The sequence below is a fragment of the Ciconia boyciana genome, chromosome 9 (assembly GCF_034638445.1).
Source record: "Ciconia boyciana chromosome 9, ASM3463844v1, whole genome shotgun sequence".
NCBI classification, from domain to species: domain Eukaryota; kingdom Metazoa; phylum Chordata; class Aves; order Ciconiiformes; family Ciconiidae; genus Ciconia; species Ciconia boyciana.
The window spans coordinates 41396624-42550056 of NC_132942.1; the positions used below are offsets into that span (position 1 = coordinate 41396624).

Below are 1153433 nucleotides of genomic sequence, written 5' to 3' on the forward strand. Positions count from 1 at the left end.
GCAGCAAATGGCAAAGAGAAGTGAAAATAGCTTACACTTTGTGCACTAGTGGGAGGATGGATGAATGAGTTCGCAATAGTAATGGATGACAAGCAGACCTCGAGGGTAATGTTCCTTTAAGAAAGTGACCTCATCTCTAATGTAAACTACTTATAGAAGTATGTAAGTATTTTCACTGGCTGTAAAAATTTATATTCAACAGATTTGTCGTCCCATAAACCCCCAAAGGAATAATGGAATGGAAATGTGGTTGTGTCTCATGTTAGGTTTGCACCCTGCACTTCAGTCTTCTGGTGTCTGTCTAAAATAAAATAGGTCAGCACTACATTTTCTTTCAGAAAACCAGCTATGTCATGTTAGCTGGTTGTGTGATAACTTAGGCTTGTCTCTCAAACCAATTAGCAGAGATTTTTAAACAGGGTTAAATATGCCTAAGTTGTATTTCAATCCTTTTAGCTGGATGGATTTTAAAGTTTTCTTATTGTTTAAATAACTTTCAAAGTACACCACAGTAGGTGTTAAATCTCTCAAATATATATTTAATTGATTACATTTTTTTTCCCCCAACTTGCTGTGGGTATTGAACCAGTGATTCCTGTCAAAACTAAGGTGAATGTTGTCACTGGAGGTCAACTGAAGACTCAATCTCAGGTGTGTTACATGTGTTCACTTAATGAAGTGCCCTTAATGGCAAACCAGCAATCACCCCTTCCCAGCCTCCCAGACCCCCTTGAATGGCAATTAACTGTAGGTATTCGCTGAGTGTGGAGTAGGTAAATAGCCAAAGGTGTGCACTAAAGCAGGGAAGGTCATTTTGGGCTTTTTGTTGAAAGAGGAGGATGGCCCATGTGTGATAAAGCCCAACGCTAACCACACAGTTTGCACTACAGAGAGTAAATAACCCTGTCCTGACTCATTTTTGTCACTGCCCATCAAAAATCAGTTCCACTGAAAGTACATGCTTAAGTTCTTAGGCAGCAAATTCCAACTATTTCCCATAAAGGAAATTGTTCTTTTTTCACTGTCTAGGAAAATGTACTTTAAACATATAAAACATATAGCAGTTAATTTTTTCCTGAAGCCAGCGCTTGCTGCATCATGTCCATTCCCAGTGCTGTCAATCATTATCCAGCCAGCATATTGTTCAGAAGGTGGAGCTGTCAGGCAGAAGGAATAAAAGGTAAGAAAAGGAAGGCTTCTGCTTCTTGCTGATGCCAAGGGTAAGTGAGATTATGTCAAACCTTTAAACAGAGTCCTCTTTCTCTGCCCCACCCCCTGCTCCTATATAACACGTGCTGCATTTAGCAATACCTGCTTTTACCCAGCCAGTGGTGGGGTGTGTGTGTGCCTGCTTCTCACCCCTGCTGATGGATGCTCTTGCTGGTAGCCCCCTTGGATGGCTCTGTGTGGGTGTCACCATGCTTTTTGGGGTGACTGTGCTCTGCACAGCCAAGAGGAGCCCAGCAGAGAAAACAAATGTGCTGGTCTGGAGCCTCCTGCCCGCCTTGCTGGGGCTGCTGTGTGTGGCCACACTGGGTGCTGGTGGAGGGCTGGTGGTGTTTTGTGCCATGAGTCTCATCTCCTCTGTGTACCTGGGTGGCAGGGTGCTGCTGCCCGTGGGCGAAAAAGCTGTGCTCATCACAGGTAAGGTGCTCTGGGAAGCAAAAACTGGCTTTTCTCACAAGTGGGCTGGAAAACTTTATGTCCTGGGGTTAGGTATCTATGAAATGCATGCTTGTAAGGTTTCCTTTTTTTTTTTTTTTTCTCATTTTACTTGCTTTGCCAGAGATGTTTTTTCCAGGTAAATAAGTGTTCTGAAATTAAGTAGAAAAGCATCTTAATAGATGCTATTATTTTTTAGTGTCTCATTTAATCTTTACAAGTAGCTTTTTAGACATACTTGTGAAATTAACTGGTGCAAAAGCATAAGAATACCTACGATGGTCTAATCTTTTAGGAGATACACTAATTTCTGGAAGCCCTCAGAACACTACATTCATTACTTTTGTTTACTTGAATTTATTGCCTTGGTTATGGATGTACGGTTGTCATTTGGTGTGCGCATTTACACAGTGCACACTGTGTATATCATGCATACATTTCAAGACACTGGTTTGGTGCCATCTTTTTGAAACAATGTACAAAATCATTTGGGAGTGAGTAATTTCCTTCACGGGCAGTGAAAGTTCAGAGCTAATGAATTCAGTCTCTATTAACACTGATCTACTCAAAACCCACTTTTAGTTTGCAGGGATGGCATTTTTGTAGTTTTATGGCTTTTCTCCTGTTTCTTCTAAAACTTTAAATGTTGTTTATTTGTGTTAATCAAACCTTTAAACCACAGTACCTGCCAACTGCTTCTTGCACTGTTAACTTGCTCTTCTTTGTTTTATTTTCTATTTTTCCCCTTTGGAAAGCTGAATTAAGTTGCTTTGGTTTATATAGCTATTTCTTGCAGAATTTCATTTTGTTTTATAGGGACACCTGGAAATAATTTAGATTTGCCTAGCAAGCATTAATACGGGATTAAATACAAAAGTTAAAAGAGGACAAGAAGAGCAGCAAGTTCTCCCCTTGCGGTTTATCTGCCAGCTGGGTTTCTCTCTGCAGGTGTATCAGATGAAGATGAGTATTAGGCAGGGGGAATAGGGAGCACTCCTTTTCCACCCCTGCAGACACAGGGGTTGCGCTTGCACTTGGGCATCTTCTTACTTTTGTAAGACTGCAGTTCTTCAGGAAAGACCACTCTCTCAGAGTTTACCTGCTCCTAGGGAATTTGAATTAGAGTAGTATAGGGGAGCAAAGAGCATTTGTGTGTATTCCAGCGAGTGAATGTGCTTTCTTTGTACCTGTGCTGCAACTGTCCTGAAGAAATGCAAGTTCGGACACCTCTGACAGCTGATGCACCTGAGGAGGCTCTTCTTGGTCTTTATTTGAGTCCAGACTGATATGCAATCAATCAAACCCTCCATCAACTGAAATGAAAGTTTTACTCAACACGTTTCTTGGTTAAATTCCTCTGATTGTAGTACTCCTCCATTTACCAACTGTAGGATGTGTGTCTGCATGCATGTGCAGGTGCAAGGTGCCTTTAAATCAATTTTGGTGTCATTTTCTGCGGTTTAGACAAGACCTGAAGCAGGCAGTTAATGGGAAAGTGGCACTTCATTGACCGGAGGATGGAGTAATCTCTGTGCTTCTCTCCCTCGGTTTTGTCAAATATTGTTCTGGTCCTCTTTGGATGTCTCTTGTATGGGTGCTGCTGTGCGTTATTTATTTAAGCTGGCAGTTCATCGGAGTACCACAGTAAGGGAAAACTGTGCCCAGTTGTCAAAATGCTTTTTCACATGAATAACTGCGGGCATGTGAGCAGTCTTAAAGTCACTGGTGAAACGTTTCTATTGATCCTCTTGCTGGGAGTGAGTGCTTCAGTGTCCTTAAACAGAAGCTCCTGGGCATGAGAACACTTTAGTGTAGTTTGGTAGATCAAATAGCCAGCTTCCCTGAAAATTAAATTACCATGAAGATCTGAAGTATCAGGAATTGTGAAATTCTTGCCTCGGTTATTCTGTGTGCAGTGGGATGAATTTCTCCAGTTAACTTGGTCTTTTCATTCTTGGCATTTCTGATGCTCAGTGTGAGTCGATGATAAATTCTCAGTAATGATTCAGTTACAGTCAGTACTGACTGCCTTTCTTGTAATAAATCTTCTAATCATTCACAAATTGTTATTTTTTGACATAGAAGCAAGGTGGGGGGAATTCTCTAGTTCTTTCCTATAGAGACCTAACTACTGTTTGAATTTTATGAGTTGAAGGATAAAGTTTCTCTGGACTTCAATAACAGGTCTGAAACTCAAATCAGACTTTTTTTGATAAAAGCTGGGGACAAACCCAGTGGCAGGCACAGATAAACACTGCTTTTTATTTCCTTCTCGGGGTTGCTACACCCACCCCTAGTTGTTGAGCACTCTGCCCCTTCCCAAGTTAAAGCTGTGTTGTAAAACTTAAGTAATATGTAGCTCTCTGGCTGTGTACTTGCTGGGAAGGATGAAAGGGGAAGGATTTGATCCAGAAATAGGGTTTTTCACAAAAAGAAGGAAAGACACCCCACCCCCAAACCCAGAAATCTGTCATGTCTTTGGGATATTTGCAGGCCTCTTCATGTCTCTGTAGGGAATTCCAAGAATGCAGGTTTGTTCTCTTTCGGGTCAGGGCTGCAAGAAGCTCAGTGTGATATATGTGGTGTTCTGCTGCATCTTCAAACTGCAGACTTCAAAAATGCCAAAAAGCATTTTTTTTGAAAGAATTAAGTAGAGCATGAGTAATTCTTTTCAACATCTTGCACTGATTGATCCAGGCAGTTAGTACGTGTTTCTTTCAAGTCACCTGGAATTAATTTTTTTCACCTTTCAGGACTAAAGCCCCAGTTAAAAGACAGAACCCAGAAATAAAGATCTACCATGATTAAGATGAGTCTCTTTGGCAGTCAAATTCTATTGACTATGGGTTTTGAGTGCAGGAGCAGGCCTGTGAATAGCTATGATAATATCTGCCTTGGTGTGCTGAAATCACAGATTAACCCTTATAAGTTTCTGGTAGGGTTAAGTAGGGAGTATTGCAGCTCTTTCACAAAAGAGGAAATAGTAAAAAAAAAAACAACCTGGCAGGACTCCCAGCCCTTTGTCCCGCATTTAGGTTTCCAGCCATGCAGGTGAGTTTGGAAGCTGAGCATTTATGTAATAAATTGCTATTGCAGAAGATTGCCAAGCCCTGGGATAGCTCCATGGATCTCTGTGCACATCAGCATCCAGGAGCTTTGTTTGCCGCAGTTACAGTGGAGGGTGCAGTGCAGTATTGTGAGACGTGCTGATGTGTCTCTGCTTTACAGTGTAAACACGGCATTAATTTCTTAAACTCATTTTCCTCCTGATATTGTCCTTTGCAAAACTCCTGCAGCACAGTCCCTATAAACTCCTTCTCTGCCTCTAGCAGAGCCCTGTGTCGCTTTTATTGAGAGTCTTGGTGGGTATATGGGTGAGATGTTTCCTCCCTCGCTAAGAAGTTTCTCTGTAAATGGGAAGAATAGAAACTGGAATTTAAAAAAGACACCAGGAGAGAAAACACTTAAAAGTATCTTAAGATAGTGGCAGCAAAATACTGTTCCAAAGGGAGAGACTTGTGAATCAATCAAATTATTTGTTAAATATTCATCATTGTTACCTGGTGGGAGGAATTACACAATCGTGATCGCAAGGATTGTTGTTGCGTGTTTGCTCTAGTAGTGCTTCCTGCATTTGGTACTTCATTGCTTCATATGGACAAAGTTTGGGAATGAATTTGGAAGAAGATAGAGAGGATAAGAGAAATTCTGATCCAAGTTTGCATGAATTAAATAGCTGGTGCTGTTTGGCTTAGCCTAAAAATGCCATTCTGAAGCTTTCTTAGGGTTTGAAAGCATTGAACTCCTTTGCAGGTAAAGAAACAGTTGCTTAGCTTTGGCTTGGTTGCAGCCTGTGACAAAAAAGTGTTTATCAGAAGGATCTGGATGGTAGATGTTTGAATAAAATAACGCTACTTCTTTGAATTAAGAAATAGAACCCAACAATTTTAATTCCAGTGCCCTGTAATTGCTTTGTCCATCTGAGATTTCAGATTAAAATATTTGTGTGGTTTTTCTTGTTTTTTTTTTTTTCCCTAAATATTTTTGTTATCAGGTTTCAGTCTGAATATTTGTATAAACCCAATCTAGGGTTTTCTTTCTTCTGTATGTATGAAGTAAGTCTTGGAATCCGTCAATGGTAGAGCATGAGCTGATGCCATCAGCTCTGAGCCAAGACGACATGGTCTATCAATCTTTGTGGAACATCCAAAGGTCCAGCTCCTCAAACCTTCAGATCTGAACCTTTCTTCCTACTGTCATACTTATTTCAGTGACTTTATTTCATCATATTTTTGGTTACATTTGCATGTATTTCCAATGCGTGCCTTTTTTTTTAAGTGATGTTTTAGGACAGACCCACTTTTCAACTGTCTTTTTGATGCTTTCAGGAAGCGACACTGGGATTGGACATGCACTGGCTAAATACTTGGATAACTTAGGTTTTGTTGTGTTTGCTGGGGTTTTGAATAAGGATGGACCTGGAGCTGAGGAACTGAGACGGGCCTGTTCTCAGAGACTCTCTCTCCTGCAGCTAGATATAACCAATGCCACCCAAGTCAAGGAAGCCTATCTAAAAGTCTCCGAGAAGGTGCAAAATACAGGTACAGATTTTTTTTCCATTATAATGGCGGTGCTAATGTAGCTGCTTACAAGGTGCCTCTCTTACCTGTTGGCTGCATTGTGGCTTGTGTGTGTAGGGCATTTCCACGCCACAGTCTGTGGGCAGTCAGGGTGTTTATATTGATGACCCCTGCTTTCTGGGACATAAGAAAAATGGTGATGACTATTTATGGAGTGGGTGCTGTGTATCTGTAGCTGCAGATCATCTCTGCTTTGATCTGGAGGCACCATCCAGCTCATCAGTTTAATCTTTATGGAGTTGATTTCCTGCTGTATAGCAGCCCTGTGCTTTCTCCTCTTCCCAGGACTCTGGGGAGTCGTGAACAATGCGGGCATCCTGGGCTTCCCCGCCGACGGCGAGCTGCTCCCCATGAGCACATACAGGCAGTGCATGGAGGTGAATTTCTTTGGGGCTGTAGAGGTGTCCAAGACCTTCTTACCGCTACTTCGGAAATCCCAGGGGAGGCTGGTTAACGTGTCCAGCATGGCAGGTGAGCTGAACTAAAGCACTAAATAAATTTCTGGTGCAACAGAAAAAACAACTAACTTCCTTGGCAAAGATGCTGAGGAAGGTGTCGTTCGGTCTTGGTTGTCAATACACCTAGGGGAATTAATATCTAGGTAGTAAGTGCAGGTTTTTCGTTTGTTTGGGAGACTATTTCCAGAAAACAGCCCTTAAAGAAGAGTTTAATATGGCTAAAAATATGCCGTTATGTAAAAGACAGTAAAATTCAGATCTTGTGTTATAGGTGCTATGAATGATAGCTTTGTGAGCTTCCAGAGAGATGGGTGGTAAATCAGTAGTTTCTATAACATGTTCCAGCAAGTCTGTGACCACCTCAGTTTGTGTGTCATTGAACCACACTGTGGAGATGCCCAAAAGCTGTCTGCCTTTTGCAGAGACAGGCTCTTCCATTTGGGCTGGTTACACCTAAAATTTCAACCTTTTTTAATACTTTGGGTTAAAATTGGAGCATAAATATCTTTTGGGTAAGTTGATGACATTTGCCATTTATAACGGTCTATAATAAATGTTAGATATTTCACTTGGGCAGCTCCACCTCTCCACCCTTGTAGGGATCAATACTATAGTTAGAGTGAGAAAGCACAATGATAAAACGACTGCTGAAGAGAAGCATTCAAGTCTTCAAAAGCAGAAGCCACTTTTATTTTTTGCTGCATCCTACAGTTATTTCCAGAGTGCACAGTCCTAGAGCATGGTCTGCTAATAACCTGGGACCTGAAGAGAGTGTGTGTTTATATTTCTTTAAAAATATTTTGTATATCTTCTTAAAAATACTTTACCGTAGCTTATTAGCAAAGTGGTATTTTTTTAATGAATAAAATAACTTTTTAAAAAATTAACAGCATATAATATGCTTTCCAGTTTTGTCCCATAAATTGGATCCTGTGCTTTCTCTCTCTATATATATGCCTTTATAACATGACCTTCTATTTCTAGGAGGACAGCTGAGATGCTAAGATGTAGGAACTGAAGTAATACAGTATCTGGTAGCCAACAGCTGAGGAGCAAGAACGCTCCTTTGAAAATGAGACTTGCTTGAAGCAGGATGTCATGATGCTGGAAAGTATTTTGGTTTAAGACCTCTTAAAGATTTACCATATCTGCTTCCCAAATTTTCCTTTGCCCTGTCTGCTTGGACCCTTACTTCTGCACAGTTGGTGTCCACCTGAATCCTGCTGTATTGCTGGGGTGGCTTGTGAAGGTATTACCTTGTGTTCATGGCTTATGTTGAGGATGTGGCGTCAGCCTAGCTCTGACACCGTCGTCTTCTGTTTTCTTTTTATAATCCCCAGTATATTTTGTATCTGCATGCCTGCGTTTATGGTTCGTTGCTGACACTTAAGAAATCAGGACTGAATTACCAGAAGGACCTTTCTGGTGCTGCTTTGCCCACCAGCCCTTGCAAACACAGAGACAGAGGACAGACCTCTGTTTTCTCTGAGCACCCAAGTGAAGCTTGCACTTATAGTGTTTTGGGGCAGATGCCTTAATTCTTGTCATGAATCCCTGAGCTGCATTTCAGGGATAAATGGAGACCTTACCTGTGCTGAATAATTTGCCCTTACAGGAGTTGATAATGACCCTGCTTAAACTATAGCTGTTTACGCAGATGTTCTTGCATACGGGCTGATTTGGGCAAATAGCTTCCTCTTAACGCAGGGTCTGAGGGTCCTTTGGTAAAACATTAGCAGAAAAGTTAGAGAGGTCTCATTGTGCCAAATGTATTCCTGTCTGTGTAGAGCTAATTTAACTGGACTCGAGGTTAGCCTGACCTCAGAAGGAAAAAGTATGTGATTCAATTGGCTCAAACCAATTGAAACTCAAACTTATTCAGATGCATACAGAAGAATAATTAACATATAATTGGCCTGACTTCTCCAAAGGAATGACTGTGTCTAAGAAGCTCCCATGATACCTTAGTTGTTGCAGTACAAAACCCAACAAATGGCACCAGTGGCTTACCTGAAAATTCCCCTGTATCGAAGTATTTTCTTTTAAAAGATTCAAATACATTGAGACAAATGTGTAATGTTTGAAACAGAGGCCGTACCAGAGGATGTGCCCAGCGGCCCATGTGGGCAGGAGGAGTGACGTGCCTCAGGGAGAAGGGTTGCCCATTCTGCTCCCTCCTCCCTGCTGTGCCAACACAGCCCGTGGTGGCTGTGATGACCCCTAAATCGGGCAGTGATACTCTGTGTGGTGATAACACCAGCCTTGTGGAGAAAGTGGGGGGCCTGAAGAAGGGGAAGATGCTCAAATCAAAGTGTCTTTGGATTTTTCTAAAGCTGAAGAAGCGGCAGTCTGCCAGTTTTTGGAACAGAGGAAATCTCTGTATTTGTAAGATATTCTTTTCTAGAAGCTTTTGTTTTGTAGACATATGGATTTATTTTAAATTCACCCTAAAATACTGGCTGTTTTCTATCTTTTCCATCTGAACAAATGCTGCTGGGATTGGAGAAGATGGGATATAACTACAGGATCTTCTATGATGGGTCTCAGAGTCCTGTCACCCGGGGGGCATGATTCCGGCTTGGCTTTGTCCACAGAGGTTTTCCCCACTCTTGCACTGTTGTCTGTGGTCTTTCTGAAACTAGCTGGAAAGAACTGGAAGATAAGTTGGCTTTATAAAGCTAGAATTGAGATTACTTACCCTGTTGTAACTGTGGTTTATAGTAGGAGTTTGAAATTTGTGTTGCAGTGACAGGAACAGCAGTGTTAAACTATTACTTTGCTATTTATATGAACTAAAACATTATCTGTGTTTCTGAAACCAACAATAATAATTTTCATCAGTTTTTACCCTTCAATGCAATACAGTTTATTTTTTTTCTGCCATACAAGGTGTCTTATCAGGTGTTACTGAACGTAACTGCTATAAGCAACTGCTAATTTACAACTTTCACTTTTTTTTTAACCTCTAGAAAGAAATGATTCCCTCACTGACTTGTCTTTAACCTCAGTGAGAGCCGCATAATTTTGGTTGCGCTATAATCTTCCTTCTAAATCATGGAAATAAAGGCTGGAATGAGCCACCGTCGAGCTTTATCATGTTTATATTGCTCCTGCAGGAGGCATTCCACTACCGAGGTATGCTGCATATGGTGCATCAAAAGCAGCTCTGTCCATGTTTTCTGGAGTAATGAGGCAAGAGCTTTCCAAATGGGGAATTAAAGTTGCTGCAGTTCATCCGTCAGGCTTCCGAACAGGTTGGTATTTGGCATTTTGGGTAGTTATCTTTCTGCCTTGCCTCTTTCCCTTAGTCCAAACAGAGCCCTGAGTGATTCCCAGCAGTTGGACTTCCTTCCCGTTCTTCATCTTGGTTATGGAAATTAAGATCCGCATTTTTTGCGAGAGCTGTTCCCTCCAGTTCTGCACACTGCCTGCCTCTGCCTTTCTCCTGGGCAGAGAGGAGAGCTCTCTTTGCTTTGAGACAGGGCAGTGTTCAGGCAATTGGTGCTTTCCCTCTGCTCTAGCTTTGCTGAAGTTAAAAAAAAAAAAAAGAGCATCACTGTGTGGTTGATTTGTTATGGCTTGCTTGTCCTGCATGAGAGCTTCAGGACTCCCTGTCAGTCCTACCTTTCTCAATATCAGGGCTCTCTTTATTGAGCTGCTCAGTCTTGCATCAAAGTATCTGCAGCAATACCTGTCATCTGCTTACTTGCTGTCAATATTACTCTATATAGTCCTGAGCTTTCCTCTCCACTCCTTCCCTCTGCTGTGCTCCCGCTGCTTTCTGTTCCAAATCCTCCCTCCGCTGCTCTGAGCACTTTCTGCACAGCCTGTCTGGGTTACAGACTCATCTCCTGCTGCACCCCGTGCCCGCCCAGGAGCACGGTGGGTGCCACACAGGTCCCCACTCTGTGGACCTGCCTGGCAGCTACCTGAGGACAACATCAGGTCCTACTGCTGCCTGCTCAGAAAGTCCTACTGACTTCGTGGAGACAATTTTTATGTTCATGAAAAGCAAAATGGTCTTTTTCATAAAACCCCACGCCCTCGAATGCCTCCCCTCCTGGCGAGGGGCCCTGCGAGGCACTGGGCTCTGACAGCGCCCGTGTGGTCAGCGGTACCTGCCCGAGGCTTTACCTTCAGGGCTCTACTTAGCTGTTGTCAGACTTCTGGATGAAAGCTTCATGCATTAAAACAAGTCCTGGTATTTGAGATTTAAATATTTATTTAAAGATTTTTCTTTATTTGCAATGCTTAATTCATGATAGTTGGGCAATAAATGCATTGGAAAAGCCACTGCTTTCATTCTTACATGATGTAGATGGGGGAAAAATAGATTTTATTTTATTTTTTTTTTTAATCTGCCCTAATACAAGCCTTATCCTTCGTGAAACTAGTTATTGAAATACCAATGTCACTCGTGAAAGAGGAGCTTAGCACTTGGTCAACCCAAGCGAATCCTGTTCATCTTAGTTTGCCTGTTTTTGCTCAGTCACTCACATCTGTTAATAAATACTGATTAGAAACACCCACAAAATGAATAAGGACAGAATAGCAAGGGGGGGGGCGGGGGGGAGAAAAAATGCTAACTTGGCTGTGAGAGTGCCTTTTTAGGTAGAGCTGGTAACCAAATGGTGCATGAACCCCATGCTTTTTGTGTAGTCTGTGCTTTCCCTTCTCTTCCAGATAAAGGCACTCGCAGCTAACCAGCTGTTTTGTCTGTTCTTCACCAACCCAGTTTAGAACAATTGTGAATCAGGGTGGTGGTGGAGAACAAGTTATTGACTATTAATTATAGATGAATTTTTTTAATTCAGCCCCAAACCCACTTGCTATCCTGTGATGTTGCTACTGCAGGTATACAAGGCACGTCCGACCTGTGGGATAAGCAAGAAAAGGAGCTGATGGAGAACCTTCCTGCAGACACAAGGCAAGACTATGGTGAGGACTACCTCCTGGGGCTGAAGAGCTACCTCCTGCACATGCCTGCGTACTGCAACGCCAATCTGTCCCCTGTGCTGAGTGCTATCCTGCACGCTTTGCTGGCCAAAAGACCACAGGGCTTGTACACCCCTGGGAAAGGGGCTTATGTGCTTCTCTGCATCTTCTGCTACTTTCCTCTCTGGTTCTATGACTTTTTCATTAGTAAGATGCTGAGTACTGAGTCTGTCCCAAGGGCACTGAGAACATCAAAAGCTGAAAGCAAGAAACTCTAAGGTATCCATCAGCGTTTGTCTTACTTGATGAGATAACTGGGAAAAACTCTATTTTAAGACACTGCTATTTATTGTACTGTCTTTGTTAAATTGCATTTACACTGCCTTGCAAACAGAAGTAAATCTTTGTGTTAAGAGTAATGTTCAGGAAAAGTGGTGAATAAACAGAAATAGAAAGCTATCTCCAGATGGGGCCTTTTTTTGAGGAATTTCAGTGTTTTCCTGATGTCTTTGTATCCTGCCTTCTATGTAAGGTAACTCATGAGGTTATATAGTTCCTGTCTGCTTCAAAAGGCACCACCAACACACAGACAGATGTTAACCTGTTTTTTAAAACACAAAAATCCTTGAGAGTCAACAAGCTTCTTAAACATTATAAGGAGTTGCATATATTCCTATCACTGGAGAGATGTAGAAATGTCTAATGCAAATCTTTCTCACTGCAGCTTCAGCCTAATGTGGTTGGTTTTTTTGCAGGGGGGTTTGTTGCTGTTGGACATGAGAAATAATTGACCTTTTTTTCCCCCCAAGTTTTGTGAAGTATAGTTGTGATGTTTATAATGCATCTTCTTTGCTAGACTAAGCAATATAAATTAGTTGGGGGAAAAAATGAACAAAGACAGATCAAGACCTTTACGAGGAAGCAAACAATCTCCTTCCTACAGTATTAGAAACAGTAATAGTAAGTATATCAGCTGTTAATTTGATATGACTGTCTTGGTCATTCTGTGCATTGCCTGTATATGCCTGTGCTTCTTTAATTATTAGTAAACTCTGATCTCACTTCTGCTTTTTTTACAATTCCTTACTTGGCTCTGGGTTTATGAAGAACTCACATTTTTGCCCATTTCTCCTGACGCCTTCCTGTGTCTCCCTCTGCTTTGGGCAGAGTTTGTGCTTACTCCTCTAAGATCAGTCAGTCTTCAGGTTGGGTTTACTGGCGTCCAGTGTCCATCTTCTGATATATTTTGGTTGCTCCCCTTCCCTAAGCTCATTCTAGGAGCATCAGGTGCCCTCCCTGCCACTGGTTGTCCCCACCATAAAACCCTCACCAATGCCAAGAGGTTGGGCAGCTTGCCTATATTTTTCCTACCCCACTCCCTTTTTGCGTTGCCCGTCACATCCTCAGGCTTTGAAAGGCTATGATATTTTGAAAGAAAGCCTCATCCCCCTGAGTTCCCTCATGTGGCCATCTGTCCTGTGCCTTGCTTTGACAAGATGCATTTCTTTTTCTGATGATGAAAAATTAAAAGTCATTACATTCTGGGCTTTAAATGTAGATGCACTTTTTTCCTTTCCTTTATGAGCAACTTGTAGTCTTCTCTCATAATCCTACCTGATATACTCTTCCAGTCAACAGAACAAAATCACAATTTAATTTGCATCTGTAGTATTTCTTCCATGTCCTTCCTGCATCTTTTACATCAATGCAAGACTCCTGTAAATGCACAGAGGATGCTCAGCAGACTTGGCCCACCATTTTAATTTGTGCCGCAGTGCGGAAATCCTCCTGTCCTCTACATTGTCATGATTACTGCTTTTGCTACTGAGGCTTATCTCCTTTTGGGTTTATATCAGTCCTCTGATTATAGACTTTTGCTTTCCTTTGAGAAAGTGTGATCAAAAATATTTTTCACTCGTAAAATCTGGGACTATTTCTATCTCTCTGCCCATTTCTTCCTTTATCTATTTCCCAATTTTTTTATTTGTCAGCAAAACTGCATAATAAAAAAATAATATTTAGTAACTGGATTGTTGTGACTCTTTTTCTGTCTCATCTGACCCTCTGTGCTTTTTGGGGACCAGGGCTACAGCCCCTCCCTTCCTGGGCTGTCCTTGTTCCCATAGTAGGAGAGCACCACGGAGGAAGGTGGTGGGGACCTTCTCCAGGGAGAAGGGACAAGCTGGCAGCTGGTGCCTTGTTTCGGGCAGGACACGATCCCAAATGGCTCAAAGGCAGCTTGTGAGCTGAAAGGAAGGGTGGGTACAGTGGGGTGCAGAGCTGGGGGCACGCTGGGCAGCAACCTCTGAATTTTGGCTACCTTTGGGGTGAGGGAACTTGCTGCCAGTCAGCCTATCTCCATCTCGGACTGAGGTGGTGGTTTTTCACTTAGCACCCGATCTAGGTGTAGCTTAGGTGGGCTGGAATTTTGTCCTTAGGCACATTATACCTTATACAACCAAAATTCCTCTTAGCAGCCAGTTAGCTCTTTTGTGTAGCAATCTTCATAACAATCTTTAATTGTTGCTTTGTTATTTGGCTGTGTTTATAAAATACAAATTTTTTTCTCCCCTTCACTTTCTTAATAGGAATATTATCTTGCACATTGCAGACATATTAAACTAGGCATCTACATGGAAGATTTGATTTAATTTTTTTTTTTTACTTTTATTTTCCAGGAAATTTGTGTTCTAAATAGTCATTTTACATCTCTTCACCTAACTACAAAGATATTTTAGCAAGTCTCAAATAATTGTGGTATCAAAGATTGTTATTGTTTTGTTCCTACAGGGATCTTACTTCGTGTTTTAAAGATAATTCTGTTGTAACACATTATTGAATTATGTGTCATTTAATGGGCTGTAGTATTAGAGGTAAATTTCTTTTGCTAATGGCTTGCATTGCAAATAATCCAGGCTGAGGCTGGGAGAACTGCAGAATAGATTGTGGGTGTTTGTGGCCAACACACTTGTGTGGATGTTAGTGCTGATGCTAGCTCGTTGCTCTCAAGGACCGGTGTCTAGGTGTTATGCTTACTATAAAGGCTGATCTAATACAAAGCTATTTTAGGGGTGGGAAGAGAGGATGTTTAGTTCTAGCAGTGGAAACTGATGTATTAAAAAACCCAAACTAACCACCATGATTTGGGCCTATTTTCAAAGATAACATTTCTAACAAAAAGCATATGGCATGAAGAAAAGCATCTGAGAAACTGAAGAAATTGGCTGTAGCCCTAAAAACCAGCTAATAAATAACACTCTAAAATGTTATTTAATACCCCATGCTAATCAAGTGTGTACATATATTAAAAACACACATGTGTATAGTTTAAAAGGGCTTATAAGCTGCAGAAATAATGATTAAAGAGTAAGTTTTATACAGATCCCTCTGATCCGGCCTCTGGAATGCAGGTTGTGACCAAGAAGTAAATGCTGTCGGATGCTTTTTACCAAGCAAATCCCTGTCTGGTGTCCTGGGGCTCCCACTCTCCTACTCTGCATTTATTACTCTGGCTGACATCTGTTCTTACTGCATGTGAACAATTGATTTTAAGATATGTAGCTTTGGTGAGACAAAAGGTGAATTAAAAGTTATAAAAACAAATGACTTTATTGTATTCTGGATCCATTTGCCCTATTTACGGGGCCCCTGATGACAACCATATCTAATGTATACTGCTAGCATTGCAAGCTGGGGAAGAGAGGTAAAATATCCCGCATTTTTGTGGTTATGTCGCTGGCTGGCCATGGTGGGGAAATTTTGGTGGCCACCTGCCGACAGACCATCGCTGCGTTTCAAGAAGTGTTAATGTGTGGGAGTGCCCAGGTGGCTGGAGGTAAGGAAAAGGGCTGTGAAAGTTTAAAGTGTGTTCAAATGAGAGCTCTGACGGTAAGTTTTGGGTTGGATAAAAGTGGTGGTGTAGGAGGGTGGGGTGCTCTGGGTCATGAGGCTTACGGACTCATGTGGGGACGGGGATTAATCCTAAAACTGCTTTCAAGCTGTGTAGGAGGTTGAGCAGCCCCTCCTGCATCAGGCCATTTTATGCTGGCTGCCTTGGGAATGTTTATGCGCAACATCATTGTTTTTCAAGCCAAAGCCATCAAGTATAACATCAGACACATACGGTAATCTTAAAGCCCATTTTTTACTAGTAGAGGCCAAAAACAGGGATGGGGAGAAAGGGTATAGTCACTTTTTCTAATTTAATGAGCATGAACTCAAGCTTAGTTATTCCTAAACTAAAGTATTTAAAATTTGACTATGCAACTGTTAAAATGACTTCTTACTGTTAACATACACATGAATTTTAGAGAATCTCCAGATTTTGCCAGTTTGAGTCCATGCTATCCTGAGAAGAGAGGGAATAACTTCCACGTTCCTACGAGTGCATGCCCTGGCGTGTATGAGGGGGTTTTTTGTTTATAGCTACATAAGAAAAGTTGTTATAATTTTTTATGTATTCTTTGTATCAAGAGGATGCTTCCAGGGAACTCTCAGATCTTGGTGATGTCAAAACACACTGGTTTTGCTGTAAATTAACTAGTCCAGGCACAGCATTGCACAGATATAACTAATTCACTTGTATCAGAGTCCACATCTGGCTATCAGCACCCATCTGTGCACCAGTAATATTTACAGCAATTTTGGGACAAATACATGAGTTTGGTCATTTTTCCTGAAGAGACTGGTTCTGGGATCCATTCTGGGACAAAAATGTTACCTGGTTCAGCCTTTTTATGGCTATGTTTTGGAAGCCAGCTGGATTCCCAAAATGATGCAACACCCAAGCGTATTGCGCGTCATGGAGTTATATTTCTAGGAATGCTCAACGAAAAGTCCTTTGAAATAAAATTCATGCAGGCTTCAAAGGAAAAGCATTCAAACAAAAGATCTTGGCTCTTGCAAGGAAATTAACAGGAGGGTGGGATGGGGTTTTTTTGGGTGCTTTTTGTTTGTTTGTTTTTGTTTGGGGTTTTTTTTGTTTCTTAAAAGTGTTAGGATACATAAATGGAAAGTATTGCCACTGCCAGGAAACACCCAGCTCGTTGGATCCTGAAATGCCTGAGGTGCAATCGTTCCTACTGAAACTTGTCAGCTGATGTAGTGCTCCCTGGAATGCAGACACCATCGCAGGCAGTATTTCAATAGCCAATGCTTTTGTCATCCAAGCTGAAGATTAGAGCTGTTGCTGTTCAATTATAGATGTATTGTGGCAACCTTGAGGCAGTGGGCTTTTACCATAGTAAGAGAGGTAATTACTTTTATTTTTAAAGCATGACCAAACCATAAATCAAGAATCACTGACATCTCATGAAAGGAGGCGAGTTTTAAATCTCTTTAATAGGATAAATGGGTTTTAAGCATGTTGTATAGGTCATTGTAACCTAAGCGAATGAATCTGGCTTTAACAACCTATATTAAAGTAATTACGGTGATACAAACAGTCTCCACAGGTTTAATGCCTGGAATATGTAGGTTAAACAATCCAAGTTTATATTCCTGTTCATCTTATTGCCTTTAGCTTTGGAAAGAGCACTGAACAAGCTGGAAACTAATCCTGTGAGCTAAGAATTTGGATCTCGCCTACTGCTGTAAGTGAGAAAAGTAAGGGTGGATCAGTGGTCCAAGGATGGCTCTCAAGTCCTAGTGGAGCCAGCTCAGCCTTTGCTACTAGTCTGATAAATCAGGAGACCTCTGGGAGGTGCAGAGCGTGTAGCTCTTTCTACAGAGCCCTTCAGAAGTGACCTCTTAATTAGACTCTTTTTCCTCCACGAGTTTCACATTCTGGCCATGGTTCCACCCAGCCCAGCTGGATTTGGGACTTTCCCCTTGTGGTATAAAAGGACATGTTTCAAACTTCAAAATAAGAGCTGAAAGATGAAGCAAAGATCAAGGGGTGTGAGAATGAAAGATCTAAAGAAAACAGAATGACAGGGATTGGTATAAATGGCAGACAGTGAAGGAGGGGAAGGAAGGAAGGAAGCACGGTGATGCTCAGGAAATGGGTTTGAGCAGGCTCAGCTCCGTTGGCGTGTCACAATCTCAGTCATGTTATCCTACCCGCTGTCTTCCACACCTCCTCCTCCACCTCCTTCAACACCTGACTTTAAAAGAGTGCTATTTAAGAGACTGTGAACTGTGATAAAATTACTTGCTTTGAAGCCTTACTTGTGTTACTTGGTTTTGTAGCATCCCATCCCACAAAACCCTGGGATGGGGGTGACCTGTTCCGACATGGGGTGTTGCGGTGAGGGCAGGGGTGGATGCTCCAACCTTGACCTGCTCTCAGTGGCTTTGGGTGTTAATGGGAGGAGCAGGTCTCTTATTTCCACATCCTTGGGAATGGGGGGAAGATGTTGGCAGTGGGACAATGCACATGAGCGCTCCCACGCTAACCCTGCACAAGTCTGGCAGTGCTGACTTCTTTGCTCTCTTTCTTTGGGGGAAAGAATATCACACTGTACTTTTTTTCATAAAGGGGGGGGGGAATTATTGCCCTTTAGCCATAGTAATTTCCATAGCAGCAGTCGGTGAGAGTAGGTGTCGTTGTGTGTCCTGGGTTTCCTGTGGGCATGCAGTGTCAGCAACAAGCGCTGACACCAATCCACCAGTGTATGTGGAAATCCCTGATGCGGGTATGATGCAGCGAACAAAGCAAACAAGATGAAGAAGAAGAAGATGTGCATCTGAGAATGGCCTGAGGGTGATTTATTCCCCTGCTGTGTGGGTGAATCCTACCTTTTTAGAAAAAGGGTTAGAAATCACTGTTATGGCTTCTGCATATCCCAGAAAGCATCTTAATGCCTTTAATTTCTCAAACTCAATTCACTGCCTGAAGGACAAAATCCTAAAGGGCTAATTTAATTAAAAAGACAAATGAGGGAAAACAGAGCAAACATGATGCAATTATTGTGTTTTAACATATATACAGCAATGTAATCACTTTGTATACTTGGCATAGATGAATTAAGGGAATAAGAGGTTTAAAAATTTAGCATTTTTGAAAATATTTTATCATGTAGAATTGTGTTAAAAGTTCATGTTGGGAGCTGGCTGTTTCATAGTCTCATTTGAATTACATGTTCATGCAATAACAGTGTTGTTTATATCCCTTCACCCCAACCAAATGTTGCCACTACGACTGCAAATGTGTTGCCTTAGATGTTAGAGTGGGAAACACTGTTCTTAAAAAAAAAAAACAACAACCCCCCCAAAAAAACCCCAAAAAACCCAAAACAAAACACAAAAACTTCCCCAAAAAGGCACCTGCTCACCAGCAGTGACCCAAAACCATGACTTTGGGCCACGCCATTGCTCCCTCTGCATTTTTCAAGTGTCCTTAAGGACAGGAAAAGGCTAATAGTAACAATAAAAAAGGATGTATGTTAAAAACAAGAAGACAAATGATTCTGCTCAGCCTACTGGTTTAACATACGGTGTGGAGAAGCAAATGGGACGTGGTGACAGACCCACGTGCACCGTAATGGATGGCTGTGTCCGAGGGGCAGCGGCACAGCAGCCCAACTCCAGTGATGCCAGCTGAATTTGAGCGTCAGGCAGCAAAGGGTGCCTAAGCATGAACAAGAGCAACGTGATGGATGTGCCGTGTATCAGGTAGAGCTTAAAGCTAAAATCTGGCAAACTGGCTCTGTGCAATGGAGATAAAGGGAGCTCCTGGTCTGGGAGAGGTTGTGTCCTCGCCGGCACTGAGGTGCAGCAGTGGGGAGTGCTGCACTGAGGGGCAGGGGGCTGCCTGAAGTGGATTTTATGGTTTTTTTTGGTTGGTTGGTTGGTTTGAAGTCTCTTGAAAGCATTGCTAAGCATCAGAGATTTCCCCCATGAGGAAGGGAGGAAATGTGGGCTTTCACCCTAAACTTATCTGAGACTTTTAATTGCAATATGTGGTATCTGCACCCTGCTGTCTGTCCTTTAGGGGATTAATGACTTAAGAGGTGAGTCTGTCTGTCTATGAGGAAAAGATTACGGGGATGTTTCCTGACTGTGTGAGCTGACAGGCAGCTCTTGCAACCTTTTGTGTATCTTACTGCAATAAAAATACCCAGTGCCTGCAGAAAATATTCAGTCCCAACCATTTTGAGGGAAGTGGCTTAGAGGTGCTGGATGCCTCTGAAAGAGTTAATCTTCCACGTAAACATGTGCACAACCTCCTGGTATCCACTGAAAGTAGGCATTGCTTTTGGTTTTCTCTTCTGACTCCATAGTGCTTGATCAGGTCAAGAGGACACACTGTTCTGGCACTGTGTATATCTAGGTAAGGAGGGAAAACAGGGCTGATCAAATAGGGTTTTCCACTGGTTGCCACTCTATAGAGGTCTGATGGTCTCATATTCCTGGGGTCACATGTGCCACCGTGGAAGATGGTTTCCCAGAGCCTCTGCTTGGTCTTGATCTGGGCTGGTCTTGAAAAGTCCTCGCTCCTTTGCTATTTGGTGTGCAGCAATAATACGTCTAGTGGAAGCAGTATTGCTATTGCTAACATGAAGGGGCAGCCACTGTAAGACTGATCCTGGCTCCACTACGGTTTGTGGCAGCTGTGAGGTACCTGGCAAGGTCCTATCTGACCGTGTGAGATAGATACCTACACAGGCCTTTTTCTTTCCAGAGTGACATTACTACTGTTTGCTCAAGCAGGACAGCACTTGCACATCAAAGCTGTATTACAGCTGCCTCCATCTGACAGCTCCTGAGTGTATTTATCTCTAGGAGTGGAGTCACTGGGAGCAAAGATAAATGTTGGCTCTCTTACAGGGAATGGGCAGTTAGATTACGTCCGTCAGTATCTCACTGGCACGCGTGCGGCTTGGCAGGAACACTGCCAGAGCACCATCAACGCCTGCAGGGTCCCTGGGCATCTGCACCGGGATGGCCGAGGGCAGCATCCAACACATGCTGCTATTGCAGGAGCCCCTAGATATAAAACAAATACTTCCACAGAGAAATGAAAGCTCTTCAGCCTTGTTTTCTTTACCCTTTTGAAGCTCTATTGTAACCTGGGTTGTTCCTGGGTCGTAATGGATGTTTCTACATGTTACAAATTCCTGGTGCAGTAATTAGGTTTTCAATACTGAAGCATTTAAGTCAAGCATCTTAATTTTTACACTAATGAACTGGGATTCCCCGTGGGTTGTCACACAAGCTGTTTCGGCATCACAGAAATCTCTCTGTGCCAGATATCGCTGGTATCTTTTGGGAAGCAGTAGTGACAGCAGTTTGTTTCTCCTGTGACCCCTCCATGCCATCGAGCTGTTTGCTCTCCACTTGTGTCAAGGCTGACTTTGACAATCCAATATCCTTTAGGCAGTGGTGCTGGTTGCTAATTTTGCCATGAGCAGCTTTCTACCCACTTCCAACCTAAACCAGCCAAAGCTCCTCTTTCTCCCTGATCTGATTTATTCAGAGCCTGCAGTATGACTTGGGACCAGTGGTAAAAGGGAAAAGTAGGTGTTGCTGGGGCACAACCCATCTCTTGGGTGGACTATACAGAGGAATGTTGCTGGCACCTCTGTGCTGGTGCTCAGGGGGACCTGGGGGTAGGACCTTGCCAGTCACCATTCATCAGTAAAAATCCTCCTTCAGACAGCAAAACTTGCTGCTGCCTGCTCGGCTGCAACCACTCAGATAACTCTGTTTAGACAGCAATCAGAGCCAGCAGCCCTTTGCCAGCGTATTAACTAGACAATTTACTACACTTTGCTAAATATTTATAGCATGTTTTCACCTGAATTTTAGCAATAAATCCTCTCACAGAGATGCTTTAGGCTGTGAGGAAAGATGCAACAGACGGAAAAGAAATCCCCAGAATCCCTAAAAGTCACACAAGTTTTACCCAACATAAGCACCTCCTCTGCGTCTGAGCTATGGTCTCTTTAACTCCAATAATCTAATTGCTGTAAGGTTTAACAGGGAGACAAGCAGGCGATTTAGCTATTTTTCTATCGTAGCAGTAGATGAAGAGGAAAATCAGGCTGGAGTTGAGTGGAGGTAACCACTTGGAGAATATGAAGAAAAGCAGGGAGTTCCACGGCTGAGCTGCATCTGGGGAGACCGGTGTTCTGGGGACACGTCACCTCGATGTGCGCTGCCAAGAGGGACAGGCAAAACGGTTCCCGTCTCCAAATGATAGAGGTGAAAATGATGAGAAGCAAGGGAAGGTGTCCTGGTGTGTTGTGAGGAGCCGGCAGGAGGGAGCTAATGAGGCATCCCGAACACCAGGCGCAGTGAATTCAGAGTTAGCTGCAGGACATCTCCCATCGAAGCCTAACGCTGCCTTTCCAAGGTGCCAGGAGATGGCCTTGACCTGGGGAGCACGGCCCACGTGGGCAGGGAGTACCAAAGGCTTAACTTGGTAATACTGAACTGCACCCAGCCCCCAGACCAGACTAGTTCTTACGGGTATAATAATCTTACGGCTCTAGAAAGCAGAGGAAGGTCTCTGACTTGGCAGCTTCGAGGTCATGCATTTTATAGAAAGATTTTGCTGTTTTGATAAAAACAGCATTGTTGCCCTCATATGCATGTTTGGGACTGGACCTGTGTCCAGTTGCTGATATTACAGCGTCAGACCTGCAGCAGGTAATTCTCACTGTCTGCATGGGACTATAGGTAGCTGTTTGCGATGAGCAAGTCTGGGCTTCTTTTCAAAAAAATTTATGTTTGTGCACTTCATGAATGTAAACCTAGTGATAAAACCAGCAGGAGCTAATCTGGATGAACCATGGAGGTGGTTTGCAATCAGGTGCGCAGTACACACTGTCCCAACTTAAAGCCTTAATTAGTTTGAACAGAAATTAACTCTGCAAATTTTCTTTCTGGGCTAAGGAAAGAAAGAAGTGCCAACCATTCAACCTCCTTGCAGTCACACAGCCTCTCCTTCTTTAGCTAAACTGACTGAGCTGAGGCAACCAATATTCTCATCCTGAGTAAATGCTTGCTGCCAGAAGTAATTAGAATGGGAGTCAGGATGTTCTGATTAAAATCTGGATCCTTTCAAACAACAAAGGCCAAGGGGAAAAAAAAAAACCACAGGGTTTGAATTTGCAAATGAAATCATATTTCATGCACAATTCAGAAGAATTTGTGACATCTTCCCAGGCATGAGAACCACTGCAGTTTCATGCACATGCAGCTGGCTGTCCAGAGTCTTGCCAGGGCTCCTCGTTTATTTATTCTAAGCAAAAAGCATTTTAAGGGGAGGAAGCCAAGCTCCAACACCAGCAGCTTCTTATCTTGTGGTCATCTAATGTTCACCTGGGAAGCACGAAAGGTGTGAAGCCCATCAGCCCCTTGGCAGGACTTAACTCTTTGTTCATATGTCTGAACAAGTAACATAGGTATGAATTAAACGAAACCAAAGCAAACATGAAGAAATGAGAAAAACTGTCTCAGCTTACTGACACTAAGGTTAAACTGGAGAGAGCTCTCTCCTCCTTCTCACCCGATCCTTTCCTGACAGTGGGCTCTTGGTTTCTTTCTTTGTGCCCATAATACCCCTCAGGCTGTATCTGGTGTAGAGATGCCCATCAGAGAGCATTAATTAAAGTGCGTGTCTCTCTCTCTCTGGAGCCCTTACACCCCTCTTTTAAGTCCATCTAGGCAGATTCAATTTTTCACCTTGAAACATCTTTTGCTTCTTCCTTATCTATGTGACTGCCTGGCCGTGCTTCTTGATTAGATGACTGACTTTTATTCTTTCAAACCTTATCCAGAAATACAATTTTTTTTCAATTCTGCAGAGATTCAGAGAAATATGAAAGACAGCTTCTTAATATTCCATGATTTTGCAGCAGCTGCCACCGAGGGCTTGTACGACGATGGAGTTTATGCAGCCAGAAGGGCAAGTTGTTCTGCAGTTAAGCGGGAGATGCTATAGTTGTGTCACAATCTGCCATCTGTCATGAACATACAGCTGAAAAGGCAGAAAGGGTGGGATTTACAGCATGATTGCATCCTTGCAGTGCCTGGTGTCCTCTTCGTCCTGCAGAAATACCACTCGGCTTCAACAAGGTAAAATTGTGGTTGGCCAAAAGTGATGGATGTCTGCGAAGATGGCCATATGGTGGTCAGCGATGGATGGTTGGCCATCTGTGTGCTAGTGAACGATACGGGCTCTTCCTGAAGTTACTCCCCAGATGGCAGCGGGAGAGGCTCAGCCTTTCTCTCTCGATGTACATGATCCTGTCGTGGGTTGAATGGACAGGGTGCGAAGGGAAGGGAGAACTGAAGATAGCACCAAGATAATCTCATCAGACGTAGTAATTCCTGCAAAGCCAGCCTAGCCACTAGTTTGAGGAAGTGTCTTGGACTTCAGAGCAAAGTAGTCTTTGCTTTATCTCATACAGAGACCCTCAGCTGGATCAGGAGAGTGAATTAGGTGTCCATTTTGGGTGCCAATAGACACTGCTGAAACACCTACTTAGAAAAACCAGAAACAGGAAAGCTCCTAGAAGTCCTGGCAGAGCTAAGCTATGTCCCTTAGCATGGCTGGGAGATTCAGAAGAGTGAATAGCAGCTCCAGCATTTCCCCTGCAAGGTGCTGAGAGTGGGATTTATTTTCTTTTTGGGACTTCGAATCCCAGGCAGCTGAAGGGATGATCGGACCATGCCACAGACATTAAGGCCTCGTGGCGTGCATCCTTTGCACCGGGGCACACCAGGCTCTTTCTACCTGATCTTCTAAAGTGGTTTTCTAATTAACTTTAAGATTCAATTAATTTAAAGGTCTGTGCATGCCAAAATGTTGAAATATGTTAATGTGACTTGGGAGCCTGCAATTCAGCGCCTCAGAGCGGCGAATGCCCAGTTCCTACCCACGAGTCCCACAGGGTGCTGATCTGCATCGTCAGGCACGTGACTGCTACTAAAAGTTTGGCTGTACGAGATGTACCTGAGCTCATATAGCATGCCTGTCATGTGAGCTGGAACTGGGTGCACCTCTTCAAAGTCCCATCCTAATGTCTCTACCACCAGACCGTTGTCACCTCCAGCATAGCAATAACACCGTTCTTTTAGCAGTTGGGCTTGCCTGCATTTTCAGGCATGAAGCCAGAAGGAAGCTGGATAATGCAGTCAGTTTAAATGGACTGGTTCACTTAAAAACCCCTCTGCTAATTCCTGCTGTTTTCCAAGCTGCTAAAAATATTAAAAAACAATAATTTATGCCATTGTAGACAAGTAAAATAGCACAATTAATTGCATTTTAATTTTTTTAACCTCTTTCATCTTGCAAAATTGCAAGAAGGTTTAAAACTAGATGAAAGGATGTGAAAGAGAATAATTAAGAATAATAAGAGGTAGGATTTGCCTCAGATTAGGTTTGTTGTTTTAGTGGGATGTACCAGACATCTCCAGGTAGGCACATGTATACCATTTTCTTTTTGCTTGTCTAGGATCTGTTGAAAAGGAAGGCCACTTGGCAAAGACAGTGTAAGAAAACAAAGTTATTCTCAGCTGTACAATTTAGTCTGCTCAGGGCTGTTACAGCTTTTGCCAGCTGGGAATTGAATTTACCATCCCAGGAAGGCATGAGAGGTTCCTCCTGCTCCTGCAAACCATGACGTGAGCTCCAGGAACTGAGAGGGCACCTTCCCAAAGGAGCCCACTTGCCATCCCCATGCCTTCGATAACGTGTTCTTCAAATGAATAGCATTGCCTGCTTTTGGCCATGTGGGCTGCAGCTCCAGCAGAAAGCAGCTGGAGAAGAGGGCTGTAACCTGTTTCCTGTGTTTGCACCCTTTCTTACCTCCAGCTGTATACTTGTTTGTATAAAATGCAAATGATCCTAACTCAGAAGGACAGGGGTGCTTACAGAGAGCGAGCCAACCTCACACAAATGCATTTTGCTGCTGGGCTTGGGATCCTTGCGAGGTAGGGGAGCTGCTGACGGTCTTTGGGACTGGATTTGTACAAGAGTGCATTGAGCCAAACGTCTGTCTGGTACACTCCAGTGCTGCATTTATACCGGACGTGAACAAGTCACTTAAATTCTGTCACTTTCTGTAATTTTCTGTAAATCCATAGATACTTAAGCTTGCTACAGATCACTAGTGTCATGTGTCCTGGTGGCAGAGGCATTCATCAGTTCCTTTTTGTGGAGCCAAACAATTTGTGCATGACTAAAACATATTCACTGCTCCTAATGTGAAGACATCCAGAGATGAAGCCCACTCTGCTGCGAGCCGCAGCCCAAGCTGTCCCCCAGCCTGTGTCCCCCTGCCCCAAGCCTTCGCCTCCAGGTAGAGCACTGGGGCAGCACCTGAGTTTCGTACAAGCCAGCTCCAGCCGTGATGTGCAGGGAAAAGGAAAATATTGTTTCACCTGGCCATGGCTGTCCCCAGTAAATCTGCCTACGGGATGTAACTGGAAATCTGATGATGCACTTTAATTATTCAGCTAATTGGGAGATGAGCTAATTTTCGTGTCAAGCCATGCAAGCTAGTCAATGGGTTTAGAATCATCCAAGCCCAATATCAGTCTGTTTGACATGCCTCTAATAGCCTTTTCCTTTTCATTTTTCCTCTACACTAACAGAGAGGTTAACATTATTCGTTCTTTCCAGAAAGAAAAAACATTATCAAGTGTTCTAAAAGCTGTGACCTGAAGGCTTTCATTGTGTTGTGCAGTCAAGGGCAAGGCTTGTATTCAGAATTGTGGAGAGGTAGACAACAATGTGGATCAACATAATAAAAATTATTCAGCTGAAAGAAAAAAAAACCCACCACATCAAAAACCCAGAGACCAAATATTTGCTGGTAAATACAGTGAAACGGGTATAAAGAAGTGGTTGTGTTCAGAGTTGTAAAGACAAAATTACCTTCCCAGCAAAAGGGCCGCTAAGTGAGGTTTCCATCCCACCAGCAGCTGCTTTGGTGGCTTTTCTGTGGAATAATGGGGCAATTACGCCTTGTTCACCTCAGGAGTGTTTGTAGGGAACAAGAGGAGAAGCTCGAGTGGGTCAGGGCACACCGTCACGGCGGCAGAGCATCACCTGCCGGCAGGAGCTCCAGGGTGTCTCTGGGACAGGAAACCTGAATTTTATTTTTATTTTTTTCCTTGCGAATAACGCCCCCGGCTGCTCTGACTCTGGCTGTCGAAACATGCTCGGTCCCACACAATAGCTTTGACCTGTGCAAAATGTGTGAGTAGGTCCTCAGGCTGGACTGGGGTGGATGGAGGCAGTTGTCCTCTCCCTGTGCTGCGGAGCCGGCTGCTGCCAAATCTCCCTTTCTTCTCGGCCGCGAAGGGCAGCATAACGCAGGGGTGCTGCAGCAGCGCAGATGGGCTGAGCTGCGGAAGGTAACAGAGCACTTCCCCAAATTTTCTCTCCAGTGCCTTAGCTTCTGAGGCTAATGAAGCTTTGAGGGATAATGTGAATTGCTGCATAAATTGATATCCTTTGCTAATTGCATCAGCATTTTGCTTTGATGAAAGCCTAGTATAAGGTGCCAAGAAACTAATAACATACAACATCAACAGCTACTTTACAAAAAAACAAATGTTGATGATTGATTGAACGTCTGATGATTCATGGAGCCATGAGCCAGCTCACCAGGAGATGTTTTTTAAGGGTTCAGTGGAAGACTATTTCAACATGGTAAAGGATCATCCCGTAAAAAAAATCCCCAAACGTTGTCAGAACATCATTCAGGCTACTAAGATGAAGGTCACCTTGTTCTGCTTGCTGAGATGACACTCATCACTACCCACAAGTTGCTTCAACCCTCTCTAGCTTTTTCCCTTCCTTGACTGCCAGCCAGTCATCTTATCCCAGTTGCAGAAAATCAGGTGGCCAGAAACACTATTGAAGGTCTTCAGAGCCAAATCGCTCACAGGCCAGGGCTGCTGTGAATGCTTCACAAGCATTTTCATGGCCAAATTGGATTGAGGCAGATCGTCTCTTTTTAGCTTGGGTCTGACAGAAGGAAAAGCCCTGGTATTCTTGTACAGCGCTGCCAAGCACCTCTGTGTCAGATGGTTGGTAGTAAACAAATTGTTATTACCTGGCAGTTGGTTGGAAATGGAAACTCATTCACTCAAGTTTTCTAAGGACAGAAAAAAGCCCTGTAAAGCAGTGCCATTCACAGAGAGCGAGGGTCCGCATCCTGCATGGCTGCAACCATTCCTGCTGGCTGCAGGGGCCTCTCTTGCTGCTCGCTGCCAGCTTGTTACACCAATTTTGGACACTTTTACCTTGACCTTGTAGCAACCTCCTGTTATTGCTGTGGTGTTGACAAATGCATTTCATATCTACAACTTCTGTGCTCCGGCGAGACTCCTCTCCATCACCTCTAGGCGAACCAGAGGTGTTTGCATAGGCAGCAGGGTCACACAGTGCTGCAATGGAGACGTGAAAGCCAAGAGGTGATTTTGCTTCCCCACTGAAGGGAAGCCCAGTAAGGATTCAACACCCTTATTTTCTTAGGTGTAATTAGTTATAAAACCTGTTTGCGACAGCCGGGAGGAAACGGTTGGTTCTCCACCGGTGCGGGAGGCAGTGTGGGTGTTCGCTCAGCCAGCAGCACAGGAACAAAAACAAACACCCTGACAGATGCTGCAAAGGTGTAACTCCCTGTTAACCGCAGCCAAAATCACTGCTGCCTCATGTAAATATTTAGCGATGCCAATGAAGTGTGAGAAAGTTTGAATGAGCAGAGAGTAGGAATGAGCCCAAAGGTGGAGTGCCGCGGGTCAGCGTTTCAGGGATGTGCACGCACCCACCTGCCTGCTGGAGCCAAAGGTTAAGATGCATGTCAGTGCTCTAGAAAAACACACCCAAGGTGCATAAAAGCATCACTCGTGTCTGAATGAAGCAAGAACTGAAGAATGCCATTGAAACCACACAGGGAACCACAGAGGGTTGTCCACGGTTTCCTCACCTGGAGTACCTGGCTCCAGTGGTTCACCTGCAGGACTTTTATTCCCATGTATTCCTTCTTTCTCTCTCGTCAGTACCAAGCATGTTACTGGAAAGCCTTATTGAACAATATATAAATGTCTGCAGGAAAATACATAGCTAAACAGATCGCTGAGAACAAATAATTTCAAGCCAATCTAATTTATTTCTAAGATGGAGCTGCAGTATGTGTTGATCTGTCTTTATCTTCACAGGACTTTTGACGCTGTGCCTGTGACATTCCTTTAAACCAGTAGAGGAAATACAGGCTAAAAAAATTTGCAACAAGGTGGATGTATTAAAACTGAAAGACTGTTTACAAAGGGCAGCGAGTAATGGTCCAAGCACTGCAGTGATTTAGAGGCAAAGATGTGTCCAGTTTTGTTGCACATCACGAAGGAAGAGGTGCACTGAAGGGGAGATAGGACCCCAGAGGAAAAAACAGCAAAAACAATTGAAGCTTTCTAAAAAATATCCCTTATCTGAAACTGCGGCTAGAACAGGGTTTGTTTAGTCCACGAGGGAGACAGCTGAGGAGGGATAACAATCTTTTTTGTCTGAGATGACTGGAGGCGAGCGGTGAGCCGACGGGGAGCAGGAGGGAGCCGGCGCGGCAGCAGCGGGGGCTGCTGGGGTGGGAGGTAGAGGGGTGAGGCAGCTCACTGGCTCCTCGTGCCAAACCTGGGATTTGGCATTGCAATGCGAAGGATTTCTTTCATTCTTCTCCTGCACGGTGCCAGCGTGGTCTACTTGAATCTGCCCTGGTGCAGGGGCTGGGACCCCAGCAGCTCTTGCTGTCCCTTCACATCCTGCATCCCTGGGACTCTCATAACCGCAGATCTGAATCTCTGAAAACCATCCGAGGCAAACTTCTGGATGTTTTCTCCAGGTGCTCGGGCCATGATTGTACTGGAAGAAGTCAGTTCTCGCTTGCATAGATTATAAGCTAATTAAGTGTATTTGAAGTTTCTGTGATCCTGGGCAGTAGTGTCTAAATTGCACTGACAATTGCCTTTAAGTCCTCTCAACTTGAAGAATCTGCACTTGCTTAACCTGACTCCACTTTTCACATTAATTTAGTTAAATGAATGCAAGTCACAGTGTGTTGAAAGAGTGGCTTATTTTAATTAATCTTAAATCAGTTCCAGATCAAATGCAATAAGTAGGAACAAGTCACCAAAACCAATTTAAGTGTGTCTGTATAGGGATTTCCCTGTTTAACTAAATGGGATTTAAGTCCTGCTTTTATTTAAAATCATGCAACTTTTATGTGAAAAGGCTTGGATCATTTAAGCAATCTTAAAAATTTGACCCTAAAACCTTACAAATTAAAAAAATAATCACAGAAGCCAGCAGAAAAAGCATATGAAAGAGATCCAGGATGTTATTTTCATTGTTCAGTTGGTTTAGTCATTGGGTTTCTCTGTCCCTGTCAGCCCTGCAAGCTGGGGCACTGCAGATTTGCGCAAGGGAGGTGCGAAGGAGCTGAAATCTGGTCTTCAGCTTCTCTTTTCCTCCACATGTCTGAAACATAACGTGTTTCTTCTTGCTTTTTAAAACAGCGTGATGAAAGCAGTGGCATTGCATGCACTTGCACGGTCTGAATTTGGTCCAGCTGAGGGGATAATACTGATGTGAGTACATAACATTGATGTACCATTTGCTGATACAGTGCGGGTGCTTTGTGCCACAAGGGTGCAATTCCCAAATGTGTGGATCCCAGCCCTTGTTCCCCCACAGCTAATTATACAGCTCTTATTCATTTTATGTGTTTTTTTTTTAAATCCAACCCAAAGGAGGTGTGTATGTATGGATGATAATTGATAACAGCTTAATTCATAACTCTTCTACAGCTTCCTTCATCTTCCAGTTTATGCCTCAACACTTGATGTTACCCATTATGCAGAGATCAATGTGTCAAAATGAGGTAGATTTATAGTGAAGACAATTCTGCTTCTGAGTTCGAAAAAAAAAAGTGAGATATTTTGCCTGAGTTAATCAAAGGAATTCAAAGGGAGTTTAAATCTTTCAATTTTCTTTGGCTCGTGGAGAAGATGAAAAGCATTTGACCCCCAGTAAACCAACCAAATTCATATGGTGGCTCTGTAGATAAATAAAATGTCCACCCAGACAGAATATTGATTACTTGGGTACTATTTGCTGAATCACAAATAGGACCATCAAAAGCAACAGCAAGAAAGTGTCATCAAATACATCAGGGCATCCAAAGTGTTGGGCTTAATGCAAATAGACAGGTTAAATAAGAGGTATTAAACTAACAAGGCTGAGAAATAGCAAGATGTCATTGCTCCATTGCATTATTCACGGCAGCGGTAGGTCCTCTACACCAGCTACCTCCCCAGCATCCATCGCTCACTCTGGCACTTGCTTTAGGAGGGGTAACCTGTAAAAGGGAGTGGGGCTGTCATGGAAAGTTTGGCCCCCAAACGCTTTTATCATCTACCTGGCACTGAGACACTGGGCTTTTGACTGGGTGATTTACTGGGGAAGGAATTACCCATCTGCGGCCATTGCAGTTGTATTTTTTTGAAGTGTTGGTTATGAATTAGAGTTCATTGCTGAGGTGACCATCTCCTGCGGCTTCTGGTGATGCTGGCAGTGTCATTGCTTGAGGCAGAGGTTACCCCAATAGTGGCCACTCTCACCCGACGGTGTGATCAACATATCGGGAGGATCCATCACCTCTTGTTAGAGATAAGGAATACAATGATACTTTTTTCCACCTCTTAAGAAACCATAGCCCTGCAAGAATATATCTGCCTGGTCAAAAAAAAAAAAAAAAGGCAAATCTCAGTGCCCAAATGTGGGGATTTCAGGCAATGTCTGATTTCTGAGCGGAGACCTTGTGACTCTGTTTCTGTGAGGGGTTATCACAGGTGGGAGCTGTGTCTCTGCGTGGGCAGGCATAGGGTATAGGATCACCTTCCCTGCCTCTCAGGTGGGTCTCTTATGTTGAGCTGGGTGGCGTGGGAAGCACAAAAAGAGAAGAGAGGATTACGGGAAATGAGGCATGAAAGATAGATATGCACTTCTTTTTGTCTTTCTTATGGAAGCGAGATCTGGCCAGTCCGGCTGGGTATTATACACATTTTACTATCAGAGGGAACTGAAGATGTTTTGTCAAAAAAGGTAATTTGAAATTTAAATGAATTTCTTAATCCTAAAAGAGGGATACTTACTTCCTAAGGAAAACTGTGAAATGAAAGATAACCTACATCAACTTTGTAACCAGTAGCAGGCTACAAAGTGACAAAGTTACAGATATACTTGCATGAAATAAATTAAAATAAGAAAACTTTGCTCTTTTTATATTTGTGCAAGAAGTAGTGATAAAATGCGTACCCTGTTTCACCTTCTTCCCTACAGAAAGTACACAAGCTGCAGTTAATTCCAAGTGTAGCAGCACTGCTGGAAGAAGTGATCATAAACCAAACCTAAGACTAATAAGCTGGGTAGTAATATTTCTAAGTTGAGATAGTTTTGGACTTGTCTTCTTTGGCTGGAGTTCTGAGCCAGGCGTATTTTCTTTTGTATTAAATATATTATGTGTCATGAAGCAAAAATGAAAATAACTCCGGACTTAACTTAAAAAGCAGTCTTCAGACAGAGCTGTAAAATCTATTTTGTTTGACTTTTCTTGGAAGACAGCAGACTTCAGACTGAAAGAATATGTGCTGTAGGAGGCCCAGAATGATCCTTTAAGCAGACATGGGCATCTGGAGTAGTTGCTGCTGTGGGATATATACCTTTAGCTCTGAGCAGAGAAACGGGATGTAACTGGGGCCAACGGGGAGACGGACACTTTCATCCTGCTAAAGGTTGACTATGGAAATCTTGAAGGAAATGTATTCAGAAAGGGACCCCTATTTACAGTAATTTATGCCATTCGAGGCTTATCCAAAGCCAAACAATCTCACAGGGATCTGCTGAATTACTGCATGATTTAGGAAAGGAGGTATTGACCTCAGTTCCTTTTGAAGGACTTTCATGTTGCTGGGCTTCTGTGTAAGTGACGGGGATGAACTTGCACAAACATCTTCTTGGGCCCAAAGAGGCAGAACAACAGGACAAGAATGGTCTGATAAAAGAGATGAGCTGGATGGAGAATTTAACAGCCAAAGAGGAACAGGCAGGCATTAGGGCTTGTGCTAGTATTAGGCCAGTGGGGTAGGACTATGAAAATGTCTGCGTTTAAAAAACCCAACAGTTGGAGACCAGGGATTTTAAGAAAAAGCAAAGAATTCTGCTCAATTCAGTAACTAAATATCTTAAAAGCCAGACCTTAAGTTCAATGTCTAATGGACAGACACATGAACTAGCACCAGTTCCTTAGTGTTAGAGAGAGAGACAATCACCAAAGCAAAGATTGGTTTTTAGGCTTCGGCATGGCTACGGCATGGCTACGGCACGGGCTGTGCCGCCACCACGGGAGGCTTCAGCACGTAGCCGGTAGGATTTGCACATACAACTTGCTTTGTGCGTCACGTGTTTGAGCACATATCTGGGGAGGTTTCCTGCATTTTATGGTGGCACAGGTGTGGAAGTTGGGACACTGCGATCGGGCGCCAGCACTGACCGAGCCTGCAGTGGGCTGCCAAAATCCCACCTCAGCCTGGGGCTGCATTTATGTGATTTTGTGCCTGTGAGGTGAGAGATAAAGTGGAGCCTCGTGGGATTATGAACACCATTTCTAATCTTTATTCTCCTGATTATGGATGGCATGGTTACAGGTTAATAATTAACCAGTGAAGGTTAATGAAAATGAATGTCAGCTGCACTGATCGCTGGAGCCCTTTGTTTTCCTACGGCTTCACACATTTTGGAGACAGAAGTATTCCCAGAAATGGCTTTGCTGATTTGTTTGCATGTGGACCCATTTGGTTCATCTCAGCCCCAAATCTTTCCTTGTCCACTGTACTGCCCAGGTGATGCTGCTCTCCATTAGCTGCTTCTCTCCAGGCAGGATTACCATGGCGGGGGCACAACTTTAAAGCTAACAAAGCTGGAGAATTAAATAGGGGTCTGATAACTGCATTAACAAAAGTAAGTTTTAGCCGGATGCCTAGCTGGAGAAACTCGATCATTACAATATCAAACTATCCTCTGCCATCAAGAGACAAATTGAAAGTTGTATCCATGCGTACAGGTGCTCTGTCTAAATACTCTCAGAGATGGCACACACAAAAGCAGAGTCTGGGTCACTTTCCCCCCTTCTCTGAGCTCTGTATTCATTGTAATAGGTGAATACTTCTTTATTATTAATGATTCATTACTTTCCTGTGTTCTTATGGTCCCCGGTTGGGTACAGACTAGAAAGCAAGTAAAATCGTGGTGACATCTAGTGGCTGCTGGGAATTCGCAGTGATATTAGAGGTGAGAATACCTTTGCTCTGCACGTTTAAGCATGCTGTGCACAAAATAGAGATGGAAATAGTGAGCCCTTCAAGACCAACAGACTTACACAACCTGAATTTAGAGACCTCCCCATCTTGCTCAAGGACAATATTGCTGGAATTTCTTGGAAGAGCGCAGCTGTCCAAGCAGTCCCATCATCATGCTCTGCCATCCTCATGTTCCTGGTCATACCCAGCACCTGGGGTGCTTTGGAGAGACCAAAAATAGGTCTCTCCTATTTTTGGAGACCAAAAACATCACCAAAGCAAACATCACCAAAGCAGCCTTTTGTCCCCCAAATCCTGGTTTCCTTTAGGACAGCCTCCCTTGTCCCACCGCCCCACTCGCCGTGGGCAATGCACTCACCAGCACCCACACACTGGCTGTTTGCTGGAATGTAACACAGGAATGTTAGCCTGCAGATGTCTAGTGAGAGAAATTTAGGCCAATTATAGAAATATTTTGAAAAGCTAATTGCAAGGAAAGTAATATGGCATTATGTGTTAATTAGCAAACACAAAAAGAAATATTCTGTGAAGCTGGAAGGTTTGGGGTGGGGTGCTAGAATATAGACTGATTTCATGCCAAGTAGAACTGGTACTTAGACAAGAAACATTGATGTGATTTGAGTTTAGATGCATGGGGCGTGCAGCCTGCAAGAACAGGCTACTGTCAATATATATCAGAGGTACGTAGCTAAGTATGGCTGAGGAAATGTTTGAAAAAAACAAATGCAGAAAGGAAGCAACATCTGTGTATTGGAGGGCTCTTGGCAGCTGTTTCCCCCAGGGCAGGTTCAGGGAAGGGTTACCCACACTGTAAGGCTGAGCACAGATGCCAGGTTGGTCTTTTCCCATTGCTCTCCCCTCTGTACCTTGAATGGGGAAACACACTTCGATTTTTGTAGTCATGAATGAGTGAAATTGTATTTGGGTTCTGCTCAAACAAATGAGCAATAATTTCGGCGTGACTAATCTGGGGACAAGGCTGGCACGCGTGGCAGCACTGTGTTTCTGATGGTGTGCTCTCCATACTTCAGCAGGCAACCATAGGCTTTTGTTAACGGGGCACTGCCTCACCCAGCCACTATTTCTCAGACTAAAACATAGAATAAGCACACACACAAAAAAAGAGCTAGCATCAATTAAATGTGGTGAAATAAACAGTTATCAGAGGTGTATCTACAAGCAGGTCGTTCCTCCCCACACACACCGTCTGCCTCTGCAGTCACACATCTCCATGTGCTCCCATGGCCATCCAGCCGGCTTGGCTGTGGGTCGCTGGCAGCTGGTCGGCAGCTTGCACTCACCCTGTGCTCACGATTTGCTGGGGCAGTTTGAAAGTGAGAACATTTGGGAAATTATAAGGGAAACTGAGGCTTGTGATGATGTGGTTGGCAGGTTCCAGCATGGCCAGTCAATGCAACACGTGGTCTGGCTAGTAATATGGGTGGCCCATAAGGAAGTTCATAAGGAAATGAGAGTTGCATTTATTATGTGTTTGCATAGCAATATGCCTGTAATTACTGGATATATTTACACCCATTACAGCTCAGTACAGAGAGAAGCGAATCCCTTCCCCCTTTCTGGCTGGGGCACAGCGCTCACAGCCGCTGCACACATCCTCCAGCAAGTCAAGACTCAGACCACCAGCACCTTCCTAGGTGGAAAAAGCAAGCTGCCTTCTTTTTAGCAAGAACCCGGGTTAAAAGTGATGATTGGGTACCATCCAGGTAGCAGCTAGGCTGCGTGGGAATACAAGAAGCCTGCAAATCAAGAGGAGGAAAGAAAATCCCTGAAGGGAGGCAGGCTGCAGAGGTGGGAATGCAGCACATCCAAGGCGGCAGCAGAAGATGCGGCTGGAGAAGGCTGTCGCCTGCCTTCCCCCAGCTCTGCGCTGCGTGGCAGGGATGGCACCTCCGGATGGGAACTTGTCTCCTTTCTCTGCTGCGAAGCATGTGAAAATTGAAACTGCCGGAGGTGAGCGATATGCCCTCCCGCTCCCAGCATTAGCCTAGACTGTGCAAAACCCTTTGGTAAGTGAGATACTCTTTATGGGGAGTATCATTTCATTCAGGGCTGCTTGCATAAAGTGCTAGTCAGAGTGAATTAAGGAGGCAAGATCTGACCATGAATAAAGGTTTTAAGACTGGAGATTCACTTTCATTTATAAGCACCTAATGTTATTTTTGCATTTAAGCCCAATTTTCAAAATAGAGTTGAAAGCAAGGAAACCAGCAGCTCCCTGAAAGCCCTAACCTCCGGGCTTGTCTCCTTGAGGAACTTTACCAGCATTTCTCCTGTAGTCAAAGTATAAGTGAATTAAAATAAATCCAATTATGGCCATGTTTTCTCTGACAGAGCGCATCCACACAAGCTCACCATCTGCTTTAACTAATCTGTGCTATGAATTCATAGCCCTGTATTGTTCAAGTTAGTCTTCTGGGGTATTTCCGGATAAACAAAGATTAAATCTGTTTAAAAATATGATTTACAGAAATGTCTATGTAAGCGTGTTCCACATAACTTTAGTCTTGTTTTGAACTGTGTTCCATGTAATATTAATCTGTTTTTCAACCGATGAAAGGAAATGTGTGCTAACTCTTAAAAATATGCAGTCCCTCACTTTGGACTGACAATGGTTTATGTTGGGTTTTGTCGAAAGGGTTCCTGATTGATTTGAATTCTGTTGAAATAAGTTAATGACCTGGACAGAGATTCTATGTATAGGGCATTGCCCATGTTTAAAAGGGGCTTAAAGTTGTCACACCTGTTATTCAACTGTTTCAACACTTTTTACGTATGCACAATCAGGCTTCTAGGTAATTTATAACCCTTCAAAACAAAAAAGAAAAGTCATGCAATTCCTTAAGAAGAGTCTGCTATATATAAGAAAATAGATCCAGGATGTCATTTTCATTAGTTAGTCGCCTTGGTCCTTTGGTTTCTCTGTCCCTCCTTACCTATTTTACCAGTTATCTTGAAGAAAGACCTTTCACTGCTGTTCCTGGCAGGAGAACCCAACGCGACAACTGGTGTAATTGCGAGTGTCCATCACAGGCATCGGAACTTGGGCTCTGGGCTTGACAAGTGGGTGGGTGCAAAGCTGGGGTGCTGCACCCAACACATCCCAAACCCACTCCTCCTGCCCCAGGCAAAACACCGGTGACCCTATACTAGCTTTAACGCACGACTAATGGGTCTCCAATTAACAAGGAGATGCTTCTGTCTGTGGGCCACTAATCTAACATAGATGTGGTTGTACTAACAACGTTCCCAGTAATTTTTTAGGATTAGCAGCATAGCCCTAACATTTGTCTAAATTCAGTGGCAAAACTTTTAAAAGTCTCTTTAACTTCTGGTTCCTGTGTTGCTGTAACTCACTAGGCAAAATGCGGTGCGTCTTGTTGAGCGAGATGTGGAGGAGAGTTTCTAAAGAGAGGACTGTGTTGCTTCAACTGATCAACAGAATTCAAAGAAAATTTAGGACTTTTTAGGTCATGGCTGGCGCAGAAGATGAAAGGCGTTTGACCTCATGAGAACCAACAAAGCTCCTCTGGTGGCTCCACGGAGAAATAAAATGCTTGTCCAGAAGCACTATTGCTCATGTAGGCTCTTTTTAATGAATCCTGAATAGAAAGGTGCATCAAAAATGAGATGGTGTTGATACCAGAATGTAATGTATTAGAGCAGCCAAGATGTTGGGATTAATAGAGGTGGACAGGCCGTGTAATTTGGGTGAAAGTAGCAAGCCAGAAGGTGCCTTTCATTTGTGGCGTTGCCCCCTGCCCAGACAGCCCACCTCTTGCTACCACTTGCAGGAGCAGCAGGCACCCATGAGCCTTTAAAAACCTGCTGCCACCAGACTAGACTGCTACAAAGTCAATGTGGACTAGTTCAAAGGGAAATATGTTGCTTCAGACATTGCAATTAGCTTCTACCCACTGCACATCACCCCAGCACCCCTTGTACCGTTGTGGCTCTGTGTAACTGCTTCACAGCAGATCTTATTTTTCCCGGCTGTGAAGCTCCCTTGGACATGGCCAGGCTCTGCCACCCATCCCTTGCCACTATGGGGACAAGGAGACAGCCGTGGCCCTCGGTCCTTTCTCCTTGCTCACCAAAAGATGCCAGCAAAGAGCTTTGGTTCCTTGGGCTCAGCTGCCAGCGCAGCGTTAGGAGCCTCCACGCTGCACACCTGATAACTGATTTTTCTTGAAAGACCTGCTTTTGGCGTATTCCCCAGTGGGACCCGGAGTACAGAGTGAAGACATATTCTGCTGATCTGGATAATGTTGTCAGATGGAGACAAATGATTTTTAAGCAGGCGTTTCCACTAATTTCAGTGGTGAATTTTTTCCAATTAAAAAACCAAAATAAATCCCCTGTGTGCCTATTCAGGAGTGTGGTCTATAATATTTAAATTGTTGTATCCCAAAGGCTGAGTACAACGGAGAAATCAACAATTCAGGACATGGGGAGTGTGGATTTGAGTTGGCCTTGAAGAAATATATTCTGTAAAATCTTTTAAGGCAAGTGAAAAAGGCAAGATACTTCTATAGAGATTTCTGAGTCCTAAAACCTGTGTGATTAACTGAAGTTACAGTAGGAATGGAATGATCGGATGAAAAGGAAGGAGATGGGAGTGCTCAGATGACGGTGAAGGAATTTGAGCCATGTACTTGGGACAGAAGTGGGGGCATTATTAAAGAACAACCGCAAAATTGTAAGGACGTTTGGTCATTAAAGCTACAAGGAAATCTGCAGTCAAACAGTGGCCTTATAGATGTGCCAGCCCCGGTGAACCGCACACAGCCCAGCGCGGTGCGTGTCTGCACACACATTTTGCTGCATGCATGCACCGGAGGGATTTAATAACTCGGCATAAAATGAACAGGACTTTCATGTGCTGAGCAGAAACCTGTGTGTGCAGCCACGCATGATATCTACACACACACGTGTGTGAGCGCTTGGCTCCAAAGTTGCATGGTTTTGCATTATTCACACCACCACAGCCTAACAACTGTCCATAAAAACTCAGCCAAAGCCCGGAGCGAGGCCGGTTCTGCCTTCCCACCCCAGGAAACCCTCCATCAGGATAGCAGCTGAGTATTTTTCTGATCACTAATAAATTCTTCAAAAGGATTTTAAAGCAAGCTCATTAGAGCCCAGGAATCACATTGGTTCAGTAGGGCTGGAGACACAGTAAAATTACAGTGACATCTAGTGATCATAAATATTTCACAAAGGTGCTGCCAGTGAAAAAATAAAACATTTATTGTTAGACAGCATTATAAACACATAACAGACAAAATCAGATCGTTAACCGAGGCCAGGGAATGAGGTGGGTTACAAATGAGGGTAGATTATGTGAATTAAAGTGCTGCGGGGATGATACAGAGGGAAGTGCGGCACTGGGGAAGGGCTGTGGGTGGGTTTCCGCAGGGATCTTTGCTAGGTCTGTGTTTCTCACTGTTTCAGCGGAGTTTGCTGATGGTACTAAATTGCAGCACATTCATATAAAAGAAGTTTGACGTTTTGGAGACTGGGAATAGAACTAATAAAATGATGTGCAGCTTCGAAAAGTACTTGCTAGGCCCCAGGGAGAGAAAAGCAAAATGAGCCCTATTCTGTGGTAGGAATATGCGGTGCTGCAGCAGCTCTGCCTGAGCGCCAGACCAACACTGAAGGAAAAAACCAAATAAAGAGAGAATACCAACTGGGCATCAAAGCTACAATTCAGGTTTACATCTTGAATCAAAGCAGGATTTGGGTTTGCTTTTGGCAGCAGTTGGAACTCACTGGGTTTGTGATGTTTAGATTGAGTGTTTTCTACTCCAGGCTACTGATTGACTGATGACATCGTTTTAAAAAAAAGGGATTTTTCTTCTGGTTTTGAATATCAGATGGGCAGTCTGACCACAGTCATGCCCACTTGGTTAGGCTGGGCTTAAATTCTGCTGTCCTGCTGAAGTACCCTGCTGTAGCTGAAGCCTTAGGTATGAACAAGTGGTATGTTACTGAGCAAACGACTAAGAGAAACGCTTCCTCTGATGAGGATGGGGCAGGGCATTGCCTATGCATGTCTTCGTTGTGCAAAGCGATGAAAACCGAATCAGCCGGGCTAGCTGGAGTAGCAACAGAGAGAGATAACTGATGCAGTTGGTGAATTGATTTTGTGGTTTTAAACTGGGTATCTTTGTGGCCATATAAATATGCAGTCAAATTTTCTTATGATGAAACATTCAAGAGCTGCTTCGATGAAAGTTGAGGAGGAAGCTCCCAGCCAATTTCTGAGCCCTTCCCTTGAGTCCCTAGCAGCCAGGCAGGTTTAGTCTCTCAATTATTAGCTGAAAGCAGAATATACATTCCCACCATCTGATGTCAGATGCTGCTGAGGAATACGCCTCAGATACATGCATAAAAGGGAGAGACAGATTCAGGCACATCAGATGCTATGGCTGCCTCTGACTGTTGTGAGCAATAACAACAGAACGGGTTTATTAAAAATGGTAGCCCAAATTAACTACTGGGTTTCTATGATTAGGCAAGTGATTTTCTAGAAGGAAGAAATGTGTACTGGGTCTTCAGGTGCTGCATTTCAGCAAAGCTTTCGACACAACACTGTTTGGAAAATTATTAGCTACGCTGGCATAGGCAGGAATTAGAAGAATAATTGCAAAGTGGGTAAGGACCTGGCAAAAGACAGCTGAGAGAGGACCGGTGATTGCTTTTGGTGAGGTTGCTTAGTGCTTTCATGGGTGATGAAGGGGACAGGGTTTGCTCGCTGAAGGGTTTACAGACCTGCTCACCCCATCTTCCCTGCAGGGCTGGGGAGCGCCTGGTGCCTCTCATGAAAGCTGGAAATTGGAGGAAAAACGGCATTGCAGCCGCTTTGCTCTCCCGGATGGCCGCTGAGTCCTGCTACATCTCGGAAATTTCCCAAAGGGCTTGCACAGCTCTGATGTTTTAGCAGAAAGCTATCCTGAGGTGAAGGCACTTTCCTCCAGCACCTGCCCGGGTTCAGGGTCCCAGTCTCCAGCCCCGGTGACAACACTATATTTGTCAACAATATATCTGTCTCCATTTGCGCTGGCCGGGGGGATCGCGAGCTGCACTGGGCAGGAGCTGCGATGAAACACAAGGCGCAGTGCCTGGCACCAGGCAGGCTCTGAGCACAACTGCCGAGAAAGCAATTAAAAATAACATTAGTGTGAATTGACAAATTCAGCGTTGGGTTTGGTCTCAGTGGGACTTCACGGTGTGCGGCTGAACCGTAGGCTTTTCTCCGTGATAAGTCTATTTATTTTAAACAGGGGAGCAGCAGAGATGTGCCTCCAGCCGCTTAAAAAGCAGGTGGTTATTTTTCAGGGACTATTTCACCAGAATTTCATACCACAGCTGCTATTAAATAAAGGTTTGGAAAGGCGGATGACAATCTTCCAGCATGATGGCATCCTCAGCATCTGCCTAAGAGGAAACACTGACCTAGACGTAGCATCAATTTGCCATGGTGTGACGAGGGAAAGAAAGTACCATCGCTGTTGCATGGAAATTAGTTGCCTTTTACCTTATGGGATGAAAATGCACAGGGTCAATGTCACTTTAATCAGGTTCATCATCCCACTGCAAAGGCCATTCACCAGTTCAGATGATCAAGGATCAAACTGGTCTTTGCTGGAAAAAAAAAAAATATTGTGGGTATCAGCCCTGGGGCAGCACAGGAGGCATGGAGCTGGCTTTTGGGAAAGGGCTGCTTCTTGGCATAGCTTGCATAGAAGATGATTAGATTCAGTAACCTGAATTTTTTTTTACAAGATTCACTCAGTTCCCAACGGAGCAATGCAGAAGCGGATGTGATTTTAGATCCCACCAGCTATGACAATTTACCTGTCAATAGTGAATTTCTTTCCCCACTCTGCTCTCCAGAATACCACTCCCTGCACTGACCGTTTCCCAGCTTTCAGCCCCTCCCAAAGCCCTGGAGGGCTGCATTCCTCCTTCCATCCCTCCTTGGGTACACCAGCATGTAGGGTGCCAGCCAGCAAAACCACAGGCAATTTCTCCCAGCTCCATTTGCTCCCCCCCTGCTCCAGGTGTGAATACTTTGTCTCTCTTCTTTTCCATACACCTGTATGTGGTGCACATTACTTTGTGCTGTATATACCAGCTGTGGGTGCATGGGGAGGTGGAAAAAACATGTGAAAAGGGCCTTTACTTGTCCACGAGTCCCTGCGGTGCCACTTAGAAGTCACACCAGTGTCCCCCACGAGTGCGTAGCAGGAAGGAAAGCCAAGAGCTCCAGAGCCCGGGATGCCACAGTAACACTTGCTCTACCGCCTTTGGCTTTTACACCAGGAAAAACCTTTCACTCTGTAAACACCCAGCTCCATGGACATGCCCGACACTGATAATATTTGTGGTGGGGCTATTTATTGCCAAGAATCAATGAAGAGCCCCACAGGAGCATCTTCTTGCTTCTGAATCTTCCCACAACTTCCAGCCTCTCCTCCACACAGCCAAAAAAAAACCAATAAAGGTAAGTCTGGGGCAACATTTTGAATCCAGAGCATCTCTCCTTTCTTTTCCCCCATTGCATTCCTGATTCAGCAATGGGATGGGGGGAATACGTTGTCATCGCAAACATATTATTTCTGTGATGCATGTTAGTGCATTGTAATGAATATGTGTTTTCTGAAGGTGCAGTTGTTTTTTTTCCTTTGCTGTCACTGTACTCTGTTTCTTACTCTTCACTGAGATAAAAGGTTTCTCTCCCACCTACCTCCAAAAAAAAAAAATCTGAGTAATGGGAATGACAGAACTCGTGTAATTGTTCCCGCTTTGCAAGTTTCCAGGCTGATTGCCTGAATTAGGGCTGATCCAAATTCCCACTGACGTCGATGAGAGCCTTTTCACTGAAACAACAGCTTTGTTTTGGAGGAGCTTTTTGGAGGAGCAGGCTCAAAGCCAGGCGAGTGCAAGTAGCATTGCTCCATGGCTTCGGTGGAATAAGGACAATTTAACCCTGCTGAGGATGGGGCTTGGTAGGTTCATTGCAAGAATAACTGTGCATAAATGGTGACTGCTGCTGCATTTAGGCACATGTACAAAGATTGTTTTTTTCCAGACCTAATATATATAAAAATATATAACTTATCCAGTAATATAAATTAGATCACTCTACGGAGAACATATGAATTATAAATTATAAATTATAAAGCCAAGATATTTTCCATTTAGGAAAATTAAGGAATATTTCCCTTTGAGATGTTCTTTCTGTTGCTTCATATCCCAGTTGCAGGAATATTACAAATGTTTCATCAGTACGTCTCTGCTATCCCAAATGTGAGCTCACCAAAGGAATTTCAGAGGGCTGAGTGAACTTTCATTTTTCCCCACTGTATTCATACACATCTATAACTCTCCTTTAGTCAGTGCACCTATTGATTAGCTGGGAATATATTCCTCTTAAAATATCTTGCAACGATATTTTTGGCATATGGTACACAGGTTTGAGTACCCAGGCATTTATGTGCCTGATAATGATAGAGACTGTTGACTTGTGAATCCTCTTTGCGCAGGCAGGTCATACCTGAATGGGTGGAATTACGTGTGCCCAGATCATAGGCTATTTTATGTATTTGTTTAGTGTCCTGGTTTCAGTTGGGATAGGGTTTATTTTCTTCCCAGTAGCTGGTATAGTGCTGTGTTTTGGCTTTAGCATGAGAATAATGTGGTAACACGCTGATGTTTTAGTTGTTGCTGAGCAGTGCTTACACTGGTCAAGGACTTTTCAGCTTCCCATGCTCTGCCAGGCGCACAAGAAGCTGGGAGGGGGCACAGCCAGGACAGCTGACCCAAACTGGCCAAAGGGCTATTCCATACCATATGGCGTCATGCTCAGTATAGAAACTGGGGGGGGGGGCAGCGATCGCTTCTCTGGGACGGGCTGGGCGTTGGTCAGCGGGTGGTGAGCAGTTGCATCACTTGTTTTTCCTCAGTTTTGTTCCTCCCTCTCTCTCATTGTTTTCATTTTAATTACAATTTATTATTATTATTAATAATAATTTTTATTTTATTTCAATTATTAAACTGTTCTTATCTCAGCCCACAAGTTTTCTCACTTTCACCCTTTGGATTCTCTCCCCACTCCCCCGGGGGGAGTGAGCAAGCGGCTGTGTGGGGCTGAGTTGCTGGCTGGGGTTAAACCACGACAGTTTGGCAACAGTACAGAATTTTTACAAATGATCAGCTAATTAATTTTAACGGGATGTCTTGTGTTGATTTTTGGACTAGACCAACATAACATCTTTATTTTCAAATGAGGCCTTTCTGTCCCCGCACAGGAAAATGCACTGCCCTGCAATTATTGAGCAGCTACCGATAATGGTGAAAATGTGGTGAAATTAAAGAAAATTATAAGCTGGTCTTTAGCAACTGAGTGTTTCCCCATAAACCATCTGCTTTGTTTGCGGGCTCTGCCGTGGATGCCTATTTTGCCTGGCTGCACCTCTGTAACAGCACTTCAGCACCAAATTTTTCCATATTTCCAAATTTTCCCATTTGGAAAATATCCAAAGTAGGCTTTTGACAGCATGATGAACAGCTCTCATTAGAAAGCATGAAATGAAACAGTCTCAGGGTCCAGCCAGAGATGGCAATGCCCCATTACATATTACACTGTCGTACTTCCCTTCGGCAATGACAGCGTAACATGATGGCAATTATTAACTGGTTAATCATGGGAGCATTTATCTGCACAAAAAGCCAGTAAAACAGAATATATCCAATTTCTAGATAGGACATTGAAATGAAGAGAGAAAGAGTAATGTCCTGGCTCTCCAAAGGTGCTCTGGGTGCATATTACACACTGATTTGCGAAGCACTGGAATATTTTTGCGGCAGTGTGTGCAATGGTCAGATGCAGAGAGAGAGGGAGGGAGGTCATGCACTTCTTGCAAAGTTAAGTTGCAAAAGTAAAATCTCAGGCACAAGCAAACGCTGGGTGTCCAAGCTCCCTGGGAGGCTGCTGAGAGGCAATCCCTACCTCCCTGATGATTTTGGGAGGGAGCCGAAGCCCTACGCCCTGCGGTGGGATGGACCCGCTCTGCCAAGCGTCGCAGGAAGTAGAAGCGCTGCATGATAACGTGGTGGTTTGAACTTTCAGGAAGGGGGAGGAAAAAAAACACCATTTGCTGACATTTATGGTGGGGACGAGTCACGCAGCCACCTCCTGCTCGCCAGGTGGGTGCCCTGACTGGAGGCAGCCCCACGGCTGCCGGGGGGCAGCTGCGGCCAGAGGTAGCCCGGGCCAGGGAGGAAGCCGCTGGCTCTGCCCCCAGGCCCCAGGGAGGAGACTTGGTTTCTGATCCTGTTCCCGCCGAGCTGAATTTCTTATTTGAAACCACTTACATGTGACTCGCTGGTGCTGTCTTACCGCCGGTCTGGTAAGGAGCGTTTTGGGCAGCGCTTGTGGGAGCTGAGGAGCGGGAAAATCAGATGCGGAAGAAAAGAGTACAAACTGCAGCTGCGTCTTGCAGATGTGCATTGCGCCAAACACTAAGCATGGAAAGGGCTGGGGTCTGCCGACCCTTTGCATGAGCTCCCTTCCCTGCCTGGGATGGGGGACACCCCGTCCTTGCCTGCCCATACCAGTTGACCTCCTGGTGCTGCCTTACCAGCACGTCCAAGTGCTGCATGAGAAAAATGTGTCTGAGTGTGGCAGAGTGAGTTTCGGTTTATTTTGCTTCCAGGATCAGTACCTGCACACCCCAGCCCCCAGAGGAGACGGCTGCTAACTGCTGATCAGCTTGTGTTGCACCGGACCCTTCAGAAGGAAAAAACAGAGGAGTCTGTGGCCACGGGGATTGTGGATGTACCAGGTGGGCAACGGGAAAAGTATGTGAGCCCAGGTAGGACAGCATTTCTCTCATGAAGGAGCTACTGGGGACAGGGCAAAACTGGCCAAAGAGCTGCTGTGAAAGCCTGAGTTACCCAAAATGTTTGGTAAAGAGTTCACTGGCCGCAGAAGCCCTGGGCAAGGTGGGCAATTGCATACAGAAAGCTCCCAGGCTGTTAACCAGGCTGCTGGCTTCTCCTCCAGCCCCTTCTCCAGCTACCAGGAAAAGCAGCGTTTGTGCATACACACCATCTCGCTCTCCTTGTCTTCTTCATCCTCCTCTTCAGTGCTTTCCACCACTCCTCGTCTCCAGATGCCAGCAAAACTACTGCTACTGTGGCTCAGAGCCTCCCTAGCCGCTCGCCAGCCCTCGCAGACCCAGCTACTGGCACGTTCAGAGAAACCAGCATGACTCTGCTTACCAATCTGCAGGACTTTCTCCTCAATATTTTCATAGTTTGACAACACTGCTGGTGTCTCCAGGAGAGGTGGCCCATGAGATGGAGATGGTAACAGCATGTTGAGGGTGTGATTATTGCTTGTGAAATGGAAGAAAAGTTCTCCTTCCTAATATGCACCCTGGAGCCTCGTGTTGGGGTGGCAGAAGCAACTATAGGGTGTTCCCACAGCACTGTGACCATGCTTTGATGAGGATCCTGCCCCGACGTGTCCCACTGCAGCTGTCATGATTCATGGGGAAATAACAGCCAGATATATGGGCATGTTTTTCATCAGAGCAGTTACTTAAAATGGTTTTTTGCTTCAAACCCTCTATGAGATAAAGCCATTCATGTAGAAAAGCTGATTGTTCCCCTTGTAATGGAATTTAACTGCATTACCACCACTTACATGTAAGAGATTTATGCTGAAACCCTCAGGACTGGAAGGCCCTACAGACCAAAGTGGTCTCCTTGGTCTGCATTAACACCCTTGGTGTTGGCTCGTGTGAAAAACCTCATATTGGCAGGGGAAAGATAAGCAAAGAAGATAATTTTTGACACTTACCAGCCCTCAGAAAGATGCCTCAGATAGTGGAAACACTAAAATTGAGATCTGGTGTCATCCTCACCAAGAAAAAGCCAAGCAATGTCCAGCACAGCTACTCCCTCCTGTAGTCCCATGGGCAAAGTTGCTGCTGTAGTTGCAGGCTCATGCTTCGGCCGGTGGGGTGGACACCACCAAAACTGCACGTGATGGATGCTGCGGATACAAATCCAGAAAGATAGGTAGCCACAGCTATTTGATATCTATAATTACATAAGGAAGGCAATGTATATAAAGCATGAGGGAGTTCTGCCATTATGAATATGTTTATAGGCTGTGAATATTATTTACCAGTCTTGTATTAGGGCAGCCTACATCTATTAAATTCCCTTTGGAAACGAAAGGCTAGAGCCAGCCACTTGGCTCAGGGTGTGCAGTGTTTCCTTTTCCAGCGACTCAGAGCTCAGCAGGATGGGAGAATCTGACCTTGTGCAAGAATTTAAGATTTTATACTAATTCCATTTAAAACACCCGGATTATTTTATGACTTTAAAAGTCTCTCTTCTCTCCTCTCCACCAAAACCAGATAGTTAAGTAGAATACCATATAGTTTGTATATTAAGCATCCATATAATATAATATAATATAATATAATATAATATAATGCAATGTAATATAATATAATATAATATAATATAATATAATACAATATAATATACCTTGCTTTGTTATACAGCTCACCACAGAGGTCATTATAGAGGGGAGCTGTTCAACAGTGAGCAGATACTTGACTATTACCCCAAACAGGGCACCCTATGCTTTTATTTCCCCAGGCAAATATTGCAGCATATAATACTCTGTTAAAGCGGGACGGAAGCGATATTTGATGTAGCCTCTCAGGAGAGTTAGGATGAGAGAAGGATTTCAGTAATAAATTAAATGCTGTTGGCAGTTTAAATTTATAAATAAATAAAAGCGAGTGCAACTACATTGAGGCTCTTCTGAAAGAGCTCAACCAGCTTCAACTCCTGCCAAGGTTGGGAAACTGTGTTACAGTGTCCAGGTGGACAGCAATATCCTTGCCAAGGACATTCCCGTTTGTACCTTCACCCCGTGGTCACACTTCCCGCAACCCAGCCAGCCCGAGCTGAGCTTTGCCCTTTGCTGCTTTTGGGGCAGGGCACAGACACGTCATGGCCGCATTACCCAGCAGCCCTGATTGCAGTTTATTGCCCCACCAAGCCTGAAATTAGCCTCAATGATCTGGCACAGAGCTGAAATGCAAACAGACTTTGGCAAGGCTCCTGGGCCAAGATCGGCCTTTTCTTACCTTTAGTGCTCATTGAGTGCATTTTGGCCTCTGATGACCTTGGGCACGACTGGGGACAATGAGAGCTCGTGGTTTTAATGGCTTGAGGAGCAAAATGTGCAGGATGGGAAGCAAAAGGAGAGTGATGCAGGAATGATGGCATAGGATAGTGAGTTCGGATGAGCATTTGAAAGATATGGGAAGAAAATGCTCAATATCAGAGCTACGTTATAGGGAGAGGAGTTGAGAAAAGCTGTGTATCAAAGTACCAGGGTACTTTGGGAAGAAATGGGCTTTGCTCCTACTTGGTTAGAAAACAGTTGTGTCTTAACGGGACCCCAAAGTTAGCTGGAGCAGATCCCCAACCACTTCACACGTTTGCCCAAGGGAGCACGGCAAGTGTCCACTGCTGGCACCATCTGTGGTCCCAGATGACTCTGGGCGAGGAGCACGGCCGGGTCTGCTCACACACTGCACAGTGGTGGGTCCAGGCGCTTCTTTTCGGTACGGTTCCCACCAGGACTGTGGGTCTGCTTGCCTGGCTTTTGGATTCTCTTTGTCAAAATGCGGGGCTCTTAGCCTGTGGGAAGAAAAGGGATTATTCCACGTACAGCAAGATCCACCCGGGAATATGAACTTCCTCTTTGTACCAAATCGGATCTGCCCAGAGGAGCCCGACGAGGGCAGGTAATCCATTCCCTTCAGCGCCTCTCAGCTTGGGCATCGGATCTCGTTTGTGGGGTCAAACACTGGCTGCTGATGGGATAATAAAAAGCCAAATTTTCATATAGGAGTGGAGCTGTGTAATGGGTTACCACAGACATCTCTGTTTCGTCTGATTTATTATCTCTGCTAATTATTCAAAAAAATCAGTGTCTGAATGAAACTTGCCATTGATACTAAATGTGAAGGACTGGAACTACTGTTGGGGAGCTAACAGGAGAGAATCCAGCTGTATATATGAGAGAATTAAAAAGAGTTAGCTTGGCAAAATGCAAGCAAACTTTGTAGATACAAAAGCAGTATGAAACACACCAAAAGGATGGCGCTCCCTCTGTGTTAGCACTCCATAGTCATCACTTTGCCAATAGCATCTTCACCACCACGACATCCTCAGGTGCTACTTGTGGGCAAAGACCAAAGAAGACACACTGCTGTCCCAGTGCTTTCTTACATTCTATGAAATTTACTGTAATAAAAAAATGCGCATAAATCATAGAGAGCAAATTAAGCAAAGGCAGCACCGAAGTTCTTGTGCGTGCTGATTGGGGCAAGGGGGTTGCAGGTGCAAATTACTGTGCCGAAATCTTGCTGCTTTTCAGAAACAGTGCAAAAACCTTCTCAGATTGAATGCATGCAAGATTTCTTCCCCACATTTCCAAACAAAGAGTAACCTAATACCTGGGAACAAACATATATATTACCTGAGTGCATTCAGCTAGCTACTGAAACAAAATCCACCCTTTTCATCACAGCCCAAGCTAGCCCCTGCAGACAGCATGAAACAAGTGAAAATGCGAAGCAGCCTCTGCTCTAGTAACAACCAGGTTTTGCATGCGTGTTGAATCAGTGCTGTTGGTTTTGCTTGCTCACTACAGCTCTCATGCTCCACCCTTCTGGGTTTCTTTTCTTTTTTTTTTTTTTCAGCTTTTGCAATCTGACAGAGGCGGGTGAAAGCAAGTTGAGGGAAAAGACATTCCCCTGAAGAGGAGCTGGAGAACGGTCCTCGAGCCCTGTCTGCACTAGGTAAAGGACAGCCAGCCACACCACTTAGCCTAAAACCATCCACCCCAAACGCTGGAGATACACTGGCGGTTTAACTGATATTCCAGGTAAGCCTTTTTTTTAAACCCAGAATCTTGGTAGCTGAGTGCTCCCTAACCAGGAAGTTAAATCTGTTTGAAGACAAAACACAGCAGAAAATGGTGTAACGGCAGAGTGGGGAATGCTCAGCCGCTCGGTGTAATGGATACGCTGGTTTATTTACTCAGTTATCAGCCTCAAGCAGATCGGGCATTCGTGCCATCTGACTTATTTCAGATACCAGAGTCGAAAGGGCCTTATAAACACCTGCAAGAGATGGACAGACAGAGAGAAAACCCCCACACCAATGTTTTCACTTTAAATAAAGGTTACTATACGTGTTTTGCCTGCTGTGGCAAAGTGAAAGAAAGGGAAAAGCAGCTCCTTGCTGGCAATGCTGGTCTAAAGTTCACAGGGCAAGAACTAAGTTTCTACCAAGTTTTCAAAAGTGAAGAGAGCTGCAGTTCTGGGGCTTTGGGGAAAAGCTTGGGAGCGAGCCAAAAGCTGAACAAAGAGAACCCCCTGAATAATAACCTGATGCTCTTAACCTGATGTGGGATCATTCAGGCCTGCTTGTTGGATGTTGGAGACATGGCGATGGCCATAATGCAATAGTTACAGAGTTCTGTAACGTTTCTATCCTAAAGGTTAGGAACTGTGGGAAGCCAAACGGGGACACCCTCTGTTTCTGCCAGAATATTACACCAAATGGAAATTTTTCATCTTCATTGCTTTGTTTATATACTGAAAGTATCTTTCCAAAATTCCCATGCAATTTGATGTGTGCCATTTTTCATCAGATTGAGAACTGAATCCTGTTGGAACAGTTGGACTTTTTCTTACTATTTTTCCTTAAGAATCATACACAGGAACTTGAGAACATTTTGGAACCTCTCAGGTCAATAATCTGAACAACATTGCTCCATACTCAGAGATGTCTGAAATTTAGCGATGCCTGGGAAGGAATAACAAAAGTATTTGGCTACATCAAAATCCCTTTCTTGTTTCCTTACCATCAAGGGCTGGGAGGGCTCGAGCTGCTTTCCACCCCCGTGCTCATGAAACACAGCCTCCTGCTGAGCCCTTCTGCTGCGATTGGGATGGGGAGGGCAATGCCTGGTCCCTTACCCACCGCTGGGGAGACTACGAGCTGACAGAGCACATGAATCCCAAAAATGATGTCAGAAAACGTGAGGCCCTCTGAAAACTTGTAGTTTTGGCCCAAATCTTGGTTTCCTCCTGCTGCTGGTGTAGGGCTGTGATTAGCAGAGCCTGGGAGCTAAGCCATGCTGCGTGGAGGTGGATCACAGCAGATGCAGCAAAAAACCTCCCACAACCTTTTCTGCCCTAAAAACCTCCCCTGCACTCCAGGTCACATCTGCTACCGCCAGCATGGAGAGCAGGAGCAGGTGAGACCAGCTCGTGCCAGGCTGCCTAAATAATGAAGGAACTACCATGGCAGGGCAGATTTATTTCAGATTTGGTTGCAGAGGAGGCTCTGGATTGCTCTGCAAGAGTGGGAGGGTTTGTTTTCTGCTTCTGCTTTGCTGAGTCAAACCACGAGTAAAGCAGTTCGGATCTGGGAAGTCTCAGTCCCTATAATTTCTAGTGGGGAAACAGTGCTTCTACTGTTTTTGTTCCTTCCTACGGAGATTTGTAGCTTTGCTGGGCAGGAACTCTCTACTGAAATGTGCTTAGCACAGCTGGAGCCTCTTGTCACAGCTGTAAAAGAAACAATTAAAAATAACATTTGTGCTCATCAGCAGTGTCCCACTGGCTTCCCTCAGTGCTAATACTCACACTCAGCTGCCTTTGATAGGGCCATTAGTCAAATCCTGCCCCTCTTCTGAGCAGGCTGCCCATACTGATGAGTGCCCCGTTATAAGGGACAGGGAAGATCCTTCCATCACTTCTGACACAACCTATTTTTTTTTCACCCTTCTCTCAGAGGCAGCATGGACATCAAGGAGTATTTTGCCAGAATTTCTTACCAGGGCTCCTATGATAAGCTGGACCTGGCTACCTTGACGGATATATTCCAGCACCACATCCGAGCAGTCGCTTTTGAAAACCTCAGCATCCACTGTGGGGAAAGCATTGAGCTGGACCTGGAAGCGACTTACAACAAGATAGTGAGGAAGAAACGGGGGGGCTGGTGCATGGAAAACAACTATCTTTTATCTTGGGTGCTGAAAACCCTTGGCTATGACGTCACCCTTCTGGGATCAAAAGTTTATGTCCCGGAGTACAACGCATATGCAGATGAAATCGATCATCTGCTGCTAAAAGTGGAGCTTGACGACAAATCCTTCATCGTGGATGGGGGGTTTGGGATGGCCTACCAGATGTGGCAGCCGATGGAGCTGATTTCAGGGACAGACCAGCCACAGACTCCCGGGGTCTTTCGCTTCCTGGAGGAGAGCGGGGTCTGGTACCTTGAGAAGGTGAAAAGGAAGCAGTGGATTCCCAACCAAAGCGTCTCCACTTCCCATAATGTGGAAAAAGAAGTTTGCCGTCGGGTTTATCTCTTTACCCTTCAGCCACGAGACATCGAAGAGTTCAGAGCCTGCAACGCCCACCTGCAGACAGCGCCGGACTCGCTGTTTGTGACAAAGTCTATCTGCAGCCTGCAGACCGCCGACGGTGTCCGGGCTCTGGTGGGGTGGAAACTCACTGAGATAAAGTACAATTATAAGGATAATATGGATCTGGTGGAAATCAGAATCCTTGCAGATGAAGAAATGGAGAAAACACTGAAAGAGAAATTCCATATGACACTAGACAAGAAATTTGTACCCATCAATACAAGCAGGTTGTCTCTGTTTTAACTCACTGCCTGAATTATTATTCAATCCAGTGGCATTACATGCAATCCTTCCCCCTATTTTTGACAAACATCTAAAGGTTAAGCTTTCTCTTTCCATCTACATCGGTGTAAGGCAGAACATAATAGCATGGATCTGGAAAAGAAATTGATTTTTCACAATGGCTCCTGCATCTCTTTTTGGTTTGGGTACAAATAATTTCTTCCTAGCTCAATCAAATCACTCCCCTTCTGTTTGCGCTTAGCTGGAAGCAGACTCTGCCCATTCTGTACTCCTTTCATCTCTTAAAAGCTTTTCCAAATACACCCAGAGTAGCAGGGCAGAGTGATGGAGCTGTATGCCTCTTTATTTATTAATTTGCGCTGTCACGTGGGGAAAATCATACCCACCTCTTAAATGAATACCATATTATTTTTGGAATTTAATAGCCAGAAAAACAAAGATATGCAGTGCTGTTTGCTACAGTTAAGCCATAAGACTGTCCTTTTTGCTCTTGCAATCACAACACCCTCTCACGCAGCAGTCGGACAGTCCCATGCCTGTGCCGCTCTGTGCCAATACTTACGGACAGGCTATTTATAGCCTAAAACTGATGATGAGAAATATTAGCAGACAATTCTGTCTTGTTTCAGACTTTACGTGACTCCTGTTCTCTCAGTGACATAACAAAAAAGCAGTATTTCTTTGAACTGAAAGCATGTGCCATGCATTTTGTTTGCTCTCAGCCAACAGCAGACTGCTGGGAATATATGCTCCTCTCGTAAGAGTGCTACTCTTCTCTGAGTGTTATTGCACATTAATTATCATGGCTGAACCCAAATACATGTGCAGAATTATTTTTCTGAAACATATCTGTTCTATTGAGGATGTGTCTGCAATGATACTAATTATATTGATATAAGGAGAAACAATGAATCTTAATCAGATACCTAAAGGTTACAATTTTTAGTATGAGAAATTACTCAAATGTAATCGCTTTGCCCTTTGAGATGATGCTTGATGTTCCTTTATGTACAAACCATGGAAGCATTACAACTATGCACTTATAATTAAGTAAATTATATAAGTGAATTACAATTAAATAGAAAAATCAAGAATTGTGAAGTACAACTATTCAGCTGTTTTTTCCCCAAATTACAATGTGTATCCCCAAAGTAAAAAAATTCATTAATCACTGCAGTTGTTCTGATTATTTGTATGTGCTAATATTTTGCAACTAAGGCTTTTAAAAATACAATAACTCATTGACCCTTTTTTATTTGTTATGCAATGTGTGCAGCTTTCTATAACTAGCAATTTATAGTTAATTAAAGCTATTCTGCACGTTCACAATGTATTTCATAGAGGCACAGTGAGTTCCCCAAATCCCCGTCTTCCCAGAGTCAAACGCATCCATATGCGTTTGGCTGCATGTGTGCAATAGTCCCTTATAGCGCATGACGCTCCCCATCCTATAGGGAAATTAAATGCTAATGACTGACCCTGTAGGGGATTGCAGAAGAAAAAGGGGCTTCTTATAGTATGGACCAGCAGTTTGCAACACAGATGGTCAGAAGAAACCGTCCCAGGATCTGGCTTGTTTGCAAGCTGTATCCTTCTTTGGTCCCCGTGTTAGTGGAAGACTGAACAAACCTGGTGGGTTTATCCTTGCAGCAGCCTGGCAGCTGGGGCAGAGCATCGGGACAGAGGTAAAAGCCTGGCCAGGTCTCGCAGAGGTGTGGGGCAGGAGAAGGTCCATGGCAGAGCCAAGAAGCTCCATCATTTGTGGGAACACAGACACGGTAAACACTTAGAAAGGGCTATGCCAGTTCCTTTCCCTGTGCCTGGGTGTTTCTCATGCTTCAGGCTGTTTCGTAGGCTCAGGGGAAGGGGTTGGGCATTATGTCCATTGCCCCAGAGATTCAGCATGTGAAGGGCAAACACGAATAGGAAAAAACGCTTTCCTTTCAGCTGACTCATCTCCTCGAGTGTGTGCCCCATCCGCTGCTCTGGCTGCCTGCTTCGTGGCACAGCTCAGTGCTCCTGGACCTCCTGCTCAGCACACCCACGGAAGCATATTTTATTGCTGAGCAATCGAATGAAGCTCTCTGTTGGAAGGGGGAAAAAAAAATCTCTTCGTATCATATTGCACTAGTTTGCTTTTTCCTTATCGCTAATTTTGGAGGCAAGTCCTTAAAGGCATAGCAGGCTCAGGGAGCGCAATGCTCTCCAGGAGTAGCATCCTCGCTGGGAAGGACAGGGCTTCTCTTTGAACCCAAGGGCATTTAGACAGCTAAATGACTTTGCAAATCTGACCTTGCTGCTTTGGAGGTCTGGTACCAGCCATGAAGAATAGCTCGGTGTGGTGTGATTAATTCAACCGTTGCCACCCCCTGCCAATAAATCAGTGACTTCCTTGGCTTGGATTAGTAGCGCTCAATCATAAGTCACTTCCTACAGGGATCCAGGCCACATGAGTGTCAACGATGTAAAATCCGTATCAAAATTTGAACTATTGCTTTGCTGCTTCAGCATGGGTGCAACCATCAAGGTGCCCCAGAGACTGAAGCACCCAGGTGACCTGCGGGGTTGAGGAGGGGGTTATAACCACTTACAAAAGTTGCTTGCGATACCCATACTGTATTTCTGCTTTGCATTCCTGGAGGGCTTCAGTTCTCAATCAGTAATGCGAGAGGTTAAAATCTACTCAATATCGTAAGCAATTTGGGGACTGGATCATTTTCAGGCTCTCTGTACAACACAATGAATTGCATGACAGGTCTTTCTACGCATATGCCAATACAAATAAACCAATAAAACCATCAGAATATAAATTATTATAAAGAAGAAACTCTCTCCCCTCTTTTCCTGCTCTGCTGGAGGATAACGCTGTCCTTGCCAGGCAGTAAAGGCAGCCTGGACCTTTAAGAGCAGCAGTTCCCACTACAACTCTCCCTGGGAACTTTGGAGCAAACCAGGGCGGAAAGCCTGAGCTCGCTGGCTGAGAGGTAAGTGCCCGAGTGTCTGATCTTTAACTTCATCCTGCAGCTGTGGATCAGCCTGTTTGGAAAAGCCCACCCCTGTGTGTCTGCATAGCATATTGTAGGCATATTAGCAAAGTATAAATTACAGCAACCCCACGGCTTACAGCATGCGTTGCATTGCAAGGATGTTGTCCAAGTACAAAGATCAAGTGCTTGAGACTTAAACTAACCCCTTTATGCTGAGCCAGAGTGTATGAAAAACCCAGCTCCTGACTCGCAGTGTAGTTTAAAATCAAGCAAATGGTATAGGCATGTGCAAGAGGATCCAACCTTGGAAGCCTCTCATGAATTTTAGCAGAGAAGAACTATTCAGTCTAATTATGAAAGGACACAGCGATCCCCAGGGAAGCTTGCAGACAGGCAGAACTAACGTCTGAATCTCGCTACCCACCACGCTGCTCCTGCAAACACGCACGAATGCCGAATGAAGCTCGGCTGTTGCGGGAGCAAAAGTAAACAAGGCTGATATCTGGACTGAGGCTTAAGATATTTGGCAACCTGGTTTTGGAACGCAAACTGTCCCCTGGGCAAGGGCTTGCTCGCTGCTGCAGCCCTGTTGCTAGGGCAGTGGATGGTTGTGCCAAGAAGAAGAGCTGCCTCCGGGAAGGCGAGGGAGTGAACACTGGTTTACGTGAATGCTCCCTAACGCCAGTGATTTTGTACTGCAGCTTTATTTACTTAAACCTCTTTAAGTATTCATTAAGATCAGAGCCCGTTTTGTCAGCCACGACGAGGCTGTCTCTACTATATAGACTTTAAATTGATGAGGCCAGAGAAAGGGCAGCTGGGGAAACTGAGGCACGGGCTGCAAATTTCCCAAAATATATTTTCCTGAAGCCTCATTGCCAGCACCCCATGGAGGCTCTCAATGGGGAGGTTGGTCATGGCTGGAAGAGGGGACCTGGTTATATGCTGCACTTTCACTGGGGTGATGGGGACACCCAGATCCAGGAGACAGGTTATAGGGAGGGCATCAGGTCTTCTGCTGCTGGCCCAGAGCAGGAACTGATCGGTTTTTACTTGAAAGCAAATTTCAAGTGTATCAGACCCACCAGGCTAATGGACTCTCTTGGGCCCCTCCTGGTCACAGAGGTTCAGCTGGACACCGTCACAGGGAAAAGATGTTTCTATCTGGCTACACAAAACAGCTAAAAGTGGGAATAGAATGAAAAAAATGAGGCAGAGGACCACAGAATGAGCTTGCCAGCATACAGGTGCACTGTCTGTTGGGGAGGGAATGGCTTTCTACAACCGGCGTTTCCAAGGAGATCCTGCCAGAGATGAGTGCCCTTGTCCTAAAAAAGGGATGGAAAAAACCCATAAAATGCAGTATCACAGACACATTACTGTTTTTTTCACGGAGCCTCTTTGGGTCCTTTTGAAGTGAAAATGTTTATTTCTTATTTCCTTATTGGGATAGTCCTCTATTTTATTACATTTTCCTGTGTTTTTGCATCAGCCAGTCTGAATCCTGCTAGCAGTGCAGATCAGGAGCAATACAACTAAGTCAAGTGAGTTGTGCTGCTGGCATCAAAATTGGGGTTAAAGTTTAGATATTGGGTCCTCTGATGTGCTCACCTGCTGGGGTGGGGTATTTCCACCTATGTATTTGAGGTGGGACTTTCTAAAGCTCCCAGCACTCGCTTGAGCGCTGGCATGGGCATCGGGTCAAACCGCTGGTCACTCCTAGGGGAGCAGTTGGACCAAAGCTGCGAATAGTTGCTGGAAGGTAATCTCTCCCATCTCACCTACATCAAATTATTTTTGGAAAATCCTCCCAGGGAATGTGCAGCCAATTTCAAGGAGCAAGAAATCCTCAGACCTTTTGGAAATTAATACAGTCCTTAGCAGATTGTGAATCATTCTGGAAAACAAATATCCTTGCATGGAAAAGAGATCCTTGCAGATACCAGATGAGTCAGTGGATTAGAAGTGTTATAGGGAACCTTTTGCATCTTGGCCACGCAGCCAGTACCAATGACAGTGTCTTTCTGCTAATGAAAGGAAAGGGGATCAGAGACTTGAAGACACAAAATATACCCAATAGCCTGAGCTGAAACTAAGGCCTTTGGTTTGTAAAAGATGGTAAAAGAAACCAAAAGCTGATGAGTATGCCTTGAATGTATTCTTAATAATTATCAATTCCTCTGACCCTTAGGTTAGAAAAATTAACAGTTCCTTCCTTTCAACAGCCAGCGTCAAAGCTCTGTCTGAACTCCACAGGGAAACTAAAGAGCTTAAGAAAACAACAATCTACCTCACATGGAAGCCTCTCTAAAATGGTGACACACTGAGATGCTAATCCCAGTTAGCTGAAGCCATGAATGTAAAGCCTTCCAGTTAAATTACCTGTGGGATAAATAAAGAATTGCTTACCTGTTACGGTAAAAGAAACAGTAAGAAATTGCCGTGACTTTTATGCCAGTGTGGTCTAGCAGCTTTTCTGCAAACCTGTTGTTTGTCAGTTTTATAAACTTTTTGTCACGTGGGACCCTCACCCAGGGCCAGAGATTCTGTTGTGCCACGTGCCATGTCTTCCAATAGGAAAGACATCCACCTGGGTTGAAGGCAACATCTGAGAGAGAGAAAGCATTATTGTCACCTGCTCCTATCCTCATCTCTTTTTTAAGAAATACAGATGCACAGGCAGGTCTAGCCTGCATTCATCTTCTATCGAGGGCACAGGTTTCTTTCAAATCCTCAACAAAACGGCCTAGGCTATATTTGCAGGCTGGTTAACCTGTGCTACACAGATAGGAGTGAACCCCTTGACAGCCGCACAACCGTAACTGGCTATTTTTCTGCTCACACAGGCAAAATGAACATTCAAGAGTATTTCGCAAGAATTTCTTACAACGACTGCCATAAGGATGCAGACTTGCAAAACTTAACAGTCATCTTCCAGCATCACATCCAGGCAATTCCTTTTGAAAACCTCAGCATGCATTGTGGGGAGACCATCGAACTGGATTTACAATCTACTTACAATAAGATTGTGAGAAAGAAACGTGGTGGATGGTGCCTAGAAAGCAACCACCTTTTATTTTGGGCCTTGCAAGAATTAGGGTATGACATCTGTATTCTTGGAGGACATAGTTATGAACCAGCAGAGAGGGCATACACTGCTGAGATAAATCATATCCTACTGAAGGTGGTGATCAAGGGAAATTCCTACATAGTAGATGCCGGTTTTGGCGGTGCCTACCAGGCGTGGCAGCCTTTGATGTTGATTTCTGGGAAGGATCAACCGCAGATCCCTGGCATCTTCCGCTTCATAGAAGACAACGGCACCTGGTACTTCGAGAAAGTCAAAAGGAAGCATTATATTCCCGAGCAAAGTGTTCCTTTCACTGATACTCCAGAGCTGGGGAATATCAGAAAAATATATACATTCACTTTAGAGCCACGACATATAAATGACTTTCAGGAGCTAAACGCATACCTACAAGTGTCTCCAGATACCATACTTCAGAAGAAGTCAATCTGCAGTCTCCAGACCACGGAAGGGCTTTATGCCTTAGTTGGATGGACCTTCACTGAGATGAAGTATAACTACATGGAGGACGTGGACCTGGTGCAGATCACAACTCTTACAGATGAAGAGGTTGAGAAGACACTGAAAAACAAATTCAATATAGTGCTGGAGAACAAACTCGTACCAGTAAACGTTCGTGGCTTGCCACCTAATTTGGTGGATACTATCTAATTCTAATGCTGTGCTAGATGCAACTTTAAATATCCAGTAGAAAAAGTTCTAAAATTAACATCAATAGCATTAATCTGTTTCTAAAGTTGAGTTAGTCAGATGAACACAAAGCTTGGTAAATTCACGTACGGTGCTAATTAACTGCATACACCAATGGCATATTTTTCCTTAAGCTTCTCCTTCTTTAGAAATTGAGACATCTTACTACCTCTAATTTGCTCATATGGAAATTGCTTTTTGACTCCATAACATTTTGTTCCACCTCTCTGGATCTCATTTTATTTCAGATATATTTTGTGGCAAAGGAGACCAAAATGATACATAAGGAGAAGCTGTGTTACCATTTTACACAAAAGACCTCTGGCCCTTTTTGCTATTATTTCCAATCTTCTTCTCAGCAGAGTTTTACAAATTATTCACTTCCTTTAACAGTCTGAAATAGAAAGTTGAGCTGAATTTGGCTTTCAAAGACTTCATAAAAAAAAGAAAGGTTAAGACTTTCTCAAAACAAGCCACTATTAGCTGCTGATTAGCTTATGATGAAATAAGTTGAAAGACTTGAGTCCTATTCCCTTACCAGAAATTGACTTATAAGTGAGCTATTTATGCAAGGGCACTTAAAAACCCCCCAAAGCTCTCTAATTTTGAGTGTCCAGTTTTTCTGAGTCTGATTTTTCTGTGTCTCTGAAATAGAAACAAAATCAATAGAAGCTGAGACGATTCAACAGTTCTTAAAAATCCGGCTTTTGGTATCAAAAATGGAAACAATCAAAATTAGATCAACCTTTGCAAACTATAATCTAAACTTCTGGAGTCTAACCTTCCCGCGATGTCAAGTGGGCATGACAGTATTATAGACAAAACTCTTCGTATTTGTTACAAACAGTATTCTGCATAAAAGCTACCTTAAATAAGTAATACTGCAAATGCGAAAGAAAACACTGGGAAGTTAGGACATGCCACTGGCGTGGTTTCACAGCATGTTATATGTAACACAAAAGCCTTTTACTTTTATGATACCCGTGGGAGGTGCTGTACAGGACGTGTCATGAAAGAGGGCGGCAGAAGAGCATCGGTCCTCTGCCAAGGAAAAGACTTTGACGCTCGCATTAGCCAACCACACAGACTCACGGGGCACCTGATGTGCCTAAAACTCAGGTGCTTTCCCAGATGCAGTCTAATGTGCTCTATGCTTCCCAAAAGGGACCTTCGACTTTCCACCTCCCTCAAATGAAGAGGAGACATGCTTAGCAGGGAAAGAATTAAACAAACAGCCCTGCAACACTTTGAAGATGCAGAAGGCCAAGTTTTAGAGAGGAAATGCATTACTTTGGGCAAATAAATATTTGTCATGGTATTCGTTAGGTGTGGCAGCTCCAAAATAGCTACCTGCTGCAGTGGAAGCTTTGAACAGATCAAAAAAGTTCCTTTGTGAGCAAAGAAGGGTCATTTTGTGCATCCGCAGAGCCTGGAAAAACACAGCCTGCAATACCTTGGCAATTCAGTGCACCCACAAAGAAGCAGATGACTATCCTCCACCGCAAAGTGCTGGCTTGCAAAAAACCCAATAATTTAATTTAAAAAAATTAGGGAACCATTTGTGACTGTCTACTGTAATTATTTTACATGGAAAACAAGTTCAGTCTGGTCTTTAACCAGGGGAAAACATAAACATCTACTAATAGAGAAGAAACAAAGTTTAATTTGCTCATGGATCAGTGAAGTCCAAAAATGTGCATTCATTTTGGGTGGACTCTGCCCCTTCTCTGCATTTAAGATTCAGGAGTGAGGGCCAGCGGAGCTTAAAGAGACCCTCGCAATTTGTATCCGCTCCTGGCTTTACTGACTGCTGCCCCAGTAACAAATAACCCAGAAGCTGAATACACCAATAAATAAATAAGGCTATTTTAAGAGGTAAGTTTATTTTCTTAAAAAACCTCCAAAAACCCCAAACAACGAACTTGGTTTATTTATGATGGTAAAGGTCATGGGCAATAACAATAAGCAGTATTCTCTTTAGGAAAAATGTTGTAAAAATGTGTGGATATGGAGCTAAAATATCGCCTGCTACACATGGGCTCTTAAAAAAGGCAAAAAAATGATACTGCAATTTCATTTCTTCTGTCTTTCTGCTCCTCAGGAGGAGATTCTCTTGACTATGAGAGAGATGCTTTTGTTCTAGATACAATCGTTGATACAAATTTAGAACTACAAGCTCTTGTTGGAAGTTACTCTTTTAGATTTTTAACTTTATTTAAAAATATTGCAAAGGCAAAGGAAGCCAAAAAGCAATCTAATAATCAATAGATTCTGCTTTATGGGAATAAAATTACAGTCCTTTAAAAACAACTTAAAAAAATGAAATTACAAACTGTGGTTTGTGTACCCCAGAAAGTCCATGTGCTGACGTATTAGGATAAAAGTAGACAGATAATGTATTTTAACAGGGGAATTGCTGATAGTGTGTATAGTCCTGTAAAAGAATATTTTTGCATGAACACCTTCATTTGCACATTTAGAAATAGTTCTTTAAAGTTCTTTTGCTGATGTTTTTCTCTGCATAAATCATAGCCACATTTGTGGGACTACCTTTTTAGTATCTAGCTTTTCATCTGATCTGCTCACAATTCAAAAGAACTGTAGCTTTCATCTCCTACAGTCAAGATCTAATGCTGATCAATCATATTATGGAGTTGCAGAGAGAAATTACAAATAATATAAACTTGAGAACCAGCTTTATGCTGGTGTGATCTATTTAGCATTCACAATTTGAGCCATTAGGATCAGATAAGACTTGGGTTCTGTAAATCAAAAGAAAGAAGTGCCAGAAGTCTTATGTTCTACTTAACAAATATTACATTGAGAATATCCCCCAACGATACACTTAAATATCACTGGAAGCTCAATTCCTTTCTGTAGAAGATAACATGCAGGTTTTGATGGGACTCTCCATTCACTTTGGACAGCTGCTTCTATACCATGCATATGCACATCACGAATCTGTCACTGAAAATCATCTTGAGAAATTCTAGTTTGCAGTAAACAGTCAACGGTTCACCGCTGAATTTATCTGAATACAATAGTCTTCCCGAGTCACTAATATTAAGTGTCTAAACCTCAGCTTACTGTATGCACAAAAGATTTCCAAGTAGCTTTGTGGGTTGTCAAGAAGCTCAATATTTGCAGTAACTCTAGACTGCTAAAATGCTTGGTGCTTTCTTTGCAAAGGGTCAAGCCTTCAAAACATTTTGTGCCCAGCTCCATACCCAAGCAGAGGATCTACAGTGTGTTTTACAAACAGTATCTATCAGATCCTTACAGAGCATCCAGTTCATAACGGTGGCCAGCAGTCTGTGATGGGCTGTTGCCAAAGCCAGATGACTGTGTGTGACTTTCCGTGGTATTAGAAGGCAGAAAATAAGTTGAGTAGTTCCTCATCCAGCAATCTTGCTCATGAGGAGCTGTACCAAAGCAGGCCAGGAGGTTGGCACCACTGGAGGCAGGACAGACCAGGACAGACCTCACTGGATGAGGCTTTGGTAATTCTCAGTTACGCCTCCTCTGGACTGAGTAAAGTGAGTTTTGAGCAAGGCCAGGATTAGAGAGATGTAAAGCAGCCCCTGTCCATTTTCAGGGCACCCTGCGAGACGTGGGGCACAGCGGGGAATAGAGATGTGCTCTTCGTCTTTTAGGTCACTCACCTCCATTCAGATTCATTATTCCAACACCAAAATGAGTTTGTGCAACACTCAGAGCAGACAAGAGACTCAGTGGTCTGCGACTCTTGCAAAGGTCAGAGGGTTTTTTCAGTTATAATTATCTGAATAAAACTTGACACTTTACAAAATGTGCAGGGAGTATCATTTTCACTTTTTGTAAGTGGTGAAAGAGCGACGTGTACCGAACGAGCAATTCTTTTACCGTCACGGAGATCAGTGGCAGACTCATGAAAAGAACATGTGAATCCTGGCTCAAATTATCCTCCCTCCAGCTGGCAGACGACACTGCTTCCCCCACTGACACTCCTTTCACTGAACAGTGGATTTAGACTGGTTTTCATGAAACCTCCTGAACGCTGCCTAACACGATCTTACATTTCTTCTTAACCCTGCTGTTACAATGCAAATACAGCACCCCCGTTTCGCAGCCACCGCATACCAAGCTGAAATTGCATCAGCTGTTTGCCATAGGGATGACTCTAAGACAAAAAGCAAAGCCTCACGTGCGCTGCTTTTCTTTGCTCTGGGAACTGTTTGATATGAATACTTTTTACCTTTAAAAACTACTCTGATGAGGTTCAGTAGATTAAAGCATCTTTGCTGGCAGCAGCCTGGGCATTTTTTCACAACATCATAAATCACCAATGTAAAGAAACAAAACCAAAATGCAATTCCTTCCTTTACAGGTGACATGAACCTTGAAGAGTATTTTGCGAGAACTGGCTATAAAGGTTCCCTTGAAAAACAAGATTTGGAAACCTTAACTGATATATTCCAGCACCACATCCGTGCTGTTCCCTTCGAAAACCTCAGCATCCATTGCGGGGAGAAAATTACTTTGGAGTTGGAGCATGTTTATAACAAAATCGTGCAGAGGAAGCGGGGCGGCTGGTGCATGGAAAACAACCAGCTGTTGGGCTGGGTCCTGAAACGCCTGGGGTACGATGCCAGCTTTCTGGGAGCATACGTGTTCAATCCACATCAAAACGCATACGCCACCATCATGACCCATCTGCTTGTAAAGGTAGTTATCGATGGCAAAGCCTATATTGTTGATGGAGGCTTTGGTGTATCCTATCAGATGTGGCAACCGATGGAGCTTGTGTCGGGGAAAGACCAGCCCCAGGCTCCCGGTGTCTTTCGCTTCACCGAAAAAAATGCCATCTGGTACCTTGAGAAAATGAGACGGAAACAATATATCCCCAATCAAAATTTCTCTAATTCTGATCTTCTGGAGAAAAAAGAGTGTCGGAAAGTTTATATGTTCAGCCTTGAGCCACAGACAGTGGAAGATTTCCGTTTCCAGTGCACGTACCTTCAGACGTCTCCAGATTCCCTCTTTACAAAGAAGTCCATCTGCACCCTCCAGACCACCGATGGCTTTCGAGCGCTAATTGGGTGGACACTCACTGAGACCACATACAACTACAAGGAAAATATGGATCTGGTGGAATTCGTGACTCTTGAAGATGAAGAGGTGGAAAAAACACTCAAAGAGAAATTCAACATAACCCTAGATAGAAAACTTGTCCCAATTAACGTCAAAGGATTTTACACAATCTAGATGACCAGAAAAACCTACAATAATGCTACGTATGTACAGTACCTTCCACTGTCTGCGCAATCACTACTGTAACATTATGGGATTCTTTTGCAGACGATTGAAGGGAAAATACATTAATACCAGATTAAAGTGAATTTCACACTGGGAAAAATCAGGAATTTAAGACTCTTCTGTCAGGTAGATGATAGAATTATTTGCTGTGAGATGACTGCAGTTCAATTTTTGGCACAAATGTAGGATCTGATTTGAATCTGGTTATAAACTTGGGTAATAAATATGTCTGGGGAATTTTGGAGTGCCTATAGCACATAAGTAGGAGTATGGATTATTAATTGTGATATGCTGCCAACACGTTTTATGGTTATTATAGGGAGAAAAGTAATCTGTGAGCATTTAGACAATGAAGTACATATTTAAAACTTCATTTTTCACAAGATCTAACCACTCGCAGATCATCTCATTTCTCTACCTTTTGTGCTGGTTTTGGCTGGGGTAGAGTTAATTTTCTTCACAGTAGCTAGTACGGGGCCATGTTCTGGATTTCTGCTGGAAACAGTGTTGATGGCACAGGGATGTTTTAGTTACTGCTGAGCAGGGCTTACACAGAGCCAAGGCCTTTTCTGCTCCTCACCCCACCCCACCAGCGAGGAGGCTGGGGGTGCACAAGAAGCTGGGAGGGGACACAGCCGGGACAGCTGACCCCAACTGACCAAAGGGCTATTCCACACCATATGGCGTCATGCTCAGCATAGAAAGCTGGGGAAGAAGAAGGAAGAGGGGGACGTTTGGAGTGATGGTGTTTGTCTTCCCAAGGAACCCTTACGTGTGATGGAGCCCTGCTTTCCTGGAGATGGCTGAACACCTGCCTGCCCATGGGAAGGAGTGAAGGATTTCCTTGTTTGGCTTTGCTAGTGTGCATGGTTTTTGCTTTACTTATTAAACTGTCTTTATCTCAACCCACAAGTTTTCTCATTTTTACTCTTCCCATTCTCTCCCCCATCCCACCGGGGGGGGAGTGAGTGAGCGGCTGTGTGGGGCTTAGTTGCTGGCTGGGGTTAAACCATGACAGTCCTTTTTGGCCCCCAGCGTGGGGCTCGAAGGGTTCAAGATAACGACAGGTTTGATTGGAATGTGCTAGATGATTGAATTTATAGCTGTTATTGCTGCTTAGCTATTAACTGACAGGCTCCTGTGCTTGCCATGGGGCTTGCTTGCCTTACTGTATATTAGAGTCTAGTGCTCGTTAGTGGCTGCTTTTTGCTTTCACCACTTGCTGTACCACTGTGCTACTTATCATCTTACTCTGCTGTGCCTGGGAACATTTTGATAACAGCAGTGGCGACGTGCCTGGGCTGGCAGACAGCCAGGACATCGCTGCTCTTTCTGTGCTGCTGGACTGGACAGGCTGGAACTCCAGTGAGAACTCAAGCCGAAGGGACTGTGACCTGTGGATGAGTCCACATAGGAGCTGGATGCCCTGAAGCGTCTGTGGCCGTAGATGAGCCCACGCTGAAGAAGGTACACCTCGAAGCATCTGTGGCTGTGGATAAGTCTACACTGCAGCAGGTATACCCCTGAAGAGACTGTGGCTCATAGATAAGGCTCCACTTGGAGCAGGTACAACCCTAAGGGACTGCAGTCTGTGGATAAGTCCAAGCTGGAGCAGGGGAAAGGGGAGGAGTTCATTGCAATGTTAAACCCGATGGTCTGGTCCAAAGGGACCAGGTGTGGAGACTGTAATGGAAATACTGTTAAATTATTGTAACCCGGGATTTGAGTTGCATGTCACAGGAATTACTATAGCAGGAACCCCTTGTTGCTAGCCAGGCTAGGAGCAAGGGGAGGAGTTCATTGCAATGTTAAACCCAATGGTCTGGTCCAAAGGGACCAGGGGTGGAGATTGTAATGGAAATACCTTTAAATTGTTGTAACGCATGATTTAAGTTGCATGTCATGGGAATTGCTATAGCAGGAACCACCGGAGGACAAGCCTTACAAGAAGCAGTGCAAGTGCAGCAGTGACCCGACCTGAGCTGGCTTTGGTGCCCAGTAACTGCATGCAACACACCACCTCTCCTGTCCTGAGTGACCACCATAACAGGTGGAGCCCAAAGTCATGGACTAAATGAACTTAGTGGACATTTTGTGGACACTTGTGGAGATTTTACAGATATTTTACAGGGGTGGTCCATAGACTAGAGGAATGATATCTGCATATTATATCAAAGGATGGGAAGGGGGGTGAGTAATGAGAATGTATTGGATAGTGTGGGACCTGAGCATGATGTAAATGGTATGGAATAAGGGGTGGAGAATGTGCTGGTTTTGGCTGGCGTAGAGTTAATTTTCTTCACAGTAACTAGCATGGGGCCATGTTTTGGATTTATGCTGAAAACAGCATTGATGACACAGGGATGTTTTCATTCCTTCTGAGCAGGGCTTACACAGAGCCAAGGCCTTTTCTGCTCCTCACCCCACCCCACCAGCGAGGAGGCTGGGGGTGCACAAGAAGCTGGGAGGGGACACAGCCAGGACAGCTGACCCCAGCTGACCAAAGGGCTATTCCACACCATATGGCGTCATGCTCAGCATAGAAAGCTGGAGGAAGAAGGAAGAGGGGGACGTTCAGAGTGATGGCGTTTGTCTTCCCAAGTCACCGTTAGGCGTGATGGAGCCCTGCTTTCCTGGAGATGGCTGAACACCTGCCTGCCCATGGGAAGGAGTGCATGAATTCCTTGCTTTGCTTTGCTAGTGCGTGTGGCTTCTGCTTTACTTATTAAACTGTCTTTATCTCAACCCACGAGTTTTTTCACTTTTACTCTTCCCATTCTCTCCCCCATCCCACCGGAGGGGAGTGAGCGAGCGGCTGTGTGGGACTCAGTTGCTGGCTGGGGTTAAACCATGACACCTTTAATGTAAGTAAAACAATGTCATCTTTGAAAGGAGCATTAGGAGGCATAACTCTTTCACTGTCATCCTTAGACAAAACAACAGTACAAAATGAAAATTAACATCATGTGTGTCCCTTTTGTCATTGCTGTAGTAAACTGCCCAAAGTAATTTTTGGTATGTATGTATTTTCTGGTGATGCAAGTTGTATATATTGCAGCACTACTGTGGCTGATGGGCTCTAAGGAGATACCGACAAGCTTTGCTTCTCATAGTAATCATCCTATAAAGGGTGAATGGTGCTTAAACATTCACAACTGGCTTAGATTTACTTTTAGTCCAAAAGGGGTGGAAATCTTGTCTTTTTAGCAATGCAATTTATTTGTGTAACACAGGTAGAACAATGAAGCTAACCCCACTATACCCTTAATTCTGCCCTCTTTGTGTGTAGCAAATATGGGAATCCATACAGTTATCCTGAATGAATACCACTTAGCACAGCAGCTTTAGTGTCACAAGTGAGTGAGTTCATCTGTATCAAAGTGAAAAAAATCAAGGAGCTAACCAAATCTAAAGGAATCCCTTTCTTTAGAATTATTTCACAATCACATTTCCCCATTTTTTTAAAACTGTTTTTTTTTCAAAAAGCCCAAACAAGGAAACCACTGAGAAAGGGGAAGCATTCTCAAATGCATCAAAAAAATAGCAGTAACACTGAGAAACACCCTTTCTCACCATCTATGATAAATGTATTGGTCAAATGTTGATTCCTCCCACTGATAGTCTATCTTTTTGCTCAGACATCATCTGATCATAAATCTCAAAAATGCTGTAAGTGTACACCTGAAAATAAAAAAAGGAAAATAAAAACATAAAGAGTTGCTGTAAATACAGCCTCCTGCCCCCAGCTGCATGACTCCTGCACACACCATTTCCTAAGTAAATGAGGTCTGTTCAATCTTACTATCGATCTGCTGGCCAACCCTTCCCACCACAAGCTTCTTGAATCCAACAGGCCAATATTGAACAAATTTGACAGCAGTGTTGGAGATGGTAAGTTACTTCAAGTTCCTGGAAAAAGAGCTCGTAGGCTGACGAGGAAGACGATCACCGAAGAGGAGGCCCAGTAGTTGCTTCCTCTGCTGGGCTCAGCAGCCAACAGCTCCGTGCTGGCCGCGGTGCACGCTGGCACTTCCCTGCTGACCAGCCGTGGTGGCAGCTGATGGCCTGGGTGCACGTGGGCTTGCACAGGGACGAGGAACCAAGGGCCAAGCAGGAGGCAAAAGGGGACACTGAAAGATCTTACTGAGGTGGGAACACAGTTTTTGTATAAATAATGGAACTAAGGACTTTGTTCTCTAATTTGTGTTCATATTCTTCTCATATTAAGGTCCCGTTAAGGGTTTTTACCCCTTTCTAAATGATTGATCAAACCCAGGTGTTCCCGAGACCCCAAGGAACATTACGAGCTTCAAAACACTCACCACCTCCATTCTAGCTGACAGAAATTCCCATCTGCATTCACCCAGGTCACCAAACTGTACTTCTCTATGCAATGAAGTTGCATAGAGTTGTTTTCAATAGTTTTTTTCTGGTGCTGCTGCCTCTTGTCTTGAGGACAGCCATTAACAGATTGGTTATTTTGCCTCCATACTTCTCTAGAGATGTTCCTGCTGTTGCTCCCAGGTAATTACTCAGGTTGTGCTGTGCAAGGGTTTCTTGGCCAGAAGTCTACAGACTCATATTGGCATTTTTAACTGTGCCTGCAATGATGGAACTCAACCCTGATACCCCCTTCTACTATTCAGTTCTTACTAAAGATCTGCAGGGCTGCCGACGACTGAAGCTTCAACCCTCTCTCTGACTCCATCTGTTGATAACCACTCTCTGAGTGGGGTTTTTCCTCTTGATGTGACAATTATAACCAGGTCCTCACTGTGCAACATCAGATCACACGAAGAAATGTCAACACATACAGCTGAGGAACAGTTTCACAGTTTAACTAAAGCTCCCCAAAAGCTGACGAAAGCAGGTTATTGAGGTGTGAATGCCAGACCCAAAATGCCTCAAAGGTTTGAGATGAGAACAGTGTAAAAAAAACCCAAAACCAAACAAACCCAGAGGCCTCAAGCTGGGGTTCCATTAGCAAGGCTTTATTGTAGAAGGGAGATGCTCTCCCAGACTGAAAAGAAAAGAAGCAACCAAGTCCTTAAGCATCAGCTCTCGGAGAAACTTGTGTTCACATGCAGAAGGGAAACACGGGATGTTTGACATCCTTCACCACCACTATGCTTTATTAACACTCTCTCTGAAAAAGGTTTAATGAGAGCCTAAGCTATTGTGCAGTTTTAGTTGTTGACTGCTGTTGAAATGAAGCAGAACAAGCGCTTATAACCCCCCACCAAGGACTTGTCTAATTCCAAATACAATTTAAAAATATGGTATTCCAATTAACAGAAAGACGAGACAATTTCTTTTTAAGTCTGAATGCTGGATTAAGTCCCAGAATCCCAGCCCAGCTGCCCATTACACACACAAGCAATGCCCAATGGCAACGACAGCCATCCGCGACTGTGTAACTGTATAATGGAGAGTCTTATTAGAAAACAAGACACATAACAGAAGAAATACAGTTCAAACTCCATGGCACCACTGAACATCCTCCCCCCTCCCCAAAGAATCAAAGTTTAATCAGCTCACACATTACTAAAGGGAGGATACAGGATGGCTCGCTTCAGTTGGACTCCGGTCCTGGACTTTTTAAGATCCAATACCAAGCAGAATAAAAGTAACAAAATGAGAAACCTCAGCAAGAAAGATGAAGTTGTTCAATACTTCCATGTTTCCAACATCAGCAGTTATTACAGAAATAAACACTGTCAGCCTGTCAAAGGGAGGGACAAAACTTCACCTGACAAGAGACATGCTTAAACTTAACACTGTGAGCTGTCAGTGAGCACGAACTACAATCCACACTTTGCTTTGTTCGCTTTAATAGGTACCTTAGTGTAACAGGCACAAGCACTTCTGGTGTCTGATAACTCTTTACCCATTAAATTCCGCAGGTTGCCATTTTCTTTAACAAAAATGCTTACTACTTACCCAGCTTGCTTTTGTTCTCAAAGAAATGCTTTTCATTTAGAAACACGACCATGTGGGAAAGTTCTACAGCTTAGGAAGTTGCACATGAAAATGCATCTGCATTTGAGACGGTGTCAGAGCCAAGAAAGCTTGAATTAATGTAGGTTCGCACCATGAATATTTCACCGCTACACTTATATCTCTGTCAAGAGTAGTTCAAGCACAGATTTTATATAGCAGAATGTTTCTACCCTGGCTAGGAAGCTAGAGCCAGAGTTAAAATACATACATATATATATCTCTCTGTATTTATAAGGTTGGAAATATAGATGGGTATTTCAGAAGATCCCATCATAAAATGCCTGCTTGTAACTTTGAGCACTTAAAGTACATTTAAAAAGTCACGTAGGGCTGATTTTTAGTTTTGTCTTGCTCAGAATGATGCACTATGAATGGTGCTTTTAAAGGCGCATTTTACAAACTCCCCATGAATAAGAGATTGTGCTAAAAATTAGTAGTTGGTCTCACTGTAGCATTTCAATAGCTCACCTAGCCACCAGCTAAATGTGAACAGCAGAGCACCCAGATTTGATGACAAGAAAGCAAAATCTATCCTTTCTTCACAGTTGGTGTTGGGCATGTTTAGGAAACAGAAGAACCACCCTTACCCCCTCCCAAATTCCAAAATCATGGATTTTCTAGGAAGCTGTTTGGAGTTCACTCATGCTCTTACACACGCACCATGCCACTCACATTTCCAGCCATCCCTCAGGAAATGACATGAAATTAAGGACCAATGTATGGCAGAACGCCCTTTAACTGTGCAAAATTACCCCCTGGACGGAACAGAACTCTGCAGTGCAAGAGAGTTCTCTGCATAGAGCCTTGGCAAAGAAGGACTTCACACCGAGTTCATCCGAGCCACTAATCTTTATCAAAATTCCCCAAAAGCTCCTGTACATGACACCACTGGACCTTCTCCAATCGACTGTCTCTCAGGGCGTGCAACTGGAGTGACATCTCCTGGTTGCTGGTGGTTTACTAGAACACACTTTCCTCCCTCAACTATCCAGCATAGCTATGCAGAAATTCTCTCTCCATTGAAGAAATGTGTTCAGATAGAGAGGAATCACTTTCCTACTAATAAGCAAGAAAGAATAATGGGATATATTCCGAGTTTTTCTTGTGATGATCAACAATAAATCATTTCTTAGCTCAAGTCACATCTTCCATGGGAAGAAAAATGTCTTGCCATCATTAACTTCTTTTCAGCTAGCAATAATGTATGATTAAGTTTTAAGTAATTGAACCAGTAGCATCTAATTAGCTCTGAAAAACTATTTCAGATCATGAATCACAGACTTTCCACCTGTATAAGGTCTCCTTACTACCTTAAAAGTATATTTCTCTTTCCATGTGTGATCCATCTTGAATATCTAATGAGGTACTCTTAAAATATGGATTATAGTTCATATAGCACATGCAAAATACAGCAAACACACTATCTCTTTCTTTATGTAACTGAGTTTCAGGTCTTGCTTCACTGAGTTGTTAAAAAAAGAAAAAAAAAGCCTCTTGTGTCCATGATGGAATGGCCACTACTTGCTTCAATTTAACAAATTCCTCTTTCTCCAGAGAGTCAGCATTAAGGATGAGTAACTTAGACATCTAGCTGGGGAAATGAAGTAATAGAAAGAAATATTTCTTGTTGAAAGCCAGGATACAGAGAACTGCTATGATTTTAGACAAGACCACACTGACATTTTTCAATCGGCCCAGAGCACTGATTGACCAAAGGGCATGATGTTTCCAACCTAACATTACTTCAGATGGCTTCATTGCACACTAAACAGAAAAAGTCAGTGCAGTCAACTAGTATTTGGGGACATCTGTGGCCAGCACAAAACAGGATCACTCTTTATATCAGACTGTATTAAGCATAAATTTTTTACATTAAATTAGCTAAACCACAACCATTAACCACAAAAAAATCAGGTTTTATTCAGCTTTCAAATATGTTTCTGAAGCCGTTATTATGCTTTTATGACAACACCTGGATAATTATAAGATTGAATTTTTTTTGCTGAAAAAGAGACAAGATTAGCAAACTTCTTTTGGAAGACAGAAATTAAGACTCACAATCTGCTCAAGTGTCAAACTGTAAACGTTGCCCAATATTTAGCTTGCTCTATAAAAAAAAAGTTTTACTACAAACCCCTCTATTTTTAAATAAGCTTTATAAAAAATAAAATTCAACAAAATGGATTTTATCTCTGTTCTTTTCCGGTCTTATTTTTAGCACAGTAAAAAGCCAAAAAACATGTTTCTGCTGACTTTTTTCCAATCTGAAGACAACAAAGGTTTTCGTTTTCACAATAAAAAACGCAGTGAAAGCTGAACTGCCTTACTGCATTGGACAAAGCTCATCTTTACTCCAAATACTTCTTTCAGATGTTATCATAAATTGTAAATAATGTTGTTCTCAATTGCATGTGACGCTCGATCTAGTTATGCACATTTAAAAAGGCTGATGGGATTAGTGCCCCACACATTAAAAGCTGCTGAGAGAGGAAAGGATGTATGACATCCATTATATACACATCCACTTTGTAAAATGTTTGTTGTGTGGATGGTAGAAATTTCAATGAGAACAGACTCAGATTTACAAATCTATCCTTTACATTAAATAGCAAAAACTCCAAACAATCTCCAGTTCGCAGTAGTATATTTGGTAGATAACATTTCTATTAGCTCCAGTTGTGCAGTTGACATTAATCCTGAGGTTTTAAGAACTTTTTCTTAGCTTTTTTGCTAGGTCTTGTGTTACTATTTCCATCTTCATCTTCATCCTGGAGTACACGCTGGTCTCTTTTTCTCAAGAATTTCTTCCCTATTGTTCCCACTAATGTTTCATATCTGTAAAGATAATAAAAAATTTACAGCTTTTACTAAAATCAGAGAAAACTTCAATAGAGCAAATCATAAATCTAATCAACAATTTAAGTGGTGTAAAAAAAGCCAGTCATCAGAAGCTTAAGAAGCACAAGTACTACATCATCACTTATTACATAATTATTCATTCTGATAGTTTGGGTTTGTTAGCAATCTGGAACAAAGAGGGAATTAGCATGGAGCACCTGGATATCAAAGGGTAGATATTTCACCCCCCAAAGTGATGGAGATTCCACTGAATACACACCACAATTCTTGGAAAATCAGTTCTGTAAAGCACTATATTCTGTTGTGGGGGCTTTTTTCTTTTTTTTTTGTGTTTGTTTGTTTGCTTTTTGGGTTTATTTTCCCACACATAATGCAGTAACATATCATATTCCTAGCTAATATTGATTATGTCATAAAATATAACTTACCTTCTGGCCATTTCTTCATCTGACACATCAGCCTCCATTTTATCATCCACTTCAATTTCTGCTTCCTTGCACCTAGAGTTCATTTGGATCATTAACTTCTGAAAATGAAATAAGAAATAGCTTAAACGTGTAACCCTGACACAATGGCAACTATGCTGAAATTCACTGGTAGGAGAAACGCATAAAAGGTAAGAATCAAATTTAATAATTATTTGCTGTTCCCTGGTCAGGCTAGAGCATACTGTTACAAAAGCTCATGAAGAAAAGGCAACATGCCTGCCTGTTGCTAAGCTGAGCTTAGAGTTTGCCTTTGGGAAAAGAGGCAACACAGAGACAGGGTTTGCAGTGAATGGTACTATTCAAACATCCTCAAGGGCACGCCAGACATCTTCAGGAGACCAGAGAATTAGATCATAATTAATTTTTCATTGTGATGTTAGCACATAGTCCTTGAAATGGTTTTGTTAAGAAGGAAAAATATCTGCAAGGATTTACAATAAACTACTAGTAAAAACCATGAAGCAATAATATGCCAAGTCACAGTGAGAGCAAGTTCAAAGTAACTAAAAGAATACCCTAGTAGATCACCTTGCATAGCCTTTTGCATACCTCTTAGTCTTTACACCTTCATCCTCTTGCTTCAGTTCAGTGGCAACATTTTTATTACTATCTCACTGTAGTTCTATCAGCATGAATCATGCCAGAAAGAAATTAAAGATTCTCTTGCCCAGAATTTTTACTTTGGAACTTTAAGCCCTTACTTACACAAGTTAAGTGTTGAACAAATAGGGCTGAATGTTTGTAGGATTTGACTCTAAATTAAATGGCAGAAGGAAAAGTGAGCTATTGTTTTGGTGAGCAGCATGTGCGAGTTTCCTCACTTCAGGGAGGGAAAATCTGCCGAAGTCACGCAATTACTGACCATCAACACAAGGACATAAAAAGCTTCTATTTACCAGATGCTGCATTGATCAACATTTTGGTTTGAATCAGGGATTTCCTGTATATTGGAGGATTTATGGAAGGTGCTGCAACGGCCAAACAGCATGCAGTGTGAACACTCAAATCCCCATGCTCAAGGGCTTCAATCCTAATGCGAGACCACCTCAAAATAGAGTATTTAAACGGTACCTCAATTTCTGGATTGAATCCTTTGAAGGACATTCTGCCATAAAGTAGATCCTCACATGGCATAAAGCTCCTCTCTTCTATTATAAAGCTCCTGCATGAAACGCAAACCCAGCATTTGTCAAATGGTGTGCTTTAAAATAATCAAATTAAACAAATGCAAAAAGCATTTGCTGTCTTCCCCCCACACAAATAAACAAAACCACAGTGTATTTTAAACCATCAACTACTTTCTGAAGCTTAATTGCTCTGATAAATCTTTCAATACAAGGAGCTTGGAGTGCAAAGGAATACTTTTTGCCAGCAAAGCTGTGCCAGTTCCACAAGCAAAATTAACTCTCCTGACAAAAAGCACTCTTTGCTGGTATGTTCCCACCTACATTAATGCTTTTGCCAGAATAAAAATACCACATAAATATCACTCTCCAGGTGGCATTACTACACCAGCAAAAGCTTCTAATTAATTTTTCATTGTGATGTTAGACCTGGCATTAGTTGAGTCTGTCAGGATATAAAACACTGCATAATTCTCTGTTCAGTAGAGAAAGATTTCCCCTTTCTCCCTCCTTTTTTCCTCTTTTAATGAGCATGGAGCGAGAAAAGAAACATGACCCTGAGGTGTTCATAATACACGTGTTAGATAAAAGTACTTCCGTGAATTGTTCCATCCTTCTTTTCCTCGCACACATGTGAACCTCTTCCCTCATCCTCTTCATCTCCCATGTAAAACAAACTCCTACGATCATAGGAAGTTAGGCTGAAGACATCAAGCTCATTCTCCTACCTCAAGGTAGGATCAGTTAAACATGTACCGTGAACAGCAGAGGTCCATCTAACCTGTCCTTAAAAGACTTCCAATGATGAAGAATCCAGTGTCTCCTTAGGCAATCTATTCCAGTGCTTCAATAGCCTCATTGTTAGAAAAATTCTCCCAATGTCCAGCTTGAACCTTCCTTGCTGCAACTGAAGCTCAAATACCTTTTTGTCATATCCACCAACAGTAATGGGAAATAGTTTATCAATGACCTTATTCAACGACAGTTAATTCCCTGGATCCCAGCTTTTTAAAAATTATGTATGTTCTCCTTCAATGGAATTTTTGTCCTCTTTTGAAAGGAAAAAAATCAACCAATTTTAAAAGTAGTTCTCTTGCTATTTAAAGTGCCTTTCTAAATAGCAGGAATGGACATTTTCTTCCTTATTAGCTAAGCCTTCCTTTATTTTTGCCATTATCTCTCCTATTTCAAAAACAGGATTTGAAGTGAGCTGGACTCAGGAAGACAGAACTGTCCTGAATGGACCTAACTGTGTGACTGGAGCTGAATTTACTAACACAAGGTTTCAAACTTCTTTTTTCAAATGAAGGGAAAAAGCAGCAGTGAATGAATTGGTCCCTGCCTGAAAGAAACTAATTACATGGATCTAGAAGAAACTGTGAGTGAAAGAAAACAACACACACAAGAAATGAAAGTAGGTCAAACTGCACTAGGCAACCTTGAGAATGTCCCTGAAAATAAATAATAAAAAAAAGCTGTAATGCTGGTCTGTCACTATTTTTGCTTCTTTTAATTGGTTATTAATAATACTTCTTTTATAGGAAAAAATATGTATATTCTATTCCCACTTCACAACAATCCAATGATGATAAGAAGTACAAAAGGCTACAAGCTTACTCTTTCTCCTTTAGATCTGGTAAATCAAGATACCAGTGTTCTTCACTAATTATCTTCTTTTCTTCCTCCTCTAGTTGTTTTTTAGTTTGTGAATCCAAACCTCTTTGCATGAACTAAAAAGAAAGACACATAAACACACAGCTTCAGTTTTTTGCATCATGAATATGTTCTGAACGTGACAACAATTATCCGTTACATTGTCTTTAACAGTTAATAAAAAGTAAATGCTTTTTGTGATTTTTCTCTGCGTTTGGTCTAAGTTGGGGCAAACAGGCAAAGGAAAAGTAAACAACTGCTGATCACAGCTATCTACTGGAAGTCAACAGTCAGCCACATCTGTACTTACATACAAAGAAACAGACCTTTCCTGGTTAGTTTTGATGGATCTGAGTTGTTACAACTCCATAACTTTGCTAAGATTTTTCTAATGTTTCAGCAAAGGCCGGAGAGAACGTAATGGTGCTAAAATTATTGCTGCCTATCAGAAACCAACACCACCCATACAAACAGCATTGGAGCTCAGAGCTAGAGGTAGGTCATACCAGGTTGGCCATTGTCTGAAACATCTATACTTTCAACCATCCTCTTCCTTTCTGATTTCATTTAATGAACTGGCTTGCGTTTGTAGCCCTGAAGGCTGGAACCTGCCTTTGGAAGAGGAAAAAAGTAACTGAGGCTACAAAAAGAAGTCTTTTGTATCCAGCTGCGCTAGAGGAATATGTTACCAGCTCTTCTCATCGATGACCCACCAAAGTACCAGTCAAGCAGTATGTGTAAGCACCTGTTAACTCACCGCAGGAACAGTCTGCCAAGTTAGCAGAAACTAATAATGTAGTAGCCTTACCAGTAACCTCTCTAACAACTGGGAGTAAAAGAGGACACCTGTCATGGCGTATGAAAAATTGTGGAGAGTGCAAAACTACAGACCTGATATATGTGAAACATCCCTTTTATTTCCATTTGTCTCAAGTCAGGTGCCTGAATCTAGTAGCGATTTAAGTATCAACAATGTTAACCAAACACGCTGGAAAAAACAGAGCTCTTCGCAACTTTACAGTAGTAATCCTTACATTCTTGCATCCCTAGGAGCTGGGACCTCCCTTATGGTCTACAGAAAGTGTTTGAATAACCATATCTGTCAGGAGTGTACATTTATACCAATGTAATTCCCACCTAGAGGCAAGTCTACCCGTACAGTTTATACACGCTCCTGTACAAAACTTGCTTTCTGGCTATCAAAGCATACCTCTATGTGCAACGCAGAGGAATTTCATACCAACTACTTTTACCCCTCTCATTTAACGCAGCATCATTTTTGTGTTTAGATAAGCCTGCAGGCTGACAGATAACGTGCCAGTGGGGCACACCTGTCTCTTGAACACTAGCAGAGACTTGGACATTGTTTAGGTCCCAGCTAAAATGGGCTTGGCTGGGGATAAAGCCCAAGAAGGCATCACAAAACACTTCCCTCCCACAAAAAAACTGTATTACTGAGCTTATGTAAAATATATAGGTAATACAGATGTGTAATTTACATATTATATACACCTCCCACACCTTTTCAGTCTTTACAAAATGCCCAAGCAATCCAAACCAAACTCTGAAGTAAAAGCCAATATAGTGCTAGTGTCTCATTTTCCATTTATTTTTCTATTTGCATCCATTTGTACAAGATCTTTAATGAAAGAAAAATTGACTTTTCTTTTCTGAGTCGATCCAAAATATGTCAAAGCTTTCCGATTAAAATTACAGTATCTTCTTGAGGAAAATAAGGGAATCTATCATGTGGAAAACCATATTGCTCAAGGAAATTGGTTAGCCAGTCAGAAATCTCAACAGGAGAAATTCAGCTACAAGTACCCAATTAAATAATCATTTCACAGAATCACACAGAATCACAGAATCGTATAGGTTGGAAAAGACCTTTAAGATCATCAAGTCCAACCGTAAACCTAACACTACCAACACCACCACTATACCATGTCCCTAAGCACCTCATCCAAACTTCTTTTAAATATCTCCAGGGATGGCGACTCAACCACTTCCCTGGGCAGCCTGTTCCAATGCTTGATAACCCTTTCAGTGAAGTAAAATTTCCTAATATCCAGTCTCAACCTCCCCTGGCGCAGCTTGAGGCCATTTCTTCTTGTCCTATCACTTGTTACCTGGGAGAAGAGACCGACCCCCACCTCTCTACAACCTCCTTTCAGGCAGTTGTAGAGAGCGATGAGGTCTCCCCTCAGCCTCCTTTTCTCCAAGCTAAACAACCCCAGTTCCCTCAGCCCCTCCTCATCAGCCTTGTGCTCCAGACCCTTCACCAGCTTCGTTGCCCTTCTCTGGACACGCTCCAGCCCCTCAATGTCTCTCTTGTAGTGAGGGGCCCAAAACTGAACACAGCATTCGAGGTGCAGCCTCACCAGTGCCGAGTACAGGGGCACGATCACTGCCCTAGTCCTGCTGGCCACACTATTTCTGATACAAGTCAGGATGCCATTGGCTTTCTTGGCCACCTGGGCACACTGCTGGCTCATATTCAGCCAGCTGTCAACCAACAGCCCCAGGTCCTTCTCTTCTGGGCAGCTTTCCAGCCACTCTTCCCCAAGCCTGTAGCGTTGCATGGGGTTGTTGTGGCCCAAGTGCAGGACCTGGTACTGAGCCTTGTTGAACCCCATACAATTGACCTTAGCCCATCAATCCAGCCTGTCCAGATCCCTCTGTAGAGCCTTCCTACCCTCCAGCAGATCAACACTCCCGCCCAACTTGGTGTCATCTGCAAACTGACTGAGGGTGCACTCGATCCCCTTGTCCAGATCATTGATAAAGATATTAAACAGGACTGGCCCCAGCACAGAGCCCTGGGGGACACCACTTGTGACCGACCACCAGCTGGAGTAAACTCCATTCACCACCACTCTTTGGGCCTGGCCATCCAGCCAGTTCTTTACCCAGTGAAGAGTACACCCGTCCAAGCCATGAGCAGCCAGTTGCTCCAGGAGAATGCTGTGGTGAACCGTGTCAAAGGCTTTACTGAAGTCCAGATAGACAACATCCACAGCCTTTCCCTCATCCACTAGGTGGGTCACCTTGTCGTAGAAGGAGATCAGGTTGGTCAAGCAGGACCTGCCTTTCCTGAACCCATGCTGGCTGGGTCTGATCCCTTGGTTATCCTCTACATGCCGTGTGATGGCACTCAGGATGATCTGCTCCATCAGCTTCCCTGGTACCGAGGTCAGGTGGACAGGCCTGTAGTTCCCCGGGTCCTCCTTCCGGCCCTTCTTGAAGATGGGCGTCACATTTGCTAATCTCCAGTCAGCTGGGACCTCCCCAGTTAGCCAGGACTGCTGGTAAATGATGGAAAGGGGCCTGGTGAGCACATCTGCCAGTTCCTTCAGTACTCTCGGGTGGATCTCATCAGGCCCCATAGACTTGTGAGTGTCTAAGTGGTGCAGCAGGTCACTAACCATTTCCCCCTGGATTATGGGGGCTCCATTCTGGTCCCCATCCCTATCTTCCAACTCTGGGGACTTTTCTGAGTACCCAGAGAACAATTGGCCCTGCTATTAAAGACTGAGGCAAAGAAGGCATTAAGTACCTCAGCCTTTTCCTCATCCTTGGTCATGGATGAGGAAGGTCATGGAAGGATCCTTGGTCATCCTTCCTCATCCTTGCCTCCCAGGGGACTCTCTTGACCAGTCTCCTAAACAGGCCGAAGTCTGCCCTCCGGAAGTCTGAGGTGGCAGTTTTGCTGACCCCCCTCGCCACTTCTCCATGTATCAAAAACGCTATCATTTCGTGATCACTCTGCCCAAGACGGCCTCCAACCATCACAGGGCTCACAAGTCCTTCTCTGTTCGTGAACAAGAGGTCCAGCGGGGCACCTTCCCTAGTTGGCTCACTCACCAGCTGTGTCAGGAAGTTCTCTGCCACACATTCCAGGAACTTCCTAAACTGTTTCCTCTCTGCTGTATTGTATTTCCAGCAGACATCCGGTAGGTTGAAGTCCCCCACAAGAACAAGGGCTAGCGATTGTGAGGCTTCTCCCAGCTGCTTATAGAATAGTTCGTCAGTCCCCTCATCCTGGTTGGGTGGTCTGTAACAGACTCCCACCACAATATCTGCCTTGTTGGCCTTCCCCCTGATTCTTACCCATAGACACTCCACCCTATCGTCACCATCATCGAGTTCTAAACTATCCAGACACTCCGTAATGTATAGGGCTACCCCACCGCCTCTCCTGCCTTGCCTATCCCTCCTGAAGAGTTTATAGCCATCCATCGCCGCACTCCAGTTGTGCGAGTCATCCCACCATGTTTCCGTGATGGCAACCATATCATAGTTTTCCTGATGTACAATGGCTTCCAACTCCTCCTGCTTGTTGCCCATGCTGCGTGCATTGGTGTAGAGGCACTTCAGCTGGGCTGTCGTCCGTGTCTCCTTCATAGAAAAACACCCCTTGTGTGCTTTGAGGTGTTTCACTGGCATTTCCCTCTTGGCTCCTATTGCCTCAGTATCCCCTAGCTCAACTCTGTTCGACTTCAGCTGTGCCCCAGTGTACCCTGCACATCTCAGAGACACAGGCTGAGTGTCCTCGCTGGCACCCACTCCCTCTAACCGTGGCACGTCGTCCCTCAGCTTCCCTCGGGCAAGCCTGATATTATCCCCCTCCCCCGTCGAGTCTAGTTTAAAGCTCTGTCGATGAGCGCCGCAAGTTCCTGAGCAAAGATTCTCCTTCCCCTTTGAGAAAGATGAATCCCATCAGACGCCAGCAAACCTGGTGCTGTGTAGGCCATCCCATTGTCAAAAAAACCCAAATCCGTGGCAATGACACCAGCTATGGAGCCATTTTGACAGATTGGGTGCCTCTGTTCCTTCTAGTGTCACTGCCCACAACTGGAAGGAGAGAGGCGAAAATAACCTGTGCTCCAGAGTCCCTTACTGGCTGTCCCAAGGCCCTGAAGTCTCTTTTGATTGCCCTAGGACTTCGTGTTGCAGCTTCAACATTTCACATTACATTTTAAAGATTATGTTCCTAAAGATTACTACAGGAATAACTAGATAAAAAAATGTGATCACAATTATCTAAAATGAAAACACACATGGATGAATTAAAAATATATCCATTGTGATAGACACAGAGTATGTAAGTCAGTAACTGAGTGGTTATCTGGATTAGTTTCCCCAAGCAATGGGACCTGGATCAAACAGTGCAAGATCTAAAAGCATGAGCCATCCTTCGACATCAAGAGGTCCAGTACTTGTGGTCCTTGGATGACCAGCACATGTGGTCCAGTACTTAGCAGAAAGGGTCTTCCCAATGCTACCGCTGACCACATGTCACCTTTGGGTGACACTTCACCTGCCCATTGAATTGTGATAATACACCTTATCAATACCTGCGGAAGCAGCTGCTAAAGGATTAATTAAAACATTTGTAAAGAAGAAGATCTGTAGAAGGAAAGTGCTAAATACAAGATCTGTGTATGACCTTTTCAAAACCATCTCTTCAAAGCTGGTTACTACTGCCCGGACTGTAAACCTGCAAATGTCACAGCAGCACATTCACAGGCTGCTTCTCCACAGCCTTCCAAAGAAGAAAATCTAAAAACTGGCTTTTGAAATCTCCAGAGGGTTAATAAATGGCAAAACACAGAAGCAGAAATTTCATTTTAAAAGAGAGTATTACATAAAAATAAGAAAAAATAATGATGTTGCAATCCAGGTTATGGGAGTCTTACTTGTCATACACTGCTGGCTAACTAAGCTCAACATCTACTCCCTTTTGAGAAGGAGGCAAGATGTGTTCCTTTCCCTCTGGGCATGAGTTTTAGTCTTTCTTAGCAGCATCTGTTAATTGGGGTAAATATTCCACCATTTTACTGTAGAAGAGTGCACTTTACGTGGTAGATTGAACTGAAGTCAGCTAAACTCCTTTCAGCCAGTGTCTGAAATATAGTCTCATATAAATATGTGGGGAAAAAATGGTTAAATAAAACATCACAAGCAAGAAGCCACAAAGGCCCCATCATATTCAGTTATAAAAATTTAATGGATATTAACATTTTAAAAAACATTAATGGCAACTCAACTTTTACTGTTTTTTTTCCAGCAATAAAGATCCATCAATCACAGGAGAATGTACTCTACTGAATTAGGTGTTGTAGTACACAGCGTGAAGCAGCATCCATTAGCCAGTAAGCGGAGACTAATTTCACATTGGACTTGACATGAGATTCACAATGCCAAGGGCAACAGGCACGTCACGATGTTACTAACAGCCCCTGCATTTATGAGTTGGGAAAGGCAGTTAACTCTGCCATTCAGGTTGGGTATTTTATTAGCCATCAATGTAAACAGCCAAAAAAATCGACACAATGAAAAAAAAAAAAGAAACTTTTTTTTTCAAGATTAAATGCCCTCCCCAGGTAAGGCAAGCAACATTAATATTTTAATTTCAACACATGTGGTGGGGGAAGAAGTCTTATAACTTTTATTCACGATAAGCAACCTAACTGCGGAGAAACCAAGTGGAACAAAAAGACTCTGAAATGGTGCCCAAAGGTTGGCTCTTGCTAGGGTGAGACTTTTGCTGCAATTATGAAGTTTCTTTCCTGGATCAAACCCTCCAGCACCCTACAGTTTATAAACGCCCTGAGACCCCTTGCTAGTGTTCAAGCAGCTCGATACTTGCTGACAGCTCTCTGAAATCGCCTCTTGCCGGCGAAGTTGGAAGGGAGCAGCCCACAAAGCTGCAGGCCTGAATGGAAGGGCAAGCGAAGCTAAAGCTAAATAGATAGGTATTCTAAAACGTGCGTTAGGGGAGGCAGGAGACACTCCTGCCCGTGTGTCAGACGAGGACAGATGCTGCGTGGCCAGCTGTAGACACAGAGAAGTGCTCCAAACCGGGCAAGGGGCTCCCCAGATGCCTGGTTTATCCGGGAGAGAGCCGTTCCCCGCACGGCTCGGCCCCTCACGGGCCGCTTCACCCGGCGCGGCCCAGGCACACGCCTCGGGCGGCGGCCCCATCCTCCCGCCCCCGTGGCCGCCTCACGGCGCCGGGCCCGCGGCGGGCAGCTCCCCGACAGCAGCGCGGCTCCGCTCCCAGCGCCCCCGCAGCCGGGCCCGGCCGCCCTGGCCTCCCCCCACCGCGGAGCAGGCCGCAGGCCTCCCCCTCCCCTCCTTCCCTGCCTGCCTCCCGGGGCCCCGCCGCCGCCCCCCGCCTCACCTTCATGCGCAGCAGGTTCTTGGACAGCTTCGTCTTCACCTCCCCGGCCATGGCGGCCGGCGCTGCCCGCAGGCCGCACTGAATCCCCGCGCTCGCGTAGCGCCGCGGCCGCGCACGCCGGAGGAGGAGCGGGAGGAGGCGGCGGCGCGGCTCCACCCTCCGCGTCCGGGGCGCGGCTGCAGGGCCAGGCCCCTGTCCACTCCCCGGAGCAGCGGCGGGGTGTGGGGGGGCCCGGAGGGGTGCACGGTTGGTGCAAAACGAACATTAAAAAAAAGCAACTTTCCTGTGCAGAGCCGGTTATGTGGGTTGAGGGAGATCGGGTGTGTGAGCAGGAGGTAAATCTGACTCGGTGTGAAATGGCAAATTAGTAGGGGAACCTGAGATTTCTTACGAACGCTTGTGCATTCTGTAGTGCTGCCGGCCTACAGTTTCATCCATAGTTTTGCGATATTTCAAAGAGAGAAGGAAAGAGAGTATAAAATCTCTCTCATATTGGCATTTGGAGACTGCTTGACTTGTTTAGCTTTCATTTTTTAAAATCAGCACTGACATCTACTTGCAAAAAAAAAAAATCACAAAATGGTCAAATGTGATTAAAACTGGAAAGCACATAAATTCAAAGATATTACAAAAAGCTTCAATGCTTTGTTAGTCCTGAATCATGATCTTTGAATTCAATCTTGGCAGTGCTGTCTTTGGGCTGCCAGGTTGGGCCCCGGTAGCTAAGGAGGAAATCCTGATAGGAAATTGCCAGCTGACTCCCAGTCACAAGCAGGTACCACAATTTCTGTATATATCCTCATAAATCAGATTTCTGACGCCTGTTTTGACATTTGGCACATAAACCAAGCGATAAAGCAATAAGAGTGAGGGTTCAGCGTTCAAAACTGTAATGAACTGGTGTGCTCCAAAAGACAATCTAGGGAGAAAAGTTCCCGTATATGCAAGATGTAGGTCAAAGCTTGAAGAACTCTGTAAAGATTTATGCTCTAATAGAGTCCACAAAAATGTATAATGAAGGGCAAAACCTGATTGCAGTGGGAAAGGAGGAGGAAGAATTATCCACATCCAGGCATCCCTATTACACAGTTAAGCTCAGTGGGTTAAAATGGCCACAAACGTGAATGAAACACGAAGCCACAACCGCTTCAAGGCAAAGTCATAACACTGCATGGAAGTATTTATTTTTCATATAGGCAAGGCACCTTCATTTCCAGGCTCCGTAAATTAGTTGAAGCTGCTCTGAAATTCAAGGCCCCAGCAAGAAAGTCTCTTTGTGAGTGTGGGAGCTATCCTGCTTCATTTGGCCCCGTCGTGTTTAGCTCCTTCTCTGTTCACTTTCTCATTAACGGCTATCAATCCTGCTCAACAAAAGAAGGCTGGGAAGAAATTTGCAGTTTTGTGAATACAAATGTGCATCAAATAATGAATATGTTTGAATCTTAGTGAACAAACCAATAGGGGAAAGCTGTTAATTAATATAATACAGCCATAATCTCACCATTTTTGGTGTTATTTTCTGTTTGCCATGCACTCTAATAATGTATTTGCTTTTTGTTGATCATTGCAAATCAGAGCCCATGCATTTAATTGCATGGCCTTCAATGTCACTCAGCGCTTTTTCTGAGCAGTTTCAGTTAATTTACAGTCCAGGAACGTTCTTCGAATGATTCCTTGTAAATACATTACTGCGCACCCATCAGCACTTCTCTGTCCGCTGAGCTATGGCAGTGCCCGGCTTTGCTTGGTGCCCTTTGTGAGAGCTGTTCCCGTCCCCCCGCCCTGCCCACGGAGCAACCTGGCTCATCAATTCCTGCAGCCCCCTTCTGCAGCAGACTCTGCTTGCAGCCTTTTTTGGATGCAGCCACTGTACATATCAGCTGCCCAACGTCTTTGGTGTAAAGGAGCATGACACCACCAACCCTTTAATCTTTGGGAGCTGAGCCTGATAATTTACAATGCTGTGCGGTGTCTAACTGGGAGGGGGACAGTGCAAGGGGTTTTCAACTCATCTAACCACGAGGATTATTCCTGGTGCTCCCTGGTGAGCGAGAGCTCGGGATCCACAGCCTGAGCCCCATTGCACCCTGTGTCTTGGTGCCGCACCATGGGCTCGCATGGAGAGGCTGCCACTGTTTGTCTTGCGTTTCGGCACATCAGCTAACAACCCACCTCGACAGAGGCAGGGAGAAGTGTTTTGCAGTAAAGGCAGTACGGGCTGTGTGATGTTTATTTAGAAAAGTGGAGATTGTAAAAAGGCTGCCACAGAATTTGATCTATTTTGGAAGTAAAAAAGTCCAAAGGAAATTTTTGGATTACATCTCCCATCGCTTGAATTGGATGGGGAGGTTATAGATAACAATCAGCTGTCTCGTGGACCAGATTATACTGTCTGGTAAATCTGAAGACACTCCATTGATTGTAGGAGAAATTTTTATGATTTACTGGTGGTGGTGGAGGTAGCTCAGAGAAGAATCCAGCCCTGTAAATATGCCTGCTTGTGAGGCAGAGCGAGGGTGAGGAGACGAGGTAGGAGAGATGCTCTATTTAGAGAAGAATCAAGGGTCATTGTAAATGCCAATTAGACACCTCTCCCACAGCTCTGACAGCTGCATAGCAGCTCCGCTTTCAACCTGGAAAGCCGTTTCTTTTTCAAAACAAAAATGCTCAGGGAAATAACTCAGGGGAAAGGAGTTCCGTCTCATCAAAGATTGTACATTAAACAAGCAGATAAAAGATTTTTCTTCCTAGGAAATGCGGTCCCTTCTCCCTCTAGTAATTACAGAAGTCAAATCAAAGTTGTCATTAACATTATTTAAGAAGTAATCTCTCTTGGAGCAAAACAAGTGACAGCTGTGAACTAATTTCACGCCAGTGGGATCTAATTTGAGGTAACTCGTGGGTTACTTTTCCCGTAACCTTTTATTTATTCATATTCTCGCAGTATTGTGATTTTAGCGCAAAATGGGTATCTCAAACCTTACACCAGCCTATCAGTTGACTTGATTTTTTATGAGCTGTCTTTGAATTCTGAAGCAGCTTTTTACATCTCTCAAAATACTTGAAGCCTTTTTTTTTCCCCTGCAAATATCAGCATTCTTATAGTATGACAGGTGAGTCATTAATTTGTGTCAAACTCCTCCACTATGTTTTAAGTGAGGATATTACGTGTTTTTCTCTATGAATGAGGAAAAGAAAATGAGAAGTAGAGCTGCCTGCCGGAGGTCTGTTTGCAAACCTGAAAGGAGGGTGTGAAGTGCTGTGTACGACTGGGTGGGATCAGAAAGGCGGTTTTGTACCCTGTGCTCCATACAGAAATAGCGTGAAATTCTCCAAGTGGTAGAGATGTGCATTTTTGAAGTGGAAGACTCGGTTTTTATCTCTCTTGCTCCCACCAAGCTCCCGCTAATGCATGCAGCGTATTGACAACTGCTAAGGTCCTAGGTGACCAGGGATTTGTTACAATATTCATTACCCTTTGATGTATGCATGTATAACCCGCTGGCCCGTGTGCTTTGCTCAGCCCGCTTTGTACCTAATCCACGGAGGATATGGGTTAGCTACAGCTCTCGGCTTCAGCGTGCGGCATGTCAGCTCAGACTGCACTGACTCATCCTCTTAGCTTTTGAAGTCCCCTTTTCTGGCGTTGGCACCGGTTTAAGTGGCAGCTGACACACGCAGAGTGTTTTAAATCCCTGCCCCGTGTTCCTCGGTTGACCCCAAGACTTCCTGTGGTTGGGGACGGATATGGAAAGGATGAAGCAGAAGCTAAACTCCTATAATTTGGGTAACACAGATCCATAAGCACTGTTCACCTTGCTGATGCTTGCCTTTTAATAGCCTTATGTGGTTCACAATTTATGCAGCATGAAAAGGTGCACCTTAAAAATGTGCTTGTAGCAAAATAGAGTTACGAAATCTCCAGAAGAACCAAGACGTGTCTTTGTCTGGAGAAAGTGCCTGTTGTCAGTTTGGGAGAAGACAATTCATTCTGAGTGCTTCTGGCTGTCCCGGTGGCAGGGTGACCTTTATGTGAATAAATACAGTAATTCCTTTTTGATTACAGAAAGAAGCAGCTTCATAATGGTAGCTCCCTATCTTCTGCCATCACCTAAAGTGGCGGGGGGAACACACACCAGTCTGTCATTCTGCTGGCATGTGGATAAGCCTAAAAATTTGATCCTGTGTTGCAATGATTTGATGTATCCCAGTGCTAGGAGTCAGAGCAGAGGGAATGACTGAAGAACTGTGTGGAGCGTCCTTCTCTTTGCTTTCCTTTAAAAATCGAGAGGCTTTTAACTTTTTGGATTTGATGGAATCACAATTAAAAGAGAAAAAGAAAATATCACCTTCCATTTGTTAACTATAAAAATGCAATCCAGCAGTGCTGCTGGTGCTTTGCTATTTCCCAGGTCAATAAATGGCTCCCCTGACTTTAATAAACATTGATGCTGCAGGCTTGTTCTACAGTGATTGAACCTTTTTATAATTTCAACCACTCACATTGCATGAAAGCTTGAAGATTTTTTTTTTCTTTCTTTTTTTTTTTTTTCTTTTTCAGGAGGGTTGCTTCTGATTGATTAAATTGTCATTTTCTGAGTTAGTTGCTGAATTATAACTTGGCATTTTTAACCATGTGATTTGTTTAAAGAGACAGCTTTTTGATATAGCAAACTAGCTGAGAATTTTTAAGCAGTAAAAGGAAATTTTACTCACTTTGTTCTCAGCCTTTCATCACTGCCTGGCAAAAATGCTCCTGAAAACAATGTAGAAGCTATGATATGAGGAGAAAGTACTTAGATTCACACTCACTTCTTCTTTGTTCCATCACGGAGCTGATCTGTGCAGTATTATATTGCTTTCGATTAGTAGTCGGACACCTCATTGTTGTTAACATATTTGTCTTTCCAGGGAGAAGGGAAGGAAGGGGGAATTAGAGACATAAATGTGAGTGTTACCCAAGGCGATATTAACAGTAAGTGGCAGAACTGTACTTTGGGCCAACTGATTTACCCCTTAATACACACAATGGATTTCTTTGCACCAAAATGGTGGGCTCTGAAAACACCTAAGTCAAATAACTGCAAGGTTTTCACCTAAATCCAGACTGGGCCTGGTTCAAAGGACAAAGACCTTGTAATTCTTTAGAAACTGAGAAAATCACATCCATGTGATGATGCATTCATTTTTTTTATTTAACCAGCTGCCACATTCCTTGTCTGTGGATAGCTGCTTGGTTTCAAGGTCTGATTTCTTTTTTCTTTCCTTCTCTCCCCCCAATTTAAATCTGTATTTGAGACAGTAAAGCTGAAGTGAATGAGACTTACATAAAAAACATGTGTGTTCAGAATGTGTTTGAAAAGAAAGGCCAACAAAACTGTCTTGTAGCACATAACAGGGTGTCTTTTGCTTTTGATTTACAGCACCTGCAGGGGAAATGGAATAATCTAATGGTCTGAATATGGGAGATCTTACGTTTGTTCACTGCAGTGTTACCCTGGTCAGACTCTGAAACAGTGCTTAGTAGTAGAAGTCTCAGGGTATCAATATGAAATACTGAAGTCCAATTATACTTCTGCTTGTACACTTTCCCCTCTCTGGCCGTTTCAGCTTCTGCTCTGAAATAATAACTTATGACAGTGCAAAGCTGAATTTCAGCAGTGAATTATATCCCTGGCCTCTAAATTTAATTGCATGATACGGCAACTAACCCACTATCCATCTTGGTCCCTTCAATTCTTTTTGCCTCTTTTCCTCTGTTTCTATATCATTCGTTCAAGATGTTTAAAAAGTGCAAAAGAGGTGCCCAGGAAGAAGGTGAATTGTGAGACAAACATTTAAACTTCTTACTCACCGTCAGTTCCTGAAGGTCTTTCACTAAAAACACGGGGATAGAGTTCACCAACATCGGGGTCAGGATGAAGTGCTGCAGGCTCTGGCTGCTTTCTTGCAGTGCCTCTAGTGCTGGTTACCTGAAAGAGGAGTCAGGAGGACCCTTTGCATGCACCAGTTTGGATACGATCCAGGTGGCCAGGTCCTTCACAGGTTGTCCATTTTCTCCTCCTCCTAGTGCCAAACAAAAGGTGACTGCTGGAAACAGAGCCAGGGTAGCTGACAGATTAGTGCTCTGATTCAGCATGGCAAATTGGGTGTTCCTAACACCTCTGTTTTAATCAGCTGAAGATTTCACAGCAAGATGTTGATACATGAGCAAACTTTTAATGACAAAAGCAAAAAGTAAGGTATTCTTCTGCAATTATCGTAAATTCAGTATGACAATATTTTTAGGAGAGTTGCTCACGTTCATTTCAAAATCATCTTAAAGCCATTTTATAGGGTGGGAAATAAGCTGTAACATGGGGAAATAAGCTGTAACATGAAAAAGAGTAAAATATTCATTAAAGCTGTAATGATTTATATCATAACATTATGACGTAGCACACTTTACCTCAGTACAGTTCCTCAATGAATGTTTTCCTAATTTCAATAAGTAATTGACCTCTCATTAGCAACTCATTAGAAAAATTGAGGTGATGTGACAAATGCAAACCCACTGCGACAGAAACTCTGCATGTGAATAAATTATTGAAAACTCTAATGGATTCAAAATGAAGGAGCACAAGAGCCTTGCTTTCTCTGACTGAAAAAGTATTTCGTTTACATCTGTAAAGTGAAACACTTTTCTTGGAATATACATAGCTGCACACTCAACAGTCCTTAAATCCATATTTTGACTCATGTCTGATTTTCAAACACAGTGAACGTTCACTTCGTCTTCTTGCAAGTAACTGCATAGGAAAAAGGATTAGCCAAATAATGCAGACACATATGTAAGGCCCTGGTAAGACTATAGACACCAAAGTTGGAAAAGCCAAGTACAAATTTTGGAATGTGGACTAAGTACATAGCCTAATTTTTGAAGGGACTAAACATCAACTGGTGCTTCTCAGTGACTTCAGCCTAGATGTGGATACTTACCAGAAAAGGGGTAGTGCAGAATTCTTGTCCATGAGCGGTTGTTTCAGAAGGGAGGTGTTTGCCTTGTCCTTTTTATAGCCACTGTTAACCAACACATGAATGCTAACAAGCTCAAACAACAGATTTTGCACATATTGAAGTGTTAACTTTAATAACCTTACATATCTGTCTCTTTAGGGATCAATAAATCAGTTTTGAGCTAGTTCTTCATCACTGCAATATTGTGAAAAGTGAGGCTGATATTTAACATAAAGTTTTATGAGTCCTGGATGCTCCTGGACAAACCCAGAGAAAAAGCCCATTTCTTTTTTAATATGTCCCTTAAAGTCCCGATGCCTGTCTGAAACTTATTTGGAACTAGCTGGCTTTATGGGTTCCAAGTTGGTGTTTCATTACAAAGCTACGTGAGGATGAGAAAGGAAAAAAATCCCCATCTGAAAGTCTTGTACAACAGAGAAGAGATGAACTGATGAACCTCCCTGACCTTTTGCAATACCAGCTAAGAAATGGCAGGGTTTAGAAGGAGGATAAAAGCAATGGAGTAATAATGTAAAACAATGGGAAAAGCTACCGGCTTGGGGCTGCCCTGGGAAAAAGGCCAGTGAGAATCTCACTTTTCCTCATTTGGGAAGTGTATCTGTTATCTGGTTACTCTTCTCACAAGTTGTTCTTTAAATTTTCTTCCCGAATTCTCCTGCAATTGGTCATGGCATAGCACTGTTTTAATATTGGTGAATATCTGTTTTGTTTTGCCAACTAAACTGTAGAAGACGCACAGAAGTGAGCATGAGGAATTTCCTGTTATGGAAGAAAAATGTATTTTTAAAAGCTCACTCAGAAAATTCAGACTGCTTAGCTTTCCATGACATTTAAAAAGAAAAGGTTGAAAAGAGATGGTAGATAAACAGTGCAGTTTCATGGTATATTGATTGCATCATGCCATGGGACTATACCAAGTGATTAGTTTTGTGACATTGCTCCTGTGTCTTTTTTTTCTGCATGGTCGCAGAAACCATGGTTGCATGGTTAAGCCCTGATGGTTTAAGTCTAAATTTAGAGTAAAATCTGCTCTCTAATGGCTTTTAGCACCAGAGAGCACCTCTTCCTAGAGCCATGACTGAACTGAGTTGCAGGGCTAGTTAGGAAACCAAACACGGTACAAAACCAGAAAGCTGGGACTATCTTACCCAAACATCTGTCTTATATTGAACATCTCCTCTAGGATTTTCAGGACTGCTGTAGAAATGAAGCTTTTAAAGTCCTGGACCACCATTAGATTGGTGTAAACCATCATAATCAAGTTTATTACCAAGTCTCTCTGCATAGCGCTATATGCTCTTCATTAGAGCCCACCCTTTCCCACGCAGTTACACACTCCTACACTGCACTACCAGGATGACTCACGGCCAGAATTTCTTTAGGATTTAGGAATACATTTGGATTTCAGCCAGTTGTGGAAAATATACATACTTCCTCTTATACCCACGCACGTACTCAATATATTTCTTTACATATGGAATCTGAATCAGTAATACTAAAAGCCTGAAGTCGAAGGAAGAACAAAGTGCATTTATAACCATGTTCCTTGATTAAGGTTTTTCTTTAAATCATTTATTCAATAGTTTTGTGAGAGTGAAATGCTTGATACATTGCAAGGTGGAAATAACACACCCCAAAAGATAATTCTCTTTATATAGGTTGACTTTAAAGAAGTCATAGTGCTAAGCATAAAATTAATAATTTAATTGAAGTAATTAAAAACACTTCCCCTCCTTCCCTCAAAATGGAAGGAAAAAGCTCACCTGTGGCAAATGTGTATTTTTGCAAGACTTTGGGAGTACACCTGTACTGCGCTTAGGTTACCCTAAGACTAGCTATGTCTTGCTTCTTTATGCCAAAAGCTGCTAATGGGAAAATCAGGGTTATGATTTGTTTATGATTTATGTTATGATTATGGGTCCAAACACAATTTCCAAACCTGCAATATCATATCAGTATCCCATGGGGCTAGCAAAACTGTAGATATTCAGGAACCCACCAAAATAGCTAGGAAGGGCATTGTTAATGAACACCAACAAAAGAAAACAGCTAGTTTTTTGTTGCAGCATGCTTTTAGTTGTTGTATGCAAAATGGTTTAATATCACGTTAATCCCAGTTTGCCATGTGAAAAATGACCCTGTCAATTTGATACAGAAGTAGAATATTGGGAAGCGAAACATTTTGTCTAATAGGGAAGAGCTGACAAAGACAGGCTGAATAATACTTAATTGGATAAAACTGACCTGATTGTGAATTCCAAATGAAATTAAAAATATTGCACTAAGATTTATAGGGTTCGTTTTCTGTCCTTTTTTCTGTCTGTGTGTGCTGGGCTTTGCTTGTGTCATCAATATTTCAGTTTAGCAGCAGCATTATTTTCTTTATTGATAAAAGCCAAAGGCTAAATATTGCAAGACATTTGGCAATGCCAATATAAATGGGAACTCTCAGTTGTGTGCGGTCCAGTTATTGATGTTTTTATTAGCAATCCTTATAAGGGCACATTCTGTCTTCCTTCTCACTGCCATGATGTGGAAATGAGGAAAATGGTAAAATACCTATTGCGCTTAGCTAACTGTAAGACAGTTTTGACTGAACACATCTCTGTCCTGCGACTAGCCACAAGCATAATGTAAATACGTCTGAGCACAGTGGCAGGGTATCTCAGCAATGTGGCTTTTTGCATCTTTGCCCATTGATGCCTCTTCTGCTGTCCTGGCTATGGGGACGGAGCAGACTAATCTTCATTGAGGCAGCCTCAATGAACAAAATTTGATGTAGGAAATACCATCCCTTATTTCTCCAGCTGCTTAAAGTAGCTCTCCAGTTCTCCAAGTATGTGAGCCACAACCCTGCCGAGGTCCTGCAATATGTATTATCATATCTATTCAGTGCAAGGCTTGTGCATGAGGACACTATAGGGAAATTCTTTGAGAAAATTATTTTCTTAGAATTTTCAGTAGCCACTATAAAAAGTCTGAACTTTTATCTGTGTTATTTTTTCTCCCACTCTGCTTTATAAACAAACATGACACTTTATTCTACAAAGTGATTTCTTTCTGAGTTATAGAACCACAGAAAAAGCATATAAAGCCCACAAACCTTATTATTTTTGGATTCTTGAAACTCAAAATTGATTTAAACCAAGTTCAGCCAGCAATATTTCCTCCCCATCTGAGAAACTATATCCTGGGTTTCAGGCTAAAGTAAATTTTTATAGGCATGTTGTAATTATAAACCCTTGAGAAACGGATTTTGTAACGGGGGCACTGGCACAAAGCTTTGCTGTAGTTACTCTGCCGAGCACTGATGCAAAGAGGCTGAAAACCCATTCTCCCAAGAAGGAGCTTATTAAAAGACTGCAGTAGTTTTAATGACATTTCTTGTGACATCAAAATTATTTCATTTGGAATCACAGAGCATCTCTGCTTCTGCATTTTTGAAGGTCCGAGGAGAAAATACTGCTGCAGCCTCACATCTATGAGCAGTGACTGAGGGAAGCAATCCAGAGAGATAAATCTATGCTGGTACTCGTATCCTCTCATGATGGGAGATGTAAATTAATCTGTTTAATTAGAGCAGCATATAATAATCATCACTAGGAAGGCAGGAGAAGTGTTTGGAAATACCATACAGGTTTTGCAAATGATCTGGGTTCAGCTTTTCCTCCTAAATTGATGAATAATAGCTATAATGTCAGTGATAACTGAACTCAAGATGAGGAGGTTTGGCTCACATCAGATGTATTTGGTGACTTATGTTCTTATCCAGTTCTGTAGAGATCCTGGATTGATTTTCTTGCAATATTTCAAGCCAAATGGGTATTTTCAAGCAATATCCATTTCTGATTGGACTGATTTTTGTACTATTTATCTCATGTCATTTGTACAGATGAATTCAAATTAAATGATGGCAAGGTGCTTGGCCCAGATATATCGCACCATAAGAGATTAAGTCCTGCTCACTTGATCAACCTTAAATTACACTTCTCAGCTATATAGATATGCAGATACTTTACAAAGATGGATAAATAGCTTTATCCTCATTTTAGAGGTGTTCAAAGACAACAGTTAGGCCCAAAGCACATACTAGCTCAGAAGCAGAGGTCCAAACTGCAGCCTTCCTCCACCGTAATGCGTAGCCTCATCCTACATCCACTGAAGCCAACAGCAAAATTGTCACCTATGTCAAAGCAGAATATCCGGCCTCTGGCAGCAAGTTTGCTTGGCTTTCTTCTGATCTCCCTGGGTTTACTTACAGGAGGAAGGGGCTAAAATCTCACACGGTCTCAAATGAGATGTGTGAGACAACAAGTGGTGGCAACAGCATACAGGGAAGGGAGGAGAGTTTGGTAAAGCAGACAGAATGTTGCAGGCTGTTGAATGTGAAATGGCACAGTTTCTATTACAGCCCTTGATTTTTTAGGGATTTTTGGCATTGGTTATTTAATCAGTCAGACAATGAAGTGGGAAATGGCAAACCACAGAAAACTCAACCTCTCTCGCAGGACATGTGGGTAGCCAAAAATAGCTGCAGGAATTGAATAGTGGGGCTGGGGAAGTTTTCCAAAGTTTTTTGGAATCTCCGAGGAATTTTTGGCCCATATTCTGAGAGAAAAATCATGTTGGGCTCCTTTTCTCTGAGCCAGTTCTCTCATACATGCAAAGCTAATGCAGGCACCTGGGACTGAACCCAGCTCCTTCTGAAGTCAATGGCAAAGCTCCTACTGGCTTCAGTGGAGGCAGGATTCGTCCCTTTGTGAGACGATCGTATTTATATTCAATACCCTGCAACTTAAAGTGAGGATTAGCAGAATTAAACTCTCCTAATTTGTATATCTCAGACTGCCAAACCGCAATTAACTTTTGTGCGTTTGAATTAACAGGGAAAATTATTAACCACCCTTTCCTCATGCAATTATCATTTTACACTTCTGGATAATTTCTCCTAAATATGAAAAGTAGCCCACACCCCTGTGAACCTATCCCTCTTAATATCCTTTAGTTATTAGAGCAGCAAACAATTTTTCACCCCATTGCTTTCATATGCAAGTGATGCTTGCCCAGCACCACTGCCGTGCTGTGCACTCCACTGATTCACTTTGCTTTGCATTGGCCTAAGGCTGGCCACTTTTCACAGGGGGACGGGACTCAACGCTTTAAATCCACCCAAGAATAACACCCGTGTGCATAGCCCTTGGCAAATATTACAACCAGCTGCTATTTTGTACTGGTTTTAACCATGCAATGTGCAGGCTCAAAATTCCCCCCTTTCCTTCGGTTGTGCAAATCTAAGGAGGACACTCCGGTTTTCCCTGAGCGCTGGGCACAGAGCTACAGGTTGGCACAGCAGAATAAAGGCAGCATAAAGCAACCAGGGTTTTCTGCTTTATTTTCTGCTCTTCCTTTCTTGCATGTGCCCAGCCGGACTCTGCCCTTGCATGCACTAGGGCTAGCAAGGGTTCAGTCAATGCCAAAAGCTTGCAGAACATCCATTTTCCGACATCAGTTTTCCTTGTGCTGTAGCACACCCTCTCTGCTATATGAAGAGTGATGGTCATTTTTTCTCAAAACTTTAGTTTCCTGGGAAAAGTAGAATCTTAAGCTTTTTTTTATTGGGTGAGATATGTAAGAACAGATAGCTTTTGATTTATGTGTCACCCTTTTATAATAAATACATTTGTAACAACATAATGAAATTGCTGAACAAAAGTTCTTTTCCAGAAGAATAATCTTTAACTGGTGCGAAATGCCTCACTGGGATTTTGTCAGGTTTTAATTTCAGTTTGAATAAATAGTGTGAGACACCAGGCTGGGGAAGATAAAGGTGAATTTCATCTGCTTCCAGCTTGTCATAATGGAAATAATAACTACTTTAGCCAAAACCAAGTTTCCAATTAGTTTCTCTAAAATAATATTATCCCCCTTTTTTATAGATACTGTAGCTCATTTTGGAACCTAATTTCGATAATATATAAACATTTCTAAAACAGCTATTCCCACTGAAAGAATGACAAGTACAGACTTTGGCAGCACATGTTGGGAGCCTGTCTGTACTGAAAAGCAGTTTTTGCTTTTCTTGGACTGAATCTTAAACAATAAAAAGTAGAAAAATCAATTTAAAATCTTCTTTATGATGAAGACCTCTTTCCTGAAAGAATTTATTTTAAATGGGTGGATAATGATCATTAAACAAGACATTCTGAAATTATAAAATACATCTCTTCTGGAAAACAGATATTTTTTTTTATTATTTTAAGAAAGATTAGTGTGCTTTATGAGGGGCTTCAAGACACAGGAAAAGTGAAATAGTGCTGGCTCTTAAATGCAGCTGAAATCGGCTGATTTATATATCACATTAAATTCAGAAACCAACACTAATGCGGTTCAGAAAAAAATAATCTCAAGACTAGGTTAATGTGTTTGAAAGGATCCTTTGAAGGGATGTAACAGGACTATATACTATTCAGTCCCACCCTGTGATCTCTTCTATGACAACTGTCATCTAATATACCTGTACAGTGTTAAAAAAAATGGACCTTTACTATTTAGGAAGGTGCTTTTTTACACAAGAAGAAAAAGCCACGCTCTGGTATCCTATGCAATGTACTATACTGACTGAAATAATGCTCATGCAATGGCACAATTTGTTTCAGATCTGATCTGGCACTCTCTCCAAGCCCCTCTGGAGCCTCCAGCGGGTGAGTTAGCTGGGCAGACATGTCCCTGTGCAAAGGCCAAGTCAGTGCTGAGCAAAGCTCCAGGGTTTGTGCTGGATCTTACCTAGTTGCACGTTTTCCCCTGAGCATCCCGTGCCGCAGAGCTGCTGGCCTCTGCACTGCAACTGCATTTTATCGGAGCAAAGCTCAACACTAAGACAAGTTTTTGAAGGCCCTGGAAAGAAGAGCAGTTTGGTCAAAAGCACAGCAGCGGTGGAGGTCACCAAGGGCTTTCAGCTGCTTAAAGCCATGGGACCTGAGGCACGTGCCATAGCATTAGCTATTTAAATGAGCATAGCATCATAGCACAGCATTACTTCGTTAGCTGTTCTGACTAAAGCCAAGTCAGCGTGGTTGTTTCTGCCCCCACAGTGGTTAATAATAGCAACAGCACTTATGGCATCAGGAGCATAGCTTGAGCTCTGACCTTATGTCAAGGCAGCTGAGATGTGTGGCCCTGTTGCTTTATCCATCCCTGCCTAAGCAAACAAAAAAGGGATAATATTACACAGAATTTCAAAGACGTAGTGCAACAAGGCAGTATGAAGTAAAACAGATGTGTGAAAACCCCTACATTTAATTTAAAAACTGTATTTCATAATGTATAAACCACTCATCATCACACGTACATGTGTGTGCAGAGCTATGGGGGAACAGATCTTCTGGGAGACAGTGATCGTTCCAGTGATGTTTTTCTAAATGTTGACATTTTACAGTGTACTCTAGCTGTAATTGTGGAAGTACATGTAGAGAATAATGGAAAATTATCTCATGATGAAAGACTGGACAAATAGCTGGTACATATTTTTTATGAATGTGGATCATGGTGGCTGTCACACTGGCTTGGATGTGGGGTCCTTCTAATCCAGTATGTTGTCTCTGCCAGCAGCCAACATGAAATACTGTGGATGAAAGTGTAAAGATCATGCAGGAAGCAATTGTAAAATAATTCACCCTTCACACTAGGTCCCAGCCTTCCTTTTTTTTGTAAATTCTTCCTACCCAAGTTTTATATGGGTACATGATTACAGCAAGTAAACCTCAGGCTTCTGGTGTGACATGGTGTTAACAAGAGACTTTCAATTTCTGTGATGATACAAAAAAAGGCTGTCATAAATTGCCACAAAAGAGCTGCTTGTCAACAGCCAGGCTGGCGTTTGCCCATAAAGCCATTCAAACAATTCTGAAATAAAACATTTGCAAACATCATGTACTGTTTGCAGATGTGGATCTCTGGAAAAAACCTCACCACCACACCAATTACATTAAATAATTAGACCAGTGCAGGTAGTTTTTCATGAGAAGAGAATAAGAAAACAATAGCAAAGCAGGGCAGAAGTTGGAAGTAGCAGTTGCTCTTTGTGTGACGTGCAAAGTGTACCAGTTGACCTAGAGCAAAAAATACATATGCATCTGCTTCATCCTTTGTTGTAAAAGGAAAAGATATTATGTGTGTGATTTACAGAAGTATGGTTTTACACAAATGAAAATACGGCATGAATTTGGCAAACCTAAGCATGGTAATTTTTGCAATAAGGAAGTAAAGGTGGAGAAGATGATACTTTCAGTGCGTAAGATTTTGTGAAACCTCCTCTGCGATGCCCAACTATTCATAGTTAAGCCAGACGTTGACCTTATTGTAGCTGTTTTGATTTTTACTACCTGAGTAAATGGATGTTATAGGGGAATTATATAATGCAGTTAGCAGAAGCTGATGTAAAGTGGTGTTGCAAGGGACATGCAGGAGGACTATATGGAGGCTTTTGACACCTATCAGCTCTTTAATCACAGACCTGAACTTCTTCCCTGGAAATGCAATGGGACCAAGCTCAGCAAGAGCAGCAGCATTCCTCTGATGGGATTAGCTCATAGGTGTGGTATGTTGAAATCTCACCTTGTCCAGCAGAAAAAGAAGGTATTTTTTTACAGACCTGTGTATTACTCAGTGGAAGGTAAAAGGAATCCGTTACTCGAGAGCTGGAATATGAAATTTGTATTCCATGAAAACTGTCTTATGAAACTGTGCATTAAATGGGTTCTTAGAAATGTGCAGCCCGATAAATAAAACTGGTAGTTCTACCCATATAACAAGGAAACAAGTCAGTGACGGTGTGAAAAAATAAAGGAATGACAGGGAAGCTTCATCACAAGTATGGCGAGGGTCTTCCCCACTTTGGGCAGGGAAAGGGACCTGTCATTTTGTGAAGCTTGCAGGTAGAAATCATTGGCTGAAGAAACAGTAAAACTTATGCTTGATGAAATGGAAACTTAAAACCAGCATAAACAGAGCCACTCAAAAATAATGAAATGAAGTTTTAAAAGGCTTTATCACATTCCAGGTTCAGCACCAGCAGCTGAATTTACTGCAGAAGAACAGCTGCAGAGGTGGAAACTAAGAAAATGCTGTTAGAGATGGGAGTGCAGAGCCAAAGGGGTCCCAGGAGAGTGATAGCAGATTCAGAGTTGCTGAATGTTTCAGGGTAATCCTTGAGGACTTCGAGTTTCTCTCAGTCCCTTCCATGCAGAAAGAAAAGAGTTAATAAATATTGTTAGTGCCTGGGGAATTGTTCACAGGGGATCTTTTTGGAAGAGTAATCTTCATATTTAGAAGTATTTTCTCATTACGGGTAATAGGATGATGAACTGAGAAATGATCTCAGCCACTTATGATTCTAAAAGCCCCTAGCCTGAATAATCTATGCTGATTTAGAGATAATAGCATCAAAGACATAACTCATTTAGCACAATGTCCATTTACTTACTCTGAAGACTTTTACTGTCCTGCACCTATTTTATAGATGCTTATAAAAAGTTGATAATGATATAAAAAGAATAACGTAATCAGAAAAAAAATGACAAGTGTGCAGTGAGAACTACTCTGTCCAGGACTGTACTACAGACATACCAAACCTGCTCCTAATGAAGTGCAATACAAATGCTAAGAGAGAGAAAAAATAGAGAGCACTCCCATTCTGCACTCATTAAAGTAAAACAAACTGACAGAGAGGATGGTTTTGTGTGCAAGACGCTGCAGCAGCACGGAGAAGATGAGAGTTGCACACTGCCGGTGCCAACGAGAGCACTTGCTGCTTCACTGCTGGGTCTCTCTTTGGTAAGGAAGCGATGCTAAGCCTTGATTTCACTGCTGCACCTGCTTAGACTCCACACTTTTGGAGGCAGAAGTCATCTTTTATCACATCTCTGTGCAGAGTCCAGAAGAACTGCATCTCTTCTGTGGGCTCTACATTCTCCTACGACACACGTGCTAGAGAGGCAATAGAGAGGCACACGACACTAGCAGAGGCAGCTGTCCCTAATTGCTCAGGATCACAGCCAACAGTTTCTCCATTTTGCTTCCAAGTCCTCATGACTGTAACATCTTATTTTCAGCAAAAGTGTGTTCCCACGCATGGGACAACAAATGTCAGGCTGACCTGAGGAGCACTCTTTTCCTACATGTCCCTTGGGTTCTCTCCTCTTCAAAAGGTGATGATGAGCTCTTTCAAATGCCAATTAGATCATCATAAATAATCTTTCACTTTTTTTCATGTCATAGAGATTGTGCTTCCATGTGTCCCATTGGTTTTAGGCAGTTTTTTTATTGCCTGAGATGATCACTGCAGGGGTTACTCATAAACTGCGTCATCCTGGGTGACTTGGGTTCAGGCATATGGGCAATGGAGTCAACACTTGTGGCATTGCAGTAGCAAAGGACAAGTATTTGACAAGTGCGTTACTTAAGACGGGAGGGATATTAAGAAAGGAGACTGTGATTTATGTCTCTGCATTTTTAGGACAGAGCTGATGATACAGCTGAGCCAATACCATGCTGGTTGCCTCTCAAAAGGGGCAGTCCTCATCCCTTCTCTCCTCCACTCTCAAATGCACACTCCCAGTGGAAATACTACATTTAGACATCACACTTGAAAAATGTCGGTCTCCCTTCTAACTGATTCTTTCAATGTGGATTTTTGGCATATTTCTTTCCTCTAACCAACTCTTCTGTCTTATGACAGCCTCACCCTCGCAGATCAGAGGTGAAGAGCAGGCTGGTGGTGCGATGTGTGTATGAGCAGCTGTCGATCTCCCCCTCACTTAATACCTTGAGGTTTTGCATTCTTCCACTTCATTTTTTCCTGTGCTGTTTCCTCCTGTGCTGAGACCTTCTGCAGTTAGTTAGATTCCTGTTTGATTATGTAACAAACCCATGAATTATTAACAGTTATAAAATATTGACAAACTATTCTCTGAGATAGAACAGCTTTAAAGTATTGATTATGAATCCAGAGAATTATAAGTAGTTTCTGCATAAGAGATAATTAAGTTATTATTGTTTCTCTTTCTTCTAATATGGTGATGGATAGAAGGTATTTATACCAAACTCTATGAAATCTTATTAAAATTAAGGCAACAGGTTTATGAGCACTCAGGATAATGGGAAAATAAAGCATGATGGGGAAGTGTTTGCATTTTCAAAGAGCTCGCTGGCAACGTCCCCTTGTTGCAGGAAGAAATCATTTCAGGTTTGCTCTGAGGAAACTCCCGGGCACAGAGACGTGATTGACTTCAGCAGAGTGAGAATCTCATTTCAGTTTGGTTTTACCAGAAATCAAACCAACACCACTGTGCTTCGTGTACATGTGCACATTTTGAACCTAGGGGCTGACTTCAGTCAAATTTGACTGTGGGGGACAGTCTTAGAGATATTCCGTTTCTACAGGTTTTATACAAGCTTGCTGGCAAAACCATTGCAGTGTTAGTTTAGCTCTCATTAGGCATCAGTAAATTTGCGCCAGGGCTCAATTTCAAGACAGCATGACACCGGTAACTAGTTTTTTGGGTTCCCCTGCTCCAAAGTGATTTGTGCATCCTTAAAGTTAGATGGTTTTGCCATGAGGCTATGCCTTATGAAAACTTAGTTGTATTCAGTGGAAGTTACCGTACAGGCAGAGCGTTCCCAGGCAGAACTGGGCAGCAGGGATTCATCCTGCCTGACTTAGTGTGTCTTCCAGTGCTCTACTATGGAGCCCTTGGCTATACTCCCCCCACAGTAAACAGGGAGAAGGGTTTTCTTCTAAGGTATAATTCATCTGAGCAACTTTGGATAGAGACAGATCACTGTAGGCATTTAAAGTTAGGCAAGGTGAGTTCCATCCTCGGAGTGCGGTGTTGCAGTGGAGCTAATATAAATGTCGGGTATGAGAAGCAGTGGGCTCTGCTGGAGGAGTGTCTACCTCTCAGTTGATCCAGTTCTGCTCACCCGCCTGCTGCTACTCTCTCTGCCTTTTCCTTTGCTGTTTGTAAGGAAAGAACAAGCTTCAGTGATGTGCAATAGGTCAAATCCAAGAACTGGATGAGAACAAATATAACAGTTCCTGGGACACATTCTCTTTACTGAGGATCTCCTGGTGCTCTTTAAATACACCAAATATTACCTATTCCTGGGAAGTCCCCCTGGGCTGGTGCATGGTTGGCCACTGAGAGAAAATAGGGTAGAAAGAGAATTCAGGAAGATGACTCCTCCACCCCTGTGCACCGGGGCAGGATCAGCGATGCCAAAACCCTTCCTCATTAGACCATTTGTTCCTGAGACCCTCAGAGATGGAGGTTCCCCAGCCTCCCTAAATCATGAATTTAATGAGTTATCCTTTGATTACATTTCCTAATGTATAACCTTTTACAGCTAGGAACCTGAGGCAAAGAGAAATTAAGGACAAGTTACATTCACAGGGTGAATTAATGCTACAATTTATCTTGTGAGGAAGCACGGAGGATTGTATAATATACCGGGATATCTGCTGCTTCACTTTGGAAAACACTTGCAAATTCTGGAACTTCTGTACAGTTTCAGTTGCTTTTCAGCATTGGAGGTTATGAGCTACTTGGCATTTCTGTATTCTTGCATAACACAGTTGGACCATTCCCATCACCCAGGAAGGCCTAAAGGCAGAGCTGAAGTGAATTCCTTCAAGGCACAGCTTTTTTTCCAGAAAAAAGAAAGAAATCTCAGACAGCGACAGGCAGATAGCGCTGCCCTGACCCTGGCACAGCCCTGGGTGCAGAGACTGGAACTGGGGCTTGGTTTCGCTGAATGGCCACTTTCCAGTGCCTCTCACCCCACCAGCCCTTCCAGCTCCCTCCAGCATCTGCCTGACCTTCTCCCCTGCTGGGTTGGAGCTCCGAACCATGCCCAAATAGCTGCTTTTAACAGGCTCTTCAAACCTTTCCTCGTGGCATCTGGTGGGGGTAAATTGTCTTATTAGACTTCTGTGATCCAGAAGGAGATGCACTGCCAAGGCAATGTGAGTGACAAAGCCCATAGTATAACCCAACAAACTGTTCAACCACAGTGTCCATGGACATCCCATGATGGAAATTTAATCCAAAGAAATACTGTATTAAAGGAACTGTGAATAGAAGCACATCATAAGGAAAACATTTGCAGGTCTCAAGAGCTGTCTTCAACGACTCCGAAAACACATGAAGTCTATGAGGGAACACGCTGTTAGGATTTCCACCAAGTTTGTAGGAACAAACTCTTAAATCCCACCCTCTAGGCCAAATCCACTCTAAATCTCTGAAAACTACCTGCTAATGGCAAACAAGCCTCGGATCCCGGTCGCGCTAATGTAAGAGGAGTCTGGGGGAACGGCTGAGCTATGCACGCGATGAACATCTCCTGTATTGTGAAACGAACTTGAAAATGCAGCTATCTGTCAGTAAAGCGGATACGACGGTGCTCTGTCAGCCATTAATAGGCATGTGTGGCTGCTTTCATTATTTAACATTTATTTGAAAGTACCTCTCTCTTTCGCTTTCGTGCGGAGATATGAGCATTCTCGCAGAGGGCACTGGTCCTGTGCAATCACCGTCTGCCTACAAAACAGTTTAGATTAAAATGTCTCCCCACCCCTGCGAACAAAATAGGGCACCTAATTGAAAGCCACGCTACGAGTGCTTCTCCATCCCCTCCCTCCCCAGCACTACATCTTCATCGCATCTTTTGTTGGCTCTACATCAGATGCGCCTTTCTTTCTTGCTCTGAATAAAAACAATCCCCACTTCCCCGCAGCGAGCATGAAAACCTCTTCACAGACCATGAGCACTAAATGAGAGCCGTGCTCACTCTGTGTACTTTGGAAGGCAGGAATATTTCGAGGGACTAAATTAATCCCTCGCATTTTCAAAGTGCATGGCACAGATTTGAACTTCAGCTCCCACAGCGGTTAAAGGAAGGGAGAGGAGATGGGGTCCCCTGGGTTTAATTCACAGTGAGCCCCGGCGCGATGTGCGGCACAGCTCGGCTCTGCCGTGTTCGGCGCCGTGGGCAGGGGGTGGCAGATGGCCATCCTGTGGGATCTGTCCTCCCGCTATTGCTTTGGGGAAAGCTTTTTTCCCAATCCCCCAACTAGAAATGTCCAAGCTGTTGTGAAAAAGGGTTACAGGAGAAAAAAACAACCCTGCACAATGTGACATTTTGGGAGTACACACTGCCTCTCGCTCCTCCAAAATGTGTCGTGTGGGCAAAGAGTGCAGCTGTGCTGGGTTGAAAATTGCCTCTCGGTGCTCTTGCCTTTGAGCCAGTGGCATTTATGGGCTCAAAGGACTAAAGAGGCAGGGTCTGCTGTGGCTGTGGGAGAGCAGCGGCCAAGAGATAGAGACATGACTGCAGAAAGCAGCTGCGTCCCGGCTTTGCCAGGCGGTAGGTGCCCTTGCGGAGGACAGGAGCGAGCTGGAAAGCCACTGCTTCAGCGGAGCAGGGCTTGCCAGGCTGCCCGTGACGCAGGCGCCGTTTGCAGGTGTGCCAGCCTGGCTCCCACCCTCCCTGCCACGAGCGGAGCCAGCAGCCCTCGCCCACGTTTCAGTGCCATCTGGGTCTGCGTGGTGACCGATTGCAGTGCCCAGCTCGAACACGCAGCCCCGAGGAGAACCCGTGTTTAGAGTTTCTCCCTGGCTTTGCTTTCTCCGGCAACTTTTTCTTACATGATATTCCCTGCCCCTTCTTTCACAGCAGAGAAATGTCAAACCTCCGGCCATGTAATTAGACTGAGAAATTCCAGCTCCCCACTCCCAAACAGGTTGAGGGTAATGAATCCATTGAAAATCAATGCCCCCTATCAGCAGCAAAATTGTTGTTGCAGGAAGAAAGTCACTCACAGCTGCTGGGTTTGATGAGTCCCTCTTTCCTGGCCTTCCACCTGCGGGGCTCAGCCTCTCACTAAGGTGGAACGGTTTTATCCAAAATGGAGGTGAGAGCACAAAGTGACGGTTCAGAGAAGGTTACCTTGAAAAAGAGAGGGAGAACCTCCTTCTCCAAAGACAAAGAGGGAGTTTTTGATCTGATGCAGACTTCTCCCTGGGCTGTCACAACAAGCTGCTTCTAATCGAGGTTGCCCTCGCAGAGTGCAGTGTCTCTCGATAGCAAAAAGGCAGAGAGGTGCGCTGCTTCAGAACAGCTGTTATGTGAAGGCAACAAGTAACTACGTGCCTTGCTGCATTTTTCCCAGCTTGGATACAAGTACAGCGTCTTCTGCATCTATAGGCAGAGGACACACTCGAGCAGAAAACCTTGCATCCCACAGTACTGCACGATACACTTCACACCATTATTAAGCCCCCCAGCTCTCATATGAATTACAGTTGTCTGTCTGGGTGTTAATGATGAAGATGGGATCAGCAAACATACACATCAGTAGTGTTTTCAGAAGGCTACAATGTGCAAGTGGGAGGGGTACATGTACTCACTTTAATTTCAGAATTGAAATTCCAGTGTGCCACTCGCGTTTTGGGCCAGAAAAAAAATTATCCCTATTGTGGAAGGGGTGGACTTTGCTACATTGGTATAAACAAGGTTTTGGCCACACTTTTTTCAGACACGTTATGAAAATTAATTTCTTTCTATCTTCCCCTTCCTTCTCGAAGATACACAAATGCATTTGTCTTGGTGCCGTAAAGCCAAAGCTCAGTTAATCGTTGTGCCTAACTTATCATGCATTTTTGATGCGCTGATTTTTATTAGATTACTCACCTTGTAGAGCTTCACCATGTCTGAGGTCTTAAAAAGTCCCTCCTGTACTCTTCCTTAAAGCAGGATTCAACAGCAACAGTCGACACCTGTTTTTTACCACGCGGTCTTTTTCCTCTCTGCTTTTCAAATGCTTGACACAACTGGGCAGAGTCAACTTTCCATTTTCTCCATGTGTGACATTGCTCAGTAGCAGCTGCTAAAAGAAAAGCCCCATCATAATCAGTGTGTTTTGCCTGTAGCATAAGGCATTTCAGAAACATTGAAAAGCTGAAAGGAAATAGAAGATAAGTTGGAAATCATGAGCTGAAATGTGCACTTCCATTCTAGAGATTAAATTAGAAAAATATATTATCGTGAATTTAAAACAGTACCATCAGCCAGCTTGACAGCTCATCTGGGCTCACGCTGGGCTGTTATTGAGGGAACTTGGGCTAGCGTCCAGCCTTAGGATCCTCATAGATCTGGTATTCAAAGGCTGGATCAAGCTTTGGGGTGGTGCTGCTGGGTGGGGAGCAGAAGAGGTTTCTGCTGGAGCGACCTGCTGACTGCAGCACTTCGTAAACTTGGTGACAGGCCAGCATTACCATGTTAAAGTGCTGCTGACCCATCAAAAGCAAGGAGGAAAAGGAACATAATGGTGAAAAACTTGCACAGCTGGAAAAACTGAGTTCAAATAAAACAGTCCCATGGAGAATATAACAGGCAGGTAGGTGTAAACGAGCAACCATTTCCTGGTGATCAGGAGCACTTCAGTCCCATTGCATAGGTGACACAGCTGCAGTTTCATGGTTTTAGATGACATTCAGACAATCCCCAAGTGACAGCATACAGGAAGAAAACTGGAGGGTATCTTAGATATCTCAGCCGATGAATCCTCAGAATTAAACCAGGGATCAAATTCAAGACTCTGTGGGGGACACGCGTACCCCCACAGCGGGTTTGGACCTCTCTCTGTGATCTGTGGCTCCTAGCTTTGTTCCTTCAGTGACCCCATGGGAGGGGGATTCTCAAAACACCTTTGCAGAAAAGGTAATAAAATTTGGGAAACTTTTTGTGTTCCCTCATGCTAGTGGTAAAGGTGAGGAGTGAACCTGTTTCTTGTTGTCACTGTAGGCTATTCCACTGCCCATGCTAGAGCTGGAATTCCTCCATGGATTATCTTTTCTACATTTTCCCCCTTTTGACCATTTTCTCCATGTCTCCAGACTACGGAATAGGTGAATAGACTGCTGTGTGATACCAGGCTCAACCTCTCTTTTTGGTGAAAGCGGGAGAAAATGGAAGCAGAACATCTGTTTTAGGAGCCAAGTTAGGAAGATGTCTTCATTTCATCATTTCTAAAATATGGAAAAGGGCCTGGCCTTGACTGATAGGGCATCTCATCTATGCATAGCTGTTTTGCTGGAGCTTTCAAGATGCCCAGTGTTCCTGCAGAGAGCCGAAAGTCCTCAGGAAAAGTTCACTTACACATTGATGAAACAGTGAAGCTGCAAGGCTGTGCTAAGAAGGAAGACTGCACCTTCTAAGGCAATTGAAGCACCAGATTGAGAGGTTAGAAACACAATTAATTTACCATGGCACAGCGGGTTGCTACTGTGCACCAGCAGAAAGAGCTGGGCCAGCCATACTCTTTGGCTGCTATATGTGTAAGCTAAAATACGTAAGCTTAAACCTCTTCATTTCTCAGAGTCTTTTCCTCCAAGTAGAGAATTAGTGCATGCAGGATATGAAAATAACTTCTAGAAGTTGAGCCAGACCAAGTAAGTGTTACCCAGGGAAGAGGCTGCTTCACAGCTTTTTTGGAATGAGACAGATGCTGTTCAAGATGGTTTAACAAAGAGAAAAAAAGAGAGGAGATGTCAGCAGGCTGTGCATATGGAATAGGGTTAGTTGTCTTGAGAAAAATTAAAAATAGGTAGCTTATTGTGCCAAATTTTCTTGGCTGCTATCATAAATGGTCTCAATATCCAGCTAGGAAACCACTGGGAAGATATACAAACCCAAGGAGCAAAGCAGCACAAAATGTACAAACAGGATCACTGAGAAAAGGCTGTATTGAAGATCTGAACCTCCGACTGCTGGTGGGGACCAGAGCCTGGCCAGAGAACAGCCAGGGCTCAGACTTTATTTCTTTCTTCAAACATAGCTGAAGGAAATCCTCTTCCTCCTTTAGCAGTTGCAGTAATATGACTTTCGGCACTGTCTCCATGGTACAAAACCATGAGAGAGATGTTGTCCCCATCCCAGCAGGACTGCAGGGGTGGTGGTACCCGGGGCCAGCATTCTTGGGGATGGTGACATGTCATGGGGAGCTCAGCATCTGCACATTGCACAATGCTGAAACAGGTGCCAATGCTGAAGTGGGGTGTCTGGTGCAGGATGTGGGCTCAGGGCTCAGATACCAGCTCCTGGATAATAAACTCAGCTCTCACAGAAGTGAATTCCTCTCACAGAAGTGAATTCCTCTCACAGAAGCTCTCACAGAAGAAGCAAGTGAGAATGTGAGATCCATGTGTCGTGTGAAGAAAGAGATGCTTCTGCCTGAATGGCAATTTGCAGTGCTATAAGGTCATTGCCATAGCCAGAGAGGGAAATGCATTCCTACAGACTTACCCTTCAAGAGTTCATTCTACTTTTATTTTTACTGAGCCCACCAAAAACAGTGTCAAGGCTTTCTATGATGATAGTTGCAAAAGAAGCTGTGATGCCATATTAGCACGAACAACTGAATTTTGGCTTTTCACAACCAGTAGGAAAAGTCACTGAAGGGCTTTCCTCATCAAGAAAAAACATGGAAAGTTCAGAGAACATTCAATTAGTAGCAAGACCCACAGAAAGAAACCCCTAGGAGAAGACTGAGCTTGCCAGTCCTTCAGTCGAGAGCCTGTATTGACTGGCTCCGTCAATAAACGTGATGACAGACTGCTGGGGATTGTGAGTGTGCATCTGGAAAATATCACCGATTCTTGCCCATTTGTACTCCGTCCGGGACACATGCTTTTGGGCACAGTTAGAATCAAGATGACAGGGGAGGTGGAGCTTAGATGAACTTTCCTCCTATGTCAGAATAAAGACACAATTTGCATTAATATGTGCTGAACTCTGCATGTCTCCATTATATGGTTGTATACATCTGCAATTATTTCCTATATAAACGAATGAAGGGACATTTATGTCAGAATTGCATATTGCTTGCCATCAAGACAAGCTTGGCTGGAACCACCCACAGAGCCCAGAAACAAAGCGTTTTCTCCTGTCAGCTGTCTCCTAAGTAAAACCAAAACAACATCTTTGGACGTACTGATCCAAGTTGGGGGTCTGTCATTCAAAAGAGAGAAGATTAAAGCAAGGGATTGGCTATAGGCTTGATTTCACCAATTCTATTCCTCTAGAACAAGGAAGCCCATCCCTGCGGTCCTCCTGATGGGCTGCCGAGCAAGGCAGCACAGAGAGAGTGAGCAGAGCTGGCACCAGCTCAGTACAGTATACACCGTGAGTACAGCACGGTCCTTCTTGCAAGGAGCTCACACGGACTAATTACAGCTTTCATCTGATTGATTTTTTCTTTGTCCATATCATATTTTTCCAGTAGTGCTTTTAATATTATAAAGCCCCCTGGCTCTTCGACTTTCCCATTTCAGATGCATCCTGGGCTCCATTCAAAATTATGATACAATCCCCAAACCTTGAACGTAAGCCAGGCTCTCTCTTTCCCAAACTGGCAGGCTGCATGGGAAGCAATGAACATATTTTTCACAGTTATGCATCTTGCATCTGACTCAGGTTGTTGTTATTATGCAGTAAGTGTTTCAGTCTGAACATTAAAGAAAAGAAAAAATGTTCAGGTCCTAAGGGGGGAATAAAATCCACTAATCCAACATAGGCTTTATTTGCTTGTTGACTACCAACCAGTGTTGAGAACGGCGGGACTCCCAGAGCTTCAAACAAGATTAGAGAGTAGGAAACAGGACATTTATTTCAACTCAGTTTCTTATTTAAGTCTTCATTCTAGCTACACAGCTAGGTATTTGGACATCTGGTGAAAACTCTTGGCTGTACACAAGCTCTGAAAGTGTTGTTAATCTTTAAAATCAACATTGCATTTAGGAAATTGCTCACCTATCTGTATGCTTGTGACTGCTAATTCATCCGAATGCCACTTCATGAGTCATTAACTACCTAGGAAAAGGTGTTACTTTCTCTTTATCACTCTTGGACAACTTATACCACCCCTCTATTCATTAATGTGTAAAATACATTATTAATATTTACTCATATCAACTGAAAGGTTTAAAAAAAGTTTTGTAAGTGATTTCCATAACTGGAACCCAAGTGCTGGTTAAAAAGTACTTGAACACCCCTAACATTATGTGAGAGTATGCTGGGCACCAACAAGTTGCAGCGTAGTCCCTCTGACCTCAAAAGACTAGTTGTCCTACCCGTGATCGATGCTCTGAATCTCATACTCTTAAAATACCAAGCTGAATCTTGCTTTGCTTAAGAATCGGAAAGCTTGAAATAGAGACTGTGGAAGTCAAACAATAGGGCGGTTGCTGTAATTTCCTAAAGCTGCTGTATTTGATTTGCCTTTAACTCAGTTCAGTATCTTGGCAAACTTTTAAGTTGAAATCTGTAGAGGCTGAGCATCACACCCTGCTAGGCCTATCAACAGATGGAGGAATTACTAGAGACAAAATGTATATCTTTATGGTACTTTCTCCCCCCCCCCCATCATTATACTAATTATGCATTGAAATTATTAGTAACCTTGGAGACTGACAGATTTATTTGCAGCAGAGGGTGCCCCTGGAGAAGCGTAGGACTAACAGACACAGGTGGTAGGGGTTTTCCCAGCACAGGCTGACTTTTGTTGTGGGAAACTTAAAAGCTGATGGTAAACAAGGAAATCAGGTTTGCGTCCCAGAGAGCAGAGAGCCTGGAAAATATGAAGGTGTTTGGATTGCAAATAAGCAGTTGTGCATGTAGCATGAGATGCGACCTGAGTTCTCCCCTGTCTCTTGAGTTCAGATGAGAGCAGTCAGCCCCAAGTGCTGGATGTGGACTAGGGATGGAAGTGGCAGGGTTGTCATGCACAGTCCATGCCCTTTCTGGAGGAGATGAAGCCTGTCGTTATCCTCATGATGCTCTGACACTGAGCCCTCCAAGCCTGGACCACTGTGGCAGCCCTTCTCCTTCACACTATTGCACTTAGTTCTTAAAGGAGATCCTGAATACACCAGGTTCAATTCAAGGCCTGGCAAAGACAAAGGAAAGAAAAACAAACCTTAAATTCAGTCTGCTTGCCTCCAGTGTGCATATACTGCCCAAATGAACTGGAAGGAACTTAAATAATGCAATCCATGAATTTTCTCTTTACTTAGCTTGCTAACCTTTTCTTCATTACTCATTAATCTCGGAGCTAACTAAGTTACTATGGGAGTGAGCTAGTGTTATTTATTTCCCCTGAAAATAATGCTGTTTTATGCAGATGCCCACGCATTGCTAGAGTATCCAGTGATGGCACTAGCTGAGGTTCGCTCCTGTGCCCTCAGGTAAGCTGTCAGGATTGCAGACCACTTACATCCCACAGCAAACTTCTCTGGCTTCCCTCTCACATGGTGCATTTCATCCATCCTCCCCAAAAAGACAATTCTCTTTACAAGCAAACCTCTTTAACAGGAGGCACATCCCAGAGAACTATTTGCTCCACTTACCCTCTGTGCTGATACTGTTTTATTTAAAAAAAAACTTCCCAAAATAGTCTGTGGACTAAAAAAAAAAAAATACAAGTGCAGGTGAACCTTAATATACAACATAGATGTGAAATGAAATTCAATCATGCAGAAAGCACCAACAACTTATTATAGATGAATGGGATGGGAAGTACATTTTGTCTAATCCCAAGGCATTTTAAAATAACTATTCAGCATCTTCTCACCTGAAATGTATCATCTTATTGATTTTGAGCTGACTTTTGCAGATTGACTCCGTCTGCCTATTTGGCTGTCATGCTTTGGAGTCCTCAACTGCCCAGAAAATGGTGCCGCTGCCATTCTCAAAGAGGTTTTTAGTGTAACTGGTTTAAGGTGAAGTAGAACAATAGTGTGGAATGGGAACAGCTGAAAAATAACGCCAGCCAGCTGGGAATAATGAGCACACAGCTACAGCTGAGCTCTTCTGCTATGGGATGGAAAATCTGGGTCTTTTTAAGGATTAACCAGCTACACAACCAGGAGAAAATATTTTCAATTGGAACAGGATTTTGTCAATTTTCACAGTGCAACATGGTCAAACACAAAAGAAATGTCAGGTCACTTATTACAACGATTTATCTGCCAGCTAAATTGTTCCTCCTTGGGCCTTCTGGCAACATTCAAGACTTCCTAAGATATCTTTCAGACTGCCCCCAGATTTTCTTTTGCCAAGTATATAATTATTTGCAATGAAGAACATGCCCCATCAGGGCAAAATGCTAAGGCAGAAGAAGAAAAAAAAAAAAAAGAAGTAAAACTCTGCAGATATGGGAGTAAAATGAGAGCATCTCTCACTTTCAGGGCCAGAATTGCATTTCAGGGTTGGTTCACTGAATCATGAACTTGGGCTGAAAGGGTTCCTTGTCTGTGCACTTAGCAAGTCTGTTCAAGTGTGCATGGAGGAGGGAAGGCTGGCTGCGTGATTTCCCTGTGCGAGTTTATGTTTAATATAATCTTCAGTCATGACAAATTTATGCAGAGTGAGAACATTTCAAACATAGCAAACTCAAATGCTATCCAAATACCTCGCTGTTCAACAAACACCGTGGACAGAGTTCAAATATATCTTGGAGAGACAGAGAAGTTTAAGCATCGCAGACACCTGAGCTTGTACGGCGGGTCCCTGGTGCACACCTGCACCGGAGTGGGAAGCTTCTGCGACTGCTTGGAGTGTCCAAGTACCATGAAAATGTGGTGAAGAGCAGGATACAAGAGCTCACGCTCCTTCCAGCACTCCCCCTTTGCTGAGGTACCTGCGTGCCTGAGGCAAAGCGCTCTCAGCAAAAGGCCAGATTTCACTTTTAGTCTGAAAGGTGCAAATTGACCCCAAATGCGTGCTGATCTGGAAATATCCAGAGCAGGATTTAACACTCATAAAGCTAGGTTAGAGCAAGGTGTCTACAAAATTTGGTGTATCTGGGATTAGAATTGATATTCCAGCCTTATTGGCCCAATATGCAAGGGGTTCAGATTTGTGACTCCAATATGCTGCAAATGCTTGGGCATAAAGACACAAGAAATGGCATTTCACATTTGCAAAACGGTGCTGACAAAGCCTTGATTGCTTTTTAAGATTTTTTTTCTAATTAGGCACAAAGAGATCTTTACAATTCTTCCTGAATTTCCTTAAACAATTTCTGAATTTCCAGGGGGGCATTACAAACTGCAGGTATGTGGGCTGGAAGGAGGACACTTCTCAGTGTAGCTGATCGGAGGGGTTTCAAAGCTGAATGAAGGACTCAACATCCAGCTACTATGGTTTGGTGTGTTTTTAGTTATTTTTTCTACTCTTGTTCTAGAAGTCATTATGCCAGTGGAAATTCACATCTCCCCATCCAGCACAAGGATGCCCTCCTCATGCTGCTGTGCTGTTGCGCTCATCTATTTCCATGGCGCGTGCTCGTGATCCGCACATAGGGTGCGGATGGAGTCCCTTGCTCTGAGCACAGACCTGTGTCAGCCCTCAGCCACCCTCCTGCTCAACGGCTTGATGCGTAGAGGGAAAAGATGGGTTCAGCAGCTTGTTAGGATGGATCAAGGCTTGGGGTGACCGTGTGGGTAGACTGATTTTGGCTGACCTGGCCATTCCTTCTCATCTGTAAGCTCTCAGCAGATACATTCACAATAGAGGACAATGCAGAAATGATTCTAGCACCTGGCGAAATGAAGCAAGTGACTCTGAGAGCTTCAGCGTCGAAATCTCAAGCACAGATTCCCCAATTCTAGCTCACCCGATACTTCCTTTCATCTCTGTTGGAGATGATCCAGTGCTGCCCAGCAGCTCCTGTAGCTCAGCAAAACGAGCAGAAGAGCATGCCAGTAATCCTGACATAACAAGAATGACACATTGATCTCACAGCTGGGCATAACTAGTGATGGCCAAAAAGCTGCACAGACAGAAATCAAAGGAGCGTTGCACCGTTTGTAGGTCGCACCGTTCAAGGGAACCCAAAGTACCAGTCCCCCAAAGGTGACCGGTGATTTTGAACACAACGTGGTTCATGTGATGCAGAGATAAAAAACCGGAGTATTTCTTTAGTCTAAATTGTAGCTTTGGTTTTTGAAAATTAATCACAGCATGTTAGAGGGCCCAACACATTTTTAGAAAGATACAAAAGCATGGTAATCTTTCTAAAAAAAAAAAGAAAATAGCGTGTGGTAACAGTAATGCTGCCAGCATTACATCTAATGTGGAACAACAAGGGCTCTGCTAAGCAGGCATCACTTCACCTTAAGTATTAAGGTAATTCCCCTGTACCATCAGGAGACAGCTTTCCTGTCAATCACGTCTGGGTGCATGACAGCTTATGGCTTAACAGCTCCTATCTTGTATCATTTAACCAGATAGTATCTGTTTTGACATTCATGACTGAGATACTTGGCTTGTAATTGGGGATGAGTACAACAGAGCAGAACAGAGTGATTTCCTTTCCCAAGGATGGTTGTTAGGGTGACGTGGCACCCTGGTGCTTGACTCACTACACGATAGAAACCCTCCTAGTAAAGCTGCAGAATAGGGCAAGGGAAGTGATGGTAAACTCCTTGGAAAAAAGGGACATGCCCTGGAGGTACACAAGCAAGGTAACACTGACCGGGTGCCAGTGGCCTCATCCATGCCTGTGTGTTGGGCTCTGCATCGGCAAGATCCAGAAATTTGCATGGCCCTTACACAAAGCCGGGGAACACGTGGCTGCTGTGGGGCGGGCAGGGTGCCCTGCTGCAGAGATAAAGCCCTAAGCATCAGCACACCGTGGGCCTGAGCTGCATTCTCTGCTCGAACAGTGTGTTATTTGATTTTGTTTTATAACATTTAGGAGAATTTCCAGATTATGAAAGTATGTTATCTCCTGCCTTGGTTGTTATTTGACCTCCTCCATTTACTTAATGGAGGGTGACATGCAGACACCATGATGAAATCTGCTGCGATGGTTTCTGCTTTCATCTGAAGGGGAAAAGTAGCTGGTGTCCGAACAAGGTGAGCCAACACTGCGCTATTTCACACCAACCAGACCTCTGGATTTTTCCGTAATTCAAATAAGCCAACACAAAAAATGATGCTGAATATTTGATTATCACTTAGATCAGAACCAAGATGGAGAAAGAAAGTATTTTACACTTGCATGTCAGAACAACAGTATTATTCTTCCTGAATATGTATGACAGAAGAAAACTGATATCACTATTGACAACACAAACCAGAAAGAATCATGACACCAGAGGAGGAGATTGAGTTCCTTGAGCTGTTTGATGTAACCATTACTGTCAGGTGAGCATCCTAATTAATGCAGGTATCTCATTCTAATTGCATGGATCAGGCTGCTTTGTCTTTTCAATAATCTATAGAGCTGTACCTGGCATTAATCTTATTAATGGAACTATTACGCTGCTTACAAATTAATTTCCAGCATGAGATTATCTACTGGATGTGCTTGTGTGCAGAGGGATTTCTTTCCTCTGAACTGTAAGAATGGGAATCCCCCCAAAGTTCTCCAGATTTGACGATTTACGCTTTCAAAGTTGACCCCTGATGTTGAGGCTTTGAATGTAGATTTTTGAATGTCCAGATACAGGAATTGTAGTCTTTCATTTCTGCTCTTTAAAACAATGCTGCGGCTTGTATCACACAACGTGTTGTATTGGGAGCAATCCTGTTGATTACAGTGTGATTATTTCAGATTAAATGAAATAGTGCTGCTTGACGGAACGGTTTTGTAGCCTGGTGTCTCTGAGAAGGGGAAAACAGCCTGTGGGACCATTCATTGAAGCCAAAAAAGAGTTTTGGTTTTTAGTCCAAGAAAAGGGAGTCCAAATGGGCGTGAAAAGTTAGGCTTCCAACCCCAATTTAGTCACCTGCATAAATGGGCTGCTCTGTAGGTCTCCATGAAGTCCCCAGTTGTCAAAATTGTTGCCCTTGATGAAGTTTCCCTGCCTTGTCAAAAGGAGACTCTTGCAGTGCGAGTTGTAAGTGACTCTACCAAGGTGCCAGGAAGCAGAAGGAGAAACAGCTCTGGGGTTGAATGTCACAGCCAGGAAGAAAAGGACACATGAAAATGAAATGAAGAGTAGGAAGGAAAACTCAGTAAATGACTGATGATGCCTCCTTAGCATGTTTGGATGCATGCACCCAGTTAATCTTATTTTAAAGAGCAAACAAAAAAAAGAGTAAATTGAGTTCTACTATGCATTTATTATTGAAAAAGAAAAAAAACCCTACAGCTGTCATGTACATTCCTGTATTTTTGCAAGTAAGTGTTTAGATAGGCCATCTTTTTTCAGGATTTATTAAAAATTCTCCATATGAATGTCATAAGGAATAAATTATTTTTCTGGAGGTGATTACACTTCAGATGCTGGTTTTCTCTGTAGATAACATGTGTGTCTTGCACACTTGGTGGCACCCTGTTCCTGCAGGAGTGAAGCAGCCCAGGCAACCTCGAGGTTCTCACATCTGTCTCCCCACTGCCTGGAAATAAAGACTGCAATGGGCTGTCCTCCATGTAACTTGAGGGGTTAAGTTTAAGAAGCCCCTTTTCTTATAGGTTCTGTACTCACAAGCCTGCAAGATGAATAACAAAGCAGGCATTGGAATGTAAACTCACTCAGAGGCATGCTTACAGCTTAGCCTTGTCTTGGCTGGGATGCGCAAGGGCACACAGCTACAGTGCTGCCACAAGCCGAGTATTCACCCCTAAACAAAGTGATAATCCATCCTTCCCTCTCTGGAGATAATCTGCCAGTGAATGGGAGGCCCCTCTCACCCAGGGAGAGACAAATAAAGTCGTATAACCCAACAGTTGAAAGAAAATCCCCTCTCAAAAAATGCCATTTCTAGAGTGCTAGATCTTAAGATAGGCAGTTGTATTTTTTTCTGCCTCACATTGATGGAGCGTGAAAGTTAAACACCTGATCATTTAGATTCCTATTAGAAACACAAGCAAAAATTGAAGTGACAATAATATAATAGTACTATGTTTCAGCCACCGTTGCCACCAATGTCTGAAGCTTGGAGCTGTCAGGAAGTCTAATAAAATGAAATTGAAGTGACAAAAAGAAACAATTCCTTGTTTAAAGCTTTAATTTCTGCACACCTCCATGGCTGTAGCTGCTGTATGTCAAAACGAGGGGAGATGGGAAATACACCATCCCAGCTGTGCCGAGACCCTTGCGCTTGGGGCAACTCATGCCTCTACTTGACCAAAAGATGTTGGGCCTGGCTGCAGTACAACCCTCAGAGCAAACCCATATGTCCATGCCACGAAGCGGAGGTGGACACAACCTGAGTAAGTGAAGGCACTTAATTTCAGCCTGAAAGTCACTGTGCATTTAAGACATGTATCGATTTCCGTACTGTGCTAGTAGTTTATGAGTGATTTCTTATGTAAGTGTCAGGTAAGAGACATGAATGGAGACCTAATTAAAGTTTATACAAAGTACAGGCAGTAAATCTCTTTGGCAATGTCAGCCTGCTTTAGAGCAGTCCAGGAGAGCAAACAAGATGGCTTAAATGAAAGATAAAGAATTACTAACAGTCTGTGACGTTCCCAGAACAACAGCGTAGCTTGTGAGACACTAACGTGAAGCAGCTGGGGATACTGAAGGAGAAAAAGTGCTATTCCTGGGACATGTTCCACAGCCCTAAAACACAAAACAATGGGAATTTTGCTCTTCACTTAAATAACAGCCCTGTGTTTCTCCCCTGTGTCGCAGCCATTATTCCATTACTGTTTTAAATTAATGCTGTCTCTCCATCTGCGATCCATCCCGGTAGATTTTTATACCCACAAGAACATTGCAGAGACAAAGAGAGTGCAGAAAATACTAGGCAAGTGAAAAAATAATTATTATTTTAGTATTAGAGATCCGTCAGTATTAGGACAATGAGCTATTGTTTGTTTTATGACAGTCCCCAGCAAAGCCGGTGCTACCGTCCTTTGAGGAGGAGCTGACTCTGCTCACAATGAGCTGGGTAAGATACCAGGATCCTCACATTCAGCGTTTGGATGGGTTGAAAGGCTCACGGCTACAATGAATTAACAGCTTTATGGCAACATTTTCAAAAGCAAAATGATTTTGGATGTGTCTATCAGGATGGATGAAAACAGATGCAAGTTTTCTGTGCCTTCAATCCCGGCTAGTTGGAAATTCTGGTGTGGAAGTTATACACAGCTGCTTTCTGCTTTTGGGAAATACCACAGCCAAGGTAATAAATACTAGTGGAAATAAATACCACGGTATATTGGCTTGGGCATAGCACTGCACTAACTTATCTCTACAGCTTTTTGGACTGGAGCCGGCTTGTGTTGCTGCACAAAGGAGCTAAGGTCCAGGTCAAGGTATTAAACACCTGACTCCCCCAAATCAGAGCTGAATTACAGCGGGTTTTGGGTTGCTGTTTTCTTTAGCTTCTCCTGAAGATGGGACTCAGGAATTGTTCAAAATGGTACCACTTCTCTCTTGTAAAAGACTGATCCAGAATCTGCACCGTATTCCCTCTAAACTCCTGCGGTCGTCCTTGGACAAGGAGAAAGCTATTCCCAACCTTTTATCTTGGCTGTGTGGCCTGGGACCTATTTAAATTTTACTCATCCATTCTCTTCATTAAGGCTGCATTGGGGTGAAAGTCTTCTCTTTTAACCTCTGGGTTTCCTTACATTGTGCCTGTGCCCCTCCTGGATAATGTGATGGAGCGGTGCACGCTAAGAAAATCTGCTCATTTGCAAAGCCGGTCATTAATAAGAAGCAAGATGGCTTTACCACAGGGATGCCAGCATTACTTGGCTGACAATGTCCCTTACGATCCTGGAGAGATTTTAATGGATTGAACAGGTTGATGTTGTCATTTTCAATTTGCCGAACCATCTGACAGTGTTCCCAACAATTAGCACGTACAAAATATGGAAATACGTTACCTTTTACATTAAAAAAAGAATATGGGAAGCTGCCTGGTCTCCGGAGTTGTATAACAACTTGTTATTCTGAAGTGCTTGCTTTGACTTTAAATAGATTTCAGTACAGCAGAGTCACCCTAACCTTGGGATAAATTTAGCTGTCGCCTGAGTCAGTAGAGGGGTTTGGGATCATTAAAAGCCGATCAGGAATTAGCACGTGCCTCCTGCGGTCGGGGCTGCGGGATGTGGCGGTTGCGCTCGTGCAGCCCAGTGGTGGGCAGTGCTGGCAGACACGAGGAGACGGGGGGCATGGGGGAGTCGCTGCCGAGACCTGTGCACAGTGCCCATCACTTCACCTCCTCCACCTCTGCGACTCCCACCCCACTGGTACACAGCAAAGCACGGGAGGGAGCAAAGAGACTCACCCAAGGTCACGCAGAGGGACTGACCCAAACTCTGGTCACCTTGTCCCCAGGCTCCTGCAGTGTAGCTGAGAGAGAAGAGGAAATCCAGGACAAATTAGCACTCATGAATCAGGAGGTGCTGCAAGAGAGGTCTCTCATGCTGGCTTACTGGGATGAAAAGGTTGCTTTTTTTTCTGGAGTGGACATGAGACCATGAAATGCAGCTGTCAGCTAAGGAGAGACTGAAAGGAACATCTAATGTCAAAACCCTGAAGGCAGCAGACATACATTTTTTAATGCAATGGCAGCTGCAGTCATTTTAGACCTTCCATGTCTTATAGTAAAAAGAAATACATCTTCTGGTTCCTGACAGTGGGGCCGTTGCTTGCACTGCCTGTGACATGGGGTGACCTTCTCTGAGAGTAGGGCACGTTGAGGAGGCATCTGAGTTCTCCAAGAAGCTGAGGTTTCACAGCGAGTTTCTAGTGCAAAGGGGCAGGAGGATCCACTTACGAGAGGCAGGGTTCAGCCCCATGTTTTTATTTCCTGACCCTCAGTGAGCATCTTGCACAGCCGTGTGTTGTGGGATGCACCTGTGATTTCGGGCACATCCTCTCCTTCCACCCTGCTTTTTTCTTTGCCACACCGGCTGAGGATGAGAAGGGATTTGGGGAACAACAGGAGATTCATTCAGAGTGCATGCGGCTTTGGTTGGAAATGCAGAGTGAAATCTTCCTTTAAATAATGCAGCCAGGCCAGGCTCCGTGGCGTGTCAACACCTAGGACAAGGGCAGGAGTAAGACCTTCTCCCGCAAACCCCTGTCAGCAGGGAAGTGACCCCTATTTTTCACCGCATCACAACAGATGATGAATAATGGCTCAGGTTTTGCTACCTGTGGTAAGGCAGGTCCCGTAACTCGTTAGGTCAAAGCTGTGCTTGGCAGGCTGCATCCGTCTTGGTGCTGAGAGCAATACTCAGAAACCGCCAGCCAAATACCTCTTTCGCTGGCTATGCATAGCCAGCCTGGCTTGCAACCAGGAGAGGGGGGCAGAAAGGGCAAAGGGGAGCCCCAAAACTGGTACCTGACCTCCATGGGTGGATTCAGAGGTGCTCCAGGGGCTACAGCTTTCCATGCTTCAGATTTATATATTTTTAACCTCCAGGAACTCCTCCAGGACTTTGGTGCAACCACCCATTGCTCGTAGGAAAAGACAGGCATAGCCAGAAGGGCTGTGTTGCGGCAGCCAGACATTTGAGCCTTCGAGCATCAGCCTCGTGTGCATGTGGGAAATAAAAGTCTCCTCCTCAAGCATCCAAACCCCGAGCCAGAAGTGTAGGAAGCTTTTTGTTTCTTTGCAGGTTTTCATGCTGCTTTTCCTAGAGACAGTTTTGAGAAAGACTGTCAGAATATCTTCAACAAAATACTAAAGAAACACACTGGGAACTGTGAAAGCTCAGATTTGAATATAAATATGAACTGACAAGCTGCTTCATGTGGTATCATTAAACTTCACAGTTAGACTTTTTTTGAAAACCAAATTATCATGTAAAAATATGCCTGTAATGTTAAACTTGAGATGAAAACTGCTTATTTTTGTGTTTAGTGTAATAACTAGTGGAAGGAAAAGTTTCTGTGATCTAAGGTTTAATAGGGCTTTGATTTATTTTTACATTTATAGCAGCTTAATTATGAGTACTATTCGTGATGCTGTAAACACACGGGGGTTATAAAATTGAAGAAAACGGGGGTGATTTTAAGATTATTTTATCCTCTGAGGTTTAAAACAAAAGCTGAAGGCACACTCTGATGTAGCTGTCAGTCAGGAGGCAGCTGAGGGCATCCCCAGCAAGGGGGAACACCTCGCACCCAGGTCGGCTACTGCTGATGCACAAATATCCCTACGTTTACACAAGAAAAGGGACTTCGGGAGTTTTCCCGGGCAGGCCGATGTCAGAGGGACCCCGGTGACCGCTGGATGTCACTGTTAAGTCACACAAAGGCCCCGGGCAGCCCCGAGCAGTGCCCCTGGCCCTGGGCTTGCTGCTCCCCTGGCCCCCCGGCTACCGCGGGGCTCAGCCTGCGCGGGTTCAGCAGCAGCAAGGGCTGCTCCTGGTTTGGGGACAAGAAAACGGCTCTTTTTTTTTGGTATTGTTTTCTCATTAGTTTGAAGAGTTACGCAGAGTTCAAAGTGCTGAGGCAAAGCTATTCAGAGGCGGGGTGAAATTTAGGACAGCGGAAAAACAAAGCGAGATTTGGCTTTGTCCTTCCTTTCAAACAAATCTCTGTACCCGACTCACCGTAGCAGAGCAATGCCTAGGATGCGGGGTTTGTTTGGATATGCAAGGTGTGGGGATTTGTAGGCGACTTGATTTTGCTGCTATTAATGCCGCAGGAGTGAAAAAGAAAAGCGCCAGAATTCATTGGCACAAACAAACAGGCTTAGTACTAAATTGGAGCACTGAATCCTGCTGCAACCTGGCTGTAGTCCTCAGGACTTTTCTTCCCCAGTGCATGGATATGTGGATAAGTTCCTTCCACATCTTAAACAGACACTCAATATTAAGCAGATGTTTAAGTAGTATTCTCCTAAAGGAGGATATAAATGCCTTTCTCCAGGTGTCTCCTATTTCTCTTCATTCACAGCTTTGACAACAGGTCTGTTTTCTGTGCAAGTTTGGACAGTGTGCACTTCTCTGTATTTTTAATGCCAAAGCCATGGAAAATGGGCTCATATTATCAAAGCCTCAGTCTGGAGCAGGCCTGCTTGCCTGGCCATTTTTACTAGAAAGTGGCTTGTTTTTTCTTAATATGCCATCACAAAAATTTCCTTTGAAAGAAGGCCTGTTCTTGAATTCACAATGGGCTGTGACAAACTGTGAATTTCAAACAGTTCCACATTTCATTGCAAAATTTTCTCGCTTCTCTTCACATGAGCAAGCCAGCGTGGATGTTTGCTCCAGCCCCGTTATAACACCCCATCGGCGCTGTGGGGCTGGTTCCTGTGCCGTTCCCACCGATGCCAACCCAGGGGAGCTCCCCTGATGGCAGGGGCTTTGCTGCCGTATAGCCGAGTTCAGCCTCCAACCCATCTTGCTTTAAAATTCCCCTGCCTGGTGACACTTTGATGGCTGAGGGCTGGTGTGTCATGACCCTGTTCTGACTATCCATTGAGGTCAATCACTGATGCCTTGTAATGTTTTCTTCTTGCTTAATGCCCCACAAGAATATTCAGAGGTAATTTAGAGCAGTAGGGGCTGGGATCGGAGCCGCTGAAAGGACAGGGGTTTCTCTTACCTTTGGATAGCATCTTTGTGACAGCTCTCTGTCGTTTTATAGTAGTTAGTACAGGGGGGTAGTGACTCGCTGTGGGCCATAGGTGCCACCTCAGAACAAACATGCAATAATTTAATCCTTTTGGGACTAGACTCGTAAGTGCTCAATCCTTTATGATGGACAAGGTCATGGTTTCCTTTTCTTTTTTGCCCCTAACACCATTTTCCCATGACCTTGGCCGCGTCACGAAATTCCAGGAAGAGAGATGGTACCAAGCACTCATCCTGCCACAACAGCTTTGCAGAGGCTGCAGAATCCCTTGTAAAACAGCCCGTTCCTCCCAAAGCACAAGGTGTTGATAAGATAAACCTTTTCCTGGGACTTACTTACCCCTTCCTTTGAACTGTGAGTCCAAATTCGCTTCACTTATTCCCTTCGTTTCATGGATCCCAAATAAAAATTCTCACTTTTGTCTATTTGCCTTGATTGGTGTCAGCTGTAATAAAACATAGCTGTGCTTCAACCTAAGGAGAACTTAGCAAGGTTTGAGGCTAACCAAAGTGTTTCATTCTCCCCAACGGCTGTCAGCTAAAGTAATGACAAAATAGATCTCCAGAAAGGAGAAAACACTCTCAAGCCCTGAAATATGTTTTGAGTGTATGTATAAAAACACAAGGTATGAGGAGGGCTTAGATCGCAGCTCATCTCGCTGTCATCTCACCAATTTCTTTTATCGCCAAGCCTCCTTTCCACTGCGCTGGTTCTGCTCCCCTGGTCATTTGAGCCTTCTCCTTCTCCCTTTGATCTCTGACATTGCCATGAATAGTTCAGTCCATCATGCCAAGGAAAAAAAATAAAATCATCTCCTGCTATCCAGGCATTGAAAGCAGCAGAGTTACTAACGTACTGAGAAATGGCTCATTTTAAGTGTAGGGTACGTGTATCTGATCTGGTACGTTTTTCAGATTTGTGTGAGAAACTGGGGAGACATCAGCTGGAGTAATTGTTTCTGACTTCATCTGAATTTCACTCCATTAAACCAAACTGAATGTGAGATGAACTGGGCAGTGCGCTGAGTCCATGGCATTGGCTGGGCTGCCTTGACAACCGGGACAAGGTGGGAAAGCAGGACGGTTTGCGTGGGAGACACCAGGCAGGGAGCAGGCAAAGCCCTGTGCTCCATGGGGTCAGAGGAACAGGCAGTCACACCAGGAGAGCCAAGTGGGAGGACTGGTTTCCTGGTAAAAGAGCAGGCATACATGGTAAGCAAGGGTGTCAAAGCTTCCCAAGAGATGAAGAGGAGATGGAGAACAGAAATAGCACTGTGTTTATAAGTGACTGGAAGCTGCATCGTGATGAGAAAGGAGAAGACGTAGGTAGTTGTGGTCACTAGCAGGAGGTATTCAAGGGGAAGGTCAGGTCTCCCACATATAGAGAAAATAATGGAAGAACAGAAAAGCACCAGCAATGGGAACCAGGCACAGAACAAAAGATATTCAGAATAGCCCAGTGACAGTGAAACATAAGCAAATCAAACTGAGAAGGTAAAAACAGAAGAGTAGGAGAGATCAGAGCAATCATCCAGTCCAGCTTGCCACCACTGCAGATGATCGTGAGCTCGATGTTTGATTCAGAGGAGTTCACACAATGTATACCCTGTACCTCCAGCTGCGAGTTCCCCCTTACCGTGCAGCCTTGCAGTGAAAGATGAAAAGACACAACTGTAAAGTACCACAGAAAGGGCAGGAAAGATCACTTGCCTGGATGCTAAGACCATGCAACATCAGAAAGAGATTGCACTGTTTTCTTATGGAGTAGGCAAGAAAATAAACCAGAACAAAATCCTGCCACCCTGGTCTGGGGGGCGACTTTCCTCTTGGCTCCAAATCTAGCACTCGGCTTGCTCCTGAGTGCCCAAAGACACACCAGCCAGGGACCAGCTCGCCCATCACCTGTACTGAATACAAACGCTAAGAAAGATAAAGATATCCTTCAAGGGAGGATTTCGTAGCCCAGTATAATTCAAAGTAAAGAGGCTACAGAGCTGCCTCTGGGGTGCCAAGATGAAAGTTGCTGAGAGTGTTAGAAGCATTCAGCATGGGAATAACATAGTGAAAGACAACCTAATAGTAGTAATTCTTATGAAGATCGCAGATTAACAGCGGAGAGGAAATCAGATGCGGGAGTCTGCGTAGATGGGAGATTATTCAGAGGTCATGCTGCTGCTGTAAAGGTTTGGGGAGGGACCCGCTGCCAGGTAGGTTTGTGTGTATTACCCCTGGGGAGTGGGGAGAAAAGCTGTGGATCCTTTAAGCACTCGAATGCTTTCAGCCATATAATGTTTGGATTAGGATCCACTTGAAGGTGCAGAGTGCACACTTGCTGAGTTCAAAACCGGCAGAGATTTGCTGGTGCTTATTATAAGGTAAGAAGGAAAGAGGGAATGTCCTTATTGCTCAATCAGTTATGCACAGGTAGAAGATAAGAGGAGATTCTGAATGGGGAAATGAAAATTATTATTATCTGGACAAAACCATTCCTCCCAAAATGATAGTAATGGGGATCAGATATGTAGGGCTGCCAGCAGGAGGAAAGCAGACCTTGATTTTGCATTAGGAGGTGGCAGGAGGGCAGCATATGACAAACATGACACCCCGGGATCGGGTGTTAAGGGTCCCTCCCGGCACGATGCTGTGCCACCCGCGAGGCTCCCGGCACTTGGTCCTGCTCGTTAGCGGCACAGGGACTGGAGGGAGCTCCCAGCAGAGCTGCTGCGCTGCACTGATTAGGGGGCAGGAGAGATTGATTTATGATGAATGAATAAATAGGTAAGATTAAAGCGTGGCTAAATGGCAAGGAAGGGGGAAGAGTCTAGAAGTATTTGAAGGGTGTTAACAGAGAGAAGGGATAAATTAAGGCAGAACAAGGGGTTTAGCTATGAGCAACAGGATGAAATTAAAATGGAATATTCAGACTTTATATACATGGGCTTACCTAAATAAGGGGCCAGCCCAGAATAGCTGCTCCTCACTCGCTCCCTGGAGGATACCTTGTGCTGCACAAAGACTGCTTTGAGTGCTGTGGATGTGACGCTAGCCATGTGAAATAAGAGGCATTTCTACAGAATCGACAGTGCCCTTCACACTCACTTCAGCTTATTCCTCACCAGCCTCCCTGTGTAGACAACAAGTATTTATCAGTGTAACTTTCTTTTTTCAGTAGTGAGATTTAAGCCTGCAAAATAATCCCCTCATTGGACATGCAGAAGGAACCGCAATACTTGGCAGATGTGAAAACAAGCAGGACGACAGAGAAAGGGATTTAAGCAAGAAGTCCTAAGGAAGGTCAGCTCCTGGGGTGGCAGCCCCAGATTTACCACCCTGGAGCAAACCATCCCCCAAAGCAGCCTTGTGCCCGCACGCGTGTGACCACTGCCTAAACAACTGCCCACCAGGCTGGGAAGCTGCCCCAGGAGAAGTTTGGGGCATTTCCCCCAGCATTCTTCCACCCCGGTGAGGTCTTCCCATGAGAGGACAATACACTTTTACAGGAGTCGCAGAGAACAATCTTGTTACGAATACACGGACTTAACTCTAACTCATCCATCTTAATAGGACTTATATAATTTTCCTTGATGGTTCTGATTTTTTATCCCATTAATAATAAAAAAGCTTCTCTGCTTATATATAATGCAATTCAACAGTAAGTCTCAAAGGAGGATCAAGATCACTTTGGCTTTCCATCCATTTGATACTGATGCCTCTCCAGTTAAATAACTCGAGTGCGAGAACAGTGAAAAGGACTGGAGATTCATCCCGGCACACACAGCTTTGAACCTGAATTTCTCTGAAGACAACAGGAATCTTCCAGCTGATGTCGGTAGCCTTGGCATCACCTCCCAAAGGGCGTATCAGAGACATTAAAACCTCTGTTTTCACCTGATGTAAATCAGTTTGCCACACTGACTTTGGTGGAGTGGGGCTGATCTTGACTACCTGAGAATTGGGCCCAGAAGATACCACATGAGGGGCCTGTGATCATTTTTCTGATGCACACGTTTCAAATTGGTGTCTGGAAAAGGGCTTGTTAGTCAGCGTTTGCCGAATGGAATACTTCATGACAGCGCTAATTAAAATAAATGAAACTTGACTTTTCAAGATGACGGGTTTTTTATAGCAAAGTACAGTAGTTTGGAAACATCTTTAATTTAATTGCAAAATACTTTCTCTGGTTATTTACTTAAAATTGTCTCCCATTGCAGAGCTGCACCAGTATTTCTGGATGCACACTCTTGGTTTCGACATTTTACATTACATTATCAAGTTAATCTACCCAAATCATTAACCCCCAGCAGGAAAGATTTTTAATTATGTAGATTTACCAAGTGTTTTTCAAGAACTGTTTTATTTCTATGAGTTCAACCATAACGTACTATGGGGAGAGGGAGGGCACTGTCCTACACTTGATATCATGAACCAGCGTCTTGTAAGAGGCCTCTGAACGTGCAGCAAGTTTCAGCAAATATATCTTATCCACAACAGAAAACAGCTAATGCCCTGGAGAATCCCTGCCCTCCTGGAAAGGAGTACTGATGGGCGCTTCAGCAAGACGAAACTGAGCCTGTTTTTTCCCTCGAACATAAGCCAGTTTTATTTCAGTGTATCTCAGTTCTGTTTTACATCTCAGGATGTGGTATCTGAATCAGGCTGAAGCTAACAAAGAAGTGGTCATGAGCTTATAGTCATGGTTAGTCCTGCTTTTACGTAGGTTAGAAACCACATCAAAATTGAAAACAACATCAAATCCCATTTCTTAACGTCATGGGGAAACCAAGCTTTGGGAAGAGGATGGAGGGAGGACACTGCATTAGCTTTTAATAATTAGCACTACCAATAGGTGTTGGTTTGAGCCCTTACCCTGTGCCTTACCTCTCTCGTGCGGCCCCCCGCGGTGGGCACGGCAGGGTGGGGAGCCTTGCTCGGGGTGTCAGCAGGGACTCAGCTGCTCTCTCCGGGGTTGGAGTGATGCTGGGAAAGGCTTCTCGCTGAGGGACAAAAACATTGGTATCGTAAGTGCTGGAAAAATCAGTGAGTCACAACTGGCAGAACTCCATAAAATTGTGCTGATTTACTCATCCAAATCACCATCAAAAGCTGAGCAGCAGTTGAGAGGAAACAATTACACAAAAGTGTGGTGTTCTCTCTGTTAATGTCATTGGTGGGGTCAGGAGCAAGGATTCACACCATCAAAAGTACTGCATATACAGGATGATAAATGATGACAATAATCCTACAGGAAGGGAAACATCTGAAGTGCCAGGGTTTGTCCTCCAAAAAAGATGTACCAAATTTTTTGACTTGTGCAGCCAAGCCCCAAACACAAACCAGAAATGAAGCGCTTCAGAAAGCTGCGTGCATTTTAATTGAGTCTGGGAGACATGTCCTGTTCCTGGAGGCTCAGAACAATGAGGACGTCAAAGCACAACTGGGAGGAGCGAAGCATTTTGTGGGCAACTGACTTTACAACTTTGAGAGTGCCTGAGTAGTGAAGTGATTCCCTCTATGGGAGATCATTACGTGGAAGTCCCAAAAATGTATGGGCAGGCGTCTTAGGATATATAAAATACTAAGCTTATGCAAACACTCCTCTAGCTTTCTGGTATCTGCCTCACCATGTGTCTTCCCCTTCTGTCCTTGCAGAAAGGCGCTCCTTGGGAAGGGAAATGGGGAAGGACTAAACAACTGATAGTTCAGAACTGAATGAACAAGTCTGACTCTTTTTGCAGGTACGTATGGCCAGTATGGTACAGTGTAGATCCCAAGTTATGTCTCTGAATGCAGTGTCAGTGCAAAACCAACAATTAGGCACTTTCCCTCTGAAAAAGCTTGCATACTCTATATTCTGTAGTGTTCCAGATCCATTAAAACCCAAGTTTATAAAAAGTTTATTGAAGAACTACAGCTCAGTTGCTACAGTTCATATTTCTACATTGAAGTACTGGGTGCAGTCACCAGTGGGAACCGCATAGTAGTTTTACAGGTGTTTGGAAGCTTCCTCCATGGCTACTTTTATAAAAGAAAGTTCATTTCAAGTTCTATTTTCTTTATTCTTGTACCTGAAACCTATGAAATCTCTAATCTGTCAGCCTGTGTGATGTTTCACCCAGTGTTTCACATTGCTGTATCAAAGTTAGTAACAGCATCTCTATCTACTGCTACAGACATCATTATTTATTTGCCCTGTGCTGCACTCAGAAGTCCCAGGTGCAATCAGAGTTATCATCGAGTCTGTACCTAATTTAAACATCAGTCTAATATCAGACAAGTCACTGTACTGCCAGTATAAATATGTGCTCTCTGATCATGGGAATGGACTTGCAACCAGCAGCCCTTCAACACATTTCTTTCTTGGTTCACATCTTTCTTGCATTTCAGATTGGGCAGGATCTTACCAAAGACAAATTTGACACCACCAGGAAGAAACGTGCTGACTCTGTCCTCTTCACTTTAGTTACCTGCCTGTTGCTATGCCCAGAGCTGTGGATGCTGGCTACTGCAAGCAGACATATGTCTGTTGAACACAGGAGTGAAAGAAGGGAGGGAGAAGAACAAAACACAAGTACTTCATTACAGGACCTGCTAAGTGCAATGGCCAAGGACATGTTGTCTCTGTTGGGTTGTGGCAGAGACGTGCTGAATCATCCGTGAGCTTTCCTCCTGGAAGATCTCCGGAGACAGCATAGTCTAGCCATGGCAATATGTCATCGTATGTCTGCATATGGGAAGACAACATCTAATTTAGAGAACACAAAAAAATGCGATGTATATAGTAGTACAGGGCAACTTTCCCTGATAGTTTGGCCTGACCCTCCTGAGGTCCTCTAGGGAGATCGGTGGATGTTTTCAGGAGCTGCTGGGTGTGTGAGCTTTACAACAGGGTCGGCAGGAATGGAGAGGGATGAAGACCACAGGAAACAAGCAGTTGCTTGGATGTGCTTTGTGTATTGCTTGACGTAAATGAGGTAAAGAGTGTGGATCTAATGGCAAAAAAAAGAGAAGAAAAAAAGCTTGAACCCGTTATCCTTCTGAACTGGCATAAATCAGGAATAGCTTGGAAATCAGCAGCCCAAATCTTCAGCTATTACCAATCTTCCTGGGGTTTAAATGAAGTCAAAAGGGCTCTGCCAGTGTACAGGAGCTGAGGATATGGCCTGATGGAATTACACAAGCATGAATATACTGCAAGCCAAAAGAGAATTAGACCCATTATTTTTAAAAAAGCAAAGCTTGATTAAGGATGTTCACTATAGGTTTAGAAAAAAGAACACTGTCATGCCTCACTAACTTTGCTGTTCTGTTGAAACATGACTACCAGGGAGATATTATACTACACTGGGATTTTCTAAAAAAACAACCAAGGAAGTGAGGTTTCAGGGAGTGGGGGGAGCAGCCCTTTTGTCAGTGCTAATTGCAGGCGTTAATAGGAGCCCTAGCACAGCTAACTGTCTGGTACTCTGCGGAAGTTGGAAGAACAAGTGCACTTCACATCGTGGGTGCAGGCATACAGAGATAATTTCACTTGCAGAATGGAGAGGCAGGATCTGAGCTCGAGAGGAGACGTGCTGATCACTCCTGACATGATCAGTCAGAGGTTCAAGAGCTGCAATGAATGGAGGGGGGGAGTTCGGAAGGCATTTCTTGAGATTTAAACATAATTAATGCGGATGCCTTCAAGGCTTGGTTCTAACATTTGTGAAATACAAGGCAAGAGATTTATTATTTTTAAATGTATTGGATAAAATACAGACTGATTTCTCAGCAGAGCTGCATCAGCAGATGTTTAACAGTAAAACCCAATGTTGGCATTGCAAATTGGGCATGTGTTGGGAAAAAAGTTGGGTCTGGCCCCATTAAAACAATATTAAAAACTATGGAAGATGGCAGCCTGTGGAGACTTGGGTCCGGACCTGACAGCAGCCACCACCACCACATACATGCAGGGACTCTTGCAGGAGAGTCACTGGCATGGGCTGGATCAGATAAATTCAGTGACGGTTCACTGTTAGCACTTCTGTCGCTATCAGAGAGGAGGTATGAAACATGTCTACACCAGCCCTTTACTTCAAAAGTCTTTGAGTTATTTTCTTAGTCATATCCCACATCAGAGAGCTTTACAGATCAACTTCACGCCATCCAAAGTACTGTTGTGTTATCAGAGATATTTAAGCAGTTGAAGTTGACTCCTTTTTTTTGTTTCTTTGGGATTTTTGTCTTTTTGTTTGAGTGAAAGTTCCCACATAAAATATTGGACAAATGAGACCAATGTAGAATTTGACCACTGACATTATCAGGACCTCCATTTCAATTCCCCTTTTTTAGCAGTATAATGCAAACAGATCAAACAGTCTTTTAAATATGGTATTTTACGTTACTTACCACATCTCCTCTTATTCTTGTTTCTATCAAATCATCTTTAATATTGAAAGATTCTCCTGCTATGGAAAAGTTTATTAGAGGCCAATGCCTCATCGCAGCCTTGCATCCACCTTCCCCTGCGCTGACGCAGCTCCTCCAGGTACTACGTGCTCTGTCTCTCTTCATCATTTCTAGATATAGCAAACACAGCCAGAATATCACAGGTCCCCATCTCGGAGAAGTCAAGCACTGCAGCTGCCAGGGATTTCAGCTAACACCACAGAGCTCCTGAAAAGTCAAGCGTCTTCAGTAGGGGCAGATATCTTCTGCCATCCCTACTGCAAATGCACTCATATTTTTTCCCTCTGTTCAGATTAACTATCTCTGTCCCTCTGCACAACTTGTTTGCTAGAAACCAAGCCAGGACTTAAAGGTGTTTATACTTCCCCACTCCTTCAAGGGGAAAAAAAAAAGGCTTAATATAGCCTGAGAAACAAAGACAACAGCATGGGTAAGTAAGAAAGCACAGGTGTAATTTCTGGGCACAGTAAGAAGTCTTTTAAAAGCTCTTAAATGAGTAGTGTGTACATGTTTACCACTACTGCAGCTGACATATAACCACAGGAGCACTGCACTACAGGGATAAATGAGAACTTGCGGAGGGCTATTGAACACCGGGAATTTTCACAGTGAGGCAGAACAAAATTATTTAGCTCTAGGGGGTTCTCTAATTTTGGTACACTGGGAAAATAAAGCAGTGCCTTTGTCCAGGACTGATATTTGCTTACCAATGGCCAAACCCATCCGCTGCCTTTCCCAGATGTGACCTGGGATATGAAGACTAACATTTGTCACTTGGGCTGTTCAAGAAAGTGTGCAGAGATATTCACCCAAGACTTACCAAAGGCCTTTTTTGATTCTATTTTTGTTGCTTTGCCTACCTAACTTCTCTTAATTATCCCAGGGCTTACACTTTGGCATATATTTAAAAATGTACACAGATTTTCAAGGCTAGCTTTGAGCCTCAGGGAGTCTCCAGTATTATAAACAACTGAGCTGATGAAACACTTGAAATGTTTGGCATGAGAGCAGATGAAAACCCTCCTGAGATGCCAGCAGTTTTGGCCATGATAGCGAGGCCATCATGCCTTGCATCCGGGTTTCACTGAGCTTGCTTGTAAAAGGTGATCATGCAAAGACTTTGCAGCCAAGCACAGATTTCGTGGAGGACAAAGCCCCAGTTGCTCATCCAAGTGGTCTGTCTGGCTAAAAGTTACGGACCCACCACGTGCATTTTGCAGCGGGTTAGGACTTTTGCCCGACGCCTTGTAGGGCTTCACCCTGCAACTGCTGAGGCTGTTGCCAGTGGTACCATTGATTTGCAAGGCCACAGCACAGTGCCTCAGAAGATGATCCCATTTTTATGGCTGAAATTACACTATCTACAGCCATTAAGTACCTTTTTCTCCTCATTAAATTTTGATCATTTTCTCTGATAAAATATGGCTTTGGAAGATTGCCGTTCCAGGTTCTAGCTTTTGCCTTGCTCCTGAGGCTAAGGTTTTAAAGGTGCGATCCTGCAAATTACTCCCCGAGTAAGGATTTTTATGCAAATAGTCGTGTTAACTTTACACAAGAAAGAGTTTGCTGGATCACGCCATTATCCCTAGGCTTACAATGGAAACACAACTGACCTTTAGCTGTAATGAGCACCAGTAAAAAAATAAGTGTGACAAAATTGCCTGGATCTTTGCAAGGTGATACAAGCTGTGCGGTGTGCTGGTAGGGGACAGATCTCCGAACAGGCTGAAGGAGTTAAGTCATTTCACGGTGTTAGATTAACAGCTAATTGACAGCAGATATAATGCACGTTGATAACCAAATGTAATTTGGCAGCTAAGAATGAAAGAGCCCAAATATCTGCTAAACCAAGCTGTATGGGAGTTATTATAGGAATGTTCCAAAGCTTTTGCAGCTGCAGAAAAAAAAAAAAAAAGAAAGAAAACACGACACTGTGATGTAATACAAAAGAAAGAGGAATGAAAACAAATGGTGCAGTTGGTATGTAAGGCACCAGTGTGATTGCACCTAAAGTGTGGCATGTTGAGTGCTGCGATTGCTGCGCAATGCAAATATGCAGCAGGCTATGAGAAATGCAGCTGAGCACAAGTGTTATGACACTGTGCTTATGAGATTATAGGCAGGACAAACTACCTGGGTGAACTTGTATGTGAAAGCAGGGCAGAGAGATCTCTGATATTATATGAAATTAAATTCAGCTATCCGGAGGTGAAGGACAATGAGCCAAATGCCCTCCGGCAGGTGGGCAAGTTACCAGTACTGAAGGAAAAAGTGCAATCTATAGGTGGGTTGTCAGACCGATGGGTCTTAGCCCAAACCTTGGCATCGTTTACCTCTTAGTGCTTTCCCTCCCCTTTTAGTCCAAAGAGTCTGTGAAAAAGGCTCAGCATAGCTCAACCCATAGCACTGACCAAACGGCATCCCTGCCACCAGCTGGCCACGGCTCCCGCTCCCCTCGGGTAACCAAGCATTAGCATTATTAACGCAAACACTTGCCATCGCTTTGCAGCTAAAAGAAAAACGGGTCAGCAGCATCTCTGCCACTCCACACTTCCCTTTGCTTCATTTCCACTCCATTTCTCCTCCCTGCTTGTGCCTGCCCGTGACCCTGGTCCATCATTCACCAAGTGCCTCTTCTTCATTTTTCTTGCACTGCTCTTGCTCTGCCTTCCCTTCATCTCCTCTTTGTCCTTTGCCACCCCATTATACAAGTGGCTTTTTTTCTTCGTTTCCTTGCTTTTACCTTTTCTCCCTGTCTTCTTTCTTTTCTTCCACTCTCTGACGGTATTTTTGATGCCTTCCCCTTGCCTCTCTTTTTATTGCCCGGCCGCATTGTCTATTGTATTACTAGCCATTATCTCCAAATATATTTTGATATATTTTCCCTCTTTTTCCAGTCCAGCGTTTTGTTCCCTTTAAGGCACCAGAAAGCACTAAAGGTTAGAGAGGGAAACTGAAAAGCATTCCAGTAGTTTTCCATCAGCTTGTGTATAAAGCACTTCTTTTTCCACTTGATGAGAAAGCAGTAATCAGTTTCCCCCTGCATCAAGCTCTTTTACACAAAGAGGTTGCTGCAAAAAGAAACCAAATAGATTTCTAACTGGCCTCCCCCTTATCTCTGCCTCGGAGCCCGGTGAACCCACAGCCTTTTCTTTTGCTGCGGCTGCTGGTGCCACGTGAGGCAGACACTAGGTTGAGGGGGATGAGCAGCATCATGGCTCCTCGGTGCAGGTGCCCGGCTGATCTTGGCAGGGCTTGTGGCTTGGGTACTGCAATTTATTTCCCACCTGGAAAACTTAAAGCCTTGGTGCGTTAGCAGGGAAAGGAGATCTCTAACTTTGCAACACCTGAAATGGTGGCAAAATGGAAGGTAAAGGAGGAAATGCTTCAGTACTAAAATTAAGCTTTGATCTCCAGACTAAACATCCACCTGTCCCTTAGGTGCCCACCCTCCTACCTGTACCCATGGGGGTCCAAGAATGGCAATATGTGTGCAGAGAACGGGTCCAAGGTGGTATGGACTGAAATTGAGTTTTCAATCTATTAAATACAATGTGCTCCCCTCCTCAGCGTTGCCTTTACCAGAAGAAATCAGAGCACCATCTGGAGACCACTTGCTGCTCCTAACATGCGTGCTATCAGCTCCCTTACCCTTCTGCATCAGCAGCCACGGACCCAGCTGGGCCAAATTGCCCCCAGCAGAGCCTTTCCCTGCACCGCAGAGCCCCTGATTTGCAGGGGCTGGGTCTGTCAGAGCCCACCAGATTTGCCCCAGACCAGTGTGTCCCACAGGTGAGGGGCTGGGACCAGAGACTGCCCTGGTACAGGTCTTCCTAGCCCCTGTAATACGTGGGTCAGAGCCCTAGGGCTGGCCAGTCGCACGTTTCCCCTTCACCACCAGCCATCCCACACGGTGAGGAGGTGCGTGGGCTGCAGTGGCCCCCAGCAAGCCGGGCACTGCATCAGTGCTGTAAGCATTTCTGCAAGTTTAGGTGGAGATGAAACAAAACACAATCCTGAAATTATGCCTAATAAGGTGAAGGGAAAATGAGAACATACAGCCAGAAGGTGAAAGCCCCATTATGAAAAATTTGGTTTCCTGTTTTTCTTTAAAATATGATTTCAGTCAAACGGATCTTATTTGCACAGTTGCATTTGTCATTCTGTCTCTTTTCTGCAACCACACAATACTTTTATCTCTGATGAGGAAATATTGTAACTGCTTTTGTCTCAGTCTCTACCTTTGCTGTACAGTTCTCTGCTTTCGTTCCCATCACCAAAAAAAAAAAAAGTGTCCCTCATCTAAGGCACAGTACCAGAGGTTTAACGTTGACAGTGTGCTTTGTCACTTTGGCTCTGGAAAAGGCTTACAAAAGCTTTATTAACAGGCTCATTAGCACGGCCTGATTTACTTCTGCAGACTTTACTCTTTTACTAGTTTCCAGGAGCATCAGCATCAGTTGCAGGGCTAATGAATTCACTCAGATTTGCATGCTAATGAAGCTCCCATGACTCTCTGTGCTCTCTACTTCAAATCGATCTTTGCTGTTGCTTGAGGAATATTAATAGAAATAAAAGTAAAGAGGAGCACCAGGCATTTCAGTTGGACTTGCTGTAATCCAAGGCTGCTGTGCAATTTATATTTCATACATTATACTGTTTTAGGTCTTATTTCTTTCATGCCTTATTGACTCTAACTGTACAGGAGACATCACCTTTAGGAAATTCCTAGTATAGCGGTTGGCCAGAGACTCAAGGGACTGCTTACCTAAAATCGTACTTGAGCTCTCAGTAAATAGGTCAGTCACCTAAAAGTGCTTCCATGCAACAATGCAGTGCCAGGTATTTTCCCACAAACATATGAATTTCATTTCCCTTTGGCAGAAACAGAAAACCTTTTGACTTAAGTTTCCCCTGCTGCCTGTGCAGTGCGTCACACAACAATGGGGTGAGGAAGCTCCCCTTAACTAGACCTTAAACTCAGCCAGGGTGAGGGACCCGATCCAGGGGGCCTCTTTGCCTCCGGGCAGGGGCTGCAGCCCTGCAGGGAGCAGAGGCGTCTCCAGGGATGTGGCGACAGGCTATCCGGCTTGAAGCAACCAGGGTGCCAGTACCAAGCTTATTCCTCAGCTTCTGGAAACTGCTGGGAACCATCTTTCCTGAGCCGTCAATTCATTGCACTGCAGCTGCCAATATATAAATTAATATACTGATATCATCCTGGAGCATAATGATTGCCATTTCATAGGCTGAAAAGCCTTAACGCCTTTTTAAGAGGGACTGCTTTGTTTTGGGCTGTTGTAAGAAAAGCAAAAGGAATTTGGAAGTGCAAGGAAGGATTCAGAACCCCAGATCCTCTAGTAGCTTTGTAGGCTACCTACTCCATAGGATCAAACTAACAGACCCAACCAAAATAAACAGACAAGTGATGCACCTCTGTTAATTGGAGATGTTACTCTTTCAGCCCCTCTTTAATTTTAGCAATGATGAATGCTGGTAGATGACTGAAGCCCTAGAAAGAAATCCCATTGCGCAATCTTGTTTTTACAAGAATATTTTTGGCTTCTGAAAGTGCACTTAACACATCCAAATTAATGGAAAAGAGGATTCTTCACTGAGCAGCCTCCCGTGCCTGCTCTTCTTAATTTGATACAATAGCAGAGCATACATTGAGATTAAAATGCTCTTTTGGATGCTCAATTGCAAGAAATCATTCAGCAAAAAACGGGGCACCGTTTTCATGATATCTCTTGCGAGTGAGGATAAATCAAACAGCTCCATTTTGCTTGCTGCAAAAATAACACAATCCCTACATTTTTTTTTTTTTTTTTTTTTCCCAAACAGAAGTAAAGAAAATTAAATAAAATGAAAAGCAAGCTGTGGACTAATTATCCTTTTCTAAATGACTTCATATTGTAAAATAGCCTATTGAATGCATAATGAACATCATTACCACCAACTGCTTGCAAGTGGAGGAAAGCAGAGCGGTCATCCCATCATTATCAGCACTTGTTTTGTGAGTGATGCAGAGTGCCAAGGTGAAGTGGATGCTTAGTGCCCTGGCCGCTGAAAAAGCAAGCCAAGCTGACAGCCTCAAACTTTTATTTACATTCAGTAGCACCTCACCCTGCCTCCAACTCCAGTTCCTCGCTGTCCTCTAATGAGCTTTGAGGGCCTCAGATGCTAGTTGCAGCATGGACACGTGTTTTGGGGATTGGCAGCTCTTCCACCAGCTTCCCAGCAGTGAGAAGGAAACGAAGGGCTGGGCTGTATCTTCTGCTGTGGGAGGTTTGAAGGGGAAATGTGCGTTAGGGCACTCTCCAGGGTGGAGGTGAGGATTCCCACCCATGACCTGGTGAACATTTTTTACTATTTATAGCTGCTGTTCCCCGCAAAGTGGAATGATTTCCTGGGAGAGGCTGGAGGAGCCCAGCCTAAAGCCCCTTTCTCCTCCCAAGCCCCAAACCGGGCAGCTCCCACAGGCTGTGAGTGACCATCCCCACTTGCAGTGAGACCCCCCTCTGCCCGACACGCACATGCTGCTGCCCCTGACCTCACTGCAGACCTGGAGGGTGCTGCAGACAAAATTCCCATTTCCCCTCCCTTTCCATCTTTCCAGCCAAACAGAAACAAATGCCAAGCACGAAGCGTGTGGATTACACTTTCACAGAGATGAAAATACTCAGAGAGATTAAAGTTCTCCTCCTAAGTTAGGAATGTTCCTAAATTGTATGCGCTGGATAGTTTCCCTGCGTTCAAGCGTTTGCAAGACCCAGTTGCACTGCCCTCACAAGTGCTGTGCAACAGAGGTGCATGGCCACAAAAGACGGCCGCTCCCGTTGTCTTCCTTCCAGTCTCATCCTTGATTTAGCAAATCTGTTTTATGCTCTAAGGCTAAGAGGTCATTTGTAACAGTTTGGCCTGGATCACCCTGAATGAAAACATCCAATCAAGCCCTAATTGTGACAAATTATATTAGTCTGTATTTGTGCAACTTGCATTGCAGCAACTTAATTCAGGCTGGGCGTAGGTCGTGGAAACCAGGCGAGGCTAAAGAGGTCACTTCCACACACAGGGAGGTGCGCGTAGGAGACCTGAGCTTCCCTGCTGGCTCCATCCCACGCCACCTCCCTGGGTCGACCATGAGCATAGAATCATAGAATCATATAGGTTGGAAAAGACCTTTAAGATCATCAAGTCCAACCGTTAACCTAGCACTACCAAGTCCACCACTATACCATGTCCCTAAGCACCACATCTACACATCTTTTAAATACCTTCAGGGATGGTGACTCAACCGCTTCCCTGGGCAGCCTGTTCCAATGCTTGGTAACCCTTTTGGTGAAGAAATTTTTTCTAATACCCAGTCTAAACCTCCCCTGGCACAACTTGAGGCCATTTCTTCTTGTCCTATCACTTGTTACCTGGGAGAAGAGACCGACCCCCACCTTGCTACAGCCTCCTTTCAGGCAGTTGTAGAGAGCGATGAGGTCTCCCCTCAGCCTCCTTTTCTCCAAGCTAAACAACCCCAGTTCCCTCAGCTGTTCCTCATAAGACTTGTGCTCCAGACCCTTCACCAGCTTCGTTGCCCTTCTCTGGACACGCTCCAGCCCCTCAATGTCTCTCTTGTAGTGAGGGGCCCAAAACTGAACACAGTATTCGAGGTGCAGCACACAGTATTCACCAGTGCCAAGTACAGGGGGACAGTCACTTCCCTAGTCCTGCTGGCCACACTCTTTTTGATACAAGCCAGGATGCTATTGGCCTTCTTGGCCACCTGGGCACACTGCTGGCTCATATTCAGCCTGCTATTGACCATCGCACCCAGGTCCTTTTCCGCCGAGCAGCTTTCCAGCCTCTCTTCCCCAAGTCTGTAGTGTTGCATGAGATTTTTGTGACTCAAGTGCAGGACCTGGCACTGAGCCTTGTTGAACCTCATACAATTGGCCTCGGCCCATCGATCCAGCCTGTCCAGATCCCTCTGCAGAGTCTTCCTACCCTCAAGCAGATCAACACTCCCACCCAACTTGGTGTTGTCTGCAAACTTACTGAGGGTGCATTCTATCCCCTCGTCCAGATCATTGATAAAGATATGAGAGCATGCTCTCATCCCAAAGCGCTTATGTACTGTCATCTAGACACTACCTAAGGCTTTTGAAAAATTAGGCACGTTAGTCCCACTCCATGTTCAATGCTGGCTGAAAGTCCTGAGAAGGAAGAACATCTGGCCTGTGATACAGGAAAATGTTAAAATGAGGTGCAAGAAGGAGGAACGTGATGGGATTGCGTATCATTGCCCCACTATTCCCTGTCCCTATGAGGAAAGTTCACTGGACCTTCAAATGCTTCTCTCTAGCCCAAAATGTGACAGTGAAGCTAAAAAAAAAAAATAAGAAAAGAAATCCTAAAATTAATTTTCCTACATGACATATTTTAAAGGGCACTGTCAATTGGCTTTATAATTACATTTCTAAATCACTGGAAGATTACACTGAAGGGTGAACTTTACAAAACCTGAATATTTTTATTTTTTTAAAATTGAAAACCTTTTTGGGGATTTAAATACAATCCTTCAGTGCTGTAACCCCATGTAACAGCAACAGCAAGGAAATGGCTAGAATATGCTACCCTTGTTCCTGCTCTTTTGTATGTCTGATTTCCCTCTGAGGCCACTAAACCTCGTTGGATTCAGCGGCTCCTTCTCTAGGGAAGAGCAGCATGGTTAATCACAAATGCTCAGGTCTCCCCAAAATTATAACACTGGTCTCATTCCTCAGGATAGTGAGAAAAGGCTTGAAGTGTTAATGTTTGAGGCAAGAGGTTTATTTTGCTATCCAGCTTTTGAGCCTCCCAGATATCCTCGCTTCATGCCTTCAGGCTTTTCTCTGCAATGAGGAAAGCTCGAAGTATCTTAACTGAGAGCTGAGCTTCTCACCTTATCAAATTGCTCCAGGTCTGAGAGAGAAACTGGGTGTCAAGAGACTCAGCAGAGATATCTCCAGGTCTGCCTTTGGGGAAAAATTTATTCTGGAAGCATTGAAATGAGCCAAAGGGATGAGATCCTGCATGGGTGGGCACCTTCCTAGTGCCGCCAGACTAAATTCCACCTTGTTTCTCACGCCTTGAGAAAATACAGCAAGTCTTGGCTAAATTTGTGCCCTAGCTATTCAGGGGACACTCAGGAAAGGTATCTGATAAATCACAGAGATGTGATTTAAAAGCACCCTGGCTAAACCACATTCAATTTTAACATCAGTGCTCTACATTGAAATCAGGGTGCTTTCACTTGAGCTCCCTTTGCCGCGAGATGAAATCCGGTTTAACTAGTTAACTTTTCCATGTGAGCAAACTCATTGCCTAGTCTTAACAAGGCAGAAAAATAAAAGCACAAAGCAGCTTGACTTTGTAGTGGTTGGGCTTGCCAAATGCACGTAGGAAATGATGGAGCTCCCCATGCTCATCCAGTACAGGAATCTATATTAGGTTTTTCAGAGTCTTACAAGCACAATAAGCTAATGCAGTCTCTCAGCACAGGTAAGATTTATTTCTCTCTTTCTCTAATATATACGGACCCAGATTCTCTGCTTGTATAATCCATTGGCTTACATGGATTTACACCAGATATTGGCATTTGATCTATGACTGGTCTTGGTCTTTTGGCTGTAGTTTGAGTGAAAGAATAAAGTTCAGCGGACAATTAATAGAGAAAAACTAGTCTTACATGTATTGAAGACAACAAAATTGCAGTCTGGTATCAAATAATCATCTAAATAAATAACCTTGAGAAAACCAATTACTCACATATGAGGAAGCTGTTGGCAGAGGTGTGAGTATGCTCCTGCTGCGTCAGACCAAAAAGCCAATATTTATGTATAAAATGGATATCTGGTTACTGAAACAGCATAGCAATTCACCGATTGGAATTAAAAAAAATAACAATCAAAACTCAGGATAATCCTTCAGGTAATCAAAAGCTGTATCAGTAGCAAGTGCTAGTAATGAGCCATGCCTTTGCTAGATGGCTACCAAAGGTAACACAAAGCTCTGACCGATGAAGACGGGAGGGGACAGCGTGATGACTGACAGGGTAGCTTAGCCTAAAGGAGCACGGGATAATAACCTGGAGAATCCGGGGAGAAAAAACCCCCAACCCTCCACCTACAACAGAGCACCTCACATAAACTATGCAAATGTATATGTGTATACAGCACATTTAAATGAACTTATAGGTTACATTGAAAATTTAGGTTTCATGGCTCTGAACAGACAAAGAGCATCAAATGATTTTGCTTCTAATGTGAGCACGTTGGTGATTTTAACAGCATTTGGTCTACTGAAACAAGATACGGCCTGGAATAATAAGCAGCAGTTCAAAGATTTATCTAAATATGTTTGGCAGTTCCCCCGCCCCTTGCCTCGCAATATGTACAGACCACAATTGAGACTATCCCCTGTAAATTACCACCCTCCGTGGGGTTCTCATGCTAAATTATTTCAAATAAGCAAGGCCAAATGCTCTCAACTTAGCCAGAGATAATCAACTAATATAAAGCAATTTCCAACAGTTATATTTTTCTGCTTCAGGCTCTTAAAAAAAAAAACAAAACCCACACAGAAAATTGAGGTGGAAAGAAATAAGAAATGTCATCTATTGCTTGCCGGTGCTGGACCAGCTATCACGTGTGTTTCTAAATATTAAAGTTAGCAGTGCTGGATACTAAGCCCAAGCCATCCTCTGTAAGGCAACAGCAGCAAGATGGGGCTCAAAGCCCCCTGTACTTGACATCGCTATGGAGACTATGTGGATGAGATCTTTCTCATTAGTCAGGCGATCCGTCTCCTAGTATAAAGCTGCAGGAATTAGTTTCACTTCCAGGGCTTTTTAATTACGCTCAAATATAAGTGCACCAGACAGACAAAGAAGTTGCATTACCTCTGAAATTTCAGATCATGACACTCTCTCCTTAAGGCATTATGTTTGCTGTTTGCATTGACTTTCCATTTACAGTAGCCATTTCTTGTTGTAGCATAACACAACAAATTTCACTGTACATTCAGAAACTCAATGCAATAGAGATGAAATTTCATAATTTACATAATCATGTTCTGAGCTGAAAGTTCTGATTTTAGACATATCCCTGAAATAGAATAGGGTTTTCTTGTTCCTTGTGTTTTGTAAGATATGACCCATCATTTTTTAAATAATTGTGTAATTCTGCCTTGCTATTGCCAGTATGCCCCATTATCAGTCAAACTAATAGGCCTGGAGAATGAAACCCCCAAAAGAAATCCTCCAAATTAGTGAAATAAATACAGTTAATGATGATAATTAAGTCACTGGGGATAATTGAGAGATTATCCAATTACTATCTATAATTCTTTGGCTTGCAAATAAGATAAGAGTGTGCAGAGCTAATCCATTCTAATAATAATAATAATTAAAAAAAAGTAGGGGAAAAAAAGCACAAAAAGCCCCCAACCCAGGAATTATTAGATTTCTTCACGACTGGAGGTATTTTGCCAGTTTAATTGCCTAATTTGAGGGTTTTCTAGTCTGGAATAATTTTTTAGGCAGCTATTGCAACACTGGGCTCTTGAGGAGGTAGAGATATTCTGGGTCAGGACTGAATTCTCTGCCGCAGGTCCTGAGGAAACCCTGCTGTCCCCTGGACCCAGACTAAGACGGGTGCATGTCCTCCTAGCAAAGGTCTTAGAGTCACTACAGGTGAACTACTTAAAAATAAGAAGAGATGGGTTCTGTCTAGAGCTCCTGAATTCTGATAATAAATTTAGGGCAAGATTTTAACAGGCATATCAGACAGAAGCATTACGCCAGCAGTCTCTGCTGTACAAAAAGACCCCCAAATCCCTCCTCAACCCCCAGTGACACTTCTTTTGTGGTTGATTTTGCAGACTTTCTCTGCCATGCGGTCACGTTGTCACTGTGCTAAGGAGAGGTGGTTGACCTCCTGTGACCAGGTCAGGTGCTAATGGCAGGTTTTGGTCCCAAATATTTCTCAGTCTGAGACAGCCTATGGCACGGTGGCTAGAGTTTTCTAATTTAGCAAGTGGATTAGGGACATGAGCCAAAACCCAGGAAGACACAACAATGCATTAGGTAAGTTTATATGTTCAGGGGTAGGCAGCATTTTTGGGGAGGTCGCTACATTTTTGTTCTCACTTTTGTTATAAGTATTTGTAGGGCCCTGTTTGGTACAGGTGATTTAAGGAGATCTAAATATGGCCCCCAGCAAGTCAATTAAGGATGTGTTTAATTTTAACATGTGCATAGTTCCTTTGGATCTCATCCATGGAAATCAATGGCAAGGCTGCTGATGGTTTGATTGGCTTCGGATCAGAGCCAGCAATTTTGATTGTAGAGATCAAATGCTTAAAATTAAGCATATGACTAATGCTTCACTGGATTAGGGAATCAATTAATGGAAGTGGGGTGCTTGTTATAAGATTTCCATTAACTTTTATGCAGATTTTTTTTCCTAAACACAAACTGCATATTCATTGCCCTTGAATGCAGCTAGGTAACTTGGAAAAAAAAGAAGAGGGTTAATATAACCAGAATCTTCTAATGAAGCTATTGCAAGGAGTATGTGATTCTGTACAGGAAATTAAATCCTTGCATTGAAAGACCTCATGCCAAGGCCTCATACGAAAAAGGTAAGTACCAGAAAGCTGTTCCAGTCCTATTTATGCCAAAAGTTCTTCAGAGCAATCTGGGTTTGACAGAGCTGGAAGGCGATTGCCTTCACAAGCAAATCAAAAGGATCAGAAATGATGCAGCAAAGTGCAATCCCTTCTCCACACATCTTCTCTCATCTTTCAGTAGCTGCTGGAGAGGAAAGCATCCTTCAGCAGTTCAACTCCTCCTTATCAAAGGCCTCCACAAAAGCATCCCTATTCCCATCCCCGTTCACTCCTACCAGCCCAGTAAAACTCCATTGCAGGCTCAAGGCTCCCTATGCACTCAGAAGAAAAATCCCCAAAATCAGGTGCTGGCAGGGGTAGACATGCTCTGCCAAGGCCCGAAAGCTGCTGTTGGAAGGGATGGCTCCCAGGGAAGGTCTCAGCCTACCCAGCTAGCTCAGGCCTTGATGGGTCACACTTTAGAGCGGTATGTTTTTATTTCCTTGGCCACAAAGGGAGCCCTGGGCAGCCAGCTCAGCTCTGGAGAAATTCCACTCCTAATGGTCCCCAGACCCCAGCCTGGAGCCGTGGATGGGGAGCTGACTTTGGTCAACAGAGCCGATGCCTGTGTCCATACGCGTGCAGACGGCAGTAACAGCAGAACAGCATATTAAGCCACAAAATGTTTCTGTAAATATTGTTTCACACTTGGGTGAGCAAAGCGTGCTTTTATCTGAGAGACAGCGCAGGGTGTAAATTACATTTTAATTGAGAAACTGCAAATTCCAGCTTTTCCTTTTTTTTGTTTTTATTTTCTTACTAAAAAGGCCTGATAGTGGGATAGCTCTGAGCGCAGATCCCTGCAATGAGCCCACTCTCATTTTTGCAGACTTTCCCTCCTTCCTTCTGGCTTTGCTTGCCTGGATTCTCCTCCTCCTTCCTAATAAAGATGTCTCCAGGCCTGCGAGCATTCCTGAGCCTTGCTCGCTCGCAGCTTGGCAATCTTCCCCTGCAACATTTGCCGGCTGAGAGCGGGTGGTCTGGCTCTCCCTTTGCCCCGCTGCCCCTTCCCTCCTCGCCGTTAGGCAGGTGCAAGTGAGGCTGACAGTCTGCTGAGACCCAGCCTTGTCGCCTGGGGGTGGAAATCAGAAAAAAAGGCTCTGTTGAGAGCCTTGGCATGAAGTGTTTTTTGCTGTGCAATCTGTGAGTGTGATTTCCCCCTCCCCAGAGTAGCTTGCATCCATCGAGGGGCTCACAGGAGCATCTCTCAGGCTCAACACCCGACCGCTGCAATCCATTTGGGCCATGGTGTGGTGCAGATGTTCTTTCTTCCCCACCCTAAAATACCATTCCTGGAAAGTTGCAGTTGCAGCTGGGAGCACAAGGAACATCTTAAGACTTTGTGCATCTTCACAGGTCTTTGCATTAACCTCATTTCTTACATGTCACTGCTGTACCCCAAAAGGACCACCATTCATCTAAGACTTGACAGGAGTGTGAGATTCTGTAGGATCCTTTTTGCTGGTGATGGAAAAAGCCAATAGTTTGTAGCCCAAGCAGAAAGCATCCTGATTTCTGGAGTCTCAGATGTCCCTGCTTGCTGGGAAGCTTCCCTTTAGGAAGGGGAGCGGAGCACAACCTCATTCCTCAGGGCAGTCGATGAGCCGTTAAGCAGAGGAGTTGGACATGGCCAGACAGGAGGAGGATGGAGCCAGCTGTACTAAATCACTGCTTCTTGTGGGGTAGCTTTTGCTGGCAGGGCTCCGAGAGAGCCCAGGCTGGAGGCGCAGCGCTGCACCCCCCCGCTGGGAGATGCAATGGGAGCATGAAGCACTTCCAGCTGGGAACTCAAAACTGCAATTGCAAATTGCACCCTCGGTGCTCAGGGGGGTGAGTCAAGCCCATTAGCCAGCTAATCCTCACAACAGGCTTTTGTGAGGCTACTATTTTGTTCTGGGGAAATGTATGATCTACTGATTACACAGTATCCCAACATGCCAAATGTATGCTTGAAACTAGTAAACAATAAATATTTAATTAGCCGGTCATTTTGACAATAACAACAGGCAACAATTAAACTGGCTTTTCATTTCCCGTTCATTTAGTTGTCAGTCTTGTATAGTTACAGTTAAAAGCCAGCTCCTGCCTTGACCACAACCTTTATTAAGATTGTGAAGAGAATATTTAGGTTTGATCTGAGCTTTTGATCTATGTCTCTGATTTCTCCTGCTGTTGCACAGATTGTGGGCATGACTCAAATAACCATTAATATAATGTGGGTTGAATTTGAACCTTAGAAGCTTATTCTTTTTAGTCTAACAGCGCCAACCAAGACTTCAGAGAGCCATTACACTTGGCAATACAGTTATGATTCAACCTGAAGCTGCTGATCTGCTCCATTCCCATCAGGGCTTTGCTCACCTCACGTGTCCTTGTACGCTGTACTTTTCCACATTGAGCCTTTCTTCCATCCTCACTGCTCTATGTATTCCTCTTTACTCCTCCACTCCTGTTTGTCCACAGCCCTTCTGCTGAATCCCAAAGATGCTTGCCAATGGGCTGTCAAAGTTCTAAATGGAAAAGGGAAGAAGCAAGCCATTTTCAAGCACCAAATTCAATTTCCATGCCACCTATGTTTGCATCTACAGCCTCTATATCCCAACTCATCTCTCCATTCTTTGTCTTTGCATGGATCACTGAACTTTGCAGGTGGACTGCCCTCTTGGCAGGTTGACTGGAGAAGCCTAGGGCTGGAAACCAAACTATTCTTACATACCAAACCTACCTCCTCCCACGTTAAACTCCAGACCAGACGCTTAGCAGTGTGGGAGCAGGATTAGGTGGGACCTTCTCCCACTGTAGGTGACAATGTCTCCCTCCTGCCACTGACAATGATGCATCTACTCTTACAAATACAGCAGGGCTTCTCTTACATGGCTGTCAGCCAGGGCGTGCAGGTATGATAAGGAGAAGAATGGGGATTTTGGCTGCTTGAATTCAGAGCACCAGACTGTAAATGAGGAGACTTGGTTGTAATCACAGTTCTGCTGAATGGCTGTCTGACTGCAGACAAATCGTCTCGCATCTGTTTCCCTTTCTGTCCTTTTCTGTGCTGTCTATATGATTGCGAGATCTTTCCAGCACATTAATGTCTCCCTGATGTACCCAAGTGGCATTTAACATTGTGCAGCCATGACACTGCTTGAGACATGTAAGCACTCATGTAATGGATGACATATACACTAGACACGCATTCACTTATCAATATTGCCTCTTTTTACATATTTCCTTTTCAATACCACAATGCCACATCCTGCCAGAGTCTTCATATAATGGCAAACTTTTAATTCAACAGTTTTACCAAGTCTTGTTACATTTCAGTGAATGTGCAAGTTGGTTCAGATTTAATTTTGCCTTTGATGAGAAATGAAAGTGGAGCCCTGAGTCCTCCTGTACAATAGAGGTAACGTCCTGCAAAATAAATGGATTTAATTGTAAAAGTCAGCTTTGAATCAAGTCTGCTGTGTTCAGACCTACTCATCAGAAAGCATTTACAGAGTCACGAGGAGCTGATAAAACGTGTACACAGTTTTAAATATCCCATTGTAATGCATTGTAAACCTTAATTTAAAACAAGACAGCTTAAAAGCTTTATGGATTTGATTGATGATATACCCTGTATATTGATGGCTGAACCCAGCATACTGTTATTTCTGCTTTGTCTTGCTAACAACAAAGTTCAGAATGATAATATATTTTATAAAAAGCTTTACTATTACACTGCTGAAAAAGTGACATTAAATAATGATAACAGGCCTGAGCCACAACTTCACGTAGAAACAGTTCTGGAGACGGCAAATTTACATCCCGCAGGCACAGAGGCTGCTGGCAGCACCAGGATAATGCTCCAGCTCTCCAAAATATTAGCGTGAGAACATCCCACAAAGCAAAGGATGAAAGAAGGGCAAATTTGGAAGCTGAGTGGTTCAAACCCTCCTGCTCCAGCAGTGCTGGCGGGGAGCTCGGCGGTCCGTGGCTCTCCAGCTGGGCTGGCAGAGGTCGCATCCCAAGAGACGGAACAGCTGGCGGGGCACCTCCGAAAACCCTGCTAGAAATGCTGAGCCTTCTCCCTGTGAAGAATTCCAGTTCTACAGGGGGAAGAGCAAACCCAGCAGTTTGCTTTAATAAAGCAGCATTAGTACTTCATTTTCCTCCGCTGATCCTGGCTTTGTACTGTGGATATGACAGAGCCAACACCCGGCAGAGCAGAGCAGCAGCTTATCCACAGGAGCTGCACGAGGTGCTGCGTTGCGCGTCCATGTGGAGGAAGCAGGACGGATAAAGCACCGTCGGAGCCTTTGTTCCTTCTTCTCTCAGACTCGTACTCGTGGCATCAGATGAGTGTGATTTGGCTGAACTTGGAGTTGACGATGGCAGTGCCTGCGCAGGGAGGGGGAGCCGCACTATGCCACCATGGTGCATTAATTCCTGCGTATTTGAGGGCACCTAAACTGCTTTGAGATCATCTGACAAACGGCTGTCTAAAATAGGAAATCATTAGTTTCTAGCAACAAACTCCGGCCGATTCTCACAAATACATGAAATATGCACAAAGAAGAGCAGGGAACTTGCAGCTTTGAAAGGCAACAGCTTTCCGCCCTCCAAGGGATGGGCTCATGGGTCTCACTCCAGCAGTGGTGAAGACCAGGTGGGACAGTCATCTTCAGACATCTGAGCAGGATCGCATTTGTGTTGCCACATGATGCAGGGGTGCACAAATCCTCACGCCTCTGTTGCACTGATATGTCAAATGCAGCCTCATCGTACAGATCACCAATGAAAAATGTAAAAGTCATACTGATGGGCAGCTGCTCTTGTGCAAAACAGAGTGGCAGCAAATCACATTCAGTTAGGAATAATTATGGCAGGAGAAAAAAATCCACCCTGAGAAATAACCAGGTTAAACAAGAAATTGCAATGGAGCATTGGCAGCAAAAAGCATTTTTACATTTAAAAAACTGTATGATTTATTCAAGCAGAGCTGAATAGTGAATTGCAAATTTGGAAATGACACAGGTTTACAGTTTGTATAAATTAATATTATGATTTCACAAGGCAATATAGTTCAAAAGTCAACAATGGTTCTTGAAATACTGTTCAAAGACTTAAATTAAATAAAAAAAGCACCTACAGTCAAAAAGACTTGTTCTAAGCTTTACGTGAAATACTGTCCAACAATAAAATATCGGGTGCAGCCTCCTGAACAGCCACCGATTTTAAATTCTATCTTCAGTCTTACATTTACAGTGGGTCAAATTTATGCCTATTATGTTATCACCAGAAAATACAATATGTAGCAAAAAATACATTATGTCAACAGCAGCTCAAATTGTTAGGCAGCCTCAAAAGTGGGACTTTCCAAATCTACCCCTTCAGTTTGTAAGTTAAGAAATTAATTGGCTATCTTTAAAAACCATGTAATTAACATTTACATGTCTTTACATTTAAAATGTAAGCAAGCATTTATGTTTAAATTTACCTTACAAACCCCATAATTATAATACTTGCCTGTGTGAAGGGATTAGTTGGTAGTTTCACTGTCTGGCACAATTTTAGGAGTCAGATTTTATGATCTCATGAACTTCCACATCATAGCGCAGATTCCCTGCTTGAAATGAAGTCAAAAGTATTCAGCACTGTAAAATTACACTGTATTACGTATGCTATTAGGGGTGTATTTTGTAGAACTAATAGCAAGATTGAGAGTTGAAAGGAATCTACATTTCCTATTTCATATACACACAGATACACAGAAATGCAGATTTTTTTCAATAGATATACACATATACATGCATGTATAAACAGCGGGAAGACTACCAATACCAAAAATGTATTTGTGTGCAATGATGTAGAAGGCTTCCATTGCATGGAAACAGGGCTGACAGAGACCTCACTGTTCCCTGGAAAATAGAAGATTTGGGGTTCAGACAGAGGGGAGCTAAAATCTTACCTCTTTCATACAGGAGAGGTGCTGTATTATAGAAAAGCATGTTGAAATGTGGTGAAGGGAAGCCATAACAGATTCTGGGGTGTGTTTGGACCCAAAAGGGGAGGCTCTGAGGACATTTATGGGGTTGAGTCTCAGCAGAGAAATGCCAAGGTTCTGGTTCGTGATGTGGGTTTGGTGTTGGATAAGTATTTCCAGCACCGTTAAGGCTGAAAACTACCCCTCTGGGCTTCTTGTAGGGTCTTCAAGATCTACAGTGTGGATTGAAGCAGCTGAGGGCTACTTTAGGCACCAAAGTCATTTTATGCCTGGAGAACATATTTCAGAAGTGTGATTATTATCATTACTGTGCTAAAAATGTGCTAGGCAGTTCATGGAACAGAAGACATGCCTCCTGTCCCGACAAGCTTGCAATCAAAGGTGCCAATCTTGCAATTTTGTATACACAGGCAGACCACAATGGGAATACAGCAGTGCCGTCAGAGGGTACGGTGAGCTGCGAGACCACAGGAAAATGTGAAATCCAGGCGTGGGGAGAAAAGCATAGGGATGGGAAAGGCACAGCAGGACCCGTGTACGGAAATAAGCTCCCTTCAGATCCTGCTCCAAGTCAGAAAAAATGATCATAATAGTCTCTTCTTGTTTTAAAATCCATGAATTTGGGAGAGAGGAAAGATGAGGGAGATAAGAATTTACGATTCAGGCTTTTGATTTTACACATGCATGCAGGCTCCAGGAAAGCTGTATTGCTGCTTTTTAACTCTTCCTCAAATGGACAGTAAATATTTCAGTCCCAGTAGTTCATCATCATTTTCCATCTTAAGTGAAATGCTATTACCGCCTTTTGCATAAATGTTCCTTACTGAGCTGTGCAATATGGGGAAGATTTTCCTTTTTTTCTTCCTCCCCTCTGGTTCTTTCATTTATGAATCCTGACAGTTTTGGGTTTTGCTCCATTCACCCAAGTGTCCCTTCAGTTCATGTGCATCTGTTGTCCCAGGACACACTGCATTTAGAAAACTGATCATTAGTAAGTGTTCCCCCCCCGGCCCTTCCTTGTGGAGAATAAAAAGTAATTTTTCAGGTAGCAGCTAACAGATCTGTAGGCACCTCTGGATCGCTCCATTTTGCTAGATTCAGTGAACCACTTGACAAAAGTTAATTAGAGCATTGCTGTCTGGGATGGGAAGGCCCACTGAGAGATGGTGGAAGCATCCCATTTCTCGCAGCAGTTCAGCCAGAAAGCTACCCACCATGACTTTTATTATTAATAAACACACCATACAATAATTATACCTTTTACAAGCAGCATGGATTTGAATCCCACGTTGTTAAGCCTCCTGCATCGCTCTGAAAACAAGTTGCTCGGTGCCCCAAATGCTCAGCCAGGAGGTGGTGTATACATAAAATTACTACCGGTGTCAATAATAATGCCAGCTATAAATAGAGATGTGAGCCCACTGCAAAAACATCCTCATGCTGGGACAACCTACTGTGCTCCTACATGCACAGCTTCATAACACATCAGTTGCTTAATTTGGTAAGCAAAGAGGACTGTGAGAAGAAGCAGGACTGGTTCCCCATCTCACACATTTTGTGGATTTTCTGATATTTACTCCTTTCCTACCCACTGTTCAAATAGGCCTATAGGCCAATTGATGAGAAGAACAGGAAAATAAACTTTAGCCTAAAAATCTTAACAAAACCAGTATATAAATAACTCAGAACTGCCCAGATAAATAAAACCCTAATTCTGGTATACGTTGGGTGGTCATTTTCAATGGGGACTTGCTTTCAGGTGATGGGAGACAGCTCCATCTCCCAGGCTGGCCTGGCGTGTCATTAAACAAAGCAAACGCAACCCTGACACCAAGTTCCTGGTAAACAACTTATATAGATGCATCTTATTAAGTATGCTTAGTAATTCATTTAGATGAGGAGCCGCAGTTGGATTACAGTGTCTCCTGATGACAGGTTAGTTTTTATGAATATCACTGCTCTGACTTTACTGAAGCCCAAGTTTCTGCCCTGACCTTTAACAGATGATCGCTAGACGGCCTGACTTTTCCCACGCTGCAGAAACCCATTTGCAGCTCCCACCTGCTACCAAAGGCTTGAGCAGGATTTGAGGTCTCAGGGCTTTGCCATGCATGGGGGAAGGACGGGGTAGACCTGCGCAGTCACAATGTCCTTGGTGCAAATGATCTTCACCCTTATTCTGCCCTGGCTCCAGCTCTCTGCTTCTTGACCATGCAAGAGGTCTCCATGCTGCCGCCTGTACTGTTAAATGATGCCAAGGAAGCCTGTCTTACTATCATCTTGCACAGGTAAAATCTGGGCCCTTCACCGAACCCTTTCTTTCAGAGGAACAGTATTTAGCTGTTCCTCTGCCAGCAATCTGCTTAGCTGTAGAGTTCAACAGGAACAGAAATGAGGCCTCAGTCCAGAGGAGAATATTTTGCAGAGGCAGCTAAAATTAGGATCTGGCCCTGGGAGTGCGTTTGCAGACATCTGGATATGATGCACAGCAGCAATGCTTCTGTGGATCAGCAGCATAATTGCAATAAATAATTCAAGAAACAGCAAATGATGCTAAAAGTGAACCCTCCAGCTTTGTGAAACAGCCGATCGCGCTCTCGCCTGCAATGGGGATGGCTGCCAGGGTGGGCAGCAGGCGCTGGGGACCACAGCGGGTGCCCACAGGACTGACAGCGATCAAATGGGGCTGCAGATGGACAGCCAGTCCCTCTGACAGCCTGTCTCTAGCCCATAAATATGATGTGATTGCACTCTTTGAGTCCCAGATGGGCTCTCCAACTCCCTGAAACCCCACAATTTTCCCCAAATTGAGGAACATCTAGAAATCCAGAGTTGCTCCTGCACCACCTCTACCTCCAGCCCCTTCTTGATAAGGCCCCTGACACGTGGTCCCTAAAATACCACCAGTCATAACTCCTAGCAGTGCTCCAGGCCAGCTGTGAGATCAGATGATGTTAAACATAATTTAGCGGGATGGAAGGTTGTTGGTCCCCTTCTGTTAGCTTTTCTGGTTCCTCCCAACGAGTTCTGGCTCTGCCCCACTGATGCTTCACGGCAAACACCACCTTGCAGGTGCCTATAACCAGCTCTCATCTGCCTTCTCACGTTTTACACAATTGGGCATTTGATATTGTGCAATATTGTGTGAAAATACAAAACTATTACATAAACCAGCAGTGCAGGTGCTACACTGGCTGTCAGCAGGTTTCCAGTTTTGCCACGATTGAGTTGTGTGACCTTGGCGAATCACCTCACCTTTCCCTTTATGCTAGATCTGCCTCATTTATAGAATTCTTCAGGGCATGAACTGCCCATGACCGGTGTCTGCGGTATGCAGCCCCCAATCTCAGGAGGGGCTGTTAGGTCCGACAGTAGCACAAGTGACAGCAGTGGTAACTTCACTGGGGAGAGGGTCAGAAAGAGTAAGGTGACTTCACGGCTTGAAATAGCCACCCTCCAAATGCCAGGGTTAAGCCAGATGATAGGAATTTTCCCTTATGCCCATTACTCTTTTCTCAGGCAATCAAGACCTTGGCCAGGAAAATATGCAATAACTCACAGATACAAGGTATAAATACAGAGGGAGTGGAGAGGAGAATTTCTCTCTGTACAGGTGACACTCTGCTATACATCACAAACCCCAACGCTTCAGCACCAGCAGCCTCTGATCTAGTAGAGGAACTCAGCTTCACTTCTGGTTATAAAATAAGTCTGAACACAAGGCTGTGAGGAAGAGACTCCTTCCTCTGGGAATGCCTTCAGTCATGTAAGTGGAGCAGCAATGGCTCTTGTTTGCTTAGAATTCAAACAAGCAGAAAGTCCTTTATTTAATTTATTTAATCAACTAAGCAAAAAAAAAAAAAAGATATAAGCAGGTCAGATAGCACTACCTCCAACCATAGCAGGTGGAGATGGCACTACCAGAGTAAACACCCACCAAACCTCATCTGACCTCCCCCCTACCCAACACAGCCATCTTCCATCTGACAGGGCCTAGAAAAAATGGGGTCTTGGAGACCCCTCCTTTTCCATCTCCTTACCTGTGGCAGAGCAGAGCATGCCTTTGTAGCAAGGTTAGAGCTGAATCCACCACCACAAGCTCTAGCTTTTTTAAATGATTAACAGATTAACATAAAGTCATTTGTCCCACTGATGCATTACAATCTTAGTTTCATAAAAGTCTGTAATTGTGGTTCATTCCTTGGAGCTCTCAAAATTCTGACTCACATTTGAATTACAATTTTGCAAAGACTCCTGGTACATATAATGGGCAAAACCAAATCTGTTTCCTTCCTCCCCCACCTCACAACCTAGACAATTAAAAATCTATATACAAAATGTGGCAGGTGAAGCACATTTGCAGAGAAGTGTAATTATATCCAGAATAATGAACATATGCAAAAGATTCCTTCTTGATCCAGTGCCTACCTTTTGTGAATTTCTGAGTCATGCTGGCCTCACTTTCTTCACAGAATTTTTTTTTTTTAGTTATTACTGTTGCTGTTAGGCAACATAACTGTGGAAAGAAGGTTAGGTTTTACTTTGTATCCCCTGTTATCACCAATGATGTCATCAGCTAATCTGCTCTTGGCAATGGCCTACTTCAAGAAGTGGAAGGAACGTTAGGTGTTCTCAGATCTCAAGTTGAATTTGTTACGATTCGCTCTTGGAAACATCATATTTGCCTTGTAAAAGGATATAATTCCATCCACAAACCATTGAGCCATGCTAGAAATGGGAGCTTACAGAGTTTATAGAATTCCTTCTTCATGCCTTGAAGAGAAAGTCAGTGGAGACAGCTCAAAAGACCAGAAATCGGGATTAAATGTAATATTTTTCCCTACCTAGAAAAAATACTACAGCACAAATATGTAAAAAGTCCAATAAATTTACTGTTATTGGTCCTAACCTTTATCTTCAAACTCTTTGCTCATTCCAACAACTGTGATCTTCTCCTGAAGCACTACCCATGTTATGACACTTCCTCCATGAAAACAGAGAGGGGATGTAGTGGCAATTTCAGCAAAGGAATCACAGAGAAGCAGCATATTACTGATCAATAGCAAAAAAGATTAAAGGTAGTAACATCCTTATGGCACTCTGCCGAGCAATGAGTGAAGAAGATCAAAGGGATTATCAAGCGCAAAGAGAGAGCTTGTGGCTATTAAGCTGACAAAAAAAAAAAAATCCTGTGGGAAATAGGAACAAAACTCTTAGCAAAAGATAAGAATTAGATTTTCTTGTTTCACAAAAGTGGAGATATTGGAGGGACAGGTATCAGGAACCGTAGTCTTCTAAAAGTGCTTTAAGGGCAGGGAGCTGGTCCTTAAAGAGCAAAGAGAAAGATGTAAGTCATGGAGGAGATGCCACAGGGAATGGACAGAAGAACTGCAGACACTGGAATGCAAAGGCCTCCACGAGGTGCACAGCTCAGGTCCGGCGAAGGAGGAGGAGAACAACCGAGATGCAGACAAGTTTTAATGTTGAAATTGTATTTTATGCATTTAGACCTGACCTGGCTAAGAATGCGCATAACAGCATCTACCTAAGTTTAAGGTCTTTTTGGTGAAGAGGATTTAGCAGGCTTAAAGTTCAACATATTTTAAGTGTTTTTGTGGATAACTTGAAGCAGGAAGAAAGGGTGAGCTGGATTATGAATCTTCTTATACCCTTTTACAGCATTTATAATTAACTCTAAGTCTCTTTTTTTGCTACTGGGAAGCAGTCTTGCTGTAATCTTCTAATTAATAAATGGCTCGATAAATCACGAGATCTTTTGTCCATGGAGAAACTTACACATACTGTCAGAAATATTACACTCTAAAATTGGTAGTGGACAACCAACCATTTTTTTCCTCCTTCTTCACTTTTTTTTTTTTAAATTTATACTTAATTTGAAAATGTTAAATGACTAAATTAGTCAAAGAAATTATCCAGTGAGGGCTGGATATAGAGCCGGCTAAAATCTGTGTGAAAACTCTTGTTGGCACCAAAGGGCTTTGGTGATCCAAAGTCCTAAGAATGGTTCAGCAGCTGGGATGATGCAGTAGCACAGCGGTGTCCATGGCAGTCCCCACCCCGGTGGCTGGTGGACTGGGAGGCTGCAGGAGGGCATTCCCACAGCACACACCTGTGCAGGTGCTGCTTGAGCTGCATTTCCACCAGAAATCCAAGAAAAATTCCTTAGATAAAAACCCAAGCCTTGCAGTAGGGTTTTGCTACACCCCGTGGCATGTAGTTGTCCATTTTATGCATCACCCTCAATGCATTGACAAGGACTGTCCCACACCATGTGTCTCTGGCCATCACTTCATTTGCACAACATGTTTCTGGGGGAAGAGCCTGGTCCAATACACAGAGCAGTGGAGAAAAGTGGAAGAGATGTGGGCTTTGCCCCTTGCCTTGTTCTGCAGGCATCCTGCTCTATCTGGGCCTGCCTCTGCCTTCTTTTTCTCCTTGGCTTTTTCATCTCTTGCTCAGTTAAACTGAAAGCTCTTTCAGGCATGGGCCACCTCTTACTCTGCGCTTGCAATGCTCAGATTACTGGAACATGAAATAAAACTTGCTGTGGAGCAGCAGTGACTGACGGGGACCTGGACTTTGTCATTCATTAGCCAGACTTTCCTCTCGTCACCACCTCAAGTCTGCTCCCTTCCTCTGGAGCAACATTAAAATAAACATTTGCCATTCTGTGTTTCCTGGTACTCGACACACATAAATAAACACCTTTCACTGTTCTCTCAGGAGGGAATCAAGGATCCTTATCTTCATTTTCTGAGTGGGGATGTGAAAGCAAAGTCAGACAGAGCAAGACTTTTCTGCTAAAAACATGCAACCCGTATTTATCTAGGCAATGGTTGTGATTTGACAGCTCAGGGGTGCATCAGTGCATGTAAAGTAGTCCAGCATTTAGTAGCTGGCATGGAGGCTAACCTGCTCATGGCACAAGACATGGGGAACCACAGTGTGCTGCAAAGCTTGGTGGTTTGAACCAGATGAAAAGGATTATAACTGTAGTAAGACCCTGAGAACGACAGGAAAGAGCAACTTCTTGGAGGAGACGTGCTACAGAAGCTCACATCTGGAGGGCTCTTAGCTTCATCTGGTGATGGCCACTGCCAGAGCAGATTCGATGGAGCCCTGAGCTGTCCCCGTGTAGTGTTTCCTTATGTTTTACCATCCACAAAAAGAGAAATCTTTATTATGAACTGTGCAGATTGGGTACTCTCTCACAGCTGTGTCTGAGAGCTGCAGCCGGTGGTTACTCCTGGGGGAATGTGGTTACAGTGCCTGTGGAGATGGCAGGGTGCACAAGGCAAAGCAGAAAAAACATTTTTGTTGTGTAAAATAAAAAGTCTCTCTGAAAAGTTGGTTTATTGAGAAAATTATAGCATTGCATTTAAGACAGCCCCTAAATGTCAAGGGAACATCAATCATTCTCTTTATTTACACTGGTAAAAGACATAGCGTCCTATATATGTGCTGATAAAAAAAAAGGGTGTGTGCAAATATTTTTGTTTGAATTCTTAATTATTCCAGAAATCTTTCAAATACAGCTCATGAGCTGGGTATAAACACTACCCTAGCTGCAAGCATAGGTGTGAAAAGGGAAGAATTCCCATTATCAAAGTAATCTGCAGCTCTGAAGGCTACAGTTTCCTGCACTAGCAAATTTCTAACTGTTCCTAGTGACTGATGCTGGCAATAGTTTAGAAAAGCGAATGAGTTCCTGATGCAGGATGTAAGGTATTCCTTAAAGACCAGGTAGAAGAACATTAATTTACCTTTTAAAATATATCAGGAGACAAATAAGGCAATTAAATCATTAGTATGCATGCACAGCCTCTGCTGGATCAAGTCAGACAAGCTCAGCTGTGCCTCCTAATGCTTGCACGGCAAAACACTGCTTGATAGTCTTAACATTTTAATAATAATAATAGTAATAATATTTACTGATAGGCAAAAGCAGGATGTGATTCACTGTAAGCAGAATTCTTGGGTTTTCTATCTAGCTTGCACACTGGTTCACACTGCCTCTGTGAATAAAGCACTTGGCTCCTTTTGCCTACCATAGCCAGTCGCAAAACAGGTAAACCAACAACAACCTGCCTAAAACCAGCCAAAAAACAGCCCAGAGAGTCTTAACAAGTCAATATTGCAAATACCCTGCACTAACCAGAAAAGCAGCAGAATAGAGATGAACAAAAAAAAAAGAGGACAAACTCTTTTGTTTGCTATGTACAAGAAGTAAATAAACTCTATTCTGCCCCAAATAAAAATGACTACACTTGCTATCATTTATATTTTACTGCAATCCTCCCTTCTAAGCTTCAGCCCCTTCAGCTGAGATTCCTGTTGGGAGACCCTTCCCTTGGCCACACAGTCACTCATGGGCAGTGATAAATCACTGCTTCAAATGCTGAATTATGCTCTGGTTTTGGGTCTCCAAACACGGGGTGAGATCTTCCTTCATGTGTTGGCCCGATGCGGCATTAGTGCAAAAGATAAAACAATACTTGAGCGCTCTTTGATCTGGGTATTGTCATGCAGGAAGCTGTGTCCTATGTCAGAAACGCTGCTGTGGGAAGGGCTGGATAGTAATTACCTGAAGATACTTTAAAGTGAAGTTGCCTGCTGAGATTAAGCAAGGAAATGTAACAATATCTGCATATATTTATTCTGAAAAGAATAATCAGGAGATGCGAGGAGTTTAAGAAGTGTGATCCTAGTCCACTGAGCCTAAGCACACAGAATGTGAGTTTTCAAAGAAGCTACTTCAAAGGTAAAATTCTGGGCAACAGAAGGTAGAGGCATCGGTGTGAACCAGACAATATTCGGGAACCAGGCTTTAACAGCTAATTAATTAAGTGCATTACTTCACAATATTTCCAGTATAGCAGCTCACAATGACACAGGGCAGCCCGCTGCAAGACAGAGGATGGAGTCATCTCCGTGGCTGGCTGCTCTCAAGCCTCTCCCCAGTCTGGCAGCCACTCTTACACATCATTAAGAGCCAAGCTCCCCACGGGGAACACCACCGGTCTCATCAACATGGATAGCAGCCCTCTTGCTTTGCATCACTGAAGTCTTGAATATTCCCAGATAGCCTCTATCTGAAACACCGCAGCTTTTTAAGGCAGCTCTGGGATTTTCATGACCAAAATAATACATCCGGAGAGGGTCAAATCAAGGAGATTCCTGATGTTCAGGGCAGCCTGGAAGCCAGGTGAAAGCACAGTCCGGTCCATCCGGCACTGGTTCATCAAGGATTTGTCATAAATGGTTGCAGGGTGCTCAGAGGGAGCCCTATAGATATGAGTTCTAATTGAAAAGGGATTGCAGGGGATATAAACCAACATAAATGTCAGGGCACTGTTGCTTCCCCTAAAGGTCAGAACAAGCATGCTGAAACCGTGCCTGAAAATGATACCTCTGACAGTGCTGTTCCAGCCATCAGCAGTATGTAGCAATGCTCATCTATTCCAGCCTGGAAACTGGCAGAGAAGGATGGGAAAACAGCCTCACTGAGAACAGTATCAGAGGGCTGGGGACTGGTGAGACCTTTTTGGATACAGCTGCAATAAAAGAGTATTTTGATGCCTTCCAAAGGCACAGCCCAAGTTATTACAACAGCATTAACTTGCCATTAGGGCTTGCTGGAATCAGAAGGGAAGACTTTGATTTTTAAAAACACAGTCAAAGGAAGGCATAAGTGAAAAAAATATATTCAGTCCTTTTAAAGTCTGACCTAAAAAGCCTCGCAGTGTAAAATATACACTAAAATATTTATGTCAGGTTTCTATGGTTATATGTGTGTACGTATGTGATATGGAGCAAACTCAACCTTGCTCCTGCTGGCCTTACACACCATGAAACTCAAAGAGCTCTTCCCAGTGGAAGGGTAAAGCGTGACTGCAGTCAGCAGAGGGCTGCGTTAGCTGTGCAGATGGGCTGCATGGGACAGTACAGCTATCAGATCATTGCCCCCCGCCTTTGTAAGATTTTGCTAGGATGGAGAAGAAAGCTCAGGGCATCTCTTCTGCTCTCCAGCACACTCTGGGGATGTTGGGAAGCTCTACCACAGGCTGCCCGAGCATCTGAGCTGCAGAGGCATTGCACACCCGCACCTCTCGGGACGGGGTGGTTCAGTGCGTTCCCTTCCCCCCTACAACAGCCCATGTTTGTAGAGGCTTTCTAGAGGTCCATGCTAATCTTATGGACCCGGTGATATGGGCTTAACTCCAACACAGACGTACAGGTTACTGGTTCAGTGTTAACTCATCTCCCCCAAGTCCTGATGAAAGTAGTCCCATGGACCTCCATAAGCAGCCCCTTATTCCTGTGTGCGAAGGGCCCTGTGCGCAGCACGTCAAACCAGAACAGTGTCAGCGTGAAGAGGATGGATCTATTGGGTGAAACTTTAACAGAGGCAAGAAAGTTTCTTTGCTTTATACCAGGAGAAAATACACCCGCCCCGTCCCAGAGAAAGGATTCCAGTCTCCAGAAAAACAACAAAGGCTTAGCTCTACATGGAAACAAAGGGCCAGATTCAGACCTCATCTGTGCAAAAAAAAGCTGGAGTAAAGCTTCAATGTTAATGAGTCGATTCACATTTCAAGCAGCGTAACGGAGCTGAGCCTTTATATGAGTGTGCCTCCTGGTTTCTAAGGAGCCAGCTGTTATTTATGCAGTCTATTTACACGTTCTCTTGGCTCTTTACGCAGAGGAAACATTTTCTAGTGTAAGCTCCCTCTCTTTTTTTCCCCCTTACATATACACACACGCATGCACTACAAACAGAGGAGGTAGGACAAAGATGTTTAAAAGAACCACATGTAGGTATGCTTTAAAGAAAGAAGATATTTCAGGTTGTCAGTATGAAATTGTCATAGAACGTAAATTATTATTGTCTGTGCATTTCTCCCTCCTAAGAGGATTGTGTTAATTAAACAAGAAGAGATTATCAAACTTTGTCTACAGCTGATAAAATCCAACTACAAATTAAAATGCATGTTAAAGCTAATCCATCACAAACTGAAAAATTAAGCTAGTGCATTTGTAATGTTTTTGGCATCCTTTGTCCTTCAGACAGTGCCCAAATACTAGAATTTGGTTGAGTTTAATGTTTTGCACTTTCATAGAGATTTAGAATTGTACATTCCATACAGTTTCTAAAAGCTCATCTTCTTGGATGTTTAAGATTATGTCAGTAATTTGCATTCCCTTTTACAAATGGAATTGTAAGAGGGGAAAATGTAAGCAAGCTGGATTAAAATAAACATTTGCTTCCTTCCAGTGCCAATAAGTTTTGAAAAGTTTCCTCTCATTGTTACATACCTCTCGATGATTCACAGCAGCAGAAATGCCAAAATGCCACCAAAGAAAGGCTTTTCCTTTTTTATTATTGGAACAAGCAAGAACAAGAAGTTCTAGAAATTCAGAGGGAGACACATACTCCTTGGGTCCCAGCCCTGTTTGCACGTATGCGCCTGAGTCATTTTAGCCATGATTAACCAAATCAGAATGATGAGGGAGTTGGTCCATAGTGGCACACCCAAACCCAAGCACTGCTGAAATAATAATTTAAAGCTCGGGGGTGCTAAACCAAAGCACCCAGTCTTCAGATATCCATCTGACACTTGATAACTAAAGGGCACTTTCCTCCTGGAGCAAGTCCACTGCAGTCCAAAATGGTGCTGGGTTTGAGTGTGACAATAGCTAAAGGGTGAAGAAACAGATCTGAGTAGAAAAGATAACCAAGAGGCCATGTAATCTGAAAAAAAAACACTGCTATCAGCCACAGGACCCGAGGTCTGTTCCTTGGTCTGTTGCCTGCTCGCTGTGTAACCCTGGGACAAGTCACATCACCTTTTTCCTTCTAATTCTTTTCTCATTCTCATCACTTGACATTTCAGACCCCTTTTGAGCAGGGTCTTTATTTCAGTAGAGTTTGGTGATACTGAATACTAATCTCGCTAGTGACCTTTAGGACCTACGATGACTCAAGTAATAGTACAGTGAAGAAAAAATAAAATATATGTGGTGTCTTTCAACATAACAATCTTGTACGTTTTAAAATAACTGTTTAAATGACTTACTCATTGCTAAAGTATTTATCATGTTAGTTTTTGTTCTGGCTTTGAAGGATATCATGACTCTGATGCAGTCAAAATTATGAAACGCACAGGCTCCTCTTCCTAAGCAGAGGACATACAAAGCAAACTCCTTGCAAAATCCAAGTTTGAGAGAAAAAGGAGGACATGGGTGAAATATTTTTGCCCACAAGTCACCCTCTTCATTTGCCAGATGATATTTGAGCACTGCTTTTATATTTGCCCACCTCTCATCTCCTTGACTGAACACGTACACTGTGATCACATCCTCCCCAGCAGGTGAGAAACCAGCCCAAGAGGTGCCTTCATTCTGCAGCTCGGCTCCTGGAGTCCCCTCACCTCTACCTCCAAGACTTCGGACACTCTTGCAGTCTCCCAAAAGCACCAGCAAATCCATGCATCTAACAAAGCTGCCTGTGCCCTGAGAGCTTGGGCTGGGTTTAAGCTACTCTTGCACAGAAACCTTTATAAACCACCAGCAAATCCATGCATCTAACAAAGCTGCCTGTGCCCTGAGAGCTTGGGCTGGGTTTAAGCTACTCTTGCACAGAAACCTTTATAAACCACCACTGTTCATCTGACGTCATGGGGAACTATCCAGTTAGCTGTACAAAGGGAGCCAACCTCTCCACACTGGTTGTGTGCTCACCTGGACCCCGTGGTGACCCAGCACAGCCAAAATAACAGGTTAGCACTAGCTGCTAGATATCTTCTCTCAAAAACTCACCTCTTCAGGTCAGTTGATTTGCTAAGACCTGCTCCAGCTTCTCGTGCCGTGTCCCTCCAGGCAGAAATTAAGATCCTGCTCTATGTGGAAAAGAATAGTTGCAGGTCTCTGGCTTTTCTCCAGTTTAAAGTGGAGTTAATTCCTCACAGTTCTAGGAATCAGAATAAAAAATTCCACGTGTCCCTGCAATTACTTTGACCTTGCACTATGATTTGTGCTGGAGTAAGGTCCATTTAGACTACAAAACACAAGAGTAGTATTTATTTAACTGATTATGCTGCATTCTTGTCTTATGAATCACTCTCCACAGATGGTACTTATGCCATGTCCTACTTTCTTGTTTGACAAATGACTGCTCTAAGATTCTCTTATATTGGCTCTCGCATGAATGTAACTGCATTGAATGCAACAGATTTATTTTATATTTATATTGGTTTCAACGAAGTTGGACACAGGGCCTGTAAAAGCAAAAAAGTGCCCCAAATACCTGTAGAATTCAACATGACACATTCATTATTTATAAAATTATTGTTTCTGTTGCAGAACATTATTGATATTGTTATTTTCTGAGCTTTCCACATGTACGACTGGTACATACAACTGTACATAGTCAATACTGCTTGAGATTAATAAGACTGGTAGAAGGTTTTTCAATCAATATATTCTGTCCAAAGAATATGCAACAGTGTGTATGGGGGAATTGATTCTGTTTTCACAGAGGTGTAAATAAAAAACAATTCTTAGAAGTGAAAGGAATTGTAAAAGTAGGAAACAAGAAGGCCATATGTGATGTAAAGATTAACATACATTTTAAATACAACTTTGTGGCACTTTGGAGACCATTTCAAGATTACAGTAATTTTATATTCAGTAAAAAGCAGCTTTCAAATATAGAGCCACAAATTACTTGTAGTGAGGAAAAAAAGAAAAAAGAAATCTTTTTTTTTCCCCCGTGAAAAGGTTTTGTCAGCTTACTCTTGCAAACCTTTACTCTCTTCAAGAGAGTCTTCTTACATGAATAGTACCCCCAGAAGGAGAAATCAGTGAGAAGGAGCTGTCTAAAGACTATATACGTGAAAACCAGCCTACAAAGTTCAAGGAATAATTTTTTATTGCAGACACCCTTCCATTCTCTAAGGGAGAAAAGGAGGTGCAACTGGCCTATGATCCAGGGGGAGATGAGAAGGGCTTTGGACCTACCATAGGTTACCCCTGCAGGTTCTGTATGATGAAAGGAATGTGCAATGGCTGTAAAAACCTGAAATTTACTACCTTCCTTCCCCCCCCCGCCTTGGTGATTTCCTTCACTCATCCTTCTCTGATTACGGTTCATGGCTTCAGGACTGGTTCTTTGACTAAATCAAGGTCTCCTAACAAACCCCCAAATAGCTGAGTTCCTCTGTCCCAGCATGGCCAGGGGACAGAAGAAAGCCTAGGTGCCACCCATAAGGCACTTCTTAAAATGAATGCATGCACATCACTACCACTCACCTCTTCTGCCTAGTCCATCCAAGGAGCATGTTTCCATCCCATGGAACAAGTGAGGATTTAAAACCCATATGTGTTAACACGAGTTTAAGGTTGTCATGGATCCCTGCAGCCACACTGTTTTGGGCAGCTTTTGCAAGCTAATAGGTTTGGGTTTAGACCGCTTTGGAAAAGGAGACTGTTAGGCAAAACAGAAAGTATTGCACAAAACGGGCTGAGCAATTGAGTTGATTATACTTGTCCTTCGATGGAGAATTAGCCATGCTGGGGGAGGTGCCGTCTCTGGAGGAGCTGTTAGATACTTGTCCTGGACACTGAAAGGAATTGACAACCTGGTGGCATTTTATACAAGATATTCTTGGTGTCCTGGCCAAACTACAATTTGAGTAATTACATCCTGCCCACCTCTGCTGCTGTTATACTTTCAATCAGATGTAATATTCTTCATATCCTGTCCAAAACAACTGTGTGCTGTAAAAATAGCTATTTCATTTTTTCACAGAAGTGACTGTTTTTCAGCTGTGGCTTAGGGCTCCTTGCAGATGTAAAAACTAAATAAATAGGACTTCTGGATAGAAATATTCTGTGCAGTCTGTATTCTCTTTTCACATCAACTGTAATACCTGATCTTCATGCATTAACCCCAGACCTTATTAGTTATTTTCTACCAAGTGCTCAGAAATGCAGAATCACTCAGGACCTTTCCTGCTTGGCACCGTGTGAATCCACAGTGACAATCCCAGCTGGGAAGAGGTTGCAGCCTGAATACCTAAGACAGTCCAGGTAAAACATAAGCCCAGCAAAAGCAAAAAGACTTGGCCAAGGTCATCCACGTCTCTGCGGCAGCCTGGGGACCTTGCCTGCTGTTCAGATTCCTGCAACTTTTGAACAAAGTCTCTGTTCAGTTACCTTTCCCCCTCGATCAGTTTATATCTTTATAAGTCGAATTTGTTTTTGCCTTTTAATGATTTTTAATTCCCTCTCGCCTTCCTCAAACAAAAGCATGAAGTCCCTGAAGTCTATTTTTTACCTATTTGATGCATTTTTAAAGTGCACATTACTTGAACTGATGCACAGAGTGGCTGCTTTAATAGCATTGCCGTTTAAAGCTGGATTGCTCTGAGTCTTCTCCCGGTGCCTGTCTGGAACGAGCCCCTTTGCTAGGGGTTAAGGCTGCAGCTAGTTTAGCAACAAACCGAAAGGCCTTGGAAGTCGTCCGGAGGCAGGATGCCATCTGGAATTTGTATTGCTCCTTGCTGCAAGGGTGCCTGGTGGGATGGACTGGGGAGGGAGACAGAGTCCCTGCCCAAAGTGCCTTCAGCACAAGGAGGCAAACATCACAAACCAGAGGCAAAAAGCTCCTGGGCTCCCAAAGGTGATTTGATATATAGGCTCTGCCTTGTCTCCTTTCCCTTTTCTCTCTCTTTTTTTCCCCTCAATCTGAAGGGGTGGGTTAAAGCTGACGAGCTTCCCCGCAGCAGTGTGAGCTGAGAAGGGATTGCGAAGGTGGGGTGGATGGTAAACATGCCGGGATGGCACGGTATGGTGGGCAGATGAGACAGAGAGAAAAGAAAAGTCCTTACGAGCAAGATCCTGAAGTTTTGACAAAGCACCGGCAGAGCTCAGGGAGAGCTTCGCGTGACTCAAGACTAAACAAGAAACTGAAGATCTGACTCATTAAGAGTGTTAAACAGTTAAGATTAAGCTTATAGCTCCATTAAAGCCTTTTGCTATATGCCTCAGACACCAGCATTCATGTTGGGATCGGCTATGGCAATAAAGCATAAGCTTCACTTTTAGGTCTGAGAGTAGGTTTTTAAATGTTGTTGTTGTTGTTATTATTGTTGTTGTAGTAGTTATTATTATTATTACTATTATTATTATTTCAGTGGAAATAGTCACATGGTTGAATTCAAATATGTGCTGATATCTTGCTGAATCAGCACGTGTAAAAACAAAGGAGAGAAACCTGAAGGACAGTCAGGATTAATAATTGAACTCTGAACTGGTTCCAGTTAGCAAATGGGAGAGCACAGCTTGTGTAACCCACAGCTCCAGATGGGAACACTAATGGGTTGGAGGGAAGGTATTACAGGCTTGACGACCTGTCCCAGAAACTGCCCCAAGACCATTTTTTGATACAGATGCATTTCAAAAACCTACAGATAATCCCTAGGCAAGCAGAGAGGCAAAATTGCCACGCTAAAACCCGCTGGCTGCAGCACAGCTGTGGACCAGTCCTAACTCTGCTATAACCATGCTGCAATAACTGGTGTTCAAAATAAATTGTCATCTCCTTTCTCCAGCCGCTGTTACCGTTTCTGTGCATGAAAATTAAATGGATGTTTCATTTCATCTGCTACTTGTGGAAGTGAAGTGCTCTTGTACATGCCATACTCCCAGTCTGAGCAGCAATGGTAAAATACAACTTGCATTCTTAAGCTTGGTCATATTTGAATTTTTGCTAGCCCAGCTCTGGCACATAGAAGCGTGAAGGAAAAAAAAAATTAAAAGAAAAATCACACCCTCTAACTGACGTAACAGCAATGTACAAAAATCCTCGTACATCTTTTGCCAACATCACTTGGAAATCTGGTTTAATTATCAGTAAAGAACTGGGTTTTTTGTACAATCTATTTCTTGCTATGGAAGATTGCTAGGTCGGTGCTGGCGCCATCAATATGAGTGTGAAGACAAACTTAAACTCTGAAGTAGTCAGCAGCTCTTAGAGTTTTTGGACCCAACATCTGCTAAATGCAGGACTAGTTTTCACCTGTGTTCAGCCTGCACAGGCCAACGCCACACAACAACAGCTGCCACCAAAGCAAGGTGGGGACACAGCATTTCAGCAGACCTAACACCCATGTTTTCTTGCTAGAGAGACAAAGGTAGAACCAGAGGCATCAGTGTCTATTAGACCAGCTGCTAGAGTGGGAAGAAATGGATCCTGTACGGACACACACTCTTCGATGTTTTTTGTTTTTCTCACAAGCTACTTATGAGTTTGTTGATTATTGTGCTGATGGGCATTACAGAAACCCATGAACCATACTCCTAGCTTTGCTACGTCCTTCTTGCTATTGCTTTCCCCAAATCCCAACTTGCCTTCCCTATCTGCATCCCAGGTGTAGAACCCAAAATGATCGTTTATACCGTTTATATATGGATCCCTGAGTACAACCTGAACTAAGCACAAGTGTAGGTGCTGTGGCCCGTCAGGCTGTCTGTGCCTTGGGAAAAATTCAAGTTGCTTCATCTGGGCTGTGCTGAGAGAGGCATCATGTCACCCTCTGTGTCACTGTCCCTGGGGCAGCCCTATGCCAGTGCCTGGCACCGCTGCGGGGGACTGCTGCAACGAGCATTGAGTCAGAAAACCATGCAAATGGAAAAACTGGCATGAACACCAGACAGGATAACATTCCCATATGTTTTCTCCAGAAAGTCCACAGTTTCTTTAACACCATACATGATTTGTAAGCAGAATGGAGCTGCTCATTGCTGCCTGACTCCAGCTGCAGAGGCTTTCGCTGAGCACGGAGGTTCAGCAAGGACACATTCATCTGCACTTACAGCGAAAAGGGCTTTCCAAAGTACACAGTCAATTCACTAGTGCACCCCTGCGCTGCTAAAGTTTGCACTTTCTGGGTAAAACTTCTAAAAATATCCTCCTCTTTAATATTAAGCTCAGAGCATGGATATTGCTTTTGGCAATTTGTTCACTGTGTTACAGCTGGAAGAATACTACCAAGAAAAAAGTTTCCCCACAGTTTGCTTTGCTGATTCACTTTGCACATAACACAACAGTACCAATATAACACTCTAAAACAAGTGACAGGAAAACATTTAAGTTCTGCAGCTCTTTTCTTAACTGATCCTATTGTGCTTAGATGTTACACTTCATATGGTACCGCATGTGAGACAGACTTTTCTTAGAGAGGATCATGACAGCTGCATTCGCTACCAGGAAGGAGAGGGGGAAGGTTGCAATGAAAGGTACTTCTGGCTGTACATTATAGATAGAAGCTAAGCGTTGAAGCTAGAAGTAGGGTTTGCCTTGAGTTCTTGTTTCAGGCTGGACTGTATCACGTGGACGTCAATGCCAGAAAGTCTCAGATGCAGAAACAGTGATTCTAAGTGGGACAACATAGGAAAAGCTGGAAGAATCTGTTCTTATTTTAAAAAACTGCAGCTCTCCAAGGTTACACAATTTGAATCTTGGATGCAATCGGTCATATCCAACAGAAGTCATCAATGATGGATGAATCTCTGTAGGTGGATGGGCTACAATTATCCTTCCTCATGAGAAGAGAAGCAAACACTTTTAGTCATTCATTTGTTGCTGCTACGATGAAATGAAACACCATGGACCATGGATCTGGTGTACCCTTGCAGCTTAACCATCCCCAGTGTCCATGCACTTGCACCCATCGCAGACACTCACTTCTTCCCAGAGGCGTTCCCCACAGTGCATCAATTGGGTTGCACCAGCAAGGGTGACACATGCAGAAGCAAGGCTGGAGAGGGCAAGAATTGGTGCCCACCTCCAGCTCACACAGAAGAAACAGAAAGAAGCCTGTTCCTTTCCGTAATTTCATTTAACTAGTTCAGTTGTCTAGAGAGGAAATCTGCTCTTTCTTTCTCTGGACTAATTATCTTAATAAATAAATTCTCTAGCACAGGTTCATAAAAATAAATAGATAAAACAATTTGTTTGGTGAGCAGATAAAACCACAGTCAAAGTAAGGAAACAACAAGAGAGCCACACAAGAGCAACACAAACATTATCAGGGAGAAAATGATCAAACAAGGTTCCCAAGGGATTTTAAATGCCATGCTCTGCTTTGAATGCACACGTTTCACCAATAAAATGCTAACACACTCCTTTTTCACAGCATGAAGAAGCCAAAGGTCTAGTTAAATCTCTACTGAAATAGGAATTTTAAAGATAAAGACCTACCCCTATTAAATACCCACATAAATACACATATATGCATGCACACACTGAATACTCTCCAGCCTTCCTAGAGTTTTCCATTATTTTTAGGATAACAAAACACTAATTGAAGACTTGACTTATAACTAGACTCTGATTAATTTTGGTCCCCTCACAACCAAAAACGTGACTTCAAGTCAGACAAATCTGTCTCTGCAAATAGTTTCTAGCTTTTTATATGTAAGAAAAGATGAGCTTATTTGAACTGCCATCTTTCACAATGCATTTTATTTAAAGATGTTTTTAAGATCTTGAGAAATTTTCCTTGTGGATAGGGGAAGAATTATTTTGTGGCTTTTTTTGAGTTGAAATGAATTGTTTTTTAACCTTTCTGTTCACAAAACAAAAATTATAATTTTTGCTTGGCCTATTTAAGAATACACAACTTCCAGAAAATCGATAAAGAGATGGGGTTTTATTTTATTAATTACATGTGTCATCTTTAAGATGACTTCTGAGCAAGGTACTAGGTATTCCTCCCTGCCAAGTTTCCTTTCCACCCTTTCCCTCCAGCATGTAAATAAAGAAACTAGCTTTTCCCACTGCTCTGATGAATTATTCCTCTGTCCTACCCAATGCGTGATCACATACAGGACAGTACCAGTAAGGACATTAATTACAGGTGTCAGATTTGTTATTATCAGTGGTGTTTGCTGGGGGACTGCGATGCACAACATACAATTACCTTCAAGAGGAAGAACACAAAGGCAAAACTCGAACTCTATAACATCCAGGTTTCAGTGTAGTCAACAATAAAATTAAATTTTCCACTTTGGCAAACCATCGTAGTCCTGCCTCATTTACTGGAAATGTTCTGGGTGGTGATGTCACCAGCCTCAGAAGTGTTACAGACATCGATGCCATCACCTCACTGAGGGAGGTATTTTGGGATATCGCCCATGAAGCAGGAAGGACGAGAGATGGGAGAAGAGAGTAGAAAGACAGTATAAACTCCAGCTAACTAGGATTTATTTTCTGTATTAAATACTTTCAAACCCGAGGCACAATGCAAGGAATTTGCCCAGGACTGATTTTCCACACCTTGCCCAATACAGGACAGGGCAAAGCCACAACTTCCTCTGGAGCATCTTCTGCTACCCTGGCTTTGGCCAGCCACTAAAATCAGCACCATTGTTCCTTGTTACTTCCTTCTGCTCATTTTTACGCCAGGCCATTCATTTCAGCCTGAAAAAAAAATCAAGGCAATCGTAACTTGCCTTGGCTCCTGATGTGCCAGGCTGTGGGAGTGAGCCAAGAAGGCTCATGAAGACTTTCTTGGCGAGAAAGACACCCCCTTCCCCTGCTGCCTGGTGTTTCCTTGCAGAGAGAACTGCAGAGCTGAAGGCAGAGGGAGCCTTTGCTACAACAATTAATTAAGGTTGAGAGATTCCCTTTTTTTGGTGCTGTCAAAGATGACATCACCACTGGTCTGTCCTGTCTTGCAGACTGGCGTGCATCGCACCAAGCAGTGGAGTAACCTCTGGCATCTGCACGCTTGGCTTGGCACAGCTTAGGCATCTTAAAACATTGTGAAGGCAAGGGATACTTTGCAGTAATGAGCTTTTGTAGCAGCTGGATAGAAAGAGAAATATAATCACTGAGAAACTGTCAGTCCTGATGAAGTTACAATATATGTGCAAGTTGGAGAGGGGCTGTTTAACTTCATGCATGTGGGAAGGGACTGGACCTACAGTCCTGACATTGCCCGTTTATCCAGAACAGGTCCATTGTGGGCAGTGGGGGTGCCCTGCTTTGAGTATTCAAACGTTCAACAAGAATGGCTTTTTTGGTCAAAAAAAAAAAAAATTTCATCCGAGTTTTGTATGAACATTGCTGGAGGTTCAAAGGTGTTAGCCCAAAGCTGAGCACACGGAGAAGGTAGGAAATTTGCTGCCTCCACCGCTGACAGCTGGCAGGTCCAACCGTGCCTGCAGGATGAGAAGGGGTACCTCCAGTGGGGACCGGGCCAGGTTATCCCTGTCTAGAGGTTGCTGTGGGAGCCATCACTCCTCCTCATCTTCATCCACAAGCTACTTTTTTGGAGCATCTGAAGCAGTGTGGAAAGAAGTGCAGAAACAACGCTCAGTGCTAGTTCATGGTGCCACTGACGGCAGGGTAACACTCCATGCCTCACCAGCTGCTCCGCTTCAGATCCCAGCCCACATTCATGTGTCTGCTTTTTTGCTTATGTTAAGGGTATAACCAATCCAGCACACACCCATTCCAGATTCCTCCCAATTTCCAATGCATTAAGCACTTGCGTTGTCTTTAAGTATACTTTAAGAGACACGCATTGCATGGATGTTAATGGCAAGCTGCTATGTGTGTTTTAAAACTAGACTAAGCGCTTGGAACAATTTTTTCCCCACAGTAAAATACTTGGTCAGTTGATAATTCATGAGTGTGCATCAAACATAGCAACTGTTTAAAAATAATAAAAACCAAAACCAGCCCTATTTAAAAAAAAAATCTTTAAAAAAATCTTTTCAATGATACTTACTATGATTAGAAACTCCATTTCATTTTTATCTACCCTCATACTTTTTTGAAGCTCAAAAATAACAAAAACAGCCAAAGTCTAAACAAATAGAACAATTTTTGTTTTCAGATGAGTGAAAAACTGTATGTCCTTCAAAATGAATTTTGATTACTCTTTTTTGGTGGAAAAATGTATATTCTTTGCCTGTGTAGCATGCCCCCCCAACACATTACTTTAGTCTCGTTCCCATTTTTCAGGTGACCCTGCAAATCAAAATAAGAAAAAATAAAATCAATTATCCAATTTTTTGCACTTCTCTAACAAGGACCAGTCTTACCTGATGAAATACCTACAAAGCATAGCTGTAAATTTTATCGTGTACCACACACACTTGGTTGATTGAATAACAGCTATGAGCACTTAAAAATCAATCTATATTTATCACGTAACCTAACCATTCTTAACAAAAAGTGGGACACATTTTCTAAAAGTGTTACAATCTGGGATATATATGTGTGTGTGTGTGTCAGTGTGTGTATGCTGGAGAACATTTTGACCACAAACGGAGCTGATTATCGATATAATTATGCTGCAATCACACTAGAGGAGAGTATCCAGTAAATCACATCCAACTGTCCGCCCACTTGCAGTGAAGAGACTAAAACCTGTCAAATCAGGGAAGGAGGAACAGGTGGCCTCATTTGCAAAAAAAGGCTGCTCCTCGCACCACCGAGTGCCATACATCAATACTCACACGCACACACATTTATTAAATACAGAATATCACTGCTTTGTGTGCAGCACATTAAATATGCTTCTGGTGCACACACCGATATAAAACCTGACACACAGGTCTCTTAATACACCGAGCAAATAACCTGGGACTTACTAAGTGCTGCCATAAGTTTTCACCTTTTTAATTTTTTTAATCGCTGCTGACAGCAGTGGGCAGCCTTCTGTGGCAGCTCTGCCCAGTCTGCGTCTCTTCGGCTGCAGCAGGTCCATCAGCGGCTCGGAGGAGGGTCCTGCTACACTGGCATGGGACATCTTCTCTTCCCACCATGGGAAATAACTCCTGGTTTTGGACGCTGCCATCTAGCTGGGGCTCACGCAGGCTGGGTTTGAAGAAATCCCTGGTGTCCCACCCCAGTGGTAATTGCTGCTTCTCTGGATTTTTGGAAATTTTGAATACTGACAGCAAAAGTTTCCTTCATCCTCTCTGATCTTCTGACATGGTGGACAACAGCAGCCAGGGTGTAAGCGGAAGAAATACCAGACTTCTTTGAGCAGGGTGTTAAGGAGAAAAGTTAGAGGAAGTAGTTTTGTACAGTGCTGTGGCTCGCTCTATGGACAGGTCTGGAAGGGCACTGTGTGGTCTAACCATGGTTTACTATTTACTCATGGCCATATATGGCTGACATCCAAGGAAAGATCGAAAGACCAGCCAGTGTCACAAAACAGATGGCACTAAGAAAACACAAATCTCATAAAAGTTACCCTCAGTTCAGTCCTTACATTGGAAGGAAGAGTCATATAGGGCACATGTCAATCAACCTATTTTGGCAGCCAGTGGCAACAGGTACAGCAAAATACTGCCATGAATTGGGATGCAAGCAGCTGCGTTCACCTGCTCACACAAGACTGATCTCTAAGCTGTGGATATTGTAATGACCAGACTATGAATCTTCAAACTCAAGGTTAATTCCCATTTTCAGTAATGGATGGGAAAAGCTGAAAATCCATCAAAACTACAAACAGGAGGAAAACGCCTCTGAAAGCAAATATCTCGAGAAAGTACTAGGTATGAAATGAAATGCAGGTATGACAAATGCTGTGGGCTCTCAAGATTCAAGTATGCTCTCTTTCCAGAGTTACCCAAAGGAAAAGATGAAAATAGCTGAGATGTGTTAGAAGTGAGGTTATGGCAGCTGCCCTCTAACAGGAGCTTCTAAAAGGCTCCAGTCTCAGGGATGCCTCTATCACGTAATATCTAAAGGGAGAAAACTTATAGGATTTAACAGCATGGAACACACAAGACTGTCTGGGATAGACAGGAATCACAGTTATGAGCCCAAGTACTAGCTAATAAGACAGAATGGTGATCTGTGAAGTCATTAACTCCTTATTTTCCTAGTTGCAGGTGATCTTGTCTTACGATTTCTTTCACAAGCATAAAATATCTGTGTTCAAGTCTCGGTACGGAGGTTGTAACCCCAGAGTTCTATAGAAACATGACAAATCCAATATGCATGTATATCCCTTATGCCCAGGGCTAGAAGAATACTCTTCCTCTGAAGGTGGAAAACTCCAGGAGAAAAAGCTCTATAAAGACGTTTAAAGATCCATCTCAAGGGGAAAGAAGGCATTTGCCTTGACAATGATTCATTTTTAATTGTTTTGTGTGATTACAGCAGACACAAACTGATTTAGGAGAGATACAATTTGCAAAGTACTCTTGGTTAGTAGCAGTGTATGCTTTACAATTTAATCTGTAAACTGCTTCTCATAATATCCTGTAATAGTTTTCTGCTCTCAGTAGCATAGTGGGCAGTTGCCCACGTAAATCCCACTCGAGATAGGTGACCCCTTTTTGACCCAGCACATACAGTAGGTGAGAGATTTGCTCATAAAACCAATCATTCTCCCCTAATAGTCTACAATTTGCAGCTATCGTAAAAACACCCTAACCATATTTAGCAGGCAGGGGCGCAGTTCTGAGCTTGAAGGTTAAAGACCTGCACATGTCCATCCCCATGGCTGAACTGCTAACAGAAGTCGGCAATTCACAGCAAACTACCACCAAATGGCACTGAAAAATGAGAAGCCCTAATACAAGAGCAAAGGGCCTCCTGGATATTGCAGAGTTATGTGCCACTGGCCTGTACAGCACTGGGGGATGTTGATAAACTTTGCAGCCAATACACCCAGGAGTACCAGTGGGAACATTTTCTTTGCACAATAGCCACTGAAGTCTTTAACACAGAATACAGTGTTTTCAGTCAACTCAATGTCTTGCCACCTTCCTCTCCAAGGCAAGCCATACTGATGACATCTTCCTTATCATCAATAAAAATGATGTACAGCAGACTGCGGAGTTATTCAACAAACAATTTCCAAAGATCACCTTTACTACAGCGTATAAAACAGATCTAGGACTCCCTTTCCAGGATGTCAGAATTTTATGAAGCATCAACTCTACACTTGCAGCTACCTGGTATGAAAAGAATGGTGCTTTGGGTAGTTATACAGTGTTTTGCTTGCCTCAGCACATTCCCGTGACCGCGCAAAAAGGTTGCCTGTGATGAGGCTCATTATTAAAAGCACCACAGAGGTGATGCAAGAGATGGAAAACCATTTGCACAACGCACCTAAAAAGAGCTGAGCAGATGTTGCTGTCTACCTGCTCATCTTGCCTGAGCCTAAAGACCACCCTCTATGTGAATGGCCCCACCAGGCACCATGAACACAGATAAGCTCTGCTATTGATGCGCTTTTTCCTAATTAATGTTGTTAAAACTGAAAAGATGGCCCTAGGAATTGATTATGTAAATCCCCCAGATGGGTAGAAGCTTTTTCCCAAAAAAACTGAGCATCACAGAATGATTATTTCTGCTATCAGTCAAAACACTTAAGAAGGTGGCTTGCCATGATCGCAGCAGCAGCAAGGGTAAGCTTGGAGCTAAGCACATGCTTAGAGCTAAGCACAGACTGTTAAAGGCATTTCTGGACTGAATCTCTTCTCGAGGATGCAGTGTTTATTTCTAATTGTAGAGATTAGTCATGAAGAGTCAAAAGACAGACCAGAAGCACATTTGTTACTCTCCTGGTCTGAAGAAGAAATATTTTTCCCACCTCGGTATTTCATACCCATCTTCGCTTTTTCCTATCAGCACCTCCTCTCCTGTAGCTATGTTTTCAAAACCAGGGACATCACCATTATTCAGGAATAGGCCCTCTAGCAAAGATGAAATGAAAGTAAAATAACCAGCACAGCACTGACCGAGCACATTAAATCGTACTCTACCTGGAACAAACAACCGCCTTCAGGTGATTTCTGTATCCTGCAATTTGCATCTTATTTGGAAACAGTAAATGTAAGAAACTTAGTGCAAAAGAGTCAACGTTGGATTAAAAAATAGGGTACCATAACAGTTATCTTCTGCATTTCAGAGTGCAGGTAGTAGAATATACTGCATGAAAGAAAAGGTAAATGGATTTGCATTTAAGTTTCATCACTTTTAAGGTCCCCAGTATCCAAGGCTCCCTTTAAAAGAGCCCTAGTGGACAATAAACTCTTTTAGAAAATATACGGCAAAGCAGCAGTGCCTGATAAACAGACATAAAATTAGACTGCTGTAATGTTTCAGCTGTTCAATTCCTTTGATACAGGCAGCTGGCAGCAAGACATTTGAAAAGACAGAAGAACAAGTAACTTCTAATGGATAAATATATATTTTTTCCATACCATATGTATTTTAAATGTACATAAATGCACACACTCACACACGTGTACTAATAGGATAAATTTACAGGGCAAACAGAAGTGAACAGTCACCAGTACAGATACTGAGCTACCATTAAGCATTTAAAATAATTACAGCTTTTAAACCATGGAAACAAGAATTTTAAAAGGATATTTTTGGTATCTTTTCCTCTAGAGTGAAAATTTCTCAGCCATTTCCACCTAAGTGAAATCAGAATTTCACCAGTACCATTATTTTGTAAAAGCAAAAGCTTTCTGCTGAAGATTTGTGACAAAAGTGTCCCCAAATTAACACCCCAGAAATGGCCCAAGAAAGTGATTTCTGCTAATATCTCAGTACACAATTAGACTTTTTATTTTTTATTAATAAATGGATGCTTTTCCCCATACTGCTTTCACATGAAGCCCTGGCAAGGCATTCTCCTTTGCAGACTGACAGTATTGACTCACAGGAGGGGGGAGATGGCAGCTGCCCCCTCTCTCTGCACACTCCATTTCTTATGCAGAAATGTGCTTCCAGGTCTAAGTCCTCATGAAAATTCACTCACTTTAAAGGGAAACAATTGGATGTACGGCTCTTCACAGTGAATTTCTCAGTAAGATACCTGCACAGGAATCAAAGGATAGTCTTTTCTCCAGGAAAGCCAATTTCCCGTTGTAAGCGTCTCATTCAGCAGACTAAACTGACCTGTCTTGATGCAATAGTGCTCAACCAGTGAATCACTGAAGAATAAAAAACACTTACCAAAAAATAAATTGAAAAAGAAATAATTGAGTTATTTGTGTAACACCCCCCCACACACACCCCGTGTTCACCATGAGAAGCCAAGAACCCATTATGCTTTATGCAATAGGTCTTTAACCTTGCTTTCCTCCTCCTCCTCCCTGCAGGCCATTGCTCAAGAGCCTTGGGAGGTCCACGCAGCCTGGACCACCCTAGCTTACATCACCAACACGACTGGGCGCTGCAGGACGGAAGAGTTTTTGGGTGGTCCCCAGGAGCCCATCTCCTCTGGACGTTCCTGCAGAAGTGGGGGAAGGTTTTTTTGTTTGCAATTTGTTACTCAGCTCTGATGCGCTCTACTTTCCTTCTGGATTTTATGTATTTATGTTCATAAATGTTTGCAGCACCTCTCCGCTTTGCGGCAACCTGTCTTGTGTGCCAGGCAGAAATGTCAATACGTTATCATGTACCACGCGTGTCAGTCCCCATCCTGTATCTGGGTGCAAGCCCATCCCAGATCAACTGAAATAGATAATCTTTTCTAGAAGAAAAAATCATCGTCTATATTCGGCTTGAAGGCACGGTCAAATGGTTTTGTGGTTCTTTTGGCACCTGGACATATACAAATAGGAAAATATCCTACTTTCTCATGGGTATGGTTTCTTCCCCCCTCTGAAACACTGAATATGTTTTTGTCAGATGTGTGCCATAAAGGTACAAGTCCTTGAGGTCTTTCCTCATTTACGGCATGTATTCAGCTCTCATTTTTGTATTTGTGCAATGAAAATAAAAATAAACAGAAAAAATATTTTTGCACCTTTAATATGAACACGTATATGTTCAGAAGGATGGGAAGGCGCTAATCAACATATGCTGCCGTGCCACTGCAGCTCTTCAGGGCAGGAAGAGTTTATTCTGGTGCTTTGATTAGCGAGCTCTGCCCTGACACCTCCCATTTCATGGAGCTGCTGTGAGGCTGGAAAGGACCTCAGAGGTTTTGGGCAATGACAATTCTTGGTCCTGATTAGCAGAGGTACAATACAATATTGAAATTCCATCTTGAATTTCCTCATTCTAAGATATTATGTGCCTCAGTAGCCTTTAACGGTAGGACAAGCCTGAGGCATGAACACAACATATCTGCAACTAATGTTATCAGCAAGAATCACAAGTATGAAAAAGCATATGATAAAAAAAATTATAAACCCAACCAAATTATACCAACAAACACTCCACATAGCTCCTTAACCTTTTTCCATTGATTTCCATTTGAAAATATATTCCCCTTATAGTGTCCGATAACTTACAGCTTTGTATAAACACGCACTACGGTTCAGAAGAATGAAACACTGGGGCGACCACGTTGCCCTGGAGGAGATCAACGCCTCTGTTGGTTCTGATGATGACGTGAGAGAGCAGGCAGCACTATGGGGGGTGGGAGAGGACTTCCCACGCGTGACCCACAGTACTGTGAAGAAGAGACTTTAGGGCATTTCAGGTAGACCTGGGAGTTAGCCAAGACACCAGATGCTCTTTCACACGTTTTGAAAAGGTGCAGGGCAGAATTGCTGCTTCCTACGAGGAATCCGCAATACTCTAGGTTCCTCGGGTGCTGCTGTAATTATTACTGCTCTCTTAATCATATTATGCAAATAGGCTGAGAGAGAAGGAGGGAAAGGAGACAGAAAAACTGAGAAGTAGAGTGTAATACTTTTGGATGGTTACAACTTTGCTCCCTGATTGAAATTCCTGGAATTCTCAATTGTTTCTTATCAAAAGGCTTAAAAAGAAAAATTTTTCTTTTAATAAAAATAAATGAAGAAAAATGGATCTCTCATTTCCAAGGGATACAATGGAGATCACCTTGTAGTCTGGCAGCAGAATTGATATGATTTGCATTACCAAGGATGACTAAATGGAGTGTTAAATTATCTAAAAAAAAAAAAAAAAAAAAAGTAAATTGATATTCATAACATCAACAAGGTTAGAAAGGGAAAAAAAAAAGATAGTGAGTCTTTACACGTATTCTTGTCCTATACAAGCATTAATCTTACATTCCATGGGCACTACACTACTCCAAAAGGCATCTTCTGCTTTTGCATGACACCTCTAGGAAATGATTTGCAATTATATACAGTGCTGAAATGTGATGCCGCAGCAATCAGCGTCAGCTATAAAAACATTAATTATTTCTGATAAATTCATTCTCCGGGTGCATTCTGAACACACGCAAAAAAGTTTAGCAAGCTGTAAATTTGATTTTGGAATAAATGCATTACATTTTAAAGGTTGCTGGCGGGAAAGGGATAAGGGAGGAGATGGAGATATTGCCTCTCATACATCAGCACTAGAATCACTCGAAAATAATTTTTGAGCACTATCTAAACTGTTTTATTATTTTAAAATACATGTACATGTATGTATGTACATACCTGCAATATTGCAGGAACATATAGTGGAGTCCTGCTTTGACCACACAGCACATAAGACATCTCCTATACAAGATATATGCAATTCCATGAGTATAAATCCATATTTGGCCCCCACACAGGTTTTATTAGCTTGGCTTGGCCCTAGCCTAGCACTATCTCCTAACTTGTCGTCAGCTCAGAGCATGGAGAATGGAGCCTGTGTGCACCAAGGGATCTTGCCACCGCTCACAAATTTACTTGGTATCACACTTTAAAAAACTTAGGGTGAGTTTAATTGAAAAGAAAAGATGATTACCTCTATAATGGTGTTATAGAGTGTTAATAGTGTTATAGAGGTGTTGCCCAACCACTTCTTTCAGCTTTTGGGACTTTATTTCGAGCCTTCTGATCGCTGAAGCTTTTTTTATGAAGTCTTTGCTCTTGGAGTCACGGTATTACAGCTTAATCTTGCCAGTTTATGATTTTATCACTGCACAGAAATGCACGATTTCTAATAGTTCAGAAAAACCTGTTTAGAATTATATTAATTTAAAAAGTGATAATTTTAAAATCTACTCTATATTAGGTTTAACTAGTTTCTAAATGCTTAGGACTTATAATAAAGCACAACTTTTGCACATACAAGTCAATCCTAAACATTCCTCAGAGACTGCAAAGAATGGAAATCTCTTGTGGTATTTAGACACCAATTCTTACCAGAAGAAGCATGTATTGCTATAGTACTGTACCGAAAGGCTTGTAAAATCATTGTGCATTTGTCGTTTACCTTGTAGACCAATGCACGGTGGTGATGCAGCGTTGGCACGGTAGCTCTAGTCCTCTGTGGCCCAGACGCAGTAGGGATTTCACCCCGAGCACGTAAATCCCTCCCTTCCCAAACAGCACAAAGTAGTCCCTGTGTCAAGTATCTTCATGACCTGTGGTCTGCCCCTGCTCTCTCTTTCATGGTTTGTGAATGATTTTCACCTAGTTGCAATACTCATATTTTCCTATCAGTCTTCCATTTTGTTAGCTTTCTAGCAATTGCGTACATCTGACAATATTTGAGCTTTTTTTCCTCTCCAGTGTCCAATACTGAAAAAAATTAGGAAAGCACATCAGAATTGGGAAAGGATATCAACATTTGGTTAATATCACAGAAAGATGATAGCTGGCGTTGAATGTAAACCTGAAGTGTCAGAGCCCATTAGGTAAATAACATTGCTTACTACTTTTTATTCTTTTTTAAAAGAGATGTTACAAATATCTTTTTTTATTATTTTAATTTTTTTTTAGAGTGGAATCAAAATCTTTGAGTGCTTGAGGATGGCAATACTGAATCTTAGTCAGATGCTCCCTTCCTCATACCCAAACTTGCTGCATCTCCACTGAAATACATGAAGCTCATTAAATCTGTTGCTCACCTCACTGTCAAGATATTTATTTATAAGACCTGATTGAAAAATTTTTTTTTAATTCAGAATATCAGTGAAAAGATTTATTTCACCTCTTTATCCGCCAATATTTTGGTATAGCTGTTTATGATTATATTTTATGTAGATGCTACCTTTAGATTTGCAGATATGAATAAAATATTTTGCAGATGAGATAATAGATTAAGGCTAACAAATGCAGTAGCGATTTTTTCATTTGTAGTAACACTGCGACCTTTTTTGCATTGCAGATTTCACTATATTTGGGTTAGGGTGAGGATATGAAATATGAAACATCAAATAAGGATGTATACTAAACCAAAAGTAGATATCTGAGGAAAAGGACATCTGAAATTCCCCTTGACTTGGATTTAACAATTTTCAATGTCTCAGTATCATACCACCCTGGTTTGGTTCTTAATGAAACCCAGGAATTTACCCTCTGATGTCCTCAGATAACCTCTACATGATGGGTTTGATGGACGCAATATCTGACATAGTTTTACACCATTCATCTCATGTCAGGAAGAGCATCATTTTTCTGGTGCTTGCTGCAGAACCCTTTCATACCGGTGGGCATTAAAGACAATCAGCCCTGAAAAGTTTTCAGCAGTGTGGTGCGGTTTGCTGTGAAATGTAAAATGACATATTTAACAATGTGTCCATTAGCAGACCCCTGATGAAAGCTAAATTAAACACCTGCATTCAGATTCTCCTAAACAGCGTTTCCAACTGTACTGACAAACCATACCTAGTTATTTTCCATACGGGATGTTCTCTCTCTAGAGGAAATCTGTCAGAGAGAGATCAGTCCTAAATTCTCCACCCACGCACAGTAACACGGAGCTACCAACTGAGTGCTCTTCACAGACTTGGGGGTGTCTTTGCACATTCCTGTCCCTAAATGTCGCCACTTCATAAAAGAAACTGAGCCTCTAATGTCTTCTTAAACCCCTACCATGGCAGAATAACAGCAGGGATTTAGAGAAGTGTAAACACTCAGAAAGATGCAAGAAAAAGTGAAATTATTGCTTTGCATCTGGGATGAGCAAAGTTTGTTGTCAGTCAACCAAAGTACATTCTAACTCCTGTTCACAAATATATATATACAATTAATTTCTATGAAATGATTGAGACCAGAAAAGAAAGAGTCCACTTAGACACTGCTATATTATAATCTCGTGTGCTGTGTTCACTGTATTTTAAAACCTAGCACTTCTTTTTGAAGAATAGTCCTCAGCTGACCTTCATCCTGGGAAAGGACTTTGAATTTCAACCTTTACTTCACTTAGTCTTTCACTCCAGATGTTCCCCCCGTTAGACCTTCCTGATCAGTGTTTAGCACTGCAGTTTTTGGTGCTACCCACTGATGCTAAAGCAATTATCTAGCCAAACATCCGCGCAGCCAACGTGTAGTCAATTATTTTAATATTGTCTTTTAAATGAATCACTCTAATCATTCTGGCTGCCTACCTCTGAGGCCAAATTAACTTGTCAGTGTCTTTTGTGTTTTATGGGTCAATTTTAGAAAGGTCTCAGCAATGGCCCAAATCTACTCCCATTGAAATCAATGGCAAAACTCCCAGGTTCCTCACTGGAAGCAGGTTTTGGCAAGTACAGAGCATTTATGAAAATTCCAGCCTTCAGGACAAAATGTCCTCAATATTTTAATGGTGCCCTCCTCTGTGCCATTAAAGAGACATCTACCTGTGACACTTACACATAGAGCACTAAACCAGGGTGCCTTTTCTGTGCTCCTGCTCTGCATGGCAACATTATACTCATTTTGCTTTCCACAATTGCCTGAAGTCATTACCGTTTCCTAAATCTCTTTTCCTCCCCCAACGGATTATCTACCTCTTAGATTATTTCTTTTGCAGTTATTTTAACTGCATATTATGACAACCTGAATTTTACTATGTTGGCCAGGTTTCTCCCTCGTCCCCTTTTTTTCCCCCTGCATTTATTCTTTTTTTCCCAAAGTGATGCAACCCTTCACAACTTAGAAAAACCTTGCATTAATTTGCTGCTTACCCCATCTTTCAGTTCTTAAATAAAACGAGGCTTAACACCAATCCCCAAAGTACCCCTAATGACTATTTCTCTCCAAATTGATACACCACTGTTTGTCCTTCAGCCACTATGGACTCCATGTGATCGTGCTCAGAGCCAGCTTCCTTTGCACTTCTTTTCCAAGTAGGATTTTGTGAGGCTCTGGAGTCGGCCTGTTATAAAATGTAGATGGATTATAAGTACTGCCTTTCCTCTAATGACCAGTTTTGTAATTTTAATAAAGAGGCAATCAAGCTAACAATGGTTTGGCAAGGCTCCTCTCTGAGGGATCCAAATTTCAACCTTGAATGCACAAGGCTGGAAGAACAGATCTACATGCAGAAAGCGAAGTGTTCATTTCAGCCACATATTACCTATTATATATTTCGTAGCATCAGTTAGGATCCCCAAACTGGAATATTGTGCTATGTGCTAGGACCAAGAAGGTAGGTCTTGCCCAATGGTAATTTTAATAAATTACTTAAAAGTCTAAATTAAATACAGGGATACGCAAACTAAAAGCAAGATCAGAGTTTATCTACAAAGGAAAAAGAACTTGGAATACTTATCACACAATATTACTTAATATGGAAACTCTTATTAAGAAGCAGTGCTTGTTTACTGTCCTATGACAGTACCTTCAGATTATGGATGGATGTGAAGTCAAAGCAGAAAATCTGTTCCTGAGCAAGGCCTCAACTGTGGATGTTCCAAGTTTTGATTTAATTTTTTTTTCTGAATTAGCTTCTGACTTTCTTAGTTCACTCTGGAAACGAAATTTCCAGAATTTCAATGAAAAGGTGCTCAGCACAGAAGAACTGTCCACACAGAAAGTTACTGCAGAACAGTAGAAAGTCAGCTGGTACCTCTGGAGTTGGTATCATGAGTTATTTTTCAGTCACCCTACCAGGTAGCCAAGCCAAAAGGCAACAAAAATTAGAAATTCAGGCTCTGAATCTGAGACTTGTAAAAGCTACCCTAAATATAAGAGTTGAGGTCTTCTACCCTTTATATGGGTTTCAAGGGACTTACAGATTTTATCATCTCAATATTTCTTACGTTACTTCCTCAGGGACTGAAGGTTGAGGATTACTGGTTACTGTTATCTACTTGTTCAAAACATTATTACCTCATTTGTTCTCATATTTCCCCATTCTTCATGAACTAAAGTAATAGCCAGGGGTGGGCAAGTCAGACTCTAGGGAGCTATTAGTTAAACGACCACCTCAAGCTGCACATGCTGCTCTGTGTGTATGGGATCAGCAGTGTCCAGCAGCATCCTCACTACCTCCCACCGTTTCTGATGGGGCCATCCGAGGTGGCAAACGCTGCCCAAGGCAGCCCAATGCCCTGTGCCGTGGTCGTATCTATTACAGAGGGCAAAGGCAGCCGCTGACTCTTCCCTGGCCTTGGCTCTGGAGCGAGGAGCTGCACCTGGTGGTTCTCCACCAGCTCTTTGCTGTGGTTAAAGCTCTGGAAGATCTTGATATGGATCTGGTTCTCACCTAGTTAGCACCTTCAGGATGGCTTCTTTGTTTTCCTGCTAAGAAACTAGCATTCATAACCTGTGGGCAACTGCACTCATCTCCTGGCAGATATCTGAGCAGGGAAATTGCCCTCCTACCCTCCAGAGCACAGTGTCCCCTGGTATCCAGTTTCTCTATAGTGGCTCCATGAATATCTCACCCTCGTGCTGCAGTAAATACTAGGAAACCTATGGGGCTGTGCTGCAAAATGCAGCTGACAACATTTAAATCAATGTGTCGAGCAAGCCAGAAGCAGTTTGCCTTCACCAAAGAGCTGGAACAGCCAGGAAGCAAAGACTAGAAATATCACATTAATTAAAAATAAATAGATAAAATTTCCCATCATTTTTCATTTTCATTATATTTAATCCAGATACAGTAATCATACATTTAATTTCTTTTTCTTTACAAAAAAGACCACCCCCTAGCACCACACACCGAGAGAAAAGGCAGGCGATTTATTCTTTAACATATTTTTCCTGAACTGACCATGACCTCACTAGGTGTATATTTCTCTCCACTTGACATTATCACAGAGTGAAAGAGTAGTTTTACCTTGCACATAAGACTTAAAAAGAGTAAGTCATTGATCTTGGTTTTCATTTCTGCCACAAAGGAATGCACAGGCATTTTTTCTTCCACAAATGTGGATTTGGGTAAAAGCCAGCTTTACTTCCCTGGTAATATACACCACCAGTTTGTGTGTGACTGGCAACTGATGCTCTTGCCTACGAAACAGGAGAGCAGTGGCATTTGTCATGGCATGCCTTTGACATTTTCCACAGCAAGGGGCAGATAATATCAAACTCTTGCTCATCCATTCAACTTCCTGGGGAGAAACAGACTTCAAAAAATAAACCCAAGGAAAAATAGGCTGTTAGACACTTGTCCTAAATGCTGCAAGAAAAGAAAAAAAGTGTTTATAAATGTATCAAACTGCAGAAACAGAGTTTATCTTTGATTTGCCCTTGTCGGTTCTTGCCTGTGCAATTACACACACCACTTTCTGCTAGGGCAAGGCTTGGCCCCAGGGTCCTGGTGGAGCAGCAGGAGATTTGGGTTTAGTCCTCCAACAGACACCCCCAACAACATCTCCACACTGAGAATGAGATACAATATTTGAGAAGCTTTAATGTGTCACCTATTGGCAATGAAAGGAAGCATCAGCAAAAGCAAGGCTGAGCATCCTATGGGGTCCATCTATTATTAACTCCCCATGCACCAAATCCCCTGGGCAACTGGACGAGCCAGAGGCTTCACCATAACTTTTTTAAGCGTCCCCAAATCCATGAGGCAGCCCAATGACTGCAAGCTGTGCTACGGAAAGACCCTACTGGGGGAAATATCTTGAAATAGTACTGCACTTTAATTCCTAAAAATGCATCAGTTCCCCACGAGACTGACCTTTCAGCCTGTGTAATACCCCGTACTTAGGACATTCAGGTGGACAAGCAGTGTTTTGTGTTAAACATTTGCAATGTTGGCCAGTTTAACTGAGCAGGGGCTGGATTGCAAATTCATCCTAGAGCTGCAGCTCCTGCTGCTGAGGGAAGCGAGCCAAAGGCTGGGGATGCCAGCGGCAGCGCTTGGCGTGCCTTGGGTCGGGTCCACCGACACAGCAGGATCTGTCCGGTTCTCTCTTGATCATTCAAATAGTATTTCTTTCCTTTCCAAAAACATGACACTTTAAAGCAATTATATAGTACCAACGAGCAATAGAGAAGTCTTTTATAGCTCAGGCACCATTATTTTTATTAAATCTCCTACAGTTCATTTTCTAATAAAGTACATTTTACTCTGGGTTGTTTCAGTGAATTTGTATGCTTACTTGACAATTCACAACAGTTGCAACCTGAAGCCATAATTCAGCCATATAAACTCTTATTAAAATGATAAATCCAGAGTCTCTTAATCTTTGCCCTAACCCTCTGTGAGTTCAGGATGTATTTTTTTATTTTCTCATTACGATCACCTCCTTCTTTCATTTAGTGCACTTAGTCTCTAGGCTGCAGACCCATAAAGGTTTATACCCATGCTAACCTTCACATGCTGGAAGCGGTTTCACTGAAGTCTACAGTGTGCAAAGCTAAACATGTGTGTAGCCTTAGTTTGTAAACTCTTTGCAACAGAAATTATTTTTCTGTGTATTTGGACACTGTGTTGTATATGTGGCTGTTGACATCTATGAGCATGTAAAATCATTAAACTGTAAAAATATAGTTATGAAATAGTAATAATACCACATAATCTGCACGTGTGGTGCATGTTCAAATATAGAATATGCATGCATAATTTAGTTGCAGTTTCTAAAGTAGGGAATCCAAGACTTAAACAGGAATCTAACACAAAAGATAGCTGTCAAGAACAGGGAGAAGCAGAAAATGACCCAGAGCTGAACCTCAATGACCTCCTGTCTATCAATATAAATATTAGAAGACCCAATGCTAGAATTTCTGCATAACAAGTACAACAAGATGCCACAATAACAGGAAAATAATAAAGTGCTAACCTATGGTAAATCAAATTAAGCCTTCACCACTTGAATGTTTTTGAATGAATGTGTGTTTTGCAGGTAGTTACTTTACTTAGCATTACAAATTTAAGTTAAAGTATGTTGCATATAAGCACATCCATATTTCATGAACCTCTATGTAGCTTCATAGTATTATCATATAAGTGGTATAGATTCCTTTCCCGGCAGTAATGGCAGAGTGTTTTCATTTTAACGATCCTTAATACTATGCAGACTACAGGAATTCACAAGATCATCAGGACTTGTACCTTAGAAATTTCCTCACTGGATTTTTTTCCTCACTGGATGTTCTGTGTGGTTTTGCCTTGATTTTTCACATGGGGCCATATCCCCCAGCTAAACACTAACTCTGATATGGGCCAACTCTGTAGCGCCTTTGTACCACTGAAGGATCATGAATTGTAGGTAGGTGGGATGTCATGGGGCAGAGTGCTGGGTTTCGGCCAGTCTATAGCTGGTGGCCTTCAGATAGTCAGTACTGTGTGATTTTTACCCCATCTGGTTTTCAGATGTCTGAGTTTTCTGAGAGAGAATAAAAGGAACCTTGATTGAATGTAAATGATGTTTTCATATGGTAATATATTACTTGGCTTGGACTGAGCGTACAGTGGCACAAGGTGCATTTGAGACATAAAAGAAAACAAAAATCCTTGCACTGAAGAATTTATAGCCTAAAAGAATGAGCCCTGGATTCCCTCCAAGGAGAAAAAACTCTTGGGAATATGTCCCAAGAGATATCTGCGAGAATGATTCTCAAGATATTACGTCTCCTAACACTGACATCTAGGAAACTCTCGAGCTCCCACCACATTGTCTGGGTGCAGGGCGATGCTGGTCCTGGTGCTCACCTTGTGACAGCCCTGCAGCAGAGACTGTGCAGGTTGGATCGTGTAGGGGGGAAATGTACAGCTTGCTTTAAAACACTTGAAACTTAGAAAGTATTGTATGTGGAAGCCAGTGCTGAAGTTTTTGGGCTTTCTTCTCTATATCTTCCCAGTGGGAGATGGGTCAGAGATGGGGACCCTGAAACATGCCACACATTGGGTCACACTCATTTCTCAGTATGGATGCTTAAAATGCTCCTAAAAGGGAAAAAAAAACCCCAAACCAACTAAAAAACCCACTCTTCTTTGTTTCCAGGTCCTCTAAATCAATGCAGCATTTGGCCTTTGTACTGCAGTCTCTTGGGTGCAGACCTGTCTGCATCCATGTTCCTGAAGTAATTTGCTTCATGCTGGGCATTTGTTTTGCTCAAATGTGAAAAGCAGTTTTGCTTGGAGCCTTTACCATGCTACTATTTTATGTGTGGCATTGCTGGGTCAAACTGCCTACAGCAGGGTGGCTGCTGCAGGGTTCACACATCTTCTGGGCATTGCCCTGTCTTCACGTCCCGCTTCCACATACAGGATCCAGCAGAGTCCATTTCTGTGTTAAAATGGTAGGACCAGGGAAGAATTTGGCCACAATATCTATAGTACTGTATATAACCTGCTTGGAAAATGAATCCAGCTCAGTGGAGCATGCATAATTAGCTAATGGGATATTACATCCCATCTATTTGCTTTTACCATCTTTTAAAACAACATGGTTCTGCCAAATGCATAGTTAGGGTGGGATTTACAGGAATGTTCAGCCTAATGTCTCCCTGCGAGCAAAATCCCTACCTGCAGGATTTCAGTGGAAACAGCAATACACAAAAATAAGGATTGCTGAAGAGGACAAGCTGTTGAAAGGATGCCCTCTTTATTACCAGTATGCTGAGCATGTGCTGTCAGTGTTTTATATGTGACTATATTGGTTTAAACAAACAAGAGTCTGGTGTAGAACAAAAAAGCTGACAGAAAGAATGATTTAAGATGAACCATCCTTCAGCAACCACTTAAGGGCTGTTCAGAGACAAGGCCTGGGTAATTGGATCACAAACTCCACCTTGAGCCCCCACCGAGCGGCAGAACCAGCTCTGGCCAAGCTCACAGCCAGGGAACTCAAAGACCAAAAAAATATCAGCAAGGCTTAACAGGAGACAGGTGGCCCTGTTATTAGACAAGTTGGATCTGAATGCAAGTGACTTATCTGAGACAGAGAGAAGGTTTTAGGTGAGATGGATGCGTGTAGACTGTGGGCTGTTTTAAAAACACTTTCTAAGCTTTGTTCCTGCTGCAAAATATAGAGGGTGCCTCTGTGTTAGTGTTTTATTGCAGATCAGCGGTGCAGTGTTGAACTACCCCTCTCGATCATCCCCACTGATTTGGTTCACATCACAGAGCAGTCCCCAAGGATGTAAACGTTAAGATGAAACAACCCTGGAAGATGTGCTCCAGAGGCATGCAGTGTACTCCCAGCACTAATAGACATACAGTCTACAGGGCCAGATTAGAGCTATCCGGGAGCAAAATCCCTTGAAATTAGTACTGTATGGATGGTGGGTCCTCAGCGGCAACAGCTTTACTCTGTAAGTCTGCTCTATTTGGGCTGCACTGTTTCCTGATGTAGCCAAGCCATACGAATGTTACAAGAGTCCTTCTGATAGTCACAAATGTCCTCAAAATGGACTTCTGAAGGGAAGCAGCTCACTTGCCCGATGCCAGTTAGACACGACATAAAACCGGTGCATTCAGAGTAATATAGCCCCCTCTCTAGTCTTAACCAGAGCTGAATGACCAGAGAGAGGATGCAAGTGTCACCTCTTTAATCCTTTTAGGTGTAGTTTACCCAACAACCCAGGATTAGCCCTGCTTACCTTCTTTTGGAAGAAACTCATTCCCACAAAACCCAGCTCTATTCAATGCAAGAGCAACACTGACGGAAACCATGGTGTGGGCTCAACTGTAGCTTTCTAGAAGGGCTACTGAGAGGCTACAGAGCCCTTTGAAGCCCAGGATCTTTTCAGCAGCCTAAAGTCATGTGTCTTCACTATGATGGTTACTTGGATTTCACTGTAAGAGTACCCTTCTGATATAAACAAGCATGCTGTTGGGGCAATAGTGAAATTGTTTGTGGAAAGCAACCAACTCCAGTAAATGAATGCTGCCAACTCTGCCTGCCCTGTAGCACAGAAGCCAAAAAAGGTTATCTAGTGCAAGGAACTCCAAAGGTGAAAGTAATAAAATACAACTATATCTCTTGTGAGCATAAGAATTATAAAAAGGAAGTACTCATAAATAACTAAAAATTGTTCTCATGCACTTTCTGGTAAGACTGCACTGATCTCCACTTATTAGATTTAATTAATAATAACACCACATTAACTGATCCTACTATCCAGCATGCAGACGCAGGGGTGTACCTCTAAAACAGAAGTAAAAATTCTGTTAAATACATTGCTGGACATTTGTTCTTGAATAAAGCTACCTTAATTAAGCAGCTGCCCTTTAATAATAAACCAGAGCCAATCATGTAGCATTACAGATGTAAAAAACATTAAGTAGATCCAAAACTCCACTCTGGATCCAAGGAGACACTCAGCAACAGGAATAATGTCCTGATTTTAACAAAACAAACATTAAAAAAAAAAAAGGAGAGAGAGAGAACTTTCCAATGGCGAAGCCGGTAATTTGTCATCTCTATTCATTTTCTTCTTCCCTGTATTCCCCTAAGAGCTGAGTCATATGGCACATGGCATTGAAACAGGAATTGCTGAGTTGAAGCACCATGAGTTGACTCCAACCCGCCTTGGCCCAAGGGCAGGAACGCAGTGCCCACCTCCGGGGACACCTTTCACAGCCTGTTACGGCCACCTGAGCCCAAAGCAGCAATGAACATGTGGCCCAATCTGCTATAAAACTTCCCCAAAGCCACCAGACATCATCAAGAGGAACTAATATAAAATGATAAAACCTCCTATGACACACACACACACTACCAAGTTTAACCACAGCACCAGGAAGGTAATATTTGAAGTTTACAGAAAGCAAATTCAAGTAAGCTCTAAGTCAATCAGAAGTGACTGAAAACTGCTTTGGCCCATATACGTTTTCAAAAAGGTCACATCTGGTGTAATTATCCTTGCTAGACTTAGCATGCGTTCAGCTGTACGCTTAAGACTGCCAAGAGCTGAAGTACACTCAGAATGCCTAAGTAACTGCCACCTTATTAAAAAAAAAATAATTAAAAAAAGTAATAATTTCACGATACTTCAAGTTAGCATACAGGAAATAATTTATTTGGGAAAGTAGTTGGAAGATTTTTCAAAACCAAACTCTCTCTTTCCCCTACAGAAGTTCCTGTCTGCAGAGACAACCCCAGTCAGAAATATAAACAAGGTTTCACATTGAAAGGGATCACATGTGAACAACAATATAATGGAAAGGGAATAAGAAAACAAAGACTCCAAAATGTTAATTATATCTCAAAGGGAGAGTAAAATCAATAAATGCTATTTCTAAAAAAACATAGTATCCAGCAGCAAAGATATCTGATATAAAATAAATGAGCAAAAATACTGTGTTATAAGAATGGTAATTTAAGAATAGTTTAGCTCCTGTTATGGGAACGGGTTCCTTTTATTTATTGCCATCACCACGGCAGCCTGTACCTATCTTTTTGCAAATAACACGCATTACGATAGTCTTCCCCAGTTACACTCTGCGCTAAGGACAGGCAGTCCCAGCAAACTGCAGTGACATGACAGTGCACGACTCTAAAGGCAAAATCATAAAGACTTTAATGGCGACCTCCAGTACTCCTAAAACAGGCGGTAATGAACTCAGAATCTATAGGGGTAGAGATTACTTTGGACAGAGTAAAAGGCAAGGGGAGAGGTTAGTCTGAAATGTCAGAAATATTAGCTGCAGAGAAATATAGTAAGTGAATCAATGAGAATAGAGCTACTGGGTAAAAGGATTAAATGGCTAATAAAAGGGATACACTACTGACCTCCAACATAGGAAGGAGTTGATAATGAGATAAGTAAAGCTTATGAAGATAATGAGGGTGTAATTATGGTGGAGTTCAAACTACTAAGTGTATATTAGGAACCCCCCCTGAGATATATATAGATATAAAATTCTGGATAGCCAGTAGCAAATGATTACCTTTTAGTCCAAAGTATAAGAGGTTCAAACAACACAAAAAATATGGCTGGATTTGAGTTTAACCTATAACCCAACAGTGGGACTACCTAAAACATTTTACACTTAGTTTTTAAGAAACACGCAAGAAGGCACAGAGATTACGTAGCAATTTATCCACTACAATTTCTGTCGCCACCTGTCTGCACCAAGATGGGGACCATAAACGTACAGAGACGTAATGGGAGACAGTCTTTGCCTGAGGAACACATACTCCAGAGACCCAAACATGCTGAGGAAAGGAAGGGGAATGGGACAGGGCGCATTTCTTGCCCAGTTCTTGTCCCAGGACCTATCAGCTAACTCTCATAATTGATATTTACTGTAGGGCAATGGTATATATGGGGCTGAACGCTATAAAAATCACCCCTTAGCCTCCTGCAAGCAACTTCTCTGCATCCCCACAGAAACGTTTTGTTTCCCCATTTATTAATTTGATTTTTTTAAATATGAAGCAAGGGATACCATCCACTGCTGAGGATGCCAAATCAGACAGATTAGCCAACAGTGCATGACAAATCCTGTGTTTATTGGAAAAGCACAAGTAAGCTTCAAGGATCACATTTTTAGAGGGACTTCATCTCAGGCTCCCACATCAATCCTGCAATCAACTGACACTGTGAATAGTAGGATTTGATTTCTTACTATCTAATTTGTGGGTGCAAACAACAGCCTTACACTGAGAAACTCCGAGCACTTACAGTTCCCATCAACTTCATTTATACTTGCTATGTGTGCTTACAAATCAGGGAGGTGCTTGATCTTTAAGTTCTATAATTTGCTCCTGCAATTGGTTGTACTCACAAAATCACACCTGCAGTTGATTGCTGGAGCAGATTTAAGGGCTGGTTCTGAAGATGCAGTCTATGATTTCAGGAAAACTAACTTTCAAGGGATGTTGGAAGAAAGAGAAAAAACAGCCCACGTAAAAATGAGAGTCATGTTTTAGCAAAAATGACAGGTACATGATTGAATAAAATGAAAGTGACAGACAACACAAGGTCTTAATAGATACAGTATACACTTCTACCCGGAAAATACAAACAAACATAGCCCAGAGAAACACTTTTCTGAATAGCTGTCAATCAGAAAGTGGTAATAAAAAAACAGTAAAAGAAATAAATGCAGATCTCAAATATTAACATCTAAACTCAATTTGTCTAGACAGAGCATAGAGAACTGTGTATTATATTGCACATGTGCCACTGTGCATGCAAGTGAGGAACTTGTATGGACAAATGACTACTGAATTGCATAAGCTGTAATTGTGTCATTTGTGTGCAGTCTCCAACATTCCATGATCAAATTCAGTGTATCACCAAGTGCATGATTCTGCATATATACTGCTAAAAAAAAAATCCATCCTTCCATTGTTTAGTGTGGCTATAAACACTGGGACATGCGTAACTAAAAGATTAAGCAACATTTTTTTCCAAAGGGCTTCTTAGGTCACAAAAAATACAGAAAATGTAGAAGAGAGAGTTGGTGGTAAAATGACTTAACAGATGTAACGTCATTTATTAATAAAGTACAAGCGCGTGCTGTGAAAAGGACAGGTGGGAACTTACTGGGAACACAGGGCAATGAATTATTTAATAAGTGAAGTGTATTTTAGGACCATGAAAACCGCAGCTAAGAAAGGCTATTAGGCCACTTTGTCCATACTCTGCCTCTAACCCAACAGAAACTCTTAGTGCTGAGCTAGATCATTAATTTTTAATGCTTTCTTCACTGTTCTTAAATGTTCCAAATGATGGAGCTTTTCCCACTTTGGAAGACAATTCTACTCGCCAGAAAAAAAAAATATAAATTGCCCACAGAAGGAACTTAAAGAAATCAAATCTCTTCTCCTGCCAGCATCCCGTGGCTGTTCTTCTATTCCTTTTGAAATGTCACACTGCAGAGATGCCTTCAAAGGGGCACAGTGAGGAACTGCAATAAACTGTAAAAAAACCTCATACCTAAGAACAATCCTTCAGCTTATCTTCCACATAACTTATTTTTCCACATAGTGGCAAGACAAGAAATGAAAGCTTGAAGGGAAAAAACTTCAGGGAATGTGAACTCCAACTTAGTACGAAACATGAAGATAGAAGTGACACACAGGAGACCAGTATTAATTCTCTCAAACCTCGATATCAGATGTGCCCTGTTTCCAATTCAAAAGCATCTTTGTGTGCCAGATCTGCAGACTCCACTTTGGATCCGAAGCTCACATTGCTTTCTTCTCCCATTTGCTCTCTTTTCACATTTACTCACAAATAGTAAAGGAATTTTAAGTCAAATTGGTCTCCCCAGTCACCGATTCACCATTTTTAGTGGACTCCTACAAATGTAACTCATTTGAGCTCATATGTATCAGAAAGAGAGAGCATGCGTGCTGAAGCTAAGGTCCAACGCTTACCCTGTACTCATGCCTGGTTTCCATCACTGATTGAGCAATAAGAAGGGAAAATACATTTTGTTGCTGACGTGGATGGACAGAGCCCATAGCGCAAAGAGAGGTTGACCTTTTGCCAAGAAGAGTTTGACTTTTCAGAGGAAGACTGTGCCTTAAATAAGAATATCAATGAGAAAAAAATTTCACCATGCAATGGCCTTTTGGGTCAGTAAACAAGAATGGGCTGAACTTCTAAAGACTATGCCATATGGGAAGTCAGAGAAGTTGATCCAGTGGTCCATTTGGTTTTAGAAATCTGATGAATGGCTTTTGGCCTTGTGCACAAGGCCCTGTCTTGCTTCCCCAGAGAAAACACCTCTCATGGGGAGCTCATTGCCTCTTTGGTCAGATGTGTGTGGGACAAATTTTGCAAGCTGGGTCCCAACTAGATTTGGTTAGGAAACTGAGTATTCTTTTTGAAAAGAAAAGAAAAAAAATCCCATGAAAAGAGACTAAAAAACCATCAAAATTATCCCAGAACATTTTTATGTTTGTGATTTCAAGAAATGAATAATTAAAAGGAGCTGGAAGAACTCAGATGAAAACTGTGGTTTTATTTTATTTTTTGAATCAGCTCCAATGCGAGGTAGCTCTTCAAGTAACACCAGGGAGAGGAGCAGAGACAAGGCTTTTCTGGGCCTTCATGCCATTTACACAGCTTAGCCTGCTTATTTCAAGAGGGAAGCGAGCCAGTGAGGAAAGCTCTTGACCCTGTAAGCGTCTCGCCCTGAGGTTGAGAGCAAGTTGGGTTCTTAATCACCTGGTTACAAGCAGCTGGGTTCAAAGTCTGAGCTTAAATAGTCAGGCTTAGAAGCTCTTTGTTTTACTGTATCAATTAAAAAAACCCAAACAACAAAACAGGGATGTGGATTATTCATGAGACTTAAAAATGATGTTCTTTGCATCTCTTTATGGGCACGAAAGGAGAAACAAGCTTCTTAGTCTTTACTTGTCTCCGTATTTTGCCTTGCACTTTTAAACACTGCACAGTAAACCCCCAGGGTTGAATTTTCTTTGCTCTGCATGATGGATCATCAGACATACAATTCCCATTATTGTTAATGGCAGTTGTGTGTCAAATTACTACACGTGGCATTTAGATGCTAGTCCTCTGAGCTACCTACTTTCCTCTTGCAGTACAAGCACATAGAAAAATACACTGGGATATTGTTACTTTTGAAGGTTGTTGGCTGTGAAAGTTTGTGAAATAAAAAATTTGCTGAAAGTTGTCATTACCTTAATACCAAAAAACTACATGCAATTTTCACTTTTTACTGCAGAGCCACCAGTACTTTATACTGTAAAGAAGTCCAGAAAGTGCCAGGAAACAAAATTTAAAGTTGATCCATAGGCCACCATCAATGATAATTCTGGGGAGCTCTGCTAGAGGTTAACACCAGTATACAAGACATAAAATACTATTGAGAAAGACTTTGGATTTTTTTTTTTTTCTTTTTTTTTACTCTAGTAATATCTTCCAAAGAAACAGCCTGGCCTTGAAACTGCTGAGTAAATGAAAGAGCGAGAGTCACAGAAAGGGCAATCACCGTTAGAGGCATACATGTTACTGTTGCCTTTGACGCGGTGGAATCAAAGCCGCTTGTTTGTGTATCATAAACAGCACACGAGGACAGCTCTTCTCCTCCAGCGTCACGCAGCGGCGGTGCATCCTGCAGTCGGACATCGCAGGACCAGTCCCGCTGCCGCAGTGAGCGTGCCCCAGGTGCAAGGCATGGGCAGCAGATGAGGTTTGATATCAGTGTTTTGTTTACGTGCTTTTCTCTCGTTGGAGAGGAGCACGAGAAAATTGCTGTTAAACCCTCGAGGTCTCTTTCCTTCCTTCTTCCTCTACACTGTACAGTGTTTTCCCACTCTGCCCGTGCAATTTCAGGCAACTTATTGATGTACGAAGGAAAATTTAAACAAATGTACATCTGCTTATAGCTACACTCTGCGTTTTGTTTCAAGCATAAGTAGGCATCTGTAAGGGGAATAGACAGGTTACTGCTCTAAGCTATGAAATATTCATAAAAACACCAGTGCGATGCCTCACCTTTGCTCCTTCAAATAGACGATACTTTGACTGCTTCCCCAGAGCCAAGTTCCAGTGTCAGAGAGGATAGTAAGTAGCTTATTGTGTCGTTAATATATGATTATGTCATCTCTCTTAGCTCTCTCCCATTAAAGAGACTGAAGCCTACATGTCTGAAAATCCCTAACTTGAAATGAAGCTGGGGGATTTCTTTCCCTGTTTGTAAAGTAGCTCAATTGTAAGATGAGCTGAATGGAGATTCACAGGGAAAAAGGTTATGCAGTTCTTTTGCAGGAATCCTATTTAAAAGGCTTCAGAACCAGAATTCTTCAGCACGTAATTTATCTTCATGCAGAAGGAAGGAAGAGATCCCACTGCCACTGGTGCTCTCCTCTTGGTCTGCAGAAAGGCAGTGGTTTAGGCAATATTTGTTTCTAAACTCATCTCTTCCTTCACTGGAGCTTCACTGACAGTTGTACCTGAATAAGCCTGGAAACCTACCCTGCTGCACCCCCAAAACCACAAACCTTATGGCCTCTTCCCTCTTAAAATGGAAAAGAAGCAGATCATTTTCTTCCACAGCACACTAATAAAACCTTTGCAGAATCTATCTGTCTGCTGGTCCCAAGTCAACTCCTGTTACTACCAAGCCAAATTCCTGTTTGCAAGGATTACATCAGATGTAAATCCCCTCCCACCTGGTTGCACAGCTAGAAATTACAGGTAGTAAGAATCCAGGCCAAACTCCAGTCAGCGCTTGAGATCCGTACCTTGTCAAACACACAGGTCTTGAAAGATCTCCCTGCAGCAATAAATAGTGAGATACGGAGCCTCCAGAGGCTGTAGATCACGCCGGCTTCTCAAGAGGATGGTTGAAACCATTGTTCACAGTCCAAAAGTCCTTGGGAGTTTATGGTCCTATGTTAAAATCTAAATCTTTTCATTTGAAGAGATACTTCATGATGGATAGTGTAAATTAGTTTAAAGTAACTTTTTGTCAGCCAGAATTCATGATATAGATAAATTTAGAGCAATGCCTTTTTAAGTGCCTCTGTGAATTAACATTTTCATAGTTCCCCCCTGGAACCTAGGGGAAATAAAGATCTACTAGTGATTATTTTCCTACTTTTCATTGTCCCAAGTGGACTTTTTTATTATTATTATTAAGATCCAGGGTAGAAGATACCTGATTTATCTAGCTGACATGTTAATGGCCACTAACCTGAGACCATTTTTCTTTCTTATTGTACAAAATAGATGTTCTGAAACCTGTCAACTAGGAACAGACCAAAAAGTCCTTCTAAAAGCTTTTTCAGATTTAAGGAACTGTGGATTTGAGGAAGAAAAGAGCAGAGAGACTTCCATTTCAAAATTTTGGCCTAAAAATGACTCTCGCATGAAACCATCAGGTCTCTGGCTATCGGGTGCTTCACACAGATTTTCTTGGGTCATATTTTTCGTAAGAATATCCAACATCAAACATTAGCAGAGCAGTACTCAAATTATTGGCCACTGTTAATCTCCTCTATTTCAGATGAGTCACTTTTGACTTTTATTAGGAGGTGGGAAAATCTCTTTCATCTAATTCCCAGCATCTTCATTCATGCATGACAAGTTGTCTCCATTCTCCGCCTCTGCAGTATGTGTGAAACAAGATGTCTCACAGTCTAATTCTAGAATTTAAGTACTGAGCTGAAAAAATTGCCGAAGTTTCTCATATATTTTTGTAGCACAGGGTAGAATTATTAATAGTCATAAAACACAGGGCCCTTTGCCCACAGCTGCTCTGCAGGTGGAGATACAGTGAACTTTACAAGAAATTGGCTTCCAACTATTCTATTTGAAGTGCTAGAGAAAAATAAGGGGTCTAATCCTTCAAGGACATCCATAACTTAAGCCTTGTGCCTGCCAGCAGACTTCAATAGGACAAGTTAGGATGATAGATTTAATTGTATGCCTGGGATGTTGCAGAATCAAGGCCTAGACTCCAGTGGTTGATAGATGATCTAAATTGTGAGACTTCATGGAGCTGGCTAAATGGCTCTTCCCAAATGCAGCCTGACTTCTGCCTTGTACGATGATAATGGCAGTGTCAGTTAGCATTCATGTGTCTGCAAAAGAGAATTGGAAAGGAAAAGGAATGCAGGGCTGAGCAGAAAAGAAAATTCACTGTATTGCAAGGAGGCTGAGGGTACGTTTCCCTGCCAGGACTGGCTGCCTCGATATTTCTGACTGCCCAGGTCAAACTGAGACGTCTGCCTGGGCGAGTCCTTGCAGTTTCCAGGACGAAAGGGCAGTGCTTAAGGACAGACCAGAGGTGCTCTGGAATTTTAAGGATGTAGATCAGTTCTGTTAAGTGCTCACTAAAGCTGGCTGAGGATTTTTGATGGAGCATCTTTCTGTTCAGAAACATTAGTATGCCAGAAAAGAAAACACCTTTTACAGCAAATTCATAAAAATATTTGTTGGGGAAGGTTTCTAACCTCCAAGATGAAGTATCTTGAGTGAAAGAGGTAAACAGCTAATTGGACCGCTCACCTGAGAAGTGGGAAATCCATGCTCCTATGATCTTGGAAACAGAAAGCTGTTCTCCCACATCCTCGAGGCATTTCCCTGCCACTGCCCTGGAGCAGAGCTTCTCCAAGCTCTCTGTTGGGACTGCTCCATGTGGAGAGGCAGCTGGATGAGCACATGGTAGCTCAGCCCAAGCCTGGCTTCAGCTCTCATCTCCCACATCCTGGATGAGTGCCTACCATCACAGAAATGCTCCTTCTACAGTTGCATTCTTTCAGCTCTTATTTTGGGGAAAAACCTCAGGAATATGCTACAGTAGTTCCACTAATGAATTAATCCATAAACCCTTGATGGACCAGAGAAATTATTTCTCACCACGTCCACTGCACATACAGCTATTACCTGAACACCTGCCCTTGAACTTATGTTCAACAACTCCTGCAGAGGCCATTTTTCCTCTGCGGAGGTCTGCCCTCTGTATTCAAATTATGATCTTCCCAAAGGAGTTTCCTCTTACTGCCTGTACAGGGTGTCACCTGGCTCTGCATGCACTACAGCCTCATCAGTCACTGCTGGATCTACTGTGCAGTCCAACCTATACATGTGTTCAAGCCATTTTTTTGGCAAGCGATTATTTAAAAACCTTCTCTTATTGCAGAGAAGGTAAACCAGAACATGGTAAAAAATATCCCGTCCTCATTTTTGCTTTCAAATACTTTCGTTTGGAGGAAGAGGGACATACTAAAAGGCTGGCTTAGTTGTGCAGCTGAAAAATAAGCAAGGCAAAATTCCTTTTTGTGTGTTTAATTGATTTCAGTGAAGCCACACATCAGAAATGAATCTGGCTTCACTTTCTCTCTCACACACATGTGGTCTTACTTAGAAAATTTGCTTAAGTTCTGGAAAACCTCTGCAGTTTTGGTAAACCCCTAATTGTTCTCTTGAGGGAAGTTTCTGTTAAACGACATATCTTTATTCACCTCAGTTAGAGTTTCTAAGAATAGGATTAATTAGTTTTAGATATCCCACTATCAAAAAGGTTAAGTTCTTCTTCATTAGGAACGACCTCATCTTGTCTCCAATCTCACACTGCTATCATCTGTAACGACGCACCAGAGAGGCATCAGTCGTACCATGACTGAAAAGGCTGTTGGATGACTTGTTTATAACCAAAGCTTTAATTCATTAAATAATGGAGAAAACAACTTTTTAATGTGAGTTGTGTTACTGCTTTGCAGACTGAGTGCTTGTCTCATTGCTGCTGTCACATTTAGGGCTAATTTAATGAATAATTAAATAATTTAGCTTTTAACTAAATTAATCATTTAGTTAATTCATTAATAATAATCCATTGCACTTCTATGGTGCCTTCCAGGCTAAGATATCAAAGTGTTTCGTGCGCATTATGGGGAAGTGCACCCTTCTTCCTCCCGCATATAGCCTAAGTAAATGGGTTTTATATGATAAACCACATTAGTCAGCTTCAAAGAGAGAAGGAATCCAGTTCTGATTATGCGGGTGGGGGCAAGGAATGGCTCAAACAACCAGCTTGCCATTTTCAGCAGATGCAGACTTTCCTCTTCAAAACCCTTTCCCTTGCTAAAACAGCACACATGCTGGGAGGCAGGATGGTATAACACTGGGACACGTTGTGATGCAGGTTTGGTTCCTTGCTCTGCTAAAAATTTTTTGGGTGATCCACAGTCCCCAAATGTATAAGCTGTCCACCAACACAACAAGGTGGGTGCAAACAGCTCCTCATTTTAAGAAAAACACACTTAAGGCTGTGAAGTTTTTGCACACCATGGTAAAGCACCTAAGCTGCAAATTTGCAAATGCCAGCTCAAATTGATTAAGCATAAGCCCCATGAACCCAGGGTTCTGTGTCTCATCTCCTTGCACCAGGGAAAGATGAGGTAAGGGTCTGCTAAACTTAGACAGCAGGTTGGTGGCAGAAGTTGGCACAAAACCAGCACTTCTAGTCCTTCATGTGCCCAGCCGATGCATGCTCAACTCACATCTGAGCCAGGTATCAACACTTCCCTATTTCAAGCCAAGCTCTACCTGGGGACCATTCAATTTTCAAGCCATTAGTAATAATTTCCTCATCAATACTCCATTGTTCCTCTTATTTTTCTCTCCTTGGTACCTGAATAGCCTGTGAAGGTGGTTTCCATACTTTTAATATCATCTTTCCATTTATAATAATTTTACTGTCTCAATCTGGTTCAACAAGGTGCTATTTTTAAGACAGAATGGAAATTAATTTTTTTGTACATGTTGAAAGAGACTGATTACGTAGAACATTGTGGCCTGTTGTGCTGGAGCATAATCATGAATCACCTTGCTCTTATTTATTTTTTAGGCTTAAGCCATGCTGAAATTCTTAATGACACTCCATAGCGACTACCTATCTAAAGGAATTAAAAAAAAAAATAAAAATCAGTATTCATGAAGAGTAAACTGACAAGAAGCCAAATGGATTTAACTGTGTAATTCTGAAGGAGAGAGAAACAGAACAGCTTAAAAGACCTATTATGTTCTTAAGTGAAGATGTGGTGATGCAGTATTTAACAAGGGAAGAATGGAGGCTGAGCTGATATGAAAAGGGCGAGGTAACATGATGCCCCAGAAGGCCTCATGAGACATGCACAGAGTAAGAAGCCTGTTCCGACTTTCCCAAGCAATGTGATGGTCAAGTACACAATTCAAGATCTCTAAGGGGATGGTGCCGCAGAGCAAACGCAATGAAGCATTTTTGATGCCTCCTTGGGAAGATGGCGAAGAGCAAGAACGCCTCTGAGAAGCAGGCAGGGGAAGTGCTTTTCAACAGCTGTAGCGCTTATGAAGATAAGAGTAGCACAAACACTTCTAACACTGTGAAAGCTAATTTTGAGAGTGTTTGAAACACCCCCGAGGATTTCAGTGACTGAAATTTTCGTATGCATACTAAAAATATTCATCTGGGGATGCTTGAGGGTGGTTGGAAGCATTGTACAAAGAACTGGAGAAACAAGAAAAATACCCCCAAGTGTCCTGAGCATGAGCCTGATTATGGAGGAGACAGCTCAGAGGTAGATTATGCTGATCCAGTGTGAACCACTACATACTGCTTCAGGACTGGTAAAACTGCAAGTCCTAAACATGCACTGGAAACAGAAGCCTTTTGCCTCACATCTGCACAATCCTCATGTTCAACTCTAGACCTACACGGAGAGACACCTCTAGACTATTTTTTCAAGGAAACCTCATGGGAAGGACAGGAATGGTATAAATCTTCGAGGATCTTGCAAAAGGTTGAAACTGTACCGATCCTGCTTGCAAGGGAAGTGTAGGAGGAGTTGGGTGATCTACAACTAGTAGCTAAGGAAATATTGACAAAGAAGAACATTGGCTTGTCTCTTTAAAGGCAAGCATCTACTTAATGCAAGGCTGCTGTTACCCTGAAATTTAAGCATTTGCTTAAGTGCTTTGCTGGACAAGAATGCCATTATCCTCAGGCTTAAAGCTGAGCATATGTTGAAGTGCTATTGCTGAAGAGAAGCAGGGCTTACAGAAAACTTCAACCTTATCAAGCATCCAGTCTACTTACACAGGAACCACAACATATCAGCCCAGGTGTTTCCTTAAGCTAAAACTGTCAATCGTAAGAGCTCTATATAAATAGCTAGATTTTACAAAAGGATGATGCAGGAGCACTCACTGCATGCTTGGTCCACGTAAATCAGTGGGTAAATCCATTGCTGGTGTAAGTTTCCATAGGTCAAGGAGGCCAGTGGTCCTATGACAACTTGTAGCAGATGAAGATCTATTTCCTAGACATTCACTTAGGATTCTCACCATACTGTTGTATTTTTGCTGGCTGTTGCAAATACAGATAATATTTACTAATTTGACAGCTAATGCTGTTCACCTAGCTGCAGTCAGTGGATTGCTCTTTCTCTGATAATAATTATAGGAGAATCAGAAACACAGTGAAAAGGAAGTTAAAAGAACCTTTCTGAAGACATGCCACTGTACTGCCTTGCCCAAAAGATGAGTTTGTCCTTAATTAGGCCAGGGGAAAGAAAAAGCTTCTATGGCATATTAGCATGCTTTTATCACTGCACTCAGAGTAACAAATAATTAACAAAGTGAATCTCCTGGAAGTCTGGCTGGTCCTGTGAAACATCCCTTGTTAGTTGTCTCCAACAACTGCCACGAGGGCCTGTCAAGTTTTTGCTAATGTGCATATTAATGGATTTTTAGTAGCACCATTTGCTACTTCAAAGATCATGTATGTTGACTATTTAACCTTGAAAAGCCCACTGGCTAAACGTATTTAGGAATATGAGGTGCTTTTCTGCCTAATTTGTTCTGTAAGTATCAAATGGAAGATGTGTCATTTGGAAATGCAATTTAGCATGACAGCTAGTGTGACAGTCCAGCACAGGACTTTTCCAACAAGTGTTTACTTATCAGCCATCTTATGTATTGACCATCCAATCCAGAAATTAAAAAGAAAGTAAATGCAATTCTTTAAATACTTTAAGGTTTTATATTACTGCAATAACTTCTGAAACTCCAAGTTTAAAAGGCAAGTGAATGCACAAGCTCATTTAGCTGCTCAATAAATTTTACACCAACATTATTTGGAAAAAATCCTTAGTCATGGAAGCCACATCAAAATATAAAGTGAGGCTTGTATTTGCACTATTTACACTTTAATATACATCACTTATTAAATTATTAATCAACTAATGTTTGTTAAGCTCTTTGAAGATTAAAAGCACTCAGAGTGTTAAACATTATTCTTACCATCATGTATTCTAATTTTCAGTGTTTTAGCACACAAAATACATTTCACTCAGATCTAGAGGATGCTTAAAATTAGCTTGTTTATACATTTTGAGGATGCAGTTAATTTACGTAGGTTAATGATTCCTGTGGCATGTTGAGGATGCTGCACGGCAAATAAATAAGTTTGCAAGCTGACTCACATCAAGTAAATTGAGACTTCAGGATTCTGTCAATTCTCAGTGACAGTAAAGATCTCAGAAGAAATCCTACTCCTGGGGAGAAACTACAGCAAACCTCCCTTGGTTGCACAAGCACCAGAATTCCACCCCTTTTCAGGTTGGACATCTGTGTGTTTCTCAAAGAAACCAGCGTTGCCAAAGCAAAGCTCTCCAACACAGAAGCCCTCTCTCAGCGAGGGGGAACAACGAGACCTCCCGACCTCCACATCTCCTGTCCCACTCCAACAGGATTAATCGCACCTGATACTCGTGTCTCAAAGGTGGTCCAGAGAATGCTTCCACCCACCCCAACCTCAGAGGATTACTTGGGTGCGATGGTATGAAAAAGGGGGACGCACAGGACCCTATTTGCTAATTTCTGTGGAGGAGGGGAAAAAACAAATCATGATTAAAGAAAGAGATTGCCCTCCTCCTCAAAGGTTAACAACAAGTGGGAAACTCCTTGAAAAAGTGGTAAAAAGATACTTGTAAGGGCAATGAATTGCTTCAATTACCTTTGATGGAGAAGAATCAATGTTTAAGTAGATTTACCAGGATCACCATAGACATTTCCATTTGTTCATGCACAAAGGTGAAATAACATGCTCAAGTTTAGAACATGTAAATAAACATCTTTAAATTAGAGCTCTGTCAAAATGTGACCTTTTTGGGTCAGGAAGGACAAGCAGCCACTCAGCTGCTGAAAGCAGCTGCCCTTTGGCCAGGCTAGCTCCTAGCCTGCTGTTCTGGGAGCTTTCCTTGGAGACATGGACTGGAATTTCTCCAAGGCTGAGGAAGATACAAAAGTGGGTTTTTAATTTCCCTCCTAGTACTCAAATATTTAGATTACTGCTAGCTGGGGTAAATCCATTCTGTTGGTTAAATCTGTAAGTTTCTTAATAAATTTGCAACTATGTTTGTGCTAAATAAATAATACATTTTCCGCATCAAGAAAGCTTTGGGTTTACTACAGCAGCAGCCCCCCCACCCCCAGTTCAGATGCCAATGAATATTAGTGAGGAAAGGTTGGTGGGGAGATCTCTTTAATTAGACCATTATTTTGATAACTCAGATTCACTGCAGAGCAGTTGATCTCTCACATGTACCATGTCTTTCCTCAAGAACGTCCCATATGAAATATTACCTTCTCTAGCCCTATATTTCCACACTTCCATAAAATTTCCTTAAGCTTCAACCATGCATAACATGCTGACAAACTTAATTAAAAGTACAATTCATTTCCAGTATGCACTCTACACAACTTAAAATTAAATCTCATTTCTCCTTCACTTTTTGTAGCAACTGAAACCTCTGATTTTCTCACTTTTTTCCTACCTTGGCTAACTGAAAGAGAAACTTTTGTTAACATAAGTGCATGCACATCTGTGTTTCCAGATCTTTAAAAGGCACGTTCCTGGCAGCAGGGAAAACATTACCAGGTTGTATGAAGGATGTATATAGCATTTAGAAAAGTTTTAACCAGCTTAAAAAAAAAAAAAAAAAGAGAGAAATAATCCTTTTAAAGTCATGTTTGGAAAAGACTGTGAATACAATTAACCTCTGAAATTCTATGCTTGTTGGCTTGCCTAGTTCAGCACTTCCCAGGGACCATTTATCTCAACAGGAGAGCATAAATACTGTGTAGCACTGGCTTTATCAGTGCAACTTTAACTGAATAGTGTCCCTAGAGTCACTTAAGGGTTAATCCTTTGTATCTCACAAAAGGTAATGGATTTTGATTAAAGAGAGCACATTAGCAGCTTGCAAGCCTAAAGCAGATGCACACATCCCAGCTCTATATTTAATTTAAAACCAGCACCCTCAAAGAGGAACACAAGCCATTTGTACCACCAGCAACTAATCCTAAAAATGTAACACAGCTGACCTCAGTGAAATGGAAATTACAACCATGGCTTAGCTGTAATAATTACTTGCATAAGGTTTTAGTGGCAAGTACATTTAGAGAATAGTGCATGGATTCTTAATGAAAACGAGCCCAACTTTTGGGAGAAGAACCCAGTGCGCTTTTTCCAGGTGTGTTTTGAGATGACAGACCCTTGCCACCAACCAGAAGTTTGCCTGCACGCCTGGACTGAGCAGGCAGGCAGCCAACCCAGCTTTCCATGGTAGCAAAGCAGGTAGTGGAGCCACAAGCATTTTACTATCAACTTTGTCTACTGCCTTGCACTGGCCTTGGATCTAAGGCCAGTTCAAACTGTAACTAAATTAGTCTTTACTCACTAGCTGGTTGGTGGGAATGGGATTCTTCACCTTCAGCTTCTCTGCCCAGTGACTGTCCACATCACAGGAAAGAAATTCAGGTTATTCCCATGTGATAGCTGACTTCTGGCTTGTGCAAAACGACTCAATAGCTCAATGAGGGGATAGATGTGCACAACACACAGAGACCTCCTGCACAAGTGATGGTCACTCATAGCTACAGGAGATCAAGCAAAGAGGGATGAGATAAATGTATCGGGATCACCTTGCTGGAACATGGCTGGTTTTAGACCGAGCGATAAGTAAGTTCACACAGCTTTTCACACCAGTGTACTCCTGAGGGAATTCCTGCATATAAAAAGCTCAATTACACATGATATCAATTTGTATTGTAGTGGCCTTAAAAGCAAGAGTGGATTGTCTTCATGTAGACAGAGAGGATTTTCATCCACAGCTCATCTGGCCCTTTCATGGAAGTTCTTCCAAAGTTCAGACAAATTGTTGAAGGTCGCCAATTGATAATAGCTTGGGGAGGAAGAAACCCCCTCCAAAACCCAACCCCTGACTATTTCCAGAACAAAAGCCAACCACATGAGAATAAAATAAAGCAGATGTGAAATACGTGGTCGGCAAGCAAAAAGGCCACCCTTGTTTTAGATTTTAATTATGAAAATTTTTCTTTTCTGACAAGTGAAATGAATTTAGTCACTCATGCATGGTATGAAAGTTGAATTGTCTGAAAATTAAATCAAAATAAAAAATGAAAACTACAAACGGGGCTTTCACTGCTACCAACAAGGGAGCCATCCTTTAGAGGTGACATTTCACAGCAGTCCCCGAGAAATGCAATTGTTCATAGCATTAAGTAAATTATGGTCCCTGAACAGTGTGGAAATAATTGAAAATGTTTGCTGTTTTTAAGTAAATGCTATAAATCCCTGAAGGCTGTTTGAGTCTTGAAGTAGAATAGAATAAAATGTTTCAAGCAGGAAAGCATATGGGTAAAACGCCTGATGGTTTGGCTGACAATCATAAAACTTCACCCTAAATATCAGCTGGTAGTAGTTTTCTCTTTTCTGCTAACGGGCTCACTTTCAGAAAGTTTTCCTTTTCTCCCTCTTCTCCAGCCAACACTCATACATGAAATGGCAATACTTAACTAGATGTGCCTTTTGCAGAAACAAAAATGTCAGTGCATAAGCCCAAATGTAACGCAAATAAAGGCCACGCACCATGTAATGCCACTCGTGTCAAAGAGACACAAAATATGATTCCCTGATTGCTGCTCTGTGGCCTCCAGAGCTTCTCTCTGTCACTCCAGGAGCGAGGGCTGTGTTAGGTTTCCTGATGCTTTGTTTGTAAGGAGCTTACACCTTTGGCAACGGGATTCTGCTGCAATCCTGAGGCAGCTTTTTCTGTTTGTACATAACCTGCCACATTTCATTACTAATCAGTATCTTCTGATATTCCTCTTGAAATGCTTTTTCACCCTCATTATACTATATCTGCCGTTTCTTCTTCTAACTCCCTGATTATTGTGAATAAAAAAAAGCTTTTACATTTTTGTTGAAAATATGCAAGACATTGCTTAGACTCCACTTGTCGTTTTGTCATATCACAACAGTGTAAGACTCCAGCCCCAGCACAGATATATTTAATACATCCAGACCGTGACACATTCTTTCAGGAAGAAGTCTCTAACACATCCACCCAGCACTTTTCCTGAGACAGCCCCACATTAACCAAGCTGGCTCGTACACATCTACCACGCTCTACAAGTGTGTATTTAATGAACCATTCTTAGAAACCCGGGCTACTCTTCCCTGGTGCCAAATGCAGGTGTGCTCCAGCAAACATGCTTGTTCCCTCTGTACGTGCAATGCACTTTTGGACTTTTTCCAAGCAACAGCAACAGAAGAAAGAGAATTAGCTCATTTGGCTCAACACCAGCCATGACCCCACCTGCACGGAGCAGCTGCAAGATGTGGCATTAGCTCCTGACAAGTGGATTACTCACAGCAAGAAGACAATTCTATTACTCAGACGAAGGAACAAAATATGTCACCGAAAGGTTTAAGGACCACGGAGCAAACATATAAACATTGTTTAGGCACCTATTTATGCATATATGAGCCTAGTGGGATTCACAAAAGCACCTGCATAAGTTAGTCACCTAATTTGTACCAGTCGTAAAGGTATTCAGAGCCTAATTGCTTAAGTGTTTTTGAAACTCCCAGTAGACATCAAAAGACCTTTGTAAATCTGCTCCCCTGTGCAGCCAGATTTTTATGGACACAGCCTATAAACACCGATGTACAAATGCCTATTCATGCAGTCACACAATTTTGATCATTTTTTTAAGGACTATTTGCATTGTTAGAGGTTTATATGGTCCTTGCCACATGTGGGTTCAAATGAGTCCAGTCCAGTTACAAATTCGTAACTAATCTGTATGTAAAACTTGGCTGTGTGTTGTATCATTGCATGCACAGTTACGGTTTAAACAGAACTTTGCCAGAATAGAAATATTGCTCCATCTTTCAACTACAAACACAGAGGCTTTCACTAAGACAGTGTGACTGCTCCCTGTGTACTTATATTTGAGTTTTGATTTAAAAAGCAGGCTTTCCTCTTCACTGGTTACAGCTTTTTATCCCTTACGTGAACTAAATTCCTTTACAAACAACATACATCTTGTACGCAACTCACTGAAAAAAAGAATCTCTCCTTTTTCATTGCAAAGATTTGTGTGGATAGCCCAACTCCATTAATTTCAACTGGATTGACTCTGAACCATCTGTTTTCTGTGCAGCTGCTTTATTGTGGGGAGAAAGGAAGACAAAAAAGCACCCTTCTAAGCTCTACCGATGACATCCAGAAATAAGACTATAATTGGTGGAAAACCTTCTGAAGTCTGCTGTAATCATAACAGTCAAAGGGATTAGAGTGTGATCTAAAAGAAGAGATGCAGATTAGGTTTTTTTTCAAAAGGGTTTGAAACCTGCCTACTAGACCCTTTCCGGACCCTCATCCCTTAGAAATAAAATACTATAAACCCACCTGTGTGAGAAGCAATTAAATTCAAATTTATACAAACTTGTGTTTCTCACTGTTTTGCAGCGTATAGTAGACAAGTAATAATCCATCAAACAGTGATTGCAGTGCATGTAACAGGAAGGCGATATACTAACATATGTGCACTACATACAGTCATTAGAAGTGGAGTACACTAATTTTAGAAGAACACAGTCCTGGTTTTGAGTAATCTTAACCTCTGCTCTTATACCAATGATCTTAATGATATGCCTGCACAGAAGCAAAACAGACTTTCAGTGCAACCATCTACAGAAGGGAATAAAACCTCCCATTTTCAAGACGGTGAATCATTTCCAAACAGGAGCTGGGAAAACAATCCCCCAAAGCAGGCAAGCGGTTGCACAACTGCAGTGCAAAAGATATATTCAACTCATTACATGTCATACGTCACTACCAAGAAAAATACGCTTCGTTCTGGTTTTTATTCATGGCATTGCGTTAAATCTGTGCCATGCTACTTCTGTTAAGCATACTTAGCACTAATAGTAATAGTGCCTATTTCAGGACTATCCTCAGTATCACTCATTTCATGATCTAAACCTCACTGCTTCTTCATTTTAATACTGCCAGTAGCTTCAGTCACATTTGTAAATGTGTTCTTGGTCCCAGAAACAATTTATTTGTGCTTGAACTTTTTGTGATAAGAGCACTGCCTTTGCAGGATTAACCGGTGTTACCCACGTATTTATGACTTGGGTAACTTGTTTTTCCCAGCTTTTATAAATAATGAAGCCCGGACGGTTTTGCAATTGGGTTCTCGCCCTCCTGGAGCCACGATGTGAGCCGGAACAGAGCACTGATGCCAGTCGGAGGCAGAAGCTCATTCCTCCGCCAAAGTAATTCTCAGCAGAATGCAACAACCACATAATACAGACGGCTGCTATAAATACAGCGTCAGCCTGGTAAGGAGCTGTATGGGAAATGCGGGCTGTGGTTCAGCATCTCCCACCACACTGAGTGCCTCTTCGGAGGCTGCCGGCGAGCACCCTCTGTTCCTGCCTACGTCAAACTCTGCCTAAAAGGCAAGCTGGGGCCCTTAAGTGAAACGGAGCGTGACATATAGATAATACCTTAATAATCCAGACAGCAACAATTAACTGAGGACACACCCATACCATACAAGACTTTCAGATGTGCTGCATGCGGTGAAGTTGAGGATGGATTTTGCTGCTGTTAGGGAGCAATGATTACAATCTTTATCAAATACACATTCTGAGGGAAGCAATCCTTTTCTTCCGAGCAGGACGGTCATTGTGATTTACATCAACAGATCGATAGAGAGGTGGGAAACAACCTCCGAGACCCTACTTGTTCACAAAGACGCTTTCCAAAGGTTTTTCAGTTTCCTGCTTACATTTTCTGTGCTTATTGTCTACACAACTTTGTGGTCAATAAGCTTACACTGGTGATGGTCGAACAACCATCCCGCTCCCCCAAGACAGTCATCTGTATGGCACTGTTGGAGCTCTTTAAACAATTTTGTTTGAATTTCAGCTGCAGAGACTGTTGATAAAAACCTGAAACTCTTTTCTGAAACTTTGTCCCTGAGGTGCATGAAGTCCTACGTGACCCTGTCACGCTCGTTCAGCATAAAGCCTCCCTCGTCTCTGCAGACTTCAGCAGCAAACGATTAGCAGAACAGAATACACCTCTGCCGACACAGCCCTGCTACCTCCTATTTCAGACTTTCACAGTTTTCAGTGCATTTATCTCAACTTTCATCAGGAATGGTGAAGTCCTTTTGGCTGAACGGAGGCACACAGAGAATTAAAGCAGAGTGTAGCAGAGTGAAGAATTCAATCCGAGTCTCCTGAGCCTCCTGCTTACACTATACCCAGCAAATACCCACCGCAGCAAAGTGGCATGGCACCTGAACACACCCCACCTGGGCATTAGTGCAATCTGGACAGACGTAAGCTGCTGCCTTGGGAGACGGGAATTTTTATTTCCCTGTGTTCATTTACGCAGCCATTTTATATTAAATCCCAATCTACCTGTATTGAAAGCAGCACATATTCGGGGGAATGGGACTTCAGCTCCGAGTACTTGAAAATGCTTACACCGTAGATATTTACGTGTTGTACATGGCAGAGTGATACTACATTTACCTCAAACATTAAAAACCTAAAGCATTTCAGATGTTTAAATATGTGCCTTAAAGCAAACACTGTAAACACCTTGTAAAAGCAAAATTCCCAAGTGTTGGCAAATAAACAAGCTGCAGGGAGAAAACAAAGAAAACACAAAAAAGAATCATTGCACGATAACAGCAAATGAATAAAACACAGCTGAAATTGCACAGGAGAAATTCAGGGGCCTCTTTTAGTGGGTCATGTCTTCCTAGCCTGCTTACCACAGTGGACCACATACCATTCTTAATTACGCCAGCGTAAATCCAGAGAAACTCTATCGAAAGCCTGAGCTCACAAAACCATGTCTGAGAGCCAGCATAACTGCTCTTCCCATCTATCTCCTCCTTTTGCTGGTTACATATAGCATGGATATTTATGGTTCAGGCTCAAGCTTTCAAAACCTTTGGGACTGCATTACTCCAGAAGGAATATAAAATTAAAGCAGCAACATGAGGAATGCAAGGGCTATGTATTTATTACAGAAAATGGACCAAAGCACAGTCACCACCATCAAGAAAAGAGAAAAGCTAGACCCTTGTGCCACCCCCAATCCCAGCACCCCTGCATGTTACCTCTGAACTGCTTTGTCAACATCAGACTGGGCATTGCAAATTTTGCTCCAATATAAAGATGTGACTATTCGGAGAGATGAAAGCTGCATGTCCTGCCTTGGGCAGAGGAAGGAAAACCATCTCCTTGTGAGAGCAACAATACGTGCTGGGGCAGGGGAAGCTGCGGTGTGGGAGGCGGTCAGAGCAAAAGAGGGGCTGAGGCAGAGGTGAGGACAAAGCTGGGGACACCGCAGAGAGCAGCCGCACAGGCTGCAGCAGTCACACGCCTGCAGAGCCTTTTCCTAAGCGTAAGATCTGATCCAACCCAATGGCACCAAAACTGGTGGCAGTGAGAGAAACCTGGAGGATAGGTTCCACTTTTGGAGGATGCAGTGGGCAGAGAGGAGTTGCGTTTACAAACATCTCTCACTTCCATGCTGGATCCTTCTGAAATTTTTGCTCCAACAGTTGAGGATCTTTTGGTGTCTGCAGCATGCTCATGAACAGGCAGATACCCTCACACTTGTGACCAGCTTAGGGAGCCCCTCACAGCTTATAAAAGTGAATTATTGGCATTGAATACTAACTGAAATATGTGTAAATGTGTATATATATGTATTTATATATGTAAACATATACATATATGCATCATATGCCTAGGTAGGCTAATAATTTCTTATATTTGCCCTAAAACCTTGATCCAACAGAGCAGCCAAGCAGAGGGAACAAATCACGTAGCCCTGTGCTGTGCATATACGCAGCCTGGCAGTTTGCAAACCACCATTTTAATTTAGAGAAAAATACTTGTTGCAACATGGATAGGAACACCACCACAGAAGGGTTTTCCCAGGGTTACAAGGCTCCTCTGCCTTATACAATATGGCAGCATTTACACCTCATTTCCTAACTCTTGGGAGCTCCTGCAGGAGAGAGGTTTCCATTTGGAATCGTCAGTGTCTGTTTTGTGCCAAACTGACTTGATCCAAAATGTTTGCTTAATATGTACAGCTTTGGAGGTCCTACTGGCATATTAAAAAGCTAGCTTTATTATTACAGTGGCAATAAAAGCAATGAAGAGACTTTACAAGGGAGAAGAAATACATAAAGACTGGGTGCATCTGGACTTTGAATAATGTATGAAATCTAAATTTTAAGGCTGGTTTGTAAGATAAATGCAGTCCCCAAAAGCAACTGGAATTGTCTGATCACTCTGGCTCATTGATCTTCAAGGGTTTTAGTGCAAATACTCTGGTCTAAGATACTGCCTTTCTCCATCAAACCTCCTCTGAAAGAGTCAATATTTAGATGAATTTCAAGCTACAGTGAGAATATCACAGGCTACTCAGGCAGCTCTAAATCCTTCTACACAGCTTTCAGGGAGTGAAACATAAGCAAAAGTGAGGTGCCACTTTTCGTTGTGCAGCTAAGGACCAAACCTACGGTGCTCTCCCCCTCCTCCAGGCTGCCAGACTCCTGTTCCTGTCTCAGAGGTAGTTCCTTATTTCAGCTGATTTCACATGAAATGCAGAAATATTCTCGGATTGGGACATCTCATCCTCTTACCTACCTTGAATCCTGAATGCTGTTGGGGGGGGGAAGATGGATCCCTTGTTTCCAGCAGGGTGCTCCAGCTCAACGCTATTGCACAGAAAGGAGCAATGCTGACTTTCATCCCCTGGTTACTTTTCTGGGGACAGCAGGGGTCCCTTCTTTTACCATTTGGCTGTGGGTAGCTCTGGCAAACCTGGAGCAGACCAAGGCAGAGCTGCAGCTTGGAGTCGGGGCTCCACAAGTAACTGTGGCTTTCCCTTCCTTACCAGCTATGCTGTTGTGACCACTATGTTGGGGTTTAAAACCAAATCCTCTCCCACAGTTGATAAATGGATGCACCTCTACATCAGTTGTGAAAGGCTAGAAGAAAATGTCGGTATAGCAAGAGGCAAACAGATAAAATTCAGTGCCTAGGGTCTTCCCTGCAGCTGCCATTACAACCTTATATGAAGGGTATGGTCTGTGCTGCGAGCTTACCCTTTTCACAGGGCATTGGCAAACCTTCCAAATCCTGAGCCTTCCCATACTGCTGAAGCTTCTGTGTCAGCTTTTTGGATCTGTGACTCTACAATTTGCTCACCACCGTGCCTGGAGGGTACAAAAGCAGCATTTTTCTGGCACAGGTACTAAGAGGCTGCCTAACTTGCATTTGCTAATACAACTCCTATGCTGCGAATTGCATGTTTACTAGGATTAGTCATCCATTCATATTCATTCCTTGGGCTTTCATAAGTGATATTCTAAATGTTTAGATCCACATCTAAAAATGGAAAATAGTAATTAATTGAAAAAATCTGTAGAACTCTTATTTGCTGTGGCAAAAGAATGAAGATTATAAATTTACTTTGGAATCAAGTATTTAACATGGAGAAAATTCACAACTGGCAAATGCCAAAAGGAATGTCTTCATCCTCTAACCTGTGCTGCTCACTGAATGCAAAGAACTAAGTGATTGCCTCAGTAATGGACAATCAAGCCATGGTCGGGCACTAAAAACAAAACAGCAATGATGGACTTTAAACAGTTGGTCATAAATATAAAAATCAGAGCCCCATGGATCACCAGGGATGTAAATGGAGTCGATGTACTGGAGGGTTTTAAATCCTAGAAGTTTTTGCTTGTAAAGAGAGTAAAGGGAGTGTAGTAAAGCAGGGCGTGTGATGGACAATACTGCTTCACTCACTTTTTCCAGATCACCTAGATGAAAACAGTCATCAGTTATCTTGCCCTCCCTGTTACCAGCCTGTTACCAGCTGGAAGTTGCACATCTCAGGCAGCACCTGATGCCTTTCTGGCAGGTACATGGGTTAATCTGTGTGCTCCATGGACCTGATATCAAGCTCCTCCCAGGCATCAGGAGAAGCATCTGTGGAAAGGTTTGTTTGCAATTCCAGCTCCTGAGAAAAGGGCTGTCCTTGTGCTCCAGCTGGTGACGGGAGGTGGCTGTTGAGAGACAAAAGGTAGTGGGAGGGCAGCCCATGGCCAGCTTGCTGCTATAGGGCTGGTGGGATAAAGAAAGGAGAGACATTAGTGGGGTGCACAGAGGACCCACTCAGTGGAGTCTAATTTCTGGAGGCTTCCTGGATGCTATACGTGCTTACATGGTGCTCTCACAGTATTTCTAATCATCCACATGTTGCTCCGAGTAGGCACGGGACAGCATGAGAGGCACTGAGGACTGCACCAAGGTGCTGCTCGCTGTGATGCCAACATCTGGGCTCTTGGGGAGAAAGGGGTGGAGAGATACAGAAGTGGTGAGATTGGTTTATAAATTATTGCCTGTGTTCAGCTGACACATTTCAAGCTTCAAAAGAGGCATAAGCACTACTCATGGGTTTAAACTGTAAATCCTTGAAAACCAAAGAAAGACAATGTCAAAACCAAAACTTGCCTCACTTCATTTATATTTTACAATAGTTCAACTTGTCAATAGGATGTAATTTGTGATCCCTGCTCAGAAGATGCTCAGAACTGCCACAAAACTGCCAAAAGACACCAACTTTTGTTTTATTTTGTCCTTGCTGCTCTATACCTTTAGAATGGGCCAACAATAAACTATATTTAATGTAAAGTATTAAAAGTAAAGTTCTCCCCAAGCTGAAACCCAGTGCATGGGCTTTCAGGTCTTCATGATCATGTAATAAATCAACTGTGAATTAAAACTCCATCAAAACATAGGATAAAATGGCTCTTCTCATTGCTGCTGTAGTTATAGATTGTATAATATACCGTGACTCGTTTCAGAATTGAATTTCCTGCATTGCTAACAAGTGTGTTTCCCATTTGAGAATGACACCCATTAACAAAGATACTTTTGTATAACAGCTCACCCAAACAGCTGCCCAGTGCTGAGTTTTCTGTTGTTTGCAGTTTAATAGATTTACAGATTTTAGGTTCATTAGATCATCATAGCAGATTTCTTCTGTACTACACATCTTAGAGACACTTTACAGAATAGCTTCTTTGTAGTTGTGCAGTTGTGAATGCTCTCTAAATTTTACATCTACTACATTTACAAAAAAAAAAAAAAATGGCTAGGGGTTCAAAAGAAAATGTCAGGGCAACATCACAGTTTATCTGTTGCCAAGTGTTAATTCCCCAGTACTGTGGGAACACTAGATAAGTTGCCATGTGTCTGCATGTACACATTTAAGAGGTGTGTTTGCTACTAGCCACTGGTTGCTTATGCTTTTGCTGAAAATATCAGGGGCCAAATTTCCATTAAAAAATTTCAAAAATCCAAGTGAAAACTTTGAGGAAAACTGCATTTTGATATGGAAATAATGTTTACTTTAATAACTACTGCTATCTCCCCTATACATCAAAGGTTACATTTTGTAAGATGGATGCTTAACTTCTACCTCAAAAATATGCATATGCAGATAAGTACAAATAGATTTAATTACCCAGCTGCAAATATTCTCTATTCAGAAGCCAAAATGCTGAGGAAAATGCAGGTGGCCAGAACTGGCTCAGGAACTGCATCTGAAAACAGCAGTCCAACATATCACTGTCTACCTGGGTTCTGTACTTCTCCCTTTGCTGTTTCTTGACATGCTGTGATGTGCTTCAGAAGGTAGGACATCCAGGACATCAAAATTAAACCCTAGGGAAGGAAAACAGCTTTTGGATATGTTTGCTTTCTATGAGGCTGAGTGCATAACCTCAGCTCACATTGGTGAGTACTCAGCCAGTGAGTACTTCCACTGGTATCAGTAGAGAAATCATCAAAGCTGCCCATAGCATGGACATGATAAACTGAATTACAGCTGTAATTTCTTAGTATTTTGGAGAATTTTACTCAGATTTCTTGCATGTGAATAGTTACTACTTGCGTATGGATATCAAAGACCATGCACAGACATTTGCTTATGCAGATGGAGAGGCAAATTAAGCTCCTATCTTTGACAACTGCCCCTTTTGTATAATAAAATTCTTCCAGATCACAGGTGCACACAGCTTACTAAAGTTAGGTAGGGAGGACTGAGATGTCTGAGTCCTGGGTTTGCAATAAACTAATTCTCTACTACGTGGTGTTTTGAGCTCAAAGATTCATCAAATTTGGCTCATTATCTTTTCATGGCATAAGAAAATGCAGTTCAATAATTATCATGGTCTGGAGACAGTGAGGAGCACCATCCCATATCACCACATCCTTTCTCACATTCCTGTTTTCTGCTGCATTGGACAGAATAAAATAAAATAGGACAAGTGAAGATTTTGGTTGGAAATTAATTGGACCTTTTTTTTTTAATCAGAAAATGTCCATTTGCCAAAATGAACCAGGTTTCATATAAATGCATGGGGGTTTTGTTCCTTTCTGCCAGATTTTGCCTGACTGGTGAGGTGCCGATGTGCCCAGTTTGGCAACGTGGGAGCAGCTCCCTGTCTGCGGAACGCCCTGTCCAGGCATCCTGGAGGCCTTGTCTCCTGAAGGATGCCTGTAACACAGATCCTGCAGGAGCCTGAAATCTCGAGCCTCCAAATCCTGGGTGCCTGGACTCAGGCCAGGGTTGTCAGACTTCGGGGTCCATCCCTCCCCTGCCAGCCCAGATTGCTTCCGACAGCTGGGCCGCTGGCTGCTCCCCGTTGCACTGGATCATCAAGCTAACACAGTTTGATTTATCCAAGGATTTTCCTTCTGATAGGAATCCTCATATGCTCACTACTTTTGTTGTGATTTTGAACAAAACTTTTTTGAACTTCCAGAAAGGCCAGAGGAAGGGCTTTTCCAAGCTTCCGTCATCTCTGCCTTTGATTTGTAAAAGAACGTGTTCATGTCTCTTCACGTTTAGCCTGGTCAGTCTTTTGTTTTGTTGTATTCTTGTTGTCTGCTTTTCCCGATTGCATCCTGCTTCCAATTATCATTTAAATTAAGCTCAAAACTCTATCCCAAACACAAAGACTTTTCTTGCCCTCTACACTGCTCTCATTTCCCCCCTCCCCCTTTCCTTCCCTCCACCCCCAGCTTTTCTTTTGTATCTTTATCTGCAAAATAGGAGCCTCAGAAATCAGTCTGCAGCTGAAAGTCAGTTCTTTTGGTTGTTTTTCCTCTTCTGATCTGGGGACTCTTGGATCCCCTACTTCCCTCTTGCTCCTCGTGTCAAATCTCCAAACTTTCTTGTAAGCGTTTATTTCTTATGGTGGGAAAGAAAAGAAAGTCAAGCAAAGGAACATGCTCTCGAATAGGTCATTCTGTTAGCAGAAACTGATGGCAAGAATAAAAATAAATCACATAGCTCTGACAGTTACTCATTTTAAAAGGACTGATGGGAGACAAGCATAAAAAACAAAAGCCCAAAAGCAGATTTGAACACGAGGGCGAGCAGCATAGATCTAAAAACCTAATAAAGCCTCAGCCAAAACAATTTTAGAGAGGAGAGAGTTCCAGCAGAAGGGAGCATATGCTTGACTCAGCCTGATTAGAAGAAATAAATAGAGGCACAGCCATCCTGTGAAAGGAAAACTTCCTGAGTCAGCGTACACAGACCAACCCAGGGGCGAGACTATGAAAGAGAAGTACAAGACTCTCAGTAACCTTGTATATGCCGTGTGCTTAATTTGGGCATTCTTGTTTCTAAAAAAGAAACTGCAAAAATAGAGAGATTCCAGGGAAAGGCCAAAAAAAGGGAGAAGAAGAAAATAGGTGTAGTTTCAGTAAAAGGAGGCATTCAAGATTTGTATGTTTTTATAACAGGAAAAGAAAAACAAGAGGAGGTTATCTTACCAAATAAAAGATGCTACAGTGTATGCCAGTCAGATGATCCTATTCACCATTTCCCCTAACAAGAACAAGATGATACTGAAAATAATGAAAACTAATAGGGTCTTTTGTATAATGTGTAATTAATCTAGGTAACACATTCTAACTGGATTTAAGAGGAGATGCACGTTGGTATGAACCAGCACCATTACCAGCAGTTACATGCACACATCGATTTCAGTCTCACGAAACGAGCTTTCTTGTAAGTTTTCAGGCTTTTTTTTTTCTTGTTTGCAAACAAGACCTGGATGACCGTTAAGATGTTAATGAATTGCAAAGTAAACCAATGAATTAGTCCATAGGGAAGGCTACTAAAATACAACCCCTTCCAGTGCGTGCTCAATACACTATCAAAACCAGAGTTTAAAATAGGCACATCTCCAAGAACTGAAACGACGTTCATTGAGGCTGGAAGAAAAGATTTCCATTGACTTAATGGATATTGGAGCAGGCCTTCAGGAGGAAACATAATGATCACATTTAATGCCAAGCACCAACCATCAAGCAAGTACCAAGCGTGGGAGAGCACTCCATTCAGGTGAGCCTGCCAAGTTCAATGTGCCTCAGTGCGCCCACTTCCCTGCGATCCCGAAGTGCTTACCAGAGCTGTACTTTTTCACTGCATTTAGGTCCATCAGAAGCCGTCAAGCCCTAGGACAAGCTGATATTATTTCACTGTAAAAAGAAATAAAAGACGATTGAGTGGTTTTGCAGGGGGCTTTTTTTGTGCACATGAACAATGGCTTGAGGACATCCAGTAATGGCTCTATACAGAGTAAAACTACTTTTTTGTCCCTGTGAATGTTTTGGGCTTCCCAGGTGTATACTCAGAGCACCCCTAATTTCTGACTTAAATCCATGTAAACCAGAATTGATTGATGTGAGCATCAATTTACACTGATGTAAAATTGATAAAAGCAGAAGGGCAGATTATTCCTAACAAATTGGATGGGAGAAGCAGAGAATGATGAGTTCAACACCAGTTCTGTCTCAAGTCTTATAGAGTTGACCTGCACGGTTTAGATGTGCCTCCAGAATTTATAAATCATATAGATGAACAATTATAAATCATACATCTCTCTCTTTTTCTAGAGTATCATGTTGGGATTTTTTCTGGATTTTTGCTGTGGTTTAGTTAACAATTAATTTTTGGTAGCATATAACTTTTTACATGTATATATGTATATATGATATTTAAAGAAAACATGAAAAGTCATTACAAATAAAAATCACCCAAAAAGAAATCTACAGAGAGTATATCCAAGTATACAATTGGATAAACACAGTATTTAAAAACTGTAGGAGATACATCTGCAGCTAAACACCACCTGAAGATGTAATTCTCCATTCTTTTTAAAGTCAGGTTCAGCTAGCCCTTAAAGTTTCTGTACAGCACAATTCACAATTCAGAGTTTTGCTGAGATGTTAAATTATACTTTCAAAATATTTAAGATTCATTTCCCACTAAGTGCCAAACTACATTTCAGGAAAAAAGATGTAAATTCATAGTGAGCATTTAAGTAATGTATTCTGTGAGAGAACAGCAGAGTGCCACATTTCTTTTATAGTGACACATTAACCTCCTCATATCAGTATGTTGAAAGGAAAAAAAATCCCTTCCCTCAAGAAGACCAAAAGCTTTATTTTTCCCCATTACTGTTTGTTTGCATTTTTAAGATTCCTTTAAAGAAAAAAGCTTAATGCATCCACGGGAGGGGGACTAGATAATTTCCATCCCAGACTTCTGAGGGAACTGGCAAAACAAACTGCAGGTCCGGCAATAAACTGCTCAAACTGGTACGAGACCCATGTGACTGGAGAATAAAATATCACGGAGGCAACAGTAGGTGTTTTTATTTAACCCAGGTTGGCAAATCATTGGTCGTTCAGTCAAGTTTGGCATGCAGAATGATTTGGGATGCCACCAGGGAGAAAGAATTACTATGCTTAAAAAATATATGTATTTGTCACAGCATACCAAAAAGGTTCCCCATTACTGGTACAGCCTCTGCGTGAGGTTCAGAGCTAATCACGGTGGAAAAAAAAACATTTTGGTGAGTGGAAAACAGAAAATGCAACTAAGATCTACTAAAAATAGCTCATGCCAAACTATATTGATATTTTGTTTGAAAACAAAGCCCCAAAAGCAATAGATTAAGTAAGGAGAGGAAATGCAGCTGATCTTATTTATCTCAGTGTCTATAAAGCAGCCGGTGTAAGGTGTTCTGGATGCTGGAGAAAGTGGGGAGCTTTGAAGTGGCACTGATTTGTCTGACTAAAGGCAGTCATGAGAGGAGGTGGGAAACTAAAAATCGTGCCTGCCATGGGTCCTGCTGAATTTTCCCATTAATGATACAGACACAAGGAGGGGAAGCGTGTGGATTATATTCCCTAAAGCACAGGTTGGGAAGCGCTGCCAACACAGAATATAGGGAGAGGGCTGGAGGACACTGGGGCTGAAGGAAATAGATAGAAATTCAACCTTCTGCAAGGGCACATACATGGAAATTAATAAAATCTTCAGCTAATAGCTAGAGGCTGCTGTTCTAAAGTGTTTCATCCAAAGGCTTTCCTAGTGCAAGGTGAGAGCTTGGTAAGGAGAGCACATTCATGGTGCCTGCAGCTGCCATGTCTGGCTCCTCTCCACCACCTTCTCCCTCTCACCCCATAGCCTCTCTCCTCTCATGTGGCCTGAAGTAAATTTTCTTCGTGATCAAAGCACGGTTTCCTCTTGCCATTAGACCTGCTGTATCCCTCTTTACGTGACAGAGTTGAGTGAAGCATAAAGCCACATGTCCTTACAAGCAGCTAAGGCTCCTCACTTTGCAGGCAACTGAAGAAGGGATCATGATGCTCATTTCTATTTGTCACCCCTCGCGTTGTTTCCCTTCTCCACCTCGGGCTCCACGAATCTTTGCTGTACTGTTACTCCAAAAGGAGAAAGGGAAGGTGGTCCCTGAGGTTACTGTGTACCCTCCTAGACAGGGAAAGATGTGGTTTTGCCTCTTCAAACCTGAGGAGGAGCTCAGACACAGGTTTCCAGCTTCCCAGGCATGTGTTTTAGCTACTAAGCTACTATAAAAGGTGGCAGTGGTTACTGCCTCCACTTCCCGCTCCATCTGGCTTCTGACCTTGGCATCAACAGCAAGCAGAAGTCTTTTACGCAAAGTGACAAATTAATTCTGGAAAGGGGTTATGGGCTCTGAATCCCATTTTCACAGCATCTCCTATCTCATGGATGTGGGTCAATGCTAAACCCAGGATATATGGAGGATTTCAAATACACCCCTCTCTTTAGTATTTCCTAAGGCAGGCTTAAGTGTTCCCTGCTTTACTCGCTGCCTGCTTTGAATCTCATTCGGAGGCACTTAATCCTCTCCATTCACCTCGGAGGGAATTCAGGCATCTCGCTCAGCTCTGCGAACTCTGCTTCTGGAACAAGGCCTGCAACTGCCAGGCATCGCTCTGCTCCGAAATGCCTATTTCTATTTATGAGGCCGAGTTTTGGGTTCTAACGGCAGTAATCATCCGAGGGGGCATGTACCAACCGCTTGTATGACAGAGCTCAACCGTTGCCTTGGAACCTTGTATTCAGCTCTTGATACAAAACTGTGGGATAAGTACTTTTCTCTGTCAGAAGCTGCCCATCAAACCATTTAACCCAAGAGAGGTTCCTAAAAGGAGCAACATCCTTAGAGGCAGAGGAGGAGCAGGAGAGTTTATCTGCACTAGAAACAGATTTTGTAGCCCTGAAATGATGTGGGGTTTTTTCCCCTGAAGAGAATTTCTAGTGTAAATACTATGTAAACAAGGGATCCCTTGTAAATAAATTTAAGGAGTGGGTAGTGATTCTGCAGATGGCTGAGAGAGAATTGTCCCTAAGCAGGAAAAGGAGGTTATTCCCCTTCAGATCATTTGGATCCTGGCATGGTTTCTGAATTCAGGCAGTCAAACCACAGCAACATGAAATGCGGTCGGACAAGACAGCAGTCTTAGCAATACTTAAACCAGTTCCTTCCCCACAGGAAGGCAAGCATGTACTTTTCAAAGAGCATAAAATTTAAAGTGGAAACCCATCATCAGCCTTGGACAGGAGTCTCATATGAGCCCACAGCATCACGCTATCCAACTGAAATACTGTTCAACATGTGTGGATCACTATAGCCTGAAGTGCACGTTTTCCATGTCTGAGACCTGGTAGCAAGGCTACCAAGTGCCCTGGCCTGCTCCCTCATCTTCCCCACAGTAGGTCTCAGGACAAAGCAGGGAACTCTGAATGGCAGTCAAGTCAAGCAGATAGGAAATATGCAAAAGTGTAAATAGTCATATAATATAAATAATCATCAGTAGCACTACCGTTCTTTTAAAGTGAGCATAAAGCACCCAGCCACAATAAATAGCTATTGCCTTTGCCCTTTCTCTGCTTCAGTTATTCCCACACTTTCACTTGTGGCGTCTCACAGGCAGCTGCCATCCTCCCCTACCCAGGGAACGATGCATAAACTGAGCAGCTTCAGACTCAGGAGTGTTTCCCGCTTTCAGAAGAAAGACACAAAAACTCATCAAGCTCTGAAATGTTTTAGCTGTTCATCATAATAAAGACTACAAACAGACTAAATTAGACCTGCTTAGCATCATGGGTGGGACCGTACAAAGTCAAACCTAGGTGGCTGTGGCTTCTTGGGTTCTCAACATTTTCGATTCTGGTAAGGAAGCCTTCCTCTTCATATCCCTTTTACTGGGGTTTTTCAAAGATTTTATTTTAATTACTATTTTCTCTTCTGGTGTCTTCCACCTGTCATGAAGGTTTAACTGCTTAAACTTTTCCAGAGCTGCTACTCAACAAGAACCTGGATTCAGGTGGCACTGGTGCTCTGCCAAGTGAGAAGTGGGAGCATCGCCCTTCCCTGGCACTCTCTCCCCATTGCACTGGCTTTGGGTCACAGCTGCACACCAGTGGTTTTCTGGCAGCACACTTGATTATATCTGTCATCTCATGAGCTCTAAGAATCATCCCATTTTCATGGCTTCTAATGCTTTTATAATTAGTTCTCCACCTTCCATAACATCTCCTTGTCCCTTAGTTAAATGGGCTAAGTGTAAATGCCAAGAACCCATCTGGGGGAATAGAGCAGGACTGAGATTGAATGGAGAAAATCCTGGGAGCTGTCGATCCAGTTGATTTCCCAACACATTTCACCATGCAGCCCAGCCTTTTAACACCACCCAGGAACATGAGGCCTGACACTGACTGCCACTGAAATTCAACACTGAGGTTTCAAAAGGGTTTATTGAAATGAGTTTTCCTTGGCATTTTCTTTATATGTTATAAAAAGCCTCTCTCTTGCTTCAGTAGTTATAATGCTTATATTCTTTTGGACCTACAAACTCATTCACTCTTGTTTGGATGCCAAACAAATTTATCTCCAGCTTTCATCTACTTCAAAAAGGTTTTTTTGTTTGTTACTGTTATGTCTGCTGTACATACCAACACTGTAAAGGCTTATCAAGTGTTAACAGTGTTTATCTCTAAATTTTGCAATTGTTTTCAGATACATTGTAAAGTGTTTTTCTCATGTTCAGCTATATTTCATTAAGAGAATGTTATGGCTTTTATAATCTTTGAGTGCTAGTTTTAAGATAGATGTATGCGAATATCTGTCACATTTAATTATCTCCTCCATCAAATTCAGTAAGTGGCCTATTAAGAGCGAAATGACTGGTTCATATACTCATTAGAAAAGGGAGATTTCATGGTACAACAAAGACGAAACGAATTTTTTATTTCTGATTCTACAAGAAAGAAAGAAGACATCACAATGCTTAAAGATGAATGTTTAATATCTTGTATGAGCTAAAACAATCCAGAATATTTGCTTTATGCTATTGGTATGAGTTATAGATCCTTTGATCACTGGTTCAAATCCAGCTCTGTACGTGGAGAGTGAAAGCTATTATAATTAAGTAGCTAATTGGTGGCCTACATAAACGAGTTGTTTTCAGTTTAGTTTTCAATGGATAGGCCCCAAAAATCCACTCACTCCTCGCTACACAAACCAGGCATGATTTTACACTATGATTACTTATTAGAAATGGCTGAACTCTGTGACAAGGCACCAAAGTAATTTTTCCTTTGCAGTATAGTCAAGGACAGCATTATATTCCCTATCTGGACTTGACCTTGAGCAGCTGAGAAAGCTAGCTGGCTTTCTCTCCACTAAGAAGTTATTCTATGATGGATATCTTTGCATCAGAAACATCGCTCATTCTTGCCACAGAGGCACAGCGTCACTGGTCATGTTGTCGTTGATCCTGATAACTCTTCAGTTCACAAATGCTGAACTTTCCTGTCTGTGCTGAGACTGTCCCTGGAGCCCACGGCAGTGGCTGCGTGGCACCGCCGCCTCCTCTCCTCCGCCTCTCCTTGCAGTGCCAGTGCTCTGGTTGCCACATTGCCTGCCTCCTCTGCAATTTAAGGTCTGTACCACATTATAGCTCAGTGGCTGGGTCTTTTTTCCTGCTTGCACTTGCTCTGCCTCACCTCAGAATCTGTCCATGCAATATGAAAAAAAAGGAGATAATGTCCTGCTTCATTTTATAGAAGCCATAACTGAAGTTATTAGTATTTGCCACTCCAGGTAATCTCATCTTCAGCCCACAGCTGCCCATGACTGACCCCAAAGAAGAACAGTTGGTTTATCACTTTATTATTTCTATAATCTGATACTTTTCCAGGATGCTAAGTTGTTCTATTGTTTTCCTACACTACACTTCCTCTTCTGCTTTCCTTCCCTCTGGTATACTTCTGGGAATACCCTGGGTTCCTCTGAACTCCTCTCTTGCCCCTGCCAAATGGGATTCAGTTGAAGGACAGATCAGGGACCAGTAGGCTGTGGAGATGGCTTGAGAAGAGAGGCATGGTGAGATATGCTGTTCTGGGGTTTGTGGGGGAAATTAGCCATCTTTAGCTTTATTTATTGGAATGATACTCCTCCCTCCTACCTTTCTCTTTACTTTTAAGACCTCTGAAAATTTAGATGTAAAACTTCCATTATGGTCTGTCTGGTACTCAAACCCCCCAAATATTCCTTTCTTGTGGAAATGGTTTTATTGCACTATATGGTGATGCCTTCCTATCATTTATCCCCATGCCATGAACTGCCACAGCTAAAGAAGGCCATTTGCACCCATATCCTTTTATACTCCAGTTTTCTTCTGTTCCTTCTGATCTCCATGGCCCAGTAAACCCCATCTGTCCTTCTGTTCAGTCCCTTGGCATCGTACTGCAAGTATTTCTGCAGACAAATAAGCTCACTTTACAATTTAGTCACCTACGTATAGTGGATCAAGCAGCAGTTTTGCTGCTGAAACCAATGAATACTATTTTTCTTCATCATCAACAGTAAAGTGTGTTTTCAAGTACTAGATTTGCTGCTGTGCTTCGGAGTATTGGATTTATAACCTTAGAAAATCAGGATCTGAGGATGTACATATATTATCTACAAAGAGCATAGCTATCTGTAGTAATAGGGAGATTTTTCTACAGATAGCTCATAGTGTGCGACTAATAAAGGTTTCATATAACAAAGCTATACAAGGCTTTAGAGCCAGATTTCAATACCAGTCCTAATTTATATTTCACATTTAAATAAATGGCCAGATTTTCAGAAGCGTTAATGAAAAAGTTTGCCTCTTTTGGGCTCATGAGCCAGGTTCAGAAGTCAGAATACGAAAGAGATGCACGTTGCCTTGGATGGAGAGGTTGTTTGCGGGAGTGGCCCCACAGGGGCTGCAACAGGCAAGATTACCCAAGCTCCTTCCCACTTCCCTTTGCTGCTCCTGCGTATACAAAAAACACGATGCTTGGTTGGTGCACAAAAAAAAAGAAGGTGGAAAGGTTTTAAGAAATCTGTTCCACTGTCTCCCCAAGATGCAAGCTGTCTGACATCTTTATTTTTTTTCTAAATACAATTCTAACTGTTTAAAAGAAATTAGACATAATGGTTTGTATAGAAAAACTACCTGCTGCTTACCCTGATAAAACAATACCTATGTGCTTGCAGGTGTTCCACAATCTGCTTGGAAAATCTGTAAAACAAGCATTGCATGTTATATTTCGCTAATAAGAGAGGGAGAAACTGCTACATTCTTTCATTTCTTTATTGTTTGATCATTTCATTATTTTGCAAGCCTTACACCATATGTTGCTAATTGACACACAAAGAATGTGTGCTCTGTTGTCCTCATTAATTTGTAGAAACTAAATATTTTGTCTTCCACTTAAACTCGCTAAGATCCAGTCTGAAAAAAATCTATAATTAGGCTCATACTGTTTGTGAAGTGCAGCGAGGGTGTCCTGGCTCTGTCAGCTGGGGAGGAGGAGGAGAAGGAAGAGAAGAATGAAACTGCGTGAATGAAATCTGCAGGCAAAAGAGATATTGGCATGAGCAATTACATTTTGCAGTGTCCCTCAGCTAACAGCGTGTTGGAAAAGGGAAAATCAAATAAACTGTTAATATGTTCCTGTAATGAAGATGTTGCTGAAAACCGATCAGCCCAGCTCACAGAAATGCAAAGGACCAGAGCTCTTGGGGGTGCTGGGACCTGCAGCCTGTGATGACTCCTCGCCTTTTGGCATTGCTTTTGTACTAGAAGGACCTCACACAGCCTCACCCCAACCAGCCCAGCACTTGTTTCTTGTGTGCGTTAATTCTGGTAGCTGTCACGGGTGGTGCTGACCACTCCTGGCGTACCACAAAGCACAGACCCTAAAACAGGTACCGCCCCAACTTCTGAGCCCCTTCATAAGATTAATTAGAGCAAGGTTAAACAGACATGGTCCCTTCCTCATTTTGGCTAATTTTGCATAATCCTCACTGCAGAGGGGAGGCTGGCATGCAGAGCAATGCGATAGACCCTCAGGAAGCTGCTCTTTTTCTTCCCTTAAATCAAGATGATTTAATGGCTAGTGTAAAAGACCACAACTCTGAACTGCCAAACTGTTACCCAAGCTCCACTTTTGCCCTCAGCACTATGACTTCATGCCACACATCTCTGGAAAGCCTGAATTCATCCTCCATAAGAAATTCAATATCACTATTATGTTACAAGGCCTCATTAACATGAGTAAAATCCTCTTGTGAAAGGCACCATAGAGCGACAGAATTTTATCTTTTCCCTTTCTTGCAGTGATTACTTTTCCATTCCTGTCATTCAGTGGAATGAACTTCATATTTACTTAGAACCTGAAAATTCAGATTTACTCTGCAGAAAACTCTGCAGAGTTGGCAGCCCTCTTTTCTTCTAGGTGAGCTCAAATGGGTGCATGAAGGCATTCCGCCATCTTGTCCAGTACAAATTCTGGATAGTGCCCAATGTCCTTGTACATTATCATCATCTTTTTATGCCTTAAGAGCAGGAAGTAATCAGTGGTCTAAAAAAAAGGGAAAATTGACCGCCTATTTCACCGACTATATATATCCAGAAAAAGAACTGAACACAGCAAAGCAATAGCTTAAGTTGATCAATCTTATATGCTGTGGCACTCACAGATGTATCCTCCCAAAGATGAATTTTCTGTCACAAGTCCAAACCACTAAAGCATGAGAAATAGCAGTAGCAGATACCGCTGATTATAAGAAGCAGGAGTCTCTGATAGTTATCTAAATATCTCATTAAAAATTATTATTTTCTGTCTCTAGGCTTGCCTTCCAGGTAGAAATGGAATATTGCCTCTAAACTTTATTAAGGAACAGATGGGTCTCTACTCCAGATCAGCTTTCCTTCCAAATGCAGCAATGCTCTTCATCATTGAAACACTGAACATTTGCCTGAAACTCATGAATTACTAACCAGTGCTCTGCTCAGGAAAGGGCTTTGTCAGTAGATCTGCAATAAATAAAACAAAAAAACCAAATAATGGCCCTGAAAAGCCATCCAGCCAAATTTTTTGATGGTAGCATGAAAATAGAGTTAGAGAGTTTACTTATTTCCCTAGAGGAGAGCCAAAGCAGCTCAGGTTTTTGACAGCTAAAGGACACTGACCTAGTCAGCAGCAATAACATACAAACAAGAGCAACAACTGTTGTAGTTGGCGCTTTTGCAGAAGTTTCAGCTGTGGCTTCGCAGCACAACTGGCAGGTCTCTCAGATCTGCTTGCCCTGGCCGAGAAGGCTGGTTTTGCTTTGCATTGCCTACAGCTGGTTCTATGTGGCATGCTGAAGGAGAAAAGCTTGTAGCCAGGTATCCTAGACCATGGTTGTTGTGCTGATGCAGCATAACTTAAAGCAGTGCTGATGCTACCATAAGCTGTGTTGCTCCATCATTAAGCAATACTAAAATGAGAGAAAAGGTGCAGGTTCTCTGTGTTCTCCTAGATGCTGGTTATCCAAAAAAATCTTTTGGCTTCAAAAATGACTAAAGTCTTTGCAGTGAAATATGGCAAATGATATCCTTTGAGATAGATAGCTTTATACCTGCTTCAGAGAGGACTATGCAGAAGCACACTTAGCTCCTGTTCCAAAGCTTGTGGAGATTCATGGAGAAACTCCAGCTGGAATAAGTAGGTGTCACTTAATGAGGAACACCTTTTCCTCATTTTATGATCTTTCCATTAGCCCATTCTAAATCTGTAAATTGCTGAATCAGGTTTTTATCAGTTTATGTAATGACTGTAGCTCCTCCATCATTAGACATATCAGGTCAGTTCTCAGACACTTCTCTCAGATGGTGAAGAAAATAGAATTTGGTCCATTGAAACAATGTGCTGCATCTTTGGATGTTGTCCCCACCTGTACTTTAACATCGGTGTTTTGTTTCATGACAACTTCTCTCACTTTCTTTCCCATTGGCTGTATAGGCATCAGTTTACTTTCTTTGAAGTAGTGTGTAGTAGAACATGTAAAATTTACGTTTTCTGGACAGGAAAGACTCTTGCTGCTCAGTGCTAGCTGTGCACCCCAGTTTTGTTCAGAAGGAATCCCTACTAGATGTGTCATTGGGTGGGCAGTTTTTGGTCTCTCAAGTTGTCTATTAATTTAAAAGTGGTGCATTTAGAAAAAATATTTATGTAATTCCCTTCCCCCTCTTTATAAATATCAGTGAAGTCAAAAGATTACATTATCCCACATGCTTTGAAATCTGATTTTGAAGTGAATGGGACAATTGATTTAAAGTTCAAATTGAAAGCAAAGTCTTGAAACTACTCAAAAGCCTGGCAATATTTCAGCCTGAGCCATGATGTTTTAAGGGTCTCATTCATCCCATGGACATTTTGTGCTGGACAATCCATTAAGATTTTTTCTGTTCTGTTCTTCTCATAAAAACATCAGGGCTCCCTCCTTCCGTCTATCTTAAAAAAAGAAAAAAAAAAATCTAATTCCTCCAGTTAAGTCATTCTTTGGCACTGGGAGCACAGGAAGTAATTTCTCACTGCCAGCTGGAAAACCATAAAGTTTGACTGGGTCAAGCCCTTAATCCCTCTTCAGCATCACTGATCACATTACCACCATTATAGCAGTACTATATATAGGAAGAGGACAGGAAAGATGGTGCTAACACAGTCTTTCTCTCCTGACAAGTGGCCTTATACAACTTTGTGTTCAGCTCCTAGAGCTGAAGGCAAGAATACACCTTTTTGTCCCTACACAGTTAAGAAATAGCTGGTAAAAAGAGCTTGGGAGAAAAAATACAATTTTGAAGTCCTAAGAGCAAATGTTGTTCACTGAAGTACAGTGTCAGGTAAATAAATGAACTATACAGTCTTCAGCACAGACAAATAATGTTGCAAAGTTGCAAAAAATAAACATTTTGACTTGTAGGGTCCATTTCACATCCAGTAATTTCTGTAGTACCTTCTCCAGTAACTCAGATCCCACCAGCTGAGACTGACAGTCAGTGTTTTACACACCACAGATTTTAAATATCAAAATGACAGTTTCTCACATGTTGTTGTCCATCAGTAGGAGCCATGATTGCTGTTTGGAGAAGATGTGATTGCCAACTTGTGGCTGGCGTGATTGCTCTTTGCAATCTGCTGTTCCTGAATGCTTTTTTTGGGGGAGTATGGGGGAGGTAAGTGGCTGGGCTGGAGTGCACTTCCCATATTAATGTTTCTGTCCTGGTTTCTCACTGTAATGCTTATGCAATTACGCTTTGGGTGCATTTTGATCTATTGGTCTCTTTTAAATATTTTTATACCCATTTTATACCCATTGGCTAATCTGGTGGGTGTTAAGGTCCTGTAAGTTTTCTGTAGGTACACAGGGAGAACAGAGAGACTCTATTAATATTCCCATTGAGATAAGGGTTACCGTGTGTGACCAGTGCCCAAGAATATTTTTCCTGGGATGTTTAGCTTTTCGGAGAAACAGAAGGAAAAAATCCTTTTGTACTTGATGAGAAAAGTGGTAATAAAAGAGAATTCACACAGCAGCTCTGATTTAAGACAGTTGCACGAGGCTTCCTTGGTTCCACTGTGCACAGAGCTATTTGTTTCCAGACATTGTCTTGTATATTGAGTATATATGCAAACTTTGTTCCACCCTCCAACATAACTATATATCTACAGTGAAAAGCACGTCTGTAATTGCTGGAAGAACACAGGAGTTATTGGCTCTTTAGTCTGCCTAGTCCAGAGGAAAATGATCCTAGGGAAAATTCTTCTAAACCTTATTAGTGGCTGTTGACTTATGACCTATATCACAGTAATTTTTACTTGATATGAATAAAATCAGTTGTATTTCTCTGTAGTGTAACTATCCACTTTCACATTATTTGCATATCTAATCTGGTTTTGGATTGAATTTAGTTTTTGTCCTCAATGATACTTCATTTTGGTTAGTATTGCTATGGATCATGCTGTATTTTCTTTTATTTTTTATCAGCTTTTAATTTGTTGCCTTTCAGATCAATTGATTGTGACTTCATTAAGTGAGAGGGTAAATATTAGTAACAGATGCGTTTTTTTCCTATCCCACTGAATTTACTTGTCTCCTTCTGTCCCTTCCATGGGGTTTCTCTTGCCTCCAGATTAAATGGTCTATTCTTTTTCTGTCTCCCTTTAAATGGAAGCCTTTCCAGACTGCTAATCACTTTTATTGCCTATATCTGCACATTGTGTCTTCTCTGAGATAGGGTGGTTGAGTTCATAAAATTTTGCAAAGGAGAGCAGGAAAGGATGTTGTTGAACTGACGTTAATGAAGAATCTCATAGGCCAGTGGTTCCAATTCAAGCTACAATGTCACAGCTGAAACAATGTCAGGACCCATTTCACAACCTATTACAAAAGAAAAAACACACAACAACAGGAGCTCATAACCCTTTGGATGTTGCCCTGAAACCCACTCACACAGACAGGTTCTGCATGATATTGGATGTTCTCGTCTCACGGAGCAGAAATCACTTGGTGTTTTGCAGGGAGGGTTGGACTGCTTGGAAGTTTGAGCCCCTTTCTGCTGCTGTAAAAACAATTTGAAGAGAAGGTCCAGAGTCTTGGGTAAATTCCAGGTAAATAGAATGGAAAAAGCAGAAGGAAATATAAAACTTACTGCATCCAAGAAGTGGATTTGAGCCCATGCCAGGAAAAGAATGTCAATACACATGTATGGAAAGGAATGTATGCTATGTTTTATAGCAATTTAGAGTAATGACTTATCAGATGTTTTGTTTTACCACTGAAAAATAATAGATATGCGAATAGCAAAGACCTTCCTCCTTTAAGAGAGTGAAAAAGATTCTTAATTGCATTGAACTTATGACGCTTTTCGTCCATTTGGTGGCAGATCACTTGTCCAAGAAGCTAACAGGCAGGGCTGTAGTGCCACCAGTTGCTTTTCTGTGCACATTCCCATATTGATTAATGTCCATCTTGATTTATTTTCAGAGGGCATAGGCAATGTCCTATAACACACACTTGCACTAAGTAACTGTTGATTCATTTTGGACATATGATCAAAACTGTTCGGAAGCTTCAAAGCACTTTCTCTTACATTTCTATGCTTTTTTTCCCTCATTTCATCCTTAGGGGGGAAAAAAAAGGCAGCAAAGACATGCAAATGCAATCACGCTAGCCTCAGAAGATGAATATTAAAACTTTGATAGGTTGCAGCTCTTTTCTGCTTTATGTTGATGTATATTTGTTGCCATGGGTATGTGTGGGCAATGTGTAGGTGGCTTTTTTAATACTTTGCAGCTCATCAAAAAGTTTATCTGTTTGAAGCCAACAATGATTATTATGCTTGTCCATGTGATATTTACTCTTATGTCTTACATTGTACACTAATTAAACTGATGTAAGAGTGAATACGTTGACACCGTAAAAGTTAATGGCCCACTAGTTTAGAACTCCAGACATTTTTAGGGTCATACTTATAGTATTAATTTTGAATGTCAGGCTGTTTGAACTCTGCTGAGTGCACTATTCAGGGATATGTCAAAGCAGCATCTTAACTGTGAATTTACTACTAGAATATTTCCCTCTTGTCTACAGAGAAAATCCACCACATAAAGCAGGGTAAGTTAGGACAGAGTTAATTCTTGAGATGCTACCCATGACTCTGGCATTCTGAATTGAAATCAGTATCTGTACAATGTTAATGCTGTAATTAAATTTCATTAGATTTAAAGCTCAACCTTTTCATGGTGAGTTAAAGAACACTCCTATATTGTTTTACTGATCATCGCAGTAAATTGCTTGAGAAACTAGGGCTTGAAGGCCAAGATCCTCAAAAGGATATTGAGACCTAAAAAGGACTCTGGCAGAATTCAGGTGCTTGGGTTCAGGACTGCAGCTCCCCATCCTCCTACCTCTCTCCTTAGGTGCCCTAGTATAGATGCATAGGAGGAGAGGACAGAGAGTGGTATCTTCCCCTCAACATTATCCCATGAGTCTGACCTGGACTTACTCTGACTCTGCAATCCCCCTTCTCAAAAAGAGTTTTGAGTGGCTGGGCTTATGGCAGGGTCTCTTGAGGGTTTGGACTGCAGTTCAGGACCCCGCCACCACCTCTAGGATGATAGGAAATATTGCTGCATTAGTACAGAGCTGCACACAGGCTAACCTGCTCTTATTACGGGCAGCCTCTGACCTAATACAAGACTGTGTGGATTCCTGGGGGTCCCCAAAAGCCAGGTTTTGTGGTAGCATTGCAATGCCTATATCCTTTTGTCTCTCTTGTGCTTAGTTAACTGCTATTTAGACCCTCACTGAAGAAGCTTTCTGTTGACACTGATTGTCTCACCAGCTATTAGCCTGTCTCTAACCTTTGTGTTTATTGGAAAAATTATTGAGACAAAGGTAGCAAGGCAATTTGGGCATCATCTGACAGGTTCTGATTTCCATCAGCTCTTCTGGGCAGAGCTGGCATAACCCAAGCGGCGAGCAGAGGTGAGGAGTCCATGCTGATTCAATTATTATGACTGTCTGTACTGCCCTCAAAGGTTTGAGGTAACTTGCAGATCAGAAAGAAAGATGAGCTCATAACCAGCCAAGTCCAAAGGCTTCTGAAGTCAAGAGAAATCTTTTCATTGAATTCAGTGAGTTGTGGATCAGGGCCATTAAGAGAGCTTTGACAAGGGGGCATACAGAGACATTAGAGATTTCCCTCCACCCCCATTTTAAATAGAGATGGAAGGGGAGGAACTGAACACAGTATAGCACATGTTGTATTTCTACCTAAAGAAAACAGGTATATATTCTGTATATATTCTGTTGGCCTCATAAACTAAATCCTGCAGCTCTTTCCCTTGCACTCTCTAATACCCTACTGTACTTTGTAGGTGAATTCCCAGAAAGAAAATACTGTAAATGCAATTAATCAATTGCGCTGTGTTGTAATTAAATGACTATATCAAAGAGGAAGAAATTAAAACCGGATCCCTTAAAACAACTATTCAGTGATATAATTACAGCATACCCTATGAGCAAATTAGCTTCTGCCTATGTGAGATCTGACAAACTAATAAACACCTTGCTCTGTAAATTGAGACCAGGTATATTTTCAGACTCTTAATCACTGAAGCTTACAAAAGAGTGAAATGGCAAATAATTATTTTTTCCTTTGTGAGTGAAACACTCATTCAGTGTTAGTCTTACTTCTTCATATATCTTTGGCTAGCTTTTTCCATATGTCCTCCTAATATTATCCATTCTTTCTTTTTGTCATCAGGATATTTGCCCCCAGAAGGAAATGTCTCATTTGCTTATTCAGTGTGTCTTGGTGAGCAGAATTCATCAATATAAAAAATAGCATTTGGCAGCAGTAAGGGTTGTGAACCTCTTGGCCTGTTTAATCACCTTATCAGTGCTGTTTACAAAAGAAACACATTCAAATTTCTGTGAATGCATCAGAAATCTTGTTAATGATTAACAATATGCACAAAGCAAAGAATGTTCAACAGGTAACCTTACAGTTTTTTCTTAACATAATTTCAAAGATCTTAATATATGTGAATCATCCTACTACAGAAAAAAAGTCAATAAAATGTTGGAAAGTAATTATGTTAGGAAGTGAATGCAAAAAGAGAAAATCAGAGTTCAACAGATCATTTTAATTTACTGTCACAAGAGACATAAAGCTAACAAATGAGAAGACACCATATTCGTGTTGAAATGTGCAGTAAATATGACAGTGCATCATAAGAAATGTTCTGATATAATTCACTTAAAGCTTGTTCAAATTAATAGACTACTTGTTGAAAATGTGCAGGAGCTGTTAAGTTTATTTTAAGGAAATATATTGGCTTTAAGGAAGGAACAGTCACTGTGACAGACATTAAAACACTTGAGTGAATTAAGGAACATTATACTGAATATATAGCAAATGAAGGCATGATATCTCTGGAAGGGTTTTACAGTTTGAGAAATCTTTAATGAGGCATTTGAACTGCATGGGAGAACAGCTCTCATAGCCTTTGGAACACAACTACAAAGAAGATATTGATCTGTAGATGTTATCCGATCGTATTCCAGATTAAAAGATGACAAAATCTTCAGGAGGTAACTGAGAAGATTAACCTGTCAAGGAGATACCCCATAATGAGATTATCCCAAAGTGAGACTTTTCACAAAGCGGAGAGATTATTAAGAAAGAGAACCAGTGTTTAAAGGGATTTTTATTGTGAGCTGGTTTTTGTGCATGTGTGTGCACACGGGTGCATGTGTATGTGCTTCAGTTTGACAGCTAGGGTTGAAATGCATGGAGGGAAAACACTGATCTCTGTGTCAGGATGGACAAAGATGAAGCTCTGAGAATGCTTCTCTGTTTAAGGTTCATTACAAAGCCCACTATTCACTCTCCCCGTGACCCCAAGCTCCACCATCACCATATTAAGCAAAATACGTTTTACAACCCCAGAGAGCATTTCTGAGAAATAATCAGCTCTGTGCTTTTCTGACTGGCTGCAGGTGCTACAGGTCAGTAGACTACAATTGCCCCTCATACTTGACTACTCTTCCAGATTTATAGGAACTAAGTTGTACATTTAATGCATTCTTATATATATCTATATAGCTATATACACATATCAGTTCTTATACAGGAGTGATTGGTGAGCCTGCCCCCTTGTCTACTAATCTATCAGACTATTTATGTCATTTGTGATTTGTATTTACTGCACATGCAGACTTTGCTCTGATCTTGCAAACTTCTGTGCAAGTATTTACCTTGTATTAGCTTTTAGAGATTTTCAGACTGCTGTTAGACACAACAGAAAATCTCCTATCCTGCCTCCCCTGTTGTTCCAGACAGGAACAACTACACCTAGCTAGTTGCATTTTAATGGTTGCCATTAAAAAGTTATCAATCACTAAATTCAGACCAAACGTTGCCTTCTGTGTTACGGTCTAGCACCATATCAGTTTATTAATAAAGGGCAATGAACTGATTAGGTAAGTGCATTTTCCTAGGGTGTCAGGACATTTTGTCATCTTGACTCATTGCTTTCTAAGGATGAGCTTATAATATAGATCACTCGGCTTTCCTGATGTCCGTGTGCTGTGGTAGCTGTTCAAATGTTTATTGTTGAAACAGCATGAAGGTGCTAGAGAAAGACAGTATGTTTTAACAACCAGGGCATGTCAAGGAAGTTACCTCAAGGATTAATCAGATCTCTTTGCTGATTTGCTGCACTGTAATGAAGCAATATAGTACTGAGTTAACTTTGAAGTTGGAATGATTACCACTCTGTATCTGCCCTCTTGCTCCTGACCATCATTTATACTCTCAAGGCTGAAGTCTATAATTCACACGTTGAACGATCTTGTGCTGTCTGGGGAGTCCTGACTGCTCGTAGATGGCAGTGCTTCCAAAGACACTACCGCAAAGCTAGACCTGGAGCAAATCCAGGAGAGTTTATTAATTGATTCTCTCTTTTCGAAAGATTACCACTTATCTTTGTTCCAGTATCCCCCTGTGAAAACTCTGTATTTCTGCTGGAAGAAGCTCAGAAGGCCAGACCTGATAGAACCAAAGAATAAAGATGCTCCAGCTTAATTATACAGATGCAAAAAAGGCCCATCAATCTCAAGAGCTACTTGAGATATCTGATGAGCTCATGAGGTATCAGGCCCTTCTGGTTCAGATCTCTTAGGCAGCATGGGAAAGTTAAGCTGCTGTGGCTTCTTGACAAATGTGCAGCTCGTGCAACAATGAAATGCCTCTCAAATTATCTTTAAAATACTCCATTTGAAAGTCTGCTTAGCTTTGGAGCATGGTTTGTGCTATGTCTTGCTTGCTTTCATTTAATCCACCACAGCACTATTAATCCTCCCTTTTCCTCTCCCTCTGGAAACAAAGGAAAGCAAACCCTTCCTTAAATATTTGGTATCCCTATTCTGGATTTTTTTTGCTTTCTCTAGTAATGAAGTGCAGTGATGTTTTTACCATTTGCTGTCTCCAGGTAGAATTAAGGGCTGCCCCATAGGACAATCATGGAGACGTGCAGCTGAACTCCGTGCGCACAGCAGTTCTCTCCCCGCGCTCCCGTGAGGGATGTGTGTGTGACATTGCTGAGTACGTTAGCGAATTAGCAGACAGAGGTGAAGTAGATGATATAAATTATGCAAATTTAAAAGCCATACCACACAAAAGGTTAATCTACAAAGTCAGTGTACCTGGTAAGTGGGGAAAACTCTATTCATTTGGCTCCAAGAAAGGCTGCTGAGTGACAAGAAATAAGTCATAGGCAATGTTTCAAAAGGGTGAGTGAGGCAATCGGATTGGTCCCATCAAGGATGATTTAGGGACTACTTTTTATATTGCATATGTAAACTTGGCAGCAGGTGTATTTTGAAAAGAGAAGAAATTTATTGGTATCAGGGAAGAAGGGCAACAAATGCGATGGAACAAAGCCAACAAATTAAAAATAATTTGACAAAATTAATTAGGCTTATGTGCAAGCAAATGTGTGATACACTTTCCAGTAGGGAAGTATAAGGTAATGCAGCAGGGGACAGAAAATAATTATAAGGCTGTACTCTTAGGACACATTGATCATGGTGGGGGCTTAAAGATGATTGTAGATGATATAGTAAAATACTGTGTTATTTATAAGAGTAGAGAATGTCCAGCAATAATTTCAAGAGCATATTGACTGAAACATGTGAAATGTAAAAGGTGAAAAGGAAAGTAGGTTGATGCTCATTTATTAATATTGATTTGCATTATAGTAGCAACTTTATATACCAGCCAAGTTCAGGATCCCATTCTGCTAGGCACTGTATCAACACACAGTAAGATGCATTTTATAATCTAAATAGACAGGAGAAACAAAAAGATAGAAAAGAATTATAATCCCAAATGACAGACAGAGAACTGAGGCAGAGAGATGGTAAAGCTTGAGCTGTTTGGAAAATGTGACCTTTTAATTAAAAATACAGCTGAAAATGAAAAATATTTAAATTTTGTCACAATTCTCAGGGGAAATTTTGAGTTGCAGCTAAAAACCTCAGTGTTTTGGGTAACAACAAAAAACAATGAAAATATTCCTGCATGTCTTTTCTTTACCGCCCTCCCAAGAAAATTTTTTTCAAAGGAAGCAGAAGCATGAATTCATTAATATGCACATTAGTTCTCTGCAAACCAAGCTTCCAATTTAAAGAAACACTAATTGGAAAGAAATTTTCAACCATCTTATATTAAGTTATTTGGTGTCTACCCAATAGGAGGTGCATTGGACTACTTGGACACAAGTCTCTTCCACGCTACTATAACCACAAGAAAATCCTTCTTAGAGACAGGGAAGAGGCTGCTTAAGAATATAGGACTTCTCTACTACAGGAGGTAGAAAGCTGTTATGGATTTTCTCTGCCCTAGTTACTATGTAAAGCCCCATGCACATTTAAGTTCATGGTGGCTTACTCCATGTTTAATAGTGGAAGAAGTCATCCGCTACTCAGTGTGCCCTTAAAGTGTCTATGTGAGAAGTGAGGAGCTATAAATTCAAACCTTCTTTACTGTGCGCTAGTTTCTTGGGGTAGACCAGCCCACAGAACATTACAGTTATTTTAGTATTATGGGGAAATAAGATAGACACCATTAACATTTTATGAGCAATTTTGGTCCTTGAAATATAAGACATGGAGCAGAGATTGAATTGGTAGTGCTGTAGCAACAACAAAAAAAGAAGGGTTCAAAGGTTCATGGAACGTGAGTCAAAAGGAAAGATTAGCTAGTCATGGGGGATTATCGTAGAAAAGAGGTAGATAAACTCTTAACAAAGGTGACAGATTCATGCCAATAAGTTATCTGCACTACTAAATAATTCAAGAGAAAGAGGGCAGGGATTGAAGCTAGGGGAAATGCTCATGCAAAAGTAGTTTTAGAATAGTCTCGTACAAAACTTTAGCTGCCCAAAGTCATCAGCAGAACTGAGAGTTAGAAAATGATGCTACACAAAGGAAAAAGAGAGACTAAATTTTTTACTTAATAGCTTTTCATGAGTAAGAAACAATTTAAAAACAGACAGGGATTTCCTCAAGAATCAACTCACAAATTTTCCTGTTTATATGAGGAAAGTAACCTGTGTCATGGCACTGGGTATTTCAGGCAGAGCCCCTCCCTTATTTCTGCCCCATTGTGTCTCAAGTATTAATTATTTAATTGCATGCCAGTGCAGTGACTTTTTCCTTCTTGCAAGCTCTTCATCAATGAGAAAATACTGCAGGAAATATTTTGCTTCTCTTTTTCAGATACAGCATTCTATTCTGGAAAAAATCCATCAAAGGGATATTATTTTTATGAGGGGATATATCAGAAAGCAAAATCAGTGGAACTGTTGGCTGAATTATTCCTTTGCCTTTCAAAGATATTTTAGTAACATCTATCCGTGTCCGTCAAATGCTAATAATACTTTAGAGGAAACAACTTTAAATTGCAGCTACCCTTCAATAAACTTTTGACTTTCAGTGAATGGCTTATAAGCCTGAGAAACTCAGCGCGTGATATGTTTCTATCTCTGGCCACACTGAAACCCTCATTTTTAAGGGTTAGGACATGACAAGAAAACTATACCAAGAATAAATTGATCTCTGCTTCTTCACTTTTTTCTGTTCTTTAAAAAACACCTAGCACAAATGATTTACAATTTGAAGACTGCAAAACTAAAATGAGCTGGAACGTATATTAATTGAGGGCCCTATTTTTAATTGTAACAGGCTGAATTCCTAAACAGTCCTCTCCCTATGCAAACAGCAATTTCCTTAACTCCCAACCTAGTTACTAGGTGCAGAAATTGGGATATAAAGAAAGAACATCTGAAAAGCAGGTCTGAATTGATGAGAAGAATTATACTGAAACATTAAGAACTGCTCTGGAGTTAAGTGATTATAGAAATATAAGGGGTTACATTAGCACTCACTGCAAGACGCAGTAGATCTTAACACCTTCCATGAATCATCGGAACAAGGCATTGACATGCCTGTGCACATTCGAGGGCACTGCGCAGTCCATGCAGCAGAGCAGCTACATGTCAATGCAGGAGCTTGTTAGAGTTCTCCATATGAGCGTCTTACCAGGCACAGCTTTCTGTCCTGATGTTCAAAGCAGTAATATTTGTGAGGTTGCTTCTCCTTCCAATCATAAGCATGGTTAGGATTCCCAAGGACATCAATATGCTACTTAAAAATGACAGAAAATACAATGAGGTTCACAAGTGGAGGGAACAAAACTCTCTTGGGAATGGTATCCTGTGTCTGTTTAAATATTTAAGTATTTAAACATGCAAGCTGATTCAGGAGGGGATTTTCAAAAGACTTCTAACAGAAGAAAGACAAAAATGGCAGCAGAAATAACCCCTGCAGCACTGCCAGGCCTGTCTTGTATTCTGTATGTGAGGAGCAGTAATTTGCTGGCTGTGCATCTCTGTTCCAACATCCCAATGCTCTGGGTGCTAACATGATACTGTGAATGCGTCTTAGAGGAGGTAGGTAGACAATATGAGGGGCTGGTGCTTTGTATTCACAAGTACTTGTTGTACTTTCTCCTAAAATCTTACCATTTGTTAAAGAGAACTAAATAATGCTTATTCTCTCATTGCATGCATTCCCTATAGTAAGATGTGGGAAATGCTGCAAATCATCTATGTGTCAGACCTCACTCTCAGCTTAACAAATAAATAATACATATTTACACCTACATACTTATTCCCCTGTGTATTTAGCAAAGGAACATGAGGGATAGGAGCACACATGGGACCAGACAAAAGTGGTAACCAGAATATATTCCTCTGCTTGTGCCGATTGTTTTGATGCAATAAATCATCAAGAAATGGCTCTCTGTATTCAAAATGATGTTTCACGGATCCCAGACAAGAAGTCAAGAGCTCACCAGAGGATGACATTATGGAACAAAAACAAAGTTCTGTCTCCTTGAAGAAATCTTCTCCATCTGCGCAGGCATTTTCTGTCTGCCTTTCTCTGCAAAAGAGGGAACTGGCACAGCCCAAAAGATTTGGATGGTTCAAACCCTCAGAGGATGTAATGATGTGCAAGGCTTCTTTCACACATACACACACATCCATCAGTTGTACAGAGCACACTAAGCCACAGTCAGTCTCTGGAATTCGTATTTCAGATGGCAAAAAACATGGAAGAAACTCTGTTGCCCAAGAAATGGAAAAATCAGCAGGAGGGGCCAATCACAAGTGGAGCATTATAAGTTCCGTAGTGTGCTACAGCCAATTTGTGAAACGGCTTGTTTATTTTTATCATCATATCATTAACTTGGATACAGCTGACAAGCACAACAAGGATTATCAGTTCTTATTTATTTTGATTTGGAAAGATGTTTGGCATTCAGTCAATAGTTTCCTATCCCATGCTCTGGACATTTCCAATTTATATCCTCATTAAAAAAATATACATATACATATAGTAGGAGAGCAGATTGTTCACTCTTCATGAATAAATAAAAGAGGTGCATGTTATGTTATAGCAAAAGTCTCAGCTCCTGCAGGCTGCAGGTCATTGCAATACTAGGTACATATATAATAAATCAAAAAGACAATAATTTATTCTTAACTACAGAAGACAGCTCAAAATGGTTTCTTTACAGTTTTCAGACATACCTAAATGGAAAATCTTCTGCAGCAAGATTGTCCCTTCATATGTATCCTTCAACAAGACTGAATACAGAAAAGAGCACCTGAAGAGACCATTTCTAGCCAAGGTAAAATCACGCAGTGCTGTCAGTGAAGAATTCACGGCATAACACCAAACTCACGTCCAAGCTGACTTGAATGGAGAAATGGAAATCTTTTGGGATCCATGTGCAGCAGAAAAATGCATTAAGGGTATCATTCGGACCCATGAGACATACAATGACCCTGTAATTACTGGCTTCACTCTCCAGTGACTTCTCATCAGCTCCAGGACTGCTACTTAAATTCCCAAGCCTTCTCCTTTGGCTTTAGCTCTGCAGAAATTTTTATTGTGCGCAACTATTCCAGATTTTTGTTAGAAAAAGATAAACACAGCTGCAGTCACAGCAAGTTGAACTTTTTTCTTCAATATTTCTCCCGCAACTCTTTTTTAAATGATAACCAACCACATAACTATGCAAAGAAGCTCCTTGACTTTTTCATGGATCTCCTGTGCTCTACAGAAAAACTTTCAGCCTTTCCTGTTTCAAAAGATAGACTGTCACCCAAGCATCAACTTATTGCCTAGATGTTGTCTCTAATCACATGCAGCCTCCATTCACAGCAGAAAACTGGGGTTTGGGTAATGCAGTGTTTACAAAATTCAGCTCATAGATTGGGCTAGGCCAGCAAGGAAATAAATGAAACTAAAGAGTCTGAAAGACTTATTAAACCCATTAAGGATATCTTTCCTGGTGATGCTCAGAAGGAAATAGTTCTGTAATTATTTCACCAGTATCTATGATTGCGTCATTGTCTCCCAGAGACCCCACAAAACAGTGTTCCCACATCTGCCCCTTCCACCCAGAGGCTGCAGGTTCATCTACAGGAAACAATCTTCAGCCCAAATAAGTTACAATGAAAGCACAAACATGATCCAATTAATTTGAATCACATAGGTGCAGAATACTTCGTTATTAAATACTAGCCAAGTATGTTTTTCTTGGGGCTTGGGTTGATTTTTGAATATTTTGTTAAATGTTGGAATCTGCTAGAATAGTGATGGACAATCACAGAGTATTTAACTAAAAATAGACTCCCCAAATCCTTTACTAGCCATCTCCTTTGCTGTTACCACTTCATGCAATATGAAAATTGCACACATATGCAGGTGACTGGCTCTTTAACTTAAAATAATTTCTTACTGAAACCTGCTCCTTTTTATGAATATGTATATTCTTATTTTTCTTTCTTTTTTTAATGGATCCTGTCTTTGGGAATTGGGGGCAACAGTAAGATTATTGGGAGTCACCAGATGGTGCTATTGTACATTGTCTGTCTGGTTCTGTTCATCTGGATATCAAGGGAATCTCCTCTTATGAAATGCAAAGCGTCAGCTGTGGTGCAGTTCCTACCAAAATCACTAGTAAAGCTTGTCTCTTGCCTGATCTTCCCTGATGAAGAATTATGTTCATAGGTATGAAATCCATGATCCCTTTTAGTTTCTGTGTAGAAGGAAACAAAATATTCTGTGAAACCAGGTCTGCATTATGGTCAATGCTATGAATTGACCATTTATGACAAAGTTATGAATTGCATAAAGGAAATTCAGAAAGTAAGAAAGAATTTCTGTAGAAGATGGAACTGTAGACAAATAGTACCTGCTCGAGTTCTCTGGTGGGGAATAAAAATATTTTTGCCTGCTAGTCCAGGATGGAGATAAAGATGTGATGTTTAGATGCTTTATAATACTTGGATAGTTCTGTCAACTGAGGCAGCTGCATACATACTGTAAAAGGCCTGAAAAATGTATCAGCCTAAATGTGTTTTCATGCTGCTTGTTTCGTAGCAAAGAGTAAGGAACGAGGCAACCTGTCGTCTCTGACAGCATCTTACTTGCTGACTAAGGTTAATGTATTTCTTGGCGTGGAAGAAATGGTTTGGGATAAATTCCCTACAAACTGGAAGAGCAAGGAGCTAAGCTTGACTGAACTCACTGCTGCTAAAACCCATGAAACCACATGAACTCAGGCAGAATTCGTGTTCAGCAGTGGCTGTTTGAAGCAGCAACGTCTCACCAGGCTTTTGCGTAACCACAGAACCATAAAATAGGAGGTATGCCAAGAAACAAAATCTGGCATAAATATGTGACAGCGTTGATTTCTTTAATCAATGCCCTCAGGATGTATTAGCGCTCTGCCTCCTTACTCCTTTGTGGCTAATCAATAGAAATGCAGTTTCCAGTTAGGGCAAGTGTCACCAGCAGGCACAGTTAGACCTCCAGGGCTTTTTCCTCAGTGTACAAGTCAGTTTTGTCTATTCTTGTTATGAGGTTTACGGTCTGCAAGTGTTTTGCATAAAAGCAGCAGCAGGCAGTCAGAAGCCAGTTTGCTTTCTGCTGCAGGTTTGGATTACACTGGGGAGAGATGGCTGAAGGAGGCGGTCGTTCTGGACACCGTCACATCACAACTCTGACACAGAGTTGGCAGCTTACTACAATACTCCATTGGAAAATTGAGTCCTCAAACCCCAGTATTTTAAATCTGTCCAACACCCCAGCAATATTAGGTCAGAACTGAATGCTGTGGTTTAAATATTACACATTTCCCTGCTTCTGTTTTTGCACCATCATCCAAGTAATGACGTTGTGCAGAAGAGTTCACAGGGAGGCAGAGTTTGTAGGCAGAAATTATACTTTTTTTTAAAGTGGTTGGAAAAACAGGCTCTAAGGAGCCTGAGTTCAGTTCTACTTTCACTACAGCCTTAGTTGGTACATAGCTTTCTCTCTTCCACTTCAGCTCAAAGCTACAAACAACCTGGATCCACTCCCATGTTAGTTGGATGCATACCTGCACAAAGACAACATCTGTCTGAAGTTGCTTGAAAGTTACTGATCGACAAATGGCCCTCTATTCACTCTTGTTTATTAAGCGGAAAATATTACTAGTATTTACTTTTTCTGTATTAGTGATCCAATATTCTGTCATGGTAAGAACAGGGCTGCTAATTTGTGTGCTGACATCTTTTGAATAAAGTACAAAGCTGAAACATTGTCTACAGCTATTCTTTGCAACTGTTTTTAAATGTTGAAACAGCATTCTGTCTACATTGGAATTCTATTCCATTATTTTCTTCCTTGACTTGGTCTATGATTAAACCTCTCTCTTCTCAGCTTTCCAAGCTTACAAGCTATTTTTCAGGAAGGTCTTCAACAACTATTTTTTTCTACTTTAAGGCTGATGGCGCCTTGGCAACATTATAACTACATGCTTTGAAATGTTGTTATATAGATATATAATGACATTTCTCAAAGAGCATACGATCTGATTGCTTACTACAGAGACCAACTTTTATCACTTTTTAGTCAACTTACTTATTTAGTAAACTCCATTAGATCTTGACATAAGTAGATTTCCTGAAGATTTTTTCTACTAGCTTCTTTTGCATCTGTTTTAACTGTTTTGACTTGGATCTAATCATAAGTAAATTTTATTTCTTATTATTGGAGCTTGATTGTATATGATTATGTGTTAAGACACTTGGCATGTTTAATAACATTTGATTGCTATTACTTTATATCTCCAGCTTTCAGGATTCAATAGACTGAAAGAGTTAATTACCTTAATTGCTTCCATTGAACCACCTTTCTTATCCCAGGTGCATCTCCTACCCACTGGCTAGCAAACTCATCTGTGTCCCTTCATTTCAGTGTATCTCACTTAACTACTTAAATTCTGGTCTCAAAGCAAGGAAAATCAGGGAAGCGCTGATTCTAATAGCTGAGTCAGCATTCCCACAACCCCTCTTCCAAAAGTAAAGCAGTATTTTAGCTTGTACATTCTGATCTGGAGTTATATTTTAATCCCTGTTTACTTAAAGAGAAGAAATGCAAATAAGATATAAAGAGATGCAAAAAGCTTGAAAAAACAATTTCTCCTTTGCCATGGCACAAAATCTCAGCGTCTCTTGAGTAGGCTGGGTTTCAGACACAGAGCCAATAACTTAAATTATATGCTTTATTATGGAATATCCTTCTTGCAGCACCCTGCATGTGCTGGGCTCCCAGGAAGGGTGGGACAGACTTGACAAACAGCTCACTCCCTTTGCTCCCAGAGTAGTTTAGACCTCAGGAAGAGACCCAGGGACTGTCCCCATGCTGTGCCACCCACCCAGGACGTGTACCACTCCAGGATGTGTACTCGAGACACTTTCACCTGAGCTTTCTAATAAGAGCTCTTGTTGCCTTGATGCTATTGAATCTCTTTGAGACCTGCTGAGAAGTGGAAAACTGGCATCTCTCAGCATCTTAATACCTTTGCTGCATCCCCAAACTGTGATGCATGGAAGCTGCTTTCCCTAGGGCTGAAGCTGGAGTCTTGCTATGCAGGATGTGGTACCTCAGTTTTAGGAGCTCACGTTGGCCATTTTTTGGAACCAGACATTGATCACTGTGAGGAATCTCTCAGAAAACAGTTTTGGATTCACCAGATTTAAACTGCTGTCAGAAAAATGTTTCTTTTATTCTCTAAATGAGGAAAAAAATTGCTTCTTAGAAAATACCTCTATTTCTATAGAATACTTCTAGTACTGCAGAATAATCCTTATTTCTTGTTGGTTTTTTTTTTCCTTACTAAGATCTGTTCAGTACCTAATACAAGATCAGTGGTACTGGCTCCATCCATCTCACCTGCATTACTTGGGCTAACGGCATCCTGACAGGAACATGGCTTCCCATTGGCAAGGCACAGTCCCTGCCCTGCAGCTGCGCAGACCCTTTCATTTCCCCCCTGGGCAGCAAGCTGCCTGTGTTAGCTGCACTGACCGGAGAGGACAAAAGGACCCTTTCCCTTGATTAAAAAAAAAAAGGAAAAGAGCAAAATGATGACCATCAGCAGAGTGAGAAGGGTCAGCCTACCCACCTCCTGCTCTTCCATGGGGAGGGACTGCTGCCTGCAAGAGCTGATCCTGCCTTCTTATCTGAGACGATGTCAGCCTCCGTCACCACTGCTATACAGGTACCACTACACCAATATCTCCACCACCTCACTTCCTTTTGCTGTGCCGCCTCACCTTCTTAGGCATTCTTTTAAAGTTTTTTAGGAATGCATTTACACTTGCGTCTCAAAGGAGACCAACAGTAACACTGGCTGTAAACAGATGCCTAAGAAAGAGCAGGAACAAGCCACTCTCATATGACCTTTCCCCTGAGTGCTTTTCCAGCTTCCAACTATTTGCCGCTCAGGGGATTTCCTGATCTGAAGTTGTTAACCGCAGTGTAAGGAAAAAAGGTATTGTGGAGCTGACTGTGGCTTCTTTGATCTACTGGCTTGTCTGTGCTGGGTTCAGTTTAAAGTAGAACATGCCCAAAGCTGCTCTAATATATGCCAGTTGATTGCAGCTCCCAGGAGACTGACGACCTGCTGATACTGGCTGTATGGCATGCACGAGAATATGCAGCCTAGATTTATCAAGCATGGCCAGTAGGATTCCTTAGAATTACCAAAGTTCTGTTTTGATTTAAAACATGGGAAAAAAAAGGAAATTAAATACCTGGATGTGGGTCATTCTCCCAGCATTCCATTCCTCCAAGTTAAGTGCTTTCCTCCTGCATCAACGAAAGCAAATTTCCAATCCACGCTCTATCACACGAGCAGCTGACAAGGGACCTCAGTACAAGAGCTATGTGATGCCTCAGAGCCCCAGAATGACCCACTGTAATCTGTTTTTACCTCCTCTGAGAGGCCCACTCAGCAAAAAGCAGGTAATTTTATGGTCACAACCTGACCAAGGCAAGATAATATGAGAATATTTTGTTATATATATATATATGTATAGTGCTAGAGGATCCAATTCCATCAGTTCAAAAGAAATTGTTTCACTTTGAGGCTGAGCCTAGTAAAACACCCTAGACTTGCCTCTTTCTTGGAGTACTGCATGCATTAAAAACTAAGCCCAAGACAGAGATTACGGCCAAGCACGAGGCAAGGTAACCTTCTAGAATCCCAAGGGAGAACGCAAAAGAACAGGCTTTTTCCTCATATTTACAAAAGCTTAATGAATTTTACATAAGAAAGATACAAAATTCAAGACAAACAACAAAATACAGAGAGATCTCAAGATACATGATAAACCAAGAATTCATGCATAATATACAATATTTCAAAGGCATGTAAAGAAGCAGTGTAAGAATCAGATGGTTTTGGTGTATACGGAGTAGTTTGTTTGAGAGGTATTCCTCCTTAAGGAGCCGAAGCTTGAAGACGCATCAGGCACAATGCACCGTCTGGATGCAGGAGGGCAGAAAGGATCCCGTGGTTTAGGTTGAGTTCTGTATGGATGTACATTTTTGAGGATCGTTTCAATATGATCACTAATAACTGTCTCTAGAAATACTTGCATACATTGTTAGAATGGAATTCTCAGCTAATTTAAAGGTAATTAATGACCCATTAAAACTGAACCTAGCTGGTTTTAGCTGCTCTTTGAGATGCCACTAGCTTAGGTCTAAAGTAATCGCATAGTAGTATAGTGCTGCTTTTTATCCAACCTGATCATCAGGCCTGTTTAGGTTGATTAAAGTACCAGGTTATTTTCAGACTTAAAAACTCAAACAAAACAGCTTTCTGGTTATTTAAAGAACATTCAATTTTCAAAGGTTAATTTTTTTCCCCTGGATCACAAGGACTTTTTTTCTTAAGTCACGTCTAGATCTGCAGAGACAAATTTCCTCTGAGGCTACATAATATCAGACGGCTTTGTCACAAATGGTTTGATAGGTATAGAAAATTCCATGAGACAGGGAAATCCAGAAAATTTCCCAATGTAATTCCTACTTTTCAGGACTGAGAAAACTTATCATTGAAGAGGATATCATTATTTTGAGTTGGCAAATCTGGCAATGATAAGGAGATGTATCCTAAAATCAATTTTTGAAGCCAAACATGTAAGACTAATCACTTTATTTCCACGCTTAACAGGTGCTGATACCAGAGGGAAAATACTAAATAGCGTACGACACCCTTGAGAAGCATGTAAGATATTTATCTGCCTAAAAGCCATGACAGTTGCATAGAGAAAAGGTTGTGAATATAAATGCGGAAGAAAGTTTAAGGATGGACGGTGAAATCTTGAAGCATCTGAAATCTACGGCATTTTGAGTTCAGCAGGGCAAGGATATCCCTTAGCTCACCCTAAGCTTGGCCCCCTTGCAGAGCTCAGGCTGCCCAGCCTGTTCTTCCAGGTCAGGTCATAAATGTGCCTTTTTATTTTATAAGGGAGGTTTTGCTCAGGTGTCTTCCTACAACCGTGTCTTCCTGCTGGAGCAGCTGTTAGGACACAACCCCCTAGTATTTGACCCCGTTTTTAACCCAAGACCGTTTGGTTGCTGCCTTGCCTAGGGCAGATGCAATCGTGATTCTGATGGAGGGGCTTTGCAACCGCATCTTTATTGTAACAGTATGTGAAATACAGCGCTGCACTGGCCAGGGCAAACACAGTAGCTGAAAATAACACGAAACAGAGCAGTGTACCACTCTCTTAACACACACAGTGTGAGCGGCTATGCCCAAAGCCAGGAGGTTTAACAGCTCGGGGCCTGTGTGTCAGCTGAAGTCCTGAGCACAGAGATATTCAAAGACTGACACATTCTCCCTCTTTCTCTCAACTATTTTATTCCCCCTAAAATATACTTATGCATCTGCTGTTCCTCTGTGAAAAGATGAAAGATTAAGCTGGCTTCTGGCTGGATAAGAATGGTGAAATGTGCTACCCATAAGTAAGCTGTATATTCATGGTAGAATATTTTAAATGACCCTTATATCATAAGAAGGGATTTTAAAAAAATCCATAACTGTGGGAATTAAGAGCATATCTCTCACATTTGAATTTCCTAGCTGATATTTGGCTTTAGAAACTGTCACACAATAAAGCCATTAAAATTCTGTGGTTAATTTATTCCTGCAGTATTAACTTTCCCATAACTCACGATGAGTATCTTGAGTTTGGATACATCTTAGAAGAACCTCTAACAGTGATAACTTGCTTTTTCTCCTGTTTCCTGTGAAAATGTTATTTTTTTAATGTATAAAAGAGTAACTTGTCTAATAAACTCGCACAGTGAATTTTTAAATAATGACTTTGACTTTCTATAGTTGCTACCAAAATAGGGAATGATAAGTTCTTTTGTGCATTTATTTGATTAATTATTCTGATTTGTATTTCTGGGCAGAATTCAGTATAGCAGAGCTTTGGAAAATACAGATCCCATTGCCAAAACAAATTTTCTCACTCCTAGATCCATTCATTTCCTAGACAATAGGTGAGGTCAGAAGGGAAACAAGGAGTCATTCCCTTAATATGGGCAAACCACTAATGAGCTACCATGCATCATATTCTGCTCCAATAGAGCTATAATTGCTTCCAGAACACCTGTATTTAGGCCAGATACAATCATACCTATGGGGGGAGGGCAAAGGAGTAGTGGTGTTAAAACGAGGAGGAAGAGGCACATGTGGGGAACGGAAACAGATAGCCCAGCCAGTGAAGACTTTTTAAATTAAACTGCTTTTCAGTTTTGGTTTTCACAATAACAGAGGAAGCTCCCAGGTCCCCCAGGAAGGCCGACGGATTCTTTCAATAGACGGAAGGGCCAGTGCCTAAGGCATTTAGCAAGCAGTCCAATTTTTAGTTCTGTGTTTGACCACCTTTATGATCTTAATCAAGTCCCTTTGCGTCCTGTGCCTCAGCTTTCCTTCTTTTGTAACGCTGCAGGAATATTTTGCTATATCCCTATGCTTTGGGGAGGACAAATATGGTAATGCGTGTGAGGTAACTTTATATTTGCATGCAAGGTAACTGAAATATGGGCAAATAGAGGGCCAGAATTCAATAGTTGAATAAAAATTCAACTATATCCTACACCCATTCCTGCCCATGAGTGTAGGATTGCAAGTGGTTGAACTACTGCAGACTACCGCTAAACCAAAATGCCTGGGAGCTTCACAATCGGGACAAACTCACAGGGCAAGCTCAGCTGCTATGATTCAGCTGAAAGGCCCAAGTCCATAACAGATATGGGAAAATACCTGTCACCACTACAGAACACAGAGTTAGATGCTGGAGGTCAGCTGAGGAGCAGGAGCTCCTTCCACACAGGGGTCCACTGGGAGAAGCGTGGGCTCACTTTCAAACTGCAAAACTCTTTTTTTGGTGTTTTTGTGAATCTTTCTTAAAGAAACTTCAGCTGCACTAAGACTGAGAATCCCTACCCAAACTTATTTTGGCAGAACTGCCAAGCAGAAAACCACAGTGCCTGGAAACACATTCCTTAACTCTTCACTAAATCAACTCTATTGCAGTCTTCTGAATCTCTGTCCTTCAGAATAAAACATTATTGCAGCCAGTCACTTCATTTCTTCCTGCTGGAGAACCTCAGGCAGGAAGATGGGATTTCACTCCTGCTACGGATTTCAGCTCTAGCCAGGTACATTTACTACAACTTCTTATCCTCAGGAAGTTCTGGTGGCTCTGCAGGCATGGTGACGTGCCAAACCTGATGGACACAGCAGGTCAAGTTTGCTTTCTTCTGTTCTCTGGCTGTTCTTGGAGTGAACGCAGTAGGATTTTAGAAGCCCTAATCCGCATGGTTTTTTCCTGTTAACAAGGGCAATGTCAAATACGCTGCAGCTAAATTTATTCTTTGAATTAGTTTGCTTGGCTGAATTTGTTCCACTATGTACTTGGCGCATCTGCCCTAAAAGAAACTCAACTATACCTGTCCTTTAGGGACAGATGCTGATCTGTCTTGAGGATTGAGTTGTCTTGGACTGTATTATGCTGCCATATTGGGGGTATGCCCTTTTTGTCCCTTCTGTCCTAGAGACATGCCACTCAAGCTCACACCCTGCCGGTTGCTGCCCAGTGCTAAAACCTTTTTCCAAGCTTGAAGGAGTCAGAAACTGCAGTGTGGTGTAGCAGCCAGGAGTAGATAGATTGCCAGTACTATGGTAGGGGAAATTAGTCCCTTTCTCTTGCATCCAGGTTTCTTATGTGACTCACTTTAATGTGAAATTAAACTTCCCTTGTTCTGATAGATTCAAGGCAGCTAATCCTCAGTTTTTACAAAATAGAGTCACGGCAAATCTTCTGAAGGTCAAAAGGCATTTCTGGCAGCATACAGTCACTCCCTCATCTGCTAATGGGTCTTTCTCTGACAACACCTTATGTGTTGCAGGCAATTAATACCATTCATATTAGCCTCAGCTCAGCATTGGCCTCTATTGCCAGAGTATGTCATGGAGAGAGAGTGAGCTGAGGTGTCAAGTTGCCCAAGATTTTATAAGTGAAAATGATGGCATCTTGCATCTAAAGACTACAGAGCATGTTACATCTATCAGTTAACATAGGCTTGGATATAGAAAAGGTCTCAGCAGGAGCTTGCTTTGCTCACAAACCAAGACCCCTCTCAGTCATTGCCTAAACTTACTAGGCATTTTACATCAGCAAGCAGTGGGTAAGAGAAGCGCAGCTTGCCCTAAAAGGGAAAGCCTGAAACCTGGAGCCTCTCCTCTGACCATGCCCTAAACTTGAGGCTGTTATTTCTGTCGTTGCCGCTCCATGGCCCCACAACTTCATGTTTCATTTGTGCAGCAAAATTGCTTCAAGGGGAGGATTAGAGAGCAACCATCCTCCATCACCTGGAGCCTTGCCTCCCAGCCTGCTCCTTAGGGATGTTTTACAGAGTTCGAACCTTCTCCTGTCACCTAAGGCTGAGAAGGACTGAGGAACCAATTCTTCATTTCTAATTAATAATGTACCAGCTTTTCCCTAATAACCTAATTAGCAGAGAAGACTCTGCTCCTGACCCCAGAAGATACAGCCCCACTGGGAGCCCACCTGCAAGGGGCCAAACCCTTGTCCTGGGCCTCAGGGGCTGATTTGCAGCTGCTGCCCACCTCCTGCTGCTGGAGGCCCCCGTTAAACCCAGTTAACCCCCCCTCAGCATCCAGGACTGCTGTGCGCTGGATTTACCTCGTGTGCCAAAGTGGCTATTTCCCAAAGGCAGCCAGGCCCTGCGTGAGTGAGCGCTGGGGAAGGACATGGCTGCCTCATACCGGTGTGCCACGCTAGGCCTGGGCTTGGCAGCAGCCTGTGAAGGGTTAACCCCTGGGAGCTGTTAATTACCACTCCCGGAGTGGTTAATTACCCCTCCAGGGGGCAAGTAGGAGCAGCTGTGGGCAGAGGGCTAAGGCAAGAAGGAGAGGCTCTGTGGGACTGGAAGTAAAAGGTTAGTGAATTAGTTGTTTTGACTTTTTTTTTTTTTTAATAATTCTATTTTTCATCATTATTAGGGGGTAGTTGCTGTTTCTGGAGGCAAAGGGCTGTAGTATGTGGCTCCCTTTGGCTGTGAAGGGCTGGAGGCCTGAGTGGGGCCCATCAGGGAGGCAGGCTCTGCCCTAGACCTTGCTGTGATGTCTGGCCCCTCTGTGGTGAGGAGGGAGGCTATGGCAGTGGGCCTAGCCCTGCTCCTTATGGCTGTGGGAGCATAGGGAAAAGCTTAAACTCCTTGTTCCTGTCTCTACCCTCTTGGCCATGCTGTGTCTTGTGCAGAAATTAACTGCTCATATTGGCTCAAATCTCATGTTACTACAAGCATTATTTTGGAGTGAATCACCTACCTCATGACTTGATTTTTTTTTTTAAATTTAAATGAGTCCTTTTCCTGTGAAACAGGATGCAGATATGCCTTTGTTTCTCTCAGCCACCACCTACTTCTGGTTGGTCTGGTAATTCCCTCAGCTGTTTGGCCCCTGTTTGTGGGGTTTAAGAGACTGTCCAAATCCCCGTGCTCCCACACAAAGGCTGTGTGTACTGTGGTACAGCTGGTGCTGTGGTCTGCAGGCTATGTCCTGTGAAAAGCCCACAGCCTTGTTTATAAACTTCTGAGGTGCTTCTCTTGAGGCTGGGACTTGCATGTAGTGGAAAGCTGGGACCCTGAAAGACTATTGGAAGATGGTCACTCGCTTATTTTTAATCATAAAGAGCTCTAAGATTTTTTTTTACCCTGCTAAGCTGGCTTCCTGACTGAAAAAAAGGATGAAAAAGAAAGCAACCTACCTGCTTTTTTTTTAAATGTATAAGTGGTGAACCTTTTGCTGTTATATAGAGTGTTATAATTGCTACTGGTAGTTCCTGCTGGGTTTGGTTTGAATTCTGATCCATCTGGAGTATTAATTTATACTCATGTGTGATTAAAGTACTGGAGCATAGTTGTTGCTGCATGTGAGAGCTTAGACTTGAAGGACAGTGTTTTCCTTCAATTTTGGTCCAGTCTGTAAGTAAAGGAATATGTGAGCTGTGAGCAGTAGGCTAGCAGTGGTTGGGGAAGCTATTAAACATTATTCACAGCAGGAAGCTCCTGCTGATGCTGAGGAACTCCAAGTGGTTGGCAGCTCCTTTGAATGCATATCTCTTCCCATCTGCCTACCTGTCTTCCCCTCCCCGTGTCTCTGCTCGTCTCCACTGGTGCAGCAGCCACTCGTGGTGGGGCAGAGCAGAAAGTGGTGGCAGCTGGCTCTGCTGGATGAGCAATCAAGGGAAAAGCATCAGTCATGAGAGCTGAGGAAACTTTTGACCCTACTGAAAATGGGGGAAGGGTACTGCTAAATAACCCTGGCGACTGCAAGAAGGCAAGTCAAAAAAGGACTGGACTGTTGTGATAATGGGGAGTGGCAAGAGGGATGGAGCTGGAAGTGCAGACAGGGGAATTTGTTCATAGTCTTTGGTCTGTCTGCCTGGTATTACTTGCTGGGTTGCAACATAACCAATCCAGAGAAAGCAGGTTCTTGAAACATCAGGTCCCCTCTTCCAAACAAGAAAAGTTTTTGTAATTGAAGGGCATGCATCTTTGAAACTTTGTCCTAGATTCAAGTTCATTGAATCAAAAGCCAGTTCTGCCATTACCTGAGCAGTTAATAAAATCTATTGCCTTATGATGGATTTTTTCTGCAGGCTAGAATTGATCTGTCTTCATTGTGATTTGTGAGATTAAAGGGAAAACACAAAATATAATCTCTATTTCTACTGCACTGAAAAATTTCAGTGTGTTCTTATTCTAAGGCTTGGAAGTTACTAAAACTGCAGCGGTCATTTTTTTGATTTATTGAAAATAAAGCATACCTTATTAACATTTTAATAAAGAGAATCTCCTTGCTGTGGTGCTCAGAGTTGCTCTTATTTCTCTCTGTGCAATTCCATTCTTTAAAAGGGAAAATACAATTGAGATCTGTAAGGCATGATTTGTTAGACTGAAACTAAACACACAAATACACCAAAGCAAAAAGCCTTCTAAAGGTGCTGTGTTTGTGAGAGGTGCTTGCCCAATATGTGTGATGCAAAATGGGGATGCTTTGTGAAGAAATCATCCTTGTAAAGCCATTGGTTCTGGTCATCAGACTCTATCCAATGCTTTAGTGATGATGCTGCTGATCTATTTGGGAAGTTGGCTGGCTCTCAAGGCAGAGTCTCTTCTCAAAGGCTGTTTCACAGTGAAAATATGCTCAGTGCAGCCGAGTGCATGAATGAAAAAGCCTCTGGTACCTTCTAGTCTGGCAAAATGCAGCACAAAACTCAACTTACTCTGTCCTTTCTGCTGTCCCAGGTAAGAAATGTGTGGTTTTTTCCCTTGTTTTCTTTCATCTTCCTTCTCTTGTGCATTTGGATTTGAAAGTATTTGTAATTCAGGTCTGATTTCTGAGTAATTATACATTGCTTGAATTACCGTTGAAAGATGCAAGATCTCTGCTATAAGCCAGTTGCTAGGAATGTAGAATCTCATAGTTCCTTGATTTACAATTACAACAAATTTGCTGTGTGATATATAGTATTTTTTGTTTCCCTTCAGGAAGGGTGGTGGGGGGAATCTTTCAAATGTCTCGGTAGCAGCTGCAGCAGCAGTATTTTCTGTCATATCAAATGCTGCAACTTTGATTTGCCTCTTTCCTCTGTGGCTTTTGCCGGGTAGTAGGCTTATAGGCTGTTACAGGCGGCTCACATTATTTATTGCTTTTTTTTTTAAAAAAAAAAGAGGAGTGGGAATATGGAGGAAAAATAAAATCAGACCTTGCAAAAGGATCCCTTCCCCGTACTCTCTTGATAGATGTGTAATACTCTGTTAGTGACTTGCTATGTAGCCTTTCTCTTATTAAACGTAATAGATCCCCCTCTGCCAGAAAGCAGAGGAAAAAACACCCAGCCTTAAAAACACGGAGCTGCTAAAGCCCTGCTGCTGCTGTCTGTCACAGCAAAGGGACTCTCTGGGCTTTGACTTCTCAATACCTTCTGGTTGCTCTCTTTTCCTCTTGCTGCTGTTATAGGGCTCACTTTTTGAAAGCTCTGGGGAGGTTTAAAAATCCTTTGTTGTTGTCCAGATTAAATGCATCCTTCCTTCTTTTGTCTTATGAGCTCTGTAAACTCTTGCATTTAGTGACAGTGTCACTGGCATCCTGTGCACTGAGTAGAGATAAAAGTTAATTCCTTTTTGACTTGCGATCGAGTGGTTTTGTTAACCCTTAGGGGGGCTGTAGTTTTCAGAGCGTCAAACTAGTGCTCGGGACGCTGAGTCTGTGCACTCGTGTTTTGTGTAATTGCAATGTCCAGCAGGCATTTAGTCTGCTTTTTCAAAACAGGATGATGAGAAAAATGGTGAAGGATCACTGTTGGGAGAGCTTTATTGCTGAGAGGAGATACATCAAGAGTGTGTGAGTAGGAAGCAGCAGGGTGAGCTGAACACATATATGCTGTGGATCAAAGCTAGGATATTTGGGTCCTGGCTTACCCTCATAAGGAATAAAAGCATTAATGTGGGTGGCTGAAGTTATGGGACAGTAGGAGACTCGGTGACTGGAGGCTCATGTGAGCAAGCACATAGGCATTTGGGTGGGCCAGGATAACAGTCCTGCGCATTCAAGGAGTGTAACAAATGAAAGCAGCTGCTTTGGCCATAGGTATAGTGCCTGGATGCACTGGTGAAGGATGAGTTTGAGGAGCCGGAGCAGCATGTGCTGGGTATATACGCAGAGTTTCTTGCAGGGCCTCCCTAACAGCTTGGGCTGAGGCTCTGTGGACTGTGTAGGAGGGCTGGCCAGGGGGCAGCGTGCCAGCCCTGCTGAGACTGGCTGCAGCGAGTGGGCAAGCTGCTGCTCCTGGGGAGGGCTCAACGGCTCTCTGGTGGGCTGGGGATCCCCAAAGGGCTCCTGGGGAGGAGAAGTTGTCAAAGGGGGCTGAGATCCAGCCTGGACAGGCAGCTGGGCTGGCAAAGCTGCCAGTGGGAGGCAGTGCCCAGGGAGCAGAGGGGCTGGGGGGGAGAAGGCACAGACAGTGTAAGGGTAACCTGTGGATATACTGAGCTGGTGCTCCCTCACCTTGGGCTTGAGACCTGCCATCTGGACTGCAGTTTGCTTGGCTTTCTCTGTGTTTTCAGTCCTTTTTTGTCCATCTTCTTTAGCACGCTACTGAATTAATCAGCTTGAGTTTGGGTTTTCTTTAGCGGTCCCTGGTAGGAAAAGCAGTATGTATATGATAGAGGAAGACAGACTTCTAAGGCCTATTAAACCACATAGCTGGCATTTTTTTAACATCAGTAACTATTTAAAATCTGACAAGGTGCAGAACACCTGATTCTGAAAACAACTGTGCACTTTATTGATAACTTTCAACAATACTTCAGAGTTTCTTCTCTTGCTGGGCTGAGATGAGTTTGAGTATACTGCAGGGCTGAGCTTGTGCTGCTTTAGCATTGCTGTGTATTTAAGTGCTTAAAGTGCACCTCACCTTCTTTATTAGCATATGTAGCTTTATCTGGCAATGTCTCTACCTAGTGATTTAACACTTCTCCAAGTTTGCTTTATAGATCATATCTAATTCATTCCCTAATTCATTAACTCTTAGACTATAATAAGGAAGTGTACATAAATCTGTCTTCAGGTATAAGGGTGTTGAGTATTGGCAGGTTAAAGTGTGAACTGAAGGTGATAGCATGCTAGGGAAGGAAAAGGGAATTACTGAAATGCTGTTTGGTTTTTCTCTTTGACACACCACATGCACAACTTTCATATGACAGGAAAAGTAAACAGAAGAATGTGAGAAACAACATATTGAACAAATGCAGCCATCTGGCTGTGTAGTGGTTGTAACACATTTTGAAATTTTTTTCGTAAGTTTTCTTTTTTCTCCCTTAGCAGTAGCAATAATGCCTCATATAATACAATGCTAGTGGAACCTGCAAAGCTCAATTTTGATAAAATGATTTCTAAGCAATAGCAATCTAGTAATGCAGTACGTTCTGTGGAAGTAGAAGATAGGAATAACTTCATTTCAAAGTAATAATAGCAAAGTCTACAGTGTAGAAAAAAGTTTGAGGAAATTCTTATGTTTATAAGAACATGACCTGAAAAATGTTTATTTTTAATTAAAAGATCATTTCTAAAACTAGTAACTTTGGTTTTGTGTTTTCTTGGTCTGCATCTAATTCAACTGCCTTTGTTAAATATAAAAAAATTGCCTTTTGAGGCATTAAAAGGATGAGGAATTGCTTTTTCAGCCCATTAACTATGTTTGTAAAAGTTGTGGTAAACAGGTGGGTGATAAGTGAATTTTTTCTTTTGCAAAGATTTAATCTATGCTACTACCAACTATTTGTCCTGTTTTCACCAAAAGGAAAACTGAAAGTTAGCTGGAATAGCTGAGGAAGATATGTTTCAAGTAATTCTTTAATTCAGGATCACCTTTAAAACTACAAAGCATACCTATACTATACAGCTTTATTGATCTGAAGCTGACAATAAAAACTAAGTGTACTCTGGTAGCTTGTGCAGTTCAGTATACAGTAAGCAGTAAATACATATAGATTTTTAAATCTATCAAATCAGAGTGGTTTTTACATTTTTGCCAAAGGATATTTTCTAAGGCCTATATACAATATATTTGTTTTAAAACAAAATTTGTTCACAGGCTTGCTTTTGTGTGTTATGCATTTCACGCAGACAGATGAATCAACATAAAATTTGTAAGTAAAGCTTACAAGATGAGGAAAAAAAAATTTTGATAGCCTTAACAATAACTGTCATGTTCCACTGGGTTGCTACTAAGTCAATTGGAAAAAAGTATAGATTTCACAAGCTTGTCATTCTAGTGAATAGAGAAAATTAGTCCTAAAACTCTTCCCAAATGCATAGCCCACGCTGCTGCATTCTTAAGCTTTTATTTTTTCAAATTTCTCCAGAAGAGGGCTCCATGCACAGCTTGAAAGTCAGTATTAAAAGAAAAAGAAATTTATCAGCTTCAGGAAAAAAGAAGAATCTTGCTCACACAAAGTCTGTTGATATAACATTACAGATTATGTTCAAATTCTTACCAAGCATTTCCATGTTGTGTCTTGTTGCTGTAGGTCTTATTTTGTTTAAGACTGCTTATTATTTGAGAATTCTAGAGAAAAAGTCCTATATCTCTTGTGTTATATCTGAGTTGTAAAAATGCTTTAAAAATGTTAGAGAGACTCAACTGCCAATTATTATGTATAATTATTTGTACTGATGAGCATTTTGTGAGCAGGCTGACATTTACTCCTGACAGTTTCAGGCCATCATTTTTGGTTATGTAGTCAAAAAGAGCTTCCACTTGCATATCTCATTCAAATGATGAAAGGTGGTGTTCCCCAAAACACAGAGCCATTCCAGCAGTCGTGCTGTGTTATTTGTCAAACATTGCCTTGGAGAGAAGGTTGGCCCCTGGTGAATTAGTATGACTTTAGGCAACAGCTCTAACCTTTTAAAGATATTCTTACATAGGACCTGACCAGACTCCTTACTGCTAAGCAAGGGGGATTTGTTACAAAAGATGAGTGGGAACTGGTCATGAAAATGCTGCTGGAGTTATGGCATTACAATTAAACCCACTTTGTTGTGTACGACTTGAGGCTCTAGCTTTCAATTTAAGATGTAGCTCAGGCAATATGTTGGGACCTGGTTTCTGTTTTTGATGATCAAAAATTGAAAAAGGTTATTCTAGCACATGGAATATCTTTGTGCTGTGATCCATTGGGGGTTATTGACTTCCTAGCTGACAAGTCACTAAACATGAAATGAGTATTTCTAAAAGGTATCTCAATAGACCAGTGCAACAGGAACTATTTAGAACTACATAGATAGCAACAGTGGTGCCTGTTCAAGAAGATGTGAAGTTCTGCCTTTCATTTTTCTTTCTGTTAGTTGTTAGACAAGTAGGCTCTTCCCATTCTATTAGTATATAAGGGCAGGATAGATAACAAAGCTGTTACTGTTATAGTCTTCCTGCATCACTGCTGGAGTCAAATCTCTTCTCTTCAGCTGCTGGGTTGTACCAGTGTGCTGTGTGTCAGGATTTTGGCCTCAGGTTTCAGAGTTCCTATGCCAGCATAAGCCTTTCGGGAGGAGGAGGGCTTCATTTGGGACTTGAGGCAGAAATGTGAGGTTAATGGCTTTAATTGTTTCATGGAAATAATTTCTTCATTCTGTCTTTGACAGGTACAAGCACCAAATTCACTTTTTTGTGTATAACTAGTATTCTAACCAGCAAAGCTTCATCTGTGCAGGCAAAAAGACAAATCTACCATGTCCACTGGGGAGGAGAGACAGAATGAGAGGGATTTATCATCCTTAGGAGACTAAGTGGGCTATAGCTCTTCCCAGTTAACTCTGGATGATATTAGTGGGTTCTTGATCATGGCCATATGGTTGCACTGTGCCCTGCCCTAGTCACCAGATGGATGGGACCAGCCCAGATGGGAGACTGTTTTTTCTGTCATTTCATGTGTCCTGCAGCTAGCACAATGTTAGTGTATACAAGTCAGTAGGATATTAAATGCCAAAGAGGAGTGAAAAATAAGACTTGCTTTATTAATCACTGTTTCATTATTCAAAGGTCTTGGAAATTTGCACACTGCTTTTTTTTTTAGTGTTGTGATGCGGACTGTATTTTCTGTCAAACGGAAGAATCTAATTCTTTGAAAGTCTTACTATTTTGTATGAAGGGAACTCATTCCACTACTAACTTATCCAATATTCTACTGTTGTGCACCATTAATTTTCTTGGCTAAAGAAAAAAGGAGGAATTTAAGACTTGGTTTGATGGAGCTGGTTAAAACAGTTCTAAGAACAGACTAAAATAAATATGAGCTATTAAGAGTGGGATGGGGTGAATCTTTTCAGCACACAGCAGTTTATCAGTATCTGTAACCACTTGGAAAAGCTGATTAAGGTGTTTAAATAACTTCTGATATCTATGAATATCCGTGTATGGATGTCTAATTTGGTATCTTTATGGGCCTTGTTTTCAGGGAGCTGAATATCCACCTTCAAGCATTTGAAGTGTCTCAAAATTGGGCATCCATATGCAGCTCTCTGGAATTAATAAGTTTTTATTGCCTAAGGTTCCTCAGACTCTATTTGATAAAGGTTCTACTCCCAAAACTATCATTTAAAAAAACCCAACAAACTAATAATAGCATCTCTTTCAGTATGAACTCTTTTGTTCTCTTGCTGTGAACAACTAACGTTTAATTCCTTATTGGTAATGGCAATATATATATTTCTAAAAGCTAATATTTAATTCCCAAGGACTTTGCAGTCTGGTATTTAATGAAAAGCAAATAATTCTTGTGTGTATGAAGGCTGTGTTAATAGGAGTACTGAAAGAAAGTGGGTTTCTAAAAGTTTGAAGAAGTTTTTGGCAAATGAGTAGTCATGGCAGGTGGACCTTGTGGTACTTGTGTGTAACAAGGACTCAAAATGCTGAAAAACATGGGTTCTAGGCCATTAAGCTTTCACAGCACTGTTAATATGGCTGCATGCAAAGAAATATGTATACATACAACTTGAATTTAGGATGTAAGAGATGCTCACTTGCAAATACCTATACCTGTAAGCTTTTCTCAGCTATTACTACTTGTGTGCTGAAGACTACTGTTGGAGGTTACCCCCTCTTCTTCCCCTGAGCTATGTTAGGTGTGAGTGCTCCAGGGCAAAGTTGGCAAGCTTGGCTGGAAACACAGCTGGGGGAGTACTGATTCTATACATTAATGGCTGTCTGCCACATGGACAGTAACACATCTGTGGCAGAGGCAAAAAGAGGATGAATAACTTCTCATATTGCTTCAAATCAATCCATAAAACTGTTAGCACATTGAGTTTTGTTTGAATTGCTGTGGAGCAAAAAAGCATGTTACAACATACTTATCACGCTGATAATCGGCTCATCTACTTTATAGACACTTAATCTATTTCTTTTCATTGTCTTGGCATAACTTGGAATTGCAAGAAGGGTTTCTGTGCAAACTGTCTTTAAAGAAGAGTATCAGAGTCAAACATAAGGGATTTTGAACCCATAAGAGCAAAATAAAAGCTGGCAGCTGTCCATGCAGTCACTATATAAAGGCAGAAATTCTAAGTTGCTGTGAATTTGTCTGGATCCACTAGGGAGCTATCCCAGCATGCATGAATTAGGAGTGCGATCCATAGCTTGTTTAGACAGCGTACGAGGACGGAGGCAGGGGGAAAAATCATGTAAAGCTGCCCTTTCCCCAGCCTATTATAGTTTTCTTGATGTAAGATGGTCTTTGAAGTGTGTCTTACATTTAACTTTGAGCCAACTGTTGGTAACTGCTTGGGAACAGAGAAAACCCTGGGAACAGTGTTCCCAAGATCTTGCATTTTCCCATGGACAAACTTGCTGGCTTTGAGTTCTCCTACTGCCAAATAAGGTGTATTTATGCATTTCTCTAGAGACAGCCCTCTGTTTTCCCTGAGGAACCACGGTTTATCAGACAATAAACAGCTCTATCAAAATGTGAGAGCTGCACATAGTACTGCTCTATCGTTGACAAAGCAGGAAATCCAGAGCATCTGGTACTTCGGTCTCTACGTGAAAGGAGATGGAATTAGCCGTTAGAATTGGATGGGCATTTCCCTCCCCATTAAACCCATTGTTTCAGAGCTCTGTCAGAGGAAGCTGAGCAACTCCAACTGCACTATGTAGCAGGAATGGATATCTCAGGTGCAGGTTTGAGCTGTTCAGTACAGTTAGATAACTGGCCAAATTAAAAGGTGTTCAGTTTGACCTTCTGCCAAGATAAGATAACTGGTCTTGCAAGTGCCAGGAAGTCATGGATATTATCTACCATCCTTATTCAGGTGAAATGTGAAATGAAAAACCTGTGGGTAAAGATAAATGAGAATTAAATTAAAATAGGACAATACATAAAAATCAGTTTTGGTTGCTGGGCATTTGTATTAGCCTGCTACCTGAAGGTTGTATTGTGTGTCAGGCTAAGTGATTTTATTCTTTTTCAAAGTGTCTTTTGTTTTCATAATTCATGATCTGATTGAACTAACTGGACTCTGAACTCTATAAATCTTGATTTGTGAATATCGATAATCCTATTAATTTACTGATATACAGCTCTGACCTGAACACTAAAGTAGTTAGGCCCATATTTGATCACCTTTCCTTAATATGTGGCAATATCATTGCGGGAGACATTATTCAGTGAGACAAAGATGTAAGGATGGTCATTAAAGCCTAGCGGTAATGGGAAGTACACCTTTTTGCACCCACTTACCCTACTGTTCAGAAATAGATGAGGATCTGACATTTGCTTCTACTTTTGGAATCATTATTTTCTGGTAATGCTTTTAATTAAAAGACCTCATTTAAAAATGATAAAGAAGAATACAATCTTCAGTTTTAAATGTCATCAATAGTTTTCCCTAATTGTTAGATCTACACAGTTTAGTTATCAATGCAGAAGTGTGGCGTTCTGTGCAGCGAGGATATTGATTATTGCAATCTGACAAAATAGCAGCTCTTTAGATGATAATTTTGGATACAATGTGTTACCAGGAAATAAGGTAAAGATGCTGGGAGTAAATAATGACATTTTTGTATCTTGTGGAAATGACTTCTGGTCTTGTATATCTCTCAGCTTTAGTTTTCTAAGTTTGCAATAGCAAAACACTGTTGCTCACACTAATACGGGAGCAGGTCTCCAGTGGACATGGATTGATTGCATTCCCCTGCTTTGCATTATCTAGGTGAAGGATGGTTAGTATCAATGCCATGTGCATTTCTGCTGTGTACATATTGGGAGGCTTACATGGCTTCTATTACTGTTATATCTGAGCACCCTGCAAATGGTAATGAATTTATCCTTGCTTCCCTAAAATAAATGCTGAGTTGCGACAGGAACATTATTCTGAAATGGGAGACAGCCTCCAACATCTGCCTGATTCAATGACTTTAGTTCTATTATCTTAGTTGAGTAATGATGTAGGCTGCTGTCACTTTTGCTGCTGGTGTTGATTCAGTAGTGACAGTTCATTGTACTATGGAAAGATTAATTCTGATTGGAGGGAGCCCAGAATAAATTCAGTCTTTAGGCCAATCAGAAGCTGGTGTATGTAGTACTATTCTAATAATGCTGCTCAACTTTCAAGAATATAACTAATTACAATTTGCCAAAGAACTACCTATCTCTATACAGCTAGTATTTTGCATATAGAGGAAACTAAGAAGAGAAAATCTTTAGCTAATAATAACTGCACAGAGTTCCTTTAGGTGTAAGGAAAATGGGGTGTACTTGCTTATAACTGGTGTTCATGTGACGGCTGCTGGCAAAATGGTCAGTTGGAGCAGAGGAGGAGGATGAGGCTGGCAGTGCTATATATACGCACAGCCTCTGAGACCAAAACAGTTTAGGGTAGAAGACAGGGGCAGATAACATACAACCAACTATGCGTCCAGTGCTTGGGTAGGGGAGAGGTACTGGATATTTCCACTGCTATGTGAGGCGTAGTCTCAATGGCCGAATGTTTCCCTCCACTGTCTGTTCACTGATAATGGCTCCCATCTTCCTTCGTTTCCTCAGATTGGAGGAGGCAGAGCTACCAAAAGCTTGGGCTCCTGTGGCAGGAGGTCAGCTGCCTGGTCATGACTGTTCCACTCCTATGCCTAGCTTCTGGAAGTGTGATGTTTCTGTCCTAACATGTCATTGTTAGTGAGATGCACAGAGATGTTTGAATTCCTGGGCAACACGTGGATGGACCATTTGTTACCAGCCCGAAACATGAGAATCTGTAGACTTGTATGAAGTACTGATAGCTAATTTCCGACTGTGGAACAGCTGCCTCTTCCTGTATGGTTATGTCGCTCTGAAATGAGGATTCAATCTTCTTACACTTGCTTCCCAAGAATACAATTTTCAAAGCTTTTGTTCCTTCATGACTCAAAGGCACATGAGCAGAGAACCTGTTTCTTGCTGTGCATGGGAACTAAACATTGATTATGGGTGGCTGAAGGAGTTTGGCTAAAATAGAAACCGACTTGGTTGTCTGCCATAACTCATGTTGAACCTGAACAAAACTTTTTTTCCAACTCGTTCTTGACTTCTGATTTCTGCATGCTCTGTGTGGAGTCTAGCTGGGGTATGAAGGAAGAAAAAACAATCATGCACAGCACGAGTGGTTCTCCCTGCCTTACCCCCAGGCTGATTGGAAGCATCAGCATTCCTGTAATTTCCTTGTTCAAATTACTTTTTCTTTGTTCCACTTCATCTGCTCAAAAAAATTCAGATAGTCCGAGTGCTTTTAGTTTTTTCTACTGAAACTTTCTTCCAGAACTTCTAGTGTTGGGGGAAAGGATTAATACTCTTTATTACTGTGTTTTAACTTCTCTTAGATGGGGTTCCAGAGGCCCTTTTGGAAAGTCCATACCTGTTCTTGGTGCTTATAGATGTTTTTCTTTTGGTGACAGATGAGAAGATGATGGGGATTTTTCTGCAGCATGAGGAAAACCAGACACACCTAAGGAGTCACATTCCTTTAGCATTTTACATAGGTCCTGGTTATTTTCACTGGGTAATCTGCAGATTGCCTAGAGTTAGAGCAGTGTTAAATTGGAACCTTCAGCTAATGTGGTAGGCAGCTCTAAGCATGGTACTGTTAGTACTTGTGTATCTGGCCCAAATCTTGTGCATTTCTTGGTATGTTCATATTGCCCTACTCCTTTCTCCCTCAGTCCCCTAAGGCAGTCTAGTTCTATCTGAACATGTAGAAATGAGAATTTAATTTGGCTGCCCCATTAATGGTTTTAAGTTGGTAATCTCTTAGAGCCAGAAGTGCTGGGATAGTTATTTAGTAATAAACATGCTAACATAGCTTCTGAATTTCTTGTCCCTTTCCTTGGCTGACTGAGGAATACAAGAAAGAAGATCAAACCTTAACACAGAAAAATGGAAGGGAAGACAAAGCCAAGGAAAAAAGAAAAACAAAATGGTATTCCATGTCCTGTAAGTTTTTGCAGCTGTTAGGATTTGGAAAGCAGCCTTATACATTTGTGATATAGTTACAGGTGTAGACAGGAATGGAGCGCAGCATCTAGTCTGATTCTGCTTGATTTCCATATCTTCATTTACATGCAATCTTACCTGATAGTTTAGGCTGACACCCATATCCAGAGGTCTTGCTTGTATCTGGATCTGAAGTTGTTGGCATCAGGAAGCAGCAGTACTTTACTCTGTCTTACGCGCATTTGTGTGTGTATCAGCATGCTGGTTTACGAGAGGCAGGAAATTTAATCCTTTGTAAAAACTGTATCTGTTTCCAGCATTCATTAGCTGCCCAGCCACAGAACTCTTCTCTCTTCTACATTTTATGTTTTGGTGGGACTTTTTTATTATCATTTGCTGTATGTCTTAATGGACAATATTTATCTGTCTGCTGCTTTGACATTGTTGTGTTCATGGTCATTAAATCCATTCTACTGATGCTTTGGGAAACTTGTTACCGCACAGATGAAATAAAACTTAGGCGATACCTTCCCCTAATTGACTAGTTGGCTGGGGAGGGAATGGGAAAGGAGAGAACAGAGGACGAACTGGGTATAAGGTGCAAGGCTAAACCAGCCTTCATTGCAGGAGAGCACATTGCAGTTTCTTTTGAAACTGTTTGCATATCACTTCTTTAACTGTCTGAAATGATTTTTTGTATATTGGAAAGGTTGTTTCCCCACACATCTGCTGTGTAACACAAGCATACTTTTTAACTGCATACTGGTGGAAGTGAGTATGTCCCAGAGGAAATGGAAAGGTAGGAAAGGGCCAGAGAACCTGGGAGGGGGAAGGACAACTCTATTATGGCTTTCCAGCAATAAATACGAAGCAAGCCAGATACCAGGAAAAGCTAGGCAATGTCCTGCTGAAATAAGTATTATGGACCAGCTGTTACAAGAGATAAATGGTCCAAAGTTTTGTTGGATATTATGTGATTTCCTTCCCCCTACCACTTTTGCTAATATATAATTTCACAGACTTATCTCCTTTCTTTTATTTTCTGACATCTCTTGGAAGCCAGCTGAAGAGCAAGATTAAAGGGAAGAGAAACTGACTTCAGGCACATTAGCAAACTAGCTGTTAGTTTTCTGCAGGTTATTCCATGCTTAAAACGGAAAGAACCCTCCCCTGACAACTGAGCATACAATTCATATACAATGGATCTACTTCTGACGCTGTATTTCTGGGGTGTTTGCACGACTCATGATTCATCTGGCAGTGCTTGAGTTTAAGCACTGATAAAGAGAACACAGCAGAGTGCAAATACATTTGACCTTTCAAAACATTGAAAATAAAACAAAAGTAGAAAAATAGTTATTTTGCAGTTTTTCCTTGTACATGTGTAATGACTGCAAGCAAACTAGCATTCTCATTTCTGCCTTGGGAGCCTGGGTAGCACAAAGGCTTCTAGGCCTGAGATCTACTGTTTTATACCTGCTGTTCCCAGGACAGTGTGTGTGAGTTGGCCTGACATTGGAGTAGAAGTTCAAGTCAACTTTGATTTCTCTAGTTCAGGGATTGGCCTGTAGTTCAGGTCTGCTGCATCCCAAAATCTTTACTGTTTGATATGCTATGCTTGTATAATTGGCATGCTGGTGTTGGTTCACTTGCCTGATGGGCAGGAGTCTGTATTTCAAGTGTAAAGTATCACTGCAACTGTCACTTTAAATCAGTAGTACCAATACAGAAGCAAGGCTCAGGTACCTGTGGAAAGCTTCTGCTGAAATCCTCAGCTAGCTACAGCCTTAGTTAGCTTGGATGCAGCCACCTCTTAATACTGCTGTGAGCAACTTTAAAAAGCGAGTAATTCCATGGGTGCTATATGGTGCAGTTACCCCTGTTCAGTCAGCACAGCAGTGGGCTCACTGCTGGGTTCAGCCTTGCCCTGAGTTAACCCCTCCTAGAAGGGCTGGGGTTTTTAAATAGCAGTGTGGCTGAGTCAGGGGCATGCCAGGCTTGTTGTGCTGCCACTCCCCATGTCATGACTGCTCCTGGGGAATATATGTAGTTCTGAATACGGCTCCAAATATGCGGGGAACTGAAGATCCTCCTTTCTTTTCCTCATAAAACTGTTGTTGATTTGTGAGCACATTCCTTTGCTTTAAAAGCAGAGGAAGTACACATAGTACATCTCTCCCAGCCTGCAAGCTAGAGATGTACACAGTGTGCAGAATTTTGTGCCAAGTTTTGGGGGTAGGGGTAGGTTTTGAATGAAGTGATCAGGGTAAATTTTTCTCTTAAGCCTCTTTGGGGAAGGGAGGGAAGGCTGTGCAGCACCTGGGGTAGGGCTCTGATCTGGTATCGCTACAACTATTTTTGGTATTTGTGAAGCTACTTTGCAGTTGGTGCACTGGAAGTTGGATGTTTTTTGGGTCTGAAGCTGCTTAACTGTAAACAATAACCCCTCCTTGATTTATTTGTACTACCCTGCTGCCTGTCATATGCTGGCCAAGTCCAGTGCAGCAGGGAGAGACGTTTTTCCCTTCTCATCCCACTTTCTTATTTCCTGGTTCACTGTGTAGTCACCTTCTGTGGCTGTGGTTACATGAATTTCATTAATAGCAAATCTTGAGCAATCCGCTTAAATAATAATCAGTGTGTCTTTTAATTTGCCCTTCTTCCATATATTTGTTGTGAATCGGTGAACTATCTGATCAGCTAGCTACCTTAGCACCTGTAAACAAATCTCTCTGGTTTTGTTCAGTGCTATTGGCAAAGTTTCTTGCTGAAGCAGGGCTGCTGGACTGGAAGGTGTGTAGTAGTCATGGAGCCTAAAAAGAGAGGGAGACAAGAAAGTGTGACTGCAGTTTAACGGGTAAAGAGCATCTTTCAAGGAAGGGATTCCTTGGTATTCTGTCTTATTTAGCAACTCTTTGCTGTAAAATAAGTAATTAGTCCCTAGATAAGCAGCACTGGTACATCAAACTTGCCATCTTTTCCAGACAAGGTTTTAACTGTTCCCTTCAAAGTTATGCTCCTTTTTGCTTAGTCTCCTTCTGGCCCAAGGCATCTTATTTGTGTAACAGCCTAGCTTCTGCTGGACAAAAGTAGGGCAGGGAGCTTTCTTAAGCAATAGCTGTGGCCTTGAGTGTCCTCAGGTTAAGGAGGGTTTGGAGCTTTGGCCTTCTGCTTTCCCAGCAAACTCTTTGTGGACTTTGATTTTTTTTTTTTTTTTTTTCCCTTTATTCTCTCTTCAGACTGTACTGCTTCATTAAGAATCTGAACTGTAAAGCAGAGCCTCTTCCCACCAGCCACATGCATAAGGCTGACCTTTGGCTTGAACACAAACTTTGGTGTCACCCTTGTCCTATTACCAAATATAGCATAAATCTTACTGACAAGGTTTCCAGGCAGCTGTGGCTGGGGGGGATGTAGGCAGTGAATGTGCATGAATGACAGACGTAACTTCTGATCTCTGAAGCACACGCACCAAGAGGCCCAGGAGAAGAGGGTTGTTTCTTGCTCTGTCCCTTGCCCTGTTTCCATGTGGACTCCCTTCCTTGAGCTGCAGCTTGCCTTGCTGTGCTTGGCTAGCATGCCTGGGGGTCAGAGCCCACCCTGGCACCAGGGAATGGCTGCTGGACCTGGTAGGGCTAACTGCGCTCACAGCACTTGGAGCTTTGCTTCTCTCTTAACAGCCTCATCCTTCTCGAGCATCTTGATTTCAAGTGTCTGTTGAAGCACTGTAAACAGATTTCCTTTGGTTCTGCGGCACTACATGCTGTGTTGCAATACATTTTGTCTACTTTAAAGCTGTTAGTGATTCATTAGTTTTACAGTTCCAAAAACCAATTCCAAAGGGATCACTCATCTCCCTAGAGCAGTGAAGATATTTTCAAGCTGGCTACACAGTGCTATGACAGTGTTTTTGAGACTTGCCTGGTTCAAATCATGTGGCGGTGATACTGCCAAAGGCTGCCAATTCAGTGGAGGATTGCACACAGATTCCATGGGTGGGAACTTGCAATATTATTAGACACAGCTAATAATAGTTCCTCTTGACTTCTGAAATGTCAGAATGGTCTTGTGAGTAACTGCACTTTAGAAAACATTAACCTTTTGTTTACCACCAAGAGTGGTCCCTGACATGTTCATGCTGCATTATGCTTGTAATACATAAAGGAAGTATATTGGAAACCAGGAGTCTTAATATATCTGTCTGTGAATTGACTAGTGTCAAGATCTCAGAGTTGCAGCATCAGTCTGGGAACCCATGACTGTGTCCTGTGTGTATACAATGACTAGAAAGATTAGCTTCTGCTATCCAGAGATTTCTGAGATCTAATGAGCATGCCTCTGCCTCATTTTCCCCATCTGCAAAGGGCTGTGAAACTTAACAGTGAGAAATCTCTAGTGTACTACTGAAAAAAAAAAAGTATGTTAACATAAAGAAGCAACTCTGTTTTCTTTGAGAGGGATCAGTTACTGTCTGACAGACTGTCCCCAAGTCAGGTCTCCAGGGTTTCTGGAGTTTCTGAGTATATATCCCAGACCAATTTCTCTGGAGCTGGGCCTTCTGGCAGGGAACAATGACTCTGCTTTGCAGAGAACTTCAAAAGTTTTCAGTTGCTTTATGAACCAAGTGAAACCAAAAGTAAAAAAAAAAATAAAAAATCTCTAAGTGGTCTGTGGAACTAAGTTAATACTCTTTCTTACACTAGCCATTTATTTATTTTTGCTGTCTAGTGCATCTAGCAAGGTACCAGCAGTATATCTCCAGCTGCAGGATTTACTGTAAGATTTTTATGGACTGCTGGAGACCAATCAGTAAGAGATTTTGATATGTTGGCTCCAGAGTGGCAGAAACTGATAAACGAAAAAACTACAAAACCAAGTTCTTAGTCAAAAGATGCTAGCATTTAGAAGAGTCAGAAATTAAGCCACGAGCTTTTGTGTCCTTTTGAGGATATAACTAAAAGCATAGCTCCAAGGCAGATGAGCCGAGTTTCAAGAGATGCTGGTGACTTGTCTCTTCTTGTGATTTGACTAAAGTTGGGGCACTTGCCTCCTGCGAATACAGAGCTGCGTGGGAATTGCATGAAGCCAAGCCCGTAGTTGGAGAGCAATGCAAATACAGGGGAAAGACAGATGACCTATATTGAGAGTGACTCTTCTCAGTTGCCTTTTCCAGCTACTTATTATAGTTAAAAACACCTGGTGGATGTATCTTTCAAGGCAGAATTGCATCACTGCAAGCTAAGAATAACCTTACGTAATGAAAGGACCTCACTTTCTGTACACCACTATACCTCTAATTTTTATTTTCCTGACTTCTGTGAGAAGTTAGATGATGATATCACTTAAGAGCAGGGAAAACTAAAGTACAAAGCAAGAAAGTACCTTGTGCAAAGTCCTATAGGACGTCTTTAACAAGTAGGATGCAGTCACAGCTCAGGAGCTCCAAATCATCAGTACGCATTGTCCCTGGTACTGAGAACCCAGAGCAACGTGCCTTGTTGGGGGGGGGGGGGGGGGGGGGGAATCTTAAGAGTCTTATACTCTTTCTATTTATTAGAACTAAAACTTTAATTACAGTAACTAGTTTGCATCTTAATGAAGAAAAATCCGTCCCTCTTTCTGCAGTGCATCCAACTGCCAGCATTTAATCCTTGTCTTAAAGATAGGTTGCAGTCTTCTTGTGACAATGAAGATGTATTTTTAGTGCGCTTGGGGAATTGCAGTTTAACAGAATTACTTCACCTGAAGGGGACACTTGGCTGTTATCATTTTGTTCTTGTTCAATAATCCGAAATACATCGTTGACATCAATGCTTTACTAAAAGTAAAATAAGATTAGGATCAGTGGGGTTTTAAGAATATTTTCCTTTTTCCAATCTGAGTTGTTTTTTTTTTTTTTTTCTCCAGGAGTACTCTGTCATTTTCTTTGCTTGGCAACTTAAATTAAATCTTGCTTGTGAGCATTTAAAGCAAGTTGTGTGCTTACAAATCTGAGAATAAAAGCAGAAAAGATTTCTCTTGTATTAAGTCCTGTTATACCTCCTATATTTACTATACTTCATCCCCTCTGCCCTCTAAATCATGATAATCAGACACTGAAAAACATATTTGATATGAGGATCCATGTAAGTCCTGGCAGATGGACAAATGGAGTCCTCTCAGCTGCTCTTCACCGTTGCTGGATAAACCCCATCTTGCACAGACTCACAGAAGTTGTCAGGCTGTCCTTCATTTCAAGTTCATCCTCCTTTGTCATCCTGATAGGTCTTAATGTGCAAAGGCATTTGGGGAATTATGAAATGAAATTGTAGGTGGTATTAGGGATGCAATGTCAAACAACTCAGTAGCACATGTGTCAATTGCTGGATCCATGTTTCTGTCATGTTTTAAACTTGTTGAAAGAATTAGGTTCCTATCCTCTCCGTGTGCTGTCTGCAGTTAGCTGTGATCAAAGAAAAGAGTGGAGGTGATCTACTAGGAATGCTTCTCTCCTTCTGCATGAAAGAACAAATTACTACAGTTTTCTCCTTCATTGAATAATGTGTTCATCTACCTACTTCTGAGCTCAGTCAACAACTCTTCTAGCGAAGTATTGGTGCAGACACTAAATTCTTCTCAGATGGCTCAAACTGCCACGTAAGTCACTCTTTCCCATTGTCTGCAGTCTCACTCTGAGATGGTCTGAGGAAGGAAACAGTGAGAAGTGTTATTCGCCCAAACTTCCCCACGTGACCAAGTTGGTGGTCTCCTTTCTATGTGTAGTATCCTGTGCAGCCCAGAAATACCATACAACAGTCTTCACTGAAATACTAGCTAGAAGTCTTACATCAAATAATTTGCAGCTGACTACTGCAAATGGATTTTTATGTTTCTTTATAGCACAATTCAAACTAGAAGCTTGAACCTAATTTAGCTGTTCTTAGCAATTAAACCTAATAGCTAAGAATTAGTTATTTGAAGAATATTTCATTGTACTCCTGTATGTGAAACAGTAAGAAACAAAGTAATATTGGCCAATGAGTGATACAATTTAAATATGAATTTACATTTATGGCAGCCATATATGTATATTAGTTCAATACTAGCACTCTTTTTTCTTAGACATCTATGTTTTAGGTGGCATGCAGCATTTGAATTGCAAGACCTTGAAAAGAAATGCTTGATTTTTAAACTTTGTCATCATTTTGGCATTATACTTGCGAACAATGATTGTGAGGTAATTTCTAAAAATCCAAGTAGTATACCTGTTAAGTATCAGTAGCAGTTAAGCATTTTGTTTATTTTCTGTTTTTAATATTTATGGTATTAACAGAGGATAAAAATCAGATATTTTTTCTCTGAGGAGTCCTTACAATTCAATTAAGCTAGGATTTTGTAAACAAAGCTATGATTTGAAAGAGGGTAAACCTCCCTGAGCTTTTAGGGAACATGCATATGTCTGAATGTCCTTGCTATTCTCATAACTCTAATCATTGTAAGCTGTAAGCCCATTCAAAATATTATCTAAGCACTGACAACATCCTCAGTGTTAGTACAATGCATTTAAAAAAAAAAAAAAAAATCTTTTGTGCAATCTCTGCTCTCAAGGACAAACCACCTAATTATCTGACCTGCCTGAAACACACTGTTGTGTTTCTGTTCATTAAGGCAAAACAAACTGCAGAATTCAAATTTGTTTTTTTGGAATCTGAAAGATCTGAGGAGAGAAGCATTTCATGGTAGAGAGGCGAGATGAGATGTGAAGGCATTCAGTACCACAATCAAGAGAATGGTATGTGTATGCATATACACGTGTGTGTATGTGTGTATATACATATGTGAAGGTATGTATGAATATATGTAGGATCATATACACAACGTAGGTCAGGCAAAAGTAAAGGTAAGCTTTGTGGGTTTCGTCATGCTACAGTGGCTTTAGTTTTTTTTTTTACTCCCAAAAGTAATACTTGCTTTGCAACTCATTATTCTCTTAACTTATATTCATGCCTTAAGATTGAAGCTTCTGAACCTTAAAAAAAAAAAAAAAAAAATTTTGGCTCAATTTGGGCTTCACTTCAAGTTCCTCTAAATTGAGTCTGAGGTATGCATATCAGACTCAGTCAGAACACAGTCACTCCAGTCGGAACACTACAGTCCAGTCAGAACACAGTTATGACTTTTGCTCTTATGTTTTGAATCTGTGTGTATTTTTGAACACGCTCAAACTCGCATAACTGGTATGAAAGCAAGTGCTTAAATAAGCTGTTTTGAAGAGCAAGGACTGAGTGTCTTTATATCTTCAAAGTAACCTGGTCCAGCTGCATAGTAGACTTGTGGGTTTATGCTTGCTAAATTCTTACAATGAAAGCAGTAATAAAGAAACTGCAACTGTGAGTCAGAAACGTGCATGGAGTAGTTTGAAAGACTGGCCTACTAGAAGTACAAATAAAGACTCGCCAGCTTTGATAGCCTTTAAAATGTCTGATTGTTATCCTAAAGAGCATCGTTCGGGACTATGTGGATTCTTTCCTTACTGTACAGTTTTAGCAGGCTGGATCTGATCATCTTTAACCACAAGCGCTCCCTGCCTAAACTTGCAGCCTCACTGAGGGATTGCTTATTTGGACAAGCATAACTCATGTGCATTATAGCCAAAAGGATTTGGGCCTGTATAAGCCATAGGAGTTGTCCCTTCAAGATTCTGGAAATACTTGTTCCCAAGAGAATACTGATGTGATGTTTAAAAAGAGCCTGAAAGCAAAGTGTTAAAATATGTGCAAACCTTAGAGATGCATCAGGTATAACTATATGCAGAGCAACTTAGAGCAGACTACAAAATGGTGTTTTTATTTTCCCCTGTGGTGCAATGTTATAGCAGAGAATTGTGTCTAAAGGGGGAAATGGAATGTGTTTCCTTTTTTCTCCTCCTTTTAAATACAGTGACATGTCCTAATTTAGACCTAATTTTCATTCCTGTAACCTTACTTGTAATAACGTCTAAAGTCCTCAGAATTAATTTGACTGGAAAAATTCCAGAAGGACTTTCAATTTTTCTCATTAAAAACATTTATAGATGTCTTAATTAGGCACTGTTATTAATGGTAATATTACTCAATTTAGAACTACACACTTAAGATGTGGTTACCTCTAGCGTGATTAGTCAGAGAAGCTCTGCTACGCAAGGATGCACACTAGAATTTTGAACAGTTAAATATTTAGAGCCAGATGCTCAGCTGTGTAAATTGTGTGGCTACTGAGACCTCAGTGGAGCTAGACTAGTATACATTAACTGAGGGTCTGATATCTAAAGTCATAAACAATCATTTCTGGCTGATCTCCCTCACTATTTCTCCTTTTCTTTTCCTTTCTGGTGTTTGCTTGTTTTTTCTCTAAATTATGTACTTATGGTAGAATAAGTTTATGAAGTAACACATATATATTCTTGTCTCCAGTATAAGCTGTTTAACTGCTGAAATTAAGCTGGAGCCACTCTGCACTTGTATTTCTTTTTCGCCATGCTATCCCAAGGGGATTTCATTGACTTAAGTGAACTTGCTCCTGATTTAGAACACAGTTCGAGGACCTTTTCACAGTGCCTTCGACTCTAATGGGCTCTGTTACAAGCTTCAAGTTGTGGCAATTTGCTTTACTTGGTGAGGACCTTCGGCTGCTGTATGTGAGGGTAGAATTAGGTGGAATATCTTATTTGCTTGCCTCGACACAGATTTATACAAACTTTTAAAGTACTCTGTGGACCAGTTAATGTGTGTATTTTCCTGTTAGAAGATTGAAAGGAGCTATTTAGATTTACTATATTTGTGCCTGGCTTCATTAGTACATACGAATCCACGACAGTTTTCAGTTCTGTAATTACTGGCTGTCACTCCTGTTTGATGTTACTTATGTTTATTGTGATTGTGGATGGGAAAGCTCCATTGGCTGTTGCATGCTGCTCTGTGACTTTAATTGGGGAGCCTGTACAAAATAAAGCCTGTACTTTGATTATCGTCAGGGTGTAAGGCTTCATTTAACCCCAACCCCCCAAAATCCCACAACAAATGTTCCAGCTTTTTAAAGTATTTAGAAAGTGAGGTGTCTAAATGAAATTGAATTGACAGCAAATTTTTGTATGTTCTGTTACTCAATAATCCCAGTGTTTAGATTCCAAGTGTTTCCAATGTATAAAATATTGCCTTAGCTGTGTACAAATTCATTTGCGTGGCAGAAAAAGATGATCCTTATGTGAACTGTGTGAAACCCAGACTTGTGTCATCTTGCAGGTAGTTTAACCATGAAATGAACAGTCATCATGCATTCAGGTTAAGATGGACAGATGTGCATGAGGCTGTTAAAGCAAAAGGCATCTGGATATATAATTGGTATATGGGATAGTACTGAAATCTCAAAATGGTACAGACATTTGCATCTGTTCACTGATGTATGTAATGACGAGTTATTTGGGGTAGTAGGGTATGAAGCTTAAAAGGAACTTAATGGCTTTTCCTTTAATAAATCATTTGACTACAGCAGTGTCATCTTTTATTAGCTTGTAATTTTGTAAAAGTTGAAATTGAGCATAATGTTGCATATAATTCTAGAACATCTGGTAGCAATATCTAGTAGCAGCTGTTTAGTACCTGAAATATAAACAAAACATGATTTTATCCATAGTTGTCACAGTTAATTTTCCTGGAAGTACTAGTTTTGGAGTAGGTGCACTAGGAATTAGGTCTGGTCAGAAGACAGAATGGGTGGAAAACAAGGTACTGTTCAAAACTTGAGCAAATAGAACAGAGGAGTGCATAAAATCTGGAGTAGGAATAGTGGTGTGTTTTATAAAAATACTTTTATTTTTTTCCTACTGAAAGAAAAAACTTTAGAAGAAATCCTGAAATGAATTATAGTCCTTAAATACACTGTGTTTGGTACTGAAGTGCATCCTATTAACACAATTTTAACAGATCACAAACTTTTCATATTGTTTTCTTCACTCCCTGCTCCTATAGGGGAAATTATCTGGTGCTTTGACTGTGTTGATATACATATAATTGCATTACTGTTCTTTGAGCACTAGAAGAAAAAGAAAAAAAACACAAAACCACAAACAAATAAAACTGCAAGCACAGTAAAAATGAGGTGACAATAGTGTTTTTCCCTTCTATGGTTCACTTGCTGCTTTTACTGTCTTGTTCTAACCTGGGATTCAAAGGAAATATGTAGGCTGCATTGTCACACGAACGGGAGAGCAGACAGAGAAAATACGCCTTTAGGCTGCTGCAATTTGTATGGCACCCTGTAAAACCACCCCCAGATGCCCATTCTGAAGTTTCACGTTTCAGGCTTTCTCTTTCTGACCCAGCGCATCAGATACATTTGTTCACTGAGGGAGAGAAGATGATGTAGCATTAGTTGCACCTGCTGAGACTCCCCTAGACATGAGGAATTTAAGTGTTTTGGGTTTTTTGTTGGTGGGTTGGGTTGTTTTTTTTTTTTTGGCGTGAGTATTCCTTGTCCAGTGTATTTCAGACACCCCTAGCAATAGGAAGGTGGTGTGTGGTAGAACCGAATGTGCCCAATCGAGTAGCTGTTCATGCAGCATGTCTCTATAAACTGTTCCTTTTAAGTCTGGCCCCTGTAACAAGCAGAGACGATAGCCAAATAATCTGACTTTACTTGTTACTTGTAGCAGATTCTGGTCATTCCAGAGTCAATAGTGGGATTTATACAGAAACAGATTAAGATCTCAGAATATTGCAAAGCACCAAAAAAAGTACATGTGGCACTAGCATCTTTTCCTTCTCTTTTGATGCCCCTTTTCTGATTCCTCTGGGGTGTGAATTCTGTTTAGGGCACCAATATTCTAGCAAGCTATTTATTCAGTCATGTTTAAACTGCCTGTACAGAATAATATCACTTCAAGGATAGAATAATGTTGATATTTGACACATGAATAGGTTTTCTCACTCTGTATTTATGATAAGGATCCCTGATGAGGGCAAATGGTTAACTGTGATACTGGCTGTCTGTTTTTCCTTTTCATTTCCTAGTAAGGACACAAGAGGACTCTTTAAGAACATGAGCACAATGAAGTTTATTTCTGTCTGGGGCATTGGTTTTCTTTTGATGTTTGTTTATTTCCAGCAGTGATTAAAAGTCTCCCTTCCGGCATCTTGATCAGTGCCTACCATGAGTGTGAAGATACTTGTTGCAGAACAAGTAGATCTGTGGCTGTGTAGGCACAACTTTTGATTCATTCTAGGCACATTAAACTAGAAAAATTCCTTATTATTTTCTGTTACAGTGAAGTGACACTTTTAATGGATGATTCAGGTGCTTTACCTATAAGTTGATTTTAAAAACATTGTTCAACTGCAAATAATCTATAATCATAGCCTTATGCTGGAGGATGCTAAATATCAGTAATTTTGTATTATAATTCATTATGGATGACACTTCGGCAAAGTCAGGATTTCACTGTAAGTGTGTTACCTAAAAAATAAAATTATGACATTTCAATTCTTACTTAATCTAATTAATCTTAATCTAATTAATTGCATAATCATTTTGTATGTCATCTTATTCTAAAAGCTTGGAAATGCACCACAAACTGTGACCTAAATCTTGCAGTTTTTAACTCCTCTATGAAATAGAAGTTCTGGTATGTGTATACATAGGGTACTTGTATTCATTTCTAAGTGCTTACAGGATCTTGGCTTGATTGTGTGTACAGTGTATTCTCTTGCGGCTGAAACTTAGCTGTTGCTGCCTAGAATATGATGATCTTTCCAACAGCAAATGCAACAAATCATCACCAGGTTACAGCTACTGCAGCTTGAACAGGAGAGTTTTCAGTCTGCATGAACAAATTAGGTTCCTCTCCTGGGAAAGAGGAAGGTGTGGATTTGAGTCCTCTTTGGATGGAGGATGAAATAGAGTGTGCGTGAATGCTTTTGGCATTAGACAAGAAAATAAAGAGGATACAAACCCATTACCTTGTCATCTTCCTCTGTCACTTGAAAAGACTGATCCCTTGAATGAGGAGTAGGTTACAATGAAAGGACAAAATTAAGTCTTCAGTATCTCAAATAGAAGGAGCTTCATCCTACAGCCCTTGAGGTGACGTTAGCTGTTCTCATACATGCTTAGGACTGATCTAGCATTAGCCAACTATCATGCTGTTGTCTGTGTCTATACTATTAAATTGTCTTTCTCTACATGCAGAATGCCTATTGGAAATGGCTTCTGCCCTTTGTTAATTCCCAAATGCACCAGGGTACTGTTAGTAGGAGCTTGCTGGGATAGCCCGAGAGCTTTTGCATAGCACCAGCTGCCTCTAAACATTTGCACACTGTGCAGACTTTTTATTTCCCTTTCTTTGTGCTGGATCTTCTGGACTACAGTTGTGCCTGACCCTGTGTAGGGAATAGAGACCATAGACGTCTCTGGGGCTCCTGGGTTCTGGGGCTGTGAATCTGAAAGTTAATGGGACTCTGACCTTTTCAGTTCCTTGTAGCCAATAAACCCATAAAAGGCAACAGTTGCTTCACCTTAGGTTATTTAATCTCAAACCTGCAAGAGAAGCTGGTTAAGATGGCAAAGGTTTATATTGTGTAGAGCATGCATGCCAAGTATCATCATGTCAAGCACCTTTTTATGTCTGCTTCTCTAATTTATTTTAGACAAAGCAAGCAAAACTCTCCTTGTAAAATTTTAATTAACTTCATTCAGGAGAGCTTTGGTGAAGGTATTACAGTACTTCTCTGTTAGAGAGGGAGGGAGATTTTTGGAGATTTCAAAACTCAAGTGGAGGAGGCTCTGAGCAATGTGGTCTGGCTTTGAAGCTTTGAGCAGGAGATTGGACTAGCTGACCTCCACAGTCCTCTTCCACCTCGAGTATTCTGTGACTCTGTGGTGATCTCGTTTTTTGTAATACTCTTCTTGCAAAATGCTCTCCTTTCTCCTTATGGACATATTTATCTTACAAACTGAAATTGGCTTGTGGTCTTATTGTGCCTTTTAAAAATGGGAAGAATAAAACCTATATATTGCAAGGGAAATTACTTCCTGGTATGACCGCAAACTGAAAGTAGGTTTTTGATATCTGATAAACAGGAGGAAAAATTTCTAATACTGTCAGCATTTCTGCTTATGTCTCTCATTCGTTATAATTCATTCTGGCTTTTTGATGACAAATTGTATCAACTGCAACTTCAACAATTTCCCAAGTGCTGTTGGTAGCTTCTGTCATGATGTAATAGCAACTTACAGCTGATAGGCTTTGAATTTGACTTTCTGCTATTAGCAAGCTAATACAGGCTTTCTATTTTGCTACATCTGTGCTCTAGTAAGGGGATTGGTATTCTGGAGGACATCCTACTGTGCTGATACTTGTCATGATATTTATTTTCTGAAAGAAAAGAGTAAGTTCTTTCAGTGTTTAAGTGTAACAGGGAAGGGGACCTGCTCGATCTCATCATTAAACAAATTCTAGACGACTTAAAGTTGGTTGTAGCAAGTGAGTTGGGCTTGCATTGTGCCTGTCTGTGTTCTGAAGAGGTTCAATGGCTTTGATAAATAGAAGTTTTAATATCACTAAGGTGTGGAGATATTTGTAATTCCAGCATTTGGTTATCTCTTTTTCTTGCATTGCAGCAGAATCTAGAGATTCTGTATCAGAGACCCAGTATATTGCTTATCTTTCTAAAACAGTTCTTGTATTTCTCATTGAGAGAAAAAGGCAAGGTATTGATGGGGAGAGCACAATGCAAGTACTGTTATGAGTGTAATGCAGCCTTTTCAGCTTCTTAGCAGCCCTTGATGGTCACCTGTTGCTGCAAGCATAAGTGAATTTTGAAGAAATTTTGATTTAATAACATGGTGACTTTGTACACTTTTATTTCAGATTTTTTTTAGAAGCAGGATCAATCCTCACTGAATATGGGCACTTTTATGGCCCTTTACAATCTCTGCTCCTATTTATTGAAATGTCAGCTATCTCTTCTACCAGTGATGCAAACAGCGATGCAAATACTTTCTCCCATGCTGCTGCTCTGAACTGTGAGGAGCTATCTGCAAACGTTTGCAAGACCACTTTATAGTCCTCATTCAACTGTTCTTTAAAATTCTCCTTTGTTGTAATGAATCAGTAACTGCTCTGTGGAGTCATTGGCAAGTAACACTGATCAGTACCATCTTATACTCCTCTCTGAATTATTTGTTGTATCCTAGGCTGAATGCCTGGGACATGTTTTTTTTACTTCTGAATTTGTGTGTGGACAGGCCCTGACCCAGGGAACCCTACCACTATATGCATAAATAACAAACATTAGTGCAAATCCCAGAGAGCTTGTTGAGACATTAGATCAATCTGGGCAAGCTTAGTATGAAACATTCATGATATTGACTCTGCACCTGAATCTCTTGAACATGCTCATGACACTTCTTGCGTTAATTCACAGGCAGATTTGCTAATGGTGTTTCCTGTTTTGCTCCCTTCTGGCACTTAGCAATTAGCGAATAAAAGGCAGCTTTGAGAGCAAGATAGGAGAAGGAGGTGTATTCATACCAACCAGATTTAAGAGCCTAAGCTAGGTACCTAGGCTTTCGGATGGTAATTGAGCCTTTAGTAGGCAAATCAAAGCATCTATATTAGGAGTCTGCTTCTTTCTTCTGACACCGTCATGAAGCTGTGTGCCTAATTTTGACAAGTTCTGTACTGTGAATAATCTAAACTACAGTCTCATTTATTCTTCAGGGCCCTATAAGCATAAAAAAGGGAGAATGAGCTGTGGAGACAGACCTCTGAACTCCTTCACTGGGGGCTTTAGAGTGCCCCCGTCTGCACGCAAGCTGTGAAAGAGAACGGGATTGCTCTCTGGTGCAAGACCCAGGAGACTGGTTATGCTGGATGAGAATGTTGCTAGAAGCTCTCTACACTGTCTGTTTTGGTTCCCTTTTTGTGAGAACTAGGGAAATAACTAACTGGAATGATACAGTTAACGAATAGAAAAGAAGTAAGACTAGCTAATTGGTTTACAATGTTTTCTAGGCATCTGAACTGTCTGAGGAGAGACCAAGCGAGTGTAATTAAAGTTTCTTCTGCTTGTTGTAATCATTACAAAAAATGTCCTATGCATTTGCATGATTTTGCTATGTATACTTTTCCAACGTTTTCTTGCTGGACCTTGTGCCATCTCTCATGGCTCAGATAAACAGGCTTTTGATACAACACTTTAAATGTGGCGTGTGAGGGATTTTTTTCCATTTGCATGTTATACTGTGGCACTTAAAGGCATGACCCTTTATTCTCTTGTATGACATGGGATGCATCTCTGGCCGATATACTGGAGGTCAGACTGCTTTCGTGCTGTCAGCCTCCATTAGCTTGAAACTTAAATGAATACAGGCCAAGTGGAGATGTATAAATAACTCTCTCAAATGGCAAAATGACATAGAATTCTGAAGCTTGTCTGCTACAAGCTGCAGTTACTTATTAACAATTAGATCCAGATATGTTATTCAGAAGCAACAATATGCTTTGTGAACAAGGAAAGTGGAGACTGCTGTTTATTCTTTGCTGGAGAGTTTTTCTTACAAATCAAAAGTTTGTGTCTTTGTAAGGATAATTCTACAGGAACTCCTATGAAATCTTTCAGAATGTTCAGATGGTTCTCACGGGGAAAGAACTGCTGAAGTACACAAGTGAAATGCAAGCTATGGGTGAGCTTGTAGAGGTCTGAATTTGTGACAGCAGCCTCATTGCCATGTTTGGCTTGGGTCATCAGCTTAAATGTTTTTCATCAGCACCATGATCAGGCAGCTTCTAGTTCTTGGGTGAGTTGCTGTATCTATGCAGAAAGCTGTTAAGCAAAACGGGATCACCACCATCCTTAGTGCAGTTATGCATCCAACATCCTTTCCTCAGTCAAAGAAGGGGCAACAATATGCTTTAGAATCTAGCTTATGAAAGGGTCTCATTTTCTCAGAATAATCTTAATTTAGATTAATTGAATTTTGATATTCAAATGTCTGTTTCTCACCATACAAAGTGCAAGATTCTACTGTTAGTCCAAAAAGCCTCTTCCATCTTAAGTCTTTATTGGTCTGTGTTCCTTTAGTGAGATGTCTGTTATAGCAGCAGGAAGAAAACTAATGCTAGCACCTGGAAAATAATGGGCTGGGTCAAAAACACAGGACCCTTGGGATGGTGAGGGTTGGCAGATGCTGTAGGGAATTTCAATATCAGATGCAAACCTGTATCAGAGGGTGTATGCAAAAGGAGGGAGAACAAAGTATTTAAGGAATAGTGTGATGTATCATAATATCCAGTTGGTCGTGACAGGTGCTGTATTGCTCTTGTGAGAGCACTAAGAGGGTCCTAAGTTGATTCAATATACATGAATGAATGTGACAACTTAGCATGATTTGGCATGTGATCCAATCCTTGTTTTTTCTCTGTTAACTGAGATTCCCCCCCCCAAAAGACAAAGGTTTACTATGTGACTGCTTTGGTACAGTGGGAGTGCAACAGGTTTTGCCCATTATTTAATGCAGTAGTTAGGCAAGCATTGTAGGCTGCAATGCAGTTTGCTCTTATAGAGGATAACAACAACAATGTATTCGGGCATGTGCACAATAATGGTGAGACATAGCCAGAAACAGCAGCTGTAGCTAAGCAAACACTAAAATCGCCAAGTAAAAAGGTGGCTCCAGTCATCCCATGCTTGTTCCAGTCACTTCATGCTTGTGAAAACAGCTAAATATGCCATGCGTACATGATCTGCAGAAACAAATTGGACTGGACTTCAGACATTAGCAGTGGTGATGGTGATGTCTCCCCTACTGCACAGTCAACTGCTAGATGGAAAAAAGCGGTGATTATACAGTCTATAGACTGATTTATTTTTATTGAGCCTTTAGAGCATTCTGCAGTGCTCGGAGACCTATCTGTCACAGCCCTATTACCCACAGGCTTTAGCTCACCTGACTTTTCAAGTAGTCAGGGTGTTACAATCTTTGGACCATCTTCTCTTGATTACTTGGTTAGAAGAGGTTCTTGAGGAAAGGTGCTTCTCAAAACTTGTCCCACTATAAAGTGCATCCTCTTTCCCTTGTAATTCCTAGTGCCAAGGTAGAGGTACATTTGGACAAAAGTTGTCTGAATGCTCAGGAACTGGTGTGAAAGAGATGAGAACATAAGAAAGAGGAGTAGGGAGAGGACAGCATGTATGTAATAAAAATGTAGTTTTTCTTTTTCACAGATATCAACAATAGCCCCTTTTTGCTATAATGCTAGAATGAATAAAGATTTAGAGGCAGCTCTCAGTCAAGGATTTCTTCCAATGCTTCCTTGCAACATAGAGGTTAATACCATGCAGCTGATCTCTTCCATAGCTACTTGGTTTTCTAGCTGGCACACTGCAGATAGAGGAAAGAGCCCTTTCTGCTTTTCCATCACCCACTTACTCCAGCAGAAGTGGTGACTGCTGTCCCCCAGGACAAGCTCTGAGCATTTGAGGTACAGGTGAATCCTTGTACGGAGTGCAGGGCGTAACCTCATCACAGCATAGCTGCAAATGTGTGCCTCTGCATGTGGTTTGCCTAGCTCTAGTAGTAACAGTATGGCATCTATTAACAAATGTTGACAAACCACATGCTTTGCAAATCCTTTTACAGGCCTGCTTCTGATGCTCACACTAGGAATACTCTGCTCTGCTGTGCTCTCACCAGCGAGAACTTTAATAGGCTTTTTTCCCCTGTCTAACTGCTCATTTGACAATTTATCTCAATGCTTTTTTGGCATCTTTCCTCAGTATTTGTTCACATGCCAAATCAACTAATACCTGCTCAAACTTGGCTTTTGACCTTGCTGCCACAAATTCAGCATCTATGAATGACTAATTGAATGCTGGGTACCAGGTGTGAACGTCAGTGTATGCTACAGTGAGTCTATGGCAGTTGAGCTGGTCTAATTTTGCTTGTCATGGATGGAAAAGTAAGGGGGCATGGCAGCTAGGGAGGATAGGTTGCTGCTTTCTGTTTTGCTTGCTTGGCTGAGATGGAGCAAGATGTTGCTGATACAAGCGTCAGCTGGTTTGAAAACTGAAGTCTGAATAATAATAAAAAAAGGTGGTGTTCCCTGTTGTTAGGGCTTTGAGATGTTTCTCTTAAAAGCTTTACAGGGAAATAGCATTCTTGTACTTGCTTTTAATTAGCAGTTTCATTAAAGTGTCTTTAGAAGTTGATATAACCTGGTATAGGGTTTGCCCTAGGAGTTAGGGGTGACTGCCTCTGGTGTTTGCTTGCAGGCTCCTTTACCTCATATTCCACATCTCGAGATGTGGAAAATGATACTGAGATATCTTGTAAATCACATTAAGCTCTAGCAATGCACTATTGAAGCTCTATATAAGAGCTAGCTATTACTGTTTTATAACCTTAACTGTAAAAACAAAACATCTGGGATGTTGCTGTTACTAGGTTGGGTGACAGGGTAATAGTTGCTCTCGAATTAGTTAACTATTTACAGTGTTTTATAGTAAAAGGTTTCTACAAATGGAGGTTCCTGGAAACATCCAGCTATGACAATTCTAAATAAGAATACTACAAATCCATTAGCCTCAGGGCTTGGATATGATAGAGAAGTAGAAATTTTTCCAACCTTCCGCATGATTCCAAAATGGTTCCACTTTAGGCTGGGGGTATCCGCAGGAGACTTATTTCTGAAGGCATTCGAATATCTGTTCTTTTTCCTGGGTTTTACATGCAGTGTTACACAGGAATGATTAATTTTGTTATAGGTTCTAACAGATGTGATCAGCTGGGACCAGCATAGTGCAAGATTAGTCCTTATTTTTGTAATTTAATTTTATATGATCTGTTATTGTAACAAGTTTACTTTCTGTTTCTTCATTGTCTCTGTGCGCGACACTGATCACTTGCTGCATGTTCTCTGCAGTTTTGCCTTCTGGAAAATGTTTCTTTCTATCTAAGAATTCTTTTAATGAGAGAAAGGGAGTCTGAAGGATAGAGGAAGATCAGTAGTCATTCTCAGACTAACATGACTGTTGAAAGCATTGACAGAGCATTCTTTGAGCTAGTTATCCGAGAAGTTTTCTTCAGTGCTAAGCATGTTAGTCTGACTCGTCTGTTCCTGATTCAAGCAGTTTGTAGTCTATCCCATTATCTAATATTACTCCTTTAATAATTTCATGCTTTACAGAAACCGTAACTTGTTTCTTCTTAAAAATTTATATACGTATTGCCAAACTTTTCTACAGCTTGGAAAGATGTCTGTCAGATTTTAACTTTTAGTTTTAAATCTGTGCAATTCATTTGAAGACACTGTTAGATTTCTTCTTGCTGTAATCATCTGTAGTTTTAAGTTGTAAACCTTTCTCCAGGAATCCATAAATACAAGTGTGCCATGTGAAATCTGGAAATGTAAAATTTGAAGCCTGTGGGGAGAAGGGAACAGCAAAAGGTGTTGAGCTCCTCTACCTTTGCAGTGAGCTCTAGGAGCCAACTCTCATTGGTAACATAAGGAATGGAGTATGAGAGGACCTGAAACATTCCTTTTCATCTAGCTGCCTACTCTGGGAAGGTCAGGACTTTCCTATTTGCTGACTTCCTATATCCTCATAATGAAATGTTGGGCAAATTGACCCTTCCCCGTCATGGGCATACTTGTGTTGGTAAGGGAAAGCTGGGAGTAAGAATGAGAGACTGTTGTCTTCCTTGCTGCTTGTAGTAGCTGTAATGCTAGTCCCAGCAGCTTATGGTAGTTTATATTGACTGACCAGGAAAGTTTTGACTGTCAGTTTTCATAATATGGAGTACAAATTTAGATGAGAAGATGAAGAAATTGATGTGGATCTGACATTTCATGTAGAAAGAGCGTGTAAAGCCAGAGATGAGTGTACATGACTTTCCCAAAATCCTGATCCTCTCACATGGGCAGCTTCAGGTGATGATGTTCAAGAATCAGTGAAAATAGGGAAACACATACATGCAGTATCATTCTTCTGGTCTTTGTTATGCTACCGCTACTGTTTTAAAAAAAAAAAAAAAAAAACAACAAAAAAAACCACCAACCCAGAAAACTGTATCAGTCTGCCCTTTTTTATCCAGGAGGCATTGGAATTTTGTGTGCCTGACAGATGCCCTGTTTTAATTTTTTATTTTATTTTTTTTTTTTTTGAAGCAGCTGGTAGGAAGCTCTCTGTATATTCACAAGAGGTTTACCCTACCCCAGGATCCAGGATATGTTTCACAAATGCCTTACTGGCAGTAGGTTAATATTTTGCCCGGCATATTGAAAGGAGATGGTCAGAATGTGCTTGGATAAACTAAGCAAGTAATGAAAATATATGGAACATGCTAAAGGATTATTTGACAAATAATTAAGAAGCTAAACATGAACCAAGTAAAGAAACTCTCTAACAAAGAGAATTCCTTACCAAACAGTCTATAAGAGATCTTACAAACAGAAAAAAATCAAATTCCCTTGCTCTGTGTGAGCAGATGGAAGAGGCAGCTGGGGAGTTCTGAAATAGCAATTCAGGGAGAAGAATTCTAGGATTTTAGATCTGTCCTAATTAGGTAAGTGAAGTGTTTAGGGAATATTGGACCATGTTCTTTCTTTGTGTAAGTCACTAGTTCCACTGATGCTGGTGGGACTTGCTGATTTTTACATGAGATGAGGTAAAATGGATAGTTTATGGCATTTGGAAACCTTTTGATTAAGGCTGCCCAATGTTAGCTGCTCTAAGAATTTAGTAGGACCTGTGAAGAGTAAGCTCAAAGCAGTTGAGCCTGATCGTTTTAAAAAAACAATTCAGGATGAAGAAATTGGGAAACTTATAATGTGCTCTTGTTGAAAGACAATCAAAAGTTGAAAGCTGTCTCTTTGCTACTTTCTCTTCTTTTTCTATTCTAATCTTCTGTTTTCAGAGAGGATAAGTCTGGTTTTGCCCTTTTTTCTCCTTGCTTAGTCTCTTGACACCACTATTTCCATCCTGCTCTGCTATATGCAGGTCACCTGGCTGTATACTGAAAAAAGGCTTTCCCTTTTTTGGCATGAAGATGAAATTTCAACTTCTGCTACTCTAAAATGCAAGTATAATTCCTACATCTAAATTCAATACCAATGTAACTGAATTGAAAAAGCACCATTGGTATCAAATGATAGGAAGTTCTTCAGTTGCAATTTACTCAGACTATTGAATGGAATTAATTAAAGTAATAGTTTCCTCCTTACTCCCCAAAAGAATTTTGTATCAGCTATGCAGTGCTTTTGTATTTCTTATAGAATTGAAGCATGATGAGATAGTCTTGTAGCAATTTAAGAGACTTTAACATCTTTAAAGAGTTCAACAATACTATGAAATGTAGTTTTTCAGAATCAGCAGGTAAACATTCAGCATCTTCCCCAGCAGGGACTGACAGACTATGTCAAACCTTGCTCTGTGACAGTTTCTGACTCTAAGCAATGGAATTACTCGGGATACACACAGTGTGAGTCAATTTGGTATAGAGCTTATAAAAAAGACTAATTGAATTGCTTATACTCTTTCTGTTGCTTTCAGTGTGGTATGCATAATATTCTGTGCATAATGGTTATGTTTGCACTAGGTAGTTATGAAAGAGTTGAGGTTACACTGGACCAAACCAACTGTGAAATTTTTATTTTAGCTGCAATCCCATAAATCATCAACCATGGTAAATTGACATCTATTTTGAAACTTTTTTTTTTTTAAATAACAAAAAGGAAAACTGGTCATATAACAACTTTGAAATAATTGAAAGTACTAAAGATGATTTGGAAAGGCTTTTCTGTTCATTTAGTTAAAGCCCACCTTCCTCATGGAAGAAAACTTTATTAAAGCAAGCTTGATTTAGGCAAGAATAACTTCTGGGTAATACCAGTTACAACTTTTGAAGTGGCATGATTTGTATCTTTTAATAGGTTGGGTAATATATTTGTATGTATATACATAAAAACTACCAGGATTAGTCTGTTTAATACTTGCTTACAACTGAAGTAGTTGACTGGTTCCTTGACTGCTGTATCAGATGATTGCAATTGAAATGTTTTGTCTAACTGCTTGTAAACGTGACAGATTTCACAACTCGCAAGTTAGGAGCAGCAGTGTTTCAGCTGTGGGTAAGTCTTATGGATGCCATTCTGAAGGTCCAGGAAAATGAAGTAGAGTTGGAATACCTGAATGTCGAGTGGGCTATGCGATGAGTAAAAGTACAGGATTGTTGGGGCACAGGAGTACAAATCATACAGCCGTACGTCATGCTTTATTGTAGTCTATGCAAAGAAAAGTTTATTGAGAGATTTATTATGCAAATAAAATGTCATAAGTGTTGGCACTTCAAAGGCCTGTGCATGCATTTGCCATATAATTGCCTGAAGATATAGGCTGTTTTGGATGTTGAGCCTTTATTTGCATTTGGAGGATTAGCAGACTGTTTATTTTACTACCCTTAGCCTTTAAGTGCACTTAAGCTGTTTTTCCAACAGAGCTGAATTTATTCAGTGCTAACTTCTTGATTGACATAGCGAGAAGAGCATATCAACAAAAATGTACAGGACCTTGCAGCAAACAGCCTGTTTCATTTGCGACCTTGTAATGTGTAATGGGAACCAATGGATTTAAATTAAAAAAAAAAAAAAATAAAAAAAAAAGATTGTAACTAGCATTAGATATTTCCCAAGGAAAAAAGGTACATAGATGAGAATAAAGATTAGAGCTGACAGAATAACATTTTTTCCTGTTAATTTTATCATATCTTAAAAATATTCAGTGCACATAATTTATTTTCATTTTCATTATCCTTTCAGCTTAGGTGGCAGGCCCAGTTTCCAGAGAAGTTAATGGAAATCTCTGTATTGACTTTAGACAAATTTAGATCAGGCTCTAAATGGCAAAGAATGAGCACCAAATATTTATGCATATTTATGAACTGAATAAAAATTTGTTAATGAAATGTTCATACACGATTCATTCCAGGCTGGCTGTGCATTCATCTAAAAAAGCCCATAAGTGCCTTTCTTCTAGTGTTCTGTTAAATGCTGACCAAAAAGTCAATGGGATTTTGCTGGAATGAGGCATTTGGGATTTGGTCAGTATTCATGTACATAAATCTTTAATATTTATTGCTAAGGATTGATGCTTACATGGTGAACAGGCGCTTCATGTGTGGAAGAAAGATACGTAACTTGCAGCTTGATCAAAGCAGTGCTCTCCGTTTCCAATGTCATAAACCTTGACCAGCCCTGACTTTGTCCCTTGACAGGAACTCAAGGATGTCCTTATTGCTTCCAACCTGCCAATATTTCCTATGTAACTTAAGTAAAAAGGAGGCACTTGACTCTGTCAGTTTAACAACAGATTGGCTTATTCACACTAATTCAAGCTCTAGCATACAAGAATGAAGAATGTGGCAGCTGGTAGGAAAGCTAAATCCTTGCACTCTAGGAGGCCAGATCTTCCAGGTGAGCAGCTGCTGTCAGGATATTTCAGTCATTGTGCCAAAATACCTTGACAGTGCCCTCTTGATTGTCTTTTTTAGAAGCAAAGATTGGATTAGATATGATAAATGGATCTTTTCTGTGGGAAGACTAGTGTGCTTTAGCCCATGCAAGTACAGTTTCTTTGTCTGTATGATACTTAGTCTGGTGACAACAGATTATGAATTTTTCCCCTTCATCTAATGTGGAAACAAATGAGCTTTTTCCCTTTCTCGTCCTTCTAGAGTTACTCACTGAACACTTAATCAAACTACTTATATTTGCATCTTTCCACTTTTCTGACTTTCAGGGTCTATTTTGAATTGTCCCTGGTATCAGGACTTGATTCCACCCACCCCTATGGTTTTATAGTGAACACTGCAGAAATGAATGGATCCTTATTTCAGCAGATGAGAAGGCACCTTCACACAATACCTAATTGGGGCTGACTGGGATGGAGGAGGTCACTTCTCAGCCTTGTTATTGCCTGAGGTAGATTATGTCCAAATTATCAGTACCTAGCTGTGGAATTCACTATAGCATTAGCAAACTGCTTTTAAAAATAGAGATAAGCAATTGCTCTCAGACACTGTAGCTTACTTCCCTCTGTGTGCATATTTCTTCATACCTGGACCACATACTGATGCTATGCTAATTTAGGCCCTGTTTAAAAGCCAGAAAACATGATCTGTGCAATTTTGCTGAGGATTAGACTGCTGTGGTAAGGTTAAGAGTTAGAGCCACTTTGGCTTCATAGCAGGGTATTCACCTGAGAAATGGTGACTATTAATTTTTCTCTTCAATATGAATTTTTATTGTATTAACTTAGTTAATTGGTTGTATGTGATTCTTTATCCTAGAGACTTCTCTCTGCCAATCTTCAATTAAATGCATTCTTGTTAAAACTTACAATGTTCCTTACTATTGACCTGAAGGAAAAGCCCCTTGGATTCAGCTTGTGAGACAGAACAGTTCTGTTTGAACTGCCATTAGTGAAATATGGCCAAAATTGTTCCATTCATAATCTTTTCTGATGTTTCTTGTGTGTGAACATTGGTGGTACCGTTAACTTGTACTTGTAGTTTTGTGCTTTCAGCATAAGGATTGGCGGGGCAGATGACTTCTCTGACAGGTATTGAGCTAATTTAATGAGTTCCAGATAGATGAAGCAGCTGCTTGTTTATGAATAAAATCTCTATTTTTACCAGTCATTAAGTGTGCAATTAAGAACATGATTTTGGAAAGGCTGGTGATGTATAGTTGCTTGTGCCTTTGGTAGACCCTGAACACCTCACAGCAGGTGTCCATTGCCTACCAGGAGTGGATGTTTTGTTTAAATATAAACTGAAGGTGTTGCAAGTGGAACAGACTTGAGAAATGAAAAAGTATCTGTAGCACTCTAACAAGGCTTTTATTATCCTGTGGTCAAGGAGGAAAGAGCTCGTGAGAAGGATGACAGGTTTTATAACCTGATATCTTCCCATGTGCTGTTGCACTGGGCAGATTCCCCCAACGCAGACAGCAAGTTGTTTCTTTGGGCCTAAGCAGCTACGTACCTGTAGGAATTACATTTTGAATGCATGCAGAATACTGGCCCTTTTCCCATTAGCAGGTACAGTCTTCTGGAAATCCCACTGAGATCCTGCATAAAGATGTGGTGCAAAGCCAGAGGGAATGTGCCAAAAGGGGTAAACCTAAAGCTGTTTCTGTTATGGTTAGAGTATAGCCAGTGCATGTGAAGTTTTAGCATTGGGAAATGAATCTTGAGTAGGTTTCTCTTCAAAGCATGAGTATCTCACTTGAACTGAAATACCAGAGTCTAGTAGCAACTGCAACAGCCATATCATCAAATTCTAAATGGTAGCCACCTCTCTCTGGAAAGTGATAGAGCATCCTGATTGCCATTCCCGAGGGCTGAATGCAAAAATTACTTTCGTATTTTCAACAAGCTAGGAATTGCTTTTGATCTGGCCATTGTTACCATCTATGCTGTGCTTTTGGCACTTCAATAAAGTGTATATTCAGCAGTTATCTTACCATAACCAACAGTACATAGAGCAAAATCTTTGTCACTTTGGCAGTCTACTGAATCTCTTGCAAACAGAGGCATAGTCATCCTCAGAAGGTTATCCCTGCCACTACAACAGGCAAAGCAGGACACTAGGGCATGGTCTGTGAAATGATTAATAGATATGTGAATAGCACCATATGATTTATTATATCTACATTATCTTGCTTGAAAATTGCCTCTTGCTAATGTAGAAGGGCAAAGTTTTCCCCGTGTAGTTTATAGCTATTATAAACAACTTCTACCAGCATCTTTGCTATTGCGTCCTGTCTCTCACCTTCTATTTATCCCTGTTCGTAATAAGTATGTGAAACTGTTTCTGTAAAGCCTCAGTATGCACTAACTTGCAAAATCCCAGGGCTCTGCAGAGGAAGTATAGATCTTCTGCTGAGTCATCAGTAATGACAGATACTGGAGTTTTATAGACATAGAGTCACTTTTGCTGACTTATTCTAATTTTGAATTTAGCTGAGTTTTATTTGTTCTGGTCACTGTTACTCAAGGTGCTAATATTTCTTGGGTGTGAAGGGAAATAAGAGCAAGAGCAGCTTTCCAGGCTTAGCCTTATTAAAAATAACAAAGGTGAACTTCAGAGAAATGTATAGCTTGGACCTGCCTGTGCCTGTACTCAGTTTAGAGCAATCAGGAATTTTACATGCTTATAGTACTCAGTAATTTAAAATGTAATGCAGTTTGTGCACATATCATTGTGGTGCTTTTGAAAATCAAAACATACATCCACAGCCCTTTCTTTTTGGAGTGTGAATAGATTGGAAGTGTTTAGATGCCTCTCAAAAAAGATAACGCAGTGGTGTTTTTTCTCTTTGGCTACATTTTCATTGATTCTCATGTTTGGAGTTACCCAGCCTATTTCAAAGCTTGTCAAATGGTTGAGTAGGGAAAGGTAGTTGAGATATTATATGCTGACAGAAAATTTCTGTTTGCACCCCCTTTTGTTCTCATTATCTGCTTTTGTTCAGCAGATGCATTTGGAGTTGAGACAGGCTTTGAGTTTTCTCACTGTTGTCTCTGCCTCAAGTTTTATTTCTGCTCCCCACTTCATAGGGCCTACTTGCCTGCCAGAGTCAGGGGATGACTTGTACTAATGCTAATGGGAGTTGGAATGTGTAAATTCAATTAGTGTTAATGGGAGTTAGTCCTATGAATTTCCTATGCATCAGTAAACTTTTTAGACCCCTATGCATTGTGGGTCCCCTTTAGCTACATTTCCTAATTTCCCTTTTCATGGTGTGTTGCTAGGTTCTCTATTCGTTGTACTCTTTCAGCAGTTAAGCAAAAATCTCAAGTTTACTATGACTGGAAGAGCACGTTCTGACCATGGAAAACTTGTTTTGTTAAATTTATTTGATCACTTGAAGTTAGCAATATGTGCCTTGATCGCTCATGAGCTATGTAGTCTATGACATAAAATGCTCTAAGCTTTTGGGTGAAGGACAGGAATGTGATAGGTTAGTTTTATATTACAGTAAACTTACCTAGGATTGCAACTGACTAAAAATTTTTTTATCAATTTCATTCTTTTCAGTCAGAAATGGTCAAACTGAATTGTATTTTAAAAGAATTTCTGTGTAGTATACTTTGTGTCATGTATTTTTAGCATAGATGCTGTTTTGTCTATTCTTTTTGGCAACACTTTGTACAGTATGTCCCAGTCTGTATGTCTACTGTATGCCAATTCAAGGCTCGTTTATTGAGTTTCCTTTTACAATACAGGTAACCATGTTCATTCCAAAGAGCTTTTTATACACTATTGTACAAATCAGTCTGTAGGGGACAGACAAATCTTGTTTTATAGAGCTGCAAAAATTGGTGACCATTGCTGCTCTAAGTTAAAAGAAGCATCACTGAATACAAAATAATTCTGAAGTGAGAATTTTGCAGTCCTTCCTGCATAAGCTGTGACCGCTCCTTAAGACCAGAATTGGAGCTACCCTTAAGAATAAGTAGGCAATTGCCTGCAGTGTTAGAGGACTGGTAGTGACAAAAAGACTATGCAAAGGGATGACTCTGGCTCTGCTCCTGCTTTGTCTGAGCTAGGGCAGATGAGAACAGGGTTCCTCAGCTCTCTGAAGAGCCCAATCCGCTTTCTGCGGAGCTGCTGGTAGCTCTCACAGCTACTGCCCTCGAGAGGCAGGCAGGGACATGTTCAGTGCCACCTCAACTGCAGCTCTGCAGACCTCTTCTCCAGGCTTATTATTCCAGGTAGGTTGTTACTCCATCTTTAGGATGCTAAGATTCAGATCAACCTACACTGCTCAGAAGCTTTGAAGCAGCTCTGTGTGAAATAGAGGAAAAAATTATGAACATTTCATTCCCAGTTTGCCCCTGGTCCTGTGGAAAGAGTGTTTGCTTTGATTTGTAGGCTATCTGAGTTGCCTTAGATATAGGTGGTGAGAATGGGAGGGGGGAAAAAATCTTGCTGAAATTGACTGACTTGGACTCATGTTAAAAGCTGTCTGCTATTTTTAGTGATGAACAGTCAAAATGTAGTTAGGCCTTTCTAGATAGGAAACTGAGGCTTCCTTACTTAAATTAGAAGTATCTGGAATGCCCAGAAGGTACTGAAAATGTGGACAACAAACCTCTCTTCTCTCTATGAGAAGACACAGTAGCACCATTGCATAATTGCATGGTGTAGTCCTAACCTGGTATTCTACCGGGGTTTGCTCCATGTCTTTCTTCCCAGAAAATACTGTATCTTTGCAGAGTACCAAAATAAAAGGACAATGCAAACCACACTAAAAAGCAAATCCCTCCCTCTCACCAAATGGAAGAGCAAAGGTGGTTTGCATCATAGAAGATGAACAAAGAACTGTTCCACGTTTTTCCTGTTTCAGGTACATACTGGGCTAAGTAAGTAAGCCTTTCAGACTCCTGTGGCAATGAAAACCAGTCTAGCAAGTTTTTGGTTTTTTTTTTTCTCTTAAAACTCTTCTGTAACCTCCTGAATTCCCATTCTTCTCTACTCCAGTGTTCTCTTAATCCATTTTTCCTGTTTTTTCCAAAAGAGACTATGGATATAAGACAACTGCAACAGGTCTTTTGGTAACAGAAATATTTATTGGGAGGGGGGGAACTGAGTCTTCTAAATGGCATTCTGAATGCAACTTGACTTCTTTTCTATTGCCTGAATTTGCCTTTTTTAATTTCTGTAGGTGTTCATCCTATACAATCTTAATGCATCACCCATGCTTGATATAGCAATAAACAGAGCTGACAGTATAATATATTTTGTAAAACCATAAATATTTTTATCTGAATGGGACATAGCTATAACTAAGACAGCAATGGATATTTTATTTACTAAACAGAAGTGATGGCAGGCTTAAATGGAGTCATAATCTTCAATTTCTGTGTTTTGTGGTGCATATTTAACCTTAAGGTTTAAATAAAACAAGCATATTTTAAGATCTTCTCATAATGGCTAGCAGTGGGAAGTGTAACTTCTCACAAGATTCAGCAAAAACCACTTGATCATAAATTTGTAAAGCTCAGGTCAAAATACTTTTAACATGGATTTTCATGGGAAATAATTTTCTCCTGAAAATGTTTAAGATTTTAATGGTTTTCCTTCAGCATACTGTTATGACCTCAAGTTCCTCTAAAGCTTTTTGGATTTGTTTCTTAAACGATCAATATAGGCACTCTTGAATAGCCAGTAGGAAAAGAAAACTAGAAGAGCTTTAACAGATGTGCTCTAACCATTGATTTGTTGGCTGCCTGGGAGAGTGCCTATCTGTACCTGCCTAAAACGTACAGCTAAGGAATGTTTTTCTGACAAAACCTTAATAAGACCAGCATATTCCCACAGAAAGGTTGAGTTTTAATAGCTGTTAATCATTCAAAAGGAAATGAAAACCTTCTAGCAATTCTAATTGCATGTTATGTGATAGACATGAATGGTTGCTGAGATGGGAATGACATTGATGGAGCATCCCCATGACCTTGCCTATGGGTTCATTCAAAATATGTACTCCAAAACATTTATTCCCTGAATTTAGATGCCACAGAAAAATGCTAATATTGCTTGGCTCACTGAGGAATCGGAGCCAACTTGAGCCAAACTTGGTCCATCATTTTCCATGTTGTGAGCCAATCATTGAGTGTCAGTGGAAACACTAATATACTTTTATTCCAGAAACCTAGCTAATTATGTCCTGTAGAAAGATTTAAATGCTAGAAATGGAAGTTTATTGCTTGTACCCCAATTATGTATTTTAACCCTTAGACTGTAAGGTTCTCTATAGATTTCAGTGTTTTACTGTGTTATACTGAAAGTGAATACATGCAAATATTATGCTGGTAAATGACAGAAAGAAGCATTAAAATGTCTCATGGGAATGGATTAAAACCTAATGTAAAAAGTATTCCTATACTCAGTGTCCAGTTAATATCAGTGTGATGGCATTAGCACATAATACCTGCTATTAATTCAATTTCAATTTTATCCTACTGCTCTTCCTTAAAGAGAGGAATAGTGTGACTGCCTGTAGTGAAAATCAAGTAGAGAATCTGTTTGAATAGTTCAACTTCTGTCTTTTGTTAACATCAGCTTCAAATGGAGACAATAGCTCCAGGATTCATTCAATCATTATAAAATCTAGGTCCCAATTCAAAGGACATTGAAATTAGTATTGTGTTAAAACTGGTTTTGCTGAAGCTTTCATGTTAGTCAATAGGAAACTGTTCAAGTGGAATTTGAGTCCAGGTGATGTATGACATCTTGTTGTCACAAAGCCTCAGGTCAAGACTGAGATTGAGACAGGAAATCTGATATTTCTAGACAAGGACTTTCTTTTTTTCTTTTTTTTCCCCCCCTTCTTCTTTTTTTTTTTTCCCCCCCTTCTTCTTTTTTTTTTTCCCCCCCTTCTTCTTTTTTTTTTTCCCCCCCTTCTTCTTTTTTTTTTTCCCCCCCTTCTTCTTTTTTTCCCCCTTCTTCTTTTTTTTTTCCCCCCTTCTTCTTTTTTTTTTTCCCCCCTTCTTCTTTTTTTTTTCCCCCCCTTCTTTTTTTTTTTCCCCCTTCTTTTTTTTTCCCCCCTTCTTCTTTTTTTTGTCATATGGTGGCTTAATATGGTTCTCTGCCCTGGCCGTTATGTGGGAGAGAAATTTGTGGCTTGTTCCCTTTTTCCTGTGAACCCAACTGCAGTAGAGTGTCCAGAAGAGCAAGGGGAAGTTAATTAAAATTTCCCTTGTCATGCATTTTGTTTTGGAGTTACAGGTTGTATTTTTGGCATAGACTGCATCTAACTTAAAATAACATGAACAAAAATAAATAAATAATGTGGCATCCAGTGGTGAACAATCTTAAACAAGACACTAAAGTGTCTTTCTGTGTTTCCTGATTTATACTTTATGAAACTTTGATTAATATGTCTTTTGTAACATCTAAGCAAATTCTCTGTATTTTACAGAAGGGTGAGAATAGCTGTGGAAACCTAAGCAATTAGTTTTCTTCTACAGGAGTTACTTTAGTTGCCCTTCAAACCTGGTATATCACAAAGCGTAATGCCTCTCACAAATCTTAGAAGAATCTCCTTGCTTTGCAGTTAGGAAATCCTGACAGTGAATTGTGTATGTGATTTGAATGAGTTAGGGTGATCGTGTCCTGTACATGTTTCATGAAAAGAGTGACCTTCATCTGCTCCTTTCTATGGATCCATGGAGGGATCATAATCTTAATGCTTCCTTTGATCTCCTGAATGTATGCTTGTGGGAATAGAACAGCTGATCGCTGCCCTGTGATATAATCTGTTCTATGTGCCGGCAACCTCAAAGGCTTTTTTGTCATATCTCTTGTAATAAGATGGTTATGAACATTTCAGAACATGAGTGAGAGGTAGTAAAAGGGGAGAAAAAGGAATATTAGACTCTATACAGCTTATAATTAAAATCCTAGAGAGCAATAGCTGTGAAGTGAGTAAAGAAACATGCAATAAAAGCAAGCAAACAAAAAACTCCACTTGATCCTAGAAAGCACAAAGGCAGGCTGCTTCATTCACAAGGCTTTCTATTTCGAGCCACCTTATCGTTGAGACAGCTTTCAGTTTAAGATGACAAATAAAAAGCCCAAAGGAATTCTTTCCCCATTCTGGGGGAGAGACAAACCTTCCATGCAGATGCTTGGCACGTTTGAGCTCTGTCCCATACTGAGCAGTTCTACAGTTTTATACCTCGCTGCTATTTTATGCTACTTCCAAGGGATTAACTTGACAGGGTGAAAAACAGCAAGATGTATATTTGAATAGAGATTAAAAATACAACACAGACCATTCTATTCTCCTGTCAACAATTTCAAGGTGAAAAGCCCAACAACATATCAAGTAATAAAAAACACTTTGCAGAGGTTAGCATAATGTAACAAAAAAAAAAAAAAGACAATGAGGAAAAGAGTGAAACATCTTTGGTATGCTTCAAGCATTAGAGCACTTAGCCGTGGTCTGAAGATCAATAATGTAGAACATTCTTTTCATTATATATTAATACTGTGTGAGCAGAAAACATAGTAACTACTAGGGTCATGTGACTGTCACATATACATATTTTCCACTTTGTCAAGATGAGTACAGTTAAAATGTCACTTCTTCAGTTTGCATATAGTTAAACTTTCACATCGATGAGATTTATAAATCTTTTTTCTCAGCAGCCTAGAAAAGAATAGAGGGGCTTGCTGCATCTTTCTGTTGTCCAAGCAACAAGCTGAAACACTTTCTAATGTGCATTTGTGGGAGATGGATGGTGAGGTGTTAGAGATGTGTACGTGAAGGAGTTTCTGAGAACAATTGCATGGAGACAAAATTCTGAAGTTAAATGACCCAGAGAGTTTCATATTTTCATCTTGGTATCACACTGCTGTCTTGTCTAGATTTTTTTGTTTGTTTGTTTTGATAAAGACATTGACCCTTTATTTAAAGACCTCAAGGGATGAGGTAGAATCTATCACATCTGCCCATACTCCCCAGCTGACTGAGGATGCTTGAAAAGTCATTGGGATCTGTTTTCCTTTAGAATTATGTTGTGCTGCAAGTTTAAAGAAGATTAGAACATGCTATAAAACTTGGACGGTTCTCTCCTTTTCAGATGTGCCTTTTCTGCTTATTATCTAAAGTGAAGCTTTACGCCTCCTATTATTCATTATCAACACCAAAACCAATTATAAAGATACATATTTTCAGTAGAAATGAGAAACTTGACTTTTTTAAAAAGGTATAAATTTAGTGCAGATATTCAAAAGTAGTTTAGTAATAAGAATACACCAATAAGGATATTATCTGTGGGGTTATTGAAAGCTAATATTGCAAAGTTGTTTTTTATATTCTCTTAACAGCAATTAACATTGCTGTGCTGGCTAAGTGGATCACATCTGTTACTTAAATTGTGCAGTTTCATATCACTAATTGTGGTGGTTTGAATTGCACTTCAAGACCTTGTCTACAACTGTCTGCAGCACTGCTTGTGTTACAAGAACTCTTAAAAGGAAGGTTAAATCATTATCAATTAAATGTCTGACATACTCTTTTTGCGAATACATACTAAGATGATTCTGTGTATGAAAAAAGTTCATGGGCTTGACAGGTGCATTAAAGCTAAAACTTGTTTGCTAAGGTTACATAGCAAAAAATAACATTATTGCTACTCACATTAGAGTTATGAAGCTAAGAATTCATCACATAGTGAAGTAGATCACTTGCTCTACTGAAATTGGTTTAAAGCTATACTGTTGTATGGGTATTTTTAAATGATAATAAAACTAGTGACACAGAATTTCCGCGCAGCATTTTGATACACTTGAGCAAAAGACTGAGGGTGACATTGCAGAAAGCATGTGTTATTGGTCTTCCTATGCAACTGTGTAAGCCTATAATAAAGCTCCTAAATGTTTCTGTTCTGGCAGAATTAGGCTGATAATAAATACAAGATGTAGGCTAATGTAGAATGACCTCTTAAATGGCATCCTTTAATATGTTGTTCCTTAATTTCTTGTAGACTATTACAAAGCTCTTCCATTCAAACACTGGATAATATAGTGTTATACTAGCTACTTATGACTCCTACAGCACAAGCAGTCATAACTCTTTTATCTTATTTCCCCTGTCTGTAAGACAGTTGAAGCCATCTTTTTGTGCTCAGAGTGATTTAAGAAACGATTCATTCATTTGCAATGCACTTGAAGATTATCAAAGGGAAGGTGCCACAGAAGAAACAATTTTAATTTTTATTCTAGACTGTTGGCATTGCTTCTAAGATACTACTGTGATGGAGCTTTGGACCTGTTTGTTTTAAGCATAACACTTCAGATCTCATCCTGCATGCACACTGCTAGTACCTGCCCACTGGTTTGATGCAGTTCTTCCCCTTGCAAATGAGAGATTCATTTGTGCTTCCCTTGTCCCTGTTCACAGGAACAGTGACAATACCAAACACCTAATGACAATGCTGATTTGATTTCTTTTTTTTTTTTTCTCTATTCCTGTAAACAGCTAAGAAGTTCAATCAACATTTTAATTTTAGTTGTGGCCTCAAAGGGTTTTTAGGGTAGAATGAACTGCTGCAGCTGGGAACATCTGTGGAATGTCTATAGATCTGAATGGCAATTTCTGTCTCAAAAATCTTGTGAATGAAATACAGCTTCTCTTTAAATCAATATTCGATGTCTTTCTAAAGACTGCACTGATGGTCTAGCCACTATATATCTTGGAAAGCTGGGGAGCAACTCACTTAAACTGTGATCCCATTTCCAGTCAGGCATTTCTAGCTTGAAATTCTAGCCTGTAGATCTTGTTAAGATTACAGATTAAGGGCTTGCACCCAAGCATAGTGGAGTTCAGGGGAGTATTTCTATTGAGTTTGACAGGCATAAAATCAGACCTGTTCAGAACATGACAAATCACACTTGTAAGCTTTGTAGATCAGTATCAATCATTCCTTCTCTCTTGTGAATGTCTCCTCATTATTTCCATTGTCAAAACTTGAAGTTTTTCAATTTCAACCCTCTTCTCTTGGGTTGTGTCTTGATAAACGTATGTAAATTTATTAAATCCATGTAGTCTTCCTATTTCAGATAGTAAAAATAAAGACAGAGGGAAATTGAATGTTGTGCTACACAGTATGTAGTGTCAGGATGAAAGATCCCTGTAAACTCTTGTTTTTTGAATGTTGTACTTTTGTTTGCAAGTATAGTAAAATTTCGGTATGATAAATCTCAACTCTTTATATTTGCGGGATAAAAGATGCTTGTATTCTGAAGAATGATTTATCTTAAAGACAAAAAGCTGTAGATGATTTGTAAGTGCCACTAATGCATTTGAAAAGCCACTACTGTACTGACTATATCTGAAGAAAATTTGTTACTCTCCAGTGACATCTGTTACCTGTTTGAAGCTGTCACGTGAAAGTGTAGAAGTATACCAGGCAGACTTATGGCAGGTTCTGCTTTTTAGGTGGACGTGAATGCAAGAATGTTAATGCATCAGCTAAGAAGTAAACTGCTATCCTGATGAGCTAAGTGCACACACATCTGAAACTTCTTGGAATGCACAGTCCCAGATGTTGTTCCTGCATATTTGTGATTAACCTTTCTGAGTGTGTTAAGCCAAAATCCTTGTCTAGAATTAATGGGCACTCCTGGACTTATATTATGGACTAATATTCTCTTTTATCACCCCTCTTCACCTCTTTCAAATTCAGACCTGTTGTTTCACTACTAAATAATTTTCTACTCCGTCCCTCTCTCTTGGAAGATAACAGATCTAGCCTAATAGCAAAATGTGAGCGGAAGCCTGGCCTCTGGGAGGGCTCCTCCTCCTTCTGTCCCTCCTCGCTTTCTCTGGATTTCTGGATGCTTCCTATCCAGCTTGGGCTATTTTTGTAATCTCCAGAGCTCCCTGTTTCAACAGATCATGAAGTAGAAACAGCGGATAAAGTTGCTAATGCCACTGGTGGTTATGTGCCAAATTAAGTTGTTGTTGTTTTAGTCCTTGATAACTGCATTCCACTCGTGGTACTGTCCAGTCAACCTGTATGAGTAAGGGCAATGTTCAAGTCCTCTGTTTGAGTCAAAAAATCACAAATGCATGTCTGTCACCTGGCAGCCTGATAGAACTCATCTGATGTACAGGTTTAACTTTTTAATACTGTTGCTGACCTTAACATTTGGATTTAGTCTCATAGAAATAGCAAGTGTTATTCACTGTAAATGCCCAAAAGTCCTGCAGAGACAACTCATGCTGAAGTAAAATGGTTGCTTTGCTAGAGTCGCACTTAGACCTCTTAGTAGGACAGCATCAGCAACCTTCACACCGGCTAGGAGTATTCAAATGAGAATACAGAGTTATACATTCGTTCCACAATGTTATTCAGTTATGTAAACCTCTCTGAGAAGAGAAGAAAAGCAGTCAGTCCTCTCGCTTCCAAAATAATAAGGATGGAGCTGGTTTAAAATCTTGGTTTCTCTGTTGTGTGAAGTATTTTAGATGACTTTCAGCCTGGTTTGGAATGAAAATAAATCCATCGATTAATATGTATCTTAAACTACTTATATGAAATTTGGGGGGTTTGTGAAATGTTTCTACTGGTGTTATAGTGAACTTCTTATTTATCTCTTTTCCATTCATTGTTGAAAATTAATGCATTGAGACACTCATGAATTGATGCAGAAATGAATAAAAAAAAAAAGTAAAAAGGAGTATTTCCTCCAAACACCTGTTTGTCAAAGTTCTTTAACAACTTTTTGTGTAAATTTTGTTAGTGATACTTTCTTAAAACACTGACAAAATATTTGGGTTTTCTTCTTAAAATCGGGAAGCCCTCAACAATATTAATGAAACTGGTAAGAGTTTGACCACTGTTTGGCTCACAATAGAAGATACTTGAGATCTTGAACTCAAATACTTTAACGTTTCATGGCTACCACATTTTTAAGCTTCTGGCTAAATGAAGGGAAAGGGTTAGTTTATTCTAACAAAATGTCTTTCAAAAGATGAAACACTAACAGGCCCTAACTGTAGCTAAGTGGCTGCTCATGATTTGCAATGTATTAGAGGGATAAGCAGCTGTTGTATGGAACGTGTGCAGCCTGGCAGACTCGAGCGTGTCTCCAGTCCTTAGGCATATTTGTACTGCGAAACATTGCCAGGGATTTGACTGTGGCTCTCCTGACCCACTGGCGTGCCAAAGAGGCCGATTTATCAAACAGCACTGCTTAGTCTCCGTGTGTCGCTACGGGGCAGTTGCTATCTGGTACTGCTGCTGTTGTGTGATATTATTGCTGGATCAAGCTCTGTTTTAGTTTCTGACGTTGCCATGGACTGAGCACTTTACTTGATGTCAAGTGTGACAATTTAGGATGTGCAGAAACTCCCAAGACCTGTACTCCCAAGACCTTCATAGTTTACTACAGTAACTAATTTCTACTGATCTATAGTAGTGAGCTAAGCCAAATAGATTACTTCAAATTCTGTCTTTATAGTTTGTCATATTTTTAACAAGGCAAATATAGCATTAACTGTGCTTTCCTTAGCTGCCTGTTAATAACCCTAGATACCTCTGTGTCTTAAGCTTAATTCTCTCATTTCAAATATGTAACCCTACTTAACCTCTAGCTCTTTTCACAGTATATATGTCAGGTTCATAGCTGGTGTAAACTGATATAGCTGTCCTACTGATACTGTAGCCATGTTTATTTACAACAGCTTTTCATTCCGTCTCACAATTTCTAATATCGCAGAATAGAGCTGAAACATGAAAAAAAAAAAGCAACTTTAACAGGCATCCTCCTAGGTAACTATGTTTTTAAGTAAATTTTTCAGAAGTTAAAACATCTGAGGGAAAGGTGTGGAAGGCTCTTAGTTTTAAGAATATGTACAAGAGGATGGAGTGGGGTTTTGGAGGTTTATTTGGGGAGGGGGGGAGGTAGCTACTTGAACTTTCGTTGTTCAACACAAAAATATGTCTAGCACATAGCCTCTACCTCTTCAGAAATTCAAAACTAATTACATCTTAATTTGCATATCAAAGCAAATTACAACCTAATGAAACATTTGCCTGCCAAACGTCTCTTTATCTTAATGAACAGAATAAGAATACCTATTACATCCTGATTAAAATGTCTTTGTACTTGTCCAACAGGTTACACTCTGTATATATAAAAATATTGTTTCACTGTCTTACTGGCAGTGGGAATAAAACAGATTCTAATTTACAGCATAACTTTTTATTGTTTGTATCCATAGATATAATAACTGGGGGGGTGGGGGGGGAATGCTTTGGATTTATATTGGAAGCAGAAGAGAGAAACAGTTTAATTCTGAACAGACATTAATTACGCTATTTGGAGTCCTATACAATAACATGATAATGCCTAGAATCTGAGCAACTTGGCACTCTTAATTCATATATTACTACATGCATATACCGTGATGGGTTTTTTTCCAACAAAATTCAGCTTGTGAAACTCTCTTCAGTGAAACTTGAGAGAATGCAGACATAAAGCAAACTAATACTAAAAGCTAAGCCTTTAGGGAAAAATTTCTTTAACCTATGTTACAATTAATTTATGTAATACACAAAGGTTACTATAACTTTGCCTATAAATACAGTGCCATAAATCTGTTTTACTGTGAGTACATGTGTTGGGGGAAATATGTTTTATTTACTTAATTAAAAAGTCTACATACTGTAGCTGTTTTGGGTTATTCTCACTACTCTTTAGTAATTAACCAAAAGCTAAAATAAATTTGCTGAACAGCACTGTTCTTAATACAAATGTTAAATCATTTTCCCCCAACATAACTGTTCCTGAATGGATGCAACTGTAACATGAGCCATAAAAGGAGATAAAGCAGCAACATAATGTACAATTTCCTCCTGCATAATGGTAACTCTGAATAACACATGCTCCAGGAAGAAAAGTAATTTAAACTATATTACAACAAATGTCATATTTTAAAATGGAAACTATCCATCATATGTTGAAAGAAAGTGTTGGTGAACTACAATAAGTCTAAGGAATGTACTTAAAAATTCTTTTAGGAGTCCATTAAAAATAAATTGATCGACTCAATTTCAGGACATTGTAATAAATTGTAAGTGACAGTTACATGCATGTCCCCTCCCCACCGTGTGTAAAGCTAATAATTGCAAACCTAGTGGACAGTAATTGTACAGAATAATCAAAAGTGGCTCCTATTCTATACAGGGTAAAACCTTCCTTTTAGGAAATGAGTAGTGCATTTATAAATCATGTTGGTAAAAATGCCTAATATTTAATTTAGATTTTTATTCCTGTGGGTGTCAGATTTATAGTAGCACAGTAAGTTTTAACAGTGAAAGCCAAAGTGTGGACAGCGGTAGTAGGAAACTTATATGTACCTAGGCTTTGTAGTGGTTTTCTAAACACAGAAATCGGAAAGTACACTTAAGTCCTTTTTCATAGATAATTAAAAAAATATAAAATATGTATATTTTATGGCTTTAAATGAAGACCTCCTGAAGGGTAGAAAACCTCTTTTTTTTGTAGTGCTTTTTTATATAAAATTGTGAGATCACAGAGGAAGGGTGGTTGGCGTCCTGCTGGCATTAACTTGGACTGATGCACATCACCAGAGGAGGTGAGTGTTTTGGAGATCTGCAGTGTGCACTGGGGGGATATCTCGCTGTGGAAGCATTGAAACTCAAGGAAAGAAAGGGTCTGTCCCCATCTGCATGTTGTTTCTCAACTGAAGGGCCCTTTTGTTTCCTACTGCAATTCTTTGGAATAGTTGAAAATTTGTAGAGGTCTCTGCACCTTATGGGAAGGAGTACTGGGGAGATGAATAGTGGCATCCGAGAGTTTACAGGAGCTTTAGTTCTGTGACTGATATAATTGAGATGCTTCAGGCTTTGGTTAGATTATTTTTCTCACCCACTTGCCATTCCCTGTGACTGATTGAAGAATTCCATTTGGTACTGCTGGATTCTTCTCCCTATTCATAAATGGTACCTTGTTGTCCTCCCTTTATCTATAGATGTGCTGGAATACAAAAATATGGGAAATCTTGTGTATTGGGTGCCTCTCCCTCACAGTAGTAGGTTGCAACATGGCAAGTAGTGTTTTCACAAGCGAGCTCACTTTGACTGTTTAATCAAGAACCCTTGCTCTCTTACTCCTTGTCTGCATGGCTATCTAGAATGCAGACTATAATTTTGAACTAAGATTTGTATATTTAAAAAGAAACAATCTTGAGCCAAACTCTCAGTTGGCTCCCATCAACATTGTGCTCCTAATTTCAGTGACTTTGAATTCTGCTGTTTTTCTGGAAGCTATTTCCTAATTTTTTACACTGGTTGAGATATTTTTAATAGGGCCTTCTTCATACTACTTAAGAAACATACTTTTGATACATCCTACTCCTACATGAGTCCACTCAAACACTTGGAAGAAAGGGGGCAAAAGGTTATGAAAACTCTGCTAGTAGTGAAGCACTCTTTCCTTTTTTTCTGTATTTCCTTCTCTTTTTAGCTTCTAGAGCTTGCTAAGTAAGTAAATGGTTAAATGTTTTGGGGTTTGGGTTTTTTTTTTTTTGGGGGGTGGGGGGTGGGGGGTGGGGGGGTGGTGGTGGTGGTGGTGATCCCCTTCTGCCTTTGCTAAGCTAGGATGCAGTCTTGTCAGCACGAAATTGCCAGATAGGCAGTGGCAAGGTTGGTTGAAGGCATAACACTAGAAGGCCTGTGATTGTGACTGCTTCTACATGATATATCAACAAGCGATGTTTGGAGTAACTGGTAATCATGAAACTAAGAAATGGGATTATGGGGAAGATCGGGGGGGGGGGGGGGGAGGTAAAAATAGCGTGGTGATTCCTGCTCTTGTAGTCTCGTTAACAAAGACCACTTCTAAAAACAGTGTGAAATGCTGCAGAACTGTATGCTTTGGTCCAGAGAAGAATTTAAGGAGAAATTCTTTAATCTTAAACTGTCAGCAATATTTTGGCTGAAAGAATGCAGGCTGTAATATTTCAGTGGGGTGTGAAATATTTCTTTAATCTCCAATCCCTGAAAAGAGGGAAACTGAAATCTACTGTCCCTCAAAGTTTGTGGCTTAAAAACAAAACTCCAGGGGTATGCCTTATGTAAATGCAGACTCTTTGTTCTTGAAAGTTGGAAGGCAATGGAAGAGGTTTTTGTCTATGGGTTTGTACTCATGCCACAAGGAGTTTACGAAGCTTCTGGAACTCCAGCTGACATAAGTATCTTTATTCAAAACCTGGGGAGTGTAGTTATAACCTTCAGAGATATGCGCCCAACCCTGTCATGGGCTGAAACTTGCTGTATCCCTACTGGACCTTAGCTTTACCAAACAGTAAAGAAGGTTATTCGTTCTCATGGTTATTAGTAACACTAATGACTCAATAGGAAAAAACTTGCATTTAAAACAAGGCTAAACAAAACCTGAGAAATCCAAGAGACAGGAAGAAACCACAGTTTGGATGAGATGATTTCAAGTGCATGGAATCTTGGTTGAAATTTTTTTTCCTGTGGGAAGTTTTGAGTAAGAACTTTTTTTTTTTTTTTAAATTGAATACTGTGTCTTTGGCTGAGTATCCCATATTTTTTTGGCAGATGACTGCCAGAGCCTGAAACTTTGTTCTTCAACTACTTGTGTGTAATACATAAGGAATAAAGATAGAATTATGTCTCACATCAGAACTAGACTATATGGCTCTCTAAAATGATTATTTTAAAATTCATATACTGTGTAATATCTTTATACTTGCTTAAATCTGTCAGTGTCTGTTAATTGCTTATAGAGTGTAGAAAAGAAGTGGAAAGTGTAGTTTATATCCAATGGTATTGAGGAAATCAGTTTCATCCTTCTTTCCTTAATGTGTTGACAATTTGCATTACTAGGTGTGAATTAGCAATTACAGGCTTCATATATCTGACCTCACTAGCTTATCAATTAGCATCTGTTATCTGCCTCTCATTCTCCTGGAAAGCGTATGCAGAAGGGAGTGCAGGTTTGCTATTATAATTATGGTGGTAAGCAGCATTAATGTAATGTGAATGATTTAGGAGACATGTAACCAAGTGAAAGGTAAGACTAGTTCTGTGAAGACAGTATTTGTATTGTTTGCCACAGACTGAAGAGCTTTTTTCAGGGAATAAATAAAGAATAATAAAACAAAACAAAAACCAAAACAAAAAAAACCCCAAAACACAACTCCCCCCCCCCCCCCAAAAAAAAAGTAAAAAATAAAAACCCTGTTTTCCTTTTTTCCTTCTCTTTTAGACAAAGTGTCAAACTTACTTCCCAGATGCAATGAAGTATTATAAGAATAAATTCATAAATTGAGAAACTTCCACATTCCCCGGTGATTTAGCCTATGTGAAAAAAGAGAGATCTGAATTAAAAAAATAGATGACGCTTATCATTTCAGACATTATTAACTAATGTGTTCCAGTTAGTTCTGGAACTAACTTCAGAATGTGACTCTTGTTTCCAGAGTTGTTTCTTGCCCTACCTGTACTGATACTTGAAATGCATTTTTCTAAATAAAGTCAATCCTGTTTATTGGAAAGTCATTTATTTTTGCAGATGAGTAACAAATAAAGAAATCTGACTCCAAATGTAGGGATGGAAATTAAAAATGCATAGAAACAACTCAGAGCTTGAATTTTGGGAGAGAAAGATAAATTTTCATCCTAGCAAAGTAATTGGGGATGAGAATATCTACATGGAGAGCCACATGGTACAGGAAGTCCAGGAAATTCAGTACTCGCACTTCCAGTAAGGTGGAAGTCAGTATTTAATGCTGCATCAGGCAGGTTTGTTTTTTTTTTTAAGTGATGTGACACAAGTAGAGCCCTTTGTACACAGGGCTCTGCGAATCTGATGTAAAGCAGAGGTGCAGCGCATGGAGATGGGCAAGAGTATCCAATCCCTACATCTGATATGAAGCTACCTTTGCAAAAAATGGCTCTGCTGCTGTAATCTTTCTGCTTTGACAAGGTGGGGAACTATCTTCTTCACTCCATGCTCCCAAGGCTGAGCATCATCTTATGTTGATAGCTTTTCTCTATTTTTGTCTTTCAATAAATTGTAAACAGGAAGGCTTACTTTTTTCTAAGCAGGGAAGATGACTGTTTCATGAAAAAGAAAGTGTGACTTCATTGAAGATAGGATGGTGTAATCTCCAGGGTGCTTCTGTCCAATCATACTTTTGTATTTGAGGAAATAGACCTCGTTAGCCTCGTCACATAGTATAGATGAATGCAAGATGAACTGTGGAGAATGAGAATTTGGAGCAGGTTTACAAAGCTGTTGAGATGCTTGACAGATAGTGCTTTTAAACAAGCCTCATCAAATAAACCAATGTATTTCTCTTATATAAAAGTCTTTCAAATATTCAAAATGTGACTGCTTGGGTGTTTTTACAATTCATGTCAGGTATATTAATGGAATATGGCAATATTTTATAGCCCATAAGCGAAGAAGACTGAAGCAAAGAAGACTGAAGATTACTATGACACGTGGTTACTACCTCAAATCTATGTTTAGGTAACTATGGGTTTTTTCCCTAGCAAATTTGACTAATTCTCATGTGCAACGTGCCAAAAGCCATATTTGTATATTCTGTTCTCAGGTGTATATATATATGACTTAGTCATGGATGACTCAATAAACAGATGTTTTGTTATTTGTTATTACCTGCAGTTCCTGGAGGGGAAGAGCCTCCAAACCCAACTCTTTTAATACTTGCATGACTGCAAGGTGGTCCCTGGTTATTGCTTTAAGGTTGCTTTCCAGCTGTTGTCATAAGAAGTAATCACTGGAGTATATCTGTTAATCTAGTTTGGAATACTGATCAATAGTTGTTCACTTACTCTTTCCTTTCCTATTCCTTCACAACTGCTAATTGAATAATTAGCAACCATAGTAATTTCTTGACTTTTGAGTTGTTTAGGCAACAAAATAGCTTATTTCCATTGTAAAGACTAGGTCATATGCCAAGCTTTTTTTTTCTTTCTGTTTTTAATCCCTTCTGGCCATTTCTGTTCATCTGTGCAGGAAACCTTTTTGATTTCTAATGTTTCCTATGCCAGGTGCAGTGTCTTAGAGCTAATTTTGCTAGATGAAGTGAATCCTGATATTGTGCCTTTTAAGAGGTGGTCTTAAGGGTGCTTTAGCTTATTGAGTCTTCATGTTACTGGCACAGCCTCAAAGTGCTGAGCTTAAGACTCTTCATATCTTTCTCTTGAGTTGCAAACTTCTTTGTTGAAGTGGGACATCCAGCTCTGCTTGTTTAGTCTTCAGCATAATTGAGATCCTCCAAACCAGATAACTTTAGCAAACTCTAGAGTAACTTTACTTCTGTGGTATTCCTCGGTGCTTCTTCATTGCTTTGACCTCTAGTATTTGTTTTACTTGGAGACCAGTGGATGAAATTTCATAGAACTACAAGGGAATAAACTTACTTATTTTCATTATCAATGAATATTCAGCATCCAGGGTGGCTGCAAGTGAAATGTGGTAGACATCTACCTCTACCTGCTGTGACAACTGACTTGTTTTGAAGTTCTAGCCATGTTGCGTTACTCTGTTTTCTAATACTTAACCATGCTTACATAAGGTTGGGAGAAGCTTCTTCAGTACCAAATTCAGGATACATCTACTGTTTCAAGTGTCAGCAGAAACGGCCTCAAGTACTCTGACTGATTAGGAAGGACTGAAAACCAGTGCAAAGTGCTTTGTTTATCAAATGAGTCTCTTTCTGCTCATATTTGCATGCACATAACTGTAAAATGTCATAATTCAAGTGGCAATTAAGGCAACATGTGCAAATTGGGTGATTCTGCATGCAGCTGGCCAGTTGTGCATGCACAATTACCCAAATTACAAATGCAATCACGGTTATTCCATGCACAAATAAGGCATATAAATGCGCCCCAGCAGTATAAAAATTGTCTCTGTTTTGCAAAACAGGATGATTTCTGGATAAAGCTGTAATAAACCTGAGGTTGTGGATCTTTTGTCATGGTCAGGAAGTTACTTGGTAGTGAGGATGTAATTTAAAATTGTAAGCTACTGGTTTGTCTTGTGGGTTTTTGAACAGGCTGAGATAGTTATAGATCAGAACTTTCCTTTTACAAGGTAGTGTATTTTAGCCATTATTTTCACATGCAGTAATCAATTTTATTTAAATATTGATGGTGAAGGTGGGATATGTATTAAACAAGTGAGTTATTTACTGATTTAATCTTTAACCTATTCTGTACTGATTCTGAATAGTTATGCATGTAATTTTCTTTGTCTTCTATTATTAATCTGGGAAAGACCAGACTCTAAGTGTGAGCATCTTGTGTGTCTTGTTGAATTGCTACCTCAAAGTATCCAAGTAGTTGCATTAACCTTGAGATGAGGACTGAAGTTGAACAAGCGTCTAGAACAGGGTTTTTACAACAGCCACAATGTTAAAAAAATAAGTATCTTTAATGCTTTTTTTTATATTTCAGAGATAGGACAGATAGTTGTAATCATTTTGGCTACCATTTCATAAGTCCACGTAGTATTTTTATTTTTCCATATAAGTCTTAGAAATAAAAAATAAATGTATCCCCAAATGCTCCAGGTCAGTAATAAAATATAAGAAGGTTGGGGAAAGGGCCTTTGGGAGGTGAGATACTTTCTATAGCAGCATGCAAAGAAATCCTGGGAAAGACAGAGATTCTCCAAGGCAAAAAGGTGGCCAGAGGGAGCCTTAGAACTAGTGTTTGTAGTAAGAAGTGTAACTTATAGCTAACCAACATTGTCAGAAAGTACTTGGTATAGAAGCAGTTGCTTAGTTTGTTCTTCCAACAAAGAATAATTGGGTTGAGCTTTGTAGTATTGGAAGGTATGTTTCCTTCTGGTAGTGAACTGGCCACAATTCAGCAATTTTCAGTTATGTAGATATTAAAGTTATATTCAACTTTAATGTTACAAATTACTTATTTCTATCCCTAGTTCCCTTACAGGAACAATGAAAAAATACATAGAACAGTAACATACACAACTCTGTGTGAATAAGAACCATCTCTTTCTCTTCCATCAAAACTCAATTTGCCGATTGAAATGTTTCACATGGCTAAGAAAAACCACAAAATAATGAATGAGGCTTTAAATTATCCTGTCTAAGCAGGCTGATCTTGAGCTGAAAAAAAAAAAAAAAATCCTTGTTGATGCAGAATGGCTGCAGGCACACTGTTGATAGGTTTGGTAAGGGAGTAGCTGCATTGCAAGGGACTAACCATGAGATGATAACTTAACTGTGGATCTAGGGATGGGTGACATGATACCTTAGTGCCCTAAGACTCTTACCAGCCTAGTGGAGTGGGGAACAAAGTAATGGAGATTTACTCTTTGGGGCAAGCCTTCACAGAATAAATGAATCTGCTGGGGAAGCACATCCCAACTCACAGATGCACAACTTTAGAAACTGTCAGCTTGAGCATCTCAGCTAAAATTAATTAGCTAAAATGATCATTGCTATGTGCACTAGCATAGTCCCCTCTGACTATCTAGAGAGGATCACATTGCTAATGAAGAGAGAATGCCTTGCAGTTTGTAGTCAGTAGTGCATGCCTTCGTGAGCTATTCTGGAGTGCTAAATGTAATCTCAAAGATCTGGGGCAGAGGCAAAATGTCCCTCAAGGATACAGTACCCACTTTGCTGGACACATATATAGGTCATCCTAACATTCAGGAAAAGGAAATCAAGCCGACTAAAGACTTATTTCTCCTCACAGTTATTATAACTGATTCTCATTTAGAGAAATTCTCCTTCAGCTCTACCTCAGATGTCAGTCTTAATTCTTCTTCCGTGCCTGGACACAGTCTAACACAGAGTTGCTACTTCAAAGCTTTTATAATCCAAATAGACCTGGCTGACTTGAATAGTAGGTTTATGTTTGAAATAAATGAATAAAAAAGATTTCTGTGTGGGAGACTGAGGGATGGGAAGATGGGATATCTTGGCCTTAGGCTACGTAAGTAACTGTAGACACACTGGCCATCAACTCTCCCTCCTTTCAAATTTCCCTTTCTCTAGCACTCCAGCTGTACACATCATCCTTCTTTTCCAAGCATTCAACTCTTGGTTACCCAAAGACCCCTTTATATATTATTCTGACATTTTTAAGTACTTTGGACAAAGCCAGGGTCATTAGCGTAAACAAAGGCAGGACAACAAATAGCTTTTGGGGACAAAGTCCTCAGGAGAAAGTCAGGAAGATGAACTCTGATTACCTTTAAGTCCAAACAGTGGAAAACAGTGGAATGAACATCAGTTAAAAAATCTGATATCTGGAGAGATTAGCTTATTCATCAGCAGGCTGATTTGAACCCATCAGCCTGATGTGCAGAAGGACATTTCCTATCCCAACCATAGTTACTTTAGCAAGATTTTGAGGGCTCAGTAGAGTTAAATTGGCTCTAAATGTTATCTGCTGTTCACAAAGGGGAAATTGTTCTTTCTCCTTCTTTTTGGCACCAGATTTAACCTTGTTTCGCCTAAAATATGATTCCTTAATGCATGCCACTTTTAAGTAGTTGGGCTAACTATGAAGGGTAAAAATCTATATCGGTGCTAAAAGTGATTATAAAAGGTTCTTTAATAGACTCCAAATGATACTTTGTAATGGCCCAAAACTGATTCCAGCTCAGGAGTTTGGGGCTGGGACTGTAGCTCTTACTCCTGACTCTCCTGCAGTGATGCCATGCCCTGATTTGTAAGCCCCTCTAACTCTGCTGTCTCTGAAGGTTACAGAGCCTGCCCATTCTTATTTCATCCACCCAGTTAATCCCTTCCAGGCTTATTGAAATGATGGTAGTGCAGGCAGTGGCCTGGATCCTAGTAAAATAGTTCACCTGGCTCTACTCCTTCTGCAATTGGAAGTAGCTGATATGAGAGGGATGCAGTGTTACTGATAAAGCAACCAGACTGATTCATACAATATTGATATGTCCACTATAGACCTCAATTAATTTGTCGGGTTAAACAGCAAGCAAAGATGTTCTCTCTTCTTAATGGTTTATCACTGTAACACAGGTGGTGTTTCACCTGACAGCAGGTTCCTCTAAGACCAGCATACTGTTCGTTCTCCCTTAGTAGGTTATTCACTTTACAGCAATTTAAACGTGATCTAAGAAGTAATATGACTTTATTTCTTAGACTAGAACTTTTTGGCAATTTGACTGAGCTGAGCAATTCTCTCAGTAGAATAGTCATTTTAGAAAGGCCACTTGTAGCACAGTGGCTTGCAAAATTATCACATCTCTGGCAACACATTTGCCATTGGCTAATACTAACACCGCTTCATGCACACCATTTTGTCACCCACATTTTTTTTTCCACATTAAATGTTAACAGTTCCCGTGTAGTTGTGAACTTCTCTGTGCTCTGCCATGTCTCCAGTTCTATGTAGCGGCTGATATTTCTGCGGCTTGTCTGGGTGCATGTCCCTGAGCAAGTTATGATGGCAAAACGTTAGCTGTTTTCCTCTTGCTCATCTCTGGCTAATATTTTTCTTAAAAATGATGATGGATGATCATCAAAATCCTGAAACACTCCCCAAAGTGAGTATAGTTATAGGAAATACGAAAAGAATCTTTGGTCTATGAAAGTGGTTAGGAAAAAAGTAAATTTTTACAAATAACTAATAGTAGAGAAAAGTTTGAGGCTGACTTAAACTCTCACCATGGAATCACTGACTGCAGGATCAGCTGCGAGTCTCAGTTCTGTTCTGGTGAGATGTTTTCCTTCTTGAGAGTAAGCAGTTGTGTGGCAGAAGCTCTTTGCTAGGTCGAAGTCCGCTACCTGTCATGGGCTGTGTGTGATATTGAATGGGCTAAACCCATAGTGCTCAAATGGAATGAGATGATTTTTCTGAAAGCAGCTTTGAGTGTAACCGTAAGGTAAGGAATGCAGAGATGGAAAATAGAAAGGAATTAAATTCACTAATTATACTAGGCAATAGTTCCAGTATGCTGGTGATTTCTGGTTTGTTTTTTGTTTTTTTGTTGGTTTTGTTGTTGTTGGTTTGTGGGTTTTGGGGGTTTTTTTGCCTTTTTTTTTTTTTTTTTAGCATCATGGTGGGGGCAGAGAAGTGAAGTTGAATGGCAAGGCTTGAATTTAGCCTTGTTGGACTAAATGCATTGATATTTGAAAGCTAACCTGTGAGTGACCGATTTAATACTCGAAGGAGGTGACTGCCTGTTTACTGCAGATTAAAGTCTGCAAGTACCAAATAAATGTCTGAAACATGCAACAAAGTGAATGAATTATGGTTGAGCCTCTATCCTATGGCATGTACAGTCACCCGGTGCTGCCCTACAGCTGTGCTCCTGAGGATGCCTGGCTTCATCCTGCTCCATGCTTCCCTCTGTGTTTGGGATTCCTCCCTAAGGATATTTGGGCAGATGAGTTGGATGGGAGCTGTTGTGCACTCCAGGAGACCTGATAAGGACACTGAGGAGACCCGGACTGCAGGACACATCACAGTGCGCTCCTACTGTGTACTATAGGTGTATATGACCCAGGCAATAGATTGGCCTCATATTTGTTGCTAAATCAACATAACTATCATGGGGAAAGGGACAGTATAGGTTTATGGGGAGTTGCTTTCTAGTGTCTGAAGCAGCACATTTAACAAGCATGGGTGAGAACCTGATACTCTGAATTAATCGGAGGCTAACATCAATCTCCTTGTGCGAGTGCAGAAAATAAAGGTTTCCTCTAGATGTTAAAAAATAAATGATGTTAGTGAAACTATTATGTTTCTGTAGTTTTAAGTAACTGTTACAAACACAATTTCAAAGATAATTTCAGGTGGCTTATTGGATTTGCTTCTGAAGCAAAGTGTGTCATTGCGAAAACAAAATAAAAATCCCAACAACACTATAGCTACTTTAATTGCCTCTTAATGTGTGGTGTTACCAAAAGTAGAAACATGATTAAAAAGAACCTGTTTCTTTCTCAATAGTATCTTTTTTTCATTAGTGTTATAACGTTCACTTGAATGATTTGATTCTTGTATTCAGACAAAAATGTAACTGGCTGTTGATATAATCTTGTTAGGATTCAAGTGACCTGTCACTTCACAACAAACGTTTGTTTTTTTTTTCTTCCTGATTTAGTTGGCTTCTAAACTGACCTTGGATTCACTTATGTTTGAAATTATCTTGTGGTCTACAAATTGGAGTGTTGCTAGCTAGAATGGTATAAATTCCTATATAATATTAATTGTATTAATGGCATGCAAATGAGGTTATGCAAAAAAGACACAGACAGATGGTCTCTTTTTACCTGTGCCATTGAGTTAGGAAATGTGATATGAAAGAATGATTTAAAATGCTCTTTAGACTGCACCAGCTCTGAAAATAACTTAGGCAATGTCTGAGCTGTCACAGGTGTTTGAATGCTGACAGTGTTAATGACCAATATGGATCCATGAAGAAGTTGCAGGTGCAATATAGCTGTGTCCTGGTTTTATTAGGAGCTTATTTAAATTGCAGTTCTTTGTTTACTTTTTCTCTTAATATAAAATTACTTAAGCCTTCTGAACTTTTATAGATTTGCAAAGGAGATGTGTGGAGGGGAAAGAGCTCTTAGTTGTGATCCTGTCATTCTTCTGTCCCTTGTCTCTTTTGTCTCTCAGGACTTCAAACTCCTGAGGGCAAGGAGCATGTCTCCTTGGATGTTTGTTCTGCTTAAAACAAAGGAGCACCGATGTCTCTTGGTGGCACAGAGGTGTTACTGCTGAGCTGGTAATTGAGCAAATTACTGCACTGCAGGAGCAAATTCTGCATCTAATTTCACCTTCGCACCCACGCTTTAGTTGCTTGGGAAAAATTTTGGGGCAGAATTTCATGATGGTCTGTGTAAAGATAATACAGGCTGTATTTTTGCTTGATGTTAGTGTGGCCTTAAAGGAAGGTTCTTTCTTGACTAACTACAAGTTGGGGGTTTTTTTGGTGTTTAATTAACCAGAGTGATACCAAAGGGCTTATGCTATTTCTTATTCCTGATATAGCTTCAAAGGTATTCCAGTAACCTTTTTTAATATCTCATAATTTGATTGAGAATGTAATTAGACTTTTATATAGCTGAATCTCATTTTTACCATTGATAATTATTGAAATGCAATATGTGTATATTTCACACTAAATATCAGGATCCTCTTGTATTTATGTATGTTTGTATTGCTTTGATTTCTTTCATCACCTTTGCAGTACAGCTGCTAATATGTAATTTTTTCATCAGTCAATCTCTAGAGAACATATGCACTTGGACACATTGCGTGCACCCACCCCGCCCCATTGGTTAGGAGCTTACTTTTTCCTTATAGAAACTGATTAAGTTTCCTTACCAGTAAATCTGTGCCTTCAGTCTTATCAAATCAATACTTACAGCTGTAGAGTGATCTATTTAGTGTTAATTCAGAATCTAAGGAAAGACTTTCATTTTCTTTTTCCTAGCAACAGGATAATACTAGTTTCCAAAAGAAGTCTCTAAAATGGGAGGCAGAAAAAAAACCTTATTACTTGCACTTTTTTCATGAATCAGCCAGGTAAGTAGGAAAAAGGCTGGATTTTGTCGTGCAAATCATACACATACTGTGTAGGAATGGTCTTGCTGGTCAAAGTGTGACCACAAGACTGCATACGCAGGTTCAGTTACTCAGGTTACCTGTCTTTGTAGCTTGGAAGTGCATGATACCATTTTATTTGGGGGAGGGTCATTTAGATCTTGCATTTCAAACCAGAAAGGTGTGGTGCATGCCTTGGTTTGAAAACTTTATTGTCTTTAATTCACAGACCCACATTTTCCTTTTGCCTGTTCTCAGCTACATAGTATTCCTGCTTGTAACTAGGTAATAATTGAATGGGAAGGTAGCAACTGGAAAAAAATTAACGGATTTTAGCTTTTTGTTAATGTATTTAACAGCAGAAATTTGGGAAAGCAATGTAGCAACATGGGACCAGACAATAAATAAACTTCCATCAAGTCCCAGCTTATTCATGTGGCTCATCGGCAGCTCTTCAGCTTGCCGCACTGCCCACCCAGTAGGAATTAACTCAGTGAAGACATTTTTGTGCTTCTCAAATCTACCTGTTGATCTACAAGAAAATTCCATTTTCATCTGTTTTCTTATTAGCTCTGTGCTGTGTGACATCTCTGACAGTCTTTTGCTTCTCTTTTTGTAGTGGGGATTTGTTTTGGTAGAAGGTGGCCTTTTTCTGAAGTAAGAGGGAATGAAGGCTCTTGAGCTTTTACAATAATTATTTAATTACACTGTGGTTGTGTCATAATCTTTCCCTGAGACCCCATCATGCTAAATGTGATGCTGAGCAATGAGAACACCTCCTTAGAGGCTTTTCCAAGTTAATTGCTCATAGGCAGCTGTATTGTGAGTTTTCTCATGGAGTCCTTTCAGAGACTGATGATAAGGATCTCCACTGATTTTGTTGCTGTGGGACAGATATACATATTTTGGAGCTGGGATCCACTGTTAGAATTTCTCTGAAAGGAACCATCATGTGATCCTCAATATGTTTGTTTTTTTTTTTTTCCTAATAAAAATGAACAACCTCCCCCCCCCCCCAACTAAAACTTTGTGTTCGTCAAAAGATAGACCTATGCTACAAGCTCTCTGTGGCAGACACCTTCTCACACGTCTTTATTTTAGATTTGAGTTAGAGTGAATGCAAAAGTATAAATAACTGGATATTTTATGCACTTAGGCAAAGTAATGAGAATGTTTTGATGCAGATATTCTCTTCTCCCTTGAAACCAGCCTGCAGTAGTGAAGAATGGATTCCACTGTTAATGTTGAATGTTGGCTTCATTGTCTCCTATTGCAACTTCAGCATTATTTAAATTCAGTGGGGAAAGGTTTTCATTTACTGTTTGAGTGCCAAAACACAAATCAAGTGGTTGGACAAGTCTGGAGAAAAGCGCATCTAATTCTAGAGACAAATAGGGACTCTGCGGATGCTGAGCAGTGCTGTGTAGGCACTTTGTTATGATGTCTTCTGACATCACTTCTGTGTTGCCACTTAGGTGCCAGGCTGTAAGTTAAGGCAGATAAAACAATTTGTTCATATGAAAGTAGTTTGGCTCAGTCCTTCAATGATGCTAACAGTGAAATGTTCAGGTGGAATTATGCCCAGTTACAGAATTACTTAAAACTGTTTTTTTAATGAACTGTTTAGCAATCAGCAGTGCAAGAGAAACGTCTCCTGTTCCTTATGCTCTGGAGAAGCAGAAAGATTAGATTAGATGGGCAGAGCCTTTTCTTGCGAAACACATCTTTCCTTCGCCCATTATCTATTTACATTTCTTTTAGGCAGGATGCTTGTGAGAGGCAAAAGTTTGTAGCTAATGGGCAGCTGTATATAAATATTGTCCTGTTACCCTGGGATTGAACTTCTTGCAGTCCTTTGGACTTCTGTTTTGCCTTCTACCTCTTCAACACCCTGTCGCACTTTGGCCCCTTCTCAACTCAGTGGGAACAAACCATGAGGGAGACTAGCCTCTGCTGCTGGTGGCTCTGCTGCCTGCTGGTGTGACAGTAATGAGACGAATGCACAAAGATGCTCACAGGGACTCAGAGGATGTCATTTGCCACTGTGTTACTGCTGGTGCCCTGCTGTGAGTGCTGAGCTGCTGCCTATGCCTGCCCCAACTCTACCTGTATCTGGAGTAGGCACCCTCACAGCAAAAAATACCCTAGTTCTCCCCATCTGCTCTGCTGCTTTCTTCCCCTTCTCCTCCCAGTTCAGATGGTCTTCCCATGTTAGATGGGACATCCCCAAGTGGAAACCTCCCAGTGAGGTCTGAACCTGAACAGCAACGGTTCATTTGTATACATCACGAAGGAATAAACAAAAATCTGTCTTGAATCAACCTTTTACTATGTCAGATCAATTCTCATTTCAAATGACACTCACCAAGTGCAATTATAATTCTTTTACAGGCATGACAGTTATTTCCATAGTTCCTGCTATTGTGTGGCATGAAGCTGTTTCTCTTTTATCTTGAACTTCAAGATATGGAAATTTGATCTGATAATCAGAGCAACAAAGCTCTGTATACTTGCAGCACATGATTCAGGAGCAATGATGTTTAAAGTCACAGGTCACAGTGTAACCGGGTACAGATGCCTGTCATGAGAGAAATGGTGGCTTTTAACCTTTGAATATACTGAAAGTATGCACTATTTATTTTACTCAAGACTCCATCCTTTCGAGATGAGTCACTGGCATTTCTGCCCAGCCCCAGCATACTGGCAGAATTAGTTGCATTGTCTTGAATGGTAGGGGAAACACTTTCAGATTTTAAAGGATAAATGGTTATGTGTAGCAGTAATCAGTTATTGCAAACATTATTCTAAATCAGACTGATTAATGATTACATTATGATGGGTTCTATTTGGACACAAATCTGGATGTTATGATTTTGGCAGCCAAGCAAAGACCATGTGTTTTGACTGCTTGGTTTGGTTCAGAAATCAATGTTCTCTTTTGATCAGTTACTGTAAAGATCTGACTGCTTTCTAACTGCCTGAACTAGTACAAAAGGTGCAAAGCAACCTTATTACTCTATATGGCCCAGATATGAAAATTGACCAAATCTGAGGCTTTTTTATATATAGGAGAGTAGGTCTGTTTAGACATACTGACAGTTCTGCAGGGGGTTGTTAATCTTAGAGATGTTTATGTTGTTTTACCTGAATAGTCTTCTCTTGAATGGGCTTATCCAGACACCAGTCAAAAATGGTTGGAAGAATATGCTGTGTGGACATTGCAGGGTGGCTAATTCATTTTCCACACTCATGCAATTCAGGTTGAGTACCCTGAGGGCTGGGAAGTTGATAAAGCAAAAAATCAAATGTAAAACAACCTTCTGAACATCTTTACTACTAAGCAAGAAGAAGTGTTCTGTTCTTTTGGGTCATGAGTCAGAATGATGCATGCTTGTAAATACAGCAGAATGAAGTGTAGGTGTTCAGGGTCTAATGGGTTGATTTTTTTTTTTTTTCCCTAACTTTATTTTTTACCTTTTGTTGTTTCTCTGCTCCAGAGCTGGTGTTATAGAAGAAGGCTAGGTTTTATTTATTTTCATTTATTATTTTTATTAATCTTTATTTCATTTAATCTTTTCAATTGTATCTTCTGCATTGCAGCTTAGTACCTTTAACTGCCAGATGTTTGTCAAAATTTCATGTTACCCTTTCTTATCTTTCCCCTTTTATTGACTAGATGAATGACAACAGATGAGCATCCAAACATAAGAAACTACAGCTTATTGTTGGCATAGAAGAGAGATGTGAAGTCAGATTAAGTGATGGTTTGAAGCCATAAAATCAGTGACTTCTGCAGAGCCTTTCCAGCTCGGAAACTACACTGCTGTGTGTTAGAAATGCTAGCACTTGTGTTACCCAAGCCTAGCACCCACCAGTATTGTCCTGAGGCATAGTGGTCCTTGCTGTGAACCATTGTAGTACCTCCTAGTTAGGCAAGCCTAAGCTTAGACAGCTGGGTAGTATGTGCAAGAAACACAATCTCTGAGCATTCAAATTTGGTGGGGTTGTCCGTCCGTGTGTGTGTGTGTGTCCCAATCTAGCTGTGTGATTTCATGTGATCTCAGGAGATTCTGGAAAAGTAGATGTATGTAATTCACCAAGATTCATTGGTGCAAATAGATAACCACTGCATATTCCACACCAGTGTGGAATGAGCCTTCTCTGTCATCAGGTGAAGCAAAGTGCTGCATGGAGAACAAAGAAAACCTTCCCCCTGCCTCTTTTCATTGACACTTGGGATTCCTTATTTTTTTTAAAGCTTCTGGGGGCATAGGCAAGAGCCACTGGCACATCGCTACGAGGACAGCAGAACGCAGGCAGCTCTGTGGATCCTGCCAGCTCTGCATGCATGTCAGCAGCGAGTGTGCTCATTGAAACAGAATTTGTTCCTGGGTTTCTGATGCAAGGAAGACCTTTCAGCTACAGAAGACGCTGCACATATAAACCTTTTTCATGTGGTTTACTGCTGCTTAATAACCAGCAACTTAGTAAATTCTAAGATTTCCACAAATGATGGACATGTTTTCAGTTTGATTAAAAACGGAGCAGGAAAAAGTATCAAGCAGGCTCTTGCAGTAAATGGCTTTCTGCTTTAGTTACAGTGAGCTACTTTTGCAACTCTTATAGGGAAACAACGTAGCAGTAAGATAGTCAAGATTCTGGAAGTTTTGTTGTTTTATTTGGGATGGATAGGTAGCCAGTCCTTCTATTAGTCCTACTTGGGCTGAAGCTGTTGGACAAAGTATTCAAGTGTACTTTTACACCAGACCTTAACCAGCAAAATGCATTGAGGAATTGCTTATATATATTTTGCCAAACCTGTACGTGTGACTACTGCAGGCTGAAAAAAATCTGATGAAAATAACATGTGAAAACAAAAGTACAGAACTCTAGCTAGGTGATTGTGTTCATCCTCTGGTTCCTTACTTTTCTGTGGTGTATAGTAACAGTCTTGAGTTTGGGTATATCTGTAGGTATTACTTTATTTTGCTGTAAATCGTAGGAACTATGAAATCCTGGAGAATTTTAGTAAATCTTGAAAACAGTGTTTAATGCACAGCTCTAGAATCAGATTAATATGTAAAGCAGAGTAATACACCTGATGTCCACAGCAGGCGTTTGCAACACCAGTGGAGACAGGGGTGGGATAAATCACTCGGAGTAGGTGGCTAATTAATTGTATTTCGAATTCCAATAACAGAGACTGTCTTTATGTGGCAAATAACATATCCTTACTTTCACATTCAGTTCTAGACTTTGGGTTATAAGCAAACCTCCCATTGCCTGTGGATTGACTTAAAAAAAGTTTTAATCTTATTAGAGAATATTTGATTGTAGACTGATTTGCTATGCATCTCTTGCAGAATTTGGATCGATTCTGAGGAATGTGGGCAACTGTAAATTACCTCGTTCTAAACCAAAATACAGACTTGCATCTCCTATGCACTTATGCACTAGTGATTAATGAACACTTTCATTCTATCAGCTTTCCAGCAGTGACTTTATCTTGACTATGTTGCTGTTAGAAATAAAGCATTTAAGAAACCAGTTGAGTTTCATTATGACTGTTTTCAGTAAATAAGGAAGAATAAAAATATATACCTTTTAAAAGCAGTTGCAGGTAGTTTTGTGACTGCAATAGGAACTGAGGAATCTGATTTCCCTATAATAAAAGAAGGTGGCTTTTTATCAACTACAGGAGCAGTTGGATCAGACTAAGTATATTCGTGTATGTAGAAAGAAAGATAACCAGATTCTCATTTATGACCCTTCTTTGGGTGCTCCATTACATACCTCTCATCTTATTTTAGACTCTGACTGTGTATGTCTGTATCTGACCTAGTTCTCCTGACTATTTTAATAGGCAGTGAAGAAGATTAGGTATTTTTTGTAGTGTAGTTAATCTTTACCTGATGTATGGTCCTAAAATGGGTCTGAATAGTCATATAAAGAAACATCTCTCTTTCTGTGGATCAGAAGACTAACAATGGGTGAATTACATTCTTAGATGGGACTTTGTGGACAACCGATCGATAATGCAATATCAAACTGATGCTTGACATTTAGTTCAGTACTGAGGTTCATCACATACAAAGATGAAGTACTGGAAATCAGTGGTACTTCACAGGAAGTATCCACACCATTTCATACTGGATCTCTTCAGAGTTTTACCACAACGGTTTATCTGTACAGTTGCATCACTTTACCACTGTGCGAGACTGATCTCTATTTCAGGAACACAGCTTCTACCAAATGTTGAACTCAGCTTGAATATCAAAATTATGCTAAACCAGAGACCTTTCTGAAGAAGTTCAGGCTGTATTTCCATGAAAATCTTTGGTTTTGAAGACAGCAGATTATTATTTCTATGGAGAATTAGCTCTTGGATGCTACCATTTAAGTCTTCACTTATTAGGAATAGGATGCTTATAAATTGGAGATGAGAAATTTTCACTAGTGTTTTTTTCCTATATTGATTCAGAAACAAACTCTGCCTTCAGCCCCTCCTTGAAGGGAAAAAGAAAAAAAAGTGAAAGTCTGCTTCATTTGTTTTAACAGGTGACTGCTGACTATGCTTATCTCATTACAGTTCCTAATATATTTTATTTTTCTTTAGACATATTGCAGTTAGGTTAAATTCTCTAATGAACTACTCAGCTGTGTATGAGAGCACAGCTGTTAATCCAGAAATTTTCAGTAATTAATCAGGATCATTTCTGTTACGTAAACGTGACTAAGGTGTGTCCAGCTCAATGAATCAAAGTGACCTGTACAAACATACTCTTTAGCATTTGGAAGTATGGGCAAATATATAAATATAACTTCCACTCACCTTGTACACGTGGGTACTTTCACCTTCAAAAGCAATCTCTAAACGGGCTTTTTAAACATTTCTCTGAGAAAATTAGGTGGTATGTGTTTGAAAAAATCTAGCCCTCAATGTAAGTTGCTACCTGCATTAGCAAATGTATTTTTTTTTCCCCCTCTCTCTTTTTTAAAAAAACATATATCTTTTTTTAAAAAACATTATCTACTACACCAGGGAGTAAAAATAAGTTAAGTAAAAGGAAATCATGGTTAAAATCAGAACTTAACAATTAGCTTTCACTTTGGGGGGGAAATTATTGAGCACAATGCAAAATACACTTTAGTGAACAAAAATAATGAGACTTACTTATGAAAAATACAATCATTTTAGAAAACCTCATATACAGTGAGTAATAATCAGTTCTCCATAATATTAACCAGAAGGAGCACTTAAATTTTTTGACATCCCTAATCATGGAGCCTGGGGAGCACTACAGAACATTTGCATTAAATTACTCCTCATTTTCCCAGCCCTGTCTGCCCCTTCCATAGGTTTTGCTGCCAGTATTTGTGAATTTGGCAGAAGCCTACAGATTTCATAGCTAATATTGTTGTCTCCTGCCAGGAATATCAGAGTAAGGTGCATTATATGCTGCATGACAATTAAGGGTTGAGGGAAATCATGCTGATTTTCAGATGTGGCACCCAGGTGTCATCGTTTGTATCAAATTAGTGAAATGGTGTCAAAGAAGATACTCATGTGCTTCACTTCTGATGTCCTGTGTATTTCTATTAAGAGTTCAGGTGAACTCTTGTAGGAAGGAGGTGAGCCTACAATTTCCACAACTGCAGTGGCAGGAGGGATGGAGTAGTTCTCCTGCCTTTGTAAGGTGTGTGTGATTGCATGTGCATTGTGCTGCTTTTCATTTGATTACACACTTCCCTGTGTACCGCAGCGAAGGCTGGGTGACATGTGCCGCCACTTTCTATTGTTGCTTTGTATTAACTTTCCGAGTGCTATTGTTTGGGCTCCCACCTTAAGAGTGATAAGTGGACTTTTTCAGAAGTGTTCATTCTTGGCCTAATCCTGCTTTCACTTAATGCTTTGCCGATACAACAAAAGTTGTGTGAGTTTAGCTATATCAGCAGGACGTCTCTCTCCTGGGGCAGATGCAGCCCTGTAGGATTAAACTATACCTGTGCATGCTAGCATTGCCTATTAAAAGCAGGCTGATCTGTATCTAGCTTTTTTACCTATCGTAACCACATTGAGTAGAAACCAAGGCAGTCGGTATTGAGAACCCTAGTTAATTGTGGGGAATAAGTTATAGTCTATATATAAACGTGTTTAAGTGATGGGAGGATTTCTCAGCATGTGTCACTTACAAACAAGTTTAACAACAACAAAAAACCCCACAACAACAAAAAAACCCAAAACCACACAACCACATACAACAAAAACCTTAATAAAATATACTCACTGCACCCTTGTCTGAGATATAAAGTGTATTTTCTAAGTTGATTATAAATGTCCCAATGTCTTTAGAGGAATGGGGTGGCTGCTTTTGAAAAACAGAAGTAAATATGCCTGAGAACTGTGTAATCAATGTGAAGAGCAATTCAGGTACAGGTATGTACATTTAGAAAGTATTTGTGAGGCTTATAACCAAGGTTTGTTTTGCTGGCCATGATGCTACAAGCTGAGGAACCTTCCCCTGCTTATTGAATTAACAGAGGTAATGCATGTTTCTTCTCAGGGTTACAATTAGAGATGACACCCATAGGAGACAGTCAAGTTTAGAGCATCTGGGTTGGGATTTCTGAGAGTGAATGAAACACAATTTCAATTAAGTGTATTGGATTGGTACTGGCTGGGAAGCAGAACTGATATTCTGAGGGAAAGGAAAACACTTCAAGAAAACTGTGTTCTGAATTTTTCCCAGTGAAAATTACTATGGAACTTAAATGCCAAAACAAACAACTAAAAATCCTCTGGAATCATCTAAATGCTGTTATTTTTTTCCTCATTACTGAAAAACTGTATTTTGATTTTAAATATTAAATATTTTGGCATTATATAACTCATTATTATGCAAGTTAAAACATCATTAATTTCTTTTGGCATCACTGAAATCAGGTTTAAACAGAAATACATGCCCTTGAAATGCTTTATTCTTGGTAAAACTGCCTTTCCTGATAAAAAGCTACTATGTTGAAAACTAACTGGTCAGGTCTGCATTTCAGCAAGGATTATCCCATTTGTGTATTACTGGCTCTCTTCTAAGCAGATTCTTCTACCAGACCCTTGATTTCTATTTTCTGATCTGCAGAGTAGGCAAAAGGTAGATTTTGGCCTGCATATGTTCACGCATGCTGTGTAAGAAGAAATAATAATAAATATCATCCACTATGGGCTCTGTTTGTTACTTCCTCTGTGGATATAGTTATACCAGCAAATTAATTTCGTCATGTAGCATATTTTAACAATAAACCTATATTACATTATCATTTGCACTACTTTTGAGTTATTGTGGGCCATTCCCTGAAGCCCCACACCATGGAAAGCCCCTCTGGGCTGATGGAGGTGAGTCTGATCTTTCAGTGAATGGTAAGAAGGTGTTAATATTTTAGCAGTTGCTGGGAGTTTCACTACTCTGTGACACTGGCTTTGCCCCATGGTTAGGGTTTCCATCACACAAGGACTCTGATCTAGTACTTTTACATCCCTTGCTGAAATTAAGTCCCTAAGGAGGCTATTTCAATGAGAAAAAACATCTTCTCATCCTTGGCACACAGCTCAAGTCATTGAACTAGAAGGAGGAATTACTGATGAAAAATATCTGGCATTTGTTCTGTAGTAGTTTGGACCTGGATGATTATTGTGTTTCTCTTTTGACTTTAAAATCTATGTCATCTTAAGAACTGTAGAATTCTAAGAAGATTTATAATTGTTTCTTTGGAAATATTCCCAGTGATAGTATCACTATAATATTAAAAGCGATCCAAAGTAGTCTCAGAAGCCATGAGCCTTATATGTCACATAGGACTTCAGTCTATTGAAGAGCCCCCTACTAGCAATTTCAGGGAAGGGAAATTAAAAATGCAATCTGAAACGTGGGTTTTCAGCTGTAATACTCTAGTGACTTGCTACAGAGTTCGTAAAAGCAACAGGACTTCTAAGTATACCTTCTTTTGCTATATCTTTCTCATTTATCACAGCCCTTCAAGAGGTTCCTCTTTAGTGCTATCCAGTTCCCACCTAGCTATTACGTCTCCTTATTGTGATCATGAATCTAAAGTACAGAAGAAGCACTGTTGGATGGGATTCTCTTTTGAAAGGCTGGGGAAGTTGCCTCAGGAGTGAAGTTTCCAGTTTGATAAATTTTTTCATCCCCATTTCTGAGCTTCCTTTACCAAAGACGCAGGTAGTGCAATGGGACCACTGCAGTGCCCAATATGTGGGACTGAAACCTCTGCTAGCAAAGTCAGCTCTTCCCTTTGACAGATGGCTTTGTTTGCCAGGTAGGTAGAGTTTATATTGAAATGGGCTTATGAAGGTGAACTAGGAAAAGGAACCGCTCTTACTGTATAGCAGGTGGGCAACAGGAGGAGAAGTTGTGGATTAGTGAACAAGCCTGGCTAAAGTATCTTGCTAACAAGTCTAGCAGCATAAAAAGGGATGGATCTGTTTGATGGTCGCTATTTAATATGCATGCTTGCTCTGTTTCAGCTCAACGGATTGTCATCTCTGGTAGTGGATACATGGGTAGGTGCACTCTAAGAGAAAAAGAAAGCTTTGGGCAACTGGCTATCTTCCTATTGTGGTTGCTGTGTCTATCCAGGGATCACTTTTAAGGCAGTGAGGAAATGAAGGAAGTTATCATTAAATTACATTGATATAGAACATTTTCATAACAGGGAGTGTTGAAAGGAGTTAGCAGAAAGGTGGGGTGGGTGAGAAGAAAATGTTTAGAGCCTAAGTAAAGAAGGCATCTATTGCTGCTTTTTTTTTTTTTTTTTTTTTTTTAAGCCCTCTAAATGAAAAAGTTCTATAACTTTGTTCTTTATAGAAGTGAAAAATATTGCCTGTGGAGCTGCTGGTGTTTCATTATTCAATTGAGTACAGTACCTTGTTTCAAAGACTGTTCTTGCAAATGATTATTCTCTACTTCTGTCAGCCTGGCCTCACACTTGGGGGACCCTTACTGAGCCATGTCATTTAAAAGTTAAAAACCCAGTAAGTGTGTTGTTTTTTTTGAACACTGAATATAGTAGCAAACACATCTCTGGCATCATTGCTTTATTCCTTAAATGCTGTGGTTTCTTTTTGTGTAGACTACTATTGTGCTGCTAGTGCATGGAAATAAGTAGAGACTTTCTCTCAAATCTTGTTTTTAAGGCCATGAAAAGAAACTGAGAGGACTGGGACAGAATACCCAGGGTTCTTATCTGTGCCCGGGAAACTAGTGATCTGATCCAAGGAGAGATTTCCATTAATTTTACTGGACTTTGGATCAAGTCAGAGATGGTTAATGTTGCTTTGGCATAAGTGCTCTGAAAAAGAAGGTAATTTCAAGGACTAATATGGCCTGGATCATTGGTGTGCCTAAGCATCACCAGTGTGCAAATATATTCTAGATATAAAAAGATCAATGAGGTCATCTAGTTCTCATACTTTTCAGGCTTCCTATCTCTTGTAAAATTGTACCAACAATATTAAAACCTGTTCCATGATGAAGTAGGCATTTTGAAGCATCTATTGTTGATTTAGGGAGTAGGAAAGTAAAACCGAACAGAAAAGAGGAAAACGAAGGACACAAACCAATGTCACTTATTCAATGAAGTTTTCAAAGTCTCAGAGAAAGAATATGATAATACAATTATTTTTTTTTTCTTTCCTGTAGGCTCTGTCTTGCTGGGATGAAACATGAGCTAGCAAGAAATATTTTCTACAGGAAATGAATGTTCACGAGTATAAAAAATGAATGACTATATTAAATAGTCTTTTCAGCATATCATCTATGACTCATTTTAAGATACTCTGCCTTTGTTTCTGTTTATATTAGTTTTCTATTGTCAGGTCCTACAATCTCGTATCCTTTTCTATCCATTTATTCTTTCTTTTTTTTTCTCTGCGTAGAAGGTATCATGAAAATCCTCACTTCACTTGTGCATTGGTGTAAAATTGAATAGCCTATGTTATGTATCTACTGTTATCCCCTGGCAAACACTATGACGGATGTTAGGATACTTATTACTCTCACTTCATGATCTTATAAATCTGTTTTGGTTTTTTGTTTGTTTGGTTTTTTATTATAAGGAAATATTTCGTTGTTTGTCTGATCCAAAACCCATTATAGTTTCTGGGCAGATTCCCATTGATTTCCATAAGTTTTGGAACAGTTCTTAGGAGCTTTCAGTTCAAAAGCAGCTTGTGTCAGTGTAGAAAAAAGATGATCATAGGGCCCCTGGCAGCTTTCTCCCCATATTCCCTTTCTCCTTCATATTCCCAGTGTCTCTCCCTGTCTAGAGTCAAGTCACAGCCGCCTTTGCTGCTTCTGCCATCCAGAAGTGCTTTCCTATAGCTCTCTGCCTCATTGATTCTCCATCTGTTTTAATCTGAACATCTTTCTGGTGACCTGTGTTCACATCTGGTGTAAATATGCTACTATTCAAAGTGTTTTTACTCTGTCAGTTACCATTTCAGGGAATGATTTATTATAACAGGAGCTGTGTGCTCTGTGCTGTAGAAAAGGGAGGCAATCTAGATATGGCCTAAGGAACGTTGAGCCTGACTGAGACTGAGAAGCATGAGGCTATGTGTTGCCAAGAGATGTAACTGATAATCCATCCCCCCAAATTACCGGGTAAATAAAGGAGATGGGGATCAGGCAGGCAGAGAAGGCAGCTGTTATCCACATTTCCTCGAAGCTGTGAAGGGCCTGAGCCAAACCTCAGGGATGTCAGTCAGAAGTCTGCCAGCCACTCTGAAAGACATCTGATAACACAAAGCAGTCTGCTGGAAACTTGACCCACTTTTCTAAGTTAGAGTACAGTACCTTAATCGCAAGCCAATCCTTCTACCCTTTTGCAATTAGAAAAACAATATACTTCGTATAGATGGAGTACCACATTTCCGTCTAATAACAATTTATGTTCAAAGGTTGTACAGATTTTTCTCTTATTTCAACACTAGATTAACATGGGAAGGAATTGCAAGAGAACTGATGTTTGAAAAGGAATTTGAATATAGACCAGGTGGTTAATTTGCTTACATTAGTTAGTATGTTTAACCAGGGAGGGTGCAGTCTGCAGTCAAGTCTCTGGAAGAACATCTCTATTGCTATTTAGCATCGCTGCACAGCTTTGCATTTTTGCCTGCTTTCCTTTATGCTATAGCCTTTTTTCCAAAACTCTAGGCAAAGACAATAGCATATGGATGAGAAGTGGCATATCTGAATGGCTATGTATGTCTATTATATGAATTGGTACAGAAGAAAAGGATGCATCCTCATGCTTTGATAACAAGCAAATCAGAAGCAATTACTTTTTTCTTTCAGAGAAAAGGGGATCACTTACGGTACTTCGAAATAAGATTTTTCAAATGGCCTAGAGAATAATAATCTTTCTCTATGCGAGTTGAGACACTACCATTTCTTTCCATCTCACTGAGTGTGAGCCATTCGTGGTGTATGAATGCATCTCTGTACTTAGGAAATAGATCGCTGCTCTTGAGTTGGATAAGCTGCGGTGATGCCACTTCTTAAATATCATTGACTCCTGATCCAGTTGGATCAGATTTTGATCTTTATCTTCATAACAGAACCTCTATTCTGAAGGAGAAAATGAGTAGAAGAGATTGTTTTCCACAAGGTTTTGGCAACTTGAAAATGTATTTGTGAGGTTATTACGTAGTGATTGTTCATAAGTCTGAGTAATTGTATGCAGAACAAAATTCTGGATTGTCACGCTCGGTAACTGTGTTACCCATATAGCAAGTGTCTTTACTCACAGTTGCTCTGGGCAAAGCACAACGTGCTTGGCACTGGTGGTTGACTTGTTCCGCGGCAGTGCTTATTCTCCAACCTGTGTGTGAACACAGGAGTCTTAGCCATGGAAAATTACCGAGCACCTACAGCCTTTCGTGACTTTAGAGAGTATTGCAAATGCTTGGCAGTCCTGTGGAGTTGATCTATTAGTTACATTACACGTTATAAGGAAAGCTCTTCATTTCCTAGGAGAAGCTCATGGTTAAAAAAAGCCTAATATCTAGATAAATACTGCTTATACATCACAAATCATAGGTAGTAGGAAGAAAACACATTGCTATTGGACGATAAACAGCATGCCAAATAATGTAAATTGGTATTAAGAAGCGAAGACAAATGTAAGTCTCAATCTGTTAAAAGCATTTCCACATGTAGACTTAAACACTCTTGTTCTTTTACTATTCTTCCTGCATGGCTTTATTTGCATTTATTTGCTATTTTCCCATGGGATTAAAAAAAACCTTCAACAGTTTCATGACAAGTTTTCTTTAATACTTGTAGAGGTTGGATGAAAAAAGAGCGTTATGCTGATTATAAACACTAATACATTATTAATGAAATAAACGCACCTTATTGGTTAGCCAGTGTGAGTACATGCAACAGGAAAAGCTAATGCCTCGTTTGTTAGTAGGGCTTTCTGTGTGTATTTTCTTTTACTTCTTAGCCTTACTGCAACCTGGTAGGCACCAGATACGTCCGTATACCTTCTTAACCTGCTGCCAAAAGTTAGCAGAGCCTCTTCCCAGGTCTCTTCCTCAGTTGGCTGTAATATTCATAGTGGCTTGGCTGCTCTAGCTCCTTGTCTTTCTCAGTGCCCTGGTGTCCCTTGCAGATGTGTTGCTGCAGGTTTGCTGTACCTACAATCAGTGTTAAGTATAGCTAATCTGTGACACTGCAATTTGAGGTTTGTATCCTGGAAGTACAAACAGTCTACAACTTTCTTCAAGCCTCGATTCATCGAATCAATCTTTTTTCATCTTTTAAACAGTCGTTCAATAGCTCAGGAGTAACTTTAGTTTACCACCTTGTTCAGTACAATTGCCCTCTTTGTTGGTATTATGACAGACCTATAGAAGGATAGCATTACATTGGCTTCTTCTATGCCTATTGGAATTACAGGAATCAACAAGGAAGCTGTAAACCCTGTGCTAAGAGGAAGCTAACGATGGAAAAAATACTCATAATACCTGTCTTTTTGTGTCAGTCTTATAGCAGTTGTCTGCAAGGCACAATGGAACATCTGGAAGCAAGAGCCCTTCTATTCAGGTAGCTGAAATTGCATTAGCTGCTCTCGCATAAAGAACAGGATTAGAATGACAGACCTCCCCACTGAAATATTTGCTTTTGAATAAACTTGTCAAATGCAACAAGGAGTGTCATGGCAAAACTTTCCTGCTTCTGCTGTGAGGAGAGCTTCTGTTTATATTATGACAAGAGGGCTGTGTTTAATTGAGTTGCGTTTTGGTGCCGTCTGCTGTAGGTAGATACAATGAAAGGGGACAAAGGGCAAGTTCAATTCACTGCTATCAAGTTTCCTTTCTTCTAGTAGCAGGTAACAGCAAAATAATTACTGCATGTTTAAAACAGGTGTGTTGTAGAAAGAATTCATAGGGGAAGCAAGAAACTGCTGCAATAGCTTCACATTAATTTATGCTCAAGATAGATTCACTGTTCTTTATGGCACAACGGGGGACCCTAAATATAATGGGGAATGAAAACTAAGGAGGATAATAGAGAAGGAAGGCATTCTGCAATACCTTTAGACTTCACGTGTTATTCCTGCTTGCCAGAGTCTGCTTTGGTGAGCGTTCACCTAAGCATAATGAAAGAGTAGCTTACAATATAGCTTTGTAGAAACTAGGTCAGGTAAATTGGAGATGCTATTGTAGCTTTACTCACTCTTCATCTGTAGATCTAAAGTTCAAATAAAAAGTTTTTAAAAGGGTAGTTTTCATTAGTAGCCATTGCAAAACTATCATGTGATTCAGTACATTGAAACTAAGCAAAGGTGACAAGTCTGGTGGTCAGTACTTTAGAAAGTTATACGTAGGCAGCTTGGTTGATACGTGAACTACTTCAAAACATTGTTCTCATTTGAAAATGCCTGTCTCTACTCCTTAATATTACCATTTCTTCTAACGGTTATTTCTTTAGTTTGTTTTAGATTATACTGCAGGAAAAAATATTACCAGTTTCCCAACCTTGGCTGGGGGTTGGAAAAGTGTCTCCACAGCTAGGCAGAGCTTGGCTTTGTCTGTTACTCAGAAAGGTGTAGTCAGGTCACTAGAGACAAATCTGTTACATTTGTGCAATTTTCCTCATGGGCTAAAGTTTCATCCTCCTTCCTAACAGAGTTGTTCAGCCTGTGTTGGGATGCCTCACTAATGTCTTGTATTGTTGCTTGTGCCAGCTTGGTATGCCTGTAGAACGCTATACTGAACTAACGAAGGTGTTAATTGCCACTATAATGGCATACTGATTATTTTAAACAACGACAAAAATAAGTAAGAGCTAGTGGTTCAGTGAGCCAGTGACATCAAGTTATACAGGCAACTCAACCCATTTTATCTGAAACTTCTTTCTGATACCTTCTAAAGAATTTTACCTTTTTCCTCCTCCATTTGGAATGCAGAAATGGAATCTATTTTAGATTGTGTCCTCTCTAGCTGATACACTTCAGTTTTGAAAGATTAGCAAACAGGGGCTCTTTCTCTTGTGCCAGTTGAATAGTGATTTGTGTTTCCTTGGTGAGGTATGTGGCCTCTTAAGGCTACAGCTCGGGTGCCTCATTTGTGGACCCAGTTCTCCTGTATGACTGAATGGCAGAAACATGTCCAGAGTTGTCATTCAGATGGAGACCTTATCACACAGGACAAGAGACACAAAATTACTGGCTTCTAGACCATACAGCAGCAGTTGAAGTATAATGTTGAGCTAACATGAATGAAATCATACAATTTGGCTCTTAAATAAAAAATGAAATACTCTGATTTAGGAGTCTTTTAACTGCTCATTTTGTTCAAAAATGGTAAAACAAAATGATTCAAAGTTTCCAGAATGTGTTTTTTTTTTTTCCCCCCCCACACACTTCTAAACTTAAAAAAATGTTTTGTTGTTTTTTTTACTGTTCTAGTGTACCCCCCTAAAACAGTAATATTGCCCAGGGGAGGGAAAAAACATATTTGAATTATTTGTATAGAATATTTTATCTAAGGTATGCATAACAGATGACAACAAGTGTCATTAATATTAACAGAATTGGATAGTTTTATTTCTGCTTTGTGAAGTCTTATTCATCTCTATGCTTGGATCTGGGGGGAGAAAACTAGTTTAATATAATTTCTGGTCCTAATTTAATATTTTCTAGTCTCAGATGGTCTTCTGCTCTCCCATCACAGTGCTTTAATATTGACCTGCCATAAAGATATTGACTTTATTGTTTGTTCCCTAGGCTTTTCACAGGCAGAAAGATGGCTATCAATTATTCAGTAGAAATTTTCTCCCTGACAAAGTTTTCCCTTGATATCTTAACTGAAGCCAGACCTTTTAACATGCTGATTTCTTGCTGCATTTATACTTCAACTTAGTTAGACATGGGTGTCTACTAATGAGTTAACTGAGCTAATAATTTCTAGCTCTTCAAGTCTTAATGTGTTACTGCACTAAGTTTTAGAAGGAGTTAATATTTTTGTGGAGGTAAAGGTTATAAAGTATATTAATCTTGTAATGTCAGCTGTAGTGCAATTTCCAGTGGAAGCTTGAGTTACAAATATGGTTATGTACATATTTGTATGAAATCCTCTCTGAAGCTACTTACTATAAGCACGCAGACCACCTGCGTTTTTATACCTGGCAACTGAAGACTACTTAGAGTGAAATGGATGCTCTTGTCTTTGTCATAGCTGTGAAGGGAATTCATGCACACGTGCCCCTTTGAACTGTCCAATAATCCTGGCAGCCTCTGGGATGTAGGATAAGGGAGCAGAAATGAAAGCCAAAAAAAGAGAGAAACCAAATCTAGGACATAGAAGCTAGCTAATGACAAGAAGTAAATTGCCAAGTGAAAAGGCATGGAGTTTAAATAAAAATAAGTGGGATGGGATTCTGGCTTTGTCACAAATGAGACTTTCATGAGGGGTTAGGATTTTGCCCTTGTCAGTTGGCAGGAGAATTCTCCATCCTCTAAGCTGACTAGAGCAAGCTATGAAAAAAGAGCAATTATTCCTTCTTCCTTACCCTCTTTTAACAGTTTTTGGTGAGCATGGAAACAATATGAACTATGTTAGTGAAAGAAATTACGTGCCAAGAAACACCGATGTGCTTATATTGGATAGAAAAGCATGCAGTCTAAGATGGTGTCTATGAGCTTTTGGGGGTGCTGAATATAGAACCTTCATGCACACAACACTGTTGTATAATATCTTCCGTGAGCTTTCAGAGCAAGCATGAGATTTTTCATCCTTCCCCCTCCCCCAAACTCTCGTTTCTCCTTCAAGTCCTCTCTGTTGTGGTGTGCTTTCCCCTTGGGCTAATCAATTTTCACTGAGTTCTTCCTCTAGTTCTTTACCAGTTGATTAAAAAAATAAACAACCCTGCAAGTGCCTTCTTATCTCACTACATGGGAATAAATTACAGCAGCAACCTCCTGCTTGTCAGGAACTTCTCTACTAGTAGATACCTATTGCCAAATCTACTGTGCCTATTTTTCTGGGTTTCATTTTTTTTTAAATAAAAGTAATAAAGTGAGCGGCTTCCCTGACATCTAATCAAACACTTTCTCATTCTCCATCTGCTCCATATAATATTTGTTCCTGTTGCTACTTGGCATTTATGTCTGTGGCCGATGGATACAATAAGGGATTGTAATTTTATTGTTGTCAGAAGCTAACACAACTGTCTCATTTGCATTATGGCTTTGTTTTGCAAAATTTCTTTTGTCTCTTACAATGTAGATCACTACTTTAAATTAGAATTTTTAAGTTATGTCCTGTGTGGATTTGAAAGGTAGTATCACACTGAGCATAAACCTCTTGCCAAGAGTTTTATTCTTCAATTTTGTATATTAATATTGATTTTATGTTAGTTACTAATGAAGCCTTTGCTGTTGTCAAGGCACTAATGAGCGCAAAAGGGAAAAGGCAACATTGTAGTACATGAACTTACTGGAATGACTCTTCTAATTGATGAGTTGCATTTCATCATGTATAAAAGGCAATTCTTCTGGAAACTGTGGACGGTATGCTTGGTTTGCTCGTTGCTTTTTCAGTAATAAATAAAGAACCTTCTATCAGTGCTGGAAACTACAGAACTAAAACTTGGGCTTGGTTATAATTTTCAATGGTGCTGAAAAGATCATAATGCCTGGACGATTGCCTTGAATATCTCTATATAAATACACCTATTTAGTCTAATTAGAAAACAAAACACAATTCGGAGTTTCAAATTTTTAAACCCCTTGTGTTATGTAGATATTTCTTCCTTCTGTCCTCTGAAGAAAGCATCTCTCTTTAGGGGTCATGAATACATGTAAGAGCCAATATATAAGGAAGCTACTTGTGTATTATAGATATAGCAAATAGATTTTCAAATTGAGAACTCAGCTGTGTCTATTTTGTAACAGCTATTTTGTAACAATCTGTGATTTAATGTGCCATTTAAAAAAAAAAATAATTCTGGACAGCGCTGGAAAACTTGTCTACTAGCACAGTTTATTGCTTCATCAGAATCTATGTGAAATAACTCGGAAGTGGCAAGAACTGATATTTGATTGATACTTGTTTTCTTATAAGTCATTGCATTAGAGATTCCTCCACCAAATAAATTTGTGGTCTTGCACTGTATTGTTGTGTATCTGTATTTAATAGGGTAACTTAGAAATAATTTTTTACTAAAAAATAGCAGTATCTTACTTTAAATGCCTGACACTTCTTCCTGTGAGATTCTAGTCTGTTGAGTCTCTCAGTGTTTTCCCACTGCAGAGAAATAGACTTAGAGGAAAGCTCTGAAACTGATCTCAGCAAAGGAGACTTGTTATGAGACTGCTATCATTAGTTTTTAACTGATATGCAGGGAGAGGGTGTAACAAGAAAATAAAAAGCTATAACAGATCTAGAGTTTTAGAAACTTTGATGCTTTTGACATGATCCTGTTTCTTGAACACCCAAAATGGTTACTGATGGTGCCTCAAACAGGCAGTATTTGTCAACATTCATACCGTACTTCTTACTCAAGATTTCAACTCTTGAAATACTTAAGTAAATCACAGAGCCTCCCTACTATGTGTGTTAATTGTATTGTTTTCATTTACAGATGGGGGAACATAGGGAGGTTAAGTGTTTTGCCTGTGGTGTGCGGTCTGAGTTTGTTTCTTGGCTTGGATTAGAATTGAGGAAGGGAAATCCTTATCACAGTGACTGCGAGCATTGGGACTAACGAGCAGATCTAGGATCGCAGCCTGGAGCCTGCTTACACCTTCGCCACTAAAATGGCAATACAAAGCAAGTAAAATACAGGTGAAAGCATTAACAAATTAAAATGAGGCACCAAATGACCCAATTTGCTGTGCCTTCTGGTTTGCTACTGGCTCAGTTCCTAATCTTGTTTCTCGCAAGAGAAACTCCTACTGTGAATAGCTGCTTCTTAATAATAGAATATTACTTTACTGATTAATATTTGTTGGACACTTAGTCTAATTATGGTTTCTCACAGCTTCTTTAATTACTATAATATGAGGTTTAACTTAAGCAAAATATTTCAGATGAGTTTAGCGATGCTTTGCTTCTTAATTTGGTACATGGAGTACAGCAGCTGACTATTGGGAGAGAGGAAAACACAGTCCTTCCTGAAACCAGGACACGTGTTTTTGAATGATAAGATATGTTAGTATTTTTGTTTCTGAATCAAAAGATGTAATACCAAGGATTTACAGAAGCTAGGAACTCTGAAACCTCAGCCTAGGGAATAGCTGCAGTGAACGTGATTAACTGGATAAAGGGGAGCTCTATGTAGTGCAATTGAGGATGTCAGTGTTTACTTACTAATTGAAAATGGAGAGACAGAATTAAAAGCCTATGATTAGGAAGGCATGCCAATATCTTTAAGGACTAGCTACTGTCTTTTCAAATGAATGTGCAGAGGAACACTGGGTTGCTTCTCTTGGTGAGAAATCATCCTATTTCTTCTATGTCATTTGTGTTGAAAAGCAGAAGGTGAAATATGAAGACAAGCCTTTTGAAGAAATTAGTGACTAATTTCTTCTTTCTAGGATGTCACATTTTAACACAGAGGTTAGATTGCATTCATATTGAATATCTTGGTGGAAACTACAAAAATAGTTGCATTGGATTTTTGTTTGGTAAGCATATGGCAGAGTATTAATGAAGAATACCAGGTAAGAATAAAGTGGAGGACTCACTGATAATGTGACCTGTCAGCTGTATTTCTCAGTTCTCTGTTTGTACATCTCCAGTACTATTTTCAAATGTCACACCTTAATTTCCTCTCCTTTCATAGGGAAATGCTTAAGAGCAGAGCATGTTCTTGACTATTGAGAACGATAACTCCATTAATCAAATTGAATTTAAAAAAAAAACCACCACCAACAAACAAACACACACCAAACAGGCTGCTGTGTATCAGTCCTGTTAAATCAGGAATGATGGTCCTGAAGTCCAACCTGAATTTCCTACTTGATACACTTAATATTTAAAATAAACTTGAACCAGAAGCAGTTGAGCACACTGTATCCATGCTACAGAGGACTTGCATGCTTGCTTGACATGAAGTTTGATAAGTCAAATGCTGTGGGAATAAATCCTTCTCATTTTTCACGGACTCAGAAAACTTATTTTAGACTTTGTTCTCCTCCTTTGAAATTATTTATTTTAGTTTAGCAAAGTAGAAGTATGTAGCTTCTGAAATGCTCATGCTTCATACTATATAGTAAGACATGGAAATTTGATTATGGAAAAGGGGTCTCTTACAATATTTAAAGAAGAAAAATTAGGTTTCTGATTTTGCATAATGCTGATTTATTTTGAAGTGTAATGCTTTATGCTTTCACCCTTGCAAACTGATTCTTATTTAGAGGATGAAAGATTGTGTAAACTATAAAATTCTTGTATAATTTAAACTGCCTGATAATGTACTATAGCCTCCCAGAATTCAGTCCCAAACATGAAGCATTGATTAAAAAAAGGCATTTAAATAATTTAAAATTGTTCAATGCTCAGCATGATCAGAACCCCAATCATTTTCAAATAAAAGTACCTATAAAAAATTGAAGCAGTTGAATAATTTTAAATTGCTTTATACTGTGCAAGCACAGAACCCCAATCACTTCCAGGCTGAAGCACTTACCAAAAAAAAAAAAAAAAAAAAAAATTGAAGTGCTCCAGTAAATTTAAATTGCTATGTACAAGGAAAAGGGCCTTTAAATTATTGGATACTTGAATTTTTTTCTTTAAGTTTTCTTATTTTTAGGTACATCTCAAACAGCTTTGCTTTGTCAAGATGAATCAAAAAATCTGATCATATAAACTTGCAAAAAATTAAATTAACCCCTGTTACAAATAGTAATGGTAGGACATTCCATGATCAAATGCATATATCCTGGTGTAGGAATTCAGTACTTTCGTTATTATATGTAGCTCAGACAAAAATAGAATATAACCCTATAAAAAAAATAGCTTAAACACTAGAATTCTTCTTTAGCCTGTCTTTCTGATAAAAAATAGACCTCTTCAGATCCCCCAAATCTGAATTATGTTAGACTTTTTTACCTGGTCAGTCTAGACAGATGCAAAAATATGTCCTTATATGCTTTCTGTCCAGGAATTTTAAACAAAGATGTGACTGACCTCTCTCAACTACTTTAGTGATAATATTAACGTTTAGATGTAGATACAGGTTGCAAAAGCAAGATCCGAGGCAGCAATTCTAATTTTTCACAACCTTTCACGTGTTTTATGTTTATTGCTTGTGTCTGCCTGTTGAATCTCATGTGGAACAGATGATAGACTTGGTAAATACAGATAACTATAAAACTAATAAGTGTACTCAAAATGCTGTCTACAATGTTAAGTGGGGATGCTACAATAACATATTGAGTTTCCTAACCACCGCAGAAACCTAACTCGATTTAAGCTATGGATTTCAAAAGCAAATTTCAGTTTATTGTAGAGGTTTCATGATGGAGTTTGTGGGATACAGCCATACGTATGTCCTTATGCCTCAGGACTGACAGCTGTCCCTTCATGTAAGAGAAAAAATAAATCATTATATTCTCATGGGTACAGATAGTTTTCTGTGATGATTGTTTCTGCAACCAACCAAAAAAAGCCCTGAAATATTTAACAATTACTTCTAATATTTCCCAGCAGCATCATTCCTTGATGGTTGAAATAAAGTTCTACTGTGAAGAAGTAAGAAATAGGTATTCAATAGGGTGTTACTAAGGCATTCTCCAGTACTCATGAGATCTCATTCTCAACGTGTCAGGATTTTCTTTGACTTCCTAATACATGTGGGGTCAATAGCTGTATCTTTTACGTAAAAGATTTCATTCAGCTTTTAAATGGCAAGCAATTATAAGAGAGAGGGTTATAGACCAAGGTCTTGGTTTCATATTATTTATGTTCTAATTAAATTACCAGACTGATTTCCCCCCCCCCCCCCCGCTTTGGCTACTAAGTGTTGATCTTTAATAGTTATCATGTTCCTAGCATTAATAGGTTTTATTTCTTTGGAAAGGTCATTCTTGATGTAATGTCACTGTTAACACAAAGGGAGCCTGTAAGCTTTAGAGATTTTGCTTTATTGTGATGTGCTCGAAAATGTTCAACTACTTGCTGTCTTTCCCCTGGGGCATGCTTTCTCTAAACTCAGAAGAGTTAGTACAAGTTCTTTTAAATTTTTGACTGTGTTCTTGCAATTTATTAAAAATACTCCTCAGGTAGCAGCTGGCACTGCTAAAAAGACCTGGGTCTTTTTTTTTAATCCTTTTCTATTTATTTCTGGATGACTCTAGGAGCTTGAAAATTGCTGCCTATTGTAAATAAATGCACAAGCCCCCTTGACTGGTAAAATGAGCAGTGATACAACAACTTGGGTCATATCAGTTAAATGAATTAAAAATATGTATGGTAACTAGCCTACTAATAATAAGGTACAGTTAATGCTCTTTAGTAAAAGAAGGTAAAATCACTTGAAAACCAGCATTGAACAAGAAAATACAAAAGTGTGGAAATAATTTTAATAATCAGTTTTCGAATTGAATTCTAGGCTAAAGTAATGTTAAATTATAGTATAAATCCTCTGCATCTATCAAACAGTCCCTGTTAAAACAATTTAAAGATACACATATATTTAAATATATGTATGTGCAATATAGGAATACGTATATATTGCATGTATTTTTCTCCATTTCATTCAAGTATCTTTCTTCCTCTGTTGCAGTTATTTCAAAGTTGATCAGTTCTTGTCTTTCTATTAAAACTCTGATAACTTCTTGCAGTAGTTGATCTGCCAACAAGGTTAACTGGGGATAGCGGTGCTTTATTTTGACAGGCATACGTGGGGGGGGCAGGGAGTAGCACAAAAGGACTTCAGTGAATTTACTGCAGTGTAATTATATAGCTCAGCTTTACCGGTTGATCTTCTATGATCTATAGAAGCGCATCCCTTAAGAAGGTAGACCAGGCAGGTAACAGCTAACCTACTTCCATTTTCCTTCCTGAAATTCCTGTTCTATGTTCTATGGGTTGTGAGATAAAGGTAAAATAGGTAATATGTCTAAGCGTGGTGTACTGTCTAGGATAACTGACTGCAATTCCAATGACCTCAGTCTGTATATCTAATAAAGGCTTAAATTACTGCCCTTTTTTTTTTGTGAACTATCTATGTATTCGCTACACTATGTTTTAAGGCTTTCTTCTATTCTGTGAGCAAAAGTTAGCATATAGGCAAGCAGTTTCTGGTTTGTATTTTGTTTCATACTTTGCTGATTTCTAAGCTCAGTTCCTTCTCCTATAGGCAAATATTATGTGTATGATGTAACAATATTTTGTCCTCTTAGTTAGCTGAAAAGAGATTTCATGGACTTATTTTACATCCCGAAATTAATTATGTCCCTAAATTTTACCAACTGGAAAAAAAACTGGCATAGACCTCTCTATTTCCTGGAACTAGTTAATAGGACAAGCGGAAGTAGTACTGTATGCCACCATGTATCACTTACATGGGTTTTAGTTTGTTTTTCTGAGATTGTATAAGCCTTATTCTCTTATTTGCTTGACCCTGTTTCTCATGATTCCCTCTTATAACACTTGAAACCACTGGGCAGTTTCAGTTATAGTTGGTAGGCTGAGCTGTAGGTGTCAAGTTCATAGGAGTTTCATAAAAATGGGAAGCTGATGAGAAGATAGAAAATGTGTTGCCATACCCACTGAAAGAAAGACTGAGGTGATTAACAGGCCCTGTCCTTACTGAAAGAGAATCCACCAATGAGCTTGGTTTTTTTAAGCAGAAATCAATAGGAAGCCGGTCTTCAGAACTATTTATTTTAACACTCTCATACTACTATTGTTCAGCATGATTTGTAGTAAAGAAAAAATAATGATGTGATGTACAGATAACTTTGTGCAAAAAATTGTCTATAGCTTGTTCTACAGAATATATTGTCCTCTTCCTGTTGAAGTCAAATAAAAGTACATCAAAATCGGTAGACAGGTTTGCATTGGGCTTCTTGCCTTCTAGCAATTTCTCAATTTTTAATTATGAGTCTATGGATGTTAGGCTTGGGGTTTTTTTTCCCCCAATACCCTTGCAGGAATCGAGGGATTTACTTGAAACTATTCATTTAAAAAAAAATCTTTCATTTGTGACTGTTTAGGAGAAGGTCAGAAAATGTTCAACAAATGTTTTCTTGAAGTTGAAAAACAGACGTTTTCACTTGTCCTTATACTCTTACGAGTTCTGGGGGATCCTGCTTTTGTAATGTTTCAAGGTGATAGCACCGTGTATGTGTTTAATACTCAAAACCATGCTGTTCTTTGGAAGATTGTTTTCGCAAGCTCATTTTCGGTTTTAGCTTACCAGCACAAAAGACAGATGTTCAGTGTTACACCAAGTTCAGTTTTGTGGTGCAGCAATAATTGCTTTATACTATAACTTCGTGGAATATAAAGAAAACGATAGGTGGAAGGTTGCACTTTTTTTGATAATGATCACACTGTTGGGAAATTAAACATGTATCATATTCCTTATAGTTTCCAGCCATCCTATCCAAAACCCACTATCTACGGTAAGAAATATGGTTTTAATTTTTTCTCTAATGGCTTTTGCCACATCAGTGTTTGCCTGTGTGGAATAATGACTTTGCCCCATGCAACTGCATGTGAAGGGTTATAAATATGTTTAAACAATTCTTAATTTATTTCCTTTTTTAAAAAACAGATATCCATATTTTCATTCATCTAAGTGTTTCATGAAGTCATTACTGCTGGAAAATAAGATCAACCTGTTTATTTCATTAGGCGATAAATAACTAAAATGTTTGGTATAAGCAGATCTTTGAACAGGTTATTGTTGTAATGCAGTTTAGGTTTCAGTAATTCCATACTTTACAGTATAACCAGATCAGACCTCTGACTTTCAATGTTTCTTCTTTATGCCTCTTTCACTGGTACAGGAGTGTTATTGAATGGCTCATTTGCATTATTCTGTGCCCTGTAAAATGAATTTATTATGCAGCTTCTCTAAATAGGCTAACCAGTTGTAATCTCATTCCAGTGGTGTATGGGTTTCAGCAAAATATGATTACTTTTTTTCATAATGCCTAAAAATAACCTTGGAGCCCAACCCTGTCCTTTTGTCTGAGGAGTCTTTTTTGTTAAATGGTGTTATTAATCATGATGAGTAGATATTTACTTGTTAAATAGTTGAGTAATTTAAAATATTACTTATTTGAGCACAAGTAACACATTTTGGCCTCTGTTATTAATCATTAACGTACTTAATGAACCAGGATGATAGTTATTGCCCAGATTACAAAAATCTCAACAATGTTGAGATATGCTTACATAGATGAAACAGTAAGTTGGTCCTACACTCTGAGCCATATGGGTGCAAGCCATCTTTGAGCCTGGAAGCCATCATCTATCAGCAAATCCTGAGTCTCAGCTAATAAGCTCTATTGAGAGGGAAGGTTAAGCTTGGGCTTTGTGCTGTAAGATGTCTGCCACTTGTGAGCAGAGTTGGTTCCCATCTGGTCAGAAAGGGCATAGATTTAGCAATGCACGAGGGTTTGCATCTGTGTTTGTATTTCATAAAGATTAATCCTGACTCTGTTTGCAAAAGCTGCTTAACATTGTTGTAGCTAAATGGACGCAGTATCTCCGTTGATGTCAAATTTTTCAGCCCTTTGCGTGTTAGTTAATTTTAGAATGATTGTGATCTATCAGTATGACAAGACTTTAGAAAGGAAAAGTGGAATTTTAGGAAGCATTAGGCAACGTATTTTGGGCTTAAGGAAATATTAATATCACTTACCAGTCCCTGGAGAACACTTATCTGGAATTCTTTGTGTATTTTGCACGTGTGCAAACTTAAGCAGGCACAATGAAAGGTTACTGAGATGATGAAAGGAATGTATCCGTATAGGAGGAGATTGAAAGAGCTTGGTTTGTCTAGCCTAATAAATTGAAGACTTAGAGAGGAGAAAGGTTAATTAAGTTATGAGACAAGACTTGTACAAGAATAAATGGCTGTAAATTGACCATGAACAAATTTATTCTGGAAGCTACGAAATGACCATCAGAATAAGGGTCCAGAATTGTGGAATGCAGGAAGAATTAAGATTGGGATCAAGTGATTCGGCCGGGACGCTATGTTGTGCCTGGTTGTGACACCAGAGGTGGTTCCTTCCAGACCTGTGTAAGGCTTTTCTGGGTTCCCAAGTCAAGGGAATTCTAAGCTAGCTCAAGTTCTGATGCATGGAAGATGTGTTAGTAAGAGTTTATTAAAAACCTTAATTTTAGGGTGCAGTTTCATGGCAGCTTAACTAGATTAAGTGCAGACTGCGATGGTCTCGCATCTGACCATGTTTTTCCAGCTACACTATTCTGCGGGCACTGGCTTTCACAGAGCCACCTGGTGACTTGATTCAGGGAGCAGACGTGACTGGAAGAAGAGCAGAAAAAGTGATTGGTTTCCAGGCAAGTCAGTGCCTGGGGAGAGAGGAATCGTCACAACTCTGGTTTCAAACAAGGGTGCCATGGAAGTGCTCCCATACTTTCTAGTACACTTCTCCTATTATCCTTCTTCACCCTAAGCAGCGTGGACTCCAGAGTTGCTTTGGGCTCTGAACAGACCCTGGGGTCATATCTTAACAAACTGATAGTACCTCTTCCAGATATCTTGAATTTCAGAAGGAAAGTAGCTGGCTGTTCAGACACTAGCGCTGGCAAATTGCTTCTTGAATAACTTAACAAGATTTCCAGTGTCATGGAAGATGCACGCTTTTTACTGAATATGTGATAAAATTCTTATAATAAACATACATTCACAAGGAAAGTGCTCATAAAAAGAAAGTTCCTCTGTTAGATAGTCTCACAAAAGAGTTTGTCATATTTTTTTTCCAGTTAATGGATGCCTACCGCAGTCATACCGCTTAGTGACAGGAGAACTGAATTCATTTGAGCCAATAAAGTCATTCTAATTTGCATTTTCATAGCCCACTCTTCAGTACTCCAAGTGTGACTTTCACTTTTAGGACGGAGCTATGCGGTGAATGGATATGTAGGCCCTTTAGAAGAATATTTATCATCCTTGAAGAATCTTAGTGCCAAATCTTAATAGCATTTCTTACAAAAATGACTGGAATTCACTATCAGATTTAGAGGTAGAGCTGTAGAGATTGTGAATACTCTTTTTCTGAACCTCTTTCCTGATAAAAAGAAGAGAGGTTAAACCCTAAAACAGTGAAAACTTTCCCTCCAAAATGAAAACATTGAATAAAAAAAATCCCTAAATTGTAGTGCTCTAGAAATCAAATTAATGCAAAAGAACTGTGTGTTTCCTTTAATTTAGTCACTGTCAGAGATAAATAATTCAACACACCTTTATGCAATGTTAAAATACCTTTGTTAATTAAGCCAATCAGAGGATCAGTTATTCAGGCTTTTGAGGGTTTTTCTGTTCCAATTGATGTTAAAAAAATACAGAAGACAAGGAGAACTTCATGTCCAGTCTGTGTGTGATTTGATGAAACAATTGCTTTAGGACCTGCTGACACTCTAATTGGAGTCTGCATAATGCAGAATCAGAACCTTACTTAAAGCAGTGCTCTCTTTATTCTGTTGAAGTATTCCTCTGTTAATTTCATTTAAATAACTCCCTCATTTAAATCTTGAGTAAGAACCTAAAATCAATGAATAGTTCTTACTGACTTCAGTGAAGGCAAGGTTTCATCATTTTTCTGCAAATCGTTGTGACTGTGTGCTGCTTATTACTTGTTTTTCTTCTCTGATCGCTTCCTCCCTATCCATTTTTATGGGTCTAATGTTGCAGCACCTGAAGATAGAAAGGGTTTTAAGATTCAAAGATCTTGATCTGCATGATAAAAATATTTTGTCATGTGCAATTTAATTCAGTGTTGGCAGTTCTCATTATTCTGATTACTTTTTTTCCTCTCAGTTCTCAGCTTTTAGGATCACCATATTTTATATGAAAATCTGAAGTTTTCATATGCAAAAAGCAAATTTCTAGTTCTCGTGTTTCCAGAGAAAAGCTCGGAAGCATAAATTTTCAGTACTCGCTTCCAAGTAAATGAGTCGAATAAAAAAGAAACCCCCAAACCATACTTACAAAAAAACCCCCACCCAAAAACTCCAAAGAAAAAGACCCAACCAAACCCCTCATTTCTCAGGAAGTGACTCACAATTTTTGAACTTTTGAGATTATTACTATTATTAAAAATTATTGTGACTTCTATTTTAGCTCTTCTTTTGTGGGGTTTTATGTTGGTTTGTTTGCATTTCAAATTACTCTCCTGAAGTCAAAGGTAGAATGTGGTCCTGCAGAATACTGCCCTATGAAATGAGATTCATTTGCGTTTATTGTGTGTAAAATTCATGTCTGCGCAGATGATTTTCACAGGTGTCTGCATTTACATCTCTATTTAAATAAAGCCTTGTGCAAGGATGAATTTCACACCACAAGAATGTGTACGAAATGCAATTAATATTCTGAAGCTTGCCTTTTTGTGATAGAAAGTTGATCTCGTACAGGTAGGGCTAATGAAGATACGAGAGTGTTTACAGTAGAAGTTGAGAGAATTAATTTCCAAAGTGAGGACGTGGCCAATCAAACCTGAATGGAGTTGCTTCGCGTGCTGAAACTGGGCGAGTCAAGAAGGACATAAAGATTTTGAAATTTTGTGGAAGGTCATTTCAGAGACTAACATTCAGTCACCAGCAGAGGAGGTAGAGAAGCCCTGGTTTTTGAGATGTGGTAATACCCAAAGGTACTTTAACGTCAAGGGGCTTTATTAATTTTCTCTGCAGTATAGTATAAAATTGCTATCCTCTTTTGCTTTCCAATCCATGTTCTATGTGAGCAGCTTTCAGTGCAAATGTTGACATCAGTCAAGGTCACCAGCATGTGTGCACTGTTTTATTAACAAAAAAGGGGTTTCATAGGCTCGATACCTCATCAGAAGTATAGTTCTAGCTCAGTGACCAAACTTGCACAGGAGTTGTCTGAACTAGTGACATTTCCTTATAATCACTGGTAATAAATTCAGAAAGACAAATTGTCAGGATATTAAAAATGAGTCTTTACTCTGTACATTTCTGAAAAGCAGTAGGTTATGAAAAACTTTGATTCTGCTTGTCAGTGAATATAGCATCTGTAGGTCTGAGTAGTCACGACTCCCTGGTTTGCTTTTCAGACTTCTAGCCCTTCAGATTTTCATGAACAAATGATATTTGCTGTATAATTGTCATATTCTTTCAAGAATGCAGCTTTTTTCTTTAGTAATGGGTGAAGGATCCTTTTGTACTAATTGCCCAGTACTTACTTGACTAGATGTGTGAACAATATTTATATATTCTGAATACTACATATATGACATGTAAACATTTTTTTCAGTGTATTTAGCTGAAGTCTTTCTTTAGACAGCTATCAGCCCATAAACCCTTTTATTATATCAAAAAATATGAAATCTACATGGTGCTTAAATTCAGAATGTATTTTGCTTTGAACAATATTCTTTGCCTTCAACATATATCTGCTTGGCTTATTTTTTCAAGGTATTTTTAAAGACTTTCCCCCAAAGTGAGGAACCTCAACAGAAATTATTTTAATGAGATAGGTGTTTAGTTCAACAGAAGAAGTTTCTTCATGAGAAAAATAAATTAAAAGAATAATTGTGCCTTTAAAAGGTAATTAATTAAAAACTCTCAGCGTGGTGACAAATTTAACATCTTGTCTGACATGTTGAGAAGAAAGTGCCTAGAATTGCACTAGTAGAATAAAATGTTCCATTTCACAGCAAGGCCAAGCCTGAATCTTGTAATTATTTCAAAGGGAGTAAAGGTCATTTTCTATTTGCTACACCTGTATTATGTGAGGCTTCTGTACCAGGCTTACAGAAGTTAACTCATGACCTATTTAGACTGCCCAGATTTCAAAGTCAAGTTATACTGTCACAAATCTGATAAAGTAGACATTCCCTTCTCTAAGTACTGACATAGATGATGTCCAAAGCAGACTTTTTATTTATATCTCTGTAAGACAAGAGTTTCAACTTTAAGATGCCAGTAGCTGGGAGATCAGAATATGATTTGCCTCTTACTTGCTGTGTTAATCCTTTAGGAGAAGAGTTGTTTGTAGTTAAATTTCAGGATATATTGCTTGGGCTATTTTTCTGGTGTGGATTTGTCATACAGCTTTGCTTCAGTTGTTGCTTGCATCTTGGAATCGGAAGAATTTTCCTTCTACTGTGATTGCATTTTTATGCATATTCATTCAGTAACACCATGAGTCAGAAAGACAGGTACTTTAAAAATGCACCTGTGCACACAGAAAATGTGTGCAGAAAAATGTGTGTGTATCTTTCTGAGCATGTGACCATTTAAATGCATATCAGGCTACTTTTTTTTAGAATCAGTAATCAAGTTTTATGCACAATTTTGAGGGCAGGCTCTGAATATGTCAGTTCACATTTGCAGATGTCTCATACTGGAAGACTGAAGGGGACATGACCAATTCTCAACTCCTATAGAGTCCAGAATCTCCAATAAAATCAATATATCAATGTCAATAATTGAATAAGAGGTTAAGCACTGTGTTTTTAAGCCTTTGTAAGAAAGGCAGCAGTTATGTGGCTATATAGAAGTGAATAGTAGTCAAGTGTATTGCACCTTGCTTGGTGTATTACTTAAAGTCTTTATATTCTTTCTTGGTTAATCCTTCAAAGGGACAAAAACAGAGCAGGTCAGGATGGAAGGCAAGGGCATCCATCTGCTGCATTTGACTACCACCAGCTTAATTGTCATGAAATATTCTGGCTGTTTCTCACAGTCTGCTAGTACTTCTAGCCAAGCTTTTATAGCAAATGTCAGTGACACAAAACAAATGATCCAGCAGTTGGTTTCAATAAGAACTAATGCAGACCAGGTGGGGTATTGCTGCCCTTGGTTTTTATAAATAGGATCACATAAAACTTATAGTGAGTGTGAAGTGCATGAAGGGAGAGAGCAGATAATGTATTGCTCTGATTTAGCAAGTGGACTATGAGTGGTGGTTAAGGGGGAAACATGCAGATGTTAAAATTTTGCAGGGCATCTCTCTAGGATCAGGATCCAGCATACCTAGATGATAATGTGGTGGAGGTAGAACTGAGAAATGTGTGAGATGCTGCTGTTGGGTTGGGAGAAGTGAGAGTGCAGTTTGTCACCTGAGCTGCTGAAGGAGAAAGGAGGATTCAGCATTCACCTGTGTGGTATAGGGGAGAAATTGTCCTCACTTTACAGCTGGAGAGCTTTATTTGCAAAATTGTAATCATGTGTTGAGGATATCTCAAGTAAATAGACCCATTTGTGTAGGGCCACTTGAATTTTAGAGTGAATGTCATTCAGAACCACTGTGTTTGCTTGACCATTTTCTTTTTGGATATTAGAAGAAATTCCTTCACCAAAAGGGTTGTCAAGCATTGGAACAGGCTGCCTAAGGAAGTGGTTGAGTCACCATCCCTGGAGGTATTTAAAAGATGTGTAGATGTGGTGCTTAGGGACATGGTTTGGTGGTGGACTTGGTAGTGCTAGGTTAATGGTTGGAGTTGGTGATTTAAAGGTCTGTTCCAGCCCAAACAATTCTATGATTCTTGGTCACTTCGTGTGCCCTCTTTCCTTGATTTTTCTTTGGCTGTCCAACAAGCAGCAGATTAGCCATAATAACTTTGAGATCAGAGTGCTCTGTACACCAGCTGAAAGTCAGGTTTTGGAAAACACCTTTGGAGGTTCTGAAGCAGAAAGTACTTTTGAAAATGCAGTTACACATATATAGGTTGAAAAATACAGATTTGGCTTTTCCTACTCTTGAACTTGTCTCCTTTTGCCTTTCTCTTTAACCTTTTAAACTTTTTAGTAATTTTTTTTTTCTTGCTGCTTCTTTCTTGACATTCTTACCCCCACGCTTTCATTTAAAAGCTGCCAAGAAAAATAACCTTTCAGGTTGTCTCTATTCAGGGGTAGAACACAAGCCTTCAGAGACTGAGATTAGCATCGTACCTATTTCCAGCCAATTTTATTTTGCTTTTAAGCTTTCTCCTTTGCTAAGGTGTTCCTGTGGTGACAGGGAACTTTGACCACATACTAACAGTGATGCAACCTGTATTCAACTTTAACCTTCAGATCCACCTCCACCTCGACGCACACATTTCATTTTCAGTCTTCCCTTGGTGTAAACAAGCTTTTGATTACAGGGAAAATGGACAAACTGTGGCTCAGAGACGAAAAGAAAAAAAAAAAAAACACAACAGTTTACATTTGTTAGCAAAAAGTTCTTTTATAAAGGAAACTTCTGTGACGTGAAACTTCACCCTTGAATAAAGAATTCTTTCCGTACCTTGGTGATAAACATTCTGAAACTAGGTTTGCAGACCCTAATTTAACAATTATTTAAATCAACTTAAAAGTGCTTAATTTAAGCATATATTTAGGCCTAGCTGTATTCACCTGTTATTTTAGGGGCAACATTACATCCTATGGTTTCACAAAGACCAATAATATTCTTTACTGATAATCTGAACTGAACTTAACCTTGAGAGCTACTGTTTTGTAATTTCCATGCCAGCCCACATACATAAAAGCAAAAACCTTTACCTAAAAAATTGTTTACCATGATTTGAAGGGGAAGTGTGATGTGATGGATATTTTGTTTTATGAGCATGGAGCCCAATGTTTTGTTTTGAGCACTGAGCCTAAACCCAGTATCGTTCCAGAAGCCAACGTGATGGATGAATGAGTGGATGTTAAAAGTCCATTTCCTTTTTTTTTTTCTTTTTTCCTCAGGTTCTGCTGCTTGCATGTGCAGAAGATTTAGAATGTGTCCCTGGATTCCAGCAAAAGGTTTTTTATATTGAACAACCATTTGAATTCACAGAGGACCAGCCAGTCCTGAACCGTATGTTATTTTCATATATTACTATTGTGCAAAAAATCAGAATTGCTTATGTATTTGTATTGCTTCTGCCATCTATCAGAAAGCTCTTTTTTTGTACTTAGGATTTTGAGTATTGCCATGATTCTGTCTGGGTTCCCCTGCATTAATCCTATATCTCTACAGACTTTACTCTGTTCCATGTATTAGAGATGGCAAAATACTGTATATAATCATTTTGGACAATATGAATATTGTGAAAACTTAGAATAATCCACTTTTTAAAAGCAAATTTACTCTGAATTTTTTTATAGTCTTTCCTATAATCTTGGAAATCAGGGATTGTCTATCAACATTTCACTATTAATTCATTTCTGCAACTCAAATTTAGAAGCTTATATCCCAGAAGCTTCATTCAAAGCTGGTGCAAGTCCAAGTTCTTACATGAAATTCAGAGGAGGCTGGATGAATCTTGTGATCATCGGTGACAGCAAATTGTTACTACATGTGTCGTACAACTGGGATATTCAGTAATATTTCCAATGACCAGGTGTCACATTATAAAATCCAGTCTGGCACTGTATACTCAAAGCATTAAACTGAAGGAGATTTAACTGTCTTTTAGTCCTGGTGTTAGTACGTTCAAATATACTTCACTGAGCAAGTGTTACAACTTGTTCATTCCGTTCTGTGGCTTTGGGACTTCAAGACTATCAAACTAAGGTAGTACCTTACCCAGCAGTCAATGATTTTTGAAGACTTAAAAAAAGATAGTAAGTGCTGCCATTTTCATACCTTCCAAACATGCCAGCATTTTTACATATTATTAATAGTTTCTTTGTCATGCTTGGGTGCTTGCTGTTGAACCAGGAATTCTTCTAGGCACGCTGCATGAGACAGTAGTGCTTGGCATCTACGTACAACATCTAGATTCTACAATGTGATACATGGTCATAACCAAGAAATGCAAAGAAATCTTACTTGTTAAATGCATGCATTTTCCATCTCAGTTCCCTCCAGATATTATTACTACATGTTGATATATTTTCACTGTTATGCATGTTTGGATGAAGGTGTAATATCTGTGCACACTCATTTTAAAAAATAGCACTAACTTTTCCAAATGAAATGTCAGAATTAGTTGCCAGAGTCTATTGAAATGACTCTCAAGTCATTCAGCCTTTAACAGGTGCTGAAGCAAACCTTTAGGATAACATTTTTAGCCTAAGCATTTTGATAAGTTACTTAGTCTGAGTTGCATTTTCACAGGAAATTTAGATCATAAGTAGTAATGCTATTCACAGAGATGTGAGATTATTAGTCAGTTTAGAAGAGAGACTTCAAACTTCCAATTTCTTTAGGCAATTTTGTTTTCTTTTAAATTCTTATTTTAAAGAGTTGATGAACACATCATTCCTACGTGGTTAAAAGTAGAAATTCATAGAATATAGGAAGTATAATAGATTTAATAAGCATGCAAAGTTGAAGACCTCTGTAAAGAAAAGCAATATTAACAAGTTAGTGTTAAGTTGAATAAAAACAATCTTTGTTGTATTCTTTGGCTGCTTCTGAACTTTGGGGCTGTAGCGTGTCTGGCCAGATCTCCTGCTGATTTGTGCTTGTCCTCCCGAACACCTAAAGGACGAGTTGGTTAAGCCAAAGTTGGCTGGGCTTGCTCTGTGGTGACCCAGCAAATTGCACTGGTGTGAAACTAGCACTACAATTAAGATGCCATCATTAACATGAGGAGGAGGGAAGAGCATGAGGAGATTTAGAAATGCCTGGCAACAATCTTTGGAATTAAATTATTTCAATAAGCAGACACTAAATTGGCCTAATATGTAATGTTTGACAAAGGCAGACTGTCGATGCATGATTCTAGTTAATTCAATCACTCGTAAACAGTATGTCCTTCATGCAGCAGTGTTAAACCTCTGCACAGTTTCTTCATTTTAGCTGTCAACAGAATTGATATTTTTAATTGTCTGTTTGAATACACTTTGCATGCTCTTGCATCTTTTTTATACCCATTACCCAAGAGCGGTGTAATTTAGCAGTTGCATTGCAATGTGAAGCTTACCAGGGCTATGTAAATTAATAGAGCGAATATGCAAAGCAGGCCTATAGCAGTGATTGCTTTTGTAGTCCTTGATAAGGCAAGGAGCTCCTTAATTCTTTTCTGAAGTGCAATAAAACAGTCTTTTTTTTTTTATTATTTTTCAATTTAAACAAGGATCTACTGTACATTTCACTGCTAGTATCTCTCTTGTAATTAAATATAGGTTATGGCTGGTTCTTATGTATTTATTACTTCTAAATATGGCAATGTTAATTATATTTTACATTTACTGATGTAAAGAAGGAAGAGAAGCCCAAACTTGAGGGTACAGAATTTTATCTTATTTCTTATTCTGATTTGTACCCATTCTTATCAAAGCCTACTTGTAAGCTGGCCATAACAATTACATCAGTCCAGTTGTGTATGCATACCTTCCTTCCCATTAGTTTCACTGGAATTCTGTTGCTATTTCTTAGCTTTTATCTCACTGTGCTCAGGCTGAACTGCTTTTTTTTTTGTTTTGTTTTACCATTGCATCTCACTTAACAGCAACCTCCAGACTTGGACCATTTTATTTTCCTAATTTTGTCATTTTTTTTTTTTTTCCTAATTTTGACTTTTTTCTCATCAGACCCTTTTACCTCCTTATAAATTCTGTTTTCTATGACCACAAACAATATCAGCATTGCTCTCCTACTTGTGATCTGCCCAGTTCTTCTCCCTGAGTGCAGTTTTCTTAAACCAGATGTTCCCTTGATGTAGTGGGAGAGGTTTGACAGAGTCACTTTCTGGAAATACTAGAAGGTCTGTCCACATAATTACTGCTTTAACAAGCAATGACGTTACTGGATTTTTCTTCCTTATAGCTCTTTTTAGTTTAGACCTAGGACCACCTTCTGCAATCAAATAGAGAAGATCATAAAGATTGCTACATTCTTGATAAGGTGATAATTGGCAGCATTTAATTACAGGTCTTACACCTTTCTGAAACATTTGTGCCATGAAATGCTTCCCCATCAGCAAGCTTGTCTTTGGCAAGGCTGACAGGTCACTGGTAGTGACAATGCTCCGTCACGCCAGGCTGATAGAAAGTTCCTAATCAGACTCATCAAATGTGGAAATGTAATTGTGTTACATTAATCATGTTTATACTTAACATACATGGGTCTTGGCTTTTGGGGGTATTTTTAATTGACAATGAATCAAATAGCGCACTTGAAAAATTGAGGCAATTAACATAAAGGCGTTAGGTGATGTGTCACGCATACTAAACTGGGGAGTATATTGCCAGTGATTTAAATGTCAAAACAAAGGAAGTTTTGACCCTCTCTTAAAGCTTTAATTTGGATGTTAATTAATGGCTGACCTCTTCTGTCTCTTACGTGATAGATTGCATGTTTCAGAGCCTGGGCTGCTTCAAGATCAGGGCTTTGTCTGCCTGCATTTGGGTACTTTTTTATTCTGTGGATTTTAACAAAGACTTTTCTATTCAACCATATTGAAAATCTTTGTTTACACATACGATGGGAAATATATTAGTGTGCTTATCGTTAATGCTTAAAGGCAGTTCTTCTGTTGTCTAGCAAAGCTGTAGCTTCCAACAAGATTTCCTTTGTTCAACCTGAATAATGCCCTGTGGAAAGATCAAAGACCATTCCTACTATTACAATATCGTGTGTGTGCATGGATCACAGCACCAATCACACTCGCATCAAAACATTTCCTATTGATTCTCAGATGATGCCGTGTGAGATTTGTGATTTATCACACCCAGTCTTCCCACTGATTACCGTGCCATTTGACCGTGCAGGTGGCCTCTTTCTGTGACTGTTTCATGCTCTCAGTATTACTGCTGTTACTCTCTTGTTTACTCTGATCCATACAGTGTGTGTTATCATACACATTTGATTCATCTCCTCCTGCTTTGCTTTTTCTACAGCTTGTATATAGCCAATGTGGCAGCCTAATTCACTATACCATAGTATGCCAAACCCTCTACGGAGTTTTAACGTGAGGTTTGTACGCCAATGTTAACTCTCCATGCTGAATATTGCAGGTTTTAGGTAATTGGAACTACAGATGGTAGTTGTAGCTTGCAAAAGAACATGTTGAAGTGAAGTAAGATTTTTGTCTTAGTAATCTCTTGCAGGGAAAACTGTCTAGACTTTTGGGTAATAGCTAGATAACTATGGATTTTTCCCCCTATTCAGGTGTACTTATCTGTAGTGCATCCATGTTAAAGCATAGTTGGGGCTTTTCAAAATAAAGAAGTCTTTAACGCATTTTTAATTCTACAAACATCTTAAAATTACTTTTCTTTCACATAAATCACTCGCTATGTTAAGAAATGTGCTTCTTTAGAAAATGTTGAAGAATTACTTGGTTCCTGTGTTGGGCATGTGGTAGCAGGTTCTACAAAAATGTGTCAACTTTTCTACCCAGATAGCGGAATGCTTTTTATACTCTAAAAGATATCTTAATGTGCGTGTACCCGTGTATAGAACTTGAATACCAGAGCTTCAGTTCTGACACTTGGATGTGTGATTAAGACCAGGCATCTGGTATTCTGTTATGCCATGTGGACAGAAATATTGGTCAGGATTTGAAGCCATTCAGACATTAGGGATATCTCTTAATCACACTATTTCCATTTAAATGGCCATAGGAAGCCAAACTCATGTTACCAAAATTCCAGGAAATATCTGGGGGTATGCAAAAGAGTTGCAAAATTGTGGAAGTAATTTTTAAAGTGGGAGATTGGGAACTTTACAACACATTCATGGAGGCAGTGAGGAGGATCTTCAAAGGGAAGATCCTTTTGCACTTAAATACCTAAGGCGATGCTTTTTAATTGAAGATTGATGCCTAACTCTTACACAGAGGGAGAAAGTTGTCTGCATATGTATTGTGACTAAGTAATATAGAACATCTCAGATGTCTCTGAATAAATGTATGCAGATTGATGTTGCAACATAACAGAATATATCATCTGTTAAACTGCTTTCACATACGATTAAAGCAAAACAAAACAGGAAAAAAATTGTTGGTGAGTGCCAGGTGGTCAGACAGTTGCCTTCCAAACAGTACATGTCAGCTTATTAACAGGACTGGAGGAGAAATGAGTTTAAAATAGAGTGTTTGATTTTTATGCATATACATTTAATTAAACTAGTTTTTGAAAAGTTAGGACATTAGACTGAACAATGTGAAAGAATTATTTAATCTCTGAAAGACATCTTCAGGGCTAACTGTCGCAGGTGCACCTGCCCTGATAAAGACAGGGAGCATTAGGACTACTATGTCCTTGCTTTTCACGTCCTTACTTTCGCACCTTTATGGGCACGCGTGCCGACCGGCACGTAGACACCTCTGGTCAGTGATTATGGTCATGGACACACCTTGGGTGAGGAGTAAAGAAGCTGAGGGCCTCAGGAAATCACAATTGACTGCAGATCAGATTCGACCATGCTATAAGTGGAGCCCCGCTGGAGGGCAAGTTGAGTCGATCCTCCTCAGAGTGACTGAGCAAAGTGAAAGAATTATTTAGTCTCGGAAAAACATCTTCAGGGCTAAGTCAAAATCTCTCAGGGATGTAGTCAGTTCTTGTAGAGTAATGGAAGGAAAGCCATATATCTTGGTGAAACCTCCTCTTGACATTATAATTCTAAGGTAGAGGAAATTAAGATCTAAACTCAGAAAGTATCTTGTCTGTTTTGTTGAGAAAAGCAATGCAATCCTCGTTTTTTGTTGTGTTTTTTTTTTTAAAAAAAAAAAAGGCAGGGAGGATCTTAGCAGTGACAGTGAATGCTCTGTTAATGGGTTGGTCTGGATTTAGGAAGGTAAAAGTAGCAGATTACTTAGTTTGAGATTTGGTTTGTTTCTGGAGACTTTCCAAGAACCATAATGTTTCACAGATAATACTTTTTTGAAATACATGTAGGCTTTGGTTGGCTGAAGCATGCTAGCTGTTCTAATAGTCTAAATCAATGACCAACTGCTCAGTATTAGCAGGATGGGTCTTTGCTCAGTACAGTGCAAACCTTCTATTAATAATGTCTCCAGGTGCTTCAATGAAAGACTTCTCTGTTTCCAGTTGCCAATTCCAAAAGAAAAACCAGATTAACTAAGCTATTACTCCCTAACTGATTAACAGTGCAGGCCAAGAGACAGCCTCGTTCTCTGCAGGTGTTGGAAGGCCAAAATCTGCCTTTTAGGAAAACGTACGTAGCTTAGCATTGGACAAACTCAGCAAGCAAATAGTCTGACACTAATTACTTATGGTTGACAAAATTTAACAGGGAATGAGGGGTAGGGGCATATGACTTCTAGTTATAGTTTAGAGCTGGGGTCATGCTGAAGAGGCTGCAGCATCAGCCCAGCTTTGGCAGGAGGAAGCTGTTGTTCATCTCTGACAAACAGATGCAACGCAAATTACTACATGCTGAGATGTTAATCCATTTCTGTAGTACATAGCTTTGTATTTTCACAGACTGATTTCTGACAGAACTTTTAATTTGAGGATCTTAGGAAAGCACCATTCAAAAGAATCATTGCTAGCTAACCTTTTCCATTACATTTCAAAGTGCAATGTGGACATTTAGCAAGAATTAATGGGAGTATGTGAGGTTAAATCTTCCTTTAAACATAGAATCTCATTTAAGTTAATGATATCTTAAAGCATGCAAGTATTCTTGAAAATAATTGTAGATGTAGTTCACAATTAATTCTTAGCTTTTAGGATTTCTCTCTGCTAATCCAAATCAAATTATAACTTTTCTAATGTCATTACGCTCATGCTTCAACTCACAGTTTTTCTTTCCCTTTGTTTATTTAAAACAGTCTTTCCTGGACAGAGCAATCTGTCTGTATGCATCGGCTATTGTCAGCTTTAACGGGCACATCTCCTTTTTACATAGCTTTCTCATGGTATGTCTCAGTCTGAGAATAAGTAATACTGGTGGTAAACTCATGAAGTAATTCAGGAATGTATTAGATTGAGTGCTTTTTTCTAGCTGGAGGCTAGTGTTCCTGATTTTTGTCCTATTTCTCTGTTCAGCTTATAAACCTGAACCCTTTCCTCTAGAGAAGGGAAAGAAAAAGCAACTTTTTATGGATTGATTCTGAAAACCCTGGTCATTTTGGAATGACTTTGTGCATATTTGTATGCCTTGTACCTACCGCTTCTTCTTGGACAGATAAGTGAAGCTGTAGATAGTGAAGTGCATGTCATGCTCTGTGATGTGAATATTAACTAAAATGTTTGTGTTGTGGGTTTTTTTTTAATCCCTGAAAAAATATCAACCCTGGCGAATGGTAGGATTTGCTGAAATAAGAAATTGGCTAAAGAAAGCCTGCCTGGAAGGGATTTTCTTTAACAAAAATCTGAAATTCCTTTACCAAAAAATTCTTTTTAAACAAGGTGAAAATAAAATTGGGAGCCCTGGGAAGGCCTAAAAGATGATTCTTATAGCAATCTGGAATGTTACTTTTTAGACAGAAGCTCCATTTTCAATACTAGCTTTGATTTGTTTCCTTTCTTTAAAAAAAAACAAACATAAAATCAGTGCAACCTTCTCTGTCTCAGCTGCGGGGAGAAACAGAACTGAGGGGCCTTTAAAGACGGCAGCAAAATGCAGGCAATACTGGAACAGCTCACAGGTAGCCGATAGCAAAAGAGAAATTCGATGCTGAAGTTGTAGCCAGCATTGGTATATCTTTGACACTTGTGAAACACTTGCTAGCAAGTACCAGAACTTAAATGCAGGTTAGACTGAAGTAAATGATAACCTAATTGATGCATGGGACCATTCTGCAGCCAGGGATTCAGGTTTATTTTACTGAAGGGCAAATTGCAAATCTCTTGTATCCCTTATCAACAGTGGTATGAACGTTTTGGCTAGACCTAGGTTTATGTGTAGCCTGAGTTGTCCTGTCTTGCAATTTTTGCGAAAATACTGAAAAGCAGGTTGTAGGAAATAGATGAATTTTTAATTTTAATTTTATTTATATTATGTTCTATACCTAGAATATATTTCTATTCTTTACAAACCGTACTGGTAAGAAACATTGTGTAAATGCATTCAGGCACGTGGGTTTTGTTTACCTTCTTTTGTGTGGCAGTGAACTAGTGGCAACAGAAAATGTGCTCTGGTTTGCTAGAAAACCAAATTGCCTGGTTACAAGTAGGACTCCTGCAGACTTTATTTAGCTGGAATTTTAATTACAGTGCCAGCTCTCAAATCCTACAATAAAACAGTAGGGAGACAACTATAATTTGACCTTTATAAAACATTAACACCAACCTATACAAAAATACCACTTCAACTTTAAAGAATAAATACAGTGGGAGGCAGAATTCAAGGAATTATGAAAATAAAGTGTGCATATAATATTTTTACTTTTGGAAAAAAGATAAAAATACACTAGTGTGGACACCAAAGTGATGTTGGTGTTTTGTTCCCTGTATCCATCTTCTGGGTCTCATACAAAAATGCTGCACAGTTGGCAGACAAATCTTTTCATGGTTTTATCGTGCCTTGGGAAAAGCAGTCCTGTTGCGAGGCTTAGAATAAAGGATACTATACAAACCATATGGGAAATGTTGATGTATAAAAAACCAGAGCCTGTTTCTTTCACCGGAAGAGTCAATTCAGGAAACCTCAGGTACCCCCTCGCTCCCTCTGAATGTCGTCTTGTCAGTCTTCTGTCTCCTCTCCCTCGCTGTGGTCCCTGGAGGGGGAGGTATTTGCGACAGTCGGCTGTTGTGAATTGCACCCTGGGCCAAGTGCTCCTTCCTCCTGCTGAGAGCCACAAAAGAAGGAGGTGGGAATGAAGAGGAGGAATGGAGTAGGACAGCCTATGCCTGAGTTGCATGGGAACATCGATGCAACAGTACTGTTGGAACATGAAATGGGTAACAGTGCTGGCTCCCAGCTGTATACAGCACCGTAACCGGTCACAAATATGAATGCATTTTGGGTTAATTCTGCCTAAAATAGTCCCTGAGTGAGGTGTGGCAGCTCACAGTATTTTGTAGTTCTGCCATCATGGAAAGGTGATTAAGAGTGTGCTCCAGGTCTTCCATTGTCTTTAATATCATTCAGAGCATAGTTTAATCAATTTTACCCTTTTTTTGTGAAACTGAATTGAAGCTGTAAACATAAAGATACTTTAAATGAATTGGTTTTTATGTCCCATAATAAAAATAAAATTTGAAGATGTTCGAATGCCAAGGTTATAAGTTGCTTTTGTGACCTAAACCATTTTTGTTTTCATTGCCTAGGTCACCTTTATTTTGCTGGTTGTTTGACAGGTGAAGCATTAACTGCCCAAATCTATCATTCTTTAATTGTACTCCTGATATTACGTTTCACAACACATTATATTATGGATAGCTACTGTTAGTAAGGTGCACCTATTTCTGTGATGCTATATGCCAGATATACTGGGGAAGAGAAAGAAAGGGTAAGAATATGTATTGGTTTCTGGGAATGGAACGTTTCAGGACTCAAACTTTCACCAGTCTAATGGTTCACAGGCCTATTTAAGGTCTTGCAAAGCTGTGACACATGGAGTGGTATATCTGTATTGCTGTGGGGAACAGCACGATTCCAATAATTGCTCTGTTTGCGTTCAAGGAGAAGCTTCCTCTGCTGTCTCAGTGCTTGGGGAAGGGGGGGATGAAGTATTTGCAGCAGGTTGAACCCGAAAGAGAAGAGCCAATGCTCAACCGCGTCCTTCTTGACCAAAGAACTTCCTTAGACCTGAAGGCCAGGCAGGCCTGACAGAAGCATAAGGAATTTCTTTAATTCCTCTGCATGAGTTTGTGTTCAAGCGTGATGCTGGGTGCAAACAAATGATATGGATGGTAGGAAGGCAGCTATTGAGTGTTGTGGTCAGGGAGCTTCCCAGGGATTCATTGTGGCTGAAAGGCAGGCCATGAGCTCAGTTGCCTAAGAATCTGTGTTTGGTTGTCTAGTTACTGTTGCATTGGGGTGGGTTTTTTTTGGTGTTTTTCTTTGTCTTGGCTCTTCTAGGCAAAAGTGGTATTCAGCCTGGCATGTATTTGTGGAGAAACAACTCAAATGTGACATAGAAGAAAATAGCAAATAGTGATTTCACAATATTTTTCTAGAGAAATGAAAGCAGCATTGCGAGAATTATACAGTGTAATTTGCAACCAAAGAGCTCGCTTCATTTAAATCTTTAGAAGTTAGGTTTGTGACACAGGAAATAGTCTAAAATTATCTTTAATAACAGAGCTGATCAGTTCACTCTTCTGATTAATAAGAAAATGCAATGCTCCAAATGTTCTGTAAGATTTGGTGTTTCTTCTGAGAAATGTCAGATCTTATGCAGGTAGGCAGAAGCTTTTTGGCGTAATAGAATAACAGCTTCTGTCGACTGTAAATCAAAATAAGAAACTTGATGAAAAATTATATTATTACTTCTGGCACTTTACTTTTACTCTTTGAGACACTGTCTTTAATAGCTTCTCCAGTAAAGTTAGAAGAAACTGAAATATAGAAGCTTTAACACTTACATAATAATAAATCTATTAATCTTAATGCTTCTGGAAATATTAGGCATTGACTACTTACTACTGTTTTTATAAGTCAGCATCATTTCCCAGAATTGTATGATACTAACTACAGTTAGCGCTGATAATTAATTGAAATGAAATTACTTGTACAATGAATGGGTGCTGGACACATTTGACTTAACTCTTTCTGGCACCATAGCTATGCTTCAGATTCTGATTTAGCATGGTATTTAAGCAGCACCTTAATTTAAGTTTCCTCTACACTCTATAGAGAAATTTGACTGTACTTCAGGGTACCATATGCCTAAATTCTGTTAGTTTCAGCACAAGTTTTTGCTTATGCAAAATGTTTGCCCTTTGGGAAAGGCTTGGCAATGGCAGAACTGTAAGGTGAGTGTTACCTATGCAGCCATGCAAAAGAAAAGGCATGCAACTCTCCTAGCATGCGTGTTTTCTGTGCCGAAACATGATTTGGAGTGATTATGCTCAGAACCATAAATACAGCAAGAAGTTCAGCTTCCACAGATGAGTGCTATTTCTGCTGAAGTTTGGTTTTCTTGCATAAATCTGTGCCAAAACTTGCATTCTTGCTAGCTGCAAGTGGTACTGGATTTTAGGTAACTGAGCAAACAAATCCAGACCGGTCTTTTTTATGTTCTCTTAATGACTTCTTAAATATAATGAAGCTCTGGATAGGGATGAGCACTGAAAATAGGTGAACGCTGGTCCCGCACCCCCGCTGCCTGTGGTACGTAGGCGAGAGCCTCAGGAAGTCGGGCTGCTGGCAGGGCTTCTGCCGAGGAAGGCGGTGGGGAATGAGCAGCAGCTGCCTGGGGCTGGGGGGGAACAGCCCTTGCTAGAACAGCTGGCAATGCCCCCATGAGAACTGACAGATTTAAAAGTTTAATAAAGATATAAATATTTGTTAAGTAAGATTAAAGGCCAGGCTTAATGAGACCAGATTGGAAATGGTAGGTTACGGGTAAAGGTCAAAAAATTGTCTTCTGTCTAGCTTTACTATTTATACTGGTCTCTAATGCCAGGTCTATAGTACAGTCTTCCTACTAGAGCTGGGGGTTTAGAAAACCCAGTAGCAGCCCCTGCTTTCAGTTTGTCCTCTGTGAAAGTATCTGCATGAGTTTAATAGAGTATTGCCAGTTTAGTAATGCTGGGGGAAAGCCAGTGAGAGCACCCGTTTCGCTCAAGATTTCATCCTGAGTGCTTATTTCCATCAAGACAACAGAAATACATAGTGCCCACAAAGATCAATTAAAGAGCCTAATCAGACCAAAAGAACGTTAGAAGGTACCCAGGCATTGCACGCTTCGCATGGCCTGCACGCAGCAGCCTACTGGAGCTGGGTATATGTGAGATGCAGTGGGTGTGATGGCACGCACTGGGCCAGCTCCAGATGGGATTTGACTGGGTAGTCGGGTAGCGCCGTGCAGATGCGAGAATGGCACCTCCTGCCTTTCTGCATTGTTTAAAAAATAAAAAACAAACCACCAACCAACAAAACCCCCCTCCAAAACAAACAAAAAAACCCCCAAATCCAAAAATCAACCAAAACCCCACTAAAACAAACAAAAAACCCCCCAACATAAACTGAATAGAGTCTTCAAAGCAAGATTCAGTTAAACACAGCATACTAGACAGCAAACCTCTGCTTCTCTTCTTCCTGTCCTCTCATCTCTCTGTGACGGTCTTAGAGTCTTTGTGGCAGTCTTTGAGATCTTATGTGCCACGTAGTGTCTTCTCATCTAGGCTTTCCTGAGGAGCAGAGCTTTTACGTGAATCTACATGTGCCATATACCCAGGAGAGTGAAATCTTTTAACTTTGCACATATGCCCCTGCTTCACCCTTCTGTTGCCTCTTCCTTCTGTTGAAACTGTTATACTTTAAAGGGATTAATTACGCGTGGATTAAATGTGTGACTCCATAGTCTGGTAGTTTGCCCGCATGAGCAAAGGTGGTTGTTTCAGTCCCTGCTCACTTGAGTGCTTGCACTTTTTAAATGCCTTTTTTTTTTAAAAAAAAAAAAGAATTAAAACCATGAGAAGCATTAGTGATTTTAAAATAAGTATTTTTATAGGTATTTTAATAAGTATTCAGGGAGCTGGAACTGGAACCTGCTTGTGATGTGTGCAGGAGAATATTTGTATATAATGATTTCAGAGTATGTAGAAACATTTAAACACCAGTTTCAGCAGGAAGCAGAGGAAAAATTGCCTTGTTCCTTGGATTTTCAAGCCACATGCTAGAGTATCATTACTGTGATTTGCTTTTTTCTTTTTTCCTGCAATGATTGATTGGATACAACTGAAATGGCTCCAACAAAAGGGGCTGACACAGCTTGCTGGTTAGGAAAGCTTTCTGAAAAGTAGAGGGGATAGTACAGGCTCCAGTAGCTGTGAGCAAGCAGAGCAGCTGAACTGGAACCTTTCAGATCCTGGTGGAATACTGGAGCTACTGGGTACATAAAGAACATCATGGCTTTTCCTCCTCCACTTTATAGTTTTGTAATTCTGGAACCTTACTTATTTTTCCTGCATGTGTTAGAAATCCAACATTTGTTTGTCAAGAGAAATGTGTTCTGTTGCACTGAGCAAATTTTTTTTTTTTTTGGCAAGAAAATGATTTTTTTTTTTGAATTTGATCTGGTGGAACCCTTTCCCTCAACACCTTCTGCTTGGCAGCTGAACCAAAAATAAATTATTTGCACAGCTCTAATGGTGTCAGTAGATTGATTTCCGTAGAACACAAGACTGCGTTTCCTCTCTGGAATGCCCTAAAGTGATCATTATTAATGATAAATGACAATAGAAATTTTGCAGAGAAATTAATAACTTAGATGTTGCTTTGAAATGAGAAAAGCAACATGGATGCCCTTGAAGGATCCTGAACATCTCTTCCTTTGCGCATCATCTGCTCCTTGTTCATTAATAGATTATAGGAAAGCCATACTATGATTTATTTGCCATCTGGCTTAGTCTATTACGAGCAGTGTTATCAAAAGCAAAGGATATTACATAGCTGTGTTACCTGGGCCTGCCGTCTTGCATGCCAGCAGGAGACATGAATGACTGGTATTTCACTTGTTTTTTTCGGAATAAAGCTTAAGACCTCAACTTGAAGTGATAATGGTTGATTTCCATGAGACCAGTGGATTTAGCAAGCACGTACTTCCTCAGCTGTATTTATTTCAGAGACTTCAGATGGGAAAACAATGGAGAAATCTTCCCTTGAAAGAAAGGAATGAAACAAGGATGAACAAATTGTCTTTAAAGAAGAATTTTTGAATAGCAGTATCTCATTTGCTTCTAATAAATTAACCTGATCTTAAAGATCCTTTTATGCCATGCTGAAACTAGCAATGGCGTTTGCCAGTTCTTCTACTGTCAAAACTGAACTCTGCAGAGTCTGATGTTCAGTAATGAATGCAAACAATGTTCTGTGTACTTCCCTCCCAGTTTGTGATAAAAAAATCTAATTGGAAGGATTACAAGAACTGAAACAAAATCGGGGAAAATATATATTGACACCCCCCCCCCCCCCCCAAAGAAAGATAGCAATATAATTGACTGTTTTGATCTGAAGCTTCCAAGGGTTTGGTAGAAAACTCCTGTGGTATAGTCATGAAATCCTACAGGAATTATAAAAAGTGCTGAACACTGATCTGTGAATGCCATTTGTAGCTGACTTCATGCAGTTCTGCTTTACCTTTGGAAAGTAAAATCAATTTCAGATTAACTTTGACAGGGAGGTGTTGGGGTGTGTGAGTCAGCACTTACTCAGATATTTCTGCCAGCCTGTTGGGAAGACAAAGAATTGTAGTGGGTATTATCAGTAACAGTGCTAGCCTGAAAGTAAAATTGGCAAATGAAGTTAGACGCTTTCTTGCCTTGTCCTGGCACGCTTCATGAAAAACTAAATTTGAAGTTAATATCAAGCCCAAAATTTATGGTGAGATTTAGGAGGTTTTTCACCCTTTACTCCCTTTTTGCAAAATAATGCTGTTATTGCTTTTACTGTGTTAGAGGTTCCATTTTGAAATCTGGAACAGGTTTTTTGTAGTCTGAAACAGTATGTTTGGTATAAGTCAGTACAGCGTGATTAAAGCAAGGCAGGATTTCATTCTTTTTATCCACAATCTTTGAGTTTTATTTAATAACTTTTTATAATAATCTTTCCACTATACTGAATTATGTATTGATTCTTTTTTTTACAGTAGGTTCATTGCAGAATTCCAGAAGGAAAATAGGCTTTTAGATGTCAACCTGAAACTCTTTACAATTTTGAATATACTATTACATATAATTCTGTGAGGACCTAACCATACATCGTTTGATTTCAGTGAAACAATTCTCATTGACTTTACTGAATGCTGGCTGAGACTCGGATTGAACTATTGCCATGTTATTGAGAGTATAATAAGCATTTTGATTCAATTTTCTATCTCTTTCATGGTCTTATATCTTAGCTCTGCTATGCATGTGGTCCTGCTACATCTAGCAATATGTAGGGTACTGCAATCCCTGACTGTAGGTTTCAGGGAGACGCTTGTAGAGTTGACTTTAAAAATAAAAATTAGTTACTTTTTATTGTAAATTTTGTTGATGGAGCTATTACAGATGCTGTGTGTTACAGAGGAGGAATGTGGGAGACGGGTTTGTGGCTCTGGTTGCAGGAGCTCCTTTGTCTGAAGTTCCAGAGGTTAACAGCTCTGTTGCATGCAGAGGTCTCTGATCATTGATTTTTAGTGGCTGCAGTTACAGAAAGTAAGAGTGGCATTTAAGAGAGACAAAGCACCTTATTAAAGTTAATGCCTTTGATTTGCTTCAAATCATCTGTAATCCATGTGGGCCTGTCATAATTTATACCTTGCTTGGTCACAGCAATAAGTCTAAAACTGTCATGTAATCTGCATCAACGCTTGTGCACAAGAGAAATTACACGTACTGCTTACTAAAGTTGGTGTCGTGGTATTTATCTCTTATTGCTTAGAAGGTTACCCTCAGCTTAATTGGTGTGTCTCATTATTTATATTGCTAGGAAAAAAAGGATTAAATACCAGGAGAGAAAGATAACAGAGGTTTTGCTTCATAAGATAAATAAAAATCAATTTCTCTTTGTTTCTAAATATGATAAATGTGGCTAGGTTTTTCAGTCTTCCCTGCTGCCCCCAAAGTCTTGAGCCTCCTGAGGATAATCTTAATAGGATAAAGTGGCCTTTGAAAGGCAATTAGCAAGATTCCTATGAACTGGTCCATGTATGTGCCATGCTCAAAACCCTCCTGATTAATGCTCATCTTAATTCCATTTCTTAGGATTTATTTACTCATTTCACATATAATGTATTTAGTTCCTTTAGCCCTGCTCTGTGATTTGAAAGCATATTGCTGTATAGCTGTGCTTCTACCTGTTGCTCTTGTGAGCAGACAGCAGCCTGGATGCAGGCTGGTGCTCGTGCACCTCTGCTGGGCTGGAGCAGGGGTTTTGAGTCCCGCAGTCCAGGACTATTTTTCACTAACGTGGACTAACTAATGAGCTTGAGTGCTTCAGTTTTGGGGTAGTTCTGGGGTAGGTTTCTTAAGCAGACACGTAAATTTTTTTTCAGCATGTGGGTGAGGGAGTTATATAGCACTGTGAGTACTATGTGTATCTGAAGATACTTTTAACTGGGATCCCTAGTAATCAAAATACCAAATTCACTAGTTGATATTAAATTTTTTGTAAGAATATGATGCAGCAGCCACATATGGGCTATATAGCAATGAAAAGTGAGCTTAGATCACAATCAATACAATGTCTGACCAATACTGGTAATTAATATTGCAATGATGCTTATGAAAAATGGGATCAGTGAGGAAGACACTGGGCTTTTTAGGAAGAAATTCAGCACCTTGTGTCAGCTTTTTGATTTTATTCTGGAGGGCTCATGTTTTGTGGGAGGTGTACAACTCCCACTGTAACTTAAAGATGAGTGGAAAGCTCTTCTTTCTTAACATGTGCCTTATGTGCTCTATCCATGAAAATGATTTTTTTTTTCTAATCTTTCCTATGAAAGAAATTCCAGGGTTTGTCACACCTTACCCAGTCTCCATCCATGGCCACACTTTGAAAATTCCAGGAAAAGCCAGGTTCCTGTTAAGTGTCTTCCAGCAGATACTATTAAGATATATTTAATTCATATTTCTCCTTTAGTACTGTAGCTTCTCTGTTCAGGAAGACTACCTCTGGGAGGCTTTTGAATTGTTTCCATGTTCTTGAACACCTTTTGTGAGCTGCACTTCTTTCTTTTATGTTTATTTCAGTCTTAGGAAATTAGTACAGCAGGGAGAACGAGGTCCCTGCCACCCACCTGCTTCCTCAAGCTCAAATGCTCCACGCAACAACCCACCTACAGACCAGAAATAAGCAAATAGATCTGACCAGAAGGTTTCAGCAAACAGCTGAAACGTCTCTCTTGTTCTAAAATTAAATGAGATGCAGAACCTATCTCAAAACAACCTGTTTGGGGGGAATAGAGAGGGGAGGTCCATTATTGAAATTGCATCCTATTTACACCACATACCGAAGCATCCTGTAGCTGGTAAATAATTTGAACTGCTAGAAGTAATATGACCTCTGAGGCAGGGAATATCTTCCTACATCTGTTTTCAGTTAGTGAGAATCTTAGTAGATCACTGCTGGAAATAAATGGAGATTAGTACATTTTCCAGGCTTTACAGTACGCTATAAAATGTTGAAAATATTAAAATAATTCAATATGTTCTTGAAAGATAAACATGAATAGGGTATTTGAGGCTTGGGAGTTTTGAATTGGGATGTCTCTCAGGGTTGTTTGGGGGCACTTTGTCCTGTGTGCAGGCTGTTGCTGCCAAGGTGGGAGCCTAATGCTGAAGGGACCTTTACACCCAGATGGTCACTTTGAGCCCATCATGCTAAAATAGTTACGGGTGAGATCTGAACTGCATGGAGCTGCTGTCAGCACCTGTTGTCTTATTCCCTTACGGGCTCCCTCAAGATCTTTGCAATGTTTTCCACCTGGACTTGCTTTTATTTAGTCGGTTTTCTCTGTGTATTGATCTTCAGCTGTCAGCTAATTTATGGGTAGCATTCATGCAGCACAGTGTGTACATTGTGAGGAGAGGAGACAGGAATTCACAAAGTCTTGTCCGTGTTGCTCATTAAAGTACTACAGCTACATCTATAGTAGTAAATTGAACATGCCTGGGACTGCTCAATGACACTAAGGCTAGTTTGCACTGAACTACCTGCATCCACACCATTAAATTCTCTTACTCTCAAAACCAGGGTGGCTGTATGCAAACTGTCTACTGTGCGTGATCCTTGACACATGCATACTCTCAAACTAGGTCTGAGGATATAGGCAATTAGGCTGCAGCAGGGAAGCACAAACAGAAAATAGAAGGAGCTGTACTAAATGGCATTGTGAGTTTGGGTGTAGCTCTTAACAGCATTTGCCAGATGTAGTGGTTTTCTATTGGGGATTCAATATGGAGGGAAAACTTAAGAGCAGTAAGAGCTGGAAAATATGCATAGGACTGTTGGAAATGCATATGATTATGAAGTTAAGACCCTAGAAAAATCACTGCTTTTCCTTGGCCCTGCTTATTGCACAATGTGTACATCCGTACTTCCAGTGAAGTCACTGAGACTGCCAGCAAACTTATGCAAGCACTTATGAGGAAAACATATGCTTATGTGGAATGCTGACTGGAAGTTTAGCTAACGATCTATTCAGCTCTGGGTGCTGTGCACAGATCATGAAACATTTACTTCCAATAATTAACTGTTTTGTAGGGATTTTAAAAATTTTTTTGTTTCTTTTTGTTCTTTTTTAATCCTACTCAGGCATATTGACAAACATGGCTTTCTGCTCTACTCTTAGAAAAAGTTGCAGCTGCAAAGGTTCCTTGAGTTATGCCAATCATTTGCAGATGTTATTCTGAAAGCAAAAATTAAATAGACTTTCTTGATGCCAATAAATTATAGAAAAATGTTAGATACACTCTTATCTCTAAAAAATGTGTGCTGTGGTCACAATGCATCAAATACTGCTAATACAATGATGACCTTTTAAAAGAAAATACATTATGCTGTAGCTGTCTTCATATTATAACTGTGGAATGCTGGTATACAAAAGTCAAGCTATTAAACAGTAGGAGAAACGGAGTGAAAATAATGTGTTTGGCTTTTGTCTGATATTGCTGTTCTGATAGGTACATTCTTCTCTTTTTCTTCCCCAATATTGAGTCATGCTCTTCTTGAAATCATAAAACTTAGAGACAGATCAAATACAAGGTAATATTTTGGAAAGTAAAATCCTACTGAGTTTTGATGAGTTGGATCAAAATCCCAATGACCAAAAGCTATTGTTCAATAGTAAAAATGAGCAGAACTGCAGAGGAAGATAAGCAGGGTCCTTGTCCAAACTCCTTATGGTCAGAGCATTAGGAAATGAGGAACAAATATCAGTCTAGAGACCAGGTGCTTGCTCAGAGCTAAGGAGACTTCTGTTTATTTCCCTGCAGCCACAGATTTTATGTGGGTAAGTCATTTGAGCCAAGGTCTTCAAAAGGTGTTAAAGTACTTTTGATGATCTGTGCCTGGGTGTTCATCTGTCTGTCCATCATGTAAATGTGGAATCAGAACTCTTTCTTTCTTTGCAAGTGTGTTACGTGATCGATTAAACTCACATTTGCAAGTTATTTGGGTGCTGTGATGGGAAGGCTAAAGAAGAATATTAAATACCTGCAGGTGCTGAGCAGATTCCAGTCATGTTCCAGATACTTGTTGGAAAAGTAAGACTTAATTCCTAGGGCCATTGTTCTGATGCCTTTCCTACCAGTTTACTCACTTGGAAAATGTTTTTTCTTTTTTTTTTCCCTTCATTTTTTCTTATCTCTACAGAATAAAAGAAGAAACTTCTTTCTGTTTGGCTATCTGTCTCCTGTTAGGGTGGGTGCAGAGAAACAAACCTAGTCCAAAACAATTGTGAGCTTTAAGAAGCTATATTTGAGAGAAGAAGTCTATGCTACCTGGCATGGCGATGTCATAACTGTGAACTATTTTAATGTACTTTGGAGGTGGGGAGGAAGACTTTAGGTGTTTGATATGACTGCTTCTCCAAATGTTAATTTTGAGGTTTGATCCCAGTGAATCTTAGTGGCGGTTTAGACTCTGTGTGCTGATTACAATGAGGAGCAGATGCATATGATTTTGCACTTGTGGAGGCTGTCAGTAATTTCCCATGCAAGAAGAAGGCTTTGCTAGCTGTGAGCAGCACGTGTTTCATTGCCACGCTGTTTGCAAGGTGGCTCTGAGGCAGTGCAGGTAATGCGAGATTGTGTTGTGTTTGCCTAGGGAGTTAAATAAATATCTCCTGCTGTTATAATTTTCCTGGTTTTCCTACTGTATAAACAGCTTGCTGGTAGTCTGTCAATCAGCTTCTACTTTGGTGCTACTAATTACATAGAGAGTCATTAAAAACTGACTAAAAAAAGTTTCAAGGCTGAGATCAGATAAGTCAAAAGGTTCTAAAACGTGTTTATCTCCTTGCAAGATAAAGGTTTTTCAGAAGGCCTTTCAGCCTGGAGGATCAAAGAAAGCATTTTGTTTGTGTACTTTGTTTCACTTTAATTGCCATTCTTGTTGGCTGTCTATTAACAAAATGCAGCAGACTCTGCAGAGGGTATTGTTAATTTATGAGTAATGGACAATGTTGCGTGAAATATGTTGCTGAATATAACTCATTCAGTTTTTGAAGACTTAGACCAAAGTCATGCTTAGAATATTATTTGTTTCTCCCTCCCAACACACGCTACATAACAGCAGTGCTTTGCCACTGTAGTCAGTAGGAGATGTTGAATTGGCTCCTTTGAGAATGGGTCCCTTTCTTGGGCTGCTCCCTTACAAAGGCTCCCAGTCTCTCTTCCAGCTCAGTCTGCCTGGAGGAGACCTAATTTGAAACAACTCCCTTCTCCAGAGCCCTTTTCAAATCAATAGCCCTCAAACCTCCCAAGGCTCCCAAGTGAACTCTCAATTTTAAAATACAAATTAAGCATCTCCCTATCATTTAGATCTCATTGGCCTGGTAGTTCTACAGATTCCATGGTAGCTGGCAGTGAGACCAAATCTACCAGTTCTGTTAGCAACATTTCATGTCAAAGCTATTGTTTGCGTGCCTGGCAGTCGATGTGAGCGTGTTTGGCAATGCCAGCACATGCCAGGCATGTCTGGCAGGTTTCTAATGTGAAGATCAACAATGTTCATGCTCTCAACAGTCAGACCTACTGCAGGTATGCAAAGCAGTTGATCTCTGCCTGGCAAGAATATTTTGCATGTGAGTAGCCTTATTGAAGAACTGGTTAACTTAGCTTGCCTGGGCTACAGTGCGTGCACAGCAGGTCCTTACCTGTGTAATGAGTAAGTTTAAATGCTTGTAGCAATTTTTTTTAAACTGATCTGTATTTGCAAGGTTAAAGCTACTCAATTTGAATTAGCTACAGTATAGAACCAATGTAAAGAACACAGTTAAACACTGTGTAATTCTTGATCTGTCAATAAGCTGAATATACTGACAAAACCTACTTGTTTAATAAGTACAAATGGACAAAGTTTAAGTGTTCTTCCCCTTTCACAAGTCTCTTCTGCAGTTCTCAAAAGTCAATGTTTTCCTGGAGCATTCTCCATCATTACATTGTATAAATTTGGCAGTATCAGTCTCGAAGCTAGTGTTCAATTTGTAATCCTTGTAAATGAAAGTCATATTCTGTGGATGACTGCAACGTTTGTGCATTCTTCATTAAATGAGGGTGTACAACTGTCTTCTGACAACTTACTTTTAGAAATCTTAATACAAGATAAACTTCTAATGCTGTTTTAACTGTTTTTTATCAAAAAGCCTGTTTGGTACACATTTGCAAATTGACTAGTGAAATGTCTAGTATTTTTTTAATACCCATTTGAACCTTAGAAGAACCTTAGAACCTTAGAACCTTAGAACCTTAAATTGAGTTTCAAAATGTCCATTGGTTTTATGACTTCTGTTAGATGTTTGCCATCTGTGGTCATGCTGGGCATCTGTGGATGTGAAGATACAGACTCAAGGTCAGCAAAACTGAAGACGAAGATTTTGTAAGACTTTTCTGTCTAAATTGGTACTTTATTTCAAAATACATGGGGAATAACTGTTGACATTGTTGGAAGTCATGGAACGCATTATAAAATTTCAAAATCTCCAATAGTGTTTTTATCAATTTTTCTTTTATTTTGAAGAAAGAGTCATCATTCTCTGTCAGCCTAAAGATGAGTTCTGTTCTAAAGCCTAATGTTGAGAGTGCTGGCTGTTTCAAGGGAGAGATATTAGACTAAGCAGAAGCTCATTTTTTTTAGTCCAGAGGGGCTTTTTTTTAATCCATACTGTCTCTGTTGAGCACCTACTTAATTATTTAATCACTTATTCTCATTCAAAAGACTCATTTGGTTACAGAAGTTATTACTGTATATTAGGAAATTTTATTTTTATGTATACTGTAAACCTTTCAAGAATTACTTTCCTCTCTAGAAGAGTAAATTACTTTCCTCTGTCTTCCTCATGTACTGGGATGTTGATCACACTTATGAGAATCCTGTACATTTCTAAATTTCAGATCACGATACATGCCCCCCCCCCCCCCCCCGAGTTTGTGAATAGTACTGGTTTAAAAAAAAAAACCTCAAAAAACTAACAACCCCCCAAAAATCCCCAAACCAAATATCACCGTTTAAAGTTTTGTTGGCAAACAATTCTGTAAAGTATTCTTAAATTATTTATGGTTATAGTCTGTAATTATTAAAGTTAATGTACCTTAACGGACTTAGTATAGATGGAAAAATAAGTGTAGGTACAGTTAAGGTTGCCTAAGCATTTGTGTTCAACTTATTAATTTTCTTAACTTCTCACATATGAGAGATTTTTCCTCAGTTGTTGTCTGTGTTTTTATTGAATTTGCATTTTATTTTATCTTAAAAAAACAAAGTCCAAACCAAAAAGAGCAAAACATTCTTCAACTCAAAAAGGAAAACAGGTATTTTTATACGTAGCAGAACTAAAAATGCCCATTTTCGTGCTGTAAAAGTAAATCTTCTGCGGTGTACAGCACAACTAGTGTAGGAGGACAGCTGAAATTCAGTAATGCAGTATTACTCATTGTTAAGAAACATTTTTATTTGCGTGAAAGCTGGTTTTGATGTGGTGGGGTAGAGGACTTTGTTTAAACAAATAAAATACTATGTAGTGTGTGTTTATGGCTGGCTTTATTGGACAGTGTGGTTATAGCCTTCTAGAGGCTTTAGTACTTTATAAGATCCAGGCTCAGGTAAAAATAGCTTATTTTCTTTGTATGTGGCATCATGTCATGGCTGCCCCAAAAGTATGGGTTGTTAAATTCTTCTCTTTCAATAAAGTATGATTCCAAAATGCTAGAAAATTCTATATATTAAATGAAGAGTAAATTCTTCCAATAAAAGCACAAAATGCCAAAGGTAAGTTTAAATGAAAACTCAGCCTTTTTTTTCCCCTGTAAAAATGTTCTGTAATTGTATAGTTGCATCCTATTTGTCAGTGGAACTTTCTTAGTTATGTTTTATTTTGAGAGCTCAGCGAAATTAGTGTCCATGAAATTAATTTATATCTTAGATGCCTTTTAGAAGGTTGTAGAAAAAATGTTGCCTTCATATTGCTGTGAAATCATTCTAAATAATTGTGCTAAATTGTATTAAAAAGCTCCAGGATAGAGAAGACTGAGCATAAGGATAAAGGTCATATATAATTTCTCCTCTGCAATTCAAGTGAGGCAATTTGACATTGCACAGTCAACTGAAAGGCATCTTTTGCAATGGAATAGTTGGAGGGTGAATAACATCGTTTTGACTGCTTATTCCAAGTCATACTTTGAATGGTAGTTTATCTAGAGAGGTGGTCTGTCCCTCCTTCTACTGATTTACCTGGGGAGTGAAGTGGAAGATAATAAAAGGAAACATCGCAATATGTACTAATTGAGAGACATAATGTGTCTATGAAATTGCTTTTGAAACAGATGCTGAATGATTTGCTCCTGACTGGATGAGTAAGACATCTACTGCTCTCATACAGTTAGCTTTCTTGGCACATCATTTGTCTGTTTGTAGTTTTTCCAGCACATGATGAAATTTGTTGTGATGAGCGCTTTAGTCTTTCACCTGGACTACTGAGAAAGAAGGTGTATACATACCAGTGGAGCAACCTGCATGGGACTACAGAAGGAAAACAGACAATGCAAGACTATGGAAGCACTGAGAAATCAGGCTGAAATGCGATGCCTCTTTGACTAATTTTCTTGATAAATCATTGTGTGTTAGAAACATGAGCTTTCTGCCTGTGCAGCATGTCAAGCATAGTGGCAGAAATCAGTCCAGCACAATCTACTGCCAAGAAGGGATGGGCTGAACATGCAAATAAAATAACATCTAGAAGCAAAACAAGCCATGTGCCGACTTACGGATCTTTGAGGTTATTGGATTGCAAGACAACTGACAAATGGCAAAAGCAGTGGAACTATTGCTAGATCATGCACTCATCTAGACCTGGAAAGGAAAGAGGGTGATGCAAATAACATGCTCTTTCCCTTTGCTTCTGAAGTGAAAGGGGGACTCAAAGAAACAATATTGCTTGGAATATCTCAAATCATTAGAATAGCTAACAGCATCTGGGATATTGTCTCAGCAATTTGGGGGACAGATAAAAACAGCGATGGCTGATTATTATAGAGGAACTCTATAGGACTAAGCTAAAGAGACAAATGTGACAGACATGGGAATCCAGGCATCACAGCACAGGAGAAATTGAAATGTCCAGTTCTGGGTGACCTTGTCAGGGGTCAGAATCCTATTTTGCCATAGAAGGAAGAAAAGCAGCTGTAACATGCAGTAATTGAAAGAGGTTTCTGGTGGAAGAGGAGGAGGAGAGTAAATGTTTTGTCATACCCCAAACATTCAAATGACCACGTATCACAAAAGGATGCCAAAGTTCTAGCTGTCATATCTGCTACCAGGCCGCTGGTTCAAACACCGATCTGCTGCCAGCTGGCCTCTGGGCTGCAGCTGCAGAGGGAGCCCAGCAGCACTTGTATGCAGAATTATTAGGCTTGAGAAACATGATCTCTTAGGAATGCATAGCAAAATCATTCCAAGGCCAGTGCATAGATAAAACATAGTTATTAAAAAAGCCCAAGTAATTTTCCAGGGTAAGCAAAGTTGGAAAACTTCTGAGACTTAAATGGAAAATGTTCTCTATTTCAGACTAACAGAGGGGAGTAGTCAGCTTTCTGGAGCAAAGAGGTCAGCCTGCAATGATACATAAAGAATCCAAAGGTTCATTAGGCAGTATGTGGTGCATACAGACCTTTGCAAGATAGGTATTTATAAAATATTTAAGGGGGGGGGGGAGCAGCAGAACTGATCTGGAGAAATTGTAAAACTGAGAACCAGGCTCATAACTTTCAGATTGGTGTATCTTTGTTTTAACAGCGATTCCTACCTTGATGTTTTTATCCTTAATCATTGTTTCCAGTGTATACTTACGGCAATTATATTCACGGGTTTACTTTTTACTTGCAAAAAGGGTTTGAATATACACTGTGCATATTAAACAGTCACCACAGCGTGTTTTTGTCAAAACAGATGTTTATGAACATAGTACAACATGTTTTTCAGCTCACTTGTGTTGGATTAGGAGCTTAATATCTTTTCTCTTTATGTTTATTTTAAGATTCATTCTTTAATCCCATTTTCATGGAGTTAAAGATTTTCTTTTTTGCAGCTTTTTCTGGTTTGTCCACCTTTACTGGATATCTGAGCCACACGTTTAATATTTCTGCTTAGACTGACTCTTATAGTTCAAAGCAGAACTACATATTTTAAATTGATCAAGGTTTCTGAAGCAATTATAACAACTGCTTTTGGAAGACCCAGTTGCAGTTTTCATTTTGATACTATATGAAAGCGTAAGTTTCTTCAAAGCTGCAAATGTAAGCCAGTAAAAGGCAGCTAGTAATTATTCGCTAATAAACATAGTAGGAATTACACGAAAAACCTTAGGGGACATATATATTGCTTGCGGAGCGATTAATAAAAATCTCAGGATGCTTAAAAGAAAATTTAGCCTGAAAATAGATGTGTATTTATCTATGTATTTGAGTCCATTCCAAATTAACAGGTCTGTTGTAATCAAATTTGCTATTTGTTTACTAACTCGCCTTTGCTTGTTATCTTTCAACAGACTATTGCACTTTAGGGGAAAATTGTTATTCTTTATCAACTCTTTATTTCATTTATAAAATACTTCAAGCTTCAAATATCTGCTTTTTCTCAATCCAAAATAATTAAAGTTTTAATGTCTTAATTCTCTCTCTTTTTATTTTAATTTATTTTGCTTGTAAACATTTGAGCATAGGTAAAACTTAATGAATCTCCATGCAATAACCAAACTGCTCACAAACAACTGACTGAAATTCTGTCCTCATGAATGGTTTGTACAGCATTATGCCACTTAGTTTTTCTGGTATATTATCTTTTCTGAACGCATTTTGCTAAATCAAAGGTGTTTATTGAAAGATGAAGCAGAAGAGACAAAAGCATGACTGGAATCCTTTAGAAAAGAGCAGAGAAACTATTTATTGTAGAAGAACCATATTCATGCTTGCACTCAGGCTACGAGTGGTTTGCTTTTTGCAAGGCTAAGGCCCGTTTCAAACGAGAACGTTAAACCAAAACTGGACCCTGAGGGGGAGAAAGGGAGAGGGAGTTTAGGTGAGCTAAGTAGTTTTGGTCAGGGATAGTAAAAAAAAAAACAAAACCAAACAAAAAAACCCCAGAAACCAATCCAACAACAACAAAAACCTTGACATTGTAACCTTGCGGGCTTGTCAAAGCAGCATGTATACTGTGGTTAGCAGTCTTGTGAGCCTGGTGGAGGTAATTGGATTAGGAGAAATGCATTCCAAATGCGGGAAAAGACTGGGTGAAAGGAGGAAAAATATAAACTCAAGCTAAAATTTACGGAAGTTTTCTATTTGGGTGGAAGAGTAACAAGCTTGCTTTGAAGAATTTATTTCTGTGACATCCACGAACATATGCTGTCATGACTTTCTGAATGGAGAATTGTTATGAATCCCCACATCAGTTGGTCTTGTTGTTACTGCCCAAGTACCAGACTCTGGAGTACTTGCTTAAAAGGAGTGAAAGATGTTAAAAATGCAGTTTGTGTTCAGCCTCTGATGAAACTAAAAGTTGTGTTTTTGTTATTAAAAATATGTCATTGTGTTTTTGTCATTTAAATCCAACTCGTTCGTGTTGCAGCTTGCCATAGTTTCATATTAATGCCTTTTTACGATCAGGCCCATTGTTTGTGGCGGGCTACCTTGCCATAGACTGTCTTTGTTGTATTCTTTTGTAAGATATTGCATCACAGTCACTAAAATGGTGATAAATCATGAGACGTTATATTTTTTGGAAGGCTGCTAAATGTCTTCTAGTTGAGACATAAGCTTCCCAGGTGCTGCTAGTCCTATCTCTGCTTAATTTCTGCACCTGAAAGTATAGCTAGACTTTAGCCATTGGTACTGGGGAAATAATGAGCAAATAAAATAAGTGTACAGATGCATAGATTTATCCCACCTTTCTCTAGCACTTATTTGAGATACCAAAGTGAGATGTACCAGGACTCTAGTAAGTGATTGTGTTATCAATGGAGAGAAAACAGGTACCATCAGAGAGTGATTTTAACCTTCCTGAGATCCACATAGTCATCATCTCTGGAGGTGACCCATCCATCCACTGACTGTGGAGAGACCTTAAGCTGACGCAGTCCCTGTTGGAGGTGTTTTATAAGCCTGACTTAAGTGGAAGAAGTCGACATTTCTGTGCATTTATGTTGGTTGTTTACTTGAGTCTCATTAGGAGACTGGATTCTCCCAGTGTTTCAAGTTGGATTGCATCAGTTTCTTATAGGTATGAATACAGTAATCCCCTGCTGACTGCACCGCTGGCTTGTGGGTGCTTTCTTCTTGGCAAAAGGGATAGTTAAGGTTATTAAACACAGCTGGTAGAGCTAGATATAAACTGATGTCTGCTTGTGTACTATAAATCATGCTGCCCCCAAGACAGTAAGAATTGCATGCCATGGCCTACACCCAGCAAGCCTCCGTTGTTTTCCCTTTTTAATGCAAACCATTCCATTATGAAATACATTGTACTTTATCATGTACTGATGCTCTTGCACCATGCCAAGTATGCTGGCATGAAAATCAATGCCGCTGGCATGAAAATCAATGCCACAGGCACACCTCAACCTTTAATACTCTGGTTTCTGTAGTTGCTCTGTGAGCTAGATAACCAGTTGAAAATTGCTGCACACTCTAGTTTATTTTATTTTATTTTATTTTTACAAATAAACTAGCATTTTAAAATAAACTGATGAAAAGCCTGCTCCCTGCTGATACAGTAGTCACATTTGTTACTGCATTGTGTGCTAGGTGGGAGAGAGTGTTCTGTTACTAATGGTTTAAGTCGTGATTAATGCTATGTGCCAACAACAGAGATACAGATTCAAATTTAAATAAACTACCCAGACAGTGTTTTACAGGATGTGTTTCTTGTTGGCAATTTGTTGTTGCTGACAGCCTAGGATCCTCAGGCCGTTGTTACGCCAGCCACTGGGATTAGAACACACACAGGCTGAGCTTATAAATGTTTCAAAACTGCTACGATGGAACAGCAGAATTTTAAAATGTGGGATTTTTTAAAATGTAATCAGATATTCTTTTGGAAGTGGTTAATGTAAAAGAGCTAGATTTGGTGGGGTTTGATTTTATTTTTGATGTGCAGCATCAGTGTTAATACTTCAGTATCCAGAATTCTAATGATAGATGCTGGGACAAAGTGAGCTTTGGTGTAATGAGGCACGACATTATGCTACCAAACCAGGTTTCTGTGTTAAATTTGAAACATCTTATTAATCCATGTAAACAAACCTGGTTCGTGCAACTGTCTCCATTAGTGGGGAGTATTCTCAAAGCACTGAGCACTTTTGGCTGCTTTCTGGTCACAAAAGCTGTGACTCTGTTGTCAGTTCAAAAATAGTTCTGAAAGGTATGTGGATATTTAAGCCAGAATTTACAGAAATAGTTGCTTTTACATACAAATGTTCTAATTTAATCTGAGTCCTGCTTCAGTTGAGTCATATTGTCTATGTATCTTTCAGAAATTTTATGAGAAATATTATTTTATAGCCATGGTGCTCTTGGAATATTAGTAGGATGAAATTTTCAGGTGGAAGCATATTATAATAATTGATATAATTAGAAGAAACAGATACGCTTCTAGCTTCACAAGCTAGTCTTCAGCTCTGAAGCAGAGGGAGCAAGGTTCCTGCTCAAGTAGATCTAGGAACAGTTGTGTTCAGTTTAGCTTCATTACCTTTGTAAAGAGCTGACTAATCACAAAAGTTTATCCATCTCTTGTACCATCTGTATTCATTACACCCCAGTGACCTAGATTATGATTTGGTGGTATACGGTAATACACAGAAATAGGCTAAAGCTTCTGTGTGCTGGATGCAATGTGAAGTTAAATATAAAGGCAGCTCCTGATTCAACTGTTTATAGCTGCCAGATAACGTGGTGTTTTTCTTATGCTGCTCCCTACAATCTATCAACTTCTTTTGTCCACTAGAAACGAGAGAGCTAAGGGAAACCTGGAAAGCTACGGGAAGAAAAGCTTTTGATGCTAGAAGACTCTTCTGCTTCAGGTCCACAAAGCAGTAGATTTTGTGGGATTGATCTCTTTGAGATAGACATGCTTACAATGCTTCTTCACAGCATTGTTTAATTATTGAGGGCTTTCTTCTTGAATATGCTACAGAAGGATTCATTAGCTCTCATTAGACTTTATCTAATGACAAGGAAGCATGTTTTGAACTTTAGAATTGGGGGTTTTGTCAGTCTGGCGCCCTTTTTTTTTTTTTTAATTGGAGCAATTCTTTATAACAAGATCAGCATATGGAATGTGGCTCTTTGAGATGTACTCCACTGGGGCCTTCACCTTTATCACACCAGTGCTTCAGAAGTTCCCCCGACAGCTTCTCACAAACTCTTCTGTAAAGTATACCCTATTTCCTTATCTTCCACTGGTAACGCTTCGCAAGTGTCTGCCCACAGACATTCAATTCCAGATCTCCAAATTATAAACCATTCTACAGAAATACATGATAGACTGGTGCTTTTTTGTCTCCTCTATCAGTTCATGAAGTGAGATTAGGTAAAAGGTGTTTTTATACAAAATGGGGTCCCCATTTTTTCTCTCTGCATTTATCTAAAATGTCAAAGTTAAATTTATCAGACACGATGCTTTGTGGTAGTGTAACAAACAGTTCATTAATCTGATTATGATTTCATGAAATCCTTTGATACTCATGATGCTGCTGCTGCTTACTTTAATACCTAATATCATTGACATGAAGTTTTTTCATTTAGGACTTAAATGTATGTTAGACTTGGTGTTTCAGAATAATAACATGGCATATATTTGTTTCATGATTATAGCTTTTGTTTACCCATGTGTTTTAAACCATATAATTATAGAATTAATAGTCCAACGTGTCATGGAACTACTACATTGTTAATGTGACTATTGCAAAATACCACAAACTTGTGATATTTACTACCCTATTCCAGTCCTTTTTTTTTATAAAGAAGCTGTACATTCCAGTTGGTAGAAAAAAAAACCCAAAACAACCCTGATCTTGTTCAGATGGTATAAGTAAACCGTATTGCTCTGGGATGCAAACTCTACCAGTATTTATGAAGTTACACTCTTATGTTAATTTGCCCTAGCAAATTATTCAGAATAATGATTTTTTTTATAATTATTGAAAATGTTTTTTGTAATTGCTGCAGAAATACTGTTTTGAGGCTATCTGTCTCAAAAGAATCGGGATTAAAATGTTTTCTTAAAATGTTTTTTGCTTTTTATTCAGTATTTTTATTTCTGCTCATAGGAAGGTTCAGGTCAGAATTAGTCACTGCTTTAATTATTTTTTCCTTTTTATAGTAATGAACTCATTTCACCCCCCCTGAACCCCTACCAAAACATGTGCTTTGTAAGGCATATCTCCAGCTGTTATAAAGTAGTGGCATTGCACTGACTTATAACAGCTGGGGTGCTTGTCCTCTCATTTTAGAGGTCTTGGATAATTCTTACAGAGGCTTTCATTAGTAATTGTGTTTCTAAGACACTAATGCTGTTCCCCTGGAAAAAATGGCTGAAGTCCAGTTAAATTCTGTAAAGTCAAGAATAAGGTGACAGCTCAGAATTGGGTAACATGAATCTGCTGGTTCTTTGTGTCACGATTCCCTTAATGTGATGTCTTGCACACAGTCATCTCTGAAAAGATGGACTAAAAAAGTGCAAGTTATTGTTTTCATAGTTATTACTTCAAATGTGATCTGTCCCAAAACTTGTTTGGAAGATCACTAAATCAAACGAGATTTCCTGAGTGTGTCAATGTTAGACTTTGGTAAAAGTTTCTTACTGTAACTTGGCAGCAAGTCTAACCTCGCTGACCACGGGCCACATCCCACATGGCTTACTATTTGAGCAGCCCCCATGAAGCCAGAGGGAACAGCTGGCCTTTTGGAGAGAGCATTTCAATACGCGCTGAGTTCAGAATTAACTTCCAATAAACCCAGCTTGTGAGGGATCTATTCTTAGCTTTGGTTGAGTGTGAAAGGCTTAGCTCTTCCTAAGTCAGAATTAACCACTAAAAATCTCTATTATGGGACAGAGCAGGTGTTTTTAAATGAAGGCACGAACCAAAAGCAAATTCCACACCATGAAACAAGTACCGCAGTGATGTGCAATTCTGCAGCCTTCAGTCTTCTGACCCCTGGAAACTTGGATGTAACTATCTATGGCACTGGAATCGTTGTGATGAAGTATGATTTATCCCTTAGACCTAGAAGGGAGCAATTCATTACCTAACCATGATTTAATTAATTACTATCATTACAGCAGAGGATAATATGCTTATTAGATCTCACAGAAGCAATGACAGTCCTCACCTTTTTTCCCAATACAGTAAAAGTGGTGAGCATGTTAGAGTATTACTCTTTATCCTAGTATACAGTATCTAACTCTTGCTGCTACATAAGATATCTTTCTGTGTAGCTTTTAGAGATGAATGGAGGATGGCTGTACAACATGCAGACCAGTGCTCTTTCACACATGGTTTTGAAAGCCTCATGCTCTCATGAATTTTGTTTTATCTGGAAACAAAGTGTCGGTCATTCAATTATACGGCCTAACAATAATAATATAAGATAAAGCCAAAGTTAGCTTAGCTTCCACATGGAGCTACCTGAAATACCTATTGTCTTTGCATCTCAATGCAGGGTTATGTTTTTGTGCATGCTGAGCCCTAGCTGGAATAGTCACATTAATTAATTACTCATAACAGCAAAGTATATTAGTCAATAAACATCTTTTGTGGGTAATTAAACTGTAAAATGAAGTTGAGGGACTTAATAATCCCTAGATACAGGAATGTTTGTGAATATATTGCAAATCATTGTGTTTCTTTCCTACCAGATGACAAAAAAAGGGGGGATATTCTGTGTACCACAAGGTAAAAATAATGGAGAAAAAAGCTCAGTTTTTGTTGCTCTGGAGTACTTGCGTCTTGCTCGGTTGTTCCACTGCTAAGAATTAGGTTGGTGTCCACAGGCCTTTATACGTAAGAGAAGAGAACACAGAAAACACACACAGACACGCCCCCCCCCAAAAAAAAAAAAAAAAAAAAAAACCACCCCCCCCCCCCAAAAAAAACAACAACAACAACAACAACAACAAAAACACCTAAGCAAACACACACAACGACCAAGCCCCCATAACTTTCTCACATCTGAAAAGGGAAATAGGAAAGTTTCTCTTAATTTCTTGAACATGTTTTCTTAATGCTCTGGGGTTATTCCTGGCAGATACAGCTTAACCCTCAAAACTGTACAACAAAAGTAACTATCTATTTGTAGACTTCAGAGTTAACCAGATATGAATTGGAGGCATTTAAACAAGTCCAACAGACAGGAGGCTGAGAAAAATCTCTTTCACCAAAGCTATTTTCCATACATTTCAAACTGCTTGTGTTAAAAGCTCTGCTATAATACCTACATTTAATGCAACATTCAGGAGGAATGCATAATCTGTAACAGATTACAAAAAAACCAAACCCAAAACCAACATAACAGCTTTATGGTAATTTATTTTCCTGCAGGTAGTACCTTACTGTTTAGATGTGATTCTGAGAAAATTTATGAATTCATGTACGGAAAAAAATGTTGTATTTTCCTCCATCATTAGGCTCTCCTCTAAGAATGCCTTATTATAACTTTGGCAGCACAGCAGGATTTATAATATTAAATACATTGTGTCAGCTCTCTTGTTTGCAGGAGGATAAAGTTCCATTATTCAGAGCTTTGCTTCAAATCCTTCCATTGTTGTACAATTAAACACAGTCCTTTTTTAGTACTAAACCTCATACTTCAAGAAAATAAGCTTTCAAGATGAAGTATATAGGGTTTATGTATTACAGGTAATATACTGAGCTCGTACTATGAAACACACCAAGCCTAACGTGGGCTGAATAACACAAGAACAACACATGGGTGAGGACTCAAGGCTGGACACAATTTCTGTTCATTAGGGCCCTTTATGCTTTGCCTTGGCTGAAGACCATGTTCAGGTTGCAGAAAGCACGTTGACTGTCTGGATTGGAAGCATTTTTTTTTTTTCTTTTTCTGTATTTAATCATCACACTAAAAACATAACATGAGCCAGATTTTATGATGTAAATAAGTGTTAGTGAGGTGAATTATGCCAGTGTACTCAAGCTGTTTACTTGGGCCTTGTGGAAATACAGGGATAATTTTGAGGGGATACAGAGGATTTATAGGTCTTGGTGTTTTTCCGTTTTTCTCTTTTCCTTATTGAGGGCACAAATTGACGTGGTGTATGCCTGTAGGGCTTTTGAGTACAGTTGTGTGTCCCAGGAGGCCTGCAAGGATTTGAGTAGTGTATGAAGGAGATATGGGATTATTTTTTGTATCATTTTAAATCAGGATTAGTCACCTCAAAGGCAAAATCTGTGTATTCACTGAAGTTTCTGCTTCGGTCTGATTTTTTTTTTTTTTTTTTTTTAATCATCAGATTAAACAAGAGGATGAATCTCAAATAGGAATAGTCCATGTCTCACCCAGAGCTGGAACATTTGGTTTTCCTTGTTCTCAGTCACTCAAACTCAACTCAAACTGAAAACTCACAGTTCCATTTTTGATCTATTTGAAAATTATTCTCTTTGGACAGTGGGCAGTCTACATGGATGATGTTTTCTTGTCCATGTGGAATTTGCAATCCTAATAGTTTGTTGGGTTTTTTTTTAAGTGGACCTGTGACTTGGTCCTGTGACATCCAGAGCACCAAATATCTGTAAAATTCAAGGAATTTGAGTTTTTGTAAATACATTTTTTAATGTGTAAATACATTTTTTAAAAAAATACTTTATTTTTCCTCCCCTGAGCTCCAGGAGCTCTTTGATCATATTTTATTTCTCCTTATGATTTGAAAATAAACAAGTTCTGAAATATTTCAGAAACTAGAAAAAGAATAAATGTTCCATCTGACAAATCCTTTGCCTAACGTAAGTCCCAGAACTCAGGCCTAAAGCCCATCTGTCACCATATATAGCTAAAAACAAGCTTAGAAATAAGTGGATATTCACAGCCCCATAATGAAGTTTTGGAGTGCAGTGGGAAAACAGCAGTTTTCTGTGCTGTGATTCTAGTGTTATTGATTGTATTAGCATTGCTCATATTCGGTTCATATAACCTTTTTCTTTTGTAGTAACTTAAAATATACCTTAGATATTGTATCAAGTGATATGAATGAACACTGGAAAATTTACTTCATACTGTTTAATATTGCCATGATTTCATAGCTTAAATTCCACTCATAGTTTAGAAATACAAAGAAACGTGTTGGTTTTCTTGAAGAAGGCTATTTGATGAACCCTCTTTGTTGTTGCTTTTCTTCTAGTAATGTTCTTGCTGCAAGGGAATTTGCACAATTGGAGGGTTATACAGGTTGCTAGTACAGTAATAAAACAGATGTTCATATAGCTTTCAAAAAGTCTCCAAAGTAGACTTTCTCCATACTATATCCCTAATGTTACAGCTCTGCTGTGTTGGAGTTTGCACTTATATACAGCCAAAACTCCACTGCAGTTACACGCTTCTAGTCTAAAGCTTTCTAACAAGTTAAGTCTGTTGTTAACTGGCTTAGTGCATTATTTATAACCAGAGCATCAGTTAAGTTAAAGACTCCACTGTTCCCTGCCTGGAAGAGTTTTCAGCCTAATTACAAAGTCAAGTGGTTTTTACAAACAAGGGAAAAGCCATAGGACAGCTCAGTGCATGCACTGGCCCAGTTGGTTCGGAGTGAGTTATTTGTTAGCTACCACTGAGTTTTCCCCTGCATTCTCTGTGCACAAACTTCTGCTAATCAAAGAGGAATAGATTTGTTTTTGAAAGGAATGAGAGGAGGGTGCCACCCCCTCCTTTTTTCCCCATTACTGCTGCTGATTCTTCTGTGAAAGACCCTAAATAATTCCTTTATGTTTCTGAAAGCTGCCCTTTTCATGTGTTTGTACGGCATTATCAGATCCCACCTTTTGTTTTCTCCTAGCCAAGCTTGATGTTTGGCACTCTCAATCACTACCTCAGATCAATATTTCTAGCCCCTTGATTATTGGTATTTCTCTTCAGTGACTTGTCAATATTTTTGTGCAGGGGAGTGCAATATTCCAGATGCAATTGCATCAGAGCTATAAAAAGAATGATTGCTGTCTTCCTGCGTCAAGAGTGCAATACTGCTGTAACTGTTGCCTAAATATGTATAATCTCTCCCTTTGCCGTGTCGTGATGTGTGTTTTGCCTCTGTTGGTTGAATTCAGGACACTATTCCCTGTGCCCCTGTCCTGGTTTCAGCTGAGATAGAGTTAATTTTCTTTATAGTGGCTGGAATGGGGCTATGTTTTGGATTTGTGCTGAAAACAGTGTTGATAATACAGAGATGTTTCAGTTGTTGCTGCACTAGTCAAGGACTTTTCAGCTTCCCATGCTCTGCCAGGTGCAGAAGAAGCTGGGAGGGGACACAGCCAGGATAGTGGATCCAAACTGACCAAAGGGCTATTCCATACCACATGACATCATGCTCAGTATATAAAGCTGGGGAAGAAGAAGGAAGGGGGGGACGTTTGGAGTGATGGCGTTTGTCTTCCCAAGTAACCACTACGCGTGATGGAGCCCTGCTTTCCTGGAGATGGCTGAACACCTGCCTGCCCATGGGAAGGAGTGAAGGAATTCCTTGCTTTGCTTTGCTTGCGTGCACAGCTTTTGCTTTACCTATTAACCTGTCTTTATCTGAACCCTCGAGTTTTCTGACTTTTGCTCTTCCGATTCTCTCCCCCATCCCACCAGGGGGGAGTGAGCGAGCGGCTGCGTGGTGCTTAGTTCCCGGCTGGGGCTAAACCACGACAGTCCCCAACACACTGAGCAGCTGCATTATGAGTGTTTTATCTGTATTTATTGTTCATCATTACAAGTGATGCCTAAACAGGGTTCTTCAGAAAACAAAGCAAAGCCCTAGCCCAAATTCTACTTGGAATAATGGAAGAAATTCCTTTTGACTTCAGAGATTTTTCAGTCAGGCCCTTTCAGAACATTTCAGATACTATTGTCAAGTAATTGTTTTGTAAATTGTTGTCTTTCTCTTGGTAGCAATTGCTCTTTCATCTTGGACTAAGATGCATATTTTGGGTCTTACATGTTAAACTTTCAAAAATGACATGTACAGAAGTTACATCTATTTTCGACTTTTGTGTTACTGAATATAATATAGTCAGAAAAATAAATTTACACTTTATCCTTGGGGAAGAAGTATTTCTAGACAAAACAAATCATTATTTTAGGGCTCTTCAAAGATCAAAGGCATGGAAAACTTTGAGGAAGAGTGAAGGCAAATTTTTTTTTATCAAAATGTAGATTTTATTTTGAAAGATGGGCAAGAGAAAAAGAATTTCTAAAAGGTGATCTTAGGATATAACATTAAGAGAAAGTTCATTAGTGACCTCCACACATAGGATTGGTATTATTTTGACTTTTGTCAAATATTCATTTGATATAGCATCCACCTGTTTTTGCCAAAGTCTTTCTTGAAATAATTCGGTAGCCAACTGTAGTGATCCTAAAGAATGCAGGATTTTAATTAAAGCAATATGTAATGATGACTTAGTTAATATTGTTTATTATTGTGAATAGATGATGAAATCCAACAGAAAATTGCGAAGTAAGTAGGGTTTGTAATTGAATAAGTAAAGCTGAGTAATATCTCCAACGTGGAATCATCATGTGTCAGAAGTACTACTTTTTAAATAAGAGAAAACATAACATTGTTTGGAAAGTCAGCTAACGATGATAGTATGCACAACAAGCCAAACTAAGCATAAATTTACCCTGTTTTCATAAATTGGTGTCTGTAAAAGATTAGGACAATAAAATTGGAGGGCTGGATACTTGGCTTGGAACGAGTGCTTAATCCATCATTCAATTTACCCAAATAACCAAGCTGATGAGTAGTCCTTTTTAGATTCTATGAGGACCCATGCATTTAATGTTAAATATGTGCTCAAGTGCCTCACTTGACGTTAAATATTCAATGCATGGATAAGATCCTTTGACTTCAGAAGGATTATTAGTGTACTTATATAATACATGGATTTGAGCAGTCTGTTAAATTGGGCAAATAATGCTTGATAGCCTCTGAGAGGATCAAGTCCAAATCTAGGACTTCACTTGCAAAATGTCATTTTTGCAAGTAGCACACGATACTTCAATGAGCCTAAGACATATCCCTCTTTGCTTTCTGGACAGGTTTATATTCTGACAATTTTTAGTTGCACCAATAGAGCTAGTTCACTTTATGCTGGAGGGCAGTTTGCTTAAAAGGATTTGTTATCATTTTCCCCAGATCCATTTATGAGTAGTTTTCTAATGAAAAAGAGGGCTTTTTGTTTTCTAATTTATTTAAATTAATATTTGATGATTACACTTGTTACATATGCAGAAATAAGGTGCAATAATTTAGTATTTACTTGCAGTATTCTCAGACAGTAAGAAAGTCCTGAACAAATTGGTCCCCCCTCTTATGAGGGGACCATGCTCTGATAGAGGAAATCAGCTTTTTACTGGAGGATGAGATGTTCTGCCTTTTTTTTTTTTTTTTTAAATTATGCAAATTTGATGGTTGGTTTAAAATTGCATAGCCTTTTCCTAAGGGAATGGTACTACTATTTGTAGCTTTTCCTCATATCTCCTCATCAACAGCACCTCCAAACCAGGTAGCTTTTGGTCCTTGTGCTCAGCTCTGGAAATTGGGTTTTGTTATACATAGCACAGAAGGAATGATAGGGGGCATCTAGCTACCAGTGTCACTTGTACATCACCCTAGTGGAAAGAATACTTCTTGGATATAATTTGGTTTGGTGCTACAATTGTCCTCAATAAATAAAGTAATTTTAGGGTGACTAAGGAGGCATGTTGTGCATCAGATACGCCATGAATGTGCCGACGATAATTAGCTCATCTTAAATTGTGTTATCCTTTATCTATTTAGCTAGATGAATAGCAAGGGATCATGGTTTTAGTGGACGGGTTCAATAACATTATCACTTTCACTTAACTGTATGCATTTGTGTTTCTGGGGCCTCTGTTCAGACAATCAATACTTATTATTTACATGACAATAACGTAGAGGTACTGAAGCAAAGACCACGCTTCGTTTATGTTCCAAATAAAAGTAGAAGCAGATTTGATCCCTTCCCAGATTAATTTAAAGCCCAAGTCCCCACTCACCAATTGCTGGGACTTTTTGTCAATATGTTCTAAATTATGCATGTGGGTAACTATCCTGTTAAAGTGGTCTAGATGCTGGATACAGCAAAGTCATGGTAATAGACTGACAAAATCAAATAAAATAGCAAAACCATGAATCTTGTTAATTGCATTTTTTGCTTTTGATTTTTATCTTTCTGATTCAGAAGCTCAGGAAAATATGTTATCTCAATAGAGATCTGAATCATCTCTTTGAATCAGAGTATAAAAGAAGGCAGGGATATGCTGCTGTCAAATACTTTGAATATAACATTATATTGACTAATTATTTTTAATTAAAATCTATTTTTGTATCTGAGATATGAGATTATGTAGTGCTGATAACCTTGTTCAAGGGTGAAATTTAACATTAAAATAAGAAACAGAGATGTGAAATCTCCCAATGGTGAATCAATAATCGATCAGTAACACTCCCTAATTAAGTGCCAATTGGTTCCAATCGTTGTATAATGTACTGTAAAACCATTTATCCTAGAAAAGACTCCACTATCTCTTTCAAACTGTGACTTGTAATATCACAAAATGCATTTTAAAAATGTCTTAAAAAGCTGCTGGGACAGTTGTGAGATTTCTGTGGACATTTCTGGAGAAGTAGAAAATTAATTCTAGTATTTTCTAATATAATTAATTTTCTAAATAATTCTAATATTAATTCTAAATTAAATTTTCTTTTCATATATATTGACCACCTTTAAAAACAAAAGAAAAAACCCTGCCCGTTTACTTTAGTAACTTGGATTTCCATTTGCACCCAAGTTCTTTTCTCATGTGGGTATGAAGTCATCTGCTGGAATTGAGTTGATTGTGATATTAAAAACTGATACGGATTAGGCACTTATTTTGGTTATATCTCATTTTCTGTAAGATGTCGATCTTCTCAATCTCGACATTTTCTTGAAGACTAATCAGTGTGTGGCAGAATTGTTATTGTCCTTATCTAATTCAATAGTATGTGAGAAGGTATCTTACACGTTTGTGGACAACATAGATTGTGTTAACTAAATATGTACCCCTATTTTACTTATTGAGACATATTGAGTAGCATAACTTAATACATTTGGAAAATGCACTTTTAGAAGATGAATGTAAGTATATCAAGTATTTTAAAATTGCTATGGATAATAAACACTTATTTCTTTTATTTTCTCTGTATACTGGCTTTAACATACAGAATCTTCTGACTTAGTGACTTATGATACAAGCTTTTACTAAGAGTGTTGTTATGACTTTGAAAATACCATCACGTTTTGTTACCCTGATTGAAATTAGTTGTTTCTGCCACTGCCTTCACTCCGAGGCAAAGGTGAGCCCTTGGCAAGAAGCTTACCCCGTACCCTCACTTACAACCGACCTGAAAATTCCATTAACTATGAAATCAGAACACTCATTAGGTAGTTTAGTAGCAGGTATTTAATTCCAGTGAGATTCATGTCTTCGCTGTAGCAGTAAACTTACAACTGGTCTTGTGCTTCACCTTCTGTCTTTTGAGATGCCCTGAACTTCTGTGAGTTGCTGAAGGTGAGTGTCTATTGTGCTTCACCTATGCAATGTAAAAAAAAGACAGCTGTCGCTGGAGGTCATAAGAACAGGCGAGCCTGACTACTAGAATCGTGCAAGGAATTAGATTCTTGATTAGAGATAGAATAAGAGAAAACCTTTTATCAAAGTCTTTTTCACTTCAAAGCAGAAACCACGCATTTTCCAAGACCCTGGTACGCATCTGTTCAGTTTATCAAACCCTGCTAAGAAATAACGTTCATTCTTGCTGCAGTGAAGTGGTAGGGATTTATGGAGAGTTTGAATGGTGATCAGAGAATAAGTATCTGACTATTATATTTGAGGTTACAGTGAAGACTCAGTGAAATATTCTCAGGGGAAAGGGGGGAGGTTTGCAATGAACTGTGGAACATGATGCTAGGAAATTTTTGAGAAAGTTTGTTTTAAAGTGCTTTTTCACATGAGAGAGTTCTTACCAAACTTCTATCAAATAGACCAACATTACTGTTCCAGTTCTTGATGAACCATTTAATTCCTTTTTTACATTTTGCTTGGGGAGGGCACATTCTCTTGTTACATCGACATACTCCTTGGAAATAGGATAAAGTTAATTTATAGTGGAAATTTCAGGTCTGGGTTAATCTTAAACTTCATGTTTTGTTCTCAGTTGTGTTTATAAAATAATATGTATATTGATAATTACACTTTTGCTTTTGTTTAAATAAGGGTTAAGTTGGAGGAAATAGATTTAGTTGGAGTTCTACTTACCTCTTTCTTGTTTTAATGAGATTTGTATTTCTAATTTGTAATTAGAAATTAATGGCTTTCATTACATTGTGAGGTCAACAAACATGTTTCTGTTTTCACTAATTAACATCTTACTCTGGAGGGAACTCAAAAATTATATATCCATAGAGGACCCCTAAGATCACTTAATTTTACCCCCAGTGTTCACAGATGAGGTGATTTCCCTGAACTGGTCCTTGTTTGACCCTGCGCATTTCTGTTAGGAGAGAAAAAATAAAATAAAATAAAAAATTACCAGTAGTGGAGACCTGTGAAGCAATTCAATTTCAACCTTTGCACATAGTGCCTTACTCTATTTTTGTCTTCTAAAGCGAAGTGGAGTGTCTGTCGTACTCCCTGTATTGCTTGCTTACAGCTTGTGATCAAGTCAACCTGTAAACATTTCTTTGGCAAACTCTATAAGCTAAACCGATTGCTGCTCTTGAGTCTGTCACTACAAGGCATGCCTTGCAATCCTTTAGTCATTCTTTTGCTTCTCACTGACTACTTTGTTTTATCAATATCTTCCTGGAAGTTAAAATGGTCATACAAGTGGAGTCTGTGTGGGACAGAACCTCTTCAGAATGAGCTGAACGTAATGGGAAAATATCCATTGCAGGATTTAACTCCAATGTGTGACACATACGGTGTAGTCACATCCTTGTTTGTCAGTTCCATTGTTTTCCTTCAATGCACGTATTCTTTTGCATTGAGACCAAACAAAGCACTTAAGTAACATGCATGTATTCTGATAATAAATATTTTTTTCTTACTAAAGAAAATATAAATTAAACCTAGTTTATTCTGCTTCAGTTAAATTCTTTTAAAGGTACTTGAGTCATAATACTTCTCATCACTGTATTAGGAGCAGATGAAGTTGAAAAATAGGAAATTGAGCATGTTTCTCTGCTGTTCTGATCACAAACAGACTTGTAAAATCATGTCAGATAAAATCAACATGTAAGCAAGCAACCACAGTGACAGCTTTATGTAAAGTTTTTTGAAAAGGCAACTTTCATTTGTTGTTAATTTAGCTTAGAAGCAAGTTCTCTTCTACAGCAATGGCTTACCTGCTGACATTTGAATAATGCAATCCCAGAATTTGTTTCTGTTCTACATCATACTTCTGTAGCACATACAAATGATTTCCATCAGCTTCTAAAAGCCAGATTTTCAGCTGAAGTAAATCAGGATATGTCTATTATAATCAGTGTTGTTCTGATTTACATCAGCTGGCCCTAAACATAGCAGGCATGCTGTAGCCTTTTATTTTCAAGCAGAACTCCCCTGTTGAATTAAATGGAGACTCTTGCTAAAAAAAAATCAATGGCACAGCAGACCTCACTGACATTATTTTAAAACACAAATGATTTTTAGTTCTAAATTTATATACCAAAATGGATTTCCTTTGCATTTTTTCCCGCTTACTCATAGCATTAGTGATGCTGTATTTACATAAATGTATTGGAATGCATCTCCAGCTCCATTTGCAAGAGTTAAAATTGAAGTTTTGTAGCATGTTTTTGTGCTTCTTGGTTGCTTAATAGGACGACATGGTAAAAGCACAGTTATGATAGAATTGTTCAAGGTTTTTCAGATGTGCTGCAATATATTAACATATAATCAAACACAGGTTTAGGCTGGGTTCTTTTCAGTTATACTTAGCAAACAGTAGAATAGTTATGTATCTACATACACGGCACTTATTTTGAAAATTCAAAATTCATGTAGGTGTAATGTAATCTGTATGGAACAGAAGATGATTTATCCTTTGCAAAATTGTTTTATTTAAAATAAAAATGTATATTAAGAAACAAATTGTTTTCTGTTAATTTGCCTTAAATATGACATTCAATGGACCACTGATAAAATCTTAGCCTTTTAGAGGTGATGACTGTGTCCCTCTTAAGAAAAACATTTTGGAAAATGTCAATTGACATACTTCTTTGCATGTGGAACTGCTCTGAGTCCATTGAATTTACAGCTGAGAACCTGCTCTGGGTATTGAATTTATGACTGAGATGAAATAAGGCAGCTGGTGATGCTTTTCTTTTACATGGATTGGTTTGATTAAGTTAATCTAAAATAAACAGGATCAACTAATATTACATGCCATTTATTAGGAAAAAAAACAAGTAGGATTTCATCTTTCAAGGACAGTTCTGAAATCCTGTGTAAACTTCCTCACATGCCAATAAGGTGAATTAAGTTAAGTTTACACTGGTTTATTCAAGCTGTATATTCTAAAGGATCTTCCAGACTTCTCATTGGGAGTTTCTTGTACTTAATACCATGCAGAAACACACAGATTTCAAGAATTTAATAGAATACCTTGATCCTCAGTGTTGGATGTTTAGCTGAGATCCACTAAGACTGAGTTTCTTCCTGGTCAAATGCAGTTTCCACTTGAATGTACTTGAGGCTTGCATCAAACTTCTGAGGACTTCTGAAGAAATACTCAAGTATATGGGAACAACATGAACACGAACAATTTAATTTCTTCTTGAAACTGTGTATTTGTCTAGAAAGATATATCATCTGCTTGTTTCACCTACTGCAATTCTTAGATGATTTTGACTTTGATTCTTTGAGCTTCTCCTGCTGCGCACATTTTGACAAATAAAAACTGCAAATAAAGACTGCAGAGCAGAGTTGCACACAAAACCTGCCAATTTTTCCTTTTCAGTCAGGTTACACTTACATGAAAGTTAATATGTTACAAGTTGATGCCATCAATTCTCTTCCATTCTGATAATTCAGTTCTTTTGAATTGAGAAGAAATTGTATTTAAGAGTATAAAAAGAGCCAGGGCTTTTGTAAACCGTAAGCCAATTAGGAAACTTTTAAACAGATAATTCAGTCTATGAACCTGTCTTTTCCCCACTTGAAAATGAGCCCTACAACAGTTTGAAGCACAAAACAGGCATTTAAAAAGAAAAACAAAAAAACCAAACCAAAAAAACCCAACACATTTATTTTTGCTAGGATTATACAATCAAAGCCAGTGAGAGAAAAACACTTAAAATAGGCACAACTTGTACATGACATTAAGGTTAATTTAATTTCTACTCACTGTTAAATGGTGTATTTCCAGTATCATAACAAAATCAGGAAAATATGTCGTGTTTTGCAAACTTATTCTAGTTTCTAAAATACCTATAATGAGATTTATACAGTGATATTTTATTGGCTTATATATATTAAAAACAATCATGTTCACATACTTAGCTTTTGGCTAGTATCATATTATTTGAAAAAGGCAATGCTGCAATATGCATTAACTATATCTCACGTATACATACTTCAGTGTAAACACAGAATTCCAGACTCTGTATTTGCCATTTGCTGTTCCCAGCTTCACTTAGCTAATGCATTGTCCGTATCCCAGAACACATTCTGGAATTAAGTGGTACAAGGGAAACGCAGCACAATAGAAATTACAGGTTATGGTCATTTAAAGATATTCATTGGTGAATGGATTTTAGAAGTCTGTCATTTGGCTAGTAACAGCAGGAGAGAAAACTTTAAAAGGAGCTGAGAAAAGGAAATTTTGAAAAAAGAGGAAAAGAGTGCCCAATGCAAGAGAGAGGAAAAAGTGGTACAGGATGAGAGTAGCTCCAGCTGTGGGGAAACAAGGCTTTGGAACAAACATCTTTGGAAGAGGTCAGAGAAATATAACAGGAGACTGTCAGGAGAGAGCTAGAAAAGAACAAAGGCTACGTCCATGAGATGAGATTTATGTCCGTTACAATATGTAGAGGCACAAGGAAAATCTGCATGAATCCTGAATTTGATGAGGCAAGAATATCATCGCATTATGTCCAAAGGTACTTAGGGAGCTTGAAGATTACTGTGGTTTCTCACCTTCTTCTGGCTGTTCTGTCATCTGGACAGTCTTTGCTAGAGCACAAGAACCAATTAGGAAAATGGGATCAATCAGAAGAAACAATAGACCAGAGTGTAATTTTTTTTCCCCCCATTTCAAAATAAACCAGAACAATACATTGTGCTAAATAATACCAAAGCGATATTATCCCTCTATACAGAATGTTCTACTATTATGCTTATATTACTAGTTATGGGAGATAGCGGAAAAAAACTAGTAACACAAAATTGGAGCTATGCAAGCTCACAAGCTTCCAGTTTTGTGAAGTTTTCAGTATTTGAGATGCATTTTGACATCTGCCAAATAGGAGACAGTGATTGAAAGCACCTTGTGAGCTGATGTTTGCTTTGCTACTTATTAATTCTCAGAATCACAAATGAATAGTTCCTAGATGAGGGAGATCTCTTGGGAAATTCAGCTGGGACAATTGGATGAAAAAGGAACAAGTGCTGGTTGAAGCTCCATTAACTAGAGGTGAATGCTAGAAGATACTGCTTTACTTTCAGAAAATAGCATTTACTCCAGTCTCAGAACAAGGCTGTTCTCAGGGGTATTGGCAGGAAATCAGTTTGAATACGGCTGCACTGATAACACACATAAGGTCTATACAGTTTCCTTTGAAGCCCCCAGATCATTTCATATGAGGCTTAAAGCCTTATGTTTGTATCACACAACTGCCCAGTGTTAAAAAGCAGCTCAATAACTGGCTGTTATGGCTGCTACAAAATACAGTCTTAACAGTGCTGACACCTACAATGTATTCAGTATCCTCTTGTGTGTCTTTGTATATGTATTTTCATTCTGCTTTAATCATGGAGCCTTAGAGAGGAATTGTTAGTCTAATCAGCTCTCTATACTTGTATAGTCTGATTAATGCCTACCAGGGCAGGTTGTTTGTGTTATAGTAAAGATCTTCATGCTCTGGTCTCAGTTGTGGTGTTTTTAGTGTTCCCTGGCTAGTGATAAAAGGGCCAACTGCTGAACAGCTGCATTAACCATTGTTCCTCGTTAATGCTGCTTTAGCTTGCTGTGATGGAGTTGCAGCAAGCCACTGCTGTGTTTGGGTCTTCCTTCAGGGCTGCAGCAAGGTCTGGAAGTTGTGATGGGCTCTCAGCTATGGAGAGGCTATGTTAGACACAGGTTATGGATGCCAAAGATACAACATTACTATAGGCAACAATTTTCCTAATATGTTCTTGATTGGATTGCAGTAATGTGTTCTTCTCATGTATCTTTCGATGTTGTAACTGCTTCCATGTGTAATTTGTAAAACCAGGTGTTTGTTTTCTTCTGCATTTATGCAGATTGGGGAAAGTCCTGTTTGGTTGCACAGAGCGTTAAGGAAGTTGAAGATCTTGATGAAATCTGTAACTCAACAAACTGGCCAGTAGTGGTGAAATCTAGCACTCTGTTTTGCGCTGGCTGTCAGAAGGGGTTTGTTTGGTGAAAGCAGTAGTCATTCCACTTGTCCCACTAGTAGGTGAGCTCTTGCCCCAGCTCCCATTACCCCTGTAGAGCTCCAGAGAACACGGCCCCGCAGTGCTCTGCTCCCAGCTTGTGGGTCGTTCTGTACCCTGCTATCTTTGCCAAGGAACTTTCTGACTTTGGATAACACAAGTCCCCAAAGAATGGCAGCGAGAGTAAAGTAAGAACTGCTCCTTGGTGAATGTTCCACAATGAAAGGTTAGCAAGGATATTCCACAGTCACCTTGGAAGCTATACCTGATGTATAGCCCTTTTTGTGGGAAGGTACAGGTAAAGGCCATGGTAAGATCAAAGGGTTTTGGAAGTATGACCAGAAAATGAGCAAAGCCTTTGAAGCTTTTGTATTGCTTTTGCTTTCTTTGTTTCAAGCCTGTATGGTTAAATGGTACAGCTGCTATGTAAAATTTATGGGAAAAGTATAATGTCAGGCATCATTGAATCCATGCTAATAGACTGCTTCTTAGGGAAATCACTGTCGACTGCAACACTTGCATCACTGTGTCGATCAGGTGTTAGTCGGGCTTGAAGCAAGAGGTAAGAATGCTTCCTGATGTATAACGTATCTTTTGTCATTTGATTCCTAACCTAACTGTGGATGTAAAGACATTTCTTCACTGAAAAAGCTATTAATCTAGGCTGTTTTATACTATGTCCATTATTTAGGACCTTATAGGGTGAGTAGGGCAGAGAACATGCTTAATGGACCTCTGTGAATCATTTTGTCATCGTCTTGAAGGGTGGGTCTGTACAGAATTTCTTGTTCCTATATTTTGCCTTCAGTTTTAAAAGGTCCTCAAGTATCTGGCAAATGTATAAGCAATTACCAGGATTTCAAAGATTAACTGCCTTGATACACTGTCTTGTAGAAGAAATACTTTGCCTCAGCAAATGTTGTAGTTCAGGCATATCCTGGTTTAAATTTAAATAGCTCTAAACCATTCAGCTAGCCGTATTTTGTCTAATACAAATGTGGGAAGCTTTAAAGACTGGCCACTGGAGCAATCTCATTTTAATAGAATACCTTCAATTCTCTTTCTGCTTAGCACTGTCTGTTTTAGGATTGCAGCCCTGGGAACTCTACTTAGCAAAATACTGAATGGGGTAATGGCTGCATTCAAGAGCTACCATATCAGTTCCAGCAATTTTTTTTTTTTTTTTTTGAGCTACAGGGTGGGATTTGTTTAGGGTTCTCAAGCATTTCAAGTCATTTACGTGTTAACTTTTGCAGGTTTTCTCCTGATTTGTGGACTAGGTTGCAGGGCTGATGCTGTACCTCAATGTAGCTGTGCTACCTGTGTAACTATTTTTATGGGATCGAGTCCTGTACTTCTAAATCCTGGTTATTGGAGATCTTTCTTCAGAAGACTACAGATACTACAGTTATACATAACTTCAGCTGAAGCTGTTGGACTTCTGTATGAAAGAGTGAGAGTTAAATCAGTCTTTTTCTTTTAAATTACTTGCATTGTTTTCTTTTAATTTGGTTCTATTCCAGAGATTTTATAGACCTGGATGGCATGTGCTTATACTTTCTGTGCCAGGATCTAAGTGGTTTTAATGAGTTTGTTTGGAATAGTTGTTCTGGAATCCAAAATGAAAGATGGTTCAAGTCTGAGAAGTATCTCAAAACTTTGTCCTTGGCACTGTCTAGTAGCCAAGAGTAGAAGACCGTCACAATACTTCGTGCAGCTCCTTAAACCACTAATTATTCTGCTTCTTAACTCCAAGATTTGCTGTAAATGGTGCTTCTGGTGCTTCTTTCCCTTCTGGATGCTCGTATGTTTATAAATCTGCTTTCTAATTTATTTATAGTAAAGTTGTTCTTGATATGGAAAAAAAAAAACAACAAAAAAAACCACCACCAAAACCCAAAGTATTTTGAAAGGAAATCTACCTTGGAATTAAATTGAGTTGTTTGCATTAACTTAAATGTTTCTTAAATAAGAAGTAAAAGTTGAGAAGATATGCCTTCATGAACAGATATACCCTTGTATCGGTTCTTTAGACTGAGCCAGAGAAATAAGATAAGATTTTATGTTACTGTAAACCTTGTGGTTGATCATACAAGCAGACCAGACTTTTTATTGTTACAGAGTTTTTTGCACTGAGAAAATGACCTATTTTTTTTTATATTGAGATGTAAAATAATTCCAAGGCTTAAAAAAGCGCAGATAGAATAAATTTTGCTTGATAAAATGAAGCATTCATGGAGAGAAACAGTGATGGAAATCATAGGGGGTTCTTTGTTGTCTTTTTTTATTTGTGGTTCTTTTTTGGTTTTTGTTTTTAATCTCACATAGGTATAAAGACCCTAAGGTAAGGGAAAATGCTAGGTACGAACTGTACTGGGGGGAGTACAGTTCCTCCAGCTGTTCCCTTGCTGTTGCACCTCTGTCTCCAGGCTGAATCAGCAACACCCACCATATCCTTGCTTTCAGTCCTGTTGTTAAGATGGTTCAACTGTGTTGTCCCATAGATTTAAAACAAACTAACAAACCTCCACTCTCTTCTGTTTCAAATCCCTCTATATATTTACTGTGCATGATGAGAGCTTTGGTAGAAGACATAGAATTATGAGCTAATATAAATGGGTGGGAGGGAGGAGGAATCTTTTAAATGCATGTCTTTCTGCCTGTTTCACAAAAGAAGTATGTCTTAAATTGTATGTGATAGTGACTAACTTGGTCAAAGCTGACAACTAAATTTTCAGAGAGAAAGCCATGCTTTTAGCCTCATGTCACAATACCTTCAAGATGCACAGTTAGAGGGTCTCTCACCTTTTCTGGTTCAGGTCTAGGGTCATATTGACTCTTGCCAAACTTTTAGGGTACTCGCCCAAGTACAAGATAGCCTTACACTAATATGTCAACACATAGTTAAAACGCTCCTGACCAAAAGTTCATTTGGTCAGGTGTATCTAGCAGATGGAAGCACGGGATGGTGAAAAGTCTTTGATCTGCATGTGCAGGTACAACTAGGCAGTTGTGTGCAGAAGCGAACATATCAGGAACTGGCAAATGAAATCAGTTAAATTCTGTAATGCTACAGTTGATTAAGATTTTGATCTCTTCCTGCACGCATATGCTGATTACTGTACTAAAGGGATGTGCTTCTGTTAGTGAATCCAATGTGGAGCCTGATTAACAAAACCAATGGGAAGAGTCCAATTGATGAAATGGCACAGAAACGGGCCATTATAAGTTTACAGCTCTCTTTCAAAAGTGAGTTAGTCACCAAGGTGACTGTTTTCTAAAACTAATAAGCAGCTTTTCATTAGTAAAAAATGCACAAAACAGTACATTTGTGATCTTCCTCACTACCCGCTTCCTTCATTTGGCAGCATCTTCTAGTCAGTACACTTCAAACTTAAATATCTACAGCAAAAATAGTAATGCTAATAAAGGGACCTGTTAGTAGTTACATGCTTATTTATAGACATTTTATACTATTTTTTGCAGAAGAATGTTGACGTTTTATGCTCTTCTGTAGCAATATATTTTATGGAATAATTGCTTGGGGCAGAATGAAATTAACTGTTCAAATATTTGCCTTTGTTTTCTTGCTCTGCTTTATAACACACGGCCTTGCATTCTTTCCCATCACAAATTCCAAAAAGACAGACTAGTTTTTCCTCCAAGATTATAAAAGTCAGATGGAGGGATTTATTTTCCGAATTGTATCATTTTGTAGGCTACAGGAAGAGAGGAGCTGAGAATCCTAACCTTCATGTCCTTGATGTTAAGAGAAGGATTTGCCTTACAAAGGACAGGAGTAATTGACCCTAAGGTTATTTCTCAAGGGATAAAAGTTTATTTTATTTCCTATTCTTTCTCCTAATAGCTGCTATTACTTCAAAACTATCCTGCTATTTTGTAGTCTATAAAAAAAGGCCAAAAGGCCCCTTTTCTGCAGATTGTGTAAATTGAACCTAGCAGGGAAATAGAAGTTCTCAAAACCCTCTCTTCCCACAGCACGGTAGTGATTCACCCAAATACATGCAAATGAGAGCCAGAGGCCACCCCTCGATATGTGGGGAGAGCCTTGAAACCATTGCCACACTTTGTAAAGCAAGGTTTTTAATTTTTTTTTTTCCCCACTACATTTGCAAAGTAGCTGAGTTAATAAAACAATGGGATGATATAGGATGTTGTGACAGCTAGAGGTCCCCTCCTGTTTTCATCTCTGGCCAGCTCCTCTCTTTGTGGATGTGGTGCAGTGCTACACATGTATTTTCAGAGATGTCTGTCCCTTGCTGGAGCTGTCCAAGCCTGAGGGAGAAGCTAACAGTCCCACTAGGTGAACTGTTTGCAGTTAAAGTTGGAAGTGGAGAAACAGGAGTGTGAAGTCTGAATATGCATTGAGACTTAAGGGAATTAAACCTTGAGAGACCATGCCAAAAACTGTTTAGGGCCCATAGCTGGTTCTTGGTACTAAGGAGGGTTTGTGAGTGCTCAAGCCTCATATTACGATTCATTATGAGCTTCTGGTCTTATTCCTTTGACTTAGTTTCTGTTTTCATAATCCTTAAGTTTTTCTCTTCTCCCTCTATTTTGCCTAAGTGACTCCCAAAGTTCTGTTTTGTTCTCCTGTGTCTTTAAACCATTACTCACAGTGCATAGGGAACAGAAGGAAAGTTATAATGTATTCCTAGAATTTTTTGAAAACTCTGCATTGAATAATTTATTGTTCAGTTGTGATAATACTTCAAGGGAAAAGTGGCCTTGATGTTACTCAGAAATTTCACGTACGTGTGATCTTGATAGTAGCACAATCAGTGAAATGATGCTATAACATATATAATGTGTTGTTAACACATAAAATGTCTTGTTTCTGAACTTGTACTTTTTTCTTAGTTTGTGATGGACTCAGGATATAGTATGCAGTACTGTATAAAACTTTGTGTGCCCTGTGCCTCACTGGATAAGAGTTATACCTCAAAAGTCTCCTTTGTTTTCCATTCATTGGTATTTGCCAAGACATCCCTCCCGTCTACACAAAATTTTCCATCAGAGTAAAAACAAGCATGGCAGATAGCAGTTACCGAGGCAGCCTTCAGTAGCCTTCCTTTCAATGTCTCAGAGGGCTGGAGGAGTGGAAGAGCCCGTGAATTCACTTTCAACCATTCCTTGAAGGAAGGTCAGTGGAAAAGCTTGCTGAGCAGGCTGATCCATTTTTGTGTGTATTGAAGTGCTGCTGCCTCAGTCCTACTGGAGGTATTGGGATGAGAGCTTTCCTTTTCTCTCCTTCTTTGCAAAGATTGCCTCTTTCTTGAAGAATGCCGCTGTGGATGGGTGACTTGCTGACTGTATGGAGCATTAGGAGTGTTTTGTTGAATGCTCCATGACAAATAAATCTCTTGCACTTTTCAGCAAAGTTATTGAGATACTTAGCTCTAGTCCATGTGTGGCAAGATTTTTGAATTCTGCTGTAATAAATGCATGCTTCTGCTGCTGAGACCAAAATCATGTTGCTTTTGGGGAGTATTTTCTACGGCCACCAACCATGATTCTTCGGTCAGCTTACTGGGTATCAGGAACACTTAACAAAGCAAGTACTAGTGATAAAGCCTAAACTATCAGTGAAGAACAGTCAACAAGGAAAGAAAGGTGTTAAACAAAGGACTATAATGTGCTGCTCACAATAATATAGAAAGGAGATTTTATTAAATGCAAGTTCAAGTTAACAACACGGTGTTGAAAGCAGCTGTCAAGTTTATAGAAAATATAGTCATGAAGCTATCGTTTACACTTTCTTAATGCATAACTTACAGAAAAGCTCACAATGGAAGAGTAAAATAACTAATTGACAGCTCAGAGGTTGGGATTTTTTGTTTTGCTTCAGTTTTGCAGAATCTGTGATAAAAGTCCGTAAGTGTTCTCTTTTTCTTTTCTGATCTGAGATAGAAATTAACACAAGGTATTTGTTTCTTTAGTTATCGTTAATTATAGGTTGATTTGTATGAATCTCTTTATCTGGTCCTTAACATCCAAATTGGGTCTGTTTCCCAGGTTTTAATGACAGTTGTTGAAAGTGTTACATAAATGTAGCGACGTGGTGTGTTTTTAGCTCCCCAAATTAACACTTACAGCAGCATTCTTGGAAAATAAATATCTTTCAGCCTTATCTGGAGTCCTAGTTGCATGCATACAACACTACCATTAAGCTAGGGAAAAGAAAAGAAGGTCTCTTTTTGTTAAACACAAAAAGGCACGGGTTTTCAGAACTTCACACACTCCCAAGTGCATGCAATTCTCAAAAGCACACTAGTAATTATGGTAAGTAAATACACAGCTGATCTATTAGGTACACAAATATACATCTGTACCTGTGACTGAGGGGAGTGCATGCATAACTGCTTCAGTATTACTTAAATGTATTAGGACTTACACAAAATCTTATCAGTTGGCTCAAGTTTTTCCAGTGACTGCCAAAGGAAACGTGGAGGACATGTATTTTGTAAAAGTGTTCAGACTGGGGAAAGATAGCTATCACTTTTTGCAATTGGTAATCAGAGCGCATAACGTAACTCTCATTTATGCATTCAGACAGTGGTCACTGGGTTAGAGTCGTGGAGAACTAGGCAAAAACAGTGTGACTGCCAGTCTTTCTGACCACAGATTCATAGGAACATCACAAACTCTTCACTCAAAATTCATTAAATATTTAATAAGTGTGAGGAAAAGTTTCAAGTGGAGCCTACATTGTTAATATTTATTATAAAGGAGATATTTGCAGAAATGCTCCACATTTGGCATCATCTCTATTGAATATTTTTTTCTGCAAAATTATGTGAGTTCACATAACTATGTAGTGGCAGAACATAGAATAACCAGTGTAAGCTAGCTTTAAAAATTGTACATCTGAATGTTGATGCAGAGGAGATTTCAAAGTGATCCAAACACAGGAAGGTGGAAACATGTTTCAGAAACTTCTTGTGATTATTGATATTCATAATTGGTTAAGTGGTTTACATATTATTTTGGAAGTGTGCTTAATGCTCCACCAATGGGAGTTCAACCTACAATTTCCAACAAACTTTTCTAAAAGCATGGTTCAAAAATCATACTTTTTTAATAGACAAGGTCTTTTCAAAAAGACTACTCAGCTAAATAAAGTGAGCAGAATCTGACCTGAAAAGCACATATTAATAACATATTCCTTAAGTGTTCTCCATAGATGCAGATCCTGATGTTACGTAAAGCCTTGCTGCAATCAAATGTGAGACGTATTGTCAGGTTGGGATGGCTGCTGACAACTCTATCAATTTTTCATCTTTAAATCACAAAGCATTTTTAAGCAAACACCAAATGAAATGAAATTCCTTCATGTGAAGGAAGTATATATGTGTAATTGTAAGCACCTGTTAATGGGAAAAATATGCTTACTGGAGGTACAAATGCAACTGCTTCGATAGCAACCATTTGTTTTGAATAAGCAAGCTGCAATAATGAGGGAGAAATCCCAGTTTCAGTAATTCACTGGGTTAAAGTGAGAGAATTTCATCTCTGATGCCATAATCTGGGTCCCCAGAACTAGGGCGTGGTACTGAAAGTCTGGAATGAGATAGCTTCCTTGTAGTCTCTGCATGAAAGGTTAGATGTTAAACCTTGGTCTAACATTTTTGCAGATGTTCTTGTGAACCTGGGTACAGTTCCTGAGATCTTACTTTTACCAATTCATATAATACTCCCTGTAACATTGCAGGAAGTGTAATACATAATTTAGCAACAGTAGATGGGGTCCCATTAAACCAAATGTGCGACACTACAAAACCAAATATGATAAACCCTGATTTTGAGTTTCCCGTTTTATTGCTAATGCCTTTAGTATCATTTAAATGGACACAGCTGAAGCACTCCTCTTTTTCTTTTAGGAAATCCAGTAGTTGTACTATTTAGTGAATAAATTTGTTAATGGCCAGAAGAGTGTATGTCTATACCTCAGCATTAGCAAAATAACCATTTGTTTTCTTACCTAAGATGTCAACCTAAGTTGTATTACGAAGTTAGCTTTTATAATGTTGTTGGTGCTATTATGGATGTCAGATTTAAAGGCTTTGTTGTGTAACAATCATTTTTGTCACTTTTTCTGCACACAGCAGTGCTTATTCTTCATATTTCACTGTTATAGCCTTGCAGTTCTTGAAGAAGCCATAAGACAAAATGAATCTAGACTTGAAAAAATCTTTGCCCAATAGAAATTTGCACATTTTGTGAAAACAAAAAAACCGCAAAATAACAACAAATTAATTTCTTTTAGATCTGGACAAAAATTCAAAGCTGTGAAATAATGGAAAAATATTGAAGTAGAAACAGTACTGTAAACATAGCAAAGCATTTAATAGTTCTAACGACAAAACATTTTGTTTGCATATTTACCAGATTCTGAATAACATCAGTATTGGATAAGTTTATGAAAGCTTTATCTAGGACCCTAAAGAGCTTGTTGAAATGAATTGAAGAGGAGATTGAAATGAAGCTGTGCAATCAAAAAAGAGGGAAACAAACCACTCTCTTATTCTGAATTTTCAAAGTAAACATAACATGCATCTGTAAAATGTTTGTAGTTTGATATTGAAAGGAAATAAAATTCTTGGATTTTAATTTAGTTTTTTTTCAATTATATTATAGAGCTTTAGGTAAGGCAGGTAAGGAAACATTGCCTTGTTAGTTTTGCAGAAACATGAATATTTTCTTTACCCTGTTGAGTCCAAATGTAAGATCCAAACGTGTTGATGCAGGAAAATCAATTCATTTAGTGAAAAAAAGTATTATTTTCTATTACCTTGCTAGATTCTTTATTTCTGATGGAAATAATTTGTTTTCCCCAATAAGTGTCAGGAGTCATCAGTGTATTTGGAATGGAGTTTATTCTAGGACTAAAATGAACAACGCTCTCAAATGAGAGATAGTTGAGAGATGTGAGAAAAACAAATCATTTTAATGCCATTCAGAACAGGGCCTGACTAATCAGTGTGTTGTTCATGGCTCCTTGCTGTTTGGAGGACAGAATAGTATAATTTAGCGAAATATTCGCACTACAATGCTTGCAAATTTGGGGAAATGGAATTTGGATTAAGCCAGGATTATTTTTGATCTTATCCCTCTCTGCTTTTGCTTTTTTTCTTTTTTTTTTTTTGGTGAATGTGAGCAGTGCTGATGTATGTGCATAAAGAAAATGGCTTATTTTCTTTGAAGTGTCAATAACATTGTCAGGCATTTATCTAAGTAAACACACAGTAGAATGATTAAGTCGGGATGAAGCCGAATGCATGAGATACAAATTAATTTTAGCATTGTTTATAATCTGTACACTACACAAAATACAGAATGTGTAGCAGAGGGGAAAAGTACTGAGCTATGTAAAAAATGTCAAAATGAGATATGAGAAATTAGTTGTTATGTAATGAGTTTTGGAAAGAAGCCCTGGTTTGAATCAGTAAAATCATTAGCAAAGACATTTCTTTACACCGGGATGATATAGTCGAAGTTTGAAGAATGGCATTTCCACTGCTTCACAAAGCTCCGAAGAATCTATATGACACTGTGGCCAAGGGGAAATGTCGTCTACTGTGTGTGTGTCTCGCACCTGGCACTGAAAAGCTCTCCATTTTCTCCAGCACCTCTGGGCACCACCGATACATAATTGTGAAAATGAAGAAAAGCGAGAAGGAAAAATATTTCTGTAAGGACTGGTATGTTGGTACACTTACATATCAATTCAACAGAATATTTTCTAATTACAACCTAATCAAAACCTTCTGAGACCAATGCAGAAATCCATTTGACATTAGGGATCTGAGCTCAAGTCTATTAATCAGTTCTGTCAGTGGGTACAAAAGTACTTACAGCAGGCAAGAATTAGTATCCTCTTCATGCAAGGAAGTAAAAGCAGAAATATTCAGGTTAACAGATAAAGCCAAACAAAGAATCCTATGTCCTGAATCTCCCCTCTGAAGCAAACAAGTAAACAAAAAAGCCAGGCTGTGTTTATGACAGCAAAGAAAAGTTTTCCTAGAAAGGACATGGAGAAGCTAAACTTCAGTCTCTACTTAAAAAACCTCTTATAATCTCATCTGATTAAATGACACAATAATTTTCTGTTTTATTGAATAACTAGTTAATGTTGTATTAAACTTCAGCACATGTATGGTTAATATCCAAGTCATGTTTGTACATAAGATGGTTACAGCTATTTTGATACTATTCATTATTAAAAAGAAAATCTCTCTATAAAATGTGATGTAGGGGTCTATTTTTAGTTTTATGTTTACACCATTTATTTAAAAACACACAGCAAAAACAATTTACAAAAATAGAGGAGAAAAGTTAAATTACTTCTTCAAGGAGGCATCATCCTATATTTATAGTTTGGTAAACATAACATTAATCAGCTGGAAAATGTTCAGCAAAATATAAAACCGTTATGGGCTCTAGTTCAGAGAAATATACGTAGCAAAATATATCTAGCTTCTGTACTTCAAAAGGCAGTGCAAAGCTGCAGAACCTGTGGGAAAATCAATTTTCTGCAGCATCAGTGGCTTGCACAAAATTTTGCAGTGCACCATATAGATTTTTTAATTATTATTTATTTATTTAACTGATTTCCTTCTGCTCCTCTATCTAGTATCCAGGCTGCAAAAGCGTTCAGGTTGATCCTTCAAGTACTGTTGAAATACTTTTTTGAAAACAAAAAAGAAAAGCTTGGTGCTGCTGAAAGAAGTTGCATGAAACGTACATTTCGTCCTCTGTTTTGCCCTCATACATTACGGCTCAAGCCTGCTTTCCACTAAAAATCAGGATGCAGTGATTTGAGAATTTCCACTTACTCCAAATGGTCCCAGTAAGATGGCTCACTGGGTAATTCTCTGAGCGACATACCGTGTTCTTGTGTGTGGTTTTGAAGAGAGATGACTAATTCCCCAGCTCAGTAGCATGTATGCTGTTCTTTGTACCAAAAGGTAATTATCAGGCAGCTGTGATTTGATCAAATCTTCATTGAAGGCAATAGACAGAACCTGCCTACGCGCATTTGCTCTGCTGAGAGGAGTGACAAAATGTGTCCCCAATACAGTTTTTATGGGTCCCTGTTCTGTGGCAGCATGATTTTTTCAAGAATCATCCCCAGAGAATAAGCATGCTATATTCCCTTCTTTGATGTGCTGCCCAGGGACTTCAAAGAAAAACTTATACAAAATACATCCTCTTAAAAAATGCTTTGTTTATAAATCCCAGGTACAATTACTAATGTAATTTTAGGTTGACTTTTTAGATTACATTAGATTTAATTTTAGATTATATTACTATTTCTTTGACTGTTTTTTGGCTGTGCCATTATAAAGGTGCATTTCTTATGTAAACTTCACTCCTGAAATAAGCAGTCTGAATATAATACATAATCTATCCATATTTCACATGGCGATACTTTCTTATTTGGATCTTTTCAATTGAGTGCCTTCTCCATCACTGCTGGAGCTTACTGTTTTGAGGAAAGAGGAATGTATTACAGTAAGCAGTGTGGCTTTACTGGCTTGCAAACATTGTTCAACCTTGTGAAGCAAGATCAGGCTCTCTAATGTAAAATGCATTACTGCTAACACTGGGAGATTCAATTATGATCTTTCTCTTCCAAGACACATCTTCTGAAAAAGTGACGGGAAAAAGTAAACTGTTGAAAGTTTGAAAGAATGGTGAATTACTATTTTGCAACTTGCAATATTTTCTGTAGCTCTGTGTTTTTTCTGCCTATCCCTCATTCTGATCTGCGTTTGACCACATGGTAGTCAGGTCATTTGACTGTCGACATGTGCACGAGGCACACTGGGTAGAAAACAATGTTTCAATAATAAAGGTGCAAATGTAGATTCACAGGTAGCTTTAGAGATTTTGAGATGAAAATGTGATGATCTTCAGTAATGCTAATATTGAGGTGAAAAACTTTTTACATTCACCCTTCCACTTGAGTTTGAAGCAGGTGCAGTGAAACACTTGGGAGAAAACCCAGAAACAAAACACAGTAAGGGAACTGAAGAAGAAGAACCCCTAGGACTCACCTTACATTAGGGGAACTCTGGTTTTGATTTGTTAGTGAACTGTCTCTCTCCTTCAGTTTGACCACCTCTTTTTTGGCAGAGAAGATTTGTAGGGGCAGTAGTGAGGGCTTCCTGCTGTGCACATCCGTGAGCTCCAGGTGCTGGAGAAGAATAGGCACTTCTGGCCGGTGGTGGCCTGATGGGATGCCAGGATGCTTTGCCTAAAGTGATTAACAGCTCCGTATGGCAGAGTACTCCCTCCGGGGTGGAGGGAATCCACTGATGAGCCAAGGTCTGAACTGGCTGTTTAGAAGGACTGTTACCTGCTATGCCCTTACCTCTCTTTTGGACTCCTGGGATGTGATCTGTTGTGCTACCCCCTTAAGTGCTGGGTATAATAGTTTAAGGACGGCTTGAGCAGCAACCAGCTGGGACTGTTAGCAAGAGCCCTACTGACTCAGGCACAGGCAGCACCTTTATAAATAGCAGAAACCACAGAGGCAGTTAATGTCAAAGAACTCTTCTGTCTCTCTTATGTATTTTGGTAACGGCTTTGGCACTGAAAATAACTGAAATAATGCCACTGAAACGTCCATTGAAGCAAGATATAGCTGTGTCTACACTAGAGCATTTGTCAGTATGGAAATGTCAGAAAACATTATATTCAGAGCACAAATTGCAAGTATAGACCTGACAAAGTAAATTTTGAACTGTGTACTCAAGTGTAATGCTTGAAACATATTCCAAATTGGCAAGTTGCAACCAATCATGGAACAGAACCAATGCTCCAAAAAACTGACAGAGCCAATGTTGAAATCTGAATAATTGCAACTACATTTTCATAGTAATTTAAATGGAAGAAGCATTGGCAGAAGTTCATGAATAATTTACATATAAGAATTTAGCAATCTGTGGTGAATAGAAAAATAAATGGCAAATCCAATAAGTAAATGATTATTCTGAATTATTTGCTCTGCTCTGATGTTTGCTAAGAAGTGACTTTTTGGGGGGTTTCTTGAAACGCTGCATTTGAACTCCTGCTTCTCAGGTAAATGCTGTCTTAAAGGAATAGCAGAAATGTACATATCTGCCAGGGAAAAAAACCCCAACAAACCACAAACAAAACAATACGAATCTGTAACATAGGTTGTTTTCTGAGGGGTGCATATAAAAAGACCTTATTTGTCACACAGCAGCTGCAATTGCAAAATCTGTAGCCTTAATGAGAAATGTTAGCTGATATAGATATGTATATATAATGATGAGTTATACACTGCATCAGTTTTTAATTAACTATGTACAAAGTTTTAAGATTTATGGAGGAGGTAACATTTGAAAACAGAAATCCCTAACTCCCTTCTGTGCCTTTGGGATTGTGATATTATTTTAATAAGCAAGAAATTAATTTATACAGCACCAGTATTTGTTTCCACATAGGAAGGATATTGGGTCTGTGTAACAAAGTAATAGAAAAATTGTTTATCTGGTTTGCCTCGCACAGTACTTCAAACAAAATAAAGAACACTAAATAGTTTTACTGGTTGGAAGTGGTGGTTTTTTAATGGGGCACTGATGTTTTTGTATTTTTTGTAAAACTATTTAATCTCATTGTTTATTTAAAAATACTGAAATCATGTTTCTGATGTAACTTTTAAGTAGTATTACACATTAGTTTATTAGGATAACGCCTCATAATGCACCTTACGGACCTGTGAGAACAATTGCTTTTTGGTCCAGAAATTCTTTTGAATTTGAAAATCTGGATTTTCTTTTTTGTGGGTTTTTTTCCTCCTTGCTTAAATTAAAAATAAGAATCTTCTTAATATTAAGATATTATTTTGTTTGACCTAGAGTGAAAAATCATGTTTGGAATAACTGGTGGAGGCAGAATTAAAAAAACAAACAAACAAACAAACAAAAAAAACCCAAAACAAAAAGAAGGGTTGCTTTTACCAAAAGTATAGTGCTAGTGTTATCTTCCTCCGGGAGCTCAGCAATAGCAGCACCCGTTTTGGATGCAGATTTTCTGTCGTGTAGAATCAAACACTCTCACCATTAATGAAATCTCCATCTGTCCTACGGCCTAGGAATTAAAGAATTCACTCAAACGAACAGTAACACTTTCCTTTTGAACATGTGAATTCCTTTTCCATTTGTCTCTCAACCATAATGTTGTATAACATTATGGAATCTAATCACCGGTTCTTGATTTTTCCTACTGATGTTGTTCCATGTTGTACCATTTGTACTAACTGGAGAAGAACTGGTGTCTGCCTGTTAAAAGGCTGGTCCGTTTTGTATAAATAATGCCTAGTTGGGAATGGGAATAGAGCTCTGGTATTTGAAGCTGCTTTGGTGCATTTAATTCCATTCCTAATAACAATTAAATGCACTAGGTTGAGTTTCCAAATATTAGTGTCTAGTTATTGTCCATATTCAACATTTGGATGCTCATGTTGGTACTACTGAATTTTAAGTATCCTTTTTAATCTTAAAGACCAATTCGAGCATCCCTGTCTAACATTTTCAACACTTCATATATGTGCTTGCCCTTGAGATGAACTTTCTCAGGTAGTTTCTGTGGCTGTGCCTGCTTTCTGTAGGTCATAGCATGCATTTTGAGTAAATGAATTTTCAATACTAGTAGCCAAAAACCATTTCAGTGCAAATAAAAAACTGATGGCTTCTGTACAAGGAGACAATGAAATAAATTTAACGTGCCTCTGCCTACAAAAAGCTTTGCCATTTCTGAGAGTGACAGTCTTTGTAACACTGTCTATTGTCAAATGGTGCTTTCAGGTGGTAGTTAACTTTCTGAGCCTGTTTTACAAGTGCCGATCAACTATCCTTGCAGTTCCGGATTTCTTCCCCAGCAAGCGTTGATGCTTGTGTCAGAATGCCTGCTGTTTTTCTTGGGTGCGTGCAACTTCATGTAGCGTGCTGATTCAGACCATTAATATGAGTAGTGCCCTACAGACCTACGGGCAATTGGCAGGTCCCTGCAGTGGAGAGCGCCAGCCAGAGTTCTTGCACTGGCTCTGGAACTGACTGGTTGTGTGACCTCAAATGAGCAATTTACAGCTACAGAACCTGGAACTCCCAATATGTTAAGTCGGGATAAAAGTTGGTTATTTTCCACAACTCTAAAGGAAGATATTCTATAGGAATATAAAGGAAGGTATACTTTAAAAGAAAAAGAGAGAGAAATGCAGTGTCCCCTTCTGGAACAGCAAATGAATGCAATAGTAAAATAATGTTTACTCCTCTGGTGTTTTGGAAAGCTGGAGGAGGAATGTAGAACTGGGAGACAACTCTGGAAAGGTAACTAAGTTGAGCAGTATAATTTATTGTCAGTTACTATATAGGAGCCTTCTGTGGAAAGATAGTGTCAGCAGAAGAGCTGATGGAAGGCAGGCATGTAAATTGTAAATCACTGTAAGAGGAACACTTCCTTGAAGAACTGAGCACATTCATCCTTGGTGCTTGTTCAGTCACGTGCTGTCAAGATGTGAGCCATGCGGAGTAGCCTAGAGACTGACTACACAAACAGTGTAAAGGCTTGGTCTGCAGACACAGGCAAAGATGTGGGTGAATGTAAAGAGTCTGTATTTTATTTCTTGATTGCTTGTCATGATTGGCCAGGTAGCCAAATTTCACTAAGCCAGGGCTGCTGGGCTCTGATTCCTTCTGCAAGGAAATGTTGTCATATGTTGGGATTGGGCTACATCTAAAATAACTGTTCAGTGTGCAGGAAATGGATAGTAGGGCTGTGTTGTTTATGCCAGTTCAGGATCCAGCGCTCTGTCTGTAATTTGGTCTTCTGTGAAAGCTTCCATGGTGAAGAACGTACTTATTCTAGACTTGTCTCTGGCAGAACTTCAAAACATTAATGGACGTCTATCAGAGTTGTAGTGAAACCTGGTTTTGTTTAGCTTTCAGCTTTGCAAGGAAATTTTAATAAAGTGGTTTTCAAAACAAAGGTCTCGGGAGGTGATGATTAAGAATTTGCATTCCTAAAATAATACGAGATGAACAACTTTGAAGTATGATGGTAACACTGCACCTATATCGCTCTACATTGAAATACAATAGCAGGCACTGCCTATACAATAATATGTCTCATCAGTTCCAAGACAGCAGGAGTTTATAATAATAGAGTATTTATGCAAAACAGTGAGGGGAGGAAGGGAATGAAAGTTGTCTAGTAGACTGCATACACAAAGCCTTTGGTACTTGGAAACTAATTTTATTTTTAGTTAATATTCATTGATGCAAGTTCTAGTCTATTGTTAAATGATTCTAGTGAATAATTACATCCATCACTTTGAAATGTTTAAGACAAGTGTGGAGTTGTAAAACCAATCTTTCGTACTGGAGTCATCACCAAAGTTGCATTGTGGAAACCATGTTGACACTACAGTTTGATCGTATTCTCAGAGTCTGCAGGGCTCTCGGCGTGTTCTCAGAATTGCTTCTGTGCGTTGTATTTACATGCGTTATGTAACCATTCTCGTTTTCTTGGGAACCGTAAGAAAGTGTATGGCATTTCTGTATTCTCATTTCCTCGGAATCTGTCAGCTTTTGAATGTGATCCATCTGTTGATGAGTGAATGGCAACTGTTTATTTCAGAATAAAACATGTGCTAAAATGCAAACATACAGCCTACAGAAGCACCGAGCTAAGTTTAATTAGCTGTAGAGTTCATTTAAACTTCAAACTACCAAGTTAACTCACTAGTCAGTGGAGTATATAATATATTTCTTGGTAGATGCTTGCTAGATAGGGGAGCTGATGATATTATATTTGTTGCTAGGTGATGAATTCTGATAACCTTTCTGTTCCTAAATCTATAAATGTCCCATATGCACTCTCTGATATACCACAATTCTTTATTTACATCTCAATTCCTGGATAGAACTACTACAAAGTTGCTAAGCAGCCATGTGTATAGATATATAACATTGTATCACTTGAAAACTTCTGGCAAATCGCATTTACCAAATGAATTATCAGTTTGTCATGATTGTAGCCATTAGCAAAGTGCAACACAGATGAGGTATATCAGGGTACAGAAGGATGGTGTTTTATCTGTCGCAAGAGACTAATGCTTTGGGAAGGGGACACGAGCTGGAAAAGGGCACAGATTTAGTGGTTTCTGGTGGTGTTTTGTTTGGTTTTTTTTTTTTTAATGGGTTTGTAACCAGAAGCAAAGCAAAGATTGACTGATTGTTATCTTATCTCTTTAAACTTCATAAGCATTGTAATCATTATGGTTATTCTAACGGGAAAGAAAAGAGACAGTTATTCAAACAGATATGCTAAGGTTTCTGCATTCTAATACTGCAAAGTCAGGTGATAGTGTAGGAAATCTATATCGCTAATCCTCAGTGCAGTCATCAGAGCAATTGCAATTAATGGTGCCTATACCAAGTCTAAGGAAAGAGAAGGGAAGATGAGCAATCATGCTTTTTTCATCTATTTGGCTTGGAAAATTGGAAGTAAATATTAGATTTAAAAAAAATAAATGAAATAAGAGGATGTAGGTCTGCCACTGAATGACCAGCAAATTTTGTTGTGTTGGCAACTATGATGGTACATGGAATTCCTGTAGTTTTAGGAATAACTGTAATTTATTAAATCTGAGGGAGTACTTGGTAATAACATTTTAGTTATATATTGATTACCAAGTCAGTATTTTAATTACTGTGTGAGAAGCCAGGATCTTGTCTGATCTGTCTCCATTGTGATCACCATATGAAAATAAATGACAGTAATAAGAAATAATATAAAACTATATTACTTTAAAGAAATATTATTCACTACGAGTATTCTGGTGTCCTTAATCTCCACACTAGAGATATTCTGTTTTCATTTTTCGTGTAATGCTTTTTTCTACAAACAGTCCCTGTTGTGGGTGTTCATATCTGGGATGTTGGCTTAGGTAGCTTTTCATTGCACCCTTTTGTTGACTATGAAATTTAATATAAGGAAAAATTCTATTCATTGGTCACATCTTTCTGCAGAAACTGTCAGTTATCAGCCTGATCCATATTCCTGAAGCTGACAAAAAGGATGCAATTGATGCAAACTATAAGCTGGAAGCATTATGTACACAGTGCTAAATGAAAATGGATGTCCACCTTTGGAAACCAGCAAGCAGCCAAACGGCACTACTGACCATAGTGTATATTTGAGACGTAGATTGTGTGAAGTAATTGACACAACTTCTCATTGTCATTTGCTTCATACACAGTGCTACTTGTTTAAATGTGAGCATGGGTAGCGATGCCACCCATTTAAGCAGCAAATGTGAAGAGAGGTGTCACCTGGCTCGTCAAAAAATCGCTATCGGGCTGTACATGTTACCTGGTGGTTTTTGTTTTTTTTTTTTTTAAATTATTTCTTAGTTATTAAAAAGAGGCAGAAACTTCAGTAGCCTGATGTTCTTTCCTTGGTTTATCTATGTAAACAAATTTCAGATTGCTTATAAATGATTGTGACTGACAAAATATACTTTCCCTCAGGTCGGTTCTTTTGTGGAAGATGCCAAAGCCTGTCTTTCTTTAAAGTATAAAAGCCTGTGTTTGATGTGAATAGAAACTGTTCTGGGAATGACTGTGCAGAGCAAGATTACATGGTGCAATTTTAATTACATTGTTCTCAGCAGTGCTACTTGTCTGATCTTAGTGTGAGAGTCAAAATTCAAACCAAGGTTATTTGGTTCTGTAACTGTTAGTCAAGCACTGATATTGTTTGAAAGAGATGACGATAAGTTGAGCAACTTTAAAATCCAGCAGAGTTTTGGGGGGTGGCTTTCTCCGTTAATCTCAGAAGTTTTGTACTTTAGCAGGCTGCAATTAAGTGGTTGATTTTCCATGTGGTTTATAGAATGATCTGTGTGTCGGAATTGGCTTAACACTTGAGTAAAACAAAAGCTTAACTACCAACTAATTTTGCAAATTTAAATGCAATTTAGATTTTTGAAGGCATTCTGAAAAGCTATTCATAAACTGTGTCCGAGGGCTGTATTTTAATAACCCATTTTTTAGAATGAGGACTGAAAAGGAGTGTAGGTCTGTTATTTGTGCATTTATCGGATATGTCTGAAAAAATCAGCTTTCTACTGGTGACTCTTGAAAAAGGTTGAGGGAACTCACTTGAGAGAACTTGGTAAAAAGCACTAAGAGAAACTGTTATTTCTCTGTCAGGTTCATTGATGGAGAAGATGAGAAGGCAAAAGATTTCCCCTGGAAACAGGAGGAACTTTGTTTTTCACTGGGAAAGTTGAACAATCCACTGAATAAATGGTTTGAGCAGATTTTCAGGCATGGCATTACTCATTCAGCAGCTGGGAAAATAGGCCAGCAACCTACAGTATCCATTTTGAAAGGAAAATATTACCAAGTGGATTTATTACTCACTCTCATTTCCTTTTATGTATTATAAATGATGCGTCATTCTCTATTTCTGAAACAAACTCGTACCACTGAGTGCTGTTTGGAAATTAGTTGCACATGGAACAAGCTGAAAGCTTTATTCCGGGGGATGCCTTTTAAGAAAACATTATTGTACATCCAGAAAGATTTTTATAATGATTATGATTCCAGAAGAAGGGCAGCTGTATGTAGATGCCCATGTATTTGGGTTTTTTTTTAACATTTCCTAGCATGTTTTGCCTCTTATCAGAGTGCTGAGGTTAGGAAGCAGTCTATGCAACTCATTGTTGAATTACAGATTAGTTGTGATTTCACACAGAAGGTGAAACCAAGACCCAAGATTGAGAAGATAGAGGCAATATTGCCTCCGCACAGTATCTGTGGGTAATGTGTAAAAAGCACTTTGTATCGATAGCTTATTTAATGAAAAGCTCCTGCACTTTGACTTCTTGTCTCAATGTACTGCTAGAGCAAGAGAGAGATATCAAGCAATATTTTTTTCTCCCACCTCTGAAAAAAGCAAGTATATAAGGGTACGAGTGGCTGCCATGGATTTGGTATAGGACAAAAAATATTTTTTTAGAATAGTAATTTCTTCTTCCATCCTCAAATCACTGAGTTATTTGTACTTCCCACTGAAGGAGCAGACAAAGCATCCATTGCTCCAGTGAGGCTTGATATTTCATTTCTGTCACTTAGTAAGCTTTCTTACTAATGGCCCAAACTTCAGGCAAATGTAAATGTGTGCATAATTTAGTGAATCTTCAGTTCATCTAATAGCATATCATAATTTCAATTAAATTAACTTAAGACTAGTAGAAAACTGGTATTAGTTGAGCGTTGACAGAAGCTTGTGCCATTAAAAAAAAGAAAAAATTAAAAAAAAAAAAGGAAACAAGAAGTTATGACAGATCACATTAAGAAATGACAGATGACTGCAATTATAACAAACTGACCTTGAAAACAAACAGTTTTAATTGTGAACTTGAGGGAAGAAATCCCCATGACCTGTGGCTAATTGTCTAGTTAACTGAAAACCTTTACTAAACAAGTTTGTGGCTTTGGAGACATTTTAAAAACATACTGGCATAAATAAGGTACTTTCTGTGCTGCTTGCACTGTAGTTATTTCCTGTGAGTGATTGCTTGTTGTTACTTTTTGACATCTGCTGGCAGCAATTTATTTACATAGTTAAATCTCCTGGGACACTGTTTCTTCTGCTGAATACCACCTCAACTGATTAGTTTTCAATAACTTTACGTACATAAAGAAATTTGGTTTGGGTAGCACTTAGGGTGACTGCTCAAAGATCAGATGTGTGCTTGTGCAGAAGCCAAGAATATTCATGGTCAGTAGTGCCTCTTGATGCTTTGTTCAGCCAGCATTCAAAGGAAATTATCCATTGTATTCCACTGGGAATTCTTGTACAAACTCAGACTTCTGTCTCATCTTCCTCCACTATAGGATACAATTAATTTCATATCGACAAACTTCTCACAGCAATTTGCAGAGCCACAACATATTGAATACTTTTGAATGTCTTTGATTCTGTCTGCTTGTGTCTCGGACTCAGCCAGTAAAGATTTTGTAAGAATCTAAAGTTAATTTCATCTTATGTTCTCCTGGGGTTCTTAGCAAAATGTTATGTAAATCTGCTAAAATGGAATAATATTGATCATTTGCATTGCAATGGGAAACCCTTTCATTGAAACTAACAAAGTTAAAAAGAGTCTTTTCTACATATTGCTTCTGGGTTTGGGGTCATTTGGACTGTTCAGAATCAGCACAGTGTTAACAGTAAAATGTCATATTCCTCCACAGATGTGACAGTTCCTTTGAGACTGTAGCTCCACAAATGTATTATCAGTTTAAGTATCCTCTGCATTTACAAAGAGAGAACAGCTCCATTTAAACTGAACTATGTGTTGTGCTCAGAAGATCAATGACTGTGGTATAACATCTACAGTTTGATTTTTATATTTTTCTTCAGACACAGTCACTGACATCATATTTTTGTTGAAATAGTAATTTTTCTCTAGGGCTTAGAGCAGAAGCTATAGTATTACCATGCCTTATAATGCAGCCACTGACCCAGGAGATCAGTCAATAATGTGTCTACATTGTAATGAATAAGTCAAGATAACTTCTAGCTGAGAACAACTCATTACAACTCCTTCTGCTTGATTAGATTTTTGCCCTAAATGAGACAACAGGCAGCAAAAGGATGTGTGAAGGTATCATGTAATGTGAGCTGGTGAATTCTGCTGGGGGAAGGAGGGAATGCCTTAAGTTATGATTGTAGTGTTTGTATTTTCCTGTAATTTCAAGCAGCCAGAGATTGCTGATGGAGCCCTGTTGGTAGAATAAATTTGCTGAAGAACATGAGATGCCATTGAGGGATCTTTCTTTCTAGGAGAAAGGAAAGAGGGAGAATGGTGGAAAAAGGCAAGAAGCAGCAGCAACGCATCTGTGCTGAAAAAGGCAGGAATCCTTGAGTTTGGTGCTGACAGAGCTGTTTTGCTCACATAGTACTCCGCTCTGTGAAAATACTCGCTGGAATCTCAAACAGCAACCTCAGTGCTGCAGGGCTAATACATTTTTCTTCAGTGCTGGGCTAATACAAGTTGTGACGCTTCCGTTTTTAGGGCAGGGTTGTTCAGCTCTAGCTCAGGGTACCTGATGCCATACTCATATCTCGCCAAGTGGTGGTGTGATGTGCTAGGAGAAGAGAGGCAGAGAGCTTGGTAGATGAGAAAAGATGCTAGAATACAGCGTTGGGTATAGCAGGTGAGGAGAGAGACAGAGCAGAGCATCGCTAATGTGGGTCTTAGTGGGGAGGGAGTCACTCATTCTGGAGTCACACATCATACCCGTTACACAAAGGCAGAGGGAACCTTCAGTCTGGTATCACTTATGGCTCAGGTGAACTGCACTACAGAGTTTCAAATTCTTAGCAATTTTTCCAGCTCTACTAGGACTACTGGTGGTAGCCAGGTAATGCAGGAGAGGGACCGACCTGATTCTTCCAGGGAAAATGTTGCACCTTTTATTAGCTGCAGCTGGTTTTCTGGGTGAAATCCCTTGTCTGTCTTGATCTATGGGAAGTTTATCTCCTACTTGTGATATATTCTTGCTATGCATTTTGACAGCACAGAAGAAAACTGTGACTATTAATAGGTACCATTTATAGCGTGCAAAGGTGTCGTGGTTTAGCCCCAGCTGGCAACTAAGCACCACACAGCCACTTGCTCACTCCCCCCTGGTGGGATGGGGGAGAGAATAGGAAGAGTAAAAGTGAGAAAACTCGAGGGTTGAGATAAAGACCGTTTAATAAGTAAAGCAAAAGCCGCACATGCAAGCAAAGCAAAACAAGGAATTCCTTCACTCCTTCCCATGGGCAGGCAGGTGTTCAGCCATCTCCAGGAAAGCAGGGCTCTGTCACGTGTAACGGTGACTTGGGAAGACAAATGCCATCACCCCAAATGTCCCCCTCTTCCTTCTTCTTCCCCAGCTTTATATACTGAGCATGATGTCATGTGGTATGGAATAGCCCTTTGGTCAGTTTGGATCAATTATCTTGGCTGTGTTCCCTCACAACTTCTTCTGCACCTGGCAGAGCATGAAAAGTCCTTGACTAGTGCAGCAACAAGTAAAACATCAGTGTGTTATCAACACTGTTTTCAGCACAAATCCAAAACATAGCACCATATTAGCTACTATAAAGAAAATCAACTCCATCTCACCTGAAACCAGGACAAAAGGGTATTCTCTGAAAGGCAGGTACATACACCCTAGTGCCCGCTGGATGAACTGTTGGCCTAATTTTTGCATTTTAACAGGGCTATGCACAAATCTGGTCATCACACACAAATTTCATGGGGATGTTTGCCAGTTTAAGTAATCGGTTTGTTTTTGTAGACATTATAGGTGTGTGCAAGGATAAAGTCTGTTGTTTAGTGCTTATTCTTCCAAAGAAGTTGAATATACATGTGTATTTGTTTGTATTAAGCAATTCTTGTTATAGTTTGATGAACATTGTACTGTTGTTCACGTTTCCTCAGCTTTTGACTATCTGGATGCTAAATAAGTCATCATTATAATTTACTTCAGGGGCACATAAAGAAATTATATAGATACAAGAGAATCATAAACATGCAGTGGGAGATAATAACCCACTATTGCTTGTTGGATTTTTTAAAAAAATCATTCTGTAGCAATTCTGCTGCAGAGCTAGAATTTAGCATTAATCTGTTTAAAAAAAAACCTTCAAAAAATATTTTCATAAAATTAATTTTGCTCATTTTCTTAAATGTTCAATAAGATTTTTTGGGTAAAGAAATATTTTAGTCATGCTTTTAGCTTTTCTAAGCCCCAAATCCATTATTTCTAGAGCACTTTTAGATATGAAATAATGATAACCTCATATCTTATGGAACAACCTGTCTGACTTAACTGTTGACAGTGTCTTGTCTGGACTTTAGTCTGCCCCCAAAAGTGTCATGGGGCAGCATTGTTCTCTTTTTATTCTTCTTCCTTCTGCTGTTCAGGTACTCTTGCAGAAAACCAGCAGAAATAAACATGCTGTGGGCTCCCTGCCAGAACCCATGTTCCAGAGGTGATTTTGAAGGCATCTCAAAGGAAGGGAGAGAAGCTGTTTCTCCTAATTGACAATATTGTTGGCTTGAAAAGCAGGATTTATTTTGTTTCTCAGCTGCCTTTGTCATTAGCTGTTGTAACAGATTTCTCTTTTGTTCTTGGATGGATTTAGGTTGTCCAGATGTGTTGGTTCCAGGTAGATTTCATCCTCTCCACGTTGACAGGATAATTCATCTCTTGAAGACTCATAACACTTTGCATTTCTATTAGTTTGTGTTGGGCTGCTGTGTGACATCCTGTACCAGAGTCAGGCACTCAACAGTGCGACGAACGCTGTCACATGGTGGCCTCTTACCATCTCCTTAGTTACTTGCCTGCTGTTTTCAGTCAGCGTCAATGCTTATTGCTAACAACAGCTTTGTTTGGTCATGGTACTTTTATGAATTTTTATATACAACAACAGTACTCGGAAGCATTTCCGTTTGCTGCAACCATCACTTTTCTCTCTTTGTAGTTAATGAAGCTGAGCTTTGCCAGTTTCTAACTTCTGTATTTTGCTAAATACCATTGAGCAGGGGGGACTTTTCAGCAGAGCTGAGGGATCCCTGCTGGGCTGGAAAGTTAAGTTGCCGTTGTGCAGCTGTAATGTACTTTTCTTGCATCTCTAGACCTCTCACAGGTACTGCTTCCGACTTGTGGTTTTGATATGATCTCAAGTTACTTGTTAAAAAGGATAAGAAAAAGTACACAGGAACAACATTCGCTTGATGCTGTAATTCCCACTGATTTTAACAAGGCTAAGTTGTATTTACAAAAAGGATCCTAACCTTCATTGACAGAGTAATTAAGTCTGTGTGTGTATGTTTGGTGTGTATTTTCAATGTGAAATTTCCTCACTGAGGAGCCATTTTGTTGCTAGCTATCATTAGCTAACATAAAAATACAAATACCTATACATAGAGACATACAGAGTAAGTTTTTGTGTGTTTATAGATAAATAGGTATATTTAATTATTCAGAATACCTCTGTAGAGATTTCATCAGAGAAAAAATTATGGATTCTGTATTTCTGTTCAAAACAAATTAAACTTCTGAGAATTAAACTCAGAAAAAAATTACCTTGGAAGTGGAATATATCAGCCTAATATATGCTTTTGAATATAAGAAATCTGTTTCAGCTTGTTTTCTTTTTATATAGTTTACAAGAAATCCAACTGCTAACCTTTCAATGTTTTAAATTGGTATTCTTTAAAAGATCCATGGTTCATTATCATAAATATCACAGTTGTGTAGAAACCTCACATATGTGGCATATCATAACAGTGAGAATGGGATGCACTGAAATTATGAATCCCAGGAACTTGAGATTTCTTGCTGAGATCTATAAAGGGTAGTATTTCCAATCGCAACTTCAGTTTCACATCGTTACAGTAATGGACTTGAGATCTTGCACAAGAATCCTTTTTCCAACAGGTCCTTTGATGATAATAAGCTCAAAGTCAGCGATTAAAGACTTGGGATGCATGCAGGTATTACTAATAATGAATATTGCTTATGGACAAAAATATTCTGTACAATTCACATGTCAATGAGCTTTCTTACAGAATGGAGTAGAAGTCTAATACAGGAGGCTAAGAAATGAACAGAGGGCAATGAGTGACATGCGTGTTGTTTTTCATTGGGAGATGCTTGGCAGTATTTTCATTTTGCTTGCATGGAGTTTTGGAGCCTGCCTCATACCATATGGCATATTAAGCACAATAAAGATGTTCATTTGGCAGCTGGAGCATGACTAGGAACATCAAGAGTCATATATGCATCAATAAATGAAGAACTCCGCCTTCATGTAAATAAATATGAGATCGTTGTTTTGATTGCCCATTGAGTTCTTGACAATGAGATACAATCGCTAGTCATGTCTGGTGTAGCATTTCCAAAATTTTAGTTTAGGGCTATAGCCGAACAGTTACTATTATTAATGTTTTGCACTTCTGTAGCAATTTGAGCACCAAACATGAATCATTTTGTTGCAAGTGCTGTACAGACACAGAGTGAACAAGCGGTCTTTGCTCTGAAGAGCTTACAATCTAGTTAAACTCCTTAAGCTCTAACACAAAGTGGGTGTGCAGGAGGACATGGGAGGTTTTAGTGCATGTGGCCACTCTCATCAGGCTGCCATTCGTCCGATCTGTTATAATGCAGCTGGGTAGTATGAATAATGTCAGTTATCCACCGCATGGCGTTCCTCACACCTCATCTCTGCGACAAATGCATGAACATCATAAACGTCGTCATACATCATAAGGATCATACATCATCATGGTTGCCAAGCAGCAAAGTGTTATATATTGGGAGAGCACCTTTTCATTTTAGGCAGACTGCCAGCTGGTTTGGTCTCTTCTCTCCATGAACCTTGGCAGGCTCCTCAGAGCATGCCCTACCCATCCAACTGACATAGGTTTTGGTAACTATTATTTTTTATGGTATCTGGGGATTGTTTAAATACTTAATCTGAAAAGATCTTATTGGAAGAACTCTTTGTAATGGGATGTTTTATTTCTGAAAAGAGACATCCATACGTCCTTCTTGAAACCTGGAACTTTTGATCATTTAGATAGCTCCTCGGTGGAACAGTCTGAGCTGTTTTCTGTTTTCTTGCATGTGCTTGTTCATCTTGTATTCAGAAGTTCTCAGTCCCATGCCCAAATTTCCTTCCATCTTGAGAGAGAGTTCAGTGTCCAGGACTCGGCTAGATGAATAAGCTGTGTAGTAAGACACAGTGGTTAGTTCACTGCATTTTCATAGTTGTTCTTTTCTTGAATGAACCCCACATATATAGGCCTAATGTAGACCTGAAAGGACAGGGAAATTAATTGAATCTAGAACTTTTATGTGTGGAAAAGACTTTAAGGTGCCACATAGTCCATCCTCTTGGTTTGAAGCAGGATCTGGTACTGAGATTGGTCTTGAGTGATTTTTGGATTAAGCTGGTATTTTATTAACCTCATATTAAAACCCTGCAATGGTAGGTATTCAGCATGTCCTCAGCACCCTCTTTTAATGGTTAGCTGGAAAGCTTTCTTCAATATCCGTCTGAACCTTCCCATAACTGATATCTACAAAACCCCGTCCAGTTTCTTGTTATATTGGTTAGTACTTGGAGGACATGAGGAGTAATTAATTAATTAATCACTCTTCATAATTTTTACATAGAGATTTGTACACGGGCTTTGTGTACAAAGCAACTTTTCTTCACCAGAGAATAAGAACTAAAAATCCTATTTGCTCTATATTTAACGGGCTATGCTTTTTTAGAGCATCAGCAATGTGTAGGTTTGTTTAAGAGATAGATGTAGTGCCACAGGTGGGAAATCTGAGTAAGCTGATGAAGCTGAAACTGCTCAGATATCTCCTGAGTCCCTGGCAGGGCAGGAAAGTGTGGTTAGTGCCCGGGCCAGGTCCTTAGGCTATGTAGCTGCTACTGGAGCCTGGTACAGGCAGCTCAAGCACTGTAAATTTTGGGTATCTGCACTGACTTTTCCCCAGAAGCCACAGGAGTTTAAGGAAGCAAATGTTCCCAGTGAGGGGCATCATAAGAATGACTGGGAATGCAATGCAATCTCATGCGACGTTCTGTGGTCATCCCAGTCCAGGAGACATCATCATTCTGATAAAGTTCACATTTGCCCCTAACTTCAGGCTAAGGATTTTATCTAAGGCTACAGTTCTCTTTAACTCTCTTAACAATTGGCTTCAGTTTCATCTCTGTTGGCCCTTGGTCCGAATAATCTTCAATGTTCTCTATCCTTATGATCACTTCATCTCCTTCCACCCACTTCTAATTCCTCTCCTACATATCAGTACTTCTCAGAGCCTTTTCATTTTCTTTCCCTCTCCTTGCTATTAACCTCGTCAAATACTCTTGTTTCTGCGGTAGAATTGGGAATTGAAAGCACCAGTGCTTTTGGATGAGATATGGTAAGAAAACAGTTTCCCACTTTCAAACAGCTCTGATTCTGCCCTTGTTGGAAAAATTTGCAGGGTTTCATAAAGCAAGGTCAATAGATGAGCAAAATATAAAAGGTCTAGAAGTGTCAAATTCATAACTCCAAAGAAATATAGAGTATAGATGGGAGTATTCTCCTGATTCCATGCGTCAAATCTGCATGTGGCCTTTGAATTTCTGCAATGCATGCAGATGGCAGCAATGCAGGAATCTCAAGGTTTGTGAACGCTGAGCAGCAAGGTGGGAGAAGTGTACTCCCAGCCAGCTTCTCCCCTCTTTTTGAAGCACAACACAGCATGGCCTCTTTTTGAATATGACCTGTAGTGTTTGGCTGGGTGATGCTATAGCTCTGAACTATGACATTTACATTTGGTTTTAAGTGATTACTTTACCATAGTTTTGTTAGGCTTTTATTTTAAATTTTTTTTTTTTTTTACTTTTTACTCCTGACATAATTAATTTCTCAGAGAGTGATGCCAAATTTTCCAGTTGTAAGCTATTAATAGACAGTAGATCACCAGCAGTTTTTGACTATGAGAAGCGCATATTTATTCAATATAACAAGGTACCTTCCTAAGACCCTGTAACATTGTTTTGGTTTATTTTTTTTTAGGGGAGGAAAAGAATAAGTTAAAAGAGAATCTACTCATAATTCATCAAGTCTGCAATCTATACAGTGATTAGTATAGAGAATTTCAACTTCCCACATTTGTGGTGACAGGAAAATTTTGTCTTTTTTGTGGGTTGATAGCTTTAGGAGATTGCAGTGAATCTGTTAAAACACCTGTCATATCACCAACATAAATTGCAGCGGGTGGTTTTACGCCAGGGAGGCCTTGCTAACAGAGAGCCTTCCATCAAAATCCTACTGTGAGCACAAGACCTTTTCTGCGAGTGGTTCCTGGCCTCAGCGAGCAGTGTGGACACCAGCACAGTCTGAGCACTGTGAAATTGTTTTAAACTGGTACTGGTCCCAAATTCTGTTTTTCTCCCTCCTGCTTCTACTGCAGTGTAAGACTTTGCACGCAGGGGTCTGCGACATGACAGACTGAGATAAATACTCCAATCCCTCCAGACAAACCTGAGGGGAAAGAGCTTTTTGTTTCTTTTTTATTTATAACCCCTCTTGCTTTCAGCAAAATTCAATGAAATGGCAAATGAGCTGATGAAATTCTGGTTTGTTATCCCACTGTGAATCCAAGGATAGTCCTCTTGCCCTCAAGTAAAGCAGAGGAAATGGGAGCAGCTTTTAGTTAAAAATATGTAAGCAAGCCTTAAACTTGTGCAGAAGCAGATCCTTCAGATGCTGGGATAATTTTTATGCAAGAGACTGTGGTGACTAGAGAGTTTGGACTCTTCTCAGTTAGAGGATAGTCAGGCACAAATTCACAGGTTCACAACTTTGTTCTTTTAAAATCCCACCTGAGGTTCCTAATGCCCTTGTCGATGTTCGGGGTGTGCAGGTGCCGGCAGCGGGGGCTGCAGGGCCTCTGTGAGGAGAGGTGGGGCTGCCCCGTGCTGGACAGAGCCGGTTCCAGGTGGTTCCAGATGGTTCCGCAGCTGCCCCACCACAGGGCACAGCTGAGCCCATCAGCAACGCTGGTGGTGCCTCTGTGGAAGCCTGTTGAAGAAAGGGGCAAAACGCTGCCTGGGAGTGAGGGGTGAGGGGAAAAAAGTGTGAGAGAGCAGTGTGAACCCCAGGGGCGGAGGAGGAGGAGGAGGAGGAAGGGCTCCAGGCGCCAGAGCAGGGATTCCCTGCAGCCCCTGGAGGACCCCACACAGGAGCAGGTGGGTATGTCCTGAAGGGCTGCAGCCTGTGGAGGGGACTCACGCTGGATGGAGCAGGGGAAAAGTGTGAGGAGGAAGGAGCCGCAGAGAGGATCTTCCATGTAAAGTGAAGTAGGATTATTGACAGTTATTGTTTATTTAAAAGTTCTCATAATCCTTAGCTATACTGATAGTGCAGCTCATGCGCTATATCACAATCCTGGTAGTTAGTAAGAAATGTTATAGTTTGATTTTTCTGTTATTCAGTATTTCTGTTATTCTATTTTTCTGTAACGCTTTTGCAGTAGACAAAGTTGAATATTCTATAAACAACCACTTCCAAGCATAAAGATTTATGGGATATCTCAAACCACTTTGCCAGCAGAAAAGCCTTTAGAGATTCCATGTTACAATGAGGCAGATAACAAGGTCTCCACTGCTGCTGCCCAATTTGTAGAACTAGGTGTGCATTTTGTGCATTTAAGTGATCACAGAATGTTCATGTCCAAAGTGTTTAGTTTATCTCCTACCTCCCCAGTTAGCACGGTCAAAATCTCTTCATCCTTCTGAAAGTGCATATTCATAAGATTTGTCTATGAATTATACTCACACAAATACAAAGCTTCTTTGAAAGTTTTTCCCTTTAGATTGGGAGATACTTCTTCCTGAGATCTGTAGACAAGCCAGTAACGTAAAAATGTTTGAAGTCTATGTTCCAAAATGGTTACTTATAATTGTGTTTTTTCTTTTTTCTTCCCCCCCCCCAGTGGAATTTGATGACTGCAAGGGGAATAACAAATTGAACTTCGAAGTTTCTAACCCAGACTTTAAGGTGGAACGCGACGGGTCTTTAGTTGTGCTAAAGAATATATCAGAAGCTGGCAGAGCCTTGTTTGTCCACGCGCGGTCTGAGCACGCTGAGGATATGGCAGAAATTTTGATTGTTGGAGCAAATGAAAAACATGATGCATTAAAGGTAAGATAAATACAAAGGATTAGAAGAAAGTGCCACGGAGATGCTGCTGGATATTTACACGTGTATTCTAGGACTGTAAGCAGTTTTAATCTGTTAGCAGAGAGATCAAAATCAGTCCAGATATTGCTTTAATATTTTAGCACTTAGTTTAACTTAAAATACAAATTTTCTAGGTTTTGAATGATATATTACATCTTCAGGTGTAAATGCTAAACATTTATAAAGAATTTATTCAAATGAAAGAGCCTGACTATCAAAATAGGCTGGTTCTTCTGCTGTACCTTATGCTGGATAACAATAGTTTGGCTATAACAGAAAAAGGAAAATCATAGTCTAAATGTGTAATTTAGACTTTACAGAACCTTCACGTTTGCCCCAGGTCTAAGAACATGGGAATGAATTCTATGCTGTGGAATTTAAATTTTTGTATAGGTCTGCTTATCTGATACTGTTATGTGTTAAACTGCATAAACATCCTCACGCAAATAGCACCACATATTTACACTTCGTCTCTCTCTATGCACTAGTGATTTTTGTTCCACTCTGTCCACTGAATGCTGTGTCCTTTTTTCCACTTCTGAATTCCAGTACAATACTAACCTCATACTATGGGGGAAAAAGTGCTTCACAAATTGATTGAACTGTTTACTTCACACCCATCAAAGCAACAAAAGGAAACGTGAGATAGCCTTCATTTCTGTGTCATGGCATTTAGGAGAGGCAGACAAGATAGTGGCTTACTAGACAATTAAGCCTGTTACCTTTACAGACCTATAATTTCAAGAAAGTATAAAGAAGCCATGATAAAAATGACTGATCTATTGTCTTATTTTGGTATTTAGACTTTCAGCTGCCAGCATTCTCCTCATATTTCCAACAGTTGCTTAGTACAACTCAAGTCTTCCATAAAAAAAAAAATTAGCTTTAGGGGAAAGGTTGAACAAACTTCTGAAAGTCCGTGGCTGAGGAAAGGTTTTGATCTGCACTTTAAGTAGCACATCATGTGAATATAGATTGCCAACAGAGAGAAAGTACCAGAATGTGTAACTGCAGAGAGCTGATCAGAACACTTAAATGGAATTTAATTTTATTTAAATAGGCTGTTTCTTCACAAAGTTAAATTTTAACAAGGTCATACTTGAGAGAGTCTCTTACATGGTGGAGCTGTGGATTTAGGACCACGCACTGCCAAATTCAGAGTAGGAAAACTACACTTGCAGGAGCTGGGCACTTGGCTGTCTTGTGTCTCAAAGTAGCAAGGCATGCTCCTTCTGGTGCATTGACAAGAATGTTCAAACGATTTTGTTTTCACTCCAGATTTTGAAATCTTAGGAGCAGTTTCAAAATGGGGATTCTCATTCTCCAGGCAGAAGTTCCTGAAACCACAGAGGAGTTTGAGACATCTCTGACAGGATGTCTGCAGTTAAACTGCAGGGTATTGGTTTATGTGTGAAAATCTGACTCTGAGAATCATATTCTGAAGTTTTATTCTTGTTTTCTTAGAGAAGCAGCCCTTCGATGTCTTTGAGGGGAGATGTTCTGTGGAAGTTACAGTTTGGGGAAATCTGGTCTCAGGAGTAGGAATTAACAGATGTGTATTTGCACTGATTATGGCATAGCTTTGTCAGTGACCTTTCCTCTTTATGTCTTATTTGGGTTCCGGGTAGTCTCCCCTCAAAATGTTGCAGCAATACTAATTAATTCCTAGTGTTGAAATCTATCACCAGACTACATCCAAAAGCCAAGTCTAATTTGGCCCCACTCCTGGATTCTGTTCCAACCACTTTGTGTTGCTTCAGAGAGAGAAAACCAGTCTAAATCTGGCATATTCTGCCACTTGCCAGTCTTCCCTCATAGCTGACTCCTCAGAGCAATATTATACCATCATCTCTACCTGCATTCATCACTTTTTTCTGGATTTCGATATTCAGCTCATAACTAGAAGATTACCCTTTTAGTATGGTGATCCTTAGTGTCTGCAGTGCCATTGGGAGTTACAGGATGCATTAATGTGTCCTGGGAAATCCATCTAGTGAGGATCATCCCCTTCTTCAAGGGAACATAAAGGTCTTTGGGGTTGGCTGTCCTACTCTGGACTCAGCCAGCACTCCGTAGCTGTTAAATCAATGTTTTTTACCAACCATTTCAGCTATTGTTTGCCTATTTTAAACACAACACAGACAGTCTTGTCTTTCTGTTTGTCAGACTTGAGAAGGATATAAAGATTACAGTGTCCTATCTAAAGTGATTTTATGATAAATGTGAACTTAATCCTGTACTTTTACAGTCTGAATGTGTCAGCATGGAAACAGCAGAACTGCTCCATCTGTTTATGCAAGGAGTCTTGGCTAAGAAATGCTCAGATGGAGCCTTAGTAATTCAGCATAATTCTGTAGGGTTAAGATGAGCACATGCTAGAGCACTGCTTAGCATTCAGTAGTTAGAGTACAGTACCTTGTTTAATTAGGGGTAAGTAGTTCTTAAGTATTTCCCCACTGCCAGCAACTACCTTTTTTTTTCTGAAAGCATGTAACCTACATTTGTGAAATCCCATTGTTAATGTTTCTAATTGCAGATTCCCAATACGTTTGGAAATGATTGACAACAATGATCTCTAATGTGCTGACTGGCAGTCTGAGCCCGGGAAGAGATAGCATAATTCCTAAAACTTTGTGATTGCTACCAACCATACTTTAGATGAATATTGAATATATTTAGAGGTGAAATCTGGAGTGCGCAGAAAAGCTTTTGGTATTCTAGTGGTGGAGAGGTGTGGTTCTTTCCTGCTGAAGATGTGGGAAGATTCCAGCTGGCCTCACTGATCAGTCCGAAGTGATTAACTTAAACTAACTTCATGGCCATAGTATCGTCAGTGGCTGTTTAGAATACCACTTACTATTTAACTCTGCTTTTTGAGTCTGAAGGGCATGTTTTCTTACTCTTCTGACAAAAGCATATTAGATCTGCAGAGCCTGCAGCTTCCTATCAAAGGGTGGCCATGACTACAATATAAGAAGATAGATGTTTCCTCAACACATCAGCCAACTTGGCTGTTGCTCTCTGATCACAGAATCTTTTGCAGGGTTTAGTGACAGAAGAGCAGATACAGCACTGCTGCTTTTCCAGATGTCTGGATGTTTCTGCAAAATACCCTAAAACCCATGAATGTCTATACCTACAGATATGCATACATGCTATTGAGAGCAAAAGTCTGTACATCAGATTACCGTTAGATTGCTTTCTACAGCCTGCTGTTAGTGCCCCTTTCCTCCTATGGTTTTGGCTAGCTATATTGGTTTCTGTGTGTCTTGACAGAGGGGAGTATTCACAAAAAAGCTACTGTCATTTTTGAGAGGCATGTGGAATACGAGTGCACAGAAGAGTTGCCATGGGCCTATGGAAGGTGTAACGTTACAGTGTGTCATCTTTTTAATAGTTATGTGTGTGTACGCACTTGTGCCCTCAGGCAATCAGAGCGCTCAATGAAAGAAATGAAGTTCACTTGCCTTCACCACGGGGTAGCGCTGGTGAGGCACGCACATCTGTGCTTGGGCTCTGCTTTGCCCAAAGTTTGCTTAACACTCTTTCACACGGTCAGGACTTGAGCGCTTGATGATATTAAAAGAAGTCATGGAAATGTTTTGATTCACCCAGGATTCCCAAAGTGAACTCTAGTTTCATTCTGAATAACTCGTAGAATTGCTAAGGTTCAGATCCCTAATGGAAAAATAAATCACTTGCAAACCCTAGTTGGGAACAAACTGACCGAGCCGATGAGTGGCAACAATTATTTTTTAACTTATGTCCTATCCAATGCTTGGTCCTTGCTTTGTTTTATGGAGTAGTAGGACAAGCAAAAGTTGGAAATTTCATCACATCGGAGCATTTGAGCAGACATTAGTGGATTGATTGATTTATTTAAAGAGTTTGATTTTGTGGAAGACAGAAAGTACAGCCAATCTTTTGTAGAGTCTCGTAACATTGTGAGTTGCAAAATGCAGCAAGCTGGGAATTGAACTGTGTCCTCCAAGACTAAATAAAATGGTTGTCTGCTAATCTTTCTCCCCCTCTCTAATCTAACCCTGGTTTTAATGAATATACCCTTAATGCAATGGAAGCTAAAAGAAAACCTTGGGAATCTTTCTCTGCCTTTGTATGTTGGCAAAATACAGCCTTTTTTTTTTTTTTCTCCCCCCCCCCCCCCTCCGCAAAGGGAGTTATTTAGAACTTTTATTTGTTACAGCATCACAGACACAGGGTGAGAGGTGGGGGGAAGTGAGATATCAAGAGTCTGGCACCAAAGCAGATAAGAGGGCAGGCAGATATTCAGAAATTCCAGGCTGGTAGTAACTTCACTGTATGGTGCTCAGCAGTCTTCCATACAGAAGGATGAAATGATTAAATAGAAAACTGTCAAACCCTCAGGACACTTTTCAGGCACTAGATGGAAAAGGAATAGGAGAAAGAAAAGAAGAGGTGAGAGGGAGGAGCACACCCTCAGACAGCATGTTGTAGACAAAGAAAGTTTAAAATCATCTCTAGCAGTAGCTCAGATTGAAGGAAATGAAGTTGCTCTAGTCCTGCTACTCTGTCCAGTCCACTCTGTAACAGCTAGGGGCTAGTCAGATATGCTGCTTCTCCTTTCCCTTTGTCAAACCGTTGCTTTTCCCAGCATCAGTACCCTGCTATGTTTATTGTAACGGGGACAGGAGAGGCAGCCTGGCTGAAAACTTCCCCAGACCTGAATTCTGTTTCCTACCAAATCACTGCCTGGATGTATACGTTTGTGCAAGTTGTTCTACGCCTGTGCCTCTGTTTCCTAAAGTATCAAACAGAAATAATGAAACTAAGCTCCTTGGATGTAAATGTTAGCATTTCTTGTTTGTGTCTCACTCTCTGCTTTATCCCTGCAGGATAGAGATTGCAAATTTTATTGATATGAGATAAAAAGTGCCTAGAGCCTTAAATCCTACATGTATAGCTTTCTGCCTTAGAACAGATGATAAAGGATCAATAATCTTATTATGAATCAGGATTCTCTCACAGAAGAAATATTCACGCAAGAAAGTGAATAGTTGAGTTTAGTCATCTGGCAGCTCAATAATTTATTTGGAAAATAAGATCAAGAATCAGCCTGATATAGCAGGCAATCGTTCCCATTAACGTATATTAGCATTTTTTCAGTTTAGAATAGAATTCCAAGAAGGCTGAAAATGACTGTGCAAAAGTATGACGATGGACTCTCATATGAGATATTGACAAACACGCTAGAAGAGTTTCATATTATTAGATTTTGCATATAGCAGTTGCTGCAAAAAGTAATGCACTGCATAAATAAAATACCGTGTTTTGCATTTAATTTTAAAACACAAAATAGAATAAGTCACAGGGGTACATCAGTATCTGCGATGCACTTATGAGTTATTATACTGATCAAAACAGTATATAGAATACTGTTCCTTTCAGAAAAGCTGTGGTGATATTTTGCCTTTGGATATGAAGGTGTCCTTCAGGCATATAAAGATGGGTTTTCTTAAAGAGCAAACAAAAGAAAATTCATCTTCTCATTTTTACATTTAGTTTGGCAGAAAGCTTCACATAGTAACGTTCTCCTACTAGCTGTTAAATGATTAACTTATTACTTCTTTTACTTTTGTTCATTATCACACTGCAAACACCTATTGACTTGGAATTAATGCATAAAAAGCTGAGGCATAAGTGATTTTAGAATTTAATACCTGTGTGTTGATGGCATTTTGGTAAATGACTTTTCCCTGCTTTAATCACCAGTGAAAGGATGCAATCTTTTTTTTTTTTTTTTTTAAAGTCTGCAATGCTACATTGCAGGTTTCACAGAATACATCTTAATTAATGTCAATGAAAGCAAGAGCTTGTTCTCATCAATGGGTCATTCTGTAGTATCATTTAGCTGCCTTTTTGGCTATATTTTTATAAAAATCCTCTGTGCAGACCACTTGCTGTTGGAGGAACAACAAAGAGCTCCTTTTATATAAGAAATCTCCTTAACCACTGAAATAAGCTATTTTCCGTAGAAATTCCAGTCACCTACTTTCCCTTTTTATCCTTCAGCCTAATCCAGAACCTGCTGAAATAATCAGATTCCAGCAGACTTTAGATCAAACCCTCGAAGCAGGAGTTTTGTTTTACAGTGCTGTTCAGACGTGACTCCCGTACCTCTTTGCTGGACTGTTTCTAAATGACCCTGCAAGTCCCATGGCAGCGCACAGCAGTTATGATTTTTCATATATAGCCACGCTGCCCCTTTTACTCAGCTCTGCAGCAGAGCCTCACCTCTGTTGACAGGCTTGTGCTTTCCCTCAGGCCTGGGCTGAATTTATACTTCTAACTTTGCAGATTCCCACCACCAAAGAAATGCAGGTTTTATATATGCTGGCTTTGGAGTTTGCTCTGACAAAGATCCATTTATCTGAGAATTATTATGGTGCCAAGAGATGTGGCAATTGCCATAGCAACAATTACATATTGTGTTGAATACCAGAGTAAATACTATAAAGAACATGAGCCACTGGTGGTTTTCATTAATTTAACATTCCTTTTTCAGGCAAAGTGTGTCTTGTAAGTTTATTCACTGTATGTATAAATGCTTAGATCAAACGTGTGGGCTAGCTTTCCTTCTGTTTCCCTCAGTGTGCAACTTCAGCATGTAAATGAGAAGTACTTGGTTATTTAAGGACAGAAAAATGGTCTTATAGACTGGAAACATGAATAATTGACTGTGAAACAAGAAGGTGTTAGCTTCTGTGAATGTTCAGTGCTTTTCTCTATGAGTAATCTACATCAAGATTTTATGTGAACTAGGGATGTATTTATCCAGGAAAAGGGACTTTGTGCTTTTCAGTAGCAAGCAGAGCTAAGACAAGTATAGAATATGTTTAATGGTGATTCAAAGGTGAAATGAGATGATTTTTGAAACAAATGCAAACCTTGTTAATTATTCCAAATTATTAACAAACTGATGAAAAATGACAGGCAAAAATGTTCTGAATGAACACATTTTATTAAAAACATCTAAAATCATAATTCCTTTTAGCCCTGAACTGCATTTAGACTTCTCTGTTTTCCCTGCAGTAACAGGTATCATCTATGGGACATTTTCATTGTTGTTTGGTGTGCTTCTGGTGTAAACTTAATGTTTTAGTTGAAGCTCAGAACCAAATGCAGTTCTGGAATGCGACCAATTTTATTCTATTTTCTTTTAAAACACACTTAGGTCTTATCCTTCATCCACAAGACTTAATGGCAAAGCTCCCATAAATCTCAGTGAAAGAGATTATTCAAAGATTGCTGAAGTCTTTTATCTGAACTAAAATTCACCCTGACATAGAGTGCCAAGAAAATACCTGTTTACCTCTTGCCCCTAAAACATTTTTATGAGAGTTTGAATGGTAGATGAGTTGTGTGAAGACATTTTGAATTGAATTAGCTTCCTTTTATGACCTAGGATGCTAACTGTCCTTTATCCATTAAAAAAAAATTCCACTAAATTTTGTGGATAAGTGATAAATCATCATGTATTGACATATAATTTTTTTTCAAGCTGTTATTTTTCTGAGTTCAGCCTGAAAGTATTCTGATGATGTAGAGAAAACAATGCTAATCCTGTGTGTTAATCTCCAGAGACTGATGGAATTGTGTGGAAATTTGTGCCAGAGGTGTGGGAAACATTTAAAGGAACCATTTGGAAAAGGTTTAAATTTAAAATTCATTGTAGTAAATGAGGATATAAGTGGGAAAGCAACAGGCTAAGCATGATTTAGTAGAACATTAAGCAAGATCATAAAAGATAAGTCTCTTAGGGTATGTAATATCTTTCATTTATAAAGTGGCTTTCAGCCTGTAAGATCCTGAAAGTGTAACTTAAGTACACAGAGAAAGAATATGTGTGTGTGTGTGCATGTCTATATACATATATCTGTAAAAACAGGTATTTGCATAGATATCTTTATTGTTGATACTTATTTCATAATACTTTTTCACATCAGGATAGGAACAGAGTCATTTCTAAGTAAGGGGTTTGGGAAAAGGACATGGTGATTTCTATATGATATTAAAATTGCCATGACATCCTAAATGTTCTCAAATCCATAATGAACAAGAGTTGTTACAGAAACCAGAAGAACCTGTGAGACTTCTGGTACAGAATTTCTTCCATGGTGGTTCTCTCATCCAGCATGCAGAAATGGTGCAGTTAATGTATGACAGCTACCCCAGTTTCACCAGTGATACCTCAGATTTATTAAGGAACAGAGACAATTCCAAGAGGAGATCAAACTAAGTTGTGTTCAAAACTAAACTCAAGGTTGTTTTTTGTGTCAGAGACACAAAATATTGCTGGTGGTTTCCCACTATAAGCTTTTCCATCAGCTTCCAGAAACGGTAGATTTGAGAGAGAGCCATAATAGGAGAAATTATTCACATGAAAAGATGATTTCCTGAGTAAGAGTTTAGTCATTTCTCTCCATCAGGGACATCAATAATCACCCCTAACGATTGCCCCAATAGTTCCATGCTGGTTTTCACAAACCTGAAGGAACATTTATTATGGTTATTATAGTAACACCTACCTCAACACACATCTTAAGCATTTAATGGAGCATCACAGGATAAAAATCTACATTTGTCCTCCCCCAAGAATTGATTCTGCCACTGCAAGGACAGATGGCTCCTTCTGGACCTAAAATTCCGTATTTGTTGATCATCACAATTCTGTTGCTTTTAAGAGTATTCCTTTGCATCTTATTTTTACAGCTAGTTTTCTTAAATATCTAGAATAACTTGGCAAGTTGAAGAAATATTCAGCATAAGAATGACAGAGTGAAAGCTTAATATAATTTGGTATCTCCATAATAAACAACTCTGCTAGTATTTACAGTTATCTCGGAGCTATTAATCATCCAGCTCCTCACTTCTTATTTCACCACCAAATCAAACTGAATAACCTTTGCATTAAGCAGCTGATCCATCTTAGAAAAAATAGGCTTACTAGTTGTTTATATATCTCCCCCTCTTACTGAGAGGGCACCTAGGGATAGTGATTACACAGGAAGAGAGTGAAGGGGCAGCAGGTCAATTCAAACTGGCCAGTAGTCCTGCTATGTAGAGTAATTGGCTGCTGCTGATACTTCTGGTACCACTAAAATTCCTCAGTGTCCTTCATTTACTATGGAAAAGAAACATTCTTGTTTAAGGTAACTGGCAAACAGATGTACTAATAGGAAAGGAGAGACTGAATTTTGCCTCTAGTTTCTTAACAACCTCACTATGACTGTAGTTTGGTACATAGCAGTAAACAAGAAGTTTCCTGGTAAATAGGAATAGATTTGTTAAAATATTTTTAGTAATTATTCTGGTAACTGGTTTGATTCAAGTTCTAGCAACAGAAAGTCATTTAGTCAGAAAGTGTTCAAACTACCATGAGCAGATACACTTTAATTTACCTGCAAGCCACCAAACACCCTTGTGGTTGATGGTGTTTCAATACTTGTTGAACCATTTGGCATATGTTTGAACTCAGTAGGAAATTATCTTGAAATCATTTTGTCTTTCATTTCTTTTCTATCTCTAGAATTACTTTGTGGTTTTGAGATAAATGAATCATGGACCTAGTATATGCAGCTTTTTAAGATAAGGAATAGACTATAATCCTTTTAAAATGAGAGCTGAATCTAGCTCTTGGTGTACCGGCCTTCTTGTGGACTAAATTGTATGATCTTAATACAATATGGTAGCTTCTACTGCTTACAAGGGTCCTTTTTTGCATTATCAATCAGAAATAGGTTAAATGCTTAACTTTATTTAAAGTACATTTGTCTCTATAATGGTACTAATCACACTGGAGAACTACTGAATATTTTATGTGGCCAAGTACTCTGTTCTACAGTTAATGTCAAGGCAGTATCGATGAACTGTTTGTTTGTTTATTTATTTATTTATTTATTTATTTTTAAATAGTCTCTGTCAAACATGTTGTGACATGACCTGTGGATTCACAAATGGAAATTTGGAGTCTTTGTGTGTGTGTGTGAACTTTGTCTTCAGATTACTCCTATCTTGTATGAGTATAAATGACAAGATTTTCTGGAGTTTTAAGGACTTTGCTAATAAGAAACAACACAGAGTTAAGCATTTTCATATCCTCCTGATGTTTGCCCAATGTCTTTTCAGAGTTATTAGAACAAGCATGCAAAATATGAAGATTTTTATACTTTGCAGACTTAATGATGATAATCTACGAGCTATTGAAAAAATTTTAAAAGTCCAATTTCTTTTTTTTTAATTCTCCTAGATCCCATTTGATGGTGTATGTTAACATGTTGAATGTTTGTGAAGGTTTTTTTGCTCTTTGGTGTTTTTTGTTTGGTGTTTTTTTTTTTTTTTTTTTTTCAGTATTGAACACTGTTGTGCTGTATAAAGATTTATCCTCTAATCACTTGGAAGAAACATGACAGTACAAGTTTTTTAAAATCTGGAAGACTGTACCAAACTTTCATTCTCAGATACTGGCATAGAAATTTTTTGTATAGGGATTTCAAGAGTATGATCTTGTGAAGTACTGGACTATCCTAGGAGATGCTGAAGACTTTCTACATGCACTGACATTAGTACACACTAGTATCACCTGACTTTTTTGACCTCCCCAAAAAAGAAGTTCTAGTAAGAAATCTGTTCATGTTTGCACTATTAATAGTTTAAAAGTCTGCATCAAAATGCAGAGGGTTTCCTTCAAGCACAGCAGTGTGGCGATAAAATAGCACATCAGCCCCTATGAAATAGGGCACTTGAGTGCTCTCGTGAGGCATATCATTTTGATTTGGATATTGTTGAACTCGCAAAAATTCCAGTAAATTCAAAATTCCTGATTGGCTGACAAATACTACATTTTGCAGTTTCTTCTCTGCGCAGGAATATTCTCATATCTGTGACATTTTCTTTTCCCTGAAGATGAAATAAAAAGTAAGCCACTTCTGTTTGATAGAAAATTCATGACTGCTGAAAGACTATGTTGGTAGACAAAACCCCTGGTGGGACCAGGTGTACTCAGTCATTGTGCTCCAGTGTGGCAGCATCTGGCAACAAGAATATTCAGACTAGATCTTCTGTTCTTGTTGCTGTCCTTGCTGCAAACTGTAAACTCATGTAGTAGATTAAGATGATTATTACACTAGTATTCTGTATTTGATTTGGCATGCATTAATCCTACCAGCCCTTTGCAGCAGAATTGCCTGCTAGAAATAAAAACACTTAAACTGAATTCCTGATTTAGGAAAATGGGATTTTGTTATTTGTTTTGGTACTGGCTCAGTCAACAGACATCTTATCAGTTATAGACTCATTCATTTACTGTCATTAATTATATCAAAAACTGAACCTCCATACTGAGAGGTTTATTGGAACCGTTCACATGCATTAAATTTCCAGCTATGTCTGTAGAAATATTACTAAAATATTAGTGTGGCATATCTTGCAAGAGACTTTAAAACATGCTCTTTTCAATGCATACATTGTAGTTTTCTGTTGAGAAACATAATATAGGAATATGTATAGGTTGGTTTTTTTCAGTAAAGAAGAGGAACAATATGTGACAATTTTTCAACAAAGTCATGTTCCTGATACTTAATTAAAAATCATAATCTTAAAATTGATACAATTGGCTGTTCTATCCACTCTCTTTCAATAATGCCTGCAATTTGGTGCTGAGCAATTTTTATTTGTTTGCCCCTCTTTTGGTTTTCAGCAGAGGCAAATTGTTTCGGTAGCAGGTCAAGGGAAAAATTGTCAACTCTTCTGTGCAATCAACTTAATATGATGCAAAATTCTACCCATTTCCTGTCCTTTTTGGTTATTCTATTGCCATGTGAATTAGTGAAGGGGGAAGATTTCTCCCATTTATGTCAAAAGAACTATGGATAGTTTAAACTATGTGTCCTTAAATGCTTATGTAGCTGTGCAGAGTGGGTTAAGTAACTTTCTGACTTTATCTGCAAACAACTTTATTTTCTCTGTGACACCGTATTGTGTTGTCCTTATGTGCTTCGCTCTGTTCCCCCCACTCCCAAAAACCATCCTTTTGAAGCTGATAAGGTCATTAAAGTCAGAAAAGTCTGTCATGCTTCATACTGACCCTCAAATCAGGAGGTAGAGGTGAGGTAAGGGGAGGGGATGTTAAAACTTCAGTGTAAAGATCAAAAGTCAAAGTCGTAAAGATTTGACTCTGAATTTGGCTCGCATCTATAACACTCAAACTCATTGCTGACAAAGTTACATGTATACGTGAGGTAGGGCTTGAAGCTTTAAGTTACAGGGTTGATTTTAGGCATGATTATTCACAAAACCGTGTAATTAATCTGTCATAGGAAAACATAGAAAGCAGTACACCAAATGCAATCTCCATTAAGTCAACAGGAGTTGTTCCACTGACTTTAATGAGCTTTGAATCTACTCATAAATCTGCTATGAGGAGTGTCCAAGTCAAAATTTATTTGAGGGTGACCTTGATGTAAATTGTTAGTGCTTCCATGTTGTTTAATTGCCAGGAAAATGGGATGTATCAGTGGGACTATCATATGGTATAGTCCTTTCTATTGGATACTATTAGCATCAAGTTGACATATATAATATTAATTGTGCGTAATGTTAGTGGGCAGTCACAGTATGCCAGTTACATTTTGTGCTTATGAAACAGAAAAAAAAAAAAAAATCTTCAGTTATTTTAAATGTTGTTTGTGCCTTCAGCTGAATCACTGCGAAATTAATGCTTTTTTGATCAAGTAGCTCTTGAGAGGATCTCAGAAGTTTCACACTTATTCAGTGGCTTTTAATCCCAGATTTTGTGTGTTGACTATAATTACTTTAAAATTATATCTCAAATTTGTAAATACCATAAGGCAGATTCTGTTCAGTCTTATGATGTTTAATAAATTTAACATCTGCCAGAAAACTTCAATCATCTGTATCCCAAATGGAAATATTTCCTGCTTTAACATGTCATATATTTTTCCTCTAATTGAATTATATGGGAAATATATTAGAAGTATATAAAGGGAAAGAGTTCCTTTAATATATGTCTGCTAAACAGAGAAGTAGCTGGTTTACTTGAGGCACATAATTACTGTATCTTCTAGTGGTACAAAAATATGGGATAGTTAGAGTGTTAGGGGGGGAGAAATTATTTTTGTTTTGTTTACTGACTTTCCCAGTTCCTTGTCACTTCTGGTAATTATTGTGTCTTTTCTTTTAGTTGGTGTTCAGTGCATTAGGCTGTATTTAGGATCATTTTATTAACTGAAAATGTGTTTCAGAACAATTGTGAAATAGATAAGTGACTTGATTCAGACTCAGTCTTTAAAACTATAAAATGAGAAAATAAGGTGAGGGAAATTAATCTTGACTCTAGACAATAGGAAGATAAGACTCTGGTTTCCAGTGTAAGGGTGGGTGTTTAGGAGAATCAAGGGAGAGAGCAAAAACATTTTGCATTTGCATTATTTCTCCTTCATTTTACTGTAGTAGTATAGAAGCACTGACAAAGATTGTGGCTTTTGAGACCTTGTTCGTACATGTAGCAAAAGATAGCATCTGCCCAAAGAGCTTCCAGACAAAGCAGAGGCAGGGCAAAAGGAAAAAGTGTTATAATACTGACAATCTTCATTTTTGTACCTCTCTGCCTCAGATTTCTGTGCAGAAAACGGAGATACTCTATAAATATATTAAAGATAAGGTATTCAGGCACAAGGTAATAGGGACCTTTTACCTTTTGCTGGCGAAGACCTAGCAATTTTGAAATTAAGGCTGTTACACTTGGTTGTTTGATTTAACTCTATTCCAAGCCATCTTGGCGAGTTACATGTGAGCTCAACTTCAGGGGGCACATGCAGCTGCTTCTTGGAGGTCTTGATGCGGCCTGCAGTTTACCAGGTAGAGCTTGCTGACTTTGACTGTTTCTCTCTAGAAAGGTAATAAGCAATTCAGTATATATCAGGATATACAAACAGGTCTTTACCTTATGCTCATCTCCAAGAAATTTCCTCTGACCTTTGACACCACATTATTATCATTTCACATGTCCATGAAGACTAATTTGTAGTCCCTTCTGATAATAGTGTGATTTACATGTGTGAAATGTATTTTCCAAAAATATGTCTGTGGACCTGTGGCGTAATGCTGAGTTATGTGGAAGTCCTTTTAGCGGATGTCTCTCTCTCTCTAGATATATATGGATGTGCTACATGGCTTTTGTGACAACTGATGAGCACAAATTATATATTTTTAAATGCTTCTCCCTTTATTAAGCTTAATGTCATTGAAAAAAAATACCTGAAAATAAAAATAGCGCTTAGAAGATCTTCTTTAACTTTTAACATGCTGTAACTTTTATCATGGGATGACAACTAGCTTAATTCACTGTAGTAATTCTCTTATTAAAAAAAAGGCATACTAAGCATGTTTTTCCACCAGAAAGTTTCTTTTTAATTCTCAATATTTCATATCTGACACTGTGCTAAATGAGAACATGACTTAACAGTTGATATTGATTTGCACGTCATTTTTTCATTTCACTTTCCTATTCAAAAGGAATCAATGCTGACAAGTTAATGAACTCCAGCTACAAATACGTAGATAAGCCAAGGGATAGGTTTAGTACCTGCCTTGTTCTAATTATGAAAGGTTTTCCTTAGGTGACTGTTTCATGTTCACTACAGGGAAACTGGAATGCTCTGTTCTTATAGTAACTGTCAACAAAACAGACTATTTGGAGAAGTGACATAATAGGGGGCTATTTATAGAAACCTTTTAAGAAGTCTAAATTAATTTATCCCAGTATATTTAAGTCTTTAATATTTACATGTGGAATACAATTACTTAAAATGAAAGTACACTGAGCCCTAGGGCTCTACATTTAGTAAGTGTTCATAAAACTGGGCTGCATTATATCTTCTATTTTTAAATTAACTTCTTGTATAAATTAATAGCTTTGGACAGTAATAATGGAGATCAGGACTGTAGAACTACTTCCCAGCAGATTTTTCACTAAACTTGTTTGTAAATCTTTTGCCCCCATATGCTGTCAACAAACATATCTGCTATCTAAGAAGTTTGTTCTTTGTGTTTTGGATGTTTTTTTGATATATAAAATTCCAATGTCTGTTTTGCTGTTGTTTAACACAGATAAATTGGTGAATCTGATGCAATTGATCTTTTGGCTGGTATCTTCTGCTTCTGGGAGTTATGATCTGGTCAAATCTGGTTCGGCGTCAGAAAAAGCTGAAAATCCTAGGGTCTATTTCTTAGTCGTATGGGTAGGGGTTTTGTCCATGCAACTTGAAGCTGCTTCCAGAAAGGAAGAACTGTAAAACAGGGTAAAATTGAGCTCTACGTTAACCGATGCCAATCTATAGTGTGTGCAACCCTGATGTACTTGCTGTGCTTGTAGAGGATGAAGAGACCATGGTACTCTTCTGTGGTCTAGATTTACTAGAAGGTAATTCTCCACCACCTGGGAATTTTCTACTGGGCACTTTCTGCATTACCAGCAGTCATGCAGATAGTTAATCTGATCAGGGAATTTGGCCACCAAAGTCACTTATGGACTTTTGGAATTAAAGACTTGCTTTCCAAATGTTTGCATGGGTTACAAGACCGTGAAGAAATGGAGTGATGGAAGAAAGAGACGCTGTGTATATTAGCTAGCTTGTGAAGTAAACTTCTGTGGTGACCTTAAAAGGCAGGGAACAGTATGTTTCATACTTTCCATCATAATTTCTCTTCAGAGGAACAGGGTGGAGATGGTTGTGGCATGCTGCCCTGAATTCTATATGCACGCCTCGCCAGGCGTTGCTCTGGCAATGCAATAAACTGTTGCCTCTGAGGAATACACTAATGGTGTTTGGCTGACCAGACAAGTGGCATAAACAAAAGTTTAAAATGGTATTTTCAAACTTATGCCTGCACAGTATTAGAAGCCTGTTCTGCTTCCCTGTCGCGCTGATGATGCTGACAGGCACAGTCAAGGTGCACTGGTTTATTGACTTTGGAGGGAGCTCTGATTTTTCAGGAGGAGGGAGCTAGATGTGCAGCAGAAGAAAATACCTTTTTCTCCCTCCTACTCCAAAACAAACAGAACTCAAAACTAAGGAGCACCAGCAGCAATAATATTATTTACGGACAATGCCAGGATGAGAGGTTGGAAAGGGTATTTTTAAAATGTTTTTTCCCCATATTATTATCCCAGTCTTGCAATTGGATATGCATGGGACAAGTCTGACGCAGGATTCAGTTCTTTGTCATTTTAGTACATTCATATTTTCCTAACAGGAGAAAAAGGTGAAATAACAAAAAGATTGATCTTTATTTCAAGATTAAAGTTTCAAAAGCTTAAGATTTGAACTTTACTTAAATCTTTTGAAGAGGTTTGAAAAGCTATTATGTAATCATATCCTTCGTTTCAGCTATAGTTGGAAACAATACTATCAACATAGCATAAAAATATTGTTTTTATCATGTTTCTGTTTGTATTGCAAGAGTAAATATCTCTCAGGACTTCTAAACTAAATTTGCAGGCTCAAGAAGTTTGTGATTATTGAAGATAAGCTTCAGACAAGCCTATAAAAACCCTGCTATTTGTTTTGTGCAGAAGCAGACTGTCTCATGTTTTTGAAGTGTAGCCATACCTGACATGAGCAGTGGGGTCACTTAAAGTCTTTGTTGTTTTTAAAGGCAATGCTAATTTCAGTGTATTTCATGTATTTTCTTGGAAAGTTTAAATTTATTTGAGGTGTAAGTACACAGATTTAGTAACACAGAACTAATCTATATCCCTTCATTATTTAATACAAAAATTGAAGTGCTTGTGATTCAGAGAAAAAGAAGGGGGGGAAGGGGCAAGACCTGTCTGAGAGTGATCTGGTTCTAATCCCTGTATCTGTGCAGTAAACAAAGTAGTCTGAAACTGCACACTTCAACTGAAGTCTCATGTGGACCCAGTGCCTGGAGAGGGACATGGCTCCCTGAGACTTCAGGGAGACATCACTGAGATGCCTGCCTGCTGGTTCTGCTTCCTTACCCAAATGTTTAGATCAGCAGCTTTAGTCTGAGCTCTACTTAATTGCTGTAAAGATTCTTAATAGTGTTGATAAAATGTGTTTTCATGCTGTGCTCTGGACATCTTGCTTTAGAAGTACATGCCAAAGTTTCAAAGTCTACCTTAGTGGCTCTGCACACTGGTTTTGCAGAGTCAGCTACAGCAGGGTAGCTTTGAATAATTTCCCTGCCAGGGAATGCCTATCACCTCAAGGAGGTGGAAATAAAAGGAAACAATGTTGCCAGAATTAAAACAAGAATAATGAGAAGGAATCTTGTTTGTACAAATTTTCTAGGAGAGAAACTGGAAAGACAGGTAAGGGACAGAGAAGAGGAGAGGTGGAGAATAGTAATGAGGTAAAAGTTGTGTCAGACAGAAGGGGTCATGAAGGTACTAAAATTTAAAAAAAGAAGGGGGAAAAGTAGATAGATGGGAAATCATAGCTCAGAAAAAAATAAAGGAAAAGTATGTAAAAAAAACCCCAACCAACCAACCAAACCTATATCTATTCTTGCAGGTTTCCTAAAATTGTTCATGCCCCCTCCCTCTGTTTTAGTTTCTCTTTGCAGCCTGTACCATGAGTCTCATAAAACTTCGCTAAGATTATAATGCAATACCTTGGCACCAATCTCTCTTGTTTATGTGTCCATTAGTTCAAAGCCACAGACAGGCAATTTATTGGGTATGAAAAATGTCACCTATGGCACCCTCATTTGCATCTGAAAATTGATTTTTGTCACACTGGGATTTTAGGACAACCTTTTTTAGCAGCCAACATTGCCACAAAGCATAATAAAAATAATTATGTGACCACAAAAGCAGGTAAGGTTCACTGTAAATTTTAAGTCTCTACAGAATTGTAGTTGGCAAGGCATTATTGATGAGATTGTGAAAGAGTTACCTGTGGTAATCCTTCTTGATGATTTAATATTGACACCTAAACTTAAAACATAACTTGTGATTGCTAGCAAAGTGTATAACAACATAATGGTACTTGATTATGTTTAGTCAAACATTCCAGCATGATAGCAGAATATTAAAAATGTCAGTTGAACAATTGATGAACTATTAATTAAGATTTTTAAAGTGATAATTACTGAGCTATGGAATGTTTTTTAAGAAATGACTATAAAACACCTTTTCATGATCAGTTAAAACATGTCACCTACTTAGCATTTTTGCAAGTGCTAAGTTAATTCATTTTCCACTTTCTGATGTATTTGGCTCTTGGAGTCTGCCAAGTTTTTGTCTCTTTGCTGGTGAGACAGTTAATGTACATGGGAAGATGTCATTGTCCATTGTGATACTGAAAAATCCTATTAATTATCAGTGTTAAGTTGCTCAAACACTTTCATTAGTTATTTTGGCAAAACAATTCCCCGGAGCAAGCTATATTTATATAACAAATTTCTCTAAAGCTGAATCAACCATAAATGGATTATGCAAACTTGTTTTCTTTCTTGTAGATAAATTGTTTTACAGCAGTGTTCATTATGAGAAAGTTCTTTGCCCACTGTAGTACTTTATCAGCACAGAATAATCTACAGCTTCAGTTTCAATGGTAAAAAGACACCATTCTTTAATATGAATGCAGCTTTTAATCTTAGCTCAGGATGTTGGTTCTTTTTTTTTTTTTTCCCCTGCCTTATTTAAAGACAGGCAAAGGATGGCAATTTATAAGCTCATATTCCTTAAACCAAATTTCTGTATGCAGCTATGAAGGGAGCAACGTATTATTGAAAATGGATGAGCGTGATCTGACTGAGATGCACATTAGAGAAAGGAGGGAGGAAAAAAAAGTGATTCTTTAGTATTTAAGAAATGTGTAAGTTTTTATGCAAACATTGGAAGTATGCAGTGGAGAAATTTGGGTTTACTGAAGACTTTGGTTTTGCTAAAATAAAAATTTATACCTTTGTTTTCTAATCAAATTCATATTCAGTGTTTTAATACTTCATTAATAACACTTTGGCAGTTGACTGAATATTAAGGGAAGTGCTCAGAGTGTGACACTACTTCTGGCTGGTTTTGTGGAATGCCTTTACTAGGATTTATGAGATAGGCCGTTAAACCGTAAGCAAGGATTGTGCATGCATATTTCACACTCACCCAATTCTGTTTCTGCTAGCAGAAGGATTTGATCGTAATCATGGGTTAGTCATAGTCCACCCAAAACTAAGCCTGTTTTAAATCATGGGTGGCACAAATATTTTGCACTGATGTCAGGCTTCAGCTGCTAGGCACACTTGCTGTCATTTGAGACCCACTGGCATTAGTTTCTGGCAGAGCTGCTGGCTTGAAAGGGAGTACCAGGAAAGTTAGTCAGAGACTTTACCTAATTAGTAGTGGGATGAGATGTATCTCTGTTGGCTATTACAAGTGTCACTACAAATCAGACCCAATACCTTTATATTCCAATGAGGCGTTACAATTCAGCAAAAACTCAGATATGTTTTCTTCTTTGCAAATGGTTTTACTGTCCATTGGTCCTTGCAGCCTTGGTTTAAATATTTACTGGTGGGGAAAAAAAATTGTTTTTTTCTAAGTTTCTCTCCATTGTTTGAGCAGTATTTCTTCCTTCAGGGTTTGTTTGGTTTGGTCTTCATGACTTTGGCTATATTTTGAATGTAGGCTTTATAGTTTGTAGAAGTAGCCTGGATCACACTCTGAGAGTGTGCTCAGTAACATAGTTTTACCATATTCGGTTCTCTTCAACTGAAAGAAGCAGCCTCTGCTAGTAAAATTCTATATTTAGTTTTGAACCAATGATTTTGCTGTTATAAATCATTGCATCCAATAGAGAAGAAAAATCGTTACCATCAGTGGAGAAACACTTACGCAAATACAAGTGGTTCTTTTACAAAGTTAAAAGAAGCAAAAAGGTGTGAGTTTCAATGTTTCTCATACTGATACCATCAGCAGAAAAAAAGATTCTACTGTATTTCTATATAATCTACAATGAAATACTAGTGAATGTTTTTTTCAGCCTTATTGAATGAGACCTGGCTGTTACTATCAATATGAAGACTACTTGCTTCTCTTTCTTTGCTTGCTCAAAACCCTGAAAAAGGCAAATAATAATTTACTTGAATCTCCATGGTTTTTTTCCGGACCTAAATACTTATGCTTTAATCTAGGAAAGTACTAATCCCTGGAAAGTACTAATCAATAGAAGAGAAACCCATGATTTCAATGTGGATAACTAGTAAAATGAATTATTGCACAGGTTCCATTTCATTCCATAGCAAGACTATTCCAAACTTCCATACTGTTCTTTATCAACTTCATGTTTCTGTGAATGATCTTTTCAGCCAAATAAGCTCCCTAGGCCACACTCTCTACTGATTCCATGCAATTCCTTTTCTTTTAATTTTTTCGTTTGCTTGTTTTTTCAATTTATGCCACTAGTTTTCCAAGTGTCACAGGCATTACTTCACCTGTCAAGTCATTCAGATCACAGAGATAACCTTTTTGTTTTCATTTTGTGCTGTAAATGTAATAAATCCTTGCCAAAAGCAAGTTTTGAATTTTATATCATGAAATTTGCATTTCATGCTCTGTTGCTTATTCACAGAAGCCATCCAATCTGAAAAGAAAAATAATACCACATGACTTGTGTAACTAATACAGACAAATGTTTCTAAGCAACTGCCTGAGCAATCTGAAGATCAAAAATTACTCATCTGAGAAACTTGCGTATAATGGTAGATAATGTATTTGTTCACAGATTTCAAGGTCTGTTAATGGACAGTTTGTAAACTGAAACAGGGCCAAAAATGTATCAAATTATGAATGCTGCAATTTATTAACCTGTCTCTATTACATAAATTCAGCAAAATAGAGCTATTTTAAGCTGAGAAACTGATACTGTGCTTCACTCCACTCTGAAATGGTCAGGCAATAGCAACCAGAACCTTAAGGACTAAGCTGATAGCTTGATTTTGTTGCAGTGCTACATTCAGATACCAAAGAGAATGGTGCAAAGAAAGTTGAATAACACAGAGTAGAATTAATTTTCTTACATTCCTTGGAAATTCTGCACTTCATAGACGGAACATGCTGTGCATAATCTGATATACACAATGGGTCTTCGGTCACATTTTGAAGCAGAACATTTGTACTTGGCATGTGCGATGGGAACTGAAGAATTCCTCTTACGAATTCATAATGCCATTTAAATATAGTCCAGTCGAGATTCTTCTGGGGCTAGCTGCATGATGGATAATTATGAGGAGTAGAGAGATTTTGCTGATTTAGCTCAAGCTGTGAGAACTGAGGTTTTAAATTCTAGAATTCTCCTGTTTAAATTCCAGTGTGTCAGTAAAGGCAGCAGACATCACAGGTCTGACTTTAATGACTTCAGTGACTTTGGGAGCAAGACAATGCATATAGATGAAAATAAAACTTATCTGACAGAACTGAACAGATATGAAATATGAACAAAAAAGTAAAGTGGAAACTAAGGGGTGGATAATATTCTATTTTGGTCGGAGCTCAGTTTTTTTAATCCATTTGAATGTATCACTTCTTTCTCAGAAAAACACTGGATTAGAAATAAAGAGACACGAGTTGAGTTTTTAGATCTGTGGGGTGTAAGTGCTAAAATAATGGGATTCACTGGAAAGTCTCTGGAAGCAATTATTAGAAAAATACTGAATCTGTATCTTCTCTATCCCCTGTGAATGCTTTGACCACTGGACTATCTGTCCCTACTCAGTCACTCCATTGTAGTCAATAAGGAGCTATGGGGTGCTCCAACCCTGCTCTGACAGTTTTGAGAGTATTCTTTGTAATAATCTTGGATGCTGCTACCCACTGACCAGAAACCCAGAGTAGGTAGCCCGTGGCCAATGCTACAGAAGCAAGGCAGTAGGAATAGCAGTGGTGTTGCCGAACAGATGGCATGCAGGCTGGGAGTAAGGTTGGATCTGTCTTCTCTTGGCCAGGAAACTTGAATAAAACCTGTTTACTTGGTGTTTGTGTAGGTGGTGACTGTTCTCATCCCATGGAGATGCTCAGTTAAAAGTCAACAGGTGTGAAGGAGGGAATATAAATATTTCTATGCTACTATAGCTGCAGGTTGTTAGGGCAAAATGCTCAGATCCAAACATATGAATTTTAATGATATACAATATTGAACTATCAATGTCACATTTCATGTATTGCAAAGCTGTACTCGACTTCAGTTTCAGCAGTTATAATCCAGAAAAAAAACCCCTTCAAACCATTGTAAACTATAACTCCTGCCATTTTAGACTCTTTTTCCTGAAGTATGGGGCAATTAATATTGTTAGCAGCTTGATGTTACAGCTCATGAATCATTGATCTTTTTCAGTATAGCAATTAATTTGCTCCTGATTCCTGACAGGTACACTCTTTGAATTTCCTGAATTAGACTTAATTGCCAGCATGTGATTAAGGAGAAATGTGAGAGTCCACTGAGATCTCCAAGCCTATGTCTGGGTCTCCATCTTGCATGTTTCGCTTTTCTTTTGGAAATGTTCTGCAAAAAAGCTGAGCTTTGATTTCTCACCCCAAAATAGATACAGCAAAAACAAAACAATGTTGCTATTTCTAACTAGCATATTTTACAAGTTCTATAGAAGTTGGATCTAGAAGTAAAATTTGAGTAAATTACTGTTTTTTTTAAGTGTCTTGGGAGTCATACTTTTTAAAAAGTTGTTTTACTGCATGTGAATTTTTAGATACCTCTCATCTAAGTCAGAACTTCACGTGTGTACTCTCTTCTTCAGTAATATTATGTGGGCCTTTGAGACTGTCCGGACTAATGAGAGGTTTAGAACTAAGGGGCATTGTCCTGTGAATTTAATTGGGTCACTATGGTGGGAACAAATAACCCAGAGCATGTTCAGGTCTTGTATTTTCATCTGTGACAAATGCAGTCAAATTCTAGTACCAAGTCCAGTACCACTCAGGTAGTAATAACAAGCTGCCCACAAGACGCTACAACACTGTCTCTTTATTTGTGTCACAGAATAGAATTAAGCTTCTGGTATCAGACAGTTACTGTCTGTTAATTTGTTTGTATTGAAGAGTGAAAATACAGCCCAAGTTGTGAAGTGGATTAATACACTATGATTTCAGCTCTTTGGACTCAGTTAATGCCTGTTAATTAATTTGTTCTAAGTAGCTGGACCAAGCAGTGAAGTGGATCAATGCACTAACGTTTTAGCTCTTTCGACCAAATTTCAAATCTAGCTTGGTGAATGAGGAGTTTTTCTGTAGCCTAGATCTAAGTGGGCATTTTGTCTTCATCACAAACTACCACTTCATTTGTCAGTCTGGCAGCTCCTGTACAGGAAAGCACAAGAATGCCAGCTCTGTAGAGCACCATGCGTGCATAGTCAAGTCTAATAGAATATATCCAGACTTTGTTGTTGTTTAGATCTATGTTTAGAACTATGATCTAAACATAATGCATTCCTGCTTTGCAGTCTTATGTAACCTATTATTTTTGCTAGGAGTCAATACAACTCTGATTTAATGGAAAGGAGGAAGGAAGTGGTGCAGGTGCATGACTGCAACATTACATTACATGCAAGGGTGTACCAGTACTAATGGAAAGAAAAGCATTGAAACTCCCTCCCAGTTAAACTGTCCTTGATTACTGCAACAAGAAACAGGCTTCTCAGACTCTTAATAAAAGGGGTCTTGTTCTGCAGCATGAGGTAACTGGCAATTTTTTTGCAATACCCATGACCAGGTCTCCTATATGTAATCTGTACTGTGCAGAGTATGATTCTGAGTGTGCCCAGCTGAGTGCACAGGCACAGTTCAGGTTGTCAGAATGTACAGGGTAGGGTTGTAGGACATACAGTCAGTGTTTGCATTGTGAGTTTTGTGAAATTTCAGGCCAAAGGCTGAATTCCTCATTTCCCTCCCCTGAGAATTTTATGGGATGGGAAAATGAGCTGTTTTTTCTGGACAGTCAGGATTAATGATACATTGTGAGAGAAGGAAGAGATAATGTTTAATGTGTGTATCTGTCCAACATGACATTAATTAATTCCCATTTTAAATAAAGACATGCTTTTATTTAAAGTGAGAAACAGTGACCTGGAAGGTTTGGAACCCATGGGTCTGCTGGTAGCTTAACAAGGGGCTTCTCTTTCTGCTGTCCTGCTTCTTGAATTGCTGCTTACAGCGTGCACACCGAGTTTAAAATGCCACTGTTGTGATTTGACAGAATATATACATTCTTTGAATTGGCTTGGGTGGCTGTGCATTGGGAAAATGGCAGGGGAGGGGAGAACAAGGTCCTGGATGTGTTATGGTGGTATTTCTCCAGCTCTAGACTGATCTATGGTATATACAAATCTTTTTGCTGCAGTACTTCATGCATGTTGTGTCAGCTTCCAATGAGAGAATCAGGGGTTAAAATACGGCATTATGAGGAATTGCTGTTACTTTTCGTGTCTTGAATGAGTTGAAGGACCTGTACTGGAAGTATTCCCAAATCTACCAGGATTTCAGAAATTTTAACACTGACTGTGCTTTTGGTGGGGGAATGGACCTGGTTATCTGATAAAGATGGGTGAAATAGGGAAGCTTTGGAGTTGTAATGCCAAGACGGATGTTGCTCAAAAAAACCCCCTAAGAATAGAAAAAAAATAGGTATTTCTGGAAACAAAAAATGTCAATTTTAGATTATTTCAGTTTGGGGAGAGTTGTATCATCAGTGTTCAAGATAAACAAATTAAAAATAAATGTTAAGGAATGAATGTTTTGCAAAGAAAAACAAGACTTGCAGAATTGCACTGAGACCTGGAGCAAGAGAAAGTGAGGTGTTATTTGGGAACACAGGAGGTGCACAGGAAGAACAGAAGGATTGTGCAGAGTTTAGAAAAGAATAGCAAGGTAAATAATCAATGTTTGGAATTAGATGAGAGGTCATTTTGTTGAGGGAATGGAGATGATGAAGAAATTGAGGGATAACAAGGAATATGTGGCAATAGAGCTTTAAAAAAATGTTGGGGAGCAGGACTGAGAAGGTTTTAATTGTAATCACAGCCTGGAGCCTTGTAGGGGGTAGGAAGAAATGTGTTTTATGCATCCATTCAGACATAGGACTGGCGCTGCAGCCACTAGATCTATTAAACAGTATACATTACTTTAACATACAGTATTATTGCTTTAGGGTATCATGAAATTGCTTTTGTGCAGCACTGTTATAATGCAATGAATTCCATAGCACTTGAGCAATCCAGAACATGGGTATAAAATGTGTTAGTTTTCTTCCGTATGCTTATAGCTGGCTGCCTTGCCAGCTATAGATGTAGCTAGCTGAGAGGTAGAAAGCTGTTTTTCCAAGGTAGGACAACTTCTTCTGTGAATAGGATTTATTTTACATAAGAAATAAATTTTCTTTATTAGAAATTGTCCTTATATCCCAGAAGTGAAACATGCAACAGCTTGTTCATGGCTGCTTGTGTTATTCCACATTTGGAGTTGTCAGTTGCCTGCTATTGACCCACAGGTTTTGTGGCTTTATATAGGTTACTGCCCCACCAAAAGGGTTCATCTTTGATTCATTTATCATGCCCTAGACTTGAGATACGTGTTCTTTCTCCTTCTCACTCTGGAAATCAGCGTGTTTTCAACATGTGTGAAGCTTGCTGGGGGTTAAAGGGAAGCTCTCACATTTTGAGTTCCTCCAATATAAGTGAAGAAAGGAGTCCACTGAGTGGACTCAGTAGGAATATTAAGAGTAAGAAGTTAAGGCTTTGTGCCCATGCTGTGCAATGAATTTTCCATGTGGCTTTGGTTAAGTCTCAAAAGGATCAGATTTGTGAAAGGTTTTAATTGCTTCAGAAGTCCACTATGTGTCTAGTACTATTTTCAATAGCAGTCTGGTATCTAACCCAATGGGAGAGGCTTTCATTAAAAGAAAAAAGGAAAACAAAGAAAAGAAAAAACCTGTTTTCAAGGTAAATTTTTATTACAGGACACTTTTCTTAAGGCTTGTATGCCTTGGCAATTGCATCAGCAAGTGCTTTCCTTATTTACACTACATTTACTTAAGGTGCTGAAGGTTTTGGGATATCTTTAACAATTTTGATTTTTTTCTGGCATGCTGTAAAAGCAGTCTGGTTTTGTTTGCTTTCCAGCGAATGTAAGCACATTAGAGATGGGGAGAAGGGTATTTTTAACGGTGATAAGTGATGTGTTGTTAGTGTATCCTGGTGAAGACAGAGGCATAAGGTCAGCTGCTGCCTTTTTCCTTAAGCCCATATTTGCAATGCTGTTTGACAGATGCAGTCAGTCAGAGCATATTTGCTTGTTTGTGTATAAGGGATACCTCATTATATTTAATGAGCAGTGTGGAACCAATATGAGATTTCCTGAAAGAGGGGGTGATTCACATATGGTTTTAAAGGAAAATAGCACTCACTAAATGATGACAAGAAAAGTCTGAAATGTTAATTTAAAAAAAGAGAAGGCACTTGGTTGTCATTTCTGTATTATTCTCAGAACAGGTAACTCCCATGGTTAATATGTACAAAAGGAAAGTTAATGGCATTTAGTTCATTATCCCCTTAGAAAAACTTTTCCCTGACACAGAATAAGGCAGGTGTGAAGATAAATGAAACTTATACTTGAATAGAAACAGGACTTTTCCATCACAAAAGATACTGCAGAGGTTCAGGGCAATAATGGAATGTATCACTTCACAAAGCAAAAGTTCAGATATGTCTCCACTATAGTTGTCATTTTGTCACATATGCATTACAAAAATGCTTTAGAATAAATTAGCATTAAAATAGTTGTGATTTACACATGACTGAATGATTTCAACAAGAATAAAATTGTTCCTAGTATGTTCTTGACTCCTCTAAAGATAAAAGGAACCTCCATCCTATAAAAATACATATAGCACAGCTAGCTGAATGGCACAGTAGCAAAGCTGTAGTCTGAGATTACCAAGTGTCTATGAAGTTAATGGGTATATTGGTTAGGCAGTGTAAGGATCTCTCTCTATATTTATGTAACAATTATAATGGTAGAAACACCCAACGTAATTAAATCAAATTCCACCAGCAATTTCCATTACCCAGATGTTATATCTGACCATGTTTCACAAGCCTGGAAGCTTATGTGCTCTGACATACCTGATACCCCTTAGCATGCTAGATTTTAGATGGATTTGTTTTTCTAAAGTACACAGTGTGATTTTTAGGGTGACATTAACAGGCACTAAGGACAAACTACTCTTGAGCAGATGTTTGTGTGTATGCCACTGACCTTTACAATTCTTAACTTTATTCATTGAGTTAATTATTTGTTTAAACAGTTGTTCATTAACTTACAAGTAAAGTTCCAGCACTTTTCTTAGATTTTCGTATTATTAAGAACATGAGAAAATATTTTTTCTGTTTTGGCACATGGTTTAGAAATCATTAACTATTGATACTGCTGATAATAACAATAGTCTGATGATAGAAATAACATGCATAAAGCAACTAAGTATTACAGCACAATTGTGAAATTTCAGCTAAGAATTATATAAAGATTACTTCTTCTTAAGTTGATCTGTATGCAGTTTTAGTTTTTCAGTCTCACATAGTGATGTTATTTTGTAGGAAGACTTACATACCACTGAATGCCACATCCCATTTGCTATTTCAGAGGAATTTTTCTTGCAACAAGCATCCAATTAATTTTGTTTATTTTTTGTGTTTGGGACTGGCCCCATTTTATACCATCAAGCTTAGTATATAAAAACAACTAAATGGTAAGAAACTCAACCACTTTTCTGGTCGCCATAGTGGATTACAGATTGCCACTCCAGTGATGTTTCCAACCCTTATTGTGACAAATCGATATCAGTATTCAGCCACCTTATTCCCATGACAAGTTCTAATGAAATTTTCTTTGCTAAGAGTAATGGTGCCTGCTACTGGATAGTGACTAGGCCATTCATTCAAATATTCAAGTACTGCAATGCTCCCAAGAACCCCTGGTAAAAAGAAAGTAAAAACAAAACAGAGTGGAGAGTTCTCAAGGGATCTGGGGAAACTGCAACTTGCATAGCATCATAGTTTGGGCAGACTGGCATCTTTCAATAAAAGCCTAACCTAAATGGTGGAAAAATGAGGAGGCTGTGTTTGTTGCTTGCTTAATGTGAATAGGGAATCAAGCTTTGTTGCCAGTGAATCAGCATATTGGGTACTGAACTATTGTTGTACCGATTCCACATCTAGAAAGGGAATTTAATGAAGTCAAAAATAGGGTGTAAAAGCTGGTTATGAAATGGTGGACAGTGAAATGATAGTTGGATTCTGACCAGGTAATCCACTGTCCATGAAAATAGTAGCTGGAAGATAGCGATCACAGATGTGATATTGCAGTTAAATAGTAAAACTAAAGAACCTGGTAGGATTTATCTCCTACCACTTTGGTGTCCAAAAAAAAAAAAAAAAAAAATCAGAAGACCAGAATTCTTATTTTTGGTGCACTTTTCTTAGGAAGGCATATGTTTATTATAGGTTGGTTTGTTTGTTTAAATTTTGCTTGTGGATGGATGTTTCTGGACACACACCTTAGATTTCTGTTTGTTGTGCAAAGCAGCAGGCATGGGAGAAGCAGACGGTAGTCATAGCCATTGGCTCTCTGGGTGCTGACTGAACACCACCCATCTGGGACATGCCATTCTATGCTCTCTGGACTGCCAGCTCCAGACTCCTGGCACATAAATATTTGTCTGGAGTCATGGCTGCTAGAAAGACATGGTAAGTATTATAGTCTTTGACCAGCTGGTTCCAGTAAAGATGACGGAAAACTCCGTTGTGTCAAGGAGTTGTGTCAAGGGGCAAAAGAAGACTCCTGTCATAATGCTAGTCTGATATTGTAAGAAAATTTGAAGCAAAATTTTCAACTCTATCTGGAGTAATTTCATATTCCTTGTGAGCTGCTTCTTCAAGAAATTAAATAGGTGAATTCAGTAAAAATTGTTATATATGCAATATATCCACCCATGAATGAGAATCTTTTCAGTGTTTTGACTGTTGAATCAGGTCCTAAGTGCTCATGTAATTTCAGATTCTTTGGCTTCTGTCTTATGTACTGGTTAAGAATCATCCAGTTGAAGCTGCTTGGCATTAAGCAAAATGTTCTTTCTTTTTCCCTGTTCTTTACAAATGGGGAAATCATTATCATAACCACAAACAGCACTGGATTATTAAATGTGTTGGTGAAGTACTCTTGACCTTTTCTTTCTTTCTGTTTACCTGCATTCCATAGTGATGCTTTTGGCTACTCATTTAATCAGTCATGTTGCTGTTAGACACTAGGGTATGAGGAGAAAGAGAGAAATCGTCATGAAGAAATCAGTATTTAAAAACTAGCAGTGACATTTGAAGAATAAACGGTGTGAAACATACTCAGAGAAGTGCTTACATTTCTGTGCCCAATCTGCTGAAGCATTCTTCTCCATACAACAGACAAATTATGTTTAAAAACAAACAAACAAATAATACTATTTTTCCTTTTTTGTTCCAAAGTCCTGCTTGGAAATCTGGACTTGAAGGCCTTAAGTCTTACCACCCTTCTGCTTTCCTTTAGAACTTTGCTTCTTTGTATTAATGACTGCAGTGTTGACTCATTCAATATAATTTGGCTTTTTCTTCCATTTGTGGACCTCCTGGGAAAGTGTAAGGATAACCTATCATAAGAAAGTGATGAATTAATTGCTTGTGCATCTATGACTACCAAAATTGGGAGATCTAGATATTGAACAATCTGAGCATTCCTTTTACTCCTCAAACTAGCGTAGAAAGAAACATGCAACATTCAAGGTCAGGTTGGACGAGGCTCTGAGCAACCTGATCTAGTTGAAGTTGTCCCCGCTCATTGCAGGAGGGTTGCACTAGATGACCTTTAAAGGTCCTTTCCAACCCAAACCATTCTATGATTCTATGATACAAAGAGATGTAAATCTGAATAGATGTCTTGGGCATTTCCAAAGAGCATGCATCTCAGAGTTCTTCCTTACATTTTCATGAGCTGAAGGGCAACCATGAAGGTAGGAGTTAGCACAAGTGAAAATTGTGATCAGTTGAGCACTGCTGCTGCTGAACTAAAGAATTGTTATTTCCTTTTGGGCATACTGGTAGTCAATTTTACTCTCCTTAGAAATGTCATAGACATATGCCAGCCAAACTGTCTGCTGTGTTTACAGTGTAAGTGATTTTGAAAGCTTACTGCTCTGTGCATTTGCCTTTGGACAGAATTCAGCTCTTTCTTTTTTGTTTGACACTTCAAATGTTTTTATCTTGAACTTTCTCATGCTTTTTTATTAGGGAAAATTCTTTGGGGAGAGGAATTGAAAGACAAAAATAGGGACCCAAGTGGCCCACAGACTGAAAGATTAGAAGTGTCAAAGTCTTTGAGAGAGATGGGAACTCTGTATCAGGGTGAGGCTCAAAAAGTTATGAAAATTGGCAAAATTGTGAGAAGGGATTCTCTGCATGATTTCCACTGCTCTTTGACTTAATCATGTCTAAAGCTGACTGTTGAAGGCTTGAGTTTCCGTTGCTGCTGTTGTCAAATTTGAAAAGTGATGCTAAAGCTAGTAGAGGTAGAGCAGTGTTTTGGTGATGATAGATTCATGAGATGAGAGGTATCTGTACAGATGGCAGCAGGAGCAGCCTGTGGACTTCTTGACTGATGGATGTGCCACCAAGAAAACTCATTCAGCTTTGCAGTTTTATAAAAATACAGCCTAGGGATGAAGCTTTCCTTATGTAATAAAGTAGCAGCTATTAAAACAACAGCATGGATTCTAGAACTGACTGAGAAACTTAGGTTTCTGGAGTTTCTGCATTAAGAGAGCAGAGAAAAGTGTTATCTGTAGGGTGTAACTGCCTTATTAGAATTAGACATTTAATTCAACCTATGATTTCTTTTGTAAAACTGTCACGACAACCTGAATGAATGGTAGTGATCTAAATCTTTTTCCATTTCACAATTCCCAACACAGTACAGATTTATGCGTTGGTGGGGTTATTTGGTGGTTTTTTGGGTTTGGTTTGGTTTTGTGGGTTGTCCCCCCCAAAAAAAAAAAAAAAATCAAGGGGAGAGCTTTGGGAGATGGAGAGAGGCTCTTTTTTACCTTGGCAGTAGTAACTGTGCTTGGAGAAGAGTTGCAGAGACACTAGGAGGAACCAAAAGGAAGGGGGTGGTCTCTGGGAAACTGCAGCTCATGCAGAGAGAGCACCGAGAGGATCAGAGATCAAGGGGAGAGCTTTGGGAGATGGGGAGAGGCTGTTTTTGACCTTGTTAGTAACTGTGCTTGGAGAAGAGATTTGTAGAGACTGTAGGAGGAAGCAAAAGGAAGGGGGTGGTCTCTGGGAAACCGGAGCTCATGCAGAGAGAGCACTGAGAGGATCAGAGAGCAGAAGGGGAGGGAAGGCAAAGGTGTGACGGTCAGAGTTTTCTAGGGGCCAGAGGCCACTGTGAAGAGTTTGCTGTAGCTCATAAAGTGCTGAATTGCCTGAAGCTCAGCTAGAACTAAATACTTGAGAAACCCAGCAGGAAAAGGAAGGCTTGTGTATAAACCACTTCTACTTTTGTTCTTTCTGATATAGTAGCATGAGGTTTCCTCTAAGGAAAAAAAAAAAAAAAAACTCAAAACACCCAACACAAAAAACCCCTACTAGCTGATATTCTAAGTTACACCTGGGTTTTGGTGTCTATTTTTATTTTTAAGTTACAAGCTTTTGGTGCTTATTATTGAGAGTTCATTAGCTGGGGATAGTCTCAGTACACTCACCTGTATGTTCTGTTTGATTAAAAGCCTGGGCTGAGAAGTGACGGAGTATAGATGCAACTTGAGATGTGAAAATCATGTAAGACATTTGAAGTGTGGCTTTTTACAGGTCTCATGCAAGTGTTTGAGGTAATCCAGACCTTGTTTAAGATTTATGATTTAAGCAGTCGTCAGGTTAGGATGGTAGACACACTTGCTGAGGTTTAAAACTAGTCTACAGGAATACAAAATTAATATGGCCTGTCCACTGTCACTGTAATAAGTGGAATAACCTGACAGATTTAAATAAATAGTTTCATATGTTATCAGTGATTGCTGGAAAACGTATAGGACAAAACCTAGAATCTGGTAGTTCATGTTAATTTTGCCTAAAGATGCAGGGAATGGAAATAACGACTGAACATGATTTTGAAAGTCTTTGTAATTGGTCTTTTTCTTTTTTAGGAAATCTTTAAGATAGAAGGCAACCTTGGAATTCCAAGACAAAAAAGGGCTATTTTGGCAACTCCAATATTAATTCCTGAAAATCAAAGACCACCATTCCCCCGATCTGTTGGCAAGGTAAGTCAACTAAGAACTGGATTGAATTTTGATATTAAGTAATTGATCTATTTCTCTTAAAATTTTGTAATGCCTATCATGTTGGTAGTAATATCCCAGGCAAAATTAAGAAACATAAAACTGAACAGAGAAGATTGTTTTACTGTTTATATTGTGTAGACAGATGAAAACGGCTTTGTATTCATGGCAGACTTTAACAGCATACATTCTGGTAAAAAGCATTAATCAGAGACGTATGTTTTCATGCAGCTGCTATCTTCAGTAGAGGTTGCTGCCTACCCATGTATCTGTGCGTTACACTGGGGCTGAAATCTAGGCCAGGAATGTTCTGAAGAATATCCTACTGCATAGTGTGGATTATCTTGTTTCTATTCTCAAGACCTAGAAGGAATTCATAAGGCATTACATGTAAAACCGTCTTTTGTTCATTCCTTAGTTAATTTCTAGCATCCAAAGAAAAAATAAGTCTTTGCAGGTGTTTTTGGTTTTATTTTTTGTTGTTTGCAAAGGTCTGACAAAGAAGTGGAAAGTTTTTCTCGTGTCTGCAGGCAACCAGATAGACGAGAGTTCTAACAGACACTTTTCCAGAACTTCAGATATACAGCTTGCATGTACAAAATCACTATAACTAAAATACCAATAATTGTTCAAATGGCCATTTAGGCATCAGAAGTTGTAATTACATTAATATATTTTGCATGTCGGTGGTTTTGAAACAGGGACTACTATGCATCGCTCTAACTTTTGTAGGTGTGTTAATGACATGATGGCCTATACAGCTGTGGAGTCTATTCTTAATTCCCACTGATACGATCGCTGGAGCTAAATGCACAGCTTGAGGGCAGAATTTTACTCTACGATCAATGTGTAATGTAGCCAGCTGGCACCTAATCAGTTACTTTAATAATTAGGAAAGGTTGTTTTCCTGTCAGTAAAAGAAAGAATAATCTATGAAGATTTACTTTTCTCCCCTTTCCCCATCAATAATTTATACTGATCTCATAAATTTCCGTAAGTTTTTCTATCTTTCTGAAGTATTTTGTAATGTGTCCTAAAATTTCTAAAGCCAGTTCTGAACTTTTCCCTTAACATTTCAGTGTTTGAGAATTAATGATCAATAACTAAAGTAAATATTGTTGCTTAATATGTTAGTGATAAATAGTCAATTTTTAGGACTTCTGTTGCGCAATTTTAAAGCAGTGAGAGAATTAAAAAGGTTACTTATACACAGATCTATAGTCTTTCTCTTTTTTGTTATTGATTTATTTTTTCCTGCTCCGTTCCACTCCTACTGCTTGTGAACACTGAGTTTTTAAATCTGAGGTAGTCCGAGTTGCTCTCTAGAAGTGCCTTAATTAAGTATTTTTATTGGGAGTTTAGAATTCTTGTCCTGGTAACTGAGGCTCCTTAAGCAGAATGAGATGAATCGGGTCCTATTTGTACTTAAACGTTTTCCTAGCATCTTGTCATCTTGATTTGTTATCGTTCCTGAAATGCTAGTCACAAGGATCACAAGTGCATTAAATGATGTACAAACACAGAAGTGTAAAAGCATCTGGCAGTCTGTTTTTCAAAGGCCCTAAGATACCTATCGTTGACTAATGTTTCAATTATAGGAACTGCAAATGATCAGCACATTGAAATACTTTGAGCTGTCATCAGTTTTAAAAGTCTTTAAATATAATTTTTTTTCAGTATATTTCTAATTTAGGTATCTAGACGTGAGTATTTTGGTTATCGCAAGTAGTAACATAGAGTGTATATGTGTCAAGTGAGACAAAAATTTTAGAGATATTTAAAATAATAAAATTACATATTCTAGGTCTACTGCAGTAATTTGCAACCGAGTACTTAAAGCATAAATAAAAAGGTTTGGAGCCTCAGACATACTGATGGTAGGGAAGAGAGTCTATTGTTCCCTAACTAAAAAATTCAGTAGGAGTCAACGCTTGAAATAAAAGCAATTCTTTTAGGTCTTTTTGACATGTCACAGATATTCATAAGATAGGCCATGAAGTCTTCAGAAATAGAATAGTCTGTACTAATCTAGAGAGCCTTAGACACCCAATTAATGTACTTGTTTCAGATACGCCACAAACTGTAGAAAAAGTTGATCATCTGTCTCATTTAACTTTAGATGCTTACTGTGAACTCTAGGTAGCTTCATGAATTTGCAAAAATGCATTTAGTTGGCCACTTCTGTGGGGCGTAAGAAACGCATTTATTTAGTCTTCCACAATATTTTGGGGCTTATCTTCAGAAGCCTCAACAGGGCACTACATGGACCGATGAATTACAGCTTCTGATGTGTATGAATTTCTCTTGAAATTAAACTTTGCTGTCTCTGGTCTGTTGTAATCACTGTGAAGGGACATTGCAGATGTATTTAGTAGCTGTGGTTTCTATAGTGTTTTGGGGAAGAGAGAAAACATACAGAGAATGGATAATTTGCATGTTATAATAGAATTTTAAAAATTAGAAGGAAGAAGAAAGGAAAGCAGATTTGGCATCAAACTTTTGTCATGTAACTGCCAGAAGTCAGGGCTGAGGACTTGTGTAGGTCTGCTGCGATGGGAACAGCAGGGTTTGTCTCATAGCGCAGGGGCTCACAAGGGCTCACCCTGTCTGCCCAACACCCTGAGCAGTGTCCTCCTGAGCTCCTCTGTAATGGGCGGTCAAATCTCTGAGATTGCACAGTGGGGCAGTTTATATTTTATTCACATATAACAATAAACATAGCAATAAAATCCTTTAAGGACAAGGAATTCCAATACAATAATGTGTGTGTGTGAGGGAATAACTATACATTTTCCTGTGTGAAAAATAATTCCAACTTTTGTTTTCCTTTCATCTTTGTTACTGCAATGTTACATTTTCTGCTCATCAGGAACATAAAGCTTTCCTGACTGAATGAAATACAGGATAGTGACAATTTCAGATAAGACTAGTTCTGTTTGATACCATCATGTTGGTCTGGTTTGGAGGTCCACACAAAAGTTAGGTTTCCAGTTGCACCCTGAGTATGTTATTTTCCCTTTCTTTCATCTGCTTTAGCAAATTACCAGTGTAGTTTATTCATCTGTCCTGACTGCCTCTTGCTTTCCAACCCATGCTGTGTTGCCTGGAAATGCATAAGGTTGTTTGGAAGTGATTGCAGCAGCCACCAACAGTTGAGCTGCTTAGTAGCACTTGGGAGCAGGGCAGATGTGCAAAAAATAGGAGGGCAGGGGGAGAACAATTAATTACATTTTATTTCACAATTAGGAAATAATAGCATAAACAAAAAAATGGGGATTTTAGAGGACTTTATTCATTAAGGTTTGGTGATATAAGTCAGGAAGGAGATATTGCACTAGACAAGTGAAAAACTTGGTTTGTTTTAATTAATAACAAATATTTAAATTAGTATTTAGCTTAACAAGGAAATACATGTGTAGAGGCTGTTCTCTGTGCTATTACTGGCTTTCAGCATACCCACTTAGGAATGAAATTATTGCCTTGCCATTTGCACATCCTTCATTAGGGTATCTCTTAATTAAATAACTATCATAGATGTGCTGTGCTTGTAGGTAGAGGAATCTCACCTTTTAGCAGAATTTAAGCTTTTGCATATTATCCTTCATTCCTGAGGGAAACTAGTAAGATTAAAATATTTTAATACAGTCTTGGTAATATGGGCCTTTGTGACCAGATGGCCCAGGCTACAACTGTTGACTGTTACTGATGTGTTTTGTTTAGCTCTTGCTGATATAGCACAGGGATATGATATTCAATTTTTAGTCTCTCTCCATATGTTACTTTTCTGGTTTATTTGTCCACATCAAGTCAAATGAAGTTCAAAACAGTGGGATGCAGGATTATCTTGTAATTATGGTGATAGGTTATTCACCACTAAGCTATGGAAATGTTTTCTAAGACTAACTTAAGAGTGGTGGTTCTATGCATCTATTTGATGCCAGCCTCCAGACACACTTTAACTGTGGTGATGAACTGCATGATGGTACTTTCTGAAGTTTAATGCTTACACTAATGCAGAGCTCAAACTGCAGGAAGGTAGTTGTGGGGATGGTTAACAAGTTCCAGCTCTTCTTCCAGACATTAGGAGAGAAGGACATGTGCAAAGTGAGAGTGTTTTAGTATAGGCTGAAAGGATTTGCTATAGATTTTATCAATGAACATATGATGAATCCGTGATTCTATTCTTTAATTTAAAGGAATTGTCCTCCATAAGAATGAATATTTTAATTATTGACACATAAGATCTGGAAGCCATGAGTGGTCTGGTACAAATTGGCAGGACTTTTTATGCTCAGTGAAGGCTGGAAGACAGAGAGAGGTACACAGGAGACTTTGTAGGAAACTGCTGAATGAAGAAAAAGCAAAACCTTATATTTTGCCAGTAAGAGAATTTGTTGCTTTGTTACTTGGCTGTTTTGTCCTTTTGGAAGGAGAGGAGGTTTGTTCAGATATTTTGCATCAGATAGTGTATATATACTCCCTGCCTTTGATCTGGGCTGATGAACAGTTAGCTGCCAAATGACAATTAGATGGCAGGACTGACCTAAACAAAAGCTCAAGAGAAAAAGTGACGCAGGCTAGCAAACAAGATAGAAATCTTTAAGATCTATGAGGAGGTGGGGTTTTTTTTTTTCCTCCTCTGAGCTGTAAATTTAAGGCAAAGAGAAAACACAGCTTGTCTGTTAATGCAGCAATAGAAAAAACCTGAAGAGGGGAGGAAACTGAAGATGACTGGATGGAAAAGCTGCTGGAAGCTTATTATTTTTGAGTGGCTATCTGATTGAGGCTATTTATATATGATAAATTATATACTTCACAGAAAAGGACTGTTAAATACTAAAGATGCAGCTGGAAAAAATGCCAAACTTCAGACAAAAGTCTGAAAAGAAGGTGATAGAAGTGTAAAGAGAGATGATCGTGATCCACCAACCTTTGGAGAGAACCTGGAGAGAAGGATTGTCTCTTAGAGGACAAAATGTGAAAGACAACAGAAGAACAAGAGAAATGGTGAAATAAAAGCTGAATTAAGAAGTGCATTTGTTCTACCGGAAAATTAGGCAGAAAACGAGGGGGTGGGGGAGACAGTCTGAAGAGAAATGGAGGAGGGAAAGGACCTAGGTAGGATGGGTGTCCAAGTCTGGAAGATAATGGTGTGCACTGACAGAGAACAGAATGATGTGTAGAATGGAGGAGATATACCTAAAAGCCTTTCCAACACCAAGACAGAAATCTGTGTGTCTCCGTACCAACTTTTCAGTTGGTAAAGGTCTGAATCTCAGTTCTTGGAAAATAATGCAGAAGCAAGAGAATGTGTTTCTTACTATCGAATTAGAAGTGGGTCTGAGTTCTACAGGAAAAACCCAGTGGAATTTTAAAATTATTTTTTAATATCTGTTTGGTTGTTTTCAAATCATCACCACATCAGATGTAATGATCAGGCTGTGCCAAAGAGTATGCTCAGAAATGGGGAGGTGGTCATCAGCAAGAAGACTTGTCCAGAAGGCAAGAATATTTCAGTGACAGCTGAAAAAGTGGTGCCATCAGGGAGATGTTGGAATGATTGCCTCCTGGGAAGCATTGCAGGGTGAGGACCTTTTTCAGAGAGTAGATGGAATTACTCAGGTACAAGGAGTTCTAGTGTCTTGCATCAAGGTCAGATGGCATATAAGGAGAGCACTCAGCTAAGGTATGCAGAAGCCTGTCTATCATTCTATGTGGTAAAAGACAGGTCCACAGATGAGGATCCATAAACAAGCAGCAAAGAGTGGTAGAAAGATGTACAGAAAGCGGCGGGGGGGGGGGGGAGTTGTTATTGATGAATAGCACTTAGGCAATAAAGACAGTCTTAATAAATAAAGCTCTTTCTAATCCAGCAAGAAAAAAGATTGGTATTAGAGAAAAATCAAGTTATGGTACTAGTACAGTAAGATTGCGCAGAAATATGTATGTCTGAGCTCAGTTTGTTCAGCCTAGCACAGTAAGTGTTTTCTGTAAATCCAGAGTGAGTGTAATGATTTAAGCAAAAGGAAAATACTGGCATAATAACTAATGGATATAAATTTTGGTGCAAGATTAGAAGAAAAGTTTCTAGTCCCCAGAGAAGAGGAATTAATTTTCAACAGAAGTACTGAGGAGGGAATACAAAGTTTGATAAATATATTATCACAGCTGCATAATACGGCTGCTTCTGATCGTGAAAGAACAGACACCTAGAGGTTTCCTGCTATTCTAGTGTTCTTGGAAATGTGTAATACCCTGCTGACTTGGACCTGAACGGACCGTCGGAGATGTCAGAGTTTAACATCTGATGAAATTCACAGCTTGCATGAAGGAATGGCACACTTCTGACCTTCATGGAAAAATACCAACCTACCTCAGCAATGAATGTAATGAATTGAACAGCACTCCATTAAATTAAAGGGCTTTCGATGCAAGTACATGAATTATTAAACTACAGCATATTAATTTTCATTAAAGAATATGTATTTGATGTCCTAACAAACCATTAAGTGAAAACAGCACTTCAAATTTATCTCCTTTTCTGAAAGGTCTCTCTTCAAACTTCCTGTTTTTTTTTTTAAATATTGATAGTCACATAAACAATTCCAACAGAATACATTTGTTCTCTTTAAGCTAACAGAATTTTAATGGAAAGCCTGTTAAAATACTTCTGTTTACTTAAGATCTTTCAGAAGAATCATACATGAGCAGCAGATACCTTGGAAAACTGGTAAATAATAAGAATTTACCATTTTTTTTCAGTGTTTGGTATCATTAATAAGAATAAAAGCATTTTTAAACACTTGAGGAATACTTTCTAATCTAGTTACTATGGTTACAAGTTTGTTGGAGATAAAGCAGCTCTATGGCAACGGTGGAATTAAATTTTCTGCCCAATATTGAAATATCCAGTACCTAATTTCCTGCTTCATCACAAATCATGCTAATGACCTTAAGGAGACCACCAAACAGAAGAGATTTTATGCTCTGATTTTAAGCTGTTCAGCAAAGTATACTACAGTTTAACTGTCACATTATTTGTGTTAACTTTGATCTCAGAAGTTGATATCTTAAACTGTGTTGCAGATGAAGGTAGAGGGAAAAAGTCTGTCCCTGCCAGTAAGTTACCTATGTAAGGTGGCTGAGATGAAAAAAAAAAAAACCTGGCAACTAATTTTTCATTGACACATTAATTGAATTTTAAGTTTAATTAATTGAATTGAAGTTTAATGAAAATGTTTGGATTATTTTTAGATGCAACAGCTATTTCATCTAATGATGCAGAATGTTAGACATCTTTCCATAATGTTTTTTTTCTTAAATGGTTAATTATAGTAATCTTTGCAAAAACAAACCCAAAGAATCTCCCCAAAACTCCAGGCCTGTTCCAGCTTCCTTGACCCAAATAAACTCCCAGGCTCATGTCTAAAGAATAACATATAGGGTGTGATTCTGTACCTGGTCTTACTGAGCATACTGTGAATGGAGAGTGCCATCAACAGCAGCAGCCAGAAAGGCCCTTCTAGGGATGCAGAATAATAGTTATTAAATTGCCATTCCCTAACTTGGTTATCATAGAATCATAGAATACCAGGTTGGAAGGGACCTCAAGGATCATCTGGTCCAACCTTTCTTGGAAAAAGCACGGTCTAGACAAGATGGCCCAGCACCCTGTCCAGCAGAATCTTAAAAGTGTCCAATGTTGGGGAATCCACCACTTTCCTGGGGAGATTATTCCAATGACTAATTGTTCTCATTGTGAAAAATTTTCCTCTTGTGTCCAATCGCAATGTCCCCAGGAGTAACTTGTACCCTTTACTCCTTGTCTTTTCCATGTGACTCCTTCTAAAAAGGGAGTCTCCATCTTCTTTGTAGCCACCCTTAAAATACTGGAACATGGTGATAAGGTGTCCCCTAAGCCTTCTTTTCTCAAGGCTGAACAAACCCAGTTCTCTCAGCCTTTGCTCATATGGCAGGCTTCCTAGTCCTTTGATCATCTTTGTGGCCCTTCTCTGGACCTTCTGCAGCCTGTCCACACCTTTTTTGTGTAGCGTGGACCAAAACTGAACACAGTATTCCAGGTATGGCCTGACAAGCGCTGAGTAGAGTGGTATAATGACTTCTATATCTCTGCTGGTGATGCCCTTGTTGATGCAACCCAGCATCCTGTTGTCTGTCTGCTGCAGTAGCACACTGTTCAGTCATATTGAGCTTGTTGTCCACCAGGACCCCCAGGTCCCTTTCCACAGAGCTGCTCCCCAGCCGTGTACATCCCAGCCTCTGCTGCACTCCTGGATTATGTTTTCCCGGGTGCAAGACTTTACACTTGTCCTTGTTGAACTTCATAAGGTTCTTGTTAGCCCACTTTTCCAGCCTATCCAGGTCTTCCTGCAGGGTGGCTCTCCCTTCCGAAGTGTCCACTTCCCCACTCAGTTTGGTATAATCAGCAAACTTCATCAGGGTATGCTTGATCCCATCATCCAAATCACTTAGAGATATTACTCTATCACTTAGATAAGATATTAAACAGCATTGGGCCCAGCTGTGGGTTCTCCATGGTTTTCATTAAACTACTGATTTTTTGTTAACTTTCATCTTTACAATCTTCCAAGATGATTCTATATCCTGAGTTGACTAATGGAAAGATTTTTGGTATCCACCTTAACTTCTCTCTATCTTGGTTTAATTCAGTTGTTTGAAATAACCACTCAGTCGTCCAGCTTGAAAAAGCTATTTTCTTATTGAATGTATAATTTTGAGCAAAACCTTGGTACCTGCATTCTTAGTAGGGCCAAATTTTAACTTTAATAAGATGTAGGGACTAATTCTGTAATCTCAGATTGGTAAAACAGGATATTTGGATCTAGGATTTCTGTTTGCTTGGTTTCTTGAATTTGTAAAATTTATTCCTACAAATCTGCTTACAGTAACAGTTTCTTTTAAGTAGGATGACAAATGCAACAGACTTATCCAGCATTACTTAGCAGTGTTCTGTGTTAATATATTACTAGCAAGAAGATGAGACCTGCAGAATATAGAAGTCAGTGGAGAGAACATGACCATAGAGCTTCCTTTAAATCAATTAAGATATTTATTTGATAACTGTGAATTGATTCATACTGCTTCGGATGTGATCTGTTTGTTATCATTTTCCTGTTTCATTTGAAATTATTCCTTTGGTTTTCTGTTATGCAAAGTCAGTTGTTAGCAAGTGTATAGTGTAATATAAAGTAATATCCAAATGAATGACATTTTAGGAAGAAAAATAACTTATCCCTGCCAATTTAAAAACTAAATACTGTCATGCTGTCAACCTTGGTACTTACATTAATGAAATACTTTAATAAAGGCATTTTGCGGACTGGACTGGAGACAAATTTTATATTACTAGCTGTGGCTTGTTAAAGTGGTATTAAGAGAAGATGGTTGGCAGAGTTTTTCCAGAAGGAAAAATGATATATATTATGTGTGGCTCATCTGTAAGGTGGAGTAAATAGCTGTCACTCAGGGAACAATAGTCATTCTCTTTCTTCTGACTAACTGCTGGATCTCTTCAATGGTTACTAACTAATTTCAACCTTTTTGTGTTTCGCTCTTGGTTTTATCATACATGGATGATTCTTCTTTTAATTTTTTTATCTTGCATTCTAGAGTGATGTATAGTAACAGATCAATGGGGTAGGTGAAGGAGTATGATGCTAATATCTATAATGGCAGCTGTGTTTTAATTCAATAAACTTTTTTCCTTCTCCTTTCCAAAAACACCTGTTGCTCTTTTCCACCTGCCTTCTAAAGGCAACTTTCTTTTTTTAACCTTTCCAGTTAATCACTTTTACCACTTAGTTTGCAACCCTGTTTATGAAATTCAGAAGCGGACTAAGTCATTTGTAGTCTATAGGGCAGAATCACAGAGTCGTTGAGGTTGGAAGGGATCTCTGGAGGTCATCTTGTCTAACCCCACTGTTCAGGCAGGGCCACCTTAGAGCTGGTTGCCCAGAACTGTGTCCAGCTGGCGTTTCAGTATCTCCAAAGTGGGAGACTCCACAACCTCTCTGGGTAACCTGTTCCAGTGCTCAGTCACCCTCACACTAAAAAGGGTTTCCTGATGTTCAAACGGAACCTTCTGTGTTTCAGTTTGTGTCCGTTGCCTCTTGTCCCATCACTGGGCACTGCTGAGAACAGCCTGATTCAGTGGTCTTTGCTCCTTCCCTTTGGGTATTTATACACATTCATGAGATCCACCCTGCGCCTTCTCTTCTCTAGGCTAAGCAATCCCAGCTCTCTCAGCCTTTCCTCATAGAATAGATGCTCCAGTCCCTTAATCATCTTGTGGCCCTTCGTTGGACTCTAGAATGTCCATGCCTCTCTTGTACTGAGGAGCCCAGAACTGGACACAGTATTCCAGGTGTGGCCTCACCAGAGCTGAGTAGAGGGAAAGGATCACCTCCCTCGACCTGCTGGCAATACTTTGCCTAACTCAAAGGATACCATTAGCCTTCTTTGCAGCAAGGGCACAGTGCTGGCTCATGTTCAACTTGGTGTCCACCAAGACCACCAGGTCCTTTTCTGCAAAGCTGCTTTCCAGATGGGTGGCCCCCAGCATATGTTGGTGCATGGGGTTGTTCCTCCCCAGGTGAAGGACTTTGTAGTTCCCCTTGTTGAACTTCATGACGTTCCATGGAGCCCATTTCTCCAGCCTGTCAAGGTCCCTCTGGCAGTATGACGCTCTGGTGTATCAGCCACTCCTCCCAGTTTTGTGTTGTCAGTAAACTTGATGAGGGTACACTCTGCCTCATCATCCAGATCATTAATGAAGATGTTAAACAGGAGTGGACCCAATACTGACCCCCAGGGTACATTGTCAGTTACTGGCCTCCTACTAGGTTTTGTGCCACTGATCACCAACCTCTGGGTCCAGCTGTTCAGCCATTTTTCAATGTACTTCACTGTCTGCTCATCCAGTCCATACATGAACAACTTCTCTATGAGTATCTTATGGGACACAGTGTCAAAGGCCTTACTGAAGGTAGACACTATCCACTGCTCTCCCCTTATCTACCAGGCCAGTCATTTCATCATGGAAGTTCATCAAGTTGGTCAAGCATGACTTCCCCTTGGTGAATCCATGCTGACTACTCCTTATGATTTTCTTGTCATTAATGTGCCTGGAATTGGTTTCCAAGGTTAGCTGCTCCATAACCTTCCCAGGGACTGAGGTGAGGCTGACTGGCCTGTAGTTCCCTGGGTCCTCCTCCTGGCCCTTCTTGAAGATAGGAGTGTTGTTTGCTTTCCTCCAGTCTTTGGATGCTTCTCCCATTTGCCATGATCCATCAAAGATTATTGAATGTGGCCTTGCAATGATATCTGCCAGCTCCCTCAACACTTGTGGGTGCATCCCATCAAGGCTCATGGACATACGTATGTCCATCTTACTTAAATATTCCCCGACCTGATCCTTTTCCACCAAGGGTACATCTTCCTTGCTCTAGATTTTTCCCTCTGGTCTCTGGGATTCCTGAAAGCTGGTCTTGTTAGTAAAGACTGTGGCAAAGAAAGCATTCAGTACCTCAGCCTTTTACGTGTCCTGTGTAACCCAGTCCCCCAACTCATTCAGCAATGCGTTCACATTTTCCCTAGCCTTTTTATTACCTATGTACTTACGGAAGCCCTTCTTCTCTTTGAGATTCCTAGCCAGATTCAATTCCATTCGGGCTTTAGCTTTCCTTCCTTCATCCCTGGATGCTCAGACAATGTCTCTGTAGTCCTCCCAGGTTACCCGTCCTTACTTGCACCCTCTGTATGCTTCCTTTTTGTGTTTGAGTTTGGCCAGGAGCTCCTTGTTCATCCACACAGGCCTGCTGGCATTTTTGTCTGATTTCCTATTCGTTGGGATGGAGCACTCTTGAGCTTGGAGGAGGTGATCCTTGAATATTAACCAACTTTCTTGGGCCCCTTTTCCCATGGGACTCAAGGATATCTTTGAAGTGGCAAAAGTCTGCTGTCCTTAAGTCTAGGGTGTAGTGAGCTTGCCTTTTACTTTCCTTCCTCCCCTCAGGATCCTGAACTCCACCTTCTCATGCTCACTGCCGCCAAGGCTGCCTTTGACCTTTGCATTCCCATCAAGTCCCTCGTTGTTGGCAAGTTTGAGGTCTAGCAAAGCACCTTTTCTTCACTGGCTCCTCTACCACTTGGAGGAGGAAAATATAATCAATGTGCTCCAGGAACCTTCTGGGTTGCTTATGTCCTGCTGTTTTGTCCTTTCAGCAGGTATTGGGGTGGTTGAAGTCTCCCGTGAGGACCAGGGCCTGCAAACCAGAGGCTACTTCTATCTGTCTGTAGAGGGTCTCGTCCGACTTGTGTATCTTTGCACCTTTAAGTGTATGAGGACACCTCCTTTTTCCCTTAGTTTATTTAAAGATGAGCTGATGTCTTTTGTCATAGTTAATTAAGATGTCATTTTGAAGTAAATGTTGCTCTACTCTATTGACCTATTTTTCTTTCAGGGTCAAATATATTAAAATATGAATTATTTCATTGTAATCAATGATCCACTGTTGAACTAAAATTTTCAATCGCAAAAATCTCTAATTTCCTTTTGCTTATCTTTTGAAAAGAACATTCTAGTTTGACCACTCTACTTGCTTTAAAATCACTCAAAAAGAGAAAAAATCACTTTATGCCATTGAAACATTGCTTAAGCAAAGGCAAACTAAAATTTAGACAACTGTACTTTTGGATTAACCTGCTTTCCAATGTTCTGTAATTAAATTAGCAAGAGTGTTGATTTTTGGTTTGGCCGTCGTATTCTTTAAATTTTCTGAGGCTGTTTATGAAGTCATGCCAGTTATTGGAATTTATATATTTGGAATTTAAATACAGGAATCATGCACTCCATACTGTATTTATATACACATACATACTCAGAGATGCGTAACAATAAATGACTACAGGCTTGTACACACATATCCAGACTTTCATGTACTCTCTTCTTGGTCACTGCTATTGACTTTGTATGTGCTTTTTCTCCCATTTTAATCTATAAGATGCTGCTGGGAATACATATTGCTTCTATTGGAAAGTCTCCCATTTTCATCTGCTCTTATGTCAACAAGTATCAGTTGTATTGTTGTTCTTCCATATCTTGTTTCTCTGCCATGTCTCATATTTCTGAAGAACAGGTGAATAACATGGAATAAATATTAATACAAATTCTATCTAAGAATTGAAGTGACTGTTAAAATATTTGTACAATTTTACCAGCACATTATTTTAGCAATTTTATTTAGCTTGAGTTGTAGTTTAAGCTGAGATGTAACAGTCTTTATAAGCTTATCCTCATCACTCAGCATTTCCATGGAGTGGCAGTCTGTTTGTTAAGCACGTACTAAAGCATTTTTCTGTATCATTGTTCAATGATGTCTAACCTTAAGCACACTGAAGCTAACAAAAACTGTTCCATCAAAGTGGGAAAGTATTTTTGATCAGGCCAACCATCCTGGGAGGTTGTAGAGGGAAAAAAGGGATGCTTGAAGGAAGCATGAACTAAGTTGATCATGTGCATATCAGATTATGCTTTATTTCACTATGTTTATAGGGAAAATTATTAAAGTACATTTGGAAAATAGGATTTTCATCAAGGTTCAAATTTTTCTATTTTTTTGATACCATAAGTATTTTTGCACTGCTTCAGAAATTTTTCTTTTCATTTCTGCAACACATGGACGAAACTACTAAGCCTACATTTTCAGCTGAGCTTGCTGGAGATGAGAATGGATTTTGATAATAGAAATGTGTACAACAGTAAAGTCCAGAAATTGAAAATAGTACTGATCCCTATAATCCGATAACATCTGTCTTAATATATTTTTTACTTAATAGAATTGCAAAAAAAATGCGGAAGTGTGGATGTAGCTGAGTGTGGCTACAACTTGAATTCAGAAGCTATATTAATTTAACAGAAATTCATGTTCAAACCTGATTTACAACATATTACAAGTATTTTCATGAGCAATTGAACTGATGAAGGCTGGTTTCCTACAAATATTCATTTCCTGCAACAAACCCATGTCCTCTTATCTGTGATAACACCTCAAGCACAATGACCCTAAATCATCCTACGGTGCCTCAGCACCACTGGTGTTATTTTCTACTTTCTGGCATTTCAAACTGGGATAAGAGAGAGCACATCCTGGAGCTACAGCTAGCCTGAGTGGGCAATGAACATACATGTGCAAAATGGAAACTCTTCCTACGTCTCTGCAGGTGTTTGTAGGTCTTTTTGCTTTACATGGCTGTAATTTTCATGGAACTTTTAGGAACTTTGTATCTTGGATTGGTTTTGGTCAAATTTGGTTGAAACTAGGCAATAGGCTTAAAATGAATCAGACAGCATAATCACTTAAATGCTATTTTTTTAGCACACCAGACTAAAGAAGCAGGTGTCTAGCGTAACAGCCTTTCCTCAACAGATTCTTTTCTACTTGACAAACAAGCCCTTAAATGTTATTGAAGAAGCTATTGTTCCTTGTAGGGTTGGAATAATGGTTAAACCAGACATATTCAAAGAGCAACGTCTGCAATGGGGAACTTGCTAATTATGTAAAGGAAAAACTATAAGGATCTATATGAATTTTATCACCAATAAAAATTAATGAACAATACAGAGCATGCTGAAATTGTGTAAATAGGAAAACATAATAAATCAACTTCATCCGTTATTACTGTGCTGTTGGGCTTTCTAATCTGAATTTGCTAAGGGTCACTGGAACGTGAACATTAATTTGAATTAATAGAATCTATTATATGTGGATTAATTTTTTTAAAAAGTCATATATAGTACCATTACTGATTTTTTAAATTTTTTTTTTGTGAGAATCTTAGAGTAATTATTATTTAATAAATTATCTCCTTAAAAAAAAAAAAAAGAACACAATCATGATACAGTCAATAATGCTTTGGATAAAAACTGTAATTATCTGTTAATGAGAAATCTTAAAAAGCAGGCATATTGTTTCCTTTAGCGGATGACTGATGAAGGACACTCTTTGTAAGTAGTAGAAAATTGATTGTATTTTTTTTTCCAAGATTCCACAAAGATTGGTGATTTCAAACTCTTCAGATAAAAAGATACAGATGTAGTTCACAGTCGCCTGCTATGAGCTCTGAACATGCTAGCTGCTGAATGTATCCTCCAGTTCTTTTTCTCATTTACAAGAAAATAAGCTTTGACCACTTTTTCTTATGTTGAAAACTTTCCCATCCTGAACAGCTTTTCAGTTCCGGGAACAAATTAAGCACATGTTAACTGATCATAACTTATGTGTACATATATATGTATATAATTTATAGCAGATGAAGACAGGTACAGTGCCTTGTAGCGCAATATTTACTTACCACAGAGATAAGAGCAAAAAATATTTTTTCTTCATATGCTTTTCAAAAGAACAATTTTCTAAAATTCTTATTAGACTGTCAGAGTTAATTATATTTTTAGAATTAGACTGAAATTTTCCCATCAGCTTTTTAAATCAAGGACTAGAGGCAAAATGCAGCTAGGATGCCATTTTTTGTTCTTCACCCTCTCAAGGAGGGACTCCCTGCTGCTTGTGTAATGAACCATGTGGACTGTTATGCAGTAGCTTTCAAAGTAAGAAATTATTGTGTTGAAGAGCTAGGGAAATTATCTCAATGCAAATAATTTAGTAGCAGGATCTGCCATTGGTTTCAGTCATGAATTTACTGTCAGATTTTGTTTTTTGTAAATCTGTGTGACAGGCAAATAGTTGACAAACAGTTAACATAGATAGTTTTACTTCCATTGGAGGTTCAGAAAGACTGTAAGAGGGTTCTTCAAAATCCCCAACCTCCCTTAAAAAGTGAAAGTCCTGTCAAAATGGAAGAGTAAACTATAAACTACCAGTAGTTTTTCAAGTATTTCGAAAACTAGTGTGTTCCCTGCAAGGGAGGCTGTGTCACACTGCAGATGTTCTCAATGAAGGAGGAGACAGGAGTCTGAAGGAGCATCTCAAACAGAAGTGTCAAAAGAAATGGGTGCAGAGCAAACCAGAAAAACGAATATTATAAAATTAGCAAAGACCAGACTTGAAGAGAGCTCAAACAGGGAACTGCTGAACTCCTAACTGTGGAACGTAACTACTCACAAGCATTGGCTTCACTTGCACTGGAATGTGGGGTCATATACTGCCCATCCTTTTTAAACAGGATCCTAGGAAGCCTTGAAATGCATTAGGAACTACAGCTCACTGAATCCCACTCCCACACTTGGTGAGTCAGTCAAAGCCAAGCTGTAAGAGTCACTGTAAGAGATAAACTTTTGGATGATCATGAAGTGAATAGTCAACATGGCCCTTTTGAAGGCAGGTCATATCTCATAAATGTATTAAGATCTACAGAGGAGTCAAAGGTGTAGATAAATCTGATCAATAAACCATACTTGGGTTTCTCTACTAAGAGGGAATGTCTTTCAGCTAAAAAAGATTGAAACATCAGTATGGAAACAGATTTTCACGCTGAAAGAAGTCTATAAGAAGTCTAAGAAGAAGTATAGAAGTCTATAGTGTTGCAGAAGGATTTAACAGTACTGAATGACTGAGTTTGTTGATAACTGCAGATTAATCATATATAAAATTCAGGAGTCGTTCTGGAACCATTGTGGATTGGTCTCTGAAAAAGTCAACTTGATCCTTAACGGTTACCAGATGTCAAATAGAAAGGTGAATTTTGTGTTCTTGTCATGCCATCTTAAAAAGGATGCAGTGGACTTAGAGAAGCTTCAGGTAAGGGCAATGTAGATAATCAGAGGTAAGAAATCAAGAGTTTAAACAGAACAGGGCTCATCACATTGGAAAAGAAACAACTAAGGAATGATAGGATAGTGCTCTAGAAAATATTTGATCGCATGGAGGAAACACAGGGAACAATTATCTGCTCTTTTTCCTACTGAAGAACTAAGGAACTTCCATTGACTACCAGATGGTGGATTGATAGAAAAAAAAATACTATTTTTGTCAAGCATTGTGATACTCTACACATTGTCACAAGATGTTGTAGAGGCCAAAAATAAAGGGTATACTTGTTGCTATTACACCTGATGGTTTGGGCTCTGCTGTTGGTACAGGACAGTATTGGTCATCATTACAGGCAGAATATAGGGGCAGATGTATCCTGGGACTGACCCACGACCATCTTTGCGTAATTTGCTGTGTATGGTTCATCTTTGAATTGCATGTTATTTTTACTGCTCTTTGCGAAGATAAAAAACTTCAAAAAATCTCAGGGTGGCTGCATGAATACTTCCTTTGCAGTTCTGCATTCCCACAAACCAACTCACGTTTAAGCTTTTGTTCTTTTAAATACAATTTATATCATGCAAATGTATCTGGAAAGCAGAGAAAAAGGGTGAGGAATGTCTGACTCATTATTTGTATTCAAATATTGCTTTATTATTTATAGAGTCATTCCGCATTTCAAAAGCATGTAGGCAATGTTAGAAATAAAAAGCTATTTCTGAAAGCAGTGAGATTTAAGTTACTAAGGCCCACGTTTTCAGGGGAATTTAGGTGCCTCATTTCCCTTCAGCATGATGGTGTGTAATCCGTAGTTAGAAAGTGGAGTTAAACAGTTATTTCTTCTGACATTTATGAGCATTTGGGCACCTCAGGCTCTCCTGTAATGTAAAAGGAAATATTATAACATCTGATTATTGAAATAGGTAGAAAAATACAGTGGTCAATAGGAGCCGCTCTGTCTTGCACTAAGCACCACTCCCTGAGTAGGCCTCAAAAAGCCTCTGGAGAAGTTCTTGATGCTCCTAAATATTGTGTAGTTCCTAGAGTTGCTCGGAAAGAAGTCCCTTGTCTTTAGCGTAACTTCTTTTGGAGAAAAGTGCTGTCTTGTTTTTTAAAGGCTACTGTAATTTAATATGGTACCTTAGTGCTATTCACACCTGTGATGCTGGGCTGACATATACGCTGTTTTCAGGTAAAATTGTCCTAATGTGTTAACCATGCAGAAGTTGTCCCTGGAGGTTAGGGTCATTTGAAGTTGGGCTTTTTAATTGGATGATTTAAGGCTTCAGTTCTACTTCTTCTTCTACAAGGTGCTGGAGAAGGGCTAAATATAACAACTAAATTTTTCTAGTAGTTATTTTCTAGATATACATATTTCCTACTACTCAAGGAAGTGAGAGGCAAGGAGATACTGTGTGTTATGAGTGAGAAAACTGCAATATCTAGATTTCAGTAAAATATAGTGCCATGATAGGTAACAGAATTTAAGTGTACAGAATATGTCTGACATCCACTAAATATCATTGTACAGTAGCAATGTTTTTGTTAGTGTATGGCAGACAGCCATGTTAAAGGTTGTACTATAAAATGCTTATGGTTCCTTTGTGTTGGAGGGAAATATCAAAACTGTAAAAAGACAATAGTGCAATCGAATGACAGATCACTCCTCAGACCTGTGGTTGTAATGGGAATATATCTCTAGTCTTAACTCTATAACTTGAGGGTTTTGTAGGTTTAAATTTTTGAACATAGTGTCATGTTTAAATTGTTGTATTGCTCTGTAAATTTAGTTTAAGGCTGATATACTGTGTTGTCAATTGAAAATTTCTAAGATATGTCAAAGTGATAGATCTAGAGAAGTAGTCCTAATTGACAAGAGATCTGTTTTCTTGCCTGTTGATTTCTGTGGCTGAAATTGAAATGAATGATTTGTAATTGAAAAGACTTGGCTGTTCTTTCTAAATATAAATTTCAAAACCATCCCTGGTCTTCATATTAGCTAGTAATCCTGTTACCTAGTTTTAACATCTTTCTGTATTCTAGACACAATAAGTGTGGCCATAGAAACATACATATTAAAGTGCTTTTCATTATTAATAGAATTAGTAGACCTTGTTAAATTATTTTTCTAACTCTGTGTTGTTGACTAATTTCCAAAAAAATAAATAGTTACTAATACCATTAAATAGTTTTTTATTTTTATTTGAGAATTGTGATTATATGCCTGCAGCCTTAATTTTCAGTAAAAATTAAACAACAAAGTCTGATCCTGGGGAAACTAACTTGCTTCATTAATCTAAAGGTTTGTTTTACCTCATTACTTATCCCTACAGTTTCAGACCTGCGTTTCCCTTAAATTAGAAGAGAAAAACACATATATTTTAAGTATATTGCTGAATTCTTTGTGAAGATGGGTGTGCTCTTGTGCCGTCATCATTATATGTGTCAGCATATTATTCAGAGGATTTCCAAATATTTCAATTCTATTTTCATATGAGACTCACTAATATTCTAGATAAGTCCAGTCCTTTTTGCCTGAAAGTGCAATATGAATGTTACTATATCAATATACAGTAAGAATAAAACAGGTGCACTATTATAAGTAACGTGCTTTATATTTGTTAACATTAGACGTTTTAGTCATTCTATAACTGCAGTTAAATAGAGGGAGACAGCAATTAATTACATAAGAAATAGTGGTTAACCCTTTCACTAGTTCTAGTTCTATTTCATGTAACTAGAGTAATAATCTGAACCCATATAAGGTGATGAAGTATGGATATTTGTTAACACCGAGTTGAAGAAATGTCTATGAAAACTAAGCATATTTTGGATTAACACCCATGTAATTTAAGTCAAATATGGCCATAGGTGATTATAGATTATCACTTAGTAATGTCAGTTAGTATCAGGAAGAAATGCTTGGTATGAAGAGGAAACAGCTGTGAAATTAAATTATATTTTCCTTTTAGGTGTGGGTTCTCTTTTCTCTGTATTAGCAGTGAGCCAGTGCCTTGTTATGGCTGTAAATCCAAGGCTTCAGTAGCGGTGATGTCTTGAACAAGGTATAAAACCAAGGCCCAGAATACTTATGTCTGCTTACAGTACTTGCACACTATAGCTGAATGCTCTCTCTGCACAGTACAGGTGGAGCAGGTCCTGGTTGGATATTTATATTTTGCCAGTTAAAAATGGCACTGAAGACCTATGTTTCTATTTGATTTCTATTTTAATTCCATCATTATAGGATGGATTACATGTTTGTTAAGCATAAAACCCTGATATCAGTGAATAAAGGGAACCACCAAAAACCTAGTTTACTCAGAGCAGACCGTCTTCCAGACTCTAACATCAGGTTCACGTTTCTGAACAATGGGAAGTTGAAAGCCACGCGTGCAGCGTGCAGATCGGAGCCACTCAAAGGTTGCTCTGGTGTCCATATAACTCCTGGTGTGAATCAGCCTCCAAGGCCCCAGTGTGCCAGACGTTACCACAGCACAGCTCAATGCAGCTTTTTCTGTTGGATCCTGATGTGTCTCTTAGAGTAGCAGGGCCAGGCTATATCAGATTCATCCCTAGTAAATAGGTTTGAACAGCTTTTTTTAAGCCAGGTTTAAAATTGCTTCAGCTTGTTCTGGTGGATGCAACAGAACCTCCTTGATTCCTAAGCGCATCTAGAAGCAAGACCTCGTTGCTACAAGAGAGTGAATTTCTTTCTAACATTCAGAATACTTTATACAAATTTCCCGCCTTTTTTTTTTTTTTGGCTCTGGTTTATTCAGTGTGAAGACTTCTGCTTCTTGAGTGTCTTTTTCTTCTTTTTTTCTTCCATCTCAACTGAAGTGTTAAACTGATTTTTTTTTTTCCACACTAATAGCTACATTTACATTCTGCAAGATATAGAATGCATAGCCATTATCCACCAAACTTATGTATGCAACAGTTTAATAATTTAACAGCTTAAACTTTCACAAAATCTTACCATTATCTTTCAATTGTATTTTTTGACATTGAACAATGTTATGGTAAGCAATTGCATGTGACTGGAAATCATCTAATTTTTCAGAGTTAGAAAAGATAATGCTGCTACAGGTAGGGGAAAAAAATCTTGTATTTAGTCACAGGTGGATTAGAAAACCTGGAAATGTTTTGTTTGTTTGTTTCTTTGGAAAATGATGTTTTAATTGTATAATAACTGTAATTAAGATTTGTGTATTGATAATTGATAAATTCACAGGCTGATACTAACTAGCAAGTTTATAAAATGTACTGTTGCCTTTAAAAAAAAAATAAAACAGTCAATCCCTTTCTATTGCCTACAATTTTTTCTTATAGGCTTCAGGCAACCATTGGGCAAAATCAAACATTTTATTATAGGACCTCGTGTGTATTTACCCTCCAGTTCGTTCTTCTAAAAAGTAAATTTCATTCAACTTCAGGAACAGAACTTCTGTTCTTTGTATTACATGGGTTCTTAAATACTAAAATTTTAATTGTTAATAGCTGGTGATGGGAGCCTGAAAATATAATTGTTACATTAATGGATTATGATACAGAATATTTTTTTTCCTGCGGGCTTAGATGTCATGAAATATTGGGGTTTTTGAAGGTATATTTGTTACGAAAAGACATAAGCTATGTATTGATGGACTAGGTTTCACAGAAGAATTGAAAAGCTCAGTTGTATATGGGGTAAAAACAGAGATAAGTGATCAAGCAAAATTTTTTTGAAGCTGAATCTTTTCTTTTTTTCTTTCTTTTTTTTTTTTTTTTTTAATGGTGATGTACATGATAACTAACACCTGTTAAGTAGCTTAGAAAGTTATTTTCTAGAAAGAATACAGTATAGATAGTATATTACTGGGTCCAATATAGAGCTTCCTATAGAGGTCATCTTAAACTTTGGGAATGTTTAATGTCTAGACAGAAAATTTACAGTTTAAGCCCATCTCTAATAATTATTGGTTAAAACATCCAAAGGTTACCATGTGTAATCTTTAAGGAAAGGAAACTATTACTCAAGCTTTTACTAAATAGTGAGTTTGTAGATTTAATTTTTTTGTTGTTAGAGACTTTTGCGAAAGCAGGCAATGCTGGTTGTGAGAATTATAGCTTCTTATTATTATATAGTAGTTTTATTTGTTACATAGTGGAAGTTGAGGGACAGATCTTTATTTATCAATGCACTTTGAAAATTAGGGACATATTTTGAAGAATCCATGTCATCTGACTTAAAAGCATTTTTTTGCTTGTGATGGTCAACAAGATACTGATTTGGCTGAATTCTTGCATAAGGCTTTTTAATCAAAGAGATTACATAAAACTTTAAATACAATGTATTTAATCACTCAACTGAGTTAACATTCTGTGTTTGCTTCTGTGAATTAGTTATTTATTCTCAAAGAGGTATCAATAAATCTTCTTTATAATCTTACAATCATCTGTTAGAACTAAAAGCAAGCAGTTGTGCAGTTCTTTCCCATATCCTTGAAATCACCTCAATGTTTTAGATGATTTCTGTAGGAGATTTTTGGAAATGTATGGAGTTCTTTTTCTAAATGAGTCATTAGATTAAATCAGGTTAATGTTTGTTTGCCAGTAGAGAAAATCAGTGGCAATTGGGATATTTAAGATAATACTTGATAAGTACTGTTATTGTCATAGATCTCACTATGTTAAAAGGATAGTTAATAGCACCTGTATTTTCTGTTACAAATTTGGCCCTTTTCCACAGCGCAAAAGCTCTGGTAACCTGAGGTATACATTATTACTGCTTTGTGCTGTACTTCCTTAGTAAAGTATTTGTTCCAGCAGTACTGCAAGTTTTCATACGCAGTTTGGTTTAGCGCAGTGAACTGAAGTAGGGATTCATACCAGTAACTGTGAATGATGAGCATGTATTTGACTTGTTAGCTGCAAGCCTTTAGGTTTCTCTTGCTGACTAGCATAGACTGAAGTGAAACTTCTGACGGCACATTAATGTTTGCATGCACATATATTAAACTGTATCTTAATATATAGATGCCAATTTCTGTACACACTTGCATACGTTTATGCATACATATTTATATAAATATCCATGTCAATAGGAGAAAAGACTAAAACAGAGACACCCTCACTTGGAACGAAGGCAACTTTTGGCTTGCCGAGTCAGAAAATGTAGATGTTATGCATAGTTAAATTCTATGGCTCAACTCCTAGGTTTTCGAGGAAGAAAATTATGAAACTTGAAGGAATTATTACACTAACCTATAGTGACTATTTTCTGCGTAAATTAAGTTTGGTATTTTTGCAAAATTGATTTAAATAGTTTTGCAAGTTTAGAATTAGGTATACTGAGGCATCTTGATGGAAATAAACATGAATAATATTTTATTGACTCTGATTTTGTTGGCGAGAGCCCTTAAAAAAGCTACAAACGGGTGAAGACCTTTTTACAGTGTATACATGGAGATAAAGTAATTTCTTGGTGGACACCAGTAAAAAGAACCATATTGATTTCATGATAGCTACCAGCAATTTGTGATTACACTTGATCCATTTGTGGGTTTTTAGAAATTTAGCAGTAGGTTTTAAAAGTACACTCTTCAGTATTTTTGCAAAGTACCTTGGGAAGAACAGATGTTCCATTTTCTGGGGCTCTACAAACACCTTAAATTACTGTATGTTTAGCATGTTGTATCTTGAGATACAGCATACTTGTATTGAAAACAGGTAGAAACAAAACGGCCATGGAATAAATGGCAAAACCTCCAGTGAAAACGTTAAGATCAGAGGTTCACCCTTCAATTTTTCTACCCACTCGAGTAATGATTCTACTTTATGAACTGATTACTGGCCTTACATAAAGCAAGCAAAAGTCAGTCTGGTAGATACTTAATTTGTGGTTTTTAAGTATGTACAGCTCTTTTCAATGTTAGTATGAATAGTTTTTGGACTAATATAATAGCTTAATATAATATTTTTTAAACTACCGATTTTTAGTTTTTAAAAAATTCATTAATTCTATCATTTAGTCATGTTGGAATGCTTTTGTTTCAAATTAGAAGCAGTCAAATTTATCAAGGTGTAGTTATAACTTTCTTTTGAGTATATAACATTATCACATAGCTACTGCCACGTTGTCTTTGTGTTAGATCTCCAAACACAGCCTAAGCAATCGGGGCCTGAAAAAACGTAAGTTATGGGACATTTTCTATTGACTCTAATAGACTTGGAGTTGAGGATGGTCATAGTGTGTCCTGTAATGTCAAATTGAAACTGTTTGCTGAAACTAACTTCAAAATGTACTCCAGTAATACAAAGTCGATAAAGGAAAAGAGAGAGGTGGGAAAATAACCTTAAAGAGTGTTCGTGGGTATTTGTTTTCTGAATTTCAATATTCCTTTCACAGGTTTAGGACTTACTGTTTTCTTGTATGTCTTTAAATGCAGAAAAAATAGCTCCTGTTATGTCTGGTTGTTAAAAAATATATTTTCTAACCATTGACAAAATTACCTAAGAGGTGTTTGATAAAAGTGAGTGGTATGTACTAATGGTTTTGTGTCCTATGATAGCTCAAAATTCACAGCTAGGCAGTAGAAAGTTCAGCACTGAAGAATTTGAATGGGATATTGGACTCAGCTATACAAGAGTGCAGGTTTATAAACAATGCTTATTTTTCATAGTTATTTCAGAGTTGTAATTTTGTCAGTCTTATTCAATCTTATTAACATTTTGTTTCAATCTTAAAAGATTTGGGAAAGTAATTTGTACAGACCTGTGGTGGTAGGACAGGTTACTTAGATACAGTCGGTATTTCTGGGTATCTGATTCTCAGGCTAGAGTTGCCTTTCTGGCTTCCTGTTAGGCAGTTTTTCACAATGTATAGCTGTTCCATGTTTTTTGGTGGGCTTCGTTCTGTTTTCTTTTTTTAAAAGTTATTACAGAGCCTTATACTTCCACTTTTATTAAGTTTAAGAGTTCCTCTTAGTCCAGGTTTGTCAAATACGGGTCTTGTCTTGGAAGGCTCGTTCAGGTATTGCTATTAACTGAAAATGTAAGTGTACAGCTTTGTAGCACAGTGAATGAATATTAAATTTAGATAACTTTTAATTCTGACTTCTTGAAGACAGTAATAATATACCTGGAAGACAATAACTGACATGCTGCACAACAGTGTACCATATGTATTATTGAAGCTTAATTGTTCCATTACTCCAGAGATCTTCCAGCTTTCAGAAGTTGAAATCCAAGCTTTAAGTTCTGCTTTTTGACAATGACTAGTTTGGAAATTGTGTGTTCTTTTCAGCTAATTTCATCTTGATTGATTCCATAATTCTCCAGCATGATTCCATGATGTGATATACATATAAGACTGTGTTGCAATTATATAGTCATCTGAAAGCTTCTTAGGAGACTAAAGTAACTCTGTCACTAATTGCAACTCTATCAAGATGTTTGTGCATTGGAACCTGTAATTTGACACATTACATTTCTAATTCTAGCAAGGGTGAAGCATTCAGTAAGGTTAAAAACTGACCTCTTTAAAGAGGGAAAGTGAATCCAAGTTAGTGGTAGCTTTTTAACTCTAAGATGATATTTGTGAAATGTACTGTGGATTTTGAACCTTTATCTTTGGGGAAAATGGGGGAAAAGAAGGAAGAAGAGAAAAAGAACAAACTATTTATTGAAAAGGTCATAATAGGAGACTGAAGGCATGTTTCACTGTGCTTTCTTGGTGACACTATCTGACAAAACCAAATTATTTCAGAACCCCAAGTCTGGATAAACTTGGAATCTGAAGCTTTGTTAAGGGATGCAAAGTCACTCATGGAATTGCTAACAAAAACACTTTCAATTAATGCTTTTACTATTAAAAATAGGCTAATCAAAGAATGGTGGTGTTAAAATGCTTATCAGCCCCTTATCAGGAAATTAACAACTAAAGAAAGCTAGTATATCCTTTGGAAACAGAAGAGAGCATGAAGGGGTGAAGTTCCCAGAAAAGTGGAGCAAATGTTGCCTCAGGCTGCCTGGGCCTTGGTGAGTGAGGTAACTGCTATGCTGTTCTGAAAACTTGCACTTTCTGTTTTTTGAGTGAACGTGATGTGCGTGGAGATCCCAGATTCCTATAAGTGTTCCCTGGCTAGGTAATGATGTCTGTGGCACGCTGTGCGATAAACTGGGTAACCCCTCACTCAGCAAAGAAATACCGATTTGAGACCAGGAGTCATTAAGAGATTTGAAATGCTCTCTAATGGTAGCAATTTCACCAACCGTGTGGATTTTTTTTCACCTCTAGCTAATGAGAATTCAATGCATTAGAGCTGCAGAAACAAAGGCAGTATAGCACAATTGGTAGTATCTGCAAAAGGAGGAAGAAAGGAAGAAAGATGGAAGGAGTTTAAAAAAAAAAAAGCATGTGCGAAAAGAATGTAAATTTAACTGAACAAAGTAGTGTGGGATAATGGCTGAGATGACTTAAAAATTAGAACTTATATTCACCCTTTTAGGTAAGGCACAGCATTGAAGAAGCTCCCCATGTGGAATGCGGCTGACATGTAAGGAATCCATTCCATGGAAGTTCCCTAGGCCTGCGATCTTAGATGTTGGTAATGCCAGGGGATCTTGGTGTGCTGACTCTTAAGAGGCGCTGCCCGGAGGGTGGAGTGGCGTGGAGATGCCGCGGCCAGGCTCTGCAATAATATGGGAACTTAAACGTGTCATGGAACTGATAAGCTGCATATTTACTACCCTGGGCCAACAGCCTGCCACGTTTTTGACAAAATGCTGTCCTTTTGGTGAACTTTGCTCATTATAACATCATTATAATACCAAAACACACCTCCATCCCAAAAGCTACCCGCCTCCAAGGTGCAACCATCCCTCACTGAGCTTGCGCACTGAATTTTTCTAGCTTATACCTTTAAAAGAGAAGCGAGAAAACTTTACACCAATCCTAAACAAAGGTATGTATGACTAGAGTCACTCAAGCTCCACCTGAAAGGTGAAGGATAGTATAAAATGGTTTAAGAGAAAGAGAATGTTAGGGAAGACACCATCGTGTATCACTCTGACGTTTGGGATCAGTCGACGGGCTGAGCCTCTCTTCCCCCGCATTGAGACGCCTTTGGATAAGAGTCGAACACTTGGTTATACCAAGTGCCTCCCCGGGAAACTTAGAAATCTCTATATAGAGTCGCTTTATTATCTTTTAACACGTTTGTGTCCGGCCGTGTTACTCATATTCTTGGTATTTGCATGTGCTTTGCAGACAGTGAATTTATCACCAGTAATCCAAAGAATCTGTGTGTCTGTTGCTCTAATAAACTGCACTCTTCATTGATATAGCCATGGTAGTTCTCATTGAACATGACCAGACTCTTTATGTGTGGCCGTGATAGTTCATGTAACATGACAAGACTGGGGGTGTAAGCACGTTATTAGTGAATCCGTAATCGTGAAGTTCAGTACGCTGGACACGACGGGACTTGTAACGTTGTAAATTAATGCTGTCGCCTTAGCGAAAGCCCTGAGAGGGCTCTGGTTCTGATAAGTGGCTATACACACAGTCCTTAGAAAATAAACTGTTGACCAAGTCTGAGACTAAGACTGGGCCTAGCTGCACCTAGACTCCTCTCTGAGAAGGAATTTAGAAAGCCAGGGGGTCCTGTCTGAACCTCGTAACTCAACGGGAGGGTTCCCCCCCCCAGCCACTCCTCAGACTCCTATTTGTATGCGACAGTAACTCTTAATGCAACAAGTAGGGAGCCAAAAACATTTCTGAGAGTCAAGTATTTTTGCATCTATTTATGTACCCATCCAGTAATCTAAGGAGGAAGCAGTCCAGGTTTGTGGTGTTAGTCGTGGGCTTGGGTCTGAATGGTTGTCTTTGCATGGAGACAAGTGGAACAAGACTTGGGGTGGGGCTTGCGGGTCAGTCATCATGATGAATCGCTGTATGTTACTTGAGATGTGCTGACAATGTAGGCTTCCTTCTTGCTTCCCACAGATTAAATATGCTCTGACTTAGCTTAAATCCTTTATATGATCTTAAGTCAGGCTGAATATTATACTAAGTGTGAGTAGGATAGTTGCCTAATTGCATACCTTTTAAGCTGTCATTGTAGATGGGTCAGGATAGAGCTGAAGAGTGTTTTTTGTGTTATAAATGAGGAGGACAAATCTGACAAAGCGTCCCTCTGCCACCTTTGAATTCATTCTAATTCACGCCTGTTCAAGTTAGGTATTCACATGTATCTGAGTTTCCAATGAATTGTATTTTGTCTATTTTTTCAGCAATTAATTAGAATGAAATCAGAAGTAGAATAACAATAATTATACCTTTTTTTTCTAAGGGTATTGCAGTTACATGCATGTAGGTAAAATTGTTGATCTGGTTTGTGATGACATTGTTAACGTTAAGGGCCGATATCAGAAAACACAAATTATATTCACTATTCATGACTTCAAGTTAAATTTCTGCCTATCATTTCTAATAAGTTATAGCTACTTACAGCTGTTTTGAATTGACCTCTGATGGTTAATCATTTAAGATGAAAAGTGAGGTAAACGCATTGTTAAAAACTAAAATTAGTTTAGAGAACGAAAATTAAAATCCTTTGTTTACAGCATAAAGCATTACAGAGCATTGTTACTAATAGAAGTATTAAGTACTTCATCAGATTAAAATGTTTAAAGTTTTAAATATCCGAGATAGCCGTCAAATATAGCTGCCATCTGTCCTTGATAGAAGCGCCAACATCTGCTGAGATGCAGACCTGTGACCTCTAGATAAGTTTCTATACACAGAAAAATATTTATCTTCCTACTATGATTTTCCATGCACAAGACATGAGCCATGGATTTGTTTCCTAGGGAACTAGTGACTGAGGAAAATCTATAATTAGATCTGTGGGTTGTTCGCTACAAATGGGAATTGGGTGCTAAGCAGGTTCTTATAGTATCGAGAAGTATTACATTGACTTCATGTAATGGAACCAAATTTAAAAAAAATACCCTTCATCATGATATTTCTTTTTTAATATCTTCAATTAATTTTTTTAAGTACTTTTGATAATTTATTCCTCTAGGTTTATTTCAGCCGCAAAATATTTTCAAAAGTCAAGACTTGCAGGTTGCTAGTTAAAGCAAAAATAAAGTTAGACACAATCTTCCAATAAATTTCTTCAAATTAAACTGAATCTTAATTTTCAAGAGTGGTTTTAGGTGAATCATTCTCACCATTTTTCTCTCAATTTTTCTCACTTTACTACTCCTATTCAGTTCCTCAGGTTGGCTCTGCAACTTCTGTATCTTATTCTGCAATTCCAATTACTCTACCCAGCTGGAAGTTCCCACTTAATCCAGATCTTGATTTCTTTCTTTGCTGCATGCATGGGACCTAAAGATAACATCTGTAGCCAAGTCCCATGGGCAGTAATTGTAGCCGCAGGGAGAGGAAGCAACTAGGGTTTTTATATTTCCCAGACAACCCAGGGCAGACTTCTCTAGACCTTATCAGCAGATTATTTTAGCCTGGGCACAATGCAGCTGAGATGTTGCTGTGTTGCTTCCAGTCTGGTGCTAGACCAGAGACCTTATGCTGTCTTAGATGCTGCAAAAGTGGCCTTGAGTAATAAATTAAGACTTTGATCTTACTTGGAATAGATAGTACTGTGAAATACCTGGAAAAAGGTACTGTAAATTGTCTCTGTTCTCTTCTTTTCTCCCACTTCTTGTAGACTTAGCGACATTGTGGTGATTACACATTATATATTCTGTCCTATGTCCTGAAGTTCTGCAATTAGAAACCATGAAATGTTGTAATGTTGTCTCTGCATTTCTGCCTTTTTAGATCAGTGATAAGTTTGCAATAAAGCACCTCTATAAATCCAAATAATACTTTTTTTTTTACGGGCATCTTTTGAGTTCTTCTTCATTTAATATTATCAATCGCAGTCAGATTTTTTTCTAACAACTAACCGTAGCTTTTGAGCTACTCCGTCTGGCTCTCACTCAAAACACAGTGGTCCTCAAATTCCTTCGACTAACAGGGTTTGTTACAAGATAGTAACTTAAGCAGCAATTAAAATACGGTGATTAAATGGCTACTGAAAGGCCAAATCAGCCAGTGAAATATCCAGGCCTTCTGTGACAAGTAACACTTCTAGGTCGTTTTCCTTTGAGATTATGAAAAACTGTGTTTATAAATTCTGTGCTGTCAGTAGGAGGAAACTGTTGTGTACTGAATCCAGAGTTTGCAGTTATATATCTGAAATTGACTATTACTTAGGAAAAGGGGAAGTGAAAATATTTGTAATGAATCTTCTCGCTTTTTATAAATTAAGAATAAAAGGAAACTGAAAGATTACCTGCTACAAAAGATAATATACATCTTGATGTGTTCATTGAATTACTTTGATCTATGAGCAAATGCTCACTGTTAGCTATTTATATGGGTTAAATTGTCAAATTTGGTGCAATTGTAGATGAAGCCTGCAGGCCCCAGTGCTGCAACTGATTCTTCAAGGGGAATTGTTGCATCTGTGTACAGCTCTGGTAATGAATCTCAAACTGAAGGGATCCAGCGGTGCACAGGGCTTCCCATGCATAAATTCATTTTGTTTCATTTGGACACCTGTACCTCCTACTACAAAATTGATTGGAATTTTGTAAATGTTTATGTATAATTATGATAAAAAGCCATTATGTTGAGAAGATATTTTTTGGTTGAATATCAACTAACCTATTTGTGTTGATTTTTCTAAAAAGATCTCAAAAAATGAGCATTGATGGTGAAACAACTTCATGGGTTTTTAATATATTGTGTCATTTTCATACATTAAGATATTTTGTTGAAATATTTGTCTACGGAATTTATTAACCTTGGCAAGTTTCTGATTTAGAGTTGTTTTTAGTGTAGTTACTAAAACATTGCGTTTGCACTGTTTGCACATTTCGTTTGTAACGAAATAATAGTTGGTATAGTAACTTCTATAGGAAGCAGAACCCCAGTCCAACAAAACACTTAAATATACCATCTGCATTTCAAGCAATACGAATTCTATTTCCTTTGTGTATGTAAAGTTCTGAATATGATACCTGATAAGAGTATTCATGCAGTTTTGTTTGGATTGCTTCAGGCAAGGAACATTTGTACCATTTGCAGCCCCCAATCAGTCTTGCAAACATGCATCAAAAATATGCTAAAACTATGTGCTTTAATTCTCACAATGTTGTTCCTAAATTTGACGCTTCCTGAAATGTTTTCCATGACAAAGCTCATAGTTAAGATGCTAAAAAAAGTCCTCTTGAGAATATTGGTGTATGATTTTTTTATTTTCATAATTCATTTAACTTCAACTCTTGATATTTTTTTTTTATTCCCATGTTACATCTCTGACAGTTGGTATAAAAGTTGCCACATTCAAGGTATTAGTACACCCAGTACTCAATACTTCAAAAATTTTATACAGCTATTGAAAAGGCTTCAGTTTACAGAAGCACTATTGTAATAATACATGTGTTCCTGTTTGAGGAACCTTTTTCTGTAATTCATAAGAGTCTTAAGAAAACCAATGCAAAAGAATGCAAATAAGAAGTAATGGCTAACCTTGTAATAGTAGTTTTGCCCAGTGGCCACTGAGTTTTTAAAGTGTACATTAAAGTGCAAAATTCAGATGCTTTCCAGTCATGTGTTTTGCCCAGTTAAAACTGAGTCTTGGGGATCTGACAGAGAAAATAGGTTTTTTTAAGTTTAAAATAACCAAATTATGACTTTCTTTGCTGAGTTAAATCAAGTCTGTTGTGTATATACATTTTTCTTTCTCTGGGAAATACATATATGTGTATTCTTACCAGGACTGTCAACAGCATCAAGCAAAATATTTGTAGTTGATGACACAGAAGCAATGTCTGCTGTGCTAAATGTAGTTTTCCCCAGCTGTGGTTCCCCCAGAAACCAAACACCTCACCTTGACTTTGTGTTCCTTTACCTCAGCTGTCATAAGAGGCTGGGTCAGTGTTGTATATTCCTATTGCTGGTCACATTTCCCTTTTCATTCTGTGCTTGTGGTTTCTGAAGCGCTTGTTCCAGTGCAAGCACAAATATTAGAATTTGAGTGGTTGATTGACGGGCTGGTTTAAGCTTTGCAGTGAAAGCACATGGTCTAGGAGATTTGTACAGCTTTGAAAATCTTGCCTCATACATAGACTGGAGATTGAAAACTGGTCTGGAAATGTTTTGAAATTTAGGACTGTGATATTGCCTGTATTGCATAAGCATCTTTAATTGCTGAAGTTTTTTTCTGTTTTTTACTTGAATTTTGCAAATATTGTTCATACTTGTCTGTATTAACTTAGCTTGTGTTTTGGATAACATACTGAATGGGCATTTGTCCAGATGTGTTTTGGTTGATAATTATTTTTTAAGTTGGGCGATCATGGAAGGAAGTTATAGTGAAGCTAACAGCAAAGCTTACTATGTTTGTGAACAAGAAGAAAGTGTTACCTAAAATATATACTGTCATATATATTGTGTTGGGTTTATCCCTAATTATCATGGACAAAGGACATAGTCACTTAGAGAAGCTTTATAATTTCTGTTACCATTACTTATGTGGATAAATCACCTGGATGTTCTGGGCTATCACCCGTATATTGAATGAATTCTGAAGAAAGTCCTAGTCAGAGAGAAAGCAAAGGTCAGATTTGGCCAACATGCCTCCCGTTGTCAAAGAGCGGAATTTGGTTCCCATGCTTAACTAGTTTATCTAGTATTTAATTAATAAAGATAGAGGTATTGAGAACCAATAGACTTAATAAATTATTAAACTCGACAAATTATATAAATTGCTTTCTAACCACAGTTTTTTGTATGTTTAGCGTATAGTAATGAAGCAGTTTCTGTTGGTTAGTGCTTTTGAATAATGATGGGAATATTTTGCATTTGTTTTGGTTGAAAGATTATTTGAGTCGGTACAGAGCAGATGGAGCCTCTGACTGTAAAGAGTGATTTTCAGTATGGCAGGACAGGAAGTGTCTGTTTAAATATTTATATGATATCTAAACAATGGGCCTAAACCATTGTTTTGCTCTTGTGCAGCATAGTGATTAAAGGAAAAAATAGGTCACCTCTAAATATTCCATGGATAAATTTGTTCCCTAGGAGGCTAGGGGAGGGGGGAACACCAAACAGAAACGCCCGCCCAAAAAATAAAAAACACATGAGAGAGACAGTGTAATGCTCTGAAATGAAAAGTACTGGGGTTTGAACCAAATATTCCTGTCTGAGGGTGGGATTTGTTTTCTAATTAAGAAGTGAAACTAATATGATGCATCTCTAATTTAGATGGTGTCAAGAACTAAGAAATTATGGTAGTGGTTGAGGCAAACGCTCCTTAAAGAATGAAACTGGTAAACGGGGATGGTGCTGTTAAGGACAGATTTGCTGGGGTTGCAGAACTGTAAAGTCTCTCCCTGGGGGTAGTGTGGTTTTTTGTACTTTTATTTCTCCTCTTCTCTTGAGAACACTCTGATTTACTTTTGCGATAAACCCATAATAACAGTGGGATCACATTGCTGAAATGAGTTTAGCTGAAAGGGATACATAATGTCAGCTGAAAAATAGCATTTGGTAAATATGTTTTGGCCACGGTTCAGCAAAAAGCAGATCCTGTCAGCTAAGTAACATTCTGGGTTTTTTTGAAGTGTCTTTTAGTTGAGCTGAATTGTACAGTGTCTGACTTTTTGGAGAAAAAAAAAAAATACTGGTTTGTCTTTGGTGCTAAATATGTGATCCTGACAAAGCTAGCATGGATCACTTCAGTTTTCAATACATTTATTCTCCAACGTACCCTTAACATGGGAAAGTGTTATCAGGTATGGGTTAGTGAGTAATGTCTAAGTCTACATCTAATACTGTCGCTTGGGTCCTGGGTGAGGAAATAGCTTTCAAGAGTCTACATTATTGTGGGATGCTCATCTGGCATCTATTCTGTCTATGCCATCTGCCCATGCAATGTAAAGGCCTTTCTGAATTGTAAGATCAGAACAAGGGAAAATGAAATAGGTAGAAATTGGGAGGCCAGATAAAGTATACCTGCCTTATCTATATTCTCAGTAGGTGGATGCTTGGTTCTGTGCTACTTTAACTGGACCATTTCCTAAGAATGAAGAGTCTTTATGTGCAACACGTAGCCACTGTCGTATGGTGCAGACATTTTCAGTATTAGAACCTACACTGAAGTTCCTAAAGCTGTGAACAAATTACAGAAATAAGTGTTTCTGTCTGGGCTTCAGGTAGTAGTAACTGTGGGAAAGTAATTTACATATTTTAGAAACCTAAAAATGACATCCCAAAGTAAACATTCCAGCAGAAATAATCTGGCCTTGTTTTTTGTCAGCCAGTAAATTGGGAGACCATCGTTGTGCAAATACATTGTAAGCTAGGAAATTTTCATGTGAACAGTGCTGTGTTTATGACAGTATTCAGAGTAGCAGTCTTGCCAGAGGAGATGTCAGACAATCCTCCTGTTCTTTCTTCCTTGCTCTTGTTGAAGCACCAAACCATATGGCAAATTAAGCCTGATTTTTATTAAACTTTTCATTGTACTGAGCTTAGTGTGAACTGGGAAATGCACTTTCTGTGAAGTATGCAGCCATTATATAAGCATCTTAATTAGGAGATGTTAATGTTGTTCTTTACATTCCTGGGAGTATGTAGCTCCCTCTTGTGGCTAATTAAACATTTTAAAGAATCATACTTGTGAAAATTACTTTTTCTGCGACCATCATTGCACTTGAACAAATGATGCGGTGGTACATGGAGCATCTCTAACCTGGGCTTCTTATTACTATATCAAGCATAAGTCGCTGTGCAATAACTAGATGCATAGGTGGGTAAATAGATAGGAGAGAAGGGTCTGCACATACTTGCACTGTGAATGTGACTGCTTCCTGAAGCTTTAAAAAAGCTGAATGGACACATCCAGTCATTTAGAAAAAACTCTGCTGTCTGGTAACTCTGTTGGTCCTATACCTTATATGCTGAATAATAGTTTACAGCTAAATTGGGGATGAGATGTGGGATGTGTCGTAGCTCCAACGAGTACAAATCTTTCAGGTACCACGTTGGGAAGTCTTGCCATCAAACTCAAGGTTAAGATCTTTGCCAGATTTGCAGTTGAGAGGAAATTTTCCCTCCAGGCAGGTTTGCAGGGTCCCTTGTACTGGTATTATTATTATTATTATTATTATTATTACACTCCTTCCTTTCTATCTAGTGTGGAGAAAAATCTGTATATGATTATCTGGAATTTTTCTGATAAATTCCCTTGCACAGCCCATGATTTGTTTTGCTTTCTTTCTCTGGCTTGTTACAACTGGAGCATTGAGGCTATACTACATCTTAAATTTGTCATAAATAGTTAGGTAATGTTTGATGGCTGTGGTGGAAATGGCTGTTGTGTAGACATCTCTGAATTAGATTTTTGTGCTGGCCTGTGGCTGACTTCAGCCTTTCAAACCACTGTTCTTATATTGGATGGGAAGGTGCACTTGTCTTGTAATAAGTCTCAGAAATCAGGGCAGAAGATGATCAACTCATCTTTTCCCTACAAAAGTGAGCAATTGTCACGACATTGCAAAATCATAAGTATAGCTTTATGTTAAGAAGAACACATATTTTTAGGCTTGATGTAAAAAATACCAGAGATTGGTCAAAAAATGAATTGAACAGCAGGGAACTTTTCAGTAACAACCATTAAGTTTCAGTTTCATCACAGAACCTGAAGCTACAAAGTTATTTTGCCCTTTTGTCACCTGCAGTGTTGTCTGCCTCTGTGTTTTCGCATGACATACTCAAAAACACACAAGAAGAAAACTACATCCATTAGTGTTTCTGACTTGGAAGGAGGAAGGAAAAAAAGGTGAAACAGGTTTTTACTTTGAAATTTCTCCCTCCCCCAAAGGGTTTGCGAATTGAAACTTTATCTCTGAAAATGCTGATTTCCTATTTCATAACTTGTGGCAATTTTTTCTCAATTAAAATAAAGGAATAATGATTATTGAGTTTAGTCAAAATCTCACTACCCAGTAATCTGCAAACCAGCGTTGCTGAACCCACAGCAATAGAGCAACAAACATGTATTTCCTCAGGGACATTATTAAACACCCTGCATATTTATTATCTCAAAATGGGAGCAGGTCCAGATTTCTAAGGCCACTTTTTCCCTTCCTCTTCCTGAGCTGTAATTCAGACCAGCATATAAATATTTGACTTAATGTTTCTGTGGAAATATTAACAATATAAAATTGCTAGAAACAAAGGAACATGAAACAGCAGAGGGAAGGAATGGCTTGGCAAGATTATCAGCCTTAAAGGGCAAGATTAATTTATAATCCTTCTAGATTCTGGTGTACAAATACAAATTTGCAAAGCATGTCGCTTATAACAAACATTGTGTAGCTCTGCAAGTTTACATATGCTACTGTCGCTAATGTGAGACAGCCTTGAAATTGGATTTTTAGGGATTTTTTTTCTTATGGGGAAATAAGGTCGTGATAGTAACAAGGAGTTTCTGTACACACGTGTGTGTGTATATATATAAATATATGTATAAATTTGGAAAATGGAGGAGTTCCAACTGTGTGACTAAGCAGAGTTCTGGGCAAGATACCCAGATATTTTCATGAGGAGTTTTTTCCCTTGGTTTAAAATCCTGGGAAAGGAGTGTAGAAGGGAATGGGGGGGGGGAACCAACCTGAAAGTAGTCTATTTTGTAATGGCATTACAATGGCTAATAAAAAGGACTGACTAATCGGAAAATAATGTGTGATGGCTATCTGGTATTTGTAAGGGTTGTGAAATAAGTATGCTTTATGCCACTCAGTGGAATATGTCCTTTTTTCTTTCTTTTTTTTTTTTGTAAGTTTGTAGCTGTTTTATCAATTTAACTGAAAAAAGAAATAGAATTAAATAAAATGTCAAATTCTAGAGATAGAGTGAATACAGTAGCAATGGAATAATAGAAACTTTAAGTAGTGAAATAGAAGACAGTAAAGATAAGATAGGAACTGGCTAAGGACATGAGTAGCTTTTCCAGGGTTTAACACAAGAATTGCACAGTGTTTTCTGAATGATTGAAAACAGATTTTATACTTATATATTACCATGAACCATATTTTATCATTATATATTATTAGCAGGGTATATACCTCAACATTAGGCAAAAGATTGAAACAGCTTATGTGGGTTTAGAATTATTTTTAAAGTTTTTATAATATGGCTGGTAACTTCTTGTTTTCTGCCATGCAGGTCATCAGCAGTGAAGGGACAGAGGGAGCAAAGTTTCGACTCTCTGGTAAGGGAGTAGATCAAGATCCAAAAGGAATTTTTAGAATCAATGAGATCAGTGGGGAAGTCTCCGTGACCCGAGCCCTTGATAGAGAAGTAATTGCCAATTATGAGGTGAGTACTCATAGCAATAGGATCTCTGCCTCTGTGTTGATAATATATATATTTTTTGAATGTGTATTTGCTTTTGAAAGGGCTGCAGTTATTGAAGACAAAATTGCAGCTACTGTCCTATAAAATTTCCAGAAGAACCATTTGTCCTTTCAAAATGGTAAATGTGTTTATTTTTACATGCAGTCGAAACTCTGATCTGCTTTCTGCATGTAACTTCTGTCATTTATCTTTAGTAGAAATACTGTCTGAATATTGTGTATGCATTTGATTTGTGAATACAAAATTATGTTTGGACAAAAGGAGATCTTTTCGGGAAGTTGCTGCTAACATACTACATGGTTATACTTTTTCTTTTGTATTGTCAAGCTGTCAATGGAATATACTATTCAACTCCATTTTTAGTAATGGGTATCTTTTAATAGAGATAAAGAAGATTCTGTTAATATGAAACTGTTAGCAGATACATCTCTGTCGGATGTATGTCTCCTACAAAGTTTTTACTAAAGATTCCTTTCCTTGTCAATAAATGCTATGTTTCTCCCCTTTGAAATTCTAACAAATGATCTCTGAAATCTGTAAAATAACTGCACCACAATGTCCTGAAATGCATAGTATAAATAGAGGATCTGTTAATTCATGTTTTCTATCTAGCTCTTGAAAAGTGCAGTCAGATAAATTGTGTCTGGCCACTTCAATCTAGATGATCAGCAGAATTCAAAATAGAAAATGGTTGGTACATTTGCATGTTGCCACTTCTGCCACAGCATGGGGGACTGACCTCCATATTCTCATGCAGCAGGGAGCGTGTGGTACTCCGGGCCATGTGGGGCACAGGCTCTGGTGACAGTTCTGACTGCCATCCCTGACCTCTTTGTTTTGTCTTCTGCTGTGTAGTAATCAATACTTGTACTTTCAATGCTGCTTCTCTCCTCCTCTGGAAGAGTTTGCCAGTTAGATGACTAGTCATACTTGCTCAAACAGCACTGCTAAAATTTACCATATGTTGGTTTTCAACACTTAAACATCTATTTCTCATCCGGGTCTACAGTGAAATGCATGTTAACCACTCGCATAGGATTTATGGTACTTACTGATGTCCTTCTTAAAAGAAAAACATTGCCGTTTCTCTTTTTAACGCTGTTCCTCATCTTCATTTACCAGCTGTTTCTTATTTTATCAGTAGCTTTCCACCTTAATGTGTTCAGTATAAACCTTGAATATTTTTTTACTGGAAAAATCATAGTAGTCTTTTCAACCTGATGCATCAAACCACAAATGGCCCTCCTATCTGATCTGGCAAAGTATACACTCAAATTAAGACAAAGACATTTCCCTAGAGGAGCCTTTTTAAAGCAATGCAAATTATATACAAGTAGTGCAGTGTAGTAGATTATCCAGGGCAATGTGAATGTATATCGTAATAGGCTGTAGTGCTTTCTAACCTGTTATATAGCACTCTGCTCAGCATGCTCACTGGCATCCTGTTGTGCAAAATGTAGTTGAAAAGTTCTGTAGGAGAACCCTCAACTTGATTAGTCTGTCTTTGAATCTAGCCCATTTTTTTCCAATAAAGATGTATCACGATGTCAGGAAGGCAGGAGGATTTTCTCCCTGATTTCCTTGGTACACCGAAAGGTGAATTACTTGAAAGACCCTTAAGTTTCTCTGAAAAGTGTTTTTGTTTTCTGGTTTTGTTTGAGCTCCCCCCTGCCCAGTATTGATGTCCTGAAAGAAAAAGTTCAAAGCAAAGAGCAAACAAGGAAAGAGTAATCTCCATGAAAAAATACAAGTTCTTTGCAAGCCATCATACCATCAAGTATATAATCTGTGGTGGGGCAGGGATAAAAAGATGAAATCTGTTTGAGTCCTTCCAGCTACACAGAGGCATGAGCACTGATTTTTTTTTTTTCCTATGCTTAGCGTGTATATACTCAAGGGATGAGAATTAAAAAAATGTTAATAGGGCACAAAATAGAGCTTTGGTGATCACAGTCTTTCATAGAACTGTGCAGATTTTACCATCTCTGTACCTCAAAATGCTTTAAACTAGCTAAGACTATTTAATCTATTATAAAATTTGTTGTTGTTTCTTTCATTGAATGTTTGAAATTCTGCTTTTTCCTGCCCTCTTTCTCCTGGAGGAATATTAAAAAACCTGTAGGAGTTTTTCCATATATTCATTACAAGAGAAACATGATTAAATTAGAGGGGTACTGAATTCTACTCAGACAACTGTTGGTTGTCTGAGTTAATCCCCTCTTTCTACTGTTTGTTTTTAAATATTTTATTTTTACTAAAAGATAGAAAGTGTTTTAAAACAGAGTGAAAAAATCTGTCTGAGGGTCAGGGCCTGCCAGTCTATTTGATTCAGCCTGGTTGCATGGCAGTTGTGTTTTCAGATTAATTTAAATCCTGTTTGTTAGCAAAAGAAACTCAAACTGGCAAGAGGAATGTAAGGCAGATACATTAATGACACCCACTCCCCCCAAAACAGACTTATTTATCCAATTGCTTTATGAGTTTATTTTTTATGAAATCAGTTAAATTGTTAAAAAATGGACAACTATGTGAAATTCCACCAAAATATCAATGTCGGGGTGATTAATTGCCATAGTAATTCTGACATAATCACCTGCACATTTGAAAATGTGATGGTTTCTATTGAGAAAATGAAACTGTACCAGAGGAGGCTGGGTGAGACAGCAAAAGTCCAAAAGCCACTATGTTGAAATTAGCCGTGAGTAATTTTTTTTTTTTTTCTCATGTGTATGGAACTATGTTAATGAAATTGTGTTTGCCAATGGAACAAGGTAGATGCTTCTGGTGTGGTTTTCCCTGTAACTTTGTGGAGTGCCTCCTTAAAGGTCAGAGAATGTCAGTCAGCTTCAGTTTTAAGTGAAAGCTGTTTATGAAGAAGAGCAAGAGGATGTAAGGATGTTGTTACGCCCAGCAAAGAGAGACTGTTTTAGAAAAGTGTGTAGTAATTCCTTTTTTCATCTAAAGAGCATCTTGATAGGAATTCTCTGGATCAGAGTAAACCACTGGATTTACATTGAATGGTTTTATTTTGGGGCTTGCTACAGCCTGTTGATGAAACTACTAAATGATGCTCTGAAGAAAGGGCTTAAGCAGAATATGGGCATATTACTGAATTGTTTCTGGGTTGGTGAGATAAGTGGGTAGCCTAGGCCCCCTATTTAGTGGGAGCAAAAGGTGTTCAGTTGTACAAATATGCTCTCAAAAATAATGTCTTTGGTTTTCTCTCAAGATTTGAATAAATACGACTAGTTGGAAATTTCAGACAATGGCCAAATCATTCATTTATTTAGTATTGAAAAATGCAGATATGAAAAAACAGATAAGGAACTTGGTGGGGAGACTTGAGATGGATTTTCTAGTCCAAATCAGTGAGGTACACACCATCCACAAATTGCCGATAATCTACGCAATTCTGAGTTCACTTCAGATCCATAGTCTTTTCTGATTCCAGCAGAGCAAAAATATTAGTAACTTTTCAGTTGCATCTTTTAGCAAAAAAATCAAAAGAATCAAGTGCTTCTAAAAAGAGCTGCAATAACAGAACTAAAGGATTCCAATGAATTTGGAAGTCTAGTTGTGCTAAGTGTTGATAAAAGACTAGTGAATTGGGAAACAAAGGTTCCAATAGAGGGCTGGTGAATACTGGCTGAAAAACAGTGGTTATGGGGTAATCTGTTAATTAAAAACATTGAGCTCATTTTCAAAATCTCACATTTACAGAGATAATGTATTCATAGTCAGAATGCTTTCATGCAAGTAAAAGCAGTGAGTGGCATATATTGATTACCATGACCAAGATGACAGAAATTGCTAAGTTAAAGAATTATGTTTTGTTCTTTCCTCAAAGTTAGGTAGGCTCAGAGGAAAAGGGAACAATATTCCATTAACTTTTTACAGTTAATGCATGAGGTTTTGGTTAGGCATTCCTTGGGTACATGACAAAGCCCAAAGTTGTATAAACTTGTTTCCCATTGCTTATCGCTGCATGTAATCCCTGCAGCAGTAAAATTCAGTTCTGTAACCTCTTAAGCATCAGTGGTAAATTGCCAACCAGTCAATGGGGGGCTTCCAGTTGGGTCTCAAGATTTTAAAGGATGTTGCCATCGTTGATGGGCTTTTTCATAACTGCTTGCCAAGTGTAAATATGTATGGAAGAGAAATAATCAGAAAGTGATCCTTTGCAAGCATGAAATGAAGAAGCTTGATAAAACTATTCAGCGACAGTGTGCAAATTAGAGCTGTGACCAAATTTACCTAGGCAATTTGAACTGTTAATGAAGAGTTAGTTTTAATTACTTTTAAGTAAAGAGCTTTATTTGCTTTAGAAAATACTTAACAAGCAGAGGTGTGAAATCAGCTTTCAGCTTTTTTTATAATGACAGATCACACTTCTGTGAAAGGATGCCTTGCAACTGGTAGTGGCAGACTGGGATATTTAGAAAACTGAAAAGCAAATGAGGACTATTCGCTTGTCGTGGTTTAGCCCCAGCCGGCAACTAAGCCCCACACAGCCGCTCGCTCACTCCCCCCGGTGGGATGCAGGAGGGAATCGGAAGAGCAAAAGTCAGAAAAGTCGAGGGTTGAGATGAAGACAGTTTAATAGGTAAAGCAAAAGCCACGCACACAAGCAAAGCAAAGCAAGGAATTCCTTCACTCCTTCCCATGGGCAGGCAGGTGTTCAGCCATCTCCAGGAAAGCAGGGCTCCATCACGCGTAGTGGCTACTTGGGAAGACAAACGCCATCACTCTAAATGTCCCCCCCTTCCTTCTTCTTCCCCAGCTTTATATACTGAGCATGATGTCATGTGGTATGGAATAGCCCTTTGGTCAGTTTGGATCCACTATCCTGGCTGTGTCCCCTCCCAGCTTCTTCTGCACCTGGCAGAGCACAGGAAGCTGAAAAGTCCTTGACTAGTGCAGCAACAACTGAAACATCTCTGTATTATCAACACTGTTTTCAGCACAAATCCAAAACATAGCCCCATACCAGCCACTATAAAGAAAATTAACTCTATCTCAGCTGAAACCAGGACATCGCTCTATGTAGTATTGTTTCTATATGTTGGATAACAAGTAGACTGAGAGCAGGCTAAAGAATCCAGACCAATCAACAGCAGCCAAATCTCTAGGGTGAACTGCTTCAGTTTAGGTTACATGAGACTGTTGTTTCTATGACTGAGCCTAACATTTAGGGTGATGCTGCAGTCCTAAGGGACTCTACTTCTGTGTTTAATATGGAACAAATAATGGAAATGCTTCACAATCATGAGGAAAACTAGCTTGGTCAGGTGCCAAGGAGTATTTTGTGAGAAAGATTTTTAAGTACTTGAATGCATTTTTGCAGATACTGAAAGTATTACTGTAGCAAAAAACTAGAAGTGAACAGCTGTAATTTATCCTGTACAGAAGAACGAATTTGTCTTCTGTGTAAGTCCATTTTAGTGCAGCCACATCCTTTTCAGAATGATTTATCATACCCTGGTACTGAATCTCTGCAATATGCAGTGTGGAGATATATAGACAGCACACAGAAGCATGCTTCTCTTTGAGAAGGAAAACCACAAATTTGCTTCTAACTTCAAGAATGGTCTAAACTGTATTTTAATCTTGATTATCTGCACTGGCAGAATTGTCTGAAGTGTAAGTGATCTGCTCTGTCTTGAGCTGAAACGAGCTGATGGGGAATGTCAGACCTCAGTCATCTCCCACTAATATCCTGAAAAAGGAAGGCACCCAGCCTTCCATGGGAGGAAGGGTTTGGTCTTGTAGAGAGGTAAATTTCAGTAAAATGTGCTTGATTTAATTAAAACCTGTTAAAATACTGGTGTTCCCAAACTGTGTCTGTTACTTCAAAAAAGCTTGGAATAATGGCAGAGTACAAACTTTCAGGGAGGAATCGTGATTATTTAGCAAGGAGAAAAGAAAGAAAATTTCACTGAAAAAAAAACCAAAGAGAGTTCTTGTGCAGCTATTGGATATGATTATTAATAAGGTAGAAACTTATTTATATAAACGAGCTGTAGTTAGATCAACTGACATACAGCTGAACATTCTGGCAGTGAAAAAGATCTCTGTAGCTTGCGTTACACATGTATATGCAGAGAGTGCATGAGATACTTTATATGTATTTTTCTTTATATTGATATGTTTACATATATATTCATTAATGTGTTTATATGTTGGGGCACCAGGTAAATTCAGAGAGGACTGTTTGGAATTAATTTCATATTTTGACTACAGAGATAGAAATGAACACTGACTGCGAAAGGGCCATTAGGTTGTTGCCTGGCAGCGTTACTTGAAATTTAGCTGTCCCTACATGGACTTTTGAGTAAGCAAGCTGATGGTAATGCCTATGCAAAAGAGGACAATTCATCTCTGCGGATGCTAAAAATAATGAATTGCTATAGGTAGGATCTCAAAAAACATGGGCAGCCTCTTGAAAAACATTGAATACCCTCTGTCATGGCTGCGCATGAAGGCACTGCAGGCTGCTCCGTATCCTGAGGTATGCATAATAATCTTAACGCAGCGCAGAGACTTATGTCTCAGCAGTTGCACTCCTGTTCATATAACAGTCACAGACTATAATTTCCATAAACCTATGTTAGCACAGCATCAGGCTTAGCATCAGAAATTGGTCAATTCACAGTTGAAACTCAGTTATACTGATATTATTCCAATATAGGTATTTTCATATAGGAAGAGGAAAACAACTCTACTTTTATATCAGAATCCCTTCTACTTCAACAAGTCTTGAAGATGCAAAATGCAGGAAGTTCAGATAGTCTGCTCTGGGGTTAACGTTACTCTGTCATTACACTCATCTCTGAAACTTTCACTGCAGCCAAAAGTTTTGGAGCAGCAAAGTTTCACTACTGTTGATGGTGTGTTAGGTTGATGTAGTGTGCATGTGACCACACAAGTTCTGTTACTGATAGAGAGAGCTCCATTGGTTGTGCAAATCTCATCCCTCAGCAACACCTTTATACCAATGCAACTTTTCAGCGTAGCCTGGCTAAGATGCCTTGAATGGATTTAAAGTGCTTGATATGAGGCTCTGTATGTCTCTCTGTCTCTCATTAACAAGCAACTGTTGGTGTCTGTAATCTCCAATAAAGCATTCTGTCCATAAAGTGGCATTATGCTACAGAAGACTCTCTGAATCTTATGGAAACTTGTTCTTTGTTCTGACAACAGCCGATTGGTACTGAACTTCGTTTCTGACATGATTGTTCACAACTTAGCACTGCTTTTACTTGTACAGGTAAATGACTCTGTCAACCTAAACCCCCCACTTTTTATCTAAAAACTAAGAGTGATGGATTAGTTAAAAAATTGTTGCTTCCTGTTCTTCTGTAACAAATGGATTTAGACATAGAAGGCATTTTTTCAGGATGCCATATATTGGAGAAAAACAGGTATTGTTTTTTAAAAGATAATTAGCATTTCTTTAATCTTTTTGTTGTTGTTGTTGAGATTATGAAATGGCAAGATTAAGTATTAACAGATATTTCATCAAACCTGGAAGCAGAAATGCACAACAGGAAAAAACTCAGCAAAAGCAAAGGTCTAGATCCTTCGATGAGATCTGTATGGGCAGACTCCTGAATTCATGGGGAACTTTTTGACATTGATTGTTTACCAAGGTCAAAAACAAGGTGGTCACCATAAATGTGTGCATAAATCAAATATTTGAGCATATAAATTTTACATAGAGTCACATTTTTTAAAAGTACGATTTAAATAATTGCTTGCACAGCTGGGAAATAAATGGGATTTCCAGCTACTGGAAATATTTCTCTTTCTCCCAAGGTTGGTTTATGGGATAAAAAGAAAAGCTGACATGAAGTTAAAATTCATGTTATTTTTATGTATATTCTCCCATTTTGTCTTGGGGGAACAAGATATCTATTTTATATAAAACTTTCTAATTTACCATATCTTGTTCATTTTTACTGTAAATAGTCTATTCAATACATACTGTAGATCTTAATGTTATGAGATATCAGCAGGGTACTGTGATTCATTTCAGAAGCCACTAGCATCCTCATATCATTTATGTGGAAAGCATACAAAAGTCAACAGTTAGTTTTGTTGGAGGGCATATGTTTTATTCTTAGATCTAACTGCTTGCATGACTTTGACATTCTTGCTGTTCAACAGCACTGTCATGTCATTTGTAGGAGGAACAGATTGAAGTTTCATTAAAAGGAAGAAATCAGCAAAGGTTTGTTTATAACCTATAACTGTCAAGACAAGGTAGTGGGCTTGGATTTCCATGCTAAAAATAACCCAAACTCCAAACACCAGGCAAAATTAGTATTTTCTCATTTAAGAGTGGGAGGTGGAAATGCCAAAACAGTAAGAAAGAAAGAAAAATTGGAGTTTACTGAGACAGCAACAAATGACACAAAATTTGGTTTCATGGTTGTTTTGTTTGTTTGGTTTTTTATTGTTATTATTTTCTAATAGAACACCACGCCTGGAAAAAATAATGATGTGTTCAGTAAAACAAGAGGAGTCTAATAACATTTTTGTCATATTATGTTAATAGTCTGTGAAACTACTTTTGCTATTACATATTAATTGCATTTTAAGGCATTTAAATGTCATCATGATACTTCTTCAGTCTTTAGCATGATCAGTTTCTTTGTTTCTTTTCCTCATCTATTTGTATTATAGCAACCCTCGAAATATCTTGCTGAAGGCTCACTGTTCTAGGTGCAGCATAAATACCTAGGAAGACACTTTGCCCTTTCCCCAGACCTTATGTTTTCCTACAGTGAAAGGAAGGGGTCTTGCCTTGCAAACATTGGTAATTGTTCCCAACCTTATGCAGTTTCACAGAGACTGCTGATGTGTTATGCCTCTCTAGCAAGGGCACGTCAGGCCTTAAATGGAGGGGAGGGAAAGACTACGTGAGCTCCTACAGCTTAGGTCTGTACTACCCCCTACTTTGTGTGTCCCAGTTCTGTACAATTTGTCACATTTTTTTGTCTGCTGTGTACTCAGATGTGCCTGATTACGCTCATGTACGCAAAGGTGCAGCTTAGAAGTTTAGAGGAAAGATAGGAACATTTTTTTTTTTGGTGGTGGTACAAGTCAAACAACTTGGTTAGGAAATCTTTTTCTGCTCAAAAACTTTTCTTAAACCTGTTTTGATAAGTTGGCATTCTGCCAACTAACTGTAGATTAAGTAGAAACTGTTAATCTTGTCTTTATGAATGCTGAGGGAGAGTCCTGTTTCATCTCTTATTAGGTATATATTTTCGGTTTGGTTTGTTTTTTTCTGGAAAAAGTACACAAGATCTGAGCTTCTTGATCCTTTGCTAAGCATGCAAAAACGTTGCAGTGTGTTTTTTGAAACAGAGTACCTTTCCTGTGGTTCAAATCAAAGTCTTGAAGGTCTGGCCTTGTTATTTTCCAACATTACTTTAAGCTTTTCCTAGTCCATTAGTTATTAACATTCAGAATATAGTACAGAAATTTTTGAAGTTTGCTCAAATCTCCATATCTCTTGTTCCTCCCAATAAAGAAAGAAGTCTGTCTTATTTAGATACTTAGTCAAAATTCAGAATCTTAATGTTCTAATTGCTGGAAAGACCTTGATTTCTATGGCTATTTCTTCATCTTGGAAATGTGGGCCCATAACAACCTATAGCTTCTTTTTTATAATGAAAACTGAAGTATGGTCTGTAATAACTTTTATTTTTGAGAACTAAGGCAATGAATTCATTATATTTTTTGTCAATAATTTCCTGTCTGCAGCTAGAGGACCTGCTGTCTCCTTTTTGACCTCTTGTTCTTTATGTACCTGAAGAAAATCATATTACCTATCTTATCCTGTCCTGCAATCTTCTTTTCATTTTCCACCTTATCGCATCTTTTTTTCCCTTGCACTTTTAACTTCATTCCATAACCTTTCTACTCCCCCTGTCTGTCTTGATGTTTTATGTCATTCACTTACACTTTTCCTACACTCTCTGCATTTCCTTATTCAGACATACTGACCTGTTTTATGCTCTTTATAAATAGCGTTGCTGGGGGTATTCATAGCCATCATCTAAGCATAAATTTGTTTTGTTATTGTATAAAACCTTTCCACTGTCTTTACAAAAGCTGTACTGATTTACCCATTCTAATCTGCTGTGTTCATAAGTAGATCCCGTTAGAAACCTGTGTTCTGGAACCCCTTGACTTTGGATTACTTACTACATGACCTTATCTTTTCTTCAGTTTTGGTGAAACAGCCTAGGTAGTTAATATGTCATGCTAAGAAATTTTGGTGGAAAAATGAGTTTTGCTTCCATTTGAATGCTTTGTAGACTGTATATCTTTTCTGTCAAATTATGCATATGAATTTAAGAAGTATATGGTTTGCTGGAAATTCCTAGCATTTAGTTTATTAAAAATAATTCTAATACTTAACTCTGCCAACACTGGAATTGTGGTCTGCTCAAAAGTGGTCAGCCTCAAAAAGGAAGCTGTATAATAGAACACCTGATATAATAATTAGTTCTGTGACTTCAGAACGGTGGTTTTAATACCTGATCTCTGTAAAATTATTGTAGGATAATGGGCCATAATTTTAAAGCTGTATATGCATGTGTTTGTGGCAAAAACACTAAACAGGTTTGTAATTTTTATGCAGAGCTAAGTTTTAATTAATGTGGAGTGGCATGATATTTTTGCAAAATGTGTGAAAAGAATTTGTATAAAATTAAGAAATAAGCTTACTTCAGTGATTCAGTTTGTGGATTCTGCGTTCCATTATGCACGTTTCTCTAACATCATTAGAGGGAATTAGGCTACAACAAATTTCATCATTTAAATATCATGGTCCAGTTGAATGTGCAGTTACATTATCTCCAAAATGCAATCTTCCTGCATCTGCTCTTTCTTCCATGGTTTAGGAGGTTTAGGAGCCCTGATATGTTGCAATTGTCTCATAGGGTCCCTACTATGGCATGTTCATTGTTATGTATTTTTTCCATGTCTGTAAGAGACTTTGAGGAAAACTGGCAGAATGGACCATGAAGTCTCTATTATTGAAATTATATAAAAAATTACTGTGCGCTGTAAAAAGAAACTGGGGGGGGGGGGAGTGATTGGAGTCCAGGATCCACTTGCCTGTGTCATCTTCAGAGCTTTTTGACTGCTGTATTTTAAGTCCACTGTAGGATTTATCTGTTTCTCAGGCCCACAGATGAGGCAGATGACTGGTTGTGGGTGAGTGATAGTAAAATTTTGTATTTTGATCTGTGGAAGTGAAATTAGAACTGTTTGTGGGTTGTCTCTCCCCACCCCGAAATATATCAGCTGTCTCTCTGTTACCACATTGATGACAATTAACTATTCTTGAGTGGTGTGCCATAGGGGTAGCGGCATAATTTGGCCCTGCAGCTGGACCTAAGTTAACAAATTCACCGATGCTGCTTGAGCATAAATAGAATCCATTTTCCTCTTGCATTACAGGTGAACTCTGTAGTGTTTACAAGAAATAAAATGTAAGAAAATGCATGTTTTGTGACTATAGTTCTGACTGATAATATTTAACAATCAAACAATAAGAGACTAATTCATATACCAATCCACTTTAAAAAAATAGAGCTTCACTTCAGTCTGTTGCATATATGTGTGCATGCAGGTTGCTTTTCTGCTATACTTTGATTAAATACCTACAAATATATCCAAAAGTATGCGTCAGTGCCTAAACACAAATGTATGATATCATAAACCTTAGCATATCCTAACAGATTTATATACAACTACTTTGTCTATGCCACTCAAATCTCGCTTCTATTGCAGTCAAATGGAAATCCTGTTTCCATGCTTGGCAGCATGAAATCGCTAGTGCCCTATCATTATTTCTTAATTACAGTATATCTCAGTTATTTATGGAGACTTCAGTCACGCTGAACCTTAGGCATCCTACTCTCACCATCTGAAATGTTACCTGTCCCAAGAATTTAAACTATGTCAGAGCCCCAAAACTTGCATGAGAGTTTGAGTGATGCGTTGAGTTCCTTTTAATCTGGCTTCTGGGCTTTTTTTGATCCACATCATCTGAACTTTCGAGTTCTTTTTGGCAGTTATATATTTATCTCTTTAAAAAGAAAATATGACAGGACTCGATAGGTGGAACTTCAAGAAAACCGCTAACTGTAATGAAACTCATAAAAATGTACGAGTTGGCAACACTACACATTGCAAGCAGAGCTGTGAGAATCTCCATTTTTCCCTTTATTAGTCTTTTGGGTTGAAAACATTCATGGAAGCAAGTGATTCTTCTGTGTTCACATTTTTCCTTCTTTAGATCTTTCTCAATGCATAATAGCAAATGAATGAGAGAGGTGTAGGGGACTACAGTTATAAATATTTAGAGAGCATTGTGTGAAGAAACTTCTAATATTATGGAAATTTTACTTGGCATCATTTTGTTAACGTGTAAATGATAAAAGTCTTGCTGTATTTGTCCTGGTTTACTCAGGTCATTACTAATTATTTCTTAATTAGACACATTCCTTAAAATGAAGCTATATTTATATGCATGTCTGGATTTATTTTTTTATTTTCTAGTAGCTCATTAACAAGAGATGTGACTTTAGTTTAAGATTTTTCAACAGATAATTTGTTTACATCAGTTCATGTAAAACACCATATGTTTAGACTCACATGATGGATCTTTTCATTTTGAGGGGCTTTGCTTGTAATTTTTCTTTAGAGGATAGAACAGGTCTCAGTAGCTACTGGCCAAACTCATTGTGCCAGGTGTGTGACTAAAGTTTTCCAAGGACAGATACATTAACTGTAATCCTGATCCTTTGGAAGTTACGCCATAAGGACATTTTTTCTCTGAGAGGATTTCTATCGTATTCAAAACATTTTGTCTAAACTTGTCAGGCTGCTGGCAGAAGGAGCAGGGGCTGGTAAATGTTCTGCTTCAAACTCTCCTAAGTCCAGCACTAAAATGTAGAGGATCATAAAACAGTCCAGTTGGGACTGAAGGCTTCTGAGTGGGAAAGCACATGGGTAAAATATTGGAGAAGGTGGTATGGAGCCAGAAAACCTCTATCTGAAACAGTTATATGCGTGAGAGGCTTGGAGAAATATTATCATTTCTTCTAGTTTTTGTCATTAGCATGTGTTATATAATGTACCCTGCTATGCATTTGTATTTGCAGTTTAAATTTGCAAAACAGATAGTTCATCTTTGCAGAATTCTTCCCAACCTCTGCTCTGACATTATTCTTAGTATTTACTTTGCATAATGGTAATTCAGATATCTGAATGCAATGCATTGAAAATACCTATTATCTATTTAAGGCTCTGTTATTATATATATTTCTTAAATGTATTATTTATACATAATACACAGGTGATATGAATACAGATTACAGATTTTATTTGTGGATGGGAACAAATAAAGCAATGTACTGCTGTTATATTTCTGTTAGTTTTAGAAGATTTAATAGAGTTAAATAACAGGATTATGATTTACTACTTAGAAATTACTAAGAGGGAGGAAAATCATGACAGTTTTAAACTACCAATTTTTCTTGTTTTCTAAAACAATTTGTAAAAAACTTTCATTTTTTCCTTGCTGCTAGGGAAACCTAGTGGAGAGGACAAAAAGGAGTAGTAAAGAAATTGTTCTAAAAATAACATCTATTCCCTAAATGCTATGCAACTTTACTATATTTTACATTTTACTCTCTAAAGAGGAAAGACAACATCTGATATGGAAGAATACCCTGCTGGCTGCCCATTTTATACAAGCTTCTAGTTTCCCCATGATCAGTGCGACAGCTATCCCCCACTGTTATACAGAGAGACTGAGTTTCATTCAAAGGTCTTGGGATTCACAGGTCTGAAGGCCTTATTCCCAGGAACTGGAGTTTTTCCTCAGAGAGGGCTGCAATCTTTGTCTCTGTCAGAAATCTAGAGCTTCCAATAGAGACTTGGAGAAAAAGCAGCAATTTTGGTACTTGTCAGGCCTAAAGTATTTCCAAGTTCAAATCTTGGGATATGAAAATTTGTGCTGTATATTTGCTATGCTCTGCAGGGTATATCTAATGACACCAACCTTATTGAATCGCTAGTGCATCTGTTGTACATGAAACCAGTAAATTAAAGCACAACCTGCTATGTTTGTGGGCTTTAAGAGCCAGCAAACTGATTCTCCAAACATGTAATTTGCTTGTCATTGAGCTTTGCGGAACGCAGATGTGGCAGTACAGAAGCAGAAGACTGTAAATGCCTTTTTGTAACCTTTAATATATTAACAATACATCAATTTGAAAAACACACTGCATTTTGTCAGGTTTTAAATTGCAAAATTAGCATTCACTGTTAATTTTAAGGTACTAAGTCATCTAATGATACAGATATTCAGGTCCTGTTAAACCTATTTGCAATTGATATTTGCAATGTATTTATTAAAGAAAATGCTTTAAAGGAATTGAGGTGTTTGAGGATATGCATTTAATTTCACTCAATTTCTTTATTGGTAGCTTTGATCAATGCTGTGCTTACTACCTCCACCACATGCTTTGAACTTGTAGACTCAAGCATATAAATAATTTCCCATGTCAATTCTTGGCTGACCTACCCAGGCTGAAATATAAAAAGCAAGTTGTCTCCTAAATTCTAGCGAGTGGGGTTAGTGAATTGATTAGTTGAATTCTGAATTAAAATTGCAATTAAACGCAAAATTGTATGTCTTAGAAAGGCTTCAAGTCATTTCCCCAAAGTATAGTAGTCAGATTACAGGCTTTTGACAAAGGTTTGTATTGTGAATAAAACCTGTTTTCAATAACCTTTTTTTTCTGTTTGTAAATCAAACTCTTAGAATAGTAGCAATTACTAAGCAAAAAAAGATGCGAGATATTTTTCGCAGTTTTTCAGCGTACAGAGGAAATTCCATTGACTTTTGAAAATGCTGAAGATGTGATTCAGTGAAAATAATTACAAATAAATGCCATCAGTAGTGTATAATGATTTTTTTTCTGATAGATTCTGCTCAAATTATTTAAAATGACAGTGTGGGCATTGTATATTCAATTGCAATTAGTATTTACAGTGTATTGATATATGCTTTGCTGTAGCAGTCTCAGGGCATACTTCAGGCATATGCATTTGCATTTGCGACTTAACTAGAACCTTCCCTGATGACAGATAAAGTGCCAAGAATTTTATAAGCATGTTTATTCCTAATACTGTGGCAGTATTTTGCTACCTTGTTATGAGGTTTCCCCCTTTTTCCCTTCCTTATGTTTTGTTCCGGGCTTTGTTAGAATATTCATTCATGTCTTTCTGAAGACGTTTCCATCACTTGTTCTATCTCCATCATCATTATTTATCCTTTTTAGTCTGTATATGTGATTGTCCGGTGGTGTTGGAAATGACCACAGAACCTGACCTTTTGATCTCAGCAGTTCTTGCAAAATATGCACATTTTAATCACCTTACCCTGCAGACATCAAGAGCACATTCTAATCCCCAAAGAGGTAGTTTTAGTGATTTAGTAGATGCTACCCCTCATATAGCATCAGTAGTGACTCAAAGCTGCACCTATGTTGAAGGATCCTTAGCTCCTGCTGATATCCTCATTTGGATTATGTGAGAAGCTAATGTGCTGATATTAGCTACTCAATTTTAATTTTTGCTATTCAGCACCATAAATTATGGTATTTTATGACAAATGTAAAATGTATGATTTGAACCAATTATGCATTCTGCTTCGAATCCCAAAACTTTTGAGAAGCATATAATTATGGTAAGTCATATGCACCAGGTCAATTTTCTTTTATCTTTTCACAAAGAACACTAGGACATATTTGTGAAGCTTATAAGCACCATTGTAAGCTAGACTTATTAAAGCTGCTTATTGATGAGAATGTTTTCCTTTTCATAACACAAAACTTGTCCAATGTGAGTAGCATGCAGAATTTACCAGCTTCTGCACAGGCTATTTGCTTTATCCCAAACAGGAATGAAATGGAGGAATTAGGATGGTAGGAAAGGAAGCCAGAGGTTCTTTACAAATTGGAGCTGAAATGTATCATTTTCAAAATACAAAAACCCCAAAGCACTTAGTATTTAAGTAACTCTACTGCCCATTGATTTCACTTAGTGTTAGATTTTTAGATACTAAAAATCTCTTAGAACAAGATTTAGCTCTTTAAAAGATGTGGTAAATTATCTTCCAATTTTCTGTTTTACATGACTGTGTAACTTTTTTTCTACAGCTTTTTTAGGGATAAATATGCAGGGAAGTAAATGCTCATTTTTTCCCTTGTGAAGCCACTATTTCAGTTTCACTTGTCTGTTGTGTTAGATTTGGTTGTAACTTTTTTCTAACAGTTGTTAGGGAATTCAGAGGATTTAAATAACCATTTTCTTAAAGGTGTTAGGATCAGTTTTCTTTCTTTACTTATGCTGTCACCTTAATCTCACAGATTTGCTGCTTAAAGTCAGATACCAGTGCACTTACTAGTAGTAAATGCTGACTTATTCTATGACTAATGCCAAGTGGTTTAACTCATGCACACATTGCTTAACAGTGGCGAGGCTGGCAATGAAGTGATAGGTGTTGTCGTCTTATTATCTGTCTTCGGGGTTGCATAATTGCATCAACAGTCTGATACTGAACTAAGACAAATCATTGTCTAACTGCTTCTAATTGACGCTGTAATATATTAAGCCAAAACTCAATAATTTTGGTAGAATTGTTCACAAGATAGGATTGAACTTCTAATATGAAAAAGGACAGAAGAAATAGATCATTCAAAATAAACCCTACTAACAAGCAATGATTTATTGTGTTAAATGTGGTGCTTACTAATAGACATGATTTCTTGTTCCACATATGTTATGGTATTTTTTGCTGTATAATAATTTTCATTGTTGACGAGCAGTGAGTAGAAAAGTGAATGTAAAATTTGGAATGTAAAAAATGGTATGTTCAAATGTTGGAGAGCTTTCCTATATGGGAATGATTACAGGATGTACAGTGCAGTAAAGAATTTGGCTAGTTGCATTTGAAATCTGTGTAGCTCTGACAAACACAGTTGTTGAGGAAACTAAGTTCTGGTGTTATGTCTCAGATACATACAACACATGAGGTGCCAGGTCCAATTAACAGTCTGATGGTGGTAAATCCATTATCCTTGGAAAGAGAGTCCACCATCAGGAGACATTAATTCAATGTGACACCAACTGGGGTGTTTATATACAGCTAATTGCAATGTCAGACATCCTGCTCTAATTGAGTTTAATTGTGGCAAAATTGGAGTTAATTAAAAGTTAATGGTATAGAGCACATCATGTTGTTATAAACTACGGGTACATGTTTCATATCCATATTATTGTTATTTAAATGGTGCTTTCAATTACTGTGCCTCATATTGGCACTTTGGAAATGCACTGTAATTGTTTTCACATCACTGAAAGTTTTTGTTTTGAGTAGGCATGTAGAAATATGTTTACTTTTAAAAAGCTTGACAAAGTTTAGGTTGTTTCATTATATTACAATGTAGATGTCGTGATGTTTCCAACCACCTTGCTAAGGAAAGGGTTGACTTTATGAGAGTGCTCGTAAAATAGGAGAAGAAAATTCTACTTCACCTTAAGAGAAGGATACCATTTTTGACATTGTCCATCATACTTGGATAAGGAAATCTCGGTTTCCTCATCTTTCATGAATCCATCTTTTTCTAATTGTGTCTTATCTCTGGCTGTTCTGTCAGCATCTCTTCTGACGAATCTCCTTTCTGTGGGATTTTCCCTGGGCTGTCTTTGCCGCCTTCTGTCCCTGCACCCCTTGTCTGCTCCTATAGCTTCCAATCACATATACACTGACAGCTCCATCTCTATCCTGACCTCTCTCCTGATGAAGTTTTATATATCAAAACCTTTCTGTTTGACATGCCCTTCTGGATGTCTCACTGCCGATTCAGAATTAATCATTGAACCTTCCCCCTTTTCTCTCAAATACCCAACCATCCTCTGGCCAATCAACCCAATAGACTGTTGTCTTTTCTGCTCGCTCCGCATACCCTTGCCATGTACAAGCCTCTCAGATCTTTCTCCATTATAACTACAAACTGATTTGCTCCTTGCATACTATATCCCTCATCCAAGTCCTAGTCTTCTTAGTCTTAACATCTCTTACAGCTTTTCTGCAGCACAAATACCTTGTACCTCCTGTTCATTGCAAATGAAGCTGCTATTATCTCTGCTACCAGGTACTTGTACCATGCTACCACAGTGTTCTACCCATTGTTCTACCCATCTTCAGTATTTCTTCCCATTGGATTAAATTCAAGCTATTCCTATATTGAAACTTTTGACAAGTTGGTCTTTCCCAGCTATTGCTCTCCCCTTAGTCAACACTCAATTATCTTCAGCTCTTATGAGCTGTTTAGCCATCACCCACCTTTTCTTCTCATGTGAGCACTTCTTTTGGAAACACACCAGACCTGCTCCTTCTGTCATGGCTTACACTAGCATTGTGCTCTGTGTGAGTGGCATGAGGTGCAAAACACTGTTGCTGCTTCTTTAACACATACAGAAGATAAAAATATATATTGGAGTCCACTGGTCTAAGTCCTATCTCCTAATACATTTTTCAAAATTTATTAAGATGAACTCTCAAATGAAATGGATAGTTTTTAGTTCAGAGGAAAACTTATATAGAATTAATACAGGTTTGTGTCGTATTGTGTTTAAAATCTTTTTGTAAGATGTTAGAAATTACCAGAGTATTTCTTGAGGAAGCCCAGCAAAGTATTTGTTTTCAAAGAAGCCAGATGTAAATTTTGTTATTTGGAAGAAAGATAATTTAATTTTGAGCTTTCCCAGCTTTATATATTGGATCAATACAAGCATTTTATCCTATTGGATAACAAAGATTATTTCAGGATTGTTTCAAGGACAAGCACTGTGACTTTATAATTCTAGCACTGTCAATGGGATATAACAGGAAGCTTCAACTAAGTCAGAGGATGGCCACTTGCTCATGAGTTATCCTCACTGTAGAAAGGATGGGGTCAGTCTGGTACCGGATGGTCACCAAAAATCAATTGCTTGGGCTCTCCATTGCTCCCGCTGCTGAACTTCTGTTTTGAAATTACAGTTTTGTTCTTTATTGCTTACTACATTTTTATGAAACACTTAGGAACATCTAATGTCATACTGTCACCTTCTAATTCAATTAATCTTCCTGTGTTTTTCTGTCTCTTGCACTTAGTTTTTCATCGTTACTGTATTCTAATACAAGACTTTAAAACTGATTGACTACAGGAGATACCATGGCGTGATACCTGAACTCAGGTCCCTCTTAAATCTAGTTTCGTGGTTACTTACCAACAGCCATCACACTATCTTCTTCTCCCTCATCATGCCCAAACTGTCTCTGACATTAACAGGAATTATGTGTATCTAGGGAAAGATGAATGGTGTTGACCACAGGCTGAGCAGCTGATGTTAGTTAACACATCAGGAGGCATATCTATGTGATCTAGTACCTTTTAAAAATGAAATATTTATCTTTATTATGTTTGGAAATTAGTCTAAACTTCCCCTTATCCATACAGTCTGTTACTGAGTTACTCTGTTACAGAGTTTCCAAAGTTTTGGCACTTGACTGACATGAAATGTAACAACTCCCTTATTTTACCCTTTGATCCAGAATGCATTTAAATCTGATCAAGGACTAGTTTGAAATTTAGCATCCACACTTTGATAAACATATGGAGCCATGAATATGTATTTGTTGTTAAAATATAGTATCTTTGCATTCAATGGGAAAGCAATGAGTTACTTTGTCAAGCAATAAAGTGGCAAGGTGTCTAGCTTACCTTGTGGTTAAAAGAGTTTATAGCTTTAGATAGAAGGAAGGTCTGACTTGCATTACTCAAATACTAAAAATATATTATTTCACCTTAAAAAGCATAAGGAACTTTTCATTAAAGATAATAAAAATTGTCCTGTCCCAGAAGTTTTCCAGATGGTTCTTTTATACAACGTAGTGAAGTGGTTGTATATATACGGGAGTATAAATGGGCTGGTTAGGATTTTCTTTGTTTCCTCACGTATTTGTTCCTTCACATGGCTTGTATAGAACTGTTGAAATACAATGAATGCAATGAGATTAAATGCTTGTTTCCCAGAACTATGGTTCCATGTATAAATCAGGCATTTTGATATGACCAGGTTAATGCAAGACAGGTAAACGTTATTTTAAATATATAGATGCACAAATAATGCTGTATTTGAAAAGCCTCCTTATGCTGAGAAAGTGATGGAGTAAAATTACTGCTTTTCATCAGTTTTATGTAGGCTAACACTTTATTCCGTTATCTTTATCTGTTGTGGGCCAGCGGTTTCCTCAATCCTTTATTCTGTAAAGCTAAATAGCCTGAAAAAGGCAGAATGTTTCAGTAACAGATAGCATAGTCACTTAAAACAATACCAATGAGAGGAAAGTGGGCATTGCAGCTGCCTAACAGAATTTTGTCTTCTGCAATATGTTTCATTAATCTTTTTGCTAAAGTAAACTGTTTTCCCTGTGGAAATTAATTAGCATGGTATCAGGAATTTTAATTTTCAGAAAACACCAGTGAGATATACTATGTTTCTTTAGACACTATCACACAGCAGGGCAATAATCTAATATAAGCCACAGAAAAAAAACCCTGATAACAAATATACTTGCAGATTTCCCTAAAGCTGATAAGTCCTTTCATTGTATGATTTTGCTTAACACTAAAAACTGACCCAAAGAAGTGAGTAAAGACCAGGGTGAAAAAGCTGTCATAGTTCAAAAAGTACAGTGAGCTTCTCCTTCTCTGAGTACTAAAACTGGAACTGGACATGGTGAGTGGGGAGTACATTTGTACTCAAATCTTTTTAATTTATCACAACCAGCAGATCTGTTTTTTGGTTTTGGTGGGGGTTTTTTTGTTTGTTTGTTTATTTAAAGAGAGACGTTTTACTGGGTCATAGGTGCATCTAATAAAAGATAGCTTTTGTCCTTGTCAGGCTCCAAGTATTTTCTGTATGCTCAATTCAAGAAAAAGTAGGGCAGTTTTACTTCAAATCTCTGGATGATGCTGGATCCAACATGTAGGGTAATGAGACAACTGACCTTCTCTGTAGAGTGAGTTGATGTCTATATGGTAACAGATACTTTTTTAAAAGCCTCATTTGAAGGTGAGAGGCTCAGTTTCATTCCACCTGCATTAGGCTTTGATTAAAGCCTAGTCTAATTATACTCCGTAACTCTCCATGTATCTAAAATTGTGCTTTGGGTGTGTGTAGAATGACTAACTTCCATAGGCCCCACCATGTAAACCATCTCTTGGGAATAATACAGGCTTTCTTCTGGACTGTAATCTCATCTGAGGGGACAGCCAGTGAAAACTCTGTCTTTTTTAATATGCTCCTTGTAAACAAATAAAACATATATGGGTTGGTTAGGAACAGTATATATGAGCAGCCAAGCTGCAGCAGAAACAAATCAGCTACTATGGAAGAGGAGAAATGGAGCTTTCCACTAAGTATTTGTAAGCATCTCTAACATCGGCAAAAAATCTCAATTATAAGAAGTCCACTTCTGATTTCTTAGAATATATGGATAGATGTGTGAGAGAACTTTTCATTAAAGCCCAATAAACAATTGAAGCTGAAATATTTGGGGATTGTTGGGGGTTTGAGGGATTGTATTTTGGGAATTTAAGTAAGGAGATAAGTAGTTAGAATCTATAGAAAAAAAGCTTCTAAGAAAACAGAAATTTCTGTCAGTGGCAGTAAAATTAATGCTGCAAATATCTTGTGTTAGGAGCAGCAGTGGTGGAACTCAGTAGAGACCTCTGAAATGAAAATTTTGTGATCACATTATGAAGCTTGTGGCAGACCTAAGGAAAGTGATATTGATAATAGAATAATTCTGGTGATGCTTTAAAGTCCGCAGATTTGAAAGTGTACTGAGATTGGTTATACCGTGCAACTTAACATCCATTTTTGTGAGGAGGAATTAATTATTAATGCTTTTGTTTATATATATATGTGAGGGGAAAAAATACCTAAGATATTAAAGGCACAAAAGCCTGATCCAAATTTATGCCAAAGTAGGACAGTTACAGTATATTGTATGTTCTAGAATTTCTTTCTCTACTCTAAAATTTAGTTCAGCTTTAACTTAAATAATGTAATGAGTCATTATAGAAAATGCATGTCTTTAACAAGCCATTTCCAGAAAAATATCAAGAAGTCTGACTAGGAAGAAAGGCATGTCCAGAGATTCTGAGTGCTGTTGAAAATAAAAGATCTCTTATTAGATAAAGGAAATTGTTTGCTACTTTGTCATTCATTACAACATTGTAGAATATTAACATGACTTTGTACCACACTATAAATAGAAGTGGCTGTCAAAAAGATGGCATAATAGACGACCAAAAAATATAACATGTCATGAAATATACCATTCTGCTTTTATTAATGAAAAAGTGGAAATACCTGATAATGATTGAAGTGAAATTCTGTTATTCTAAACTAGCTGTATTAACAGGTATTTGTTTTTCCTCTTTCTTCCCTCACCCTCAGAACTACCTTGATCGGGTATTTTTCCTTTTTTATGGTTATAAAACAATTCTATAATATTTTTGTAGAAAAATTTTTACGAGTGTAATTCTCTTGGGCTTTTGCAGTGAAATAGATATGACCATGCTCCTCATTTCTGTATTTTCCAGAATATTCATTTATTGCATTTCCCGGCTTCAACTTCTGCCCAAGTGTAATTGTTACCAGAATAGTTTCTTGTGAGGGGGAAACAAGAATGAAAGCAGATGGGATGTGAAATATACTTAGCTGCTATGGACTCAGAAAAACTTTAAGTTTCATAAATTAAATCCCCAGCTCTTTGATGTTAAGATTAAATCAGGTGGTTTACAACAAGCTTGAAGTAATATCCAAGCTGCCAATAAATCCCGTACGGGAAGATCTTCAGTGAACTTCAAGAGAATGAGCCAATTTCTTGGCTCACGTCTGATGAAGCAGTGTGGTAGAAGACGCAGTTGCTAAGAAGTTCCCATGTTTTGCCATCTGCTTCCGCCAAGTAGTAAAAGTTTCCGTTTCGCCACACTTTAGGACTCCATAAAGTCCTGATGCTTTTCAGCTCCCCTGGCTCTACCTTCCTTTCTCAGAAACTTTAACAGAAATTTTGACATGTTTAATTTGGACTTTGGTCTGGTTTTGTTTCTCTGTTGTAGTAACTTGGTTTTTTAATTGGGTAGAAAGGCAATGAATTCTCTTATGGATCATTTATGTCTCAGATTGTGAGAGAGACTAATAGTCTCAGTAACGCCGAGTGGCTCCTGCTGTGACAGCCAACCATCAGAATCCTGTGGCTTGGGAAATAATCTTTTTGCTCTTATTTGTCTGCTTTTTGCATTCTCGTTTAGTTGTAGTCTCAGCCACAGCAAACGTTTCCTTGCAATCTTGTGTATTATTATTCACTCGGAAGAAATATACAGCAGCATGAAAAAAAAATTGTCTTTTTGAAATTGATTTGGATTGTTCTTTTTCTGTCCAACCCATTCCAAGTCCTTTATAAGCATATTTAGTAATACAAATATTAATACTTGAGCTGAACTTAGCTGCTTTATTTGTCCATGGTCTCAAAGGAGAAGCAATAAAGGAGAGGTGAAAGAATTTTTTAGAGTATATGTTATGTTGGTTTTGCATAGTCATGTCAAACCTGGCAATGATTACCATTGGTTTTCTTCTGAATTCCACCGGAATGGTGTAATTTATGGATTTGGTGAGGTGCATTTTAAAATAAAGCTTCCCCTTAGAAGTTCTTTTTAGTATAGAAAGACTTGTATAAAGTGAAAGAGTGTGTTTGTATTGTTTTGCATTTAGCTGGAGAACAGTCTTTTTCCTTGTTTCTATAATTGTCAGAAGAAAATTATAATCCTTGATTCTTGGACACTTCTACCACTTAGATTCTTCTGCCACGAGCAAAAAGTCTTTGCAGCAGTCCCTCCCTATGCAAATCGATGGAGTAAACCCAGGTGATGGCAATGTTATTTCCCAATGCTGATAAGCTTAAAATATTGCTGTCTTCTGCTACTAGTCTATGTGTCAGAATTTATTGAAAGAATGAAATACTTTATGGGATCAAAGAGCCTTAGTTTTGGTCCAAACAGGCTAAGAAAAAACGTTCCTAAGGGAGTCTTGAAGTAGGAATAGGCAGTAATTTACCTGAATAGTCTTTCCTCTTGTTGGTTAAATATTTACAAAACCAAAACCAACCAACTCCCTACCCCACTGTCGTGGTTTAGCCCCAGCCGGCAACTAAGCACCACGCAGCCGCTCGCTCACTCCCCCCTGGTGGGATGCGGGAGAGAATTGGAAGAGCAAAAGTCAGAAAACTCGAGGCTTGAGATAAAGACAGGTTAATAGGTAAAGCAAAAGCTGTGCGCGCAAGCAAAGCAAAGCAAGGAATTCCTTCACTCCTTCCCATGGGCAGGCAGGTGTTCAGCCATCTCCAGGAAAGCAGGGCTCCATCACGCATAGTGGTTACTTGGGAAGACAAATGCCATCACTCCAAATGTCCCCCCCTTCCTTCTTCCCCAGCTTTATATACTGAGCATGACGTCATGTGGTATGGAATAGCCCTTTGGGCAGTTTGGATCCACTATCCTGGCTGTGTCCCCTCCCAGCTTCTTCTGCACCTGGCAGAGCACAGGAAGCTGAAAAGTCCTTGACTAGTGCAGCAACAACTGAAACATCTCTGTATTATCAACACTGTTTTCAGCACAAATCCAAAACATAGCCCCATACCAGCCACTATAAAGAAAATTATCTCAGCTGAAACCAGGACACCCACCCAATAAAACCCAAATAAATAAACCTACAGCTTTTCTTAGGGCCTATTTTTTCACCCTTGGGGAACTAAGTTTTAATGTCATTGATAGACTGAAGTGCATTTACTTCTTGAAAGTAGGAGGTAGTTTCTGCAGTTGTTGTCTGAGTGTCCTGATCAACAACTTTACTACTGAATTAATACCATAGCATTCATAAAATGCTAGGGAAGCTCCAAGGGAAACTGAACTGGAACATTTGTCCCACCCACGCTGCAGAACTAATCTGTTGCTGACAATATATGTCACTTTAGCAGTATTGTCTGCAGAACATCAGATATTGTTTGAAGAGAGGATATTCTTTGGTCAGAGAAGATGTATTGGTGCCTTCTTAAGGGCAAGTTTAAACAAAAACCCAAACTTCTGAAATTCTCTGTGGATCACTGTCTGAAAAGTGATCTTGTTCAGAAAATTCACATAGGTTGTTGATTTCAGAATTAAGTTCATCCTGACTGATGTATTGGATCCAAGGGTCAAAATGCTCTGAAGATCCAGTTCAGCTCCTTTTTCCAAACTTAAAAAAAATCTTTTTTTGTATCTTAAAGCAAACTAAGTAATTTCCTTAATAATTTCTTTTAATTATCTTTCATAGAATTGAAATTCAGTTTTGGTTTTCTTTTCCAGTCAAAAAACAAATTTCAAAATTCCCAAATTTTCTACAGAAGAGAGCTACTATCTCTGCACTGTTTTGTTTTTATCACCTCCATCTATTGCAACTGTATATTTATGTTTTATCTTTACAGCAGAATATTACGATGGCAAGTCTCATACCGAGGTGTCACATGTTTGTTTTGCCTGCAGCCTGTAAGGCAGTTGGGGACTGAAGTCCCAACGTTTCAACAACTATTGAAATCCCAGGTTATAACTTTTTAGCTTGTAAGAACATAGACTTTGACAGTAATCAGCTTATTCTTTCAGCTTGGGGACTTTTTTTTTATTGTGTTCTTGTTCTGGAAGTCCCGGTGAGCTCTCTTTTCTGTCTTAATGTATAAATTTTTTTTTCATCTGGAAAATAAACCATACTGTGATATGAAATCACTTATTTAGTACATGTGCTGAGATAAATCTCAGCTAGTCTTATCCTTTGTACCAAAGCTAACAGTTTTAAGCTCATTAAGTAACCTCATTAACATGCTGAGCCTTCGTTGAAGCTGCACACTGGATATCTTTCATTGGAAGGGAATTTGGTTTAAATGTAAATAAAGAGTGATTAAAGAAACCATCACATATTTTAGGAAGGGTAGTTGTACCTTAGGAAAAGGGAATCAAAGTTTAAAGTGTGGATTAAATCATTGGCATAAGAAAATGGTATATCCTTATAAAATGGATAGAGATAAGAAGTTGAGGCAAGTAATTTATAGTATTCCTCTGAGATTGTAAGCTTCTTAATGACAATAGTTTAAAATGTGTATTTCACAATTCATATATTTTTATGTATGGTGGGCTGTAGAGGGATGAAAACTTATTTTGCGGTTATGATAAACTGTAAGGCTATATGTTTTACATTCGTAGTTCTGTTTCTGCTTTCTTATTAGATTTTTGGCAAGCAACCTCATCTTTTTCTCTCTGGTATCACACCTCTATGTTGGGAATGATCCTGAGGGTAGAACAGTTTGAATGAGCTGTTAGTGCTGTAGGAAGTCAATTCCAGTGGTGTTAGAAACCACGTATACAGGTAGATGGACAGCAGAGTCATAAAAAAATATAAAGAACAGAATAATTCCTGTTAGGTGCAAAATTGTCCCAAAATTGTCCCAAGTTTTCTTACTTTTTTTTTCTTTATCCCTTAAGCCATTGCATCCAGACTTTTTTAGGGAAGGCCATGGGATAAATGTGGTATCATTCTCTTTTCTCTATATTCATGTCCTCCTTAAAATCCCTCCCATTACACTGCTGTTGCCTCAGTGCCGTGTCATCATTTCCCTTGAGGCTGGCACCTGTTCTGTTAAATCAGAGGAGGTTTTGCCATTGAAAGGGAGAATCAGGTCCCCAGGGAGCAGCTTGGAGTAAGCAATGATGTGAACTAAAACCTTAATTCTAACATGCCCAAAGGTTGATGAAATCTCAATTTTGTGATCTGTCCTATCTAATGAAAAAAACCTGTGCCACCATTTAAGGCCATTTCACTTTTATTTATTTACTTATTTATTTAAAGTCATTTTACACTCACTGAAAACAATCTCCAGCTTTAAAACTGTAAACTTTTTATCCCTTCTCAGGAAATATCATCTGTACCAAAAAAAAAAAAAAAAAAAAAGGGTTAGGTTTTGTTTTGAGGTTTTTCAACATGTTACAAGCCGGAGTGATTTAGAAAACTTCATGTATTTCTGTACATTATTTCTTACTATATTGAGGAGTAAATGGCTACACAATTATATACACACTTTGTATGGTGAAGAAATTGATAGTTCTAGTCACATGATGTATTATTAATGGGTGAAACAGGAGAATTTGGTGAAGAAATATATAGTAGTGTGTGTATGTGAAGAGAAGGGACATGAGAGTTAGCCCAACAGACAGTAAAAGATTCTTCTCTTTCCAACTCAACATAACTATTTCTGCAGTCAGTGTTTGATTAACTTAAATATTTTAAAATAAAGGTTTAACCTTGAATCAGATACTCCTTGTCTAACAGCACCAAATTATTTGTAATCTAGTTCAGTGATTTTTATTGTTTGAATTATTTTTGTGGTTCTAGGTGGAATCAGTTGAAGTTGATGATTCTTTCATTACATGAGTCACCCCACTCTGGTTGAGTTATCAGCAACTACTTGAGAGAGCATTTATGTAATGTTCAAGATTCTTGACAATATTAATAACATTTACTTACCAACTACTTCCCCAGCAATGCCTATTTATGTCTTATCTAGTCGTTGAGGGAAAGCTCAGACAAGATCAGAGGTTAGTATTTGGATGTTTTCAGAGACTGGTATCCAAAATACACATTTTCTATGGAAAATGGTATTTTTACTTTTCAGGAGTGTGATTTTGAAATTCAAATACTTTATTTCAAAGTAGACATTTCAAGTGAAGTATTTATTTGAAATGTATTTTTAAAACTTAAAATTATATTTTATTTTTAGAGGAATAGTTTCATTTCAAATTTTGTCTAACTGAAAAATATAAAAACTGTATTGACAGGATCTAGACTCAATTTTGCTATTAGGATTCTTCATGTCCTAATATTTTTTGAAGTTTTGAGCAGAAAACAACCTGGGAATTTTCTGTGGGTTCTGCTTTTTCACTTTGTGTAACTTTATTTGACTAAATAAAAAGTTATACAACAATGATCAAATTTTGAAATAACAAATCATTCAGATTTTAGTCAGTGGCATCAACTAATTTGAAAGCATTTGAATTCTTTGCCTTTTTGTTTGAGTGGTTTTTACTTCATTTTCTTTTGAACAGTTATTTTGTTTACAATAACCTTTACATCCTTGCATTAAAGAAACCCAACATTAAGTATACATACATACGTATATTTGAACACATACATATTTTAGAATGGAAGTATGTGAGGTTTTTATTAAATAAGAATTTGCAGAATATTTTCTGGCCTTGTATCATGGCAGCAAGGAATTGGATATACACCATAACTTAAAACGAAACCACTTCACATGACAGGGTAACGTTAAGTATTCCTAAGTTAAGTCTAAATTATTTTCATGGCCACTTTTATTTCACATCTTATTTCACATTGTAAAACTGCTCTAAAGGGTCATTGATGCAAGACAGAATTGGAACCAGAGTTGCATAAAAAAAGAGTAAGGAAGTTAGAATGACTCTTTGCATCAATCAAAAATTTGGGTTTTTTCTGCTAAAATTTGCTTACGTCCGCAAATCAGTTTTCTACTACCGTTATTGTTCTTCAGAACATTCATTTGTTCAAACTCTCATTATTTGAAGTAAGAGGATCACAGAAGATGTTATGTTATACCAGGCCCATGAATGTTCCTGATTTAAACAACTAAATATATGCAACTCTTTGACAGACCTTATTGTGCTGTTACTATATGATATGAAGTAGCCTTTCTATGAACTGAAAATTGAATTGAGTATATTGGGTGTACAACTGCTGCAGTAACACTAAGGATAATACGATCTTGCAGTTAGCATATCTTCTGAATTACTAAAGTCATCACTAACTCGTGAGGGTGACAGTTCAGCCCTAATTAATTAAAGAGGTAACATACTGAATAACTTTCCATTGGAAAAGGCTTCTTATAAATGCTAATACCTTAGCAGCAACCACGATATGGTAAATTATGATTGTTGAACTCCTAACTTTTGTTATAACTAAGGGACAAGAGATTTGATAATATGTAAGAAGATGAACACTCTTGCAAAAAAAAAAAAAAAAAAAAAGAGGGATTCAATGGAACTGAAAAGGTGGTAGTCTTATTTTTCAATTGTATTTCAATGAGTAGTAATTTAATGCATAGTTAAAAAGAGATTCATCTTATGTGTCTTTTTAAGATTAATTAACCCTTCCTAATGTTTATGTTTTATGACTACTATTAATGTGCTGGCAAAAAAAAAATCTTATTAAAGCAGGAAATGCAAAATAGTCTTAAAAGCTTAGGGTCAAGAGAAGTACTTTAAGATATTATGAATTTATGTGTTCATTTATTTGCTTGTTTATACCTAGGAGAAAATAATGTCTTTCAACAAACCATGCTTTTACTTTTTCTCTAATAGTTGCCTGGAGTTATGAGTACTTTATTTACTGATAAAGGTTAAAGGGGTCTGCTTGAGTGGAGAGGAAGGTGTGAACATAGCATTTAAATTCTTCATCTTTAGGAGCAACAGCATGGTTCTGTTGAAATAATTTTCTTCAGTGAGGACAGCATCATGGGTATAAGTCTGCTCCAGAACAGCAGTAGCTCATCTTACTGCTATCTCATATACGTATGTGTATATGTACACACCTATAGACACAGAGATGAGATATACATACATGTGTATATCAAATGTGTGTATCAATTCCATGTTTTCTCAGATAATGAGGATTCTGAGTTTCAGTTTCTAGCTTAATGTGAATAAATATCTTTTTAAATAACGGCTGAATCTAATTGGTGCAATACACTTTTTAGCTGTCTTATCACACTGACAACAGCTGAACAGGCATTTCACATTTTTAAATGCATTAATCAGGTAGCATGGTTGGCTATATTGTGAAACACTGAAAGAAACAACACATACCGCTCAGCTTGTTTCCATGGCTGTCAATCTGGCAACATATTCATTTCACAAAGAAAAGCAGCACCTTTTCATAATATATATTTCAAATATAACCGAGTACTGTATCTTAGCAACAAGAGCTCAGTAGCTGGTGGTCCTGAGATGAGCCATTGAATAGGGGTGAAACATACGCAGGTGCTTGTGAACCATAATGCTTCAATTAGCAGGTAACTCACAGAGGAAACAAAGGTATTCTGATACCAAATTTCTCTCAGTAATTTTTGTTACTTTTACTAGGAGAGTAAAGGAGCACTCACCTGACCCCAGCAAAATACTGGTCTTCGCCATGAAAAAACTACTCTTTTCCCTCTTAGTGAATAGAATAAATCAACTTGAATTGCACACAAACACATATGTGGAATAAATGTGACCTGACTATAAAACAGATGCTTTCTACAAACAGAAAGTCAAGAAGTAATTACTCACAGCTTGTTTTAGAGAGACCTACTTTCTTTCACTCTGAAAAGAAAATGTCTGCATGTGTCATATTGTAACAATAGCTTTGTTGTGCTACTGATACTAAAGAACTTTAGACATAGTTGAGCACTTTCTGACAAGTGGCATTTTCATGGACTCCTATTTTTACTCTGTGGCTAGTAGAGGAAAGGCAGTGGGGGGAGGGGAACCAAACACTGAAAAAGATAAATTAGCCCAGTCTTATAGCTCTCCCCGTGTAGAAATTTCCATCCTGGATCCAGATTTTCCTACTTTCGCTCTTTCTGAAGTGTTCCTTACTGCTTGAATATACGCTTTTGAAATCAGTGGCATTCATCACAGATCAGAAAATACCAAGCCTATGTACCAAGCTGTAGGAAATTAAACATAAGTCATATAAAGTGTCCTTCCATATGGATTTTCTATAGAACCAGAAGGATATATGAAATTATGTGAATTGGCTGTTTAGGTTAATTGACTTTTGCACATCCAAATGGCAATGGCAGAGATGATAAAAATCTTCAGTTCTTACCACGAGAACCCTGTCTGGTTCCTGGGGCTACTTGTTCCTATGGCAAGACTATAAAACAAATTCAGCATATTACTAGGCATATTCCCGTGTTTTCAATGGAATTTGGATTAGCAAATAGTGTAGCAAAATAATACAAAAGGAATAAGGGAGACTTCCCCTGGCTTTTATGGTCTTTGGATTATATTCTAAACATGTAATTCATAGCTGAGAGAGAGGAACCCATAGATAATTAAAGTTAAGAGATAGGAATGTGGTTCTTCATCTTGAGTTTCATTTCCTCAATTCATATCAAATTCTTAAAAATACAGAAAAACACTTTTGATTAGAAAATTGTTTAATTTCTTCTCCCTTTCAGCTGACTTGAAAGTTATCAGAATCAGTAAGTGATTTACTATTTTACTGTCCAGTTATTTGTGACTGTTTGGGTAGACCTTTAGCTTTGCTTAAGCTTAGTTTGCCAAACATACATGTATGCCTTAAATATTTATCTTGTTCATTGTAAATATTATCCAATAATTTTTTGTAAATAATCAGTCTTCACTAATTGGATAATAATATTTGATGTGGTGGTTAATACTACATAACAGAATCCATTTGTAATTAAATAAACTTAGTGATGAGAGAGCACTAAACAATCAAAGGGTCAACTACCAAGTATTAACAAGTACTGCATTAGACATTATAGTTATTACATTAGTAGTAATTATCATTCAGTGATACATTTATAATGTTAAAAGCATATTTACCAAAGGCATTCTTTATTGAAAAGTCACAGAATTTATGCAGGCAGTAAGCATCTGTTGTATAGTCTTTTTTTAAAAAAATAAACCCTTATTTTCTGCTCTTCTGTTCTACCTACTAAACTTGTGTTAAATGCTACCACTGATTCATTTTATCACAAGATGCAAAGTGCTGCGTAATGTGTGTTTTCTTTATTTGTACAAAACCTGTAATTATGAGGGGTAGTGCCATGAAATATTAAGAGACTTGCCATCTGTTTGTGCAAAGATGTTAGGTGTGGCTGTAGTCAAGGCTGATTGCTCTGACGTGGGAGTGAAGTTTTTGTATTTACCTTCCATATGGTACAAGCAAAATATGGCAAACTGAGTATTTTCAGATTGCATACACAAGGTGAAATCCTGGCTTTACTGCAGTCCAAGCCAGATTCATTACTGCTTTCAGCGAGTACAATTGTCAGTTTGTTGTCTTAGCTATTAATTTTCCTTAATTTTGAAAAGACTTATAATATTTGCATTTTAGCTACCACTATCACTTTTAACAAGTTCTCTGCATTTGCAAAATCCAGCAGTTCACAGCATTAGAGCAGAAATTCACAAAGATTGACAGTGGAAAAAAGAGCAGAGGTGTCTGGAGCAAAGACTGCAGAAAGAGTCATAGTCATTGGCCACAGTGGCCAGAATGTGTTGAAAAATAGTGTGTGGCTTTTTCTTCAAATGTAACATGAATAAAAACATCCCATTTTTATTAATGAAAAGGAAGATGATCTCACTTTGTGTTTCCCTGTGTTTTAACACCTCTCTGCCAAAGGGAAGGGAAAGTACAGAAAGAGTGAGAACACCACCAGAATGATCATAAGTCTTAGAAAAGGAACTGAAAGGGGTCTCATATGTGACGATCATTACAATTCATTGCATAAACTGATCCAGCTCCATCTTTAATCTGATTTTTGTTCACTCAAATTCCCGTTGAAAAACTCATCCAGACTCTCATTGCTCTGACTGGAAATTTCCCTGTATGTCCCTCTTAAATGTACCCATGTTTAATTATTTGTTCTTGTGCTGCTATCATCCTATGCCTTTAATGATTGTTTTGCTTTCCTCATGCCTGACCACTGGTGAATTTACAGCTAATCTCACAGACATTTTTCTAGGTGAAATAATCATTAGATTTTGAGCATTGTGCTAGCTTTGACTTTCTGAAGCCATGGTAGAATGATGCTACTTCCGAGTTCTCTTCAGCTCTTTCAATAACTGATTACCTATAAGACTCTTTCTTATTATGTGGATGGTTCACTTTTGGCTAACTTGCCCTTAGTGCTTCCTGTGTGGATGATGAAATACCTAAGGATCTATCAAATTCTAGGAAAATCTATCCATGAGTTTTACAGAGGACTTAGTTGATAGTATTAAGACTTTAACATTCATTCTTCCCAGCTTAGGTCATGGCACAGCGTTCAGGCAGTACAGCATAGGTTGTTTCCGAGAGATTACTACAAAATTAGGCACAGAGATTGTATTTTAATTTGAAATAACAGCACTGTGATGTCTTCCTTGCAGTCACAAGGGTATCTTTAAATTTAGATTTTGAGTTTATTGGAGCAGGGCCTGTCTCTAACCATGTAGTTTACTTTATATGCTGCTTGTCCCAGTAAGAATCCCGATTTATTCCCGCTATTACCATAGTAGAAATAATAAGCAGCAATAGGGTGAAAGAATGTGAAAATAGAGAGCATAGATTTTAGTTAGCAGTCTTTAGAAACGTTGTCTTTCACATTTTTAAATTCTGTGCTGAGAGTTTACTGAAGGAATGAGGGCAATTTACATTTTAAAGCTTAGTTTACAAAATTGGCTTGGCTCATTAGAAAGTCATGGTTGGGTTTTTACAAATCTGTCCCTTCTCCCTGCTTATCCCATCCTCTGCCCTACTCATGTTTAATCTCTGCATATGTGCGTAGCATTCCCATCCTCAAATAAAAGAGAAAACTGCTCTTAAACTCATCATTACATAGGTATCTTGAAACAGCCTTATCCTGCAACCTGTGGAAGAGATTTCACTGATTTTTAGACTTATTTGTCAATGTCCATTACCAGGCAACCTACAGGATTGCAACTGCAGACATATCAAATTTATACCCACTTCATTTGCAAACGGCATAACTGAGAATTCCATTTAATCTAGGTATATTCCATGCTGACTTTTACATCTTCCTGAAGCTTCCATTCTCATCAAAGATTTATATGGTTGTGTTACCTGATTTTCCTCTCTTTTTTTTTTTTTTTTTTGTCAGTTAATGGCTATTCAGAATGCACATTTTATATGAAGAAGTGTTCAATTATTATTTTTTTCTCCTGGACAATTTGAAAAACAGGAAAGCAAAATGAACATTAAAAGCTTGAATTCTGACTTGCACACAGATAAAGCTCAATATTCAGATTCTTCTGTGGGCTGCTTTCATTCCGGCTCATATAGGGAGGCATAAATTAAGCCCTCTCTACATAACAGCCTATTTTCGATTGGAGTTTCATCTCCATGAAGGACAAACAACTTTATGTATGAGGTTTCCTGCATACCTGCTATTCAGACAGGATGCAAACATTTCATACCACAAGCTTGTCTTTTAATACGAGTAAGCAAGGTCAGCAATAGGCATCATCCAGAACTGAGTCTGAGTATGAATGTGCATATGGTGACAAGTTGCATGAGACTTTGAAGCGCACAGGTTGCAGAGTGGCCAAGTAGGTGAGACTGTGAAGATGATCTGAGGGTGCCTCTTCATTAGCTTTTAATTTAGATCAGGAGAGAGCTTTTGAAATGAATCTTCCAGTTGTCTCATCTTACTGTGTTTTGCCTCAGATTGTGTAGTAGGCTTGGAGATCATGGTCTGGACTCTTTTTGAATGAAAGCAAACTGAAAGTTATGCTTGGGAGCACACCTTTCGTGTTCAACCTCATCATCAGAGGGGAGCTAGTGCAAGAGGCATGGAGTGCGGGTGTCAGGTCCTCATCATTGTCTTGGCTCTGTGAATCTCCTGTTGGTCCATCCCAGTTTATGTGCTCCTGTTGCTTGGATGCTAACACCATGTATCACACCAGTGTGGATAATTATTTGTTCTCTTATGAAAGATACATACTAGTTTGCAAACATGGATTCCTTTCATATTGTTGAAGGGTTCCATAAAATGCAATAAAATCCCCTTAGGTCTGCAAAATTGCATGTGAAGTTTTCCTATAATTATGTGAGAACTGCTAAGATGATGACCGCCCATGCGGTCAGCTTTTTTTAAAGTATTAAATAAGACATTAATCTCTTCTGAGTTTCAGAAGCAGCCTATTTTCAAGAGAGAGATTTTGCTTCTGGTATTAAAAGGTTCATACTTTATCCAAAACAGAAATTAAACGCTTAATGTATTGCTGTTTACATTCTTTGTGTGTGTGAATATTTTTGTTGTTCTCCCTAATAGGAAGTGAAGAAAGTTGTTTGGGCACATGGGTTTCCTGTCAAATACACAAGACAAGTGATCATCAGAGAATAGGCCACAACCAAGTATAAAAATGAACAAATAGCAAAATATGTTTTTTTGTTACTCGTAGAAACCTTGCAAAGTTGTTGTATGAAAGTGATTTCACTGAAAGACCAAGAGTCCTCCTTTCCTTCCACTTGTCAATTTTTCATTTCTTTGTTACAGACATTGATCTAGAATAACTTAGATGAAGATACTGGATGGAAGTTAGGGACTGAGAAGTTATAAAATAAAGCTTTAAGAATGTATTTGGTTTGACAGTTTGGTTAGTTTCTCCACTTGCTGTTGAAAACAGTGAATAACAGTCGGGATTCTCCAGCTGTCAATAACTCTTTCAGCAACAGAAGTGTTGCTGATTACAATGTAGTTTGCCAATCTTGTAATAGCGGTGGCAAAGTGTAATACATGGTCCAGGTCATCTCTGATCTGTGCTGCTGTATTATGAACTAGTAGGAGCATACACTGCAACAGAGTGGAAAGCTTGTTCTCTCTGTACAGAGTTCTTTGACTCTAACAGGTCTTCAGAATCATTTTAGATTCAGATCCTCAAATGAAATGCAGATGTTCAGTTGACAAAAATCAATGCGTGATGTCATTGGATGCTAGGAATCACAAGCAGTAAGACAAGATAATTTTATTACCGATTTTACAGTCTGGTGTGACTTCCCTGACTTCTAACACCTGCATACGGGGGCCATATCATTTCTTGAAGGATCATTCCTTGTGTACACTAACATCTGTGATCTTCATCAAAAATTGTAGCTTTTCAAAAGTTAGAAGGTTAAAAATTAAGAAACTGAGTTACTTTTATTAAGTGTGAGTGAAGAAGTAGGCATTGTTTTTTATAGTAAGTTCTTACTGTATTGTTAAAAATAAAGATGGTATTGTAGTAGCTGAGTTGCTAATACTGGGTGTGCTCATGGGCTGTATTAAGCTTGAAGTGGTTCCATATGATGATCAATTGTTTAAGTAGCATGCATTTCAACAGCACTTAAAACTTGTACTCACATGATTGACACTAATTATTCTGAAGGAGACACTATAGTCTGTCAAGTGGGTAATTTGTTTTTTTAAAAAATTGCTTGAATACCTGTTTATGCGGTAGACTATAACAGCGGGGGAGACATTGTGAAAATATAGCCAATAAACAAGTTGGTTACCATTTTTTAAAGTATCTGAAATGATAATGAAATCATGATGGCTGTGAGGAAATGGATGTTCATATACCTGTAAAATTCTGTAAAGACAAAGCCATGTTTTTGGTCTAGCTGCCTCTAGTTTTTAATCATCAAAATTATTAGTAGCTTGAATATTCCAGTGGGATAAGCTTCAGTAAACATGGGGTCACAGTATTATTGCTTATATCTTCTATAATGCATTTATATAAGATATTTGTTTTGTTTCATGAACAGTTACTTCTTAACAAATTGTTGGCCTGATCTGAATGCACATGGAACTTGTGGGAGTTTAAGCAAGGTAGCATTTGTCAATATGGTTGGTAACAGTTTGGTCTTGTATCTGTTACTCCACTCCGGAGCTGGATTAATCTAAATAACAGATAGTCGTCATTAGTGGGGAATAAGTCACACGTGGAGTGATATAAGGACTTAGTATAGGGTCCTCTACATTTACTTCCCATTGCTAGTCCACAGTAGCTTTCCATGGAAGAAAGCACAAGCACTGAGAGATGTATTCCCATAGCATTTGGTCCCCTACCTCCATCCAGAGGGCTGAATGCCGTCACCCAGGGCAGTTACCCACCTTCAGCAGTCTCCAGACTTTCCTTTTTCCTGAAAGCCCTCTGTGAGTGTGTTGTGGACCCACTGATTGTGATCACTGTATGGCAATCTGTTCTGCATGGTTAATTTTGCAAGTTGTCTACATAGTAAAATCTCTGATGCTAGTAAGGTGCTTTATACCCTGGAGAGCTGGTAGGATTTTCTATTGCTGCTGTATGTTAACAGTAGAAGTCCGCTGCCGGCATGAAGTAAAAGATAGCTGAGTCTGTAAGAGGTTGTAGGGTAATGCAGAAATATTGGCCTGACCTGCTTTCTTAGTATAGCCTCCCTGGGTTTACAGCATAAGGGTCTACTCTTTGTAAAGTTACCTTTCAGAAGGTGTCTTCATTCTTTGGACACAAAAGGAAAAGTAGAAGAAGGGGAGTGGAGGAGGACCTCAGCTTTTGCCTTGTACTTTCTCGACTTCTCTGCTTTTAAGTACAGATCATAGGATTTCTGTTCCACCTCAAACCTGTGCTAACCTTAATGAGAACCGTGCACATTCATCAGTAAATCCTTATGCCCTTTTGGAGTGTTTATGCGGGGAGCTGTGTTTCACCCATGTGCTATGAAGTGCAGGTGATCACACACTAAGGGCACAGCTGGTTCTTTACAGAGTTTTTCTCTCTCTTCCCCTTGCTGTTAACTGGTCCCATTATTTAGTTAATGAAAGGAATAAAGGAGGAGAACTTACACGTGGCCCTTACTAGTACTCTGGATTAAGAACTTTATATACCTCTTTCTTAGGCATAAACTGCAGGCTCTGCTCAACCTTTGATGCATTAAAAAAACAGGTTTAAAAAGATTACAACTTCAAGCATCTGATACCGGTTGAAGTTTTTCAATTTCTGAATAGTAATCTTTTGTTTAATATTCTTAGTGAATTAAATCTCCTTGAATTCCAGAAACCTCTAATCTGTATATGTAATAATAAATACTGCTGTTGGAGTGCTGAATGCTTTGTTCACACATTTTTAAGTTTCAGCGATCTGTGTTGAGAATACCAGAATGTCCTTTGTAGAAGATCATTTAGATCATAGGCTTTATTGACTGGTGAAATAGTGTTTATCTTCATAATAAGAAAATGCAGGAGCTTTAAAGCAGAATAAAGAAAAGTACTGAAAAGAAGTCTCCTTTCACTCCGATCTCATTTGTTGAAAGAAAATGCATATTAATTAAAAATTTAGACACTTCATTTCTGTTGCAAGGCTCCTTGCAAAAGACAAATTATTTTATACATCTAGTATGTGTTAGAACTGACAGATGAGATTAATATGCTTCTTAAATTACCATTACCAAGGGTCAATTAATAAGTGAACTAACCTTGTGAAAGTCATTCTGAAAGACTAGTTTCGGATCTGTAATGGTCCCTGTCAAATTACGTAGAATTGAGAAAATGAGAAAGCTGTCAAATAAATATGATACCTACTAATTACATTCTGCATAAGGTAAATGAGCTTTTGTGGTTGTTGGTGGAAGGAACAATAAATAAGTCTAAGAAATGTTACCTATAGTTATACACAGATTTGGAGTAAAATCTACTTGAGGGAAGGTGTATGTACAGAAACCTGTCTTGGTAAGAGAAAGGTGAAATTTCTTGGAAGTCACAGAATAGGTGATGTGAAGGTTGAATGACAAATTAAGAATATTTCTTAGGCTATTGCATCGGTTATCACCTTGATAAATGCAGAATTCCCCCATTTCTTTCATTCTTTGATTATTATAACCTTTTTAGTTGGCCTCTTGATCTTTAGATGCTAACTTATACAAATAAAGGTTTCATTTTGACAAGAAAGAAAACAGCCACGTCTGCTGTGTGACTTGACAAAAACAAATGCTGATACTAGGTTTCTCTCTGTGGGAAGGACTTTAAAAAATACTTAGCTCCATACCTGCAGGCTGACCAAGTGTCCTATTATTCACTAATCTTATTTCTTGTGATCAGGTTACAAAACTACAGCAGATATAAAAGCAAGATCACAGAAAAATAGTTTGTGTTCTTCCAGAAAATACTGAAGATTTAAGACACTTCCAGCAACAAAATCACTGATAAAACCATTTTCGGGTAAAAATTGGGCCTTCACAGCTGTTGGCAACTGCAAATAGGTTTTTGCACTATAGGTTTCAATGTGAGCCCATTTCTAGGTTGCTGTGTTGTGTCTGTTATATTATCTAACTACATCTATTACTTAGTAAATATTATTATACAAATATTAAATACTATTAAAAAGCCCAAACTAGCTGTATGATGTGAATCTTGAAAAACAGCAAGTCAAACACTTATTTGTAACACCAGGTTTGCTATGATGGCAGTAGTGGCTGTTCATGCATCTGTTTTCTAATAATATGACTTTAAGAAATTTCATATTGATATGAATATTTATAGATAAAAATAGTAGTCATACTATTGGATAGGATAATCATACTACCATATGTTCCCATGAAGCTTTGAGCTGGAAATTACTTATTCCAGTCCTATAAATGTTTATAAGGGAGGTCAAGTCAGAGTGTAGAAGCAATGCCATGTGACTGAAGTGATCAGCCAGCACAGCTATTCAATGCTGTATTCAAAATCTAAAGGCTGAAACATGTTCAATTACAGTGTTGTTTGGATAATTTTAAATGATAAATGTGGTTCTGAAAATGAACCTGTTCAGAGAAAAGGCAAAAAGGTTAAAAAAAAAAGTTTCCACACATTTATTCAGTCCTGCTCTCTATGATCTTCTGCTAGGTAAAGCAGAACATAAAGCAGAAAAATAAACTTAATATCACTTTTCTCGTCTGTTGTTTCACTAGTAATGGAACATTTTTCTAACATTGAAAATCCTGTGTAGATCAAGATATTTTTGGTGAGCAACTTCATTTTAGTTAAACTCTTACACGATATAATTTACCTGCTGTTCAAACCCAGTTGAAGTGACATACTTTGGTGCTAGCATATTCCAGAACATGTCAGGATTTGATGAGCTATGAATATTGTGTTTAGTAGTATGCATTTTTATAAGATTTTTCCCAACATTCTACTAAACAGACAGTACATCCTTCTCTGAATGGCCTTTTTTTCTGCAGGAAAAATGTTGCTGTTGTACAATTTTCGTTCCTTGTTGAAGAGGCAATCCACAGACATGCTTATTTTTTTGACCTTTTAGTGAGAAAGATGAAGGTCTGATTACTTAAAATACGTTTCTGTCAGGCATGTTTTCTGCAATTAAAACTTTGACTTTCTTTGAATTGCTTAGTATTGAAGCTCATTTATGATCTGATAAAGAGTAATTCTTTTTAAGTGGTGTCTGTAGTAGAATTAGGGCAGGTGACTAAACTCAGTCCACTCATGCCTCTCTCGGCTGTCTCCATTTAATGGTATGTATAAGCTATTTGTAGAAGAACATAGAGTGCCATCTATTGAACAGTTACGTGATCCTGCAGCCCTGGTTTTGAAAGAAGGTGAGAGACATCTGTATTTGTAAAACATTTAACATACAGAAAAAACAACAGCCTACTAGAGATTTTGGTATGTTTCCTTTCATTTTCATTTCCTTCTTTGACATATGGTGAAACAAACACAGAGCCTCTAAAATGATTATTCTTGGCCTACTTTACTTTTGAGAAAATATTTAGAGATCTTTTTGGTCTCATAAGTAGACCTAATAATTTTAAGTTATTTTTTTGCAGCTGATTCTGCATTCCTTATGAAGGGGTTTCTCCCAAACTTAGCTCTATGATATCAGTTCATGCAGCATTTTTTTTCATTTCTGTCTTCAGTATCTGTGTTCACTGAACAATTTTTATATGGCAAGTGATCATATTACAGTGATCTATTGTTTGTTACTTTCATACTTCTTAAGATACTGTACTACTTATAAATATGGTTGCTATACAGTTTTAGGTGCTTTTTGTTTTTCAGATGCCATAGAATTCACTTGGTGTCATAGTAACAAACCTTTAGTTCTGCAAGACACCTCAGTTACAAACAATAGTTTTACTCTCTTTGATAGGCTCTGTATGGCTGATGGATTGCTACTGATTTGAGCTCAAAAATCAAACTCTTGGTATCGATTGGACTGAGTTTCTGTATGTGTTTTGCATTGAGCTAGCAAGTTACTTAATAGTGATGGATTTATAAACAGGTTACTCCAAATAAAAGAAATTATCTTATATTTGAACCAGCAATATATTGATGAAAAGTGACCTTGCTAAGTCAAAGGAGAAGAATGCTTTTTGGTGATGTAGCAGAACTAAGTGAAGAAGAACTTTTATGCAACTTGCAACTAATTGTTATTTTATTGAACAGTAAAGTCCGATCATTATATGCGCTGCGTATATCAACTTAAGAACGAGAAAGAGACAGGAACAATGAAATGGAGACAGGACTAGACCTAGTCACGGGAGACACCAGAATTTGATGAAGAATAAATACTAGGTGCAATCTTGTTTTTCTCTTTTTAGACAGGAACTTGTGCAATAAAATGCTATTTGTACTCACTGGGGCTACTAGCAATTACGTTGGTAACAATGGTGACACTTTGAGCTATAATTAAAGACATTTCATGAAAATCATACTGTATTGTTAAAATACCTCCCTATTTTTTAGAAAAAGTTCAGATTTTAATACACACAGGCCTATTATTTTTAGAAAAGATCTGTATTGTGATGTTAAGTCCCTTAATTGACATAACTAGGCTCAAGTGGAGTATAATGGAGTAAAATACCATAGGATGAATTTCCATTACTTTGTGAGTGCAATGCCACTTTGGGACTAAATACACGAAGGCTGAATAGTCTAGTCTGTGCAAGAAGTCACTGTGATGCTTCGGAGCATAAACTTCAGAGAGTCTGTTCAAGGGCTTCCTGTTCTAGGTCATTTAAAAAGAATGCTATGCCTCAGTAGATTTTAACAGGTCAAAATGATGCAAGATTTCTCCTGTTTTGCATATTTGTTTCTACTGTATGTTTAATTTTCTAGTTTTATCATGGTAAACCTGATTGTTTTAAATTACAGTTACCTATATTCAATTGCTATTAGTTTGTAATAAGGCATACTTTTATTTCTGTTATGACTAATTCACACCTGGTGTTCTGTTAGTGGTTATCTCTGTGGTTACAAAGATACTTTTCTTGTTTTTCCAGTTACAGTTTTGCAATAGGAGCAGCAAATTTTGCTGCAACAGCTTGCTGTGATGAGTTCTGGAAATTTATTCCTTTTATGATCATTTATTTTGCAGGTACATGAAGAAGAGCCTTACTGACAGTTGTAATTCAAAAAGGCCTTCTTCATTTGAAATTTTTGGTGCAAATAGCATTTAATGAATTTTGTGACTGTATCCAGACTTTATTTTTGCTGCAATAACTTTGACTTTCCAATTCTCCCTTTGTTGCCAAATACGTAACGTTTTCTTTTTCTACGCATTTTTTTCCAGTCACATCAAGCAGTGAAAAAGTAGAGATCTGCAACATAACAATTTTCCCTGCAAAAAATGTTCTAGTTGTATTTTTGGACTCAAAATCATTTCTGTTAAGATTTGTAAATTATCAAAGGGTTTGAAAAGGGTAAAAAACCCCAGAAGATGACAGTTACATTGTGAGTCTTGGAATTCAGGAAATTGCTCACATGGGGTTGTCATAATTTGAAGTTTAGGAGAAGCATGAGGGAGAGAAAGAGAGAGGTCTGCTTTATCTCCAGAAACAAAGTAGGTGTAGAAATGTAGCATGGATAAAGTCCTGAAAGACAGTGAAAAAATCAGTAAGTCATAAGTCTGTAGATTTGGTTTGAGATCTAACTTTATGAAAGTGCAGCACAGGAATTGCTGCTGTTGTATGCTGTAAAACATTAAGTGAGAGTTCAGAATTAAGGGAAAGTGGTGATGGAGCATATAGTTTACTGAGGAGATGCCTTTACTGACATGCTCAATGTGGTAATTTAGAGTTGACTGAGATCTCAAAAAAAAAAAAAAAATTAAAAAAAATCCAGTGAGACACACTAGAACTGCTAATTACACCTTAAGATTAATAGTTCTAACAGGTAATGCTGTCATCAGAGCTGAAGACCAGTGAAGCATTTCAGAAAGTTCCTGGGCTAAATGTAAGCAATAAAAATAAAAGAAAATGAAATAAATTTTGTCTTTTGATGTGTCACTACATAGCAGACCCTTGTTGATCCTTTGGGAGCTACATTAGAACTGTTTGACTACTCAGAAGAGACTATTGGTGTGTTAATTTAGCTAATTTGAGGCTCATTGACTAAATCTTTCTTTATTGACAATTAATGTGGAGAGATGGTCCAACACGTTAAGAGTTACAAAGATTAGTTTTAGAGAGAGAAAACACGTAATTAGAAACAACATTTTATTTCAGATCAGGCTGTCATTGGTGTATTTTTCCATTATATACATGTCTGCAAACTACTTTTCCACTAAAACAACATGGAAAGCATTCAGATATTTCCTTTTTTCTATATATGAAATATATACCTTGCCATTGTTGGCAAGATCCCAAGCACATTACTTCCTTCTTGGATGGGGCTTTGAAGGACTCCTGGCTGCAGCTCATCACTCGAAAACTGACAGTGTAAAGAGGATGAGATGGCATCCCAGGAGTGCCGACAGAGCCAGAAACTTGGGCAGCGAGGCAGCAGTATGCTGCATGCCCTCCAGTCCAGCTTGTGAAGTCCTCTGTACAAATGCTCTTGTAATTCCTTGTTTTGTTGCTTTAAAATAGAGAAACCTGGTTGGTTACATTTGTACCAGACTGGTATAAGCTTGAGTGATCCTTGATTTCTAAGACCTTTTCCTACTCATTTGTAGGAACAGATATGTTAAGCAATAATAACAAAGAAAAATATATGTGTGTGTGATATATACCTGACATTTACACTGACCTTTATTTCTTATGCCTAAATAAGTCAGTTTTCTTGTCACCGATGCATTTTAGGTCTTGGATTTTTGTTTTTGGTCTGATTAGTTATGGGCTCTCTCTGCCCCTGTTGCTTCTTGAATCCTTCTGTGAGATGAAATTTGTTAAATTCTTGCCACTTCCTACATGCCGTTTGGAGTTATTTTCACACAGTAAGAACGGTGAGCAGTGCTTGAATACTGCTAGGAGTGATTTAAAAGTGCAAAGCCGTTTTTCATTTTTTCTTTTGTAAGTGTCTTTGTTGTTTTTGTGGTGCAGCATAGAGCCTAAAAATTCTGGCACAGCTTATGTCTTAATCCTTTATTTCAGCCTACTTCCTCTCTTTTTGATTTTCTTTAACATTTTTGTGGTGATTAGGCTTGATTGCTTTGGTGAATCCTGATATCTTTTCTCTCTCTCCCCCCTGCCCCCCCTTTTGAGGGGCTCAACATGTGTTCTCTTGTGATATGGGAAGATTTTTAATTAGTATTTATATGATCATCCGTAATACTTTTGGTCTGTGTGAAGTACACATGGCTTCATTTGAAGAGCTGTATTGCTCCACGTATTTGAGGGATGTCCTTTACTTCTCATTTGTTCACTGAGGTTATTTTTGGAGTGGGCATTCTAATTTCAAAACTCATAGATAATATTTAACAGGAAGTATGCTTCAGAAGTAATTTTAATTCAATTTTTTGTAGCTATATGAGACCCTTAGAAATATGCAGCTTTCTGTTGTGAGGATGCAGAGAATTATTTTCAGTTGTGGTTTTGTGTCTATACAGCTGTAGAATAGTGTTTAATGGGGGGAAAAATGAGACACTGAGAGGACAATCAGGTTTTCAAAGCTCTTTCAAAGGTGTTTTGATTTTAATAGGATATATTACCCAGTCTTGTAAGGCACTTTGAAAAATCTCACTGTGCGCATGTTGGTAGCTTAATAACCTTTGTAAATCTAATTTTATATCACTTGCTCAGCAAGAGATAGAATTTAGCTATCAGTCTCGTATTCGGAGATCAAAAAACCTAGATTCAAGCTTGATTTAAATTTTGTCTGGTGTACGGCTTTGGTGAAGTCATTTCATCTCTGTTTCTTCTCCCATCTTTGGCCTATCTTATTTATGTAATTGATTTTATTTTGAAACACTCTGCTATATTGCGTCAGTTGGTTCCATCAGTTCTATCATAATTAATCAGGATGGTTACGGTCAGTTTGAGTACCTCATACCTCCTTTATGTCCACCTCTAAAATGGGGATAGTGATTTTTGAGCCTGTTCGAAAGTTCTTATATTGCTTGCATTTTCAACAGTCCACGGGTGCAGCAAGGTTTGCACATGTGCCCAGAGCCCATGGGGAAGCTCTGCCAGGCTGGCAGGACCTTGGAGCAGCTACCAGCTACCCACCCTGATGTGCCGGGCTGCGCGGTGTGATTGAGGCTTCCTGCATGACAGAAGAGAGAGTTTTGTGATAACGCCAGTGTCTTCCACTCTCTGCTCCCAATTCCTTTGTTCACTGTGACTTTTGCATAACTAATCAGTTAAACTCAGCTTTCTCCTGTGCAACCTGACTGTTCAGAGTGTAGTGTCCCTAGACAGTGACATTTATCAGAGGGACTGGATTTTATGAGGGGTGGATCTAGGTCATAAGATGGGCTGAAGCTTTGAAAAATTTCTAGTTACTAGCATTTCATCTTATATATAAAACTAAATATTCTGTGAGTATCAGAAGGAATCTGCCATGTGCAAAGAATTATTTCTTACAACTATTTAAATATTAAAAATATGAAATCTCAAAATAATAGTCACCAGAAGTCAAAAGAGTAAAACTTGCCTGCTCCAAACTGGCACAAATAACTGAAAATACCATTTACTGCTTGATTTTAATGTTTAAAAACTATCCTCAGGAATAAGTGGTAAAAAATATGAGATTAAGTTATCCATTTAGTGGATTTATTTTTTCTGTTGACACACAAGAAAGCTTCTACAAAATCCCAAATTATTTATTTTGTTTTTTAATGAGCTGAAAACCTCAAAATATTTTTGGAAATTGGGTTTAGTGTTGTCCTGCAGAAAAGGCAGAGTTCATTTTGGTATAAGCTTTCTGTGAGTATGTATTTAATGTATTCTTTTGTCTGAGGTTTATGCCATCATTCTGTATATTTTTTTCTGTTTTCCTGCTCTGTGATCTTGTTCACAGGAAAGGCACCATTTTATTCTCGCAGCAGAGAATAATTTTCAGGACTTAAGTTCCACAAGAAAACAGTGCCTTTTTTAGCAATATTGTGATTCAGAGACACACAGCTGTGGAAGAAAATACATTTACTGTGACGCTAATAGCATTACAGTATATACATTCAATTAGATAGTAAATTCATAATTTCTTAGTTTAGTGCTGTGGAGGAATTTAATATATTAAAATAAAAAATATTAAATGTATAGCATTTTAGCTTCATTTTGCAGCAATGAGCGTATTTCACTGATGGCATCTTCTAGGCATATTCTGTAAAGTGAACTGCAAATCAAGAGACATGCTGGTGCTAGCAGACAGGCTGTAGTACTGCCAGTAGAGGATGAAGAACCTGGAATACTCCAAGTACTGTTATCACTAGTTTAATCATTCAAGATTTGGTTTTTTACTCACACTGAGGAAGGTCCTTCCCCCAGGATGTAGTGGCTTTTCTGGATTGCCAGTGCCAAGTTTTTCAGAGAGGTGGACAATTTCTGATATTATCTCAAGCCAACAGGAGGTGCAGGTGCAATGTGCTTTTGGAGGTTGGCCTTTACTGAATGTAAACTGGCAAAGACAATGTTCTTGCACTTCCCACTTCAAGGGAAGGATGAACAGTAAGATATTCACAATAGAAAGATCTACTGCACAAAAAATAATGTGGAAAATATACAGAAGGTTACTATTTAATTAAGGTAACTTTCTTGACTTGGGCTGGTTTTGTTTAAAGAAAAAACATTTGAAATAACATGGAAATCTTGTTATGACTTATAGCCACATACAGATAAACCCCTCTGTTGACAGGTTCAAATGCAACTTTAGCTTTGAAAAGGTAAAGGTTCTTATTAGTAAAAAGTGTATACACTATGAAAATGCAGTTTGTACTTCTATTTCTCCTCCTCTGTCCCTTCTTTCTCTCAAAAAGAAAGAAAAGAGTTGCTAGACTTGACAGATCTGCTTAGGAATGATCCCATGGCAGCTGCAGCTGTGAAGGACGCAGTTGCAGGGACCATTCAGAATTGCATTAGGTGGACACGAGACAGCTCCTGCCACCAGTGTGCTACCAGACAGCCTCCTGTTAGACCATGGGACAACAGTGAGGTCAGTTCTGTAGAGTATTCCTGAATTTGACTCAGCTTAGACAAGGCCTTCTACGAAAGGTTAACAGTATTCATCATCATTTCCTCTTTCCTCACATTATCTTTTTCTATTACTTTGCTCTTATGGCTTATCTCTCCACTCCTCGACCCCATCCCACTTCCAGAAAAACCCCAGCTTTGCTGTCTAATGATATTTAGCTTCAAACATAAATTACAGCACAATTAATTTCATTAAACATGTTTTATCTTGCTCTTCTGTTGATGTATGGTCTTGTTATCAAGCATCAGACCAGTGACTCCAGTTTTTTTGCTCTCACTTCCCCAATGAAGAGTTCTGTACCGGTGTGAGTGCATAAATTAAATCCCCCTTTCTTCCAAGTCTAGTAGGGTAAGTAAATATACATTCGTATTGTTGCTGGGATTTTTTGCTTAATTAGGCTTACGTTCCAGGAGATTTTAAAAAATTAAATCATATAAAGAGTACCAGTTAAATATTTATTCCTTGGTACTTGCTCGGAAGAACTTGCTATGTTACACTTCACAAACCAGAATATTATGACGTTACATTGACCTTTCAGTTTCCTTATGTGACTAATGATTAAAAATATTAAGACCACTACCTTTAAAACTAGTGAGAAAAGAACATCTTTGACTGTTTATAATGTTAAATTCCTCTTCCTTTTCACAAAACTTCTATTAATGTGTCTACAACACCTTGCATCTGATGTGATCAAAGAAGATGAAATGACTCTTACCTAATGAAGAATTCATCCTTTGTCATTCTTGTGGGAGACAGAAGTCTTTGGGTTATTTGAGATTTTTGTTTAATTAATGCACACAGTTAAGAGGTAGTTGTGCTAAGAAAATAGCAACTATGAAATAACTGCAGGGTAATTCTAGATTTGTAAAATAGGTCAGTGCAAACCTTTATTTTAGTGAGGTCTTTGCTAAAGCTCTTCGGTTTTTCACCTGATTCGGAGGTGCAGAACAGTTATAGTTTGATGGGTCATTGCAAAGTATACGGTGCTATCTAGGAGAATACTACTTAAAGGTAGCTTGAGGAATGTCCTACTCGCATGAGCCTTATTTTTTAATTTAGCTTTGCCTTCTTACTTTGGATTTCAGTGGTTCAGACTTGCTGAGTAGAATTGGGTAACAATGCCACCATAGAAATCATCTGATAATGTAAAAACCTAATGCTTAATTTGGAGAATGTACTAAAGTGAGCACTATTTAAGTCACATATTGTATATGCAGAAAGACCCCTACACTTGTTCTGAAAGAAAATGCTTTTTTTGTATATTGGTTTTGATCTTTAATCTTATTTTGATAACTGAGGTTAAAAAAATGGTAAAAGGAATTAAATTATTTGAATGTTTGGTTTGGAATCTTTTCCCACTGTTAATTCCTACAGTATTGCTTTCTTCAATTTGTAGACCATATACAGTTACAGTCTATATATTGCCCAACTTACCGTGGTTTACAGAGAAAAATGTAAGCATTCACAGAAGGTTCAGTTGCAGTTTTAATTAGTTTTCTTAGTGAAATCTATCGAGTCCTGAAATTCTTTAAAGGCTTTATAGAGATTAATGTTTTGAAATGAAATCTGTATTTTCTGTGATAGGAACTTAGTGTTTTTTGTAGTAGGGCAGGCATATATATTTATGCTAGGACTAGCCATTTGTACTATAGTAATAGTATGAAACTTTCTGGTTATTTTAACCAACTACATTTTGGTTATTTTAACTGGAAGCATTGCCTAAAATATTGCCTTGTTTTACATAAGCCCATAGCAAGACTGGATCACTATATTCTGTGAATTACATCACTTTTCAAATTATTCTTTCTGAAGAAAAGCATCAGTCAACTAGCATTGAAGGTTGTTTAAAAAATAAGATTATATTTTGCAAATGTCCAAGAAAAGAAACAGGATAGAGTTTAGGAACGCTTGAAGTGAGGACAACTTTGTGATAAGCTGATGATTACAAAGATCTAGTAGGAATTCAAAACAATCTTTGCATTTCTAAATCTAAAGGCTTTTCAGACATTGCACAGATCCTCGTTAGGAGAAGAATGAATCAGAAGACCTATAGCAGTTGTATAGTATGTAAAATGTTTTACAGCTTAGGGTAGAAGAAAGGCTGCATTCAGGAAACTCTCTAATGCTCTATGTTTTCTTTTAATAGTGTTTTTCCAACAAAACATGTTAGAGAGAAAACATGTCTAATAAAGACAGACAGACACCTATCTTAAAATAAAAGCCAAGACACTGCTGCTTCACCTCTGGTCTTCATGAGTATGAAAAGTACAGAAGAATACAATGACACCTATAATCACCAAGGTAGACCTTTAGGCTTTCAAAAGTCCATGTACTGAACATTAACTGAAAGGAGATGTTCAGTGTCTTCATACTGCAACGATCTTTTCAGACTGGAACTTCTTACATTTCACTTGTGAAGCTATTGCAAAATGGCACGTTAAGAAAAGGTTACGTGACTATTGCTAGATAAGAAACCAATAAAATTAGAGTAATAAATTGTATTTTTTTTAAGGAATCAGAATCTAATTTTTTAAGTAGATGCATTAGCAAGATAAAGCCTCTGTAAGATGCTCATAGGAGTACTTAGAATGGCTAATTAATCCCTTCCCACCTAGGCTCTAACTCTGAACGTGAAGCTCAGTTCTCCCATTGTAGGTAATGGTGCCATTTTTTGCCATCATCTGTACGATCTTCATGAGGTAATCGATACCCTGTCATCAAGTATTTTGAGATAAAATTATCCATGCCTGTTAGAAGCAGTGTATTTTGGTTTTATATCCTCTCCCTCCATCTCTTCTTGTGCCATATAAAAATTAGCTAACATTTTATTCATATTCTTAATAGCAGGAAAATTTAATTGTAATTAATTTCTGTGTGTCTGAATTATTGTCTTCTCTGAGTTGTTTTAGGTAATTGCATCAAAGTTTTACTAAAACTTTTCACTATAAAGAGAATTTCTTTACTTTCTAAGACCTGGAGATGGCCAAATGTTTTTTTTCTTACCAGGAAACTGCCGACATGAAAGATCCGTAAGTCTATCGCCTCTCTTCGCTATCAGTCCACACTTAGGAACTGATGATAAATAAACCTAAAAGTATTCTCCATAATAATTCTAATCAAGCTAGGAACAAATAAAGCCAGCAGTGGTCTGTACCTATAGGTACCTCAAAATAACTGAGACTGGGGCAGGTAGTGGTATAGCAGTCGTTTGTAACGGTACAGTGCTCCTGTCAGATTTCTGAGCGTACCCCAGTTCCCGGATGACGCACCTTTCCTCTGGCTTGGTCACATTTTACTCATCTGCTTTTCCTGCTCTGGTGGGTTGACCTTGGGGGGGGGGGGGGGGGGGCGGGTCAGAGCAATGGGATGAAAAGCTCATGGGTCGAGGTGAAGACCAAACACCCGCGCAGCGTTTTGCCCTTTCTTACACACGCTGTCCCAGAGGCACCACCAGCATTGCTGAGGGGCTCAGCTGTGCCCTGACGTGGGGCCGCAGCAGAACCAGCTGGAACCGGCTGGAACCAGTTGGAACTGGCACGGGGCAGCCCTGACCTCGCCTCACAGAGGCCCCTGCGGCCCCGCTGCCGACGCCCGGGTACGGACACCCAATGCACCTGTGCGCCCCTGACCACAGGGCCCTTGTGCTTCTGGAAAGCTGCTGGTTTCACACACAGAAATGTCCTTTTTTTTTTTTTTTTTCCCCCCGGGTGAAGCTAGGTACGAGGAACATGTAGAAAAGCCATCTATTGAAACAACTGGAAGAATTCTGTGAGAAACATTCTTACCAGCAATGAACTGGAAATTAAAATTAGAAGGCAGTTAATGATTAAAGAACCTGTATTAGACTTTGAAGATAATTAAGTACTAAAAGATATTCCAGGTTTACTTATGAAAAACTTTAAATTTATGATGTAATTTTGTGTGGACCATTGGCTGGCTGGCTGCAAAGTAAAAATAGACATCTATATGCAGAGAAGGAAGGTGATCCAGAATCGTTTCACCAAAAGCAATAAATGAATGGAAACAACCGTTCTGTGAAGAGAAACCTTTGAAATTACTTTAAGTAATGGTAAGAATGAGACTGGTTATCTTTTTCTGTAAATGTTGTTGCTGACTGCAGAGTGGAAGGGAATCAAGACTATATAAAAAAAAGCAGAGTGCTTAAAATGGGTTTGTGCAGCTTTGAGTAAGCTTACTAAACTTCTGGTAAAATCATTATATTCGGGGTGACGAGAAAGATCCTCACTTCAGATGTGGTGAGGGAAATTGGATGGGAAGTCAAGAAGTCCCTTTTGAGAAGAGAGAGTCTTGAATAAGAGTTTGTCTAGACAAACAGGCTAAAATCTATTACTGCCTGCAGTTTTCAGATTTACATTGCTTTTCCCTGTTTTATTGGTGTGCTTAATTTTATCAGTGTTTTTCAGCTATATTAGAAGAAATATCCGAAGTCTGCTTTGTATCCTATCATGGAGACTAGTGTTGTGAGGTGTAACGGTTCTCATAAACCCTTGTTATCCTTTGTAGTTTGCATCTATACTTTTGTCAAAAATGAAATTAGGATTTAGCCTCAAGTGTTCCTGAAAATATGGTTGGTTAGATTATGATGAACATAACTTCATCATTATGAACATAATTCCATAACTTTTAAGTTGGAACGTTGAAAGCATAGTCAATCTTATCAGGTTTTCACATAATAAATAGCTACAGAGCTCTACAGATTTGTTTTTGTCAATTTGCCCAAATCTGTCTTTATGCTTACCACTTTTCCTTAGAGTTATGTTGTTATAATCAGGTAGGAACTTAGATACTTTCTGAACGTTCAATTACAGTCTCTTGCTATCAAAAGAATGAATGCAGTATCTTTCATACATCAGTCAAGTTTTACATTAAAACTAGATAGGCTTTCCTGCCTTTCTTCTTTATTGAAAGACTGAAATCTCACTCTTCTGATAGTTAGGCACAATCTAATTTTCCACCTGGTTTTATTTACAGCCTGTTCAAAGTAATTTGGTTTTTTGTGCCAATATTGTCTTTTACTTGAATGCTTCTTTCTCTTGCACGTGTTGCTTTTTTTTGAGTAACAATATGCTTTTGTTGCCGTTTTGTTGCTTCTTTGCTTTGTTGGTTTTTTGTTTTGTGGATGGTGGGGCTTTATGGATTTTTTTGTGTGGTTTTTTTTTTGGTTGGGCAAGATAAGATACAAGGCAGCTTCTTTCACAAACTAGTCATGTAAAGGTAGATGCTCATAATTTTGGTGCTGCAGGCTTTTATTTTGAAAACATTGTAGAACAGTGGGTTTAAAAGGAGCTGGTGAGTTAACCCATAATGCTTAGGACAAGCCTGGGAATTATTGTACAAAGACTAATAAAATAAAGTCCTCTGTCATCTTAATAAAATGAAGCGGAGATCATACAGACCGTCCCTACAGACCTGTCATGCCAACTTTTTTGGCCAGTTGGTCTCAGACGCAGTGGACTTCGCAATGATAAAGTAAATCTATTTCAGTCATTAATAAAAATATCCTATTCTCTTCCTTAATCTGTGCAAGTCTGGGAAAAAAACCCCTCATGTTAGATCAGCCTTTGCTTTAGATGACTTACAATTTTGGTAAAGCAGCTGAAGTAGTTTTTTAAATTTAGCAAAGCCTTTGTTCTTTCCAGTGAGCAGTATAGTCACTTAACATTGAGAGATAGATTAAGAGCAAATTATCTTGAATTTGAAAATGAATTTGCTGGAATTTCACAGAGAAATATTGCTATTCTTCCATTTCCCAAAGCAATTAACATAGTTTTGATGAGTCAACATTTACTAAGATAAATCTTTTTGTCAGCAGTTTCCAACTGTATCTAAAACTGTACCTAGCTTTCATGTAGTTCAGTAATAAGACTGCATTTTCCTTCCTAGTCCCCATCACATCATATGCAATCCTAAGATTATTACATTAACTTTAGAGTACAGAGTTAAACAAGCCCTGGAAATTGAAGGGGCGTGTGCCCCCATAAAGCTTCAACTGTGCCAATGCCACATGAATCGTTTATCTTCACGTCAGAGTATTTGTTTGCTTTTAAGCTGTTAAGTTATATATCTAGTAAAAAGTAAGGCTTGGGAAAGGCTTGCAAGAACAATTGCTAGAGAAGTGAGGACAAGCAGTGAGTAGATGTTAAAATGGACTGTGACACTATTTACAAATACTGTATGTGAGTAGATAGTTTACTCATAACAAATACTCCTACTCGCACCCAGCACACTGAACTATAAAAGTGGAATGTATTTATAAGCATAACAAAATACAGAGAGATGTGATAATAAGCCATCCATTTTAATAAGGAATTAGAATTCTGACCTGATTCTTTCCCAGTAGGATTTATCACTAGCTTATAAATAACTTACAGGTATAAGACAAGGCAATGAAGAATAAATTAACAGAATAAACAAAATGCTCAGAGACTTCCAGCCCCTGCTGCTACCACTTTCTCAGGGAAAGACTGGAAGAGAGTGATATTAACATCTGTGCTCAGGTTCATTTTCTGGCTGGCTTAACTCCATTAAAGAGTTGAGTCCAGGGACGGGTAGGGTAGGTGAAAATGATAGCTGTGTCTCTGATATGTTTATTGCTGTGTTTTACTGATGTCTTGGTGAGGAGAGAGAACTGCAGTTATAGCGTGCAGTTGCAATCTAAATTGACCTTTTCTATTATCTAAGAAGTTTTGGCATGGTTTGCCCTAGCAACTGATTAAGTTTTGGTAACTCATTGTGACTTTCCATTGCAAGTGGATTGGAGGGTGGAGATACACAGTATGATCTTTCTTTCCAGTTTTTGGGAAGTAAAGGGAAGTCCAAACAAATCTTCAGCTGCATATGTCGGCTATATGTTCAACAGGTGCTTTCATACATTGGGATGTGAGTGTGTGCGTGTATATATGCCTGCTTATATAAGACTGCATATGTTGTTCTGTCCGTCCATACCTTATTAGAAAAGCTGAAAAACTATCAAAAGTACCTAACATAATACTTCATGCCATCATCATTAAGAAAATGTATTTAATATCTAATGCATTCTAGCCTTTTTTTTTTTTTTTAAAGGCTTTTAACTGAGCATTAGGAGATATGTCAATTATACTGTGTTAGTTCTGTATGTGTCCGCTCTAAATGTGCTTGGAAAAAGTAAAGAAACAAATTCTAACCAAGTATTCACATGATTAGTATCAAATTTACAGGGGGTCTTTTTTTCTTATACTTGTCATTTTATTCTTCAGGGAATATGCTGTTTTCAAGCTGCCAAGGGGTATCTTGATTTGAACATACATCTGTCTTTCTCTTTTGCTTAGATTGAAAATCTGCTCTGAGCCTAGTCCAAAAGAATGGGCTGCAAGTGGTATCCTTGGCAGGGTCTGGTTACAGCAGCACTGATCTGAGCTTTTTTTTTTTTTTTTTTTTACTCTTTGCTCACTGTGATAGTGAATTTACTCCTGAATTTACTAATGAATTTAATCCTCTCTTTTTGTTCCTACAGCTTGAAGTTGAGGTCACAGATATAAGTGGGAAAACCATTGATGGTCCAGTCCGCCTAGATATTTCTGTTATTGATCAAAATGATAATAGGCCAATGTTCAAAGAAGGACCCTATGTTGGTCATGTTATGGAGGGATCCCCTACAGGTATGTCCATGCCAATCATATCTCTATAAATAATGCCTGAACAAATTCTGTGTTGCTAAATGCATTATTACCATATATGTACAACTTTTCTTGCTGATTTTGTGGCTGACTGAATCCTTCCCCCACATAAAGAGGTAGGAGCAGCCCTTTAGGACAGCAGGTAATGTTTTTTGAAAAACAGTCAAGTCTGCAGTAAAAAAGAAAAAAAATAAAATAACATAGTTTGGAATGAAAGCTTCAATTTAGGTTTACACTTTTTTATTCATATCTGGAATCAACAAAGAAAACCTCTAGGCTATTATTAAGATTCAGACCAAATAACATGTACAACTTCTGTTCAGAGTGGGAATTCCACCCTTTTCTCTGTAAGGTTACCTACTGGAAGGGTCTTTTTTATTTGTTTATATAGCATGAGGGTAGGTAAATAATAGGAATAAATGGAAAGCATGTTATGAATATACTAATATTGTAGAGCAGATTGAAATACTGAATGATGTTACTTGTGTAAATGCAGATACAACAGTTGCAACAAAATAAAAACACACTTTGAAAATTACAGTTAGTAAAGAAAATGTTCTGATTAAATTCACTGTTGATTTTATCGCATGATGGAATTCTGTAAGAATAAGATATTGTCACAAATTTCAGTCTGGATACAAAGAACCATCCTGCAGATGAAGGTTGAATTAGTTTTCTTTAACTGTTGTCCTCAGCTTTTGTGCAATTTTGTTGTGAGTTATTAAACAGCTGCTGCATTCCACTCGAGAGGTATCTCCACTACATTTGTAAGCGGTAATTGTATGATCAGATTATGCTATGGAGTTAACCTGGATCTTGGTGAAAGAAATCTAAAACAGTAGAAGCCCCCATTAAAATCAGTGGAATGATAGTGATTTAATTGAGATCAGAGCTGTGGGTTATATATTTGTATGTCTTTCTATACATCATTGAACACAAGGCCTTATCCTCCTTATACGGTTGAAGCTATGAGTACAGACCTAAGGTTTTGGCTGTATAGGCATACTGAAATATTTTTAAATGAAAGCTGGAATCAAGTATATTATATTTTTATGAATATTTCATATTCATTGAAGCTTAATGTGGTGACATGCCTTGTTTACTCTGAACAAGGATAGACATTACCTTTCACTTCCTTGTATTACATATTGATAGGACTAGAAGTTATTTTTTGTCCTTATTTTATTATTTATGTTGTTTCTAGAAGTCATGTAACCTTGTTAGTGAGTTTTGCATTTTCACATATGGTTGCCATCATTTGAAAAGCTGCAGGTATGAAATGCATTATGAGCTGCTCCTTCATCAGATTCAAAAGAGCGTTCAGGTAAATGTTTGTTTACCTTACTTGTGACAAGCACATAATGAACCGATTGACGGCCTTTCCATTCAAACAAGAAATATGTTTCATATTTGTGAGTGTGGCTGGCGAGTGGAGCACTAACTCTTTTCTGTTGTAGGTCTCTAGTACATTCTTAATTTATTTCAGATATTGATCGCTTATTCAGAATTCAAAAGAAACTTCCTTAGACTGTCCCACTTCCTATTCACCCTGTGTTGTAACAAGAGTTTCATAATTAACTGAGAATATATTGCTAACAAATGTCAGAGATTCCTTTGCACCATCAGTCAATAGTATGTAGCGGAGTGTGACTATCTAATTGGATCAAGGGACCAACTTTATTATGTTTCCATTTAAACTACAGCATCTTCTTGTCATGCCCATTTAGGTACATATTCCTAAACCGCTGAGTAGGACAGTGTAGTTTTGTAGATTCACAGCCCCTAAATCCAGTATTTCCATAAAAGAAAGTCATGCCAAACCGCTCAAACTCTGCAACGTTTAAGCTTTAATCCTGCTGGCAGTATATGGGCTCTGGGTATGAGCTGTGAGTTCCTGCAAGGCTTTCAGTGGTCTCATCTCTCTCCATCAAGGCAATTCACACTTCCTATGTACCACGTGCCCTTCTGAAACAATATTTAGTGTTTAGCTTTGACTATTAATTCCAGGCTATGGGACAATATTTAACTGTTGTCTGCTATATGTTCTTTCGTTGCTCAAACTCTATACCAAATTTCTTTTCTCTGTCAAGGATTTTTTTTTTTTTAAACTAGCAGTTCCCTATTTTTGCTCATCTATAAACTATCCTTGCTTTTCCTTTTTTTCACTCCTTATATTGAAGTTTATGCTTCTGATTCAGTAGACATGTTTCTCAATCCAACTTCCAGTGAATTATTCTCTAATTTTTTTCATCCATTTTCTCTTGCTGCACTTTAGTATTTATCCATGTAGCATTTGGCATGTTGATTGTCTTACCTGTTAGTCAAAGTTTGAATAATTTTTCTCAACTTCATCTTTTTCTTATCCTCTCCCTCTTTCCCCCAGGTATTCATCCCATTAAACTTCATAACCTCATCTTCCTGGTGTCAAGAACACCAATACTTGGAAAATTATTTTGTGCAAAAGTGAACCTGTAGAATCAGTGTTAGCTAGAATCTGTCATAGTTCTCTATGCAGATGGCATCCAGTCAACCAGGATTTGATGTTGTTTACATCTGTTTTCCATAGTTCTTCAAATTTTATGGCATGTATCTTAAAATCATTCATCAGTTTCTGCTGTCTTGCTGCTCCCAATCAACAGTTGCACTGCACAGCTTGATAGAAGTCTTTATGTGCGTGTGTTTGCATATATGATTCCTGATTCCTTCTTATTGTATTAAAATTGTATTGTTGTATTTCTTTTTTGAAGTTCCAAAAGAAAGGCTTTGCATTATATGCATGACCTTATTTCCTATCACAGCCACCTTCATCCTCATTCAAGCTCTGAATCAAACCCATTCACTGAAACAGCCTTCTGCTGAAAAGTAAATAATGCTCATATAGGTATGTTGGATCTGTCTTCCTGATCACTGGGTCAAAGTGTAAATGTCCATGGATTCCAGTAATTCAGTGATGACAGATGTGTAATTATGTAGAAAAAGATATAGATATACTGGACTGTGAAACTTGCCTGAAGGATTTTGAGGTCTTGTTAAGGGATTCAGATTATATTATTACCTTGCTTTAAGTTATTCATTGCTGGGTTCCTGTGTGTTTTCCTGTGGGGCCATAATTTTAGCAGTCTCAAACCCAATGGGATTTCCTAGTGTCTTTCCACTTGTTTATTGACTCTAAAATTGCACTTACACATTGTCTATTATTCATCAGAAATATCAGAGATTTACTAATAAATCTTGGAGAGAGTTAGCATCACAAATTTAAATACATAAATTTTAATATTCAAGTGAATGTTTATATTGGACTTCCTTGATGTTGCTGTAAGACACATGTTCCAGCTTTTTATTGTTTTCCAAAATAACTTTTTTCCTTAATGATTTGAAGGTTTAGTTCCTTAAGTAGGGAAAGACACAAAACTGACAAGATTACAGTGAAATGTTGTGCCAAGCCCCTTTTATGGACCCTCCTTTCTCTGCCATCGGAGATACTTACAAGTAGAAGAAAACAAAAGAAAACACGGTGATAGTGTGTAATCTTTGTATTTATTAATCTGTCTATGGATAAGTAAAAAATCTTTTGTGCTTAGTCCCAGCGAGGATGTGTTTTGGTGGTGTTTTAATATATTTTCTGTGTTACTAAGGCCATTCACCATTGTTGTGTGGGTGATTTTTGAACTCAGGGTAAACACCACTGGTTATTTGGACAACTATGATTTGTGTGTCATCACTTTACTAGAGAGGCAAATACCTGGGCATAATTACTGAGAATATAAACTTATATATGCATTACATGAATAAATATGCATCTGAATTTCAAGCTAAGGCTTGCCACAGCTTATAATTAATGATAAAAATATGTAAATGGTAGGTGATATACTAACATATTTCTTTCCTGATATATATTTCCTAGAGAGATTTCAGGATATAGTTTAGTTACAGATAATTAGCTGTTTTCATGGAAAATTGTTGTATTCCTGGAAATAGCCTAGAGTCAAATTCTAACAAAAGTACACTCAAATGTATGCTTAAAGTGACCATAGATGTTTTCAGATCTCTATTAGGAGGTCTTTTCCTGGACAAACTGCAAACTTGGAGGCTATTTATTTAAAAAAAAAAAGGGGGGGGCAGTACAAAAAAGGTTGGCATTTTTTTATTTATAACATCTCTAATTTCTGTATGAGACTGAAGACAGCATATATATACCAGGAAAATAATAGTTGAGCCTGATCCAGTGAAAATTTTTGGCAGTTTTTCTACTGACTGTGATGGGTTTTGTGTTAACTGTACTGCTGATTTCTCACATTTTTGTTTTCTAAGTTATGACCCAGTTTATTTCCTATAGATCTCTGGTCTATCCAGCTGCCAGCTCTAGGGTTTAGGATCTCTATCCTGCTGCAGACTTACCTCAGTACCTTAATGAGAGTGACTGTAATCTTACGGATGACACAGGCAGGCAGAAACATTTGGACGTCTCACTCTTTAAGGGATGGAAAGTGAAGCCTGGTTAAATGAACTTGGCAGCCATCTCACTTCACTTGCTAGAGGGATTTAACAGAAATTATTTTAAACACATTTGACATTACGTGACTTGTAACAATATGCTGCAAGCCCAGTGGGGTAAAATCTTAACTGCAGTGGTTGGGAGAATTGCATGTAAAAAAAAGTAACTTGTTTTCCATGATGCACAATAGCCTGACTGCATTACATTCCAGCCAAGGAGCCCCAAACCAGGACTGGTAGATGTCTATAAATAATTGCTAGAAATAAAGGAACATTTTAAGATATTTAGAGAGGAAACAGAAGGAATTAAGAAGAGTAGCCTAGAGGGTTGTTCAGTATCATAAAATAATAATTTGTAAAAATGGATAAAGCATGAGGAAGGGTCTGAAGCACTATTATTGATAGCTATGCATTGTATAAGAGTGCATGGCTATGATTCAGATAAATTAAAACTGTTTCTAAAGGTGGCAGCTTCTTATCAAGAACAACCTACCAGGACGGGGTTTTTTAATACTTAACCTACCAACAACAAGAAGGTTAGTACACGAATGAATATAAACGAGATTGGATGTGATAGATGAGAATCAAAAGATACCAGGAAAGGTAAACTATGGGCAGGCTGGCCTAGCAAAGTGGCAAGAATATATAAGGCATCTTTGTCTGATATGCACCTGTTGTCATCTTTGATACATCTCAAATATTACGGTAGTATTTTCTGGACTGTGGGTTTTTTTGTTCCTTGTAATCCCTTCTGGTTTTTTGAATAAGAAGGTTGCCAAAGCTGTAAAATGAATAAAATTGCATTGAATTTGGTGAACTCTCCAGGCCTCCTACTTCCTTTTGACCTATAAATCCAATAACACGGAGGAAGGTACAAGGGTGCTTTTAAGAGTTTTCTTTTCACCAAAAGATTAAAATTAAAAAAAAAAAAAAGAATTTTCACAAAGAGCCATCAGAAGAGAATAGTAAAGGATATAGTTTCCTTTTATTTAGGTAAATTAGCATCTGAAATTTCCTGGTGGCTTCTGATTCTGCCTGCATCAGTGTTGAAATGATACTTCTCCTTCAATCTTTTTTCTCACAGAAGTTACTACATTCTGCATATACATACAGTTGGGTTTGGGTTTTTGTTTGCTTTTTTTTAAATGCATTTCACATATTTAAAAAATAAGGATAGAGTTCCTGGAAGATTAAATTGGAGGGGTAGTTCAGGATATCAAATCCTAAATACCATGAAAACCAAAATGTTGTCAAGATCAACACCCCTTTAGAGCAAGCACTAAGCATTGGTTGATGGTCTAGGTTGGATGGTAGGATCTAGGTAGGATGTGGATGTGCATATATTTATTGTGCTGATGATTCTTACTGTGCTGAATTTTACTCAAAGTATGATGGGGAGACTTACAAAGTTTTTGACACTTCCATACAGAAAATCTGCAATCAGTTTAGTGGAATCTAAACATTGTGTAAAACTATTTCACCAAGCAAAATGCTTCCTAAGCAAAGTAGTCTGGGGCAAATAGTTGAAAACCGGTTTGAGTGTAGATAGAGTTCATGACCATAATGAGAATGAAATAAGGAATGTTTGAATAAGAGTTGCAGAAAAATGTAATCAAAGCAAAGACGTACATTTTGATGCGTCTCAAAGTGTACTTTTAAGTAAAGGCACATGCTTGAAATACTGCTGACACTAATGATGGTCTTAAAACAATGAAAAAAATGAGTTCAAGACAGTAGCAGAAATGGTTTTCTGCTTACAATGTATTATGAGGAGAATCAAACACTTATGAATGCTTTTTGACATTTCTTGTAATAAGAGAATTATGATGAACTCTTTGGGGCATTGAGCTTAAAAATAAAAAAAAATAATATTGCTACTGGGTTTACCAAGGAAAATAAGAAACAAAGATTTAATTTTTGTATGATGGAAGCTTGCATACATGCATTGTGGAAATGCTTTGTATGATATGGGAATATTGATGCGTTTTAATACTAGAAAGTAAAATATTGCACTTTGTTGTGAATTTTAATTACAGGAGTCTCACCACATCATAAATTAAATCCTTAATAGCCTGCCTGCTAGACCCTGTCTTGGTCCCAGTTGGGTGGGCATGATCTGCTAACCCTGAGGAATGTGTTTCTCCCATCTTGTATTTATTATTCTGGTATGATCCAAATTACTTCTTTTTTTTCCCAAGCTAAGCAAAAGAAGTTTTCATCCTGTTTTTTTTTTTTATTTGTTCTTTTTGTTTAAAAACAAACAAACAAACAAAAACACTTGTAAAGATATGGTTTAGCTTTATATCCTGTATGTCCAAAACTAGAACTCTGACTAAAAGAATTGTGGAAAATTTAAGTGCTCATTACAACCTCTCTTATGGATGGTGCTTTAGCAGTTTTTGAAGACCTATCAATTCATTTTCAGTTTCTGCCTGTTGGCTGCTAAAGGTATGTAATGAGTGAGCTCATTATTTCATATTAAAATATTCATAATTTTTTAAAAATCAGCAGTAGAAAACTTAGAAATATATATAGATCTGAGCTGCAAAGCTGAAATGTCTCAGTAAATCCCTTTCAAAACTATCTCAAAATTAAATGTTTGAACCTGAGCTTTTTTGATTCAGAGCAATGTCTCTTGCAGCAATGCTTTGCTTTTAGAGGAGGCTTGAAATGTCAAATGTCACACATTTAATTATGAAACTTATTGGTATAAGCTGTTGTGGAAAACAAAAGTATAAATTGGTTCAAGGAATTTGATAAATCCAGGGAGAAAATTTAATAAGCAACTTAGTTATTCAGCATAATAGTACTTAATGAGACTGTGGCCTAGGAAACCTCTGAGTTAAAGCAAGCAAAAGAATGCAGAAAAGTCTATCTTTGGAAATACCAGCTTATTTTCACATACCTTTTCCCTAGTCCTGCGCTGCTGGAGATGGGCTGTTAAGCTTTGGGTATAACCCAGCATAGCAGTTTTTATGTTCTATGTACGAATGTGTGCAGTTTTATGCATATTTTAAAAACTGTTGATGGCAAACTTTCAGCAACCTTTTCTTAAGATTAATCATCTGCATTTCAGCAAAAATGTACTGACTGCCTTGATGTTTTTTGTAATCTAGCCTGTAAATGTAATGGATGTCAACTAGGTAGAAACATCTGTAATGTCAATATTTTAATTTTCAAACAGAAGCCAAGCAGAAGCCAGTTAGTTAATTATGCACAGCTGCTTTGTATATCCCAGTAGGAATTTGTTCTCAAATCTGTATGGGATAGAATATAGCTGTGTATGAATATGGGTATTATGTGTGTCTATATATATATATGTATATATTTATATATATATATATATTTATATTATGTATATGATATGTATATATTGCTGAGAGATGAACATATAGAGACACACAAATACTTATCTGATCCTTTAGTAGGGCCTAGGGATCCTGGTATGTTCTAGTTACTGTGTATGTACATGATGAAAAGAAAAGTTAGGTATTTATTAGTAATGTATTATGGCAGACAGAGATGTACATCTAGACTAATCTGCCTGTGTTTTTTGGAAGAAGTTGAGAGGAATAACCCATTAAAGTAGTATCCAGTAATTAACAGGTGCCCAGTCATGCAAGTGTGGTTAAACCAGTACATTTTGAGCAAATTAAAATAATCTCATGTGTAGCAATTAGCGGTTCACTCAAACTGAGTATGTGATATGAGCGTCTGGAAGCAGGAGTCTGCAGTTCACTCCAGGGTTCAATTATTCTTGATTTTCAGCAGAAATAGGTTAGACTCAGAAAAGGCTCCAGATCAGCTTAGGTGCACAGGTCAGAATTACTGGCCTGTTTGTGAGGACTAGAAATGATGAGCCACCCTCTTCTTCAGCCCCAGACAGAAAATTCCCTTTGACTTTCTTCTTTTTACTGCACAACTGATTTGTTTGCTCACTATGCCTCCTGCTAAAATAAGCTTTCATCTGCTTTTCTATAATTCCACACAATGATATACCAAAAATTAGTCTTATGGACAGATCAGCATTAATGCCTAATGTTAAAGGTTATAAAAGAATTATGGTCTCTCTACCTCAGACATTTCATGTAGTAAAATATTCATACTTCCACGCACAGAACAGTGAAAGCAATTATGGTTAGCTGTTTTGGCTCTTTTTACATTATAACCCAGGTTCATTAAATAAAAATAAGCATGTTTCTTAATTACAGAACAAATGAATTTTTTTAAAAATGCTGGAGTCCTTGCTGGGTACTGAAAAACAAGGTCTCAAGTGTAATTCAGTATGTAATTCTTTGCAAAGGGAAATTTATGCATTAATAAACTTACCAGTGGCTTTTACACCTGGGCTTTTGCACCCGTTTTATACATCTACTTCTGTCCTCTCAGAAAAGAGAAGGACAGGCTTTAAAGGTTCCGAGCAGTTTAGACATGTGAGACAACCTCATCCATATAATCAATTAATTAAAATATACTGTAGTGCCAGGAAAATGTTATCTGAAAAAATGCATTGCTGTGTGGCATACTGCAGAGGAGGAGGATGCCGCAGCCCTCTTGATAAGCTTTATTAGTGGTATAAAACCTCAGTTTGTGTTGATATATTTCTAAATCACCATTTCTGGATATTGCCTTCCCATCACCTATTTGCAGGCCAGCAGCCCTGCAGGCTATATGGCGAGTTGTGCTTGAAGTCATTGGACTGTCAGCATCCACACAACTATATTTCATTCAAGCCCTTTAAAGTGCATGAAAAGGGTGATAAATCCTCACAACTTGCAATCACGTGCCATAAATTTATTATATGATTTGGAGACTGATGGCAGTAGATACAGTAGTTGAAGCCCTACACCCCCTTCCTTGTCCTCTCACTTCAACTGGACGTAAATCCTGGAGTTGTGTTACCAGCTATTATAACAATGGGACATCATTTCCTTTGACAGTAATGCTATGGTGTGGCCACTACTCCAAGTGCTAAACAGAAAAAAGCCTATAAATTATCAGTACAAGCAGGATTTGTTTGCCTTAGTATGCAATGCCAAGATCAGTCAATAGACAGATCCATACTACCTTTATTGTGAAAGAGATACGTAGCTGAATAAACAACTCATCACTGCAGAATGGCAGGATTATTTATTCCCTTGCAGGTCAATCTGATTATTTTTCCCAATATTGTTTGAAAGATACTGTTGGAGAGACGATGTCTTGGAAAAAAAGAGAGAGAGAAAAGAGATGTTATTTTTAAACTGTGGGTTCATGTTTTTCTTTGCTTTTCTCCTCCTATTTCTCCCTTTTTTTCATGCCCTCACAGTCTTTCTTCTCCCACCATTAAATATAGTGCTTGGGGTTTAAATTGCAGTCTGTAGTCCCATGAAGTCAAAGGACAGTTGTACGTTACATTTGGAACACTGAAAGCAATAGTGATAGGAAAGGAAACCTTAGTGAGAATGACAAACAGTAAAAAGTAAACAGAAGAAATAATGATAGGTAATCTATTTTTTATAGTATGATAAGTTGTTTTTTTTTTCTTTATAGAAATATTCAAAATAGTTCACTTGGCTTACATATGTTGAGCAAAACTTCTAGAAAACGTAACTTCTTGATTTCTTCATTCAGATTATGTCTTTTAAGTACAGAAAATGTCTACCTTTGCATGCTGCTATTCATTTGCACACATAGTTGCAGTAAGTGCAAGCATATTTCTGTGCAGCAGCTTTCCATAGCTGTCCACCAAAAATTGGTGGGAAATTACATTTATTTTCAGAAATCAAGTCCTGTTAGTGAGCACCACTAACATGCTTGAAAGTAAGTAAGAAATTTTTTTTTTAAATGAGATGTTTTTACCCCAAGAATATTCTGGTAAAGTTAAAAAGCTTATTATTGGGTTTCTTGTAGGGAGGAGGGAAGTTGCTGTCAGCTGGTGTCCAAAGAAGGGCCACAAAGCTGGTGAAGGGTCTAGAGCACAAGTCTGATGAGAAGCAGCTGAAGGAACTGGGGTTGTTCAGCCTGGAGAAAAGGAGGTTGAGGGGAGACCTTATCGCTCTCTACAACTGCCTGAAAGGAGGTTGTAGAGAGGTGGGGGTCGGTGTCTTCTCCCAGGTAACAAGTGATAGGACGAGAGGAGATGGCCTCAAGCTGCGCCAGGGGAGGTTTAGACTGGATATTAGGAAATTTTACTTCACTGAAAGGGTTATCAAGCATTGGAACAGGCTGCCCAGGGAAGTGGTTGAGTTGCCATCCCTGGAGGTATTTAAAAGCCGTTTGTATGAGGTGCTTAGGGACATGGTGTAGTGGTGGTGTTGGTAGTGTTAGGTTTATGGTTGGACTCGATGATGTTAAAGGTCTTTTCCAAACCTATACGATTCTGTGATTCTGTGAAGATATGCAAAGAACACATGACTGAGTTAGAATCACACATAAGAAATGTGATAGACAGGTTGAAGGTGAAATCTCACAGTGGTGTAGATTTCTTACTCTCCATCCATCTTCTGTTGGTATATGTTGGAAAATCCCAGTAGAAATGCCTTTTAAATATGGATCTGAGAAAATATTAAGAGATACATATTCAAGACAGTGATTTTTGGAGTACAAATGTAGCTCATCAGTATTATGATTTAAGCATACAGCAGTAAAACATGATTATAATTATTGCAATTGTTATCAAAAGGATATCCTACAATTTTTATGTGGTTCTAAGTTAGACTATTTTATAAAACTCTAAACCTAGAAGGGGAAAACAAACAAACAAACAAAAACAATAACAACCAAAAACCCCTTTAAGGATCACTTACCAGTTAAGAACTTGAGTTTTAAATTCCCTTTGCTGTTTTAAGAAGCACTGTAATTTCTCCATGGTTTAATATGTGATGACCACTGTGTTAGCCAAAACACAGAGAATTACTCTGAAGGTGTCTCATGCCTAAAAATCATAATTATATTCACTTGAAGTAGCTGAGAACCAGTTGGATAAGAGGGCTGCATTCTAATTCTGAATATATTCACCAGTGGTTTACAAATGTTTTTCAGGAATACTTGTTCTTAAAAAAAATGGAAAAATGTGCAAAAGGTAGTGTGGTAGAATTTAGAAACCATTCACTTGTAGCAACTGCTGCTGCAAAGGGGATTCTATTGAACATCAAATGTATATATTAAACAGATGCCAGAAATAAACCATTTGAAGCCACTGCATATATATATATATATTTGTGTCTGTTTTCTAATAATGAATGACTGGGATAACAGACAATGAAGGTCTATTTGAAAAATATTTTCAGAGTTTCAAATTTGGCTCTGTTTTTCAATTACAGTAAAAGCAAAATTGTCCTTGAAGCAAATTGCATCAATGAATCTAAATTAATTCAACTTTAAAGTAATTTCAAAGCAATTGACAAGAAAAGGTCAAAGTGGAACAGTTTTCTGTGGTTGACTTTTAACACTATGAATTGTTTTTCTGATTTTCTCTATATAAAAATTCTGGAGAAATTCACCTAATCTTTCAAAATGTTTCAGTAGTAACAGAAGTGCAACAGAACTCCATATTTTGGTACCATAATAGTTCTAATAAGTTTTCTTTGTGTTTTTCTGCTAAAAGTATTTGTTTTGATTCTTATTACCTTTATATCTCTAAAACACTGTAAGTAAAGTCACAGTGTAAGAAAAGTAAGAGTTAGGGAATGGTTAATGTAGTCTTCAAATGTATTAATTTACCTGACAATGCTGTGATATAACTGTTCCTTCCTTAAGTATTCCAGTTCTTGTTTTGAGTGACCTGCTGCCATGATTGTGTCTGAATCTGATTCCAGAATTGTTGATTCCTTTCCTAATATTGACCAAAAGTATAAGTGCCTTTATTACCTGGAATTGTGTATCCCATCATAGTAAATAAGTCAAAAGACAATGTATGATATACACTGATGTGTAATTGTTGCTACAATATTCTCTCACTTCTCAATTTTTCAGCTAACTGCCCATGTCAGTACATCGAGGTTTAGCACCTTAGCACCTGCTTTCCAAATAGCTTTCAGAAACAGGTATCAGCTCCCTTTTAATTCATAACACTAAGTCAACTTCCAAATGCTTTTCACCAGTAATTGTTTGTAGCTAATAAGAGTAAAAAAATTCATGACTGATAATCTCACTTTTCTCATGTAACTAATGAAATATTTGGAAAATAGCTCTTTCCATATCATTAACTTTCAAGTCTGTTTATCAAATAAAGCCTTTATTACTATCATCATCATCTTAATCTAGTATGTGTACAAATGAATAGCCTGCCTTCTTTTATAGGTGAATAGTTGAGAACAAATTATGGGGAGCCAGGATCTTATGTTTTCTGAGAGGAACAAGAATATTATGTTCATTTACTTGCAGTGCATACATTCTGCATGTAGAAAATGGGAATGCTGGAATTCAGGGACAACATGATTTCTCACTGTTTGTGGGAGATTCTAAGCAGTTCTCACAGCATTAGTATATGCACCTCTGGCTTTCATCAAACTGCAACATCGGGGTCTTCGGACTAGATTTTATGTAGTTCAAGTTTGAAAAAAAATTCCTTTAACTGTATTGTGTTAGAAGTAGCTGCACTGCCCCTTTGTCTCCCAGCAATGTAGACAAAAATGAACGGAAAAGATTTGTTTTGATGCTTTTCTAGTAAAAAGGAAAACAAAAAATTAAGGGATATTGCAGTTTTCGGATGGAAACTATACGACTTCAGGTTTTCAGTTTTGTACAACAAATCAGCACTATGAAGGCAAAATAAATTTTGGTTCAAAACTAAAAGTAGGAAATAATTTGGTTAAAACATTTTAAATTATTTTTCCACAATCCTTACTTATTATACTTACAAAGTACTTTAAAAATGGATAGTACGATGTTTGTGCTAAGAATTAGCACTTGGTGAAGATGGTGAAGTTGGTGAAGATAAAGTATGTTTTCTTGGACAGTTCTGTCCCAGCTCCAAAGCTGCTCTTTAACAGTATGCTTATACAGAATGTTCTATTCTAAAACTTAGTGTTGGTAAAATATGATCTTAAGAGTAGTAGAAGTATTTAATAATTGTTTTAAGAAATGAGAATGTTATAAAAAATGCAGTTTTGAATAAAATAAGCTTCTGTAGCACCATTTGCCATGCAAACTTTATGACAGTGCATGTAGTACCACAGAGAAACGAGATGGACATTACTGGGTAAAATTTATCAATTACTTTCCTCTGTGGAAGCTCTAAGAGGAAAGCAGAATATGATGTTTACTTTAAAAGTAAAGAGCACATTCTGCTTTTAATATCTTTTCATTTTAATCATCAAAAGCATTGTTAGGGACCTTGGCAGGGAAATTTATTTTTAACATGGTTTTGAAAGTGAGAGATACTCCTTTAGACAAAGCTACTTTAATTAATGAAATAATTTGTGGTACACTGCAGGGTTTGTCCATGGGGTCATATGATTACTCTTCCAATGAATATACATTATGTATTTTCTTCCAGCCTACTCGAGGGTGTAATTTTATTAAGTACACAGGCAAACAGTATTTCTTGGCCTTGCTGCTTTAGGCTTTAAAGGGCAGATTATACTTGATCTCACAGAGGGAGGTAAGATACATGTTTTTCCTAGATTGGGCAGGGGAAAAAAAAAAAAAAAACAAAACCAAAACCCAACCAAAACCCAACCCTGCAAACTCAGTTGGTCAAATCTTTTTTACTTTTCTCAAATGAAGATATGTTGATTTGTTGCTCCCAGCTGTAGTCTCTCATCTGTAGTGCCATAGTGCCATACAGCTCCTTTGGGCTTTGAAAACATTGCCAGTGTCTCAGTATGTTTTTACAATCTGAATTCCATGATGCTTGATTAAAAAAATTCTGTTGAACAATAATTCTTTTTTACCATTGGCAATTATAAATATGGTATCTTTCTTTAAAGCAGTTTCTAATTTTTAAAGAGGTAGTTATTTAACAGTTTTTCATCTGTCATTTCTTGCCATCAACCCTGTGCTCCTGTGGTGTATCTGAGAAGTTTGGGAGGCATCTGAAACGCTTACGTTAAAGGGAGTGTTAATGAAAGATCTCTTTGTGTTTTCCTGTTAAATGACAATTCTTTGTGTCAGCTGAGATTGGCATATTGTGAAATCAATGGGTGTAGGAATGTCAATGAAATTCATGCAGGCTGGTTATTGCTAAAAACCCACATACTGCCAATCCATTTGCAGTATGAAATTTGCAACCATTACTATTTAGCATACCAAAAATCATTCTTGTTACATCACCACACCTTTGATTCAGAATATGGAGATAATGTAGGTCTCGATCTGTTGATAGAATATACATAAATTTCAGAAGGGCGTCAGCATCTCAGCTGGATTCTGTCCAGGACTTTTCTTTCAAAATTAATTCACTACCTTAATTTTCTTTTATATTATGTTGCATGAACCATTAATTAATGTCATTGATCTTGTAGTTTGAATTCTTTAGCACCTGCAGCACCTTTGCTGGGAAGCTTCGTAGCTAAGTACTGCTACCCAAAGCGGTCTCAGTAAATTCTCTGATTCAGCACCTAGGTAGCATTTTTTACTCTTCAAAAAGTTCTCCTCTGGGGTAGAGCACCAATTATAAAAATGCAACCACAGCAGTTGCATGATATTAAAATAAAACTTATGCAGTAGCATATAATAGCAAATCAAACTATTAAACAATATAGAGTTCTTTTCTATATGCAAGAATAGGTTCTTACTCCCACAGGCTATATAAGTGCTATAGTCAGAAGAATTGTAAATGTTTGCAGGATTGGGCTGGTTTTGAGCAAGCCCTGGAATGAAGCCAGGGTGAATGTAAGATGAGGAAGCATCCCACTGACCTGTTTCAATTGAACTTTCTTTGGATTCTTCCACTAAGAGACATCAGTTCATTGTTTTAAGCTAGAAAGATGGTATCTAGGTACTTGGTATCCAGGATCTACATTATACTCAGATATAATAATGCTAGTAGCAGCAGCAACTAAATAAGTGGTTTAAAGTTTTCATCTGACAAGTTCTGCAATAGTTATATGAAAAAGTTTGATAACTACTCAGACAAATCCTATTGGAGAGAAAGCTCATACCCTAAAACCACTATGAGAATTTCTGGTAATTAAAGAGTGGCCAGACATTGAATGAGTAGTCATATAAACCAAAAAATATACATAACACTAAAAGAATGTAATTGCTTCAAAGGAGGTATGCTGAGATAATGAAATGTCTCTGGTGCAGCTATGAATAAATGGATTTTGTACTGCCTATCATCACTGCTGTGTAGGAGCAACCTCTACAATGTTAGTAAAACAAATGTTAGTTTAGCAAGCAAAGTTTATGGTAGATTTAACAGAGATACAATGGGCAGTACTGTTCTTGTTATGTCAACTTTTTGTGCAGATGGGCTAAGTGGTCCCCAAATCTGGTTGGCCAGAACTTGGCATAGGATGTCAGTTCCCAGCTGTAGCAGAGAAGAGCCATAGCTGTGGGAAACAAAAGCAATAGAGGCACATCAGCGTTTTTTAACAGACAATGTAATGGATCATGAAATTGCATACATTACTGTTTGGACACACTTGCAAGCATTGTTTTGCAAACTTCTTGTTTTTTAATTTAAACAGTTTTGCCTTCTTGATTTTAAGCTGAACTCTATCATAGCTTCTGTTAACAGAAACCTACAGTACTCAAAATAATTATAAGACAAAAAGATAGACATGCCTCTCGGGCTTGTTGTAATCTTGCTTATTTGGCAGTTTAATTTTGGGAGGTTACACTTTCAGCAGGCTTGGTATATGCTGCAGGCTTACTAAATAAGAACTAAAGAATTGAAAATTTGATCGTATTTTCTTACCAGGGAAAAAAGTTAATAGTATAGCTTTTCCTTTCCAATTTCATATTCTGAAGGTTTGCCTTTGCTAGTTAAGATAATATAGTTTATCCATCCTTTGGGCTCTTATTTTCTCATTGCTACAGCTGTATCCAAGAGGTTGAAATTATCAGCTTCAGGCTTCATTGCTATTGAATAAAGTTTTAACTAATTTCTCTTTTTTATCTTTTTTTTTCTTTTTTTCTTCAAACTGAAGAATCCTTTTAGAAGCAAGCAAGCAAATCTTTTAGTGTTCCCCTCTTCCTAGTTTCTAGATTACAATTTGTCTGTCAGTTCCTTTACAAGTAGTTACTCATAACTGGGAAGTGTAGGGGAAGGACATCAAAATTCAGAATGTTTTCCTCAATCACTATATAGACTAAAACAGCAGTCACAGTGTTATTAGCATACACTTCAAACCAGTGTGAACAGATAAGTCCATGCTATGCTCGGAGAAGCCCCTGCACAGGGGCATTCAGAGCTGCTGGTCGTACCACCTCTTGCCATGCGCTACAATTTGGGAACCATTTGTCAAGGAACCTTTGTTCTGTATGGTTTGCTGCTGAATGTAGACATCTCTTTCCTAAATGAAACTAAATCAAATTTTCTGATAAAGGCAAGGAATTTTTTCTCAGACTTCATCCAGGGAGAGATTCTGTAGTGCACAGGCCGTAACAGGGAGTTTGTGTATTCCCGCCATGGCTCTATATTAAATATACTGTTGCATAAAAAGTGTTGTCATATTTTCTCATGACTGGTACATCCTTGTATTACTTTGGCCTGTCCTGAGGTTTTTAAACAATGTGTGCTGGAATAGAGGAAAAATAGCTTCCTTAACTTATGTATTTTAGCATTTTCATAAGCATGTCTGTGAGGATGGGTGGTGGTGAAGGTGCTTAAATACTACTAAAGTTGCTTGGACTGCAGCAGCCAAAGAAGTGGAAAACATAAAAAAGCATTAATTAAGAGAATCCAAATGAGGTAAAGGTTTCTTTGTTATTGTAGCTGATTTCAATGCTTAAATTATGTTTTCTCTTGCAAATCTGGTATACCTTAGCTGTAGGCTAGTCCCTGACATGGTCCAGGAATTACAACCTGTTGAATGCTAAGTAGATGGTGTGGACCAATATTAATGAGGGTCTGTAGAGCAGTCTCCTTATTACTGCTAGCCAAAGGGAAAAAAGAAGGGTATTTCACGGTTTGCTACTCTGCCTAGGGATACCAAATTTACATATGGCCTAAAACTGCTGATCAGAGCTAATCTCCATGATCATTATAGCTTGAAGAAAGGTTTAATATTCAGGATTTTCTGAAGCTTTTTCTAAACAAAAATAGGCTGCGTGAAAGTGGGCCATTGGCAAGCCAGGAGTGTGTGCTACTGCCAAGAATTTTAATGGCTTGATGCTAAGAAGCGAGGACTTGTGCTCTAGTAAAACTTTTTGCAGTTTTGTTCATAGACATTTGCTCAGTTTATTTTGTTTTCTTCAGTCTGCACTAAAGCACACTTTTTCCCCAGACCTATCTGACAGGTCTTCAGAGTACAAGAGACAGTGGAACATGGCTGCTTGATAGAGTCTTGGCAGCAGACATAGTAGTTGTGATTGCCATTGAATGTCCTTAAAGTCTCCTCTCCTTGACAGTTTTCCTGGTGGGATAAGTGAGTCTGGAGTTGAAACTGTTGTCTTCATTTTTATTAGTGCATGGAAGGGGAGGGGGTACAAAGCTTTTTGAGGATGGAGAATCCTGGTTTCTCCTCACTTTTGTTTTAAAGGTGTGAAAATTAATTACCAGCTTTTGTGTTTCATTCTTTATGATCCTGGGCCAAAGACAACTGTAAGCTGAAGGTAATACGCCAGCTGAGAATTATGCTTGCTTTCCGACTCTGCATGCTGTATCCCCAAAATTCTAATTTATGTCAAATTTATGAGAAAACTAGAACCAGTTGGTTTACTTCTAAGTGACTTCAGGGCAAATGGCAAGATTTAGTCTATGGATCCATTTGGGATTCATCTATAGATGCATTTACAGATCCCCTGCAGATTTGGTACAACTTCTGCCATTTAGTTGGCATTTGCTCTTATCCAGTAGCTGAAAACTTAACATCTTTCTCAAGCATATGATTGCTTTATAGTGCAAAGGTGGAGATATTTAAAAAAAAATTAGAGTCCTGGTCAAAAATTGCAGCTGAAAAATTTTGCCAGTTGAAAATAGCTCCTTAAGGAAAGAAGACTGGAAAAAAAAAAGTCATGTCATTTTTGCTGATATTTTTTCCTGGGGGCAATGAAAAGCAAAAGCTGAAAAAATAAACAATCCCCTCTACTGTCCACTCACCACAGCTGTGGAGAGACTATTACTTAAATGCTTGTAATGACTGATAGCTGTGAGGAGGAGCTGATGAGGTCTCTTATGGTTGTACCATTCCAAGCGGACTTAGTTTTGCGGCTTCTTTCTGATCTCTGTGTAGTATCTTTTCTTCCCTTAGCTGTAGCAAATCTGGGCTGCCTTATACCTACCAGAGCAGCATGTTTCCTCATCTGTCTGACTCGGCATTGCTTCTGTCATGGTCCTTGTTGAGGAATAGTCACAAAGTGCTTCTTAGCTATGAGGACACAGGCTTAAATGTGTGTAAGTCAAGCACTGAAACAATTTTGCCTTACAGAGCTGTTGATCTCTTTTGTGTTGCATATGCTGTGTATTTTCTCGTGTGTTAAACTGCAAAATCCAGATGTATTTTTTAACTTTAGTTTTGTTTATTTCTTAAGGGGTACGAAGTTGGGCTTTTTTCAAAATATGTGTAAGGAATTTTTTCAGGTGAGCATCTTGGATATATTAAGTGGCTTTGAAAGTCTTAGCTTTGATGTGAATTGTAACCTTGTCAGTAGTATCTGTGACATGGTAAGAATTTCATTGCCCATAAGCTGCCAAGCAATGCATATTTCTATGTGTTGGTAGATGGCACTTTTTAAAATGCATTCTTACTCATGTATACACTATGCGGTTTCTTTTGTTGCAAAACACCATTGGGAATGGGTCCCATGAAACCTGGTCTGAGATACTGCTTTCTAATTTTTCTGAAGTATGCTGAGCACCTATAGCTTTATATTTTTACTTTTAAGCATACCACTTGAGCTTTTCAGGCCAATCTGGGAGACCACTGGCATAGGATACAGAAGTTGTTACTCCTACTTTTGACTTTTTGAGTTAATTTTCAAGAACACAAATTCTTGCTTGCTAATTAATTTTTTTGCATGGTTGGAAATTACTGCCACAGTTGGCAACTCCAAGTTGCTATGGAGATATTTTCTGTAGGCTTTAAAAGGTGATTGATGATGTTTAGATGTATTCATCATGTACCTGGAGTGTGTATATATATTTACATCTTAGTTCATAAATTCCCAGTGTGTGGTTGAGATTTAATATTTATTATAGTTAAATAAAATGTCTTATACTCCAAATTTTGAAGATTCCTTTCAGAGTTGGACAAATAATTCTGCATTATCTGCGTCAGTTTTAAAAATTGTTATGAAGCATGAAAGTTACCTCTTTATAAGTCACAAATTCATTTACTGTTTGGGATGTTAACAGAGATAGTTGACAAAAAGAGCATCAGCTGTGTGTGGGTTTAATAGAAAGCAATAGGGAAATTTGGCCACACTAGAGTTTGGAGTATATTTTCTGTTAATGAGAAAATACTGACTGCTTTATATGTACATTATATGGTGAAGTACTATATATTTGAGAACAAGCACTTGATGGTGTAGATTGGAAAAACACTTAGGGAGGAGTTTGTAAGTGAGGTCAAGCTGTGATGTGTCATTTGGAATGAATAACTGCAAAGGATGGTTTACTCCATATAGAATCACAGAATAATGAAGAATGAAGGACCTCTGGAGGTTGTCTGGTCCAGCCCCTCTCCCAGAGCAGGGCCAACTTTATAGTTCGATCATTGTAAAGACTGTCATGGAAAACTCCTTCAGGACATAGAAGCAATTTAAACCAGATCCCATGAATAGTTCCTAAAAGGCAGACTTGTTTTTATCTAAATACAGCTTATTCAGATGGAATAAAGGCTGCACAAATGCCAGAAGGATCTTTACTATTATTATTCAAATTCTGAATGAATGTTTGATTTGACCATATTCGTGGGCTCCTTTGCTCATAGAAATTAATGTTAACACTTTGCTCCAGTTAATAGAGTTGGGAGGCAGATGCTTTTCATGGATGAAATCTGTCCTTCTGACACAGGTCAGCAAAGAGAGCCTATGCACTATTTAAACTCCTGGAGCAGTTTCCTTTTAAAAGATCAAATGAGCTCTGGAGTTTCTACTTTGCAGTGAGATAAAGCAATGTTTTAAGTCCTCTCTTATGTTTTAAGATGACTGTTATTCAGATGTTATTCATTACTTACTATTTAGTCATCTTGGAAATTCAGTGCACTGTTGGGAAACACAAATATTGCCAAATTTTATGATCTAATAGAGAGCTGCAAGTTAATCCATATTTTTCTTATAAGTTTAGTTCTATAAACAAGAGGATACATCAGAATAAAAACTTTCCACACTTCTAAGTTGCAGGAAAAAGCTTAAAAATACAATCCTAATTTGCCCAAGAGACGAAAGAATTAAATTGATTTTAATACTCCTGTTTATCTGTTCATTTTAATCTCCTGGTTTTGAGGCCAAACTCTGGATTTACAAAACTGAGTGTGGTAAATAACACTGCCTGATGATTTCACATACTAGGCAAACCGTAAAGTTATCAGTGTGTAAGGCTCAGTGATGAAATTTCTTAGGTATATTCTTTATGTTCATTAGGGAAATGCAAGCAAACCAGTGTGAAACTTTTTAGATGCTGCAGTTTCTCTTGGTGCCCAGAAGTTCACACATCATGTGGAACTGTTTGGCAGGATGGTCAGCTGCATTTGAAGCAAGGGTTCACATAGGGACACAAAAGCTGCCTCAGGGCCATGCTAGGAATGGAGAATGCCACTAAGATGATGGGAGCTAATGAGATTGACACTAAAACCTCATTTTACTTTTTGACTCCCATGCACATGTACTGTTTTGTTTTTTTTTTTTTAAACTGTGTATTTCAAAGCTGAAAGAAGTCAGTGTATTATATTGGCTTCAAATAACTTTATGAACCCAAGAGTGAAAAAAAAATATTTAACAGTGCAGTCTTCAAGAGAATACTTCCATATTAAACTCATGCTTTACCATTCCTATTTGTGTCTAAAAAAGCAGTGCTCAGTATAGGGAAGAAAAAAAAGTTTCATTGTTTCTCTGCTATCAGTCATGTTACCCTATGGACAGAAGTCATAAACCCTTGAGATTTATAAACCAAAATACATTTGGGAGAGCTCCAGTGAAGAATAGTCCCAAATCTTTTAACAATGAAAATAAAGATCTATAGAAAAGGGATCATTGAGGGCTACTTAAGTAGTTCTAGAAGAATGTTCTGAGTTTTAAAAAGTTCATGTTATATTTAATTAATACATAATATCAACCCCTCCAAGAACCTCCCTAGTGTCATACAATAAGAAACTAGCTGCAATATTTAGAAGTAATGAAGTGCATAGTGTTCAGAATTCCTCAGTCCTAAAATGCTAAAGGCTACATGAATATTTACATTATGTAAATTGTTTGTTAACTGCTGAATAATGTTGAACCTAGTATTTTCTTTATAACTTTTAATATAGAGAGCATGCAGAATTTTGCAAAAAGATACAGGGAATTCATAATTCCCTGTAATCATTGGAGAAAGATGTAATACGTTATATGTGATATTATATGAGTTACTAATGCTTTTTGCTTTTTTAAAATAGGTGTCAAAACCCAAATGATCATATTGGCACACGTTATTGTTATAATAGAAGCAATATTGAGATATAAAGGCTGCTCAGAGAAGTTTGGGGTTTATTTGTCTTTAAAAATTTCTTTCACTCCAAGGTGAAATACTGCTTCTGGTGAATACATTGGGAGATTTGCCGTCAAACTCAATATTCTAAAGTTCAATCTTAAAAATGTTTAAAAAATTGCATTAAACTTCCAAGTACAGTCAATATCCACACACATATACACAAAAAAAGCTCAAGAATTTAAAATGTGGAAGATCCTGGGTCATGCATCAACATACCTCTGCAATCATCTTCACAATAAGGCAGAAAAAAGACATAGCTGTAAAGTGGGAGGATTTATCTAATGAATGTGTATTATAGCTTGGTCCTCTACTTCCCCCTAGAGTCAGTGGGAAGAAATAGGTGTCTCTAAAGGGTGATTAATCCTCTCGTGATCTAGCGTGATCCCTGAAAACTATGTGAAATGTCTAGTCATCAGTAAACTAAATGTCACCCTAGATAATTAAATGTCTTTAAGCTGGATGTCATCGGGCTAAAAGCAGGCAACTCCTTAAGTCAGATCAACGTTTTTTGTGAAATTGGTTTTCACTGTAGAGATGTCTGTCATATTTTAGTAAGGGTAAACATTCAATTGGTTATGCAGACTTTTAAACGATGTGCTACTATGCCATAGATACCTAATTCTAGTAATGATCATGTTGTGCTACAGAAAAGTAAAGTGAAACAAAGAAATGGAAAGTAAAAGTTCAAATTTTCTCTCTTTGCTCTTGATTAATATTTGGTTTGCTCATTTATTTGCTTGTTTCACTGTTATTACTGGAAGCTGTGATGAATCATGGTGCACTATCTCTGTACACAGCAGGCAGGATCTCCAATTTGCAATTTTGGCACACTGAAACTTTGCACAATTTTTTATCAAATTTGAGGACTATTTTTAACTTAGGACAAAAAAAAGAGAAACAAATATTTTCCTCCCTACTTTGAATGACAGGTTTGGATTTAGAACATTAAATTTATAATTTTTTTTTTTAATTTAAAATACAAAAAAGTCAGTGTTGGTTCAACTGAGAAACATTTCTATTCACCTATAATTTTTTTTTAAATTCTTTCATTTCATTAAGATAATTGATCTCATAATTTTGAATACTACTTTTTTGTTTCACCAATGAAAAAACATTCTGTAGTTGCATGCACTTAACAGTCTAAGTCTTACTTTAGGCAGATTAGATTTGGTTTTGACTAGATCTTTTTTCACGTACTGTAAGCTTATTTATGCTTTCAGTTTGAGTTTGTTTTTAACAGATATTCTTCTTTTACTTTAAATACAAAACTATGGTAAAAGGCATGAATGTTCATACCATTAAAAATCACCCAATTCTGCAATGAAAAGTCAAAATGAAGTTTTTCTTTCTATAAAAATACCTTTATACAACTATCCTAATATGTCAAATGCAGTACAACTAAATTGGTGAGTTTACTCCATTTTTTGATACAGTTTTTGACATTATACCCACCTGTTATGCAGGGAAAAGGAAGGTGGAAGAAAATTAAAATAAATGGTAAACAGTAAGAAAATAAGCAGAATATATAACATAGCATAGAGATCCAGTTTCCAGATGAGCACGTAGCTCCTGTTTTTCCGATCTTGGTGCTGTAACCTTCAATATGTATGTCTCTAGTAGAAATACTGCAGAATTACTAACATTTTTGGAGAACAGGTCTTGAGTTTCTTCCTGTAAGATAATAATCTGTATTACTTCTGTTTTACACACCATGAAATTAGAAAGGTTAGAGTCTGTTCAGTTTCTTTTGCATATATTAATTAATCTCACAAAGTCTTTCTGAATTAGGTATTGAAGGTTTTTATTATCACAGTTCAAAAGAAAAGCTAGGAAATGCCACAATGAAGGTTGGTTGTTCAGGGTTAGCTGCCTTCATTCTGTGTACGCATTACTTCATTTCCTTTTCTGTTTACATGGTTGCAAATGCTGTCCTGTAGGATGCATCTCATTTGTTGTAAAAGGCAGGTAATGTGAAGGGAAAGAGGATGTACAGTGAATAAGACCAGGGACTGAGAGTAGATTTAAAAAGAATAAAAAAAAAAAGAGAACTTTTCCTTTACTGCTTAAAGTTAGTTAAGTTTACTGCTTAGCATTAATGACTATAGCCCTACTAAAGCTAGTGACACACGTTATTCATTTGCTTTAAGTTAAGCACATAGGTCTTGCTTTTTACAAACTTTTTTCTATGTTATTTTCCATAGATGAGTTAAGAGCAGACTGGATATGTAACTCAATTACTGACTCAAGTTGTCTTCTCTATCTACAATACCTCTTTATAAATAACAATTCTCTAGAGGTTGCACAATAAAAACACTCAATAAGAACCGAGTTGATAATGTAATTAATTTATATTGACTAACAGGCTTCTCCTTGTATACTTGGTTCTTCGGGAGTTCTATGGACAACCCGGCAAACTCTTCCATAAAATTAGTGTCCCCATTTCTTCCAACAAGAAAGCTCAAGTAACTGTTAACATGATACCTGTTCATGGCCTCATTTTCACCCAGAACTGTAACCCAGTAGAATATTGGAAGCAATGCAGTATAATAGCTTCTTAAATCACAGTGTAATTTGTAGGTCCAGGACTCTCCAGACAGTTTCCATTTTATATAATTCTAAAGAGATAAACAAAGATCTAAAGCTAGGTGGAGCGGAGGGGGGTGAAGAAGGAGCCAGAGTATGGATTTGATGGATACTGGATATTTGGGAAAGATTCAGACATGCAGTAGAAATTGGAAAGTGGACAGAGATAAAGTGGCATGGGTTTGCATATGCTGCATGCTGGTCTACTATCTCAGAATAAAGAGAATTTTGTTTTGGATGTTGGTGGCTAGCTAGCTTAAATTCAGAAGTTCTTTGATAACTTTGCACTATTATTGCCAGTGTGACAAAATTTTAATTGGTGATCTGAGGGCAGATTGGCAGTGTTTCTGGATCTGCTGCTTCTTAAAGAATTATGTTGCTAATGCTGTCCTTCACACTCGTATAAAATTCAAACCAAGATTCTTAAAGTTCTCTAACTTAACAGTTGTGACTTTATCAGCTCTGCCTGTCCTCTTAAATTTGCTTTCCAAAAACTCTTCTCTTTCAGAAGTCTAGGTCTGGAATAGAGGAGGGTAGCTGCGGTTGGATAGGCTATTAAATGAAAAAAACAGAGAAGTAATAGGGGATGGAAGAAATACCTGATCTTGTGGACACGAGACATGAGATTGCCCTGGTAAAGCCTTGTTCTATCTCTATGCAGCACTGCTGCAGCAGAGTCCTCTGGTGACACTTGACCAGGGAAGTTCATTTTCAGGAAGGTAAGATGAAAGAGCTTTTGAGAAGGGCAGTCTCATCTGGATTCTCCAGCTAGAAGGACTATCAAGTCCAAGAGACTTAAAAAGAAACAGATTTTTCTTTCTTATAAATTTCCGGCTCTACTAGTTTTGGAGGCAGTCTTGATAGTCCTTGATGCTAATCCAGCACTGAATATTGGGAAATGGAATGAAAGGAAACTTAAAGGACATTTCTTCCCTGAAGAGCCCTCATTATGAGTTTTTCTCTGTGAGGTTACAATTTGTGTCCCAAAATGGAATTGTAAACACAGATTTGCAGTGCTTGTAGGATTTGACACTCTAATTCTGATTGTTATTCTAAATGCATTTATTATTGTGCTAGCAAAAGTTGGTAGGTGAAAACTACATAGTCTAACTAGCATAGATTATTTTTTTCCCCTCACTATTCAAGAGCAAGGGCAGTTGTAGGAGTTGTCCTTGTTGTGTTCTGTGTTGTCCCAGATGTTGTCACAACTGTTGTTCTGTCCTACCCAGGAAGCAGCTGGGTAGTCCTCCCAGATTTCTTGCACACTGGGCTGTGACTGTACCAGTTGTGAAGGTGGATCTTTATGCAGTCTTCTTTGATGAGATTGCTCAACTTTGAGTTAGTTAATTTAATAGCAGTCAATAACAAACCTTCCTACAAGTCCATTATATGATGATATTATTGTTTTGTTGATACTGCTGTAATTTTTTATCTATCAGTCACAATCAAGAGCCATAGAGTAAAAGCAAATCTAAATACACAAATTTCTTTCATTAACATGTACATCAAACTTAAAATCAGTGGTGACTGCTAAATAGCCATCAGCCATCAAACTTATGTTCCTTCTTGTGAGGGGAAAAAAAATTATGGTTTATCTGTTGTTTTTTTGTTTCAAAAGTGTGAGTAAGGAAGCAGTCATTTACCAGTCCTGCTAATCTCAGTTCATTCAGATGACATGATTAGTGACAATTTTTACCATAGACTAATTTGAGTGTCAAGTAAAAGGAAAAATACAACTTTATATCTCCATACAGTAGCATGCCATATTAATAATATCTTATGAGTACTTAGCTTTCTCTTAGAAGTAATTGCAAATATGTTTACATTTTGCATAAAAAGAAATGGCCAATCTAATCTTAAAATCCACAAGTACTGGAAGGAATCTGTTTCACAGCCTCTCTCCCTTGTTAATCTTCCCTGCAGACAGTTAGCTTGGCAAAACAAGTCAGCAAATGTATCTCTGTATTCAAACTAAAGTTAAAATGCATAATAGAATGAATATTTGAATTTAATTGTACTTTATACCATGGAAATAATATTGCAGATATCTATTAAAAAAGAAACCTGGTCCTTCATTTAGCCCATAAACTCTTTCTATTATGAATACTGGAACATAAGCATAAGCTAATGAATTTCCTCAGCTGCCTCCCTAAACATTAAAGTGACATAAAATGCCCAATGATCTGGAACTCCTTTTTCCTTGAGAACTCTGTTAACAAGACTTTCAGCTATGGCATCAGATAAGAGGGGTTATTGGGAGCTCTGTTTTATGGAGTGGAATTATCAAATGGTTGATTATAATTAACTGTTTCTCATTTCTTTGTTTTAATATGTTAGCTCATCCTGGAATTCTTTTTAAAATCAAAATACTAGGGGTCCAAGTTCTTTCACTGTGGCATGGTCAAAGCTCTTGTTAAAGATCAAATTCAAACCTGATGACACTAAATATCAGTGTGATTTGGCCCATTAATGTAAATAAAAGAGCCAGGTACTGAGAAAACCAAATTCAGGCTTCCTCTTAGGACTTCCTAAATGAGAATTTCTTTTTTTTTTGTAGCTTAATCATTGACTTGAACAGAAACTGGATTAAGCTAACAAGCCAGTTTGATGTTGGTTGTGAATAAGTATGTACTTTGAAAAACTACATTGCAGAAGCCAATCTGTAAAACATTGTGAGTTTTGAAGGAATCTTTCATTTAATTGAGTTTTTAGGAGCTAGGAAAAAAATTACTTTATCACTCTCTCTGCGTCCTCTTTTTACAACACTTCTACAGAAATGGTACCTTTTATAATCACACAGGCTCAATACATGAACTTGAGAACTTCTACAAAGCGAATTTTTTCTCATTGGTTTCTCATTGCTTTGATGTGCTAATTTCTGTTAAGAATAGTTTAGGAATAATTAAAGCATCTTGTGAAATAGACCTCTAGAGAGGCTGGGAGACACCTACTAATGATATTCAAGAACTACTGAAGGTGACATCATTCCAGTATATTAAATATACTGAAAAGCCCTAGTGTTAAAACTTTTTATGTTTTTTAATGTCTTACTTAAACATCAGTAAGAAATGAAAAAAGAATAGCAAAAAAGAGGGATATCTATATATTTACAGTTATGGGGTTCCCCTACAGAAGCATACCCTTTTCTTAATTCCTGTGTCTCATTAACTCTTTTTTCTTGATGGTAGCTAGTGGATTGCAGACTACTAAAGCTTTCTATAAGCTTTTTAGCTGTTCTTTTTTTTTTTTTACATATATATTTATATCTAGTACATTCTCTGTTTTTATTTTCTGCCGAGGATCTTGAATGCCAAATGCATTTGTTAATCTAATATAGACTTTCAGTTGCTAAGATGTCTCATAAAGTAGAAGAAATGCTTTACCTTCTGGACTGCTGACATAGCACCATACATTGCCAGTGGAGTTTGGTAGATTGCTGCTATGATGGTACATGATTTCCATGTTCATAGGAATTGACCCAGCCTTGCTAGTTTGTTTTGGGTTTTTTTCCCCCTTGGAAAGTATGTGTTCAAAAGGAAATGCTAGTCTTTTTCCAGTACTCTTGCAACATTTTCATCTTGGTCAACAAGCTTAGAAGGTTCATTATTTTTCTTGTTTTCCCTTAATTTCTTAACTTTTTAGGGTTACGTTCCAACTGTGTAAATGACAAAGGAGGTCTCTTGCTAACTGTATACGACAGTTCCCCTCCTTCACTTGGAAATGACCATTCTTTAAAAAAAAAAAAAAAAGTTGCACAGCTTGTAGGTAATAGAAGCCCAAAAAGATAATAAGTTCTCTGTTGCAGAACAAATGTATACTGCTTCTTTTATCATAAGGAATAGATTTACAAGAGAAAAAAATTGCAGTAACCCTTGAAAACTCACAGCTTTTCTGTTCCTTGCTGTCTGTTATTACATGAAAAAGGGCACCGTAGTAACTGAGAGTCAAAAAGCAATTAAATAAAAGTCAAAAAGATATGTACCAAGTTAAATGTATAACAAAGACGTATATAAAATTTGTTGGAGAGTATGAAAAAAAATGGAAAAGGACTAAGAGGAGAAACTATTAAATGACAGAAAATATTGGCTGGTAGTTCTCTGCAAACACATTAATTGGGGAGGAATTGAAACAATTAGGCAATTGCCAAATGCTACAGTAGAGAACTTACAGAAAATTTATGATCATAACAAGTTTTTTTTCCAAAGCAATATCACTCACACTATTCTATGGCTACAATGTCACAAGTGCCTGGAAACCGCAGGATCACATTATGTTCATTAGCACTATGAGTGCTCCAAGTCCATGCTTTGAGTCCACGTTGTCTCCAACAGCAGGCTGGATCCATTACTTTGCCATTTCTGATAGAACTATGGTCCATTCCCTGTTCGGACAAATCTTCTCTCAGTTCAGCTCAGAGCAGCAGGTATTACAAGCCCTCTTTCCCGCAACACCATCAGCAGACCAACCATGGAGTGCCTTCCACTTATATTCCTGCAGCACAGGAACAGTCTGTATTTTTTCTGCAAACGCCACTGTAATACCCTGATTGCCAAGTTACAATGTGAGTTACCATTTATGAGAGGGAGAGTGCATAGATGTTGTTTGAAAGAAACAGCTCCTAAAATATTCTGCCCTTATTTCCAATCCTATAGAAGTATTCTTTGTTCAGTGTTAGTAACAGGTAAAAACAGTGAATCATCGTGCAGCACTCTGTCACAGCATCATGCTGTACTTTCCTTCCAAGACTTTGTAAACCGAGATACAACCACAGCCACTATGTCCAGCACTCTAATGTGCCATTTTGGTGCTAAATTAGCAGTTATCTGAAGGACAGAGAAATTCAGAAGCAGTGGGGTGTAATAATTTCTTAATTACTTAATATTTTGGCATGAAATTATAGGTTAGACTTGGAACTACAGTAGGAAAATAAAGACAAATCACAAAATCATCTAGACTCGTGAGAAACACCTTTAATAACAAGTAATGTCAGAGCTTTTTACAGCCTTTAAGATTTAAGGATATCGTTTCAGGATGTGTGTTTATTTTCAAAGCTGCATTTCATCCATAGTGCTCAAATAATTTTGGAGCATGTTTTATTTTTAATAGTACAATGATCATTTTCCACGGTCTGCTTAGGATGCATGATTTGAGATGCTGAAATTACTGCTAAACTATTTCAGTTTTACTGTAACAGCATTCTTCCCAAGTCATGCATTTAATGTACCTTAAATTAGTGTGGTCAGATAATAAAAAATATTTTAATAGATCTTTCTCTGTTTGCATTCTGTGTTAGTTTAGTAAGAGAAAAAACACATCCACTATAACACTGATGTTTCAGTTCTCATGTGAAGTCAACTGGTTAAATCCTGCACCTGTAGATTTTGGTGGTCCTTTGGGTGGCCTAAGCTGTGTTTTGCCCCAGATTTCATTAGCCTGTTGATCACAAGAATATCTGTGATTGACTTAGTAAACTTTTTGGACAATATTAGCGACTCTTGAAGCAGCAACCTTGTCTAAACAACTTATGTTTTCTTGGGGAATTGGTTGCACAGTGTAATCATTGGAAAGACATCTCAAAGAGATGGCAAACTTTCACTGTACTTATATATTAATCAAGATCACAACAGCTTGCTGCGTGCAAACTAGTTAAAACTTTGCTGAAGTGTTTGTAGCAGCTATGGTGTTGAAACTTGCTAGCCTTCATTATACATGCTTATGGGCTCTGGCTTTCTGATGATGGATTGCTTTCAGATTTCTTCTTCAGAGAGAGCTGTCACTCTGAACCATTTTTAATTATAATATTCAGACCTTGATGCTAATGATGTCCTAACAAACAAGTAAAGCAATATGAATTGAGTATAGTAATAAAGTATGGACAATATACAAATGTCTGTACTGTTTTCTGGGATGCATCTCTTACTGATTTTAGGGAATCTTGTGCCTTTATCTTGTTTGGGTAAGATTACTAGGCAGGGATACGAACCCCTCACATACAATAGGAGCTATTTTACTGTGTGAGCTTAGTGCAGACCCTTCATGCAGTGTGCTTCCAGCAGAGGTACAACTCACCTGAAGTAGAACATTCAAGAACAAATCCACATTGAACTCATGTTACAAGAAGTAGTTGCAGACATCAGTTAGTGACAATGCCCTTCTCCAGTTATTAAGAATGGGAGGGAAAAACTTTCAGCACTCACAGTGGATGATTGTGGAAAGATTGAGTCTTTTTGGAGTTCAAGATGCATATGTAGCTTTATATAATATCTGATGTATGCAAAGATAAATTTTAAGTGCAGAATGACTGTTTATATAAAAGGAGTCATTGCTTTTTGTCTCCCTTGTATTAAGATTGTTAGCTTCTGGTGCTTTTTTTTTCACCCAGAATACCATTTGCCAAACAGTTTGAATCTCATCTTCATTATTTGAATAGAGACCAAATGTTATTTCATTTCTTTACTTCAGTATTCCTGCAGAACCCAGTGCTGGCTGGTTTTTGTAAAGGTTTTGCAACCTGTCTCGTGCCGTGCTTTCTTTCTACGTGTACTGGAGGTTTGTGTGGCTTTTGGCATATCACTTTCATGGCTTACTGTACAGATGTTATTTTGGTCTTGGCACAGTCTCTGCTACCTCTTTGTACCTCTGCTACCTTACTGCTAAGTAATTGCCATATATCAAAACAAGAAGACAGACACAGCTGAAGGACACTGCAGGGCAGGAAGAGATATTTTTATTCTGTTTAGATCTAGCTATGGGTCACACCTTCTTTAAGTCACAGGTTCCTTAATAAATTGCTCCTTTGGTGCTGTATATGCAGATCTCATTAAGGAGCAGTCTGATTTCTGGGTTTAAATTTTGCTCACAATTTCAGGAGTTTTGTCCTTAGGTTTTGGGGGTGGTGTCCCTTTTTTTTTTCCCTTTATTTTTTTTTACTGTTTGTTTTGGTTTGGTTTTTTTCTCAATTTGAAACTAAACCTCAAGCTGCCAGATTGCTAATGGAATTTAGTGTCTGTTTCTTTCAGGATTTGTAAACAGACAAAGTTCACCGATATCTAAATTATCAGCAAAGTCTAAAGCCTTGTCCTGCTGTTGAGTGACATCTTTTCATTGCTTTTGCCACTGAGGAGCCTTTATAGTCTCAAATCCCAACAATTTATTTTCCTGCAATTTCTCATTTTCCCCGGAAGGCTCAGATCATTCAAGAAGCATCTTGAAGCGCATCCATTTTACTCTGTGGAAGGAAAGGAGCTCGGCGTTTTGCTGAGGTTGCCTTGCACCTCACAAGATTTACTTCATTGTTAAGTGAGAGAGAAATAGAGGTGATCTGCAAGCGATTAGAGGGAACCAGGATGGAGATCAAATTAAGTGAGGGTAGGTGGTGTGAAAGTCAAGCTTGCCTGGCATTGTGGATGGTGGAAACCTGACTCAGAACAGAATTATTACAACACTAATGTCCCTGAATACCAGCTGAATAAAAAATTAGTTACTATCTGCTTTTGAGGACCACTCATTTCATCCTCAAAGAGGTTTTAGGGCAGCAGATGAACTACACTACAAAAAGGACTCTTGATCTCCTTGACTTTAACAGGAGTATGGGTTATTATATTAGATTGTATATTTAACTTTTCCATGGCTACAATTTGATTAGATTAATTTGGTCATAACTAAACTGGGATGTAGCCACTGTGCAAAACTAGAGACATGGATCTCAAACAAAGGGTTCATATCCAAATCTTCCTCTGGCATTTCAAAATGACTGTTAGGATTATGTTGAGTTTAGGTTAGATGCTTTGCCAAGAGACATTCCTTCTTGACTTTTTCCTGTGATCCTTAATCATTTTTACAGTATTTATCAAATGAGTGAAGAGCTCTGCTTCTATAGCACTCCAACAGCAGAACTTTGTGGATGTGTGTTTGGGGACTGATACTATATTCTTTAGGTCCCTCTCTGATTCAGCAGCTGTTATCCAGTGCAATACAGAATCAGCACTGATATATGGAGTTCGTTGGATGAAATAATTTTCTTGACACCGATGTTTCACTTCATGCTTTCCTAGGGCTTTCTTAGCGTCACTTCAACAACAATTTTAAGAGTGGATAAACTGTTTAAGGCTAAATGTGGTTGCTGCCTTTAGTCCTTGGGAAAAAGTAATTCTCACTTATTGGATATATTTTTCTATTTTTAACAATATAATTTTAGGTTGATATTTTGACAGCTGAGTTGCAGAAAGAATGAATAAATTACAGCCATTCACACCTGCCATTTAGTAAATTTCTTTTTTAATGACATATAGCCAGTTGATATGCCAATAACATAAATGATTACATGCATGCAATGCATTCAAGAATAAATTCTTTGTCACATTTAGCCAGCTGACAACCACATGGATTATATAGAGAGTAATAGGGAACTGTCACTTTGAGAATAATGTGCTAATCACTGATGGCAAGAGGCCATGGATGATGGTGGCAAAATGGAAATTTTGACTATGTGTTGACCAATTGATAGCTGTTTTAAAGAGGACATAGGAGAGCCTATTATAGTAGAGTGAAAGGCTGCAAAAAGGCCATGAGAACTGTTACTGATTTGAGCTACCTAACTCTTCACATCTTATTTAGCAGCCTTGAACCCTAGGATAGGTTTCACAACAAATACTTGCAGCCTTTGAGAGGAAAATACAGATAGTACATACTGGGAAGAAAAAGGCTTTTTCGCAATTTCTTAGTATACTAGGATAAATGAAACATTGCTTCCTGATGTTGTGATCTGCTGGAATAACCAATAAATCAAAAGAGTTAAGAAAGTTACATTCCCAAATGTAGATTGTGTCTAGCAATATAAGTTCTGCAATCAATTCAAAATTCAGCAATACCCCAAATAAACTTGCAGTTGTATGAAATACTGGAAAAGCTGCCACAAAATGTTTACAGCAACATTAAACTATATGTTCAAATGTGAGTCAGTATATGAGAGTGTGTGAACTGTTAACAACAAAGCGTGAAGTCAACACTTTCCCATTACTAGGTTTTCTGTACAAATTTCTAATTGGAATCTCCTAGCAGCAACGAGATTTTCTACACCTCTTATAAGGTTAGCTTTCAGTGCATTTGCATGAAGTTTTGGCAGTTAAGAAGTTTTAATAGGTGAATTTTTTGTTATGCAGTTATAACTTGTTTGTCAAGGATTTTATTATGAGAAAATTGTTTTTCTCATTACTTTATATTTTAAAAAGCTTTTTCAGCATCTCTATAGTTCTTTGGTAAATACGTAAGGCAGGAAGATACTCACCTCAATTCTAAATAATTGGGATTTTATATTGTAATTCCATTTGTTTCTGCAAATATTTTAAAATTATGATTCACTGGGGATGAATTTCTACTAACCTGGTTTTTATTATCTCATTTTATACTACACCTTTTTTAATATAACACCTGCTGTGCTATTAGTCATTCCACTAACTCTTTCTCATTTTTCCCCATTGGCTTTTCAAGCTGCTTTAATACAAAATTATTTTCCTTTCTGTGGGTTCCTTTTCTGATAGTTGGGGATAATCTTGGGGGATTTGTGCCCAGGAGGAGAGCACCAGAAGCAAAGCATTCACCATGGAGGTTTAAAGATAACAGATCAACATGAGTGACAGTTTTCCAGTAGTGGACGCTAATTAAAGCTGAGAAAGGATATGGACTTTCTGTCAGTGTTGTGTTCACTTACCTGTTCTTTATCAGGTGAGAGACACAAAGCACAAGAGGTGAACAGGCACAAACTAAGTGTTTTGAAGAGGGATCTTTAGACTTTCATTATGTGTTTTACTACACTTGATTGATATGGTAATTGTTCATGACTTTTCTGATTAGAGATAGGTATTCTATAGGAAACTGGCTAAAATCACTTATGAAAGAGTGGCTGATAACCCTGAAACATTTGAATTTTACCTTTGATTTTGGAAGATTTGGTGAGCATGGCCCCCATCTTCCACCACATTATGTGACTGCTCTTTCAGTCAAACTAAACCTGCCAAAAGAGGTGTTTTGCCACATTTGGAGACTTCTAATTTTGAAAAGGTGATGCGCCGTGAGCACTTTAATGGTGACTGCATGATTAAATGCTCCTTTTTATGTACTTATTTTTAGTGCTGTTTCAACCCATCAGTTACTGACATCTGAGGTATAGTCCTGAGCATCTCAATATTTCATTAAAAATGCAGTGTCTCGTGGGATTATATATCTGGACATACCTTTTGTGTTTTTCCTTTGTTAAGAAAAAGTATTCTTAAGAAAATTGTATTTTTATTGAAGTGCAAATGAGAAAATGAAGCTTAAATCAAACTATGTTGTTTTTGCTGAAAATTCATCATTACCTTGATTTCTCAAGTCTCCAGCTGATCAGTAAATCTTTTTGAAACCTTTGTGCTTTCTTTCAGCTTGATGATAAGTTATGATACCCTTAATGTGTACTTGTTCATTGCTGTTATTTCTCCTGCTTTAGCTGAAGAAGTGGAGATAAGAGATTATCTCAGACTGATCTTTAAAATACATGTGCATTTATTTTATTTTGGTCTTGGGTTCTTTTGGTAAATTAAGAGTTAGAGTTATCTCATACTTATGTATAAGCTATTTATACTTCTGGTGTGTTTATTACAAAGAGCATTTAGGTCTACTATAGCTGTATTTCTGAATCAGGTTGTCGTGTTTTAACCCCAGCCGGCAACTAAGCCCCACACAGCCGCTCACTCACTCCCCCCCGCTGGGATGGGGGAGAGAATCAGAAGGGTAAAAGTGAGAAAACTCGTGGGTTGAGATAAAGACAGTTTAATAGGTGAAGCAAAAGCCACGCGCACAAGCAAAGCAAAACAAGGAATTCATTCACTCCTTCCCATGGGCAGGCAGGTGTTCAGCCATCTCCAGGAAAGCAGGGCTCCATCACACCTAACGGTTACTTGGGAAGACAAACGCCATCACTCTGAACGTCCCCCTCTTCCTTCTTCTTCACTCAGCTTTTATTGCTGAGCATGACGTGTGAGAAGCAGAAAAGGCCTTGACTCTGTGTAAGCACTGCTCAGCAATAACAAAAACATCCCTGTGTCATCAACACTGTTTCCAGCACAAATCCAAAGCATAGCCCCATACTAGCTGCTATGAAGAAAATTAACTCTACCCCAGCCAAAACCAGCACACAGGTCTTGATTTCTGACAGTTAATACAGGGTCTCCCTCATGTTAGGTCATCTTCTTCTACCTCTGTATCCTCATAGTATAGACAGGTTTTATTTTTGGTGTACAACAAATGTAAATATATTGATATAATTTCTAAGTGGTATTTTAAAAGTTTAAAGAAAAACTTGTAGAATTCATGTGGTTATTGAAGTATACCACCTTAGAAATATCAGAAGAACCTCAAAATAAAATGTGACATTAAAGGAAAACATATTCCCAACTGTTTTCATCTTTAATAGGTTTTGTAACCAAAGCTGCCTTCGTATAAACATTCCATCCTGGGAACCTCATTTGATGTCAGTGAAAATTCTTCCTCTAAAGTCTTACTGTAAAGAACTAGTCCCACTGACCACCTTTAGGACTGGGCACGTTTTCAAAAGCAGCAAAGTTGGGAGACCCAATACAACGGGCTTTAGAGAGTTTGCCTTTCTAAGGGAAGGTTTCAGTATGGTGTGAAAATCCAGCTCTTGAAATTATTTCAGATGGGACAATTTGCAAATCAAGGTATCATTACTTCCTGTCATATTTCTTACTCTTTCATTAGAAGAAATCTTTGAAATAAATAATTCAAGCAATTATACTGGATACTATACAACTATGTACATTTTTTTGCCATATTATTCAAAATGCAGCTCTGTAGTTTATTTTTAGTTTATTTACCTTTTGAGTTGACTACTGATAAATATTTTAAAAATTACTTAATTGGGTCTACACATTGGTTTACAGCCCACCATCTGTATTGTCCTCATATGTGTTGCCCATATTTTAAAAATGGGGAACCATAACAATAATGAAAAAGATTATATGGGGTTTTTTGAGGTCACACTGGATGTTTAGCAGAGTTGCAAAGATCACCTTATTCCCATTTCAATGCCATGTTGAGCTCAAGACTACTTTTATTCTGTCTTTATTTGTCAGATAAGAGCTGCTCTGATCATACTCACTATGAATAGAACTTCATAAAGTGTACCTTTGTGGAGAAAACATATTTGGCCAAATATATTTAAATCTTGTGTAACTGTTTTTACGATTGAAATCCTTATTTTCTTTAGCTTCTTCCCTTAGGCAATCAACACATTGGTGTGATAAATATTGTATAGCTTTTAATGCTAATCATTGTTGATTCATGGTAAATATGAGCAAGTTGTAAAAGGGTATCCCTGATGATAATGAACGAAAAGTATTAAAAAGCATCATAAACAAATAAATACTTAAGCAGCTGCTTTTCAATGCTCTGCTAAAGCTGTTATAAATTAAGAATGTGTTTATATGTTTTGCCAAGTTTACACTGTATTCAAAGAAGCTAGCTTTTGTGAATCCGCATGAGAAATATAAAGAGATAATCTTACATGGATGAACCCAGTAAGTCCATCTGATTTCTGCGATAGATCAAAAGCAGAATTTTGGATAGTTCAGTAAATTGATAACTTATTTGGCATTTCACTTTTATGATGAAATTTCTTTTGTTTTTATTGTGTGTTTTAGCTAACGCATTTTAAAGTTACATGTCTTTCATTAGAGTTCTGTTCCCAGTGTAGTAAATGCAGGAGTGCCCTGCTCTGACTTTAACATTGATGCTGTTGTAAGCTGTTGATTATATCACCTGAATATTTGGCTCTTATTTTGTACTGGTTAAAAATTATACAGAAAACACAGACTGCTCTAAGAGACTATAAGCTTACCACAAGAAAAATACACTATTCTTTTTTTTTTGTGTCTTTTTCGCCTTTCTAATGGAATGCTTAAGGAAAAGAATAGAGGCCATCCATGTGCTCTACATGTCAAATGGCTAACAAAGAAGAATGTTTTCCATGCAGAATTATAGATGGAGGGCTTCTGATTATCACTTCTTAAATCTTTACACATAGTGCTCTGGAGCTTGATTCTTACCGTCTTTCTTCACTCTTACTGTAATTCCTTTGAAAACAGTGGAGCTGGGCTAGTCCAAGGCTTTGAGAATATGTGACCACATTTTTCCTGCTGATGTTGGTATTCAGTGTTCTCTAGGGTCCCTCTTTTCTGAATTTAGAGGAGTTTAAAGGATACCATTGTGACATTTTTAGTCACAGACAGTCCTCTTGATGGAATGCTTTTTTTGCTATGCTTATTACAGTCTGTTTTCAAAGAAATGCTGTTGATTGACAATCTGTATTCTTTTTGACAGAATGATTTCACTTTCTTTCAAGCACAGTTTATTATATGGCATTGAAATTATAGCACTCATTTTTTAGAAATTAACTTCTTGCTGTATGCTTTCAAGTTTGTATAGTTTCTTTATCCAATAAGATACTGAGGGCAAAATATTAGCTTTTTACATTGGAGTAAACGGAAATGCCCTCTGGCTGTCCCAGCAGGTCCTAGAGAGGACAAAGTACATGACATTTAAATTGAGACAAAACTTTTATTTACAATCTACCTCCTACTGAGTCACCTTTGAGCGATTGCTGGACTCCCTGCATCAGGGACATGTATCACAGGTATACCTCCCTCACCAGGAATCTGTGAATATTAATTACAAATGCATGACACAGGGGACGCAATACTCTGGTATCACTGCTTCCTATGGACCAAGCTAGATCTCATTCAGCTCAGTGGAAATACTTCCACTGGGTTTTGGTTAGGGTTGGTTCAAAGCATGAAGGAAAAGGCCTCCCTGCTGGGGAGAGCTGAAGTCTTTGCAGTACCATGACTGGCTGTCTTTGCTTAAATGTTGGTGTTTATATCGGTGTTGAATTATGTAAAGGGTTATTCTTGTAAGAGGTAGGCACATTTTCTAATCTATTTTAGTGTATTTCCCCATAATAAGCTGCTGAGAGCAGTTGAATATGTACCAATGGAAATATGTTTGGCCCTAAGAGGGAAACCAGTGTCTGGCACTTCGATGCAAAGATAACAAGCTGCATGAGTATTAAAAATGCACTTTTTACTGGTTTAGAGGGAAGCCAAGAGTGAGATTATCTACTCATGAGAATAGTGCTTATTTGCAAGGGGATGTATGCAGTGCCTCTTAAAAGTAATACCTTCCCATTTCTATTTCCTCCCTCTCTTTGCTTTTTCTTCCTTACTTTATTGATCTGATGTGCTTTTGCCCAAATTGATCCCTAAGGTTATAGATCAGCCCTTTAAAAAATCTCCTTGATAAATGTGGAGACTGGGAATACCTTTTACAGCAAGAATTTGGTGAATTTTTCTACTTACAATGTGTGCAAAAGCTGTAGAGGTAGAATTTGCATGTGATCTTCAAAATATCTCATTACACCATGGGAGTGAACTAGTTTAAAGAAGCCATTACAAGACCTGCTCACCTGATGCTGGGCAACTCAGATAGCAAGGCAGAACAGTTGCCTTTATACCTGGGATTTAACATTTCAAAGCTTCATGTACTAAATATTGATTATAGAACAGTGTATTAATTAGAGAAACCTCTGATGTTTTCTCAGTACTAGAAGATTCTTAAAATCTTTCTTTTTTTTTTTTCAAAGACAGAATAAAGTTAGACATTTCCAAAAAATTATTTAGAAAGAAAGATAATTTAAAAAATTAAAAAATCTTTAGGCTGCTCACGTGCTATTAGCACATTAATATGTAATTTCTCTGCTGTTTTCCCTTAAATTATGGCTATTTTATGCATGTTTTAGGTGAAGCTATTGCACCTGCCAGAGATTCATTCTTATTACCAAGCTAACTGGACAGTTAGCTTTACACTGACTGAAATATCTTTTTGTTTTCAACCTGCCTTTTCATAAATTTATTGATTCATTCACAAGTAAGGACTTGTGTGATTCATCAGCTTATCTCGCTAATGAATATTTAACCTCTTGGTGCCACAGAGGGTGCCTAGGTTGTGAGTGGTTTGTGCCCCAGACTTTCATATTATTACTCCATCCTTGCCATAGAAGAGTATTTTGCCAGTGAGCTGTGCTTAGTTTTTTGCCACAGGTAATTTCTTCCTTCAGAATAGTACATAAATAAAATATTTGTTCACGCTTCTCTCTGAGCGAAGTGTACAGAGGAAAATGTTTACTCACTTATGCAGAAAGTGATATCTGTTGCAAAGAGTAAATCCTCATTTTCATATTTAATGAAGCCATAATCAATGGTAATGGATGAAGATTGCATTAAAGAAATCTTAATGTTCCTCTCAAGGGAAAGTCATTTTACTGGAAACAAGCTAGTTAATCAGCCTCAGAAAAACTATATATGTTTTATTATACAGGCAGGTTTTCCAAGGACAAAGTAGGAAATGTAACAAAAACATTAGGCAATTTTCATCTTCAGAAATTTATCACACATGGCATTATGTAGATTTCCTCTCTGAAACACACCGTACTAGTCGTCTTGTTTAAGTTTACAAACAAAAAGGGCTGACATTAGTAAAATATTTATTTCTGCCCTATACTTTGTGTGATTTTCATGCAGATGCGGTTAAATTTCCTCGTTAAATGAGTCTTCATAAAAGAGCTAAACAGGAAGAGTACAAAGAGCAGTAGCCAGTCAAATATTTCCCTCAGCTTGTGTTATATATTTACATAAAAATTTAACTTCAGTGGCTTTATCTACAGAAACTCCACAGAGGTTTATGCAGTGTGATGCTCATGTGCATACCAAAATCTTCACTGCACTGGGGAAATAAGGATCAACAATTTGGCATGATCTGCTGGTTGGCAGAGCATTAGCCACTCCCTTCATGCCACTACATGACTGGAGGACTCATGCTGAGAGAGAACTGCCTGGATAACAAGCTGGGTAGGAAAAGTCTTGCAGTCAAACACTTTCTTCTGTCTGGATTTGGACTGCCAGTCCCATCTTCCCTGTGGCACAAGCATGAAATTATTTAACGTGAACCAGCAACATTCAGAAAATATTTTACTACTGAGATTCTACCATAGGACTGAATGACCACAGATGATATATTGTTACAGTTGAAGGACAGGACTTGTTTGGCTAAAGACTTCAGTATAAACCTCTTTTGTAGAGTAGTAGTCTGTGGTTGTGATGGTCTAAGAGCATGAGTAGCATATGTTTGTAAGGGAAAAGAATATTTTTTATTTGTCCAACAGAACTGGAAGCAGAAGACTACCTTTGGGCACCAAGCCCTTTTGAAAGGTACCCTTGAAGTAAGAGAGATGTGCCCAAAAGCTTTTCTGTTTTCTTCGAGTTGTATTATTTAGTCAGTTAAGAACAATACTGTTTTTCTGCAAAGAAAGTTGGTTTGCTTGCTTTGGAATTCAATGGGAATATGAGTTCATACTCATGCTATAGAGGACCTCTTAAGGTAAAGGAGTTACCTGGTCTTGGGTTCAGAGTTGTTCAGTGAATATAACAGCCAAAGACCTCCTCTCTGGAATAGCTATCACCATTACTATCAGTACAAGGAATGTTTTAATGGTATAAGCAGGCAACACGGCGGCTGTGGAATGCCACAAGAGCAACCGATGGGGCACCTGGCTGCATGGAGACTGCTTTTGATAAGCTTTGCTTGTTCCTTTGACTGGGGAAATGCAAAGACACATTGTATCTTCATCTCCTCCCTCATTCCTGGAAGACCTTTAGTATTAGTTTGATATTGCTGAGAATCAAGTCCATTTCTTCTGCGTTTGGAATAAAAGCTGAATCAGCCTTTTCAGCTGATATGTTCAGAATGAGCCTCATTTCTTCTACATGTTTCTTGAAGCAGTTTGTATTATGTATACATAAGGAGAATAGATTGTTTTGCAATTAAAATGCAGCTGAAAATCATTGATCTGCAAAAGAACAGTATGGAGAAAAAGAAACATTGCTTATGGTTTCGAGCAGAAGCTGAGAATAAAGCACAATCTATAGTGTGCTGTGGGACTGCCGCACTTCTAGTGAGTCTCAGACTATTTATAAATGCACTACCTATTGGTCAATGCTGCATGCTGTAGAGGGGCAGAAGGAAGGAAAGGAAAATCTGGACTTCATGTCAGCAAAAAAAGTATATTGGAAATGCCTTTAAAAGGAAATGTTAATGTTCTCACATACGTAACCTGGAGAGAAAAAGAAAGTAACAGCATAATGACATAGACCTGAACTTGATGATCTAATTGGTTTTCTGACGCTCTCATTTCTATGATTAATTTTAAGAAGTCTTTTCAAGCTTGTGTAGTTGTGAAATAAATAGAACAAATTGGAAATGTGGAAACTAAATAAATAATGATCTGCTCATCATATTAATATTACTGCTGTCAGCAGTAGTAACATTTATTTAACAATTCTACTGCAGTAATATGAATGTATGTATAATAAAATATAGTCTGTCTTTCAAAGAACTTGATCCTATGTCATCACCCCTCCTAAGTCATCCTCCATTCAGAGAAAGACTTATACACAGCAGGAGAAGTGTCACAATCCTGGAAATATTTATGTGGATGGTACTTGGGAACCAGCTTGCTTGCTAATGTGGATTTAAATTTAGGACCTTAAAATTCTGTGGTTACTTAATATTTGAAGAAGGTTGAAACCTGCCAAAGCAATACCCCTTCAGTATATCCAAGGGCAGGAAAGATGATGACAGTTTTATGTTGGTCTCATGCTGATATATTTCAAGAGGTCTGTATTTCCTTCCAAAACCTCTGGCCTACCTTCTCTGAATAGGTTGTGCATAGCAAAATAAACATTTTTCATTTTATGTAACTCTCTAGCAATACAATAAAAGACCACTAACCCATTGCACAGTATGTTAAATTGCAGTGATTCGTAAAGCAGTATGACTCTGCATGCCCCTTGAATTGATCACCAGCAACAGCTTTTCATTCACTCCTTTTCTATGTGATGAAACAGGCTCTGAAAATTATGCAAGGATAAATAATTTCGGCTTTCAGAATCAACATTAATAGATTTCCTAGATTGTCTTTTCAAGTTTCCCTGCTCATATTTCCATTTAGTTTCATCTGTCTTGAGCATATTTCTGTAGTACCCTCTGACTCTAACATAGGAGGGCTTGGCATAAGTACGAGAGCTCTTCTTGCTGCTAGCTTAACACTAACTGGACTTGCTTTACCCACAGTCTTTTTTTAAGGGCAATGCTGCAGCTCTTAGGGTACTGAATATGAATGACATCTCTGTGTCAGCATCTTTTCTTGTGATATTGCCATCACAAGGATTCTTGATGGACTCAGAGATCACTCACTTCTACCATACCTCTAGGGCCCTTCAAATAGCCCTTTTCCACATGATTCCCTCCATTGTCAGCAAGTAAATAATATCTAATATGAGTGAGGAAAAGATAATCACACAGCAGGTGTGATGCCATGCCCCCTTATGAATTGCCCAAGCCTGAACATCACCACGCTGTGCAAGAGTCTGCCACCAGAGCCAGATGGGTAATAGTTTTTGTTAGCAGCACAAGATAGTGAAGTAGTTGCTAGGGTCGTGTTTCACATACACTGTTGCTCAGGATGGAACTAATTGGCTGCCTTCGTCTTTTCTTTGATTTCTGTTCAAAGTCCTTTTGTCTGTTCCATTAAGGACTGGAAGCACAGAGATTGCAAACGAGTCACTTTCAAGGTTTCAGACAGTCTAAACAACATTTTAAGGTGGTGAGTCGTAAGCACAAGTATCCCCCTCTCATGAAAACTCTCACTTGCTCTATTACAAAAGCATAAATCTGTTACTGATTATAAGGATTCTGTTTAAGGGAAGGAATTAAATAGTTTTATCTTACGGCAGGATGCCAGGGATATTTGTACTGCAAGTTCTCATTTTGTGGTTTAAAAAAGTGTTTCGTTACTGAGCATAGAACTTTTTATATTGCTGTAGGGAATTCACTGATCAGGAAAACATTCCAAAATATCATAAAGGAAAATTAGACTTGTAGGAGATTATGCAAATGAAACTGTTTTCTTACAGAGGGAGAGGGATCTTTAAATCTTTTGTTTAGGTTTTGTATGTTTGCCTACATGAAACAAATTGGGGAAATCAGAATTTTTTTAATCTCCTTTTAAATTCTAGTGCTGGTTAGTATTCTGTAATTAATTCTCTGTTACTATGTTTAGGAATTGAAACATTAAATGGAGATTTTACTTATACTTTCTAAGGTGCCTCTGAACATAAAAGTCAGTATCTTACATTTTGTAGTTATTTATGGCTCTTTGTCTTACACATTTGTATATTTTTTTCAAATATTCTAATTGAATAAACCTTGTAAAGAATCAATATAACCAGTTTTGTACAGTAGAGTTGCAAAAATATAGTCTTTTGGAATAACAGATATATTTATTATAATATCATGTTTCAGTTTCCAGAGATTTTAATGAAAGTATTTTCAGAACAGGAGCAAAAATGATGTTTGGTTCCTCCTGTGTAATAACTGTGGTGTATTTCTCAACATATATCATTTTTCATTAATTCTAATTGCTTTTGATGCATGCAGCAAAACCTGAACAATATGAATGCTATATTTCCACTGGTTACTTTTAAAAAGCATATGTATTTTTAATTACCATAGTTGGCTGATCAGGTAAGAGTTCAGGTCTTGACCAGTGCCTTTGGGTGAATATAATATTATTTCTACTTAAGAAAATGAAATCACAAGTACCTGAATTTCTCAGAAATTTGATGGACTGTGTAATCTTCCGTCTTTAAGCTCACTGGTGCAAAACCATATGAATAGGTCAACGTGTCAATAGTGAAAAACTTTGATGCCTTACTGGTAACCTGTGTGAAATTAATTTGAGGTCCCAGTCTTGTTCCCAAAGTCTGCATCAGAGGGAATAAAAAAAAAAAGTAATTTGGAATTGACATTCAGCAGTGTAGTAGAGCATTGTGTATGCCATGGGTGATATCATTACTCCAACCTGTCCAGAGCACCATTGGCATGCATCAAAAGAGCGTGAAAGGAGAGCTTGCAGTGTTACCTTCAAATTCTGTAACTGCTTTTTCCACCACTGGACAGTTATATTTTCTGTTATTGATGATAGAGTACTAAATAAATAAGTGCCTGAAATATGAAAAACAGAAAAGGAAGCATATTGCACTCTGTAGGAAGAATGAGCACTGGGGTAGGTACGTTCTTCTGTAGGGCTGTAGGAGTTTATGGGATCAGTTAGCTGTTGAGCATCTTAGAGATGCACAGGAAGCAGGGCATATGGGAAGGACATTGGCTACAGCAGCTAAGAGATGATGCTAAGCTGCTTATTTCATGAGAGGTTCTTTTGGTATTATTTGAGTCAAGCCAGATAAATGTGGATAATTCAACAGATGAAAATGTCAATGAAAAGAACCCAAGTTTGAAACTCATTTGCACTGATATAAACTAAAAGTAGCTTCATTAAAATCTGTTTATTTATTACTTTTTCCTGTATCTATACATCTATTTTTTATATGTTATACCAGGTATATATGTGTGTGTGTGTATAAAATATATATAGTTAGCTACATTACATATTTTAAATAGTACTATTCAAAATGAAATCATGTCAAAGAAAAACACACAGGCAGTTATAATTGTACATATATTAAAATATATCTCTCTGCTTCAGAGAAGTACATTTAAATAGATTCCAGTTTTAAGAATGTATGTACTGTCAGTTCTTAAAGCATTCATTTGCTTTTATGAGCCTGTAATGCTCCTGTACTATTATTCATAGTGTCATCGCAATATCGAGAAGTCAAAACTTGCAAGAAATTACCACGTATCCAGTATCGCAGTGTCTCCACATGCGGTAACTAGGACAGAAGATAAAATGAAAATATTTTATAAAGTTTGCCTGGAAAATTGAAAGTCATAATTTATACTCTGTTTCTATATAAATGCCTTATAAATGGTTAACCAGTCTTGAATAAATCTTTCATAAATGTTTAATTGAGGGTTACTGGGTTGATTTTAATTATGGCTTATAAACATCTGTAGCATGCTTAATTTATAATCTAATTTGTAGATATGTACATAGATCTCACTGCTTTAGAAACAGGCACACAACTAGAGAATGAAAAATTTTCTTAACTACTTTTTGCTAAGTGCTTTCCAAATACTGTACACTGGTGCCACTTCGTAGCATTCCCATTCAAATCCTGATGAAGCGATGCCTTCATGATGTCCTACATAGAACAGCTCAGAAGCATTTTTATCCAGTGCCCAGATCTTGGCATATTGGTGAAGAAAGTATTAGTTTAAAAAGAAGATTTTTGAAACAAACTATAAGAGTACATTCAATTACATTGAATTATTCATGATATAACTTTCCGCCTGTACAGAGGAATGTTATTGTTTGAAGCAGCAGGAATTGGCTATATGTGGAGCTCAAGTAGTATACACAGTAGATTCCATAACTGATATGCCAACAGAACATTTATCAATTTATTTTCTACATGTAAATGTGATAATCCCCCTCTGAAATTAGCATAACTAGGTCATTTTGCAAGTGGGATGCAGCTGAATGATATTATGAACTACTGCTAAGAGTGCTAAATTGGAATAAAAACTTCAGTGGTGCTTTTCTGCAGCCTCTACTACGTGCTAATTTTGCAAAAGAAAGAAGTGATTTATGGACAGAGTCTAAGCAGAGGATGGCAGCACTTTTAATTTTATTTAGTACAGAACCCAGCCATGAATGTTGCTTCTAGCAAAACTATCTTATTTCCTGCTCCAGGACCAGCAGCAGATTCCCAGCCAAGGGTGGGGGGAAAAAAGAGAATTTTGGCTTAGGCTGTGTTTCAGGCACCAGAGTGAACCTATTCCAGTCAGATATAGGCAGCTTAGTTATTCAGCTAACAACTGCTTTATGTTATCTTTGTATGCAAAATGTCAGTGTAAATGATAGAAATGCTGTAGCATTATCACTTGCCATCAAAAGAACCATTTTGTAATTGTCATTTTTCATGAACAAAAGCAGCTTTCTTCATGAAATGAAGAAAGAAAGCATATTGTATATTATGTATGTATGTACAGACACTTAACAATTCTTGAGAAAGTTGGGACTAAGTGGAAGGAAGTCAGCCTACAACGTAGTTTGCATAGGACCTGTTTCTGGGAGCCTCCACTTTCACTGAAGGAAGTTTATAACTCTCATTTTATTTTTTGCTGTTGTGTTTGATTCCAGCAAATAAAAAACTGGTTAGTAGACTACGATATTTCATGGTACATGAAACTGAGAGAATGGCATGCTACGAAGGCAGTAATGTAATGCACAGGTTGTTTATTTGTTAAATGCCAAAACTATATGGAACATTAGAGGAGATTTTTCATTCTGGGATTTTTTGACAGGAGTTCTGAATGCATCTGGAAGTTTCGAGTGAAACTTAGTCTCAAACAATGATCACTTCAAGGACAGAAAATATCCCTAGTATTCAATATAGAGAAATAAATGTTTATCTACAAAGTCTTAATATGTATTATTAAATATATTCTATTTGGGACAAGAATTTATGTATATTTTAATATAGATGGTGTTTTGTTAACCAGGGAAAGTCTGAAGAACTCAGAAAATATATACAGAAGAAATCACATGCCTGATATCTTTAGAGCTTAATTTCTTTGAGAATATTACACTCTTAGCACCATGCAAAAAGCTGGGGTATTAGCACCTGCATTTCTGTGCTTTTGACACCATAACCTTATTGTCACCAGTTGTGTAGTTTTAAAAGTCAATGCTTGCATAAGTATACATGACTGTTTTATTTATTTTTTAAACTTTATTGGTATTCTGTGTCTTGTAAAATATGCCACCTTTTATTTGCTTTCGCAAATTATCCATTTGGTTTAATTCTTAGGTGCACTGTGTCAACAGATATATTCAGCGCAAAGAAGATCATTATCAGATCTGGTTGTTATAGGCATAGAAAGTACAATATGCTTAACAGAATGCTGCTGGGATTAGTATCAATGGGTTATTTCATAAGTGGCATGCAAGTGAATGAAATTACAAACTGTTCCCTCTTTAAAGCAGTACATTTGAATAAAAAGCTAAGGGAATTCCCTGAACAAAAGAGTTTGCAGCTATCTAATGCATGTTTCTGGTAATGTAATAAAAATACAGAATAACTTCATTTGACATTGGTACATTACATTGGAATACCTATCTCTTCTTAGACTTTCAAGATCTGTCATGAATGTATGATTTAAACTACATTTTTTCAAATTTGACACGTAATCCATAGATACAAATCACTGTGGTTCACTTATGACTCTCATAGGTATTTTGCTGTAGATAAACAGACATAAAATAATTATAATTTAAAGGTATCAAAGTCAATAAGTTTTCGGATTTGTTTTTTTGGTGGGGTTTTTTTGGTGGGGTTTTTTTTTTCTTTAGCAGGTGTTAAGTTTGGGGTTTTTTTCAGAAGTTACTGGTCTTGCTAAAAGTCAAGGAATTTACAATATAGCTGTAGTAGGGATTCCATGGTCCTCTTCCCTTGAGTTTGTATCAGTATCATGAGTAATAATATACTGATGATCTCATTCAGTTGTGAAGTGTATGGTAGTGTCAGGGAAAGATATTAGCAGACATCTCAGAGACAAAAACTATGACTCAGTACTGACCTTGACTTCGTTGACTAGCAGGGAAGGGAGCTGTAAATCCAGGGAGATTTACAGCTGGCATCCATAGAAAGTAGGATTTCATATAAGTTAGTGGAAAAACAAATTAATAAATCACAGACGCACAAGGGGTATAAAGCAAAATATTTCTTTCTTGATTTTTCTAACTAAAGTTTTGCATGGAAGAAATCCACTCAAACTCTCAGAGATTGTATCCTGAAGGTTGGTATCTTTTGAAATTGTCATTCTTCCATATACCTTGCAGCGGGGCTCCACTCAAAATTATAAAAAAGCTGAGGCAGGGGGAAGCTTTATGCATGAATTTGACAAATTATGTTTACAGATTGCCTTTAAACTTGGTGGTATATTGCTATTGACATTTTCAATACTGAAAATTTTAAGGGAAAAAGTCAATGGGGAACCCAAGACAGGGCCACTTCTGTCTGCTCCCAAGTCCCATTTGCTTTTCCATTTACTTCTAATAGGGAAAGAAGATGGGTGGAATGGACATTCGCCTGTTATGGCTCCATTCAGTGCATCCTTTCCACAGGCCAGACTCACCTTTTCCCCAAGAGACAGTATTTCACTGAAGTCCTAAATTTGAAAAGTAAAAAGGAAATGAAAAGCTCAGCTGTTATTCTTATATGCCTGATATATGCCACTGAATACAATAGGACTGAACTACTAGTATGCGTTTGGTGTCCTTGCCTACAAAAATTGTCCTAACTGAAATCAGATGTTTGTTTTGGGACAGAAAATGATCTTCTACTTTGTGGAAGAACAGGTACAGAGGTGGCTGAACTAGTTGGCTGTATAACACTATGCCCATTTATGGTGCCCTTCAGCCCAGAAAACAGTCCATAAGTCTGCCTTCCTACAGTTTAGGACTCAGCCAGGTATGTATAGCACCACAATATGGGAAAATAGGAAAAAAGTAGCCAAAATGGATACCCAAAGGCAGATACAGCTTCATCCATTTGCACTCCAAGCTGCCCCACACTTGAGCCAACTCCACACCAAAGACCATGTTGCCAGGTTCATATGAAGTTCCCTGTAAGATGAGAAGCTGAGCTTCTAAACCAGGGAGCAATGAAAGTCATGGCAGAAGCAGAGCTTATCAGCACTCTTCAGATATGGTTTATAGCTTCTGGACCTTATTTAGATCCCTGCCAGCCAGCTTGGAGAGTGAAGGAACAAACCCACTTTTGCCTCAGCTAGCCGAGATGTGATTAGGAAACATTAAGGAAAAAAGGGCTCAGAGAATTAGGAGGTTTTAGCAGTTGAATTCAGTTCACCGCAAGCCATGTGAACCGCTTCAATTTTAAGTGTGTTCAAGTTGAGGGCTGTGTACTTGGTGGAAAGGTAGAAGTGTGTTGCCATTTAAAATCTGTTTCTGGGTCTTCCTTCTTGACACAATATAGCACTGACTGATGCTTGTTTTCTTTGAGCCTAAAAAAGAATACGTGCATATGTATAAATATACTTGAAAAAGCCTGTGACTTAATGACGCTATATTTGCACACAGCTCCCAAATCTTTATGTTCTCTAAGTATCCAATTGCTGACAGTGATATATCGTGAGCTGTTCTGTGCTTAATTATTAATTTTACATTAAGGAGTTCCACAGTCAATATTTAGATGTTTTATGACATACAGAGCCCTTTCCATACCCATATTTTCTCTGCAGGGACATAATGTAGCCCTTTCAATACTAAATCAATTACACACAAAGTTGAAATAACTTGATTTGTTGCTTAAGGTCCTTTCCTAACATGATGCATCAATTCTAAGGGAATAAGAACAGTGATATCATGGCCTGCTGTTAATCCTTGCAGACCTCCACTTTTCAAGGGTCAAGTGTCAGTGCAGACTGTAAAGCTGTCCAGCACAGAGCTGGGGCAGGCCTCTAATGCACTTCCTACAAACATGTTTTCCCTTCAGCTGTAAGTAGTCATGAAGTGGGAAAGAGAAAGTCTTTTAGAGTGTGTGATACTAGAACAAAAGTACAGGAGAATCATTTTATTCTAACACTGTTTTCTACATCTGTAGTGATGGGCAGAATTAATAGGAGTGATATCACCTATTTTAAGCTCCTGGGAGTTCGATATCTTTTCTGAGTTAGATTTCCTCCAGAATTAATCACTTCTAAAGATGCTTCATAGCACCTTTCTTAAATATTTAGCTTAGAATGGGATGAACTGCATCCAAAATTGCCGGTCCCTCTCCAGTGACTGGTAAGAAACTTTAAAGACTATATAGCTGAGCCTAAAATGGTTGTAACTGAGTGAAACTAATCACACTGTCTAACCCCAAGCTTGCTGAACTTTAGTGACTTAATCAATTACTTAATTCAGGAAGGAATGTCAAGGCCCCTACCAAAACCATATACCACACACCCCAAAGTGTATTCTTGTTATACAGAGAGAGTTTTTGAAACCTGTGATTTATAAGATAGTTTCAAATACCTGCATTAAAATGATAGAGCATACTCTTTCAGCATCTGAATAATTTATTAAATTCGGCTATCAGTGGCTTTAAAATATAATTTAACCAAAAAAAGAGGATTTTGAGTAGGGCTGCAAAGATTTCTATATGCAGATATTTCAATCTCAAAATGGGGAAATGGCTGAAAAACATTCTATCTTCTATTATTTTAGAATGCTATTAGGGAATGAGTTGTTGCTATGGACTTGATTTTAAAGGCTGACCAATTCAAAGTGTAGGTTTCCAGAATAACTGATTGTGTTTATCCTTCCTCATTGTGGACTCCTTTACTGTGGGAAGATATTGAACTTCATTCAGAAGAATCTATGGGGGAAGAATGAATCCTTTTTAATGGAAAGGATATCTTTCCGAGACATGCCTTATGATCCTCTGTAAAGATTTGTTCAATACTAAGTTTGAGACCTTACAATCAAATATTCCCCTTCTGTTTGTAGTTTTAACAGCAATTACTGCATCTTTGATATGATTTATCTAGAAAAGCGCAATGGACTTAACACAACTCTCTGGATGAAGAACAGGGAGTAGTTGCCTAATTCATTTATTGGGTCTAGCAATGAAGAAGTTCATTATGAAATATTGTCTAGGCAGGATGAATTTTAATAACTTCAACAGAGTAGACACTGGGAGACCAACCAAATAATTTATCCAGTAGTTCATCTGTGGGAGGGGAGAAAGAAAACCTAAACTCACCTAAAAAGATCTTGTATTAAGACAGAACCACTTATCCCTCAGATAAAAACTTTCAGATGTTTAATAGATCAAATGGCTAGGGCTTGACTATGAAATCAATACAAAGATGAAATGATACATTAGAATGAGTGTGTGCTCTGGTTCCTACAGATGAAGCTAGAAATTATGTAAGAAGATTTAGCTCCTCACTATGAGGTCTGATTCTTCTTTCATTCACACTACTTTTATAATATTGAAGCACCCTTGCTTTTGTGGATTAATTTTGGGTTGATGTAGATGATGAGAATCACAGTGATAGAATCATGGATAACAAGGATGGGTGTTTCAATTATATCCCCACTTTGTAACATGAGATTAATGCACAACCAGCTCATATTAGTTAAAGAGGCAAAGGATAAAGACGAGGACTTCTAAGGTGCAGTTACTGATGAAGTGTATGTTGGTGTATTGTCATTATCCTATATCCATGTGAAAAAATTGATACTTGTATAAGTTGCTGGTAGCAAGAAGGAAATGGGTCTAATATAGAAGAGGCACAAAAAAGGCACAGATCATCCTTTTGCTTTTCTCTTTCATTTCACATATACTGAAGTGAGAAATTAGGAAGGTAAAAAGGGAATAAAGGCAATGTAATGCTGTGTATACCTAATACAGACCTTCAAGGTCATTCCTGTATTCCATAGCCTCACCTAATATAAATCTTTGCTTTAGTAGTGCTGGGCTGATTTAGATCAACAGAAATTCTGGCCCGCTGTCTCAAAAAGCATTTCCAATCAGGGAAGATTGACCTTGCACTAAGAGATCTTATTAAAATGTAATATTATTACCTTTTAATCAGGAAGGATGCCAGTGTACCTTACTTGGACATAGAAGAATAGTCTAAAGTGGTTTCTGTAAAGTAATGACATGTTTTTGATTAAAGCGCACTGAGACAGGGGAGTATAATTGCTGCCTTTCTTATAAGATATTTTTAAGAAGCCAGTCAATTCCTTTACAAAAGTAGGTAATTTAAAGAATGAGATCTTCCATCTATGAAGTGTGGCCCTGATCAAAAGACTATTGAAATCTGTGAAAATATTACCTTCTTAGAAAAATCTCTCCATTTTGTTGTTGTTCTTGACCAAGTCCTAATGCAGAGTACGCACACAGAGTATGTAGCTTGAGTTTCTTATTACCTATTCCACACAGACTGTATTTTTAGTGTTTTAAAAAAACAGACACTTACTGTCAATACATTACATTGCTTTTTTTTTAGTTTTGAAATAATTTGTTGTTGGAATGAAAGGAAAAATATTCTTCTCATTTCCTTTTCATTTTTGAAATACTATTAGATTTTAATATACTACTGATTTAAAACCTACATTTGTCACTGATCTCTTTCATTTCCATGAATTTTATTTAACTAGTTTCACTCCTGCCTTAAAGACAGTCCTAGCTTAAAAAGAAAATATGACTGACAAACATCTCTATGTTGGAGCTGTTATTGGCATGGGATTTCTCCATCAAAAAAAAAAAAAAAAGCAGTCCGAAGTGTTACCTTAATTCTTTCTCAGCTAAGGTATGCCCTCACAGTGCAGGGTCTCTAGTCCATATTGGTGGACCTATTAAAACACACTGCTGCTTCCTCTCTACCAGTGCAGTCCTTTCCAAAGGACACTGGTGCTGTGAAAGGGTTGTGGGCTAGAATATGGCTAGGATATTTACTTGGCTCCAAGAGCTGGTAAGTGCTGCTAGGTCTCCAAATTCTGAGGCTTTCATGGCTTGATGGATAGCTGAATGTGAACTAGGTTCCCAGTGATTAGCTATGATTTGTTTAATAAGGGCTAAGAGAAGAGTCTATACTTGTTCTTGTTGCTGTTCCTGTAAATATTCAGAACACTAACTCTTCTTGACAGGGCTGGATGGAGACAAGGTGAAAGTGGCTTTGAAGTGAAAGATGGCCAGTTCTCTCCCAGAAGTTCAGAATGCAAATAATTGACAATCCTTTTTTACTAACCTAAGTGAAGTCTCTGAGACATCTATTTTCTTTTCTTCATTTATCTTGATTAAGAATGCGTCCCTGCTTAGAGGCTAGGAGAAACTGGATATTAACTTCTTTTCTGGGAGAAAGTTAAATGATTAATCTAATTTTGTCTGGTTTATTTTCTGTCTTGAGGTTTAGGGGAAGCTTTCTACCACATTCAAAAAGTAATTTCTCATGGGTATTTCTGGATATGAAATTTACATCAGACTTTATATATTTGTATTACTTTAAAAATTGCTGTCTATTAGCAATTTGCGTTGCTCTGGCCAGAACTATACCACCCAGGTAAACAGGGAAGAGTAAGAAGAATGGGAAACTATTAAAGAAAAGGTAGAGAAAAGCTAAAAGAAAACATTTGGATTATAAAACAGAGATAAGTGCAGAAAATGTATTTTTAGTAAGCTCTCTGCTTAGCTGTTCTTGACTATAAAGTTTGCATCTGCATTTAAACAGCTTGTATACGTCTGAAATCAAATTTGAATGATTGCAGGCAATTCCAATTTTACATAGGAACTAGGAAAACAGTGTGGTGAATCATGTGAGTTGTAAGCATCTCTGACAAAATGTTTCAGCTGTCAAACAGTGCAGATCAAAGGGCTGAGTGAATAAGCAAGGCGCTCTAGGCAAGAGGTGTTGAGTCTCAGACTTTTTACCTCTTATAGATTTATAAAAGGTGAGGAAAGGCTTTAGCATCCTCCATCTCCACTGGTGCAGTGATGGTCTGAAGTTTAGCTGGCTATTTTAGGCATTGGCCTATCTCCTCTTAGGCTTCGAGCTACCTTTCTGGCAGGTGTTTGCCAAATGCACTTGTCGTGGTGATAAGTTACATAGGGATTGTGGAAATTTCTCCATTTGAGGTTTGCAGAAAAGAAGCCAGTATTCTTCTTCTGTATCTTTTCAAGAATGATCCTGCATTGTTTTTAGGGGGGTAAATTTAATGATGTTTTAATGTCTCATCTAGCCTTTATTTCCTGTGATTTTTCTGATTGACTCCTAGTGCTAGCCAAACTCCAGAGTTAATGTGGGTCCTCTGTGTTTTCTGAGTGTGCCTAGGGCTGAGTCTTACTCTTTGTATGTTGAATAGCTATTCTTTCACACATAAATCACTGTTCTGTCATATTCGCCTGCTGTGAGATGTTCAGTGCGTATCATCATTTACATTAAACCATTTACTTCAAGAGAATGTCTTATATTGCTTTATGAATTATGTTATCTGACATATAATATTATGTTATGAATTGGCAGTTAGAATATTAGAACAGTGGGACTTTTTATAGCTTATGGTCATGATCCAAGAAGTAATTCATGCCTTTTCTTAATAGACTTCACTGGTCAAAAGGGAAGCAGACATGAGTGTGTGACATTTTTACTACGGAACCAGAACTTAGGCAGAATCTTAGTTAAGTAAAAAATCTTTGGTGGTTCGCTTATTTCTGCAGCCTTTTCATATCTGGAGGAAGGACATCATTTTTTCATCTACAGCTCTATTGTTCTAAGTCCTCTTTCACTAAACTTGTAATTTCCAGTCCATCTGAAGAGGCTGTATGTGAACAAGTGTGATGACTTCCCCGTGTCTGAGCAAGGAAGGCTTGTTTCCTGAAGGGGTAACAATGATGTTAAGTAGAACTGGGAGAACTGTTTAGGGGAAGACAGAGTTGTAGCAGGTATAATTCGGTGAGGAGCTTCTAACAGCAGAAGAGTAGCCACTATTCCTCTCCTCTCCTATTTCCCTTGTTCCTGTTATCTGGAGGTTTAGATGCACATTTAAGAAAGGATAAACTTGGTTCAGGAACACAGCACAGCACTTTCTTTCTCAGAAACCCTGTGTGTTAAAATATTAAAAACTTTTATTTTTTAAATGTGAGAAGTTAATATTTCTTTAAAACTTGAGGAGTTTGACATGTACTCTGAAATAGAGGAGAACATTTCCACCAACCAGCCCTGTTCCTCTTACATAAAAGCCTTTAATAGCTATGTCACCGCATATCAAGGTTTCTGTTGTTACTTCTATACCTGTATATGTTCAGATGAGGGGGAAGCTTAGTAAGTAGTACACTTGGCATAGAGAAAAAACAGCCTATTGCTTTCCCTTGATGGACTGACTGCTTGGAAATAGTTTTTATTTTTGAGATTGAATATAGATATATGATGAAAAGAAACAGGCATGTAAGAATAAGAAGCCATCTGAATAAGTTAAATTTTAGCATGTGTTTCTATCCATCTGTCTGGCAGTCAGTCCCTCAAAACTTGTGAACTCATCACTCAGTTTCCACTAATTTTCTCATAGGGATAAAGTTGTCTGAAGGAGTACCTGAAATTCATATAAGTCTCATGAAAAGAAAAGAGGAGAAAAAGTCCTATTAATGGTCTTGCTAAGGGAATGACTGACTTCAGCCCCTCTAAGACATCATCTTATCCATCCAGGAGATGAGCCTTTGGACAATACCAGATAGGAAATGAAACTTCATTGATTTTACTCCTTATTGAACTGCCTATTTCATGCTATCTGTAGTCTATCAGACAAATGCAAAGACTATGTGCATTTTTTTTTGTGAGGGAAGACTGCACAGTGTCTAGAATGTAAGTTATCCCAATCGGGGACCACAAGTTTCATATTTTGTACAACATAAGATCTGTGATGGGGATCTTAGTGTTATGAAAGGATAAATAATGCTTTTTTTATTTGCTTCATAATTTCTTGTATCTGCACACAGTAGAGCATAAGTTTCAGTATACTTATGCTACCACAAAATTTCATAACCTGGTATGTACTGATAATAGATGCATGATTTGGGAGTCCTTGGTGAGGCTAACAATTTTCAGTGTTTTCACCCAACAATTTTACCCTAAAGAAAGAAACATTCATAGCACTAGAGACAAAGCACAATATACCAAAGTAGCATCCACATCATGTAACTTCAACTAATGCACGTTCATTTACTGACATTTCATATATCGTCTCGCCTGGAGCAGCAGGTACCTGAAAGCTCTTAACGTTGTTTTCAGTCACGTGACACTCTACCCTACACTATGGCTAGGGACAGTACTGTATATAACTCATTCTCAAAAACTCCCAGCAGTGAATAATTTATTCTACCAAAACAGCTGTCTTAGGAGAAAAAAAATTAATACTAGTTTTGCTAAAGGTTGACCTTCCCATACATCTTTACTTTTTTGTCATAATGTTCAACTAGGAATGTCCCATTATTTCTTACGCAATTTATATGCTTTCTGACTGCATTAACTCTCTATCGGTAGTAGCAATTCTTAAGAGTTCTTCATCACTACTTAACATTACTGAAGTTTCTTTTTTGTATCAACAGAAGTTTGTTTATTATTCATGCCATAACAGATAGTTCACCAGTGCATCTCTCCATCTCTCCTGCTGACTGCAATATGTTGGCATGCCCAGTGTACTGATCAGTGATCAGTTTCTAAAATTCTAGTTTAAAAAGTATACACATATCCTGAATTTGGCAGACATCTAAATAGACAATATGAAAAAGTTGTGCAGGGTACAAAATTATTGCCCTATACAAATGTAAGATATGCTAAAAGGCTGAACTCATTAATTCTTACTAAATGTCTTCTCTATTGAGCAAGGCCTTCAAGTTTTTAATAACACGCATAAATTAATAACTGTAATAACTGTAGTTGCAATTCAAATGTACTTGATTGGAACCATAATAGACCTTTCTTCTTATATTTGTTTTGCTTCCCTGGTGCTTGTTGTCTTTAAAGTACAAAAAGACAGTCAAACATGTAATTAGTTGTGATGAGTATAGTAGTCAGGAGGGTATCCTCCTTCGCTCCATTTTCTGAAAGTTGGTGTCATTTTTTTTTCTGTAGTAATAAATGTAATGTGCTCTAGAGACATAGGTAACCCTCTTGATTTCTTCCTGTTTCATCCCATTTTACATTTTTTGTTCTACTTCTTGGGTTAAAATAGCTTTAGTTGAAAGTATACCATTGTGCAACTGATTATTATCAGTGTATGGAGGTATATCTGAACTTGTGAAGAAGGTGGAAATAAAACTCGGCAGTCCTGTCATGTTAATTAGGAAAGTAGACCCTTCCCTTTCTGTAGCACACGTAGAAACCATTTAACATACTGAATATACTCACAAAAAGAGCGAAAATAACATGAGAAAACTCCAGTGTGAAGTTTTCGAGCACTGTAGCTCTCATAAATTTAAAACTGTTCAGTCCTTGAACTGGATAATATTTTAATGTTAGTATTCAAATTCAGAGTCTTCTTTTAAGGCTGTAGGGTTAAGACACTTGTTCACATTTAATCAAGCTAGAAATAGGCCTCACTTCCACTACATTCCAGTCCTTTTTGTAAAAACGGCAGCTGAATATAATAAATAAATAACAGGTATAGGGGGTTAGTAGTAATCTCATCCATCAGCTGAACTGTTCCTGATGCTCTCTTGGCATCTTGACAGAAAAAAAAAAAAGGCACTAAGAAAAAAAAAATAAAAGAAAGCAAGAAGGAAATAGAAAGGTTATTAAGGGCTAAATAACAAAATGCCAAAGAGCTTTTTCCCAAGAAACCATCTGCTCCAATCACCACAAAATTGTGCAAGCATTGTGTTTTACTTCTTAATGCCTAAGAGGAGTTTTTTGCCAATATTTCCAAGCCAACTTACAGGCCGAAGGAACAATCAACAGATTGATAGCTGCAGCCTCTAGAGCAATGACTTGACTAGTGGGATATATGCTGGGAGGTGCAAGTGGAGCTTTAGAGTGATTATAGTAATCGTGAAACTGCCCAGAAGGTGTGACAAATAAACCATGAATATTGAAATACACCAAGGCATAACTATACCTTTAGTGAGAGAGACTGCCTCAATGAGTATCTGCACATCGTCGGCAGAACTATAAAGTTGCTGATTTTGCAGACATTTCTTCCTCAGCTTGATAAGTTAATATATATTGTTTAACATGATAATGTAGCAAGCTGTTGTTTTGTGGTTTGAAAGCCAGCTGCATTTGATTGATGCCAGGAATGGAAGTATTTATAAAATGACACTGAATTAGAAGTAGTCAGTTTATGGGTCTGGGGAAATGAATCTTTTATGAAGAATAAAACTTTATGATGAAGAAGTAATACTGAGGAAGCGTGCATCTTGAATTAAACTCTTTTGGACCGGATGTATGCTGTAGAGCCTTTTAAAATAAAAATTTGTGTCACTATATTTTTAGGAAAGAGATGTCTATACATGTTGTCTTTTGTGCTGGTCCAATCCCAAATGTATGGGCATGTGTGTTCTCTCTGTGAACACATCAGCTAGGATAGGAAAGTTCTTCCCTGGAAACACAGCTATCAGACTTCTCCAAAAGATCTCTGGCATATATTTTAGCTGCTGGTTTAAAGCTGTTGTGATTTTTGAGGCATCAACCACAAATACTAGCCCATTCTAGCTTTTTTGTATATGTGTGTGTGGGGGGGTTGTTTTGTTTTAATGGAATAGAATATAGAGTAGGTACCACTGTGCTTTGAAATGAATGGACAGCACTGAACTCTGGTTAGTTTGCAAAGCTGCTTGTGAGCACAAGAGCATAAAGGATATGTTTCTGAGGACAAGCCATTCTCAGCATGGCTGCAGAAACCTAGCACCAACATTCAACTCAGTGCAAAGGCTTCCTTTTTGTTTTCAGCCACGGTATTCAGCAGCTCCTCTGGTGGTTGTAGCGATGCGAGCATATAGGTGATGCGTAAAGAGGTGTAGTTTTCTGTATTGATGTTCATGAAGAGAAAACAGGCACAACCTTACATAGACTGTACTAATGCGTAATGACATCTAAAGACAACCCCAAATTTTATGTGCATTTTTACATCTGTTATATGAACTTGTGAGAATAGAATAACTTTTACTTAACTGTAAATGCCACTTCAATGGTAGCTAGAAACCAATATCTCAAAACTTTTGACAAAAGCAACATAGAAACAAATGGTTCTAATTCTCTACAGCTTTCCTCCTGGAGCTAGCATCTCTATGCAAAATATATGTAAAATTCTGCTCTTCTGAGTTGCTGGAATTTCTTATCTGTATGCACCAGAGGAATGATTGCACAGAAAAAGATAATGTCCAGCAAATTGAAAGGTTAACAAACTGCAGCTGGCAAATCAGAATCAGATTCAGCCATTGTATTAAGCCAGTTTTATGCCAGAGTAACTTGAGATTTGGAAATGTACATCAGATCTTAAAATCTGCATGTGCCTTCCACAGTCTTGTCATCAGAAATATTTCAGTAGAACTGTCTAGGAAAGCTGTATAAATAGGATTTCTACCTGAGTATATATTTTAATCAGTTTCTAAATCTCTGCTGAGCATCAGCTCATCTAATAGATTAATAATGGTAGCAACTATATATTCATTTAAAATATAGTCTAATGTACTTGAGTATAGCAACTTATTAAATTGCATTTTTCAGGAAAGAGTTGCGTACTGAAACCCATTGAATTTCACTTGTACTTGGGCACTCTTTAAGATCCCTTGAAGATTTGCCTTAATTCTTATTTATTTCACTGAAGTCTTGTCACTTAGGAGATCTTCATGAAACACATTAACTAATATGAATATAATAATCTTGTTGAAACGCGATAAACATCTAAAAAATAGCAGTGTGTTGTACTTGTGAAAAGAGGGTGAATCTTAATTCTTCAAAACAGAAAGCTGCTCTTTTGTCTTTTTTCTTCTGAAGAAGTCTCAAACAAAGTAGGTGAAAATATCAGGGCTAGGATCATCTTGTAATACCTGAAAACATGGCGTGGTATCCAGTGGTAAGTTTCTTTTTGAGCTGTCTGACCTTTAATCCCTGGTGAATAAAACCAACATGCTGTCAGATCTCTGTTATTTTTCTCAAGGGGGTAACTCTGCCTGAAGTAGCAATGAAGCAAAACCTTTGAGAGCTTATATTCAAGGTCACTCCAACAAGAGGCAATACTTTGTACTCTGGGAAGTACAGCAAAAGAAAAAAAGAAGAAACATATCTAAACAAGCCAGTTGTGTTTGTTTAACAGTGAACCAGGCAGTTGTTATGTCAGGCTATAAATGAAGCTGGGTTTGTTTTTACTTTTACCACAATATTTCATTTTTATTTGAGTTTTAAGCGATCTGTGCTTCAAGGCCTTCACAAAGAATATAAACTCACTGTTTATCATTTTACATGAATGAGATATATTTCTGTTCTGCAGGCACTTCCAATGTAATGTCTTAGGCCTTGTCTGTACCAGAAGGTTTTAATCACTTGTGGTTATTTTGCCACAAAAGGCTATGTGGATACTGAGAACAGATCATATGGCCTTACAGACCTGTTAAGAAATGAAACTGTTGTATTTGAAATGTGTTTCATCATGATATTTTAAAATAATACTTGCCCACTGGAAATCTACAGTGGAAAAGAAAGGGTTAACCACCACATAAGAATTAACCTCTAACAAAGAATTATAACTAATTTTGACATTGTGACATTGAATTTGACATTCACACATTAGATAATATGGTTTCAGTGCTAAGCTACTTAAATGTAAACTGTATAATCGATGGAATTTGATAAATTGCTTAGTTGGGATTTTTAGACAAAAGAATGGATACCTTCCTAGATTAATTATTTGTATAAAGTTTGCTAATACCTTTTGCATTAATTTGTTACTTAACTTTCATTCACCATTAAAACTAGTTTGTTGATTTGATCATGACTTTTTTGTTATTTGGTTGGATTTTATTCTTTCTTCAGGTCAATATTACCAGAAATACTTTAGGTTTTGTGTGATGATATATTACTTTTAGTTAGATTTTTTTAAAAAAATAATGCGTACATTTATACCTATAAATGAACTGGTTAAGAAATCGTAATGGTCCAGGGGTGAATATCTTATGGTTCAGCCCAGGTGCCTACTTACTTCCTTTCTTAGGTTCTCAGTGTACCTTACAAAAATAAAAGAATGGTATGACAGAATTTTGTAGGCTATGTCAGCCTCTGGTGTGCCTGTCTAAGGGAGAGGAAAAGACTCAATCCTGTGATGCATGACTATGCATTCCACTAGCTAAGCAGAGAATTGGCACCATCTCAGCCCTCCCTGTATTAACTGTGATGCAGAAGTAGAGTGAGGTTTTTCCTCTGTACATCATTTAGGAATCTGTGCAGTCAACAGCGTTTACCTTATTGCACTCTATAGCAGAACTGTATGCTATAGGATTTGTTACTGAGGCTGATACAATAAGCCCATAAATTTGTACAGGTTGAAATTAGAATAACGTAGGCTCTAGTCATTACAAAATTTCTTATTGATGGAAATTATAATGTCCAACTAATTCTGAAACTGTGCAAGACTTTAAAGTGAAAATAGAGACCTTTCTCTTATTTCAGCATTGTCATCTTCATCATAAATATCCTGTAGACGTTCTACCTGTAGAATTTAAAGTGAAAAAGATACATCTGTAGTTCATTTAGTGAAATGCAATTAATAAGGATGGCAACAAAGCATACAAATATGGGGAACTTATGTTAGAGTAATATGTCTGTTGCAAACCAGAAACACTAGTCTTTTGTTGTTGGCTCAGTAGCAAGTAAAAATAATACAAATACAAGTACAGACTAAATATCAGGTGAAACTACTTAGTGGTCTTGATGAGATAATTACGTATTGTACCCACCTGTTCTCACATGTGAAGGCAGCATGATTTTACATGTTCTTGCTAACTGCATTCTGTTGTCTGTCCACCTTTCCCTTAGGAACAACTGTGATGCGTATGACAGCATTTGATGCTGATGACTCTAGCACAGACAATGCTCTTCTGCGATATAACATCCTCAAACAGACACCTACTAAGCCATCTCCAAATATGTTCTATATTGACCCAGAAAAGGGAGATATTGTTACAGTGGTGTCGCCTGTACTGTTGGATCGTGAGGTAAGTGAACATTTTCCTATCGCCAGTCTGACATTTTAGTGTTTGTGCCTATAATCATCTTCTGTGATGTGAAAAGAGGCTCAGCGTATTGCGGGGGTGGGGATTCAGATGTTCAACTTTGAGGAGTCTTTTAGGAGTTTTGTTTATTTCTTATTTGGGAGTAAGAAGTTACATGCTCTGATCAATATTTATAAATCTAGTAGTTCATAATTTCTAGGCAAGACATTTAGTGTTGGATGGTGAGAGCAAAGATCTCAGGAATATGTGGAATTCAACTTCGAGTTACCAATTGACTGTGTGGAAGTTAAAAACAAACTAACTAACTAATTGGGCATATAGCTTGCTATGAGATTGTTACAATTTGGTGCTTTAAATACTTTTCTAGAATTTTCTTTTTATTGAGTGGACTTAATGGACTAATTAACTTGGTACCCCATAGGCAAAAAATGAAAATACAAAAAAGGAATAGTAAAGAGACAGGTAGTCTGCATGTGATTTTAAGGTGAATTACCATGGGGCCAAAAATCTATGTTTATTATAGTTGATTAACATTAGGAGAGCATAAATTGATAGCAAAGAAAGCTTAGGTATGATGATTTCATGTTCAGAAGATAATAAAGTAGAGCCAATCTGTTAAGACAAAGGTTTAGTTATCAGAATATATGAGATCTGGGCACCAATACAATGATGACCTAAACAGTTACTCTGTAAACCACCATTTCTTTTGATTATGTAGCCCCATGTGCTCTTAGGTTCCCAGAGACAACCAAGTTATTTTCTTGCAGGCTGTTTCAGGTATGTGCTGATTTACTGAACTTGTCTTCTAAGTTGGTTTAGATTCAGGACTGTCCAATGTTCTCAATATTCAGCACATTATTTCTCATTTTAACCAGAGGAAAATGATGCCCATACCACTTCCTATTTTAGGTGAGTAGTTTTTCTGCAGGCGCTTCCAGCAGCAGATATTTAATGGGTAAACCGGACACACAGTGCAGCAAAAATAAGGTCTGGGCCTGTAGATCTCTCTTTAAGTCTAGAGGGATTCCAATTCTTTCATACTTGTGTGGCTGGCCACAGAATCATGCCCAAGTTAAGATTTATATAATCACTACCTCTTTGCCTCAAGTTCCCCTTCTAAATTCATTGTTTCAGTTGAAAAGCTTTACACTGTTTTCTAAAGCCAGGTTAGGTATTTTTATTCCTAATAGATAACCATTCCCCAGATTAAACCAATTTACTCAAAATTAGAAAATCAATGGAAAGGAATGAACATGCCTGCTTTTCCTAGTATCTTCCAAAGGTCACTGGTGATTCATGAAATAATGATGCTGTCTTCATACAAGAAGTCTGGCCTCAATCGAACGGGTATTATGGCTGGGTAGTATATCCTGAAAGCAAGATCTGAATTCCTCATGATTTTTAATAATAGTGGATTCAGTACCTTTACTTTGAAGGTGACATGGCAAGCTGCAGTCTTGAAACTGCAAAGTAATTTTTGTTGTTGCTGCTGTATGTTGTTGTTGATGCTGTATGTTTTATGAGCCAAAATGTAGGGCTGTGTAAAATTTTAACTCTAAAAACAAGCATTATCTGCAGTTGAAGTCCAGTCTAATATTGTCTTGTCAGATGAAAGGCTTGGGAAAAAGTATGTTTTCCATTTCTTCACAAGATGCTCTGTATTGTGCTCTCTGTCATCTTTGTGGGTTCAGCCTCTTCTCCCCCTTCCTGTTATGTATGTCTTGTGTAGAAACTGGTAGTCATGCCTCCTTTTTTAGATCTGTGGAGGTAGCCGTTCACGGTCAAAGATGTATAACTTTTATTTTTAACCTTAATAGCAGCTTTTAGGGACAAGCGGCCTAATGATCCTATTCTGAACAATTCTGGGTACCAACATAATCTTGATACTATATAAATAACTGTTATGTATTTCTACATAAGACATTGAATTATTCATTGAATTGTTCATGACATTGAATTATTGTAAAAGAATTGTCTGCCTCGGAGAGAGACAGGAGTAACATCTGGAGGAGGAAATGTCTGTCTAGCTACTGCATAGGGAATAAGGTATCTGCGTATCACCAGGCTTGAAGAAGTGACTTTCAGGATGCTGGAAAGTTGGTGGGCAGGAGGGAGTACTATTTGCCACTCCTCTGTAGGATATCAGCTGATATCAGTGCCTTACTGTTGTTATATTTTTTTCTGGTGAACCTTTGTAGATCTTAAATGTTTTGGCTATTTATCACAATCTTCTATGAAGTGCATTGTAGAAACATGGGACAAAGAAATGATCTTTCCCCTGAAAGCCTTGCTAGTAGGTGTGTAACATCAGAGGACAAAAAATACAGATAGAGACATTGAATGATGGTTGGGCAAAGACCACATGAAACAGTATTTGTGAACAGGAGAGAAGAATGCTTTTACCTCCTCAGTTCATACCCTTCTTTTGTTGGCATCTCAGTGGAGAATGTATTATAGTAGACAGGCATAGGGAACAGCAAGCTTTTTCGTTAATGTTTTCCATTGCTTGGAAAAGAGAAGGGATGTTGAACAACTCAGCTGATCCTTTTTGATGACTGTGATTTGAGTGAGCAGTATTTGCAGGTAACTGGGTGTAGCTCATGAAGATACACGCAGTATTTATATGGGGGGCAGGTGCATTTCTGCTGGAGAATTCCACAGCTCCAGAAACTGCAAGAATTGGTCCTGGTGAATCTGATTATTCATGACTGCCAATTCAAACCAGCAGCTTCTCCTAGATTTTACATAGACTTTAAGTTGGGTCAATTGCTTGTGATTTTTCTGTCTTTTGCTAGCTCTATTTATTTTCTATTTGAATCTTAAAAGTGAGTACCAGTCAAAAGTGGATTATTCTTAGTTGTTCTTTGGAGGTGTACTGTTTAAAACTGTATTAGCCCTAGACACTAATTAAGAAGCTGAATTAAAGTAAAAATTCTCTAGGATGGACATGGAGAAGGGAGAAAACTATTCTCATTAATCATATGTATATGCACCAGAGGTTGATATGAACTCTTTTAAAGCATGTTAAAACACGGATTAAAATTACTCATGTTTTCTACCTCTTTTAGTAAGTTTTACCACTGCTTGGATCTTGATGCTTTTGGGAAACTTTCCATATCATTTAAGATGAATTAACAGAATATAAATTGTTTGGGGTTTTGTTTTGGTCTTTTTTTTTTTTATTATTTTAAGTATCATTTATTTCATGTTTGTGCATCAGAGGGAGCAGGAGACTGGGGGTATTGCCCCGTGGGAGACACTGAGAAGTGGAAATACAAAGCATCTGGCAGGTTTTGCACACACTGTATAGTCCATATTATTTTTCCATGCTTCAACATTTTCAGAAGTTGCTATGGCATAGCCTCAGAAATTCTTGTTTCAGTGCAAAGAATCAAAATACAGGAATTTATCCTAAAGTAAAATAAAGTTTGGCCATCTAGAGAGCTCAGTTTTTATATCCAATTGAATATATGTGGGAGAATCCCAGCATGCATAAACAAACATCTGGGTTAATAATTTTAAGGAGGTGAAAATCAAATCAAACATTTTTTTCTGGTAGCACTTTAGAATTAAAAGTAATTTCTAAGTAGACATTTTTAAAATAAAACAAAATTTAAAATAAAGGAAAAAGGAAAGAATTAACTTCTTTCTGGTGAACCTCAACTGTGCATCTGCTTGTTCTTTTAGCTACACAGGATGAGCTCAAAATGAAGACAATTTTGCTAAGTTCCTACAAACCTTCAAAATTTCCTTTTCTGTGACGGCATTTATTAGGTCTCTTGCTAAATTGAGAGTATGGAGGTGGGAATGCTCCCTGGTGTGATAACTGACCTCTCCTTCAAAGGCTATTCCAAAGCTCTTCTGTGCATAAGGCATCAGAAGGAATATGTAACGTGGGAGGCATCACTCTCTCTTTAGGGTTGTTTTCTTTCTTGCACTATCTAGAAACAGAAAGGTCATCTGAGGTCTTTTCTTTGAGTTGCCTGTCTGCTTTCAGATCCCCAACCTAGTTATTTTATTTTTTTAACTTTGGTAGTAATTGAATGAGTGTTTGATTTAGCACGGAAGGGTGACAGCGTGTGCTTTGGAGCTATTTCCGTAGTATAGTATCACCTACAAAAGCATTAAGCAAAAAAGTCATTCTCTCCAGTATGCAGAAGAAGTGTATGTAGGAATCCCACAGATTACATCCAGCAAGCTGCTGAGTGCTTTTGATTTCTATTGACATCTGCTGAGGGAAGCTGAGTGCTTCGTGGCTCCAGGACTTAGCACCATGCAGGATTTGTATGGCCTGAATCTACCAGAGTATTTTTATTTATAAATTTTTCAGATTCAAAATTGTTTCCAAAGGTGCATGATCCTCAGGGTTTGCAGTGAAACTCAGATAATTTCTCAAAGAACATCCATTTTCATTTTCAGAAGGCAGGTAAGGACATATTTTTGAAGATTAATGTGGTTTTTTTTTTTCTTGTGGGAGTTAGGCATCCTTGAATGTGTCAGCAATAAAGATTGAAGAGTGTTAGGGGGCAAATTATACCTCCAGATATCCATTGGAGAATACATTTTGATTCATAAATTCGGAGGAGAAGGATGCCCTCCGTCAAAGTGTATGGTCTAAATGACCTGAAATAGAGCACAACAGGAAAGAAAAAAAAAAGGGGGGGGAGGGAAGAAGAAGTAAAAAAGAGGAAAAAAACCTTGGGGAAATGTCTTGAATTTTGTATTTCAGGGATGGAGAGTCCATTTCAAAGTGACACTTCCCTGCAGTGAAAGAGAAATAATGTTCATCATGCGCATAGGAGGAGAAAACGCTTGTAGTCTTGTAGAATCAACTCTTAAATTTCCTTTATGGATCAGTAATCAGTTTTTCTGCTTATTCACAATGCTGTTTTGCCAGTGTTACAGACCTCTCTGCTCTGCAGGAAAGTAGCTGTATGATTTGTATAAATTTTATATGACTAAAGTACTATAAGAAAGCTGCCACCACAGTTGCTTAAGTGAAATATTTACTTTACTTCTCACAGTTTGAGGAGTAATATGCTTTTGCTTTTGATAGGAACTGCTGTGCTTAATTTGAATTAAAGTGAACAAATAGTTTACAAATGAGGTATCTGCTATATGCTGGACTATATGCTGTCACATATGTTTTTAAACACCTCTTCTCAAGAAAACCAATTCAAGTATTCTGTGATTCTGAGAAACCCTGGGCTAGATTCAGTTACATGAAATGTATGTTCTCGAGTGAGACTGACACTCAGTGTGCCTGCGCAAGCCATGCCACCATTTCAGTAAGCAAGTGCTATATTCTGTAACCATTTGAACCAATCTTGGTGCTTCAATCTACCGTTATTTGAATCATATATACCTTTCCCTCTCTTTATTACTTGTAAAAGTGGAGCTGAAAGCCTTATGCCATAAACGATGAGAAACCTGGAGTTACATTAACCCATCCTGCTCATGTTTATGTGGACCGCTTGTAATAATGTAATAGCTGGCTGAGCCTCCCGCTTAACCTGACGGCTCTAAGCTTTAAACAACTGCAACAAAAAGCAGTGTATAACAACTAGCAAATGCCCATTCCTATCCATACATTGATGAATGACTGTACAGTGTCTAGCAATTTTTCAAGTCAACAGCAGCCCACTGATACATATTCACCAATACACTGCTCACATGAAGGAATGAATGCTTGCATAAATGTTCTTTACAGTATTCAACCAGTTCTGCTGTGATAAGTAAATCACAGCGTTCTTGTTGATAGGGCTTAAGTTCTCTGAAGGGGAAGCAGTAGGAAATAGAAAAAGCTTGTCCACTTCTGCAGATGGACACTACCCTTTTTATCCATGTTTTCCATTTTGGAGATATGTGTCTTAAGCAGTCAATATACTTATAACTTACTCGATCTAAATGCAAATGCTGAACCAACAGTGCACTCTCATTTTTAATGAAAAGATATTAATCTTTTCAGCAAATGTATTCCACATTTGATCTTCATATTAACCTCTAAAATATTCATATTTACAGTGATTGTGGGAAAACGTATACCTTGGAGCATATCGGCTCTGAGTTGGAATAATTGTATCATTTTGTCTTGTCTTCTCTGACAGAATTCCCACTTGCACACCTTTAACTTGTTTTGCAATATAGTAAATTCCATAGCTGGACCTCAATTTCTATGGTTTGGGTTTTTTTAGTGACAGATACGGCAATATCTCATACTTCTTTTCTGCTTAAAATACAAGATAAACAGGTCATTCATCCTGTTCACTTGATTAATGCATTTCTCATACTATGGTTTCTGATGCTTGTAAATGTGGGGAGCAGTGGGTCTTCAGTCAGAGAAAAAGTGGTGGGTCTTCAGTCTCTTTTCAGAGATTATTCCATAGTCCATCGTATCTCAAATGTTAGAAAAGTAGAAAAATGGGGAGAATAAAGCTTCCGGTTATAATGCTAGCTTATGAACAAATGGACAGAGAGATGGAAAGTGCTTGTTAGTGAGAGGTAAACTCATATTTAAAGTTAAGTTTATGATGAACTTTCCAACATTTGGCCTTAAATGTCTGCTGTGGGAAAGAATCTTATTTTACTAGATGTACCAGTAATTCTTAGTTTGATTCCTATTATGTTTTTGATGAGAAAGCTCATTAACCCATTCTTAAATCTTGAAAGCAGCTGTGCAAAAGAGGTAAATAAAAGTAAAAATTATATATGTCAAAATATAAGTAGTATCATCCAGGTTAGGAAAGTAAAGATTCCCATTGTCAGAACATTAGAAAAATTGTTCATTTAAAAAAAAAAAAAAAGTCTGATCTGCATAAAGCTGTAGTGGCAGAATTTCTGCAAACTCTTCATTACATTGTTATCTGTTTCTGCTTTCATTCAATTCAATACATAGTTTGATAGCCAGATTTTTTTTTTAAAAAAAAAAAAAAGAAAATTATCTGACAATAATACGGACCAGATTTTCTTTTCTATAAAAATCGATGAGGGGTGAACATATCACATCAGGAACCTCATGGGCAGCCATTTCAACACAATGTTACTGACTCTTTCTGGGCAGTGAATATAATATCAAGATCACAAGGCAGATAAATCACTGAATGGGTTTCCTTCAAAACAGTAAACACAACATGTAAGAATCCTACCTCTGGAAAAAGTAAAACCATTGGGTGAACAAACACATTTGCTTTCTTTGTAAATGAAAGGCTCACTGAATAAGCTACTGCTTATACTCTATGTCTTGCATTTACGTTTCCAACTCTGAACTGAGCATGAATGGCTACAAAACCCTAGTGACCGCTGAAGCTCCCTTCAAATTCTTGCGTTGGCTCCTCTGTGTGGGTGGCTGAGGCCACAGCAGGCTTTCCTTTGCAGTCCTAAACTCTGGTTTGTTCACAACAATGCTGTGGGTAGAAACCCCTAGCTATTACAGACTCCAGATTATCATCCTGCCAGATCTGCTGGCCAACATCTGTGTGTAGGTGCTCCTTTACACTTTCATCCAATATAAACTGAGATAATTGCTATATATTCTTCTTAAGCTTTCTAAACTGTAGTTTGCTGGTGGGATAAATAATAACCACCTAACAGGCAGAGCTTCTGCAGGGACGTGTTTCCATCCTCTATGTAGGTGAACCACGTGAAATCCCAAACCATCTCTCAAAGGAATCTTTTTCTACTTGCTCTCTCTGTGTTTCCCTCTGATACTGAGGGAAGAATAAAGAGCATTCCCAGCTCTTCATGAGGATCCTGGATTTATTTCTTAGGTAGGCTACTGGCTCTTCATTCCTCTAGTATGTTATCCACCATAGTATGAAAACGAGGTGATTCTCAACTATTGATGACTCCAAGCGTCATTTTAAAATATATACTCCTATAATAGCTTACTTTCTGGAAAAGCTCCATATTTTCCACAAGAAGATGTGAATATGATTTTTCAAACTTGCAGTCCTCTGTAGGTGCACTGAGAAATATTTATATTCTCCCTCTCATGTTTTGGGTCAGGAGTTTTGGTATCACTAGCTCCTGTGGCAGACAGTTTGCTGATCCTCTAGGCATGTCACTCATCTAAACATCACGAGTTTCTCTGGCACTGATGTATTGCAGAGAGATTTATAAAAGATCTTCAGGACACTTCCTAAGAGTGACACAAAGCATGATATCAGCTGCCCATATACTTTGAATACAGGCTGATAACTGAAATGTTATCTTTTTTGGCTAGAGTTTCTTTATTTAAAAAATTGAACGGCATATTAGCTCTGTGGATGTTTAGATGTTAAAATCCCACTGTGACAAGTGACTGTCTAAGAGGGCAAAAGAAGTGGTGTACTTATAACAAAAAAACTTCAAGTGGCAGATTTTGCAGAGTGCGCTGCTAAATTAATAAATGCTGGCACATATCTGCTAGTATGAAGGGCCTGATGGTCACTAAAGTTCAGCTACAATGGAAGATAGTAAAACTTAGAAAATCCAGATTAGAGACATACCATGCATTTTGTAGATGCCTGGGGCAATGGCTTCAGTTCAGGAGGGAGAGGATTGGAAGGGCCAAAAGGTGAGAAAAATCTGAAAGATTCTCACTGCCCATGTTTTTCAATCCTTTCTTAGGGCTGAGGAATATGACTACAAAAGGTAGAAGTAAGTCTCTACGATTAATCCCAATACACCCTCTTTTTCTTGCAAATATCCCTAGCTTCCAAACAGGTTTTACTGTCTGGATAAGATGAATTCCCCCTTGTTATAGAAGTAGTAAAGATGTATCGCAGTTAATGCTTGAGAAAAACTTTTTGAGTTTTCTATCTTAAAAGTTTGATTTTTGCATCAAGTGTCAATACTTTCAGAATGCTCAGTGCTTAAGAGAGAGAGCAAAAGGGAAAACATCTGGAAGTAGTCAGTTTACAACCAGCATGACTCAAGTAGAGTTAGTACCGAAAAGTAAATGGAATTACTTCAAAGTCACTATAGGAATAATTGCTTAGCTATATCAGAGTTGCAGCTCAGAGTGCTTGGGACTCTACAAGAGTTACCCCAGAGATGCTTCAGGAGGGAAAATTTTGTGTGCTTTAGTATGAAAATCAATCACTGTTCTTTCTTTTCTCAAAATACAATAAAGCTTTGGAAACCAAGCGATTAACAACTCTACCTTTAGTCAAGAGCAGTATCAAATATATACTGGCAACATACTTGTGACTGTAATGAGCACTTAACCCTAATATTGTGGGAAATTCACCAAACATTTATGCATCTGTATGCTGTATTAACATCTTGGCAAGGGAGAGAATTACCCAGAAATTGGGATTGGCAGATGACATACTGGTCATCTTCCCGAGAGAAAACAAAGAAAAGAAAACCCTTAGATTAACGTTTAATACCAAAAAGGAAAAGAGAATCTATCTATAAAATTTTGGTTTGGATCCAGATTCCATAACCCCCCCCTTTTTTTTTTTTAACAGAAAAAAATATATTGTCTTTAGTGTTCCGCTAGCATAATTCAGATTTCCCAGTGCCGTTATTGTGGGATAATTCCTCTGGCATCAATGGAACGTTACTTTTGATTCTCCAAATACCAATCAGATAACAGGTTCATCTTTCTCATTTTATTTTCACTTTATCTTTCTTGTTTTCTTATGACTTTCTATTTTTAGAGTGTATGTAGCAAAAAATATTTTAAATATGCTGTTTTGTAGGAGATTTTATCTTAATACCATCAATGAGAAAATTCTTTCTCTCCAAATTCTGCCTAATTGTACCTATCCTTTGTGCTGGAGTATCTAATTACAATAACATGAATTAAAATGTGGGACTTTTTTATTTTCAGCTTTTCCTCTCAGTGTAATTGTATTCTTTTGCCTTCTGTGAAGTATTAGGTAGCATTTCTCTATTTAGTTATGTCAATATCTCATAGTCCTGAGTTTGTACTATTGAGTTATATAAAGCTCTATTCAAGGTTAAAAAAACCCCTCTTAGACTACATGAATAACAGTTTTTAGTTTTCTGTTTATATACTCAGTAAATCAATTAAAAGGTAATCTGAGAAGGCAGAATGTGAATAATGTTGGTACATTTGATTGAATTATCCATTTTAGTTCTTGGAACAGATAAACACAGGTAAATACACAGAAATATCCTGAAGAAACATCCCTTTGAAGAGATCTGGAGTTGGATAAATTGTTGAATTAAGCATGTATAAATATAGAGAGTAATGTTAATCAAATTCTTCTCTGCTTCTCTTTTGGACTGGAGAATCCACTAGTGTTTCACTTGTAATACATTCATGTAACTTTTTGCCTAATTTTTTTTTTCATTTTTATATATATAGCAAAGAGCCAAAATTGAAATCTTAATTAAAATATAGCTGGAACATCCCAGAGAGACTAGTGACAGCCTTTGAATCTGTTTTTAGTTGTAAATGTTGGACATTACGTCCATATTATGTATATATACACATTTCAGAAGCTCAAAATTTAAGGCATAAATGAAGTCCTTCAATCATGTGGTTGATTACTGTAGAATTAAAGAAGTTCCATTTACCACAGAAGGGCTAGCCTTTTCTTTATATGTGTTATATGGTTATGAAAGTTCCCTAAATGATTGATTTTTTCCTTGCTGGAAGATCACTGAATTCTCTGTCAGTGATTAAAAATGCTGCCGTTTATGCATATAATTCAGTTTTGCTGATTACTTTTTACAGTTTGCTTTTGACATCTTTAATTTGATCTGTCTTGTGTCATGGATTTTTTTTTTTTTTTTTTTTTTTTTAAGGCAAACTCAATTTCCTTGAGAGGAAATCCATAAAGCATCATTCTCTCTGCAGAACAAGTATAAGCTGACTCCTTCAAGACCATATATAAATCACTCTTAAGGGAAGATATTGCTCACTCAGAAAAGTGATTTGTAAACACTTTAAGATTGTGCCACATTATACTACCATCTTCAAATATGAATTCTGCCTTGTGGGTTGGTGGTACCATGGAGCAGTATTTATGAATGTTGAATTTTCTTTTTTGACACACAACATATGATGTCTTCAGGCTATGTTGCCTGACACTGCTCATTTAATGATTTTTAGAATATTGGACCACAACCTGTCCTAGATGAGGTTGTATTTTCAACATAAGAAATGAATACCCTTACCACCTTCGTTTTTCTTTATAGTATTTATACTAGGATGTTGCCTTGCATAAAGTTTGAAAGTACACTTAGATGGGCCAGGCAACATATACACTACAGACGAAATGCATGGTACTGCTGATAGGGGAGGAGAGTTACAATCTTTGAAATGGGGGATAATTCCACTGGCAATCATGAAAATATTTCAGGTCTAAGGGACTACAACAGAAAAGAGGCCCTAGAATCTGGCCTTTGTTTCTGCAGTGAAGAGGAGGGGAGGTAAATTTTATTCCAAATGTATTTCAATTTAATAAACATCTGTCATGTATATTTAAAACTGCCATTTCAGGATTGTAATTATATCATCTGAAAATAAGTTCTCCTCAAAAGAGAATTGAAGTGACAGGCTGAAGAAAATGAAACATGACATTGCTCGTTCTCCTTTCGTCCTAGAGCTAAAATTTAAATTAATTTTCTTCTTCTTGTCGGAAAGTATTTTAATTGGAAATTATTTTTGATTGCAGTTTTCAGAGAGGAATGGGAGTCTTCCCATTGTGTGTGTACAGAAGTTGTTCAGTGTCTCCATAATATTTTACGAAATTAATCATTTGCAGATATTTTAAATAGTTGACAGCTGTACTGGTAATTCTAAAGAAGGTTAAAAAAATTAAAAAACCTGAGACAAACGTAAAGATTTTCACCTTTTTTTTTATTCCTCGGCACCTTTGCATACAGCCATGTTGTGTTTGTTGCTATAGTTACCTGCTTGTTGGAAGAAATGAATATTTGATATTAGCAGTAACTAGACTGTAAAAATTAGATATGCTGCTTCAGTTCAATTTAGGTTTATCACAATTTTTTTACAGCTGAATTTCCTTTAAAAATGTTGAAGAAAAGTTATGGAGCCATATTCTTATGGGAGGTACAAGTCTCTATAGCCCTGTAAGTTCATTCGCACTCATTCCACAGTCCTCTGATGAGCTAAAAGATCCTAATTAAATTTTATTCCAATATACTTTCATTTTCAGCTTTCAGACCTCCTATAATAGGAGTTTCTCCTATTAATATCTTAATCTAAATATCACAGAGGACAATGGTAGTCGTGCCATGGCCATCACCGATGGTGGTTTTCTGTGCTGAAACAGAGTGACCCAGCCTACAAGGGATCAAATATAGGTGTTTGGCCTAATTACTCACTTCTGAATTATTTCTGGTTTGGCATAATGCTTTTTTGACACTTGATTCAGCCGTCACCAGACAGTGAAGCACCAGAGGGTACAGGGGTGCAGCTCTAAATAGCTATCCAGGTAACAATTCAGTGGAAGTTGCACATTAGAGAGGAAAAAGGTCTGCACAGTAATAAAAAGAATATGTGGGTTTATTAGAAAAATTACAAGATTGAAGCAGTTGCTACTTTGACATTTACCTTAGCATCAGCACTTTACTGCGTGCATTAAAATCTTTGGCAAAGAGTGACTTAAGGAAAAATGTTGCTCTGAGACATGTTTTCATGCAATGCTATCTCACCCATGAGAAGTGACAGAAATTCTGTCGGCTGCATTATCTTTCATTACCCTAATTTCTGTTGTCTTAGAAATTTCTGAATTGTCTCTGTGTACTTTCATTAATGTAACCTTGATAAAATACAAAACTTACAGAAGAGACAAACTGAAGGGAGATCAGTTTCCCTAGAGGATTTCTGCCTTTTAAATGAACCATGAGTGATAGACAGTAAGTGCTGAAATGAGAGAGAGTTTTTCAGGGGAGTTCGTCAAAAGTGTACGTCTAATATCTGGAAGCGCAGAGATTTCCACTACATGATTAAATGTTTGAGAATACAAGAGGAAGACAGTAAAATCTGTGCTGATGGTAATAAAGGTCTGATTTGGGCTTTCTTGAGGTAACTGGAAAGTTGTCTCCATTGATTCTTGCAGCAGGTCCAAGCCAGCTGTGCAGCTGAACAGGGGAATTAGAGATAGCAGGGCTTTTTGCTGGACTCTTGACTTCTCACCATAGCCTAATTATAACATTAAGGCATCATGTTCCTGCCTTAAAGGACAAATAATAACCAGGTTCTGTATACTGTCGTCATTCCACTTTTAAAGGTAGCAGTTTCAGATAACAATAGGTAAAAGCGTTGCTTTTAGCAATGTGGCTGAAGAGATGGTTGTGAGAGGTTCAGAGAAGCAAGCAGTGTGGTTCAGTTAGAAAATTCCAGCACTTCAAAATAGATTGTTTTTTCAAGCCTGGTTTTTCTATGAGAATTGAAAAGGTCTAAGTTGAATCAGAAGGTTTTAGAAACTGTTACGAGTTCGTTTGGTTTTGGCTGTGCTTGGAGCAAGAGCTGGTGGTGAGGCAGGGTGTGCTGATCTGTCAGGTCCCTATTACAAAAGGGTAATGTGATTTCCTCCCAGCCACTTGTCTGATGCATTCTTATGCTTCAAGAGGAATGCGTTCCTACCCCCATCTTTCATGCTAGATCTCTCCACACATCTGTCTAGTTTACTGACCTAGCCAGAGAAGCTTGCTGGGTTGCTGAGTTGAATTGACTCATAGAAATGCCTTGGTGTCTCCCAAAACTGTCACTGGGATGGAACCATGTGGCTGAGCAGAGGGGCAGGAAGTAAAGCCTTTCTTTTTCAGCAGTGGTGAGCTGTTAGCTCAGCTGCTTTGGGTAATCCCCTCCCCTAGGTCCACGACTTACTGTCACTTATGTACATGGTTTTATTGATATAAATTGTTCTTTCTTTCAGGCATGTGTAATGCCTGGAAGCTTATTTAGAAACCCAATATAGAGATTGCAGTTAACAATGCTGCACCAAAATTTTCAACACACCCCCCCCCCCCCAAACAAACAAACAAACAAACCCTGAACAAACCTTCAAGAGTTACACTGCATTTCCTCCAGCAGCAGAACAGCAGATAAGGCTGGCAAAACACTTTTACCTCGCCGGGTAGCAGTTGTAATGTATCTCAGATTGTACTGCCACTCTGAATTCACTGTACATAGCTCTGGCTCTGTAAAGGGCATTGATTTCCTCCCGAGTAGAGCATGTCACAGTTGAAGGCACTTTCCACCTTGTAAAAAATGCCGTCAGCACTATGTCATCACCAACAATATGGCCGTTCTTCCCCAGAGAATAAGAAAAGGAATTTTTCTTACATAGTAGAAAATTCTACTAGCAATAGCCTCAAGCCTGCAGTGGATTTTCCATCTTGCCTAATTTGTTAAGGGGTGGGTGAGTTTTTCCTAAGAACTGTCTTCAAGTAACAGGAATTCTTTAAAATTGACTTCTTTGGGTACACTGGAAGTACGGAGGACTCAAAATTTGTTGGCTAACAGGGATTCTTGAACTAGTAATTGTGAGCTGCTTAAGTACATATAGATTTATATATGTAAATCTATATATGTATGTATATATATATACACATTTTTCTTTTTTTGCACTGAGAGTTCTTTGAAAGACATTTTATAATTGGCTTGCCTTTAATTGGAAAATGGGACACAGAATTTCATATGATTGTGTTGTGGCTGTTGTATCTTAGCATGAAAGGCCAATCACATCACATGGAAAGGTGTAGATACAATTAAATCAAGCATTTACTAAAGCAGCTACAAAAATGGAGGCTCACGACGTGATTTGAGGGAGGAAGTAATCCTTAAAAAACAAAATCCAGATTTAAGGCTGTGTACATGAGCAGAATTTATTTTCAGCTCTAAAGCAGGTGGAAGGTGGAAGGAGCAGAATAATGAATACCAGGGTTCAAAAAGTTTTAATAGAAACTCTTGTCTTGTTAGGCACTTTCCACTAGCATCAATGTATCAGCTTGTTATTTTTTCCCTGTAGTTCATATATCATATTTAGTTTATCAGTCTCCATATGAGGCAAAGAGGATTTGGTTACATGATCTGACATGTCAGTGTTATTTTTGGGAGGCAAAGGGGTTTGATGATTTGATCTTAGTGACTTGGTAAGTTACTCCTACTTGAAGAGATGGGATTTAAATTAAACTGAGGATATTAGCTTCCAATAGATAAAGCAAGATATATTTTTCTTCTTTCATCCCTGAAATGATAGAAAGAAGTATGTATTTTTTGTTTCATGAAGATGGAAGACAGAAAACTGACACAGATTTTGGAATATAAATTAAGAATTTAGATGACATTTTGAGGAAATGGATAAGCAGAAGATGCCTTGTGCTTTAGTTGGAGCAAAACCTGTCTTTTCCAATCCTATCCAGGGAAGATAAATTATATAGTATAATTCAGACTATTACTGATAAGTGTAATTGATCAAACAGAATATTCTAAGTTTCAATAAATAGTCGTGAGAAAGGTAACTTTCTAAACACTTTCCTATTTTCTGTACAGCCCATCTCAGAAAATAATAGGCAGTATCTTTAAAACAAATCATACAATGCACTGTGGAAAACATACTAGACTATTTTATATCATTTTAAACATATTTTTCACTCAGTTGTAAATATTGGAGAAAACTGGAAAAATGTGTTATAGCATTTTGCATATAAATATATTTCCTATTCATATATGGGCATAACGGTAACCACTCAAAGATATGATAGCTGATTTAAGACTTGCAGGCAAAAAGGAATCTGCTGCAAATAGAAGGTAAAGGCGAAGAAAAGAATATTTGCTCTTGTAAGAATTCTAGGAGAAAGTAATGAGTGGAGAAGAAAATGAGTAGCAAATACAAGTTGTTCAAGAGTTTGTGAAGGGATTCACAGTACCTAATTTAGGCTTTTGAGCAAGATACGCTCCTGTATACTCAATGAGGAAAGGGCAGTTTGGATCTGAGGCGTGTTGCATAGTCCATTATAAGTGCCTGTTTCTCTCCACTGATATATGGTGAGCCAGACTATGCTTAGAAACATTAGATGGTATGAGTCCTCTCCTCGCAGACATGAGACGGAAGTGATTGCTCTCATCAACTACTGCAAAAAAACAGCATGGGAAAAGTTGGGGGAAAAAAGACCCTAGGACAATTGTGTTTTGTATGATCATTTCCTCTCTCGGGAATACTGCTGTGTGGCTTTTTTACTATTGTGCAAACATCTGGAGAGGTACAATTATATTTATTCAAAATCTCAGTCACATGAATTCAGTTGAAAATAATTCTAGGATTTTCTTCTTCCTTTTGGCTTTTAGCTCAGCGTACATCTGAAACTCTGAAGAGTGCAAAGATTTTATTCCTATGGTACATAGATTATATTATCTAATAGCAATCTCTGTCATAGCAGAAAAGAGTAACAACATCCTTACCAGATAAAAGACAATGCTTCATCTCCAAAGAGCCTCAACCAGTCACATAATTCATGGCTTTCTTTTTTGTCTACTTGTAAAAGATTCATGAACACTTCTCCTGCTACTGCCTGCATCCATCTGGTTCTTCAGTAACATGAATTAAGAAGAGCATGTCTAGTTGCTGTTCCTATTCCATTTTTTTGTTGTTGTTGAATACTCTTCTCAAGTTGCTAGGCTGGGGTCTAGCTAATGCAGAACCATCCATTTCTGCTTTTCCAAAATTCTACAGGAAGTTGCATGCTGATGTTGGTATAGACTGACCAAGAAAAGCACAACTAAGATTTATCTCTTTGTTCAGTCCTTTCCTGCAGTAGGGAAAACCTCAAATAGCTTGTCTACTCATCTGCCTTTTCCTGGCTAATCCATCTCTGGAAACAATCTTCCATATGTATAATTGTCTTCTTGGGAGGACCAGAGACTCCTGTGCTGGTGGCACACTGATTTATTCCTCTGCTAATCCTTGTGTGTTTGGCAACAGAATATTGTGGTAGCCAGTACATTAGAAATCTATGTCTTGAAATAATAACTGGATGGATGATGACAGAATACAAAAAGATTTGCTTTGAACTATTTATCTTAAAGCTATTTTCTCATCTGCTTCTATTTATTTTCCTTTTTCTTCTAAAGCTCTAGTCTGATAAATAGTATCTTTTCAGTGGCTCTCACCTTCTGATGAATTTCTCTTTTTCGATGAACAACATATACTTAAGAAAATAATATATTTTTAAAAGTTTTCAACATCAGCGAGGTTAAAGAAAAAATATGAAGGAACCAAGAGGAGTTAGAAATGTATTACTGCAATAATAAAACACAGTTCAACTTACCATTCTGGAATATATTGGAGCAAAACTATGGGAAAAACAGAGAAGAGAAACAGGGATAGGCAGATTTGTGGAAGACAATGAAGCAGAAAAAATAATCTGTTGAGTTAGAATTTTGGCTAGTTCACTTGTGTGTATTGTATTTATGAGTAATGGAATGAAACTGGATAAAGAAAAATATCCAGGAACATTTTGTATCAAAGATTAAACTGTGAAATTACATTCTAAATGAATGTTCACAGGTATACTTTGAAGTAGAACAGAAAAAGAACCAACAACTTCCGTGTATGTGATTTAACAAAATAAAGCCATTCATGAACAATGTACCAGTCAGAAAAAATAATTTTCAAGGTTCAAAATCTTTAATTTCCTACATTTAGAGGTGTTTTTTAAAGGTGTATATTGAAGTAAATGGACAATTTTTACAGCGTGGAATTAAAAATCCTTAGTTTTGAATGTTCATGCATAACTTTGTGTTTAAGGTTTCAAAAACATAGAACAAGTAATCAAAAAGGAATATATATTTCAAAAGACCTATTAAAATAAGTCCTTTAAGGAATGTACAGTATAAATCAGTCAGTAGATAGCAGTGCTCCTCAGATGTGTGGGGGAATATCAGTGGATGTAATGGAAAAGTAAACAGGTGAAAAGCATCCGTGCTATTTCTGAAGAACCCTGATGACTTTTGTGAAGAACAGTTCATTTCTGAATATCCAGATGTTCATATAATAAGGTGCTATTTAAAGTTAGCACAAACTTCCTTCTCTCTCCCTAGATAGCATCAGACTTTTGAAGTCTTTTAAAAGATATAAATTGAGTGTTTCAGAAAAAAATGCAAATCAACACATATAAGCGTGGCAGAAGAATAGAAACAAGAAAGGGTCTAAAATGTTATTTTATCCACATTGTTTCAGATTTTGTGAGTCATCCAAGCTTCTTCTCTACTGTAGAAAATTGCTTCAGAAATTGCTCCAGGTGGTTAGCTCAAAAATCATGCTTCCAGATTTGTTCATAGACTTACTACACTTATTCACATCTGCTCACTCTAAATGTACAGTACCAAATACTTTGGTTTTAGTCCCAGACTTTGAACTTAATCAAGGTGCAAGATTTTCTGAAATCTAAGCATAATTTTTTAATAGAAATATTCATGAAACTTGTATTAAGGAATTCTTTCTGTACTTCCTTTTGTTACCAGCAAACCAGATCCCAGTGTGGTGAAAAAAGTGATGGTGATATTACTGGAAAGTAAAAATCTGGTAAGGCTAGTGCCTGGAATCAGTACTTGCCCAAGTGGCATAAACAAAACCAGCAGATAATGTTGCAAGCTTCTAAAAATGTATGGGACATAATGAGAGATTCAGTGGAAACAGAAACCTTTTGGCAAGTGCTTTGCTGCATGCTGACCCTATTCATTGATGGAGAGAATATTGCTGAATGTTGAGGGTAATTTCTTTATCCTCAAAGAGGTTCTAGTTCCAAGGCACCCTGCAGAGATTTGCATTGACATTCACAGTTTAAGCTTCAAGAGAAGATAGCCCTGGTGGGGTCTCTGATGTTTTTATTGGGAAAAAAAAAAAAAAAATCTTCATTTTTTGTGTTAAAATGTACTCTAATTTATTTAACAGCATTGAATATTCCTTTGGTTATTGTTGTGAGAGATGGCTGGTAGTTTGATCACCACAGCAGGCATGTCCAAGCCTGACAGTAAGCCAAAGTAAAGCCCTTGCTTAGTGGTCATTTTTCCCACCCTAGCAAAGATGAAGTTAACCCAATCAAAGTGAAACTTGATGGATATAGTGAATATGTACCTCATCTGTGTGAGACTATGTGGCAATACGATGCTGAACATTAGAGACTGGAGGCAAAATTTCCAATCCTGATGCGTAACATTAGATGTATTCCTTCATATTTAATCTCTTAGATAAGCAGGGTCAGAGATTCAAAAGTACTGACTTTGCCAAGAGGTGGGACTGCTCAACACCTTTGAAATTAAACTGTTTTCCACATAGGTGGTGAAAGAAAGTTATAAGAACCTCATTTTAGACAACCAGAATGTCAGATTCAATTGCGTTGGCTTAATCTCAGCTATCTCATGAAAAGGAAATGGCAATAGAGTGATCATATCAATATTCCAGGTATCAGCAGAGGGGAAGTAATATTTTTAAAATATAATTTACATGAAAATGTTCCTCAAAGACATGCATTACAAATACAAAGGATATGAAGGATATCAAATGAGCTAATAGAAGGAGGAAGACAGCAATACATTTTATTACATCCCCTTTAATCACAGGAAAACCCATTTTCAGCTAATCAGCTATTGATATGCAGAATGATAGGTTCTCACAAGTTCAAATAGGTGTTTCATCTGAAGATGCCGCACTCTGTAGCCTGTAGTTCACTTGACCTGTTCCTTTTACACACATGTGTAAAAGGATAAGGAGATAAGGAAATAATAGAAAAGATTTGAAAAATGTTTACCTAGAAAAAACATACTGAACAGTTATAACAGATCACAGGCTTAAAGACAACTTTCATGAGTAAAGTGTGTTTATTTTACTACCAGCGGAAGTCTTTTGAATCTTTGCTTCATCAACAAAATGGAAATTTGTTAAACAAATCAAATGGATCCAGGCCCCAGCAGATGAAAATCTTCTTTTTTTTTTTTTTTTTTTTTTACTATATCTTTGTATAAAATTTCTTTGTAAACAACATATATGCAGGCCATGACTATATTATGTTACAGCCTTAAACACACAGGTAAGAGTACTCTTGACCTGTGTCCCCTTATAGAGAGCCCACCTCTGTAGGAACAGTCTGCGAGTCCCTTATTACACATTAATGAGCAATTCTGTATCCTCAGTTATTGTGAAGAGCTATTTGAGCGGATGAAGAGTTGTTCTATATGGAAGATAGTAATGTCATTTTCTATGGAACATATACAAAGGGACTGTTCTGCACAGGGAAAGTCTTATTTTGGACTGACGTTCTGAACTGTGAATCTTCGATTGAGATGTAATTTGGCTGTCAAAATGGGTTTATTTTCTTCCTAGACTCGGGGTTTATATTCTTCCTAGACTTGAGCCATTGTGGTTGTGTGATCTTAAATTCAAACACAGTATGCACAATGATAGTGATCCCTATTATTTGACAATATGCACAGATTTTAGGTCATAGTTTATATAATTATACATTTGTATATGTTCATTTATGCTGTATATATCGTGCTCATCATACTTGCTGCTCAAGTTCAAAAAGCCCCGTTATTTACAAAAGAAATCGTTTTGATCGTTGCAAATGTGTCTTTGAATGTTGCAAATACTGTGCTCATGCAGTAGTTACATAAGAGTATTCCTTCAAATTTACTAAATCAGTAGGATTAAGTTAATATGTAAAACACATCAGAGTTGTTTAAGGTAAAACAAGAAAATGTATTCAAGGCAAATAATCCTTAAGCCAATTATAGTGAAATCCCAAATCCAAGATGTATTTATCTGGCTGCATAGGGCTGTACAAGCCCTGACTCAAGATGATGGTAGTTATGCAAACAAATGCATAGTGTAAGATTAGTATTATTACAGTATAAAATACACATATGTGTACCTCAAATTTTAGTCATACTCCAGATTTGTGAAACAAGACTGAAACAAAGGAGTGACATGTGTAAATATTGGACAATGTAGTCTGAATAATTCTTACACTGAACAAAGAACTCGTTATATAAAGAATACACATACTTTTCCAGGACATTAGTGGAGGAAAGGCTGGTGTGTTGTTATCCCCGTGTAGGTAATACAAGAGAAGAATTTAATAAGAAGAAAAGAGCTTTAAGTTTTGCAGAAGTTCAAGTTTTGAGCATACCTAGTTAAAGATGGTGGCAGGGCCTGTTCTTACTACACTCTTAACCTAGGCGAAAAACACAAAATCCTTGTCATGAGTAAAATTTTGCCCCATTAAATAATTGAAACAAGTCAAAAAACCATTTTTCTCTTGCTAGCGAAGACAAGGCTTAGGTTACAGCTTTCCAGAGGAATAAGGATGTTGGCATTCAGCAGAGATTTTTTGCATTAAATTTATAGTAGACTTGTAATCAGTTGGTCCATTTGCTGACTCAGAGCCTCAGGTGAGGTAGCGTGATGCTGCATGAGTGCAGGTGACAGGATTTCCACGCACATGGTCGCTGAAGTTAATGGGTCTTGGGCAGAGGAAAGCAGAAGCAGATTTTAGCTGTTAGTCTGTGGCTCTTAGCATTCACAACCAGGAGCATGTGTAGGCGGGTTCTTATATATAATGGTTTTCTCATATCCAGTGTTCTACTGATTCATATTTGCTACTGTACTTCTTTAGAATTTACTGTATATCTTTCATTTCAGAAGTAAATATTCCGCCCCATGGAAATTGCTGCTTTTCTTATTTCATTCTATTAATTAGGGTGTCAGAAATGCTCATTCCCTGAACTGAAATGTTGGAAAACAGTACCCATTTCATGTAAATACTCAGCTACTATTTTTATTCCCTTCCTTTTGCCATCTGAGACTGTATGCTGTATTTATAGTATTTTTTGAAAAAAACGGAGGCAGGTTGAGAAGAAATGCTCTACAAGCTTGTAAATTCTCATGAGGCTTTTCATATAAACCTTCTCCTTCTTAGAGAATGTTAGATGGGTGTGCTTATGAAGGGATTTTATTTAACTGCATTAAAAGAGAGAATTCTTGATCTGTCCCAGATACTTCTTACCTTCCAAAAACTTTTCTGCATGGCCTGATTTTAACTGGGCCATTTGATTTCTTGTTAACTTTGGTCTGTACAACAAACAAAACACAGGAGACAAAATCATTTTTATAAGTCATTTTAAGCATGGGAAGTTTAGTTAAAGGGTGAAGCATCATTAATTTTATCAGGCCGTATAAACAGAAGGAAAAATAAGTCTAAATAATAGAAAGGTCAAAATCATGGGTATCTGTAGTTATTAGCATAGCTTTATGGGGCATTAAGAATTTATATTCCCTGGTGACTCCTAAACCTATTTTTATAATTGACAAATAAATCTAATTGCTTGCTTTACAGCCATGATTTTTTTTTTGTTTCCCTAGAGTTAAGCACTATAGATGTTGAAAATTATATTCTGTCCTCAGAACTTTTAAATGTTATACCTGAAAGTTATAACTGAAAGTGACACCTGGGCCTCTGTTTGAACCCTCATTCATCTTGGACCTTTGATGTAGTAAAAAAGCATTTGGGAAAGCTAACATCACACTCTCTTGTAGCTGTACTAGGCTCTACGGTGCTAAGAAGAGGGAAAAAAACCATATTGGTGTGGAGCTTATTTTAGGCAAAGATTGTAGACCTGTTGAGTAAGAAGAATCTGTATCCCATTTTCAGCACAGAAAGGTACTGAGGATTTTTCTAGATGGTCAACACTGAATATGATCAGTCATGTGCTTAAGGACTGCAAAATGATTGTCCTTCATTAAAATTTGGTTTGGAAGTAATCCTTCGTGAAGCTGAGTGTGGCAGTACAGTTGAATGCCCATGCCTGCATATGCATGGCCCTTGCTAACTTGCTCCATCTAGGGGATACTTTACATAATTCATGTTTTCACATACACTTTAAGCCTTTTAAGTTTTTTAACACCATTTAAATTGGATTTACACTAGTGTAATGAAATCAAAATCTAGCCTGTGAACAGCAAAAATCTACTTTATTCATAGAACAATATGATCATAGCACTTGTTTTACTTACTGGTACTTGTTTTACTTAGCAGTATTTAATAAATGTATAAAACCAGTTTATTGTTTGAGGGTCTGCCTTCAACATAACGTCCATTTAAGCTGCTCAGTAAAATATTTACAAAATGTATGTTTGGTCCATGTGGCTTTTATGGACCACATCTTTCATCTGTTGTTAAATTAATCCAGTTTTGCAAAATTTCTAATACAAGAATGAAATTTGAAATGTTTCACCATGTCTGAAAATAAGTTAAAGATAGATTTTATGCTGAACATAGAATTTTCCAAAGGGTGTTTTGACTCTCTCGTACAGTAGTCTAGAAATAGTTTTAATGTCTTTGAAACAATTTGCATGACCTAGAACCACGAATGCTAGTAATAAGGTGCTGCTCACCTTTCTTGCATGACCATTTTCTGTGCTGACCCTGAGAGGTATTTCCAGTGAAAGACAGAGTCAGTCTAGCTGCAAGAAGCACACGTTTCATCACATTAGACACTGCTAATTTGCTTTAAACTGATGCCTGGGCCTGAGTCAGAATATATGACTTTCATCTAGATACGTTATTTCTTATTCATTGATACTGATTTTTAAAGTTGTGCATATTCTTTTCGTCAGTAATACTTGTGTCCTTAGCTGTATATTTTAAAGGTATTTAGTTGCAACAGGCAAAATTTTATGCAAATTTAAAATAACTGTCACATCATTAGTTACAACCACGCCAAAACATTTGGTTGTGAAGTAGGTCATTCCTAGATGCAAGCTTAACAAAAAGCACAGCTTCATTCTGCTACAGTTTTTAAAAAAACAAGGACAGAGGTTAACAATCAAGAAAGTAGAGTGAGTAACACCAGAAATAAGTTTGGCCTACTGTTCTTGAGCTGAAATATGAGAAATAACACACTTGCAGGTATTTGGCCACTAATGGGGGCAGGGGGAGGGAGAGAAAAAAAACCTCTAACCAGGGACCCCACAGCAGTATAAACTCTGGATGGCTGAGGATGATAATGCTAAAAAATACTGCATTGAGATACACTTTCTGGTATGAGGTCTCAGTTACATTCCCAGTCCAGTTGATTCTTTCCCCTGAAAGCCATACGGTGCTTCCATTGCTGTCAGCTCTAACCATGTTGGTATTCAAAGGAGTGCACATCCCGTGCTGTCCTGGTGGGTGTTGTGCTTTCTGGGTGTTGCTGGGTCACCCAGGGATGCCAGCCAGTAATTTTGTCTTTCAGTGGTAACTGAACTGATGGGGATGTGGCAGCTGAAACACAACCTAAATTTACACAGGTTAAAAACGCATGTTGAAACCAGATTCAGATCTGATTGAGAAAGGAAATCTGACTTTTTGATTACTGTGAGGGAGGCAGGACAGTGACACTTGCATCAACTTCCAGTGCTCTGCAATAGCACTTAATTCAAAATAGTCCCTGTTGTTTAGACCCTCACTGGGGACTTACCCAACCTTGTCAGCTGTGTATGTCCAGTCACTCTCCCCTTTGCTCCAGCCCTGACCTCCTTAGTGCCCTCACCCTGCAATTGCATAGCCTGGAGTCATGCTTTCCCCTGCCCTCACCCTCACAAGGTTTTGAACTTTGCTGCCTGTCTCTTTTTGAATGAGTGAGCTACTTGCAAGCTTGGCATTTTCCTTTAACCTTCCCTTGGATTCGCTTATGGCCAGATCTCTGTGTGTGCTCTCCCTGCAATGCTCTCTGTTAGGCACTGAAAATATAACTTGTATTGTCTTGCAATGAAAACAGCAAATTACTCTTATTACTCATTTCCAGTCCTTTGCTGCAGCAATCCATTATGAAAGAAATAACCACTAAAACTAACAGGAAAGGACAAAAAGAGCAGCTAAGCTGAAATCGCAACTCCCTTTCCACATTGATGACTGTCTGCTTCCAAATTATTCTGCTGTGTGGCCCCTCTCATTCAAGATTTCCCAGGTGCTTGCCCCATAGTGAGCATACCTTTCAGTGCCTCTGAGAGCAAAAGTTATTATTATTACACCAGTTTCGTAGATGAGGAAGATGAAGGATGAAGCATGGAAATATTGAATGTCTAGGCCAAAATCAGCTAGGAAAGTTGAATTCATAAAATTTACTTAAATCACTATTAAAATAAAAGAAAAATATACAAGTAAAACTGAACATAACTATACTTACATAGTTTTCTTAATTAAACCCTGTGAGTGTTCATTTTCTCTTTTTAAATGCCTTACAGGTGTTTAATGTTGTGATTAATATGGAAAGAAATTAGTGACTTCTTGCATTTTTTTAAACTTTTACAGTTCAGCTTTGTACGTAGGTGATGCAATAAGTCAACTGCAATGAAGACCTCATTACTTTGGAGTATATTTTTCATTTGTCTGAGAGTAAAAATTGCACCTGCTCAAGTTAGGCCACCATTTTGAAAATGAGTTTCCATAACTAGAAAATTTGGCTGGAAACTCCCAATATAAAGCTTTTTGTGCAATTTTAGACAGCTCCTGCTTTAGCTGGGTTAGAAATCCCACACAAATAGTTCCTTGTGCAGTAGGCATCAACAGTTGTGGTTCCTTTAGATGTGGGTTAGGAGGGGTAATAAATATTAAACCTAATCTTCTGTATCATTGATACAGACACAGATTAAGTTGTCTGGTTAAACAGGTGATGGTATTGCTGTAAAAGGCAGGTAATGTTTCAGTGTGTGTGGTACAAGGCATTTGATTCTAGGCATAGCTACATATTTTATAGACTTTATTTAGAAATCAAAAGTGAAAAGTCTGAGTACATGTCTGTATGTCTCAAATATTTATTTGTCATCCCAACTACTGCTTAGTTGAAACATTTGGAGCTTCTCTATCTGATCCCACGAGATGTCCCATAAAAGAGTTTTGCCTGTGGGTATCAATATCTATATGCAACACAGCTGTTAGACTCAGCAGTGTGATAGATTCAGCTTTTATGAACATAATGAAATGGAATTTTTAAATGCAGTAAAAACAGACATAAGACGGCACATCAAACGGAATAGAGTCCGTCTGTGTTCTCCCTTTCAGGAGTGCTATACACTTCTGTCGCTTTCAAAAATAAGAACTGCTCAGGAGATTCTGCATCCTACTTTCAGCATGCTGAAACAAGGGCTGCTTTGCTATGCACAAATCAAATCAGGCTGAATTGCATATTAATCAGAGCCCCTTTAGCAATGCTTGCCACTCAGCAGCGAGACTGTAACACTTTCATCCTTGCACAGAATGTGCTGTCATAATTGGTTTGTGTTAGGCGTTAGAAACATCTTGTGACTGAATGACCTGTAACTAATAAGAAGCAATGCTCAAATGAAATGAAGGTCCTTGTCTTCCAAGCACTATACAAATGGGTTCCATCTGGTAGTATAGTGACTTAAAGTGTGATTAATGTTGGACTCTTATGTGTTATAGGGTGTGAGATTTAAAGAACCTCATCAGAATGCAGGGGTTCCTACTACTGCTTTTAAGCTTCTGAACCTTACTGGAAACTTTAAAGACAGAGGTTTAATTAGGAAAAAAAGAAGAAATTTTAGATCAGAAATTTTAAGAAAAGTTTAATTAGACTAGGACAGAGCACACGTTTTCTGCCCTGTTTAGTTTTCAATTATTATCTGAATCAGCATAAAGATGAAGTAGAGACTGTTAAAAAATGAAAGCCAACAGTGACATGGTTAAAATATTCATCTGGAAAGCTCTCTCTGTGCCTTCCATATAAGGACTTGAACCTCGGTCTGTTTTTAGTGAGACCATATTGGTGTTGAAAATTTTTCTTGATACATATTTCATTGAAACTGGTGATTTCCAAATAAAAACGATGGTCTTGAAAGATCAGTGTTTTCTGATTAAAAGTCTGTTTAATTATAAACCTACAAACTGGTTATAATGAGAACAAAGATTGTGTCTTATACTTTGGAGGTCCTGGTAGTTTCCTACAGTAAAAATGCAAAAATGTTTCTTTAAATGAATGGAATACTTATTTCTTGCCATCATATGTTGAAAGTAAACGTGATCAGCACATTAAATCGTACTTGAAAAGAATTCAGAAAGATCACTGGTGGCTTCACAACTGCTGATCAGCTTTAACACACTTTGCTTTTCACCTTGACACTGACTTTTTTTCTCTTTTCTCTCGTTCTTAGTTCCTTTTTCCAGCATTCTTAAGGTTCTTCATAGTAACCCCTTGGGACAGGAGGTATTTCTGCTGTATTTGCTTATTCTTGGGTGGGAACAGAATGATTTGTTAATGTGGTAGGTTGGCAGCTGAAAGAGATGCTGTCTGATTGCCTTGTCTTGTTTCCTGCACATTGTGATCCCAGGAATGTGGGGTAGAGAAATGCGGCTGCAGGAGAACAGTGACAAGGCTTTTTTTCTTTCTTTAGGGAGAGCAACAAAGTGTGTTCATTTGGGAAAAGAGGTATCAGGAGTGCAGGTATAAGAGAAAGACAGCAAACTGAGAGCCTCTCACGCAGGAAACAACAGGAGACACCCAAAAAGAGCAGGGAGCAGATACCCAGCCAAGCCTCAGTGATTATGGAGAAAAAGAGAATTCCTAGGAGAGGTCTGTGTGAGTTTGTTACAGGTTGAGAAGGCAGAGGAAGTTGCTGGAGGGAGAGCAAAACTGATCCCCACCAAGAGTGCAGGGGGACTCAGGGGGGAGAACTTTTTCTTTTTTCAAGGTTTTTTTAAATCCGTTTCACCCACCAAAGATGAATTTTCTCTTTTAAAAATGAAAAGTCTCTAACTACCCACTCACCACACATCCCAAACCTTACTCTAGCTACTACAGTTAGTATTCTAATAAGATACAGTTCAGAGATTGATGATTTTGCTTCTACCTCGATGCCTGGCTGACTTGGGAGCCTGTCACATCCTGGGTAAAGACAGTGTGCAAAGAGCACCTGCTTCTCTGTACCATGTCCAACCCTTATGCAAATTAATTTTGATGGGTTCAGTTTGCTTTCCAGATTAGATTCGTGGATTTTGTTTGGTGATTTTCCCCTTCGGGGTCCAGTAGAAACTCCTTCTGAAACAGCATACTTTTCCTCTTTTGCCTTTTTTTTTGCTTCCCACCCAGAAGGTCTTGGTATTTTAATTTTATCCTTAAAGGAGGGTGGAGGAACGGGGACTAGGATTTTCAAAGAAATATTGAAATAGCCTTATTTTCTTATCCTGTCTCCATCTCTGACCTATAAAAAGTAAAATGCCATATTTGTTCATTTTTTCCTGCTCACCGTCTGCCTCCCTTTTCTCTTTAGTATAAAACTTGTAGATTGAAAGACCGGTTTTGTAACTGTCTGTTGAAGATATAGCATACCTGTAATATTGCTGTTATCATGTCTACAACTGAGACAGTTCTTTATATGTCCTCCTATGTCTTTTCTGAGAAATGGGTTACTTGCCCTTTTTGGTGCACGTGGGGGAATAGCTTTGGTTACATAAAAGATCCATGCAGCTTTTCTTGTATTGTGCTACTATAGCATTTCAGGCAAAAAAAATTCTAGCACTTTTGTGATGAAGCTTTATATAAAAATTCATAAATTAAGTAAAAGCAATGTAAGGTTTCGTTTACCTCAGTTCTGTGCACTATTCACCATTATTAAACCAAGAAGCCTTTCCAGACATATTACTGCAGGGAGCTCAGCTGGTCCATCCTAGCCAGCTGTGCTGTATTCAAATGCATGTTCCTAAAGGGCTCAAAAACAGCAGCAGAGCTTTGTTAGTCAAGCTAATATATCCAGCTGAGCAATAGGAGACACCTTCAGAAGGCACTCTCTTTTAACTGATGCCTAACAAAGGCAAATCATGTTGTCCAGTCTCAATCTCCATTATGACTGAGAGGCGTATCTAAATGGTGCTTTTATTGCAGTTCTTATTGCCGTGTCTTATCTGGACCTTGTCATAGGTCATTCTTCCACGCTTGGGACTGTTTTACAGTTATACTACTGTATAGGAATCTGTCTTGGCCCAGGACCCCAACATATCACACAACTGTATGAATACTATGTAAAAACTCCTTAGTCCTTCCTTTAAGAAATTATGATAAGCATATAGGAAAAGCAAAGCCAATGGGAAATACAGATACAGGTGAAACTCTGGACTTTCGCGGCATGCTGGACAATAGTTATAGCATCCTGGAAGACCAGATTTTAGGAAAGGCTGAAGAGAATGTTGAAAGAGGATACTGAAACACCTTCCCAGATACACTGAGTATTGCCTGAGGTGGCCAGGGGCTGCACAGGAAAAAGCATAAGAGCCTGCTCTCTATACTAAATGAGAGTTAATAAATTGGATTAAAACAGACAGTAATATACCCTGATACAGAAGAAGCTTCTGCTTGTTTCTTAACTAGAGTTATCTTGTGTTTCCTAGTTTCCTAGCTTAGCTTTATCAAATATGTTCAGTCTTGTGCCAAACTGTGAATTCTGGTCTGTCCTTTAGATATGGAGATCCTCATTTCAGACTCAGAAGGTGCTATGTGAGCTGTTATATTCTTAACATTTTTTTCAGGATTACTTTATAGATATACAACTGTGTTGTCCTGGAGGCATTTTGTCATGTATGTCATCCTGTAGTAATTGGTGCTCTTCTACTTTTTTACTACTTTGAAACACATAATTTCTTTCTGTGCTATAACAACCACCTCCTGCTGGTAGGTGGTTAGTCATGTCATAGGGATGCCCCTGAAGATTTTAAGTTATTCTAGGAAAGGGGCTGTAACTAACAGCACTACTTTTTGAAAACCAAGAAAAATAGCATAGTGTAATTCTCATTCCCTGGAGGCCTGTTTTTATAATAGATTTCCACTCACCCACCTGCCTTCTGTGCATAGCAGGGGATATACTTTGTATGATTTGAAGTGATAATTAGAAATGATGATTGGTGGCCACAGGAGGGACTGCAGATCCAAAGCAATAAATGTGTCTCAACAGAGTGACACATCACCTTCTCGTAAGATGGTTTAATACTACAATTCCTTGGAATTAAACCTGTGAGTTCCTAATCAAAGAGCTTAGAAGTAAAATAGTACTCTATTTATAATTTACTGCTAGCAAATGGTAGCATCATGAGTGCATACAGAAATATTCCAAAATAGCATTAATACTACTGTGAGAATATTAATTATTTTTAGAGGATGCTTTTTTTTTTTTTTAGTTTATGCCATAAAATGTATTTTGGGAAGAGGTCATTATTACTATGATATATATTTGAAGGGATCCAATTTAAGTAGAGGATCTAGTTTTGGGAATGTGTGGCTTTTTATTTGGTGACACAGCTATTCCTTGATATCCCATGGAGAAAACTCCTTTTACAGTGTAATGGGCAAAGCCTACTGAGATGTAATGCAGGCAGTCTAAAGCACGCATGAAAGCTTTTGCAGCAGTAGTCTTGTGCAGAGCTTACTTAAATCTGTTTGGATGAACCTGTGGTACCTTTCTGCCTTTAATATTGGAGAATGTTATTCCAAGGTGTAACAAATGTAATTCGGATGGCACCTGTTTGAATACTGCCTGGACTGGAATTTAATTTTGCTTTCCAAATTAGCATGTTTCATTACTGTCCTTTTCCCAGTGATAAACAAGATAATTCATTTTGGGTATTTCTGCATCACAGAAACATAAAAATTTGTCAACTGTAAACTGCTGTAGGTGTCATTAAAATTCTCCCTAAACAACCTAATACGTTCCACATATTTTTTTTCAGAGACACTTGCAGCTATTTTTAAACCACCTGCTGTGTCTATACATATTCAGACCATAATAGGGAGGCACTGCTGAGCAATTCAATAGAAAATCATTTAAATGGAGAGGGACATAAGAGTAAGTGATAGAAAGTTCAGTAAGTTAATGCACTAGTTTTAAGTCTTTGTCCCCCCTGTGATCTCCCACACACACTCTTTTCTGCATGTCAAGCTTCAAATTTGGCTTGTGTTCCACTAAAATAATTTATGGGTAATTGCCTTCCAGTCTTACAGAATTTTCTATGTTAGGAAGCCAGTATCTTGTAGCACCAAGGGAAAGCTTATAGTTTGTCTTTAGAGAGATGTTAGCGATGATGTGCAGAATGGCTGCTTGTAAGCACAGAATTATAGCAGCTAAACTGCATGGAAGATTGCACAGCGTTTGTTTTGTGCTTTTGGTAAGAACTCTTTTGTGTATTTGCACAAGTGCTCGAATCCCTCTGTAATGTCTGCTGTATGATTATTTTTTTTTGTCTTTTTTACCCATTTTTGAGAGCCCTGTGCCTCTTTGCACTTAGTCCTAAGTCTTGTTCTTAAAAGAGAACTCTTAGAAAACAAAGGATTAGCTTTTTCTTACCAACTTCTTCCAACTAACAGGAGGAGAACCAGAAAGGGAGAGAAGGTGCTTCTTGCTTTGACTACTCTTCTCTTCCTGGAGGTGTTATAGTTTCTCACAAGTTCTGGATGCCCTGTGTATGGACATTCACTTCAGTCACTCTTCTAGTCCTTGTAGCAGCCAGTTTTTCCATCCATACTTTATATTAAAGGATTTTATTTTTTTTTTTCTCTGTTTAAGTAGCAAAGTGATCATAAATAACAGTCAAGAATGGAAGCTAATCTGACCATGGTAGATTGGTACCTGCTGGTAGGGTGGAAAAATATCAACTTACTCCCTATTTTTCCACCTCTTTTTCCTGTTTCTTAATTCAAGCATATTTTTATTTGTTTGAAGTATATTGCAGCAGATGACTTTTACCAACAAGAAATTCTGAATCCATGAAGTAGTGACTGACAGTCCCTGGCATTAGATACTGCCCAGCACAGCTGCAGCTAATTTGGAGAGCCACTAAGACACAATTAATGGTAAGCTGCACTTCCTAATTGAGTCACAGACATGCAGCAGGAGCAGTGGCAGAGTGGGAATTGTGTTGGATAAATGATCTACAGTGGTAACCTGAAGTTGATTTATGCTGGGAAGTTTAGTAAGTCAGGGCAGCCTGAGATAAGATTGCATTATACAGTAGCCTCAGGTGATGAACTCCTAGCCTGTGGTTGTATGTGGGTTTTAAGAAGCTGTTAGTGGTGCTGCTTTTATGTGGTGCTTGAGTACATTTTGTCCACTCAAAATCAACTTGTTCAGACTCCTTTTGCAAAGCGTCACTAGGCCAAAATATTTAGAAGGGCAAGAGAGAGAAAAGGAAAAAAAAGAATTGAATTTCTGTGAGTTGGCAATTATATTCTAGTCGAATAGCCGACTTAGGAGGAACACAGAGTAGTGGAGATTCAGCTGAAGCATGATGCAGCTTTGAGCTAGCAACGAGCAAGTTAATGCTGGGACTGGAAACAGCGTAGCTACATCAACACATTGGTGAACTGCCACTAATCAGCCCTGCTGACAGGCAGGGCTGATTAGGTCCAATGGAGGGCTATATTAACAGCCCTAGTCCTTATAGGACACCAACCGACATCTCTTCCTCTGCTGCCCTTTGCCACGTAATAGCACACTCTGGGATAACTTTTTGTGCTGAGCTCCATTGTTGTTCGATGTGCCTCAGGGTGTTTTGGTGAATCAGACTCACTGGTAGGTCTTAGAGCAGAAAAGCAGTTCTTTCCAAAAATAGCAACAGTGCCAGCAGAGACAGGAACAATATTCAGGCTAGGATCAATAATCAGTGTCAGGTTCTGCCTTGAAGGCTGCATAAGCCAATGCAGTTTAGTGGTAGTTTGATGTCCGGTTCTTCTGCAAAGTGTTTATAACTGAGGTGGTATATTAAAAAGTCATAATTTTGTAGTGGTGGAAAAGGTGCTGCTGTGGAAGCCACTGGCTGTACTGTATTGTCAACCAAGTACTGATGTTACTGAAACTGAACCTGTGTCTCTTCCCCTTACAGTTAATGATAAACCTGCACTCATCAGATTACTCCATATTTAAGGCTTGTGTTTGCAGAGTGAGGAGTGCATGGTTATATATAACATTAAGGAATTCCTGACAACATAGATCGTGAAATGTTTAATTGATTTCTCACATAATTTAAACTAAATGATAGACCAAATGACCTAAATGAGGCAGGCATTATATTTATTTAATCTTAACTTTAACTCCTAACAAGAGGTTTATCATATTTCAACAGTCTTCCATCATTAGGTCAGGGATAGACTGCAGTTTGCACTGCTGGTGACTGAATTTTCATTATCCTCAGTATTTGTCTTTAGATGGCCATTATTGTTTATTGCGCCCTTTTAAAAAGTGAATAAATTAAGAGAAAGTAAATCAGAGGAATTTGTTATCAGAGCAGACAGTGATAGATACTACTGAATTCAGGTAGAAGGTGAGAAAATAGGGGAAGGAGATTGATGGAATGAGGTGGTAGTGTTTTGAAATTCAGATGCACAAACGTGGAAGGAAATACTATTTTTAAAGCATAAGGGACTTAAGTTTGATATTTTCAGTTATAATTCAGTCTATTTTGTGAATCTCTTTAACTCTTAATGCTTGACTTGTATACAAATGTGGGGTTTTTTCCTCCCAAGAAGAAAACAGAGTGCCTGTTACTCGTTATGTAATGATGGTTGACAGAATCAAAGTCTAAGAACCTTAAAACCAAATACAATCCAAAGCGCTCAGCTTTGCATAAACTGGCGAACATCGTCTGGCATGTCATAGAAGTAAGGGTAGACAGACTTTTCAATCAGTTCTGGTCTCAAAAATTGTTAATATATCTGGAACTGCCCGTTCACTTATTACCAGTACCAAAGTATGAGATCGCTTTTCAAAAAGACTGTTATTAGTCTAAGCCAAATATCCCCACATTGCACAAGTGTTCCTGAAGGAGGAATAAAAAGGAAATTTAAAAAAAGTGTCTACTATACTTCGATGGCAATGGACAGGTCTGCCCAGATATGTGCAGGTTAGCTGTGCAAGCAGTCCATGAGAGAGGCAATCCTGTTTGATTTATTTACTTTCCTGTGTTAAAGTTGTTAAAGTTACAGACATGTATCAAGAGATTTTCAACCTTGACATCTGTGCATCATGCCAGTCTTCCCTGTTGAATCCTGCGTGTTACCTATATTTTAATTCTGTGTTTCCAAGCACAACGTTCAACAGCAGTTGAAAAGCTGCCCATTGCTGAAAGAGAAATTTCCTTCTTCTTTTTGATTGTAGTCTCAAGTTAATATCTGAACTGTGTGTTCACTAAAGTAAATATATGACAATACCTTAAAAAGCTCTTTTCCTCCTCATCCTCCTATTCCCAAGTATAAACCTAGGCTGCCAATATCCATGCCTCATTTTAATCTCTGTATAGGGTAGAATAAAGGACTGAATGTCTTTGCTAAATAAAAAGCTGTTTTGTATTAGGAATCAGAAGCTATTCCAAGATGCATAGATTTGCAATTATAGCTTTGTCCTGGGAGTGAGCGTATTAGAATCATCTGCTGACACAAATTTGCTCTGTGACCTGGGGAAACATTTAAATACTTCGTGCTTCATTTTTCTCCTGCTGCTACATAAATTTTTCAGTGTTGCATCGTACACCAATTGATTTGTGTTTTCTGTTTAATCTGGCAATATAAAATTCTAGCCTTTTAGCTACATAATGTGACTGAATGGCTTTGCAATTGATACATCAGATACTGGCCTGATATTTTTGGAATTTTTAAATTAATTTCTATCTTGTCATGACATGCCTGTTGCTTTAGAATAAATTGAAACAGTTGGAAAATATTGTTGCACTACTAATTTATATTCTGAGTGTTACTTAATGTCGGAATTAGTGGCATACAGTTGTCTTGATGGAGGTGAATCAAAGTTTGCAGTGTCAAGTCCAATTCTGCTTCTGTTTAAGATGATAATAAATCACCCACTGAGCTTTGCTGTGCACGTTGTGGCCTATACCTTGTGTTGTTACAGCTTGTTTAAATTTCTAATGAAGACACAGAATAATGTATGCTCATATTATGGTTTCATTATACAGTGTAAAATGTCTGTAGGAAAACACATCCCTAGTCAATCATCAGTTTGAGAAGTTTTCTCTTTTACCGACTAATACTCCATCACTTTGATACCTTACAGTCAGGTTTTACATTCACCTCATGTCCTTGGTGTCTACAAAACAGCACAGAAAAATAAGCCGGTGCCCAATACCATTATAGTGTACGCTGTTAGAGCCCATATGGTGTTAGCTTCTCAAAAATAAATCACACTGAGAACTGTTGGATACATACAGGGCCCTTTTCCAGTCCCTCTTGGAGGAAATGTTACACAAAAATATTTTAGAAGAGCAGTAATGCATTGCTTTATAAGAATGATATAAAACAAATGAACCTGGGATGGATTAATATTCACAGCATTAATAAAAATTAAATTTTAATTACTGTTTAGTAAACCACATATTATAATTTAATAGCTAATTTAAAATCAAAATTACAGTACTTAGAGCAAGTTTCTAGACCAAGAAATTGTATGTTCTGCATAGTCAGCACGTTTGTGCTAATGCTTTAATGTATGTATTAGATAAACCCAACTGTCACCTCTATTACAGTTTTGTGTGCACTATATAGACAGGTTTCTTATAAACAATATTTTCATCTTTTGGGAAGCAGAAACCTTACCTACGGCTCTAGAAAAACAAGTGGAAGTTCAATACCTCAACAGGGTTGTGTTATCTTTCATCAATTCTTAAAGCTTCCCCTGAGCACACAAGGGTCATCCAAGCAGCTGGAAAGCAAAAATGCTTTTGAAACTGCATGCTCTTTCACAAAATGAAAACAAAATATCCTTTTCAGTGACAAATAAAATAATATTATCTTCAAAATATCAAAGCTATTACCTAGGCAGTATTTTCAAGCTTCTCTGGGCTGATGCACATAAGGACACTTGTTATCTTTGAGGTGATATGCACCTACAACTCATGGATACCCTGTCTTGACTTATATGATAGGTTCATCTACTGGGATCTGTATTTACAAATTGTTCCAGATTCAGCTGATTTTGGTTTTGCTTCAATCTCAGTGTTTGGTGTTTTGTTTTGGCACACCAAAACCTTCAGAAACAGCTACCAAATAGGAAAAAGTGAAAGGACTTAGGTGAAACAAGCAGCTTGTTTTCATATGTCACCTTTGAACTTAAGTGCTAAGAATTTTCACTATTATAAATTTCACCAGGATTTTGCAAAAGGATCCTGAGTTGTTAAACCTCTTGCTAGAATAGATTAAAAAGGAACTGCTGGAAAGGAAGAAAATAAGAACAAAAAGCAGCTTCCTCAAGATGAGAAGGCGATGTTCCTGTCCAGCTGGGATAACTTTGTTTTCTGATCTTGTGTTTTTACAGGGTCATTTGAAAAGTCAGTGGTTTGTTGTGTAGCACTAGAACAAAAAACGGCTAAACTAAAACAAGGGTAAATTTTCTATACGATACAAAATCTATCTGCATTTCAGGAGCTGTCAAAGTGAAAAATGAAACCACAAGTTTGGCCTTTAAAAATATTAATTTATTTTAAAGATGAAATGTAAAAGTGCTGGGAAAGAAGTAACGTTATCTTCAGGAAGAAGCAAGCAAGACTAAATGCCTATTGCTCTTTTTAGATCTCTGATGGTGCTTTCTGGCCGCCCTTAAATCTAAAAAAGGATGTAATCATCAGTTCTTACCACCATAAATCCCTGAAGCATTTTTGCTGTATTATTAATGAGGCAGTCATCAAATGTACTAACCAGGGTTTAAGGTGTTATATTTTCAGTGGACTTATTTATCAGTTTTATGAGTGATGCGGATTCAGTTCAGTGTTGACCTACGGCAGTATTTCTGAATTACAGCCGTGTCTTATTGACAGAAGAAAGCACTAGCCATTAGGATGTAACAAAAGTAACTGGTGAATATTCAGCTGATAAACTGTCAATATCCAGCTATATCTAATGTACAGTTTTCACATGCATTCATTAAAAGCCTATATTTAACTAGTTAGTTAGGTATAATTTAAGGTTTTAGGGATCATGCTGCCTGTTTGAGACTATGGATTCCACACAGCAAACTGTAATCAACTGCTGAATCTATGATCTTTATTCATAATAAAACAATACCATAAATGAATATTTATATACTGTTTTAAATGATATCTTGATATGTTTTTTTTCAAAATATATTGCAGTTGTTTCTCAAAAATTATGTATCATAATTTTCTATATTTGGGGTTTAGGCTTGGCTTTATTACCTAATCTACATAGTACAAGTGAAAAAAGAAAACCTTCACTAATGTAGAAAGACTGAAGGAGGTAATAAAACAGATGTGCAAGTTTGCTGCCACAGTGGACTAGTTTTTAAAGATTTCATTTACCATGGTTGTCATAAATAAACCCTGGTGCTTGAAATGGATATAAACAACTTGCTGCCAAGTGCCTGCTCTTGTCCTCACAGAGAACAGTCTGATTATTGGATCTGTTGGTGTTATTGGAGCTGCTGTTCGTGCTTCCTGAAGGAACAGCAGCTCCTGAAGATGGGCACAGGAGGGCCAGATCCTCCTTAGGTGTAGTGCAATTTCATTGCTTCCCATTAGGCTATGCAAGATCATACCAGCTGAGATTCTGAAACGAAATTCTTCCTGGTTAATGCCTATTGTATAATCTATCCTTGCAGACCAATGGTGTTCAAAAAGCAGTAATAAGCCAACTATTTCATGATGTGGACCTCTCACATGGTTTTTGCTCATTGTCAGTCCAGCATCAGCGGTGATTACTGCCCAGAACATGCTCTGGTTTCACTTCCCTTAGTGACAGTTGGTTGATTCTTCCTATCTATATGAAAACCTGCCCCATTTTCAAGTCTACAAGTGGCTGATTAGTTTTGAATAAAGGTCTTGCAGGCCATGAGAAAGGCATGTGCATTGCTCTTGAGAGAACCCTCTTTTCTTTTTTTGAGAACTTCAGACACCTGGCTTTGACACACTTCTTTTTGACTCGTAGGGGAGGTTATTGTCTCACCTTCTTCATTTTGAATGGGAAGCCATGATATCTAAGACTGTGACTCTTTGTGATCCTTTTATAGGTGGATGAGATGCAGCTTTACACTGATTTTTATTAGAACAAGATAAAGGTAGTGCCTAGACAAATTGCAGATATTAATAAAAATTACTGTGTTTATGACTTTGAGGCCTGAGTAGGTGGTAGAAGTATTTTTGGTAATGTAACAGTGCAGGTGACAGGTTTCCAGAGTGAAGTGTACCATACTTTTCTCTTTAAAATTTCCTTCCTATTTCAAAGGATTAGAGCCTCAATTTTATTGATCTCAGGAGGTAAGAGAAAACCAGCACTGTCCTGGCTTCTGCCTGTGTTTTTAAGAAAGCAAAACTCGTCACGCCTGTAAGATGGCTCTAACCAGTTAATGAAATTACCTCATTTCAAATATGTGTCTATGTTGAACTGAAGAATATATATAGATGAAGAAGCCTTTTGCACTGATTTTGTAATGATACCATTTAGAAACTTACAGCAAAATAGTGTTGGGACCCACTGCACTATTTTTGACTTGGAGCTGCAAATGTGAGCACAGCAGTAAGGATTCTCCTATGTTTTTTTTTTTTTACCAGATCTTTGTCCATACGTGTAACACACACAAGATAACATTTTACCCCCTCATTGGGGCAGATGTATGTGGCAGAGAGGTGACTGCCTTGCTTAGCAGCTTGTCATTGGTTGACAGTCAGAGTGCAGAACTTGGCACAATTTGCTACTGGGATTAACCAGTAGCAAAAAGTGGGAAATTGTTATACTTCCACCAGCCTTAGCCAAAAGGAAAGAGTAATTATGTCTCTCTGGCTGTGGTTGGCATATATAGCTGTATGAAATGTAAAAGGCTCCCCCTATCCCCAGATGATCTAGTCTGTCTGCTTTCTGAAGATCCTGTGAATATCATAGGAAGAAATCCATCAGAGACATTGTTTCAAGTGTCTCCAAATCAAGGCTTGCCGTTGAATTTTGCCCTTATGTTGTCATTCACGACCTGTGCTAACTGCCGAAGAGATTAAAGGTATATTTTCAACACAATAGGCCTAAGACACAGCTTTTGTTCCATTAATACTTTTTCTGAGATTACTCTTTAGTAAGTGTGTATTGAATTTTCTAATTATTAATGCCTTCAAATCTGCCAGCACGTACTGCTGGACGGAAGTTAACCTAATCATAAACCAGTAATTTTAGTAGTAAAACATATATTGTATTTCTGCAATTACACATGAAAAAAATGTAATATGCAACTCAGTATCATTCTTCTTGAAATAGTGACTATGACAATGACTGTCTCTTTTATTTTTTCCAGTCATTCGGTGTTTTTTTTTTCTTTTCTTAATCTCACCTCCCACATGCCCCCAGTTTCTGTTATTAGGCTGCCACCTAGTAATGGAAGTGAATGAAAAGCTGTTGGGTAGATAGAGGAGTAAGCTGATAGTGAAAAGCACTTACAGTATAACCACTGCAAACCAAGAGAAATAGAGCCTTTAGTTTGTCTTTTGCATCATAAATACACCTGCCATTTCTTTCTGAGGTTTAATTTTCCTTGCAGCTTGTTTTAATACTTCAACCAAGTGGAAGTTCAATATAGGAGAGCATTATAATAAATATTTCCCATTGTTTTATTTCCTAGCACCATAACCAATGAGGCAAATAATCCATGGCCATTAAGCTTTCTGTATAAAGAATTGGAAGGTATGCAGGGCTTAAAATAGCATGAATAACAGAGATCTTTCCTTAGGCCTTCAAAGGTTGAGACACACACAATATTTTTCAAGTATGTGTGAAGATGTATTTAATATTAGAATATTTTTATTACTACTTCAGAAAATAGTCATGTGTCACTTGGCCATTGAGAAATTTAGGGCTAGTGGGTTAAGAATTTCAGTTTTCTTTTTCTTATTTTTTTTTCCTAGTACAGTGAAGCTCAGGCATTGTCCTCCAGGTAAAAACAACAGATCAAAGAAAAATGTTCCATCCATCTGAACGCTTACATGTCAAACTTTATGTGATCATCAGAGCACCCTGTCACATCAAATAAAAGATAGCAATTAAATGGTAGAAAGAAACTACTTCCTAGAGGCTTAGAGGATTTAAAGTTAGTCTCAGGAAAATAAGCGTATGAATGTTAATTCCTTAGAAGATCTAATAAGCAAGGATATACCTAAACCAAACTAGCTATGCAAATATCCCCAAAGCTTATTGCCTTTAAAATTCTGAGGCAAATATTCCAATTAGAGTCACTCAGTAACAAGTAGTCAGCAACTAACCTGACCTGAAACCCAGCCATTCCTGCTGCCTCCTAAAGCAACTAAACTTTTGATTTTACTGAAACACTCAGTAAATATTATAATATTCAAAAAAGAAAACTATTGAATCACAGAAACCACGACCAGCAGAAACTAGGAGGACACGTGCTGTTTTCTTTTACCATAATGTTATATCTGTGGGGAGCACAAACTTCCAGACTGAAGATTTTCAGCCAGACAGGCAAGCTGGTCATTAAGTTAGGCAAGGGAGTAACACAAAGGATGTGTACATCAGCCGTCTGAAGCAAGGAAATTGTGCAAGTCATAAAAATAGGAAGGGAGTCTTAATCTTTTTTATTTATAACTAAGAGAGAGGAAGTGGTTAGAGTTACGGACTAGGAACTGGAACTCTCTCAATCTTCTTCTAAATCTACGAGTGATTCTCAGCACGACCTCAGTCATGTCATTTATCATTGTTTCAATTAACCCGTCTATGGGGTGTTGCTGTATCCACTTAATGGATGTTTGTGGTGAACATCAGGATCGTCATGTAAAGACACATTTCATTATTTCTGGTTATTATGCTGCATACTAAATACATGGCTATGCACAGTAAGAGTAGCATATTGCTCTGTCATAGATTTAAATAGTATGTTGTTTAATAGCTAAATTATTACTTTAGTGCAAGGCTTGGATAAAGAAGTCCTGTTAAGAAAGGTGCTTGTAAGGATGAAACCCTTACTCTTTATAAAGTTGCTTAACCAATACTGGTTATTTCCTAAATAAGTTCATTGACGTGAACCCATACAACTGCCTATATGGGAGTTAATGAAGTACGGTTCACTGTAAGTGTGGGTTTCTTTATAGGCTTTCTCTTGTTCCTTTTTAGCCTGTAATCAAGAGATCTCATTTTATAATCATGAGCAAATTGCATTTCCTGGTAACTTGTCTATGCAGGGAAATGAATGAATGGAACAGCAGCATGTGAATTTACAAGGCACTGGATACCTTACCCTAGCAGCCCACGTGCAGTTCCTACCAACAGTGCGTACGTGAGAAAGTAGAAGTAGGCGCCTGCTGGGTTTAGATTCCCAAGGGGAACTGAGGCCATCCTGGCTGAGTCCTCACTACACGTTGCAATAGTTTCCCTTGAAGAGAGCGTTGTATTCGGAGGTGCCTTTATTAGTAGACAATTGTTTCTTGGATTGCTGGCAAAAATGCTACCAGTTACGTTAAAGTCAAAGATACATTTGTATTTCTTTTGATGCCTGCAAGTGGAGAGATACATTTTTCTTCACAATAATTGTCCGGTGCTACTCTGGACACTGTCAGGACCAAATATGTTGTCCTCTGGTAAGTGGGGCATCTGTAAATAAACTTTAAGGGCAGAATTTGATGCTCTTTTAATGTAGGGCTGTTTTTGGAGAAGTTATATTCCATCTAACAGGTATGATCAACTGTCTAGTTTGAATATCGATGGAGGAATGTCTCAGCTGTATAAAATTCTGGTTAAAATGCTTAGATTCTATGGAAACATATCTGAAAAATATTGATTAAACTCAACAGAACCCTTCATTCTTCCAGGTCTGATCAAAAAATACTTTGTAATTTGCTATTATTTGGAAAGCACCTTAAAAACTGTATATTTTCCTTTCGTTGTGCTGTAGTATTTTCCTTTAAAGTGCTCCTCTCCTAAGTATTGTGAGGGAAAATTTCCATTGTGAATTATGCACTATGGAACAATTAACGAGGTGTTAGTTATCTCTGTGTGGGTACGGTTCAGTGGTCTACTCAGGGTGATGAATGATCTGAATGCCTACTAAAATGGGTGCTATTTGGTGCTGTTCTTCACCACCTGGAATCAGAATACACTGAAAAAGAGAATGTGTCTGATAAAGTCTGTGGATGTTATAAATCCATTTTACCTGCCCTGTTCTACAAACACAGCAAAACCTTAGGTCCGGGGAAATCAGTGGAGTCCAAACTCATTGTCCTCTGACACCCTCTTCTAGGGCCTCCTTCACAAAAAAGGTTTTTAAGCAAGTAACATAACTTGTCCCAGGCAAAGCTCCACTTGCACTATATATGTTTTAGTACGCCTCCAGACTAGACTCAGCTGGAGCAATCTTCAGGCAGCAGTGTGAGTGAGTTCCTATGGTCCCCTGGTCCTGTTCTCCTGGTCCCCATCCTGAGGCACTGGGATTGTGCAAACTGCCGACTTAACTGTTTATTAAGGCAAGATTTTCTTTTTCTTGATCTTAATATCTGAGTTCATTGCATTTCTAAGTCCCAAGAAAGTGTAACACATCCATCCTGGGACACGCTATGCTCCAGGGCACATTCAAACCTTACAGGCAGTTTTTAACATCTTGCATATATCATTATTAGTTGAGAATCATGCATTTCATTTAGCATTTCCTCGTCAAGCCTGGAGAACTGCAAACAGTTTCACTCCCATGGAGAGATAACCTTGCTCGATTTTGTCTCCCATTGTGATATCCTTCCTGACAGGAAGCAAGGCTGAATGTGCGAGTTTCTCATTCAGTGCCTTTGAAATATTTTTGAAACAGGGAGAGATGCAGAGAAGGCAAAGCTCAGGGAGAGGGAGAATACTGGAAAATAACTGAATTCTGCCTTGATAATCTGTTGCTAACCTTTGAATTCCCAGAGGGAGAAACAGATGCTGACTTTTTTATTCTGCCTTACTTTCATTTGTGTAACATAGTTCTGCTTTAATAAATTAACGTATATCTAATAGAAATGTTATTTCAGATTTTCACCAGTAATTACATTCCTGCTTCAATAAACAGGATCTTACCAGGCTTAAGATGCTGAACATTTGACAAAGGCAGTAATTTTAAAAGTGTCTTCTCCATCTGTTTATTAAGCTAATTGTTTTACTTGTAGCCTCCCTTTCAATCCATTCTGTTTATCGTAATGTTAACTCAGCATTTTCTATCTCTAGAAATCTGTTTAACTTAAAGTGACCTAGATAGGCTTTTAAGGCAGCAGAAAATTCAATTCTGTTTTGCAGTTTTCTTGTGAATTTGAAATTTCTCTGTTCCTTTTCTTCCTCTCTCAATAAATTTTATGCAAATAATATTAAAATTTATAATGTGACTAATATTTGTTAATCTCAGTTCAAATAGTGGATTTATATTAAATCATAGTTTCAAACACTTGCTTTGAGAAAGATAGAGAAAGGGTATTGCTTTTAATACTTTCATTACTGTGCTACTCTTGTTAAGCTTGAATCGTCATTATGATTATACACCCTAATTTTTAGTATGCAATATTAATTATATTTAAATCCCATTAGATTTACAATTGCCATGCCCACTTTGATTTCATTTTCACAAATATGTTTTGAAGTAGTTCCAGGACATGACCCTGATCCTGCAACTCTGACTCATTTGTTGGTTTCAGTAGGAGATTTCTGCATATAAATTAATTATGTGAATAAGAGTTTCTTAGATTCAGTAAAGATTTCAGGGCATTCCAAAATGACACATAATCTCTGACCTGCAGAAATGTCAGGAATTAGATCTTGATCTGATTGAGGTCAGTATCAAATGTACTGTTGGTCCAACAGCTGTTGAAGGACATCCTTAAATATGAATTGCGGGTTTCATACATTCCCCTGGTATACATTCTAGACACAGAAAATGCTAATCTGTAGAGAATTGAAAAGGTGCCTCAGTCATTTATTTAGCATAATCGCAATCTTTATGAGATGTCAGGCAGTAAGACAAAATCACATTTATCTACATGCGTCTAAGATGCACTGCACTGAAAGGATTTTGACCCACTTTGTTTCATGCTATTAAAAGCTCTTGCCTTGCTTGTGGGCAAACTTGCTTATCAAAACATTTGGACTACGGCCAGAACTATCTGTACTATAGTTCTGTATCTGTCTTCTGCCGTATGAGCTACACTAAAATGCCATGCTGGGGAATACAAGGATGTATGGATCCCTTCAGACATCCATGCTACTTGGATTAGGCCTCCAGGCATACAGGAGTAAGCAGGCACTGCACACATACCTCTCCAGAACAGATGGATGGGGATTTGGCAGAGCTGAGACAACCAAAATGAACAGTTTAAGAGCATGCCATGGACACATGGAGCACAATATGCTGCTGGATGAGTAGCAAACTACTAATCCTTCACCTTCATAGCAAGAAACAGGGGGAGCAGGACAGGATTGTGATTTTGAAAACTGTCCCTGTGGTGCAGTGCTTCCCATGGCTAATCTAAGGATGGTAGTGCTTCTCAGATCCACAGATACAGCTACAACTTAGCACTTTCTAGCTTTGAAAAGTTCTTTTAGTAATGTTATGGATGTCTCTTCCCAGTTCTTCAAGGGAGTCAAGTATTCTTTCCTCCCACTTCTTTTCCTGCTAGCAGTGCCTCCCATACCATTCTCTCCTTTGTTGATTTTATTGCTTTTAGTCTACAAGAACTGCCTGGGAATGGGACTTCGAGTTTGCAAAACTCTTTACAGACTTGCTCCATCGTAGTTCCTTGACCTCTGCTTGGACATCCACTTGTATCCTTCCTCATATATTTACCTCCCCTCTGTCTCTCCATGATGGTAGATGTTATTCACTTAATTGCAGGTTGTCCTTCCTTAATACAAAACAGTGGATTTCTCTCAGTCATTAACTCTTGTCTTTATTTCTTTCTTAATTCTGCAAATTAGCAATGATTTTTTTCTTTACAGTGTGTTTTGGGTATTCTCCTGAAGGAAAGTTGTGTATAAAACCACTTTGTAGAGCAACAGGCCTCCAGAAATTTCTGACGTTCAGTAGCATGAATGAAGGATATTTTGGTACAATACTTAGTACAAAATATGCTGTCCAGTCTTAGCTGACTATAACTTTATTTGTACCAATTCTGTACATTTTACTAAGTTACTTTATATGTGATATAAAACAGTTACAACAAGGCAATATTATAAAAGGTTAACTAATGTCTCATTATTAAAGCAGAGCGCGTAAGATTTCTTAGGACCTTTGCTAGTGCAATGTCCTGATTAAAATGATCAAATAATTAAAATGAAGACTGCATCACTGAGTGCTTCTACCTGAGGAGATAGTTGTACGGTCTGCTTCCCATAAGAATGTGTCACCCAAACCTGTTGAAGCTGAAGGGAACTTTCCCATTAACTTTGCTGATCTCTTGGTGATGATGATCATAAGCCTCCCTGATCTGTCACATCTCAGACCTCCTGGAAGAATATTTCCTTGAACAGGAAGACCAGGATAACAGGTCCTCAGGAACCTGACATAAATATTTTATGGTGATACTTCGTGGGGGAAAGCAGACAAAATTAGCCAAATATTTACTTTTTGAAAATGCTATTACTTCAGGCAAATTTTTTAACAAATACCATGGCATTGCAATGAATACAAATATAACGTACTTACTATAAAGCAAAGTTTATTTCACTGAGACAAAGTCTTGAGCAAGATTTTGGGCCAGAAAACTACGCTGCTAAACATCTAAAAGAACATAGAGCTGCTGGATTGTACAGAAGGGAAGTCAAGTTTATACCTCAGTATTATTTCTTATTATTTGAGCAATGTGTCCTATATTTTATGTCAAGGATCTGCCAAGGTTCTGATGATTATGCCTTTTTGTGAGATTTTCTTTTTATCCAAAGAGCTATATGTTTATTGAATCTTCCAAAATCCTTGAAAGGAAAATTATTCTGCATGCATGATCTTCCCACACTTACTTTTATACGTTTATTTTCTATTGGTTTTCCTCTAGGTCACCACAGTAAATTCATACTATAAGTAGATTGTATCTTGGTATTGCTAATAAAACAAATGAATTAGAAATCTGTTCTTTTAAAGTGAATGTAAAAAGCTTTTGAAGATTGATTTACAGAAAGAAGCTGTGTACAGTTCTAGCTCACAGACATAAACTTATACAAGGAGCAACCTGTAGCAGGTTAACCTCCCTTATTGTTCACCAAAAGCAGCTGTGCTATAGTGCAAAATCCACACAAGGCAGTGACAGACTAAGTCTGAAAGTGAGAATAACCTAGAAATCTTGGTTTGGTTGCAAGAAAACAAAGCCTGACTTTAAGGGGGGGGCGACCTGTTTTGTTGGCAGATGCTCTTAGAATATAAGTAGGATTATGAAAGTTTAGCAAAAATAGAACTTACTAGCCAAAGCAGAAAGTATAGGAATTCCAAATAAGGCATTTAATTACTTTTTATCATGAAAGAAAGTTGATAAAAAGATATGTAGGATTAAGTAAGAAGAGAATGAAATTGACTGGGGAAATTTTAAATGGAAAATTCCATTGTTACATCTTTCATCAGAAAGTAAATCCTATGGAGGGGTTGATTTTTCACCCCATAGTGTGATAAGCTTTTTTGTAAAACAGCAATAGTGTAATTGAAATCCATTTTAGATCATTTTCCCTTGGATGATTTAGAATTAGATCAATTTATATTCTGTGGGTATAACCCAACGAGAGTATAAATGCAGCCACTAGAATTGTTTTTGTCCATGGGCAAAGCTAGTATCATTTACTGATTCATTACACTCTCAGCAGGGTCCTTTATTTCAAAAGCTACCTGGAATTATTACTGGCAATAGAACACTAAACTCTAAAATAAGATTTGCATAAAAAATTAAAGTTAAAGGAAAGATGATAATAGTGATTAAAAGTAACATTTGGTGACTATTTTGATTAGAATACAACGTTTAAATGGTAAATGGTTCAAATGGACATGGAGGGTTTTTTTCCCCTCCAACTCCAACTTAGAATGCACCTATTTAACTAGAATATTATGTTCCTGATAACATGCCTGAAATAATAGACAGTCCTTCCATTAATATTTAACAATATAAACATCAGGCAAAGGTTGTACATCTGGAATCATAGAATATGCTTTTTGCATTAGGGTACTAATTTTAGAAATAACCTCTGTCTGCCTAGGTCTGCTGATGTATGGTTGTCATAGCAAGTCAGTAATTGAGTTTCCTGGGCATTTTGACCACTGGTACAAATTTGCAAAGCAGATTACATAGCAGAAACACAATTTCCATCCTGACCTTTATAACATTGCTTTCTGTTGTGGGAATTGGAATGTTTATGGGGGGGAATATAATCTAAGTGCACCTAATTTGTGAGAATGTGATTTCCGACATTAACCCAGTAAGCTTCATTTTGATTCATTCGATAACAGATCATGTAAACACTTGGCATTAGGGAGGTATCATAAAACTTATTACCTTTTATTACCTCAGCAGAGAATATTGGTTTAGATGATTATAAATTGAAACTCAAGGAAAACTTTCATTTTCAGCTGCTGTGCAAAGATCCTCAAGAAACCTCTTTCCCAGTGATCAGTCACAGACCTTAGGGAACAAATGGCCTTGTTCACATTCTTCAGTATAAACTGGGCACAGGAATAATGCTAAGCTTTTGTAGATCTAGAGATGGTGTTTGGGGGTAAGGATGAAGCACCTACTTGAAAAGCTTCTGCATCAGGTACTGGTCGGATGGTTGATCAGATGGTTCATCCTTGTCTTGCGACTGCCACGCTCTTGTTGTGTCACAACCTTTGGAACTTCAGGGGATCTATTGGTTCTTGTCCCTGCTGTTGTCTCCTTGCCTGGTCTGGGGCAAGAGGTTGCTGTCACTAGTTAGATACTGTAAACTCCATAGCTGACTAGTTTATTGTGGATTATAAGGCTATTTCTGCGTTAGCAGATAGAGTAGACCAGTAGAACCGGCTCTGTAGAGCAAAACAGTTCATGCTGAGGACCTGACATCCACACTGCAATTTTTCACTTCAGACAGCTCTAGCGTGGTCCCCCAGACTGAATCACGCCGATGGCTGGAAAGAATTAGGTGATGCCCAGGGCACATTCTCCAGTTGAATTTTGGCTGAAAGAAATCCAGTTGCTACGCTCTCAGTGATGCAAACTGGAGTGTAGTAAGTGTAAACAATGGGAAAGTTCACTTCAAGAGGTCTTTCCCGATCAGTGCTGAAGCAACAGTATACACAAACCCTGCATGAGCACGTGGTCAAGCAGCTTTCTCTGGGATTGCTATTGTCAACTGGATGCATTTAAATGAACCTGACTTGCCTGAACATCCATCTAGGATTTGATGTTTGATGAAAAGGTGAAGAAAGGCACTGTATGGGTCTGTGATGTCTTGGAATGATGAGGTAGGTTACTACAAGTGCTGCATTGGCATCCAGGCAGATCTCAGTGGTATAAACATGATTAATCTAAATTCAGCTCTGGTGAGATGATAGATTGCTTGATGGTGGCAGATAATAAAATAATCAGCATTAGTTTTCACTTAGTTTCCTGCAATGTCTTCCCCCAAAAAGGTGTGCTAATAAGTGCAGACCGGCAGTACAGAGGCCTATAGTGTCCAGGATTTAAGCTGTCTTATTGGTTTGTTGCTTGGTTCAGAGCTGATTTTGTGCGGAAAGAGAGGTGTTGGGATTAAGCTTAGGTTGAACTGCTTCAAGTTTTACCTCTGCCTTGTTCAGACCCACTTCTTGGCACCTTAAGAAGATAAAACTCCAGCTAATTTTTTTTTTCTCTGCTTCAGAGATACCTTTTCTGGGACACACTTTTGTGAAAGGCAGTATTTACCTTTCGGAACTGTTCAGTATCCTCCTCCGAAGCCTGCAGGAAACACTTCAGAGCTTCTTGAACCTGATTCAGACTCAAGGAGGAGCAAATTCAAGCGCTGATAAGCATGCTTGACAGAGCCTTTTGTTTCTTTGCTCAGTGAAGGCTTCCCATGTTTCAGGGCTGCAGGTATAATGTATGTTTATCAATGAGATCACTGATAACTGACATTGGCTGCTGTCCACACAATTTAGGAAAGCAATTTGTTTCCAGTAAACAGAGGGGAGTACTGACCAGCTGCATGTTATTGCTGTTGCATGAAATATTTATACCATGGATTGATCCCCCCCTCAATGAGTTAAATGCCTAGAACTTCTCATTAGTTTCCAGAGTCTGTGTTGTGCAAACACAGGCACAGACACCCTCTTGCGATTACTGATGAACAAGATTTCCCTAATTCTAATGTGTTTATACATGCAACAAGGCAGGAAGTATTACCTTCATCCTCCTGTTTTGAAGAATTTGGGGATTTTTTTTTGCGAAGTGTGTGTTTTGGGACCTTAGGCACTCATGGTCTTGATGCCATGATGATTTGAAAGGCAGCCTCTTGCACTTAGTTCTGCTTTGTTTGAAATACAAATCTATGGGAACCTGCCAGTTTTACAAGAGACACAAGCAAGAGACACATTTATTAAGCATGTTCATTCATAAACATGGTAAGTTATAGCTTCATAAATGTCTAAATAAACTTGGGTAGCCCATTTAAAGTCAGTGGAGCTGTGCTGATGTATGGTAGGCTGAGGATCTTTTCAGGCTTGAATACTTTGGGGGTTGCTCATGATTTTTTCTCTTAAAGTTACAGCAGAACACCTTCACTCATCTCTGTGTACTGATCCTTATTATGTGACCTTTATACCCTTCATACAGTTAAGAAATTCTCTTGGCAGAGGTATTTTAATATAGAGATATTTGAAAAGCTGTCTCTACTGATAACCATGGTAGGTTACTGTGTTGGAGAAACCTGTCTCTCCTTTTATGTTTTTGGATTTAAATAGACTCATTTCTACCTACGGCAGGGACTAAGAATAATTCAATAATTTGCAACTAATAATTTATTAGAACAACTTTGCCCTTCTTTCTCTTCACAAATTGTCTGCAAACAGATTGTACAACTCTAATAACTTAATGGCTGAAAATTATTTGAACATTTTTTCAGCAAATATCTTTTGGTCTGCAGATTATTTGAATTGCAAATGGTGACTGTTAAAATGAAATATATAATTAACACTGCAAATAGAGCTGATTGGGTATTACAGGAGAACAGTTTTTATGGAAATATATTGATTTGTCAAAATTAACATTTGTTACAGAAACATAATGATTTGGGAAAAAAAGCTGTGTTGAAATAAATATCTGTAATGCAGAAGGGAATTCTTATCTTGAGTTCTCCTGACAGCTAGCTTGAGGTGTAGTACTTTCTGAAGCAGTTGACACAACCAAGTTGAATGTCCTGTTCAGACAGGAGAACCAAATCTTACCTTCCCTCATTCAGTGGGGTGTGCTGATGCAGGCATTTATTTATTCTGAGACAAAGCTCCTTTGATATGTTCAATTCCTCCTCTGTTCAAACTGTTACCTTTGTAAAAATAATTAAATACAAATTGGCAGAGTATATAGTACTTTCAGTATTCCCTTACAAGTGTATTAATCAGGACTGGGGAAAATGGTGGCTCCTACACCCATCAGTCAGACTGTTAACATTTCTGATCATATGTTCTGATTTTAATGAAAAAGTCCTTGGAAGGTTTTGTTTATTAGCATTGTTACAGTGTTCAATATGTTAAGGCCTGGAAAGTGTTAAGCATCAGGGAAACTATTTGCCACCCACTCCATCAATAGTTTTTATCTGGGTGCAATTAATTAATGTGAATAACAGTACAATGTTTTCCATCCAGCATCAAAAATCAGAATATAAACGCTAGTAGGTATATAATCAATAAGGAATAGATGTAACGCCATGGTTTCAGCAATGTTTTGGTACTATGTTACAGGACCAGGCTAGCAGAATACTAGGCACTTCGTGTACAAGAAGGGTTGAGGGTTCTTTTTGGTGCAAGCACTGTGAAAGGGGAAATGCTAACATTAGGAATATGCAGCACATGGGAAGGTGTGTTAGGGCAGCATGTCACTTTGTGAAAAGTCAGAGCTGTGGAGAATCATGGATAATGGAAAGGATGCTCCAACCTGGGAAGGCTTCACGGCCAAATTATGTTTGTGTGTAGCAACTCCAAAAGAAGCTTACAGCTGCCTCAGCCTCCAAACCCACCTCCCTCTGAATTACATGCTTCATCTCCTAAAGGGTATGTCTGTGACCGCAGGAAGGGTATGCAAACTCCAGCGAGCTTTGAGGTAGTGAGTTGGACTACCATATCACACAAAGCTTGGAGGAACTTGCATCTGGCAAGCATGATTATACGTGTTCTTTAAACTCAGGACAATCTTTAGAAGGGCATAGCAGTAATGACAGTCTTAGTGACACGTAAAGACAAAGGGAATGTTTGCATATATCAGGGCCTATAGTTGCATATAGACTATAATGTAGTTCTCTTTTCTTTATTCAGACCTAGTACTGGGGAGTAGACACACGCTATAGCTATTGTCTGCTGTTGACAGAAGGGTTACGTGAGATGAGTGTGGTGGTTGTATTCCTGACACCTCTGAGTATGTAATAATAATAGAGTGATTAAATGGTCTAAAATCAGCAAGAGACGTTACATAGTAATTGATGCTTTCACACTGGAATGAAAGGTTTCTGCAGTACTGTTTAATTATGAGGAACAACTGAATTTTTTTCCTGAAAAAAAAAAAAAAGAAATTACATACATTGGTCCAGAAGGAAAGCTGAAACATAGCTTGTGTTTAAAAAAAAAAAAAAAGTATGGTTTAATGACATTTGACAGCAAGTATTTTCTTGGGACACTGTGATTCTTACTCTCCATTGCCATTCAAAATTATTGTAGTACTTTATACTTCTAGCACAGCGGACCTGGAAAATGTTTCTTCCCAAACGATGAGCATCTAGTGAGTAGCTGTTGCGGATCAACATGCTACTCTGTTCCAAACAAATTATACTCAGGGAAGTAACTTTAGTGGGTAAAAATCAGTGTACAGGTACTAACTTCAATGGTGTTATATCTTTTATGATAACTAAGGATTTTGTTTAGAATACTGAATATTTGCTCTCTTCCCAGGGCTTATTTTTGGTAGTAGCCTAACTAACAATTATAATTTAAATGGAAATATCTCGGACTAAACAGGGCTTCAATCACTGTTCTGTCCTAGAAATTGGTGATCTCTACCCAAGGAGAAATTCCTTATTAGTAACATCCTCAATGTAAGGATGCTCCCTTAAGTGAAGTTAATGTCTGCATAAATGCTGTCGTGCTTGTATATAAGAGCCGAGATGCACCTGTTTGTACAGTGAGTGAGTGAGCAGTAAACAAATAGTTTTTCTCTGCAGATTTCTAATATGTCTCAAAGGAAAGCGTGTCACCTTATCATGGTTGGCAGCCTTCTCCGAAATGATACGAATTCAATGGCAGCTCTAAACCCTAATTTGCATATCAGTCAAAACTGATAATTTTACACAAAATATTGGAAACATGCACATAGAGTTCCTGTATTTCCATGTAAAATATAACAAACATATCCATGTATATCAGCCCTATAGTTATGTCAGCATTATGAAGAATTAAAGTCTTGATCCTATACATCCTATGTAGTAAATAGTTACAGATTTCCTCTTGATGGGAAACAACTATCTCTGGCCAGGAAACCTATTTGTATCAAGCACTTTGGAGCAATTTCTTTCCTTTTTTAACAGCAACTGCTGAAGAGAAAATTTAGTCTTCCTTTTGCTTCCAGATATACCTATGAACTATATGTCTCCTGTGGGTAGTAAATAGATATTGATTTTCTTCATAACAGAAGTACATTATTACAGTGATTAAACTATAGACTTTCCTTTATGATATAAAAAATTGGAAATTGGTGAGCTAAAGAAGATTTACATTACAAAATTGTTTGGGTTTTTGTATTCATCAAACTGTAATTCAAGCTCTGAATGCGAAGCCTCTGTGTATATTGCCCTTTTTACGCAGAAGCAATTGGCATCTAAAATAAATGCTGATATTATAATTATAAAAGCATTATGTCTGTTAGAGCTGTTAATAGCCTCATTGCTTCATTTTTTTTACTCTACATTTGTCAAAATCATGACAGCATGCTCTGGAACAATGTTAGATTCAATATTGATATTGTTACTCAACAAGAACATTGATTATGTCTTAATAGGACATATTCAGTACATACTATATGGCAATTATCATCTTAAATTAACACAAGCATTTATTTAGCATGAACCGAAATTATTTAAATCCTAAGAATTTTTCTTTCTGGTTAGCATTACATTATGAAGGCATTAGTAACAACTATGATATGGTAGCACACTACTGATACAGTATTATGCATGAATACATAGTTTATAAACAGAATTATAAATAGAAGTGTTGAGGCATTGTTGCATTGTTATAGAAAATATTAATATCCATGAAATAGTAAAAAAACTCTGTAGTGGTAATAAGTATTAAGATAGCCTGAAAGAATACTTAAACCCCTTACAAGAGTTTTGAACATTTTGTACAGTGTTTGCTTCCCAAACAGTGTTTGTTTTGATCTTAGCAACCAAGTACTTTATGTGAATTCAGGAATTTCTGTTCTCTCCAGTTTTTTTTAGATGGAGCACTGAAGCACCAAATGAAGGTTTGGGTGTTGTGATACTAAGTGTGCTCTTTTCTGGACAAGCAATTCATAGGTGTCTTACAATGACAGGAGAGCACTGGCTGAAGACCTAGCTAAAGACACTTCATGGGGGACACCCAGCCAGGAGGAAACACTGAAGAGATGGTTTCTGGGGTCCTGTTGTTTGCCAGACTTTGGTGCCTATCTGCAGCTTTTAGATGGGTGCTGATGTGAGGCAGGGATTCACAGCCTGAAATCCTTAGCAGGATCCTAAAATTCACTAAAAGGGAAACTACAAAATATAATGAGTCGGGTAGCAGGCTGATGATGTGAATAAATACAATAGGGAAAAATTATGTTTGCCAAAATGATTCTTTTTCAACCCCCCTACATACAGTTTAAATACTGGTAGTAAAAACCATGTTGTGAAGATCTACAAGGAAATATGTTGAACTCCTATTTAAACATCTTTGAATTACAGATTAAATAAAAGAGTAAAGTAGCGTAAAATTCTGAACCCAGTCCGTCTTCACGTTACAAAGAAGATTAAGCCTTGATCCAAATTCTTCTTAGTTTAGCTTCAGTGTCACAAATGGATTTACAAATACCCCATAGTGTGTCCTTCCAGAAAATATATTATCTCCTGAAAATAACTAGATAGTTATATTGGAAAAACAGAAAGCATTATTTTAGTAATGATAGGCTTCCCAATGTACGTTGTATCTGACTGACTGTAACAGTGACCAGGATTTCAATTTTCAGCCAGAATGAAGTGCTTTTCATACATGTGTGATCTATATGCCAACTTTATAGATTAGATTTAGTCATAACTTCTTCAGGTGTCAATGGCAAAAAGAGGTCTTTGTTATTAGAGTTTTCTCATGCTCTTCTTTCTGGCGAATCTGCATTACTTATTCTGCTTTTCTTTATATTCAAATAAAAAGTCTGATGGGAATTTTTGAGCTTCAGAAGTTAAGCAAAACTAGATTTTTTTCCTACCTTCTCCCACAACCAAAGGTAAAGTTACCAGGACCATCGAATCAAGATAAACAATTAATCATTCACTGCTAGGATATGCTTCTTTAATACAGTGCCAGAATGTGATTTCTGTTCCTCACTTTGGTGTGACTTTTTGTGATCTTTATCAAGTCATTAAGATCTTCAGCCAGCTTTAGTCATGCACCAAGGTACATGCACTAGGGAGCACTGAGCTCCTGAGATCATCAGTGCAGACAAATACAGAAACGGCTTCTCTCCTTTGACTCTAAGGCATGATGCTCCAATAAAGTAGACACTTAATTTGAATGTCTAAAGATAGATGGAAAAAAGCCAGGCCTCAGTGAAAACGTCAGCTTCCTGAGTGATTGCTCTTACTTACCAGATAAATAAACAAGGGGAGATACATTGGTCATGTTTTTAAAAGCTTTGGACATCTGAAGTTGCAGAGAGGGGATTTGTTGTTCAAGCAATACCAAGGCTCTGAGAGTCTATGTACATAACTGGAAATTCAGGACTTGGACATGTTTGAAAATACCAGTGGTCACCTAAGGGTCCTAAACCTTTCTTGTAATCATGCAAGTAGTTCCACTTGTTTCCATCTTACATTTTGAGTCCTACTGTACTGAAGGTGCTGTCGATTCCAGATGAATTTAAATGCCTTACAGCCTGCAAGTGATAGCCCATACCAAGACTTGGACTGTTACTGCTGGTGGTTTGAAATACTAGCCATGGCTTGCTTCTCTTAAGTCACTGATAGTTTTTTATTGTATCTCTAGGAAATATTAGAAGATTAAGACTCAGCAGAAAACCATCATTACCTGGTTTCATTCAGCACTACCTAAAAGTAATCACTTGGTTTGTTTCACCTGTGTGTATCTGCACTGAACTGTTTATTTCCTTCTGTTGTGATTAGATCCTGCTGGCTTTGACAGGAATCTGAAAAAATGCCTTTCTGGCCTCTCGTTGCCTACCAGTGCTGAACCAGTTATGTCAAGACAGCAGGGGAGTGAAATCTGATAGGAATGTTAACACTGGTGAGAATGGCAGTGGGTGTACCTTCAAAGAAAAACACTCAAGACACAGCTCACCTCCTTGGCAAACCAAACAATTAGCCAGTGTCACCCCTGCCGTGGCTAAATGACTAGAGTGAAAATTTATGGGGAGAGGAGTGGTTCTCCTGCTGTAATTATGCAAACCCTCTCAACAGTGTTACACTCCACAAAGTCACAGTTGATAAATAATAAGCCACAAAACCAGCAACTTAATGTTCATTTATTAAAATAATCTATTATCCTTTTTAGCTGTAGATCCACTTTGTTGAGAGTTGTTACATGTTTATGTTGCTAATATCTCACTATCCAAATGGTATTAATTGGATTGTTTTTGCAAGAGTGTGCTTCAGGGACTAGAGCACTTCTTCGAGAAGCAGGGGACCTGGGTTTAGGGACAGGCAATGTCATGGTCACAACAGTCTGAGTGACTGTGGGGTCCCAAAATGCTACCAATAGCGGGTGCTGCATTTATCCCTAACCTGCACAGTGTAGCAGGGGTGGAGAAGGTGAAGGAAGGCTGCTTTTCTTCTCCACTGTCCCGCTCCAGGAGCACTCATTTCTCACAAGATGGGAGCAAGTGCAGGGAGAGACTGCACTGGGATAAAAGGCCTGAGCCTTGTGAAGAGGGAGAAGACGAGGAGTTGCCATGACAGCTTGCACTGCAGCCCCTACCCTGAGGGATGCCCCCAGCACAGACCCTGGCCCTCTGCAGTGTCATCAGCTGAGGAGCAGGGTTAGTAAGAGCACAGGGACCCATGCGCTGTCCACAGATCCCCACTCCTGTGTCCCAGGATTTACCCATGATAAATCACACAGATCCAAATAATTGCTACTAGTGCCTGAATTAAATGGGCTAGAAGTATGAGAAATGCTAAAAAGTCCTTTACATGCAATCTCCTAGTGTAAAGAGAGCATCTGATGGGAACGTGCCTCTGCTCTCAGGTTTGGATCTGTTAGGAGTTGCTTTCTCTAACAAAGCAAATATTTGGTGACAGAACTAGATGTAGAAAGTGCTGCATAGCAGGAAAGTGTGAAGTATTCATAATGATATGAAATACTACTCAAAATTCAATGTTTTTCACATTCCGTTGCGAGCTTAAACATTGGACTCCTGTCACAGAAATTTCTACTGCAGTAGACACAATGTCTAGCATAAATGGACTTGCTTTCAATAGAAAATGGGACAGTTTTCAAAGGAAAAAAGGCCAGTTTGTGAGTAAAAAATGGGCCTCCTTCTGAGCAAAGAAGCTTATAAACATGAAGTGATAAATGGCTTTGCAAGTTTTCCATACAATAATAACAACTTCCTAATCAAAATAATGAAAAAGTTGCATCTAGGAGAGGGGAGAGAAGCTCCATTCAGGTTTTAATACATTGAAAATATTTTAGAAAATAAATACATGAAAACTGTAAATTTTGTTCCACACTGTAATCTGAATTTGTGTTGGAGGCATGTCAGTAATATTTCTTTGCATATATTTATATGAAGTTATAAATCCAAATCCTGTTCTGGGTTTGCTGCCTTCTGAGATGAATTTCATGCAATAATGTTGTAAGACTTAAGGAAATACATTTCTTAGGATCCCCTAAGTGGCAGTGGCATCTGATTTTCTAGTAGTCCATATGTTTTTAGAACTAAATATATCTTCTGGCTTGACTCATTAATTTTACATGCAAATATATTGCTTCATAATAGCTGATCTGATGAACAACTGATATGGTTGCTTCTTTCATGGCCTAAAAATGCTTCAAGATCTAAGTACTAAGGAATTGGGATCTCCTTCTTACACACGCTTCAGGAAAGGTGTTGTGATGTACCCAGGAAAATGCATAATGTGAAATGCACTATTTAGTGAATGCTTTCAAATCACTTAGCTACAGAGAAGATTGTGTGGCCCAAGAGGTTGCTTTGCTAAGCTAGAGTTGAGAAATACGTCTTAAAATTTTCAATGGGAAGATACAGGCTGGGATATGAATGGATTGGGAGCAGCCCTGCGGAGACGGACTTGGGGGTACTGGTGGATGAAAAACTGGACATGAGCTGGCAATGTGTGCTTGCAGCCCAGAAGGCCAAAAGTATCCTGGGCTGCATCAAAAGAAGCGTGGCCAGCAGGTTGAGGGAGGGGATTCTGCCCCTCTACTCTGCTCTGGTGAGACCTCACCTGCAGTACTGCGTCCAGCTCTGGAGCCCTCAGCACAGGAAAGACATGGAGCTGTTGGAACAGGTCCAGAGGAAGGCCACGAAAATGATCCGAGGGCTGGAGCACCTCTCCTACGAGGACAGGCTGAGAGAGGTGGGGTTGTTCAGCCTGGAGAAGAGAAGGCTGCGGGGAGACCTTATAGCAGCCTTCCAGTACTTAAAGGGGGCTTATAAGAAAGATGGGGACAGACTTTTTAGCAGCGCCTGTAGCGATAGGACAAGGGGTAATGGTTTTAAACTAAAAGAGAGTGGATTCAGACTAGATATAAGGAAGAAATTTTTTATGATGAGGGTGGTGAAACACTGGCACAAGTTGCCCAGAGAGGTGGTCGATGCCCCATCCCTGGAGACATTCAAGGTCAGGTTGGACAGGGCTCTGAGCAACCTGATCCAGTTGAAGTTGTCCCCGCTCATTGCAGGGGGGTTGCACTAGATGACCTTTAAAGGTCCTTTCCAACCCAAACCATTCTGTGATTCTATGTTCTCTGCTATGGGATAAGCCCTACTTCAGCTTCCTTGATTCTGCTTTATAAGGCAGTGTATGGGTGGTAGACAGAGATCACTGTGTTGCTATATGGAGTTTCACACCAGTTGTCTCCCTGCATGTTAATTCTCTGGAAAAGTGTTAGATGAAGGACACAGGACGAGTGATGTCAAAGATGTGTAGCCTTGGTTCTTGTAAACACAGCTGGCTGATAGAGCTGGTCTGAGGTTAAAAAAGCCCTCTAGCAGTGGTGCGCTATCCACCCTTTCAGGCATCGTTATATCGCTTTGCCCCTGAGATCCAGACTTAGTTTTCAAGGAAGGTTTGAAAAAATATTCCTGAGCACACGTGGTATTTTTACCATGTAGTTTTAAAGGTGACTGCAGCACTTTCCCATCTGTGTACTCCATTGATGATGCAGCACATATGGTCTTTGGGCAGATGGTTCCATATAAGGCAGCCATACAAATAGGGAAAAAATATTCATTTTAATTAGGTGCCCAGTCTTGTCTCTGGTGAAATCCATGTCAAAATTCTGTATGAGTTCCATGGGAGCAGGTTCTGATGCTGATAATAGCTCCCTTTGATGGGATGTATTACTGCCCCATTGTCCAGCTTACAAACAGATGTGCTTTCATGCCTGATGCAAGAGAGGTGGATTAGAAATGCTGTAACATTCCCATTGCAGAGTAGTGGCCACAATTTTTTTTTTTTTTTTTTTCCGAGTTATGGCTGTCTTTCAGGGGAGGAAAATTAAGGATGGCTTTTGCTATGGACCTATGCTGTCTGGTTCTACAATAGGTAGGCAGTCAGATAAGTAACCATGACATAGAAATCAGATATTATAGATGTAAATCGTTAATGTTACTATACACATTTGTTTTGTACAATAACTGGCCATTGTTGCCCATTTTAGAAACTGCTTTCTTGTTTCTTACAGTGAAGCAAACTTTGATTACCATTCTAAGTGTTCATATACAGAATTAATGCAATTTAATAAAATAAAGTGAATTTATATGTAGATTGTGACATTAGTATTTAATTATGTACCCATCATAACACTGATGAAGCAAGCTGCTAAATATTGGTGCACTGAAGTGAGAGCTTACTCTTAAAGAGCTGGTATGTTTTAATTTCTTTCCTCTTTCCTAATTTCCTTAAATAACAGGATTATGTTCTGTTTACCAATATTCACCTGTATTCCTTCATACTGTATTCCAAATAAGGTTTCCATTGTAGCAGCTGAAGCTCATAGAAAGCTGTGATGTTTTGGTAAAACACTGTGATAACAGATCCGTTTCTATGTTATGTTTTATCAGGCCAAATTAAGTTTTAGATTTTTTTTTTGTTTATTATTTTAATGTGAATTAAAAGTAGTATGTAATCTGTTGTGGGGTTTTTTTTAACCTTTCCTTTTCTGTTACTTTTTCAGACTATGGAAACCCCGAAATATGAGCTAGTTATAGAAGCTAAGGATATGGGTGGTCTTGATGTGGGACTAACTGGCACAGCAACTGCCACTATTCTTATTGATGACAAAAACGACCATCCACCAGAATTTACCAAGAAGGAGGTAAGAATTTGCCATCTGTGTTCTACAAAATGGTGCGTGTAATTGTAATTAGCTTGTTTCGAAATACAAAAATATTCCTTAGTGGAAGAAAATACTTAAAGACATCTTTTTACCTCAATGTGACAGACTTTCCTGGAGGTGCTCTTTTCTTCTTTTACATTCATAAATTTGTATGCATCATTTCCAAAACAAAATGCAACCACAGGGTGAAAATTTATTTCAAGAGATATCGTTCAAAGGTTGGCTAGCAGGATGAAAACCTGTAAAATAAGTTTGCCAGTAGTAACTTTCTCCTTTTGCTCCTATGGAAGAAAGTAGAGAATTCCCTCCTGCCTACATTCTAGCTTAGGGCTTTTGATGGTCGGGAACATGGATGAAAGCAACATGTCTTGTCCTAGCTTCAGTAATTCACCTGTGAGACAGCTAGTGTTGAGAGTTCTGTAATGAAAGTTCTAGTCCTAAAAGCTTTACATTTAACCTACAGGTGGCATTTGCAAGGAAAATTTTTTCCCTGCAAGTTGAATTCCTCTGAAGAATGCTGAAAAGTCTGAAAAAAACCCAAACCAAAACAAAAGATATTTACCGCCTGCAGGAGAGTGTAATAGTGCTACAGCAAAGTTTCTGGTTTCAGGCAAACCATCTACCGAATTTCCTGCCCCTCCCACACTGCTCCCTTCCCTTCCCTACATTTATTATTAGTCTGACTTTTTTTTTTTGCCTCTGGTATCTGGAGAGAATTAGAGAGTGTCAGAAGTTTTACCTAATAACAGCTGGTTTGGATTTTGCTGTAAAAGTTTCCTGGGGCTCTGCAGATTTTAAGGAATATTCCCAAAGGATGAGATGTAAGCATGAGGGATGCTGATTTTAAGGTAATTTTAGAAGAAGAAAAAGAAAGCCAATTGCTATAAAACTCTTGGTTTTCTCCTCAAGATATGTTTCTACCTTTTTTTAAAATGTTTTTTTTCTGGCCTAATTTTAGCAGTTTGACAACATTATTTTGAAACAAATTACTGCAATTTTACTTGAATAATTATTTCTTTTATAAATGGAAACTGGATAATCGGATTAAAAAAAGATGGAGAAGGTTTAAAAAAAAGGGAAGAAGAAATAAGAAACAATGAGAATTTTGCCAACAGGAATATTATTTTTCAGTGGCAATAGCTATAATTACTTAAGTAAAATGCTTTGGCAAGAGCATTTTAGTCACCTAGAAAGTGCCATGGAAAGCCTAATCCAAACCTTTCCAAGTCCATAGGTGATAACTAAGTGGCTTTGATCAAACTATTAATTCCCTTAGAATTACTCTTTAGATTGGGCTTTTAATGCTCTGAAAGATGTTTCCTGACAATCAATAGTTAAAATATATTTAAAATATTGTATTTTTTTAGCACTCTGGAATATAACAATGTAAAAGAACAACTCGGTGTATTTAGAAATAAGAAGTAATTGTATTAATTAATATTGGTAGAAATTAATGTCATTCAGAGATGAATGACATTAAAAAACTTCAGTGCCTGCTTAGCCCCAAATGTACTGTTAGACAGTGTCTATTTCTGTGGAAATTCAGAAATGTTTATAGATTCAGTTCAGTCAGTGGTAGTAAAAGGTACTCTGGACCCTTGAAAGTCTGGTGGTTTCAGTATAGAAATAAAATAGGAAGTGTGAAGAGACAGTATTATTTAGCCTTCTTTGAAAAGTCCGATCTTATATGTATTTTTGCACTTTTATGGCTTACAAATTTTCCTATAGAGACATCTTTTCTTTTTTTTTTAATACATTGTGACATGGTTTTGAACCTTTCACTATTCTTTGATGTTAATGACCTCAGAAATCTCCCCTCTGCCTTGCTAAGTGAGATTCTTATTCCATGAATAAGGCAGGAAAAATCAGTCTTTAGACGTATGGTGTCAGGCCCCTTTAGAAACATATGCTCTATTTAAAATAAGTAGTGTAAGAGGAGGGAGAGCGTCTATTAACAGAGCTAATGCCACTTTATTTGGCTTACTGTTTAAAGTACTTAGTTACTGTATTTTAATACCACTCGCATACCACATGCTGCAATACTATTGATTTGAAGAAGACTTGAAAGAAAAAGACGTATTCTATAAGATAACTTTTGAAGTAGAAAGCTCAAATTCAGTAAATCCGAAGGTTTGATTTCAGAGTGCATCTTCTTTTATTTACTTTGAGACTGGGTGCTTTAGGATTGGGTTCTTATGGTATTGACATGTTTTCCTCTCTATCTTCCTTCTCTTTAAAGATACTTTCTCTCAATGCCTTTTTCCCTTTTGTAAAACAAACGCTTATTTACTGGCCTGTGTTTTCTTCTGATAGTATAATTTCTACCTAAAATAGCTCTGCCTTTATTTGTCATATGCTGTTGATGTAGCTCGATTAAGCCAAGTTTTCAATGTATTCTCTTCATCTGTAAACACAGGGGCCAAATTAATTCCTGATCTGACACAGTGAAAGCCAATGAAGTTATGAGAGCTGGAGTTCAAAAGTCTGGATACTGTATAAGTACAGCACTGGGTACCCCAGACTGTGCACTAAATGGTGTTTTATAGAAAGTAGAATGCATTTTTATATATATCTTAATAAAGATATATATGATTTCAATAATATTAATGCCAAGACAGAAGTTTAATGATTTTTTCATAGCTTTCTCCAAAGTTGAAAATTTCTATATTTCTAAATATTTCTGTTTCCAAGAAGCCTTATATGTGTTAACAGGTATTTCTTTGAGTCCTCAGTGCAAGGCAGTCTCAGCCATGCGTGAGTGAGCATGTCTCTGTCCATTGAAGATTAGTTTTATCTTTTGACACTTGACCAATCTCTTCCTCTTTTTTTTCTCCAGAAACAAGTTTATGGATCTACCCTTAAGCAATGATACACTTCTGTGTACTCCTGTTTACTATATTTATTCCTTGGAGGTCAGGTCCTTACACACCTATTCAAAATGCTTGTTAATGGGCTTTCTTTGATGCTTTCAGAAAGGCCTAAATGCTTCTTTGTTGCTGTACGCAGTTTTGCAGTAGCCTCTACTGGGGTTATGTATATCTTGCTGGAAGAGGGAATATTTGTCTAGTGAATCTGTTCTTCCATCTGCTATTTTTTTCCCCTGCATACCACACCCGTGCCATTCTGATGCAGTTGTGGCCTTCGTGCTTAGGGAAAAATTCATTGATGGTGTGTCAGGGCATAATCACAGAAGAAGCTGAGCAAACCTGGCTGTGATCCAACGTAGCACTTCCATTAACTTCAGAGGAATAGTTAAAGCCGTTGAGGTTTTAAGTCTGTGTCAGGTACTTTGATGGGTTAATGTATGAGACACAGCTTTGTGGGATTCAGCCCAGTTAATTATTTTGTTACTGCCCCATCACTCTACACACCTCCAAAATAATCTGCCTTGTTCTGTTTCACGTATATACTTACCCTTACTGTTCATAATAGGCTCTGAGCAGTGCAAAAATCCATTCAGACATGCAAACAGTACCCTGTTCCCTCCAGGGGTTTAAATAATTTCATCTTTAATGCCTAAAAGAGCAATGTTTTAAGAGCTCCTCCAAAAATCCCAGGTGAGGTAGCAAGGTCTACCTTTTAAAAGGTCACAATGGCCAGGATATTGTGCCAGATTTAAATTATAGAGAATGAAAATAGAGATACTTGTAAAGTTAGTGGCCTCTTCTTCAGGAATTTTTTTAAATTTACAACCCTATTTCTATAATATGGAAGAGTTTTTAAATTAATTTTATGAATTATTACTGAATACAACGTGTATTTTGTATCACAAAGAGCAATTTGGCATTTCCTTTCCATCAAGTTAAGGGCTTAGGCTTGACTTTTGTTCAGTAGCAAGGGATTACTTATGTGAAAGTAAGAAATGAAGAAAAGCAAGGAGCAGGAATTGATCATTCTGGAAAATCTGATACCTGGTTTGTGTACTGCGAGGTATTCAAACTGTGTGGGAATGAGTTAGACAGTGAATGCTAATGGTGCTGAGTATTGTTTTTATACCTAGCACATTAAGAAAAATGAGAATTTTTTTCTCGTGTCACTTTAACAATTGGTGACAGACCACTGCAGTGTTATATGCCTGCAAAACAGTGATTTTAGTCTACAGTTAATGTCACTGTGGTTGAAGTGGGATGAAAAACTAGCAGTGTAGCATCTGCTGGAAGCCACAAGCTGGTAAATACTTCTCTTGTATCTGTTCCTGTAGGCGTGGTTCTGCCCAGATCTTCCCTAAGACCCCGTGGAGGAAAAAACATTGTTTCAACATGACAACAATATGGATTTTACCCCTTCCTGTCTATTCTTCCTCCTCCCAAACAATAATACAACGAATCCTACTTCTGGTCTTATACCATTACTGAATGCAGAGTATATACTCAAAAATGTCATTCCACTGAGTATGTTTGCGTCCTTCTGGCTTCTGTCCTGATTTTTTAAAGTATCTGTTCCCAAGGGAGAAGCTTCCATTGCTGCTCTTTAGTAATACTTTATTTTTCCTTAATATCAGATATATTGTCCTTCCTTAGTAAATGCTATCAGGTGCTCGAGAGAAGAATGCAGTGATGTGGCTTAAGGGGATGATTTTTCTGCAGTTCACCTAGTTCTCACATCTGTCTTTCACCACAGATTTGGGACAGCAGCACATCCCTAGTCATACATTTAAAAGTAGTGGGACTTGTCAGTGTGCTCTTACTTGCTCATAAGAAAGAGAGACTTCCTTCATGTCTCATTCTTGGGACAGTTCCTCTTTTTGCCACTTCCACCCTCACCTTCATCTTCATCCATTTCTGGGACAAAGCAATGTAAAATAGAAAGAATTCTGTCACATCAGGAGAGTAAGGTTTGGGAAAATATTTTTCCTAGTTTAGATTTTAGGAATGTATGATCTTAGAAATTAATTTTCCAGTTAAATAAAGAAGCTTGCCTCCTATGAACAGAATAAAATTTGTGTAATTTGGCAAAATGTCACCACAGTGAAATCTGAGATATACTCGTGCTGTGAGTCTTAAGTGAAAAATATTATTTGCTCACATTTTGAATATCTGCTGATAAATGGTTTATAAAAGAGTAATAAATGACTAATGTGTGCTTTAATAAATGATTCATCCATTCCTATAGAGACCTGTAAGTGAATAGGTTGCTTGTCACCATGATTTATGACGACTTCCAGCACTGTCCTCTGATTCAGTTGTGCTACCCACTGGGGTAAAACAGCCCCTGGAGTACAATATGTACCTCCGTCTGCTCGTGGTTCAAAGAGGATATGAGACTTTCAGAGTACCATCTGGAGAGATTTATTTTTCGGCTCAGGCTGTTGAGAAACATGCTTGTAGCTTTGAGAGTCCATGTCTTGATTCTTGGTATTGGCTAAATCATATTGAGGAACAAATACTGAACTAAAAGCACTTTTAAGGTTCCTCCTGGCTCTTTCTTCCATACTTCTTTTACAAACATTTCTCTCTTAGACATGATATTGTTATTTTCCATGCTAGACATACCTTACCAACACAGACCAGATCTGTCCATTCAGTTTTCACATTTATAAACAACAAATCTCACCTCCCCTTCTTCTGTGATCTGAAAGTCAACCCTTGTCCTTCTTATCTTGTCTTACAGGGAAAATGTTGCCCTTTGGGACTCCTAATTAATCTTATTCATTTTTCTGTGGGCCTTGCCAGTGAGCTGGACCCTACCTTTGGACACTAACAATTCTGTTAATGGTGGATGATTCCCCTGCAACTCCCTCCTCTAGACCCTTAGATCTGATTTGGAGAAACCACTATTGAGGACCATAGTTGTGTGCAAAACTGAGCAAAATAGTGCTGTCCTTTGACTAACACACAGTTCAGGAGCATGGCCAAGGTACCAGCCCTGTTTTACTTTCCTGTTGGGAGAGAAGTCAGTCTGTAAACCAGACTGAACAGAGGCAAAAGACCAGCAGGAGCTGCCAGCATGGCTCAGCAAGGTGGTGACAACAAGCTGAGTTGGCTTTTTCCCATTTCATGTACCATTCTCTCATGCTGGATGTTGAAAGGCCAGACGACTGAGCTGAGGTACTTGAGCAGCAGTAAGCAGATCTGAACAGATGAGAAGAAGCCGTTGCCAGGCTAATAGTTAAGAAATAGAGCTGTGTTAGAAATAGAACTATGTGTTAGCGTAGTTAGAAACTATGGCCTAAATGTTATGGGAACCTGTCTTAAATTCTAGCAGCCTGTTCGAATTGGAGCAAACTGTCTCCAGTACTGCTTTGCCACGAGAAATAGTTTTGTGAAATGGATAAAACCATTTGAGCAAAATCACATGAACAAAATGCATATTGGAATTTCCATTTGGCTCACGTTTTTGGACTGTGAGACAATTTACTTGCAGCGAAAGCAGAATTCATACAGCAACTCAACAGAGCAGGACAAAGCCTCTACAGCTGTTAGTAACCTTTGGCATAGAGAACAGCTTCATGATGGCTAGGGTTCATCAGAGATGAGCTCTTTGGCCATCCTTGTTTTTTCTAGAGCTGTAAATACAGCTAGCAAGGTTCCTGAAGCATATCTTACCCTTCAGAAACCCCCTACGCTAGTTAAATATTTGCATTGGCCTTTTTACTCAGCTTTACTTCCACTTCATACTCTTGTAGCAGTTCACTAACATACTTGACATATCGAAAGCTCCAGGTGCCCCAAAGCCTCCTTGAAAACAAATGAAAGACATTGCCTGATATATTTTTCACATGTGAAAGGCAGAATTCAAATATAATTTCTCTGGTCATGGAAAATAGAGGAAACAGGATCAAGGCAGGATTGGTATTCCTATGTCATCCTTGTAAAATATCTGCCTCACCTGTTCTTAAAACATCCAGAGATCAAAAATCAAAAGGCTCCTCAGTCTGTTCCTGCACAAATCTTGAATGTGAAATCTTGCACAATGAAAATTTCTGCATAGCCTGATCTGAATTTCCTGTGCTAGAACTTACAATCATTACATCTTCTGTTATCCTCATAGATATGGAGGACAGATTATGCCCTTAATATCTTTTTTATTCTTGTATAATCAGGACCATGCATGAAGAAGACAACTTTGCAACTCAGGATATATTGTCTGTTTCTTAAAATAAATAAATAACTCTAGTGTTAAACCTGTGATACACGTTTTTTTCCGCACAGATATTAACCTAGCAGTTTTGGTGAAAACAGAAGAGATCAAGTTGTCCCATAACTGACTTGTGTTCTTTCATGTTTAAGCTGAGGCAAAGATGTAGATGTATATGTGTTTCTACTAGAGCTCATTTGCAAATTATCTATTAATTTAGTTTAGAGAGTACCTATTAGTCAAATGAAAAGCTATTTATTAAATGCATGTGAAAGGAAACAAGCATCTAAATAGTGATAAATATTTTATTTTCTAAATGAAGACTGTGAGCATTCTGTTCTTACTGCAAAAATAGCACAAAATTTTAAATTTTCAGTAAAGTTCTATTAACTGTACCATTTCTTCATGGTTAATAATTGGTCACTACTCTCAGTTGTGTCAAAGTCCAAGGCATTCAAAGATTTCTTAGTTGTCATGATCTGCAGAACAGATTTTCAAAATCACATAAGTGGTTTAGGGATCTAAGTATCTAAATAACATAGGCATTTAGACCTCTTTTTTTTTTTCCTGAAATAATTTTAGATGTCAAAGATAAAAAAGAAGAGCTTATTGGACTTTAAAAAATAGGTGTAAAGACCTATCCGATTCCCACTGGTGTTTAAAAAGCTGGTTTTAGGAGCATAGATTGCTTTGACTCTCAGTGCAATTAGGATCCCAAATGTCTGTCTATCTTCTAAACCTAATCACTTTCAAATAACTTGGAAAAATGCCTGTGATCAAAAAGAATGTTTGCTAATATTTCTGAGGTGTGTTGTGGTGGTACCAAACTAAGAATATCTGGAAGACTTATTTAAACAATCTGGCTATCTGGATAATTACCTTTTTATTATTTTTTTCTTCTTCTTCAATATTGGGTGTCATTTCTTATCAGAATTAGCTGGTTTAAGGTTTCTCATGTGATGAGAAATGCTCAGCACCACTCAGGATTGAATTACCAGTGACCTTAAAAAAACCCTCTGCTGTAGCATGACAAGTAAAAATAGAATAATCTTAGAGAGAGAAAGAAAAACAAATACACTTATTCTGTGCACTGACTGAAATAGAGGACTGTTCAGCAAAAAAAAAAGGGGTTGGAAGACCACTGTTTCCTGTACTCATCCAGATTCATACTGTGTGCATAATAATTTGTATTCATGTCGCTTTGAGCAAGCTATCTGCATAACCAGTGTAAGCACTTTGTTCAAGAACTTTTGCAAAATATGTTTAACACTGAGTCCATCCACTTATCACATAATTAGAGCTGGATACACTGCATAGCGGTAGGCAGCAGACTTCTACATTTATCTTTGCTTGTGAGGGGTGAGTTCATTGCTTTGTTTCTCTCCACCAAGGTCATGAAATACATGAAGTTGTCTATTTAATCTCCAGATAAACACATTTCAGTGGTACATAAAACAACAGAGTGCCTGCTTTATAATCTGAAAGCAGCTGAGAAACACTTGTACAAGTACAGGAAAGGTTCTATGAATAGAAATGATCATTCAAACAGTATGAAACTGAGGAGGAACACAAAGGCACTTCACTGCTTCTCCAGATCTGATTTTTTCCCAGCATTCTTGCTCTCCAAGTCAGCTCACATAGTAAACTTGTATATTTGCCAGTCTTTTTCTTTTCTCTTTCCTCATTTTCTGTGTTGCTTTCCTGCCCTTTGTTTAATTTCCTTGATTTGTTATGATCAGCTGATCTGAGCAGTCCTGATGCAAACTTCTGTGTGAGTCCTTGCCTTTTGCAACCCTTTGGTTATGCTTGGAAGGTCAGCAGCAACTCAGTGGTAATAACAGCAATTCTCACTACAGCTGGTAAACTCTCACCACAAAACCATTCCAATGCTGACTATCCTCTGAAGACTTCTTCCATCTGCTTCTGCTAACAGCAAATATCCAAACACTGCGAGCAACAAAAAAGCCATAAACCCACAATTTATTGCTCTCTTCTACAAGAAGTGAAGGTTAATATGCTTCCTCAGTGTGGTCTATGAAGTGTGAACTTTACCGTAGATATTAAGGTCTGAATTACAAAGCAAACAGTAGCAGTAAGAGTTTTGACTACATCTAGCACAAATACGTTTGGGTAAGTAACCGGATAGTAGAAATTAAAGAGGAAGGAAGGCTCAAACAAAGGCTCTTGAGAGAAGTACAAGCTGAACAAAGATAATGTAACATCTCCAGACCTAATCTTGGACCACTTAAAATTGGAGTCTTTTGCCTGAGAATTTTTTTTTTTTTTTTCCCTCTGAATGTGCTGGAGCACTCCATGGACATTCCCTTTAATTTCACTCTTCTCCAAGAGTGGTTTGTAGCATGTTGTCCCTCATTAACTGTCCAAGGAGTTCCACCTTCAACATTGAGTGCAGGCAGGTGACAGCCAGACTTCAAAGAAACTTCACACAATTATTTTCAGATCAAGATATGAAAGAATGCATCAATCTCTTTTCTCAAATTAACTTTTGGGTTCTGTATTGGGAGACCACATTTGCCTATGCAACATCCAATTGACTGAAATCCTAAGCTCTGTGTGGAAACACGGTGGTTTCCATACGTGGTACTCATTGCAGAGTGCCTTCTAAATCATCATTATCTCATTCAGCCTAGACAATACGTAACTTGGTGGGCAGGTAGTGGGAAATAGATGACCAGGTATTACCTTTGTGGTGCAGCCAGCACAAATTTTCTGTGGCTTGAAGGGACTTTTATTTTATGTGCATAAAGGGTTACGGTTCCTCACATGTGGAATGTGGAATCTTAACAGAAATACCAAGAACTCTAAATCTCCTTGTCTGATACAGCACAGCTGATTTGAGGAGTAATAAATAGAGGAACTGTTAGATGTGTAGCAAAATATCACTCTAATCCCATGAGTTAAGAAACCCTCGCTGTTGATATGCCTCTAGCATCTGTAGGAGTTCTATTTTAAAAGTAGAATTAAACAAGATAACACACTATAGATCTTAACGTATTCAATTTGCACCAGACAAAACCCTATTTAATAGCAATTACACAATATGTGTGAGCTGGTACCATAGTTGCAGTTTATATGAGCAGAAGGGATTTATAAAGCTGAAGTATATTCATACAAAAATAATAGTTATATGACTGCTTAGGTTTTGTGATCAGTTTATCAATTTCTTCACTGACAAGTGAGATTTTAAGATTTTTGTCAGCAACACTAAAAGTGATTTGGCTACTACAAAATTTGCTAACCATCTGTGCATACGAATCAAAATGTCAGGATTATTTAGACAAAATATCTTTTTTCCTTCTGCTCTGAAACATTAAAATAGCGAACCGATAAAAATCAACATGCTAAAAGGAGCTGTACATTTATTCAAGTAAAACTGTTAGTAAGTGCCTATGAAAGAGACTCATTTGGAAAGCAATAAGATTCCATAGGGCCGATCGTCTCTTGAATTTACTGGAATGAAAACGGTGATGATACATTTAAGAAAAAAACAGATTAGGGGATTCATACAGAACTCTTTGCAGTTATAGTCTCTGTTGAGGAAAATGGTTCAGAAGTGTAATTTATTCATATCCTTGTACTTTCTACTTTGGCTTATTTCCAGGACTTGTTTGCCTTAGAGTCCCAGATGCTTATTTGCTTAAAGGGTAGCCCTTTCTCTAGCCAGCTGTCTAACAGTCACTTAATATTTATTTGTTTTTACAAATGTTTTCCCCTGTGTTCCCAGTCCATATGTCACAAGAAAAAGTATAATCCCAACACTACACAGAGTACTGATGCTATCCTCACGTTCCCATTCTAGACTTTGACCCCATTATGAAAAATCCCTGAATCCCAGTTGGTTACCTGACCCTATGTTTCCCTCCAACACTATTGCTCTATGGCCGGTTCTTTTGAGTTTGTATTCTAACTCCTATTCTCCTCTTCCACTTAGGTTGATGCAGCTTTTATAGAGATGGTTTTGTTCACTTCTCTGCATATTGTGGAAGACTTCTTCCAGCTACTTACTTGTCTAGTCTTCTTGGTATTTAATTTGCCCAGTGCTGAAATTTATCATTGTCTTTTTGCATCATCCTTCAAAATCCCTTCTGCCTGCTTCATCATTCTCTTTTTCAAAAACAAAACAACCCCCTCCAAACCAACCAACCAAACAGAAGACTCTTATCTTTTGGTCTTTCTCCCTTTCAAGCCTACTATTTAGTCAGCAGCCTGTAAGGAGCCTTCTCTGAATTTTAATGATTAACTTTAATTTTTCATTCCTCTCCAGACTCCTTGAGTCTGTCATTTGTTCAGAGCCTGGACATCTAGCATCCCTTAAATGCCTCTCTGCTCCTGTTTCCAGTTCCTGCTTCAGATCTACCAAGACTAATTTCAGTGATGTATCCATTGACTCCTTTTTGCTGAGTGTGACGTCCCCTTTCTCTCTGTTCTTATTTTTGTCACTTTCCCCACTGTCTTTTTATATGGAAAACTCTTCTTCTAGTATTTCATAAAGAGCTATGTTTCTGACCTTTGTCATCTCATGATCCTCTTTCTGTCCCCGTGATTTTGCTCCTTTAGTATTATTTCTGGAAGATCTTCCTTTTTCCATTCCTTGATGCTGTCCCCCAGTGAAATCTTCTTCCTCCCCTTGCTGCCTGCTTCCCTTGGGAACCACCTTTCTGTTTTCATGACTTAAACTGACTGTTTGCTTATGACTCGCAAAAGTCCATGTACGCTCTTTGCCTGCCTTCTATAAATCGAGTACCATCACTGTCTGCTTCCACACATCATCTCATTTTTTTCTTTTATGCTTTATTTCCTCCTCCTCAGCTCATTTGTTTTGACTGCCTTCAGTCACTGAGGCCAGCAGTGCCCATACGTTATGTAGTACTGTCAGATGTTCTTAGATCAATGATTTTTCTTCATTTAGAAGACTGATGGTAAGGAGAGTGCTGCTGTCCTCAACAAGTTTAAAGGGTTGAAAGCAATCTTTTACTTCAAAAAAAAGTTTGAAAAATCTAAGGAGTTATGTGAGAAACTTTCAAAGGATACATAAGAAAAATCAATACTGCTAAATAAGCCTAAATCTAAACCAACAGTTGTCTTTTGCTGAAATAATATCAAGGAAAAAGATTTATCTATAGCATTGATATTCTTAGCTGCCTGTATCCAAGCTATGGCTCCCATCCAAACAGAGTGCTCCATGGAGATGTGAATGCAGGATTAGACTATAATGTAAATCTGGATTCTTTACATATGCATATCTATATAAATAGAAACACAGGCCCACAGATGTTTACCTACCTAAACTGAGGACCAGATGTTTTATTGTCCTAAAATTGCATTTTCTAATATGGATTAAAACAAAAATGAAATTTGGTTTGGTTTTGCTTGTCTACTTGAAAATAACACAACTAGCATTTGAAAACAGAGAACACTGTACCTGATTAATTGATTCAGTGTTGAACTAAGCTTAGAAAAAAGCGTATGTTTGAAGACAAATGAAGGGCATGCTTTCTAAGTTAGCAGCTCTGACCTTTTCAAGTTTTCCATCTTAAATAATAATTGAAGCCATGAGTAAATAAATTCAACTTTGCCTGCAGATGTTGAACTCTTTAATGTCCTTTTACTCTAACATAGCCACTGCCTGATATTAATGGCAGAAACAGTTTTATCATGCCCCATGCTGAGTCTGACTGGCAGTCTCTAGGAACTGTTTTCTTTCCTCCAGCCATATGATTAAAATGCAGTTTCAATCAATAAATCTGTACGGTTTCTGTCAATGGTAAGTGTTCGCCTAGGGGTCTTCTGTGTCCCAGAGGTATTTCTTTTCTTCAGTTCTTCTGTATGCACAAAAGAACCAAATTACAATAAGTCTTGTTTACCTAGACTGCCTGTTGAGATTGTTTTTGGACTGCCTGCTGGAACTGGAGTGAGCAATACAGAGCACACGAACACACTCACATGCTGGTAGATATAGATATAGATGTTAGCAGTAAGGCACCTCTTTTAACAATATTGGGTTCCAGCATAGCCTCTGTGAAGTCTTTGCTTTAGGAAGATTAAATATTTAAGCGTGCACTCTTGACTCATTTGGCATGTTACTGGGAAACAGTGTGGGTGGATTACAAAAAGAGGTCTCAGATTCTGACATCCAATTTCAGCTGAACTTCAGCACTTTTCAAGGATGTCAGGGTTGCCTGTTTTCCCTGTTCTTGAATGAGGATTATCTCAGTTGATCAATGAGGCAATATGTGAGCAACTAATCAGTTTTAGATTCTCTTTACTCTCGTAGCAATTGCTTTAATGCAATCGATTAAAAGGGAATTTTAATGATATTACTAATTGTGCTTTTAAAGGAAACATGACAGCTATTATTGAACTCTTAACTTATTATTTCCCATGGTGATCAGTTTGGAAAATCAAAACATAAGCTTTTAAAATGTGACATGCCTCGCAGTCTCACTTGTTTATTTCTTAGATTTGTATGTCATCTTTGTAAATAACAGTAAAATAGAAACAATGAAGCAATTGTATTCGGCTCATAACTTTTTCCATTTCTCATTTTTGTGTTACGGGAGACGCAAGAGAAAGGTGATATTCCTGCCTGAATTCAGCAGAAGGTAGTACATGTTTCCATGCATACATACAGCCAAGAAAAGCATCTAGTTTGTTTCTTTGAAAGACTGCTTTCAAAGGGAAGTACTAGACTGTAGCTGCCTATAAGTGCAAACACTAGGTACTAGTCAGCAGAAATAAATGCATTCAGCTACATGTTGCACATCTGAATTATTTATTCAGAAATAATAAGCAAGGTTTGTCAACACTTACACAGAGGGTTATCTGTGTTACATAGTAAAGCTATTGTAATGTCTTTCCTGGACTAATTTGTAAGTATTCAGGAAGCACCTTATTCACTTTTAAATGCCCAGAGTCCAGACTATAGGTTGAAGCTCAGTTATTCAATAAATTTATTTTTCTTAAATTCATAAAGTATGGTGAGCATTACAAATGTTAATGCTACTATTATAGGAACATAATTTAAAAGTACCAGCATTCTCAAAGGTCTCCAGCAGCGTGTCATTTCCCTGCTTTATTAAAATGAATGAACAGATGTACAATTTATTTCTGCTGAACCATCATCTAAATTCATAAGCTATTTCTCATGTGTCTGAAATCCGTGTTGGTTTCCCATTTTCTTTGCCTTAGAAAAAAAAAAAATTACACTCTCACATTTATCACTCTAGGGATATAAACGAGAAGTATAGTCTCCACTTCATTCACTTTAGACTAATATCCTCAATACAATTTAAATCCCATCTCTTCAAGGCTATTCAGCAAAACCTAGACACTGGAACACCCAGGATCCGATTGGAAAACTCCCTTGCCATCTACGTTGAAGATTGGCAGGTGGACTCTGAGGACACTATCTGTTCTCTCTGACAGAATGAGGTGGCACACAGCTGCATTTAATCTTTTTGGTTGGCATTTACGATGCTAGTGGAGGCTATGCAATTTCTTAACAACAAGTTGGGAAAAACCAAGGAAGGGACAAATAATGACTGGTAAGTGGGAGAGGTGAGAAGGTTGGGTGTAATTGTAGTGAAATTTGCAGCTAAGGAACACACATCAGCTGACCCCAACCACTCATGAAGATGTGTTTTATTTGTCTTGTGGCAGCCTAGGAGCATGGCAGGTGCTCCCTGGAAGTGATAAACAAACAAAACAAGATGATGCAGAGATTAGATGGAATAAAATTATGGATGCTTAAAAGCCTATGATACAGACATGTTGCCATGGAAAAAAATGAGTATAAAAAATCCCAGAGAGTGTGCTCTCAGCCTATCGCCATTCTTATTTGTTGGCAAGGTTTCTGGGCAATGTAAGGGTGATATTTTGCACTAATTCCATGTGAAGAACAAGTGGATAATATGCCCTAGGGGTTCTGGCAGCATTTCTTCTGTAAACCCAATTTCTAAGGGTTTATATTGTAAGCAAGCCGTAAAAATTTTCGATGGTTTGAAGTTGACAACAGTATTCTCAGGCTCAAATTGTGGTTTTTTAGTTGTTTTTTTTTTTTTCTCTGATAAAAATCACTTTGGCAAAGAGAGTAGTGGAACAGAATGTGAATCAATCTGCTTTCTTCATTTCATAGCTACTCCGGAATTTAAATGCAGGCCTTTAAAAACCTCTTTGCCAGACAATTCAGGAAAATGATGAAGTAATGGTTGAGATTTGTAAAAAAGCATGATTTTCTTCAGAAGCCTTCTCTGCAGTGGCAGGAGCAGTTTGTCCCTGTGAGACTGCTAGGAAAGAGTTGTTAATTCACTATAGTAAGGATGGAGGAGTTGTAACTGGAGCAGGTATTTTTTTATAGTGGCCATGTTGCAGACAATCTCAAAACAATTAAATTTGGGTATGTAGTTCTGCCATTCTTGTTCCCTTTTAATCCTTCCCCAAGCTGAGATCATAATTATTTTCCTCTCCCCTTTCCTTATGTTTTGTTGCCAAAAGAGAATATGACCAGCTAGGAAAGCAAATGCCAGAGGCATCATTTTCATCTTTTATCTGCAGTAGGGAGCACAAATGTGATTTTGCAGTTACACCCTTTATCTCTAGCTGTCAGCACCAAATCCACCGTAATGAAGAGTCTTGTATGATGGGGAGTTTGAGACTGGAATCTCAGTTAGGGAACTCCTTCCTATCACTTGTTTTTGGGCACAGAAAAAAAAAAAATTTGCTATCCAGTGAGCTTCATGGAAGTTAATGAACACCATGGACCTTAAAAATGTTAGAAAACTATGCAAAAGTGTTTAGTTCCCATTTCTGTTCTGTATAGATTCCTGGTTAGGTTTATCCTGAAATCTGCAGGGGAAGGGTTCTCAAGATATCCTCAGGTTCCTCCCTCCTATTTGTATAATTTCCAGTATTTGCTTATTTTTCCTTCAAGAGTTTTAAAGATATAGTCTCTGTGATCTCCCAGCAATCTACTACAGTACTTCAGCTACCCTGCTAGTAGCAAGTTTTGCCTCATCTCTGATGAGAATTTTCCTTGCCTCCACTGAAGCCCATCACTTCTTGGCCTTGTCCACTATGAGGGTGATGCACGGACGATCCTTTTGCCTACAACAGCCCTGTGTGCATTTGCTATGCAGATTTGTTTAAGGCCATGAGCTTTAGACATCTGCCTCTCCAATTGCTCTTTGCCTTCCACGCTGTGGGCAGGAATTGGGTGCTATAATACAGCTGGGGCTCCCCAGTGCTGAGCAGATGGAAGAATTCCTGCTTCTGTCTTGCACACGGTACTACTTATTACACATCTCAACACAGTTTTGCTGTTTTCGCAACATTAAATTGCCTTTATTGTCCACGATTCTTTTCCAGTAGCAGAGTAAGTGACAAAACTAACATCTGCTATATGTGGTTTCTTCTTCTTTCATCCTCAGCACAGGAGGAGAAGAGTGTATATATTTTGAGCATTTTGATGTGATGGGGTTTTGCTGCTGTTTGCTTTCTTCTATACATGTGGTTTTGTGTTTAATATGGAGAATTTGATTATATCATTTGGGTGTTTTCATTTGTTTTGGGTTTTGTTATAGAACAAGCTGAGGATATTTCATACACAAATGAGAGTCTATAAGCACTGGATAGGGAGCTTTATGTCCCATTTAGGCACACTGTGGTCTTCTCCACATCTCTCTGCTAATACACCTAACTTCTGACCTGCAATTATCCTGCAGTTCCTGTTTTGGGTTTCTCTTAAGGTAAGGGAGTCTGACAGCTGTGTCAGACTTTGTGCCGTGGGCAAATGTACACAGGGGCTTAGGAGGAGATTCATGAATTCCAGAGTTAGTTCAGAGCGAGTTTCATTAAGAGAATGTTTTATAACCATATAGCATTTTTCATTCCAAAGAACCCCAAAGGAACATGCAGAAAATGAATCCTCTCTGTGGGCAAGCAGAAGATTAAATTGCAACTTTCTGCTGCTTGCAGGGAAAATGGAGGTGTAAGACTTCGTTTCCTTTATTAAAGAATCATACTCAGGAAAGTTGCTTTAATTTCTAAAGAAGCATTGCAAATAATAGCTAACCCTGGTGGTGTATTGTTACACTCAGACTCTTGTTGACGGGCGAAGGGGAAGCCCGCTTTATATATTAAGCCAGGAATTTATTGTTAGTAAAACTGAAAACTAATCCAAGTCCATCCTAATCCAAGATTTAATCCAGATTGAATTACTGCAGAAAAAAATATAATTATTCTGAATAGAAACATTTTCAATAATGATAATATGACAGTTGTAAAATTGTTGTACACATCCTTCTTAGCTTCTACCCCTTTTCCTGCTGTTACTCTCACTATTTCCTGGTTCTTCTGGGTCGTAAAGTTGGTGGTTTCATTCCAGTGTTTGTGGTAGGGGTGTTATGGCAAGTTGTCAGCAGCCGGAGTCCTTTGCCAGGACAAATGTGATGCTCATGTTGATCATTTCTTCTTCCTCCCTTTTGGATCATTTGGGGTCATTTTCATGTATTTGCTAACATGCTTTTACATGTTGCTTTTTCTTCATTGGTCTGAAGCTCTGTGTTACATCCAAATTTACTATATGTAATGTCTTTTATATTTGTTAGATACTTTTTCTTTATTGCCCCTAAAATCAGTTTTGTCCAGCTCCAGGTCTGCATTTCTTTAACTAAACATTGGTGAGTTGTTTATAGCCATGGGGTCTCCAGTGTCAAGTCTGTGCTTCATGTCTTGTTATCCATGACTGTAATTCTCTGTACTGCATCCTGTGTCACCACTTCTCAAGGCCTCTTTTATCATACAAGGCCTGTATTTCTCTGTACTTCGTCATTGTGTGAGAGTTATGAAACTTTGGTGGTACCATACAAAGATAAACGAGTAAAAATAAATTAGCCAAACACTGTTACAGTGAAACCAAGTAAAACAAAGCTGCAGGCAGGTCAAGGAAAGTAAAAGCAGAGCAAGGCTGACAGACCTCCATCCTGAGGTTTGAGGCCTTGCAAACTCAAAACACGGCCTGTTACTAGCAGTGGCAACACCATATTACAGAGCTACACAGTTACTGTATCATTCTGTGTTTTCTAGGCTGCAGTCAGCACTTAACGATTGGGACAGCACGTGGGTCCCATACATAGCAGAAAGAAGTTTAAGTATCATGGCTGGTGCAGACTTTGTGTGACTGTGGCCCCATGTCTTTGTTGATGTGGGAGTGAGTGAGTGATGTGCACTGACTCATTTTGAAGTATAATGAAAGCTCTCCATCATCATTAATCCACTGAAACTGGTGATAACCAACCCATCTCTGGGTCAGAAGGCAGAGTCAGTGACTGTGGCAGTAGCCTCAGGACTCAGAATAAAGAATATCTGTGTATCAGCAGACTCGGGATTGTTATACAGGATGCAGACTAACTAGCAGGAGTCAAACTGAGCTGCTGGGCATTTGTATTCATGTGAGAAGTGCCTTGAGGCTTCCAGGGAGTAGTAAGAGGTCCTTTTTCATATTTCATGCCAGACATAGTACTGGCTGCTTCAGGTGACTGAGGTTCAGTGCCAGTATCTTTAATGAGCTCCCCCAAACTCCATCTGACTACACACAAGGGTGCTGGGCTCTCTGATTGTAGGACTGTGGCGTATCACAAGTGATCAAAGTCTCTTTGCTTGTAGGACAAATGAAGTGGTACTCAGCTAAACAATATTAAAAATCTACCAAAAGTAAAAGAAGAGCTAAAATCTGGCAGTGGCAAGAGGGACAAATGGAGAGAACCAAGAGGACGTTTCTGAGCCACCACTAGAGTGTGTAACCAGGAAAACCACAACTGAGCTTTGAAAGTGTGTATGTGTGTCTGTGAGAAAGGTTATTATACAGGTTAATACAGGCAGCTCTTCTTCCTCTGGTTTTCCTTTCCCCCTCCAAGCTCAATGCCCCTGACTTTATGAGTGAAAATATCATGAGTAATTGAAGTTGCAAACCCCAGCAGAATATTAAATTAGAAATTAAGCAAAAATGCTCATCAGTTGGAGCACAGAAATCCTGGGCAAATTTTCTAATGCAGTGTTACAGCAATTGGAATTATTTTTTTTTCCCAACTGCTTCACTAACTGAATTGATTGAATTAAATGTGTTCTGTGGTGCTAGCTAACCTCTGACCCCAGTTACTCAGGATAATCAGGGGGGTAATCAGCCTGCCATGATCTGAGCTCCAAGGAACAAGAATATTGTAAGGTTCAGGGAGCCTACGCTGGCATTAATCAGATGTCATCAGGGTTTGATTATAAATCCTAAAGGCCACCAGATTGATACAACATGGTTTAATTCACTAAAAATTGGGTATCTACATATTAATCACCAAGCTGAATATCTGAAAGTGATTGCTTTTCTAGTAAGTGAAGTCAGGTGTCAACATTTTGGAATGTCCCACAGTTTAGAAATAAATATAATGATCAGCATCAGCACAAAAGTAGCATTAGCCAGATTAAAAAAGATTTTGTTCTAATCTCAAATAGATTTTTTCCTCCTGCTGGAGTTTACAGTTCCATTGGAATTGTTCCTCATGTTTCTACTCTAATTATGAGCTTACTCAGAAGCAAGAAATAGTATGTGTTTCAAGCTACCTGCAAGCACAGCATTTTTCTCTCTTCCGAGGGGAGGAAGGGTGGCTGCTTACAGTGTATCATACTGCTGTGTATAGAAATAAAGTGATATTTATTGTCCCTTAAAATGATTTCCCCTAGAACTGGCAAGCTCAGTTGGAAAATCTGTAACTAGAAGTGTGTGTTAGGATCCAATTAATTGCTAGCATACTTGCTTGCTCTCCTTGGGAAGAGTTCAGTGTGGCAATTCTGATGCAGATGTATTGGCATATTATGTAGAGATTTGCTACAGAAGAAGGGGAAGCAGTCTTAAGAGAGAGGAATAGCACTGTTGCTTAATAAACTAATTTTCTTTATACATGTCCTGATTTAATGAGCATCCAGCCCTATGGAAAAGCTTTTTTTGATATAAACCAATGATAATACCAAATGCTTATTTATCTTATTGGTGTCACCTGTATTTCCTGGGAATTGCCTTTATTTGCATTAGAAATTTGGTCTGCTTGTCATTGGAGGACTTAAGTCTCAAGGATTTCCAAGCATACCACAGCATTAGCTGTGATCAGGATGAAGGAATTGTATGAATTCTGAACATCCCAGCAAGAGTCAGCTCTAGTGATTACTTGCTGCATAGATGGGATGGACTTTCTGCTCCTACCCAGACTGACCACGGAGTACATTTGTGCTAGGTGTGATGCTTCTCGCCTTCCATCAACGTATTACAGGGATGGTCTTCACAGGCACAATAACCATGATGTGCCACTGGGACAGGCCACATTTGCTGTTTATGTTCAGGGAATCTCTGCAGCCCATATAAGGTAGGTCTGACAGGCTTGATTCACTGTATATAGTCTTCATGGTGTGCATGCACATCTTTCTGTCCAAAGCACAAGTGTAAAGCCTTAGCCTGTCTTGACCTCCCTCCTAATTCTTGGTGCTCAGTCACATAAATTGAGGAGCACTGCCATCAAACTTCTAGTTATTCACATTCTCCAAATAGCTTAGAGAGAATTCATTATCAGGATACATAAAAATCCTGAGTTCATTCTTTATTCTCCTTATAAATAAAAAGGACCAAATGGATACTTATCTATTTACAGCAAAACATATCCAGCTGAGGCTGCAACGGTGTTTGTGTTCAAGAAGGCTGTGTGTACAGTGAATGTATGGTTAGGAAAACGTAAATTACAGGTGAGAAAATGAAAGGGCTCTGAATGTTGTCTCTGCGACATTCTAGACAGGAAATAAGCGCATAATGGGCACTTACAGAAGGAACATTTCATTTTCCTTTATTAGAAATATTTTTCTTTCAAGAAAAGATGAAATGAGCATTGGCAAAAGGAGCTGGGCAGTGGGAGATGGAGACCATGGGTATCCTTAAAGCAGAAAGCAATAAATCCATTTAGCTTTTTTCCTGACCTTTTACACATCTGTGCAATGCCAAACCATACATCTGTTGCTCCATGCTTCAATCACTGTTCAGCACTGTATGTCTCAATATATGCTTAAATCTCATGTGCTTTCAAAGCAGGCCACCCCAGCTGCAAGTGAACTCTTCTCAAACTGCCTTTTGAAACCTCCCATCACAGTGCTATATGGGGCAGCTCAGATCACTCCATAGTCATTAGTCAAATAAGTTGCATTCATTTATATTATTATTTCTTCTTGACCTTGGGAATAGAATTTTTCTGTGCTAATAGGGCTGGAGACCCCAGGACCTCATTGTTCCCTATCAGGGTAATGACAGCAGCGTGCTTACCTGGATGTTCAAGACATGATAAAGATTTTTCTGCTATGGGAGGAAAACAGAAAAGGAAAGAGACCATTAATCATGAAAGTTCACCTATGTCTATGATTGCTGAATGATTCTTCTTGTATCATAGCTTTTTGATATAGTAGTAATATTTATGTTCAATGAATGTTGTGCAAACAGGATATAGGCTAGATAATTTGACAAAAAAATAATGTATATCCAGAAGAAGAAACTACGTGCAATAGACTTCATTCATCACTTTGTCGGCAGACTTGGAAGACTTATTGTGTTCAGATAGATTGAAATATGGATCATTCAGCCCAAATTCTCTGTTCCCCACCCATTTTTCCACAGAAAACAGAATGCCGGCTAGAGATTTCATTTTTAAAATTCAGACAAATTCTGTATTACTGCAGATAATACTGCCTGTAAACTTCCATCTGTACCTCCTGCCTCCACTGGAACAGTGTGAAACCTTGCAGAATTCTTATCTGCTTCCAAAAAAGAGTTTTCAAACTGGGCTAACTTCAGACAGCTCTCGGCTGGAGGGGCTTGTAAATCTAGGGCATCTCATCCCCATCAGTTGGCACAACCTAAAATGCTAGAAGTTTGGGGAATTGATGAAATTCATTGCTAAAATATTCTAGAGATACAAGTTGCTTTGAATGCTTCGAATGGTGCTGCTAGGCACTGCTCACCAAAGACCATGTGAAGAAGCTTAACCACTGTCAAAACATCTGTTGTTGGCAGCATGGGTCATGATCAGCTGTAAACTGGCACAGTGAATAACTATCTTCTTTGGAAGCAATGTCCTCTCAGGGCAGAAAAAGCAAGATTTCTCATTGGATGCATATGCTTCTTTTTATCAAAGAGCCCAAAGATTCTGCCATTGAGAAAGTCTCATTTACATTGTAATTTCCACCTCTCTGCAAATACATGTTGGCTTCTTAACCTGGTAAGAGTATGGTTCAGTCTTGCAATATTAAGGTGCCAAAATGGAGTGTTTTCACGGAATTCTGAAAAGTGTATAAAGGATTTGAAAAGCCCCCTGTTAATCTGTGATTTCCTTGGACAGTGCAATCTTATTTGGAAATACTGCTAAATTGTGACTCAGTTTCATCTACTATTCAGTAATCAAATTGTATTTAACCTACGTTTTAAACCTGATCTTGAACTAACTGGGTTCCAAAACATTGTGACAGTCACTATGAAGTTGGTTTCTATATATAAGAGCTCCATAGACTAATTTATTGTTTCCTTATTTATACACAGTTGAGAGGTAATCATCATCATAATTTCAAACAGAGAAGAAATAACCATTGAAGCTGATTGCCAAAGAATTTAATAATATGCTTATCACTTAGGTTCTTTAAATCTAGAATTGGTGCTTTTTGAGAAAATTGTGCTCAACTTCAAGTTGTCAATATTGATGTTGAGTCACTGGAGATGACTATTCAAAATGTGTGTGGCCAAATATTTAAAACAGCCAACAGCATTACAGAATTCACTTAAATTAGGCTGTGCATTCAAAAAACTGTGAATGCATTTTCTGTTTGGTGTTCATGTAAGGCAGGAGAAACACACAGAAAAATCACTCCCAGGACAGGTTATACCATTTTAGGTAATGACTTCCTGAGTAATAAGAGCATCATCTTAAAGGGTGCTTTGTTTTTTCTTTTTCCCCATCAAGACATGTATAAACCCTTGCTTGTCAGAATAGATTTTCTGGCATTTTATTTTTTCATTAAATCTGTGCACAGTCATAGCTCATGTCAATTCTAAGGGCATGTTTGGTAAAGTATTCAGGAATATCTTATTTATTGCTAAGTCCTCAAATAATAGAATAGGGGAGTAAGAGATTTGTGTTAGAAGATAAAAATGTAGTAAATAATGAAATTAGGATTTCGCAGAACATTCATTCGTAACTGTAGTAGTAGTTATATAGATGAACAAGATCTCTCTATAATTTTATCTAGGAGATTTTTGTTCTTTGACCTATTTAGAATGAAGCATTCTTTTTTTTAACTTCTTCAATTAGTTTGCTTTTGTATAGCACTAAAATACAGTTTTCATACATGTATGAAAAGAAATCCTGGAAGTTACCTTCCTAAAGAGAAGTCACAAAATGCCCTTCTCTACTTCCTAAATGTAAACCAGACAATAATTTAAAAATCATCAGTAGCTTTCATCTACTGAAGCTCTTGTCACTGCCCAGCTCCCTCCCCATCAGTACAGAGGCCACATTGCATTTATTTATACCTGGGAGGAGACTAAAGTCACTAGAGTAGTTTCTCCTTCATTCCTCTAAATCTCCCGGACTTTCTAGCAAATTGACTGGTCTCTGCATATGCATGTTGAAGTCAGTGCTATCAAAACAATCTTTCTCTTGTGATAAAATTCCCCTTTTATCTACCACTTTGATGTTCAGAGAGGAGTTAATTCATCTGTCCTGCTGTTAAGGAGGATAAATTCCTTGTAATATAAGTAGGTGGCTTCCGCACTTTTCTCTATTAGTAAGGCAGTATCAGTAAGCTCAACCATATATGTTCAGATGTTAATCTTCAGCATCAGAAAAGTTGGTTTGGGTATGAAAAAGTCTCTGCTAAAAAAGAAAGAGGAGCATCTAACAAGGCCTCCTCCCTTTCCCTCGTGCCCATCATTAGCATAAGGGAGAACTGTGTGGATTGATGTGGGAAAAAGCCTGTAAAACCTTTCTGCTCCTAAAATGCAGTGGATGAAAAAGAAAGAAAAATCCAGCTAAGTCCATTCTATTTAAAGTTCATTCTATTTAAAGAGGACATCCAGCATCTTAGAAAGAAGATAGGCTTAACGCTGCTCCTAATGGGAAGTGCACTGAGGAAGAAATAATACGTAGCTGGGTTGGCTGAATACAGCACAAGTGGTCTCATAAATGTGAAAAGCAGATATCTCCCTGGTCCCTAGGCAACGCTGATGCTGTAACAGGTGAATAGGTGTAGTTTGCTCTTTCAGGCTTCGTCAGATCATCATTGTCTATGATGCTGTTGTTTTAAACATAAGGTTTATTCTACCGGGGGGGGGGGAGAATTTTTGATAGATAAGAAAATACCATCATTATTTCTTTGGATTTTTCTCAAAAGTACCTTAAGTGTAATAAATATTATAGTGACCTTTCGCAGTCCTCTCTCCACCTGGAGAAAGAGTGTTTGTTTTTCTATGATATGACCATCATTCTAGAAGTGTCCATTGTATTTGTGGGTACTTGATTTATTCCAGAAATAATTGAATGCACCTTGCATTTATAGGTGGAAAAGTGAAAAAAAGAATGAATCCTTTCTAAATTATTTATATATTCTGGAAAAAAAAAAAATAGATGTTTGTCTTCCTTCTGAATCTTCAGACAACTGCAGGCAACATCAACATTTGATGTATACCCTGGAGGTAACAGGCTTTGAAGCAGGCATTCAACATGTGATTAATACATGTTAGAATTATCTTTTTGCCTTCACTCAGTAAGGCCATGAGCTGGGCTGAGAAAGAGTCAAAGTCTAGTGTAAACAAAAGTCTTCAAAACAATTCAGAAAAAGTGGCTATTTTCAAGTATCCTTCACCATCACTTATTTACAGTCCCTGAATGGCTTTTTAGTCTTCTGCAAGCACATAAATAAGAGGATAGGAATACAACATCAGCTCTGAATGGGGTTTCAGCACTGCTGTGGGAAAGAAGCAGAAAAGAAAGTTCTTTAAATTCATTTGTGAATCTTATGAGGCTCTTACTCCGTACATCTGCCAAAGTTTTCTAAGATTTATGATGTCTGCAAGAGGGATAGGAGGACTCTTTGCATTGCCACTCTGGCAACTTTACAGGCAACTCTTGCGGCACCCAGCAGGTTATCCATCCATCCATTTTACCCTGTTATTTTTGCGTTCTGTCCCTGCCCTACTCAGTCATGAATCCTAATACCTAAAGAGTTCTTGAAGTGGTCCCACTGAATCCCAGAGATAGCTTGGCATCTTCACAATGGAAAACTGCTCACAGAGGGACTTGTACCTGGAGCACGGGGAAACAGCCTGATTAATACTTTCTTGTTTCTTTGTTTGTTGCATTACTATACTCCTCAGCAGTACTTTTCCAAGCAGACTGATGAGCAGCAAAAGATAAAGTCATGTTGAAACTCCCCTTGCCTTTTTTTGATCATTCGTGATTAATATCAGTGATATTAAGCATCTTTGTGTTTTTCGATTAAAAGGCACAAATTTATAGAGGCTGCAGAAGTTGTAGCCATGCTACAGAGAGCAGAATTTAATCTTTGGCCTTCCATTTAGCTAATTAATCTTTTGGATCGGTTGCTGTTGTTGCAGGCTGCAGCATATAGTGGACAAAAATATTCATTCAGTCTTTCATTACTGAGCAGCACTTTTATTTTGTAAAGTAAGTGATGTGTGCCTTGAAAGATCGCAAGGTATCTACAATACATAGCCTGTGAAATTCATTCAAAAGTAAAAAGTGAAAGTGCGTCCAAAATGATTATGGTCAATTTCATATATTCAGAAAAAAAATTTCTAAGCTACAATTTAATTCTTTCTGTAATTTCACCAGGGAGATGGAAGAATACTATGTGCTTTGAAAAAATATAGAATAATCTGAAACACTTTAAGTTAAGAAATAATATAGTGCCTATGAGCCAGCATTATGGCAGTAAGACAATGACAATTACTAAAGACTGTTTAGGTGACTCATAGCTTTAATTTGTGTTTTGCATCTAGCTTACATTGTCAAATCCCTGTCATACTACGATAATGCTTTATATTTACATAGTGTCTTTCATCTAAATGGCTTCCAAAGTGCTCCATATGTTGCTTCGTGTACAGCTTACATCAACTTAATCCATTACATTAATACAGCTATCTCTGTAGTGAAATACAGCAGCTATTTGTGTCCATATAGTAAAGGCTATGCACAGTTTTAAGAGGGAAAATACCTTCAAAATGTGTAGAAGAGTTTAGGAAGAATGTCATACCAAGTTACAAATTGCCCTGACCCCAGAATTTGCAATTAAGTTGCTCATGTGGACAGTTCAGTATCAACTGCAGTTGGTCAGGTCCTCTGTTTTCCAGCCTGCCAGGGCCCCCCTATAGTGGGCCAGCGTGTTTGGTCATTGTGCTGAGATGAAAGGTGACTGAAGAATCATCAGTATCACTTTGTTCGATGCACAAATGCTATGCTAAATATTTCCACCTAGTATTTCACATGCCTAGTTTGTGAAGTCTGATGAGCTCCGAGCGCCAGGTTACTTGGTTTATTGTTAGCCAGCAAGCTGGGCTTTCTGTCCCAGTGAATTCCACAAGAAATGTCCATTACTAACATTTATGAGATTCTCATTCCTGATTGCTTGAGAATGCAAACCTTTGTGATCACTCTGGAAATCCGTTTGTCCTTGGAGATATTCCAGATACAGAGCTATGAAAAATACATTGTTTCCTTAACAAATAAATATTGGCCACTCAGGTGCACACATACTGAATGACAGTGTGCAAAGTAAAAGACACAGACAAAGAGCAAGCAGATTGCAAGAGATTGTATAAGCTTGTCTTAATATTTTCGAGAAAGTAGATAGAAAAAATATGGCTGCAAAAGCAGTGGACTTCAGTGGAGGAGAACAAATACAATAATACAATTTCCCTGGGGAATTTCTAATAGAGACATGTGAATTAATATATCCATTATTTCTCATCCTTTATGATATATAGATGGGGAAACAAACACATGATAGTAGCGCAGAATACCTTCAACTGGAATGTCGCCCTGATAAATGCAAACTGACATGCAGTTTTAATTTGTTTGTTCTTGACTGAGTATCACAGCATGCAGAATCTTAATGAGCCATGGGGTAGCAATCACCAGTCCCAGACACGTTTATCTTGCATTGTGTTTGCTGCTTGTGGCAGCTCTTTAATTTGGGTATATTGGTACCCCACTCTGAGACCATTTTTCGGTGGCTTCATAAAGGTGTTAATGTTATTACTGCGCATGCTCATGCTGTTGCTGGACAGTAGACATTCAGGTGATTCTGATGCAGTTAAGTTCATTTGTTCGTCTGTGCTCTGAGAAGCCAGTAAATAAAACCTCACTTACTCAGAAGCTTTAAATAAGGCTGTCAGATAAGAATCCAATTTTCATACAGGTTAGGTACCTGTTTTTTATATTTCCAGTTTTGTTTGAGGCTGAGATGGGGTTAGTGCCTGAATTCTCAGGTTAGAAAATTTTACGAAGTGATCTTTTCATGTATCTGCCCCATGGTGGACATCTGACAAGACTGGTTTTTCCTGAGACCTTGTGGAGCCATTTTGCTGTCCCACCAGTTCGCCATAGAGCTCAGTGTGGAGGAGGATTTGGCTCAGTTTTATATTATATCCTGGCTCTGCCAGGAAACAGCTACTGAAATTAAGCTGTGGCTCAATTTGTTTGTTTCCCCACTTGACTCCTCCCTTTAGCTAGCCTTTGATGCAGGCCTAATTATTCTCAGTAGATACCTGCCATCTTGAATTTCCTATATGCAGTAAGATAAAATTCCTGCCAGCTTGGCACCATAATTTTTCATTTTATCTTCTCAAGCTTTGCACATAGTTTGGAACAGGCTTGCAAGATCCAGGGAAGGGAGGAGTAGAGTTTGACTGCTGAACTGAGATTATCTCTTCTGCTCAGAACTATCTTGGTGCTGTTACATAGGCTGTATTCTAACACAGTTGTTTTGAACGTTACTCATCTCCTTGCCATCCCTTTACTGACTACTTTGTTATAAGAAATATAAATTGCTTGTTTTCACTCTTGGGGACCTCCATGCCTAGTGGAACCATCTTTGTGATCTCTCACAAAAAAGTCCAGTGCTCGATATCTACTTCCCATCAGTCCATCATGACAGCAAACATTGCTCACTCATTACATTTTCAGGTCTGTTTGTGCTTCCTCACAAGCTATCCTCACACTCTTCGAGGAACTCTTCATCTACATCCATCACTGTATTTCCTTGATGTCTTTCAGTTCCCTGTTAAAAGTCTCATTTGTCTACAAAAAAACTGATGATTTAGCGTAGACTGAAGGCTGCTATTCACTCATTGTTTCCTTCTAAGTTGCTATCAGTCTGTTGTCTGTCTTTCTGTATTTTTTCATAAGCTTTTGGGTGCAGAAAAAGGGGAATCAGGTCTTTTTTTTCCTATGTTTATAAAACTCTAAATATGACAGAATTACTAGAATTTCTAGGCTGTGCGCATGATAAACACAATAAATGATAATATGGCATACACTGCACAGAAGTTGTTAACCTTACATATTCAAATGCTCAGTTGTAGTAAAGAACATAGCTCCTTCCAGCCAAATGCAGCTCTGGCCCAGGGTATTTGCCTTCTAAGTTATTATTTTTAATATGGGTCCAGATGATAGCAGTTTAAATAAAGTACTGAACTCATCTATTTTATTCTTAATTTACAGTGGTGCTTGGGGGATATGCAGATATTTAAAAAGAGTAAAATCAATTAACTTGTGATCCAATTATTTGTGTTAGCCACTATGGGGTTTTATTTTAGAGCAGTGGATCAGACTCTCCCAGTTAAGCACCGTGCTTTGAGAATGTAAACCTTTCATTTTGAAATATGATGAACCTGTGGTTATCTTTTCTCTATTTGCAAATCTAATTCCTATTTTTGTCCTTTCATAGTTTTTAAATTCCCTTCTTTACTTTTGTTTTTGAAAGGGACCCAGTACAAATATAACAGATTTTTCTAAATACTAGGAAGTCTATTCTTTATATAAAGGTGACTGAACAGGCAAAAGAGTTCACCTTCTAGCTAATATACACTATATTTTTCTAGGCTTCTCTATTTCACAGTAGATACTTGTCTTTTGCAATCACAAATCTGTGATTTATTCACTTTTCACATATAAATTTAGAGTAGACCCATGTGACAACTTCTGTGATTTGATCACTCTGCTTTTTCATCCATCTTGAACAGATTTTAGTCTAATGTTCCAGACAGCTTCAAATACCCTCTGTGTTTATATGGTCATTTCTAAAATGCAAAGAATGCTAAGGGTGAGTGTACAACTACGCTTGGAATTATTTGGCTTGGCACAGCCTTTGCCTGTAGATGTTGTCATTTCCTTGATCTGCAGGTGTCAGAAGCTCTGCAGTTTTATGCCCCCAGCAAGTCTATGAGCCCTTTCTGCACTACTAACTCACTACAATTGAAGCTACTGAGAGCCCTTCCTAAATAAGGAGAAAATAGGAACACAGAAGAAAGCCAACCCCAGCTGAGATATCCTTGAATTAGATATCCTTAAACTGACATTCAATATTTTTTGAACTAGCTGGCATATCATGGCAACCTTTTCCATCATAGTCTGGCACTGGTGGGGTAAGCAAAATAAATTTCTCTCACTGGCTTCACAATCATGTATCTAAATAAAATAGCCAGATCTTTAAATATTTTACCCTAACAGGTTTTACTGTTCCCAAGGTGATCCAGGGAGTATTGAACACTTAATTGAATAAGAGTACTGGATTAAGGAAAAGATTTTTCAGAAGGATCAATATGAATTAGAAGCAGACGCCCAGTCAAATCTAACGGTTAGATTTTTAGGATTATGTTCCTTGAAGTCTAGTCACCTTTTTACATAGCTAAATAGGAATTTTTTGGTACTGAACACTTGTTGGGAAAAATTCTGGCCCTTATGGTTCTGATGTCTCATTTTATACATGCTCAAGCTGAGACAATATTAAATAATACAGAAATATCCATTGGGCTGATCTCGTATTTTCAGAGTAAGAGGTGTCCAAGTGTGCTTTCCAGTGACAGCATTTTGCTGAGCAGGAAGGAATACAATCTTGGTAATCATTCCTCTGTTATTTCCAAGATTCTTAATATAGCTTTTCTTTTGATTTGTTTCAAAGCAAGCAAAAATATTGTTATATTATCATTTAGAGTTAATTAAACTGCAAATGAGCTTAATGATCTGTCTGAAACAAAGCTCAATCACAACCTGTTACATATTAACTATCAAAATCAAAAGAATCTTTACATTCTTTGTTAAACATACCAAAGAAGATAGAAATAGCCAATCATTAATGTCATCCTTTTATAAAATCAAGTTTGAGGCTGGAAAGCTTGAACTGAATGCATACACTCAAATTATACACCTAAATTGAAAAAGGGTTTGAAAACATAAGTCAAATCTATTGGAAGAAATGGAAAAAAAAGATAACTGAACACAGGAAAAGACGTGGTTGTCTCCTCTGTATTTTACTATGAGGAAATCTATTTTACCTACTATTTGTCCAGATTGTGAAATCTGTATATTAATAAAATGCCATTTTCTGGATTCATTATTCTCTCAAAGTCTTCTGTAGTGTTATGACTTCATGTGGTCTACAAGACAGAACAAAAGACATGTAGTCTATTCATGTCTTGAAGCCACTTGTGTGATTTTTTCCCTTGAGTGATATAATGTCACCAACGATGTAGCTTTTAAGCAGTGCATGTACAGCAAAGCATATTTGTGTCATTAAAGTTTGTAATTTTGGACTTTTGAAGGCTTAATCCCTAGAAACGCTAAGATTTCCTAATGATCTATAATGGTACTGCTGATGTTCAGCACTTCTCAGGATTAGGTATGTTATCATTCTGGTTTATCCACCTATAAAGCAGGTATTATCTTATCACTCTTATATACAGTGCTTTTAGCATGTCAGCCTCAAGTACTTGAAGGGTGAGGAGTATTATTAAGTCTGACCCTTACAAGCTTTTCCAATGATTTGCTTAATGTTTTTCCTACATAAATAAGAATGATGTTATACACTGATTGTCTGGATAGTAAATTAGAGAGAATTTTCTCATAGGGCTTGGCTAGCTGAATAGTACGGCAGTGTAACAAACTTCACAAGGTCATAAAAACTTCTTCCACTGAAAAAAGAAAGTAACACTGACTTATAGTTATGCAGACAAAGTGGTAACAAGAGGTCCAATTATTTTTTAGTCTCTTAGAGGAACCCCTCCAAAAAACAGTATGGGAGCACTTTTTGTGAAAAATGTTTTATATATTGATAACAGTGTAGTAAAAAATTAATAAGGGTGGGGTAATTTATGAAAATAATAGTCTGAAATGCAAAACTGGATTATTTGTAAATAATAGTACATTCAAGGGCAAGAATGGGCGATATTAGTCAGCTTCCTCTTCTGCTTAGCTATGAGTATAGTTCCCTTTCTGATAGCATATGTGCCTGTGCAACACTATATATTTTCAGGATTCACTTTTCCAGTAATACAAGATGACCTGTCTTCTTGTGATCAGAATCTTCCAAGGCTTGATTCCTATCACCTTGCTGCTTATCTGCCATCTATTTAATGGAGAGCAGCTGTAATGTGCTACCTTATATTTCATGAATGAGAATGCATGATTTAAATCCTATAACATTCAGTTTCAGTCAAGGATTACATCTTTCTCCTGTTGTGGTAAATAATTAATGCTAGCTTGGATATTTCATGTGTGTGTATGTGGTCATTAATTGAGAATAGTAACAAATTCATCTATGGTTTTTTTTCTAGTTTCAAGCCACAGTAAAGGAGGGAGTCACAGGTGTAATAGTAAACTTAACCGTTGGTGACCGAGATGACCCAGCAACTGGAGCATGGAGAGCTGTCTACACCATTATTAATGGAAATCCAGGGCAGAGTTTTGAAATCCATACCAATCCCCAGACTAATGAGGGAATGCTCTCTGTTGTCAAAGTAAGAACAATTTGCTCTTGTACTGTATTATTACTCTAAGGTCTACCCACTGGATTTACTGCACAAGAGAAGGCACAGTGTGGATGTTACTCAAAAATATATAGTTGGCTACCAGCCCTTGTCCAAACAATATGTATAACCCCCTCTTCTGTCACAGTAACCTTTAGTCATAAGGACCTGCCTGTTGCTAACTATATTGCCATTGTGCTTAAATAACAGCTAGTTTTGCAGTAAGCATCACAATTAGTAGTGAGACTACTACACAGTTTGTTTGTGACTGAGGGTACAATTAGAATTCAAGGGCCACATTGTGTTCTCCGAGAACACAGATGCAAATACCAGGGAAGTAAGGGATGTGGCTTCAGACTGAACTGGAGAGCCGCCTTTGGTCCCACATTTCTAAAGTCTCATGAAAAAAAATTATTACCTGTCTTTGTATGAAGATAATCCTATATCCCACACTTTAAAAAAAAAAAAAAAAAAAAGAAAATAGTCCTGGTTGCTGCCTGTACCAGAATTTTCTGTTTGACTTCAGAAGAGGTATTTTCAATTCTAAAGACAAATGGAATGTTTTTCCATGGTGGTACTTTTGATTTCAAGGTAGGAGTTGAGAAAATAGCCTTATCTTACTTATCATAAGTAGCTACTAAGTATGACTCTGATTTGTTTGCTAAATGCATATTACATCATAAATAAACATGTATATATGAGAATTAAATTATATCTATGATGTATGGCAAAAAAGTGCATGCTCTTGGATAGAGGGACATCTCCATCTTTCATTAAGTCTGTTATGTTCAATGCTCTTTATAACTACCATTATGTCTAATGCTAAACTCTGACCAAGTTATCAGATGCGATGAATGTTGTTGTCCCTTTCTGGCTAATTCTGTCTTCTGCAAGTTTGCAGTGGGGTACAAGAAAAAAATGTTAAGTACTGTCTTTGCACCTCGCACTCTGATTTTATATGTTTTACAGCCTTTAGACTATGAGATTTCGGCATTTCACACGTTGCTCATCAAAGTAGAAAATGAGGACCCGCTGATTCCAGACATAGCCTATGGCCCCAGTTCCACGGCAACAGTTCAGATCACTGTTGAGGATGTGAATGAAGGCCCAGTTTTCCACCCAAACCCAATGACAGTGACAAAACAAGAAAACATCCCTATTGGCAGCGTAGTGTTAACGGTAAATGCCACTGATCCAGATACTTTGCAACATCAGACTATCAGGTGAGTGCAGTACCCTCTAATTTTCATCCATCAGAAAGTGAGCATGTCTTTTGTGCCTGAGAATTTGCCTGCCAGTAGAGAATTAAATTGAAGATGTTTAGGCTTTACGTAATAAGTGGCATATTTTTCCTACAATGAAGAATTTCAGTATGATGAAAACAAAGAACTGCATGAAATGGGGGGCAAGAGTTTTCCAGGCTATGACATTACAGTAGAACAAACGAGTGTCACGAGCAATAGACATAGCTTTGCATAGTGTTTCAAAATGACTTTTAACCAGCTCGTTTATTCCTCTTCCTTCATGAGAGCCAGAGAAAACGTGTAAAAATTGAAAATGTGTATGGAAATAATTAATGTTTTACATATGGATTAAGTTAGTTTATGATCATTTATAATGTCCCTCAGTGAAATAATGACTGTACAGCTACATTCAAGGGCTGAGAAAATATTTCCCAGTGAAACACTGAAGCTATAGTAAGCTAAGACTTGGCCTTGCCCAGATAGATGAAAGTAAATTATTCTTTCTGTGCTATGATAATGTAATCCCACACATGTGCCATGTTGCAAGGAGCAAACCTAGGTATTAAGTGGTGCCATCATCTTATATTTTGATCCATCTGGCCTGGTCTTTTGGTTTTAGATTTGTTGAAAAATGAAAGAAAAACCGCTTTCTTCTCTAATATTAAATTGACTTTCCAGACAGCTTTTCTCAGAATTTGAGAATTGCAGGTTAGGCACTAAAAATAAAAGCTATATCTGTGTTTAATTTTTCGTTTTCACTTGTGAGTCTAATTTCCCCTAGATATCAATGTATATAAAAGGGCATAAACATCCTTGTGAGCATGACTTCAAAGCTTTAGCTGAACAATGTGCACAGTCAATTTATACCATGGAGGCAGATTTCTCTGCTGTCACAGGATTATTTAGCAGTGATTGTGCACTTCTTAAAAAAGGTCTGGTATATGTACTGTTCTACAAAAAAAGAAAGCTACTGATCTTGAAGGTGTTCTCTGTCAGTAACAAATGTTAGTAAGCATGCCATTGCAAAGGACCTCACTGACAGCCTTGGATTCAAATGATGAGAAGGTGAATTTAAGCAGGTGAGTGTGCTCATCTCCAAGGAAGGAGGAAAAAGGCAAGGCAGACAATTAAATGTTTCAATTCTCTGCATCACCTCAAAAATACCTAGTTAACAGAGTATGAATAGTTCAGTTTTTCTCTATCAAAAACACCTTTGAGTTCTGCCACTGAAATATCAGTTTACCTGAAGGATGATTCTTAGCATATGTCATTCCCCTTGTTTTCTAAATTTATTTATTGACAGAATGCATTTTTGTTCTTGATTTTACTTTTTGCTCCAAGGATTCTTTATTTCATTCACCGTGGTCACACAGATTTGTCTATGGATGGAAAAACTATGGAATTTCTATTGCTTGTCAGATACAGCAATATGACCCTCAGCAGCATTACTCAGAACCTGGTTTGTGTAGGGAAAAGATATTTATTCCCTTTGGGATTGTGACTGAGTTGAAAAAACATAATTATTGAAGTTCTCCCTAACTTTATGTATTTTCATGGGAGATAAGAAAAGTTATATTAATTATTGCAACAGTTGGTTTTGTGATGCTAAAAGAGAAAAGCCAAGATATAAGGATTTTGTTATCAAAACCAACAATCCAGAAACTATTATCTGAATTTTTCCCCTTGACCTACTCATTTTGCTGAATTTCTCCTAACTACATTGGCACTGAAATTATAGGACATACCAACGAGTCACTGAAAACTTGAAGTTAGCTTTAAGTATTGTGTGCAACCAGCTAAGTAACACAAACACTTTTTGCAGCCCACCACATCTCACAACTGTCTGAAAAAGAACTCTCAAATCTTGACTATAACTATCTCATAATCTATAAGTTGGAAGAAAATAATGCAAGGTTAATGGAAATCTGGGAAATCACGTAATGATTCAGGAAAGGCTAACTGACTACCTTGTATGTCCTTATTTTGCTAAAATAACAGGAAAGCATAAAATAGCATTTTTAAAAGATGCTTTTAACACTGACAGGTATTATTGAAACGCATAGCTACTAGCACTAAAAAAGGAAGACTGTAGTATATGAGAACAGCAATTAAGGATAGCGTAAAATTGCATGTATAAAGGCCAAAGCTACTCACTAGTTTGGGTCTGGCAGAAATGTTTTCTCATAAGTTCCTACAGGCAGGTGTGTGTTTAGAGTTTTGGCCTAGGTCCAGGCCTTTTATAGAGAATGCATACCAAACTACATGGTTCTCAGACTATGCTGCTACAAATTATATCATCAGAGTCCTCACTAGGATTATACTGGTAAAATAAAGGCCAAGCAGGCACAATACAGACTTTTAAACGAGATATTACACTAAATATCGATGACCACGAGCAAGCAATGTTTTGTGTCTGCAAGAAGCAATGAATACCAGGTTTGTATTGTGTGTGCTGTGTTAACAGTGTGCATCAGCCCAAACAAAGATATATAACTGTTCAAAATGTACAGACGGATACAAACAAAAGAACAGCAGAGAATGAGTAATGTTACTTTTTTCTATTTTCAACCTATAACAACTGAGATATGTCTAACTGCAGGGATATTTTTAGTTAGTTTTCTATATAAAACTTGTAGGGGGGGCTGATGATTTTTTATAATCAGGAAATTTAGTTACTCTACTAGATATAACATCATAAATCCATTTCAAGAACCATGAATACTGCATAGAAACCATTTGTGCCATTGTCCACATCTAGATTGAATTTATTCTTTGAACACTGCATATCTGAATCAGATTCAAATTACTTATCTCTTTGAAAAACGTGGCTTACTTTGTAAAAATTCTTGAAGACAGCTGTACTTTTGAAGCAATTTTCTTTCTTATTCTTCAGCTTGAAGTGTTTTTGCAGACTGAGAAAGAATTTCATTTAAAAGCTCAAACAAGCTGGCAAAAATGTATTACACTGAAAAAAATATGACTCCAAGTATTTGTAAGACTCAAAAACGCGTACCTTGAGCTCTAGCTATTTGTCTGCACATGATTAGCAGTGAACTTTCATGGTGTCAGCTCTTCTCTGATCTACTGACGTTAACATTTCAAAGAAACTCAAGGCAGAGGTAGAAACATCATCCTAGAAACAAGAACCACATGCTCATGTTGACCAGCTAAATAATGTAAGCATCAATCTTACTCTAAATTATACCTGTTTAAAATTAGGTTAACACTGACTTTCACAACTATACCCAGATCTATGATTTCCTATGAAAAGCCTGCAATGAGTATAGTCAGCCTGGGAGTATGGATGTTGTAGAAAGGAAGGAGCAGACAGAACCAGTGTTTTTTCCTGAACGCATACCTTCGGGTGGAACATAATGTTTGTTCCACTGTGATCACTCCCAGAAAGAAAAGGAACCTGTTCAAGTTGGATCATGTTTCTTAGATTCATTAACCTATTTTTTTTAAGCATTTAATTCCCTCTACAGTTTCCAACTTTTTTAAAATTAAAAAAATTAAAGAAATCCAGCAGGCTGCATTTTAATTATAACCCAACAATTTATTAATAGAACAGTAATGAAGTTTCTGAAATTTGATTTCTTAATCAGGGATCGTTGTTATTTTTGTGCCAGATTTAAGAGTTTAATTTTGGGTGCTTCTTCCCAACCTCTGAAATTTTAATCAGAAGTTTCAAGTGTACATGTCAATGAGAAGTTAAAGGCCAAATTTAATAACATTTTCTACCTTGGGAAATTAAAAGAAGAGCCTCACTCTCTGAAATCCATTATTAACAGTAGATCTTAATTAAACACCGTTACAGTCCTCAATATTTTGTCTGTGTGAAGAGATTGGTTTCAGTATTTTTTCCTTTTTTGGATTCAACAAGTCCAGGATATTCAATAGTTAGACTTTTAACTATGTGTAAATAAGTTGTTTACTGCAGTGTATTTGTAATTTGTAATTAAAGCAACGTTGTTCCTTGGTTTCGTGGTTTATCATGGCAATATATTTTTATTACCTACTGTGCTCTTGGATTTTAAATTATTTATGTAAATATATTATTGCGGTATTTATTCTCAGTAAGCAATGTGACTCCATGCTCCAGAAATATCTTCACAAGAAAAGTTTATTATAGCTCTAAAGCATATCTAATTCATTAAGTAGAATTAAAATGCAGTATTTGAAGCTGGAGAACTTAGAAACTGAATTCAAACTGCAGTGTGTTTCATGGGAATATGAAAGACTGCCAAAAATATCTGAAGCAATATATGTAAATAAGATTTGTATTTGTATGTGTGTCTGTAGTTTTTTTATCTGCACCTGAATCCAACTGACCCTACATAGTATAAGTGGCTTCTGGAAGCCTGGGTACATTGTCTTAGTGGTGAAGTCTCAACTGTTGTAATTCAAAAGCCAATTTCTTGCTTGGAAGTTGACACCCTTTTATTTGATTCTGTTCTCCTTGTATCACCATATTATTAATTTAGTGGAATTACACAAATATGAAACCAGTAAATCTCCATTTGTTTGAGATTAATAATTTCAGATTAGAATAGACTGTGATGGATCTAGCTACCCAGCTGCCTGTTAACGCGCAGCCTGGACGTTCAACTGCTATAGCACTACCATTGTACTGGCTGTGTGTTTGATAGCTCTGCTAGTCTGTAAATGGGAGTAAAGTCATATTTATTACTGTCATTTCCAAATAACAGCTACTGGTCTATCTGAAAGGTGGATAGACTCTGTTTCTCTTTATGTAAAGTGCATTTTTCTATACTGCAAACTAAGTGGATATATTAATGAGGCTTTATCCTTGAACATGAGGCCATGGGGATGATAAGGCTGAACCTAGCAGACACTGAATTAAAAGTGATCATGTTTGTTTATTTGTCATTTCACTAAGAGCCACTGGACAACGGATTGACCATTGACTTTGGGAACAGGAACTTTTACTACTGGGCCACATTTTGCTTTAGATTATATCATCATAACTTTGGGGTTGGTGCCTATGGAGTTGGTGGAAGTCAGTGGAAATGTTCCAAACTCTTATTGGTGACAACCATGATCTGCATACTTTTTGTCAAAAAAATGATTCCTAAAATTCTGTAAAACAGTGCTGAAACTACACTGAAGTGGGATTTCTTGTCCAGTGAGTTTCTTCCAAATCTCAAATACTTGAGAAAACTAAGGAGAATTCACTGGAAAAAAGCAAGTTTACTTCTGTTACTTCTCTTTGCTGCCAATCACCACCCTTACATGTAGTGAATACGTAAGCCATGAATTGCAAAGACAATTAAAAAAGCCTTTTTCATGTCTCTTGCCAGGATTTTTTCAGAGATCCTGAACCCCCTCTGAACAAGCATGAGGCTTCAAATCACATTCCTCACAAACACTTAAGGGATCAATTTTGCATACTTTGTTGCACATCAAGCCTTTTTAAAGCACTTTTGTTGCAGGTGGAGGTCAATAAACTTGCTTTTTGGGATACACTACAATCACTTACAGAAGTACTGTATAATGAGAGGGGGATAGAAAGTCTTAAAGAGTGAATGCTTATGAAGTAATACACTTAGTCATTGTTAAATATGTCTCCTAGAGTCTGAAGGACTTGTCTTTGATTCCTAACAACAGGAGATTTGTTTTCCTTGTGCAGACAGAAGAATAGTTCTATTGTTACAAAATGAATGGCTGAGCCATGCTCTCAGCATGCCGCGCCAGAGTTTTTCACTGTAAGTTACACCCAAGAGCATCTCAAGTTGGCTCTGCAGTTTTATTTATGGCCTGCCTGAACCCAGCCATTGGGAATTTGTAGCACATCTCTAGATCTGAAGTTGCTGTATATTGGACAGTACAAATTGTTTTTCTTTTCCTTTCTCTTTCTTAAGTTAGAAGGAAAGCCAGGTAGAGAGAGAATCTGCTCGAAGCAAAAAGTTTTTCCTCTTCTGTCTTTCCTGCAAAATTTTGAAACACAGAAACACTAACTCTAGAGAGCTGCATGTATTGGGGTATCTGGCAAACAATGCCGGAAAAGGAGAGATTTAATCACTTCTGAAAGAAAGAACTTGTCAGATTCCCTCATGCTACACTACTACCACCTATAATTGCAGGTACTCACTAGCCAAGCATTAGCTCAATAGTATTCTACACAACAGCTTTTTACTGAAACGGTTTCTTGAATGTGTTAATACTGTCTGTGTAGGTAATCACTGTGATATATATATATATATGTTACTATCATAATATTAATATCTGAAGGGAAAAATTAATGAAAAAAATGCTTTTTTTTTTTGTTGTTGTTGTCATTTGACCAAAATGACTTCCACTTTTTGTTTACAGAACAAAATAAACAAACTCCTCTTTCACCATACAGCAAACTCTTTAGGCCTAAAGCAAGATGGGAAAGAAGCAAAATTGTTTCTGGAGTGGTAGTGTACCTCCTTTATTCTTGTCTCATACCCATGACCACACCGATGTAACTCTGAAAGGGTGATAATGGCTTAAGAATAAAATCAGGACCCATTTTTCCTGTTCAGAAGATGACTTGTAGCTGGCTAGCACTGTGTGGATATATCACTGAGTCTGAATTAACGTGGAGGAAGCAGCTGGTAAAAAAAAAAAAAAGTCTCTGGTGGGAACTACTGAGATGAGACTGAAGAGAATAAATGACTGGAGTAAAATCCCAGTGCCGAGAGAATTAAAACATCTGCCAAATCTGGAAACCATGTCCTATAAAAGCTGTGGACAGCATCTAGTGCTGACCATTCAGGAAAGCCACTTTCAACTCTGTCAGCTGCAATATCGGAGCTATACTATTACTGGACCTTCTTTTCCTCAGAGCAGTGAACAGATGTTGATAGTCTGCTTCCCCAAGTCTGTTATTCGGTCCTTTTACTACTCATAGGCATTCCCTGGCTTGCTTAATTTACAGCCAACCTGTCAACACCTCCCTTTTAGTACCTTGGAGAGTCCCTAGGAGTCCTTGATTTCTCAGTTGCTTCTAGTGTTTCTCCTAGTGGTGAACACCTCTAAGTCTCCCCCGTTGTTTCTTTTTGCCCTCTTCCTACTGATATTCTCTGTCTCTGTGTTGGGGCAGGTGTTAGGCCTCTTCTCTCCTTGTCTGCTTTTGTATATCTTAGGTTTTAGTGCTTAAGGACAATCCCATCTAACCAGTTGATGCTAAGCTTTGGTATGCCGGCTTTTGTCTTGCAGGGAGGTGGGGAAACTCCCATGCTTGCCTTGTCTTATCTATGCTAACATCTTGTCTTACTGCTTGGTTCTCCTAGGAGTTGCCAAGGTTTGGGAGGAGAGATTAATGTATATAAACAGGTTTCTATAGCACCCATTTTTATTTTAGCTTCTTATAGTAGAAAAGGAGGGAGAGCAGAGAGCAAATTTTTACCCAGACTGAATGAGGCATTTCTCCTGAAGAACAGTATCCCTTTCCTGAGAAAAAAACTCTCAGGACTCTCTCTTTGATTAGTCCCTGAAATAGAAGAAGTGTCTGAATTAAATCATGAAAGACTACCTAAAGCATGGGTCCCAGGAATTCTCAATCCAGTGATTCATAGTTTTGCAGGGAACCCAGCTACCTGAAGCCAGACTTTATCATTCCTGACAATACTTGTCAGAAGAGCGTATTCCTAAAATTTTCCATCTGCTCTACTCTGTTGGCATAAATCATACTTAATATGTTGATATTAAAGCTATAGATGATAGAATTGAGAATCTGTATTTCCATGTAATAAGCCATAGAAACCAATTTTAACTTCCCTTGATATTACCTTAAGAATCCCAAATTCTTGATTAATAAGGATGAATGTAACATTTAAGGGGAGTTTAATTAGACCCTCTGTTACCCCGCATAACAATATTATGCCACATTATGATTTCAACCATGTCAGCACTCAGAATGAATGGCTGTGAACTGTGAAATTATAGGACACATTTTTCATGTCACTGACTAAACAATATTGCAGATCTTCTTGAGAAATATAACAATAGGATATATCAGTCACAAGTTATGCTTGCAGTGGAAGTCAGATCTTGACAATAACTCACTTTGTCATTACTGTTCTCTTCTAGTTTCAGAAAAGGCAGGATTTTGCCTCTGGAAGAAGTAAAGAGTATCTTGATTATAATAAGTTGGCTATCAAGTTTGAGGATGCTGTGTGAGGAGGCAAGTTGACAGGGGAGGGGGTGGTATGAATTTCTGTTAATATTTTAAAGCCATTGAATTCTTGAGTCCTACTCAGCCAACTTAGATCACGTGTGCACGTCTGTACGTAGTTATGACTTTCAGAGGTGCTTTGACAGAAATTTGTTTGGACTGGTAATATGTAGGATTGTAGCTCCAGTGACCAGCGTAGTTTTATACAAAGGCAAAAGCTGGAAAACCAAGCACTCAAATAAAAGTTTTCCAGGAAGACTGGTAACGCATCTAGGCCAGAATCCTGTCATCAAGTGGAAGTATATAATTAAGCCATTCTTGTTTTTCTTGTGGAGTTCAGCACTTCTGTCTTTAAAGCAGGTATAGATCTCAGATGATACCAGAGCAGGTGTTGTCTGGCATTCACGTCCTGATTGGAAAAGGGAAACACTGTAATTCTTTCATAGTTTTTTGCCCTGCTGTGAAGACATGAGGTGCCAACGTTATGTCTATATTTCATTAATTTACCATCTCCAGAATAAGGACAGAATAAACCATGGACACACTCAGTTCAGTGGCAAAATTCCCACTGAATCTGGGTGTAGGATTTAATCTCAGAGCAGAAGCTTTCCCAAATACACAGAATTCCGTTTTATGTTACAGCCACTGCTCAACCGCAAGACATCCCTAGTCTGTGCATTTCAAGGCATAAAGTACCCCATCTTCTTTCAGACTCACAGACGGTTATTCTTGGAGTGGAATTTAAGTTCAGTGGGGAAATTGTCAGAAGGTTTAAGCACTCCTTTTTACTAAATGGAGTTCTGCAATGTTACTGTAATAGGAAAAAAGTCTTGTAGAGTTCAACTAGAATTTTTCTATTAACTTAGTAATAAGGATGCCAATTTCTGTAAAATAGTTTCTGAGCAAGAGTGAAATTATGCACTTTGTTAAATAGCAGTAAGACTGCAGATTCATTCTTGGTTCAAAAGTGAATTGCTAGGGACTGACTTCTTCTTAATTTTATGACCATTTTGCTCTAGGTAAATATGCCTACAGAGACATACATGCCTACTCTACATAGAGCTAGATAATTATTATCCATGTGATCCCTTGGGGCAGCTCCATTGGCTAGTACTTAGCATAGCATTGCCTTGGAGATACTAACCTGTCTCACCCGGATTTCATTGAATAGTCCAAACCCTGGAGAATTTTTACATGTTTACCTATTTTAATGGGCCTGTCAGAATAATGTTTCCTCTTTTTCCTTTCTAATGGGAAATTTCCAATAGAATTCTACCTGCCTAAGGCCCAGCCTCTCTGGAGATTCAGCCCTGGGTCACTGGTAGCATTTTATACATAAAAACCAAAAGCAGCCACAGAGTTTATCTGATAATGCTTCAGGGATAAACCAAGAAATTTTTGTATTAGTAGGGCACAAGGTTTGCAGCTTCAAAATGGAGCACTCAAAAGTTGCTTCTGGCCCTGGAAGCTTCTAAGTTATTAACTAGTGTTTAAAACACATTTTAGTAGAGAAAGAAAACAACACCGTCTCTGTTTTGCATAACTTCATGTCAATTGTGTTAAGTTAGTTTGACTCGTGGAAACTGTTACAGTGTTTAGGTTTTTAAGTATAAGGAAAAAAAGAAGAAAAAGCCCACAATAGCTTTAATAATTGTATGACTGTAAACCTTTGAACGACTCCTTCTTTGTGCAGTTAGGTGAGTTTTTTCATTTCAGCTTCTGTTATTTCAGGAAAAAAATAGCAGATACTTTTAGTTTTAAAGGTCTTGAGGCCTCCGGTTTTTGTCTGTCAAATTGAAACATTAAAATTCATCCCACAGTGATACTACGGACATGCACTTGAAGGCGCTGGCAAAACATTCAGATCCCTAATGACAAGGGAAAAGTGCATGAGAAGTTTAACTCTTGGGCATCCAATCCAGGGTTAAATAGCATAGGGTAACTAAGACATTAATAAGAAGTTTAGGAGAGGATTAAATACCCTCGAATTACAGAGTACTATATGTTGTGTGCACTGAATGCAATAGATGATAGCAAGCAGAAAATAAACCTATATATGACCCAATAGTGGAAGACGGTTGGTAAGGTATTTGCCTCATTGGTACCACACTGCAGTAAAGCAAGGCCTAGATATAAAGTTTATCAGCAACTTTCAGTGTAGCAAATTAAGGTTAAACAACTGTAATTCTTCCATTTCCTGTCTTTTCAGTACTTAATCCTGTAACAACTAATGAAAGCTCTTTTTGTGTCGTAAACAGATACTTATGTGGAGCTTTTTCCTCTAACTTCTTCACGTTTTCCATCATTGGCCAGCAGATTTCTTAAATGACACACATTTATCATGTTGCTTAATGTACATCTGAAAGGGGCTTGGCTGTTATGATGATGAACATGATATAAAAATTGTGCTGTATAGAGTAGATTTGTTGTAGGCAGTATATCAGAGCAAGCATTCAGATGCACACAGGATACTTACCCTAACAAAAAAGATGCTTTCTAACCTCCAGACGAATTTTACTGAGAAGTGTTCAGCACAAACTCACCTTTTAGCAAATAAAGGATAATTTTTCTGGAAAAGAATATCCTTTAATGTCTATTTCTTTGAAAAACACATGTTTTTTTCATAGGTCGTATATTATATGTTGAAATACGTATAAAAGGACCATTTTCTCAATCCTGCTGTACCTTGTGACACGCTTTTCAGAATATCTGGCAGAATTTAATTTCTGTCAGTATTCTCTATTAATATTTAGATGTACAGGACCAAATTTGTTTTGCAGTAACATCAGTTAGACAAGGGATGTTACAATTAATATCCCCTGAGTGAATATAACTGAGTGCGGAATCTGACTTCTAATGTTTTTGTTCAACAAGTGAAAAGTACTATTTCATTTTTTAGCATCCCTTGAAGGCACAGGCAGAAAGGGGGGTGGGAAATTCAGCACAGCAACCCATAACAAATGTAACAACCTAGACTTGATGACATTATAAATAAAACAACTAAGACATGGTTATACACAATCTTGAAAAGTGATAAGGGCCAGACAGGTAGGAGGGAAGTCCATGGATTTCAAAGTGCATTTGAACAGCTTGAATGCCTGAGAATCTGATTCATAGAGATTAGAAAATCACACTTCCCTTTTCTTTTGTCATGGTCATTAAAGATGGTGAGTTAGGCAAACAAAAGAAACTGGCCTAAAATAAAGGAAAAGATGTGACATGATATCACACATTGCTCCAACATTTAGGACGGAAAGTGGTTGCATGTTTTTTGTATAGTTCAGTGTACTCAGGCAAATAAACCTCAGACAGGAGATTGCCTATTATTACAAAAAGAATGAAAGATAATTAACTAAGTTTCTTCTGTAAGAACTGCACCAATGAAGTGCACAGTATATTCAATATCAGCTGGAAAAAATGAAAACTTAATTTGTGTTATTATTAGCCAGGAATAAATGTGCCTTTTTCTTCATATTATTGGACTGGATAGTAGTGTGAATTTTCTTGAATATTATATACTCACATTATCACACATGCTACTGAATTTCTCACCTACCCTTTGCTTCTTTGTTATTGGATGCTACAAGGTTGGAAAGTATTTTTACTTGGTGGGTATTAATTCCTCTGGGCTACATAACTATACAAATGCATCAAGACAGTCTATTTTCCTACTACAAATACAGTTATTTTTAAACAAAGCTAAACTAAAGGACTAAAAGGAAAAACATCTTAATTGCTGCAATAATAATACCAGAGTGACATACTTTATGGAATTAGTTGAGTTCTATTTCTATGGAAACAAAGTTATTAATTTGTTGGCTCTTCACTGATTTATAAAACCCTTTGAGAATTTCCAGTTCTTCTGGATAAAGTCACACCATTAATCAAACGTTAGACAGCCTTGCATATATTTTTCACGTAGTCATTGACATGAAATTAACATTATCGTGTTCATGTATTGTAATATGCAACTGGAAACATAATCTGATGCCAAGCAATGGTAAGGATGTGTTTTTTACTAGGACATCAATTTAGCACAAGTTTTTACATATATGCCTCTATAATCTTCCAAAAGTAATGCCTACACAGAGCAATTCTCATATCTGTGTGAATAACTCATACAATTTCCTCGAGACATCCTTCTTGGACAAATTTATTTGCATACACTTGTGTGCGTATAAAATATATTTCATGAAGAAACACTAGGAATTCAGAGGAAATATATGAAAAGGTAGGCTACTAAAACCCAAAAAGTTTATAAAAGCCTAACTCTTTTCTTTAAAAAAAACCCACATCCTTCTTTCCTGCTCTTGCACTGACCTTTCAAGAATTCAGCCTTCATAATAGATGCTTAGTAGATTAAATAGGGACCAAGGAGACAACTAACTCCTAACTCACTCATCGGCTGGCACCTAACTGTGACCAAAATCATTCTGATTTGATTCTGTTTCATTCTAAAATATTTTGACTGGGTTTGGAACCCCCCATATCTCCTCCCTAGAGGTAGCATTTAGGAAGTCCGCATGAAGGGCTTGGTCCAGGATAAGCCTTTCATTCCCTATCTCCTCCTCCCAGCACCATGTACCTACAGGAACTTGAATTTCCAGCACACTGCTGTTGCTTCCATCAGGCTCCCTGCTTCAGGGATGTGGTGGCGGGCAGGGGAGAGACAAAGTGGCATTTTCTTGGTTTAAAGCTGGCATCAGTGTCGTGGTGGGTACAGGAGACGGGTTAGTGAAAGCATCCAGCCTTGCTAACAAAGCTCTACCCACAGGCTCCCATCCCAGAGGTACAGAAACACAAACGTAATGGGAAATGTGTAAATGTGTATGCTCACGCCTGTGTAATGGGGCGCGCCTGGGGATCAGCGGGTTGATGGGAGCCTGCAGGCTGTGGCAGCAATAGCAGCACGTGGCTCTGGAGGATGACGGGGAGGCTGAGGGGTGATGCTGCAGACTGCTGCGGGTTCACACAGCTCTCCCTGTTGAACAAATCCTCTCTAAGAGATGTCAGTTATTAATTCAGTTGTTATTGTGAACTGGTAACATGAAATATACTTCTGGGGATCAGCTCCACATTCAGCAAAGATTACAAATAATGGCTCAGGCAGTGCTCTAATGTGAGAAAAAACAAGATTCAAGACAGGTTTTTTGCTTGGATCAGGTTCAGCTCAACTCCTAGGATCTGTGTTTTCCTTTTACTTTGGTGAATTCTGGAGTCCAATGTGGATCTTTGCCACTCAAGATTATGCCTGTCAAACACGTGAAAACACGCTCTTATAATCATGGGATTAGCAACCAATATCTCACCAAAATGAGTTTCTGGGAGGGAAACCTGCACCAGCTGCATATTTTATACCAGCTGTCACATACAGGCAGTTTAAATAGAGCTGGGGGGACAGTGTTGTGCACTTGATGGGGAAAGGAGAGGGAAGGAGCAGGAATGGGGCTGCTTTTCCTGCCAGGCCCCTAACTGCAACCTGCCAAGAAACTCGGAGGCTTTTCTAAGTCAGCAGAACATTATTGCTCTCCTATCATCTCTTGTGTTACGGCACTCGCCTTAGAAATAGCTGAATCTTAGAAATAAGTCCTGTGCAAGTTCAGCAAACTCAGGAATGCCCCAGCTCTGTCAGCACAGGAAACTACTTCGATTACTTTTCTGGCAGTATCAACTTCTTCACAGATTTTCTTTCTGAATTGCTACTTATTGCATGGTCAATTTATTGTGTGTTAAATTTTGTCCTTTCTTATACTAGTCCCTTTTTGTCTTTTGTTGCTAAGCTAAGAAAAAGCTAGTGAAAATATTTATGCTGGTTCATCACAGTAAATATACTTTTATGTAAATTTTTTGGCTGAAATACCTGATATAGCCAGGGGAGCCTTAATTTTTTTTTTTCTTGAAGGAAAATCTCATGGAATTAGGACCCAGGTCTCAAGTAACTTTGTTTTAAGTATTTGGCCTTTATAATGACATCTTTGTTTCATGGAATTACTTAGGAATAAGAAAATTGCCACATGATTGATGTGATAACTTTTCTGTGAATCACTGGGTCTGTCCTTTACTGTAGCTACATGTTATTCATAGCAGATACTTCACATTCCTGTTTAAGGGATGAGTATTTCCCACTTTATCCAACACAGAGACTCAGCCTCTTGTTCTTCATTGCTTAGAACCTTTCACTTTATCTTTTCTGACCTTGACTTGACAGACTGAGCAGACTTTTCCTTCGTGTCATCTCTTTTACAACTTTAACTAATGTTGTCCAGTGATTTCAACGTTGAGATTTGTGAGTCTGGAACTTATTTTCTAACAAAATGTCTCTCTTGTTAATATTTTTGCTTTTTGTGGCTACGATCCAGATTTCTGTGGCAGAATAGATTTCACTGAGCTACTACATTTTCAAGGTCTCATTAACTTCTAAGTAACTGTCCATTCAGCAATGTTTACAGTCTCTTTCAACTCTGTTAACAATTCATAAGATTCTTTTATTTAGAATTGCACTGTTTTGGCTAACACCTACTTCCTGACTTCTGTTGTAGTTCATCTTTCCCCCCCTCCCTTATTTTTTCCAGGTATTAATTAAAAAAAAAAAAAAAAAGCTATAGTTCATAAATACTGGGCACATTTTTCCCTAGTAAAAGTTGTAGGCTTTAAAAAAAGAAAAACACTGACAAAAGCATCATCTTCCACTTTGAGGATCATAATTTAATCTTTTGCTAATTATTTTCTTTACTAGTGAGCATGACAAAAATACCTCACATTTTTTCCTCTTTCAAATTCCAGTGTAGGTTCACCACATAAATCAAGGGAGCATTTCAGTTTTAATTCAAATGAAAGTCATAGTTTCAGCACTCTTTCCTAGCATTTTCTCTAGCACTGAAGAGGTAAAAATTACTACACATAGTAAGGGATAAGATAGAGGAAAGTCATGCTATTAATAATTCTGCATGCCTTGAGGACAGCCAGAAGCTGTGGTCCCAGAGATCCCGCATGTGTATGTTCAGATTTAGACACCATTCTTTCCATTTGTGTCATTTGTGAACACTTCTCTTCCCAATGAACATCTGTAATTAATGGAAAAGTTGTGTGTGTTTAGTAACAAAGGAAGTCATTCTGCTAAATCCGCAGGAACCAGTTAAAAAAATGTCCCCCTTGGTATTGCTTGCTCGCCTGGCAGTAGGGAGAATGGGCTATGACAGTTCTAGAACTTATTTGTAATTATTTTCAGGGTGACAAGGAGTTATTCCCCATCTCTGGGATAACCTAGTCCCAATGTCTTCTAGATTTATACTGGACTGTAATTATTTGAAAAGTTTTGATGAGAAAAAGGCAAGAGGGCAACAAAAGAGGCAAGTGAGTGCGAAAGAAACCGATGAAGTGGTGCACAGGGGATGCCTAACCTCTGCTTTGAAAGGCATCAATATTGCAAAGGCCTTAGATTGGCACAGGACATAAACTGTGCTAAAATGATTATTCAGCATATTCACCAATTCGTTACACTTTCCTTTTGGAAATTAATTTGCAGAAACATTACTTCCCTCCCTTCCTTATGAGATGAGTCCCAAAGTTAATAGATGTTAATAGGGGCCAGGACTGGATCTTGTGAATATTTTTGTATCACACAGGCTCAGGTTGCAAACCTGCGCTGGAGCCAAGACTTGTGGCTCACCTGCCCTGCCTTTTTGGGGGAGTGCTTCCAGGCGAGGGTCTTTTCTTTGTGAATTTAGTATTGGCCAGGGCAAACCCAAGGTTTTATGGCAGCTGGCAGAAGTAATCCCTTGCTCTGGGACAAGCCAGTTCCTGGCAGTAGGATCCGCAGTCCAACAGGAGTTGTACTGATCCGGATAGACTAATGCTGCGCAGTAGTGAGCCGCTTCTCACTTCTTTTCTGCCCATCCCTTAGAAAAAAATAACTCGCACTGAATCTGTAGAAATGTGCTATTTCACAGCTGTGTTCAATAGTGACATTTTAGTAGTGAATCCACTGGGCTCTTATAAAAAATTTCCCATCTTTTCAAGAGCTACCTGGACCCCTGCTTGAAAGAGAAAGCAGCAAATGGATTTTCAGTGGGAGAAGCTGCTTTTGCTGGAAGCACAGTTGCAAAGAACTGGCATGTGCAGAAACTTGATAGAGTTTTACTGCCAAAACCTTCTCTAGGTAGTTTATAAAAGAACCTCCAGCTCATCTCGCGTTGATTAGCTTTTGAGGCACAATTGCTACAATGAAAAAACTTTTACTGATTTGCATGTGTCGACAATTATTCCAACAGTAACAACCTGATTATACTAGTGTGTTAGTCCCAGATATGGTGTATTATTCCCTAGCTTTAGGAATAGTTCAGATAGTTATAGCCTCTGGGTTCATTTAACCATAGCCCTAATCACTTCTGATTAAAAAATACATAAATGAGTTTGTGGATTTTTTTTTTTTTTGCTACACCTCAGCTTCTAGGATTTTTTTGCCCTGGAGGAAAAAACCCTGAAAATTAGGTCTTGGTATAGAGAAATATTTGGAAGACTTGGAAGGAAAAATATTTTCCTTTTCATAACATTTTATTTAACTGCCTCATTATTACAATTTTAGTATTTTCATCTGATTAATTGCTGTAGGTTTTGTGTTGTTTTTTTATTATTATTATTATTCTAATTGCAATGATTCTCCTGCTACTTCCCTCATGTTTACCAAGGGTTTTACTCCTATTGTTTCTTCACACAAATAACTAATTAGTCAACCATTTTCTCATTTGATATTTCTCAGTGGCAGGAGACTAGAAACTGTATTTCATCTAATTTTTCATTCTGTTTTGATCATATCATTGTAGATAGAGAATTGCAATGAAAGCCAGCCTGCTAAATCATTGATATGACAAGCAAAATAAAGCTGAAATGATGAATCTTTTTGCTCGGATGGTGAAGTGGGGTGCATAATTTTAAAAGTGCCCTGCAGGTGGAAACAGAAGCAAATACTGTCTGTAATGTGGCTGCAGCCCTGCAAACTGTTCTCCCTGGGCACAGGAACCACTTCCAGTGCTAAAATCTAGGAGATTAGAGCCCCAGCCTGAAAAATGCTTGGTCACTAGTGTCTGAGCAAAGGAGCTCATTGCCTGCTAAGTCTGATGCAGAATAGCACCAACATTTCTTTTTATAACACTGCCTCAAATTTCCACTGCGAATCCCTCTGATTCAGTGAGTAGCAGGAGACGATATTGGGTATATATTGATCTGTCATTAGCAGTAAGGATGAGCAGCTGAAGCTCGCTCGTTTGACCTTTTATGCTGTCCCATATGCTCCAATTTGCCTGTATTGGCAATACTTCATTTTTACCTGAATGAGACAAAAAACATTTCTGTGAGAGGTGTGCTACTTAATTCTGTCTGCTGAGTCTGCACATGGCTCTGAGTGAAGCCAAGAGAAAACTCCACGAATAGAGATATTATAATCTCCTCCCACCCATATAAAACAGTATTTATACTGCAGCCCAGTTAACTGGAAAAAAGATTGAAGTAAGCAAGTTTTTTGTTCTTTTTGTTTGTTTTGTTTTTAAGCAAAATTATTCCTGCCAAGATTTGTTGCTTGTAGAAAATATACTTTGGGGGGAGGGGGATTTAATTTTATTATTTCTAGCTAAATTTTTTTAAAATTAGAATTTTAAATTAGAATTTTACTTTTGTAAACTGGAAATAGAATGTTACAATGTTTCTAAGTATAATGGTATATTGGCATAGACCAAGTAGTGTCTAGAGTTTCCATTTTATTATTTTGTCTGCCTTTTTATATAAGTTGTATCAAAAAAGTACACTTTCCATTGTAAAAATAAAAAAAAATAGTAGCTGAAATATTTCTGAAAAATCTGTTTTACATGTTCAGCAGACTTTCCTGGGACTTATTGACATAAAACAGATACCAGCCAGAAAAGGCTGTAGCAGAGACAAGTTGTCCTCCAAAGCATTGGGCAGACTCCTTTTCTTGCCGTAAATATCTATATATTACTCATATACTGAAGGGGTGACTGAAAGAAGAAGGCTCAAATGGAAGCTTGTTCTAGAGAATATTCTGTGTTTATACAGCACAGAGGAGTTTTAGTAAAAATTGCTGAGCTTCTTCAGTCATATGCTCAGCCCTGTTGTACCACAGCGTTCCTGCTCTGGTTCTCTGTACAATACACATTTCTTTAGAACAAGCTGAAATGAGTTTTTCTCCAGACTGAGTCAATGGAAAACTGATATTAACAACAAACGTCTGACCAAAACATGAATGTGTATAAACCTTAAGCCTTAAAAAGCAACGTATATCAGTCTTGTGTAGCACCACTGAATTTAGTAGTGTATGTATCCTGTCCACTGTACATGCTAACCAATACGCATGCACATGGGAGAGGATCATTACGTTATTTCATGTGCCCGATTGGCATTGAAGCCAGAGAACTATGATGCCTATTCAGATAGGGTTACAATAAAGTATGTGCATGCTTATGTTTGTACATAAACTCCTAGAAACTTGAGAGACACTTCAGGATCGCCCAGGAAAAAAACTGCTGCAGTGAGTTACTACAAAGATTGTCATGCCTGACCTGCAGAGCTAAGCTATGCACTAGTGTGTAGCTAATGAATTCATGCTGGAATATGTCCAGTTTATCAAAGAGAAACATGAATTTTCAGAGACGAAAAATGCACAGAGTGACTTGTGGCAGAACGTTGATGGGGATTTTAATTTATTTTTTTAAACTGTACTCTAAGTTGACATTTCCAGCCTGTGAAAATACAGACAGTCTGCAAGCCCATAAATCTGTTCTATGAAGCTGAAAAACGGCTATTGCATAAATCCTCTATCTTCAGTAAGTTTAAAAATGCATCCGAGCTAATACCTTTCTCAACAACATCACCAGAAAATGTGATTTATTTCAGGTTTTAGATTTTGTTAATGATATGTTTATTCTGATTAATAATAGTATATTTCAGTTATATTTGCTTTGTATATTTTAAAAATTTTTATTTTAAAGAATCTAGCCAAAAAGTAATTTCAGCATGTCCAAATCTCTGCAGGAGAGCACTGCAGGAGATATTTTACAGCCTACTGCACATTTAGCATATAGCCACACTTTTAGTAGCAGCATTTCAATCCAAATTCAAAACCATGCATTTTGTATGATCATATATTTAATGGGAAAAGATGGCTAACTATGTGTTTGTCAACTGTAGTGTATAAGTCAAGTGTGGGGAACGGAAAGTACAAACAGATGACAGATTAGATTTCCTTTCTGACTTTTTAATAGCATATTTTGAAGATTGTTGGGGGCTTCTTAACTCTGTGTTAATAGAGCATGTTTACAAGGGATATGTGTACGGCAAGGTTTTGGCCAGATGCAGTTAGGTTTAAGATTCAAAACAGGTCTCTCAACCTGTCAGTGATCACTTTGTGGAATCACAAAGTTAGGCATATAGAAGACAGTTTCTCAAAGCCCTGAGGATCCGTAAACAACATGTACATTTATACAAGTGACCGGAAAAGATCTGCAAAAGCCCTTTAATGGGCTATCAGTACTGTTGCCTTTATCATTTCTCTTATAATCTGTAGCTTTTTTGATGCATAAATGCTTACATTTTGTCTCAATAACATCCTGTGATGAAGCACTTATGCTTCTGTTTTCCCTGTGATATGAAATCCTCCGGCTGCTTTTTAGTCCTTACCTGCAGTGGAAATGCTTTTTTAGGGTGTGTCCGCAGCACGGTGGATAGATATCTGGGCTAGCTTTAAATTAGGTAGTACTAGTAACAGGCTGTTATTGATAGGACTGAGCTTAATGCAGGATTTTTTTTCTGTTGATTCATATTACAGGGGTGAAAAGAAAAATGCTTCAACTAAAGAACCAATTTAGCTGGCTGACTTGGTAGGGCTGCATGTGTTGTTATATCATCTTATGAGTGTCCTATACATTGGATGACAAACCTATTGTAATTATTCAACAGGGATCTTCCTTAGCTCTGTTATGAATACTTAACGTTGCTAGTTCCCCAAAAGTGCCAAGCTGTTATTCTGGATCCTCAAATGTCACATGTATACCTGAATTGCCTAGTAGCCAAGTCTCCTGTGTGCAGACCATAGACCTATTGCAAACAGCACATCGAGCAGTCAATAAGGCTATAAATAGAGTGAAATTGCCTGATGCATTCCCTCAGGAAACACAAGGCCCACAAGCTCAGGTACAGAGCAGTGTGTTGAAAGCAATGTGGAATAGGGGATTGTCCTGGTTTCAGCTGGGATAGAGTTAATTTTCTTCCTAGTAGCCTGTATAGTGCTGTGTTTTGGCTTTAGCATGAGAATAATGTGGTAACACGCTGATGTTTTAGTTGTCGCTGAGCAGTGCTTACACTGGTCAAGGACTTTTCAGCTTCCCATGCTCTGCCAGGCGCACAAGAAGCTGGGAGGGGGCACAGCCAGGACAGCTGACCCCAACTGGCCAAAGGGCTAGTCCATACCATGTGCCGTCATGCTCAGTATAGAAACTGGGGGGAGTTGGCCGGGGGGCAGCGATCGCTGCTCAGGGACTGGCTGGGCATCGGTCGGCAGGTGGTGAGTGGCTGCATTGTGCATCACTGGTTTTGTACATTCTTTTATCATCATTATTATCACTGGGGTTAAACCACAACAGGGATCTAGCATGTGCTGGGGTAGCACTGCATATCCACTTGCCAACAGCAATGTAGCTTGTGTATGTATGAAAAACAGTACCGATCAGTTTTTGCCCCTCTCTCCTAACACGCAGCCATTTACCTGTTGACATGCTTTTGTTATTTTAGGCAGTGTTATTTGAATTGCTAATAAATAATGGAAAAAACGGCTTAGCTTTGAATTACTCGGATGTGCCTGCATAACAGAACATTCTAAGCAACAGCAGAGTTACGTTGAAATTGTCATGATCTTGTGCCCATAATAGTAATTTTATAGTTCTGACAACACTGCCGTACTAACTGCATGCACTCATTTAAAAGGATTTGCAAAAGAAGGCGCAAAACTGTTAGGGCAGACCAATGGCAACTGCACCAGAGATGAGCGGTTGGCATTGGCACTTTGTCGGACTACAGACCATCGCTGACTGTTGAAAGAGATGTGAAACAGCGTAATGCTCACATGCAGGCTCAGATCCAGGAATTTCCAAGTTGAACAGCAAGCTAACAGCCTCTGAGTTTACCTCATACGGAAGGATGTGAAAGACATCCTGTCATATGGATCAGCAGAAATTGTAGAGCTCTTCAAGGGTCATAAAGGAAGAAAAATGTATTTGGGTATCCAAATGGGAAAGCACATGAGGAAGTAGTATTGAAAGGAGGTATGAAAAGCCCTTTTGAATAACTGATTTTCCACAGAACTGCTTACTGGTAGTATACTTTAAGCTAATGTGATAAGGCAAATACAAGTCTTACTGGCAATCTCTCTATTTCAGTGCCAGAATTTTTTGTTAATATGGTGAATTCAGTTATCCCTAATAATGCCCCTCCTTTCTTTTCTTAGGACATGCTTTGTCACACTAAACACAAGGGCCATGGATCATGTGTTACTGACCTGTACAACACAGTGTTTAGGGGCTGCAGCAGCAGATTGTAGGCAGTAGCCTTATATTTGGGTATAAAATGGAAAGCAAACCTGTATATTCACTTGCACCTTGAAATTAATACATTTTATTCATTAGCATTGTTTTTCAATATCTGAAAAAAGTGAAAACCCACAACTGCCCCAAAGATATTCTTCCAATGGCTTTACTGACACAAACATTTTAAAATAAAAAACCAAGCCTGGAAGTTGCATAAAAAATATCTTTACAATATCAAATCTTAATATAGTTAGAGAAGGTTAGATGTAATATATGTTAGAGAATTACTATTATTGTTTTCATTCAGCATGGGTTAGCAATTAGACACCCTGCTGTGCAAGGCTGTGAATATACATATATGAAATGTAAGTTGCTCTCCCAAAGCTTACAACCTAAACCAGTATGGGAGCAGGAATACCTTTGTTATCATATAGTCAAATAGCAGAAAAATTGCAGTGTGTCATCGTTAATGAGGCTGGAGTATATTTCAGCTGGAGAATTGCTGCGTTGCAATAAGGTTTCCTTCCTACTCTTTCTGGTGCCATATGCTGCCATAATTAGTGCAGGCAAAAGGTAATGATAGCACAGTGGAAAAGACGGAGCATGATGGGAAGCAGGTTGATCTCTAAAGCTCTACATTATGTCATCCGTACATAAAGCATATGAAGCACACTGCAGTTTTAATCCAGATTTTTAGTGTTACACTTATATTTTGGGAAGTGGTTTTGTCTTTCTCTTAGAACCACCATTGTTTACATAGGTACGTATATTTATGCTGTAATTGCTACACCGGTCTCTCCAAAATATCTGTGAATCTTTTTCCAGAGGTAGTTGCTCTTGATTTTTCAGGTGGAATTGATATAATGAGATGAAATTCATATTGACTTGATTTAAAGATTACATAATGTCTGTATTTAGAGATTTTTTCATTCAGAGGCAAAAGGGAGTTCTCACGCTGAGCTCTTAGGCACAGACAATACCAAGTTACCTTCCCCACTGATCATTTAACTTGAATAGTTCATGAAGAGCTCACAGAGAAATTTCAGAGACTGCCATTATATGGTATAGTCCCAGTAGGAGCAAGATAGATATGGTAACCTCAATATGTTACCCAATTGTAGGTGAACTGCTATGGATTCAGAAATGTGGATAATGTAAATGCTTTTCATTCAAAATACAAATGTGTAGCTATACTTCTTAGGTGAAATATTGGGTCTATTCAGCTGATGTTTTTTCACTTATGTCAGTGGGACCAGGATCCATAAAAGCAGCAAATATGATTTGGAAATCTAAATGTATGAATAAGCTTTGTTATATTTCTGATACTGACTCCTGCCAGTCAGATTGAAACACTATGAAAATGGATACTATCAATATGTTGACACTTTCAATTTCGCCCAGGACCAGTAAGTATACACACACATATATATACATATGTATCACAAAGAATATGAATTTTTACACATCTGGGTTTAACTCTATTTTAAACATAGTTTAAAAAAATTAAGGAGACGAGCAACTATACAATTTGAAAATGCCAGTAAGTATCTTTCTGCATCTTTAGAAAGCTATTCAAATTATTTTTTTCTATTCTATCTATCTCAGTACTTTTGTTGTCCCTCATTGCTGTATGTTCTCGGTTCTTTTGCAATGATTTACAGATTTTATCCTTTTAACAGCTTTTCAAGGCAGAAATATATCCTCACCATTTTAAAGCTGAGTTGGAGGCATAGCATGAATTAAAGGGCTTCCCTAATTCCATTGTAACAGAGCCAAGACTTGAAGTCCAATTCTCGAAGTCCCAATTCAGCCAGACCAGCCTTGCTTACTTGTCAACTTGCTGCCTACAGTCTCTCGCCCTGTTACGCAAAGCCTAATTGCAGAATCAGATATTTCACAGGGCCAATGCCACTGTACCGTTACTTTTCTGTTGCGTCTTTTTGGTCATACAGTCTCTGTACAATGTGACTTGAGCAGTCTCCAGATGTGCAAGGCTGAAAACCACCACCCTGACGAGCCTATCTGAGTTGCTCACCTTAACTCCTGTCAATGCCGTGCATCAAATGGGAGCAGATGTGTCGTTCAGCACAGATTTGTCACTGATTCATTTTGCCTTCCTTCTCTTTCTGTTAAAGCATAAGAGCCAAGACCCCTTGACTCCACATGGGAAAAGTCTGTCAACTACCAAGCTCTGGAAGTCCTTGCCAAGAGCAGCATCTGACTCTGTGCCTAGATGCCTGGCTGCTCTCCTATGACGCCCTGGGCTATTGCACTGTCGGCTGTGAAATTCTTTTTGTGGCTAGTGCAAGGCTGTGATTAGATTTCTGTGTAGATTTCTGTGTCCATGTTATCACCACTGGTCTGTGTAATGATCTTCTGTGCTAATTAAGCTGCCAGCCACCAGCACCATGCACGTCTGCTAGCAACCCCAGGAGGTGTTCTCTGAATTATTTTCCTGTGTTACAGGAAGGGGAAGATGCAATTTATAAATTTTAAATTATTTCCGTATATTTGCTACTTTATTTTAGTTCTGCACCAAATAAGCCAAGTGCATATTTTGATTTGTATTCTCTTGTTCTGCATCTATAACCTCTCTGCATCTGTTTGTAGGTCTATATTTAAGGTATATACTTGAACTTTGCAGCATACGATTTGCAGTCTAAGGAAATTGTTTTTTCTACTTCCTTTGCAATACTTGGCTTATAGATAGTGCAAGAACATGAACCTGGCACAAGGAGTTCACAATCAAAATAGGTTACACCCACTTGCCCATGCCCTGTTGTACAGTCCCCTTGGGAACTGTAACCTGTTGGCATGGTTTACAATTAAAAAAAAAAAAAACAAAAAAACAAAACAAACAGCGAAATAAACCCCACAGAGCAGCACTAAATTTCACTAGTGCAATGTAGAGTAAGTCCAGAATAAACAGTAATTGTCACACCAGAGAACATAGTTCTGTATACATCCATACAGATGTATCAACGTGCTCATGATTTTCAAAACTAAGTAGGTACACGCAGGCACATAAGTTCATGTTTAACCACCTAAAAAAATGGTCTGATTTTCAAAACTGCTGTGCAATCAGCAGATCCCACTAAAGTCAAAAGTAGGAAGTGAAACTTTGTATTCTATACTTCTATTTTTTTTATAGTGCTTTTCTTAATGAGTCTATTTAAACCTTTTGCTAGCAGAGCCCTCAAAAAAATGAACAAAGAACAATCATCTTAACTGTACTGCAATATACTCTTACAATAAGTAAAAAATGTGGTGGGAAAGACAAAGTACTACTTTTACAATATCCTGTGCCAAATCACAGGTTATACAATTCAGTTTTTTATTTGCACAGCCAACAGTGCTTTGTAGAGCAATCAGGGAAGATAATACAATCCATTTTAAATTCTCATTACTTTAGAAGTGTTGAATCTTCTTAAATTGTTTCGGGGTTAATTGAGAATTTGCAGTTTTACAATAGACCAGGAATTGTTTAGGCTGCCCTTGTTTCATATTTTTGTGCATACCTTTGTGCAAAGTTATAAAAACAACAATAAAAAAAGAAACAAAGAAGTGAAATGAAATAATGATCTGCATTGTTACTATTCTAGTACCTGATTTTTATAGGAGATAAAGCTCAGGTATTGATTAATGTTTAAATGGTTATTAAGTGGAAGGAAACGTTGGGTTGATGGAATGTCTCACTATGTGCTAGCATTTGCCTTTGATTCTTTTCCACATATTCCCTAAGGGATAATTTCTGCTCCTGGGGAAGCCAGTAGTGAAACTCTGAGTGACTCTTGTGGGAGCATGACTAAGCCAAGTGTTTTCAGTATTTGTCCCTTTTTCTCATAAATTCCAAAAGGTCCTGGTGTCCAAATGTGTCCTTTAATTTACTTTAACATAGTAATAGCTCATAAAAATGTGGAATTTTTCATGGCTCTATATATTGAATTTTTGACCTTGAAACTGGCTGCCTGAACACCACTGTGTTCCTACGTACCATCCAAAAGCCAATCTGGTTCAGCAGCCCTGAGGAGGTTGCATCTTTCAAGCCTGAAGCAAAGTCTTGGTAAAGAATAGCAGTCATGTGGACAGTGTTGCCTGTTAGCACCTCTGAAATTAGCCATGTTCATCTTCTGTAGGATAACATCACTTCCCCTGGAGGTACACCAAAGAAATTTTGAGAAAACTGATGAATTTTTTGGTAAGAGAGGTATCTCTCTGATGAATTAAGAGAAGGCTTTCTGCTAAAAGCGATTTTGTTTTTCAAAGGCAAAACTCAGTATTTTTTCTTCGGAGTCTCATTCTTTTGAAATAAGAGTATTTTATCAATCTCTGAACTAAAATGTCAATCTACAGAATAGTTTATTTAAATGGACCGGTGGCTCACATGGCAAGTTCGTAGGGATTCTGGAGCCCTGTGCTTTCTAAGGCATAAATTCAAGTCCTACTCTGCCTCCAGCTAATCCAGTTATAATGGATACCTGATCTGTGGGCTGGGAAAATATGCCTATGTTTCTGTCCTGTATTTCTCAGACCTGAGTGCCTGTGTGCGCACTGCCTCATTTATGCATGAGGAAACCAATTTGCCCAGAACTTTTCCCTTTTAAAAATTAAGTTTTCTTCCTGCTGAATAGTATGGTGTCTGTGCCCAAAATTTATTATTCAAAAGCTATAATAAGTCAAATCCATTCTAATTTTTCCTAACTTGCATGGGGAAAAAAAAAAACAAACATCTTTGCTTAACACCACCTTCCCATGGCATTATTTCAAATGTTGGAGGGGAAGTTCCTGGGATGAGGGACAGAAGAGATCCATTCTTCAGTTCAGTCAATAGTCTTTTCCAGTGCCGTCTTAATGACAGAATTTAAGCTTGAGCCATGCACTATGTCATTTGCTTTTGTTTTTCTTTTACCTTCGGCCAATGATCAGATCTACTGCTCAAACACACTAAAATTTGCGGCATGGGTAACGAATGATACTAATGGCCATCTCAGACATCTGACAGCGCAGAGCGGTGGCTCTGCCTAGCTTTTCTGAGATCCCAGCAAAAATCCAAAGTTCTCAAACTCTGCCTGATCAAAATAACTGGACAGTGAAAAAGCACAAGTTATATGGGACTGAGAGGTCTGAAACGAGGACTGGGGGGTCAGAGGCAGCAGGATAGGACAGCCACACGGTGCCCCCTTGTTGTTAGCTATTATAATGGACACCCCTTAACAGCCTGCTAGAGGGATCTAGCAACTAATCACAACTTATTTTTCCGCTTTCCAGAGGGCACAAGAGCCAAAGCAAGCCTCTGAAATAAGCATTCAATGAGATTATGTCTTTCTTCGTTGGCCTGCAATTTATTCTTTCCTCTTCTAGCAACTGCCATTCTATTTAATTTTATTTCCTTTTTTTTTTAACTCCCTAACAATCTGTTATTTTTGGTTATTCCGTCAGGAAATAGTTGCACTGATATTTTTGGCAGCATTATCACATAGGACACCTTTGAGGTGAATGCCACTACGAGGCGCTGGCTAGGCACATACTCATTAAACAATAACAGGTTCCATGTCAATTACTTATAATTTAAAATGTCTGTAGAAGATTGTATGACTGTTTATGACCTATAACAATTCACTACAAAAAAGATAAACAGGTTATTATACTAAGTATTGATTATATGATTGGAGTTTTGGTTTAAAATATTAACACATTTCATTGGTGAGGGAATTGGTATCAGTTAATTCAGCTCTGTGTTGTTATATTACTTAATATATTTAACTGAGTATAGAATTAGGCCCTAATCATGAACATTCCTATGTTTATTACTTCAGTCAAGAAGGGCAGTTCTTAGTGCATAAACTCCACAATCTCTCTAAATATTTCCAGTATCGGGGTCTAAATACCTGTGCCGATTAATGCAAAGAAAGCACAACAGTGCATTTTGTATTGAGGGATCTTGACAGACAGTGTTTTCAAATCCTTATTTAGACAACATGTATGTGGTTGAATTGTTCCAAGATTCTCTGCATCTACTTGAAATCACGAAGCAGGAAACTACAGATCACAGACTGTGGAACAAATGTATGCAAACCGGGTCTGCGTATAATCAGCTCCCGTTAGACCTGATGAATCCATAGTCTAACTCTCTTTTTTGCTACCATACCCCACAATTTTTTACATTTCTAGCCTCACCCAAAATAAGTAATTGTAAGAAAAAAATGAAAACCACTCAACTCCTAGTCCAGCCAGAATTTTGAGTCTGGAAAAAGGAGGACTGTGAGAGGATTCCTGAAGTCTGTAAACACCAGTGTTGATGCAGAGGTCCATTGAAAGTGTTGAGGTACTCTGGCTGTATAACACAGCAGTAGGAAACAGGTCCTACATAATGTTTTAAATATTGATTTCTGTACTAAGCTTTGGGCCATATGTATCCAAAGAAATTGACTCAAACCTCTCCCTGTATCTCCATTTGTCAGATAAGCCTAACAATAATGAACTATCTCAAAGGGAAGGCACAGGGTTTAAACTGTATTTTTTAAGTATTAAGAGATCTATGCCATGAAAGCCAGTGAGGGCAAAGACATATTCTTTTGTAGTAATGTAATTGTTTTATGTCTAGATATATAATTTGTTAACAACTTCTATATTTTTATTTAGGTACTCGGTTTACAAGGATCCAGCAGGCTGGCTAGAAATTAACCCTACTAATGGTACCATTGGCACCACTGCTATCCTGGATCGGGAATCTCCTTATGTCCAGAATAACAAATATACCGCTCTCTTTCTGGCAATAGACAGTGGTGAGTAACTATTATGGATCATATTCATTAAAGTATATGATTTTTTTCCCTGCTTGTAATTTTCTGTTCAGAAAGGTGCACGTGTAAAGTTAAGCATATGCTTCAGCACTTTGCTAGGTGGCCACCTAAAGGTATTAGAGGTCATTGTGACAAACAGAAAATAGAGGAATTAACTTAAAACTTCAAACTTAGAACAGCTTTGATTTAAGGTTACATCCCACACACTTATCCTGACACTGAGATCTTAATGCTAGATGCAAATAGTCTATGAACATTCTTGGAAAGTAATAAATCATCCTTATCAGAGTTAATTTCTTCATAATATTTGAGCAGTTAGTAAGCCTAAGGCACCTTAATTCCAATAACAACTCATCCCTGATATGCTGAACTCTATTCTGTTCAATACAATGTCAATAAAAACATAAGTAAAAACCCTTGTTAAAATGCAATATTTTTTTACATATTGTGTGGATTAAAGTTCCTTCTGTCAAATATAATAAAAATTAAACTAGCTAGTGAAAATTCAGTGAGTGACTTTGGAGCAGAGAAAGAAAGAGAAAATCCTGAACATTCCAAATCTCCAGAGCTAAAGGCACAAAATAAATAAAAGATTTGTCTGTAATATAACAGCTAATATGCTAACGCTTTTTCACAGCTGCAGCTGGTTTAGTCCTGGTGATGAATTGTAAAATGTTCTTTTTAGGAGGGTAATTCTACATTTTTGTAACCACATGACTCAGGGAACATTTGCAGGGCCTGAAAGGAAAAAGAAAATATCGCCTTAAGTATAAAGGAAAAAAAATTCTGCTGACATGATGATTTGCTTATATATTCATATACATATTTTTCTTAGGAAATTTCCATGGAAAAATGTAGCACTAAACTTATTTCTGTCTTTTACTTGCTATTGGATAAAGATTTTTTAAATGCATCTTAAACTCTGGTAAACTGGGAAATGTCATCTTACTATGAAAGTAAAAAGTCAGGATAATATTATTGAGGGATTATGAAAAGGACAAAGTTGCATATGTTTTAAAGGTAGACTCAAATATCCTCAAAGAGAATAGATGAAACAAGAAGCTGAATATTTCCAACTGTGGAAACCAGTCTGAATGAAAGTGGATTTTCGGGTATACCTTTATGTTGCGCTTAGGGCAGTAACATGCATTGCTCATCTATTCTAAGCCAAGAACCTCACTGCTAGGTGACCCCTCTTAATTCCCAGAATTTTTTCCATTCTGGAAAAACGAGGGAAGGGAAAGGTGTCTGCGCGCTGAACAGCAGAGCAAGAGAAGATGTTTAACGTGGGTTAGAGAAAAGGAATCCTGTTCAGTTGAGGTACTGAGTCGGCATCTAATTCATGCGGCTGTTATTGTGTTGAGTTGTAATTCTGCAGCATTGTTAGCATGGGAGCTAATCTACTCCAACATTATTGACTTCTTTGAATGAAGTAATTAGAAACCACATGTGTGCATTTAGTACTGGCATGCTAAGGTGTTAATAATGATCATTCAGGAGTATTGTACTACTTCACTGGATGTAGCTCAGCCACATGTGGAAGTGGCAATAAATAGCAGAACTTAAATAGCAGATATTAACCTTGTGGTCTGTGTCACGCCTGGATTAATTACCAAACAGCTTCTGAAACACATTAAACTTAGAGGCAGGCTGCTAATTGGACAAATTATCTGCTGGTCTGTATAAATATGTAAGAGTGGAATTTGTGGAAGTTGAGAGGAGCGGTGCTGGGGCCTGCTGGGGAGCACCGCTTTGCTTTGGGCAGGCTTGCGATAAGACAGGCAAGCTTCAGTTCGCACACTGTCCACTTGCGGTTTGATTGCTTCCATTCGCAGAGGGAACAATGCTGTCTTTGCACATACGTGCTGCCAGTCTGAAGTCTCAGCCTAGGCTCTGTGGCTAAAGCAGCCAAGGAAGTTTTATAATTGATTTCAGTGGGTAGGTCTGGGGGTCTGCCTTGTCCCCTGCACTTATGACTGGGACTGGTAATATCCCTGGAAGGTGTTCCCCAAGTTATTTCCAGGCCACTGATAATGCTAACTAACAATGCTGTGAAACCCACTTCATTTTTCTAGCCCATCATTGCTAATGTCCATTTGAAAAGGGGTATTACATTAGATGACAAGCCAAATTGTGGTAGAGTAATATGAATTGAATACAGAATTCTTTCACAACTTTAAAGGAAGGTTATGTTAACTTAAAAGGGAAAAAATCAGATTGAACATAACTGTATGCATTCTCTTCAAAACAGCATTATCCACAAACTGCAAAGTAAAAGCCATCTCTTTCTTCAGGTTGGTAAGTGTAGCCTATCTAATACCAGTGTATATGGTTAGGACTTTTACGTGAGAGGGCAGCCAGAGGCAGGATTAAGAATTGCCAAATGAGATAGGGTGGTAAATTGAAAAGTCACGGGCATTTCCAATACAGCAAGTCATTTGCTTGGGCTAACAGACTTGGGGCAAAAAGGGAGGAGAGGAAAAAAAGAACCATACTTAATCAGAGATACTTTTTTCAAAAGCATTCGGTATAAGCTATTATTTCCTTTGGCCTATCATCTTATCTCTAAGTCAAATCTGAAATGTGTTGGCACGTGCACTGGGGAAGTCTGAGCTGCCATAGACTTTCCTTTTCTTAACTGGGGAATACAGAAGAGCTCAGGTAATGTCCACTGCACAATGCAGCAGTGTCAATTGGTACCCAGCACAGCTAAAAGTATAACGCAGAGCACCTCAGTCCAGGCCCAGCACCACATTGGTGCTTGCGAGGCTTCCTAGACAAGCCAGCTCAGTTAGAGGTCTGCATCAGCAACGCCTAATCCATCTTCCCCCAAGTTCCGTTTTTGACCGGACTACCAGGAGTTTCAGCAGTGTTAACATTGTTAATTGTCAGTATAAGGGATTGCAAACATGATGCTTACTGTGGGAGAGTGTCTGTGAGTTGCACGCTAATTTTTAACAGTCTTTATAAGGCGAGCTTCTAAAAATCACATAAAACCTTGGACCTTAGGCGTTGCTAAAGGACCTTAGTCATACACTAAAACAGTAAATAAACATATTCTTTTCTATTACTATTCATAGCATATAGTGGTTATATAATTACAGAAAAGATACTGTTGTCCCGTCATATTCCATGACCAGCTCTTTTTAAAATGACCTTACATTCGTGTGCTATCTTGGGTGAAGAGCAGAGACAGCTGAAACAAAACTCACAGTGATATTTTTTTCATACCCTTTCACTGATGTCAATAGAGAATCTGTCATTGGATTCAGCAGGCACTGACTTCTGGTTATTATGCTTCAGTGCAGGGGACAAGTGCCAGGGCATTTTTCTTATTTGTAAAATGTTGGAGATTTCTGTCAGAAGTAAAACCAGGAGCTTCATGCTTGGTAGTTCTTTATATAAATCCATCACACCTTTATCTCTTTTCAGTAAATCACAAAGCTATCCTTTACCAGTAGGACAGTAATCATGAATGGACCATAGAAAATGGAGTCATTCCACTGCAGGAATTAATTCAGTTATTATATTCTTTTGTAACTTTATGTTATTATTTTTCAGCATTATCAAATTAACTGCAGAGGAAGGTAGTTAAATATGAATTATGTTATTTCTGATCTAAACAGTTCCTGTACCTTCCCAAATATAATTGAAACAATGTGTAAGAGCAAATTTGATGGACACAGTATTAATTTTATAGATAATAAAGTCTGACCTTCTGTTGGGGGAAATTTCACTTTAAAAAGGACTTTTTGGAATGAATATCCTAATTTTCTCTACTTTCTCTACTTCTCTAATTTCTCTACTTTTGATTTCAGTAAAGGTCAAGGTAGTGTCTTTAGAATTTGAAAACTGTTTTTATTAAAGACTTGTGTGGACACGGAGTCTCTGGTCTATTAAAGAAGAAATTAAACACTGGTAGGAAATATCATGAAACAGAGTTAACACATTAAAGTGTCGTGAACTGTGTTTAATCTGAGAATGAGCTCATAATGGGACAAAGTCAGGTTTATGCAAACTTGGAAAACATCAGAGATTTCATTCAATTAACAAAAGTGCCAATAATGGTAATCATTTCCTGAATTTAGCATTCTAATCACTAAAAACAATGCAGTATCACAAGCATACAGTGCAATTATTGGGAGTATATCTGTAAAACAGACATATATTAAATACAGACAAGAAATCACTTGAATTTGAGAAATCTGCTTGGAACAGACCTTCCAGGAGGAAGGTCTTCCAACCAGGTCACCGTGCTGCGTGACCATGTTGTAGTGTCATCCTACAGATTCTATTATACACTGGAGTATTTGGGATGACTATCATAAAGAAGAATACCTGTATGTTTTTCTCATAAGGTCAGTCATGCTAAAAACTTTCCAGGAATGGTCTTTTTTCCCCTGTATTCTGAGAGTTTGAGTCACAATTTAGGAAAAGTGAGGGAGGAGAAAAACATGAAAATTTTGGAGGTGAAGCTAAAAAATACCTGGAAAATATGTGAAATCTAAAAAAGGTAAAACTGGTTTCTCCCTTTCCTTTAAGAGGGATGAATTATAAAATATATCCATATTTACCTTAGTTATGCAATAATCACTCATGTTATTGTGGAGGGGCATGATACCCTAGTTAATGTCCCCATTGTGTAACTTTTTCTATCTCTTCAGAAGAAAAAAATTGGTTATTTTTGTTTGCCTGATACATCAAAAAACCACCTATACTGTTCAAGTATGTCAGCTGCTGGTGACAAATGATGAAACACTATACCCAGTCTTGCTGATTTGGTTAAATGCAGTTATCAGCTTCACTTTTCTCATGCCGCTCTGGTGGAGTACCACCCACACAAAGCCAGGTAGCAATGTTCTCCCCAGATGAGACGGATACTCTCATCTAGGGAAAGTGTGCCGGCTTCTTCCCCTGCTATTCTCATCACCAGGGAACTACTGAGAAAAAAATTGGGAATATGAGTATTTCTGCTACATTAAACATAGAGGAGGATAAATGTCATTAAAAATGTGGCATCTCTTCCAGATGTTAAAGATACTCAGAGATGGAGTTAAGGGTTCAAAATTTTAACGGATGGGGCTTTAAATGCACTAAATCACAGTAAGCACTGTTTCTTACAGCAATACTGCATGAGTGAAAACAACTCTTTTCTTTTCTGAAAGTGGTTTGCTCCGTACATGACATCACCATCCCAGGGTTTGACATTACAGGCATTTGCATGGCAGCCATCCACAGTCACAGGCAGGACGCCCAACAGGAGGGCTGAGCCGCAGGAAATAAGCTTCAGGAGCAGTAACCTTTATTTAATGGAGTACATGTATTTGAGCAAGGTAAAGGTTAAGAGATATGGAGGACTATAAAAAGGTCTCTCTAGACTGATGTGATTTCAGTGTTTGCCTTGAGCTACACTGGCCAGTTTTAAACAAAACAACTTGGATATTGCTTCTATGACTGTGGCCAGTTGCACATGTATAAATTAGCTAGCTGAGCAGCACTATTTCAATTTCCCTGTTGCACATGCAAAGCAAAATGAGGAAGAAGTGAGTCAGGGTCTAGTTTTCACTTTTTGCCTTGTTTCCAAGGACCAGCTGAACTACACCCGAGCAATTCTGAATCTCATTCATTGTGCAAGTCTCGATACTCCCAATCATTAAAAAGAAAAATTATCATTCTGTACTATGGGTAATGAATAGTAACAGACAACATCTAGAAAAAACTGGAGTAACAAAGAGATGTGTAACAATTTGCAATTAGAACTTTTCCTTACGTGTATCCAACCTGCCTTCTTGCTTCATGATGTACATAATTAAATTACCACAGATTGATTCCACCTAAACCATCCTATTTTTGAAGAAATCAGGCAATTAGTTGCCATGGCAACCCAATTAAGCCAGTTTTATACCCCTTATCTTAATTGCTGTATTAATTGAGAAGAGAAAATAAATTGAATACTCATCCCTTTCTTGCCATTTTAAATTTCAGTAAAATATGAATTGCACACAAAATATTGTTTTAATTTGTCATCACGGACTCATGATTAGAAAAAGAAATTAGAATGCTGAAAACAGTATTTAAGACGGATGGCATATGTCAGTAGCAATTTGATATGCTGAAAGAGCTGTGCTCTTTTGAAATGTAATTACTCAAAAATAGGATCTGCATATATTATTTGAGTGAATGAATGAAGGATTGTAACTTTTCAAGACTTTATTTTATAAATTTTGAAAAATATCTGTATGCCAATGCATACGGAAAACGCACAGGAAATTTCAACTCGTGGGAAATTTGGCATCTCTTTTATACAAAATTTCAGCATATGACATTTATGAGACCAGTTTTCAAATATATCACATTCTGAGCAGCACACCCAAATTTTGGTATCTTCCCACTCTGCTGGTTCCATTTACTTTGGTTGAACCATTAATAGCGTTCAGCTTGAACACAAAAAGTAATGGAATCCGCCTGTCTGAATGGGATTTATGCCTGTAGTGAGGGTATCTGCTGCCAAATCACCTAGTATGCACACATTTTCTGATTAGAAAAACAGCATATGGAGGGGAAAAAAAAACCATGAGGGAGGAGACAGAAATTTGTGTTTAGATATTCATAGCAGCATCATTAGAAAGCATGAGGCGTTATTTCTCACAGTTCATATTTGAAGTATAGTAATTTAAAGAGAGAACATGTTACTTGGCCTAACCACGTGCTGCACAGTCTGGCTGCATAGCTCCCTCCAGACAATTTGGGAACTTCTACAACGCTCTTTTCATTCTTTGTTCTCCTCCTTTCTTGCTGCATTCTCCTTCAGGCAAATATGAAGCTGAAAATAGAGAAATTGGTGAAAAATCCATGTCCAAGGAGAGATCCTAGGCAGTCCTACATTTTACAGTTAGTTACATGGGAGTAAAATGAAGGAAATTCTGTAGGCATCATTGCAGTTCCAAATTGACCTCAATATGACTATGATTCAAATGTAGTTTATAGAAGTTTTAAGAGATAAGGCCTTATTCATGATGGTTCAGAGGAAAGGTAATTGTGCCAGAAATTAGAAAACCCACATTCTCAAAGGCTTTTTTTTGTGCTCAAATATGAAGAAAAATTGTTCTTACTATAATTGCTCACTCATTTTGTATCTGTGTAACTTTGTTAGCCAGCAAAAAAGTAGAAGCGGGAAAAAAGGTTGGAACTGAGCTTGCTGGGTTACATAAGTGATAGTGCAAGTGGATTAAAAACTGCTGCTAAATGGTAAACCATAAATATTCTAGTAAAATTTAGAATAAATGAATTTCCACTCTGTCAGCTTGAGAGAAAATCTATATGGCAATGGATACCCTATTGCTTGCTCTAGGAATTAAATGGCCTTGTAATTTCTGCATCGTGGCATAAAAGGGCATAGATAATATGTATTAATTTGATGGTGCTGGAAGCTTAATTTAATAAGAAGAAATGAGTACAGAAGTCTTTTTACCATTCATAATGAGCATGTGAAAAGGGACAGTTCATGCTCCATTCTTCCTAAAAACTGTTCTGGCTTCCAGCAATGCTGTGGCTTAGATCTGTGTGGCAGCTGGATTCTCTAGAATGGTTGATTTTTCTTCTTTGGAAATTTGATAAATATTGCCAGAATCCAAGGTCTCTGATGTTCTTAAAAAAAAAAAAAAAAAGTATAATATTTCAAATTAAATTCCTTTTTTTCATCTTTGTTTCTAAATAGATTTTGTTACGTAAAGACATTTACATAAATATTCCTTTGCTGCAATGACCAAGGTAAAACCATTAGAGTTCTAAAAAGAGAAGATTTCCTATGTTTAGCTTTTGATACCATTAGGTGAACTTTCTAAATATAAATGAAAACACGCAGCCTCACTGTCTCCCAGTCTTAACACTTTTTGATTTGTGTGTCTGGCATTTTTCTTGTCAGTTGATTATCAATGCTTTGTTCCTTAGCTGTGCCACTAAACAAATTATATTATTTACAAGTAAACTGACTTTCATCTGATTTACTCAAAGCCCATTTTCACATAGCATGTGGAAATGTACTTTTTTGTGTTTGGTAATCCTTGTTGTCCCTTGTGCAACTTGTTCTGTTTTAGATCAAGTCAAGTTTGGTGTCAAACTAAAAAAAAGAATCCAACTTGAAGAGAAAATATTTCTTGAGAATTTCCTTTTTGTTTTCACAAATTAAATGAAATTTTATTTACCTGAACAAATATTCTTATTATATCCAATTTGTTTAGTTTCTAATATCCTTTAAATCTTAAAATAAAAATATTTTAAATACCCAATTCTAAAAGAAAAAAAAATACACCTCAGCTATTCCAAAGAGGGATTTAAAAATTTCAGAACTCAGTAAGCTCAAGGTAGGATGGCCAACATCAGTTTAATTCTTTGATTTTGTGTGGTCTATTGACCAAAGAATATGATTTTATGTTTTAAGCAGCAATGTTCAAGCAATTCTTTCACTTGGATATGTTCTTAAGAACCTTTCCACTGCTTTAAGGAATATGTATCTTCATTTTCAAGGATGATCTAAACTCACCATAATTTCAAATATCCAAATCTGTTCGTTTTGTAAGTTCTGACTATGTTTTTGAATTCTTGGAAGATGTAATCAGGGTCATTTAGGCTAATCTTAAGATTTGCTGCAAATTAGAAAGGGAAAGCTGGAAGAAAAGGATTAAATCTTCATTACTTTTTTTCTCTTTGAGATGCATTTATACAACTCTCCCATCTTGAAAATGTTCTACAGTTTAGAACAATGTTTCTGACTGGCTTCTGTAAGTACATACTGGCAATTTAGTGTAGATAGATGGCTACTTCTAACTACCATCATGCTCAGCTGTACTCCTAGAAGAGAATATAGTGTCTAAACATGATAACCATTGTGATTCCAACAGTGAAGTGCCTAAATTGTTTCTTCCGCTGTTGCTGTTGTTGATAGGGCTCAGTTAGTGGAGAAAAACACTCCTGAATGTGAAAACAGAAGGTTGACGTGGCCCAGATACCAGTGTAGCCAGTGTTGCGTTCCCCAAGGCTTCCTTAGCATTAAGTGAAAAAAATTGTATGAACTCAAAACGCTCCATGAAAGTCACACTTTGAGTTAAAATATATAAAAACCACTTTCATATTAATGATTTGAGGCTACATAGTTATTAGCATCTGCATTGACTATTTTAAAGCTTCTGTAAATATGCTTGCACGAGATGTGGTGAGACATCGAGACATGACTGTGGACTTATTCATGCAGTGTGGATCCTTCTATCAGTCTTTTATGATACTAACAGTAGGAAGACAAGATAGAAGTGCAGACGTGTTTACATCGTGCAAAGAAATAAGATGCTGTGTAGGCAACCCTCAGTCACACTATGAGTTTTTCTTTGGATACCCCCAAAAATTAAGTCCTCAACTTTCACTGACTTTTTAGGGGTGTTTGGCTGCTTATGGGGCGAGGCATATGAGAAAATCTCACCTGCTGTTGTGGTGATTCCTAACTCCCTATTTTTGCTGTCATTTCATATAAATGAAAGCTGTTGATATTGGAATGTACACTGATTAGGAATGTCTTAATTCAGTTTCAAAGCAGTCCAGATACTGTCTTTAATTTCATGGAGCACAGCTCAGCCATATTAGTAATCTGTACACAACAGCATCACATTTCTGTAGAAAAACTAGAAAGTGGAACATGAAATGGCTCTTCGTGTCCATAAAAACGTTATGCTCGGATTAAATGCATCATCAGCCGTTCAACCATATGATTGCTTGTTAGACATGCCATTTTATGCAAGTCTTGGTACTTAAGAGAAATGTCATCTTAGTGCATGGCCATCATCATGCGTAATTGGTATCTTTTAAGACACTAACTACCTGATTGGCAGTCTCATTTGAGTAGTTAGATGTCTAAATGCCATCATGGTTCCTACGGGAACTTTTTGAACCAAAACTGAATGCCAGTTTTCAAATTTCTTGGCCGTGTGTTTCTACAGAGCTCTTATAATTTAAGACTTTACACTAATAATTCTAATATGATTCTGCATGGCTTTTCATTAAAATTCAAGTACACAGAAGTATACAAAGTATCTGTTTCTATAATATTTCTTTTGAAACTTTTTTTAAAATACAGGTAGCAGCATGGTCATTTATGCTGACAGCACTAGAATCCAATTTAACATCTACATCTTCCGGTAACAGTCCCTTGCATTACAGATTCTAGTTCCCAGAAAATAGATCCCATCATATTCTGTGGCACTCTCTAACTCATGAAATAGAATTACTTTTGTTAGTCTATTTTTCACTTGTTGCGTCTTACAACAGCAGTAGCTATTGCCTAACTGAAGACTGCTATTAGAAGCTTTGTATGCAGTCTAATGCCAGGATACAAAGACATTACCAGTCCTGATCCAATTCAGATAAGTGTATCATACATTTTTAATTGCAGCATGTTCTAAGATTAATCTGTACTTTTTTAGTGTTGCTGATCAAAGTTACAGTCCCACAGACCTTAACTAACTTTAAAGATCTTACATTTTGGTCTCACTGAGGATTATTTGTTAAGGTTCTCAGTCTTGCTCTAGATTATTAAAATCAGGATTCAATACCAAGCTTTCACTTTCTTTCAGGATGAAATTAGCCATCCTTCAGTCTCTGTTTTAGTAGCTTTTACATACGTGAGTAATGCTGTTTCATTCACGTGTTTGTCATAGTATATTCACAGCTATGCCACTTGTGGGAGCCTTAGCAGGAATTTGAAATTATCTCTATCTGAAAGGGCTCTAAAGGCACCTAAAGGTTTAAAGTGTTCAGCCTCAGGAGGAACGGCCAATTCAGTTCAGTGACAAAAATGGGAGCTGAGCTCTTTTGAAAAGCTGCTCCCAAGGGTTGCTGGACAGAGCCCTTTATGTCTTGGTTTACGCATTAATTCTGCTTTCAGCTGCAAGGTTTTACAATACAAATTAAGAGAAGTTTTATTTCAGAATTTAAATATGCTACGGAAATCTTTCATTTCAAAGCCAAAGCTGTCTGGAGATCATGGGATTTTTGGATTATTTCAAAGGCATAATACTGTCAAATTTATAAAAGTCATGTATTCCCAATGGAAGTGTTGCGACCATTTTTCCTTGATTCATTTTTTGTTTTATTTTTTTATGGCATGCATGTTAACAAGCTTCAGTTTATGACCTTGACATTTGCTTATTTTTCTTGTGGAGATCTTCATAAATCACCAAAGGATTTTGTTTAAATCATTATAAATAAACCAACCAGAGAATAAGTCATTGAAATGGACAGAAGCAATTTCCTTTCTCTCTAGTTGTGCGTAATAGTTGACTGGCCCATAAGCCATACAAAGACAGTGAAACATTAGCATGGCAGAGAAAAGGCAGCCATATCTGCGTTTGACAAAATAACAGTACATTCATAATGCTGTTGGCTTTTTAATTTCAAAAGGCAGATTTTAATATTACTGACTTCAGAGAAAGATAAGAAGGGCAGTGCATAAGACATTATCAGTCCAGTGTGGAAATAATGCATTCAAAATTAAAGACAGCAGTTTAATTAAGTGCATGAAAGGCTGGCTTTTATGATCATATTTCAAATACTCGAATGTCTTTTCATCCATTCTGCTGTATGACTTTACTTAATAATATATCAAGAACAAAAAATGTATTGGAGTCTTTCTGCAAATTCAATTAGTCCAATAAAAAGTGAAAAATAATTTCTTTTTCATTAAAAAGAACTCAACCCTAACCCTTCTGATGACAAAGTGCAAGACGGGGGCAGGGGGGTGTGTGGAAGCTAAAGAACTATGAAAATTCTGCCTTTGTTATGCTTTTATGTGTGCATGAAACAGATGAAGTGTCACCATTAGTAACATTTGTTATTGAAAGGACTAATTGCATTCTGCTACAGTTAGTAGTTTATCAGATCCAGACCACAGGGTATTTACTTCTCCCTTAGGATGCGCTCACAGTGCAGCAATAATTCCATAGTTTATTGGGCTGCTATAGGCAGGGTAATTATGCTAAAGTGTACCTCTTTCAGTGCTAAACTTAAAACTACCATGACACATTGCTCTAGTGCTTTACAGGTTAAGTGCAACCTCTTGAATCCTTTCTACCTGCTAAGGGTTTATAGCTAAGGGAAGTGCAGAGATCATAGATCGTGTGTACTAAACCAGAAAAATGAGTAACACAAACAACCCAGAAGTGCAGCATTTCAAATGAGAAATTATTAAGTACGGTATACGATGAAGGAAGTAACGTGCATTTAGAAAACTTTGACATCGGTTAAAATGGGATGGCAAAGGGATCTGTAATAAGATATTGAGCTGTAGACTGAAAGGAGTAGGTTACTGCCTCAACCATGGCACACATCTGTAGCGACTGAAAGTTATTACCAGTTGTCAGCTCCTCTCTGACCTCCGTGAAATGAGGTGCTAGTCTCAGTCAGGCTCCCAGTGGGCAGACGTCTCCGTTACAAACACCTCCAGCGCCACGGCTGGTTTGTCAGTCACAGCCTTGGCGCGAAGGCTTGTAGCGGTACCATGGTGAATAAACAACATCCTCACCTCTGAAGCTGGTTCTTTCAGGTCAGGACTGAGGCAGGCTGGCAAATAATTTGAGAAAGCTTGAAACTCCATGGCTAACACAGGCTGGCTCTGGCTAAACACAAGATCTCATTTTCCAGAGTTGCATGTTGACAGGTTTCACTTCTGCTGGCATAACTAAATGTGGCCCTGAGGGTTGCTGGGGAATGATCTGCTCCTGTTCTGTTTATGGGCACCCACCACACAAATTGATTCCTCTCTGCTGTCGTTTTTCCTCTTACTTGTTCTTGATTCTTCTATAATACCATGCTGTCTGTCTAGGGTATGTTTCCTACTATGTTTCTCTCAGTATGTGTTTATGAACAGATTCTTTTCCAGATACCTATTCATGTCCTAATCTCATTTTAACTTCAAAATATTCCTCTCCCAGAGGTTTCCTTAGAATAATTATCCATACTGTAGAGAATCAGACAGGCTGCATTCTGAAAATACAGCACTGAATTTAGAATAACGACTCATGAGTTTTTTAAAGCAATAATTTTCATATAACAGAGGTAAGAACTATAAAAATTATTTCCCTTTGAAAGCATGCAGGTACAAATAAGAGCAAGTGTTTATGGAAGTATGATTTAATAAGCATATGTTTGTTTTTTCATATAGGTAACCCTCCCGCTACAGGTACAGGAACTTTACACATCACCTTGGAGGATGTCAATGACAATGTCCCATCCCTTTATCCAACACTGGCAAAAGTTTGTGACGATGCAAAAGATCTCAGGGTAGTGGTACTAGGAGCATCAGACAAAGACCTTCATCCCAACACAGATCCATTCAAATTTGAACTGAGTAAGCAATCTGGCCCAGAAAAATTGTGGAGAATCACCAAGATTAACAGTAAGTCTATTACTTTTTTTTCTTATGCATTTAGTCCTCCCACCTCTACATCCCAGTATACTCACCCTGAGGCTGCCCATTATGTGAATTCAGGAGCAGCTGTGCATGAAAGCCTTGCAGGATGGACCCATTGCTGCTGCTTTATCCTGTGCTGTTTTTGCTTGGACCGGTTGCCTGGTGGGACATACTACTAGTCTGTCTGCATTTCTCTGAAATCTGAACTTTTTTCCCCTTCTTATTACGTTGATCAAACTTTTTTAGCTTTGCATTAAAGAAAGGCTACTAATGACTTACAGTTTTGTAAAGATTACCATATTTCATGGCAAGAAATTTGTTTGCATGAGATGCACAAGGCTTTGCTATAGGACAGCATGAAACTTTCGCACAGGCTTTAGCAATGTACTTGAAAAACTTCCTGATTTTAAGTATTTGAACTCTTCACAAATAAAATACCCAAATGCACTGGTACCATACACTATTGGTAAGAGGATCAAAGTACATGGTCTGCAATTGCAGAAGGTTCATATGGCAAATTGTGGGCACAAAGTAACTACATTTATTTTTAATGTAGATTATTTCTATTTGTTTTCTAGCACGTATTATTTCTCTCTGTCACTATTGAATCTTTTAGCAGTTCATTTTGTATTCTTCTTAGAAAAAACTAAAGATGGATGTGATATCTGTACCTGCCTGCAGGACAAAGTGGAGGAGTCATTTTCTTTGCTGTTCTCCAAACATCAAACCGCCACTCTGCTAAACCCCCTAAAAGAGTTAGCACACTCACCTGGGTGCCAGTAGCTGTTATGACCCAGTGTTGCTCAGGTGGAGCAGGTCTGTGGCTTTGAAGGGGCATTACTTCCCCTCACTGCCTTCTCAGTCAAACTGGGGAAGCAGTTAAGCAGCTTTGCCTGTACTTCCTTGCAAGAAGGGTTTTTTCCTTTGGCAAATAGATATATTCTTCCCTTTTGTGTTGCTTTGGGGATGACATGCCTTAGCATTTCATTAGTGTATTAGTTTCTACAGACAAATTCTGTCAATATCTTGCAGACCAAATAATTTAAACAAAAAGGGCTCTTAAAAGTCTTTCTTTTGGTGGGTTTTGGGATAAGTTTGCAATTAGCTCTCAGCCCATGAAAGAATTTCTGTACTGCTTCTTCTTACCTCCAATTCAGTTCTTTAATCTTTCCCTTAGTGTTCTCATTTTCTTCTTAATTTCCATAAGTAACTGTGGCATGTCTGCTATTGTTTGGAAATTCCTCTTCCCTTCCAAAGAACCACTATTTGTCTAATTCTCACCTTATCCTTTGCAGATACTCATGCCCAGGTTATCCTGCTTCAAAACCTGAAAAAGGCCAATTACAACATCCCCATCTCAGTGACAGATTCTGGAAAACCGCCTCTGACTAACAACACAGAACTGAAATTACAAGTGTGTTCCTGCAAGAAATCCAAAATGGACTGCAGTGCAACTGATGCCCTTCATATCAGCATGACCCTTATCCTTCTTTCACTCTTCAGTTTATTTTGTAAGTCTTTCCCTGAACTGTAAGTAATGAAGTATTATTTAGCTGCTCATTTGTATGCTCCATAAGAAAACCTACAAGGGAGAAGTTAAATTCATACATTGATATAATAATGCAGTAAGTTTGGGGTTTTTTTCCTGAGGAAATAGCTAAAAGAAAGAGGGAGGGGAGGGTTTTTTAATAGTAAAAAAATAGCAACTAATGCCTGGTTGTCAAATAAAGAAATAGAAGCAATAACTTGAAGAAGAATCAAAGAGAATTAGAGCTAGCATATGATAAACTAAGAAGTACCAGCTGTAGTAGCAGATTTGTGAGATGCTTTCTTTCATCTCTCCCCACTTGAATTCAATTCAAAAACAGAAACAGGAGATTAAAGGTGTTCTTGTAACAATAGCTGTTCTGGGTCACCATGAAAATGAGTACTGTCTGCTTCAATCTATTCCTCTGTATAAAGTGTGCAAGCAAACTGGAACATGAGGAACTTATTCAAGATTCTGGGCTTAGAGCCACCCAGAATTGATAATCAAATTGCAAGTCTGGGTTGGAGGGCAGAGAGAACTGGTACAGAAAGGAAGCTTCTGCTGCTTCTGAGAAAGCTTTCTAAAAGAGACTTACCAAATGTTGTAAGTACCATATTGAGGTTTTACATTTATACATTGATAATGTTCATTTCTGTGGAAGAGAAACACATCTTGGGTTCCTGGTGGACCAAATACATAACATAAGCCTAAAGGTCAGTTGGCTGAAAATGATCTGAATTTCCAGATCTCTCTGCATGGGAACCCAAAGTTCTGCTACAAAAAGTTAATAAACAGTCATAAAAACACAACGATGCCAAATGTATCATAGAAACAAAGGAATTCACTGAGTGATTGAACTTACTGTCAAGGATGGCATGTGAACATCAATGTGAACATTCAAATTCCTAATTTGAATTGCAAGGAGTAAAAAAAATCGCAGAATGGACCAAATACATAACATAAGCCTAAAGGTCAGTTGGCTGAAAATGATCTGAATTTCCAGATCTCTCTGCATGGGAACCCAAAGTTCTGCTACAAAAAGTTAATAAACAGTCATAAAAACACAACGATGCCAAATGTATCATAGAAAAAAAGGAATTCACTGAGTGATTGAACTTACTGTCAAGGATGGCATGTGAACATCAATGTGAACATTCAAATTCCTAATTTGAATTGCAAGGAGTAAAAAAAATCGCAGAATGGCTGAAGTGTAGGAATTCAAAGCCATGAATCCCGACATCTGACCTAGATGTGTCCCTGGCTTGTCCTGTGACAGCTTCCAGTAAATTTTTTGATGCAGTATTATTTTGAGTTCCTTATCTGTTAAAAAGGAATAGCTGTATCCTATAACTATGATGGTAAATCTGTTAGTCAAGGATTATTACCATCATCTTATGTTAGTAAAATACATTGTATGGTGAATTAATACCTGAGCCATGGGTGAAAGGCCTTATACTCTTGACGAGATAAAATCTACCATGAGGCAGAGACAGAGGTCAAGGCAGAGATAGTTTACACATCTGAGGCTTGGTGTATGCTTGATTACACATTGTGTCAGTTTTTTTCTTATAGTATATTACTTTTATCTCAAAATGTTAGCACGAAAGTCATTGTGAGAGAATTAGAACTAGCTAATGTTTGTGATGCTCTTTGAAGATGAAAAGGACTATATATATGCTAAGTGCAAATTCACGCTCTTTGTTCCAATCAGTGACATCTGAAGTATCTCCATTGGCTTTGGTTCAGTTATTCTGGGTTTAGTCTGCTGGAACCAAACGCAGACTTCAGCTGTTAGAAGTAATATGTTAAAAGTATTTGACACTACATGATACTGTCCCATCAGTGATATAAATATGCAGCCCATTGATTCAAATATATTCTTGTTACCTCTTCATAAATGTTGCTGGTGCTATACTAGGCATGACTTTCACCACTGGAATCACTTTCTTATCTGACATGATTTGCACTTGAACCTTATTTACATTAATGCATCTGCCCAGAATACAAAGAGGTAGAGAAAAGCTTTTTGCTTTTGAAAGTAATCATGTTGCTTTTTTCTAACCCCCAAAGAAGTCTCATCATTTTCCTTACATCAGATTATAAAAAGCAGTTCTAGGTATTGGAAAGCTCCTCTTGAATTGCTCTTCCTGACTACAGATCTTCTCCAACTGTGGCTCAGCTGTGGGCAGAATGTAGGCCCCGGCATCTGAATGGTGCGTGGTGCTCTGAATGACAGAGGGATTCCCTCTCCTACAGGAAAGGAATAAGTAGCACTGAATAGTCTTTACACTGTGAAACAATGCAGGCACGCCCAGAGCCGTTCTGCAACCTTACATTTGTTCAGAGTACTGTAACAAGTATGGAGAGAGTTGTAATTTTAAACAAAGAGTGGAGTAAGATTATGCACGTTATCTGCCAGCGGTGTGATGTTCTGGTCTGTTGTCTGAGCAATAAAACCAAGACAAAGGGAAATAGTGGGTGCGTTGAAGGGAAGGGGAAGGAAAGATCTCCCTCTTGGGACAGAGGCTGTTTTATACACAGCTGTTGTGAGTGAGAGCATGAATTCCACAAACAGACTTCAGCATAGAGAGACCTAATCCTCAACACAGGACCACATTTTTTTGCTAAAATTGACCACTATTCAGTTGTGTGGTTTGGGTTCACATAGAGCAAGGGTGGTATTCCATGTCTGGCACAGCTATCTAATCACACTTGTGCAAAGCCAGCAAGTATAACAACGTTCATAACCATTTTCCTCAGGTGTAAATGACTACATGGAGACATAAAAGAATGAGGCCGGGAGCCAGTTAAAATAATGTGGTTCTGTATTTGAACTTCTCTAAAATGTGCCGGTATCATTGCATTCCCAATTCATTTTCACATGTAGTTTTTTTATAACTGCGGTTAGTTCCGTTGCAATGTTTTGTATAGTCCAAATATTTATCAAAGTAATCAAAGATTACGATGCCATAAAAACAAAGAGAACTTTAGTGCTTATTGAACAGATGAAATATCCCATTTCTAGTGGCAAGTTATGGGTTTAATTTTTGCAAAAGCCCTTACGTGGCTCACTTTGCTCCCAGTGTTTATGTTTTATGAGGCTCTTGTTCCTAGGAGGTAAATCCTTCAGTCAAATGAACTTTGTTATTCATGCCAAAGTACTTCTTTTTGTATTTGACATCTGGCGTGAGGATAGATAGCCCTATGAAAGAGCTGTTCATGGTAAAAATGCCCTGCATGAATCTCCTCCCCATACAAAACATCTTGGTATTATCATTTAAATGGTGCAATTATTATCTATACTTAGAATATGTGCCTCCTTTGTAAATCATGGAAGAAGTCATATGTGGTAGATTTCTGAAGTATCTGAGCATAGAACTGAAGAGTCTGATTAAAACTGTAATGCATGCAAAAAGCAGCAGTTTCGCCTATTCTGTAGCTGCCCTACTGTGTTCAGTATATTGAGGGATAATGGGATACAGACTGCAGAGTTGCCCAGAAGCCCTTGGAAAGGTAGATATACTCGGAACAAGAAAAATTTAGGAGTTCTTGTCAGCCAGAAATAGAAAATATAAGATGCCAAAGTATACGCAGATTGCTGATTTTCCACAACAAAACAGTAAGGTGTTTGGTGGAATTAAAAGATGGTGAATACAGAGTTGATTGAAAAAAGGAGCATCTTTGCATATTTTGTACTTAACCTAACTTATTACCACTAGGAATGGCTGAAGTCAAGCTGGAAAGATGTACAGTGGACAGGTAGAGGACTTTCCAAAGTTATAATAGTTAATGTTAACAAATATTGGAAAGAATATTAAATCTTATCTGCCATTAATGCAGACACCATGTTTAAGATGAGACCTAGTGTAGTGGCATCTTGTCTTCTGTCAGCCACTACCAGGGACAAGACAGGACCAAAATATTCAGATATAATTTAGAATTTAGTAATTCAGATTGAGGAAAAAGAACAGATCAAAAAATAGATCTGGGTTCCTAGTCAGGGAGGACTACTTGAGCAAGAGAAAAAGTGGGAGAAAGAGAAAGAGTGTTATGCAGCATGTCTGGTGCTGGGTCTGAGATGGTCCATGTTGTCCCTTACTGCTGTATTGTCTCAGGCATCTCATGTTTTCAACTGACACCGCTAAAATAGCTCTGTTCAGAATGAATGTAACCAAAGTGATGTGCTCAACAACACTAGAATTATAAACAGGTTCCCTCTGGAAGGCTCCTGAACATTTCCAGTAAGAGAGTATCTACAACATTCCATAAGGATGAGGGATGGAGGGAGAGGAAAAAACGTGCCCCTTATTGCAACCTACAAATCGGTAGCTGGTATTTCATTTAGGTATTGGTTGAACAATACCTAAAAGGGAGACTAGCTGTCCTTGAAAATTTTGCTTAAGTATCATCAACCTCACAACAAATCATTGTAAATATATGTTTAACAAACATTTAACAGCAATCTCTTCTAAAGATACATTGAGGTCGGTAAAGCTGGTTTTTGTCCACTGGCAATGGCATGGCAGAGTAAGTTTCCGTAAGGAACTTGGTCAGAACAAGCCAAATCAAAGGCATGCATCAGGGAACTTTTGGGACTTAAGTTACATGCAGGTGACTGAGAAAACAAAACAAGCTAAAAAAGTAAAAGATCAAGATAAAAGCAAATTTGTGTATATTTTTGTAATGAACTCAGCCACAAAAACTGCCCCAGGCCCTATGGGAGACTGAGAAAGAACTACTCTAGCTGGCAGAACTAGGCTTTATATCAATTACAAATTATTTATGTTATTATTTAAAGGAGTATTTGAATTCTGGACTTTTGCTTTGACAATAATTATTTCACTTAATTGCATAATCATAGAATAATTGCATTTCATATCTCCTTGTATATTCTACCAACATAAAAGACCAGGTTAGATTCAAATGTGTTGAATTAATGGACTAAAATGAGAAGCAAAGGCACAATAGTCATGTCCTGAACAAGCAGAATTCAGAGCAATCCATTAGTAGGTCAGTCATAATATTTTACTTATATGTCCTTGTTACAGAAAGACTGGACTTTAAACACTTCATCTTGAAAAAAAAAATTGATGTCTTAGTTGACTGTCAACCATTGATAAGAAACTTTTTTTGTTAACCTAGCCAGTGGACTACAAAGTTGTAAGCTGACTTGAGCTTAAATAAGTAAAGTATTCCATTATTATGAACAGAAAGTAAGGTGAGAGACTGGGGGGGGAAATACTGCTACGAAGAAATTAAATAAGCTGGAGGTCTCTACATGGAAATTAATTTGTTAAACTGAGGGTGAAAGGCCTCAGGTGTGTTGAAAAACAGAGACCTGCACAGATGTCTGTACTGTGATTGCAAAGAAGCCTTAGAGATACCCTTGAATTTAACCTCCTATTAATTTCTACTAACTTTTCCTGTTTTAATGCCTGCTGTCCCCCACCATAATGTTTTTCTGATTTGAGGAATGCAGCTACAGGGTCAATAGACAAAATGTCTGTCTTTTTTTTCCCCCCCGTTGAAAATTATGTATTTGGTATTAAACCATTATAAAAATTCAAATTCTATTAAATGGGTGGATTTGAATTTATCTGAACATAGACAGCCAGAGTTAAAACTGCAGTGTTATCTTTCACCTAGTTCATTTTTCAAAGCAACAGAAGCATCTGTATCTCTTGTATGTCCTATGTTATTTGTGCAGGAGCATCAAATGTCTGAAGACTGAAGCAATGCATTGTTGAATGGCAGAAGACTAAGATAAATCATAGCAGGTTTCAAATGGAAAAGACCTTTAAGGTCATTGCTCTTTCCATTGCAAGTACAGATTTGTTACCTGCAGATTCACAGTTTTCAGCCTTTATTGTGAGTTACTTGGCTTAGTTTTAGACAATCAGGAGGTATATTTTCTTCAGGGCTCCACTACGATTTTGTTTTTACAGTAGGATTTTTGTTTTTCTCAAGAAAAAAAGAAAAAGTTAATCCCTGTTCTGTATAGTTCCAAAGTGGAAGCTTCAGAGGAACCATTCCCAATAGGTGAATTTGCTAAAAGCAATACCTTTTTTTTTTTTCCTTTTACCTTTTAGGTTGTTTTAGCATCTTTTAATCTTCTATAGCAATTTTCTACTTTTCAGAGCAGTGGCATTTAATTTAAAAAAAAAAAATCAGTTTACTTAGCAAGACCAGGAAATCTTGCCAGATAAATTTTCCCATTTCTGAGAAGTAAAATATCCCTATATTGGCCAGAATTTCAAAAACTACCAAGATGGGGAGAGTTTTGCTGTGAAAGGTGGTTTGTTGGGGGTTTTTTTGCACTATTCAGATTTAAGTTACATTCTTGCATTAGAGCACATACCATGTGGGTACTTAAAGCAGCAGCTAAACGATGCTACCCAAGTAATTGGAAATTAGTAACGTTTAGTGAGTTCCAGTGATATAAATCTCACTTCCTAAAACCAATACTAACAGCAGCACTATCCACTATTACTCTAATACTTATTATCTTTGTTACAGATGCTTTTGTCCACATTTACATTATTATTGTTACTGCTAAATTATCAGTGAGTATAGATGCATTCTCAAATGCATGTATGAGAAAAATACCATTGCTGTTTGTCTCCTTAAAGATTTTGGTTGATTAGACTCTAGTAAGGAAAGGATGGTTTGGGGGTTAAGGGATTGCCTTCAAATTGAGACAGTCTTGATTTGAATCTCACTTTTAACACAGACCTCTGTGTCCAGTCTTCCAATTTCTCTGCAGGTGTACTCAGTCCTGCAATTTGTTGTGCGGTTGGCTTTGGGAGCCCACCTAAAGTTAATGGGGCCTGAAATGGCACAGAAGTCCATATGTATGTACGTAATTGGAGACAGGATGTTTATATACCTAGTCATATAGACATGACAAATAGAAATACCCTCCAATTGTACATCAGCATATTTAAAATGTACTTAATGACATTACATTTTATTGAGTCAATTGGGTGGGAAATGGCATTTTACGCACATTTTAAACCATCCAAACATGTTCCAGAAGTATAGACATGAAAAAATACGACAGTTTAGAAGATGCGTGCTTGGAATGCAAAAGAGAAAAATGTTACTAGCGAATAAAGCTCCTTCCCTAAGAGCTGTAATATTGTTCCTGATGGTCATTCTGTAGACATGAAATGAACATTTAAAGAGAGTGGTTTGATAGACCATTCGGTGTTGTGAATTCAAATGAACGTTTTATGTTTTCATTTTCTCAACAGTTCTCAACAGTAACTGTTGATATATAATATTTTGTATTTCTTTTCTGAACAACCTCTTAAAGTCACATAAATATATAACTTCAGATAGTTATCATCTGAATTGTTCTGGAGTGGACTATAACTAAAGACTAGAACTGAATAAAAGACCAGTTCAAATATTTTTTCTGTCATTAATGGCCACTATACACCATGGGATTTTTGTTTCTTTTAACGGTCTCTGTCCTTGGATATTTCCACACTCTATAACATCCAAACACCTCAAAATGTGCCCTCCATGTGGACAGCTTGCTATTCAGCTTTAGATGTGATATGTGCTATTAAAGATGAATGGGGGAGATTTGTTGTGCCTAAAGGTTAGATGATGTTGCTTTTGCTTCGCTACTAGACAGCTGGTACTTACAAAGTCCTTTAAAATGCCATTGAAGTTTGGAGTGTTTCAGACTACATCTTAAAGCCTTACTTTACCCATAGACTTAATTTGTATATGTCACTGGCTAGTACTTATGTAAGCTGTCATGCTTATGAGTTCTTCTTGAAAAATTTTGAAATAGTCAGGTTGATATCAACATAGCCAAACCTGGCAATTCTCTAATTTGACTTCTCCTTTTCCACAGCTTCTAAGCGTAATGCTTCCCTCTCATTTTTATTCTTTCTTAATAAGAGGTTTTTGAGATTATTCTTTTAGTATTTCAAGCTGGGATTAGTGTATACCTACAGATCTGAATGTGTCTGGACTACTTATGTTCATGTTCTACTTATTAAAAACAGATAGTAAGCTAAGCTGTACTGCTGTGGAAGATGAGATCTGACTGCTTAAGCAGTTATACATTGCTTTAAAAGGTTGGCTAGCTGTTACATTTGGTGGATTTCATTTTCAGCACAAATATGAAAAATTAGGAGCCTTGTTCAATGCTACTATTTCAAAACTGTACTTATTCATTTCACTTGCTGAATATTTTCAACTGTTCAGCTAAATTTATCAGATTACAGCATAAGAAAATATATTTCCAGACTGCAGGCAGTCACCTCTGCAATTGTTTTGTTTTGAAAGGAAGCATTTATTTCCTGTTGGTCAAATGAAGGTGCCATTGCTTTGGCAAAGTATCCAGCTAAAATTCATCTCAATTTAAAAAAAGAATAATCTAGGACATTTTAGCTGCTTTACTCTAGAAACCACCACCCCTCCCGGTCAGATACTTCATATCCATAGGGAACAGGAATTTTATTAGAAGAGGCTTTCTTAGATAAACATAGCACTGCACTGGACGGCGTAGTACATGTTTCTGAATTTCTAAGCAAACATAGCTAGTCTTTTAGTTGATCTGAGGAACTTCTTTTCTCTCAGATGGTGCTTCTTACGTGCACATACGTCTTGCACTTCATAAGAACAGCCCATTACGCCGTGAGTATATGTGGGTACATGACAAGGAGGAGGTGGAGCAGAAACAAGGATTCAACAGTGAGCAAGGCCTTTGCCAGAAGTCAGAAGGGCACTTTGGCGTAAATCAGCGCTGTTTCAGAGCTGCCCGTACGGTCTCATAATAAATAAATTAGCAGTGTGAGAGACACTCTTGGAAACCCTTTGAAAACGACTTCAGCCTGAGCAACTTGTTCCCCTGTGCAAGCTGATTAGTTTAGATTGGCATCTTTCTCCACTGCCTTGCCAATGGTGGCCAATTGCACAGCACATGCTGGCATTTTAGCTCCTGAAGTTAAATATTGGCATTGATATATGAGAGCCTACTGGAGCTTTGAGTAGAATTATGAGACGCTCATTCCACAAACACAGTACTAATGCATACTGTGTTTTTCCTATCATTAAGAACTTTGAAATAATTTCCTCACATAAATGGGAAACAAATTATATACGATGTTATAAGCTGCAAATTTTCAGGATAAACTCATTTACTTCTCTCTTCCTTATAAACTTTTCCACAATCTATTACTGTTCAGTGAGATCACTAATTTGCTCTAGTCACAAGCATACCTACTGCTATTCCTGATACTGAAACTCAGTTTCTTAATTGCAGGAATCAGGACACATGGCATCTGTCTGGGGATAGCTGTTTCAGTCTTTCAAATTCAGTGAGATTTGGGGTGAAAAGATTCCATTCTTTTTTTCAGAACGCAATACCAGGGTAGTCAAAAACCAGTGACCACTAGATTTTGGCACTTGCAGCAAAGCCTAGACAGAGCTTTGGACCACTGACGAGGTCACAGAAGAGCATAGCTGTTAAATTATTATTTTACACAAAGGTGCAATGTATTATAATTTATAGGCATATGGTGCAAACACTGTGATGCTTTTGGTGTTGAAAACTATGTGTGACAAAGCAACCAGTGATGTACATGAAGACCATTTATGTTTTTCTAAGTTCTACGTGAAGGCTAAACTAATAACTGTGTATCTAATTAATGTCCTTTTATAGATGGTAAATCCAGGAAAGAAATACCTGGAGGTTGATTAGCTGCCTAATCAGAAACATGGTTCTGATCTCTTCTACCATTTTTGCATTAGCTCTTTAACATTACCGAGGTTTTGATAAAGTCCATGATGTAATGTAGACTTTTAATTATGCAAAGATTAATGTAATATTTCTGATGAGAGGGCAATTGAAAGAAATCTGAAAGAAACAGAGCATGCATGAGTTGAACTCCAAACTCCAGCTGTGTTAACTCTGTTCTCTATGTTAAATGGGAATTAGAGGACGAATGCATCCTGGGTAAAGGTCATTCCTGTACAGAGGGTCAGCATGAAACTTAAATGCCTTTAATTTTTATGAGGTTTTAACTGCAATGTAGGAAGCATAGTCTGTGTAATGGGGGGTAAGTTTGGTCTCATAAGGAACACATTTTTCAAAGGCTTTGATTCACTCTGTTTAGACCTGTTTCTTTAAAATAAGCAGGGTCACTAATATGTAAATATGTTCAGAGAAAGCTAAGGCACCAACAGGGAAAGCTAGAGCGCCTGGGAAATGCCAAAGCATTTTCTGAGATCAGGAGTCATTTTGCAAACAAGATTGTTTATTGGCCGATTAGAAGGGCTCTGCTGGAATGTGAGCTCTTGGCAACCTGAACCATAGTGAATGAGGTTACGTGCTACCAGTTCCCTTTTTCCTAGGATGGGGCATTATGAAATCTTTGTCTTAGGGTTATGTGCATTTTTTCTCCCTTTTCTTCTATAATGTAGATCAGCATAAGGAATAAACCTTAAATTAGCCCACTGTGAAATAGACAGGTAGCTGTAGTCACTGAAGAAGTCAACAGTATAAACACTGAGTCTGTATTAGGTGGCTTGCTCCTTTTCTGAACCAATTCAGCATCTGAAACCCCTCGACTAGATGACAATTCAGATCTGTCCTCCGGAGTTTGCCACCAACATCAACAACTCTTCTGACCTTCCAAATACAGTCAACATCAATAGCCTTTAGTGGGAGTAGAAAGGGGGTTTTGTTCCATTTACGTTTCTACATCATGAATCTCCCTACCCTAAACTGCACACTTAGACCTGTATTCCTATAGCATTACTACACTCCATGCTATTAGTACATTACATCCAGATAAACATGTACAATGTTTGTCAGTTTTCTTGACCAGCAAAAGCAAACGTCATCTTCCAACGCCAAAGTACTAATGCCAACAGACACCATCTGTTTATGACAATGAGCTGTGCTTTCTTATCTGAGACCCATTAACCACAATAGTAATAATTCAGACAGTGAGCACATAAAAATAACCCTGCTATTTCACTGTTCTCTCACTATTTGACTGTTATCTTAAAAGGAATGTGGCCGAATGTTTCTCTCGGGTGTTGAAAAGGTAGAGCAGAGGAGAACTGTGAGATAAAAATGGTGAAGATCACATTAGGGACTTCAGTGACAGTGATTTCTGGAGAAAAAAGCTATTTATAGCTATGCTAGCTTCACGCTGCTTGTGCATTGCCCGGATACCTTAAGGGAAAGGTGGGGGTGACCATGTAAAACAGCAATGCACACACCGCTGTTGTGGCTTTCACGCCTGCAGCCGTATGCAGCAAATTACTTCTTGTAGGTAGACAGAAATCACGTTTAAAACAACACAGGGTATGTAATAATTCCTGAGTGCTGAGACCTGTGCTATAGAGACAGTGTTGTTCTTAACAGCCAATACAAAGAAAATAAAATAATTACTAGGCATAATGATCATTAGCGTACAGATCTAAACCTGCCAGGCACAGGCTTACCAGGGCATTAAAGTTCCTAAAAGAGATAGTTAGCATGGAGCAGCAGATGTGCTCCCTGCACACATTATTTGCACGTTTTATGCTCACGGTATTCCTAAAATACTAATAAACTTTAAATCGTGCATGATATAAAATACATAGGAATGGGTCCAAAAACAAACAAACAAACAAAACCCATCAACATACATAACCCCATTGAAGTCAGTGGATAAACACGACAAGTCAGTAGTCTTTAGGTTAGCTATTTAGAGACAGGACTCAAATAAGAAGTAGACCGTAATAATTTGGCAGTGCATGTGTATTTCTGGAACTTTCATTTGGTCCTTCTTTATGGGGAGAATAAAGAAAGAAAAAAGCAAACAAGAAAACTACAATTCCTATACAGAAAACAATAATGAACATTGGAAATCCAGCTGGGAGAACAGAGAGATTTTAAATATGGACCAGCTGCTTATCAGATCCCCAGAGAATTTATGACGGAGCAGTTCTGTTGATTTCGGTAGCTCTGCTTACATTCATCATTGAGTTTTCTGCGCAATACTTTGGTTGCTCTTGATTTCTGTAGGTTTTGTATTAAGGGAGTTAGTTACTGGCCAGAATGCTTGTCCAATAACACCTTATGTGACTGTATCAGAATATTTTTAGAAAGTAAATTTGTAACTGATAAACTTTTATATTAACCACAGAAACTAAAAGTTAAACTAACTAACTTCTCTATTGGACATAAGCAATTTTGTATCAACTTTGTGCGCAACAGAAAGAACAAAGACGGATTTGATCTCAAATATTCTCACTGGAACTACCAAAGATTATTATCTACTGAAATTTTACAGCCCATAACTTTGAATGTTGAATCTGATTTTAAAAGCCAAAAACTACTCGTTTAGCAATCCAGCTTTACAAAACGGTCGAGTCATCATTAATGAGCAGAGGGGTATACGCTATCCTTCCAAACAACGTTTGGAATAAAATAATTTTTTTAACACACTTTCAGTTAAGACTGGTGAAAAGGCTGAGCTGAATTCAAGTAGTCTTGGCACCCTTTGCCAATGCCAAGATTTTTGTAGATGTGTCAGCAAAAGCAGATGTTAAGGAGACAGCATTTTATGGATGCTTGCAGGGAACTCCTCCTATTACATGGGAAAGCCTGGGAAAAAACCCAAACAGTTTTCTTTGAAAACATGTCAGTGAAAGCTGCCATCATAGGCTATGAATGAGAGGAAAAACAGGTCATGTAGGGATAATCCAGGAAAATATGTGCAGTCGGGAAGAGGCCACGAAGGAGTCAGAGTAACAGAGGTTTTGTCAAAGTGGCAGACTAGGAAAATGCTCTGTACAGCAAAAGACTGGCAGCGTATGAGCACAGTCGCTTGAATTTGTCGAGGGCTGTGAAAAGATGTTACAAAACTGCTAACTGAGGAGAGCCTGGGTAGGAGATTTAGCTGTTGAATGGCTAGAAAAAGCCCTTTCGGATGATGTGTGAAAAAGAGTCTTCTAGATTAAGACATAACCTAAATATACAGACCTAGAAAGGAAATTCCATGACAAAAAACTTCTCCAGTTTGTTTCTGTTTTTAGGCTTGAATGAGAGGCAGGATGATAGCGTTGTCCTGAGCAATCAAACGAGGAACTAGAAAGGAGTGCTTTAGGGGAAAGATTTAAGAGCTCAGTTCTAGCTGTGCAGAGCTGTCAGCTAAACATCGAAAAGGTATCAGATCTAGAGGTCGACATTTTAATCTAAATGGAAAAGCAGGTAAAGAGACTAAGATCTCTGAACTGTCGGCACTGAAGTGATTGCTGAACATGTATGAATGGTGTCACAGAGAAGGGGAAGAAATTAAAGTGGGGGGGGAAAAGGTTTCCCCAGAAACCTGGGATGGAGGGAATGAGGCAGAAGGATGTGCTGGAAAAGTGATTAGAGAAATCATAGTAAAGTGACAGGAGGAGTCACAGGAGCCAAGGGAAGCATGAGATTTCCAGGCATGTGATTAAATGGGTTGGAGGCAGCTGATAGGTCAGAAAGGATGAGGTTGAGAAGCAATTTCAGTAGAAAGAAAGTCTAGGCAAAGACTGTGGAGCTTTGATATGAAATGGAGAAGAGCTCAGGTGGTGCTTGAAGAGGCAGGCAGGGTAACAGGGAGAATCAACATATATTGCCTGTTGTTTACAAGCTGTTGGTGAAGCGGTCACTGGCTGCTTTAATTTGTGTGATATTTATAAATTTTGTGCTGACAGATTCCTCTGGTGAAGTTTCAGCCTATAGATTGTACAGAAATTCAGTGCTACAGCTGCTGTTCATTCATCATATACAAGTGCCTGTCCTTAGCAGGAAGGCCTCCAGGGATCTCCTAAAGATTCAGAGTAGCTTTGCCAGTTCAAAAGCTAGTGTTATTTCCTTTGAGTAGGATTGAACAAATGCCCCTTAATGAGACTAAGCTTCATTGCGATTTAGAAATGCAATTTTTCAGATGGTCTGTAAGATCAGAGTCCTGAACTCTTGCTTTTCACTACCTTAGGAGATCAAGTTGTTTACGAGAATTTAGTCCTAGCTGGAATCCCTAATCCAAACAAATTTCCTATATGTAAGCCTGGATTTTGTGGCCAGAGCTTTTCTTTAAACAGCATGCTAAAAATCCACATGCCACGCAATTCCAGATTTTATCTTATTTGGAAATCTCAGTGATACTTCTCACTTCCCTGAGTCCCATCCCTCAGTCCCTCTATGGATTCTTACACTTGCTTAATTTGCTTTACTTATCTTTGTTTAACAGAACTGAGGTCATGCTGCAGGGGAAAGGACAGGCTGTTGCGTGCTATGCAGGTGTCTGCCTTGCTGCATAGCCCATCTGGACAGGCTCCTAGCTGGAAGAAATTAATATTGAAGTCAATTCAAATAATACCAAGATATTAACCAGAAACAAACAGATAAAGTAAAAAATAGCCTTATCAACAATTATATTAAACTTGATTTGCCCAAAAAGAAAAGCAGATAATTAAAAATTACTGAAGAGTACAAGCCAGCATCTAATAATGACCATTATTTTACTGTTTATGCTGCACGTGTCTGTGGTTGTGACAAAACTATTGATATTGCATCATTTAAATGTACAAATGCAATATATATTAGACAAACATCTCCAGAGTGTTTGTGAGTTTTGATGTGTGTGTTTGACTTGCATTTTTGTGTTTCGATACAGCAGTTGTCTCCTCCCAGGGTAGAGAGCATGAATCCTTCAATGCACTGTTGTGGTTTAACCCTGGTAGGCAGCTAAGCACTACACAGCTGCTCGCTCGCTCGCTCCCCCAGTGGGATGGGGGAGAGAATCAGAAGGGGAAAAGTGAGAAAACTCGTGGGTTGAGGTAAAGACAGTTTAATAGGGAAAGCAGAAGCTGCGCATGCCAGCAAAGCAAAGCAAGGAATTCCTTCACTCCTTCCCATGGGCAGGCAGGTGTTCAGCCATCTCCAGGAAAGCAGGGCTCCATCACACGCAATGGTTACTTGGGAAGACAAACGCCATCACTCCGAACATCTCCCTCTTCCTTCTTCTTCCCCAGCTTTCTATGCTGAGCACGACATCATATGGTATGGAATAGCCCTTTGGTCAGTTGGGGTCAGCTGTCCCGGCTGTGTCCCCTCCCAGCTCCTTGTGCCCCCTCAGCCTCCTCACTGGTGGGGTGGGGTGAGGAGCAGAAAAGGCCTTGGCTCTGTGTAAGCACTGCTCAGCAGGAACAAAAACATCCCTGTGTCATCAACGCTGTTTCCAGCACAAATCCAGAACATGGCCCCATGCTAGCTACTGTGAAGAAAATTAACTCTAAACCAGCACAACCAGTAAACCAACACTGTAGGGTCAGAAGTTGTATTTGTTTGAGAGAAGCCAGATCAAACTTAGCTATGTGTTTTGCTAGTATTATTCTTACTATTCTTATGTGTTTTTATGGCAAAGCCGAATATTTGCAATTTACTAGTGTCCAAGCAAAATTGGAGGAAAGTGACCCATTAGTTACAGCTAATGTTACATTTGCTCCTGATCTCTCTTTTTCTGAATCTCTTTACTACCTTTGTATTATCGGGGTGCCTATCTAGAGTGGGTAAAATTATTCAAGTTGTGCCACCTTCACTTTATTTAAAGAAAAAAAAAAAGTTACTCCACATAAGATCTATATTTCTGTAGCAACATTAATATGATATGCCAGCTCTTTTGTTCCCTGGTATATTCACAAACTACAAGGCACTATAATTGTGTCATTTTTAAAAATATATTGTTTGTTTGCTCTTTGCTTGTCAGTGGGCGTGCACGCAAGGGAGTGACTCACTGGCATTTTACTTGCACTCTTGCACTAACATAAATGATCAAGGTCTCAAATGGGGAGAATCAGGTCCTGGCTCGAGATTTATGCTCAGACCTCCGCACTACATCTTCCTGAATTGCACTACAAAGGTCTCTGAATGCCCCAGGTGACAGTTGGGGGTTTCTTCTTGGAGGTTTCTGTCTTCACAAATAATTGCTTCTAAACCTGGGTAATTTATATTTAATTACTGATAAATGTGCATGCATTCAATCAGTAATTTGATTGGGGAAAAAACCAAAAAGTTAAAAGACACTGTGATCCACGTAGTAATAATCGCACACATTTCCCATCATTTAGGTCTGTAAGAACTCCTGACATCTGAAGCTGTCCTACTGAGTTGCCATGGCAACGAGAAAAAAGAAAACGTCAGATCTGAAGATTGCAGTTTACAGTTACTGTTCTTCACTACTAGGCCTCAGTTGCTCCAGATTCAGTTTAATTTGCAACCTCACTTAATCTGTCCGACTATACATTGGTGTTTGACAGCCTCTACCCTAACTTCCGTTCATTAATGGATTCCTCTTGCAAGTCGCAAGGTTTATGCGAATTTTCTCTGAATGTTAAAAGACCATGACATCTAAACTGGACCTTGGGGGAGCAGAAAACAGATTGACTCCATTTTTTTCTATCTGTTGACTTGTTGCTATTCAACTGTTCAGAAAATATTTTGTCTGTGGGTTAGTATTTGTATATGTATGAGTGTATGTATATATATATATTTATATAGAGAGAAGAGTTATACCACAGGTTTAGCTTTTATAAAATATTCATCTGGAGCGTGCAAGGGACAAAGCAGAATAATACAGCCGCAGATGAATTGTAACTATTCTACCATGGCTAAACCTACTGTATTTGCTGTTTATAGTGTGGCCAGAAGGAGAGAGCCTATTGCAATCCTACCGCTACAACAGCCACTTTGTTGACACCACATAAAGCGGGCCCAGGGCTCTGCAGTGTCACTTCTTGTACCTCAGGTTCAGCAAACAAGAAATGCAAGTCCCCCGGCTTGTTTCTGATCTGAACTCTTTCCTTATGCCCCAAATGGAATTTACGATCCAGCAGGAGCACAGCGCTTCGCTCCCCATGTCGGCGAGAGCAGCGCTGGGAGGTTCTGCGCAGCTCTGATTTGTGAGAAAGCGGGAAGCAGCCAGCTGCGACCGGCACCGTATGGGTCACGACTTACAGCAACAGGAGTGCCGGGCCTGGTTTTAAAGGGGCTAAAGTCAGCTTCCTTTATGTTCCTGCAGATAATGATTTGCCGGGGCAGTTTACAAAATTTAAGTCTTTTGTCAGCTCTGCAGACACAGTCAAGTAGGTAGATGTCTGCATGTGAGAAGCTGATTAGAACAGCAAAGTATTTCTCAGCAGCACTGCTCTCTCTCTCAGCCTCTATGCAGCTGTTGTTACATACGTAAGCGCAAGGAGGAAAACAGATGCCCTATTCTATAAATATATTCACACACACATATATATAGTTTTGAATATATATATACATACATACACATGTACACAGAGTTTCCAGTTAAGAGTAACAAGAGCATTTTTTTGTGTGTGTAAACTTACCACACTTGTTTGCAGACATGGAAAAAAAGGGTGTTCGTTATATATGAATATGAATCCTTTTTTATTCTGTGAGCATGTAAGGTTAAAAAAAACCCTTCTAACTGTACCAAGATGATCATCTTGTTAATAAATTGTAAATGATCCATCAAAGCTCACACCAAATTTTTATAAAATTAACACAAAAAGTATACTAGTGACAGACTGTGGCTTTTATTAGAGCTTGCCAGTAACTAGGGTAAGGTAAGTGTCTTAGAATATTTTAATAAACTTGCTTATTTAAAGTTTAAACAAGAAAGCTTCCTTATGCAATAGAACTTTGCAGCTGCATTCTTTAGTTAGCATTTTTACAGTACTTATGAGTCATACTGTATGTTGTCTTTACTACAGTGAGATTACGAGCATATCTTCCACACCACGTATATGTTTCAATAGTAAAGCTTTTTGGAAGCATTAAAAAGTCCAAACTTACATTTAGTTTTCCATAATGCTACACTAGATATTAAATGTGTGTTGGTGGTTAAAAATTGCTGTACAATAGCTTTTCTCTGACTTCCTGTATTGTACCAAATATGAAACAGGTTTGTTTGGTTTTTTTTAATCAAAAGGAGTAATAACAACAGCGACAGAGGAAAAATTAGTTTGTGTTGTGAACTTTCCTAATGTAGATTTCTTGATAAGATACAAGCTGCCTTCAGACAGGAACCTATTTTTCTCTTCCAGCTTAACTCCTGCACTCCTGACCAAGTAAGACCTCCCCCTGACCTTGTTTCTCTCGCAGCACGCTCTAGGTGTTTCAATTACCAAAGTGGTACTTTGAGGTCAGTGGGAGTTTCTGTTGCGCAAGGGCTTCAGGAGCGGGCTGTTAGGCAGCTGCAGGCGTTTGAGCAGGAAAGTGCCTGATCTCAAACATTAACATGAGCATGCTTCTAGTTCTCTTTCTCTGCCCATGCCTTGTAATAATCATATGCCGCTGCTTTATCATCAACAATCATGTCTTTCAAAAAAATATCGTTTTCAGGCAAAGTTTTCAAAAGGAAAAAAACCAACAAATGCATAACAATGCTGGATTTTCAACATGTATATTTAATGAATGCATCCAAATGCACCCAAAGATAAACCGCACCCTATGCTTTGATCTACAAAACCTCTGTCTCGAATAAAAGAAATTATAATATCCTCCCCCACAAATACACTCTTTTTCTACTTGCTTGCTTCCTCTCTCTATCCAGCAAAACCCATCTCTGGAAAGACATCCATTGACATTAGTGTCACTTCTATCAAGTACCAGATAAAGCTGCCCTTTTCTTGTTTAAACCAAGGCCCACATAGCGTCTGGTGGATCATTCCAAGGGCATGCAAAATGAGGAACAAAGAAAAATCTCTTCTGCCTGGAACTACACTAACAACGGGAAGACTCTTTCTACTTTGTGCCCGAGGACAAGAGATCTTTCTTCTTGGATAATGCTGCAACCTTTTGACACGTAGAGAGGTCCATATCATGGCTGAAACTCTGAACCAAGATGCATCAAAGCCTTCATTCACCAGTATCGCTTTATTTCTGCACCTAGATTAAAGCCTCCCAGCCTTTATGCGTGTCTCTAGGCTTCAGATGGAGCTAATCACTGGACTAGCTAAGCATGCAAAGAGAAGATGAAGCTGCCATGTTAATGTTTCTCCCTCTCTGTACCTGAGAACAAGCCCCATTTAACAAGAGATTGTGGCACTTTCTGTAGCGTTATACAAGTGAGGAACCATATTAGAATTTGAGTTTTCCTACCTGAGTAAGATTGTCAGCTCTGGCTCAAAAAATGATGCCCATTTCCTGAAACAAAGGAGCAACAATAATTTATTAGTTTTTCCACAATATCATGAAAAAGTAGAGAAGTTACAAAACTGGTTGTCATTTTTTTTATAGTTAATTATGTTTAACATTTGTTCAGCCAAGCTTGCTGTTTTTATAACATAGCACTTATTTCTACCTAGCTATTTTGGTCACTACAATGTTTATTTCAGTCTATGTTTGTAGACACACAGTGCTGTCTAGAGCCAGAAAGGCAGTGAACTTGTTGATTTTCATTTTGTAACACGCATAAAACTTCTTGTGCAAAAATCATTTCACTTGAAAAGAGTATCTATCTGCTGTTAAAACACAAATTGGTTATAGCAGTTAATCAGTGAGAGGAGCTTATTAGCAAGACAAAGGTCTCATTTGGGGTGTACTCGCTAATTGAACCCTTGTCCGTACACCTCATGTGTGTGCTTTTACAATATGCCTATGTGCATTTATTAATGTACATTTTGTTCAGTAACTGTAGGTCTGAAGATGAAAACAAAAGGAAACGAGCTGAATTTCCTACTGGGTATCAAGGAAAATTAGGTAGGAGTGGAACACTGGCTAATACACTTTCTGAGCCCTGTTCTCATCACGTTTACACTGGTGTAAATCAAAGAGCAACTCCATTACTAGAATTGTTTAAGATTCAGTTAATAATATTTAGATGAAATTTTTCATCTAAACCTCCCCACATATTGCTTTTACTGGTCTGCTGTGAATAGTAAAGCAGCAATATTTGTCACAGGATTGTTGAGTGCTTATATATTATCGGAAGTCTGTCTTTTGTGACATACAGAGAAACCTACAGCTTAGATGCCTCCCACAGATGACTCACTTCCTTCACCGACTGCTTTAACATGTCTCTAAGGCACCCAGCATAATTTGGTTTAGCCTTTATTTGAAATGGGTGTGGCCTGTAGTCAAATAATTCGTCCTGGTGTCTTGCATAGTCATTTAAGTTAGGGATCGCTATAATACAAACCTCACTTATTGAATTATGGACTTATAATCAGTTTGTAGGGCCCTAGCTAAATGTTTTATCACTACAAAAAGAAAGACGTTATATTAACAACTTCTACATCATTGGTCTTTCCTTTGTGAAGGCCTCCTGTCTGAAATACTGAGAAAGCTGCCAATTTTCTTCTCAATTGCTACTAATACACTCAGCCACTTGAAACATAACAGAATTTTGTACACAAATAATTTTATATCCCTGTTTGTCCAAAGGCTAAGTTTCTTTCTGAATGGATTTAATAATGTCTTATTTAATTAAAAAAAAAAACCACCCACAAGATAAACTATATTAAAGTCACATCAGCTTGAGAACACCAAGTCTAAGGCAAAACTCTGATCCTATGTTCCCTTTATTGCATCTCTAGAAACTCTGTTGTCTGAGAGATACACTGTCCAATGCTAACAAAAAGATAAATAACTAAAATAGCCATTATTTTCTTTCCATTAACTCTGTAATCTATAATCTTTAGAATTAACAGGCAAAGTACATTAGTACATAAGTATCATTATAACTATTCTATTTAAAGCAGATATAGTGGACTATTTTACCATGTAAAACACATAACCCATTGACTACACTGTTCTCTTGCCTCACATCGAGATATGCTAGTTGATTTATATTTGTCCAAATGAAATGGATACACTCATACACTCTCAGTGGAAAGTTACTGGTTGCACAATTGCTATGTGTGTGTATATATGTAGATATATAGAGATATACACATACATATATAAATATATATATATAAAATATATGCAGATGGAGGGAGACTAATACAACATGGGGCCTTGGAATAAGCAGTTTAATTCCATGAATTATGGGTGAATACATGAGTTAAGGGACAGCATGGGTTATGTATGCCAAACCAGTCTGATTTAAAGAGAAAAGGCAAAAAAACCCACACACTAAAACCCAGGCTTATCCGAACTCTCATGTTGCATTTATGCTACCTTTAGCTGTCCCCTCTCAAGACAAGTATATCATTTGAAGATATGCATAACTGTTTACGGACTCATTTTCAGTTGTCTATGTATCAGCAGGTCACCAGTAGTGGAAAGGGAAGGGTTTATAGCCAGAATTCTGCATTACTGTGCTTTCAGTGGGACAGCTATTTGGGAAAGCTTCATCCACCCTTTGAACATTAGACTCCTCCTCTGCAGCAGCAAATGACTGTATTTGATGACTTGGGGTTAAAAAATGAATGTAGTCTGAAGATGTGTATGCACGTGCATACACACCCTGCCTGGGACTGTAGAATAAGAGCACATCTGGTGGACTGTGATGGTGAATTCAGTACAAACAAGCTGTGTTGTTACTGCCATTTCAGACAGAACCCTCCTGTAAAATCATATTTGCCCCATAAGAAACTCTGTCTCTTTAAGTTACCACCAAGATAGTTTTTTATTATTTTCTTTCTTTTTTTAAAGTTCAAGCAAGGAGGAAAATATTTTGTTTGATTTTAAAGATACTTAATTCAGCTACTTTTCCAGTTAATCGTTCCTTTGGGCCCTAGTTGCTGAATTGCGTGCTGTTTCTGAGGTGTAAATAAACATTTTGATTTATGACGTGGTTGCAAAGAAACTTGTAATTTATTTGTGAAATGCTCAAATAAAGGATGTATGGGCTTTTACCTTTTGTCTGGGCGTAGACCTTCCTAACGCAACACAGCAGGAATGGAGGACTACAAAATGAGCTTGAGACTGCCAAAGGGCTGGACCAGCCTGAGCTAAATAGAAGAAACTCCCTCCCACATTGCTCTAAGTAAAAAGAGATAAATTGCAGCCTTCGTCATCACCATGCCATGGTTATAGAATAAGAATCTGGAGGTTAGCAAGGTAAATGAGCTTTGACCACACAAGAAAGCAGTAGGAGAGTGAGTATTCAGCATCCATTCAGGTAAGAGCAATGATTTGCCTTCTAAAGCCCCGCTTTCATTACAGAGTTGCACCAAGCCAAATCTGGGTCACATGGCCCTAGGCTGGACTGTCTGCAGGAGCTTTAATGGATTTTTGTTGCACTTCCTTTCTGCTTCACCTGGCCACCTTCCCCACCTACCACCATCCATTCAGCTTATATAGAATAGACAGCCACAAAAAGTGAACGTTATGAACAACGCAGAAACAGGCTGAACAAATGTCAATCAGCGAGGACCACCGTGGGACGCTACTGGACTGCGTTTCTGTCACTGCTGTCACGGCCGATGACAAGATGGCTTTCAACAGCTAGTACTGCCATAGTCTGTAGTCACGTCTGATGTGCTCCCTCCCTGTGCTTAACTCCTCCTTAGGATGTGTATGCAGATGTGGTCTACTTGTTGCCCTGATTCAGAAAAATCTTAGTCCAAAAGTTAGAGCCTTTATTGCCTTCAAGGCCAAACTGCTCTGGGCCAGGTTGCCCCAAAAAGCTTGCACTGCTTTAACGCCCTTCTGTACTTCTTTGTACAGAACTGCAGACTTCATTGACAAGGCTTATCGCTTTAGTGTGCTGCGTTCCCAGTAGCAGGACTTAAGGTTTGTAAGATACTATTTTCTTTTTTCACTGAGCTCTCATAATCTGCGATTATGAGGGGAGAGGAAGTGGCGTGTGCTTTCCTTTGCTGTCAGCTGCTCCCAGACATTGCAGAAGGGCCCAGTAGGTGAAATAAATACATAAATAATCATTCTGGCCCAGAATCCAGGGCAGAAAAAAAGAATAGAAGGCTAGCTAGAATGAAAATCCTGTAGGAAATTTGCAGCAATGCACTATGGCATTATTGCCTCTTTGCCAGGGAATTCTTTTTGCTGCACAAAGCTAGAGCCTGTTGGCTTTCTGAAATCCCTGCAAGTTGTTTTTTTTTTAGATCTTCTAGGAAGTTATCTAAAGTGACAGAGACACATAAAGATAGATAGAATATCCCTGAAAATAGCCTTTTACTACATCTGAGAATACAGGAAGCAGGGGGAGGGAGGGCAGCACTTGAAGGAAACATTTGAGTACAAGCCACAGCAGCTTGCTTTCACCAAGACCCACCTCCAGCTTTTGCCTATTGCCTATGCTTTATCAGACTTTGAATCTAAAGGGGGCCTTTTGATGTGGTCCATAATAAGTAGAGGATGAAAGAGCTTACGTGAAACTTGTGGTGTAATTGAGCAAAAGGTCATTACTTGAAAGCCACAGCAAAAAAGTGTCACCTCCTTTGGTCTCAGTTGAGATCATTGTCCTAAACTAATGCTGTGCCTTGTATCTTAAAAGAGGTATTTGAAACAGCACAAAGTTAAATCATAAGCAAGGAAATGTTAACAGAGATAGAAAATGCTGAATGGTTTTTAGCCGGGTCAAAGCTTTCCATTACCCTTTCAACCTTCTTCTGTCTCATCCAACACCACACATTCTGGATTGCAGTCTACTGTTACTCGGTAACTTTGCACAGTTCAATCCAGTTACATTTCTTCTCCAGCAACAGTAAATCAGAACAGTCCCTTCTGGCTTCAGCACAACCTTCTTACCTGCAGAAACAAAGCAAGGGTCATTGCTCCTGCTGCGAAACTATTGGGATGCTCTTCCTCAACCGCCACGCCCCTGGCCGGACTCCACTCATCCACCTCCCTGATGACCTTCGCTGCTCCTGTGGTTACAGCAGCAAGTAAGTTACTCCAGTCCAGTACACTTCAACATTATATGACAGTATATTTTATTACTTATGACTCATTTTGCAACTTACTGTTTCCACATGCAATTGTGGGATACTCACCAGCATTGCTGTGGCTGGATGTACTTTTTATGACTAACTGTCCAAAACAAGAAAAGCAAAAGCGTTTACACTACTTGTTTACTGCAAGGCATGCTGAAAAATCAGAAGGTAAAATATAGCTGGACACTTATAATTAATGAATTGCTTGCAAATAGTGTTCTGCAATACAGTTACAATGCTGGAGTAATTGATTTGGGAAGGGGGATGTTCATAAACAGAATTTTGTGGTACATTTAAAGAAAAACACAAAACAAAACTCTCACAGTGTTATCTTTTCAAACTGACCACATATATTTTTAACAGAAGGATAATGAAACAAAAGGAGACGGTGCTTATGGACTGGATTAAATCTTCATGTCTCTATCAGGTTTTTAAAATTTTAGCTTTTATAACTGTGTCCATTGTTGTTTACACCTGTTATCTTGCTTCATGCCAGCAGCCACTTGGGAACAAATTTTATACTGAGCTAATTTTGCCATTCCAGTTATCTTGCCAGCTTCACCCTTGCTGTAACTGATCTGCTGGGGACAGTGGTAAGATAATGAGTCTAGCCTGCACTTGGAAATGACAGCAAATCAAATAGTGCCTCTTTGTACACAAATAAATAAAGAATCACATCAGCTGTGTCTCATTCTTTGCGCTATTTGATCAGCTGCAGTAAAGCAACAGTGCTGTAAGTAGCCATCCAAGTAGCCATAAAACGGGGATTATAACCTGTCGTGGGGTTACAGCATGTATTATTGACTTGGCCAGTACCAAGGGAGTTAGCCTTTGGTGGGATTTGAACACCTAGTTCCCACTGGCATCACTAAAAAGCCAGAAGCCTAAGAACTGAAACTTCCCCCCACCCCCATCTGATAAAAATAATTATATAACTATAAACTAGTTCTTTTCTTTAAAGTCATGATAAGCTAATATACACTGAAGTGTTTCCTGTAGCTCCAAGGTAACTTAATTGTCATCATCTTTCATATTGAGCAAAACCAGAACGATCTCTAGAGAACAGGTGCCCCAATTAACAGATACTCAGCCTTTCATATACAGGATTGCCAAAAAGAAAAAGAACAAGATTGGGGATATTTAATTCATATGGGGATCAGAAAGAATGTGACAGAGTCCACAGACAAAGCAAAGTAGAAACGATATACTGTAGTAATTAGAATAACTCTCATTATGAGACAGAAAGTCTAAAGGAAAGATTTAGACTTTTTGGTGCAATAAAATTCACACGTGCAAGCTGTGACTACTAGCTACACCATGTAAGAACTAGACCAGTGCTGGAAAGCCCAGTCATAGTGCCTGGCAAGTTTTGCCATTGTTTCTAATGGCAAAAACTGCATTAATCCATATGAAAATGGCTTACTTTTGGATCCTGCACAGAGAAGTCGAAACAATAATGGCTCTAGAGAGAAATCCTTTGAGCTGGGCAAAAACCCCCCTTATCCTCAGCCCTGCCAAGGGCTTAGTGCAGCTGCTTGCCATCACGCTGGCAGAGCTGACTGCAGGATTTTGACCTATGTGTACCCAGCAAGCTGTCTTCTCTTGTGTCTTTACTCCCACCAGACCACAAAGCGCCCTCTTCTCACTCTGTTTCAGTGATAGGGACAGAACTGCAGCATAAAGATAGAAATACAGAAACAGTCAGAGGGCATAGCTCAAAACCGTCCTGGCAGGAGAGCCAGACTTACCCTCCTGGCAAGTGCAGCCACCTCGGCGTGATGACCAAAGAGCCAGGGTGCAGAGGCACCTCATGCAAATACCTCAGGCAGGCACCAGCCTGAGAGCTGAACCCTTCCCAGAGGAGGGACTACTGCCTTGGCCACCCAGGCAGAGGGCCGGGGAGGTTAGGTAGCCCTGTGGTCACGTGGCAGACAAGCAATTGTCAGACTCTGCCCCAGACTCCTGCCAGACATTACACCTTTCATCAGTCCTGATGTGCATGTCAGGCCCCACATGCTGCTGGGCTGCCAGTCAGCGTTTGTACAAGATGAGTAGACACCCCTGCCCCAGCAAATGAAACGAGTGTTACATGGAAGGGGGGTTTTGTTTGGTTGGCTTTTCCCCCTCTTTCTCACTCGATTAAGACAGTTCTCATCGTCTGGTTTCTGTGCCATTGACATCCAGTCATCATTCTTGCACTGATGCTCTAGCTTGGCATCTTATTAAAGAGCCATCGGAGCTTACTCTTTTATCAGTTCTGTGATAAACCTACTTTTAATTGTAGTTGTCTGTCATCATTTACACAACTTGTGGGCTGCAGTACTTTCTCACACTCTTAATTTCTGTTCCTTGGCACTGTGTACTTTGCTCTTTAGCAAACGAGCACTGAGTACCTGAAGTTAATGAAAATGTGCGCTGTACACAACTCTTCTGGGGTTGAGTGGATGCAATCCAAGGCTTGCTTTCTTCAGTTCGTTCTTTCTTCAATTTTAAACAAAAGTCGTCTTGCTACCGCAGCTGCTCTTCATCTCTTGTCCTGCTTAGGCTCAATAAGAGAGGGAGGCGGTACGTGTATTCAAATGCCATCATTTAGTGAAGGTATAACTCACTTATAACAAAGATAGATACATGGATGTAATAGATTTATTGTTCAAAGTATTAAAATATGTGTGTATGTATACAAACATAAAGAGCTAAGGTGATGAGTTTCATCACACACACAAAATAATAGGCTATTTTTTAATTGGTTATTAAAAGCGATTACTCATTAAAAGCTCAGTTCATTGGGAAAAAAATAGTACGATGCAATTAAACTGTACTACAGACTAATTAATATGGGAATCAGGGCAATTCAAATACCTTTAAAGAGACGGAAGTGGGGACAGTAGGCAGCACAGACTTCTACCAGTTATCTTCATTAGGCTAGCAGATGGATTTTTCTGCTACTTCAGGGTTTTGCTGAGGGTTCTATTTTTTGGGTTTAGTTTCAAAGGAGATCTAGGGGGGAAATGTTTTCTAATGTGGGTCTTCACAATGTCTGGAAAAAGACTTTAAAAAAAAGAGAACAGATTCATATATTACTTACCCTCATAACACAGTCAACTCTCACTTTGTTTCTGTAGAGACCCTCTCTTGGCACTCTGCATCTTTCTTTACACAAATAAATTTGAAATACCCTAAGACTTACTAATATAAAATTCTCAGCCTGCTTAGCTCCTCAGTCAGGTAGCATCTTTTCCCTATGGGAGATCCCTATTATTTTGTTCTTACCAAAGGCTGCTGTGTCAAGAACCGTTCTTACAAGCTGTGCAATTTCTTGTGAGTCAGAAGACATCTACCAGTTATAAACCAGACTTTTATGAAAACTATTTTGCTGCCTTTCTGATAATTGAGATGAAAGAAGGATGCCCAGCCTCTAAGGAAACACCATTGAAGGAGCCTGCTAGCTGCCTCTTTTTTTTTTTTTTTAAGCACTCAATCCAGAAGTTAACCTGTTTAGAAGTAGGATGTCACATGAGTCAAGACTGTGAAAACTTGCCACTCAGTTTTGATAGTACGAGCATCACACTAAACAGTTAGGTAGCAGAGGGCCCTGCTGCAGAGATTTGCTAAAAATAGTTGTGTACACCCAAACCCAGGATGGGCTTCAGACTAAAAGCCAAACTAAAGTTTGATGATGCTGTTGGTGCTTATGAGCTGTTTCCTTAGAAGTCTGGGTCTTGTTACATATCTTGGTGGGAACTTCACAAGCCAGCCTACTCCAATTTCTGCCCTTTGGAGGTCAGTCTTTCATTACATAACACAACTTTACTGTTAACTGTTCCAACCAGAAGTAAAGCATAGGTCTAAGACGTTCTTAGGATCTGACGTTTGACTGACCTAAGATTTTAGAAGTCCAATCGGCTGACTCTCTATTGCTTTACACCTTGTATGTATTCATACAACTGGTGCATTTACACCAAAGCATAAGACTATAAATCAGATCAGCTTTGATTCACTAGTATTTTCCTGCCAGTTTGTAGAATTGTAAATTACTCTGCAGGATGACAAACACTGATCTGACTGTTAGATCATCGTGTTATATAGCTGTGTTACGAAGCAAAACCCATTCACGGATCCTCATTCATTTGAGAGAGATGTCACTGGCCTAACACAATGGGCTTCTTTCGAGCCCTCCCTTGTATTTCATTTTGTTATTTCTCTGTTAATAAATAAATAAAATCCCCATTGGTTTATGGCTGTAAGAGAGGAAAGAACTTTTTTTCATGTCAACATTGTATAGTGCTGATGGAGTCTGGCAACAGTGGAATTCTGGCTCAGACTTCTGTTCTGTTTTCCTTATTAGCATTTTGCTTGGCTGTCCCTGCCAAAGTCTCCTGGACATTTCTGAACTCTGTGAATTGTTGCAAATATTGCAACGTCCAAGTGTGAAATGAACTGCATGGAAACTCCTGGGAACCTGTTAACAATGTATTAACAATAACCTCAAGTTCACAGGAAACAACAGGCACCTGTTCAATGGGGAACATGTTCTTAAATTGACACTCAATTATCACTGCATATTTTAGCATCATTTTTGCACCTTATCTAAGACCTACCATGAGCCTTGAAAGGCTGTTTACTAATTTAAAACCAGTCTTCACAAACCAAGACAAAAATGAGAATATGAAGAACTGGAGTATACAAATAACTTAACATTTTAAAAGGATTCTAGAAAAACCTCTGTTATTTGTTGCAATTCTGGTTTACTTGAATGTGAATTGAGATGACAATTTATATAAGCCAGGTGCTTAATCTTAATAATTACCTCTAAGGTATTATAATCATGTAAGAAAGATTTGCTTTAAAAAAAAAAAAAAAGAAAGAAATTAAGCTGAACAAAGAAAATGGTAAATAGCACTCCAAAACCCCTTCTTGTAAGACTGGAATACCTTAAACATTTAATAATTATAGTCAACATTTTTAGACTGGGAAGCTAAAACTTAATATCTAAAAGTATTTAAAAAGTGTTACATATTTTAAAGCATTACCTGCATTATAAATAAATTTGTATTGTCAATAGTCTACCATAAAATTAAAAGACAACTATATTCATCTAGTGGTCCAGGAATGATGTGCAGCCCTAAAAAAAACCCCAGCTCTTACTCATATGTACAATATGGGAGCTCTGAAGTAACACACTTTCTGGATTGCATTAACGCAGAACAACTCTCTTTCCCACTCTGGAGAAGTTTCATGCATTCATCGGGAGCTAACGCAAGGTCTGCGATTCGACCGCTTTTATGTATACCTTCACAACATCTGTGCAGCCCCTGCAATCATCCTGTAAGGCGGCGTATTCTCCCTGTGAGAAGCCATTCAAGAAGGCGTTCTTGAACAGAAGAAGGAATTACGCTGAGATACAGTGGCCTCTGCAGCCTGCTGCCATACAGACAGACCAAAATCCGTCAATGAATGACTCCCAGGAGACCAGTGGTGTACTGCGACTGCGGACAAGTCTCGACAGCAAACTGTTTATTAACATCCGAGTAAATCAATCAGCCAGAGAGTTGTTCATTCATTATAGTCCACAGGTCTGTCACTTGTGCAAGTCTTATCTACCTACAGATTAGTTTTTTCTTCCTGTCCACTTGATAGCTTTGTCAGCCAAACTCAGCTGGCTTTTTCAGAGCTCATTTATACTTTTTATAATTCCTCCAGCCTGATCCAAACTGACTCTGAATAATGGTTAATGATTAATGTCCTATTAACCATGGTCTTACTCCTGAGTATTTAACTACTTTGGCAGTAGGATGGTGTATTTCCATTTTATGATAATACTAGACAAATTTAACTTCTGAATTGAGTCTAGAAGCTTCACGATTGACATGTCTTTCTAGTCACAAACAGCTGTACTGAATCTTAAATCCTAGCCTTCACATCCTTCAGGACTGGGACACAAAATTATTTCAAGTAATGAGCATTCCTAAGGATGGGGAGGTGAGAGAGAGAATTTGCCACCACATGGCTGAGTGAATAATATTGAATACTTGATAGCTGAATTATTGTCTCTTGTATGCTACACAGAATAATCTGTGTCTGAAAATATTTTCCACTTACAGAGATTGCTCAAATAACAATCGAGAGGTATGCACACACACACACTATATAAATGTATATAGACCATATATGTATGGTTTATTTCAAATTAAGCTTCTAAGAAACAAGCAGAAAAGCCAGATGATGGATCCGGGTAATTTGCCTCATAAATAGGCAGGTTAAATCATAAATATATGTTATTCTTTATCATGCCCCAAAATATTATTGAAAATAACATCTGAGCTATTACTCAGAATGTTTACTCCTATTCCACCAAAAAACTATACCGTTGTATTAACAATGCAAAAACGCTAAAACTGCACTTAAGTAAAGTCTTTCTTCCATCACAGCTAAGAACAGTTTTTAGCTGTTATAGTTATCAAACATTAGGATAGTCTAGAAGAGTTCTCCTCTGCTGATGTTGGGCCTTAGGTACGGCAGTTGCACGTACAGGCATACATATTCATATGTGAGAGAGAAGAAATCTTTTTTCCTTTGCTTCCGAGAGGAAGACTTTTTAATAAAATACTGCTTCATCTCTGTCAACTTACGCTTACCCACGTGTAACAGCGAATGCTTGCAGATACCACATTCTGTATAACATGACAAGAAATTCTGGCTGACACATATAATAAACCAGGAATAGTTTTAAGGACACGATTTGCAACTCGTAAGAGATGTAAGGGACTGTATTTGGGAGTGCAATTAGTCCCACAACAAAGGCATCTTTCCTTCAATAATGACTATCAATGCATAATTGGGAACCTATAGGCTAAAAATATATAGCTTGATCTCTAGAGTTATGTTCATAAGGGACTTTTATTCTGCTGGGCACAGGAAAGATCTAGAAACACATATATCAGTAGACTGCACATTTTTCCTTGTACATTCCTCTTTGATTTTTCTTCCCCTAATCTTGGACTTCCCCCTCTCCCCCAACAAGTCGTGCTCTGGTAATTCTTTCCTGCTTTCATTTTAGCATTTCAGAGCCATGTTGTCTCCTGAATCTGCATTCAGGCAAGTCACACTGACACCAATACCAGATTTATGAGGGGAAAATGTGTTCGCTTTACTGCTAATTACTATTAGTAGCCATTTTTTCCCCGTGTTAAATAACTTGTATTATCATCCCTGCCTTGCTGCATGCTTGATCTCTTACCTCTATTACTCATCCTCTGTTAACTTCTATCTCCACCTCATTTCTGGGTTATGTCTTTGATGGACCAAGTGATTATTTTTCAGCCAATGATCCAATTTACGCATAAAATAAAATATCCCCAAAATCATTCACGATTGCCTTCATTTCAAATAGCTTAATCTGTCACTTCCGGATGGTGTTTACTAATGGAGCATTTCATTTTCTCCTTTCTTCTCACTTCTTTGCAGTCGCACCAGTTGTAATCTAACAATGAATGAGATAGATTGATTAAATGGTTGAGTTAAGCATGAAACTGTCCCAACCAAAAAAACATTTAAGGGTGGTTAAATATTATACTGTTGTACATACTACCTGAAAAATGAGCATGACTAACACAGCAGTCAGAGCCCTTTGAAAATACCTTTCTGGGCAGAATTGTGCAGATTTACTGACATATATTTTGTCATGCCAGCTCTAATTAAGCCTGTCTAATTACTTCTCTTACAAGGGTTTCAGGCTGAGCGTATAAATTCTTGAGGACATTATCTGCTATAGGTATATAAATGTCCTGTAGAATAGTAGGGAGGAAAGGTCTGTACGGAAAGTTAATACTTTTCATTAGACCATATGACATAATTGGGAACATGGACAAGCTTTTGGATGCATAGGACCTTTGCTAAATATCAATGAAGAATGATTTTACTGTACGTCCAAAAGAATGTCCATTTTTTTCTTACCTGACTCAGCTGGTCAGATAAAAGTATTATAAACCTTTCCTGTCTCATATCCTTCTATCTTTGAAACCATCGCTACATCTAAAGCATATCCAACGAAGAAAAGTAGCTATCTGATGAACAGATTTCTCTTTGGTTGGGTCTATTGCGGCAAACGAAAAAGGAACTAAAGGGAATTAAACAGCTTCTACTCCCATATCATCTTGCCCTGGGAAATCTTTAATTCTTTTCTGCAGAATGGAAGAGCTCTGACAAGCAATGCCTCCCCCAAAATTGCCATAAATTGGTGATGAGGGCACACCGCTGTGAAATGCTAGACATTAGGTGCTAGATGCTTATATACTCCCAGGGAAAGAAAGAAATGCAGTGTTTATTTTCTCACTTTGAAGGACCCTCTCCTTCATCCACTGGGTATCTTTTATACTGTTTGATCTATAGGTAGGCTCTGAGGACACTTGCAATTCAGCTCTTGCTCAGCCTTGCCAAGAATGAAGGCCTTCCAGGCATGTCTTAAAAAAAAACCACCAAAAACAAAATAAAAAACCCCACACAACAAAAAACTGTCAGTGCCTGAGGAACTTCAACCCAGAAATAGGTGGCAGCTATAGACTGCAGCCGTTGACAAGTATCTGTCTTTACTGCAAGTTTGGACTTGGGTATATAATGGCCATGAAACTATGACATTTTCCATGGATCTGCACAAGATTATGTAGAATTATCCTCTATGGAACTCTACTTTTAAGTGCAAGTGGTATTGAGTTTGAGGTACAAATTACTAAGAATAAGCTTATTATCCTTTACTTGCTATTGTTCACAGTAATACTGCCACCTGTGCATCTCACCAAGTCTAGAATTTTGATTTGCATTTATTTGATCAGTTGAAGTGGTCAAACCAGGGTTAAAAGTACAGTACTTAATGTAAGAAATATGAGGAGGAGGAACCAGGGCCCAAAATAAATTCAATTTTTCAAATTCACATGCTAATTTAAATTGGGGAAAAAAAGCCATAACCCTATTCTCAGAGGTTCAATTGGGAACAAGATCAAGCTGCAGGTATAATTTAATTACCACATGGCTTTAAATGGTTATTGCTTGAAAGGCTGGTGCCAGAATCACAGTTAGGTTCCTACTTTATACTAAAAAAAAAAAAAAAAAAAAAAAAACAAAACAAAACCAACACACCAAAAAAAACCCACACAAAAAAACCCCCACCAAAACCCACACACAAAGGACTACAGTAAAATGCATACATTTAGTAGCAAAAGGCTTTTGTTGTACATAGTTACTGTAATTTAGTCTGTGTCATTACTTGCATGTAGCCATTGTAGCTGTTTTGCTGTGGCCTTAGCTTTTCTAATTTAAATACCTTTCTTGGAACTTTAATTTGTTGGTGAAAAATAGAATATTTGCAAAATACACAGTATTCTGATCAAACTGATAATAAACCCAAAGCTTTCCAAGTTCTAATCATGTTCAGCATTTGTGTTCTTTTGTTTTAAGTGTGGAAACATAATGAAATAATTCCATAACATAAAGCTTGATGAAAGTGGCAATTAAAAAGGAATCGATCTGATACATTCTGTTCTTCACATTACCATGCTCTGTAAAATGTAAATCTCTATGTCCATCGCCAAAGCTTTCGTTTCCCATCTTGATTAGGCAAATATTGAAAACAATAATCATTTTTCACTAAAGTGAGCCTTTAATATGGAGTAGAAAGAGTGCACTATGGATATTACATTTTCCACAGAAGACTGGCTTTCACATTAGTGTTTGCTATTAGCGTATTTCATGTCTCTCCATCATACTGTCTTTCACTCAAATCCTACATTTGTTGGAGCAGATGGAAAGTTAGTTTAAATTAATTGAAAGCATGCTGTGCACAGCTTGTGGTACCAAGAACACGCAAAGAAGAAAGGAAGATACATCAATTTCCTTTCTAAGATACCTATAACTGTGAGAAGAGATCTCTTAAGAAACCATCAAGATATTATGCTTCTTTTTTTCCTCTTTTTTTTTTTTTTTGAGAAAGCTATATTGCTTTGATTTTAACAAGAGGTGGAGGAGGTACTGAAATTGGCTGATACACACCATTGAAAAATAAATTCTGCTTGGGATGGATCATAATAAAATGACACAGAGAAAGTTAGTATTTACTGTTTTGTTTCTCTAGTCTTATCTACAGTTCTTAGAAATATTGACAAGTTTGAAGGCTAATTACCTCCTCACCTATTTTAGTTAATACTACTTCCTGTATCTGGATCCTCAGCTTTTCTTCTGTCATCACGGAAAATTCAGTTGTCTTCTCTGTTCTCAACCAACAGCCAAATATGTTATTAATGCCTGCATCGTTTACCTGAAAATGATGGGCAAACTCATCTGCTTCTTTAGAGTGATCAGTACATGGCCATTCTTCAGTACCTTTGCAGTTAAAACCAGCTTCAAAACTATCAATCACAGTATAAATCGTTTAACGAACAGCAGCTTTTTGACCAAGCAATAATGGAAAGTTTTATTAATTTATTAATTTGGTCCTTTTTTTTTTTTTAACAAAATATTCCAAGTATTTGTTTCATAGTGGTGTAAAAAGTGAGGGCAGGAGGGAGCAGGTATTGGGAGGGGAAATATTTCTAAGATGGATGGCATCTGTTTGGTTTGTATGCTATGTTCTGCTAAAAAGGCTGCAGTGGGGCAGACGGGAGGAAAGCTTTGTATTTACATCTATGAGGCCCAGGCCAAGGTGAGACCCTCTGGCACGAACAGGAGTTGTTATGTCTTATAAAGCAACTGAAAGTGCAGAAATCAATGAGGGAAAGCATATTCTGGAGTACAAGGTGGGAAAACCAGGCAGAAAACAAGAAACCTGCAACAGAATTCTGTTGGTCTTGGTAGGGAGCAGACGCAGAGCCAAGCTTTAGAAGTGATGGAAAGAGGAAAGCGCCATGTCCCAAAGGAACTTAAAGTAGAACTTGCTGCAAACAAGAAATGCACTGAAATTTGTTGGACTGAGAAAGACCTCAAGGGTCCTGCATGAAAATACCGGAAAGGTGAGAGATCTGTCATTTTAATGTCTTGCTGAGTTTTCTGTTTCAAATGTTGCTCTGTTCTGGTTTGCATTCAGATAAAAGCTGGCTTTTGAGTTTTAGATCCCTTTTGCTAACCTTGGTGTCTCTTTCTTATACATCTCACCTCTTTGGTGTCTCAACACTGGCCACAGTTTCCTTTTCTTCTGCAAAAAGGTCAAAAGGGAAGAAGAGGCAGAGAAACATTTTTTAGATTTGCTCTTTCAGTCTTGAAGAACTCCAAGGTTGAAGTGGAACAAAATTAAAACAACACATTTTGATTTTAGAGAAGTAAAAAATTTCTCTTGAAAAGTTCAAAGAATTCCACATTTTTGCCCAAATTAGTAAGGTTATTTTACATTTACCTTTGGGGAAAGGTTATTTCATATTGAGGCATCTCGCCCCTCCCCATTCTGACTGTAAATATTGAACCTGAGTTGTTGTGGGCCTTATTTCTGCTAGTCACTGAACACATTTGACCATCTCTACTCCTGGCAGATCAAATACAACTCTAGCAACTGCAAATGAAAAAGATAAAATAATGCAAACCTTTCCCAATCCTACCTGTCTGGTTTCATCTTCCTTCTTTCCAGAGAGCCTTCAGACATTGCAGCTGAGCCCATCTTCCTTTTTTCATGATCTGATGACATCACTTATCCTCCACAAATGTTTACTTCTTGTATTAGATATCCCTGAAATTCAATTGTACTCTTGTAAGACTGACAAATTTTTTACCTCATTTACTTTATTTCTTCCACAACTATCTCTATACTGCCTTGGTCTTCCCAAGACTTTAACTTCTTTCCTTATTATTTTTATCCACTTTCAGTTTTGTCCTTTAAACCATGGTGCCTGCAGAATTTTCTTTTCACTTTTTTTCTACATTGTACAGATTCTTTATGACCACCCAAGCCAGCATTTCTTCCTCTGTTCTTAAAAGGCCTTATCCCAACCTGTATCACAAGTCTTTCCTTGTTCCATTCAATTCACAGCAAAATTATGCTTCTTCCTCCATGTCAAACTCCTTGATTCATAAGCAAGTTGTATAAGCATAATGCAAGGGAAAATGTGGCTCTGAGATCATAACTTCTCTTGAGCACATGACAGGTGTCTTAGTTCATATTAACAAAGCTCTTTGGAAATTCAGAGGATTGTACAGGTAATCATTGTTTGATTAATAATTTACAATACCAACAGGACAGAAATGAAAATTGGAGAATGACAATCTCAAAGCAGCTGTATGCCTGTCAAATATGTAAATTTTTTACCCTTCTTCCTCTGTTGGGGCACTGCTTAACCCCATGCTGAGTTGTCTTTCTAGAACATAATCCCTACAACATTCATGAATAATTAGATAGTCATAAAGAAACAAGGAATGAGTGAGAATTAACTTCCCATCTCCTAGTGTCACTTGAAGATTAATTTGCCTAAAAACTAATTAGCTGACATACCACAAGCACAGAACCCCAAATGAAATGGGAAAAAAAAAAAAAAAAAAAAAGGAAAAATACCCCAAACCTTAAAATAGAATTTTCCACCTCTGAATCTATATACAAGCAAGCTTAGTGCTTCTGGAAAAAGCTACTAGATTAAATCCCCAAAGTGTATTTTTCCTAAAGAGTAAATTTAACCATGATGCAGCTGGGATGAAATCCTTCAGCCCTTTCACTGACATTTGCAAGAAAAGTAAACGTCATTACATGAAACTTTTTTCTGAAGATAAAAGTATAATCTAGTTTTAAGATTACAGGGGTTTAGATAGCTGCGGGCATGTGATGTGGAGCCATTTCACTGAGTTTGCCACTTAATGTCAGCCAGAGCTTAATAGCAGCCAAGTCATTAGTTAGTGCTAGTTATTAAGAAGAGTAAGTGAAGTCAGCAGCTGTATCACAGAGCCAATGATGTAATTAGCACCTTAGTTTGGAGGCTATTCTTTCCCCATCAGGGGGAGAAAATTAGGCAATAGGGAAGTTCCCTGCATAGAAGGATTTATTCCTAAGGCTATGAACCAGTGGTGGGCACAAATGTCAAATTTGCTGAAGGTTGAAAGGAAAAGAGGATGAGTAGAATACAAAACACTAATTAGGAGAATAAGAGTTTTATGGCTGGCTGAGTTTTTAATAGTTATTGGCGGGTAAGCCAAGACTAACAATCTAAGGTAGACTCTAGTTAAGTGGTGGTGAATGATTCTGACATTTCTCAAATCTCACCCAGAATACTCAGAGGTTAGCTGGAGTTCAAGAAACTGCTTCTAAACACAGGAGCCACTTCAAGGAAGCAAAGACAACACAGGCCTTCTTCCAGCTCAGGGATATGCAAAAGCTTTTCAATTTTTCAGTGAACATTTCAATTTTTTCAGTGAACTCTTCCATGCCAGCCTCATAAAATTATACAAAACACTCTAAAGTAGGCCAATCAACTGTATAAAAATATTACAGTGATGTTGAGTATTAACTGGGAATAATTATTTTTTTTTTAAACAGAGAAAGAGTGAAGTACATTTTCATACTAACATTTTGAATACAAATTCATCTTGTCTGATCTTTTTGTAAGAAAACCCCTGTAATATCACTCCTGTATTGACTCATATAACTAATGTCAACCATCCACAAAAAACGAAATTCAGCCTTTCCTTGAACAGTTCAAAAAGACAGGGAATCTAGAGCTTCCCTATGCACAGTGTTTGCCTTATGGTTAAAACTTTTGATTTTACTCCTAATTTCCCTGTGTTTAACTAGCAGTTAGTTCCTGTTGTCTCTTTTCTTAGCAAAAGAACCTTTTTGTACCTGCTGTGTTTTTCCCCCACTAAATTATTTCTACATGGTAACTGAATTTGTTGTCAGTCATCTTTACATGCTACTTACCACCTTTATTTCTCTCCAGTCCTCAAAAATCATTTTAGGGCCTCTTTTTTCTGCTGTCTCTAAACTTGCCGTAAACCTAAAGAAACAATAAAGACACCAGAACGAAACTGGGTTCTTTGGTATTAATCTCAGCTGTGCTGAATTCCAGAGAGAATCCAGCTCCATCCAAGGCAGAATTCCCCACTTTCAATTTTACAACAAAAGCATGCAGCTATGCAAAGATTACTTTACTGTGGTTGAGTGCAGCCAAGCCTCCAAATTCAACAAATTTGAGACTACGTGACCACAACAAAAGAGAGGATGGGGAAGAGAGAACCTATGAGAGAACAAGCTTGGTATTAACAGTTTAGATGTTTGCCATTTATTTTATTTTTCTCTGGAGTTATTAGGAGAACATGTAATGTGTTTAGCTGCCTTTTGGTAAATATTAACAGCTGGAAACACAGGGAGTGAGCCGCCATCTTGCAGCGAGTTGGCACTTGACAGTTCACCAGTGGTCCACGGAGTGAAATTATGGAACCTCTATTCTGTACAATTGCTGTTATATATTAGCTCTGTAGTCATATGAGGTCTTTTCAGCAGAGAAGACGCTATCTGATGCAATCAACATCACAACTATAGTGAGGTGAATGAGGAAAATTGATAAATGCTGCTGCCTTAACCAAAGAGATCAGAGGTTTCAAGTCCTGTCAAATTTTGCAGTTGCCAGGGTAACAGGTTTGCATTTCTAATTGCCCCTGAGAGCCTGGGAGATTGTACGCTATGCAATCATCTTCCGCTCTCTCCGTAAACCATCTAGTTCTGGATAAACGCAACTGGTTTTATCTGTGAAATCAGTGGACTTCCCGCCAAATACGGTAAGAATTTTCATGTCAGATGTCCCTGAGTAAAGTTAAGAACAAATGTTCAATTAAATTGTGCATTAAGTCCTTCTCTTTTGATATCAGCCCTGCACAAATTATTTGCCTTTCTGTTTATTAAAAAAATGCCAGAAGTTTTAGCATGCATCCCCTGTGTGTGTGGGGCTCAAACATTATGAGCTTTGTCTGCATATTATGTTCATTGAATCTATCTCATCTTCATGAAGTATACCACACACATCCAAGGATAGGTGCAATTAGCAATTTTAAATTTGCTTTTTAAAAAAAGAAAAAAAAAAGAGAAGAACATAAAGGAGGAAAGACTGCTGTGAAACTGCCAGTAATGAAACAAAGGTGAGACTACTAAATGGGAAGATATCATGAAAATATATTTACCTACTTCTTTGAAGGCAGTTACCTTCCTGTTTTTCCTTCAAGAAAATTACAGCAACTTGCTATCAATGAGGTTGTTACGTCGGAACAAGCTTGACAGAATCATGAGCAGAGATAAGCTTCTCCCTTTTCACAGATTAAGTTCTTTTCTCTCTTTTTTTTTTTTAATTTTTCCTCAAAAATAAATTCAGAGAATCTAAAACATTTCCAGAGAACTGAACTCTGGAAAGGGAACATGTTGTCTTGCAAGCTCAATGCCACCCAGATCAGCCTGTACCTAAGCATGAAAGAGATCTGGCTGAACCGTCCATCCACAGCTGTCACTCGCCAGCACACCAAAGCCTCAGGTGACCACATCATCACTGATGGTAAAATCGCATACTCAAAAGGTAAAAAAAAGACTTACCATAAAACCAGGAATGTTACAGACTACTCCTACATATCATCAAATTTCTGCAAATGTAGCGCATTCTTGAGGACTTTAATAAATATTCTCCGTAGACATTTTCTCTCTTTGAACCTCTTATCTTTATCTTCCTGTAAACAGGTAGCTGAGTGTTACAAAGATCATTGTAAACAAAGGGTTGTATTCTGAGAAAAATTCACCTCTTGCCCATTTTGTGTTTTGTTTTTGTCAGCTTTAAAAAGTACAAACTATAAAAAGGGAATGGCTATCAGAGCAATGGGCACTTCAGCTTGTTGGTATAAACTAAATTTCATCTTCAAGCTGAAAAGTAAAGGGTACAAAACATGAGATCCTATGAATCACCTTTAGCTGCTTTGGGAGGAAAAATAACAACAGGTGGTTGAGTATCCAGTCAAAATAGCTTGAAACTGGAGTGCCAGATGCCTGTAACAGCTCACTCATAAATGACCTGCAAATCAAAACTTACCAGCAAAGAATAGTAGCTAATAGTTTGAGTATTCAAAGTATCTAACCAGACTAAAATCTGTCTCTGGATCTGCCACCTGTAACTAACTTATGTATTCAACATTTTTCTAGTTTCATTATTAAATAGTTCCTTTTTTCTTAAAAAAAAAAATCTCAAACAATTCATGCACAGAGGGAGGGGGAGGGGAAGTAAAATTGTTTAATACATTATTCATTAGAAATTATTCTAACAGCTTTATATTCAGCCTAGTAGTATCTTTGCTTCAGGCAGAGATAACCTTCACCAAGTCTTTCCAAACTGGGTGTGATACAATACCTTCTCTGATATTGTTGATACAGTCCTGTACAGTACATGCAAATGAAAATGGTGCAGTGCAACACAAGGTACTATATAAAAATCCAACACAAGGAAACAAGGCTAGAGCACTTATCTTCCAGGAACAGAGACTAATCTTTGGGGGAATTAGCTCAGGCCATTGCTGTCAGGGTGCTCTGCTGCTGAGTTACATCAGCAACAATAATTCATTTTTTTAATGGCTGGAGACCTACACTGTAATTTAGGATAGACTTTCCTAAAATTTATTAAGGAAGTTTCAGTGTGTTGGAGCTATATATCTAGATGAGATCTAATCTTCATTAACTCTCAGGAGGTATAGCTGCAGGAGAGCATCGATGCTAAACCCTCAAAGCATTGGGTAAACTCACTGCACATGTTCCCCTACCTTGCCCAGGGTCCTGATCCTGCCATATATGTTGGTGTCTAACTTCAGACAATTGAGGAGAGGCCTCAGATGCTCAGTGGACATACTCAGGCCTTTCAGGGACAAGCTCTATTCCACTCCTATCAGAAGACAGCTCATGGTTACAAATGAACGTTTAAAAAAAAAAAAAAACAAACCAAAATAGAACCTCTCTTTAATGAGGTGCTCAGAAAGGCCTCAAACTCTAACTACTTCTAGATGACATTGTGCAAGCTTATTAAAAAGAGGTGGTACATATTTGCAGTAGCAGGAGACATTAAAGGAGGACTCAGGAAGGCCCTTCTAGTTGTTATATTCAAAAACTTGCTATGGTCAAAAAGGAAAACCACCTCATACAAGGATGAAAGAATGCAAGAATTTATTGCTACTCCAATTAAAATCAAACAAAAGACATTACTAGCCCAGTTAAAATGTCACCTGCATAACAATACAAGTTGTTCGATTAAAGGAAAAAAGAGAAAGAATTAATAATGCAATTAAAACTGTAATACCTAATATCTGCCCTGGTTATTTGAGGTTTCTCCCCCCTCAGGGGTCACCTATGGTTTCCTGGTTCTGCTAGCCGTGCATCCCTGGAGGAAGAGGTTGGGGCTGAGGTGTGGTGTTAGCACCCCATGCTCCTGCCAGATCAGTGTTGACGATGCTGCTTTGGAGTTGGCTTATGGTAATTTTGATTTTGTTGCCTGTCAACATTTTTCTCTCCTGATGATCAGCAATTTCATGTTATACTACAATTTTTTGCTCACTGGATGCTCTTTGTTAGGTTTTTGCCATGTGTATATTACTCAACATTACAGATATACTGTAGGTAGGCATTAGATCACAAAATTCAATCACACAAGTCCAAATAACTGCAAGGATGAAGGTTAGTGAACAAGACCCATCATTAAGCAATAAATAACCACATAACCTTTTATTTTTGCTACTGGACTCTAGCTACCCAACTGCTCTGCCGCTAACACAAGCAAGAGGAGTCAAGAAAATTCCTTGGGCTAAAATGAAGCAACATAGCATATGATCTGTCGCTACCGATGATAACACCATATATAATAGGCTACGAGGATACACAGCGTGGTGCTACCAGCCTCTTTGGTTCATTTTGTCTGTCTAGATTTCAGACTACAAGGCCTAGAGTCACCCTCCCTGGCAGTCCTGTACATGGATTTGGCCTCAGCAACAGGTCTGCAAAAGACTGAAAGTCAGGGGTGTCTGTCACTACAGTCTCTGACTAACAAAACCAACCTGCAGATTGCAAACAGCCTAACCCACCTAATTTTACATACAGTCTCTTATTCTAGGCATGCTAATGACAAAACAGTCTTTCCAAGTTTAATAATGCCATTTTGACATTCTTACCTGACTCAGATAGAGGAAGCCTGAGGATAACTTTATCACAAAGTAGCAGATGGCAGTTAATGATGGGGATCAGACTCTGGGTTCAGGGTGAGTAAAATGTGGTGTTTCCTAGCAGTGTTTAATGAGGTAAAATGCATCTAATTTGGAGGTCCTGCAAACAAAGTGGCTAAAATTCTAGCCTGACAGAGGGTAAGCACCGCTGCAAGCAGTCTGGTCTCTACCTCCAAAATTCTGTAAGGCCTTGAAAAAGGACCAAGCGTTGTATCTGGGGGGACCAAGAGGAATATTTACTTATTTCTACATTTAGCCACATAACTTGCTATGCATGCTACTATCCCCTGCAGTTACACAGTTTACACATGTTGATGAGTGCATTAGTCTGTTTTGATTTATTGAAGGATGTGTAATTGCAGGCAGAAATGGTATTTTCAGCATTTACCTGCCAGCACTTAAACACTTAAGCCACAGAATCTCACAACTTACCCAACATGTTAGCACTGTTTTCCAGTGAATGTGGGTAATCAACAGAGAGCAGTCGTTAGAAGCTTTTCTATGCCTCTGTTCCCTTTCAGAAAAGTATCTGAGAGGCATTCAGCCCAGCTTAACTTCAGACAAAGAACTGAATCTAAAAACCAAGAACTGAATCTAAGCTAATTATCTAGTCTTCCTTTGCAGTCAGCGTGAGTCACTTAATCTAATTTATTTTAGGCTAGGACAAACTGCCCTTTGGAGTGGCCAATTTCTTACTGTTGACTATATTAGACTAGCTGCCCAGCTTATTGATGGCTATAGCAGAATTATTTCCAGAAGAAATACATCCTACCACTGCAAAATGTTAGATCATTGCTCTCTGCATCCGTTACCACCTGCTGCAACATGGGAAATGTCCTTAGCGTTGTCTATATACTTTGTGGAGAGACTTCAATGTACCATCTAACCTCTTGTGTTAATATTGGCAACGAAACTCTATACCCTTAATGTTACCAGTGAGAATATTATCCGCCTAGTTGGGAATCACAAGTGAAACAGACCCCAGTTCTGCTGCTGTAAATGACGGCTGCCCTGCCACTCAGCCAGTGGGAAGACAGAAGGGCAAGAAAACCTAAGCGTTAGCACAGCCAAACTAGACACAATTACATACCAGGTACCAAAATAACTCAAGGGATGAAACAAACCATCAATGCTGTAAAACTCGATTGAAAAACATCTGAAATATTTGTAGCTCTTGAATTCCTTGAATACGTTGAGAGGCCTCATGCCAGTTACCTCACCTAATCTTGTCCATCCAATAATATGCTTGTCATCATACCTCTTCACTGTTCTGTTTGTCTCCTTCCATATTAAAAAAAAAAAATCACTAAATTTTACTGCTCTTTTGTCAAAGAGTAGCCCAATGTCTTGTGTTTGGGCAAGATTATCAGGCAGATGATGCTTTTCAAAAGACTTTGATTTTTCAGAATAGTGCACTAGGGTAAAGGAAAGCTCCTCTGCTGTCTCCCAAAAGTAGCAAAGGGTTACCTCATGCTTCTGCAGGGCTGACCCCAGAGTTTATCACAGCCCACTGAGTAACTGTTGGACCCTGCACTAACAGCAATCTAGATAATCCACACCAATAGCTCACACATGGAAAACTCTGCCCCCCTCCATGTTTCTTTTTATTACATCCCTGTGCACAATTTTGATGGGAAAACATCCTCTCTCCATTATTAAGCATTTATACATATTTACAGATGTATGTTTTGTAAAGATAACAGCTCTGGTCTACGTTTACTTTCTAGAAAACTTCAAGACAAAATTCTCTGTTCCTGTATCTCTGGCTTTGAAACTGGAGATGCCCAGCAAAAAACCCATCTGCTCCAAAGCCTTGCTTGGAGTCTCAGTACCAATGCCTGCAGCTGGTGACGGTATGTACCTAACATGCTCCAATTTCTTCAGAACTTGCAATTATTTTGCTATCAGAGGGTTCCAAAGCTGGAGAACTGATGTCTTCATTTTATTCATCTATTTTTGTGAGACGGATACTGCTTTTGCTCCTCTTAATATAATATGATGCAATTGTTAAGTACTTTTTAAAATGTAGCGATATTTCTTTGAATTCTCTTGCAGAAACAGTGTTTTCTGTATGTTTATTCCAATTTCTTTATCGGATACTTGTTATGCATGACTGATTAATAGGCCCCAAGCTATACTCAACCTGCTACCCACAGTAAATTGTTCTTTCTGTTGTCTGTGTCATTTTCTTTAAAATATCAAGCTGTTTTATAATTAAAGAGTCCCTTGAAGGTCTTGTTTCAATAAACAATCATTTCTTCCACTGTGTGAAGTTCTTGTGCTAATAAACAATTTAACAGCATATATTATTTTTCTTGTCTCCAGAACTAACCTTTTATGGAAGATCCACTAAGGCAAAACTTGAAATGTGACGCTGACTATATGTACAGATTCAAAACTTCAGCATGTGTCGTGTAGCTCAGTAGTAGATCTGTTCTTAATCTGCATATTGTGTGAGTTATAGAAGATTAATTGCTCACAGTAGTGTTTAGACGCTTTCATATGTCACCCAGAAGATGGCTGAAGAGTTACTTATCTCCAGCAGCTTTATCCTTAATTACCTTTCTCTCTGATAATTCTAAATTTGGGATTCAATGCACAGTGAAAATCTCCTGTATTAATTAGAGATTGTAACTTTGTTATACAATGTGTTTTCTATGATAAATGGCTTTTCCTTGAATACTGAATGTTTTGTGAAAAAGGCAACATCTTTGATAGTTTTGCAATGCTGCCAGAAACTTTTTCCAGATTTTTAACATTGCAGAATACAGTACAGTGACACTGGGGCTTATGCATGAGTGTATGTATATTTTTTCAGTCACTGATAACATTCATTATAATTTAATTTTTATGGGAAAAAAAAGGGTAATTAAGGTGGGTTTTTTTTTTCATTTTTAATGCAATTTAATAAAAGTGTTTGCTTAAAGTGATAAAAGATAACAAAAATTTGGGCAAAATTAGGTAATCAGATCAATTTCAGATCCTACAACAGTGTCTATGAAACAGTTTTTTAATCACTGTTTTAATGAGCTATACTTTGGCAGTAAGTTTAAATTTCTAAATATTTGATCATAACAGTTCTTTGATTTGGGTGTGTTTGAATACCAGGATGTCTTATTTTTCTTTTCAGATGCTACTTTCAGTACAATTTTAGACAGATTCTTTAGCTGATACAGGATGTCAGAGTTCTTCTGAAACATTGGAGGTATAGCAATTTATGTTAGATATGAATTTGCCCCAAAGACATCAGTTTTTTCACATTTAAGAGCTTTCTCTAAGAAAAATGTTAGATATTACAGTCCTCACATCAGTATTTTTTCAAATTACTTTGGATACTTACCTGTCTTCACCTGTAAATGCCACACACTTCCTATTTTCTACTAGTAACTATACTCTTTGTTGATGTAATTCTCTGTTATAAAATTCTGCACTTGCTGCATTTTCACTTTCTTCTATTACATTAAGTAACCTACAAATCTGTGGCCTACTTCAATATAAATATACATGTGACAAATTGTTGAGTTCCATGTGTGTGCTTTCCAGATGCATCAAAGAGGTAACATAGAACTATGTTTATATTAGTGTTAAAAAATATCCTTCAAAGACCACACATGAATGCTCCATCACCTGCAAAATTATTTTGTTCATTTCATCCTCCTCTGCCTTCAGAACTCTGATTTCTACAGTGACATGTTGGCTTTTCATCTGTCCAGCATCCTTCAGTTTGGTATAATTAGATAGATGGGTGGTTTTTTAAAACTGTTGATTCCACCTCAGAGTTGCCTATTAGCAATCCCTGTGGAGCATCCTCATTCCTCATATGGAGATTCACTACTTTAGAGAATCCTGCCATCCCTGGTTCAAGTTCCTAATAAAGTAAAAATGTTCTCACAAACAGCCTGAAGGCTTTCTGCAATGTCTTTGAGATGAGAATTAAGAGGGTGATGAGAATTAACTTGCCTGAAGCCCCATGATAATGTTGCTTAGTGACACAGGTACCGTGCAGAGCATAACCATGTAAAAGGGCAGACCATGTCTTGATGCTGGCAAATCCTCCCTCCGCTCCAGATTTCGTTTACTTTATTTTATTCTCCCCTCATTCCAAACTCATTACACAGATATGCTGATAAATTTGCACCTAATTTCCTTAAAAGCTTATCCACTCAGTTCTCTGGCCTTTTTTATTATAGCTTCTTTTTGTTGATAATAGAACAGCCTTTTCATAAATTCCCTAGTCTATAACCAGCATCTGAAAGCATATGCAATACTATAATATACTCATCTCTGATCATCTGGTATATATTTTAGCAGCTGTTGAACACATCCAATAGGATAATGGGTTTTTGTTTTTTCCCTCCCAGGAGTTACATAATGATATTCCTCCTCTCCTACCTTCAATGACATCCAGTTTTCACTGTATTTCTGTGTTATGTGCAACTTTCATCTTTTTTTTGTGAACCAGATCACACTAGAATTTTTATCCATTTTCTGTCTCCACCCAGGAGACACTATAGCACTTCCCCCCAAGGGTACAAGTTGCTCCAGCTACATGAAAATCTTTGGCACTACCCCATTATTCAATAACCAGACCTCATTCCTTCAGGTATTTTTGTCTTTACGGCTATAATCTCATAATTCACATCTGTGCCCATAGTGTGACATTCTGTCATCAATCCTTTATCTTCTCCTTTTTGATTTGCAGGTTGGTTCCCTGCCTTGTTTTTCGCCAGAGGGATTTAGCAGAATTAGACATGTACACAGAAGGGCACCTAGTACAGAGGCATGGATCATCTTCTGTACTGACAATGGTTAAATAAGGTAGGGCTCTTCAGTTTAGTAATAAAGAATGTGTGACAGGAGTACACAGAAATGCATATGGTTCAGGAAAGTTGAATGGAAAACAATTGCTCTTTCTGGGACCCCAAGAGGCAGAGGGAACCCAAGCAAACACGCTGCTCAGGCCACAAACGTCACCCTGCCCTGGACAGCGGGCCCCCAGCACTGGGGGAGGGCCACCCACTGCATGGCTGTGCAGGCAGAGCACAGCTTGGATGAGACATCATTTTCCTCTGATCCAGCCCAGCAGTGCCTCCAGCCTCTCCCTTTTGTCTGGCCAGGTGACACCCTTCCACCTTTGCATTTTTTACTTTACCTAGAAAGGAACAGCCCTTCTTGCAAACTCTAGCGCAAATCCCCAATGGGAGGCTGCTGTTTGAGGCTTCGTTTCTGTGACTTGTGACCTGCATTCAACTCTGCCTGGTGCCCTACTCCATCCACCAGATAACTTACTCCTAAACACAGACTCTTGGCATGACATCTTTCCTTCCCGTGCTCATCTCAGATTAGCCACCTTTCCTAAAAACTCATGACAACCACTCCTGATCTTTCAGTGGGGTTCATCCCTGCCAACCACAAAAGGGCATGTTATTAGCATGATAAAAATGTCTCTGCACGTAAGCCAGAAGCATCATGCAAATGCAAGAGCAGAGTTTAGGCAACACAGGTCTCCAAAGCTGTTTGAGCATCTCTTGTTAGAAGATGTACGATGCATATTTCAAAAGTAAATCTGGGAGGGTGCTCTTAGATGGTCCTCTACACCGCTTACAGTAAAGCCATATGTGATGTCAATAAGTAGAAGAACAGAAACACTTGTCATAACTAGATTAACCCCTTCTCTATTCAAACAAAAATCAACAGGAGACCACAGATGAGAGAATAAGTGGATAATTTATATACATTATTCTCCTCTTCCAAAATCCTTTTGAAGGTTACCCCTTTTTTTTTTTTTTTAACAGGGATTTTTGAAGATATACAGCATATTCCCTCTAAACCATAGTGAACAAGTGGCCTTCAACTGATAAATGCAGTGTACTGTAAGTGAAAAAAAGGAGAATAGCAAAGGTCTTGGAGTTCTTAACAGCTATTAAAAAAAAAAGCTGTGTTTTAGAAGAATGAGTCTGTCTACTTCACCTGCATGAAACAGGTTGGAAAACAGAAAGCAGCTATTTACTTCACCTTGTCTAGAAAATGGGTCATTAAACAAAAAAGAAAAATCAAAACAAACTCCATCCAAATCAGCAGTTTAGTGTTCTTAGTGTAAGAACAAAACAGAATTTCAGCGGTGAATTCACTAGAATATATTTGGGTTACAAATACACCAGTTACAGAATAATTTTCTTCCTCTGAAGCGCAGAGAGCGAAATCACTTATCACAGAGTGTTATATTACATAAGAGATGGGGACTTAAAAGCCTAGCTTTTCTGGTCTCTGGTCTGATGCCGAGTACATTGGCAGCTATCTTCCAACCAGAATATTAGAGGAGATTTATAACAACATACTGCCAAAGAAGGGTTGTACCAGCTGTCCACTGCTAAGCTGTAGTGAATTTTTCTTTTGACGACTAAACTACAATTCAGGAGCACTGGGATCTCATGTGCAGTCACTGCCATGAGCTACAGCCAGTAGCCCAAGTGAAATCTATTTCTACACAGGTTGGAGGCTTAGCGCTAGCATAAGCAAGTATAAATTTTGGTGAGTGTATATATATAAATATTTATTTATTTATTAAATATACATATATATATAGACATATGCAATATACCTTGATGTCCTGACAGAAAGAAATCCCAATATTAGTATTTTTTAGAAACTTCGTGCAGTAAAACTTCATTTTTCTGTTTAAGACAAAAAAGGAGGAGATACAGTAAGACTTTAAGCTAAAAATGACCTAAAAACATATCAGTAATTTAAATCAAGAGATCCACTTCTTCTAACTCTTTGACACTTTAGGTCTTTTTTTTTTTTCCTCACCCCTCCCTTTTATTTTTCACCTTTGTTCTCAGTTTCTTTGTTCTCTTTTAATTATAATCCTGCTAAGCCTGGACATCTCTGTCTATTCTGCTCCAGTCATTCCTTGAATACTAACTAGGAAAAGAGAGCAAGCAGTTTCTCCTGTATGCTCTCAAATACTAATATCAGAGAAGTGCTGAATCAAATGCCAGTCATGCCACTCGAAGCCAAAATGGGATGATTAATTCGGTTCCCATAAGCAGGCTCGCTTTCAAAGAAGAGGATAGGCCCCGGAGGAAGAGCAAATATCACACCTAGCTTCACAAAGAGGTGAAAAGGAAGATACAGACAACTGGAGACAAGCTAGTTTAACTTCAGTGCCCAGAAAAATACTAGAACAAATTATTAGAGGATTAATTTGTCAGCGCCTGGGGAATAAATAAGTGACAAGAAATGGCTGACATTTTTCAAGAATCTATCACGTCAAACTTCTCTGGTTTCCATCTCTGGCAAGGTAACTTGCCTAATGGGTAGAGCAGCAGATGTCATGCATCTTAAATTTAGTAAAGCTCCTAATCAATAATTCCTACACAGCAGCATAGATTATTGAAGCTGTTGTTGAAGGGTTTCTGCTGCAGACACTGCTTGATGTGCACCCGGACATGCCACTGTCTGCCATCCAGGTGCTGCCTTCACCAGGCTAATCTTCACCAGGTGCCCACAAGTAGAGCTCCTCAGGGAAGAGTGCTTTAGGGGAACACACAGAGCACGGAACTCTTCTGGTGGGCCATGGACAGCCCATGTGCGTTTTCCCATCCAGCATTCAGTTACTGTAAGGAGGGAGGACATTAGCTGAACAAACCTACTCTAAGAGCAGTCATATGTTAAGTGGGCCATAGAGGGCTTGTCTGAGCATAAATCATAAAAATAATGCAAAGTTAGACAGGTAACTAATAAGCACTTTGGAAAAAAGGGTTATCAGTGAGCTAATAAAATAGAGAAATATCCAAAGTTTATCAAATTTGTTAAAAAGACAAATGCAAATGGCTTCATTTTGGAAGGAAAATTCAAACACACAACACGAGAAGCTGAGTAGGTAGGAGAAATTCAGGAAAGGATGACAGAGGGGAGCACAAACAAAACAAATTCATATTGTGCTGTAATTTTCACTTCTCAGGTCAATGCTCTGAGAGGATCTGGAACTATGCTCTTTTCCTACGTACCCCCAGTCCTCCAGCCCAGGATCACAACTTTTACTTATGGATCATTTACTCACAAAAACGTAATTGCTGGCTGCCAGGATTCGATCACAGATGAACAGTAATTTTGACAATCTGAAGTTTTGGACCTTCTTTCCTGCAGGAGCAATAATGAGGAATTTGGCACCTTAGCCCTCAATTGCTCCTATTTAATGAAACACTTCTCCTGTAATCCCAGGAAAAAAGGTTTTCCCTTCTGCGATAATTGGAACATCTATTATAGAGGCTTTGGGGGATTTGATTCAAAATTAATAAATAGGTTAATTAGTTTGCTTAGTTAGGTATACCATGTTGAATGTTATGCCATAAATACCACCTCAGTACTCTAACATAAGGTTTCCTACTGTTGTTTTATAGTAGATTATAAACTACTTGAGGCAGGGCCCATCTCATGATCCTACGTTGCTACGTCTGTCACTGTGGAACACTGTCCATGACTAGCAGATTAAGTTGCTACTCCAATACAAACAATAAAATAACTATAATAATTTGTCTACCAAAATGCTCTCAGCCATTAGAGAGAAGAGCTGATACACCACAGCACTGATGAAACGAAATGAGGCATTTTTGTAATCACCTTGCTTCTGTAACTCTTACACATTAAGCTCAGTACTGCCGTATTTAATTCCCAACACTGAAAGGAAAAACTAAAATCCCAAATATTGCTGTCATTGTAACAAAACAAATCACTCAATCAATCTTATAAAATTTCTTCAAACTATTCCCGAAGTTAAACTGAGTACGGCTGTTGTGCTGAGAGAGGAATTTGACCCATAGCGCAGTATGATGCCAGCATATTTATACATTCATTTCCAGAGTATAGCAGGTTTTGTGATTTGTAAGCTTTTTATTCCCCATAAAGATGCAACTTAATGTGCCTCTGTAATGCTTTTCACTTAACTTCTACTGAGATAGCTCAGAGTGTATCTAAAATGTTACATAATCATTTCCAAGTTCTTATTCTATTCCCTACTCTTGGCATTTAGCAAATGGTATTTTTGTTCATGTAAGTCACGTTCTTCCCAACTACAGAGTCTTTTCACAAAAATCAAATTCATCTTATACAAAAATCTGATTCTTAGTATGAATATGTCCGATTTCATTGATTTTTTTTTTTTATCGCTTTATGCTCATAGGGCAAGCCAGTGAAACATAACTGAAATGTCAAATGAAATGTATGGCAAGGCGATTAGGAAGAAACTTTTAGCATTTGTTACAGATTAATATGTTAATTACAGCACGTATTGTGGAAAAAGATTAAGTATCACCAAAGTAAATTTATTTTTAACCAGCTTTATTCCTCACACTTCATAAATTAACCAGCGGAATACGTAATGGAGAAGAATTCAGACACTGAGATTGCTAGAAATTATGCAAAACTCCAAAGCATACAAGGTTGCAATACAGATAATGTCTTTGCTTTAAAATAAGCACTTCATCAAAGAGAATTATGCTTCCTCTGAAATACCTATTTTCATAGACTACTTGCAGGTATCTCTAAAATACTTTGCCACCATGACAATGCCAAAACTGATCGATATTTTAAACTCTATTTTTGTCATGTAACATATTAAGAAAGACTAAATGTTGATTGTAAGCATAACAATACAAACGCCCATCTGACTTTAAAAAATTGCTGAGAGAAATAGCTGCACTTGTAAAAATAACAAGAGACTACAATGTAATGCAACACTGAATCTTTCAACAGAACAACACATGCCATGAGATGTTGGTGGCTGCATGAACTTGTCATTCATTCTTGAATTTCTATCTATATGCAAGCTGAAAAAAACCTTCAAAAACAGAGCCTAAAACAATAGCCATAATGGAGACTTTGGGAGTTTTGCCATGGATTTCAGAAAAAGTAGGGGTTTGAGCTATTTTGAGAAAGTTATACGGATTCAATGGCCACTAAAGTCAGCAGAAGTTTTTCCTTTCATTTCAGTGGGTTTGGAGACAGGCTTGTGCAGAACATGGGATGGGAACCATTTGCAGCCCAAAGTCTGATCCTCTTCAAAAGCACAGCTTTTGAATATCTCTGTATAGCTTGTCTGCTGCATCATAACAACACAGTCTTCATGCTGACGTGCTCCTTGGGATAAACCAGTAGAGATATGGGAAATACAACCACAGTGTAATTTATAGAGCAACTAACGTAATTTACTTTAAAACTAATGATGTATGGTGTTTGGTTAACTCATATTCTGGGAAACTTTCCAAATATTTTGACACATTGAGTATGACAAAATTTCCTCCTGGTATAAAGCATTCTTGTTATAACAAGAAAAAGAAAGTGATATGCTAAATTACAGGTCCACCTGTCAAGAATAATCCTATATCGATTGACATGTATAAGCAATCAGGTTAACAAAATAACATCAAATTCCAAGCTCATTAATCCCGTGATTGGTAATTACTCTAGTAAAGAACGATACCCCTATCATTTTGAGGGTTTAGAAGACTATTTGTAACTTTTTTGTGGAAAGCCCCTCATTAGATTCCCTGTCAAAGATTAATTCTACTTTATTTTGGGTACAAATCTGTAATCAAAACTTAGAGGTTTGATATCTGGAAGCATACCAAGATGATAAGACCAGACAGAAATATCATTTTACTACTATCTGGGGATCTGTTCCCTAGCAAAACACCAGAGCAATCAAAATCAGTAATCTGAGTTCTAAGATACTACTAGGCCATCCCTCTCTCTCAGTAAGGCCTTCCATGTGCGAAGAGGGTACACTGTCACTCATTTTGTTAATTCTGTTTACTGTTTATTAGACATCTGGGCTGAATCAGGATCCCTTTGCTCTTTGTGCTGTTTTAGCACATATAACAACATGTGACAAATTTTAACAAAACAGAAGAATTTTTCCCCATTTTACAAAATAAGGAGATCAGAAACCCCAAGAGAAATTCTGCCTCACCTTGGCTGATCCTGTGAAAGATGCAGAAAGAGACAGACATTGGTAATAAGTTAATGTTATTGCAATTGCAATTCAAGAGGTACAATTACAATTCGTTAAAGCATTTTTAGACCATCATGAAAGAGAGATGACATCTGGTTTAATATTCATTGAATTAACAAGCAAGAGTCTCAAAAAATTCCAAAAAATTTGGTTCAGGATCACAGAAATCCTGCCGATGGCACTCCCTTTGGTACATCTTCTCCCTACTGCTTTGCTTCTCTTCAAATAGCCCATTTGTAATGTGCTACTCTCACAAATGATCTATATCCTCATTGGACCTCTGCAAGGCTGACAATCAAATCTGGGTTTGGCCACTTGCAGCTGCAGCCTCTGGAGTTTCCAATTGCTGAATAACTCTCAACATATCTGGAAAACTATTAAAGATCAATCCCCTTAGCTTATTGCAAGCATATCAGGAGTTACACATTCTTAAAGTCTATAAACCTAATGGTTTTCTCAGACACACAGCAAGTCTCTACTGTGCCTGTAGGAATTGAGACGTATGTTGGTCATTCTCTACAGTTGGCCCTTTCATAAAGTGTTGTGAGAAAATCCAAGTCGCTCTATGTGGAATGTAAGTGAGGCCAGGCAGGTTGTTAAGAAGTAGGACTGCCAAATGCAGTTGGAAGAGAAACTGTTATATCTTCATTAAAACACATTTTCAGCTTTCATTTCTAACTCAGTCATGTGTTTAAGGAGTCTTTGACTGATTCTCCCTTCCACTGAAAGCAGGCAAAACTAACAAACAACTTTCATAAGTTGCTTATATCCTCATAGATTTTTAATTGAAATGCAACTCCCAAAGCACTTCATTAGTTCATTGAATGTTGTATTAGTTTAATTTACTGAAGGATTTTTTTGCACCTGCCTCAGACATTTACCCCATTAAGCATGTGCAGATTATCAGATAACTTCTCAATTAAACTAAACTGTTGTTCAAATTGAATATTTCATTATATTAACAAGGTAAAAAGCTACTTGGCATGTATTAGCAAACATGGCTTGTTTCACTGAAACATATTTTCAGATTAAACTGTGACACTCAGACACTTCAGCCTGCTAAAGCCAATGGAAAAAACTCCAATCAACACCAATGGCCTTTGGACACACTTGTAAATTAGGTGACGTTTCTTTAAGATTACTTCCCTAAGGGAAGCTTATTAAAGAATGGATTCATATTAATCTGGTCACCTTTGTCTTTGCCTTGTTTCCTATACCCAAAGCTCTATAGCCGCACCCAAAATTCAAAGCAGAACTCATCAAAACTGAAGAGTTTTGCCCTGTTTCATTCCTTGTGTTTTGTTTGAAGCTCAGCACCACTTTGTAGACTTTAATGAACCTTTTGGTTTAAAGGCAAACTCGGGCTGACTCACACATTACACGCTTCAGCTGGAATATCTCAGAGCTATTCTTGGCAACAAGGGAAGCTCATTTTCCTGCAGAAAAGTGGGAAAGTGGTAGGGAGTACAATTTAAATTGTGGTAGATTTTTTTGTTCTCTGATGGTTAAATTCTGTCATCCTCATTCACACTGGGCAGTGGCTTAACTTGAATTTAGCCAAGTGATTCAATTGGGAAGCATTTGCAAGTAAAATATTATTCTATGCAATTACTACATTGCAGCAAGGTCAGGAAGCCTCATCATAAACACCTTCCCAGTACACTAATTCCAGTCCTAGAGAGTTTTAAAAAAGACAATAGCTGAACAAAGAGATTAGAGGTATGCATATAGTCAATTGCACAACACGCAACCTCACTCCGCTCCTCTTCCATGCCAAACTAAGCTCGCCCACCCGACAATTCAATCAGACATCATGTAGTTATCTTACAGCTGAGTCAGCGCAAAAACAGACGGTGCCGTTCAGCATGATGGGTAGCCATCTTGGCACACCGGATGCTGACTTTCTGTAGAGACTGGGAGGAAATCTGTCCTTGTGAGCATTATTTTCTTAGTGCTGCCTCAGTTCTGGTTGGGCTACAAGGCTGGATTATATTTAATCACCACCTAATAGTACATCCTAAACCTTGAACCGTCATTATGCACTCTCACCTAAGCTGACATGGTTTAATCAGCTGTCTTGTTTTAAAAGGTACTTCACTAAATCAGTGCAAAAATCCTGTGTAGCCTATTACAGTTTCATGAAGTGCCATACAGCAATTATGAAACAGGTACACCTTCTTCACTGATTACCCCATATAACTTAGCACTTGCAGGGGATGTAAGATACAAGGAAATACAGTAACCCACCTCACTGTAGCTTCAGTTAATTTCTCAACAAAGCAAAACTGCACCCCAGACTTTTACTTTTCAAATACTCTCATTCGACCCAGCACAAACCACAGTTGTGCAGAAGCAGAGATGCACTGGCTAATGAGTCCACTCTAAAGAGAAAAAAAAAAATTAAAAAAAAAAGTCTTTGTTTTGATAAAGCAAACAAAAATCAGTATCTCAACTAAATATTTTGCCAAATCTCACATAAAATAAACATAAACCTTTCATCCAACATCATGCACCAAATCTGACTGGTTCTTGGGAAAAAACAAGATAATTCACTAGACTGGAGAAAGGACCCTTCTTCAGCTGCCACTACTACTGGTGCAGTGCTTTCTCTCACAATATTTGTTCTTGTTGCCAGGTGACTAGCATTACCAGCTAGCTTGCAGCAATAGATTTAAGATCCTCTTGATTCCACAGGTTTGCTGGATTGCTGAAAATTAATTACTAGAATTACCACGTAAATTAAATATATCAAAACAGAAGTTTGCCAATAAAATGAAAGAGAAACTGTAATATACTCTACTACTGTAGTTAACTAAATGGAACAAGGTCTGAATAGCTGTTGCTATCTTTCTCTTAGTGAAACAAAAAAACATCCAGATTATTATCAACAGAAATTGTCCCATTAAAGATAACAAGGCTATCAGCATGGACAAAATTAGCAGGATTTGTCTCCCAAATGACAGGCTGATTAAATAGCTTTCCCTTGAGGGACAGCAGTGTAGAATTTTATCTACCTATCAGCAGACCTATGAATGGGCATAACTAGTTAGTGCGTTGATATAATTGAACATGGTGATGTGCTAGTTATGAAAAAGGCTCTCTTCTGCACTAATAGAACAAAATCTGCAAAGCATTTCTTCATTCAAGCATTATGACTAGCATTGCCCCTTGACTAAATTCTTACACAGGCACATATCTGTTCTTGTCCATAGGTCTGCAAGAATTCAAGTGCCTTTGAGGTTACAGACATATGTGGCAGCTTGAGGAGCTGTGCCCAAGGTAACTGCTTCGGTAAACCTCTGTGGCTGAATATATTTGTTTAATGTACTGCCAGTCCAAAATTATTACACAATCATTGCAGATTTTCCTTAGCTTCTGATGATCCATGAGCATACCTGAAGGCAGGTAATTAAGAATCTAAATTAGAATTTTTATTTCCAGCAGTTAATTTCAGTCCAAGTTGATAGAGAATGTGTTGCAGAGCTAAAAATAAAAAATAAAATAAACAGTCCTTGTGAGTGAGCTAGCAGAAATCCCTAACTGAATTTTTGAGAATGGTGTTATTATAACTTCTACGGAAATCCCTGTTACAACTGCTAAAAAACCAAACAAACAAAAAGTCAGTTTTAGCATTAGCAATGCTAAAAATGCAGTTATTACTCATAAGTATGTCTGTTCATGTTACCATTCTTCACCTTAGCCTTCCTCTTTATTAATCTACCTCTTTTTATCACTTTTACACTGCAAAGTCTCCAAGTCACTTATCATGTGTTTGTCCAGAATATAACAGAGTGAAGACCAGATCTGTTTGTCATCTTCCAGTAATGCAATGCAGGCAACAGAAATAATAAGGAATAAAATTCCATCGTGAGTGACTGCGGTACACAATTAGAGATATAGCAACATATCCCTTTGCACAAAAGATACTTAAAGTAACACAGATAACATGGAAACCACTGGTGAAAGTTATTGCTGGAGATATTTTTCATATATAAAGAAATAACCCTGAGCTTTTCCCTTGCCATTCAAATAAAGATGATGTTTAACCCTGATAATATTAAGAATTAATTCAGCCAAAGCTCTGAAACAAGCATATAAAACTTTTTTTTAAAAAATAAGCTCCTTTTTAAAAATGCAATATATTATTGCAGATCACCAAAGAGAATAATATCTTGAAATTCATGTACCCAAAATACATTCAAATAGTGATAGAAAAGCATTAATGTGGAATCCTCCTACTTAAGTCATTCTTTTTTACCTAGAAGTGGCATTTTGTCTTTGAACCCTGACTATTCCCACTGACTTAATCAGTGGGTCTCATGGAAAACAAAGGATGAAGCTGTGGCCAAGGGCCCTTCAGATTTAGAAAGAATAAAACCAGAAGAAAAAGAACTTATCATTTTAAAGCTAAAGATGCTTGACAGTCTTACAGTCTTTTCTTTGCAAAAAGAAACTGAAAATTTTAAACTGGTGACAACCAAGGAGACCTTGCAAACTTACACCCCTTGCTGCAGTTCATCTAGCATCAGGAGAACAACAGGATATAAGGAACCGGACCCCAACTTCTACAGCTCAAAGGAAGAAAAACCTTGACTTGGCTGCAGTCAAACCTAGACGTGAATGTGCAAGCAGTTTCTTTCTGGAGTAAGGATCAATACAGTGGAAATATGAAAGTAACCATAATACATGGCTTTTGATGTAAACTAGGAGTTTATCCATTGAGTGCTTCCTTCAGAATTCGCTCACATAGCTCCTGTACTGTTTTTGTGGTCTGACATCCATTACGTTTTAGGGATTTGGGTCTCAAAATGCATTTTTCAGCCTACAGTGCAAAGGCTGCCTCTAGAATCAGGTCCCTGACAAGCAAGACCAGAGAAACTCCCAAATGCAAAAGCATCTCAGTTTCATACTTACATATAATGAACTTATTTCTCAGATCTAGGCTTATTTGGAGTTTCACCACATGTAGTATAATCTGTTAACTGCTGATTAATTAATTTATTTTTTTAAAAAGAAAAATGTTTGAGCTTTAGCATAAAGTTTTTAATGTTAATGGATCCTAGCTATTTTTTTCAAACCATTTAAGAAAGCAAGCTGTTCTAAAGGTTTTTGGGATGTCAGCACCCCAAACTCCCCATTTACATGCATTTGTTTTAAAAGAACACTGTCACCACCTGTGGATCCGCAGACCTTGTGGAGCTTTCAGAAATGGTGAACAAAGGTCTGTTACTATTCAGAGTGGGCCAAATCTGGGTAAATCTTTCAGTGCCACACTGTAACACCACACTTCCCAGGGGAGTTTGGTTATCAACTTCAGAAAGAGCAGCTTGAGGCATCTGGATAGGTCTTACACCCAAGTTGTACAGCAGAAGGCCAGGACGTACCATGGTAGCCTTACAGCTATAAAATACATTACCACACACGTGATGTGCTACATACAAGGTCAAGACAATTCAGTCATCAGAACTGTTTCATAAAGCACAGAGATGCAGTGTGAAAGACAGTAGGGACAACTCACTGTTTTCCTTTTTTCTTAAGTATCTAGCTTCACTAAGCTGGGAATCCTAATAACAAACTTAACTAATGAAAGAACTATTTTGGAATTCAGTGAACAGAAAAGCCTTGAAGGATAAATGCTACTTTCAAATGTTTACAGTTTCTTTGGAGAACACTTTCTCCCTCCCACTGTCTTGAGAATATGTGTATGTCCAACTCCCACAGACAAATACTGCACAAGGTTCAGAATCTTCATGATGAGATAAGGATTTCTGTGTACTTTCTTAAAAGGATGTTCCTTTCTAACACCTGGACTTCTACTACCTTGTCAGTTCCTCTATAAGCTACAGGGAAAATAAATTGGTAGACAGAGGAAAAGGGTGGTGGCAAAGAGCAAAAAGGCAGGATCAACACAAAGAGAGTCAGCTGCATGGGACTAGGAATCTCATGAAGATGACCAGAGTCAAGAGAAGAAACAGAGAGCAATTAAATTAACACCACATATTTATATTACAGTATTTTGTAAGAATGCTAGTCAGGATCTGTGTTTTATTCCACCTAAAATTATAGGGTTGGCAGGAGGAGGTCACACTCTCTGCTCTGGTCTGCATTGAGAGACACAACTGGCCCAGAAAGATGAAAAGTCTTGCAACCAGAAGGAAGAGCGGACATTTCATTGCTGTTACTGAGATCTAAAAGCCAACATATGTTCCTACTTTCTACCTACTTTTCTATCATCTCTTCCCAGCTGGAATCAGAAAATGAAGGGCCACGTTCCTTGGAGACTGAACGCCTCTGTCCATTTTAGTGCTTTCTAGTGTGCCGTTCATCTTTACTACTGAGGCCTTTCCAGAGACACATCCGGCCCAAAGCAGGTAGGAGGAAAAATCTCATAAGCAAGCTGGGAGCTTCTCACAAGTTTTCCAGCCCAGTCTCGCAGATGCAAGAGTTTCTGATAATCATCAAAACAGTTGCATGCTTTCTGAAGCTTATCTGAGCCAAACAGAACCTCAGGCCCTTCTGAGGTTTGTCCTGCATTGGTTTGAATAGGCTTCAGACAGTCATTGTATTGTATTTTGAAAGTGTTTTTCTTTGTTGTGCTCAGAGCAGTAGCCAATGGAGTAAGGAGACTACACTTCCGTGCCATATCACCCATTCTCATATGTTTGCTTTTTCAGACTCCGCTGTTTGATCCTCCGCAACGGATTCTATACAGATACAAAAATTAGATGTGACACTGGGGAATATATTCAAATGAAACAGAGGCTACTAGAAAAATTATTAAAAGAGTACCAGGGATGGGATTTCTCTGCTAAAGGCTAAATAATGTTAATTTCCTAGAAACTGATCCAACCTTTATACTCGGTAGCTCAGCACTGCAGGCAGCACATCTGTTTGCTGCGTGAAGGTCCTGGGTTTGGGAAGGACTTGGCATTCTTCCTTGTGTGGTCAGCAGGGTGTCTAGAAACTGATGCTTCGCTTGATGTGGCAAACTACAGGGTTCCAAGAATAATGATGTCTGAAACATTATCCAGAGAATAAACAAATAAATTTATCCCTTCTTCCCCCTTGTGACAAAGCCTAACTTGCAAATTTAGGGTGGCTTTTTTATGATTTATAGACTTTAGCCTGGTATCTTATGAGGGAATAAGATATATAAATGCATGTACAACTTTGTCTTTCTTCCACCAAACAGCTTTTAAGCCTGTCCATCAAGTTTCAATCAAATCTGACGGGGGAAAGGTCTCAAAGATACAAAATTCCTGCAAGCTTTATGAAAAGACAAAGCACAGAGAGAACAGAGAGGTTATATAGGTTATCTGCTGAGAAAAAAGCTGCACTGTGAGCCAGACCTTTATTGGACACTAGGTCATCCACTCTTAAGGCTTCTCTCGTGTCCAGTGAGAGGGAAACCTTGACAGTACCATTTAAAGCACCCCAAGAACTTGCTCCAAGTGGGCTCTGATGTCTGATCAGGGGTGTGGCCACAATGCAACCTTTTTTTTTTAAAAAAAAAAAAAAAAGTCTTCTAGATCAATGAACCAGAGACCCAAATACACAGGAAAGCAAGCTTCATTAACTCCTCTACCCATAGGGCTACCTATTAAGGTTATTTGGACCAAACTTTTCCAAACAGCAATTTGAGCAATAAAGCGTGAAACGTTGTCTCTCAGCATCTGCCAGCACATCACTTCGCAGAGTTTCTCCTTCTCTCTTCCTGTCTATTTACTGAAAACAGCATTGAAGTGACTGCTCCAACGGATTGAGGAGTGCATGAATTCCCATTTCTCAAATGGATGGTAGCTTGGACAAAGTTTTGATTTTATGCAACTTCACTAGACACTTTTAAGCCACTGATCCCTCATAAGCTCTCTTAGACACTTAGATGCTGCCCAGTGAAGTTCTGATTGACCTTTCATTATGTCAGTTCTGTCCTACAGCTATCCTCTTGCTCCATCTCAAGGTATAAATATTGAACAAGTTATACGAAAGCATCAGTTCAACAAAAAAAAAAAAAAAAAGAGTTTCACTGCAAAAGCTAGTAGTATGCAGCTGGCAGCAGCCAACAGTAACCAGCAGCATGTAGCATAACTAGTTGTTGCTCTTAGCCCTGGACCTTAAGCGTTCTGGCTAGGTGTTGTAGCTTACACTATAGGGATAAGTAAGGCTGACAGGATTCAGCCTAACTGGTAACCTTGCCCTCTTCTCTCTCTCTCTCCTGTATTCCTGCTTGAACCCAGTCCTCTTTATTCCCTGCCTTGTTCAAAACAGCCTGTTAGTCACACTAAGGCAACATTTGATATTTCTTGGAGCAAGCTACTCTGTGTCACATAGCCAGAAAGCAGCAGAGCAGAATCAGACCTGCTGATTTTAGCTAGCAAGCTAAAAAATGCCTTTTTGCCTTTTACCGAAAATGCCTTTTTGGCATGCTTTTCCTTATTCTTAAATCAGCCCTTCTGAAGGAATAATTGGAATAGGGCCTTAGAGTCTGAGAAGCAGAGCACGGACCCATGCAAAGGCTGGCAAGCTATTTTGAAATCCCTCTGAGCAGGGCAGACTAGCTGCCTTTAGCACAGAAACCTCAATCAACTAGGTTTCTCTTGAAACTGAGCCAAATAATGACGCAGTGATACAGCAGCCTCTCCTCAGTTTTTACCAATGCCAAAATAAATGAGAGGGAGAGAAAAGTTACATAATAGTGAATAAAACTGGATATTTTTCTTTTTAATTCATGTTCTCCATTAATGTGGGAGGCTGGAGCCAAAATTCAGAGGGCAAAGCTACAATTCCTTGTGCCTCTTTAGCAAATGCAGTTGGAAGCATAGATATAGCAGGGAAAATGTATTCCCAGTCTGGAGTGTGGGTAGATCCTGCTCTCTGCTCAGTAGGATGGCTGCTAGTGCTTGGATAGAAGCTCTGATCAGCTAAAGGAAGCCAACTGTTGCAATCACTGACCCTCACTCACTTAAGAGATGGTGCAAAATCCAGCCCTCACTCTATTCAAGGTCTGTCCTCCTCCAGTTGAAAGATGGGTTGTCAGCATAAAAGGGAGGGTGTCTGCATCGTGAAAGCAAGCAAATTTCTGTTACTGCAAGAGCCCAGAAGGCTGATAAGCGGAAGGCTAGATGAAGCTCAGACAGCACCCAGCCAGCATCCCTAGTGCTATCCGCCACCCCATTACAGAGTTATGTTGGATCACATGGAAGAATTGGAGATTGAAAGCTTAAGATGGGATGCGATGGGAGAGGGACTGAGTAGCAGTTTCCTTGAGAAGTCTGACTGTACAGATATATATAGCATACCATATATACTGGCATCTTCTATTGATAAGTGGTTACAAGGACAGTGACAATCGTATCTGTAAAAGGCACAGGACTCGTCAACTGTCAGTGTAGTAAGTGCTACTATTCCTCCTCATACCAGGTATCAAGCAGCCAGCAGGCAACTATTTGAGTGCGGTCACTATTTACATGAGAAATGTATGAAATGGAGGCCAGGCTTTTCAGTTCACTATCCATTCCCAAAGCCCAGCCAATGAAAAACAATTTTATTTTTATACTACCCTGACATCCAGTTCTCTAGCATGGCACATGCATTACTCTGGCAAGAAGTTGATAGGAAATTTGTACACCGGTGCGTGAAATGAAAATGAAACAAGGCTGAAATTCATCCAGCAAAACAGGAGTCAAGTCAAGGGCTCGTTGGAGACACATGAAGATGGATTTGGTGCCTTGGCTCACAGAGAAACATAGATCAGAGGTAATTAAAACCTGCACAAGTGAGTTTATGCCTGTCAATCCCAAAGTATCACCATCACTAGATCCTCCACCTCTTTGGAAGAGAACAAAAGGTTCACTTTGACTATGACCTACCTGGAGCAGCGGCTGTTGTGTTGAAAGTGTGTGTAACACTAGCTGCTATGAAGCACCTCATTGGTTTTAAAGGTATTAAGTTTGCATATTTTTATATGACAGCTAAAACACAACCATACTCAGTGTCTCTTTGGTGATAATTGCTATTGTCACTGAGAACACTAGGATTAGAGATCATGAGTAGATGAAAGGAAATTGTAAAGTCTTGGTGGAAGCTTTTGAGACCCTGCAAGGACTTGCTAGGTAACTGCTGCTGGCTCTACAGAGGACAAAAATTGATCTTCATAACTGAAATGGGCCCTTCAGCAGAGAGGCACTGGAGGAGAGCTCAAGTAGTACTCTTAGCAACAATTAACATCAGGTGCTGTATACAAATGGAGCTTGCAGAAGAGTTTGATAGCATGACAGAAAAGTTCATTTCAGACTGGTAATCAATCATTTATTTGTTGCGCTTTTTAAATTCCACCACTTCAATTTTCATAATGTGTTAAGTAGTTTTAGAAAGGGTCATGTTCAGAAACAAAATTACAAAAATTTTTGGAGAATGATAGATTTACCACCTCTGTGCCATCACCCCACAGCAATTTATCCATCTTCCTGTCTTATCCTAGCTCCTGAAATACATGAAGCACAGCCTAGAATTGCATTTTAGCAGCAGGTTGGAGTAATAGATGCTACAAGGAATAGTGACATTCCTGATGCGTGATGTGCTGTGCACCATGGGGAGTTGAAATCTCACTTTGTATGCCTTATGGCAAGCCATAAATTCCTGATTTTATGTGCTGATGTAAAAACCTGTTTAACAAATCCATTGGAGTAGACTGCCTGGATCAATGTTATGACAGGCACATGGAATCCCAATGGCATTCCTATGAGAAAATTCTGAACATCTTGATTCAGAGGTATATATTAATTTAATATGTTCATGAGAACACATGTTAGAATGAAGGTATTTCTGTTTCCATCTGCAGTGACTCAGTATTATTGTAGCCATATAGAAGCTGAACTTCAGCTCTAAAAGGGCGTATACTGTTTCCATCACAGCTGCCCTGAACATAGTTTGTGGGCAGCTAGTGACATGTAATAGCACTCTCTTCAAACTCATAATGTTCTATATATAATGTTATTTTTTGTGTTTTTGTTACCAGATGACAGCATATTTTTAAGAGTGGAATTCATCACTGTTCTTGGATGCTCAGAGAGACAAGGAGGAAATACAGATGAAATATATCGATAGCTTTCAGAGACAACTAAGCAGGAATCATCCTGAATCATAACTAAGTGGTGCACTAGAATTTTACCATCAAATGTACAAAGAAATACTAGGAAAATCATTTCACTATGGTGAATTTAAACATATGCATATCTGCATGCACCAAAGAGGGTCTTCGATGTAAAGGCCCTTAGAAAGATAAGGAAAACATGAGGAATGGACACACAATGACAGCTACACATGCTGAATATGTATATTATTGTATAACTTGGTGGAAGATATCATTAAAATGTAGTTAGCTACATTTTAAGTACATTTCAAGTATTCAGGCCTCATACCATAAATTTTACAATTGCTTTGTGTGCACAAACTTTAACTGACAGTTGATAATCTAAAACACTCAAGGATATTGCAAAAATAATCAGCTTTGAGATATTCAGAGGAAATGTACACAGTATTAATTATTAGTCACTCAACAGCCAGCCCACAGAAACATGTCGCTTACATAAGAATAAAAAAAACTAGTCAAATTAGCTCAGTATTACAGTGGTTGTAGAAAAGTGATGGGAGTTACAGGACAGTCCCAAATCTATGCAGAGTGTCTGTGAACTAAACACATATGCCTTTTCACAGTTGCTGCCATGAAAAAAAAGTATGATCTTTATCTGAGTGCTCAACATTTCTCAGCTTAGAAAAATCTTGAAAGCCCTAGTTTTATGGTGGATTTAGCTCTCAGGAAAGAGGCTCGGAGAGAACTTTCATCTTTGTTGCAAATCCTACAAAGATGTGACCTTGCCATTTATAAAGCCACAGAGCACATTAGAAGGAGAACTACCATTCCTGTAGAAGAGGCTATGAACGTGTAATGGAACAAGCTTCGCAAAGGTTAGAGTGCATGAGGTAAGAGTATTTCCTCAGAATAAATCATCTTGACCAAAAGCAATGCAAAGTTAAAAGGCATGACTTTTCTCAACCATATGAAAGTCAGGTAGGTTTTTCTGCCTGAGAGAGCATGCACATTATTCAAACAACTTTCAGATGTATTGCATTTACTGCCAGTAGATTATCCATCTAAGCAAGCAGTTCCATGTTCCAGATGTCATTTGGTTCAGCACATAAAACATCAAGTGAGGCCAAGACTCAACATAGAAATTAATGTACAATCCAGGGATAATCATGTGCTGATGGCTTGCAATGAAATCTGTTGCTAATAGAGAATATTGGTATTGTCAATGAAACAAAATGCTTTCCCCAGCACCATTCAACCATTCTCCCCAGTGCCAGCCGAGCTTGTCCTTTGCCTGACGAGAATTAAAGTCTTTATTTAATTGTCACAACATTAATCCAACTCTTTGCCCAATTACACTGTTGCTTCAATCATTAGGGCTCTGACAAACTGGAAAACTGCACTGTGGAAGCCCAAAATTTCCCAACTGCAGGTTCTCAAACATTTCAACAGGAGAGGAAAAAAAAAAAAAAGACATAAAACAATTATGTATTACAGTAATACAGTGCATTGCAATCAGGAAGCTTTTAGCCAGCACATCTTTTTCAGAAACAAGGATCGATAGCTGCCATACACCAGTTTCTCTCCTGCTTTGCTGTCTTCAGGCACAGGAGAAGAATCCACATGTGCAACTTGCTTAACCATACCTGCCAATCTACCAAACAGAACAGCCAACTTCCATTGCTTTTATTTTGTGCTAATGCATTCCCATTTCCTTTGCAAAGCAATTTATTCAGCATGAACAATTTGTAATAATACACAGTACGTGTTCTGTGCTACATAAGCCTTTTCATATGTAATTAATATTTTATTAAATTTTTAACATTAAATTACTTTTCTTATGAAATAAAAGATTATATTTTCCAGTTCATGGATGCAAATCTACATATAAATAATGTAAGCAATGTTAAAATATCATCAGATATCCGTTTACTACAAAATAAATTACTTACTTCCCTAGAGAATGCTTAATCTCAATTATTGCTCATGGAAAGCACACACCACTAACAAGCAAGCCAAGAACAATCTCCTTTCCAAACAGCCAAACTACTGCAAACATATTTTGATAACTAAACTGCACTATATACTCAATAACTTCACCCAATCCTGCTCCTAGGAATAGGGAATTCTCAAAGCTGTTCTGTTCCTTCATTTAAACTATTTCTATGTTGCCCAAGAGGAAGACAGGTACCTTAGTAAGTAAGTATTCGAGTGAATGCTGCAAGTCTTGTATTTATAGTCATTGCCAGAGCTTACAAACATCAGTTTGTTTGGCACCCGACTTCTCAACTGCAAGATTTCATAGGCTCCTGTGACATGATAGGAGGTGCTTCCAAACTCAAATATGGGCAGCATAACGTCATGCTGAGCTGACAGCTATTGCATTCACTTCTCCACATAGCGTGGTAGAAGCAGCAAATAATTTGTGGACAACTACCTTACACGTAAATTACTCATCAACTCTCAAAAAAGGGAAACAAGGTTCTAGGCCTTCCTTACCCAAAATAGGATTGACTCCACCAGACCTACAGCCCAGAAGAGTTGTGTAACCATTTGACTAATAGGCTGTTTTCATCTTTTTTTGATATGCCAGAAACGGAGGTGCAAAATCTGATCTTTATATTGGAGTGTCTCACACACTCAAAGCTAAGAAAATGCTCTGACACTGTAGCGTTATGTCCAGCTGGCCAACCAAGTTTGAGGGCAACACCAGCCAAAGCACAGCCTAGGTCTCCTGGTAGAATAGGTGCTGTCATCAGCTTTTCCAGTGCTCCACAGCTTATCACAGAAGCAATAAGACAACTTACCACTTCAGGGTTGTGGTGGAATGATGTAGCCTGACATTATCTGATAGCATTGGTTGCTTTATTCTACGTGTTCAATGAGATAGAAAAAGAGAGCATTGCCTGTCACCAAAAGAGAAAATTAGTACCGACTCACAACAAGTGCCAGGTCTATAATGACTGTACACAGATGTTACTAGAGTAAACTTGAGGAAAATATGATAAAGGCTGAACAATCAGCCATCCCCCATTGGGTGAAAACATTCAGAGTAGCTGGTTGAGTGGGAACATGTGCAAAATGAATGAATCGTGCATGGACCCCAGATGCATGGGAACATCTGTGATGATGATGCTGGCATTGAGAACTACTTGCATATTCATGCCATCATTATCCCTCCTGCTTCTGTGCATCTCCTTATTGCGCAGAAGAGCTACAACTCTCCTATCTACAGTCAACAGCTCTGAGATCTTTGGGATATCCAATTAACAGCAGTATCCTCAGTTTTGGTCAGAGTAAAACAAATTACAACACAAGTAGGCAACATACTTAGCAATTCCAGCATTGCATCTACACAAACCTCTTGGTGGCCATCTTGGCCGCCATTCGTAATCATCTTTCGCTCACACTACATTAGAAAACGTTGGCCTTTAGAAGCTTCACAAGCTGTCATTAGCTACATTTCTCCAAGGGTAAAAGAGTCTGCATAGTGGCATAATGCATTGTACAAGGTCATTTATCCTCATGTTCAAGGCTCCTCTGTGCTTCCAGAGTAGTGTTAAAGGTGTCTATGCATAAGCAAATCAAACTCTTCACCTTTACAGTTGTAGCAAGTGGACTGAATTGGACTAAGACTAATGTCTATACGAGACTGAACGTGTTCAGTGCTACACGAAGTCAGGCCCCTCGACTACGAGCTCCAGGGAATAGGCATCTTGTCCTAATGGCCCTTTAAGCCTGCACCACAAATAAGTGCAATCAATTAGAAAAAGAATAATAAAACTCTGTGTGATATGGAGAGATAGCAGATCATGAAATCAGTTGTAGAGCTTGCCTGGAAATAAGCTCGTCATCTCATATTCTTATTATAGAGGTAACTATTGCTTCCCCAATGTTTCTTGCCTTCTGCTGCTTATTAATACTTGTGCAAGCTGTTTAGACTCGTGTTACTTGTATGAGATAAACAATGGGAATGGAGTTCATTCTGTTATTTGTGTCTCTGCTATCATTTGCACTTTCTACTGTAAGCTGACATATGGTAATGAAGGTGGGGAGGGTTTCCATCTCCACCAGGTCAAAAAAATACCATATCACCAGCTTTTGTATGATACGGATGTCCCACAGGTATCCCCCAGCTGTTGACTATCCTGTGCTGTCTCTGATCAGCATCATAGTTAACTACTTCATCTTTCACACACTCCTATGCTCTGAAAATTATATTAGGAACTTTTGACCAGCAAGCTCAGTGCTGCAACAGTTACTGCGCCTCCTAAATTAACCTTTATTTGCTCTGGCCATAACATTTTGACATATGTAACACACAGAGGCAGCCAAGGGGACATGCCAATAAACTAGAACAGGAATTAAGAACTAAATGTAACCTTTTAGGAAGTAGATAATCTATGTAAAAGCAGAGGTACGATTCTCCCTGTCTGATAAAGAAGAGTGAGTTGCTAAACTAAGTCTGTGATGGAGGACAGAAGGCAGATTGACTAATTTTTATTACATAACCTTCTTTCCCCCAAAACTCAGGAAACTAAAACATGTATTATATGCAATCATTTCCTTTTCCTTAAAACTAATCTGTGAGAATATATAGTCAGTGCATATATGAAAATGTGCATATAAATTTGGATTTGTTACACTGGGGTATAAACTGGAGTATAAGCAGAACCATATCAGGTAAATACAGACATTAATGCAACTTTAAGCTGATTTACATAGTTCAGACTTTTCTGTATTTGACATCACTTCTGAAAGCCATATCAACTCTGCTCAAAACAAAAGTGTAGCATTACCACCCTTTCTCTGAAGTTTCCTTTCTGTAACGCCTCAGTTTGAGAGTAGCTGCACAGCCACATACCCACACCGCTGTCAGTCAGGCTAACCAACGCTGCTGCCTCATTTCGTTTTCCCCACCATTGTCCCATACTGATGTGTTGTTTCGTCTCCTATATGCAGGCTACAAGGTTTTAAGGCCAGAGATCTTTGCACACACACCCCACCCACCCCAGCCACTGCATAAGTGAGGTTCCTAGCACCCTCACAAAACAAGTATATTGTGGTGCTAGTAGCTTAAAGAGCACTAATTTTAAAAGCTTCATTTAAACATGAGACTCTCTTACAGTAATCCCTGCAATATAACCTAGACCTTGTTAAATTACACCTTCAAATAGTTTCCTGAATATTTTAGATCCATTACTAATATTGTGAATTGCTGAATACTGATGCTTTTGCTGCCTACAAAAGCAGTACTATAATATTTGTTTACATTTGGGTTTCTGCAGGAAGTTTTTCCTCTTCTTACATAAAGATCGTTCTTTTAGTATTTGCCACCAGGAACTGAGTTAATGAAAACGTTACATACCTAAACACAGAAGGCATCCAGTCCCAAAATGGTAAAACTGCAGTGCACAAGGAGCAGCACTGAGGGACCCCGTCCTACACCGACTGTCAGCTTTATCAGTACCTATGTTGTTTAGCTGAATTTTGCCAGGCGCTATATCATAATTCACGGGATCTATTGCTCTCCGGGAAAAAATTCACATTATGTCAGCTGCAGGCAGACTTGATGAATTGGAGGCTCCAAAGCTCCCCCTCCCCAATTTTTCATCCCCTTGCTTCTGCAGCTTGATATAGAGAGAGCTCCAAGCTACCCTCATTGGCATAAGCAAACAATATCGTCCAGGGGCCATGCCACTAGCTGGCGTGGTCTGCACTGATCCTCAGGCCAGGCACCATTCTCTTAAGGCACTTTTGCATGTCAGTGGGTTATATATGGGGAAACAGCATAGCTTAGTAAACATTACAATGGATTGGGATTCAAGATAAACAGACTCTATACGTAACACTGCCACCTCTCTCCAAGTGGCTTTGGGCAAGTCACTTGGCTTCTTAACATTACCTCTTGAGAAATGAGGGTGGAGGCAGATCTACTTCACCGGCACCTACTGATGGAAAAATGCTAAGAATTAGTTGTTTTAGCATCAAATTCTAATGTCTGTATTCTATTGGACTAATCTCACCTGTGCATGGACTGCACAGCAGGGAGAAAGAGAAAAGCAGCAAGGTGACAACATTTGATGTCTGATGAAACTAAGCTGCTCCTAATTTGTTTCGATACATCTCTCAAGCTACAACTTGTCAGAGTCACCTGAATAATCCTAGTATAATTCCAATCCATATTTCTACCTAAAAAATTGAAAATCTTTAGCATGCAATTAATATAGCTGGCAATGACACAGCACATCCATCTGCCCTCTTGCACCAGATGAGGTTTAATAACCAATATGCCCGATGGGCTCAAATAATTTAGAGCCCATATTTGTTCTCAGGAGTGGCTCTTGCTGGCTAAAGGTTTCACCACTTCCTCATAAATTTAAGGACTGAATCTGTAGGGGAGGGGAGAGAAGGGAGGGGGTGCACAGAGGAAGAGGTTTGTGGGAGAAATTCTGTGTACATGGGTGACAGTTTATAAAGACAGCTTCTCATAAGGAGAAGTTGCTTTTGTGCAGTCATTTTGAAGTATTAAATTTTGATAACTCTTTAATCACTGCAGTTTAATGAGATAGAGGCAGCAGGTGAAGGGGGAATCCATCATGTCAGTTCAAGTACCTGGCTCTCTTCCTGCTGTGGAGATTTAACATGACACAGTAATCTGAAGCTCTCCTTTTGCAGCTGCAGTTCCGAGAAGGGATTTTGTAGTCTTCCAAGAATGTTTGATTTCCCTGAAGAAACCTCTTTATGCGATCAAAAGTCATCCTTCACTTCCCAAGCAAAAAAAGTGCTGTTCAAAAAGTGCAAACAAAGTGCCCAGATTTAAACGTAAGCTTTTTTAATTTTAAAATTGGCCGAGACAGATTAGTTTATCCTGTAGAAGTGTTTGTTGCAAGTGTTACTGCAGACCTTTGTTTGATGCAGTGCTTAGTTTTTAATTCACACTTAATAAACGTTAGCTAATAAAATCGAAGTCCCCAGTGATACTTGTGGCCTCTCAGGTATTATTATTTTTATTATGAAGCTCTTATATTTTATCCCACAGAATCTCCAAACATATAAACATATAAGCAAACAAATTGCTTCCTGCAGATGAAAGAGAGGTGGATGAGCAGCCAGCATTCATAGATCCCATGATCCAATCTTAAACCATAGGCACACTGTTACTCACGTAAGGCACGTTGTTCAAAAGTTTGAGGCATTGAGGCCCACAGTGAGGAAGGGGATAACAAGGCACCTTATTTTACAACAGCTAGTAGAATTACTTGGGCTGTTTCAGCAGATATACTTCCGTAAGCCAAAAGTGCTAGCACATTCCTGGTGCAACCACACGAAAGCTGCTGCTTTCCTTTACAGAAGGATATTGTTTGGTTGTTTCTGTTCACATTGAAGTTCAGCAAGCTTATTCCATGTGGAAAGCTTCCTGTCAAGACAATATTGGAACAGCTATAGCTTGTACCTTTCTCCAATACCAATTTGCTTCTTGAGGAACATGGAACTGGACACAGTCTTTGGCATTGGGAAAGTATGTTCTTTGAGAACATGTCCACACAGATGAAAAACTTCAGCCAGTTCTCACCACCCGCCTCTTATGTCAGTGCCTCAATTCTTCATTTATTAAATTTGATATTAGATTGTCCCAAGAATCATTTGCTATGATCCAAGATGCAGAAAAGGTATCATAAAATTTTTTAAATTAAGTAATCACTTTCCCCTTTGTCCTGTCAGACAGGATGTTAACAGCCCGTCAAACATAAATAACAACATGACCAGATCTTCCCACCGCTTAAGGAAATACAATTAAATGTAAGGTTTCCACAGTTTTCGCTGTCTAATAATTCTTAGCCTGCTCTGTTACTAATGACCTTTGAAAAACTGGCATTTATTTACAAGAACAGGAAGACAAATATTATGATGGCTGAACTATAATTTTAGGACCACTGCTATTGACGTGGTCCTATTACGAAGCCAGATTACTTTCCAAATGACTGTTCTGATGTGCCAATCAAAAAAAAAAAAAAAATCACTCTGAAGCAACTAAATGGTGATTTTCTCGTAACACCTCCTCTCAAACTGATTACCTCCGCTACCACAGAGGGGATGGTCAGTACCAGTTCAAACATGCATACTCCAGTGTGAATTCAAGCAATTATTCTTTCTCCTTTATCTATTTCCTGCAGGAATTGGTGCAAAGCACTTTACCTCTCTCAGCATTTGATACTGCAGAGGGAAAGCAGCCACAAGGCGACCCAGGCAGCACACCAATGGGCTCAAGTAGAGAAGAGTTAGGATGGGAGACTTTCCCCTTGAAATCCTCAGCTCTACAGCTGGTAGATAGACCCTACAATTTGACAAACATGGTTTTCAAGACCAAAGTCTACGCCAATTGTTACCATAAGTGACAACGTTAGCGTAAACATTCCTCCTTCTCTAACACAGCAGGCTCATTTGTTGCCATGTACTACATCTTCTGCACCAGGCCACTGTTGCTTCCTTCCTCCTTCTTAAGCATTATTACAAAATTTAAAAGTTTCCAAAAAATAAATCCCTTTCAGAATGACGTTCTGTAGAACAAAAAAAATGGAGAAATGGTACACCGATTTCTTTTTACATCTTGAAAATACAATAATCTGACTGCATGTTTTTCCTTTCTTCTTCCCCAGCTCTCTCTTTCTCCCTCCAACTGCCTATAAACTCCCAGTATCATACATGACTGTCACTAGTTGAGTGGATACGATTCAGCTTAAGAAGTCATTAGAAGTGTAATTTTAACCATCTGACCATCAGCCTTCCCTCATTTGGAACAAACATTTTGATTTCTCAGAGGCAAAATCTTTTTAGTGTTTTATCTCAACCATTCAAAAGAAAACATTCCTTCATTTAAAGTCAAATTTCCAAAGCCACTCTAAGTGCAGAAATGATCACCCTTTTCTTGTCTTTTATCTGTATCATTTCTAATTTTTTCTCTTTTGACACAAGCAGAAAAATTCAGCTTCCTTCCCTTTATATGCAAAACTTTGCAAACAATATCTCTAAAACCAATTAGAAGTCAGGCTTGTCATTTTCAATCTACTAACAGAAAAAGAAAGAAAGAAAGCAACACCACAGAGTAATGACACCTATTTTAACACTGATGACTTTTTTTTGGAGAGAGGTTGAAGTGCCATTTAGAATACATATGCTCGCTTGCCTTTATTTGGCACAGAATTGGTTTTAAAATGGATAAAGCCTCTTGGGTTCTCAGAAAAGAATGATTCTTTTTCTTCCCCCCTTCTCACAAATAGCAGTCAGTTCAATATTGTTTTTCTGTGAAGTAAGTTCTGCTTAACAACAACAATCCTTTCTATCTTGCCTGCTCTTAAGGCCACCCTTCTCCTCCTTTTATGCATTTCTCAGAATTATTGGTCCCTCACACAATCTTTCACCTTTATACCCCTTCACAAATTGATTCCAGGCTTTCTAAAAACCTCTCCAGCTCCCACTTCAAAGATTCAGATCAACAGAAAGGTACTGAGACAGGATATACCTTTATTCAACTTTCCACCATTGTGAATTATGGCAGAAATAGAAGCACCTCTAATTCCCTTCTCCTCTACATAAACTCCAGTGTCTGAATTCATACCTGTATTTTGGTCATTCCTCTCCATCTTACCCCAAAGACTTTCAAGAGAACCTGTAAGGCAGCACTATTTTCAAAACAAACTATAACCATCCCTATGAGCTGGCTGTCTCCCACAGATGATTACAGTCAAAAACGACCCCCAGTGAGAAATAAGAATGTCACCTTAGGTCAGGTCCTTCATTCTCTAATGATTTTTTGGAAGATGACTCTATTCTAGATAACATTAAGTCCTAAACTTCTCCAAAGTCAATGGTCTCTTGATGTCAGTGTTGCATGGACACCAATACAGCACTTACCAGGAGCAATATGAGTAGGCCATGAAGACTAGAGGGTCTTACCTTGTTTAAAACACCTGTACAAATGAGCTGATGACATTTCCTTCCAACTTCTACTTTCCATCATTTTGTTTGCTTGGAGATATCAGGATTTAAAGTTCTTGGCTTCTGGTTCTTATCAGAAGTATACATTTGCCGTTGATAGCTTTTAGTAAAAGTTATTATTAGGCAACTTTTCACTTTTATCTCTTATCACTTTCTACTCCAGAAAACCTTATCACTCCTTTCACTAAGTGTATGATAATTGGAGCTTTGCAATTACAGGTATAACACACACAGATTTAATGGACCAATTTGACAAGCTAAAAGAATTCTAGTTCCCTTATCTATTTAGTGTTTTAATGGTGCTTCTTCCTAATTAGCCTGTAGTTATAGTTACCAAAGTAATTGTCAATTACTATAACCATAAATAAAACAGATCTGTCAGAGCTAGCCTGATCTTACAGTGGATCAGGACCTTTTTCAAGGAGTGAGCAGGTACACTACAAGGTTTCAGTCAGAGCCAAATGTCTCCCGAGGTTTGAGAATAGGAGTTGGATTAATAAACAACCCTCAAGAAAGACCAGTGAGAACAATCAGACACCTATTTCCACTACCTTTCAAGTAGCAGTTAGAACAGAAAGGTACTGCAAAGACCGAGTTATAGTGATGTACTAAACCGAGACCACTTCTGTGAGCATCCCCCTGCTAGGCTGCGCTTCCTAGGTTAGTTACCACATGTGCAGGCTGTAGTAGAGTGTGTGTAGTGTGGGAAAATAACAGAAGATTGGCGAGGAGGACTGTAAACACGCTCAAGTGAGTTGCGGCTGGGGTGTCGAAAAACACATATATCATACTAATCATTGTTTGGCCTTGTGTATTGGACAAGTAGAACATCTGTGTTTAGATAACATAGGCCTGTGATAGACTTAGAGGCACCCTATCGATGCTCGAGATTCCTCACCTGCTGTGGGAAAGATCAAAGCACAGTGGTAAATTACACCTGCGTGAATCCTTGATAAAGGGGTGCAAACAGCAGGTTCGTTGATCCTCTAGCACGGACTGAGCTCCGCAGTGCCTGTGTTCCCGTTTGTGTGTGTCTGCCTGGGTGCTGCTTCGGGGATCCCCCGGTTGGCGAGATAACAAAAATTAAATTTACTCTTTGCATTTCATCCGTGGTTTTGTGGTTGTTCTTGCATCCTGCCCGTGCCGGCTCACACAGTAGGATGCACGTCGCTTTTCTTTGGGCATGAGGGAATACACCAACCTGAACACCACAGGGCTTCACAGCTTATCTCCTCCCATTTCCTCCTTCAGCTGCTGTTCCCTTTCTACTCCAACACAACTGGTGATTGAATGTCCTTTTTCCTATTGCACAGGTACATACACTCTACAATGACTGAATACAGGGGAATCTTGCAAGAAATTTATACCCTGTTAAGTCTTTTGATGCCCAACCTGGAGACATAGGATCTTTTGAGAATGTATAACAGACCCTGACTTATTCCAAATTAAAATGCGTAAAATATTAAAATACAAGTGAAGTAGCTGTGACTTTTTATGTGTTGCACCAAGCAGTTCTGTCCTAAGCAACACTGAAGATATTTGAAAGAAGTCAGTTTTCTCTACATACCATTTTGAATGCACATTCGTGCCTGAAGCCCCATGCCATGGTTTAAACCTCTACATACAAGCTCTCAAGAGAGCCTAGGAAACATAATTTTGTTTTGTGATAGAGCTAGCTGTTGGCCCCACAAAAGGCTTACCAAAGACTAGAAAGGTAATGTAAGAAACAATGGGAAAAGAAACCACAAGGAAACATTAAGTTTTTATCTCTTTGAAGTTTGACCCAATGGTAAAAAAATAAAAATATTTCCTTCTTGGTATATAAGAAACATTTGTTCTGTTGTCCTTAAAGATCTAAACCTACAATCAATTAAAAACAAACACAGGAAATTTTTTCCCCTTCACAGGATACTTTTGTTCTCAGAGGGGGTGAATCAGTAGAATTAGGCTGTAAAATATTAGTAAAACCTGCAAACTCAGGAAAGGTGAACAAATGAGCAGTTCTGTCTATATATATAGTTGGTGTATTTCATTTTTTAAATTTCTACTTTTTTAATGCCTGTGAAAACATCTATTTCAAGAAAGGAAAAACAATGCAATGAACAGAAGTTAACAATCAAGGGAAAAAGAAAGAATATAGGAGACAGCAAACGTAACAGTATAGGTACATGTGTATGTCTCCTAATGAAACAGTCTCTGGAAGCTTGGTTTAATAAAGCAGGGACTGACAGGCAGTGTTTCTGCTTCCATGGGGCAGAATAGCAATTAGCTCTAATTGGTTCAAGTCCCAGTTCACAGCCCTCTGGAAAAAACCACCAGTTGCTGATTCAATACTAAGTGAACTAACATGTTTCCCTGGAGCGGACAATATCTCAGGTAAGGCAAGCAATGGGGCACCTCACAAACTCGTGGGAATAAGTGCTCTTCACAAGTGCTGGCACAAAAGCAGAAACATATTTTGTTAGCAGTGCAGAATCCAGATACCAGAGCCAGAGATTTATTTGACCAACACTTGTTACTCGAGTACTAAGTACGGACATGTGTACTTAGCCAACCAGATACTTCCTTCCCTTGTCCCATCCTTAGGTTCATTTCTCTGAAGTGAATGCTGTAAGAGGATCGTGCATCCCACAGATAAAGCTTTATCCTTCTTCCTGTTCTTCATCCTTTGCAAATTACCCAATTCTAATCACGACCTTACTGAATACATTCAATTATACACAATTATTTGGATATTACTTATGTGAATAATTTCCAAATTATTTCAATTGCAAATGCTACAGGATGCATAACTTGTTCCATAGCACAGGCAGCAAACTTTAACCAGATCACCACAAACTTTGATATCATATGTTACTGCTTCTGCTGTACAGTCAAATGCAATATCCAAATCAGAAACCAGAAACAGAATCATCTCATTCAAACCCAGCACTTCATCTCGAGCCCTATTGGCTATAGGATGGCACACCCTGCCATCCTACAGCCAATTCACTGAGAGTGAAGATTTGAAAATTCAGTCTAAAAAAGTCATCTCACTCATATAAGCAAAACTTTCCTATTTGTATACAGATTATCAAAAAATATATCCCCCTCCATCACTATGGAAAGTGGAGACAGTGAATTTTTATCATTTTCTCCTCAGCATTTTCAGCAAATAAGGCCACCTCTGTACTGGGGGTGGGGTGGGGAATGAAGCGATGCTAAAAATACAGAAAATTCAAGTTTTTTACTGTTCTAGCTTTGAAAATATATTTTCCAAATACTTTTTCCCCAGCCTTATATAAGAATGCAAAGGAAAGCTTGTCAACTAGCTTCATGCAGATCTTCATGGCAGGGAACTTGAGCACTTGGCTTGCAGTCCCTACGAGGCTGAATATTTAGCAAGATTTGCCACTACTTTACACTTCCTGTATGAAGACCAGCAAGAACTTTCCAACAACATCCAACATACTGCTCCAGCTCTGCAATCTGATTTAGCTTCCTATTAAGATTTTGTTGCCTTTATACCTACACAGAATCTTGCCCACTATTTTTCTGTATCTGCTTTGCTGCCTCCTTCTATCAGAGGAATTTTCTGGCCAAACTAGGAAGTCATACTTTCAAGAATTTTTTTCTGAAGACACGAAGTCCAATGATCAGCAGCAGTAGCCAGGTATTAAATCTTTCTACCTCACTGCTCTGAAAAGCACAGTTTTGTCCTTATTTACCTCATAAAAGTTGGGCAGAGCTGGGTGTTTGAAACACAGAGCTTAAAAAAGTTAAGTATTGGATATACAGCTAAACCACACAAAACTAAACAAGCAAATCAATGCGTGCCAACAGACTAAATTTGTTATTCTCAAGCAATAAAAATCTCTCTTCAACTTTAATGAAAATTTGCTTGCATAAGGCTAGCAGGATCATGCATGGAAGAGTATAATTAAGGCCTACCGAGTATCTATACAGTGATTGAATTCCTAACTAAATATTCAATCACCCATTTGTCCCTCTGCTGCAGAAACGCTTCTCCTCAATAAAATCCTTTTCCATCTAGGATTGCAGGACTTAGAAAAGTTCTCAATTTTGCATATGGAAATTAAACTTTTTTTTTTCTCATTAAAGCTTTAGACTTCAGTAAAGACACAGAAATTTTCTGTGAAGCTGCATATTATTTTAAAGATTGTGTATGTCTTCGGAGTAGAAAAGAGGAAGAAGTCTTATATAAGCTCAGAAGATGAAGGAAGACCAGAACAATCATCTATACTAACTTCCAATGAGGCTCAGAGGTCTCAAAAATACATCCCATCTTTCCTCAGAGGACAAACATGTCTGTGAAGCCTGAAGAAGAAAAAAAAAAAAAAAAAAAACCAGAAGGGAAAACTGATAGTGATCTTTAAATACATAAAAGCTGGGGAGGAAAGTGTTCTATCCATGTCTATGACAAAGTGATAGATTTAAACTGAAAAAAGGGAAAGTCACATTAGGTAATAAGAAATACCTTCTCAGACTAAGCAATATACTGAAACAGTCTGCCTCTGGAAGCTGCAGGGTCTGACAGATCTTGAGAGTATACTTGACCCTGACGGGGAAAGAGTATGGACAGGATGACCTTCTGAGATCTAGTCTAGGTCTACAGTTACGCAGGGGCATCCTAATTTCCCTTTTCTTTGCAGTAGTCTCAGGTCTGATAGGCACTGGTTTTGTATCAGATTTGTACAATTCCTGAGAAGTGTTCCACTATGATCAGAGGGAAGGTTTTTCTTACACCTCCTAATGAAGACCAAACAACTTTTCTTATACTTCCATTAGCCTCCAAACTCACAGCGTTTGGTTCCAAACTCACACCATTCAGTTTGAAATATGAATTGATTTTTCCAGTTGTTACACTTACATTTAAAAAAAAAGTGTATTGCAGGAGCTGTAATTCAAAAGAACAAAAATTTTTTAAGAGTGTCAAAATAAACCTTTTCTCAATTTTTCAGAATTGTTCTCAACCTTTTTCCTATCAAGACTGAGACACTTTTACAGACTCAATATTAATTTATGACTTGTTTTGGATGACCTACATATGCAACCAAAATAAAAAACAAACCACAACACAATTTCTCTTATAAAAAAGGCTACAATAACCTCTGTTCAAACATTCTTTCTTTTCACCTGCTCAAGCTCCCACAAATGTTGTTACCAGTCTGTTAAAATGGTTTCCCATTTGAGATTAACCCAGCCCGGCTTGTATAACCTTTTTGGTTTTGGTATCAAAATTCATACTGTACTGAACATGTATGTAGGCCATGACCATACATATGTATGAACTCTGGAAAAATGGCTCTCTCTCAAGTAACCTTGCTCTCTCAAAGAGACAGAAGTGACAATCAAATGCTAAGATAGACATTTCCGGCTAGTTTTCATTGTGGGAGCACTGCAATGGTGGATATACCATCCAGTCCATAACCCCACTCTTTTTGTTCGTTGTACCCCTGCTGTTTCCATTTTCTCTAATTTTTAGCATTCTGGTTTGCAGCTGCAATCCACAACAGCTGGAATCCGAGGGCTGGCTGGTGCCAAGAGATAGCTGGGCCCTGCCTGCTGGCTGGTGCTCCGGCTTCCACCCCATTCCTCTGCCTGCACCAGAGTCACACCACCTCCTGGCAAGTCACAGCAGAGAGCTTCCGTGGGTGTTGCTCATTTTAGTTGCTATTTTTTGTTGGTTTTGTCAGGTCAGTGTTCAGCCAGATCATTTCCGTTATTTGTGTGCAACCACATGGCTGGTGACGGCACAAAGAAGGAGGCAGCTTTTCTCATCCCTGTACTTGTCTAACAGTTTCTGTCTGCCTCTAGAGACCCTGAAAATAAATACAGCAAAACCAAGAAAAGCTGCTCAAAGTTAACTTCCCAGCACAGTGCAGATGAATTGTTTTATACCGGTGTTTTCAAATGGAGCTGAAAGCAATTAAGTACTTGAAACAGTGAAATTCAGCATCTCTTTATAAGAAACATGAGAAATTTCATGCTGCAAAGAACATCCTTACCTTCTAATGGAACATAAGTTTAAGGATAGCATGAAGAGGATAAACCTTTGTTTGTATTACATGTATACTTTATTTGCATTTCTGTATAGCTTAGGGCCAGTTAGAGTCTATAAAGACACAAAAGAAAAAGATGGCCTGTGCCAAGAATTTAACACAGGAGAAAACAGATGAATTTAGACAGATAAAGGAACAGAAATAAACAGCAAGCCAGTACTAAATCCACATCACATGCCAATGGTCTGTCTCAGCAGCAGCAGCTAACCACCCAGGAGTTTTGAAGGCATTGTAACAAAACAGAGTTTTAGAAGAGAAATTTTTTTTAAAAGAGGAATTTGAAAGAGAACCAGATGTGGCTTTGCTGTGAGCATGGGAATCTTTTCCCAAGGATGAGGGAGATGAGAGAAGCACAAAGTTTTTTACTCATAATATTTAACAGCTGGCATACAGGGGCTCACATCTGAGGCTGATCAGGTACAGGAGCTGACTTTTGATACCAGCCTTGAGATAAGGGTTAAGGCAAAGAGAGGATGCAAACAGCCTGAAAAGTGAACCTGAGAGATTTGATTTGATGTGATAAAGAAAGAGGCAAAGAAGGAATGTAAAGAGCAGTGACACGGTCCAAGGGGCTGATAAGGAAAAAGATCTTTGCAAAAGAATGGATTCAAGCATGAGCACCAAGGGAAAAGAAAGGGACAGTGCTGCAGCTTATACATGAACCTTCTTGAGAGCGTTAGCTGCAAGGATGGTTAGGAAAGGCTGTATATTCCAGAGACATTATAGAGAAAGAATCTGAGAGTTCAAGCTAAGTACAAATATAAGAATTTAGGAAAAAAAGCTATAAAACATCCATTTTTTTTTTCAGCCAGCACTATGTTTCTCTTGCAACCTACAGCCTCTTTCTCTCCCTTTTCCATAAAGTCATAGTTAAATCTGAATCTGTAACTGTTGCGTTGGGACAGAGTATTGTGTTCACATGAAGGAAATTTCCTAAAGTTGTTTTTTCATTTCAGTTTTAATAATAATTATGCATACAGCACAAGTGAGGCACAACAAACTCCAGGGAAAGGAGAACACAAGCAAATAAAAATAGCTTTTGCTGTCTGATGAGTGTTTCTTTACTACATCAGCAAGGAAGAAAGAAGCTGGTAGCTATGTTTTCATTCATCTCCAAAGGAAATTCCTATTCGAAAATGAGAAATTCCTTATTAGATGTTAAAGAGGCAGTAAGCAATGTTCCCCCCACACAAAATAGTAGAAAGAAGTAGAGAGAAGGGAGGTTATTTTATTAACACAATTCAGACAACCCAGCCAAGTCACCTGCTGGGCACCTGGCCACTGACGGCCCAACAAGGACAACACTGCGTGCTCCCTGGGCTTTAGCTTTCCAACCATCCCACGCTCCTTCTCACAGCTGCAACAGAAATGGCAGCAGCAAGGAAAGTCAAGGATTATTCTGACATTGAAGGGCTGCATCGTCCTTTGGCAGAATAAAGCGAGGACAAGAAAGCAGCAACTTACAGATATTGTTGTATGTAGTACTTCAGGTACTACCTTGTTCCCCTGCAGTCACTAATTATTTCCCCGGTGAGAATGCAAAGAGGGTTTTTCAGGGGAAGTGTTAAAGTTGGTAATGTGGTTTATCCACATGAAGCCATGTATAGTAAATACATGCGCTTAGAATAAATAAAGACTTTCTCCAATGACCACCTCTTCAGGGACAGAATTTCCATAGCCTTAACCCAAATCATATTTGTCATGCAAGGGGCAGTTTTTGTAAAACAAGCACCAACAAAACACAGAAGTGAAGCCAAAACCAAAGCATAAACCAATAGATAAAAAATAAATAAATAAAAAGCTGCAATTCTGCTCAAAAAAGGATAGAAACATTTTGATACTTCAAGTCACCAGAAAAAACATATTCTCTATATCATCTGCTAAAATACTGGTTATACAAATTCATAAAGTAATTTTTCACAATTCATACTAAGTAATTTTTCACAATTGTTTTCAGATGTGGTAGAATTTAAAAGGAGTTTTAAAAACCTGTTAAGGACTCAAAAATTAATTTTTCCTCCATGCTAGAATTTCCCTTTGAAAATGGATTTGCACCTTTTCTCCCCATGATCTAAAAATCAATAATTTTAAGTTCTAAAAAATTTTTTAAACTTCAAAGATAGTTTCAAGAAAAGTAAAAATTAAATAGGAACAAGTAAATCGGAAATGAAAAATTATTTAAAAACAAAAACATCGCATTATGAAAATCCTGCAAAAGAACGCGTATAGTTTATTGAAATTCCTAATTGATATTTCTAAATGAGAAGTTTAAAATGAGTGCATACTTATAGGAATCTCTAATGTAAAAAACAGCTATTGACTTCATTAGACTAAAGTGAATAGAGCTTAATTTTTATGATGTTCAAATATGGACTTTAACATTGTCAGCACTGTTGTCAAGACAAAATTTTCTAAAAAGCTAAGCCACAATTTATGCATCAAAAAAATGAACAAAATTTTAGAAACTCCAGATGTTTTCACAGATACTCCACGTCCAAAGTGTCCTTGTTGTGTTGATATATTCTGAAAATTGGGCAACTTTGGTTCTCAAATAGGAGATGAGATCTTTTGACAACACAGCCTGAAGGAGATTTCTGCTGTAACATCTCTGAACTGGAAAGACACACGAAGGAAGAATTTGACCCTGCTACGTATAAGAAATATTGCCATCAGCTTTATCGCAAACAAACAAAACCATCACAGAAGTGATGCTTTTTATTGCATTTCCTTAAGGAAACAATTCATGTCTTCAGTTTGAAAGCCATGGCCAATCGAAATACAAAAGTTAACAGGAGTTCTTCAGGAAGACATACATTAGCTTTATATACCAACAATCTGTCAGAATGACATCTAGCATAATAATAATCTAGTTTAAAAATAAAATGTAAAAGGTGTCAAACAGTAGGTCTTCAGGCCAAAGCCTTGGCCTTGCTTGCTCTATTTCAGTAGGAACAGTAGAACTAAATGCATCTGAAAGGCTAATCATCACAGTAGCAAGATACAGATATTGTGGTCTATACTTGATAATGCCAGTACTGAATCTCCAGAAAAAACAGTATGACCAGAAGCAGATACGAAAGAGAAGAGCAGTTCCTTATGAACACCAGCAAATCTGCTGCTGAAGACAAGATATGGCTGATGTCTCCAAAATAGAGAGATTCTGTGGCAGCTCACATGCACCAGAAGAAAACAGGGGAAAGCAGGGTCAGAACAAAGGCTTATTTCTGCTTTCTTCCTCTTCAGTTCTACACAAAGGAAACAAAAGGATGCAACTCGCAGGATTTTAATATCAGACCAGAGCAAAGGCTAGTATGGTCCTTGCTGCAATCCATCAAGCAGGTCCACATGTGAGCACCATTGACATCCATCAAGCCAGCTGATGGTCTACTGAGGAGTAGACATTCAATACTGAATGTCTACTCAATGTCAAAACTACAACTTGCTTTATTTTTTTCCCCACTGACCTTTTTAAACCATTAGGACTTTAAACAAAATGGTTAAACGTGCAAAAAACATCACTGCAAAAAGCAACTGTCTGTAACGAAAGTAATTTAATTGCATATTGCCTAAACGGGTAACAGGAGGAAAAACAATTTGGGGAGATGTCTCTTGCCTTTTACTGTACTATTTTTATTCCAGGGCTGCACAAATCTCAAATAGCTTCATCAGAATGATTTGGCATAAACATGACATTATGACTAAGTGCAGCAAAGCATAGTCTGGATACCAGGCCAGAACATTATCTGCAGGCAGTACTAAAAGCAGCGTATGCTCAGCATCTGGTGACCAGGCTGCAATGTTTTCTTGATGCACAGTACGACTTATTTTCTCCACTTTTCTGGTCTGTTCCTGGTAACACTACCCATCCTTCCCGTGGCCCTTTTGTGTTCCTTTGTGTCGACAAGGATGATGGTAGCGTTAACCTTTTACAAGAAGTAAAGAAACTGTCTCGCTAAGAAATGGCTTAGCTGTCTTTGTCTCCTTCTGCCCTTTCTTCATGATTTATGATTTAAGACATGGTTCATGCTGTGAGGGTTGAAGAGCCCGTGCACATACTATTCTTTTCAGCTGCACCATTCTACTTGCTCAAATCTTCCTTTAACACAAAGTGAAATTTGAAGATTATATTTAAGTAAACTTGTAGCATGCCTGACAAGGCCTGACAGAACTTTGAAAAGGCTTGCAAAACACTATAGTTATTTCTGGAAGGGACTCATTTTTTCTTTGTATTCATCTTTTATTATTATTTTCAGAAAGCCAAGGGCTCACAGGAAGCCTATACACATTTTCAGCACTACCGAAATTCAAAGAAGAGGGGGGGGGGGAAAACCCAAACACTTGCTACCTTGAAATAAAGCAGGAAATGTAATTAAAGACTTCAATTACAATTGGCATTTCTGATTCTGTTGCTGTAGGAGGCCATCTTGCCAAAATTGGCAAAGCAAGACTCCCTAGAGAGAGGATCTGAACTACATTTCAGACTATTTTATTAATCATTTCATCATCATCATCAAAAGAGCTCTATTTAAATTCAGTATTTAGTGATTAAATGTTACACATTAAGGGCTGAATATTCAAAGAGATCTGGTTCAGACTCTACTTGTGCATGTGCAACTTTCTACACACACGTTTCACTTCCAGTTTTGTTCCACCGAGTGCATGGAATGACTTGTATGCATTCACATTTGAATGTTAAGGCTGAGATGAATCACTGCAGAAGACAAGATTTCAGCCCTCTTTCTGCACATTGGAAAGCCCATTGGTGCTTTATTTGCAAAATTACAAATCAGTTCATGTAATATGGAACCTGACATTTATGTGCACAAAAATCATCATGCACATCTACAGAGAATCCATTTTCAAACTTCAATTCAGGCTCTTACTAGCCAACTTTTATGTTATTACTGAAAAGACTGAAACATGATTTACATTTTTTTCCTTTGGAGGTATGACACTGACAAAAAATAAGTGACTTCTTTTTCAGAGAGTACTAGAGTTAGAATGGATAAAAGACTGAGGAAACTGCTGTGCTATACAACCAGGCTTTGTAAAGAATGAAGCTTAGATGTTACTGATACCCAGAATAAGTACATATGTCATGAGGTCTTGTGCCTACGTGTATCTACCTATCACTCTCGGGTACTTACACACTATCACAATAGAAGCTGTGTAAGTACTTCACAACCTTTACCGTAGTTAACTTCACATCTCTGTCAACTCTCTAGTATCCAGGCCAGTGAGGGAGGGAAGGGTTAGGACAAAGGGTTAGACAAAGAGAAAACACTGACAATGCAAAAATTTGAGTAGAAAGACATGCAGGGAGGACATAGTGAGGAAAAGGGAGAAGATAAAGATCAGCATCACTGCCAAGGCTGCAAAGTGCAGTTCCCACATCACCACTGACTTGAGCATCTATGTTTATATGGCAAATAACACACTGCACATAGGAGGCTGTGTTGCTTTCCAAGGAAAACTGGTTCCTAAAGAGTTAGCATTGGCATTTCTGTATCCAGCCTCTGCAGTTAATCCACAGCCTGACATCCAAGAGATGATGCTATGCTCACTTTACAGAGAAAGGTCTGAAGTGCAGCACAATGGGGGATCTGTCCAACATCACACAGAAGGTCTGTAGCAAAATAGGAACTGAATCCAGGAGCCCAGAGCCTTGGGCTGCTCCACTGCAGAACTATGGCTATTGCTCCTTAAAACACTGAACTGATTTACTCTAAGCTTTCTTCACTGATCTTAAGACTACAGGAGGAGCTCTTTCAGCCCTCTACCTAGACGCAGCTCAAGAACCTTCAGAAAACTTCTGCATCATGCACTTCACTTTTTCTGGAGCCTTAACACACCCTTTAGAAAATCATCCATTCTGAAACATGTCTGATTTTAACAACTTCCAGGCTCAGTCACTGGATCTCATCGTACCTTTTCCAGCAAAGATTAACAACTGTCTACTGTCAGATGTCTCTTCATAAATGAAAGACTGAACATTAGGATTAAGTCTCAGAGTCTGAGTCATTCACACAGCTCTTTTCTGAACCTTTAATTTTTCCATGCAATTAATTCTTGAAAAGCAGTACCTCTTGCTATGATCTACGTCTACTCTTCAACTATTTAACAATGTCCCAGTTATTGATGGGAGCAAGACATGTTGTTTTGCAAAGCTTTGCATTGCAGCAAAATTGGGTGCAGACTTCTCACATGGCCAGAACGTGTTTATATGCTGGCACCAATTAGTGTTTAACGAATGTTGCCTGTACAGTGCAATATGATGTTATCAGTGGTGACTTCTACAAGGGGACAGGTTGTGATTAGTAGATCAGGACAGTTTTTACTAAAGATATATTGCTAATAGGTGCAAGAAACATTCCTACTGGAACCTAATAAAATGCGTGTAGACAGTACCAGTTTATGAAGCAGACATTACGTGGCTTTTTGATATGTGAGTCATGACAAAACAGGCATCTTTGTATAGCAAGTTCTTATTTGTACTGCTTTTTGGCTTTCAGCATTTCAACATTTGTTATGAAAGACTGCCTGTAATTTTTTTTTCTTGGTAGAAATGTAGTGTGAGTTGCTTTCATTCTGGCTTCATATTGAGTTTTGAGAGTTTAAAACAAAACAACAACAAAAAATCCAACCAAAAACCCGACACATAAAACACCCAAAAAACCAAAAAACGCAAGCTTATTTCATTTTCTTTTCTGCCTATCGTTCTCCTAAATAAGCATCTACTGCTGCTAACAAATGAATCGGATGAGAAACGCAAAGCACTTGGAGTTCTCTCCCCCTAGAGAACTTGTGACAAGTAAACAACATATCACAAAAGGCTGTTGACAGCAAATGAAACAGCACCATGATTTGACATAGAATTAATCACAGGGAATGGTGTACAAAATTTTACAAAGAGGGAGATAGATCCTTTAAGGCTGAAAACTCCAATTCTGAAGTCAATAGGAGTTGTTAGCAGCCATTTTTATGCAGGTCCTACATATGATAACAAAAGAAAGTTTATGAACATGGTAAAAGCCCGTGAGTGATCAGTAAAAAGCCATCAGTCCTCAATTCATCTCCATTCCTTTCCAACTGTTTCCTCCCCTTTCTGTGTCTCATGCCAGTTACGAAGGAGAAGTTGGCATGAACATTTCCATCCTAAAGAAATACACTTTGTTGCACTTGAGCTCATCACATTGGTTTCCTGTGTAACCAATATTTCTAACCCTGGAATATGGAATTTGAACACAAAGAGCCCAGACATTATTATCTGAACACAAATTTCCAGGAACTTTGAGCAGATAGTGAGTTCATATCTATGCAACCCCTAGACTACATGTGAAATTCATCATGGTAAGAGCCTATCTAACTTCCCTAGGTAAAACTTTGGTCGGTTCTGAGGTGCACATTAAGAACAATCGCTCTGCAGTCATCTTTTCCCCAAACTAGCACAACAAAATAGCAAAAGATCAAGCAAATCCTCAAAGCTTGTGTGAGACAACCTTACACAGACACAGTGGCAAAATCAGCTGAAGGGTTAGTGATCATATGAAAAAAATGTGTTATCCTATACTTAATCTAAAAGATATTCTAATGTTCAGGTAAACAATAATTCTGAAAAGTCCATTAGCATTTGTTTGGAACTGATACAGACTAAATTATCTCAATAGTACCTTTGGGTTTAGCAGTCTAGGAAAACAGTAGCTCCTTAGGTCTTAACAGACATCTGGTGGCAAACTTGACATTTTCTCGTAAACAAGGCTTTGAAAATTTGAGAAGGTTCAAAAATGAAATGAAGGATTTATTATGAGCTTTTCATGGGTTTTTTTTGGTACTAGAAGAAGTAGTATATACATTTCATCCATTTTCTGGTAATTCCACATCTAGACCTGCTCATCAGGCTCAATTCCAATTATGAATGCATACTAGTAGTGCTAAGTGGGCATGAACTATCGTACATCAAAATAAATAGAGGAACAATTTAATTTATAATAGTAAAATTTTTAATGCAACTAACCAATTGAGCTTTCCCAATCCATTTATTCCCCAAAATCCGTAATTCGTGTGCTTTATGTGATGTAAAATTATAGCTACACATCCATAGCTGATAGATTGGCTACTTTTTTTTTTTTTTGACTGTAACAGTATTACAGGCATGCAAATAATTTGGGGTGACTTTTTCAAGGCTAGCACAGTGTTTAAATATGCTTCAGCGTGTCAACCACCTGCCAAAACTTTAGCTGAATCAAGCAGTTCCAGATCATTGGAACTCTAATTATTATAAGCACAAGTGGCTCTTGGAACAGCAGTGAGCTCTACATGACAGTGTTGGCAAGCACTCTACAGGCAAATGAATTAAACTCCACTTGCTGATTCTGATTACTAGATCATTCACTATTTTCTGATCATTTGGTTTCACAGGAAATTAGTGTCAGTGCTGAATGTTTCCAGCATGATAGAAGGTGTGTTTTTAAATAAAAGAAAAAAAAGCCAAAAAGCCAACATATGCAAAGCATGTAAAAGCATAAGGCTTTTCTCCATTTATGACCATGTGATAATGAGAAACTAAGTTGATGCACTTGGAGGAACTATATTTAGTCATGATGCAATAAGCAATTTTTTATTGCTTATTCCTTGCCTATTACAAATGCAAAGTAGGACACATTAGCCGAAAACACCTTTGGTAGTTATGATCCCCTCTCTATTAACACCATTCACACTGTGTGACAGGAAAGCAACTGTAACATAAACAGTTCATTTTTTGCCTCCCCACTGTGATTAAATCTTTGTTCTAACGTCAGGTGTTTTCAGGCCATGAAGGTATGTTGGATCATGACTTGTCTTGCCTGCTAAACAAGAGGCAATTCCTGACACATCATCAAGATGGAAGACAATTTTCAAAGGATCCCAGGATGATGATCGTTTAGAATTATTATTCCTGAGGCATTTTCAACAATTATTTGCAATTTCTTTTGAGATGGTATTAGAAAGGATATATGTATTACCCAATATATCCAAAGATTTTTCAACTTGAGATATTATTACAGCAAGAGATTTGTGTTGAGATTTTTAGTTATGTTTCAGAGGCCATAAGTTCATTCAACAAAGGTCACTACAAAATTATAGAAGTCTGTGTATAATGAAACATAAATAGCAGATCAAGTTAAGGACAAAGTCCATGAAACTAAACTGTCTTCTTCCATTGCAATTAGCTGGTCAATACCATAGAATCATAGAATATCTCAAGTTGGAAGGGACCCATAAGGATCATCGAGTCCAACTCCCTGCTCCTTGCAGGACAAATTAATGTGGAAATTTAGATCCTGTGTTTCTTTTAGCAGGCAAAGAACATTACTCTTACACAGTACCATTAGTGCTCTGTATTGACAGTGGTCACACAGCTACAGCGGAAATTGTAAATCTTACTGGAGCTTTGTTTCACTCCTAAATTAAAATGCTGCACACCCGATATTGTGTTGCTCTGGGTTTATTCTTCAGAAAAGTAGTAAACCATTTTTTCTCTCCCCTGGAATTCTGCTGCTATCACAAACCTCTCAGTAACTTTCAGTTCTCAGACTGTTATACATAGTGAAGGTCATTAAGTAGATGAAATCAAGCCTATTCTTAATATAGTTCTGTACTGCAAATTAAGTGTCAAAAATAACACCTTTTGTTGCTCAAGCAGCATTCCAGCACAATACGTGAACTGCAAAGCAAGGTTTTAAGTAGTTTCTCATTTTGGGAGCCCAATTTTAAAGTACAAAGATGTTACAGGGCAGACAGTAAAATTACAAAATATTTTCCTTTATATCACAGTGGGATTAAATAATCAGACTAAGGGCTCAGCATTCCCTGGATGACTTAAACCCTATGTGCTGTGTAGTAACGAGTGATGCAATTCTACATTCAGGCTTACAGAAAAAGCAATGCAGTATTATATAATCCACATGCAGGACAGACTCAAATAAAAAGCAAATGAACAGCAGAATTACGAAGCTATCAACTTGTTCTTCCAGTTGATGCAAAGAACTGGCATTCAGACCAAGTAGCAGAGGATATTTTTAGGCTACAGAGTATATACCAATTCCTGAATTTCTCTTCGCTAAATTTTCATCTTCTTTTCCTTTCTCTTTTGTATATTTTGTTTGCTTCTTAGTATATTACCTAACACAATTCAAACTCCATGCTGAGGATCCAACTATAGGCAAACTACAATTACTGAAAATGCACAAACACCCTCTAATTTACAGCATCAGATATCAAGGGGCTTTCCTTCTTATAGGAAAGCTGCGATTTCTTGGTATGCATCTGAACATGATTATTTTTATTTGTAAACCACAAGGATCAATACACATTAAAGGGTACCACCAAGAAGTAGGACAGTCAGTGGAAAAATGCCAAGCTATGCGTACATAGCAGAAGTAAGAGAGACACCCAGGATAATACTTTGGGTACAGATGATGAAAAGTCATTTTTCCCAAGTGGCTCAGGTACACTGGTCTATAGCTCACTGTATCAACAAATTCCCGGGGATGTCAGCAGGAACTGGCCAGAGAAGCTGCGAATGTTTCCCAAGCTATCTTTAACTTTGCTTACTCAGTGGAAAACAACACAAGCACAATGACCCAGCCTTCTGATTGAGGTTGCTTTTTTGGGCTACCTATCCAAAAGCCACGCTGCTATGAAACACTGCTTTTGTTGCTCAGCGGGCTAGATGACAGATAGTTGTGGCTCCTGTACAATCACTCGTCTGACTGCAATATAGACACCACTTTAGTCATTCCCAAGTGTTCCTCAAACAGTTTTGAAGTAGGACAGCAGTGAGAAAAATCTCTATCCAGTTTTTAAGCAGAGTGGATGGCACAAACCACATTTCATCTGCACAAACGTGCTTTATTCATGCATCTTTAATTCTATGCTTTGTGTCTTCTGCGACAAAATAGCCTGACATCCATCTGGTGAGAGATAGCTGGGTACAGTTTCACTACACTATAATAAAGTTCCACTGTGCTAATCCCCCAGAAATGCAGCAATTATCTCCTACCAGACAGGTGTTAAATGCTGCCTTCCAAGAGATTATCCCATCCTCTCTCATTCCTTTCTGCCCTAGCTGTACAAGGGACAACAGTAAATAGAATATGCCACTATCTCAATAGGTAAAGAAGAGTCATTAGCTCCTGATCCCATGACAGGGATTGTAAGTAAAGCAAGGATGAGCTAACTTCATACCAGCTCAGTCCCTCACTTACAGCAAGATGAAAAATACATATTTTTCCATGGAAAGCTTTTAAAGTGTTTCATTTTTCAAGATTTGTGTTATTTTCCTTGTTCTTTATTTCTCCTCCCATGTATCAAAATGGAAAAGAGGAAAAGAGGATGGAATGAACCCACACACACACCCAAAAGAAGGAAAAAGTTGCAGAAAAATAGTTTGTTTCCAATTTTATGTGATGGGTCTTCTCCTGTATAGCTGCGTAGAAGATTCATACAACCCAGAAACTTCTTTCTATTACCAGCAAATGGTAGATGCTTTGGAAAAGTGGATAAGAAAATAAGTTGAATCATCCTTCCTCCTGTAGCATCCAAACTTTTACCAGTTAGTGTTTCAAGTGTCAGCTAGCTGGAGCCTGTATTTCTTGCCAAAGCCAGGACCACTTCAAGTTAATATTTTAAATATAATTTAACTGAAGTGCTAGATGTTTTCTTTTTTCCAAAAAAAATCTGAAGAACACAAGTTCTTTCTCTTTGTCTGTCCTCATCTTTTGTGCATTACCAGTATGTTCAGTCTCATACAAGTACTCCTCAGTCATCCATCAAACTAGGAGACTGAAAAGCCTTTCTATGTGTAATCAATCTCCCATTCAGAAATCTATCAAAATTGTCAAATTCACACTCTGTATTCTTATCAATACTCCCTGCAATGGGAGAGAGAGATTTGAAATATGGTTCCTTGTCCTCCCCCTTTCCTCAGTTGACCTTAAGCAAACATCTCTACAGCAGAGTTTGTAGAGTCCTGAAAACAAGCAACCAACCAAAACCCCACCTTTAACAGTACTTGCTCTATATCCTATTGCAGACCTGTGCCCTATGGCCTGACCAGTTAGTATTGCAATTCTGAATTTTAAAAGAAGAATTCCCTTACATGCTGTTTGACCTTATCATTTTTCAGGACCAGAATATACCTGCATTAGCCTGCATTACTGATTGCACAGGAATCCACACAAAAAGTCAGCTACTGTTTAATGCAAGAGCAACATCATATCAGTTATAAACTTTGTATAAAAGAAGGATCAATAGTAAAATCAAATGAGAAAACAGCCTTGATAAAAGTCTTTACTTCAGGTCATAAGACAGCAAAAATGTTTGGTTAGCCATCAGATTATTTTGGAAAAAAAAAAGCAGTCCACACATATGGAAATCTGTGTGGAAATACTGGTTCTTTTCCACAAACTTATTTTGGGGATTTTTAAGACTATAACCTATGATAATAGAAAAAAATAAGGCAGAGATTTTCAGTGCAGGTGTCTTAGATGTACTTTTCTGTTTGTATTCTCAGGTCTTTTTCTTGTCTTTGTTTTCTTTTGTTTGTTTTTGTTATTTTTGTTTGGGGGTGGGGGGTTTGGTTTGTCTTTTTAAGAAAAAGTCTGGGATTATATTTCTTTCTGATTACTCCTAAAAGCTTGCTTTTTTTTTTTTTTTAATAATACAATTTGTATAGTCAAGCACCAAAAGTTCTGCTTTTCTAGAGTGGAACGTTGTAATGTGCTATTACAATACTAACAACGCAGAAACCTTCATATTAAAAGACTGTGTTCTATTAATTCACTGTTCAACAAAATACCTGTGTCCTCCTTTACCACTCAGCTTGTTAAGGCAGATGTGAAAGAATTGCTTATTCAGCTGTCATTATAAGTTTTCAAACTACAAGTTCTTTCCTTAATTAAAGGCTCTTATCTCCCTTCTTTTCACATCAGCAGTGATTTCAGTCCAATTCAGATGCTTTTGCTCATCTCCCTGGCTCTTTTTCCCAGAGCCCAAACTTCCCATCAAGCAAGAACTTAAAGGAACTTCAAGAAGATTTATCTTGAAATGCCTTTGCTCCATTGTAGTTGCCAATGTTAAAAAAGGAACAAGTGAAGGTGAAAAATCAAAATTAATCTCAATTAATAGACAGCCCCTGCTTTAGCCTGTTGTTTGCCACAGTGCCAAAGAGACCATGAGAGATATTCAGCCTCCAGAGCACAGAAGAACTTCCTAGTAGTATGACTCTATTAATCCCAGTCCCTTGTGGCCAAGTCTCTTAACAGAGTGGCTGTTAGTCAATCCCTAGCACTCAAGAATGATAAAGGAAAGGATTAAGGTGTTAATCTGGAATCTGAGCATGTGTCAGAAAAAGAATCCTTGATGTTAAAAAAGGCTTCATGAGAAAGAAGATATCAAAATGAATATTTGAGTGCTGCCATGCAGCCACCTGTCATTAGAGCAAGAAAAAAAAGTTAATATCAGGGCAACAGTAGGGTTCCAACAAATGTGCATTTGTAATATTTTTATAACATTAATGCTGACTTCACCTACTCCATACAGCAGCCTAAGCTAGGGAGTAAGAATGCCGATGCTGCCAACTTGCTGCTCTCTAGCTCAGGCGCAATATCATATCACTACCAAACTGTTGCTTTAATGCTCAGGAAGCCTGCAGCAATCTAGTGGAAAAAATAAACATATAGGGAGAGGAGAAATAGTACAAATAGACCTAATCACTTACAAACAACATTAACACCTCCTTTGGTGGACTGCTGGTAAACCCACCTTTCAATTGATTAGCATCCCTCCAAGAAGTATCTCAGAGTAAGAAAGTCCTCCCGCCAGAAAAACCACCTGAAAGAGCCAACATTACTTTCTGCTGTACAGCAGAGACTGTTCATCTGTTGCAGGGGCTCGTGCACAGCTACAAGGGTCTCAAGATGCTCTTTTATCGTCACCCTGCCCTCTCCTCCCACAGAGCAAGGCAGTTCTCCACCCTCCCCACTCTTGCTACTTCACTTTTACTGTCCAGAAAAGCTGTGACATAAAGCAACTGATTCAGAAAGTTCCTTACCAACCCTAGCTACTCCATCCCCTTGACTGAAAACAGAGGACAAAAGAGAACAGTTATCTACCCATGCCCTTCATGGCCACCACATGCAGCCTCTAAACCACCAGGGGATACTGCCGAGGGGTTGAACCAGCTGTGATCTTGACAGAGCAGGAAACTCAACAAGGGGCAGACAATGCAGAGGTAGCTCCAGAGCATCTTTCCTGCCAGCCCCAGAGGGCTATTACAGTGGACTTTAAAGCTCCTCTAGCCCCGTCAAGATGAAGTTGTCTTACCCACCATCTGGACCTGTCAAAAACAGCACAGGTTATGCAGCAGCAGTTGTTCCAAACATTAAAAATTACCTCCTGAGGGAATTTAGAGAATAGAAGACAGAGAGGAGTACTGGTGGATCTACTCTCTCTTTCACCTATGCATACTAAACTGAAGTCATTGGGATTTATAGGGAAGCCAGAGTAAGTTTTGGTTCAGGCCTCACCAAAACTTAAAGAAAGCAAAGGAAACATAGTTTGGGTTTATGACTCAGGGGGGGAAAAAAAAAGTTCTTTGTGTTCAAAAAACACATTTCTCCTTTCCCTCTAAGGAAACAGCTGTTTATGGGCCAGGTGCATAATCACAAGCTAGGTCTCCTGCAATTCTTACACTCTTTGCACAGCCCTTACCTGGAGACTATAACAAGACTTTTTGTGTAAGCAAGATGCAACGTAGGACTGTCAAATACCCAGCAGTTATCCTACTGCATGTCATTTCCCCACATGATGTCTATGAAATAAGTAAAATAAGAGTATCAGCATATTTGTACCCAGTTATATTTAGTAATATCTTCTTTTCTACTAGCTCAGCATCACAATTTCCTTACATAGCTTACATCCTCTTCTAGTATTTATCTGTAATTCATATGCTTTCCAAACCACATCTTCCCCAGGGATGTGCATTCAATCATAAGTATGTGTTTACTGCTTTTTGACCAGAACCTACTTTTGAATTTGTTGTGGCTATTTTTCCTGGCACTACTTGCTCCTGCTGGAAGGATTCCCCATAGAAATATCCTACTTATTTCTGCTTTGCTTCCTGGTGATAGGTAGAGCAATTTTATGTCCCTTACCTACTCAAACTTTTTCCTCCTTTTTATGAAGCCAGTTCTTGTAAAATTAAAATGTCTTTCCTACAATGAAAAGAGAGGATTGAATTATCACCAATTTTACCCTCCCCACCCCCACTGCCTGGACCTCCTGTCACCATGAGCACAACATTAAGAAGGATACTGAAGTATTCCTTTTTTACCCGTAGCTTTCATCTTTTAGTGATCTGGAATAAATAAATAACCGTTTTCATGGGAAAAAGATGAGCACGTAGTCACAGCTTGGACTGGGGAAAAGCACTGAAGCAAGGGAATATAGCTGACCTTTAAGATGAGACCTGTAGCTGTGCAAGGCATCAGCATGAGAGCATAATCACACTAAGCTCTCAGATGTTCAACAAAAGATAGTGCATGGTACATAAGACCCCATGAACACCTGAACTTTTTCATCAGGTGAGTGGGACTGGACAATGCCATGAGACTTGGAAAGTCTCTTTCTTTGGAGAAACAGCAGACTAAAGAAAGGACAAACATAGCAAGAGGAGGTTGTATTCACAGTAAAACTGTAAAGTTCTGTCACTCCTTACGTTTTCTTCAAATTCAGAAATTTCAGGTAACTACAAAGATGACTCAGTATATGGTTTTCTGTAAAGACTAAAAAAGTTAAAATGGGGGGAAAGTTGACTATTACCTGATATTTTCACCAAAACACATGAAGCCATTCATACTTGTTAGACTTTCAGAAACATCTCTGCTTTGGTCATATCGTTTTCCAAAATTTTCCTTACAACCATAGCAGCAAGGGGTTTACTGCTATTTTTAACAACTAACCAAAACTCTAAGAATAACTCTCAAGAGACATCAATGTGTTTTTTCAAGTGAAACTGAATCAGTGGCCAAATACTAGTTGAGGCCAAATTCCTTTTAAACAAAGATTCTTTCTCTGCTTCCCTTACTCACAATGCTTATGCCTCAGTTGAGGATATACTGTAAAGCCACAACTTTGGGTTTCCACCTTTACCAGCCTGGTGTTACACTTGCCGAATCTGTCATTGCCACCACTATGACTGAGCCTTTGATAGGAACCTTTGAACTTTTGACATTTATCTTCATCTGCTCTAGGACACATAATTAAATACATAGATTGAGGTTTTTTACTTCTTTACTAAATGTTGGAGAGCACTGATCCTGTAAGCAAGGAAGAAATTTCTGCAGGTAGCTGGAGGGGAATCAATACAAACTGCTACAGGGCAGTCAGAGAAAAAGGCTGCTATGCAGAATTACAGAGCCAATGGACATCCTGCCATGTCCAGCTATAACTCTTTTCTTCAGATCCTCTGCTATTTGTGAATTTGAGGCATGCAGCTTCTCCCCTGCTCCCCTCCTGCATAGCTTCTTCTGCATCAACTCTTCTGTCACTTCCAAAAATTACCTATTGCCTCTCAATTGCCCAGGAACAAGTGTTTTCTATTCTTTTTTTCAATACAATGACAAACAAAAATAGCTCAGAGGCTTCATTTTTATGCAAGTAACACAATAACAACTTTTCAGAATGCTTATTACTGTATGGACTTTTCTCTCCAGCCAGCAACTACCCCTACAGCAGGGCAGTATACTCTTTTCCTTGCCAGAGGCTTCTGTGACCTGAGATAGCACTTCGCACATGTTTTGTTAATGCTTGTACTGAGATTCACTATCCAACCCACTAGCATCCAGATTTTGCTGCTCCTATTCCCTATGAAGTAAGAAAACCAAGCGGTTAGGTACAAACAATTTTGGTTGGACTGCTTGTAGGGAAACATGCATTGACTGTAACATAGTGACAGAAATGGACAACAATGTGGACAGTGAAGCGACCACAAATGATCCAGAAAAAGCCTCTGGCTATTTAGGAAGAGGAAATAGCATTTGAATAACGGGACAGCATATAATCTTCTCCCTCATTTTATGGATTAGTCACATTTGTTAGAGCGTTTAATCTCGCCCCTGCTCTAAAGGGCTGCCCCACTAATGAAAGATAGCGCAGCACAAGATGCCACTGCTGCTCAGCAAGATGAAATCAGGCGCACAGCACCTTTGATCCTGTCAGAGGCTCCTCGCTTTTCCTTCACCACAGAAAGCAGGGGCAGAGGAGCATTTACCCATCAACAATATATGCATACGGTTACATGCCACCATGCACATTAATTGGCATCAGCACACATTTGTTTTTATTACATTTGGATTTAGTGGATCATTCTTCTTGAACTTGCCATCTACAGTTTAAATAAGCATACTGCTCAAGGTTAACCCCTGATCGCTTCCCAAGAGGTACATCTATGGTAGACATTTTGGAGCACAGGAAATACTCTTCACAGCTAGTGTTTGTGCTGGTTTTGGCTGAGATAGAGTTAATTTTCTTTATAGTAGCTAGTGTGGGGCTATGTTTTGGATTTGTGCTGAAAACAGTGTTGATAACACAGAGATGTTTTAGTTGTTGCTAAGTAGCGCTCATACTAAATCAAGGACTTTTCAGCTTCCCATGCTCTGCCAGGTGCACAAGAAGCTGGGAGGGGACACAGCCGGGACAGCTGACCCCAACTGACCAAAGGGCTATTCCACACCATATGGCGTCATGCTCAGCATAGAAAGCTGGGGAAGAAGAAGGAAGGGGGGGATGTTCAGAGCGATGGCGTTTGTCTTCCAAGTCACCGTTAGACGTGATGGAGCCCTGCTTTCCTGGAGATGGCTGAACACCTGCCTGCCCATGGGAAGGAGTGCATGAATTCCTTGCTTTGCTGGCATACACAGCTTCTGCTATACCTATTAAACTGTCTTTATCTCAACCCACGAGTTTTCTCACTTTTACTCTTCTGATTCTCTCCCCCATCCCACTGGGGGGGAGTGAGCGAGCGTCTGCATGGGGCTTAGTTTCTGGCTGGAGTTAAACCACAACAGTGTTTCAGCAACAGAACTTAATTTTTAAGTGGCACCATTAAAATAACATCACACAAAACAGTAACTTCTCCTTTTGACAGAAGCACATGTAATTTTATTATCAAAAGTAGCCTACAGTCTGCTTAGGAGAAAAAAAGCTCGCCGGCCTTTGATCATAGCTTTGCTCAATTTTTCCATAAGTTCAGCATGATTATATTAGGAATGGCTGGTATTAAACTATATTCAGGAAAATGAGTTCGGGGGAGGAAGAAGAGGGTGAAGGGCGAGAACAATTAAACCTCAAGAATGCTGTCAGTGATAAACTCTTTTGTGGCATATCCCTGACTCAGTATTGTGTCAACCTCTGCTGCTTCTCTCTTAGGAGGACTGAATCCTATGAAAGCCAACTTCTTCAGTTCAACACAACCAGAAAAAGGTACTCACCAGAGACTAAAAGCATAAAGGTCTATTTAAAACTTATTGTCAAATATCATATTATAAATTTAATAACAATGTCCTTAGATTAGTAATTTCAGTCCACAAATACTGGATTGTGTTATAAAATATTTGGCTAGAATGGATTTTTAGAAACTATCATTCCCTCTGTCCTTCCCATGACAAAGGTGTATCACATGTACTCTGAACGTTTTTCAAATCATTACCAGAAACCAAAGGAGAACTGGATAGTTTGTGTTCTGACTTATATAGTATTTAATGACTCACTAATCAAACATTAAATCTAATGAGGTAACCAGTTCAGAATAGAGCTTGATAAAGCGCATGCTGCAGCATCGAAGCACTCAGGAAATGCAGGCAGAAGGACAAAGCAGCCACTTCAGACTAAGCAGGAATATTCAACTACATTAACTTTCATAACACACTCTTGCTTTTAGCTTCCTCATTTCTAGGGTTTGAAATAAGGTTGACCATGGAAGCTCAGTTGCATTTCCATCCCAGAACATGGAAGAGAGTTGCAGTCATCTTATGCAAGAAACTGTGCTTGCTAGTCCAGGATTGCTGGTCAAGCAGGGCAAGTTTGGAGGAACATCTTCCACATAATCCAGTAGTCCCAAACCACATTTCTCAGTGTCAGACACTAGTCCTAAAACTAAGGTGAGGAGCTTTACAGATTTCTAAACGAATAAATGCAGTTTCCTACTCTCAAGGATTTGCCTTCTAAAACCTTGGTCCAAAGTAGAAGTAGCTAACATAGATCCTTTCAGAAACTCTGGTGTGTATTCTGCAAGTACAGACTCCTATGCAGGATCAAGGAGAAACTGTAGAAATAAGGTATTAAGTTTAAGCAATGACTTATTAAAGGAAGGGTAGAAGGAACATGATGCTCTGTGTTGCATATGCACAGCATATTAAGAGGGATTTTCAACATTGGTATTCCTATTAAAAGACTTCAAACATCTGTGATGAGAACTTTTCAAAAATCCCATACTGTAGATGAAACCCTGGCCTTAGCAAAAGGAAAGCTTTGCATTTGTCCTCAACTGATCAAGGATTGCATGCTGTCTGCTTATAATAGAAAAATCCTTCTTTATAAGTAATTTTGAATTTCTTTGTCAGACCTTTAGAGCTTTTAACAACCTGTATTAGAATACCTTTGAAGTGCAGTTGAAGAATTAATTTTACTGCAACTGACTTTACTAGATGAGTTGAATCAAGATCATCCCTACAGTTTTGCGATCTTTGGAGCAGCAACGAGTATCAACCATTCAATTCAATGAGATTTGGAAACAAACAGCTATTTGGAATGGCCATAGGCCAACTATGGTCACTCGGTATTTGACAGATGCAAGTGACAGTATACAGTGAAGTCTATTTGAACTTGAATTTGAACAGGGAAATTACTATGCCATTCAATAGACAGTAATGTACATTAAATACATGTACTAAGATCTGCCAAGAACAAATACATATATATATATATATATGTGTGTGTTTGCATATATACACACACATGCATATGTATGTAGGTGCTGTCCTCTCTCTAGTAGTTCTTTAATACTAATACCTTTAACAGGAAATACAGGTAGTAAAGAAATTTGAAACAGGATAGGAAAAAACCTTCATATATTCCCAGATGTCATTTTAACGACAGCTGATATATTACAATTGTATGCACTTTTTAACTGCGAGTAAAATAGCCATTACACTTGTAACATTTTATGTGCAATGTTATTGGAGAGAAAACAGCTTTGACAATATATATTTGAAAAATTGTTGCTCTTATTCACAATTCATGAATGCAGCCTTCCTGCAATATATCAAATCTATAGCCAGGCTTCCATCACATTACCTTTTAGGCAACAGCTAAACTGATATTCTGTGGTTTATAGAACGGAAAACCAAAAAATACCCAAGGCGGGGGGGGGGGGGGTGGTAGTATTTTATCTGGTGGTAAAAAAGAGGGATTTAATTAAAATTTTCTAGCTGTTTTTCTTGAAGCCCTGAGATGTAGGGATATTGTGACTAGCCTGACCACAGTCATTGTCACAAGTAAAGCACAAAATCCAGAGAATGTTAATGCATTAACTGCAAAGGATGAAAAATGTTACTGCCTGATTTCCATTTTGTTCAGTTGTTATTACTCTTTGCCTGGTACAAAAAAAAAAAAAAACCAAAAAAACCAAAAAAACCACACTCACAGGTATTTAATAGAGAACAATAACCAGGGAATACAAACCCCCACACAGATGTACTATGGTAATGTAACTAACTTAAAATGCAAGAAATCCTTCTGCAAAAGGGTTAATTAGATAATTGTTAATTGCATAATTTATTTTAAAAGGCAAAATTAAGGTTCAGAAGTGGAAAACAGAAGTACTGTTAAATAATTTTAGGTCCTTCAAATCATTATCATGTGAGAGTAAAGGAGACTAATAAAGGACTGGTTTACAGGTTCATTTCTGTCTTACTGCTTGAAATCTAGCCCACATTGATTCTTCTTTGTGTCTGTTCAGCAGTAAACATGAAACAAATTTGGTAGTTGGGACTCCTGCTCCTGAGCAAATAGGCTCCTCTGATTTACTGAAAGACTACAGTCAAGCCTTATGTATCCTGAGAAGTTGTTACAGCAAATAATCAGTTATCTAATCTTTCTGTATATGGTACATACTTTAATTTTCATCTTACATTGGCAAACCATCAGAGAAGGCAGCCAAACAGACAGAATGACAGGGTTTACTGCTTGGTGTGTGACAGCTATTAGAGATGGACTCCAAAGTACCCTCTACCCACAAAACAGGAAGAAGAGTTCCCATAAAGGCAAACTGGTAGATGATTCCAGCTTGATCCCTACTCACATACTTCGGCATCACTTCGACACTGTTGAGAAAGTACAGCTAGGTAATATAAGTGAGACAAAATCTAAAGTGTTTTCCCTCTTTTATTCAAAGTGTCATTCTGCTATTTGACTGTACAGTCTATATCATTTGGCTTCTATATTAAAATTCTCCGGTTTTCCCATTGCCTATACATAGTTAACCATGGATTTTTATGCTAGACATTAAAAAAAAAAGAAAAAATGTGTTATCTCATCCCCTTGTCCATTAGAGTAACTACATTATCTTTTTACTGTGATATTGCATCTGTAACTCAAAAAGAGCACTGTGAACTTGGATACCTCCAGTGTCTACCCAAAGCATATCTCTGTTTGCACATATATATACACACACGCGCACACAAAATGCACATGGAGGATTTGAAAGTAGTGCCTCCCCTCTTCATGATCATTTAATGTATACTTCCTCAGTAAATATAACATCAAGCATAACCTGTAAGTGTCAGCACATCATAGAAAGAGCCGGAGCACTTGAATAAAGATGCTGACTTCAGCTCCAGAGGAAAGGGATATTCAGATCTGTGACCTTGGTTTAAATGTACCTCTATAGCATCGATTGCAGTTACCCATAGAAAGCTCACTGGAATTTTCCAGATATATCCAAAACATAATTCTCACACATACCAAAGACTTTATTCCATTCTGCTGGCCATGATAAGTGTTCATGACAATAGTACTGCCAGGGGAGGTTGAAAGAGAAATTAAGTTAAATGAAATTCAAATTGGCAGATTTACATGTACTGTTACCTCTAACTACGCACAAGGAAAGGTGCACATATACCCAAACACACATCCCGTTATCACTAGCAGTTGTCCCACTTTCAAAAGAAAGCAAAATAAATTCTGGCTAGCCTAAATCAAAGTAGGTAGTGGCAGTAACTCTTTAAAAACAACAGGGAAAAAAGTTTCAAAATATGTGCTCCATAAATAAAATATACAAGTGGAAGCTGCAAGTGCACTATTGATCCCAGTTGTAAGTTGAGACTTAGAGAACTGCAGAGTTGGCACTCACAGTCTTCTGAATTGACAATAAATCCCTGGTTTGCCAGTATCCAAATTACTATTCAGCACCTCTCCAGTTGGAGGGAAGTCATTAATTAGGTTGCTTCCTTACTCAGGAGGTAAAGGTAGAATTATCCCACAATGCCCTATGGCCGGCTCTTTATTTACAACTTGTGTGGGACCTTCTGCAAAGTGATGGGTAAAAATCATCTCTCAGTAAACACAATGCAGTAATGTAAAACAGAGCCAAAGAGAAAGATAAAATGGTCTGAAAATTTGTGGTGCAACTGATTACTGATACTGAAAAAATGAATGCTGCAAAGCTATGTGGTGAGGGCTTTTGAAATGTACAATATATTTCAGATTGTTTTCCACTGTAGTCAAGAAGAGTTATTCAACTGTTGCAGCAAGGGAACAGAGTTACAGGTATTTTCCTGTGTATTTTCTAGTATGCTTTCCTATAAGGGGATTGTGAGGAAGTCTGTCTGCCTTATGAATTCAGCTGGGAGAGGGGAAAGTCTAACATTAGATCTTTTAGATACTCTTGAAAAGAGTGGCTTGGCTGATGCATGTGTGGTGCAGTGACAGAGTGCCAACCTTTTTTTTTTTTTTAAGAAGGGATTTTTTCTTAATTTCTATGCTGACTACATATTTATTTTTACTCTGTTACTGCATCACAGTCAAAGAACCATCTTAGGTAGCTCTGTCATGCATTTATAGTTCGCCACCTCTCTTTGAAACCATTCTTAGATACAGGAGGTGCTGACTTGTAGGATATATTTTGCAGTTCTATCATTTTGAAAGTAGAGAAATCAACATTCAGAATACGACTTTATAATCTGACTCAGTATAAAACAAAGTTTTGCAGCTTTTCATGGCAGAATTTGTTTTGATGCAACTTCATTTTTGACATGTTCCTGATGCCTCAGCAAAACACCTACAGATAAGCAGGCAAATGAAGGAACCTAAACTGAGAAAAAACTAGACATGCAGAACAGTTCACTAGTTAGACCACTAGATTTGCATTGTAAATTCTGGCATAGCTGACACCTCCCACAGTAACATTTATTTCCATTCTGTCAAAATTTCCACTGAGTCCCACTAAAACATCACCTACCCCTCATGGTGGAGAGGTAGCTCTTAAAGGTAGTCACCACCGAACCAAATTAGCTGTCCCTCTAATCAGATATTAGACACAACTATAGTACCAGTCAAGGTCACATGAAAATGCAAGCCCTAATATTTTCTGATGTGATATAATGCTGCAGGGAAGGAAGTATTCACTTTCTTGGAGGTAAATTAGCTACAGATTGGATCCAAACATTACCAGAAATATGACAGACATCAGAAAATACATCAGCTTGCCTTGATCCAACTCTAATATTCTTGTATAGAAAGCAAATTCAGATGTTCTTTAGCCCAAGCCCTAGTGAAAGAATGAATTATCCATCAGACTCATTCTTGATGTTCTATGGGATTACAGAGGTAGTTTTATAGCACAGAAATTTTGTAAGCACTGCAGTCAATATTAACACATATTAACATATTAATAAGTCAATATTAACACATTAATAACATATTAATAAGTCAATATTAACACAAAGTCTACATTCAAGATCAAAAGGTGGTTTTGTGGTTTTTTGGTTTTTTTGTGTTTGTGTTTTTTTCGGTTTGGGTTTGTTTTGACCGCTGCATTATTACAATCAATTGTTAACTGGCCCAAGCTGGCTACTCTAAGCTAAAGGTCAAAGCATCTTGGATTACACTTTTTTAAAAAAAGTTTAATATTAAACATCTCAGATTTCATTTTTAGACAAGCTTCAACTTTAAAGGTCCCACAGAAGGTCAGCATCAGAATCATGGCGAATCTTTTCTCCAAACAATGATGCTGACCACTCCTTCAGAAGGGTCAAAGGTTGAGGACTTAAATATGAATCAGCACGTTTTTCCCCATGTCCATTATATGTCTCTTTTCCATCCCTCTGTCTACCACTTCTTGTTCCTCTTTATTAGAGCCGAGATCATACTTTAAATGCATTTCTCCAAGGCTTCAGACCATTTTTGGAGAGAGATGTGAGCAGAAGCAGGAAAGTGAAGTCAGGGGAAACAGCAACTCATGTGGGTCAAGTGCCAAGATGGGGAGCAGAAGGACTAGCAGTAGGTAAAAATCTATACAACTCACTTTACAGAAGTTGGAAAGAAAGCCAACAAAATATTATACTACATTCATAAATTTAATAGGGGTTAGATGGGTTGAACTGCAAATATTCTATGCACTGTTTTACAAACCTGATGGGACAGAAGCCTTAAAAAAAAAAATCATTTCTTTAACCAATTCTGTTCAACACCTTGTCAAAGAATATCACGGGGCTAATGCAAAGCCAACTGAAACCACCATAAACCTTTTGTCAAATCGAATTACTTCATGTCAGGCTTCATTTGATATATGTACAGAATAAATAAGGTATGTGCTTTTCCAAGGCATAACAAGAACCTCACAGCTAACACACAAAATAGAAATATCACAAATCAGCTGGGCCAAAGTAAATGAATGACTGGTTAGCACGTAGGAAGTGCAGTATGTAACACAGGGAGCGGAAAGAAGGTCAACCTGAGAAATATTTTAAAGGAATTGAAAAAAGCTGAAAGGAAAAAAAAAAAAGTACTGTGTTCCACTGATTTCCTATAACAGTACCACTGAATCCTTACGAGTCATGAACCTATTTTTATAAAAGCCTAAAAATAAGCCATACGTGAACAATTTACTGAAGAAGCCCTCACCTGAAAGTCTGTGTTCTTGCTGAAAGTCAGTAATTTAATTCACCTGCAGGACATAGAGCTCATCTTGGCCACACATATTAGTTTTCTTTCAAAGACCTAGCCCATAGGATCCAGTACAAACAGGGACTTCACCAGGCTTGGGCTTTTGCAAATCAGGATGAAAGCCTACTTAACAGCTGAAGCTTCTTAATGTAGAACACCACCTTTCCCCCTGCTTCGGGCAAAACCATTAGTGAACCAATGCAAGTTTCTCTACCTATTGCAGTGCTTGCAATACAACACAAGAAGAGAGAAATTTCTAGTAGTGCAATCCCAACCCATACAGGACTTTATATTTCAAAAGTAGCAATGTTTATTATTTAATCTGACAAACAATTTGTAGTCAGTAGAGATGAAGGAGGTACTACTGACACACAGTGCTTTGGACTAGCCAACAGATTCAACACTGGCTTCAGTTCCTGCCTCAGGCAGATAATTCCCTCATGAACCAAAACGTACTATCCTCCTCCAAACATAGAAACAGCCAAGAGAAGAAAACCTTTTACCTGGACTAAATCTCTTTAAATCATTGCACAGGTTTTAATTTATATTAAAGAAAAAGATTTATCATTATGGAGAGGAAAAACAACTAAGCAAATAACAGTGATAAAAGTGTGAAAGAAAAGGGAACCACATGCAGGGGAACCATTTGTCAAATGTCATATTTCATTATTATTTTAAAGTCTTGGAAAAGCCACCAGCCCCTCATTTTCTAAAGTGACAAGTTACTTTGCTTTAGTGACAACAGGACAGATTAGGTCACTGCCTGGCTCAGATTTCCTTGAGTGACAATCTTTAAGCATCAATTAGTACTGACCAAGTTGAAACGGTCACACTTGATATATTCACCACCTCCACCTCCTTGTGCTAGATGTGTTAGCACAATTGTTTCTGAATAGATATTCTTTCACAGCTTAGAAAATATTTTCAAGGGGATAACACTGACTTCAATCCACGCACCTGTTCCAGAAGCTTTTTGATCTTGTCAAATCTTGCACCGAGCCAGGAAAGCACTCATTCAGGAGATCACAGGGGAAAACACTACACTGTTGCTTAAGCTAGGATTCCAGAGCCTTCTTCAGCAATAAATGCAAAGGAAAACTGAAAAATGCTCCATTTTTTACTGCCTAAGTCAAATTTAGTGACTTTATTCCACCTTTTCCTAATAGAAATATTCTACAAACATAACTAATAAAGATAGCCTATTTCAGCAGATTCTAAGGATTTGCAGGATATTTACAGCTTCACTGAAGCTGCGGAGCCAGATTCTTAACCAGTATAAGCAAGCAGATGTCTAGTGATCAGTGGAGGTGTATCCATTCACATCACTTTAAAAACTCTGTCCTGGAGATTGCTGTTAGATACCAGGGCAGCTCTTATTCACAACTTCCCAATCACTCAGTGATTGGAAAATTAAAAGAATAAAGCTTACAGGAATAGAAAGCAAATAAAAATTAGAACTTAACATTTAAATATGCATACTGAGGAAATTTCTGTAAGAAGCTTCAGTTCTCCCATGTTTCCAAGGAAAGATGAAGCTTAAATTTCTAATACTTGTTCAGGCATACCAAGATGCATAAGCACTAATGGAAAATAAATACAGATAATCCTGCTACAGACCATTAAGGGAATAATGAGATGTCATTAACATCTAAAAAAAAAATTAAGATGCTAACATAGTTTGAGAATGATTGACATGTGAAGAAATACACCTATATATTATTTGCTCATTTCATTAAATTGTTTAGAAAAATCTTAAACCTTTAATCCAAATATTCACTCTCTAGCTCATGAATTATCCATAAGTAACTTTATCTTCTGTAGTCCCAAGAAAAAAAACAACCTTCAGAAAAAGCTGAGGGAAATGAGAAAAAAAATGCAGACAGTTAAAGGGCTCATCAGTATTTTGCCCCTCACTCCCAACTTCAGCTTTCTGATTTTGGTGATCAACTACAGACCTGGCCATACGTAAGTTATGAAATAGCATCTCACTCACCTCTAATGGAGAGCTAGGTCAGAAATCCACACCCCAAACACCTGCTTTTTCATCTGAGACTGCCAGTAGCAGGAAACAGAAGTGTTGAGTTCAAGAATAGCACAGACACTTCTTAAAAAAAGTGTGTCTTTATGAGAATAGCTTGCTAAGCATTTCACTCAAGGTTTGTAGCACTTCCATCCTGCTACAACACTCATAACCTCATATCATATATGCAGCCTATTAACTACACCAGAAACATTACCCTCCAGAAAATATTAATAGATTTCAGGTGGCCGATCCATGTGTTTTCTCTTTTCCATTAGGGGAAACCACTTCTTAAGAGGCCTTGATTAAGGTCTGGAAAGCACTTACATGTATGGGCTGTGCTGAAAACCCTTATGGAAGTATTGAAACCATGAGTCAGCTGAGCTGTTGCATGTGGGTAGTAACCCATGTGGAAGAAGAATATTTTAGACAAAATAATGCTCTTATTTTCCTCAGGGGAGGCCTATATTTGTTTTCTATATACACATGAAATAGCTAAATGCAAAACATTTATGAATAAAACCATCCTGATGGACTTACAATAAGAATGAGCTTAAGGCAGTTAAAATGTAACTAATATCAATATAAAAAAACATGGAAGAAACTAGTTATATGAGACACACGCACTCATTAAATTAGCATTCCCTTTTTCATAAATGCAGAACTTAGTATAACTTAATGATGCAAAACTGCTTTCTTGAACATACCCATGAGATCTGATGTGTTGACTCAACACAGCAGAGACCTTGCCCAGAGATCTTGCTGCGCTTTAGGGACTGCAGCTGAGATGCAGTATAGAATAGCTCCCTGCACCTACAGCGAGAAATGATCCTAGCCTGAGTTTCTAAGCTGTCTCCAGGGAAGTGGTTTTTTTCTATCCCAGATACTGCTTAAATTAAAGAAACCATTTCTATGCACCTCACTAGATTCTCAGCTGGTGCAAGTCAGCACAGCTGCTTTCATTTCAGTGTAATGACTACAGCTTACCTCCACCTGAGCTCTTGCTTAGGGTCTGCAGTTGATGGACCCATTTAATCTGTTTGGGGGATGATGTTATTTCAGGGAATAAAGGGCCCGGAAAGAATTTTAGAAGGCTACGTATCTGCAAACATTCTTTTAAGAGATCTGTTCTTTTATTAAACCTATTGGGACCTGAAATGAATAAACTGAAAAGGAGACTTGCATGAAAGTTAGCTACAGCAAATATTTATTCCTAGAAACTTCCTCTGCCTTTACTACATCCCTTGCCCATTAATATAAAAATGCCAATGAAATTTGTTTATTGTTAGCTCAAAGCCCTTTGGGTTCTGTGCGGCGTAACTGAATGGCACAACTCAGAATTCACAGTCTAAGCAATAGGGAGAAAATACCTTCTCTAAGGCAATTCTACCGGAGCAGTCAGTGGGGTGCGCTTGTACAAAAGTAAACTAACCTCCATCTGTGCAACCCCCAGCAGAGGTGTTCCTTTCTCTGCTGCTGGCTGTGTGTTCTTGTTTTCCCCTTTTTGCTGGCACTAGCGCTCCTAAAACCACCACCACCACAACAGATCAGGATTGGTTTTCAACTAGATGACATTGCCACATAAACGTACAAGATCTAATAGGCAGAAGAGGTGCACCAGGAATTCTTAATGTGACTGTGTCCTTTAGCAGCTGCTAAGTTTTAGACTGGCTTCAGCCCATAGCATTGACAATACTCTCTGCTTGCCTATCCCAAAGTCTGTGCTACTGCAGCCCAGCAGGTAGAACACCCTCTTTTTGTGGTTTACCCATCAATATAGCAACCAGATGTTTTTTCTCCCTCAGGAATCACCCTTGCGCTTCAGTGAAGCGGATTCTCAGGAGGAGCTCACTGTGTTTTCAAGACAGATTTCCTTTCCATTTTCATTATTCTTCCATCTCTCTGGGAGGATGGTGTAGGAAGCATTTAAGTAAATAACTAAACCATGATAGGGGGTGGAACAAGTGACATTTCTGGCTTCTCTTTGCCGTCATCTGTCAGGACTTAGGTTGCAGAGAATTAGAGAGCTTGAAGTAATAGTGGTTCAGTGTCCCTGTAAGACAGAACTTCTCACTGTGACTGGCTCACTGTCAATTTATAACCTGGAGCACGAAGTCTTTTAAATCCTCTGTAATTTTTCAGCCACAAGGGATTTGGGGATCTTATCAGTGAAGAAATAATACTGTTAAGGTTTCTTTCTTGCAAGTGTTTCAGGCTTCATATTAAATCTGTGAGCTCCTTGTGTTAGTTGGATTTGTCTAATATTTTCACATTTCAAAAGTTGCAGAACAGAAGTTGTAAAGTTTGTGTGCTGCCAGCACTAGGCATCTCTGAGTCACCTGGGTTACAGCTGGATGTACAAACAGTTATGCATAAACATTCCTACTATGTGAAATTAATCAGCATGCTTTATTAAAGAATAACAACACTGCTTAGCCAGACTGTCTAATAAAGGAAACTGTCTGTTGTGCAATAGTATATGCCAAGCAATGGCCTTGCTGCCCTGTCATTCTGATAAGAGCCTGTCACATCTAATATTCCAGCTCCGAAAATGGCCTCCGATTCATGACTCAGAGGTGGAAAGTCTCTCCACCTTGGCCCTGCATTGAGACAACACTTGCTCACCTCTGTAATCCACTGTACTCGCAGGTTCCCTGCTTAAATTATGATATATGAAATGTTATCATTTTTGCTGTAGAGAAGTTCTCATATAACAACCTAATTGTCTGTTTAAATCCATCCAATCACAGGTGATTTCCTGTGCCAGCGAGTTCCCTCAACCAGCTACATACTGTCTATAAAGTACATACAGATCACGAGCTTTCCTCTCTTGGGTGCCTTAGTTGAAAGTCATAATACTACTAAGCATTTCGGCTAGAAAGAAAGCTAAGATGAGCTGTAGTGTTGATACAAGTCACGCAAGTTAGAGTGGTTGCTGTGAAATGCTACATATTATTTTTGCAGGGAGTCTTTAATATCTCCAAGCTAACTGCATTGACAAAAAGGACTACTGCACAGTAACTTATAGTCATGTTTACCACATCACCACGTGAATAATAATCTGTGTTCTGCTATAACCTTTCTACTACAGATGAAAATACATTTTCCTATAGCTCATCAGCTAAAATAATGTCCATATTTGTGTGGCTTGAGAAATGCAGCATTCAAAATCTAACCTCAGAAATCAAACCAGTAGCCCCCAAACAGATGAGAATAAAATGCTAAGCACATCATCTCAGCCAGGAAAAAGGTTATTATTAAATGTTTTCATATATATATATATATATATATATATAAATAAAATCTAGGAATGTGTTCAAATTATTAATCAAAGCTATATTCTGGCTAGTCTCCCAGCATTGCTCACTGCAGTAATTTTATTCTGTATACATGTGCAGAGAAAACACAAAAGGTCTTGGCATTTGAAAGACTGATAAAATTTAATTTGTAAGTTTGTCTGATAAACACTTCAAACATATCAAAATGTAGGAAAAAATATTAAGCTTGACAAACAATATGGTTAAGGCACAGTAAATGAAACTCTCACATGCAAATCTAGCCTGCCTGCTCACCAGAGATGGCATATTCCAGAAAATTCAGGTCTGACCCAGCGCACATAATGGCATTGGGAAGACTCCAATGCCTTTTAATAGGCTAGGGAGCTAATTTTCAGGCAGCAGACTAAGGAGCTGTTCAAATTATCCTCCTGTACTAGCATCCTTGTTTCTTTTATGGTTACTGCTTTATTCAAAGGAGGAAGGGGTGGGGGAGAAAGACGTAACTGTCTTTTAAAAAGCAGTTTCAAACAAGTGAGTAGCGGGTGTTGCTGCTGTGTTGGTGTTAAATGCTGCAATAAATTGGGGGTGATTTGATTTGATTTGACTTTCATGATATCTAAGGGAAATGAAAATAAAGTCTGCAGCAAATGTGTCAATTCCTCATACAAATCAAAATAGAGTGATTGTTTCTGTTACAATAATATAGTTTGCCATAAACATTTCTATTGGGAAAGCATTATTGTACTATGATCACTGCAGCAAATAGCATTAGAAGATATACATACAGCAGTAGAAGTTAATTTTATGAACTATGCAGTTAAGGATATAGAGATAGTACCTGGGAGGAGGGGTGGGATTTGTCTGTGTGTGAACACAGCACATGAAGCTGTGTACAGACATATATTTCAGGTTAAAAAACAAAAGAACAAAACAAAACCAATAAAAAAAATAAATTAACAGATTTCTCTGTGGAATCAGAAGGGGAACAGAGGAACAGTGAGAAAAATAAGACATTAACAAAGTGTAATCTTTAAGGTGTTCCTTCTTCATCTGTTTTTTTACAGAATAAAGAGAACTAACATTTCTCTTCATTGGCGATTTAGACTTCCAGCCATTTTCCCTGGTTTGTTCTGCATGCCTGTATAATGTGAAACCTAATGAAATATATTAAAAAGAGAGAAAATAAACAAAACTGTTCAGGTCCTATAGTTATGGTGTAATTCTGTCAGCCTTCAGATTTTCCAGGAGCAAAAGCTGGCAAATGCTTTTATATTGCACGTTACACACTGATTAGCAAAGCCTTCTGGTCTGTAAAGTATTTTTTGCTTGTTTTAGAAATATGCTGGTATTTTATGCAGAAAACCAATTATTTCCCACTGAATTGTGAAAAAAAAGGGACCCTGCACACACAAGATACCAGTTTTCTGAATGGAAAAATGTATCAGCTCTATGTCACCTGATGCTCGCAATGCCCAGAAATCTTAAGAATCATTTATATAGTCTGGAATACCCATGAAGCAGAGGACGGGATGCACAGGGTACCGTATGAACGACTAAAGTCTGCCCTCAAAAAAGATCATTAGGGCTTTCTGCATGACCCATCTCTAATATAAAAGTCATCTTTGAAAAGAAGTATTTTCAAGAGAAGAACAAGAAAATTCAGACACACTCAGGCACAGGGGCAGTACTTAGAAGGATGTGGTCTTCTGGAGATCTCCTGGTGTTTGGGAAAAAGCCATAACCAATACAGGTGAGAAAGCAAAAATGCATCTTAAATTGAAGATAGACAGACTGTTATTTGCTTTTATATTTTGGCATCAATGCACCAGCCAACAAAACAGCTGTCCTAAAAGGTACTAAGTCCTTTCCAAGGAAAAACAGGAAACCATCAGTATTCCAATCTACAACAAAACATCCTTTTCAATTCAAACATTTCAGCTGGGCCTTCTAAACAAAACACACCTAGATGTAATAAAACTAAATGGGACTGCAAAATATTCCCATTTTTGGGACACATCCAGCACATCACAATTTAGAACAATCTATAAATCAATAGGTCTTCAGAAGCCAGGAGTTCCTCAGTAGCACAGTGGCACAAAGCTCGGTGTACTGGGTCGCTCAGCTCTCTCTAAATCACTTCTCAATTTTCTTAAGTTGGAAGTTGTTCTCTGTATTTGGATGTGTCAGTAGTGGTAACACAGATTCACATCATGGTATTAATGGTCAAAGTTTATACATGGCAAACAGTTTTCATATGGATTTCAGAAAAGGCAGATAACTGCCTCACAGGAAAAATCTTCCAAAAGTAAAAAAAATTCAGGTAACACTTTTTGCAAAGAGAAAGGATTCCCTTTTGGGAAATTTCTGAACAACCTTGTCTCCAGTATATCTTATTTCATATTTTACTCCCCTTTTTGGTTTTAGAAGTTAATTTTTTGCATGTGTCTTGTTCTTTTCTCTTTCCCATGACACTTAACTGTCATTCAATTCAGTCTGCAGATTTTGTAATTAGCCCCATAGTACATGCATTGCCTAATGTGGAATATAACCAGCAGCTCTGGAGAACTGAGATATTTGGGTCTGACATGCCTGGGAGATGTTCACTGGTGTTTAAATTGAAGGCAAGAGGCTTGCTGCGTCTCTAGGCAAGGTACTCAGTACAGGATACCTTAGATAAAATTCCCATCCCATTTCAGTGAGCATAACTCCCAGAGACTTCCCTTAAACTAGGATTTCATAATAGGACAGTAAGGAAAAACAGGATGATTTTATGATATACTCTAATTACTGAAACCAATTAAAAATAATATATACCACTTTATCACTCCCCCGCCTGCAAAAAAAAAAAACAAACCTAGTGGGTTATGCATCAAGAAAAATACAAAAATAATAAACAGCAGCCTGTTGGATGTCTTTTTGTTCCTCTGATGCGACAGAAGGTACAGGAAATGTCCTCATGAAAACCAGGAATAAGTTTCCCAATCAAATACAAATCTATCTGTCCATGTGTGATCCAGGCACATAGTCAAAAGTGCTAATACAATTCTAACTGAATGGACGTAAAATGTGCCTTTACTGTACTAGAAGTATTTTAGAATGACAGCTGTTTATTATTCAGCCTGGACTGCATGCATTACAAAACACAAGTTTAATGTTCTTTCTTTTTTCTTAACAAATATTTAGGTACATTCAGCCTTTCATGTACCAATCAGGTAAATTTCATGGTGTGGACACATGTGGTTTATTGTCTAATTGCTGTATTTTTCCTACAACTGAAACAGATGATACTTATCAGATCAGATCCTTTACTTTCACAATGTGTCCATGACAGATTCTTTTGCTAAAGGAAACATCAAGTGATTTTTAAGTGCAACTTATTCTTCATCTAATTATCATCACATTGTTGGCCAGTTTAGTCATGGAGAAAAGCATGATTCCAAGTTGAAAGTTGCCTTTGATATTTTTGCTATTTCAAGAATTTTGTTCATGCTCAAGTGAGTAAAAAATCATCAATCCTGTTTCACTGGGCATCCCAGCAGGATTCAACCATGCTGAGACACACAATTATCCCCACCCTTCCCTTCATAAACCTCTCAGTGTGTGTTGTTGAGAGCTGACCAGCTCATAACATACTCGCTCTGCCCCTGCAATTCCTCTCTTTGCCCACAAATACGTAGCTGGTGCAAACGGCTACAGCTTCACAGAAGCCACTGAATCCATGACAGCTTCAGCCAGCCAAGAAGTTTCATTTCTGTGTTTTAGTGGTGCCTAGCTGGTAACTTTGACAGCTATAGGATTTGCTAAAGCATTACAAAAGTTGCATTTAAAGAAGAGAAGACAAAAAGAAATAATAAGTCCGTAATACCACAGAGCACCAGATGTGGCTGTAACTGCTAACAGTAACCCACCTCACACGCTCCAGCCCTGCTGATCAGGGCCAGGGTTTAGAGATTTGTGTAACTTCCCTTGCATAATGAAAGTACAAGACCAACGCAGCATTGTACACCTGAGGCTGCTCTACCAAAATCTAAATGAGTAAACTTTGCATTTCCTCTCTAAAGGGAGAGCATGGGAATCAGAGGTTTATAAAGATGCTGAAAGAGTCAGCTAAACCACATTCCTAAGGCTTCCTGGGTTTCAGAGCCTTGCCCTGCCAAATTGCTGGCTATGTAACTCTGTTTCAATACAGATATCCCTCCTGTTTCCAAATTTACCTTTTAATAATAACACGTAATAATTCCATTCATCTCTCCCCCCAAAAAATACACTTCCACAGACATCCATTTTATTTTTAAAGCAATCTGCATTATAGCATTTCAGGCTGAAAAAGTCACTTTTTCTTTTCTGAGGAGAAAAAAGCCATTATTAGACTGAGACACAAAATTCATCCAAAAGAAGAAACAAACAAAAATGTGCCTTTTGCCTCATTTTAACTTCAAAACAATCAATTCCATTGTATCAATATTTCTTTAAAAATAAAAAGCTTTCCCAAATTATGACCTTCTGCTGCCTCACTCGTAGCTATTTCATGGCTGACTTACAGCCTTGAGGAAAAAAAAAAAAAAAAACCAGCTCATTACAGAAAAATCGGTATAGCCTCAATTCCAGCAGCACAATCAGCTACTCCAGCTATTATTGTGACTAATAATCATGTTATTATGAATGAATAGGGGCAAAAGACGGGTGGTGAGAAATGCAAAGAAAACTGTGTACATAAATATTCATTACTATCAGTGGATGACAAAAATAAAATTAAAAAAAGGTATCTAATGGGAGACAGATTTCTATTTTAAAGGCTACTATTAATTCCTTTTTAGTTCGGATGAACTAATATTGATTAATACTTATGGCTAACATAGTTACATAGGTAACTTCAACAGCAGTTGCTCTCATGAAACCCAGGGGAGAGGAAACCTTTAGTGCCATCTTTGGTTGGTCATTTGAGAATTTCCTTTCCTTCTTTTCCTTTGAAATGTAACAGAAAATAGTGTACAGCTGGGAAGGATTCTCAGTGACAAATGTTACATTTAGAGCTGTCATAAGCATATACTTTCCAATATCACTCTCCAGTGTGTGCAAAATCTCCTGAAGGCCTTCTTTGTATGCATTAGGTACTGGAGAATGTTGACCTAGGATGAAAATATTCTGCCTTGAATCTTTTCACACTTCCAGACATCAAGATATATAGCCAGATTGGGTCAAAGAGTCGAAGCTATAAAGAAAAATCCTGATCTTTTTATCATCTTATAGTGCCTAGAAAATGAATGTATCCACAAATAGTGGAATGTTTAAAAGCTGCCTAGTAACTTGCTATAAAATTCAAAATTCTGTCTACTGGATGTCATGCATACGTGTTCGCTACTTTCAAACAATTCCTATATTCACAATGCACATATACGCAAAGAGGTCATATATTCTAACACATTGTGTTTCCATTCCTATGACATCAACAGACAAGCAGTAAACTCCATCAACTCCCCTTCCAGAAAACAAACCATATATCAACAAAAGGAGATTAGGTAGTCGTCCTCCTCCTTATAGCAGTTTTTCCAGGATGCTGACTTTCAGAGTTACTTAATCATCAGTAGCTTCAGCTGAGTTCTGAAAACTCAACTCTTCTGAAAATGGGACAAACTAAAGGAGCATCCCCTTGATTTCGAAAGGCTTGTTATAACCACAAAAGATGTATGGGTTCTACTTAAGGTCCTTGTGAGGATATCAAGATATGGTGTTGCTGTTTGTTGTAAAGGCACTCTGCCTGTTTGATAAAGACCTTAAAAGAAGTGAGGAGGTTAGGTTCAATATTTCACAGAATTCTTGGTGCAAGTGAAATCAGCTTGCCTGAATCATTCCACAGTGACACTTCATTTTGGAGTCTCTGGGCTTCTCCCTATTTCGATTTTAGAAACAGATCAAATTTCATATCCTTTTACTATTAAAAGAAATTCTGCAGTTGGATACAAACTGGCAAAAAGACATCCAACAACATTACTTTTTGCTGATTTTTCTTGAATATAGATATTTAGTGGCTACATTTCCCAGAAAATATGGTTTATTTTTCAATTCAAAATGATTTTTCAATTACAATTGTTGATTAGTTAACATTTTTATAATTACTTAAAGGTAACCTAATTCATAGCAGACAAACTACAATGACTTCAACTGATACTCTTTAAGTTTACCAAGGAAACGTCAAATTTCCTTTGACAACAGGGCCCCTTTAGAAGACAGCCAAATTCATTTATTTTTCTGCTTTTACAATATCAAACCATACATTTAGAAATTCATTATTTGCATATTTGAATCTGACTCAATTTTTTCTTTCAAAAAAAAAGGCATAAAGCCTGGGAAGAAATATAGCTTTCTTCAGATTTGAAGAATTTTGGTACATAAGAACTGTATTTAAAAAAAAAAAAAGACATATGAGTTTCATACATACTGGAGTTCAGACCTGATCCAAAACCTGCTTAAGTAAATGGCTAATTTTAATGGATAAAAGGGGCTATGAAACTTAGTCTTTATTACAACTTTGCTCTCCAATTGCCTTGTGTCTCACACCAGTAAAAATAGAATTTCAATGGCTTCTTATTTCCTTGCAAATGTTGACTATTCCCACAACACTGCTTCAGCATTATCAGTGCATGAGGTGCAGAAGCTCTGGTACTTCATAATTTGGTAAAAACAAAATCTAAATTGTATGGATACGTTTATATCCTGTCCCTGTTCCCTTGCCCTCACTCTCCTCTCCATGGAATATTGCTGTGATTTCATTCCATTTTTGAAAACTGAAAAACCCAGACTAAATAAAAGGAAAAACATGAACCCTGAAGAGAAAACACCTGTGGTCTTTATTTGTAAGCCATAACCATCACTAGAGAGGTGGGGAAGCATTTCTCTGCAATACAGTCCCAAACAATGCAGCTTTTCTCAGTTTTCAGATAACATATATTATCACAGGATAATCTCATCTGATGCTCTCCATTTCTTCCATGCTTTTTCTTTTCACTTATAGGTCTCTGCTTCACTAGCATGTAATAGGATCCGGTTCAGAAACATTACTCATAAGGAGAGAAATCCTGGCTTTTGCTTAGCCTTCTCCGAGTAAAAAAAGTAGTGACCCTCTGTTTCTGACCTGCTGATAACAGTGTTGGAAGTAAAACATAGCTAGAGCTCCAGAGGAGTGCTGGCCTTTGGCACATTGCACACTCCAGTCAAGCCACAGCCAGGCCTCTACATGTCTATGTTCTCACCATGGAGATTTTTCAGCAAACAATCCCAGTTCAGTTAAAAGTAGACTAAATCCTGCCTCTTTTTTTCCACTGAAATACCACTCACGTCACTGCTCTTCCAAAATAATTGTCAGTGTCAGTCACTACATACAGTCAAGATGAGAAGCATACTGCAGAATCAATAATAACAGGATCTATGTCAAGTCACAAATTAAAAGCCTCTTACCTCAGAAAAATCAAGGACCTACTCTCTCACGCTCCTTCTTTCAACTCAGCCAAAGGGAATAATTCAAGGCCCAGGTGTGCAATGCTAGGGAAGAGAAAGGAAATGTGCTTGTTATATGAAGCAGGTGTTGAATATTGTCATAACTGAGGCCAAGTTAATAACATTCTAATGAGCAGTAATAAAGAGTCAAAAGCAATAAAAAAGGAGAAAATAATCTCTAGAGTAATCATGCGGTACTTAATATACCTGGAGAGCAAAGGGCATTATTGAATGGGGGCGGAGGAGGGATGTGGCAGAGGAAAGGTGTGAGCAAAGAGTATTGGATCTCAGTACAATTTTTCACTGGAAAATAGGGAAAACTGACACTCTCAAGAAGGCTGTAAACTCAAAATTTTTATAAAGTAGTAAATTTCCTAATACCAGCGTACAACATATTTGTGATCCCAAAAGCCTCTGGTGTTAGCTGGCATAAACAAAATAATTCAATATCCACTGTTTGTCTCCTTTGATGTTTTGTTCACAACCAACCTACAGAACCCAAGCCCAAACACGTGTAAATGCACATCTTCACAACTGTGTGTCTGAAATATCTCCTGATAATAAACAGTGAAGATGAACAAGGTATGGATCCAGAGGCTTCATATTGTTACCATCTGTGTACAATCTGAAGTAGGATTATTTGGGTAAAACATCTTTTACATTAATTAATTTTTATTCACAGTAAAAATAAGTCACTTCTGTCTGTATGCAGGTTTTAAGAGGGAAAGAAAATAGGAAAGGAAGGCTTTATTTGCCTAAGCTGTCCAAGTGCTATTCTGAAGTAGACACACAACTCAAAACTACATGCATTCTCACACAGGATTATGGTTTTTCAGGATTTAAAAATATACTGAATCTCAATGTATCTCCGATTTAAACTTTCTTGTAGATCTGAAGACTTTCCAAGGCCTTTCCACTTGAGAAATGTTTGTGTTTCATGGTGAAAATGTGCACAGAGGGTACTGAATGGAATTTTCCAACACTAGCCTTTGCCTAGTGATGACACACAGGCTGGGCCAGCTCTACATCTTTTGTGTTTCCATGCCTCACATGCTTGCCCTGTCTTACTGTTCTGTCACAGGCAAATGATGGTCCACATGCCTGTAATTTTGGATAGAAACCCAGACTGTGGTGCACAATATACTCATCTAGAAGACAAACACCAAAACACATGTTTATCAAAAAACCCTCCAATATGGAGGTTTGCTTCTAAGCAAACCTAAGCTTTCTAAGCAGTGTGCTTAGAAACTAGGTTGTAAAGAATGGTATCTGGGCTTTGGTGACAGGTTTTAATCCGCCATTGCTATAATCCACAAGGTAAATTCTGTGGCTTGTCTCCCTCTCATGCACTTCATGAACAAAAGTTCAATTTGTCATTAAAGCAAATGCAAATGTAACCTGTCCACACAGGTCCCCTGTTATGGAGGTCTCTGACCCCTGTTATGGGGTCAGAGAATTATCTACTCTTGTGGAGTAGGCAGTCATTTTCAAAAAGAGCCTCATCCAAAGGCTGTGGAAATCACTGATGGTATTTCATGGATTTGAGCTGGTTTTGGATCATGACCTATAAGAATGTCTGTTCTAAAAGTGGGGGGGAGGGAGGAGCAGAGAGGCTGTTTTATGCCTTTGTTCATTTTGTAACTCTCATATTTAAACTGCCATGAACAAATATTCTGATGTCTCAAGCTGGCAGTGAAAAAGAACCATTTTCCCCTGTAAATAAAAACTGGTCCTTCTTTCTTGCTGCAGGAAATTAATTTGATTTGTATGTTGTCTGTACAATTTGAACAGTGTTAAAAAAACCACAGCAGACTGCTTCACTGAACCTGGCATCCATATACCACCTGTTATAAAAGTTACATACTTTTGCAGTAATTAATGTACTTAATTTTTAGCATGTATATGTTTCAAACCTTCCTTTCAGCTCTGATTTCTCCAGAAATTCCTCAGTGTATTGCTGGTAATAACAACAAAGAAACTACTGCACTGATTTAATGCTCTGACTCCTGGCTACCATATAATATAATAAGACAGCTTTCTTTCGATGCTATTTTAGAGTTTTTCATATCAACCGCCTGCAAAAATCTCTAAGCTTTCTCCGATCAGAGTTTTGAGGTCTTGAATATATGTCTTTCTCAGAAACTTCAGGGAGAATTCAAGGTGCCCGGAACTTCTGGAAATCAAGACATTGTATTTATCTTTGACTTTTCAGTCTAATTCATTAGGTAAGCAACTGGAACCAGATTCTGCACCTAACTGCATCCCTACCCCTGCACAAAGCCAGCAGTGCAACAAGAGCATGATCTGCCACTCCTTGACCTGTCAGTGTGCCAACTCTAAAGCCCTGGTTACTTCCTTAATATTTATTTCCCCATGGAAATGCCCAATCCCATATGCTATATGAGCCAGAGGGGCAGTTTCTAGTCCTTGTTCCAACTCCTATTTCAGGTCCTTGTTCCAACGCCTCACTACTTGATTTTAGCTAGAAGGATCTAAAAAGAGGCTTAAATAAGGATTCTGAGTTCAGTCAACAACTGTTTGGACAGGGGAGGCATGAAATTGCATGCACAATTTTCTTAATGCCTAGGTCTTTGCCTCTACTCTGCTCAGCGAACTTTACTCTTATGATTCAAAGTGTCATTATATTGCCATTATCACTAAAGCAGAATACTTTTTCATAACTGAAGAATGATTTAGGAACTAAATAGCATGACACGGTGTCATATTTTATCCTAACACCTTCTAAAGATGCAAATGTACTCCATATACTCATTTGCCAAGAAACTAGACAAAAAGTGACAGCAAAAATATTTAAAGAGAAATGAACCCACTGGAAAAAAGCATTAAAATACAGTGAGGGTAAATGTAATTGTTTTTAAACCCAATGTTTTTGTAAGATAAATTCAACATTGGACAGGCTCTTTAAAAATCAATTTGCACTTGCTTCCTCTATAAAGATTTATCCCAGAGAAAAAAAAAATCCATTAGTATTAAAGTGCTTAAAAACTTGGCAGACTATCTCCAAAGGCATCAATTTCTAGTGCTAATTACCACTAATTATTCACTCAGCAGTTGTAAGTTGCATTCAGTCCCTGAGGGTAGAAGAGAGATTTGTCTCTCTCCAGCGTAGCATGTTTCGTGTATTTGTTTCAAGAAATTTTCACATTCAGACATCAAAATACCATGGACTTAGAGATTTGCAGAACTTTCATGTTTGTTACCTAGAGCAGATCAAGATTTCCTTGTGTAGTATAAAAAGTCTAGATTGTCGCTCAGCATCCTCCACCTGGCATGAGGGGTTTTATCTATCCCGTCTCTCTTCTATGTGGTAGAGATTGGACCCCACACATTTTTTCAGTGGATTTAATTCAACAGTTTTCTGATTGCTCAGGCTTGAAAGTCTAGTGTCCAACCTGGCTGTTAACCAGCTATGCATAACTGACTCACAGCTTACTGTTCATGACCACAATTACCAGAGAGGCCATCACATCCTAGATCTTCAATGCTTAGATTTGGACTCATACCAGACCCCCCACATCCCTTGAAACTCACTCCTTCAAGCACTATGAGCAGCTAATAGACTCGGACACTGGTACTGCTCTGCAATACCTAGGGATGATTCAACTCTTTTTCTCCAAGTTGAGTCAAGATGAAAACTGGAAAAGAAAAACTTTTCAGGGAATTAAATGTTTCTAGGAATGTTTATTTAGAACCAGCAAATTATTTCATTCTTTTAATTTCAACCCAGACCAATTAAATTAGTGTTCCCTAATTTAAAGGTTTGTCTTTCTGATGCAAAATTAAACTGAAATGGACCTTTTATTCACACCCCTAAAAGAAATAGTGATAGTAAATTAATCCCTGTGTTCTGGGAAAAAATGGGTTTTTTCAATGTCAGAATTTCCCAGCTTGCCTTTTTAAACACCTTTTGTATCTCTGTATTTTGTTACAGAGCCAAACAAGCACTGGCAAAAAAAAAAAAAAAGAAAAAAAAAGAGATTCAAGTTTCCTGATGCAAGAAGGAAAGAAAATGGGGCTGACAAGAAAAGCTGCTGAGAAGAATATTAATGCAGCATGACACCTCCTCTGCCCAAGAAAAAAAGATAGATGTATATGAGAGAAAGAAGCAATAAAGGGTCAGTAATAAAAGAAATATATCACTTGTAGAATTGACTAGGCTTTACTTGAGATTTATAATCCATTCTAACTGTAGTAATTTGTGACTCCTGGAGACAGACTGCCTATTAGACATGATATTTTTGTAGGGCACCACCCAGGAATAAAATACATGGAATGCGTGAGCTCACTTGCCCTTCTCTTGTGTTATTTTAAATAATACTCTTTGTACCAGAATTTTTATTTAATGTCATTGACTACCAGTCAACGGATGACAAAAGCAGACAGAAGGAGTTAAGTGACTTGCCCCAAAATTACACAGCGAGTCAGCAAGAGAATTTGCCTCATTCCTTAATCTCCTAATTTCTACACTTAGCCTAGCACGTCACAGCTTCTAGGTGTCTCTATAACTCTTGGATCTACAGATCTGTGCAGTCCTACCTTGTATATCACAGAACACTCTACTCTTAGTCTCTGAAGCACTCAGGGGAGTTAGGTGCTTTTCAAAATCTTGCTATTAAGTTTCAATAATTGATCCAGCACAGCCCTTCATAGCTAGTATGGAAAGATCACAGCACAGGGTGATACTGCACTATAAACTCGGAAGAGGCTAATGGTAGCATGGCATGAGTTTCATTATCCATGGGATGGACAGGACTATGCTTGGAGATCTCCAGGCTTCAAGCAGCAGAGTCCTTTGCAAGAACTCGTACACAGCCCTCTGTTGTCAAGGTTGTGATTTCCTGATATGATGAATCAAAGCCACAGCTGATATAAATTGCCAGAGTACCAGTGACTGCCCTGAAGCTGTGCTGGTCTACAACTGCAGAAATTAGATCCACTGGCTATAGTGAAAGTATTTGCAGAGTATGGAACCCTTTGATATGACTAAAGGCACATTTAATACCTGAACACGTGGCAGGTTCATTAGTGTGGAGTCAGTGTTATGTTAATGCAGTAACAACTTCTGGTAAGCTCAGACTGAGGTAGCGCAAGCTTATGTCCTCTTAGAACTTCTAGAGGTCAAACTTTTGGCTCTACAATATGATAGGTAAAATGTTCTCTAAGTTTGTCAGAACATCATTTTAAAGCTCAAATTCACTGCTTATTCATAGGTTTAAGTAGTCATATAGTCTGACTTTAATAAGAAAATTAACAAATAAAATGGAGGTGAGAGAGCAGGGAAATTTCACAATTTCCAGTAAATGCTAAAATTTAATTCCTCAATATAATTCATATCATCCTGCAGAAATAAAAGTGGTTGCATGAAACCATTGCCTTCATGTGGGATGTGCGAAGGAAAGAGTTTAAAGGATCTGATACCTGAGTTTAATGCAATTTGAGTTGGTTTTGTTTTGGTTTTTTATCTTTCTTGCTTTACCTTTCAGTTGTTTGACCAAATTTTTTAGAACAATCCTTGTTTTGCTCTTCCCCTTGGCTCAGAGGGAAGTATGTCTTGCTTTTTTAAAGAGTAATTAGGATGTTCTATTAATCATTTCATTAATAGGAAACGACCATAAGTGACTCTTGAGGGTTTTGAAAGTCCTTATTGAAAGAAGGAAAGGTGGAATATAATCCCCTATGGATATCTCTTTTTTTCTGCATTCTGTGGGACTATTATTTAATTAAAGAACACTGTACTTCTGTTTCTGGTCAATGTGAATAAATTAAGGTGATTAAATTCAAAGTATTGCACTAGTTGAACTGACAGTTCCACTCTTGCAAACTCGAAGTAGAAATCTGCTAAAAATAGAAATCAGTCATAGGAAGTTGTTCTTCTGTTGTGTTTGCAGCTTCCCTTAGCAGCATTTTATTTTTCTATAGGACCTTAATTTGTTTTCTTTGAAAGCTAGACTTCTGCACATTTTGCCTGCCCAACAAATACAGCTTGCAGGGAGTTAATTATTTTAAAAGAACATTTTTTTTTAAATAGCTGTTTCTTACACAATCTTGTCTCCCACTCTATTGAGCAATCTAAAGGATTTCATAAAGGACCAAACTTATAAAAGTAGTGAAATTGCATACAACCTCTAAGGACCTAGACGACAAAGATACAATTTAACCTGGCTATGGGGAATTTCTCCAAAAAGAGCAGAACTGTAGAACATAATTTGAAAGCACCATAACAAATGCAATTTAGCTGATACTGACATGACGTGCCGTTATATAAAGCTTCTCAAGGACCCAATTAAAATCTACCTTAATTTCTTACAGGAGCTGTGGGAGATCATATATTTGGGATCTATAGATTCCTGGCTATTTCTATACTAGAGGATTAAAAATGGGGTCATGAAAAGACTTAAGCACGGGAAACCGGCCTGCAGCAATTCGGCTTTGTGGCAGCCTATTAGTCTGGCTGCAGCTTGGTCATAAAGTGCATGCACTGCACTAGTCCATGTGTTGCGTGCAAACAATATGGATGTCAGATGAGTCTGGACTCGAAAACAGGTTCAGAATTGGCCTGTTTGAAACAAATAATGTTGATATGCACACAGATGGATGTAATGATGATTTTTATGACAGCTGAGAAAACAACCATGTTATTCTACTTGTATGTTAATTTTTGCCAGAAAAACTACCATTGTAAATGCCTAAATTCCCCCAAAATAAGCATTTTCATGATTCTCATGAAACTTTCTCTAGATGGTCAAATATTTAATGAAGCATGCAAGGGGGCTTAAAAAAAAAGACAAGAAATACAAGGCACTGAATTCATGCTTTTGCATGAAATCCAGAATAAGTTTACAGAAAGAATTTGATTAATCTAGATCTGTGTAAAAAAGATCATTTCATCCAAATGGAAATAGGTCCCATTCTCAGAGCCTACTGAAATTGATTGAAAGACACCTATTGACTTTACCAGGCTTTCACGTTTGTCCCTAAATCCACAAATAATCCACAGTTACAAAACAGTTAGGTGGCAAAATCAAGAATGGAACCCCCAAAACCTGTTTCATGCTCCATTGTGCTAATCAGTAGATAGCCTTGCTTCATATCAATAACAGCTGACTTCTGGGAGAATTTCTACTGAAATTTGCATAAAGAGATAGGTTTACACTTTCGGTGAACACAATTCAGACTCTATACCCAGAAATAGTCATCAGAGTCACCAGAAATACCTTCTCAAGGTATAACTAGAAGGAACAAGGTGCACCTTAAAATACAAGGGAGATCTTCCTATGGTCCACGCAGTCCTTTTCTCTTGGAAACTCATAATGACCAGTGATGGTCGATTAAAGATTTTTAATTTACACTGCATTTATGGATGAAAATGAAACTGTGCAATTCCTTCAGAACACCTGTGTTTATACTGAATCTTCAAAGAGCTGTCAAAACAACTACTATCATGTCATTACATAGAATTAAACTCCTCTGTGAGACTCACAAAATTTTAGCAGTGGCCTGAGTTTGGGAAAAAAAAGAAAAAAAAAATCAAAACCAGAACAGGACTCACCAGGCCAGAGGCAGCGGGGAAATGCTAAACCATGAAAGAGGTATGCATTTCAAGAGACAGCCCAAATGCCAGTATGAGCAGCATTTCATCTGGGATCAATGACGAACTCTAATGTGTGAGAAAAGGTGTTAGGAAGGGCCAGCAAAAGGTAAAAACTGTTATTTAAAATATCTTTTAGTAAAGCTAACTCCAAACCGTTCTGCTCCCTTTCCCTTCTTCATTTTTATTACATTTTATGAACAAATAGAAACAAACGGCTTATTTTAGCTCTGTGGCAAGTGAAATAAATTAACCATTTTTTTGCTTGACTGTAAAATATTTCAGGGGCTTATAGATGGACAGGAAAACAGTATATCCCCAGGGAGAAAAGCATTTTCATAAAGATTACAGTAAAGAAGACATCAAACATGAATCCAAGGTAAACATGTCTTTATCCGTTATAGGGTCTTGCTCATACCATCAGCCTGAAAGAGGACGCCATTTGCCATTGCCAATATCTCCTGCTCATTAGAGATCAAGCAGCTGCTGGTGCTGGCAGCAAACATATGAGAATGAGAATTGGCTATTTGGCTTATCTGTGCTCATCCATATTAATACCTTGTTTCCACAGAGCAAAATTTAGGTGCTTCTTGAAAATGTCCTTGGTGTCATCACCTCCTAAACCTTGCCAGGTAGTTCGCTCCAAACATTTATTACTTGCAGACAGAAAAGATGCTCCCCCATGTCTTTATTTCAATTTAAATTCCATTTGTGCTCTTTTGTCAAATTTTCTGCATTGAGTTATTAATAATGCTGACATTAGCTCTACCATTATAGAGTTTGAGCTCTTTAATTAGATTCCCTTATTCAACTTTTTTTCTGAGGTGAAGGTTTTAAACTAGTCCTCATAACTCATTCTTTTAAAGCTGAAGGCAACAATGTCAATGCTTTACTCTCATGTTCCTCTTTTTTCAAATGCCATAATATTGTTTCCAATGCATTGACTGGAATTTGCTGCTTTGATTGAGGGCTGCCCTCCCATTGTGCAATGACAGTCACGCACACTACAGAATTTCCCCCATGATTCAGCCAAGTATTTGATTTGCTCTTTTATTTGTCTCACTTTGGGTATGCATACTACAATATATCCTCATTTCTGCACGCCTAAAAGCCAGCTCTGATTTCAGGACATCCTTTTCTATTGCTCTCCCAATCCACAATGATTTTACATCATGCAGAATTTAAACTCTTGGATTTGTTTTGTTCCTTTTGCTTTCCCCATCACTTCTGTCTCTCCTGTACATATACAGCCACCTTAAAAATCCTCACTTGTGTTGCAAGGAAAGAGAAGTGCCAGGACCTATCACGGTGTTTGTGCATCTTTCAAATTAGATAGAACCAGCTGCAGTTTGAGAAGTACCAATAAAGATGCTCCTTATGTACACATCATCAAGTACTCTTAAGGAGTCTCGTGAAGGACCCAATTACAAGTTCACCTTTAAAATATGCAAGTACTGCTGGCAGAGAAACTGAGGCTAGGCGTTGAAGTACCAAGGGCTGAGAAAGAAACAGTAGTATCTGAAAGGGCAACTCTCCATTTCTGAGTTGTCAGCTTTACCTACTTGAAAATAGTGCATCTGTGAAAATACAAGTCTCATTTGCTGTATCTGCTGTCTCAATAACCAAGTACGTATTCGTTGTTGCCATCGCTTCTGTCTTTTTTCCTGGATGTGAATTTTTGAAGATCATAGAACAAATCATTCCTGTCATAGGAAACTTTCTCAAGGACACCTTAAGATGTAGACAGTAAGAGACATTCATGTCTCAGTGTGCTGGGAGTAATGCATGAAAATCTCTTTTTATGGAGAATATAACCGAGTCATTTAACTAGTCTGTCCATAAGCTCTGGTAGGCAAGACATTCCTCTACACTATTAACCCCCTAGTGGTTTATATCTTGGTAAGTGATACTAAGACAAGATAATGTCCAGCCTGTAAAAGATTTGATGATAATGATTCTAAGTGGTGGCTATGAAGAACGAACTCCTTAGGCTATTTTCTAAGTTTTAAAAAGATTTGGAAGGGGGAGAGGGGGATGGATAAACTATACTATCCATTGTTTTTTATAATAACAAAATTGCTGAAGAGATATGGATTCAGTATGTAGGAAAGATGCTATACCAAAAATCAAATTGCAGTATATTGTCTATTTCAAAGCAACTTCTGAAGCGGAAATTAATTTTCCATTTCTATTAAGAGGACCTCTGGCAGTTTGAGAGAAGGGAAAAAACACAGTGTAAAATGATATGCTAAATCCCCCCAAACAGGCATTAACAATAATGATAAGGGACAAGCCACAGTTCTCTGGCAGAACCAAGGCAGCTGAAAGTGTGGCATCACCCCTTCAATGACTGCTGCCTCCAGGATGGATGTTCAAAGTGGTGACACAAACCAGGACCGGCATGTGCAGTCCCTTTGGCAGCTTGAAAAGCCAGGTGGAAAAGCAGAGTCTATCTGAGTCCAGCAGCCTCAATATGTAAATCCATTTGTATTCATTATAACCTAATCCTGCTTCTTACCTGCCAGAACACATGGCAAGAAAGGAAATAAATCCATCAAGGAGGAACAAAAGCCAGGATGTGATTTCTCTCTAAGGAAAGAGATGATGGGCTAAATTCCCTTTTTGTGACAGTGAATGGAACTGTAGCAACATCTCCAGAATTGTACCAACTTGCAAAACAGCTTAATTTGGCCCTTCACAAATAGAGAGCCAAATAATCAGGTGTTACCTGTCTTCAGTGCAAGCCACGGGAGATATTTATTTGGAGGAACATTCTGAGGAACAATTATGAAAAGACTAAACGGAGACAGCCTGAGCTGTAACAGTGGTGTTAAATAGGTAAATTACTGTGGAGGACCTGGGTGTTTAGCTCCCGTCAGCACCCAAGGAACTCTGTCCCTATGTGTCGATTAGCTTGGACAGAAGCACATGTGTCTGCTCCTTGCAATGCATCCTGGAATACACGTAAAAGAAGAGGAAGACACTTCTAATGTGAGAGCATGTATTCCAGTTTCACATTCTCACCAAGCTTGAGAGGGATGTATCCTGTGATATTTAGCCAGGATTTATACGCCTTTTTAAGAACAAAATATGAAGTAGGCCCAGCATTGAAATTGCACCCATGAGAAAAGAAATTTATGCAGTGATTGCATGATGGAGAAAAGGAAAGCAAGTGCAGCTACCCATCAGTGAAGGGAAGGAGGGAGAAGGCCTCAGAATAGGTGGAAGGGTAGACAGAAACCATCCCCACACCGTACCTTTTTCCAGCTGCTCCTAAGCAAGGTCACTTCTTAAGCTATACTTTACTGTGTCACCTTTTCTGGAGCTTTACTAGAAAAACAGCTTCCTCCTTTCCTCCTTCCCTCCTTCCTTCTCTTCCTGGTAAACTGCATCTCAAAATATTGGTGACCACTCAGCCGAATTTCAATTGCTGTGCTGGAAGTCCTCTAAACTCCATCATTTCCTTTTGATTGTGTAACATGTGCACTGTTGATTTGACATTGAACATTGCTTGCAGTAGACTGTGTAATGATTTAATGCATCTGCTCACAGCAACTGCTTATACTCTGTGCAATGTTCTTTTAAAGGGTTTGTGGTTGGACTACAGAAAAGAAGGACTTCTTTTTTACTTTGTGATGGCTATTGCAGACACCATGGGGAGACCACTGCATCTGCTTTGAGACGAAACCATAATGCCCAGGGAAATAATATACAGCAGTGCAGGATGATGTGGGCAGGGAAAAAGAGATACAGCCAGCAGGGACCCTGCAATGTATGCAGAAAGAGATGTCTGAGAAAAGGACAAGCTCAAAACAAGCTTTAGATGCAGTGGAAAGGAAAAAAGTTCTCAAGGTATGAATGAAAAGTGTATTGACATTGTGACAGTCCAGGAAGCTACTTGAGATTGCTGGGCTGAGAGCAAACCTGAAAAGAAGGGCAGGTGCTGCGAAGCCATAACGTATGTATATAGGGGGATGAGTTGTTTACATTGCTACTCTGTCTCACTTAGAAATTTTCTCTATTTTTAAAAGCTCATGATTCTAGGCTCTCTTCTAATCAGACCTAGCTCTAGAATTTGTAAAGCCCTTTTGGCAATCTTGGTATGCTTGCTTGAAGGACAAGAGGCAAAGAGATCCAAGGCAGAGCCCATCCCCTCATGAGAAGCCATGAAATAAAATTTTTAAAAATTGTCTCAAGATGTGCAACTGGTTTACTACTAGCAAGAACTTCCTTCCTGTCACAAGCTCCTTACTATAAGCTAATGAAAATACAGGCAAATCTGTCTTGCCCCAGAAGGCATATAGCTCTACCCTCAGCCCTGGGCATGTGCCATGCAAACCCCAGCCTGGGGCCATTCTGGAGTCTTCTGTCTGTCTCAAATTAGCACAGCACAGGTAGCTCATTCACAGCTTCTCTAATCAATCAGTTATGCACACAGTCCTTGCGTATCCAGGCACATCATATTTGAAAGTATAATTGCCACAGCAAGACAACACAAACTAGAAACATTAACAAATCTTATTTTTTCACGTCCTCCTTCCAATTGAGAATCTGAATAATTTAGTATGGGTTGGCAGCTCTTGATTACATTTTTGCACCTTTTTAAATTGTCTAAATGAAATTTTAAGTAATTTAAGCAGCAAGTGAAAATGACATATCTTTGTGTTATGCTTGCGTAGGAAATAATACTGAAAGTGTCGGGTTTTAGCAGCCACAAGTCAGATTGTCCAGCATTTTTCTGCTAGGACAGTGAAATGCCTGACACTGCTCCTGGGTACAAGGAGGGAGACTACTGATGTGAGTGAGGATTGTAGGGTTCAGTCAACACAAAAAGAGAGTAATAATAATTTAAAAATCATGACAAGTCGGCTATGTGTCAGTTTACTTGGTTGCTGGGTATAACAGCACGCAGCCTAATGAAGGATGAATTTCATGGAAAGACGGGACTCAGTTTGCAGGAGCATCTATATGTTATGGGTTATTCAGAGCTGAATCTATCCAGGGGATTGAGGAAAGTGTAGTTCCTGTAACTGGCATAGCCTTAAAAAGGTGCATGCAAAATGTCATGCAATGGGATAAACTGCTGCTACCTCTCATCGACAAGCTGCATCCAACCTTGTTAGCTGCTTGTTTGGGCAGTAAGTTTATTAGCAAGGGGGCCTTGTCTTCTATCTCTGCAAGGTGATATGGGAATATATGGTTGTTTTGGTTTTGGCTGGCGTAGAGTTAATTTTCTTCACAGTAGCTAGCATGGGGCTATGCTTTGGATTTGTGCTGGAAACAGCGTTGATGACACAGGGATGTTTTTGTTCCTGCTGAGCAGGGCTTACACAGAGCCAAGGCCTTTTCTGCTCCTCACCTCACCCCACCCCACCAGCGAGGAGGCTGGGGGGGCACAAGGAGCTGGGAGGGGACACAGCCGGGACAGCTGACCCCAACTGACCAAAGGGCTATTCCACACCATATGGCCTCATGCTCAGCATAGAAAGCTGGGGGAACAAGGAGGAAAAGGGGGATGTTTGGAGTGATGGCGTTTGTCTTCCCAAGTAACCATTGCGTGTGATGGAGCCCTGCTTTCCTGGAGATGGCTGAACACCTGCCTGCCCATGGCAAGGAGTGAAGGAATTCCTTGTTTTGCTTTGCTGGCATGCGCAGCTTCTGCTTTACCTATTAAACTGTCTTTACCTCAACCCACGAGTTTTCTCATTTTTACTTTTCCACTTCTCTCCCCCATCCCACCGGGGGGGAGTGAGCGAGCGGCTGTGTGGTGCTTAGTTGCTGGCTGGGGTTAAACCACGACAATGGTATTATATAAATGAAATCTTTATAATACTGTTTATAAAAGTTTAGACTGTGTATAAACTAGGCAGACTTCTTGGGGATACTCAGCTTGGCTGGAAAGCTCATAAAAAGATTTTAAAATTGTAGCTTTCTACCTTAATACCAAGAAGCAGATTTCCTTGTGGTATTTCTAATACACATTACTGAAAAGTTAATCTGACAGGGTTTTTTTTACTTTTTTTTCCCTATATAGGAAACCCATTAAATAGGATGAAATAAATGCTCGTTTTCAGTGTATAGGTGAATCTCACCTTTCAGCTTCAAAACCCAGGGAATACAGAGAAGGTTGCAAGTGCTAAGAAGCTCCCAAAAATAGGTCCATTGCCCTTTGCAGAAGGAGGACATAGAGGATTGTAAGGGAGTGAATACTTGCAAGATCTCTGAACAGTTTCAAACCTGTTCTTCCAGATTCATCTCACATTCCAGGAAGAGGCTGGTTCATATTTTATCTTCTACACCAGGTCACACATCCATAATACACAGGCTTGGGGATTTCTGTAATCTAAATTGTCCTTCTACTTAAAAGGGAAATGCATAATGTGATCGATATTTTTTTACCCTGTTAGAAATGGAACTGTCCAACTACAAATAAATCATTTGTATGTGACAGGCTCAGAGCAAATGACAAAAATATTCTCTTCTACCCATTACGTCTAAAATTTACAGTTTTTAAATGAATTAATGAAAATGGAGGGCAGAATCACTTAAGACTGCTAAAAGAACTTGAGGAATACCTAGCATGCTTTGTCCTTGCAATTACCTATTGATTAACAATGGGAGAATTTTGAGTACAGGCTGAAAAAAAAAACCCCACCTCTTATGTAAATCACATAGAATCAATGCCTCCTACAACTGCAACATGAAACTAAATTGTGGATAGAAGAAATCCTGGATAATTTCTGATAGCAAAAGAATTACATTGGCAATACACTCCAAGACATGCATAAGATGCTCTTGAAAAATAAATGCTAGAATCTGGACATAACTAAAAAAGTACAAACAAACTTACAAGGACTGGCTTTCATCTCATTTTAGTGCGGTCCCAACTCTTCACACAGTGAATTAATACTTGGTGTCAATATGACCTTGCAAATTGCAGCTTCTTTATATTTTGCCCTCTTAGAGCACCTTTCATTGAATGGTTTCAAGGACCATTATTGAAATGAGACTGCATAGCTATGCCTAAGCTGTAAGGCAGTTAAGAATATCTTTTTAAAAATGACTTTTTCTTGTTTCTCATTATTCTAACTAGTTTTGGGGCTCCTTTTAAAAAGGGGGAATGTGTTTTGTTAACAGGAAAGTGAAAGTATTCAGCAAAAATTAGTTTATTTGGTAACCTGCTTTTTTTTAAAAAAAGAAAAAGTAATTGCCAAAGAAATCCCAACAACCACCAAAGGAAACAATCATAAAAAGTTTTATAAGAGAACCTTTTTGAACAGCCCAAAGAGTTATTCCCATTTAGCACTATGTAAGGTCCTTCAAAATATAAATTACACACAAGATGTTAACCCTGGAAATCTAATTTAGTTATTACCTTTTTCTTATACAGAAAAAATGAAAAGAAACACAGAGAAGCACAGAAGAAATGAATCCATCAGAAACTGAAGCATGTCAGCATGAAGCACTGACATTTCAACTCAATTTTGCAAATAAAAAGAATGTTTAGAGAAGGAAAGAATTTAGGAGTGAGCGATGAAGGAAAAGAGGCATTCATTACAAACGCCATCATGCAATGCCAGATCTGGTTAAGTACAGTATGCCACTCTCTCTATAGTTAGGTGTTATTCAGTTTAAATTGAGCTGAGTTATGACAGCCATGAGTGGAATTTTTTATATAGTGCCACAGAAATATAATCAGCCTCCAGAAAACTCTCACTCATCTACCAACAAAGCAGCACAGCAGACTAATACATGCGGAGGCTGGGGAAGGCCATGATGATCTAAAGAACCACATTTCACAGTTCCTGGAGCATTCCTAACACATCTTGTTGAACCGTAACAGAATTTGGTGGACAAAGTTGTTCACTGACTCTGAATTTCAAAATGAACTTTTTTTTTTTTCCCCCACAGTACAATCATTCCAGCCTAATGAACTATCTTCAGAGTTCCTGGACCAATGCAAGTGGAAGATTTAATGCAAGTACCTTGCCACCTTGAGGGACCCACACACTGAGATCTTGTCTTGCTCTCATTCCTGCGTGCATATGGTGGTTGTGTCTACCACAGGCTCTGGCTTTTAAAACCAAACCTTGCAGCTTGACTCATAAAGCACTGACATGTCAGAAAAATGGGACAGAGATCCCATTGATGAATTTGTAATTGCAATGGCTGTGTCCCTCTCCACCCAAATACATAAATTGTAGAGAGTCGTTGTATGCAGAATATGATTACAAACTAGAGAGGAACTCTGAGCCCACATGGGTGATGCTCACTCACTACAAGAAAAAAGAGCAATGGCTGCTAAAAGTGATGGTTCTGTGTGTTTTGTTTGCTTGGCTTTGGCAGAGTGTTCCTGTATGCATTGCCTTTTGCCTGCAGTCCATTTTCTGAGACGTACTGCAGAATGACATTGTTATGAATATAGGTATTATTGCTGCTGAATTGCAGGTGATTCATTCCCACAAAATAGTGAGCATCATTAAACTAACTTTCAAAGTATTCCACAACTCCTCAAAGAGACCAGCACATCATATAGACCTTCTTCAAAGGACTCCCTTAAGCGCTACTCAGGAGTCTCCCCCGTGACAGATATTGCTGCAAACCGCAGCTGCATTGCTTCTCCCTGTATTATCTTAGAGTGAGAAAAAGTGAAAGCTATGAATCAGTCTGCTATCATGAATCCAGGGATAATGAAACAAGGAATAATTAAGGTGCCAGAAGTACCATTTGGCACATATAAATTATAAGTAATTTTTGAACACTGGTTTTCCCAGCTCCATAAAACTTCTATTCTTCCCCAGTGAAATTAGACCAGTATCGCAGCACAGAAACTGTGGAACAAGTTCTCAAAACAATTATATTCTACCCATGTTTCTGTTTTGACTTGGGAACAGCAAGGTTTCTGATGGAAGAATGAAGTTGCTTATATGTGTTTACAGACGGCTGTCTATTTGAGTGACAGACATATGTGCTGGAGCAGTGTTAAGTGCTGTCACTTTGGTTTATGGAGCAGTTGCTTTGGAAAGATTTCATTTTAATGCTAAATAAATGAGATCAAACTAAAAATAAGTAGGGCAATTAGAAAGTAAACATTGTTTTCCTTTCACTTCTAGACCAATATTAAAGCTTGAAAAAATTGTCACGTAGACCGAGGTGTAAAGAAGACTGTAATAACAAGATCATATTCAAGTTTAGGAAGAAACGTACCCTGTTCTCAGGGGAACTGTGAGTATTTGCTTATCAGTTTGCTCAAATGAGATGACTATTGCACCTGGCAAGTCCATCTTCTGCCACGTCTTGACACCTGAAGGGCGACCATCCAATATGGGGCATTTTTTGACCCACTGGTGCAAGTCCTACAGGTGATGGAGGTAACATGATGTATGAAATGAGTGTACGTCCAGAAATACGAAAAAATACTGTGCCAGGAAATACAGAAAATATATCAATATTTTTGCTTGCACAGGGGGGGCTGTGACCCTTTGTCTTTTTGCCAGTGAAAACTGATTCACAACTGTCCTCAAATCCAGAAAAAGATCTGCAACTTTTCATGTGTTGCAGAGGGAATATACGGGAACAAAAGCAATTAGGTGTCACTGCAAGAGTCTTTTTCCTCTTATTAAATGTATCCAGGGAAAACCAGGAAAAGAACTCTCTGCTTTTCAAAGGAGATTTTTTTTCTCCTTCCCAAACTGTTTTGTTCCTGTGGCTTCTCTTTTAAATTCCCAGGGCCCAGCTGACTTCAGCTCAAACAGTACATATATGCTGAATTCACTGAAATAAGCACACCCAAAAAGTCTTTCTAAACCAAGTATTGTGGAATTTTACAAGCAGGAAGAAAGCCTGAGAGACAGAAGGGTTCTTTCAGCAAAACAAATTCTTATATTTGCATTTTAGTTGGTCAGGAAAAAGAAAGAAAACAAAACCCACAAGTGCAAGGAGTGTTCAACAGCAAATTCTACCTAAATTCTATTTTTATAAGTTTTTTATGCTGTACTGAAAGAAACATGGAAGTGCTTTCTAGTCATAAGGATTATTAAATGCTTTCCAAGAGCATGTTCAATAGAGTCTATCAGAAAATCAAAGATCAGAAAGAATGGATATCTTTCAAGAGTTCGATGAGAACAGGCTTAGGAGATACCTAGACTACTCAAGTAAACCACTGAAAAATTTTGGAAATGTGTAGGAGTGCAAATGTCAAGCCAGTATTCAGGAAGACCAAGTGAAATGCCTCAGCAAAGGCTTGTTAGCTTATCATCAAAAATCTGAAAAGGAACTGATCTGATAAAGAATTAAAAGGGACTGTGTGTCACTATGGTTCTGTGGAAGAAAGTTTTGCCAGAGTAACCTAATTTCATATCCTGGTAAAACTACAAGTGCAGTTTATGGAGGTAACATGCTTAAATTCCTATAAATGTAATGTTAGAGTATTTTAATGCACAATATTCTGTTTAAATTGTATCTTCTTAAGATAAACATTAAGTGGATTAATAACCAGCCATATGGCAGATTTTACAAAACTATTTTCAAGGGAAGTTGTCATGGAAAAATGGAATTTTAGTGCATCACTGCCTACTAGAATTCAATCTTTTTGAATTAAATATAAAACACTATTGAGAAAATTGGTAGCTGCTGTAGCTATTGCTTGAGAGAAAAATTGGTAAGAAACCTGAACAGAACTGCCTGGTAAATTGGGGGAATTCACGTGAAGGACACTTATACACAGCCAGATGCAACTGGACATAGCTAAACACAAGGAATGCTGGCCATGCCTATCACACAAAGGATTTATAGCCTGGAAAAAAATTACTCCAAAAAGATTTGCTGCTCAGAATGGATATGGAGCTGAATGGATGAGTTTCCAGGATGATGCTGTACCAAAAGGAACTAAGGAAATCTTTATATAAACAGAGGCAATGTGAGTAGAAACAGAAATGTGATTTTTATCTCCTCACCGAAGACTCAAGAGTCTGATAGAGAAATTCTTGCATTCAAATAGATGCTTTACAATAAGGTGCTTAAAAGCTCACTCCATTTAGCTTATCATAAAAAAGAAAAAAGGTGTCTTGAGGATGAAGAAGAAGATAAAAATGCCATGTCCTGTAGTTTTTTAATCTGGTGAAGTAAAAGACAGGAAGATAAGAGAATGGAATAGAGGCCCAAAAAATTAAAATAATTTTTTTCAGATTCAGTCTGGATGTGTCTTTACAGAAGGTGTTTTAGTAAAACACTCCTCAGCAAAAGCAGCATGGGAGAAATCCATGATCTTTCATACTAGAGATGGAAAATTCAGTATAGGCCAGGTGCAGTCATAGGTCTGATCTAACCTACAAGGTACTTCCATCTAGCCTACCATCTTTTTTCCAAAGGTTGTAAACATAGGTTCCTTTAGGTGGTGGACACTGCTCTAGCAGCCAAAAACTCTTGGGTTATACCTGAGTAGTTTGGATGCCTCTTCCATCTTCCAGAGGAAGAAAGGCAGTCACCCTACACTGGGATTGACACCTGTGTGCTCGATATTACACTGCATCCTCTGCAAATGCTCTGCAAATGAGTCAAAACCAGGCAACTTTTATTTTCCTCATGACTTCTTATGGTATGCCAGTGTCCAAGGCTATGTTAACTTCCATGTACTTTTAAAATATCTGCAACATCTGTACTTGAAAGTGGAGTATGTAACAAGTGTGATAGTTCAGTGGCATCATGCCGTGTTGTTCCAAGAATAAAATTTTCAACCAAAGAAAACACCTATTTTGACATAAACGTCAAATGCTGTATCTCTTTCTTCACCTTTAGACCCTATACAAGGTCTTCTGCAACATACTCCTCTCAGAAAAGTCTTGTTTTCCTATTAAAGATTTTCTTGTCTGCTATATTAAGCTAGCTTCCACTCCTTCTGTTGTGTTAAATGTTAACTGCTCTCAGATGCTCTCTTTTTGGCTGAGTGGCAAGGCCAAAGTTTGGGGAGACAAGAATCCTTCTCCCTGCAAATCTTGCTCTTAGACACTTGAGTCCAAGCGGAGACTATCATAGGTCCCATTCATTTCTTTCTTTCAGCTTGCTTCCTTCAAAAGGGAGACAACACAATAGCTTTTCTCCACTCATAGTTATCTGCTTTTCTATTTGTGCTAACAAATAGGGGAAGTAGAACATCCAAAAATGAGATCAGGGCTGAATAACATCTATCTTCACCCTTTGGGGAAAAAGCGGAGTATTTAAAAATTGATTTATGTATGCTTTTTATAGAAACTTAAGAAAATATGTAGGTTTGCTTGTACCTTGGTGTGACTAATCCACTCATCTGTGATTGACCTTACCCTGCAGCTTGGAATAAAGCCACTAGATTCCATGTTGCATTTGACACCAGTTTATTTTATGGTCCTTATTGACACAGTTATTCTTTTAAAAGACTTGAGTATTTAAGGGGAATACTATCTACTGACAAGGAGATGGGCCTTTTGAAATTAGGGCCATTGGATGAACAGATGTGAATAGACTGATTGTAGCTACTGCTGCACAAAAAAAGAAAGAAAAGGTGTTCAACTATTCTACTGGAAAGGAATGCTCACTGTAAGAAGTACATCTATTTCTATAAGGCTGAAAATTTAATTCTAGAGTGCTGCCATCCAGATAATGAGGTCAGGCAAAAGGATGTAGGTGCATGAGGACTGCACCGTATAGGACTGCGTTGTACTGCATCCAGTACAATGGAATATGTTGGAAGACTATTTTCTTATTGAATGGCATTGCAGGAAGGCAATGCCTACATACATCTACAGCATATATCTATTATATCTACAGCATTTTAACCCATCTTAGAAATGCATTTTTTCCTATTTACCTAACTATTGTATGAGCTTATTTGCAAAAACAGATGTGGCAGTGCATTTGGATTAGATCCACAGTGCCGTGCCACAGAGCAGATGAATAGGAGATGAGTGCTGTTAGGTCTTGTGTGGGTGCTGCCAACCAAGAATGAATGCAGGAGGAGGGCCTTTACTTCAAGGACTGATTGGGAACTGAGGACAATCAGTTTAGATCAAAATGTCTCTTATTGAAAGTAACTTACAAAGAAACGTGATCCTCAGCTGTTGCTGAGAAAAACACACTGCAGCACAGAAGGTGGTGAGTAAAGGTGGCTTTAAGTTGTGTTTGAAATTCCCTGAACTTTGGCTGGTTTTGAGTCTGCCAACACCACGCTGGCTGCAGGCTACCTAGAGCCTGAAGAAGTTTGACCACACCCCTATTCCTCTAAACCACAGTCCTATCTCTCTAAGCCACAGTTGGTGTTGAAAATGAAGTGGCAAACATTCACTGAAGTATCTCTCTGGAGGAAGCCCTTTCTGAGTTGGATTTCCTCTCCCATCATAATCTAACTCATCTCTAGAGGGAGAGGGTGAAAATGAGCTATTTTACACCAGACACAGAACCCAAATTGGTTGCAACGCTAAGGCATCAGATCTAAGGAGTCAGCTTGGTTTCTTATTAGTAATGTCTCAGCATATTATCACACATATTGCGCACCCTGGCATTGAGAAAATCTCTCCAGAAAGGATTCATCCTTTTGCTACTAATGGAGAGAGAGAGAGAGAGAGAGAGAGAACAAGATTGAGGGAAAGAGAGGGAGCAAGAGAGAACGCCTTGGTACAGAAAATTCAAGCTACAGTTCTAAGTTTTCACCTCTTTCTTTCTGCTGAATTGAACATGAGCAGCTACATGAACAGCTCATAAGTTTCTGACATTATTTCAGTGCCAATTGGCTGGGTGGTCATTTACGAATATTCACTATTAAGAATATAAATTGTTTCAGCTGCAGACATAGAATTTGTTGTATATTTGTGTTTCCCAAAATTTAACGTTTAGATCAAGGTTTCTGGAATGAACACTGACAGTTACAAATGTTTCTTCTGTTAAAATTACTTTTAGGTTGGCTATTTTGATTAAAATTGTGTGGTGGAAGATTCACAAGAAATGAAGTCTGAAAAAGGACTGAACTCAATTTTGATGAAAGTTCTTTTCAGAACTTAAATAAGTATTCAAGAGGGATGGTGGGAGTGGAAAATGAAATGTATTCTACCAGCCTTCAGTCCAGTACACAGAATAGTCAGGCATCATAATCATGCCATTTTCCTCAATGTTCTTGATCCAAATCCCAGAGCCCACACTGAGAGGACATATATTTTGCAGTGTAGCTGCATTTCACTAATGAATTCTAATTAACATCCTGAAATGCATTTACTGGGAAGAGACAGTCATTCGGTGCTCGTCACATTTCATAGATGGCTACAATTAACGGTATGAGACTATCGCTCTGGGAGGAAATGATGACCTGGAATCTATGGATATCTACCACTTTTTTTTTTTTTACCTAAGCATTGGAAAAAAAAGATTCTCACTTGTGCTTACAGAGAGCTCATCACAACTCCAAGCTCTTTCTGCTATTCATCTTTTTGCAGCAAGTCCTTCTAATGTTTCAAAGTCCTCTAGAAGTTTATGTTCAGTAAAGGGGTACTTAATTACTCAGTCATTCAACAGATGATTCACTTTAGCATCTTTAAGTCCTGATTGTCCTTACTCCAGTGGCTGCTATTAAAAAGTCAATGACACCATGGTTACTACAAAGGCTTACCTACAACTAAGGCTGGTGCCTGACTTACAACCTATGAGGACTTTTATTAGAATAACATGGGCCACTTGTGTGCTGAAAATTGTGCGAATATTTCATTCCCTCCCCAAATCAAAGCTTAAGAATGCCACAGTTCTTCCCCCTGCATTAAATAGTAAATCGTTGTATTTTATAATCCATCATAAATGTAAGCTACCAACCAAAATAATTTCTCATTCCAATCACTGTTTCTCCCCTACAAGCTAACACTAAATCTATGTATCCATTGATGCAGTCATCAGTTCATTCTATTTGATTTCTCTTCCCAAGTAGAAAAACTATGAAAATATCTTTTCCAATTTTAATCTTCATTCAAGTCCAATAAATAGAAATATGTAACATATCAGAAAAGTGAGAATATCCTAAGCAGCACTGCAAGCCATTTAATATATATTTTTGGTAACTTGGTTCATACATGATAGGTGATGAAGAAAAAGGAGAATTAATAGAACATGTATAATTTATTTGTATGTGCGTAATGTATGTATGATCTCACATTAAGACTCTCATCTAGGAAGCCATAATGTAAAGTCCATATAAAATATATATAAAAGTGAACATATGTCTTAGTGAAAGTACAGTGAAATATTGTATAGATTATAAATGGACTAGAACTAGAAAATAAGCTCCTGCTGAGGTTGATTGCTCAAGTCATTCCGATTATGCAGGGAGCTTGTCATCTCTCCAAAGAATCGAAGTAGAATATTTCTGGCTTCTAATAACCTGCTTCATTACAGTCTCACAGATGAACATTTTTTCACAAAAAGAGAACTGAGAACCATAACAAACGTAATCTGGAGGGTGCTCCTGAAAAGTGGGTAATACATTTTTGTTTTACCTTTTGGGGCACAACTGTTGGCCCTACTGGCATCCAAATCTCCAGAAACTACCAATTAAAATGAAGGTGGATGTTCCTACAATGCATTTGCCATTGATGGGGCTGCAAATTTAGATGAGCTGGAATTTAGACGGCATTGGATTGCATCCATGACAAGGACTGACTAGCAGGAGAAGGAGATCCAAGATTCAGGCTGACAACAAAATAAGTTTCAAATTTCATATTTTCATTATTTTTTTGCCCTTCAGTGAATAAAAATAATACAAAAAGCCCCAGAGACACAGCTGGGTTCCAAGTAACTGTGTTCCTTAGCAATTCACAAAGAGGTGAATTGCTGGCTTCTCTGAATGGTGGACAAGTGATTATTTTATGGTTCCTGTTGATATAGTTATTTGTTAAAGGGTACACAACTGTCCTGGTTTTGGCTGGGACAGAGTTAATTTTCTTCCTAGTAGCTGGTATAGTGCTGTGCTTTGGATTTTAGTATGAGAATAATATTGATAACACGCTGATGTTTTGGCTGTCACTAAGTGGTATTTATGTTGGTCAAGGACTTTTTTTTTTCCTTCAGCTCCCCATGCTCTGCCAGGTGCCCAAGAAATGGGAGGGGGCATAGCCAGAATAGTTGATCCAAACTGACCAAAGGGCTATTCCATACCATATGATGTCATGCCCAGTATATAAACTGGGGGAGTTGGCCGGGGGGTAGCGATCGCTGCTCAGGGACTGGCTGGGTGTCGGTCGGCAGGTGGTGAGCGGTTGTATAATTTTTTAAATTTTTTTTCCCCTTTTTTCCCTCCCTTGGGTTTTGTTCCTCTCTCTCTCTCATTGTTTTCCTTCTCATTATAATTCATTATTATTATTATTATTATTTTGTTCCAATTATTAAACTGTTCTTATCTCAACCCACGAGTTTTCTTACTTTTGCTCTTCCGATTCTCTCCCCCATCCCACTGGGGGGGAAGTGAGCGAGTGGCTGCGTGGTGCTTAGCTGCTGGCTGGGGCTAAACCACGACAGTCCTTTTTGGCACCCAACGCGGGGCAAAAAACATACAGACAAATTGTTTAAAGAGACATAACCATATTTCTGGAATATTCTTGAGATGCCTATAAAAATCAAAGAAAAAAAGGAGGAAACAAAAAGAGATTACTTAATAAAGTCAAACTCTTACAAAGCTAGTCTAAAAGCCCTTGAAGGGGACATCTAAAAGACCTGAACATCTCAGGCCTAGACAAAAGGGAGGACACAATCATACGCAACATATAAAGAGGCATTATAAAAAGACCTTGAATACTGTGCGTAAGGCTGGTTCTCTCATCTCGAAAGGAATATATTATAAGTGGAAAAATTTCAGAAAGTGGAAACTAGGCTGTGCAATAACTCTCCATAAAAGCCATAATAGAGTAAATTGGGACTATTCAACATAGGAAAAGAATAATTTGGTCAGATATGATAGAAGTGTATGAAATTCTGAAAGGATGGAGAGGGAGTAACTTTTTACTAACTGTTCACTATCTCATTCATGCAAGAGCAGGGGCATCAAGTGAAGTAAGGGGGGGGGGGGGCACGTTCAAAACTGCTGAAAGGAGGTAATTCGTATCAGTACAGGTAGCAGATCTGGGAAACATTTTGCAAAAGGATGCTACAGATGCCAGAAATTTACATGGACTCTAGGAGAAACTGGACATATACTTGAAAGAGAAATTAATTGCATATGAAGGATTAACAACCAAATTCAGCTCTCACTATGTATGGCCATACTGTCAACACCGAGACTAAGTAGATAATGGATTTATTTCATTACTCTGCACAATGCAGCATAATGTACAGCTCCAGGCAGTGGAAACTGAGTAAGTTCTGACACTAAGAAGCTCCTAGCAAGGTATTTCACTCAGGCAGGGTGAATAGGCAGGATTAGGTATTAACAGAGGAATTGCACCACAAGGATGTGTCAACGGTGCTTTTTCAAGACCTAATCTACTATATCCACTTGGTGCTATGCTCTACTGAGCAAACATACCACTCAGGGTACCACTCTTTGTGCTGTACTAGCAGTATAAAAATAAGATAGTTACTAATTCTAATTTTATTCTTGAGCTAGTGACAGAGCGTCCATGATTGTGACTTGTGGAAAGATGTTTGACTTCACCTACATAAGCTTGCAAAATCATGTCCATGGGGTTAGTTTTGTCAGTTAATTTACAGCCAGATTGAGACCCCAGTGATGATCTTGTTGCCTCATAACCATCCCGAGGACCTTCGGCATCTTAACCTGATCACGCATCTTCAGGCTAAACTTGTAACAGCAGTGCAAGGTTTGTTATTAAATCTATCAGGCAAAAGCACATGAATTTGGTCAGTACTTTAAAGCACTGTTTGCTTCATGCAAATGGGGATGCCACTCAGGGCCACAAGCAATTCTGGGAGCTCCAAAGCTTGAAAAGTTGACCAAATATATCCATTTTGTATATGATCTTAATTAGAAGTCTACTAATTAGACAGCTTCTTTGTAAAGTAAACATGCATGGATTATCATGTGAGGTTTAGAGAAAAATTAAAATCAAGTTTATTTTTTAAATGGAATGCAAAAAACCAGAGCAATGGAGATGGCAACCTGACATGTACATGATGTGTCAATATTTGCTCTGCACAATTGTTTCTCTGAAAATTAGGAGGGCTGAATCTATGGATGTGGTAGATAATTTTAGTTAAATCACACTCCAGAACATATTTTTTGTTAGGAGGAGCTGCAGTAATAGATTCTGATTAGCCATTCAATTAGTAGCCAGTACATGAACTCCAATTACTCATCCAGTGTTCAGGGAGTATATTTTCAATGAAAACTTTTAGACCAAGAGCGAATAAAGCCTTCCAATAGTTTAAGCTTTCCTGAATCACTTCAATTAATTTGGGGGTCTGTAAAATTGGTGTGAGTCTGCAAAGCAGATTTCCACCCACACCCCTCAATTCAATTCCTTTTCTTTCCCCAGAGACAGCTCTATTTTCCCCCTCCTTCTGCACCCTTATCCACTTCTCACAGAAAGATCTTCTAGCAAAGGGATGATTCTACTATTGAATTTCCCTTTAGCCTGGAAAAATATTAACTGTTACCAGAGGTGCTTCATGTACAATGCAATAATATTTGCACATGTTCATAAATACTTATTTTCATACTAAACATTTTCTGTATATATAGTGTTCCCCTGCTATCCCTCAAGTCTCTCTTTAATTGCTTATTTCATCCTAACTATTTTTGTTCCACCTGGTACAAACAACATTAAAACTCCTTTTTAAGGGATGGGTTTAAAGCACCATTGGGCTCTAATGAGGCAGAAACACACTCTTAACTGCTTTACTGAATTGGGGCCAAGAAAATGAAGTAACTTGCTCGCATGGCTCCATAAGCCAATTGAGTTTGGGTCTTTTATCATCGTAGGTTAACCCTGGGTTGAGAATAGCTCAAGGCATCCTCAGTGGGAAGGCTCTGCTTAGGGAACTGCTGTCTTGAAGGCAGTGAACAGTCACTCTGAAAATCCTTTTCTGAGTCATTTTCTTGATGACTATTCAACTCCCTCTGCTCCCAAGGTCTCTAGGAGAGAGAGGAGCAGTAAGGTCTGATACTTACAAGATCTGCAGCTAAGCCTTAAGAACCACATTTTCTGTTATTAATTGTTGGATATTACTTTAACTGGGCACTTTGTAAATCGGCTGAACAAGGAAAAGGTATTCCCAGCAACAGCCTCCTGCAGCTACAATGCTTTATCTGCTAGATTCTGTATCAATATACTGAGAAGTTGTACTAGGAAAACAATCTTGGGCATGCCTGTGTTACAGCCTGCAGAACAGTGTACAGACAGAGAAGCTAGCTGTAAACAAGCTACAAGACACTGGAAGGAGAATAGCAATGGCAATAGAGTGCTCACAGCAGGCTAGTTTACTCCATTCCTCAGATGCACAAACCAACAAGTTCTGTGATGCACACAGGCATCTCATTAAAAGAGAAGGCAAGATAAAAATAAAAGTGGTGTTACTTGTGTAGTAAATTAAAGTGGTAGTACTTATAACCACAATAAAAATACTATTAATTGTTAAGTCTGCTCAAATGGTATGCAAATCAGTGCTGCAACCCATGGAAATTTTATGTAATATAAACCCAATCCATTTGATTTAATGTAATTTTGAGTGGCAGGAATAGGAAGGGAGGAGACAAACAAGCAAAATATGTATTTGGTGAACATTCTTGCAGTAACATACTGAGATCAATTCAAGGTAAATTCCAGGGAGCCATAAACACTGAAAAAATATTCTTATAATCCTCATTAAGTAATTACTATGCTTTACCACTTAGAAAACTCCAGTGAAATACAGACAAGAGTCTTTTTATGACCAAACTGCATCCAAATTGCTTCATGCAAATAAGCCCAGTAAAAGCAGATTCATTCAGTGCATGCAAATCCAAACTGCTAGATCCAGAACTAGGCTCATCTTGTGTAAAATTAGGTCATTCTCTCCAACAGATGAAGGAATCTACAATGGCCGACACTTTTCAGAACAAATGACATCCTTTTCAAATTGGCTTCATTAGCTTTTCCTGCATACAAGTAAAATGCAGTTTAGTTTCTTAAAGGGACTTCTCTCAACTGTAAAATTCATAGGACTTGGCTTATGGAACAATGTTTTCTTCTGAGTTCTGATTAAAAAGTATAAACTTAATAATCCGTAAGGCTATGAACAATCTTTGTATTCAGTACAGAAAGCTTTTCAGTTAGCTGGAGTGAACATTTGGGTTTAGACACTTCCAGTCCATTAAACTAATTGAATAAGCGAGAATTCATTCTTCCAGAATAACCAGTTGCTCCAGGAAGTGATGCTGACAATTAAGTAAGTGACACTCTTTCTTCTGAAGCATAACCAGCAAGTGTCTCAGCAAGGAGCGCTGCTGAACTACACATATCTTCTTAGAACAAATCATTAAATGGAGGCTCAGGCAACTTCACAGAAGTACCATGTTTGCTCCAGTTCTTTAATCACTTCCCAAATGCATGTGCCCTATGAACTTCTCTCTGACCAAAGGATGTAAGTCTGCATATTTTAACTTTACTGGGCAAGGATGACAGATGGGCTGCCATCCATCTCCCCACACAGCAATGGCTGATGCTGTTTATCTGCTAGTGTTTCTCACTTCAAGAAAAGCAGCTGAGAATATTTAAACTAGGGATATGAGAAAGCTAAAGTGATTTAGCTGGATGAACTTGAATTTAACAGGATTACTTCTTATTTTTATTAGAAAGCTATAATGTGATTCTGTTCTCTTTTTTCCCCAGAAAGGTCATCATGGTAACAGCAGAATTATCCGCATTCTATAGAATTCCTGCAGCAATATTATTGCACAGACTCACAGCGGTGTGGCATATTTAACTGGTTTCACCATCCATCATATATAACTGTCTACTACACACTCAAGCCTCTGGAAGATTTCAAAAAACTGAACTACATTTTTCAGCTCCTTGCAAATTAAGAGCACACGGAGTTCAGGCAAATCCTAAAACCAGCTACCCCACACAAAAGAAGTTTAGATGAAGAAGAAGTATCTGAGACAAGAGTGATTAAAAATATAATAGAAATAAAACTGCTGCAATTTCCACTTTTCCCCCCACAGAGAAGGAGGCTGGGTTTCAAAGCACAGTATTACCATTATCATTAGTAGAGCTGAATTGCTGTAGCATTGCTTCCTAATGAGAGATTAGCAGTCAAGGGTGTCTACCTACATAAAAAAAATTGACTTGGTAACACAAATCCTAGATGACAGACAAATGGGCAGTCACAAATCATGATATACTCAAGGACCCCCAGTTGACACTGGAGAAGGAAGACCATGCAGTACATGGGTAACTGGCAGAACCTGAGAGAGAGACTCAGTGACTTTTACCAAAAATAGCCACTACCTTTCTGAGTAATCCAAGGAAAAAATGTTTTTGTTCTATGCAGGAGACAGAAAGATAAGAAGATGCTTTGTATTGAACAGAAGCATACGTTTCTGAGTATCAGAGTACCTTTCTACACAGCATGTGTGAGATGGAGTGATTAGCTTGCTCTTACTCTATGGGTAACAGCCACAAGTTTCATTTTGCAGGCTGTTCATGGATCACTAATGGTGAAGGCTGTGCACCAACGGGGGTTGGTAACACCATCTGGTTAATGCCATTCAACCTCTTTAAATGCCTCTTCTGCATCCTGCCCTTTGAACCAGGTTTCCTGAGTATTGCTCCACTTTAAGTACAACTTTCTGTAACCGTTGTTCTCAGTAAGACGACTGCGGTTATAGAACCATACATAAAAAGATAAAAAGCCTCGCCTTCTGGTTACTCATTGACTTAGTTTGTGGGGGAGTTATGCTGAGCTCAAACTTTGAAATACTCTAGGAACCTGTTGGATGGAGCATGCTGAATAGATACCACTGTTTGTTAGACTAGATTCCTTCAAATACCACAATAAATCCAATTCAAAGCTAGCAGCACAGCTTTCCTTTCTGGTTCTGGGCAACAAAATAAGATGTTTAGGCATGCGTTTTGAAAGGCATGAGTTTCCCAAAAGAAAGCTCAGACCCTTGTCAGCTCCTTCAAGCCATGTGAAAAGCAGCTATGCTAGCTCTTTTACAGCCTGATTGGTGCAGTAGTAACTTAATTTGGCTGATTCTATAATTAAGAAGATACTTACACTTGTCAGCAACAACACAGCCAGTTTGTTCTAAGTTTAAGCTGCATGACAAGGAAGATAGCAATCTTCAGGCTTCTGAGCATAATACATTAATATAATCGTTAATGCCCTGGTGTAATTTTTTTTCTCAGTTTTCCTTTCTTTTCCCCTCCTCCTTTCTTCTCTTCCATTTTTTTACTATCAAGACAAAACTGCATTAGAAATAGCTCTTATCAATTTAATAGTCTTTAAATTAGGCTGGCACAGCCTTAAATAAAGAGATATTTTGTGGGAGAAAAAAAAGAAAATAGAGAAACTGTTTGTAAAACATAACTCTTGTGCCCAAAGGGACATATCATTTTCATATTTTAAATCTGAATGCATTTTAGTTATTTTGTGTTTTTGCAGCAATCAGTTCACATTATGAGAATAGGGTACTATAATTATGGAAATTAAGTACAGATTTCAGTTGAATGAACTCATCAGATGGAATTACAGCCTTTCTAGATTGGTCGTCTGGCTTTATGTCAGATGATTTGCATAAAACATTTAGCTTAATGAGAAGTAAACAACAAGACTGCGGAATGTATTAACCCAAGGGGGTCTGAGCTGACATGTAAGAAATATTAAGGTTGTAGCTTTTTTTTATTTTAAAGACAAAAAGGAAGCCTTGAGAGCGGATTAGGGACATAAAGGTAATTCTGGCTTGGATCATAATTCTTCATGAGTGGTATTTTTCACCACCTACAGTCATACACTGTAAAGCAATTTTTCAGGTTTATTTACTTTCAGTTGCCTGTAAGCAAAATCTGACATAATCTAGTTACCCTGTCAGATAGTGTTCATGGCTGCAAACATGCCTTTGTGTTCAGTAGTTGAATTTTCTTCTGGTCAGTGGTCTGGAACTTGCTCAAATTACGTTTTGGGATATCTAGTCATTTATCCATAATCTCTGGAGGATCTAATTTTCATTGGGAAGTACAAAACCAAACCATACTTTTGCATCTTTAATCATTAAACTCAGAAATGCTACCATCCTAAAAGCATATTGATAGCAAGTCTACTTAATGCACAGAATATTAAAGGGCTCTTTCTTTCTGTTCCCATGGCAGCATCTACTTCTGGGAGGGGATTCTCCAGGAGGCCTAAGCAAAGTACATGAGAGGTGCTTTGAAATCACTATTCTTCCTGTTAAGATTTTCAGGCTCTGCCTGTGGGCTGCCTCCTAGCCTGGTACAGCTTGGCATTTCCACAATACTATTAATTCTATGCCTCATCCCACTGTAGATCACCTCTTGACGTGTCTCCCTCTTATGCTAGAATTTGAATGTGGCCATTCACCATAACCCAGTGTTTTACTTGCACTAAGGGCACCTTGTTCTCTGTCTACAGCACTGTAGGTTGTGAAGTAGAAAGACTAGAAGGAAGGAGAATTCCTTCCCTAATATTTAAGAGACTTGGGACTTAATTAAGCCTTCTATACTGTACCTCCAACAAGAGTAAGAATGTGGACAGATGATCACAAGAGAGCAAGTTAGCGCTTCTTAAGACATAACCACTCATTAGCTGAAAATTACCACCCTCAGCAGATGGGCAGCATTGCTTGTGAATGCGATTGCTTCTGATCATCTGGCCATACCTGTAGAGCCTCTTCAAATGCCAGTCCCTCTGATTGCAAATAAGGCACCTGATTACTTGAAAGAAATGTCCCCAATTAAGAATGTACCATTCACCATCCTCACACAGGGAAAAATAAAAGTCTGCAAAGGCAAATTAAGCCTTGTTGCTCTATCTTTCATTTAACCCACACATGTGAACATTTCAGGGAGCAACCCAGATTAGCCAGTAAAGTGGTAGTTAGAAATTCTATGGCAAGTATTTTGATTAACGCAGTTCTGACTTAGAGGCGTGAAATAAACTGCAGTGTTTATACAGGATCCTGATGGTGCAAATTATAACTTTTTTTGTATTCTCCAAAGAAAATCACCATATGAGACTGTCTGAGTAGAAAGATATGAATAATCTTTCATCTAGAAGGCAAGGCTTCTATTACCCTTGCCTAGGAAGGAACAGTACTGGGAGAGATTGCCTTTCCCCAGTTCATGATTGCTAGTGACAACATACAGAGAAGCAAGTTACCAATTCATTGAGTTGAAGAACAGCATGCCACATGTTGTGCTTAGATTTCAAAATAAAAAATCATATGGCAGCAGGAAATGGAAAAAGCCACTCTGCTTTTGCTGCCACATGTGTTCCTTCTACTGCTGAGCTCTCCTTAATGAAAAATTGGTCCAGGCTTGAAGAAGCAGAGCAAGAGATGAGAAAGAAATGGTGGTGTGGAAAACTACTGACCCTTGTGTCTAGTTGAATACAGAAGCAGCATAGGTAGGGGGTTCCTTAAAAGAGTGTGTCTGAATCTATGAGCTTATGACTCGCTGCATTTAGGGAAACAAAGTGAAATGAGAAAACTTCAGTGTGCTGGATGAATGTGCAGATCTGACGAGAAAAGATGAGCTATAGCAAATTAAAGACTGACGGTTCAGTAGCCATACAGTCAGCGTGAGGAGAACAGGATTGCTGCTCATATCAGAAACATGTTCTATAAAAAGCCTTTGGGACCTGTCCTGTAGCAGTTCAAATCAGTGGGAATTTTGCTTGCTATATAGCTGATTGGGTGCTCCATTTTGAAGTCAGACCATGTGCCATCACCACAAACACCCTGGAGACTCTCTCATCCTTCTAGCTGGTCTGGTGAATATCACCCAGAAAGAGATCAGTATCAAACCTGCAATGGTCTCTTTAGAGAAGACTGAAGAACTCCCTAACTGTTCCTTTTTTAAAACGGGACCAGTTTCGCCCTCAGGTAACTCTGAGATTCAGGCCCATCCCACCTGCCTCAGACACTCCAGAATGGTCCTGCTCACAATGAGCAACTGCCACCTTCTGTCCTACGGGGAATTCCCTCTCAGGAAAATGATTCCCCTATACAGTCTCAATACGGAAAGCACTTTGGGATGGTTGGGGAGAAGAAGGCTACAGGAGACTCTGGGACTGGTATATTTCAAAGATGTGAAGAAAGCAAGTGTCCTTCCTCTGTTACCAGAGATAATGAAAATTATGTGCATTTCATACAGCTAGAGTAAATCAGCAGCAAAGCCATGCCTCTTTTTATCTGTAATTCAACTGAATGATTGTTTCTTTCTCTTTGCCTTGGTTTATGCTCTGCTATAAACCTGTATGAGGCCCTCAGCTCAATCATCAACTACATAAAGTGATACTTCGTGCTTAATAAACATGTTCTACCCATTGATCACAAAATCCTTTCCAAAGGTAAATGAGCATTCAAGACATGGAGAAAAACTATATCCAATTATTGAAAATTACAAAATGAGGCTGAATCAGAACACAGGTACCTAAGTACAAAATATATTCATGTTCCCTCTTCCTGTCCTTTAGGACCATCCTTCCCAGAGGTAATATAGCTTTTATTCAAAATTTCCTTGAGTACCTAAAAATTGTACTTCATAGCATACGGTGCAGAATCATCTTTTTTTAAGAGGAATGAATTTCTTGCTCGTAGTTCAGGCCAAACAACTTACACACATGATTATAAACACAGCATTCAGCAAAATTTTTAACTCAGTGAAACCTGGCAACAAGATAGCCTCTGCCTTGCAGAGAGGGTGATGATACTGCTCATCACTTGATTGGTAGTAGCTTATCCCTTGAGATACACTACGTCCCAGCTCCCTGTAAGTTTCTAACACCATCCTTACCTATAATTTAGGAAAAATAAAAAAATATAGTCTTCCATCTTACCGTGAAAGATTTGCAGCCCCTGCCCGAGGAACAGGTCCCACTTGCAACTGAGCATGATCAGATGCAGAAATTAGATGCCCACCAACAGTCCCTTTGACTGTATTGGCACGGTCTCCCCTAGCCATTTCTCTCAGAAATTTAGTCCAATGAGTTTTCCCAGAACAACTATATCCTAGGGACTAGGAAAGGATCTGAAAGAGATTTCGGAGGAAAGACTGTCACAAAATGAATACTACTCTCCAACTGTCCTCTTAAAGTTGGTCCCTGTGCAGAGAGGAATTCAAGAGTCATTAAGCCAGAAATGGGAGCACTAGAAAACATAGCCTGGTGATTACAATATTCAGCTGGAATACTTTGGGGATGTACTTTAAAGATTGTGAACAATGCTCAAGTTGTTTACTGCATGTGGCCCCAAGTCACTTGTCCCATAAATCAGTGTTAGAGCTTCTGATGCCTCTACTAGAGCCTTATCCATCTGTGTTCCATAGACCTCTCTTTTATTAGCTACAACTTTTTATCAATCGTCTGCAGCAAAAGAAGTTGTGGAGAGGAGGAAAATTCCCTGCTCTTTTTGGAACCAAGAAAGCAATAAGGAAGTTACAAACTTTCAGAACTATGGGAAGGAAAACTGTAACAAAACCTGAACCTCTCCAGAACATTCCCTCCCCTCCTGCTCAGGGTCACCAGGACTTCTTACATCTTTCACCTTCTCCTCATAATGAGGGATCTGAGCCTTCTCATTCTCCATGTCAGATATGCTGACAGTGCTGATTGATAGACAATGCTATGACATCCTATTCTTAAGGCAGGAAAACAGAATGGCACTACAGGGTACATGATTGCTTTATATTTGGAACACTAAGTGATAACTACGTTGATATTGTAAGAGGCATTTTCATACCATGTCCTCTGTTTGAAATATATACAGTGAATTAATGTAATGCTTTAGGCTTATTCACAGATATATTTGCTGTTCATTCCAGAAGTTGCCCCATGCTTTAAATTATGCCTTTTGTGACATAAACTGCTACACCACTCAGAAAAACAAACACCATGTCTTGTAATCCCAATTTCTTGTTTGATGCTGTCTGAGGGTACAGAAGGAAAACTGCGGGTGGAACTGCAAGTGTTAGTTGTGTTTCAACAGCTGTTAAAATGTATGAAAATAATATCTAGGTTTGAATAGGCATTGCCACTCCTACACATCAAAGAAATGTGGCATTTCTGAGTGATATCTTTACACCCAAGAGGAAGAAGAAGGAAACGTCCTTTTGCATGCACCTTCTTCCTCAACACTTTCTTCCCCCGGGTGTTTTGACTACAGAGCAGCTCAGCCACAGGGACTGCTTCTGACTTGCCACCTTTGCATCATAGAGTAACCACATCCTCCCTAAAGGCAACCACTGTGCTGCTGTTTACACATCACAATGGGAAGTGATGGGGACTCAGAATGTAGGCCCAGTCTGTTTTAAAAGTTGGCATTTGGGGCACTTTCCTATGATTTAAATCATGCTGAATTTTTAATTCTCTCCTTATATAAATCCTTCCTGCCCACTCATTTCTGTTTCTCTATTTGTTTATTTATTTTGCGGGTGGGGAGTGACGTGTGCTAAAAGCACACACGTTTGAGCAGAGAGTGTGTGGTGTAGGCGTATTTTTGAATTAACTCCTGTTTGAGGTTTCTTAACAGTTCGAGGAGATTTGTAAAAATGTTGAAAAAGACCTGTTGATTGCATCTGTTTGTAATTACTAGTTGTGGAATGTGAATATGCAGTATGTATTTATTGAATTATGCTCTGAATGTGAACAGTATACTGCTGCTTCTTAATTGCCTACTCCAATAGGTGTCTGACAATGGGGTTTTTCATCTCGTCCTACTTCTTCAGGAAAAAATAAATACATTTTCTTTTTCTTTTTTTTTTTTTTTGTTTAACAGTATGCTGACATTTTGTCAGCTAGAGCACATATTTTAGGAAATATTACTTCAATACCAGTGTTGCTTAGTAAAGTTTAACGGGGGTGGGGAAAGAACCAGCAATAACAGAGACAAAATTACTCAAAAGCATAAATTATGAATAATTTTAGTGCTTCATGAAGTGCCCATGGAGGTCACTGAGACTTTCTGAGAACTTAAAGGAATTTTGCATCAGGTTCTTACATGTTTTGCTTTGTTTTGTTTTCTCCAAAGCAAGGTCAAATTTTCTGCCAATGTTAAGTGATGAAGCTTCATTGAAACTTCTGGAAATGCACCAGCTTATGCCAGAAGCATATGTCTATAATATTTCTACAGAAAGACCAAACTCAAGCAAATGTGTCTATATGAACATTCCTCACCCACGTCACAAAAGAAATTTTATAGTGATCATACTCCTTTATCCATCTATGCACACAAACACTGCTCACGAGTCTTAAAGTAGCAAAATTCTTCTTTGTCTGATGGCATACCCTTGGTTCCATTCCATAATAAATATCTTAAATATAGACAAAGATGTATTTATTATACCTGCAATCATTCGCGCTAGTTTAAAAGGAGCTTCAGCAAAGGGCACCTTAGGACATGGTTTAGAGATATTGACAAATCTCCTGATTTAATGCATTACCACATCCCACGTGTGACTGTAGCAGTTTTATATCTTTGACAATAAAGGAGACATGCAGCCTAATTGAGTTCAATTTAGAAGGGCTGTAGAACAAGCCAGATACAGTGGAAATTCCGTATTTTATAGTAGTATTGCAGCAATTTTTTAACAGTAGCTGAAACTCATTTCCACAGTTCTGACTTAACAAAAGAAAACACAGCCAGGGCTCCCAAGTATAATTAAATTGGTATTCATCATTCAGCAATAGAGAGTACCACAGCACTGTGAAACAAAATCTCTTGCAGGGGGTCTTAGCCCTTCTGTTTCAATTTCCTGAAGGCCAAGACAGTTGAAAGAAGATAAGCAAACATCCCTCCAGAAATGGGAAATAACAATGTATTTCTGTGAAAGACTGGACAAGCAGTAGCATAGCAATGAAAATATTGAAGTGTTTACAAATACTTCAGAGGGATGCTGTGAATTTTGGGACATGGGGACTCTGCATACAAATGGATAAACTCCTTTTCTTTTGAGGAGCTAATCCAAATCCTGATGAAATACATGCAAAGAACTGTAGTTCTAGGTACAGGGATTTAATAATGTCCCATGTGATCTATTCCCACCTGTGTCACCCAAACTATAGGGCCATGAGGCCACAATAATCATTACAATATTTCCATATCATATATGGGAAAGTTTAAATTACAGACATCTCTGTGGGCCAGGAGCACAACAGTGATTTACCTTACAGATTTAAATCACTGAAATAACCACAGAATTGTTCTTCCAAAAGAATTGTTGCAGGTAACTAAACCCTAGCAGTCTTAGAGCCCAGAAACAGATACAGCTGACAAGGAGGTTGACTAGTTTTCACAATCACTGTCATCTCTAAAAGGAAAAAAAAACCCACTGCATTTCTTTGAGTAGAACTCTCTCATTGTAGGCAAGGGTTCTTAATGGCTCTGTATTGCTACAGTTTCTTGAGCCCTGTCTCTGAACTTTAGTAATGCCGAAGACGGTGCTAATAAATGCCCTGTGTGCAGCATTGTTATCTGCACTGCACCAAGTTTGCATGCATTAGCAAAGCAGAATTTTTAATCATTTATGTAAATGTATGATGTAGCACCTTATGGCATATTAGTGAAGTATTGATTGCTGTTTGAGACTTGTGTTTATGCATTCTGTGCTAATGAAATTTGTACCAAAGGCCAAATCGGACAGTGTTGTCAATATACATACATCTAAACAAGGGTTATTTTGCAATGGTTCAGTCTCCACAATTATTTTAAGTAGATTTATGGGAATAAAAGGAGTAAGCAGTAAGCTAGTTAAACTACCCTCTAATGACCAATGAAAACAATCCAGATTTTCTATTTTAAATGCTCGCTTCACAACATAAGCATCAGCCAAGCAGATTTTCCCAAATCTTTTGCATTGTCAAAGTGTTTTGGCTCAAAATGAATGCACAAAGAGTGGCTCCTGAGACACAGGCAAAGGCATCTGTTATGCAGCATGTTGCATCCAAAAGCCACCTGTGTGTTCGTAGATAATGCGAGGCATTCACATGTCAGAATGGATCCTTTGTGGGATTTTCTGAAGTTATATCTAAATAAATTTCTTCTGCCAAGTACATTTGATGGGGTTTCCAACCAAATGATAACATGATTTTTCTGAGTCCCTATTAACTCAACTGCCTCAATGTGTGTTTTTCACCTGCCTATCTGCTTTGATTTGCATCGCTGTTATTTTTTCCCTCTTGCTTCAGCCAGGCTTTCTTATTTTGCTGACTTCCTTGTTGTTGTACAGCTTTTGCTTTCCAGTTCTCTCACACTCACCTCTGAACTGGACCAGAATTCAGGTGGAGGGGATTCTCGGCTGATGCTGCTTTCACAGTCTGTATTGGCTCTTCAGTGTTGCTCAGAAGCTAATAATAAGACCAAAATAGCCAATACTTTGACATGGTAGCTGAAATTATGGTCACCTTTCACCAGATTTAATAAGAGTATTAGAAGAGTTACGAGAATAAGACTTCTAAAAATCTGGTTTTCAGAGACGAATTGAATAACTACCGTTAGATTTCCAAAAAAATAACAACAGTAGTAAAAAAGTCCAAGATTTTTGGGGTGGGGCAGGGGGCAGGAATTAGAAAGTAGTGCTGAGAGGAACAGTTTCATTGCCCTTTGAAAAATGTTTCAAATTTTGAAAATGTTTAGATTCTTGGATACAACAAAAGGGAGGCAAGGCAGCTTGTTTTGTTATGTGAATATGCTTATGAATTAAGCACATATGAATAAAGCTTTGTGTTCTGTCAACATGGTAACCTCCTGCCCTCACAATCAGAGAAATCCTGACTAATGGATGAAGCAGGCAAAGGAGTGCCCTGATCACTGCCTTGTTTCCTTTTGTGACTAGGCTAATACACTAATGAAATTCTACCTTAGACTTGAGATATCCTTCCTGTCAAAGCTAGCAAATATATTCCCATGAAAAGTTTTTGTTTCAACAGCACTACATTTTTGCCACCGCAAGACTCCAACAGGTTCTGCTGACTAGATATAAGGAAGAAATTTTTTATGATGAGGGTGGTGCAACACTGGCACAGGTTGCCCAGAGAGGTGGTCGATGCCCCATTCCTGGAAACATTCAAGGTCAGGTTGGACAGGGCTCTGAGCAACCTGATCCAGTTGAAGTTGTCCCTGCTCACTGCAGGGGGGTTGCACTAGATGACCTTTAAAGGTCCCTTCCGACCCAAACTATTCTATGACTCTAAGAAAATGTGGGTAACAATGCTATCAGAGACAAGAAGATGGGTGAGGATAGAGGAAATCTGGTCTACCTTGCAATTTAAGCTCTGTATCCTTTCTAAAAAGGACTGCAAGACCTTGTTTAAAGGTCTTTGCATTCAATAAACAGACCATAGTGATTTAATGAACTTTGAATCATATTCTGGGTGCCGATGTTGGACTACAAACATGAGAGACTGAAATCCTGTTTCCTTGCTAACGAGGTACAGCCTTGTGACAAAGCTCGTCCATACTGCCAGCCAGCATGCCCCAGTTCAGTGTAAAGGGCAATTTCCAAACAGAGCCATTTGGTTTCTGTGCTGACACTATTAATGATGATGCCAATGGCAATAACACTTTTCATACAGTGGACACCTGTATGCTTGGAATAGGATAGAGAACATCAGCTCATTTTATTTTGGCTTGTAAACGGCTGCAGGTGGCAAAACTGTTTGCTTGCTTACCGCACAGAATGGACTTCAAGTACAAAGGAAAAAGCTCTATTATTTCACAGCCCACTCCTGTCCCTTCCATATATGCTCATTCAGGATTTAGTAAGACCCAGATTTAAAACGAAATATGTTCCTCAGGAAAAAAATATCCAAAGTGACTTTATACAATCCTGTAAAAAGGCCACAGAAATCAGAGAGCACTGCATTGTGTGGCATGACTACAATTCGTCACAGCACAGTTATCAAAGGCACTGCACTAAATTTAATAGAGCCATCTTTACAGAAGCAGGAATGCTCCATAGTGAAATCAAATGCTAAAAGCATGGACAGAATTTGAGTTCTGGTTCAGACTCGTATGTGAGTCCACAAAGATAAGTTAAACCCCGTTCTGTGATGGATTTGTTTGCTTATCAGGTTGTGTTATATTTCTTTTAAAAACAACTCAGGTGATGTATGGGAGGTGGGAGGGAATGGACATAGCTGGATTCTGACAGGCAGCTGAGAATGCTTTGGGGGTTTCAAGGATGATAGGCAGAAGTTTTGCAGCACAGCCGAGAACCTGTGGCTCATGATAAGAATGTGAAGATCAGATAATCAGGCCACAGAGAAATACAAAAAACATTTCTGGAACCATAGGAAACTGGGTTTGCTGCAACTCAGAAACTCATCGAATGATCCAAAACCAAACTTGGAGGCAAGAACCCATCTGCTTGGACAGAGGAGGCATCCTATTTTCCCTCCATTTTTAAAAAGGAGACAAACTATGTTTAACTACATATGAGTTTGAGAAAACAGTAATTTGTGAAGCACTTTCAGATCTCTGAAAATAAAAGCTATGTCTTAGGGAGGAAGAAAAAACAGCAAATGAAATTGAGTGGTGGGAATAAAAAAAAGACACAACATCCCTATACAGTTATTTTCTATGAATGGTCTCAGACAATATTCAAAACGTGGTTAGTGAAAATCAAAATGCTTTTTCTCAGCCCAGGTCATTTCCCCATGCTTCATCTTGACCAACATTTTTGCAGCCACAACTAAATAGGAGTTCTAGTTTATGACGCCCAGAGCAGAACAAGACAAGCAGACTAAATGTAACAGAAACTCATTTTTGTCAATAAAAGAAGCAACTACGAATGGCAAGATTTCCACTAAGACAGACACAGCTCTACCCATCAACAATTACCTAACCTTGCCTTTGAAGCCCCCATGGTCAAAGAACATTTACGCCCCACTGTACTGTGCAGGTGGCCGCAAATGGAATAAAAAGGTTTTGGAGAGTTCTCTGAGTAAGACCCAGGAAAGCAAAAGAAAGCAAAAAAGGGACAGAGAAAACTTAGTATGTTCCACCTTAGCTCTGGTGGGCATAGTGGCAGCTATAAAGAAAGACTCAAGGATGCAAAGTGACAGTGGCAGACGCAGAAATCAAGCATATGCTGAGGCAATCATCACAATACTGTCACTCAGCAAAGACATGGATGTCTGCCTCTACAAGAGCGCTGAAGCAGGATGCAGAGACCCTGCCAGCCCTAAACCAACAACTTTATGCAGTGGCCTTGCAAAACCTGGAGCAGGATTCTGAATTGCAGATGCCACTCTGCAGACAGGTAATGCAGCTGCAGTGAACTGTAGCCAGTTTCTCAGAATAAGAGTTCTTCCTCCTTGATTTGCATATGCCAAATAATATGCTCTTTTTTTGCTGTAAAGCTGCATGTCTTTAAAATAGCCTAAGTTTTAAATAAGAGGCATGATTTTTCTTTTCATTTCTGTCATATAATGAACCCGAATTTTCCTAGAAATATGCCCTTAATCAATAGAAAAATAAATCATTTTCTGTAGAAGCTGCTACGAGATATGAAAAAATAATTCTTTTTATCCCTATTATGTAATCTTAATTAATTATGTTTTTTAAATTACTTTTCTCTTGCCTTATAAAATGCAGAACTCTACTGTTTATCTTGTTATATCTAAATTAGCAGCATCCCCAAGCAGGTGTTACATTTGGAAGACAACATATTGTAAGCAATTAGAGAATTGTATGTAAATACATAATTTGTCTGAGGAAAAGAAAGCTCTTTGGTGTGATTAAGTATCATTTTAAAATTTTGTGTTAAAAAAGGTAAACCACTTCCAAACTGGATGATGCAGGATTGGAAAACATGCTTCCCTGAAGGATCAGCCCAAGGAGCACATTGGGTGTCTCTCTGTGATCAGCTGGTGAAAGTTCAGGTCTGAGTACGCTGCCTCATTTCACAATCTTCATTCCCAAGAGATTTTGCTCTTTGAGGAACTGATGAACTAGAACATGATTACTTTTCCATTAGCTGCTCCTTAATAAGAGTACGTACTTGTGGCACACACACACATGCTCTTGGGATAATCTCACTGGCTCAGGATGAAGAAGGCTGTGATAGGAACCATGAGCAGACAGGGAATGCACAAGCAAAGGTGAACAGACATGTGCTGATTTTTGGCTGAAAGTCTACAGATGTTAAAACTGAGCCCATGTAGAGATATTTTTTTCCACTAGATTTTACCTAGAGTTTTGTCCTCTCATAGGATTAAAAACACCCTCAACTTCATAATACCCGGAAGGGGAAGAGAGCCATAGCCTTTCAGACAGTTGCAAACACATAATACCCACCCATGGATTTATATCTTGGCTTAGGGACCCCGTGTAAAACTGAGGAAATTTGTGAAGGACCTGGGAAAACTCTGCACTCCACAGCACTCCTGTGAGATTGTAAGTGGAATTATCCTTATTTTACTACTGGATAAACCATTGTGAAAGAGAAAAAAGGAGCAAGCATTCTCTCTGCCTAATTTTTTGGTGTCCACTGCTTTCCAAACACCCACCCTGATGGATCTCTCCTGTCAAATGAACACATTTTAACATGAAGCACAATGAAAGAGGAGTGATTTTTATTCCTATTTCTGCCACTAAGTATTGTAACTTCACGGGCTCTGTGGAGACTTGCCATTTAAATTAGACCCTTGTGGCCCCAAGTGGCTGAAATAATTTATCAAGAATCCTACACCAAATAAGTAGTAAAACCAGAATATTTTATTTTTTCCACACCAGTGTTTATCGGCATTGTCTATTTGGCACACTGGGGTAGTTGTAGCAATCTTCTCAATAGCAGAACTAGAGAATTCCACCAGGGGGGAGGTTTCCCTCTCTCTCAAGTCAAAAATCTGTTATCCTAGTGATTGCTACAGCTAGCAATAGTGACCACAGCATACCCATAATAAAGCATGACTACAGCATGACCATAACCATAGCAGCAGAATGTAGCTTTGCATTGAAAGACTGCCTACCCAACCAATACAGCCTGCTCAACCTAGGAGAAAATTCTCCAAATCAATTTTATTTATTTTCAGGGCATATGAAATATATCAATTTTCCCCTCTGTTTACCTGTCTTATATTAGATACAGATTGCCTCTCTCACAGGACAAGGAAGAGCTGAAGTCCAAGAAGTGAAGTTTTCCTAGTGGAAAAGCATGAGATATAATGTTAGATCCATTTTAAATGTGACATTTCAGGATTCAAAGTTAAATACTTGGGGTTTTTCCTTACAGGCTGTGAGACAGAGTAAATTAGTTGGGGTTGTTGTATACTACTGCAGCTGAAGTGCCTTTAGTATCTGACCTCATTCATTTGAACTTAGCTTGGGTGTCTTTACTATACTGCACTTTGCAATGCAAATATGCCCTGATTTGATTACATAGAAGTTGTTCTGCAAAGATATCTGCTGACCCCACTAACAACAGGAACTGCACTTCTGTGCTAAGGGCAAAAATAAATCCATGAGTATTTTTTTGGCCACTTAACAAGGAAATAAAAGTAATGCTGCAGTAATTTAGGAGCAAACTGGTAAACTTGTAAAAGGCTCAGACATTCACACCTTCTCCCTACCAACCATCACTCAAGCTGGTTTCTGCAACTAAGCTACAGCAGTGCTTTGAAGACTATGTAGTGATGTCATGTCAGTATTTGTACTTGCCAAGAAAACATGTCATATGCATGTCTGTCAAGAAGTGGGGGAGACGCAAGTTTGAAGAACTGGCAACTCTGAACCTTGGCTGAAAAAGCTACTCTCTCCTTTTGCTTTGGAGCCTTGATTTTTGCCTTGCCTTCACAGATTACAGTGTTGCACATGATGAATAGCATATAGCAAATTAATATTTAAGAATTCAGCACCGAGAGGTAATTACTCAGCTAGCACAGGCTCACATTATTGATGCTTGGCTCCTTAAGAGGTTTTTTTTGGAGTGCCTATAAACTAAATTAAGACATTTAAAACATTATAGTATTACACATCATTAGTTTTCCTGATCTGCATATTTTAGCAATTGTTTATGCTACATAACGTGAAGAGCTGTTTCTTGCAAGTTATTTCTGAGAAAAGCTTGGACTCAATTATGTGTTTGTAATGTCTGATAAGAGAGAAAGTATCTTCCGTGTTGCTGCAAGGGGTTGCAGGTAAATATAAAAAGTACCTCCTTTGTGTCCTCTAAATATGTATACTGAAGCATAAATCTCCAAAGCTCTGGTTTTCCTATGACCACAGTGCCTAACTCCACCTCTCTCCAACTTTTTAGAAGACATCAGAGAAACTCTGTGGGATCTGTTACATACACCAAAGTACAGGACACATTCCTGAATCAGGGGACTGTTAGCCTTAGCTTTAGTCAAAGACTGATTTGTCAAATTGCACCATCTGAGGGGTCCAGAGTTAATCTTGCTAGGACAGGAACAGAAGGAACCCGTTACCAAACTTCAGAAGGTACAGAAAGCTGTACCCCTCAGCTCAGTAGTATGGTCTAGCATAAGACATCAGACTTGTTTTCCACTCAATTTTGAGAGACATAAAAGTATGGATAAGGGTTTGAGGATTCCAAGAAGCAAGAATGGAGTCTTGTTAGACTGGAGGTATCTACAATACATTATACATTCAACAGCCTGTATCCAACGTGAGGACATGAGAATGAGCACCACAGTTAAACATCATTGCTTCTCTGGCATAAAGAAAATTTTTATAATTATAACACCCATCTTTGTAGAAAAATGAACTGTTCTAAGAGCCAAACTTAGACTTTTACTCTCCCCCGCCCCCCCCCCAAAGATCTAAATAGCATCACAAATTCCACGTCCTTCTAAAACAAGGAGTTTTGTCCTGGATTTCTTCATCCAAAACTTCTAGAAAAATACATTAGGTACCCTGTCCTTATGAGGTAAAGTGAAAAAAACAACCCAGGAGAGATGTTGGTCATAGAATTGTGGAGAAATTCTATGGAAGGGACCTCAGGAGGTCATCTAATCCAAGCTCCTGCTCCCAGCAGGGTTGGGTGTGGAGTTGTATAAGGTTGCCAAGGGCTTTGTCCAGTCAAATTCTGAAAATGTCCAAAATGGAAATATTGGCCCCTCTCGTTTTACTCTTTTGGCCCCTGTCCCAGTACTTAAAAATCCTCACTGTGAAGAGTTTTTTCCCCATATCCAGTTGGAATTTTTCATGTTAAAATTTGTAACCATTGTGTCTTGCCGTTCCGTAGTGGCCTTCTGAGAAGAATTGGCTCTGACTTGTTTATAACCCTCCTTTATGTATTGGAAGGCTGGAATTCCCTCAGCCTTCTCCTCTCCAGGATGAACAAACCCAGTTCTCGCACCCTCTGCTTATATGTCATATGGTCCATCTCCCTTCTGAATTATGTGCTACTCAAAATGGATTTGGTACCCCAGTTAATAAAGGTGTTTTGGGAACCTACTTTATTTGCATGCATGGCTGCTTGTGTGTAATGCAACAGATGTATCAGGAGTTTAAAATCGGAATGATATAATGGCCCCAAAAATATCAGGGTCCAAAGTGAAGAAATAGGGTCACGTAAAGACATTCAGGAATACAGAACTTAAAAGTCTATCAAATACATAGGGGAAATCTATGAAGAACTTGCATTGTACAAGAGATTTGTACCAATTTTTGCAGAAGGCCGCTGACAACTAGAACAATGTTTGGATTTCCCTTCACGGACCATTGTATGTTGAACCAAAACCACACAGACACTGGTCATAGTTAGTTGAATGAGAGAATTAGGGTCCTGAGGGCCTTACGTGGAGTGGTCTTGGGTTAAAGCCAGGTAGAGTTGGACTCACATTTGGATCGATGCCACAGGGCAAGAGGACCGCACAAAAATAATTATACAATATTTTGCACTGTTAAGCAACAAAGGCATGATTTTGAGTGTATAATGTCTCTTCACTTGTAATTGATCCAAATGGGATCTCATTCTTCATGAAAAGGGCTTGGAGAAAGGCCTGACAAATTGTCGGCTTTGTGCTGTACCTACATATGTTCCACAGCATACAGGGGTATAATCTTAAATTAATGCATTTTATAACTCGAGCAAAACTCATCTAGTTCTGTGGTGTAGAACTGAATGGCTGCACTTGGCAGGCATTTGTAAGCATTTAAGACCTCTCTTTATAGGCAAAATAACAAGACTCATCAATCCCATATTGTGCTCTTTGCAAAAAACAAAACAACAAAAATTCTGAAATTGGAAATACCATTTGTGAAGTAACCTTGCGTTAAACAAAAGGCTTTAATTGACCTTGTTAAAATTTAGCTGAATAGATGTACAACCACTAATTCAGTAGAACTCTCTATATCAGCTATTAGCCCTCACTCAGCCTATCAGCTTACCAAGTGCCGGTTTATTCTATGTTCTGGGGTTTAACTGTGAAAGTTTCTGTTGTCATGGTAGTTTCATAATTACATATTATGATCGGGGGGAAAACTAGTAATAATAAAAAAGACACCTACGCTTGACACTGCTGCCTAAATGAAAAGGCAAAGATCTGTGCACCTGTTTTGCATTAAAAGGTTTGCTTGAGACAAAACGCAGGTTCACTGGGGAGAGGTGCAGGAGCTGCAGGGCAGTCTGGTGTATAATAGAGCCATCTACCGGAAAGCCGCTCTGTGTGCTCCTCTCCACCTCACTCACCTGCTTTCAGCCTCCTCAAAATTAACCCCTCCACATTTACATCCATCTCTTATTTGCTGTCCCCTTGTGCTGCAAGGTACAGGTGAATACTAAATCTCTGCTGTTAGTTGCCACCTATCTAGTATGGGAAAAAGTAAGCAATCTCTGTGTTCAAGCTGGGTTTACATAGGAATAAAGTCCCCTGTCTTTTGTGAGCTGGTAGTTTACTCAGGTTTATGTCCTGCCGCTGGCCACGCTCCAGTTAAGTTTAAGAAAAGGAAGTCAAAGCAGGAGAAATTTGTTGTGTTGCAAGACTGTCTCTTGTTTCTACAGGGAAATGGAAAAGTTTATCTTGCTTTTACAATGCACTAGAATCTCTTTTAAGATGGTTTCATTCAACGGTGCTGAGAATAATTCTTTCTGCTTTGCTATAAGATATATTGAGTAATCTCAGCTCCTACTGAGGTGGGGTTTGTTTCTTATTCTTCCTTTTTTCTGCCTTTTTTTTGGGTTTCTCCTCTTTTTCTTTTTGAAAGCTGTTTGTCTACCCAGACAAGTGCTCTGTCTGGGTAGCACATGCTACTTTTTCCCAGCAACTATTACATTTCCTGTAGTAATTTTAAATGAGGTTTTAGATTAAAAGACTTATGATCAGCCACCAGTTTAAAGACAGCCAGAGTTGCATTTGCATCTATCTTAATCAACATGCTTGGTAAGTGAAACAGCACTCCTAAAATGAAGCTGATTGCTTTTCATGTCCTGCAAAATGACTTGGATAGACAATAACTGAACAAATACTCTCTAATCTGCTTTGACAATATTTTGAAATTTATATTTGAGCTTACTATTGCATTGGTGTTTCCATGCAACAAGCTGTCATCCTATGGAGAGGAATAGTTGAAGAGGTCAAATGATGCTGCAGTGAATCAGTGTAAACACACAATTATTAATGCTGCAGAAGGACTCTGTTCTTCAGATAACCGAAGAAAGAGCAAAACTGTAATTTAAACACAGTTCCATATAGCTCATAAAATTTTAATTTTATTAAATATTATACATAATATACATATGTGTATAAAATAAATATATTAACTATTATGTTTAGTATTCACATGTTATTCTTTTTTAAGAATGTTATGGAACCCAGTGGGACAAAGTCCTTCTCTGTGCTCAACCTAAACTCTTGTAGACTGTAAGGGCAGCTGTGCCAGAATCAGGGCAAAGAACTGCAGGGTTTGGATGAATACAAACAGAAAAAATGTGGAAGTTTCTATAGATGCAACATAAATAATGATGTTCATTAGGAAGCTGCTCTTTGGACCCCACACCAATCTTAAGGACTTTGTGGGAGTACACAAATCCAAAAGCCAAACTGGCACGAACCAGGAGATTGAACTGATAATCCTGCTTCACAGCTCAAATGGCAGGTACATCAAAATAAGGGAACACACACTATCAGTAAAAAGTTAATTAGTTGTTCTTTTTTTGAAGGTGCATTTTCAGAAATGTGTCAATAGTGGATTAGAATTGTACATACAAATCGCCTGGCAGCTACTGATTGCCTGCTGCAGGCAGTTGTCAATTAGCTCTGTTTAATTTGCTTATTTACTCTTGAATTTGACCCTTTAGAGTTGGCAGAGAAGCAGCATCTGTCTTAACAAACCTATATATGTGATCTTCTACCTGAAGAGTGTAGGCAGTATAGCCCTGCTATCAAATGTGGTCATATGTCTTTGCCTCTGAGCATACATGAGAGTGTAGCAGTCAAATGGGTTGAAACCAAGGACAACTAGGATGAAATCTAAATTGCAGGAGTGAAGCAAGGTTTTCTGTGATGGGAGCTTGTGATGTGAGAATTGGTAGGTATGCTCTCACAGCATTTGGAAAGGGGAGTTTACACCGCTGAGCAGAGCTGACTATCAAATTTAAAGAAATAGTAACTACACATCACTGTCTTTCCTCCCCTCCACTGAAGCAATGTGTCCCTCCTGTCTTTTTTTCCTTCCTAAGCTTGTTCCTCCCACAGATGACGTAGTTAGAGGAAAGCTGTCAAACTATCTTTCTAAAAGAAAAATTGTTTCTTTCCACCACATCATTTCATCTTCAAAAAAGCATCCTTACTTTCACTTCATGGAAGATTTTTCTTAGTATCATTTTACAACCATTAAAAAAAGTATTTTATCTTTTTTTTTTCCCCTTAAATCCTGAAATCATGATGAGCTTGTAATTAACCACAGTTTGTAGGGGATTTGTGAAACTATTACGCTGTACTATAAGGACATACAATTTATCAAGGCTTGAGCATGGTCTAATTAATAGAGATCACATGCAGCCCATTAATTAACTCAACACGGTAATCAAACATCCAGAAATACTGCTTAACTAACCCCTGGTGTACCCAAGGGCAATGCATTCACTGAAGATGTGGTATGTCATATTGCTGCATGTAATACAACAGTGTTACCTTTGAGGGTGGGGTACTTGGGGGTTAATTTGACAGAAACCATACAGTAGCAAAGAATGTACTTTTTATGTGAATTTAAGCGCCCATGAAAAATACTGAATTAGCCTTAATGGAAAGTTAAGGATCACCATCTTCATTAAATCACAGCTACAGATCTTAGTCCCTGTCCTATGCTGCCCATCCTGATCTAGACAGATTACATCAAGTGCTGAGAAGTTTCCCAACTGCAAATCCCCTTATTTAATTGGTCCAGTGTCCACAAAAGTATGGTTATCTCCCTGCTTTAGCTGCTCAAGGATACAACTGCACAAAGATTTCCTGGGCAGCAATCCCCACCTACTCGTCTTCTTGCTGTAATTATTCCCCACCATCTCACCATCCTCCCGTCATGCCCTTGCAGCAGGGAGCAGGACAGTTCCCCAGCAATTCATGACACAGCTCCACAAACAGCTCCACAAACAGCTGGCACTACTAAACGGGCAGCACGGAATGAGAAACCACAGGTAGAGAGACAGGGCTGTTCAAGCCAGCACTGAACAATTTTTCTGTTGGACTCTAAAAGTTAGGCACCTGTTTAGAATACCTCTAACGATATGTAGTAATACAGATATTTCCAGAAGTTATGTTAGCCCACCTGTCTCAGGAACTTATCTTATGATGGGATTATCATCTTTGGAGAGGCTTAATTCTTTCCATTGGACTGTAGAAAGAACCTAAATTAGACCAGACTTACCTTACACATGGGAAAGTTAAAAGGTATAAATTCCCACTTGAGTACATAAACGTGACTCAACAGTGGCCACCTCGTAATCAACAGTAGCTGTTATCATCTTCATGGAAATTACAAAAAGAAACCATTCTATGTTAATATTTAGGTCATCAGTTTGTTGCCAAGTCCCTTGAATCTCCTTTGTCCCCTTGGCAGATTGCTGTTTCACTAGTGCTATATTTGGGTGAATCATAACTTAAAGAAAACCGTCACATCCCTGTTTTATAGGATCCCTTACCCTCGGATGAAGGTCACCAGAAAGACAGAACAAAACAAAAATAACTGAGCTAACAAAAAAATTAATTCTAAAGAAGTTTCCCCTGCTCTGATTCAATGTACTTATATTACTAAGTAAATCAAACAGTAATAAAGCATTGTCCTCTGACATGAAATCACCATGCTATAATTCTGCTTCTAATCACTTGTGGTGCTAGGAGACAGTGAACGCTATCATTGCAGGCTGTGATCTCATTCAGCCTCATGGAATTTTTATACCAAAAGGGAATACTATGTTTATCTATTTGACTTCCAGTATAATCCAGGTCAAAATATGTCACTTGGTAACTCCTGCATCCTGATCATATTTTGTGGTAGGAGTTATAACAGATTTTTAGAAAGACAAGAAAATGAAATAATGAAAACTCTTCTATGGCTCTTTGCAAATCATCCCAATGTTTAGTTACTTTCTGTGTGAAGTTTTAGCACCTGAAGTCTGACCTGAATTTCTGCTGGCTCCAGTTGTCTGCCACCAGGTCTCATCCTGCTTTCAGTTGCTAAATTACTGTATTTTGGCTCAAAGTCAACACAGGTCAGTTATTTTCCCACTGAACTATAGGGCCGGATCTTCAGTTTGAATAAGTCACTACAGTTTATGCAGAATTAACTGGATCTTATCCTGACTTTGCATGTTAAATTAAGGAAATGTCTGCTGTGCCTCATGCAAGCTGTTCCCTCACATAGGCTTTAATCAAAGTACATCAAAACCTTCATTTCAACCAGATTAATATGTTGATTACTTTGAGTTTTCCACATCAGATTCTTGTATGTGTATTCTGAACCTTTTCAGAAAGAAAGCAGTGGTGGTTTGACCCTGGGCTGCATCCAGACACCCACCCAGCTGCTCTCTTACTCCCCTACCTCAACAGGATTTGGGGAGAAAATAAGATGAAAAAGCTTGTGGGTCAAGATAAAGACCCACAAGGGAGATCACTTAACAATTACTGTCACAGGCAAAGCTGATTTGACTTGGGGAAAATTAATTTATTGCCAATTAAAATAGATTAGCCAATTAAAATACGGCCAGTACCTAATGGCTCCTCTCTGCGGCTCCTTCCTCCTCACACTTTTCCCCTGCTCCATCCAGTGTGAGTCCCCTCCACAGGCTGCAGCCCTTCAGGACATACCCACCTGCTCCTGTGTGGGGTCCTCCAGGGGCTGCAGGGAATCCCTGCTCTGGCGCCTGGAGCCCTTCTTCTTCCTCCTCCTCCTCTTCCTCCTCCTCCGCCCCTGGGGTTCAAACTGCTCTCTCACACTTCTTTCCCTCACCCCTCACTCCCAGGCAGCGTTTTGCCCTTTTCTTCCACACACTTCCACAGCATGTTGACAGGCTCAGCCATGCCCTGTGGTGGGGCAGCTGCGGAACCATCTGGAACCAGCTGGAACCAGCTGGAACCGGCTCTGTCCAGCACGGGGCAGCCCCGCCTCTCCTCACAGAGGCCCTGCAGCCCCCGCTGCCGGCACCTGCACACTGACACCCTGTACAGAAGCTTTGAAAAACAGAGGCACAGTTTCCAAAAGCTGACATGGTGTTCCTCTGCCAGAACATTTAGTTCTGCCATTAGTGAAGCAGTACAACTTGCCTCATCGTAATTGTCTACGTAGCCACGCATCAGCCTCCTCAGTTGCCATGCTACTCTGAGAGGTGACAAGCAGTTGGGTACGTGCGATGTCCTCCACACCTTTTCAGATTAATTCACTTCTATTATGCAGCACTTACTGGAGAAGTGTAGCCTAAATTATGAGCCTGGGTCTTGTTATATTGAAAGCAGACGTTGGACAACTTCCACCCACCACACACTGGCCACTGAAATCAGCCCTTTGCCTCATTTACGCCAGCAGACCTTCGTTGGAGTTTCTGTGACGAACCCGCAGCAAGACCCCAGAGGAAATGGAAACTTCCCCTGAGTGCCGATTCCTGATTTAGAGCTCCCTTCCGCAAGCTATCGTCGAGACAGTTTGGGAGCCGTTTAATATGTACAACACCGATTTTGTATAGCGATAATTGTTTTTAATCAGAATGTTGTGCAGTACTAAGTCAAACACATTACAGAAGTCTAAATATATTATGTCAACACAGCTACTTTAAATTAAGCAGAGCTAGGCCCAGCTCAAGAGCTCCATGGAAAACCGTGATTCATTAGGAAGTAATGTTGATTTAGTAGTAACTATCTTGCCCCAGAAGAACCATTATCGTAATAATGCTTCTTGGGATGGAACTACTGGGAGGGAAAGAGAAGAGGTTAAGAGACTGTGGCCCCTCTATTCACTATGGGATGAGGGGTACAGTCTTTCTGATACAGTAGAGGATATAGCACCACTTTATGTGCATCATAGCTACATTCAGTCCTGACAATGCTATTACTGTTATCTTTTTAATAGCATAGATAACAGACATCATCCCAGTTGTATGCAGTAATTAAACATCAAGGCACCTTTTCTAAGTGTAACCATGTTATTGGGGGGGAGAGACAGTCTTAAAAGCTGTCCAGGAGTTAATTTTGTAGCTATATTGCTTTTTTAAAAATGGTTCATAGAAACATTTCATATAGACAATAACGGACTCATTTGTCAAAGGTGCTGATCAATGGAGGTAGCATCAGAGGAGCAGAGACTATACAAGCTTAAAAGAAAGGGTCACCAAGCTACCGTCTCTGCTGTTGGCCTGCCATGAAACAGAGTTCACTGCTTATGCATTCCTGCGCCACTTACTTGAAATCAATTTAAATTGGGTATTAAAAGTTGTAGATACTCTTCAGCATGCAGAAAACAGACGCGGGATAAAGAAAAGGGGACATGGCATGAGTAGACAGGCGCCTGCCTCCGGCCATTCCTTCTTCACAATGCCTTTTGTGGTCTCATCAGGTAAAAAGGGAGGGAAAGAAAAGAAAACCATTTGCTTCAGCTGGCAGGGGGGAATCAGGAACAAATTGTCCTTAAGCACCACTCTAAGTGAATTAAAGTAACTAACTGACCTTAATGATCGCTTTGGAAGAGACAGAATCCTTCAGTATTTTACTGCTCCTTTAATTCTAAATGGAGGAACAAGCAACACCTGCTTTTCCTCGGTATCATCCTGTTCACTCTCTGGACCACAACTCTAACAGTGCTGTGTTTTAGCCCCCACCTCCATGCCTGCGTGACTCTGAAGCATGCATAGTCCATCCCAGTCTGTTCATATTGAAGATATCATTTTGATTCCTAAGCATTTTAAGAGCTTTATATTTTCCCATTTACAAAACCAATCCAAACCCTCCCCCAGCAAAATATATAGCGTCTTTTTCAACAACATAGACCAAATATGGAAAGTTGCAGACCATATAAATAATGGAAATGAACAGACAAAGGAAACATGAAAAAATGGCAGCTTAAACGCATTTTCCAGATATTATTATGTTATGCATTCATAAAATAAAACTTCTCTTAGGTTGTGGAGCCTGAGCCTAATGATATAGGAGTCTGAAAGAAATAGACCGACTAGAATGGAAAATTGTGTAGTTTGGCTCTAGAACAGAATTTTCACCTGTCATTATCACTAATCTGCCAGAGCCAGCATCTCAAGGGGCAAGAACTCTCCCTAGCCTTCCTCATCCTTCCTACAGAGAACCTGATGGCCCAAGAAGCCTAATGCTGCAATAAATTCCATGGCGCCCTTCACATAATTCTCTCTTTTTCACATGCCACATGCCCACGTTGTCATTGCCCCTAGCATGGCAGCATTGGGCAGTGAATGACAAGAGTATACTTCAGCAAAACCTGCATGCACCAAGAAACAATCAGTGACTGCTACATAAAGCTAACCACACTACAGAATTGAACTTCCTTTAAGCCCAAGAGCATGTCTCGTTGCATAGTAATTTGCAACAAAACCATTCAACAACATTATGGTTATGGTACATTTTCATTGAACTAACTATATTTTTTCAGGAAAAAAACAGAGACTCCAAACAGTATGGAAAGAGCTCACTCCCAGTCACCTTTACTGTGTGCAGAGAGAATCTGCACGAATGGGGGACAGGAGAGAGTGTGTATCCAGCAGAGTTGTTCTCCCAAACCACTCCGGGGTAGTGATTCAGTTTTAACGAGCCAGCAGGCCCCCACCTGCTGTACCACTCTTAACCTTTCACAGAGAGGACTGTGGTTCATCAGGCAGGGAGTGCCGTGAGCCCAGCATCCTTCTGTGGCCTCCTGCACAGAGCTGCGAAATCCTGCACACGAACCACGTTTTTCTCTGCGTCAGGCCTTCCAGATCAGTAAGCAAAAGAAGAGACTAGCGTTGCCTGTTGTGTGACAACTGTTCAACATGCAAAGTGCAGGCTTTAGCTGGAACCGTTAAAGGCAACTCACCATCAGATTCTCCCCATCCTCTGATCTTTTACAGCCTTTCTCTCATAGGCTCATGTTTTTGGACACAACCCAGGGTGCACCATGTGTATTGAGGCTTCTGCTATTTTGAACAGTGAAGTAGAACCACCCACCACCCTGGCTAAAATTCAGATTAATTAGGACCCCTCCCGTCTCTGCTTTCTGATGATTAAAAGGCTAGAGATAGCCTGTAGAGATGACACCTGTCAGCATGAGTTATCGAAATACATTAACCACACATTTAGTGGGGGTTGGTTTGTTTTTTAACTAAAGGAACCATTCTGTTTAATTCAAGCAGTTTTAAGTACCACCAGCATACTTCTTCAGCATAAGAAGTTATTACAAAGCTATAACCCATTTTGAAAAGGGAAGACAGCAAGGCCAAATTAAACTGGCAGGTTTGGAAATTTAAATTCAGTGGCAGTTCAGGTTATACACTACACTTAGGTAAAAAACCCCTAATTCTATTTTAAGGGCTCATTTTCCACAAATGGCTGAGCTGTTTAAGTTAAAGTGAATAAATACCTAATGAGCCATTAAAGTCTATAAGACTGTATGGCCTCCAGGCACTGGTACCTGGATTCAGCCAATTATAGTTCCATAAGATAAGATGAAGACATCAGGTTGTTATTGGAATATATAAAGGTTGAAGACACTGTTAATAAGTCACTACAGGATGTGATAAAATGGTTTAAACTGTTTAAAAACTCTCAATGTGTTTTGCTAGACACATTTTACTGCTAGTTTTTTTCCCCCGTGAAGTCTAATCCTTTCTTTGCACAGCCTTGAGAACTACACTCTGCAATATTGCATTAATACCAAAAGGTGATTTGTTTCTACATTTCCATGTTTTTAGCATGTACTCAGGAGGTTATGAAATATTAATGGTGGCAATTCCTCAACCATGGCATAGAGAGAATAGGAAGGAAAAGAAAGAAATTGAGGAAATACCATTTTTTTTAAAAAAAACAAAGCAACCGTCCAAGAGAAGAGTCATAAATAGTGAAAGCTATATTTGCCTTTAAGCAATACCAATCTTATGGAAATTATTCACACATAGCTCCTATATATCTATTCTTACATTTTTCCAAGCTGAAGAACCCAGCCTATTGATAATTAGAATTTTCTTGTGCTGAATCTGTTTATTAATCTTCAATTATTTTCCCCCCCAGAGCTAAGCATATAAGATTTGACTATACAATCCAAATACATAATGAGAAACATGTGAAAAATCACCCTGAACACACAGGCACCACTCCTGCAAAGATTTGTGGATATGCATAATTTTTATCCCATTAGTTTAAGTTTTCCAGGGGGAACTTTCATTTGTCCTCTCACTGATTCTCCCCTAAGGCATGTACTCTTCAAGTACCTCTGAAACAACTTATTTGTCTTCTTTTAAACCCTTCCATAATGTTAAACCTGCCCAAAGTCAGGCCTGGCTAGACTTTTGACTTTCAGACTGACCATAACGTTTTGGCACTTTCTATATTCCCTCTGAGCCTGCTTCTCTGCATCCATCTGTTTTCTCGTGGCTTTACCTGGAAGACTTTTGGGGCAGAGACTGCCTTTTTTATTTTGTGTCTGTACAGCACTTAGTGCAATAGCATCCTGATCTCTCTCCAGGGTTCCTTGCTGTTACCCAGCTTAACTAACTGATATTAAGGCAGGGCACCAGGGGGGCTGTTAATGGGACAATTCACAGAGCCCAAGGTTAAGCATATGAATAAATATGTACAGACTAAGAGGCTGCCTGATGGAGGCTGAAACATTTCATTTGTTAAAGTCACAAAGCCTTTTAACATGAGAAAAATATCTCAGTACAATTTTCTTTATTACTTGCTCTCCTATGACTTAAGTATCAGTTATTTAAAAAATTGTGATTCTGTCCTAAGAACTACCATATAAAAGCCATAGACCGTAGTATATTTTTACAAGCTTATTATAAACCTCCCAGACTGATCAAGGTTTCTGACAGGCACATTTACACATTTTCATTCCCCCTGCTTTCTCACATAAATGTACTGAAGGTTAAAAGCACACAACATCGCTAGCATAGCTTTATTTCCCAGCAGCATAACTTGCATAAAGACTTATGTTCATGCCCTGAACTAGGGAGCATCTCGCCTTATCCCCTCTTGTGCCCTGAGCAGAGCTTTGGGCCAGTGCTCCTGAATTATCACCTATTACTAATTCAGTTTCCCACTGTCACAGTTCTATTCTGTTTTGGCTCAAAGTCACCAAAGGAGAATAATCTTTCCACTAACTTATAGGATGAGATCCTCAGCTTGAGTAAGCCATCGTAATTCAAGTGACATCAACAGAAATAAGGCGCATTATGCCACTTCAGGGGCTAGCCTGTGGATCCTCAGGACAAACTAGCGCAGTTGTTGCACCAAATCATTTAACTCTGCCTCAGCATTGCAACGTGAAATCTTATTCTTTATTTCCCATGCATGCGTTCCTTATCAGTTCTGCAGAAGGTGCCTAACTCCAAATTTACTCAAGCTTGTAAAATCTGGAATATCATAGTACAATAGAAATTCCAGGTCCCTGTGAGAATGTTTTCCTGTTCAGAGCTGCATCTTGCCAATGAATATATGTATATTGATGCCACAGGCAAGAATTTAATGAAGCACTTCAGTAAGCATGCAACTCTTCATGGCTGTGCAAATGAAGGGCTTGACAACACATCCTTGGAAAATACAATACCAATATTCATCCTATAAGATGGCTTCATTGATTTGAATCTCCTGATTTTATATCTACCCCTCTCATTAATATCTTGTGACTGAGTCCCTGACTTCACAGTGGTTTTCTTTATGACACTGCAGTCGTTCGCTTAATGGCAACTCACCAGCCCTGAATTTGTTATAGACCCAAAAAAAAGGAGGGGGAAAGAAGACATAGTTAAAGTTACACAACAAAGCAAATAAGGAATCTGACAGTGTGAAAAATGTATTCTGAAGTACAGCAATCGTATCTCAGACAATAAAGAGAGGCTGAAAGTTGGGGCATTTGACTATGCCAAATTACTTTTGCATGAGCCGTGCCTTTTTGTGTGTTAAAGATTGCTCATAGTTGCAAATTAAATATTTCAGGTATTATAGATAATGGAGATCCAACATCCTAATGGCACTTGGAGTCATGACTATGTAATGCAATCTCCTTTTTATTAAGTGAGATTATTTTCTTCTTTCTTTATTATATTTCCTGGTTATTTCTTTGCCTTTTATTTACTGTTACTATTGTATATTATAAGCATACTGTTAGCTACAGGCCAAGAACATAATTTAAAATGTGCTTCGAACAGCTCTGTGCTTGTTGGCCTAAGACATATTGTTTTATAAGTCCCAAAGTATATTAAATATGTATAGGTGACAAGAAAAAAGCATAGCTTGGGTTTGGAAGAGAATACTGGTGGGATGGGTAAATTTTTTAAAGATTATTACAAATATTTTTTGTAACGTAAAGGATAGATTACCCATAAGTTGGATGCAAGGTTAAGTTAGTTGTTATTATTATTACTTTTAAAAGGGTCCATTCCTTGCTTAGTACAAGTGGAACAACATTTAATAACATTTAATAACAGTACAGTAATATGCATGTCTAATTTTCCCCAAGAAAAGAAAGACAGTCTTTTTTTGGTTTGCAGCTATGAGAAGAAATTTAGAAATTAAAAGATTGCAAAGTATAATAGTAATCTTGTATAGTGTAAACTACAATTGCACTACAATTTACCACCATCAAAAGAATGTAATGTGAGAACTACCTGGAAAGCCAAACTGAGCTGGCTAGGCAAAACTTTCCCATCTGGAATGGAAGCCAAAGAAAAAGAAATAAATTACTATCTATACTAAACATTATGCTGCAGATGAAGACCTCGAATTCTCCTGCTTAAACTGTTATCCTGCTTTATTGGGGATCTGCTTGGATGAGGCATGGGAATATTGTCAGGTTTGGAACAATCTACTAGGGCCCTAACAAGTCATCTAGATCTAGAATACCAGAGCTAAACTCCTTTGTATTTTTTCAGTCTCCAGCTTTAGTAGCTGAATCCATACTTCATGGTGCTGCTTCACTTTTAGCTTAACGACAATGTTTTGAAATTATATAGCAGCTTTCGTTTCAGGATCTCAGTGTACCATCTAACAGCATTTATGTGAGGAAGAACAGAATGCTACCCGTTTTGCAAAGGAGCCAAAAGAGATTAAAGTATTTCTGAAAAATCACTCAGCAAATATTAGCCAGAAAGAATTGAGGAAACAAACACCCCCATGCCAACCTGCACCTGGAAGCCAAAGAACTCAGCAGTCGTCATTCCCATGCTTATGCTCCTAAGACTACATTTCACTGCTTAAAATGTCCATGAAACGGGAGCTCCTATTTGCAGGATGAAATGCCCAAGCAGTGATTTATTTATAGCGATTCTGTAAAACTGAACCTTTAAGAATACCATGGGAATAAAGGTCTTCAATTATTTGCAGCATAATGAAGAATGTCTGTCCTCAAAATCCACTACCTCTGTTGAGCAAGCAGCTGTATATTTTCAAAAACCCAAAGGAGCAGAAAAGAAAATGACAACAGATATATTCTCTTCAGATCTAAAGAGATGCTGAAAAGACTTTTTAAACCAATATTTTAATGTGTTATTTACCTTTTTTTTTTTCCTTTGAAGAGCTGAGAGAGCTCTCAAAGGATAATTTGCATTCCTGCAAAGCCTGCTTTCTTTAGCATACGTAAAAAATCTCCTCTGTGTTTTGATGTTTATCAGACTGGGCAACACGTAAGCCTAGATCTCAGCAGCACGGTGGAGTGGTTTGGGTGTCTAGCAGGAGATAAAGGCCAGTGAGGTGTTTCCTGTGCCATTGACACAGAGCACAAAGCTCAGTCTCTCACCTTAGTGCCACTTTCCCCTTGAAGGAGGATGAGCTGTGTTCCGTGACTGCACTACTCAGCTGGAGCCACTCAGAGCACTCAGAAGGATGGGGTAGTCTGCATTGTCACTCTGTCCCTCCAACCTTCTGCCCAGGTGGACACAAACTATCTGCACAGACCAGCTCCCAGCAAGTCTGACCCAGGCAGTGCAGACTTGAGATTCTCTAATTTCCATTTTCCCACTCTTAATTAGTGAGTCTCCTTACTCATCAAAATAATTTGGACCTACAGACCAAAAACTGAACACTAGGTTATTATTCATACCATATACACTACAAATGTCTCTTCTAACTATGAACTAATGAAGAAAACAGGGTCACAAAGATGTAACTGAGGAATTTTTTTTGTCCTTGGATTTGCTAAATTTGCTCAGCTATGACAAAAGAATCTGCCCATCCAGCCATTTTTTCCAAATCTGTTTTAAGCAGAACCATCTCACGACAGAAAATTTCATCATCATTTAACTTAGCACCCATCAAATGCAATCCACTTAGAGCTGTGCAATGTTTCACAAGCTTTAAAAACACTGAACAGTCCTTCTTTGTGAATTATATATTACAACCATTTTACAAAAAGGTAAATTGAGAGATAGAGGGATTAAGACTAACAAGACATTGATTTCTGTGGCTCAGCTGGCCTGCTTTTTGGGGACACCAAGAAAATACTTCTCTTCTTATGCCAATTTAAGTTGTAGCCTCTGACTGATTTTGCTTTACAATCTGTTTATTAAGCTAGACATCTACAACTGGTTATTGGTGATTGCTCAAAAAACAATGGGAACTGCTGAAGTTAATCCAGGAAGGAAGTGGGAGACTTGAGACCTGAATCTTAGTTTCCACATCTAACTAAAAAACTGATCTGGCTCCTAAAATAATATTACAAAAAGGTTTGGAAGGCCCTCTGAACTTAAAAAAAAATAGATAAGCCAAAGAGAAAAATTAATACACTTAAATTAAGTATGGCAACAACAAATAGAACAACAGACAATTTGTTACATACTATGGACTCTGAAGGAAAGCATTACACTCATTATTTCTTATTATTGCTCCAGGAAAGAAATTCACAGTGAAGGCAAAAAATGAAGTTAGCAATGATTTTTCACTCATGAACCTTTCTCCAGGGATGAGTTATAAAGGAAAAAAACGTTGCCTGGAAGAAGAGAGAAAGCAAAGATTATCTATGGTTATGTATTTAGCAAGACACTTGCACCCACACTTACACCGCTATAGGAAAATCATTAAACACCACTTTTACACTTTTTTTTAATTTTGTCCTAATATATGAAAGAACTGTTTACTCAAGAAGTAGTAAATTAATGTAAGTCTTACGGCTAAAACTGCAGCAGGCAACAAGAGAGTATCCAGTATGAGGTGAACTCTTTCCAGAGTAGGCTAAACTTTTGTCATGTGGGAGCCAGGTATTCCTGTCTGGGTCAGTTACTGGAGTCATTGCGCGTGCTCTGTGTGTGACCGTCTCTTCGCAGGAGTTTATTGTTCCTATGCACAGATTAAGTAAAATATCCATACAGCCTTATTCTGTGTTGCTTATATCTTATCTGAGGAAAGCTGAACACCGAGGCTCTCTAAATGTCTGCTGGTTCACAGAGAACCAATAACACTAACACATTATCTGCATAAAAATGTGTATGGAATAGGCTGAGGTCTCAAAGAAAAGTGAGCAGATGGGAAGACAAACAGCAATGAAGAGGTGTGCCATAATAAGAATATGAGAAGTTTTCAAACACAGAGTTGTAGGGGAGGGAGTACAATTAGAAAAGGTTACAAAGTGTTGATTTTAAAAGTAGTTCAGAAACAGCATCGAGTGGGAAGTCAAGAATGATGACAGCATTTGGGGCGATAGTAGGCATTAGATCAAAGGTAATATTACATGAAGCAAAGCATCAAACATCATACAAAACAGTAGGTACTGAAATGCAAATCATAAGTAAATAGAGGAAAGGCTAGTGGAAATGCAGAAAAGAAAGAAGAACATGTGGAGTGGGCATGCTACACAGAGAGCGGAATAACTAAAAACCCAACAGAAGCCAGTGCAAAATGAGGTTGCCATTTAATAAGTTTGCACCAGCTGTTCAGTGGAGGATGGAGGGATTATGTTTGCTATTTTATAAGCTCAATTGCCAAATCAAACCTTAGAATCTTTGGGTATGTTTGTCTACTGCAAACAAGGATAATAGTAAATCTTTTGCAGAGGCATTGAAATGAAGCAAAAATGTATTTTCTGCCTCTGAAGGTGATTTGAAAAGGCATGGCTCAGAATCCTTAGTACCCACCAGTCTAGAACCCTCCCCGTCTGCGAGCAGCCTAAAGCTATACTAGGGTGACCAGGCTCAGCATATGTCCAGGTTTTGCAAAGGGTGGAGTGACATCCTTTGCAAAGTGACACACAAGCTCGAGTGACACACAAACTCGAGCTCTTGGCCCAGTGGTACTGGCCGAGGACGAGATCTAGCAGAGCCCTGGGTAAGGCACTCATCCATACACATTGACTCTGGCTTCATTGCTTGCCTATCTGATCATCTCTCCTTTGCAGAGGTAAGGGAATGGCAAACATGGATTGCCTGTGTTATACCTGGAAGGATGTGAGCTTGCTCTGATCTGAAACCGTTTAACACATGGGTCCAGGCTTGCACCCAAGTTAGCTCGTCAACAAAGCTTATGAGCCTCAGCCGATCATTTCATTAATATGCCTGTACGGTTTCCAAAATGGAGCTAGCTCACATCTGCCCAGCTTGGAGCATAGACAATGGAGGCTGGATTTGTCTGATACAATTTGATACAATGTTGATACAACCTGTAGTCCTAATTCATCAGGGTACATCAGTAATTAAGTCAAAGAAATGGGACCACTCGTAGGCTTAAAACTCGGCACACACGTAGCTTGTTGCACTGGAGCTGATAAAATGAAGACTCTGAAAGATCCCTTGACAGCGTGTTTAGTCTCACCTAGATCTCTTTCAGGGGTTTGTTTGGGAAATATCTCGTGTTGAATTATTGATCGTATAAATAAACAGAGATGGAGAGAGCTGACATACTTCCAAAGTGAAAACAAAGAATGGAAAGGAAGGAAATGGTAAAGTATAGAAAAGCTGAGGTAGGAAGCATAGCCATTACCTATATTAAAGGATATTCATGTTATTCTATGACAGAATAACAATGTTATGCCTTCTGGCTCATGCTAATACTTTAGTTAAATCCCTTAAGTAGATTAGAAAGAATTACAGACACTACTGGACGAAAAAACCTACAAACAGGTAGTGTGTGTGTTTTAGTATGTATAGCTACCAACAAAGTACTGTCTCATGGTATATATAGCTACCAACAAAGTACTACCATGGTACAGAAATAAGTGGAGAAGCAGACTTACTTGGATTCATGAGGGGGAAGTTAGTAAGAAAAATGAAGGTTTGGAATTTTAAGCTTTACTTGTTCCCTTCTGATGATTTCCATGCTCAGCTGCTTCCCGTCCCTTTGGACAAATTTAAAGATAAATTCCTTCTCTTATAAAGCAGTAACCCCAAGCCACTTAAGGAAGGATTGCAAAAACAATCTTCATGCTGCTTTATTTCATATCTTCATGTGTCTTGATGTGGTTTTTTACACTTATTGAGTTATATCCTAGCCAGGGTAAGCTGGAAAGTCCCACTGAATCAAAAAAGTAGTGCTAATTCCTCTAAAGGTTTCTCTGATTTTCACTCTATAGCTGGTATTTTTACAAATGAAACATATTACATTCTTCCACACTTCTCTATTCATAAGAAAGGCTTCAAAATATAACCCAGATCACTCCTATAATAATCTGCAATAAACATACAAAACCTGAACACGTATTCATGTCCTCTCCAGAATCTTAGAGATGTGGATGGGTTTACCATAAAGTATTAAATGTTTTTTGTTAGCATTCAAAAGATACGGTGCCCCCAGACATTTTTCATTTTCCACTTCAAGCAGTATTTATCAGACCTCCTCATGCTTCTCTAATTGGATTGTTTGCCCATTCAAAATGCACAGCAACATTCTACTCAGAGAACAATACATCCAGATAAAACAACACCTTGTTTAAAAATACATAAGTACATTTCTTGTTTGAGCACAGAAAAAACAACATTTCAAATTCCTCAAGAAAAACTTCAAGGACATCAGAAGATCCAGGGCAGACTGATACTGACCCAACAGAAGTGAGACCTGTGATAAGTATCACTTTAATCCAGTTTTCTCCTACAATCACCTTTTGCTTACTCGCCTTCATCAATAACTTTGTTCTTACTTTGAAATCTTTCTAAGACCTCTTTCCTATATCTTGAAGCTTCTGTACTCTCCAAGAAGCAGAAAAACACCTGAAGCCCAAGGCACCAAACACAACTGAAAAGGCACAAACCACAGTCTCCTTATTCAGGGGGGTACATACATCCCATAAAACTGACTAAATAGAGTCAATAATTTTCCAGAAGATGACACTGCATTACTCTTACACAGAAAAGATTTACTGTCTGAAGTATTGTATAAAACAATTACTAAAGCTAGGTGTAAGGCTAGCAATGCAGTATTTTACAGCGCACAGCAAAAAACTGCACGTATGAGAGAATTATAAAGGCTGCCATAGCGACTGCAAACTCTATAACAATCTATAGACATCTTTTGAGGATTTCAACTAAGACAGCCTCTCGGAGATTTGGGGTAGAACCATAGAGAACTGCAATGGAAAGGTGAATATTGGTGTGAACGGAGAACAAATGGGAATATCTGGATGTAGAGGCACGACAAGGAGCATGCAGCAGGTCTCAGAACAGCCTGTGCTCATGGCATTCAGATTAACAGCTCACCAGGGCTCCAAAAGGGTTATAAAAAGGTATGTTCAAATCTGCACGTGGTCACCAGTCTAAGAAGAGCCCAGCAGACATGAGGGGAACTTGACAGCTGGTACCTCCACATACATTTAAAAAATAATAATAATTTTTTAAAAATTAACTAAATAAAATGCTGTTGTTGTTGTTGTTATTTTATTTTTAATTATTCATCTACTCCTGTATTCTGGCATGGGTATTTGCTACACTGTTGATACAATATTGCAACAGTATTTCTTACAGAAATTATGAAAGAAGATCTGGAACAGGACTCTAGTCCTATTACTGATTGTGACTATTTTCTGATTTACGTGGATTAGTTATTCTGCAGCTTTTCCCCTCAAAATGTCTTGATGCCTCTTATTGCTAGAACATGTGTGACCACTCTAGGATAGTCTGTCACTCACAGACCAAGCTTATGAAATTTCCTTGCTGTGTACAGACATACCCTAGTGAGAGAAGGTAAATATCATTTTACCTTTCTTTTTTCTCCTTAAAAAGGGCAATTCCCTGGAAGTTTGCAGTAATATGCCATAGTTTCATGTGAAGAGCTCAGCTGAGACTGTAATATAAGTGTCAATCACTTGATTGACAGCATGTGAGGAAGCGTGATTTTTTTCTTCCTCATCCCAGTGAAATTCTGATGACAAATTTGTGCTTATGATGCTAGACACTGGTAGTTAGTCCTCAAAACCAAAATATTTTGAGGACAAATGTTGACCCCTCCTATAAAGAAAACTAACAGAATTTAAACCGGAGATACATCCCTGTAAACCCCAGCAACTTTACAGGCCATTTTTTTCATGTAATGATTAGCATGGCGCTGCCATTAAGTGCATCACTCACCAGTTAACAAAAGTACAAAACTCTTGTTCATGGTTTATCTGAGAAAGAAGATACCTCTTTAAAAATAAACCGGTTTGTTTTGTTTTTCTAAGAGTATCTGTTAGAATTCTGGATTTTTGAGAACTGGGATTCACCAAAGACATGGTAGAAGTAAATATCTGCCTGAAAAGCACGGCTCTGACACTGAAGCCTAGGTATGAAAAATGGCCCTTTGGTACTGGCTCCTGAGGACCTTTGGACTGTACGTACTCAATGTACTGGCTGCCCAGCCTGTGAGCTGATGCTGGGATCTAGAAATCAAGCTTGACTGGCTTTGCATCTGTTCGGATGCTCCTAAGAGTGAACGGACCTGTACGCGTGTGAGTACCCAAGCCGTGTATTGGCAATTCCTCACTGTGTGAGGAGCTGAATGAATATAGACTTCAGAAATCCAGGTGGTAAATCAGCTGGAGGGGAGTAGCAAGGACTTGGGGCCAAACACCAATACAACACCACCAGGAGGAATCAGTCAGGCAAGGCAAACTTGAATTTGACTCCCCATAACATAATGCGCAGCTTAATTTCAAAAGGGTCCTTGTAGACACATCTCCTCTGCTCTGTGTGAAGTCAGGATTTGATCCATGGGGTCAGGATTTTCAAAGGATAATAATAAGGGCTTCTTCACACAATCTTTTCCTGTTCCAGCTGTGCTGGCTGAAGAGTTCATTATCTGAATCCCGTAGCTGCATGCTGGTATCCACTTGCTGGAGGTCAGTACCCCTTCTGACATCTGGGGCATGTTTTTCTCACGATGAACCAGTTTGGCTCACATAGTTTAAATGCCAGGGAGGTCTTTGGAGCCCTGAAATATGTTTGCGAATAATCCTGGCAGGCATTGAGCTGGCAGGTCTTAGGGGGAAGTAACTACCTGAAGCGATGAGGACGAGGCAGGTGGATAGCACCTCGAGGAAATAGAGTGGGCAGGCAAGATGTTAGAGGATGTGGCATCCAGCTCCCATGAAACTTCATTAAGGTTTAAGGTAACATTTTTAGGCCCAGTTGAAAATGTCATTCTAACATGACATTCTAGCATTTCCATTTTCAGTTTTACTGCTCATCTATACGATCCTGAGAGTGTGTGAGAAGCACCATACAAATTGGAATAATAGGAATTAATCACTCCAGGCCCTATTGAAATTAATATCAAAGCACTTTCACCAAGGGCAGGACTTCACTTACTGGATGTACTCTGGCATAAAGCCAGTGGCAGTAGATCAGTGTCAGGGTAGCTATAAATGACTGCTCTGGCAGTGATGGAGCACAGGCACTTTCTATTTTTTAGTTTCCTTATTCCCATTAACACATGCAAATGATGCGCCTTTCTGTGTCTTTTTTGCTTTAGCAACCTCCGTTAATTCCCTGTTAACATAGGTTTTTTCAGTCATCTTCAGTAGACATTTATTTAATCTTTTTTTTCTTTTGAGGTAGAAGGAAGAGAGAGCAACAAGCAGCAATGGAGAGAGATTAGGAATGGCAGAGCAACAAAGCACAGGAATGAATACTGAAGCTACCTTATTCTTATAATAAGAACCTGATCAGAAGTAATGGACTAAAATGTACAGTACGGAAACATTCAAGTAGCAGAGGTGTTTGTAAACTCTTGAATGCATTTGTCAGGTAATTCTCTACTGTGTTGCATTTGTGGATGTATCCTTATAACTGTTTCAGAACAATGGCCTTTACATATGCCACGACTATGTTTTGAACATATTCTTCAGACATATGCCATTCAGCGGTGGTTGTTAAATGCTCCATCCATAAACCATTATGCTCTTCTATATTGAGGTTTCACTGCAACAGGCAGCTGTTTGACAGAGAATAAACTCCTGGGGACAGCAGCAAATCAAATTAAATATATCTCCACAGAGCTATCATAGGGGGTTGCATGGCTTGATAGGCTGCATCGAGAGCAATAAGCACACAAAGGAAGAGCAAACCTGAGATAAATCAAGATAGACCAAATGAGCAAGCAGACAGACAAATCACTATTGGCTCCATGAAAGTCATTAGGAGTTTCGATGTTGATTTCAATAGAACTAGTATTTCAGCTGTCTATCTGTGGGCAGGAAGTTTTTAATCCTATAAAAGTCAGAGAGATTATCTAATTAGTGTTCTTTTCTCACCCACTTTTGTAAGCTTGGTTATGGGAAACGATACTCACTGATATGCCAATAAATAAGCTCACTGAGAAAAAAAAACTGGAACATGCTAATAGTTAAGACTTGGTTCACTCTTTTCTAATATTTATTTTCCTCACATAAACCTCTAACCACCCTAGAGTTTAGTAGGGGCTAAAGAAAGAAAATGGTTTGATTACATCAAGGAACAGACCCAAACATGTATTAATCTCAAACATTGGGTTATTCTCATTAAGAACTTTTCTACAAACAAGACGGTTTTCTTTTCTCCTACTTTTTCCTATTATGTATGCATCAAAGCCTATCAAATAAAATCGAGTAGTATATACACACTCTACATTAGGGAGGGAGGAGAAACAGCAAGAGAAATGCCAACACAGTAAATAAATTCCTCTTAATAAATCCCATTACATTAACAATGGCCTAAGCGTAGAAGTGTGCACTTCAGGGAAGCACAAAGTGCTCACATGATATCTTGATTCAATATATTTTATATCAAAAACCTACTCTTTCACTACTCTCTTTCTCAGCCACTTGTTTCTGCCTGAATATACTCAAATCCTCAGAATCATTTCCTTCTGGAAAAGAAATGATAAATCTATGTAGAAGTGAGAACAACCTTGTTCTGTTTTAAAAGCGTCCACTCCTACATCATTCATTCTGTTAATGCTCTTTCTCACCTAGCATTTCACAGGCTCCTGATCAAACTGTGTAACTGGGGTCTACAACAATGGTCTTTTTTGTTTTTACAATTCTTCTGAGTGATCTTATCTTAATCAGATGCGTAATGAAAAACAGAGAAATACACCTATGCTGCTCTGACTCAGAGAATAATTTCTTACAATCAGATATAACCTTTGTTTTTCCACCATGGATCTGTCAAGCATCACTCTACAGCCTGACTGGGAAAAGGTGGGACAGAAACAGTGGACAGATGTCCCTAAGTAGGCTAGCCCAGTATTATTTTAAAATACTGTACGTTCATTTGGCTGTGTCCATGCTGAATTAGTCCATTCAGTTTGAAAGTTCCTGTGCAACCCTTACACCATTGTAACTGTTTGCTGGTAAAAATTTTCAGCAAGGAGAAAAGCCCTTAATATTTCTTTCAGAACAAAGTTATGAGGAAGAGGGATCATTTTGCTCAAGTGTATATTACCGCTATTTCACAGAGATGCCTTTGGACCTTCCCCATCCCCCCCTCCCAGTGCTCTGGTGATGAAACTGGGAGATCACCTTGTTCCTGTGAAAGACGGACAAATCTGTTGCTTTTAAGGCTCTGAAAATCTTTGCTTGCACAGGCTCAGGGGAAAAATAATCAGATAGCTAAATTCTCTGAAGCATTTAGCTGTACCCAACATGCTCCATGTCAGGATTGCAGGGTCTGAGCAAGGATTTCCCCTACAGCTGTGTCCCTGGCACCCCGAGCAGGGTGCAGCACTGGGCACTTCAACTGGATGCAAGTAAACCATTGCGTTGGGTCTGGCTGAGATGGAGTTAATTTTCCCCGTAACAGCCATCATAGTGCTGTGCTTTGTATTGGTAGCTAGAAAGGTGTTGATAACACACCAGTGTTTTGGCTGGTGCTGAGCAGGGCTCCACAGCATCGGGGCTGTCTCACCAACATCTCCCCCCCACCACCAGAAGGCTGGGGGTCGGCAAGATCTTGGGTGCAGACTTAGCCAGGACAGCTGACCCAAACTGACCAAAGGGATATTCCATACCATATCACGTCCACTCGGCAATAAAAGTGAGAAAAGAGGAGGAAGGGGAGCATTTATTATTTACGACATTTTGTCTTCCAGAGCAACCGCTACTGAAGCCCTGCTTTCCGGGAACTAGCTGGACATCACCCACTGATGGCAAGTAGAGAATAAATCTTTTGTTTTCCTTTGCTTCCACACGCGGCCTTTGCTTTTGCTTTATTAAACTGCCTTTATCTTGACCCACGAGTTTTGGATTTTTTTTTTCCATCTTATTTTCTCCCCTCCCCTGTCCTGCTGAGGAGAGGAGTGATAGAGCGGCTTGGTGGTACCTGCTGTCCAGCCAAGGTCAACCCACCACAACCATCTCCTGCAACATGAGTTCTGCTGCTGGTCACCAAAAGAAAAAAGCGGGGGGAGCCTAACCAAAGCAAAGCAGGAAGGAGAGTGATGCTGTAAGGGGGTCAACGGGCAGCTGAGAAGCAGAGATCTGATGTCCACCCACAGAGCCGAATTTTACTGGGGCTTCTTCCCATATTTTCTCTAAGATTCTGAAGAACTAGTCCCAATCCAGGCTTTCCCTGGCACAGTAGGGTTTTTTTTTCCCCCATTGTTTTTGAGTTGCAAGCCAGAGACATCTGAGTCCCAATTCATAAAGTTGTCAAGCAGTGTAGACTACAGTCAACAAACAGAAACTCCACTTTGCACAAATAATGTGCTACAGAAGTACTAGCTAGAATCGAGTTGCAGTCATCTCATGTTGGGCCCTCAGAATTAGGGGGATACTTCTGTCATACTAACTAGAATCGAGTTGCAGTCACCTCATGCTGGGCTCTCAGAATTAGGGGGATACTTCCATCAGGCACGGCTCTGTCAGCTGCAGCAGAGCTAACAACCCCGCCAAGCACCGCAGCAACATGCGTCTCATGCCAAAGTCTGCAACTGTCGTGTTAAAGAAAGGCTTGACTAGTGTGCCATAAATAAAGCATAGCGCTCCAGATTTTGAGTACGAGATTAAAGATCTATGGTGTAATATGTATTTCAAACACAGAACTATCTGAAATTTGGTTAGAACTCAAAAGATGATTATTCAAAAATCCAATTAAAACTTTATCCTTTCCCTAAAGCCATCCTCTTAACTTTAACATAACTCGTTATGAGAGCTTTACTTGCAGTGAGTATATGAACTTTCAAGGCCATCTTGTCAGGAGAATATTCTTTGAAAAAAACCACAACAATATTTATTTTAAAAATTTAAGCAAACGTATCTTAAATATTTAAATTGCAATTTAAATACCGTTCTGGAACATAAAGTCTATCTAAGTATATTCTTAGATACAGACTGTAGTAACTTAACGATTTTTTCACTATTTAAAGTTCTTGCATCATTTCCTTTTTTTGTAATTAAGCAGAAACAACCTAGGTCATTTTAATTCTCATTCTTTCCCTTTCTCCACCACTCCCCCCAACACTCTCAAATTCTGACTCTGGTTAAGATTCAGTAAATGATTCCAGCCTAATCCCAAGTAATTGGGTTCATGAGTTGTCTGGTTTAAAAATCACATTTGGGGGAGCACTTCGCATATCTGTTTCAGCAAATTAGTTACCTTAATTTTCCTTTGTACTTCCCAGTCTTTCAAAAAAAAAAAAAGGTCTATTAGTTTGAACAACTGTAGTAAAAATTGCTTTTTTCATGGCCATTTCTTAAAAATGGAACCAGAATATCTTGTATTTCCTCACAATCCTACTGACCCAATGCCTGCCTAGTTTATCTCTTTCACCTACTAGTTGCAGGTGCTGCCTTTCAGAGATAATAATTGTTAATTCTACCCACAATTAAGAGATGATAAAGAGGAACAGATGGATATTGATAAATATTATACATAATACAAAAATGCAATACAACCCTCTTCTGTTTTTTGACAGGTGAGCTATTGCAGTGAGCTAATGCATCCTGCAGGGAGCTACTGCATCTCCAGAAATAGCCACATGAAAGATGAATGCAACTCCTTTAAAAAAAATTTAAATCTGTATTTGCATATGTTCATTATAGCCTTGGCAGCATATAGATCTTGAGTTTGCATTTATAAAGACTTCACTGTGACAAAACAATCAATACAACCCAAATCCCAGACTTTTTAAGAAAACAAATCTCCCATTGACTTCAACAATGGTAGCACTTAAACAAGATCGGCAGATTCCAGCATTTAGCAAACCAAACAGCCGCTCACTTCCCCCCCCCCCCGCGGTGGGATGGGGGAGAGAAGTGGAAAAGTAAAAGTGAAAAAACTCATGAGTTGAGATAAAGACAGTTTAGTAAGTAAAGCAAAAGCCGTGCACACAAGCAAAGCAAAGCAAAGCAAAGCAAGGAATTCCTTCACTCCTTCCCATGGGCAGGCAGGTGTTCAGCCATCTCCAGGAAAGCAGGGCTCCATCACGCCTAATGGTGACTTGGGAAGACAAACGCCATCGCTCTGAACATCCCCCTCTTCCTTCTTCTTCCCCAGCTTTCTATGCTGAGCATGACGCCATATGGTGTGGAATAGCCCTTTGGTCAGTTGGGGTCAGCTGTCCTGGCTGTGTCCCCTCCCGGCTTCTTGTGCCCCCCCCCCAGCCTCCTCGCTGGTGGGGTGGGGTGAGGAGCAGAAAAGGCCTTGACTCTGTAAGCACTGCTCAGCAGGAACAAAAACATCCCTGTGTCATCAACACTGTTTCCAGCACAAATCCAAAGCATAGCCCCATGCTAGCTACTGTGAAGAAAATTAACTCTATCCCAGCCAAAACCAGCACAGAAGGGAACTTCTGAGCCTCACCTTAAGCAGTCTGCATAGACAGCAAGCATCTGGAGTTGATACCAGACTTCTTAGTAACGTTTGTTGCTAAGAAGAGAAAAGTTGGCTAAAATGCCGGAAGCTGTTCTTCCAGCCCTGCACCACTGAGGGAATTAAGAGAACCTCAGGAAACTAGCCCAAGCTCTTTCCAGGAATAGTAGCCACCAAGTAGGCTGGTATTGAATCCAAAGAAGGCAATCAACTGTGACAACTTCAGCAGGGTTTGACGTGTGTTGCGTTAACTACCCTCTACTGCAAGGCTTATCAGGTGAGTAACGGCTTCCAGGCACTGCCATAACAAACCACTGTTGAAGACAGTGACTGGAAGCCAGAATCCCATGTTAAACTGTCCTCTGGCTTGCAGCTACAATCTGAGTATAAGGTTTAACTTATCCAGCATGTCAGATTACATATTGCTGTACCTTAGCATTCTCCAAGTACTTATCAGTCCTCGTACAGATTTATTTTAAGAGGAATGAGTATGCATTCATTTATTAGATATAATGTGGCAACAAGGGATTTTTTTCTGAACAGTTTTAGATATCCTCAATAGAAAACAAAACTTAAGTCTGACTACAAAGTGCCTTGAATCTAACCCATTTACACTATGCTTAGTTCCCTAACTATAAGCATCTAGCTTGGATGTGACACATCAAGGCAATTCAACTTGCCTTAGTACCCTCTGCACCATGTAGTCAATGCCTTGATGGAAGATTTATGGCAGCTGCATGTGGAAAAGTATCAGTCAACAGTCACTTGAATAAGTGCAGGAACACACCTGAACGGGCTTATGACACAGGACTTCCTTTCAGGTCCCTTTATGAGTCCTCTTCTGAAGACAGGTACTAAATGGCGACGAACATCTATACAACATCCTAGTGGTTAGCATACTTGCTTGAGAAACATTTGGGGCTTTCACCTCTGAGTGGTATTAATGCAGTCTTTTTCTTCCACCTGATCTTTGTTGTGTTTGGAAATTCGTGTCTTCAAGATATCTGCTGTTCTATCGAATTTGTTGAAAAATTGAAATGCTTTTGGAAGGAGTAAAAAAAGACAATAAATGTGACTGTTTATTCCTTATTTTCTAAAGATACCTATGCTAAAAATGTGTAAACTGCTCCTGGCATACTGACCATAACCCTGACCTCTCCCTTCCTAGGGAAGTTTCCTTATCAAGAGGTTGAAGAATGAGACTACCATTACCCTACTCTATCTGGTTTAATAAACCTTTGTACTCGTTTCCACAAGGAGACCACAGGAGGCATGTTTTGTAGGTTATGACAGTCAATAACTAAAATAAACTACAGTGATATACATGGAAATTTTGTCTGATTCAAGAAGCACTTACTCCTTTCTTTTAACAGGACTTTGTGATGGCTCAGCATCTGCAAATAAACTGAATATCCCCCATTCAAGCAATATTTTGGCCTCTCGTTACTCATCCAGGGCACATGTTAGAACACAGGTCCTACTCAACTCCACGCAACTTTGTACAGAGAGAGGCCCTTTGCCTGTGACAAGAAAAATGGTGTAAGTTGATCATAAAACAAGCAAAAATGACAAAGTAACATCATTTCTATTGATTTGCTTTCAAAAGCAGGATGTAGCTGTGAAACTGTGATGCTTTCACATGCTGCACCTAACGGCACAGCAGCTACCACTGCTCACCGAGGAAGTGAGCCACTGAAACCAGCCACCACTTTTTCTTTCTAGACACACAGTAACAGAAGGCGACAGAAGTGTCCTGAAAAAGGCAGGGATCCAGGTTGAAGGGCCAGGCTTGTTGGCAAAGTCTACTGGCAAAACCCATGCTCTTAACAAGGCAATCATATCACTCTGTCATGGAGGGATTTCTAGGAGTTGCAGTCAGGTGTGTTGCTATGAGGAACGCATGGCACTGTAACTTAGGAATATTTTGTTTGCTACTGACTGCGCTGAGTAGGGCAGCCAAGAAAATAAACGACAGTAGAACACAAAGCAGCTCCTGACCTAAACATGTTGGTACGCCTCCTCCCAATGATATAAGGGCTGAAATAAACTCTGACTTGAAAGTCCTATGGGCAGCACTACGTAATGGTCCAGATGCTTCACATTCTGTACCGCTGTTTAGTGCCTCAGTGTTACATCATGACCTACTGTCACGTTCATTTCAGCAGTACCGGTTACGAACCTGCACTCAAAACCACTGCCCTCCCACCCAGTGCAAAAACTTGCATGTCACCCTGTTCAAATACTAGAATAAAATTAGAACTGTGCAGGCTGCTGAAAAGTAGATGTAAGGCAGTAGTAGAAACTGTAACTTTACCAAATAATTCTCAGTTTTGACTATGCCTCATTTCAGAACCAAACAATGGAAGAAGTGATAGATTTTAAGCTATTGCCCTTTTATTAATGCCAGTTTTCCACCCATAAGACATACCTTTGGGTATTATTCTACAGCTATCAATACCATTGCATCTAACAGCTTAAGCCTCAGTAACTACAGGGATACTGGTATTCTTTCATTTTGCTAATGTAACAGTTGCAAGACAGTTGGCTTCCCAAGAGGTACATTTAAGAAGCCTCTAGTATTCAGGATGGTAAAGGGAAAGGCTGCGGCATGGATCTGATGTACACAAGCTGTGCCGGCTTCTGTTGCGATGTACGCCGGCAGCTTTCATCCAGGACAGTTCAGAGCTCACAGTGCAGCGCGGCCAGCTTTGTAACGTGACACATACATGGCTGCAGGACTTCTCAATGATTAGCAATAAAAGAGTATTCACTGTCATCTGAACCCACCTGAGAAGCCACTCAGAAATATCAGGAAAAGGGGAAGGTATTTGTTCGCTTTTTATTCAAAGAGCAATTTACAGAAGGGAAAATTTACTCATTATTTCAGCCTTGATTCTTCAAAGTGAAACCCAGTGCAGTGTTACATACCCTAAATTAATCTTAAAATACCTTGTTTGAAACACATTACTACAGTAATAGGAAGCAATGACTTTGAGAACTTTTAGTATTTCAGCTTCCTTAAAGGACAGGCAGTTACCTCTTCTTTAATATTACTGGCATGCTCTTCAGAAATGCCACAACCATTTTTACACACAGAGAGGGAGAAAAAGAAACTGGCCTTCTCTCTTCTGACTTGTGATAAGTCACTTTGATAGAATAAGATCCCTCTCTAGTGACACAGTTATTGTCCTAGCAAGTAGTACAGATGGTGAATATTTATGTTTTTGTCTTCAGGATTGTTCATGCTAAAATCACTCGTTAGTAGCAAATTGGAAAATTTGCTACTGCTAGACACTTAAGAGTCAATGACCAATCAAAGAAAACTAACAGCACTTAAGAGCTGATGGCTTTTATGAGCAAAGACTGTCCACTTTCATCTTCAAATGGTCTTTTTGCACTTAAGTTTGTACTGTGATTCTCATACAGAACTCACTGTAGGAATTTTTGGCCTCACATTGCTAACTTATCAATGTAACAGATGAAGCGACCTCAGAAAGCAAAACACAACCAATAACCAAAACCGTAACAACTGTTGAGAAGGAAATAACTCTGCAGGTGCTAGGGTTCTGATGGAGAACAGATGTCATGTAACAAATGTACCCGTCCGTAATAGCTCCAGCAAGATGCTGCTACATCTTTGCCTATAATCGGCTTCTCAGCCCCACATCTCGAACACCTTAGAACAGCTCCTGTGAATTTGACTAAATTAAACTGACTGCTAATGCAGGAGTGACTGGTAACTCAATGCCTAGAGAAATGTGGCATATGCGTGAGGTGAGGTAGCAGGGGTAGACCTGTTCATGGCATGCCAACTAAACTACATTGGTAAGCAGCTGAGCAATCAGTCCTGGCACCACAGGGTACATACAGGTTTGAACTTGAGAGAAACGCCTGTGGCTGGTTTGACATGCCCAAATGCCAACGTCAATCTTCCTGATTTTAAGATTGGTAGGAAGAAAAAAAAAAAAAGATATATGCCTGCTTCCCTTAAGCTGAGGGCAGATCTACGTATCTGTAGTGTCTGTATTAGATATAAGAAGCCAGAGGTCTAGGGAAATAACTGAAGTGTTAACAGTGTTAGCAGCTTTGCTTTTTCTTCCTTACAAGCTAGTATCACTTCATGTCACTGAACCAATTCTCATACATTTGTTCGGGGCTCCGAGTGGAAAAAACCTCATCATCCTTCGAGTCCAGCTGTTAAGAATACAGGATTATGCTGTATTTCCATCTGCAATCAAGCAGGAGCATTAGCTCTTTTTGAACTATGGCCAGGTGGATGCACATTTAATTGCCTTCATAGCTCCTCCTGTTTCAAAATAAAAACATCTGTCAAAATCATTGCATTTTCAGAACTCTTTCATTTGAATTAAGTGACCTGGTTTCCTCAAACTTGAAAAGCTTAACATAACAAAGAGAGAGGGTTCTCCTCTACTCTTCCCAGCCAAGAACGGCTTGTACATATTTATATAAGCAGCTAAATTTCACCTTGAAACCTGAATTCTAAAGGAGTTCAGAAAGCTTAGAAAACCCAACAGGAGAATGAAGCCATCTTCTGATCACTGTTAAAAACAGAAGTAGTGTGTCCTGTAGTAATTTGTATGGTGAAAATTTCTGTACCAATACAGTTATATGCGTGTGTTTACCCTAAGGTTCTGTACAAAAACCTGACTAGCAAAATAAATGCACATGCTACATAGAAAAGAAAAAGCAGTGTGTGAGTAGTTTGTTCAGTCTGATATTCTGATACAGGCCCGGTGTTCTAAACTGTAGATAGCTACTTTTAGTAAGCTTTTCACACAGGGTGCTAAATATATATATATACACACACATGCCCACACACATATTGTGTACTCTCTAATGTTCACGTTCCAGGTCTAAAACTTGCACAAGAAACTTCAGATGGAACTTCAACGAAATTATCATAATGCCTTAAAAATGTGCATTTTGGAATAAAGTGGCAACCGGGTTCTTCATGTAATAATGCCATGCCAGGAGAAGACAAGTCTGAATCCAAATGATCACATACATTTGACTCCAATCATCCAGCTGCCTTCAACCCCTCTTTTCCAGCCTGAAGTCTCCTCTGGACATGCAATTGTTCAATACTTGTGATCACCTTTCAGCATTTCTTGAGGGTGAACCATAGACTTTAATTTTAAAACCTTCCACATGAAGTACTATAAAGACTATACATACATATGGCTGTGCAGACTATATACCGTAACTATTGATCCAAAAGCAAAAATTGACAATCACTCTGAAGTTATTTCCTCAGCTTGGCCAGGATGGAGTTGCCTGTTCAAAGTCTCTCATTAAAAGTTTCCAATACTTTCAGTGTTTAATCCTTAGTCCTTAGCTCCCCAGTTGAGAATAAAGTAAGTATATCTTCAGATTTCTTTATACTTCTACAGTGTTCCCTAGCGCACATTCAGCAAGCTATCCAGAGAAGGTGCAAGACAAAAAAACAACTTACATTTTGGCTTATAGTGCCCCTGGTATATGCACCACAACACCGCCACCACCACAATTCAAGGGGAACTCAACTTTTTTTTAGTGGTTTTAGCAACTGAAAAATTGCTGGACACATCTTGCTTGCAACGGGATGATAGGATTTTTTTTTAAAAATCGTATCTGATGAAAATCAATAAACTAACCTGTTGATGTATGAGAAAGCTGTTGACTTTTTTGGAACTATTCTTAAAAACATAATGCAAAATAAAACTCTGCTGTCACTGAACATCTGGGCAACATGGCATAGGAGAGTTGCCACTGCTAACATGGCATCACTGCCACTGACGACCAGCTGCTGTATAAAAATGTCTTTGCTCTCAAGGGAATAACAGGCAGTGAACATACACTCTCCTTTAACTATCAGTGTTGCAAAATCTACCATGATCAGAAGTTAAGTCAAGCTTTTCTCTGCTTGGAAGATATGTATAATAGATACCCATAACAGGTTACCAGCTTGGAGGATGGGATTTTTTTCTAATAATGAATATGAAAAAAGTGTATCCAATTATATAATTTCATTCTAGGAGAAAGGCTAATTGGTCACTTACAGCTTTCTTCACTTCTGTTTTCATACACGAGCAGGAAGTGTTTCACTTTCAATTCCTCTGTATAATTCTTTTCTTGAAAACAGGACTGGAATTTGACCAGACACAGAATAAATCAGAAATTACAAAACAGCATGAAATTCTGTTAAGATGGTCCTTCTGCTGTGGTGATACTGTTATCAAGGAGGGCTGTTAAGTGAAGGAAGGTACATGCTGAAATACACAAGACATGATTTATCGAGAAAGTTTATTTTATTGGTTTACAGGTCACACCTACCTCTTTATTAGAAAAGCTCTTTATCAACTTAAAAAATTACCAGAGCCAAAGTATAATATACATACTGGGAAACTTCCCAACTGATCCCTAAGTATCCGTCTCTCTTATTCCCCTCTCCTATTTGAACGCTTCCTTCTTGCTCATTATATTTTAGCAGACAAGAGTGGCAATATAATACTACATACCTGCTGCACTGAGACATCCTGATTTTTCAACAATATTAATGCAAGGCTTTTCCATGCTCCAGCAAAGCAAGGATTCAGTGAGATTTTTAGTGGGTTTGAAAAAGGAAAATACAAAGAGGTTTTATGTGAGGTTTTGAGGGAGAAAAAGACAGATATTATTGAAATAAAATTGTAGATTACTGTTTTGCTAATACATTTGACCAAAAATTTACCTTCATTCAGTACTTCTTTTCAGGTACTTTGGTCCTGAACTATCTATAGTTAGTATTATGACAAATACGTGCAGCTCCTTTTGAAGACACGGTTTATACAGGTTTATTATCAACAGAATAATGGTACGGCTCAAGTATTTTCCATTCAAGTTACCACTGAGTTGTAACTGATTGAGAGAATTTTACTCACCCTTTAATACATACCTCCAACCCATTTGTACGTAACAGATGTCTAGAAATTACAGTGACTCAATCACAGCAAATTAGGTTTTGAATATATGGCAATGTAAGCAAGACAACTGATAATCTAGATAACTTGGCATCCTGCTGTGCTGAGTAAATTTGTTTTATAATGGACATTCTCATTTAAATATAGACACTGCAAAATATTACAGCTTTTTAAAGGTGAGGAACACTTGTTCTTAGTTTTAATAACATTTAATTAAAGCTTGCTGTTTTGCTGGAACTGAGACACCAAGGAAAGAACCTGCTCTGAGGCTTTAATTTGTTTAGTCCCCAGGTATGCTGCACTATTACTGGCTGTATCCTCTAAGAAATACCGGTAGTTTACCATCATGCCACAAGAAGCAGCAATGCCCCGAGGGCTTGTGTCCGCCATCCAGTTTATCCGCCACATCACAGAGCCATTCTGAAGATGAAAATTTGCTACCGGATTAAGAGCATAGCCACGATGTTTCTCTCCATACAAATACCAAGCACAGAGTCTCATAAATGGTGAATGCAGCCCTTTAACTAGTTTTTCTGATCTCACCCATTCATTGTTATTTAAGAGTTTCTTTAGTGTTTCGGTAGTAGAGTCTCCTGTGATCTCAGAGATTTCTTGCCATTCTGATTCTGTAAAAAGTTCATTTCTTGCCAGTTCTTTTGTTTGTGAGGAGAGGAGACCAACAAGCCATTTTGTGAATCCCGGGATAGGTGAAAGAGTGGAAAAAGCTTTTATCTGAGGAAGTTCTTTCTGCAGACAAAAGGAGAGGAAAAAAAATCATGAGTTTTGTCATGATCGACAATGAGAAGTTTGAGTGAAAGAACAGCTCATACCCTTTACTCCATGTCAAGTGAAGACTAGGGATTCTGAGAATTAAGTGATACACCTAGACCAAAAAAAAAAAAAAAAAAAAAATCACCCTGCCAGTAATAGGGTAGTGACTAGAAAGCACTTGGAGAATGAAGAAAATTTTAACACTGACTCAATTACAGTCCACACACATAAACTATTTAAAAGTACGTATTACAGTACTTACCAACACTACATTCTGGTATATCACTTTATACACAGAAATAAACAAATACAATCACACGCCATAAAGAAGTTATTCAGAAGAGTAAAGTTTTTTTAAGAAAACAAACATGTAAGTTTCCAAAACCTTTTAAATACGATTTATTTTTCATACATAACTATCTCTTTTTTAATCAAATGCAGTTTATTATTTCAGTCTACTGTAAAATCAGGAGAGGTACAACTTCTAGATTTTTATGGAATGAAGTATTTCCTGAAGTTTTGAAAAAGGTTCTTTACGCAGGTCAGCTACTTTTCATGCTACTCCCAAACTATACACTACACTGATAAAATAGCAAGATAAGAAATACATACCTACAGTAAAAAAAAATTAATCATAGTTTAATAATTGTTTTAACATAATAAAGCTTCTCCTCTACTACTAATTTATGAGTAAAAACTGTTAACTACGTAATCATGTAAAGCAAAACATACATAAAGAAACCTATGTGTTAGTTTTGGGGCACACCAACGTGAAGAATAGAGAAGGTTGTGAAACTCACTGTCACTTGGAATTAACAAAAATGACATCCAAGTCAACCCTACTGAAGGAGCAGGGGGGCAAGGAACAGAGGGAAGACAGAGCTGAACTGAAACAACCACAGTGTTGTTTTAATTACTGTTCATATAGGCAGCAGTGGTAAGAACAGAGACATTTATCAACATTACAGAAGCATCTTAATGTCAACAGAAAATTGTCTTTAAATGACTACAAAACGCGTTTTTTGTACTTTGAGTATTACCCAGATAACCATTAAAAAGTCATCATCGCTCAGATGCTACCTTACACTAGCAAATGTTAATGGAACGCATGCTGCTAGGTTGTTTGTATTGCACCTGCGCTGTTGCATCCTCAGGTACCGCTGTGCTCCACACAACGCTGCCATCTGCATTCTGTTTCATGAGGACGCAGAAGCCAGGGAACGCAGGCCTGGCATACCTCCGTTACAGGCTGGAGCCAAGCACCATTTCCAATAACTTCAATAAGTGGAATAATATTCAGCTGGTTATTTACAGCATCTTTTCCCTTCCCACACAGAGCTTCCCAAATAGGTTACTGCTGTTCTGCTGGCTTCCAGCACTACGATACACCAGCCAGCTCAGATCTACCACCTCTTCAGTTTTGTGACTTATAACTGCATAAACTGAATAACCTCACTTGCTTTCCTTATCTGAAGTTCTTTGACCATTACGCAGCTATGCAAGTCAAAGAATTCTTCTTTTGGGACCAGACAGGAACAAGAAAGGCAGACCAAGTTACAAAGAAATACCCCATTTCATCTCCTTAGAGAACTGAAGAAAGCAAAAAGCAAATTATTTCACAAAAACACTCATTTCTGTATCTTACTGAACAAAACAAACATTTATGTAATCAGGGAGACCAGGAGATCCTGACTGTATCATGTTCTCCACTGTTATAGCTACCATGGTCAGATAATGCAATACTAGTAAAGCGTTGATCTCCTGTGACTTTTTCAAGTCTCCACTAAAGAGCATGATGATATTTTATTTTTAAAAGTAATTCTGAAGCATAAGTCTGTAACAAGATCTGTGAAATACAAGTATCAGGTTTCATCATGTATGCATTTCATAAAAGAAAAAATATTATTTGGAAATTGACGTAAAGAGATGTCTGTGGAAGAAAATTTCTGCGGCTGTCTTAGCACCTCTTTGTACAATTTTAGAGAATACAGCATTTATAAAACCAAAATAGTTTATTAGGGTTGTGCTCTTACTGCAGACCATGGCTACAAGAGGCACAGATATAGAACATACATTTTAATTAAAAGAATGTTTCTTGGAGTAGACAGTTCAGCCTTTTTAGAAAAGTTTCCCCTCTGCTTTTGAAAAAGAGAGCAATGACCACAGTAAATGAAAAAAAATATATTTGGGAGCAGAAAAAGGGCAAAAATGAGAACAGAACAAAGCAACTCCATACACTTCAAAAATCTTTCCATTCCCAATCCCATGCTATATACTTCCCCATGGATATAAAGACTATTTATCCACAAATCAATTCAAAATAACTTTATAAAATTTGAATACAGAATCAAATGCACTCACTAAATCTTCCTTTGATCACCTTTCATCCACCTCCTCGTAGGGTTTCTGAATCAAGGAGTATACCTAATCATCACATTTGGAATCCACTTTTCTTTAAAGCAGCAGGATCTTAATTAGTATGGTAGAGGAGAGCTATGCTCAGATGCCCTCCTTGTCATCTACGCTTTCCTTGATTGAACACTAGCTCCCACCAAAAACAACATTACTAGCACAAAACCACAGATCTCCTGGAGAAGGAGGAGGGAGAAAGGCGGCACAGAAGTAAATTTTTAAAGGCTACTGAAAAAAATAACTTTAAGATATTTGTTCCTGGAGAAAAAGCTGATAGCTTTCAGTTTTGTGAAGATAGTAATGAGCAGCATCACTGGCTACCTTCATTTCGCCATCAGCGCACTGAAAGCTGAGTGGTGGTGACTCTACTGTAACCAGCCGTAGCTTAGCTGCTGAGACAGTCTGCTGGAAGGTAATTTGACCTTTTGCATGTCCGGTCTTACTGTGGCTAGATGAATTTCTGCCCAGAAGGGAGGGCCACAACTCCCTTCTGAAGCTTCAATGGCCTAGGACCCTTCTCCCTGTCCACACAATCATGATGGATGACAACTCAACAACTGTCTAGGATGTGACAGACCTGCAAATGAACCTTAAGGTACAGAAACGCAAACCTGTAATCTGTAATGAGAAGGACCCTTTTCACGTCAGCTTCCTTAGGCAGCAGCAAGCTCCCCCCAAAAGACCCTGGATTTCAAAATGGGGTTTAATTGTTCTATGTCTTCATTCCCTGTTGTGCTTTAAAGTTCATCTTCAGTCCATAACACAGAGAACACAAGAGACAGGGATAAATCGGTGAAAGTTTTCAAATTAATGACCTATCAATGAGAAATCCTAGATGTGCTGCTAGAGGGAGTACAGATGTTACTATTGTGCAGTGGGGGTGAAAAAGAAGGGGGGGGGGGGGGAAGAGAGAGAGAAAGAAAAAGGTTGTTAGAGGTTATTTTCCTCTAGGTAGGGATTCAAGGAATACCAGATGTGCTTCTTTTTGACCCGAAGATGGGATTACATTCCTTAAAGGTTTTCCGTTTTTCCTAACTATATTACTCATCCTACAAAAGATAGTGCCTTTGAGAATATATTGCTTAGGTCTCTTTCATGAATTCTTCACAGATGTTTGGGGTTAAAACCTGAGAGGGGAAGAAGGAAAGTAATGTTGAAATTTGAGAAGCAGAAACTCTTCTTTCAGGTAAAAGGAAAAACTGATTGGACCAAGAGAAAAGACTGCTTACCACAAAGTCAAGTCTGGAATTCTTCTGCATCATCTCTGCTAAGAAACCACAGTGTTTGAAAATACTATTTTGCTACTGAACAGAGCTAATAAACACTGCTTTTCACACAGCGTCTGAGCCATGCCCATTGCTTTCATCAGGTAACAATACCAATCTCATCTCACAGCTTGCAAAGCCGAGAGGGTACCTATGCACCATCCACAATGACAGAAGTGAGAATGAAGAATTTCTTCCCGTATTTGTGTGTTAATAATAACCTGTCCTGGTTTCGGCTGGGATAGAGTTAATTTTCTTCCTAGTAGCTAGGAAACATCAGTGTGTTATCAACACTATTCTCATACTAAATCCAAAACACAGCACTATATTAGCTACTAGGAAGAAAATTAACTCTATCCCAGCCAAAACCAGGACATAACCACTGCAAAGTTCCTAATTAACTGACATTTTGCTTCCTTGTGATGTTGACTGCTCTTTGTTTATCATTTACTTTCAGGAGTGACCTGTTCACTAAGCCCAACCCAAAATATTTATCAGGAATTTAGTAGCTCCTATGCTATTAATAAATACAAAATGGGAAATTGTGCATATTTTTTACTTCTTAGGACAGGTCAGACATGGGAAAGTGACCCCATTTTGAAGCTACAGTACAGACTACTACATATCTGATAAATGATTGAGTTTAGGAGCTTATCTGAGGCAGCCATTTCTTGTAAAAAAATAAATAGATGCAGCGAACTGTTTACATTTATGTTGTTGCTAAATTGATGTGCTAGTTTCTAAGGCTATTGGTAGAGATCCATTAATGTTTATTTTCTTGTCAGAAACCCACACACCATTAAGAAACAGCTGCTCATTTTGTTTAAGGGTAGATTTCTGGTTTTGGTCGTCTTTTAGTTTTTTTGTTGGTTTTTTTTTTTTTTCATTGCAGAAGAGCGCAGATTTCTCCTATTATCCATATCTCATCTGAAACTGTCCTGCACTCTGAAAGCTGTAGTCGAAGGTCACATTTTTCATCAATGAAAGCAAAGCCTGTTTTGGAAATTATGATCTCCCCAGGTCACCTAGATCAAATTAAGGTAGCAATTATCAACAGCCCAACCAGAAAGCTAAAATCTGCCACCAATTGTTAAGCATTCTATTGAGTCACATAGAAGCTATCAGTTTTCTTCCCCAAATGCCACAGGCTATAAAATTCTAAGCAGTTTTCTCAAAGGCTTCACCACAGTTATCTGTGTCTGTCATCTGCAGACTGAATTGCTATGATGTACCTTCTGCGGAGCTACAGACCATTCAGAGTGGCTATAAACACATTCTGAATTAAATGTCTGTCTAATGAGAAATCTATCTGTCTACGCATTCACCAGCACCTATCAGCTTGCTAGAAATGCAACTGCCTGCTTGTTTTCCAGCACCTAATTTGGGGTTTGTTTGTTTTCTTACTGGTTGTCTGAAATTGTTTCAAAATCCAATTCATTTCTGGGAACAATACAAGCGTAAATTTAAGAAATACAAGAGATTATTTCTGTTGTCTGCTCCCTGCTTTATATACATTAATATAACTAAGAGACTACACAGAATGCATAGGTAGCCTATTCTCAGATTTGTACAGGGAGAACTGGGACGAAAGTGGTATCGGTGGACTAATGAATTCAACCCACTGCTTGCCCAAAAATAATCCAAACAGGAGATGCTCAGATAACAGTAGAAGCCTGTTTAAAGCACCCTTCTAAATTATTTGTGTAGCAAACTTTTGTCAAGCAACTACCAAAAAAAAAAAAAATCTCCTATTTAGAGCAGCATACTTTCTCCCAGGATGCCCTTTGTATGCGACACAAGCTAGATCCCTGAGGTGCGATTCTGATCTCCGTTATATCCCTCCCCTTTACCCAATTATATTATAATACCTGTGGCAAATGCCAAATCATAATGTCTAGGTAGATATTAAGGATTCAAACTGCTAACTGTGCACATATAAAGAGATGAAACTGAGGACCCATTTCTGTGACTCAACTTCATACGTCCTCCATCTGCTTAAATTAGTGAAAGACTCAAAAGCAGGGGCCATTAACTTCTATGCAGTGCCTCAAACTAACAGTGCTTAACATTGAGGGTTGTAATCTTCACCAGAGCCTCTACTGCTGCAGTTTTCCTAACGGTCCTAATAAAAACCCATTTGCAAGAAATACTTTCATGAGGGAATCTGTACTTGACATTCTTTGAAGGTGAGAAGTGCTACCCTACCCATGTTCATGTGTAGCAGCGTATGTGACCAGTTCAGGTGAAACAGCAAGAAGATTTCTAAAAAATTAAGCTCTATCTTAATTGCCCATTAATGAGATTTTGTTTTAAGGAATCTGGTACCAACTGAATTTATAGACATAACTTTATAGTACAGATACCTGCTAGATCAATGTTTCAGTACAGGTTTTAAAAATCTTGCCAAATAAAGGCTTCAATGATGAAAAAAAAGAGTGGCTATTAGCATATTTCTAACTTAGTGCATGTCTTTTTCTGATCTAGTGATATACATTCATGACAGGTCCTATTTGGAGTTTTCCTTATGAAGAATGACAGCTGAGAATTCAGTTTTGAGGTTACAATGGCACTTACAAGTAGAAGTGTCAGAGCAGGTTAAGTTAAGGCAAAGTCAGATAAAGGATTTTTACTAGAGGATAAAAAAAGTTTTAAGAGTTTGCAGTGCCTTGGGAAAATACAAATCAAATAACATTCTGCAGATCAAACAGATGTCCACAAAAGTTAACTCAAACAAATGGCAAGTTATAAAAGTGTATTAATCATCAACGATTCAAATATAAAGAAAAACAAAATCTTCAACCTCTTCAAATGGTCTCCTCTTCCCAAAGCATTTTATTATCAGTTAAATTAAAGAGAGTCTCAATTTATGTAACCTGGAACACTTGGCAATTTAGCAGCACTTTATTTAAAGATTTGTTTATTGCAAAGCCATCCATAGGTTATATAAAAAATCCTCTTCCTATCAGAGACCTCAACTATCTATTTTTACAAAGGCTGCTGGAAGCTTGCTTAATAAGATGTAATTTTTGACCCAAGGTTTTTTTGCTGAGGCTATATTGTTTCAGCTGCTGTCACCAAGTCAACTCAGCACTACTGCTATACCATTTGCCCCTTTTAAAGTAAGTGACTATAATGCTGCTCCAAAGAATTATGTCCAACCTGAACAGACAACCTTGGAAAGTCCTTTGCTTACACCTGACCAGCGAGAAAGAGAGCACATGTGTGCAATTAATGCACTGGAATAGGACTTCCAGAATTTTGGGAGACAGGTAAAAGAGGTTGCCAAGAGTATTACTCATCATATGCCCTGCCTTTGCCCTGAACAATCTAATTTTGTAGAAATTTCACAGTCTAAATATTTTGAAGCTGAAATACACAGGGCTTCTCTCCACTGAAAGGTGAAGTCCACTGAGATGGGAGTCACAACATTTACAACAAAAGCTGAATGACTAGGCATTATAGAAGTGCATCAAATAATCCTGATAACAACAGTACGATGCTTTAGAGTCACTTCACACATATAAAATATGTAATGGGAGATGGTTCTTGCAGAATTCAAGACAACAAATTCAAGAACAATACTTTGGAATGAAGAGGAAGAAAGCATGAAGGAGCGGGAAAAAAGTGGGAAGAAGAGAAAAGAAAAAATTATTAACAACATCAAAGAGTGGAAGAAAAACTATTAGAGAACCACGTCCATCACAGATAAACACTCCTGGATTATCCTTCATAACTTTTTTAGCCCTACAGTGGTACCCCAACAAGGTTTATCATCAAGAAAAGGAATGGTGTAGAGACAATACATGGAGGTTGTTGTACCTTTAATATATATATATAGGTATAGAATAAATATAAACAGGCAGTTCAAGTTTTGCTACAACTTCATAGTGAACTAAGTACATGTCCAATTTGCCATACAAACCCTTACTAATAACAGCACATTTTTCATAACATCTTAAAGCAGTGTATGAAATTTAAGTAGGGAGGAAGACCTCCATCTTTGGCATTGTACGGAAAGCACTTAGCTTTCAATATTAAATAAGTTATTTAAGCTTGAGGCAATAATTTTATTATTAGAATGTATTTAAAGGCATCTCAGCCAAAGTATTTCCTATTCATCATTTATTTGATGACACTGAAGAAGGGCTGGATTTTACAACGTTGAAATGTAGAAACTTTGTCATAAGTATAAATAACAAACACATTCTTCTGTTGGACACATCAAATTTTAGAACTTGCACGTAGGTTATCTAAGTATGGTATGTCTATTTTCCTTTATAACTCACTCATAACTCTTCTAGTGTTGTAAGCAATTTAGTGATAGACAAATACATTGTCAATAGGGTTATTTTATGAGAGCAACACAATTATCCAGAAATTATTTTTCAGATGTGAAAGCAGATAACTGCATGAATTTATTCCAATTTCCCCTCAGTCAAGATCAGACAGATGGCACAACCTAATTATACCTGGACTACTGCACTTTAGACAATTAATCTAAAAGCCTTTCTGAAAGCAAGAACAAAATTCAGCCAAAATACCAATTCAAAATAAAATAAAATAAAAAACTTCAGGGCAGCCAGCTATGATTCAGTAGCTGACTAATCAATCATTTTGTAGTAGCAGAAATTTGGTGCATCCAATTTCAAGTTATTTTTGTAAGTAAAACTGAAGTTCTAAATCACAGACAATTTTCCAGACATCATTACTAATCCAGATGTTGGAACAATGAACATAAACACAAGTAGTGATCATTACTTTTAAGTGGTAGCTTTGTTAATAATTTAAGTAGTAAAGACTATTAAATAAAATAATGTACTCAACACAGAAGTGTGACTTGTCTCTTTCACACCACTCAATATATAAATTAATCAATTTTCATTCCTTTCCCCAGTTGCTTGGAAGAAGGTTCTACAAGAAGTCCTAAAACTATTAACAGTAATCCCATAGCATGCAATGATATTCTATAAATTCATAGAACTGTCTTGCATAAAGTAACTGATTCCTGTGACTTTCAAATGTTCATCTTCTTTACTACATCTTCTTTACTACATTGCAAGAAATGCCTGGTCAAAGAAATCTCTTTTTTTTTTTTTTTTTTAAAGAGACATATTCAAGGCAAGCATGCAAACTGCATACATAACCAGTGGCAATTCAATATAACAAACAAGAAAAAGAATTAATTAATGTACAAGCAGTATTTTTGTTACTGGAGCAAGTGTAAGATTTTGAAAAAGGAACCATCAGCTACACTGAAGAGAGAACATGTTGATCAGGGGCCTGGAAGGGAGCCTGTTAGCATACATTAACAATGCCCCAGCCACTCAACTGAGAGGCAGTAGTGAAACATATAATACACTACATTGCAAAATACAGCTATATGAAAGGTACCTTCAATAGAAATGTACTAATTTGACTTTTAAGCAACCAATGCACATGATTAGGCAAACACAAGTAATTCATGCAGTACATGTCAACTATGTAACAGTATCTACATCTGGCAGACATTAACCAGCAGCAGAAAGTGTTCTTCCTACTCCTTACACATCTTCAAAGGTTGATCTGGTAAGAAGCTACCAGTGTAGGAGAAGATCTAGCAGTTCCTTGCCTTGAGCAATGACACAAAACGGAAACTAGAACAGCAATGTAAGAGGAGCACATTGGCCAAAAAGCATCTTAAGTACACCCTGCCGCACCCACCTGCAGTTCTTTTACAACCCGTTTGATGAGGTAAGTCCCAAGTTCCACACCTTGCAGTCCCTGCTGAGTCAAACTGATTGAGTAGAAAATTGCTGTTGTAATTTTGTCTGTATCTTCTGTTTCTAAAGGCAGTACTTCTTTCACTATGGCCTGGGAAAATAAGAATAAAATTTAAAAAGTTAGTAGCAGTTATTACCATCATTATGGGGGAGGGGGCCGTTCTTTTTAACTTTCAAATGTGTTAACACTTTTCCCCACTGTTTTATTCATTACCCTCTGTGAGAAACAACAAAAATCTAATCAAAAAGTAGAAAGAAGAGCTACTTATCCATTAGCAAGTGCAAGAAATAATTGTAATGTGGTTTAAAATTTTCAGAGGCAATCATAACCGCTTTGAAGTTTTAATCTCATTTGCTATCTTTTCTTATATATTTCTTCTCTTTTCTTATTCTTCTTGCACTTGAGCAAAACCCCAAAATTTCAACTTACGTAACACAGGAGATACACAGGATATCCCTGTAATTTTTAAGTGCCAATTCTCTCATCTCTTAAAAAAAATGAAACAAAACCAAATATTCCCAAATTATAAGGAATTACAGATTTTAAAAGAAGTACATTGCCATTTGAACACTTTGCTGTGTACTAAATGCATCATTGACTGTACCTGGATGTTGCTGGAGATATCACTGGTTAGTGCAACATGCAAGACTATCAATGGTTCTCCTGGGATTGCACAGTGAGAAAAAAAGTAACATCTTCTATATGACCCAACTCGACGCTTCATATCAACCCAGTTTCTAACAGGATGCACAGCTTCAGAACTCAATGAGAAAATAAAAAAAAAGTTATTTTTTTTTTTAATTAAAAAACAGAGGTCAGCTGCCAACCCTACAAGCTCAGTACTTCTTCCATTGATGTCAGTGACAAAACTCTCCAATTAAAAAAGGAAAATCAGGCTGTAAGTGCAAAAAGTAAAATTCATCAGCAAACAGTGACAAAGTAGACTGTAAAGCCATACTGCATACCCACTCTCTCTAGGTTTTTTGGGGATATGCTTATTATGTATCTGAGATTTCACTTGCACTTTCTGTTCAGTATAGGATACCCGACTGAGATGACTAAGTCATGGAATGAGTCTGAATACACCTCTAAGGAATTAGTTTTCCTAAGGTACAAAGTAGTCTGTTAGCACTCCCACAGCCATGTCTTCAATCAATTATTCAAAACATTCTTTTCTCTATTACATATTGAAAGTCTAGTGTGTTTGCCAAAATACCTTGAAGATTAAGTAAAATATTACTTTTTTTTTTTAATTTAGTTTGTATAAGATCTCTTTTCTTTGTCTCATCAACATTAAGTCGTGTACTTTCATAACTCTTTAGAGATTCTTTTTTCTTCAAGCTTTTTATATGACAAAATGCCACACAACGTAACTTTGATTCAGTCATCTTCAACTTCATCACTACAAATTTCAATATTTGACAGAAATTCAGAAATGAATGTTGTAGATCTAAGGAATGTTCATAAAAAACAAGGTGCTCTCTTCACATATAGTTTACAAGTAATTCTGTGCACCTCACCAGTTCCAGCCAGAAAGGGGAGCCTCACTACGTTAGAAGTAAAACATGCTCTTGAGTGTTGGGCACCCCATGCTGCATCAGACTTAAATATTGATTTTCCACCAACACTGCTGGTGTAGACTGAGGGGAGAAGAAGGTGCAGTGGTGATGGAGATAGCAGCAGCAGCACCTGTGAGGGGAAAGGGAGTGCAAGAAGGCACTGCTGCAAGAATCTAGGTTTGTAGGAAAAGTAACAGCAGCACCTCTGGGAATGTGGGAAGAATAACTGAGAAGCTTGGGAGAAAAGACAGCAGTCTAAAAGTGCAGTACGTGAGCTAAAGGATCAAATTATGGGACAAATGATCCCCTTTGCCATTTACTTAATTCCGTTTTTAAAGTGTGCCCTTTAGTGTGTTAAATGCAACTATTCCTTAATTATACTTTGTCTATGGTTCAGTATTGAAAAGCAGTACCTTGAAAACAGTGGATCTGTGCAGTCACAAGCATTTCATCACCTTTTCATTAACAAGCATTAGCAACTTTTAGCACTTACTCACTAATTTTCTGGAGTACTTCACAAGGTGATTGCCAAGTGACCCGTTCCAAGTTTAGGAATCCTGTCGAGAACCACTCTGAAAGCATGTTCTTTAGAACTCCATTCATTTCCTGAAAACAGAAGAAAGATGAACTTATCTGCTAAATAAGCTAAGTAGAACATACGAATGTGAGTAAAGATAACCTTGATTATTTCAAATCACAGAATCACAGAATCATATAGGTTGGAAAAGACCTTTAAGATCATCAAGTCCAACCATAAACCTAACACTACCAAGACTACCACTACACCATGTCCCTAAGCACCTCATCCAAACGTCTTTTAAATACTTTCAGGGATGGCGACTCAACCACTTCCCTGGGCAGCCTGTTCCAATGCTTTACAACCCTTTCAGTGAAGTAAAATTTCCTAATATCCAGTTCAAACTACAACACTGGGAAGTTCAAGAAACTAATGCATCTGTTTGAGAAGATTAACCACATAATAGTTCAGCTCTCCTCACACAGGACTAAAACAATGAAAATGTTTAAAGACACTGTCTATAGTAAACTGCATACAGGGAAACGGAAAATAATGCGAAACAATGTAGATGAAAAGCAGACAATAAATAGATGTATTTGAGCAGTCTTGACAATAAGGTCCAGTTGCACAGGTGCTCAGATTTAAATACCATGAAAAAAACAACGGGAAATTTGATGAAGGTAAGGACTTGAATTTCACTATAATTTTCTACATTGGAATCTCTTCTGAGTATTCAGCAGTCCATGCCTTAGGAAGACTATTAGTACTAGCTTATTAATATAAGAAAGCAACTCACCAAATTAAAATTTTCCAGTTCCTTACCATATTTTATTAGTAATCTCTACTTTATTAAACATTTTTTCCATTGCTCTTTATAAGAAAGATATAGAATAGCTATTTACTCCTGCACATTCTGCACCATGATTAACACATGGAACTTTCTACTTTTGACAGATCTCCAAGGCACACAACATATCTACTGGAGGTGACTTGAACACATACAGGCACATTTAGGCACCAGTAAACTACAAAAATGCTTCAGTTTGGACTTTAGCACGGATTGTACAACTCAGCACAGGAGCTGCACATGACCACTCAGGATGATAAATTAGAAAATGAGTGTCTGAACAGGATGCAGATAAAACCATAGGCTTTACAGAATTTTTATTCTCTGTATGTATGAACATTTTTAAGCAAGAAAAACAAAAGCGGCAGCATAGGACTACAGAACTAAAAAATCAAAACAGATCTGGAACAGTATGATACAGAATTAAAGCCAACTGAAATATCAAATACTTTCAGAAACATTCATTGTAATAATGAATTTTATATTCCCTACTAATTTCCTGCTGCCTATATTATTAAAGATTTTCCTGTCTAAAATTCTTTTAGTTTAGAAAGTATTATTGAACTCAGCACAGCATGAATATCACTTAAAGAGATTCTAGAGTTTATTTTTCTTTCTTACATTTGCTTTGTATATAGGACACAGTGTGATACCAGCACCAACTTACCAACAGCCTGATCAGAAACGTAGGCTTACCTGAAACTAACTTAATAACCATTTATTTAAAAACAAAACCTCCTCACTTTCTATTCAGACCTTCATTAAATAGCCACTGCTGTACATAACATAGACAAAAATTATGCTCCAATTTACTTAGCTTGCTACATTTAAGCAAAACAACAGAAAAAACACTTACTACTTAAAACATCTTTCCAAAGCTGAGATGTAGTCTGAGGACTTTCATAAAGCAAAAATATTTCCTATTGTAACCTAGCAAAATGAAAGTTGCAGACACCCTTATCAAGAGACACACATTAAAGAAGGTTCCTGTTGGCCAAAGAAACTGCTACAAGTATTCCAAGATTGAAGAAAAGGGCAGTTTTATTCTTTAATTCAACATCCTAGAGAAACTAAAATTTTCAAACCCTGACTATGCTTGCAGCCAACCGTGATCAGATATTTCAATCTACACCAATCCACCCAAACTTATAATTAAATTAACTCCTCCCATAAAAACTCCAGAGTAAAGTTGATGGTAAGTAATGACCACAATCATGCAGTCTGCAAGGTAAATTCCTAACAAAACCTGGCTCTTTTCCATACCTGAAGTGCAGAGTCAAATTTTCCATCAGTTTCCTTTTTTCCTACCTACTCCTTCTGTGCTTACTAAGTTGTCTTAGTGAAATAGTTTGGCATCTCTTTGTTTACGCAAAAATGGCTACTATAAAACCATCTAGAAGAAAAAAGCCATTCATCTGCATAGAAGAATTCTGTCATGCATGAAAATTTTACGCTATCTTCTATATTTTTTTCAGTAGCATCCTCAAATATGTAACAAAAGAAGAGCTTACTTCTTGAAGCATAAATTGACACATACTTCAAATAGTGAAAATGTCAATTGCATTGTTCCAAATACAGGGAGCATCCATGAACTACTCCGTGAGGTCAACTCTCCTAAGCTTTGTAAATTATTTTTTTGTTGGTCTTTCTCAGGAGAGCTCTCTTTCAGTTATATAATAAACTGCGCTGAAAGTCTTCTGCCAAATTGTACTCCCACCTGCACTTGTACCACAAGGCTGAACCAAGCCTGCATATGCTAGTAAAAAAAAAAAGTTGTTAAATGAATATGAAACTGAAACAATACAAAAAAATTCACCCTAAGAACATTTATAGGGTAAGCAAACCCCACTGGAGAACAATGGAAGCCACATAATGCATGGCACCAGCATAAAAAGAAACCTCTGCAAAAACCACACATATGCGACTATCTGCAACCAGTACCACTGAAGAACTGAGAGAAATGAAGGATCACATTAAACGAAATCCACCCTAGGAATGGACAGTCTTCACAATTTTTCACTGACGCTTTGATGAAAATGTTCTTGCCTTCTCTGTCTCACGGTGACACTGTCCTACACAACAGTAGCTGGGGGCGGGGGGGAAGTAACATAATAGATGACATTAAAAAGGACCAGCTTAGCTATGTCAAAACTTTGCAACTAGGATAGTTAAGAGGGACGTATGCAATACCTTCCCCTGACTAATAAATGGATCTACTGCATATTTATAGCAAGTCTGATGATTTGGGGGGCTTACTGGACATGTATGTTAACCCTGTGCTGCCCTACTACCTCGAAAGAGCAGACTATTTCTGTAACATGACATTACTGTGAAAACTGTATAATTACTGTTGGCTCAGGGCAATTCGACACTTGATGCACTCTGACAATACATCACTCAACTCCATTTAGAGTAGCTGTAATCTATACTGGTAAAAGTGTTTGCTGATGCTTCTGGACTAGTGGATTAAAGAGCAAGCAGCAGGTAAAACAAGCTGTACTGAGAAGTGCCCAGAATTGTCTGCAGAACAGCATCTACAAAAAGGGCTCTTTCTGGCATGGCTAAATCACGCAGGAACTGCAACTCCTGGGCAGTACAACTGAGCAGGCGCTGGCCTGCAACCTCAACAAGGCTTGCATCAGCAACAGTTTTACTGGGAAAAGCTGAATTTTAGTTCAAGTACTTTCCCACACACAGATGCGTCTGTCTTCTTTTTTTCAACACATTTTTCCTCTAGAACTGTACAGGTATAAGTGTCCTAAACAAATACATTCTGATTGTTTTGCTTCTTCTAGCTTTAAGGTACTTCCCTTGTGAATCCTTGTTTCCACACAGCTCTGAAGTTTTTAGAAAATAACCATAAATCATTTTGGTCAAATATCCCTTGGTGCAGTGAAAGTCTCCACCTATTTCAGGATTGTTTGTTTTGTCTTCTTTTGTAAGGGCACACTATAAGCCAGAAAAATAAGCTAGAGTTGTCAGATCTGGGGTCAAACTAACAGATTCCTATGGCTCTCTTGTCATCCATCTGCTTTTTGGAACACCATTTCAAACTGCAGTCTAGCAGCTAGGAGGGAAAACTGCTGATGGCTGCACTCCTGCTAGTCATTATTTTGAACACACTGCTCTGCATCTATTGGCAGTAACGTGGCTCAGATGGCAACGAGCGACTGGGGAGAAAGCCAGTTACACTACACAGATACTGGTAAAAGTGGGAAACATAGGAATGGGATGCATTTTGCTTCTTGAAGCACCTACAGGTTTAGCAAGCGTGCTCCACACGATGGGGCATAATGATGCCCAACTGAACTGAAGGCTACTTTTCAAGATGCAGAATGCATTATAGAGCTACTTTAGGTCCAAGATACAGCTGTAGAAAAGCAATGCAATTGTAACCAAAGAAGAAAGTGAAGCAGATGTGCTTTCAGTAATGATTTTGGAAGGAAGGAATATTGTTTATGGGGAATTACAACTCATTTCAAATAATCTGTCAGTTGTAAATAATAATGCTTTGTAAAACAACAGGGCAGCATGCAAGCCAAAGAATTAGAACAGTTCCAGTTGGAAGGGACCTACGACAATCTAGTCCAACTGCAACTGTGTATGTTGACAAAACTTGTTACTGTAGAAAGACATAAAACACTTTATACTATCCAAAACTGTGTTTAATTCAAGTCACCTGAGCAAAATTCTGAGTTGTATTTAATATCATAGTACATGCTAAGTTTCTGAAACGCTTGACTCCAACAATGACAGTCTCAAGTTAGGTTCTCTTCTTTCGTAAATTTAGTGGTAAATAAATTCTTATTTTCATTTCAGAGGGCTTTCTGGTCATAAAATTACATCTCCAAAATTTCATTAAAAAGAAAAAAAAGCACACATCTATTATTCAGTACTCCAATTTTAAATTTGAGCAACAAGGCATACTCAGATTAGTATTTAAAATTACCAGCTATACTTCAGTTTCTATTAGCCGAGTATAATAAATGCTGATTTTTTTTTTTTTCATTCTGTGTTCTTGCTACAAGACAGCAAATGACAGGCTTTTTAATCTTCACATCAGGTCTCTGTTTATTGGGCAACAAATAGGAAAACTCTTATGAAAAACTTAAATTAAGTTTTTTTATTACAAAAAACCACCTCTCTGTTGAGGGAACTATTTCAATTTCCCTCTCAAACTAAATACCCTCAAAAATAAAATACCCCTTAAAATGAAAATTCATATGCCGATATTTACAGATAAACATAATATGAAACAGCAGTAACTAACACTCCATGCGTATCAACCAGATGGTTCCATTATTGTTAGGTGCTGGTTAGATATCTGACAGGGCTACAAGAGAAGTATTCTGCCAGCCTCATGAGAGTCGAGTTTTTCCATGGCTTTGGAATGTTTACAGTTTTTAACCTGATATGCTTCATCTGGGTATACTGACTTATAGACCTACCCTGATACTGCCATGTGTTTAAAGGTGTCTTTGGTTTTTTGACAAATTAGCTTTTGGTTTTTTCACAAATACAGAGTACCCGTGGTGAGATACTGAAAAACATACCCATCAGCAAAACTGGATTCAATAGTGCAACACAAATAAAAGGGGACTGTTCTTCTGCTTTTTTATTGCTAATAGTAATTACTGCAGTGGTAATGGTAGTGCTGAAAACTTCCCTGGCTCTTGTATTTTATATTGTTTGATGTCTTAAAAAAAAAAAAAAAAAATTTCCCTTTTTTCCCCCCCATTTTTGCTCATTTAGACAATCAGTAAAGTGTGCACAAGCATTTTCAAGTGACTTAATCACCTGTGTATGTTATTTTACTGTAATCTGTTGAACAAACACAAAATAGAAATGCTTCATCAACCAATATCTAACAGTCCAAGATGCTTCTGTGCTGATATGTTTTGAGGAAATAGAAAAATATTTTATATTTACAACACAGCAGCGGGTAATCCTTGTTTTAATAGTTCTTTCAAAATGCAAAGTAAAACCTAAGGACTGTCTAAGATTTTAGAAAGTTTGGGCAAAACCAAAATCCCGGTAAGCCATATAATGCACTCTGTAATTTTCCTCCAGCATCAAGAAGAACCATTTACTTTTATTTCCACATTTCCTTGTCAGCACAGATACACATACACAGAAGTTACAAAATTCTTGTTGCACATTTGTCTTTATGTATGTTAGAATTTAAATCAAATCTACAATAATGAAATGGCTATACAGGACTTTTGATAGGTAAATACCAAACACTTTTTTAATAGAAAAACTTTTAACTTTCATTTGTTTCTCTAGTTAAGGGCTTCTTAGATCTTTAGAACAAACTTTCAATATTCAGATTCTCCATATAGCCATATTAGATACTCTAATCCACTAATGAATCCTCATCAATGAGACCACAGTTCTTTCAAGGCCGTACAACTGGGTGAAATAAATACATCCTTCTGCAGATGTGGGCAGGTAAGACATCTATCACCACAAATATTTCACCTTGCCAAAAAGCCATGTACAGCCTACACACAAAATATTCTCCCTTAAAGCCTGTTCTACCATTTCCAATTCCTCTACTAAAATTTAAAACCATTTTTCCTGATTATACCAAGGTCAATGTTCAAATCTGTGAGAAAGTTTTAAGAAAAAAAAATAATTCAAGGAAAAGTCCAACTTTAGGTCCTTTCTGTGTTTAGGAGTGGCTGTTATGAGGGGAAAAATACCCGAAACAATTATCATATTTCTTTTTTTCTAGTAGACCAATACAAGAACAACAAGATTACAGACACACTCCAACTACTGCTTAATTATGGAAGCAGGTTTATTTATAAGTCAATTTGACAAAAATGCTATCTTTTTCGTTATCTTTTGCCAGCAACTTGAACCTCCCACTGACTTTTTCTATATCATATGGAAAGATGAAGAGTATTTTAAAAGCAATAGGTAAATTATTTGCTACCTGAAATAATAATGCTGTGAATTTTTCACTAGAGTCCATATTTCAAATGCTGAAACTGAGTAAGAAAGCAAAGTATAAGAAATCTCAAGAGGAAAATGCTGGCACAGAAAGAGAAGTACTGTGGGTGAGAGGGTTCTGAACAGGAAGAGGCAGAACTACACTCAGGAAACAGGTTTTCAGCAAATTTCACGCTGTGCATTGCAATCAGAAAATCAACTCGTTTATAAAGACAGTGGAAAACGTGCGTGTCCTTTGGTGGAAGGAAGGAACAGAACACATGAAAAGAATGTAAGAGAGAGAGGGAAAAAATTCAAACAGCATCATGAGAAAGAATTAGGTCCAGCTTTACTGTAATTTAACTTTTCAAACAACGTATTATGTGCCAGTACTGGTTTTTTTAAATGGTCATCTTCACATTATCCATGAGGCTTACAATAGTAATAATTGATTTGTATATTTAATAGAAAAGAAAACCCAGCTCTGGGACAGAGTATGAAGAAAAATTTCTCTTCACCATATGTCCTATATGTATTTTTGGTGGACTCTTTGGAAAAAAAGGCTGTATAGCTTCAAAAATACAGTTTACCGCTAAATTTTTGCCATCTGATTATCAAGGAACTTGTGTCAAGAGTATTGATCATCTTTTACACAACCACAGAAAGACATTTACTATGTCATAATGACTTGTCACTGAGGATACCTATAATTTCTCCATCTCGCTCTAGGTGACAATTCTGCCTTCTAATAACTAACTTAAATATTAACTAAACCTTATTTGCAGCATGTTTCTTCTCTGTGCACAATCTGTCATTTTATGTATTTCCAATGCATCGTCCAGGGTTTATGTTCAAGATCTATGGGATTTGTCCAGTAAGGCAGTCACCATTCTTCTCTAATTTCTAAGTCAACTTTTTCAACCCAGTTTGCCTTACATTGGATCCTGACAGCTAGGGCACTATTACTTCTGATTTAATGGACACTGCTAAAATAGTTCAGTGACTTCAGTGCTCAGAATCTTTAAAAGTCTAATAATGAGACATATTTTGGAGCGCGGTGCAGCTATGCACATGTCACGCGCTACATAAAATCAGAGTAAGTTAGGCATTTGCATTTCTTAATTTATTTTAAACATCAATTTAACTTAAGAGGTGATTTATGAAAGACAACTGAGGGCATTATGAAGATGTGTATACTTGGGAGTAACTGAAGACAATACTGCACCAGTTTGCAGTGCATCATCTATTTTGTTAATGATTCAGGAACAGTGAAACCAATGGAGAAACAATCACCAGGTAATTTCCATCTTCTTGTTCTAAAAGAATACCTTAAGAAATTCAGACAGACAAGAATTCATCATATGTAATAGTGAATCCTGACATGTTAACATCCATCCCAAGTTCCAGAGCTTTTCTATACCGTTCTTCATCTCTTTCCTGCAATTAAGGAAACCAGCAAAGAACCACTCTGAAATTGTCCACAACAAGATCACAAAATATATGTTGTATCACGAGAATCGTTCTCTACTCAAGACTCAAATTCTATATTAAAATAAAAGAAACTCTAACAACACCCCCTCCCCAATCTATAGCCTGAATATTCTGCCATATAGTTTTCTCTGTCCTTGACATTTAGCCTCAGAACAGGTAATACAGTATCTCACATCTACAGCTTAAGGTATCAAATTAAAAACACATACCCTCACACCACTTCCTCGCAAACCACTTGCACCAGCTAATAATCAGCTCTGTTGCAGAGACTGTCAACACTTCCTATGGGTTGGGTGCTCCCTTCGGTGCTCGTAGTTATTCTGACACTTACTTGCAGTACAAGCAGATAGATTTTAAAGGCCGAGCAAGACACTTATTTCAGAAGCAAGACATAACACCTTTCCCAGACACACCAGCACACTGGAATAGCACATAGTTCTAGGTCTTGGTTGCTGTAGAAAACCGGTAAGAATGACCTAAATGAAACTCCAAACTGAAAAGAAACAGTATCCAAGGTAAATTCTTACAGCCAATACTGTCACAAACAAAAACCAATGCAAACCAGTTCTAGCTTAATCTTTCCTGGCTCATGTGCTATTTATCACCAACTCTCATTTTTGAATATATAACATTTGAAAAATAAAACTGATCAACAAGCACAAAATAGACTACAAGAACAGATATGCAGAACCAAGCCCAGTCATACAATGAACCCAAACATTTAAAAAAATATTTTAAGAAGACATAACAGAATGCTTATGACAGCCCTTTTATTGAAGCTTTAGTTTTGCAGACAATATTTTCCTACTTTCAAATGGGTTTAGAATCTTTCTGAACATACTGTATTATTTGACACATGTACATTCAGCTGTTTTACACATTTCTATCCTGCTAATTTTGCAAATTCAGTCTGTTTTTACTTAAGATGATCCAAGCGGATGTAGAATCTTACCAATGCTGTTGCTACTTCAGTTATGTGATGACTGTGGTTATTTGACAGCACTGACATAAAAAACATCCTTTTCTTGTCAAACTTAATTTGTATCTGAATATCAACAAACAAGTCATGGTCAGTGCATCTGACCAACTTGCTGTCTTTCTTCATTGCCTTCTGGGAAGTCCTGTCACGTCCTGCCACTGTCATCTGCAACGTCATTCTTTCCTCCACAACCACGTCACCTCGCTGTGCCATGTAACCACTGTGGATGTTTCACCTCATCTATTTTCTACGCACTACTGAGCTAAGTCATGACACGCCCTTTCTCTTGTTGATATTCTTCATCATTAGCATGACACGGCTGCTATGTCACTTTTGGCCCTGTATCGGACTCAGGAGTCAAGCCTCTACACGTCACTCCTGCAGTGAGTTCCTGACACAGCTTGGCAGCCCCAACATCAGCTGTATTATGTAGGCATGGAGGTGTTGGGTTGACGATTAGACTAGATGATCCTAGAGATCTTTTCCAACCTTAATGATTCTACAATTCTACGTCATGCTGCTTCAGTGTGGCACTTCCCCCACTGCCCTAACGCCAGCCCTTCACAGCCCACAGCCCAGCCTCCCACAGTCACACCATGGAGATGCCAACTGTGAATCAAGTTCATGGGACACTCTTCAGCCCAACGTGGAGGCTCCACGAGTAGCACCATGAGTAGGAAGCCCCAAACCACATCCCCTCTGGCCTCCCCCCGACTCCCTCTCAGAGTAACCCACCCCCAGCCCAGCCCTCACCTTGACATGAGGCCCGTCCACCGCCTTGGTCGCCAGCCCCTCCACCAGGTCGCCCCTCAGCTCCACTAGGAAGCGCAGCCCGCCCTCAAGGCGGCCCAGGTGCTGGAAGAGACCCCGGTACTGGGGGTTGAGGTAGTAGCGGAGCCGGTCCTCGGCCTGCAGCAGGGCCCCCAGCTCCCTCTGCTGCTCCCGGGCCTGCAGCACCTTGGCGCTGAACTCTGCCACCCGGCCGTGGTCCACGCCGAAGTCGCGGGCCAAGCGGGTGAGGAGCTCGGCCCTGGGCGGCCCGGCCTCCAGGGCGCGGTAGTACCGCACGAACTCCGCGCTGCGCAGCTCCGCCGGAGGCGGCGCCTTCTCCTTGGTCTCGTAGGGCGGCAGCGGCGGCACGGAGCGACTCAGCAGCTCCTCCATGCCTGCGACAGAGGCGGTACTGGAGCCCGCCGGACCCCGGCGCAGACCGGCCGCCACCGAGACGCGGCGCAGCCACCGCGGCGCCGCCCAGGGCCCACGCAGGAGGGGCCGCGGGCTCAGGCACGGGCCCAGGCGGCTCATTCCACACCTCACCTCTTGCGACAGCCGGAGAACACCCTCCAGCAGGGCCAGGCCGCAGCGCCGCCTTCGGGGCCGCAGCGGGCGGACTGATTGGCTGGCATCACAGACTGCCAGCCCTCCTCGCCAATCGAAAGCGAGAACAGTGTGGCGGGGTTGGGGTTGTATCGGCCGCCATCTTGAGCGTGGCGCGCAGAGAAATGGGTCACTGGGCTGCCTCACGGCGGCCGTGCTCACAGGCGTTACCGGTGCTTCTTCATCGCTCAGCTTTTCTCTCCCTGAGTGCACTTTCCCCTAGCCTTCACTATACAACCCGTTGGCCCCTGTATGTTTCTTACCTGTCGCTCCCATTTTTCCCCTACCCACTACTGTTTCCCTCACAGCCTGCCTGTGCCTGAGGGAGAAGCCTGTGGTGAACATGTGCTAGGCCAGGCGTTACGATGAGCCCGTGGCCTTGACAGGGTTCAGATGGCATCAAGGATAGCGCTGTTTTAAGACTGGTGGCATCCAAAAAGTTTTGTCCCCATGGTTGTAGGAGGTCAGCAGGTTTGGGGTCCTGGTAGCCTGCCAGCTGTCAGTTTGAGCAGCTGAGCAGTGAGGGTACAGGGGTTACTTCACAGTCCCAGGAAGCCCAGGCCAGGCTTGCTGGTACCAGTTTGCTCTGACATAAGTGCAGGTGTAGCCAATTAAACATAGTCAATTACAATTCAGTATTATACAGCTGTGTGGGAAGATTCAGATGTAAGAAGTACCCTAGAGCTGATGGAAGGCCAAGGCATACCTAAAGCTGATAAGGGGGATTCATACTGGAATGTGGAATGGCTAATCAAGAATTACTGTCCTTGGGATTGAAACACATCCGGAAGAAATATGTGAGCTGAGTGAAACATTGTTACAATAATCTGACTTCATTAGTAGAAGTGTGATAAGAAGCACCCTTATGTGAACTGTCCTCATTATAATACTAAAAATCACACCCCTTGAGCCGGAGACCCCGGCCCAAGTAGAGACCCCTCACCTCTGAGCATGCAGAGAACATTAAAGTAGTACTGTGGCTTTAAGAGTAAGGTATGGAAAAGTAGACCAATAAGAAACTGTTTTATGTAGTCGCTTACGCATATGTATAACTAAACTGTATAAATATTATACCTGTTCGAACAATCAGTGTGCTAGCTTTGTGGAGTTATCACCTAGCACCCAGTCTTGCGCAAAACTTGGAATAAACTGATATCTCAGCTCTGTGTGTGATACTGGATGCTGCACACCGGGTAATGAACTCTGCTTGTGAGACAACATTTTGGCGACCCAGATGGGACTGCCATAAGGCCTGGCCTGGATCATCTTGCTGTCCTGACGGGAAGCGGTGGTCCGAATGGATTCCAGCGTGCACCGACCTTTGTTTGGGGATTCCCTTCGGCCTCCCTCCTGCAGTCGGGAAGTAAGCGACACAATGGTGCAACGCGAATTTAACAAGATATCTTCAGGGGACTGCAGAGAAGGAAATCTTGGTGAGTGGAAAATCTGAATCTGTTCTTGTTCTGAGCTCTGCATAAGATGCATCAGGAAAGATATGCAGCAGTAGCATTTTCGGTACCGATCTGTTTTAGCAAAGGGAGACGTCCCTCATTCTGGTTTCTGTATCAGTCTGTTTTAAAATTGCTGTGCATAAGATGCCCATAAAGGACCACAGCAGGAGCTTATTTAGACTTTTGTACATAGATGCTTCAATTGCTGAGTACATGAAGTCCTGGTTAACAAAGTTTTTCCTAGGAAATGATATGGGTTTAAATCCTTCTAACGAGATACCTCCCTGCACTCCTTTAGGATGCATCCTGAAAAATTGGCGAAAATTTGGAGGGGATCCTCTAACTAAAGAAGAACTCCAAAAACATTGTAATCAGTGCTGGCCAATGTACAAATTAGGTGATGATGAAAAATGGCCTGAAAATGGAACCTTAAATTATAATACTGTACTACAATTGATGCTTTTCTGTAGGAGCACGGATAAATGGGATGAAGTACTGTATGTTGATTTGTTCTTTGCATTACAGAATAATCATGAAATCAGAAAGAAATGTAAACTGATAAATAATGATCCTGATAGTATATATGTTTTGCTGAAAAACAGGTTGGAGAAGAAGCAGAGATGTTGTTCTGCATGTGATATTGGGAAAGGATGTATCAGAGGTAATGAGGAGCCAGAGGATGTTCAATTATTAGTGCCAAGAACTAAGCAGGAAAAGTTGAATAATGAAACCGAGTCTGATGGAATACGGGAACAGTCCACTCAGAGGGACTCTTCACCAATCTCTGGAAGGACTCGGGCTCGTGCACCTGTAATACAAGCACCACTCCAACAAGCAGTTGGAGTGGAAGGCTTACCAGTGTTTGTGCAGGTACCATTTACTACTTCAGACCTTTTAAATTGGAAACAATCAGTTAGATCGTATCAGGAAAACCCAGACAAAATGTATCAATTAGGGGATACAATTATAAGCAATCATAACCCTACATGGGGAGACATGAAGACACTGTTAAGCACTCTTTTTACTTCAGAGGAAAGGCAGTAGGTGGTGGAAAAAGCCGAGCAGTAAAATCAGAGGCAGAATGCCAATGATGATCCTGCCAGGTTCATGCCTAAAAGTGATCCTGAATGGGATCCCAATACCAGTGTAGGAAGGGCTATGATTAAACAATATCAACAATTAATTTTGTATGGTATATGAAATGGGGTCCTGAAACCTAAAAACTTAGCAAAATTGTATGATATCAAACAGGAAAACAATGAGAGCCCCTCAGCATTCTATGACAGATTGTGTGAAACAGCTAGAAAGTGGACTGATTTGAATCCAGAGGAAGAGACTAATCAGAGAATGTTCAATATGCTGTTTATGGGACGATCTGCCCCAGACATAAGGAAAAAGCTACAAAAGGTGGATGGGGCAAGAGGAATGTCTATATTCCAACTAGTAGAAATAGCTTATAAGGTGTATAATAATCGAGATGAAGTGGAGAAAAGAGAAAGGCAAAAGGAAAAGCTAAAGGACAGGAAGCTGCAGGCTGCATTACTGGCTGCCGCAATTGCAGGGAATTCAGCAAAAGGCAGGGCAAGGGGTCAAGGATACTATCAAAAGGGTGATAGAGGCAGAGGCAGAAACCCTGCTTCTATCCCTGTTGCAAGTCATCGATTAGGAATAAATCAGTGTGCATACTGTAAGGAAGACAGACACTGGAAAAAGGACTGCCCGAATAGAAAACCGGTTGTCCAAAAGGGGGGATCCACATGGGAGGCTGATCTCATTATGTTGGGACCTTCAGATTCAGATTGACGGGAACTAGGGGAGAACATCGAAGTTTCGCCAGCCGGCCCAATTAAGCTGGGGAATGAAGTTATAGATTTTTTGATAGATATGGGGGCCACCCATTCTGTAGTGACTACTTGTAAGGGACCGTTAAGTAATGTATATATGCCTATTGTTGGGGTCATCACAGGAAAGCAAACCTTCAAACCATTTCTGAAGCCAATGGAATGTCAGATTGGAAGTAAAGTGGTATCTCATGAGTTTCTCTATATGCCAGAGTGCCCCATTCCTCTCCTAGAGAGAGAAATCCCAGAAATCCTAGATGCTGTGCTACCTACAGTATGGGCAACCAAGAAACCGGGAAGGGTGAAAAATGCTGTACCGGTAAAAATCGAATTGAAACCCAGAGCACAACCGGTAAGGAAAAGACAATATCCCATTAAGTTAGAAGCCAGAATAGGTTTGGAACCATTGATAAATGACTTTATTCAGTATGGATTATTAAGAGAATGTCAGTCTGAATATAATACTCCAGTTTTGCCAGTTAGGAAGTCCCAAAAACAGGAGTATAGGTTGGTACAGGATTTGAGATAAATTAACTGAATTACAGTGGATCTGCATCTGGTAGTTCTGAATCCATATACTTTGTTATCATCAGTACCTGAAAATAATGTTTATTTTACAGTACTGGACCTGAAGGATGCTTTCTTTTGCATACCTCTGGAAAAGGAAAGCCAGAAATTGTTTGCATTTGAATAGGGAAGCCCAACCACCGGAAGGAAAACCCAACTCTGCTGGACCGTGCTGCCCCAAGGATTTAAAAACAGCCCTACCCTGTTCGGTAATGTACTAGCCAAAGAACTGGAAGAATGGCAAGGCGAGCATCCTTCTGTTACCTTACTACAGTATGTAGATGATACACTAATAGGGACTGCCTCAGAACAAGAATGCAGGGGAGCCACTATTGATCTGTTAAATTTCCTGGGACTGGCTGGATACAGGGTGTCACAAAAGAAAGCCCAAATTGTACAAACAACCGTGGAATACCTGGGTTTTGAAGTTTCACAGGGCAAAAGAAAACTGGGACTAGAACGGAAGGAAGCTATATGCCAAATAGCTCCTCCACGATCTAAGAATTAAGGGGATTCCTAGCAATGGCCGGATGGTGTCGCCTCTGGATACCAAATTTCAGTTTAATTGCTAAACCATTGTATGCTGCAATCAAAGGTCCTGAGGAGATACTGGAGTGGACTCCCAAATGCCAGAAAAGCTTTGATACCATAAAAACTGACTTGATGCGAGCCCCAGCGCTTGGGCTGCCAAATTTAAGTGAACCTTTCATCTTATATGTTCATGATAGACAACATGTAGCTCTGGGAGTGCTGACCCAGACGTTGGGGGACTGGAAGAGACCTGTAGCTTACTTCTCTAAGCAATTAGATGAAGTAAGTGAGGGATGGCCAGCATGCCTTAGGGCAGTGGCAGCAACGGTCCTGTTGATTGCCGAAGCCCAAAAGTTAACCTTGGGACAACCTATTACTGTCTTTGTATCTCATGCTGTTCAAACAGTGTTAGAACAACGCGGCCATCATTGGTTGTCTCCAAGCAGATTAATCCAATACTAAGCATCTCTGATTGAGTAAGATGATGTCATACTAAAAGTAACTTCAACCTTGAATCCTGCTACTTTACTCCTGTTAACGAAAATCAGGAATTAGAGCATGACTGTCTACAAGTCATGGAACAGGTGTATTCCAGCCGACCGGATTTCAAAGACATACCCCTGGAAGACCCAGACTGGGAGTTATTTACCGATGGCAGCAGCTTTGTGGATAACGGGAAACGAAAGGCTGGATATGCTGTGGTAACGTTGCATAGGGAAACAGAAGCAAAACCCCTACCTGTCAATACGTCAGCGCAAAAGGCTGAGATTGTTACACTAACCAGAGCACTGGAATTGTCTGAAAATTTGAGAGTAAATATATATACAGACTCAAAATATTGGAGTGATACATGCCCATGGGGCTTATATGGAAGGAAAGAGGACTGCTATCCTCCAAAGAAACTCCAATCAAACATGGAGAGGCAATCCTAAAATTATTACAGGCTGTTCTCAAGCCAAAGGAGGTGTCAGTAATACATTGTAAAGCCCATCAGAAATGACAAATGGATGTAATTAGTGGAAATCGAAAAGCTGATGAGATGGCAAAAAGGGCAGCTTTGACAGATTCTAAGATGAGGGCTTTAATCCCGACTGGGAGAACTTTACTGGATTCCCCAATATATTCAGAAAAGGACAATCAATTAGCAAAACTTTTAAACTGTACCAAAACTCAGGATGGATGGTGGACAACAAATGATGGGCAAATAATAGTCACTCCCCCACTAATGAGGGATTTAACAAAAAGGACTCATCAGGAAACCCATACGGGAGCAGATGCAGTAATAGCAGGCATCAGACGATATGCTATAGGACCAAGAATGCAAAAACTAGCTAATGCTATTGTAAAGCAATGCTTGATATGTTCCAAGAACAACCCAAAGGTACAGAAAAGACCTCCTCTGGGACAGGCTAAAAGGGGACAAACCCCAGGGGAGTACTGGCAAATAGATTTCTCTGAGTTACCTAGGTGTAATCACTTTAAATATTTATTGGTATTGGTAGATACTTTTTCTGGATGGCCAGAAGCTTTCCCATGCTGAACCAACAAAGCTAGAGAGGTGGTTAGAGTACTGTTAAAGTAAATAATTCTCAGATTCGGTATCCCTGAAGGAATAATGGGCCATATTTTATTGCTAAATAAAATATGGCCCTCAGATAATGGGCCATATTTTATTGCTAAAATTGTACAAGAGGTTGCTAAATTTTTACAATTTGATTGGAATTTACACACCCCTTGGGGACTGCAATCCAGTGGGAAAGTAGAGCAGATGAATCAAAATTTAGAGACAAATTTTGAAATTATGCCAGGAAACTCAAATGAAATGGATAGAAGTACTACCTATAGCATTGCAAAGAATCAGGATCACTCCTAGAGTTAGGGAAGGGATTAGTCCTTTCGAAATTCTGTATGGTAAACCGTATCCTGTAAATAAGTTAACAGGACGGAGTAATCAAATGCATGTCAGTGGAGACCAAATACTGACTGAATATCTGTTGTCGTTGGGGCGTACTTTGTCTTCCCTTCACAGGTACCTGAATGAGAGAACACCTGTTCCATTAGACACTCCAGTACATACCTTTCAACCCGGAGACCAGGTCTACGTTCGAACCTGGAAAGACGAACCTTTGAAGGAACGCTGGAAGGGACCATATTTAGTGTTACTAATCACCCCTGCAGCAATTAAAGTAAAAGGAATAGATTCTTGGATTCACTACACATGAGCGAAAGCCTCTCCACCAGAAGAGTGGACATCAAAAGAAACAGCACTGTTGAAATCAAGCTGACGCGGAATTACATGAACTGCACTTGGACTCAGGTAAAATCCATAACCCATATAGATTGTGTCCAAGGGGAATTACTTCTGTATTTTCTTGTAATATTGGGAACAATATTATTGTTAACATATCTCTGTAAATATACTGAATTCTTTCAGGTGAAAAGCGAAGGAAGTGGAGAGAATGATACCCCTCTTACGCCTAATGGTAATTCTACATGTTGAGGGGAATCAGGAGAGTCATCTGAATCCATGGAGTTCTAACGCCAACCTAGAGTTAATAGAAAAAACCATGAGGATTGCAAATAAGACTAACTGTTGGGTATGTACTCAATTCCCGGAACATGCAGAGGAGGGGATCGCCCTGGTCGGGGTCCCGATTCCAGCGAACATTTCTTGGCGAAACTTGTGGAAGGATACCTCTTTTAATGTTAGTCAGGATAATCAACAACAAGAATGGGAAATTGGAATCTCGAGTGTAACACAAAGTTATTGTAAATGCATACAGAGATGCTCTCCTCCAAAAGGAATAGGTAGATTTGACTGCGATAACAACACTGTTAAGGTAGGAAACTATCCTGGATGTAATAAGATCATAAATTGGGGAGGAAATTTCCAATCTGCTTGGTCAGTTCCGGAAGGAAAGGGTTGGTATTGGCTTTGCGGGAGAAAAGCTAGGAAAGTTTTGCCTAGAAACTGGGAAGGAAGATGTACTTTAGGAGCTTTGATCCCAAATATTACTGTGGTAAATGAACTAGGTTCCAGATTATGGCTGAGAGCCTTTATGCGGAGACATAGAAGAATTTATAATCCGTTAGCGGAAAGATCAACTTCCTTCAATTCATTTGCTCGAAGGTTTATACCGTGGCTAGGGGTGAGTGAATTAGAAAAGGCTACAGAGAATATTTCAGCAATAATGGAAAAGATCGGGAATGAAACAGGGGATGCACTTTCTGCTGTACAGCAAGAAATAAAACAACTAGCAGAAATCACCACGCAAAATTGAATGGCCTTAGACATGCTCCTGTCTTCACAGGGAGGAGTCTGTACAATGTTAAACACTAGTTGTGTTTACATTGATCAGAGTGGACGAATCTCAACTGATCTAAATGAAATTTGGTGACAAACTAAAATTTTACATGAAATTCAACACGATGATACTTCCCTAGGATTTGAAGAGACCTGGAGATGGATGACCTCTTGGTTCCCTGATTTAAGACCGTGGGTGAAAAAGTTGCTGGGCATAATACTGGTTGCACTGAGCTTCTTTGTATGCCTATATGTGTTACTACAATGCACCTGCAGATGTTGCTTAGCATTTGCTAAACAATCTGAGGAGAAAGTGAGACTCATCTAAAAATTGTATTCTTAGATAGTCTCAAAGGGGGGAATTGTAGCCAATTAAACATAGTCAATTACAATTCAGTATTATACAGCTGTGTGGGAAGATTCAGATGTGAGAAGTACCCTAGAGCTGATGGAAGGCCAAGGCATACCTAAAGCTGATAAGGGGGATTCATACTGGAATGTGGAATGTCTAATCAAGAATTACTGCCCTTGGGATTAAAATACATCCAGAAGAAATACGTGAGCCGAGTGAAACATTGTTACAATAATCTGACTTCATTAGTAGAATGAAGTAACAAACTCCGCTTGTGAGGCAACACAGGAAACCGCACAAATTTGATTGTGTAACTTGAGGACACAGTCCTGAAAGTAGCGTGCCCTTTGGGACCTGTAGCAAAAAACTCCATTCATGAGCCCAAAGTCCTCTAAAGTGCATCAGGACTATTCATGAACGAAGCTAAACATATACATACTGCTCCTAGTTCAGTCTTACAAAGATATATTTGCCTCCTTTTGACAACCTATGTGCTCTGTCATTACTATGGTTACATGCCCATTAAACCAAGCAAAACACATAGGTCAGATTGATGTCAGTGAGATTAGAATTGACCAGTTGTCCTGACCTTCAGAAGCACAGGGAATTCTTGATTCTCAACATTCGAAGTAAGAATTGAGGAGGGAATCAAGACCTCCTTACCAGTGAAGAGGCAAACATAAAACCAGAGCACTACCTAATTACAACTTTCTAGAACAATATGTTAGAGCTTCCCAAGGAAAGAAAAAAAAAAGAAAAAAAGAAGCTATGTGAGCAGTAGAGCCCTGGGAACGGAGTGTCATAAAATAAGCTAAGATACCCTTAAGAGAGTGAAAGCATGACCCAGAAGCATTACAATATATGAAAAATACTTTTTTAAAACATTTGAATCCCACAGGCAATGAATTAAATTTCAGAAATTCCCTTAACAACTTTACAACTTCATTTTCAGCAAAAGTGAAAGCCCTCAAAAGTTGGCTGGTTAGTCCTTCTGCTTCACCTCTAAAGGAAGCAGGCTGTCAAAGAAAGCTTCTGTCTATGTCAGATTTCCAAGCTAATATTTTCAGAGGCAGAGCAATGGGTAAGTAAGAATTTTGACCAAATAACATGATGATATTTGTATGTGCACAGTTTATAGACAGCAATGCTGCAGTTTTAAATGGGTATCCATTAGCCAAGTACAACTTTTTCCATTTGAAAGCCAAAAGAAAACTTTTTTAGCAATGCTTCATAGCAAGAGGTGGACAGACTTGGTTTTTTTCAATACAGGGTGGCTAGAAATGGAACTTTTCCCTCTATAGTTTAATAATGATCTTTAATCTGCTGTATTTGTTTGTCATATATATGATTTTATAATAAACTTCTTTACAACCTATGAAGCAGATTTGGTTAACATAAGCCTAAAAATTGTGCTAAAAGTCTCCATGAGCCTAGTTAGTCTTTGTAGTGGTTTTGGTTAGTGCCACAATGGCCTAAAACCATTAGGACAAAACAGCTGCTTTCAACTCATGGGCCAGAAAACCTAGATGCCCTTATGCACATACATATTGACAGGAAGAAACATCTATGTGTCCTTAGTGTCTTAAGCCACTCCTGTAACTCTGTGTAAATGAATGAAATCAAAACATTAAGGCATTTACAAAAATATTAGTAGAAAGCCTTATGCACCAGTTCAGTTTCTGTATGATTCAGAGATTCCTGGAAACTTCAAGAGGCCCAAGACTGAGATGTTAGTACAGGGAGAGTGGTGATGGAAGTTGAAGGCTTACAACCTCCCAGGAAATGCTCAGCATTTCTCAGGACCAAGTCCAACATTTCTAGTTTTTAAAAATCCTGCATAGAAATCAGTTCTATTCTTTTCATTTTGACAACCCTCTCAGATTGGCCTCAGTTACGATTCTTAGAATAACATAGTTCTCTTGCGTAAACCACAGGCCATAGAAACTAGCTGCCTATATTGTTCATTGACAAAAAAACATTGTGGTGTAAGTTATAAGGCTTTGTGAAGTAAGATATTTCTTTTTGAAATCTTCTACTGCTTATTTTTTCCCCTGGGGAAAACTATTATCTGCTTCAGATGCTGCTTGAAAAATGAAAACACATCTCTTTCTGTCAGGACCTGAGGGCACTAATAGACTTTAATGGCCCTAACCAGCCTCACCTGGGGCCATCTCTCACACCCTCCTGTGGGCCCAGGAGCCCCATTTCAGCTCAGCCTGGGGGGGTTTCAGTCCCTTCTTGAGCTGTGCTGTAGGAGCGCAGGTCTCCAGTTCAGTCCTAGCCATGCCTGTGCCTGGCTGTGGGTGTCTTTGATCCCAAACTGCAGACTCGCTTCCTGGCCTGACTTTGGATCTGCCTTGCCACTACGGATATGCCTCGCAATTACTGGGCTGTGTCTGACTTTGGTTTCTGTCATTGGGCCTGATCCTGGCTCACGTTCCTGGCTTGACCTTACACCATGGAGTTGCTTGTTGATCTGGACTCTTGGTTGAACCTAGCTGCTACCTGGGCCTGCTCTGCTCGCTTGCTCAGGTATGGTGGGGCTATGTTATTGTCCTCGGCTCCCTGTCCTATAGGGAGCAGCTAGCCCTTGCTACTCCCTGGTACTTCCTATGCAAATGAGGCCACTGACCTAAAGGTAGATAAGCAAGTTGTTCAGGTCCAAGAACTTATTTTCCTTGAAATAACAAAGACCTTGCTGAACTTCAGGAATGAATCTATTATATTCTTATAAAATGAAATTTTTTTTGGCTTTGTTGAAAACTGAATGTTATTGTCAGAAAACTGGAGATTGAAAGAGACTAATTACGCTTTAGTAATTGTAACTTTTGTCTCCAAGCAAAAAGAGAAGCGTATAAAAGATGGAAAGTCAATCTGATTTTTTTTTTTCTCTTTAGTCTGTTCAAATGTTAAGTAAAAATAAAATACATGTCCTGGATTCTCTGCTCAGTAATTCCACTGTAATGAAGACAGACTGATTTCTGCTAGATGTGAATATAGTCCTGTGGCATGGGGTTTGGTTTTTGGGTTTTTTTTGTTTAGTATTTGCACTAATGTGTAGAGTGCCATGTAAGTGTATGTAGGACAAGAGTCTTAAATGAGGCACAGACTGTGCTACTATTAAAAAGAATACCAGAACTTCAATTAACTTCAAAGGAAGTAAGATGGAGCCATGCATATCAAATAAAGTCTGTATTTGTGCCTGTGTAGTGTTTGTCCTGGGGAGACTTATACGAAAGCATTACTCCCCACCTAACACAAAGGTATCGTGACTAAGATTTTATTCTTGTGTGTAATAATGGGGTGTATACACAGATTTTCTAAGCATAGTTCTCACACTGAAGATTTTTTTTAAGTATCTATTAGAAAATATTAAAAAGACCTGTTTGTTTAATTGAAAACCAGCCCTTTCCAGGTTGATATTAGGAAAAAGGCTGAGAGATGATAAAAGGCTTCTTCCCCTGTTTTTCTTTCAAGGTTGGTGAATTAGCAGTGCTTACGGTGTCATAGCACAGTGGTAAGCTGTGTTGCAAGCTCTAAATGCGTTTTGTAATAGCTTGGAAAAGAGTTTGTAAAATGACTTTAAATGAGAGTATCCCATTTTGGAGATTTCATAAACCTCATAAGGTATTGGGAAAAGAAAATCTGCTGTAGTTACTTAGTAAAAAGCAGGATCTTTTCAGCTTTCAGACTAGCTCTTCAATTATTTAGGCCCTCCAGATAGGCAATTCTATATGGCAATGCTGAGGCTTGTTTTGTTACAACTCCCAAAGCTGTCTGTTTAAAATTAGATAGCAATGTTCAATTGTCAGAGCTGTAGCCAGTGTTTAGCTTTAATCTTAATTTTAGATAAATATGACATTGTTTTATAGAATTACCTGGCTTTAAGCATGAGGCTTGTACATAGAGGCTATAGAATAAATTCTATGCTCTCAACTGAACGATTTTGTTAGAGTTCTTGCTGGGTTCAGAGTTTCGTTCCTGATTCTTCAGATCTTCAAGTGCTTGTTTAATTTGCCTGCAGTGAGTTGTTCGCTAGGTAATGAAATGAAGTACTGAACAGGATAGGTGTCTGTCTTTGAGATCAGATCATGGTAATATTTGTTTCAAGTGATTAATCTTTCTGTATTGAGTAGTTGTCTGATGTAATGGTTATGAAGCTAAGGATTTTTATTTAGGTGTCTGCAGAATCAGAACTTTTATGATAAAAGTCTGGTTTATATGTCTTTTTCTACCAACGTTAAGAATATTTATAACTGACAGTGGACTGAGTCTATTTTGCAGACTCAAATTTTTTATCCTTTTTAAAAAAGGAAAATAAATGCTCTTGAAGATTTTAAGAAATGGCTTTTAAGATTTTGGTCTATAGTGAAAATGAATGTGATGCTTTTTTATTTTCAGTCATGGGTCCTAAGTACAATGTTGGAAGTTGCCAATGTTCTTGTGAACATTGACTTGGTTTGCTTTATTGTCTGATGCTTGATTTTGCTCTTGCAGTGTTTGATAGTAGATAAAAGTGGAATATAGTACGTGGGTTTATATGTAAAAGTACTTCACCCTTGAAACCGCAGAATCCTTATAATTAGCATGGAGATTGGCAGCATACAGGCTTCAAGCTGCTCTTTTTTCCCCCTATTTATGCTGGACTCATGAGAAACAGCAACAAAACTCTAAATTCTGTTTTAGTATGAAAAATAAAAGGTGAATGTTAGCCAAAGTCGTTGTTCTCCCCCCCCCCGCCCCCCCCCGCTCCTTTACAAATAGCCCTTTCCTTTTTTATTTTGTCTTTTCTTCACTTTGAGAAGTCTTAGTTGAAGTCTTCTTCACTTTGAGAAGTCTTAGGTTCCTAGATAATACTTCTATTAGTATTTACCCAGTTCATTCAGTTCCTTGATATTAATTCTTGTTAAGGCGCAGATGGCACATTAGAGGAAAATGAGGCCAAAGATTTAGGCAGATACTTTTAATTATGGCTGGCTCTAATGTAAGGTGGACAGAATCCTCCAGGACAGCATATGAAGCTAATCTTTTCTGCACAAAACTTTTATGCTTATAGCACAAATCATATAGCATAGTAGCAAATTCTTCCTTATAATAGTTATTTCTAAACTAATGTTTGTAATTTTTCTCCTTGATTGCTGAGCCAGATTTTTACACTTGTGTGAATTTGGATGTCAAAGCAGTAAGTTCTTAATTAAATTACCTCCTAGCCTGCAGAAATAAGGCTGGATGTAAGAGTAAGAATCTATCTCCCCGTTTTCCTGCTTGCAGTAAAAATTATCAGATTTTTAAACATAATGGAACAGAGCAAGGAGGAAGAGAAACAGAGGTCAGGAAGGGGAAGTTGCATGACTCAAATATGGAGGGAATATGAAAAGTAATTTGTACTTTATTTATGTGTTTAGTCACAGAAGTTGAATGAGAAATTTAATGAAATATTGGTGATTCTTCAGGGGAGGACATAACTTCTCATCTGTCATGATGGGGTTATAGATGTTGGGCTGAACTCACCTGTGCTCTAACTTAGACTGTGAACAGTATAGAATACTATGTGAACTTTCTAGTTTTCATTGCTTTCTCTTTTTTTTCTTCTCCATCATAAAGATTAGATGAATAGCTCAATACAGCCCAATGAGTCTGAGCTCTGCAGTGCTTAGAGAAATAAATGACCTGAAGCACTGACAATCCAAGTTTTTTATTGAAATAGAGGCCTGACTTCTTGTAACTGGATTATGTGTAAATTGTTATGTTGTCCATGAGTGACCTTGGTGTTGCCCTGGATGACCAGTCTCTCTCTCTCTCTGTGATTAGAGTGTTTTTTCCAGCCCACCCCAATTCAGCTTGACGCATTTGCTGAGTTAAAGGATTTACCAGATCATATGAGGAGCAGTTCAGGATGCAACAGAGTTAGTTACTGTGTAAATGTTACTGCTTTTACAGGTAGTATTTAAGTCTACAGGGATGAGTGGAAGCTGGCTGTTATAATCCTATGCAAATTTATTTAGTCTCTTGTATGCTAAAAACATTCATTAGTTTTAATAACATAATGCAAGGATTGGGAAATTGAGAGATGTGATAATTGCTTTACACAGCATGGAACTTAATATTCAGGAAACAAAGTATTTTAAAATCTTGTGCTTCTATTAGTGGCAATGAAAATATTGCTTTTATATTATTGTCTTCAACCGACCTGATTTTTAAGGTTCTGGAGTTTCCTTGAGGAAATTATTTGTGAAAATTATCTGTTGGAATAGTTGTGGTGCTTGGACTCGGTTCTCTTGTTGCACACTGACTTGCTCTGTGTCATGGAAATACACACGTGTATTTTGTAAAGTTACCAGAGGTCTAATCACAGGTGTAATGCACAGTGCAATGTAAGGCATTGAAGTGTTCGCAGTGTTTAGTTTGTTTGTGTATAAAACCAAGCATACCAAAATTGCAAGGGTGTCAGAACTTATGATACCAACCTATTAATCTGTCACCAACTCTAAAGGCCTCTAAAAGCTCCATTACCATTGAGGTGTCTCCACATTATTCCCACAGTTATGCATGTATGAACCGCCAGTGAGTAAAAGATGATGCTTATTTTGGTCATTTTTATTGTTTCTGTGCTTTTATTACATACTATTCATTTAGTTTCTTAAAGTTGCTACCACTGTGAAATTAAAAAAAATAAATCAATGCTTTGTCAGCCAGTCAATCTAGCCTTTTAAAATGATGTTTGCAAAGGAGTTATTACTGGTGATTGGGAAATACATATAGAGCAGCTTCTGTTCTTATGCTGATGTCACCAGGTTTACTCCCACAGTTGGTGGATGGAGAGAGGTTCTTCCAGAAGGTAACTAAATGTGTTCATCTCTCTCCATTGACTGTAGAGAGAGATCCTGGTGTCTGTAGTCAATGTTACACAAGCAAACTACCTAGCATTTATTCCCCTTATGCCTTCAGATCACAGAGTAGAGACTTCATATAACATTCATAATTATTATGAATAGGCCACAGTTGGGCCTTGTGGACAGTGGGAAGATCTTTCCCTAAGCTCCAGAGGAGGCTGTGTCAGGAAGCCAGTGACAATTGCTGAACCTGAGCAGCACTGGAGGTAGGGACCCATCAGCTGGGGCCCAGCGGGTACTGAAGTAGTTGTTACTAAACCTTTAAATCTTTCTAGTTTAGTAGACTTGTTTTCCCTGCCAAAAATGGATCTTGTATTTTATGTACTAATAAAATGCATCTTGGAGATTAAAAGTGCTCTGGTGTGCTTACTTCCAAGAGTTGCAAATAATTTTATTATCAGACTCAAGCCAATTTTTCCCCATCACTGAAGCTCACTACAGTAGTTCAGAACAGCAGATGTCAGTGGCTTGTCCCTAGTACCCTTTTTGCTGCATAGTTGCCAGAACAATGTTGACCTTAAGGTCTGCACTCTCTGCTTTACAGTGAATAATATTTAGGAGCAGTCTTGCGTTCAGTAACACTGATGTAGGGCAAGGAGGTGGTTTCGAAACATGTGAGGAAGCCTTCATGTAAATAATAATTACATTCAATAATGAAGTAATAGCATATCCATAAGTAAGCAAGTATCTTACACCAGCAAACACTTGAATTTCAAATGAAACGGCTAATTGTGTTGTCATTAAAATAATGGTGAAACCCAGACACTTCTATGTCAATCAGTCCAAGGGCTAAGGCTCAAATGTAATACATACTCGATTCAGGGAGCTCCTTCAGGAGTAAGTTTTGGCTATGATGTAGTCCTTATTCCTAGGCCTGAATTTTTAAGCCTCACTGCATGCAGCTGATGCAGTTAATGTATACCCATGAGGCTTGCAAGCAGAAATTTAAATGTAAATGTCTGTGTCCGGTTTTAGACGGGGAGGGGGGGAGGAATATTTTTCTGAATTTTATACTAAAATGTATGAAAGTGGTGTTATGCCATTACTTAGAGATCTAAATGCAGCTGGAGTATAGTTCATAGTTTTCATTTAAACTTTTATTGATTACTGACCCCAAAGATATTACCCACAAACTGGAACATGAAAACCTCTGCTGTGCAGAGGTGTATTTCATTTAACGTGATAGTACATATAGTTACACAAGAGGGAGAAGAATCTTAGGGAGACTTGTCTGATGCTGCAGATGGCTTTTTGCAAATACTGTACTGGTGGCTGGTGAAATCTCCACAAGGTAGAAAAAAATAAGTCAAGGCCACAACCTCAATTTACAGCATAACAAAATTAGAAATTGAAAGGATTTTGGGGGAATGTACCTCTTAGGAAGAAACTGTGATTTTGTGTCTCTTGGTGTGCAGTTGTATCTCTGCCCTTGTAATTGAGTGCGGTACTGAGGATGTACAGTGTTTCTGGTCTTCCTTTTTACAATGCTTAGAGACTGGGGCTAATGACTTTCCTGAGTTTTACACTGCATTTATGGTGCAGGATTTTAAATGTAGATGTACACAGTCACGTGCTTATAACTGATCATAAGGTAATGCTGAGTGTGTACTTAATGAATTAATGGCAATATGATGTGTTCAAAGGACTTGGGTGCATAGTAGGTATTTGCATTGATAATGGAGTGATCTTCGTTCCTGCATATGTAGTATTTACATCTACCTGGAATCACCTAGCTTTGATGTGCATGGATCAATGTGCTCATATGCTCTGGTTATGAGTGATGAATAATATAGGAACTAGAGGCTGAACCAATTAATCTTATTTTACATACTAATTGCTGTACTATTTGATGTTTTCTTCAAAGCAGAAGCTTTTATCACCAGTTTAAGTTGAATTTGTATGGATTAATAAAGATTAGTATAGGAGTTTTTAAAAAAAATGAACTGTAATACTTTGTATAATATTCATTCAGGACAAGAAAACACTTAAAGATTAAGTTGCAGAATAACAATTAATTGCATGATATTTTTATAATTAATAGAATTGTACTTTTTATCTTGGAAAATACTTAATAAGCAAATGTCTACCCTATAGATGGGTTGTAGGAAGAACAGCTGAATGTTACCTACATGATATTTGGCTGGGATCAGCACATGGAAATTTAAGATCCTTGTTAGGAAGCAGTGTATCTGGAATTGCTAAAGATCTTTGGAAGTGGCATTCAAGGTTTGTAATTATTTGTGTGAAACAAAAGAAGAAAGAAGGCTCAGTGTTGTGATTCTTTCATGGATGTTTTGTTACTGCTTATTGGAAGTGGGTTTTTATATTCTTCTTCTATTTTCCTTTCTTTGGCTGTGAATTCATCACCTGCAACTTGAAGTGCAATTTATTGCATGGTTACTGTATTCTCATGGATGCTAAGGAAGAGATGTGTAGGACCAGACAAATTCACTTAATGTTGGCTGGTTGGGTCATCTGTGTCACTGAACAAAGACAATGTAGGTGTAATGTATTTTTTTCTAACTGTAGGACTTGCTCTGTATACAAACTTTCTACCTTGTCTACTGTTGTGCTTTCCTTAATGAAGTATTTATTTGAAACCCCTTTCCCATTTGATTTTTTTACTTGCATCCTAACAAGATGTGACGGGGGTAGCAGACTGGTAAAGCATGAAGACCTGTAAATAAAGGAGCTGTTCCATCTTATTAAATTTGTGCAAAAAAAAAAAAAGAGAGAACTGTTTCATATGCTATTAGATTATTTCCTTGCAGTTGCAGGGATTTTGATGACAGTGTTTCAGATTGTGTGTTTTTAATGTATCAAACATAATTCTCTTCCTATAGCTTTGTCAGTCACTCTTTTTAAAATGAACTAAAGGTTTCTCCTTTGCTTTTTAATTATTCCACAGATTAATATATTGTAAATGGGCTCATTTCTATGCCTCAAATTAAGCGAGTTCTGTTTCAGCTTTTTCTCAATTACTCCTGTAATTAAGACCCATAAACCCATAGCAGAGAATAAAATAAAGTAAAAAAAAAAAAAAGAAAAAATTAAAAGGAGGGGAGCATCTATTTGGCTTCCTTAATAATAAATTGCTTAAAACTCTTTCTGAAACAATGGAAATGATTAAGGAACTTGACAGCCTATATGTAGTTTTGAAAAGAACATAAAGTTTTCAGACAGTAGTCTCATCAGGGATCCCAGTTGTAAACAGTCTGGAGTGTACCCACTTAATTACATGAAAACCTGGCATGGTGCTCTGGGGAAGAATTAAAAAATGCTAAACCTGCATCCCATACTGAAGTGGAATATTTAATCAAGTCAAAAGCTTCATTGCACCCTATAGCAAGCCAAGTTAAATCTAGGCTGTTAAATATTTTATTAGTGTTGATGTTCATTCTAGCCATATATCAGATCATGGTAACAACAACAGAAGTATTTCTTTCACTTAGAGAGTGTAGGACTATGATATGTAATTTTCCTCAACGCTTATAATGGTTACTATGGAAAGTGGCCTCAAGGAGAGCTGTGCTTGAGATATGAAGTGGCCCAGGCTGAAATGTGTTAAGATAGTCTGGATGCCATACAGGAAAGAACAATTCATAAATGTGTACCATTCTTTATTCTTTTTACACTGCTAGGCCCCATTAAATACATTAATATAAAAAAATGAGGGTATTGTAGTAACTCACTGACACACAGACTATTTCTACTCAAGCCCAAGGACACATCTAAAGAACAAAAAAATAAAAGAAAAACATGTTCTTTTCTTCAAAGCAAGCTCATATAACTGAAAAATACAGGTTTCCTTGTATGATACTTGTGAAGCCAGTTGTATTAAATTTTTTTTTAACCACTTTTAGCACACTTTTTGTCCAAGTTCACTTGCCAAAGCACTGAAAGAAAGTTTGCGCTGTAGTTTGGGTCAACACATACCTTTATTAGCTATGAATTATTTGTTAGGTATTCAGTGGTTTACAATGCTTGCACTGGAGGGCCATCATAAAAGCAGTTATACACCTAGTATGTTAGAAATACATTTTTTAATACTTTTGAGATCTTCTAGGACATTGCTTGGAGATTAATGCATGACTGTGTGCCATAAAGTTAAATGATAGCTGTCTTCTTCCTAAAATGTTTATTTCAAAATGCACTAAATTCAGGTGGAAATATTGCGAGACACTAATGATCATTAGAAACCCATCATTGTCTCCGGTGGCTTACTACAGATAAGCTTTAAGTGGATTTTTTAATAGCTCTTTTGTAAAAATAAAGCTTAGTTTAAGCAGCTTGCAAGAGGCCACATGTACTGGTAGTATACATAGATTTCTAGTGACTTTCACAGTTTTCATGCTATTGACCCCAAATAAACAGAAATGCTTTAGAAATGCCAGTTAATTGAAAGTACAATTAACCTATAGATAGCTAAAAACAACGCAGACCTAAATCCCAGTTTGGCATTTGACTATATTGTCTGATTCCTGTTCCCACATGAGCCCAACATGGGGCTGGGGCCAAGAATTAACACAGGATTTACTCTTCTGCTCACAGGCATTTAATTTACTAAAACAGAGTTCCCCTTTTCAGCTTGCCTTCTGAAGAAGCAAATCAATAATGGTTTATTATCATCCTGTCAATTGATGCCTTTTGAAACCACCTTCTTGTTCCAATGTTCTGCAATAATGAAGCCTCCAATGTTGCTCCTTTATACATGTTTGTAACCTTTTTGAACTTAAAATGACCTCTTTTTTATGATGCTCTACAGAATAAGAGCAAATGGGGGGGGGTGGGGGGTGGGGAGAGACTAAGAGACTAATTACCTCATCTTGATAATTATGAATACCACACCAAATATCACTCTGACTTCTCTCCTTTCAGGGGTGAATTGCTATTGCAGTTATTGCAGCCCCTGAGGCATGTCCCTGTGAAAAGTGTAGCTGAGTTTCCTGACTCCAAAATTGTTGGAATTTGCAGTCCAGGTGATATCTAAATATCGAGCTGATATATCTCCCAGCCCCAAAAGTTTAAAGTTTAGCCCCTTAATTGTATAACTATTGGCCATTCTGTAACTTTATATTTGTTAATACCATCATTTTAAAATTCCGTTGCACTTCTAACCTTCTTTATGTTGCCTGTGACATTTAATTGATTTATTGGGGTTTTTTCTTGTGTACAGTTTAAATGACTGAATAAAACAAAACTATTGTGGAGAATACATGTAGTGACAGCCCTAACATTTGTATTGGTGTGGCTGACTCTACTTTATCAGATATTGTATGAGTTACTGTAATTGCATTTAAGTGATATACTTCTCATATTCATTTACTTCTTCATAGTCTGAAAAATTATTTCTCTTTGTAGACAGGTTATATTGTTAAAAAGGGTGTACAGTGTTTAAGCCAACTAAGTACTTGTGTATGCTTCTGAATGGTATTGTGTAATACATGCTTATAAATAAAATGAGCAACTAAAATTTGCCTTTTGCATACTATGCATTTTGTCTGCTATTGTGTATATTCATTGAAAAGTAAACACCTTTTCACCCAAATCCTTTATTTAGACACACTTAATTCTGTGTGTGTGTGACCTGCTGAAGAATATGTATAAATTCATGAGAAACAACCTTTTTCTGATTATACAATCAAATGTATAAGGCTTCCTAGTAAGCAGGTCGTGATAAGCATAATTAAGTTGATTTTTAACAATAGTATGTTGTGAAAGGACAGAAATAAACTCAGCAGTTGTGAAAGTAGGTCTGTTTCTGACTACAAGTATATACTTACCCTCATGTAGGTATCCTATGAGTCTATGGTCTGATATACCTACATTTGTTTATTTTGACCTCTTTTGTTTGTGATTGAATTTGCATTTTTCACCATGTTTTTTGGTTCCCATTAGATAACTTGTCAGGTTGATGGAATGTACTCTGACACCTTTCAGTGCTGTTCTTCTTAGTCACTGACTGAAGTGCAGTACTGTTTGGCTTTACTAGGGAATAAATGCATATTTATTGCTCAAAGCCTGAGCTTTTTCTACTACACATAGGAAAGGAAACTAGCACTGGGCTGCAGGCAAGCTAGTCTCTCTGCTGATGGATAGCTGTGCTACGAAACTTTTAATGCAAAGCATACTTTCTTCTAGAATGGACGTACAGGTGGGGAAGGCCACTGAATGGGTGAGCGAAACTGATGGAAATATGTTATTTTCCTGTTTCTACAGTCTGAAGGTAGTAAAAGCTTGTACAACATGTGTGGGATGAATAGCTTGAGTAATGTAATTCTACTGCATTATATCTGTATGTGGAGACAGTGCCTGTCTTGAATATCTTGCAACTGGAATACTAAGACCAACAGCATTTAACTAGAGAGGGAAGAAAGGCTGCATTAAAGACATCACCCAAAGACTTTCCCCTTAGATTTAGGGACATATTTTGACAGAATAGAGAGTGCCAGAAATACACAAAGCAGTCTGTAAAAGGCTTGCATGTGATGCTCAATAACGTGGAGTTATTTTTGTCCAACTCCCATAGACAAACTCATGGAGGTCTTAAGTCTTTGCTTTTCTCATTTTTGCATTCAATCTGCCACGCTTCACTTTGTCTGTCGGTTTCGTTCCCACCGGCTGTCCACCTCCTAGAAACTACTTGTTTAGCAGAAGACCTAGTGAATCTTTAATTTGATCCTTTTTGTTATTGTTCTAGTTCCTTTTTTCTTAGGCATGTGAATATTAAATGAGGAGCCACAGGATGCTTTAGGATTTTGTGGCTTTCAAAAACTCTTTCTATTTCAACTAACTGTTGTCCACTTTTAATAGCAAGACCTTTTTAAAAAAAAAAAAGAAAAAGCAGGATCACTTAACATTGACTAGGATAGAAAACAATTACACAAGCACTTCTATCAGCAGATGTGAGAGGATAGTAACACTTGGCAGGAAGGGAGTGAGCGAGTGCTGCTAAGGTCATTAAACTTGTAACTCAGCTCAGTTGCAGCCAGAAGAGCAATCCTGGTGATGGCTTCACTCTGTTCCCCTGAGACACTGCTGCTTGAGATTGTAGAATACTTTCAAGAAGTATATGAAGCTGCACAATATTTCAATGTTGTGTTCAATTAGTCCCAAGGACTTGTACAGAAAAGATCACATTAAGGAACTTTTAAATGATATATTAATTTAGGGACTGAGGAGATCATCTGCAAACATCACTGTGCTAGTCTTAAGACCTTTTCATGCAATTGTTATGATGCCTGATTGTTGAGGTTCTTCACCTTACAAATGTTTTCTTTCATCTCCTTCAGTAGACTATCAAAGGTGTACCCCCTGACTGTCTTAAGAGTGTCCTGGATATACTATGCCATGGATATACTATCAGTGTGTTAAGAGAATAGATACTAAAGTGCAGTCAAACAATGAGAATGAAGTCTCGCTAAGAGAGGATTTTTAATGAAATGACAGTTCCTTGATTATTGGACTTGGAATCTCTAGCATGTGAGTACTTCTGCATGCTGAGATGTGAGAAGATAAACTCTTGTTTCAGACTATGTAATCCATGCACGTAGGAAATTTGGGTTTGGTTTTCTGGTATACATTGCAACTGCTTTCTTAATTAGAAACAAACAGCTAAGCCAGAAGATGATTACCTTAAAGTCGTGAAAAGCTGTATTCCTGCAAACATCTATGTGGGCATGGACGTTATTACCCCAGATAAATACCTGAAGGATAAGGCCCTGTAATCCTTTGGAACAGTTTTTCTCTGCCCATGCAAACGATTGACACTTAATAATTTCACTGCTGTAGGTCATTGTGTGTTCATTTATGCAGAGAAAATAAGTTCCCGATAAGCAGGTTTGTATCTTTTATGAGCAAACATGGTGTTGGCTGAATTGGGAGTTTCCTGCAAAAGTGTCATTTTGATCTATGAATTTTCACTGTAATGAGAGCAGAGAATAAAGCCACCACAAGAAAGAAACTAATGAAAACAAAATCCAGCTGTAATAAGAGACTAGTAAGAAGAACAGTCTTTAGATAACTCTGGCTTCAAAAAACTGACAGTTTAATTAAAATCCTTATTGGGAACACTAGGTAATATAGCTTTGCATTGAATAGGAATATTTTGCAAAACAAGTGTGTGACTGTATTTTTTGAAACATAAATTAATTGGTTACTGATTAGAAAAATGACGGAGATTAGTAGGCATTTGTGCCATCATCCTACACTGTTTGGTGTCTTGCCATGTTACATGTGCAATGAGATGATGGTCTGATTTTGCATGACCAGTCTTGCAAAACTGAGCTATTTCAATGTTTTGTTAAGATTTTTGGATGCTACTGAAACAAGGCTGAAGTAATGCATACTTCTAGTTAAGTCTAGAGCCTTATGTCATGAAAGGAAGAAAAAAATATTAAAGGAAAAAGCTGTAATTAGTTTTTTTTACTCCTGTTGACACAAATCAGAGATGTGCATATTGTCTTGAATGCTTTTAATAAAGATGGGCTGAGTTTCAGGTAGGATTCATTTGGAATGTAAAATGAAAACCTTTTTGAATAAGAATATTGATAGTTTCCCTTCAAACCTCATAGACAGTTGTTTCTAAGCTTATCTTTGCAAAGTTCATGCAAAGCCTAGTGTATGTCTTGCTTATCTCTTGCATGTTGTAGTGCTTCAGAATACTGCATGACAATCATTTATTTTACACCACTATGAGTGGGTAAGAATTAATCCAGCTTTACAGCTAAGCTGAAAGAACAGAGGTTAAGCAATTTGCTCAAGGTCATCCAGAAGATTATTGGCAGAGCCAGGATTAAAACTTACTTTTTAAATCCTAAAAGATGAGAATTTGTAACAGGGCCTGAGAGGGGGGAGGAGGGGAGCCTCTTATGAATTTTAGCAAATTGAAACACTTTCTTGTAAGCTTGCTTCTGTCCACAGTAAACCACGTAGGCACACAAGAAAAGAAAGGTAATTTTTCTTCTTTTTGGCTTTCCTCTTTAATTCATGGTACTTAAGATTAACTGTTAGGGCCAAATTCTTCAAAGCTTCCTTTCTTATAGCCCTGGTAGGTAGGTCCCCTTGGAATTCATGTTTGTGTAAATGGGGAATGCAAAAACTTGAGTCTGACTCAAGACATATTTATGTATGCTTTATTTTTAACCTTCATGTAAATTGCTGCTGTAAGAAGATTAGAGTCAATGTGGAAATTTGAGTTTTTTAAGAAATGTCTGGCTATACATGTGTCTTGATAATTTTAGTTGGCTCTCTGTCAAATATAATTTGATTCTGCTAGTGAACTGCTTCTAGACAAATTCTGACTAGCCCTAAAAAAAATCCTAAAAAATTCAAATCCCTAAAAGGGATGCATATCACTAGTAAGATGATTGTTGTTGTTGTGCTGCAGGGGTTAAATGCCGGTGATTCTTCGGGTGGTTACTACAGTGTGTTGGTTTCTATTTATACTGTAAAGCATGTTAAAGGATCAGGAAGCTAAATGAGGGGAGAGTCTTAATTAGCACTTGTTACCCCTGTTTTACGCACTGTTTTTCTGTGCAGGCACAAAACACACTATTGGCTGGTTCAGAGTTCAAGCAGAACTCCTGATAAAAAAAACATAAAAGCTAAAAGCGTTGAGATGATTGTTATGCAGTTAAGCATGCTCAATATCAAGCAGTCTATAGAATACTTATATCTGTGCAAGCATTGACAAAATCACAGTACTTGGGCTATTTTGTTTTAAAATTTTATTGCACTTATTTCATGCTAAAAACATGTTTAAGGTTCCAACTTTAAAACTTTTTGTAATAAATACTTCTTGAGCAACCCTTTAGAACAGATTTCTTGATATGTCCATTTAAAAGCTTTTAAAAACAGACTCCTTTTCAACCTCCAGTGTTTATTGTAGTTAACTGCTTCATAATGCATTTTTGCCCTTGCAAAAAGAGCCCTGGAGCACAGATCCTTCATCATGATTCTGAAAGTAAAGTTCCAGTTTTTGGTATGTTGTGTTACTAAGGGAATTCCTTGGTGGTTTTCCTGCTGTGCCATGCCACAGAATTTCCCTTCTCAGGTAAACCAGAGGCGACATAACTAGTTCTAAATATCATCCAGAAATCAAATGACCAGTTGATAACTCTTGTTGTTCAGAAACACTATCGCTGTGAATTTTTTCACAATATGCGGCTGTTTCTAGTAGTAGCCCTCTTATGAAGTAGCTTGAGGTTGTTATTGCATGTTGGAGCCAGAGTTCAACCCAGACATCAAAACATCTATTTATTCATGGAACTTGTAGATCACAGTTGCCTTAAGGTTATGCAATAATTCAGGAACCAATCCTGAAAGAATAAATATTTCTGTGCAAGTAAAGAAAGAGCTGCATGGAATGCCTGTTTGTCAATTGCTTGAATTTACTGTGATCGAATCCCTAATACTTTTGATAAAGTGAACCCCAGAAGAAACTATTCATCTTTAGACTGATCTTTTGGTTATAATTTTGTATCTATAAAAACTCTATTAGTTCACAAATGTAATAGGATCAGCAAAGCTTGATGATGCCAATAACTTCCTGGGGATTCCACAATAGCAATCTAATTAAAGGGGAGTTGATTTGAGGATTTGCCATGAAAATACTGGAATGCAGAGTGAGATGAATCTCTAAGTTTTTGAACAATGTGTTACTGCAAGTTGCTGGACTTGAGCAAACTGCTCATAACAGCACATCTGGCATTGCATACCCCTTCAGATGAGAGCTTGTCTTCTTCCTGATAACTTATTAAAATGACAACTTGAGGCATAGTTGTGTTGTAATTGGTCAGGGATGGTGACAGAACGGTGTTTCTGTAATTTTGGGTGGGATGTTCTGGCCATGGTGTTCTTAAAGTACTTCATGAACCACAACAAATTGGGAAGTGTTATACAAATCACCAAGTCTCTCAAAACATATTTATTACATTTGTGACATTTAACCGTGGGTGATGAGTACGTATTTGTTGAACTTTGAAAGTTCAAGCCCCAGTAAAAATCAATCGGGATCACACCTCATTGTGCTGAAGCTAATGCATCCTGCTGGGACTTGCTTGCACTTAACATGGCAGAACTTTGCACCTATAGAGCTTGAATGAACTGTGCTGTAACTTTTCAGCTGCCCATGATCTGTCGAAATGGTTTCATAGTAGAGGGATTGTTTCCTGAGGTCTGGAAACAAAATCAAAGTGAAGAGCCAACAATAAAGCTTAAATCTCAACAATTCTTTAAATGTATCAAAAGTTGTCTGATTCCTCCTTGGAACAGAAACGCTTCTCAGGCTTAGAAAAATTTTGGACAAAAAATAAGAAAACAAGTCTACTAAAACATTTATCTGCATTGAGAGCTGCATTTATTGGCCAGTATGCTTAGGTAATATTTACTTAATTTATGTACTCATTTATAAGCTGCCTTTTCCCCACCCTTTTAAGAGAAACATAGCCTCTCTGTCCCTGTAAGCCTGCAAGATATATTTGCAACTTTTACTGGTTTCTTCCAAAATGTGATGGAGATCTTGACAATAGAGGAAAGAAGAAAAGGTGGAAAAAATGACTGAAAAAAAAAAAAAGGTTCTTAAATCAGGGACCTGTCAATAGCATCATGCAAACTAAATTTAACAGCTAATTTACTGGTGACAGAAATATAATCCATATAATTTATGCATCTAATATAATCTGTCATTTGTGTTTAAGGAGGAGAGCAAGGCAGCATCTAATAAAATGCACAAGAAAAATGAGTTTGTAAGGTGAGTGACAGAAATGTTCATTACCTCAATTCTTTCCTGTGGTGTTCCTCCCTTTTTCAGGCAGGAATCTAAGAGTTTGATCCTTATGAAGTACAGAATTATTACTTTAAAGGACTTTTTTTCCCTTTCTTGTCAAAACTTAAAATTGTTCCAGTTCAAAACCAATCAAAGAAGAAAGAGAAGACTCTGACTTCATCCCTGTCCAAAGAGAGCAAAGAGGAGAGAGACCAAGGGCTGTTTCAGAGATGAAAGACATGTGTAAGCTAATTTGAAATCACCATCAATCTCTCCAGATCATGTCCAGACTATGTATTAGATACACGTAGGTGAGTAAAAGAGGTTAGTCCGTTCTGCAGCCTATGCCAGATGAGCGGAAATCCAAATGCTATGAAAGATAACTGTAAATGTGTGATACTAGAAAAAAATTAATTTTAGGATTAATATTAGAGTTGCAGCTGGAAATACAAAACAGGAGTGAAGAAACTGTGGGGCACTGAAAAAAGACTTGAAGCAAAACCTAAGAGAGATTCTGGACTTAAGTTCCTAGTGTATTTTTCTGTTGCTTTTGTAAATGGCATATGGTGATTAGTGATGCCAAAGTCCTAAAGAAGACCTGGCACAGAGCAACATCCCATCTGTTGTAATAGCACGAGCTGTCATAGACTTATCACACTAATCCCAGTGTAGGTCAGAGGTTTTGATTATCAAGACATTGACTTCAGGGCATTGCCTGTAGCCAAGAAGTAAGACGGCTGTAAAAGTATCTGCTGGAACTCTTGTTTTGACTAACATGTTTCCTGTTGCACTATGATTTGGGGTTTTTGCTCTCTGTAGGATTTTGGAAGAGTGGGAGAAGGCAGTGTTCAACAGCCTTACAAAGCTGATTTCTGTAGTTAAAGAAGAATTTTGAGATTGTTAATATCATGGCTGAGGGAAGACATGACTCCTCCAGTTAAGTGCATCTTAATAAAAATAAGAAGCTTCTCTACACAATTGCAGGAAAGGAACTTTCTGAAAAATATAAATGTAGTGTAAAATCCTTCTTGCTGTGACAGGCATTAGTTCCTGTAAAAGTGTTTTCTATTTATTACATGTTGGCATTTGGGAGTTCAGAGATACTAGAGTACCTTGCAGACAATATGATATTTATGTGATGTGATAAACGCGTTTATCCACAGGCATTTTTCTGTTAGATTGAGAGATACTGTTGATGTAAAAATGGAAAAATATTGTGTTTGCAGAGTAGACAATGGAGCAAACAACCTATTACTTCTGGCTTTTTGGTTTTGTATTGTAATCCTATGGTGGTATTCTTCTAAAGCAAAAGGCCAGCTCCCATGCTAATTGTATCTATGGTATTTATCAACAACATGTAATGAAGACAGCATATTGTCTATAAGCTATTCTTATAGAGACATGGAAACTCAGAACTTGCTTGGTGGTTTTTAAAATTGATGCTTCTAGTTAAGTACTACTTTAAATTTTAAATGCTTCAAACACTCAAATATTTAAGCTTGAATAAGCAGTTCCAACTTCAATCACTTTTATTTGAAATACAAGGGTGAAACTGGAGACACTGTGTTTCAGCAAAATTATGGATGTATGTATTCCTTCATGCAGTTCTATTTCAGGTGTTACTTTGGGCAAAGAACTTATTGCTCTAGATTTGCGCAATCCCTGTTTTTCTGCCACCATAGTTTGGTTTTGTGTAGGCTCTTTTGATGCGCATTCCTGTAAAAGCATCACTCCTGAAGTGGTTTCATGCACATGTCATTGGCCATTAATCTTACATTATTATTAAACGGTCATTTCTTTATCAGCATGGTATTTGGGATCCTCAGTGAGGTTTGGGGCTATTCAGTTACAAAAGCAAGCAATAGCTGCTTCAGAGCTGGGAATCCAAATAGGTAGCTTAAGGAGCAGGAGAAAAAAGTGGCATGTACAGTGCAATTATCACTACTTGACACCTTTCCAACAGAACATTTTCTCACAAGAAAACAGTTTTGCCAAAATGGAAACTTTCCACAAGTCCACACCACTTCAGTAAAATGTAATTCTGAAAGAGAATTCAAAATGAATTGTTTCAATAAATGTCAAAACATTTCTGAAAGATAACTTCTAGGGCTTTTCCAAGTGTTTTAATTTTTATACTGTGTATTTTTAAATATAATACTGAAATCAAATGTTTCACTTGACTCAAAATGCCTAACATGTTAGCTTTATAGGAAACTCTAACTAGCAAATTTAGAGGAGAATTGGGATGAAAATTGGTTTCACAATGTAAGTTTTTTGGTGGCTTTGACCAGGACTAAAAAACAGAATATCTTGCGCACTCATACAGGCTCCTCAGGTGTTTGTGCTATTTTGGGGTGAAATTTACATCTTGGATGTGTGCAAGGACAAAGGCATAAAAAAAAAAAGTCAAGCAGGAAGAGATCAAGTGACATATTGCTAAACAGAATAAGTTGAAAGGATAAAGCATGGCGTGCAGGACAAGTAGAATAAGGCTAGAGTGAAAAGATGCAAAGGGTGACTGGAACAACCGGTGATGGGAGATATAGAACACAGCAAATCCATCTAACATCAGTGTCAGAAAGCCATTACTTTTTCTGTCTTTAGTCTTTTATCTCCATTTTGGAGGCTTTCTCACTTCTAAACCTAAAGTCTGAACATTTTATCATGGTGTTTAATACCATGTACTTAAGTACTTAATATTTTAAAATCACTGAACCCAAAACTAATACTAAACCATATATTTTGATTTTTAAAGTTTCTGCAATATGTCTTGTTCTTGACCTAATAAAAAGGATGAGCTCATATCTTGCTGTGTCATCAGGTTAAACCTTTAAACATAGATTGCCAGGTTTGTCACAGTCGTTGCCAGTGAACATTTAGTATGTCTGGAGTGAATTAAGTGCATGCAACAATAAGATATTAAGCATTGTGAAGGAGAGCCAGGCTAGGTGAAGTCAGAACTCCCCTGTGCCCTTTTCATGTAGGACTGCCAAGGCTTCTCTCTCTGTACTTGCCTTTGTACTAATCCTTGCCATTAATGCAGTGCTAATCGCACCAGCAAGGGAATAGCTCTTACGTGGCCATGTATGTTAGGCACCAAAATGGCTGTAATACTTTCAGGTTTACTTTAAATCTGAGTTTGGTTATAGATCGTAGAGAAGAATGTGCATTGATACTGTTTCTTCAAGATGTCGTCTTCAGATTAGGCTTCCTCAGGTTTGATGAAGCTAAATATAGCATAGAAAATGCTAGTAAAAAATCCTTTTTATTTCACATATCTTCTTTCCTGTGAAGCTCTTTGTTTTGCAAATTAGTTTGCATATAATAAAAGAAGACTGGGAAGATCAGGTGAAAATGCCACTGATCTGCACTGTGAAGTTAGTAGCTACTGTGTTCATCAGTTGAATTTCCAATTCTTTAAGTTTCTAACGTGTACTTTGGATAAAAAATAATATATATGCATTTCCCTAGTGTTCAGCTGAAATGAGATCACACTGAAGTAGAATCACTTCTGACTGGAAAAGCACACTCTGCTAATGGAAGTGATGGGGAAATATGAACTGGTGTATACAGTTTTAGCATTGACTGTTTTGTGCAGCCATAAATATGGCTTCACAAAAAGAACAATCTCCAGTTCAAGACTTTCTGGAGGAAAGCACGGCTGAGCGAACCTCTTTAAACAAAATCATGACTAAGGGAAAAAAAAAAAATTTTTTTCCATTCTTTTTGTTTTCAAATAGCCAATATCAAAATTAACTGATTATTTGTTTTTGAGTCAAAGGATGATCATATATCCAGAACTGTCAGTTGAGTCTGTTTAAACTATTATGAGCTGTTTATTCTTCAGTTCTTAAGTTTAGTTCCTTGTACTTCTCGAAAAAATTACATCATCAGGGAATGATGAAGTGGCAGTAAATGATGGCTGGTCTGCTAGGATTCAGGTCAGGAACTGCTTCTGACTGGGGCAGGGGGGAAGAATAACGTGGAAAGTCCATGTGAGTAAATGACATTTTCCAGGTGAGGCTCCGCTGACTTCTCCTGGGAAAAGTGAAATTTTCTTAAGACAGGTATGATTCAGTCATAAAATCATGTTTCCACTGCCAGCTTAAGTCCCATTAGGCTTTAAAATTCAAAAGGAGCAGGTATTGGAAATGCAGATACAGTTAAGTTTCTTATGGAGGTTTGGAATTGGAGGAAATAAACTATCCCTTGATTTAGCGTAATTTGCAATGTTCACGAGACCTTTTTCCAAAAGGGCTGGTTACTAAGAGTTTTGGAGAGCAGTTGCCTCAATGATCATAATGTTCAGGAGATTAAAAAACAAATAAAAATAATAATATCCCTGAGAGAGCTAGGGAAGTGAAGCCAAGTGAGTTATAAAAGGCTTGCCTCATGATTGCTCTAATTTTGTAGAAAGCGCTATACCTAATAGAAAAGCTGTCTTTGTATTCAATTTACATAAAGTGTTTTAGTACCAGACCAAGAGAGTTATAATTTCTCCCTCCAGAGGATAGTAATCTTGCAACAAAAGAAGATATAATGGGTAGAAATAGTGGTACTAAGCTAGCAAAAAACCCCTAAATAATCCATTTCTGTCACCTAAGCATAAAAAGAGGAGAAACAACTGTTACATAATTGTATTCATATGAAGAATGTAGCTACCAGTCTTACAGATTTCCTTGCTTTCCAACCAGTGGGAAGTCCAAGAGGCATATTGCATTGGCTACAGTTTGTTTCCTCTGAAAAAATATTCAGAACTCTTCAAAAAGAAAGTTATTCCTTTTACTCAAAAGTTGAAAGAGATGCTCTTTGTAATCCATATGTAATGGCCCACTCTTATTCTTTGCAGTCAGTCTCTGTGAATCTTATTAAAGAGATTATATCCTTGCTTTCTTATGATCATCTCTAAAAAGCAACAGTAAGTTGTGATTGTGCGCTTCTGGTTTTTGCAAACGTGTCTGAACAGTCTGATTTACTAGGATAGGTCTTCCAAGCTAAGAATATGTTTGTCTGTAGAATGTAAACTGTACATCGGTGCCAACCTGGGAAATGCCTCTAACTGCCCCAGGTGAGACTTGGAGACTACGCAGTTTCTTAATTTCTGATATGCCTCTTCAGGAAAGTATGCTGTCACAAAAAGCTGCCCAGAAATCTTAAAAGTGAACATAAGTATCCCCTGTACTGGTGTAGCATCCATGAACAATCAGCAGAAGTTTATGAAGAAATAAGCATTTTTTTTCTGATTATTGTGCTTCTTAGAACCAATGGCATCTGCATTTAATCATCAGAAAGGCAGTCATTCATTAGCTTGTAAAACACTGCCAGTTTATCACTATTGTTTAATTAAGTTTCTCCTGACAAACTGTAGGACTACTATGCAAAACCACACAATGATAGGTGAATTCTCAAGAAGTAATATGGTTTAGTGCATTAAAACTGACTTTTCTGAATTCTAAAACAATGAGAGATAAATATTAAGGCCAAATTACAATATAAGTTTCTGCTCCTAGTCTAACTTAATCAGGTAAATGTGTGTGGGTTATTCTTTAATTCGTGCTTTTCATTGTACCATGTGACTGATGATTTGTGACTATGGTGTTACATTACCCATCAGTAAATTAAGATATTCTCTGCTCACCTTTTATTATACTTTCAGTTAACTGTGCTTTATTTGATTTTTAGTTCATAGTTTAGATTTGAGACAGGTTACTTAATTGACTTCAAGGTAACTTGCACTTTCTGAATAAGAGACAATTCCTAACAATTCTCAGAGCAGGTGGGAATACTTTTACTTCATAGGAAAACACATACGCATTGAAGTCAGGGACTTATTTGGAATGGAAACCTCCTGTCATAACTGAGGTGGAGGCAGGCAAACCTTTCTTCCTAACAAAATAGCCAGAAAGAGGAGAGAGAGTGAGTTTTGAACTTCTCAGCTTGATGAGGTATTTGTACTTTTTCCTTAATCTGTCTAAAAATCAGCCTATTCCTGACCTGCTTCTTAAGGAGCAGTTCCTAAGGGCAGACCTCCTGCAGTTGCACTGGCTGAATAGGTTGCTGCCTGCAAATCTCCCTCCTCCCTGAAGCAGCCGCTCCCCTTAGATTAGGGGTAGAAGGCGCTCCTGGTCTGGCAATAGGCCATTTTATGGCTCTTGCGTAGCTGTAAGAGCCCAGGGGATTATAGTTGGGTGCAAGAACTTCAGGTCAGCTGCAAATTCTGGGTCTGCAACCTGAAATCCTAGTGTCCGAGTTGAGGAACTCAGACCTTCAGTGCAGCACCATGTATGAGCGTTTTAACTTCTGTGCTATCAGAGGTCCAGGCTCTCTTGTTTTGGAAAGATTTTTGTGCCTCAGTGCAGAGAGAAGGTGGTCATTCTTGGTTTTGATTTGTTCTTCTACTTTTCGGAAAGTTAAGGCCCCTTCCCTGTTTTACACACCAAACATTTCATGTTTGAGAATTCAGTAATAAAGCAGTATCTTTAAATTTGTCTTGATGTATCAAGGCTGCAAAGAGAATGAGGTGGCAAAGATTCCACTTTTTTATAGCTCCTGGTTTTTCTTCACTGTTGCTTTGTAAAGCAAAGCTGCGTTTATTACCTTTTAGAGCAATACATTTTATGGTTGTTATGTGATAGATGACTTCAGGCAGCACGATACATTTTCCTTTCCTGAGCTTTTCTTATGTGTGTATGTATGTCTATACTTAAAGGGAGAGTGGAATTATCTAAGACAGTAAAAAAGGGATGACTAGAGAATGGTTCTGTCTTGAAATTAAAGTGAGAGAAAGACCAACAAAAGAAATGGTAAGTACATATTAGAATTTACATTCTGCTTTAACGGTAAAGCACCCAAATGAGGAATTCTAGTCTCAGATTCTTCAGCACTCTAGGTAAACATATGCAAACTGCCATTTAAAAGATTCAGTTGTCTTTTGTTGACAATATAATCTCTTCTTTAATTGACAATCACAGTTACACTTAAAAAACCCGTTTGACTACACTTACCTCTTCAAATTTATCACTGTGATAAAAGCTATCAAAACAATAGAAGAAATAGTTGTATTTAGTACTTCATGTCTAATTATTTCTACAGATTTAAATTGCTTTGTCTAACTGGAAGTAGCAGTGTTTTCTAGTTTGTTTGGTTTCTTTCCCAAAACAGTCCCCAATGTCCCCATAACAGTGGATTTCTACCACGTTGCTTTAAGCAGAATTAAAACATGGTAACACAGAATCCTGAAAGTTTTGTGACAGTGAGATGTCCTGTTCTTTTGATGCTCTCTCTTTTCACATATTTATCATTTCTTGTGAGGAGAATATTCCAATGCACTTTTACTACACTGTATGGATTAATGTTTTCTATCTAGGAAAACATAAACAGAAGTATCAAAACCCTAGGCCAGACTGACCTTAGGCCTGAAGAATACCAGAATTATTAGAGATATAATTTATAATGCTGTATGGGTTTGTAGATGTCACTTGTCAGCTCTACTGGTGACTAGACAACTAGAGCTAAAGGCTTAAATATATAGTAGAGAACACTGAATGTTTACTAAGGGAGGAAGGGTCAAAAGTAATCTTGACTCAAAGTTGATGTTCTTTATTTGTTAAAGGATAGGCAAATGGAACTGCTGCACTCATATCGGAGTGAGTATTGATCCAAATGCATAATGAAATTTAAATGTTTGGTTATTAAAAAAAAAAGTAGGTATATGTGGCTTTATTTTCTAAGTCAGGCATTGTTACCTCATTGGTTTTACATTCTTGAAAAAACTGTCCCGTCAATGACAGATAATGTTTGACAGTACTGAAGGACCTATTAACTGTTCACCTTAAAAAATATGTTGTTACCTTTGTACTAATTTTGCAGGTAGGATTAGTGATTGCTTGTTTCCGTTGTCCTGATTGTTAGTTTACAGATAAATGGTTCACTTCCTATATCTGCTCTCGGTTGGTAAGTCAAGGCTGAAAAGGTAATAACAATAAGAAAATTGCAAGGTAGCTTTCATGGCTAATGTATAGGAACGCATTTTTTGTGACTCTCATAACAATCAAAAGATTGAGCCACATGAATTCTTTTACTTCTGAATTTGCAGTTGCAAGTTCACTGCTTAGTGCATAGAGGGAGATGATAGTCTTTTACATGTAATGGTGTTTCATTAGCTTCTCTATTTATTCAAATTATGCTTTTACTGTTATAGAACTGTTATGTTTATATTTACATTTTATAGTCTTATGTTTACTTAAGAGAATAGCTTGAAAACATTCCACAGATGTAGAAGCACTGAAACCTGCCACAATCCAGTGAGAAAGTGCTTAGTTAGTAAATGTCATTTAATCAAAATCATTCAGACTGTTAGGGGGAAAAAAAAAAAACACGTTTATGGTAATTGCATTGGAATAAAGGATATGCTGCTGTTTCTTGACTGGTATGTAATTGGAGAGTCTGTTCATGCTTTCAGTAGCCTTAATGGGTGGGTCAATGTCTGCAAATGGCTAAGGCCTCTGGAAGAATATTTTAGTTAATATAACTATAAAATCTCTCCCATCAGCTGTGACAGCAGAAAACTGACTTGGTGAAGTATTCCACCTAGTGCCTGGAGAAGTACTTTGTTGGTACCATCATCAGTAGGCTTCAGGATGGAGGAAAAAAAATAAATCAATAATGTGCAGTCCTTTTGTAGAGTAAAAGCAAACACCAAAATATAGAACACAAGACAGAGGAAAACTTTGTCTCCTAATATTAGATTAATCAGTCGCTTATCAGCATTTGCAAATAAAATACCTAAAAGATGTATTATTTTTCTCTGGGTAGTCTGTTACTTTCCACTTCAGAAAGCTGAATGTTTTTCAGCACTAACTTAGCATGAATGCTAGCAGCCTTGCTATGGTACTTTTTACTGAGTACTCAATTTCCTATTCTTGTCTAGCATTCCAGGACTTGCATGTGCTGTTCTAGTCACTTTAAAAAGAAACTCTTGAATCGTAGAATACTTTGGGTTGGAAGGCACCTTTAAAGGTCATCTAGTGCAACCCCCAAGACACCACACAGATTCATCTGTCTTTCGTGTGCAGAGTTTGAACTGACTCTTCAGGCTAATGAAAGTGTTAGAGGATGCTGAGATTCCCAAGTCAAGATTATTCAAGTTAAAATGCGCTAGTTTTAAACCACACAGCATAACCTAAATGCATAGGCACAAGGTCAATTATATTTTTTTTACCAACATGAGACAGCCTGTGCACTGCTGAAATCCTGCTGGATTTCAGGCCAGTGATTTGGATACAAAGCAGAAACTTGAACACAGTGCACTCAGGCTGTCTGTACTTGAGCTACTGGGTCAAGGTTTGCAAACTTTTTCTGTCCAGGACACCCAAATCTACAGTTTTCTTACTAGCAAAGCTCCTGAGGTCTGGTGGTCTGAACCTCTCTGCATGAGGGGTTTGACAGAGATTTTGATGCTGGTTTATGCAGGAGGGAAATGAGCTTTGGGAACCTTACTACCTGGCTTTAGAATTATGTTTCCATTTTGTGGGAGCAATGTGTCCATGGTCATTTCAGGTCAAGCTGCTGTAATTCCATAAATTGTCTCCTCAGCTCTGTTCCTGCTGCTCAAAGGTGTCTTTCAGCAATCAGTGAGAGGGTTAAAGCAATGTATCCTCTATAAGGACTTTAAGGATTTTACCTGTGTCGGAGCAAGACGAGTAAAGATCGTGTTGCATCATAAAATAATTATTAATTTAGTCACTTATCTTGCAAGTCTTTCATGTTCTCATTCATAAGGAGGGGAAAATCTGGAAGTATTAATTGGTATTTCCAATTAATTGACAACACTTGCAGATAAATTCCAAACTATGAATTTTGGCCAAACTACCCATTTGGGGTGTCAGACTTTTCTGTGTGATTTGTTACTGAGTTCAAAAGGTCTTCGTTTTACATTTTGGCTTGCTGAGTCTTTTTAAAGAAAAGTGAGACTTGAACAGCGCATTTCTAAAATGTATTCCAAATGAAATATCATTCTTGCAGCTTCAGGGTTCATAAATGTTTTCAGACAAACCAATATCTATTAGAAAATATTTAAACAGACATTAAAAATGTAAGTATAGAAAGAATTAATTTGCAATACTTTATCATAAAGGCATTTGCAAATCGCTTCCCGCATTACTCCACTACTTGCAGTTATTTGTTCTTTTTCCACTGGAGCAGACTAAAATTCTTCTTTCCAGCTACTTGCTGCTGTTATCTCTTGAAATGAGTTGTGTTCCCCATACAGCACCCACGATCGATGCAAATATGCTTTGATTTTTTTCACAAAGCAATTACCCATAAATACCAGAGTTCATTGCCAGGTTAGTACATATTGTACTACTGATTTAAAATTGGAGGACTCGCTTGTAAACACTTTCTTTTTGCATTATCGTTTAGTAGTTGAATGATGTGGTGCTCCACTATCAGTTTATTTCCAAACACAGTTAAATGCTTGACTCCATCACCTGAACATAAGAATCCTCTCTCCCATTTTTTTGTGTATACAGCACTTCTTCTTTTGATGTGTTTTAGGTTGTGAGGTCTCTTAGAAAGAAGGGAAAGTTTTCTCACTTTTTGATGAACTTTACTTAAATACAGAAATCCTGGTAAGGATGTTATAAAAATCAAATAGCACCAGGGTGTATTTATATACAGTTTTAAACAAACAAACAAAAGCAAAATAAGGAAGTGTGCATAGTGAAAACAAGGTCTTGCTTGTCAACCTACTGGTCTTCCACCAAGGATAAAAATAAGTATTTCAAAGTACAAGTGGCTGCTATTTTCTCTTTTTCCAAAGAAACTTGAGTTTTTAAAAGAAATTTTCACAGTGTCAGTGTTTGGAGAGAGAAACTGCAGCTCACTGAACTCCAAGCGCTACACTTCAGAGACATCATTCAATGCATAGTAAGGGGAATAAGAAAACTGTTTTCTTATCTCAGTGGAGGATCTTGGGTTTTTTAAAGTGAAAAGTTGCCCGTTTCCCAAATGAAGACTTGTTTCTATCAGCCTCCAGCTTCACTGAGACACAAGCAGCTACTTTGAAGGCTGCTCTTCATCACACGTTTGCTGCTTACATATTTGCATCTGTTTCATAATGTTTCTTCTCTTGATCTGTGCTATTTGCAATAAATATCTGGGCTGATCCCCAGATTTATGAATTGCTTTAAAATCTTACACTGTAGATAACATTCCACCTGTATTTATTTGTTTGGGATTTTTTCCCTAGAGCAAGCTAGTATTCAGTAGGTATTCAATCCCAAGTTATTTTCACAGACCAGAAGCAAAGTAGAGGTTTTCCTCCTTGATATCCTTTATTTGTTGTTTCAGAGTTGTAAAAGGACTGGTTCTGCCATTTTTTTGAATGAAATACAGGTTATTCTACTAAATCAATATCAAATCTGATAGACATGAGGCAAATGAGTTCCTGGAAACTCAATATGGACAAAGTTTTTACTTAGCAATTTTTGGACTTTTCACCCCAGAATTATAATGAGGAAGACAATGCTTTTATTCCTGGATCAGCTTCATATTAGTCACTTTTTAAAGCTGTTTACTGACTCTTTACTACACTTTTTAAAGCAAATTTCCTGACTCATGACAACAGCTGAAAAGTACAGTTATTAATGCTTTCTTCTGGATTCCAGCACAGTCAGCACATGGTGCTTAACTGTTTTGTATTTATTTGGAAAGACTTTGAAGTGTGACATACTAGATCATTCCTGCAGACTCGGTGAGGCTAGGAAGTAGCCATTTAGTCACTTTTATTTACCCCTAAACTTGTCTGTTTGGTGTTGCAGGCCTGGCAGTGAACATAGCCAAAAGCTATATTGCTCAGATAAGAAGCAAACTTGGGTTAGTATTTACCCTTGACTCCTCTGCTGCAAGCAACTTCTCCAATTTTAAGGAAAAGAGCTTCTCTCCTTGATCTAACTCCAGTTACGCTTTGGAGACCTTTTCTGAGGGATATATCTCCCAGGGTGTAGATGTCACTTAGATTCTGATGAAAGCTTTTCCTGTGGCTCAGATTTATATGAAACCTTGTAATTGAGGTTTGGTCCCAAATGCTTTAGCATTCCTAATGCTTGACACTGAAAGTAGTTTGGCTTTCTCCTCCCTTTTAGAAATGCTATTTTCCTCTATATATAGACTTTCTGTCCCTCCTGCCTTCTAAATTTTGGGGCCTTGTTGAGAGGAGGTTTGATTATAGAGAACCAGAGAGCCAAGTACTGTGTGACTTCCTTCAATGATGGAAGAAACAACAGGAGACAGAACTGACCCAACAAATGCAAGTCTCCTAATTCTGTGGTGGTGTCCCCACATGTCTATAGAAGAAAGGCAGCTCTTTACAAGATGGCTGGCCTAGGAGAGCTCTGAATGAGCAAATAAAAACTAGTTATCTTATTTAAGATGTGTGGCTTTTTTCCTGTCTAGCTATTAAACTTTTCCAGCTTTAAGACGGAAGCAGTTTTCTTTGTTTTGTCCCATCTCCCCTCAAACATGATGGAATTTTCCATCTGCCCTCACCACAACGTGCCAGTGCCTTGTTTATGCTAACAATAATTTTTGAACTGTACTGAAGCACCACTTTACACTTATTGCCTCAAGGAGTGGGAAAACCTTTCAAATTAGTTAGTCCCTGTGGATTATCAAGCCTTATTGTATCCATATTCCTACTGTCTGATACTAAGGACCATCATATTGCACTGTACAGATGTTTAGAGCCTCACATTGTAGCAATGATGAGATTTTTCCTTTGGCTGCATAGTACTACTCTGCCAGTTTAAATCTGCTTTTTCGTGCACATTTTGCATCTGTGCATTGCACTCTCTTCTGCATACGGGGGAAGATGAGGAAATTAAACCCCACTCTGTACCTGTAAACTTCCTCCATGATTCTGCCTTCTCTTCTCATTCAAAGGTCTCAAATCATGTTTAACTGTTGCATGCAAGGAGATGCGTGTAAATAAATCTGTGGTTACTTTTTTGTCTTTTATCAAGTAAAAAAAAAGCTGAACTTTCTGAAGTTAGTTTATGGATGACGGTCTCATAAATGAATTGTAACTTCCAAACTCAATTCAATATTTTTTCAAATTAGGTTATTATTACTGAAAATGTTAAATTATTGTTAGAATTAGATTTGGTTGGTACCTATGGCTGAATCTTATAGCTGTTTATAAATCAGTATCAGCACTCCACATCCATGATAGCTCAGGCAGAATGGCCAGTCCAGCCTAAGGGCTTTTCCTCTCCTTACCACAGCAGATCATTCCTGTAGTATGATTGGGGTATTTCATCCTGAATGAGTTCAGGATAAAAAACACTGCCTGCTGAATACTGCCACTGCCTCCTCCTACTCTGGGGAGTCAGAGCAACAGGTTATTTAAAGGCAGCTGAATTTCCCAGTGTGGCCCCAAGTCACTGGCACAATCAGACTGAAGGAACTATAGTTGTAATATAGTGCTGAAACCGGACGAATCTTTCCTGAAGAAAATATTCAACGCTAATAGGATGACCTGTGTCTAGAGTATTATTCTTCCCTGTTTGTGGTGTTATGAAAAGTTCAAAGGAAATTGCACAAACTTGCATCTAAATGATTCAACATTGTTAAATGTTCAACCACCCACTGTGAGTTAGCATAATAATCAGTTTAAGAATATTCTATATTGAAAAAATTATTAAACATTTCCTGTATTCAGCTCCCCAGGATTTTCCAGGGCTTTTACACTTATGCAAGAATAAAGCTTTAATAAAAACCCTCAGTGTTTTGTTTTTTGGTTTTTTTTTTAAAAAAGAAACAACCTACAACTTTGTGCTATTGTCCTAATAATTGATTTATATTTTAAGTAGGCATTTTTCTTTAGCTAACCTTCTGCTATGCACATTAAAATAAATTTCAGAGGAAGACTTCTTTAGTGCTGGTGGCGTCATAGTGCTCTGAGCATCAATTTGCTGCATTACTTGAAGGAGCAATACTTATCTACAGGGTGTTTCTCATGGAACATTTTTCTGCGTAGTATTGTATCATTTGCCTGGTAAGAGCACCAGTGCCAAATCACAGACAAGTTGCTATTGATGAGATGCTACTGAATTAGATTACATTAATTCCAGATTCTTTTCACTTTTCATTAAAAGATATTCTTTGGTGGTCTGAGCATAATCCTGTAAATTGGGATTTTCCGCTATACTTGAAACATTACTGTCAACAGCATTTTGGAGAATTGATTCTCTGTATTATCGTAGTGACTAATAAATGTTCTCTCTTCTGTAAAATGAAGATACTTTCTCAATACCCACTTTACTGAGAACTAATATTCGGGCTTTTAAAGGTGAAAAGCTTATCAAGTTTTTGACTAAGTGTTGCATAAAAAACTTTGAAAGCTGAACTTGACAGTGTGGTAGTAAAGTGTGGTGTGTGCCGGAAGTGATTGCTTTTATTTTGGGGTAGAAATTAGACAGTTCTGAAATCAAGCAGCAGAGACAACACCTACGATGACCTTATGCTTCATTTCAGTAATAATAAAATCTAGGAGAAATAACTATTTCATATGTTATAAGAATAATTTCCTTTGATATTAAAGTTAGCCTGGGTAATAGGTTAATGTGACAAATGTCTCTCTAGCTTTTTCCTTATCTATGGTGTAAATAAAAGAATACTCAGAAAGAGCCAGGATGGCATTTGGCTTTTTCTGTTCTAAGGATTTGTCTTTCTGGGAGTCAGGATCACATCACATCCTTGCCAGAGGGAATAAGGTGAGAAAAACACCTCTTTTATTTAGGCCCTAGAGGTGTAATTCTCTTGTTAATGGCTCCCAGTAGGTGTCTGTAGTAAGTTTACCTTCTCTATTATGAATTGTGTGTGAGAGGAGAAGAAATATGAAGATAGTATCAAATAGAAGTTTCTAGAAAACGGGTCTGTTGTTTGCCCCAGCCTCTGGCTGGCTGCCTGGAGATATGAAGCTTTTTATGATGGTAAGCACCTACTTGACGAGATTATTGATCAATGGGCCTTAATGTCTTGTCTAATGAACTTGCGAGCACTAATTGTTTCAGTATGGGTTTTTATTTGGTATCAGGGTAGCCACTGAAACAAGTTTAGTCAGCCAGGCCGGTCGTCTTCCCTGCCGGCTCATCGGTGATCAATTATATAAACTACTAGAGAGCTCTGGCTCGAACTCAGGAAAAAGAGGAGAGTCCACGACCTCTGGAAGAAGGGGCAGGCAACTCAGGAGGACTACAAAGGTGTAGCGAGGTTGTGCAGGGAGAAAATTAGAAGGGCCAAAGCTGAGCTAGAGCTCAATCTGGCTGCTGCTGTAAAAGACAACAAAAAATACTTCTTCAAATACATTAGCAGCAAAAGGAGAGCTAAGGAAAATCTCCAGTCCCTAGTAGATGGGGAAGGGAACACAGTGACCAAGGATGAGGAAAAGGCTGAGGTACTTAATGCCTTCTTTGCCTCAGTCTTTAATAGCAGGGCCAATTGTTCTCTGGGTACCCAGAAAAGTCCCCAGAGTTGGAAGATAGGAATGGGGACCAGAATGGAGCCCCCATAATCCAGGGGGAAATGGTCAGTGACCTGCTGCACCACTTAGACACTCACAAGTCTATGGGGCCTGATGAGATCCACCTGAGAGTACTGAAGGAACTGGCAGATGTGCTCACCAGGCCCCTTTCCATCATTTACCAGCAGTCCTGGCTAACTGGGGAGGTCCCAGCTGACTGGAGATTAGCAAATGTGACGCCCATCTTCAAGAAGGGCCGGAAGGAGGACCCGGGGAACTACAGGCCTGACCTCGGTACCAGGGAAGCTGATGGAGCAGATCATCCTGAGTGCCATCACACGGCATGTAGAGAATAACCAAGGGATCAAGCCCAGCCAGCATGGGTTCAGGAAAGGCAGGTCCTGCCTGACCAACCTGATCTCCTTCTACGACAAGGTGACCCACCTAGTGGATGAGGGAAAGGCTGTGGATGTTGTCTATCTGGACTTCAGTAAAGCCTTTGACACGGTTTCCCACAGCATTTTCCTGGAGCAACTGGCTGCTCATGGCTTGGACGGGTGTACTCTTCACTAGGTAAAGAACTGGCTGGATGGCCGGGCCCAAAGAGTGGTGGTGAATGGAGTTAAATCCAGCTGGTGGTCGGTCACAAGCGGTGTCCCCCAGGGCTCTGTGCTGGGGCCAGTCCTGTTTAATATCTTTATCAATGATCTGGACGAGGGGATCGAGTGCACCCTCAGTCAGTTTGCAGATGACACCAAGTTGGGCGGGAGTGTTGATCTGCTGGAGGGTAGGAAGGCTCTGCAGAGGGACCTGGACAGGCTGGATCAATGGGATGAGGCCAATTGTATGGGGTTCAACAAGGCTCAGTGCAAGGTCCTGCACTTGGGCCACAACAACCCCATGCAACGCTACAGGCTTGGGGAAGAGTGGCTGGAAAGCTGCCCAGAAGAGAAGGACCTGGGGCTGTTGGTTGACAGCTGGCTGAATGTGAGCCAGCAGTGTGCCCAGGTGGCCAAGAAAGCCAATGGCATCCTGACTTGTATCAGAAATAGTGTGGCCAGCAGGACTAGGGCAGTGATCGTGCCCCTGTACTCAACACTGGTGAGGCCGCACCTCGAATGCTGTGTTCAGTTTTGGGCCCCCCACTACAAGAGAGACATTGAGGAGCTGGAGCGTGTCCAGAGAAGGGCAACGGAGCTGGGGAAGGGTCTGGAGCACAAGGCTGATGGGGAGCGGCTGAGGGACCTGGGGTTGTTCAGCCTGGAGAAAAGGAGGCTGAGGGGAGACCTCATCGCTCTCTACAGCTGCCTGAAAGGAGGTTGTAGAGAGGTGAGGTCGGTCTCTTCTCCCAGGTAACAAGTGATAGGATGAGAGGAAATGGCCTCAAGTTGCACCAGGGGAGGTTGAGACTGGATATTAGGAAATTTTACTTCACTGAAAGGGTTGTCAAGCATTGGAACAGGCTGCCCAGGGAAGTGGTTGAGTTGCCATCCCTGGAGGTATTTAAAAGCCGTTTGGATGAGGTGCTCAGGGACATAGTGTCGAGGTGGTCTTGGTAGTGTTAGGTTTACGGTTGGACTCGATGATCTTAAAGGTCTTTTCCAACCTATACGATTCTGTGATTCTGTGATCTTTTCCATGAGATCCTACTGCTGAATCAACTAATGGTAGTGTGTTAAAAAAAATAATTTAATATCTTCACTCTGCTAAGAAAGTTGTTTTCTGCTATCATCATTAATAACTGTGAGTGAGATCGGTACTAGGAAAATACCTTATTTTAAAGGTTCTTGAAACCATCCTTGGATTGCCTTCCCTTCATACCTCATGCCTTTCTCTAAAAATAGAATAGTGCTCATTCATAAATCCTGTAATAAAAGTGTTTTCTGACGCAAGTGTGCATACACAATTCTGATCTAAAGCCTATCAAAATAATTGAAATATCTCTACTATCTTAGTTGGCTTTAGACTGGACCTGTGTAATAGTGGTTTGTGTGGAGGGAAGCGAGTAGGGGTGGGAAGGTGGAATCCCTGAGCTTTTCATTAGAATAACCCCTGTTTATAATGCTGCGGCAGACACATCCTCATACAGATGGACAAATAAATGAATGCATGAGGTTTGATCTAAAATGTCAGAGCTTTGTCAAAATAAGTTCTGAACACGTACTAGAGCATTTTTTTGTTGGCTTTTGATATGTAAAATATAAATGTATTGTTTATGGGGGTGTTAAACAGAACAGCTTCCAACTTGCTGATTTTTCCCACATATAATAAGCTTTGAGCATTTTTGAGATCAGGTAGTGTAATTGCATATCCATTGAGTTTTGCATGAACTTAGCAATTGACTCAAAGTTAAACAAAAGGTGATGCATGTGGAGAGAAGAAATTAAAATTTTATTAGGTTCAGCAGCATCAATCCTGATATATTTTCCACTTCATCTTTCTTTCAACTTGAATTAAAAAATGCTGCTGTTCTTGACTAATTTTATTATTTTATAACTTGCTTCAAAAATTTATATAAACTTCAGATGCTCAGCATTTTTTGCAAATGTTGACCCATGACTGGTCAATTTAAATTGCAACAAGGTCAGATCTACCACCCATAATTCATATAATGAAATGCCTCATAAAATCTGAAAAATAATACACTAGAAAGTGCAGAGGGAACAGAACCTTCTTCAGCTGTTGAAAAAGCAATAAAATGTTACAGTATTTCTCTGCATAGAAGCAATAACAGAAACCTTTCCAGCCAATAATCTGACTTGATTTTAAAGAACATTCAGCTTGCTTTATAGTGAAGACATTTTCTGAATGTATTATATACATAACACAGAACTGGGTGCCAATCTGGATAAATAATATGGTGCCTGTTCTGAATTTTCTGTAAAATAATCTGTGCTAGGCTTGTATTTCCATATCTGAGTGCCAATGACAGTAAATAGTGATTGGGACTAAAAGCAAAAATATGTTGTGGGAAAACAAACGCTCCCCAAACTACTTTGTGGTGTTTCCAGAATAACAGTAGCATTTGTTTTATTAATACCATTACACTTGAGTGGCTTTTCAGAACATGTCGGAGTCATCTTAAACTCTTGATTTTCTAGCTCCAACTAAAACTGTGTTTTAAGAACAAGTATGTTTTAAAACAGCTTTTTTTTGTCAAAAACTGCTCTGGAATTTTATTAAATTATGAACTTGAGAGAATGTTGCAAGTTTTATTAATGCATTACCTGGATCAAAATGACTAAATGCCATCTCCACTTACAGCCTGGATTCACTGGGGTTCTTTTGAACTGATGCTAGTTTAATTGAGATCAGTTGGGGCTTCTGTTGCTCCCCAAGGATAATTGCAGCTAGCTGCAAGCACATTTGTTGCTATGTGATGAAATAAATGACTTTGCCCTGTAGTTGCTACAGCATAACACAAAAACACACCAATCCACAAAATACTGGCTCATGTGAATGATTTATATATACATATATATGTGTGTGTATACATATATATATGTTCTAGGGTTGTCTGTCTGCTAGTTGTCTATATGCTTGTCTGTGGATTGGGATTACAGATTTTTTTTTTCATGTGAAGCATAGGGAGGTACCAATAACTTTTTTGTATTTGCATAGATCTTGATCTGACAAAGCACATAAGTCCTGTATTGATCAGCAAGATTTAAATGTGTGTTATCCATTCTGCTGAGCTGCAGCCAGAATTTTTAGAGTTCAGTGGCAGTGGGACAGAACTCTCTTTTGTAAACTATTAAATAGGAAATCTGTATAAGGAAATTTCTTTCACATTTCTTCAACACTTAGAATTATTTACATTTCAAAGTAAAATGGGTTGCTCCTGTGTAACTGAAATGCGATTATTTTGCTTTGCTCTAAGATTGAACAGACTATCATGTAGCTTTGGAGTCTTGGACAAAGGCTGAAACTCAAGTGGGAAGAGTATAAATGACACATTAAAGTGGTGTGTCATAAAACCTATGATGGGTTTAAAAATGGATCCATGTTAAGAAAAAAAAAAGATGAAAGGGCAGTTGACAAAATGGCATTACTGTAATAGCAGTCACCATATAGCTGAATAAGGAAAGCTAGTGGAATGATTCCATAGTCTCAGCAGAAAATACTCCCGAACTTAACATACTGATTAAAATATATATACTTTTTACAGCTCCAAAGTTTTAGGATTAAGAAAAATGCTGCTAATGTAGTCTAGAACCCAACTTCCAAACAGAAGATCTGATATCACCATGAAAGGAAAGTCCTTTTATAAATACCGAAGTTGCAGTAATTCCCTTTCTGTACATGAAGCATGTGACATACTGTTATATGACTAGCCTCACATGTTGCTCTTGCACCTTCCCTCACCAATTTTTTATGACATGTACCAGTGACATATAGTTGTGCTTTGCCTGTGGAAACCCTGCCCAGGGGTGGAAGAAACACAGATATAATTAGAATCCTTGATCCTTGGAATCACTAATTTATAGTTGCAGACAGTGCATTGGAACAGCTGTCAAGTTGCCATTAACCTCTGATTAGACCATCTGAAAAGAGTTTGTTGGTCTTGACTCGGTTGCCTGAGGCTGGTGTCCAGCCATCACCACTTTTGGTACTCGCTGATGTGGTCTGCACCCAGCACAGCTTTGAACAGGCAAGCTAGCTGTGAATATTTGTGTGAGCACAGCTGCTTTTCTTCCTGGGCAGGAAGTGGCTTTCTTCAGTTGCAGAAAATATATTTTAAAAAATAACTGTTCTGCTCTGACCAAAATGAGGTGTCTTTTCTTTTTTTGAGAAAGACAGAAATCTGAATACTCTGTAGCTCCATAGTCTGGGCCCTCTATTGATATATGGAAGATAGAGGTTCTGGGTTCGGTCTGGTCCAACGGGAAATTGAATTTGTCTCCTTAACTGTGGTATTATTGGATGTTTTGGCCAGGTACTCCATTGCGGTGTTGAAGTACTCAGGAAATTGGTATAAATTTTTTAAAAGAAACGTTGTTCATCTTCATGAATTTAAGTTGTAATGGAAGAAAAGGAAAGAATGGAAAGCTCCGACAGCTTTGGTGTTAAACCTCTGTTTAATGTGGAGTGAGAAAGGACAGGCAACCCATGAGAAATATGAGTTGCTTTCAGTATTGTATTTGTTAGCATAAACAGAGAAATGGTTTCTGCAGTTGCCAGAGCAGCACCTTTCCATGCTCTGAGTTCACATGAGTTAAAAAATGGTCGTTTCATTTATAGTGATGCATACACAATATCACATTAAACCCCAGAGCGGGAAAACACAAATTACAAACAATAAATCTGCTAAACTCTGTGTGTTTAATGGTTCCAGTAGTATATGAATTGGCTTTGAGGAGTTAAAACCGTTTTGAATTCACCTTTGTTTTCCAATAAATAATCTCTCCAGACTGAGAATGCAGTTGTTTATTGTTGGAAACTGTATTTAAATAGCATGTTGGTTCCTGTAGTTAGAAGAGCAAAATGGAGCAAACTTGAATCCTGTCCAGATATTTCTCAGTAGTAGCTTCTGCATCTGTGTTCATCAAACCCTTTGCTGGATAATTTGAAGACACAAAGTAAACCACTCACCCAGCTATCTTTTTATAGATATCAACTTCCTAAGGTTTTGTTCTGAATTTGTCTTTTAAAGCAGGGTGGACGCTAGTGCTATTTGCCAAGTTAGTAAACTCTGCCCACGTGTGAAATATTCATGTATAATATCCATGTATAATATCCATGTATAACTGGATCAGTGTGTGAAGAAAAGGGCATGGCAAAGTGTTAGTATCTCAAAAGTCTGAGGAGGATGTCAGCAATTTAAAGCCTTTGACATAAACAGCTTGATCTAATTCTGTCATTTTGACTGCTAGACCAATTGGAAAGATATAGTCCATTGTAAAGATGGTAGATATGTAATATTAGTTTGATTATCATACAAGTATATAAGTAATAAGAGAAATAGCAAAGAAAATGTTGGCCTGCTACTGAACCAAAAAAAAAGTAAGTTTATAAACTAATACAAATAAACTTTCTTGTTTATGCATTTTTAGACAGCATCATCCTTCACAAAGAAGGTGGTTTACAATGGGATTGTTAATCCAGTTAGTGCCAGAATTCCACTACCTAAAGCAGCTGAAGAACAGGCTATGGAATGTTTATGTAACTTAGAAATCCTGAAGACGGGCATGACAGAACTCTTATTTGAGGTGGCTTTGGTCAGTGCTAGCGATCGTCTGAGAACTGATTGTTTGGAATGGATGAGGTGCTAGAAACACTAGAAAAGGGGACATTACTCAGGGGGCTTGGGGAAATAAAGGGAAACTCAGCCTAGCTTCAGTTCCCAGAAAAGTACTGAAAAAGTTACCAAACAATTGCAAAAGTAGAAAAGAAAAAAAGAGATGAGTAAGAACCAACATTGTTTTGAAATTTGTTCCTGACAAATCTAGCTAGTTTATTTCTTTGATAGAGAAAACACTTGCGGCTACAGGAAAAACAGTAGATATCTTGTCTTGACTTCAGCAAGATTTTTGAAGCTCTGCAAAGTGATGTTTTCAAACAGAAAGTGGAAGAAGTATGTCTTCTTTTGATTCAGGGATTTTGATCCTCTCCTGCAGCTTTTATTCCCTTCCCCAGTAGTCTTGTGGGGGGAATCAGTGTTCTAATCCACGTCAGCAGTGAAAGACTTTTTTCTTAGTGATGCATAAGGTACGCTATTTTTCCACAGGTGTCATAAGATCTCAGTCATTGATGCGGCAGAATCATGGGAATATTCAGACACAAATCTGGCCACAACAGGGATATCCATCCTGGAAAAATACAAACTTGAGCAATAAAACAGTTAGTGGAAGAGGTGGAAACATGTCTGACAGGCAGTGACTGAGCTGAAAATTCAAGAACCTAATCCAGACTCTCCCTACAAGAGCACTTTAGAGGTTCTAGTAGTTTTAAAAGGGTTTGAGTTGTTAAGTTTTATAACTTGCTGCAGAATAAAATGAGAGGTAAATTTTTTCTTAGTTAAATCCATGGACTTGCTCACTGATTTTTATTTTTTTTTTAAACTGTGTACCTAGCAGCTCCTGGGTCCAAATGAAGAAGACAACATGTTTTGTAATAGATGTCTGAAAGCTAGATGTTGAACTGTGACTTTAAAGCTGGGTGGTACGAGTGCAGTTAATAGCTGTATATATATGAATACTGTGTACTTGAGGAATCTTACCCATCTAAAGACTTGTCATCTTGTCGTAGCGTTAGTGTTATCCTGTGGGAATGGGGGGACTGCAGGACAAAACAGCTGTAAATGAACTGGTTCACATACTGGTAACAGGGCCTGGAGCGCGGTGGGGTTTCTGCAGCACAGGAGGACACCAAAGTTGGCCATCTCGGTGCTTAACCAAAATGGCAGGCAGGTTTTGCAGTCTGTGTTAACTCCAAATTTTGTCATGGCTATGCTGTTGTCAATCCACACAACCTGTTTGCAGCTTAATACATTTAAGGGTTATAAGCTGAATAATACAGTGATCAGTCAACTCATTCCCTGTCAAGTTTCTTTCCTTTGTCAGATGTCTCCATCCCCTGCTGTCTTTTATCTAGGCCTCTCTTCTCAGGCACATGCAGCAGCAGTGAGTACTGATAGCAGGACTAGACTAAAGCTGAGGGCTTCTTCAAAGCCATATTTAGCTTGGCAGCTTTATTATTCCAGCCAATCTGTCTATTCCACTCGGGCTGAAATGCCACCCCACTTCTCAGCTTTTCTTCCAACCATCATCTGGTATGCCAACAACCAAACATTTGGTGCAATTCATAGGAGAGAGAGAGGGCATCACTGATGAGAGAAGCGAAGATTTTGTTACTGCTAGAGCCTTAAAACTTTAGAGCTGATGTGGAGAATCTTAAGATAAATTCAATTTCCCTTATTTTCTGTATTTTAAAATAGATCTAACCACCTGATTGTGAGAAACAGGGATGGGTTCCTGGGCTTTTTATGTAGACTTGACTGCAAAGTAATTGGTTTTTGATTGACATAATTTTCACCAATAAATCATTGAATTTCTTTGACCCAGTTCTGATGCATTTTTAAAGGCATTATAATTTCTCAGCAAACTTTTTCCTCAAGCTTATGAAATGTACAATTTGGATACATTGCAATGAAATCTTTATACTGAAGTTAAAAGCTTATGGGTATTTTTCTGGTATATCCGTTTTCAACTAATATGAAGAATAATTTTGTAGGAAAGACATAAGCATTGGTGGTTCTTCCCAAACTTACTTCTTTGCTAGTTAATATTCACTGGTTGTATGTTTCAAACAATTTAATTTCTTGCCTTTGGTCTTCTGTTGCTTGGCAGGAAACAGGTCTCTGATATTTGGTCCAAGCACTGCCTGAATAGTTTGATCTTTGGCTTATTATTATACTACTTGATGCATCTCTCTGAGAAATGAGTATTAAAAGAGATACTGTCTTGAGAGTAGGAGAGGAGCTACCTTGTGTTGAACAATTATAGAGCTTGTTGAGGGTGCTTAGATGAAAGCAATCAAATGCTATAAGACCTCCTGGCACTCCCTCCTGGTTGAAGTGTAGTTCTTTTGATGGCTATTTCCATTTTATGCTAAAAAGGTTTTAGTAAAAGTAGAAAAGTAGTGTGCTGTAACTCTTAAAAATACAGATAGTCTGTATACATCTTCCTGTTCCCATCCAAAGGATATTATTCACAATGGGATTTCGATTCTTGATGATATTTTGGGGCTCTTAAGTGAGGCTTATCAACTGCTGACGTCATCTATCCTGAGGCCTCTATGGAGAACACAGGATGCCTTATGGAAAAGGCCTTCGAAAATAGTATTGCATCTGGCATGAGTACCACTGCTGGGCTTGGAATTAATCTTTAAAGGCACCCGAGGGGACGGGGTGAGCAGCAGCATGAACAGGGGAAGCTGGAGGGCTACCACGCTACCACGTGATGCCCTGCTCGGAGCGGCACAACTGCCAGGCTGGCAGCCCCTGTGTGTCACTCATCCTCGCTCCCTTCCACACTGTCTGTGTCTGCTTCCACCGTTCACAAGGAGTTTCTCGGCAATGTCCTCTTCTTCCTCTGTCAGCATGCTAGGAAGCTGCTTGGTTGCCTTTCACAGGAGATTGTCACAGCCCTTTGCTGCAGTGACAGCCTCAGATTTGATGCAGCAAATTCTACTGTGTTATAGCCGAGGTGATGCTGCTCTCTGCACGCTCTTGGTTCGTATCAGTCAGCCCCCAAAACCTACAATTAGTGGTCCTCCTCTGACTTGCCATAGCTGCTGTTTACAGGGCAGTCCTTATGCTAGTCTGTTTTTGAGTAACTGCCTGTAAGAACTGTCGTCCCTTCTAGGAAGCTGCTACTACAAGACCTTGGCATCGCCATACAAAGGACTGCTAGCTTCTGAGCTGCTTTCTCATCAGTCCGTTCATTCTGCAGATGGCAATAGCTCAAAGTCTGCCAGGCATTCACAGCTTTCAGGCTAATCCTTATGACAGCACGGTTCTCCTCAACCAAGAACGCTTTTGCAGATCTTAAGGTTGCTGCCTTCCAGCCTTGTGAAGTGCTTTTACAGAACTGTAATGGTTTACTGCGGTGCACGCACAACCATTCAAACATAGGGAGCCCGGCCTCAGCTCTATTCAACCCCCAGTCATAGGTGACAATGTAATGTTACATTTTTGTGACATTTTATAAAAAGATAAAGATATAGCATTACCTATTGATAGCAGTGGTCTCTGCGCTGCTCATGTCAGTGTCCTCTGTGAGAATGTGGAAAGCTGTGTGTGACAGGGATTCGGTTACCTAGGAACAGAACCGTAAGGGGAAACTGGCCTTTCGAGAGCTTGAGCCAAAATGTAACATCCAACATAGCCTGTTTCAGATTCTTGTTTGGCTTGTGCTGATGTTACTAGCCTGAGATGCACAGATTCCTTCTGCCCCTTCGCAAATATTCCTGTTTCCTCAGCCACTTACGTTTTTTGTTATCATTAAAGATGCAGCAATTTCCAGCACAGATTTTTCCATTAAATACCACTGAAGCAATACAACGAAGGTGAGGGGAAAGCCGTATTTTTTGCAATTGACAGAGGAGTGTCTAGTTCTGTTAGTTTGTTAGGACCTGAATTCAAGGATTTTTGCTATTTTTCTTAAATGCTAATTCTATTTAAGAAGGGTTTCATCTCCTTTGTATACTATGGCAAGGTGGCCCATGGAAAAATGTGTTTTCTTTCAAGCCCTAGTTATATTGGTACAAATTAAAGAACATTTTTTTAGACTGAAGTCTGTGTTCCTTCTAGGTGAGTGCATGCATTTTTCTTCTAGCTTTCTCCCACCTGAGAGTTGTGTTTTCTTTTTAGGCCATTAAAGGGTACAAGAGAGAGCAAGAGTACTTATTCTGCCAAAGGTGTCAGACAGACTGGCACCTACTTCTTGGTCGAATAGCACTCTCTTTTTGAAAAGAGAAAAAAAAAAGGGGGGGGGGCATCAGCTGCTGTGTGAAATCAATCTTCCAATCTGTTGTAGAACAGAGTTTGCTTTGTAAAGAGGAAGGAAAAAAAGCTCTCATAAAAGATGTATGCTTCATTTGTGTGTTTGCTCATTGGCTTCAGTATCCTTCTTTGCACTTTTCTTTCAACACTGCATCAGATACTTAATAGACTACAAAATATTAGATGTAATTAGGACCTGCGGCTACCAGGGTACTAATGATGGAGTTATTGCTAAGTTAGTCATTCCCATTTTGACGCGTGACTCCAGCTTGATACTTCTCTTATTATCTGCAGGGACTGTTTCCGGACAATTGCAGGCTCATACTCATTTTGAGAGAATGATACTTGAGAGGTGGAAGGTGTGTTTCTAGTTTGCTGGAACACAAGAAATCCTCTACAGGGTGTCCATTTCCATTTATTACCCTTATTAAGCTCTGTTGAAGAATACAGTATCTTCTTAATCAGTAACATAAGGAATCTCAAGTAACAAAGCTAATCTATGTTCAGCACTTCTGAGCTAGGTTCGTAATATGAGTAAATTGAAGTCCTCCCAGGTTAGCTTGAGCTTCAGAAGTCTGCCTGTATCCTGGAGTGTAGTACCGTTAATACAGCTGCTTAAAATAATTAGGCCTCTCTTTTTCTGTCAGTTATGCTAGGGAATTTTTCATTAGGATGAGACCCTCTTTCTTGTCTGTAATCCATGAGGCTTAAGTAGTATGAGACCTTAGCAGGGAAAAGTTGGGAGAATGGGGAAAGGCAGAGAGATTAGTACTGCCTAATTTTAGCAATATATATTAGAAGCTTAGAGAAACTAATCTCCTAATATGATAAATAGAGAGCAGGACTCTGAAGTTAAGCTCATGCTCTGAAATGCCTGATATAGGAACCTACCCCTCTTCCAGGGAACTGGAATCCGGAGTTTCGGGTACTTGGGGTAGATGGTTTGGGTCTCTCCCTTTCGCCCCCTTTAAAAGAGCAACTTACTGATCTGGTCAGGATTGTGAAGAAAAGAGCAATAACGTTGAACTGGCTGTTGAACAAGGGAAAACTTACTATGTAGGTTTGACTGTTGGATGGATGCTCATCTGTTTCTCCCCTGTAGCACTACCCGAGTGCTGCATCTGCCTACTGCTGCGGCTGATCCTAACCTTCCAAAGAGCACTCCTGCAGGGCTTGGTATTGCTTGGCCTATTTCAGGAAGAGTTGGACATAGCTGTCCACAAGCAATCAAAAAATCAGTCCAAACTGCAAAATGCCTCACACAGTTTTGATGGTCAGAAGACACCTGAGTAAATTCTTATCTGGTCTAAGTTTCCCCTGATGCTTTTGGTGTCTCTGGATCAAATTATCTTTGGATCTCGGCTTTCTTAGAATGCTGGTCACACAGGTAGATGGGAAAACTGATGTTAGTAGTATGATTTTCCTTGTAGCCACTATATATGTAGTAAAATATAGCATATCAAACATTGCAGCATTTAGGAGAATTGCATTTTCAATCTTGATATTTATAAAAATAAGGTAGCTGGATCACTTGAGATCCCATGGGTGGTATTTGTTTATCATTTCATTTAGCTTCCTTCCTGGCATTTTTCTATTTACCTATTCATTTGCTTAAATAGATAAGCTTGATTTTGGCTATTCATTTCTAAAAAGAAGAAATTCTGTAGGGCTTGAAATTGCGTGTGTATGCTGGACGGTTCTTTTAAAGGAGATCAGAACAAAAGTGCAAACACGTCATCCCTCTCCCACTTCTGCCCAGCTAGCTTTAAATTTTTCCTTTAAATGTAGCATCCATCTTGCAACCCTCAGCTCACATTTTTCAGGCTGCTGTAAAATTTCCAGCCTTTCAATAATCTTTGTATTAATTTCCTAATACTGAAAATAAGTAATTACTCACATTTTTCAAAATGTGCTCCAAATTAAGAGGCTACAGTGCATCTTCTTTTACTAATTATTTCAGGAGAGCTAATCTACAATGTGTGTGACCTTTTCTGAATTTGGACCCATCTGGCATTTTCAAATGGAATTGAGTATTGATCTCCACACTGTTAATTTATTGTTTAATTAAAAAATCATAGTGCCGTGATGTGGTTTGATTGCACATCCTTTTCCACATCAACCAATTAATGTGGAGAGCCATCACAAAACTATCACTTTTTATTATTATTTTTTATAATGGAGCTTCCCAGAAATGTAGGTCTCCTCTCATATACCATACTAATGGTTTGGAACGCATTTTAGCACGAATGACCTGCAGGAACTGCTGTAGAAAGTAAATTCTCAGTTTATATCGTTTTGGTATGACCACGGTGCTATGCTTCCTGGACTTGATTGAATGGTTCTGGAACTTGACTGTGCATCTTAGGTCACCAATACCTAGTATAAAATGTAGAGAAGTGGTTATTAAAGGCCAGTCATCTTAGTCAATGGTGGGTTTGCTGTACTGCCCTTGCTTATTATAGGGAGAAGAAGCTGTATTTCTTGAATGAGGCAATGCCATCAAAATTTGTACTGTCAAGTTCCCTTCTTATGGGTGAAAAATGTTTAAAGCAAGCTTGTCTTGTTGCCAAACTACCTATACCTTGTGCATCTAAAAATGTGCCTAGGCAAGACTGAGTGTGGTGTGTATTCTGCAGAACACTTGTTTCCCAACTGTCTTAAAAGACACCTTTCAGAAGTGAAGTCCTTATTGTTCCTGCCTTGCGTTTTTATGACTGAATAGTTGTTTAAACTGAAGTCTTATTGAAGTGTAATGTCTTCTGCCTCTTCAACCCTTACTTAATGCTTCATCTAGAATCTCCTGTGAATGAACATTTAAATCTAGAAATCCTGGTACAGATACTTTAGTCAAAGAATTCTCTTACAGTCAGATCTTCGGAATAGATTAAAGTTGTTCCAAAATATTCTAGGTTGACCTTCAGCACACCTGTGTATGAAGTATCAAAACCAGATACCTATTAGGTGTGTTCAAGTAGCAAATCTGATAATGGGAACTTAAATTATATGCTAACAACTTTAAAGCAAGCAGTTACTTCTAAAAGGCTGTAGAAACGATGCAGGACTGGACTATTGTGTCATGCAGCGAAGCCTCACTTCGGCTGGATCACTTTTAGCTTGTCTGATGCGAGGATTCCAGAAAAGATCAAAGGGAATTGTGAGGATTGCAAGCCTAAAAATCTTGCTTTGCACACTGGTTATCCAGGCACCATTTCTGTGGAGATCTTAAGACGATGATTACATCATGGTTCGCAAAGTATTGTCAGGAGCCAAAAATCTCAACCTCTTGAGCAGTTGAACAAGAAGGTAGATAAAACATGTATATCTAGCCAGGCTTGGAGAAAGGGTGGGAGGGATTTTTTTTCTTGTCTTCCTCCTCTTTAAAGTTTTGTATAAACGAATCAATATTTTTCCTACGTAACTTTTTCATTTTCACAATTATGAAAGCAGTAACCCTTCTGTAGTCTCCAAATCTTTTTCAATAGTAAGTTTTGAGGCAAAAATTAAGAATATTTAAATTATATATACCAAATAATTTCTGACCAGAATGAAAAGTTGCCAATGATAGTTTGATTTATTAAAAATAGATATATTTTTCATAACCAAATTATTTTTGATAGAAATAATATGATCATATCTAGCACAAAGGCATCCAGAAATAAATCACAGTGTTGTTAAAATTAACGTGGCCTAAACCTTCAAACAAAAATCATTATCAGATAATAATTTCGGCTTAGTTATTCAAGTCATCTTTGCTTTTCCAGTTCCACTCCAAAATAAATAGCATGTCAAAACAACACATTGCTAACAGATCATCCTTCAAGAAATTACAGGACCAGGAGCTCCCAACTTATGGCAGTTTTGAAATGAAGAACTAACTACATCATTTCAAGGAACATTATCAGAAAACCATGTATCACTCTGGTGTAGAAATGAAACCTTGGTGTTCTTTGCAGATAAAGGTACATGTAAACATTAGCACAGTTTTTGTAGTCAACCAGTCAGAATCCAATGAAAGCAATTTATCTTTGAGAAGATAAATTCTTCTGAGAAGAGCCTGCAGTTCAGTGTTATTTAATATCTTAACTGTAATTGGAAATAAAAAAGGCAGGGAATCTGAAATAATCCCTTTCACTTGTATTACTCTTGGAGATTCAACTCTTAAAAAAAGAAAAAGTAACAAATTTTTACTTCCGATTTTGATAGTTCTTTCTTTACAATGCAAGTCCCTCAGTTATGCAGAACTGTGACAAAAGTACACATGGAAAGGATTAAAAACCTATTGGTAAACCAAAGTTGTGATCTAAAGCCCACTGAAATGGACAAATGGAAGGCTTTCTATTGACATCTCTGGCCCTTAGATCAGGCCTTTCGTTTATTATCAGTGAAAAGTTCTTAAAACTCATTTTCAGATGCAGTGTCAAAAGGAGGTTTTCTTTTGATACACCATAAAGGACAGAGGGTTAGAAAGCTGCAGAATGACCAGGTAAAGTAGAAAACCAAACGCTTTCTTAGCAGGTCAAAAGAAGGTCACTTGTTTTACAGTTAGAAATAAGCCCTCAATTGAGAGTGACAGTAAGACTTTTACTGCTCCAGTTCAAGGAAGGTAATGGGTATCAGTGTAAACTGTATTCTAAAGTGCTTTCGCTGCTCTTACAACTTTGACATAAATTAAAGGGAGGGCAGAAATCGAACAGGTAAGAAACAGTGAGAAGAGCTGGTTTTAAGAAAGACAGAAGGCCAGAAGCAGCGCCTGTGGAGGTGCCTGGAAATGGCCAGGCTGTGCACAGGGTTGGTTAGCCAGGATTTTTAGCAGATGCTGGGAGGAGATTGCAAATTCCCTGCTTCCTCATGCACACGGAGAAAACAATAGAAAAGAAACCTGTGGGGGAGAGTTCCTGGTTTCCTTTCACAAATATTATCCATACAAGTTGCCTGCTCCCCTAGACTCACTTAGAGCTGTTTTGAGCAGGGCCAATTGAAATAACTGGTGTTACGAGTTGCCAAATGCAGTAGCCTAATAGGGGCTCTGTGTCCCCAGGTCCAGCGAGGAGTGGTGCTGAGCCTGTTTTCCCAGTAGACATGCATGCAAACAATGCACATGCCTGTGGCTGGCCGCCCCGATCAACGCAAACAGCACCACTGATGAGGATGAAAGCCTGTTAGTGGAAAATATATATCTATGTACGATATAGATCCCTTCAGTAGCTGGTCTTAGACAGTCTCTCCAGTAGCTAGTCCCTGGATCCCCTGATGTCCCTATTGCCCCATGCAGAGACAGAAACACGCATAGATGTGCAGATGCATGTCACTGATTACTCTTGGATCACCTGTTTTCTCCAGTATCCAGCCCAGACTTATGGCCACTCCAATGCTTGGCTCTCAAGCCTCTCATCCCACTTGCTGGCTTACCTAGCTTGATGCTTACTAGCACATGCACACACAACATGCACACCCACACAATGTACATGTGCTTCAGTCTCTCCAGTTGCTGGTATCTGAAGCACGTGGAGCTGTATGACCCATGGCATCATCTTCAGCGGCTGACACTTAAACTTCTGTATGCACACAGATTTGAGAGCCCCTCACACAGGAAAATAAGTGGAAATGGAGCTGAACAGAAGACAAGAGAGTTTGCTGTGATGAGGCACAGGGCATGGCCACACAGGTATACTGACCAGACACCTGCTTACCCATGGCTGGTGAGAGCCTCTACTGTTGATTCATGTGGTGAGCAACACATGTGGATCGTGGCCTAACCTCCTCCTCCGATAGCCCAGGGAGGAGCAGGGAGTTCCCTTTGCTCTGATGAGATACTAGGGTCGTCCACCTGCCGTTCCTCTCCTCATTTGTGGATATGGGCAAACTCAGCAACCCAATATAAATGTCACTCAATTATTCTACCCCTTGACCGTTCAAACTTTGCATTCTGTTTTCTATGATCCTGCTCTGGCAGGAGATGAGCCTGGGGTCCCAGTCCTGCTTGTTTTACACACAAATTCCTATTACAGAAAATGACATCGTTAAGGTGGGCATCTAGATAAAGCTGTTCCAAAAAGCAGGTTAGCATATAGTTCAACATAAAGAGTTTCACAGCAGCTTTGTGGTTATTATACCAGGTACTTGGATATTATTGTAAATACTGCTTGATTTACTGCATGTGGACTTGAATGATGTAGATGTATCACAGTGTGCATTTAGAAAGCATTCAGATCATAAAAACTCACTTTTCGTAACCATCTGACTATGATTAATTGTAACAATACAACTTATTAATTAAACTTGGGAAGCAGCATAATTGAAACTAGCATTCTCAATTCACTTGAATGAATTTCAGCATATATTCTGCAGCTATTTTAATGACATGCTGAAATCATCTGCATATCAATCTATTCATTACCAAATGAAATGAATGCAACAATCCTAAGTATTCATGGAAATATCTTCATTAGAAAAATCATGTGATTAACCTGGAGTGTTCTCTAAATGAAGCACCTAAAATGTTACATATTTTCTTTCATAATTGCAATTTAAGAATATTAGTTTCTCATTCTCCCTGATTATATTTAAAGTAAAAATAGCATTCAGCATGATTTAAGCATTTTGCACAAAAGAATAAACTTTAGGAAAATGCTAGCAAAGGGGGCATTAACCTTTTGTGTTGTGTTTATTTTATTTGCTGTTAATAGTCATTACCAAAGATTGCACTTTAGCAAGAATTGTTCTGGTTGTGGGTCTTTGTGCTGAAGTCTGTCTGCAGCTCGGCTCATGCTACCGTTACTTGAAGTAAACTTGATTTATCAGTGTTAAGGACACTTCATTGCCCTCCCCCCATCCCCAAACACTTCAGCTAAAAGGTAAAAATTGTCTCCGTTTTGAAATTTGCCAAGAAATGTCACACACTGAACCAAAGTGTATGTCAGCTGTCCGTTTTTAAGAGCCTTATTTTTAAGGAAACATCTTTTCTTCTGTTTGAAAAATATGAATGGTTCACACTAAAATAGAATTGCTACTTTAGATAAAGTAATGGGTTTTGCATAGCACATACTTGCCTCTCTTTTCCTTTTCAGTCAGTAGTGACGTGACAGAAAGTCCCTGCAGAGGTAATGGTGTGAAGCTTTTCTGGTGCTTTAAGACTGAAGCAATTCTTACAAGGTGGAATATAGATGCAAACTGCTCATGGATTGTCTAGCAAAAAAGAATTTCCCAGAAATACTTGGAGGGACCCTAAAGCCTCTTGCATCGTGTTGTTTCTCCTCCTTCAGGCATGTTCGATCTTCCTGTAGTGTGTCCACTTCCTCCCTCCTGTTCACGATTTTTCTCTGATATGGCAGGCTCCTTGGGGCTAAGGATTCTCTCATGAGGTTTTGTTAACATGATGTGATTCTGACTCTCATATACATTAGAACACATAGAACAGCCAGGTATGGACCGTCTTCAGTTGCATTAAAGATGCCCTTTTTTTTTTCTTTAAGGAAATGAAGGAAGCAAATGAAAAAACTGCGCAGGAATTTGTCCTGGATCATTATCAAGCAAAGGCTGGTAACTTCAACATAGAATGTTTCTGGCTTATTTTGAGGACAAGGGGATAACCCTAAATAAATGATGCTAAAAAACCCAACCAAACAAAAAACCCCAAGAACAATAAAAACAGGAAAAAAACCCAAACCGAACAAACTGCCTGAAGATATTTTCATCAGCTGGTGCGAGTAGGTGCTAACATTCCAAGGACACCTGGTCTAACAGAGAAGAAAAGGTTGTGTGAGTGGTATATGAATTCTGTTTATTTTTACCTTGAGACGTGAGGATAAAAGGGAATGGTATACTTTAAGACAGATAAACATGACAAGCACACTGTACAAAATCTGACAACTTTTAGGTAGTCTGACAGTTAACCAACACTATCGATGTTACTGTGAGTTTCATTCATCAAAGGGTGGGTGTGGATTTGGCTAGCAAAATTTGTAGTAATGCAGTGATCTCATTTTAAGATCTCTGAATACTTTGCAAATGATAACTCTCTGGCTTCCCCCTCCCCCTTAATATAGTGTTACTTAATTGATTCTTCAATTAAGTATTAGGGTAGGAGTTAATGGTATGCTTGTCACTAGAAGTCTTCAGAATTTTTATTATAAGAATACAGTGTAAAAAATCAATCTCTGCTTATGTATAAGGGTGCAGCATACAAGGAGTTAATAGAAGGAACATTCTCATATCCTAGAGGGAGCTATGCAACATGACTTCAAACAAATATGTGCCCGGCTGTAATGAGTGCCTGAATATTTCTACTGTACCTGCTAGATGATTGTGATCTCTGTTTAAACAAAAGATTTCTTCATTTTGATCCATCTATTTATCCTAATTTCACTGAAAGATTCTTAGCTCATTAAATTAGAAGCTGGTCTCTAAGAGATTATTGGGACACCACAGCTTAACGTTATAACTTTAAGCAATGAGAATCCACCTCCTCAAGGAAACTGATTGAAAGGCGTTTCTTAAAATACATGTTATCATCAATCATTATCATCAACAGGTGAAATATTCAGTTTCTAGTACAGGACTTTTTATTTAATACAGCATGTTATCTCTCTTATTCTGGTTTCTTAAAGGAACAAGATTTATAAATTCACTGTCTCTTCTTTGTTCCTCTAATAACTTTTGATCCTATTAGCTATTTTCAGTGAAACTTGATAGAGATATAGTGGAATCAATGATATTTTCTGTTAACACTTCTGCAAAAATAGGCAGTTGGGCAGGGAGAAGAAAGCCAAGTGGATGGTCTTACAGTGAAAAAGGTTGCAACCTAAGTTCAGCCACGTTATCAGACATCAGTGAATCTACACAAGGCAGTATAGGTAGCCTAGATTTATGAAGTCTCATGAAGAAACCACTACTGTTGATAACAAGATAAAAAGTATTTTTATGCAGATACAACAGGCATATGTGGTACTCCTTTTACTTCTATAGACTTTCTGTACTGTCTCGCCAAAGTAGGTATCTGCTATTGCACTACATTTTGAACAGATCTCCGAAATACTTCAGTTTCCTTGGGCTGCTCATTTTTGCCTTTCTCTGAATTTGAAGGTGTCCCTAGTATTACCTTTCCATGATGTCAGGGGAATTTTGCTTCTGACTTTGGTGAGAAAAGAGACATGATGGCAGTGAGAATTTACAGAAGTCCCACTTTGTCATGCGCCAGGCCTGTGTGGAGCCCGGCCCGCCAAGGGGAATGTAAAAAGTCAAAGCAAGAGACGACTGAAGAGCAGGTACTGTTTAGGTGTTGCAGTTCCGTAGGAAAATGGAGCTGATCTGGAAGCAGGATTTAAGTTTGAATTTTCTGCCAGGCAATTAAATCTAAGCCTTGTGAAATCAAAATATACTTACAGAAAGTTACTGATCGTCTTGATAAAAAGATTTTGTGGCAACTGCAAAAGGCGAAGACTTCTTGGGAAAATTCCTGTTTAAAGTTCTGAAATCCTTAGGGATCCTTGCATCTCAAAACCCAGAGTTCTGGAGCTTTACAGGGTGTAAGCTTTCCAAGCTGAGAAATCCAGAAGCAGGTCAGAAGCTTATTTTAACCTGCGGAGGTGAGGAAAAATTAAGGTTTTAAAGCTGCGGTTCACTTTTTTGGGGTAGATCGGTTGTTTCCCAGAAACACAGTCTCAGTCAGAGCAACCCAGTTGTCCTTTTCCTCCTCATATCCAGAGGCTGAAAGTCTGTTACTGTGCCCATACACAGGCAGAGACCACACTGTCCACCTCCTCTTGATAGAGAAGACAATATTTTGTCAGCTTGCTGGCTCTAAAGGGATTTCTCTGCTGGCCACAGAGAAATGACTTTCCAAACGATGGTTTTATCTCCACCCCACTGCCTCTCATTTTCTTTGGCTCCAGGATTCCTCCCGCATTGATTCTGCAAGGTTTTTCTGTCCCTCTCATACCATGCTCTGCTGGCTTGGACAGTTTCCCCGCTACAAATACTGAGCCTGCGAAAAAGCTGCAAGCTACTGATTTGACATTGTGAAATTTGTTGTGTTTAATGGGTTTTCTGCAAGGGGGATTGTTGAAGGCTTTTTGTCACTTGTTTTTCCTACAACGTTGTTGAGTTAAAATGCTGCTGGAGCAACATTTTCAAGCAGCAAGAAGCTTTTTATTTTCAGGGCTATAGATGGAGCATTCCAAGTAGCCTTAATCACACACATAAAGGTTTTAGTGTTTCTTTTGTATGGCGTTTTATGTCGTCAACTGCTGTAGTCAGAACCATTTCTGAGATTCGAGATCTATCACATCATTGGGTTGAGATGAGTAACTTAGAAAAGCAAGTCTTTATGGAAGATGTAGAGACCTGGAAGATAAGAAAATGGGGCACTTTATTAAATGATGCATTAATGAGGCTTTACATTTTCAGTATAGCACCTGTTTACACTGACAGTTAGCACTAGAGTTCATGGATGTAACTTTCCATATTGAATATATGGCTTGTTCTTTCTCTTGCTACAGCCTGATTATTCTGGTATAAATGCATCACTGCAGGTAGATTCTTTTTTATTGTAGAACAGCCATCTGTGTTTTTAAAAGCTTGATGAGGCTTTGAAAAGCCAAGCAGCCTCAACTACTTACAATAGCCAATTTTGATAACTTTAGAATCACAGCATTCAAAAATAATCTTCAGCAATAAGTGAAACTAGATTGTATGGTGCAATGGGAGGCTTATGTGCTGGTTGTATATGTGTGTTCTCCTTAAGCACCTTTTCCCTCCACTTGCCAAATTTAGATATTAGATTAAAGATTTTTAAATGGTGCTCTAGACGCCAGTTTGGTGGTCTTAATTATTTACTGCCTCCTTGCACACAGTCTTGCCTACTTAAGTAATTGCACTAACAAATTACAGTATTAAAATGTCTGTCTAAACAATTTGTAGGCACAGTCTGATATTTAGATGCTTAAAGCGCTTCTCTGAAATCCACAGTTTATTGTGCATGCAAAATTACACCTGAAAAAGAGGAGTGTTTCTGAAAAATTAGGGTCATTTATGTGAATATATCCAGTGGTTGTAACCAGAGTAATTTACATAATTATAGAAAAGTACTGTGCTGGAACCCAGGGTAACTTCATCTGAATCTGTGATACCTGTCAAACGGAGTAAGATGCATTATAGCCTTTGCCTCTTTAAAAATATCCATGTAAGTGATGCCTTGTCTTGATTCTGCCTCTTTCATGGGAGGATTGAATGTTCTCTGTAGACATTAATTTTACGCTGGGCACTGCTATTGTGAGGCACTCTTATTACTTTCGCTTGTATGAAACACTTGAGAAACTAACTTCGCTAAGAGAAATAAAGTGACTTGCCCAGAGTGACATACACAATCAGTGGCACAAGCCAAAGAACACAGATTTTATTTTACCTCAATTATACCCTTGGAAAAGCAGATCTTTATACCGTGTCAGTGTACAGTATCTTCTGTATTCAGTACTGCAGAAAGGTGTGAACTATATATAGGATGCTCTATGAAAGTGAAGTTCAGGGTGGAGTCATTCAGCTAACTTTAGTTGTCCTCAGATAGGTGTCATCTTTAAGCTCACTCTCTATATGCAGAAGGGAAGATGGGCATGCCCAGAAGGTGATTATTCCGTGCTAAGAGAGTGCATGACTTGCTCCCTGGAGGCCCCTCTGTATCTCTTGCTGGGAGGGAGCGCAGATGACTAGCATAGGCTTGACAACCAATTCGGATAGGTGGAGTGGATGACTTGAATCTCACCCTAAGGAGACATTGAAGGTCTTCATACTCTTTGCTAAGTCAGTGGTGAAAGAAGGCTCCCAGTAAGTTAATCAAGCCAGCATTTAAGGTAGAGTTCAGGTCCACTGAGCCTTCAAATATTTCAGTCTCATGCCCACTTCTGGCATCCCTTCTGAGAATGCTTAGAAGCCTCCTTGGAGGTGTATGCTGTAGGAAAAGCAGGTATCTTAGTACCTCTCTTTTTTTATAAGTAAGACTATATGAATGTAGGCTTACAAGCATGTAGTGACTAAAAGATAGTGCTAGAAGTTGATGCCTTAGATGAGAGTAGAAGCATGTATATGAGCTTTTCTTGTGAGCATAAGCAGGAGAATGTTTTGACAAGTCTGGGCCCCACATGACTGAAAAATAGCAGTTAGCAGCTCCATCTCTCTGCAAAGTCTAATTCCTAACATCGCTCTGTAAGGAGCATCCATCACTGCCTGCAGGGGCAGGGGTCAGAGGGTTAGCTTACCGAAGGCCAAGGGTTCGGGTTCAAATATACAATATGATACACTTGAAGTTATTTATCTGTAGCTAGATGGTATGAGTAACTCAGCAAGGTTGATAACACTGCGCAGGAAAAATAATGTCCTGCGTTCCTGTTGAAAAGATATGGTCCTTCTGTGAAAGTGGCCTTTGAGTCTACCTGTATAGGGACTGCAGATGCGATGTCAAGCTGAAATGTAGACGTCTTTTTGTCCATACTAAAACCAGGCCTGTTTGAAAGACCTCAATGGCAGATGTTTCCAGCACACTGAAAACGAGCAGCAATACAGCTTGAAGTAACGAGAACTTGTATTTTTGGGGAAGGGGGGGATAATTATAGCAGAAATTGTGGAGGTTTATCTTTAAATAGAACTATCTTTCTCCAGATCTGTGAGCAAGTGGGGGGGATAGCATAGAAAAGGGGTGGTAAAAATCTAGCAAGATCTGTTTTTTTCATCTGATTTAATATTCTTAACACTGACAGCTGATATTTGAAAGCATTTGTATTGAGTCTATCACTAATGTTCATGATGTTACATGGGATAATAGATGCAGAAGGATCTGAGCAAAGTGCGCCCATGTGACTCCCATTCGGAATGTGGTAAAATATTCCAGAAAGAGTAGAAAGTTCAGGCAGATGTATACAAGAAAATTCACAGTAGATATGTGATGGCTTATAAGTGATGGCGCAGAAGCGAGGTGAAAGAGGTGAAAATGAGAAGTATGGTTTTCAGCTTTCTAGTCAGGTTGTATGGTAGACACTTCCTATCTTTCCACTTAGTTAAGTACAAAAGGGGTAGTATTTATCCATCTCTTGCAGGTGAGAGATGTCCGTAAACAAATCAGCAGGGGGAAAGAAAGTGAGATGTTCCTGCTTTTAGAGTAGAATATCACCAATAAGGACTGTGTACGTTTACAGTCCTTTAGGGAGGGAAAGGTGATGGACAGGCGATAGTGATCTGTGATTCCTTTTTCCAGCAAGCTGCTTTTGTACTTCTATACAAATTCTCCAAGGATTTCTATCTATAGAAATGGAGAAAAGACCAGTTCAGTTCCAAATTCCTATACTAAGAATCCAAACTATATCGATATTTTAAAAATATATATGATATTTTTAACATACATATATTTATGCTGGATATTTCCTACATGGTCTATCTTTCAGCAGAAAGAGCAAGTTACCTAATAAAGCTTATAGCTGCAGCAATTTGGTGTTTTGGCATCATGAGTTCGACAGCAACAGATTTAATCTGTTTCACAAGAACGCTGTGAAGCAAAGAGAAAATCCCGAGAATAACGGCTAATCTCTGTGGTTTAAAATTCCTGAAATCATTTGGGAAGAAAGAAACTAAAACTTATTACTGAGGCAAGTGTTCTTGTTAAAAAGCAAAAACTTGCTCTGTCCGTCAAAGTGACTCATTCTTTCTGAGCTTGTCATTGCTGTAGGAGCTGCAGGGCTGAATGAAAGAAGATGACACCACCCAAGGCACTTCAATGTTGTCTTTCCAGGCTATTGAAGCTGAGAAGTCTGAGAAAGATAAGAGTGATCCCAAGAATAAAGTACTGAATGAAGAGCCAAGGGGCATCACTTCATTACCCAGCCCTGATACAGTTTTCCTCAACTGTCTCAGGCAAATCACTTAATGTCTATTTCCCTCTCTGTAGATTTGCAATAGTACTTTTCCACCTTATTTGGGTGGTGGTTCAATTTCTGAAGATCTTAACAGTAGCAGGATAAAGCATACAATAGAGGAAAAATATTTTATTAAATGACACTTCACCGCTAAGGGTCATGATGAAACATTATGGCCTTAAGGGACTGTCTGGGGGAAGAACTGCACTTTATTCTTCAAAACTTTAAGAATATGTTGACAAGTTTGAAACTGAAAGGTATAACTCAATTGAAATCAAGGGAGCTATACCGAGAATTGATTTATTCAAATTGTTTGAAAAATGAGATGCTTCTGGAGTAGTGGCTGAAAGATTAGGAAATACTGCAAAATTCAGATCCAAGGCACCTAGCACAGGAATCTTGAAATAATATTTGAGCTTACTGAAAGTGGGTGGTGAGGTCTTCACCTGATTACCTGATAGGTGAAAGACTAAATTAGTTGGTTGATAATGATGTGAATTCGTGTTGGAAGGATATATGCCTTGTGGGCGGAGCAGGATTGTCCTGTGGTGAAAAATAGCCTGTTTCAGCCTTCATGTGCTTTTAGATGTCTGGAGGTCTGTGGTGTTAATGTGAACCGCTGAATTAGAAAACACTATACGATAGTTGCTTTATTTTTCTACCTTTTTCTTCTGTTTGAAGATTCCCAAACTCATGGCCGTTAAGAATGCCTCTTTGGGGGGCAGGGGAAACAACTTATATTTCCAAATATGCCACTTCTGTTTCTACCTTATCTCTTGAAATTTTTCCAGCATGTTTTCCTTCTCTTCTGTGGCCTCTCTGCTATTGCCATGTGGGCAGTTTCTGGGCAGAGACTGAATAGTGTGCCTGCGCTAAGCTGCAGGCAGAATACCTTTTGACAAAACTGTGTCCAGCAAACTTCACAGGCAGTTTTAACAAGGCTTCTGGAACTGATAGGACTGTGAAGTTAGCCACTGTGACAGCAATTTATAAGCTGTGAATAGAACACCGTGCTGATTATATTGATTTTGAAACCTACCACCAAGGCTGCTATTCATTGACATTCTTGTTGGCAGTGTGTCATGGAAGCTCCATCTATGTTAAAAGTGAGATGTATTAATACCAGACTTGTCAGATTTGTCTGGACTTACATCCAGACAGTGCAGGCTTCAAAGGTATCATCAAGAAGACGCCCCATGTCCTGGGCAGTTTGGACTTTTCTGAGTTTGTTTTTATCGTAATCTGCATGCCTCATTTTCAGAAAAATATTTTCTCTCTGGGTCTTATCTGGAGTCTGCTAAATGCAGCTAGTAGAGCAGTCATAGAGTCTAATTAGTCATTTTCTTGGCTGTGAATATCCATTTTCTCAAGTTGACAGTTTTGTAGACTCTAGGATTGTTCTTTGCCCATGGAGGGCGTTCTTAAAATGTAATGGGGACAAAACATTTGGGTTGAAGTCAGCTGTAAGCATCTGGCCTGGGTTAGCACAAGTGATGGCAGCTACACTTGGCTTTGCAAAGTAGGGCACTCTGCAAGGCTCTGGGCCCCATGGCTTACGTACTTCCCACAGCCCACCAGAAACTGTCAGCAAAGACACCAAAATGAAATGAATTGAAAAGTCTTGACAAAAACCTTGGGGGGCTGGCACATTCCCTCGTCTCCCTGCAATAAGGAAAGTCTTTAACTTTTTAATTGCTTCCATTTTTTTTCTCCTTGATGGTGACATTTTTTCCCCAAGTGACTGCAATGGTAGTTCATTTATCATTTATCATTTTTCCTTTCCCAAGCCCATGTGACTTTGTTTTCCTTAATTTTATTTAATTGATTATAACTAATTGACTCTCAGTTTAGGGAATAGAGGTTTCTGAGCCTGCTGGTCTGGTCTTAATTTATTTTTGGCGAAGTCTTTTTCTTCCAGCCCAGGACTGAGGTACAAGGTTATTTGTTTAAAAAAAAAAAAAAAAAGCAAACCCAAACCCCAACACCACAAAAAAAACCACCCCAAAGAAATAAAAAGACGAGAGTTGTTAACTTCTTTTGAGATTAATAGAAAGAGAAACTCTGCTTTCAGCATCAAACTGGGTGGCCCAGTGCTAGCAAAAAGGCAGCCTGGGCTTCATTGCACGCCCACAATAAGGCTGGCTGAGGCGGCTGCCTGTTTGGAAACACAGGACTTAAAGAAGGTGGCAGAGAGGGTTCAGTTGAAAGCGAGAGATGCCCTACCCTTGGCGCTGCTACAGATTCAGTCTCGGGCCTTGGAAGTCACCTGAAGCTTACCTTAATATCCATTAAGTTTTCTATCTGCTTTTGATTTCACTACGCCTCAGATGCAAGCACAACTAGATCTCCTGCAAATCAAGCTTTTACATAAACATATATTTTCTTTTCTTTCTGGAGCGTGCATATATTGTATTGAAACCTAGGAACAAGGTGCAGTAGTGTACCCCAGTGCATCATCTCCACAGTACAATGGTTGTTTTGCTCTTTTAAAAGGGAAGGAAAACGGATTTCCTTGGCAGTGAAAATAGTTCAGTTTCAATCTCTGTTATGTAGATAATTATATTTATTTTCTTATGTAAAATACTTGGAGATCCTTGAGAGAAAATGTTGTTTATTTGATAGATGCATTTAAAAATGAAACACTGGCTAAATAATACTGATTCATGATGCTTCATAATGCAGCTGCTTCCTTTCCTGGTTCCTTGGGAGTAACCCCTCTTCCTCTGTGGGGAATACTCAGAGGCGGTGCTCCCTGCACACCAGAGTCCCCGATGAGTATCCCAGGAAAGAGGATGTGATGACCGAGGGAACTGCGGGACGTGGTCTTCATGTTTTATCTGTTCCTCTTACCCACACAATTTCTGGCATGTTTTCTACTCTGGGTTTTAGAGGAGGACTCCAAGTAGTCCCTTGATCCTGAATAGATCTTGATCAAACTGCCGGCAAAATTGTTTATGTTTGCTATTTTATGGTTTGTGTGTATATACCCGCAAGGGGTGAGGGGCATTTCTCAATGGCACAGTGCTATTTCCATTAATCTCTCTGCCTCCTTATGCTTTCCTTTCTGCTGCTTGGTGATTATTACACGGGCTTCCTCTGTGAATTAAGAACAAAATGTGCAGGAATCCTTGCTATACCATGAAAGCCAAGGGAATCTTAAAGAAACTTTTTCTTGTCCAGAAGTTGTGCTTTACCCAAGAGCACCATCTTCTGGATGTCCTGTCTCTCCATTTCTGGGAGTACTGCGGCTGAGTTAAATTCTGCTTGAAGGGGAAGATCGCTGTGGAGAAGTGGAAGCTTCTAAACCTGTGCCTGGTGGGGGACTCGCTGTCATTTTCTATTTAGCAAATGCAGAAGCTCTCTCTGGACTATTTTGACTTGCTTTTGCAGGCATGCCCTTCTGACCTGTTCATTACTGGCAGAGCTGGGGAGGGTCTACAGAATTCCTTGCATTTCTTGGCTGGCTTTGGGTTCTTCTCTGCAAGGTCCTGCTACTCATTGTATTCCTGCAGTGAGTTCCCTCTTCTGGTTCTTATTTAGTTGCTCTGGCCTTAATTTCATTCTTCTGGGCTGCTTTCTGACCATTAAAATCTGTGTGCCTTGACCAAATGGCAAGTCTCTCTGAAAGACTCTGAACATCCGAAGAAGAAATTGTCTTGAGGACATCACTTTGGTCCAATATGAGATTTTATCATTGACTTGAGATTTGGGAGAGATTTGTAGATGGAATTGATGCTGGTTCAGGCCAAGGAAAACCTTATGAAAAGCCTGTCTTTAAAACCTGAGTGCATATGATTGCCAAAAGAATCTCTTTTGAATCAATGCCCTCTTTTGCCTGTGTCACACCAAAAACAGGCGGAAACATAGTGAAGTCTTTAAATGTGAAAAGGGCCCGATTAACAATCAGGTTAATTTAAAATTTAAATTCATTTCAGTTCATAGATGCACTTTTTATACAGGTGCTACTTTAAACTTTTTACTATTATTCCATTACAATCTGAAAGATAAAATCACAACTGGAAAGAAGTTTGTCACGACAATTCTATCACTTGCCTGGCGTCTTGGACAGACAAGACACAGGGATCTATCAAATACGGCGTGGCCATGTGCTCTGGCTAAAAAAAAATAAAAATCATTGCAATGAAACGTGCAAGATGGAGACAAGAAGGACCTCGTTTTGCACGGTTTTGCTATTTCATGAGTCACTTAAACCAGGGAAGATTTTACTTACTAGGAGAAACTTTGGAATTGCAAGGGTGATTAAGCATGGAAGAGATTTCCTTGGGGGTGGTGAAGTCCTTATCCTTAGAGGCTTTCAAGAACAGATTAGAGAAACATCTGTCAAGAATAGTTTGTGTAGCTGAGCCTGCCTTAGGCAGGATGATAGACTGCATGACCTTTGAGGTTCTCTTCCAGTCCTATTTTGATGATTAATCCTCAGAGGGAGTGCATATACTCTGTGCTACATTTGATCTGAGCTAGGATGTAAGCACGCTGGTTGTTAGTGCAAAGCAAACACACTGGCTGAACATCACCCATAAATTTTGCTTCAAGTGTCTGTATTGCAGAATGGGAAGCTGGTTTTATTTGTCTGAATGGAAGAACCTTAAGGGTGAGGTGGCTGAACTCCCCAGGATGCTCTCTGCCATAATTGGATGGTGTTAACCTCTATCGGAGGCAGGAGAATGCCCCTTCTTCGTACCCTGGTTAATCGTCATAGATTCTGCTAGACTCTCTCAGCTACATGTAACCTTGCTGTTTTGTTCAAAAAGATGGTCAACTCATGCTCATGCCAGTAAACTGCTTATTCACCCTGTGTTACCATTCCCAACGCAGACACTGCTTGTTGTACTAGCAAGGCTAAATAAGGCTGAGCTTTTCAGGGCATGTGTCTTCCTAGGTAAAGCTAGAGAATTTAGCATGGCAGGCCCTCGGGGCAGCTTTTTTGAAGTCTTTGGGCACTATTACAAGCACATAATATCACACGGGAAGCGATAAAATGGAGAATTCCTTTTGGAAACACTTGGAGACCTCCATTGCTGCAGTTATCGCTCCCTATCGCTTCTGACTGACACAGCTGCAGAGACAGAGTTACAAGTGATCTTATCACATGAATCTCATTAGAAAGCGCCCACTGAAGTATTTTCAAAGTGCCTTTTCAAAGCATACTGCTTTCCACCCCTCTTCCAACTCGCTCTTACTAAAAAATGCATCCACCAAAGTATCTGAAGAAAGGCAGGGAGAATGTAATGCATCCATCCCTTTTTTGTAGTTTCCCTTGATAAACCAATATTTCACTAGAATGAGTCTGGAAGAATAGTGCTCAAGTTTAACATGGAAAACATTGTTCAGCAGGACTCGCTTTGGGACTTATGTACTGTAAATGAGGTCATCTATTCAAAAGGGATCTAAATGCTAAGGTTTACCAGATAGGATTTGTATTATGCTCTTGACAGGCACTATTTATGCCTCAGTAAAAAAGTTTCTGGCAGGTTAAAGTTACAGTAACTGGTACAACCAGTCTCTGGGTCTATTTTTAAGGTGCATAATGTACTGCTCAATATCCTATGATTATAGCAGAGATTCAGATTTTATTTGAAGAACATGCCCGTGTGTGAATGTGCTGCAAGAGTTGCAAATCTATTATTTACACCAGATACAGGGTTTTTCTTCCATTGCTTTTCAAGCCAATTTGGTCTGGTCCCTGAGTTGCAGCTCAGTAAGTGTGCATGACAGCATCTGGTAGCTCCGTGCCGATCCTAGACCTGTGTGAAAGCCATAAGCAGAGGTTTAAAATTGTTTTTGGTTTATTTTAGCAAATGCCCTTTTGAGATGTTGAAGCTGCAGAGTAAAGTTTCCTGAGAAACCTCCTAATATGCCTCTGTTCAGTGCTTAGCAGCAGCTCTGTAGATCCGTCCCCTACTCAACATTATATGTAAGTGTGAAAAAACTGTAGATAATTCAAATTTGCAGCATTTGGGTCTGAAGGTTGAGCACCCACCAGTAGGAGGGTCTGGGCTTAGGTCATTGGAACAGCGGCATCTCAGTTTCATAATAGTTGAAATGTATTCCGGTTTGAAGAGACAGGAGTGACTGTTACTTAAATTCATATTTGGATCCTGAATCTCCCAGAAGCCCTAGAGATATCTGGGGATAGCTTTAGCCTACACCAGACCCCTGAAGTGTTTGAAAATTGAGGTTATTTTTAACCCCTTTTGTTCCCTCATCTTGAAATATCTTTCCCTATCCCTATTCGTTTTTCTTCAGGGTGAAAAGGATTTGGAAAAATATGGAGTTACTAGTAAGAGAGGCATAGCAAGGATTCTGTTTGAATGTTGTGTAGCCTGGAGGTCTACGGAAATGAAGTTACGACAGCAAGTAGTTTTCTGTCTTTCATTGACAAGCTATCTCTTGAGGCAAAACGGCTAAGGACCATCACTGCACTTGTATCCTTCCAGATCTGCTGCCTGTCATGGTGTAACAAAAGGCTGGAAACCTCTGGGGCAAGAGGAGTGAATTACAGGAACGCCAAGTGTAAATGAGGGGCTATTTGCACTGATTTGGTGCCAGGGTGAGCAGAACCGCAGGGGGACTGACCTGCCTTACTGCCATGTCACCCTAGGGAGTCAAGCAGAGCAGCTCCATTCTGTAGGCTGTCCAGGCAGGACCTTTCATGAGTGCTAAATTTGCATTTCTTTACAAAATGTTCTCTCCATATTATTTTTGAATATGCAATTACATAGCATGCATACTTGTATTTCTCTTGATGAGAGTGTTTACAAGACCAGCATTTGTGATGCTTTTAAACCCGAGACTGTTTAGTCTTCTATTTTTAGACCTGTTTCTTTCTCTCTTCTATGCAAACCTGGTGTTACCAATTGTAAGTTGGCCTCAACTTCAACTTACAGAATTTAAAACAAATGATGAGATTGATTTTAAAAAATAAGCAAATATTCTTTTTCCCTACATTATCTTTCATGCACACATATTCTTCACTCGGGACTCCCACTAATAGTAAGCACACTATAGATTAAAGCTGCTCAGAAGGTCCCAACCTCCACCTGAAGGATATTATATGGGGAGATACAAAGGGGTTCTCCTCAAGTAAGGATTCCAATCAGCAGACTAATGAAATGGGTGAGTTTTTATGACTGATACCCTGTGACAGTCTCGTGGCTGTAACGAGTAACAAGGTTCAGCAGTCTGCAGACCTCGCACTTTGCTGCTGCCCCTCAACAGAAATGGTTGGCAGCACTGAAGAACGCTCAGTTCAGGAGCTCTCTGGTCATCAATAAGAAATAACAAGCCTTTGCACTTCTGGGCTGCGGCTGGCTCCGGAGTGTGGGGCGGTGAGCTGAGCTTGCACGTGGGAGCTGCTGTCAGGATTCACCTGATCTATTTCTGTACCGCCTGACGTGCAGAAGCTGGGGACCTGGGGAGAGAGGTTAAAGACTCGATGCAGAATGTCAGACCTTTTCTTTGTGTTTGTCCTTTTGCCAGAACAAATTTAGCTCTGGAGAAAGCTGTCAGCTTCTAGTGCTGGAGAAATATGTCTTCTCTAGCTACAGCTGTTACGGGAGGATCCTCTTGCCCTTGTTTTCTCACCAGATCAGTCTCTCTCTCAGATCTTGTTTTTCATGAGTTTTCTTGCTCCAGAGAGATTCCACAAAAGGCTATTGGGCTGAACCTCTTCACACCAGGTCATGCATGAATAATTTGAGCCCATTAGCATTCATCTACATCCCCACCAAGGTTGTTGCCCAACTGAACTTATTCCTAAGCACCTTTTTTCCCCTCTTGTTCTCGCTTCTACTCTCCCTCACTCCCTTCTTGAAAAGACACCTTGTCTGTACCAACTGCCTCTTCCATTAAGTTCCACGGGGAACGCTGACTGCTGCTGTGGATATCTTGTGTGACTGAGCCACTAACAAGAAATAGGTTACTGCCGAACACGCTAGCTTTGAATTCTGTTTTAGGGTCAGAAGTGATTTCGGCAAGGGGGATTTCTTAGCAGTATTGTTCATGCTTCTTGATCGTAAACCTCTCAGCAACAGGTCAGCAGGGACCAACTCTGGGACCTTCCATGCAGAAAGCACTGGCCTCTATCAACTAAAATAGAAATATTTCTGGTAAAGACCTACTGCTTGTGTTAGCTCTCCTCTGTTCTGGAACAAGAACATATAATATTGTAATCTTGAGCAGGGAAGCTCTGAACTTAAGAGAGGCTGATAATGGGAGACACATCTTTGTTTATGGCCACTTTCTGAAGAGGTAATTGGCAGATTATTGCTTTGCTCTGCCATCATTCATTTCTTAGCAGTCTGCAGTGGTAAAAATATGCTAAAGCCATTCCCGAGTTTTCTGTGTGGACGTTTCCATTTGTGACCTCTGACACCTCGATGGAGGAGAATCTTTGGCTCTTTTTCTTGTCTTTGCTATCTACAGTGCACCTCGCTCCACAGAAAACCCATCGGCCCACATGTTGCTTTTTCTCATTTTTAGATTACTGTCTCAGTAGGGTGCATTCTCTTGAAACCAACCTTGCGTGATTGTAAAGATGAAGCGTGTATAGGCACATTAAAAACTGTTTGGGTGGGTCAGTTTATCACGAGAAAGTAGAGGCTTCCCCTCCCTCCAGCACAGGACTAGCAGTAAAGCTAGCGCTTTTGACTTTGTCAGTGACCTGCTGAGTGACTTTATCCAGCAAGGACACCAATTAGCAGTAGTTTAGTCCAATAGGATTAGCTAGAGACTGCTAAATTCATGTCATGTATGCCTCTGAAAGGCCAGCACCAGCCTGTCCTTGCTGGATTGGGTATGAATGGGCATATGAAAGGTGAACTATTCTATATTCTATTACTTATCCCCTTGGGCCACGCAGTCTTCCCCTGTAAAGCTGAACTTTAAATATGATAGTTATTAAGGCTTGTCCAGGCTTGAGTTTAGCTCATATAAATTCTGACAGGAACAAATGACTCTAAATTGTGACCAAACCTTTCTTTCTCCCCATTCCCTTGCCCTTCCAGATCTGCTGTTCGAAGAGGAAACTGAATCAGAATAGCTCAGGAAGATAAACAGCTGCTTTAAAACAAAGTTTCCCAGTTCTCTTCCTAATATAAAAATTTACTGCAATGTGCTGTGCTACAGTTGAAAGCAACATGGTTGTGACAGATACTTTTCTATTTTAAAATTGGCTCTTAGAGCAGGTAGCAAGTGAAGGGGAGTGGAGCATGTCAAGCTGCATCCAGAGCTCAGTGGAGAAGACGACATGGTGGAATTCAGTTCCCTGGGTAAAAGCTCTATCAGATAAGTGTTGATGGAAAAGCAAGTAGACCAAGACAAATCACTAATATGTATTGGGAACCAGCTAGATGTGGGAGTGAGGACACTAGGCACACAGGGCTCCGGGAATTATTTCTGACTATGCTAATTGAAGGGCATATCATTTCCCCACTTTGTCCCTGTTCTGCTTCACCTTTTTTTTTTTTTTTTTCCTATTCATGTGGCAAGCACCAAAGAGCAGCGACTGTGGGTACTGCAAAGTTGGATTCATGTAAGGTCTGACTTCAAATCCACTGATTGACTCAAACTCATGTCAGAGAGCTGCAATCCGTTCTTTCAGTTTGAGTGAAACGGCATATTCAGAACGGTAAATGAAGAGCAAGGGCAGGGGTGGGAGCCTGCTGCCGCTGATTTTGGGGGTAGGAGGGGTCACTAACTAACACCCCAGCCCTTCCCAACTCTTTTTTGGTCAGGAAGCAGCAATAGCCAGTCAGACTTTTCACGGATCCGGCGCAGGCAAAGCTGGCAGGAAGCCCACGGCCATTTTGCTACTCACAGCAGTCTGCTGCTCAAGGCAACTGCCTGCTTTGCCTCTACCTAGAGCTGGCCGTGAACGTACACCGCTGTTAAAGACAGCCCGCATAGCACATTTGTCAGTTCAATTAAATTAGCTTTAAAAGATCTCTTCTGTTAAACAGATGCAGCTTTCTCACATAGTCAAGGACTGTTTTTCAAGGACTGTGTGTACAGCAACTAGCCTGCCAGGGCTCTGATCTCGCTGAGGATCTTGAAGCAGTATCAGGAGCTGACTAAATACAGTTTTACTTAGGTTGAAACAACATGTCCTTTGACTTCAGATAATGGTACTCTGCAGAGCTGCATGAGTCTGCTATTAGTCAATGGTCCCTGTAAAAATACTCGGTGATGTTGCGGAGGGAAAGAGGATAAAACCAAACTGTCTTGTGCCAAGTAATAAAACCTTTTGCATATGGTTATACTACCATCCTTTGCCCTTATAATGCCTTTCACAGAAGGATCTTGAGACATTTTCCAGACGTTAGTTAATTAATCTCCATAACATCCCTGTGAATTAGGTGACTTATCTACTATTTTACAGACGGGTGAACTGAGGCGCATAGAGGTTAAGTGTCTTTCCCGAAGTTAAACAGTGAATTAGAGGGAAATGCTGGGAGTAAAATTAAGGGCCACAATTCTGTTTAACAGCCGTGTTCTCTCACCAACACTGTGGTTACTCAAGAAAGCCACCTCCCTCTCTACACCATGTTTTGTTTAAAAGGAAGGTGGTTAAGTTCAAATATTTCTGTGGGTGTTTGCAAAATATTAGCTCATTAGTAAGTATTTTACTTGTAATTTAAATACATGACATGGATTCTTGGGTATTAAGTGAAAGATTGTACTATGTAAAACAGTGATTTCTTATTTGAAGCCAATTAAATCCTTCTCACGGGGGAATAAAATTGAGTTTAAAGACACCAACTGCATGTGTATTTTTTGCCATAAAAGCACTAGTACCTCAAACTGAAATATATATTATTGAATGGCTTCCAAGTTTGGCAATATAGGCTCTCTTGTAGCTTAGAGAAATAGATTTTCTGCAAATGTTCAGCAGATTATTTTTTTTTATAATATTTTTTTTTTCCCTCCATCAGGAAAAGGGACTACTGAATTGCTTCATATTTAAGCAGACATTCTGGAAGTCTGAGAATACTTGTTTTATATTTGCAACTTTTGACAACCTGGGAAAAGGAGGTAGGTATTCAATACCTGTCCCGCATGGTATAGCCTGTCCAAACCACTATATACAACAGGAAGGGCAGCAGTCTCGTAGAGTGTTGCAGTTATAGTTGCCACCTGTTTTTTGGCAAGTACCATATTTACTGGCATAAAGCCCATTCATCTTTTAAATGCTCCAGCTGCTGATGATCTATTCTATTTTAATAAGGTGTTTAAAAATCTCCAGCTGTTTATGAAGAACGAGTGCAAAGGAGATGATCTATTTGACAGGCAGAACGTGAGTATGGGCCTCACAAATACTCCATTGTGACTTTGGTGATTAATATTGACACGTTGAATTTGGCAGCTCTTACTGAAGCAATCTACTGCCAGATGGTGAAAGAATGGAGGGAGGCTGGAAGGAGAGGCAGAGGGACTTTCCACCTGCTGCTACCCGGTCAGCAGTCACAGTGGCTGGCACAGCTAGGGATGAAGAGGAGGCTGGAGGGTAGTACTGCTACATGATGGGCTGGGTGGGATGCGCGTTCTGGTCCCGCATCCCATCTTTTGTCGATGACAAACCTAGGATAGGTCATCAGTTCCTCTCCCACAAGGGAAACAAGCATCCATGGCCTCATTCCAACCCGCAACAAATTACCTTTGTTCGTCCAATTAATTTAGCCTTCTGCTTAGTGTGCAGCAAATGTATAATTAGCTCTAGAAAGACAGAAATGTTATTTCAAAAAACTGTTTGAAATACCCCAAAGAGGCATTCCAGCAGGCTTTACCCAGTGTTCCTTTATCTCCATTCCCACTTGAATTACCAGTGAGCCTCCTTGTTTAATACTATTTTATGGAGCTCTTCTTTCCTTCTCTGCTGCTATTAGAAAGTTGCTGATGTGGAAAAAACCTGGAAAGTGTCACAAGAAGAATCATGGCCGAATGAGTTAATTTTGAAAAATCACTATTCAAAACTAAAGCGGAGGCTTGTTTTTTTTTGGTCTGAAACACCAAAACACTGAGGGACAGCAATGAATTCTCACCAGAAGAACGCTGAATCTGCCATTCTTTCCTCTTTTTGCTTGGGGAGATGGGAGTAGCATGATGGGTGGAACGTCATCGCTCTTGACCACGTATTCTCTTCTGAGAGTGGAACAGTGTAGGCATAAAAGTACAACATAAATTTGACTTTCACCGTAATCAGAAATTGTGCTTATCCTGTGTTTGTCAAGATGGGGTTTGAAATTCAAGCGAATATAAGAAGAGAGAAGGTTGTTATTTTCATCCAAAAGTGAGATAACAGTGTGATCTGTGGCTTTTATCTGTGGATTCCCTGTCTCACCATCCCTAGAGTCATGGGTCTTTAATACTCCAAACTGTCACCTGAGCTGGGAGGAGGAGGAGGACATCAGTAATGCACCCATCCATCCCACCTCACTCATGGTGCCAGCCCTCAGGAACAAAAAGAATTTATTTCCTCACACCATTCTGATTCTGGATCATTGAAGTGAGTTGTTTCTGATTTGTGCTGGGATAAAAAAAGAGAATAAGATTTTTGCAGAGGAACACAGAGATTCTCCAGATTCTTGCATTGCTTAGAAAGAAGTCTGAAACCTTCTTTATCTATTTTTGTAGGAGAAAGTGGGCCAGAAATGCTGCTTCCTGTTTGGTCACCAACACAATCTCATTGCTAAGTTTCTGACCCATTTCATTTTTCAGTCACCAAATTTACGGTAAGTAAAATACCTTCTGATTGTTGTACTGCTTGTGTTGAATTTTGCAGTACCTTCCCACCCCCGTTATATCCGTAAAATGCTGTATACCTATGCCCACATGGTTTTATTCATAGTTGATATGCAGCCTTTATACTGAATTGGAATACTGCTATCAGCAGTGATTTAAGACGTGATGTAAAGGATACCATTCTGTCCAGTTTTAACACCATGAGGAATCTGGTTGCGGTCTGACCCTGTACTGCAACAAGAGGTCACGTTCACAAAGGTGCTACCACTGAAATGGGTCTGTCTATCTCTTCTAGACTGAGGTCAGAGAATGACTTCCCTTAGCAAAGAAAGAGCTGAAAAAAGGGAAGCACACCACGAAGGAGCCTGTGGAAAAACTGGCTGTGAAGGAGATGGGCTGTGAAAAACTGAAGGACTATGCCTTCGTTTGCTTAATTATGTCACTGGTAAAGTGCCTCCCCTAAGCCTAAGCAAAATATCTTCACTGCCTGAGACGTCTCTTCATCCCCAGTGAATTAGCAAGTGTTATACTTACACATCCAGAAATCATCCAGCACAGGCTGGAATACCATTCACTGCTGGGTTGGGAAGTGGCACTGAAATGGCCACGGAGTTTAGGACAGGAAATGAATAATGCCATTATGCCCAATTTCAACTTCACAGGAATTTTGGGAGGCAGATTGTCAATACCCAATCTACAACTGGGTCATTGGGCTATCAAGCCGGGAGTTGAAAAGCACCCTGGATCCTGCCATCTGTTAAGGCCTATCAGTGGCACTTACTGCCACGGTATCTGAGCATCTAATGACTACAAGGAATAAGGATCTCAGCTATACTTCTCATCCAGAACCTGATTCTTCCCTTAACACTGTGCTGAAGCTTCATTACAGAGGGTAGAGTGCCATCTACTGAATCAGGCTGACAATGTGGTTTTGTACCTTCCTCAAAAATGTGAAACGATCTTGTACATTTATCGATTTATCCTAGTGCTCTCTGCTGAGTGTTCATTTAAGATAGCCCTCTCCACTCCTTCAGTTCAGTCTGAGTCCTCCTATATGTTCTGTCTAGAGCTGAATACACTGACGATAAATAATGGACAACAACTTAGCGTCAGTAGTACAGAATAGTCACACAAGCAATTTTGAAATCACATTATTCCAACCATTTTCCTGTATGGTTTTGTGTCAATTTGAAGACTGTTTGACAGGTTTCATAGAAAATGTCTAATCTTTATCCAAATCACAGATATTTCCATCAGCTTTTAGACTCTTTTGCAGTTGTATAGCTCTTGAACTCTTAGCTGTTTGTGAACGATTATTGTATGTGCCACTTACTCGAAAGCTTCCCAGTTATACTTACAAACATACACAGAACACGGCTGTTCTGAGAGAGGAAAGGGAATATGGGATCTACTTCGTGGGCCAGAATCCTACAGTAAATGGAGACTGATTGTTAGCTCAAACAAACACTGAGGTTTTCTATAGCTAATGAATTAAATAGTACTGTCCTGGGTGTTTTTAAAGGCTATACACACCTGTCATCTAAAGGGGAAAATGGATGAGATTTGCTCTTTCCATGTCACCTGGGAGGTTTGCTATCCCACAGGCTCTAGGTTTGACAGTCGTAAATGCTTTAGTGCTGCTTCACTCCTTCCCTCCAGGCAATAAATCTGTTCCTGCTCTTTGGAACAGGAAAAATCAAGGGAATGTTCTTGCTGTCACCACGAGGCTCTGACTCCAGTGTAACAACTGCAGATTCGTAGGTTGTTGAACTACCTTGCTAAAGGCTGTGGAGACAAGGAAGTTTGGCTCTGCACCTTACCAAAATTCAGGGGCTAGGCTGGGTCTGGCCTGTGTGTCTCCTCACTGATGTGATCTCTTCAAAAGCTAATCAGTTCCAACAACTATACCTGAAAAGTGGTAAAATCAAAGCAATGGCTAAAGTAGAAGATTTATGTATTTTCCATGCAAGCCAGCTTACTTGGACTCTCAAAAACCTGGACTAATTTCACACTGAAGCAAAATTTCATCTGTAATAAGCTCCTGTAATAGAAATGTAGCACCAGTGCGAAGAGGTCTGCTCAGAAAAAAACACATTTCTGCTACTGAACCTATAGAAGCTTTTCCTCTGTTAGCCAGATTTTTGCCACCCAGTTGACAATTCAGTTCTATGCACTAGAGAGCAGTGGGAATCTAATCGGTTAGCGTTATTGTAAGACTAGGATTTAACAAACTGTCATTGTAACAAGTAAGATGGGCTGATGTTTAAATAGCAATAGATATTTGGGTGCAGATTAGAGGATTTTTAGTCATGGATCCAAATTCCTTAGTTAAATAAAAATTCTAGTGACACTTGTGCAATAATTCTGAGGAATTATACTGTGTGTATTTAGTTTGTGATAAAGCTTAACCTGTAGGATCTCCTCCTACAGAAGTACAAGAGCCCTGTTTATCATAAAAAAGTTGACCTGCTTGACCTGTTCTCACTGTTTCTGGTCTTTCACCTTGGCATGCATCATCCAAAGCCCAAAGAATTACAGGTTGAGCATCATCCTTGAGGCTGGTCCAAGAGGATGGTCAAGTGGGTGTGCTACAGAATCACAAAACCTCACTGAAACTTCTATCATTGAGCATCTGTAAGAACAGTTAAACTAAATCTGTCAGACTTCATAGCATAGTTATGCTTTGGAGCAGATGGAGAGATAGCTGACTTCTCAAGGTACTTTCTAGTTTTTTCTATGATTCTAAAGACAGAATCATAGAAAACAGAGCTGGAAAAACCTTGATATGGCGCAATTGTGGTTAGCAGTTCCAATTTCCCATTTAACAGAAACAGACAGTTTTCAAGTAGACTTGTGTTGTGTGGCACATAGCCTTTTCCATCTTTAAAGGAAATTTCCCATAATTGTTTATTTATGCTATGCTGTGAGTGTGTGTTCACCCATCACCTTGGAGTTGGAGATACTGTTCGCAGTACCCTGAGGTGAAGCATATATCATCTGTGTCCTTGCAGTGAGGGCATGCGCCCTCGACCCCTTCTCCCTCGGAGAGCTGAAATTCCCTGTTTATCTCCAAAAAACAATTTTTCTACTCAGACGCAGTTAATACATGCTAACCTCAGTGTAAACAGTTTTTCATAGATAAATTCCCTCAGGAAAACTTTCTGCTTGATTTTTGTCGAGTTACTTAGCTGTAATCATGCAGAATTCTCTGGGTTTCTAGCCGTGTGCCTCCTGCAGAGGTGTTCTGCCTGCTAATGATAGGCACTCAAGCTGTTCATTTTGTTTAGGCAAGGACACTTGAAGGACAACTCTCTACTTTTACAGTTCCTTCCTATCTTGTACAAGAAAAACTGCAGAACTTTTGCAAAGTGTCACAGCCCCTTTGCTTAGTAAACCTTCCTCGGAAAATATATGGGTGTTGGTATCAAGAATGAGCCACTCACTTCTGTGGTTTTTAAGAGGTTGCTATAGGGAGAGATTTCCATCCTTTTCTGAGATAAGCTGTAAAACAGTAAGAAAAAGACTAACTGATACTAAAAATGAAAGCTTTCTGTCCTCAGAATGAAGATTCATTACACAAGCACCAGGCAGATCTTTAAGAGTGAATTTGGAGTATGCAGTGAACAGATCTTAGTTCTAGGCAAAGCTGTCTCCTTCAAATGATCTGCTCCTTTTTATAGGAATCAGGCTTATTTAGCAGGGTTTTTGGGACAACCCTGCTGCAGACACAGAAAAGGTTGCTACAGTTTGCTGTGCCACCGTGAAGCATTGCACTGCGCTTCTGCCTTCTCCGAGGCAGGCACCAGCCTTGTAAATCCCAGTTCCAGCGCAAGTCCCTCTGCTACCCGAAATGGCAGCTGCCCGGTGGGTAACTGGCACTGAATCATATCTACACGTTCATTTGAAGGGGCAAAGACTTGCATCTGTGCCAACTGGTTTTTGAGACATGGACACACGTGTTCTACGGTGCCCCATCTCCCTGTGCCTTTCAAGCAATCATCTGCAATATCCCTCCTTTCTCGGAGAAATTCGGGGAGGATGTGAACAGTTGCTCCCCTGTCCCTTCTGCGAAGAGGGCAAGTACGTGTTATATCCTTCTGCTAGACAAGTAGTTAGTCTGAGATGCTTGGGAATGCATATTCCAATAGTGGACTATATTTATACACGATATGTCTTGAACAAGAAAAGGTAATGAATCACTTTACTGGCTGTATGCATGCAATTAATAAAGCATTAATAATACAGGGGATGGTAGCCCCTGTGTTAACGTTGCCTGCCGGCTAAATTCCTATAAATAAGCTTCTCCTCAAATTTCACTCATTTCTTTGCCAATGCTCAGAATACAAAATCATTTATCCTGCAACAGTGATCCTGTCTCCTCGTTTATCTAGCGTGGTGTTTCCTTTAGTAGTGAATGAATGGAACTCGAGGCCGTGTTAGAGGCTTCAAAACATGTGGCATGCTTCAGTGATCCAAACCCCCTAATATCTTCTCATTGCAGGGGTGTACGCAGCGAAACAAAGCCAGCGCAAAAAATAGAGGAAAGTTTGTAGAAACTGGAGGTGCAGGTAATGCAAAAAGGAAAATGAGCGAATAGCCTCTGGCACCTTCAGACTCAGCTATCTGGATCCTAAGATTCCCGTAGCATGGTCCGTGCCGAGTGCTGTTCTCCCTGCCCGGAGAGACGGGCTGTTTGTCTGTGTCACAGCTCAGTTGGAAGAGATTTAGTTGATGCCTGATAATTTTAGCATTCATGGCAGGAGTGACTGCACCTATATATTCCCTGTAGAGCTCTATGTTCACCTGTTACTGATGTTAAATAATCATTCTTTCCAGGTATAAAACATGGTGTTCCAGTGGGGAAAATCTGCGGGAAAAGCCAGCGAGGTGAGTACGTTTGGGTATTAAACATGGCTGAGAGAGATTTCAAATTCTAATCATGACTTTTCCTGAAGTATTTGTTCTGCCCTATCAGCTAATACAGCAATGGTGCATGCATTAACATCCTGAAATTGAAATAGAGATCAAGGGTATAGAGTATAAATTGTTTTTAGAGCATAACGTTAAATAATCAAACCATGCTGGAGCAGCCTCTGTGACAAAATGACTTACATTTTTGGTGCTGCTTTTTAAATGTGATTATGCATTTTAATTGTTTAACTTCAGTTTATGGAGTAGTTTCAAAGATGTTTTAAAATAACTTATGGCATGAAAAGCCTCCTGCTTTTTAAATATGCCTCAGGTTCAACAAATTTGTTTTTAATTTTGTGTGATGTGTGAAACAGTGATTTTTGTTCAGTGCTTTCGGGGGGGTGGAGCAGGATTTCCTAAAACACTCTGGATCAATGAGGCTACAAATGTGTAAAGATGGTAGAAATTTCCATTCTGTTTGTTGTCTTGTATCACTGGAAGAACACAGAGCTCCTATAAATTTCATGGTGTTTGGAAGAACAGGACACTTCTGCTAGTCCAAGCCTTAGAAGGAACAGCACTGGGACATAAAGGGCCCCCAAATAAAGACGCAAAGGTGACTGGTTTGTCTTGCTCCTCTCCTTCAGCCATTCATCTCGTCGTTATCTCCACAAAGCAGAACTCTATCCCCAGTTCCAGGTGGCCCAACCGAATGCAGAGCCAATTACAAACCTCAGTGAATGTACTTCAGCAGTGTCCATATCCCCTCCCATGAACATGAGGCATAATCTGGAAACACATTTCACAAGCTCAATAATGTGTGAAAACTGAGGTTTAAATCTGCACTTTATTTGTTTTTGCTCCTGACTATTCAGAGAGCAGAAAATCATAATTTATAGTGCCAATTCTCAGTATTTATAACCAAATCCTTGCTTAAAACACTGGAAAGATGATAAAAAAAAAAAAAGGCAGATGGTGTCATTCTGCTAAATATTGTTTACTGTTGCCTGTTGTTTTAGAAGTGCTCAAAATGGAATTTAAACAAGAGCTTTATTGTGCAAGTGACAGACCTTTCCTTCAAGGGCTTCAATTTAGTACATTTCTTGCTAATGAGTGGCACTAATAATCTAACTCATCAGTCACCTCGGATCCCAAACAGTGTCTTTAGGGGGGATGTGGGGAGGAAGGCCTTGAGCATGGCAGGGATCTCTGTGAAGCAATTAAAACTTCATGGTCATATTCACTTCCACAGTGGCTCAGTAGTAAAGTCTTAAACTGCTCTCTTGATTTTTATTTAAAAGTGGTTCTGACCTGAAAGAAAAAACAATGTTAATATGAAGACCTTGTATAAAAATAAAATTAAGAACATTTAAAACCAGATTATCAAAGGTACCCCAGTCATCTCCTCCGTTACCACCTGCAACACTCAAAGAATTGAAGAGCTCATGCTTATGGATTCTGCACTGGTTCTGAATACATTTTTAATTAAAATGTTCAGTTAAAAAGGTGAGAATTGGGGCTACTCATGAAGAAGAGCACAATTCTGTACCATCTCATACGACAGGGTAACACTAATAATTTGGAAAAAGGAATTGCAAAGAATTTCCAGAGCAGTGAATCCTGTTCAAGGATTTATGGTTAATTGTCTTTTAAGATGCACCCAATTCTCAGTTGCATGGTACACTTGTCGAATTTATTAAAATGACACATCTATTTGTAACCCTCTGATAAGAACCTGATTAAATTTTTTGCCTGACTTGTTGGAGATCCCAGTGATGTCCCTTCTAATAAATGTCAATTGCATTTGTCATTAATTTTAACATTTGCAGTCCCATTAATTTTTTAAGAAGATTGGGTCTGATTTATAATATGTTTTGTGTGTCAATAGCAGGACAGTTGGCTTCACTGAAAAAAGTGTAAGGTTTTGGTTTGCTTTTTCCCCTCTTATATCGTATTAACATTCATTAACAATCACTCTTTCAGTTGTTGGAACGAGGTATTTTTTTAGAAGATAATAATATGACTTGACTTTAAAAGATAATAACATGAGGCCCTTTACTTGTGTTTCTCAGCATGAATTTAGGCAAGCAAGCACTCAGGTTGTTTTACCTTTGGTGACCAGTCATTTGCATTAAAAATTTACTGCCCTGCAGAGCCAGGAAGAAATTCACATACTTTTTCCTGAAAGATCTGGTGATGAGCCTTGAAAGGTCTTCGTTCTGGTACTTCACGAGTGAACAAAATCCTTGCAGAATCAATCTGTTTGCAAAGATCAATGACATTTGCACTTTTGGGCCTTAGATATTTAACTATTGCAGTGCTCTCTGATTTTTTTTTATTGCCTTCTAGCTCTAAAGAATATTTTTTAGAGTCAACATGTTTTGAAAAGAGGATTTGGCTGAGGTTCAGCCTGAATTGGGCACCTGTTGTATGATACAAAACTCCTGTTCTACAGCAGTTGGCAAACGAAATGAATTGCTGTTCTGCTGTTGAGCAGCCTCTTGGGAAGCTAACGAACACTCCTTCGTTATTGCCACTGGGATGTGTCATATGTCAGAGCTCAGACCATGGTGGACACTTCATCACGCACGGTCTTCACACGGCGGGTCTTAAATGCCTAGAAACTAGCAGCTAGCCTCATGTCTTAAAGTTTGTCTCTCTTTCCTCTGTGTTACCAGTTGCTTTAATTTTCCCAAACTACACAATGTTTGTCCTGGACATCTTTGGCCTCCTGACTTCTCAAAGTGCATGTAAAAAGAAATGAACAAACAAAACCTTCCTGGAAACCTTCCTGTGTTGCTCCTAAGGAACTGATATTTCTATGCCAGTGGATAGAGAACAGCTGAATTCAGTGATTTCCTCCAGTGCGGTGGTGCAGGTTAAAATGCAAAAAGCTTCCCTAATATGCTTTAAGGAGACAGGGATCTGGTCTTCAAAACCAAATACGTCTGCAACAGAAATAAGGGAAATATGTATTAGAGCTGTGTGGAAATCAGAAACCTTCATCTGTTGAGAAATTCATATTCTTGGAGAAGGTGGAATTGGACTGAGGAGGAATGTTATAGGTAAAAACTGAGGTGCTCTGCAGGTGAATTACTTCGAGCCCAAGCAACTGGAACCATCAGCTGGCAGAATAGCAGTCAGGTCTTTGTCGGTAATCCACCTAGCCTGAGCCGGTGATATTCCTACGTGCCATGAGATTGCATTTGGACAAACATTTCTCCACTTAACACCTACATATAACAGAACGCCATGCTGCATCACAATTCGGGATACCTTTTGCCGAAGACAAGCAGACTATGCAACGTGTGGGTTTTTTCTCATGTAAACTCTTAAGGGAATTCAGATGTGAAGGAGCAGATCCTTATTTTGCAAGTACACCTGCCTGCCTACCTGTTTTGGGAGACAGGCAAGTGCTACGTAGTCTGTCTCAAGTGTTTTTTGCAGGTCGCTTAAGAAAGATTTAAATCTAAGGCCTGGCTCAGCCACTGATCTGCTGTGAAGCCTCAAGTAATTTGTCTCATCTCTTTTGCCTCCACTTTTCAGGTAGCTCCTTGCCAGTTTTCTCCATTTTGCCCTTGAAAGGATAGCATATTTTGCTGTATCTTCCATATCTGTATGGGGGCTTCCACAAACGGGTCACAGGCCTTCCATCCAGACTTGTCGTATTAACACCTATGAATCTGAGACTTGAGAAACACTTAACTCCATCACTTCTCCAGTTGCTATTTCAACCAGGATTTAATCTCTTGAGCAAAGATTGTATATTCTGCAGCTTTGTAAACTGAATAAATTTTTACATAAGTATCTAACTACAAGAGCTTCCTAAATAAAAATGTCAGGTCTGTAGCAAAATGACATAAAGGAACACTTCCTGTTAATACATGTGCATTTTTCAGAGAGACAATACCTGTTTAACCATTCTTATCTTAGAGTGCTCATATGATGTAAAGTCTCTATTCCCATGCTTTATTTTCCTGATGACGTAATTTCATTAACTCTACATCGGAGTCAGAAAAAAAATCTCAGCAAGCATCAGGTCTTTTCAAAACACAGTAAGGCTTAAAGCTTAGGAAGGGCTTTGTGTATCCTATTAATTTTCTTAATTGTAAACAAAGCCTCAGTGTCTTGTGTAATAACCACATTTCAAATCAGCATGTGGCTCATTAAAGTCCTAACATCTGAACTTGTACATTAAAGGTAACGAAATAATTAATCTGAGCAGTGTTCCTTCTATTAGTGAGAGCGTGCCCACTAGAAGGCAGTATCTGCTAGAGAGTTATAATCTTGAGGAAAAGTAAAAAGCTTCATTAAATGATTCCATGTGAATACCTCCAGGAAACCTGCAGCCTCAGGTGTAATTTTAGAGAGAGGATGGACAGTGTCTCTGACCTTGGCTACAGGTGTTCCACAGCAAAACCATACAGAATCAAAATTATTTTCTGTTTGAAGGCACAGTGTCAAATGCGTTTACAATATGAAGGAATTAATTTCATGAGCTTTCAAGTTTGGAGGAAGAATGAGTGAGCAACTTCAGCACTCCCCCAGGGTTTGGAAGACAGGCAGGTCAGGTCTCCTACTGATTTCCACAGTAATCTCACGCAAACCAATTCCCCGTGCCTCATTCCATCTAAGGGAAGGAACCAATGGTACTTTATTGGGAGTATTGAGATAATAAGTCCAGAGGAGGCCAGATAACATGAATTTGCACAAATGTTCCCTGTCTCCACTGCCAAAAACAGATTGTGAGATTGCAAGATGAAGTCCAAGAAATTTCTCATGAGCTCCGTCCCAAAGCAGGCAGCAATGCAGGCAATGGTACGTGTCAGGCATCTGGGAGACCTGGGTTCAACTCAGGGAGAGGAGGGCTTCGAAACTAGCTCTTGCAGACAGCGAATGTCGTAGTTTAGTGTGTCTCTCTGGCCTATAACCAGCTCTAGTTACTGCACGGACCAGATGGTATTCGTTGAAGAGCTATCTGTGTGCAGTCTTATTTACCGTACATTGTCTTTAGGGCAGAGATTAAATGAAAAATCCTCTTAAGGATATTGTAATTCTGGATCACTTATCAATGGGCCTAAGTGTTTCAAAACATGGATTATAACACTATTGCCCTGCACTGAGAGAGTATCATTCCTGCTATAAAGATAGGAATTAAGACACCAGACGAGACAGGAGTTTCAAATTTATTTCTGTTGCCCAGTGTGAAAGACATAGGCCACACAGCTCCTGTGATCTTCAGCTTGCAGGACCCACAGACTCTACTTGTGCTGTCTAATTTCATACCTCACGCTCGCGTACAAAAAGTAGCTTTGCTATCCCCTTACTTGCTGCTTGGGCTAGGATGGGAAAGAATGAAAGAAGCGGCAAGTTCAAGAGAGTGCATTTTCCACCTGTCTCACCTCCTCCTAGATGGCACCTGTTATACAGAAACCCTTTCCCCTCTTGCGGGTAGGCGGGAGGCAGCCGTGAGCAGATACCCACGCTCACTCACGCAGGCAGAGCAAACCATTTTGCTGCCAGAGCATAGATCTGCTGTGCCTACGAATTACAGCAGGTCTGCTCAAAGTTACACCAGCGTTGAACTGCAAACTGGAAAATGCAGCATCCACCACGCCTGCTTGTACAGGGAAATCAGAGCAGGGTGCAGTTAATCTGTAACTGTTTGTGAAAATAAACTGTAGGAGGTAAATACGTCCTACAGTTAAATGATAAAATCCAAGTGTACGTTACCATGATGACAGGTAGCAGAAAATTTCTCTTAAAGTAGAAAGTGCTTATATAGACTTTGGCATAGAGATAAATAACGAAAAAAGGCAAGCTGCAGTCTCAAAGGATGGTCCTAAACAAAACACAGCACTACATAGTTTGATTTAAATTAATATATGGAACAGCTTTCTTCATATTCCAATAAGGAAGACAGTCCCCATTCAAGAGCTTGATCCTCAGACTTTTTTTTTCTTTGCAGGTGAGGCAGCCCAGTGGAAAGGACAAATATTTGTCAGTAAGATGGGAACCAGCATACTGAGTGTCTGGGATAGAGTTAATTTTCTTCCTACTAGCTGGTATAGTGCTGTGTTTTGGCTTTAGCATGAGAATAATGTGGTAACACGCTGATGTTTTAGTTGTCGCTGAGCAGTGCTTACACTGGTCAAGGACTTTTCAGCTTCCCATGCTCTGCCGGGTGCACAAGAAGCTGGGAGGGGGCACAGCCAGGACAGCTGACCCCAACTGCCCAAAGGGCTATTCCATACCATGTGCCATCATGCTCAGTATAGAAACTGGGGGGAGTTGGCCAGGGAGCAACGATCGCTGCTCAGGGACTGGCTGGGCATCGGTCGGCAGGTGGTGAGCGGTTGTATCACTTGTTTTGTCCTGGGTTTTGCTCCTCTCTCGCGCTCTCCTTGTTTTCCTTTTCATTACAATTTTTTTTCCCCAATTATTAAACTGTTCTTATCTCAACCCACGAGTTTTCTTACTTTTGCTCTTCCGATTCTCTCCCCCATCCCACTGGGGCGGGGGAGGGTGAGCGAGTGGCTGTGTGGGGCTTAATTGCTGACTGGGGCTAAACCACAACACTGAGAAAAACAACAAGGACACTATTATTTTGTAAAGTGTTCTCAAATCCATATTAAAAACCACTTAAGAACAGTCATCTTCTGCTTTGCTTTGTGTATTAAACCAACTGCACTTCCGGAAATTGTGGCCAAAAGGGATTCTACTTTGGCTTGCACGTGCTCTTTATATGTAGAAGCTCTATCACTGGTTCTGAGTAAGAATAAAACACGTTTCTCAAAAATATGCAGTATTTACAAAGCTGCAAGTATTACCTTCCTGTCTGAAAGGCTTATTTTGAATTGAATTGTTACTTTTCAAAATCAGTCAACTGTTAAATTTATGAGGGAAAACTATCCCCACTGAAAAGTGTTGAGAATCTTTCCAACGACTTGAAGACTCTAGCTTCTTCTTAAAGCTGAAATAATTTTCCAGCGAGTTATTCTGATACAATGAACTTCAGGAAAGCAGGCCTACTACTGCTGTGTATAGGATAGTGCAAGCAAATTCAAGAATGACCACTTCTCCCACAGGAAGAAGGCCAGATGAGAATGTATAGTTGTATAAACATCACACAAAATGATCCTCCACTTTAATATACTTCCCTATGAATTTGGTCTATATTGTCATTACCTAGGAAAATCCACATTTGACAGGGCATGAATGGTGCTCACCCGTTTCTTATAGAGAACACACCTATATTCTAGACTATATTCTATAAACAGCGGCTGTGCTAAAGTCTTTCTATAAATACAGTCTCACATATAATGATATACTCATGCTAGATTTTGCTTTAATATATATGACCTGACTACTTGTTACCACATAATAGTTTATTAGATTTTTTTAAAATGACATTACAAAGAGCCTAAGGCTGGTATTACAAGGTATATTGATACATTTCCTATGTTCACAAAATTCCCCTATTATTATGAGCTTTTATTACAATTTCCCCTCAGTTTTGAAAAATGACCTGTCATATTGCCTTCATAATACACAGGTGCTACTCTGGTGGTGTTCACAGAGCAGTCTTAAGTGTGGCTGACACATAACTGCTGATTGCCACCAGTGCTTTCTTAAATTTGTATTTCACGCTGGAGGAGCATTGCAATGATTGTCAGTAATATCCGACATTGGTCATTTTTCTTCACAAGTGACAAAGTACAGACTCTTCTAAAGATACTTTTCATTGCCAAAATACTCTGATGTAATCTATTAAATTCCAGGCCCATAAACGTGGATATGATTATAAAAGCAAACACCGTTCTAAACCAAGTATTTTGAAGAGTTGCAGCTACTTGTTATTCAAAGAGAAGAAAGGTTTTACAATTCTAACTAGGTTCTCCCCTCTTTTTGTTACTCAGCATATCATTGCTTTGTTAGCAAACTGTTTAGTACAATGAGCCAGTGGTTTAAACTGAAAGACCACATAGACACTCCCCGTGCAATCCCATCCCTATTCTGTCCACTATCACTATTTCAATCATAATTGTTGTTCAAAGGTAATGCTAAATGACACATTGTCAGTTTCAAAGTAGAGTTTTACAGTGTTAAAAAACTTAAATCCCATAGTGAGATTTTTCATAGTTAGTAGTTCCTTGTCTGTCTAAAGATAACAGATTTGAATGGCAGTGGTTGCTCAACGGTGTACAGATGTCTCTAATGTTAAATCTATATTTCTAGTTTATGTTCTAGGAACACACGGGCAAGGTAATGCCAGGAGTAGGAGATATGATTTTGACATTCAGTGCCTTATGTTTCCAAAATCACCTTATTACATTTATGAGAAAACAACACATAGTCCCCAACGAGTTGAGTGACTGATGCAGAGCTAAGATTAATGCTAAGTTTCAATCTTGTGCTTCACTCCACAAAGTTACGTAGGACAAGTTAAGATTTCCATTTGATGGGAGTCACTAGATGTTTAGCTATCAAAAATGAAACATCTAGAAAAAGTATAAGAAAGAGAAAAAAGTGACTTCACAAAAAAATACACCCAGTAGTTGAGATCCATAAGATCTGTGTTTTAATAACACAACTAATTGATCCTCATAACAAGAATTCAAAAAGTGAAATTACAGTAGACAAATCAAAATATAAACTAACCTATTCCTAACTATACAATATACATTAGGAATGCAAGCTCTCTAACAATATAAAAATGCTTTTACACACAGTAATTGCAAAAAGCTGTTCTGTAATTCCAAGGATTTGTAGAAAAAAAAAGAAGTCTTCCAGGATTCATCTTAAGTTATTGGCAACCTGTTGGGGAAAAATAATTTAAAAATATATATATTACTGAGAAGAATTAAGAGAATCATGCTCATCAGAAATTTTCATTTGTGGGGTTCAGGCTAAGGGAACTGGCACTGGGGGCAATGAAGCCCATAATAGTTTGTATTTCTGTCAAAGTATCACAGAAAATAGGTACCTTAACAAGCAAGACGTATACCTATTTCGAACACACAGGCCTACCACACAGGCTGCATAGTATTCTAGACATGACCTCAGAATTTCAAGCCTAAGAGAGGCTGAGACATGTCCTACTTAGCCACCTTAAAAAAAAAACCACGTTAATCTAACACGATACATCTAACAGTTTATTTATCAGTTGCCTTCCATGGATTACAAAAATCAAATTCTATATAAACTGAAGTGAAACCTTAGTGCTCATAAATTATAATTAAGCACAACACACACACCTTGTTTACGCTGTAAGTTTTGGCACTCTTGCATTGCCCCCCTCTTCTGAAATGCCTTTAGCAATTGTTGTAAACACTGTGTGTGGTGCTACCTGATCACTTGAATTTATTTACAAGTTTTTGTACTAGATTTTGAGCCGCAGCTTGCCAAGGAGATGGAACATCTACTTCTCCAATGTTTTTGTGTTATACAGGGAGTGGTTATCGATTAAGAAATTACATAAGAAGAATACATAATATCATCACATTTATGTTTCAGTAAGAAATTTATTTTTCCAGGGAGCGTTACCCTAGAATATGCCTTGCCTCGTGCCTGAGTGTTGTCTTACACTGTCAGAGTCAGGACCTGCTGCTTTACAGCAGTACGTTCGAGTCGTACTCCCAGCAAGCTCCTAGCTTACACAGGAGGGATTTACAGCTGATCAACAGCAACTCACTTATTAGCCCCTGTGGACAGCAGCAAGTCTACAGTCTTTAAGAGCTTAGCGGGAGCTAAAGTCTACGGGATGCAGCGAAAGATGGAAGAGTAGCACCACACTCACACTAGCTTTCTAGCTATGGAAATTCGAGGGGATGATGGCAACGTGCATGAGATTATGGTCCTTTTCAGAAGGCTCAAATACGATGAGAAGGGAACAGCTTGCTTTGCTACTGATATTTTTCCCCATCTCTTCTCCTTCCCATGCTGCAAAGACAGTCATTATTTCAGATCTTCCTAAGAGTACCAGAGTGAGTGTGCAACAAAGGATGAGTACAGCTATTGCACTTCCTCAAAACTAACTAGGCATGAAGAAAGTAACTCTCCTCCCAATATTGGTGAGGAACGCATCCTTGGTGAAGAGGCTAGAAGGAGCCTGCTGAGGAGAGCTTCTTAAAACTTCTTGTATTATAATGTACAGAGCTGCTCTGCATGAATTTCAGACTACCTCACAAATCAAAGGAAAAAGTCCATCTACATTAAAGTCAGTAATTTCAAGCGACCTGAGGATTTGTTTCAAGGCTAGCAAGCAATTGTCTCACTTTAACTCTTGTTAGTAGCAGGGGTCTTGTTCTCGCCTTCCAATTCTTCCACTCCCGCTTGTGTCATGAGGTCTGCTATGTTCTTCTCCAGGTCATCTATACGACAGCTCATGTCATCAAGTTCACTGGAGTTAAGGACTATGAATCCAATCTAGTAGTGGTTGGGTTGGTTTTTAGGATTTTTTTTTTTGTTATTGTTGTTCGGGGTTTTTTATTACAGCTTTGCTCAAACGTTTATGGTCACTTTAAATTTATCTTCTAAATCCCACTGGTAAATATACTTTAAAATACTTGTGCATCTGTAGTGTATAGCACCTATCTGACTTTCAAAAAGGATATTTCTTCCAATTATTTGGTCAGACATGGTTTGAAATTTGTCCTGCATTTGCTGAAGCAATGTCTGCACCTAATAGAAAGGAAAAAAAGAAGTCTGTTTTGTTTTCATTAAAGAGGTTGTTGCAGTATTTAATCTCATGTAATGAGGCAAGTACAATGTTTTTTTCATTGCTGAGCTCACCTGTGCAGAAACTCTCCAGTAAAATTCTATGTTTAAGTAACATATTTTTACATATATATACGTACACACAGCAGAACTGAGGCTCACAGTAAACAATTTTAAGATCTAGAAAGTGCCTGCGTTGCACAACCAGGACTAAACCCACAACAGCTGCTTCCAGCGTCCTATGTTAATCACCTGATGACACCTTTTGGGTATAACAGCCTTCCTCTCCACACTCCCAAACCCTTGCTCGTAACCATATCCCTCCCAGACACAGATAACTCCTCCTTACGCAAGGAGCCCCGGCTGCCCTGCCCGGCAGCACAGCCAGCCTGGGAGGCGGCACCAGCAGAGCACTTCAGGTAAGCGAGTGGCTTCACTGCTGCGATGGGAAACACGACGGTGGCACGTCCCTGCGCTCTGACCAGCGCCGTCCCCGAGGGCCTGGGCAGAAACAACTCTACAGTGGAAGCGGTTTATCGTAAGACCCGGGGAAAAAGGCCCAGGCAACACCACAAGCCCAGCAGCCCCTCCAACAGCAGGCAGACGCGGGTCACCCAAGCTCGGCCGCGCCGGGCCGCAGGAGGCAGCGCCAGGGTCCGCGATCGGGGCGAGGCCGCAGGCTTCTACCCCTTCTGCGGGGGCCTCTCCTCAGGGAGGCCGCGGCTCGCCCGCCCCGCGCTCTGCGGCCGCCCCGGAGCGGCGCTCCCCGCTCCCCCCGAGGCGATGGACCCGGTCCCGGCGGCCTCACCACGGCGGTGAGGTCCTGCATGGCCTTCGGGTCGGTATCGGCCATGGTCGGCTCGGGCAGCTCGGCGGGCGCTCGGGTCCCAGCTCCGTCTCCACGGCAGCGGCGCTTCCGGGCCGCGCTCCGCAACTTCCGCCTCCGTCGCCTCTCGCGAGAAGAGACGACCCGCGGGGCATTCCGGGAAGTGTAGTCCGCGCTGCCCCAGGGCCTGAGGGGCGAGGCTGGGGACGGGGGAGCGCCGGGCCACGGCCGGGAAAATCCACCGAAAGCCCCGTCTCCGGGCAGCCCGGCCCCCGCCCCAGCCGCCCTTGTGGCGGGGGGAGCGTTTCCCAGCAGGAGCGGGAGCCCGCGCACCTGTTGCCAGGCTGCCCACGGCGGTGGGGGCCGTGGTCCCCGGGGCTGCAGGCAGCCTTTGCAGGCTGCCGACCTGGACTCCAGCCTCTTCCCCTTCCGCCCCCTTCACGGCCGTTGTCGGCCCCACTGGCAGCGGCATGTGGAAAGTAAGGAGCTTGTGGGCCTCCCCTATGTATGTTAAGTATGCTTGGATATTAGGAAGAGTTTCTTTACTGAAAAGGTGGTCAAGCATTGGAATAGGCTGCCCAGAAGGGTGGTGGAGTCACCATCCTCGGAGGAGTTCAAAAAACGTGCAGACGTGGCACTTCGGGACATGGTTTAGTAGGCACGGAGGTGTTGGGGTGACGGTTGGACTAGATGATCCTAGAGGTCTTTTCCAACCTTAATGATTCTATGATTTTAACTCAGTGTAGGAGGCGAAGTCTCTCATAAACAGAGCACTGGCACAGCTGTATGGGAAGGGAAGGCATTAACACATCTTTTCCCCCCCCAGAGCATTAAGCTTACATGTAATCTTACACTTAGAGTAAAAGCTTTCCTCACAGTGAGATTTAATAGTTTTGCTTATGCTCTTAAAAAATAACTTTGCAAGTTGGGGAGATTACAAATGTATTTTTCTAGACTGGGAAACAGTGCTGTCTGAAGAGGCTGTCTCCCTTTTTATCGTTTAATTTAAAAGGGAATGAGCAGTTAAGCCTGGCCAGCAAACATGTGCAGGTAATCTGGGTTCAGAAGGGGGCTCCCTGTAGGAAGGGCAGCATTACGGATTAGCGCTGGAAGCCGTGAGTGTTACATAAGTGGACTGATGATTAAAGGGAATATATTATTGTGGCATATTGTCTTCATGAAAGAAAGTAGAAATAGCAAATGTGCATGCAGTAGATTAAATCCATGTCTGCCACAGGTTAGTGACATGGTCTTTAAGATACTGTAAAGCTTTGTAGACTGGATTTTTGTGGTGGGGATGGATGCAAGATAAGCATTTCCTAAGTGTAAGTTTATAGGCTTTTTAGACCAAAACTGCTCATTTGTAGTTTTTGTTTGTGAAGTGAGTCAGTGTTTACATGGCTTGGTTATTGTGTACTGAGGTAAGATCTAAACTGAAGTTAACAAAAACATTGAATATGAATTTGTAAATGAAGAACGTTTCCCATTAGCAGCAGATGATTCTCAAATGTCTCATTTTGCCTGAAAGCCAATACGATGTGCTGACACACTCTGCCTTATCCCATAACTAGTAACAAATGTGAGATGCAGGGTGTTTGCATTATTAATGTGCCTTTTGGAGCACTGCAGTAGTAATAAAAAAAATTCTTAGTGCCAGTTTGGGGAAATTTTGTTGTCTTTAAAAGTAAATATGGCTTCTAGTGCTGAAAAATGCTAAGAAATTAACTCCCATTTATTTGTTTGATGTGTTTACGAAAGGTGGTTGTTTTTATAACTGCTATTTTGAATCACATAAACTATTGTTTTGAAAAGGTCGTCATATCTGGTCTCTTGGAGCACATCAAAGTGCAGGTCTCTCGGCTCCCCCGAATGCTGGCGTGAGTCACAGGGCAGGTAGTGGTGCTTACAGGGTCGGGCTGTGGCTGCTGCAGACCCCAAAGGCTGTGGCATAGCAGTGTCTGTCCAGGGACCGTATCTTCCCCGGCGCGCTTTTGAACATATAACTAACTGTACAGGGAGACGACACGGTGCTCACTGGCATGGACTCTCTCCTGTGTGCGCTGCGTGTGGCTTGGTCAGGCGGTTGTGGCTTTCTGCAATGGGTCCAGCAGATGCAAACACAGCAGGGAGCGACGCGCGCAGAGCCGGCGAGGTCTGACGTGTGTGCTTGTGTCTTCTCGCTCCGAGCTGAGGGTGATCCTTATTACATGTTCTTCTGATAAAACTAAATTGCTGTGTCCCATTATCTTCTTAGTATTTGCTGTTCTTAGGTAGCGCAGAAAAGGCGGGAGCTCTCAGGAAGCTGCTTGACATATCAAGCTATTGGAGGCCATTTCTGTCTCTTCTAGCCTCCTGACCAGGGTGTCAGGGCTACAGCCTGCAGCTAGATGCCTACCAAGAGAAGACATATGGTCTAAAGCCCACTCCCTACAGCAGTCCTCCAGGATTTTCAGCCGGTGACAATGCGCATGCCTTTATTGGTTCTCCATCATTTAACAAGAAAAAATACGGATTGGCCTGATTCTCCAGCTTTTTTCTTGTAGATGGTTTTGTTGCAGCTTGACCTTGAGAATGAGACATTACTGACTTGACTTCACCACTTTGTGGCTGTATTGTGGTGGGTTGACCCTGGCTGGATGCCAGGTGCCCACCAAAGCGGCTCTGTCACTCCCCTCCTCAGCTGGACAGGGGAGAGAAAATATAACGAAAGGCTCGTGGGTCAGGATAAGGACAGGGAGATCACTCACCAGTTACTGTCACAGGCAAAACAGACTCCACTTGGGGAAATTAGTTTAATTTATTACCAATCAAATCACAGTAGGATAATGAGAAATAAAACCAAATCTTAAAAACACCTTCCCCCCACCCCTCCCTTCTTCCCAGGCTCAACTTTACTCCCGAATTCTCTACCTCCTCCCCACCAGCAGCACAGGGGGACGGGGAACGGGGGTTGCAGTCAGTTCATCACACATTGCCTCTGCCGCTCCTTCCTCCTCAGGGGGAGGACTCCTCACACTCTTCCCCTGCTCCAGTGTGGGGTCCCTCCCACGGGAGACAGTCCTCCACAAACTGCTCCAACGTGGGTCCTTCCCCTGGGCTGCAGTTCTTCATGAACTGCTCCAGCGTGGGTCCCTTCCATGGGGTCACAAGTCGTGCCAGCAAACCTGCTCCAGCGTGGGCTCCTCTCTCCACGGGTCCACAGGTCCTGCCAGGAGCTTGCTCCAGCGCAGGCTCTCCACGGGGTCACAGCCTCCTTCAGACATCCATCCACCTGCTCCAGCGTGGGTCCTCCACGGGCTGCAGGTGGATATCTGCTCCACCGTGGACCTCCGTGGGCTGCAGGGGGACAGCCTGCCTCACCGTGGTCTTCACCACAGGCTGCAGGGGAATCTCTGCTCTGGCACCTGGAGCACCTCCTCTCCCTCCTTCTTTACTGACCTTGGTGTCTGCAGAGCTGTTCCTCTCACGTATTCTCACTCCTCTCCCCAGGTGCAATTGCGCAGGTTTTTTTCCCCTTTCTTAAATATGTTATTGCAGAAGTGCTAACACCATCGCTGATGGGCTGGGCCTTGGCCAGCGGTGCGTCTGTCTTGGAGCCAGCTGGCATGGGCTCTGTCAGACATTGGGGAAGCTTCTAGTGTTGTCTCACAAACGGAGTTCGTTACCTGGTATGCAACACCCAATACGCACACAGAGCCGAGATAACAGTTTATTTCAAGTTTTGCGCAAGACCAGGTGCTAGGTGGTAGCTCCACAAAGCTAGCCCCCCACTCATTCATACAGGTGCAGTATTTATACAGTCTAGTTATGCATATGCATAAGTAATTACGTAAAGCAGTTTCCTATTTGTCTACATTTTCTCATCTTATTCTTAAAGCTACAGTATTACTTTAACATTCCATGCATGCCCAAAGGTGAGGGGTCTTTGCTTGGGCCGGGGTGTCCAGCTCAAGGGGTGTGACTTTTAGTATTATAATGAGGACAGTTCGCATGAGGGTGCTTCTTATCACACTTCTACTAGTAGTTTCAGATTGTTCCCAAAACATCTTAATTAGCTTACATATTTCTCCAGGATGTGTTTCACTTCCCAAGGACAATAGTTTTGATTAGATGTTCCACATTCCAGTCTGAATCCCCCTTATCAACTTTACGTAAGTCCTGGCCTTCTACCAGCTCCTGATTGACAACACTAGCAGCTTCTCACAGAAACCACCCCTGTAGCCCCCCGCTACCAAAACCTTGGCACACAAACCCATACACCATGCTGTTACCAATTGTGGCAAGTTAAGATGGTACTTTATAGATTCAGCTGGTGCCTCTAGCTCAGACATCCCAATACCATGTTCCATCTTACGGTATGGACAAGCCCTAGATGGTTTTGACCTATCACTTAAAATGTGTGTCCACTAAGCTGGTATAACAGTCCTTGTTATGCAGGGAGTCAGATCAGAGTAACAAAATGATTCCTCGGGCCATTAAGATTTTTAATATGTCAAATGGCTGCACACTTGTTCTCATAACTTCAGGAATTTTTTTTCATGTCAGGATAAAACATTTTCATTATTCATTTGCTTCCTAGGATGGCATAGTTAAACAATGACTGACTTAAAATTTGCAGGGTTTTGCCTCCTTTTTGAGACTGGACTGAAATAAAATGCTATGCAAGGAGGACTGGTAGGATTAACGATCCTTTCACAGTAATGTTCAGAGATTACTAAAATGAATGGAGCTGTAGAAGGTGGAATTCTCTTGCTAGCTTTTTACTGACAAAGTCATAATTTAAAGTGTAGAGAGAAGGAGGACCTTAAAAATTTATAAAGAGCCTGTTGTTTTCTTTAAAATCCAGGGAAATTTACAAAGATTAATTTAAAAACAGTTAATGAAACTCCTTTAAAATGCGAGGATATGTAATTCCAAAGTAGAATGACTGGACCTAATATTAGCAGTAGGTCACGGTCAGGCTTTGTACAAAAGCAGGCACATTTTCACTTTTCCAGGGAACTCAAAATGAGCTTTGCCTTTGTGGAAACATGATAGACATTCCTGGTACTGGCGTCTTTAGGTCTGATTCAGTTCCTGTTTCCTTTGGTGACGTAAGATTAGGGCTCAATATAATTCTTATCAAGTAACCACTTGAAAAAAAAGCTGTTCATTTAACAGCTTATTTTTTGTGGCAGTTAATGCCAAAATCACCTTAAGTAGTTAATGCTGCAGAATTAGTTGTATATTTGTTGTTAAGCTTCCTTTCATAATCAGTAATCATAACACAGGGATTGGGAGGCATCTAATGAAATGTAAGTTTAAAAAGGCAGAATAAAATTTCCCAAAGGCAGTTTTTGCAAAGACAGAAGTTTTTGCAGAAGACCCTCTTCTTAACAAAAACACTGTTGTGGATTCTGTAATGACCTGAAAGAGTTGTGGCCCTATGTTTACATCTTTTAAATAGCAGCTCTTCCAGAGGACCGTATTCCTGGTAGAATTCTGGTGCATTAGCTCAGTGGTAACAGTTTAGAAAAGATTGGATTATTATGTCTGTGTATTCTGTGAGGCAATAAATAGCAACTATACTCTAATTGCTTTGACCATCAGATCTCATTTGGGCTCCCTGATGACTTTCAGATAATTGTGGTAGTTCTGAGTATTATTCATACAATGGCTGTGCAGTCAAACTGCTGCAACCATTCTTGCCTGCTCCCTCATTTGAGTGTGCTGAATTTATGGATCTTAAGATACTCAGCACGTAAAATCACAGATATATTTTTTGTATTTGAGCCAAAGACTTATGATGAAATCTTGAGAATGGAATTTTAATATTTCAATTGCAGCCTGAGTTGCTCATGGCAGAAATTCTTGAGAAAATATAAAAATATGACAAATAGAACTAATTTATTAGTTCCAGAGGAATAACACTCCTTAGAGGCTGTCAAATATACATGAGGTCAGGACATATTAAACAAAGAACTGTACTTAGAAAACAACTGTCAAGGGAAAAGTAAACGTTCAATATCATGACTCCTGAATATTTAACTGGATAAAGCACAAATTATGGAAACAGCATAAACAGGTCTAGAATAAATGTGAAAGTGATTTGTATTAAGGCAAACATTTCACTGTGCTTTTTTCAGATTATTCTTCAGCAACTAAAACAAATAGCTTTTTTATGAATAGTTTTCACATGAAGTTAACTCCTGTTACAAAATGAAATTATCCCCTCTGGTAATTTAGCCTATATTTTGCATTTTCAGTCTTTGATTATCTTGCTGTTACCTGCCATCAGAACTGATCAAGGAGTACTTCCCTGGGCACTTCAGCTCTTTTGGGCCACATGAGTGTGCTGGTTTTGGCTGGGATAGAGTTAATTTTCTTTATAGTAGCTAGTGTGGGGCTATGTTTTGGATTTGTGCTGAAAACAGTGTTGATAATACAGAGATGTTTCAGTTGTTGCTAAGTAGTGCTCATACTAAATCAAGGACTTTTCAGCTTCCCATGCTCTGCCAGGTCCGCAAGAAGCTGGGAGGGGGCACAGCCAGGACAGCTGACCCAAACTGGCCAAAGGGCTAGTCCATACCATGTGCTGTCATGCTCAGCATAGAAAGCTGGGGAAGAAGAAGGAAGGGGGGGACATTTGGAGTGATGGCGTTTGTCTTCCCAAGTAACCACTACGCGTGATGGAGCCCTGCTTTCCTGGAGATGGCTGAACACCTGCCTGCCCATGGGAAGGAGTGAAGGAATTCCTTGTTTGGCTTTGCTTGTGTGCGTGGCTTTTGCTTTACCTATTAAACTGTCTTTATCTCAACCCACGAGTTTTCTTACTTTTACCCTTCCAATTCTCTCCCCCATCCCACTGGGGGGGAGTGAGTGAGTGGCTGTGTGGGGCTGAATTGCCAGCTGGGGCTAAACCACAACAATGAGGGAAAAGAAAGACAAGCAAGGATTCATTAAGAGTAGACAGATTTCATTTTAGGAGGTTGGACCAGAGGAAAGTGAGCAAGGTAGGAGATGGAGATATGAGGGATGTTCTCATATTTCATACATTACCCTTTCACTGTCTCTTTCTTCCTCACTCTCCCACTTTGTTCTTGTACACAGACACTTCAGAATGTTCCTTCCTTAGCACTGCTACTAAACCCTCTGTGACTGAGAGAAGAAAAGCTTTTGTAATCTATGCTTTCCTGAAGAGAAAAGCTTGCTGATGGTCAATGACCACAAGGCCAAAAGCCCTTTCCAAAACTCCTGCTGAGGTTCTGGAAAGAGAAGGATGTTACACTGTTCTTCCTTTAGATTTACTAAGCTTTCAGCAGCAGAAGGCAATCAGAAACAATGCCAAAGTGTGACAATGCATGGCAACATCAGTGGCCTAATAATAACTGCTTTATAATTCATGGTAATGTATGGTATTGCTTACTGGCATCTCTAGGGCCAGGTCAAGAGGAATTGTGCTCAAGGAACAGCCTATAAGAGGACAATGAAGAGATTGTAAGACTATACTTTGTTATCTTTAGTGGAACCAAAGCAATTCTCTAAGGAAAAGGACAAGTCATATGTACAAAATCAGACATTTTACTAGTAGAAAAGTCACCTAAATATAGATACTCTCATTGTTGACAGGTGAGCCTTAAAAGAAACTACTAAGATATGTTTTGCTTACATGGCCATCTGTCCTCTGGTAGATTCAGTCTTTGGAGATTTTGGTCAAAGAATCCATGATCAGCACATGTATAAAAATATGTACCTGATCCGCATGATCAGCATGTGTACAGTTCATCTGGTAGCAGTCCATTAAATGTAATAATTAAATTCACCAAGAGAAATGCATGATTGTACAAGAGCAAAAATGTGTAGGAACTTTATAAAGCTATTTGAATTTTGGTATTTTATCTGTGGGGACATTTTAAATTGAGGATGAGAAAAGACTGTAAGATGGGAGAGGTAAGGAAGGGTGGAGCTCAAAAAGAGACTTGACTTTAAAACTGCACCTTCCAATTCTAACTCTGCCTTGATAAAATTTTCATGAGGACCACTGAATCTAGAATCCCATAATTTCTGATGGGCATCTGCACAGGACAGAAAAATCGAGCTGTGGAATTGTTTCAGTTGAGTGCCAAAGGACCAGGAGGAATTCCTGTTGAAAAAAGAAAGTCTTTATTAGTGTGAAGTTGTCTGAGCTGCTCCTTGCCTCAATGCTACTGCAGCTGAGGCAGCACGAGGACAAAAGAAAGGGCCATACTCTGCTAACACAAAGTATTGCTGTCTCGGTCTCCTTTGGGCAGTTCTAGAGATAACAGTCTCTCTTATACCCCGCTCTTTCACTGCCAATTTCAGGTCCGTCCCTGACTTGTTGCCCCTTGGCACCAAATACCAGCTGACTTTTCTGTGAAGAATCACAGAGTCCAACTTCAGTGGAAGGGGATGAGCTCTCTGGATGCCCAGTACCTTACAGGTAAAATGTTCATGTAGAGATATGAATCTTTCATCATAGATTTGTGCAGGGTGGACCATGCACCAAAATGAAATATTTTATTCTCTTATACATTGATATTTATGACCTATAGTGCCTGAAGACCTTCATTTTTAGAAACTTGAAGTCCATTTTCTCCTTCAATTATAAGCATTCCAGAGGGCATCTCATTAAAGTTCCTGAAGAGAGTAAGCATGCCGCAGATATGAGGAATAATTTTGTTTTTCTAATTAAATGTAAGTGATTGGATTTTTCAATCAAGTAATTACTAGGAACGTTGGCTGAAATTTTCTGTGACAAAAGGCGATTTGCAGTGCAGAAAGAGAGAAGTTCTTAATGGAGATTCAGTTTCTTCTCCAGGTAGTGATGCCAGTGAAATGTTTTGTACCTTGCTGGGTCTGGCTGTGGTGTAGGTGGTTGTTCATGATGCTTTTTAGTACAGATCACTACCTCTGTTAAAGTCACTGATGTGCTGCTTTCAGAGGTACTTGCGTGGCTGTTGCCGTCCTAACCTAGGAGTCGCAAGGCTCCAGTGAGATCCGGAGCTTGTGTCCAGGATCATTGGAAGTAATCTTCCTTTGTCTTGAATGCTGGCATTTCCTGGTGATGCACCGTCAGAGCACAGACGGATCAAGCTGGTTTGTAGATTATACTGCAGGGAGAAGAATTGGCTTTTAACCACAAAGAGGTACACTTATGCATCAAGAGACATTTCAGTGCTTTATCTGCAAACATAGGGTTGATGTTACAGTGATGCTGCTGAGTACTCAAGGGTGGAGGTCAAACTAACAGCTGACCCACTTCAATGAAAATTTGTTGAAGGTGTAGCCGAACCATTTTAAACTTGACTTTGAGCATGCAGTCTTACTGTTCATGCTCCCAAATTAAGGAAAGGATGGTAAGTGCTAAATAATGTACTTAGTTTTGCAGTAGTTTTTCTGAGCTAGAGGAACTGGAATTGCACTTGGGCAGCAGGCTAGTTTACTTGCAGCTTTAAATTGAAATTATGACAAATAGAACAACTGAATGCTGTTTTCGCAGTCTTTGCATTTCGAGCCTTATCAATCAAGCCAGAGAATTACTTGAAGGTTCTCAAGGGTGCAGTACAATGAAGTTATTTTATGGTTTAACTCATAGACAGATGAGCCTGTGTCTTTACAGTTTTATCCTGTTAATTAGCCCTGTCTACTTCTTTGCCAAAAAAAGAATGTGTACTAAGAGTCTGATCCTGCACGTTACTGATTATCCACAGCTGTCACGTGGAATTGCAGGTGCTGTGCACCTCAGGACATTGCAGGATTGAACCATGTTTCTTCTGCAGGGCTAGTGTCAGTGTCACACAGAAGGTGGAAAAACACAGCCTGCAAAACTACAGTCATTTCCTTGGGGAAGATGCTGTAGGTTATAGAGTGTGCCAGACACTAATTAAATGTTGGCCAGTTTCTGGTTTAAATACTAAAAGTGCTCTCAGAGATGCTTGGGCTACAAATAAGGTGATATTTAATCTCAGCTGGGAAAGTTTGAAGAGCAAAAAATAAATTTAGTACAAGGTTATAATAGCAACCTCAGTAAAGGATACAAATTACATTGGTTTACTCTTGTGTAAAAAATCCTGTGTGGAGTATGGGAAGAGAGGTGCTTTGGAGGTTACAGCCTCCAGTGGGGTGAGGGGGGAATTTCTATCCAATGATTGTTGAGGCTTGAGTGCTGTAAACTATATCCGAACAATGACTATAACTGCACGGTAAGATTATTTCACCTTTGTTTTCCTGAAGAATTGTTATCATTGTTAGTTGTTAGAGTTTTCTGAGAGACATCAATACTGTTATTCTCGTGTCTTCTAACTCCATTCATTATATTTGTCATTCTATTAAAAGAGCTTCTCTGCTATAATGATTATACATTTTTGTTTGAATTACAGCTGTTGTCTCTGTTTAATACATCTCCATGTACAACTTGTTTGCTGAAGTCCTCATTTCTTTCCACAAAGATAATATAATGATTTATTTCCCAGTTTTGAAATGTTCCTTTAATTTATTTCTTGCCTTCTTCTGGATGAGCAGTTAAGTTTAGGTATGCCTTACCTTTTGAATGTTAACAATCTACCCAGAATTAGCTGAAAATTTAAAGGATGACATTTCCTTGAATATTTCTTGAAGAATTCATTGGCATTTCTGCTGCTTCGAATAGACAAAGCTGGAAGTATTTAATTATAAATACTTCACGTGGGGAGGAGAACAGGTAATTATTCTCAGTGACTGTTCCACTAAGATGTTTTTCCCTCTGTTATTGAGTTAAAAGAAGTTTGGCAAATCAATCACAAATTTACAACTACATATCCTAGACTAAAACTAAGGAGAATCGAAATTTTTCCTCATTGAAATTTGAAATGTTTCCTTCCAATTCCAACTCTATAAAGCCAGGAGAAAGGCGTCATTTGTAAATGGACAGAGGTGCCACCTGGAAAACAAATGGACAACTGTGGAAGCCAGCAGGGAAGCCAGACCAGAAAAGGGGGTAATTACATGGTTGTGCAGCCACTCTGAATAACAGGGTAATTATAAAGGCTTTGCAGAATGTGTATACCTGTAACACTGGACATCTTGGGGCAGTGATAGCCATTTCCTACTCTGGCTGAATCTGGTGTTAAATTCCTGTTAATTCTGGTACAATCACAATTAGGTGAATGCTGAGCTCTTGTGCAAAATCCATCCACTGAGGAATGAATAAAACCAGCATTTGTTTGTTCAGTATCATGATAGGAAAGGAAAGGTTTTCTAACTGCAACATCCAGGCAAATATGGGTCTACATTTAGCTTCCCCGATTACTCATTAGAATGACTTCTTAATTTCCTGCCCATACTGTGCACCAGTGCTCTCATCACATGAAAATCTGCAGTTGCCTCATCTGTTGTAGGTAGACTGTGATATTCCCCTGTTTGCAACATGAATATATCTGCTTTAGTATACACTTCTTTAAATGTTAGCAACCTTAAAAGTGATGCCTGCAGTTCCCTGTAGTTGTCCATGTGCTAAAAGAGTTTTTGATAATGGACAACAAAAAATAATTCCTCCATGTTCATCATCCCTTTCCCAATTTTGGGCCATGTTGTTAGCAATTCAGCACGACGCATAAGCAATAAATACTATTCTGTGCCTCAGCTCTAGACAGCTGGTTCCCCAGATTTTGTGCAGAACTGTTTTACAACCTGTTTGCTTGGCATACAGCAGTTCCCTGCTAAATTATTCACTTTATTCTGTGGCCAACAGACTGGATGCTTGTGACATGTCAAGTGAAATTCAATCACTATATATGATGTAAACAAACTCTCAAGACTTGTCTCTTTGAGGAGTAGAGCTTTTGATAATGTAATCATCTTCTCCCAGTCTGTCCTTAGCACTCCCAAGAGAGGCATTAATAAAGTAAAGATTTAATGGTAGTGCAGTCCCTGACCTTCGGCCAGTTTAGATCAGGTTGGGGTGAGAATGAGTATGAATCAGAAAAGGAAAAGGTAGTTTGCTCACAAGAATCCACACCTGAAACCACTGACGTAAAATGGGTCTCTCCAGTAACCCTGGTGGAATTTGGGGCCTACATGGATCCTTTTCAACAGATAGTGGGCCAGAAGGACAGAATACATTTGTGCACATGAGCATAATTTTTTTTAGTAAAATATGTCTTGTTTGGGGGCAGTCGCATAGGTTCTGGAGGCTGACTTGGGATTTTTGAGTCTTCAAGCTGCTGGCGCTAGACACTGTCTATATCAGTTGCCTCAGTGTGGGAGACCGATTTATTTTTGCATCCCTAGAGTCAAGGAGTAAGGAACGGGGTGGAGGGGGTACTCCTGTTGCCCCTGCTGCAGGAAGGGAAGATTGTGTGTTTAACAAATAGCAAAAAGGTACTGTAAAATTCAAGCCTTGAGATTTAGATTTCCTCAAGTTGTAAATGTGGTGTGGAAGCCACATATGTATCATTTGTTCTACCACACAGCAAAAACTGATAGCACAAAGGAGATTGGATTTTTTTTTTCTTCCAATACTGGGGAAGAAATATAATTTGTTTTAGTCCTTTCTCTTCCTCAAGAAAAGCTTGAACTGTCTTCAGTAGAAAAAATACAGAAAATTGTTGTCACAGACAAAATAGAAATACCGCTATAGGTGCTTCTTCAAGCACATCATAACTGGCAATATGAAGTGCTTCAAAGTAAAAAAAATCTTTAATTATAGGTGATATCTCATATCAGCATAGCATTCCTAGATTGTCTCTTTTTTTGGGCCCCTTCCCTTTATCTGAGAGAGGAATGAAAACTTTTCTCCATTTTCCTGAGCTTGACTGTGACAATCCATGTACTAGGTCAGACGGTGGAGGAGCGTTTGTAGGGAAGATTGCAGCTGGCAGATCTGTTCCCTTTAAAGGCACTCCTTTGAGAACAAGAGCTGGGCTGAACGCATGCACCCCTTGTTGCCACGCAACAGTCAGACAGAACCCCGGGTACCAGACACAGCTCATCCATCATTTCATGGTTTTTCAATATCCTTTTCAAACGTGGCTACCAGAACTGCCCACAGTCTTCCAGTCTCTGCCTCAGCTGTGCTGTAAAATAACTTTCTTACTCCTACGTATTAGTCCCACACACATACATTTAAAGATCCTGTTAGCCTTTTATGCTACCACACCTCATCAGTTGGTATCTTAGTTTCAGATTCTGTCTCTGTGTTGCTGTTCTGTCTCTATTCATCATAATGTGTCCTCATGTGAACTTAACAGCAGATCGGTCCTGACATTGGATTTATGTCTCTGCTGAGATAAATAAGACTCTCAGCGCAGGGAAAGCAGTTAACGCATGGGTGTGATCAAATGTCCACTGATCCACATTTCTGTTTCTAAGTAAGCATTTCCTACGGGAAGCTGTGTTCTTCACGCTGGATTCAGTATGTTGTTACATCTGTGACACAGTGCTAGGAATATGTTATAGGGCTATTTCCTTGCCAGATATGACGAAGACCAGGTTTTAACATCTTGATCTCTTTTCCCCTTAGATTGGTAATCTGAGTGGCTAATATTGAAAAGAACTAGTTCTTTCTTTACGTTGTTATAAACTGTATACAGATGTTCAGAGCATGTGATAAATGAGAGTTAGAATTGTCTGCACATGAGAGAACATATCTATTCTTGGGTCTCAAAACACTGCCTATTTTTAGACTGCATTGAGAGTACGTGATTATTTTCAGTTCTTGGATGCAATACATTTCCATATGTTTCCTTTGATATTGAACAGTGAGTGCTTGTTTATGCAGTAAAATGCATAACAATATACGATATCAAGCTGTAGAAGTGTATGCAGGACTACTGCTATCATCTCCTGTTGAATGAATATAGTTTTGTCTAGCTCCGTGCAAAAATGTGAAGTCTATGCCAAGCAGAAGGTTATTGAAAGGATCATAGGGTCATAACCCATTTGGAAGAAACAACCAGCAAGTTTAAGAAGAAATGAAATTAAACTTTAACAGCACCCTAATTGCATGGCAGTGAAATTCAACTCTTATAATTCTGGTTACATTATCTTAGAAACGCTTTTACTGTATCTCAAACTGTAGAAGAAATCCATTAGAAGCATAACCTGAAAGGGACGTGAAGAGGTCATCGTTCACTTCCCTGCTCTGATGCTACATGGGCTGAAAAACTTCAAGCGATGTATTGTTTCAAAAATTGTGTGTGCACGCATGACTGCCAGGGGAGGAGTTAAGGTTATATACTATAAGTTTCAGATGTCAAAATACATAACTTGAGCAGGGTCAGTAACGCATAGTCATATAAGTAAGAGAAAGATGGAAACTGAGAGGAGTCACATCTTGAAAATAAATTGGAGCTGGAAAACAATCCTAGAAACCATGTGATAAATACTTGTGAATCAATACTTGTCAACATGTTACTTGTGCACCTTATGATTTCATTGTTCAGCCAGCCATGAATAAAACTCCATCTAAAGCTAGTGGTTATTTTCTTGCACTTTCCATAATCAAAGACTGTTGAAATTAAACTAGTGGAGAGTTAATAACGTATGCTGACTGTTTTAGTTATCATTTCTGTTCAGATCTGCACCAGTAGTGTCTGGGGAACACAAACAGTAGTAGACTCAGACCACCTGTAATTATTACTGCAAATTACTAAATTGACCTTGCCAGAAAAAATGGAGCAAAAGTTCTCTTGTTAATTAATTTTCTCAAATGCTTTTGTAACTTGATTGTATAGTGTGGAGGTAGGCCAGATAAAGAAAAGGCAGATGAAGAAAAGGAGAGATGCACTTAGGGTGGTAAATGATGGATGAAGTACTGTTAGTAATTTGGGCATTGCGTTTCTACATGTACTAATCTGAGGAATACCACAATTATTAGGCGCTGAAGTCTTAAGAAAATTGGTTAAAATGTTCTAAAAATGTTAAAAAATGATGGCAGTTAAAAAATGATGGCAGTTAAAAAGGACTTATTTCTTCATTACAGTCTGCGAGTGAAGGTTCTGCTCTGGTGGCAAGGAACTTGTGGAATATTCTTGTTTAAGTTGGTTGATCTTGGAACAGAGCAGTACTCCTTATTTGCCACTGGCTTGCAGATTACAACATAGGTTTGAAAGCAGCATCTGCAGGTAATACCTGTCCTTCTGTGGGAAGCAAACTTCCACTGCTTTGGGCCTTAGCCAGCATAGCTAAATGTAAAGGGACAAAAGCAAGAGAAGAAAGGGTCACCAGATTGTGCTTCTGACCTGCTGCTGAGTTTCTGTTCTGCTTGCAGAGTTGCATATCCATGGACTGCAGTTGTGCAGGACAGTTGGCAAGATACTATATTGATAGACTATGAAATCAAGTTACTGATAACATCCTGGATGTCTTTGGAAATGCCAAAGGTTCAAAGGATCTTCAGGTATCAGAAAAGATGGACTGATGAGATTTTTTTTTTTTAATTGGCATTTCTTATAATCCCAATGTCCACTGTGTTCAGTAATTTAACTTCTGGGGCCATAGGATAACGGGACCCTTTGGCTGGGCTATGGATGAGGCGAGTGCTGGAGGTTTGGCTGGATCTGGAAAGGAGAACAAAGAGGAAAAGCACTTCTTTCATCCTTTAAATCAAAGCCAATGGCAACCATTGATTTCATCAGGAAATTACTGCTACTATCAGGAGGAGCTCCAGGGACACTCCTTCCCAAAAGCTCCTTTGCTCTAGAAGGATGAAGGAGTTGCTTCATTCCACAAAGTTTCTTGCATTTAGTTTTCTGTTCTTCCTTCCTTTATTCAGAGTGGAGAATACTGAATGACCATCCCTGCTTTTCCATACTGCAGTCATGCTGCCTGCTTTGCGTGACTAGGGAAGGGAGCCCTGGCTGGTACTGTCTGGGGCAGAACTGAGGCAAGGAGCTGCCCAGGTGGATGTTGAAGCTGGTTTATGCTTGCAGCAGTCCTCCTCTTGGTAGAGATTTCTAGTGCTTTATCAAACTGTCTGGCTGCATCAGTTAATTGCTTGTTACAAAGTCATATCAGAGTGCTGAGAGACTGCAATGCGCTTGTTAATTTGATTCTTTGAATAGTTTAGGAGAGCTCAGTTGTGCTGGGGTAACACAAAAGCAATCTTACAACGTACCTGCAGCATGCATGCCTGCCAAAGGCAAGGGAAATCAGTCAGTGTGTTGCCACCACTATTGATGTAGCCTGAGATGGAGTTTGACTTGAAAGATGAAGAGGAAATTAAGCATAACAGAGTGATAATAGAATGATCAATGCTGCTTGCTGCAGACTTTGCATGTGCATTGAAAAGGAAGATACTTTGTCAATGCTAGCCACAGATGTGTAGATGAGGTGATAAGTCTTATCTGAAATACAAAGCTAAATAGAAGTGACTAGTATGGTAGAGTTAACATCGGTGCTTTACTAACAAAGCAAGAAAAACAAGAAGGATGAGATGGTGTCCCAAACTTTCTCTTTCAAGAAAGCATAGATAGTTCTGGTTGTTGCAATGAAATTCCTTTTTCTCAGTATTTGAATCGTGGTTCTGTTTTCTCTCATAAACATTTAGCGTAAAGAAGGGATTAGCAGAGAAGTCATTTCCCTCTAGCACTTGAGTAGCCTGGGTTGTGAACTAGAAACCTGTTGTCATAAAAACTCTTTCTTGTTATTAAAAGACTGCTTTCAATGGCAGTAGCGTCATCAGTTTGGGACAAAATTTTTCTCTTCAATGGGATATTCTGTAGAAGGAGCCTTCTTTCAATAGCAAAATTTGTGCTGAGTATCATGGGCCTCAGATTCATCTAGTACGAAGCCTTTTGTTCACCAGTGTTCCTGAATACTGATATGGGGAGGAACATATTTTTAAGTGTCTCACCTTGGGAATCCTCCGCAGTCAATAGGATTGGTCTCTGTAGCAGGCATGTTTGCGAAATTCCGTTTGTGTAATGCCATTTTGAATTTTTTATTATGTTAATAGTTCCCATAAGGGAAAACAAGACTTCTGAATGTCTGATTGCTTATAGGATTTAGCATTTATTATTTATTCTACGTGGTTTTATTGATGGCTGTTGCTAAAGAGGTATCCTTATCCTTGTGGATTTTCTAGTGCTTTTATAGAATGTCAAGTTCTCAGGAAATCATTAAAGAAATCATTAGGGATCTTCATCTATTTCTCATCCTTGCATGCATGTAAGAGTTTCAGTGTCACCCAACTATGTTATTTTCAGCATTCCAACTTGCTGCAAAGACGAAGGGATGCATTTCCACACCCTGGCCTTTTTTTGACAGCCATCGAGGTCCTTATTCACAACATCTAATCCACTCTCTGAAATGTTCTTAGCTACTTTCCTTCATAATATCAGATGATGAACCAGATAATGGGATTGCCATATCCCAATCATATGCTTTAAAATATCTTGCGGGGTCAAAATGTCATTATTTTAATCTTCCATTGACCACTATATGAACTCTTTCAATTCACTGTGGCTTTTCAACAGAATTACATTACCTAGCAGTGGCTTGTATGAAATCTTTTTTTAATCTCCTCGAATAGTCAATAGCTTTTTAATATAAGATTTTGTTCTAAAATTCCTTTTCCGTGTAGTAAACTTTTGACGTTACTGTCCATACTGTGTCATTTACCTTTGTTTTTCATTTAATGTTAACCTCAGGTTAAACCCATTCACACATCAGTCACCACTTAGCTTTAAATCTGTGTAGATACATTCTATAGAACTTTTAATTAATTGAATAGATATCCATAGTGAATCATAGCAGTCTTCTAATCCAGAATGACTGTAGTAGTCTGACCACGACCTGAGCAATTCTATTTATGGTTTAGATGATGACAATCACTACATCATTGTTGGTGCTCTGAAATTGGCGGTCCTTGTCAAAACAGGAGAGCATTGAATTGATATTTGGGTAATCATTTGAGTATGGAGGCCAATCGCCAGTTTCAGAGATTATTTGAGTTTTAAAAGCCTTGGATGAGTAGGAATTTTTCAGAGTACACTACAGTGAATTAGGCATTCAGAGAGAAACTCAGCCTTGAGCAAGGGCTTGTCATAAAGCCTCTGCTCCATCAATGTAAATGTCTTAGGTTCTGTTTTCAACCCACTGTGAGTAAATTTCAATCTCTTAGTATATGACTGTGTAGTTCTTTGAAATTCATTGCATTCAAAATTAGTATTGTTGGGGATTTCCTTCTTTTTCCTTTACTTTTGTGAAAGGTTATTTTTAAGTATATACATTTTCAAACTGGATGCAACCTAAGCCAAAACTCTGGAGTGTTTTCACCAGATATCTGGATTTGGCGAAACACGTTATTTCATATCTGAATTTAGATATTCGTGTAACAGATATTAGACTTGAGCTTTAGAGCTTTGAATGCATTTGGATCCTATTTTTTTGAGAGATCATACTTTTCCTAAATTTTTGTCTTCCTTCCAGGACATTTCAGTTGAGCCAATGCCAGTACAGAGCAAGATCTGTTATCATGATCAGCATGATCTTCTTGATCTTGCCTGCACCAGGTGATGTCTTCTGATAAGTGCAGCTAGAAATGAGACTCCCTGCAGCACACAGGCAGGAGTTCACTTCTCCCACAATGATCATGCCAGCGTGCCCCTGCCTTGCATCAGCTGAGATAATTCAGCATACCTGAATTATCAGTAGCATACCTCAGTTGAGGATCAACTCAAATGATACCTCAGTTGAGGATCAACTGAGGTATGCTAATTTTTAGCATACCTTCCCCTCTTGAAGCATCAATGGTAGGTAATAAAAATCTCACAGAGCTGCTCTAACAATTCCATATCTTTGAAATGAGCAAGAAATAAAGTACCACAGGAATCACACTAGGTAGATGACATGCTTTAACTGAGCTGAGTCCTGAAGAATTAGTCTGGTGATTATGGGAAGACTACAGCTGAGTGTCTTTTTAAATCAGGTAATTTGAAATTAACTCTCTTTTCCTTATCTAGTTAGTACAGTCCATTGTTCTGAATTTATGGCTCAGGTTGCTATCTGATGTTTAAAACAGCATTTCCCAGAGTGTCTCCTGATGAGTTTAAAGTAATTTGAGACCCTCTCATTCTTGAATGCTACAATTGCAATGAGATTAGGAAGCAGAGTGGTTAAAACGAGTTTCCATTGCTAGAAAAGGTATTGGTAGATAATTCAGAACTTCTCAAAAGAGAAAAAAACTTAAAAGACTGGAAGACTGAAAGTAATCCATATTGAGAGACTATCCAGAGCAAGCATGGACTCCAGCTTCTTCAAGCTGCAGTTCCCTTTGCTTTCTGATAATATGCCAGATGTAACATGAATGTCTCCCAGATCAAGTGTTGCTTGATTAAAATGGGTTAGAGAAAAGAAATGCAGTGAGAGCATGCCACTTTCTACTCTGTGCAACTCACTCTGCCTGCGGGGCAAACAGGCAGCAGAGCTATTGTCATTCAAATAGCAATGAGATGTGTGATTTAGGTTTTTCAGGTCTCTGCCTTTTATACTCTCATAATAGAAATCATTAGGGATCCACTGAAATATTCCATTTATCACAGTAAATTTAGATGACTGGTGACATTAAGTGCTGTTATGGGTCTGGGTCATGATTACTGCCAAGCAGAGTCCTGTTCTGGCTGAGTGAGTATGCATTAACTTAAATAGCTAGATTATTATCCGTCATGGCTGTTGAAAAAGGCCCAGTTTTTTCTAGCAAGAGGGTGGGTAGGAAAGTGTCCAAGAGAAGTGTCTGCCTCTTGCATCTGAGGATGAATTCAGGATCAAGTCTTCATGCTTTTGCTTGGGTAAATCAAAAGTGTTTGAGCTAATTCAGCCTTTCCAAATTGCACTTTTCTGCTTCTGCATGCTGACTGAGGCCAACTCCTGTTTATGCACTGGAGGAGAGTTATTATCTATGTGCCTAAGAAAAGGAAAGGAAGAGGAAGGTATCTCTGGAGCTAGACAGTGATGAGGTTACAAGGAAATTACACTCCCAACTACAAACGTACAGCATTATCACATACGATTAAGTGTTTTTCTCTTCTGTCACACAGTTTATGTCCAATCTGTCATGGCAATCTTGGTCTGGAATTTGAGTGAATCTCAGCCTTTGACTTCCATCCTCCCCAGGCACATTTTTAGCTTGACAGCCAAAAATCGGGTAGCTTACAACATAAATTCACTATCTTGAGTTCCAAACACTGGCTTTACAAATAGCACTTCCTTTATGTAAAATAAAGAAATTCATATCCATTGACAGTAGATACAATGCTTCAGGGCACACTGTTTGGCTTGATGTATTTAATAGCTTGAAACTAGCTGCCTTCCAAACATACAAGTGCTTGTCCTGCTGCATGATCCTTGTGTCTATAAGCACTAGCCTGCTCATCTTCCAGAATGAAGTAGGTCAGTTTTAAATTCTGAGTTTAGCCATTTTAATCTGGAACGAAATGCATGGATAAAAGAAGTTAATTTGTTTGTCTTGCTGGTAAACCTCAGGCTTCTGTTATTATAAGACTGCTTATCAGAAATAATAAATTCATGCACTTTTTTCCTCTGAAACACTGGCAAGGTATAATTATATTATGATTTATTTTACAACCTCAAGACCAGAACCTGAAATATTTACTCAGGCAGAATTAGAAATCAAGGAGAGTAATCAGTCATTCACAACTAGGGGACTGTAATTCTTTCTATGTCAGTTTAGTAGACCGAGTACGGAATAAGCCTGATGTTAGGACCTCTGACAAATGCAAAGAATAAAGGTCAGGTTTCTTGATTTCTAATGCCCTTTCACTCTGAGCCTTATTAATGCACCTCCCCCTGAGTAACAGTCATAAACAGTAGTTCAGCCTTTCTAATACCAAGGATACAAGGTATTAGTGGAAATGGTGATAATTTGGGACCCCCGTTACCTAGCTAAATGGGAACACTGGGCAAGGCATTCTCCAGCTTTACCATTTCCTTCCATGTGGATATGGCATATTGGTGGGATTTCTCTCACTGGTCAAACCTACTCCAAAAGCTACCGGTTGTGTAAGATTGTGTTTGGTTTTGGGGGGAGGGATGTGTTACTGTTTTTTGCCCATGATATTTTCCTCTTCTTCAGGCCATGCTGGGTGTTCCTGATGGATAGGTTAAAGCTGTGTGTTTTAAGATCCCAACCAGTCCCTACAACTTTGGATGTGAACAGAAAAACTTATGGCATTTAACTGTATGGAGATAGGAAGGTAGATTACAAATCAGCAGTGTGTTCAGGGTAAAAAACCACCAAGGTACTGTTCATGTATGAGGAAACAAGCTGATTTGAGAAAGAAAAATTAGTATGTCTCTGAAAGACACTTTAAGAATTTTCCCTATTTTCAAGCCTGAATCTTCAGGTAACTGTAAATCAGTATGTAGAAAATGATTTTTCATGTCTAATTCATGTTTAGTAAAAAGATCATAAAAGTCTCCAGATTTTGCATTCATTTAATTTCCAGCTGTCTCAGGAAAACTAAGAATTATCACCATAACTCTAAGTCTTGATATGTGTTTAGTTAACAAAACACTTTGTAACATCACTCCAGAAGTCTTGATGTGAACAGGCAATTTTTCAGCTTCTTTCTTCAAGTGAATGGTGAGCCTAGAATAATAAAATACGATGGAATTGGTGTCAACCAAAATGATTATTCAATGAAAATTTAAGTAAGTGAGCAGGCAGGTAACCATATGTGAATCACAGAATGAGGTCAGCTGCTGAGATGTAAGCCATCACTGTTTAATTATTTCAATAGGTGCTTCGGGTTCATTTTGTAGCCTGTTAACAACGAGACATCATTGTGTCATCTTTCTTGTCCCTTAGAAATGAACTGCACAGAGGCAATCTCATACAGTTCATTTAAGAAATTATTAGCTGAACCTGTTAGAAGTCGGTTTTATTTATTTCAGTGGAGTTGGTGGTATGCTGGTTTACATCAGCTGAGGTTATGATGGATATTTCCTTGGATCTTCCACAAATCACTGCACATACAGTATTTCGGGAATATATACCTGTGAATGTGAATAAAAATTTCTGACTGTGTGGTTTTTGAGATCTGTTGTGTGTGGAGGGACTCTAGGCCCTGCCTATCAAATATATGCCAAAACACCCTGGAAATGATGCTGTTCATACCTTTGATTTCGAAGTGGAACATTCACTGAAATTAGAATGATGCATGTAAAATTCTGAACAGATCTTCCGCCTTCTGATTTTGGGTCTGTTAGGAAATTTATTTTCCAGTGGGAAAAAAATCCAAACAACTATGCCATTTTATTCCGTCTACAGGAGCTATTAATCCTCCAAAATGGCTGTTTGCAAACAGTAATGTCTGGTAAATTCTTCCTTACAGCTTTTTTCAGCTGGCCTGCACAGAATACGGATATAGATGTGCTCATCCCTTATGCTTTTACAGATGCTGTTCTGGCAAGTGTCATTGCAGCAATGTCCATCAAAAATGTCACTCAAAAGAAACATTTGCCGGATCTGCCTGCCAGCATGAGTTAAATCATCTCACTGTGGATCGAATGTAGTTTGTCCTTGCCTCTCCCTCTCTAAGAAAATCGTTAGGGAGCCATAGAAGAGCTGATAACTCGCTGTGAGTGACTTGCAGCGGATGCTAAGTATTGTAACACTGATAACAGTTAATTTTTTACTGTGAGATCTGAAATTCGAGCAACTTTATTCATTACTGAGGAATGGTTACTCTGATTTTAAGGGATTGGATAGAGGAACTTGTGGGAACAGAACAAACTAGTAAGTGAATATATGATCTGATTAATAAACATTCCGTACTAGCCCTTAGCCTGGAGTATCCTGAGTTTAAAGCTAGCTCACACTCTCACTTGTTTATGCAATGATGCTTAACGCATGGACCTCACAGAAACTACGAATCAGTAAGAGACCTCCCATGGGTTCACTGAACACTGATTTGGATCATGTTTCCTGAGAGAGGTACAAGGCAACATTAAGTCAGGTACCACAAGTGGGATACGTAGGAGATGGAGAGCAAAGCAAAATAGAGATAAAAGGAACAGGGACTTTTAAGCTTGTAATTTGCCTAATCCCGTTGACATGAATGTTTCATGTACTTTATTTCTGATAAGTAGTCTTAACATTTTTCTCTTGCAGATTACCACAATCTATGGCTTGTCAATCTATGCTGAGTTCCAGTCTGAAAGGATAGACAGTTGTGTGCTACAAGACTGACAAGAAATATTAAAATTAATTAATTCAGGAAGTCAAAGTTGGTTCTTACCTTTTCCTACATAGTCCAACTGAAGGGCATGTACTGTGCAGACCTAAGACCCCAGTCCTGCTGCTGCCAGTTTCTTGGCAGATCACTGCATCCATGTTAGAACTTCCTTGAAGGCAAAAAGTGCCCACTACCAACTGCTGGGTCCAGACCTTGCCGTGGGAAAGATCCGACCCTGGAGCAGATGAGCAGGAGCTTTCTAGGTGACCTCTCCAGCTGTCAGAGAGTCACTCCCACTGAGGTGCCTTTCATCCCAAGGAGAGGCATGAACCGATGCATTGCTGTTAAGATAAATAATTTTAGCGGCTTCATCTGTTTAATTGGGACTCTCGGCAGAACATGACTGCAGAGGGAGCCTGGAGGAAAGTAAGAGATCACTCGGGTGTGAACTGAAAATGTTTTAAAGCCTCACTCTCCCCTGGATAAATCTTCCCAGGAACTGCAATATTTGTGCTACTGCCGTTCCTGGCCAATCTCCTGCACTTGGATGGGAGGTTTCTTCCAGTGCAGGAGAATAGTTAATAGAAGTATAAAAGAGATCTACTTAACATGTGGCATTTCTCTGTCATACAGCATGATACTAAATATTTTCCAGAGCTACTGAAGATGTTTGCACATTTCAGAGGCTATTTTAGACCATTTTCATAATTTTCTGCATGAGTTGAGTGCTAAACGCCTGGATTTTTTTTGATAGCTGTCAAAGGTCCCTTAAATACTAAAAATCTCTTCAAAATGTCCAGAACCTAAGCCACCTTTGAAAAATCTTAACTATTGTGGAGCAGTCATATCAGTTGCTCTCTCTTTGTGTCTTGTGTTACCAAGATCTGTATCTATCATTGTTATCTTTTACCTGTTTATCAGAGTCCTGAATGCCACTGATCTTTCCAATAGAGAACTTGGTGAGAGGTGCTGCTGAAAGTCTAATACTTAAGTATAAAAGGAAAACCTGATGTGGAATTGTATTAGGAGGTAGGCTTTAAATTCACCATCTTTCTCATATAAAAAATTAATATTATTTAAGTATCATGCTAAATGAAAATTTATCTATTTCATTCTTCTTTTGAAGAATGTGACATTGCTGCCTAGTCAAGAACTGGATATAACCTTTTCCATCAATCTGACAATAGTTCATTGTTTCTACATCTAGAAAGAGAGTGCCAAAAGCTAAGACTTGAACATGCATCTGCTTTGGATTAGATTTACAGGCCATCATGGAAACACAAGAAAAGAATAAAGAGGCATTGCTTATAAACCGGAATAATTTGATTTCAGGTTTTGCATCCAAAACTCAGATTGTTATTCTCTTTTGAAAATAATTAAAGGTTGGCAGCACTTGCAGTTATGTGAGAGTGACAATATCCTGTGTAGTAAGGGGTTTTTGGTAGAACGCGATGTGTTGAACTGATCTCGTCGTTCTCTTAGAAGATGGATCCTACAGCTGAAAAGGCAGTGACGAGAACTTGAAATATGCTTTATACTGTGCATTCAAGTTAAAGTAAATGTTGAATCTGCCAACAGTTTTCTTTAAAATACACATAAACACTTTTCACAGCATTTCGTTTATCAGTGGTTTGCTGAATACCTCTTCAAACTTTGCGGCAATCTGATGTGTCAGCCTTTTCCAGTTGTGTCAAACCCTGGCCACCAGTGCAACAAGAGTTGCCTGATTTATAGAAGAAATCATTATTGTTAGTGCTAAGCTGTCAAAAAAATGAAGAACACTAGTGCTTCCTGGTCCCTAATGTTCTGTAATACACAGTTGTTGGAAGCTGCATTCCTTTGGGAGAGGTGGATGGGGAAGTATTGCTGTTGAGAAAAACTTTGTCTTACTGAGACAGCAAGTGGGAAGCCAGCTTTTGAGAACCTGCAAGCTGTGAATTCTTTTTCCTGAAAAAAGAAACAAAGGATTTTGTCCTACTTTTCTAGAGATTAGCTTTTGTTTAATCTTCCAATCTTCTGGCATACTGAATCACTGACTACTCTAATAACAACATACTAGTTAATCCTTACGAAACATGTAGTGATAATTCAGCCTAAGAAACAGTTCATGTTTTACTGCTGCCAGCTAAAAGCTTATGCTAAAATTTCTGCTGTTACAGAAAAAAAATGAAATGTAATTTTATTTTCTCCTCAATTTTCTTTTTTTTTCAGTGAACTCTCTAGTCACACTATTCTCCATTATTTCAGGCATCCTCATCATAGATGGTCAGTTCTTACCGGGTTTCATTTTATATTCTCTGAGAGCAGACCAAAGGTCCACCCTGCCACTTTATGAGTAAACAAGTAATAAAAGAAAACCTGTTAATTACAGGTGGTGTTTATGTCTAAAGATCTGATCTAGCTTCACATAGATCAACAATTTTAATTGTCTTGGGAAGAAAAGCAGATGTTTGGTAAAAAGAAAAAATCTATAAATAGAAAAAAATCTGCAAAATGTCATTAATATTTTTTGTTGATAGGAGGAAAAAATATTTTTTTGAAAAAAGGACAGTGTGAGACAAAAATGTCGTATCAACAATTTCTCTTAAAGAAATTTCAGCAGTATTATGCTAGTTCAAAAGATACGTGTTCCTAATCTGCCACTTTCGGCTCATTTTCTGCATAAAAAAGTCTTCCTAAGACTCCAGGTTCCACAGCAGCAATCATACAAGCTGGCAAAAAGATAACTTTAAGTAAGTTTAAAAACTACCAGGCCAACAGCAAAATGTCTGATCAGGCTGAGATGTACACTTTAAGCTACTCTTCATGGACCTGCTGTGCTGCTTCATGCTTAGTATGTGATACTGAAACAGCTGAGGGGCTTTTTCAGTACTTTAATATGTAAGGAGCTGAGAAGTAGAGAATTGGGTCAGGATTGAGCTTTGTAACTTTAAGTCAGGTGTCAGCTTTGGTTTTCGGCTGGAATTTGTGAAAATCTTGTGTGGTGCTCTCCCAGGATTTGAATCTTCACCTGTTGTCAATAGCACAAATAATGATTTGCACTGTTCCTGGAGTGGGGAAAATCTACTTGTTAAATAGTACTAATGAATATACTGCTTTTACTATTAACCTTACTGCATTTTTACTGCTGTCATGTGGGAGGGGAAATGGCCACGGGTTTTTTTGTTGGGTACACGCCACGCAAAATACAGGTTTGACAGTACTTTACAGGCACATCAGTAGTACAGTGAAAATCAGTGAGACCTAGTGATGACAAGCTTTAGGACTACAATTAAAGCCACATTTCAAAATGTGCTTTTATGGCAGTGAGACAGGTCTCCTACATTAAACACGTTCCAGCGCGGTTCCCTGTGCATGGGCTTGCCTTCTTAACCTGGTCCACTCTGCTTCATTTTTCTCTTTTTAATTTGCCTCCTTCAGATCTTCCCACTGACTCACTTACTAGCACATCCTTCTGAGATGTTTTAAAAATAGATGGCTGAAAATAAGAACGTTACATAAAAATGTGGAACCACTAAGACACATGGAAAATGTTCATAATAAATTACTTGTTCACTTGTTCATAATAAATCAATTGTTGCTGGACCTGCAAACAATCAGCAATGAGTATTGCTGTGCCAGACTTAGATTCATTTCAGTGGCTTAATGTGAAGGCAAAGTCTATGGGCCAGACTGGATGATCAAAATCATATTTTTGGGCTTCCAGTTTAATGGGACCACATTTGTAGGTGCTTGTCAATGTAACACGGTACAGTAATAACCACTGTGTTAAAGAATAATTGTTTTAAGGATTTTATGCTTTACTTCAAATAGACTTGGATATCACTACTCAGTGTAAAAACCATTGTCAAAAATATGACAATTACAGATTAAATAAATGTAATATAAAAACATGATGAAGGAATTTAAATCTTTTAAATGTGGCATTTGATCTTTTGCCAATATAAAGATGTGAGTTCATTTTCAATATTCCCTATTTTCCTATTGCTCTTACATTACTAACTCGAATTCTCTATTGTTTTTGTGGTTAGATTTTTTAATCTGGCTTACTTGTGTTTAATTTCAACAGAGATTTATCTGCAGAGAAAAGGCTGAGGTCTAAAGATCAAGTCATTCTGTTATGTTGCCTTCCCACCCACCTTTTCAGGTTTCAGAGGGATAGGGAGTAATTTGTTTGCTTTTCTGTGTGCTTGCACACATTGTATTTGCATTTGTAAATTACAAAATTCTAGCCTGATTTTTAATACTTCTGTAATTTGGTCCACTTGCTCTGATACATTAAAAAAAGAAGTAATTTGTTTCACCAGGAGCTCCCAGGTAGCTTTTGAGCTATTAGTTGGAGCTTCCATTCTGGAAAGGTACACATCAGTAATCAAGTCTATTTACTTCTTTCAGTGTGAATTCATTGCGAAGGAGGGCTGGGCCTGAGACCTCTCTGTGACTGATGCCTGTGAACTGTGAAAGGAGCTAGCATAAAGTCGGTGACAAAACCCACTGCCTTTTCTAATAGGGGCAAAAAAGCTGAAAGTGAATTTCTCAGAGAGTGCATAACACAGCATTCTTTTCCTGCGCTATGTCCTGGGAAACTTACTGTGTCAGTTTTCCTCCCTAAGGATATTATCTTCCACATAAAGATGTATGTGTGGATGAGTGCCAGCTAAAGCTTTTCCTTTTCTCTTCTTCCTTTGGTTGCTTGCAGGACTTTACAAAGACATACAGCAAGTGAAGAAACATCCCTGTGTTACTTAATCAGGCTGGGGGATGAGGGCCAGCTGGGATCATTATAAATTGCTAGGAACAGCAGCACTTGGAGCCTCAAGGAAAGTTCAGACAGCTGGGGCTGGGTGGTCAGCATGCTGGTAGGCAGAAGGAAAAGTATCTTCTTTTCTGTAGAGAATTCAGGCTGGAGGAAATAAGGGGGGGGTTTGTGTCTCTGTCAATCTTTGAAGTTAGAACTAGTTTCTTCTGCATTATTTATTGGTTGTAGGGTTTCATGTGTCCTTTCTGAGTGCTGGAGGAAAACATTGCATACAATTTCTCTACAAGGCATCTCTGCTGAGGTAAGCTGAGGGGTTTAATTAAGTTAGGGCTTGAATGTATTGAAGATAGAGGAAAAGCAAACCTGAAGTCCCGTGTGCTGGTATCTGCCAATATCCTTCTTTGTAGCTGACCAGAACTCACGTTCTTTCAAATCCTCTTTACAACATTTCTTTCTAGTAGAAACCCTGGGTGGAGTAATCTGCCTGATGCCACTTGGTAGTAGTTTGACTAGGTACTGTATTCTGGGGTCAAATCATGCTTTTGGCAATGAGGTGTTCCCCTGAACTGTGTCAGTCTATCTACTATGAATTAACCCCTACATGTACAGCTAAAGGCAAACACCAGAGGCAGTTGGTTTTCTTTGGGTTGCTTGTAATATATGGAATAATCCCGATATAATATATGGAATAATACCTGACTCTGAATACTCATGCTGACTCTTTAAATCTTCTTTTTCCTTTTGTTCTTCCCTTAACACTAGAATACGTTCCTGCCCTCTGGGTAAACCTGAATAAAACTTAACGTTAATTTGCAATCTTCTTGCCTTCATGCTAAGCTACCCAAGATATTTTACTGTTAATTTCACAGTTCTCAGAACCTCAAGGCAATGCAGCACCTGTAAAGTCTCGAAACTAGTGAACGATGTCTATAGTTAGGAATGAGTGCAATGGTCTGCTGAGCTTAGAAATGTGCTCAGCATTACATGGGTTTCTGTTACTTGGTCATGCAAAGTATCTTGTAGATTTGTGTAGCTCTCACTGCTTCTGCTGGGGACAATGCAGACCAAGGCTCAATTAAAAGGAGATTACAGAAGCAGATATGTGAAGACAACAGCATGACAAAGATCTCTAGGTGATTCTGGGCAGGTGGTGTAAATCTGAGCGTTTAGAATACAAAAGGATGCAATTGGTAGCTGAGGAAGAAACTAGAAAAGCTGGGGTTGTATTTGTTACAGTGGGCAGGAAGTCCTTTGAGTCAACTGGAAATCACTGTAGCAAGGAGCTTAGTCCTTGCTAAGGACTGACAGAAGGAGTCGGACAACTTTTAGTTGATTTGCACAAGATGTGTGCTTGACAGCAGGGGAGGGATAAGAGGGGCACGGAGGAGGAGTATGCAGCAGCTAAAGGCAGCCATAAGAATCACTGCCGTGTGCATTTCATAATGCAAACCTTTCAGCAAGACTTTCAGAGAGGCTGGAGTGGTATCTTCAGTGTCTGTATCTGTGGTTGAACCACTCGTATACCTTGTATACGTCCTGGAACAATCACCCATTGGGCAGCAGTGTAGGAAGAAAGCAGGAATACCCCATGCTTAGTTTCCCCCTAGAGAGGCAGTGAGGCCTGGCTGCGGGAAGGAGGGAGGTCTTGCACCAACATCTGTTTGAAGGAAGAAGCTGTGCTAGCCCTGTTATCCATTATCTTGTCTCGCCTCAGAGGCAGGATGCATCGGAGAGTACAGCTGGCAACCATAAAAAGTTGACAGCCACAAACAACATTGTGGTGATGTGTCTAATGTATTATATATAGTAATTTTTTAATAGGATAATGGCAAATAAATAAAGTGACATAAGTATGGAGTATACATTCTATCCTCCCAAAACAGCTTCTGGCTCTAACAGGAGAGGACTCATCCGAGGACTCATCCGTCTGAGCACAGTTAGCTGCTCCTTTACCTTGCTAAGTCGTGCAGGTACCACTAGATGGCTGTCAGACAGAAGGTGTGAGGACCTCTGGGAGAGCACCCAGGGCAGACCAGGATTCAATGCAGAGCCTTTACAAAGTGGTTTTGAGGTGGGGTCTTAACTATCAGAAACTTTTGGAGGGGGGGGAGAGACTTAATCATGCTGAATTGTGTTTGTATGATGCGAGTTGTCACTGTTAAGTATAAGTGAACTGATGTTTTGGCTTGGAAAGCATCATTCAGAGGGAGGGTGCTCATGGTCTGCTATGGCGTTTCATAGGCTGGAGGCATCTCTGTGAGCCACCGGTCTCAGGTTAAGTGAACTCTGATTTGGTAGTTCATATGTTGAAGAGACTGAAGGTCCCAGAGGCAAAAAGGGTGAATTGCTGGAGCATTTTCCTTTTTTCAACTTGGTGTTGTAATTTGTGTAACAGCATTAGAAGTGTATCTTAGAGCTGCCTGGTGATAATACAAAGTGTTTGTCTCAGAAGGCAGTAACAAAATTGAGATGTTGACTACGAAGGGGACCAGCACAGTGACTTGACTGTGGGGGTCCTGTTTGACCCTTAGTCTTAGGCTCAGATCTGGCTGGAGCGGAGCCCCTGAAGAGTGAGCACATATCTGTCCATGTGGGTTTCACTTCCTTGATGGACTGGAAGAGTGGAAGAAAATCCTGAACACTGATGTCTTAATATTGGCTCAACACCAAAGCAGTGTTCCTGCAGAATCAGTTACAGTCATCTGGACATTTGGCGTGTATGTTGTTAAGATGCTTCTTCAATAATTTTCTTCAGTCAGTAGAAGTACGCCGAGTGACTGTATTGGGAGGGAGGCCAATGCAGTGTTACCAAGATACGCTTAACTCCTCAGATGTGCAACTGCAGGTCACAGCTGGGGAGATGTTAGCTTAAAAATTGTCTGCTGTGGCACAGTGTATTTACTGATCCTCCTAAAGCCTATGAATAAAAAATAGATTGCCCCCACGCAGCACAAAAGGCATGAACAGAAAGAAAGAAAGAGGAAACTCTATCTGTGGCAACCAGCGTGCTGTGGAAATTGGAGTAATTTCTTCTGGGCAAACCCACAGGTTTCCTGAGGAAAAACCTCCGTTAGTACTTGTTCCTCTGGACCTGCTTTGCTGCTACCTCATGAGACCCGGTCAGGCAAATACAGTTCCTTGGGACAATTCCCATGCATAAATTTTGGCAAGGTTAAGCTCTGTGCAGACTCTTCAGCTTAGAAGCCACTTGACTTACCCACCACATCTTGGAAGAGGAAAACTTCCAAAACCAATATAAGCTTGATTCTTCAACAGAAAAGCAGTTAGGAGAAATGAGTGCTATTGCTGTCTTGTTATATTCAGGGTGCTCCAAGACTTTTTGGCTGGTTTTTCTTGCTCTCTGAATAAAATGAGAGAATCACATAAATATTGGCAGTCCTCAGTGCTGCTTTTAAGCCAGAGTTGAGCAAGCAAACAGCTATGACTGTGCCAGCTTTTCTCTCAAATGAGCATGCCCTTAAGGAGCAGGTTCAGCACCTCCTTGTAGTTATAATTGGAGTGTATTCTCTCCCAAGCACAGGAACACAATGATTGTCTAATAGCGGTTTACAGGTTGGGATATTCCCTGCTATTAGAGACACTTTGGTGGCCCTTCTTCTCTCTGTTGGAAGCAGGGTGAATCAAGAATTGCATCCCTTTTCTTCCAGTTTCCCACCCAGAATCAGCCACGGTGGAAATCTTTGAAGGTCTTATGAAACTGCCTCCCTTTTGGAAGTGCGGGTGTTTGGGAGCGTTCGGTGTAGCCATTTCAGAGAGTGCATGGTCTGTGTTTTTAGGAAGATCACCGTATATATAAAACCACAGCATGCAGTGGTAGGAGTATAGATAAGAATGGAAATACAAAGGCTTGTGTTTGTGTCTGGGTTTGCAATTCTTGTCAGCAGGTTTCAGGGGTCACAGTCCAACAAAACTTGTGAAGCCTGAAGTGTTGATCACGGTTGGTGGTGAAAGGAAGGTTGATCTTTCTCTTCAGCTTTCTGATTGACTTTTTTACATTTCAGAGTCACTTGATGAAGGACGAGAATGACAGCAAACATATTGCAGCAATGTGGAAGTGCTTACAGCCTTATTCTCAGCTGTGGTAAATTGGATTAAGACGATGGATTTTAAGAGTGATACTGATTTACACCACATCTAGGCTGCTTTGCTTTTCTTTTTTAATTTGGTATCCCAAGCTGAGATACAGAAGCAGGCAGTGTGAAACACAAAGGTCTTAACAGAATCTCTGTTACTTCAATGAAATAAAGTATAGTCAAGTATAAAATTTAACTACCTTATCATAATATTTAGTTGCACTTCTTAGAGTTTTCAGTATACCGGGTGATTCAAACTCTCTAGACTTTCACAAAGCCAGAGACCCTTAGCAGCTCACAGGAATTATCTGATAACCTGCAAAAATGGGCCTTTAATTTGCTGTTATTTCAACAAACAGTGATTAAGGACCAGCAAACCTGTTATCCTGTACTGCTGACATATTTGGCTCTTTTGGGAGATAATTTGAAACTGATTTATCTGTTGTTCTGTGTAGTGTTCCCTCCAATATTCTTGCTCTTGAAATGCATTTCTGTGGTTTTTGGGTGGTTTTTTTTTTTAATGCCACCTGTGTAATAACTCTCAGAAATGGGCCCTTGGTTACAGTTTTATTCAGAAATGCAAAATTCTGTAAACAACATGCAGTTTTAAATTCTGTTAGAACATTTCACAATCTCTGGATCACTTATGGCATAAATCTATTTGACCTTCAGTTTCCCTTAGGTATCTTTGTATCAGTATGAAATTAGTTTAATTTGTTTAAGCATGCATACTTACAGCTTAACGAGCTGATAGCATTATCTTTATCAACTCTGGAAATGACTGTACTAAATCCTACTGACTGCAAGCACCATTCAGGGTATGAACCTATGTATCAGGCTTGGAATTACAGATAGAGCTGGTTTCAACCTGTATGGTTTCACCCTCTCTTTCCTAAAAATATCCTGTAAAAACCATAGTAATTGGGCTGTATGAGTCTATTAATGTATCTTTGCTGAACTGTGTAATATTTTTTTTCTTTAATCATGAGTAGCTCATAGCTCTTTCGTCTCTCTGAAGGTTTGACATTTCCTGGAGTTTGTTGTCTTTGAGCTGAGACTATTTTTGTGAAATTCTCATATAAAAGTCTCTCAGAGATAAAACAGCTCTAACTAATTGGGTGTGGAACTAGGCAGTTAGGAAAGCTTCAGGATAGCTAGGTAAAGTAAAACATCAGACTAATGAAAACTTACATAATTTGGAGAAGCAGATCTTCAAGGCATAAAGTTTTATGATTGTTACCTGCTTTGTTGTTCTGGTGAAGCTATTTCAAGAACAGTGATTTGCAAGTGAAATTTTAATTAGAAAATTTTAACAGATATTTTCCTAAAAGGCAGCGTAAGACACTTACAGGACAGTACAAGACCTGTTGATTGAAGGACATAAAAGCACTTCCTTAGTTTTATTAGTATTCTGTGTTCATGAGTGCAATCTAATTATCTTTAGTATTTGTCACACAGTACCTTTAAGGTTATGAATTTTAATAAAAAAATTCTTTAACGAGATGGCTTTTTGTATAGCAGATGAACAATTCCTGATGTGGGCTTCCAAAGTGGGCAGGCAAAACCAAAAGAAGCTGTGGAACTAGGAAGGTACTTGGTCAGCGTCCTGTCTGCGTGGGAGGTGACGGGGACCTGGATGTGAAGTTAAAGTAAACGATGGAGCATCAGCAAATGATCATGCTGTTGGTCTGAAATTAAGTGAAACATCATTGGATTCTCACAGAGACATTGTGAGGGCTTCATTGCCCTGCAAGGTCAATATAAATTGTACCTCATCTACTTTAACTTTAGGAAGAAGAAAGATTCTGTACCACTCCATTTGTTCTTCCTGAGAATAGTCACAGTTTCTTGAAAGCTGATGGAAAGAAATTATTTTGACAAAGCTGAGATAAACCTGTTGATTCGTAGTTACTGTCTAACTGACTAATACTTGGCTGAATGCTAGAACTGTCAAGCAGGAAATTTTGGAAGATATTATGACTTCATTATATGCATGTATAGAGTTCTATGCTAATATGTTAAGTCCTAAAGGAATTTTTAAACAAAATTGTCAGGTATGAAGCAGTAGACCTTTTCATTTAAGATTTAAAAATTTTAAGTGTTGTTTCAGGATGATTAAGTTTTATTACTTAGTTATGGTAGTTATTACTGGTGATATAACAGACTATAACTTTCAGAAGAGGAACACCCGAAGGGTTTTCTACAGCCTTTCACTTTTAGACATACTCTTGATTTTTACAACTGGTGTAGTTATGGCAGGAATCAAGTATGGAAGTAATGAAATCTGAGCTGGATTTTCATCCCTCTTGCTGAATCTACTGTAATATTCTGCTAAGGTGCTCCTTAAGCACTTCTGCTTGGTGCTGATGATGCAGGCCTGCAATTTTTATGTGTTTCCTTGGTACTATTCTGAATGCAGATCTCTCTTACAGTGAAGTAGCTTTGGGTTAGGTTTTTTCCCCTCTATGTGAGCTTTTCATGGTGATCAGATACAGGCATAAGGGAACTATAGGAACAATAAACTCTGGGGAAAATAAGTTTTTGAGAACTAGCTTCTATCAGAAGTAAAATGGTAAAGACAGGAGCACAGGGGGAAGGGAAACACCTTAGTTCTTTCTCTTCATCATCTTTTCCTTGTGAGTATCGTTTTAGTCATCCAGAAAAAAAAAAAAAGAGTAACCTAGCGTATTAGGTTTCATCCTAATATTGCAAATTAAGAACTGAAGGTTCCTAACAAGATCTGCGTCCCATATGCAACAATCACTTTACCCAAACTGGTCGGGGAGTTCTGCAGACGTTGGCTGAGCTGAATGCCGGTGTTTCTGTAAGGAGAGAGGAGTATTCAGCTCAGTCTCTGGGCTTTGCCTGCTGGGAAAATCCAGTTTAATGCTCCATGTCAGATGCCGGAGGAGAACCCAGCGTGCATATTGAGTACCAGATATATTCACAACCTTGTCCCATTTCTTAGGGCTTTGCCAGGTATTGTGCTGTGGCTAGGACTCAGGGAAGCGGTGAAAACCCCATTTAGCTCAGATAAACCATTGCTACAGAAGCAAAATAGAGAAGGAATTTAATACTTCCAGTAAAATGCGCTAGAATATCTACCTTTTTACCATGCAGAAACCAGACTCCATTTAAGAAATGTGAGTATTATATCAGCCTGTTATCAGTTTTAACTTTAACATGCGGCTAATAATTTATTACTTGTCGAAGTAAAAACTTTCTAACACTCCTTCAGGGAATGTGCTGTACTTTTCATTTCCTTGACCTTCTAGGTTTTCATCATTATTTATAGATTACTGCAATGTATTAAAATCATTTTCTGAACAAAAAAGAAGGGGACAAAAGTCTTTCATTAGGAATAAAATCAGAGGGGGCATGCAGGGTGTAATTTTTATCAGCAGATGTGCTTAATTGTTCAAAATAACTGCAGAATACTGTTTGGGTATGTTCAAAATAAAAATGTTGACCAATACAAATTGTAAATAGTTCTGCTATAATTTATGCATAGGATATGCAGTACACTTAGTGAATTCTTTTGCAATTTACTCCTAAAATAATGTACTATTCCCTCCAATGAATTTATGTGACTTAAATAATAAACCTGGTAACTTTATATTATGAATACTAGTGACTGGATGCAAACTTCAGTTTGCCAAACACAGATGAAAAGCAAATTTCAGGAGATCTAACAGTAGGTTGAAATAATAAAATACTGAACCTATGAAACTAATGGGAGTTCATTACTGAAATAATAATAAGTCCATCTTATGTAATGCTTCTCTACCAGAGGAACTGATGAAAGTCAGAGGAGAAACGACTGGAGAATAGCTGGGAGATACAAGGGCTGCAGTAAGAATTTGAAACAATCTGCAGAATCCCTGAAGAAATGAGAGTCAGGTCAAAGCAAAGGTCTTAGCCCCTCAGTACTGTTTCGACATAATAAAAAATTTGCATTTAGTCCGTGATCAAAACCCGTTCATTGTGTTTTGGTTCCAAGTCAGACCACTAATTGGAAGGGTCCTGGATTGCATTTTCATGTGATTCTGTCACTTTCTGCCTGGTGTCCCTAGCTGGTTTGCAGAGCAGGGTATCTATCGACTTCCCCAAACAAAGCAGCATGGTGGAGAGTTTTGTGGGTCCCTTCGTTATATGGTAGAGTTGTTGCTGTATCAAAGTAGCAATTAGAAGCCTAAAAAGAGACGTAATGCATTGGTGAGGGCTGAACAACATGGTTTCCCCTGGATAATGGGTGCTGTTCCTCTGCTGCTTCTAGGATTTAGATTCAGGGAAAAGGCTTTAAACTAAGAGAAGCTGGATGCGAGGCACCTAAACTGCTCTTTTAATTAAGTCTGGTTATGAAATGATATGATCTTGGCAACAACAATATCTGCTAATTGTAACTGCTTGTTCTGAATTTGTTACTCAGTTGAGTTACATGGGAACTAAATGTTCCTCTCAACATATTTTTTCCCTCCCTAGTAACACAATGAATCATGAAGGACATTTTCTATGAAAGCTGGTGCAGCCCAGACCCAGCTATAGGAAGAGATTAAGTTAGAAACCAAATTATATGTTATGGTCCTGATTCTGCTGAAAGTACAAGCACTTACTTCACTGTTACATGCTGGTGATTTTTTGTTTGTTTGTTTTACCTCCATGTTTCAGCACATTCTTACATTGTGTTTTGGAAGACCTTACACAAGCTTAAATGCTTGTCTGAGTCAAGGTTTGGATTGCTGTGAATTTGGATGCATGTATGTCCACAACCCCACCTACATCACAGAACCTGTTGGACATTAAGCTGTTATAAGTACTTGGGCAGTAAAAGTTTTGATATTTTTCCAGCTATCTACATGTTTAGAGCAATGTGGCTGGGCTAATTTTCTGTGGGGCCATGTTAAACTAACTCCTGAACTAGCAAGAAAACTGTTAATCAGAAGAAGCAAGTCAGTTGCACTACCTAATTGTTTGTATTTCCAAAGAGTGTGTCAGTGGGGAGCAATGTCTTTTTAAAGATGTGGCTGTTCTGCATCAGGATACATGTTCTAGCAGGGAACCGTCAGCAGGGAGCAAGCCCTGTCTTTGGCTCTGCCAGACCAGAGGGGCAGAAGTGGGCTGTGCTGGGTATTGTGGCAGTGTGCAATTGTTTTTCCTAAGAAACTGGAGTAACTAAAAAAATACAGACTTTCCCAGAGAAATGCAAGTGGTATCACCATGCGTATAGGACCCTGGAGAGGTCTGGGTCATGGTCCAGACTGGGGTTGGATTTTGTCTGATTTACCATCTAGTCCTTTTGTCTGGTTTACCAAGTAGTCCTATTGTAGAGAATAGCTGGCAAAAAAATAAATGCAAATAGCAAAAAAATAAAAATAAAAAATCAGATGGACCTAGGCATAAACCAGAAGAAATTCCAACCTTTATGTGGCAAATATAAATGCCTGTCATCTAATGTTGACTTCGTCCAGTTGTGTTGGAACATCCCATCTCTAATCCGCTACAGTTTCTCTGGTTTAAATCATAGGGTCAATAGCAAGATAAATCCAAGAGATTAATTTGGGTCACGTGATCCAAATCGTGCCAACAACTGTGCTTTGCTGTACTTAAGCTATGCAGCACAGCGAGGATAGTATCTAAAAACCGAAACTCCCAAATGCCTGCATGAAGTTGCATAACTCTGCAAGCGACTGTGTTTGTGTGTCCACGTGGGAGACGGGTCACAACACCTGGAAGTACTCCCTGGGCTCCAGACTGCAGCGTACTGTGCAAGAACGGTGCCTGCTGAAGACTGGGACTGAACGGTCGCTTCACTGAGCTTTGCTCCATCACAAGGTCGTGGGGGACCTTGTAAGATTTAAGAAATGGAATAATGAAAGCTGAAAATCTGATTACAAAATAATTTAGGCCTTCATTCATCTCAGCACTTAAATACATGCCCAACAGTCAGTGTGCCAGAGTTCTGCCGATATCAACAGGACTGCTTACAAACTGAGGAGCTGTGAGCTGGCCCAGGCCCTAAACACACAGGTGTTCACACAGACCTGGCCTTCATGTCTTGGTATCAGTTTTCACTAACTGCGTTCACAGCATCTAAAAGGTCGAATTGTAAAAGATCGTCTAGACTATCCCATGAAGTAGCATTGTTGACTTCTGTGTAGTTCTGTCGCTTACTTCTGGCTATACTTGGATATCGCAAAAGGGACATTTTCCATTTGCATTAGAAAATCACTGCCACTGCCTCTCTGGCAATCATTCACCTCATTCTTTGCTATTTATACCTTTAGGTACTTCTGAGCTGTCATCTCATTTTCAATAACTCTGTCTTTCTTCCAGAGAAGCCATCACCATTCAGTAAAAAAGATAACACCCACTCTTTTTAATATGGTCAGTAAGCTTGGGATTTTTATTCCTCATTATTATTTTAAATAAGTATATGAAAAAGAAGTTTGAAAACTTTTGCTGTCTAGTATGAAATGTTTACAGTTTGCAGACCGCAACTGCATTTCGAGCAAATTCTCTTGCAAACACTATGTATTTTATACAATAGCAGTGCAATTTGTTATTTATAGATTGATCGTCTGGCTACAGGCAAACTTTGAAAGCTTTCACATACAGTGCTTTTATTTTAAGCTTATTAGTAGCTTTAGATACAGAATTCAGATTTGTATCGAGGCTTCTTCTGTATGCCTGGTGGATGAGCATTGTATAAACAACCGTGGTGCGTAGCCCTGAAAGAATCCATTCTAATGCTTGGCTCAAGATGTTAATTGCAAGAACATTGGAAACTCAAAGGCAAATAAAATGACAAGTGTATTTGTGCCAACAGAAGCTGTTTTGTTTGTTACTCGTTCAGTATTAGGTATTCAGCAAGATACATGACTGGCAGAGACAAAGTTTATTCTTATTAGTCATAGAGAAGAATTAATATTTATTATTGAATAAACTCTGACTTTTGACATTCTCAAAACCTCCAGCTCCATAATGATGTGTTGGAGCTAGCTGCATTGGCTTGACTGCTTATTATACCTATGCTGGCAGAGAAAATTAGCATCATAACCTATGTTGTTGCTTTACTTTGTGTATTATGTTGACATACATATGTGTATATCTCTATTCCTGTTCTTGGGAACGTTTTACAACTAGGCTTAGTTCCCTCTGTAAATGTATTTGATTGGTGATGCTTGATCCTCCAGGATCAAGCTGTCTGTCTCATTGAAGGTGTCACTTTCGCCAGAGTGATTGGCATTTTTTACTCTGCTTAGCCGAGACTGCAATCGTTCATGTTCTTTTCTCAGCTCCGAGTAGGAATGGGAGAAAGTGTGGAATATTGATGTTGCAGGAAAAGACATGATGAGAATCCCACTGAGAATGCTGCTCAGAGCCACCATCTGGCCTGGGACGCTCCGTGGTACCATATCTCCATACCCCACAGTGGTCATTGAAATGATAGCCCACCAGTAAGAAGCAGGTATGCTTGTAAATTCAAGCACCTTCCCAGATTCATTCTCGGCGAGATAGACCAAAGGAGAAAACAGGGTGACAGCCACACATAAGAAGAGTAAAAGCAGGCCGAATTCCCGTGTGCATCTCCGAACTGTGAGGCCCAAAGTCTGCAAGCCCAAGGAGTGTCGGGCAAGGCGCATTACATACAAGATCCTCAAGGCACGTAAAACCCGTAGCACCAAACCAACCTTCTCCAAATATGTGTTGCTGCTTGGCCTGTCATCCTCCTCATTCGAGTTGTCCTCTGAGAAGATGAGGGAAACGTAATAGGGTGAAATAGCCAAGAAGTCAATGATATTTAGGGGTCCTTTGAAGAACTGACACTTGCTCCTTGCCTGAATGAATCGGAGGCAGAACTCCAGGGAAAACCAAGCCACACAGATGGTCTCTATGACGAAGATGTAATAGCACTTCTGGGAACACTCGCCCTGACACAAAACAAAAAGAGAATTAAATAAAAGAACAGTCTGTGAACTAGAATCCAAAAACACTAAGGAAGAAGCAATATCTATCTGCTTGAGTCACTGGTATCAGAAATAAACAAATCCCAGCTAGCAGGTAGTCGTATGGCAGCCATCTTTCAACAGTGTATAGACGATAATGAGCACGTGAAATATCTGAATGAACAGATGTATCTACCTGCTTATTTTTATTATGTTGCTTCTTCCAGTCTAAATGAATGAAACTTATCTCTGTATAAAGTCTTGGCATGCAGCCTATGAGTCCCAAATAAGTCCCACTTTCTGCTCTCAAACAGAAATTAATTTAAACTTGACTAGTTTGTAAGCCTGTACAAAAATCAGTTTCTCTTCAAAAGAAAGATTAATGTTTGAATGTCTCTGTAAACTTCTGGTGCTTTCACAAATGCTGTGTACTCTGGTGCAATTAAAAGTGGTTCAGAGATATTCATTAAGTCATCTGGATCCTTGGCTCAGTTATGCCCTATATAAATCATGTTTCTTTCTGTACATGCAAATGTTTTAATCTAAAGGAAAATAAATATCCACCCAGTAGGTGAAACTTGCCGTGAAGAATCCTCTCCCAGTATTGAGGCCACATGCTACCAGCAGTATTTTCTCGGTTTTGTTATCAAAGGAATTGCTTTAGTTGAGCTGCCTTGGATTCACATTTTTTATTTTCCTGAGCTGAGCTTAAAAAATGAAACTTCTTTTGGCCTATTCCAGTGAAGTGAAGAAGCAAATGTAAATTAACTCATAATTATTTGGGGAAGCAAGAGACTACACTGAGCTTTGTCCTTTAGTGATGGGCAGCCACTAGGTTACCTCCATCCAAAGAGCAAGCTAACGGATGGACACATTGGTTACAGGGACTGCGGTGTACATACTGCCTCCTTCATACGCACAAGTGTCTGCTTACTGGATTTCAACTGGCAGAAAACAAACCAGGTCCTGCCACCATTTTTTGCCTTATAGAAGATAAGAAATAGCAATGAAAGCAGCATGTACTGCTTAGCAGCTGGACACCTCCCCCTGAAAGGAACACATTGTTCTTAAATACTGGTGTCACTGCTTTCTTACACACCCTATCATCCTATTGATAAATATATTCCTTAACCTGTACAGAGAATTCATATGTTCTGAAGAAACCTGGTCTTGTGATTGGACTAATGCTGGGTTTTTTGCTTTTAAGCATTGCGAATAAGTTTATTGAAGAATTCCACCTAACAGGTACTTGTATGACATTTTCACAGTGGCATGCTGCTATTTACATTAAGTTCTTGCATCGGTGCAAATATCTGGATTACAGTTCTAATCCAAAACCAGTTGAAGTGAACTGGAGTCTTCCATGGACTTTGGCTGAGTTTGAAGCAGCCTTGTGTGCTTTTCTTTGCTGAGCACATTATCAAAACACCGGCATATGAAGTGTATGGGGTTTGAATTTTTGGTGAAGATGAGAAATCTCGGCTCTAACTGGGAACCAGAGAAAGGGATTGACTAGTATCGCAAGCCTTTGAAATTCTGGACTCAGAATATGGATTGTCACTGCATGTTCCAGAAAACCCAAATGTAGAAGGCGGTAATTTCATTTTAGATTTTTAAGCTGCTTGAAAAAGAATATGTAGCAAATAGCTTTTTCCAGCTACAACTTTGGTACATGAAGGCTTAGCAAGGTTAAAGTGTCTTCTCCTTGTATTCATGCTGAACAGGGACTTGCATCTCTGAGATGTTCACAACTGCAGAAGATCAAGCAGTACTAGGGATGATGAATGAGGATCTGTGCAGAGAAAGAACCTCCTTTTGGGAGAGTAGAGTGGCCATGAGTTATTCAGGAATAACTGCAGGCCCTTGGTTCGTGAAACGCTTTTTTGTAACCTCTGTAGAATGCAGTCAGGGCTGCTGTATGCATCTTTCCTGATAGCCTGTCTCTGAAATTAAGCAATTTAGACGAACAGTTCCTCATACAGTGTTAATCATTCTCAGCCAAATTTCGCAAGCAATATTGATTAAAAACACCACGGGAAGCACATACCCCTACTACTAATTAAACTTACTACCAATGTTCAGTTGCCCTCTGCATTGCAATGTGATGTTGGTTTTTTAGAGTGTCCCTTGTGATAGAATTACTGCTATTCTGGGGAGTAGCAAGTCTTTTTGTTCAGGCAGGGTTTATATCATTGGGTATCTGAGGTTCCCCCGGTAAAATGGTAACATACCCCTTAAGTATATATTTTACCCTCTCTAACCCTCAGAACAATTGAGCTCTGTAGCACCATTTGGGGATTTTTCCTCTTTCTGAACAGTAGACTGTCAAGATCATAATTGATCTCTTAAAGCAAACATCGCAAAAGGTAATGAAGACTTGGCCCTGCCAGAGTTACGCGTACAGGATCGGGTTATAGCCCCATTTGAAGTCATTGCCATGGCAGTGCCTCGAGTGTGTTGATGTTTGCAGAGCTGCTGGCTTGCCTTGACGAGATTGCTTGCAATCAGCAGTTGTTATGCAGTGTTCACTTTTTCTGAGTTGTAAATTATTTGTACAGTGCAGCCTGGACTCTGCACAGACCTGACTGTGGTCACTCTAGTGATGTGCCCTGTGAATTATTCATTGTTCCCATCAAGATTTATCTTATTTTTTGTTAACGGGGCTGAATTTCCAGTACATCTGTTACTTATTTACCTTTATACATTTACAGGTGATATTTCTCTCAGATCATCATGTAGCTTTCACTATTCCTTCCTTGGAAAATACAAGAAAAGAAATTTTGTTTGCTGGAAGTTATAACTGTTAAGGTCTAGGGTGTCTTTTGAATTGAGGGTGAAATTTCAAGGTGTAGCATTGTAAGGACTGGTTGGGAGATTTTTTTCTTCTCACCATCCTCAGTTGCCTCAGTGTTCCCCATGGAAAGTTATATATATTTAGAGAAAGCAATTTGTGCAGTCAGCTTCCTAAATGCGTATTTCATTTTTCAGAGGAGCATCCTTCAAATCAAAACTTTTCAGGAATGTTACTGTGCATTTTATTTCTCCTTTGTGCATAGTTGTGGATGTAAAGGATGGTGAGTTCTCCCCTGTTAGCACACTTTGTCTTTTTTATGTACTTTGCTAAAGACATTTCAGAACTGTTTGCCTATGATTCAAGCCACGGTCCCTTTTTCTGCTGCAGCAAACAAAAGAGTGACAATATCACAGTCTCTGACAGTGTGACTAACTCAGAGAATTCTGTGCTTCATTTTTTTCGGAAGAGACAGAAAAAGAAGGATGTCTTTGCTTCAGACATGCCTACACTACGTGAAGGCATGCAGCAAAACCAGCCCTGTTTCTCTCAGAGAGAACTGATTTATCCATGCAGCACAGTGGTTCTGTATGGAGGTGTCTAACTCGAGCCCTAGAAATAATGCAGCTGGGCTACCATCTCGCAGCGGGGCCATTTCACTCCGTTACATGGTGTAGACGTACCATGATTTGGTCAGTCCATATACAACATCTGCCAGAAACTTCCAAGCCTCTTTCTCTGCTTGTCTTTATTTCTTTGTCACCAGTGTCTAGAAAGAGAGTGTAAGACCCTGGCTTTATGGGACCTAATGAGAACATGCTCATTGATTTCACATTGGGAAATAGATTTCATCTAGTGAATTTGTCTGTGAATGTTCTATATATTACGAATATTTCTGTATATCATGTAATATATGTGGTATGGTTTATATAGAATATCCCTCTAATGTCAGTCTCTTTGAAGATTCTTGATGCTTTTGAACATCCTGTTCAAAAGCAGCGAATATTGGAATAAGAGGGAAAAAGAGGAAATATTAAGTACCAAGCCAATTTCTGTTTCTCCCAGTATTTTCGATGATTTTTAGACCTCAGAGTGCTTTAGGTTCCACTTACAACTGTTGTCCAAAGAGCAGGCAGAATAACAAACTGACTTCAAATACTATGTTCTTACCGAAATACAGATGCCTCTATGTCAGTGGTAGATTTCAAAGTTGCTGTTGTCACCAAATTCCCATTAGGTGTTAGTTACTTTCAGTGAACTGTCAAATTATGGCCCAAATACTCTGATCCATGGAAAGGTTTTTTTGCATAAATAGCCAATAAAGGAATTTCTGTGCCACAATGACTTCGATATAGTTCCTCTTTCTGAACAAAGCAAACACGTTTGGGAAATTCTAGTGATCGGTGCGTGCTGACACAAAACACAACAAACAACTCCCTCTCTTGACCTCACCATTAACTAGAGCAGAATTCTGAGCTTTTATTTTCAGATCTTTGAGTCAAATTTGTCACTGACTTCTTTCTCCTCCTGTCTGCATTTTTGCACCCGAAGTACCATGTTGTAGTGGAACCTATAAAAGCTCCAAGCCAGTATGGTGTTGACTGTGAACATGAGGGGAAGATGAGGTTTTATTTATAACCGACCACAACATATTTTGGGTGGGCTTTTTCAATAAAACCCTCTGACATGTTTTACACTACTGTAGCATCAATCAGTACTCAAACTATCATCGACTCTGACGGAGAACAGTTATCACAAAGCCAGTGGTGAGTGCGTATCTAACTCTTTATGCTTTATTCATCCTGCAGATTTACTTTTGAACAATGCAAGAATTTATCAGGATTTATGGAACTTGCCTCTAGCTGAAATTCTACAACGTATGATATAAATGTAATAAAATAAGTGCCTGGTATTGATCTTATGTATGAAAAGAGCATTTGTCTCAGCAATGAAGGAAACAATAATTTGTATGTAAAAATATATATACTGAGCCTGATGCCTGAAGTAGTGAGAGATTTCTTAAATTTATAAACCACCTCAAAGGAGCAAAGTGGCTGTTTCAAACTTCTGTACCACCAGAGATAATAAGCAATTCATGCTTCCTTTCAGTATTGCCTTCCGCTGTGTAAGGCAATGGCTCATTTTCTGGGTTCTCTTACGCGTTGGAATGTTTATAGTGTTACAGTAAAATTGCCCGTTTTAGGATACTTCTATTAACTTCTCGTTAGATATGAAAAAATAGGCGCATAATAAGATATAAGAACAGCAGTACTGAGTCCAGTTAGCCCAGCACCCTGTTCCAACAGCCTGAGCAAACAGATGCCCAAGGCAAATCTCCCGGCTTTTATTTTCCACTCCAGAGCTTCCTGAGCTGAAGGTGGTGGTCGTGTAAACCAACTGAATTGCTCTTCTATAAAGTTTGGCCATTCTTTTGTCTGCTGCCTATTGCACGGAGACTCACCTCTTTGCTTTGAACTAGGCTCCCGTTAGTTCCAGCCGATGCCCCTAAGCTCTGTCACTGGAAGGGACGCTGGTTGCTTGATTGACATTTACTCGTTTCCTGCCATTTGCAATTTTGTAGACCTCTGTTGCAGCCACTGTCGTAGCTTGTTCCCATCCTGAGGAATTCTGCCTGCCTTAGTCCTTGCATTAAGTCATTCCATCCTTGCCTTTCTCTGGCCCTTGTCCTTTTTGAGGTGTAAGGGACTGGGACTGCAGTTTTAAAGTGTGGCTGAACTGTAGGTTTATATAGCCAGATCTATATATTTTTATAATCAAGAATTCAATAAATTTTGCTTTTTATTGTGCACTCCTTACAAAAGTTTGAGCAAGTTGGACCTCTGCAGCTTTCTTGCAGTACCTTTTTCGAAAGGATCGGAGTTTCAGGAATTCAGCACCTCTGAGGCCAGGACTGGCCAGGGTAATATGTGGTGGCTGAATCTCAGACCTCAAACGCACAGATGAGTTTTTATTCACTAACTGTGAATCCATGCTAAATGAACTTGAGATATGTGCCACTCACAAGATAAAATAAATAAGATAAATTTCCTGGCCAAGTGCCCTCTCAGTTTACCAGAAACATTAGTTAAGGCATAATGACATCTAGGATAATAAACAAAACCAGATCTCAGAGTTATGCTGCACTAACCTATCTTACAAGAGATATAAATCTCATCTAGTGAAAATATCTTTACATGCATCAATAATTGTAGGAATGCCCAGGGTGACTGAATCAGTTTCCCCTGTGGAATATGTATCTTGTCTATCCACCTTGTTTTTCAGATGCAACTCACTTTGTTACATTTGCTAGACAAGGAAAAAATTTCTTATTTATAGATAACTGGATGAGAACACCAAGGAGCTATACTTGTGCCTTCAGGGTCTTCTCTGTGCTGACCATTTGCATCCCACTTGGTTGCACTCTAAGACACTTTATCATTAATATATGCTCTGGAAAACTTGTTTTGAATCATTACCTGATCTGCCAATTAATTTCCTTTTGCCAAAGATTTACCCCAATACCTTTTGCAGCAGATATTTACCCTTTAGTCCATTGTAAGGTGTTTTTCCATAAATGCTGAAGCAAACACAAAACAGAGTGATAATCTATATTTTGCAAATCACACGCTTCAGTATCCTCCTCTTATAAAACTGTTTGAGGATTCTGAACACCTGAACCTGAGTGTGCCTGGCCCGTTAGCAGCTGACGGCTGTGTTGCATGTTGTTAGAAAGGGTTGCAGGTTTTACCTCTGGTCCCCTCACCAGTATCAACTGGAACAAATCTGTTCTTTCTAATCCTCTGCAGAGCACCATGGAAATCAGTGGCACCATTTTGATGGTAAAGTAGTGGCTGACTACTTACCAGCAGGCTAGCAAAGTTTGATACTTTTCTGAGAAGGGGTATTATATCCCTGCCTGCTCTGTATTGTGGCAATGGACTTTTCATGTTTTGTTACTGATTCTTAAAAACAAACCCCCCGCAAACAAATCCTTTTGAAGCCATTTCCAGAGTGTAAAAACAGGAACTGAAACTATCTGAAAACATCAGAGGGAGGCATGCAAAGTTTCTCTTAATCTGAGGAAAAATGGGGAAAGAAATCCTGTTATTCCCCTTCTATTGGAAGTGCAGTGCCGCAGCTGTGTTGGGATAGGAATTGGATAGGTACCAACTTTCTGCCCTTGATGTGACTGACTCTAAGTGGAAGTTCATTGGCAGCAATCTGAACGTGTTTTCCATGGTGTGTAACTCGGGATTTCACGCAATCTATAAATGGGGTGGAGTCTGAGATGTAAGACAGGCAAACCTGCACCATTTCTCATGATCTCCTTTCTACGGTTGCTAGTTAACACTGTTCATGATGATATTAGTGATTTTAAGCGTTTCTTGTATCAAATAATCTATTTCCTAGTTAAACGGAAAAAGTTGCACCAATGCTTGTAGAATGCTTTGCTAGTAAGTTCTGATAGATCAGTATATGGATTATTTCAGAATCACGTCATCCCTACAGAGATTAATATTTTCAAAACTTTAGAGAGGAAATCAACATGTACATCAGCAATATGTATATATGTTGCTTATACAGCATACTGGTGAGAAAGTCAACTAATATTATTTAGGAAGCCAAGTTGATAAAAGTCCTTGAACCCCACTAGAAGTCATGATTGAAGCACTGTATGCAAACACTGTTATTCCCAGGGTACATTTATGGAAACCAGCTGGCTCATCATCATAAAAGAAATGAACATTGGGCAGAAAGGATCTAAAACCTCTTCCCAGCTAGATCCACCCTAGGCGCAGTAGTGATTGCTTCCGAGTAAAGGCTGTTTTGGTGTTCAGTCACCCATACTAAACAAACAGTCTCAAAACAAAGCAGGGAAGGAACTCATAAAGCAATATGCTTGACTCTTCTTGATTCAGACTCCTGTTGGAGTCCTAAGGGAGAGTTTCCTTAACCATAGGACCTGGACCTGCTTAGCACTCTGTAGTCGAAGGATAGGCTGCCAGAACATCATCTTTCACACCAGAAACATGCCTGGCTCCGTGGCTGATGCAAGGTCACAATTCACATCTGCTAAACCTACCCTGGCAGGTCCAGATTTTGTTTGGCACATTCAGATACAGCCAGTTACTGCTCAGATCCTTCCCTCTGATCCACACGCTGTTTTGTGGACAGAGGCCAGTGTCCACTGAAGTGGCAGCAGATGGGATCAGTCGTATCGTGGGTATCCACCTCCCTTCTGCCTGCTTGTGCTATCCAACACTTAGTAGAGAGGCTTATCTCAGCAAGACTGCTCTTCTTGCAGTCTGGCCTTTTGGTCCACTCAGAGAAAAAACATTCAGCCTTCTGTGTGGAGGATTTAAAAGCAAAACTCACAGGAATTTTCCTCTCTATGCCCAAGGTTGACATTTCCTGGGCAGGGTGCTATTTTCCAGCCTTTTGCACTTCTCTCAAGATTATACATGGGCACTGCATCCTGGTCTACAGCTTCTCCCCGGGCAATTCCCTCTGCGGAAAAGAATACAAGCTAATGTAATAGTGGAAGAACAAGCTTCGGTTCTTGCTCTTGCCTGTCCACAAATCCCAGGCGGTGGGTCTGCAGGGTGAGCCTACAAGTCTAGAGAGTGCTTAGCAAGGAGCAGAGGGAGATCAAGGCCTCAGTGTAGGAACCGAGATACCTAACCAGGTCCCGGCTGTTCTTATCCCGGTGCGCAGCAGGAAATGAACAGATGCAGGGCAGAAATCCCTTTTGACTGTAAAATGATGATTCAGTTAGTAAGCATTGTGCCAAGCTGTGTTTCCTGCGTACCTGGAGCTGTGGGATCCAGCTGCAGTGCTGCAGGTACTGCTGAATCACTGCGACCGCATTGCCGCTATTATTTGAATAATTAAACCATGCTCTGCTGAATCAAATGATGGTTAGGGAGAACTTGAAATCCCTGTGTTATGGATCACTTCAGAACTTGGATTTATGGTTACAGACTGATTCAATGAAATCAAAAGGTTTACAGCCTGCTGAGAAAGAGACTGTAACCTGATTTACAGAATTATGAGCTTGTTAAAGGAGTGCTGCACATTCTGATCACGGAACGATTTCCCACCCACTTCACAAAGAAGCCTGGCCTTATGAAAACGTTTACTACAACTAGTACATGTGGGGAAACTAAACTAATATTGGGATTATATTAATGTGGACATTAGAAAGAACATAGAAGGAAATTGTTATCTCTGTATCCAACACACAATTATCTCCTCTGGGGCAGAAGTGTAGCTAATACAAAATATTTCAATTAACTTTTAAGCTTGGGTCCTTATTCTGCAAACACCGTGAGAATCAGTCTGAAGAATTTGAATTGGATTTAAACCAATTGGTGACCCCAGAGTGTTTGTGTTAGGAGAAAGATGTGGAAGCATTATCTTTTTCTCGTTTTCCCAGTAAAATTTAACAGACTGCATTTTGTAACTGTGAAGAACAATATAGTCAAAATGACAAGGTATTTATCTGGGACTTAGGAGGATGACCTTTAATTTCCAGTTTTGCTGCTGGTCAAATCATTTACCTTGTTACCGTTTCTTCTCTGCTTCTTTCCTCACTGCATTGTAAGGTCTTTAGAGCAGAAACTACTTGTTATTGTACCTGTGTAGTACAGGGCGTACAGCAGGGTTCCAAATATAGTTGAATCTGTTCTAAGGGAAAATACTAGTGCTAACAGGAGGTGCTGACACTGTGGGAATAAACACAACATATGCAGGTCATAGCCCTGATGCTGCAATGAAATTAGCAATTAGATTTGCTCAGAATTAAAATACCAGATTGTGAATTTGACTGCAGCAGTAGACTGAAGAGTCCTCAAAGACTTCCGTCATATTCAAAGAGGAAGTTCTAAAACACATACAAATTTGGGTGGTTGTTTACTTTTAATACTTGATGCGTTATTGCTACAAACTTGGAGGATGCATTGATTTCAAAGAGCGTTTTCCAAAGATAGAGTGCCTCCCTCAGAGGAAATGCCCATCTTCCCAAAGAAGGCATTTATTAAGCAATCATCTGTGCTGAACCCCTTGAGATGAGTCAAGTGAGGAAAGTAAACAGGATTTTTTCCTATTGTAAGTATTATAAACTTGAAAGCAGCAAAAGGGAAAAGAAAGCATGATTCCCAGTGAAGAACACATGTGCTGGCACATGGAATAGCAGTTGATTGACTGCCCATTGCAGAGCAGCTAGAACAGCTGGGTGTCCCCCAGGATAGCGTGCAAAGCCAGGAGACTTAGTGCTGTTGGGATACAGCCAAAACTGGATGAACATAGGGCAAACTAATAATGTCTAATTGTGCTTTCTGAACATTGGACCTTGTACGGGCAGAGCCAGCTTTTGAAAACCATGCAGAATCCCTTTACTCACTGGAGTGTCCAGACTTTCTAAAGAAAATTGTTTTCTATGGCAGCAAGGGTAAGCTGAGACACAGATGTTCAGCAGCGTCTACCCCCCACTGGTGCCCCTCTTTGGTTATGTAGAGCAGGGCTTAGGTAATGTGAACTTCACCAGTGTTGTACAGATTAGATTTAATGCTGAAATATGCAATTCTGTTTGCGGATGCTTGGAAAACAGTTACTAATAATGTGGAACTATGAAATCAGAGTCTTAACATAATGGTGCAATTTCAAGGTCAAAGCTTTTGATGTTACTGAATGGATATGCAAACCTCAAAAAAAGGCAGATCCCATAAAGCAATAATTTCTATAGATATCAAAGTCCCAGGCTTGAATATTCTGATTTCTGTTGTTTCACGGCTTCTTATTTCATATCTTCCTTCAATTGTTATTAATTTAACTAATTCAATCCATGAAGCAAATAAGTTAGCTGGATTCTACTGTGCCGAGTACACCTAGTAGACTGGGTGTTTTTGGTGCTTCAGTGAAGCACATTTTCCTATTTAAAATGCTGCAATATTTTCATTGCTGATCAAAATGGTTCAAAGAAATCAGAATTGTACTACATGACTAGATAATTTAGGAGAGTGAGTGTCCGCAGTAAGAGTCCTGATAAGTACCCAGAAAAATATCCTGAGCAGATGCAGTAAAACAAAAGCAAATCCAGCTTTATTTTGTTCCAAGTAATTTCAAGTCATATGTATATACGATATATTTATAGATAGGTATGTACACGTATGCCTTTATAGTCTTACACTTTAAAATGAGCATTAGAAGTGTTTCTGAAAGTCAGGATTTCATTAATCTCTTTGCAATAGAGCAAGTCATTCTGAGCCACGCTTTGTGTGATGTATGCTTGTGTTAGAAGGTAAGTTTGAACACCAAGTTACTGTGAAATACCCCTGCTTTTCAGGTATATTCTGAATATTGCTCCACTTCGATGCTAGTACTCCATACTAGTCATTGAAAAAGATATTTTTCAGCCAGAATCATTTTGCCCTGGCTAATCAGCTAGAAAATGCTTTTTTGATCAATATTTAGACCCCCTTATTTAAAAGCCATAAAAATGGTAGCCAGCAGTATCTGTCAAAATCTGGCTGTCATATTCAGTTTACCAAAGGTGATTGCTTCTAACAGTTGGCCAAATTACACTTTGATGAAGAGCCTTATCTTTGCAGATGTGTGAGCAGCAGAACTAGGTTTACACTCCTCTCAGTGACACTCTCCATACGGATTATTATCTCCTCCAGTCTCTCCCAAGTTCTTTGGGCTTTCCTTTAATAAGTTCACTAGAGATATTTAATGTTATCTGCAGGTTATAGGCAGGATTGGAGCTTTACGTTCTAATGCTTTTCTAATGGATTTAATGGCTTGAATACTGAGGATATACCTCTTGCAAGCTTATCTTCACATACTGAACTGGCTAGATACAAGTCCATGTTAATTTTGATAATTAATGCATTTAGCTGTGGCAGTGGTAACCCTGGTGAAACAAATATCTTGTTTGATTTTCTTTCTCTTCACAGTAAGACCAATAAATTGTTTTGTCCCCTCTAAAGTAAAATTACTCCACTTTTAAAGAAAATGTGTTTCTCGGCAGTTTCCTCTAGCGTACAAGCCAAATATGCTGGTTTTAGTATCATACAGACCACATCAGCAACATCAAACATTGAAAAACAGAAGCCAGGGCCTCCAGAATAATGGTGTAGAATGAAGAAGTCATTTAAAAATCATTCTATACATTAGGTACTGGGTTCTTTTCCTCTGTTCATGTTTTCTGGATTCCCAGTGCAACCAGAGACTAAAAACTTACTCTTTTAAAAGGAATTAGATTTCCACATATTCAAACGACCCCAGGAATGGGAGCTTTAAAAAAATGAATATTCTAAGTTTCAAGATAAAATCATTAGATCTGACAATACTGGTTGCAGCTTATGTTGGTTATATTTCATTAGATTATGCACAATATATAAAGCAATTACAAGCTTCTCAAGGTCAGTTAAGAGCAAATACAAAAATTAGGAGTAACAAGGTCTGACCAGTCACTGATCACTGGAGAAGAGAGGGAGAACAGGGAGTCCTAAATGTCATTTGACATATTCTAGAGTGTGTGCATGGTACCAATTATAATAACTCATTCTTTATTTTACTTTTGGCTGTATTCCTACCTTTAAGCTAACCCTCCCCTCCCTTTTCTGCTGCCCATAGAGATGGCTCCTTCCCTCCCCTCTGGTTGCCAGGGTGACTGGGCTTCCCTGCTGCGGATGCTCTTGCCTTGAGTCCTTGCCCTCCCTCTCCCAGAGACTGGAGTTTTCACTTTCCCTTGGATGGTGAGGACTCCTGTTTGCTCTTCTGCCTGCCCAGGCAGCTGTTCTCCCTTCTAAGCAGACCTGGCTTAGCAACTGCTAAAAGGACAAGTGATTTCATGTGCCTGCAGGGTGGGATCAGCCAAGCCTCTGAGTGAAGTGGAAGTCACCTTGTATTATTTTTCCTTTTTTTTTTGACTCTGATCCTTCTCCTTGAGCTGGAGTCCAGCCAGTTCTTACTCTCTTAAATGTGTCTGTGATGATGAGAAAAAGGACCCTAGAGTGGTACATATGCAGCAGAGGTAAAGCCTTTTTTATTTGTATTTCAGAATGGATAAATTCAATTTCCAGTGTTAGTGACATTGGAAAACGGATCTTTGCAGTACTTGTAAGCACATTTACGCATAGGGGTTTTGCCAAGCTTTAACTCAGAAATGAATAAACCTCAGGATAGGGCATCTTTGAATTCAGCTGTGGAATTACAGGTTGTTCAGAAACTTTATTGAAGGAATTTGACTGTTTTTTATCACTGAGCAAACAGATATCGTGTGATCTTTAAGTTTAGCCCAAAGAACCAAAATTTCAGATTCTGCGTGCCTGTCCCAGGTTGCTGCTAAATCTTGGAATCACTTTCAGAGGTCAGCCAGTGAACAATTTTGAGTTACAGATCAACGTAGACTTGTAATTTGCCTGGGTATGACTCAGCCGCAACCAAGAAGTAGTATTTTTATTCAGTTAAGTTATCTGAGTTATTTGTCCAGTTCTAGCTAAAATGCTCTTTTGAGATCCCAGTAAGAAACTCTTAGGTGTTGCAGGCTAAGAATTTTGGGAGGGAAATTTATGGAATTTTCCATCCCTAGGGAAAAATTTTCCATCCCTAGGGATGGAAAAACTACTATTTAGTTCTCTGCTTTTCCACAAAGCATGAGTATTTTGTCTTGTATATTCCTCTGTGTTTTCTCTGGCATAATTTTAAATGATTCAAATAATAGGACTTTTAATACTCTGTTCTGTGCTTCTGGGACACAATGACGAAGTGCATTAGACTGGTGCTCTTAAGTGTAACTTATGTAACGTTTCCAAATATTTGGACAAATGTGGTCCTTTGCTCAAGTTCATCCTTCATCCTCTCCTCTGCACTTTAAACATTCCATGTTTTGAGGTTGTTTCAATCCAGTTTGCTTGTTTTTAAAGTGGTGATATATATGCAAATGTCATGTCATCTGTGTTTTATAGGAAATCCAGGAACAGCAGCTACACTGCAGCTACCAGATATACTTATAACCCTCAACATGCTTCCCTTTCTAGCATATGGTTAATTATTTTTAAAATATACAACATATTACATCTAGCTGAGCTCTGAAACATTATGTGCTTGTTCTTTTGCATGAAAAGTATTTATAAAAGCTTTTTCTGCAGTGGTTGGGAAATTAAGATAAAATGCATGGGGCTACTTCCATTAACAAAGTTAGTAGGAAGCACTTGCTAGAGCAGAGTTTGTAATGTTCTTATATCTAGCTGTAAGAAGGATGTTCTATATTTAAAGCACTTCCTTGAAGAAGCATTGGAACAGTGTTACGGTTTTTCCTGCCAAAAGTAATAGCTGTGGAAGGCTGCAAGAGCACCAGACTTATTACTGAAAGGTAATAGTCTTCCTGTGCAAATGTAAGTTAATATTCAAGGGGTTAAATGGAACAGGAAATGATCTTAAATTTCAGCCTTCTGTGCAGTCCTTAGTTTTATTCAAAGACATCAAATATCATGACATATCTTCATCATGACTGTGCTGCTTTGACTTACTGCTTGAGCAATAAAATACATACAGATTTTTGTATCGTGCACACCACGCTGTGCCATACATGTGAAAATGACTTTATTCATCAGTACACAATACTCTGAAGAATGTCTTATCTTATAGCAGCGGTTGGGGCAGGGAGTTTGTTTGACCTGGATTTCCTCCACACTTTTGGAAGGGCAGTTTTCATTAAAAGTTTTCATGAAGCGCAGGATTCATTAAAGAGATTAGTCAAGGTTATTTGATTAATTTAGACATTACTACATCTGAAATAACTTTGGATTGTTACTTTCCTCGGTTTTATTACTAGAATAACAAATCTTTAAAATGCTGAAATATTCACAATGATGTTATAGAGAAGATCCTTCATGTATGATACAGGCTTGATTTATTTGCCCTGAATTAATGTGGATGACTTACCTGAAAAGGGTTTAAATGCAGTTAGCAGTTCAGCTAGTATTTGGCGTTACTCCTACAATATGTACATATATATGTGGGCAAATACAGAATTCTATTAGCATGGAATTATGATTTTTGGAGGCGCAGCTTTTAAGTATCAGTATCTGTGAAAATACTTCATCTGTCTCTCATCCTTTAATCTTTACGCAACTATTGAAATGTAAATTATAAAAATTAATGAATATTTCTTCCTCTTTAAAGATTTGACTGTATTATCACAAGGGAAGATACCTGGCTATTTTAAAAGTAAAGATGTCAGAGGAAAATATTTCCTGAACTGATGTGTCCAAACGAGAGATTGCTTGTAACTAGAGGGTAAAGCATGTTGAAGAGAAAACTCCACAATGTCAGTTTGAGAGTCTCAGTGCTAACAAGTTAATAACTTACACTACCAACTGCTTCTTAAGAAGGAAAAGCAATGCTGTATTAGAGAGCTGCAATATCTGTTCTGTCCGGAAGCCCTTTCCTGTATTTTACTAACAATTAGTAAAATACTTTGTTCACATTATTCTTAATTGAATATCACTTTGAACATGATAGAACTAATTTAAGCCATTGTTGCATTTTCTGTTATAGACCGTTTCATTACCAGCGACAGTTTTGAACCTCTTTGCTATGGATTTTCTGTATCATTTTAATCTTTTTAATGATGTATTCCTAGCAAGGCAGACAAATTTCTTTTAATTCTGTAGTTAGACCGGTTAAAAAGGGCTTACTTACCCTGTCTTCTTCAGCTCTTAAGTCTGGCATTGTGCTAACACAAAGGCTTATAGCTGTGGTGGCCACAAAGAGAATGGAGAGACAAGCAAAGACTTTGCCTGGGAGTCCTGACTGGGGATTTTCTACCATATCTCTGAGTCTGTTCATAAACTGTCCAAATTTGGTTTTCTCATCCAAGACACATGTAGCTTCTTTGCTCCTCCGAAGCTCCTCTTCTTTGCGTACCTCGGCCAACTCCTGCAGTTTTTGAAATAGTTTTCGAAAGCAGCAGTTCTCCAGGCTGGATTCCTCAATCCCCCAGTATCTCAGCTCCTCCTGAAAAGACAAGGCACACATGTCTCTTAAGAGCATCAGCTTCCCTGCTGCTAGAAAGCTGACAATCATCCCAAAAGCATTGGGGTTCCTGTCAAAGAAGAACTCATGGGTGTCTTCATCGTAATCGTCACACAGCTGAATTATTTCTTCATAGCTGCTGCAAAACTTAAGTTTGCTCAGTCTGGTCAGGGGAAATTCATCTAAAGTACTCCAAGGTAGCAGGTACTTGATGCCTCCAACATTTATCATGATCTCTGTCTTTAGATCGACTGCAGAGACTTGATCAGGATGGTAAATCCTCCTGGCTCTTTGGTAATGGACCCCTTTGACAGAAGGGGTTTCAACAGAGACAGGAAAGAAGTGGCTCAAGGAATTACAAGAAGTGTAGCTAATGTTGCTATAGTCTTGGTCACTGCCTCCGGAGAGAATAGGCATCTCTAAGAGTTCTCACTGGGACATCCGAAATGGCATCAGAGCAGGGTTATCTGTCAGCCAAAAGGTATAGGAAGGAGGAGAAAACATAGTAGAGGTTATTGCAAGAGAAAAGGTGTTTCAGGCTACTTTCCTAAATCACAAAATTAATGAGTGCCTCTTTTGTAAGTAAAAGTCACCTCTATGCTTCTTTCTGAAATCTGCAGCCTGTGAACGCGATTTGCTTTGCAGCCTCATTGGTTGTCTGGCAACACACAGACACAGAGGAGAGCTAAAGCCTCATTCATAATTATCGGGAAGGGTCGGATGCCTGCAAATCCAAATGTGAGCAGATTGGTCTCTTCTCCGAGCAGATCTCGGTCATCGTTAGATCGTTGTATTTTCCGGTGGTTGTCGCATTGCTTTCTTATTTCTATAAACCCTTAAATACACGCTAACTCAACTAAGCTGCTTAATAGTTATTAGAGTTAGAGCGGTCAATTACCTGCCATCAGCTGGATGTGAAGTTCTTAATTGCTTTAACTTGAATGCTCAGATTGCAATTCCTCTTCCTTTCTCTGCACGCCTGTTTTGCCTGCCTCTCAGGGGTATTGCAAGGATCAGCTAGTAGATTTTTGTAAAATGCTTTAAGAGGTAAAGTGCTCTATAAATGATGACTATTCTTATCAACTTGGTCTCATGTCACTGCAAATTACTGAGAAGATATAGGGAACATTTGCCCACCCTGGAGAAAACTTTGTTACACAGACAGAAAGCGAAGTATTTCATCAGCTCGGCGAGGGGGGGAGGTAATTGAAAGATGCCCCCCCCCCCCCTTCACTTCCCCCTTTCAGGAACTAACCTCTGTTTTTGTTCAGAATCTCTAAAGATTCAAAGGCAATTATTACCCCAAGTCAGTGAACTGCAAAAATTGCAGGGAAACTTCCCCGAAGTTACTTACCACCGCACCACGGGCTGCTGCCCGGTGCCTGGCTTCCCCGCAGGTGAAGTACACATGCCGCAAACGGATCAGCTGTCCTCCGAGTTACAATCCAGCAGAAAGACCTGGGGATATTTTACAGTATTGATTACATGAAAAATCACTATAGCACTCTGGAGATCGCAGTCTCTTTCCTCTTTCTCTTTCTGTCCTTCTTCCCTGGAAGGGGAAAATATTTGTATGTGTTCATATAATATATGTTGTACTAAAAGATCCTTTGCAAAGGAGACAGTGTCCTAAGTGGCAGCTCCTCTTCCGGACTCCTGGGGCTTCCTGGTGAAATATGCGGAGTGAGAGCTGGTGGATCCTGCCCTCTCCCTGTCTCTCCTCTGTTTCCCTTGGGACTGTCAGTGTGGTCCTGGAAGAGGAGGGGAGAGGGAAGGGGGAAGGGCTTAGAAATAATCTCTCCAGCATCACTCCGTCTATTCAGCAGGCAGCAGGCAGCAACTGGGTAAGAACATGGAGTACAAGGACAGTCTCCGACTAATGAGGTTTAATAATAAGTAAATTCTGGCAAACCTACTTAATAAAACAATTTCAATGTCTGTTAACTCCTTCCATTGTAGTCATACCACAGTTGCTTGCTCTGAAGACACCAGTCAAATTCCTCAGGAGCAGTTTCTATGCCCTGCATCCCTCTTGAAATTGGGATTTGCTCTTAGATATCCCTAGATGGAGAAGGAAGTTTGTTGGGTCCATGGATGCTGGGCCTCAGCATTTCTTTGGCTACTAGGGACGTGCTTGCCTCCCATAAAAGAAAGGGTCTCTGGCATGCAAAGAATAGCTGCTGAGCACTGTGTTTTCCAGATCTGCAGTGCTTTTCCAATAGCCAAGAACTTTCTCCTCTCTTCTTTACAGGTGATGGGAAATCACATATAATTCTTTTCTCACTTTTCTCATACATGGCTGTAGGGGGGCTGAACCTGCTGTAATGCTTTTGGGTCTGTACTGCCAGAAGGTCTTGGGCTGCCTCAGTCTAAAATTGGGGTGACATGGATTTGACCCGTATTCTACTTGCTTGGCCTCAGTCAGTGGGTTCAAGAAGCCTACGATCAGATCCTATTGACACATACTCTCTGTGGTACTCCCAAATGCAGTAAGAAATGCCTTAGCTTACGTTTATCCCCAGTGTGGCTGAAAGCACTGTACCTGAATCCTATTACTACGGAGGTGTGTGAATCTGTAGGATTTACATGTCCCACTGTGAGTATGAAGGTCGCGTGGAGAAGTGTTATGAGCTTGGATCACAGAGCTGCTTTTCTGCCATTTGCACCGTGGGTACAAGGTGCCGGTGGTGCCCGTTGCTTGCACTGTGCTGCTCTACCCTTGTAACCTGTGTGGGACTTGTGCACTGCTGAACTGACGCACCTCGGAAGTGGATGCTGCGGCTGTTTATCGGCGCTGAGCAATGCTATGGCACAGCCTAGGACAGGAAGCCTTTGCTAATTGGACTTTTTGGCACATCTCTCCTGGCCCACGTGGTGCCCAGAAGATTAACTTCTTATCAGGCTTCACCACTGGGGTTTTCACTCCAGTCCTAATTATGCCATCCACAGAGAAAGACCAGATAGATGCCTGAAGGCAACTGAGTTCTGGGAGCATAGCTCAAAATCACTTAAATCCTACCACCTTTGTGCAAGATGCAGTTTGCTCTGCCTATCAGTCTTTCTTATGGATTATTTTTGCAAAGAAAAAGCAAACCTGTTCTAATTAACTTTGGATGGATTGTTTCACAAAAGGATAAAACCAATTAGCATTTCCTTCCTACCTTCTGAAGTCCTTGTGTGGTGTTGTTAAAGGTTGTATTTCTCAAACCAGCTGACAAGAAGGGGAATAAATCCAAAGCAATGAGTAAATGTTGTACATAATTGAGGAATTTGAGTGTTATACTTATTTATCAAGAAATACATATATTTTAATTTTTAAGACTTCACTTCCAATACTGGGTACTCTAGTATTTGCTTTATTGGGATCTGCAGCTGTGTCTGTAGCTAGATCAGGACCTCATGGCTGGCTAGAAGCATACAAGTATCTGTTGGTCAGTCCTTAAGAGTCATCTGTCTTCATCAATGAGACAGAGAAAGGATAGAAATATTTTTATCTGAATTTTATTAATGGGAGATGAAGGCACAAAAAAGAGAAATACTTTATTTGGTGTTTGAGGAAGCCAGGCCCTGAACCCAGCTCTGAAGGTCTGAAACATGTAACTTACCCCCAAAGCTGTCCTTCCGCCCTGGCCAGTCTCTGCCTTCTGCTCTCCTGGACCCTACTACCATGTCTGTATGAGTAGTGGAGTATCTAAAACTATTAATGCTGACACCACAAAATTGAAATCTCTCCCCAGGTGGGAAAGGCATATTCCTGGCTCAATTCTAACCTCTGCTAACTTGTTTTTTCACTTTTGGTTTTTTTTTTGGTTTTCATAACTACTGATGTAGTTCTGTTAAATTCCCTTTGGATTTGCCCTATTAAATATGAAGTTCATAATCTTTATTCTCTTTTTCTGTTGTCTATTTCCCTTACAGTTTCTGGAATTGTGCTCTCCTTGTTCCTTAGCCATCTGGTCGTATCAACTTCTTTTACATGCCCTTTATGCCTTAAATGCAGTTTCCATATGCTTCATTTATTTGTTGACATGAATGACATTCCTGTCTCCTCCCTGTTGTTCCCCCCTTTTGTTGTTTTGCCATTCTACTGTAGTTTGTTTTAGATCTTTTAGATCTCACGTCCCCTTTGTACGAGGGCAACATGCTACTGCTGAGAAGAAAGCTGAGCAGAAGAGGTGGTTCTTACCCAGATGGCTCCAGGGACAAAGCATTTGCACACGGTTGTACAGCTCTCTCAGCTGGACTAAGCCTAGCCCTGTATAAACCAAGGTTAAAGCCTCAATCTAGGCTGTATGGTAACTGATAGTGTAACTTTTACTGAATTCAAATTCAAACACACACAGCAGAGATGTACTAGGCTGGCTTGAAACCTTGTGGGTGTGGCAATGCAGTTATTGTGTCCCTGTGAGACGCACAGGACAATGTGGTAAGAAACATCCATTACGGTGAGCAGATTTTTCTTACATAGTTCAATAATGAAATCATTCTCAGGACTAGTATGTAGGTATTGATAATAGTTAAATGCTGTAGAAGATGGGAAAGCCAGTGACATTCACTGTCACTTGCTTACCTCTGATTTCATCGCCTGTATTTTGTTCTCTGCAATTATGCCAGAATCCTGTATCAAGCAGCAGATACATACAGAATATAGATATACAGAAGCAAGCACTTTTTTCACAAAGCACATAATAAAACTGTAGAATTTATTGGCACGTGATGTTGTGGTGGCCAAAAGTGTGAAGTATTCAGAAAAGGACTGAGCAAATTTATGCGAGGAAGGTCCACCAGGTAGATCCAGCGTCCTGCACGGAAAGTCAGTAACCCACATATTGCTGGGCAGCGGGGAGATATTTTACCACAATGTATATGCTTGCCCTGTTCTGTTTTTTCCTAGATTTTTGATAGATGGTGTACATGGGGGCTGCACAGACCCTGGTGTGACCCTATGGAGATGTTCTTATGCTGAGAAACCTGAGGAGGGTGGCCTAGGCTCTACTAGTTTAGTCACGCATTTCTGGATCGATCATGCACTACTTACCTGACAGTATTTCTCTGTCAGAACAGCAAAAAAGAGCTGAAGACAAAACTCGGATTATATATGTATGTGCATGTATATATATTCAAGACTAATGATGTCTGTATATAATGGGCAATCTCACAAAGGGGTAGACTGTACGCTCTGGAATTGTATGTGCTTGCAGGTCTTCCAATCATTCTGCAGGGAGCAGGCATGTGATTTACTAAAGGCACTGTTGTCAGCCTTCCTTCCTTCCCAACTGGGCTTTTTGTAACGCTTAAATATAATACAAAGATAATTACTTTACCTGGCATCTATAACAGAAGATGCATTCCAGGCTTTTAAAGTCAGAGAGAAAACAAAAGTGTAAATCAAAAGGATTATTTAAGGAAATATGAATGCACTGAAAAAGAGGAGAAAAAAAAAAAAGAAAGAAATTCATTTTAAAAACCTGTACTATCTTCATTCATTGGCTTAGAAATTAGCTCAGTGCTGAATCTTCAGTTGGTGCAATTTCACCACAAAATTATTGGATGTTGTTTCTTTTATCAATTGAGTATACAGCCTTTTGTTTGTGAGGGCTAATTCTTCTCTAAGCCTCAGCCAATGTATAGACCTGGCCTTTCCCAGGTTCTTTATGTTTGTGCCATGTGAAGTCTTACGATAAATAAAATAATTTTTCATTTGCAAAACAATTGACATGGGATTGAAAAGAGCATTTTAACACTCAAAAATTAGTTTAAATGCTTCCAGTGTGTTCACAGGTGGTTAACACTTCTGGAAGTAATTGGATTTAGATAGCCTTGTTACATGGAAATTCAACATCTTTTCAGATCCATGTATTACTCATTGGGCATAAAGAATAGCTTGGTCTTCTTTTCTTAGTTTAATTATGACATTACACATTGCAAGGTAGACTTTCAGGATTTATGCCAACATTTTATTCAGTCCAGCAATGTTAGCTCCATGTTCCTGTTTATTTCCTCATAATTTGTCTTTATGGAGCAATAGAAATACCCTTTCTTGCCAAATGCCTGGTTTGTATGGGTAATTAAATTGACAGTAAAGGGCTGGATTCACCTCTTCATTATTCAAGTCTTACCGAGTTACAGCATTATTGATTCCAGTAGAATAATGCTGCAATCGCCCAGGAATATGTGGTAAATCAGGCAGTGGGTACCCTTGATTTGTTAAGCACTTTTATGATATATTGCTAGTTCATCCCAGCCCTTAGAAACCCCAGTCATGATCCATGCTCCTGTAATGCCATAAACTCTCTTGGAAGACTGAGTCACATATTGTTGGCAGTGTTTTATTCCTTATTTCCATCCTTGTCTTTGTAAAAGTTGTTTCTTTTTTCTCTGTTCAGTTTGGTGAAAGCCAAAAAGGGACACTTCTTATTAGACGAAATACCCGAAATACCACTAAAGCAAATGAACTATTTGGAGCATTTGTTTGCTATGTAAATGTAAAATAAGGTTCATGATATACAATGCACAAATTTCTGTGTCCTTTCACTTTTCTCCATGCATGAAGACTGAACCTAGGAATTAACTTCAGATAAGTTTCCCAAAGTTTTCTGTGCTCATTTCCTCTGGACGGTCTACAAAATTATACCTGTTAATGGACAGTACCCAAGGAAACTAATTTCAAATGGATAATCATTCCTAGGTCGATCCAAATGAATTTTGCATAAGGGCTGAATCACTTTGGTTTAAAAGGTTTTAGGGGATGAAAATGTTGTGTGGCATGGGCAGAGGAAACAGAGCTGAATGCCACGGCTTAGAGCTGAGTGCTATTATCTCTCCACATAGCAAGAGACTGATTAAGTGAGATATGCCCAGGTAATGTGAGAGTCGTGCTTTATAGGAAGACCATCTCAAATATTTCATAACCTGATCTGGAGAATAATTCCAGCCTGATTGCAGTTCTGGTGATCAGTCTTACTCGGAGCACCACAGACAAGTTGAGCTTTTTTCTGCCATCTCTGAGCACTGGTCCATTCGGAGGTGCCAAAACTTTTTATGGGAAACACATGCAACCTTCCCTTCCTTGAGTGCAAACCAAAGGGCACATCTGTCTAACTGCATCCACATCAGGGAAAAAATTTAGTCAGCATTTTTGACCTCACTGAGAGCCTAGCAACTGAGGGAATTAAAACAGAGTCCCTGGTCATAATCAGCATGAGGCTGTTGCTGATAAATGGAAGTTTTCTTCAAGAGTACAAACTTCCATTTTCTCTCTTACTCTGCAGGCAGATTGGAACTATACATTTTGACATTTCTGTCAAAGTTGAAAACATCTTGACAATGTAAAACCTTTGGTGAGATAAAAATTGGAAATTATATAAATATTTTTCTTACCAAGTGCTTTTCATTTCACAGTTCCAAAGCATTTATGAATCACACCGTTTTCATGACTGGCATTAAAAGTGTCATTTCAGTGATTCACCTCAGGATCATTGAAATACCACAAATATCCAATATATAGTATTGGGTACAGCTATACACGTATAACTTGTACTATTTCCAAAGACCTTCTAAAAACCTGATATGTGACTGCCATTTGAGTGTCTATGTTGGGGGTTTTTTACCATTTTCATGCATTTCTACAGTCAGTAACAAGAAAAATGATTAAGAGAAAGCTTTGCTTCAAAGAGAAGCTATCTATCTGAAGGGTATCTGCACAGGGATAGGTAACAGAAATTTTATCTGTGCCACCATGCACTAGGGAAAAATAACACCCGTTTCAGAATTTGAAGAGGGAAATGGGCAGAAGAAGGTGTTGCAAATTTGCTAGGAAGAAAAACTGAAGAAACACTTAACCAGATGTTTCAAGTAGCATGAGCACTGTTGTTATGTGCTGAGGAGAATGCTCACTCAGATGCTATGCATGTCTGTAAGTACCATTCATTTTGGAGCTCACAGGGTAGTGGGTATCTACCTGTATACATAGACACACACCTGACTCACTGTGCACACTAAAATGTCTGGCATCGGGAGATGCAGTATTGAAAGAGAAAAGGTAATATTGTGGTTACAATCCAGAAGTTCTTTGTTTATCTCCTACCGTTGTAAAATTCTTTCTTTGTCATCCTAGCATATCACTTAATATCTCTGTGCCTTGGTTTCCTAGTCATAAATCAAACAAATACAACTACTGCGATCTTGTAAGAAGAACTCTGTTTATAATACTAAGATACGACAGCAAGCTCCCCTTCAGGGAGAAGGACAGGAGGTATTAAAAAGTTGATCTTCGACTAACTATGCTGGAGAAGACTGTTTTTTAAAAGGTGGATAAGTTACTAGTAAGAGTGATTATCTAAAGTTATGTAGCTCAAGAATAAAATACAGCAATGCTTTCAGTTCTCAAATAGAAAGCAGAAACAGTGTTAAAATTACATTAGCTATGGTGACGAACTGCCAGATTAAAATGTGAATTGCTAAGCAGGTGAAGTGGATTGAGGTGAGGTGAGGTTGAATACTGAATGTTGTTGATTTTTTTTCCCTCTGCTGTTAGGAATTATTTCTTGAATCATTTAAAACTACTGAAGGAAGGTCTGAGAATTTTTTTATAGTTGTTACTGGTGAGATTGATTACTTCATCTTGTTTTTTCTAATACCATACTGTTCAAATGAATTACCATACAAATCCAGTTCTCCATTTATGATGCATTAAATGTCAAAAAAAAGAATCATTCCAATTACATTTCTTCCCAAGTCTTGAGACCTTGTGTCAAAAAGCAATATCCATAAAAGACATTGTTGTGCATATAGTACCACCCAGTTGTTAAAAAGTACCCTTAAACTCTTCTTAATAACTTAGCTAGTTCCTCATTGAGATCGGTATCTATTTTAATCAATGAAATGTTAGCCTCATTCAGGCTAAAATACCAAGATATGATTTGCTCATACTAGTATGAAACTAGTAGAAAGAGACTATGTGCTTGCATTGCAGTCTCTGCAAACCTGTGGGAAGATCCCCATCCACTGAGCTCTGAATAACTGTTTCACTTTTCCCTTTTGAGAGGAGAGAATTCTTCCTCGTTGTGCTGCTTCTGGGAGTTCCACCATCTGCTTTGGGGACAACTTTATTAGGCCGACACTGAGCATTTTTTAAAAGCCCACCATCAGGTGAGAAACCAAGCTCTTCCCTTGAACCCCCTTGTCAGACCCATTTTTCAATCCATCTGACACCACCTGCTCTTTGCAGGTTCATATTTCAAAAGTGAATTAAGAGCTGCAGAGCTGTTTTCAAAAGTAAGCCCTTGGTTCGCACTTTCCTCCCTACAAACTCTTTCCCTGTTTGTTTGGAAATTCACATTAGCAACCCAGGGACAGACCCCTCTCACATTCTGGGCTGCAAGGCTTCAGCAATGAAAAGCTTCAGTACTGCAAAACCTAAAGGATTGCTCGAGTTCCTGTCCTGCTGTCAACAGGTAAGTATTTTCCACTTTTCCGTGATCTCTGGCTGCTTCGTCAGCCCTTCTTGTAGAGGGACTTTTGGATTGCTTTAAGGTACACTAGAGAGCTGGCTTGGCATGCAACGGCACAAGGATTAGGAAGGTACAGGTGCCCCTTGTGAGCTTCCCCGCCTGAAGCTGACATTCTGGACCATTACCTTTTGCAAACTGATCGCTGTTCTCAATCCATATTCCCTACCTCCTGCTAGCCTACAAAGTCAGGAGGACTTATCAGCTGCGAGTGCTGAAATACTGGAGGCGAAAAATAATCAGAAAGTGTTTCATTCGCTGTAATCTTAATATTATCAGCATACTGATTCAGAAAAGGTGTGACTCTGAGTGGCTGAGCAACAAATGGATATGTGATTCACGTTTATAACCCAGCTTTTGTTGTAAACACTACAAAGATGCATTAATTAATGATAAAATCAAGGGAAATGTCTGGCAGGATAGATAGAGAGACAGAGACTGAGCTAGAGAGATTAGAGAAAATGGTGGATATTAATAAAATTAGGCTGAACCTAGGGAAAAACAGACTAATGTGTCCACTATGGGGGACTAATCTAAAGGAAAACAGCCATAAAGTAGGAAGAGAGATGAGTGCAATGAAAAGCAAGTGTCTGGAAAGCAGAAATGCTGTTTGGTTTTATAATATGATGGGGTAGCATAAAGCAAAACATAAAATTACTCCATTCATGTAGTCCATCCACCAAACTAATCAAAAGATGCTTGTAGACATATTTTAAAAGACGATGCTATGGAACATGGATTAAATGGAAGTAGTGTTAAGTTTTCAGTTCCTGTGACTTTGGATTTCATTGTTTGAAAAAGATTTGCAGAATTTGAAAGGAGAGGGGTTGGCAAAGTCATTTAAAGACATGAAAGTTTTGTCTTACGGAAAAAGGCAAAAAAAAAAGAAAAGAACTTAAAAGATTATCAGTGACATGACAACCATCCACAGTTGTTGAATGGGTGTTAACATGAAGCAAAAGGAAATATTGCTTTGAATGATTCAAGTAAAGACACAAAATTTCAGTCTGAATGCTTGGGCTAGACAATAGAAAATGTCTTAAATAAAAAGGTCACTTAGGCTCCTCAAGGGAGGGGAGCTTTTCCAGTGAAGCTGCTCTTCTACGCAGAGGTTTTGTCCTGCCAGGAGGTGTTAGCAGCCAGTGGCTGGTCTGGGTGAGTGCAAGCCCTTGGTGTAAGCAGGAGAGAATGTTGTTTGAGAGAATTATTTTTACCCTTGGGTCAAGTAAGGGCAAGATACACGGCTGTAAACTGTAGAAGTAATGGGCCTGAAGGGCTGGTCAGACAGAGCGGAGGCGTTGGAAAGTGCCAGTATCCCCCAGTCCTTCCCTGAGGTGCCTCCTGAAGCTGTGACGGCCGGAGGCAGTCGTGTAGAAGCTGCCTGCGCATGTTGAGTACTGTTGGGTATTCCCCCAGTATTGGACCTCCCCATGCTGCAGAGGTAAGTTGTGCGGGAACTCAAACACCCCCTGCTCTCTGTAAGCAGTACAAACACCAGTCCGCGCATTTTCACATTCACTGCTCTCATTTGTGCTTTAAAACCTCTTACATGGAGCTTAAATGACAGATACTCCTGTTTCTGCAGCGCTTTCTTCCTAGTCCCTTTCAATAATTCATATTCATCTACACCTCATTCCCGTGCTCCTTTTCATTGCTCCTTTGATAATTAAACAACAGGACATGAAGGGTCTGTGAGATGCTGAGATATTACCATGGCTCAAAATACATCTGACGTTTGAGTGAGGTAACTTCATTACCGCTTGGTCTCTTATTGCTTGCCTGGGAAATAACCAGGCAGTTGTGTTACATATAAATGTCTGGCAGCAAGCGAGAGGGAAAAGAGAATTTGAAGGCTCATTGTGGTTGTAATATTTCTTCATGTACTGAAGTCAGAATTCCTGTAGTTCATTTTAACCATTTCACGTGGAAAAACACAATAAACATGTCTCCATGCACCCCTTTTCTCGAGGTAAGCAGAAATTATCATCATAGTTAGTTGAGGTGTTTTTACCCTCAGTAAAAATTCCTTGGTTTCGACATGGGCTGCAGAAACGTTAAGTCCTTGGTAATTTTACATTAATGCATACATTTTGTTCACAGACTGTGCACAGGACGAATTCTGTCTCCAAGATGTCGCTGTTTAGAACTTCCCTTTTTAACAGTGTTGTAGAAGGACTTAAGTAAATGGCAGCACTTGGCATAGATCCATCTCACTTAGTGAAGGAGATTAATTTGAAATGTATTCATTCCAGACTATTTATTTGGATAGCAGAAAACAAGAAACTACTTAGAGGGTGATAGAGATCTCAGAAAGGCTGACTCTCTCCTGTTGCTTGTCCTTCTCTACTGGGTATATAGCTGGCCAAAAGGGACTGTCTTTCAACCTTAATGACCTCAATTAGATAACTAAACTCAGTGGATGAGTCCAGGCTTTGTGCATGGGTGTCGATTTTCCTTCTAGCGATACTTAATCTGCTGAAGGGATTAGAAATATGAAAAGATTTTGATTAGAATGAAATAACCCAAATTGTCATAAGCTCATAAAGTAATACAGGCAGCAGAAGTATCAGTAAGCTTTCTCTAGTATCACTCTTGATGGGCTCCTTCAACTCCCTGGTTCTTAATCATATACCTAATGAGTTTTCATAACCCTCCACACTCTGATTGCTGCTGTGGTTTGTTGGTGCTGCCATTTGGTACTACTACTGCAGTAGTTGTCCTTTTCCGAGGAACTTTCAGCAGCCTGTTTTCCTCTCAGGAGTCATCTCGGTGTATCAGTCCATGTTGATGGAACCAGGCAATATAGTGCATCTTCTTGTTCATTAGGTGACGGTATAGTGTATTATTGCTTGTGTTCTCCTCTGAGCCCTACTGATCATATGCTACTGCAAAAGCTTGTAAAATCAATGCAGATGCGTACTCCTTTCATCTGTAAATGCATCAGCAGATAAAAAGGGACAGTACTTGAAGTGATGTGATCTAAACACAAGATTAGCAGAGGGCATCGGTTGAAAGCACAGTCTACTCTGAACAGTGACTAAGGAAAAAATGGTACTGCTTTACTCAGCACCTCCGATTCCCTACTTGAACTCAGAGACAGGACTGCTGCTGGTACTGACGATGCTGCTCTCCTCCAGCTTTGGGGATGCAATCCTGCTAGCAGAAAAGCAGCAAGCAGCTAAATCATCTTCTTTTTTGTGCATTGTCAACAGAATTGGTCACTAAGTTCAGGCAGAGTTCAGTGATGAACAAGAACTAAAAGGGACCCAAGGACACGGAAGGCATAGCTGGGACTGCAGGTTCTTCGTTACCAGTGATACAAGAAGGAAAAAACTAGAGCTGATGGGAAGAATGAAAGTGGTATGATGTTCTCCTGGTTTTAGGATAAGATCTTAATTTTAAGAAACAGCTTTGTGAAGCTTCATATTCCAACATATTTTGGCTGGCTGCAGGGCTTTGGAAGGACTAGTAGATTCCAGATTCACATTCTGGTAGGGCTGAGAATTATTTTACTGTTACAGAAGTGTTATTATTTTCATGTAAACTGATATTATCTCGTAATTTATATTCCAAATCAAAGCAAGAAGTGTTTGAGGGTATTGGAATACAACCACCTCTGCAGTGTGTCCACCTTGCCATGTACTTTCTCTGATGTTTTTGCTATATTATGGCTCTGATTTCCAGCAAACCCCAATGTTTTGTTACCATGAATATTGTCGAGGAATCAATGCTGGCTCTCTGGTATCTGAGACAAGATTGTTTTTGCTATTACTTGGACATTAGTGGTGTTGCAGCAGAGCTTAAGAATCCAAGAAAAAGACTTGAACACCCTCTTGTTTAGTAAAAACACAGGACAAACAGATGGTTGGTGTCTCAGAAAGCTCACCCTTGAAATAGATGCAACAGACTAAGCCAGGCACTGTGGGTTTGTTTGGACTTCAGTATCGTATGAAAACATTTACCATGTTCAAGGCAAAATTGGGTCTCCAGTTTCACTGAGAGACTCTTGAGTGAATTCCCCTAATTGTCATTAACTGGCCGATTGCCTGATACATATAATTTAAGCGCCGAATCCTGTTTGCCTCTGTCCCAGGATTATTCTGTTCATTTCAGTCATAGTGGATGCTGTCCTGTTAATTGTGAGTAGAAAATGTTCATATGGACATGACAAGCAAAATCTGTCAGCACTTGTTCGAGAAAAAGAAGGACCATCTGTTTTCAGGCCAAGGCCAAAGCTGAATGTTTTAGACTACAGTAAAGTAATGCTGAGCTGTAGATCGTATGTGGAAAAGTCTGTAGAGGAGAGTTAGTATCATTCATATCTTCAACTTTAAGTTCACTTCAGGCAGTAAAAGAGTCTTTGGCTGATATTAGCACATCTTAAGCTAATGAGTCCTTTGATTTGTAGTCCCTTCCAGAATCAATATACAATGGACTTAATTGGCTAACGGTTATATGTTTGAACTTCATCTTTTAATAATAAATTCCACGGATAATTCCTTGCTTTTCTGAAGTTTTGGCCTGTTAGATTCACACCATGTATCTCTCCTAGGGTGTCTTTATAAAGAGCAGATGCAGTTATGTAGAAGCTACACACCTTAATAAAAGATTGAGTAGTCTTCAAAACACCTTGTTTTAAAAATATTTTAATTTCAGTCCATTTGCAACTCTAATAAACAGTTATGTGCAACACTTAGTGTTTTTTCGATAAGTGTTTTGATTTTATGTTCCTAGTATATGGAAGCTGGAGTAAATTTGTTAGGGGGCAAACTCTTCTGGTTGGAGATGCAATATGGAGATACGAGCATTCCCATATCCTTGTATTCCCATTAAATTCAAGTTTTTAAAAATCAATTTTTAATTACTGATGCCAAGCATGCCCAGAATACAGAATGCTGATTTACTAATGGCCCTTTTAGTGTTGTTAGCATAGCAAAGTGCTTGTGACCATCTCACCCAGCCCCACTGCCCTGCATGTTCCTGATTTCAAGATTGTCCTTTATCATGCCCTTCACAGGACGAGGCTGTGGGGGACATGTCACAATATCAGCAAATATTTTCCTTCTTTTCTCCAGATACACTCGGCTACAGTTAAGTTTGTTTAGGCTGACTTAAAGACGAATATAGAACCTATCCGTCCTTTTGATTTTACTAAGAGTTATATCATCTTTTAGTATGAATGTAGGCTCTTCAAAAACACAGTCTCATGACTAACTCATTTAACATGCTATATTCATGAAAAAGCCCCCAAAAGTGCCAGCTGGCTTATTATTAACATTTTCATTATATTACTCGTAAAAAAATTTCCAAAGTAGTTTTTCTTATTACTATGTTTGATCATTTTTATGCAGAAACCATAACCTCTTCAGTTAGTTGCCTCGCGGTTCAATGCATAATTGACAGGAAAATGATTTTATTGCTGTTCCTTGTAGCTTTTGTTTCAAATGAAGACAAGAGGAAAAAAAAGCCAGATTCATTCATGGATAGATTAGCTTTGAGAGTACATGAGACTATTCCCATAGTTTCATCTTCTTAAAGCAGTTAGTTACTTGCTGTGCTGTTTATTTGTCCTGTTGGGTGGGTTCAAGGAAACCTAATTGTAATGCTTCAGTGTGTAATCTGTGCCATAGCTTTCCTTTGTTACCTGAGGATATCAAATAACAAGTTTGGCCTTAACCTCATTTTTGCTTCCCGAGGCTCCTGCTCCCCCAGGCATGCACTTAAATGAAGATCCGACCCTTTGTGCTTTAGTTTCCCATCTGTAGACTGATGATGTTTCTTCTCTCTCTAGATTTAAAGCCTCTGGGAGATGATCTCTCTCTCAGTATGTGTCTGCACAAGACCTAGTACGTAAGGGTCTACTTCTACTAGGAAACTCTCGGAGCTCCTCAACAAAGAAATAATAAGAAAATAAGTTTTGGAGGAAACTCTGTAATATTGGTGAAAAGAGGGGGACTCGGTACCTCTGAACTTGTCCAAGACAGCAGTACAATGAACCATATACAGTGACTTGGATCCAAACGACCTGAAGCAATCAGGTATTAGGGAAGTTTGCTTTTGATATATATAGAAAAATGCATGATAGAATTTGGTGCAGAAGCACTCACCCTGCAGTCCGACTTTATTTTATTGTGTAAGTTGCACTTTGCTTCTCCCACATCAAACTCTCTCCATAATGGAGCAGGAAATACTGGTTTTACGCTGGTAATACCAGTATTTGTTTTTTACACTAGTGTTCACTGCTGAATCTTTCCCTTCTCTATGCCGGCAGGTAGTTTGCTCACTTTAAGGAATTTATGCTGCATGAATGGATGAACTTCAGTCTGATCAGAGACTGAACTCTCATGCAAACTAGCTGCAGAATGACAGTTAACATTCTTCATTTAAGAAAGCCAGTTTCATGGATCTTGTAAAAGGGTGATTTTTCTAGGGTCCTCTTCCTTGAACTTATATTCCATATTGTTCTTCCAGATCAATGTTTGTGTTGTAATAATGCTGGATGTGGAAATGATAGGGATTAAAAATATTTTCTTTTTTCTCAGCCTGCTTCAGTGAATAAACTTTCAGTGCCTTTGATATCCTGGCATTTAGAATTTAGTTTTTTAAGGGACATAAATGCTTTAATACCTATATGAGTAAGGAATAAGTCCACTCTGCAACTTTGAAGTTGCAGAGTCCGGAATGTCTGGCCCACGCTGGAGGTAAAATGAAGGCACATATTGAAGGATAGTGAACCACTTTTTGTTTGGGCATTTCTGGATTTTAGATATGAACTTCTTGGTCGCTTCTTTCTGGGTGTATTCAAATTGTGTTGTCTAATGCTGATTAAGATGACCTTTAATTTTTGCCTATTCATTTATCGTCTTACCTAGACAAAAATACAGATACATGATTTCTGCCAGTTTCTGACTTTGTCTGACACCTTGCACAGGGAAGCAAGTTACCTTGTGACTTTTTGCAATCATTTCCAGTCGTAACTTCATTTCTGCATCTGATTTTATTCCCTCAAGAACAAAGCTATTATATTCCATGGGATTACACCAGCTAAGAGAGATTTAAGTGAGTAGAAGATCAGGCCAGGGATATTGAAATGTATTTATTGAATTGACACATTTTGATTAAACTGTATATTTAACGTTCTTTTAAAAATTGTTCACTTATACAAAATAATGTTATTGCAAAACAGAGTCATCACATTTGTTAATGAACCTTTATCGTCTGTATTTCTGCCTTTAATGCTGTCATTGATAGCATCTAAAGAGGATGCTACTGTCAATATTTTTCATTGCTTCATCCTCTTGCAGTTTGGTTCCACTGTTTCTAATCTTATTGTTTTTAAGGAAAAGTTGTTTCTTACTTCTCTGTTATTAAAGTTGATTCTGGGTCATTTGACCCATGACAGACACCCTACTCTTTCAGAGGGGGAAAGTTGGGCTCCTAAAATGACCTAATGCAGTGAGTTATCCAGCAGGAACCAAGTGGGAATGCTTCCAAGGCGCTTGGGAGGCAACCAGCCGCTGAGCCGCACCAGCTATCCACGCTTGGGTTGTGCCAGCTGTGGATGGGTACCTTCTCTGGCAAGAGTTAGCTCTCGTCTCTTTGGCAAAAAACAAGAGGAGAGAAGGCCAGAAATTTGGGGTCACCTCAAACACCTGTTAAAACATCCTTTTCTGTGAATTTGTCATTTTTGTTTGGGATCAGTAGAGCTGCCTGACAGAGGATTAGTTTTCTTCATTGGTGAGTTTTGGTTTTGCTCAGTTTTTGGAACTGTTCTCCTCTGACATTTAATGAAGGAAAATACCTCTTTCCCAAAGGCTGTTTATCCTCCTTTTAACATACAGTCCTGCCGCTGTCAAATATCTTATTAATGGTTTAATCAAAGTGCAGTGGTTTGATTAAGGTCTTCTCTTGGGTCATGAGCAGAGAGAGATCATCATTAAAACTAGTGACTCAGTCATGGAAAGAATCATTCCAGGAGAGGAGGTTTAGAAGTCTGTTGTCAAAGAGCCCGGCTCTTCGGTGGTATCGTGTTTGTTTTGAAATTGGCCTGTTTGGTGTTGTTTGCCTGGCAGATGATCTTGCTCTTCTGCCTTGCCCTTGCATCCCTCCTGCCTGCCTTTGTGCCCCCTGACAATGCTGAAACCTGAGGCTGGGGCTTCCTTCACACCCTGCCAGTGCAACAACATCGCGAGGTGTCGGATCACGGCTGCTTGGTTTGCGGGAGAGTAGCACTGGGTTTTGGTAGCAGTCACAAAATAGATTCAAAGAAAACATGTAAAGAAGCATTTTGTTAGGAGTGAAAGTATTTTTCCTGCATTGGCAAGGATCAGTTATTTACTGAGAGAGGAATATGACAAATACTCATATTTATGTCATTTCAAAAGCATTTTATTTCCATGCAGTGTATATGCAGAAGATGATGTATAAAGAACATTTCCTCACAGCCATTTTTGTATGTATCACTTTCAGGCATGTTTTATAAGAATTGTTGTTTACCTCTACTGTGTAGTGCTGCCTGACTCTAATTCTTATTACTTGCGTTGAACATATTTGTATGTGTGTGTAAATAAATATACATATGCATACCCACTGAAGGATATAGACATCATAAATGATGAGTGACATATCATACCTGATTTTGGCAAATGCAGGAGGCAAAATCACTGCTCTGTCTCCTTTAAGAAATCTTTGGGCTCTCACTAGACAGGAGTGGGGAGTTTTCTCTTTAACATTTCTGCAGGACTGATTCACAAAATGCAGAAATCATTTTCTGCATAACATTTCAGTGTTATAATTTACTGTAAAGAGATTTAACATACTTCACATTTTCTATTTCAATACAATTATTTTGAAAGAGCTAATGCTCTTCTATTAGCAAGAGAAATCACGGGCAAGTTATTTAAATAGCTGATGGATTACTCACACCAGCTTGTCTGTTGCTAACAATCAAAAGGGTTGTACTGACTGTGGACTCGGAGCTCACAAGCAGCAGATTTCAGGCTCAGTCCTAATTTTGTCCTTTCAACTTCCATGTTCAATGAAGAGTTCAAAGTTCCTTGCAAAATTATGTCTGAACTTGACTAGTTTAGATGTGCTAGCAAAGCACCAGCCGCTGCAATTGGCAAGGCTATGGCTTATGGCTAATATTAATGTCTCATTCAGTAATTATCTTATGAAACAGGCAGATTAAGCAGTCATATGGCTACACAGATGCAGAGCACTGTCATGTGGGTGACACTGGCAGATTGTGCTCATATTAAGCATTTTGTCTAAGGAAAGGTGAGGAAAGAGAGTAATGTAACATGGCTCCTCACCCCTGTTGCTTTCCTGTGTTAAGTATCTCTGGGGAAGAGTGTGGAAACGTTTTGAAAATTGCATAGAAAGACCTAGTGAACAAACTGACTGTGTAAAAGCTAAAGCTTATCTTTGATTGATAGAGAAGGAAGTAAGGAGAGAGAGCTGTCTAGAAATGACATTCTTCCAGTCTGTGTTGCTATGGGTCCATTACCACAGGATCTGAGTATCTCGCCAGCTTTAATGCAAGTACCTTTGCAATCTCAGGAGGGGTAAGGAACTCTTATCCCCACTTTTTCTATAGAGGACAGAGGTGCAGAGGTTGCACCTTTCCTTGCCTTCTGGAGTGACCTATGGTGCACTCCAGGATCCTCATCCCCCTCACTATCCAGACCACGAACCCTGCACAGAACATGTTGTACCTTCTGCACACACAGGTTTCCTTCCTCAGGAGCCATGGTGCGAGGAGCAGTCCCCCACGTTGCCAGATCTTCCTGCAGTGTGGGATCACAGGGCAGCCAAAAGGAATACCTGGATCAAGGAATGTGGAAGTGCTCCTGCAGTCTGTGCAATCGGCAGAGCCAGGGTAAGAAAGGATGATAAGAATACTGAAAATGAGACTGAGCTGGGGGGGGATGGATGGTGGATGATGGAATTACAATCCTAAAAACCCACACTCAGTTTCCATCCCCGTTTGGAGGTAGTTGCCCTCTGTAGATGCTTGAGTTCTTAAGTCTCCCGGGGAGCCCAGTGCTTTGCTTCTGCTTCTTCATCCCGTGCTGAAGTCCACCAGGGACCCAGAAATGAGATGCATCTTCCGCCTGCCTCTCTGCAGAGCATTTCTGGGTTCAAAACATGCACGTGCACCGTCCAGTTCAAACCCATCACAAAGTGTAAGGGTGGGAATCACTTTTTTTATGCAAAGGGTGAGAATCACTTCTTTTTTTCCGCCTGTTTTTTTTTTTTTTGTCATTGTTTATGCTAACTAGCTATGTTGAGAAACAAAGCCATGTCCAGTGGTTCATGTTCCTGCCGCCATGTTTCAGTAGGGTCAGAGCTGAACGTGTGGCTGCTTGCCACAATCAGAGTTGCTTTTCAGGATACTACTTATCCCATCAGCTTTTTCAAAGATCATTCTGTTGTTTGGCAAAAGCTGATTTCCTGCCTACGCCCTACTGGTCAGAGCAAAATCAGTTCCAGCAGACCAAATTAAGCAAAAGAACAAAAAGCTTCATGTAGGCATGAATACTGCTCACTCTGGCGCGAAGGTCGGTCCTCCCTCCTTGCCACAGCTCTTTGCTCACACTGAGTACATGGGTGCTCTGATGCAATATGGGTGCAAATGTGAAACACATGGCACCACAGGGCTGTGCAGAGAAAAAAAAAATCACCATATTCGATGTAACTGTGTCTATCTACATATTCTATACATTTTATAATGTTGTATAAATGTTGTACTCTAAACATTTCATAAAATACATAGATTTTACAATTACTAAATATTTAGATTTAAAAGTTTGTAAGGAAATTTCCAAGAACCCTATATATCATGTTCACATAAAATCTTAAAAATGAAATGATCTCTGAAATTTCATAACTTGGAGCAATTTGCCCTCAGTGAGTTCAAATTCTAAGAACTGTATTTCTAAACCATACTGGAAAATTACTTACTCTTGATTAATTCTTCCCTGCGAGCTCTGAATTCTTGTTGCTGTTCACAGCGTAATGAGTAATAGTACAAATTTTTGGTATTGCAATAAAGTGACCTGGTGCTGTGGTTGTGGCTGTATCAAGGTGAATAAAACCTTGAAGGTCTAAAGGATAAAGTACCTCATATACCCCAGGATTATAGAAAAGAGAATGGGAGAAAGAAATAAGGAACAAAAAATTGTATTCAAAGGCCTAATGTTGGAGCAAAGCCTTTCAAATGCGACCTATATATTAATTCAGCATCACTCGTGGCTGGAAATGAAAGAAATGCTCCATTTGTTTTGAATGCTTTGAGTTTGCATTTGAAAGTCAAACTGCCAAGGTTAAACTAGCCTTTTATTTGCTTGGCTTTTTTGTGTCTTTATGTTTTCAGAGTCGGATAAACTTTATTACTTTAGTTTTAATAACATATCTGGGAGATGTTTGTGCATGTGTTTTCTATATTCAACATACCAACATCAGCATTTTTTCATGGATTTGTGGATAATTCTGGCTCACGTATTTCTGGAAAACATAAAGTCTGACCAGTAAAAATCAAGTGTGAGAGGGGATCTGGATGTCTCAGTTAGTAAGTATCTAAAGAGAAGAGATGATTTTGGACTCAATCTAGTGGTTCTTACAACGTATTTCATAAAGTAAGTATTCCCTGTTAAAAGGTCACCCATCAAGACTTGAGAATATCCTTCTTGGTTGAGAGAGGGGCAGTTGCCTTCATAAGCAAGTGCTCCCTCATTTGAAACCTTGCAAGTTATCTGAAGTCTGGTTTGAAGCTTGCTCCTGGGACGTGGCAGTCACCAGTACCTGGCTTAGAGATTCCCATCGAGGAGGGCTTTCTGTATCTGGGTCCTCCAGCAGCATCTGTTTTAATGCATTGCATTTAATGCAATCCTCTCTCTCCCCTCTCCACTTTCTGTGAATAAGATGTCAAAAAAAAGGGAAAGCTATCTCACCTGAGGCTTTGTAGCTTTATATTTTCGATAGGTCTACCCTCTAGTCAAACCCAAATGTGACTGGCCCGTTGCCTATTTGTGAGTTTAACTAACGCCTTCCATCCCCACGTTTGGCTATTCTAAGAAAGAAAAGCATGTGTTGTTAATGAAATACAGCAGGCCTCTGGCATATGACTGTATGACCCTGAAGTCTGAATCAAATCTGGGTCTAAATTTTAAATCCAACCCTTAAGGTCTGTAAAATGAGCTACCCCTGACCCTTACTTCTCTGTGTGCCACTGTACAGTGAGAAAGGCAATTTCTTATTGTCATGCCTTTGCAATATATTCATCTGTATTTCATAGGGAATGCTTTATCACCATTCGACTAAAGCTGTTATTTCCTAAATACCTCTGCTGAACACACATTTATTTTCTGTTTAGCTTTTTATATAAGTTTTTTGCATATGTTAGAACTCTCTTTTTTTCTCTCTTTTTTGGTCAATGTACAAGTATCCAGGCCAGCAGGGTGGAAGAATTTAAATATTTAGTATCATGAATATTTTAATATCTTCAGGATTATATTTGAGTTTGAAAAGAATGAAAAGGAACATGTACTTCTGCCCATCTTTCCGACTGTCATGAGCCTGGGTCCAGCAGCTACAGACTTGCTTAGCAAAATAATCGCAGCATTTTAGAGGTTATACTATTAGGTGATGTTTGTTTAACTGTAAGGAGTTTTAGTCATACAAGTCTTAGTGTCTAAGATTATGTGACAATGTGTATGTGACATATGTGAATGTGTTATGTATATGTGTATTTTTTAAAGCGTAAGCCCAGTAAAGCCAATGGAAAACTTTTATTGACTTGAGGACCACTGAGAAGCTGGAGGTGACTTTGTGGTGCTTCTTGGATGGGTTTTCCTGACCAGGGCATGATCTCACTTTGTACTTGCATTCCTGCCATTTTTCACCCTGTTGCCCAAAACGTGTGGAAGAAGATATTTCACCTTCCAGACCTCCCTCCCACCACAGTTAGCAGCAGTCTAGAGCTTCACTAGGTTGAAGAAACGCTTTTTGGTGTGCTTCTCTTGCCCCATCCCTACCAGGGACCTCTGTGGATATGCTCTGAGCACGTTGTGGTCACTGCAGGTGTGAGCCAGCACCTCCAGGACCCTGCGCCGCACCCACATTATCCAGCACTGATCAAAACAAAAACATTTTGAGGAATTTTAAAACATTCCCAGTGCTTTTTATTATGTAGCTTTTGTAGCTGTCTCTCTTTAAAACTCAGGACAAATTGGTCACAGGTTTTAAATTTTAAAACAAATTCAATAACTTCTTTATTTTAAAAAGTGTCATCTGGTATATTATCATTTTGAGGGCTAGAAGCAAGTTAATTGCTGTGTAGTCCACTAGAAAATTTGTAATCTCTGCTCATCTAAAGCTGTTGTTCAACCCAAGAAGGCCTGCAATAATAAGACACTTCAGAGACAGGTTGTTGTTCCAAGCGTGGATATTAGTCAAGCTGCCATCCTCTTAAGTGGGGTTTTCTAAGTGTTCAGAGGAGAAGCAAACTTTACTGGTGCATTTATTATGATTTCTAGTGCTCAGAGATTTCTAATGATGCTAGCAGTCTCAGGAACAGCAGAATAGTGAGCACGGCAGAAGTTAATTAATTAAATTACTCTGTCTGACAAGTTCATCAAACTGCTACAGCTGTCATCTCTCTCTGACAATAATGAAACCCAGTTTCTGGTGTGAATTCAGAGCTCTGAGCAGCGTTGCAGTCCATTTACGTGGTAGCTTTAATACTCAGCCTTTGCAATGACTTAAGAATATGTTTTATTTCTTAGTGCTAATTTTTGTTTGAAATCGGGGGAAAGGGTGATGTTTTTAGTCATTATTGTCCGCTTAAGATAAGATCTGTAAAGGAAGAAGAAAAGCAGACGTACAAGAAACTCTAGCTATGTAAGCAGGGTACAAGACAACCCGTGACTGCACTGTTAGTACTAAAACTGCTCCGTTACAGCCTGTCTTTACTGGGCAGTGAGCTGTCTTCAGGTTACTTGCTAACTTCTGGTGACCCGTATTGTATGTGGAGCTGACCTCTAGATTGGTTTTCTGTATACCTGACACTGGCAACACAGTGTCACATTAAGCAAAAAGAAACTAATCCTTACCTTTCTCTGTGTCTGACATTCTTCTCACAGTTCTCTGCCATAATTAAATATAAAAGCGTTTGTTTCAGTGACAAGGAATAATAAGGATGCCCAGGCATTCATTTGCAGTTCAGTATATCCACAGGCAACACATACTGTAGTTTTTGAATGAAGGAGTCGTGTGACTACAGCTTACTCTAAGAAGTATAATTACTTCTGATTATGCCACTCTCTTACCTGTCAACAGGCTTCTGCAGAGCACTATTCAGCCAACACTTTTCTTCTCAACTACGTGGTATCCTTGCAGCATGCTAGAATTTAAGTACTTACAATACACAGTATGTGACAGTGTCCCACCATTAGTACTATTGCAAGCATCCCTACTGCTCTGTCCTTAATAACTCTTCATTCTGAAAGACCAGCTGAGAAACTTCTGCTTGCTCCATTAACAGAACTGTGAAATACCTGTCTCTACACCTCCATGCGTACATGAGTACCGGAGACAGTTTTATAACCAAAGCGATCTATAGCATCTATTCTGATCTGTGTAACAAGGTCAAAAGCCTGATTCCATTGGTCTTATGTCAATCCCGCTGTCTTATGGCCACCCAAAGCATTCACTCCTCTCACTGCAAGTTTGCTTAGTGGTTAGTTCTAAATCTCCCATTAGATTTTGTAATGTCTCTTCATGTATTATATCAAGAGTAAAAAATGAAATCATAAAACAGAAAGGAAGTAGAAGGTGGGTCAAGAGTACGTTGTCTGCTCCAAATTAAAAAAAAAGTTTATTTTTTTTTCCCCCTCCTTCTTTGAATGTCTTTCTAAAATAGGTGACATAATGGAGCAAAACGAAATACCTAGATTATAGTTTCAGCCTAATGTGAGCACCTCAGAGGGACAGAACAAGGGGAATGTAATAAATTTTGAAATGCCAGCAGTCTGGCAAGTACCCAGATCATAAGCTACACGCTGGCAAAAAATACGCATGCTGGGGAAAAATGTGCATGTACTGTAGCTGTTTTCATTAGGATGGAGGACAGTGGGACTGTGGAGTTTTATAAATGTCAGGTGGGACTGAAAATTATTTGTGGATTGGAATAAGTAGGAGATAAGTCTTATTGTAAAGCATTTTAGTTTTAGACTGTCCCACAGACCTCTCAGTACCTAACAGTTTGCTTTTACCACAACCATTTTTGTTAAGAAACTGAGGGAGGAGGTACTTAATGCTGCACTTTACATGAATTACTTCCTTGAGGAACACAGGAATAGTTAACACAACCCATATATCCCCTGTTGCTGGGTGAGACTCTCCTTGGGAGAAATACTGTTGCCTTTGAGCAGTCGCAGAATCATCTTTGCCTAGAGGGACTGCAGAAATCTTCCAGCTACACTTAACACAGAGTAATAAAAAATAGGGAGGGAAAGAATTTCTAGAGGCCACATAATCCTGATGGCAAAGCAGGCTTAAATTATTTCTATCCCATTTCTAACAGATACTTGCGTAAGTTGATCCCCTTGCTGGCCATTCCCCCTCCCTTGCCATAATGGCAAATTGAGAATGTCCTGTGTTGATCCATTTCTGTGCTGCCGGTGCTGAACTCTCTCTAACGGCAGAGGGGCATTCGTTGTTTTTTTCCCTAGTTTTCAAGCTCCCTTCTGCAATTCAAGCCTGCTCTTTCTTGCCCATCACCAGTGGATATGGAGAACTGCAAAGAGAAGAGCAGTTGGCAAAATCATCTCGTGTAGCTTAAGGCTGTTATAACTTCTTTTAGTGTCTGGACTGAACATTCCCAGTTCCACTCCTTCCTTGTAAGTGATGTTTTCCAGCTCTCCCGGCAGCTTTATTGCTGTCCTCTTATTTCAAGAGATATGCTATAATATTCTTTACACTCCCAGGCTACAATGTATTTTTTTTTCCCACGGATACCAAGATAGTTCAGATTGTAAAGATGGGAACTTGTGGTGTTGCGCAGCACCTTGCACAGCAGTCTGATTGGGAGCCCACAACCACAAAACTAGAGTTTTATCCTGCACTTTCAGAAGTAATGGAAATTTTGGTACCAACTTAGGAAAGGATCAAACCCTTGAGGATGTTTGCATAGTGTTTGAAACGGTTCAGGCAACCTAGTAACATGCTGAGTCTGCAAAGCAGGGATTGGCTTGCA

The 1153433-nt window shown here is 39.1% G+C and overlaps 9 protein-coding genes and 1 long non-coding RNA gene across 12 annotated transcripts; 5 read left to right on the plus strand and 5 right to left on the minus strand.

Moving 5' to 3' along the window:
- Nucleotides 1-1076: 1076 nt before the first annotated feature.
- HSD17B2 (hydroxysteroid 17-beta dehydrogenase 2) lies at nt 1077-45953 on the plus strand. Its single transcript, XM_072873196.1, has 6 exons — nt 1077-1180; nt 6051-6263; nt 6588-6773; nt 9877-10014; nt 11615-11698; nt 45772-45953. Exons 1-6 carry the CDS (start codon nt 1099-1101, stop codon nt 45951-45953), a joined length of 885 nt encoding a protein of 294 aa, XP_072729297.1. The 5' UTR covers nt 1077-1098.
- Nucleotides 45954-49881: 3928 nt separating this feature from the next.
- LOC140656527 (arylamine N-acetyltransferase, pineal gland isozyme NAT-3) lies at nt 49882-54004 on the plus strand. Its single transcript, XM_072872364.1, has 2 exons — nt 49882-50042; nt 51962-54004. The coding sequence occupies exon 2, from the start codon at nt 51969-51971 to the stop codon at nt 52839-52841; it is 873 nt and encodes a 290-aa protein (XP_072728465.1). The 5' UTR covers nt 49882-50042; nt 51962-51968; the 3' UTR covers nt 52842-54004.
- Nucleotides 54005-55761: 1757 nt separating this feature from the next.
- On the plus strand, nt 55762-59571 carry LOC140656947 (arylamine N-acetyltransferase, liver isozyme). Its single transcript, XM_072873282.1, has 2 exons — nt 55762-55825; nt 58675-59571. Exon 2 carries the CDS (start codon nt 58680-58682, stop codon nt 59565-59567), a length of 888 nt encoding a protein of 295 aa, XP_072729383.1. The 5' UTR covers nt 55762-55825; nt 58675-58679; the 3' UTR covers nt 59568-59571.
- Nucleotides 59572-61345: 1774 nt separating this feature from the next.
- On the plus strand, nt 61346-65792 carry LOC140656948 (arylamine N-acetyltransferase, pineal gland isozyme NAT-10). 2 transcript variants are annotated; one of them, XM_072873284.1, is made up of 3 exons: nt 61346-61481; nt 63973-64879; nt 65664-65792. In XM_072873284.1, the coding sequence occupies exon 2, from the start codon at nt 63978-63980 to the stop codon at nt 64848-64850; it is 873 nt and encodes a 290-aa protein (XP_072729385.1). In that variant the 5' UTR covers nt 61346-61481; nt 63973-63977; the 3' UTR covers nt 64851-64879; nt 65664-65792. The 2 variants fall into 2 exon arrangements, with proteins under 2 accessions (XP_072729385.1, XP_072729384.1); XM_072873283.1 differs by having other exon boundaries at nt 63973-65667.
- A 6993-nt stretch (nt 65793-72785) lies between these two features.
- On the minus strand, nt 72786-84381 carry MPHOSPH6 (M-phase phosphoprotein 6). The gene is made up of 5 exons (XM_072873430.1): nt 84212-84381; nt 76990-77102; nt 75320-75410; nt 74189-74286; nt 72786-73736 (listed from the first exon to the last, which is right to left on the minus strand). The coding sequence occupies exons 1-5, from the start codon at nt 84260-84262 to the stop codon at nt 73592-73594; spliced, it is 498 nt and encodes a 165-aa protein (XP_072729531.1). The 5' UTR covers nt 84263-84381; the 3' UTR covers nt 72786-73591.
- Nucleotides 84382-255692: 171311 nt separating this feature from the next.
- On the minus strand, nt 255693-256604 carry LOC140656317 (uncharacterized). Its single transcript, XR_012044052.1, has 3 exons — nt 256557-256604; nt 255865-255956; nt 255693-255709 (listed from the first exon to the last, which is right to left on the minus strand). It is a non-coding gene; the product is annotated as an uncharacterized lncRNA (long non-coding RNA).
- Nucleotides 256605-256876: 272 nt separating this feature from the next.
- On the plus strand, nt 256877-778053 carry CDH13 (cadherin 13). 2 transcript variants are annotated; one of them, XM_072871837.1, is made up of 14 exons: nt 256877-257037; nt 354370-354481; nt 431421-431629; nt 463981-464097; nt 501223-501375; nt 556362-556506; nt 619052-619230; nt 679032-679172; nt 711211-711393; nt 712372-712625; nt 741042-741184; nt 754407-754640; nt 755951-756166; nt 772309-778053. In XM_072871837.1, exons 1-14 carry the CDS (start codon nt 256993-256995, stop codon nt 772314-772316), a joined length of 2139 nt encoding a protein of 712 aa, XP_072727938.1. In that variant the 5' UTR covers nt 256877-256992; the 3' UTR covers nt 772317-778053. The 2 variants fall into 2 exon arrangements, with proteins under 2 accessions (XP_072727938.1, XP_072727937.1); XM_072871836.1 differs by lacking the exon at nt 772309-778053 and having other exon boundaries at nt 755951-756189.
- Nucleotides 778054-952415: 174362 nt separating this feature from the next.
- MLYCD (malonyl-CoA decarboxylase) lies at nt 952416-976008 on the minus strand. The gene is made up of 5 exons (XM_072873399.1): nt 975392-976008; nt 965361-965473; nt 963913-964069; nt 963249-963398; nt 952416-953847 (listed from the first exon to the last, which is right to left on the minus strand). Exons 1-5 carry the CDS (start codon nt 975941-975943, stop codon nt 953314-953316), a joined length of 1506 nt encoding a protein of 501 aa, XP_072729500.1. The 5' UTR covers nt 975944-976008; the 3' UTR covers nt 952416-953313.
- A 92863-nt stretch (nt 976009-1068871) lies between these two features.
- On the minus strand, nt 1068872-1071996 carry HSBP1 (heat shock factor binding protein 1). Its single transcript, XM_072872949.1, has 4 exons — nt 1071841-1071996; nt 1070930-1070996; nt 1070591-1070710; nt 1068872-1069130 (listed from the first exon to the last, which is right to left on the minus strand). Exons 1-3 carry the CDS (start codon nt 1071883-1071885, stop codon nt 1070592-1070594), a joined length of 231 nt encoding a protein of 76 aa, XP_072729050.1. The 5' UTR covers nt 1071886-1071996; the 3' UTR covers nt 1068872-1069130; nt 1070591.
- A 38946-nt stretch (nt 1071997-1110942) lies between these two features.
- On the minus strand, nt 1110943-1146947 carry KCNG4 (potassium voltage-gated channel modifier subfamily G member 4). Its single transcript, XM_072872799.1, has 4 exons — nt 1146892-1146947; nt 1129021-1129124; nt 1127334-1128133; nt 1110943-1111816 (listed from the first exon to the last, which is right to left on the minus strand). Exons 3-4 carry the CDS (start codon nt 1128081-1128083, stop codon nt 1111031-1111033), a joined length of 1536 nt encoding a protein of 511 aa, XP_072728900.1. The 5' UTR covers nt 1128084-1128133; nt 1129021-1129124; nt 1146892-1146947; the 3' UTR covers nt 1110943-1111030.
- Nucleotides 1146948-1153433: the final 6486 nt, after the last annotated feature.

Excerpts from the sequence above, each read along its gene's own strand:
- HSBP1 (XM_072872949.1), bottom strand. The coding sequence starts at position 1,071,885 with ATGGCCGATACCGACCCGAAGGCCATGCAGGACCTCACCGCCGTG. Across the intron at positions 1,070,997-1,071,840 it reads TGCAGGACCTCACCGCCGTG|GTGCAGACATTGCTTCAGCA; the intron begins GTGAGGCCGCCG and ends CCTTTCTATTAG. Across the intron at positions 1,070,711-1,070,929 it reads TGACCAAATAATTGGAAGAA|TTGATGACATGAGCTGTCGT; the intron begins ATATCCTTTTTG and ends ACTCCAGTGAAC.
- MLYCD (XM_072873399.1), bottom strand. The coding sequence starts at position 975,943 with ATGAGCCGCCTGGGCCCGTGCCTGAGCCCGCGGCCCCTCCTGCGTGGG. Across the intron at positions 963,399-963,912 it reads ATATCTCCAGCAACATCCAG|GCCATAGTGAAAGAAGTACT; the intron begins GTACAGTCAATG and ends TTATTTTCCCAG. Across the intron at positions 953,848-963,248 it reads GGGTTGTAAAAGAACTGCAG|AAAGAACTTCCTCAGATAAA; the intron begins GTGGGTGCGGCA and ends TTTTGTCTGCAG.
- LOC140656947 (XM_072873282.1), top strand. The coding sequence starts at position 58,680 with ATGAACATTCAAGAGTATTTCGCAAGAATTTCTTACAACGACTGCCAT.
- KCNG4 (XM_072872799.1), bottom strand. The coding sequence starts at position 1,128,083 with ATGCCTATTCTCTCCGGAGGCAGTGACCAAGACTATAGCAACATTAGC. Across the intron at positions 1,111,817-1,127,333 it reads TAAGAGCTGAAGAAGACAGG|GGCGAGTGTTCCCAGAAGTG; the intron begins GTAAGTAAGCCC and ends GTTTTGTGTCAG.
- LOC140656527 (XM_072872364.1), top strand. The coding sequence starts at position 51,969 with ATGGACATCAAGGAGTATTTTGCCAGAATTTCTTACCAGGGCTCCTAT.
- CDH13 (XM_072871836.1), top strand. The coding sequence starts at position 256,993 with ATGCAGCACAAAACTCAACTTACTCTGTCCTTTCTGCTGTCCCAG. Across the intron at positions 501,376-556,361 it reads AAGTAATTGCCAATTATGAG|CTTGAAGTTGAGGTCACAGA; the intron begins GTGAGTACTCAT and ends TTGTTCCTACAG. Across the intron at positions 711,394-712,371 it reads GAATGCTCTCTGTTGTCAAA|CCTTTAGACTATGAGATTTC; the intron begins GTAAGAACAATT and ends TATGTTTTACAG.
- LOC140656948 (XM_072873284.1), top strand. The coding sequence starts at position 63,978 with ATGAACCTTGAAGAGTATTTTGCGAGAACTGGCTATAAAGGTTCCCTT.
- HSD17B2 (XM_072873196.1), top strand. The coding sequence starts at position 1,099 with ATGTCCATTCCCAGTGCTGTCAATCATTATCCAGCCAGCATATTGTTC. Across the intron at positions 6,264-6,587 it reads CGAGAAGGTGCAAAATACAG|GACTCTGGGGAGTCGTGAAC; the intron begins GTACAGATTTTT and ends TCCTCTTCCCAG. Across the intron at positions 11,699-45,771 it reads AGACACAAGGCAAGACTATG|GATCAGTACCTGCACACCCC; the intron begins GTGAGGACTACC and ends TTTTGCTTCCAG.
- MPHOSPH6 (XM_072873430.1), bottom strand. The coding sequence starts at position 84,262 with ATGGCCGGGGAGGTGAAGACGAAGCTGTCCAAGAACCTGCTGCGCATG. Across the intron at positions 77,103-84,211 it reads AGAACCTGCTGCGCATGAAG|TTCATGCAAAGAGGTTTGGA; the intron begins GTGAGGCGGGGG and ends CTTTCTTTTTAG. Across the intron at positions 74,287-75,319 it reads GATTCAATCCAGAAATTGAG|AAGTTAATGATCCAAATGAA; the intron begins GTACCGTTTAAA and ends TTTCATTTTCAG.